General features: G+C 39.5%; 8 protein-coding genes across 13 annotated transcripts in view; 5 read left to right on the forward strand and 3 right to left on the reverse strand.

Moving 5' to 3' along the window:
- Positions 1-482,141: 482,141 nt before the first annotated feature.
- Positions 482,142-964,479, forward strand: LOC139695157 (nephrin-like). 2 transcript variants are annotated; one of them, XM_071593811.1, is made up of 20 exons: positions 482,142-482,262; positions 836,294-836,473; positions 945,275-945,427; positions 945,589-945,792; positions 946,447-946,770; positions 947,023-947,220; positions 947,413-947,661; positions 947,875-948,011; positions 948,123-948,276; positions 948,968-949,321; positions 950,474-950,619; positions 951,424-951,577; positions 952,140-952,499; positions 953,051-953,286; positions 954,135-954,409; positions 954,538-954,803; positions 956,852-957,070; positions 958,105-958,256; positions 958,735-959,119; positions 961,493-964,479. In XM_071593811.1, exons 2-20 carry the CDS (start codon positions 836,332-836,334, stop codon positions 961,945-961,947), a joined length of 4,563 nt encoding a protein of 1,520 aa, XP_071449912.1. In that variant the 5' UTR covers positions 482,142-482,262; positions 836,294-836,331; the 3' UTR covers positions 961,948-964,479. The 2 variants fall into 2 exon arrangements, with proteins under 2 accessions (XP_071449912.1, XP_071449911.1); XM_071593810.1 differs by lacking the exon at positions 956,852-957,070 and adding an exon at positions 957,360-957,533 and having other exon boundaries at positions 482,160-482,262.
- A 9,738-nt stretch (positions 964,480-974,217) lies between these two features.
- On the forward strand, positions 974,218-1,018,106 carry LOC139695102 (glycerol kinase 3-like). Of its 4 annotated transcripts, none has more exons than XM_071593732.1 (12): positions 974,218-974,255; positions 983,497-983,586; positions 990,404-990,662; positions 991,509-991,726; positions 992,951-993,060; positions 994,078-994,180; positions 994,269-994,379; positions 997,480-997,736; positions 1,000,290-1,000,495; positions 1,002,135-1,002,281; positions 1,003,547-1,003,633; positions 1,014,498-1,018,106. In XM_071593732.1, exons 2-12 carry the CDS (start codon positions 983,503-983,505, stop codon positions 1,014,596-1,014,598), a joined length of 1,683 nt encoding a protein of 560 aa, XP_071449833.1. In that variant the 5' UTR covers positions 974,218-974,255; positions 983,497-983,502; the 3' UTR covers positions 1,014,599-1,018,106. The 4 variants fall into 4 exon arrangements, with proteins under 4 accessions (XP_071449833.1, XP_071449832.1, XP_071449834.1 ...); XM_071593731.1 differs by lacking the exon at positions 974,218-974,255 and adding an exon at positions 982,365-982,553; XM_071593733.1 differs by lacking the exon at positions 974,218-974,255 and adding an exon at positions 982,802-982,851.
- A 1,571-nt stretch (positions 1,018,107-1,019,677) lies between these two features.
- On the reverse strand, positions 1,019,678-1,028,384 carry LOC139695209 (fas apoptotic inhibitory molecule 1). Its single transcript, XM_071593895.1, has 4 exons — positions 1,028,247-1,028,384; positions 1,027,845-1,028,067; positions 1,023,146-1,023,195; positions 1,019,678-1,019,827 (listed from the first exon to the last, which is right to left on the reverse strand). The coding sequence occupies exons 1-4, from the start codon at positions 1,028,358-1,028,360 to the stop codon at positions 1,019,678-1,019,680; spliced, it is 537 nt and encodes a 178-aa protein (XP_071449996.1). The 5' UTR covers positions 1,028,361-1,028,384.
- A 4,622-nt stretch (positions 1,028,385-1,033,006) lies between these two features.
- Positions 1,033,007-1,051,688, forward strand: LOC139695371 (putative RNA-binding protein EEED8.10). The gene is made up of 11 exons (XM_071594095.1): positions 1,033,007-1,033,225; positions 1,033,358-1,033,439; positions 1,036,552-1,036,616; positions 1,037,449-1,037,588; positions 1,040,825-1,041,111; positions 1,041,184-1,041,378; positions 1,041,891-1,042,457; positions 1,044,699-1,044,891; positions 1,048,843-1,048,979; positions 1,049,067-1,049,213; positions 1,050,781-1,051,688. Exons 1-11 carry the CDS (start codon positions 1,033,217-1,033,219, stop codon positions 1,050,864-1,050,866), a joined length of 1,908 nt encoding a protein of 635 aa, XP_071450196.1. The 5' UTR covers positions 1,033,007-1,033,216; the 3' UTR covers positions 1,050,867-1,051,688.
- A 3,797-nt stretch (positions 1,051,689-1,055,485) lies between these two features.
- ValRS (Valyl-tRNA synthetase) lies at positions 1,055,486-1,091,498 on the forward strand. 2 transcript variants are annotated; one of them, XM_071593581.1, is made up of 20 exons: positions 1,055,486-1,055,843; positions 1,055,952-1,056,125; positions 1,056,244-1,056,371; positions 1,056,568-1,056,732; positions 1,056,810-1,057,011; positions 1,061,459-1,061,750; positions 1,063,719-1,063,843; positions 1,065,807-1,065,952; positions 1,066,292-1,066,408; positions 1,068,075-1,068,165; positions 1,071,085-1,071,261; positions 1,071,351-1,071,472; positions 1,071,566-1,071,674; positions 1,074,481-1,074,628; positions 1,080,033-1,080,550; positions 1,081,491-1,081,646; positions 1,082,393-1,082,605; positions 1,085,614-1,085,728; positions 1,089,749-1,089,933; positions 1,091,189-1,091,498. In XM_071593581.1, the coding sequence occupies exons 1-20, from the start codon at positions 1,055,667-1,055,669 to the stop codon at positions 1,091,411-1,091,413; spliced, it is 3,585 nt and encodes a 1,194-aa protein (XP_071449682.1). In that variant the 5' UTR covers positions 1,055,486-1,055,666; the 3' UTR covers positions 1,091,414-1,091,498. The 2 variants fall into 2 exon arrangements, with proteins under 2 accessions (XP_071449682.1, XP_071449683.1); XM_071593582.1 differs by having other exon boundaries at positions 1,055,487-1,055,843; positions 1,080,033-1,080,160.
- Positions 1,091,499-1,094,568: 3,070 nt separating this feature from the next.
- On the reverse strand, positions 1,094,569-1,104,362 carry LOC139695448 (brachyurin-like). The gene is made up of 8 exons (XM_071594235.1): positions 1,104,312-1,104,362; positions 1,103,065-1,103,170; positions 1,101,022-1,101,172; positions 1,099,810-1,099,976; positions 1,099,196-1,099,282; positions 1,096,915-1,097,048; positions 1,096,105-1,096,236; positions 1,094,569-1,094,637 (listed from the first exon to the last, which is right to left on the reverse strand). Exons 1-8 carry the CDS (start codon positions 1,104,360-1,104,362, stop codon positions 1,094,569-1,094,571), a joined length of 897 nt encoding a protein of 298 aa, XP_071450336.1.
- Positions 1,104,363-1,115,612: 11,250 nt separating this feature from the next.
- Pgm1 (phosphoglucose mutase 1) lies at positions 1,115,613-1,137,821 on the reverse strand. Its single transcript, XM_071593516.1, has 11 exons — positions 1,137,194-1,137,821; positions 1,136,409-1,136,571; positions 1,136,080-1,136,198; positions 1,135,723-1,135,882; positions 1,133,960-1,134,150; positions 1,133,387-1,133,541; positions 1,132,953-1,133,063; positions 1,130,062-1,130,217; positions 1,126,661-1,126,850; positions 1,126,426-1,126,560; positions 1,115,613-1,125,900 (listed from the first exon to the last, which is right to left on the reverse strand). Exons 1-11 carry the CDS (start codon positions 1,137,431-1,137,433, stop codon positions 1,125,811-1,125,813), a joined length of 1,710 nt encoding a protein of 569 aa, XP_071449617.1. The 5' UTR covers positions 1,137,434-1,137,821; the 3' UTR covers positions 1,115,613-1,125,810.
- Positions 1,137,822-1,137,976: 155 nt separating this feature from the next.
- Positions 1,137,977-1,153,433, forward strand: part of LOC139694965 (neutral amino acid transporter 9-like) — a 62,497-nt gene continuing 47,040 nt past the window's right edge. The window contains exons 1-4 of the mRNA XM_071593515.1: positions 1,137,977-1,138,083; positions 1,138,258-1,138,466; positions 1,141,352-1,141,465; positions 1,142,688-1,142,823. Coding sequence (XP_071449616.1) covers positions 1,138,339-1,138,466; positions 1,141,352-1,141,465; positions 1,142,688-1,142,823 — 378 coding nt within the window. The 5' untranslated portion in view covers positions 1,137,977-1,138,083; positions 1,138,258-1,138,338. The remainder of the gene's footprint in view (positions 1,138,084-1,138,257; positions 1,138,467-1,141,351; positions 1,141,466-1,142,687; positions 1,142,824-1,153,433) is intronic.

Below are 1,153,433 nucleotides of genomic sequence, written 5' to 3' on the forward strand. Positions count from 1 at the left end.
ACAAGGCACTACTCTTTTTTTATTTCATGCCCTATTTCCGGTAATTCATATTGAAGGGATTCTACTCTTTCTCGAACATATTTTAATGGAAATGTTGTATTTTTTCAAGCTTTGTGTAAAACGTAGTGGTTTTCAAATCCGCCTTTGCATCATTTTCTTTATATTTGCTTCTTGTTGTGGTAGCTGTTTGCCTAAAATTTGTTCGCAATTTTTATATCACTGTTTTTATGGAAATAACTACATATTGTTAACAATAGTAATGTTTTAAAGTTGGTAGCGTCAAATGTTCATAAATAGTTAGATTGCAATTTTTTAACTAAGATCTATGAGTTCGTGATGCATGGTTATAAGTTTGCACCAATTTGGTCTTATTCAGTGAAACGGATGATTTGAAATGTTCTATGGTGTACATTTTGATATTAATAGACTATGTCTTAACTTAGGGACTAGGATAGGAGTCTTGAACGAGTTATATGCCACACACTATTTATCTCTATTGAAAGCTTACTTTGTGACTACTTTTTCCAGCGTGTGTCACGTCATTGGCACCCGATCCGTTTTCCCCATTTATTTTTTTTTTTGGCGTCTGTTCTTGTTTGAAGGATTTGGAAAGGCCATTTTTCAATCCCCTAACCCTTTCGTCAAGTGGTGTGGTCCCTTTAAACTTCCCTCTATCTCGCACAGCCTTCAACTGACGCCCCTTTTTCGAACCCGTTGCTGCCACCGCATAGGAGGCGTTCAATACGTTTTGCTGCTTAGATATTTTAATTTACAAAAATGAACCCCTTTATTAATCCTAGGAAAAAAAGTATCAATTAATTGATTTTTTTTCTATTTTGAGCGCTGATTGATTGATAAAAAAATGTACGTGTAGAGAATTACGATGGATCGACTGCGATGATATTGCAATATAACATTGGGGTGTCGTTTTATGAGTTTATAGTGATGGCCTTCTGTCAGTACGATATTGTCCACGTATAACCTATTGCCGATATCTTGACAGTGTTCTAAAGTTAAGGAGACGGCGAGGTGGCTGTTAGCATTGATAAACTAACAATAGGCATTTATGGCTACCATATTTTATCCCTTGTGTCTTTACACTTGTTTATGCATCACGGAGGGATGCTAATGATTAAAAATACAAATAATGTAACGTTCATGTGGATTCTTATCATATTAATTGTGTTTCTTGAACGCGAGGGATGAGTTTTGAATAAAAATGTTATCGTGTCTAGAAATTCTATGATAGTAATTACCTCGTTACCTCCCTCTTGTATCATGCCATGTCCCGGAACGATCTTTTCAGTTTTGGTTTTTAGGTGGCGCTTTTTTTCTCTCGGCAAACGTGCTTCCTAGGATGTACATCTCGTAGGTTTAATAACGGTGCATTTGCGCATTAATTTCTCTACGCTTTTGTTTTTCTCGCTGATGCATTTTCCCGAAAATGGCGTCATTTTCTGTCACTTTCCATTCCATTTTTTTCCTACCCCGTTTCGCTCACCGACCGGACCAAGCCCCGCCGCCTGTCGCTATCCACTTTTGTTTCACATTTGCTTATCCTCGGAGTAAGAGAGGTGGCTCAATCATTATTATCACTGCGGGCTCGGAACGTGATTACGGTAAATGTGTGTATCGTTCGCTGCGGAATATTTTTGGGGCGTAGGAGTTATTTGAAATTTTATTGCCCACAGAATAATAGAAGCTTTTTAAAAATACGAGTCACGTGTTTAGACGCAGGGACAAGATCAAATGAATTCTGTCCCTCCCTCTCCCTCAGCCCCATGCCAATATTCCGAGGCCATAATTAAATTGAAATTGAAATTTATGTGTAAATATCGAGATATTATTGGAATTATACCTTTTTTCGACCGTCATCTCGTTACTAAACGGCGTGTGAATTAATGCAAGCCATGGTTACTTTGTTCAATGAAATATTTTAGTTTGTTCGGAAATGGAACATCCAGCAGGGTAATGGGGTGCCAGATAAACTCATGAACCACTCCGAGTGGCAGTTTCACGTTTGATAAAAATTGTACGTTTGATAATTATTGCTGTGCTCAATGAATATGCCTCCAGATTGGATGGTACGGCTTTAGAATTTTACATGTTTTGGCGTAATGTTCTTCATTTTAATTTATGCATCTATTCACACTTTAATATCGTTTTAGATAGGCATGTTGATAAAACTTTAGCGATTATCCACCGAAAGTCGGCGCATTGGATTATTTCAAGTGCGCGTCATTCTCTGGATTTTTAATACTCTGGCGCGTAAATAAAATTTCGTATAGTTACCTACTCCTGCGTAGTCTGGGCACTATGCTTTAGAATTTAGAAAAATATTTTTGCTGCAGAAGTTTCTCGTTTATTCGTGAATGATTATTCGTCCATATTTCTATCCTCTGTTTTATGCATGCCATATTTCCAGACGAACGCGATTTCGGATTACTTTGGCGTGCTTTCATGCAATGAGTTTTTTACCTCCGTCTGATGTATTAAACCACACTCGAGGTTATCTACCTTCACTTTGTGAGATTGATGAATAATGTCAGTTTTAAAGCGACACAGCCGTCGTATTTGCGTTAATGGTTTCCGTTCATATTTTTTCATTCAGTAGTGTTTGTATAGTAAGAGCAAAGGTTCTCTGTTGTGGAAGCCTTAGAGCGCTTTATAGAGCGTTTTAAGTTATTTGACAAAATACATTTCAACAATGCTGCCAAGACAGAGGAATTAGAGACAAAACCAATGACTTCCTGTAATCACTTTTCTCGTAAGTTGCAAGGGAGCGAGAGAGACGTGTATAGTACTTATTAAGATCAAACGAAATTTCGCTCTCATCCAAGTCCTTGTGCTGGTAGGCTTATTAGTCTCTTTGGCCTCCATGTCCTCTCTGCCTGCCTCTCCCATCCTCTCCCTTCATCTCTCTCTTTCCCTCGTCGAAACGTATTCAGAATCTTAATGGGGAAACTCGTTTCTTGCGGACTCCCCAGCTTAGTTCTCCTTTCTTTAACTCCCCGTCTGCTCCTTCACATCTTTGCGGTATCCTTCCGCTCGCACACTCCTCGTTTCTGAAAAATCATTCTAAGCCTTCTATCCCCTCCGTTTGCTTGACATCTCACGCCCTAATTCTCACACGTGTCACTACAGGGGATCGCCCAGCTTTTTCCCCCTTTCTTGCCGACCCTCTTCCCCGCAGATGAATAATCTCGGTGCCATCTCCCACATTTCCGCCCCCCCCCCTTCCTCCAAATAAGCCTACGCGCAGACGGTTGCATCTAGCGTTACGTTCTGATGAACCCCCATGCCCACATTTAGTTTAAATTTCCATTGCACCTCCGAGATTGTCTCTTATTGACACTCGTTTTAAATGCAAGGCGTGTGGGGGATTATTTTATAAAGTTCCACGAATTCCCTCCGCCATTTATACGTCACAAGCGTGACTGTCCATATGTATTTTGCTTTAAGTTTAGAGCTAAATATTCATGTCATCGCATGCGTGTTTATCCCAAATGTCTGGAGCTCTCCCGTCGATTTCATTTCCTCTCATGACTCTGCCTCCTTCGTACGCATTGTGATTTTCTGTGCTGCTGTAATTAAATACCCCGAGACACATATATTTGAAAAATCCTTTTTTTTTTCGATGTTGCTCCTACAAATTATTGTAATCGTGAGCGAATCCAAATTCTAGAATTATTTTCTTTTCTCGTTCTGGCAGGGTAGTGTGAACATTACAGGTGTGTTAATAATTAAAGCGCGTTCAATCACATGACCATTTAAGTAATTTCGTTGAAGTTTGCATAAGTTTGTTTTGTGACTATTTCGTTTGATTTTTATAAATATTTTTATATCAGGGTGATGTAATAGAAATAAATTATTACGTATGTAACTATTTTAAAGTAATGGTTGTCTTATGCCTTTAAGGAGTATGAGTTAATTATTCTCCATGGCAGTATTTTAGACAACATGGTAATTACAGTGGAGAATGAGCCAGGGAGAATATATACTCACCATCAAATCATGTTTTGAATGAAATTGGATTAACACATGTAAAAGGTCTTGGTGAAAGGTTTTTGGTGGTGCGTGGTTTTAAAGTAAGCTGCAGTAATCTATATTGTTGAAACTTAAGCAATTGCTTAAAATTTTGTCTAATTATTATTAATTAATCCACCGTTTAGGGTAGGTTTTGGATAGGCCCAGACCGAATACATAATATATTTCTAACCTTCGTCTTACCAGTCACATCCTGACACTGCTCACTAAAATAGCATAACTTCAATTCCGCATGCGTGCTGTCTGTCTTTATTTCATTAACTTGGTGAAACAAAAAACGGTTTTGATGGACAAAACCAACAAGATTCCAAAATGTAAACTCCCAGCTCAAAAGAGTCAGTATATTTTCAATGCGTTGAAAAATTGTGAATCATTTGTGGGGTTATCCTTTTCATTCATCTATCACACAAAATACTTTAAGTCACTACTCTAGATCTCCTATTCCTCGGGGTTACTGGTGGGTTGCTCAAGAGCGTGACTATAAGGTGTAAGTAATTAATACTTAGCCAATTAATTGCGTGGATTTCTCTGAGAGTATTTTCTTTTGAATTGCCAGTGCCATTGGAAATCCTTTTACTTATTATTTTTTTCATTTGTATGCATTTTCCTCTTCCTTCCACACATTCTGTACTTCTTTGTCCGTCTATTGTCTTCCACTACCATTATTCCAATGTCATCCAGTGGAATTCCTATCCCTGGCCCAATATCGCCGGAAGTATTTTATTAAGCGCCTATGTTTGTCTATATTTATCTTTTTTCTCTCTGGTGCTGTCGTCTTTCTCAAATTTCTCATCTCTTTTGTGCTCCGATGTTATTCTTCGTGCGATGCCTCTCCCTACCATCTCGCCGTCAGACAACCCCCAATTTCCTCTCCTCCCTTTTACCCTTCTCGCTTTCCCCACCCTGAAACTTTTCTTCTCACCCTTCTTTCGCCGTGTTCTCCGGTCATCCCGACATTCTCCTCCTCTGCCTGTCATTCATTCCCTACCATATATATATCTCTCTCTGTATCTCTTTCTCAACCTTTAATCCTGCTTCGTTTCCTTCATACTTCCGGGGATACCAATTTTTTGCAGAAACAACCTCAAATTCTCGTCCCCCTGCTTTCCGTGGGCCTTCGCCTCACGATATCCTCGTATATTCAACGCTTACTTTCACCCCTCTACCTTTAGCTTCCCCCTTACCCCCTACTGCGACCCCTTGTGCAAACTCATTCTCCTTCTTCCCCCAAATAAAGATCATGCCCGCTCCCGGTGCGCTCAACCCCAATTACTTGCCTACCCTCCTTACCTCAGGAGTGTACTATATATCCTCCTTGTCCTCCAACGTCGAAAATTTTCACAGTTACTTCGTGAGAAATGCTATGCTTTCAAAAGTTAATCGGAATGAAGGGAGGACATTGGATATGTTGGGGTGAATGATAAGCCATAGGAGGTTGAGGCAGAGGATGATATTAAAGTATTTTAGGTTTCACAAACTGAAGAGTAAGAGCCTTCGAGATAGCGTTATGGGGAGAGATTTATCTGCTGTATGGATAAGAAACGCATTGAAATGTGATCAGAGTGTCACATATATATATTTTTATTGGATCACTTTTGGATGATTTTGATTCGTGCTTTATTTATTGACAAGATACAAGTTTATGTGGCGAGCGAGATAAAGGCCGAAAATAGTGTACTGTAAAATTTTAGGATTGTTAATTAAGGAAAAAGTTGTATTTTTTAAAGAAGAGGAAGGAGGCTTTAGGCCATTTAATGTCGTCGGAAGTGAACGTGTTGCAAGAGGGAGAAAATTAGCGTCTTTCAAGAAAACGGTGCGGGGAGAATGCTGTATTCAAGTGGGTAGGTGTATTCGACGGTTTGGTTTGGGTGGCGGTGTCGGAGGGTGAGGACGGACTGCGAGAGAGAGGCGAGCCTTGGCTTATATGGCGTGCAGCTCCCGCGCTCCGCCAGTGTTTTGTCCTCGCGTTTTAATTTCACAGTGTGTCAACACGGGTTGGGTTTGGAGTCTCGTCTTGGGGAGGCGGACTGGATGTGTAAGGCAGCGCCAGGGGCGCGCGAGGGAGGGTGGTGAGAACGTGGCCTCGGGGGCGGGGGTGTCGAGTTGGGAACGTGAGGGATAATGCTCGGGGGGTGAGATAGGGTCCAGGGGAGTGCACTCCCCTCCTTCCCACTCGACAACGAACCCTCAGGGGATATCGGGCCGCCGTCTATTTTCCCCGTCCCCCTCTCTTTGTTCCCCTTTTCTATCTCACTCCAACTATTTCTCTTCTTCCATACGCTCGACCATTCGCACTTTTCACCTCTTGCATCTATCTTCCTCAAACGTAAGTTTCGTACCCGTATTCGAACAATCACGGTAATCAGAGGATAGTTGAAAAGGTGCCGAGCGTTGGCAATCACTTAGGGAAAAGTTCGATCGTTAAGCAGCGTTGAAATGTAATCACTCAATCTATAGGATTATTCGTTGAAAAGCACGAATTCGAGTTCATTGATAAAAGTTGTCAATGATTAACGTATTTTTTTGGTGTTCACTTGCAGAAATTAACTGATTCGTGTGTTTGCAAATCAGAAACGGTTAATAATTCAACGAGATATAAGATTCTATGAAGCTATTGAAGTGATAACTGAGTACTTAAAAGGACTAAAGGGCTATTTAAGTTCATTAAACGAAGTACTGGTGAAATTCATTATGAACAAGAACAGATTCTGTGACGATTAAACAAATAAAATTGTGTTTGACTTAAGTCTTTTGTTTATATAAAGGTAACGTTGCCTTCAATTCCTCTTCAGCGTATTTATCATTTCTAATTTATTCGGTATTATTCAACTATCGGAGTTGTTGAATCACATAAAGTACTGGTTTATTAAGATATTTACGAGGTAGTGTTGGTCAAAGTTTATTCATGGGGTTAGTTCCCAAATCGGGTTTTCATATTAATTAATATTTCCATCGGCATGACAATACCTCCGTCCCAACTTCAATCGTATTGCCGAATTCGCTGAATAAAAAATGTATCGTAGATGTATATTTTGCAAATTTTCTTTCGCCAGTGTTTTTACATTTTTCTTCCTTTCCGAAATATATTTCCCTTTCACCTACCATTTCCTCCTCTCGTGTCACTATATTGGGCTATTTGCGACTTGCTTTTGTGTTTAAGCGACCCACGCTAATTTCAGCGATTCCGTTCCGCTCTTTAGCGCTCACATTTATTGGCATTCCCTGTCATTAGCCTCCCTTCAGGTCAGTTTGTTCAAATGGATATTACGCCCTCGTTGCATTTAATGTCGTCCTGAATGGGGGTTTAGGTGACAAAGGTCAGGTTTCATGGAGATTCACGTTTGTCTTCATTTCTATGGCCTTTTCCCCAACTAAATTTTTCTCTATGCTTTTCACAATTACGCATTTATCGATTCATTCTTTTACTTGCACCAGAATACAATTTATAAACCAATGGCTATAGCCGAGGCAGCCAATACAACTGAGTTCATATTTTTAATGATGGCAGAATTGATTTTGGTGAATAGCATTACTTTGTACAACGATCAATTTTTTGGTTTTGGAAATAAATATTTTGAAGTGTTATTCGGATTGAAGTAATCGGTACATTTCTTCAAACATTTGGCTGGATTGTTTTGATTTTTGTTAAACGTCAAGGTATTAAGTAAACGAGTCACGAATAGTGTTAACTTTTCCCCCACATCGTGGTTTGGGAACATTCCTAGACATTGATCAGGTTTTTCAGCAAAGGCTAATGCTCCCTGCTCAAAAACCGTGGTTGCTTCTAGATGCATGATAATTCTTTTATTGTCTGTGTCTGAACCTCGCCTTCCCTCGTGGTTTAACCATCCAAAATTTGATATTTCAATATGTCTTTTGTATTTCATAGTAGGTGAATTCCTTCTTTGGACTATCCCATTATCGATGCCAGTTCCTCACCATGATTATTATTATTCTACTTTCCACTAAAATCATAGAAACAAACGCCCACAATCTCCATCCCTGAGAGTCAGGTGGTTTTATTTTGGAGTTGCCTGCAGCATCGCGATTCTGTTCCTTTGATGTCTGGAATTTAGTTCGAATTGTACAATTATTTTTATATTTGTGGCTTTCAGCACATTGGTGAGTTTACTTTTATTTCCCTCAACACGTAAATATGAGTTGCCATTAACATTCGTGGCATAACATAAACCTGTTTCCGCTTTCGGGGATATTTTTCTTTGATCCTTGCAATTCGACGACAGTTAATGTTTCCATTCGATGTATGTAATAATTTTATCAATAACTCGATTTGCTTACTCTCTAATATGTTTTCATTCTTTCAATCATCTCGCTGTATTACGTTAAAAAATGGGTGTAAATAATTTTTTGCGAATGTCTCTTAATATAATGTATTTTCTTGCATCTATAATTATATTAAAATGTTGTTTTTTGTGATCATTCAACATCTTCTCTTCTCTTCGAATTGAGTACTTAAAAGTTTGCGCCCTAGCAAAAGCATTTTAGTTTCATTGTGGAATTACGACAGCTCGGGAAGTATGTTTTGCATTTATCGTTGTTCAATAATTTCCATTTATATTTTAAAGTATATTTTTTATTTCTTTCCTCGTCTCCTTAAGAGACTAGATACTAGTTATCCGTGAATGCTATTCATTAGATAAATTATAAGAGGGAGATAGGGGTCCACTGAACCTCCCTTTGATTACTCCATGCGTCGAGGGCTTGCGATGCCTAAGAACCCAATAGTAAAAGAAACCGCGTACCGTAAAATTATGTATCAATTTTTCACGGCAATCACAGCTTTTTGCACTCTATATTTGTACCAATTTCATTTACTTGTTTATTTCAATGCTTAGCTATTCCGACTGGTTTAAAGATAAGTCGCCCCCAAAATTTCAATACAATATGAGTTCATAGTTATGCTATTATTGACTCAGGTAAGAATTTCCCAGGGTATGGCATTATAAAAATCTAAAAATTATTTAATTCCAGTTTTTTACGACCTTAACGTTTGCATTATATTCGGAAGGGGAAGCCTCTGAAACGTCATTTCATGCATTTTCTTGCCAATCAAATTAAAATTGGTTCTCTAAAAACATTCATATGGTATGGTCTGATTGAAAATGGGTCTAATGGGGGCTGAAATTGCTTTTCATACCTACGAAACTGGTTTTACACCTATGCTATTTATAGCTCTAAAATGCTTACTAAATATTGCATGGCTGTACGGGCATCAGACTTGGGAACTAGTCATTGATTATTTTGCGAAGCAATTTACGTAGTTCTAGCTTCTCTAAAGACCCTCTCTCTTTCACCTAATCCAGTTTGTTATTCACGTTCCGTTTTTCCCATCTCGGTGGTATATTCTCTCCCGCTTCCCTTCCCTTGCACATTCCGCTTCCTTCATTCCCGTTCTCTTTTCACCGCCTCTGTCTCTTTATATCTGACACACTCGCTGTTGTTTAGCTCTCTCAGCGACTTTGGTACGAGTCGCTGAGGGCGAGCAAACGAACTGTAATGGGAGAGTCGGGGAGGGGCGTTCGGGGGAACGGTCGAGGAGAAAAGGGTGTGGTGGAGGGAGAGGACCGCGGTTGGACGTAACAGGACGCGGGGGTGGCGCCCCTCCTGAGGGTTTGGGGAGCTGGGTTGGCAGAAGGAGGAACCTGGATGTCGGGCCGGTGGGGACGGCGGCGTTGTTGTGCGAGGCGGGGGTCGCGCTCGGGAATGGTTATGCCTCCACCTCATTACATCCCCCACTTCCCACCCGCCCGCCCTCTCTTCGACGGCGGTCCAGGCCTCCATGGCCTCACCCACACTTGTAGGGTAGTGTAGCAGGGAGTCTGGTTGCCCGTAAGGTGTCCAAAATGCGTATTCGTCGCATGGGGTGGAGAGAGGAGGTGGAATTGCTGCTACGCTGTAGTGTGTTTGCATTGTCCGGAGGCGGGTGGGTCGCAGGGATGAGAAGGCAGGCGGCATGGCGCGCAGTAGAGAAGGGGAGGGCGTTCGGCAGAAAGGGGAAGATGGGAAGGGTCGTTGATGGGGACGTGTGGACGCCCACGGGGCAAAGAAGTTATTTCTCCCTCGTCTCGAGTCCCTTCTTTTATTCCTGCCTGCATGCCCCTACCGCCGCTTTCTTGCGTGTGCGCGAATCTATATTCGCCTCCCCTCGTCGTCCCCAACCATCTTCCCCTCCCGCCCTTTCAACCCTCACCCTTTCGTCCCCGTCCCCTCATCGCCAAGACTTCAACAAACAAAGGAATACATTTCCCACGCGTGAATGCGTTCCACCCACTCTTCCAGACCCTCTCCTTTCCCGAGTTTATTTCTTTTCCCACCACATTGCTCCTTCTTTCCTCTCATCTTCGGTCGGGCAAAACGCCTCCAGGTGTCTCTCTCCCCATGCGCGTTACCCACCAATCGCCTGCTGCGAAAAAATCTCATTTCTCTGCATCTATGGATTTAGTTCCGACAGGCTCAGAGGAATTGGGGAATAAAGATGTCTCTAGCTATCCCGAGGGTCGTGAGTATTTCTTGAATCCGCACATATTTAAATTATCCTATTAACGGGGTAGCGTTTCTATTTTTGACCATTTTCACGTTATAGTTTGCAATATCAGTTAATGGTGGCTTTCAACTCTGGAATTTCTGCCTGATGGGTTCATTTGCCCGTGTCAACGCTCTCTTGTGTATTCTGCTTCATTTCCAGGTGTCCTAATTGGTTTCCACTACCGAGACTCATGGAAGTATTCATTCCTAAGAGGAACCATATATTTCGTTAAAATCGGTAGTCTATAGGTCTAAAATTGGACATTGTTTTTAATTTTAATTATAATTAAGAAGGGCGATGTAGTAGTCCAATTACTCTTTAAGCGCCATATTATTACAAATATTCTTTTAAGTATTTTCAAAGATAATACGTAAATAATCAATCATGCCATAATGGAGAACAACTTGTTACAGGAAGAAATAATTGGGGTAATAACCGCAAAATATGGGCCTGTAACGGCTATGACGCAAAAAATTTCTTTTTAATAAAAAATAATGCGATTCATTTCCCAGAGAACTCAGCGATTGCCATATTTATAATTTTTTGGGCTCGCCTACTTATGAGTGGGTGTAGCGGAAGATACCTGTGTGTAAAAGCGACGGGATGAGAATGTGCGGTAAGCAATAAAATGTTTCCCTTTAATTTTTTTGGGGGTGGAAAAGGGGTGAAAGAGCACGAATGTGGGGAACATAGGTCAAAGGAAGAGGGAAAGTAAGAATAACTGGCTTGTGGCACCGTTAGTTTTTAGGACAGTGGAAGCGTTTGGTGCAAGGCAGGGGGCGGGAGTTGGGATAGTCTTGTGGAGTGGAGAGGGAAGGGAGAGGCATGTAATTTCCTTCGTCCATTATGTAAAACCGAAAAGATGATACGTTTCTTTTAGCATCTATTATGCCTTTTTTCATAGTTTTTGGTCAGCGTTTGATGTCCCATGCTGCCAACCTCTCGTGTTCTATTCCACATAACCAAGCCTTGGAAATTACCCTTTCTTTTGTCCTTCTCACCAATTTCTTACTCTCTTTCAAATTTCCTATTTGTGCTTCACTGTTCTGCAAATTTCTTTTTTACGACAAAATATACCGAGCAATGTTTAAATTCTAAACTTCAACATTTGTTGAAAACCCATCGGCCCTTTATTTGGAATTTTTTTAACATATCTATCCTAAGTTAAGTGATGCTACTTTTTTCACTCATTTATATTTACAAATCTGCTTTGATTGTAGGTAAATTGTTTTCACGCCGACATCTAGATACAGATGGTTTTTTTTTTACTTTGAAAGTAGGTTTCAGTTTAAAAACTTTTTATTTTATGAAATTACTATTCGCCAAAACTTGAAGTAGAGGTTTATAGGCATCTTATATTAGCTTAGAATTTTCTCAAGAAGGGTAGATGAATCCTTTGGCCTCAAATAATGGTTCCTTCAGTGTTACGTATTGAATATGATACGGCAACCCAGGCCTGCCCATCTTTTACCTGGTGTATATTTGGTTATGCTGTTTATATAACCACTATTATATAAGGCAGGTGATCCTTATTCGCGTTTTCTGCTGGACATTATTTGGGAAGTCATGAATGTAATGCAGCCGTGGTATCCAATTACGATTTCAATGCTGCTCTCTTATTTCCACTCAGGTAGAAAATCCCTTTCATTACCTTCAAAGAGCTTTGGTTACTTTGGAATTTATTAATTTCCCAGTGTAAAATTCATTCGGCGTAACCGGGATTGGAACCTGCATCCCTCGGGTTCCGGAGTTTATTTACCTTGGTAAAGAGTTACATAGTATCAAATACCATACTAGTGAACGGATGGCGTGATTATTAATTTTTAGTGGTTACTTTATTTAAAATCTATTATTCTTAACGAATCAGGCAATTACAGGACCGTTATGCTCCCATTGAGTTCCACAGCGTTAAGGATAATACGGAGTCATCGGCGCATTGTGTTGATCGAACGCTCGGATTACCCACGTGTTTGACTTAAGAAGACGCTCCAATGTGTATGATGGATGAAAGTGAATAGGGTATTTTTTGGTTTGTCCCGCCTGAAATTGGATTGGCTTCCTTCGATTCGGCTTTGCATTATGTTTGGTTACGTTTCCGCAAATCCCCTTTCCACCCTCCGGTCCCATTTTACCTTGCGTTTTGATTCCTATCTGCTGGGCATCCTTCCCATGTGCTCACTCCCTCTTCGCCAGCTTCCCTGGACCGTCACATCCTCAGCCTCCCCCGCACTCCTGCGTCCCTTCTCCGGATTCATTTCGTTCCACCGGCTCCGAACCCAGCAAGTTTCCTTTCACTATTTCTCCTTTTCTTCATTTCCCCCCCTTTCTCTTGCTTCGTGCTGTATCTCGCCTCTTCCCCTTTCTTTCAAGCTAATAACCATTTTACCTTTGCAATTTAGGCCTACCTCGGCCAATGAAAATAATATGCTTCTTGTCTTTCGTACTCTGCAGTGGCAAATGCATAAAGTGTTCTACTTATATGTTTTATAAGTGTATTGCAAATGACGCCTGATCTCGTTGCATTACTACGAGGGTCATCCGGAAAGTAGTACCCGTTCGTGCCGCATGAAGTGCTGACGACGCGAGTAGCCGCTGGACGAGGTCAGATAGCTTCAGTGGCTTGTCTGCCTTCTCTGAGCCAAGTTGCGTGACGCTAGCATTGCCTGTGTTGTTTCTGTGATTGTTTACAATGTTTAAAAAAATTGAGAACGCCGCCAGTTGTGAAGTGAGGGCAGTGATTAAATTCCTCAATGCAAGAAACGTTCGCCCATGTGATATTCATCGCCAATTAAAGGAGGTGTATGGAGACAATGTAATGGACGAGTCGTCTGTTCGGCGGTGGTGTCGCAACTTCAACATGGGGAGGGGGAACACACACGACGATGAGCGTTCGGAGAGACCGTCTGTCATTACAGACCAACTGGTGAGCTCAGTTGACGAATTCGTGAGGAACGATCGGCGCGTCACAATTGATGACATCTGTGAGCATTTTCCCAATGTTTCTCGAACAATTGTTCATGAAATTGTTAAACACCATCTGCATTATGCAAAAATTTGTGCAAGATGGGTCCCTCGCGTATCTCAATGAGCTGGCGGCGAAGGACTATGCAGCAGGAATACAGAAACTTGTCACACGTTATGACAAATGCCTTAATTTGCTTGGAGATTATGTTGAGAAGTAGTTTAAAGTATCCTCTTTCAAATAAAATTTTTTATGTTTGTTAATATTTACTTTTGTGTCTTTATTTCACGAACGGGTACTACTTTCCGGATGACCCTCGTATATACTCCGACAGTTTTCTCAGTTTTTCTATGATTTATTTAAAATACAAGTGAATGTTGAGGAACGTATATTATTTGAAAGTGTGTTTTAAATTCTTAGTAAATAGCGGTGGCTATGAATGCATTCGTAACAAATTGTGGGGTTTACTCTTACGTTACATTGGTGAAATGATGGTTTCTCTCTGCTGAACCCTAATTATTTACAAAAATAATTATAAGTGTCCTTCAAGGTACATTTTTAATTATGTAACGATATACTGCATTGTTTGCACTACTTTTTGAGCATGGTATTTATTTATCTGTTCAAGAAAGATATACGTATTTAGATAAAGAGGTTGAACTAAAGATTATAATGCAACAATTTCAGAGTAGAAAAATCATTCGTCTTGACTGGGATACAAATCAGCATCCCTCGATTTCCGTCCGAGTGTTTTAGGCAGTTGAGCTATCGAGGCGTCATTTTGGGAAATAGTGAAACTTATTAAAACTCAATAAAATCATCCGAATTTTGTCTTACCACCATTCCCTTACTAATTTTACGGTTTTGAAGTAAAACAGTGGCGTAAAGTTTTAGAAGAGTGACGGAGTTAATGAAAAAACTTAGTTAAATCCTCTGAATGATTCACTCTAAAGACTCGGGTTTTGCGTCGCGATAGCTATTGGTTGAATCTTCTCACCTGAAGATTTTGCGGCATGAGCAAACCCAGGTCAAATTAGTAAATCATTATGCGAATCCAACTAATGTTTTTCTTTATCTCTGTGATGGATTAAAGTTCCGAAAAATAAGGCCAGAAACAGTTTCCTCCGCTTGAGCAGCCATTCGGCGGAGGCTCGTTGAAATTTTTTTGGATAAACCTGCGCTTCATTAAATTGATTAGCTGGCCCTTTTAGGACTGTTTTATGGGGTTCTGCTCGCTCTATTGCCGGAAGGTACGGGGTTCATACTCTGTTGTGAGTATTAAGTTTTGGAATTTGGCAGATTAAAACTGTATAACTTTTTTCAGTAAAATAGCTTATGCGGTAAGAGATCTGAAAAACAATATCTTTCACTATGCAGCGATACAGTTAAAACAATTTTCAGCCATTCTGCTTGCAATTTTTACTGGCATTATTCCCATATTTAGCTCGTAGCTGCTGCTGTATTTCACCGATATATCCTATCGACTTTAATTTCACATGTGCAATACAAGGTAGGGATGTATGGAGTATAAAATATCAAGTCAATTTTAAATATTCTATGCGTGAGTACCTATGCTTTTTCCATCTGTGCGTACAATTTCTCTGTGTAATCAAAAATACCTGCACATCATTCATTTGTATCACACGAAGTCTTATGAATATTTCGATTGCTCATTATTCAACTAATCGAAAGTTTATATAAATATTATAGTGTGACATTAATCGATTTTTTCAGGAATCGTGCATCGCATAAAATTCAATCAGGAAATTTAGATTCTATTCGAGCCGATTCATTATCCCGTGACTGTTTCTGTGAGAAAAATAGTATAATTTTATTTTTAGAAAATAATATTGTTCAGAAAATAAAGGGTGTCCAAACACGCTAACCAACCTGATTGTGATTTTAAGAAGAGACTAAAGGAGGACTAAGTTCAAGAGTGGCAAAGGTAATAATTACCTCCGCGCCAGACTTCTCATCGCCAAAAGTACCTTATGCATTTCGTCGTTCGTGTTGAGAAGATTGATTTATAGGACATAAACATACATATACGTTTCCATGAAAGGGGACATGGAAGTCGAGTGGGTTGCGAGGTGGATCTCTGACGTGAAGCTATCGTTCGATTCCCCTGACGCCACTGAGCACCATCAACTTCACCCTAGCTGAGCGATTTTTCGGTTACTAGATCATTGGAAGCCCAGGGAAAGGAACTGGCTCTCCTAACCGGGTGCTGGGCTTATTACTAGACCATCTCTACCTTCACGTACCTAACCAACATTTGGGTTAAATGCTGTGGTCTTGTGATTCATGTGTTATCTTTATTTACGAGGGTCATCCGGAAAGTAGTACCCGTTCGTGCCGCATGAAGTGCTGACGACGCGAGTAGCCGCTGGACGAGGTCAGATAGCTTCAGTGGCTTGTCTGCCTTCTCTGAGCCAAGTTGCGTGACGCTAGCATTGCCTGTGTTGTTTCTGTGATTGTTTACAATGTTTAAAAAAATTGAGAACGCCGCCAGTTGTGAAGTGAGGGCAGTGATTAAATTCCTCAATGCAAGAAACGTTCGCCCATGTGATATTCATCGCCAATTAAAGGAGGTGTATGGAGACAATGTAATGGACGAGTCGTCTGTTCGGCGGTGGTGTCGCAACTTCAACATGGGGAGGGGGAACACACACGACGATGAGTGTTCGGAGAGACCGTCTGTCATTACAGACCAACTGGTGAGCTCAGTTGACGAATTCGTGAGGAACGATCGGCGCGTCACAATTGATGACATCTGTGAGCATTTTCCCAATGTTTCTCGAACAATTGTTCATGAAATTGTTAAACACCATCTGCATTATGCAAAAATTTGTGCAAGATGGGTCCCTCGCGTATCTCAATGAGCTGGCGGCGAAGGACTATGCAGCAGGAATACAGAAACTTGTCACACGTTATGACAAATGCCTTAATTTGCTTGGAGATTATGTTGAGAAGTAGTTTAAAGTATCCTCTTTCAAATAAAATTTTTTATGTTTGTTAATATTTACTTTTGTGTCTTTATTTCACGAACGGGTGCTACTTTCCGGATGACCCTCGTATAATCTAACTAAAGGCAAAATTAACTAGGCCATGGCTCAAATCACGTGTTGGAAATATTTCAGTTTTCCTTTCCGAAAAGCATTAATTTATCGCTAGTTTATGTCCAATGCTATCAGGTAAATAATTATGTTCTACGTGTTCTTTTCATTGTTACATATTGTTTATACAGAAAGTGAGAAAGTAGTTCTCATTTACAGAATCAATTTCAGCCTGCGTCAAAGTATTCTCTTTAATGCTATATTAAACTGTTACACCGCTGCTGTGAAACATAGAATAGACTTCTCACTCGTCGGTATTCTGGGAAAGTAATGACATTTGATTCAAATATATTCCGTCATTCAAACACTGGATTTATTTGATCGATTCTTAATATGCAAATTTCGTGAGACGAGTTTACTGGGTGGATGTGTGCATTGCATGGGTGAATTCATTGCGGATTGCTCGTGCATACCTAGCTGCTACCTTCCTCTCCTGGGCTTGCACAACTGGATAGTCGGGAACCGTTTGTCGTATTTCCATTTGCATGAATGAGCAAATCCCTGCCCTCTTCCTGGGGAGTTTGCAGAGAGCGTTCTGATCGGCCTAATATTTGTGCATTTCCTTTGGCGCAATCCATGACCACCCATGCACAATTCCCCCTGAACTCTGGCCTTCCTTTGCTTCAGGATCCCTTACCTCTACTTGTTCCCTCTTGACTCTTCTCCTTATAAAAACTCGTGGTGTCACCGGATGTCCTTAAGATGGGATGCTTCCATTATAAAAAAACCTTGGTTGAAGGGTTGGGAATAAATTAAAACGATCGAGTTAATAAGCAAGCCGCGGAAACTAAATTCTAGGTGCGCCTTTTTTTTGCATAACTTGTCTCTCCGCTCGACCTTATGGCTTGCGAATTTAGCGTCGTTTTGGGAGGAAAGTAGTTGCGTTTATTATTCCGTGTTCTCGCTCGAGGTCATTCAATTCGTGTATTTGAATTTCGGTCTATTGGGTGACCCTCCGCCCCACAATGTACTAGTATTATCAAACTGCTGCGGGTTCGTGTTGGAAATATATCGTCAATTAAGACGCGATATCCCAATTTGAAAACTACCTAATTTGGTATTTTTTCTATTTGTTCCAACATTTTTGTGAACTTTTACTCTCAATTTTTAAATTATATGTTCATGTAATCTTAATTTTGAGAATTTAATCTCTTCATATATTTTGCTAGAAGCATGTAACTCCAACAACAAAATCGGGAGTAGTAACAATCATGAATCATACTTAAATGCGTGCAGCATATTTACACAACACGTAAGATTATTGACAAGTAGTTTTTTTAAATCAAATTTAATGCGGAATATAACCAAACTAATATATTTTTCACTTAATCATTAATCATTTCCGCAAAGTGATGCCGGTCATGAATCATCATTTCATTGTTTCGCTGTTAAGTCTCTTAATCAGTTTTGGCGTGAGTGCTTTCCTATCGTTTTCCCTCAGAATATTCCTTGATTTATAAATTTGAAGGGGAGATGTTCTTGAAAATAATTGCCTTGGATTGAAAAGTACCATGAACGTTTTTCAGATGATATCCTGTGGCTCTGTGTGTTTGAAGAAATGGTCGTTTTTTTGGTCCCATTGTCAATCACCCTACTTTCCTCTTTTTTGCGTTGCATTGGAATGACTTGAGCATCGCTCAAGTTAAGCTTACGACAACACTTATGCACCTTCTAAATATTTCCCTCTTGGTCACCGGACATTTTCTTTTTCCCTTGTATGGAAATCCTTGGTGATCAGTCTTAAATCTTCCTTCAGATATCTATCTATCTATCTCCCTAGCTAATAATATTCGTCTTTACGTCCGTTCAACTCTGCCGTGTTTTCTCATTACCCATTTTTGAAGCTCATCTCTTCCTCTTACCTCCTCTTTTGGTCTAAGTTATTTCTTCATTTCTTTTCAACCTTCATCGCTTCGTCAGCTCACTCAGTTCCCTTCCTTCGCCTTCAGGCTAACCTCTCTTCGACCTTTATCTTCAGATTATTTTCCTACTGAAGCTCCCTTTCTCCTCCCTTTATTCCTTTTCATCCCTCAAGACTTCAAACATTCTTGTGTTTACTCCACTGCCTTCTTTCAGGTCTTCCTCCCGTTCTTTTTTTTCTATTTTTTCCCGGTAGTGTTCCATTTCTTGTTCATTTTTTCTCTGTGAATTTATTCGGAGTTTATTGTGCCCTTATTTCTTGTATTTGGTATTCCAAGGTTATTTCATGTGCGTTTTCTCTGTGTCATACTGCTTCTATATTCCCTTGGACTCGGGATTCATTGTTGTTTTCTTCAATTTTTCTTTGATACATGACTCTTAATTTCAAGTTGGGGATTAGCCGAATAAACTTAATGATAGGCGTCATCTAACATAACAGGATTAGCTATGAATGTATCGCTATGCCGTGGGACCCTTTGCCGCATGAACGCAAGCAGTGACTTCTCAGAATTATATTAAATTTCAATGTTTATATTAAATTACGTTAGATAGGTATTTAAATCCTACTTTGCATGGTTGATCGACTAAGATACGTATCAGAATGAAAATTAAAAGCGAGCATGATGTTAAAAACAGTGGACCATTCCTTTAAGCTATTTGGCAATTTAAAGTCTTGTAATTATGTCTGAAATATTACTGGAGAATTCATCACATTGAACTATTAAATGACTTCAGCTTGCTTGCTGAACGGATTATACCTTTGTTAACATTCGGAAGCGACGTCAATATTGTAAACGTTACATTTGAGGGGATATGATAGTTTATTGATAATCGTGTGGCGCATGTTTCTTTGAATCACGGTTCAATTATATTGTTCAACCAATTGGAATGACCACTGTAAGATATTACAGGCTAAATTAAAATTATGCGTCATTTGTATCATTTGACAGTAAGTATTATTAAACGACGCCATGATAATTTAGCTGCAAAAAACAAATGAAATCGGAGGTAACGTAGTTATGCTTAATTCAAACAACTTTTTCATCCGCATTTCAATTTACCGCACAATAACGTTTTAACATTTAGTTAGTATATTTATGGTAACAAATATCGGGTGGCAGAAACTCTGTGCGACATCTTTTTTTTACGTTTTACTCCTCTCTTTTTATTTCATTCTTACTTGAATTTGTCTCCATGGAGGTTCTTACCCGAGACCGAGGGTCTAATGGCTCGTCTTTCTTCTGTGTGTCCCCTTAAGGCTATCCTAAGACACTATTCAGGGTCCCTTAACCCCCATATCCATTGAAACGAGCCCCTTCGCATTGATTCCCAGGTTTCTTTGGCCAGAAACGCGCGTAGAAGTTGGAGGAGGAGGAAGCGGTCTGTGTCCAAGTAAACTTCTTAAGAGAAGGAACGATGGACTGAAGATATCACGTGGAAGAAGAACGAAAATTATTAAATATTTGAAATAACAAATAAATGCATGCGTGTACACACGTGTGTGATGAGCAATGTATGTGTATATATGTGTATGTGTATATATGTGTATGTTTATATATATGTGTATATATATATATATATATATATATATATATATATATATATATATATATTTATATATGTATATTTATATACATATATATATATACATGTATATATACACATATATACACATATATATATATATATATATATATATATATATATATATATATATATATATATATATATATATATATACATATATATATACATATGCATATATACACACACATATGTATGTATATATATTTATTTATTTAAACATACGCACGCCGGGAAGCATAACGTTGTGTCGAAAAGGAGCAAGGAGAGGAAAAAATGACGAAGGAGGGGGAGCGGCATAAAAAAGGGTAAATACGTCTCCTGGAAGTGTGGCTGAGAGCACGGAAAGATGGGCCCTCTCTCTTCGCCCTTTCTTCTTTCTTCCCCTTGTACAACCCTCTTCAGTAAGCGCCCGTCCTTCTCCCTTCTCTCCACCCCCTCGCTTCCGTCTACTCGCTTCGCCTTCCTTTTCTTGCGGGGGTGAAGAGAAAGGCGGCCCTGGGCGAATGGGTGTAGTGGCGAGAATGTCGGCCGAAAGGGATCCGAGGGCGAGGAGCGGAGGAGGAGGGTACTCTGAAGAGGGAGAGATGGGAGGAGACTCGAACGAAAAAAAGAGGGGTGGGTCTTAAATTCGAAAAAAGAAGGCGAAGCCAGCGAGAGGTAAAGAGAGAGGAGAAAAAAGCGAAGCAATAAGGGGGGAAAGTGTACAGGTAAAGCGTTTAAGAGTCAGCTGCTATAGTGTGTGGTCTTAGTAGTCCTTATTTTTCCACTACACTCTAGTAGAATTAAGTTTTGTGGATTTTTTCCTGGTGATGGTGGGTTGGGGGGGGGGGCGAATGAAGGTGTTTAGAGAACCAAGTCCAGAGGTCGCCTTAAAGATTAGAGCCTTGGTGGGTAAATAAAACCTGCTAACCTGGGTTCGGCTGGAATGCTCCTTTTTTTCTTTCCTCCGTATTTTTTTAAGACTTCGAAATTGGAATATACTCCTCGTGGTTGCAAAGAGTAAAAAGCCTCCGAGGTATTTTTTTTAATCGTGAGTGATGGCGAAAAAGATTGTCGCATTCTTTTCCGAGTCTTATTTTACAGGGGTTGTTTCTTCTAAAGATTGGAAATCCATTTCTTTATTTTTTCCAATTTCAAGTCGATTCGCTTGAATTTCATTTGGCTACGTAAATATCTGTATCCTATTCCGAAAGCGTTATGACTATGGTATTTGAATATCGTCTTCTACGCACCTTTTTGTCTTAAAATGTTTATATTTATTTTTATCGTTATTAGAGTGGTTGAAATTTATTGAACCGCTAACTCTCGTGTGATAAAGCTGAAGGTTATTATTTCTGTGTGAATAGGTAAAGGTTGAAACTGATCAAGTTACGTTGTAATCAGTTGTTATTTCAATTATATTATAATCTCTGTTTACCATGGGAATAGATTATCAATACAAATAATTAATAATATTCTTAATTGTAAAATTAATGGACACTTCAAAAAATTCATTAGGTAAGTTGAATTTATTTGGCTTTTCCTTTTAATAATGGATGATGAATCTTCAATTTTTCTTCGGCAATAAATTTTTACTGGCATAATCTCAGCAAACGTTAAGTAACTAGTGCTATACACTTCATGATTTTTCGAAAAAGTTTCAGATTGTTAAGAATTATTTTTATTATTTCTTACATTGAAGCAGCCTTGTAGGGCAGAAAAATTCAAAAGTCGAGATCTCAAGAAGATCAAGAGAAAATTGAGCTAAAATGAAAGTATTTTAAACTGAAAAAAAGAATGAAATCGTCACTTTCCCTCATTCAGTTAAAGCTTTGTGTGGAAAATTAGATGAAAAATGTGTGTAAATAAAGAAGCGGTAAGGGAATGCCGGATGGGTGGGGAGTGAATTCTTTAGGGTTGAAGATAGCGTCGGGGAAGCGCAGAGAAAATTAAAAGAAGATTCCGGGAACGGGTGAACAGGGAAGTCTGGAGAAGCCTCCTTTTCATTCCCCCTCCATGGCATCATTCCTAAACCCCTCCCGAAGACTTAAACATCACTTCACTCCTCCCTCGTTGCTGTCTCACTGTCTCTCCCACTCACTCAATCTATAACCCGACCTCCATCCGTGTTTCTCTTTCACCCTCGCCGTTGAAGCCGTCCTCAGCCCTTTCACTCCCATCTCTCTCGGCATCTCTCTTCTCTCTGAACCCCTTGCACATCTCCCCTCGTCATTATAAATTTAAATTTTTACCCCATTACCGCCCGCCTAGCTTCCTCGTAAGCCCATTCCGACCCCCTCCGTCTTTCCCCTCTTACCCTGTTACCCTCAAGACGGCGATTTCAATTCTCTCTTTCCTCGCGGCTCTTCCTCTCGTATCCTCCCTTAACCGTTCCCTTCTGCTTCCCCCTTCCTCCTCTTTGTTATTTGTGCGTAGTGTCACTTCTGTGAAGCCGGACCATGACTACTGCTATTTTTCTTTCCTTTCGTGGTGGAGTATATCGAATCGTCGGGTGGGAAAATAATGGAGCGTTCGACTGATTCTCACATTGTTGAAATGAGCTTCCAAGAAAAAATGGTCTGCAAAAAGGCTTGAAAATAATCGTGGTGACTCTTGCCATCCAGAGATTAGTGACCGCCCAAAACCTGCCTTTAAGAGGTAAAATGCCTTGAATAAATTAATTCTCAGAATTCTAATTTGCCTCTTTGAGCATAGAGTATTAATATTCACGTATTTTAGGTAATGCGAAATAAAAAAAACCTGAAGTTGAAGGAATATAAGTGCCTTCTATCATTTGTATAGGTGAATACGTCTTCTCTCTTGTTGGACGTAGCATTCGTGGTATCTTCAAAGATAATTGGTAAAAATTCCATTTATCTTGCGCTTTTATGATTTCAGTCAATTATTCATAATGGAAGACTAGAATTGTTATCGTAAAAATTTAATGGTGACACTTGCAAGAGTCGTTTTGGGGGCGCAATCTCCCTGAACCGTAAATTCACCCTCACACTTTTCTATCCTAGATGTCACGCTACTCATCCCCTTACGCTTCCATGTACTCTTTCCCCCAGCCCCTTCTCTCCCAAGCGTTTTTCCTTTACCAACGTGCTTCCATATTTTGTCCCTTTTTCGCTTTTCCCTTTCCACTTTCTTTCCCTGCTCACCTCCTTCGCAGCAGCCCGCGGCTCGGCAAAGCCTTCTCTTAGTAGTCCCCTCCCGAGTCTGCCGCACCCAACAACGTCCACTTTCTCCTCATACCCTCGCCTTCGCTCCTCTCCTCCTGCCTTACGTGAGATATCTCTTTCCTTAAACTCTCGGGGGTGCTCAGCCATAGTGGCGCTACGGACCGCATTAGCCTCAAGTGTCTCGTCAGGCAGGATATGTGGATACACGGGAACGATTTATGGGAACAGTGTATAGTCTACCTCGATGGAATTGAATGAATTTTATTGCTGGTGACTACGTCATATTTCATTGTTTTTCCGTAAATACTGTAGAGGTGGAAGAATGTTGCGGTTACAAAGTTAAGTACACATCTGAGGTATCTGTATGAGCTACTTGTTACGAGATCGAACATCGTAGTAGGATACCATATGCGCGTCTTCCATTTAAATCGCCCCAGGTTGATGGATGGTATGCTTACGTTGTTACGGATGCATCAAACTAATGTAAGAAGATTAATCCTGTGCTTCATAAACCCCTAAGATTTCTTTTGATGTGTCTCTGAAGCACTGTTTTTCTTGCATTCGGCTACAGTTCGGTAGACTGAACAAATATACAGTAGTTTAAAGAAAATAAGACACACGAATCTTGTGACTTTTTGCTTCAAGTGAGGATACAATTATTACATAATTATATTATCCCCTTCTTTCATTTTCTCATGCGCATGAGTTCTGGAAATGTTAAAATAAAAGGAATTTCTGATAATTAATTATTAATATGGCGCTTCTTGCAAAAAAATCCAATGTTAAAATTTGTGAAAAGTTAAGTAAAACGGAATTAGTATGTGGGTTCATTTCTTTCAGTTTTTCATTTTAATATAATGCAGTGTTTTTAGTGATAGTTATTAGATAGATACAACGTTAGGATGCCTCATTTTCATCAGTCGTGAATCAACACCATTAAAATATTAATTGGAAAAGCTGAAATTTTGTTCCGTTAAAATTGGTAATCTCTTGAAAATTAATAAATCCGCAAATGTCTCAACCCTGTTGTCCCTTTCACTTCAACTCAACGGCAGACCGAGAAAATTGTCCCTTTGAGTTCGCACGACGGCTGTAAAGTGTGCGACGGTTTTTAAAGCCAATGCTTAAAAATGGGAGGGAAATGGGTGGGCACGTATGTAGAGAGAAGGGAGGTTTGTGGCTGAGTTGTTGGGTAGCTTCCGTATTATTAAAGGCAGGATGGAAGGGATGTCGTTGAAGGGAAATGAACGGTCGCAGAATTATAATATTTTATCATGCGACCCTTGTTTTTTTTCTAGATTAATAGTGGCTTTTTCGCGTGTGCATGGAAATTAGGACAAGTTTTTGCCAGTTGTCGGTGTGAATGTGGCAACTTATGCGTATTAATCGTTGCACATTAAAACATATTGCATCCCTCTGTGTCCCGGGTGGTTTCGAAAATCAAACGCTCTGGATTAATTATTGAATTAAAGAAATAAGTGTTATTTCTTTCTTTTAGATTACCTTTTGCTTCATTTTTATTTCTTAAACGTAGGTTTTGTGAGTATGGGCGCAAGATTCATGGCTATGTAGACAGTTTCTGATCATAAATAATAGTGCCATTTTCTCATTGCCAAATTTTATAAATGGGTTTTTAAGTAATTGCGAAATTGGCTACTTGACTGAATTATGTTAAACATGCCATTATCTGCAAGGAATATTGACAGTTTTTTTAAATGTTAAAATGACAATATTTTTCTCTTGGCAATATCCCCATTATTGTAAATTATATTATATTTTTTTCTGGAAATTCACTTAGAGTGCTTGGGAAATATGTGAAAAAAATTAGACAATATACTTGGCTGAGAAGTAAATGTCGAAATCACTTAGACTGATTTCGATTTCAAGAGACTTCTTGAAATCGAAATCAGTCTAAGTGGATCGAGATGGTGCGGGGGCTAACGTACTGGGTTCCCACCCAGAGGGCGCGGGCTCAAATCCCGGCGGTGTTGAATATTTTTCAGAGGTATCTCGATCCCTACTCGAGGGGCTTTGTGGAGGGCACTTTGAGTAAGTACGCCGTCCGTCGGATGGGACATTAAACTTTTTAAACATTGGCGCCTATCGTAAAGAGTAGGCTAATGCCGACGCCGGGTTTCTCTCCACCCTTCCTCCTTTCCCGTCCATCCCCTATGGCGCAAATAACCTCGGTTGTCGGTCGCCTCCCCTCAAAACTACTACTGAGAATGCATTTGGGAAGAAATTATTGATGTTATAGAATTAGCTGATACGAAAAAGATCTTATATATTCATATGTACATGTACATTCAATGAGTCATATGTACTTAATATTAATTGTTTTACTCCTTTTATGCATAAATAGGTGTTCCTACACCACTCTCTCTTTCCAATAGGAATAAATAATCTAATGGCCCCTGCAAGCATTTCAGATGTTGAAGGATCAGCTCTTTGAGAGGGTTTTAAAATATACTCATATATTCTTATCTTTTATTGTACTCTTCAGAACATACCATTTGCTAAAGATATACCTGTATCAATTTTCTTTACGGAAAGGTTTTTAAAGTGAAAAAGTTAAGTGTTATTCTTCTTATAGTTCGCAATGTCTGTGTAACAGTGGACCGGTCTTATATTGTTAATGCTTCGGGCAGCTGTTCAGTCATGAAAATGACAATACTATTGATGCACATATTTAGTATTGCTTGATTAATATCAAAAGACAATAATTGAACTGTTATGATGCTCCGGCATGTTATTCTTTTTATTTAATAGACCCATTCTTTAACATTTCTACTACAGCATGATTTGAATGTATGTTTCCTATTATTAAATATTGTTGCATTTAAGTACTTTATTTCCTGTGATTAAGGTTTGTCGAGAACATGAAAAACTAATATTTGTTTAGAGGGAACATGAATTGGTTTTGCATGTGGTTTTATTCTAGTTAATGGGTGGTGACCTAACAGACCCCGCCCCACGCCGTTACGGCGGCTTGCGGGGTATCGTGGATGTAGCTGTAAAATAATTAATGTTTACCGCGCTATGTATTATTAATGTGCAGTTCACTGCAACTATTTCGTTTCCTTGTGTTAGATCTATCCAAATGTACATTGATTTTGGACCTCCGCTCGAACTGTGGTTATGCTCAGTGTTGGTTTCTGGTTTCTAGTTCAAAGATTCTGATCTTTTAAAAACTTAAGTGAAAGATTTTATTCCATTTAAACGGAAAATACAGCGCTTCGGATGTCCATTACCCTAACTGCATTATGTTATTATAAATGGGATTATTTCTCGATGAATATAGGGAGCTTATAATTAGGGCGCAATGCTTAAATTAAATACCCCTCCTTAATGGAAGCCGTGGGTACTGAAAGGGCGCAATGTGCACAAAGTGAAAACGCTTTCAGCGGGCAGCACACACATGCTCATAAGCTGAGCCACAGAGCGACGAATCGTCCCACCGCAACTCGCAAAAAAGTCGTAGATCCCGGGGAAATGTACACGGCGAGAGGAGACCTCTGGGTTATCCCTCCGTTGATCGCTGTGGCGCCACGAGCGTCAGAACGTTTTCGTGCCGTGGAAATTGGGGTGGGGCTAGTTAAAAGGTATCCGTCAAACTGGGGGAGGCGGGGTTCGTGGCCTTGAGAATGGTGGGACGGTTTTGGATTCGCCGGTCGCATTTTGTGTGTCTCTCCTTCCAAAAGGTCCGCCCAGTTTGGTGGTCCGACGCCGAGTTTACAGCATACGCCATACGGGCAACAATGACGAATTAGCATCGTACTTACCCACCGGGATAACGCTTTTGCCGTCCACGGCTTTGAACCTTTTAAGTCTCGCGTTCATATCCCGTGTTATGGGGACGGAAGGTTTGTGAGCCAAAAATGTATCTCTAAATAACTTTCTCTTTTCAATAGCCTGAAAATATCGCATTGTCTAGTGCGCTAGGTGTCAAAATCGTCTTACCACATACTACTCAGTGAAATTAATCGTTACTAGGAATTGGATTTGTATATGGAATTATAGTTAAGTTAATTTCCGCAAATGTCTTTCCTGGGTACTTATCCTTGAGGTCAAGACCATCCTGCCTTAAATAAATAAAATAGTTTCATCAGTCCCGTGGCTCCTCGTATTAACGAAGTACTATCTGCCATTCAGCATACCCAACTACGCGTCAATTATTTCTCAATGTACCCTGTTGCGTCAACACTAATATTCGTGCCAGTCAGGCACGCATGAGTGCCATATTTCAGCCTTGCGTAGCATACGGCCTATGGGAGCTCACGGCGCGGTTCAAAGGAATTTTGAAAACGACGTTATCTGTGAAAGAATTAAAATTGCGTGAAGGTATAGAATTAAATTCCATTGGCACGGTGTTTAAGATAAGGGACGTTTAAATCTTCAGATGGTCAAACGTTTATCATTTTGATACCCATGGCATTTTAAATTTCCACAAATATTTCCCTGCATGATTATGACGCTAAATAAAAATTTTCTTCCCTGCTTTTTGAAGACATTGCTCATAAATGTAAATGTTTAGATGGTCCTAGAATGCGCTAAAATATTCCAGAGAAGTGTTATTTGTGGTACTCTTAACGACTAGGGCTAGGCTTCGGATGCACGCCAACTCTACACATGCTGAGGTCGTGAAAAGGGACACAAAACTAATAATTAATTGCGTAGGGAATTGGAAATATTAATCCTCACCTTGGTGATAGGTGCAGATATTCGATTGGTGCACGCGCATTTTATATAATAAATTCTAGGCAGGTAGAAAAAGTAATCCAAAGACAACTTCATTTTAATGTGAAAGTAACGATTAAAATTTACGCCTCTAGTTTCACTTTATTTCGGAAAGTTTGTTTGCGATTTCAGGAAAAAGAACTCTTGAATACCTTTTTAGGTTCTGTGAATATTTAGTTCCAGTTCCTGTGGTTTCATGTAAAAAATGCTCCAGCGGCTGAGGTCATATTTAGTGTAAATTTTACCCACGAAAATCTCTTACACGTTTTAGTCACATGTGGGATTGAACCCCTGGTTATCCTTTTAACTCGTTAAACAATGAGCTTACAGGTTCGGCTTTCCTTTTCTTATGCGCCCTCTTTATTGAAACTCTTAATTAAATACTGCTATTCTAAATGTATCTACCTAAATGTCAGTGCTTTTACTTAAATATATTTTTTCTTTACAGGTGAGTGGCCATGTCTGATTGAACTTCGTTCAGTAACATTGGAGAACAGAAAGAGGGAAGTACATGTAATTTTCTTCATTTAGTCTTAGTGTTAAATCTCAAATATAACTGTTGCCGGTGGATATACGGCATTGTATGGCCAGGAGCAACGAAATTACGAAACTTCAACCTCTGGAGTAATATCACAGATTAAATATTTGTTGAGGGAGTGTCCTCTGCCATTTAGATATCAACGAAGAGTGCCTTAATTGAAAAGGAAAGTAAAATTCTTCAGCAGTTATTTGTCGCAGTTTTTCCGGGGCCAGAGGTGTAACTTATGCCGGTTACTGCTGTATAAGAATAAAACTTTCAAGAAAATTAACTAGAGTATAAGTAATGATGAATACATTTTCCACCCTGAGGAAATAAATAATCCGCAATATTTTGCTTGTAGTAAGAGAACCATTCTTCCGTATTACATCGGGGTGTTGAGTAACTTTAATGTTTTTTTGAATAGCGTCCGATGGAAACAGAAATAATAATAATATTCCCATTCCCTGCATTTTCCCCATGCCACATACTCTAGCGGTGGTTTTTAGGGTACTAAAATTAAAAAAAGTTGTTTGGTTTGACGTTTAGCGCACTCTTACTGCATGATTGTAAATATAGTTCTTGTTAGTAGGAAGTCAATGTGGCGACGAAGTGGGGTCATCACCGGCGGTTTATAAAAGCACTTCATTGGTACTTCATGTGTAACAATTATTAAATAACTGTACAGTATCTTAGGCAATGAACATGTAAAAACAAGCTTTTCTCGAAGGGGATTGTTGGAGTGAAAATACACAAAACAATGTGAACACTATTTTGAGTTCACATGACTCCTTTAAATCCACTGTTACCTTACCCTCACACATTCGTCTGTATTTTCTTCTTGATCATCCAAGATACTGCGTTAATAATTTATGCATCATCAACCTGTCGAAATCGTAACTTGCGAACAGAATCGGTGTTATAGTAGTGGTGATCGGTCTTATGACGTAGTGCTGTAGCGTTCAAACATTGTTAAAATGTCGTTTTCGCCCACTGCTACGGTGACGAGAATTTCTCTGGCTATTAAAAGCCTTGGTTACATACGTAGTGGCGTCGATATGGGCGGGTTTGCCCCACTATGACAAATGATAAAATGAGAGCGTAGGTGCACTGCAACCGTTTCACGCTGCGCACGCCGAATTACGTAGGCGGAACAGGAAAGTGGGAAGCGTTTCCCCGGGATTGTGGGCGGTGCCTTTTAAGCCGAGTTACTTTATGATAACCAGATGGTCCGAAGCCTCCATGTATGAAATGGAAAGATCTCGCATTTGGAAGTTTCTTGAAAACGAGTTCAATAGCCCTTATTTACTAGAAGATATAGAAAGATTCACTCCTGACATGCGCATATAAAACGATTACACTTAATCCTGGAAACGATTAAGTGCACTAAGTCTTCCGTCAGGATGTATGTTTAGAAAGTTTCAACTCCACAAATTAAATTGACACAAGGATGGTGTATTTGTCGTATTTAAATCTTCAGAATTGTTAGACGCTGCATGGCGTTAATTTTAAGTAGTAGTATAGACATTTCCTTTAGATAGGTTTTTGCTAATAGGCTCGAGTTTTAAGGGGAACTGCTTAGGGTTCAATTGTTTGCCAGTATCAGTAGCCTATCGGAGAGTATTATGCAATTGCTGCTTTTATACACCGTGATTCTAAGAACATTAAAATGCATGAAAAAGTTTAAAAAATAATTTCCTAGGCTTAGCATTGTGAGTATCGTGATTCAAGGAAACGTGAGTTAAATCAGAGTATATTTCCAAAATTGCGAGTTTCTTTTTTCTCCGTGGATTGCTATTTGTTACCATAATTAAATCCTTAACTGTCATTAGCCTTAATACTTGGTTTTGAATAATTCGTGAGAAAGTTATTAATAATGGAAAAGTTTCGCTCATACCTGAACCAATGAGAAAATCCATTCAGAAAAAAACCTTCTGCCACGAAATAGTCAACCGAATGCCTGGGTTTTACAGTTGCAGGTGGAGTTTGCTTCTTACCAAGCGTCAAGAAATTCGTGTTAGGGGAGCCGATTCCATTCCCTGCATCAGTGCGGTTTCTCCCAAGTTGTGATAACCATTAAAACATGCCACATGGCATTTCAGCTGGACGGTTTGCTGTTATAAAACATTTATATGAACCCTATTATATCCGGCCAGTGACTGAACGCGCTACTAATTCGGCTACCACACTGGGTTAACACCAAAACTCATCGGAATAAATACTAACTTTTTTTATCAAGTATTGGATATTGTTCGAAGGTTTTGGGATGGCATTTAAAAATTGAATTTCTTTCGTACTAATAGCAATCTCACTTTACGGCTTGCGCAGCTTTCATACTCACGTCGTCCCATACTAATTGCTTGGACTTAGGCTATGTTCTTTGACGTCTGTGTTCTTCTACGTCACCCCTTTAAGGTTACAAGCCCATGTGTGCTTTCTTGTTCCTGCGTGCCCTGAGCCCCCTGTTACATGCCTACCCGTGCGCGTATGAGTCTGCGAGGAAATGAAAATTTATTTCCCTGAGGACTATGCTTCCTAGGAAGACACATCACCACCACCTCCTTCGCCTCTCCCAGAGAAAGAGATGTTGTCTTTGCGAGTCTTAAGACGTGAGTGGGGTGTAGGGGAAGGGGGGTCTGTACGGGAGGCTTGGAGATGTTAGGGAAATGGTTTGGAGGGCTCGTGGAAAGAGGGATGCTGGGCAGAGGGAAAAGAGTGGAGGCTTCAGAATTCATGGAATCTTTCAAGATGCCTGAGGTGGGTGGTTTATGGGAACGGGGTGAATTCCAAGAGCGAAGGGTGGGAGGGAGAGGTATGAGAGCTGCTGCAATGGGTGGGTCGGGGAGAGATGGTTTCGCGTGGAGATCGGCATGGGGGACGAAATTTCCTCGACGCGGGTGATATGGTTGCGTGCGGGGGAGATGAGAGCGCCTTCCTTTCCCTTCCGCCCGCCTCGTCGTCTCCCCTCGGCAGGGAAATCGAGTGATGGGTTTCCTCCTCCACATCTCGGTTGCAACAGCGGGTGGGCGCGAGAGGAATTTCGTGTTTCGGTGTCGTTCGACAGGTGTGGACGTCAAATTTCGGGCCCTCGAATGAATGTGTTGCCGGCGAAGGTTGGTTAAAGGGCCATGTGCAGTTTGGTGGGAAGCTACCTTGTTATGTCGAAATAGACAAAAAATTATTCGCAACATTTAAGAAATCATTTACAACAAAGTGCCTAAGATATGAATGGTAGTGGTACGACACCATAGTCCCTTAAGAAAGTTTATCGCAACAGTAATGACAACTCTTTCTCACTTTAAAATAGGAGGTCAAAAACTAGAGCAGGTGGAACAGTTTACATATCTCGGAATTGTTTTGGACTGAAATGGTCAAAATAGTAGGGACATAGGAAGAATAATTGCTCTCTTAAAACAAAAAACTCATCGTAATTTCGTTGGATGCGCTGTATTGATTACTATTCTCGTATATGTTCGCTTCATTGCTTTGTATTTCCTAGCTTACGTAATCATGAGCGTGATAGAAACTTCTAAGGTACCTGGAGCTCAGTATATTATTTTGTTATTAAATTTCATATTTTTCCTAACTTAAATGTTGTATCAAAATTTAGGCATGCTTCTCTGAAATCGATGTTATGCATATATAACGATATGGAGATAGTTGGGCAATTTTCCGGTAATTTATTTTGCCTTACCATCATATGTTCCAAATTGAATATCGCATCTTTCATGACGGGCCTGTTAAACTGAGACATCCCATGACTTAATTAAAAATCGCACTCCGCAACGAGACACGGGCTGTCATTTTCTACTTTTATAACGGGTAGTTGAGGGGATAAAAATCTCGTGTCTGAAAGGGTTTTTTTTGACGGGTTTGTCTCAAGCTGGGTCGCCTCGCGGAATCCTCATGCCACGAAGGCGACGCAAAAAATGCCATTTATTTCAAAATTATCTCCGCTCCCAAGATTGAGTTCCGCTTTAAATCGCCCTTGTGTCCTGTATTTTTTCAACCCCTACCTCCTCATCATCCGAAGACGCCCTCCACGTGTGGTCTCTACTATTGGTTGGTCTCCATCCAATCACTGGACATTCGACGCGGCCGGGGCCCGCTCTCGGTCCCCGGAGTCTCCGTACTTCCCTCCCCTCACCGCGACCATACCCTTCCGCTCTATCCAACCCCTTTTCCACCCCCTCAGCGGGGCGTTTGCTCTTCTTGGGATTTATTTGGGAGCGCGATCTCACTCCTCCCCCGTAAAATGGGAAGAGAGTGATTCTCTCATCCGTAAAGGAGCAGCAGCGGCTGAGGAAAATTATTTCAGAGCACCTCCGTGGTTTTATCGTTCTTCTCTCACTGCCGTTTCGTTTCGCTGGGCATCTTTCCGTGAGGGCCTGTGGGGGAGTGAATGTATGGTGGGTGGGGAGGGAAGGTTGAAGATCAAAAGAATGCAATCCCTTATTTTTTTTAAGTTCTAAGAATTGACGTCCGCAATTCTTTTTTTGTTTCGCAAGTGGCAGCTACGTCAATTCTCTTTTACCCGCCTTAGAAACTACTGTTACCAACTTGAGACAGCTTGATTATGTTTTCGGGTCGTTGTATCTAGCGTGCTTATAATACACTTGTTTTTCTCAAGCATGGTTTTCATTTCCCAAATTTCCCTTTATTTATGGCAATAAAAGAGGCATTTAATAAGAGTTATTTTATTGTATGTCGTCTTATGATTTCCAGTTACAGATATTATTATTCCTTCCCCACTTTTCTCTTTTCTTCCTGTCAGTTTGAAAATTGACCTTGATGAATAGCAATACATCTCCAATTTTCTACGTAATTAACGCATTTTGTAGTGATTTTAAAGGTAAATAAATTCATTGCTTTTACAAGTAATTTCGTACGTTTTGCGAAGTGGTTAGAGTTTGTAGTAATATTTTTGACGTAGTCGTTAAGAATGCTGCGACAGAAAAGCTTCAGCATTGATGTTATTATAATTAATTCCTATCGTAATAATAAAAGTTAATCAGAATTTAACGGATATGAGGAATTATGCAGAGTATGATATAGGTTCCATCGAGTCGAAGGAGGAGCCAATGTAATTTATTCACATTTTTGGTGTGTTTGTGGGCTTTATTGATTTGGGCGAATGAAAGAATTCCAGCCGCAGTCTGATACTCATTCAAAATCCGAATCCATCCAAGTGTTCGTTTGGGAACTTAGCGGGAATCAAAATTAATAATTTTTTGCTGTGTTTCTTCCTTCGCGCATCTGTGTAGGGAGTGACCTCAGGCGAGTTTTGATGTGTCCATTTCATATTCGCTGGCGATAACATGAACTGGAATGTAACAGCCTTCAGGGAGCCACTTGACCGTGATCTCCCGTATCTACGAAATCCGACGCAGTGTACGACTGGTCCCAGTTGACCTCGCGTCATTTTTTCCTTTTTTTATTTTGAATTGTTACAACGCCGCGGGCCGGGAAGCGAGCTGAATAACTCAAGGGCTCACTCAATGATTAGTCCACAGAACCACCGCAATGCTTTAGCGGCGACGGGTCTCCGTCGTTACGCTCTCCTGGTTACCGGAAATGGGCCCTGTCCCTTTGTCCGTCCGACGAGGCGTGTTCGTTTTGGGTTGATTTTTGTCCCTCCTTGACGGTTTACCTTCATATTCGTCTTATTCACTTATAGACCTGAAAGTGGAACTCGATCCTCATTCTAAACGCAAAGAAATTCTTTCGGGTTTTGCGTCATTATCCAATGAGACCCCGTCATGAAATTTTCTCTGCCCTTACCGTTGGGATGGGTGACCGTGTATGAGAATTGCATTTTATAGCGTTGATGCTATGTAGAGATGGTTCTTCTTGCCGATAGAGAAAGGATTCGTTTCCTATTTCCAACTTCGCGTTATATGACCTAAATAGTGTGTTATATGTTGCAGTCGCAGCCGACAGTATAATTTTTGGATGTGTCATGTGATTCTTACTTTTTCAGTTCTCTCTGGAGAGAATCATTTTCCCATCACGGGAAAGACTTATCGATATTATATTCGAGTGAAAGCGCTTCGATGGATTGACCTAGATAAGGTCAGTTATACGCGAAATCATATTTTGATTATTCGATGAATTTGCTGTACACCGCACCGCGAAATTTAACCCTTATCCGCCCTAAAAGTTCAAATTTTTACCTTTCGAGTGTTTTTTTCCTAAAGATATGAGTCCTCGCACTTTCAACTGGTTTATAGTATTCTTCCAAAATTTTGTGGACAGCTGTAGTTATCAAGTTGTGTGCTGCATGTGAAAGGAACGTGATGCTGATGGTAAAATTGATCAATCTAAATGTAGTCGTACAAGATAGCTTTCTGGTAATAGTTCTAGACTTATAATATAACTTCAAATCGTTCTTTTTCATGCTATAAATGTGGTTATCAATAATGTGCGATAATATGGCAATCGATCAGGTTCGGAAAACTCATACTGATTGCGGTTATTTCCTTTGATTTCGATAAGTCATCACAAAACCTTGACCTTATTAGTTAAAGTTTGTTATTTTTTAGGATTGATGCGTGTTTCGGCCAAAAGGGAAGGGTAGAAATGTGTTAAATGAGTGAATGCCTGTTTGGGATCGTAGGAACATTCTTGTTATTCCTGAAGTAATGACCGTATGTGTCCTGCGCGAGGAAAGTCAAGTGAAAGCTAAAGATTCATAAAATACGTGTGATATTAAGTTGAAGCGTTGTTACTTGTTGGAACGAGCTGAAACCAGTACTGTTATTGAATTTTGTTTTCTTTATCGTGTTGTGAAACCCAAATGGCGTGTTTTGAAAACTAAATGCCTAACTTCTGTTGTGGTGCCATGATTTTTTGCATTAAAAAAAATAAAATTGAGACGTAAGGTGGGAAAACGTTTACCAATGAATGTTTACATCTTCGCAGATTTCATCAATAGTCTCTTTTTAATGGCCAGAGAATATTTTTAAAGGCATAACAGAGGATATCCCATAAAAGCATTCTTTAGCGATTTATTTATGTCATGTACAAACACTGCACACAAGGCAGTGAAACGTGATTTCTCCAGAGAAGTACATCTGGTAAATGGAATTATTTAGGTTGAATATCCTGGAAAATTAAGGGAATTAAAAAAATATCAATTTTGGGTATCCAGCCAGGGGTATCATCATCAGTGAAAGAAGTATCAGTCGTAAAATTTCATTTGTAAGATTTATAATTCAATTATGAGGACTGCTCATTTCAGCGAATAGTTGTTCTACTTTTCTCATAGCGATTAGTGTGATGCGATTGGACAACCGGTTGCGTGTCTTTCTCTTTCAACTCTATTTCCTTTCAGTCTTTTTGAGTCTATTTCGCTCCCTACTTATCTCTGAGTCGAACTTTTTCCACGCTTAACTTCCATGTCTATATTTGCTATCACGCGATCCGAACGTAACTCAATTCTTAACAGCAACACCGCGATGGTTTATTTTTTCGTAGCGTGTGATGCTATGGGGGAAGACGGAGTACCGGGAGGGTGGTTGCTTGGGGTAGCGGTCGAGGGTATCCGAGAAATATTTGTTGCATGATGGGAATTTCTTTTTGGCTACCGGTTGCGTTCAGGATCAATATGTATCAATGAGCGTATTTTTTCTAAGACTCAGTTAATGTGTGAGGTACTGGGTTCTGTTTATTTCACGGAAGACTCGGTTAATGTGTGAGGTACTGGGTCCTGTTTATTTCACGGACATCTACTTGCTGTGGATACCTATGTTTGACAGTTTAAGAGAGCACGGAAGAGGTTCATATAACCACCATTCATGAGCAAATGCTGCAGTACTGACTCTTAATATCTTTCATCCTTTCGTACCACCACGATATTTCTCGAGTAGTTTTATGGCTCCATGATAAGTACATGTAAAGTGATGTTGACAGAACCTGGCCTCTTCCCTTTGGTCCTTCCGTGCTTTCCAGTCTTGCCTACAGGTAGCACTGGACTCTGTACCAGTTTGGTACCCTGTAACTAATGATTTTATTTCTTCTGGTGTATTCGGGACGGAAGGATATTGTTTAGGACTAGGTCGCACAAATAAATAGTTTTATAAAGATTATATGTTACGTGCAGTCAAACGCAGTTTCAATCGTAAAAAATAAGGCAAAGACACTGTGGTGAAATTTGTTACCAATGAACTTGCTCCGTATGAAAACCTAGCCAGTCTTTTGCAGATACATCTATTCTCAGTAATTATTTACTTAAAACTTAATGCGTCTAATACAATTTTCACTTGGTAAATTTGCTCCATTTGAAATATACAGGGAACCATAAATCAGTAATTCTACAGTAATTCCCTGTTTATTTGTAGGCCATCATTCTTAAGACACGAAAAATATTTGTCCATTTATTAATTCCCCTCCAGGAACCTTAGTTCTGCATTATTAATAGTTGGACAAATGCCTTTCAGTTAGATCAGAATAGCCCTTCATGTGTTGCTATGGCAGACATTCAGAGCTTAACGATAATAATGAAAATGTTAGGTGATGGACTTACATGCTTTTCTGCGGCACTCCAAGGGGGAGAATAAACCTCTTCTAAGTATTTCAAATTTCATTCATGAGAAGTCGGGAGAAACTTCAGGGCGAGGTAATTACGGGAGAAAAAATGAAAGCTGTGGAGTGGAGATCCAATTCAAACTATTAACCGAAAAATTAAACAGATGGAACCACCTTTCTTAGTGATAATTTATGATGTATATGGATGTTGGGCTCTCAAGAATAGCGACACAAAGAAGGAGGAGAACAGGATCCGTTTCATGGTGACAGCCAAAGTTACCACGGAAACAACTCAACGAGTTTACCAATTATAATGAGTGTCCTCGAAAAGTCTTAATTTCTCCCCATGCGTTGATTCTATTCCATAAAATTAGCAGCGACTTCAGCGAAAGGCGGAAGCTTCTTGGAAAGGGGCGTCGGGGTGGCTGCCCTACGTTATTTATGTCTCTCTTATTGCAAGTGCCTGAACCCAACGGTAAGCCGCGGGCCACCTGCGTCCCCGTTAATAGGCTAGGTTAATCGAGAAGTTTTTCAGTGTCATCTCGCAAACAGGTTGCTAAAAGAACAGAAATGAAATTAATTTTTTATTAATTCAAAGTAGTTTTTACTCAAACTTTACTCAATCAAGTGATAATTTTATTTACTTTGGTCCGGCCATCATAATCATCCTTTGGCATTCATCACCCCTTTACTCTCAATAAGGTCCTTGGAGGATTTGTTTTTTGGGAGTAATAATTTGATGAAATTGAGGATAAAAATTTCTACTATGTCTTAACGTCATGGAATTGTGCAATGGTGTTGGTTGGGTTGTGGTGCACCATGGAAGCAAACCTTAAGTAGATGCCTGAGAAATATTTATTGTGAAAAGGTTTGAGATTTTTTTTCCAGAATTAGGGGTTCCTGATTTTGTCGTGAATGATGTAATAGTGCGCGTTACTTAATCATGTAAAAGCTACGGGAGCCCCTTATGAATCGCTGTAATGTATGTTGTAGGATAAACTATTGTTTATGCAGCTGAGGGAAAAAAATCACTAATAATTAATTTTTTTCTATATCCTGTGGATTTTTTCAAAAAACCCGGGCGTATGACAAACTGTCATCAATGTCGTTGTATCCAGCTCTCTAATTTAATTTAGCCTGAGAAGAAATTGACTGTGTATGTAGACTGCCGAATGAGGTATGTTCAGTCTTTTTCCTGAGTTACCATTTGTCCCACCTGTCTTGAAATAGAACCTCCACCCTCGAGTAATAAATCCGCTAATAATCTTCATCAGACTTGAACCATCTCATGGTTAAAGATAAGGCATCTTTGATGTGGATGTGTTTAGGCTATTAAACCGAAAAAAGTTGTACATGGCGTTTTGGAGCTTATCCTGTTCAAATCAGATGTTAATTCAGTCACGCCTCGATATCCTTCTCTCCCCGTCTCCCCCACAGACCTTTTGCGGGCCAACTCATTTCCTTTTATTTTATTATAATTTCTTCCTCCGATTAAGTTCTCAGGATCCAAATAGCTGTACACGAGACAAGCTTGCCCCAAACACTCGCGCATTGCCTCCCAACTCGCCCGTCTCCTTGCCTTGCCCTGCACGTATTCGCGCGTTTAAGCGCGAGTGTAATACGTATGCGCGTGTGACCAAGGGACAGGCTGTGCCCACGGTGCGTTAAGTCAGGTTCCTCTGCGGCTTCAGTCGTGGATACGGATACAGGCGTGCGTCCCCATGCCCTCCCCCACCCTGGCTCGGGAGGTTCTTCACTCTCGTGTGTTCCCCACCCCTTTGTCGGTCAGGGAGGTCTCCATCTAAATCCCCACCCCGCTTCCTCCACCACCCTCACTGCGGTCGGCGACGTGGGAAATTCGGTGAGACCGGAGGAAGAGAGGTCGTCTTCTACAGTGGGAAGATCGGCCAGTGGGTCTCACAGTACAGCGAGCTGATTCCTTCGCCTGTATCGCGCTCTCGTTTATTTTTTTTCCTCTGCCTTCCACCCGTGATGCTCTCACCGGCTCCACTCACCTCATTCGCTCTGTTATTTTGCGGTCTTAGTCGTTTTAGGGTTTTGGGGCTCTTTCCCCGTGAATAGCTCCCCGCCTCCCTCGACCGCTCCCTCCGTCCCTTTCTGCTGTGTCGCACAGCACTCGCCATGCGGAAGATTCATCCATTCTTGCCATACGCCTGGGATTCCTGGTTCCCTTTCACTTCCAACGTCTCCCGACCAATCATTTTCGTTTTTCCCCAACTCTCTCTCATCTCGTCCCCCTCCTTTCCTCCCATCGCCCCCGGGAGAAATGGTTCACGCCGAAGGTTCCAAACGGTCGAGGTAATTGATTTCGATTGTTTCGATCGTGTTTTTGGTTTTGCGGTTTTGGCATAAATTTTTTTCTTCTCAGCTTCCCGCTTTCCAGGTCTCTGGGAGGATTTCCGAGATCTTCGGCCGAAAATTCCATGAAAGTTCGGTAAGGTTTTTTTTGTGCGAATACTTTTTGAGAATCGAAGATCGAGTGCTGAAAATTAACATATCTATCGATATGTCCCATTGCATTATGTTGTTCTACGTTTTTTAACTTTTTATTACTATTGAAATGTAATGAAATAATTGACTTTGTAATTCCACACACTTTATTTAAAAACACACGACCCAGGTTTCGACGTTGAACGTCATCATCAGGTGGTCCTCATAGAAGCACGCTGGCTATATATACCTTCTGATCATAGGAGGGGGGGGTTGGTCAGAGAGGGAGGTCGGAGGGGTAAAAAAGGTTACAATGTAGCTGGGAAGAAAAGAGAATTACATTTTTGATTTAGAAGAGTGGTAGGTCTAGGAGTGGGGAGTGGGAGGGATACAAAATTTCGTTGGCAAGATCATCTTTCCAACGGACACATTTCAAAATTTCTAACTGCTCCAAAGCATCGAGCCTTTGACCTTTTTCTTCAAAATGAATAATTTTTGTCACAAAGTCACTTTTGTGATCACTTTCGATGAGGTGTTTTGCAAAGAGGGATGTTATGTTCTTATTTTTTACACATGTTTGGTGTTCTTTAATCCTTTCTTTAAATTTCCGTCCTGTTTGTCCAATATACTTTGTGCTACAATCCGAGCACTTTAACTCATACACTCCACTCCTCTCGTTTTCGGGGACTTTGTCTTTAGTGTGAGAGATCAGGTTCTTAAGGCATGAACGACTGTAAAAGGCACATTTAATTTTTTCTTTAGGTAAACTTTTAATTACTTTTTGAGAAATAGTCCCAAGATATAGTATTCTCCGCCATTTGGCAGTGGGATCTTTTACATGTTCGGGGTTGTAAATGTGGCTTAAGGCTATTTTTGTAAGTTTATTCCGGTAAAGTTTATTTATTAGATCTTCTGAATACCCATTGTTTACTGCTAACGTTTTAATTACATTAAGTTCCTTATTTACATTGAATTTTGACATAGGGATAGCGGTCAAACGGTGGATCATTGCATGAAATGCCGAAAGCTTTTGGGTGAAGCAATGCCTTGAAGAGGAATTAATTAATTGGTCTGTATACATTTCTTTCCTAAAAATGGAATACTGTAACCCATCTTTGTCTTTAGAAATGGATAGGTCGAGGAAATTCAGGGAACCTTTTTCCTCTTTTTCACACGTGAATTGTACATTAGAATTGATAGAATTTAGATGTGCTAGAAACTGATCTAGTTGCCTATCAGAACCTGTCCACACACAGAAGACATCGTCTACATATCTTAACCAACAAAATACATTATTAATGAGAGGGTAGGCTGAGGAGAACAAAACTTTTTCAAAATTGTCCAAATACATATCGGCCAGGAGTGGGGACAAGGGCGAGCCCATGGCTAAACCATTGGGTTGTTGGAAATAGGTACCATTAAAAATGAAATAATTTTGGGAAACACACGTCTTAAGTAATGCACAAAGTTCACTTATAACTGGAACTGGGATGGATTTCCGGATGAGGATGTCTTCGGCAAGGTTCACCGCTTCCATGGGTGGCACGTTGGTGAAAAGGTTGCGTACATCAAAGGAAACAAGCATGCACTTTTTCGGGATGACCTTTTTCATAAGTTTGTTCACAAGGTCCAAGGAATTCACTACACCATATTCCGTGGAAAATTTGGAAACCTCCCTGAAGAGTACATTAAGCCTTTTCGCTAGTATGTGGTTGGGAGCTGACATATTTGATACTACAGGCCTTATCGGAATCCCATTTTTATGAACTTTAGGTAGCCCGAAAAACCGTGGTGCTGAGGGATTCATTTGCACTAGTTTCAACATTTCACAACTTTTGAATAACGTGTTACAAGATTTAATCACTTTCTTAATTTCTTGTTGAAACTTGGGGGTTGGGTCTGAACGAAGTACTTCAATGTTATTGTCCCTGATGAAGTCTTCGCATTTCGTGATGTAGGTATTTCGTTCTAATACAACCACTGCGCTCCCTTTGTCTGCTTTCTGGATGATCAAATTTTTCTCTGTCACTGAATGTTTAATGGACTTTAAGGCCTCGTACTCGGTAGAATACTTCATCTTTTTTACTCTTAAGTAATGCACAAAGTTAACACAAAGTTACTTAAGACGTGTGTTTCCCAAAATTATTTCATTTTTAATGGTACCTATTTCCAACAACCCAATGGTTTAGCCATGGGCTCGCCCTTGTCCCCACTCCTGGCCGATATGTATATGGACAATTTTGAAAAAGTTTTGTTCTCCTCAGCCTACCCTCTCATTAATAATGTATTTTGTTGGTTAAGATATGTAGACGATGTCTTCTGTGTGTGGACAGGTTCTGATAGGCAACTAGATCAGTTTCTAGCACATCTAAATTCTATCAATTCTAATGTACAATTCACGTGTGAAAAAGAGGAAAAAGGTTCCCTGAATTTCCTCGACCTATCCATTTCTAAAGACAAAGATGGGTTACAGTATTCCATTTTTAGGAAAGAAATGTATACAGACCAATTAATTAATTCCTCTTCAAGGCATTGCTTCACCCAAAAGCTTTCGGCATTTCATGCAATGATCCACCGTTTGACCGCTATCCCTATGTCAAAATTCAATGTAAATAAGGAACTTAATGTAATTAAAACGTTAGCAGTAAACAATGGGTATTCAGAAGATCTAATAAATAAACTTTACCGGAATAAACTTACAAAAATAGCCTTAAGCCACATTTACAACCCCGAACATGTAAAAGATCCCACTGCCAAATGGCGGAGAATACTATATCTTGGGACTATTTCTCAAAAAGTAATTAAAAGTTTACCTAAAGAAAAAATTAAATGTGCCTTTTACAGTCGTTCATGCCTTAAGAACCTGATCTCTCACACTAAAGACAAAGTCCCCGAAAACGAGAGGAGTGGAGTGTATGAGTTAAAGTGCTCGGATTGTAGCACAAAGTATATTGGACAAACAGGACGGAAATTTAAAGAAAGGATTAAAGAACACCAAACATGTGTAAAAAATAAGAACATAACATCCCTCTTTGCAAAACACCTCATCGAAAGTGATCACAAAAGTGACTTTGTGACAAAAATTATTCATTTTGAAGAAAAAGGTCAAAGGCTCGATGCTTTGGAGCAGTTAGAAATTTTGAAATGTGTCCGTTGGAAAGATGATCTTGCCAACGAAATTTTGTATCCCTCCCACTCCCCACTCCTAGACCTACCACTCTTCTAAATCAAAAATGTAATTCTCTTTTCTTCCCAGCTACATTGTAACCTTTTTTACCCCTCCGACCTCCCTCTCTGACCAACCCCCCCCTCCTATGATCAGAAGGTATATATAGCCAGCGTGCTTCTATGAGGACCACCTGATGATGACGTTCAACGTCGAAACCTGGGTCGTGTGTTTTTAAATAAAGTGTGTGGAATTACAAAGTCAATTATTTCATTACATTTCAATATGTTATGCAAATTCCACAAAGTTACGCCTGAGACAACAAATTTTTTATTACTACTTTAGTGGAATAGTTTATTGTGATTAAAATTGAAGTTTCTGAGCGGCCTTTCGTTACCGTATTTCGTATTAAGCCAAGCAATATGAGTTAAAATTCATTTATAAAATGTTTAATGACAGCTCTTATTTTAATCACGCTGATCCTGTCCTTTCTGCGTGATAAATTCAGCAGGTAATAATACATTTGAATGCGATTTGATGATCTCTGCTAATTTTGAATTGTTGATAATGTATTTCTTCGTGGTGAAAACTATCTCAATAGTAAACACGTTTATCATCTTGTTTTGAGCCGTGAACCTTTGAATCGTAAAGGAAAACAATTCATGACCTTCTCCCGAACGAGATAGTCTGTCGGAAGCAGGTTATTTTAAATGCATTTGACATCACCTGACAAATAAAGATTCCAAATGGATCTTAGGGATTGAAAAAAATAGCCGAGCAGCAGGCGTGATTTGACTTGTCCGAGCGACTAGCGAGGGCATAGTTTAAGTTCCTCAGTTATAGTTATGGCCTCGCCCTTTTCCTGCATAAGCATTGGTACTTAATTTCTCCCGTTCCGGAAACAGGAAATCACGCCCAATTCCTTCTTCATCTTCGACGGTTGTCACGGCTCGGGAGAATTCAATTGAGTACTTGTGGTGGAACCCAGTTTTAATGGGAACCGACGAGAAAAATGGAGCCGCAGGGTGAGGGAAGATATGATGATTCCTAAAAGCATGAAAGAAAAACGTCATGAAGGTTTTCATTTGTGGACGCTGCTTGCTAGGTTCTTTTGAAAATCTAAGCCGAAAGGGTAAAAAATACGCACGAATATAATGCGCGACGTGACCGGAAATTGCGCTATATTCATTCTGCAATTATCCCCTGCGCTTTTTAAGATGTAAAGGCTTTTTTTCTCGGGGTAGCTATTAGAATCTCGTTTGACTACTAGCCTTTTATTTAGCCGGTTGTCTTGTTCGTATTGAAGTATTATTTTTATTATTTCCGTGAACATACCTGTACTTGATCGTTTTCAACAGTTAATTTTTCCCTTCCGAAGCAATTCCTTTATTCGACATCGATGTTCGGTGTTTATTCATTAACCTTGTCATATTTGCTGCCATGGTACAATACTTGATGAATAAGTACCGTGCTAGTTACTGAGCGAGAACGCTGACGTTTAATTACTTTTGTAGGAGAAAGATTTTTCTCCTGCTATGAAATTCGTGTTGTCGTTGTAAACGGAAAAGCCTAGTGATGGTCAATCACACTCCACTCAAGCCAGACAAAGGAAATATCAAAAAGAAAAAAAATGTGTTTTTTCTTGTTGTTATTCTCTTTGTTTTAGTGGATTATGTTTGTGTATCCTTTACTCTGTGTAAAATGTTTATAGACGTGGGTTCATGAATGTTACTCTTCCCGAACTAGATTGAGTTTTCCATTGCCTTTCGCGTTCACATGTTTCACTTACGTAGTCTGGCCCTCATCGGTCGACTAAAATAGCTTGTTATGTCATTCTTTTTAATGGATTTTACTTTGTGTCCTTGATAATTATACGGTTGAATGCCATCAATTTCTTTGGTTTCTTGTTTGTGATATAAACGTTGGCATAACAACGGTGTGAGCTTCTTTAAGCGCAGTTTAAGATTTTTTCGTTCTACCTGTATATTGTTTAGATGAAGTGATTTATGTTGGTGTAAAATGGTAGTGATTAATTGAGCACACGATCTCTTTTTTATTATCTGTAACTAGATTCAATTCGCAGCTATGCACTATAAATAGTTCTGTAGAATCTTAAGATATAGCCGAAATTGAAATTTCATGCAGCGGAGTTGAACCACCTTCCACTAGCGCCAACAAATCCTCCCTATCCGATGAAATGCCAGCTCGCATGTTAATTTGGAACCGACATCTGAAAAAGCGCCTTTGCGGAGATCATATTTAAGAAGTCCCTAATGGATTACATTTTACCGAGTGACTGGAAAACAATTTATGCGATATCACTGTCAGAAGTTTGTGACAGGGAGAATACAAGTATTTACAGGCATCGCATTCAAATCATTCTAATAAGTAAAGAATGCAATTGTTCGTTAATGATGTCTTTCGAAAGCCTGGGTTGATTGATGAAAAAACCACCACGGTTTCCGCAAAGTTGGTCCTGCTAAGCCTAATGTACGGTTTTTGTTCGTGATATTTTGGCTTCAGGAGAAGTGTCGTAGCTGACGCGGTTTTTATCGGCGTGAAAATACCCGCAAAATCAACCATGCAAGCCTAATGGTAACTCCCCTTGCCCCACACCCTATCGGTGGCTTGTTGGTTGGATCTACGAGGGTTGTCCTTAAAAATTGGAATATACTACGGAGTCTCATTACGGGGTTTTCCATTTGATTTTGAGAAATCATCAAAATTATTTTTTTTTAAGCTTCGGGGGGAGGGATTGCTTATAGACTGTAATCCCTGATTATTAGTCCCACCAATACATGTCATTACGTTACCATGGCGCCACCTTGTAAAAAATATATTTCACAGTCATTATATTTGAAGCTTCCTTTTCTCTGCAAACAATCAGTGATGGTGGACAAGTTATCTACTCTTAATCCAATTCCTTAAATTCTATTCCCGCTCTTCATCCCTTTCCTGAAAGGGGGGGGTCCATAAATCGCGCGATCCCATTTGCCGGGGATGAGGTCTGTCTTGAGTCGCGATGGACCGAGCGAGAGGGAGGGAAAGAGCTCAGAAAGCACCTTACGCGACGCTTCTCCATTATTGTGGAACCTCGAAGTCAACGATGGATCAAAATTGAGCAACGTCTTAAATTCCTCTAAATACATCCTCGAAATGAGATGCGAAATGTTTACAGCGTATTACCTCATACCAAAATTAGCTTGGCAAATGGACTAATCTACGGTGCCCGCGAGCTTATTTTACTGGAATGTTTTACTGAATATTTATGCGAAATTGGAAGAAGTGGGTAGAAATAAAATGTTTGTCCGAAAGCTATCGCGCGATCAATCTTCGCTCTCTTGATGCTCACACGCTGCCCGAAATAGTTGGGCGATTTGCAAGGTGTGCGCTTAGAATTAGATGTAGGTAGTATCTACCAATACACGGATTTTTTATTAATCGTCCGCTCACTATTTCTTCACTCCAGTCTCAATCGCCCTCTCCGTTCGATCGTATAGCCTTCGTCCGCCCGTCATTTGCGACCTTTTCCATCTCGCTTTGCCTCCACCCCTTCCTCGTCCCCTCCCCTCTACATGTACCATTTATCTTCCCCTCTAGGCCATCCCAACCACCCCGCGGGAGTTAATCCCTCCCCCCTAACCCCTCTACCTTCCTTCCAATCCTGATTTCCTCCTCATTTAACTCCGTCTCCTCCTCTCGCCGCCGACGTTCCGTCCTCCGTCCATTCTCCTCCCACCACCACCCCATCCCAGTCCACGTATTCCCCTGAGGGCGTGGAAACGGCGTGGGGGGAGTACATGGAAAGCGGGAGAGAGAGGCCCGTCCTCTTTCCATGTGGACAGCTCTTGAAGGTTTAGAGCGGGAAAGAGAAGTCTGTCCATCCTGCCATATAATTTTTAGTCCGCTCCTCGGTGTTCCATCTACGCAATCCTTCCTTTCCCCAGTTTTTCCCCAGCCTGCTATCCTCTTCCATTCAATACTTTATTCATCTTTTCTCTATTTCCCGCTCTCTTCTGCCATCCAAACGGGAAAAGAAGAGGTTCCTCGGCTAGGAAGGCCCACTCATCCCGATATCCGTCTAAAGACTCCTCCATATCTCCACTCCCCTTTAGCCTTTCCTTTAAAAATCTCCGTGGTCTCATCGACGCTTTGAGATTTATTGCCCCGTGGTGTTGTCGGACGTTTTCTTTTATACCGAGGCGTGTAATGTTACTTCATTGCAACCGAAAACTATCGCCTTGGTTCTGTTTTCCCAACCCAACCCCCAACTCTTCTGGTGATTCCCGGTATTTTTCGGACGCCCTCCCTATCTCCCGACTCCAGCGCCACGCTTTGCAGGCAACTTGGTCTCCGAGCAATACCAGTCGTGTGAAGATTATTTCCAGAAGCGATGCGGATTCACGGCTCGAAATTGAAAAACCTCGACCAAGTTGTAGCCTTGGTGTTTTTATTTGCTACGGCATAAATTCTCTCGCGGCTAATGTGCGCGGGTACTCTTTTAGACCAGAAACGTTCAATAGACGAACGAGATAAATTTACCCCGCGTGAAAGGGCTTCTCTTGCTTCTGGAAAGCAACCCCTTTCCTAATCCGTACGCATCGAGTTATTTCTCGTAGAGAATTGAGCAGCAATACATTTCCTCCTTCTCCCTCTTCATACGTAGCCCTCTCGAATCGATATAACGGAATTTTCTCTCACAGTGGTATCTTTCGACTCCATTGTATAGCCGTTGCAAAGGTTGGATTGTAGGAGTGAACTGTGGCCGGGAAATATTCGTCCATAGAAGTCCAATTTATGTATAGGAGAAGCGTATAGTGTAAGCGTAGAGTGTTGCTCTAGCTTCGAAATGCATATGGGATGTCTTAGGAGTTGGAAGGATATAGGAGAGGGAGAGATGAGGCTTCTAAAATGAAGGTTAATATGGATGCCTGTTGTCCTAATAAGCGGTACACCACCAGATGATGGTCATTAGTAGCCTTTGACATTACATTAATGGCCTTTATTAATTCAATTACGTTTAAGAAAAATGGCTATATGATTATCATTAACCTCGTAAATCTGGTGATAATCTACGAATGAAAGTTGCATATTCGAAATATATATTTGCGTTGTTTATAAGGTTCGTTTTAACGCATGGACCGCTGCAAAGGGGCATTTTTAACTTTCCTGTTTTACTTTCATAATGTTTTATGATCCTAAATTCGTAATAAACGATGTACTTGATGGATCTGAATGGCTAATCTTGAGCATATTTTGAATAAAGATAATCAATTTAGAGTCTGCTGATAATATCCGAGGATTTGCACATTCTGTATTCAAGATTGGCTTCGAGCCAGGTAACATTTTCTGCTATGCTTTTGCGATACACCCGTGGTATTTCTCAATTGGAATTAGTTTTCGCAAATTGTATACGTAGTTGATGGAGAAACATAATTAACATCGTTATTAAACACCTAAATAGTAATTAATTCAAGTTCACTGAACAAGCTTTAATTAGAAACGCTATGGGTAGCTCGTTAACCCGATGATCACGTATTGCTGAGGCGTCCGATGAATCTTCCCCCTTCTTTTGTAAGGCATCCTGTGTCTTCAATACGTTCGTCACCTTGTGTATCTCGGTTCTATTCACCTTTTATGCTTGCGTTTCTTGAAGTTCTCTTGGGTTAAGACCATTTGATAACCCCATTAATTGAAATGGAGGCAGCGCTATAGCCTAGTGAGTAAAACGGATGACATATGGGATGTCCTGGCGTCAAATACGGGTGAAGGCTTGTCCAGCAAATATGCTATATATTTATAATTCAGGGTGACCTTAGTTTTCCGGGTGTTAAGGGCATTGTCAGAAGTCGTTGGTGGCGTAGGTGATGTAAATAACCTCATTCAGATTGTGTGAATTTTACCTGCGCTAGGGGGAACCTTGTCTATGAATCAAGTTTCGGGTTTACATCTGTGGTGGCAATAACCAAGTGCATAGCTCTCATGTTGCTTATGTTTTTAAAAACTGTCAGTGTGATGTGTTACGGAGCCATTCCTTAAGGAAGTTCTATAGTCACTTAAGTCATGGTAGTTGTCGGATTTTTTTAACAATGACGCAGGCTTTCCCCAGATTACAACTCGCTGATATTAAATAATCTATATGAACTTCTACCATTACTTTACTCAGAAAACGTCCTTCATTGTCTTCATATTGTGTAATCCCGGGGCCCGTCCATCAATATCCCCGGAAAGAAGGCTATCGTTCAGCTGAAAAAGTCTGGTGTTAAATTAAAAGTCAGGAGCCTGGCGACTCGTTGCGGAGTCGGGTCATGCACTGGTAGTGAATATGCTGTAATATCTGGTGATACTCCGGTAAATGGAAAACTCGATGACAAACTAAAAGTTACTTATTGTGCCATGAGCACAAGGGACCACGAGAAATGTCCTCAAGCGTGTAAACTAATCGAGGCTGGTCAGCAAACACGTGTGCAAGAGATACCATAGCCGCGCCTAGAGTCATTGTAACGACAGTTCCCCTGCATTGAGCCGTCGAATTATGCCTCCATCAGCTCATCTTAAATCGTCCGATCACTCTCGCTCGAAGACATCGCAGAAAAAGGAAAAGAAACAAAACCTCATACAAATCGCCTTGCTATGGACGTGTCCTTGCCGTACGTAAGGGGTGAGGCGCTTGGTAAGAGGAGAGAGTGGAGAATATCGGCTCGATGTGGGAGGAGGGGAAGGAGTTGGAGGCGGGCGCCGTTTCGAAGAACACGGAAAGGAGGCGGGAAGGTGGGCCGGGACGCGGGGATGGGCGCGGTGGGTGGGAGAGGGAACTCGTGTGAGAGCGTAGGCCCCGAGGCACCGGATGGAGAATAGCCGCGGGGCCAAGCTTGGTTCGGGAGCGATGGCGGGGTGTTCGGGGTGAGGAGAGGGGGGGGGGTTGAGGCGGTGGGAGAATGACTTGGGTGAAAGGTGGCTGAAGAGGAGGGGGGGAATGGTGGGCGGGTCTGTAAGTGTGCATGCGTGTGTGTGTGTGTGTGAGAGGGATTGAAGGCCTTGGAACAGGTGGGAAAGGAAGTAGATGGCAGGAGTCGGCGTTGGTAGCTTGGTTCGGGAGGACAGAAAGTGGGAGTAAGAGGCGTAGGGAGGAGTGAGAGTGCGTTAGAAGGAAGGCATGGCCATAAAGGAGCGATTTAAGTAAGGAGGGGAAATTGCTTCGATGGGGGAGGGGTGGTTCTGAGTGTGAGGAGCACGTTCGAGACGGTATAGGGTTTTTTTTCAGAATCTCTTTCTGTTCCAACTAATGCGCACTTAAAAAAAGATTGGTCGTATTTGCATTCATAAACGGGGGTAATGTGAAGCATAATCGACTTCATTAATAGTTCCTGCGGTTTCGAGTGACTTTGGAGATATCCCCGAGTATTATTGGACACGACGAATCAGTGCTCCCGGTGTGGTGCTAATTCGTTTCGTTCGGTCGGCCGAAGTTGCTCGGTTTTTAAATGTTACTTAGGGGACCACCCAAATTTCGCAGTTCCGACTCTGTTGGGGAAATAACGTCTTTGGAAAAAGAAAAAAAAATAATTCAGGAAAAGATGGATTTGGTGTAGTTCGGGTCAGGAAAACAGATCTACATATGCGTAGTGCCCCGCAAGCCTCCAAAAGGGTGTGTGGTGGAAGGGGGTGGGTGTTTATGGTACCAATTATACACCTATTTGCATGCAGAAATATTTAAGTATATATAGTTTTGAATAAATATTTGCTCAGATATGAAAACCACTCGTGAAAGCATGAATTCATGCTTAAATGCATCATGCAATGAACATTGTTTGCTAACTTTTCAATGTTAATCGTTAAAAAAATGCTTTTTTAAATTTATTTTTCCGGGGGCCTGAGCTCGATTTAGACATGAGTGGTTCTTCATTATTGGCATGCGTTTTCTTTTGTGGAGATTGTTATCGTATTAAATGTCATAATTGAAAATTCGATTTTCTCTGACCACCAATTTGCAGGTTCAGTGGCCTAATTTTCCACGTTTTGCGTGAAATAAGTAGAAGAGGCCAGATGAAGAGAGAGTACTGAAACATTTCATTGAAAGCGGATAATTTTTTCGTTTTAACGTAAACCAACCCTCTCGATTTTGTATGGTTAATTAATATTCGACTATTATTCAAAACCCTCCACCACCAAAGTGAAAATCTTGAATACGATAACTTGCTAAAAAAAATAAAAATTATATTATGAAGAGGAGTGTGAGGTTATTAGATGTGTTCAGTCTTAGTGACCTTCTCAATGATAAAAAAATGTTACCCATCAAACCTTGTACCGTTATTTGATTTATTATAAGTTTAATTTTATGATTTTAAGCGTATGAACTTTCTTGGATTTTTTGTACTTGTCACACTTTACTCTTGTTTTTGATCTTCAGCAGCAGTTGGTCTTGTATTCCGAAGATATAAAATATAATTGGTTCTCTAATTTCCAATTCTGAAAATTGTTCGTAATTAATACCTAAGCTTTCGTTTCATAACATTCTTTTTTATGCCTGATTTTTTTTGATATTACCCTGATATTTATTTATCAATAATGCTTTATCAATGCATCCAAAGCCTCGTCCATTTCCGTGTACGAGTATATTTGTACCAACCTTTCTATGAAAGTCAAATGTTGCTACTTAAAAACAATCGACTTATGACAACTTTATTAATGTAATTCAGATGCTTTAAAAATAACTTCTTTTCTTGCAACTTCATCGTTCAATCACATAATTTTTTACTGTTATATAAATATCTAATATCTAGAAGGAAATCCTCTTATTTCTTATTTTTCTCTCGTTTGTTAGAGTGTTTTGAAAATAATCCTGAAAAAACAAATGGTAAAAATTAACGGCGAAAATCAATCAATAGCGCGCTTTGAATTTCGGAGTCGAGTTACAGGTCGCTGTACCGCGGCCGTAATCATGAAGGAGATAATACGTGGAATAAGTAGTTCACGCATATGAGTGAAGGGTTTTAATACTCCTTCGGTGCTATCTGGCAAAAAGTGGACTGCCAAAAAGTTGAGGGCAAAATGGAAAATATGGACCCGAAAAGATATCCTTGGGAGAGTTCTAGGGATCTGACGAAAATGAAAAACACACGTGACGCACGGCCTCGGTGCAAACGTATACTATATGCTCAGTTTGAAAAGTCCTTTTTGAAGTGAAGTGATGACGTGTGTGTGTGCTGACAGCGCAGGAATAAAAGGCAAAAGAACTGTGTAAGAAGATTTTCGCGTTTTTATCTCCGCGAGGTAATCCGTGTGATGAGTTGTATTTTTGTTTCTTTCTTTTGATCGTCAGAAAAGACATCCTTTCTCGTCCGCTGAGAACTCCCTCTTTTATCGTTCACTGCATTTTTTTCATCTCTCTCTCTCTCTCTCTTCAATGCTTAGATAATGGGCGTAAAACCGTTGTCACTCTTTTCCATTCACAGTGATAGTGAATGCAAGGCGATTCAGCTATGCATGATGGGAAGGTGCCTGCATTTCTGGAGTGTCATTAACTAATTGCAGTCCTAAATAAGGCTACTGTATTACCGATGAATTGTATAAGAATCTCCTTTTCTTCTAAGGGAAGACGAATGGTGTTCTGTCGCATTCCTAAAGAAAAAGGCCTGAGCAGAAATTTACTCTACTTGATTTAAATTCATTGTTTTTCTTGTTTCATTTGGATGGAATCATTCCGAAAAGTGACTTCGCTATAAATTTTCAATATAGATCTAGTTATCTTTTGAAATGTGATGGGGCTCCCCAGATGTGGGAATTCGAAGTGCCAAGTCAATTGTAACATTGATTGCAGGTTTTTCAGTAAAAAATGTGAAAAGAAGCCGTATCTCCCGTTGTTACAAAGCGTTCCCCTAAGGATTAATGCCTAAGGAAATACACAATATGCTGAATTCTATCCTGTTCCACGTTTTTTGTTTTTGGTGAATTAAATCTCGTTAATGAGATGCTAGGAAAATAAAAATGTTGACAACGTTCATTCAGTCCATCTTTTACTTAATTGAGGTAATAATTCATTTAAATATTAAAGGAAACAGCTCCTGCACATCTCAAGACTAATATTCTTAAAATAAATCCATTTCCATTAGAAACCTTACTGGTAGCTATTTTTCTATTGAGGTGGGAATTTGAATATTATTACAGGTGATTAATATTTTACCAGTGAATTTAATAGTTCGTTCTGGACTTGATAACGCAGAATGTTTTATATCCTATATTTTGCATTCACCTGGCTCTCTTTTGCGTAATACATGATGATCGATCTGAGAACACGGAATGGATGGAAACTGTAACGATTTTTCTCTGATTTGTAAGATACAAAACCTTGCGTCAATGGCGCTCGTATTTTCTCATAAGTTTTCCTCTATCGATCCGTTTTATTAGTAATCTCTGGAAAACCTAAATGTATTACATGTACCTTGAATTTTTTTTTGCAGAAAATATTGGTGCGTAGGTTAACAATGATTCCCACTTCGGATATAATCCGAAAGTCAATACTTACCATAGAATGCAGGTATACGTATTGATGAAATCTCGACCTCAGCTTATGTAAGCGGACGAGATATGGTCGCTTAATTTCAGTTTTTCCAAAGTACAATAATTGAAAAAACTTAGTTATAATGGAATATTACGATGTGACTCAAATATTACGGGAAGAAATAACAATATTCTGTGTAATATAACAATATATCATGGTGTAACAGGAAATATTTCAGCTGAAGTAAATGACTTAGAGTGAGTATGTTATGAATTTTTGCTGTAAACTGTTTTCAATTTAAACCCAAAATATCAATGAAGATATATTTTAGATTAAGACTATGTAAAATTAGAGGTTTCGATGTCATCAATTCCAATTAAATGAATGCTATCATTTGAAAGTTTTGTTGGGATAATATGCGAATAACAAGATGTGCTAAAAATAGGTTTTATGCACCACGACTGAAAAATAATTTGGAGGCCCTATTTTAATTGCCATTCGACTAAATTACCACTGCCATTATACTGTTGACAGTTGAGAAATAAAAAAACATTCCTCTGCGGGGGTTCTGAACTCTAATGGCTTCGCAACATATCCCGCATGCAAGACGGCTTAAACGTCCAGCGTGGACCACTAAACGTTTCGTCGTTTCCTAATGACGTCAAAAGTTCTGACAAAACACAGGAGGAGTCCACTTCCTCTGTGACGTTAAAATATCTTCCTTCACATCTTCCTCCCCTAATACTGGCCTTGACGTTAGTCATAAAGCTTCTTCTTGGAGAGAGAAAAAGCACCGGGCAGTCGAAGGAGCGGACAGTAAATAGGCGCTCAGGCCCGACCACACTCTGGACTAGTATCTATATTTAATCTCAATTTTCTTTTGTCTCGCTCAAGCAACTCCTATATGCGTGACAGTTGAGCTTTCATTGACCAAAAAGCGTCCATTGGACTATAGTCATGCTATCCTGTACTCTATGTACACGCTTTACGAGGAGTCTCCCCCGCAAACCGTTATGAGGGCGGTTGCAGCTGGGGGTGGAAACTCAGAAAGAAGGGGGAAAAAATGACTGGCAAACATCCGAAACAGATCATAGGAGGGACCTAGCTTCGCGATGGAGAGGCGGTTTCGTAGAAATATATTGTCCCAGCATCCATCTCTCTTTTCTCTCTCTCTCTCTTTAGTATCTCCCATGGTCCAGACGTCTGCCCCTCAGCACCCATTCCTTAATGCCGACCTATCGTCGTCCTCCCTATTACCCCGTCCTCCCGCACCCTGTCCCCCTAACACCGTACTCCTTCCCTTCCACCTCCCCACTCCCTCGCCCTCAAGGGCCTAACGGCTGCGGGGTTGGAAGGGGGCGGCGAGTGGGTTTTCACGACGTCAACGTCCATGCCCAAAAACCACACAGCTCCCTCCCTCGTTCCCTGGCTCCTATTCGGGGCCGTCCCTTTTATGTCCATCGCAGACTTCATTTTCCTGCGTTTACGTTGGCCACCATCGTACGCATCATCCCTTCCATTTCCACTCACCGGTCCTCCTCCCTCTCCTTTTTTTTCTTCTGCAATGGCTTCGTGCTTTCCGGCTTCCCTCGCTTTCAACTCATTCTCCCTCCTCATGGACCCAACCCGAATCCTCCCTCTTTCCATCACTCTGTCTTTCTCTCTCTCACACACACACATACATACACCACAAGCACCACCCTACCGCTATTTATTTTTTTGCGACCATTTCTCTCGCCTTTCCCCCACTCTTCAATGTCTCTTTCTCATTCTCTGTCTCTCCCTATCTATCATTTGCTGCACGGTCCGTTTTGTCATCTCCATTTTCTCCTTTCGCCTTTATCCTACATTCTTCTTCACGCCTTCCGGTAATTTAAGGCCATCCACATCCACTTGTCCCTTCACAGAGTATGATCCTTTTACGATCGCCGACTTGCACAGTGCATTTTTTGCCTTGCTACAATTTCAAATAAGAGGACGATGATGAAGTGCGACCAAAATTTTGTGTAGTGTAGAGAACGTGATGAGGCCGGAGAATGATGAAAACTTTATAGACGAATAGTGTCGTGGGGCAGATAGGATATGTAAATAGTGAAATTCTGCCGCTGTGATGAAGCGATAAGCTTTACATAACAGAGACTTAAAAGCAGTTCTATTCTTAGAGATTTGATTTAAGAAAAGGGGAAGGAGAAGTAAGGAAGGTAAAATATTTCAGCAGTTACATAACTTGAAGTCTGCAGAAATCTAGCGAATTATGACAGGAAAAGTACGCATGGAGAAGAGAGGCCATCAAAACTTCGTGGAACTCTCATGAGAAATTGTGCTAGAAAGGTAATTTCTCGTCGTTCCGTAGTTAGGGTATGATTTAGCAGTGGTGTGGCTTCTGTCTGGCTCCACGAGGCTCCGGGTAAGAGTGCGGAAGGGGGATGAGTCGTGGCCACAGTGTACGCCAGTTTTATTTCTTCGAATTCAATTATTATTTATTGGTGATCTACCGGTTAAGCATCTTCATTTCTCTATGCTCTCCCTTCATCCCGTCCAACATTCTATTCTTTTCCCACCGCTTCTTCGTTTGCCTAATATTCTCCCCTTATCTTAATAATTTTTCGCAATCAGATCATGATGTGTAGATCTTAACATTATGGCACTTTTTCATGCCGTAATGCGTTAAATAATGATACGTAGTTTTTTGTGATAATTCAGCATTCGTTCACAGTTGGTGATATAAAAAGCAGCTTAGTATGCATAGTGCGTGCAATCATTGCATCTTAAATTTTTGTGTCATATCTCGGTAAGGATTAGATTGTTCAAATATTTATGTGTTTAAAAATATTTAACGATGGTGTATTAAAAATATTAGGTGTACTGAATATGACCGCTCGTTGCTACTGCATAACTAATAATAATTGTATATCAATTTCACGAAAGGCAAATTAAACGGTGCTCAATAAATATTTAGAGGTTATATCCCTTCAAAAAAAGGGGCTGTCTTCACCATAATATCAATTTATTGCATCAATAAACTTTATTTTTTTGCATTCTTCGTCGAGGTCATTAAAATTTACCCAGTCGTCTGCTGTTAAAAATGATTATAAAAACTTATTCTCCGACCGGAGCATTTAGAATCTCAAGCCGAACTCATTAATCTTGAATAAGCAAATTTTTCCTTCTGTGGAAATGGATTTCTCGTGTCTCATCTTGGTAGGGGGGGCGGGAAGAGTTTGTTTTGTTAGAGATGGCTTGGAGTGTGTTTGCTTCCCTCTTACTATTCCTTATTCATCACACAGTAGTCAAGTTAATAAATATTAGTATGGCTTTCTTCGCCATGAGAATTTTTCAACTTCCGGAGAGCGAAATAAAACTTGCCAACTTCCTCAATACGGGCATCGCTTTTATGCATCCACGCCCCTAAAAGATGCATTATAACTCTAAATTAGAGTCGCATAAAAGAAAAAAAATGGCTTGTGAAATCGGCATCGGAGAGTTTAAAAATCTATCTCATAATTTATTTTTTAAATATTGTATTTCGTCTTAACTTGAAAGAGATTTTGACATTTGTGGCATCGGGTGTCTTAAATAGAAATGGGTTAATCAATATTTTTTTCAGCGACAGGTCTGCTGAACTCACAGGATCAACATTCATTTAATTTTGCGGGTTTCGAAATTTTCATGAACTAATTTAGTAGTCTTTTATTCGAGATAGTTGTTATTTCAATTATGAGTCCAAAATAGCTTATCTGCCCAATGTTAGAAATTTTTATCAATCTTTTCTGGAGAGAGATGAACTAATGTTAATGTGGAGGATTTAGTTATAGATATCTGTACCCTTTTTTTCCTTCATGTTAGTGAATGAGCTTACTCTTTTAGATAAATGTCATTTGGTATTTGCTGTTCTCTTCTGTTCAAATGATTCACTAATTCTTGATTGTTGTGGATCCCTGCCTATGCATAAGCCATTGAGAAATGAATTTCCAACTTGGCTTGAAGCCGTGCATAATGTATCTAACAACCGTAATTGAAGGCTTTTCCCGCTAATTGTCTAGAAACCAAATATACGAGTTTTTGCTGAAAAATGTTGTTTTTGTATAGCTAGTTATTAAAAAAAATTAAAAACATTGAATTGGGAATAGGTGTACCTTTTCGTATGAGTATCCTAGATGAATGTGTTTTTATTCTTCAAAAAGAGTTCTTGATCCCTTCGCATGGTTTCAGTGGGATTCTCTTCTTTAAAGAAATCAACCATTTCGTCTTCACTGCTACACAGTCTAGAAAGGGGCAAAAATTTATTCGTATCTCTAGAAGTTGAATTCTTTTTCCTTTCACTTATTCTTCTCGTGTCAAACGTACAGCAGAGAAATGTTTTTACTCCATTTGAAATACACGAGGACGTCTGACCTTCCTGATTTTCTATTTATCATGTTCATCTTCCAAGGTAAATAGTTACAGCCCACATGTCAGTGAGTCCCTAAAAATATCTTACTTAGATAGTTTTCCTGCGAAAGCGGTTTGATCTGTCTCAGGCGAAATTCTTTGGTAATTTTCTGGCCTTTCTCACCAACGCGTTCATATCATTTTCATGCTGGAACTTGTACTATAACAATACCTCTGCGGAGGTCTGCCTAAATAAATGCTTGTTTGAGTGGCTCGCTCGCCTATATTTCGTATAAATTCGAATAATTTCTACTTGAAAGGCTTGAAAAGATTGCAAGCAACTCGGCTATGTTACTTGCATTACGACGACATGCGTTACTTATTACTGAATACGTATTGGGAACTGACATGAGGTGAAATAAGAATGTCCGAGTGTGTCAATTGCTCTTGGACTATGGCTGAAATGAATTTCGATCTGTAGAATTACACGCAAAAAGTCACATTTATACAAAGTCATAAGAATGCATTTTAGCTTACAGTAATGTTATTGTACCACGAAATAATGAGATTTTCACCCGATTAGCATGGATGAAATAATATTGGGACATATATGTATATGCGTTTAGTAGTAAGTAGTAGTTATATTCACATAAAAATAGAATTAATCTAAGGAATTACATACTGTCAAGCATCATTGATTAAACAGCATTTTATCTGTTCTGCCTAAAATATAGATAAATACCTTTTAGTGAACATAGTTGACCGCCTCCTATTAATGCTTACCTGTGAATTTTCCTTCGCTTCATCCTTCCTTATGTTGTCCACAAGAGGTGAAACAAATTAATTGCTGGCCACATTAGATTTTTTTGAATGTATTTAAGTTTCATAATATTTTACATATGATGTACACCAAGAAAAATGCAGCTGCTAAAACATAAGTTTTTCAAAATTGCAGTTGTTCCAAATTATTTCTTAATTTAAGAATATGTAGGAGGCTAATTACAAATCAAGTTAATATAATGAGCGTATCAAGTTAATATAATGCAAATGTGGTACAAAATTTCAGACCTTTTTAAATTTATTGTTTGATATTCCAAATCTTGATAACATAACATGGATTACATTTAGAATTGCAAATCACTAATCCCAATCCATGTTCATCAGTGGTGTTCAAAATATAATGGTTTCAACTTGTTTTGAAAAGATAAATATTTTCGTTCGATTAATTATTAGTCGTTGTCCACAAGGGCGGAAACAATGGAGAAAATACTGTCAACTTGTTCATGACGACGCGTATTTTTAAGTTATACGGTTGGAATTTGAAAGTCGATTTATTTCAATGATGTTATAATTTCAAGAATATTTGCAGAAAAATGTAAAAATGAGTATGCTTTTAAAAAGAAACTTTTTTGTCATTTTTGCTTTTCCTCCCATATCTGATTCGTAAAAGGAGAGTGAGTGCGTTGGAGGAACTTCTCAAGGTTAGCCTGAATTAGGTTATTTCCTGAATTCAAAAATTTCCTCCTCAAATCAGTTTCATCCCCGAACCTTTTTCTCCCCCCTTTCTCCCATCCTTCCTCGCCATGAACTAACCAGCCAGCATTTCCACAGCCGCTCTGCATACGCCACGAAATGATATTCCTTATTTCCTTCAGGCGCCACCCGTAACCCACCTTTCCCATTGGCGCGCTTTGTGTGGGGTGTGTGTATTCATAAACTTCCAACTTTTTCACCGCCCCTTATGGTATGTTTCCCGAACTCCCCCAGGGATCCCACCCTTAGACACCCCCCCCTTCGAATCTTGCGCCTTCCTTCCGCCACCCTACCCCGACCTTCCCACTCCATAACGTTTCAAACACGTGTCACCAGCTGCTTCTCTCCATGCTCGCGGCCAGACTACGGGATTGCTTCGCTCCCCGCTCTCTCCGTTTTTTTCGACTCCTCCCCAACCGTCTCCTACGTGCTTCATTTTTTCCCCCTATTTCCCCGCCGCGGCGTCATTGCGTAGGGAAATAGGGAGTATTTGGCCATGTGATTATGGCAAAGAAGGAACACATAAATAAATAGCGTTCTACCCAAAGGGGGTGATGCTCTAGTGGTGATTGGTTTTCTTAGTGGCTTCCAGACATCCAAAACGAGAAATGGGCGGGGTAGGTCGCGCATATATTTTTACCGAAATACGACTTGAATTTTTAGAAAATCAAATTACAGTTTCCACTTGGGTCGGAGTACTTGTGACCCATTCAAAACAAAATTCAATGAGCCCAATTTTTTAAATTAATAATATTTTTATTCGAAAGTATTCATCAATGAATGGTGTTTACCGCACAGGGATGTCATGGATCTGTGGTGAAATTTATTGACATAGAAAGAATTCTGGGAATACCATGGAATTCAGTCGTTCAATTTGATGTTTTTAAGGTATTCGGATGCGAGGGAATAGCTTAATTCAGTATATACCCATGATTATTCAGTACCTCTTTTTTAGAAAGTAATATTTTAATCAAATCCGCAGTGTTTTTCTTTTTAAATGAAAATTGCCTTATTTATTTGGTTCATATAGAGGGCCTGACATGATTTTTTGCTTTTACCCGTCATGTGGTTTCGCATACCCCAAAAAAACGTTGGATAATCACGGAATGGTGGAAATATTAGCTTACGGAAATCATGGAGTAATCAGGTAAATTTTCAGTCAAATTTTATGCGCCATTGTGGACTTCTAGTGATTCACTTTTGAACTTATAATGTATGCGTCAGTTGTGGTGTTTACTTTCTATTAGAGACCTAAAACGTGGTATGAAACAAATTATTATTTACAATCGTATAATTATAAGTCGATAATTTAGAAATTTTAATTGAAATCATCATATTTCATATTTTTTAGTAGTTTGGCTGCTGCTACTTCTGTATGGTTCATTGTTCACATTCAATTCGTGGCAGGTCCTTCTAGTTTCCTGCTACTAATAGCTGGGTCATGGTAGAGCTCTCAAAAATTAAAACTAATTTGACCTTCTTGGGATTTATTAGTAAATTAGAAATGGAAATGACAGGACGAAAGCCACGGAAACAGTCGCACGAAAGCATTAGGATAGCACGAGAGAAATGAGGATAATTACTGGATCCTGTTGCATTGAAAAATTGAGGATGGAAAGCGAAAAACCTTTTTATTACTACATTTTGGATTCATGTGGTACAGGTCGTTATTATTACGTAGCTACTTCTTTTCATTGACGTATTTTTAAAAGTTTATTATACTATTGATTTATCTTTTATTATTTGACCTACTCATAACTACAAAAGTGTGTGAAATAAAAGCATTTAATTTTCAAAAATGATCATTTTCATCGTCATCATTTCTTACTGTTCCCTCCACGTTTTTCTAAATTGTTGATTTTTGAAAGCACGTGAATTTTTTTCATTCTGGCAGAATCCGTTTGGAAATACTCGTACTTGTATCGTCCATGTTCTTCCATGCATACGTACGCTTATTTTACTTCGGATAGGATATAATCTCGTGAAGATGAATTTAAAGTCCTATGATATACCGTATGAATTAGCCCGGCATACTGGGCTTCTGCTATTTGTGGAGGTTTTCCTGAACTCTTAGTTAATATCGAAAGACAGTAGGGTTGTGTTCAGTCGTGGGAGCTAGACGAAGATGTTTTTAATTCTGCTCTGAGGAAAGACACCGGAGTTTAAGGGATTGTAAACAGGATGTGATAAAATGGGTGTGTCCTGCCCTGATGCAAACCGACCCTACTGCTTCGTCCCTGGGCGAGGGGACGGCGACTCATTGCCCCTTGGAAATGATTACTCGCATCGCCGGCGGGGCGTCGAGGTGTTAAATCGCGCACGCTATCTACCTCTCTACTTGGCTTCCACACCCCTTGCTGAGTTAACGTTCTCGAGAAACGCGTCTCCCCCTTCCCCGTTGGATCCCTGCCCCTTCCCCACTCTTAACACACCCGCGACCTCCCAAGGCCCATGTCGGGGGTCTTACTTCCCTGTCGCACGACGCCGTACGACCGAGAGGTCCCGCTGCAAGGCAAGCCTTGTTCCCGCCTTCTCGTACACAAGTGTTTCCCTCTCTCCCTTAAACGACCCACCGCCCTCCTGCTGGTGCGCAAGTGTCCTGAAGTCTCCCGGTGTCCTCTCCCTTGGCCACCAGTACGTTTGTATTTTGCATGAGCGCGTGCCATTAATGGAATTACCGAAATCGGAGCGTACGTGGTGCTTACTTGCTTAAGTCTGCATGCATCTGGAAACTGATTGAATTTCGCTGACTTCGAGGATGCTAATCTAAGCGGAAATTATTTCCTCAGGCTCTCACTTCGTCACCTGCGTTTCAGATTCTAATGGATCACCGTCTTAGTTTCACGCACTCAGAAGGGAAAGACACTAGAACACACATGTAGAAGGCTATTAGTAATTTTAGGGCTGCTCGCGCTGCGGCAATACGCTCGAGTGGAAATAAAATCTCTTTTTCCTAGGTACAATGAAGAGGTTGACTACACTCTTCCTGAAATTAACAATGAATAAAAGTTAATGAGGTCGCTATTTGCTTGAAAGCAAAAGTTCAGGAGCTTAAAAAGGGAAGTTAAGTGATGGATTTTTTGAGGCTGAAAAATCTACTTGTAGTCTAGCCGAATCATAATGCGGGTTTTAAAACGGCAATCAAATTTTTATGACTATTCTGGTAACCAACTTTATAAATTTTATGAAAATTCAATAGAAACTATATTTAATACAAGTTAATACATATAATTTTATAAAGTGATGTGAAAGTATTGTGAAATGCTTGCTGTCAATTCATTATTCATTTCATTTTACCTTTAAATATATTATAGAAATTTCGAAGTGTAAAAAAGTTTTCGCCTTAACTAATTTTACAATTCATTCAAATAACTCAATTCATAATCGTTTTTTATTTTCTGCTAATACGACAGTTTCCCATTTTTAATTCAGTTTCAGATTTCGGACGTACTTTACTTTCTGTAACGATTCGAACTTCCACCGTAATTAACCACACTCATTTTCAAATCCGAGCATTATTGGAGTTTCGCTACAATTTTATGTGATTAGACGACACAAAGTTTTTCCAGGGAAACGTAACTAACGCACTAAGCTGTTACATATTATCCTGAACAGATAATGCATGTGACTGCTATGGTAATCTGGGTTTTGAATTAGAAGACTCGATTTTGATTTTAATTAATTAACCTCAAGGGCATTGACACTTCATTGGAAATCCTAAAGTGTATTTCATTCTACAATTCGTTATTTTGTCTTACCTTAAAATATCATGTGGTATTATGTTCCGTCGCTATAGTCCCAATCTTTTTATTCTTATACACCTGGACTACCAACGATCTGTTGCTATCTTTAGCGGTGATCATTCTCTGGAAACGTATCGTGTTCCGCCCCTCTCCCTATATTTGTGACGCCCCCATTGTGTGTCCTTAATTCACTTTCACTTTTTCGTGCTTAATCCTCCACCCTTTTTATTTTCATAGGCTTCACAGACCCTCCCCCTTTTCCTTTCCTGTCCTGTGTACCGTGCTTGGGTCGTCACGCACGTAAGGACACAGCTGAAGAAAATCTCTGCCTCTCTACAGCTCGCTCTCTTCGGAGTCGGTATTTCCTCTCACTCTCTCGTGAGCGACTGGATTTCTTACACACGAACCTATCAATTCACTTCGATTCTTCCCCCTTTGATCCCCTTTCTTTCTCTCAGCCCCCTCACTTCGTCCTGTCTCTTGTCCATTCTCTTTCTCCTTTTCGCTTGAGTCAGAGATACACTTTTTTCCACGCGTACGTACCGATTCAGGGACAGATTTCGCAAAACATGTTTCCCCCCATTTGGTAACAGTGCTCGTGAAAAAAAATTACTACACAATTTTTGGAGTAAATTAATCTCGTGGTCCAGGTGGGTGATAGTAGAATTGGAAAAGTATCGGATTATCCGCAAAGTTTCGTAACACCACGTTTTGCTATTCGTTTCCGTTATGAAATCAATGATCGATCACGTGCGATGCTCGCATGTGCGCCAGTATCTTTTCTTTTACTCCGCGTTTTCATCATAATGCTGTTGGTCAATTCCCTCCCTTCGATTGGCCACACTACTCCTTTTGTAGTATAAAATTCAAATTTACCGTGGACTACTTCGTTTTCAGGTATAGATTGTGAAAGGTATACTTTATTCACGATGAAAATTCTAAGGATCGTAATGTTAATCCATCTTTTTCAAGGAAATCAATGTAGTTAGCACCCGCGAATTTACAGTAGGGCAGGATTAAGTCTATTTTGGAAATGATATATGTTTGTGCATCACAATTGTGTTAATAAATTTTAAGCTATATCACAGGCAGTGGGTGCTTAAAGATAGTATAATAGAGCATGTGTGTTAGCCTATTTATAAAGCACTGAAAATAAATTAAGGTACAGCGTCCCGACTTGTAGATTAATCTGGAGAAACGAGAGAAATTTAAAGTTGGAAAGGGAAAGAGAATTTAAAAAGTCTCTTTTCATCCGTACAGCCTTGACCGGACGTAAAACTCTTCATAACTTGGTGCATTAATAAGAAATCTAATTAACCCATACTGAAAACCGTGACATCAAGTCCGATCTTAATAGTGCAAGTCAGGCAGGTTGGACATTCTGCTGTGAGTAACCATAATTTTTGGAAAATAGCTGCTGTATTTTCTTCATGTTGGATCAATTGGAATGCAAACCGAAACTAAAGAGTGTGGATATGTAAGGAAAGGGTTTTTCCGAACTGGTCTTGCGATAATTTTTATCGGAAACCGGTTTCCACTCTACGGGCCGAATTGTTACGCCTATTCCGATAGTTATTTCTGTCTACCAGAAGAGAAGAGAATAATAAGTGGTTGCGATCGGAGAAAAGGGTCAAGTAATCTTTCGTTTAGACAGCATTCTGCGGAAGAGAATGTTTTCTGGGATCTCAAATAATTTTAATTGGGTCTATCATAGATGTTTACAATCTTTTCTTTTTTGCGTGATTAGCGCATAATTTTACGTGTGGTGACTACTTTTCGTTTATTTCAGTGCCGTTTCCTGTTCACGAGATCTACAAAACATTTTTACGGATTTTTGGGTTTCGGAATTGCCAGGATTTTCCTTTCTCGCCATGCGAATCGTATAGTCATTCTCGATCAGGCATTGGGTATGGTAAACAATAGGGAATTTGTATTAGTGTATGGAGAGTTTAATGATTCAAAGTTTTACAAAAGGAAACATTTTCCAGATTTATGTAATAAATGTGATATTATTTCAGAATGATGTGATGTCTTTCATTTTTCTCATATTTCCTCAAGCATTATATTATGACACTTCTCACACATAAAGAAACGCATATTGGAAAGTTGTATTCCAGAAAAATTCTGTCCTAAGTAAACGAACTCGAATATCGTGATAATTTTGCTGTCATAATTTATCCTTATACTAAACCTCTGCTATTCAGCTGTTATCATTTCTTATGCATAGGAATACTATGGCTAGTAATATGTCTGCATTTATAACCCTCGTTGAGATTTGATAGGAATTTCCAGGGGGCCGACTCAGTATAGGTTCTCTATAATGCGCGACATGGATTGGGCCTTCGACCGACGAAGACAAAAGATTTCGATGCATGGTGCGCTGTGGATTCTTGCCGCTTGGGCCGGCGAATTTTTCACCGAACAACAGCTCGAAAATATGAAACAACCATGATCTTGATTTAGCTTCGTTACCCCTCAAGGCTATGACGTGGGGATTTCGTGCATTTGAGTGTCGTGAGTGACATTGGATGACTATATTCTGAATCCGTCGAGGGAAGTGAAGTCGAGAGGATGCTTGAAATTGACCGTAGACCTCATTGAACCAGGCAGACAAGCACTTTGACTTCTGTTCATTGCGCGCGGCCGTCGGGTTCTTCAGTAAGCAGGGCCCGTTGGAATTGGGTTCGCACATGGCGAAGCCTTCGCTCGGGGAAGTCGCGGCGACGGTGGCGCCGCTCCGAGCGCTGCTTGAATTGTAGTTGATAGGAAGCAGGTCTCCTGACGTGCTTCAGACTTGGGTGGGTGGTGCGTGGCGGGGGTCTGGGAATGAGTGAGAATCGCTGGAGTAGTAGGTATGGTTGGTGCCGTAGCGGAATAGGAGTGAAGGGCAAAAGCTGAGAGCTTGAAAGTTCAGTTGGCGGCGTCGGTTATGGGGGGAGGCGAACGGGGAGGAGAGAGAGAAGGGATGGTCGGAGAGCCGTGATTCGGGATTATGTGTGTTCCAGCGGTTCGTAGCAGCTGTCGCTCCTCATGACTCCTATCGCCTCTCTCCCTCCCCCGCTCCGTCTCTCTCCTTCCTTCTAAACCCCTTTTCATTCGTCCCCGACCCGCTCTTTCTCCCTCCCCACTTCCCCCACCCTTATCCTCTCTCCCCCGCCCCAGCGGTTTTTTTAAACGGCCTCTTGTTTTTGGCATTCTTTTGTTTTACCCACCCTCCCATCACGTCCTCATCCATACAGTTCTCTTTCCCGTGGTAGGGTTTGTTAAAATTTTTTGAATGCAGAAAAGGGACATTTATCCCCCCTCTATCACCCACCCATCTGTCGGTTGCATTGGGGAGGAAAGGTATGTGACGTGAAGCGTTGTCCTCGACTTCTTTTGTTAACGACGTTATTTTGGTGCTTTCTCGAATGTGTGGGTTTTGTTTGGGTAGTAGGATATATTCTTTCTGTTAAGCGTATAGAGGAAGTATTTTAGATTATTGCCGCTGGATTGTTAACACGTCAAAAGTATATTTGTGGCGCCCGTAATGAGGATATAAGTGCTTAGGGGAAGAACATTGGCAGATGGAATCACGGTAGCTATGGAAGGAAGCTCGGCACTCCTTTTTTCCTTTATAGCCAGTGATTGATTGCTGGCTTTTTAGCGCTCTTTTTTCGAAAGGTGATTTAATATGGAAATTGTGTACAAATTATGAGCATAATTATAGTTCTTCACCTTATTTTAGCCTTACCATTTGATAATATTCGCTCTGTGAAGCAAGAAGAAAGGTGTAATCCTAGACTCATCATTGGTTCCAATTCATCTGTCCTAGTACTAGCGCTTTGGACTGAATTTATGTTTAAATACTTTTTATGGACATCTGAGGCCTCTATCTTGAATCCTGCTCATATTTAATTGCAACTCTCATGTATATATTGAAGTTTCATTTGGTCCAAAATGTTTGTAATTACTTAAATTTTAAAATTAAAGTGCTTTCGGTGCTTCAGCAATCAGTTGCGATTAGTTATGATGTATTTGTTTCAGTATGAACATTAAAGATATTAGAATTATTTTTTGTGAATTTTCAGCGTCCAGCCGTTTTTCTGACTTTTACGTAAATTTGAGTGGAAATTTGGGAACTCTTTCTGTTATCCACTAATATTTCCTTTCTGAATATACGTGAACCAGGAAAATGATAACGGTGCTAAAATAAATGGATTTGTCAGAATTTGCCTGAGTGGTATCAATTTAGTGGAGATATAGGTATTGTAGGTTTTAGTATATTTTGATATTGATTAAATAACATTTATTTGTATCCCACGGATAAATACACATTGCCAAAATATTTTGTAAATATGAGTTTAAAACTAGTATAATTATTAAGTTGCATGTATGATTCGTGATTAAATACTACCCGTTTTAAAGGAAAATAAATATTTCTTTTTTAAACCCGAAATTAAATATAGGAGGCCTCAGAAGGAAGAATTCGTTTATTTAAATTTATTCATAATTGATGTGGTGGTGCAATTAAATTCTTAGGTATGTTATTTCTGTAATTAATAATTTTCCCTCTTTTTCATGTAGAAGAGAGTAGAGGCCATAAGTCCCAAATATTTTGGTTTCAATAAAATTCATCTTTACGTGATGCATGATTTTCTCTAATTTTACGTTCTCTGTTTTCAGGTGAGTTCTTCTAGTTATTTTACTGGCCTACCCAATTTTACGAGGAAATATAAGGTAACGCTATTCTGTTTATTTTTATAATCTGATTTTTGAATGAGGTCAACTGCAATGAAATTACTCTTTGGATAATGCATTTAATATTTTGCTGTGATGCTTTCGGAAGTTAGCTATTTAATAAGGGTAATAAATTAGTGGAAAAATTACTGGAAACGTAGTTGTGGTCAAAGGGTTGGGTTATGAATTCATGTGGTTAAATAATTTCATTAGAACTGGTTAATGTATGCGGATGAAGAAATCCGACTCGAACGTTAAATTTTTATATGTTTAATGTAAAATATATTTAATTTTCCCTTCGAAGTTTATGAAAATTGAATGTAATATTATTTTTTCAGTTACAGCAACATTAAAAACAGCAATGTCCAAGGAGAAAATAAGTATTGAAAAATGAAAATACTCGTTTTTATTCTAAACGACGTCCTTGTCAACGGCATCCCATCAGCGGTGGTTGTTAAAAAAAGGCTTCGCAAGAGTCCTTTTTGTGTAAACGAAATCCCATAGAACGTAAATGAATGCTTTTACTATTTAAATTGGCCCCAGTCGAATGGCGAGTAAAAAGTAAACATGGGAACTGGATAACATTTTTGCAGTAATAGACTCCCCCTTCCGCCGTTCTGTCCTTTCCACACTGTTTCCACCCTCTTCCCAAAAGCCACCCTTTACAGTCGTTATTCCGTTGTTTATTTTCGCCCCTCATCGTTGTTACTTTATTTATTTATTTATTTCTCGCGGCTTTGATCTGCGAGATAATGAGGTATTCCGAGTATGAGGGTTCTTGATTTCATTTCGGTGCTGTGCCGTAAATATTCGCTGCATGCGTTCCCCGTTATTTTTCGGCTCCCGTTGGCATCCCTATCTGCATTTGAAAGCAAAAACTTTTTAAAGTCCCCGCGCTATAACAATGAAGTTCAGAATTTAGTCGTTTGTGTGAGTGCTCCATCCAATACGATCCGCATGCTAGTTATTGATTGCTGGAAATTAAGCGGATGCGAGAATGTAGGTCATTATTTACTTTGGGATTATTTTTGTGCCCAATGGAGGTCGTTAAAATTCTATAATGAAGCACTTTTTATTGCGTCGGCCAGTGAGACTTTTCTACCGGTGAATAGTTATCAATATGAATTCAAATATCATGGTTTCGTTCCATTACTCCTCGAGGGTAACTCCGAATTCAACTTTCTTGTGTTTCCTTATTCACGACTGAAATAAAAAATTGAATGTTTTATGTATTCCGCATGAAAATGAACTAGCATCCTCGGGTTGATATGTTTCTCTAAGCTTGTCTAGCAATCGCTTTTTCTGCAGTAGTTATGCTTAGAGTGGAATAACTTTGCCAGTCGACAGCACAATGCTATATGTACATAAAACGATCTTATTTCGTACCACTTTACCTGAAAGTTACATTAAATCTCCGTACGTAAATAGGTATTTTCACACTCACGACGCGGGTACTGGTTTTTGTTGACTGTATCCCTAAGCTGTCATTAGCTTTCACAGTGTTGACTTGACTCGTGTCAGTGTCGTTGGTTTTGTTTACTTGATGTGCATTCTTTTGTGTGAACACTTTGTTTACACCTGTAGTGTCTTAGTAGATGGGTTAGCGATGGCTCCCGTTTCAGCACCGTTGCATGAAGGGCACTATGACGAATAGAAAAATGAAGTGCATACGCACTTACGAGTCGAGTGGAGATGCCTCTCGTTGCGTCACTCTATGATATGGCGGTGGTAACCTCTGTGCAGTGGTTCCTGTCCTGCATGTGTTTCTGTTTGTGTGCTGGCTGGGGGGGGGATTAAGAGAGGTAGGGGGTAGAGAGAGAGATAGACGTGGGTTTTAAGGTCGGGGAAGGGAGGCGGGCGAAGCTTGAGTGTCAGGGCATTCTGTGAAGAGATTCGGATATAGAGGAGTGTGGGTAGGATTCTCTTGGTGGTGGGGGTGGTGTTGGCTGTGCTTGGAAAGCCTTTAGCGTTTACAAAAAGAAGACAGGGTTTCAAGGGTGGTTTGAGGGGTGGGAGTGTGAGTGAGTTTGTGAGTACGTGTGTGTGCGTGTGGGTGTGTATATGTGGGAGAGAAGCGGGGAGTTTTGGTTTTGAATTTCCGATGGACGCCAACCACAAGCCATAACCACTCGCGCTCTCAGTTTTCAGACCTCGATCTCCACCCCCGCCCACTTTCCTCCCCCTCCCGCGCTACTACTCTTCTTGCCCCCCTTCCCGAAGCGCTCTCGGAGCAAAACAGACTCTTCCCCCTCTTTCCAACCCCGCCTTTCCCCATCCATGGTCCCCTCGTCCTCCCATCCCCTTTCCCCCCCACCGAGAGGGAGTCATTTAAGCCTTTCCTCCTCCTCTTGCTACTCTTAAGCTGGACTCCAGGGACGCTTGCACTGCACATACGCCCCCATTAATTCATTCGCGTAAAATGTTTGAAAGTACTCTGGATGTGTGTAGCTGTGCGGTGTAGTCACGTTTTGTGTAGGACTCTTTTCTCTCGTCATCCTTCCAAATACGTCCTCGGTATTCTATTCCCCTCGAGCCGTCCCTAGCCATCCCAAAAGTTCGGTGCTCGTGTGTGGTTTGGTGCCCTTAATGTTTTAACCCAGTTCTTATCCTTGTTTTCGATATTTTACCCGCCGCGCTCTAGATGCCACCCCTTCGTTATTGTCACGTACTTCCTGGGGCGAGAGTGGGGATGAGGGTGTCGAGTCGGTGTGGGACTGCTAAAACACGAAATTCCATGGTACATGCTACTAATGAAGATCGGGATCCCTGGGAGCGTCTTTGCGCAGCCGGAAGTTTCTGTTACTGCGCAGAATCGCATGATTTCGATGACCGGGCTATTTTCCATTATCGTTTATGTGGTAATTATCCCTAATAGATCGTACCATTCTATTGAATTGAATTCTTGTGTTTCATTTTTTCTCCCCTAAGCGTATATCCAAATTTTTATGACGAAGGTGTGCGTATTTTAGTTACAAGGCGTGAATGAGTTTATCTTTATGTCCATTGCGTAACGTAAAGATCCACCAGTTACAATTACTTGTCACAACGCAGTGAGGAAGCAAACCCATCAGAGGTTATGTTGTTGTTTATGCTGCAATAACGGAAGAATCGTATTTGCATTAGCATTTTTACTGTTATCGTGAATTCGCCACGAATACAAATATGGCTTCTGAAAATTTTATTCGTAAATACTCCGTTGATGTTGATGTTTTTGCTGTGAAAACTTTTTTTTTTGGAACTTCTAGTTGTGGGAATCAAATTTTCGGAATTGCTAATTGCCAATGGTTATTCTTAGCCGTCTGCTCGGTTATGTTAACAGATTAATAAATCCGGTGGATATTTTCGCCCATGCATTCATGGAATCCCAATCCAGCATTTTAGTTTCCTATCTGCATTCCTCCGGCAGTTGGAAGTCTAAGCAATGTCCAGTGGTTAGAAGCTCGTGCAATTAACGCAAATACGGATGCATGAATTTCGGTTTCGTTATCTGCATGTTACGAACGCAGAGTCCCTGGGATTTGTTCGGCAGAATCGGTTCCGTGCTTCGCGTAAAACTGTTTTAAATATCTCGCATAATCCAGGGAGAGCAGAGCACGCGCAATTGCAATTCCGAAGCACTTCACGACTTCTGCAGGTTTATAAAGCCCAGATAATCAGCGTCAATGAGATTTACGGTTCTGTGCTGACTCCCAGCTCTGCGATTGCTCAGACATCAATTGTTCCTCTTAAACATAATATTTTGGGAAAATATGATAGAAGGCGAATTTTTTTTCAATTTGTTGTTCAGCCTTCATTGCCACCTTGTTTATTTCTCACTTTTAAAGCAAATGGTGACATATTTTCAGGAATTGGGACCAAAGTTGTTCTCTCCTTTTTTTCGGAGGTATGCTTCGTGAAATGTTGGGTATCATATCACCTCTCCTCGCAAGCTCATATTTATGAATTAACTCTGTATATGTAATGGAAATGGCGTTAGGTAGAGCTTCATAACTATGCGGCATAAGTTTAGTCTTGGTTACTGCCCTGCTCTTGAGCAATTTCATGAAGTTCGATGGCAAATCATGAAATCAATCACAAAATGGGTTTGATATACACCTCCATTGTTGGTCATTTTTCAAGTCGGAGTAATTAAGTAAATTCGCTCGAGTTTCATTCGTCTTCATCGAATATTTGACTCCAAAGCTGAAAGCACCGTCGCGGAGAGGATCGGGCACGGGAGCATGACAGAACATAAAGCTACCCCACTCTCGAATCAAAACCACACGCAAAACATCGGTCTGCTTTGCTGGGAGTCCCTGAATGTCCTCGGTGTCAGAGACTCAGCTGCAGGATCCAATGGCCTCGCCATTTCCTGGGCTCTTTTCGCTTTAAGGGAGAGGGAAAAATAATAATAACCGCTGTCCTCGTTATACGAGTAGGTAAGGAAAGATCAATGGCGAGAGTGCGGTCGAGAGATCGTCGGCGGCGTTGGCATGGGGACAGCTGAGTAGCCTGGTTCTCTTTTCCTCAGCACGCTTGTCCCACTCTCCTTCCGTCCATTCCTTGTTTTTTTAGAATAGTGGGGTTGTAAAGAGTGGGGAGATTACAGGGTTGAAGGGTAATGAGTGTTGTGGAGGAAAAGAACTAATTAGCTTCAAGGGATTGTTCGTAATGAGAGGATCTAACAAAGTTAACTGTAGTACTTCGCGAAAAAATTGGCTTAATGGGAACTGGCAGCTCTTTCTTGTTGTAGTGATTAAGTCCGTGTCATTCTTTTCCAAATACCTCGGGGATCTTTTGATATGCCTTGGCAGTTAGCTGTTGATCGAAATGCGTTCACTAATCCTTGGTCATTTCGCATATCTCGGGTATAAGATATGAGAAAACGGAAATGACGTAAAGTACGTATTGGAACAGCCTTCCTTCACGTTTGAAGTGTGAAACATTACCCTTATGTTGGGCCTATCTCAGGTGCACAAGAATGTTTAATCCAATTTGTGAGAGATTTTGCTAATACCGATTGTGCTTTAAACAAAATATTGAGATTACCAATACGAGTAATAGTAGTCTGACGTTGAATTAAAAATGGAAAATGGTATGTGTGAAAATTAATTTTTTAATTTACCTTTTAAAGTATTTATCTGTCACCTTTGTGTGACAGGAATTTTTCACTATTCCGTGAATACTCGCGTGCTACTGTTGTCCCTCGTGGTAAAATCTCTAGCTGGAAATTGTTGCTTAAATTATGCCTATTGATTAACATAAATGTTTCACACGCATGTTTTATTTTCAAAATGACATCTATTATTTGCTTGTGGAAGCTACTGGATTTATTCAGGGAATATTATATTCTCTTTCTAGACTGCGATTTGCATAAAGGTACTTATTTACGCTAGGTTTAGGGTGTTGTATGTTTAGAGAATGTCCCATCTGTTTTGGGCCTGGCAGCTAGTCTAATGGCTCTTAACGCAGAGGATCTGGGTTCAGCTTTAGTTACTTGTAGGATATCTTGGTTATTTTTATTCTAATTTGATTTCCTTAGAATGAATAAAATACCATCGTTTGTGATGGAAATGCAAACACGAAGTGCTCTAAGGTAGTGATTCTATGACGCTGGGATTCGTATGACAACCCCTTTGCTTTTGCTTCGCATGCATAGTTATTCGCATTACTGCATTGGAGAAGTATTGAGCGATGGAACTCATTTGCTTCCTTCTCAAATAATCGGATGAGAATTCATACTTTAATTTAGGCTCTAACATGGTGTTTTATATTCATACGTATATCAAACTGCATTATTTTGTACTTTTATCTGAAGTTTTCTCAATCATTTTTGTCATCACGCTTTTTAAAAAATAATGCCGCTATAGTTACGTGCCTGATGAATTTTAGTGTCTACAATTAATAATTATTTGACTTGTCGCCCAACATTTTGATGGTTTCGGTTGAATTAGATTCAGTGCTTCAGTCGTCAGCGACCTGAAAATCTGAGTCTTTTGCTGTCTCTCTCCATTTCGTTGTTTTCCTGCACGGCCTTTCCATTTTCTTCATTCATTATCTTCGCAATAATCGTCTTCCTAGTTCCACTTCCCTCTCCTTTTATCCTCTTTAAGCCTTCTGTAAGTCTCATAGTGTTCGTTCCTCTTTTAATTAGGGTTTTCAGAAACCTTCTGTACTTAAGCTTGAATTCAAAATTTTGGGAATCGTGCGGCAAATTATAGCCAAGCGTAGGTTTGTGCCTCATATCTTATGAGCTTGCCGTAATCTATCGTTTGTTCTTTCTTTACAAATTTTGTTTTAGGTCCGGCAACATACATTAGCATTGTCTCAAATTCAATTTATTTTTGCTATCTCCTCCCCTTACCACGGACTTATTTCATTTATGTACCACCAACTTTATGGGGTGGCCAAAGCCATTTTAATTCTTCGCCATTGAATTTAGCTCTTTTTCTCCCTCCTACTCACTTCTCCACAGTCTCTCACGTATTTCCCCCCTCAATACTCCATCTTGACCCCTTTTTTTTCTCTCCCCGATGGGCAATTTAGTCCCTCCCTCTCGCCTTATAAACACTCCCGAAACAAAAGCTCCCTCCCGAGACGAAATCACGCTCGTTCGGTCGGCGTTGTCTGAACCTACTTGGGAACTTATTTATGTGGAGCCAACCACCGAAACCTATACCACCTTATGGACTCCTGGCGACCACCCTTTGTAACTAGATGGAGTCCTTATCTAACCCATTGATGTGGCGCAAAATACACTTCGCCGGTCGCCTTTTATATCGCCGTCTGGATTTGTTCGGTGCAAATGCCTCCGACAATAGTTTATTAGTCTCTCTTTATTTTCTCCCGGCACCGTGGTCTTTTGTTGGAGATTCTATTCTTCTTCTCCTCCCAACTGCGCCTCTAACCCTCACAACCTTCAACCCACCTCTCTGCTCCTCTACATCCCTTCCGCAGGACCACTAGCTCGCCCTCCTTCCGCCGCGCTTCAGAAAAAGAGATTTCCCGCGTAAGATAAGTTGATAGGAAACCCTTTAGCTCGATTTCGGAGAAATTGAGGAGCTTCACAGGATTTCCGTCCGCCCCCTCTCGCTACGGCCAATCTTTTGTTGTTCCTTTTCCTAGTAGTTTTCTTATAATAAAAATTGGCTAGAGGTTTCACACTATTTCGAAGGGAAATTATGATCTTTCGCCGACACTTATCTCGGGTTTTACAGAAGAAATGTTAGCTTGATGCGGCAAGGAAAGGTTTCCCCGAGTTTTCTTCGGCGAATAAGTGTGCTCAGTGGTTTTGGTGGAACAACTTTCAATCACACGCATGGCTAATTATTTAGAATTGAGGACAGAGAAACAGTAACATTTTCCCAAGTGATTATTTTTTTTCGCGTGTGCTAGTTTTGAAAAGGCTTCAATGCATTGAGAATTGAGGTAGACTGATTGCTGTGGGAGATGCACATATTAAATTAATGCCTCGCATTAGTGTTATATGATCAGTATAATGCTTAAATGGAAAAAAATACCTGAGCATGTAGTCATGGATTTGATTATTTCGTCGACTCACAATTATTGTGATAATATTATTTATTTGCCCTTGAAAATATTTCTATTTAAAGGTTTCCTATAAAAAATAGCTTGGGAATTCCTGTTAAAACACGGATTAAAGCGAGGCTGAATTAACTTTTCAGAATAATTGATAAAATATAGCAAAATGTTTTACATATTTACCAGAGCTCTCATTAGTTTTAGCTACATTTTAAGTGAGTCTCATTTTTTGTCCACTATGGCATTCTTCAAAATAAAGTTGTACGTTTATACATTTCTATATTGTAATATGGGTTCATCATATTGTTACTCACTTGTATTCATCAGGGTGACCTTTTTTCATCCGGCATACTCTTCTTTTCTGGAATTCGTTGTATGTTATTACCAAATGCGACGAATATGGGTGTAATTTGCCCTGAAGCTACCCCTATCGAGAACGAACAGCCTCTGTAATGCGCGGCCAGCGAGTGGGAGCGGGACTGGACCGTAGTTTGTTTGTAGATAAAGGCCGCGAATTCTCTTCGACTTAATTGTTCTGAGTGTTTTGAAACATGCGCGTTATTCGGGCGGTAATGGGGGCTTTGGAGGAAGACGCCGGAGTTCTCGCCCGCTCCCTCCTTCCCCACCCACGCCTTCCCAGGGAACTGGCTTAGGAAACGTTTGTCCCGGTCCGGCCGGAATTAGCGCAATTCCATTGCCTTCCCCTAGCCGCGGGGCGAGCGATGGAGGGAGCTTCCTCCCTCGCACACGAAGAGCTCAATTCTCCCGTTCCAGCTCCCTCTATACCTCACGCCCTTCGCGTCCTCTCTCGCTCTCTTCTCTCCCACCAACTTCTACTCCATTCCACTCAGTTTTCGGGGCCGGCCCCATTTAAATCGCGTGTTTTGCTCTTGTGTACATGAGCATCTCCTCCCCTTTCTCTCTCTCTCTCCATTCCCCCCTCCCCGCCAAACACCAACCCAACACTCCTAGTACTAAAGCGCCGTGGCGTCAAATTGATGGCGGGCGGCTCTGGGCGAGAAAAGCGGTCTCTTTGCCAAACTTCGCAATTCATAAGTTCCATCGTTGGATGTGACACTCCCATCCGAGTCCTTTGGATCTTCCCTCTTTCTCATATATCCCAGCTGTAAGGGACTTCCTTGATCAGCGTCTTTAATGGTGCTTAAATGAAGTGGGAACCTGTGCTGCAATGATAAAATATTGTTTTGGACAGACAAGCTCATACTAGTCGATACGGTTTCTTTCTTTGCTTGTGCTCACCATTTAAAAGTTTCGCGCTGGACTACTTGGGAAGAGCACGGTAATTGAACGTTGTCGTGGCACTGTTCATGTCCATTTCGGTGTGACTAAAAGAAGTTACTCATTAAATACATATCAGTGTAAGATCTTTGTACAACTTGGTTGGTTCTTTTATTTTAATTGGTTTTTATGGTTCTTTTATTTTAATGATACAATTTTATAGCTGGCGCATATGTAAGATAATTGTCTCGTCTATTTACTGTCGGTGAGAGATAATAAGTTGGTAATAATTTAGGTGGAACCAGAAAGTAAATTCAAAATTAATTTTTTTTTAATATTTCAAATATTGAGAAGAACATTTTAAATATGCTTACTATGACTTACTTAGTTAAGTGTATATACTTTAATTATTATGAAGAATTGTTTATTGAAAATTATTCATTCAGTAGTGGTGTCCTTCGATGCGCATATGTTTTTATTTTTTGCGATTAATTTCTTTCGTGAGTTAACTACCTTTCTGGTAACGTAGCTCTAACGTTTACGCGTAGGAAGAGGTGTATTTGCATGACGAGCTATTTACAGAAACGCAAAGCCCGCTATTAAACGCTTTTCATCGCTGTGATAGGATATATATTTTCTGAGATGTGCGTACAGTTCCTGTGCCTCTTCTTTTTCGTAAGTATAATGTTCTTAAAATGTTTTGGAATCAATTTCAGGTTTTGTCTTGAAAAATTGGACTGAGTCCACTAATGCGGAACGTAACAATTTCTGCTCTTATTTATCCCCTCTTCGAGCTCGCAGCATTCGACAGCCGTAAATTAATTGCTGTATGACAAGTCAACCTTCTTGTATTAGCATAAATATTTAGTTAGTAGGGTTTAGTTAGCTTTGCAATTTTCGGTAATGTAGGACTCCTTATCGCCGAGGTACTGCCGAAGGCCTTATCGCCGAGGTATCGCCGAGGAACACACGAAGACAATACTGGGCCATCAGTCTCACGTCTGTGCTTAATTATTTTCTTCTCTAATGTGTTCTGTCGCTCACCTCCTTTCGCATGCTTTTCGCGTCAATGGATATTGCTCAGTTGCTCGTTGAGTAGATATACGCTGACAGATATAGACGTGTATGTGTGAATTGTGTGTTTGTAAATCTGCGCATATGTATATCTTTTTTCTCTCATTCCTCTCAATCTAACCCTTTCTCTCCCTCTAACTCCCTTAAATCCCTCTCCCCCTTTCTCTTTGTCCCCCATCTTTCAGTCCCTACTTCAATACGCCGCCTTTCTAGTATCAATCCAGAAGGGTGGAAAGGAAGGGAGGAAAGGACCATTCTGAGCCATGGCACCACAGTTTTTTCGCCCACTTGAACTTCCATCTCATCCTCTGGAACGTACCCAAGGCCCTGAGAAACGAAGCGAGAGGTCCTTTTTGCTCGCCATCCCACTTCCCTTCGCCTCTCCTCCTTCCCGAGACCCCTTCCCCGCTCCCAACTCCATCGTCACTCCACCACCCACGTTGTCCCACCCAGCCACCCCTGCGGGTCTACCGAACGGGGTTACGTTGATGCCAAACTCTACGTGGACTTCTTTTTGGACGTTCCTCCAGTCCTTCTTTGCCTTCCTCCTCCTCTCTCACTCCATTACCTTACGTTACGGTTTCAGAATTCGTGCAATGCAGGAATACATCGGCGGAGTGATTCTAAAGGGTTTGTCCGGAACCATTGTGTAGTGAATCAATGTCGCTAATAAATCAAGCCTGAAGATAAGAATGAACCTGAAAAAGATTTCACGGCAATGGAATATAATTATCGAATATTCTTAGTTGCCGTAGCACACGTAGTGAGAATAATTAATTAATGGAAAATTGCATCAAAGCTTATTACTTTTTCTTTTGGAAGCTTGCAAACATGTAATGCATCAATGAAAAAAACATCATGTGGCTGCTAGTATCTTAATAGGCTTTTTAGTGTTGTTAATCTTCTAACATAGTTCTGATCAAGTGGTTCTGAAAGGATGTAATTTGTTCCAACATTTCATGGAACTCTTTCAGAATCATAATACCTGGAATTTGATTCAATATTTCCGGTATTACTTAAATATACCGAAGTAACTTCAACGCGGCATTAGGAAATGAATGATAACGGGGAAATTTAAATCACCATGCGTAGAAAGTTTTGCCGCTATGAAATTGAAGGCATAATATTAGCTTCAACCGAAGGATTATTGACTATATTCATGTGATGTGGTACTTGAAAGCTCACCTTCATTCTAAGAAAGAATGGATAGTAACAATTTTCCGCTAGATAAGTTTAATAGCACGACCCGGTTTCGATGTATTACATCTTCAGGTCTGGGGAAGATGATGTAATACATCAAAACCGGGTCGTGCTATGACATCTATGTAGTGGGGATTTGCTCTTATCTTTTATCTATTATGTTCAAATTCCACCATATCACCCTAGAAACTATTCAATTTGTACCTTCATTCAGTTTACATTTTTACTTAAACTGGTTATTAGTTAATTTTGAGATAAATAATCGCCATTTTCCGGCTCGTAGGTGGAATAAAATTGTCACATCGCTGCGGTGAAGGTACTTGAACGAGATATCTCGAAAGATGTGCGGTTATTCCACGAATCAACGGAGACAGGCCAGTCTTCCATAAATCTGTTCATAATCTGTCCGTTTCTCAGTTGAAGGGAGGCGTATTAAATGGAAATCTCATCCCGACGGGGCACTTGAGGGGATACCTCCGTGTTGAGCTTGCATTGCTGTATTTTTTTTTGGCAAACATTTAGGGTCGTCACGTTTCTCCATGGTGATGTGCGCCCATGGGTACTGGCAGATTAATCCAGCAAATGTAAGGAGGATTATGTGTGTAGTTACGGGTAATAGGGATTGAAAGTTGCAGGCATGGGGGAGCGCTTTAACTCCCCCGTGCTTTAGCTTGAAAACGATTATCTTTATAACGTCCCAGCCATGTCTCTTCCCTCCCATGGCACCCACGCGTCTGTTCTGGCTGCCTACCTCATTGTCCGAGTGATGTATGTGCCTGTAGCATTCCCTCCGCCTCCTCCACTTGTCTTATCCTATGCAAGGGTAAAAGACGGAACTGTCTATTCCCTTAGTTCCCCATCCCCCTCTCCATCCCAATTCTCTCGGCCCAAATTCTCCCTTTCCAATCCTCATCCCTTCAACTTCTCCACGATTCCCTTCGCGAAACAAAGATGATGTTGTGGCTGAGGAAGGTTTCGGGAAGGATTACGGGGCTTGCACCGGCAGCAAGCCTTTGCTTGCTTGTTGTTGTCTTGGAGAGGACAAATGAAACGCTGCGAAATCCACTTCAAGCCCCATCCGACTCAGCTTCTTCACCCCCTTCTCCACCACCTCTCGCCGCCCTTCCACTCACCATCCTCCCCAACCTTGCCCCCTCCCACGCTGCTCCCGTCATGTCCACCCCTCCTCGGCTTCCCTCTCCCGCTTCCACCTGCAACGCCAGTGCCATATTCTCCTTCGCTTTCAAACCTTAGCATTTCACCCCCACCCTCCACGCCCCTTACCCGTCTCCTTTCCACTCCTTCAGCCTGCTTACCACTCACCTTCCTTCATATCCATCTCCTCGGTTCACTTTTTCTGTCTCAGGTTGTGCCTTATCTCCAGACCTCTTTCCCTAAGCTGAAACGCGTGATGTACGCCGTACATTTTCTGTGATTAATGGATCGCCCAGTCTTTTACCAGTGTAAAACCTGCGAGGCAACTTCCCTTTCGTAGTGTTTCAATCTAATAAAGTGAGAATTAATTTGTATCAGTCATTTATTTATCTACGTGATGATTTTCGGTTTTGGTTTTCTTAGCTAAATTTCTTGCTTTTCAACTTGCCTATTTTGGGTGAAATATTTAGGTGTGTGGCTGTATCGGCGCGAAGATATGCCTGATTTTTTTTCACACAAAAAAATAATGCTATGTTTTAACTGAGGACTCGGAATTTATTATTTCTGTAAATACTAGAAACTCAACTACAAATTTCAGACCGAAAATATTTGATGTTCCTGTCATGTGCATGCGAAAACATATCCATCGCAATGGAGGCCAATCGTTTCTTCGGCGCGTCACAAAGGCGGATTTTTATCTCTTGGCGAGGAACAAGATTTTGGTGGGATGATGGAGTGAACGTATGCTGTAGAAACCAAATAGAAGTCAACACATCAGCACCAAGGAAGCATATGAGAGTATATTGTGGATGCAATGCAACACACCAATGGGATGCATTGCGACATATCCCAGCGCAGGAAATGGAATCGAATCAGCCCTTTTTTGTATGATTTAATAGAAGGATGTCTTGGAAAATATTTGATTAACTTACCTAGGCCGAATATTTACCTACCAAAAACAATGTTTGCATGTCAGAAACAATATTTTTAAAAGGTAGCCCAAAATGCTACGGTGAAATTCCGCTTATTTGGGAAAAAACGAAATTTTAGCTACGAGAAAGGAAAAAAACTTAAGCTTGTAAAATATAAAATGGGCGACTTTAGGTAATTTCGCATTTTTTTGTTACTATGTATATTTTTTTAAGTCACTAAATGCAATGCATCTTATGCATAGTTAAATATATTTTTAAGCCGATTGAATAGTTATTAATTTTATTTTTCCTACATTTTTTATAATTTTACTAACTAATCGGTCATTTTCTTCGACGCTACCTAAAGATCAAGCGTGATCATGATACTCCTTATTTTATTTCTGAAATCTGAACAACAATTATCATCAGTCGATGTTATGTCGACATGCTGTAATATTTTTATTATGAAATGAATAAATAAGAGGGTGAATACTTGATCTCTTTACATATTTTATTTTACGCGGAACCTTCCTTTCAGTTAAAAATAGTCTTTTTCTATTAAAAGGGCCGCAAAATCCGCACCTGGCCAAAGACCGCCTCTGACCTAATGTAGAAATACATAGATGTGAAAGAAGTCGTCGTGGAATATCGCATAACTTTCGAGTGGCTCGAAGAAATACCTATACACTGGGTGCAGTGTGATGCACTGGCAACTCCTTTAAAAATTGTACCTTTTATAGCCCCTGAATATTTCACTCTCCGAATTACGGAAGGTAGATGGTAGAATTAAAATATGTGCTGTCCTTTGTAACTGGACGCATTTGTCGTAGTTGGTTCCCTAAGTTACACTTGCAGTGGTTTTCACGCAAGAACACTTTGGTACTGGGTGATTCTCTGGGAATGCTGAAAATATTTGGAAGATAAAATGGTAGAGAGCATATTAGTGTATATTCTCTCTAGTCACTCGCTTTCTTCAAATTTTATAATTTTTTAACGCCCAGGCTGGCCTTTCTCAGATATTTGGGAGCCCATGCGGGAGCTCTTTGTGGTCACAACTCCTAATCTCTAGGAAGACCTGAGTTAATGATGCTAAGAGATTATTTGCGGTTAGATCTGTCCTCAGGTGCTAGAGGAGGCAACAGTAATATTCAATTACATCGTCTGATCACTCTCAGGGTTGGCAAAAATTAAGGAACAAAATGGAGTAGAAGTCTCCTTTTTATTAGCTTTACCTCGTCCCACTATCACCCAATTAAAGCCTGACTCGTTCATCTTCAGCGTGCCCATCTCTTTTTCCCTTGTGATAATCATAGTCCGTGTGCGCATTCTCTTGCATTCCCAAAAAAATTCCCGTCTTAGTCTTCCTGACTCCATGGCTTCCTCCCCGGTGTCCTGATGGCATCTTAAATCCTTATTTGTCCTCTAGGGAGGACAGTCATATTCTACCCCTTATGTTTTCATTGGATTGAATTATTAGAGTATTTAGATACGTTTTACTGCCGTATTTTAATTCGTTGAAATAGCCCTTAATTAGCCATTCAGGTAGTATGTGGTTACTTTTTGAATCATTCTGTCGATTCATTCGTCCACTTTCTCGTCTTTGCCCGTAGTATTAAGTAATTGAAAAAATACTCTTGTCCGTGTATGCGTTATTATTGAACGAAATGAATGCGATTTAAAGATCCATTATTTTAGGTTGTTTGAAATTTCACGAGTTTGAGTATATAATTATATTCCCAGCGTATATTCTAGTTGCTATTATTTGAAATATAAACTTTCTCCGAATGAACATCACATTGCATAATATTATTGGCAATCTAATTAAGTTAATATATTCAGCTGAGTTAACATATGCGGCGCGTCGATACACTGTCGCAGGTACCAACTAATAATTTCGTTTCAAAATGATATATTTTTCCTTTCGCCAATTCAAAACCTTTTCTATGTCAAGCCTTGAATTAGTTTTACAGTGAATTATAAATTTCAAGTGAAACCCTCTTTTTTTTGATGATCTTTTCCGATGCAGTTGACCTTTTCGGGATACCTCAACCCCACCATTTTAATATGCTTTCAGTTAAATTAGTCGAATGATGACTAGGAGGGCATTTATTGTTTATTCATGTGGTAAAATTATAATATGCAAATGGGGAAAACACTGTTCATACCTCTTTCCTCAGATCTATTTTAAATGCCGTCCTCTAAATCCCGTGGTACTTCACCTGTAGTTTTCAGGGTGAGGGCGTCTAAGCGTGGCGAGGGCAGCCCTCGCTGTGCCGAAGCCTTAATCCTTTCCCTCCGCCCCTTCCCCTCATGGGATCCTGACTCCCTACAACCCTTCCTATCCCCTTCTCATGCCCTTCGAGCCCTCACCCTTCCCCTACGCCCCCATCCTTCTCCTCTCCCTGTTGCTTCCGCCATCTCATTTTCCGAGGTCGTCTCATGTTCCCCTCTCATCCTTTTCATCCTCCTCTCCCCTCTCCACCCCCACCCCGCATTCATTCTCATCCCGTCATTTGCAAAATTCACCTCGGCTCACCTCTTCCCCGCGTCACTGAAGCAAAAGAAGACCTGTGCTTTTGCACTGACTTGCAGTGTTCTTAGTTCCCTCAACCTGATGGAGGTGATAGTTTCGGATTATTGCTTTGTATCAGACGGATTTATCCGAGCACGCCGGCGTGGATGGCATTCCGTCGGAGCCATATAAAGGGGAAGTGATGATATGGCCTGGTTGTAAATTTGGCCTATTTTAGACCGTTCTCTCATCCGAGTAGAATGGCACTCCAGTTACGTGGACTTAGGAAGGGAACTAGATGAAATTATTCTTGCGAAATTTGGTAATCCTTTGGGTTCCGTGCATTTAGGAGCTAATGAGGCAAAAGTGTAACTGGTTTTGTAAAAATTATGGTTTACTCTCTGATTAGGCCAAGGATCATCAGGATTAGGTCAAGATGTACGTGAAGAGAACGTTAGTGATCTCAGTCCACTTTGATTACATTTTCAGTGTGTTACATTTCGGAGTGTACTAACTGAAGCCTTTGTTCAATTTAAAGCCTATGAGACTTCAGTCAAGAGAGCATATGAAATTCAGATTTCATTTGCTTGGGGTAGGTTCATGAAGTATAAATTTATCGTGAAATATTACAGGTCGTCGGTGTTATTAGTTATTCTCAGGGAAATATTAGCAAGTCCAAAAAAATATATTCGCCTTCATTGATGTATTCAAGTATATCCCATCGAAATATTTTCAAAGGAGTGGGTAGTCATTTTTTTAAGTACTGGTAGTCACTGCAAAGTGCAGTGTTACCACCTTTTCAAGCGTCCGCTTGGTTACGAGGAGAGGATTTTTTGCACTAAAGTGTTCCAGCTCATCTCATGTGTCGTTGAGTGGGAGAGGAAGTAACCAGGGCCTTTGCGGGTGACGCAAGTAAAAAAATTCAACGACCTACACGTGTGGAAAATGCATGGCCTACCCTTTTTGCAGGACGGTTGGGGGGGAGGGGGGGGAACGCGGAAGCCACGTTCTTCACTACATCTCTCTTCTGGGGTGAAGTTGCAGTTGATTCATAAGATCTTCCCGTCCTATATGGGGCAAAAGGATTTCCGCGTTTTGTTGTAGCTGTATTTACGGCTCAGATATTTACGGGTGCATTGAAACGTGTTCGCTCAATGCAACCAGTCATTGGGGCATTTGGACACAATAGCTTACCCGTATGTTATACCATATCGAGTATACTAGAACGTGTAGTTATACCGTGATATCAGTTTGATTTCATCCATAATAACATGGAAGCAGGAAGATAGTGTGCTGGCATTGGCGGAAGTTGTGAATGCGTTGGTAACTTAACCAATCTGATCGATGCGTACCTGGGTTGAGCGTTTATTTATCAAAGGTATAAATTAAGTCCCAAAGTTAAGTTTTATATTCATTCAGAGATGAAATACGTTTGTATTTTTTAACTCAATAATACTTGAACATGGACCTATTTATTTGTCATTTGTGTTTTACTATTATTTCGGATTTGTGAAACGATAAATGAAAAAAATTTTCAAGATTCTTATTGGTAGAGAACCTAAATAAACATAGCTCCTTTACACACAGTAGTATGTGCAGAAATTGTAGTACTATGCTGAATGTATACATAAAGCAATACATAAGTATTTTCTAGTACTTGAAAGTCGGTAGGGTATTTTCAGGAGAATGATATGGCCTCCTCCATGAGTCATCAAAATTATGTAATTGAAAAATATTTTAATCCTTTCGATAGATTTTCAATGCTGCCGTTGGTAAGAGAAATTTTAAACAACTTCACATTGTCTGCGTTACAAGAACTGACATCTGTATGTGATGCAACCTGCTTACCATGATTAAAACAGAGTAACAGTTATAAGGGATAATACATACCTGTATAATGGTTATGTTACTCACATAAAAAAAATGTTTTCCCAAGCATTTTCCTGATCATTTGATGTTAAGCCCAAAGCTTACCGAGGTAATAATTTGTAAGCCGAAAACGATCTTTTTATAAGTGGCTTTAAACGTAATTCACTCGATAATCTTTTCTACTTCCATAGAAGCTTGAAGATTTTTGTTGGCCGGAGGAAAATCCTTTTCCTCGTCATAATAGGATTTAAAAATAAAGTAAACACGTGTTAGAAACGCGCTCATTTTATTAGTCCAGTAATAATCATTTTGAATTAACCCAGTTGCTGTAAAATATGGACGCAAGATTAGGCAGGAAGAGATACTTGTTTTTTTTACTCCGTTTTTATGTGCCCAATTCTCCTTAGAACTTTGGATAGTAAATTATGGTAAGACATTTTGACTATAATTAACTTTTCTTCTGGCTTTGCTCATCAGCATAATTCGAGCAGTGCAGTCTCATCAATTGAAAAGGTGGTCCGGGCTTCGATAGAACGGGTGTCTCCGAAGTCTATGGTATATGAAGGGGCCGACTCCCTGTCAGGGTATTGTTTTCTTATGTCATAATCCCAAAGTACGCATATTATTAAGAAAAACGTTAAATGGGGTTCAGTGAAAAAGAAAATAATTCTTAAATGTTTCGTATAAATCGCCCGTTTTCATTGGTGAAATCTAATAATTCTTCTACTAATTTAGAACGATGCTAATATCTACAGTGTACTCCATGTCGATTTATCTATAATAACCCATTCTACGAGGCCATTCTTATGCATTTCGAGTTCTAAAATTCTGGATATATATTCCCTGCTTTATTTTGATGGTCCAGTTTTTTTGAATGGACAAAAGGCCTAAAGAAAGTATTTTAATTTAGGAAGCGAGAGCTGATGCTTTCATCTATCCTCGGAATTTTACATTCTCATGAGTTACTTAAATGCCATTAAATCCATGTTTATTTCGGGGCCTGTTTGACTGATGCAGAAATTTATTAAATACGATATTTCTCGGTAAGAAAGTACGTTAATGACGCTTAAAAACGTTTTAACCCGCATAACGCTGTTTGATTTGTGCCCTTAGTACGTAAAATATTTGTGACAATAGAAAAATAGTCGTTAAAACGACTCCATCGTTACTATATGATCCAGTGTTTTAAGTATGATATCGCACGAAGAGGTGATGGCGCTGGCTTTTACCCGCCTCGCCCGCATTTTCATTCCTCTCAGCTCTCGTTCCGAGTTCCCACGAAGTTCTCTGTCTCCCTCATGTCGTCGTACACTTCTCGGAGACATCATCATCATCTCTCGTCTCCCCCCCCCACCCCATTCCGCCATGTCCAGCCACCTCCATCGCCAGTCCTTCAACACAGCCGCTGGAGCGCTCCTCTGTTGAGATGAACATCCAGCATTGACGGTGTGGGCCCCTGCATTCGGGTGTTCTTTACACGGGACGAGGAAAAAAGATATTTATGAACCCGTCTAAAAATCTTTACTGGTTTTTCGCTGGTGTCCGAGGAATTTCTTTCGTTCCAATCCTGGGACCTCGTAGGTTGACCTTTTCTTTATCGTACAGTAGGGATGCAGATGCTGCGGGAGGCGGGCTTGTATGCTCTTAAGCATTGGGCCGAATTAGTTTTCAAACAGTTAACCAAACTCATCCCGAGTCCGTAGCCACCAGTGTTCATTTGCATCGGAATTTTATTTTCATTCGGTCGGTGTGTCCAGCAGAGTCTACGATGATAAAAGTTGAGTAGACTAGAATACAATTTGTTTCAATTAGAAAAAGATACGTACAATAACTGAGCTTTGAATTATGAATATAAAATGAGAATATGACTATTGGCTAATCCAATTAGTTAGTACTAATGCTCTTGTTACATAATTTAAATTCTTAATTGCCTAAATGTGCTCTCTTAAAATTGGATGTATTCTTCATGCGATTTTTAATTGAAAACTTAACTTCGCAATATTATGAAAAACCCACAGCGGGATTCTCCCGACAGAGCAAAAAGGTGCACTACATACTTCCTCTTAAATCCTGTTAAATATTGTTTCGAAGTATCTAAAAACGGCAATAATTGTGCTACACATAAAATTTCGAAATAGTAAAGAAGGAATAATTTTAAATAAGAAATTAAAAAAACGAGGGGTTGTTCTCCGATTGTTTTTTCGATCTAGTGAAAACCATCGTAGGAAAGAAGATAAAGCTTTCTTTAGAGGACCCGAGTGGAATGCATTAGGTAGATTAAAGAGGATTAGCTAACAGGGAGACAGGATTGGACTAAACAGTCTACTGAACTGGGGGGTCAAAAGCCTACTTATTCTATCAGACAAAAAACTAATTGAACTTCTGGACAGTGGGTTGGGTTTGATAATATACAATTTAAATACTTAGGATTATATTTTTTCTAGGGAGTAGTATGCTAATTTTCTTAGACACTCAAGTCTTTCGACCAGCCGTGGCGTGTTCACGGATAGGGTGGATGAGAATTTTACCAGTTGAGTTCCGAACCCAGAAACAATATACACAGTCCCCGTAAAGGGTTTTTGGGGATAAAATGATCCAAATAATGCCACATCTCCCATTATCGTATCCTTTCGGCGTTGATTTGTTTATTAATTTTCACAAAAATATATTTTTGTTCTGTCCTACAATCGCCTCTCTTTTGCGAGTTCTGAATATTGAAATTTATTTTTACTAATGCGTCGCATGTATAATCGTAATTGTTTAAAAATATAATTTTCTAGTAAACGGTTGAAGATCAGTGAGTTCATTTCCCTAATTTATGTAAACTCCTCAATCGGAATTTTACTTAGTTGGTTCTCACAGATGGTTAAAAAGACCTAAGGACCGTAAAACATATGTCTTATTTCATGAATTCCTAAAATGTACTTTTTTCCTGGATGACGCGTGTTTCCGAAAATTACCTTTTTAGATGCAATAATAACATTTCACGCTGCCCAGGATTTCCATGCGGAGGAAAACGTTATCCTTACGGCCGAAATCCGTCTCCTGCGAGAGATTTTTGTAACTTCCCATTTCCATGGTAAGGATTTTCAAGTTTTAACCGCGTGGAAGATTAAAGAATGCTTAAAGGAGCAGCACTGTAGGAATCCATGCGACTTTCCCCTCCTCCTCCACCCATCCTTCCCCTCTCCATCTCTCTCTCCCCCCCCTCTCTCTCTCAACCCTTCTCTTTCTTTTCCATCTCGTTCTTCCTTCCTTCTGCCTTAAATAGTGTCCCTTTGGCCCAGAACGGTGTCCCCATTACAGTCCTTCCGTTGTCGCTGTTTCCAGGGTTACTCCACCCATCTCGCCGTGTTCCACCCACCCCTGCCCTCGTCCCCACCTCTCCCTCCCTCCTCTCCACGTGCCATAATTCCTACCACCCAAGCCCCTTCTCTCCCCTTCGCCCCGTCTTCCCAAATCCTTTTCCCCTTCTCTCATCCCCGAAAAAGGTCATCCTTGTTCCTTTTCATTCGCTAATTTTTTTAAAGCTCATGCAAATGTGATGCCGTCGTGAGGTTTACCCAGAGGGTGGTTCTCGGTCCGCTGGGTGCTCTAAAGAATGGTGGCGGCGGTTGGGGAGTGAGTATGATGCAAGAAGGAAGGGAAGGAAACCATGCGACCTCACCTCTTCCTCACTCCGCGCGGCCCCGGGATGAAACGCGGGTGAAGAGGAGGGGTCGCCCCCATTGCGTATGCGTTCTCGCGGGGGCGGCTGGGGGGCTGAGGGGGAATGGCGGAAACCGATAGAAATAAAGCGAGAAAAGAAAATAATAATATGAGAGACTTCCCCTCCCGTTTTACAAGGCGATGTTGGCATCTAATCTGCCGCTGGGCTTGGACGTTTGGTGCGGCGTATTTTTTTTAGTTTATCATGTTAAAATGAGTGTACGTTTCCCGTTTGTTTCGATATCTTTTAATAATTCTGCGTTCATTTTATCTCTGAAATAAAGTTCGTTGCCATAATTTGAAACCCACCTTATCATTTTAAGGTTTGTATTAAAATTTTTTGTTGGGCTGAACGGCGTTAATTGTTTTCTTTGGTTAAAGAATAAACAGAATCGTAGTGTGTCTCTATTATTTACGACTTAATTACATGATTGGATAGTCCCGTTATCAGAGTAGCCCGGATAAATAATTATCATAGGGATATATCATCATTTTTACTGCCAGCAGACTGAAGTCAACTGCTGCAGTCCTCGCGCTTTTTATTTTTACAATTTTTAATTACGTGCAGCATTTATATAGTAACGAAGCAATTGTCATTCACTTTCCCGAGAATGTGCGACATATGAAATGAGATTACGAGTTCGTTCGACACATGTTTTACCTGAGTTTATTTTTTGAAGTTAGTGTTCCATTAATTATAATTATGATTCTACATGACGCTGTTTTATCATCATCACCTCCGAGCTATCCTCATATAAGCCGTTTCATAGTTGTAGATGATGTATGGCATATCGTCTATCATGCTTACATCTCTTTCCTCATCCAATTGTGAATCTAGGTTAACAGAATCTGGATACGCAAATGCACTTGCATTTAAAAGAATTATTGTTCCCACTCTGAGACATTTCTGAGCAAACTATTGCTCTGGTTGCTCTATCTTCAGCGGGCTCGACGCACTGAATATTACACTACTTCCTTTTGGAGGTGACTTGGGGAATCTCTGATTCTTTTACCAGCTTAATATTTCTTTTTTTTCCAATTCCTTAAAGTTTTCCAAACATTTAAATTAAAATTCTTGTGAATATACCTGTATTTTGATTGTTTTAATGATTGATTTTCCTTGCATAATTTTTCCCGATTTAGTTTTTGCTTGATTACTCATTGATAATGTTTCCTTTCTGTTTAGCTACGGGGGTTGGTACTTCCTTTCTTATTCTATCCAATGGAGCATCCCATCACCCGGCGGGACTTCCTCGTCACCCATGGCGATATCTCTTCTCAAACACGTTGGAGGAGAGAAGTCATTAGTCGCGTGTTTTCGTTACATTTCTCCAACTCGTTCGCCCGACACCCATGCCGCCCTCTCTTCCGTCGCTTGAGGCCCCTTCCACATCGCCCCGGCGCCGCTCCACCGCCAGCAACAATCGGGCCTGCTCGTGATCCCGGGCAACCGTTCGCTCGCCTGAACACGTAAAATGCTTGCATACGCGGAGGACGTCTTTAAACCTTAAAAGATCGGGGGGCGATAGCACCTCTGGAAAGGAGGCCAGCGTCTTTTGAGTAAGCGTTGTAACGTGTGTGGGTGCAGCTCAGGGTCGAGAGGTATCGCGGGCGTGGGAGGCGGGCTCTGCAAGTGGGTAGGTTTTAATTAAACTCCTCTCATGTCCCTGCACCTTCCCCCGTCTTGCTATTTTCCTCCCTCCCTGGGTTCCTTCGTCTAACTCCGACAAAGCCGTGCCATCGGGAGGTGGAGTTTCCAGCAACGGCTTTTTCCAGCGTCAACCGCCTACCGTGGTTCACGACCACACAAGCGGTGTAGGCCTTTGTTGCTAGTCGTAGCCTGATCGCTACTTGTGTGTGGGATTGAAGTGTGCGAAATACAGTTGGCAATCAAGTGTTCGGTACCTTTTTTGAATTAATGACCTTATATGACCCTGGATTTGATCGGTAGCCTATTTGCGTTCCTATTTATGATATTTACTAAGTTTGGATTCACCTCCCCATCTGGCTGTTACTTTGCCGTACTTATTCAGATGTATTGCAACTTTTGTAAGGAAAACTGTGTGAACTATGACAGGATTAAAGGAAAACACTAGAATACTGTTTAGAACATAACCGTTCGTTGCTTAAGTTTCTTTGCTTTTACAACGGCAACGTTGTGCGTGTATCAATTTCCTGATGGGATTCAAAATATTTTCATATTTACGTATATAATGTATAATGCGCGTGAAAAATTTTTAATTAGTTCTACTGACCTGTTAGTTTTTGGCACAGCATAAAAGATATTTGACATTGATTAACTGACATTTGACATTGATTAACATTATTGTCCTAGGGTGTTAGTTAAATTACTTAAATTTTTTTTCGTCAGTATGAACTTTGCAGTTTAAATCATGGGTGGAGTAAGTGGCTACTAAACCTTATGATAACACATTGAGACTTACGAATTCGGTAATCTATTCCCTAGATATCATCACGGACAGTCTTTATTCCAATTAGCAGAATAGGATGTTATTATAATATAATCTGTTTTGCTTAAACGTTTCACAACTCCGAACACCTGTTCGTGATGGGTGTTCAAGTTGTGATTTTTTTCCATGATAAGCAATCGCGTTGTCCAGAATGTTATTACGTGAGTCAGGTCATGATGTTTTCAGTTACGCGAATCTCTTTAATCGATATTTAGCTAACCTGTTAGAGCTTTTATGTTCCAAGTTAAAACGAAAATAAGTTTATATATTTTTTTTAAATCGCACCGGCGGAAACGCAATTCAAAATCTGCCTTTGAATTTTTCCCAAGAATATTGATGGAATGAAATAAATGTAGGTATGTCAACGTGGGCTCAAATCATTGGGTCCATCAGGGATGAGGAATCCTTTCTGGAATATCGATCAGCGTTTCGATGAATCTTGATTGGATTCGTAAGCTGTCTTCGCATTAACGAACGGAAATTCGATTAAATTATAGAGACCAGGTGGCCTCACTTCTTTCCTCGCGGAGGCGAATAAATGAAAATTCTGGAAATAAAGGCAAGATAGATATGAGCAAAGAGAAAGGAGACGGGAATCAAATCACACTCCAAAAATGATGCCGTGGGAGTAAGGTCGAGGAATGGTGATGGAGGAACGGATGTCAGGAGTGGTGAGAGGAAGCGGGCGAGGTTGTAGGCAGGAGTTTGTTCACAGATCCTCTTCAACCCCCCACCCACACCACCGCTTCCCAAACCCATCTTATTCTTATCCAGCATCATCCGCGATTCCTTGGTATCCCCCCCCCATTCCTCCTAGCTCCCTCCATACCTCTCCCGCCGCCCTCCCCGCCTTGGAAATATATATTATGCAAAACTGTTGGGGAGAATACATTATCGTCCCGGAGCCATTAGCTAATCCTGGAGACTAGAGCGGACGATAAATCCAGGCTGATGAGGTGGAATGGGGTGGGGAAGGACGGTAGATGGGAACGAAGGATGGAAATGGTAAAGGGGAGATGGAAGGCGTGTTGGTTTTGGTAGAAAAGGTTCCTGAAGTAGGTGCGCGGAGGAGGTTTTGGGAGGCCCTCCCTCCACGCTCTTATCTCCTTTGAAATTTATTTTTTTCTCTCTTCTCCCGAAAATAAATAATAAAACTGAGAGAGACCTTTGGTTTTTTTCAAACCCTTTATTTCTCCAGCCCTCTGGTGGGGATTTGTGGAAGTAGTAGAGATGATAAGCAGGTTGGGGGAGGGGTGGTTTGGAGAGAGAGGATGGAGAGATCGCGAAAGTCTTTTTCGGCGGAAGATTCTGAGGGAATCTTTTCGGTTCCCGATGAACAAAAGAGGATGAGAGGCAGGGGAGTGGGGAAATGGATTGATGGCTGTGTCGTATGGGACGAGAGAGAATGGGCGGTCTTACGTGTTTGTGTGTGTGAGCCCGCGGTCTTGGTGAAAAATTCCGGATGGGAATTTCGTGAGGTGGTGCAGGAGAGGTTCTTTTTTCGGAAGATGGTGGTTTTTGGCGGATTAAGAAAAAAATGGGAGTGGAAATTTGCATGGGATTCTTTCGAAGGAGTGGTTAAGGGGGTAAGGAGGGGAGGCACTATGTGGCGGAGTAACGGGCGAAAAAATATGCGGGTTAAATTTTGTGCAGGGTTATTGGTGGACGGAAATCCCTACCCCCTGAATATGCTCGAGAAGAAGAGAGGGGGGTGCAGGAAATTTTACCCTCCCCGCGGCAGGGGGGGGGTAGGCAAGGGTGGGTCTTTTCTTCGAGGCGAAAGGGTTTTTCTTGGCTTTTTTTGCTTCTTTCATCCGTATTTTTAAATTATCGTGCAGATTCTCTAGGGTTATTTAGAACGAAGGTCGGGGGATTTATGTCTAGGAATAAATTAAAAGGGGCCGTTTTAACTCCCGGAAAATGTGAGCGAGGAATTTGGGCCATTAGTTTAATTTACGGGTAAAATGACGTGGCGATGAACAAGAAAGAACGTGTCAACTGGTATCGACGTAGCGCGCCTCGGTCGCTCGTAGCCTTCCTAGACTCTTCAAATGTACTTTTCCGGGATTTCCGTTATCATGTATGCAAAAGCGATTTCTTCCTTGGAAATGTGGAATGGGTGTAAAGGATAGACGATTCGCGGCAATGACGCGCGTCGAGGAATATTAGAAGCCTAGAGATGCAAATTTTCGTGAATTAAGGAAACCTGGGATTCGAATGAACTGAAAGGGGTGGAGGAATTAAAATGAACGATGAACTAGGGTTGAGCGGGATGGAAAAGTGAGGAGCGTCTCAATTCTATTCAAGGATTGCAAGGTTAAAAAAAAATTATGTTCTTCCCTTGCCATGCCGGGGAAGTCGTTAAGGAGGGAATAGATATTAGCAAAACCATAGGCGAAAAGAGGGACGGTGAATTCTCTTTAGAACCTTTGCTGCTTTAGAAATTTTTAATAAAATGTTGCGTAAAGAAATCTGCTATAGAGAATTCTGCTTACCTTCATGCCTATTTCAGGAGGTTTTGGCCATTTGGCTAAACAAATGGACTAAGTATCTAAGTAAATAACAAGGGCTTTATGAAGTCAAATGTGAGAATTTTTCAGAGGAAAAGTCATTCGCCTTAACCAGGATTTTAATTTGGATTCCTCGATTTACGTTTCAGTTCAGTTAATCTACTGGGATGTCATCTGAAAAATTTTTAACGACCCTGAAGGACAGGTTTTTATTTCTAAATTCCTTAAATGCACTGTTACGAAATAATTGTAGTCATGCGCATATGTCCACCGTCCACGAAGTTGAACCCAACATTTAAACGCATTGTCTTAAGAGACATTGAAAGACTTTCGGACATTGCCCACAGTTTCTTTGGCTTTATAAACTCCTTCTTCGTTGGGATTTATTGTTGTGTTTGTCGAAATGCTGAAGAGATCGGGTGAGGATTTCAGCCGGTCTCTTGTAAATAGGTAGCGATAAATGCTCACTCAGCTCAAGGGGTGATAGCTATGTATGGAGTGACAATCTCATGAAAACCACAGGAGCGAGGCGAAAACTGTAAAGACGTCCTCTAACCCCCTTGATAGTCTCCAAGCGACTTAAAGGAAGTCTCTGGTTCTACTTTATCCTTATTTACCCGCTCCTGAACCTCCATTGCTTTTTTTTCATCCAGATTGGCCATTTTCCCTCCTGAGGAATTCATATGTCACTTAGGCTTTGACGGCGAACCTCGTCATCGTGGTTCTTAAGAATTTAAATGATCTCAAGCAGATGTGGTCGTTATATCAAATGCATGTTGAAAAGCCTCCAGTGAAGTGAGTTGCTCTTTAGTTGTGACGCTGGCATCGTAACTATTTCAAACATAGGTATATTGTAAGAAAGAAAAGCTTGTCATCGCCACCAAAAATACGGAGCATGTCATACCCGATCTTAAATTAAATACCACTGGTAAGGCCATTACCATATAATATACCATGTTAAACCGATCTATTCATTTAAATTAGGGATAGTTTTTCCTTGGTAACTCTAAATAATTTCGGAAGTGCTACTATCGACCTAATCTACAATATTAGTCTTGTTGGATTTCACAGAAACGGGATTAATATAGTTACCTTATTTACTATTTCTGTTAGTTTTCTGACGTATCCTCATACTTAAGTGGCTACAACAAAACTAATTGTTCCTTTCTTGGGAAGGCATGTGGAATGATGTACATCATTTTCGTTAGGGAATCAATGCCAGAGCTTACTTTGGATGTTAGTTTCGGGTGAATACACTATGTTTAACCATCTGGCACGCATCTCTTACGAGCGTTACTGATGCGGGGACAAGTCTCACGTGCTTACGGAGGGAGGAACTCTAGATCCATTTTGTCTCTTTCCTCAGCAGCAACACTCCGCGTGTCGAGTTTTATCCCGCCATCTCATGTCTCGGCTCGCCAATACGTTATCACACGCGCGCACCCATTCCTTCTCCGGCTAAAATCCTTACGGCTTTAAAGTGATCCAGGTTTTCCATTTCCCTCTGTAGTCTCCTCCCAAGTAGGGCACGCGGGTTAGTCGGCGACGGTGTATGAGTGAAAGAATAACAGTAGGATTGGTGTAAAATGGGAAGGGGTGAAACATGCAGCTACGGCATGGAGGTTGGATGAGAGATTTTTTGGTCTTTTGGTTGACTAGGTAGCGAGGTAGCTAGGATTGCGTTATTGTTGCATTTGCATGAAAACCTGAAAGCCACCGTTAGGTTGTTTGCCCGGGAATGCACCTACACCAAGCATGCACAGTCTGCGAAGAGTTGCGGTCACGTACCTTCCATGAAAGATTGTTAGTTGTGGAAAACATGCGACGTTATGCAAATAAAAAAACTTGTTTGTCGAATTCGTGGAGAAATGACCGCCAACATTATGAGACAGATCAAGCAGAAGAGAAAAAGAACACTTGCTTTCCCTAAAAAAATTCCAGAGTATAGCAAGAATAAATAATAGGAAGGAAGAAAGCCAACATAAGCCGCGTAGCGAAAAGCCAACAACTTCGAAAATACGTGATTGGTGTTAGTATAGGTATTTCCCGCAGCTACTGAAAAAAAGAAAGAAAATTATCAATATTGTTTTATCTAAGAATAATTTTACTCCTGTTACTTCTGTAAGTTGATGACGGCCGTTTTTTCTCTTATTTTTCTCAAAAAATAGGCATATGCAATCTACTTTCAGATTTTGAAGACATGGTCTTGTCTATCATAATGTGAGGGAGTATTCAAAATGCGCTATGCATCTTATGTGTGCTTTATTCCATTTTAAATATTACCCCTTAGTACATATAAAAGATATCTAAGTGGTTAGAGTGGATAGTAGGACAGGTTGAGCAAATATCTCACCATTATGAAGACGGATATAATATCTCCAAACTGTATGAGGCGAGCATATTCTTTAACAATAATTTCGTGAAATCGCTTATTCTTCATTACATCACGATGTCAATGCATCGGCGGTCTTCCGATATTCAATTTACACTGCACTACCTTTGTTCAAATTTAAATGCCTCACAGCCCTGGCGAGGGCATATCTCCTGATATCTGCGAATAATGGGAGTGTATTTCACGGCCTAGGGAAGTTACAATCCCCGACAGGAGGTCGCTCTGATGAGAGGACCTCAGGAGTAGTATTGCGGGTAAGAATGGTTGGCATGACGGGGAAGGGAGGGAGGATGTGTAGTGGGGAGGGAGGGTGGAGTTATATAACAGGGTAGTGGGGAAGAGAAGGGACTTGTGAGTTAGGCAAGATCGGGTAGGTATTAACTAGATTAAGGCACACAGATTTGTGCATGGACGCTCCTAATCAACCCCTCCTTTTCCCCACCCCAACAGCCCTTTAGACTCGGAGATCTAAGGAGCTAAGTCTCTCTCCCCGCCTACCTTCTTGATGGGAGGCTAAGAGGAAAATCTTCTGAGAGCGTTTCGGCACGGCAACTCCGCGAAGTCGCTCCCTCGGGCCGGGTTTGATGCTATTATCCGACCACTCTTTCCATTTTCTCCATTGTATTTTTGGGAATACAATTCTAGTTGGTTTTAATTATCTATTGAAGAGATGACCATATAATTCTTCACGCTTGAAGGTGCTCCAACTTCTGCGACACTTTAATATTTGAGATTAATTTTTATCCTTACAAAATATCGTAATTCCTTAATATTTGACCAAATTACTAGTCTGCGTAAGGAGAGTTACTTTTGCGTGCAGGATATTGAGAAATTAATTTGTTTTAACATATTATTTTGAGGTTTTATATTTTGAGTGTTTATTTCAGTATGTAAAGAAGCAGAAATGATAAAAAATTCAAAACATATTTGGAAAATATTATCATATTGGAAACAATATTGTCTAATTATAATTCCCTTTGTCTCTTGTGTATGGTATAATATAACGTTTATTTTTTATTGTAAAGTCAAAAGTGGCCTTGTGAAAAGAAGTAATGTTTAATGCATGTGTATCTGCTTCGCACTGCACAATAGTGGAATTTAGAACTGGAACTAGGCGTACATAATTAGAAATTTCATTCACATATTTGTGACATGTTATCTGTTTGGTTAAAGCGGTCTCTAATGTAACACCTCGAGTTTTATCCTAGGCACTAATTTTCTTATTTGTTCGTCAACCGCATTTAAACGTTATTTCCTGACACCAAAGCCGCTGCAATGGGGATCAATTCGCGTATGCATAGCTGTCGTTATAAGGTCACATGAGCACGGATGCTTGGAGTTAACTTGTGACGACGTGAACGCCGGTCACGTACATTTCTGGCCGCGTGCAGCGTCACGAAGCTCATTCACGATGGAGAGATTTTGGATTTCTGCTGCCCTGCTGACAATTTTCGGCTTCAATTCACACGATGGGGAAGGAGAGGGGGGATGACTGGTAGACGAGAGAAGGTAGTAGCTATCACGAACGAGCGGCTTGTATCTCAAGTGGCAACGAGGAAAAAGCAGCGTCACCGAACGTGCGACGCTAACAAAATGCGATCGCCAGACCACGAGCGGGACGTCATAAAACAAAGGCTCGCACAGTTCACGGCGGACACAAAAAACCAACGGGCACGTGAATTTACAAGGATCCTCGCGCGTGCGATACCCCGAGTGCCCCATATGCCCCGAGGCGATTGGCGTCGATGATTCTACCCTTGTTTCGGGATCCCATTGATTTCAGATGCGGGTGTTTAGTTTGTCGAACGCCAGAAGCACTGTTGTTCCGCGTTCGCACTCATACGAATGAATAATTTCCATTGCAAAAGGGAGCCATAATAAGGTCCGAAATAGGCTAAATTTCACTCGGTTAATTTCGATGAAATATTAACAGATTTCTTTCGGAAATCTTCTCCAGCATGGGTTCATGTTGGAGTCTAATTAAAACTGCATGCCGCGTTGGGAATTCTCGTTCAGTCAATGACCCATAAAAAGGCGGCTGATAATTCACACAGCTTTGTTTCCCCCAGTTTCCTTCAATATGTTTTTTTTATTCCTGTCCTTTCAATTTATAGCCAACTTGGGATTTGAGTGGTGATCACGCATTACAGATATACTCGATATATTGTTCCAGATTGGAAATAAATGATAGTAGCCGGATGTAACTCGTTTTTTGTGGGTTCACGAATCGATGCTTCGTAACTTCTTTTTTCTTAAAATTAATCGCAATGTAATGGCAGTTTTACAAAGTGTCATTTTAGTCAAAGTAATTTAATTTTATGATACAATGTAATTATATATTTTTTGCATAAATATTTTAACTTTGTTATATATCTACTGGAGGTTTTCGTGCACAACGACACGTTTGTTGTGAGTCAAACCCCCCAGCTGAGGCATATTGTGTGACACTACCATAATTGGAATTTACCGCGGGAACATTTTGAGGTTTTCCGCTCAAACTCAGTGCAAAAAGTTTCAGTGCTGACAGTAAGCATCGTTTGAACGAACTGTCGTGATTAACCGCCGGTAAGGTACAAAGTGATCCCCTTGGCGGATCAAGTAATACGTCAACAAACTATTCCCCGCTCTATTGATGACGCACTCGTGTTACGTTTTCTTGGAACTCCTTTTTTCGATCGATAATGTTGTGGACGCCTGCACGCCGATCCATTATTGGGATTGTTTACGTCTTAACATGTATACTTGTAAGTCTCAGGGTTTCTGTTATGCAATCTGGCCTAAATGTGAATCAGATCAAAGAGATTGTTGATTAAACTTTTCCTAGCGCCGAAGGACTTTTCCGGAACTTCTGGGGCTGACTTTCGGAATTGTTGCGGCTGTTTGTTTCCTCAACAAAACCATGTGGTATATCTGGTCGTTCAAAATCCTCTGATCTAATCGACAAGTGGTTTAAAGCCGTTAGTACATGTATAACATCAGAAATATTTTGAATAACATAATGAGAAGCATACCTTATGAAAGTCTTCTTTTAAACTATCTAGAGTAACTTTTTACCTTCGGAAGACAACGCATTACATCAAGGGAATGCATTTGATTTCCAGCAATAAAGTATATTTGCATGGTAGATAACATTTTTTTCTGCGTATATATTCATTGGCGTTATTATTGTAATGCTAACTTTTTTGGTTAGAGAATTAAACAGGATCTTAAGATCAAATATTTTCGGTGGATAATAGAAAAATTTGGGCAATTAATTTCAAAATAATTCCTCATTCAAAAACTCAAAAGTAAAAGGTAACCGTTCAAATTTGGACAGTTTAGAGGATGTTAAAACATGTTGACTAATATTGAATTTTTGCCCTTTGATGTAGATTTTTAATTTTAGATTGATTCCGAATGATGATAAATACTCTGCGTCTTGATGTGTGCGGGCGCCAGAATGACTCGGTTATTGTATTTTGCAAATAACTAATTTTTTCAAAAGGCGGCTCTTTTATAAAGCTCCAAAATATTATTTGCGGAAAGTGGTCTTACTTGTCTAGCAATTAATTCCAAGGATTCATTTTGCTCATTTTCCAAGGAATCATTTTTATCAGAAAGCAGAATAATTTTTTTCCAACTCCTTGTGTTATATGCAATTACATATTTCTATAGAATTATATGCAATTCGATATTTCTGTAGATAAAAATTGTCTTTACGAACAAAAAGTTATTTTAGTTAATTTTACATTGAATTATGTTTGCGAATTCTATATTTTCATTTCGTTTAAATTTTCTTTGAATTGTAATGCAAACGTTATTTTCATATAACTGCATTCTTATCGACTCTTGATTAGTGAAGTGCGCTTTAGGTTTTTACTGTAGAGCTAAATTACAGTGAAGGAAAGTTCGATACGATGTTATTGGTGTTTAGTAAAAAATGAAAAAGGTATGCTCCAAATTCACGTTTAGTCTTTGGATTGGTCAGAGCTGAATTGATCAAAGTGTCGGATTAAAAAAAATGTTTTTAGGATAAAAATATCTTTCTCTTTGTCTTGATAAAAATACAAATGTTGGAGCATCTCATATTAAAAATTACGGTGAACTCCTTAGGGAATTCAGCTTTCGGTATTTTCTTTATGGCTCAATCAGATTTCTCTACCTTCCCTTTGGCGAATAGTCCTCTTAACATTTTAAGAGGACAACGTTTAATGAATAAACGAGAGACCCTGGAGAGGAGGACCTGCGCTCACACAAAGACATCATCGATAGATCCCCGGGAAGACTCGATTATAATGCTGCGCGTTGGGAATTGATCCTTTTTCGGAATATATCGATGTTTTCCTGGGATCTGGGTTCAATCAATCTCCCACCCTCTTCGGTGTTTTGACTCTCAGGTATGGGTTCTCTTGTGTGTGTTGAGGGGGGCTGTATTCTTGTTCTCCTGGAAAGTTTCTCCCAAATTATGCCGTTTTCTCTCCTCACTTTAGTCTTCTCGCTTAGGCCTTAAGAAGGGGTGCTTGCCTAATCGCCTTTCTCCTCAGCTCCAGTTTAACACCCCAGGGTGTATATCTTCTTCCTCTTTACCAGTTCGCTCTTATCCTGTAGTCTCTCTTCTCTTGGCTGTTTTAGTGATATTCCACCCTTTCCCTGTCAACTCTCTCGAGTTCTTTAAAGGTGTCATGGATTGTATGGTTGGGTAAGTGGTGTACTTGATTAAGGTAGCTGATATTTAAAGATATGTTAGGGTAAACTTAGGTCAGTTTATTGTGTACATACTTCTGCTTTGATTCCGTAATACATTTTTTGCAACCGAAAAAAAAATAATTTTAATAATCAGAGGCCGTATCAATTAGTTGAACTCAGTCGACTTGTGAGATCCGTGATGATCGGAAGAATGTACGCATTAATTTTTAATATTAACTTTAATAATATTATGTGCATAGTTACGCATTCTAGCCCCCCTCCAACCCAGGAATTCTTATCCGCAGAACAATTTGATTCATTGCCAGATTTTGGCGAAGTTTTATATACGATAATAATGCCATCAATATCGTGACACCGTAATATTTTTCGTTCCATAAAAATTGTTCGGAAGTTCCTTCTGCGGGACAACTCGCTTGAGAAAGCATTGGAATTCATTTGTGCAAGCTAAATACCATCATTTAGTGAAAAAGTACGAAAAACTCCCGTTGTTAATTGGAATCCCTCCGAGAAAAAAAGCTCAAAATCTCGCCATCCAGTACGAAGTCACACTTTTTCAAGTGCTCTTTGAACCTACTGTGCCATGTATGATTCAAGCATGTGGGCGGTAAAATTTCCTGAAAATAATAAAATCCTTTACTTGTGCATGGGAACAGCTGTTCGAAATGGAACAAATTAGGAGGAATTGCAAATAATTCAGTCCCTAGATTTATGTATGCTCCTTAGTTAATGTGTCTGTCTCTCATTTCGAATTAATTTTTCAAAATATCCATCGTTACGCTTTCTATTTAAGGACCCTGGTGACTTCTTTTCAGTGAGTTAATCATTTCATTGAAGTATCTCACCGAACCTTTTGTTCTGCGTTCTAGAAAAGACTCTGGTAAAGTATTGTGATTCAAAAAATTGTGGAATAAATTAGCTGTAAATTAGAACTCTAATCAAAGTGGTCAAATAATCTTTACGATGAATATACGACATACTTTTTGACAGGTAACCCGACTGATTCCCTCGCGCGCGTTTACTGTATTGTTTGGCTATTCTTTTCTGCATCTCCTTTATGGTCTCTTTTTTCAATTTTTGACCATGAAAATTCTTAGCCGTCTTTCATTCCAAATCTCGGATCATTTAAGACGAATGTAATCCTATGCTTATTTAACTGGCGACTGGTAGTAGAGCTTGCAATTTGCGTTTCGTTCATAGAAGTCAGAGACTTGGTATTATTTCCCCGAGATCACATCAATAATATTGGAGGGACGAATAATTCCTGGATTGTCGTTTCGATCGATGCCACTGTTTCTTTGAACTTGATCGATAATTTATGGAGCAATACATTGGGATAGCAGTGATCACACAAACGATCGTCCCTTTGACTTAATCGTATCGCCAAACCTCAGTCCTCATGTGGTTGGGTGGAAGGAGAGAGAGAGAGAGGGAGCAACGCCTGGAGGAGGGTGCTGGAAAAACCAACGGTGCGTTAGTATAATCAATCCATCCATGCGACATCATTCTCTACCCCACATCATCGTCGTGTACAGATACACGTTGCAGGTTCGCTCTTCAGGGGAAGGACCGGCGGGAGGGAATGCTTCAGCGATATTCAGGCCAGAAATACCACGTCGGAAAATCGGGTCAATGACATGACATGTTATGGCGCTATCGAGCGGTTTTGAGGTATAGGGGACGGATGAGGGGGTAACGGTGTCCTGAATGGGCTGCGAAAAAATGTTTCATGTTTCACAATAGGCTACCTTTCATTCGCATGCTTAGTACTGATACGTGAGCACTCCGCCTAATTGGGGCATAATTTTCCATGCCGAGTGGACGTTGTTCGACTTCTTAATGCATATTTTGCAGGAAAACAAATTGTCCTAAGATCAATAAATTATTTTTGCACACTCTGCTATTCGCACTTGCCTATCTATCTTGCTCTCAACTGGGCCTATCCAAGGACAGATTGTGTCAGAATGGGTGAATGAGTTTTGACTATTTGTCCCAAGAAGCAGTTTTAAATCTTTAGCTAAAAAATTTCGAAAAATTAAATGTGATTATTTAAAAAATAAAGGTGCTTCATTTTAAATTAGGTTTTCTATGTCGTCACACATGATGAACTCATCATGCTCAATGAGACATTTAGATGCTATCCCTGTCATATTATGCCTAGGTAAACAAAAACCATTTATTCCACCAACAACTTTAATTTCAAGGTTACTTTATTTCTTTAATACTTAAAATATTTAACTGTAAATGTTAGAGAGTCATCAAATAATTAAAAAAAAACAATGGAACAAGTGATCAAGTTAAGCTAGACTGCTATGTTAAGTGAGAGAGATCGATTTCTATCACGTAACATAGAAAATAACCAGGACGTCGATAAAATAAGATTAGCATTTTAATATAATCAAGAAACCAATGAGGTGGTAAGGAACATATGTGGATATAAAAAGAGGAGAAAATAATACAAAGGGGAAGATAGGGTTTAGAAAGGTGGGGGAACGGTGGATGCCATGACAATGAAGACAACATTTATTAGTTGGAGTGTAACGAGGATATTGATTATTATTTATTGGAATAAAAGGCAGTTGACAGAACGCACTGGCAATGTAAATTAAGGTGTTGGTATAGTGCAAAAGAGTAAACTGGAGATGCGACGTATTCGAAAACTGTACTCGACTCAAGCTGCACAAGTGAGTGGATTGGATTCGGAATTGGCAGTGGCAGGCGGAGAGTAGTTCTGGAATGTACATTATCACAGGTGATATTTAACGCTTACGTGGTGGATATAGTGTGCTGGCTGAAGGGATGAGCGGGGCTAATAGGATAAAGTAGACGAAGATTGTTCGGTTTGCAGTTAATTACGATTTAGGTCATCCGAGGGGTCGCAATAATTGCTGAGCACCATTATGAAGCGTCACAGAAGTAGAGTTAAGATAAGTCGTAATGAAACAAAGTTTATGGTATTCTCCAGGAATAATTAGTCCGAGTTGAGCGTCATATCGGCGGGTCATAAATTGCAACAGGTAGAACACTCGATTGATGAAGAATTCACGATGAAAATTGACGGTAGTAATGCCATAACAGCAGAACAGCGTAAGGTAAGAAGCATTAGTTGAGGAATGAGTATCCGTGAAGACGGAAGGAAAATGTAAGGGAGAATTTGACTGTTGAGCATAGAGTTTGTATGCAAAAACTTGTATCAGGCTCGAACAACAGAGTCTTCTATGAAAGAATGATGGACGGAAAGGGATGCAAAATAGGATCATAAGACTGGTATGGGAAGAGAGATGTAATTCGGTAAATATTTGCGTTGGGTGGCTTAGCTGTGCATACCCAATATCAATACATTTATGGGTTAGGTGGAAGAAGGGATTATCTAGTTTCAATCTCACCCGAATTAGGACGTTTATTATTATTATTTAAATAATTACCTTCCATGCTTGAATAAAATTTTAACCATGTTGACATCTACCACAGTCCTTCATTGATGGCCTACAAAAAAATGAAAATCTTAATGACCAGTAGCCTAGGTCTATTTTAATATTTTATGGTAACTTTGAAGAATGGCTAAATATAAACACCCTAATCGCTAGTCTTCGAGTTTATTCATTCCTCAGTATATCTGTATTTGATTGGCGCAATTTTTTTCCACTAAGAGACATTCGCTAGCATTTCGAAAATGTATCAATATTCCATTTTTCTCTAAGTTGTAAATGTTATATTGTTATTTTTTCAAGTTTATCACATCTGAACCTCTTCGTGTAGGCATAAGTACGAGCTTTTGGTGCCTGCGTAGCATGGCAAAATGAACTTGTAAAGGAAAGTGCATGGTGAATCCCTGATAGGTTTGAATCTAATCTAATTAAGGAAGAATTGTGAATCAAAGAACATTATTCTTAAAGTGTCCCCGTTAAAGGATCGCTCACAAGATTTTCTTAGTCGGTTCAGTGTTTGAAAGATGTATCATCCGGAAGTATTTTAATATTTTGCTACTTATCAGTAACCGAAATCATTCAAACGAGTTGTGGGTGGAGAAGTCACACTGGGATTCTTCTTGCTAGAAATGTCTGAGATAGCGTGGTCACATGCCGCAATCCTGTTTATTCGCTAAAGCGCGTTGACTCGCTGGCATTTAATTCGACGGAGTGGATAAGCATGTGAGCGATGCGGGAGCACTTTATCTTTAAGCCCAGGGCGGAGGGAGAGAAATACCAAGAAGAACATTAGTATAATGAAATATGATGCATTTTACTCGCGAGCGTCTACAACCCCCGATGAAAACTGGGGAAGCGTATGTATGTGTGCGGGAGGGAGAGATCCCTAGAAAGAGCCTTCGCACGAAGCAATCGCTTTTAAAGCGGGTGGTCCAGGCACTCGTTCATTTATATGTTGAGAAACGGACATAAGCGAGCAGAGAATTAAGATGAAAACAAAAACTCACCAGCATCCCCCTCCACCATCCGCTCCCATATCCATTAGCGGGGATACGTTTTTGGGACTTGTTTGTTGGCAGATATCTAGTTCAAACAACCAATAAGCGGAGTGGAGGACATTGTTCATCCTGGCAGGAAAGATGGTGTGGGTTGTTTTGTAGGGTCGGGGTGGGGTTCCAGTAATGTGTATGGAGGTGAGGGCTTGTTACGGGGGTGGGGGGCGGCGCTGGCATGAAGGGAAAGGTGGGTGGGAGGGCGGGAAAGTGTTAGTGAATGCGTGGGTTGTTGCCATTCGAGTGGAGTCGGGGCGGATCGGTTGTACCCCGTGGGAGGAGGTGTAGTCGGGGGAGCAACGAGTTTGGTTTGTCCCCGGGGCCAGCGAAGAGAGTGGAAGAGTGTTGGGAACCCTCCACCACTCATCCTACTCGCGTATCTTTCCCATCCACCTTCTCCCTCTCTCCGTTCCCTTCTCGTTACACCCCCCCTCCCTTCCACTCGCAGCGCGGGCAGCCTTGGATTTCTCCCTCTCTGTCTTCACACCACACTTGATAGCACATGTGCAAGCAAGTGCTCCCCCACCCCCTCCCACGCACCCCACACTCCCATCCCTCCCGAACCCTCTAGAGCTTCCCATCCCCCGTATTCGTAACCCGCCACTGGGATCTATCTCGGCTTTTAGGGTGGAAGTCTGTATGTTTTTAGGTGTGGGATCGTGTATTTGGATTGCCTAAGAGGAGATGGAAGGGGCGAGAGGGTAGAAGGCGAGCGAAATTGAGCGGGTTGGAGAGTCGAGAAGTAACACTACACTCCGTGGAAATGTGAGGGAGGGGTTGGTGATTGGCGAATGGTGCACTGGATAAGGGTGTACGGGATCTCTTGAGAGTTTTGAGGATGGTGCGAGGGGGTAAGGAGTGGTTTGAATACCTTGGTGTGGAAATGCGAAGGCAAATAGTGATGGGAGAAGAGGGAACGTACGTTTGGATGGTGCTCGATCGTGCCTTGATTGGAATTATATGAAAACTGCGAGAACGACGAGTTAATTAGACCTGAAGTGAGGCTTTCGTAATTTTTTCGCAATTTTCCGTGAAACCATAATGAGTAATTTAAAGGATTAAATTTTCAAAATCAGTTGACGTACTCATCTTGTGCTGGTCCCTGTTAAAGGTAAGGTGAGACAAATTTCCGACTATTTTTGGTACACATTAAAAAGAAGTGCGTATCATGTCGGTAGAAATGTATTCTTTTGTTTTATAAACTACGTCCCTAAACAACCGGTCAGTTCTGCGGGTATAAATCGCTGGTTAAATGTTCAGAGTCATTTTTAAAATGGAGGTTTTTTCATCTGTACCGCCCTAAACTCCAGCATGGCCAGATTTTGAGTGAGCAAGAATGAACTCTTGCGCAGAGGGAAAAAGAAACAAAAAAAGAGGAACCTCTTATCCTACATGGATGTTAAAAAAAGTTGACTCATTTTTATCACTAGTCTTGTCTTGCGCGAAAGAGCTCCCGCGAGTGAGAGAATATTGATCGTCAGAGCGTTTACAAAACACTTCATTTTTTCAAACAAATTCGGAGGAGGAGTCCATTGTTCGGTTTTACAAGTATATGTATAATATACTATCGCCATCTGCCGTCCCCATTTGTGCTATTGGTATTTATTTAAATTTAGTGTAGTAACTTACGTCCTTTTAGTGCTTTGTTGGTGTTACCATCCGTGCTGCTCTCTTTAAATGAATTCATGTGATGAAATCTAGATGTGGAAGTGAAAAGAGGGGAAAAAGCCGTCGAAATGAAAGTGTCGCGTGGAACGTCGGAATTGTTGGCAGATCGGAATAAGAGCAAGGCGAAAGTTACAAAGGGGACCGTTTAAGTTTTTGGCGCTAAATATTCAGGGGAAAGTAAAGCCAGGGACGGGCGAGTTGAGAGGGGAAGAGGGAATGGTTTACTTAAGCTAAAAGAGTGAAAAGAGCAATTCTGGAGTTCTGGAGCGTTGGGCGAGAAGTGAGGGTGACGGGGAGTGAGGGAATGAGGAGGGGCCGTGGAAGAGGTATGTTCTTCCAGGCTGAATATGGCATTCGAAATTTTTAAAATGATAGTATTAGCAACTGAGGTGACCCTGAAAAACATTCCTTGGATAAGTTACGTTTATTCTTGTCTTCGACGATGAAAGCATTACTTTAAGTCATGTATCCGATGATATTATTCTAAAATTTGTTTTATGAGTTGATTCATTTAGATGAAAAAAGTTGAAATATATTTATTTATTTAAAATAAGGCTGGTCGTTATCCCTTGTGTGAATAAAGATTTTACGTGAACATGTACTTTTATAAAATTTGGGCATGATATATTTTGTAGAAAGGTCATAGTATATTTTAGCTTGAAGTGAGGTTATAACGCTGTGACGCAATGGTTACGAAAATGATAAAGGACAGTGATTGAATTCATGGGTAGAGGTAGTGAAGCGCAAGTGGCATTATTTATAAATGAAGTCATTCATTTTTTCACTCACTCTTTTTTTTCATTTCACTCTTTAATAACTTAAATAACTAATTATGAATCTGTGGTCCTCGTGAATATTATTGCTAGGTTTTTGGATTGACACGCATAAGATTTTTTATTAATCTGGAAATGTTTATTCATTCTTGAACTGATTTTTACAAAAATTTTTCCTGTTTATTAATCCGGAACTTCGTTTGTTCTGCTATTCCTTCTCATGGCTATGCGTAGCCTCGTGATAACTCTATAAAATGCGTAAAAGCGGAAAGATTTGGTTTAGTTTGAGGTCGCAGGCCAACCCAAAACGACATCGTATCAATATTACTTAACATATAGGTTGGATAAATCTTTTCACAAACACAGAAGTGGTTAAACATTCAAAAAGGAGGGAAGGAAGTGTTGGAGGAAATTACTGATTTCTAAGAGGAAAGAATTGGAAGGACGGTGAGTGGTGCAGGAAGGAAGGACTGGATGAGGGGAGGCGATGGAACGAGGAGAAGAGATGGGAAGGGAATTGATGGTGGAGAGAGACTAGAATGGAAGCTGAAAGTAGGGGGGGAAGGCGTAAAGGTGACATGGAAGGGCGGAAGGGATGGATGGGAGACGTGGGAAGGGAGTAAGAGGAAGGGTGGGGTGGTTTAAGGAAGGAATTGTAGGTTATAAGGGAACGGAGAGAGGTTGTGTGTGTATATAGTAGATTCAGAATCGATTATGGAAGTGGTTTCGTGGAGGTTTTGCTTCCCCCTTCCTATCTTCAGAACTAGTGGAGAGAGGGAGGAGGAGGGTAAGGTGGCTGGCTGGGAGAGAGGGAAACTTCCATCCCCGTATCCGGCACTGTAAGGCTTCACGATATTCTCCTCCTCCGTCCCATACCCTCTTCGCCTCAATCCAACTCTTCGAGAAGTCAGTTTGTCGACTCTTTTGCAATTGTTGTTCAGACTTTAATCAACCCACCGCTGCCACTCTCAACCTCACACCACCACCCACTCCCCGACTCACCCTTTTTCCTTTATTCACCGCCTTCCTTCCCCCATCATACCTCCCTAGGTTCGCCAAAGTTTTTATTTCTTTTCCAGCTTTCCTCCGCCTTCTCTTTTTACACCTTCGCAGATCGCTGAGGAAGATTTATTCGCTCCCCGTAGTGTGTTTATGTGCGTCTGAAGGAATTGACCCGAGTTTTTTGACGTAAAAGTTGGCTCCCGATGCCAGATGACTTGTTGGTGCTGGCTGATGTGTATCTGTTTCTATGAAATTTCCGTTATGAAACTGTGAGCCGATGGAATTTGGCAACAAAAGTCCCGCAGTAGTTTTCCCTACATCTTGGAACACTACCATTTACTGGTCGAATGCAGTGCAACTGGAAAGAAAAATCAATGGTGTAGATAATTATTTTTGCCGAGTAGAAATGTTGTTTAAATTATACTAAGCGAATGATTTTGTGATTAAAATAAGAGTAAGAGCTAGGAATAAATGTTAATATTTGTCCTAGAAATTCTAAAAAACATTGGCAAACACGTTAAAACCCCTTTAATTTTTCCAATTTTTCGAGGCATTATCTCCAACGGATGAATTAGTTAAATTAAGTATAATTCTACGAGGTCGAGTTGTCGTGTAAAGATGGAAGAGCTCGTATTCATACTCATAATTACGCGTTCTAACTTGTCCCCATAACTTCCCCAGTTGCACAGCGTTGTGTTGGTACTAGTACTGCAGTCTACTAATTGGAACTTTGGACTGTAAAATTTCTGCTGATTTAAGTCGGCCATCTGCAGTTGCAATTTCGTCTGAAAATACAAAATCTTGGGCCGGAAATCTCAGAAATGTTGGGTAATTTAATAGTGAAGCACTGGATATGTTCTAAACATAATTGATGCAAGTTATTATAATAGCATAAGTCGATTAAGAAAATTGTGTTCGTAGAATTTATCCCAGTTCGGGCTGTGATTAAGCTTGTGATTTTGTTGTCGTAATTGTCTTATATTTTGGCTTCATATCTTGCCTTTTGGAGCTTTTGGTGTATCTTTTCATGAATCTCGTTTATTTTACTCCACAAATCTTAGTTACGTTGGGGGGCCGGTAGAGGCAACGCATTAGAGTTCCACATCTAAAATTTAGTTCATTGAATAAATTTGGTGTTCTCATTAATTTTTGAATCTTGCTCGTTTTAATTAGAAGGAACATGAGCTGTACCAAAATGGCATCCCTACGAAGGGAGTTGTCGCGGGAAAAAGAAAATAATGATAAATGATAATTTTTCTTTTACACTTTCCTTCAAGATTTCATTCTATCCTGCTCATGCAATAATGCATGTTTACTTGTGATGTGATAATATTCGCGTTTAAAATTATTGGTATTTTCATCGAAAATGTGGCTAAGGAGGTATTTTGATGAACTTAGTAAATTGATTCTTGGATATTAAACACGCCAATATGGGGGAATTATGCCCAAACTTCTCTCACTTCGCGATTTTTGCCATAATGCTACAGTAGTACGGAGTTAAACTGTAAGTTATAGTTTCTTGAAATAATGAGCATTTTGATACCTTTTTGCCAATACGTGATTGAAATACCAGCGTACTATAATTAAAAAAATGTCCGCTATAGAAAAAATTAAGTGATAATTTTTTCCGCAATTACTCATTGAAAATCCATCATTAGTTAATTTAACCTGCGAATATCATATTCCATTTATAATTATTTAAGCGGTATTATTAGTCGAGCTGACATAACATAACTTGGACGATCTTAAAAAAATGAGTGTAAAAGTTAACTTAAATGCTAAAATGCTACAAAGGATAACAGGAATAGCTATTGACGTTCACATTTAATTATTCCACGAAGCATAGGATGTCTAACATTTGTTTCCAACGATTTACTAAGTACGGTAGAGATAGAGAGTAGATACACATTTATGTATTCGCATTATTCAATGAAATTTATCCGGCGATAAGTTCATTCAATACTGGTCTAGTGTATTTATTTACTCGTAAGCTTATTAATGATAAATTCTCTTCTCAACACTTTGCGATATCTTTATATGTAAGAAAGTTTATTAGTGAGCATATTTGTGGCAAACATTCGTATTAATATGAATGGAAATGGTACAATAATATTACATGACATTAATATAGCACGCAGATCGTTTTAATATTACTCTTGTGCAATGTGTGGGGTCTCTATATTTATTCATTGCTTTTCTCCAGTGAGATATCAGTATTCCAGAGGATTTGTGTATCTCTAGCGAGCAAATTGCTGCTGCACATGAAACGGAAATAAAAAGCTCCAAGGCAATCCGTCCATTGATTCACGCATCTTCCCGAGGTGATTTTTTCCTCATTTGCCGTGGTATGCCATCCCTACCCACAGCAACGCGCGAAACATATATCCGTTTCCGTCATGAGTCGCCGGTTCTTCCCTCTTCCCCCCATCGTTTGTTATAACAATATTTCTATCCTATGAAAATCGTTTCGCGCAGAAAATTCTGTCCGTCAAAAATAAAAAAAAGACTTGAAAATGCCTATGTCCTGAGGTCCTTCAGGGTTGATACTTCGCGTTTTCATTTTTTATATTTCTGTGTTCTACAAAAAAGGGTGCATTTTGGATTTATGTCGTGTCGTACTCTTTCCCACGGTAGAATGAGGGGAAGAACTAGGTGTTGCTGCAACTGAAATAATTCTTTGAATATTCTTTAATCGATTTAATGATTATGTTGAAATACCCTTTTTGTGTTCATGTTTCAAAATTTATAGAATAAATAAACGAATGAGTTTTAGTACAAGAGTGAGTATCGATAATTATTATTAGTTGATACTTACCTTATATTTCAGGACCCATGTAGGTAGTGTACTTACACAATTGATCAATTGGCACGTTTATCGTGGGCATTGCGATATAATGTTAGTTTAGCGTTGATTCACTCTAATCAATGCTACGTTTTTATTGATGATTGCTTATCTTACGACTTCTCTTATTGTCTGGCTAATGGCGTTTCTAAGAAACGCAGAATTTTAACAATTTGGCAATCAACATTTATAGACAATGTATGTTATTGCCGTGAATTTTCCATTTAGGATGATTTATGTACTGGCTATATTTCATTCTTGTTTGCCTTTTGCCTCAATTGTTTCTGCCTTTCATCAGGGATTCCTTTGTCTCCTCTAAGTACCCCTCTTGAGATTCCTTTGAAATGGACTGCACAAAGTGTTTACCCTCGAGTAAATTCGTCTTTATTTTTCATCTCTCCCGTTTCACTGCCTACTAGTGCTTTATTTTCCTCGGTCATATTGTGTGTTTGCTCATATACCACATAGGATGATGGCATATGGTCGGGCACTAAAGCCTGCAAGTGGTGCAACACTTCCATCACATCCAGTGCATGGGAGAAAGCTCGTATGCGTGAGCATGTTTTTTGACAACTCCTTGAAGAACTCCCTCCTTTATTTTTTTCCTATTGTTTTTTTCTCTTCGTCGTGTAGTGATTTCTTCGAGCGCCTTCCTCGCGTTCGTCTTTGGAGGAGTACGAGAGTTGCAAGTCCATCCATATGCACTCCTTCATTTATGCACCTCTTTTGAAGTCTTCTCTTTCTGCCGCCCGCCCTTCTGTCCATTCCCTAACTCTCTTTTACTTCTCTCATCCCTAAGAAGAAAGAGGATTTTAAGTAAGCGAACGAGCGGGAGAGAGAGAACAGGAGGGAGGAGCAGGACAAAGAGAGAACGAGTATGAAATGTTTGAAGTGCACTCGCCCCTCGGAAAAGTATTGTTATAAGGGACTTTAAAAGGCCTGAAGTATTCAACAAGACGGCGGCATCCTTTACACTACTTCAACCGGGGCAAGGCGACGGGGTTTTTGTCACCTTGTCGTTTCGATTATTTATTTACCAGCAATAGAAAAAGCGCGGCGTCTATTCTCTAAGTAAATGTCACCCTTCAGTAAATGATTCCTGTGGCGCATACTTCCCTAGTCTCTCGTAAATATGATACCTCTTGCCTCACACCCATTTCATGGCCTGTATTTTTAAGAAGTCGAATAATCATGGCTACATACATTTCTTGCCTTTATTCTCACAGCTTCGCGGGAATATTGGACTAAGAGGCACTCATGTGTGATAAATCTGTTTCTATTACCTGCAATTGATGTTGTTTCATTCATCCTTCTAAATATTGTTTATGGACTCGAATATAGGATATAATAATACACTATATCCTAAGTTGTATCCCCAGTGAGAGCGTTAAATATTTATTAATGCGTGACCCTTGACTGGGGTGCAATCTCAGAAATCAATTCATTATCTATTACTGGATTTTTGTTATGAGTTGACATTACTGATTGAAGCCCAGTGTTGACTCCCGTGCCTCATTATATTCAGGGCGATGCTTTCCAAAACGTTAATATTATCTTACCTGATGGGCTGGAATTGAGGTTATACCTTAGTATAGAGCTCGTTTACAATTGTACCCGTTGACGTCGTGATATTAATGAGTCATATCAGAAGAAAACCCACAAAATAATGGCCAAAGTCGTGCGTTCCGTTTATAGTAAATCATCATTCTAATTACTTCACCGTGCGTAATAGTTTTAAATACGAACTGTTCCTGGTGAAGTTTTAAACGCATTCATTTGTATGTGTCTATCGTAAATTCCACTTCAAAGAAAAATAATATTTTTTTCTGGACAAAATTACCATGATTGAAACCGATCGTGGTTGAGTTAGGTTTACCATGAATTTCCACTCAAGTGGTCAAATCATATGGCAGTATTTGGGAATTTTTCATTTCATACTTGTGCACGTATTCATATATTTTTTAATCACACGTAGCAAATCAGCAATTTTCATGGCAAACTAATTCATCGGCGTAGATTAAAAGTATCATCGATAAAAAAATGGGGGAATAACTTTAGATGCTTGGAATTTCATTTCGTTCTTGGTTGATTATTATTTCAGTGCGTTTATTTAAACGTTTAATATTTACCGCCTGGGTATTGTAAAATGAAAAATTTAATTGATCTTTTGGATATCGAGTCTTTCGTGTGATGTGGAGGAAGCCTAAATTCATTAATATCCTCGGCATCCTTTCACTGGGGTGAACTCCACCTGCTGCGCGCGATAGCTTTGTTTGGGAGTACCAATATAATATACAAAATTAAAGAAAACAATCAAGCTTACGTTTTCTTCATCTAAATACTGATATTGTAACTTAATGTTTCATTGTGTATTATAAATCTATAGATCTCTGGATAGTATGCGAATGCAAATGGCAGAGGTGACAGAACACCTGCGATGCTTACACATGGGCATCTATTTGTACTTGCCTTCCACCTAGATAGCCGTCACCTAGTCGCATTTCAGTGTAGTAGAGCGCCAGCTAGAGAACTTGACGATTCGATTAAAGAGGCATCATAATTTAGGACGCGAATAATGTGACTAGGTGTGTCTTATTTATGCTGTGATTGCTGCCTCGGATTCATGTTTCGTCTTATATTAGTGTATTGTGACTTTGTCTTGAAATTTAATCTGTGCTTAGAATTTTTCCCTCTGTGCTTGTGTGGAAGGATATATAGCTAGGTCCTGCCGAGAGGCATTTGTTAATCTCAGAGTAGGATATTAAAAAAAATAGAATCTTTCGCCGTTGACTGGTCACCGAATCGTTTGATAGTGTTTTTTTTCTCGGTTTCGTCCCGGGGTGTGAGGGCCCGAGGAGTGGAACTTGAGGATGGCGGAGTGGAAAGTAAAAGCAGAATGCTTGTGAAACATTGAGCGGATGGAAAAAAACTACGCTAACGTTCTCCTGGAATGCATTTCTTCCATCCCCAAAATGCGCTTCGCTCTGTCCGTTTCAGATGAGAAATGTGGTATATGGGGAGGGTGAGAGAGATAGGGTTGGAGGAAGAGGAATACGGGGGGACGCTCGAGGGAGCCGGGATACAACGTAAAAATTCCTTCACGCGCCGCCGGCTATGCAAACCATAACTAATACGCTGATCCCGTTTGAACAACCCCTTCCGCCTCCCTCTCCCCTGCAACCCTTCTCCACCCGCGTGGGGATATCCGTTTTTACCCTCATTTTGCCCGGTGCTGCGCATGCCCAGTGCCGTGTGGCACCGCAGACTACGACGCCCGCTGCACCGCAGGCATGACGTCCAAACCAACTGCCCTCCCTCTTCCGCCTGCCCGTTCTCCAGGATTCCCCATTCCCCCTCCCTTCCCCCGCGGCGACCCTCTTGCATTCCTCTTCACCCCCGATCCAAACCACCATCCTTTTTCTTTCTATATTTGGGCCAAATCTTTACCATCCCCCCTTTCTGTCCCCCTCCTCATCCCCCCCGTCCCTCCCCATTTTCCTTTTACCTACCCGCTCATATGCGAATGAGTGGCGGCGGCGTCGGCTGGGGGTCGGAGGTCATGGGTTTTAGCAATCATCCTTTAGCCCAGCGGTTTTGATTTATTTATTCTTTTAGGTTTTCTGCTCAGAATGTAAATTTAAACCTATTAGAATTGGTTGGATGAGTTTATCTCATTTTGATTCATAAATCATTGTGAATTTACATGTGTCCGTTTTTCAAAATCAGTAAAATAGACCAACCTTCGAGCACAAAAAAGCCCTTACCTATATAAAAAACCACCTTTTCTGCGGAAATCTAAATGCGAAACATCATATCCATGCTAATATTTATGCTAACTTTGAAATGACTTTATTTAAAGTCATCCATTTTGTGTTGAGATCTCGATACTATTTTGAATTTCTACAGGATCGTGTTAGTATAATTATTAAATTACTCGTACTATCTAAGGTGTTTAATTTTTCAGTGTCATTCTCGTCGATTTAATTAGATGCCTCTACTGTTTTAGTCCTGTTCATTTGCAGTCGAATTCTTCCGTAGTTTTGTAAATAATAATGCTACCCACGAGGCCTTCTTTGTTAATAACACGTATTTATGGACCTGAACTAATTTTCCTGCAATCCTCCTCTCAGATTCCTTCCGAGTCTTATCAGTTGTTAATAATGAAAATAAACACGGATTTCGTAGTTGGATGACTGCAATTATTTCATTCAATTCAAAATATTTTATTGCTCATTAAATCTCGATTCTCTCGTATTCACCACATTCATAGTTGTCAGTAATTTAAAATTTGAAGATGGGCTAATGGAAGTACTTGTAAGGTAATGCCTTTTGATACGCATTTCTGAACCATTCCTCCAAAACCAACGCATTAGTCATTCCGTATTAAAAATTATGTATTTTTGACCCTCTAAGATACACCCTCACTGCGTTTTTACCTATCTTTCCCTCCATCCAACGCCCTTCTTTCCTAAATCCAAATATATTCTAATAATTCAATTTTGCGTAATAAAATTTTGGTATCATTATTCGAAAACCTTCTTCTTATCCTCTTCGCATATTTTTATATATATTTTATTTTATCCATCCGTCGATATTCTTATCAAAATCCTTCAATCTTCATTCATCTTCCTTTACGACCAAGCTTCTGTCATCATTCCAATCCATCTTTCGTCTTTCTTCTGACCCATTAGTGTGAGCTTTCTGTCTTTATTCATAGTCGTCACATCTTTACTATAGGCAAGATTGTTCCCGTAGTTAATTGCTTTAGGAATTTCGTCGCACACTGGTGTCCGACCTTGTTTTGTAATAATATTGAATGATATAATTTTGATAGAATTTAAGCCTAAAAGTTTTCATCGTAATATTTTTGGCAAAATTTAACCGACGGCCATATTTTTTCTGTTCCGGCTCGTACTGAATATTGCACAAAAAAAACAGAAATACTGTGGGACAAAAATGATTTAAACTTGGCCGTGCACTTTCCATTAGATGGAGCATGGCACGTTTGCTCTTGAAAGATAGGCAATTGCGAAGAAAAGGATCCTGCATGACCGCGGCTCTTAAAAGAAAACCAAACGGTTTGCCTTTGCTTTTATCCGTCCCCCGAGGAAAAAATCTTCACTACGCCATCGAGAAAGAGTGCCTTCCTTCTTGCCCTCAGCGTGCGTGTGTGACTGAGCGTCTGTATGAGTGTTAAGGGTTTGTATGTGTGTGTGTGTGTTTGTGTAAGTGTATACGGTCCATCCCCATTGAAGCCGTTTCTCTCACACCCTCGGAGCCATTCTTCTCGACCGCCCCTTCTTCCTGAATCCATCCATTACCATTTATAAAAGGGGGAATGGTAGTTTCAGTGGCTAGCTTGACCTCTCACCCCTCCCTTTGCCTCTCTTCTTCCTCCCCGTTCCTCGCCGCTCCCGACCTGGAGACCTCCTCCTTAGCCATCGCTTCCTTTTTCCTCGTCACACACACACGCGCGCACCGAGACTCGCACGGGAGGAGCACATTCTATTTATCGCTATTCCCCCTTTTCGTCCTGCATGTGTTTGTATGTGTATGTGTGCTCAGCATTGTTGTCGTCAGAGAACTTTCTCGGCGAGACCGGATAATCAAATTACCGTGAAGGCGGAGAACGGAGTGCAGGGACGGGGTATTGTGCGTCTTTGTGGCTCTCAGTGCTGCGTACACAAAGCTCTGATTATGTCGTTTGTGTGTGTGTACGATATATCGGTGTTGTTAACGGTAGGATAGCCATGTTAAGCATCACTCTCAATTTAATTAGTAGATTCCATTCGGATCTGGTTGGAAAGTGAAGTGGGCGCATAAAAGTTGAATGTTTCTTGCCTAATTTTCTGGGATTTGTGGCAATCAAATTCAGGTATTGTGATTGTAACTTTCTAGGTTTTAGTTTCTGCCATTCAGTGATTTATCTTTTGGATGTCATCTCCTTGGGTGAACCATGACACAGGAGTGATCTCGCAAATTAATTGTTTGTAGCACTGCCGTAAAAAGTAGCGATGTTTCAATCGTAGCTCAAAGTATTATCTGCGTAAAAAGTATATGAATTTAAAAGTACGAAAATAAAGATATAGGCTAGAAATAAGTAATATTGAGAGATGAATTTCTGAGGCATGAAGCCAGCGTTGAAAATTTATTCCATCTGTGGCCGATGAGTGTCTCGCAAACAATCATGGCTTAAAATTTTGAACCGTTGCTTGATATGAATCACCTGCACAATGTTGAAATAGCTAATACCTAGTCATCAGTATCCTGAATAATTACGTACTGGATTTCCGGGAGTTTTAAAATGGATTGCGAAATGTTTTACCCATTTACTAGCATATTAAGGCATTTGATGGAGTCCTTGGAATTTTGGTACGTAAAGAATATGTTTTCCTCAATGTGAATAGACGGTAAGTTAAAATACTTGATGGAATTATTGAAGGAAATTTTACGCCCCGACGCCTTGTCCCTAACAGTGAACGCTCAACTACAGCTCGATCATGATGAAATGACGATTTCAGTGAATTGATCACCATCCATCTGTTCCGGTACCAAATCTCCACCTTTTTATATCTCAATTTTCCAGTCGTCTAACCCATCCACATGCTTGTACCGTGCTGAAATATTTCACCCTCCTCCACCATTCACGAAGATATTTCTATTTCCATTGCTGTTGCTTAGGCTTTCATGCGTCTAGTTTGATTTTTTTTATTTGTGAGCGGCGAAGTGTCTTGGGTAAAGGCTGGTGAAATATAAAATATAACTTAATGACAAAATTGTGCTACATAGTTCATATCTAGTCGTACAAATTCCGCAAAAAAATGATGGGCTGCTCTCTGTGGGGTGTCGTTAGGTGTTATATCTGTATTGAATACAGATTTTTTCATAATTCAGGGTGTTTTTTCTTCTAAACTGGATCATCCTGCCGACTCGCCCAGGTTGGCTTTCATTATTGCCGAAAATGATTCTTCAGTCTTGTGCTTAGGCCTGTGAAGTCGGCAAACTTTATAAAGCATTCCTCTCACTTTGATCTCTACTGCTCTCCTTATCTATATCTACACTTATCTCAAACCATCACCCGAGGAATGCATTCATCCCTTTTCCCCTTTGTCCCTCAACTGCGACTTGCGCTCCTTCTCTTTTCCTCTTTTCAATCTGTTTATCTCTTCCTTTCAATCGCACTCCCGTCTTTATTTCTCCTTCTCTCCGCGTCCGTTTCCCCGTCATCTCCTCCTCTTCGGCCAACCACTTTTCGAGTAGACGCCAAACCGACGCCGGTCTCTGCCACTCTGGCTTCCCCCTCCATCGCATCTCCCTTCCCGCCCTATCCCATCCTCTCCTCCCCGGTACCCCAAAAACGTCCGGCCCCCCCTTACATGCTCCCCGCCTCGGAGAGTGAGGGAAGTTAGGAGGGCCAGTGCGGCTTTCCGGGTTCGGGGGTTAGGGTGAAAGGATTTCGGGAGGGAAGGGGGTGATAGTAAGGATGGAAACGTATCCTGAACCCCCTCCCGTTCTCCCATCTCTCCCCTTCTCCCAGCTGAGAATGCTATTCCATCCTATCCTCCACTCCTCAGCAAGGCGAGCCCTCCCACCCCCTCGGCAGCGGAGGGTAGGAAGGCGCCAGTTAGGCTGGGTGGGGTGGGGCAGAGAGGGATGGATGTGTAGAAAGGGGGTGTAGCGGGTGAAGGAATAAGGAGAGGGGTAGTAGGGGAAAGAGTTTTGGGAGGCCGGGGTTGGAGAGTATGTGGGGGGGCGCCATGAAGGAGAGAGAAGATGCTGTAGGAGCAGTAAATGAAACTTTTGCGGAAGTACGAGAAAATAGAGCGGTGAAAAATTGTAGGAAATCAAGCTGTTTTTTTTTCAAATGTTGCACATTCCCTTCAAAGGAAGAAGGCGCACAGTATATAGCTAGCAAATCGCCCTCTAAGAGTATTTGGCATGCTTTTTCTATGAAACGTCAATTTTCCTTAACTGAAACATCATAGCGATTCGTTTGGGCGCTGTTTGCAAATTTGACCGAAGATGTCGGGGGCACCACGTTCATTGTTTTATCTCCGCATCGTGAAAGTGCATAATGAATCTCCAATTCCTTTTGAGAGAGTGACGTTATACGAAACGAATTAATTAATTTGCTAAAAAAAACGCGGAGATACGTTGTACTCGCCTAGTACTGATTTTATAAGCTTAAGAGTCTAGGCATTTACGTTTACGAATGAGGAATAACTGTGGCTAGTTAGGGAGCAGGTAGCCACCACGTATTAAAAACCTAAATCGAAAGGAATGTGTGAAAGAAAACTACTAAAATCTGTCGCTTGAGGCAGTGCAGAGTGGTTTGAATCCTACGGGATTATAGAAAGCCTGGAAAGAATTTATCAAGAGAAGGAATTCGGCTGGCAAATCCTTTATCGTGGGCTAAAGTACAGGAGGGGTGCTTACGTGTCGAGAAAAAAGAATGGGCAAGTTCGCTCCCATCTACCCAAGCATCAACGGTTTGTTTGGCTATCCAAACAGAATTACGCGCTCCCAACCCTACCAGCCACTTGAAAATTCCCATGCAGCCATTAGGCTGTAAAATATTTATTCTCGAGAGGGTGATCGGAGTAAACTAAGGTTGGTTCTGATCAATAGGGAGGGGATTGATGTGGAGGTCCTTCAAGAATGGGAATCATAATAAAAGAGCTAAGGGAACTTGAGGAGATCTTTGTGAGGGAGAGATGAAGAGAAGGTTACAGTGAAGATAAAAGATAAAGAGGGACCAGGACGTAGGAGAAGTAAAGTGTGGAAAGGAAAAAAAGGAGAAAAACCCTAGGGTGTAGGCAGTATGAAATGATTGAAGTGAGTGGCACAGGGTCGAGGGTGGAAGGAACAGGGATCCTGAGAACAAAAGTGAGAAGGGTAAGTGAGAGAAGGGGTTTTTCGGTTGGTTGCGGAAGCGCCTTAGACGAAAGGGAGGGAAATGAAGTGTGGAGGGGCTTGAGTAAACCCCTTTGTTGGGGGAGGGAGAGGGATTGTAGGAGGAAGCGACTTCGGTATTTAAAGGGGGTACCGTCACGCCTTTAACGGCACTCGAGACAACGATATTCCACTGGTGGTGTTAAAAGCCTGAGCCACAGCGGGACCGTAAGTTTCGCTTTCTCGAGCACGGCCAGGCCAATCTAAGGGTTACCATGGTGTTCGTCCCTAGGAGCACCCGTGATATCTTGTTGGGTTGCAATCTAAAGGCGTGCAACATTCATTTATGTTGAATGAATACAAGCCAACTATAATTTCATTTAATCCTTGAGTCGGTTAGCATTAGTTAATATATATATATATTATTAAGAAGAGCATTGGAAGTAATTATTCATTGATAAGAGCATCAGGAAAGTAAATAGGTATCGTAATAAGAAGCAGTAAATTTGATGAATCAAATAGCATCGTAATCAGTGTGAATTAAGGCCCTGTTTATGAAAGAACGGTACTCGTTCAGCATTAAAATTTTATGTAGCATGTACAATAGTACATGATATATGTAAGAATTACTTGGTATGGTGGGCGAAGAGAGGGGTTTGTTGGGAGCAATCCTATGGAGGCAGGAAAAGTGGATGAAGGGGGTGTTGACCGGCAGTGGGATGTTGAAGACTGTGATAGAGGGTAGAATGTTAGGCAAACGAGGAAAGGAAAGGAACAGGATAGGGATGTTGGACGGGATGAAGGGAGGAGGGAAGTACTCAGAGATGAAGAGGGACCTGATATAGAGTAGGATGCTGGATTTTGGGTTTTGTTAGGAATAATAACATATTTATTTGGTAGTTGTGTCCATCCAAAAACCTACCTTAACCAGGTGATTACCTAAATAATATGTAAGAATCTTCTTCGAAAGCTAGGTGCATGTGCTTGTAGATTTTTAGATGGTAGGTTCTTTAAGCTATTTCCATTGGAGTCATAGAAACTTCGAGATTATAGTAGGCAAGGTTTACGACTGTTGCTGTCCTGTTTATTACTTGTCTTTGTCAGAAATGCTTCGACTAAAAATATGAGGGCTTAAGTCAGAACCCCGGCATCATATGACATCAAAGGGCTTTACATGTAGGTTGGAAAACTCGTCATTCATGGTGCAGGATACTTGTGTAGCAATGTAATAGCAATTTCAATTCATCGTGAAGCACAGTAATCCACAATACCCACAATAGGTAATCAATCACGAGATTGTTTAATTAGATACGTTTAGAGCTCAACTTGTACATATACATGTGTATATACTCGGAATTATCACATCGGGGCAGGACTCCTATGCCGTCCATAGTTTTCTACGAATATATGAAATCCAGAAGATCAAAGATAAGTTGTATTTTCTAGTTGCAACGCTCGATTTTTAACCTGGGACCCATTGGTCTGTGGCCGAATTTTTTTTCATTCTCTGCTGCTATCGCACAGGCTTGGTTATGTGATATCCTTCGATTCGCGTATGAGATGAACCTCCCCCATCCCCTAATTTGATCGATTTTCTCTATTTTTTGCTTAATTTTTTGTTAAGTGTGAGTTTTTCTGTTATTAAAATCGAAGCATGTATGACTGCAATGCTAAGGGTACGGAGGTTCGAACGCTTGAATAGAGAATGAGTGGGGGAGGAAGAGTCTGATGTAGTCGAGGGTTGGGCAAAAGTGGGAGAGTTTGGTTTACCGCGCAGTAAAACCACTGAAACGGAAAGGTTTCCTCTTAGTTTTGCTCAGTTAATCTAGGAAATTTCTCTTTTTTCTCGCATATTATGGGGATATTTTTAGTGATGACGGGTTTTGAAGAAAGCCAGCGATGCCTTCTTAGGATTAAAAAGAGAGATTGGAGTGGTGGACGTGTTTTTCATTACCAACCTTCTTGTTTTGTTTTTCTTTGTGTCAACGGAATCACGTACTTTTGGGTGAGTATTTTTCCGTGATGAGGGCGGTATTGTACGGACTTTAACGTTTTGCTGCGATATGTATTTTCAGAATTTGCAAGTAGAAGTATGACAGCATGCATCCTCTTTGTTTTCTCTTTTTGTCCTTCATTATTTTTAATGGTTTCAATTATAGAGTGGGTATCATTTTAGATTATCTTAATCGAAGAATATTCATTTGCCGGAATATTTCAAGTTATCAATGATTTTTCGCAGTTTTAACACCGATCCCTTTTGATAGATGGGGCGTATTTGGCACTTTTTGTTATGAAGTGAGTAATTTAGTTACTACTTGATTTTGGCACTCATGCTTGGTCCAAGTGTAGTTGAATTTTTTGTTGCTCGATTCAACACATTTTTGTGAAAAGTAACACATTTCAAAAACAATTTTATAAATGATTTATAATCAAAAGAGAGCAAATACCAATATTGCAGTAACGTTGTCTTAAAATTGAATTGAGGCGGGAATCCCTGTATGAATTTATAATAAAATAAAATAAATTTTGACTGGTTGAATTTCCATGTAAGTTGCTTTGTTGTCGAATTCTGTTTTTTTATTTATTTTGTTATTTTTAGGTTAGTCATTAGATTCTTACGTTAATTTTAATGTTCTTTTATGTGCACATATTTACTTTAAAATCCATAACAGTATTGCATATTATTTTTGAAAGAATTTTACGTTGAAAACAAATATAGGTAGTTCCATTAGGTCCCATGTCGAATTTCCTTTTATTCCTATCCACGCAAGTCTTAACTACGAGGGTCATCCGGAAAGTAGTACCCGTTCGTGAAATAAAGACACAAAAGTAAATATTAACAAACATAAAAAATTTTATTTGAAAGAGGATACTTTAAACTACTTCTCAACATAATCTCCAAGCAAATTAAGGCATTTGTCATAACGTGTGACAAGTTTCTGTATTCCTGCTGCATAGTCCTTCGCCGCCAGCTCATTGAGATACGCGAGGGACCCATCTTGCACAAATTTTTGCATAATGCAGATGGTGTTTAACAATTTCATGAACAATTGTTCGAGAAACATTGGGAAAATGCTCACAGATGTCATCAATTGTGACGCGCCGATCGTTCCTCACGAATTCGTCAACTGAGCTCACCAGTTGGTCTGTAATGACAGACGGTCTCTCCGAACGCTCATCGTCGTGTGTGTTCCCCCTCCCCATGTTGAAGTTGCGACACCACCGCCGAACAGACGACTCGTCCATTACATTGTCTCCATACACCTCCTTTAATTGGCGATGAATATCACATGGGCGAACGTTTCTTGCATTGAGGAATTTAATCACTGCCCTCACTTCACAACTGGCGGCGTTCTCAATTTTTTTAAACATTGTAAACAATCACAGAAACAACACAGGCAATGCTAGCGTCACGCAACTTGGCTCAGAGAAGGCAGACAAGCCACTGAAGCTATCTGACCTCGTCCAGCGGCTACTCGCGTCGTCAGCACTTCATGCGGCACGAACGGGTACTACTTTCCGGATGACCCTCGTATGTTCTTCGCCCTATCATTCTCAACCGTCAATGACTAAATACTGAAAACCTTCCTTGGACTTACTATTAAACGGTAAGGTTCGAATATCAGCATTACGGAATATAGTATGAACTTAAAGCTTTGAGGAGAATATTGTCTGCTTTTTCTTTCTGGTGGGAAAATATAGTATTACCTCATTGTAGCGTATAGTGAAATGTATTTTTAGCTCTTTTTGGAATTTCCTTTCCCCGAGAGGTTTTCTCTTCTAGAGGAATACTATATATGGATTTTTGTCTACAAAAGAGCAGAATTTGTCGTTTTGGTGATAAATATACCGCCTTTTTTCGCGCTTAGCTCGTATCACTATCATTGTACGGATTGGATAGCTGAAACGATGTAATTGTTTTGCCGCATTTGTCTCGTGTTAGCTTTTTCCCAATGTCTCTTGTTGCGTCGGGCGTAAGAATCTCATTTTTATTTTCGTAGCCAAGCTAATTCTTTAAAATAGTATTGAGTTTATTTTTAAAGAAGTTTCAACTTTTAATTTCTTATAACTTTACCTTCCGCACTATTTTCTCTTTGATATGCAAACGTAGTTCTCGCCATCTCTGAGATTGTTCTCTCTCTTCATTTTCTCGCAAGCTATCCCTCTCCTTCTTCGAATCCTCTGGTCATTAGAAAATAAAAAGAAAAAAAACTTTGAATTTATTCACCGACCTCGTCTCATTCCAGTCGATCCGTTTTCTTCACGTAGCACTTTCATCATGTATACGTGCATTACGACCTCCCTTTTCATATATGCGAATGCTTTCATAAAAATTAATTCACAAAAAGGTTTCTCATTTTTATTTCCCTCTAATGACACACTATTGGTCGGGAAATATTTTTTAATAGTTTCAAATAATATTGCGCGAAAGAAGAGGAATGATATGGGGGAAGATTTAGGCTTTTAATGATGGATTTAATCTGTATTGAAATAAAGGCATCGGTAGTTTTAATCATAGTTTGGATGACGATAGGTGTCTCATTCAATACCTAAGTATTAACTTATGCCTGGCGTCACGACGCTGTTGTGTTCTGTTCACTTGGTAAAAATGTTTGAAATGATTTTCCTATTTCTGATAACTTTTTGTGTATATTTTGTTTTGCCTGATGGCTTACCTTATCGTGTAAGCTTTCTGACTTGGAATTGCACCAGATAGAAACTCTTCAATTAACGTGCATATTATTATTATTGTCAGTATGATTAGTATTAGTGTTGCAAGCTTCAATTCGGCTTAATTCTATTATTACTTCTGCATATCTCGCACCATAGTAAAAGTTGTTTGTCCTCTTACTTTTGGATATTTTAATATTTCTAAAGAGTGGGACAGCTCCTTGAGATAGATGAATTAACTCTGATAAATTGAGTTATAACTAATTTATAGTCCCTCTACGGCTAACCTACTTAATATGAATATTTACAGATTTATTGGTATTACACCTATGGTATATGTGCTAAACTTTATTCATTTCATTTCAGGTGTGTAATGATGCCCGATTATCTACTATTACCTGAATTGGGGAGGTCACAGTTTGCAGATCGGGAAAGTTTGTATAAAAGCCCGTGTTTTCCAATGGTAGTATTTAAAGTTACTTTAGTGGTGTTGAACTTCACTATTAATATTACTACAAAACAGTTAAACGAGTAAAAACGATTTAACGAAGACCTCATCCTCTCTCTCCTCACCAAAGCTTGGTGGTAAAATGCCAATTAACGTTAATAGACAGAAATTGGTCCTCTTCATCTTCTATCTTGAAATCACGCCGATCTCAGCATGTTGATGTATCAACGTGCTGGCCTGCAATTTTGTGGTTTATGGGTAGTATATTTGCCTTGCCTAAGGTTCACCCGAACCGATTTGTTACAATCACATTGCAAATGAATGGCACTCTTTTTGCAATGTCTCTTTAATTGGTAGTTGATGGGATATTCTTGGCTATGCTTTGATTTTCAATTAATAAATCTTTTTTGGCGCAAATATCGATTTTACATCGAATTATTTAATCAAAAAATATGCTCATGAAATATTATTGCTACTCCTAGACGACCATCGTTGACATAAAATGGGCATATATTTTTATCATGTAACGTTTTCGTCCTTTGCAGACTGCAGTGGTTTAAAGGAAACTCTAAGATCCAGTGTCCGAATTTTTTCAATAGTTTTTTGATTTTAAGTTTGAGCGTTAAAACTATTTCAAAAGTGCTGATAGATTGGAATTTTGATTCCATTGAATTTTCCTTCGAATACAATTGATGATATTTTATGGCATGTCGAAATACATGCCTGGACAGTGTAGGTATTATTTGAATGCGTTAATTATATTTCTCGTATTACTTCCTATACTCTCGTCCTAAGTAGTTCCACAATTTCTAGATAAGTATTATACATGAATTGTACCGCTATTTATACATCATATCGTATTCTTTGGTAAATCATGAATTAAGTCTACTAATAGTAATTCTACGCGCTGATAATAGTTGATAGTTATTGGAGAACTCGTTAAATGAGGATGCCCCCTATGAGAAATGTAATTCATTCGTAAATATATGATTCGTCACGTTTCACGTTGTTGAACAGAGAACTTAATTCTCTAACTTAATAATTAATAAAATAACTTAATAACATTGAATACGAATTCAATTATCATAAATCAGAATTAACTATAGAATATTTCATGGGTATCCCTCTGAAATCTGAAGAACTGATTGAAGATCAGGGAGAAATTAAATTGAGTATTTTGTGCGATAGAATAGTGTCACACGTAACAACCTGGTGGTAACCCGAAGATCGGGGTCGGATACGCGCCTCAGTAGTTTCAGTGATATCCGATTCCCTCCTCATCGAGGATGCCAGGGATGCACCACCCCATGGTCCTACCGCTTGCTAGAATTTACTCCCTTGTCCGATGCCCGTCGTCACTTAAAAACCCATGGATGTTCACGAAACAAAAGCTCGGCTTGTCCTCTACTAAGAGCATTCGCCTCGAGATTTTACCCTCTCACGACCCGCCCCCGTCTTGCGTTCTTTGCTTGGCGGAAGATGAATTGCCAGCTAGCAGGACGACGTTTTGCCATCGCTGGGAGTCCGACCGATCATCCCCTCCACTCTTAGCTAAGATGAGCGGAGGGGGAGAATCCTGGAGGAGTTAGGCGGGTGACAACGGGCAGGCGCGCCGCAAGGGATGACAGGAATGGGGATGGTTATGTGGACTGCGATCGCCGGACTTCCCTGCCTTTCTGTTTCTCCCCCATTTCCCTTCCCGGATTCTTCCCTCCCTCTTCAAGTGCGGAAGTATTTCGCTACTATACGGAGGGGGATGGTCTGTATGTATGAATGCACCTATGTATATGTATGCCTATACGCGAATACATACTATATATGTGTGTGCACATACGCCAACATATATATATATATATATATATATATATGTATATATATATTTTATATATATATATATATATATATGTATATATATATTTTATATATATATATATATATATATATATATATGCTTACCTACATATGTAAATTTACAAAGGGTGAATCCGCCGCCCTTGTGAGCGCCCCTTTTGTGCGAAAGCAGTAAACTCCAGGAAGGGAATTTGGCCACACTTTTTGCCATCGGATGTCCATTTCAGTTTCTCCCCCTCTCCCAGTCCTAATTCGTCCTTACCCTTCGGCCTCGTCCTCTTTCTCTTTTTAACCCCTCACCATTTCGACCCCCCCAACACTTTTGCTCACAATGGGTTGGTCTTCTCCCCTCTCGTCCAACGGCGCCCTTTGAATATGCGTTCGGGATTGCTTGCATGTTGGTGGGGTTGTTTAATTGCATGATTTGGGTGAATGCGTAGGCTGGTTTGTGTTTGAGAAATAAACGCCGTTAACAAACATTTTATGAGCATCCCATCTCGTCTTCATAAGTCTTATATTTTCATTTTTTGTCAATTAACTATGAACGGAGTATAATTTTTTCCCAGGATACAAGTTTTCGAGGGATAGCCAAATTACCTTTTAAAAACAAGCGCACGATATTTTTTTTTTAAACCTGAATTCATGCTTTTTCCAAGATTATTCATTTGCTAGTTATTTCCGTCATTCACAAGTCATATTTATTTTCTATGACTTGTGTCGTTTAAGTATTATTCATACATAATTTATCAAAAGAGGAATGTGGAATTTTGTAATGGTGTTTTCATTTTTTCATAGTGTTTTCGTATGTGTATACTTTCTACCTTGTCTTATTCAATACCTACTAAACAGGGATGCTGCCCCTTTCAGAGTAGAAGATATGTTGTACGCATCAGTATATAATTGGTGAACTTCTGCCAGCAAGTATTTTTTTGGCAGAATGAACTGTTTTCAAAAACCAAAGCAAAGAAGGCACCTAGCAATTGGTAGGATTGGTGATATTCATTTAAAAATCCAGCAAAACAAAAAAATTGTTACCTAGGATGTGTTATTTCTTATATCTAAGCAAACACTAGTCTACGCGGAAGGCCGACCTTCGCGGCTATATTTCGGATGTCTCTTCTCTCAAATGCTAGCAAGAGCATTTAGTAAAGTTTGGAGGCGTATCAGCGCTAGCCCTTTATTTTGTGCATTTATACCGGAGTTTGAAACACGGTTCCTCATGAGTTAATTGAAATTGAAAAGCATTTGGCACGGTTATTCTTTTGAAGTCCATCGGTGGGGAAAATCTTTCAGTCAATATTCAAGGAATGCATTCTAGCCAGGACGACGTAGCGTAGCGACACATTTTGGGCGAATAGTCGAGTAGTTTGAGGGATGATGTAAACGCCAAATGTAAAGGCAGAAACTGGTGAACGGTGGGGGGTGCCAGGTTGGGGGGGAGGAGATGGAGAGTTTTAAGGGTGGGTGGCGCGCGAAAGAAATGGGGCGCCGCTTTGCTTGGGACTCTTGCAGGAGGGGCGTGGACGGCGCTAGAGTGCGTTAGGCTCCGGGGTCCGTGTGTGGAGGACACCTCGGCGAAACCGAATGAAAGTAGCTATCGATGGGAGGTTAGGAATGGGCTCGGAAAGGGTTTGAAGGGAGGTGTTCGCCGTTGAAGGGGGCAGGTGGAATCGCGTGTGAGGGGCGAGGAAAGAGGGTCACCAGGATCGCAGTCTGCAAAAATAAAGAATACAATAAAACGGCATTACATGGGCGACTTCTACTGCCGCGCCCCATCCTCCTCCACCTCTTTCCTTTTTTATATCTACTTTTTTGGGAAGGGGACCGAGGGGAGTTGGGGCTGGGTTATATCTTCCATCGTAAAGCTTTGGTAGTTTTTATTTATTTTTCTTTTTTCCCCATATTACTGCCGCCTCACCCTATCCCACCCTTCTTGCTACAAACTCTCCCACCCTGGCCGTTCTGTTTCCTCTCCCTCTCGGGTCGCCCTCCAAGCCGTATCCCTCGCTCCGGCTCTCCTCATCTCCCCCCACTATATTTCCTTTTTTATTATTTCCGCCCCTTCCTCCCCACATCACGAACCCTTTCTCCCCGCGTCCCGACGTCCCAACTTTATTTTGTCGGGGAATTCATTATTAACAGTTACTCCCCAGCTCTTATATCCCAGAAAAGGGAGATCGAATGGCGGAGTTGGGGTAGGAGGAGGTTCAGGAGAGCAGTTTCATTTTATTCATTTTTTTTAACTATGCGTACACTTTTTGTTATTTTTCCTTTGACGTGCCGAGCTCTCTTTGGTGTCGTCGGGGGGTTAGAGAGAGGGGTATTGGTGGGCTGTTCGGGAGTTGTGTGCAGGGGAGCGAGGTTTGGCTTCTGGGGAGGAAACGAATTGGGTGGGGTAAAGGGGTGCGGTGTCATTTGGGTTAATTTCCCCCGCCTAGTCGAGTACAGCGTTAGGCTCAGTGGTGATGGATTTCGGTCGTGTGTGGATCTCCTGCCGGAAGAGTTTGGGTGCCTTTATTTTTGAGCAATTCCGTTCTCTTCCCTCGGCCCAGCCCCCTTTTCCCGAACCTACGCGTGCTGCCTCTTCTCCTCATCTCCTCCCTCACCCATATCCCCTCCCTCACCCTTATTCCCTCTAACACCCTCATCCCCTCCCTCACCCTCTGCCTCACGCTCATCCCTTTCGGTCCTTTTCCCTCGTACCTTCCTTCAGTCGTAATCCACTCTTTCACTCTACCCTCGCCTCTTCGCTTCATTTACTTACAAAGTATTTAATTCGCTTACCCCCTTTCCTCCCTTTATTAACTCTTTATCCCCGTCCTTGGCATTCAGATCGGTTTTCGATCTAATTATGCTGCGTCATATTTTATAGGTTAAAATCCCTTTACCTACGAGGGTTTGTGAAAGAGTTTTTTTTCGCTCCGAGAACATGTGTTGTAGTGAAGATGTGGAATTTTCTTAATATTTGTCGTTAGATATTAGTCCTTCAAAGGATCTAAATTTTATTAGCAGGGCATATATGTATCAATGTTAGTAGGAATAATGTTTTTCCACGTGCCCTAGATCCCTTCATTTTCCAGTCTAATGCTTTCATACTTCTACACGATATCGTCTTGACGAAGGTGAAATATTTTAATTTCTTCAAACTTTCCCTATACAGGCGATCACCATGCTAAAGAAACGTGGGCGATTTTATTTTAGTAAATTTTATTAAAATTGTTTGAAATACAATGCACATCAAATCTTGCTCAAAGGGTTAAGGCACAAATATTGACAAGGAAGTCTTTCCCTGTGCAAGGTTACATGGAAATTCCACATTTAAATAACTTACATTATCATATGTGTAAAATGATTCTTAGCTGTATTGTGTCTTTAAATGTAATATCTAATTATAATTAACAGCGTCAATATGGGTAAAGCTTCTTGATAAATGAATGAGTTAACATTTGATAAAATTATTGGTTTTACATCTAATATTTTTACATTCAATATTTACTTTAATGTCTGCCTTGCAACTGAACTTTGCTAAACTGGGTTGGTATAATTATATTTTGAATTCGCTCTTTAGACGACGAAACGTTCAAAAGTGAGCGTAATATACTTAAAATTCAATATATATTGATTAAAACTTTCCTTCATCTTACTCTCTTGGACGGGTCAAATGATAAGACTTACACAAATCTTTGCCTCTCTTCTTCTCTGCTGTCATATCAAGGATCCAGTTTGCACGCCGTTCCCTTTTCAGGATCCCCGCATGCGCCTAGGCCTTGATGACCACATAACCCCCATTCCCCTCCTTATGCCTCTCCTTGGCAACCCGTGTCTGTCACTCCGGGATTATAATTCCATCTTCCCACAACTTGCCTCAGCAGAGCTCCGCATTTGAGATTTGTGGAGCCCCCTTAAATGCCCGCAACCCGCAAGACGCACAACCTCTGCGTTTCTCTCCAGCTCGCCATCTCTCTCAAGCGACGGTCACTGTCTCCGCATCTCCCTTTTCGCTCCATTTACAATCGGTTCCTTCATGCCATCACGTCTTTTGGAAAATGTGCTTCACCCTTAAATTAAATGCGGATTTCCAATGTTTTCACGTAGAACGTGGCACAAATTGGAGTGCCATTTCCTTTGTTTCTTTATTCTTTCGCCTAATTTGGTCGCATTTAGTGCTTATTTTTTCAACTTGCAATGGAATTTATCTAATTTTTATTGATACATTGAAATTTTTAATGATAACACTCCTTACGAAATATGTTTTCATTTTTTTGTGAATTTTCTTTCATCTCGAGCTACTAAAACCCACTCTCGGTAAAATTTTGATGATAATTGTTATTCGATTTAAAAGAAGAGCATCTTACGATAGGAATGCGTAACTTTGTTTTTAGAACCTAAATTTTTCTCGCATATCAGTTGATCACATTTGTTAGCCGAGCTCTTCAGCTCCCATTTTTTTTCTGGGATTCGTTCTACCCAACGCCATTTCTTTTCGTCAGGTCTTTACATAATTCATACCGTCTTCAGATCGATCTTTTTTCGTCAATAGCCTTCAACTTCTTTCCGATTCGCTTCTGAAGCACACGTATTTTTCTCCGAAAATAATCCTCGTCCCCTCCGCCCTCCCATCTCCAAAATCTTTCGCCCCTTTCCTTTCTCTACCTCCTCCCTCTACTCTCCCAGGCTCTCTCCGGATCTCCATCCGTCCCATCTCTTCCAATCCCCCTCCCCTCCCGTAATCACGCGCCTCAAACAAGCTATCCATCTTCCCTTACCTCCTTCCCTTCTCCTTTATCCCCCATTCACCCTCCCCCGCGCTACATCTCTGTCATCCGTCCCTTTTCTGTCTAAAGCTTTCTTTAGCTGCTCTCACTCTCTTTTCCCACCCCATATCTCTCGCTTGTCACGGTTATTTCTCACCACCAACCTCCATCATCCCACTCTTCCACCTATCCCGTAAACTCAGTACAGCAGCTTGAGGACATTTATGAAGTACTTTCACTCCCTTCAAAGGCACTAAAGACAAATGTCCCCTCAGAGGAGTTTCGATTCATGTGCTTATAAATGATTTTAGTTTCAAAGTGGGCTTAAATGGTAATATCTCTTTCTAATCGTGTGGCTTTGTAATATCAATTTAAGACTTCCTGTTATTTGGATCAAAGAAATGAAAATGTGATAAATACAAGTGTGTACTAATTTGAGATGAAGGCAAAAGAAAAGATTTGGATGTGATTGAAATATATGAAGTAAAAGGAGTTAAATGACTTAATATTTAACGATTAAATTTGGTAAAGCAGAATTTAAAACTAATAATTCTTATTTTCCTTATCTTCGCTCTTGCTTGAGTGTCTCCTGGGTTTTTTCTCTTTTTAGTTCATGCCGTGATTTGTTTTCTGTCAATTTATTCTTGCACACTTAAGTTCTAAAATCTTTTTGTCTTCACAATTATTCTCTCTCTTGCACAATAGGAATGAATCCGTTTTTGATAATGCATTAACTGTGAACCCTTAATTTCGTACAGAGGTGTTTACTGCCAGGGTTCATCAAACCCTGCCTTAATGTACTAGACTAATAATAACATTTAATAATTCGTGTAAGTCCGATAATTTATCTTCATTCTTTTATTTTTCAATCGCCGTGTAAACAGCTGTGATGAGAGGTGAGGAAAGAAAGAAAATTTTAATATCTCATTTAATCCTAAAATAGAAAGACCTTTATCTTTTAATTATTTATCCAAGATGTTCTTTCCACGACTTTCATTCCTTATCCATGTAAATATTATTGTTTTGTCCCTATGGCACTCCGAGCTTTATCTGAATTTATTTTCCCATCGGTGGCCTCAGTTTATTTTCCTCTAGCATCGTTAGGTTTAGCGCTATAGCATTGCCTCAGTAATTCCATTATCCAAATGATACAGTTAATTTCTGTCTTCCTCTCTAGTAAATTGTTTGAGAGCCCTTGGCTCGGAAATGCGCAATTCGAAAATGACAGTTGATTCCCTGAACGGTTATAAATTTTAAGAATACTATAAGGTACTAAATTATAACTTTATCGCGTTTATTTATCCACAGGTCGCTTATCCGTTGCATGTCTCTATCTATTCTTAAATGCAATGAATAAATGCTAAAATTTGTAATCGCGAATAGAGTTTCTCAATGTGGCTGATTTGGAACTGTTAAATTCGAGACTTTCGTCATTCGTGTCTTTTTCCGGGGGGATACGACCGTAGAACATTCCAATTAAAATGGCATAGCTAAGTGTAATACTCATATCCAAAATGGGATACAATATTTAAATAATGTATTAAAAATTCGATATCGTAATTAGTATTCGTATTTGATGTAACCTTTTTCTACCAGTTTTTTGTTGATTTCTCACGAAGTAGTAACTTTTTAAATTGTATTTAATACGCACTTTTTTCTTATAGGTAGGTATTCAATAATTTTTGCCTATATTTCACTGCATCATGTTGTAGTGCATTAAAATTTTTACAATCTGGCTTAAACATTCCACTTTTAACGTATTATTTTTGCAGAGATGGGTTTGTATTCTCGAATGTCTGTTCTGAGAGGACAAAAGCCTAAGGGTGGACTTAAAATTAATTGTTTTGCTTCAGTTATTGTGCGATAATAATGATCTTGATTTTTCGATGCAAAGGGAAAGAAGAATGTGAAACCTTTTTCAAGACTGTAAATTACGATATTCAATTCATAGTATTTTATGTGAATAAATCGATCAGGTACGTAATATCTTTGTTGCAATGGTGTATGTGCATAAATTTGTTGATATATTTAGTTTTAAATATGTATCGCTTCGCTATATTTTTGAACGTAGGATATAAATTGGCCGAACTTGTAATTGCAAAAACTGGCAGTTCTTCCATCGTTGATGGAACTTGGATAGAATATGTAACTTCATGTGTGCTTGTGCTGAACCGAGCTGGCAAAAACCTTGTATTTCTCTGAAAAAAAGATCGCTAAAACTTCCAAATGGTAATGTATCAATGTTGAATTGCACCTCGGCCCTGCGTTGAAATATTCTTTCGAGAATAGTTTATTCATTGTGAAAAATTCAAGCATGTAATCAATTTCTCAGTTTTCTAAAATTCAATGGAGACAGCGCACTGCGTGCAGCATTCGCTGAGGATGTCACAATAGCTCTGAAGATAATTATATCGAGATGCGTAGGGTGCTGGGTGTTTTATTTTCTTACCGATTATGAAATCTTGAATTAAGATCTTAAAATATTTTCTGTGAAAGCTTTTTTGTTGGCTTGTTTATTTATTTGGAAGTCTATTATTCATAACACGGGTCGTCGGATGATGTCTTAATAAACAATCTTTTCATCAAGAAGAAATAAACAAGGGGCAAGGTACCCAGTGGTAAAAAAAGTCATTCCGGTTCTTTATTCATATTATATCTTTCGAGGCCGAATTGTTGACGAGGACTGCCATCTCACACTCAAGAGACGCGAATATGGATGAGAGGATGAGACGGGAGATATAGCGGACGAAAGAAGGTGTAGTTTCTGGTCTCCCCACATCTCCCCAGCTTTCAAAAACGTGCCTCCCCACCTCCTCCAATCCTTATGCCTCTCGAAAAAGTACGCAATCGTTTTTCAAGCTCAGGTCCTCTTGCTCTCGTTTCTTCCGGGCTGGGAGGTGGAATGATAATCTCGAGGAGAACGCCACGCTAAGGGGGAGAGGGAGGGTGGGGCTGGTGAGGAGGAGGAAGAGGTGATGGTGGAGGGTGAGTTAAGGAAAGAAAAGGAAGGGGGTGGCGCGTATTCGTGGAGGGGCTACCCTTGAGGTGAAATACTCCGGGATGGGGAATGTGGAAAAGCGCTCTTCATATGTCGATAGCTACTTCCCGACGCCGCCGGCGAGTGATTTAACCTCAGCAGAGTCTGAAAAAGGGCGTATTTTTTTCTTTCTCTCGCTCTCCCCGCTCGCCCTCAGAAGACCTCAATGCCCATATTCGCCCCCCTCCCCCTCGTCTGTTCCAGCCCTTCCCGCAATTTCACCTCTCCATTCGTACCCCCGATTTCAGTGGTGAGAGTGCGGGAGTTGTTTTTTTCTTCTCTCTAGCGCTTGGATTTTTCGGACGGTGACTCTTATTATTTATTCCTTTCTCTGTAGCGATACTTCCTTAAGTTTAAACCACAATTTGCATGTTTCATCTTACCCTCGCGTCTAGCGTTTAATTTCTTACTCTCAGTCGTTGAGAATTTTATATGTCGGTGGCGTTTTTGTTTGTTGAGCCCCATAGCTTTGACGAAGCAATTTTTCAATTTAGATTTTTCCCGAAATTGGCATATTTATTAAAATATTAAATGCCAATTTGGCTTAAATTCTGCGAGAAATCTCGTTTAATTTTATATTTCTCTATCAGTATCGGTGTAAATGAGCATGAGTAGTTCACTAAATTCGCATATTTGATGCTGTTTAATTTATATGCATGTCTCACCCAATGGTGAAATTTTCAAGTATTTCCTTTATGCATATAGATTAGGAGAAAACTTGGTTGAATTGATAGATAATGTTTAATTTTTATATCCATCTTAAAAATTGGGATTGCTGGTGTTTTTCTTTTGACGGAAGATATGCTAAATATTTAGAATATTCTAACCTTGACACAAGAGACGCATACATTGAATTTAAGGAAGTGTTTTGAAATTCATTGAGTTCGGAAGGCTTGAGGCTCGGAAGGTTGGCCGAAGAAGTGGTAGCATTGGAATCCCAGATGAATTCAGCCAAAGTAAGCCAGTTTATTTTTGGTTATAAATTTTGAGCGACATTACGAAATTCAGTCATGGCAGTGTTACATCCCTGTGTATTCCCTCATTGTTAGGTATTTCAATTCTAAAATTGTTATCACCTTATAATTCAGCGTATTTTCCAGTCAAACTTGATAACATGATTTATATGACATTATTATCTTCCATTGCTGTAATTCAAATTAAAATACATGTTGAAATATGCCGATAGTTCTAGAATAAAGCCGCTTAAAATTTTGAAATATATTAAATGTAATTTTGGCCCTATTGGGCTTTATTGTGGTTTTCTGAAACGATAGACTTAATATTATTGCATCATTTTCTTCTGAAGTGGTTATCTGGTGGTCAGATTCAATATTGATAGTGTATTAATATATTTCCTCCCGGGATAATATTTAGGCTTGCAGCCACTATGCATTCTCGAATTTCTCACTCCTCCGCTTTACTTTGCTATGGAATGTTTAGGATGGCATCATTTGTGGGCGAACTTCCTGTTGAGCGACAACGATTTCAGTTCACTTAAGTTCTGATACGAAGGAAATTGTTCGGTACCCAAACGCATGAAAATTTCTGAATTCGGGAGTCAGTGGTGATGGAGTATGTTCCTTGCACTTTCTCGCCTGAGAACTTTTCACTCTCCTAGTGCTCGCTTTGCTTATGCAAATTTCCTTTGCACAAACATCGACCAACTTCAGTAATTTCCCCTATATTGTGTACCTGCCTCGACGCTGTAGCATGTAAACCATGATTGGAAAGTATGTTTTTGTAGTAAGAGCTATACTGGTTAAATAATTGAATAATTTCGACCCTCATAATGGGTTTCAAGAATTTTTTCATTGGATGCAGTTGGATAATATGTAGATTATTCGCGACGTAATTAGTTTCGCTGCCCCCAATTTAAGAATCTAACCTCATCTTATGAATAACACAGTGCCGTTTTGCGTTCAGGAGCACCCTTCGTAAGCCATTGGATCGTTTCCGAACTATTCGCGCAATAATCAGAACAGCTTTGGTCCTTGGGGGGGAATAACGTCTCCGGCACCATACTGTCTCTCACAAGGGCACGGCCCTTTTCTTTGTCGCCCTTCGCAGCGTGGGCCCTGTATCCCCATACCCATTCAGGCCTCCCACCCGGTTTTAACCCTAACTATTTCCCTCTTTATCTGACCTTTTGGAACCCAACTTTGCCTCCGACTTGGGAGGCACCTTCTACTACGTCCTCCTCCACTCTTCCCCGTTCCTCTATACCCGTCCTCCGATTCTGACCCTCCTTCGTAGCTTCCCGTTTTCCTCACCCCCATATACTCTCCTATCTCTCTACTCTCATCCTTACTCCCTGCCTTCTCTCTCTTTCCCGTACGCCCTGTAATCACCGACTTACCAACCAGACGACAACGTCCCGAGCTTTTGAGTTGAGAGCCCCGCCCCGCTCTTTGCCCTTGCCTTCCACATCGTCTTTTCCCCTCCTTCATATTCCATCCTCGTTCCTCTCCTCTCAGCTCCTTTTCTGTTGCATTGTAAATTCTTACTTCCACCCCCTCCCATTCTTATCTTCATACCACCGTCATCTTAGCCCCCTTCTCCATCCTCTCGTTTTCAATCCATCTCGCTGTGTTTGCCTCCCTGGAGTTAACACGAGTTGAATCGATCCTTGCATACTCCCACATTGCTTTTTGACATGTAGAGAGAGGCGCACTAATTTCAGTTTAAACAAAATGCCAAAGGTTAACCAGCGGTGTGTTGAGAGAGAGAGGGCTCACTGTTTCATTTCAATCATGGTGCTAATAAGATTCCATTAGAAGGTGAGCCAATTCTAATTGATTCGTTTTATGACGGCTGAATATTTTCCAGATGTGTTCTCAATTGTTTATTATTAGTGTGAAAAGGTTATCACTGGCCATGAAGTAGCGAAAAGAATATCGCCCCTAGGGTTTAGGTATTTTGATCAAATTGAAAATGTTCAGGGTAACCACCCATTTTCCTCCAAAATATCCCAAATATTTCTTTTATCCTAATGGTTAATTTAGCTTTTCTACTTGATCATTTCATTTGTTTATTTTTTGAGTCATCTTCATTATATTTATAGCACATTGATCCTGCAATGCTTCCAGCAATATCTGATGCCATTTGTCTGTCTGGCTAATTAATGCTTGATCATCATCCGTAACTCTCACTTAATCTTTTTCCGCCCACCTTCATTCCGAACTTTGCGTGACAACTTTTTATGACGTCACTTTTCACGTGAAGGGCATTAGACCATTAGAACCGACTGCAACGGGGATAAAAATTAATTGTTATTCATGTTATTAGCAGATGGCCCCTCACGCTTAGAGTGGAATTTCACAGGTGCCTGAGTGCATGTTCTTTTAGTCAATATTTTGATGTTTGAAATATTTTACTTGTTTATTGATAGTTAAAAATTAACTAAAATTTAATTTTTTCCTTTAAAACACCCAATCAATCACCCACTGACCCGTACCTTTGCGGGGTCTTGTAGAAATAGTGTGTTTTTTCACATCGACGTGTCCTGTCTTTCACACTGAGTCCCGAAATTCACTCTACAGCCCGTGCCTGCGCCATAGGTTTCATTTGTAGGTTTCGAATATGTCGGCAAACCTCAGTAGTACTGTATTCTTAATGGAATTCACCAAATTTGTCTGCTCCACGTATTCGAGCGTCTTCCAATAAGCACACAAAGCACTGTGCCTAGTTCTCTTAATCATCTTAATACTCCTGTGGTGTGTATTCACTCTATTCACCTTCTCCACCGAGAGTGCTCTTTTATAGTATTAGCTTTTACTATCGCATTCTCTTAAAGTAATTCTTCTAATCCTTCTGCCGTGCCCGCGTGTGAATTTCAAAGTAATTTTTCGATGGTATTATCCATTTTATGTTCTTGTCACTTTCATTACCCATTGCTTCATTCCTTTCTCGCTGGTATTTCCAGGTTTACATTGACCTCATCAACGTCACATACTCTTTAACGTTAGGCTTACTAACCTAATCCTAAACCTATCCTAATAATGGGTTAAATGGAAGAAGGGACCATTTGGTCTCAATTTCGCCCAAATAAAGACCACTATCTATCTATCTATCTATCTATCTAATCATTCTGATATTATTATTATTAGGTTAAGGTAGGTTTTGGATGGACCCAGCTACTAGATAAATATTTTGTGTTTCCTAACAAAATATTAAATCCAGTATCCTCCTCATTCTGATAGTTCTGGTAATAATGTTTTCCACTTTCTTTAATCTTCCGTAGTCAATAAAAACTCTTATATCTTATGGTTGTTATAGTTTGCTCCTTGTTTCCCCTTTGGAATGCCTTTACATTCTTTCATAACGAATCTATTTTCCATTTCATCACACTCGTCCTTCCTTTTCTATGTGCCCATCAAATTGATCCTTCTCAGGCGTAAAATCTGTGGTATTGCGTACTTAAGCTTGCCAATTATAGGTGTACCTTTTAACCTTTCATGAGTGTCGGGAGTAAGTATAATTAGGTTGCAGTTTCTTTGTCACTGTTGTGCAAAAATATTATTTAAAAATTGATATCGAGAACATGGTAAGAAATGAGTTATTTCCTATACTACGGGCATTTCTACTTTTTTAGAGTTTCAGAAAAATTTTGAAATAAAACGCTAATGTAGAGAAGACTTAGGTCGTGGGATATGTATATACAAGCATACTTGTATATTTCCATTTGAATGGATATTTGTTCGCCATATGGCGGGTTTTCATGTTTGCATGAGTATTTGGCCAAATTGGCTCGTTTCTTTCTTCTAGATATGCGTGCCACAAAACGCACTGTTCCTACCCTTCATGACGATGTATTATTGCTTTCCTGCTGCCTTTTTCTCTTTCGTGTCGTCTATTTCTCTTTTGGTTGGTGAAACAACTCCACCGCCATCTCTTGGCCGAAGAATCGAGGCACATGGTTGGATAAACCCCCCACAGATTTCATTGTGCATTATGTTTGCTCGATAGATCGAAGTGGTTAGAGCATTGGCCCGACAAGTTGAAAGATCCGGTGTTCAAGTCCCGGTCTAGGAAATATTGTTGCACTCGATATGTATATGTATATTTTCTATAAATATTATGAATGTAGTGAGTCGCGGTAGTCCATGGGTAGAGCGTTGGACCGGAGGTTCCCGGGCTCGATTTCCAGGCAAGTCTCTGGGCGCCTGCAGCTCCACCCAAGCTATGTGATTTTTCGGGTTCCAGATCTCCCTGGGAACCATAACTGGCCCAGGGAATGGAACTGTGGCCCCCCTACCCTAATGTGTGAATTTCACTCGCTCTCGGGCTTAGTACTGGGTGAACTCTACCGTCACCTACCAAACCGACCTTCGGGATGATTACTGTGCTTATTATATATATATATATATATATACATACACATATATATATACACATACACATATATATATACACATACACATATATATATACACACACACACACATACATAATACATGCCTACTTATATGCAATATTGCGACAATGGCCAAATCCTGAAGTTTGATGTGACTTAATCATATAACAGTTTTCAGAGCACCTGGATGAAATAAAGAGGTAATATAGTCTTCGTTGCAGAAAACGTTAGGTAATCCTTTTCTCCTCATTTAAATATCCATCACAACACGGAAAATGCTCATAAAACTTGACATCGATAATTATATTACTATTGTCTGAAATTATTTTTTTATTTTCACTGGACTTATTTTAGTGTTTTTAAAGTTATTTTTAATGTCATGAACACTGACACTCGCAAATTTATTAACACATGGTAAGTTGATTTGGAATTGACTTAATCTCGAAAGTTTTATTAGCTGCCGTTGATTTTCCTGAATATTAGGAGGTTGCAGCCCTTTAAATGCTCAATTCTGGAGAGGAAACTCGGAATCAAGGGAAGTTATTGATTCTTCGCTCAAAATATGTTACAACGAAGAGAAACTGCAGCCCGTAACTTAAAATTCAATTTGATAATAGGTCACTCGATCTATGCTTTTCAGCAATAAAAATGATTTAGGCATTACAGTTTAAATCAGTCTTCATTTTGGATCCAAACGTAGTTGGAAATCATTAGTGTGTTATGAGGAGAACAAATTTGAATTTTCTCACAAGTTAAACTTAGATAATTTGTGGAAAAGTGCAAATGCGTTTTTCTCATAATGACGAATCTCCACTACATACACCTCGCATGAATCTGTTGAAAGCTCATCTGTGTTTTATGAACTATATTTGCGACGGTTTCAGTGATTACGAAACGATATTCTATCAATTAAAAACCAAAATTGGGTTAAATGCCGACTCGATGACCCCCTCCGCTCTTTCCTCGACCTCTTCCCTTTAGCTCCGAGTCTTCCCTCCCTCCCCCTGCTCATTTGCGTCCTCCCTATATTTTAGTTCTGACCCCCCCTCCTTCAACCGCGGCTCCCACCTTCTAACCTTTCTTACCGTCCATCGCCGAAGCATTCTCGGCCGTCACTCCTAAGACCGAGTTTCCCCCCTTAATTTTTAGGACTCCCGCTCCCATTTTCCTTTTCTTCTCTCGTCCGTGGTTGGCTTTTTGTTTCGACCACCCCGTTCCTCTTCCTCCAAACTCATCTCTCACCACGCTCCTCGACCTCCAGCAATACCTTCAGGGTCCCCACTCCTGGCTGCTTCCTCTTCATCCACGACCTCCTGCCGCGTCTCCTCAGAAACACTCACGGCCCGTCTCCTTCCCACTTCCCATCGCTTCCCCTCCCCCAAACTCTCTCTCTACGTCTGCCATTACTGCAGGACGTGCTCCATTTCCCACGCCGCAAACCTCTCATCTCCCTCAGCTCCTTGCCTCGATGGCGGTCGGTAAAAAGGGAAATCCGAGAGGGAGACACTCGGCGGCGGAAGACTATGGGGTACCAAAACTAGTAATCGAGTGCATAAGGAAAAAGGTGGGGACGGGATATAATATCCTTTCAGAGGGCAGAGTATTTTTAGGGACAGTAAGTGCTTCTTAAATTGTCGTTTAGACTGTGAGCGTGGGTAAGTTTAAGGCTTATAAATTAGCCTTGCGTACTGCGGGAGCGCTGAAACCTGAAATGTTTTCAGGTTTCAGGATGGCCCCCCTCTGGTTCGTTTCAGGCACAGTATATTTTACCAAGACCGTCGTAGAACTCGTTTTTTTGTTTAACGTTTAATTTGAACTAGTAAAAATTAATTCATTTCAAAATTAATGAAGTAGTATTTTTCATTAAGTTAATGGCGGAACTAATATCAACTTAAAGGTTAAAGCGGCCATTCGTTCGCGTGCTGGTGAATTTGTTCGCATTCACAAGGTGATCTGTCAAAACTAAACGGTCATCTGGGATTTTGTTCTTGGTGTCTTATATTCTGTGTGATTCCAGGGAAAGATGCTTCATTGTGGACCAAAGCAATTAAACTAGTGGAGCAATCATGTACGCCTATCCAACTCCGGGCATGTAATAATTTTCTTTAGGTTGATCACCTCTAATATCGATGCTATTAAATTTCTTGATTGCCACTACGGGCAGGGAATTCCTGTAAAACGTCCTCTTATCATGTGATGGCTACCTTTCTCTTTGATTCAGACGAGCAATTACTCGACACTTTACCACACGTTGTTACGAAGTAAGTCTCGTATTCTTGATGAATTTTTCTAGTTAAATGCCTAGCCTTTATAAAATAAAAATCAAAGAACGAATACTTGGAGTTCATTGCTAAAAATCATTTGAATCGAGGGAATTAAAAACCGATTGTTGAACTCTGCTCGCTGCTCATTGTGGATGATTTTACTTTTGAATCAGAATTACTATAATTTTAATTTGATAGCTAGCCTCCTGCACCACAATTGGAGTCCATTAGTCTTACTGTGAAGGGCGTTATGCGTTGTTAGCTTCGCACCGCCTTGAATGGATTACTTTGGGAGACGTTTGGCGGCGCGTCACGCGTCACAAAAATTAATTTCCACATTCTAGCTAACAAAGAACTCATTAGAAGTGGTAATTTGGGCATTTAAATGCGAGGTCATGCCCTAATCTTCTTAACTTCGGGAGATAAGGGTTTGTGCCATGTAAATAATATGCACTATTTGACGACACTGGAATGCCTCTACTACATAGTATTACCTAATTCTAGTGGTGTAAGTTACACCACACAAGTAGCCAGTTCATAACTCGGTGTGTTGGAAACCTAGAATGAATTTTGAAACTAGTTTAGTACCACTAATGTTTTCTTGTGTAAATTTAGTTAATTCCGGTACGAAAGTGATTTGAAAAGTTAATGCTAAAGTATAAACTGCCTAAATTTTCGGAGTAAACGGTGACGAACCGACGCCGATGTTGCGGATTCCGCCGAAGCGGCTGCAAATTGACCATGGGACATGTTATCACGTTTTCGTTTTTGATCAATCGTGGGTAGTCGCTGATCCCATCTTGAAGATATATTCATCGAACGTCTGAAATTTGACGACAATTTGTTTGTACCTGCACTCTCGTGATGACTGCAGCAGTAGCTATCCCACCTAACTTCGCTCTTCTGTCATCCATCAACATATCATAGATGACATGTTCATCTGTGTTATTTCTATAGTATTGGCCTCTACAGGGCGTCTAGAACGTTCAGTATCGCTTGTGCTCAAATGGTCTCATAGATAATTTTGTAGCCCTTTATAAACTGTTATAATGTGAGGCACCATCTTACCAGAAAATTTCTGTAGTCATCTGAAGTGTTTTGCCTTTCACAAATTAACGTGCATTAAACACGAAATTTTGCTACCTTCTCTTTTTTTCGGAAATCGCTTGCAATTGTTCATTTCAAACGAAATAAAAACCCAGAGATGCTGATCTGACTGAAAATCGGTGTGTTGTCCTTCAATGGCTGCTACTAGCTAAAAATAATTTTGATATTTAGCAGTCTCTGTCTCTATGCATCATATCTCTGACTTCGTACATACTTTCCAAAATGCCCTGGTACTCGGTGTAAAACGATGTTTTTTCTATAAACCCTAATGTTCTTTCTATGGATTACTTTCTTACCATGGGTACTAATTATGCATTGATAAGAATTTTAATGTAAACGGGTTTAGTTTATTGTCAAGCGTTTCAGCTACTGGTATAAAATGCGTGAGGGTAAACTATTGATAATTGACATTTTATACGTATTGCTCTAGTCGAATATGAAAGACGTAAGTTGATGAAAAATCCGGCTTATATTCATACCCTCGAAGTGCATTCAATTTTTTAAATACACCATATAAATCAAACTAAAATAGAAGGGACCTGCATTAGGTTTTTCCTCCTGGTCAATTTTACGACGGAGGCGAAAGGTTTTTTCCCCTTCCTGGGAATACTATATACTTTTAGGAGAGGTAGAATGGGCGTTCTTGGAAAGTAGAAATTATTCCCATAAAGTCATTATTTTTTTTGAGGCTCTTGTGTGAATGGGAGAGTGAAAGTGCCCGAAGGAAAGACGAGGAGGGTCAAAAAGGTTTAAAGAAAAGGGACGTTCTTAAGAAATTCTTTGAAAAATGTTGACGTTTTCCTTGAGTATTCAGTGAAAGAAATTGCTTGCTCAGGAAGTGCAATTGTAATTAAGAGGTGCTCGAAAAGCTGGACCAACAATTTAAATGAATGGAAATATTTTAATGTAATCTGCGCCATTTTTTTAACTCTCAGACATGAGCAGATATAAGGATCAGCTAGTTATTAATTCAGGGTATTGTGGCAGGTAATTAGTAAATGAATTTTCTGAGATTTTTTAAAAGGCAAATTATTTAGTCAAGTACCGTTCAAGCATCTTTTGAGGTATTCTTTAAGACCCTAGTCCTGATTTTTTTATCGCAGATGTTCAAGCCAATGTAGTATCATGTCAATCTTCTATTCCCGTCTCCGTTTTAACTTCTTAGTTCTTTGTTCACCCGAACATCAGATTGCTCGTAATTAAGCCTTAAATTCCCTCCATAGGTATCTGGTAGCGTAGTTTTTTCGTTAATGAAATGCTTATATATTATTATCCATGTTTCAAATCTTTGAGACCTCCAGTAATGTTTTTGGGTTGGGTGACTAGTGCCTTAGGGCGACGTGTTTTTATTTTAAGTTGTCCGTATAACGTTGAAATATTCCAAGAAGAAAAGGTTACAGGGTGATAGGTAGAAATATCCGTAGAAGTTAGGGATAAACCCCTCAGCAATTCTATGGAAAAATAGGCGGTTCTTCGTTGATTTGAGGGTAATAAATGAAAAAAACGACGAAACCATGGAGAGAACTGATGAAAGATTTACGGAAAGAACAACTTCCTTTTTTTCGGCTACTGATCAGAAGTTAGCATTGGTTCATCGCTAGATTCGAGGGAGCATGAGGTGGAGGAAAACTTTTAAGGATCGATAGGAGGAGATGAGAAAGGCATAGTAAGGACGATAGAAAGATTGCAGGTAAAAGTTTAAACTTATTTAGCTGATAACGAATGATTTTTAAATGAAAGGAGGGGATAGGCGATTTTATTCATGAATGGATGAGTGAAGAAAATACTTATTAGAATTTAACTGTGTAATTTCACTATTCCTTTAAAAATTGGTTTATATCGTGTTTGTGAAGATTTTTGGTTGTCCAAGTAGAGGTATCTATTTAGCATAATATGTTCATATTGATAATTATTACATTCTAAATGTGAATTACTCTGCTTTAAATTTAAATATTAATTTTATTTGGTAATTATCGGTTAGATTATAATTGACCTTGCGTGCTGGGTCAACGTTGGTGCTTAGGAATATTATTTATGAGTAGCTATAGAAGATGTAAGATTCTATGGAGTGAAATTTTTGTTTCCTCAGTTTATTGTTTTTTCAATAGGAAAGGTTTTGCATAAGTATTCGAAAGTATTTGATTATTCTCTGGCGAGAATTCTGTAGGTTCATCCTTCCCTTAAATATGAAAATACTGATAAAATTAACGGAACTTTGATATTTAAAAAGCAGTTTTCCCACCCGTTTTGAGGTCTTGTGTGAACTGAATCACACTCTTCAACTCCGTGGTCACTTTGATAGGCGAGGGCAGAGCATAGTGGTATTTTCCTAGATAATCCCACAGATTGTGGTTATAGGTACTTCTGGAATATTATTGTTGAGTATGCTGAACTGTTCTCTTTGATATTATTTGTGGTCTTGACCTTGTACATTTCTTCTTTACTAAGCATAATTGTTTTGGCCAGCCTTCGGCCGTACAAATAGATGGGAAACGTTATGAAACTTTGAAATGAAAAATTTAAAATATTGAGTAATATAAATCTAACATGCAAAGCAAAAAGGCAAATTATTAAGTAAATAAAGCAACATTCGTGTGGTTCCTAAATGTGAGCAAATCTATATTGAACAAGGCGGTAGAAATTCAATTGTGGATAAAAGTGAGCCGAGGTTCAAGCGAAGGCCACGCTGTTCGAAATGCTGAAGAATTGGTACGTTTTGGATATCTGGATATTCTCGTAAGAGAAATTAATGTAATGTCAGCCCATCTGAATTACGTCGTCTCCTCTCGTGGAAAAGTTTGTTGCAATGTCTGTATGTGTTGCAGCTTCCCTCTTGCATGGATCGTCTAAAAGAAAATTTAACGCATTCTCTTTGCCCTGATATCAAGAGCATAGAGATCTCAGGGCGAAGTTAGGTAGATAGGGAACTTGTAAAACGTATTTCGTAATCAGGATAAAGGAATCGTGCTTCAGAAGTTTCTGAATTTTTTTCGGTCCCGTCCATTTAACGATGGAGGACGTGTTACGTATTTGGTGTATTATTTGATCTTTTTGCTTATCGGAAAATGTTTCTAGTGAATCTAACTTTTCGGAAGCAAATTTTATAATCCCTAGGCAAATTTTATCATTTTGGACTCAGTAGTCGTATCGTATCTCGTAATCCTTTTCCAAACTACCAGTTCGCGACTGCTGGCTTTTCGAAAGTTTTGCTCGATCTCTTCTCGCGAGAATAAGCTAAGACGTGGTTAAGTGGATGGTCTACTCGGATGGTGCCTTCCGCTCTTCGACTCTGTAACTTCCCCTCTTCCTCTCTTTTTCCGGTATAAATCATTCCCCGTTAAAACTTCTCCCCGTCCTATCTATCATCTCTCCCAAGTACTTCACTCGTCTTTAGTTCACTTATCGTTTTGAGTTTGGGCATTTCTCGACTACTATATTTAAATTCTTTTTCTGAAAGACTGAAGGACTCCAATTAGTAAATAAAATGTGAGACTCCTTCTCTACCACTGCGATTGTCATCTGTTTTTATATCCCACGCTTTCTTAGCATGGGCCAGATGAAATTAAGCATTCCACACATCTTAATTTCGTTGTTTTAAGAGTTTTGTACATATACTCGTATAATTGTGGGATATAGAATGTTTGCCGTTTTGGTTTCTTTACCAATTCATTGTGTCAAGTCGATTTGACGAATAAATTATTTTTTTGTTCAGTTCTCCTTACTCCTGAGGTAAAGACGTTTTTTCAACCATTAAAGTCTTTCTAGAAACATATTAGAATAAACATATTCACACGACAGTCATATTAATGATTATAGATTCACTCTCTGTTATCATAATATCGGTAGTAGATGTTACCTAAAACCTTGAAGTGGCTGTAAGGATTAAAGAAGCCAAGGAAATAGTTTGAACGTCGTGGGTAGGGTTAGACGGTTTTTTATAGGAGGGAAAAATTAAATGTGTGGATTTAATAGCCCAGGATTACGAAAGAAATTTAATAAGGTGTCAAAATGGACAAAAGTATTCTCCCTGTCTCATGTCTCAGCGCACCGCCTGGCTTTCCATGTTTTCGCATATCCCAGAGAGAGATACGACCTGTCATAAACACTGAAACTGCATGTACATGTAGTTTCATGCAGTTGTAGCTAACAGTAATAATTGAAGAATTACGTGGTTATAGTGTACTCTTTTACAATCTTGCAACGCGTTTACCGCGCAATGTTCGTACAGCAGGGAACACTTAAATTGGCATGGATATGGCGGGACACAGAGGGGAGGGAAGGCACGCAAATCGAGAAAAAATACGAGCTCCGAGGCCGATCTTAGATGCTAATGCAAACTTTTTTCACATTTTTGATTGGGAGGTGCCCCAGCGAGTCATTATTCTTTTCGTCAAATATCCTCTTAAGATATGAAGTGAACTCGAGAAAGGAAACTAAATAAATTCTTAAATGTTTTAAGACATGTAATTAACTAATTCTGGCGTATTTCTCATGGTAATAGATTAATAGGACTCTAGATTTACTCTAGCTCTTTTGTATTAACTCGTAGGTTAGCTCAAAGATAGAACTAAACATGGATGAATGCCCTCTTTTTTTCTTTACATATACAGTTTTAACTTGGGACCTTTGTGTCAGTCAGTAACTGCATTATTAAGGAATATGTTAGGTGTGCCGGAAAATGAAATTCAATTTGATCGTGCAGCATGTTGTCCATTGCCAGTGGAGATCGGGACGGGGAAAGTTTTGGTATCAGGCAAGGAAATGGCTGAGGGATTCACAGTGATTCAAAGACCCGAGAATGAGAAAAGGAGGATGGTGATAAAAGATGTGCAGTGTGGCCTTCATAAGTGTAGGAAACGAGATTCAACTCCGAAACACTTCTTCCCCGAGTTAACATTGCGTCTCTTTCTCCGATTCTGAATTCCACCCTTTCCCAGGGAAGGAGCCTCTCCTCTTTCCTTTTTCGCCCACCACAGACCGTCGTTCTTCTCCCAGCGTCACGGCAAGAAATATTTCTCTTACGTTGACATATTCTTCCCCTTACATACTCATCCCACCCATTAGCCCTCATCTTGCCTTCTTTTTAAACCTTTCCCGTACTATGTCTAAAACATGTTACGAATATCGACAGTGGATACATTGACTACAGCGATGTAACACCTAGGGAATATATCAATGCGAAAATTCATGATATTTCCGATTTCCAGTTTCACATTCTTCATCATCGGAGTGCATCTCAATAATGTTTGTGCATTAAGTGCATTTAAAATAGATGCGAGGTAACGGATAGCGGTATAAAAATATGATAACCGAACACTAATTTTTTGTAACATTTTCGGTGGTCATAGCTACTTTCATTAGTGTTACAATACAAATACGACAAAGTATACGGACGTATATTTCTACGTACTTACGCTACAGACGTATATTCCTACGTACGCTGCGTAATTGTCAATGACATTTCTAGATTCGCCTTAAAATATTAATTAACGTTATTTTCAGTATTCCCATCAGGTGAATCACCAAAATAGGGCGTTTAAATATTTTAATTAAATGTATCAAATTATAAACATTCCTAATGTTACGTTCATACATACATACATACATACATGCCATCCCCAGGAGAATGTCCCGTACAAATATTTTGCAAAGGTTCCAGGCGAAAGAGTTATAATTAATGCCAATCTTAAAGACATAATATCGTAAATGAGAAAAAAAGCCAGCCGTTTTTTAAGCATTTGAATGCTGGCGATGACACTTATTATCACAGCGATCGGATGTAAAATAAAAAATCCTCTAAGTTGACTTACTTATTCCTGCTGCTGGTTACGCAAATTATTGCAAAAACTTATTTCGAAAAAGAATTTTTCAAATACCATTGAACTCTCGCAGGAAAATTCTCAATGACAAATTTTTGGGAAATGCTTTACTTGGCGGAAATCCTTCATCATGGAAGAAATAAATCGCTGTTCCTCAGAATATTTCATTCTAAATTACTCGGTTTACAGTCTACCGTTCCATCACCTTGATGATATTATGCTGCAGGTTCTATTGAATAAAATAGTCAAAGGAATCGTTTTAAGTAATTTCTCAGTTTCGAAAATGTTATTTTGTGTTCATGTCCAACGAATGGTTAAAATGAACTGGAAATCGAATAAAACTGTTGTTCTTTCGGTTGTATTGCCGGGACGCCATAAATGACGTTTTGTAATTTCGTTCTTTTTTTGTTCATCGGTAGTATTTGTGGATGTGATGGCCTTCAAATTGGCCCTGCAACAATGGAAAATTCTGTCTCCACTGGCCACAGTTTCCCCGCTCTGCAAACGCCCCCTTTCCAGTTCCCTGTTTGAACGCCCTTCCCATAGGACCAAAATGGTTTTCAAAGCTCTCTGCTACTCACTCACAAGCCCTTTTCATGATAGGTCCACGCTTTCGGAGGCAACAGGCGTGCTTCTGCAGCGCCCCTGCGGTCCGGGCGCAGTGGCTGTGTCTGACGCCACCCTAGAAATATTACGCCACTGAACAATACAGCGGCCGGCGCAAATGCATCAATCATTTTACCCCGTCGAAAACGACCGAGTTTCCGCGATATCGTTGGATAGTGCTGCTCTCTGATCCCTTCAAAATTCCTCCTTTGCTGTTAGTTTTCTTTTTCGTTTTATTATGCAGCACTTACTATCGCTTTGCCAACAATTCTCATTTATCGCTTTGAGTCGAATTTTCCTCTGTAAAAATGAATACGCTGTTTTCCGGTTCGAGAAATTTGAAATAAATGGGCGTATCTCCCCTCCGTTAGATTTAATGTATTTGCTAAATTGAATGGCCCGGGGATATTCCCATATTTTACTCCACAAACAAGGAGAACTATTGCTTCTGGGTAACTGCATGCTGCCGTAATTTTAAGTGTGTTTTTCATTCTGCTCGCAGTAGTTTTACAATATGACAGTGGTTATTCGTAATGAACTTTTTGAAGAATAGAGATTGAGCCCAAAGTTGCCGAAGGGATTTCAATTACTTGTTGTTATAAGGTTGGTAAAATAATCAATTTAAAAAATTGGGTCGCATAATAGACTGAACGCAATTTTGTTTATCTATTATAAGTCAAATTTGAAAAAAAATATAGTTTAATTTTATGTGTGTAGTAATTAAGCAATTAAGGGTATTCCTGTCAATGACTTAAAGCAAGAAAGTTTCTTTTTAAAGATTTTATATTAATGTTTGTATGCATTTATTCTGTTTTTGTACGTTTATTTAATATTTAGTGGTAGAAATTGATAATTGAGCACTTCTTCCCCAAAGGCAAAGAAATTATGCGTTCTAAGTATCGTGTAAGCATAACTTAATAAAACCCCCATGCCAGTGGACTGTCGGGAGGACTTCATTCATATTAGTGCATCAAAAACGCAATTCAGTAATCAGCGTGAAATTTGTTTCAATGGCATCCGCTCATTCAAACTACTCACCTCGGCGGGTGAAATATACAAGTACATTTTTACCTGCGCTTTTGGGTCATGGTAGGGGGCCAGTTCTTTTTCTTGAGATGTAAACGGTTTCCTAGGAAGATTTACGAAGGAAAATATCAGGCTATTGGGGCCGAGCTTTGGTTGCCAGAGCTTCAGGCGGGTTTGAACTCAGATCCTCGGAGTAATATTTATTGACTATGAAGAAGAATAGAACAAAATAAATTTGGAATTAAAACCAATGACGAAGGTCTTGGCTTGATAGAGGAAGATTGGCTGTTGGTTGTAATTCAAAAGCGTCAGAATACGTGGATACAGGTGGCTCAGAGGGGCAAGGGAAAGCGGTGCGTGACGTGACTAGATGAGAAAGTGCGGTAGAAAGAGGAAAATAAAAGACATTTGGATAGAGTAAACGGAGGTATAAAGTATAAATAAATACTGAATAAATTCCTGTATCGTGGAGTATGTGTTAAAAGGATTTTTATATCATTTCAGGAAGGCGACGAGTGCAGTATATGTAGAAGTAATGTTTGTAATGTCAGATTCTATCAAAAACCCACTAAATTGCTAACACTCCTGCTAATAAAAAATGATACTTAAGAATTTCACACGTGATTGCCTATTTAATGACTGTATCGTAGTTTCTTCTACCAATGCGGAAAGTGTACTTTTAAGCATTGTATATATCGAAGTTATTCACGTACTACTAAGATTTTATTGAACAATATAATTGTGTGTTTTTTTATAAATGCTATAGCCATTTGTTTTACTGTATTTTTTAGGTACCTTCGTGGATTGTTTCTCCTTCGGATTGTCAGTCTCCTTAACGTAGTAATTTCCGAGCGTCTTCGTCACCAACCTAGAATACGCAATCATTCGCCTTGCTCCAGTGCTCTAGTACGAAATATCGCGTAATCGAGCGCTTCCAATTCCACACGCCGGGTTGAGATTGGGCATGTGCCGTGCCTGTGCCTTCAGAACCAGTCGAGCATAATTTAGAGCGCCGCCACCTTCTGCTCCGTGCCTGATTGGGATCAGCGGTGGTGTAAATTGCCTTCCTCTCGTCAGCCACGGTCGACGGGTTCAATTCTCTTCCCTCTCTCTCTTGTTCTTCAGCCACTCTCACCCTAGGCGCCCTATTCATTGCCTTCTAATTCAGACCTTTAACTTTTACCAGTTCCCATTATCCCACCGTGTCTCTCTCACTCACTTCCCTCTTCATCGTCATGAATCCTTGTCAACCCTGCACTCGCGACCGCACTCTTTCTTGCTACCGAAGCAGGTTTCCACCTTTGATCTCTCAGAGAGGGGAAAGGAAAAATATGAAGGCGGAGCAACGTCTCAACAGTCTCCATGTAACTTGGGGCGGCTTGGTTTCGGGTGTACAAGTCTCTCGTTCGAGCATAGTCAATGAGTTTCTCGTCTATGTAATTTAGTGTCGATTTGCACATAGGTTCTAGTTTCGTGAGTTCGCGTCTGTTGACGCAATATGCTTCATTAAGCAATTTGGGAGAGTTAGTAGGATGAGACTTACAGTCACTTAATCTTACGCTTGGTTCTTTTTTCTTACTCGTGTATTCTGCAGATGACGGTCTTGATATGTTGCTGAAAATTGCCTACAAAATTGTTAATATCAATTCAAAGTGATAAGATATTTCAGGAAAATGTTATACTCTGAATAAGAATTTATTTATTGTGAATTTCTCGTTTAACAATCTCTGCAAGTTGGTTTTATATCTGTTGTAAGTAAACATTTGCATGACAGCGCATACAGTGATGATGTGTAAATTTTTGCCTGTTGATGATTATTGGGTTGTTGTTCTTTTTTCTCTTTTAATTTTCCGGTTTAGGTGGAACAGTTAGTTATATTTTTCTTAGAATTTGTAGTTTTCCTTTGTTATGTAGAAATTTATTTTAATGAACAGTTCGCATTTCTTTATAAACCCGATAGCTTCATGTAAATGTATTCTCTCCGTGTGGCTACTAAAATTATTCGCCCTGTCGTTATTTAAAAAAAATCCACAATCATTATGTACGGGTTATTCTACGTTTTAATCATTTTAAACGCAGCTGTGCTGGTCGTTGAATATACCGTCAAATTTGAAAAGGTTAATTTGTCGTGAAATACAATTACGTCCACTCGGGGCATTTTATTGCCAATCGTTAATCAAACTGTTCCCCGCGTGAAGTATGAATCCATTGGTTCGACGAGCGAAAACAAATAGCCTCTCTTCAATAAAATCACTTTTTCCCAACTACACGGCCACTCCTGCGAGTTCAATAAGTCGTTCTCTCGCATTGATGCTCTTGGCTTTTGGCATCGATTCGCGCTGCCGTATATTGACGTCATTGATCTTCCCTCGGACGATGGGGTATAAAACATACTATATCCCCACTCTCACTTTCTTCCCCGACCACGGTTCGGCCCCCCTTATCGCCGCTTCCACTCCAAACCCGTCCACCCCGCCGCCTTTCCACTTCCCCAGCCTTAAGGGGGCATTTCTGCTAAAAACATTCCTACTCAGTCACTCAACTTCATCCAACCTCTACTCTCTCTCTCTCTTTCTCTCCCTCCGATCGCTCAGGAACCGCACTTAAACCCTGATGAACCATATCCGTATAGGTGGGATAGGAGTGTTCTCTCCGAGGTGAAGATTGAAGAGGTGGCTACGTAAGGCGTCGGATGGAAGGGTGGAAACCCCCTCCTTCCTTCTCCCTCTCTTCCTCGAAATAGAGCGCTATCAAACAAATGGGTGACTAGTAGATTGAACGCTAGTGAGTCTTGGCGCACCCCAAATTCCCTCTTCATTCTCGCACTCTTCCCTCAAGAAACGGCGCTTGATCTCTTCCAGCTCCGACAGCCCTTAACGGCAGGCTCACCTTATCCGAATCCTTTTGTCGGCGTTTCCCGCCCACCTTAATCTCGCCCACCCACCTCTGCTGCCGAGTGACCCTTCTCTTTCCGCAGTCCCTCTCTCCCGGGCCCGACATCTTTCATCCCTTGTGGGTATTTGTCATAGAGGTCATCTCGGCCGCAAAACCCACCTCTCGAAATCAGCTCCTCTACTTTCAGACCCTCATCCCTCTGCGACTCCTCTCGCACCCTCGCTTAGGTCCTTTGACCACTGCTCATTCTCCCGCGTACTTCCCACCATCCACCGCTCCTTTGGGTCTCCACGGGGCATCATATATGGCATACTATATGATTCGAGTGAGCATGGGGGGTGTTTTTTGGTGATAAAATGCGGCCATGCTAAAAATTTATGTTTCAGCTCTTACTTTGCGGCTGTATATCACCATTGGGTCGAGATTAAATGGAAACGATAAGCGAGCTGCGAGTTCTTAAACGTTGTGACTGCGAAATTGGCCTTTTACTTTCATGATCTTCGTACCTGACACATCATTGCGTCCGTCATATTGGAGTAGGTTTTGTTTGAAAGTAGATATCCTCAAACATATTTCCGGCAGAGGGATGTTTTTTTTCTTCCTCTCGGTTTATCCTCGGGGTTGTATATGTTTTTCAGAATGATCTTTCTTCATTTTCATGCAACTGTTGAATATTTTAGCATTAAATCGATTTATTTGTCGTATACTTTGAATATTTGCGTCAAACTCAATGGAACTAACCAATAGAATGCTTTGAAACCAGTTTCATGATCGTTTACGATTAAAAATAGAAAATGAGGTTCGTGATGAAAGATCCCAATTCGAAGGGAATGATGGAAATTGGAGCAGTTCCTAATGCCGCCCTGTATAAGGAGACATGCAGTGCATTTCAATTCCATTTACAAAGCTGTTTGCTCTCATTGGTACTTGTTTTCAATTCCTTTGGTTTTGAACATAATTTTTATGTTTAAATTGGAACTTGTAGAAGATTTCTCAGAAATGTGGACTCTCCTTGCCTCACCATGCATTCTTCTCCCGTTTTTGTCTTACAATTTATCTGTCGTCTACGGAGGAATCAAATTTTCTTGTTACTTTCTCCACGCACAGATGCCACAAAATTATCATTTCAAAGCTTTGACCGGTCTAAATTAAAGTCAGATATTTTGAGGCTGTTTTCTCTATAGAGACTCCATATCCTTCTTGTTACACAACCGTTTCGTCTTTATTCATGCCGAAATTCTCATGTCACTACTGAGTATATATTCCAGTAGAGCTTCGTGAATTTTAGATAGGAACCAGTTTCTAAAAAGGGGAATTAATTGTCTTGTAGTTTTTTTTTAAGGCGGCATTATTTCTGCTGGCTATTAAATAGTATTTAACTTACTTCAAGTGTGTGTTCGCTGTCCTGCGGTTCACATGTTACTTTAATTAATTTGATATTCAATTTTTTAGAGAAGCTGTTAAATTATTTTCTTTGCAAAAAATTGAGTGTTTTCTCACCTTACTTAAATCTTAATGGACGAGTCATTCCAGGTGAGGATGCGAAAAATAGCATTATAATGCAATTCGTACCATTGATGTGCACAGTGCCTTAAAAATCCTTGCCTATTGGCGTCGGGCTTAAAAATAACTAAACTAAGAGTAACAAATAATATCTCTTAAAGTGTTTTCAAGTCATTTTTACGGCTAGTAGTTTCACTTCCCCGTCGACATCGTGGCTCCAAACCGCATTGAATTATCCGATTCCGAAATATTTTGTCCTAACCGGGACTTAAGTCCACTTAAAATGGTTAACCGATTGTAATCATGGATCAGAGAAGTCACTCCGGGATTGTTTTAAGGCTATCGTTATATCCCTATATTGTGCTTGAAAAATACTTGAAATTGAGAAACTTGGAAAGCATTGGAGTTCTCAATTGTCGGTGTTAGATGGAGGCGTCGTGACGAAAGCGGAAGAATGATCATGAGTTTTATTTATTCTTTCCCCTGTCCTGCCCCATTCGTTCCCGCAAATTTGAACTTTTTCTTGTCCACTTGTCCAGCGGTCCATTCTTGCTGTACATCATCGCTGCCGACGAATTTCTCGTCTCCTATTCGTCCGTCCGTCAAAGTCACTGCTCACCGCTTTTTGCTCGTCATCTGTTCATATCTTTTTTCCGACCTTCCCACCACCCTCCGCCTCTTCCCCGCGGGCTTCCATTGTGCTCACCGCCCGTCGCGCTATGGTCCATGCCTCTTTCGATTCCTTCGTCACCTCCGCACACTCCCACCCTCCTACCCTCCCTCACTCTCTCTATCTCTCTCTCCCCACCTCGTTTTTTTTCCTGTACGTCCGGGCTGTTCATGACGTGACAACTTATAATTTTTTTCCTCATCGCCCCCGTTTTACGACTTTACTCCTCATTTCCTTTCGTTGTCCCTCAAGATTATCGTCACCTCTTCTTCTCGTCCTCCTTTCACAGGGAAGTTTTACCCCACGCCTCCCTCCGCTCACGTGAGTCCCTCCATCGACCAGTTGGTTCTCGGGCGTTTTTCCCTTTTACTCCGTGTGTGTTTGTGCGTGCGTGTGTGTGTAAGTGTGAGAGCCAGGGCCGTGGACTAAATCGACTTTTCTTCCGCCCCGTCGTCGTGCCACTCTCTCTCTCTCACTCGCCCCTTCCCCTTCCACCTCTCTGCCAAACCCATGCCCTCCAAACCTCAACCCGAAAAATTTTCTTTGTCGCCTGTCCGACGACTTCTCTGTCGTCGTCTTCTTCTTTCCGGTGGAAAAAGTTCTCCGCGTCATCTCATCCTCATTTCTCTACCTCGCTATCTTGTATTATCTCTCTCGGTAGCTCTGTCTCCGTCTTCTCTCGCTCTCTCTCTTTCTTAGCCCTCTCCTTCCCTTTTGCTAGTTTCTTGCCATATAGTCGCGAAACGAATTGCTTTAACCCTCCTGGTAATTTTTTTGCGCAATTTTCATTATAATTTTTTTATTCAAATTTCATTGTATACATCTGCGTCCACTTGCAGGGACACGGCGACGAGTTTCAAATAGGCGTCTAAACTGATGTACGTAAATATATCGGGGATAAATTATCCGGACCAAATCATAATTAGTGTTTCCCTCACAAACGTAACCACGAGGATTGGCTAATATCTCGCTGGAATCTTGTTTCATCCAAGACAAAAATCATTGCTAAACTGACTAATTCAGGCACTTGAATATCAACTTTATCCATAAAAATATTTAGTGGGTTTTTATGAAATAAGTATATCCAATTTCCTTTTCAATATTTGAAGTAGAAAAATATGCTCGTTTCCGAAAATTAACTCCATATACGCTACCAAAATTGCAAGTGTTGCATCTGAGAATGTGATTTGTTCGTTTTAGTTAAAGTGATTTTGGGCGTGATTAAAAACATAAATTTCATAGCAATACTGTATTCTATTTTTTTAAGAATTATTTTAATTTAAGTTGGTTTGTTTTTATACGGCACCCTGAATTTGAACTTGTTTCAACATTGTTGCTGAACATAATGATGTATTTTTATCGAGATAAATATCATTCAAGTAAACATTTTCCGATGTGATTAGATGTTAACGAGTCATATTTTTGCAATTAGCATCTTAAACCGAAACGAAGGTCACGGATTCGAGTCCTTTAAATTGGGATTTTGCCTTTCACATCTTTTCGTTTGATGCGACAACGTTTAGATTTCGTTTTGACCTCATCCGCACGTTCATCTGAAAGTACGTTTTCTGGTAGATGGGTATATTAATTTATATGAGTTTGGAAAATACTCTCAAAATATTTTTTTAAAAGCTCTTGTTTTTAAGAAGAATGAAAATAAAACGTGTGAAATGTTTGTGTGCGCCCTATGAAAATCTTTTTCGGAGATATAGTTGGCGCAAGAAGTATACAGCATGAGGGGAGGAGAGAGGACTGTGAGGAAAAATCCTAAAAGGGAGAAAAATATGTATGAAGGTCATGTTGGACGGAATGAAGAATGCGGAATTATAAAAGGGTTTCATTCTTTTTGGGGATTGGGGGTTGGTCTTTTTATGTGAGAATTGAGAAATTTAGCGATAATTGCTCTCTATCTATTAAAAAAAATAAGCCAACAATTTTGGAAACTAAATAATTGTAGGTGGTGTGAACGATGTGCTCCATGTTCTGATGGTCATCTCATTATCACTGATTCTACGTATAGGTAGGGAAAAGTCCTTTAATTTATTGTGGTAATTCTTTGATCACTTTATCTAATTTTCGGAAAATTATTGTTATATTAATTTTTAAATTTACGTAACTATGTAAATGGTAGTATTTTCATGACGCATGATGGCACATCACGCCCATTTTTACCTTCCCGAAGTATCGATATTGCTCGGTAATAATTTCAATGTTCATCGAATCTTTAATTTCTTGTAGTGCTTTCGTCTTACAACTAGACAAATATTTAATTTTAAACTCATACTTTTTTAACTACCTTAATTATAACTTTCCTGACTCAACTTGTTGAATGCATTAGTTTTATTTTACTTGTGTGCTTCATGTTGCTAGGCCCCCAATTGCAATTTTTCGTAATGGTTCTCCTCGTCTTTCTGGATCAAATAGTTCTCGAGCCTTGATTTCAGTCCACAAACGCCCCCTTTTTTCTTGAAAAGAGCTCAGTGATGATGGTAAAATTAGCAATATCTTTTGTCCTGTCTCCTAAAAGAAAACTCTACGCCATTTGTCAACCATCCAACCGGTCAACAATTGGAAGTGAATGAGTAACCTTTTGTTCTGCTACTTCTTGGTTGTCCGTTAAACTGAATTCGCTTAAGACCGCATTTGTTCAACTGTTTTGATACATTTTACCACTCCAGTCGTTTCTAAATCGATGTGATCACTTTCCAATTCGTTTGATTTCGTAACCGCCATGTTTCGCCCAGCAGGCGAACGGTGTTACCTGATTTTGTCCGCTTTGTTATGCTTTTAACGTAAAAAATATTTCCCTAAGTTGTGGTGAAATATTGGTACAAGTTAATTGAAAAAAGGAAATCATTACTTTTAATCAAATAATCGGGGAATTTGTCGTATATCTGTATTTTAATGATTATAATTGCTGAGTTTTTATAAATAATTTCAGCTTAATAACTGGCGAAATAGCACCGCATCAATGATATATTTTCCCAATTAAAATTCATTATGAAATTAGTTGCTATGTTCCCAGCATTTTTGTATGATATGACATATGAGCATAAAGCAAATTTTATGAATATGTAACTGTAATTTGGAGTTTTACAACACTTTCATTAATTATTATTTGTCCTAAACTCGTATTCCAACAAAAAAAATAAATTTGTATGTAAAACATTATATAAGTGAATAAGTAAATAAAAATAAAAGTGTAAGAGAAACTCACTCGAAAGCTGATTAAAATTGATGGCGTTTGTATGCGACTGCGTTTATCCATTATTTGTATTATATATATAATCTAATTTAATTTCGGTTTCACTTCCTTTCAGAGGGTTGTAAGTTTGCTAAGAATTATCTGCAGAAGCTTGGTAAAATGTCGGGAGAGATGAATGAATTATTTGTGGTATTTTATGCAAGTATAATTTTATCGATATTTTCAGGCTAAACTTAGTGGAAATCCATTATCGCTGAAGTAAAAAAACTACCTGGGTACCTGCGTTACCTTAGGACGCCGATGCGTTGAAACTAGTCGTACCAAAAACATTTGGTTGAAAGATGCATTTTTTTAGTTTCATCGATATTTGTTGTATAAAATATTTTTAAAATTAAAAAAAAGATGGGTTAACGCCTAATTGTTCGGATGCCCGCCGTGTTAAATGTGCCTGAAACCTATCATCGCAAAATTTGGTCCTTGACTGAGAAATGATTGCTTCATTCAAGGCTAATTATCATTGTTTGGCAGTTATGGCAGTGGAACTCTTGATCACTTATAACTGTCCAAAATCAAGAAAAGGTCTTTACTGTTTCCAAATACTCTCTTTTGTCATCCTATTGGTGCAACCCGCTGCGTCTTTTCCATTCTGTCTTCCTCGAAGTTATTTTTTCCATGACCTCACTCCTTAATCTCTTCACTCGACGATGTATATTGGGAATACGTACACATCCGTATGCGTCATTCCATCCCTTTCTAATCCTTTTCAAGTGTGGTGGCTCCACCGATTCAGCCACTCCCCCACTCTTCTTCCGGGTGTCTTCGATATCTCCTCACCGCTTGACATTGCTTCCGAGCTGATTGATTACGGTATTATTTAGATCCGCCATCCCTCCCAGGCATTTCGGTGTTGGTTTCATTGGGTTACAGCCTGAACACCCCTTCGCAGTGAACGCTTCACAGGCCGATGAAAGGAATACGAATCGTCGAGGAAAGAAAGTTTTCAAGCTGTTCAGCGTACATGAGTTTCTTCCGGGGCCAATGCTGGTCTTCATTCAAGGGTATTGGTAGAAACTTCGGTAATTTCCTTGTATTTTCCTCATTTTGTATTTTACCTTTGTAGTTCCTTCATGATTTCTTGTGTATGGTTTTTTTAATTTATTAAATATGTACAATTATTGTCGTAAAAAAATGTACTCGTCATAGTAAAACTAAATTGTTTACTGTTTTTTTAGGTAAATTCATAGTGGAATGAGAATTATTTAGGCGTATCACTTTACTTTTGTTGTCATTACTCGTATATTACTTTTTTGTTGATTTGGAATTCTTTCACTAATACGTCGGCAGGGGATTAAATAAACCTACGTATTTTGTACAGCATATTTTCTGTGCATTCCATGTTTAATGCTATATTCTCGAGTACATTTCACTTAAGCCAATAATTTTAAAGATATTTATGATAATGTTTCCGAGGTAATTTAGAATTTCGGGAGGAAACGCGATACATTTATAAAAACTGATTTGAAACCTAAACAGTGCTAAATAAAAATACTTGTGCGCTCCCAGGATAATTTCTTAGCGAATAATATGAAGTTAATTTGCTCCACCAAGCCGACGATATGCTCACCGAATTTCATAATAAGAATTACAGATCTGCGGCTTTGAATTTTAATGAGACGCAGAGAAAATTCTTTATAATAGGTAATATGAATCCAGCAAAAGAAGCACAAGAGAAGATATCTTCGTTCTTATTCAATGATACGATAGATTTGAGGAACAGAAATGCATCCACAACCGTACACCTTGTTCCTAGTTTCGTGAACATTTCAATAATATCTACTGAAGCAGCATTATTCTTGTTTTGAAAGGAATCTGGGTGTTCTATGGAGCCACTAGTAAATTGATTTGCATATTTTACCGAGGAAAAGTCAGCTCTGCATGTGTGTTCTTCCAACGACGTAATGTTACGAGTACTCCGAGAAGAAGATGAGGTCGTTCGTTATTTCTGGAACGTTCATGTTAAATTGAAACACGAATGGTGTGTTACTTTTTCGCTCTGCGTACGCGGGAATTTTATAATTCTTTTGCTAATATAAATGAGTCATTAATTAAAGTCAAGAACAATACGTATACTCCATTTCGTTTTATCTTTTTTATTTTGAAAGTAAATCTGATGAGCAAACATTTTCACCACTGTTGATTTCCTACTAAAGAAGTTTGTATTATCGCTACGGTTGCCAAGTATTTTAATATTTTTTAATTTATATTTTTAAATTTACGACTTGATAACAAATTATTAAAGTTTGCCATCCTGTATTAAGGCTGTCCAATTATGTCGGGAAGTTTTCGAGGAGGTGAACTCCGTCTCCGCGTTTGCAGAAGAGATTGAATTACTCTTTTCGTGGTATGTTCCCGATACCCGTACACTCTGGATGAAGAAATTCAGAAAGTAGATTCAAAGCGTCCCCATAGCCGTTTTACTCCCTGTTTATTTTACTTACGCAAGCGGAGCGCCATAAATTTCAAGAGTTCATCCCTATCCTCTCTCCCTCCAACCCTCCCTTTCCCCAGCCATTTCCCAAAGCCAATTACTTCCCTTTGGGATGTTGCGAAGGAAACCAAAACTTCCTTTCGCACGAGGCAAAACTTTACTCCCGATCTCATCCCCCTCCAACCCTAGCCCTCCCTCCGACGTCCTCAACTCCATCGTCCCTCATTCTAACCCCTAAACCCCGGCAACCCACCGCCCCAAAATGTTTCGAAGTTAGCTCAAGGAGTGAAAGAATGAGGTATTTAACATTCACCCCGCAGGAAGATCGCCACCCTTTTTATGTAATTGAGTCGGAAGAGCCTGTGACGGAGACGGTCTCGCGAGCTCTCGATTGGTTGCCTCGTGGGCGTAATAGGGATCGCGAGGCGCGAAATATAATCGATCTTTTTCCTCCTTGGCAATTGAATACCCTTGTCATGCTTTCCGGAAACGACATGTCCTGAGGGTGGTTGTCGGTGATACGCGAATCTCGGGATGGATCGAAGTACACTACGCGGGCTAGCCCACTCTCCACGATTCCGGAGTTGATGCAAGCTGGTAAGGCCTAAGTCTGCGAAATACCCTACTAGTCATTCCTGGCGCGTGGGGCAAAAATTATGACTAGGGAACCAGGTGATTTTATCATGCATCGCAGAACACTATTTATGATTTAGAAGGTATCTAGTGGTTTTTGTAAAAGTTAAATTACTACTTGATTTCTCAAACTGTAGACCTATGCACTTAACGCATTCATTTATTCAGTGTTAAAATTGAACTGACAACTTTGGACTTTTCAAAACGATGAACTGTGCGCTTTTTTTCAGTTATATTATACATTATCATTCCCATGCGTCCCGCGTTTTCCTTCTATTTTTTTAATCTTCGTGTTCTTATTATATTTTGATGCTGGTTTTAATTGGATATATTATGGATTTTACGAATGATTTTTTCTGGGCTGGACCAAATATATATTTAAGACTAGAATACCCTCGATGGCCGGGGACATCTATGCTATCTCCTGTGTTTTCTGCTGAAGTGACAGTGGAGAATATGAATTAAAGTGATTCGCAAAGCTTACATTATCAGATTTAGAAGTGCAGATAGTCCATGTGATTTCTTCCAAACTTAATTTACTAGGTTTTCACTGAACCGAATTTTAATCGCAGGAAGGATCTTGCCCCATTTTTTATCATTATTTTAAAGTAGTCAACAATGTACATAAATGAATTTTTTTCAAAATCTAAAAAAAACTTACTAATTCTTACCAAGTCGTCTTGTTCGATTTGGCCGAGTGACCAGGCGTATGAATTTTCAAAGCTCCAAATATTAGTGATGCATAAGGATTATTTTTCCTACTTTTAGTATTGATATTAATCACGATATCCCATGGAAAAATCTAATCTACTTATATGGCTTTGAATTCAAAATTATTGACTAAGGATTTCTGTTGACCCATGTTATTTATTTGGTTAAAAGTTTTCGGTATTTTACATGAATGAATGTACGTATTTACGTAAATAATTTTTTAAAAATTCATTGACAATATGTCTATTGTTTAGTTTACTATCGTCAAGTCCTGGAGCGTTGAAAGCTTAGCAGGTTTAAAATCCATATTGATTCTGGTCGTGGTGTAACAATTATGCCTAGTTTCAACTTCCGGGCATATGTTAACAGGTGGAGAAATTTCATAGTTTAGAGGTGAGATCCAGTTGAGCAGCGCGATTGGGGACCATTCGTCTAGAACTTATACGGGAGTTGCAGGCAGATCTTTCAGGATTGGTTTCCATGTCTCGTGCACTCGTGTTTATCCTACGTCCAACCGCCACTCTCTCCCTGAAAAAATAAAGCCCCGTTCTCGCCCCTTCCCTGGAAAACGATCCGGTTTTCCATCACGTCGTTAATCCTCTCTAAAGGGATTTTTTTACGGCCCTTCCTCAGGGAAGTTTTCTGAAATGGAACAAGATGGAAGAAGAGTTGGGAAAAGTTATAGGGCCGCTCTTCGCGCAGCGATGCGTGATGATCTTTGAGCGAATTTTTGTCGCACGCCCTTTAAGCTTCGCAGCCCTTATTCGGCACCATGAAAACCCTGCCTGAAAAGGGTCGATAAAGTTAGCTTAAATGCGGCGGATTATTAATAAAGCAACCTTCGAGCTTCCTAGCTCTTGCTTTAAGAAACTTGGCTGATGGAATTTCGTTGCTCTATTTGAATGTTTTAACTTCTTGACTGTATTTAAAGTTAATCCTCTAATGATGATTCATAATCTGCCATAAATTCCCCTAAAACATTCTTTCAGATAAAATAGTTTTCAATGTTAATGTTACTTAAGGCCATTAAAATAACATACCATACGTAATGCATAGAGACGGACTTTTTTAGAAAATGCAGTTTCTCATTTAGTGCAATTTCCTACAATATTGAATCCGGTAAGTTTTTTTTTTTGAACCACCCCAAATGCAAAATGTGGAAAATCATAAATATTTGTGGGATATTGCATAGGTTCGTTTTTAATAATGTCATTATTTGTTTTCTTTGTATTTGCAATAATTTAAACTCCACCTCAAGATTATTTTGTCTTATTCTGCTCCATCTGTGTTTATATATGTGAGCAAGGCCCAAGTAGTCATCCACATCTACTACTCTGTCTGTTAGCATATTCCCTTTTAAAAATAGATTATTTCCAATGTTTCATTTTTCCTTGTTATTTTCTCTTGCTCGTCATCTTGAAAAATGCGTTTATCCCCGTTTGGAGTAGAGCGCATGGTCCCTGTAATTATTGAGGCGGTATGTTTTATGAATTCAAATCTATATTTGTGCCATGCGTCAATCGTCGTGACTTGACAGCGAAATCTCGCTGACCGTTATTGATAGCGGATATCCTTTATCTCTCTTTTTTCCTCTCTGTCCGATTTCCGCGCACTCATCGTCGAGGAGATTGAGGTGTGGGGTGGGGGAACAGGAGAGAGAGAGAGAGAGTGAGGAAATAAGCAAAAAAATAAGATGCGATCGGCGCAAATCCTTTCTGATGTCCGTTTCGAACGGGTCATTGTTTGGATGCATGCTTTGTGTTAATGTCACACTATCTACGGTCCCACTCTCGACTCGCCAAACCTCCCCTGATATCGCTAAACGCCCGCACTTGACGCTCGGCCTCGGCATCTAACTGCTGTCGCTCCCAAACCCAGTTTCCCTTTCGTCAAACAACCTCCTCCCCAAACTCCCCCTCCCCTCTCTCTCTCGAGCCTGCCCTTCATCCTTTCTAGTCGAGAGCTCTACTCCCTCTCCCCATTTTTCCACCTCTCTCTTTCCTTCCCCGATCCTTTTCTTCCCGCTTGACACCGCTTTCCCCATTGTGCGTGAATGTTGCCGTATTTCTCTCACTATCTCCCTCCCTCCTCGCCTCTCCTTTTTCGCACTCCATTCTTTCTTCCTCCAATCACTTGCTTCCCGAACCCCCTTGCTTCCGTCGTCTTGCACCCCCTACTTTTATCTGCCTCCCTCGTCTGCCTTCTATCAATTACCTCCACCAAACACTCCTCCCATGTCCCTCCTTCCTAACTCCTCCCGCTTCTCTCTCTCCCTAACCACCACCACCCTTCCTCTCTACCCTTCGCCTACTCTCAGAATCCACCCTCACCCAATCCTCTCGGAGCAAGCCAAGAGTACCACCCCTCCCTTTTCCCGCCTCGAAAGAACGCCTCAGTCCATCCCCGCATCAATCAACCCCCTTTCCTTCAACCCCCTTCCTTCAACCCCCCCACGCACTGCTCAGTCTTCTTCCATCCTCCTCTACTCTATTCTTCCTCCACTTCCCGCCATCTCCTCCGCTCCAAAACCACCCCCACTCACTCTTCCTCCCTTCACCAAATCCATCCTGACGAACCCACCCGCCAGTAAACACCCATTCTCCTCTCTCTATATCTTAACTCCCATTTCCTTCATTCCTCGAGCCTCCATAACCCCCCACTCCCACCCGTTCCTCTCCCCAACTTTCCCTTCTCCACATTCTTATCTTCCGCTTCACCCGTCTCCTTCCCATTATGCTCCCCCTATTCTTAGTTCTCTCCTGTTCCCGAAGCCAATCTCGACAAGGATTAGTCCTCTTCAATGTCTCACTTTTCTTCATTTTTCTCCACTCTTTTAATAGGATGCGACTTCCCTTCTTTCGATGTCGACATTTCATTGCCATTTTGTTTTTGAATAGTTCGAGTAGTGTGTGAATATTTCTATTATAATTATTCCTAGGTACTATTTATGAACTCCTAATGCCTTCGGCACTCTTCATTCTTTATTAGGACACAAGTGATTTCAAAAACCAATCTATGGAGAGAAGGAAAATTATTTACGAAGGTAAAGAAAGAATGTGGGATAAGTTCTGTCTAGGGTAGTGTTTATTTTTAAACCTAGGCCATTATAGCATACATTCTTTAAACAGCGATTCCGTCATTATTATTTATATTCTTCGATGTATTTATTTCGATAGTTTCCAGCCTTTTTTCAGTTGGTCTGCTTATTCCCGTTATTCAAAATTTTTATTCTTTTGTATCCTATATTTTTAACTTCGTTTCCCCTCGTCCTTTGCCACGCGTATATCTACTCTTAGTTCTAATTCCCAACCTCCCTTACCTGCTCTCTAATTTACTCCTCCAAAATTTCCCCTACCTTCCTTCTCGTAAGGCCTTTGTTGCCCTTTCATCACGCTTTTCATCCTTTTTTCCTCCTCCATGGATGTCTCACTTCTATCTTTGACCCTTCTGGATGTCTCTTACTCTTTTGGGCATTCATTCCCACCTTTATTTCCTATTTCTTCAACCTTCGACCGCTTCGAAAGGTACCCCTTCCTCATTGTGCTCCTCAGTGATGTTTCCTTTTGCGAATTTATATGGTAGTACCCAAGTCATTGAGTTTCATTCTATTCGATTTCGAGGCCTAATGCTATAAAACTTATTGATATAGTCATGTATGAGGTCTGTCCAGAAGACATTCAGCCATGTAATGTTTTGTGAATGGTCATCTGCTGCATCGTTGCATTTTTTTTGTCTCGTCAACTTCAAGAATTTCGCGCTGCAGTTGCAGGGAACTTGCTCCAAGCCACAAACGATAACCATGACATTCTGAAGCGGTCATAACTGGGGAAGAGTCATAGAGCTACTTCTATGATCCTGAAACAATATCCTGTCTTCCGTTTATAAACAGTCGGTTGATAGGAAAAGGAGAATGCTATTTTACATAGCATAGATTTTATGTTGGTGCAAAATATTTACCAGTTCGTTAATATCGAACTAGTGTTTTTCGCCATGTAATCATGAGTCATTTATTAGCTCGGGAGATCTGAGGTGCCATCATTCAAAATTCATGAATAAAAATGGGAAAGATAAATTAATGAAAGTTGGTCTGATTGAAATATTTATAAGAACTAGAGATGATTATATTTTCGTGAGAAATCAAAAATGCATTAATGGGAGGTACTTGTTGGATTAAAGGATTTGGGTTTTGGATTTGAGGTTTTTCGTTATCATGGCCTGTTGAATTTCATTAAACTCGAGCAAAAATAGGATGGGAAATCGAAAGGTATTCTAAAATTATGCGTGTGAAGGATGAGTAATTATTTTGATTTCATTGCGAAATTTAATGGAAAAGTTAGAGTTAGGGGCCAAAATGCTAGAAGACATAATAATTAGAGATACTACTTTTTTAAACCAATTTTAAGTATCTAAGATTGCGAATTACGATAGTAATCAGTGATTAATGTTGTAATTAATCTTAATCAGGTTAAAAATTATTCGCACAATTATCAGTATGGAAATTTATGAAGCGCATCGAAACTTTAAGGAAATAACTGAATATCTCCACCCAGAGTTGTGCAACTGTTTTTAGTCTATTAGTTGTTGAGTTTGGGGCTGTTATTTCTCCTGTATGCCTCCATTTTTGAGTTTCCATTCCTTCAAACTTAAACAATGCCGTTTCCCTCTCAGGCTTGCAAGGCTCCTCTAAGTAATTTCTTTTTCATCGTTTTAGCTCTTGCAGGGCGCAATCGTAAGTGACGCTGGGTAGATAATTTAGGCAAGAATGATTTCCTTAAGCCCTTCTCACAGCTATGCGGAAACAGCATCATTTGCCATGAATGGGCTTTATTTCATAGAAATCACATTGAGCCTTGAGTAAAAATTTGATTATTACTATTCATGTCTATAATATTGGTGGTTGCAACTGCGAACTTTAGCGATATTTTGAAATTATATTAATGCTCTCTTTTATTCTATTTATTTTCATTATAATGATTTTGAAGGGCCTTAACATTTTTTATAGTTCTTGATAACTTTCTGTAATTATTTTTTGAATATGATGTCGTAAGTGATGTAATTGTGAAACACTATTTTCATTTTTTTGAAATTATGAACTGACATTCGTATCTATGCCGCACTAACTTTGGCTACTGTGGAAATGCATCAATCGATCGCTTCAAAATTATATTCTATTTGACGATGAATTTATTATTAAGAATTAATGTCGGTAAAGTCAAATAAAAGCCATGGAATATACTTATTCATGGTCGTGAGAACGTTTTGCATTGTGGATCACCGGTACTTAGCAAAAAGTTAAGCCGACCCAGTTTTACTGAAAACCTAAAAATTTTCGATATATTATATATTATTTTAAAGTTAGCGTTGAGGACCAAAATTACCCAACTCTTCTCTTATCATGTCCCTCACATGAACCGTTATTCCCACAAAGTTGTTTCTATGAAATGGGATGCATCTCTAAGGGATATGCATGAGCAAAAGGAAATTTCTTGCCTATGATGTCGGAATGCTAAAATTTTGCAGAGTAATTGGGGCACAAGCGACGTTAATGGCCGCAAAAAGTAATTCATCCATTTCAGACAGATATTTAATATCAAGTCCTTTCAGCCACAATGGATTCATTTTAGCGTAATTTTTTCTAGAAGAACCTTATCATCGTGAGACTCCGAAGCATAATCCAATTCGCACCCTTTTGACTTCGAGGAAATTGATAGCATGGCCTCAATTTTTTACCATTTTATTTCCTGTTGATCTGTAATGAGTTTCCGATAACCATTAAAGACGTCTGGCGCAGATTCCACATCTTTGAGGATATTCCTGTCGACCTCTGTTCTCCTTGGTTTCATAACATTTCTTCCGAAAACGCTGAGGTTTTTTGGTATGTCCAAATAGTTTAACGATTGAGGTTTAGTCGAACTTTTAGAAAATACTTTTGAATCTTATTCGTAATTTATGAAAGGTGTTTATAAATATTACAGATAGTTGCACTTTTGTTTAGGAATAAATAATCTTGAAGACGCCGTTGAATGCTAGGGCAAATTAAACCTTTTTGGGCTTCCTAGCTGAATATATTTTATTGATTGCTTGAAATGACTTCGCCAATCGCCAAATCTTCCGTACATACTAAAGCATGAAGTGTGGTGAAAACTAGTGACACTTTTTGATTGATTTATCTTGACAAATCATTTCTCCTTAATTATGGATGTTACCGAGATGGGCACTAGCATAAATATGTTGTTTTTAACTGGACTGGTTTGTTTTTTTTATTTTCTCCGTGTAGATTTACATTTCTAATGAGATAATATATTGGCAATACACAAGAGACCTCAGTTTTCTTTTTAGGTATTTGAGAATGGTTGAAGGAAGGAAGTTTAAAATAACCTCGCTTTTGAGAAAGTATCCTTGAATTTCCTCCCCTGAAAATCATTCATTTTCAGTGATATGCTTTCTCTTCTCTCGTTATTAGTAGCAAAAAGAATCCTATTTTGTTATTCTATCTATCGATCTATTAGATCAAATTCGTGAGATAAAGAAAAAATATATTTTGCTTATTTTATTTTTGACCAACGCCAGTAAGTCATAATTTTACTTGTCACAGTTTAATCATTAAGTCCAAAGAATTTTAAATGCCTTTACGTAGTCACGAAAATTGAATGAAGTTCATCTGGATTTGATTCTGAACAACAAGAGTTTTATTTTCCTGCCATTCACGGGCTACTACGCTTGTGGCTAGAAATGATGACACTTAGCATAGCATTTTTTTCGTTTTATTCGTGACTTTGCAGTGGTATTAGGTTTATAAGTTCCTCATCATATTTTTATGGTAATTAATAATTTTAACTTGTATGAGCTCATTAAAACTCAAAAAGGCATCTATCACTAATACCCTTGTAATTAATTATGAAAATCGTACTCATTGACGAGCGTATCGTGAGGAAGTATTTAGCCAAATAGGATTTTATAGTTAGATTTCGTGCGTTTACGTGGCTACAGCCGGATACGGTTGCCTTCCCTGTCTTTTATTTAGAGAGACAAAACCCCCTACTCTTTTTTCTCTGTATCAATTTACTATGCCTACTGAGATTTGAAAGGAGAGAACTTGGGAGGGGAGGATGGGGGCTTATCTTCCGACATGCAACCTTTCCCCCCCTCTCCTTCTACATTTACTGCTGCCCTGTCCCTCCTCTGACCCTTTCCCAAATTCACGCCTTCTTCATCAACCCCTGTTGACACCTCTCCACCCTCATTATCCGCTACCTCACGCTCCAACCCCTTATGCCTTCATTCTCCACCCCGCCGCCGTCCGCAACCTCTGCCCCCCTCTTGTTCTGCCCCATGGTCTCCCGCAGTCCTTTCTGCGTAATTCTGCACCTACCTGCCAGCCATCTCCCGGTCCTCCCTCCCTCTATATCTCGCATGCTTGCCATCCTCTCATACCTCACCGTTTCTCCGTTACACCTGAACCCCTTTCTCTTCCTCGCAAGGCCTTTCCTGCCGCCCACATCCAATCACCCCTCTCGCTTCTTACTCTTCCATTAACCCAATTCTCTCCCAGCGAGTGCTTCGCCCTCAATTTCGAGCGCTACTGTCGCACCCGAATGCCCCCCTTATTCGTTTTCTACGCTCGTTAAGCGAGAGATAAAATGAGGGAGAGATGCAGTGAGAGAGGCTTGCTGCCTCCTTACGCATTGAATGCCCGTCGCTTATCTCCATCATTGGGATGACTTGAAGCGCACGCCACATGAGAAAAATATAAAATTTATTTTCACGTTTCTCATGTCCCTAGTTCCATCTTAAAAAATTTTTGGGTTCGGAGTAATTTTTCGTTTGAATTTTATGAATAGAGCAACAGCATTTTGTTGCAGTTATCCGTCAAGAAGCGCATTTATTTTAATATATTCAATTCATATGGTATGCTTTTTTAGATTATTACTCGTCATCAAAAATTGTGCTTGGTTACACTTACAGAAATAATAATTATTCCCTTTTTTCTCGTTTAAAGCTATACCGCATTCATTAGTTATTATAGATAGGGTCGTTTGGTTTATGGAACGGATTTTTTACTAGAAACTACCCTATTTTCTTCCACCTAACGGAATTAGCGCTTTGTGGATTCCATTACGGTTCATATGTTTTCGAAAAATCGCTTGCATTAGCAGAATCCTTTAATTAATTGTCCCTCTGTTATCTAAAAGAAACGAAGTTCGTCATAGAAATAATGCTGCCCATTTTTAATTTCCGAGCATGCTTAACCACGAAATGCGTATAATTCCAATTCTTTTCTTTGGTGGCTGTTTTTGCGTAATCGTCACTCCATACTTGCGCGTTTTTTAGTCCTAACAGCCATCACTTATTTTTTTGTGGATTGGTAAATTGGAGTAAAATTCGATTAGGCCATTAGCCTACTCCGTCGCCTTTAACATCGTTGCAAAGGTCCATGGCGTCTTGCTTGTCGTCCTCGCTATTGGAGAAGACGGAGTACAGGGGTTCCAGAAGAGAGGACGGGTTCTTTGGCCGAGAGATGTTTTGTTCTCTCTCTGTGGGCTCGAATCTTAAAGCGATTGTGTGGAAGGTGGGTAATATGCCTGAATGAACGACTATGACCCGCTTACTGAATCGTCGTTCTTTAAGCGTGGCATCATTTATGAATTCTTTCCTCACGTAACAAGGTACCATGCTAGATTCTTTAAAAATTTTGGCAAGGCCACCGAGATAGTCAGAACAATATCACCACCATAAGCCGTGCTCCGCTTCCAATCTCATACCTTCTTGATCCCACTCCCCTCCCTATATCATTCTCTTCTTGCCGTCAACCTCCTGACATTTTTTTCGCCGGGGGAATTAATTATGGGTGCCCGACGCTCGCACCTCATTGTCACTTGCCCCAGCTCACCATGGCGTCCTCTTCCTAGCGAGCACACCATCCACTCACTTCCCTGTGCCCCATCCATTCTTCTCTCTCGTGTGTGTGTGGAATAAGACCAGCAGTCTTTCGCTACCCTCCTGCTCTTCGCTTCCCCCCCCCCACCCTCCCCATCAGTTTCTTCATCATTCCTCACCCCATACCCTTCATCTCGTAACAATTAGACTTTGGAATAAATCGAGATTCTCCTCGCGTTCTTTTTTATTTAGTCGCAGACTTCGTTTCTCTCTCCCTCGTCCTTCGTCCCCTTCGCGCCGCCGACGCTTTTTGGATTGCGTCCATAAATCCTGTATCCCATTCTCCCGCCGTTCTTCCCTCATGGGGTGGTATGATTAAATTTCCCCGCTTCTCCCTCTCTCCTTGCTTCTGAATCTCAGGAATCCAACTGCCATAGTGGCCTTAGCTTCGCCTGTTTACGCAGGAAAGTGAGAGTTTTAATTTGACTTTCCGTTCTTCCTCGGCCCAAGCTTTTGTCGTCGTCGTTCTGAGAGCCATGGAAGGCGCCACTCAAGTTTTCTTATTTTTTAGTTAAATATTCCTCCCACCGATTTAATAAAATCCATTCTTTTCAATGGGAAATAAAGTGGATAGTTGATGTAGAAAGATAACTATCAGATATTTCAATACGCAATCCGTGGCACGTTCAGCATTAGCCTAAAAACAAAGTACTCGGTGCTATCAAAATGGTTGTCAAGACAGTAGAATATCATATTTATGGGATGTAGACATTCTATCAAACTCTTTGTAGTGTTAACCTCTGTAATGACTTGATTTATTGTAAATCCTACTCAATTAACTTCGGCGAAATCGGTTGAAATACCTGTATGCTTCTTCCATCTTTTAGAACTTTCATGAAGTGGTTTCTGAAAAGGGTTTCTGAAAAGGCATTGTTAGTAGTGAGATATTTGATATCGGTTACTATAATAGTCCTTATTATTAATTCTCTTTTTTGTTTAATGCCAGATAACTTAAAGCAAAGTTGTAAAATGTAAAATTGACGCGAAACGCTTGTTTTCAGCATTAAGTAAATCTTTTATTCTATTGAGTTGTCAGCATTCGAAAATACTAACCTTTTGTGGAGTATTATAGCATTAATAGGCAAATCCGTTTCATTTTTATTCTGCATTTTGCCATTACATTTTTATACTGTGCAATATCTATTTATTTGAACAAGTGTAATCTTCTAAATCCGTACGTTGTTTGTGGGCTTAGAGAGTAGATGGGGTGATTTCATTTCCATTTTTATTTTTCTTCTAACTTTCACCACCTTAACCGATTTATTATTTCGGCATTTTTCGAAATTCATTTTCAATACGTTTCCTGCGTGCCTCAGTGTTAGCGTAAGTCATCCGACCCTGTGCGCATTTATATTGTAGTTTTTTTTTTATTTTGTCTCCGATTTCATCTTCATTTTTTCCCCTTTTCCGTTTCGATCTGGCGCGCTTTGAGCTGCGGATATTGTCCTATCACTCGCCGGATCTCGGAATGATGAATGTGTCGAAAATCGCGTGACAATCTCACGCCTCCGTGCTTGCCGTGGAAATTTCGACCCTGCCGTATGCTATGTTTGCTTTTCCTCTCTGAGTCCTCCCTCTGCAGGCCTCGGCATTCTGCCTGTTAGCTTTCCCTTTCAAAGCCACATTTTTAATGTGTGTGGTGATTAATTCTCTTCATTTGATTCCTAATTTAAATCTTGCCGCCATTCTCAAGTGGCTATAATTCTTCGTTATCGAAATGGTACCTGGTAATTTTTGTATATGTTTGAGTCACCAGGCATATGTATCCTACAACCTATATGTGCCTATTTTCGGAAAAATCAATAATCAGATTAATATTTTAAATTAGCATTGATCTCCGAATTCTGAGTTTCCACGGGACGATATACTTTATCTGGAAATTCAAACAACTGCGAGATATGCCGCGACAGTACATTTAAACGGAGCCATATGTTAATATTCGTTGTGTACTGTGGTGAAACGCGCACGACTACGTTTACCTGTTACTTATAAAGGTATTTCGTCATAACATCTAGTTTAATTAAAACACCCAACATTTCGGATTGTAATAGCCCGCCCCGGTAGTTTAAATGGTTAAAGCAGTCGTCCGGACATTTGAGGGATCCTGGTTTGTACCTCGGTCAAGGCGAATGATTTTACTCTTCTGAAATGTGTGCATTTTTATCCGGAAGTTGTACATGTATAAATGTCAGGCGATTTTTAAGTGCAGCGGTTGCCATGGAATGAATCATTTCAAGATCACGACAGTGGCTCTTGAAAATGCTATGTCTCTCTTAAGAAGTATAGTTCTCTGAATCCTTTCTCGAAATCTGTCCTGTCGTCTTGGGACTTATGTATTCGAATTCCCTTTTTATGCGGTAAAGATTCCAACTAAATCCTTATCACTGATTACGAAGATTAGAATCTTTCTTTTTTAGATACTATTGACTTGTTACCTTTCAAAATAACTCTTTGTTTATTTAATTCCCAGGTGTGATATTTGAAGAAACATCATACGATATTCATGTATTTGTCTAAACACGCAGCGGCGAACACACACAGGGGATCCAATGCTCTGTAGCGTGTTGGGAACCTGTTTAATTCTCTGTGGCGAAGGACGTTTCGTTAGATCCTATAATTTGTGTTCCGAAATTGAATTTTTACGGAATGAAAAACTGCCTTGCCTGCTTTTTCTACTTTTTATTTCACGGGAGCGTCCGAGCGTGTAAAAGGGGGAGAGAGTGGACAGGGAAGTGGATCCCTGGGCAATGGGTTAGCGGGAGGGGGAAAAATAAAATTGGACTCGTTTTTGCGACGTCTGCAATAACCAATGCTGAGCGGTTTTGAAAATAAGATTGCTTATTTATTAAAGGATACAGTTTTCCCCGCCCTGCGAAATGCTCGTGTGCTCCATATTTTTTTTCTTTTGATCGACCCATTTCTCTTTTTCAATTCTCTCCTCGCCCTCTTTCTTCTCACATCCTCCCCTCCCAACCCAGCATCAGCTGTTACTTGTAATTTACGGCTAAGGGTGAGTTATTTTAATTTTTGGCGAAATAATTCATCAAGTTGGAGGGCGTTTTTCCTGCGGAAAAAGTAATTTCATATATTTTTTCATAGGTGCCCATGTATATACCTACCAATCTGCGTCGGGAACGGCTACCTGACGTGATGAATAGTCAGGACATCGCTTTTTGTCTCATTTCGAATAGCAGCTGTTTAAGGCCTACCGTTTTGGATGCCCATCCTTTGTTATTGGTGGAAATAGGTTAAAAATTATAACCCATTAATTTATGGGAATAATGCATCAAGGAAAACTGGGTTTAGGGCCATTCCATTGCAATCGTCCGTTTTTTTTCGTCACGAGGCCGGTTGATGAAATTCTCTGCTCCCTTTGCCCGATATTTTTCTTTCATTTCTGACAGCGGTTGGTATTCAGCGGGATAGGAACCCATATCCTTCATCTCGCAGTCACAAAGCCGGGAAATTTATATACTTTTCAGTCTGCGCCCGTATTGTTTTTTCTTGCGGTGCTCTCCCTGGTAAACCGTCGATGCGGCGAAGTTTATTTGTCCCTGCCATTTTGAGTAATGCCGGTCTGTGTTACTCTCCTGGTCTGCCTGGGATAAAAACGATCATTGCAATTTCGTGCCGTATATCAATCCGGGGGAGAAACAAAAAAAAATGGTCAATGGGAGGGAGGGAGGAGTAAAGGGTGGGGTTTCGGAAGGTGAAGGAGGGGTCAACGGCGGCAGAACTATTTATTCTCAACCTCCCGAATCCCTCTTCCCATTTTCCCCTCACTCTCACTGATTCGGGGAAATATTCGCCCATTTCGAATATCATCCTCGGCGTCCCTTTTTGCCCGTGCCTCGCGCTCCCCTCACAAATCCTCCCCCTATCCCTTACCGTTTTTCACCCGACCCGCTCCCTCCTCCGCACCCACCCTCGCGAGCTTTTCATTACGTAACTTCCACTTTGCAATCCCTCAAAAACCTACCTGCCCTCCCGTTCCCACATCCACCCCAAAAACCTGCTGAAAACCTTTTTGCGCTCAACCAAACCCCCTTCACTCTCCAATTCCCCGTTTCGCCCACCCCTTGCTCCCTCCCCTTATTGCTCTTCCTTTTTTTTTCAACCGCCACCCACCGCTCTGCTACAAAGTATCCTACCCCTCCGCTAATCCCCGGCGGCCTGTCTTTCTTTTCTCTTTTTTAAGCCCTTCTCCTCCGCCATCATTCCATCCTTGGGGAGGGGTTGTGTGAAAAAAACTTACTTCTCAACAACGGGAAATATGTAATGGAAGTAAAGGGCATCGGGAGTGAGTTGGGGTGGGGGTGGAGTTGGTGGGGTTGGTGCGGTGTTGGGAAGAGGATCGCGGTGCTAGAGACTGGACGGGGGTGTTGGGAGAGGGGTTGAGGGGGAGGGGTTGGTAGGTGGTCGCGGGGTCGGTTCTGTGGCTCCCTATCTCCCCGTGTCGTTGATGAGATGTGGTGAAAGGTGGTCGGAAGCCGCGCTTGTGTGTGTATTGGCGGTAGGCGGGGTCGTTTTCGGTGGAGAAAGGAGGTTTGGCGTCGGAATTGGGGAGGGGGTCGACGTGCATTGATGGCCTGGTCGGTCGCCCTCCTCCGGGATGCTGCGAGCGTCGACGGTTGGGTGAACGTGAAAAAAAGGAGAAATGAAGTGGGGGCGAAAGGGAGGGAAGTATGTAAAATGCGGGTCGGGTGTGGAAGCGAGGGTGGGAGGTTATTATTTCTCCCCATCTATGGAGCGGGAATGGGGTGGTTTCAAAAGGGGAGGTTAGGTTGGGAAAAATCCATAGAAATGAATCCGTTTGCGTTCCCTTATTTTTTTACTCTCGATCTCTCTTCCGCTTCTCCGATATCCTACAAATTTTCAGTCTAATTTTATCCTCCCGTTTATCACCTTGGAGATCTCCACCGCCCTAATCTTCCCTCTCCCTGTTTCTCACCTCTCGACACTCCCACTTTTATTCTCCCACTCCCCACGTGAAATTCCCTCCCCGAGCTATCCAAAGCAAACCCCTCTGCATCTTCAACTTCCCCCGGGCTCCCTTGTTACATCTTCTCGTATCTTCGTCCCTCCCCCGTCACCTGCCCAGCTTTTCCTTTAGGATTTTATCAATCATTCGCTTTTACCGCGCGTTTGTTTATAATTCCGTTTGTCCATATCTCAAACCCGCTCTCTTCCACTAAGGTGAGCTTAATACCCTTTCCTCGCGCGGGGGGTTTATGATTTTCGTTTTGTGTTCCTGCCCAAGGCAGATAGATATCCGATTACGCTTAAGGTGTGATACCCAGTTTCATAAGATATATTTTTCTGAGCGTTCTTCATTTTTATGAATTTATTTCCTGGTATTCACAAAAAAGATTTTTGAATATCCTGGGATATTAATTTTCGCCTCGCGTTCTTTTGTTGGATCACCGATTTATCAGGCGAAAATGGATATTGTTTTGTATATGTTTGCGAATTCCTTTTACTTAATGGAAGCAGATTATTTTTTTTCAGTGGCAAATAAAGGCTTTGATGTGTTTAAGATTTTTTTCTCGGTACGATGTTGCTTGGGACTCCATGTACGAAGATCGAATTGAGACATCGCCTAGTCATTACACGCTGATATCGCTAAGTTGCGTCGAACTTCTGTGCATCCTATGCGTATGTCATTACATTCAAAATGCCGGCTTACACGTTATCCCTGAGTCCGCATGCCAATGACTAAATGATTTTTTTAGCATTCCTAATCTACTTTTTCATAATAGGTTTATTTCAATGAGATATCTGTATCTAGCGATTAAGTCTAAGATGCGTCAAAATCAATACTTAAGCGTACCCTGTTCATGAAGGGCAGCCGTTTTGAACATTCTCATGCACTAGTGTGAGGGCATTAGAAGCACCCTGCCGAAATTATTCGCAAAACCTTTTAATTTTGGTCTTCCCAAATTCTTCCAGTCATAGTGTCGGGTTTTTCTGTAGTTAAGCCATGTGTTCAACTTGAGTTGAACTTTGTCAAAATTCCAAAAGCTTCATGTCTCTTAGTTATAAATTTTTGAACCTTTGAAGAAAAAATTCACTAAAAATGTCCATTCGATTTTTAGTTGACTGTCTGCGGTGTATTTTAAAGTGAAAAAAGCTGTTTGTGTCAGATTCCAATTCTTAGTAAACCTTTGATGGTGATAGGCTAATTTTATCTCAAACATATTTGTATCATATTTAAATTTGTATTCTCTCGTTCATTTCTTGTTTTAAAAATATCATTTAACCTACCGTGCAACAATGCCAGTCGTCCTAAAATATGTGCCACCATCAATCGCCGTACATTTCTTTCTACCTTCACCTATTCCGACAGCATTCCCTTGGCTTGTCTTCGAGAACTTTAAACAGATTTCCTTACGTTTTGGCCTAACCTCCGTCTCATCGCTCAAAGGCCTGAATTATTTATGATTAAAGCTCTGCTCCTTAACTCTGGCAGGCCCAGGAGCTCAGAGGTGAATCCTTTATCTTTGTAACCAGGGAAAACCAATTACCCTGCGTAAATACCATGGGTCTTCGCCACCCGTGAGCTCTCTCCTCCATTTCTCTTTAATTCGATGTATGGAATTTTTTCACGATTTCCGTTTTCATTTTGTTGCTGCCGTTCCTTACCATTTAATTCTTGTTGAACCCTATTCACTGCGGTGATAATGCCTTTTCGATTATGATGTAACTAACCTTTGCTAGCACACCGTCGATTCATTGCCATTCTTTGGCCTGTTCTTTTATTTATTTTTCCTTTATCCCCATAATGACTAATCACCTATAATTTGAGTTTATTCTAGGGTGGCAAATGAAGAATTTGATCAAGCATATTTTAAAATGTGTGACTACGTAATTTTCTGGATTATAACGCTTGCAATATTGGGAGAAGGCATCATCATTTAAGGAGTGATAACACATAGTGCCCAAATATTATGCCATAAAGTTAAAAGAAGAGTTAAATATTCAAATGAAATATTCATAAAAAATACTTCTGATGAATGATCTGCAAAATTCATTTCCAAAATTTGATATTTTAACAAATTAGTATCAAATGCATCCTTGTGGGTCATCTCTGCAAATGTTGGCAATTCCAAGATAAATATCATTATTCAATCTTTTATTTCGGGACAGTTTTTTGTGTTGTCGTATTACTTCAATTCTTGCCTCTCATTATTTGTCTTTGACATTCCATTTTTTCTCTTCCCGATTTATTTCTTTTTTCCTCTATGTTGTTATCAAGTATCGTGCCTCAGAAGTTATCAAATAAGTTTTTTTTTCATTTTGAATTATTTTAATCATCTTGTCTATTCACCATTTTCAGGAATTATTTCATCGCTATTACGCTATATATCCATTTTCTTTAAATATTCTTGCTGCAGATTTCTGATAATACCTTGCAAATTTGGGAAAACGTTTCTCAACAAAGGGCAATTATGGAAGATATTCAGGAGGAAATAAAGGAAATATAAGAAAGCAAAAATATGTTCGCAAATGGAAATCAAAAGGGGAAAATTATCATGAAGGATATACCCGAAAATTTGAGTGAAAGAAGATTTAGAATACGCACGCGATTGTTTGTCTTCAGATTGTTGACAGATAGGATACAATATTGGGAACGAATTGTATACTTGCATCATTATGATATTCGGTTTTCTTACATGCTTCTAGATCCTTACAAGTATTTCATTCAATTTGGAAAAGATGATATTCATGTTCATGTAGATTATCGAGCACATGATTATTGCATATTTAAATTTAAGCGAGCGAAAATTTCAAGATCTAATTCTGATCTATTTAGAAAACTGGGCGATAGCATTGTACTATGGAAAGGAAATAGGGATCAATTCATTACATTTAATTATGTACTCATTCGAGAAATAAGGTAGGGTTCCAGTGAAAACAAGGAATGAGTGACAGGAAAGAGTTAAAGATTCTATTCATATAAGAAGTATAGCTATGCGACTGATGATAAGAGATGGAAGTTAGCGTAAATGGAGTATCGTGTATAAGTGCATGTAGTCCATGCAAGCAAACATATGCCATATAATGTGTCATGAACCGGGAAAAACACCTTCTTCGTTTTTAGAGTTGCGTTACAAATTATCTAATTGGTACTAATTTAAAAAAAAAATTATGCTACGACATAAGAAAGGGTAATTTTCTCAAATGTTAAATATCAATCACGTAAGCGATTATGTAATTATTTTAAGGTCCCTTTCGACACCACGATTGAAACTCCTGTGTTTGTTCAGCTTTCTTGAGCCAAGGGAAGCTTTTTCATACTCCACCGAAGTGGCGGTGGTAGGTCCTTATTTCGGCTCTTAGTCTTATGAGAATGCACTTTCATTAAGGAAAAATTCGCAAATCCCCTGACAGGTGCATTCTTCCTTAACATCCTCCCCCACTCTGCGTGGTTATCGATGCGAAGGGCCCTTTTCTCCTCTCCTGCGGAGCCTTTTTTCATTGGCGCCGTCCCTGTGATTCTTCCTGGTCCTCCCACTGCTCTCGAGATTTTTTTTTTGATCCCGGGAAAAACTCATTTTTACGGAAGCCGGGAATTAAAAAGGAGAGGGGTTTGGGGCGGGGATATATTTAGGGTAGGGGGCTCAGAGCAAGAATCTTAGGGCAATGGGTTGGAAGTACGGGGTAGTTCGGTGAGCCAGGAAGGGGAGGAGGAATGTGGAGCGGCGTGAGGCTGTTAGTGTTAAGGGGGATGATGGCGCTAAGGTAACGGTGGTGTGGGTGGCAGGGGTCATGGGGAAGGAGGGCGAAAGGGCATATTTTAACGCGCCTCTCCTCTCAGAAAGTCCCCTTCCACTCAAAAACCACCCACGTAATGCGGAGCCAACCTCCCCACAGCGTAGGCTGAACTATTCATTTCCCCGCTCCCTATTCCTCTTTACACTTGCCATATACTTCCTGCGGGTTGGAAAAAATAATTATACTCCTGGTTTTTATTTCTATTAAATTGCTGCCTTCTTTCAGGGGAACCTTTCTTACAATATATTACTTTTTTGAGCGTCGTCATTGTCATCTACCGCAGGCGTGTCGTTATGAGTATACTATTCAATATACTTTGTACACAATGTACACCGTTCACCTAACTTTATTAAGTCGCTCCCTAAAAAAGTGATTAGAGTTAACTTGATTGATATGTACATATGTGTGTGTGTATATATATATATATGTATGTATGTATGTATATATATATGTGTATATATATATTTATTTATTTATTTACACTAAGAAGCGGCATGGAAAACCATCTATCCCTCCGTTATTTGAAGATTTTGTCAAATTTTAAGACTCAATATTTAATTTTGTATGCAGGCGGATGAAGTCGAGCTGCGTTATGTGAATGAATTTTAACCCATGACACATATAATTTGGAAATAAGATTTTTTCGTGTGAAATTAGTCATTCGGTTTTCATTTATTTTTCATATAAGTGGATACTGGATATGTGCTTCTTTGGATGGACATGTTATAGGAAGCAAAGTGTCAATGGGACTAGTATTAATATTGGTGAAAAAATGTGGGCCCGGAATTTCGTCTTAATCGCTCGTGCAATTAGCGATTTTTAAAGAGAATTTGGAGCGTGCAATGCACAACAAATATCATCTTCGTTCTCATTTTATTAGTCTCCTTGTAAAAATCTAGAACATGTTGCAATTTCTGGCTACTTTTTCATGTCTTACTTGCTCAATGAGCTAATTAACAGCTTTTAAATTATTTAATAATCCTTGTACATAAGAATTGGTAAATACTTTTCCGCAAAGGGACATCCTAGTTTCCTTTAAAATGGCTCAGACGACGGTTTCGCCGAACTTCCACTCTAAAGAGCGATGCGCTAGTTAACATATGCCTAGAGACGTTGGATTTTTTAGCCGTGGAGATCATTTAAGACAAATGAAAACTTTTCCTAATTACGCACGCTGGCCCTTAGCATTTAAAGGTCTTAATTTACGACGCATTCCGAGAGTTTTTCTTTCCACATCCGAAGTCATTCAGATATCATCAAAAGGCGAGCGGGAGAAGAATTCCATGCAAAATGCTCATTACAGCCAACCGTCTGAAAGAGATATTGTGACTCGTTAGGTGAACATTTTTTCTAGCTTTTTGCGCTTTTTTTCGAAAATGCCTTAACCGTGAGCAATGAAACTGTTTAAAGGAGAGGCGATCTGCATATCTACTGCCCACTCCTAGCTGCCGTAATCCATTTCGTTTAGTGACATTTTATTTTTCGCCTGACCTGTGCACATTGTACGCTAATAATTATATGACTTTTATGGCGCTCACGTCTACATCAGGGCGTGAATTAAAAAAATGTTGCTGATTTCCTGTCGCGCCATGATGACGCTGTCCACTATTTTTGCGACTCTTCAGAAGAAAATATAGTAGGAAGGCTTCATTTAATATATTTAATGACGGAAGGGAAAAGATTGGCGAGCGAGCTGGAGTTAAACATATGGCAAATGTTTCTGGATGGAAATTGAAGTACATGCTTTCGTTTTTAAGTTGCTGTAATTATTATTTTCATTGTTAATATAAAAAATAGGTGTCATTAATTGTGTACATTAATGTCATTGCTTCATGCCTATCATGGCAAACAAGAATTATCCTATTAATAATCTAGCTTCGGGGTTCTTTCGTAGTCTATGTGGTTTGCACAATACATTTTAATTTTCATGAAAATATTTATTATTAAAATTTACAAGATTTCCAAGTATTATTGATTTGCAGTTTTTAAAGTATTTTGCTTTTTTCTCCCTGGCCATATAAGACATCCTTAAATATTTCATGATGAAAATTATTTGGTAGTAACATGTAAATTCCTGAACTTGGAATCAATGCATATGTCGGAATTATATGCTCTTGTTGGAGGCTTTTCGGTTCTATGTGTCGTAGACATTACTTGTAAGAAGCGTCCAATTTCCACGCATTTAGGCAATTAGCATTCTACAGCAATCGCGAGGATACTTAGACTTTTTTATGCGAGTAAAAAAAGGAAGATTTATGCATTAATTTCCGCACATTATAAAGGACGGGCGGCATATGCGAGATTTTCTCTCTGTTGAGTGCAGTTGACCATGAGATAGGAGCGATTCTGGACCTTTTAAGGGTCAGAAAAGAGGTAAAAAGGATTACACGGTGCGTGGCCAAGGATGGGTTTATGAGGGTAGGGAGTTTTTAGAGGGGTAGTCGGGGAAGTGTTTTGTGCAAGTGGGAGGGTGGGTTTTGGCGTAGGTGGGGCGTTGGGAGGTTGGGTGAGACTCGAGGGCAGTAGGTGGGGTTTTAACGCCCTTCGCCGTCTCACCTATCCGAGAGCACCTGGTGTGAACCCAGGAGATTTTATTGATTCGCAGGGGTTGGGGAACTTGGATGACGGTGGGTGGGGTTATCTGCTAGGGCATTCCGAGTTTGGGTGGGGGGCTGGCCGTGTTCGCTTTCGGTTACAAGAGGTTCGGGGTAGGGGTAGGTTGTGGGCCCTGGTTTCGGATAAGGGTATGAGGGGAAGGGTCGGGGATGAGGGCAAAGGTGGAACTGGAAGGATTTTTAAGAGGGTGGGGAAGGAGAAAGAGATGAGGAAACAGAACAGAATGGTTAAGGGCCGGCGAGGGGAGATCTCTCTTTCCTTGCTCAACCCATTTTTCCGCTCCTCCGGTGTATATTCTTATTTATGTAAGCTTGCATATATGTATGTGTGCACATATTTCTCTATATTTTCCCTCTTCTCTCGATGTTACCCCGCCCACGTCCTCTCCACCCATATTCTTTTCTCATCTTTTTATTCCCCCGGTCTCCATCTTGAAGGGTTTTCGGGCTCGATTTGCGATTTCGGGAATCTTCCACTCTTGGTTGGAGAGTTAGGGGAACGGTGGATTGAGGGGCTTAGGACTGAAGGGGAGGTAAGGAAAGGGGCGAGATAAGTGTGAAATGGAGGGAGGGGAAGGTTTGTGATCGGGAGAGGGGGAAGAGAGAGAGATGGAAAAGAAGGGGAAGTGGGGGGTTGACACGAAAAAGAAAAAACTGAGTCGGAAGCACAAGTTTGGAAAACCCCTTATTGGATCTCAGATTGCTATGCCTTTGACATCAAAGTGAGTTTGAGGTGGGGGGGCTGAAATGGCGGATGGAGGAATTATTGAATATATTGGTCCCGAAAACCCTTCACGTGCCTTGTTCCTCGAATTTATTGTGGACTCGCATATTGAAAAGTCTATCAAATGCGATGTGAAAGTTTTTATAAATTTGATGAAAGCGTTCCTACTTTTTCGTATTTGGATTGTAAGCTGTTGACGTGAGCTTGTTGTTTCATCATTAGAAGAGGTTTAAATAAAATAATGTCTCATGTTTAAAAAAATTCAAATTTTATTAATGCTTATGTATATGTGAAATCATGAAAATTTAATGATCAATTGGGTAAACTGATTAACTTATCGTTCATCATATTCTCTTCAATAATTGGATGATGAATTCATTTTCTGCGTTAAAGAAGTTGGTATTGTGGTATTAATTCTTACTCGAGATAGTTAGAGGTCAAGACTATATCCACTGAGATCTTTTCTTGTAGATTCTAGAAATAACTTGACAACCAGTTATTTTACGGTGTTACCGCTAAGTACGGTTATACTTTTCTTTATACCTGTAAGTAGACTAAAGTCCAGTTATAAGGGATTCTCGAGTTAGTGTGAAGTCAAAAAATTAGCTATGCTGATCATGGTTTTATGAAATATATACTTAGTATAATTTGTTGAATACCTTATTGCCCATCCCTCAGACCTTTGAAAGCACTTGTATAAGGTTTAATTTTCTGTTTCCTTGATCCCTCGTAAAGGTCTTTATGTAACTTTCGCCATTTTTTAACATAGATATTTTAAATTATAATTTTGGGTATCTATGCATTAAGTATTGCGATTTTTCTGGCTACATTATGAACGTTTTGTAATCTTTAATTAGAAGTTTGTTAAACTTATCAATTATACGTATACCTTGACTCTCAGTAGTTTTTGTTCGTAGGAGTACGGAATTTCTTTTTTTAGTTGCTCTTTGCTTCTAGGTGATCACTATTGTTAATTTGTTTTATGTATTTCTCTTATTCCATTACGCGTTTTTCCTTCTGTCGTTTTTGACCCAAGCCATTTAATACCCTTTCTTTTTCTCTCAGTAATTAATTCAAAACCTTCGAAGGTGATATCTAAATTTTGTAACGCAAAATAAAACTTTCGTGAACTCTTCAATCCGGACTAACAAGATATGGCAGCAATTAGATGATTGCAGGTCATTTATTTTTACCATATTTTATATTCTTCGTCTTCCTTATTCACCTTCGCTATCCCATGTCTAAATTATTCCAAAATTCGACAAATTTGATTTTCTCTGGAAAGGGTAAGGGTTTCCTCTGAAACAAGTTTGGAAAACCCTTGGAAAGTTCTTTAAGTGCACACCCATTCTTAAGTAGCCACTCATACGTATTGATTAAGGTGTTTTTTGCATCTTGGCCTTTCTTGCCTTAAGATGATTAACCGGAAAATAAAGGAATATTATATAACTCGAACCATGTAATGAGGGTACATGATGCTGATTAAGTTTCTCTTTGCGTGATTTAGTGAAGAATTTATTACGCATAATTTAGCTCTCTAATGGTTAAAGGGCAAACTTAGCAAATTTTGCCGGAATTACCTCTTTTACCGCGAGCTAAAATTTTGGTTAAAATATGACCATTAGCATTGGTATCTGGCAACACTCAATTTCGAAAACCTCTGTGCTTCGCGAACGATAAAATTTCCTCTTCAATTCATGCCTGTGACAAAGTTATGTTTATGATGCTTCAATATTGGGAAGATTAGGTACGGTACTTGCGCCAAAAGAAAAGGAAGAAAAGAAAATGCGACTTCATCAGAGCAATTTCTTATAATGGGAAAGCTGAATGTATGCGCAGCTCTGTCAAGGTTTTATTTGACAGATGTACATGTACCCACCCACTGACGTATAACTATTTGTTTATTCAGCTCTACCTTCGATTCCAAGGGGCATCATTTTCTAGTCAATGTATTGGCTCCATAAAGCTTCGGTCAAAGCATTTGACGCCAAAAGAGACGGCCTTGGTTCATGTTCTCCCACTCTCCTCATATCCTCTCATCTACCGACTACATCCCCTCTCTTCGAAAATTGCTCCTTTCAGTGCCTCGGCAACGCGGGCTGAGGGAGGAAATTGCGTTGGACTGGCGGCGTCCTTACTGGACTCTCCTGAATGGGGGCCTTCAGAGGCACTTCCGGAATATCGTTAGTGATACCAATTTGGGGAGAGGGGATAAAGCAGAAGGATGGCGGGCTCCTGAATCAAGATATCATTCGCGACTTACACACACCGCTCTTCTGCAACTTATCCACCTCTTCTCTCCGCCATCGTTTTTGAATTCAGAATGACGCGTTTATGCATTCCCTTCTCATTTTCGCCTCCCTCCTTGAAAACTCTCCCCGCTAGCTTGATACATCACTACTCCCGGTCCCTCCTCCTTCCGTCACCATGACCAGCTTTCATCTCCTCCCGAGCCGGGATGTTCGCCTCTTGCATTCTTACGTTTTCCTTGGGAGTTGGGTATCGCGGGACAGCTCTTGATGTTTGCCTTATAGTCCTCAATTAGTCTTTTCATCCTCATGCACATGGCGGAAAGCTATTTTAGTTAGTGTAGATGAATATATTCTGGGGTAATATCAATGGTAGTGAATAGGAGTACCATGGGGTGGTTTGGTGATCCAGAGTTCTGGGGAAGACTGGGAAGGAAGTGACGTATTCTCAGCATTTTGTTCGAACTAAGCGCAAACTAGAAAGACCCAATAAAATTTATCCGCAGTGACGAAGTTCATAAAAGCCAGTTTATAGCTTTCAGGGGCCGTAGTGTAACCATCATTGCTACTAAAAGAAACCTTGTGAAATTTAACGCCTTAATTTATCATGGTAAACTTAGAGGCATGTAAATTTAGAGAATGAAATCACTTTCTTATTTTTTCTTGCATATTTCATCTGCAGTTTAGTATTCAGGCTGGTTTTAAATTAATTCATACAAATTAATATGTTGAAAATATTAAATTCATTCAATAGTTTTCATTATTTTTCTCTTTTCAGGTAAGTTGGACGGACTACTTCCAGCGTATTTCTAGTCAAATCATCATCGCCGCAAGTAAGATAAATTTTTTTTATTCTTTAAAGAATATTGGTTCATACTTTTTTTTGCTTGTAATACTTCTAAAGTTAAAAGTTCAGGAAATGGAAGATTATGTGGTACCTCAAATCATTGCCCTTCTTATGATTTAATTATATTTTTCAGTTGGTTTTAGAATAATAATTAGGTATGTAATGTTAACAGCGGATTAATTAGGTTCAACTTTCCGCAATGTATCCTTGGATATTCTGAATGGGTGGCCAACGTTATAGGCCAGAATTTAAATATTACCATAGAGTTGTTACAATATTGATGGACTCATATATATATGACTACTGCACTGATAAACGTCTTTTTCCCTATGGCGACTTTTCTATTTTTCAAATTTTTATGCTCACTTTCTATATCAATGCCGTCGTAAATGAGTATTTATGCCCTCATTTTACGCTGCTAATTTCATCTTTTTTTTTCTCTCATAGGTAAGTGTCAGTATTCACTTGCACTTTCTTTGATTCTACTCTGCGTTGTGTTTTTCTACCTCCAAAAATTCTATTCTCCCGTAGCCAGTTTCCTTTATTTTCTCACCTTATCCCTCGCTTGTTAAATTTTCTCAATCCGGCAAAGATACATATTCTTAACTAAAATGCCATACAAAAATTTTTTGATGTTCTGCTTATAAATCTCATTCTGAAACCATACCGCTCTACAAACCTTAATAAAATTTTTACAACTTTTTTCATATAATCAGTATCTTGTTCTGAGTGCACTCGTTTATTAAATCTAATGAATGAATGCTAATAAATGTATGTTTTTTATGTGACATTTTTGAAATTTGACAGAGGGCACTCATTTCTTAATTCTAATATGTAAATGCTAGTAAATTCATGCCCTATATGAAAAATAGTTGACGTTGGCATATGAGATGTCATTAGAATCATTTCTCGTCTTTGCATAAATTAGCGTTCCATTAATATCTAACCCACAGTTAATAATTGAGTCGTTAAAATTGGTTCAAACTCCACGGCACCTTTGTGAAAAGCTGCGTTTATTATATTTTCGAAAAGGATTGGCAGTTGGTGAGGCGCAGCAGCTACGTTGGATGATACCCTGTTTAATTTCATCTTCAGATTATGTGGTTTTTCTGTTGAATGGTTTTAAGTGGAAGAGTGGTCCTTAGGCAGTAGGAGGTCCGTTATCAAATTTCCAATCTCGTCATCTGCGGTTTCAATAACCTTTCCCCTTGCTATTTGTTTTCCTTTATGTTGCTTGAATTTACTGTTACGAGTTGACAATTGAATGCCAAATAATGCGCGCGGTTAAATTCCATTCATCGCTTGTGAAACTTGGTGCTTTATGATTTCGGACTTATCTCTTGAATGGTGGTTCCTTAAGCAAAGGCTCGAATTAGTTTTTCTATTGAAAACAGGGAAAGAATCCCCCACAAATGTTGTCTTCCTGGCTTCAAGTAAAGAAATTTCTCAAATTTGCGTTTTTATATTAAATTTATTTTATATTTCTTTTGCAGTTTAAAAGTTTACTTTATGGTCGATCGTAGTTCTTATTCTAGTCGGACCATTCTAGATTATAGTATTTTTATTGATAAATGTCATTTTTGTTGTTTTGTTTAATCGAATTCTCTTATTAATGTAGAAAAATCATTTTGATTCATATGCCTTAATTTTAGTGAAATCCCTAACATTTAATATTGATTGTTTATTTAGGCAAGAATATTATATGCCTATGATATTTAAGTTTCTCTCGGAAGTAGAACCTGTGATGCCTCTTTGCTCTCTGTGTACATGTATAATGAGCGTATAAATCTTACCTCTCTAGCATAATATTACAGTGAAATGAATAACTTATGGGACTTGGGGTCTTTTTTATATTTTACATCAATATGATGACGTTTGTTTGATAAAGAAATTTAAATCGTTTCTTTTAATTGGAAAAAGGAAAATGTCTTGACTTCTCACTGTTCGCATTCATTACTAGGATGAGATAATCGTTTTTCCTTTTTTTTAAGCATGTGTCTTAGCAAATAAATAACATCATCCGTTTAGTGTGTAGATGTTTTGCTTTTCTGTCGTGTAGATGGAACTCATGCATAATGACTATGGGCTCTGTTAAATTTCTTTATTTCCTCTAGCGAACATGCTCGCCTCTTTTACATTTAGTATAGACATCATGGAATGTCACATTCCATGATGAAAATTAGGCACCACAGTGGTCATTTAATTACATCCATTGTGAACTTAAAATGTTGGCTTAAACTGTTGATTTCCGCTTCCCCAATGGATTGTGCTTTCCTTAGAAATTATTTAGAACCGTTCTTTGGCGTTCTCATGACCAATTCTTCCAATTTTCGTTCCCTCAGTGACTTTTTCTCCTCATCTTGTTCTCATTTCTTTCTACGACCACAGCTCCCGACTCGCTACCTGAGTCATTCTATACGCTCGTCTATGGACGTAAGAAAGGGAGGTGAGATAGTGAGACTTGTGACTCGTAGTAGTCCCAAGGTAATGATTGTCCATTAGGACGGTTCCTTGTGTAGCCCGCGTAAATGGACTCGATATCAACGCCCCAGAGATTATTGCCCCCATGAATGGAAATGAAGTCGGGTCTGTGGGAGGAAGGAACAAAAAGAAACCAAACCGATTTAATACCCCTCAGTTCTCTCTTTCACTCAGAAGAAACCGAGTATCCCGAGAGGCATGTTTATTTTTCTTTTTTTCGCCGTCGTCCCCGAGGGCAGCGGCTAATATAGCCGGACACTCCTCTCCCCCTACGTCCCTCTCCTCTTCTCCACTTCCTTTCTTCCTCCTTAATCCCCGTGTAGTCCATTGAGAGGAGTCTTGAACTGGTTTCAGTAGCCACAGCTCTCACGGGGATTCTGATCCCCCAGCCGTGGAGTCGGGGGTGGGGGCGCGGGGTGATTAGTGGGAGGGTGGGTTGGTGAAGGGTTCCGGTGGAGAGGCGGTGTGAGTGTGCGTGCGTGCGTGTGCGGTGGGAGGAAGCAACAGGGGGAGGGTGGGGGTCGGCATGGGTGGACGGCCTTCGTCGCGGCGTTGCGGGAGAGTGACACGGCGAAGCGCGACGCTGAGGTGAGAGAGGAAGGTTCCGAGGGGACTCGCGGGGTGTGGGAGTCGCCGGTGAGGGCGTTAGTAGGGAAGGGGGCGTTTGGCGGAGGAGGTTGGCGGTCCAATGGCTTTGTGTGATGCCTCAAAGTTCCGTGCGAACTCAGTCCTCGGGGTATTTCGTGTGAAACGACTCCGATGTTGGTGCTCTGTCTCTCTCCATCTCTATCTACCCTGCTCTCTCTCCTACTCCTGCATCCCATTTTTTCCATTTCCCTTTCCATGTTTCATCCCCTCCCTTGTGTCGGCGCTCATTTCTTTTCTCTTACTCATCACCTTTGCTCGGGGTTTCCTTCCTTCCGTCTTACTGCGTGCGTGATAAATCATATTCTGTAGCATCTCAGCATCATTCATCGTTTGTGTTTAGTTTCGGAAAAGTTAAAACACTTGACATCATGGCGGGGATTCTTTTTCTGATCCTAGTTGAAGGCATGAATTAATAAGGCCTTACATCCTCGCATTGATTCTTTCTTTAGATATTCTTACACCAGGTGATAATATCTCATATCTCTTTAAAATTGATTTGGCAAAGTATTTCATTCTCTTCTAATGATTAATTGAAGCATATAATTCTCTCTTTCGCAGATGACGCAAAAACATTGTGACAGTTAATGGTTCTTAACACCATGCGTAAGTGAATTTTCTCGTTCCACCTTTGGTTATAGGATAGCTGTTCTCCTTTTCATAAAACGATGTTCTTCTTGGTCCCTTAAACTATAATTGATTTTTGGGCGTGATATGAAAAACATACTAAATGATAACATTCAGCGGAAAATGCACATTCCCACTCAATATGTATGTGATCCTAGGTTTCTTCAGAATATGAAACGAATGACTGAACTATATTACCTTATTTTGGATGTGTGTTTGCTGGACAAATATTCGAGAAAGCGCTTTGTTGTAGTTGTTTATTGTAAGTGGCTCACTATCGTGTGAAAAATAATTTGCACCAATTTCATTTTTACACCTTAACTTAAGCAACGACGTGAATAAGACCGAATATAACCATAATCCATTCAGTGAAACGAAGAACTAGATATTTGTATCAATTACAGTAACAGCAAGTACCTATTTTTAAGGTAAATTGTTTTTGCTAGCAGTAGCATACCGGCTCAAGGTAAGTTGATGGACTCCTGCAGTACACACAATTGTACTCTTATCTTAAGCTCTAAACTAACATGATAAAAAATATCCTTCAACCCCACTCTGTATAAATATATGTTATTCTTAAGTTCCGCTTGTTTTCTTCCTACCTGATGTCCATCTTAAATACCTATTCTTTTCTTCCTTTACCTGGTTAACCCCAAATTTTCCCTCTATTCCCGGCTTTATAGGGTAATTAATCGCGGTAACTATTTGTAATATGAATAGAAGTTGAGGCACATTAAACGTTTATAACTGTCTCCTGAGCCTTTTTTCGAATTGAAAATTGTTTTGTTTCTGCATGATCAGCAAAATTTGAAACGCACGAGTTATCTAATGAATAATTAGAAATGTGCGTCGTTGATCTTGGTTTTGAAATTTAGTATACTCTTTCGAACACTATACGTAAAGATAAAATTTGTTCCTTGACAAAGTTATTCGGTCCCTTGCTAATGATCAGAACTTGAAATCTTTACATGAAATAAACACGAAACAAAGATATCGACCAATTTACCGATAGTACTGTAATGTTTCACTTGCTACTGAGCGTGTGGCCAATTTACACATTTGGAGTTGTATTGCCGGCGGAGGTAATGCTTTAAGTTTTATGCGCCATTAAATATCCAAAGCAACGCAATCAACATTTTTGTGCGAACGCTTTTGCGTTATTGGACCGTAATAAATTGCGGCGTTGGTTCATTATAATCCCCCTGATAACTCATTAAATAAATTTTAAGCCAGTGCTCCAATGATGAATTTCACACCCCGTAGTTAGCACAAATACACTGCCATGAGGCGAAAACCCTTGGGAACCATTTCTGAAATCGCCATTCGCGACGGATATAAATTTAAAGATATGCCCCTATGTAAACAATGCGATCTTCACAATTTTTGTGAACGAACTATGCGACTTTGAATTTCAAGTTCCCACATTTTGTTGAAAAATGTTTTCTCCTTTTTGCGGAAAAATTATTTTCTTTAATTTAAACTCATTAATGGCATTGTTTCTTTGTTCCTAAACGACGACTAGTGTGACCTTTGCATTCTGAGGATACGGTTGTTCTAGAATAGGATAACTGTCTGCGTCGGTGTTGCAGCATATTGTCCCATATTGAATCGACTCCCATGTTGTTTCAATAAATTCGTATTTTTAATTTAGCTTTGCTTTCATTGATGTTAATCCCGTTGTTTATATTCGGCCAGTTGAAATAATTAACTTAATGTGGAAATTAATATCCTCCTTAGGCTGGAAATTTAATTTCCGCAGTATAACGGGCGTTTGTATAATGTATATACACACGCTATTTATTTTTCCGTACACTGAACGTTAGCAATATATTGTTTCCAGGATCCTTTAACTACGCCATCTTCTACCTCTCTTTAGTATGGTGCCTAGTTCATATTGGATATATTTCAGTAGGTGTCGAAATCATTATCGTTATCGAAAAAATGAAGTAGCTTATGGATACTCCATTCCAGATATCGTTGGAAGAGATAAATATATTTTAGCAACGGCCTCTATATCTGTCGATTTAACGATTTAAAGGTATAGAGAAGGAAAGTTGTGGTCAGTTTTTCTTCACCGGAGTTAACATTATCCTTTTTTTCACAAATAACTCTGCTCGGTAAGGGCATTGACCTCGTTTTCATCCCTTCTTTGACCCTTCCCAAACCAAGCCTCATCTTCCCCGACCCCTCATAATAAACCTGCTGCCACAACGCCGCGAGGTGTGGAGAGGAGAGGGCGAGCACTACGCCTCTTCCCTGGTCTCGGTAGCCTTGCGGCTGGGTGTAGACGCTTTCGCTGGGCGTGTTAGGGGAAGGGAGGGGTCAAAGGAGCTCCAGAAGAAGAGGGACCGTGTGGCGAGAATGAGAAAATAAAAAGGTCGTACTGCTGGACTATGAGTAGAGATCCAGTTTCTGGTGGGAAAATGTCAAGTTGGTTAGGGATCGGAGCAGGGCGACGTGGTAAAGAGGTACGGGGTGGGGGTACGTTGATGCCTACCATCCATCAGTGTTGCGAGAATGGGGGTGTAGGTTGAGGGGGGGCGCTGGATGCTCGGTTGGTAAAGCGATCCTTGCTACGCCGCTAGTGGGTTCGGTAGTAAGGAGATTGAAAAAGAAATTGCGGTTGCGCGTAGGTAATTAATATTAATTGTACTTAAATTTGCCCGCTTCTCTGGTGATTGATGTCTCCCCAGCCGGTTTCTGCGGAAGTGTTGTCTTAAGTTCGTGATGGATGAGCCGCGGTGTACGCACCCCGATCGTGACCCCAGGCGTCGCCTACCTGACAGACGAATCACAAATGCTTTTTGTTGGTCCCGCGCCCTGCCTGTAATGGGTTTTTAACTTTTGTTGAGCCTTGTGAAGTATTATCGCTCAAAATTAACTGAATATGGGCCGATGACCCTGTGACTCATGGATTTTGTCTCTTCGTTACAATTCCCTCGCCTCCCTGTCGGTCACACCATCCTCAGATTTCTAACCACAATTTTGTCTGACACAGTAGATATGTATCCCCTTTATGAAAGGTTAGCCAGTAATGCGTAGCGTATTAGTGTTCAGATATCACTTAGGTGTTTTTCTTGAATGGTAGGGGACGTTCTAATCCCGGGTTAAGCACTGTCGCCACATATGCTAGCGTACATAGCGTATGTGGCGACATATGAGACGAGCATATGTTTAAATATTTTAGGCCTTGCATTGAATGTATGTAGTACTAATTCGAGGAATCCCAAAGAGGTAAGATTGAAATTCAAATTAGTTTGTGTGTAGGTAATAAAAGCTCGGTTTGTAAAAAAATTATATCATGCGCTGTCTCTCTATAATAATAGAAATTAGTTTGGAAATCATTCGCAGACTGAAGGTTGAAATTTAGGCTAATTGCATTGCGTAGATTTGAAGATGATTGCGTTTATGAAAAATTCAAAACCGTCGCAAGCCCTATCATGTTGCGGCAGGTTGTTTTGTAATTAGAAAACAAATATTTGATCGTATTACGGATAAATTGCTTTAATCGGGAATAATATTAGTTTTGATCGGAGTCGTCAACGGGGTAATTAGTTTTTAGAGTTTTTTTGACCTTATTTGTGCTGTCCAGGACCTACTTTAGACGGTATACTACCAAGTTAGAAGAAATTTACTGTGATGACTACCCTCCTTACTGTAACGATGGAAGTTTTCAATCCGAATTAATGGAACGAGTTTCAGAAACTTAATGCAATTTTTCACGTATGACTGCGACTTGGTGTTATTTCTTTCATAACCCTTCAACACATGTTCTATCAGTTTCTATGTAGTTGTGGAAAACCCGTCATTCCTGATTTTGTGTATTCAGTCTCTATCTTGAACTTAAGTGGTGGCTTGGTGGATGATGGTTTACTTAGTATCATGTGAATGCAAAAATGCTGTATAGGTTTTTTTTATTTGCTTATTTACTCTCCCCACTCAGCATCCTCGTACCCATTCATCAACATTCATTAAAACTTACCATCGTATGGTATTACCTTAATTAATCATTATCTGTTTATTTCACACTGTATCTTCGTTTCTCCGATTGTGAGAGCATTTTTATTTCTAAACATTGGACCGAATTGCTATTCGTGACTGGTTCCTATGTCACTGCATAAGGATGGGATAGAAGATGGGAATCGGGAGCGAGAGAAAGAGTATAGGGCGACGAAGTAAATGAGAGATTGGCCGGTGGGAAATGAGTACAGTTCTCACGGTGCCCCTCTTTTGTTCGCAATCGGAAACATTTTCGTCATTGTTAATGGGGACAGGAATAATTTGGAAACTCCATTGTTTCCCCTGAGCCGCTATCACTCGTTATGGCATTCACCCGAAGTTTAAAAAAAAATCTCGTATCGATTCATATCTACTAAATATTAAAGGGGAAAATGTACAAAACGCGATGTATGGATTTATTCATCCGAAGAACAAACTCGGAATTAGAACTGCTCTAGGTTTGCTTTGTTACACTGCACTGATTATGTGTTTTATGGTATTAAGTAAATTTTTTATATCATGGCGAGTAATGAGAATGGTAGTAGTGACGGGCCGAAAGGAAATTTATGCCTAGACAAATACGTTTTTTGTATCCATGTAATTACCCTAAATTTTAGAAGATCCTCGGCTACTTAGTTGTTTTAGTTAGTAGCTACTCATTTATGGTAGTCGTTCGCTGATGGATGAATGTATTATGGTTATTGCAATATATTAAGAAGCTAATAAATTAATGCAATTATTCTCTGGCGAAAATTATTTTCAGGCCCCTATTATAATAAATCCTCAAGATATTAACTTAAGCTTCAATCTTTGGGCTGATATTTTTACCGCAGCATTAGATTTTGATGGGTGAATTTCCAATTTGTTGGGCCCCTAAGAGTGTTTGAGTTTGACAATATCTCCATGGAAACTACTTTCCCTGTTCGCCACTTCGAGGAAATTATCTTTGAAATCCTGGTCATTGTGTGTTAAACTCTTCTGGTGGAGATATCTCTATGAGGTTCTGAAATTTTCTTTAAAAGTTGTTGTTGATTAAATGCATTTACGATAACCCTTTGATGAAGGATAGAATACGAAAATAGGAAAAGTGAAGAAACGATAAGGTGATTTTTCAAATGCACGTTGGGATGGATAGAAAACTAATGGAAGAAGCCAATAGTGTCGGGATATATGTGTTCAGTATTGGCAGAAATGGCCCATAATTCTGAACACTGGAGCAGGTACAGGCTTTCCATAAACCGTCCATACTTAAATCCCTGACGACAAATTACCTCCAATATGTAATAAACGAAAGCAGGATTAAAATGTGGAGCAAGCCTCCGATTATCGTGCACCGCACTTAACTGAGCATGTGAATATCTTCCAGGTCTGTGGAGTAAAGCTTGCTAACTGCGAATTCAAAATATAAATAGTCTGATATTGCCGTCGATTATCTACGCTTGCACTTTTGGGTTGAAGTTTATTTATGGCCCATTCGATATGCCATTATTAATTTGGGTCTCTATGCACTAATATTTCCTGCGCTGGGAGGACGTGTGCGTTCACGCTCCACGACCCGGCAGTGAGATTCACACCGTGAACTGAATTTTCGAGGCCTACATTATTCACTCTAATAATTAGGTCAGAGAGGGAGAGAGTGAGAGATTTAAAGAGTGACAAGGGGACACGACGGTCTCTAATCCATTATCGGGACGAGCAATCACGGAGCATTGTGTTAGCTGTCTCACAACGGACGCTTATTTTTTTAAGCTGCAGTCTCACCCGAGGACGGTAATTGGCGGACTTGTATCAATAATCCCGGTGTGAATTTCAGATTAAATGTCCGGTGTTTGCGAAAAAATTCCGACGTCGAATCGAACAGGAAAGAAATGACGCCCGTCCATACGGTAATATTATTTTTAGCCCTTCTTAATCCAGAACGCTGTTCTTCCGAAATCTTTCGAAGGTCCATTAATGCATACGCAGGAATTAGTTTTGTGTGACTGAAAATTACCTTGCGTAAGTGCTGTATGTTAATACTTGGCGCCATTAGTTCGTGTCTATTAATTACAGAAACGTGTCCGATGAAATGTTATGATATGTTGGATTATACAGATTAAGCGAAGGCTCTTTATATGTTTGACCATTCACTGTTGGCAATTTGTGATATACTAGTATTGTTATTTATATGATACCAGATAATGCTGTTGTTTGTTAAACTGAAATTCTTTTAAAGCAATGCAAAATCATCCGTTAGAGGAAGAGTTAAATAATCGTGCACGTCAGGATTTTGCCCTTAGAGGCGCCTAATCGAAATTGTTGCATTTTATTCACGGGCTAACATCTCATCTAATCGCGTCATACACCTTTCAACTCCGAGTTGTAAACTACTTGCTTGCAACACTGAGCTGAAACTTGCAATTCCCAATTCAATGTTAGTTCAAACGTTTTATTTTTGTGTAAATTTTTTACCTGCATTTCTTATGCTTCTGCTTTGGTTTTTTATTCATACTTATGACAATAGTCAAGGTGCATCGTTTCTATCTGTTTTCCTGGTATTCTCATTTCCCTCTTCACCGTGGATAGTTAATCATTCCGATCTGTTTATATGTTCCCTGTATCCTATGTAGATTTTTTACAACTGAAATAATCCCTTTTCATTGGAGCTCCCGTTAAACGTGGAAGAGCTATTGATTTTAATGGTGAAGTTGTGAAAATCTGGTGATTTAAAAATATTGTGACTCTCGATAATTATATTTTCCGTACAGTGATAATTGACTCTATACCCTCAAGTGACACGGTAAAAATTCTAGGTCACTTTCAAGCCCTTTTGTTCCACTTTCTGACGCATACTGTTCGTTAATTATTTTTTTTGCGTCGATTGTTTTTTCGTATTAAAAATATTACTAGAACCTGGTGTATATAGCTTCTACCTTGCAGCAAAGTCAGGAGCAGAACCTCGGTAAATTCGCTTCGTAGAATTTTGCAAGCCATGTGAAACCCTTATCGTGTAACCGAACTTTGAGTTTCACCCCATATATACTCAAGCTGAGTCATTTGGATTATCTTATATGAGATTTATTCTGATAATTGCCAACCATGCAGTGATATTTTTCACATTCATTAATTGTATCTTAGCACTTAAAAAGCCCATATTGTCTGAAATGTAGAAATTAGCAATGACTGAATTAATGTTTTATCGTACCCAAGAAACCAGGCTGAGTTCAAGTTTTAAGTGAAATCTCGAGAGAATTGCACTTAGCTTAAAAGTATTTATCTTGGGTCTGAAGTTTTTCGAACTTCCTCTTCATATGTCTGGTTGTCGTCGCACAGCAGGCCTTGAACTATTATTCCAATTGGTTAAATTGCTCACTGGAGGTTTTTCTGCACGCGTCAATTGCTCATAAAGAATGTGAAAAAAATTTGTCCTCGGCACTTTCCGGAGAGGGACAAGTGGAGGGGAGGGATTTCATTGCTCTTCCAGAACACCGTTGCTCTGCTCCAGTACATAATACCACCCCATCCCACCTACCCAAACTCTCCTCCTGCACCATGAAATAAACATGCCGCTTTTAACACTTACGGGCCATCGAATCAAACCTTGTGGGGCTCCTTTCCTCTCTCTCTCTCAGGCCATTATGAATAATGCCTTTCTCCATGGAGAGACCCTTAGTGGATTCGCCTTCGGACTTCTGTTTCCACATATATCCGGCGATGTCCACGTTGTGGCCATAAAATATTTCCATTGGCGTAGCCTACCCTAAGGGCCAAATATACGCCTCAGGTTTATTTTCTCGTCTCCTGGTCTTAATTTTTTTTAATTCGTCTTGATTCGTCCCGTCTTTCGTAAAAAGAAATTATGTATGCGACCTCATGAGGAGGTGGTGGTTTTAATAGTGGTTTCCTTTATACTAAGATAATTTTATTTTAGCCCGTTTGAAGGGCATATTGGTAAAAAGATTTGATTTAATAATAATAGTGGCAATTTTATATTTGATCTTCCAGATATTCACATGAAATAGTCCAAAGGCAAGGTCAAGTAATGTGCTGACGACGTACTTGACCCGTTGGCTTTTTTAAAGGATGATGTTGGCCAATTACCTTGTGAGCCATGGATTGACCCAATTGAGCATTTTCGGTTTACCGCCAGATGATTAGGTGTTGTCAACACATTCCCTAAAAATACTATTTATGGGCTTATAGTCATTAGCTTCGAAATTGGCGTTCTTTCTCCGCATCGTTGACGACTCTAAATGTCCTAAATTCCATTTCGGTGTATCCATACCACTTTTTCCATTATATATGAATTTATCTCTTCCCAGAGTTTCATGAAAGGAGGCGACCCTCCCCAACCAGCACCACTGACAGACGCCGGGGAAGTGTTCAAATTATTTCTTTAAATGTCTCCCACGTTCTCCATCCTCACATCATTTGCTACTCATTGTCAATCAATACCGGGAAAAAAATCATATTCTCTCATTTTCAAGAATTCTTGTCAATAAGCCCTTCGCGCAGCTCTCAAAGCTAGGGTGCGAGGGTCCTCTCCACTCCAGCTCAGCCTACTTCGCTCCAATGCACCACCTCAAGCCATTTTAGCCCTCATCCACATTTTGAAAATTTTATTTCCAGAGAATTCCGCCATCCGTCCCCTCTATGCATTCATCCCCGCCGCTCATCCGCACATATCCTCATCATTTACCAGATGACAAAGCTCTCTCTACCTCTGTCATTCTATCCCTCTGTCCATTCTCACCGTCGTTGTTACTGCGTTCTTTTCCTACCCTTCTCCGTCTCCACCCCAACCCTGTGGGAAGGCCCCCCCTCACCACCCATTACCTCGTGCGCCCTACACCGCTTCCACGTATTCCTTCAACAACCGGGTATCATGAATGAAACATTATTCACTAACAAGAGGAAAAAGCCTCGTACGGGATCCACTGTCTCGTGTTTCCATTCTTATAACCTTTATTTCGCCTCCCCCTTCCTCAGCTACTTTCGTCCGCCACCTTTTACTACGCCTACCTTTTCATGGGCTCCAATTTTGCCTATTCCCTTTCCACCATTCCCCAAATTTCCCCGACCCTTATTTTATTTTTCCCTGACTTTCCCATTCTACATACACTTACGAAGCCTTCCGCCTTACCCTTGTTTTGATAACTTCACTTTTCTCCTCTTTCGTCCCCTTGCTACCTTTCTCGCTTCCACCCTTTCCGCCTTTCATAATCTTTTCATCGGCACCAATCTTTTCAAAGTTTCCTCTCCCTCAGGCGGTGTCCATCCTGATTATATTTCCTCCACCTTTTCCAAGCCTTCCTCTCGTCCGTAACCCGCATGGGAGATATTCCGCCTCTTATTAATACTGTTTTCTTTCCTTTCTTTCGGTTTTGGTTTCATGAATTTTGATTCTCTCTCTCCCGCATGAAAGTTGTTTTGGCTTAGGAACGTGAGAGGCGATTTTAACGGAGCTTTGAGTTTGGGCACTAAAACGCTGGTCATTATGGAATAATTGTTGTGATGCTACTTTGGGTATATTAATCTTCCCCAGCCTATTTGTGTTTCTTAAAATGTATGACTACACAATGCGGAAATCGGTCATAATTTCGTTTTTGAGAGACAAGCCATTTGGATCGTATAGGTATTTCTTTCAAAAGTGAGAAAATTAGTTATGGATTTAATTTAGTAAAAATACAGGAGATGAAATCTTTAGCGTAGGACATATATTCAAAGGAAAATTTCCGGCTATAATTTTATTTTGGAAATATGCCCGTTATTTCTGTTCTCATTAAGTTAAATATTTGTTTGAGGAAATTGAAACACAGAAAATATAAGTAGTGGAAGGTTGGTTTATTTTTCATTATTTTCATTTGAGACCCAAATGCTATAAATTTTATTTGATAACCTGGAACACTCTTCAGTGGCATGATACTAATTATAATATAGTTTATTTAGATGTACCTCATGTTATCTGCGGCGTGACTTTTAGCTCAATTCTTACCATGATGGTCGATTTTTAGACGCTGTATGCTTCTACGTTCAAAACATTACATTCCATACTTCATTGATTTGAGGCCATGGTCCCATTAATCTAATTCTTCTGTCACTTCATACCTCTTATAATCTTCCTCTTATCTTCCCTGTAGCTAAGCATGCTTTATCATTTTTATTGCCTTACCAATTACGTTTTCTTCTGCAGTTTGATATAATAGACTGATTTCTCAGATGTCAGCGCAAATTCTTCCGAGGGTTGTCCGTCACCAAGCTATCTTCATCGAGTTTTCCAGAGAACTCCATTCATGAGTCCTCCATTCATCCGAATCGATTTCAATTCGCCAACTTGTTTCCCTGACCTAGTGATGTCATCTCTGCCTTTATAATGTTAACCATTTGGATTATCTGAGAAATTAATTTGTTATTTGCGGTTTTTTGTTTCCTTTTTTACCGAGCAAATAATTGATGTTGAATTCTGATTAGTTTCAGAGTTTCATCAAAGTGTCACTTTCTTCGGTATTCATATTTGAGGCATTTAAAAATTACCCTAACTCTCCCTCCTTAAAGAGGGTTTTTCCAGCCTTACATTCTTCTTAGAAAAATCTGTTTCAGCCATGAAAAATTAAACTGCGCAACTTCCATTGCTAAACGGCAAGGTTTCGGTTCGCTTTGTTTCCTTTATCCCCCCTCATTACTCATTCCTGTCATTATTAATTCCGTTTGTTATTTCGTTCTCTCTTTTCATTCGGCTGCTGCTATTCCTCCCTCCCTTCTCGGGATCCTTTTCTTAAAAGAAGTGACGTCCTAATCTTGCCAGCCTCCCTCCTTTCAATTTCCGTCCCTTGCCTTTCTCGTGTGCTTTCACATCCACGTCATTGTTGCGTCATCTCGTTTCGCTCTCTTTCTCCTTATCCTTATTCCTTCCACCCCTCCCCCCGTAGTTCTCCGGTCCCCCCAACGCCACCACACCTTCCAGTCTCGTCGCCCTTCGCTATTCCTCCTCCTGAAGGCCTCTGTCCTCATTAGCGTCATCTCAATGGAATGCTTTCTTCCCCGCGATCCACAAGGCTTTTCTTGCCCCGTCTTCTCCACCCTCTACAATCCCCTCCCCTCTTTCTTTTTCTATTCTACCCCCCTTCCCAATTTTTCCTTCCATCGCCCCGGCATCTTTTCTCATCATCGAATTTCCGGGTTCCTTTTTCCCTCATTCTACCCCGTTTTATCCCTCCCCTGCTTTCTCTCTATCTTTATCTCTCTCGTGTCCCTTCCATTCAGATCTTTCCATCTCTCTCACACTCTCTTTCCCTCGGCAGCCTCCCTCAAGCCCTTTCTCATTAATGCATACCTCAGGGATATTCCAATTCCCTTATTCAAAATCCTTTCTTCCCTTCGTGTTTCCTGTGGCAAACTATTCTTCTCCTCACGCGTCTTATTCGCTTTTTCTTTTTTTCTTGCCCGCTACCTCTCCGTTACAGGGCTTACATCGTCCCTTCATCTCTCTTTTATTGCTATCATTCCTATACAGTCGTTTATTTTATTTGGAGTGAACATTTGGAGTACAGTTCCATGGCAGAAATGTAATTTATTTATTTATTTATTCAGTATAAGTTCGAAAACAGCACATTTTGGCCTTTACATCGAACTATTAACAACGATAACAATGGTCACATTTACAAACACCCAAGCCCTAGATGGAGGGAAACTCACCCAGGCGGGAATCGAACCCGCGACCCTTGAAATGGCAGACGAGGACGTTACCCAGCCGCCACCCGGGTCGGCAAATCGGCGGTCTATCGGATCTTCTTCGGATCGCATTATTTCATAAATTATATCCCTAATGATCTGTTTGATAGAAAGGTGCGTTTTTCTATTATTTTTTATCCAAGCAAATTAATTTTATTTTAAGTATTTTTAGATATCTGATTTTATTCTTGTAGAACCTTAACTTTTTTCCGTAAGAGCATTCATTTTTTAATTGAACTTTGACTTATGTAAATCTATTGTACCTCATACTGTGTTCCATTGTAAGAAACTCAAAATATAGGAAAAAATTTTAATGTTCCAGTTAGGAATATTTGTTTTTGAGTGTGCAGTATATGGCGCCATTGACCACTTTCGGGGATAAATTATAGTTCCCCGTCAAAATCGAAAGTGTCGGCATTAAACCCTATCTATTCTGGCCTCAATTTTTATCGTTTTGTTCGTCGTACATTGACTATCCTTTCCGAGGGTCTCCCCGGAATGTTTTTCCTCCTGGGCCTGAATTCTACATCTCGCAATTCTTTTGATTAATTAGCCACCTCTCACTTCTTATGCTTATTTCTTTACTCCTACCTTTCTGCTTCCCTTCTCTCCATTTTCTCTTCCTCTTCACATTTTCATCTTTTTGTTTTCATTTTTCACGAGTCTTTGGTTCTCTCTCTCTCCCCCCCCCCCAAAACTCACATTCACCCAGTCTCTTCAAAATCATTCTTCTTTTCTACAGGTTTCACCCCACTTTTCATTCAGGTGGGGGAGGTTTAACTTTGATTTCCTCTGCAACTTTTACTAAACGCATTACCCATCTTTCGATGATGTACTGTGAATCACGATATTTGTCGAAATATGAGTTCGCTGAAAAGGTTTTGCCGTTGTCAAATCTTTCCAAACTGTGTTATTTCGATTATAGCTTTCGCTTAATTAAATTTACAGATCTTTGAAAATTTTAATATCGCACATAATTTGAGAAGCATCTTGACAGGTAATATTTGCTGGAATTTTGGAGGATCTACAAAATATATATATATATATATATATATATATATATATATATATATATATATATATATATATGTGTGTGTATATTTGTCTAAATGAGTATTTTTTCGCCGTTTAGCGGGATTTTGTTTGATTGTGTGTGTGTATATGTATATATATATATATATATATATATATATATATATATATATATATATATATATATATATGAAGAATGCATATTTTATTATTTATGTATGCCGTGTGCATATTGTGATAGCATTTCTTTTTTCCCTCTCTGATGAAGTATTTTGGCTTTTCGCCTGAATAAATTTCTACGCATATTTTCTCCTTAATTTTTTATGTTATTTTAAATACTTAGTTGTTGATATTGACCTTAATATTTCACAATTTTGTTTTCATTATTTCATGTCACTCAAGTCAAAATGAAAGTTTTTTTTATTTTTCGTAAATTTTGTCTAATGAAACGAGTTTCTCGCGCCATTTTTCGGAAGTAGATATTTTTTGATAATCAAATTGCAAGCTCACCCCAATGTTCAGAATTCATGTTGAAAATTATCATTCACATTTTACGATTTTCGCATCTCGTCACATTCGCTATCAGAGATAAGTTGTATTTTTATAGGTTTGTCATTTATTGAAAATACCTCTTTATGTTTGCTTCTGTTTACTTTGTTCCATTTCTTCCTAAATTATTTCTGGTAGTTCCGCACTATGAATATTATAAATACAACATTTTTCTTGAGCCATACTAAGCTTTGGTCGCTTGCAGAGTTGAAGCGTTTACACTCCCGTTTACCTCCTCGTCTCGGAATTTTTTTCCCCTCTTTTTCTTCCAATTCTTGGTATTTCAAGGCCCTTATGCCCTCGCTCAACGTTCGTTCCCGTCCCATCAATTCCATTCCGCTCAGCAGGATCCTCTCTCTCATCTACCTCCTTTGCATCCCCTTCTTTCCTTTTAGTCTTTCCGTATTTCCTCGCAACCTTCCCACTATCATCGGCTCCTCTCTCCTCTAATGAACCATCCCTGTCCTTTCGTTCCCAACCCGTCCTTCGCCTAATTTTGGTTTGCATTTTAAAGCAATTTTTGACAGGCATGTAGTGTGTTGAGGAGTGCCGTTGTTTTATTTCTTTCCCCACATTTCTGTCGGATCTATTATGGATTCGGAAGCTTAAAGGGCGGTATTTTATAGTTCTTCGGTATTCCCATCTCTTATCTTACTGTTAAGTGCGTTGGGTTCTTAGTCGTTTGTTTTCTCTTTTTCCACCTCTTTAGATCTTAGAATCTCTATTCACACTATATTTATAATATCTTCCATTTATAAATTCTCTGGGTTTATATTTTCATGCACGGTACACCTCCTTTCTCATAGTTTACTTTGAATTTAAGCGTTTGCTCGTGGGCATATATACTAGTATTCTGACAAGATTTTAGCAATATTATTCAAGTTAATCAGTTCCAGTAGTTTTCAAGTCAATAAGTTGAAGAGGATTTTCGTGGAATAGTAGTCCTTATATAAAATTGTAAATTCCTTCATGCTTCATTTATGCATTATTTTATTTTGGTATACCGAGTTCACATGATATTCGTTATTCTTATAGCTATCTGGTTTCCCAAGACATTCTTGTACACGAGTAATCACTCAGCTTGTTTGAAAATGAGGGTGCTCATAAGCGTCGTTTCCTTTCGAACCCCGAATCTCTTCAGTAGCCCAGCACTCTACTTCAAGCGTCTACCACTTATCCCAGTAGGGGAAAGTTATAAAAATAATTTAATACGTAAATTCTTTTAATTCATGTTTGTTTTTACCGCATTAAAATAATAATAAAAATGTATTAGGTTTATGAAACTATCACGGAATAAATTTCGAAGCTAATCGTATCTAGTATTTTTATTGATTTCATGAATCAAAATTAGGAATAATTGAAATAATTATTGTTTTAGCAGTGCGTTTTACTTACGGGTGAAATCCTTATTAGTAGTCTTGAGTTAAAAAGTTTCTTTCCCAATCCATTAGCCCAAATTTATGATTCTTTCCTGGTGTGAATTCAATTACAGCTACTACCATTTCAGGACGTTATATCGTTATGATTTCAAAGAATTCACAATCCAAGTTGCCTTTCTTGCGTCGAGAATTTCTTGCGCCTGCTCTTCCACCCTTTTATAACCAAAGCTACTAATCCAAGTTGCCATTTTCAAAAAGAATATTCTTTTCTTTGCTTTGTATCCCGCGCTAGAATTACCCCCAAGAAGTATGCAAATTGCCTCCCCTGCTACGCAAAATCAATTTCCTCTTCGCCCATCATAACTTTTCAGCAAAATATCGTGCTGGCTGTCGTCGGATGAGGTTTCCGCGGAAAATGAACTCTCTGGAAGAGAAAACTTGCAAGAACATCTTCTCCTTCGCGGGAGCATCGAGAAAATTAATCGGATGTTGCTGCTCCATGGCGGGGAGAGAAGGGCTAGGGAAATAAAGGGAAGTTGCCACTCACTACGTCGGAGGAGCGCCTCTCCTGAGAAGTTCGCGTTTAAGTGCTCACAACGGGGTCAGGAACTGATTTGAACTGGGTAATATTTATGCTGCATTTCACCCAGCTTCAGCCACCATGACTTCGTTCATTTTCCGTCGACTCGGCTCAGTTTCCTTATAACGTCTTCCCTTCAGTGTCAGCTCTTCACAACGGTATCCCATCGATCCCTCTCAGGAGTATCATTCCAAATTCCATTTAACGTTCTAGAAATAATTTACTTCTTTATTTTCATCAAACACATTAATGTCTTTCAACCAAATTTTCGGGTAAAAGTTTATATCCCAAAAAAGTTTGAATTCAAAATCGTTTTTTGGTAAATTATACTTCCAGGCGTTCCCATTATATTAGTAATATGCACTACCCTTTGTCCCATTAATAACTGCAAGGCAATCAAAGTACTCCTCCCAGACGTTCTCTGCTCCTTTTATTTCTTGTCTTGCTAATGAGTTTTCTGTTTACTGCTAATAATGTGTTAATTACACTCATTTTCATTGGATAGCCATAGTGACCCCAGAAAACTTATCAACTGACTCAGCTGCAATATTTTCGAAATGAGTTTGATACTTGTGTTATGTTTGTACAATTCATTTTCATTAAACTATTTTAGTCTTAGTACTTGGTTTCAGGATACTAACCTAAGTATGAAAATTTTATTGTGAAGTCTAGTTTTGGAGAATAAAACAATATTGTGTGAATGACCAAAGAATTTTTTCGTAGTGATGAATGTCCAAAAGAAATTCCATGTAAACGGTTTCGTTTTCATTTTATTATTTGATGATAACATACCTTATACGAGGTTGTTCCAAAAGTACCGCGACTTTTGTGTTTTTTCAAAACTTTTTAATTATTCATGAATATCTATTTTTTCCCCTTCAAAATAATCCCCATTAGATATTATACCCTCGTGCCAGCGTTTTTTCCAATCCTCGAAGCACTTCAAAAAATCATTTTTTTGTGATCTTGTTGAGCTTCTTCGATGCAGTTTTTACCTCGTCAATTGTAGCGTAGCGCCGTCCTTTCATGCCCTCTTCAGATTCGGGAACAAGAAAAAGTCACCTGGAGTCAGATCTGGGGAATACGGTGGCTGCGGCATCATTAGTTCGTTGTTTTTGGCCAAATATTCACGCACAAGTAACGATGTGTGAGCAGGGGCATTGTCATGGTGCAAAAGCCAATTTTTGTTCTTCCACGAATCCGGGCGTTTGTGGCGGATTTCTTCCCGCAAATTGCGCATAACTTCCGGGTTATATTCATTATTTATCGTTATTCCCTATGGCAAGAACTCATGATGCACCACGCCCCAGCAATCGAAGAAAACTTTCACATTTGACTGAACTTGGTGCGCTTTTTTCGATCTTGGCTCGTGCTGCAGCTTCCATTGGGATGAATGAGCTTTAGTTTTCACGTCATAACCATAAACCTATGATTCCTCACCAGTTATGGCCCTCCGCAGCAAATTTGGGTCGTCGCGAACACAATCCAGCCCCTCATTAGCAATGTTAATGCGTTGCTGTTTTTGGTCGAAATTGTGCAATTTTGGTATAAATTTCAAGGCGACCCGTGTCATGCCCAAATCATTGATAAAAATCGAATGGTACGAGCCAATCGATATGTTTAGGTCCTCAGTAACTTCTCTAACGGTGATTCGACGAGTTGCCTAAACTATTTTCTCCACTTCATCAATGTGTACGTCTGTCGTTGACGTGCTCGGGCGTCGTGGTCGCTCTTCGTCGATCACATCTTCTCGGCCCTCTGAGAACATTTTATACCACCGATAAACCTTTCTTCGTTCCAAGGTAGCTTCTCCATATTGCCACAGTCAACATTCAGAATGCGTCCGTGCTCTTAATTTCGTTTTTCACAAAAACATTGATACAGATTCTTTGATCCATATTTTGGAGAAGTCAAAAATCGAAGCAAAACACGTCCAAGCAAAACAGCTGTCAACAATTAACTAAACATTTAAAATGGCCGAACTTTTCGGAATAAGTGGGAGAAATAAGTACCAACATAACGTCACAAAAAAACGAAAATCAAATATACGTAACCCGTAAAAATTCAAAATTCGCGACACTTTTTGAACAGACCTCGTATGGCTTCATTTTCCGACGCAAAATTCTCCTTGCTATCTCAGTACTTAGCTTAACTATGATGAAATTGTGTTTAATGCATCAAGTATGCGTTTACGATGTTTCAGTGAGCATCGTACTATCGCAGAACTTGGAATTTCATCATGCTTCATTCGACAGAATACTCAATCCTGTCCTGTGGTTTGCATGCCTTAATAAGGTTAAAGCAATTTCCCTTTTACGTTTAGCCTGAGTCATCCATTCGTAGAATCCTCGTTAGCCAAAATCCGCCTCCGTCCCGGACTAGTACCATATGAAATGGCAGCATAAAACGCTGATGTTTGTGTCGCGCCAATCAATGTCGGTTTTTGGGATAGTCATCCCTGCCAGAAGACTCTCGTGTCTTGTGGCGTCTTCCTAATTAATTCCGAATTGAAAAGGCGCCACGCACGGAGTGATGCCATCAGCGTGAACGTAAATCGGTTTTATGTTCGGACGGGACTTTAATTGGGGTGAGTAAACGTTACGACGAAGATTTTATTTTTTCTTCGAAAAGGTGACTAATGCTGTATAATATTGCCTGATGCCTTTAAGGGCACTCAGCTTTATTTCATTGCTTTAAATAGTTTCTTCGTTACATTTTGTGGAAGATTATAACATTTTTATTCAGTACGATGTTCCATTTTTGTTTTACAATCCTCTTTTAAAATGTCGTTTTCACAGAATAAATACGATTTCGTCTATAATTGTTTTTTAATGCTTTGGCTTTTAGAAATTTGTGTTCGGTCACCTGCACTGCACGGAAATTTTTCAGTTTATCAGTGACGGGAAAAATGTATCACATTGTGCCCGGACTCTTTGCAGAAATTTATTCTTTTTTCCGGTTGTGTGAATTGACCCCAGGAAAACGGTCTCCTAAATGATAGTTGTTTATTCTCTCGGTAGTAGCATTGAACTCAATACGATTTCCAGTTTCCATTACGCTCAATCTTTTATAAAATCTTCTTTCCTCTATTGGCTCCCTTATCAGGTTTTTTTTGCAAACCTGTGTTGCTTTCTGATTCCACTTTAAAATACGAGTTTTTACCGAATCGAGAATATCTTTGTGTTTTCTTTTCGTGTGTAGTTTTAATTAAAATTCGGCGGCTGAGTTAAGGCTTTCAGTTCTACCGTGATTTAATTATGGTATTAACTATGGTTTCTTATGTGTCATATTTGTATTATGATAAATACTCTCAAGCGTTCAACCATTTAAAATTTGAATACCCCTATTTTTCACTGTTTTCCAAATTCAATTAGGAGGGAATATTCACGTGAATGCAGTTGGTACAATCCTCTTCTTTTTATGGAAAGCAAGGAGTGAAAAGACAGGGTATGAATTGGATGTGTAAGTGTAAGACCGAGGTATCAAAGAGGCTCAGGGTAACCCTTCAAGAGAATTTTGAAAAGTGTCTCTCTCCTCTGTCATTCTATCATTGAGTTTTTTCTTCTCCGGTGGCATCTCAGGTGGAAGTACCAGCATGTTAGTGCTTGAGAAGGCGCGTAATGAAGTGACAGGACAGAAATGTTCTCTAGTATTTCTCTTTTATGGCTTTCTTCGAATATTAAAACAACGTGCTCTTTCAAAGAATCAATAAATGGAGGTTAACTTTTCGAAAAATTCTACAAAAAAGCAAGAAAAAAGAACAACGGTTAAAGAAATTCGTTATGGCAAAGGCTTTATTGTTAAGGCCCAGTGACCAACATGATTATTTCTGGTGATATGCCTCGAGATGGTGTCGATGATACCTTTTTTGTTGTTCGACGGTGTTATTTAATACCGATATTGTCTTATCTAAATAATGTGAAATCACTGACAAATTATAGAAATCTGAATCCTCTAAATATAATTATTTTCCGAGCGTACTTTCTTTTCTACACTAGGGGAATGACATTGTACATCTCCTGATCCATTCCTTTTTGATGATTTAGTGCGATGATTAATCCCATAAAATGATAGTGATCGGTTTTTGGAGAGAATTATTTTTTAATTTTACATATGTGACCAGGCTTTTTTTGTCTGAATCTCGAATTTATCGCTTCCGTGTCTCTAGCCATGCAGCTGTACTCTTGTGAATTTTTATGGCCAGGAAATAAATATTAAAATCACCGTAGTGAATACGAATACTTGTATATGAGAGAGGCATTATTTATTAATAGTTAGAGTTAAGATTTTCGTGGTAATAGTTTTTCTATTCCGTCATTTATGTTACGGCTTCACATTCATAGCATCAAATTCTATCAATACTGCTCTGTGCGAACTGATGTAGTGCAACTGTCTGGTGAACTTATGTAGTTTAAACTTAGTTTACGGTATAGATATACCCATATTTTTCGTAAATACCTAATTGCGATCAATATTATGTCTCCTAATGGTGACCTGCTTGCCAACTGGCTACGAACTAATATTTGACGTGTTTTTCACCTTCACTCAGTAGATGCCATTTTTGTAAAATTCCCCGATCATATTTTTTGATTGCTTCTTTATAATAGAAGGAGTTGCGATTAATTTCTCTTACTTTTCGGGGAAATATCCATTGCTTGCAATATGCGACGTGGTGCCCTTCAGCGTTTTTCCCCAAGGTAGGCAAAGCTAGGGAAACAATCACTGAATAAGTAAAATTTGCATCTTTTCACACTATAAGTTATTTACATTTAAAGAAATTTAGTTTGAAAGAATAAATAGTTAACTCATTCAGCGATCATGAATTTTCACAAAGTAGAGGTTGAAACCATTGAAATCAGGGAAGCAGTTAAGTGTTGGTCTACCAATGGGTGTCGACAACCCAATGTACGATATCCGCGTGAAATCAGTTGCTTAGTCGCGGGCGGGTTTATGTACTTTCAATTTCTACGGGAATCCGACGCGAGACGTTGAGTTCAGGCATTTTAAAATTTAACGCTCTCCTTCCAAGCTTTATTTCCCTGGAGCAGCCCCCTGCACCGTCGCAGAGGGATGAGGGGGAGGGAGAGTTTAAGCTTAGGGCGGCCGCGTGGTCATGGCTAATGACCAGCTGGAGACGGTAGGAGGGATAATGCCCTCCCACGCCCTCCTCCCAGTCACCTTTTCCCCCCTCCCCCGCCGTGTCTTCCGAGGTAAGGACCTCTGTGTGTCCTATCCCACACGCACGCTCACTCCCGGGAGCACCACGCGTGGGGGACGGGCGAGAGGGGGAGGTCGGTCGGTCTGGGGGTGGTTGGGATCTTCTCGGCTCTTTTCCGCGATCGTATCTTCGCCTTGCTTTTTCTCATTGAAGTCGTGGGTGGCTGAGCTCAGAGTTTTACTCACCGCTACCGCCGACGACGCCTCCACGCCTCTTCTTTTGTTTCCTGTTTTTATATTCTTAATATTTTGCTTCCGTCTGCGGTCGTTTTGGGGTGGCTGGCTTTGTGGGAGCTGGGGAGGCAGAGGGGTTGTTTGAGAGTGGGTGCTCGAGCCAGTGTGTGGAAGCGGGCGTAATAAATGTACAGCAATTGCTTTATTAACTTGTTCCTCTACAATTTCTCATCATATATTTTTTCTGCTTTGCAATATTGTCTGGGGAACACTAGCTTAGATCCATTAGAGTTAACAGTAGGGTTTTGAAAAGACTTCACATGATTTAAAATTGATGTTTTTTTCATGCCTTAAAATACTTACGCATTCTTTTTAAAGTGGTGTTTTGAATAAACTAGTGTGGAGTTTTAAATTTTCACGTAAGCCATTACAAGACTTCGGAGATATGTGTGTGTTGAAAAATTCTATTTTTTTCGCCAGAAGACAATCAATACAGGAGTTTAAAACGAGCTTTTTCGAATATCCAATTTTCCTATCGCTTATCTGTGTACATTGTTCTCTTTGGGTAAGTTTCGCATGCTCCGATAAACCTCAGGTTACAAAAAATATTCGTTACTATCACATTTAACTGATTGAGCGTTGTGATAATCCACGTTATCCGGTTCGGGGATACTATCTTTCCGAGTTCTCACGGTCGTATCTCTTAGGGTCGAAAAGAAAATCGTGATATCTTGATCTACTATACGTGGAACCCTGTTTTCATGAGGAAATTTTGTTTTACGGCGCCCCTAACCTTGGCATTAAAATGGCTGATTATTTTCGTTTCAATTCAAATCGATTACCTTTTTTATTAGATAATTTTTAATTTTTTTCCTGGCTTTTATGCCTTCAACACAATCTGTACGAAAGAAAAAAAACGGCGCTATCCTTCCTTATATCAATGCTCCATTTTTTTCAGTTTTTTCCCATTTTTCTGATGTTTTTGTAGCATCTGTGGTGACCGGATAGAAGGCACCACAGCCCCCGGTTTTTATTCACACGGGAACGTCCCACGGTGCTCCTCTTCACGGGGGCCAGTGGCATTATATTTCTCTCTCCCGATCGCGAGAGGAAGAAGGGTGACCGGAAATTAAGTGAGAATGGGCAGTCCTTTTTTTTCATGTGAAGCTGGTTGATTCCGGAGCGCAAGCTTTAATTTCTGTGAAAAGATATCGTTGTAATCACCGCTGCTCGCTTGTGAGTCGGGCCACGGCGTGTTTTCCATCGGACTAACTAGCTGCCGGTGTGCAATATTTTTTAACGAGTGAAGCCCATTCGGTACTTAAGCGTGAACGTCTTAGAATATTAGGACGCCTTGTTCCTGGTCAGCTTTATTTAAATTCGCGTTCCCGTGAATGACATCTGAATGAGCCTCCACTAGGCTCATTAAAATACTATATTATGCCAACACTCGGGAGTTCTGCTGTGTGAAGCAGATGTTCACTTCTTTTGTTGAGTGCCAAAGTTAAAGATACTTTTCGTTTGGATACAATTAATGTAATGACTCTTACGTCTGTGACCTCCCATCTCAGTAGTCCGAATCTTCATGGAATTCTACGACGGTTATTTTAATATATGAGATGCTTTGACCACAATTTATCAATCTCTGCATTGAAATAATGTCTCTGTAACTGTTTCCTTCATATTGCAGGGCATTCACTTATGCGTGAAAATTAATGCGTCAATTTTTTAAAGGCAATTGTTTAAGCAAGACTCTTGTAATTAAGGTTTAGTCTGTGGAGTATGTCAGTTATCCCCGTTACCTTAGTTTAGTTCAAATAACCATTATTGGTATTGTACCGTTTCACCTGTGTAATGGACCATACTGGATTTCGATATTGTTTTATTAATTGATGCGATACTTCCTCAAACCGCAGTTGAAAATTCATTTCACCCAGGCGTCGGAATTTCAGCAGGTGAGGGAAGCTAAGGGAAAAGCAACTCTCCCTCAAGCTCAACAAGGAGGGGAATAAAAAGAAAAAAATAATGTACTGAACTTACATAAATGAGGAAAATGCCTAATTGTTAATTTTCAGATTTCGATTTATTTATCCTTGAGGAACCTCGTTCCTTTTTTATCAGTTCTATACCAGGAGTTAGTTACCTAACCGCTTTCGAGATATCCATTCGAAAGAGAAGGGTCTTGGCACTCCGCACCAAATTAACGGAAACCAATAACTGCTGAATTCTTATATGGCGTTGTAGTCTTGGTTGTCTGGAATGGATTTCCTGTAGGAAGGGTCTCTGGATCACCCCCTTCGTTCTACTTGTGTTTTCCTCTGGTTGGGAAGTAGATTGTAATTGACAACGTCCGTCTTCTCCCGAGATGTGATCATTTCGGTCTTAAGGCTTCCTTCAATCTTGTTTGTTCATCAATTTGCCTTCTCGTTTTTGGACAAGGTGTCATTGTAAGGATAACTTTCTTTAAACAAAACGTTAGTTTAGCTTTAGGTTCTAGTGTTATTCCTCGGGAGAGATCCGTTTCTGTCATTTGTCGTAGGAGAATGTGTACATCTTTCACGGCCCCAAGGCCGCCTTAGTTCCCGTCATCTTGTATGATTTGAATTTCGTTTCCCTTTGACCGGTGCTCATATGATAAAGCCAGCCACTATTGTTCGTAGTATTAGTTTTAGGGGAAGCGACCGACAGCTAAGGTCATTTGCGCCGTTAGGGATGGATGGGAAAGGAAGGGCGGAGAGAAACCCGGCGTCGGCATTAGCTTACTCTTTAGGGAAGGCGTCAAGGGGTCCCTTGGGACGGACGTCGAATATAGTGCTCTCCACAAAGCACCTCTAGTAGAGATAGGGATATCAATGGGGAAAAAATCAGCCGCTTCCTGGAATTCGAACCTGGGCCCCCACGGTGGGAAGCCTATGGTTTAGCTACCTCACCATCTCGAGTTTTTCATTGCACACGTGAAATGAGTATACGAGGTTTTCTCTAAACATGTGATATCTCGCTCTGGAAATACAGTGTTGCGCAAGGGAGTCATCCAAAATTTAAAAACTTCCGTTATATGAAAAACGTATAATTATATGAAATTACTCTTTTGTTGATGACTCATTTCAAATTCTGATGAATCCTCATATGATGGGCATTTGCTGCGTGGATGGTTTCATTTCATGAAAATTTTAAATAATTGATTTCAACTTTTTGGTATTAAATTTATATTTTGTAGCATGGCAATTATATTCGAAGAAATATTTGGAAGCTTTCCAGTATCTTAATTCAAGTCAGTTGGTTTTTCGGTACTAAGGTATTGGATACAAGTTAATATGTCGTGCTTAACGTTGGCGTATTTAAAAAAAGTTGGAGGTGCACTGTTTTGAAGACGACGATGCTCTATTCCTTTTAGTAGCCTTTATTGTTTCACATTATATCTGATTCCTTTACTATAATACCAAATTATAAAATCTTCATCGTTGGTTAGGAAAAATTATTTCTCGTAATCTGCATGCTGTGCTCATTGTTCATCATAAGCCTCCATTTTTGTGGCCAAGTTTCCACTTTCGCGCCAATCTATTGAATTTTATCGAGCACACGCGGGAGCAATTGTCATTGTTTGTGTGAAGATTACGGTGGTGAAACATATACCTGTTGAAAGCTGGACACTGCCCATAGATAGTGGTCTCCTGTGCATGTTTGTATTTATGTACCTCTCTCGATTGCCTCCTTTCTCAGTCCCTTTCTATCCGTCTCGGAGGCTCCCTTAAGACCGGTGGCTTTAGTCCCGTCTCATATCTCCTTCCCAGCCCTTTCCCCACCTCCCGCATCATCCTGCCTCACTCCCCCATCTCTCTCTTGACCCTTAAAACCGGCGACCGGCCGAGTATATTAAACTACAATTCCCAAGACCCTTAAAAGGTCACAAGCCAGTCAATATGGGATATTTGTGAGTTTAGGAGTTTTGAGATACCGGCTCTGAAAATGTTCATTTTTAAAATTCCCTGGGAGGTTTATCAGGGTCTTGGGAGAAACTTAGTTCTCTATCACCTGGGTCACTGATGGTTTTCACCGGCAAGCCTTGATAATGCGGGAGTAATTTTTATTTATACTTCGAGAGAATTTTACAATGAATGCTGAATATTGAGAACATTTTCTTGCAAAAATAATATTTTATTTTAAGTATTTGTCCTGAAATGTTTTCTTGGTGGTCGAGGTGGATAATAGCATTCTTACCTGTCATCAAGCTTAAACTTACGCTTAAAATTTTAAGAAGCCTGATAAATTTTACATTACTCAAATATTGTCCTATACTTAAATTTTACATTACTCAAATATTGTCCTATACTTAAATACCTGTACTGTCGTGGGTTCCTTTTCAGAGTGTATTTCCGGATGGTTTTTTTATCTCAATCATAAAATGATGACTTATAACCGGTCGTTGTGAGCGAAAGTTCAGCCTTGTTGAAAAAACATTTCTTTGGCATTTTTGGAAGTGAACTGGTATAGAATTGCGGGGAAAGTGAGCGTTTTCTTATTTTCATGTGTTAGATTCCTTAAAACTTCGTCGTTGTGTTCTTGAATCGGGACAAGAAAATGTTGTATGTTTTATCCCTATTTCCGAGATCCTGCTAACATTGGAAAAAGGAAGCAAAAAGGAAAAAGTAAATCCTAAATCTTGTCGTTCGTTGTCTACTACACTTGGGCCTGCCCCATATCCGTCTCTCCAGTTTGGTTTTCCCCCTTTTTCGGTTAACGCTGTATTTGGATGTTTCAGTCTCGTAAACGTCCCAAAAAAGGAATGTTTCCAAAAACAGGAAGTGTTTGTCACACTCAAGTGCCCACAGCAATGTTTACAAAATCTTGCCCATGCCCCTGGTAATGAGTGTGGAACTTTGAGGAGATGGGAGAAGGCTTTGAGGACGGTATCGTTTGGGAGGGGGTGGATGGATGGTCGGAGGTGGGAGGGGACGACAAGGAGGAAGGGTAAGAGAAACAGATATACATTGAGACAGACGGAGGACTCGAAGGAAGCCATTAGTCACGACTGTCTTTTGTTCGCCAGGGTTTTAAAGCGCAGGGAAGTGGAGGGGAGTGAGTACACTGAGACCCTACCTCGCCGTATTTTTTTCTTTCCTTATGTAAGAGCCGTGTGTCACCGTGATTTGTTGTCGAAGGAAATTACGCTGCCACCAGCATTCAGTTGTCTCCTCGCAGCGTGGCTCCCGGTGGAATGAATGCAGTGACACTCATTGCCCGCCTTCCACGCCCCCTTCCACGGACCAAAACTCCGCCTGGAAATTTTATAGCGTTGCTTATGAAGTAATCCATTCGTCACCAGGTTGAACTCTGTTTCTGCGCTGAAATTCGGGTGAGGGGTAGTAAAAGTCGAGCTGTGTTTTTCGCTTTTCTCATTAGTGGCGGCATGTTTTCGGTGGCTCGGATTCATTAGTTATAATATTATTGGAGCTTGGGCGACGAAGTCACTTTGATTATATAGGATCGCGCTCCTCCAAAGGGATATCATTTTATTCGGTAGGAAGTAGTCCTTGTCCTTATAGCTCATCATGAAGTTTGAATATAGTCAGTAAATTGCAAAGATACAAGTCTTAATGATATTGTTTGGTGATGTGATACAGTTACTAATTTTGACTGTTTCATTAGTCGGCCATCCTTTCTTCTACCTATTTTGTAGATATGCATGCATATATATCTAAACTAATAGGATCTTTAAAAATTGTCCTTCATTTGGATATTAAAAAAACGTACGTACATCCAATAAAATGGGATGGTGATTACAGTTGACTCAGCTTTTTCGCCGTTCTGCGGGATCGCCTGTGGAATTTACCATATGACCTTGGAAGAAAATGTAGAGGTTTGTCACTTGTAATGCCAGTGCAGTTGGATTATTTACTTAGATGTAACATGCCTTCAACTTTCACTTGATTGCCTATGTTTTTCCTATTATGCACATAGAAGTAAACGGTAATTTTTCCTGAAACTGTGATCATAGTTTTAAATGCAAGGAAAAATTTAAATTTATAATTCTATCAATCAAGTTCTAATGAATCCTAATCACAATAATCTCCTGTTTTACCTCTTCATTTTGAACTACTGCAGTTTCCAATCACCGCGTGATACATCAAGACAAAAATGCAGGACATTAATTAAACATTTGGAGCAGATATATGCATCGAATTCTTTCCAGGTCATCGTGCCATTAATTTGAAGGAAAAACATATAGACGATTTCTGTTGAAAATTGAATCTATCATTCACGTCAATGTTTTGCAGCTATTCTGTAATCTCTTTAACTCGCTGCGCAGAGTATTTGCAATTACATGTTAATTAAAAATTATTTCTGTCAATTGCAATCGAATGATGGATAAGCAATAAAATCTCAACAAAAAATTCAATAATTATAAATTTTTTCCGGATGAGTTTTAATGGAGCGAGTAAGATTTCATAAAATTTAACGCTTTAAATAAGTGCTGGACGGGTAATTCCTCCATAAAGTCGATCAAATTTATAAGGATCTAGCATTAGCAACTCAATGAAAAAGAGATTCCACCATTCATTTTATGTTACATATTATTTCTTACCTCTCCGAGGACCATTGTCTTCCCTTTCCAGTTTAAAAATCCCTCCAGTTTACATTCACCAGAAAATAACACGGGTCTGAAAGAGGGGCATGTGCGAATAATAATCAATCGCTTGACGCATAAAAATGGGACAGGTCCGTGTAAGGAGAATGTGTAGGAAGTAGGCATCTATCTGGGGTGCTGAAATCGCTTGAGCGAACGAGAAACTCCTTTCATATTTGCCGAAGGAGCTTGAGGAAAAAATCTCTCGTACATATCGCGGTGCCGTATGCCTTTCATGTCAGAAGAGCCGCCTCCTAACCTCCCCTCCCCCTTTTTTCATTCTTCCGCCCCAAAGCCATTCCTCACTCCATCCCGCCCTCATTACGTCCGTATTTTCTCTCTCTTCCCCTTTATCCGTAAACCTCTCACTCCCTCCGTGGATGTCAGTGGGAAAAGATAACTTCGGAAGAAACGTGAAGCAGTAGTCGTCGTCCGTCGAAAAAAAAGTCGCGGAAAAAAGCAGAATATTTTCGATTTGCGCTCAAGACTCGCTGCAGACGTGTGCATTTTAGGAGGATTTTTTTTCACTCCGGCTCGCCGTGTTTTTTAAACTTCAACCCTATTGGTATTTTGTGTTTTTCCCCTTCCAAAACTCCGTCTTCACTCTAGCCTCTTGTGTTGACGCGTTTTCGGGAGAGGAGATGGTGGTGAAATGAGAATGTACCTTGAATTAGGGAGTTTCATTTATTTCCTCTCCGGCTTTCAGTGACTTTGTAGCTTCGATTCAATGCGAGATAACCACTTTTGCAATACACGTTTCAAAGTCCGGAAAGAAATTTTCGACCCACGGCACTTGTATGTTAACTCTTTGACTTCATTAATGAACATGTATGATAACTCCTTTGACATTAGCGTTGACTAATACAAATGAACCCGGGTATATATATATTCAAAATGCCATATAAATACCTATGTATGAACGATGTGAACAAAATATTCCTAAGTATGCATCAAGAATATTATTTTCATTCTAACGGTTATTAATGTGTAAAAGAAGGTCGCAGAAGAAATGGGTTACCCCAAATAGATCGAAAATACAATGCATATGTACTCTTTATAAAGGACTATCCAAAATATATCTATGCAGAGCATACATAATGCACAAAAATGGATTTGGACGCGATGAGTACTTTTTAGCTACTGAAACCTATTCTACTAAAAGCATTATAAGAAAGAAACCTTGAAAATCCGGCGTTAAGCAAACAGCTAGCAGTAGGTAAGACTAAGTTATTCTATTTTATTTCTTTAGTATAGCTCTGTATGTAGTAGCAACAGCTAAATTTTCTGTTGAATAAAAGAATTAATATTTTTTCTTAGCTTCCGTGTCCTATCCACTTAAAACCTTGTTATTTGACCACCCAGTGCCTCACTATCGGCAGGCTGATATCGTACAAAGAAAGAGTTCTGGGGTGATGTCTTAATTTTAGGCTACTGAATGAATTATCTGTTAAATTTATTACTTGTTAATTTGGGTAGGCTTTGTGTGGACACACACCAATGACGCCTACATTTCTTAGCCTCGCCCAAGGCTCAACATGAGCCCACACTGCAATAAGTTGTTTTCAATTCCGAATACATTCAACCTCCCTTCATTCCGTATTACATTCCTATCCTTTTTTTACTCCTTCCTCCCTTTTATAACGTATTCTCCTTCATCACAGACTTACGCCCATCGCCAATCAAAATGCTCACCATCAATTTTTCCTGCATTATTTGGATTTAAGAAAAAAATCATCATTAAATCTGCCTTGCAAGCCGTCGCAATGGCGTGTGGCGGGGGATGTTAGGTCACCACCCGTTAACTAGGATAAAGCCACATACAAAACCAAACCAAACCTTTATATGAATACAAGTTTGTTCATGGTCGACAAACTTTAATCACACGAAAGAAGGTACTTGCATGCAACCATATTTAATAACAGAATACTTATATTCAAATCTTGCTGTTGAACTAATTAAAATGGTGGGTCTATTAAATAAAAAGAAAAACATGCAGAAAGAAACTTAAATGAGGAAATATTAAGCCCATGAAATATGAAGAAAATTTTCTCTGTTAATATTTTATATAAAACTTTTTGTAGTTAAATGCAAAATTCGCTAGTATGGATAGTAATTAAACCATTTATTTTAAAGTTAGGTACCTCTACTTTTGTTGGTGTTTGTCCAATAACAGAATTATGATTTTGTTTGTGCCTTTTAACTTTTGCCGACGCTTGTCGCACGGTTGGGAATCCTAATTTAATTCCATAACAAGTTCTTTTTCGTTTCATGCGGATACTTACTTCTACTGCTTAGACGTTATGGTGCATTCACTGTTGAATTCTGATATTGGCAAAATTAAATACATGTATTTATTATTCCGCTTACATTTGCGTTATGGAAGTAATATACCCGCATCCTCGAAGTCTCTTTCGCCGTGAAGTGAATATGAAACATTTTTCTCGTTTTCTAAACGCCCAATCAAAGCGGAGGAGCGCCTGCCTCCTCCACCATCTCTCTGAACAACGTCCTTAGCTTTCATAGCCCGCTCCATCCTGGAGAACAGTTTCACGCAGTTCTTGAAAATGAAACCCCAGATTCTTTATTGAACCTAGTTTCCCCCACTCCCAGTCGTCCCGTAGACCCCGAATCCCCCCCCCCCCCGCTTCTCACTGTTTTCTCACGCCCGGCCCGGACGTCTGCACAATCTCACCCTTGTACTTTTCGACTGAATTGCCTTCGCGAGATTCCTTGCTCCTGCCTCCGCGAAGGGTGACTATGTGTGTGGGAGTACCATGCAGGTTTGGTGATGTAGACGACAGAAAGGGAGGGAAAATCGTAAAAATGACGCACCTTCGCGAGACTTTTAAGTACTGCATTAATGTGTGAGAGACTTAGTAGGGTGTCTACCTTCAAGGGTTATTCTCTACCTCCCCGCATCCCTCACTCCGCCTCCCAGAGACTGGAAAGTCTTCCACGGCTCACCTGGCGTAGCCTTGGTGCAGTTGGTTCCCCCCTTCTCTCATCTCCTCCCCTCCTCCGTTGTCTCATTTCCCACCGTTTCGTCCCGTCTCTAATCACTCCCCATCCCCTCCACGTAATATCGTCCCCATTCTTCCTTCTCTCCCAACATTCCCCCGTCCCTCTCGTGCCCTTTCCACTACATTCCCCCACCATTAAATCTTTGCTCTTTTCTAGGAGACGGTTCTCTATTCCGCCACCCAATTTCGCTTTTCAGCCGATTCTGCACCCATGTAGTTCGTAGGTCTAGCTTCGAGGCCTTTTTTTCCTCATTAATCCCTCCTTGCTAGGTTTTAATGGGCTAGAATGCGTTTGTGTTGCCCTTGACTTTCGCTCAGAAATTTCCTTTGGAGAATATACGCTTAGAATATTGTGAAGCATGGTGTAATATGCCATTTTTATCTCGCGCAAATTTGAGATCAAACGCTAATCCAAATTAAGGTTGCTTGTTTTAAGTAATGAAAAAATAGAAGCATCTTTTCACAATATTTAGGTCACACATTCAACATATGTGTGCGTATTATTTTGACGCTAAAGGGTGAAATACTGATTAGTTAATCCTAAAATGTCTGCAGAATATTTTATGGAATACAATAAAAATGTCGATGGCGCCGACCTATTACAAAATATAATAATATATGTATGGAAGGGTTCTTACCAGGGTAAGAATAATCCATCTAAAAAGTTAAATGAGCAATGTAGTTTTGTTTTGAACTAATGAAACTTACGAACTGAATGATCCCAAAATTTATCGGGTGATTAGGGCATCAAATAAAATACGATAATTCGATTTATCCATTTTTTAATTATGTCTTCCTATGAATAAAGTGTTATCAAATTTCTGAGATTCATAAATAATTTTGTCGCGAGACTGCTATAATTTGTTATCTGCTTTCCGAGCAGTGTTGTATCAATTCTACAAAATATTTCAAATGAAAGAGAGGTGCAGTTTTCCTCATAAGTCTGGGGAAAAGTATGTAGATGCAAAACTTCAGTGAAGCTGAAAGGAAGCCTAATAGTGTAAGGACCAATTCTACTGGACATACTATGATCTTGTCATAATATTCCCTGTTGTATTTCCTCGTTTCTTCTCGTGTGTTACGACTTAGCTGTAAATATTAAATACGTTATCGTTTGACAATATGTCATCTATTTTTATCCTGTAGCCAGTAAAGTAAGAAAGGCTGTAGTATATCTAATTATGGGTTTTGGCCACATTTCTGATAGCGATCTACGTATTTCTCGCAATATGACGTATTTTTGGTTGATTTAATTTTTAGGAGGTTGGTTCAGAAATCGATAATGTAACAGTATTCCAAAGTTTTCCATAATTATGCATGTATTCCGTCACGTTAAGTCATGTTCTTTTTATAGAAATAAATCTACAAGTCCACCTTCGCTACACTGAAAAATTATCTATGGGAAGAAAATTTTCAAACTATGAATTAATTAAAGCGGTCATAAATGATTAATGCTATTTATTAGTGCACTCAAGTCTTCGGAAAGGCTTTAATAGCAACACATGCTTAAAATTTAGACAACTTCATGAAAATCACCTATGAAGTTTTAACTGTTATTTTTATTTATCTGACCAAATTTTGCGTGTGGTTTATCCTTTTTCCATGCATCGTGTGCTCTGCGTTGTTCAAACAGTTTTAATGTATCTCTTTCATCTCCACGTATCCCAATGGCGAGGTCGCGTTGAAAGCTTATTTTATTTTGCCTTGTGGAAACTGCAGTTGCATTTGTAATTAAAGCTTGAGGTGGAGAGGAAGTGTCTACGACTGTTTTTGCGAACCCTTTTAGGTAGAAATAAATGACTAGTGAAAAAGCAAACATACAGGAATGTGGGCAATTCACAAAAAATAATAAAATCAATGATATTCATTTGTGCAGGGAAAGGAAATGTTGTTCAGTCATTTTAATATTGTTGGAATTATTTGGGAATATATTTAACAAATTTATTCCCCTATTTTATGAATTTCAGTCGACGGGAATTTCAACGACGGAAATAAGTTTGCGGGATTTAATACATAATGGAGTTAAATACTTATCCTGATTTACGGAAAAGTGTTCTTTAATTGACAATGGTGTTTTATTTCTTAATGAAAAAGAGTATTCAAAGCTAGTCCCCTGGTCGATTCGCCCGGCAGAGTCCTCCCAAGCGACAAAGGGGTCTACCTTTTGGGCTTCCCATTCATCCACTTGATACTCCCCATCTTACTTTTTTAACGCGCGCCACGTATGCAAATGCCCCATCTCTTCCAGTTTTCTGAGGGGAAACATAGGAGAAGGGGGAGATGAGGAAAACCCCTTGAATATGGGAATGCGATGGCGGCTAGTTTTTCCCTCCCGTTATTCCGCAGGCGATTCCATAGGGAGAAGCAGAGAGAACGGTTTTGGAGGTCATTTTCGCATCCACTGTGCTCCTTGACCTCTCACTCTTTTTTCCCCTCTTAACTCACAATTTCTCTCCTTTTTTAATATTTCAAATTTCTCGCTTCCCTCCTGTTCTTTGCCTCTTAGCTATTCTTATCCTTTCCCTTCCGTATATTCTTTTCCTGCTCCTCAGGGTCTCCTTTTTGTCATCAACATCCTCACCCCGGTTTTCACGTTAATTTTTGAGAAAGGCCCATTAATTTCGGAATTTCCTAATCTCGTTTTTTTTACAATTTGGGTAATTCTGAAAATTAAGCTCTACAAGAGACTACTATTAGTTGCGAGAGTAGAAATTGTAAGATTTTAAGTGCTATGATTTTAATGTGATGGAATAATATATAAACGTCAATTTATCAGACACGTTTTTCAAAAGTTAAAAGCGAAAACTAATATCCTATTCCATTTTATTTGCATCGAGAACGAACAATATGTCAACCTTGCCATATATCTGCTTGGCCTATAGGGTGTACCATATTATCTTATCTTCTTTAACTCTTGTACGGCGTACTCGGACGCGTAATACATAGGTTGCTCGATGTTATGGAGAATTTGGATATTTAACTTAGTGATACCGGGGCAGTGTCAACCACGCCAATCTGATCTTTCATCTGGTCCATCACCTTATCCTGCCATCGTAGTGGACTTTCCGTTTATAATTCAATTCTCCCTTAATGCTCTCTTATTTCTTTTTTATAGCATTCCCTTCATTTACTGTCTTTTTAAGCGATTTCACGTTTCTCACCTTCGTTCCTCTTTTCCTCGTTAGGCCTTCTTCATCCTTGTTTCGCGTTTCTCTCCATACCTGCCGTCTTCATTTCTACTCCTCCCGCTCACAGCTACCATGCTCATTTTGCTAAGATTTCCTTGCCTTATATCCCCGGTATTTTTAGCTCCTCCTACTTCAGTCTCACTCGTCGCCGCCTCATCTCCAGTGCAATACCCGCTAATTTTTCCCACGCTGAACTTGCTGCTATCGAGATAAGAGATAGTTATTCCGAGCGTATTGGGTATTTTTTTGGGATTATTTCTCCCATTGTGCAACAAGCGATTCTTTTCTTCCCGAGTTCATCTCGTTGCATTTGTTATGATTGCTGACGTCTTTAAAATCGTGAAATAACGGTTCCATTTCTTTCTCTGACGTAGCGTAAATTTTGACTGTTATATTGTCATGAAATGTGATTTTAGAGTACACGTAAACTAATTCTCCAAACACGAATTGATAAGGCTATGCCTCTGCTATTGATGTTGGTGTATTTCATTGGATATTAATCATTGATATATCTGGAGGGTCATGAAACTTTGTGCTTTATTGAATCACCAATTGTTAACTTTTTATATTTGGCTGCTGAACCAATTGCGCCTGTTTTGTGAATTAATTCAGTATCTTACTAATACTATATCTAAAAATACTAATGAAATTTGTTTAGCTTATAAACTGGCTCTTTTATATAGCATTGGGTCGTTTTAAGTTTGCTATTTTCTTTAGTCTGGCGTAGGATACTATTTGTTCTTTCCTATCCGATAATTCGCGGAATGTTTCTTGGAACAATATTTTTAAATAATTCATTTCATCTGTGATTATATAAAAAAATCACCTTTGAGTTTCTACCTTTTATTTCGATAAAAATAGAAAGTTTGGATATATAATTACAATTTTCAAAACACAAGCTAGTAACTGCTTTTCAAAAATCTATCTACGCTACGCTTGTGAAATAATTTTTCGATCTCAAATATCTTCAACAAACGAGTCGTGTGAAAGTAACGAGTTGACAATAAAATTTTTAATTCGTTTTGTGAGATTTTCTTATTCTTAAAAAATATCTTTGCATATACCATGCCCACCCGTGTGAAACATATTGAATGTTTAGGTCATATTGCTTTCCGCTTCTATGAAATCAGGTGTTAATTTAAATACGAGCATCAATATTCATAAATATTAGTAGTTTGTTTTTTCAAGTGTCAAGTCAAAGGTAATAATTAGAGTATTGTTTTATATTACCAAATTTCATTGATCAAGGTGAGCATTTGAGGAATTCCATAGTCTTTCGGACATTCTCTATAGGTTTTCGTTCCGAATATATTACATTTCTGTAGCTCAATAACATTTTCATCATTATTATATTTACTGTAACATATGATCAATGAATGATTGTGCAATAGTTCCCGCCTCTTTCAAGCTTGAAATATTTCCAAATTAAAATTATGAATACTGATGTGAGAAACGGATTTTTGGATTTGGTCGGCCAGTAAAAAACTCTGGAAAAAATAACGACAAAACTTCTATTCCCCCGTTATCATTGTCTAGTAGAAAGCACTTCGTAACTCATGAGGCCATTACTTTCATTCCGTTGTCTTTCAGTTAAATGCTAATCCACAAAATACGCATAACTCATTCTGCAACATAAATTGCCTTAACGCATTATTACGCGTATAAGTGATCTAGATTATTCATCTAGGACGCGATCTTCGGGCTTGATTTGTGGTCCATCCCTTCTTTACAAAATTTTATCTGAAAGAAGATACGTTCACATATAAGTTTCGATATTTTTGTTATTTATTTATTATTTCCATTTCTATTGAATGAATGGCGGCCGTAGTTATTTGCATTCACTCTATCGACGCTCTTTCGGATCAATTCATACGTTTGTGTGGGTTCTTTACGGGGAAGAAGTTGTGTCGTTTCATATCTGCATTTTGTGGTCCAGTCTATAAGAGATTTAATATTCTATGTCAGTTTGTGATCGTCTTAACCTTGTAATGTTCATGTCTTGATAATAGTTTAATGCAATAGATGATCTGAACTGTTTTGCCGGTATTTACCTGCAGCTGTTATTGTAAGTCAGGTGCGATATCTTGTAAATTGGAAGAGATATTTTTGTTAGTTTTATTTTTGTCAAAATTTCCCGATTTGCTGGAGAGATTCTTCCTGAACATAAATTTTACTATGAAAAAGATTATTACAGAAAAAATATTTAAATGTGGTGGTAAGTGAGGTTAACATGTGAACTTTGACTGCAGAAATCATGAAATAGTCGACCTAATGTTTATCAGAGACCGCGGTTTATATGTTCATGAAACTTCCATCCGTTATAATAAGTGCCACACCGTTCACCTCTGCGTGAAAATTTACGAATTGTTTCAACATCATAAATACAGATGACGGAAATTGTTAGACGCTACTTTATATATCCTATTGATCAATCTCCAATAGTCCCTATAATTTTCGTCGGTCATGAATCGAGTTGTATTCCGTGCTTATTTTGGCACATAAGCTCATTATATTTAGTCAAAGCATCTTCAAAAGAGAAACATTAGCCCATCACATTAATCAACGCACATCAGGTAAATCACGCACTGGAAAACAAACAACGGATTAAATCCAGACGAGCTTCGCATAAATTCAGCTCGAAATATTTTACATTTTTTCCAACCTTTTTATTTTACTGTGGGACCTCTCTTACCTTCCCCGCAGTCATCTGTTTTGTGTTTTAAAATAGAGCACATTTTTATCTTGGGAAACACTCCCCGATTCCCTGCTATCGATTTTTTTTGAGTAATCTTCTTTTGATGGGAGAGATATATAAATGAAAATGAGAGGAAGCGAGTATCCTCGCGTTCACATTTATATATATAGATATGTATAAACATTTTTTCGTTCTCTTCCCATTTCTCGTTTTATTTATTTTTTTTAAAGAACACCGCCCTTTGGAATTCCTCTGGACAAACCATACATAATCATGACTCAGCCGAATAGAGAAGAAGAGAGACGTCGTCTTTCCCCGTGTATTTTTTATTCAAGTAAGAGGGAAGGAGAGGTTTTTAGTATGGGGGAGACTAAGGGAGAGAAAATATTTCTCCAAGATGGAGTCTAATCCATTAGTGTTCTTTGCAGTTCACCTCACATTTCTTCTTACGCTTTCATCTAAATGATCTTCCCTCCACCTCACCCTCTCCTTTTTGTGTTTCATGGGACCTCTGTCCTCTCTCCCAGCATCTCCTCCCCCTCCCTCGTCCGCATCTCTTCCCTTGGCCTCCTCTGCCTCCCCAAACCCTGTCGCTCTTTTCCATTTACCCCATTCTTCCGTTCTCCTCTCCTTCCCGCTGGATTCTTTTTTTCCTTATCCTCACCCCTTATCTCTCTCCCATCTCGCCCGGCCCTCCCTTCGCCCCATCTTTATGACTCACGTGAGCATAATGTCCCCAGTGTGAAGGTCTGAGGTCAAACGGGTCATAAGGCTGAAAACATTGCGGGAGAGGGGTGGGTGTCGGGGGAAAGGATGGAATTATTTTCTGGGTAGTTGGCTGGAAAGTTAGAGCGATACAGGTTCGGAATTCCCTAGGAGACTCTTGTTTATTCTTTATTCTCTCAGGCATAGACGTATTTTTTTCATATTATGACTTTTACGTGGTTTATGGCAGAGATTTATTGTAGAAAGTGGTATAATTTGAAAAAATGAAGTTCACAATTGTGAAATACATCTCTTTATTTTATATACTCCTTTATGTTTGCCAGAAAAAAATTTTGTATCTCTTCTTTCCCTCCTGAATTTAGAAAAAAATGAATCGGTGGATCACGAATAGGAATTTGGTCTGCGAGACCCTCAAGGAAAATAGTTTTATTTGAAGGGGAATTTTCTTCATTTTCTTATTTTCTTTTTTTTTCGACACATATCAGTCGAATATATTAGTGATTTTCGGTATGAAAAAAATAATCATTCATCATGTTTATGTAAAATTGGTAATTGGGCTGGTAACTTAAGTACCGTTTCTTGCGTAAATATCTCGTTCTTAGGGTTAAATCAAATAGATTTTGGTATTAAGATTGGAGTCCTTTGGACGCCCTTGAAAAAATATTATATTTTTAATTTCTTGTGAGTTACTTTTATATTAATAATGTGCTTTAAAGCGTTTTAAGTGTAAAAGCAGTTATAACTCGGATAGCTTAGGCAAAAGATCGGTAATTACCATGTTTTACCAAAAAAAATGTATGGCATTTCAATTTATTATAGAGAGAATGTTCTCCTATGTATTGAACGAATTATGTGTAAAATTATGACTACGTATATTCATAATACACTTTCATGCCTAATTATTTTTTATTTTCCCACTCAGAAGATTGTTTTTGAGATTTCAGGCAGACGCTGAAATAAGGAAAATTTTATTCTGATCAGTCTTGTGGAAAGGCTTTCGTACCCACATCGTTTGTTGTGTTCTAAGAGCGACCTGCAGAAACATGTGTTTGCTTGATAGCCCTCCAGAAGGACAGGCTCTTCCCTATCCTTGGCTCATACAACCATCGCGGTTTCCTTTAGACATCGTCTGAGCTTTGGAAAATAGAATTCCTTGCTTGAAGATTCAGCTACCGGAGTGATGGGCGGAGTTAGGGGGAAGGCAGGATTGGTTGTTGGTAGGGGTTTAAAAAGGAGACGTGGGAGTTGGGAAGTGTGGGTGGGAAAAGTGGGGCTTGAAATAAGGCAAAGGGAACGGGGGATCACTTTTATCCCGCCTCCCCTCGCCTCCTCTTCCCCTTCGTCCCCGGAGACTAGCCAAGGGGAGAGTGGGATGTTCAAGTCTCCCTCCATTCTCTCCGAAAACCCTCTCTCTTCTTCTAAACCCTCCTTGCCTACCTGGAAATACCCGTCTCACATCTCTCTCTCTCTTGAGAAAGAGCCTTTTCTCCCTTCTTTGGCAACCTCCGTGGGATTGGATGTGATCTAGAGTGGGCACTGGACTCTAATCAGCGGGAATTTTGGGTGGCGTTGCGGTTATGCCGCTTCACTTACTGTTAGACAACGTGAAACGTGTTTACCACCGAATAAAGAAGTTTCAGAAAAAGATTATGAACACAGGTCGGAAGAAATTTCCCTTAATATAACTACAATTTAGCAATGACCCATTTAAGTATACGGCTGCAGTAACTAAACGAAGACTTGGTTTTGGTTAATATCATTCTTATTTTAATGCCTGCCTTAAGGTTTTATTTGAGAATAGTATATTTTTTCTTCGTGTCATTTACTACTAATAATTGACCTAGTTAGTTTTATAAGGTAGAGTTTTAATTTTGAGCTCCGTATTTTCATGTAGCTACTTTAATTTTTTTACCGCGCATAATTAATACCTCTTCATCTATGTATACATACGCCGTACCCTACGGGCCGCCCAGGAGGTATGTGGATTTATTGTAACAGTCAGGAAATGAGTATATACGGTCGAAGTAATGAGAGATTTATTGATCTAGGATTGCAGTCAGGGTTGGCACCATTTTCTGAATGCATGACACATCCAAACTTTTTGCTTGGTTCGTATTTTAATCCAGAAGACGAAGCTATCAGTTTGTAAAGCGTAAAATTTGTATTGGATTTTGTAAAATTTGTTTGAAAAACTATGTTATTTGCTCCTTTACTGGCCTAATTTGTAATGCAAAGGTTTCATAATCCCTGCTTGGACCTTAACAATGGCTTGCAAGACAATCCATCGTCAGCTTATGAGCTCGTGGGTGATCAGTGGCTTGAGATTTTCCAAAATTAAGTCATCTAGCCGATCGTAACAGACCAAGCACCATCCCCCATAATCTCCTCGCACTCATTCCCAGAGGAAGAAAAACATATAAACTCGATGCCATAACAAAGGCTTGCGAATTTCGTTTGTACAATTCCAGCGTAAGAGGTCTCCACTGCGATGGGTGTATGGCTGGAATTGGCCGGTTCGCATACATAAAGAGGAGAGAGACAGTGGGATGCTTGGGCGGGTGGAACTTCCTAAGGGTGAGATGGAGGGCAGGGAGGGCGCGAGATGAGGTAGGCTTTTTTGGTTGGGGAGGGGAGGGCAACAGGGGGTGAGGGAACGGAACATCAGTGCGAGATAGAACGGGAGGGATGTTGGGGTGGGCGGAGGGGGCGTGCCGAGCAGAGGCAGGTTTGGCAAAGCGGGCGGCGAGGGGGTTGGAGTGTGGAAGAAAGGCAAACACACTCGGGATGGAGACGGCTTTGCGCGGTCCCGCAGGAGACAAAAGGTGAGCGAGGAGGACTAAGGCCCTAAGTGAACGTTTTCTCTCGGCGCCCTGGTTGGCTGGTTTCTATAGGAAAAAATTTAGAGGGAGGCGGTGAGGGTTGGTTTTGAGCTCCCGGGATGAGTTCCATTGGGGGCGGAGGGAGTGATATGGTGCGGGGAGAGGGGAAGGAGGGGGTCCAGGGATGAGGGGACTAGCACCCAAATTAGTCGTAAGGATCCTTGGTGCCGTGGAAATGGCATCTTCTTCCCTTCCTTATGTAGTTCAAGTCCCTCTCGTCTTGCCCTCCCACACCGCACGAGGGAAGGGCGAAAAGAGGTAGAACACGCATGTTGGGCGTACTCAGGAGCCATCTCGTGGGGAATTTTTTTCTTCCTATCTCATTTTTTGTCTTCCCTTGAAAGCGAAGGTAAGAGAAAGGTGCAGCTTTTTGTCACCTGGGAGTTAGCCAAGGTTCTGTGTGTGAGGGAGTGAGTAGAAATATGTACCTGCATTGTAAATCACCACCAAATAGTAATCTGTTTTTTTCAAAGTCAGCATTTCCTTCATGACGTTAAATCGTTGCCAGCTATCCTTGTATTTTATAAAACATGAAAAAAATCGAAGGTGGAGAAATCATAGGAAAATATTATGGATAGGTTGAAATACACGTGTCGGTGGTTTTCTCGTCTGAGAATAAATTAAAGAAGAGTAGGAATCAGCTTTAAATGATACACTTATATTTTTGCACGTAAATCCTAATTTCAAATTGAATGACGTTGGTCGCTCCAATTATGCCGTCCCAGCATGCTTCCTAGCCAGTGTACGAACTCCCTGCTCCCTGAATCTCGTATATCCCCTTTGGAGGCTCGGAACATGCATATAGCGTAGAAATTGAAGTGTCGGAATGTGGAAAAAATCTTTTAAAATATCTTGGAGGACATTTTTAACCCCTGGAAACCTAGTGTTTTAGCTTATAAAAATTATTTTAAATATTGAATATTGGCAAAAGAATGAAAGAGTTGGAATCTTTTTAATATTCACTAGAATGAGAATTTTGATTGCTCCTGGCATTGAAAATGTGTTTACCGGCGTACTGCGATTCACTGTTTGATTAACTTTATATCATCTACAACAGGAACTGAAAATAGCAAACTCATTCGGTAATCCCAGCGATGTCCACCTTATGATATATTCACTAAGAAAATATTTGCGCTTCTTGGTAGCTTTGAGGAAATAAATAAACTCATTATCATTGTTCTCTTTTATCTAAACAGACCTAAGAATATTTTATTCCCATAAAAACTAAAAATCTTCATCTTTTATCTATGTGTCCTAAATGGTACACAAAACTTTGGTCGGAAACGCGTCGGCTAGACGAAAATTAAACTTGGACAATAAAAAGTTGAAAAGGATTAAAATTGTCTTTAATGTTCAATTTTTAAGAATGCAGAGTGAAAATGAATACCTTCGTAGAATGTGGAGTTGCGCCAAGTCATATTTTGTCTGCAGAGCTATATTACTTGATATTAGTACATGCACCAGCCGACTGCATTCCTGCCTACTAATCAATTAGTCTACCCGTGGGTGCATTTTCGTCCAGCTTGGAAAGTACGTCTTGGATAGTTTACGTAATCATAGTTGTGATCTTAGTTTTCGACCCCTTTGTTTTACTACCAATGATTCATTCACGCAATTGATTCTCACCAATCTGGAAACGAATAGGAAATTATCCGTAAAATGCTAATTTCTGGCAACGCTTTCTTTGGGAAGAGGTAAAAAGTGCAAAGATTCAACAGGACAGCTAGCAGGTAGGTATGCGGAAGCCCATGAATCCATTAAAAGCTCAGCTGCAAATAAAATGCGGTGGGGTTAAAAAAAGAAGTGATTTCGATTAAATGCTCGAGACTCCCTCACCTCCCCTTCTTATCCTAAACCCCCCGTTCGTTCTTGTGTTCTCCGACCACCCCCGTGAAAAGTAGAGTAAAGAATAAAGCCGTGTACAGGTAAAAATTTCTCCCGTGGCTCATTTCTGGCTCTAATATTTATGAAGCCGGTTCAGTTCTTCATAATGCGGCGCCTTTTGTTATTTTTTTCTTATTTTCTTTTTGCCCCTTCTCACGGTTTTATATCGCGGAAGGGGAAATGAGGAGGAGCAGTGAAACACGAGGAGGCGGAGATGTAGGACTTCGGGAGTGTTCCGGGATGGGGAGGGAGGAGAGACATAGAATTGCTCGGAGGTGGATGTGAGGCGAGCCGGGCGGAAAGCAATTTGGTTGGCGCAGGGTGGGTGCTTCCCAGCTGAGAGGGGTGGGAGACTTAAGGATGCGGGCTGTGTCGGTTTTGGCATTAGAGTGGATAAGAGCAGAGGTTGTTGAGAGCGGCGGTGAGGGAGTAAAGGACGTGGATCGAAGAGGACGATAAAGGTGAGGTTTGCGTGGACCACAATACGTCTTGTTTGAATACAACAAAAAAATTATCTAAGTGACATTCTAAAAAAAGCCAATCGCATTGTGGGAAGTCTTGTCAAGGCTTTTCGAGTAACTATTTACGCGAAGAAAAGATCAGCAAAAGTTTCAATACGGCGAATCGACCAATCGGTGGGGAAACATTGTGTAAGATTTGGTGCTTTGGGACCACTTCATCAGCGTTTTAGTTGGCATGTTGGTGGCTTGATATCGTGGGCTACTCGTTTTGTGGAGTAACTATGACTGAATCATATTGAGGTCGTTCTATGTATATTTTATGGATTTTCCTGCTATATGATGCCTACCTAATTAATACTCGTCTTAACACTCTTATATCTTATGAACTGTTTTTTAAGCATATTTTCTCATAATTCGTCATAAAAAGTCGTTGCTACACATTACCTTAATGTCTTGAGATGACAAATTTATGGTGTAGTTTGTACTTTGCATAGCATTCAACGGTAGGAGAATTGTGAACTTTAGGAACAGTACAAAAGTGATAGTTTTATGCTGTCAATGAAGTTGGGAGTTAATTGAAATGGAGCTTTTGTAACTAAGTTATTAAGGTAACAACTTTCCTCAGGATGTCAAAGAAGTGATTAAAAAGATACTGAGAATGTCAACAAATGAATAGTTTTAAGTTTAAACATTTTAAAGTAAATGTAGCCATGCTCTTCGCAGCAGGCGCAAAACTCAAAACTTGCTGTTCTATTTACGGCATGATTATGTATGTATTTCAACATTTAATGATGTTGCCGCGGTTCAGTTTGCTACACAAGGAAAAAGGTGTATCCTAAAGTGAATAACTTCGTGATTGCAGCTGACGTCTAAGCAATAAGTATTCGTTGTTTTAAATACGAAAACCCAAGAAATCAATATCTGTTTTTGTTAAAAAATTATAATTTGAAGCCACTTTTGTCTCTGAATGAAACAAAGAAAAGATTTGGTTAGTAAATGACGTATTTCTTTAATTAGTGGTATATTAGTATGTAGTTCTTGAATACTGATTAATTTTTTTACCAAGCTAATTGAAGAGCGTAAGGGCAGACCCATCGCAGTGGCCTATAAGCTCCAATTCACAGTGTGGCTCTATTTCTTATGAATTCGAAATTTATAGGTTGTCTTCCATCCAACATTCATACTCTTTAAAACATTTTGTTATTGTGGCGAGGCAAAACACTATAAAAGGAAACCTACAGGATGGCCAAGGAACTGGAGAGTTGTGGCGGGGTTATGAATTAGCATGGCTCAGTGGAAGAATAGGGGACTGGCATACGTTATGCAATTATCAAATTGATAAACGTAGGAATGGATATCCATTCAAATCTTGGCACTAAGTACTTCGTTTCCCATGAACTCTTTTGTCTTTTACTGAATTTCATGTTCTTCAATTACACCCTGCCCATTCGGATGAATTCCATATTTAATGCCAATGTCTAAAGCTCCGCTTTTTAGAGTGCTTTGATATTACTTTGGTAAATATAAAACGGGTTTTTAAAAAGAACTATCCACTCTGTTTTCCAATAGGAAACAAATTGGGTGTTGTGGGACTATATATAAAATGCTGCAGTCACTTCTTATGGTCCAGGGTATATTTCGCCGGTAGCGTAAGGTCCCTTACCCACCCAGGATAACTTACGACATGCTGAGTGTTCGGTGGCGCCTTTAGTTGCCGCAGCATTTGAATCAAGGCGACCCCCGCAGGTGCCTTTACCCCAATGTAATGAAATGACATCCGCTGCCGCGAGGAGGCGCGCTTTCGTCGCGGGTAAAGGTGAATGCTCATGATTTAAACCGAAGAGTTGATAATGCCGAGGAGGGCAAATGGGATTGAGACGGAGGGACGGCGACGCGGTTGGCGTGCCATTTTCGAGGGGCGCGCGTGTGGCAGCTCGCTCTTCGAGGTTGGTGGCGCGGAGGGGTGTGAGAGGGAGCAAGGAATGGTTGGGTGGAGTGGCTTTGGCACGTTAAGGCTTGGCTTTCCCGGGTCCTCCTACCGCGACTTCAACGCCGTAACGAAGAAGCCTTCACCCTGCTCCTTGTGAGGCCGCACACCACCCACTACCCTAAACGTTCGCCGCCTCCGCTATCCGGTCCCCTTTCCCCTAACCCCCGCAGGGTCCTTAGCTTCATTGCCTTCTCCCTTCATCTAAACCCCCTCTCAACCTCCCGAACCCGTATTCTTCCCCAACTCTCAACTCTTTTTCTTAATGAATTCCAGCCATACTGTTTTCTAGCTCACTTCTTGTATCTCCTCCCCTCCGACTGCCTCTCTCTCTTTCTCTTCATCTGCTCTCCCAGGAAGCCTTCCCCCCACTCTCATCTCTCCTTTTCACCCTCTCCCTTTCAAGCGCGGAAAACTCTGAACCCTTTCTCATTTCGGACTTCTTACGCGCATTTCTTCGTTCCCATTCCTGTAATTTCCCGCTCTCCGAGGCTTAAGGAGTGGCAAGTGTGTTTGTGAGTGTGTATTTGTGTGAGTTTGTGTACGTGAGAGTGCAGATGGAGAAGGCTAAAGGAGAGACTCTAGAGGCAAGGGTGGTAGGAGTGTGAGGTAGGTATTGCGGAGGTCGGTAGGCATAAAAGGTATGTTCAAGGAATGGGGCTGAGTTTCGGAGAGGACGTGGAGATGGGAGAGTTCATTCGGTTGGAACACGCGGGCCTCGCTCATTTCTGCTAGAATTTACATCGGCTTCACGTTCTATAAATTTGAAATTTTAATTTGTGGGATGAAACATTTAAAAGGTTTTCTCTCTTCCTCTCTTTCTGACTCTGTTTTAGCTGGCATTAGCGTTTTGAGAGAGTGTGTGTGTGTGCTCGCGGGGTTTAATATTATCGCGAAGCTCTTCGGTACTAATTTGGCCTCGGTGAACTTCAGCGGTGGTGAAGGTTTTCTTTTCGAATAATGAGCGTCCTATAAATCTCTTAAAAATGTCATAAAAAGGTATCGGTGAGTGGAAAGTGTGGTGAATTTTAATCTTCATCGGCTTTTGGTGTTTATGTATTTTTTGAAATTGCCCCAGGTGTAAATTGCTTTTGGGTGGATGGATGTATTTACTGTTATTCGATATATTATTTATTTACATGTATTGTAGATGAAATTTCCTTTCCGGGACGTATTGCATCATTATTATGGCGAAAAAAGTGAGTTGTTGACTGGCGATTTGTTTTCAGCTTACTGGTGGTCATTTTAAGTATTCTTAAGGTGAAATGGTTTTCCCTCAATTATTCTGGTAGTGCTAGCCAAGTTAAAAGTGCTGATAGTTGAGTAGTTCTCATACACCGTATGTCCTTCTTTAAACAAGTTCCAACTCGCTTAGTATAGTCCAATATATTCCAAACTATCCCTCTCTTTCTTGCTGACTTCCTAATGTCTACATAGGTGGTAATACATGAAGTGATGGTAGTTTATGATGTTATTGTCTTCGTCTTCACGGTACTGCAATCATTAAATGGATTTTTATCGCTCCATTACTCTATGAGAATACTTTTTTTTACCATTTTTGTCTCCACCTCCATGTATGCGAAGGGGAGCTGCTGTCTCTACCATCTGGAAGTGGACCGGATATTGACAAAAACGACTTTTTTCATAGTTTATTTGTTGTGTATGGATCCATTTGCACAGTTTATGAACATTTGGGATTTCCAATCGAGGCCATCTATTTTTCAATGACCGAGTTATTAAAGGTAACAATAACACTCCATTCTTCTAGATTTTTCCTTTGTGCAACCCCTACCCTTCCCTGGTGTTTTTTACGCCATGACGGTGTATATTTTTTCATATATGCCCATTTTTCCGTTCTTCTAGGTTTTCATTCGTTTTAACCCATACAGTTTATGCTTAATTCAGGACGTTTCTTGGTGTTTCCTATTCATCTCTTAATTTCTGGTGGTATGCCGAATCCGACAAACGTCATATGCAAATTTTCCATGTTTTTCGTTGTCACTCGTGGTCCTCTAAACCAAGGACCTTTCAGCTTTCTTTTGCTCACATTTGACAGTGTAAGTTGTAGTTCGTCGTTCCGCTGCGTTCGCCGCTTCGAGCAGCTGAGGAAGGACAGAGCCAAACTCCTCAGTTCCCTAGCCTTTCTACAGAGGTGTCGGGACAAGGATATTGCTCTGCACTTCACCCTGAAGACGATGGCAGAGTTAGCCGTCGAAACGTCGGTGCACACCACGCTGACCCGGTGGGAAACCCGAGAGAACTTCCTGAATACAATACGCCGGGAAAAACTGAGATCCTCCCGTATTTTTACTTTAAAATCTAAGCCCATATACCTGTTGTGTAAGTGTTGTCATCAATTTTTTCTTGACCGAATGCTTTTGGAGTGAAAGTTGTCTCTCTGAACTCTTTTGAACATATTTTTTTGAAGTTAAAAGTAAGAATGCAATGGAAGCGGACATTTTTAGTGCTATTTAATATTTTTAATGAAAAGAGGAAAATTCTTTGCTGCTTAATGATGTAATAACTCGTACGTTCCTTTGACATGTATTCCATCGTTAACGACGGAATAATGATTATCTCATTCCCACTTTGCATTATTCTTCGGTTAAATTGCGTCCTGTTGCAAAAAATATCTCAATTTCAGCCCACAGTTCATTTTAGGCTCTCATACGATTGGCCTTCGACCTTATCGTGTCAGCCCAAACGAGACCTGAGTGTGGATACTGGGTTTGAAGCTATAAATGCCGTAAATACTACTCGCTCCAAATAGTGCGTCTGGATGAAAACACTAATCGCGCGCTTGGATAACATTTTATGCTCGCTATTTCTCCTAACCATTACTGCTATTACTTACCCCCATGCCACTCTCTCTTTTCAATTCTTCTTTCTCCTTATTCTTTCCCAAAAATTTTCATCACATCTCAATATCCGTTCCTCCTCCATAACCCTCTTCCTTAAACACTTGCGTCACCTTCTCTTCGTGAGTTGGCCAATGTTGCTCCTAGAGGAGTCTCAAATAAGGAACAATTATAGCGAAATTAGGGGAGGGGGTGAACAACCAATGGTTCTCCTTTTTTCGGGATTGCCAGATTTTTATTATTTTCCTTTGCCATTTACACACCGTGTTGCTAAAACGTTAGTGACGAGTCATCGTGCTTAGTTCAAGAAGGTGGGGTCATTCCATTCTTAATGCGTGGAGATGGGGACTTCGAACGGAGTTGCTCTGATGTACGCCTTTTATTAGTCTGGTTCATCGCTCTTGTACCCCAAGATAAGGGTCTTTTTTTTGCGGGCGCAGGGACAAAGAAGTCTGCGGAAGGATTTCGGAAGTGCGCCTTTACCTGCGGAAGCAGACGTGCATCTCCGACGTGGTCGTTCATCATGGCTTTGTTTCCACGCTTTCTTCCGCCATTGCCTCTCCTTCTTTTTCCACCCATGCTCATTTCTCTGTTTGCCATCCCCCGCGAGGAGCAATTAGTTTTCTCTTTATTAGCCAACGTGACGCATTCGGTTATATGCAAATTCAACTCGTTTAATTTGGTCAGGCTTTGGAATAAGCCCAATAAAATTCGGCGAATTCGGTGGGCTCTGCGTGGAGCTTTGTTTATATACGCGTAGCATAAGCGCTTCCATTGGTTTGGTCATACCGTTAAAATCGATTTTTGTGTTATATTTTTATTCTGTATTTTGCTCATCTGTTGTAACCAGTTTCGGAAGTAGATTATAGAAGTTTGATGAATTGGCATTTGTTGATCAAACATTCACCAGTGCATTAAACTGATGCTATAACTATAAAGTGAACAATTAATGTCGTTTCCCAATGTTACTAAGTAATTTGCTCTGTTTTGTTGATGCTTACCTAAAATCTTTTCACGTGCACTCTTCCTAATGATGTATAGTTTGTATAGGCAACTACATATCTTTGGCAATATGGGTTATGTATCTTGTAATCTTATTGGTTCAATTGGAGTACAGTATGATTAATTACACACTCGTATTATCGAAGAATGCAAATAACATTTGGAAAATGCTTTGCGTCAAATATTGTTCCGTGTTAAATAGGGTTCATATTTATTATTTCACTTATGCATTAGTTTCAGAATAGTGTCATTTTTAATATACTTTTCGCGGTCTAGTTTTGATTTTTTTATATAGCCGTTGAGTATTTTTTGCGGTGAACATTACGACCCATTACCTTAAAAAATATCCATAACCAGATACTATTTCGTATTTTAATTGTTCGGTCAATTTTATAGAATTATGCCATGTCTCTTTTAATTGTTTATTTATTGTGGGCGGCTCGGGATTAACAGTCCCCCCAACTGGCAAAATAAGCACAGCAGATCCTGTACACAGTGAAAAGTACGAAGTTACTGTGGAATTTTACCAATATCTATCGTAAAATTATCTTGTTGTAAAATCTATGAAAGTAAACTCCTCGGAGTAAGGATCCATCCACGAGCACATGAGAGCGGGATCCACAGTGAAGGAAAACATCTTGTGAGAACGGAATCATGTGAATAGTAATTCTCATGGGCATGCAAAATCATTTCGTAGCTGCTGGGTTTCGCCCTTCGCGTGAGTTTTCGGCGGGGCTCACAGTGGGATGGTGAGAGCATGAGAGGGTTAGAGAGGGTGAAATAAGCGGTCGGAAAATTTCGAAAGTAAAGAAAAAAGCAAAAGAGAGAAAGAGCAAGTTCCATCGCTTGGTGCGCCGACGGATGTCATTTATTTCTCTCACCGTCCAATTCCGCCTGTATTGGCAGTGACGTTTTCAGGTCCATGAGGAAAATTGGGTCCCCTTTTCCTTCCAACCCCACTCCCTGTCCACTTTCTCGAGGAGATCGCCAAGCCCTCTCTACCCCCTCGTCTCACACAACCCCTCAATGCCCCTCTCCCCCGGGGGGCCCCTTTTCTGAAGAATATCGAAGCATTGGAAACCACGGTGGCTGTATTTTTTTATCCCTGCGCGCTTCCTCCCCCAGCTCGTATTCCTTTTTGCCCAGCCGGACCCATGCGTGGAAGCAGCGTCGGTCGCCCTGGACGCCTGAGAGGTGGTCCTTATACATTTCTTCTACTCCAAGCGCGCCCCTCTCCTCGCCCCATCTCTGCCTTCCCTTTTGCTCTTCCATTCCACTCCTCGCCCAAACGCTTTCCCCTTCGATTCTCAACCCTCCTCTTCTCCCGAATCTACCCCCACTTCTTTTCCACCTATACATAAGAGGCTGGAATGGAGCGAATCGGGTCCATAGAATTGGTTGGAGGGAATTGGGAGTGAAGGAGGAGACGTAGGAAAAGGACAGTGGGTGAAAACGGGAAAGAGGGCTTTTTTTCTTGTTGTTGAGAGTTCAGGAGAAGGGAAGATGAGTGGTCGGACTCGAGGAAACACGATTCTGGAAGAAGATCTCCTCTTCTACCCTCCCTGCTTTATCTCATCCTCGGACCCGTTCCCTTAAAAGCTCCTTTTTTCTATCTCATTTTCTCCCCTTTCTCCTTCGTCTCAGGGACTGTCGAGTGTGGGAGAGATGGAGAAATGCACGGTACGAGAAGGGTTAACGAACCGCGTAAAAGGGTTTGTGGGAAATTGGTGGAGGATTATGACTCATAAACGTCGTAATTAATGTATCGTTTCGAAACTCGTGAGCAATTGCCTGTTCGAGGAGTGATGGAGAGCGTAATGTGAAGAAATATGTCGGGGTCCCGCAGTAATCTTATGGATAATTAATTCCTCACACCATTCGTCGTATATAGTCAGCTTAATGAGTCCTTGACGAAGAATCTACGAAATCGTCTTACTGTACTTAGAGGTTTTATTTTATTTAAGGGACTATTTTCCTAATTAAATGGATTTAAATGTATCCTCCCGTTGGACAATTTGTTTACTAAAGAGATCTACGCCAAGTAGCCTTGTGACCAGGTAATGAAAATATGCTAAACATTATTTAATGAATGCCGTATTGATGTATTAAATCTTGCAAAATTTAGAACTGCTTGGATTATTGAAATTATGTGAATGAGAAAATCTAGCCGGAGGGCACGGGATCGATTCCCGGGCAGGCCTCTCTGGTCATTTGCAGCTCCATCCAAGCTATTTCATTTTTCGGGTACCAGATCTTCCTGAGAAACCATAACCGGCATAGGGAAAGGAACTGGCCCCCTAACCTAATGTGTGAATTTCACACGCGGTAGGGCTTAGTGTTGGGTGAACTCTACCATCACCTACCAAACCGACCTTCGGGTTGATTACTGTGTTTATGGTTTATATATGTATATCATCATCAGTATTTCAATACTAGGATTGGTTTACTGCAGCCCTCCGTTCTTCTCTATTTAATGCCAATTCCCTCAATCCCTGATACCTTATCTGGTAAACCTCCTTCTTATATTGTTCTATGTACATGTCTCTCGGTCTTTTTCGTGGAATCTTCCCTTCTATGAGTATATTCCTAATAAATCCATTGTGCCTTAATGTATGCCCAATCAATCTGTTTCTTCTTTGCCGTAGATTTCTCTATTTGGTCCTCCTATCCTTTTCTATACATCCTCGGTCTTTACTTCTGTCTGCCCATTTTCTCAGCAATCCGTTGCGATTCTATGCATCAACAAAAGCGAGGATAAGTGTTTTCCATTTTTAATCGAGAAGAGGTTAACTGGAAATGGTGAAATCCATAATTGATAATATTTTCGCGAATAATCAATGGGGACAGCTAAAAGGAATATATATTCCCTGCCTTAGTGGTAAGTACTCTTTAGTAAGAAAAAATCAGCATTTCACCTTGGCTCTGCATAAAAGTGTTTAGTTAAAAAAAGGTACCTACACGACCATGCAAAATATTGTGGTCATTGTGCGTACTAAAACGTGTGTTCTTACTTCAGGTAGGTAATGCGTAATGAAGGAAAATAGTTAACCCAATTTTTGTGTAATATCATGTTTTATCATTGGCCTCGTTGACATTGTTGTGAATCTTTTGTTTCATCCCTAAATTCGGCAATTCCCTATGATTAGCTTTACCGTGATGTTGCACTGCTTTTATCGAACAATGGAAAATATGTTTACACTTCATTATTGGAGTAATTCAAAGATGCATGTTTAATGAATATACGAAGACTTCCGAGCCATTGAATATGAAAGAAAATCATTATTTTTATTTGCATCATTCCATTTATAATCGCAATTAACACATAATTGTTTATGTGGATATAAAAGCTTGACTGTAATCCATGCCAAGTTGCGACTTCCTAGATCTCTTTTCGAACCTCCTTGAGCGCATCGATTCTAGAGAGACTCCTTTTTGCCAGCCAAAAAGTAAAGAGATCTCTTTTATCTCTTCATCAAAACATAATTCCTTCGAGAATGGCGTAAAAGCAAGTTTCCAGCATCGGGCTTTCATATCGATTGCGAGATACGGAGAGTTTAAAATCCGCGTGAGGCTTCTCGAACAGTTCTCGGGTGTTTGCGGAGCTTGCGCGCGCCGCGTAAGTGTGTGTGTTAGCCTATTTTGCTTGAGATTGATTCTTATCAGGCCCTTTTAACGGCCCGCGTTAAGTTGGCTTAGGATTCTGGCAGAGGGGGGGAGTGTGGAAATGGGGTTTTAATGAGTTGGAGCGGGAGGAAGCGGCAAGTATTTCGCGCCCCGGCCTCTCGTTTCTGCCTCAGCCATTTCAAGGGGGCGGGCGAGTGGGTGCGTCGGGTGAGCGGAAGAGCGCTTTTCGGTCGACTCTCGCATCCCTTCATATCCAAACCCCCTGCCCCCCGTCTCTCTTTCCCCCCAGCTCGACTAACCACCCTTCCATGAGAAAGTGGGGCGTAGTGGTTGAAGGTGAAGTCGGGGCCCTGGCGGGAGTGAGGATGGACGAGGACTGTGAGGATATGGTCGAGAAAGCCTCAGTAGCATTGTGGGAATGGGACATGTTTGTGTTTTTTTTAGATCGGGAAAGAGTGGGGTTATGTTCGGTTGTGTATTTTTTTTAGATCGGGTTGGAAGGGTTTGAGAATGAGTTGGAGAGAGGGGGGTGTATTGAACGCTTTTCGTCGTATTCCTCAACAACTGTTGGCGCCTAACCCACTCTCCACCCCTAACTACTTTCCCCGCTACATGTGAAAGAGTGGGGTAAATAGACGTGGCATCGCGCTGTACGGCCTGGCGCCTACCGTCCCCTCCTCATTCGTTTCCGGCGCCCCCTTAAAACACGACTGGGCGACGTCGCCCCGTAGATCACTTTGTGGTGGTTGAGCCAGTGTTAGTTTGTCAGGAATGGTTCGTATTGTTCGAATGGGGAGGAGAAAAGGACAAGGAAATGGTGGAAGGATAAGTGTAGAGATGTCTGAAAGCGGTAGTATTTGGGGGGAGGGGGCTGTAGGGGGAGAGCGTTTCCCTTTTTGTTTTCTCAGTTTCGGACGCGAGGAAGAAATGTTCCCCAAGGAAGTACCTCACCCTTAACACCGAAGATAATCCCCGTCGGCCTATTACCCATTAAGGAATACATTCTTAACCCCAAATCTTTCCGTTTTTATCCAAGTGAATCCATCCTTCGATTTAGTCAGATTAGACCCCATTCCTTTTTGGTGTACAGAATCTTAGATATTTTAGGAGTCTCTGTTATTATCTCAATTAATATGCTGCAGTTTCTAATTTCGATTTGTGATTTTAAGTCACCAAGGTGACAGATGGAATAGGTTTGGAGGTCCCATCCCAGAAGTTAAATGACAAGGTTTGATGTATAATCAAGTCATAACATGAATATCTTAGTGACGAACGTAGCATCTTAAGTTTTAATGATTTTTAACAATTATTAAAAAAATTATTATACTGGTGCAGTTGTTTTATAAATTCAAATTAATTCTAAACTAATTTTCTTAATTTTAGCTCGCAAGCATATTATTGTCCACGGGGATTATATTTCTTCTTTGTTTATTATTGAATTGATGAATTACCTTGACGCATTACTTTTATTTGTTTCTTTTTGTAATAATATCCTTTATATTGGCATTTTTCACTATCCACAACTAAAGCAGAAATCATTGTTCTATGTTTTGTGATTTTAATTATTATAATGTTCCTCGGTCGAATTTCATAATTAACTCTCACAGTTTCATTGTGGCAAGTTTTGTGTACAAAAATTCTTCTCTTTGAAATTGTTCTTTATGCATAAAACAAACCTACACTCAAATGGCCTCTGGCTTAATTCTTTCATTAATGGCGTTTTCAGGAAGTAAAAAGCTTAGAAAGTTTTAGCCATATTTGGTGAAAACATGACCGGCTTCGATGTTGTCATATCACTTAATATCATTTTCTTATGAAAATAATCGAGGTTTTGCTAAAATGTGTGAAATCATGCAGTCGTTGATTTCTTAAATAGGCATATCCATTCATAGTTTTTTTGAATTCAGATACTACTTTATTTTTATACTGTAAATGTAGCAAGGACCCTGACGTTTTGCTTGTTAAGTGATTGTTGATGTAAATATGGAGTTATGCTTACGTAGTTTTTTTTTAAATTTTATTCTTTTCATTTTTATTATATATTTGGGAAATTTACCTACCTTGCAATTGCTCAGAGGCCTATTCTTGAGGTTTGAAAATTTTAAGTAGGCGATAACACTGAAAGGTTTATATATGCCACTTCTTGTCCCTCCTGGAGCAATCTTTGCTTTTATTGATTTAGTGATAAATTGCTTAGGTGTCGCAATTGAGTCATACGCTTTGCAAGAGCAAGTTAAGTGTATTTTAATTATTTTGCGAAGGCCTTGTAAGGAAAGGGGTTTGTCGATATATTTTGTGTATTTGCCATGTGTTTGTCAGGCTTGCTGTTATTATTTTACCTTATCATTTTGAAACTTCCTTGTGGAATTTCTAATAATGTTTTCGTGGAAAATTTTGTGATACGAACAACCTCCAGCCGTGGTTTCATAATGCTATTTTCCTGGATAACGCTCCGCGGAAAAATCTTCCTGCCTGTAGGAAATTTGTGTGACATTTTAAATATTAAAAGTTCAGGTAAGTAATTTTAGTAACCCAAGGAACATAATTAATTTTCCGTTTAGTCTGTGGAAATTCAAAGGATTTTCCTATATTTTTATTTTGTTTTCGGATGTAACAACGGCATTACCAGAGCCTTTGCAAATATATATTTTGATGAAAAATTTTCAATTTTCATCGGGGTAAAATAATTTTTTGTTTGCAAGAAAGTAGCTGTAATTGTATTTCTGTTTACTTCTTGGTGCACTGTTCGTTATACGACCGATGAAATTTATATCCGAACATTTGGAGACCGAATGCATTGCTATCCATGTTCGTCGAGAAGCTGGGATTTTGTCGTAAAGCTGGCTACTTCTTTCCTCGTGTGGCGGCAAATATACATGTATACTTCGGTCCCGACCTCAGTATTTTAAGATGAATCGATCTTTTATGTAAATTCATGATTGGGATAGGTTTTGTGCAACCCAGCTCTTCGCAAAATTCTTAATCGATGCTTGTCTTCGTTAAAAACTAGTGTTAGAATTACTGCCCGGACCGCTTCATTTGCTTGCACTTGTTACGTTGCCTTCTGTGATGTACGGCGTTTGCCGTAAATTATTCCGAGAGGTTGATTGCAGGCAAGTGGAGGATCAAATTAGAGCATCTTGCTGTTTGAGACTCGGGATATCCCGCGGAGAAATGGGACGCGGGCTTAAAAAGAGGAATGGGGAAGTGATGCTATGGAGGAGTAATGGGTTAAAAAAAAACAACAACATGACCTTTTCTCAGGGCATCTATTTTTTACGGAAGTTGATGGAGGCAATTGGTTAAACGGGCACGATGACACCGGATTTACTCAACGGATTGTCGCGAAGGTTTCAAGTTATAATTACTCCTCCTTTTTATCTCGGTTTTCGTGCTGCGGGAAATAGTATGTTTTTGTTTCCCCACGTGTGGGCGTGGAGGCAGAGGGAAATAGTTGCCCTGGTACCACCCTTCGGATAACTCAGGTTCATTTAGCCTCTTTGCCGTCTTTCAATGTTATGACTTAGTCATGAAGAAAAGAAGGTTATCGTAAAATTGGAAACTATGAATGGTACCTTTTGGGTAGGAACGCAAAGAAAATAGAGATAAAGAATTTAATTTGGAACCTTGTGTGATGTGGTGCAGGAAATTGATATTTTTGAGAAAATAGCTTAAGTGGTAGACTTAGATGTATTCTTGTGTAGGAAAAGTAAGTTAGGTAGAAAGGAAGACGAGGTGGAAGTGTTGGAGGGGCACAGTGTGGCCTGGTGAGAGAGAAAGTTGTGGCTGAAACAGGAAAATACAGAAAAATGTGAATGGAAGAGATATCAAGAGGTAGCGGGACGTTATCGAAGAGGGAAAGTTTGATAAGACGCAGGAAACGATAAGATGTTTTGGAAGGTATGAGTCGAGTGAGATATACTATATGAAGGCCTGAAAATGGCATTAGTGTAAGGTAAAAGTTTGTTTTTATCGTTAAGGAGTGTTTTTCAGAGAATCTAAAAGGGGTAGGTTAGTATATGCCTACTGGTTTTTAGGGACCGCCTAATACCTATCTCCAAATGTTAGATTATCTATTGTATTATAACAAAAAATCTGCAAAGTTTTTTTGTTGAACGTTTGGGAAAATGAGACAGGTTGGGGGAACGAGGGACTTAAGGCGGAGTATTTTCGCTAGCAAGGGCGTGATAGGACAGGAAAGGGTATATATGCCTCGGTTACTGGTGGAACGAAGCCTTAGCGTTAGGAAAGATTGGTTGGGGAAAGCGCATGTACCGTCGGTGGTGTGTGGGCTCCTGTGTGCGTGACCTGGGTTCTTCTAGGCGAGAATGTATATGTTACCCTCACGGGTGAACAATGGGACTGTTATACTCAGAAGTGTGGGATATTACTTGTGCAACGTTATTTTCCCCCGTGTGCTTCAGCAGGGGAGCATCCGCTGTGCCCCTGTTTCCTAATGCTTTGCTTGCCTCAGGAGGCGTATGTGTTAATTATCCACCAAGAAAGCGAGTGGGCTTAGAGGAAGCGTTTACAATTATTTATTTCTTGCGGGATGTTTATGTTTCTTTTAATGGGGTCGGCCGTTTACACTACTGCAAGAACAAGTTTTAATGTTGCCATTTGGAGGCGTGATAGTTAAACAGGTATATTCGCGGCGAGGGATCCGTCGATATTATAATTCCCAATACTACGCTCTCAATCGCTTACTGATTTTAAGTTTCACGCCCTCAACTAAGAACGGAAATTTTTATTGACCCTTTGAATCCATAAGCGTTAATTTTTAAATTTGAGGCATGATTTGGTGCATTTATGATATTGCATCCAATTTTAAAAAAATAATTTAACCTAATAACTGCGTCTCTTTAAAGTTGCAGTGGAGATTTTACTCTCCCTAAATGGGAGATTTTTATATTAAAACCATTCATTTTTATCTTGTTGGAAACATTGAAACTTCTCGTTCAGTTTTGCACACTCTCCTAGCCCCTGCCTAATGTGTATTTGCCTAAGTAAGAGCGTCGTTTCCGTATCGCTACCTAGTTTGAATAGTTTCCCTTTAAATCAGTCCTTACTTCATTCTCCAGCTTCATATTTAAGCCGTTTCTTTTTGTTTGTGAGCACATTCCCTTTTTCTGGAAGTTTTGGGACCCCACGTACATTCTACTCTCGATAATATCCCGATAAAAGGCAGTGTACATTGCTGTTTCTTTTCTCCGATATCCTACCCGCGGGAGAGTTCTCTGCTATTTCTTTCTTGATCACCTCCGTATCGCGCCTTTTCAATGAATTCCTTCGTTGAAGAAATGGATATTTGAGATCGATGATCATTTCTTTTACCTCATGTCAATAATGATTACCTCAACTGAAGGTGTGGAGAAAAATTGTCCAGGATTTATCCTTTGACTAGGCTCTGGTGCATATACCGGTGTACTCAATCCAGCATCTCTTTTATTCTTCGCTACGAAGGATGGTAGTTTAAATGACATTGTAAAACTGATTCCATGTACTTATAATAGCTACTCATTTCTCTTTTTTGCAGGTGAGTACGACGCCTTGGAATTCGTTTATATTTACCCGAAGAATTGGGCGCGTTAAAACGGACTCTTTTGTGAGTTTTTAAGCTGTGTACTTTTTCTGCTTTACAACTGCCTTGCACTAAATTTTAGTTTATGTTATCTTTAGTTTATTAGTTACCATTGATTGCTTACTTTCATGGGTTTAGAGTAGTGCCTAGCAAGGAATTTAATTCCTTATGTGGCCTGTGAATACTTGCCAAGTAGTTTTATTTCGTGGTTCAATCCAGATGAATAAAAATTTCATTGTTTGTGCTAAAATGAAGGGTAGTATGCCATCATTAAAATTCGTTTAAGCTTTCTTTAATTTTTCTATCCGCTTTAATCTCTACTTTTTCTCAGTTGAAACAATGGACTGCGTTTTTCCGCGTTAATGCCATTAATTGAGGCCCTCCAATATGTTGACCCCTATTCTACCAATGCAGGGTTTCACATTATGTTGACCCCTATTCTCCCAATGCAGGGTGGTGGCGGCGGTGCCAGATGTTTACAATAATTTCAAGCGTAGCGTAGTCCTGTGATGCGCCTCCCAGCAATGGAGACCATGACACGCTCCACGGATATTATTTGTTTTTCTTAGTAATAACCATAGTTCCCTGTTTACAATACTCCTCACTTTACGCCAAGGAATTCTGATATAATGTGCTTTCCTTGTATTTTGTCCTTTCTCTTTAGCTTCCGAAACGAGTTACCTCTGTTATTTATTTGCCATTCCAACCTGTCTTGGAAAATATCGTTTTACCTTTTTCACAGTTCGCCTCTGAAACGTCATTATAATGCACGTAATACTGGAATTCTTAATTGTTACTTAATACACCAATACTCTTTATCGTCCTGTTAAAAGTACAATTAGTATTCTTCTTATTTTATTTATGGGAAACTTTTTTATTATTTCTCCAACTTTTACTTTGCACATCTTAATTTATTCCTTAGTTCACGTATTAGTCTCCTATTCTTTTCCTCAAAATATAGTTAATTTAATTTTCCTTTTTCCAGTCCTTTTTAAATTCATTTATTTATGTTATTACCGTTTTTCCTTCGTAATAATGTGTAATGGGCTCATCTTCCTTTTTCTTGGAGTTTAATCTGTCAGTTTGAAGAAGCTTCAGGGGTTTCCTGCGCTTTACATGTACTGTCAGTCAAATACGTTTCATCGCCTCTTTGCTTTCATTGTTTCCGAAAATATTCTTTCTCACGTCATCTTCATCCCTACAATTCACTTAACGCAGATAATAAAAATAGGAAGCGTCTCTAAGGAATCCGTTTCCTATCAGTTTTGCTTTTTAACTCAGGAAAAATTGTTGAATAATGGGTTTGTTTCCTAATTTTTAATTCTAAGGTTGCTCTTTTCGCTATCGAAACGTTTAAGGTTATTTGTTTAATCCTGTAATTCTATGTGCCCCATTTATTTTATGATGGCATTAGTTTTATGAGAATTGGAAAAATGCTGATTGAATTATCTATGCAATCTGTTAAAACGAAGAGGTATTTTTTCCCGATATGCATACGAAACCATACTTAATAGAGGCGAAGCGTGAGAGGAGTTTTCTATTAAATGTTCGGTAATATGAGCCCACGAGGGTTTCTTCTCTTAGCTCTAATTTTTTTCATCTTCACCGTTCCTGTATTTCGCCCGAATCTCCTTTTATCCTTTCTCTGAATCCATCTTACACTCACCCCATCCACCGTCTCCCTTAATCCCACCCTCTTGTCCAGAGCGAAAATCTCCTCTACTTAGGTTTCTTTGTTATATATTCCTGTTAAAAAAACTTTCATCCGTGTTCTTTTCGGACTGGAATGAAATTTCCGTCCCTTATAACCGGAAGGGATGTGCAGCGTGATTCATGTTCCAGAAAAGTGTATTATTGGGTTCATTAAAATGAACAGGATATTTTAATTGACATCGAGAAAAAAATCGAGTTTACCTCAGTGCTGGCGTTTTATTGTAATGTTTTTTCTTTCTTCTTGGGTAATTTCTGTTTTCATGGTTATTCTTTTAGTATTTGTGTGGAGAAGTTTTTCATCATGGTACTATCCAAGAGTTCTTAATGTACAGTGAAGAAATGTTAAGAGGGTGGTGTCCCCGAGCCCTTAGTATCGGCCATGTACTATTTTTGTTGGCGTGAAGGGATTAAACAAGCTAAACTCGGTGAGTTATCATACATTGAGACTAATTGTAATTTTCCGTTATATTCTGTCGTCATTAGGAGGTAACATTGATCTTCTTTAGCTCTGATGAGGAAAATATGCGGTGGGTTGGGTTCATAGAATTGTAATTTTTAATGTATAAGTGGTATTAAATGAGTAAACTTATGGTCGTGAATTTTTTTCATGTATTTAAGCTGTGTTTTTTGGACGGCTGAAAGAATTGCAGGAAATAGGAGCTGTTGTTGTTGTGTGTTAATAGAAGCAATTGCAGAAGCATCACAGGTAGGGAGTCACATGAAAATTCAAATCTTAATGATATTCTCGAGAAGTAGGAAAACTGTATAAATCATCTATTTATGAATGCGTAAGCCACAGGAGGTTGGAGTTTCTATTGTTTGGCCTTCAGGAATAAAATAAGTGTAGAATTGAGGATATCAGGAATGAATATTTTGGCAGAAGAAGCGTTAGAATTAATTGAAATTATCGGAGATGCTCCAAGTAAATACAAAAAGATTTCCAGAATAACATTGCAGATTGTAGCGCTGTATGGAGCGGATAGGTGGTATTGATATAAGATGAAATGCGTGATTACTGGCATTTAAAATGTGAACTTGTTGAAGAGTTGGGAAAATAAGTCGAGTGGAGATAAAGGTAAAAATATTTTATGGATGATAGAACCAAGTAATTTGCTTGGTGAGAGGAGAAAGAAAAAAGAGTGGAAAAGATACTGAGAGGCTGAAGAATGTGATAGATGGGAGAATATTGCGTGAGTAGGGAAGATAATTGGAAAAGAATACTATATGCATTACTAACGGCTTGAAGGCATATTGTAAGGTTTAACGCTGTATAGGAAAAACACGTAGACATAATTTCAAACAAAAGGAATTCCACGCGATTCCATGGTACGTCGTAGTTATAAGAGACTGCCAAAACCTAGTTTAATACATCCTGTGTTGATCAGCGTATAATTATTCTTATTGTATCTGTAATAGAAAAATATCTTGACCTTCAATTGTAATGGTTTTTCCCGAGTCAATTGAATTTCCTTAGGACGAAACCAATACGGCTGAAGACGAAATCTTGGTCTCAATGAAACCGTTGTACGCTTAAATGAGATAGTGTTTTCTGGTAAATGTAAACACCCTCGCTTACTCGTACTATCCCCCGGTCCTTCAATCGCATGCTACTTGTGAATTGTGGTCTGGTATTGAGCATATTTATTCCACATACCAAGCCACTAATCTAAGTTTTAAGTGAAATGGAAAAGTGATGATTGTATTATTATAGCCGATTGTCTATTGAGTTGTAACGTGGTATAAAGTATAATTGCAATTAATGAGTTGTTCAAACTTTGTTGTAATATTGATATACTACCGTATATATGTTCTCTCCTTTGTCTAGCCACCCGAATCGTGGCTTGGTTTTTGGAATTAATATCGTCCATTTTCCGACAAATTCCCCTATCGTCCATAGATGAGTTCATCCGCTACATTTTGCAGATCATCTTCATCCACCGCTATGCCATTCATGGATTTTCCGTTTCCTCCCATCTTTGCAGCGAGAACATAAAACGGCAACCTTCTGAAACAATCTTAAAGCCTCGTATTTGGTCCGTGAAATAAAGAAGGCTTGTTTGCTCGAACTTTCTATTAATTTCAGCCGAGACACCGATCCTCTCATTGTCTCCTCACCCCTCTCCCCGTAGCACCTCCCACTTGTCCCTCGCAAAAGACTCATGTTTCGCCAAATCTTCACCCCTTCCGCGATTTTTTTCTTCTTTTTATGCCGTCATCGCCCTCTCGCACCACCATCATGCCGGCGTTATGTACCCCATTCACCTTCCAGCATTCTTTCCGGTGCTTTTTCGTCTTCCCATCTCTCTACGTCTCTCTGCCTCCTTCTCACTTCGCCCTTCTTTTCCGCTTCCTTCGACTGGATCGAAGATCCCCCCCCACCCATTTCCACTTTTTTTTAATTGTTCTGCGAGTTTCATCGGGTTCTGCCTCTGCACCGGAAGCGGGCCCGTGTCGGACTCCTCTCCCTCACCCGACAAATCCACCCCTCGTCTTTATCCCTTCCTGCCTCGCTTTTCAAGCCCCGCTCTCTTTCCCGCCCCCCCCTTACTCCCCATGGCTCCCTTACCCCTTTTCTTATCTCTCAAGGATCGGTGTACAGGATGGGGAGAATTCCTTTTGTAGCCTCGGGAGCGACCTGCCGAGGAAGCTGCTTTTCCCTCTCCCAAATCCGTACTCTTCCCTCCGCACCCTTTTGCCGGCAACCCTCATTCTTCCAGCCTCTCCCTTCCACCTCATCCCTGCCCCAGTCTCCTCACCACACTCTGGAATGACACCTATTTCTCATCGCTCGTTTTTTGGTCCACGGGATAATCGTGCCCCTCGGCGAATTTTTCTTTGAACGCCCTCCAAAATCCTCGCTTTCCTTCCTCTGCCCCTCCTCCCCATCCCATCCCTCCACGCCCCCGTCTGTGGGATGGGAGGGAGGTTTGGTGATCCAAAGGGATTCGAAGAGAGTGTAGTCTCTTGTTCTACCGTCCACTTTTCCCTCCCAGTATTCCCCCCACCATCACGATCCACCATCCAGTCAAACACTTGTGCCCGTAATCTCTCCTCCGCTCATCTCCGTCGGCCTTTGATTTCTCTCTGCTTCATCACTTTGCATGCTTCCGCACTTGCTAATCGAATCGCTTTTCGGTGGCTTCGAAATTGAAGGAATCCTTGGCGTTCATGTTGTTGGGCACGGCTTTATCTCGCTTCCACACTCCCTCTTTCCTTCACCCCGTTTTTTTTTCCGCCCTTCCAGTTTTCCGAGACTTGAGACATTTTTATCATATCCATTGAGGGATTTTAATGTATTAGGTGATTAAATTTCCTTGTAATTGGATCCTCGTTTCGTCTTGATTGTTGACCGACTTATAAAGGAAAGGAAACACAAAAGATCGTGGCGGTTGTGAGTTATGAGACGCTGAAGTTTTGGCTATCGGAAGTTGTGTAATGGATTCCACTGCTCTTACTTATGGAACCCATTATACGTTATCCTTCAAAATATCTAAAAATTATATTTTCTTTAATTTGACAATTAGCCTGGTGTAACAGTCCTGAGTTCCTTAAGATATGGAAATTTTGAAAAACCTAGAAATTTCCTGATTAATGGTATATGATCTGTTGCCATTTTTGTGCTTCTTGGCGAAGTTTTTATGTTTGAGGTTTTGTCCCAAAGAAACACGGAAAATAGTCTCATAAAGCTTAAAATTTATATTCAAGAAGTTCTCTCGGGTTTCCCACTGGGTCAGGTTGCAGTACGCCGACGTTTCGAAGGCTGACTCTGCCATCGTCTTCAGGGTGAAGTGACAGTACTTCTTAAAATTTATAGTTCATCGGTGACAACAAAAACTGGTAGCTGGGACTTGTATTTTATATGAAAATGAGCATTCTACATAACTTTTTCTGCTTTTGAAAAATGTTTATATTGCAATAGTTATTAGTTGCAATACTTGATCCCTAATGACATAAGCTTCGAAATGACCTTAATGAATGTCTAATAATAATATTCAGAGGAAGTTATGCCTTTTTTAATCCTAGTATACCGCTATTTTTTTACGAAGTAACTCCGACACAAAGAAGCAAATCCAGTCATTGATTTTATATTCGCTATTCTGGTTTTGTTCGAAATACTTTTGTTTATTTTTTTAAATTACCCGAAGAAGATACACAATCACTAAATATTATAAAATATTAGTTGTCGCATTCTACTCTTAGTGTTTGAAATATTTACGTCCTACCAATTGTGTGTTAGACCCAAGAATACTTAGTTGGACACGAGATAGAATGAGGGCTGAAGAGCTCGTTTATAATATCGATTTGGCGGAGGAGTTTTGGTAGCTCGTCGCTGTACATTTCGGGGAAATTTACAGGGTCCGTACCATGAGTATCGTGATTGGTTCGCTGTAGCCTATACGTAGCCCCTAGCTTGCCATTTTTATAATAAATTCTTTAAGTTTTGCAAAAATTAAAAAATATATGTAAAATTTTAACCATTTTAGGATATTTTGTGTTCTTATGGGCTCATTGTGTCCGATTCCTAATGGTTGATAGAACTCTGTTTCCGTTCTGATTATTTTACCTGATTTCTTAATTTCGCCGACGTGGATTTGGTTGCTGAAATTCACCCCGGTGAAAATATTTTACATGCCTCAGTTGTAATCAGTAATTAGAAAGAGGAATTAATAGAGTTTAAACTTGCGTCCTTCACTTATTTCAAGCAATCGTTAAACCACCTTTATGACAATATTAATTGTTTTGAACCCCATCGTAATTTAATTTACCACTAATGGTCATTCCACCTTTTGAATGATGCATTTCCTGTCCTAAGAGCGTTTGTAGTATCTGAAATTCCATAAATACTCTTAATTTATAGTGATAATAGCATTTTCAACGTCACATGAAAACCTTTTTATTTTCATGGTTCGCTTGTTTATAAAATTCTTCAAATAAATGCATTTTCCTTCGAAATCTTGATACTAATACTCTGAATTTTACTGATTAAATATTCAGCCTAGGGGATCGAGATGGTGCGGGGGCTAACGTACTGGCTTACCACTGAGAGGGCCCGAGTTCAAATCCCGGCGGTGTTGAATATTTTTCAGAGGTATCTCGATTTCTACTTGAGGTGCTTTGTGGAGGGCACTTTGAGTGAGTACGCTGTCCGTCGGATGGGACGTTAAGCTGCGGACCCCTTGGCGCCTTTCGTAACGAGTAGGCTAATGCCGACGCCGGATTCTCCATCCTTCATCCTTTCCTGTCCATCCCCTATGGCGCAAATGACCTCAGCTGTCGATCGCCTCCGCTAAATACTACTATTACTACATATTCAGCCAATTAAAAAAGAACTTTCACGATATGAATAAATAATTTTTTTTATTTTAAAAAATATTTCTCCCTATGTGTTGTACGGTTTACGATAATACATTAAGTGCATTCGAATGCATTTGGTATTATCTCGAGTTTATCAATGATATTAACCGGTGAATATCAATAGTGATGAAATACCTTTGTATACTTACACACTCTAGTTATGTAAATTTTTAACCACTGTAGGATACTTTATCGTGTTCTTATGGGCTCATTGTGTCCGATTCCTTATGGTAGATAGAACTCTATTTCAGTGCTGCACGTGAATAGCTTCCTATGGCTTTTCCATGAAACCCCGAAAAATCTCGTTTGTCAAACTCATCCGTTTGAATTTATTTGGGGTCCTATCCACTGTGGCCCACTCTTATGTGCTGAATGTACATTAAGCCTCTTTTTGGTAACGGAGTTAACCTACCAAATGACCTCAAAAAAACTTCACCAAAGAGGGTGCTAGCAAAAATATATGGCCATCGTTTTCTTATATTTCGCTCAAGCATGAAGCAAGCCTTATTTTGTGATCTTTTTTGCTTAATTTGTTCTGCATGAGTTACTGGAAATAAAAATATTTAAGTGGCTTCATGACTGATTACTTGGGGAATAATTGCATGGGCACTGAAATACCAATATATAAGGGTACTTTGCTCTGGTATCTCAATTTAGCTTCTTAAAATTTACTATCATTCTAGCCACAGTGCTTGTATGTGTATGAACCTAGCGTTTCTGAGCACTACGTTAGTTTAATTTGGTTTTCACCACAGAATTTATGGCTCTAAACCCTCCCAAAACTCAATATCGCCTCTCAACCTTATTTAAATACAATTAAAAATATTTTCTTGAAAACATATACCTATGAAAAATTCGTGCTCTACATAACGATCAGGGAAGCTTGTCCAATGCCTAAATTAATTGGTGTAACGAACCATGTAAAAGGAGGAGCAAAATGAACACCTAGCTCTGCCAGATTCACAAGTGATTATTTTGATTTTAATATTTTAAATTTAAGATAAATTTCATTCCCTTAATCAATATATATGTCTAATTTGGCAGGGTTACCGACCGCCTATGTTCGTAGAAGGAAGTTCAGCTTTTTCATTTGGCTCTTTATATCCAAGGTCGCTTACCTGAATTATTAAAATATAATCGGTTATTTGATTGAGGTGTAATTTGGATCGTTTCCGCTGGGGTTGTTCCGGAAAAAATAATAGTTCTTGCCTTCGGGGAGATGGGGGATGATACAGAACCTTGTATATCATTCGTGATAATTGTTGTTTAAATAAGAATAAATTGCCATTAAGGGACAATGTTAGGTATATAACAAAAAAATCATACGAATCTAGGCAGAAGAAAATTGGAGGTTATCGTGTCTCTAATTTTTATTCATTCAAAAATTTGACAAGATTTGTCAGTAAATGCTGTGAAAGGGAGAATAAAGGTCTGGCTATTTCACAGAATGGATTAGGGCTTGGAACAAAACTTGACACAGAATATATGTATGTAGCTTTATGATTGCTACACTTCAAGCTATCATTTTTGTTAATGTGGCACCTGCTGTCAAGCCGGAATTGACTGGCTTAGCAGGAGCAGAATGAGTATTCGATTTAAAAAATTTTTAATTTTTACTACTATTGCAAATGATTAAGTTTAAAATGTCTTAAGAATAAAGAATAATTTATACATATATATATATATATATATATATATATATATATATATATATATATATATATATATATATATATATATATATATATGTATGTATAAATGCACACACACGCATGCAAATATACATATTTACATATACACACACACATGGTGCGGCGCTTAAATCCGGACAAGCTCGTGTTTCTTCGACTATATTATATTTAGATTATGTACATAATATTATGGAAAAATTTTATTTTAACGGTAATAGAGAAAGTTTTATGTCGACCCAGCATTGGTGTGCCCTATTTATGTAGGACAAATGCAATGCATGTATTTCACGCAATTAACACTTACCTGTGTTCGAACGAGCTGTAAAAAGTTATTAGTGATTTCTAGTGGGGAAAAAACGTCTAATAGAAATTTTCATAATTCCGGTAGTTAAATATTCCGATTTTAAAACGGTTACGTTTTTATTTTTAAGAGCTCCCAGAGCGTACTTATCATGATATTTATTCCAATGCACGAGTGAATCCAATTTAGTTGCTTATCAACGTATAAATTCGAGTTAATTAGAAGATTTAATTAATCCACTTAGATTCATTTATTAATAAATTTCTTCTTCAGTCTCATTTGACGCCATCATTCACTTGTTTTGCTACGAAAAATTGAATAAATAAATTCGTTGTCTGGTTTTATATTTTATATCACTCATTGTTACCATTTTTTTGTGAAAGGTGACAAGAACATGGCAGAGAGAAAATAAATTAATAAGGTAAAAAAATATTTGAATTCTTCTCGGTAATATTTCAAGCAAAGCTTGTAAACTTAAGTTACGAAATATATTTCTAAAACTGAACCGGTTCCTTTCATTCCATCGTTAGCATTTCTCGCGTGTTTTGTCTAGCCAAACGATCCCTGTAAATCTGATTTTGGCTTTAATGATAAAATTTATGTATTCCTTAATTATAAAACTCTTTCACCATCCTTCATATGTATAATATCCTCACGCAGTTTCTACTGCGCACACAAGCGGAATTCCTAATTAAAATTCTCGGTGTAATAGTCACCGTTTCACCCCTCGTCTTTGGTGGACCAAATATTGCTATCATAATGTCATTTATATTTTCTTGCTGGCTTCCATTTATTTTTATAAGTCTTCGCTCTTAGCTTAATTCATGCATGTTCAAGCGGATATTAAAATTTAAATCATTCTATTATAATATTTTTTCCTTTGCCAACCATCCAGAGTTCCGTGATCATTTTCAGGTGAAACTCACTCCGTAGACCCAATGATATTTTTTTCACTGGAAATTCTCGCATTGAATTTGTTTCATTAATACATGCTCTTGTTTTAAGATGTGTATTACACATGTGTGATGATGGTTTTTGGGTCTCCCGGATCATTCAGCGCAGGCCAACAGCTCTCACTCGAGTTGTGCCAGCTGCAGTAGCGCTGTCTGTGAAACAAACAAGGTCCTGTTAATACGTTTACTGGAATCAAAGCCATCTGTGTGAATTGGCCTTGCCTCAGGCCGCGACACAGCCGCGTACCTAATGGCGTCATTAGCCTTAGTATTTTCGGTATGCTCCCATTATGTCTAGTATTTCTCTCTGCTCTTATTCCCGTTCAGCGGGCAAAGATTATATGTTTTGGACTCCTCATTCACCTTAGCATCCCTGATTTCATCGGACTGGTTTTTATCAAATCTCTTTTCTCTTTCCTTCAGCTGAAATGTTATCAGTCATGTGACCTTATTTGTTTCACCACGAGGGAGGCGTTTCCATTCCCACCAGTGGTGTCCAGATTGGGACGTCTCGTATCCTCTCGCGGACGGACGCCGCTGAGGGCTTTGCTGGTGAGCGTTGATAGTTGATTCGGATGATTTATGACTCTAAATTTCTTCGTTTCTCCCTAGCTACCGCTTTGTAGAAATGACATGAGTTTGATTTTATGTAATTTACCAGTGGTAATTTACTGGAAAGCTCTTTTTCAGATGCGTTCCTATACACCTTGAAGTGTTACTGGATTTCACTCTTATGCGAAATATGAGATCTTGTTTTTGTCATAAAAAGGATTAATTACGGAATGACGGAAATATAGTTTAAAGTCAATAAAATGATTTTCGGAAGGCTTAGATGAATTGGAATATTTTTTTATTTTAGCCGAACTGCCAGGTAATTTTTACCCCTCTAAAGTTTACGCGCATGCACTTGCATATGAGTGTCTTTGTTTTTTTTACGGAAATGATTTTAGCTCAAACTGCATATTTAAGAACTTCATTAACCTTGTATATAGTTTCGTGGGCGTGTACACTTCCCATTAGGTTTAAAACGTGCTTTTCGATGATAACTTCAAAAGGTCAAAGGGTTCATTAAACCCGATTGAATTTCCTAGTTAACGTAGGATATGAAGAAGACTAGTATCTTCTACCCAAAGAATTATTCTTTGTCATAAAGAATAATTCCCCTTTCACATCATAGTTCAAGGGGGTTGGAAAATAATTAGGAATAAGAAATTTGCTCGGATAATATTAGAACTCAAGGCCTGGCAACTGAAAGCTGATTGACGATGGCCATAATCCTAGTTTAGACGCAAACTGCTTTAATGTTCATGATTCCATCCTTGTTCCCGCTGTTCAATTTACCTTTTGTGTTTGCTTTGCCCTTGTGGTTAGTTTTAAGAGAATATGTATCCTGCAAAGCGAATTCCAATTCGTATTTTTTCCAATCCCATGTACATGATAATCGTTCTTCGTTGACGCCTTTTTAGTTTAGTTCATGATCTAACAAAGGAACTAATTCATAAAAAAAGAGGTATCGTATTGATTTAAAACTTGTAATGTGGAAAACATGCGACTTATGGTGTTTTTTTCGGGATTAATGTAACTAGTATTGTCAGCATGACTACAGAGAAAAAAGGGAGTTGTTGAGTTGCCTTCTGTTTTCTTTTATTCTTTTCATTGATGATGATTGAATCCGATTATGAGTGCAGACTATTGGTTGGAAAATTGCGTGAATTTGTGGAAATTTTCGTAAATAACTAAGACGTACATATTGTTCCAAATTTCTTCCTTTTTTCTAATGAGCACATTAAACCACTGACAAACTCGCATTTTTTCATTTGACGGCCATTGTTTCCAGGTAATGGTTGCAACGCATCGACATATGTGCGCCGTTAAATGAGCGTGAAGAAGTTTATTAGGTGGTGTGTTACCTGATCAGTCGAGTATTTTTATTGTGTTTCTAGGATTAAAGGTAGTATAAAATCAAATGGAAAATGTGTTATAACTTTTATAAAAAAAGTTAAATTTTTTGTGTTTAGTTTAATTGAACTCTTTTTGATTGCACAGCCATCCAAATCAATATAACAGCCTTAGAATAGTCAGTAGTTTGTTGCCGGTCGATCAGTTTTTTCAAAATTTATTCATGTCAGTTATTTTGAATATGTAAACCGTTTAATTTTTATTTCTCATGCTAGTAATTTTTACTATCGCACCCACACCATTCCAGTCGCGTGAAAACATACACGTGCTCAGCATGCGACAGTCGGGGAAATGGTGAAAGAGTTTTCGTATAAGGAAAGAAAAGCCTCAATAAGATCCACACCGATGCACCATATATATTTCCTTCCTTTTGTAAAGATAACAAAATTCCAAAATGTGCGACTCCAGGAGGCATTAAATACATAAACCAAATGTTGGGATAACCTCAGTGCATACACCTTCGTTGATGTTCGAAAATGCAATTTGTCATTAATGAAAACATCTCATCGCCACATATTTAGAATTTGATAAAAAGAGACCATTTAAATTGGCTCTTCTCATATCTTAGGTTTAATTGTCACCCTAATTGGAGCTTAAATCTACTTACTCCTAATCTTTTGTAACTTATCAGAACCGTAGTTGATGTTTCAAGAGAAGTCGATCCGTCCCGTCCATGATTCGCGGCGTGTCATTCGTCGTTTATTCGTCCACAATATCATTGTGTTTGAAGAAAACGCAAAATCGTAAGAAAAATGCAAAAAAGACCATCCAAATTAATGAATTCGTAAAGTTTCGTTTTTTTTTCTTTTCCGTCACTTTTATGTGAATGCATTCATGCATGCATTCCTTGTTTTACGCCACTGACATACCTTGGTGTTCCCTACATATGGACTAACTCTTTAACCCTCCTGACCCCAACGCGTATCTATGCTTTTGATTTTAAGGTTTCGTACCTTGTCGGTTCTCCCACGAATTGGTGCTCTGCACCGAAAAATTTGTTTGCACGTTCCGGTGTCGCTGTTCTCAAGGGTCTTTCTCCCAGCAGTCTTACTTTTTTTTGAAGTTCTATGAATATGTATTGGCTGATGCCTGCGCATAAAAGGAGTCTATGGACTTGAGGCATTGAACAATTCTATATTTACAAAGAAGGAAGTGTGCCGTACGGGAAAGAGGTTTTCTTGAGAATCTTTGCCTTTCCTAGTGAAAGCTTTCTTGGGTATGATGCGTGCTTCGCAGAAATTTTCCTGGATGTGCACGGATTCGGCTAGCTTGGCGAAGTGGAAGTTATGGGATGATTGAATGTGGTAGAGCGAGCGATGAGTGACTTACAAACACGGTACTGTCGCCCAGTATTAATTTCTCTTGGCTTAGGGTGCGCAAAGTAAATTTTAGCTTGATCTAATTTATTACTTCAATTGGTAGATAAAGTACCTTCGATTCGTTTAGACAAGAGGGCGAGCAAAATATTGAGGCTTTTGTCCTAGGCGCAGCTAGTATTATTCCCCGGCATTTTTTGTGTATATAATTTTAACAATTATTTTCAACGGTCTTGTTTGCTTTTAACAGTAGTCAAATTTTTCTGAACGATTCTATTCTATTTTAAATTAGAGTTAACGTTATCTATTCTTAATATACAAGTATTTCACAAACACGGTAGGAATCAAACTGACTGGATCTTTGAAGCTCTCATTTAAGTTATTTATCGATTTTAAGGATTAGGTTTACACAAAGTTATCTTTACTCAATAGAGGTACCTTCTGGGAGGGTGGCATCGAGAGCGCTAAGACATCCAGGCTTAACTTTTTAGGATTGCGTTGTGGTCATTTCTGGCACCACACGAATTATATAGCTCTCTGTCAATATTCACAGATTAGGCCTTCCAGTTTTTTATAAAAGAAAGATTTTAATACTTGAGTTTCCCTCGGACAATTCGTGATCACAGCCTAATTTAAACACACTGACATTAATTACATTTAGAAAACAGATGTAATCTCCCGTATTCTTCTTTCAACACATCAAAAAAACTGATCAAAAGTAAATAACATTACTAGGAATTGCAGAATTGTTAAAATGTTCCTTTCGAACACCTCACGCAACATGTCCTTGTGATTTAAACCTAATTTGCATTGATTTTCGTTTTTTATCATAACTTAGTGTTTTCAAAAGAATGCAATTAGTACTTTATGTTCTACAAATGCTTTTAAGCCCATTCTTTTGTCATTATGCTGTATGGTTTTCGATATACTGTCCAGCCGACACTCATTTATAGCTTTATAACTATAATAATACATATGTTAGAACAATTGCATCTCCGATTCGCTGCGATGCGTGGAAATGTTGTCAATTGCAAATAATGCACATATTTACAACCATTAATAGAAATCGGCTGTTGCAGAATGAGGGGATGGTGGCAAAGAAAAAGGGTAACTTATGAGTGAAATAAAGCCATAAGGGTTGAGGGGTGGGGTGGCTGGGAGGTATGCAGGAGCGGTAAATACCTCCCACGTGCCTTCGGCGTTTTAAGGTTTTTGAGGGGGGAAATTTTTCGGGGGCCGGAGGAAGGACGTGTGAAAGGATGGGTGCAACCATTTGTGTAGCGGAGAGACTGGAGAAGGGGATGGAAGCATGGAATTCTCTTGTAGGTTGAGTTTGAAGTATGGCCTTGGTAAGGAATGCTGGTTTTGAGGAGCAGAGGGAGGGAGGATGATAGGAATAAAGGAATGATAAAGGAAGTGGTGTAGTTGAAGGGGAGGGTCGGATAAAAATCCGAGGGGTAATATCAGGCGCGGCAGTGCGATTTTTACCGAGGGATTGCTTGGGATTTTAGATGGGATGGTTCCCTAGAGGATTGTCGTTGAATATTATCTTAGTATCCCCACTTACACCCTTTTAGCGATCCAACAGCCTCCCACCCGCTGATGTGGTTCGCTGTCGTCATTTCCTCCTCCAGCCCCTTCTCCTGCGCTCGCTATTATTTGCATAACAGCTTGGAGATTTCAATGTGGCGCTTACCTTCCCTTCAGCGCACGTTACGTATGTTTAACGTGGCAAATATTCAGGGTATTCTTAACAAAAATGTATACATCCGTTGACATTTCGAAGTAAAATAAATTTCTTTGCGTATCGATTGGTTGAAATGGATGTTCGGTGAACAAATTTTTAATCTTCTTCGTTTGTTGTTTGAAAATGATGCAGTGTGCGCAACTTCCTTCAGGCTGTAGGTATAACTTATCTCCACTAACGTGATCTGTTATTCGTCTTGACTTCCTTGCGCTTGTTAAGATATATTGCGCTTTGGAGTTGGAACGCCATCTGGTCGAAAAATGTAACAGAAATTTTTCTCTTGTCAAACCACTGAGAGTAATGCGATAGAAAAAGCTATGCATTGACCTTTCTATTTTTCCTTTCGGTATTAATTTGCTGTATTTTTCCTGAAAGAAAACTTATCACACGCTATGCTGAATCTAATTCCTTTTAACCTTCAACTTGAGGACAAATTTTCAATTTTTGAATCTCTTATGAAAGCGGTAAATTTCCTTTCAATTTTGAAAATATCCCGTTTTTAATGCTTTTTATATTTTTCATATCCTCCTCTTAAGGAGATTGTGTCTACGATTTATTCTCTGGTTTAAAGCTTAGCGAGAGTTCGAGCATTATATCCATATATTTCAGCTGTTTAATATAATTAACTTTCATCTTATTCTGAAGTCTACGACGCCCAATGAGGATGCGGGCATTCTTATTTACTCATACAATTAATCCATTAACAAAAGAGGCGTAGAGAAAGTAATAAGTGTAAAGAAATCTTCCCTGGGGACCCAATTAAGAAAAGAAGACGTAACGTTAACTTTGTTATCCTTTTTTTTGATATTTTTAAGTTTTTAATTAAATTAAGTGAGCCGTCTTCTCCTCCCGTGGCGATGCTTATTTTTCATTTCGAGCCAAGGTCCTTCACAGTCCACTTCTCTTCGCAGCATAGAAGGAGACTGAAAGGGGAGAGAAATTATTATTTCCCATTAGCCTTAATCATTCTCAATTTCATTACCATTTTTTGTGGCATTATATTCGAGGACTGAAAATATATCCCGGACCGTGTCCTTACTGCCGGATTTCTATGCTGGTTCGCCCCTTGCCATGGCGGTTTGGTTCTCCTTTTCATCGTGTTCTTATCTTATTTCCCGAATGGCTACATTTTTCCGTCTCTTGTTCCTGCCTAGCGTTAAACCCATTGGAACGCTGTTGGACCATGTATTTCTTTTTATTTCAGTCCGCGTTTCGCTCTTCATTTGGTCGATTTCCTCCCGGAGTCGTTCGCATTTGATTCTCCTGCAATTCTTGATCACCCCAGCCTCCACCCCGTCGCTCCTAGAGGACTGCTTCGCATGCAGCAAATTTCCTGAACTTAACAAAGAATGGGATTGGAAATTTTTACCGATTCAGTCGATATCATTCCCTCCCTTCGTAGCAGCGATCTCCGACGAGCAGGATGACGAATTTTTTTTTTCGACGGTCTCGGCGCCCCTCTGGAGAAATTAATTTTCTTCGCCATTTCGACGTTCTCTTTCCCGTCCAGATTGGTCCGTGTACTGAATTTCGTCTCGCTCGTCACAATGTTTTTGTTTCAGAAACAAAGGGAGTTGGCGTTCACTCTGCTCGCGGCTTTTGCAAGGTTTTTGAAAGTGACTGAACCCTGCTTCTGGGGAAATATTACGCGACGACGTCATTCCTTCACGTTGGGTAATGTTTTTGGGAATTCGTTACCAGTAGCTCTTTTCTCGGATCTGTTAGCTTTCTTTCGATTTACTACCCACAACTTCATCATAGTTTCACCAGTATCATTGAGGAATTTCTCTTGACGCATTAGGGTCGACGCCCTGACCTTCCGTTGTAATTTGCGCCAAGTGGGTTGGAAGGCTGTTTTTCGTAAAAAAATATCTCAGTATTTCGTCGATTTTAAAAATGAACCCGATCTTTCTCCTTATGTTAAACCCACTGTCCAAAAACTAGTTATTCACGCATATTGCCAATATTTTATGATGGGGCATCTGAAGTTTCATTTAAATGAGCATCTTTTCAGTTTTGATTAAGGTTCCCTTTTTTGGGAATAAATCATTGTCTTGATTTTAATTGTAAAGTTTTATAAAAATTTGGTATATGCACAGTTATTCTAGTGCAGTACAGCTATTTTTATATTAAGATCACTTGTCACTTGTGATTTTTTTCTTGAGTTTGTTATTTATTTCGCAGATATACCATGTTTTAACAGTATGAATTAATGTTTTTCTAGCCGCAGATCTCCTATTCATCCCTTAATTAAACAAATACCACAAAGGTTATCAATATTTACGTACTAACGTCTTGGGAATGTGCTACTAAGCCCAGTATTTTTTTTAAGGTCTACAATCGATTATTATGGTAATCAATACCTTTGCTTAAGTTCATGAATAATATTCAGGACTTCAATTAGAAAACGTCAGGGAAGTTAGAGCTGATTGCTGCTGGAGAGAGTTAGGGACGGAGTCTATTTTCGAAAAAAATAACGAGGCACGAGTATACTTTTTTGAAGGACTGGCAATTTGAATAAACTGTATTCTATAATTTAAAGGATCCATTCATTTCTTTTCTCCTCGCCAACCCCAATTCCTTCCTTTCACCCATCCTACGCCTCGATCCCTTCCCCGATCCTTTCCTCTCAACCTGCTCAGTGGGTGGCTGAGAACTCGTTCGAAAAGCCTTATTTACTTTAGAATACCATATCTTCTTCACTGGGAAACTCTGTCCTTTCAACCCCTCTACCCAGAGCTCCTCGTCACGCCCACACCCTTTCCACACCTCTTTGGAAATAAACTTTTTTCTCATTCCCCCGCTCCTTTACTCCTTACTTTTCTCCGTTTCCTCATCCCATTCCATGCCTTCATCTACGGGTTCCCTTCTCATTATAGTTCTTCCCAGCCATAGCTTTTAATTCTTGTCCTCTGCCTCTCGCCATCCATCCCCTCATTCGTCCTTTAGTCGTTTTTTGCCACTTTCCTCCGTTTTATGTCTCTTCTGCTGCTGTCCTCATATCTGTGCTCGGTCCCCCTCTTACTGACAAGCATTCTTTAATGCCAGTGTTTACTCAGAACATTGTGGGTATTTTGTAATTTTTTCGAATCTTAACGTATTTTTTAATGAATTGATATGTATTGTGAATTTTTTATGTCTATCGATTTTTCCTTTACTCTTTTTGCTTCTTTAACTCAATTTTGGTGAGCTATATAACCCTTATATTCTTTATTTTGTGCGGTTTCTAAACAAGGGCTTGATTAAGTGTATGCCATGCCGTATGTTATCCGGATTTTTTCCTGCGGACGTTCGCCGAGACGAGCTGCGGGGGTAACGTGGTTTTCATCTTCTCAAGCATTTTATTTTATAGTTTCCTGTATTTTCACACCATTAACTATTTTTTATGCAGAACGAAACTTAATGTGCACATTCTACCGCTGTGAATGTGTTTTTGTTCATTAAGTCATTTTTATGATTATATCCTTGCCTTCCGAAGGCTGTGTGGTAATTTTTATTTTTAAGAGAATGAATTTAGATGCCAAGGGTTATTGCGTGAGAGTGCTAAGGTGCATAAACATGCTCCAATTCACATGGTAGATATTTGACTTTTCGCATAAATGCTGAAGATCGATGTCTCGATCCTATATTTTGATGGTATAATGTCCTGGGTTTGGATATTAACCTTAATACTATTATTTTATTAATGAGCTGCAATGTACAATCCTGATGTGAATTAAGTTTTCAATTGAGAAATGCGTTTTCTACAGTCTCTTCTTCTCGGACTACGAGTAATAATTCAGTGAAAAATTCTGTTTCTACAGGCAAGTCGGATTTGGCATAAGTTCGAAAGAAATCAGTTAGTCTTCAATTAAAGGGGAAATAAAAATGGCATCAAATTCCGTTTTCAAAAGTTATAGTTTAATATATTACAATATGTCACTTCTCTGGTCTTTAGAAAATCCATACGATGACTGAAATAAAATTCTGTATTGAATGAACCAACTACGAGGGTCATCCGGAAAGTAGTACCCGTTCGTGCCGCATGAAGTGCTGACGACGCGAGTAGCCGCTGGACGAGGTCAGATAGCTTCAGTGGCTTGTCTGCCTTCTCTGAGCCAAGTTGCGTGACGCTAGCATTGCCTGTGTTGTTTCTGTGATTGTTTACAATGTTTAAGAAAATTGAGAACGCCGCCAGTTGTGAAGTGAGGGCAGTTATTAAATTCCTCAATGCAAGAAACGTTCGCCCATGTGATATTCATCGCCAATTAAAGGAGGTGTATGGAGACAATGTAATGGACGAGTCGTCTGTTCGGCGGTGGTGTCGCAACTTCAACATGGGGAGGGGGAACACACACGACGATGAGCGTTCGGAGAGACCGTCTGTCATTACAGACCAACTGGTGAGCTCAGTTGACGAATTCGTGAGGAACGATCGGCGCGTCACAATTGATGACATCTTTGAGCATTTTCCCAATGTTTCTCGAACAATTGTTCATGAAATTGTTAAACACCATCTGCATTATGCAAAAATTTGTGCAAGATGGGTCCCTCGCGTATCTCAATGAGCTGGCGGCGAAGGACTATGCAGCAGGAATACAGAAACTTGTCACACGTTATGACAAATGCCTTAATTTGCTTGGAGATTATGTTGAGAAGTAGTTTAAAGTATCCTCTTTCAAATAAAATTTTTTATGTTTGTTAATATTTACTTTTGTGTCTTTATTTCACGAACGGGTACTACTTTCCGGATGACCCTCGTATTTTTGGGAAAAAACTCAGATCTCTATGCTCAGTGTAAGGGACTGGCCTTTTACTACCTTCTCTTCGTACTTATGTAATATTGCTAAATTCCTATTTATTCCTTGGAAAAATGGCAACTACTCTCCTGTTGTGACATTCATGGTATTTTTTCTAACATGAACGCGGAGGATAACAGCGTATCTACTTAACGGCCAATGTTTTCTTTATTCTTTCGGAACTATGATCGTTTTGGCATTTTATACCTCATGCATTGAAACAACCTTTCTTGAATATTTCCAGAACAAACTCGTTCCCATGTTTTGGGAATATAATTGTCCTTTTTTTGTATTCATATGTCATGAATGTAATGTGTAGTATTTAATGGTTTTGTGTTTAAGATACGCTAAAACGAAAAATATCGTAATTTTTATTGTAATTTATTTATATAAATATATATGTAATTGCTTATTTCACATATTTCCAGTGAATGAAAACAATAACTGACATTTTCCTAGTTAGCACTGCGTTATCCATTGCTCCCGTCTTCATATTGGCAAAAGAATTCCGTGACATCTTAAATAAAAGTTTTCGACTATATATTGATTTAATAAGGTATAATCCAAACGGAATTATTGCTGAGAAACATTTGAGTTAAAATTACTATAATTCAGAGAGTTCCTAGCGATTCTCAGTGTGAGGATTTGACTTCAAGTGCGGAAGAAATAACTGAAAATTTTATGTAAATTGCAATAACTAAAAGACCCAGCCATAAAAAAAATCAAGCACTTGCGCATGTAATATTGTTCACTTATTTCCATGTTCCTGCAATATTATCGTAGCTATTAACTTCCGCGGATTTTATCGCCATGATATGTTTGCAGCTAAAACAGGCTCCTAACCCATTTTCTTTTTGACAAGTATGATAATATCTGAACAGGTTGTCACGTTCTCCGTAATCTTATTAGCGAACTTTATTCCTGAGCAAATTGAGAGCATGGTCATGCTCATAATCAGGTTGCATGCGGATATCCGCGATGATAAACAAGAGGCTTAATTTCAGGGAAAATGTTATCAATCAAGTGTTATGCGCAGATTTCCTATGTCTTGATATCATACTCGCATATATATATTATGGTTCATAATTATTCAAAGGGCATCAACAATGGTGCCAAGTGCGATTCGTTTAATTTCATTTTCCTTGGTATAGTATTGATATTTAAAAGTTTTCTTTTTTTTAGTTTGCCTTTTGCCAAATCTATTCTTTGAACTAGCCTCCGCCCTTTGTCCTCCTACCTCGCTAATATTTAAATGTGTTATAAAAGGGGTGTCATAACTTCTCTCCTACCCATTTTCGATAGGGGAACCAGAAAGAGACCTATATTAAGGCTTTCGTATCCTCTAACCCTCTGCACTCCTTTATATATAACATGCTCGGTGGGTTGAAGAGTGAAGGCAGAAAAGTCGGAAGGAGTGGAAGAAGGTCAACCCCTTCACTTATTCTTCTTTTTTTGTCTCTTTTTGTTCCGGTTCCATGGCAGCCATTTTCCTCTTCTTCTTTAATCCATTATACAAGTTTTTATTTCGTGTCTTTCTTTTACGATTCCTGGCTCGCCAGTCATGCCTTCATCTTAAATCTTGAAAACAGGTCATTTCTGTCTGCTCTGTATTTTTTTCCGTCGTCGTGATGCAATAGTTCTCAATTACGATTTACGGGGTTCGGATATTCAGCGATTGTTTTCGGGCTATTTTTGATTTGAAAATAATAAAAATCACGGTAAAAATTTAGTGAGCTTATTGATTTATTTTCTCAATAATCCTTTAGAGTTCCGTGCAACTTTCTGTGATAGAGCTGGGGGATTTTATTACTTATGCCCGCTTGTTGGCTTCATATATCTCAGCGTGTCTGTTCAACGTTAGTTCGATATGGAACCGTAGCAGCTCGCGATACTCATACATTGTAGGACTCGAGTGCACCGTATGAAAATAATACTTTGTAGGCATATTGTATAAAAGGAAACTTTAATGAAGATTCTTAGATAAATATTTCCTGGTAAAGCTTTTTAGCGAATGGCACACCAATTTATTAGGTGTTTGCTTTGACACCCGTATTGTTATTTAAGTGATGCACCCATTTAATATGATCGTTGTACACATGTAGTTGCATGAATCGATATGTTTGCATCGCAGCATTTTTTGAATCTTGAAATAATTGATCCCCTTCTCATACGCCTTCTATGAACCTGCGATCTGGTACCTGATAGTAACTTGCTCAAGTTCATTCTGACCCAAAAGTCATGATGTGAATGAGCAATCATCTTGCTTGCTAGGTTAGTCCTGCTGGCAGACCGTGTGCTAGGACAAGGGACTGGTGAACTACTGCACATTAAGACCTGGGCTAAATACGACTTCTGTGGAATTAGATAAGAGGTGAGCGCTTATCAGGAATCCATTGGGCAGCCGGTTCCACCATTGGTGTCAGTCAGAAAGAAAAGCAACTTAAGCAATTTAAATCATTCTTTGAAAAATGTATTATAATTTATCCAATCGTATGAATTGCCACACTATACAGTTCCCAGACAATGTAACTCTTGAAAATACGTTCTTTACTTAGGTTGAAGTCTTACTTCCGTGGCCAGCGCCGTCCTTGTTTTCCTCTCCGTCCGGAAATTTTGCGTGAAAATTCATCATCCTAATCCTATACCAACAAAGTTCTGGGAAAAATTTTTAATGCTGCTCCCACTGTGCGAGGAATAAATTTTCGGAATGCCTCAACTGATTTTCATTCATCTTTTTACTCGCCATCAGGTTTATTCCTTTTTTTTACTTAGGTGTTTTTCGTTCCAATTTTACTGTGCCTTCCGAGAGATACGATGGAATAAAACATGCCGAAAAAATCACGCCAAGTGAGAGAAGGATCGCTGTTTGCTTAACCTCTCTCTAACTTATCATTCTTCCTCCATCTCGCTCCTTTTTTCTCCTTCCCTTTTACCTTTTCTTCTTTAATGTTTCCATTTCCCTTTATCTTCCCCTTGTCCTTCACCTCTTTCCGTATTCCTATGCAATCAAAAATATACCTCTTTCTCTACTCTACCCCTTCGGACTCGTCGCTCAAACTCTCCCACCCTTCTCCCCCTTTTCCTCTTGGCGTTCCACTCACCCCGTCCTCTCCACACCACACCGCGTATGCTCTCCACCTCCATCTTTCCACACCAATTTCCGCCACAATCTCTTTGTGTACTTTAGGAGAACCTCCGTTTGATTACATGTTTGCCGTATGAGTGCGCCACCAGAATTTCTTCACGGAACCCGTGGGGTGAAGGGCGGTGGAAAGGGAGTTAGGAATGGCTGTCGGAGATTATTTTTTTGAATTTCAAGGTCCAATGTTTTTGATATTTTCAACAGGGTATAGATGGCGTGCTTTGATAGGAGCTCTAAAATGTTAGGAGAAAATATTTAGGGCCCTTTGTTTCTTTATTATAATGTAGTAATGATGTTAAAGGTTTTGTTTTGTCCATACACAACCTATCTTAAATAATGGAAAACCTATAATTACAATGTAGATGTGGACCTGAAAATTTACAATGTTTCAGTATCCCACATTTTTATATTCATTGATGATTTTTATTGTGTACTCCGTTTCAGTATTGCGACCCGTTGATTAATATTTTATGACAAATGATATGTCCATTAATTTAGTTGAATTACACAGACGCAGATTATTACTTATCGAAGGAACCAAAATTGCTACAAAGGTAAATATTATTTATGAAAGTATTGAGTTTTTATGAATATAGTATACTGGTGATATGAAGGGTCATAATTTTAATATATACGATCGATTTCTTGCTCTCTGTTTCTATTTTTCCGCGCATCAAAGTTATTTTCGGTTTAAATATTTTTTTAAATTTTTTATTAAGGAGTCTGTGAGGTCCAGTGTCAACTCTTACGATTCGTTTGTATTAAGATGAAGGAAATCCTAACTGTGTTTCCTCTCTCCGAGCATTAAATGATTCTAATATGAAGTGATGCATTTATATCCTGTCCAACCCAGTTCTCTCTCTTCATGTTTAAGACATTGTGGAGTGTTTGTGCGTTTTTCAGTGGAAGAGAAATTATATTTTTTATTCTTTGCCTCTGAGATGGCAGTGGATATTGTTTATGCGGATCTAACTCCCGTCATTCTACTCGAAAATGGTTTATTAATACGATCTCAAAATTTCCTTTGTTATGTTGTAAAAACAGGTAAACTTTAGTGCAATATGAATTGTTTTATTGTGCACTCACTACGTACTGAATTACTGAATGTCATTCCCATCCAATTTTTTTTTTTTTTTTTTTTTTAAAGTAATCTACCGGTTAAGGTAGGTTTTTGGACTGACGCAACCACCAAACAAATATTTTAATACTCCTAACAAAACACAAAATCCATCATCCTACTCTATATCAGGTCCCTCTTCATCTCTGAGTACTTTCTTCCTCCCTTCATCCCGTCCAACATCCCTATCCTGTTCCTTCCCTTTCCTCTTTTGCCCAACATTCTACCCTCTATCACAGTCTTCAACATCCCACTGCCGGTCAACACCCCCTTCATCCACTTTTCCTGCCTCCATAGGATTGCTCCCAACAAACCCCTCTCTTCGCCCACCATACCAAGTACTTCCTCATTTGTTTTCTTCTCTGTCCATTTCACCTTCTCCATTCTTCTCCACACCCACATTTCAAAAGCCTCCAGTCTACGTCTATCCTCCTGCTTCAATGACCACGTTTCCGCGCCGTACATAGCTACGCTCCATATCAAAGTTTTTACGAGTCTTTTCTTAACATCCTTACTCAAAGTCCCCGTCATCAACTCCCTCCTCCTTGTGAAAGCCTCTTTGCCTAGCGCAATTCTTCTCCTTACGTCCCTACTACTTTGACCGTGTTGGTCCAAAACACTACCGAGATACGTAAACTGGTCTACCTGCTCTAGCTTTTGCCCTCCTATTTTAATGTTAAGCTTGGCCTTTTTCTTTCTAGAAAATCGCATAACCTTTGTTTTATTAATATTGATTCTCATCCCATACCTGTCGCACTGAATTTCCAATTCACTAAGCAATGCTTGCAGCCCCTTGGCTGACTGACAAACTAAAGCTTGGTCATCAGCAAACCTAACTGATTTTACGAATTCCCCGCCCACTTTCATTCCTACCTCGAGTTCTTCCCATGCCTCTTTGATCATTTCTTCTGCGTACAGGTTGAACAGCAACGGTGATAATGGGCAACCCTGCCTTACACCCCTTCCTAACACTGCCCATCCTGACTCCCCGTTTCCCACCCGCACCTGAGCAGTCTGAGACATGTACAGGTTGCGGATTAGCCTCCTTTCCCTCCAATCTATTCCTATTTTCTGCAATATACTCATTAGTTTTTCCCAATTCACTCTATCAAACGCTTTTTCGAAATCTACGAAACAGGCAAATACCTCCTGGTTGTGTTCTATATTCCTCTCGATTAATAACCTCATTACTGCAATGGCATCACGCGTACCTCTCCCCTTCCTAAACCCAAACTGATCATCCCCTAAGTAATCATTTGCCCTACTCTCTATCCTTTTGTTTATGATCCTGAGAACAACCTTAGCTGCGTGGGATATCAAACTAATTGTCCTATAGTCCTCACATGACGTGGCCTTTACCTTTTTCGGAATAGGAACTAAAACTGATCTCACAAAGTCGTCCGGCCAGATTCCCTCCTCATAAATACTACGGATCAGCCCATATAGCCTCTTCCTCCCACATTTTCCCAAGCATTTCAAAAGTTCCACGGGAATGTTATCTACCCCCACGGCCTTATTTAGTTTCATCTCCCTTAATGCCCTTTCTATCTCATTGTCTAGTATGCCTGGACCTAAGCTATCTTCCTCTACGTCATGTTCCTTTTCAATGTCTAACTTTGTTGGTCTAAGCTCTTTACTATACAGGTCTTCTACATATTCCTTCCATCTCTCTTGGATCTTTCCTGCGTCAACTATTACCTTACCGGCCTTATCTCTAACTGCTATCGTTGATCTCCCTTTCTTACTTCCCGATAAAGATTTAACTATGCTGTAAAGCGCACCGATTTCCCCCTTCCTCTGCAGACTTTCCATATTCTCGCACTGCGTCTTCCACCATGCTTCCTTTGCTTTATTTGTTGCCCGCCTCAATTTATTGTTCAATTCTTTGTACTTCATTTTGCCTAATTCTGTATTTATATTCTTCCATTTTCGCCGCTCATCCATTTTTGTAATCATCTCATCCGTGATCCATGGTTTACGAGTCCTTTTAGCGTTAACGGTTCCAATAGTGTCTTTTGCCGCTTTAGACAACCCTTTCTTGATACATTCCCATTTTTCTTCAATAGTACTTAGCTCTTTACCGTCCTCCATGATTTTCTCTACCGCCTGTTTGTATTCCTTTCTTTTCAACCCATTTAATGCTTCTACATTCCATTTTCTAACTCGCCGCCCCTGCCTTATCTTTTTAAAACGTACGCTACATTTCATAACAACTAAATTGTGGTCTGAGTCCGCATCCGCTCCCGGGAAGCTGTGGGAATTTATCACACTGTTCCTAAACCTGTGTCTAACCAGGATATAATCTAGCTGATATCTTCCCGAGTCACCTGGCATTTTCCATGTATACCTGCGTCTTTTGTGGTGTCTGAACCAAGTGTTGGTGATAACTAACCCCTGTCTCCTGCAGAACTCAACTGCTTTCTCCCCGCGGTCATTCCTCGTGCCTAAACCGTAGTCCCCCACCTCATCACCATCTCTTCCTTCGCCTACTGTCGCATTCCAATCCCCCATCACTATCAAATGTTTCCCTGCAGGAACACATGCAATCATGTCCTCTAACTGATCGTATATCCTATCGACCTCTTCTTCCTTATGGTTGCTCGGTGGCATGTATACCTGGATAATAACTAAGTTCGTCGGTTCTGCTTTTATCTCCACTAGTAGTATTCTATCCGTTACCTGCTCTATGTTGACTACGCTTCTTCCTACCTCTTCTTTTAATACTATGGCGACCCCTCGTTGGCTCTCGTCCCCACCGCTGTATATTATTCTATACTTATCACTCCAGTAATCCCCGCTATCTTTCCATCTCACCTCGCATAGACCTAAAATATCTATATTTCCCCTTTCCATCTCTCGCTTAACATTCTCCAATTTCCCTGTCCTCATCATTGTCCTAACATTCCACGTTCCTATTCTAACTAATTTGGTCTTCTTCTCCTGCGTCTTCTGTCCTGCTGCTGCTGGTTTTCCCTTGCAAGGGTTTCGTGGGATGACGACCGCGGAAGCCTTGCCTCCCCCGCTGCCGGGCACGACACACGGCCGATTGGGCCGAGCCCCGTGGTTGCCAGGACTCAAAATATCTCTATTGTCCATCATATTTTTCTAGGGAATGATAATTGAGGAGGTTTCCCGTTGCCTTCCTCAATAGTGTTTTTAACGTGACACCATCACTTACTGGCCGCCCCACTGGGGTCAGACGCCATTGCAGCCGCCTCACTGAGGAACAGACGCTGCGTGGACTACCTTTCGTCTGGCTCCTAACCTTCGACCTATCTGGCATGGGTGACCCTACCAGGAGCAATTTTTATTACTCCCGCCAGTACAGCTCTAGGGGTCATCGGAACGCACAAGCCCTTCCACCACGTCAAGGTTGTAGTCCGGGGAGGGTCCCATCCAATATTTACGTCAAATTTCTTTAATTATGATTAATTCATAAGAGCCCATTTTCGAAGTCATAATCGTTGTTGAATGAAATTTGTTTGTTTTTCTTAATCATTTCGACCATTTTACTCATTCAATTTATCAGTTTATATAATATAATTCTTCTCCTACTTCTCGGTAAATGTCGCATGTCGTTTACGTGATTTTAGATCTCTATATCCATAATTGGAAATGGTTTAGTGCAAATGGTATTCAATTCCTCCATTTGAGAAAAACTTATCCTTATCTCAGTTTTCTTCGTCGAACACTGCTCCGGTCAATGGCGTTGTTGGAACTCAAATTATCCCGGCTATCGAAGTTATCACATCATATCCCTTTGTGAATTTTGATATTTTTGTAACATTAATGAATCCGCGAAGAAGATAAAAATTACGATGGATGATTAAATGCTCCATAGTTAGCGGAGCGGGTGCATAAATAGTGCGGCACTGAGTGAAATTCGTTTCGATCATCAATTTTAGGATCACAGTCATCGCCTGAAGATAGAATCAATCCACCGTCGCCAGGCCCGAGTATCAGTCCCCAAATTGGCGAGCGCGGGGGATATATAGTGGAGGAGAGGGGAGGAGGAATAATGCACAAGGGGATGTTAGCCGTGCGAAGTAGCCCGGCTGCTTTTGATCGTGCAGAACTGCGATGGCTGAATCTCGGGACGGCGAGGGGGCACCATACGCCTCTGCCATAGACACCCTTCCCTGCCAGGTTCCTGTTTGCACTCGACCACATATATATTCTCTTCGAACAGTCCCATTCTTCCCCACCCCTTCCCCCAGTTCGTCCCCCCTACCCCGATCTCTTCGGCCCCGCATCTTTCTGCCCAGTCCTCCCCAACCACCTCTCTTTTTCTCACTACCATCGAAACTACACCCCCTCCGTCACATACCTCTCGTCCGTTGTGAGAGCAACCCCTAGAAACCCAATCTTTATTCGTCCCTTCTATCATTTTTTTCACCCTTCGCTCCTCCCCTTTATTTTTTCTCCTCTTGAATCTTACTTCTTCTCGCCCTTTCTTCAAATCAACTCTCGAACTGAATAAAATTTAAATTCTTCTCTCCGAAACAGGGTTCTTCTCGGCGTTTTTGGAGGACACTTTCATCTTCACCTCCTTATCGCTCCTCTTATAACCCATGATTTTTGCTCGTCGTATTTTTTTTCATCACCTTCCATTCCGCTCCTTGATTTCACCACACTGCGTACTTGCGCGCTTTCTCGGGAGTGTAATTGGTGTGCCCACTTTTCGTTCGATTCGTTGATGTGGATAGTCTTTGTGGCACCCTTTTTCTTCTCAGCGCTATCCTCCTCTGAGTATCCCTTACATTTTTAATATCGTCCCCACTATTTGACAGTCTCTCATTGACTTAAAAATACATCTTGATATTAACTCGTAATAGCTCTCATTTCCGTTTCCAAAGTGTTGAAAAAGTTTATAAGTTTCTTCCCAGTTCACGCAATTCATTTCTGGCTTACTTTTTACTCTTTTCATTGATCTCGGTATAAGATGTTTTTTCGTGCATAAAGCGTAATTGCTTACCCACCGTAGTGTTTGTGGATGGAAACTTTTAACTTATCAAGTGATGTTTCCAGATCTTGTACACTTTTGAGTAAACGAAGTTACAGTAATATAGTGAACACTCTTGGATATGTGCACTATCTCCTCTTTTTTTTCCTAAACCTAACCACCAATAAATATTTAAAATTAAAAATTACCCTTCAAAATCAATGTATTTTTGGTCATTGTGGTTGCAGGAATATTAAAATGTATTATTGTTAAAAAAATTATCATAGCTGATGGGATATCAAAATTCGATTACGTTTATTTTACCGATTTTTTGTTGTTTCGTTCCGGATGTTATTCGTTTTAATCCATGAAAAGCGTTTGAAACACCATGAGATGATCGTAACCGTGACTGTGTGCTGTAATAAAATTATGGGGATAACTACCGCAGATTTAAATGGAGACAGGTGACTGTTTGCTCATTTCAATCCCACATTTTTGGCTAATTAATTGAATAGATTGGTTTCCCATCCCTCTTGCTTGCAGTACATGGAGAACCTAAGTCGCCACCGTTTTTTGTCTTGGTGACCCAGAAGAATTTCTTGATTTAATCATGTATGAGTAGCGTCATATTCCACCAAGGATAATCTCGAATGGTTTGCGCTATATTCTCGGGGCTCATAGTTTTTATCCCAACCTGAAGCGGTATTGAGATAGCAAGCGCGGCAATGTACACTCAACGAGATGGCGAGATGGCTCCGCAGATTGCTTCCAGTCGTCATATTCCGTATTCTGGTCTGAGAACTAGCGTTTATAAAACTGTGGGTAGATAAGAAAATATCGTAATTGTTTTGAAAATATTGCTAAGCAGGGATATTTTTTTCATTTAGAACTATATCGTTAAAGGAATGCTTGAATCTAATATACTTCATCAGCTATTTTTAATTATTCTTTAATACAGTTGCAATTACTAATTAAGTTACACTGCCGTTCGAACCTCTAGACCTATGCTAAGCTGAATAATGGGAACGTTTAAATCGCCCATTTTAAGCAATCACCTTATAGTAGGTGTGCAATAGAAATGTACGTATGTAGACTTCCGTTTCGTCAATCTGAAAAAACTCAATGCCTGTCTCAACCGCCAGTTATATGTCACCTTTTGATATTTGTGGTACTCCATTGTGTGAAGTTTCCTCTTTATCCAATCATATTGAGCATATTATGTATGCTTATATATAAATTTTCCATTGAGTGGTTATTATTTTGTCCGAAAATGCTGGTAAACTTTCGTTTTACGTAACTTTTTGTTGATATTGCAATGAAATATTCTCTCTCATGTTTCTCGCATAGGCATTGCTGAGAAGATTTTGAACGTTTAGCTCCTGAATATTTTATGGGCAAAGAAAGAGTGTTTATAATTTACCTAGCATGGCAATTGAGTTTCTCTTAAGAAATAAAGGCATTAGAAACTTTCAAAAATATCAAAGTGATAAAGTAAATAATAATTTTTAAGAGTTTTTATTTTTTTCTCTTTAGTTCAGCAGACGCAAACTATGAAAAAGGTAGTTAATGGTAATGACATTTAAAGTAAAATCCTTATCATAAGTTCTCTTTTGATGCCTTCCAAGAAAAGGATGTGGCTCCAGGTTAAAGTTATCTCCTTATTTTAATAATGAAATTGCTGCTTAAGAGATATGCAAAAACCTCAGAGTGCTCCATCGCTTTTGAAAGAAGTTATTGTTTTCCGTTTGAGCTCATAGAATTTTTTTCGATAAATTGCTTAAATTTTTTCGGCCATGGTTTTACTTTAATCTCCTCTAAGGCTAACCTCCCATCTCTTTGCCTCATAATACATATTTTTCACCTCTACACCGCGTCCCAGGACCCTCGGCTCATCACATCCTTCAGCTTTCATTAAAAATAAGACATCATTGACTGGTCCGGGAGAGTTTATTAAAAGTGATCCCATTGGTCGTCTCCCGTTACACACCCCATCCCATCCACACCTCGGCTCATATCCCAAGTCTTCTACTTCTTATTCTTCTTCCTCGACACCCTTATCTTCCTTATTCACTCCTTCCCCTCAGGGATCCCTCCCTCTCTTCTACGCCCTTTTTTTCATTTTTATATTATTATGATATTAAAGGCGCCATTCCGACCATTTTCCGATATTTGAATGATGGGCCTTATTATGAAAAAAAGGATCGATACTGTTGGTGCGTGTGTGGTTGTGCGGATCTTTAAGTAACCAAGTTTCATTACTGACTCTGTATTTCGTTTTTCATTGGAAGCTTTCAGTGGTACATAATCATATGCGTGGGGCAATATCGATTTTTTAATTTTTTCCTTATTTAATTTCAATTTACAGGCTTTTCCCGATGCATTTAGATTAAGAGCATACTATGTTCATCCCGAGATTACGTTATCGGTAGTTTTTTTGAAGTGATTTTAACGTCGGAATTAATGAAGCTGCGTGATGAAAAATGCCCTGTAAGGCACAATGCGGTGGAAATTTACTTGAGAGTTTCACTTTCAGAAAGGTCTTTTTTAATTCGTTATTGCTCTTCGCCATCGGCTTCCTCCTTTTCTTCCAGAAAGTAGTTTATCTACTCACTTCCTGGGAAGTTAAGATCAGGTTTAGCGGAGTCTGTCAGGAATTAACAACATCGAATGTTGAGGGGACGGATTAGTATTTTATAAATGTTTTCTTCTTCTTCAAAATTATGCGCTTTATCAAGAAGTGAAACTTTGATGTTAAATCTACCAAACGTTTTCTATTTTCGATAGCGAAAAAATCGTTAACATCGTGAAATTGAAAGGAGTAGTTAAAATTAAGTTAATCCTTTTCTTTATAATTATTATCAAACAATTGTTTTCTTATGTACTCGTATACATGATTGATATACATTACGGGAGAACAGTGTGTTGAAATTTTATTTCATGCATTTTTATATCTTTTCTCTGCTTTTCCTTATATCTGCATGCGTTGAGCGTTGCTGTTTTTCAATTAATTTCATCATGGAGAATAGGATTAGTTCACATTTACATGGCCACAGATTTTAATAATTACTTTCTGAAATGTGGATAAGATCTACCATTTAATGTATTTAACCCAGGTTTTTTCGTAAAGCACCTTCATCTTTTTTAAGTTTTTAATTCCGTCCCTTGTTTCAGCTTTCTTTGTATCCAATTTTGCCATCTTTATGAGCCGTCTGTTGCCCTGTATAAAAAAGTACAAAAGAATAAAGGCGTATTGATATAGGAGTATTTTTTCGTAGACGGTTGTATGATGTGTGAGCAGTGGGTGTGTGTTAGCTTGTATACGAACGCCTAAAAAGGGAGAAGCACATAAGTATACATCCTTCGACTATTTCCCCTATCATTTGCCCGCACCCGAAGATCCCACTTTGTCTTAACCGTTTTTTAATTCCTTCCGCCCCCCACATCTCACTGCTATTGCTCTCCTTCTCGCGGGAGAGGAAATGGAAAAGGGTTTGTGAAGTGGTATAAGGAGGGTCGGGAGACGGGGGGGGGGAGTTAAATTTGCGGGGGAGGGATTTCGGAGCTTGCATTACCAAGAGGAGTGGGGGGAGGGGATATGCCTTCTATTCCATTTGGCCCTCCTCAGACGTCCCTATACCCACCTTCTCCTTCTCGGGCTTCCTTGTTCTTCCTTCGAGAAAGCCTCCCTAATCTAATGTAAGAACCCACCGCTTCTCCGCCCCCGCCCCTCCACCAGCCACTCTTACTTCTTCCACCGCTCTCAATCTCTTTCCACCAACCCTTCCTCCTACTCCCCCTTGCCATCCCACCATTTCCCTCACGTCTTGTCGCCCCGTATTCTCGCCCATTCATCTTTTTTGCCCCGTCCGCACGCCCCTTCTCTTCGCCGTCACACTCTCCTCGCCGTCTTCCTTTCGGTCGCTCCGTCCTCCTCGTCGCTACCCCCTCCTCCTCTCTTTCTCGTTCCACCTACATCTCCCTTCATTGTCGTAACGTGTCGTCCTCTCTCCTGCAAGCTCCGACGTTAACGTTTTCTAATTTGGTCCGGACTCCTTTAAGCCGGCGGTCCGTTTTCGGGCACGCGGTCTCACTCTCTTCCACCCCCGCCCTCCTGATTACCCCGCACCCGTGGGCTATAGGGGCGACGGAGGAAGTTCTCGTTTTGCATGCCTTCACCGATTTTGCGGTTTCAACTTGCCGTCGCCGATTTGTGGGTTAAATATGCTTTGACGAAATCATTAATTCTTCGTTCGGAAACGACATCATTTCCATCCATTATGTTTCTGTTCTCGTCCTATCATTGTTACTCCCTGTCATGAGATAAACAAGTAGACAATCATCATTTTGTAATATTTGCTGCAGAGAACAGGAACCTTTTTCCGCAACTTTAATGACTGTTACGCTTGATTGGACCATGATTTTCAGTTCCTAACTTTCCATTTTGATAAGGTAGGGGTTGCTGTCGGAATAAGAGCAATATTTACGTTAGTTAATTAAAAGCCATAAAATAACAGCGAAAGCTTCCTGAAAATGGGTAATTTGCTACTTGCGTATGTGAAGCAAATACTGGTACGTCGATAAGATCAAATTTGCCAAACTCATGCTTGCAGCATTCTAAAGCTGTTTATTTGAAATGACCAGTTCATCAACATGGCGACTAGCAATTAGTTCTCAATTCCAACGCAGTTTATTACCTTTCCTTTGGTCTAATATCGTAATATTTTAGCTTAATTGTTTGGTAATAGCAGACGTACTGATGTACTCCTACTTGTATTTAGATAGTTGATCTTCTAATTTTTGGAGGTAATGCTTCATCACCACCATTTAAGTTCTTTTCAAAGTCAAATCGAACAGATCACAAGTGCAAAAATATTTCCCCCACCGGAACCAGTTAGAGCATCGACCCGCCAAGTCAAAAGATCCAGTGTTCAGGTGTCAGTCGAGGAAGTATTTTTCACTTCAGATCTGCTCGATTTCGCCTTCACCACTTCTCCTGTATTCGTCCTTATATGTGCTCCTATCCGTTTCTCTTGTACCTTAGTGAATGAGTATATGCTCGCCAGATGGCGGATTTTCGTATTTGAATGTGTGTATGTGTGTGTGTGTGTGTGTGTGTATATATATATATATATATATATATATATATATATATATATATATATATGTGTGTGTGTGTGTGTGTGTGTATGTACATATATTTATATACATACTACCTTGATCAAAAATTTCCCGGAATTTATTCATAAAATTAAAAATACAAGTTTATTCATCTAAATCTATATTGTCCCCTTCAAAGTAATCCCCATCGACTGCAACACACTTATGCCAGCGCTTGATCCAATCCTCGAAACATTTTTTATATTCGGTTTTCGGTATGTCCATCAGTGCTTCCTGCGATTTTTCCATTACTTCCTCTCGGCTGCTAAAACGCGTTCCCCGTAATGGTTTTTTAACTCGATTGAACAGAAAGAAGTCACAGGGAGCCAAATCAGGTGAATTCGGTGGCTGTTGGATGGTATTTGTTGCATTTTTCGTCAAAAAATTACGAATAATGATAGCACTGTGCGACGGTGAGTTATCATGGTGCAAAATCCACGAGTTTTCTGCCCACATTTCTGGTCTCTTTCGGCGAATTGCTTCACGCAAACGCCTCATAACGCCCAAATAATACTCTTTGTTTACTGTCTGGCCTTCTGGCAAAAATTCATGATGCACTACACCGTTGTAATCCATGAAAACCGTCAGCATTGCCTTCTTTTTTGACTGAAAACGACGTGGTTTTTTGGTCTCGGCTCATTTGGTGAACGCCATTCACTTGCCTGATGTCTGGATTGCGTGTCGTACTCATAAACCCACGTCTCGTCTCCAGTAATGATCCTTTTGATGAATGTGGGATCGGATTCAGCCTCGCAAATCATGTCTTTTGCGACGTCAACACGGTCTCTTTTTTGCATGAAATTGAGGTCTTTTGGCACCAACTTTGCTGCTACACGACGGAAACCCAAATCATTAACCACAATGTCTTGGGCGGATCCATAGGCAATGTTCAAGTCCTCCGCTATTTCTCTGATGGTTAATTTGCGGTTATTGACCAACATTTCTTTTACTTTATCAATTTTTTCACCGACTTTCGATGTCGATGGTCTGCCACTGCGTTCATCATCTTCGATTGACTCACGACCACTTCTGAACCGCTCGTGCCACTGGTAAACGACCGTTTTTTTTAGAGAATCGTTGCCGAAACACTTTTCCAACATTTCCAACGTCCGTGCGCCACTAAATCCGTTTTTTACGCAAAATTTAATACAAGTTCGTTGTTGCAAATTTAAATCCATTTCTGAAATTGTAAAAAATCGCCAACACACACAGAGATAGATGTACTCTTGGCTACGTAACTTTTGCAAATGTCAAGTTATGACACTAAGATTTAAAGGGAATATCAACAACAGATGTACCAATTTAACAAAAAAAACAGAACTCAAATCGGAACGATGGGAGCGCCACACGGTGGTTATTCCGGGAACTTTTTGATCAAGGTAGTATTATTATTAGGCAATCTACTGGTTAAGGTAGGTTTTTAGATGGACACAGCTCTTAAATAAATATTTTGTGACTACTAACAAAACACAACATCCTACTCTACATCAGGTCCCTCTTCATCTCTGAGTACCTTCTTCTTCCCTTCATCCCGTCCAACATCCCTATCCTTTTCCTTCCCTTTCCTCGTTTGCCCAACATTCTCCCCTCAATCACAGTCTTCAACATCCCACTGCCGGTCAACACCCCCTTCATCCACTTTTCCTGCCTCCATAGGATTGCTCCCAACAAACCCCTCTCTTCGCCCACCATACCAAGCACTTCCTCATTTGTTTTCTTCTCTGTCCATTTCACCTTCTCCATTCTTCTCCACACCCACATTTCAAAAGCCTCCAATCTACGTCTATCCTCCTGCTTCAATGACCACGTTTCCGCACTGTACATAGCTACGCTCCATATCAAAGTTTTTACGAGTCTTTTCTTAACATCCTTACTCAAAGTCCCCGTCATCAACTCCCTCCTCCTCGTGAAAGCCTCTTTGCCTAGCGCAATTCTTCTCCTTACGTCCCTACTACTTTGACCGTGTTGGTCCAAAACACTACCGAGATACGTAAACTGTTCTACGTGCTCTAGTTTTTGCCCTCCTATTTTAATGTCAAGCTTAGCCTTTTTCTTTCTAGAAAATCGCATAACCTTTGTTTTATTAATATTGATTTTCATCCCATACATGTCGCACTGAATTTCCAATTCACTCGTGGACTACCTTTCGCCTGGCTCCTAACCTTCGACCTGTCTGTCATGGGTGACCCTACCAGGAGCAATTATTATTACTTCCGCCAGCACGGCTCTAGGGGTCATCGGAACGCACAAGCCCTTCCACCACGTCAAGGTTGTAGTCCGGGGAGGGATATATACATATATATATATATATATATAAATATATATATATATATATATATAATTATATATATATATATATATATATATATATATATATATAATAAACTACCGGTTAAGGGAGGTTTCCGGTGGAGTATCCTATCCTATGGTTTTCCTGCCCTTTCCTCGTTTCCCTAACATTCTCCCCTCTAATACAGTACACAATACCGATCAATACGCCCTTCATCTATTTTTCCCGCCTCCTTTGGATTTCTCGCCCACCATACCTAGTACTGTCTCATTAATTTTCCTTTCAATCCATTTCACCTCCATTCTTCTCCACGTTCACAAGCCTCCAATCTACGCTTAGCCACCTGCTTTAGCGACCACGTTTTTGCACCGTACCTACGAGTAGCTAGGCTCCATATAGAAGTTTTTACAACTCTTTTATTAATATCCTTACTCAACGGCCCTGTCATCAACTCTCTTCGCCTTGTGAAAACCTCTTTGCCTAGCGCAATTCTTTTCCTCCAGCCACTACTGCTTTGACCATGTTGGCCCAAAACACTTCCAAGATACGTAAACCGTTTTACCGTCTTTAGTTTCGACCCTCCTATTTTAATGTTAAACTTAACCTTTTTCTTTCTGAGAAATCGAATTATCTTAGTTTTATTAATATTGATTCTCATCCTATATCTATCGCACTGAATTTTCAATTCCCTCAGTAATGCTTGCAACCCTTTTGCTGAATAAGAAACTAAAGCTTGGGCATCAGCAAGCTCAACTGATTTTACGAACTCCCGGCCGTCTTTTGTTCCTTCCCCCGGTTCTGCCCTTGCCTTTTTAATCATTTTCATCATTGAGCCTGTCTGCTCAGTTCTGTCCTTCTCTGCCTTGAGAAAGGTGGCGTGGATCACCGAAAATTCGAAACCCAGGAATGTTCTTTTTTTTTTGTGTTTCTGTCTTCGTCCACTAGTGGTAACTTATTATATATGTGTGTGTGTGTATATATATATATATATATATATATATATATATATATATATATATATATATATATATATATATATATATATATACCCACATACATATTTGTATGTATATATATAGAAAACTACGTACATTTATTTATTTATAGTCGAAATATTCCTCTATATATATTTTGTCGTCTTGGGTTGTGCAGCCCTCACGATTGTTTCCTCTACTCGGTAGAGAGCGTAGGACAGGAAATTCCTCTCGATATATATCCCCCAAAGCTTTGTGTAAGAACTGTGCAGATAAGGAATTTGAGTGTTAGGAATTTGATAGCATTCTTTATCGAATCGTTCTCTCTTCTTTCTTCCCTCCCTGTGTCACATGCTTCCTTGAGCTTCGTCAGTTTTCAATTAACTTGGTGTGGAATCCTCCCCTTTTAAGGCCGTAAAATCGAACACGGGTCCCTCCTAGCAATGGGATGCGAATAAAATCGGTGTACTTGCATACTAACTGTTCATGGATTACGATTTTAACTAGCGTCTACACTTTGATTTTATTGCTTCTCCACAGAATGCTTTAGTTGCCATCAGTATATTTAAAACCAAGCTCGCCGTATCTAATTGCTGGGCCGCAAAAAAATAAATACTTATGTAGCGACTCAACGGTATACTGTTTATGGGAATTCAATCGAAAGTGTTTCATGGGTAAAAAAAAAGTGTTGAGATCGGAAGATTGACTGTCGCTGGAATTTCTCTTTACTTTTTGATGTGTTGTGGTGGCATGGTTCTCGGCGTAATGGAATGATGAAATACAGTAGTGGTGTATCAAGATAATATCTAATGTCGTCGATGCGCATAGAATAAGTTAAGCTGTTTGAAATCATTTCCCTAAATACGCAATCCTTCTGTACAGTTTTCCTCAGTGTCACAGCTAAAGGGAATATTGTTACTTACTATCTTAATTATTTTTGCGAATGGGCTTTCACGTCCAATTGAATAAAATCACAGTTTTGCGATAATTATTTCCATATATTAGCGTGGTGTGATTCATTCTACTAATTGCTTTTACCTGGAACCAGTCGTATATTTTCAGCCTTGAACCGACTGGTATTCGCAGTGTCTTTCGATGAGGGCAGAAACAAATTTTTATTCGTTTTACAATGGAGTCTTGTGATTTTGAGGTGAAACGTTTCCAATATCTCGCCTATTACATTTAGAGTGTGAATTGTGCTGCAACGCTCGGTTTTGAGCCGATCCCATTTAGCATAATTTTTTTTCCTGGTCATTTGATCCGGTCATCGCTAATTCTACAGGCAGCGTTAATTCAACCCAGTGCGAAGCCGTTGTTCGACGAGTAATTCTCGTAAATCATTCACTACGTATTCCACAAGCCCGAATCAATCGGGCTGGTGTACCCACATGACGGCTCTTTCATTTTCGGAAAGCGGTAGTTCATCTATCTAGTTCATCGATCTCTCAGCGTTATGAAATTCTACAATGCGAGGTCGTATTTTCCTTGCCCGTTTTCATCCCTTCCCGTTTGATCTTTAATAAAGCTCCATGTTAGTTCAGGCCCATGTTTTGTTATCTTTTTTCTCTTCTGGACTTTAAGCTTTTCCATGCGTCACACCCACGCAGCTACGGCATATATTCTCATCCACCTCTCCGTTATGCACTTCCTTCATTCTTTCGCCAAGTATTACGCTTTTCCTCCCCACCTATTCGATTACTTAAGTCCTCCCTCCTCCTGCAGGCTCTTTCCCATGCTATCCGGCTCTCATAACTGTTCACCGTACCATAGTCCTAGTCTTTAATCATTTCCTATTACATTTCATCCCTCACCACCCCCCTGCGACGCCACAGCTGCCTTCAAAAAAGGCCCACCTACCCTCCCCGTCCCTCCCCATTTTTCTTCTTTTCCGACCCGATGAGAATTCTTTTGCCCTTCCGCTTTATGCCCTTGCTTGGTTCTCTTCCTCAATCGCCCCTCCCCTCCTTGCAAATTCCCTTTATCCATCCCCTTTCCTCTGCTTACTCTCCCTTTTCCATTGTTGAGCGGATAACCCTTTTTTAGTCCCGTTTTCTTTGCCTTTTAATTCTCTTTTCTTGTCGCAGACCCATTCTTCTGGCTTGCATTCTTTCTAGTCTTAAACTCTATCTCCCTCCACACCACTGCCTAAACCTGAAGAATGTCTTCCCTTTCTTCTTTTTTCAGTTTTTTGCACGTTTATATTTTTCCATACTCCTCTCCCCTTCCCTTACAACTTACTCTCCTTCCTACATTCATCTTCTCCGTGCTCTTTAATTATATTGTTTCATCATCCTCCCCACCCATCTCCTCGACGCTGACTTTGTTTTAATTTCCCCTCCTTCGTTCCATTACCCTTTGCCGTGGCCCTTTCCTTCATCTTTGGTCCTTCTTCCGCGTTTGGTCCAAACCTCCTCTTTGTTTTGGGTTTATCGGTTCGTTTCGTTTCCCTCCTTTTTCTTGTTCCACTCGTCGTCAAAATCGAGTATTTTGCGTTGTTTTATGCCTCGCAACTTTTATTTATGTCCTTCAAAAGCTAATTTATCTTCCTTTTTTACGTCTTTCATTCTGTTTTATTTTCCCATTTACTGTCTTTCCTTGTTATTTCCTTTTTTATTTCTCTCCTTCTCTCTTCTCCCTTTTTTTTGGGTTTTCTCGAAGGTTTCTTTTTTGGTTTCTACCCCCTGTTAAAAATTTAGTCCACTTCATTTATATTACTCTATGCTACTGTGAAACGCCTTCCTTGAATTTCTCATCTAGTATGCGCCACTTTCCTTATCAAAGTTCAATTGCTGGTGAACAACTAGTTTATAATTTTCTTAGTCTTATTTGTATTGAGGGGCTTAGGTCGCGTCTGCATCTAAATTAAAAATAACTAATCAGCCGTTGAAAACTTAATATAAGTTACATGATCGAACATTCATGAATTGAAATAAAGGTGTTTTCAATGTCGAGCTTTTAAAACTAAAGAATGTGTAACGATATATATGTATGTAAATACAAATTTTGGCCAAGATTCTTTGCCTAATGAAAGAGGGTTTATCTCTACGTATCAACCCTCACGTAATAAGCGCGTTTCTCTTGCTTATTCTAATGTTATTTTTTCCAATGCGCCCCCCGTTGCTCTTTATTTTCATTTTTCCTTTTTGTTCTTTTATATATCCTCTATCTTATTATCCTCTCTATCGCGCGGCGATAATGCCTGTACCGTGGCCTTCAACAATCTCCCTATCTGTTTTCTCCCTCTCTTTCTTTCCATTTTCACCCTGCTTGTTTTTCTTCCACGTTTCCCTATCCACCATTATCTCCATCTCTCTCCTCTCCCTCCCATTTCCCGCCCGCACCTCCACCATACCCCAGTTTATCCCTTTCTACTCTTTCTTGTTTTATCATCTTTCCCTCCACCCCCTACCCTACCCTTAGCCATCCCGTCCCGGCAGTAATATGGATATTAGGAGCGGAGAAGGGGTTCTCTCCCTGGGCTTCTCTCGCTGGATCGATATGGCCAGAAGAGATCTGCCGCCCTCCTCTCCCCTGGCCCTTCCTCTTCTTCCCTCCCGCTTCTCTCTCATTCTCTTGCACCCCCACTTCCTCCTCTCCCTCAGCTCTTTCGACTCCCCTCCTTTCCACACACGCCCCTGCAGCCTTTTTGGTCCTTCCTCCACTCGTCACCTCACCCATTTAACATTTTCACCGCCCCTTCTCCTAGAATCCCCTCCCCACCCTCATCCCCACACATTTCATTCCCTCCTTTCGTTCGTGACATCCGCGTCGGGTTCTAGGAGAATGCACAGGCAAAAGGGGAGCGAGGCCACGTTCTTAGTTTTAATAAAAAGGGAGTAAAGTTGGGTGGAGGGAAATTAGCGTAGGCAAACTGCAGTCGCCGTAAGTCCTGCGAAGGGCTGGCAACGGAAAATATCTTCGTTTCGTTCCTCGCCATTTTTTCGATTCTCCCTGTTCCTGTTTGTGCTCTGCAGGGTGTAGAGCGATCCTCGGGAATTTTAAAAATCAGGAATGGAAAAATTCTATAAAGCACCTGGAGGAAATCTTGAATCGGAAGGAAATGTATGACGGTATTTAAATATAACATTATTCGCCTGAAAATAGTTGGAATAATACGTTAACTCTTTCCCTGCAGGTAGTTGGATAGTAGTATTGCTCTAAAATCATATATTTCATTCGTAAGAAGTATAGTTTTTATTGTAGCTTAAAAAATTTATTTTTTAAAATAAAAATGAAAACACAAGTATTCTTCAAAATATTTAAAAAATTTATATTGAGCTAATGAACATAGTTTTTATTAGAATATTTTTACTGTAGCAGAAAACTTCTAAATAACCTGGAATCATTTTTATCTCAAAGCAAGGTGGTGTTACATCGCAATATAATTTCAATACATCGATAGACCCCGTTTCAAAATTAAATCACCGATTAGTTACTCACTCAATTTTAGTCGTCGATTGCATAAACTCACCATTGCCGATGTTCCCAGGGCGAACATCGCAGTATTATCGACAAAATATGATGCATTGATCAATGTTTATCATCAGGTTAGTTTCAATTTTGTGGCTCCGTATTTATTTTCTTGCCGTCTTTCGGAATCTGCTGATAAAAATCTCTCTTTTAAAAGTGCTTTCCAAAAGCTATCCTTCACCCTTCATCCCTGCAAAACGTCTTCTCGTAAAGGTTTTTTATGGCACAGTATTGCTGAGGGGAAAAAGAGAACCAATCTTTTTCCTCCATGGCATTCAACGAAAAGTTAGTAATTCTTAAATTTTTTAAAGGGATGGTGGCGGCCGTTATTCATTTCATTTCGTATTCCGGAAACCCTAAAGCTCTGCAGAAGGTATTTTTTTTCATCCGCGGAATGTTATTTCCATTGAGTGGTCGATGGCTTGGTTCTCGTGATCGAAGACTGTGAAATGGCTTATCCGATATCATTTTCCGTTTTCTTTTAGTGTTAGAGAGGGGGGGGGGGCGCAAAGTTTTATTATGTTTGTTGTGGTACCTCTTCTTATTTTTATCCCATTTAGGAACAAATTGTTACCGCTTTTCTCGTCATTGTTTTTGACTAATAAAATGTTCTACGAGAACCTCACGTTGCTAGCTTTTTTATTCGAGCTCACAAAGTTATGGTATTCTTTCACTGACTCCATTAGCAAATAAAATTAGTGCTAAAATGACAAATAACGTCAAATTGAAAATGTATGTAAATTTTGACTCAGTGACTTGTATTTATCGCTTTTATTTAAACTGAAAAAATATTAAATTTGTGTGCAGAGAAGTTTACCTAGCTTGACGCACTGTACCCGGAATGTTTTTATTCCAACTTTGGAATTCGTTCCGGCCAGGCATGAAAATCTGGTAATTGTCTATGACAATTTCTTATGGCTTTCTTGATCAAGGAAATCAATGATTTTCGGTTTCCATACACAAGATTGTTGAATGAGGCTTTTAAAATGGCAAATAATAACAATAAATATCCGTGGAAGTTTGCTTTTATTTTCCCAGTTTTTATCGATTTTTAACGTTAAGTTATGTTTTTAATGCGGGGACCTTGGATATACCTACAGGTATGTCATTTGGTAAATATTGATTTTTTCGATGAAATGTGGGCGGGTCAAATATTCGTTGCTCGCTTTTAAGATTTTCGATACGCTTTTAAGCCTTAAATTTAATTATTTTCTGTTGATTATAACATGAAAATTGAGCTTTTTTTTGAAGAGCATTTAACTTTAGGATGGCATCGTTAAAATGCGTGTAGTTAAAGCTCGCCTCTGTTATTACTCGTAATATTTAGATACTTATTCTTCTGTTTAACACTTATTTTGGTGCTTCGGCAAAATTTGAGTTAGCCGGTAAGGATATCAATCACGAAGTTGAATGATATTAGCGGTACACACCTTTAAAATAATAATTGTGACGAAATATTATCAAAGCAGAATGTATCAAATTTGATGTTTCTGGGCATTTATTCCTATCCTTTTTTTCCGCCTCTTCCATGGGATCCAGGGATTTTCCTCGTGCCTCGATCTCCGTGTTATGTTCCAAGTCTCGATTTTCATGTATGAAAAAATCTCTCTCCCACTGCCGCTTTATGCGGTCACCGTGGCTAATATCAAACGGAATGGACAATAGATAGACGGGCCCGGGGAGAACGGGGAAAATTTATTTTACACTTATCCGCGTTAAAGGGCGACTCCCCTTGACGTAATGGCGAAAAACGCCAGCCATGCAATTCCTGCGACCATTTCCTTCTCTCGCTCCCCCTTTATCTCCTCTCTTTCTCTGTACTCCTTTCCTGTCTTCTGCCATCTCTGGTTTTTTAATCTTAGCCTTTCCCACCACGTCATATATGTATGTATACAGGATTTTTCTTTCCTCCCCATTTGAAGCCATCTCCTTAATGGTTTCTAGCGGCTAAGAGTTTCAGACCAAAGGTGCAGATATTTTTGATCCTGAGCGATAACCAATTGAAGTGTTTGAAATTATGGAAAGTGTAGAAAAATTTAATATGAGTTTCCTACTAAGAATTAGTTTTAAAACATGAAATCTAACGGATGAATTCCTATGACTGAAATTTCTAGGCTTTCTGATTCCTCCTAGTCACGTTAAAATATATTTTTTCTTTTCTTGTCAGTTTTCAAGACATAAATAAAAGATGGCCGGTGGACCAAATCTTTAAGGGGTATTAGTTTTATTTTGTTAAACTATCAAACTTGTGTCGACGCTTTTGGGTTCTGGGTGATGTTCCAAGCTAACAATCAACTCCTTTTTCGATTTCCATCGCAATTTTAAAAGTATTCCTAATTTATTTTGTTCTTATTTTTCACCATAATATAAAAACTGAGATTTGTGAAAGGAAAAACACGCACGAGTATGCTGACGTTGTGAAAGGATAGCTTGGTGTACTTTGGCTTTCTCCTTCTCACTGCATCACCCACGTGCCTACGAGTACGACTTTTTATTTCCTTTAATATTTATTTCATATTCCCTATCCTTTTCACCCCTCTCTTTCATTTATAGCGCCTCAACTTGCCTCATGGGATCCTTTTCCCTCATTCGCATTCTACTATCAGGGCCATAACGTTCATGGTTACGTTTCGTCTCTTCACAGTTTTCTCTCCAACCTTTTTTTTCTCACCATCATATGCACCTTTTTTCTTCGCTTGGCATTTCGAAGGAAAATTTTGCCGTTATACCCTAGTCTTGGTTGTAACGGACATCACCGTGAGAGGCACCGTTAAGTTTATTGATGTTTTACTTAAAAAGCCACTTATATGTTAAGATTTACATCGCAAATGGAATGGAGTGAATTACGATGGCAATTTACTAGCCTACAAGAATTGTATTAGCTTGCATTTGTAGTCGAAGGTCGATGAAATAGCCTAGGCTCCATGGAAAAAAGAAGTGCTGCCAATTTCATTTAACGTAATGGATAGATGTCACGTCTCGGTATTGAGTTTTGAGGAACTAACGACCTGATGTTTCATTCTATTTACCTCATGGAACATGATGAATGGTTAAACTTGAACATTTTAAGAAATTAAATGCCTTCTTGCTGTAAAATCTTTCAAAAAGCGTAGTTTTAAAGTCTTTGCATCAATGATCCTCATGCTTTGATTTTCTTTCCTTGATATTGAGTTTAACTACGCATAGTAAAATATGGGAATGTGCAAGGACTAAACTTTTCTCTATCCTGGCTTATCGATCTGAAAATTAAGCCCACATAGATCGAATCATTTGTATTCCAAGAAATGTGATATGTTTATCGGCACTTTCAGTTTTTTCTGCTTTAAACAAGATTATTTTCATGAGTTAACATTTTGGCGGAAAAAAGTTTTTTAATTTAAATAATTCAGTTTCCTTTTTTTTGCGATTAAATTATTTAATTGGTCGACGAACCAATAGTCATTTGAAAGTAATGAGAAACATTAGAAAGATTGCCATCACAGCAATAATTCATTGATCAAGTCCTGGTAAAGTTAATGCATCTGGATTGTGTGTGGTTTAAAATTAGTATCTTACTGATGAGAAATCTCTTGTCTTGAACCAAGTCATAGCTGCATTGTATGCATCAGTGCACTCGTTTTTTCCTTCGTAGAAAATAAGATCTAAGAATATCATCGTTTTTTTCATGTGTTGCTATTATTCATGAAACTACTGTTCTGTCGTAAATTGCGACCCGGACTTCCGTGTGGGTTGCAAGACTTAGGAATTGAGAACCACATACCACTGCCGCTATTCGGGGCGGAGGGAAGCGGATGGGATTCGTTAGCTTCCCCCACGGCGGCTATTAGCGGAGTGGGTGACGTTATTGTACGATAAATGACTTCAATAAGTTGTCAAGAGTGACAGAATGTAGTTCACAGTGTGATAATTGGGAATCGGAAGAAAATTTTAATAGTCTGCTAGTTCCTCCCCGAATGGAGCACAAACTCCGTAGATGCATTGATAACATTAATAACGATTTTTTGGTCCTCGCCAATGCAAAGGGCTGGGTAGTGTTGAAAAAAACTCCATTCTGGTCCGGAACGATTGGACTCAGCTTCGAAAAATTCACTCTGTTGGCGACGCTGCGCTTTTAACTACGCTACGGAAAAAATCTCTCTCCGATTCTGTTTATGCTGGAAAACGGGTGTGGGGAAAACACAAGATGAAAGATAATCTCGGTGAACGGCGAGGTCACCGATTATTTCTCTTTTCGTGGGATAAGGTATCGATGCTTAGGGTTACCCAGTCCGTCCGTAATATCGTTCCTAGCCCATCCATTTCCTCCTCACTACCCCTTTCTCGTTCGCCTTCCCTATGTTTTCACCTCCGTCCTACTCCTGCTGCAAGCTGCCCGGTCCACACTCTACTCTCGCCTCTCAATTCACGTGGGCCCCAGGGTCTCTCCTCAGCCCGGTCCCCTCCTCCTCCCCGTACTTACCTCTTCACAGTCCAGGCCTCACACTTGACTTTGCGCCCGCTTCAGACCCTAGACCCCCGCGTCCGGGCCACCTTTTCTCCTCCCGGGTTTGAATCCCATGGGGCGCCGCTTGAAATTTTAATGTCAGGGTTCAAAAGCTGGCAAGCCTTGCCGAGCGTGATGATACGGGACTGGAGGGAGCAGGAAATATGGGGGTGGGGGGTTAGAGGAGGGGCGAGATAACCCATTAAAGCGCGAGGTCGAAAAGGCATCACGTGTGAGAATTGGAGAGAGAAATGGACGGTGTGGCGATACACATGGGGCGGCGACGGGAACTCTGCGGTGAGGTCCAAGGGAGATTAGCGGGAGGCTGGGCGCGGCCGTAGGCGGGCGGGCTTTTTTTTCAATGTGGGAGGCGGGAAAGCAGGTGAAGGGAAGAGGGTGTGGCTAGGAGCGGAGTGCCGGTCGAGACAAGAGTCGGGGAGAACGTGTGAGTTGGTATTGTTCGTTGAAGAAGACTTTTTGAGGTTTGGAAGTGCCCTCCTCCCTCGGAATAGTTTATTTTCATCTCCGACTGTGATCGATTCAAACTGCCCGAACGTTTGCTCTCTTTTCTTTGGGAAGTGAAATCCCATCGAACTTCATTTTTTTAGACTGCCGATGAAAGAGCAGGAAAAACAACTTGAGCGTTTCCTAAAGTGGATTAGTTTCCACTCGTTTCCTGATTTTATATCTGTTCGAATGGTGAAAAAATTAGCTTGTTGTAAAACATTCGTTTTATGTATGAAACCGTTATTACGAGGGATTCCAAGTAATATCCTTTGTCACATTGCATGTTTGGATGCCTTTTATAACTTACATTGTTTAATATCTCCAATTCATCAGTTATCTTGCGAATAATAACCCTTGTCGCCGCGAGGAGTCGCTTCTCTGTCCCACCACTGTGTTCATCTCCTTAGAGGTTTTGTACTTGTACTGAGTGAAAATATATTTGTCTTAGGGGTCCCTTTCCTTTTTTCTTCTGAAACTTTTCCTTCACAGATATTTTTTGTTTCATATATTCTTTCCTCGTAGTTCAGTTTTTAAACTTGAATTGCCGCGATATGTTTTATTAAATACATATTTTTTTTCTATTTCTTCTTTAAATTCGTTATTTGACTTTTTACCCATCCTGTTGGTTCTTTCAATTTCTCCATGCGATTCTTACATATTTTTTTTATTTCTATTTGGTGTATAACCTTCGTTCCTGGTGCCCAGCTATTGCTCCTTACAAGGAGAAAACCAATTTTCGCTAACTGGATAACGATAACTAGAAACTTTCTGGTTAATGTTACTTGCGTTATGTTCGTTTATTTAAACCTTTTTCTGATATTCATGTACTGTGGTTAAGAACATTGGCCTTTACTAATTCTAGTGATAGCAGAGTTTTTATTGTAATCCAAGTATGCGGAAGAAATCATTTCAATAAGAGATCTTTCGATTTTGTAGTTAATTGTCGAACTTCCTATTCGCTGAAGTTTTTATTGACTTTTTGGACTATTCTGTTTTAGTGCAAACACCGTGGTGTTAACGCTATTGCTTTGACTTAGTTTAATAAGTTTCAAATTATATTTACCACAATCGTTATTTTATCTTTTTCGTACATTGCTATCAGTTTTATGTCGTTGTGAAATCGTTTACTGTTTATTGTCATTGCATTGACTTTTCTACCATTTCCTTGGAATTTACAACGCTTCTGAAATAACTTTTTACGTAAAATTGATGATTTTAGGCAGCACTCAAACGTGATCAATTAAAACATATTTCTGCCATTCCAGTGAAATTATTTTTATGCATCCGTGTAATCAATATTTCATTCATAAAAACAAGCCCATTTTCTTCATCGAGCCGATTACTTCTCTGTAGTTTGTGTTTTCAAATCATAACTCATATCAATTGAAATAATATTTGCTTATTTATTGGTAGCTTGATATTCCATTAGTAGACTGCAATAGATACTGGAAAAAGTGTCATAATTACCCTTTTGAGTCCTCCTTCTGTTTCAAATATTGGCTGGTAAAGGAAAAAGCTTACATATTTCGCTTTGCCTAATATCGTGTTTTTCGTTATTGTATACTCCTTCTGCATTTAGCAATATCTATCTTATTTTTTCATTGTGCATTTCAACTTTAAATCTTTTATGTAGTGTTTTTTTACCCATTCGTATTTGAATGTCCTCAAATGAATTTTCATTGATTTTTCCTCGTATTTTCCCCGTTTAATGATGAGATTGTTTTCTTTGACATTTTATTCCATGATCGTTACTTGTTTTATATCATTCTCTAATTAAATGTAATATTATGATTTGCGTTTCTAAACATTCACGAAACAACCGAATAATGCTATCTCCTACCCCCCACGAAACTAGCCAGGCGACTGTTATTCTGTGATATCGGTCAGGAAGAGGTCGCGCATTAAAGGATGAATTCTGCACTGGTTTTTTTCCGTGTGGAATTTTTTAGTATTTCCGAAGAGGCCATTCAGTATTTAGAATGAAACATTTTCGCATTGTTAACGTTCTCGTGGAAATCATGTTTTTTCCTTTAAAGCAGTCTGGGTGGTTGATTATTCATTTGAATGTATAAATATACAAATATTGTTTTGTGTGTGTGTATATATATATATATATATATATATATATATATATATATATATATATATATATATATATATATATATGCACACTGAAACACGAAATCCCGCCAAATGGCGCACAAATATTCATTCACATGGAAATAAATGTTCGGGGATTTTCCGCTATAATAAATAATGGGACATAGAATTTGCATTATGTGTAAAAAATGGAAGTAAGTGCTCTAATACCCTTAAAATGTCGACAGTGGCATACAGTAAGTCTGTTTGGATTAAAAAAATGATTGTAAGTGGTGAAATCTCCCAAGATGGCCGAGAAGATTCCAATGACGAACCTCGCTCTGGACGCCCTAGCACGACGTCAATAGCAGATGAAAATGTTGGAGCAATGATCAAAATTGCTTTGAAAAATCGTCGAATTAGAGAAAAGTCTGAGGTTATTGGCATATCGGTTGGCTCGTGCCATGTAATTTTTTTTGGATGTTTTGGGCATGAGACGTGTGTCAGCGAAGTTCGTTCCGAAACTGCTTAATTTTGAACAGAAGAACCGTCGCGTAAGCATCGCTCAGGAGTTGAATGAAGTCAATGATGATCGAAGTCCTGATTTGCTCAAAAGGATCATACTTGGTGACAAATCATGTGGATATATAGTTATGACGTCGAAATCAAAGCCCAATCGTCCCAATGGAAGAACCAAGGAGAACCAAGAACGAAAAAAGCACGCTAAGTTCGATCAAATTTCTACGTTTTGCTCACTGTTTTCTTCGCTTACCGTGGCGTATTGCATTAGAAATTATTACCATAAGGTCGTATGGTCAATAAGGAGCATTAGCTAGAATTTATGCGCCGTTTGCGAGAAGTAAGACGAAAAAAAACTTTCCGGATTTGTGGAAAAACAATTCATGGCTTTTGCATCACGATATACACCTGCTCTCTCATCGTTGCTAATGAGACTTTTTGGCGAAAAACAACACCTTAATCCTGCCTCAGCCACCATATTTATTGGATTTGGCCCACTGTGACTTTTTCCTGTTCCCAAAAATGAAAAGACCAATGAAAGGGCAGAGATATCCACCGATTGATGAAATAAAGACTGCATCGCTAGAAGAGCTTAAGGCTATACCAAAAAGGGCTTAAGAATTACTTTGAAGATTGGAAAAAGCGTTGGCACAAGTGTATTGTGTCTGGGGGTGGGGTTACTTTGAAGTGGACAACTTAAATATTGAAGAATAGATAAATATTTTTTCATAAAAATATAAAGGCACCTTACTTTTTAGACCCACCTCGGATGTTTATATGACAAAATTAGACTCAACAGATTAACGCGAAACCGAAACGAACAAGGAGCGGTGAACGAGGAAGCCATCGTTCTTGGCGCATGCGCAACAATCATTCCCGCTATTCCATACGAACAAAAAGAGTAATCTGGAAAAATACTCAGAAATAACGCCTGGAATTTTTGGTGTACGAGGAACTGCGATTCGTTCTTTAGGTGGAACTGGTGGAAAGCCAAGTAGTCCTTCCTCAATTTTCCGCTCGGTCTCCTTGAGAGGTTTGATACAAAACTGGCTTTGTAACCGCGCGCTCACACATCGTATTGTGGGGAACGCACACGAAATGTCGTGTAGGGATGGCAGGGAAAAGGGAATGTAAAAGGAATGAGAAAGGCGAGGTATCTAGGCATGGATTGGTGAAAGGCGTTTGTGAGGATCGAGTGTCGATATAAGACACCTTCCTTTGATTGGACGGGGCCTGTCGTCTCCCCGTCTATTCGCTTAAAATCAATGGCATTGTAATTTCCCCACCTTCCCTCAAGCCTTCTCGTCTACGGTAGAGTTCCCTATGTTATGACTCTCTTTCACTCACCCTGTCCCAACGGCGCAGCCCCCACATCAGTCTTCGTAAGTTCCAGTCCAATGTCTCCATATCTTGCTCCCACTCGTCATTAATTACCCTCTTCCGTACTCATTATCCGTATTGAGGAAAGTTATGAAACATTGTGACCACGAATAAGTCGCACCCGATTGATTATCTGTTGGTTATTTTTTTCGGGATCTTTTTTCTTTTCCCATTGCTTGTTATGGAACTGTGTCATACGTTAAACATATTTTCTGTGGCGTTCTGTTAATAATTCACTCATCGGCTCTATAGAGGGTGTGGGCCTGAATGTCTTCCGGTAAAATGTCCATGCATAAATGAATGTAGTTGAGCTTACATCCATCGGTCCCATAGGCAAAAGTTAACCTCGCAACTTTCTATGTAGTGCCCTCTATTATTCCTCTCTTGTTTTTATTATTTTTTCTAAAATTATATTTCATAATGGGATAGAGTGTCACCCAATTCTTTGCTGACTAATATAATAATAATCCAAGATGTGCAGATAAATGTTCAATTCGTTGTCAATGCATGTACTCCATTCGGTTATTTTTTGTTTAATTTTATTCTGGCATGGTGGTTTCATTGACACGGATTGCTTATCAAGTTACTGATTTATGAAATTAGAGGTAAGGGGAGATTATAGCCACCGTTAAGGTTTCCAGAAAGCTATTTGTTGATCGGCTTCCTAGGGTAACACTGAATCACCCAGGATCACTCGCTAAATTAATCTTCCGCTGGCAGTAGCTTTTTCTTAGGTACTAGATATCGAATTTCGATAATTACCTTGGAAGAATCCCTTCAGCCACTACTAATTCTGTAAAGCACGAGTCAGGCTAATTATCTACTCCCATGTCTTTGTTTTTTGCCAGAATAAGGTTATATGCTTTGATTTTATACTTTTAATCGGTACTTCTAGCTCTATGTAATAGAAACTTTGCACATGTGCCTGACAATATTTTATCCAAACCGCCTTACGAATTTAGTACATGACCATTTTTTAGTATGGAATTAGTGCACATGAAACCTGCAATTTTTCTCAATGCCTGTAAATTGCAGAAAGCTGGGGCTCCTCTTGATTTTTTCGCGTCTCCTTAAATTGTATAATTTCACCCATGAGTCTGGCATTTTAATTTCGGTAATTTTATTCCGTGTATTTCAAAACATTTGTTCATGCAAAGCTTTTAGTATGGATAAAATACGCTGTGGGAAGTTAAACCATGTATAGAGGAAAACCATTCAGATGGCTATGTGTCATGTTTATATCTGTTTCATGAATATTGTAAACAATATATGATCGCTTTTCCTTTAAGTGGACTTCTCGGCAATTAAATTTACAAATACTTGAATCACTTATGTGACTTTTAAGGATGGAGAAAAACGTGCTGAAATTACTAAGCATTCTCTTCTAAGTTAGCTGGTGAATCTTACTTTCACCCAAGGCCAGAAATGAAATGTTGGAATGAAAAATAATGAAATAATATGGATTCCCTCAGTTAAGAATACCAATTCATACAATTATGAGTTTGTCAAGAAATGTTTCTAATTTTTATTCCCTCCTCCCTAAAGTAATTCAAAGAAGAACCAAAAAGCACCGATCTCATAATTATCTCGGTGTTATTTCAATGAGAAATGGTAGAACTCCCTTGGTTCTTGAACCCAGATCATTATAAGCTCTCTCGAATGAAAGAGCACGCGGCACCTTGCATGACGAACAAAACTGAGGGTGCTAACGGGGTTGATTTGGAAGGGAGTCATCTGGTGGACAGTGACGAAAATATATGAGACTGAGATTAACCTCGCCTCTATAAGATTACCTTACGATAAAAACTCCACAGCTGTGGTTTGTTTCGCATGGGGAATGGATTTCCAAGGACCCTTTCTTGCTTCTTGAGTGAGGAACTGTTTACTGCCTTTTACTTCAACTCTTCCCTTGTTCCCTCCTAACTTCACTTTCCCTCCCATGTAATATGTATTCGATTTTTCTTTGTTTCTCATTTCCTCGTTCATCCTTCAAGACTCCTAACCAAATACGAGTCCACACTAATCTTAAAAGAAGCTTAACTTAAACTCTAATTGATATAGCCTGCTTATTGTAAGGAGGGTGAGATTAAGTGGTGTTTTCTATAAATGTAGTTTATGCAAGATAAGAAAAAGAACAAATTATCGTGAAGTGCGATTAGTCTGTGATATGCATTGAAAGAATAGAGGCAAAAATACCCCTACCGAAGAGTGAAAAGTTTAATGAAATGAGATTCCGCCAAGTACCGTAACATTAACTCAGCCTTGGCACTGTAAGAGCTTTTTATTAAATGAAATCTTGATCATATAAACAATATATTTAAAATTTCAATTTTTAAACTATTTAAAATTTAATCTATGAGAATAGTTTGCGCATTTCGAATAACTAATATTTTTTTCTCTTTTTTTTCCCAGGTGAGTTTCACTTCGTGAAGGTTCTACCTTCTATTTCAAACGCTGTCCGTAGCCGGAAGGAAAGTATCCACTTCAATGATAAATTCCAAAGAAACTGCGGGAGATGCCGCAACAGTAACTTTTAACGGAGTCATCCGCTAATGTGCATTTCAATGCAACAATTTCAGAGTGTAAAAATCATTCGCCTTGACTGGGGTTCGAACCCAGATCCCTCAATAGGTTCGGTAGCTGAAGTGGCTAAAGCACTCGACAGGATATTGAGGGATCTGGGTTCGAATCCCAGTCAAGGCGAATGATTTTTACACTCTGAAATTGTTGCACTTCAATGATGTTTTTTGTTGTTGAATAATTTAGACCTCGCATTCTAATCTTAAATGTATGGCTTTAAGAGAGCATCATCATATTTAAAATTACATTGCACCCTTTCAAATAATTTCATCCTGTATTTACCCTGATAATTTTCTATGTCCCATAAATATTTCTTACTAATGTTATACATTTTCGTAGTTAAGTATCAGTTTTTAAAAGTAAAAACAACCCATAAGAAATTGATCTTACTCGTTTACCCTTTAATAAGCAGTACCAAACGGTTTTTCAAATTGAAAAAAATGTATTTAATGAATTCGAACTAAACATTATGTAATTCATTGTAGACACAGCTATTGCACACTTTTCTTTTTTAATTAGTGTTTCAATTTATGGTGATAAGAGAGTGAATAATATTAGAAGGCCCTTCGGGGTTTCTTGTACCAATTTTAATTTTTAAAGCGTGTTATTAATTGTTTAAACTTATGAAAACTCGAGTTTTTAGTAACTCAGAATGATGAATATTATTGGAAATTTTTACATTAATACATACTGGTGGAATATATTGAAATTCCTCAGCTGTTTATTCCAAACTATTTAAATTAAAAGTTCTTAATCGTAATAACACTTGGTGGTTAAATTGTTGCTCAATTTACATATCTTTTACCGTCCTTCTAACAATTATCCGATCGTATTGCTCAATGGTCTTCCGGAGGAGGACATTCAACCGCGCCGTTTGCTTCGGAATCGTAAATTTTTTTTTTGTAACTTGAGAATCATTAATTCTACTAACAGAAGGTAAAGGTGGTCCCGCAATATTACAAGATCAATGCATATTGATTATAGACGATTATTGAAAGTTATGCGAACCTAGCCGTCATGTGGTGATCATTGTCAAGGCAGATTTTCATGGACACTTCTAGTATCTATCCTCCAGTAATTTTTTTAGCTGTAGTTCTATCGTGTAAATATGTATCGTATATAATATGTTTTTGAATTAGTATACGTTCGCCATATGGCAGGTGTTCGTGTTTCAATGTGTATTTTGCCTATGTGGCTCGTCTCCTTCTTCTGGCAATGCGTGCCACGGAAGACTGTCCCTATCCTTTATGACGTTGTATGATTGCTTCCTTACTGTCATTTCCTCTTGTCGTCTATTTCTTTTTTGATGGTTGAAACAGTTCCCTAACGCCATCTCCTGGCCAAAGAATCGAGGCACTTGGTTGGATAAACCCCCCACAGATCTCATTTAAATTATGTTTGCTTGATAGCTCAAGTGGTTAGAGCATCGGCCGGGCAAGTCCAAAGATCCGTGGGTCAAGTCCCGGTAAAGGAAATATTTTACCCTTGTGACCTTCTAGATTCCGCCTTCCCCACCTCTCCTGTGTTCGTCCTTACATGAATTCCTATCCCTTTTTTAAATATCTAATTTCATGTGAATGAGTGTATATTTAACATTTGGACGGCATAATATAACACATCAAATAGATAACCCTTATAAGGACACTCACAAACTCAAACAATTACTATGTGCGTGTCCTTTTAATAATATCTATTTTTTTGTGTTTTAGTGTGCCGTCCAAATGTTATATTGCTCTTGTATGTGTTTCTACTTAAGCTATATATATATATATATATATATATGCACACACACACATAAGACACATGAGTGAAGGAAAAACATAGAAAACACAAAAAATATACGTTTGGCATGGTCTTTCTAAAGGTTTTGATATTTTAAATTAATACTTATGTATTAACCTCTTTGTTTTCGTGATGGCATTATTCAAATATTTGACTTTTTCGGCGTTATTTGAACTTTTAGCTAATTTTTGAATCTCTTAAAATGCTACCTGTATTTGAATTGATGACAATAAAAATTACTAATATTGTCTGCCACGGAAAGCCGGATTTCATGGCGACACTGAGTGTTGAGCAAAATTTTTACATTTTTGCTTCAACAGGAAGTCGACCTAGTGAAACTTTTCACTCTGATAATTGAGGCGAATTTTTGGCCCCGAGTTTATCAATTTCCACTTTACGAAGTCTTGGCTTTTTACCAAAGTTTTCATGACTTTTTCATTTTAGTTTAATTTTAATCCATTCTACCCTATTAGCTCATACCCACTTAGCATTTTCTCTTTATTGAACAAGGGTGCTTCTAGGGAAAATTTACCCCCTAAGGGCTATTCCTTAAGGTGGATTTTATGGATCACTCGACGAGGAATGTATGACTGTGAGGAAAGTTTTAAAGGTCATGTAATTGAGATGGGGAAGTTTCTTATGAGATGCTTACTTGATAATAAAGCCCTCTCTTTAAGTGTTGCGTGATTGCTATTTTAACGGCGTAATGCTGTTTCGTGAGTGCTGTGCGACCACCTTCGCTGAGGTCAGAAGTGAAGTGCCCTCTGTGACTTACACGTTCAGTAGTGAGGAAGGATTGCACTTTAGGTAATAATTTAACTCCGTGGTTGCTTTCATGATGGCGTCCTTGAAGGAACGAACTTCTTCTCCACTCTCGAAATGTCTCATTTACCTTTCCAGGACACTGCATTGTTTAACGCAAATATTTGTTCTATATGTCTCTTCTTCATCCTTTGTCAACATCGTGCACGATGCTGGTTAGATTCATGAAGTTTATTTATTATTCGTAGTCAAGTGTGCTATTCTGTCAGAAAATTCACCATTGAACTCTCAGTTGATCCGTTTTAAAAAATTGTTGAATATTGATTTAAATCGCGAGTATTGTTGAAAATGACCGCAATTTGTTTCGTCATTTTAAAAATATTTCCATTGACCCATTTTCGATCGGTTTTGGGACTCTTAAAATCAGAATTATATTTTCTTTGTCATTTCATGTTATTTTTCTTCATCATTAACTCGGCTAATGGTAACCTTTCTATTATCATCCTGTGATGCTCTAATTGTGTCGTTAGGTTTTTTGAACGATTTTATGCCTATTTTTTTGTTGCTTTTCCGCATTATGCTTAAGCGTGAAATTGAGGGGTTCCCTGTAAAGAAGCCAGACGAGTATGCTGCGGGAGTCAAATTTACTGTTAAAAAGTAACTTTTTTTCGATCCCTTTTTTGGTAACTTAATTTCCCTTTCTTCCCCCCTCTCATGACAAATTCTTCTTAATGCGATAATAAGTTATTTTCCCGTCCTAATTTTTTCCTAATTTCCCTATTTTTTTCTTTTAGTTCCGCGATCTATATTTTTCTCCGGTTTACTACAAATGAAATTGAAACATTTCATGGGATTTAAACAAATTTTCTTTCAATTACCAACCTTTCAGAGACTTATCTACTTTAATGAGTTTGGTGCATTACGAACAAAATCTGATAAATTATGCTACAATTTGGGGGATAGTAGGAGCTTAAAAGGTTCGGCTCCTAGTTCATGGGCCACGTTCGGAGTTGGATTGAAATCACTGATACCTTCGCCCTTCAAGAAGGGTGAGCTCTTCCAAATTTAAAATTTTCTCCGCAGCTCTCAAGCCACAAATTTTCCAAATGGTCCGCGTTCAAGACGGCAGGAAATTGGTGTAAATAAATCCGGCAGGTGGCGGCCAAAGGGCGTGTCCCATTGTAATCGCAGTCAATCCACGGTCGTCCCAGAATCCTTTTCGATTTCTTCTCCCGCCTCCAGTCCCCTCCTACACCTTCACTTTCCTAGCACCAATCTCATCTTTCCTCCGCCTTCTTATCCACCCACCCTTGCCCCTTCATTAACCCAGCCCATTTAGGCCCGCTCCTGTATTCCCCTCAATATCCCTTTTCCTCAACCCCCCTCAAACATTCACCGATTCCCACCCCTTCTCGATCATGGCTCTGCCAACCTACTCCAACCCCTTCACACAACACCCCCGCTTCGTCTCGCCTCCCATCTCTCACCTCTTACTCCGCCTGAGGTTAGGGTGAGGATTATTAAGTAGATTTAAGATGGTCAGAGCAAATCGCATGGAACTTACCCTCTCCTCCCAGAGGGCTTAAAAGGGGTTTTCTCTAGGGGAGAGAATAGGGGGTGTGGAATGGGACTAAGGGCTCTTCCCCTAAAGGGATGCCTAGTGCTCCGCCGCGGTTGTCCCTGCACGTGTGTATATGTTTGTTCTTGGTGCTCCTGTGTGTGTGAATTTAAGAGTCCGGGAGGGGGTGAAGTAGACTGCGTGTGGCTTCAGTGTGGTTCGCAGCGGCGTACCATGGAATAGAACCGGGGGGGAAGGCTTATGTTTGGCCGGGGGTAGGATACCCCCCATAGGAAGGGGAAAAGGGATGGAAAGGAGATTGGAGACGCATTGTGGGACAGCAGTATCAAAGTGGAGCGTTTCGTTGGTTGGAAACAGGCGGTAAAGGTTTAGGGGGTCGTGGAGGGTGCTAGCTGTAGATTGAGTAGGACGCAGAGGGGGTATGAGAGGTGGAGGAGACCGTTGGGGGAGGAAGGAGTCGACGGCAAGAAGATTTTAAAGGACGTTCGGGTAAATTCAGGGTGGTTCGACCCCTCTTGGCAAGTAAGGAAGAGAATTGTGGCCATCATGAGTTGGTTTTCGTGGCGCAGGAGCGATGGTGGAAGGGCGGAAGGTGGCAGTTGGGTGCGGGAAGGCCGAGGAAGAGGTGTCGGAATACTGTGTATCCTATCGTAATACTCTCGTAGAAATTGTCGGTGAAGTGGGTTGGGGTAGAGTGGCGGTGTGTGGGACGAAGGTGAGGAGTAGAAGTGGGGGGCGACTCAAAAACCTCCCCTACTATCCTCCCCCCGTTCGAGACCGTGTTTCTCATTCCACGCCCACCTCTCCCTCCTTCAAGGCTCCTGCCCTCTCCGGCCGTTTCCCCCTCCTTATCCCTCTAGTCCTTAAAGGGTAAACAAACTGGAAGTTCTGGATAAGGCAGACTTTTAGGGGGGTAAGAGAGAAAATTGGGATGGGAGGTTGCCTTTCTCTGGTGTCCCAGTACCTCATAGTGTGTCCCTCTCTTCTCCCCCTTCCTTCACCCTCACCCTTACGCCCTTCTCCTATCTCTTTCAGCTTCTGGATCCGAGTCACTGCCTTCCATCCGCCTTCAGTCCCTTCTCCCTTACTCCTTTCTCAGGACCGCCCGTCTACTCTTGCGCGCCGAGTCTACCCCTCCCTTCCTCAAACTCCCCTTAAAATAGATGCTAATCTCACTCAAAAACTACTATAATTCTCTCTCATCTCACCCCTCCTCCCCTCTCATCTGAATTTATCCCACTAGTCCATCAGGTTCGCTACTAATTATCGACCCAATAAGGCTGCCGGGCGAGGGTGCGTGGTGTAGAATTTTGGTCGTTTTCGATGCTTTTGATGACGAAAGTGATCGGTGAGGGACTGCGTATCTTTCCCTTCAGTATGTTGCTCGAACGTATGGATGTGTGTGAGTGAGAGAGGCCGTTTTTATTTTGTCAATAATTAATAATGGTTTTATTTGTTCTTGGTGTTTTTTTCGTGAATTAAATATGCATTTTGTTTGTTCTAGTGGAATTTGATTGCAATATACATTTCATAAATTAGACAATTATTTGTAAATTTATTAGTTAAATGGAGTAAAGTAATGATTACATCTATTGTTTTAATATCTTTAGAGAGATGTTCAAAATCTCTATTTATCAAGTATTATTTTAAACTTTTGTAGCTGAATACTCGTAACCGAAAGAGGTATTTCAGAATAAAATCTCCAGTTTTGATCGTATTAATTACCTTTAAAGCCCTGATTTCTAATGTAGGTACTTCGCTCTAAGCGGGACACTTACTTTTAATCTTTAATGTAAAATTTAGTTGCCTGAGTACTTACTGTTTGTTATTCTTTGAAGTGATTAAATGAGATGGTATAATGAAGCTCATTACAAAAACCGCATCTTTTATGTGTCGTAATTTTCTTCTTCGATATAACTCTATTATAAACTCCGAAAGGAAGGTTTAATAAGGTTTTATTTTCCACAGCTAATTTCGAAGGAACGAATTAATGTGGCACTATTATTTTTACGAAGGATGTAAATTTTAAATAGATTATGTCAATTTTAAAACCCTCCATTATTCAGCATCACTTAGGCTCCTTCTCCATCTTTGTTAATCCTCCACCCTCTGCCTCCATCATTTCCCTCGCCTCCCCTCCATGCTTCATAGGCAGTCTTAACTCTTTAACGCCCTTTCAACTCGGTTCGGCTCGGGCTAACTCTTTCCGGCCGCTACCTTACCTTCTATTCCTTATTTTTTTCCAAAATCGCCGGAGAAAATTATTAATTTTATTTGGCTTCAATAATTCTTAAGAAACTTTCTTGACGCCAACCATCATGTAAATTCTTGCATAATTAAATAAGTAAGGGGAAAATTCGTGTGACCCTTTCTCATAATTCATCACCCTCACGGCTTTCTCTCAGGCCTATTCTCGCCAATAAACTCCCATTTTCTTCCTGATCGTGATGCCTCCTCGCTCCTTTACCATATTTCACTCCCCACGTTTTGTGTAAAATCATATTACTTTTTATCGCACTTACTCCGAGAGTCCATTGAAACCAGTCTAAGGTATTGCGTTTTTTGCGCCCATATTATTTTGAAAAAAGTTGGAAATTACGCTATTTAGTAATTTCTATTTCGGGAATAAACAGATCCAGATTAGTCAGATGCCATTTCCAGCATTTAGTGATGATATTTATTTTCTTGGCTTTTCAAAACCACCAGTTAATAAATCTCTAATTTTTGGATTTAGGTTGCGAAACGTCACTAATGTGGAAGAAATCATTTTTATGTTTTTCATCATGCTACTATTTTTATCACATTTATTGGCTCCTTTAAGCCAGAGAAGGTTGGATGAATATTCAGTTTGGGATTTCACCCAAAATTTCCTTAGCATAGAAAAACTTAAGGGTTTTGTCAACAATCGTTTTCTATTTCCCCGAGGCAGTTTAAATTATTAATACTTTGCAAGCCTATCATGGTAAGTTTGGTTACGATTAGATGCTTGAAGAAGTGTAACCATTTTTCGCTGATAATTATATTCCTAAATCTTTGTATCAAATGAGTGTTTAAAATTTTTGGGCTAAGTATTAAGGGCACCTTTTTTCTCCGCGTAGCAATCAATCCTGGGCTATGAATAATATATTTGGGCCCAGAGAGTTGTGGGATTTGTCACCTGCTCCCAAAGTTTTCTTGAAACTCTCTAAATGTTGAGAATGAAAGGTATTTTAGGAGGTAGACATTCATGAAGCCGGGAAAAGATCGGGGGACATACCTATGTGTACTTTTAAATCACTTATGACTGCTTTGAGTGATACTCGGGCCTTAAATCCTTATGCCCACATTCCCCATTTTCCAGGCCACAAGCTCGCCCTCTCCTTCTGAGCTAAATCCAAATCCAGAGACGTTTCCTTTCGGACGATACATAGAGGGGGGTTATATCACTTTAAGCAGGGCCGGCTGGCCATGGGAAGGCGATTTAAAATTAGCCGGCGCCCCATCTTGAGTTTGCACGCTCTACTGGCAGGGGTTTGGATTCTAGAGGATCGAGCGGGTCGGGCCTAATTTCTGCTCCTTCGGACTTCACTCATCACGCATCCACGCCGGCCTACTAACACCCAACCTCCTCCGCACCCTTTTCGGGTACTAACTCATTTCCAAACCCATTTTCCTTTCATCCACCTCTTTTCCTTGCCGCCACGTCTGTTTCGTCGTCCATTCTCATTAATCCTTTGTTCTCTCTGTGACTTTGGGGCCTATTTATAAGTTTTATCTGCAGAATTGAGTGGAAATTCAGCTATCGTTGGTAAAAGTGGAATTTCTCGGAGCAAGCAGAGATTGTAAGCTCGCTCGACGTCATTATTAAATGCTTTTGTAAATTACGTTAATGAATAAATATTTTGAGTTGGGATATTAAAATTATTTACGATTTTAAATTTCCTTCAAAGTGTTCTGTTCTGTGTTCACCTTAACCACGTGAGTTTGGATTTCAATATATGATTTTGCCCTCGACATTTTATTAGCTTAGTAACATCATGGTCTTATTGGATTCATTCATTTAGTAAAAGAGGCGAAAAGCAGAATTTGACTCACTCATTGGGTGTAATTTGTACCAAATTTAATTTTGTTCGTCCAAGTAATGCGGGTAAGCATTAATTAAAATCCTCCTTCCTGATTACTTTAGTAACTTTTGAACCCATATCGATGGAAGACTCGTCTCAGTGTCGTTTATTAGCCGAGAAATTGCAATAAATTTAATGCAGTTGCTTACCGCCCTCCTTCCCCTGGATAATTCATACCTTGACTCTTGTTCATTAATCTCATTATTTTAAAAAGTTCCAAAACTAAATAATTACATTCTTAAATTCTTTATGTAGGTTTCCGCGTAGTGAGATTCCAATTTTCTTCCTGTCTTAATCGTTGGCATTTGGTACAGCCTCTCTGCTGAATGGTGTCATAGGTGGTGCTAATAGTCAAAGGGGAACCTAAGGTCAATATTTTTTTCAGGAAGCCTTTAAAAAAGTAGGCTCTGTGAATTAGGAATGGATAGACTTAGCAAAAATATAACCCTGACTTGTAAATCTTTGCTTTTGGTTTTGTGCCTTGGAATCTTTGAGGAATGGAACTTATGGTCAGATTGGGAGAATTACTCACTATTGCTCTGATCGAAGGGGATTAGGTCTTCTCCTTTACCTTTCTGTACCCGCGTTCCTTTCCCCGACGTTTCCCTGCTAGAATTCGTACCTGGCCAACGTACCGCCATCCTTTAACATCCTTCCCTCTCCCTCCTCCCTTTTAACCTGGCCAATTCGTCTTAATTTCTGTGCTGTTTACACCGCTACTTCCCTCCAAATGGTGCGGCCATCTGAAGGAATCCTTTACATTCCCTCTTTCTCTTTGTCGGCCGCAATCTTCCCCTTCCCCCACTTCCACTCCCTTGGCGTCATCCCTCCTGACCTCTGACACCAAAGTCCTTTCATTTCCACCAAGGGCTGTGGTCTTGCTACCTTTTCCACGGTTCCTTCCTTCCCCCTCACCCTAGGTCCCTCTTTCCCGTTCTCTCTGTCGCCATCTATCTCTCTGCCCCCCTTCCGTTCCCTTTGAGGTTTCTTCACTTCGCACTTCCATCCTCCTCCGACTCCTCCCCGTCATGGGCCCAGTGCTCTCTTCTCTATGGCTCAGGATTTTACGGCTTTTTTGAATTATCATTGCCCAGTCGGTTTCCTTAGACGATGCTATCTACACTTCATTCGGAGTTTTCATTTCACTTTAAATATATCAACTTACAGATACTTGTATTCCAATCGAGTGAGTAATTGCCAATTACTTAACATTTGTCAACATATGTTCCAGTTCTAGACTGATTTCATTTGCGACATCGTATCGCATGTTCGTTAAGGCATAACCGGTAGCTAGTGTATTTAGTCGTGTAGGTTTGAAAAGTAGATGGTATTCAGTCCGAGAACCACTTATTGAAATTTTATTCAATTTTTGAATGATTATATTGCTATATGTAACATCATCTTGTTGATTTTAATATTATGAAAAATTATGAGGTACTTGAAAGCAAAGTAACATTTTTCTTAGGGTGGATCTTTGGTTAAGGGAGACTTATTTCGTTAGCTTACTTCTGAAATTATAAAACTTGGATTGTAAATGAGTAATGGTTCAATTCAAAATCTTCAGTTTAGTTCCATGTAGACAAATATGTTTATTTAAAACATTATTATGGAGCAATATTATACAAATTTAAATTTACTGATCTTCGAAGTTTTTCACAGAAATCGAAATTTTTTTCGTGCAGTTCATTTGGATTCATAATGAATTTAGGGCGTGAAAACGCTAATTATTAATTACGTTAATATGAAGTGACAACCAGAAGGCTGGATACCATGTGAAGCGACTGAATAGCATGTCCAATTCCTATGGAATTTTCTTTCGCTCGCCACATGAAAAGTCACTTCGTCATAAATCAGGAGTTTCTACATGATACCTACTCAGAGATAACACCATTTTGTGTTCGCCTCGTACGATTTCGTGCAGCGGTGTGCATTATTACGTAGAACTAATCTCTCTTCTGGTAATTGATCCAGGATATCCGCTTTACCAACCGCTTCGACCGCAGCCAAGAGCTCCTATATCATCTGCGTATCTTTACAGCTCTACCATGTTTACACCTGCTGTATTTCCCTACCATAGTGTGGTAATAATGTTGGCGATGAGTCCCATGTATTCAAAGTCACGACTCATGCCTAAAAAAACTGCCTAACTTACGCTAACCCCAAAAGCTCCCATTTCATCCCGCACCTCATCAAATTTGTGAATGAGGAATTCCCTAATAATTCGACGACTGGCTAACGGAGCTAAACGAGACTACTTTGGTATTGGCAAGTTTATAGTCGGTATCATTAATATGTAAAACAAGTGACTTAAATTGTTTTATTAGTCTATATATACCATAGGTCAAAGAATGTTCTGGAAAAAAATTACGACAAAAGGAATCCAGCGGAAGTACGCATATTAGTTCACCGAAATGTATTGGCAATTATCCCGATAGTTTCTTTTTGGGTTCATGCGTTCGTGAAGTTGATTTTTTTGGGCCTAATTAACACAAAGTTAGTGATGTGAGCGATACCTAGTGATTCACTTGACATTGAAACACGGTTTACAGGTTTGATATTTGTTCACTGAATCTTATAGGAAATAAAATTTTTACTCTTTTTCGCATATATATATATATATATATATATATATATATATATATATATATATATATATGTATATTTATTTATTTATTTACCTATGTTCTAATTTTCAAAGTATTTCACTTCATCTTGACACGTTTTACAAAAGTTACGCTTCCTATTCGTTGATCAAATACTTGTTTAAAATTTTTGAATAGGACCGCATCTGGACAGTCAAGGGGAAAGAGACGTGACTCTGTAAGAGATCTTTTATATTATTTGGAATTTTGTTTCCATTTATAGTAGTATAGGAGGTTTCATGGCACCCAGTTATAAAATTTTATTTTTTTAAGAATCTAAGTAGGTAAGCAAGACGGTACTACTTAGGAAACTAGCAAATTCACAACATTATGCCGTTATTTCTTTAATCATTTTATCAGACATCATAATGAAGTGAGATATTTTTATCAAGGAAATTGCGAATATAGTTAGTTTTAAGTGATAAGAAATGAGGTTTTTTTTCATCAGTGTTTTAAGTTTATATTTTCTAAAGAAAATGATTATGTCATCATCATTCAAATAATGGAGGTCATATGATATTTTCGTGCAATATTATTTTCAATTATTACATGTTGATATTAATCAAAAAGAGGCATTTATTACAAATGGAAAAAAGTAATGTGATGGCGGAATCGGTTAATTATGCTACTGTTATCTCTGTATAGTATTGATCACACCGTAAAAGCTGTTCCTACAGTGAATATTGCAGCCCTAAGCATATTTGCTTTCTCACGATGTCCATTGATTTTTATGTTAGAATGTTTGCACTGATATCTTAGTCGCTCAAAGCAGTGTTTATTTCATAATGCTCCTCTTTAGAAGCTTTTTGTAATTTCGGTATCTGTGAAAAAAATCAAATCACATCTTGGTTTGCGAGATGGTAAGGGTTGTTACCGATTGCAGTTTTGGTGCATTTCAGGCCGCTTCCTTTGTTGTGAATCGTCGTCATGGAATCCAAAGCCGTGGAGCACAGAAGGGATTTTGTGAATAGTTTATCTAAGTGAATTACGGTCTCATAAACGAGTGGGTACTTCTATCGCCCGCAAGTCCCTCGCGGTCATTCTACGTAGACGTCGCTATTTCCGATCCAGCTCTTGAAAATGAAGGCCTTTACGGCATCGTTTGTGCAACCCGCACGACTGAAAGTCATGCGGGCTGCATGCACGCCCAGGACCTCCGAAGAGCTTCCGTCTACCCACGATCGCTGGCTTCCACTCCATAACTTCTTTGTCCCCGGCATCTCATTTCTTCTCATTATGCTCCCCTTTGGTTCCTTCCTCTTCTATATCTCTTCTTCACTATCGTACTAAGCTCATTTCTTCCGTCCCTATCCCGTCGGGAGTTTTCACGTTCGCCCCCCGAGTTTCTCGCACCCGCATCATTTCTCCACTCTGTCCGTCCCCTTGGTGGAAGCGGTAATTACGCCACGGAAATGAGGGAATGTCCGCTGCTCGTGCTTGCCTATACCCATCACTTCTATTTTCCTCCACACAGACACATCACTTCCCCCCCTTTACCCACTGGCGTGCGCGAAGGCTCTCTTAACTCTCCCATGTAGTCCTCCGGCGACCGGCTCACTTTCACCCATTACAATATTCCTCGGACATGCCTGATACCCTTCTTCCTCTTCAACCCATTCCTTCCACGTTATCTACCGTCCTTCCATTTGTTCCAACAGTTTCATCTCCTGTGCCATCCACGTCGTTTTCGCGCACTGCCATTTGTGAAGAAGAAGCCGACGAAATCAAAGAGGGTTGGGAAGGTCGTTATGGTGTTGGCGTGCACTCGTTGCCGCCTGCCGTCGGGCGTCTTTCAGGCGAGAAGGGTTTTGGACAAACCCTTCCCCCAAGCCATCCCTTCTCTCGAGTTAACGTAACGGAGGTAAAAATATCCCTTCGGCCGCACTATATTTCCTCCGCTATTTACCGCGAGTCATGAAAACCCGGGTCAACCTAACGCTGTCACTGTAGGTTAATTTCGCGTCTTATAAATGGCTCCGAGATTGAGTGGCCTGCGAACATCTAAGTGTTTTACGAGCGCAGTGTTGGAGAGTGTTATCCGAATCTAATTTATTTGCTCCCAAGGTGATCGATATTTTCAAGGGATCTAAATCCCCTTTAGCCGTGGAAGTCTTGCATTTTCACTCGACGGAATAAATTTAACAGCCGAAATACATTGTTGAATTTAGATGTACGTTGATCATAATTTTAAAAACAAAGCATTTTAGGTGATGCTCAAGTCTTATAAACATTGATAATTAGCAATTAAATAACCTCATCTCTAATAGAATAAAACGCAATTTAAAATATTTTGAAAAATTGTTATCCCGTTCTTGTCAGATTCATAGGTGTAGAAACGTAGAAAAACACTCGGTTGCATTTACGCCTATGCATGCAAAATGAGGTAATCCATCGGTAGAAGCCTATGCGTGAATCTGATTTAAAAACACCTTATTTTGTGATAAATAGTAGAAATAATATTTTGTAGTTCATGTTCATGCAGTACTCCTGAAAATGATCGTAAATTTTTTTGATTTTAATTTTTTTGAAGGACTTGTAGTATTTTTCCAGTTATAGTTATTATTTAACAATTGGAAATAGTTACTACTCGTTGCGTTGCATTCATACACAGATCAATTATTCATTGTTTTGAAAATATGTTAACGTCTATGATAAAGGCTGCGATGTTTGAATGCTAAATTAAAGTGTCTAAATGAGAGAAAAGTTTATAATATTTCTCATTCTATATGCCAGCACGACAAATCATTTTCTTTCATTTTCAAGATAGACCGAGCTAAGTGTACTTCTTGGCATGCATTCAAAAAATTTTCATTGAGAAATCCAATGTTGATTAACCTCACTTTAACTCCTTCACATTGTCTGTTTCTCCAATGTCAAAGTTCCCGATGAGCAACGAAATGTTTTGGATGTATCTCGGCTTATAAGCTCATGTCGTTGAGGCCATGAGTATCATCCAAGAAATAAACATCACGATTTCGCCTTAATCTGCCATGGAATGGACGTAATTAACCCTCCATAGCGTGTATTAATAAATCTTTCTCCGCCGTATACATCCATATCTTAATTATCCTTCCAATTCCCACCCACTCTCACCTTCGCTCCTTACATATCTTAGAATACCGTTTCGCCTTCGCTTCTCCAGCTCGTTTCAACACCCTTCCTCTTCCTTTTGCTCCATTAAGCTCACTGGCTGCGCGTTAATTCGAAATATCTGACGTATTACGCTTGAGAGTCATATTTCACACAATAGTCTCCCTGCAGGAAGGAATAAAAGACGGAGGATGCTCCTCTTAATCCATTAATATTAACAACAAGGAAAGGTTCGAGTAAAACAATGGTTTAAGGCTGAGTGTAAAATAAGTAAGTGCGGCGTTTGAATATATTTTTTTGAGATTGAAGAAATCTTTGCCAGAGGTATTGCCGCTTTTCCAGCAAAAGGTTTAACTAAGATTGATCTGGATGGGGTGAGTTGGTCGAAGCAATAAGTTTGAAGGCTAATGAAAGCGGTAGGTTTTATTTGAAACATTGCTTGCAAGAGGTATCGTGGGAGCGTGGAATTTTCCCAAAAAAGGTCCATCCAGTGCATCATTTGTTTGTATTACAACCTATTTTTTTTTAAGAAACTTCTAATGTACAGTTTTTCAATAATTGAAGGAATTTGAAGTGGTACGTGGGACCAATTACATATTTATTTTGCTTTGTTTACACAGAGATGTCAGGAGCTTATGGCAACCAGTCAAACCAGTGGGTAATGCCTTGACATGGAAGACTTCAGAAAAGTTAGAAGCTTAAGCCTGTTTTAATGATTAATATTTATTTTATATTTTCAACGACACTGATAAGGTCTGTAGATCACATACCTATATTCAAGCCTTACTCCTGTATTTTCTGCGATTTTATGTACTTAATTGCTATTTTTATTAATTTATTTCAATATCAGAAATCGGTAATTTCCGTCAACCTAATGCGATACTAAAATTATAATTACGACTATGGTAGGTCTATTAGATAATAATAATCAATGTTTATGAATACATAGTGGCATCTGAATGTCATGATGTCCTTTTATCACCTTAGTAGTTGAATATCGGTATTTTACTGGTTGGAACTCCGGTTGATGTCACAATTCTTATAAAACGTGAGCTTAATTAATTCAAAATAAAATTTTACGATTAAAGGAGAAATCATGTCGCAGTGTGTAAATCCATCCCCCCGAGTTTGTTGGTTTGAATGTGAAAGGTGAAAAGCGATTTTCACGATCACAAGAGCACACTGTTCAAGTTAATTAAATATCATTTCATATTCTGTTTCCATGATTTACCAAAGCAGTTATGTTAGTTAATCAAGTAGCTTCATTTCAAACGTTAGAATTGATAATCGACTATAAAATTGCATTTTGAATGTTCAATTTTAGCGATTATGAAATAACTTAACTGCTGCCAATTAATAGTTTTGAGTGGAATTTTCTGGTTTGACGTCATTGATCAATGTGAACGAATATCAAATAGATACTTTATTCTTATTCTTCTCCAGTTAAGTAATTTCGTATTAACATAGAGTTGATGTCGAAGTTATTGCGATGGAATTGACCAATTGCCTAGTTCAGTCAGCAGATTTTGTATTCTAATCATGGGACATGGGAAGGACGAGATGGTATTACATTTATGTTTGCCCTAAAACAAAAATATTCCGTAGTAACCTTAGTTAAGATTATTAAAAAATAAAGTTTACGTTAAAGCTATGTCAATTTTTGTGCTACACTTTTAAGAAAATGGCACATTGAGTTCTGGTCTGAGTGATGAGTAGATGCATGAAAACTACTCATTTTTGTCCATCTTCGTTGATGTCGCCATTTTCAATACCTTGGATCTTCTTACAGACCCTCTACGTAAGGAGCACTGTAAATGGTACTAATGACCGAAATCTGGCGCCTTCAGATCAGAGTCGATGTTGACATGAAGGATATATAATGCATATCTTTTCATTGTTTTCTCGTTAAAAGATTTTAAGAATTTACTGGCTTCCATGTCACATTTTTTCCTTGCTTGTTGCGATTTTAATCAGTTTTATTTTATGGTTCATTAATATCTATTGTATTAATTCATAAATAATTTGCAAGTAAGGCTCACCGAATTTTACAGCTTCCGTGCACCTTCAAATTATTGATTAATAAAATCTTTCGAATGTTATGGAGATACTGGAATTGTTTTTTTATAGAGGTTATCTCCGTTTTCTGTCCGAGGACGGACCGAGGGATGATGGTGGAGAGAACGAAAAAAGAGCTGATGTTCATGCAATAGGGGGCACTCTTTGTTAAGACAATCATGACCCAAATCGCTTGCAGGTCTCCTTCTCTTAGGTAATGGCGTAGTGGCAAGTGGGTAAGAGGTTATTGCGGAAGCCCGTAGCTTTGGTCGTACATGTGGGGGAAGAACATTAATCTATTTTCGCCTTTGGGGAATCCCTCGGGTGCATTATTTCACTCATCGTTTACAAGAACCGCAGAGGCTGTTTGTTTTCATTGGTTTCGCTGATACGTTTCCTTAAAATACTCTTTCGATTTTACTGAACTGCTTACACTGCTTCATTCTTACTTTTACTAAACACATTTCCTGTCCAATGTTTTGGCCATGTTTTTTTTCCGTGAATATTTAAATTTGAGGAGATGATAGAAATAATGAATTATTACATAGCCTGTTAATATTTGCGTACAAAGCATTCAAGGATGATAAATTGACCTTGAGTTAACTATAATTTGGATAAATAGAAAACCAATTACACATTCGCTCCGTATTAGCTTGGAGATTTGGAATGTACTTTTCGGCTCTTGCTAACATGCTTAAAGATAACAGGCGTAAAAATTTAATGCGTTGTCCGATTCCGCCGTCGGAGCTTGACTTATTTATTCAACGCATTTTTATCGATATTGTAATTCACATTATAGGTCTAGTGTTAAGAGTTAATGTATCATTTTCGTCATCATCACGGTTTTCTTGACAATCTGCCATAAGTTATGGTGTTATAACAACTTTTGGTACTATCAATGTTACCTTATTTCATATTCGGTTGCATTTTAGCTAATACTGACGCCTATTGCCATTTCTAAGTCTTAGTCATCTAACTCACTGGATACTAGTTTCATTGCATTCCAGTACTATTTTACCTTGATGGGCCTTTGGAGTTGAAATAAGCCCCTGTGCCGTTTCACTTTTCGCGGAATAATACCCCTATGACGGTGAATTTCGGTTTAAACTCTGCAATCATACCTTCACGTGTTTCTCTTACTGTTTTATGGTAATGCACCGGAATGATGAAAGTTCATTTTTTTAAATTTTTTGTTGGTAAATTTTTATGTTTAAGTGATTTTGTTGTTATTACGCAACGCGCACGTTTTGTAAAATTTATTTTCTGACTTAAATAAATAACCCTTAATCGGTTTTGTAATTTACTTTCAATCAAATAATAGTCAGTTCAATGTTTCAATGCTTGTTAATGGCGAGAAACCATGAAGCCCGGCCGTAATTAATCCTCGGAAAAATGCATATGAATTTTTAATTGTATTCGTGCACAATCTTTTCGTTTTTTAAGCGGGTACTTGAAGCTAAAACAAGGGGTTCTTTTTACTGGTTTGTATTTGTGCAACTGCGGTCATGCGAGCAACAAGGCGCATTTAGCGCAAGGCACTGGGAATTGTTGGGAAGCGGGCGGTTGACGTCCTGCCCGGGCGGGGAGGGGGTTGGGGGCGAGGGAAGGAAGGTTGAGTGGCGGGCGTGCAGAAAAGGGAATATATCAGTCGGCGGAGGGATAGCGGCGGTTGGCGGGGGGGGACGCGGGAGGAGCAGAGCACGTGTCCAGTTCAGACTGGTATGCCATGGGGGTATGGTGGTGGGGGTTGTGGCGGACGGGAGGAGGGAGGGCGTTGGGTGTGTGCATGCGGTGTTAGTGTCCTGGAGTTGTCGGGACTGGTGCGGGAACTGGAGGATTGAGGGAGGGGTGTCGGCCCTCGTGATATCATTGGGAGTGGGGATGAGGACGACGACTCGTTGGACTGGCGAGGGGAAGGAGGTTAGGGGGGCGTTAACCATGAACACGGGGGAGTAGGGTGGGTAGGTGGGATGGGAGGGAGGGGTGAAATAGCGTATCAGGCGGAATAATTTATGGGCGGGTGTACCACGTGATCAATATGCCGGTCCATTTCCCAGCGGCACGATGCCTCATATCGTCGCAGCGCCAGCCGTAATGCTCACTGCAATCTCCCACACCAACCGGCGATGGGGTGTGTGTTAGAAAGGAGTTGGGCGAATGGGGGGGAAGTCGTGGTGAATTCCCCCTCCCCCCATTCGCTACTTTTACATTTCCTTCCGTACGCTCTTCACGAGGAGGTAAACCTTATGAGGGCGTTTCATCATCTTCTGCACGCGCACCGGCGCTAATATGGCGCGAGCTTCCAGAACCGTGCCCTCGTCGGGCAAAATATCGACTGAACAGTCAGTGAGCGAGTGGTTGGTGATGGGTTACTGCCCTTAGGTTGCATTAAGGATGGAGAAGGGGTTGAGAAGTGGAACCCTGGAAGCTATTTCTTTTCCTCCTCCCCCAAACCCTAAATGTTTTTGGATTCCATTTCTCTCCCTCCCTCTTTGCGATGTTTTCTCATTCCCTTCGGTTTCAAATACGGGATAAAAACTCGTAGTCGGAGAGTTCAGACGACAGGTACGAAGAGTGGACGCGAGGAAAAAAAGAATTATGTTAGTATTTTCTTTTATTTTGGCTGTTTTTTTTGTTTGGCCGGCCGGTGTACTATTCAATATGCAAACGCAGGTTGGAGTCAATGGTCGTCGATTCCTTTTTATTTATATATATATATATATATATATATATATATATATAAATATATATATATATATATATGTCTCTCTCTCTCTCTCCGTTACTCCCCCTCTTGCGTGCGCTTTGACGGATGAGAGAGGGGGCGTTGCTTTCAAAACCAAAATTCTGTTCGCGGCTTTTGTTTCGATCGTCATCTCTTTTGAAAAAATTTGTTACTTTTTCCGTGTCTCAGTTCTAGCAGTTTTTATTGTTCGCCCTGGGAATAGCGCTTAGGTTGTTGCGTTCCACTTATTTTAGGTCATCGCTGTGCCTTCTTATTTCCTAGTTGCCTAGACTATTCCCTCCATCCTTCTGGTTGGGACATTTGATTTTACTGCATGGCAATAAAATGACATTAACCCGTTATTACCTTTTTTTGCTTCTCGAGAATATCACGTTGAGTAGATGTATAATTCTAGAGACTTTAATAGGATTTGGTTTTTATATCAGTAGGTATCAATAAATTGTAGATCAGTTGTAACTCTAGTTGCTTGAAATATCCGTAGGATTATTATAGAAATGTGATACATTTGCGTTGTTTTACGTAATTCAATTTTCCTGCAAAGCTTTAATTACTGTGATATAAATGTTTTTTAGTGGTCTAAATGATACTTACGACGTAATTAGTTGAATGTACGGTGTTCTTGAATGAAATATAATGCATCTTTCATTTGCTATCGTTATTTGAAAATATCGAGGAGGATAAATTTTTGTAATCAAGTTTATGGTTATTACTGCAATGATTGGCGAGATTGAGATTTCCATGTCATTGAATAAATGAATTTACACAATGCGTAGATGTTTCGTATACCCATTCAGGTATGTTTCGAGATCAGTTTTTTATATTTCTGTGAACCTTTCTGTGGTTGTCCCATTGGCTGGGAATTTTGTACCGAGGACGATGTCGTCATTAATTTCAGTTGCCGCATGTTGTCTAATTACTACCCCACTCAAGTTTTTTGAGCATTTCTCATCTAAAAGAACCTTCGTTAGCAACCTAATGTGCGGCTGCTGTAATTTTCGTGCATTGTCATTTCCATTTTTCGTCTTTTATTCAGTATTGGTTATTTTTTGCTCTTTGATTAATCTAGCAGAGAAATGTGGAAGAAAAAAACGTCCTCCATCTCTTTCAAAATAAAAATGCTGCATCTTTGTCTGAGAAAATGAGTGTTATCAATTAACCATTCAGAATATCTCGTGAGCTGCAACCGGTGGCTAAAGATCTCTAACCTGGCGTCACTTGAGCATTAGGGATTATTATTATTCAATACGAAGGGCATACACCCTTAGCCTCTCTTGGGAACCTGTGTGATGCGCCGCTGTGAAGGAAATAGTGTGGTATTGGCTCACAGTTGCTGCCAGCGGATGAGGTCATTATTATCTAGGGACATTCATATCCTGTAACGTAATTAAGTACTGCATTATGTCCACATCGACCTTCATTCCTGTCTCTCATAGTTTCCACCGTAATTTGAGACTGAAATATTTTCCTTACACAGGCGTGTGTAGAAATAATGCTTAATCAATTATCATACTTGCATAGTTATTTTTCTAAGATTTTAATTTCAGGTCCATTCGCGTCGAATTAAAATTTTTTTCATCGGTTGTAGCTCTCGTTTCTTAGAATATCTGTATTACACTAATATAATTGTCGAGGGTGGTCTTATTTGCTAATTTTAAATCAATAGCAATTCACTCGATTCTTACGCATTTTGAATATTTCTTAAATGAAAATCTCTCCATCGCTGGGAAAGTATAAATTTGCTCTGTGAGGGCCGTTTATACCTGTATTTGTCACGTAACTTTCACTGGTCTCGGCTTCCCATTTTCTGACGATACTTTTTTTTTTCTTCCCTGCCTCTGGTTTTTATTTTCCTTTAGAGCATCTCCCTACTCCTCCCTTCCCTGGCCTAGCTCTTATTATATAAGCTCAGTTTCCCTAGTCCTTTGTTCCTCTTTTTTCTTCTCTCTCTCTTCATACCATCATCACCTTCTCTTCAGACGCCCGCAGCCATCCTCATACTTCGTCCCAGACCCTCGACCCTTCTCCCAGCAATCCCTACCCTTCGACTGCCGTTAACTTCCCTCTTCAATCCCCTTTCCGTCGTCAACCGCTCCAATCTGCCGCCACCCTTTTTCCCATCGCCACGAAACTCTCAGGTTTTCTCCGTAGAAATATATCACGCCCTCATTAAAATGTACGCCGAAATTAGTCATCGCCTAATTACTCCGGCCAAAAACCTTGAGATTTTTTATTGCTCCCCGTGACTTTTCCTCCTTTTTCATCCTCTCTGCCCTCAGATTCGCGTTCCTTTTGTGTGGTGTCTGTCCCAACTCATACTCCCTCTCCTCTTTTAGTCCTATCTCCTATCCAGGTGAAATCTTATACCTAAAGTCTGGCTAGAATATTCTTTTGCCGACCGTAGTTTATGGCCCAATGAGTTCGTGAGATTTGCGTCTTGGGTTTTGGTAAGACTGGAACAATGGAGTCACTATTTTATAAAGCTCCACGAGGGTTGCATTAAATATATTTTGTTGGAAGTGTTGGAATAGTAATTTTGGAGATGGAATCTCCTAGGTTTGGCAGTCATAAATTAATCAGCAATGGTGAATTTCGTTCGTGAAGTGGGTGATGATATTTCTGTTGAATTTATCTACGTCTTTCGCAGTTTTAGATGTTTATTTTCGCGAGGGATTGATTAAAAGGTGGCTGATTCAAGTTGATTTTGAAAAATCTTATTGACCAGAGTTTATCAGATATTTTGTGATTCCATACTGTGCGCTCATTTTTCTCGAGCTAACAAATTTTTTTAAGCCCTAATAGTTAAATGCCCAGCATTATAAATGTTCACATTTTTTATTCAAATAAGGATGCTTTTTTTTAACAACAACTCTTAACAACTAAGGTTTATACAGAAAAATGTTAATTTTCCTGATTCGTAAAAAAAGATGGTGATCCTAAATCTAATTCCGTTTCTCTCTAGTAAACGGGATTTTAAAGAAAAAATTACCATATGATGAATGAAGAGTGAATTTGTCAAATGATGGAGACATAAATGAGGGAAAACTCCTTGGTTCTTAGTCAACGCGTTTGCTAAGTTTTAACCCAGAAAATTACAGTTTTCAAGAAAAACAATTAGAATATTTTGATTTAATGTCGCTGTTGCAGTTTTTAATAATTATTTTAGGTTTCCATTTTCTTAATATTCTGGGTTTATGTTTTCAAAACATGTAATATTACTTCAAATTTGTGTGTTACTCTCAGGTTAATGCGATGGGAGTAAAAATTAAGGATATGTCATGTACGTATTTACAATGTATGGAAAGTAAGACCAGCGAAGAAGTGTTAAGGCGTAGTGGTGGAGGAGAAAGGGTTCCAGAGGTCCAACGGTGGCGGAGAAATAAGGTGTATCATATGTGTACTTTTATTGACGATGGCGCATTGAATACTGATGAAGGTTTGGATGCAAGGCAAGAAAGGTAGAGGGAGGAAAAGGATAGTGAGATCGGACAGAATGAAAAGAGTTTGTATTTGAAATTGAGGGACAGTTAAAAATAGTGTGGGGTTTTGGACTGTCTTTTTGGACGGAGCTGGAAAGTGTGGTGATGATCATTCTGTGTCCCCTTACAAAAAATGATAGACTACCGACAATAATAATAATAATAATAATGGTGTCCCAAATTTTTGTGTTACATTTAATAATAAAGTAAGATAGAATAGTAGGTGCTTCTTTGGAATAAAATGTCTTTATATACACCTGAATATTGACTTTTTATACTCTTGCTTTACTTTCCTTTTGAATTGCTCGCATACAACTGTCTGTGCAATAAAATGCTTCGTTTTGTGCCTGGGTGCTTTTTTTTCTCCTGTACTTATGTTTTTTAACTTTTATATTTTAGCGTATCGAGCTCTCGACTTTTTAATTACTGCTTTTAGCGCCACCCGCTGTCTACATTCTTGAATATTTCATAAACTTCGTTCTTATTTTCTTTGGCAGTCCTTGTTTTTCTCCCTCTCTCTTGAAGAAAAATGTTATCTTTTCATATTTGGGTCCTTAAACTGAATTTTACGTTTCATCCCTCTTAGGATGCTCTCACAATTTCGGTTAATTGCTTCTTTTACTTACCATATAACCATTTGCACATGATGTTTCAGTTTTAAGCGACTCTTGTCTCTACAACAACCCCTGTATTTACAGTTCATAAATCCTAATAAAATGATTCTGGCCTCTGAACTAGCTCCTAATTATATTTCTAGCGTTGGTTTTCGATATATGTACTTATCTTATTTTCACAACCAAAGGAGTTTCCCATAGGGAAAATAACGCCTTATACTCCTCTACCTATTGTATACCAATAGTTGTGATTGACCAAGGTTGATATTATCACCTCAAAACTATTATAAGCTTTTGTTTAAGATAAGGCGTATCTTTGGTGCAAGTGGTTATCCAACAATATCACTATTTTCTTCTTTCGCGTTTGTCTGTTTCGTTGGAAATTCCTCCAAGCCCGTGATCTCTGAGTGCGCTTTATAGTCTACTTCTATTTGTGATTTTTATTCGTTAGTTTTTTATCACATCCTCATTTATTCGTAGAACTTTAAGTTACTTGTATTGAAAAATTATTGTAGATTCTTGCCCAAATAATCGATTTAATCAAAGGGTAGATATTCATGTTTGAAATGGAATTAATTGTTCATTGTGGTTATATTGAACACTCCCTTCGCAGTACATAAAGTGCTTGCTTGTGTTCCATGGTGCGTAATTACCTGATAAGTATTTACAATGCTGGTTGAAAGGGCATGTTGCATTGTGAATCCTGTCTTACGGCTCATGGCGTAGTTGCTATTCACCTAAGCTCAGGGTGTGTAGATAATGTCGGTTGACACCGCGGGTTCCTTCGCTTATGTTCCAGTTTCGATTTCCCGAAGGTGGCTACATTTCTGTGTGCTCATGTTTGGAGATTAAATTGATTTTCTTGTGCGTCAAACATTAGGCACTGTATTTAACGTAGGTTCATGATAGTATTTCCTAAATCTGCCCTAAATTGTCTTCCAATTGCATCCCTATTCATTGATTCCTCTCGACAAATCGCTACAAATGGGACACACGTAACGTCTAAAGGGGTATGGTTTCCTTATTGTTACTCATATAATGATAACTGAATTTTTAAATCTAATCTCATTATTTTAATATTTGCTTGTCTTCTGTCTCGACGAGTAATGATGTTGAAACTTATGGACTCATAAATACTCTTATATTTAGATCGATGCAATGAATATTAGGAGTTTTTTAATAACGAGTCTGTTTTAAACTATCGATGATTTATAGCATTATTTTCTGTTGGTTTACTCAAAATATGTTTCATTGCACATTGCATAGATGCATCACGAAGTCCCCAGGACATGAATGGCCATTTCTTTCGATATTTTGTATAGTGGTGCTTTTTTAGTGACATCATTAAGACTTTTCTACAATGGTGAGAAAAGACAACAGCAAAAATAAATGTATTTTGGGGCTGTATTGAATAAAAAGGTGCGGAAAACACAGTGAGCATGGAGTAGGTAGGTAGAAGAATATTATCAGTAGAAGTAAAAGCTGTAAAAAAAAGTAAAAGCATACGAACCTGGTATTTATTCAGGTTTCCTTGCCAAGTTACCATAAGGAGGAAGAAATTGAGTATTAGATCAATTAGAGGGAAATGATTACGGGTGTTCCTGTAAGGGAAATTGGAACGCGAAGGATGGCGTCAGGAGAGTTGGTAGCGAGGTAGGGGGCTGCTGTTTTGGAACAACTAATTACCGCGGGGAGAAAGCTGTAGAACTCTGCTAGAGGCGGTGTTTAATATTAACGTACACGGTTTGAAACCCCACAATAGGTGTAGGCATTAGATTACATTATGGTTAGATACAGATTTATGAGCAATGTGATTCATTTGCACTGTTTACGAGAGCGGTTGCAGATTTAGAACATAATTTGGTATGAATTATGTGTAACATCGGGTTCAAGGAGAAAAACAGGGAAGGCGAATGCAGACATTGCATGTAGAAGCGATAACAATAGCAAAAAGAATTAGAACCGGGTGACAATAGAGAAAATTGTGAGGCAGAGATACTGGTACAATAGTTGAAAGATGGGAACATGTATAAAAAAGAATATTGAAAGCCGAGAACGAAACTTAGACAATATAAATGAGAAAATGCAGGAAACCACGGAGTACAGTTGTGATGATTAAGATAATAGAAGTGGGAAGGGAATAGAAGAATAGAAACGCCTAATTTTGAAGTGGAAAGTATCGTAGAAGAGGTTGGAATATTGAGAGGCTACGAAAGAAGGGAGAAACGGGTGTTCGGAACAAAAACGTGAAAGAATTATCATGAAAAAGAAAGATAAAAACTTTGCACGCCAATGCAGAAATGTCCGGAAAAATATAAATCTATCCAAGATATATTCAACAGAGATTGAAAGAACTCATGGTGGACCTATGTGGTTGCGATATTAGGCCACTTGTTAAGACATATATTGAGAATATGAGGTAAATGGGAATAGATTACGTCCAGGCATACTTGCTTACGAAAGAGAAAGAGAATGGAAGAGAAAATATGTGAAGAGAAGGCAAATGTTATCGTGGGAGTAGATAGGATTAGTTGGGTACTGATTTTTAGTTTAAACAATCTATATGTTCTTATGGGCTAAGTGGGTAGTATTTATGAGGGAAACATTTGGCCGAAGTTTTCTTTGGATTTGGTGTTAGTTTCGATCTCAAAAAGGGAAAGGTAACCGCATGTGAGAATAATAATTTTATATAATTATATGTGGATCAATAATTTTGATTTCACAGGCAGCTAAAGTGGCACGATGTATTACCTATGGGAATAAAAAGAGGAGGGCAAATGATTACTTTTGGAATAGTCAGTTTGATTTCAAAAGGTTAAAAGTCACTCGTAAAGCGATGTTAGTCCTGTGGTCACTGATAGAGGGGAACAGAAAAAATGAAAACATATATTTTGTTTTCTAGAATTTGAGAAGGTTAGTAGAGTTAATTCTACAGAATTAATGTACGTGTTAGAAAAAGAGGGCTTTTAAAACGTGGTGTGGAGAAGGATTTGCACCATCCTAAAATGGACAGAAATGAAAACCAGCGAAATTCAAGAAGTTGTGGGGGAGGACGGAGGGTAATGAGTGGAGATCCAAATGGATGCCGATGATTTCGCTTTGCAATGGAATATTTAAGGCTTTGATAGAGGGATGCACGTTAGATAAGCGATGTCCGGGAATTAATAATTAATAATAGCAATGATAATGAAATTGGATGGAATGAAGGGAACTAGAATGCATGATAAAAAAGAACAGGTGATTGCTGTAACTGTGCTGTTGCTGTGGTGGGGTGTAACATTTTGTCTTGTTAAATGAGGTTAAGAAATGCAAGAATTGTATTGTCTATCCCCTCCCTCTCAGTATTCTGCTTTGCATCCCTAATCAAAATAACCTGCCTCCTTATGTACTGTTTTTAATACATTTCTCATCCGTCAATGTTGTCTTTTCCATCCTTCTCCACGCCCACACCTCGTAACCCTCCTTCCTATTCCTATCATTTGGCTTCAACAATCAAGTTCGTAAGACTTGTAAAGACACGAAAACCGTCTCCTCATTTCAAAGTTATCATTATTCTTTTTTAAACTTCTTTACTTAATGCCCCTGTGTTCAATTCCCTTCTTTTTGCCAAAGTTTCTTGGCATAACCTAAGTCTTCTCGTTTTATCCCTGGCACTCCTATTGTAATTCCAAAGTACTTCGAAGATTCGTTAAATTTTGTACTTGTTTAATTTTTTTCCAGTCCAGTTTTATTTGTACTTGAGCTTTTTCTATCTCAAAAATCTAGTTTTTGCTCTTCTTCTTTCGCATTCCAGAGCTAACACTGACTTATTCAATGCGTTTATTAATGACTAATCCTACGGCTGACTGGCTAAATATTGCTTTATCATCCGCAAAGCTAATTAATTTTATGAACACCGACTCTCTTTTGTATATCTAGTTTTTTCTATGACATTTTTACCATTTACTTTTGTGGACTCAAATTTGAATTACTAAAGTATTTAATAATTGATGCCAATATTAAATGGCTTTTGGTGTTAATTAATTAATTTTTAAGTTTGGTTTTCCAAGATTTTCAATTTAGCAATAATGCTGTTCAAATTTCCGATCAATATAAGTCATTTATGAATACATCTTTGTTAATTTATAATATGCTGATAATCCGCATTTATTATCAAGTTAAATTATTTTCTGCGCTATCAATTATTTTACCTTATAATATGCTTTTCCGAAATGTAATTACTATGGATTTGGGGCTAAATTATTAAAAGTTTTCATCTACATTTTTATTAAAAATTTTTTCGCTTCCTTGTCTTGATCCATGGAAAAATCATTTCAGAATTTCTTTGTTTCAAACATTCCCCTATAGAAATAATGCAAAATTGATGAAACCTTGTTTTTTAATTTTACCATGCATTGCTCAAATGCATTCGTTAGCCCAGTATCAATCCCGTTTGATCATTTGTGTTAAGCGAATGTGTTGTCTAATCAATCCTCGATATTTCTGATCTAACTAGAAATCCTTTAGTTTCTGATCATATGCTAGTCAAATTGAGTTATATTTTCTTGGATATTTCCTAAATTCATAATTCATTTTCACATTTTTAATCCATTCCTGCACACCTAAAATCCGAGTCGGAACTCAGTGCTTAACTTTAGATTGTAATCAGCAGGAATCAACTGATAGGTCATTTGTATATGAAATCGTTGGTCTTTAAACTGTATAATGGTCCGCTTTCTGCTGGCGTTGAGAGCATAGCTATTCTGTTTACTTATTATTTCAGTTAACTCGCTTGTATGATTTAAATACAATCTAACGGTAGACTTGCTGCCAATGAACATACTAGTATATCGAAATTTTAATCGGACTTTAATTTAATTCGTCAAAACTCCATTTCGCTTATCTAATTGATAAGCGAAATGGAGTTTTGACGAATAATTTTGTATGCTTATCGTGTGCTTTGTTTTTACCCTTTATTTTTCTGCTGAGGAATGTGATGAAGGACCATACCATCTTAATAATATTCCTGTTAAACACATCTTCGCGTCTATCCGTTCGTCCATGCTGCTTCGAGACTGCTCCTTCCTTTATACCAGTCTCCATTCTCCTCTCCAGAAATCCCATCTCCCACCCCACGACCTCTTTTTATCACCTCTGGCTTCAATTCGAAAATCTCGTCCTCTCCCCATTCTACCCACCATTCAATACATTTATCAATCCGGAGATGTGCCCAAATGTCATCCAGTCATCCTCCTCTCCCCAAAAAAAACCCATCTTTGCCTCAAAAAAACCCGCCTCCCCCTACAGTCGTTTTCGGCCTGTTTCCTTTTTCCCATTTTAAACGATTTGCTCGACAATTTCCCTCGAGAGTATTCGTTTTTATCTTGCTCCGCGCTTTCCTTGTCATTGGCGGAATGAATCTCGTAGGCCAGATACAGTTCGTTCCAATTTTCGTTGTGATTTTTTATCCCTTTCTCACGGTTTTATTTCCTTTCGCGTCTCCCGGAATGGGTGCAAGCTAGCATTGATCCACAGATTTTTATTTGAGTTAATTACCTTTTCAAAACAACGGTAAATTTCAAATCAATAATAAGATTTTGCCGGAAATCAATGCGCTCTATTTTTAATATTATGCCAAACTTTCATGGCGAAAATTCTTACTCTGTTTTGAAAATTAATCATTGCCAATAAAATTTCCTTTGTGTACATTATGAATACCTTGACGATTCTATAAAAATGGGTAATAAAAATTGCAATAGGTTATTGATTCGCGTAAAATTTCAATGAAGTCATGTGAACGAAAACCATTTATCAAGCGCAATATGTACTTTTACATACGTCACACTTGGTTAGACCGCGCACTAGCTGAAACATCTCTGCTAGTGGTCGATGTCTTGGTTTGTCTGTGTTCATCTTTTGCGAAAACAACGAATGTGGAAACGGTTATCATAATAATTCTTCCAAAAATTGTATTCATTCAGGAGGAACCAAGAGCACATGCGTGGATGAAACGGACAGCATGTGAATTATTACGTGATGATTAGGTTGACTAAAGCCGTAGTTTATATGGTATATGTGAAGGTGGTGTGTCCTTTTTGATCTGATTTCGCTTACTCTACTTCGTTGAATACATTTCGCTATAAAAATGTCCTTGTGCTCCTTTAACAAGTTTCTTCATCATTTTACGGTCTGAATTTTGAATTCACATATCTTATAGGACTCGATTGTAAAATTTTTCCATTATGGAGTGCAAGTATAACACACGAATCTCTTATATTGATGAAAGAAGACATTGCTTCTCCGCGTATAATTTTTATATTGCTAGTTGAAATATTCTTTGTGGAAAAGGGAAGTTTATTCTTTCGTGTTGAAGGATTTCTACCGTGTTACGCCTGAAACTTTGTTAATGTTAATTTCATGATCTGCAGTACCCGAATGACCTTATTAAACTTTTCGATTCAGTAACAATGCTTACGTACGGCATGTATAATTATAATTAATTCTTTTAACTTTTTTTTGTTAGCGTACGCTACACAAGACTTGTATTTTATGGATCAATTCCTTAAATGGACGTTTTCCACCAAATTTTATTGAACATTTGGCTAATCATTGGGGGTTATTTTACAGAATTAAAGTTTTATTTGGAATTTCTCTTTCTCTCATAGTGTCTTTTGTAAATTATTGCTCCGTTGATAGGCTCGCCCGTCGAAAAATTTCATTTCACTTGCATATTTAACGAATACTTTCAAATTCCTTAGGGAAGGATTTCAGTGCTAATCTCTCGGGTTTAGTAGCATTCGAGTTACCGACACGCGCTAGATATCAAAGGATCAGTTAATCATGTTGCCAATCTCCTTCCATCTTTTTCCCTTTGGAGCGGATATGAGATGGGGCAGTGGTCCTTTGCTTTCTGTTTCCATTCCTGCATGAGCGCGCCTCGAATGTCACGGATTCGGCTCGGAAATCGTTTTAATCTCATAACTGTCGCTCATCGCCTGACGATATACACATTGCCCTTTCAGTGTGTTGGCAGTGAGTGAGGCTGGTCTAGAGGAGCGTCGGAGGGACGGAATAGTTGGGTTTGGGGCAGGCGGAGGGCAGAGGTTGGCCGTTCTGGTGTTCTGGTCGCAGGCTGAAGGGTCCGAGGGAAAAGGGGGCCACCGGCACCCCATCCCCTATAAAGAGGGCAAGTGTTCAACCGCAGCCACCATTGAGAAGGGGGCGTTTTCGGTGCCGATGATCTTCAGCAGTTTTTTTATTAGCCGGTATTATCTACCCGGGTTGTTTTTCATTTTTTTTGAGGGGGAAAGGGGAAAGTGATTCCAGATCATTCGGCCCGCTAGCATTCGTCATTCCCTCGCGCGACTGACGCATTCCTCTTTCGCATGCGGACCATCTTCTCATTTAAAGAATAAAATTTTATGTGTTCATGTATTTTGTCATTACTATGTTGAGAGCGACTCGTAAGCGCTTTGCTTGTGGGTGAATTTGTGAGATTTCGTGAACTATTTTAAGTATCGACCCATTATTTATTCAAATAATTTGGTGAAAAGAATGTGCTTATGGCATTAGGAGCTATTGGTTTATAAGAACTCGTAGGCATTGATAAATCCACGCGCATTTATTTTAGGCGAAATTTACAGAGTTTTTCAATTTTTTAATTCTTTTAGCCAACTCCACGAATTCACGCCTGAAACAATTTCCCTTTCAGAACAATAGTGTCAATCGAGTTCTGATGGTGAAATTGTGATCACAGACATGAATACCGTTAAGGTTCGTTTGCTATTCGTAATGAATGTCTTGGATTTGACTAAATAGGCGACACCATATTCGTCTTGACATCTGGACGCGTTTCCTGTTACCTAGATACGTCATGACCTATGTTATAATGTCACACAGCCTTGTGGTCATTTTATTGCGATATATTTTGGCGATTATAACAGCAATATACGAATCCGAAATTAATTAGGGTATTCATTCCAAGTTTTGTTCGGTAACGCTAGAGAAAATGGCTAAATTTAGTTTAAAAGACTGGAAATTCACAGATTTTCTAATATATTGGCTAGTGCCTTTTCATTGTGAATGAACGATGCACCATCATCAGTAGTAGTTATTGGTCATAGTCATAGCATTAGTGTTATTCTGATCTCATAATAGCTTACGTACGCCTAGGAATGAATACAAGGTAAAACAGGGATGGCTCGTTTACATCCATCCAGATTGGTAGCACAACACCTTAGTTTCGTTATTATGACAGATGATCGAATTCTAGGATGATTTAATTATAGCTTTTCTTCTCTGTTATTACTTGCCAGTCTCATGATTCCTCCATGGTTACTTTCGCAACGTCGACCTGAATGTTTCTTGTAGTTTACCCTTGGCTTCCTCTGCAGTCGTTCTCTTCGTTTACAAATTCTATTGCGAAGCCCAAATCATGTCCGAACTCCCGAATATTGTAAGCTATTTCCACGTTTAACGGTAGGGCTTTGGTTCCGCTAGGCATTTCCTGAGGCTCCATTCTGACCAGTGCATGGTACTCCTGACTAAGACCGACGGCCAGATCTGACCCAGCATATTCATATGCCCCCTTCGTGTATATTAGAGGTGATCACTCCAATCCAAGTACTGATACCAGCACCTACTTTTTGGATTTCGAGGCTTCAAATTTACTATTTATATTGATTGGAAAGCATTCATACCAGCAGAAACGGAGATTGCCGTATCGACGACTAGAGCACGTATCCTATGATGATTAATAAATCTTGTAGCTCCCAAACTCCATGTAGGCCTGCAATACTACTTTGTAACGGACCTGGAAATTACTTTTATAGCGTGCACGCCTATAGATAGGGTCATATTCTAAAAGTTAAAACACTTCGCTACATCCAATTCAACTTCGTTAAAAAATCTTGCTCATGTATCAGTATTTTTGTTCTCTGATTTTCCTTGGATTTTAATCGTACTATTATTCTCAAAAGAAAAGGAATCTTATCATTTTATTCTCGTGATAACGCTGCATTAAATGAAATTAACTTTTTTACTGGTACATTTTTTTCTGCAATCATTGAAAGTAATTTTTGTTCCTAGTTATTTCACAAGAAAAGAGGTTTATTGATCTCCAAATACATCTGTATATTCCTGCATCTTTCAATTACAAGTTTTTTCCATAACATTTTCTTGCTGTTATAACCTCGGCGAAAATTCAGGAAATCAAATCGCTACATACATTCGACATGTTTACTGTTCATATGTATAAACACTTGAGTTAGCCATTTTAATGTGATCGTCGGATTTACTTCCCCTTCTGGCTGTCAGTTCTTAGCATTTCTACCTCTTCAAACTTTCCCTTGAAACTACGATTGAAATGTGTAGGAGGCATGACTTGAGGATGTTCTATTCATGGAATAACAAAGTGACAGCAAATGTATTTCCCGCATCGAGACGAGGGAGAGCCGCCGCGATAGCCAGTCTAGTGGGGTGGGACCGGAGGAACGCTCATCGTTTTATCACTTGCTTCCATTTCAAGGGCCCTTTCATCTGCCGAAGGGATGAATATAACCAATCAGTGGAAGTGGCAACGGGAAATTAAAGAACACGCAAGTGACGTCGCGGGGGCCGGCGACTTAAAAAAAATGATGGCGGCACGGAGAAAGATGGCGGGGTTTTCTTTTGTGAGGCCCGTGCTGTAGAAAGAGAGTTTGCGAAACAGTTGAATGGGATCTTTAAAGATTTTCCTTCAACCACCCTCACCGAACCACCCGACGAACCCCGCCCCGCCCCGCGTTTCCCTTTCCCTCTCCTTGAGACTCTACTGTGATCCGACCGCACCCAGCTCTTTTCGTTTACTCTCCACTCCCCAATCTCCTATGCTCGTTTCCCTACCCGCTCACCTTCCTTCTCCTTCCCGCTCGTCGTTCCGAAAAACCCTGGCACCTACGTCCTTCTCCTCCACTTCAATCCGACCAATCCTGTCCAATTCAGCCTCGAATCCCTTCAAGTGAGCCGGAGATTTAGTGTTCCGCTTGATCTTTCTTTTTTTACCTTGCGGGCTATACTTAGGTGTACATAAATCCATGTATACATTCGGTATGCGTATAAATATGAAAGATTGTGTGCATGTATATGTGCGCATATATACATACATGCACACACATTTATACACATACACACGCAATTATATTTGCATATATATGCATTAATATATATATATACACACACACACATACATATATACGTACACATATGCAGGGTAAGGCAACATATATTCCTTTCCTTTTTTGAAAGCGTTTTGCGTTTGAAAAGAGGAACTTATGTTGTCGCACGTATGTATATAATGAAATCAAATAATCGTGGGGATGGACTGAATTTCTGCGGAACTCCTTAAAGGTTTAGGAAAGTGTGGGAGGAAGAATATATGAGCTAATTCGTAGCATTTATGCTAAAGGAATCTGACCGTAAGGCAGTGATATGAGTGTTGGTTCCTATTCCAAAAAAGGTAAACTCTACATCATACGTTATGAAGGTTACAGAGCAATAAGTTTGATGTCTCGCAGGATCATCAACTGTAGGATGGAGAGGAGGGCAAATGATACTTAGTGGATATTTTGTGGTTATGGAAGAGGATAGGCACGTGGTATGCCATTGGTGTAGTCAGATCATAAATAGGGAGGAATTTACACCGCTCTTGTTACTGACCTTGTAATAATGTCTGTCACAAACGTGGTAATGGCATATAAAACTAAGAAATACAAAATAATGACATCCTCACAGTTCAAAGAATTGCGAGAGATGTCGCGATAGTAACTTTAGACGAAGTTAATGCGTTAAAATGCAACAATTTCGAAGTGTAAAAGTTTCTAGTCTTCACCGTGATGACTCCTGGTTATTTTTACGCCTTAAAGTGTTTGCACTTTGAGGCACTCAAACATTTGGGGTTTTAATATTTCGGTGGCACCACCACCTTTTTCATTGGAAGGAAGAAGACGGGATACGAGTGACGAGCTAAAGGAGAGAGGGGAGGGGAAGGGAGGTTTTTGGGGTTGAACGACAGGGGTGGGAATCTACGGGAAGGAGAAGGGTGCAGCCCTAAGCGACCAAGGTCCAAGGGTCCAAGTAGGCTCCCAGGAGACAAATCCTTGCCTTCAATAAGGTTTTCAGTTTTAGCCGTGTGTCTCTTGTGGGAAGGGAGGCAATAATTGACTCAATAAATTAATTGTGATAATATACATCCCCGATAATATTTGTTGCATCAAATGATCTCTAAATATTATTGATTTCAAGGCATCCCAGGATAACAGGGTTTGAAGAAATATTAGAATTTTAACTTTAATATTAAATTACATTGTGGAAGTTATTTTCGCACATGGACTAATCATATCACGCGCTCTAAACTTATCTCTAAGTCACTGTTTCGATAATTTATTACAAAGTATTAGATCAATTATCATTGCTCCACTAGAGATAGGGCGCAAGGATTAAGATATGAATAAAAGGTGTCTCAGTTACTGTAATTGAAATGTCGTGCATTTCTTTTAGGTGATGGAGCTGTGTAATTTTGACTATTAATTCTCAATACACTTTTGCGTTGTTTCTTAACGATTGTTTCTCGGCGATTTTAAGGAACGAGAAGTACATACGAGTGCAGTTAACAACATGTTTCTTTTAATCGTGGACTTACGTGCGCATTAAACGTATTACTAGATGCATCTGCAGTTAATTTTGTAGTTTATGCTTTGAAATTTTCAAGGATCACTTGTTTTCCTAAACTGTTTAAGTTCAGGGTTACAGTGTTTCTGGGGACTCAGGGTGAAGTTTAACACTAATAAATTGAGTCTTTGTGTAGGTGCGTGGTATATTGAGCTTAAAACCTGTTGTGTGACGAGTTCGATACGGTAGGGAAGCAGTTAAAACTTCTTCGTAAACGAACGACGCTCCCTACGGTCCATTAATGTATCGTGTAGTAACCATGTCTTAAAATTACGTATCTAACTTACCACTCCCTATTCTTCCAGCTATAAACTCAGTCTCACTAACCGAATCTTTCAGAGAAATTTGCAGTACCGCTTTAAGGGCTTCCTTATCTCATTGCAGGTATTTTATGTTTCGTCTTTGTCCGAATTGTGAGTTACCCATTCTCAAATCTCTTTATTTCCCCTTTTTTGTTTAAAATACTTTTGTCATTATGAAAGACATGCATGAAGCTACTCCTACGTCGCGTCGTTTCAAGTCCTCTCTAACGCAAGGCTCCAAATGATTAATATTTTACAGCTTCATCGGAAAATTAAATATTAAATTCATAAATCTAAATGCATGTATTGTTACACCATGTTGCACTTTTCAATTTGGTCAAAGGTCATTTTCTGGATGTTACTGTAGCTCGCGTTTCGTAAAATGGCCTTTGTGCTCGAAATGTATTAAATAGAAGTCATATTTTCAAAGAAGAAGAGTAAAAAAAATTTGTCATGAAAAAAAGTTCTACCCTTTGTAAGCTTATAATTCTAATAAATCCTTATATATACGTGTTTAATTGTAAAAAAATGGTTTAGCTCATTACTGAACTCTTTAGGGAAGTGAATGCAGCCAATATTAATGAGCCTGCCCGTTTTAAAGTCAATTAGAACATTTATTACAAAAGTAAATGCATTTTTTGATTCTATCATTTATTATGGAAAGCGTTTGACAATTGAGTAAAATTATATACTACTGGCAAACACTCAACTGAACATACGTTGCATTTTCGCCAGAACCCAGGTTTCACCGACTATTTAATTTCCACCGTTGTCTAATGAATACTATTGACTTTCCAAATAAATATTCCTCAGCTCATCGGTGAAAGCAATGATGTTGTTGCACTCATCGCAAAAAGGTAGCTGTAAATTTGTGTGGCGGGAAATCTAAATTTTAGGTATTATTTTATCCATGCATGAAAGATTTTCAACATTCGCGCTCTCTTGCCTAATTCTCCATGCATCTGTGTACTTTCTGATGACAAATTTTACCCTAGTAACATTTGAGTTATTCTTAAAAATAGTTTTATTGCATGGATATGGATCGTGGCTTCCATGTCTCCCCATGTATCCTAGAAACACTTAGAGATATTTATTTGAATACATATATAAACACACACACACACACACACACACATATATATATATATACACATACATACCTACCTACCTACATACATACATACATACCATATTACTTCCCAACTGAAAATGAAACAATGCGAAAATTACAAGAGTGTACACGAAAGTAAGGATGCGGATACTGAACTTGTCTAGGTCAAGGACGAAATAATTTCGACTTCGCATAGGTTTAGTTAGCTCAGTTATCTGAGTTTCTCAATATCTCTCTGTCTCATGAGTGAAGAGGCAGCTTTCTCCGCATCCGCTCTGGGATTAACATACCCTTCTCCGAATGGGTTATTCCCAACCGCAATGTTGACCCTCCGAACAGTCGTGTGGATGCCAGTGGATGCAAATCGTGCATGATAACGCTCCAAGAGGAATTTAGCCCATTGTTAAAAAGTTTTATTTTCGGTCGCCTGGTGCAGCATTGTGGACGCAATTTAGTTAGAAGCATTTATGCTAACTTCTTAATTTTACATGTCTTGACTTTGAAAATTTTATTTTGTTATTAGGATCGGGATTGTCACTAATTCGTCGGCACCTCAAAATCTGTGACGCTGGTTTGTTTTTATCTGTTTTTAATGTTTCTTACTATTCATGTAATGTTTTTAAATAAAATTTACATGTGCTATTGACTACCCTGCTATTTTCTTAGGAAAGGCTATTTCTACGTAGACTGTTTGTGTTTTTAAATGTTTGAATATCTTGAGAGTTCTAATGCGTCACCAAGAAAATCACCCTCAATTTGTATTATTTTTTTATAAAATCCAAAATTATGCGATTAGTTTTATTGACGTATGACTACTTAACAGAATCACAAGGAACTAGTAAACATTTATACATTAATCATTTCAGTTATAAATTGGAGTTACATCTGCTTCGAATACACGAAATCAAATAATGCTCGAATCAAGTTAAAAATGCTCTGAACCTGCCTTCAATGCTAATTTTATGGCAATCCAAGTTAAATGCCTTAGGAAATTTGCCTAATTAGACGTATAAGGGTCAGAGGAAAGTGAGCATCGGGACTTATTAATTATTGCCCTTGAACACTATTCAGAAATGCGAAAATACGCCTATAATACGTGAAGGATATCTGAAAAATTGACGTCATACATGAATCAGTCTAATCTGAAGTAATACGCCGATCTTTTCTCTCAATTCTTATCTTAATTCCCGCGAAGGTAGTGTTGAAATGTATTGGTAAGTAATTAATAGCATACGCCGTAAACCTTGCGAATGTCAACCTTAAGATTTTGGCTTGTCTTCGATTTGAGCTCTTTGCGGTGCTTCTTATTATTCTTTCTTACCTACTAAAAGACTAAAAAGCATAGCGTCGCCAATAAGCATCAAATTAGCGTTTCTCCGCGACGCCCTCCCCACCCCCCTCTCCCTTTCTCTTTTCTCTCCTCCCCCCCTCCACCCTACCCTGTGCACTTGGTTCAATTTTCCCTCCCGGCTCCTGAGGACTCTTCTTTTCTTCGATTCCTCTCCTTCTCCAATTCGCAACATGCCCACTCCACCTGCGCCCACCATGTTCGCTCCCCTGGCAACCCAACGAGGGGAGGAGGTCTGCTCATCTAACCCTCCCCGCCACCCCATCCTTCCTTCCCTCCTGCAGCCCCTATACTCATCTCCGCCGCACGTCGAGGAAAGGCGAGCCTTCGAGTGGCTAATTATTCCACAATTCACTCTGTCCGAAGTTGTGCGGTCTCGGCCAGAATTCAGCATTGCAACCTCCTCTTTCCCCCCCTCCGGCTTTCTCCCTGCCCCTCTATTTTTCCCTCTTCAATCCCACTACTGAGACCATCTCACTCACGTCCTCCTCTCAATTTCTCTCTCTCCCTCAGCCCTTTTTCCCTCACCCTCCTCCCGTATTCCTAATTTCCCCCTGAAAATCCCACCCCGCGCTCCCTTGAACTCCAACCCATGCATTCCCCCCCCCCCCCCAAGCTCTGAGGTCTCCCTCCCGCCCCGCAGAGCTTCCCTACCTAATTGCGGGAATTTTCTCGGGCTCGCATGGTTGCTCCCGTATTCTCATCCCACTTCTAACGCCCTTCCACTCCTCTCTTACCCCCAACCCCGCACAGGCCGCCCTTCCAACTCCCGCTGACGCCTTTACGCTAGCCGCTCCTTACTCTCTCGCTCTCGCTTGCTCGCTCCCACCATATACTCCTCGTCCTCTCCCCTTTTAACTCCACACAGCCCCAAACCTCCTTTCCGCCTCCTCGCCCACTCTCCCGGCCATCCAACGAAGCGATCCATGCTCCCGCATTAACTACAGACATTACCGTTTTTGTTAATCTTTTAAAAGGGGACATCAGTCCTCTTCCCCAACCCAGCCCGCGCTCTATTCCATCCATCCATGCCTTCCTCCTTTCCGCCTTTTCCCTTATTTTCTTGGCGTTCTTTTTATAATTTCTCGCTATTTTCTGACCCGTTCATTTTGAAGAACTCCTCATTCTGTTGTGTGTGTCAACCTTGCCTCTTTAACGTATATCTCATTCTCCCTTTTTCTCAACTTCTCCATCTCTGCCCTTGCTGTGTGGAAGGTGCCAGTTAACCATTCCTGTTACTTAGTTTCACTGCGCTAATCGCTTGTGTTTACCTGTTGTCCTAAATGTTTTGTCGTGAACTTTGCATCCCTGCAACTACTGATGGTTCAGATTTTGTTGATTTTATAGTGACCTCACTTTCTCTTTAGACGCTACTTTTCCTCATCTATGCTCATTATTCTTTTTCTTCCGTTTATTCATCTCAAAGTATCTTAATTTTCACTGATTTCGTCGCTAATGCTCTCCAGTACTTGACCAAATTGTGTTTGCTTAACATTGCTCTAATAGGTGATTTAAATTGTACTCTGGTAATCAAAGGTATTAATATTATGATGATATGTGCTATGAAATTTCTTCTTTCCTTTTAACAGTTCTTTGTTGTTTAAACTTCGTTTTTATTGGAAATAAGCAGTCCTCTTCTTAGCTCCACGAGTATAACGAGACAGTAAATACCGTAACACCCTACATTACGATAAACGTTTTCTTGACTAAAACCCTTTCTTTATTCTGTCCATCAAGCCTAATTGTGTCCTCCCTTTGAATTGCTAACCATACTTGTCTCTCACAATCGTCAGTTGTTTATTGTCACTTTAACTGTCCTGCTCCCTCTTCTTCTCCATTACTCGCTCTTCTCCGAACAATATTTTCTCTTCACTAAAAATTACTAACATTTCTTAGTTTTTTCTTTCTGCATAAATTTTCCATTCTGCTACATAACCCGCGTTCACTGAAATATCCGACTTACTCTGGTTTAGCGTCAATGATCGTGATAAGGAGCCTGGCAGCACTACTCTCCACATAAAAGTATTTACTAATTTTTTAAGCACGCATTTTACCAAAGCTCTCGTCTTTAATTCACTCTTTGCGAATGCTTCCTTAAATAACGAAATTTTTTATGCCGTTAACAATTTTCATTGTATTGTCTGAAATACTTCCCTTTTTGATGAAAATACCACCTTGTTCTGGTTAATATCCTATTATTTTAATTTTCAGCTTAGTTACTATTTCTTCGGGGTTCAATATCCTTCGTTTCACGTCTCATCCCTTCTCTCATTATCCCGTCCCTAGCGATTTTTTTCCACTTAATATTTTTCTGTCTTAATTTTATAATCTCTCTCTAATAAGTATGTGATATCAAATTTAGCTAATGGGAGATGGTGATAATAATAGGAGATGCCGTCATTTATTTCCACGGATGTAACATTTAAAGAATGTATGCTAAATGCATAGTGGCTCTATGTTAAAGTTCCATCCTGATAAATACCCATGTGTGCCAATTAAAGGATTTATCTTGGCCCTAGTTATGTACGTGTTGATTATCCATAGGTATCCATCATTCACTATAGTTCCTGTTTCTTTTTTAGTGCGTTCAGCGTGGGTGGAAGAAAGTGAAAATTTCGTTGAATTCGGATCGAATGTAACATGGGAACCCGCGGCACGACCGTATGAGTAGGGTCTTGTATTCGTTCGCTCTCAGCGAGTTTCTCCCTTGTGGTCGCCATTCGTAAAAGCGCCCGCTCTCATCTCTTTCGCCCTTTCCCTTATGTATAGTCATCTGGGATTCGATGAGTACAGTGGATCTTGCTTCCATGCAGTGCTGCTAGTCATTAGTTCCTTCGCCGTCCTTCATGTCACCCTTCTGTTAAAAGAAAGCCCGGGTCACTGGATTCTCTGTGTTTTATGTCCTAGAAGTGGTGTTGCCAGATATTTTTAATGGTCGGGGTAGTTATGAATGGGCCACGCCACTGGATTATTGGTTGGATAGGAATAGTCAGATCATATTCATACAATTGGTTTTCAATTGACCTCATATTGAAGTTGTTCCCGAGGAATAATTCAATTTTTCAAATGTCTAATAAGGTTTTTTTACTTTCAATTATTGCTGGTAACAAAAAATATAAATTATGAACGCAAGATGCGTAATTTCTACGAAAATATGATTATATTTTATTCATTTTACGTTTAAATTGTAGTTTGTTCCATAATAATCTCTCACGATTTCCGATTGAATATTTCTGATTCATACCTTAAATATTTTCCGCCATTGCCTTTCTTGTCCTTGAAGATCATTGATAACCCCTTGATTTCCATAGTTAACACCGTTATTCGTTTTCAGTTAGGGTTATATACACATCACATTCTATAGGCATTATATCACACAGCGTCAATGCCCGAAGTGCGATTTTTTTTATTATTTTACATGTCTCTGAAGGTAGGGAGTACCTTTTTGTTCATCTGTGAGTTTTGAATGTCGGCAGTGCGTTTTCAACGCTAACTGTTAAATGTGGTTTGCCTTCTTTGCGTAATCAATATTTCTCATGTGTGGTAAAATTTGAAAATGCTGACTGGAGGATTACAGATCCCAATGAGCCTTAGCCAACTGAGATCTTGTGATATTAGGAGCTCTCACTGGTAGAATAGTATAATTAAATAAGTCCATTACCTTGAAAACCTCTTAAGACATTTTTGTAGATCAATCAAATCTTCTATGCTGTCCATTCGAGCTTCCAGAATAGCATTTCTATTTATTTATCTGGTATCATTTCAATTGATACGAATTGCGTTAGAATTTAAGTTTCTCAGCTTTTAGCGACGTATTATGAATTCCCTTTCTTACTTTATCTGAAGGTCGTTTTACCTGTAGAATTGAAAATAATTATTCCAAATCAATATTATGTTTTCTTCGCTTGTGTGAACGAGCGTTTACGCGAAAATGTGAAGCCTGAGGCATATTTCAAGAGTCCGATATTTTACCACATTTCGGAGCAAAAATATATATTTTCTGACCACCATGATCTTGCATGGAACAGTCTCCATTAAATACGGAGGTCTCGAACAGACGTTTATCATTCCTTTATTTTCATCTCTCGATATGAATTCCGATCACAAATTTTCTTCCCATCTCATTAACCCTTCTACACGTTCCAAAAATTTTTCCCGGAAATACTTCTGGGCTTTTAAGATTAAATTCCCATTTTCTTTCATCCGCTGTATTTTACTCTTTTTCTCCTATTAAATTCACCCATGAAGAAAGTAGCTCTCAGAAAAATTTACGGAAAGTGTTACCTGGCGTAGCTTAAGCTTCTCTAAGTAATTTTAAATTTATCCTTCTCTTTTCCAGTTCATCTCTTTTCCGTTTCTGTTTTTCGTTAACTCTCAGTCATTTGCATAAACCCTCACATCTGGCATGCAGCCGTGATGCTCTCTTGTAGGTTATCAGTGACCCTCGTCAGATCGGATGCGTTTTTTAGGTAAGTTAAATATAAATATTAAATTGAGGGTGAAGGAAGTGGCTATTAAAAACGGGCATTTATTATCCGTTGGTGTCTTGTACAGATTCTGGCGGAGTGTCTGGTATCTCTGTGACCTATACTCTTGAACTTTGTTTCTATTTGTAGTCCTTCTAGTTGCACCATGATTTTTTTATTCACGCTTATCACTTAAAATACAGCACGGCGAACATTGTGCCCTTCTAGCATAGCTGGTGTTGAAGGTGAACATTGTTTGATAGCAGGCATAAATGTTATAACGCGATTGTCCCTTAAGCAAGCAAATAAGTGAGTTATTCTTCTTAAAGATATACCGAAGTATTTATTTGAATATATATTTTCAGCTCCTCTTGCTCCTTCTGTTAGGTAAGCACATTCTGATGAGTCATTTGCTACGTTGACTAGAGCCTGGATTAACGAACCCGGTGATATTTGGTAGCTAAGTTAAGCCGCTACCATTCCTTCTTGTGTTCGTAATTAGTGTAAATGATTAATTTTTTAATAGTGTGTAAATTTGAAACTCGAGATTTCCAAAACTGGAAAAAGAGGACTCTCCTGATGAATAAAAATTACCCGATTAATTGAACTTCAATTATAAACGAGTCCTTAGGAATAAGGTGAAAAAGATTTTGAACTTCATAACGGAGTTCAAATCCGAATGTAAAAAAATTGAATCAATTTGCTCTTTTTCCCTGCCGGCTATTAATTTCGTTATGAGTAGTCTTCCCCTCCGCCTTGTTTTAAGTATTTTCAAAAGCGGACTTTTGTCACACTTAGAAATTATCGTTTAAAATTATGATAGAATGCAAGGAAAATTACATCATTACTTTATTTTTTCACTAGGAGTCCATTGAAATTAATAACCTAGGTTCATATATTTTGGAAGAGTTAAGGAGTGCCTAAATTAGAAGCCTTTTATGACATCCTTTGATGCTCTATCTTAAGATAATGAGAATTTTAATGCTTATTTTGACGTCATCTCAAGTTGAATATGATTCATGCAGTTTTTCTCATGAATTTATTAATCTGTTGACAAGTTACACAAACTTATGACTAGACATTCCGTCTCTCGGGTGATTTCTTTTGCAAAATTTCCCCGCGCATTTTAATTAAAAAAGAAGAGAGGACGCTATCTTTCTGTGTGACTGGGAAAAGGGTGGGGTTGGAGGGAAAAAAGCTACATTTTTTTACTCTCCTCCACTCGGAACGTGACTCGGGCTTCCTGCAAATTACTAGCAAGTGGCTCCTTGCAGGCGGACTCCCATCCTCCTCCTTACGTTTTTTTATATCCATCTATCCATCCATCTATTCGCTTCCCCATTCATTCCCTGTGCTTCCTCCTCCATCCCCCTCTTTGCCTCCCTCCCTCTTCCAAAACGTCTCTCCGTGCTCAGAATTTTTAACTCTCGGAAATGCTAGCTATCTGACGATGGGAGAGTATTATCCGGGAGGGAGGAGGCGAAGAGGGGGTGGGATTAGGGTAGGGCGAAGCGGGAGGTGGGCGGGAGGGAATATGTGTGCGTGTGAAGGGGGGGGGTTTCGATTGCGGAGGGGATGGGGGCCTCGTTGCTTTATATGTGGGAGACGGATGGAATTCAAAAAGCTTTGCGGAGGAAGTGTCACTCCCGCTCCTCTTAACTCTCCCTCCGCCACTCCCTCGTGTCGTCCCGCGAAGTTCTCCCTCCTCATCCGCTTCGATACTCTGCTCTTGGGTTAGTAGAATATAATACCCAGGATTTCATAGCTTAAATAGGTGGTCCACCCTGCACCAATTTACGAGCTACGGTCTAATTTCAGCTTTATTTACACTTCTTACCGAGAGAAATATTTAGAATGTGGTTTTGGTCGCACAACATTCATCCAGTCTTGAGGATTGAGTAAAAGTCTTTATTAGGTTTCAACTGGTTGGAACTGTTTTTAAAGGCCTATGAAATTTGTTTTTATACTGGATCATTAATATGCAATATCAAAAGCGTGGCCCTACAACCATTGAATTCAACTTAACTTTTGAACCTCTTGAGGTTGTGTTTTCTTGTGGGCATTTTCATTCTCAGTATGTATAATATATATTTTTCGGGTTGGAAAAAAAATCAGGATGACTCACTATGCAGAAATGTATTCATTTCAAAGGTTTTCGTACATTTTGTTTGTATTCTTTATATATTAGCTTGTGAGACGGTATTTTACATTTTTCCTCGGTTTCCCTTCTATGCTACACGATAGAGAACTGGCATGTGCGACACCATAATTTCAGGTTTTGAAAAGGTGAAATATTTAATCATTTTTTAATTACTCCTATGTTATTCGAGTTTCGCTGGTTTGATTGTTGAACAATATGCTAGAATTGTAAGAATTAATTGCTAAACAACATTATTAAGAGATGTTGTTTATCCCAAATATTTGCATGGTTATACTTAGCCAATAATTTTCCTCGTGCTTTTCTACTAATGAAAGTAGATGAAGTTCACTCTGATGTCATTTTGGCTCTTTTTTTAAATTAAAATGAAGAATATATCTTTAGTAATGGATACTTTCAGAAAATTTTTATATCAATTTGAATGAGTAGCCGGCTTTGTGGAACATTTTCACTGTGGCCCTACATATTTCGAAGTAGCCTAAGTCGTTATTTCTCAGCACATCGATTCTGTTGCTTGCTTTCTGCCCAATTCCTCTTTTTTTTAAGCATTTGGAGTCGTGCTGCCTCGAAAATTTAGCCTTTTTTCGTTAGGTGATGAATGTGTGGTCGTATTCACCAGTGCACGTTGGGTTAAAGTGACGTCACAACCACGGTGCTCGAAGTGAAATATTCATTAATCCAGTGCTCACAAGGCTTTAAGGACCTTTTCATGTTATCAACCTGTCGCAGTGGGCTGTATTTTGAGTGCTGTCTATTGTATCTCGCTATAAATACCGCCTCCCCCTTAAAAATCGGGAGGTAAGAGAATATACTTTGCTGCTTTTTCTCGTCCCTTATTCTGACGAAGCTGAAAAAGCACTGCTCTGAAAGAAACTGTCGGTTAGTTAGAGGGCTAATGAATCTACCCCTTATCAGCCACCTCTTTTTGGTATTCTATTTTTCCATAGCTTACAATTTATTAGTAGATGAAAGTAGGACCATAATCGGGGCCAAACCTTACGTGACGTTTTTAGTCGCAAGAAATAGAATAACGCGGCACAAGAGTAACTATTTAATTGTGCGTTATTTTTACTGGCCCCATATCCTCTTCGTGCGTAATAAGACAGCTAAAGAAAACGTGATCACCTTCTTCACTCCTCCTGTGCACGAGTGAAAATAAGTTTTAAATAACCAGTTACATTTTTCATCTGCGGATCTTTGCGTATGAAAGAATTAGTGTAACATTATGTTGTACACTTTAAAACATTTGCAAAAGTATTTTTTTTTCAAGTTAAAAATGAAATGTGGTGCTTAATGTGAAAAAATATTGTTTCTCTTCAAGAAAATAGATCACCTATAAGTATACACTCGAAGAGTTAGTGATTAGCGTAGCGAACTAAGCAAACTACTGAGATGTCAATCTATCAGGCATATTGAACATGGGGAACACGCGTTCGAATAAAATTAAAAAAAGCCACTGTGAAAAGTTTGGCTTCATCAGATAATTAATGGGAAATATTATGAAAGAAATTGATTAATGAGGGCAACATTTACTTTTACATTTACTCGCTCGGTATCGTGAGTTCCCCTCCAGGTATTAGGTCGGAATATGAAACACCGAATGTTTTTTACGCTGCGCATAAATATTTGATATCATAATTCAACGAAGTCTAAAATGGTCCCCCAATTGTTTGAGTGTTATTATTATGAAGCGGTGGAAAGCGAATAATGGAGCCGCTGATTACTGAGAACACCGGGGATTGGCTCCAAAAGAGAAAGGATGTTTATATGTTAAACAACAAATTTTAAAATGGGTAGCTTCACATCTATGGGAACCGGTATTTCGAACCGCAATAAGTCCTAAAAACTGACGAAAAGCGATATGCTCCGTATAAAACTCTGTTATCAATCACTCTTTGTGGTCATGTTAATCCCACTCAATTTTAAAAATTAAGTGGAATTGGCTCAACTGTTTCTATCTTTTCGTAATAGATAAGTTCCACAAAGTCAAGCTTGAAACTACGAACTTCACAATTCGCGGCAGTGTAAATGGCCATATTATAAAATGCATACAATGGCCTCTTTATTGAATATAAAATCGACATGGTAAGGACAAAAGTTTAGGCTGTGGTATAAGCATACTAATATCGACTTCTACGCAGAGGTGGTATCTGATTAATAGAACGTATCAGTTGCAAACCATCCTAGAATAAATTTCCGATCGAAACCTCGATTAAAATGAAAAAGAAAACTCCCTGACACTCACTTTCCGAGATTTTCAAAATGATTCAGGTGACCTAGAAACTGTTGCACGTACCTCCAAAAATAACAATCCACCGCGAACTATCAAGTGTTGTAAGATCTAACCGATTTCCTTTCTCCAAGAAGAAGAACTAGAACTGTCCGACTTCGATGTCGGATGCATACTCCTCCCCCTCTCTTTTCAAGAATGAAACCCCACTTGGACACCGCACTATTCGATCCAGATGTGCCACGTTTCGGAACCCCTAATCCAGAGGTCATGGATCCGTGAAGAGAAGGCAAAACCCACCGCCCATCGAGGCGTAGGCGAAAGGGGGTCAATTGGGTCGGAGGGTGAGGGCGAAGGATGGGGAACAAGGCGGCGTTCTTGTGAATCCAATCCCGGGATCCACCCCCGCATCCACCGCATCGCATTCCGGAGTCGGGCGAGCAAATACAAAGGTCTTTCTAGCCTCCACTCCCCGTAATCATTCAACCGAGCCACCCGTCTGGCCTTCCCTCGTGCCACCACCATCCTCGCAGGCGAGACTTTCTCTCCCGCCCCCCTCTCCGGCTATAATCATCCACCCGGTTTCGGCAGACGTGAGCCCCCGCTCGCTCCTCGCGCTCCAGCCGGGATGCAAATAATGAGACGACTGGATCCCAATGGATCGCTGTCGCGTCGCATCACCCCCAATCCCGTCGCCCGCCGGCCACGCCGTGGCCACACTGGTTTGAATACGGGATCAGGAACTCCTTCATTTTATCCCTCTTCCCCGGAAGTGACTAGTTTTCTTATGTCTGCTCCTTCCATCTTTCCTCGATAAGCACCGGCAGTTTCCTTTCTCTCAGGCAAATTTTTCACTGTTTTTTCATTTTATTGGTACTCCTTCCCCCAAAGAGTAATCCCTTACGAGTTAACGGTATAAAGCAATCTCAAAACCTTCGCAACCGTGCACTCCATCGTATGTCAGGGTTTTCAGGTATGAAATTCTTTAACGATGATCACGCCACCGTATTATTAAGTGCCAGAAAGTAAATTTTAATGTATCTTATTTCTTAGTCTACAGCTTTATAGTATAATTAGCATCAATTATGTTTCAAGAATATATGCTACAGTGCTGCTATATTAAGATAAGTATTCACAGCAAATTTCTTTAAGTTATATATGCGTGCTTATGTACTTACGTAGTCGTTCAATCCTAGCATCAGCTTTTTTTTCACTATTTCGGTCTCACTAGGAATGTCCCCATTAGCATATGGCTGAGTATGTTCGTAATACTTTTATTTTTCGGGAAGAATTACTGTAACATTGAATATTAATTCTTACTATTACTCTAACATGTCGTGAATGAATATTCCATACATTTATCGATATTTGACGTCATAGGAGTCATTTAAATAGCCTTGAAGGTATATTTGTATTTAGACTACCATCGATTAACTTTCAATTGATAGAAATTTGATCATTTGATAAACACCGTTTCAAACTGCTTACCTCCGTACCTTGTGGTTATACTTATGAAACCAAATAAATTATATTTACTTTGGTATATTATTGCTTTAATGATATTTTCGCTTTAGAATCCATTAACAGTGAAACGATGTCACTGTTACGTACTTTGCTCAGTAACCGTTCCTCTTATCACTTACTTATATTCCTCTTAATGCGGTTACTTCATCATCCCATTCTCTTCTTTTTCACATTCATACGCACTGATATTCATTAATTAAATGTAAAACTTAACATATGTTTAAAAATATAATTCAGTCTGCTGATTTGGAAGAATGAGATGATTCTATTATAAAACGAAAACTGTGTCCGACTCAGAGTTTTCACGTATTTTTGACAAGCATGCCTGTCTCTCTGGTTTACTAATCTTTGGATCTTACAATTGAAATATGTTGAATTAATTATTTTTTCTCTATTTTTTTTAGGTGAGTTCCGCGGGTTTCTTTCTTTGGGCGTTAGCAGATGCAGAAACGAGGTCATTCCATTGACTGGACTCCGGCCGCAGGGAAGTAAATACTTTCCCGCCCCGAGAAATTTACGGGCTTCATTTTTGCGAATCCTTTTGGAGGCATTACCTCTTCATTTCCTGGGGTTGCATCTTGTGGCTCCCCCCTTTTTCACACCCCTTAACCACCCCTTCATAAATAGCACGTTTTGTGCGCCGCTGTCCCGGCTTCCGTGTTCGTCTTGTTAACTTGGGCTTCCTTTTCGCCGGAATCTACTTTTGTGCCTTTCGGTCCGAATAAGTGCGACGCATTCCGCAGTGCGAGCAGGTGTGTGGAATTATGCGATCCATCCCGGGCACTATATTTCACGCGGCACGGTGTAATGCAGTGGGAGGATTTTCCTTTGCCATTTCCGCCCACCACCCCAAAACCCCCGTCGATCCGAGGCGGTGTACGCTTGTGTGTGTGTGCATATTCAGATCGTAGTACGCACAGGAGCTCAAGGCTTGGATTCCAAGTTTTGCAGAGCATTAAGCCCGAGAGATGAGTCTTTGGTTGCGAAAACGTAGATGATATCCTGTGGTGCGATCCTCACGTCTTCTGGGTAAAGAATGTTCCGAGAAAGGTGTGTGGATTCCTTTCTACCTTCCTCCTCTCGCATTAGCCATATTCCGCTCTCAAATCTATCTGGAGGAAACATTTTTGTATGCCCTGGATAATTTCTGACACCATATTACGTTTTAAAAGTTTTTTTGCATATAAAATAAGGGTAGTGTGATAAGTTTCCGATCTAACAAATAAACGAGACATTTTTTTTTTTAATTTTCAACATAGGCTTCTTTTAAGATGATACGCTTTTTCTGGCGATGTTGTAACATTGTTAACCCTTCCAAATGGTAGTTGGCATCTTTTTTCCGCAAAATAAGCGTGTACGTGCGAGTGAAATAAAATGTCCTGTTGAGGACAATCTTGTCCTCAAGTACGAAAAAATGAAAACGCTGGATGCTGAATTGTATAATTAACTGACTTAGTCATAATGATATTAGCACATAGGCTTTTATGACGAGCAAGACATTTCCTGGTGCCAAACTCCCAATTTTGACTGAAGTTTTTTTTCTTAACTTTATTTTATCGCAATACTTGATATAAGAGCTAAACATATTAACTTATGCATGTTATATTAATCTCGATGGTAACGCGATCAGTAGCAAGATTATGGGCTGAGTTTGTTAGGGAGTGGATCTGGTGTTCACCGCACGATAATTGGGGCTGGCCTAGATAACTTTACATTCACATAATGTCCGTCTAGCGTCACCGAAACTTGAAAGAAATCAAATATTTAGAAACAGAATTTAATGGCATTGTATATTTTCCTCTAATTCTTTTCGATAAGTCCTTGACTTCTGCGTGCAGCAGGTAAATGCATGCGAAGTTCTATTGATAATGTTTTTATCTAGTTTTCCTGCCGTCTTTGTACCTACCCCGCAAACATTTATCCCTTTCACAATTCATTTGGAGGTGGAATGATATTAATAAAGTGTTATGTTTTTGCTCCTTTTTCTTCCCATGACTTAGCATCTCAATAAGCTACTCCTCTCTTCCTTAGGATTGGTGGGGCATTCAAGAACCCACAATTTTTATTAGTATTTTCAAACCTACAGTACAAGTACCTACAATACTTGTATTTGATACGGAATCGGTTTGCCGAATTAGTTCACTGAAAATAATACTAATGCGTACATGATGATCCTAATGTTGCCTTGTTGCAAAATACCTTAGGGGGATAATAAATTTGATAAGTAATAAAATCGTTGTTAATGTATTGAATTATCTTCTAAAATTGTAAATTGGCTACGCAAATAGATGGATATGTATAAATATTTACGATATTCTCGTAGATCCAGGGTATTGCCACTACAAACACATGCATTCGTTTAAGCCATGGTTTAGCTTGATTACTAATACGGCCATATGCTTTAGCAGATCGGGCCAAATGTTAATAATATCTTTAACGTAATTTTAAACTCAGTAATATTCATACTCATATATTTCAGGTCATCCATCCGGTATAATTTTTGGGGATCGATTGCTTCACTCGTGACCTGGCCGCTCGTCCGATTTTGGAGAGACGTAACACTATGGCGTGAATTAGTCTCGCAGTTTTTAAGAGTATGCATTTCAAAACATTGTGGAATGTAATGAGTACGATTGCGACTTTAAAATGGATAGATTTATGAAAAACGAAAATTAAAGTTTACTTAGCTATCTTCACCGTCTCTGACGTATAGGAAGGCGGGGAAATGCTCTCGATATATATGTATATAATCTTAATATTAGTAGCTGATGTTTTAATTTGGTTCAAGTGAAGACATTTATTTGTACGTAATAAGTATTTTATTTGATTTTTAGTATATTTATATAGTTTAAACATTTTAATGCTTGATCTTATAGAAACAGTACAATATTGATTCGGGATCGTATTGACTATTTCCATAGAAGAGTCATTTCTGATTGGTATTTTATGATTTTTAGGTTGATGACATACTTGCTGCAAGTGTGATGTGGAAAGTTAAAGCTTACTTCATTATAACTCCTCCGTACGTTGGATTATCGTACAGCTTTCATTATTACTAACAAATAATGTGGAAATAAACCTAATTTTTATTGTTATTTTTAAGACTTCTCTATATTGTCACCATCCAGAGTTGTTTAAATATCTCAGCATTTCTTGACCTTTCGAAGACTGTCATTGTATAACTCTGCAGATAGCCTCGGAAACCATTCTTCCGCCTTTTGAATGACGTCATATATGCTGTCAAATTTCCGACCGAACAATGAATTGAATTTGGAAGGATTTAGAAAAATTCCCTGGAGGGAGATTGGGAAAATAGGGTGGTTTTAGCCAAATTTCAAAGCCACATCGCTTTGATTCCCCAAAGACACCTCGAGATGTGTGAGTAGGTGCATTGTCGGCAATAAGACGGATGCTGATCATTCCGTGCCGTTTCTGTTTCAGAGCATCACGTAATGTTTTCTTTATGTAGTAATAGGCACCGGTTATTGTCTCACCCTTCTTAAGATTGTCTTTTAAGATGGCGCCACGACAGTCCCAAAAACAGACAGCATGACCTTCCATGCCAAGTGCTACACCTTACTACAGCCTTCCCGGGGGAAGTGAGTCGCAGTGGTCTCTGAATAATATTGATAGATCCAAGATTCATACTGTCTTACCAGACGCCCTAAAAATCTTCATCTTCTTTCTCCAAAAGAATCAAAATCTCCCTTGACAGGTCGCGCAGTTTTTCCTTCTGGATAGGAGTCAGTAGTAGTCGAACCCAGTGTGCTGACACCTTTGACATGTGCAGTTCACCGTGAAAATTTTTCCAACCGTTGCCGTACTTAAGATCATTAGCATTCATGATCATTTGGATTATTTCTCTTTGATCTAATAGAGCCAAGTACTCAACTTCATTCACTGTGGCAGCATCGTCCGTGAGTGATAGTCTTTCACATCTTGGATAGTCTTCGAGGGACATGCGGCTAGTTTGAAAATCCATTTTCCATCCAGAAAATTGTTACTTATGACGGGTGGTCATTTTCTTAAACAACCATTATTTCGCCATGTATTTTCCGGGCACTGTGCAAGTAAAGGAATTGATCACTATCTTCTCCAAATTGACAATTACTTGTATCTGCGGCTTCCTTGAACAAAACAAATCAACATAAATAGCTGCAATTAACAATATTATGTTCATTAAGATGGAGAGTAAAATTTATCCAGGCATCACTGTTATTTCTGAGAAATAATTTTTTGAAACGATACCCCAACCATTGGAACCTAGCTGTAACAAGTGCATGAATGTACAGGGAGACTACATTGAAAAATAAAAAAGTTTCACTGAGGTAAGTCGTTTTTTTTCTGTTCCATTCCGATAACTTTTCAAATTACCTTCGTATCTAGGGAGAAGGCCAATAAGGAATTTCGGAGAGCGTTCAGCTAATTCAAAATGAAAAGATAAGTAGAAAATTTAAACGAGGACTCGATAAAATTTTAGTCGTGATTGTATGTCACAGAGGTTTAGGAAACTATGTCTACTATTAATTTACTCAAAAATGGTAATGGCGAAAGAGTAACCAGCAGGAAAGGCCTTACTAGTTACTTGCCTTCTTTCAAAGTGTCTTCACTAATGTCTCATCGAATGTGTCAGATAGCGTAATCATTTGTTCCCGCCCACCGATGCTCAATATGTAAATCTCGTATGATGGAGTAGAACGTTTGCTGGAAACAATTAAGCCTAATGAATCATCCGGGGCCGAAAAAATGCCCGCTCGTATCAAGGAACTAGCGTCGGACATTGGCACGTTAGTTGTTAGTTTTTTACTGAATATTTTTCCTTTTTCTCCCATATTCTCCCTTATCGCTAATCCGTACCATAGCACCTCCTGCCAGACACCTTTTTCGTGTGTTGCAGGGGAATATCGCGAGATATTTATTTCGATGTCGTTTGATGCTTACATTCCCAAGAAATAGGATTATTTCCCTTTTATGTACCCTTTTACGTTTATAAAATAAAAACTTGGCTCGTTGTGATGTGCTGGCCATTAAAGTCTTGGATATTATCTTCAGTGCATTGAATTTGTGAGTTAATGCCATAGTAAAATGGATTTCTAGCATTCCTTTACTGTTCCGAACCCTGTTAAAAAAGTTGATCACTAGTAGTGCATGTTGGCTCATGCATTTGTAAAACATTTCTATAATTCCTATGAAATTGTCTTAATAGAATAAAAGGGTAAAATATAAAAAAATGTTTAAAAATTAATTTTCCGTATCGTACTTTAGCTTTAGGATAGCTATAGTCCGGGGATCCGTAGCCTCGCTGAGCAAGAGTAGCAGAGATCAACGTTGTCAAGTGATTTATTTTAGTTGAGATGTCGCGGAGCGTATACAAATTTACGCTTTTCAGTGTAACATTTAATGTTATTATTGCGATGGCGACTCTTTTCGGAATAGAGTTTGCTGGTCCGTATTATGGCTAGGTATTATCTTTTCCATCGATAAGTTTGATGTTGTGAATATTTTCGTATTTCATATTTCCTTGTTAAAGTCCATTTTTCTATTTATTTGCTATTGTTAAATAAAGAAAACGTTTCCGTTGAGTGAGTGCTAATATTTGTTTATGTTCCGTTGACGGTTTTCTCAAATTTATGACGCAATACGCAACGTATCACTTATTTCGTCAGACTGTAATCGTATTGCGATGTCACATGAACAGGTAAGTATCGGACATCTCATTCAATCAATGTATGGTAAATCGTAACTTTTTTACGAACTTTCAAATAAGACTTGTGCCCGTTACAGGCTACGAATCCCATCATCCGGTTTCACGTTAAAGTTAGCCAACCGGAGCGACTCTCTACTAGGGTATATTCTGAAAAATAATTATTTTTATGAGAAAAATTACGAAGTTTTAAAATTACAAAAGGCTTTAGCGCTCCTAGATGTTATACCATTATGGGCATATACTTATGGAGTTGATTGTTTATAACCCTGTTTACAAATGAAATTACTTTATTTTCACGGTTCTTAGGAAATTCATTTCACCGAGAACCTACATTTAACAATCCAAGCGTGAGTACTCGCATCTGGTTTATGGAGCGTGTGCTTATGGCCTAACGGCGGACGTTTGCTTTAAAAAGACGCCATTATGGATTCGGGGTCACACACGTGGATTGGATGTTGAGATTGGGCCATACGCTCTCCATAGCCTCGTGATTTATCGGCACGAGGATGAAAGGACCATCGCTAGACTTGTCGAAGCGCGAAAACGACAGGAAACACTATCGGATTTCCACATTTCCCCTTCCACTTCTCCACTTCCTTCGACAACTTCCAACCTTCTCAGATGATAGTGGATGTCATTGGCTTATGTTTTTGCAGTCTATATATATTCATTTTCCTCCGTAAAAACCCTCGCTGTTCACTACGCTTGCTCGTTTATCTCCGGGATCAGGTGTAAACCTCGTGCGGGATCGTCTATGCGAAACTCTCCTGCCGCGAGTGCTCCGAGGGTGTCGGGGGGGATATTTCAGTGGCGTAGGGCTCGGGATTGGTCGGATGGAGCACGATTCCCGTCGGGAGCGGGGATGCGTGAGATGAGGCCGAAGGGAAAGGGTGTGCAGGCAGTTGACGAGGTGGAAGAGGGGAGGGGGTCTATCGACGTGCGTGTTTTGATGCGTGCGTCACTCTCGCACAGACAGTAGCTCCGGGAACCTTCAGGATTGCATCGCTCTCAGTCGAACGTGTCGCGGCTACATTGGCTTATCGCTTCCCCCGCTTCCACGCACGTTTTGCAGTCCTCCCATGCCGTTCCCTATCACACCCGGAACTACAGTTTAGTCGTCCCTCGCTTCTGGATGATCCCCATTGGTGGTGACGAGAGACGAAGCCGTGAGCTGGTATATGTATCTGGGGGTTCCCGTGGGTGGATTCCAGTGCCCCTCTTCCTTTTGATCCCACGGTCCCCATGCCTGCCCACTCCCTCTCTTCCCCGAACGCCCCGTCCTCTTGTTTTGTCCCCAAAACCCACTGGACCCCTCTGCCCTCCATCCCTTCATCGCACGGCTCGACGCGCCAATCGTTGGCCCAGGTGCGTGCCAGATTTAATGAAAACGAGCTGGCGCTATAATCGGGAGTGATGGCCGTGGAGTGTCTCGCTACGGGGGTGTGTATGTGTCTGAGTGAGAGAGAGAATGTGGGTTCCTGGGGGTGTTAGTAACATTTCTCGCGCCCGGGGAGTCTCGTGAGCACAGGCCGGCATCAATTCCGCGAGAGTCCTCTGGCCTGGAATTCCTCAGTGCCTCTCGTAGTTACGGTTGAAATTCCTGATTTTCTTTTTTATGCATTTCCATCTTCGCCGGTTCCGTCAAATTCCACGATCTGTAAATGAGTTCATTGAATCGTTTAGTGGACGTGGTTTTGGAGCCCTTTTTATTCCCAGGGTATTCCGGAAGCGGTGGTATTTTCGGAGGCAGTGTTTTCAATTTTGTAGGCTTTATAATTTTTTTTGGCTTCTTTTTCCTGCCTTAAATTTTATCCCTCGGGCATCGAGCGAGAAAGTGAGGGTGGGGGAGGGTTTTGGGGGTTAAAGCGGCGGCTTGATGTATGTACCCTTTATGCTGATTTTCAGGGTGCCGAAACGAGTCCTTCCGCAGGCAGTTCCTGAGAGTTTCCTGCCCGTTACGTCAGGCCGAGATCTCATTCACTGACGGATAAAAATGTACCCTTGCCTCGATGCGTGAATTTTCATTCTCTTACTAGCGTGTTGTTGATGTTTGAGGTTTTTTGATACCAGAATTCTAAGCCTAATATAGCTTAAATGGATACAGTTGTTTTAAAATTACTATTTAATGAGCTTTAATGTACATTTTTAAGTTAGAGTTCATTGTTTTGGAACACCTTCTTCTAACTACTCTGATGTGTCTTGTCCTTTAATTCTGGTAATCGGCCAACTGAACTCATTCGTATATATCAAAAAAATACTGTATTCTGTTGAATGTTACATTTTATTAGAGGATAGTTAGTGCATAGTTTTATATCATGCTTTGCATGAAAGTTGATCCGGGTTTTAAGATATTTTTAACAATTCTGGAGGGTTAAGAAATATATATTTGAAATTAATTGGATAATCTCCTAAATAATAGCCAATTGAACGGTATTGACGTACCTTAGACATTTTTGGTTCATTGATTAAAAACAGCTTTTTTTCTAGGGGTAAAATTTTATTAATTAATATGATTTTTGATGGAAATTTTTTATTGATCATATCTGTTGCACGAGACTTTATTTAGACAGTTGTTTTAGAGGTCGTATGATACTCAATTAAATTATTCCGTTTCTTTGGTAGTCAGAGTCTTATCGAAAAATAAGATTGAATCGTCGTTTTACTTCTCAGATACACCGAGTAGCTTATGCTATCCTCGAACAGGAGAGATCCATCTCATTTCCTGTATCAAACGCTGTCGGAGTATTGGAAAGCTTATGTCTTAAAAAAGAGTTCCGCACTATAACTGACTTGTGATCATTGTTTGAGGGAATTTAAACGACGATTAGTAAACTCCATAAGATTTTTGAGAGAGTTAATGAAGGATCCATGCTGCTTCCGAGAATTACCATCGCTCAGATATGTTGATGGATAACTGTTTCGCCCCTAGTCCTGGAGGCGACTTCAGGTCAAAGTGATATACTATACGTCGCGATTTGGCTGTTATAGAGCTGTTTCCTATACATAGGAGACGCAGACTGGCCTGGAGCTCTCTGTTTGGCTCTTTATTGGCGGCGAATAGGAATCACCCTTTTCCATTTGGAAGTCAGGGTGTAGCCGCCCTCACGGTTGAAATTGTTGGGATTCTTCATTGCGTCATGCTTTGCTCATGCGTACTCTTTAGTGGAAGGTTCAACAATCACTTTTTTGCCGGACTCCACGAGTGATTAAATAGTGTGTGACTTTTAGTAATATCCCTCATAACTTTTTTTAAGTTAATAATACTTAGAATGAATGATAGGTCATATGCGCACTATATGTACTATTTAATTAGTATTCCCTCCCTGCGGACTCATAAAGCCCTGAGAGCGAAGATTAAGTTCAAATGGTTTATCAGATGTTACCCATAATTTTATTTCACCAGCTCGTGATTCAGTTTGTGGAAATGGATTTTGTTTCCTCTGGTTTTGGTTTTCCTTGATAAAAAAATCTGTGGGAAAATGATAGTTGCTGAGCTGCCCTTCTTGTTTGGTTGTAATTTGCGACACTTATCTCATTTTGGCACACTTTATTCCCGTATGTTTTTAGAAAAAAACATTTGTTTCCGTGACCCTCATGATTCAGTTTCTGAACGATTTTGTGATGACTTAATCACCCTTAGTTTTCGTGATAGGTACTACATTGGTTAGGTGGACCCTTTTCTTCCGTTTTGAAAAATTTTATTACTTTAATTTTAATAAATGCTGTTAGCATATGTTGTAGGTCATGTTTAATTTAAGAAATTCTTTGATTTTATAAAGATTTCTGCTTCAATTCGATTAATTTTATGCACAGATAAGATAATTTCATTTAATTACTTACTCCGTTAAGGTGTTGATTAATTTTTGGCCAAACATGTGGTAGACTCTGATTTAGGGTCGTCGGGGCGTGAGGGGGTAACGTGAATGCATTTCGCCGAGATTCATTTCTAGTATCACCGCATCTTAATTGCAGCTATAGATTCTCAGCCACTGAAAAATGAGACCCTCGGATTCACCGCAAGTCGGCTTCCATCTCTTGCCCTAAATCTTAAAACTCCCTTTGTTAGGAAACGCTATTACGCCGCGTAGGAATGGCTTAGCAGCTTTAGTTGGAACTCTGGTCCACGTGGAGCGATGTTCTTTGGAGTTTGGATTAAAGCGAGGAGCAAAGGAAAAAAATAGTCCACATTACCGAAAGTGTGAATAATACTTTTTCCTCCAATAACCGGTTTTTGCCCTGAATATTCTTCTCAAATATTTATATGTGAATTTCAGTGGACCCGCGAGCTTCCGATTAAAGAATGGGCGAATTCCAAACCCTCTAACCCCTTTTCAACTCCCCAATTGTTTTCGCGCCGCAGACTGACGAGTTGGAGGAGCGCAGATCGATGTGCGACACTCTAAGAACTGAAAGGGGGACCGGAAAAAACCTGCTAGCCGTCGCTCCTCTCCCTATATATAAATTATGCCAGTGTCGGAGACGACAATGGGGGGCGGGAGGTGAGGGAAAAATAATTTACGGACCCCCAATCGAATTAACAGAATTGGTCAATCGATTTTTTTTGCTTCCCCTCCTTGCCATTTCCTGTTTCCCCTCATGGAATCCCTCCTCTCGAGATTCATCCTGATTCTTTGTTTTCCCCCCCGTTTATATATATTTATTCAGAGCCCATTCCACTTATTTACTGAGGCGAAAATCCCAGCCTGTGGTTTCAGATCACGTTAGCAATTGCTACGAGAAGAGGGTTGTGGAACAATTAGCTTTTCTACTACGTTGATTAAATCATTATTTAGTCGTAAGTAAATGGTAAGGGTCAAGTTGTTCCTGAAAACTGAAATGTATTTACATCAGTACAAAATATGAGTGCATTAGACGGATTTGCTTGCTTCGTTTGGTAAAAAAGGTGAAATTGCTATTTTTTACAACTCAATAGTCAAGAGATGTGCCACCGAATGAATGAATGTGTGACTTATTACTTCGAACGACTTCTGCGTTGCGAAATGTGTCAATCAAAAATCTTCACTCCCTGAAATTTGGAAATGTTCAGGAGATGTTCTCTGAAAGTAAGGAAAATTCTTATATTCCTATATGAAGAATAAAATTATGCAAAAATGGAATGGAATGTACCACGAACAAGCCATTGTGCGTTAATAGAATGAAGCTTTTTGTCCTGTTCTACGATGTTAACTGTATGATGCAATTTAAAAACTTATTTCCCGTAATGGAAGTTGTATGTTTCACAGGTTTTTAACCCAGAGACGGATTTGGTTGTTCTTTATTCATTAAGTATTATTTTTTTATAATTTGATTTGATATCAGTCATGTTTTTTTGTATTAATTGGGCCTCTCTGGAAATCAGGTTCCAACAGAAAAGTGTCCTTTATACTTCTTTGATGCTTGTTGATTAAAGTATGGAAAAAAATCACCACGGCATCAAGCCATTTCCTGGCGTAACTATGAATTAATGATAGGAAAATCCTTTGAAGGGTAAGAGAATTTCCAATCATATTCTCGTGATCGCTTTAGTGTATTCTAAAAAATCTGAACAAACGTTATTAGTATTTAAGTGGCTCTGTCATAAAATTCCATTTAGATGGATTAACGGTTTCTCTTTTACTCGTTAGAATATTTTCCTATTTTCTAATTTTTGCGCTTTTTTTTACCTGCCCCTTGGGTACGCAAAGGATTATTCCCTCATGTCACACTTTAAATCGCACAATCAACACCTATTTTTATTCCTTCATATTCGAGTTTTTTTTTGGCTCCAGGAATTCTAGCCCGGATTATTTTCTCTTGTTTCTGCTTCGTGTCTTTTCATGGGTGAATTTCATGGGTCATGTAGCTCTTTCGTGTATCTCGTTCAGTACTTAAATCAAATATTATTTAGATTAATTCCAAATGCTCGCAGTTCTTGATGTAAGGTTCAATTAACGAGAAACTGCCGGTTTCTTTCAACTGCCCTCGTTATATTTTTTAACTGTGCGTATTCAAATAGATGCTGCACTGAATATAATGAGCACGTATGTTCTTCAAGCTATCTCCGTTGAGATGGTGCCACCCATTAAAAGAAAATATGGATGAGAAAAATAAGACGGAATGGAAAAAGTGAGTCCTGCTCATTTATATTTTTCCGACGCGTCTCAATTCGAGCACATTTATATAATAATATAGGTTGCCTGGCAGGGAAAGTGGCTTCAGTTTCTGGAAGGGAATGGGTGACGCAATCTGTAAATTTCCGAATGTTTTTTCGGATGGTTGAGGATTGACTGTGGGGTGTGCCCTTGGAGGTTTCTGGGAGGCGGGTCGCATGGGAGGTTAGGCGCGGTGAGGGAAGGAGAGGCGCAGCTTGAGGGAACGGCGGGTTGGTTGCTGAGTGGGATTGAGTGATCGAGGGACATTTCTCTTCGGCACTTGAGAGCTATGGAAATGGTGTGAGGCCGAATGGGGATTGTTTTTCGGCTTGGAAGGGAAGATGCCGCGAGGCGGGGTTTGAGCGCGAGAGAGAGTGAAACTAATGGTAATAGGACGAAATGGAAATTGTGGAGGGGCGCTTCGTGGGTGAGTGACGGGAAGAATTAGAGGAAGTGGATGATGGGAATGATTTGGGGCATAAAGAGAGATGGATGGCTTCGATTCTCATGAAGAACTTGAGGCATTTTAGCATTGGCAATGGAACATCCAGAAATGAGACTGAGCTGCTGATATTGTGCTTTCCTCATAGGCAATCACATCTAAAATTTAAGGTATTACTTCTGATAAAGCTTCAAAAACATATTAGCAGATATTTTGTTATATTTCATATATGCGTTGGGTTTCTTTGTTGGTCATGTTTGCGTTATCATTCACTTGGATTAAAGGCAATTTGGGTATATCGGTAAAATGCGTTTACCGTTTTCGGAAAGATGATCGAATATGAAAGTAGTTGGATGTTTATGTCTAAGCATATTAATTAGGTAGAAAGCCAACAAAATTATAATTTAAATAATGGCTTCATAATTTTTTTTAATTTTGTTCATTTTTCAGCGACGCGGTCAATATCAGCCGAAGGATCTTGTTTCGATGCAACAATTTTAGAGTGTAAACATCATTCGCCTTCTCGAATGATATTTACACTCTGAAATTGTTGCATTGAAATACATAGTAGCGGATGACTCTGTTAAAAGTTACTGTTGTGTTATGGCATCTCCCGAGGTTTCTTGGACTTTGTCAAAGAATCCCGTGTTGAAATCCGGATGATCCTTTTAGTCACCCGCAGATATACGCAGAAATATTATTTCCTGAGAATCAGTACTTTCTTTTGAATGGAACAAAGACAAAATAGCGAAATGATCCACCCAACTCTCTTTCTTATATACTACCTTGATCAAAAATTTCCAGGAATTTATTCAGAAAATTAAAAATACAAGTTTATTCATCTAAATCTATATTGTCCCCTTCAAAGTAATCCCCATTCACTGCAACACACTTATGCCAGCGCTTGATCCAATCCTCGAAACATTTTTTATATTCGGTTTTCGGTATGTCCACCAATGCTTCCTGCGATTTTTCCATTACTTCCTCTCGGCTGCTAAAACGCGTTCCCCGTAATGGTTTTTTAACTCGATTGAACAGAAAGAAGTCACAGGGAGCCAAATCAGGTGAATTCGGTGGCTGTTGGATGGTATTTGTTGCATTTTTCGTCAAAAAATTACGAATAATGATAGCACTGTGCGACGGTGCGTTATCATGGTGCAAAATCCACGAGTTTTCTGCCCACATTTCTGGTCTCTTTCGGCGAATTGCTTCACGCAAACGTCTCATAACGCCCAAATAATACTCTTTGTTTACTGTCTGGCCTTCTGGCAAAAATTCATGTTGCACTACACCGTTGTAATCCATGAAAACCGTCAGCATTGCCTTCTTTTTTGACTGAAAACGACGTGGTTTTTTTGGTCTCGGCTCATTTGGTGAACGCCATTCACTTGCCTGATGTCTGGATTGCGTGTCGTACTCATAAACCCACGTCTCGTCTCCAGTAATGATCCTTTTGATGAATGTGGGATCGGATTCAGCCTCGCAAATCATGTCTTTTGCGACGTCAACACGGTCTCTTTTTTGCATGAAATTGAGGTCTTTTGGAACCAACTTTGCTGCTACACGACGGAAACCCAAATCATTAACCACAATGTATTGGGCGGATCCATAGGCAATGTTCAAGTCCTCCGCTATTTCTCTGATGGTTAATTTGCGGTTATTGACCAACATTTCTTTCACTTTATCAATTTTTTCACCGACTTTCGATGTCGATGGTCTGCCACTGCGTTCATCATCTTCGATTGACTCACGACCACTTCTGAACCGCTCGTGCCACTGGTAAACGACCGTTTTTTTTAGAGAATCGTTGCCGAAACACTTTTCCAACATTTCCAACGTCCGTGCGCCACTAAATCCGTTTTTTACGCAAAATTTAATACAAGTTCGTTGTTGCAAATTTAAATCCATTTCTGCAATTGTAAAAAATAGCCAACACACACAGAGATAGATGTACTCTTGGCTACGTAACTTTTGCAAATGTCAAGTTATGACACTAAGATTTAAAGGGAATATCAACAACAGATGTACCAATTTAACAAAAAAAACAGAACTCAAATCGGAACGATGGGAGCGCCACACGGTGGTTATTCCGGGAACTTTTTGATCAAGGTAGTTTATATATATATATATATATATATATATATATATATATATATATATATATATATATATATAGATATAGATATATATATACACTCATTCAAACATGAAATCCCGCCAAACGGCGAATAATTACTCATACACAGAAACAGATATAAGGAAAAGGGATAGGAACACACATAAAGGACGAACACAATAGAGGTGGTGAAGGCGGAATCGAACGGATCACAAGAGTAAAAATATTTCCTTGACCGGGACTCGAACCTCGGATCTTTCCACTTGCCGGGCGGATGCTCTTAACCACTTGAGCTTTATGTGTGTTCCTATCCCTTTTCCTTATATCTGTTTCTGTATATATGAGTATTTATTCGCCGTTTGGCGGGATTTCGTGTTTGAATGTGTATTTGGCCAATGTGGCTCATCTCTTTCTTCTGGCTATGCGTGCCACGAAACGCACTGTTGCTTTCCTGTATGATGTTGTATGAAATCTAACCCACTGTCCTTTCCTCTTGTGTATTGTCTATTTCTCCTTTGGTGGGTGAAACAGCCCCCTGACCCCATCTCTTGGCTAAAGAATCGGGGCGCTTGGCGACATATTAGACCCACGGATCTCAGGGTAAATTACGTTTCCTCGATAGCTCAAGTGGTTAAGAGCATCCGCCCGGCAAGTGGAAAGATCCGAGGTTCGAGTCCCGGTCAAGGAAATATTTTTACTCTTGTGATCCGTTCGATTCCGCCTTCACCACCTCTATTGTGTTCGTCCTTTATGTGTGTTCCTATCCCTTTTCCTTATATCTGTTTCTGTATATGTATATATATATATATATATATATATATATATATATATATATATATATATATATATATATATATATATATATATATATATATAGAGTTGGGTGGATCATTTCGCTGTTTTGTCTTTGGTTATTTATATATATATATATATATATATATATATATATATATATATATATATATATATATATATATATATATATATATATATATACTTGTAAGCATGGTGTTAAGAGTCGAACTAATAAAATCAATCGATGAATTTTTTCTGCCGTTTGGTTTTGGTCGTTCTTGTTGATTTGATGCCTTGTTTAACACATTCAATTTGATAAACGGAGCATAAGTTCCATATGTTAGAGTAAAAGACATTGCGTCTGTAAGCTAAGTTATTACCGACTTGTCGATGTCATTGTGAAGGACGCATCTACGAATAAACACCTAAAGAACTGCCTTGTGGCATCGTCTACAAATAATTTTGCTGGTAAAATATGATAAATTAATCCCCTTTATGGACTCTTGATTCTGGGTTAGGTGGTGGAAATTGTTCGCGTTTGGAAGAAAATTGGAACGTAACTCCGGGATCGTCGTAGTTAAAAAAACCTCAATCCCAATTCTTCGTCGCTTTTATGTCTTGAGTTAGTTGGCAAGCTCATATGTAGGCAGTAGTTGTAGTTTTTGATCCGGAATGGAAAGGAAACTGTGGTAAAGTGGAAGTTAAGGCTTAAACACGACATGAGAAACAGTCCCATGTAGCGGCAAGAAATATCGAGCACAAATGGCCAGTGTAAAACTGGGAATTTGAAAAAATTCGTTGCCACTTTGATTGTCGTTACGTTAAAAGCACCGTGCCATTGGGGACTATATCGTATATTCGGTAGGCGGAGGGTGAGAAACATAATGCCCGAGTCGTACCAATCCTAAAGCATGCGGCGATAATTGCTTTTGCACATTGCCATCGAATGGAAAAAGTTTTTGAGCGTGATAAAATGGAATAAGGCGGGGGCGGATTCATGCGGCGCAGTAAAGAAAAACGATTTTCGAAAGAACGAAGGAAGTTGATGCTAAGGAGATGAGGGTGAAAAGAGAAGAATTATCTCGGGGAGAAATGGACGGTAAAAATGGGAGGAGTGGCTGCGGGGAGGAAGGAGGGGTATGGGGATATAAAAAAGGAGGAAAGGAATCGGCTAAGGATGACAGTTTTGAGGAAACGGGAGAGGATCTAAAGGTGCCAAAAGTTTCCAAATCTTCATTTCTCCCTCGATTACATATTTTATACTACTCTTTACGTCTCCCTCTCTATCTCTCTCTCTCCTACTGTCGGCCTCTCTTACCTTGGGGTGTGGTTAGTGTGGGGGGAGGGCAGGAAAAGAAACTCCTCAGGAACCCGCAAATTATCATCATCGTCCAAACGACGAAAGATCTCCCCCACACTTATCTCCCTCATGTTTTCGAAGTCCTGGGTATCTTTGTCCCCTCCACCACCTATCCTTTACGCCAACCTACGACCCATAGCCAATGACCAGATACGAACGTACACCTTTAACCTCCGTCGTCGTTCATTACTTATGTTCCCCGTCTCAAGATCCCACAATCCACTCCCGAACATCGTCGGAGGGAGGGAGTTCCTTTTTCTTTGATGTGTTGCCTTCTCTTTTCTCAACCACATACCAGAGAAAATGCACTTCTCGGGAGGAATTAAAGGCGCGAATCCGCAGCCACCTCCTTCCCCCTTTATCCTTTTCTATCGAACCCTGCCTCCCTTATCTGGTACCATTCCCTCCTCTCACTCTCTCTACTTGTTCTCCCCCCTACCACGAGATGAAAAGAAGTAGTCGGAGGGCCTAGCTGGGCGTTCTTCTCATCCGCCCGCAGCCTTCCGAGAGGCTCGATTTTATACGCTTTCGGTAACGTTTCTTTCCATATCTAACCTTCACATCGTTACACTCCATCTTCGCGTCCTTCCACCCTTCGCCCTTTACCCTCCTCCCTCTACCCTTCGGATCCTTTAAACATAACTCCCTTTCCCTACATCTCCCCGTGACCTCGTGCGCCCACCCCAACAGTCGCAGAAACTTCGAGAAGCTCTCCCGTCGACTCTTTTACTCCCTGAAGTTTCTCTTCCCATGCATCCTTAAAGATCTTTTTTCCTGCAACCTCCTATCCTCCCCCTCAAGTTTTTCCTTGCCTCCTCTCCTCCAAAAAAGCCGTTTGCCTCCACCACTGCGCCTCAGTCCTTCGCTCAGCTCGCCCCTCTCGTTTCGCTTCCGCGAAGGGATTTCTTGCACATTGAACCCTTTAAAAAAATTCCCCTTCTCCGCAGTCCTATATGCCTCCTCGTCGTCCTTGCGACGCAAACAGAATTATTCCCTTGCGCGTGTTCCGCATGGGCACTTTCCATCTTTTTTTTTCGAATAAATCAGTGCCGAACGTTCGTGTCGCCCTCGGAGTCGTCTGAACCAATGTTAAAATCCGGGAGCTTCACCTGCGCAAAATCAAAAGTGCCGTCGGTGGACACGATATCAAGTTACGTGGTCGTGATTCCGACTTCAAATCGACTTCTCAATTATTCACGGGTCGTTGTTTTTTTTCTTTATCCCGTTTTTAATTTTTTGAATTTTATATTGAATATTATAGCTTGGTAATGGCCGTTAGTTTTTTGGTGTAGGATATTTTTGCGTAATTATGCATTGTGTATTTTATTAATTAGGTTTTCGTAATTAGCATTGTGTTCTAGATGTGATATAGCGCAATGGCAATGATTGTTTTTCATTGGTAGTCTGATGTAGACATTTGAAATAAATGTATTGTGACTCTTCTTTGTTGTTACGGAAGCTATTATAATATTATTCAATAACTGTTTATGAGAGAGAGGATGAACTCGTTGTTCATTTTATGTTTTAGATACCAAGACTAATATTTCATACTATTCACGTATCTAAATTTGAAAAGTGTTATTGAATACCAAAAAACGTAATTTCTCTGGTAAATGTTTTAATGAAATTAAATACAAGTGTAGTTATTATGAGATTTTTTAACGGTAGAAATCTTTGCTTTGAGATGTCTATTCGTATCCCTTGGAATTATCCTTTGCCCAGTGAAAGATCATTTTTTTAAATTGTATAGTGCTACATCCAGTGCAGCTAATTTCCACCGAAGACCTTCGTAGCGATTTTGTGATGCTTAAAATAATTTTTCGTGTTTCATGACGTGTAGAGAACTTAGTGTCTTCCCGATTCTCTCATGATACAGCAGGCATCTTTCATAATACTCAAAGTGCCGAATGCGAAATCAACAAATTGAACGTACATATGCTCCGCACGCGACGAAGCTTAAACAATTACTAAAATTTAGTTTATTCCTTTATGCTAAATGTACAATCACAGTAGTCATTGTGTTGAGTAGGAATTTTCAAGGTATGAGGTTTGTACAGGTATTCTAATGGAATACATGTATGTAGTTGTTTCTTTGGTGGACCTTGAATACATATATCACCTCAGATCATATGATCAATCAGTAATAATCAATAAACGCCAGTAACTATAAACGTTCTGTTTCGCCTGTATAGTTAGAATGCTATGCAAGGTAAACCTTTAAGCTGTGAAAAGGCAGTGTACAATGTACAAGGTATTTCTTTTATGCATGGGTAACAAGAATACTCTCTTTTGTAGTATATCATTTTGAGGAATCAGGCATACACTTAGCCGTGTTCAAAAGATACACAAAATCTTTTTTTTTTGTTATGGATCCTGGAGACTTTCACGCCTTTATGTCCTGGCGTCGCGAATCCATTTTCTCCTCATCTCCCATTTATTCAGTCGCTTGTCTTTTTAACTGCCCCTTATTTTTCATCCTCCTACTTCACCCATTGCCCTTCTATCCCACACTCACAACAATTATTCCCATTCCCCATCGTATTCGTTCTTTGACTCATCCCTCCCTCAACCACCGCCTATCCCATGCCATCGTCGTAAGGCTTGTCAGTTTTCTCATAAAAGCACCTTCCAAACACACTCCTTAAACATCTCCTCTTTTTTTCCTTATCTTTACACCTTTCTTTTTGACTCTCTTCCTCAAAAGGTGGAAGTGTTATACCACATTTTCCCTTTTTTTCTGAAAAGTTCCGACTGGATTGTTAAGAAAATCGATGCTTTGATGTTTTACGATAATGCGAATCGAATAATTCTACCCTATCCTATTTCTATTCATTGTGATGACAGTTTAATTCTTTGTGGCAGGGTGTCTTATTTGGTTCTATTATTTACGATTACGACTCGATTATATCTATCCGCCATTTTCTTTCCTTTCTATAGGCTAAGGCAATGTGATGTGAATCCATTTCAGGCATTTCCTTATCTTGGCGATTCTAGTAAATCGCCATTTTTTTGCCTCTAGGTAATTTAAGACTTTTCAATATTTTATAATATTTAATGCATGTGTTTCATGTATTTGTGTGTGCATATCCCAGTGTCTATATCCGAATCAGTTTTCGCTGGGTTTTCGTGCTTCCATAAGATATGGCCAATACATATATATAGCTCATTTTCTTCCTTTCTTCGCATGCCTTAGAACGCACTGTACTCGTACCTACTTCGTGTGGGGACACACATACAAAAATATATTATGTATATGTATTATATATATATATATATATATATATATATATATATATATATATGTAGGTATGTGTGTTTATGTATATATGCGTGTGTGTATTTGTATTCCAATGTGAACATTAATAACGATTTGTTAGCTCGATTCAAATATACTTGGATACGTCTTTTTCATGAATCGATTCGTGTCCGTGATTTGTGTACAGTCGATTTAATTTTATTTCCCGTCCTTAATTTCTTTTCTGCCCCGCCACTCAAATTATTGTATGCCTCCTCACGCATCAACCTCTCAAATTCTTGGATCGTCTCCTGCCCATCTCCTGCCGTCCCATTTTCTTCTCCCTGACGTCTCTCTCCCTCCTTCATTTTTCTTCTGGTCCTTTTGCCTTAAGTTCCGTATCTCTGCCATCACCATTTAGAGCCTTGCCGTTGCTGCTCCCGCCGTACCTCATTTTTATCGCTTGGCTCAGTAGTATTTGTCTAATAACATTTCTTTTCCCTCGTTTCTTCCTGCGTTGTTATTATCTCGTTCCGTGAATTTTCCCCGAAATTTAAATTCTCTGTGCCACAGTCCTACTTTCTTTTTAAGCGAGATGGTTGATGTTTTGCTTTCCCTTGTATTGACTTGTCGAGAATGTGCCTATTTCTTTCATATTGGCGGAATAATTTTTCAATCCTCAACGTCCTCATTTACCCGGCAGGAAAACTAGGTTTTAAAAGGTGCATGTTTTATCTAGATTATTCATGGGTGATTAGTCTTTCGACTGCTCTGTAGCCCATTGGTAAATATCATTGTTTTTCTATCTAAGGGAAACTTCTTTTGGTAGTAAATAATTTCCATCTTCGAATCTTGAAATTGTTCATTGCCATGAATATGAAAATCGTCAATTCATTCATCATTTAATTTGGCAGTTGTCGGATGCCAAAGAAAAATAGAAATTGACCTCGCCGACAGTGAAAACAATGAGAAATGAAGATTACTTCCTAGTGCAAGTAGTTATAGGATTGCAATGTATTTTTTTTACATTTTATTCCAATTATTTTTACCTCTTTGAAATGAAATAATCTTTTATACCATCAATGATAATATGCTTCTGTAATTTGACTGCCATGTAGAGGAATCTCTCATTATATTGGACTTTATCCTCCTCATGGCTAAGACCTGTCTGTTTGCTGCCCCGAATGTGGCTTCACATACGAGCCGGTCGATGTTAGAACGTTTCTTATGGTTGAATTAGATGAATTCGTAATGATATTGTACCACGATGAAATCGAAGTTTTATATTGAAATCGTACAGGTTATTATGCATGTGCGAATAACTATGTCTGTTTCATTTACTATGAAGCAGTTACCCCAAGTTTTGCATGAAGTATTTCTTTGTATTATACAATTATGTAGCATGAAAACCTCGAATATTAGTTATATTAAGTATGCGTTTCAATTGTTAGCATAGAAAAGCTTGTGGAAGTTCTTCATCCGTATTTTAAATGTCTAACTTTGGGTGAACTTGGTGTCGTGAATAAGGTGTTGTTTTCAGAATAAAAAATCTAGACTTCTTAGGTCTTCTTATAATAAACTATGTAACTTTGTCAACTCATAATATTCACAACTAGAACATTTTCCTTTTATTGCTAATCTGACACTCAACTGCAATTTTTAATGATCAATAAATTTCGATAAAACGAATTACGACTATCACTTTTACCCCTTGCACTGGAAAAGGGCTGATGGAAAGTTTTAACCTGAAATTTCTAGATAAATCTGGGGTATATTTTTAATCCGGAACTTATGTAATCATATGTTAGGGTGAAAATCAATGAATATTTTAAATATGCGTCAATAAATATTTTTTTCTTGCGATAAAACTCCTTAGTAGGCAACATATTCACGAAATATTCGTAGTTTTTACTAAAATTCTAAGTGAAAATTTCTGTGAGTGGTTAGTTGGAATTATTTTTTTGTATACTTCAATTCAAATAATTTGTTATTCTGCCTTCTATCCTTGTTGTGACGTTCATGAAATTAATATCGTCTCTTTCAGGGTAATTGAAGGAATATCACTGCTTCATGTACAGATGAGAAACCCTCCATATTTGTGCGGAAATGCAAACTTTGAATTTTTCTAGTTAATTTCCCCGAGATATTGTACCTTCTGATGATTTTGTTCTTTTGCTGTTGAGGGGTTTATTCTCCTTCGGGATTCCTTTTTCGTATCCCTTTCCGATGCAAAAATCCCTTTCGTCTTCTTTTTTCATACCTCCCACTTGCCGCACTTTCCTCATCGCAAACTCCCATCGCACATCTTCCACAGGTTATCATTTTGCTTCCATAATCTCGAGAGACAATTCCCAACAACGTCAAACCCACGATCCTTGGAAATCTTTTCGCCAAAAAAAGTTTGGTAATATGCCACCTCTTCTCTCATTTTCTATCATATGATTTTCCCCAAAGCGGTTTCCGGATTCTAATTTAGCATAATATACTTTACTATCTTTCGGTTTCTCTGTTATTTGATTTTACCTGATTTTACTCCGATCAATTCGAACGGAAAGTCCATAAATTAAGGTCAGAACATCGTTCACTGTTTTTTTTCAAGTTTTTTAGGATATCATTGAATTACACTTATCGATATTTTTGAAATGGGAACCTTTCTTTTTTGCATGCTCCATCGAACACAAAAATCCGACGACGTATTTATTCCGCCATTTTTAATAACGATTTTGCGAGGAAATTTTAATTTGAATGTTCTTCCTTGACTTGACCAATCAAAATGGCGCTTGTACGCAGTGGTCGGGTCGTTTCATCGACACCCTCATATTTGCTCTTTTGGCGATAATTATTCAGTCGCTCTTTCATCTTTCCGTCTCGAAAACTTGTTTATCGTCGTCTTGTTCGCCGTGAAAACTCTCTAATGATGCAACAAATTGGTCGAGGCGTTCTAGTTTGATGATGTCTTTCAATAAACGCAGCCAATTAACGCCAGTGTTTTCTTTCGTCACCTCAACCCAGAGGCGGGGCATAAAAAAGTAATTAGGTTTCCGTTTGTCGATGAAGACCATTCCCTGGTAAATATTTGCCGCTGCAGTATTCGTGCCGGGAGCTACTGGTTGATGCAAACGTGTAGACTGATTTTCGCCACTGTGACTTATCATTTGATTAAAAATCGTTTTAGTGGAAAGATTTTTTTTCCATTTGTTATAGTATAAAAACCTTCGATTAATACAAATTTATTAATGATATCCTTACCATTACTACTTTCTCTTTTAAAGTATCTATAACTTTATTTCCTTGGTATTTTTTACAGTTTTCAAAGGAAATTGCCCTATTTCAAATGAAACCCTCCTTGTTTATAATACCGGTTTATGAGTAAGATTTGTAGCAATTTTTTCCTTTAAAATGTTTTTGTGAATTGAATATTGAATTGAAAAATACTCGAAATGCTGCCCTGGGATGGTTATTGTGGAAATACTCGTAGATCAAATGTTGTCTTATAATAAATACAAATAAATGAATGGTATTGCGACACCAAAAAAATTATTTTTTATGCATAGGTATGTGTCTAATGATACACCTGTATTAAAGTTTTCGTTTATCTATTTTACCGTATATAATGGGGGATGTATGCAAAATTCTGCGTATATTTTTCACCTAGAGAATAAAGCTGCATTGACTTTCACCTTCAAAGGAAAATATTCTTTTTTTCGATTTTACATATTTTTTAAAGAATTTCGTGTTTAAGAACAAATGCAAGAATTTAAGTTAGCCTGGTTTTACTAAGTGGTAGAATAGGCCATTAGAACATTTCTCTTCCCTAATTCCTGCAGTTTTACTGGATAGTGCTAAAATAGCGAATGCCTCGCGAAATACGCTCGTTTGGATAATTAATTAGTAACAATTTATGGCCGAGCATGTATTTGGTTCCCGTGCACTTTAACGGAGAACTTAAATGCTGCCCCCCCTGCTTTCGAGATCCCCATCTTCCGAGTTGCCGCCTTGCCCCGAAAACCCACGCTAATGAGGCACTTTGCCTCGCGAATTCCTAGTATTTCTCTGCATCCCTGAAAGAACCTTACGCATTCAATTCGATGGGGTCACTAGATCCCCACCTAACTTCACTCTCTCACTCCCCATGATAATCTTTTCGACCTTTCCCCTTACCCTAATACCGGCAATTTCTTCTCATCTTTCTCTTACCTAACTGCCGCAACCGATTCTTGGCGCGTTCACTTTATCCCCACCTATTTTCCCCTGCAAGGTAACTTTTTCTCATCCCCTCAACAACTTGTCTTTCCTCTCGCCACCCTCCCATGTGTACAGAAACTGCTGTCGTCCTTCACTCCCCCTATACCATTTTGTTCCGGCACTTCGCCTCCCCTCTCCTTAACCACCCCCCCCCCCTCCACGCCAGCCGCATGAAATTTTCTCGGCCCATTAACTGTACGCTCAGGCAAACACAACTTGAAAACCTTGAGTTTGCTTACGCATCCCCAAACGCCCTCGCCGCACACCCCAGGATGAGCACGATTATCTCAGAGTTGCGCGCATAAACTTGCCCCATCCGCGAGCAGTTCACCCTCTTTTTTTTTTCTCCTTCCCATTTCGGGTAGGATATCCCAACGGCAGATACTGGTTTTTTTTCTTGCGAAGTTGATGCCGTGCGTCGCATTTTTCACATCTGAGACGGAGATCGACCCTTTGCAGACTTGTTACTGGGCGGCATACCGTATTTTCTAACCTTTCTCCATCCACTCCATCTCCTGCAGCATGAAAGGTTTCGTTTAGGTGATCAAGATTGCAGGAACGGTGGTACCCGACGCCTTCTTCCGTTCGAACGAATCTCCTTCCTCCTTTAGTAACGAAGCATATGCATCAACAAGTTTGCCGATCGGCGTTCGCTGCGTCAGAATTGCCCAGATTTGACTCGGGGGAGAATTATTGTTTCCGTTGGAGCAAGCATTTCGTTAAGGGTAAAATTTCTCGTAGTTGTGTGAATTCTACTGGAAAAAGTTTGTTTTCCATCGAGTATTCTATGCCGCGATGGAAATAATTCGTGTCAAAGTGAGTTTAGAGGGCTACAACTAGGTTAAATTTGGTAAAAATACAACTGTGTTTTCGTTATGTCCTTCTTGTTAAAACACCATTTTATGAAATATAGTAGATCAAGAGACTCCTGATTTTCTTATTTTTAATTTCGTATTCAAATTCTGATGAAAGAAAATAAGTAATTTCTTAAGGTGCAGGAAGAAAGTCATGCGCCGCATATATCTTTTTGAAATTCATTTGTACAGTTTTCACTACATTTAATAGGAATTTCTCAACTATACTCTAAGAAAAAATATATACTTTTGTAAATCAGGGGTATTTCTTAACTCGGTGGTCATTCATGATTGCTCACAGATAAAGACTTCTTAGCTTAGACCAGAACATTAAACCTAACCAGGAGAAATTAATTAATTAAACTAGAAGAAGAAATAAATTGAAAACCTGATAATTCAGAGCTAAGGAATGAGCTATTGTAATGTGTTGTACCCAGTGTAATGTTATTATATGTAATATTAGGCCTAAGGGTACAGTGATGTGTACTCCGAGGATCCCTAAAAACATTTCCCTAAGCCGGTACTCCTTTACTAATAATAATTACGAAATATCATTTTACCGTTTATTTTCGCTGAATATCCCTCAAGATTTCTCATACTGAAGCTATTTTTGTTAATGTCATCTTAAGCTCGGTTTCTATTTACTTTAAAACTGACATGAAGTACCTTTTTCGTGTGTACTGAAGTTTTTGTGTGCACTGTACTAATGATAAGCTAATTTTTATAATCTGATGTAGTATTTCAAGTAATGCAAGGGAGGGTGAAAAAAAACGAACGAGGAGGAAAGATAAATCTTCAATCTTGGAAACGAATATCACTCGACTAGATAAATTGCTTCGTTCCGAAGCACGTAATCCGCTTGCGGCTCTTGCTCCAAGAAGTCGGAACCTTCATTAAAAAAATTAACCACCCTGACGCCGAGAAAATTTGTATGCTACTTAAATCCTGTCAATGTTTTTTCCGATGAATAACTTCTTAATACAACTGATCGAGGGACTTGTGAGAAATAATGATTTGATAATTAATTTGGGTTCTTGGCTAGGTTCGGTTCTTAATTTTGTGCGTCTTCGCTGAAATTAAGTGATTGAATATATATATATATATATATATATATATATATATATATATATAATTATTCTGGTTCACTGAAAATGGTTGTGTAATGGTTCCTTACGCACTTCCTATGATTTCATAGAACGGTAAAATGCGTTCTACTGTGAAAAGTGTTTTCTTTGGACTAGTTTAATTATTCTTTTTCAATTGAAGTTTATATTTATTTCCTAAACTAATAATTTTTCTTTTTAATGATTATCTCATCACCCAAGATACGCTTATTGCAAGTGTTATTTATTTATTTATCTAAGATCTTTAAATTGTTGTACTTTTTCTCTTATTAATCTATATTTGTCTTCCAAAGTAAGCCTGTATTCATCTAACGCTTTGAAATTAGTTATTTTTCCCTTTTCTTCCTCCTTATTTTTGTTTCATCGTACTTGCATCATCAGTTTGTTTCTGATATTTCTTATTGTCATCGCATTGCTCTTTCCCAATAATACTTTCTTCCAATATTGTTTTTTTTCGTATTTTTGTCATTTATGTACGTATCTGTACATTTTCCTTTCGGAAGTTTTGCGTTCGTTCTTCTATTATATCCCGATTTTCATTCTCCTAATCATCTTTTTTTGTAATCAATGGCTTAGGTATATGTTCTTATAGACCGTTCCAGACTCTTGGGTCCTCAGGTCTTTGTTGTTGGCAAATGTACATCCTGTGCTGTTATTTTATTTTCTATTACGTTTTTAACATCTAAAATGTAATCCAATGCTTCATCTCCTGTGGTAATCTGTGAGAAACATGCTAAAGGAAATGTTCTTTTTTAATTATTCACATGCTCCTGCGGAGGTTTTAATGGCGTAATTTTACATTTAAGAATACATTTAAGCAGTCTGTACCTTTCCAAATTTTTTGCTCGCGAATGATTAATTATTCTCGGATTTTTACGATGCATTCAAGTCTTTAATTAATACCTTTTCCGGTCCTTCTGGGTTCCTAAGTCGTAATAATTAATTTAATTTTTAATCGTTAGCGTCTTGTAATTAGAGAAATATTGCTTTTACCTAGCCTCTAAACTTCTTTTGACTTGTAATTTACTTAAGAATAAGGAATACGAGAGAGGGAGGTGGAAAGAGGCCAAACTCGAGCGCGAAATGCTAAATCGTTTGAACTCGAATGGGTGGAAGCAAAAGGAGAACCATCGGAAACAAAGCCTCATGAAGACCGCTCTGGATGAAGACAGATTATAGGCGCGGGGGTTAATGCTGATGGGAATAAGTGAAGCAGTAGAGTTGGAGATAAGGGGAAGTGAGGTTAGTCATCCACGCAAAGGGGGAGATAAATAATATTTCACATTAACTCCCACGGATAAATACGGAGGTTAACAAAGTCCGATTTATTTAGCATTACAACTTTTTAGTGGGTGTTGTGACGCCGTGGGTACGTGAGGTGCAGTATATTTTTTTGTTTCCCTCACAAATATTCAGAAAACTCTTAAAAGTCAAGGCTCGAACCCCTCCGAATCCACCTTATGCACACACGTATAATGGCTTATCCCCCTCTTATCCGTCCCCCCAATCTGGTTTAATTCCTGTTCCTCTCCCTCACCCCAAAAACCCCTGTATCCTCCTCCCACTCTCACAGCTTCACCGTCCCCAATTTCAGAGCGGCCGTATCGCTCCGCGTAGCTCTTATAGAGAGGGAGGAGGAAAGAGGGGAGTCCCAGGCGCTCCCGAAAAACCTTTTTTGGCTTCGCTCCGTTGAAATTTCATCGGAAAATCCATTGCGTTTGTTAATTTGGAAAACGAGGTGGAAGTAAAGGGGGGACTCGCCGGTGGGAGTGAGGGAAGGTAAAGGGGGTGTTGGGGGGAGTTTTCTGATGGAGAGGGTAGGGTGAGGATGGGGCCCTGGGGGTGCTTTTGAAGGGAGTGGTAGTGATAGTAGTAGCAGTCGTTCGCTTCCTCCAACTGGAATGAGGTTCAGGGACTGGGAATGTTTAGTCGGATAAGAATGCCCTAACTCCCATCCCTGCCCTTCCCATGTTCTCCCGGTTCCTTCCCGGACATGAGTCCCATACCCGCCACCCCTCGCCCTTGCTAGTCTTCTCCGCTTACACGAATGGAAGCTGGTTAGGAAGTAGTTCTAAGGTCGGCGAGGCGTGCATTTCATGCAAGTGTTGCGCATGCTAAGAATATTGAAAGGTGGGTTTTGGGCTGGATGAGGCGGACGCTGTGGGTGGGAATGAAGGGAAGAGAATAGTCCCCGACACTCATCCCCCCTCACCACTCTCATTCCATCCCCCGCCCCGTTATGCTCACCTCCCTCACTCTCTGCGTTCACCTTCTTTCGCAGTTGGAATGTCCCATGCTCCTCCCCTACCCCTCAAGCTTCCCCCGCTCGGTCGCGAGCGTGCCGGAATGTTTCGTATTGTTATGCGCTTGGTTCGCTGTGGGAATCGTATCTTCGGAGGGTGGAATCGGTGTTTCCTTCCCGTTCGTCGTCGGAATTGATATCTTGGCCTTTTTTCCTTTTATTTTGAGCTGAGTCAATTTTCCTTGTATTATCTTTTCATCCTTTACCCTAAAAGGCACTAAATTTACTCTGCATTAAGAAAGCTCGGACCGTTCCGATTCCGGCTCAAAGTCCATTTAATTTATGGTAGACGGTTTTGCTTGCAGAGATCTTTATGACTCCACGAGGATGGCACTAGTTAATTTTGTATACGGCTCGATGAGTCCTCCCCTGTCCCAGTACTAGTTAGCGGAACGGAAATATGTTCAAGTTAAGTTGTAGGCGTTCTTATTACTTTCTTGGTTTAACAATGGCAATCGATGTATCTAGGGCGAAATTTGTATAGAATGAAATTGCTATAATAAAATATGTGTTGTATTAAAATTGAAGTAGCCTCGTATCAGATGATTTTTAATATTTTGTACACGCGATATAGTTTTGAATGCGGATAGTTCGGAAACATCAAGTCTGAGATGCTACAGTATTCGTTGGCAATTATTTGGGATACATTTTTTAACACAAAATGCCTTCAAAGAATAATAATCTTTACATTAATCAACTAATGAGACGAGTTGTAATTAGCATGTGAGTAGCTCAAGCCGCGTGAGAGACATATCCACTTTATTTTCCTCGGGGAACTTAGGATGTGAAGCCTACAGTGACTTTTGAGCTCCATTTGTCTTAAGTGAGCTCTTATATGAAAAGGCTCCGGGACAAGGGATACTTTAAATGCAGTAGATCATATTCATTAGTATGAGGTTCTTCCCTTGGTTAGAATCGTATCAAACATGAAATTCGCCGAGAAACCGAAGTTTATTTTTGAAGCCGAGAGTAAATCCTTTTGTTACGGGAGCGACCTCACTAACCCAGTGCGTGTCCCATGTAAAATTCCGTTTGTAAAGTCCGTAAATTGTCCGCTGTCGTTTGTGCCGTATCCGCTCGTTCGGTACATGTCCCTCCACCCTCCTCTCTCCAATTTCGATCTTTCCTCCCCCACTCCCCTAAATATTCTCTCAGTTATGAGAGCGGCGAAACGGGCGAATTTTCACGGAGCCTACGCCGGCTTATCGCGCACGGTCGCTCTCATTCCTCGGACATTAGCGGGGATTTTCTGATACACGCGTAGGCGTGCTCTGCAAAGGAGGAAAACGAATTAAAGGGTCCTTTCCTGTAATGGGAGGCTCGGATTGAGGGAATGGGGGAGATAGTCTGCTGAAAGGCAAGGTGCAACTAACTGGGAGGAGGCGTATGCATGATAGCATCCGTTTTTCAGTTGAAGGAAAGCGTTGAAAATATTTATTTATTAAGCATGAAATGTAATTCCATTTGATAATTATCCTATACTGGAATCGTTTTTCTCTTCCTTATTTGGAGATAACAGCTGAGTACTCTATCTGCGCACTATTTGAAGTGTGTTTGTTTGTAATACATAGCTTAATCATTTTAGCCTCTTTTTTTTTGAATCATCACCATCGTAACTTTACGAGAACTCGCGGCTCACTTCCGTCATATTTCTGTTCTCAGAAATCTGTTAAATGTTGATTGAGAAAATAGTTTAAATTATGAGAATTTTCCTTTAGATATGTTCCTAAACTAAACATTGTATTTTCTGCTTGAAAAATTATCCCGCAAGCTTCGGCTTTGTGATGTAATCTGGATTATGTGCTAAAATGACTCACGAATGGTCTTTCCAACTCACTCTATTGTGGGGGTTTGATTCACCTCCGGCACTTGACTGGCGTACTCATTGCTACCTAGATGAAGTATTAATCCAGCGGACGAAGTTAAAAATTTCAATACAGCGTTAAATTTGCCAATGAAAGTAACACGAATAAGGGAAGTCTGATTAAGTATTTATATTTTTTCCCTTCAGACTGATGACCCTACTTCTCTCATTTCATTCTGTGTAAGAGCGAAGTCCCTGGGATGTGAAGTAGAGGGTGGAGGGAGGACGGGATGCGCTCATTGGGGAAAGGGGTAGGCTGGAGTGGACCCAAGGAGAGTTGGCGGTGAGTTGGGGTGGCGGAGAGGCTTTGGGGTGGGACCATGGAAATGCCTGTATTGGAGGTGAATTGTATGGGAAGGGAGGGCGGCCCGAGCATTAGTTTCGGGTGGTTTTAAAAGCGGGGAGGAGGAGAGTGGGGATTGGGTGCAGAAGAGAGTAACGTGGGAGGCGGTAGATCGTTGTGGAGGGCTCCGTTTCAGTTACAGGGCCGAACGATGCGGGGGGAGAGAAGAAGGGGCGTGAGGAAGACCTGGGGGTGCGAAGAGAGAGTGGGGGTGGTTTTCGGCCGGTAGTGGGGTGAGGGCGGGGAAGAGTTCGAGATAGAGAGAGAAGTTTCAGGGTGAAATGGAGGGTATCTCGTGACGTCAAGTAGTGTGGTACAATGGATTTTCCGATAAAACCGAAAACAACGGTTTGGTTGGAGGGTGAAATTCGACGTGGGGGAGGAGGGCTCAAGAGGTGGAACGGGAAGTGCGGGGAGGGTTCTGAGAGCTGTGGAGGAACGAACAAGCTTGAGAGAGGAGCGAAACGGAGGGTAGAAGAGTATGAAGCGTAAGGTCGGCATGGAGGGTGAGGAGACCGGTTTGAAGGCTTCAGATTGTTGGGCATGGAAGCAGATTTGATGGGGAAGGCAATCTGAGAGTTGTGCAGGCATAAAAAGACATCCTGTCTCATCCCGATGGTCACCGCTTGGAGCAATAAGGGAACGGGCCCGAAAGAATTCTTTTCGTTTCTATTTAGGGCGTGGTGTCTTTCCCCACGTCCCAAATTGATGTTATAAAATGAATCATGTTCCTTGTCTCGCCTGTGTTTATCTCAGTTTACTTACCACCGTGATGTGTCCTTTGTTTCTATCATTTTGTTTCGACATCCATCAAAAGAGGGCAAAGGTTTCCATGACCCCGGGCATTAATGCGGTGAAATTAGCTCGTTCCTCGGTCAAGTCTCTCATTTTCGCCGTTGTGTTCTCCTGATGTGATAAAAACTACTCAGTTTACGTCTTGCGTCAATATTTCACGCTCCTGCTTTCTCGGGGCTTAATGAATTGTTATCTGATAGTAATGGGTGATAATCAAGATATTCACCACAAAATTGTATTCGAGTAATTTCGAGGAAAAAATGTTGTATGCCAGTGATGCCTGGTTTTCTTTTTGAAAAAAGGGAACCGTCACTCGAAATTTTCATCCTTACTATGTTAGCTTATTTATTTTTTTTGCTGCTATTTAATGAAGTTGGCAAAATTTCTCCTTAGAAGGAAGCTCTTTAGCTATAAATGGTGGCGGCAACTCTAATTAAAACATTTAATCCACCTGCCGTTGTTATTATCGCTTTCATGAATTACGTCAGTGACGCGTAGTAATTCTGAGAATCAATTTAATTAGGCGCACTTCTCACTGTGACGATTGCTTTATCGCGGGTCTATTTTTAGCTGTGATAATTATCCTTCATATTTTATTCTGATGATGGGTAAGTGCATAAAACTTTTTAGGGACATATTTTACTATAAATCAGAAATTCTTTTCATTCATAAATAAAATAGTTTATACATTTACTATCTAAATTGTGTCTGTAACCACACGTGTATTTCAACAGACTGCTTGATTCATTTATAGGGTTAATTATTTTCGTTGGTTCTCCTATACCTGTCTTTTGCATTTTTATAAATATTTACGTAATTAGTGTATAAAAGTATTTCGTGTAATTTTCATTTTACCGTTGCACCTAGATCATTCCAAGTTAATTCTCATCTTTTATTTTCGATTCCAAGTTTCCATAAAACCTCTTGGTCATGCAGTGTATTAGCAGGATATTTCAGGCCCTGCTAGTTCATGTTTAAATGATACGTGATGATGTTCATTAATATACTCCATTCCCCCCCGTAATTTCTTCAAATAATGCCCATTTTTAGTGAAGGGGAGCCAGGAATATAGTATATGAGCACGAAACTCTCGCGAACATTTTAGATACGTAAAGCTGCCGGTTGATGATACTCGGGTGAAATATATCGGAGGTGAAGTTTTAAAGCATCGGCTTTTCCCCGTAATCCTTACACACACTCTCTTCCGCTCCACCATCCTCCTCTCTCTAGGAAAGCACCTCGAGGCATTCCAAGCATATTTTTGCCGGGACGTCGGGGCCGAGCAAGAGCGGGGGGGGGGGAGAGAGAGAAGCGGTTGAAATATGTGAGACGCGCAAAGGCAGTCCGATATCAAGGAGGAGATGGTGTGGGTGAAGTTAACGGAAAGGTTTGCGTGGGTGTGAGGGGTTGGGGGAAAAGGGGGGGGGGTTAGGGGCAGGGGATGGGGTAAGGATTGTGGAAGGGAGTGGGGCTAAGGGGAGTTGCTCCTGGAAAGGGGGTGACGGGGAGGTCTCGAAGTTGAAAGCAGGAAGCGCGCCTGTCTCCCTCCTCGTAGGCGATAGGTGTGGAGTTGGGCCGGGGAGCGGATTGACTTCTTTAATTAAAAGCGAAATTAGCGAAGGTTTTTCGGGTATCCGTGCCTCTCAAAAATTCTCATTTATCCTCTTATCTTAAAGCGTGCTTAGCGCCACTCCATTGCGTCACCCTCCACTCTCCCCGGAAGTGTTGTTGTCTCCAGTGCTCCCTTCGGTTCCTCTTGCCTGTAAGCTCCAGGTAATTCTATTTTTCAAGTCTCTTGTAGTTTTTGTTTTCATATACCCCTGGAAATAAATTTGTTTTCTCTCACAATTTGCATTTGTGACACCTAGTCGATTGGGTTTTAATTGTCGTTATTTATTTGTGGATGTCATCCGGCCACGATATACTAGTAAGCGAAATGTATGGAGATCATACCTGAAGAGTCTTGCCCAACGGATATGGAGATTATATACTAGCAATACTTCCATCATATATGCGCTGTGAATCGGTTGAGGAATATTAAACCTAATTCCTGTAAAATGGAGGGTATGGTTTAATGTCAAATTATAGTGATAGCCAATTAGTGCAGTACTGTAGAGAGGATATCGTACAATATTGAACAAAACGAGACAAAAGTATTATCACCATTGCCGAAATAAATACCGTACCCAATCTTATTTACCCATTCTTTTCGCTACACAATCCCTTAAATTTATCCCACGGATTATTTTGTGGAACCCATTGGGTTTTGATAAATCTCTGTTTGCGTGCTTTTAGTTATCCGTAGGCAAGACCGGTCACACTTAATAAATGACCTATTCCCGAGGTGAGAATCTAACTGTCGATATTGTGTTCACAAGTGATCGTGTTAGCTATTAAAATAATCATGCTCCCATACTTTTCTTATGTTAATCCTTTATTTATCATTTCATAAAATATTCCTTATTTTCCAATTTGCTTCTCCTTCCATCTTTCACTCTCTTCTTGAATGTTAATAAGATTCTCCTCAGTGTTAGTATTAGAGCTGAAATATTTTCCTCTTACATTAGCGATACATGCTTGGGTAATCTGTCACGAAGAGAGTTCCATAGTTTATTTTGAGAGAAATCTTTCCATAAATAGAACGAAATCAGATTACTCCATACCCCGCCCACAGAAAATCCTTTCGAGGGATTAGGTACAAATAGTAGTTATCAGTAGAATTGACAATCGTGCTACAAATACTTAAGAAAAGTTGCGTTCGACTGAGAAGACTGGGCCTTTTGAGTTGTAATAGTAATGGCAAGAGGTCCTTATGTTCAATATACCAGAATCCTCTCATGTATTACTTCTCCGATTCAGTTCACTTAAGTCCTCCGCTGTAGGCCTCCTTCTCTACCATAACTATCAACCACCTGCCACTTACGCTGCCCACGTCATCACTGCGATATCTCTTCAGCCATGACAAGCGGTAACACTCCTTTTTTACCATCTCCATGTCTGTCGCACCGCTTTAAACTCTCTCTCTCTACAAATGGTAGCGGAAGTACTCTCTTGGCTAAAGCCTTGGACAATAATGGTTTGGGTTTTGTCTTCCGTCCTACTCTCAGCTTCCCCTTCCCAGCTCAAAATTTCTCCAACCTCCCCCGATACCCTATCTTCGTATTCCCCACTTTTACTCCGAAATGCTCCGCACTCATAACTTCCTACGCATCTGCCAGACAAAAAAAATCTTTTAAAAACTACGGCGATATAACCTCTCAAGATCCTGTACCCTCCTCCTCTTCGTCTTTTTTCTATCCTCCAATCTTAGGCGCTGCAGACCTCTCCGGGCGGGACGAAAAAATGGATGATTCTCTCTCAAAAAATGAAAATAGTCGAGGAATGATGAATCTCCTAGTAGATAGGATGATTCGATTTCTCTCGCTCCTTCTCATTTCAAAAAGTTTCTACTCTTCTCTTTTATTGCATTGTTTCCCCTTCGTGTACCATTTTCTTATTTATTTCAAGTCCTGCTTCTTAGGATCTTTCCGTTTTTCATAGACATCTCAATGAAAACTGGCCGACCTGCTTGTATTTCCCCATGTTATTCCCTTGATCCTCCTCAGATTCTTCCTCCTTCCACAGCGCCCCGAAACTTTCTGACTCCCATAAATACGGGCTTGTAGCATGTATTTTTTTCGCCCCCCCTCAACCAGGACGATTTTCCAACTTCTCCAACCCCTGTTCACAGTTCCCACACACTCGGAGAGCCACCGACCCTCCCCCAGCGTCCCTCAAATCTCTCCTGACCTCCTTCTCCCCTTATCGAGATTGGCTCATTTTCCAGGAGAATTCCTTCCGACGGATATGTATACATATATATGTATACACATAGATTTATACACATATATGTATGCTTTCAGAGCAATTGTCGGACTTTTGGCGAGCAAAAAAGTGTGAGATGGGGTCGTTTTTCTTTTATTTTTTATCTGTGGATCACGCTGATTTTTTTTTCTTTTTCTGCAATTTCTCTTTCCCTCCCATCCGTCGATCCGCTTTTTACCGCTGTCTCATTACCTTTTCGTCTTAATGTCTTAGCGCAGTAAATTCTATCAAGACTTTTTGTGATTTTACCATGCCCATTTTCACCCTCGAAAGGCCTCGCCTTCCGTATCAATTCCTTTCTTTCTCCCTTCCCCTATCTCCCCCTCTCGCCATCTCAGTCTTTCCGTATTACGAAAGCACAAGCAAATGACTTTGGTTTCCCCATTCCTTTCGGAAGAAGATTATCTCTGAGATAAATGCATGTTAACTTCCTCGGGCGGAGAGTTAAACGAGTGTTCCGTGAGGGAGTTTGTCACCAGTTTCAACGTGATTTTCCTTATAATTTTCGCAGGATTTGCCCCTTTTGGGATTTCGGGATTTTGTCAAGGCGGCATTTTGAGAGCAAACTTGTTTTCTTAATTGCTTTTCTGAAGCGATCGTATCGGATGTGTCTCCTTGTCGTCATCCATTCGGTTGGCCAAAATCTGCTTCCTGTTTAGTCGGTGAAATGTCCTTGCGAGGTGCTGAGCTGTTAATGAGATTAATTATTGTCACGATTCACTGAAGTATTTATTAATTCCAAGATGGTATTACGTGCACCAGTGTACAATGCCAATGCTGTATCTAAACACCGCGGAGTTGGTCACGGATATAAAAATGCAGTATTTAAACGCGGTCCGTTATTTTCTAGTTTCAAGTTACTGATTTGTTTCGTTATTTTCCTCTTAGTTTTAGAGTAATGTGACAGTTTACAAATAATTTTGATTAGCGTGGTTTCCGGCTGTTTTTGTAAATTTTGGTATTTTTATAGCGGTATACGACTTGTAATTTTTTTCATTTTTGTTCTTACAAAGAAATTTGTTCAGCGTTCTCGTAATACCGTTCCTGCTTAAACTAAAAAAAATCATTGGAATCACATCAGTTTTCCCAATAGTGAAGTGTCGAGTGCAGCAATAACTCACGCTAAAGGCCTTGCTTGCTCTTATTTACGGGGCTGGCAAAGTTTCTCGCGGGCACTAAGCCGCAACGGCTTACAACTAAATCACAACCCACCCAGGAAACGCAAATGATATATAAACAGAGGGACATAATTGATGCGGCTGAATTTTCTAAACGCAGTAACACTCATAAAATATAAAGCACTCGTCTTTGAAAGGATGACGCGCCGAGATACGCCTTTAATATCTCTGTTATTGGTTTCAAGGGACGAATGTTCGGCGGGGGATGGGGGGGAGGAAAATAGTTCGAGGCGAGTAGAGTAGATGGAGCTGGAGTAGTGGGAGGAGGACGACGGAGTAGGGTTTTAAATTACATCCTTTCCACTTAGCCCTTATCTTTCAACCCTTCGCCCTCGCAAATCATCCAGAGAAGAACCTTTTTACTCCGTTTTCGGAGGGAGGAGGAGGGAAAGCGCCATGAGACTTTAAGTACAGGCGAAGGGCGGGGACGAAACCGTGCATGTATGGAGAATATAGCGTACAAGCTGTTTGGAATCCTTCCAGTGTTGGTGGAGATAAACTTCTTTCTCTCTCTCACTCTCTCCCTCACTCTCCTTCATTTTCCCAGTGTGGATGGTTCTCATCGGCTCCATTCGTTCCTCCCCGTAACCGCTTTCCGCTTCAACCCTCTCTTACCCCCCTTCGGGCCTTCCAACCACCTCTTGCACCCTTCTTCCTTATTTTCAACTACCACCCTCTACTTCCTTCCCTAGAGAACCTTCTCCCCGCCATATTGCCTGCCCTGGATTCCCAACCCTCTTCCACATCCCTAACGCATTATCGCTCACACCGACTCTTTATCCTCAGGACATGAAATCGAACGTCATGGCAATAGCTCTTCCCTCGAACGCATCTATTGTAACCGGAATTGAGATAATTGCTGAATGAATCATGCCCGGTGACTTCGTATCCCTCGTTTGATTTCCGTCTCACCATCGATTCCTTCCCGGGATTTAGCGACCAATTCTTTTCTAAATAATACTGAGACGTGTCCAATACAGTAATTTGTGAACGCAGTCTCTCTCGCTTATGTTTTTTTAATATGTCTATATAATGAGATTAAAAAAAACATTTGACATCGCTGGGATTTGAGTGTTGAATTTCTAATTGATCCTTAGAGATTTGTAATTGTGTGCATATGTCGTAAGCCGTGCTTAGTATGGTGGGCAAAGAGAGGGGTTTGTTGGGAGAAATCCTATGGAGGCAGGAAAAGTGGTCGAAGGGGGTATTAGCCGGGCAGTGGGATGTTGAAGACTAAGGGGAGAATGTTAGACAAACGAGGAAAGGGAAGGAACAGGATAGGGATGTTGGACGGGATGAAGGGAGGAAGAGAGTACTCAGATGAAGAGGGACCTGATGTAGAGTGGGATGTTGTGTTTCGCTGGGGGTCACCCATTGTTGAATTAGTAATTTTGTCCATCCAAAAACCTACCTTAACCGGTAGATTATTTAATAATAATAATATCGTAAGCCATTCCTCTAATTCGAATTCGTGAAAATGGATTAATGCTAATATTTCGCTTTGATTACTCTCCTCATTTGGCTCATTATTTTCGATGCACCAATGATTTAAATGAAATAAATGGTGTTCGCTATATCAATAAAAAAATGTCTGAATAATTCCGTTCTTTGAAATTTCATGGGTATATTTTTATAGTTCATTTAATATTCTTCGTAGCCCTCTACTCCCTATATAATGTAATGGGTTTGGATTTGGTTTAAAATTGGAAATTCTTGCAGTTATTACTCTTATCCAGGGGCCTTTATTGTACCCTTGATTTAATTTCATGGTGGGGCTAATAGAAAAGTAAAATAGAAGGGGAAAACAGGAAAACGAAGAGGATGGTCAAAAGCAAAAGGGTTTGGCTGTTTATTTATTAGCAGTAAGGCTTACCCGTCAAAAGTGAATGATGACGAGACTCGAGTTGGGAAGTAAGCATGAAACGTTGACTAAATTGCATTTTTGCAAATGCTCGAGAATTTTTGCAAATGCTGTCTGCTCGAGAATTCAGCATATTCTTTTGGTGTTTGGAAAAATTCAACATTGCCAATATAGTTGCTTTAAATGTCAGGAATCAACTGGCGAGATATTCTAATATCCTTGTTAGTAAATAACTTCGTAAATTTTCATCTTGTGTTTTCACCGACCATGATTTCGTCTAATTGTGTGCAAAACTTGGATGTATAGATGTTCCCAGTATTAAAAATGGTAAATAATGCTCGGCGCGAGAAGTCAAGTGGTCAAATTCACTAAGTTAATTTTTGCTCCAGTGTCACAGATTATTCCTTTTACTTGAGGCTTTAAATTGTTATTCGCCTCATTTTAATGATACCTGAAAATATTTCCCATCCTGATACTCTTTCATTATTTTTAACTCCCATCCTGATACTCTTTTATTGATTTTTCTTTAAATTTTAACTTTAATATGAAATATGGTCGGTAATAACGGCGACTTTATTTAAAGTCTGTAATTACTCCTTGTGTTGCTCTATCCCTCCTCGGCTTGCAATTTTTCTATATGTCTGTCTATCTCATGCGGAATTAGTGTGTATAAAAGTTCAGAAGTTCAATTAATTCCATTTCACTTGCCCTAATTTACGGTTAGCATGCATAGTATTTTTGCTTCGGTCTTTATAAAGTTCCACAATTTGGCAATTTGCTGACCTGAGATTGTTATGAACTCTGATCTCTGTTGTTTTCGCTTTATTATTCTGAGTTTTTCGAGTACAGGGCGCCATTAGGGAAAAATTATCAAAAGGGAAATCATAATTACCTAGTTTAATTTAGCTTTCTACTCAGGATTCCAGATATATTAGTCTGCGAGTTTAATGATAAGTATGAATCTGGAAGTCGTTGACTAAGGACTAAATGAAGAGTCGATGTTGTAAAGTTGTTATTATATTTCTAGTTTTTTAGTAAAATTCTGTGAATGATTTTACCATTTTTACGTTGTCCTTTTCTAAATTCCGTTAGTGCTATCACATTTTATAGCAATTGTAATTATTATTTTTGACGTCAAAAGTATTTATACTTCACACGCTGAGCTTCATGGAAAAAAGTCAACACTAAGTATAAAAAGCTACCTTTTGTGAAACTTCTGGATGGCATCCGAAATATGTATGTAGGAATAATGGTATTTTTAAACTGCTTCATTGTGCCAACCTTTCTTTATGAACGTCAGAAACTACGTAGGTGTATGACAAATAAATATAACGTGAAATGAATCCGTGTTTTCTAGTCCTATTTACTGAGTACTGAGATTCACTACAGTAATTAATAATTTTTAATTCTTGTAAGTTCCCTTTTTAATATTGATCAATCGTTTTACCTTAATTAAAAATATCCCCGAGTATTTTTGTAGGAATTTCCGTTTGCGCACCACCTTTCCCTGGGCATTTGTGACCGCTATTTTTGTGTAATACGTAGTTATGATCCCTAACTGATAACACTTAGAGATTAGTGCTCGTCCTCTTCTTCATCTGGTTTAGGAATTTTCGTATCGTTACTTCTGCTAACTTCATTTAATCAGCAATCCGGAATTTAATATTTCATCCGGTAATATTGTGTCTTATTTTTCATTCGTCCAAATTAATATTGCGAATATATTCCATACTATGCCACTTAAGACCTCTTAGTCATTCTGTCTTCGGGAAAGGTGAGACGTTCTTGGATCTGTTAATAATTACCCGGTTTAAATATGGCAGATGACAGCTTTTCGGAACTAATCAGTCGGATGAGTTCTGCTTATCCTTATTTCTAATATCACGGTCGAGAAAGATTGATGCATAAACTCATTAGTTTTATCGAATTCAATTCGTTTACATTTTTCAAGAGTGCTAAAATCTGTATTATAATCTTTCTTTTGATCCTACCGTTTTAATATTGGAAACCTTCTTTTTGATAAGGAAGTTTCAAAAATGTTTCAAAACCTTATAAATCGTCATATTATATCACAGTATAGCTGAGTACTGGAAAAAAATTAAGCACTTCGAAATGATTTTTGAAATTTTAAATTCCAACTTAGAAGCTTTCGTATCTTTTTTTATAATTAAAATTAATTCTTTTCCTATGAGTAGTTTGTTAATTAAAAAAAAATCTAGTCTATGGATCTCATTTGCAAAAATTACGATTCTCATTATAAGGAAATCTATTTGTTGATTCACTCTATTTAAATAAAACTATGCTTGCTCAAATATTTTAAGCAACAAATACTGATTTTAAATGGTTTGTAATACCCAAATATGATATTATAATGAACGTCTTATCTTAAAAGGTTTTGTTATTTTCTACGCTGTGTATTCATTCATTAAAGCTACTCGAGTAAATTCGAATCATCGGATCCTGCATTCATTGCCGCTGAAAAAATAACTTGCTTTTATATTTTAAGTAGAAAATAGGAAGCGGTGTAAAGAGCTGGAAAATGTTGAGGCATACACATTTGGATTTTGAATTGAAAATTTTATCGTATTGCAAAAATTGCTATACAGTATTGTGATACCGTGTCTTATCGATATTGTAATACCATATCTAATCGGTTTAGGGATGCCGTATGATTTGACAGTGTTTAGTTTTCATGCTGCAATATTTTGAAGATATTAGAGTTTTCTTGCTTTTATGTGTGCCAAATACGAAGCGTCTATAATAGAATGGTTAATTGATAGACGTAAACCGAGCATAATATTTGGAGCTTAGTGATTATTATTCTGTTTTCAATATTCTTATAGTTCTTAACGTAGAAGAAAAATCAACACACTTTTTTTCTATCTTGTAACATTCTTGTTTGAATCAGGGATGAAACTGTTGGAATAATATGTAACCTTATATGCATCAACCTGATGACGGGACGGTACTTCTAGTTTACCATACTTATACTAAATGAGCCTCAAGCATGGAGGTATTTTGTTGCCTTAGTATGACAGTAAGTCAGTTAAATGGAATCAACCACAACAGTTCATGCTTTGGTTTTCGTTAAACGGGTAGTTTTGTGTGCTTCCGTGCCCTTGTTGTGGTATTGGGATAATGCCCCACTGCGGCCATGCAATTACGTGAGTAACTGCACTGAGGCGATCTCGTTAGGTTTTGCCCCGCCATTCTTAAAACTCCAAAGGAACCATAGACAGTTCGTAAATATTAACCTACTTTGACGGAAGTTAAAAAATTTCATTCAATTGATATGTAGGCCACAACACGAGTTATCAAAAAGTCAAAATATTTTTGAATTCTTGCAGTCCAAACATTAGTCAATTTAATTTTCGCGATTGACGCGCGAGTGGCAAAAACATTATTTCTCCTTTAATGTAAGTTACAAAAGATAATGCAGAGTTTTTATACCGTTAAACATGTCACGAGGCCTTTTGAAGGACCACGTAGTTTTTTTTCACTTGGTGATGGTTTTATTTTAAGCCCTTTTGTTTCTTTCCCTTGTCAATATTCTAAACGAGGCGAAATGCGGAAGTAGTCTAGAATCATATTTTACTTTTTTATCGTAGTCCGATATTTTTTATTCAGTTTCTTTTACTCTTCTCGTGTACCTACATCCCTAGGGGTAAAATCATGCCTGGCATTTCTTTTTCAATCCAGGCTCTCGATGGTCCTTTCTAGACTAATCCCCATTTCCATATTGTACCCCATCCCTTCCATTCAAGTACTCCATTCAACCCTTGGCGAGAGCTAACATTTCTCCATTTTCCGGCAGCGCATGGCTGCAATGCGGATTACATAAACGGTCGTGTTTTCAGGCGTTCATTGGTTGGAATCGCTTGCCTGCACTCCAGCTTGCAACATTGCCTCACTATGAATTTGGAGGTTTAGCCACGGTAGTGTAGGGCTTTGAGCGCTTTTTGGGATGGCTCTTCTTTTATCTCGTCGTAGGAGCCAGAGTTAAAAGACCAAGGGCATGCGTAATAAATTTTTCCCTTTAGCGTCCGAAAGAAAAATTCATATAGTGGCGCTTTTAAGTAGTGGGAACAGAAAATATGATCTAATTTCCGAACATTGTGACATGCTACATTAGCTGTGGTTTCGTACCATTTTTTTCCCCATTTCTCCTCGAGATATGTCAGCTCATAATAATTAGATGTTAAGATCTTTTTTATTCCTGGAACACCGTAACCAATCCGTTCTACATTTCCAGTAACCCACCCTGAGGGATAGATTATAAGGTATGATGTTGCTTTATCTTGGCTTGACGTAATGGTATCTTGTCTATATTTATTACATATTGATTATTTTTAATTCTTGGTTAAACATTTAAGGAGAGTAATAATTGAAAGTGTACAATCTCTATTTGAACATGTAATAACTCAATGACATGATACTACTCCAGTCTTTACCCACCGCAAAATGAAACAAGAGCAAATTGTATTCGTGCAAATACAGTTACTGAGTCGTTTTCCCTAGTACTCTGTATCCGCTTGTACTATTAGCATCTAAATAATTGATTAAAACCCACTTTTTCAAATTTTCATTTAGAATCAATTGACATATTTATTTCGACATATTTATTTCAACTTAAGGTAGGATTTAATTTAGTGAAATTTCGGCATAATTGTTTGGCACTCGCTGAAATGAACATGCATATCACTTAGCGGAATATTTGGGGGAGAATGACCCGAATTGATACATTTCTTGGTGACTTATAGACCTGTGTCGGGGATTAGTGTTCTTCAAATGCAGGTAATTGGCCCTCCATGGGAGCTTTTTTAAAAGACAGAACATTTGTATCTTAATTATTACCTGGGATATTTTGTCAACCATCTTTTCACAAATGTTTTATATTATGTTTTGAAATCTAATGTGATTTATATCTGTTAAGGCTTTTCTTCTTTTTAGTCTTGAACTATTTTAGTTAAACTTTCGCAGATGTATCTTAATTTATTGTCAAGTATTAATAAACTATGCTGTCAACATCATTGTTTTTGAGATAAACATAAGTCAGAAGTGTACTTCTCCGCTACCGTCAGCTAAATTCAGCGTCGTCCTTACTAGGTTGTTCTTTCGCTCTTATTTCTGCATGTATTTGATAATAGACCGTTAGTTCCCAAATTGTCTGGTTGCAGGTCTCTTGTGTTGAATGTTGTTGGCATGGGTTCCCTAAATCTGGAAATATGAACAAAATTGGAACTCACCTAAGTTTTTTCTGTAATAGTATAATTTTCATGAAACTACTGAGTGGGTTGATGCTTAAATATTTTTAAATCAGTTAGTTCAAACCTGGTGTTCTTTATCAAATATTATTCATACCAACTATTCTATATTTTTAAAGGTCATAAATTATTTACTATAATATCGTAGCCTTGTATGAATCGACTCCTATTAAAGTGTTATTACATTAGGGTTTTCAAGGGGGGATTCAATCAATAATGTTCGGAGCCCATGTGATGGACCGACTCACAGACAAGGGAGCAGTACCCAGCCTCGACTCGTGCTCACGACTCAACTAAAAGAAATTTATTTTCTATTGATTCCGTAATGGCAGGTGAAGTCCATTTATTGTGGTGCGGCACGTGAGGCAGTAGCGATCACTTGCGTAGGTAGATCGCGAGGATTTGTGTGGGCTTAGAGTAGTTTTCTGCCGGAGGGGGATGGGAGGACGGAGCTCGAGGGCGTCGGCATGGATTGGCGAGCTATCGTCGGCGGGGAAGGCGAGAACCTGTCCACGGGCTGACAGAAGGGGCGTCGGGGTTTCGCGATCGCATCGGGAGGGTAGGTGGTGGGGAGGTGGTGGTGGCGCCTACGAGCAAAGGAAGCGGTGGGCGGGGGGGATGGGCGTTCCGGGGTCGGTTCGGAACATACTCTTCAAAAGAGCGTGGGCCATTTTTTCCGAGGAAAATAATTCCCAGAGCAGGTGTTAGGGGAAAACCCTCCGGGGGCAAGCGGGAGTGGGGTAAGGCGAATGGAGGGTAGGAAGGTGAGGTAGCGCTGGTGTTGGTGCTTGAGGAAGGGGATGGTATCGTCTGGGGAAATGGGACGGGTGGAAGGTTTTAGGTGGGTATGATGTGGATCGACCATTTACGAGACTAAATGGGACGTGATCAGATTCCCACAAGAGCTTCAAGGGGCGGGGAGAATTCCCAGCTGGGATCGGGGATAAGACCGGTCAGACCTGCCTAGTGGAGTGGGGTCCGCGGGAATGACGTAGGCGGTGCGAACGGGCGTTTCCCACTTTTTGTTGCAAATCTAATGGCGGGAGAAATTTTCATATTTTCTCCAATGTGAAAGTGTATTCATGCCCCTCAGTCAACGGTTAATGATTGAGTGGGCCTATAATTTAAATCAATTTTACGGAATTATCAAACTATTTTTTTATATTGAGTTCACCTTAAGAAAGAGCTCATATTAATCCTATATTAGCTCTAATTTTATGTTTTAGTTTTCTAAGTAATTTTATGTAAACGTTTAAACGTACGTACGTTGAATCTCTTTGGGCTTAATTGCATTTATATGTAGATGAGCCGTGTACTTTAATCATTTTTTATATCACAAGCTGTTATTTTTTTGTGAACGGCTTCAGTAACAACAGTTTCAGTTATATATACCTATTTGGCGACAGAATAAAATTCGAATGCTCTCTCAAGGACGCATATCTTTTGTATTCTCTGTTAATATCTATTGAGAGTTTAGCATATTTGGAAAGCCTGCTTTTCTCGATTTAGGTGATAGTCATGAAATCCTATCTATTACTCATAACTTTAACTTGAATCCCTTTGTGTGCTTTTATGCATAACGTGTCGATGTAATTGTGTCAAAATATCGATATTGTGTGCCATTGTGATTCAGGTGTAACTATTTTTAACTATCATTTCCTCGCATATGCGTAGGTTTGATCCCTTTAAAACGTAAATTAACAAAACACATATTAAATGAATACATCGATTATGGTCACCATTCCAAAATATGTATTTTTCTGTTAACTAGTTGGGTATGAGATAAAGCTTTTTCTACCCCGAACTGTTTTGCGAAATGCATTATTTCTATGCTTATTTATGTCAATTTTATTTAAAAAGATCGCAGTTAGTATTAAAGAATGCTTTGATTTTTAATTGATCATTTATTTGGGGAAGCGAATATTTGCGTGACAATGTTTACATTACACTAAGCCGATATCTATGGTCGAGGCTTAGTTCTTGGAAATTTCTACGTAAAATTAATTATGATAGACAGAAAATTGTCAAGGATTAGGAAAAATAGAAAGCTGACTGTTTCCTTGTAGTTCGTGTAATTTTATTTCGGTTTCATTGCCTTTGCCTTAGTGCCGGCATTTGTTCTGGAAATAGTTGATGCTCTTGATAGGGCAGTTGAGAGCAAAATCAGAAGACTCGTTTGTTCAAAGTCCGTGTGGATTATAAGTATTTTTATTTTGTTACACTCAATTAGTGGCATCAAACTAGTAATTAACGCATAGGTTGGTTTGATAGTCATGTGAGTAGAGTTCACGTGATACTTAGCCCACCGCGAGTGAAATTCAAGCATCAGGGTGGCGATCAGTTCCTTTCCCTTTCGAAAATTTACGCAGCTTGGTTTAAGTGTAGGACGACCTGAGACGTCACTTGGAATCGAATCCAAGTCCTCCGGTTTGTAGTCTAACGCTCTAATAACTAGACTACGGGCTTCCATTAATTAAATTCCTGCCATTTCTCGTCCAAATACACGGCAGTTCTTATAACATGTATTAATATCATTCTTGACACTTTTATTCATTGGAAATTTGGCACTATGTAGTTTTACTCCGTTTTTGTTAAAATCATTGAATAATTATTGTATCATATCCGTATTCGCACAGAATGTTCATTTAATCACATAGTTTTTTCAGTACCGGGTTCTAAAATCGTAGTTGGTGGTATTTCTCGGCAGTATTCCGATCTCTACTTAATGTGAGATGTCTGGAGCACTTGAAGTTAGTACGCCGTTCGTCTCATACGATGTTGAACTGTGAACCCCTGGACCCCAGTGTTTTGGAGCAATTCAATGCTCCCGCCAGGTTTACCTCCCCTTATAACATAATCTGAACATCTCCAATGGCTTTTTTTTCCCAATCGCCTATTTCTAATGGCGTAAGTTACAGCTGTTGGTCACCTCGTTTAAAAACCAATACTACGTTTCAGTAATCCATTGAAACCTTTCATGGACATCTGTATTTTAATCTAGCAATATTGCGGCAATATTAGAGTAGGCATACCTTGTCCTTGGTTGAGTATTCTGTGTCGTTCGGTAAATGGTTTCGTTCATTTGAGGAGTCTTAACGGCAATAATTGATGGCCCTGTACTCAGTTGGTAATTACTTGGGACCCCTTTCGTTGTAACGAGATATTGTGTTGGTAGCCAATCCGCTCGTTAAAACAATATCTTGTTACAATCATCACTCTTCGAGAATTTGTAGTATGAAATACGAAAGTCTGTCTAGAGCTTCCCATTAATGAGGCCGTTCCTGCCTCCTGAAGAAGGTAGATTGGGGTACGGTGGAGGGAAATAAGTGTGGGGTTTTGGAAAGGTAAGGGAGATTAATCCATCCCTAATCCCTGTTACTTTTATTCTCCCGCCCATTTTCAGTCGTAAACGCCCTGTGCCCCGCTTCCCACCCCTCCACGCGTACATATCTTTCCTCTTTTGCTCCCTCACATCCTAGGCCCCCTCCGCGACCACCGCCAACCAACCTCGCGCAAACGCCTTGCTCTCTGCAAATCGTTAACTTCTGTAACTACGCCATAAACTCCTTAACTTCGCCATTGTTGCGTTCCTCTGCCACCGCCTTTCTTGTCCACTTTTCGTTTTTAGAAAGGCGCAGTTTGTATGGCCTCTTCACCCTGTTTGAGTGTAACTCTACGCACCACTTCCTCAAGGAGTGAAGTGAATCCTCCCTTTCTTCTGGTAGTATAGAAATGAATGCCTTATCATGCTCGTCCTGGGTACACACCGGCCGCCTTTAAGTTGGCCTGTTCATATTTGAACGTTTTATTTGGCGTGAATTGGAAATGGGGCGAACTATCTTTGACGTAAATGGCAAGTATTTGAAGCAGGCGGCTTAAACGTTTTCGTTGTGATCAAATATTTCCGTTCATATTTTTTCGCCGTATGTTATTTCTTAGATATGATTTTACTTTTTGGATGCAAAATGAAAGTACTGATATCAAATGGAGAGTGGACTAAGCATGAAAATGTGCTGTATATTTGCAGAGGAATCACTCTTTTATTTCTTTGGGTGCTCAAATATGTTTAAACGGGGAGGCGGTTCTATAAGACAATCTTTTTTTCTTTGGATATTCAAAATATGTTTCAATGGGAAGGCGGTCCTTTAAGACAATTTATTGTTCTGAAATATTTATCAATCACTTGCAATTTTATTCTCATATGTAAACAGTAGACACATTTTTAAACCATAAACATGCGTTATTTTCATGACCTTCGTTATTTACTTGTCGGTCTGATATACGGATTGAGGATATTTTGAGAAAAAGTTTGTGGAAGAAAAGTGTTGCTTAGTGTACGTTCAAATCTTCGACGCCTTTTCGTGATGAATTTGAAAGATATGTATTGTTAAAACTTTTTTAGTTGTATTGAAATTCAATCGCTCAGAATTCTTGAAAATGTTGAGCTTTAGGTTATATACCTGTTTATTTTTCTATTAATTGCAATGGTTCCTGCAATACGATGGTGTTTTAAACAGCGGACCAAAAGATGGAAAAAGTGTATGGCAACGAATGTAGAGTACTTTGAAGGGGACAAAATCGATTTAGACCAAGATTTTTCAAATAAAGTTTTTATGGCCATTGCTCGCGAATTTATTGGACAGATCTCGTATGTTTAATGCATATTTTAGCATAAATTTGCTCAGCTTGAGCAAATTCATGGTGTTTAAAAATTGGTGTTCTTTATGATGTTTTGTAGAGATCTTTTGACTACAGGCAAAATCATCGGTTTACTTCAAAGTTGTTATTTAATAAAAAAGAAAAAAGTGAATGAAACTTATTACCGTTACCTTAGGTGATTGTAAGTAATGAATTTAAACATTCATGAGTTAATCTCTGATTCGATTTTCAAGGGTAAGTTTGGTACTCTTCGTGCTAAATATTTTGACCTCTGTGCTTATTTAGGATGGTAAAGCTAAGCCAACCATTGTGTCCCTCTTCGCCAATTTTTGTAATTAACGTGTTCAGCCCTTTACCTTTGAATGGAAAATGTTGTATTATCATCTAGTATATTTAATTTATGTTAATCTTAAGGTTTAACTTTCTTTTATCTGAATGCTAATTTTATTTAATATTTCTCTTTACAGGTAAGAATAATTTTCGTCCAAAACTAACAAATGGTGTTCCACACCTCCTGGACCTCCAGCAGTCAATTTGTCTCGTATGTATCTATACATTAACAGTCTATGGCTCATATATTTATTTTGTGGCCAAGTTCTTCATATTTTTCTTTCCCTTTTAAGGTAAGCTACGTCCACACCGCTAGTTGTATTTCTCTTCTACCCCTTTCAGTTTTTATTTCCCTTTTACAAGCCAACAAGATACTCATTTGCATTCCGTTGTTAGCTTCCTCTTCCTTTCATATGCCCCCTCCGTATCGTAACATTGCGACTGCGAGACGGAATATTCCTTAAGCTCCCGACCGTGCGAAAGCGCATCTTCCGTCTCCTTAGTAACCGGTGAACACTCACGGATGGCCGCCCCTTTTCAGGCTTCCCTTTTAAATTTTTTCTGTCCTCTCTCGCCCACCATTTTCTTTTAGAATCCTTTGACTTCACTACTCAAGGATTTTAATCCGTGTGCGTCTGTGCTCTCCCTCAACATTTATTTTGCCTAAGGCGCTAAAGATCTCCCTTTTTTTACTTTTTAGTGTGGAGTTTTAATATTTATCATACTGTGCTTACATGCTCTTAAAAGTTACTTCTTGATAAAGGAGATGCTTCACATTTTTTTATGCAGTGTGTTTTTCATTTGCATTGGGTTTCTAAGTGGCTTTATTATTTATTCATATTCTCTCTAGCTTAATTCCTCATTCATAATTGAATTAGAAGGTAAAATATTAATACATTGGTGTTTGTTGATGCGGGTATGTTATAGTGTATTATTGCGGAGACGTTTACCTTTTTTAGGCTCTTTTATAACATAGATTTGTGTATAACGTTAGAGTGTTGGCAACAACATGTCTTGCATTAAAGCTAGGTATTCTTTTTGACTTCTCCTTGCCAGATCGGAATTATTTTCCGGAAAATTATGTAACGACCGAACCTATTTTATCCCGACTTGTAGTTATATATATAAACCATAAACACAGTAATCAACCCGAAGGTCGGTTTGGTAGGTGACGGTAGAGTTCACCCAGTACTAAGCCCTATACGGCGTGTGAAAAATTCACACATCAGGGCAGGTCATGTATGTATATATATATAACTACAAGTCGGGATAAAATAGGTTTAGTTGCTCTCACCTTGCTTTTTCGGGAATGCCTGTCTAATTAGAAATGAAGTGCCTTATTTACATTGATACGAATTTTTGCTGTTTTAACGTGCTTGTATCATTTTACTTTTATTGGGTATGTAATGTATGGGGTTATGCAAGTGTGTCACATTTATCTTTCTTTTCAATGTTTTGTTTTTGTGTACATTTTTGCTGTCTGTTGTACTTTTTATCCTGTATATCTATTCCATCAATTGTTTCGTGGGATAATTAGTTGAGCTGGTTTCCCTCTGCCTTCTTCAATAATGTTTTTAACGTGAAAACATCACTGAAGTGACCGCCCGACAGTGGTCAGAATGACGCTTCTTCCTCCGCCTCTCTGAGGAACATACGCTCCGCTGGCTACCTTTCGTTTGGTTCCTTCCTTTCGACTATGGGTTACCGGGAGCAATCATATTTGCTTCTGCCAGCACAGCTCTAGGGTTGATCGGAATGCGCAAGGTCTTCCACTGCGTCAAGGTTTTAGTCCATGGGTAATAGAAAGGCAAGAAAACAAAGATAGTGCAGGGAAGGGTGTTGCAGGAGATTGGTTTGTTGATGGAAACAAAAATGGGTCATAGATGGTAGAGACTTTACATTTACGGTGGGATTGTAATGACTGTAGTCGAGGGGAGTCGACATTATGCAAACGAAGAAGGGGTAGAAATAGAATATGCATGCTTAACGGAATGACGGTAGGTGTAATGCATCTGGATATTGAAGAACTGTTTATAGTAGTTTCGTATGTTGGTGTCATCCACGACCTTGGATTTAAATCCAATTTCGGGAATGGGCCTTTTTAAAACGAAGTAGGTATTACTTTGGCCATTTAATCCCCTTCGAACCAAAATCATTTGCTAATACCGCCGAAAATTTCAATTTACCTGCAATTATTTCTGTCTTGATGTTGTAATTAAAATTTTTAGATTTGTAAACTTTTTCCCTTGACCAGAAAGTTGGCTGTGGAAAAGAAATATTTTGAACTGTTTGGCAGTAGGCATTAACTACGTTGTTAACCTTTAAATAACTGTTATAAGAGGAAACTGGTTTTTTAACGTAAATCAGGGCACACTTGTGCTCATTACTTTACATGTACGTTCCTTAACGTATATAATGTTGCTGTAACTGTTGTTCAATGTCAAATTTGGAAATTAGCCTAAATGTTAATTTCGGGCATAAAGCCCTGATGGGAATCATTTCGTTAGCTCCGCTTATCATTGCACTCTATCTCATACTCAGCGATGTGCACGAAACCGCATTTCTCATTTCAGCAGCCTCGCATTCTGTCTGTCTCATACCGTTTTGGAGTGGGAGGGAAGAACGGTTTGATGTAGGTTTGTGTGTCTTTCCCCCTTCCATATCCCGCAGGAATCCTTCGCTTTATGCTTCCCCTTTCACACACGCACGCTGGACCTCAGTGTTAATTTATCACTCCTCCCGTCCGAACTCCCCTCCTCCCTAACATCCCTTTCGATCCGACCTCCTCGCCCGCCAATATCTTCAATTATTTACTTATCCTGACCTTCTCGTGCTCCGCCGTCTTGCTTACTTTTTTTCTTCTCCTGCAGATCGTGTGCAAATACCCTCAATAGTCGTTTCCCTTTATCCTCCCTCCCTCGTTTCACCACTCAACCCTCCTTACTGCTTCTCTTTCTGTTCGCGTCCTCCGTCGTTCCCTTCCCTTTAATCATCCCCGGCTAATTTTCTGTCCCAATCACTCCTGGGCTCCGTGTTTGAGCTCCAGTGGCCCGTCGTCCCAGACACTCAAGGTGATCTCAGATATACGGTCGACGAGTGATTATTGATATGTTTTTAATTGCTCTTTTCCTCACCATTCCCTATCTCTCCCTCGAGTGTGTCCACTTCTATTTCTCTACGGTTCTTCCCAGACTGACTTTAGATCACCTTTCCACCTACGTACCCAAGTGGTTCTCCTGAAAATATCTCTTTTCCCGCCGTATTGATATTTCTTTCTTTTCGTCTTGGAGTATCTTTTCCCCACCACCAGTCAGGTTTGCCTTTCAGATGGCGATTTTTTTGTGGTCGTACTATTAAAAGTTTTCATTATGTCTTGCTCTTAGCGCAGGAGTATTAATTTCTTGAACAAACATTCTTTTTAATCGGGGCATATTTTCAAATGTCAAAGGTTTTCTATAAATTCTGGGCGTGTTTTTAAAATGAGGTTATATTCGAGAAATTTTTGTTTGAATAAATTTATTTTTTTACCCCAATAACCTTATCTTTGTGTATTGAAAGTAATTGTGTTAAAACATGGTGCAAAATATTTTCGAGAATTATTCGAGCGATTATCCATAATGGAGTGGTATTGTTAGCGGTTGGTCAAATGAAGTTTGCATCTTAACCAGTTTTCACTAACTGCATGAAAGAAAAGTCATTTTCGAATTTGGTGTCATAGCGACCCACCAATATTCACGTAACGTAGTGTTTTTTACTCTCTACTCTACCCATCCCAATATCTAATCTATAAAGTCGACGCGTATTTCGTTGATCCCATCAATTTCCATCACACCTCCCCTCTCCACTTGTTTTCCATCCCGTTTGTTTACCCTGTTTCATCGCCTATCCACTCTGATTTTTTCCATTGCCATATCGCAGCTTCCCTTCCTCATCCTTAACCCCCGCCTCTGTTCAACTATGCATATATCTCTTGTATCGTCAGAATGACCAAATACTGTTTTCCCTTTTCCACCATCTCCACTATACCCCTTCTACTCTCGTGTGATCTTACATGCCTCCGGCTCTAACCATTTCATCTAGTCCTCTCTTCTGTTCCGCCCCCTTCCTTTTGCATCCCCTCCCGCAGGTTTACCCTTGTACGCCCATTTTTGCCCCGACGCGACTTCCCTATTTCCTTGCAACGTCCCCCTCCGGTGTGCTCCACAGCAGGCTCCCCTTCCATGATCCGTGGGTGAAACGTGCGGCCAGGCGGGTGCTAGGGTCACATCACATTGGAATGTTCCTCCGCGTTCCCTAGAGTATAGGTGCCTTGGTTAATGGAACCCCGTCAAATATGAAATACCCGGGAAACTGAATATCAGCCTTGGGAAATCTTTGAAGACAGAAATTTCGTTAAATAACCTTGAACTTATTTAATTAAATAGATACAGGTCTGTGCAATTGGAATATAATTCTTAGGACACAAATTTTTGCTGAAATGTTTTCGAACTGTGTCCTTTCAATTTTTCGGTAAAAGTAAAGCGTTGTAATTATTTTAAGTGTAAGAAGTTATCCGTCATGCCATTCATTTCAGCATCTAATTTCTACCATATTTTAAATTATATTTTGACTTTTGAAATGCTTCGGTATTTGCAGTATCAAATTTTTCTGTCAATGATATCTGTAACCAAAATTATCAGTAGTTCTATTTGTTGAAAGAATAACATAACTTTATGTCTTAAAATATATGATCATACGCATAATTTTCATTGAGAGAGTAAAATAATTCAATTCTATTTTTTGATATAATATGGCCTGCTTGTAAACTATACCTGTTGAAAAATAGATTATGCATTCTGACTCCACTTGTAAAATAGAATAGTTTTAGGCTCTTCAAACCATTAATTCCAATCCTGGAATAAGGATTTTGATTGCTACTTAAAATTATTGCTATCGACAGTTATATAATATCTTTTTAGATTAATGCGAATTAGAAGTTACCATTATAATATGTCGGGACCAGTCTAAACACGCGTTGAAATTTACTTCATCATCTGTTGCACTCACTGACTTTACTTAAGTTAATTTTCTCACCGAAATGTAATTAAATCCCATTGTTTCAAATTTATCGTGGTTGGTTTAACCTACAAAAAAGGTATCTGAACGTATGGTGAAAAATAATATGATTTTTCAATGTTCTCATTTCTCAGGCGCGTATTTATTTTTAATTTTTCCCGTGTTCTGTGCAGTTGATAAAAAAAACTGGAATCGAAACAAAAGAGCGCTAAACTGAGTGTGGGTGCGCAGTTCAAACTGCTTTTTGTTCTAAATATGTTCCCTGTGTTTGCTAGCACACGCAGCCGGTGGGCCGGTCCCCAGTTCACCCCTCTCCGGCTCCCCGGCCGCTCGCCCGTTCTCCCACTTCCCTCTTCCTCCCGTTTTCTTTCACTTCCACCTTCGCTATCCGGAGCCTCTCCTCGCTGGAATATTAATGCGATACCCCCGCTAACCTTCCAACGCCCCACCTTCCCTCTCCACCCCTCGCAGTGGCTCTTCCTAGGGTGGGAGCCGGCGAGTACCCGGGTGGGGAATTTCACCTTCGTTCCCTCCCCTTCCGTTCCTCCCTGCACCTATTCCCATCTATTTCCCCCTTTCCTTTCTACCCTCCGAGCCGCTCCGCCTCGCACTCCTCCCCAGCATACATTCTCCTCCTCCTTGGTCTTTGTCTCAAGCCGGCCGCGCTCCTTTGTTGCCCCTAAGCTTCACTCTCACCTCCTGCCTCCTAGCCTTTATCCTCGTCCTGAAGGACAGGGTCGGAGGGGAGCCTTTCTCCACCCTGAGGGCCTTGGATGGAAGTTGTATGTGAGTCGCAGGACCTGATTTCGGGCCTCCATGTGTACCTACTCTCTTATGGTTTAATATTCCTCATTCCGGTCGACCACTACTCGATCCACGCAGTGGCCTTTGCTTCATTTAGTCCCACGTGACTCGAGTATCCGTTTTGTTTCTATATTTATAATCAGGACCCAGGTTTTAGTCTTCACGTTCATGGCGTGAAAGTCTTTAATTGAATAAGAACTTCGGGTTCATAAAATAACGTAATTATCCTTTTAGGCTCAATGGCAAACGAATTTGTTTTACTGTTGCGATTGTTGAGATCTTTTCTTTCGTTACGTCGTAGTATGAAGGAAGTAATTACTTTCTAAAATAGTAATGCTATTCGTAATACCTATAATTTTAGTTTTACGGCCGCGTTAGGAAAAAGGCATTTAGTTGTAATTAGCAGTTGTAATCAAATCTTGAATAATTTTCGAGAACTCCTTGCCTTTGAATCCTACAGTTGTTTCAGTGTAACGTTTATTCCAAATTCAAATACTTAGTCTATTCTTTTTAGAGTCATTAACTTACAATGTTGTCTATTTTTCCAAGCGGTATTCAGTTTTCTTTCTGACAGGGTTGTCAGCGTGGCACTCCTCACATTTTCACGAAATAATTAGTTAAGAATAGTTGTCAGACAATTAATGTAAAATATGTATCCGGTATTAGATAATGAAAGGCATTTATTTTATAATGCAAATATCTCGCGTTTACAGGGAATAGAACCCGGATTCCTTTATTTCCGGGTGAGTGCGTTCACAAGTTAAGATGCTTAGGCTTGGAATCTGGGTTCAAATCCTGATCAAAGCGAATGATTTTGCTCAGTGAAATTCTAGAATTTTTTGCGTATATTTGTTTTTACGTATGTTTATTTCGCTGGTTGTTATTTTGAAACAATTTCCTTTCGCAGTTTTTTTTGAGTCGTTCAGATGAAACAATATTATTCGTAGAAAATTTCATGTACTAACTGTGACCTTATTAATGAATGATTTATGAATCTTTTAATTTGCCGGTTTTTGCGAAGTAGAAAATTTATGTGTATGTATGTATATATATATATATATATATATATATATATATATATATATATATATATATATATATATCCATCCTTTTGTTTCAGGCTTCACTTCGTGGAAGTATTCAATATCTATACTTAAAAGAAAGATTTGTACTTTTCCACAGATTTTATTATATGGTACAACGCGTTTCCGCATCATCAGGTACCGCAAGTCGGTGAAACGCGTTGTACCATATAATAAAATCTGTGGAAAAGTACAAGTCTTTCTTTGTAGTAGGGTAGACAATTTTGTTAATTTTTTGTTAATTGTATGTTCAGTTGTACACAATAATATTTGCCCTTTTTCTCTGGTGTCACTGAGTTAGTATTTTTGGTGAACAGTAACACCTAGTAAAACAAGCAATTCCCACATGAAATTCCTAGACTCGTATCTATTTGAATTATCCTCAGCAAAGCTTTTATACGACACCCCATCAGCAACATTATGTCAATCTTAAGAAGATCTTTGTGAATACGGTTTTGTGCGTTGGGGAAAGGATCTCAGAGGGTAGGCCCAAGTTCTGTAACAACGTGGTTTAGAGAATCGTACTTATTTTTTGCTCCGAAGATCGCACTTTGGACCAGTTATGAAATAGGGCATTGTGGGTCGACCTCTTTGAAGGGTGGTAGTCGTGTGATACCAATTCAGTTAATACACGCCCTCGCAAGGAAAGGAAGAAAGGAATCGGCGACCCGTGAGCACAAGACAAGAAATTCGGTCCCACACGCTTATGCTCCTGCCTCCAGGCCCCTTCTCATCTTTTCGCCTCCTCCTCAAATCCAACCCCCCTCCAATCTCGCTTTCTACTTACTCGCCCTCCGTTCTCCAGTTTTCAGCCTATCTCCCTCCACCTACCTCTTCTTCCTGTAATCCATTGAGGGGCATATCGGGTGAGAAGAATTTTCAATATCTCCTTCCCCTCTGTTTCAGGATCACTAGTCGGGGAATGGGGGAAGGATATGCCTTTTAAGGCCCTCCATGCTCTCGAAGATAGGAAATAGAAGAAAGAAGATATTTTTATTTGTCCTCCCTTTTTAGTAAAGGTGACGTGGTTCGTTCGCCGTTGTTCCATGCTTTGCCTCTATACGCTCCAAAGCGTCTTAAACAAGGCAGATATTTTAAACTTTAGGCCACGTGACTGTACATTTGGCCCTGTATACCATCGAATATATTTCGAATCTGTCGAAGGGGAATGACTAACAAAAGGGAAAGGGTTATTTTTCCATGGAACGGGAGGTTTTGAATATAGATATAGATTGCCAAAATGCCTTTCTTCTCTCTCACACGCCTCCTTTGTTTCCTTTAAGCTCGTCGATGCGTCGCCAAAAGAAGCTGTTAATCCTGCTCATGTATCTTCCTCTTTCCGCGCTCTGACCTTCGCCCCATAAATAAGATATTTGCAGTATAAACCCCAAGCATGAATATGTGCTCATAAATAATGCCGTGATTTTTCTGCATGAACATATTTTTTTCGTTTATCTGTCATTTCACATTTTGTTTGGGCCTCTTCCGTTCCGACCCATTTGTTCGAATCGGAAGGGGCGTTCGAAGGGATTTTGTGCTCGTCAAAGGAAGCCCTCTTGTGGATATGCTCTGCGCGCGTATATTACCAATGAATTCATCCCCAGAGAATCGGTGCGGAAGTTGAACGTGAATCGTAGCAAAATATGAATACAAACGGCCCGATTTTTTTCCCTCAATTATTTATCGAATATTACTTTGAGCTTTCATGGCGGGCGCAACAAAATGAATTTGTCCGGTAGAGCGAGTACGGGATTTGAGTGAAATTGTCTTGGAATCCATTGGAATTTTCGATTTGTGGTCATTAAGTGTTTAGAACGGTAAAATGTCTGCAAATGCTGATGGGGTTCCCTGCAAAACAGAAGTGAATATTGTCATTTTTGGCGTAAAAGCCCGAAGCAGTCATGTTGACGCTGAAAATTGGAATGGGACGAACCCGAACGCGAGTAATCAATGATAATTTATTTTTAATTTGGCTCGCAGTACATTCACTTATTTTAGATTTATCTATCAGTTTGGCCTCTAAGCGCTGAGAACTTTGCGATTCACTGTTCGTATTTCATGCGTCGAAGGAAACTCTTTCGTCCTCCAAAGCGAAAGACAACGGTTCTCCCTCCGACAACATTTAAAAACGATAAGGAAGATGCTTCAAAATTATCAGATCACAAACTGAGTCGGTCCTAAATGCGGACGTTCGCTCATACTTTTTTCTTCCAGGAATTCACTCGCACTTGTCAAAACAAGTGAAGTATGAATCGAAATTCGATAAACTTTCTTCACATGATTTCATTTGCATATGTTAGACAAACGAGAGCAATTACGAGGCTTGTACAATTCCACGGGTCCGATTTCCAGTAACTCCATATGCCTTGCTGCCTTAATTCTTTTTTTTTTTAATTTTTCATTCAGTCCAGCCCACTCGTTGTTTCCGCGTTGAATTTCATCGGTTTGCATATTTTTCAGTTTCTTTGGTTTTATGCATTTTTTGTTTGTCTGGTTAACTCTTCCTTCACTACACTTTCGGTTCTATCTTCACCGTTCTTTTTTTATTTAATTGCGTGACATTTAGGATCACCAGATCGCACACTCCGTAATTGAGTGTCGGGTATGTGGATTGCTTCATCCGCCGAGTGCTCACCATTTACGTGTACTGTGTGTCGTCGCTAAATCACAGAAACAAACAAGTTAGTTGGTTCTTCTGGCATTGTCCAAGGCTAATTAGTATGGAGCAGATGAGCCATCAACGTTTTACGAAATGTTTTTATTATTTTGTTGTATTGTTTTCGTTTTCCTTCATTTTTGCCAATTTAGTGGAAGAAATTGGGTTTTTCAGAGTGAATCCGCCATTCTTAATTAAACCATCATATCTCTCCCAGACTTATTTTCCCCTTCTCATATTTCTAGAAAACTAGCAATAGTTAAATGATTTTTAAACGCCCAGCGAATGGAATTTCAAGGACATCCTCGCATATATATCACACGCTATTCATGCAAGCATCGCACATTGCCTCAATTTCCCCAGTGTGAAAAGTGAAGTATGGTGGCGATACGTACGGTCATAGAGTTCATGCTCCCCCTTGCATATTAATTGTTAAGTACTTTATACTAGACTATTTGTGTTTAATGACGATGTATAAACCTATTCAATTACACTGCTCTTTCCTTTCTTGTTTCAAACTTGTTGCGGTAATATTTCAGTTTAGAGTATTTACCTTTTAAGAATGATTTTTGGGTTTTTGTTTTTTAATGCTATTCTACTACATTCTACTAAGTTTAAATTTGAGCGATTCAGCCAACATATTCCGTGTTAATGTATTTCTAAGCATTCATGTACCTGAAGAACAGTACTTATAAACTTTTTCATTCATTTTACCAATTGAAAGGTAGGTTTTGGTTGGTCCTTACCGATATTTATTTCTAAAATACAAAGATGAACCCAATAATAAGGTCTTATTGTACTCATTATCCCCGATATCATTTTTATTGCCCTATGCATTTTAATGCTTCGTAGTTAATGGCTTGGACTCGTCCCATACACTTTCATATGTTATGTTGTTGGGCTTCTTTATTTCCATTTTTTAGCATCAAAAGGTCAATGTTATGCATGGATATCGGTGACGTGCGCATTTTCAATAAAAGACATGTCACTTGCGTTGCTAATTTTTTTATGCCGAAATCCTTGGAAGAGGTGTCAGGCGTTTTTTTTTTATTTTATGGAAATTTCTTATCGCGAGTCCTTTCGACTTTTCCTGAGTAAGCCACTTTTATTTAACCCCAAAATCTCTTTCCTCCTAGGAACCACCGAAAAAGAAATCGATGCTTTCAGTTTCGTGGATTTTTGGTTCCCGAAGGTCCCGTATAGGGAGGCATTCCGCGAGTCATCTCCACATTTCTCTTCCCCTTGCATCAAAGGGGATGAGTGAGCGCTGTAGGTCTTCAGGACAAGGAAAAGCTACAGCTCCCTTAGCCGAAGGAGGGGGAGGAGGTTTTTGGGTGGTGGGGTGGGTTTGAGGAAACCGAAAGACGGGCTGATCCCTCTCTTACCCCCCGACACCGGTCTTCCCCCTCGCTCCCTCCCGACCCCATGGGAAGAAGCACTTGCGGCGAAGTACGCCCGCAGGGTGTAAATTTGCCGGAAGTGACGTAGGGTTCGGTCCGGGGGAAGGAAGTGAGGGAGGCATCCCGGGCCCCCTCCCTGATTTCCCTTCTCTCCTCTCGTAACGGAGAGACGAGGGTACGACGGTAAGCTTGCGAAGAGGTGTGGTGGAGCTGGGGAGTGGAGTAGGGAGCGAAGCGGCGCGCGCTTTGGGGTCGGGCCGGGCGGTTCCTTTTTTCCTGCTCCCCCCTCATTCCACTCCCACCCTTTCTGTTTGCGTGCTCGATGATGCGGTTTTGCGGCTTCAGGAAAACGGATGGAAAGCGGAGAGGAGGAAGGTTTGATGCTAGTGCCTCGTCTGCTCGGGATGCGGGCGTGATTTTGTTTATATTTTTATATTCATTCGCCCTTTTCTCCTCTCTCTTCGCAAAAACCCCGCTGAATTTTTCTCCTCCGTCATTAAGGGCGAAAGATTTCGCACCCAGGGATGTGTTCGCGCCGTTTCGCTCAAAAGGGAATTTTATCAGTTGGGGGAGCGAGCTATATGACTCCGAAGCTCGGCGTTGCGAAGTAAGTTGTTCTCCGGGAAGGGGGGGAGGGGTGGCGTTAAGGTCGGGAATGGTTTGGGATGGCAGGACGGGAAGGGTGGATGGGAGAAGGAGAAGGTTCGTCGGTATTTCGGGTCTGGGGGTCTTGAGTCGAGGAAGGATTTTGGGGAGCACATTTCCTCCTCCTCTTCTTCTCTCCCCAGCACTCCCAGTCTCTCGCGGAGGAGACCCTGTGCGGGCATAGCCGCCGCCGCTGGCCCCCGGAATTGGTAATTAAGGGATCTTTATGCCCCTGCTCTCGCCATCACGCTTCTGCTCAAGGACTTCTTGCTTCCCGTTTATGCGTGTGTGTGTGTGTGTGAGTGAGTGAGAGAGAGTTTGTTTCTAGACCCTCATGACGCGCGTCCTTTTAGCTCTCTACCCCTCCCGGTATACTTTGAGCGAGTTTGAATCCCTGCAAACTTCAATACCCCTTTTGGTTTTGTGTGTTCACCCTACATAGTCTCCCGATCCCTACTCCCTCTCTCCCTTCCCCCCCCCCCGTTTCTCCCTCCCCTCTTTTCGTGTAGACCTCTCCAACACATTGCCCCTGTTATTCACCTCTCCCCTCTTATTGCACGTCACTCATGTACTCGCGTGTATGTGATTGCTGCTCTCATTCTGTGGCCCACTTTTGAATCAGATACATTTCAGTCCGTACGAATCCGTTGCCCTGTCGACATAATGACTTTGTGCTCATGTTTAGAGTTATCTATCGCCTTGCGAGATTACATTTGGTCGCTTCTTGACTGCTCATTTTTTGCCTCTGTTCGTGACAGTAGTTGTGCGCAAGACGCAAATCTCTTCTGTTTAGAGTATCCTACAAGAAACTGCCGGTGAAATAGCTTTCAGCCCCGATCATCTCTGTACCGCGGCTTATAAAATGTTGTCAAAATCACATCAAGCTACTACATTCTTTCATTTAATCATTTTTCGTATTCATTGCTTGCGAGATAATATTGAAAGTCGTTAATGAGATATTTTAATACAAACTTTAAAAAATGATCTTCACGTTGCTATTGGATGTATTTTAAAAACCCATCACTCCGAACACGTGCCTTGATTGCTTTGGATATGTTAATGAACGACCATCTCATTTAATGTGTTGGGCAGTTTTATTTAACGCTAATGATAAAGAACTTAGAAGTTTTCTTTCAACTTTGGATAGCCTCACAAGTTCTTTTATTGCTGATATCTAGAGCCTCTAAGAAGGAACTCCTTATTTTTCTGTTACATTTTATTGAAAGTTTTGCATGGATGTTAGCAAATCGCATGTTATCTATCCTTCTATACTCATTGGACATTGAGCTTACTGATTGACTAATTATTTCTTTTATTTATTATGTGTAATTCCCGAATAATTAATATATTTCAATCGTGTCTATGGTACATTCCAAATGCCACTATTTGATAAAAATTTGTTGTCTCCGGCGTAACTTATTGGAATTTGCTTAGCTGCGTTCTTTGCCAGGAAGAACTTGCGAACGAAACTTGGTATCCCTCTCACTCCTCACTCCTTGACATAATACCCTCGTAAGTCAACGATTGACACCGAAAAATGTAATTTTCTTTTCCTCACAGCTATATTTTAGCTTTTTAACCCCTCCACCCTCCCATACCCTCCCTATCTGACCAACCCCCCTCCCCCGTTCCGGATGCATATAGCCAAGTTTGCTTCTATGAGGACCACCCGATGACGACGTACAACGTCGAAACCTGGGTTGTGCTTTTAAATAAAGCGTGTGGAATTACAAAGCCACTATTTGGCCTGTCTGTTTAGGCGTTTAGTAGCTCAAACGAGTTGACAGGTGACCTGCTGACTAGACTACCCGCTTCAGTCGCTGGTTACCTCTGGGTACTCCCAGCTTAACCCAAGCTGTGTGATGTTTTGAGTACTAGATCTTCCTCGGATACCGCGCACAGGGAATGAACTGCCCCCACGAGCCTAATGTTTGTCCATCGCGCGTATTTGACTTAATAGAGGGAGAGGTCTACCCTTTATCATCACACCCGCCTCCAAGCCGATAGCCTAGGTTAACTATTTGGACTGTTGCGGATTGTTGGGTAAACGGAGGTATCTCCGGGTATCTACCTGGCATCCTCTTCTTCTTCACTTCGTTCTGTCCTACCAAGTAATTATACATGCATACGTGTCTCCTTATAAGCTACCGCTAGGGTGTGTAACCTGGGGGTGATAACACCAGACCAGGGAAGCTATCGCATAAAGTTGGGTATTATGTTTTGTTTCAATAAATTAATTTTTTCCTGGTTCACATGGCTGCCTAAATTGATACATGTTTAAAAAATGAACTGTTGTCATGATCAATTCAGAAATGAATGTGTAGTGAAGCGAACAATTATGAGAGGCATACGTATATTACTATTTTTAGCTATCATGAAATCTAATAATGTGTTCCCTTTGCGGGAAATTTATGACTAAATCATGCATGTGTGATCTCATAGAAGGTTTAAATTTATCGAATATGTGGACCACCACTACGTAATCCCTTTTCCGTTGGTAGCTGTCTACTAGACTGGGACTGATCAACCCAGTAAGTTCAGCCTAGTTTCTTCAACGGTAGGGCAAAATTAGTGTTAAGCAAGTGCGAGAATGGGCTTTTGCGAAAATATAGGTGGAGCCTCTTCGGTCAGAGCAGGGTACGAGTACTCAGTCGTAGGAGACAAGACGTCGGTACCGCGGGATGAGAGCCCGCGGAGTTGCAGTGTCGAAAGAACGCTGACGCGAAGCCGTTCCCTTCGGCCGTGGTGGACCCAGAGTGATCCTCTTACCTTTTACATTTTATCCTCAAAATTCAAGCAGCAACGCTGGTCATCTCTGCCCTTTTTTATTCAGCTTTCGGGAAATTCTTCGGGGATACGGGGACCGGCGTGGGGCCAAGCCTTCAGTCAGTGGTGAACGCCTTCACATAAATTGTCGAATCAGCATGGACGAATCTCGATTTTACTCTCGACTATTTAATTTGCTTCTATTATTCATATGTTAATCTCGTGTCTTTTTGAGGCAACTTCTCCCTCTCTACCGGTGACCACCCACCTATCTATTCTCTCCATCTGTCTCCTCATTATAATCGAATGCTATTTTATGCTGGTACGACCTTTGTTTTCACGTGATTTTGCATGCGAAAAAAACATCCGCATGGCCCATTCGGTTGGATAGGAAACGTAGGAAAATAGGCATGTCGGGTAGAGAGAGGCGGAGATGAGTCCCTAGATGTGATAGTAGGAGTTGCTGGTGGGAAGGGGAATTGGGTTGGGGGGAGAACGTATATAGGAGGTTCCTCGCGAAAGGATGTGGGAAGGAAGGGAGTAGAAGGACGAGGAGGTGGTTTATTAGGGTCTCATCGAAGGGGTGGAGTCGGGAATGGATACCCTTAGCGCTCACGTCCCTCGAAACCCATGTAAATGATTTCGAAATCCTGCAGTTGTTGGGTGTAGGTGTGTTTGTGCTCGTGTGTGGTTGGGGCAGAGTGGGAAAAAAGGGGCTGTTTGAACTTACCACCGGGAGATGGCGGGTTGTTAAAGGTGGACAGTTTATTGCTCTTTGGTCGTTGTTTTTCACCCAGTCCCTTCCCTCGTCCTGACACACACACAAAGGCACACATGGGCGTGTCCCCTAGTTTTTCCTCCGGCCTGACTTTGCTCATGCGTGGATTAATGCACGCCATGGTATTAAGAAAATTCAATCCGGGAGATCTCATTTTACCGTACCCTTTTTCCGTGGCTCATTAGTCATGTTCTTCCTTTGTGATGTTCTTCCTTAGGAACCGTTTCCATCCTTTGTTGTGGTGTCATGAAACTGAAGTAATTACTCATTTCAAAATCTGCCGAGGAAACCTGATTCTAATTACGTTCCTTTATCATAACTCGAGCAGTGATAATAAGTAGTAGGTGTCAGATTCAGCATCAGCTGAAGATCTGTTCAAGAGTTCGGCAATTAAAACTATATTTTTCATTATGAAATTGCGCAAGATTTATTTTTGTTGGATAGATACACTTTACATGTACTTGCTGCTCAATCTCCGAGGTCATAAAACAGTTTTTTTCTTTATTTTCCATCTTCCAGGTGTAAAATAAACTCCTCTTTTTAGAATAAAGTAATCATTGTGTTTATAAAGTATGTGTTCTGGAAATATTGTATTACGTGATACTAATTACTATCGTATTTAAAATGTATTTTAATTGAATTATGCAAAGTTATTACTAAAATTAAATGAAATTGTTTCACTGCGAAAATTACGTCGAATGAGTATTGTATGATGTAATACTTAGTTTTTCAATTTGGTTTCTCTCGTGTGTATTCCAACAATTTTTTTCATTGGACTTATTAATAATGAGGTGCTTTTTTTAAGCACAAATATGAACTTTACCGCGGGAGCGGAACCAAATTCTTCGGTCCATTTTTATATTTATTACATTTTTTACTTTACAATAAATGAGAAATACAATATTATGATTTCAGGTTTTTTTAATTTTTAATCCATTAATAATTAAATATTGTATTATTTTTGTATTAAGTATTGAGTCGACGATAATAGCTCAAGTTCCTTAGAGAATTTTTTATGATACATGTTCCGTAATTAAAGTGAAAGTTCTTCAGCGAGTTAAAGTATTATTTTTCCTTAAAGCTTTCACTGCTTCAATTCGACCATTGGGATCCATTTGCATAAGTAATTTTTCACTGTCAATTCTATATTGCCCTGGTAGATTTCCATTAAGTTTTCCCTTTTAAATGCCTGGGAAATGGAATTTTTATATAAGGCGTAGTAATCTGGTTTGCAGATGCACCCCCGAAGTCCATCCGTCAATTCATTTGAGCTCCATAAAGAAGGATGGAATTCAAGTTGTTATCAGTCCTCATACGATCCGCCACGAGTTACCATCGTTTGGAATCATTGGATGTTATCAATACGTCAGTGGTTTCCTCATTCTCAGCCTAATTTTTCAATGCACAAGCTTAATTTTTAAAATAATGAAATCACAACAGGAAATAAGTTTAAAAATAAGATTAATTTAAGTTATTAATAGATATCCATGAAACTAATTGGAGCATTTCCATTGGGTTTTTTTTTCTTAATATAGGAAAAGGCTATATAAAAGAGTCGTTTTAAATGGCGTAACTAATAGAATTATCTAAAATGAGAACGATAATTAGAGTTGAAGTTGTAATCAGTTTAAATAAACGCTGTAAAATATTTACTCGACGATTATAACGCTTGCCATTCATATTCAAAGTAAAGAAACCATAAGCGTAGTAATCAAATCGAAGGTCCGTTTGATAGATGATGGTATAGTTCACCCAGTACTAATCCCGACGGCGTGTGAAATTCACCCATCAGGTTAGTACTGCAAGAAGTTAGACGAAAAGGCTGGGAATGTGCTAATTTTCAGCTGGCATTACCTGTAATTAGTGTGATGGAGATTTTATCTCATATGAATTTGAAATCTAAATTTGAGAAGGACGTTAATTTAGAATCATTCGCAGATAAAACCTTTTCGAAGAGACCGACTAAGCAGCTCCTTGTGCAGTCTTGCACTCACTTATTGCTTAAGGTGTTGAGCTAATTCGTGCATTTCAAAGATAAGCGTTCGTCTGTCTTGCAGAAAAAGTGTAGTGCAGCGTAAGCGTAAGAATCTTTACACATCGGCGTAATAATGAAAAAATAGTTAATTTCGTAATTTTATGCGGTCTTTGATACTTCGCACCCTTGATAATGCCTCTGTTTCTTTTATGCTTGAATGAAATAGGTAAAATTTAATTTTTTTTCACCAGCATGAATATATTTCACCTAGTAACTCCTGAGACTTAGAGATATCCTGGCACCCTTTTCTTATTCCTTCGTCTTGCAGTCATTCACTCCACGCCTGTTCATTTTAGGTTATCTTTTCCCTCGCTTCCACCTTTACCGCTCCTCGTCTCCTTCGCTGCTTCCCCTCCCGACTTCCTACTTTTTATTATTTTTCTCTCTGTGCGCATTCCTATTCCTCTCTAATCTACTCAACACCCTTTCCTTCATTCTGCAGTTCTTTCTTGCTGTTCCGCCACAACGCGACATGCGGGCTAACTTTGGGCTGGGCCACATTACCGCGGTCCTTGTTTCATTTGTACGAATTGCCATTTCTTATTTCCGTTCCCATCTCCGTGTCTGTATCACTCCTGTCACCCGTTTGCTGTCACCTCCCTTACACCCTCGTTTCGGCCACTCCACCACCGAGAAAAATCGCCCGGGGTCATTAAAACCTGCCTAAGCTCACGACTGAATTAATGTTGGTCCGTAAGCTTGGTGCCGGAAAAGAGCGGAAATATCTTAAGGCAGTTTTCCGGCTAAAAATTGCGATCCCACTCTTTCTGCATTGCCTAATTGCACTTTTTAAAAATATATTACTTGTCGCAGATGTTTTAATTGCACACCCATTGTGCCATAAATAAGCTGCTATTTATCCTCCGGTCAGAGCGGGGAGAGAATCGAAGCCTTTATTATTTTTTACCGCCTTCTTATGAACCTCCGCCCTTGTCCCAGCGCATTTATTGGTAGTAAATTTATTAAATCAATGCACAGACCGATGCTGCTGTCATATTTTCTCTCTGTTCCATGCACTGGCACGCGATTGAGCTAGGTATTATCACCCATTGCCCTCGAAGGCAATGTGTACAATTAAATCGAGAATTTTTTTACTTGTTTCTAAGGTAGGTCCGATAGATTTTTTCTAATGATTGCCCTCCTAATGGCAGGAATCAGAATGCTTCCATGCATGTATGCCTTTTAAAAATATTAAAAGTTATCATTAATATTCTATACCTACCTGATCTATGGCTTTTCGATTTTTTTACCGAAAGAATTTAGGATACTGCTTTTTTTGACATTCTAGGTTTCCACTTACTTTGAAAGTCAATACTTAATAATTAGGGGTCACTGTAAACAGTAAACAAAAAATTATACATAAACACTATTGTTAGGTGCAATGGTCAAGTTTTGATGGCAGGAGGGCCGAACAAATGTTAATTCTTAATTTTTGTCAACACTATAGCCTAACAGAATTGGAGAAACACTTCATGGCTAATGATTCTAGATGGTTCATTCATTATGTATTTATAAATCTCCGTCTTCAATAGTTGACTAAGACTAAGAGAGGTTTAAATGTCTCTCGTCCAAAAAAGAGTTGTGTAAACATGTGGAAATTTTCGAATCTGCCTGTTTAATATACTGCTTTGTGTCACTCACACGTATTCTCGATTTGTAGTAAAGAATTTAACGATTCAAGAGTACGTACGAGGGTCATCCGGAAAGTAGTACCCGTTCGTGAAATAAAAAGACAAAAGTAAATATTAACAAACATAAAAAATTTTATTTGAAAGAGGATACTTTAAACTACTTCTTAACATAATCTCCAAGCAAATTAAGGCATTTGTCATAACGTGTGACAAGTTTCTGTATTCCTGCTGCATAGTCCTTCGCCGCCAGCTCATTGAGATACGCGAGGGACCCATCTTGCACAAATTTTTGCATAATGCAGATGGTGTTTAACAATTTCATGAACAATTGTTCGAGAAACATTGGGAAAATGCTCACAGATGTCATCAATTGTGACGCGCCGATCGTTCCTCACGAATTCGTCAACTGAGCTCACCAGTTGGTCTGTAATGACAGACGGTCTCTCCGAACGCTCATCGTCGTGTGTGTTCCCCCTCCCCATGTTGAAGTTGCGACACCACCGCCGAACAGACGACTCGTCCATTACATTGTCTCCATACACCTCCTTTAATTGGCGATGAATATCACATGGGCGAACGTTTCTTGCATTGAGGAATTTAATCACTGCCCTCACTTCACAACTGGCGGCGTTCTCAATTTTTTTAAACATTGTAAACAATCACAGAAACAACACAGGCAATGCTAGCGTCACGCAACTTGGCTCAGAGAAGGCAGACAAGCCACTGAAGCTATCTGACCTCGTCCAGCGGCTACTCGCGTCGTCAGCACTTCATGCGGCACGAACGGGTACTACTTTCCGGATGACCCTCGTAGTAACGTGCACAGAAAAGGACACCTAGATTTTCCTTCGAATATTAACTACCATTCCTCATGGTATTCGCATTTCGAGGTTATCGGACGTTAAGCATGTCCGCGAAGTCCACCTAAATTTCTGTATTGCGTAAGTTCAGTCGGTTTTGACCATCAATTGTTTATATGTCTAAGTTTTAGGTCAATCACACAGACTTTGATAATGGCTAGAAATGTGAAGTGGGAAAAGACGGTCGGTACAGTAGGTCACTTACTGCCAGCTTTGCTTTTAACAGGAGTCACTTTTAAACGGATGCCCTCTTGCAAGTTGTTGGCCATTCAAATGAGCTGGTGAACTGCTCGAATCACGGGATGTGCATTTACGAGTGAAACACCAAAGCTCCTGTCAAAATACACAGCACGGGATAGTCGCTGGGGTATGCCTCAAACGCTTAGCCCTTGTTAAACTGCGTCAGCTCTTTGCGACCCCTTCTTTGCTCCCCGCCTCGCTTCACCGTCGTCTGGCCGAGACATGCGGTTGTTGCGTTAAGCATGTTTCCTTGTTCCTTCAGCTAGCTAGCCTTCACCGCGGCGCTTCATTTGACACTGAGCTGTCGAATCCCCTCTTGAAATTCACTCTTTCTGAGTTGGCCATAATCCTGACCTACCGTACATAATTTATCTATAGCCATTCAATGATTTTCTCTAAATCGTTTAAGTAATTAATCGGTCACTTATAGTAGTGACTGATAAGTTAAATGTTATGTTTAATGCGTGCCAATTTATTCAGCAATACTTTGTCATCTCGAGAGGACAGAATTTGAAATTCCTGTTAGAATTAATTAATTCCTTTTTAATAATCCTGATTTTTCTTTCATAAATGCGGCTAAGGATACGCGACGTCTGTTGTTAGCATTCGCTCATAATGGTCTGGGTAAATTGAGAATTTTCCGAATGTCACATATTGAAACCGAATACTCAATGTGCCTACGCCTACGGCCGGGTCCTAAGAAAGCGTTTTGGTCTTATAAGAGCTTTTAATTTACCGATTCAGGTTCGCACCTGACTCCTTTTCATTCTCTATCGGTCAATATTTGGCGAACTTCTCTCATTTCACACAGCCAACATCCAAAACGCAAATTTCAGCCCACGTCGTGAAGGCAGAGTTTAGTGTTTTAGTAGCTTTCCTGCCGACCGCAATCCATGCACGTTTGCAATAGCGAGGAAGAATAGCTTCGTGCGATAGCCACAGTCCTCAAACGCCTCCCCCATCCCTCTCAACGATTTCTTCCCACTCAACCCCATTCCCCCTCTACCTTTCCCCCTCTACCTTTCCCCCTCTACCTTTCCCCCACGCTCTTGCCCCTATTAATAACCCACCGTTTGAAAGCGACCGCAAAGCCGCTGGGAAGTAATTTCTGAGCTACTGAGGTCATTTTAGGTCCAAGCCATCTCCCTCGACCTGGTGCCCCTCATACCGCTGCCGAGCCCAGCCCACCCTTACGACCCGTTGAGGGAGGGCTTGGGTGTGGGGTGTTAGGGAGGAGAAGGGCCGGCCACACCAAATCCCCAATGCGGGCTCTCTCTCTCTCTCCTCGCCTCCCCTCCCTTCTCCAGTGAGGCCTCGCCCATTCCCCGGGAGGGCGGAAGTTCTTAGAACGAAGGCAGTGGATCAGGAGAAGATCAGTGGACGAGAACGTAAGGAATGTCCTCGTTGCTCTTTCACCCCTCCCTCCCAAATCATCATTCGGATTTCATGAGACGGTTCAAGGTAAGTATTCGGTGAATGGAGATGCGAATGTGTCGTAGCACATCGCCAATTCGGTGACGATGTGGTCTGGAGGTTAGTTTTCGTGTCCGTATATAACCCCCAGTGATGCGTTCATTAATTCCGATTTTGCAAATCTCATCGCTTATGACAGTATTATACGTATGTGCAAAATGGCTAGGTAAATAAATGCTCAGCGATGCTGTAAAAACAAATTATTATTATTAGGTAATCTACCGGTTAAGGTAGGTTTTCGGATGGACATAATAACTAATTAAATAATTTGTGACCCCTAACAAAACACAAAATCCAGTATCCTACTCTACATCAGGTCCTTCTTCAGCTCTGAGTACTTTCTTCCTCCCTTCGTCCCGCCCAACATCCCTATCCTGTTCCTTCCCTTTCCTCTTTTGCCTAACATTCTCCCCTCAATCACAGTCTTCAACATCCCGCAGCCGGTTAAAACCCCCTTCATCCACTTTTCCTGCCTCCATTGGATTTCTCCCAACAAACCCTCTCTTCGCCGACCATACCAAGTACTTCCTCATTGTAAAAACAAATATAATATATGTAAATCTAATCAGATAAGGATATCATTCGAATGAGGAGTTTTTGTTGTTATATTACGTCGCATCCAATTAAAATTTTAGAGGAAAAAAATGGTCATATATAATGAGAGAACAAATCTAGCCTGATGAAACACAACTAAATCCACTGCTTTAATCCTTTATCTTTGAAGCGTGGGCATGGACAAAATTGATAAATTAATTTCCATTAGCAAATTAGTGTTTTAATTGACTATCTTTGTATGACTAATGTTGCTACTAATGTTATCTCTATTCGATGAAAGCTCCACTTCTCCATGTGTTGGTCAAAAAGTATAGTTTTAATCGCTAAGCTTGTTCGTTTTGATGATTTCGTTGACCTATTCCATATTCTCTACTATGCTAGGGTAAGTCATACTCAGCATCTAGTCTACCTCCAGTTTTTTTACTCTAATATATTTACATAATTGTCAACGTATCCATCTTTGACCACCCTCCGTTTCGGGCTGTGTGGGCATTACATTTCTTATTAATAGTTATGTTGCAATCGGTGCATTGTATTTTCAGAATAGGCGATTCACTTATTGCGGTATTCTCTCAGGTGTGCCCTACGTATCTGTAAATACTTTGGGTGCGCATTATTGTACCCGAAAGCTGGTTTGATAAGTGATAAATGATATTTTGTTTAATATGGCATTAAGATCTACTGATTTTGAAATAAGTGCATTTTTGACTTCGGACATTTTATCTCTTTTTGCTGCTTCCTTTGGTTTTCTGTGAAAAATATGTTCCGCTGAGAATTATAATATTAAATGTTTTACAGTTGTTCAAATGCTAATATGAATCCAAGATCTTCAGAAAGAGCAGCCAAATGCTCTATTCTGAGTCAACGACATGCCTCATAACTCTGAATTTTAACGTCAGTCGACAAAGTGGCTCATAAAACTGGATTGTGACGTTGTTATTTTATGCAGCTTTTGTAGGCGCCGTTATGTATTTAATATTCTTCGTGACTAAATTCAGTAAATTTAAGCGTTTCATTTCTACCGTTTGAAGTGGACTAAAATATTATATATCTCTATAATTCAGGCACAAGTGTTTCTTTGTCATTCGTGGGGAATACAAAACGGTTTCTTCTAATCCTAATTTTGGCTATTCCCTCACAATACATATCTCGGACCGAGAGCGATGTGTTTGCCGTAGTTCGTGCCTTGAATGCCGCGGATTGGAGGGCGGGAGCGGTTGAATGCAAAAAAGCTTACTAAGGCGAGAGGTTGGAAAGGATAGCGAGGGGGAGAGGTGGAGAATGAGATGATTGCTGTTCTGCAGTGCTCCCCCGATCTTCACATGTCCACCTCTTTGTCCTCGGCACTGCCTTTTTGCGGCTTCGTTCCCTGCCGCATAAGTATCCGTCTCATTCTTTCACCTTTCTCTCCACCCTCCTACCCTACCCTGTCCTAGCCGTGGCCTCCAGCTCCTCTTTTTGTTTCTAGCCCCGTTTTGGTCTCCGCTCCGCCTCACCCCGTTCCCACAATCCCCCCCACAAATTCCAGCCATCAGTTTCAACCTTTCCCTTTTCACCTCCAACCCTTCTACCCCCTCAACTCCCTCCCCTCACATAACGTGGTTCCTATTTCTGGTCTCCACCCCCAACCCAATTTGATTGTTGTCGGCGGAACAATGGCCCTTTGATTGAGTGTTTTCTCTCTTATTTTTTGTGTCTCGTGGTGAGGGTGGGCGGGTCGCGGAATTGGACGGGTGGGTGGAGGTTTTTCGGCGACGGGGGTGGCTCCCTTTTGGTGTGTGTATGCAATCGGCGTGTGGCGTAGTAGGTGAACGGTGGGCATAAAAAGTGGCTTTTTGTGGTGCGAAGCCTCCGCGGATGGGAAGATCACGGGGGAACGGTATATATAACTCCGGTGAATCCCTTCTTCGTCCCTACCCCTTATCTTGGCTCTCCACTTTCTTTTCCATCGTATTCCCTGATCTCTTTCCCTTTTTTTCTTCTTCTTAGCGATAACATCCGCCTCAATGTTCTTCCCGTCCTCTTATGTTTGTGCCCTCACTGTAGTTGATGCGGCTTGTCCAAATTTTCTATGGACGCCATCATTTTTATTATGCATCGACGAAACTCGAATATCTGTATGTTTTAATGCATGTCTTTAAAATTGAAATCGTTTTACCTTTATTCCATGATACTTCTAAATCTCGCTACCGTCCTTCCGTTTTTTACTCGACGTGGCATTTTGATGTTTTTGAAAGCGTTTGTTGTTGCATTACCTCGAAACAAATTCTAAGCTCGCTGTTGCGCCCTTTTATTTACTGATTAACCTTAACCTATGATAACCTGGATGAATGGAGAAGAATAATTTCATTAATTGTTTCTTATGCTCCCTCCATATCATTATATGTCGCGCTTTCTGATTTTCCGCCATTAAGAAAATAAATTTCTGTGAATGGTATACTTAACTAAGTACTGTAAATTACGTACACTCGTATCTGGCTTTTAAGGAAGGCAAACTGTTTGGATCAAAACATTTACCATAGTTTTACCCTGAAAATATAAATGTATGTTTAAACATTTAATCTAGCAATGTCAATATCGTCTACTTGAACTCATCTTTCCACTTTGATGACGACAAGGACGGGAAATTTCATCCCTCGAGTTTATTCTAGAGGTTATTGAGTCATGGGGTGGATTCATTTTAGAACCTGTAAAATCTCAGCCGGGAGTTCTTAATAAACTAATCTCGCGTGAAAATTTGACGTTAATTCAATGACCAACAGGGAGCTTCATTGATTCGACACGAGACGATGTTCGCTTCATTCACTCTCCATCGCTCGCTAACTAAGCATTATTCACACCTTGGATAGGAAGCTCTTTCACGAGGAGACCCGTAACTCAATCAATAAATTCCCGATTAAACCGAACAAGTGGGATATGGTTGGCATCTTATCTTTTCTATAACGTGGATATAAGCTATTTATTCGAACCGGGCCCGATTTTCCTTTCGTTAATGTCATTGTGATAACAGGATTTTCTGTTAGGTTTCTGAAGATGTTGAGGGAAGAGTATTTTTTCGGAAAAATTTTAAAGCGATAAATGTTATATATTAAATATCACGGCTTTAATAGATATTGATTTCAATTTTAAATTACTATTACGAAACTTATTTAATCTGGCTAGGAGTGCAAATATGCCTGTGTTGTGGCTGAGAAAACGATTTTCTTCCCTATTATTTAAAGCTCAGAATAAGTCTAAGAATTATTCTAATTACAATTTGTTGCAATAATCTTTAAATCTTATTTTATTATTATATATTTCATGCATCTTTTTTAGGAACATTAGGGTCATTGTACAATGGGCATGATATAAGGGCGATAAAGAAGTCTGTGACAGTCTTAAATGGTTGCAAAAGTTGAAAAATTGAATGGGATGCGTTGTGACTTTTTTGACTGGGATCCTCAATTAAATGCTTAAAAATGCTATTTTTTATTCGGTATTTAATGAAACTAATTAAGTTTGGATTAGTTGTAGCCTTTCCTGTTCAAGATACTTAATCTGACAAGCACCAACGGTTACGGAATTTGTGACGGAAAACTATTTTGATCTTTAGCATCACCATAAAATAATGATTTGGCCGTTTTTGAAGAAGATTTAAGCTCATTTCCATTACGGGATGTGTTTCGGATGCACTGGATTAGAATATAAGTTGGCTGTCCACCTTGCTAAGCCGTTGATGGGCATTACGCTTCTTCAATCTTCAAAAATCTGTTCTTAATCATCGAGCCGAGGAAATCCAATCGACCCTCTCTCTCACAGTAACAAGTCGCCATTGATCTGCGTCCCAGGTAACGCGATAGTATCGTCCCACTTCAAACGAACGGGAATTAAGCTGTTTAGAGGTCGAAATCTGGGATGGCCGACGAATAGAGACGGCACTCCGTACGAGATGGCGATTAAGTGAAGGATTTTACGCAGCTGCGGATCCGGGGGAAGAGTAGGGTGTGGAGTTGGGGAACGGAAAGAAACTGAGACTCGGGAATCGAGGAACAGGAGGGAGGAACAAGCTTACTTTAATCTGCAGCCATTCCGGGGGGGGGGGGGCTCGGACAATGAGAGTGATTGCAAAATCCCTTTTTCTCTCCGGGTCTTCCGACTTCCGCGGAAATCTACTCGTCTCATTTGAATTTCTAAGCGAATCTGCCCCTTTCCCCTTTTACTTCACCCCTTCGCCTCGCTCCACATCCACGCCGTGGTCCTGCACTCCATTCCCTCCCTCTTTGTTCCTAACCATGCCTCCCACCCCCAGCTCACGTTAAAATGCACGCTATCTCTCCCTCTCCTCGAGTTGAGAATACAATTTAAAATATTAGTTAGATTAAAATATTCAGATCTCCCTTCCTCCCCGCCGCCCCTTACCTCGCCGTCCCTATATTCCTCTCAATTTCTCTTTTCCCTTTTGGGGCTCCCTTTTCTCATTACACGTTTTTTATGGCTTTTGGTGTTCTATGTGACCAGTTAACCCGCAATCCGCGAAATTACTTAGCCCACACGCATCTTTCTTTCAGTCCATTTTCTCTTTTATTACCTCTGTTATATTATTTTTAAAGTTTTTGAAGCGTGTTACGACTTCATAACCAGTTAAAGTTACAATTTTTTTTGTTATACGAAATTATTAGTTCATCAAATCGTCAAGCTTGCTGGTATGATGCTTTCCATGCTTCCATGCTTCGTCTTCGACCGGTTTAATTGTGTCTTTTCTATTTTTTTCAATCGATGTGCATTGATTAACTGCATATATATCCCTGTTTTTTGGGTCATTTTCTTGAAAATAAGGAATTTCGCTTTGGACATGATTATGAGTTTATTTTTGGTATCTCTTTTTCGGCCGTATTAATTATCGAAGTAAATATTTTCAGAGAAGTATTTTGGATCACAAAGGGGTTTCGCTGTTTATTTTCGATTATAACCCATCTTGACTTCTTGTGGCCTTTCAGGTTACCTCCCTATGTAGGCAGAAGCTTCATATCTAAGTTTCTTATTAGGATGGGAGATGAGGAAAGTAATGAATCTGAAACCGTGGTATATTAAACTATAAAGAGTGGAAAAGTTATATCATTGGGGAGGCAAGAAATACCAAGATACAAGAATATTAGTATCGATCAATAAAATTCAACGTCAGCACAGGGCACGAACCAGGAAGTTTGAAGTACACTTTGTCAAGGAGTAAAAATCTCTCACCCAATGCGGATCTGTCGGTGGTGTCAAGAGTGGTGAAATGATGAATATAAGCCGAGGTAATGTGATTAGTGCTACGCGAGAAAGATGAAGATGAGATGAATGGGCATATCCAATTACCATCCAATACAATTCGAAATGCTTAAAGAAATTTAGGGTAAAATGGGAATTGCCATGGTTTGAGGAATGCAGCTTCCTGAAGTAAATAGTGGGTGTAAAAGTTAACGGGATACATTCAAAGATCGTGGATGAGATTGCAGTGAGGCAGGGTAAATATTGGCATATGGTTGAACAAATAAATATATAGACAACAAGATGTTAATGGATAGGGGTATTGAGCCAAATTCTGCATCAAATAGTACCCAGGATTGATGACTACTGGTAATGATGATGACACGCTCTGCACGTCGCTGAAAATTTCAAGGTTTTAGTGAAACGTTTCATTGACTTGCAGTGAATATTTCGCCGCGCTACCAATTTCTTTGATGGAGATAAATGTTGGTTTCCCAAGATGATATTTCTCACATAGTTGAAATTATTAAGCAGAAAAGTATCTCTGCTCCTTCGTGCACGCAGAACATTCATGAAGCTAACCTTCTAACGAGCGTTCACTCCCACCCGGAACATCTCTGCTAAATTAAAAGCTCCCGACTCGGATGGAGATATCGGTCGAGTTGAGGGCCATAGGCGATGGTGGGATGGAAATTAGGAGCAAGATAGCTTTTGGACGGCGGAGGGGAGGTGCGCAAGAGTTTGTAGTGGATTTAAGAGTACCAGAGGAGAGGACGGGGAGGGAGGGTTGTGTATTTTTTCGTGTAAAAAGGGCCGCGGAAGTATTACGTGGAGTGGATTGGGGGAGGAGTAGGGCCCCCGAAGTTAGGAGCGAGAGAGGAATCTGGATAAATGGAACGGATGGGTGGGGGGCACGGGACATGGATCATTATTCAAAGTGATAATCAAACTCGGATGGATGAGTCCTTCCTTCATTCACTCCTTTGCCTACCCCTCTTTCTCTCTCCACGCTCCAGACCCATTTTCCCTTGTCTTACCTTCTCTTTCATTTCGTCCCGGGGGCTCTCCCTTCCTCCTCCCCATACGCCCTCTCCGTCAATCTCTCTCTCCCTCCTTCACTCCCACTCTTCCGGCACTACTTAAAACTCGTCCCATCGCCGACGCTTCCATCTCCCCTCCACCTCAGCATGCCTGGGCGCGCCCGAGTCGTTCGTCATTCTACGCCATTTCTCCTTCCCCGCCCTCCATCTCTCTCGCTCTCTCTCTCTCTCTCTTCGCTCCCTTCCTTTTTGTCAGTTCTCCCTTCGCCCTTCATCCGTGTCTTTCGAGATCCCTTCATTTGTCCGCGGTAACTCTCGGCGGAGAGATGCGCGTCTGTAGCGAGGGTCTGGGTAGAAAGAGGAGGGGGACCGCGGGGTCGGAGGTGAAATGTTCCCATCCCAAATACCCCTCACTCCCCCACTCGAATAATAAAAAGTTTGACAGGAATTTCTCTCGAATTTCAAACCCGGGAAATTTCCTCGCTTTACAGTGTTTTCTTACGGGGTGGAATGTCTTTCTTCCCTTTCTCCCTCCAGTTCCAACCCGACCTCTCGAAGCCACCACCCAATCTCCCTCTTTCTTGTCTACCTTATCATCCTTGCGTTCGTCTCCTTATTCGACACCCTCGAGAGATCTAAACCCTTCCTCCCGCCCTTTGTCTTCTGATTCCACCGAGATAGCGAAATTTCGGTTGCCAACCATGCTTCTCGTCTTTATTACTTGCCTCACCCTCATTTCCCTATGGATGTCACTACGAGGTGATATTTGGTTCGTCATACTTTATTCTTGGGCGCTTTTGCGCCTGATAAAGGGGTACTATTTCAAAGAATTAAGAGCATATTGTGATTTCCACATGTGGCATATTATAGTAACTTCTCACTAACTGCTCGAGTTCACTGTTCTAAAATTTTCTTTTGAAAAATCATCGTTATCGACAGTTACCTTACACATCCACTTGTGTTTCATTTTAATTAAATATTACCATGCAATTATAATCAGTAGCATTTTTATGAAAATATTTTCACAAGTGAGTAATTTTTATGACTGATTCTGCATGTTAGGGCATTATTCTCATCTAAGGGCATCGTTGTAATCATTTGAATCTGTATAACCTCTGATTTAGATGTATTTTAAATCAACGACTATTAGTTACTGGCAGTCACTGCTCCTATTTTTGATGATTTGGATTGAAAAGTTGCACTGCATATGTGTATGTATTAACGACCCATTCTCATTCATTGATTAATTGTTATTAATATTTCAAGCGTTCATTGTTTGTTGTTTTTCCTTATCTTCAAGACTTTGGTACGTACCACATTTTACAAATTCATAAATATCCTTTTCGGTTCCCCTTCGTCATTAGCCACTGTTTCAGTGCAACATCCAGAACTTAAGTATTAATCTCTTCGGTGTATATTATTTCTTTAATTTTCATTTGAAATACAATTTATTCTTCTTTCAAATTTTTCACCTTACTATCTCCTCTCTGTCGCGTACTTTTGCTTCGTGTATTCAAATAAGCTCTCGGCATTCGAGTAGCTTTTGCAGTAATGAATGCAATTCCTGAAGGTATCAGAAGAATATACGAAAGCTGACATCGTTTTCGGTGTCTATTGGTATTTCTGCTCGTAATTTTTGTTATAGTTGTCAGTCAAGATGTTTACTGCCCGTGATTGCGATTCGTTTTAACGTGTGGCTCGTGCTCCCGTGTCCGGCGCGGGCAGAAAGAAAACTAGAGTTGCAAAAAACAGAAGTAAACGGTTATATGCGATAGATTTTGTTCTAATGGTGTAAGAACGTCCTAGCCTTTCTGAAAACATAATGGATCTACGATAAACCGTTTGAAGGCGCGGTATATTTATGTTATATTAGTTAAGGTTTGCGACTAAAGACCGCAATGACCTTTTCCGACATCACTCAGAAAAGCTTATAATATAATATACATGATAGCTATGGGTGCTCCTTAGGAATGCGAAGAAAAGCCTTAATTTATGAATTTTTTTTTGAAAGAATTGAAAATTTGGGCATGAATTTCATGAGACTTGAGAATTATGCGTAAAATCGGGAAACCATGCCCTAAAAACGGAAGTGTTTTAATTGGTTGGATTATGTACCGATAATGGAAAAAACCATTGGATAATGGATGAAAATCAATATTAATAAAACAAAGGTTATGCGATTTTCTAGAAAGAAAAAGGCTAAGCTGAACATTAGAATAGGAGGGCAAAAACTAGAGCAGGTAGAACAGTTTACGTATCTCGGTAGTGTTTTGGACCAACACGGTCAATGAGGTAGGGACGTAAGGAGAAGAATTGCGCTAGGCAAAGAGGCTTTTACAAGGAGGAAGGAGTTGATGACAGGGACTTTGAGGAAGGATGTTAAGAAAAGACTCGTAAAAACTTTTATATGGAGCGTAGCTATGTACGGTGCGGAAACGTGGTCATTGAAGCAGGAGGATAGACGTAGATTGGAGGCTTTTGAAATGTGGGTGTAGAGAAGAATGGAGAAGGTGAAATGGACGGAGAAGACAACAAATGAGGAAGTACTTAGTATGGTGGGTGAAGAGAGGGGTTTGTTGAGACAAATCCTATGCAGGCAGGAAAAGTGGATGAAGGGGGCGTTACCGGCAGTGGGATGTTGAAGACTGTGATAGAGGGGAGAATGTTGGGCAAAAGAGGAAAGGGAAGGAACGGGATAGGGATGTTGGACGGGATGAAGGGAGGAAGAAAGTACGCAGAGATGAAGAGGGACCTGATATAGAGTAGGATGATGGATTTTGTGTTTCGTTAGGAGTAATAAAATGTTTGTTTGGTTGTTGTGTCCATCCAAAAACCTACCTTAACCGGTAGATTACCTAAAAAAATGGAAAAAACAATGGTAGAGTATGTTGAATAGCACAAGTCTACGACGGAATCCATTTTGTGAAATTCCACTTAAAACACATGCACCTTAGATGGTATGTAGAAATTGTAAGGTTGCATGGGATATACTACGCTACGGATTAGAAACATTTACCGTGGCAAATCAGCGAATATTTAAAGGGAAATGTGCTGCTACATGCAAATCATGGAGCGAGTAAGCGGGCGGATAGAGTGATGGATGAATTTTTACGAAGATTGGGGAAACAAAGAAGTTAATAGAAAATTCTTTTTAAAAAAATCAATCCGCAAATCTCCCTATGCCAAAAGTGGTGTGTCTAAAATACGACAGAAAGTCTCCAGAAAGCGATGTATCAAGCATTAAATGAAGACTTAAAAAATTGCTGAGAATTTAGGTAAAACATTCTAGGAGAGCTTATCCAAACAGTCCTAGATTTCATGGTAACTAATGAATATGAGGATAGTAAAGAATGAGTGAAGGTTACGGACTTTTATGAACGGATAAGTTTGTGACGGTTCTTGTAAATTTGTTTAATTGCAGTCATCGTACATACCAATGGCAACTACTAAGTCCTGTGCTTTAGTTATTGTTGTTCTAATAAATAAATAATGCTCATCGTCACGAGCTGTCCATATGGAACTAAAGACCAAAATCCCTGTTTCTTAATGAGAATCGGGGAATACGCCGAATAGCTGACGAATCTACCGTATAGCAACATCGATGCTGAATCATCGTTTAATTAGGATTTGAGCCCTTTCAAAAATGGCGAAACAGTTTGCTTCAGTTTCTGCCCCTGAGGAGGAGCAAGGGAGTCACGGTGGAGTGGGAGAAGTAAGGAAAATGTTATCAGGGGTCGTGGTTTGCAGACTTAAGGCAGTCAAGATATATTTATGGGTTCTTGCGGATTAATGTGGGAGTTGTTCCGCGGAGGCAAAGACGGCCAAACCCCTCTTCCCAGTATTACTACCCCTATCTTCCTCTTACCCCCGCCGCCCCCGTTACAGCTTATAAGTGGTCTTATTACCACTTTCTGGGCTACACCACAATATACGAGACGAGGGCTAGGCGTGGTTGGAAAGTACAGTCCTCGGTGAAAAATGGAGCACGATGGATTTTTTTATGCACCGCCGAAATTTTGGGATGGGCGTGGCCAGAAATTATTTCGCAGGTAGAGGGTAAAATTTTCGGTTGATTCTTTAATAAATTATGTTTATTTTTATTTCTGATTCTAGTCTGGCGTCTTTTCGCATATTTCCAATAAAATGTAATTTGTATCACTCGTCCATAGTCCTAAGAATTCGCCCCTGTAAGTAATGCACCTATGATTAATAATATTCAACCGTTTATAAGATATAGGAAGGTTTCTATTAACCATTTGCACGTCTCTGTGTAATATCCAAGTTTCTTTTACGAATATAATATAATTTATTGGTTTCTATTAAAGTTCTTTCATGCTGCTCATTTTACCCACTAATACTTTCCCTGGTCCCTTTTTTGAATTAATTGTAATCTTAACCAGTTTTTTCGTTGTTTTCGCCTTTTTTATGGTCACAACTTACCAAATCTAATATGTTTCATTTCCGCATCGACTTTGGTGTATTTAATCAATGATCGTCTCGAGCTAGAAAAGAGGGCAAATTCTATGTAGTTACTATTCTTCCGGGCAATTGACCTCTTTCATTTCGAGTAATAGAACAATAAATTGAAAAAAAACCCTGTAAAGTTCGTCGAAATCGTTTTGTTGATTTTTAGCACAAATTTTTTTCCACCCAGTGGTCCATCATAGTAGTCTCTCATAGTCACTAGTGGGCCTCATAGTAGTCTATCATGTGGTGCAAAATATTTTTCGAAGTCATAAATGATCTTTCAGGTGGGCGACGTCACTTTTGTAAGCATAAATTGATTATTTGCACTCGCATTATTTGAAAAAATCTTTTCAAGTAATATTTTTAAAACGCGGCATTTCGTAACACAGATAGTGCTGGAAAATAGACGATAGTTCATCTTTTCTTTAGGTTTTGAATTATGAGAGCAGAGCGTCTTTCCAAGACCGACTTCCATATCAGGAAGTGATTGTCGACATTTTCATTCATGATCGGATGGGTTTGTGGCATTCCCCTCGCGATAAACTTAACTCTGTAGGACATGCTTGCATCGGTCTTCGGCATAGCGAGGAGTACTTTGGGTTGTCTTTATTACCACTCTACGTTTTCGCTTTTGTCCATTTATCCTTCTCGGCGCCTCCCGGGGAGAACTAAATCCTCCGTATCATTACCCATCATTCAAGTCGACAATGGAAGCAGCAGGTAACCCCATTTACCTTTCGCGAAAAGTGTTATGGTCTTCCGTGGCCTCCGGCTGGGCTCTAAGCCCTCGGTCATTAACGGCCATAGCCCGCCGCCATCATACTCCCTGAGGAGGATCCACAAGCTTCGTTTATGACTCCGGGAATCGTCTGCCGGCTCCTTCCTTCCACGCCGGATCCTCGCTCAGAGGGGCTAGAAGGAAGGAGAGAGAGAGAGAGATGTGGCTTCCCTCTGGAGGTGATCTCCCGTACTTCCCGAACCACGTGACTTTCGGGGAGGGCGGACCCCCATCGTGGGTAATTCAGTTAGCTTTATCAGAAAAGCCTCGGTGTGATCGTCCAGCTGCGTCTCTCCTTCTGTGCTGCTCCCTTTTCACCATGGGCATCCGTACATTTCTCATCACGTTTCAAAATACTCTGTAAGTGTTCTTACTCCAACCGACTATTGCATAATTTATTTGCTGGTATTTTAAGACCTAGGAATGGAGTTTTGCACCATATAACATTGCAGGATAGAAAAGTTATTGCTCATTGAAGCTGTTTTTTTACCCAATTTTATGCTGGATTGTGAGTTCCCGAATTTGTGCTATTGAAGCTGGGAAAATGAAAGATTGTCATGAATTGATAGGTTTTGAAGATGTAGAAGGAATGTTTCGCTAATGGAAATAGGGGATTATTAAGAAACACAGCGCGCGTCTTGACATAATAATGTAAGTACTTCATCGTGTGCATCACTCCTTTGTCTTAAGGATGAAAATCCATTATATCCTACTAATGCCGTTAGGGTTACAACGGTTTTGTTAATGGGTAGCAAAGTATATTTTTTCCATGATTAAAATTTTACAGTCTCACTTATACTCCTCCCTAACTTTCTCAGTTTTAAAAAGCACAGAATTAATCTGGAAGAATTTGTCTTTGAAAAATGCTCTTTTAACGAATAAATGTGTAAAAGAACGCATTATTAAATAAATAGCTTATACCCGTTTTAAAATTTCCTTATTGGGCCGTGATTCATGGATCTGTTTATTAAAAACTCATGAAATAAGAAAAATTATATACCAACTATATGTTAATATTCGTTTTTATATATGGACGACTTCACATGGCTAAAAATTACTATCTATATACTCTAATGCTTAACAAACTAGTTATTACGCCAGTTTTATAACATTCCGGAAGGCAAATTAACATTGAGCAAGTACTCAATGTTTATTAATAACCTAATATGGAAACTACCGAAGTTTCAGGTGACCGAGAAAATTCCAGTTAAGAATTCGATTTATTTTTTTATTAAATTTCCTTAACCTTTATCTTTATGGCCTCTCTCTTTCGTATTTGGTTGGTATAACTAAGTAGGACACATCTGTGTTCAAGAAAGACTAAATTGTAAGCGCATTTAAAGTATTTTATTTTATCTTTTTTTAGAAAGAAAATAAGTGTAGTATATTTAGCAATGTAAAATGATCACGTACATGAGTTAATTCAATCGTGCGAAGAGGAAAGAGGTATTTTGACGGAACACGATAAAACGGTTATGCAATACGCTGACAACCAGCGGAAAGAGAATTTCTAAGCAGCCGTGGATCCTGGGAAATTTTAGTGTCTTGTTTAGTGGAGTCACATTTGGGCTACTTTATTTTCTGAAATCTTGAAGGGCGATGTAATATAGATTGAGTTGATGTTCTGAATCATGTACGTTAAATGAATATCGCAGTTGCGATATATTACGGTTCCGTTTTAGAAATATAATGCTAATAAATAATTCTAAAATATATTATCACGTTAAATTTAACAATTTAACTTGCATATACCTTAATTAGTTTCGTAATGGCACTTAGTTAAAATCATTTCTCCACATTTTTCTTTGAGCTATAATTGATGTAGTATTATTTATAGTAATTAGCTCTATGTAGGAATCCCGAATTAAGTCCAGCTATATTCATATATCTGTCTTTAGAGAGATTTCCGCATTAACCTTAAGAATAAATTTTTCCAATTCTGATTTTGCAATAAAAGGGCATCTACACTGGAAAAGAGTGAGTTCAAAACCTCAGTATACTGTTTGTTTGTAAATAAAAGCAATGAGGTCATTTGATGCCAATGCAAACATGTAATGCTTGTATAAGCATTTAACTTTCCTTTTGCCTTGAAATGTTCCGTTCCTGCTCCTTCCTTTCCATGACAGTTTTCTTTGTTAGTTAGAAATGGAATGGTTTCCTGATACTCACAGCAGTAAACCCTATCGAGGTCTTTGATAAACGTAGAAAATCCTCTGAAAATTCGTCCCGTTGCACAATTTTCGGTTCGCAAAGCATTCCCGGAATGCACTCACCGTCGGACTTTTTTCACTCTTAGGCTTCGAGGTATTTTCACCTCCCCAAAAAGGCCAAGCACTCTCATGCTCGCATACACACAGTCATGCCCAAGCCGACGTTCCTAACGGACGTCCCTTAACGAACGTCCGAAAGTCCAGGTCCAGCCGCACGTCGGTTGGTCGCCGAGAAAGATTACCGCCGCCAATCCACCGGCAGCGGTCGCTTGGAAGTTTCAATTACGCCCGTGTGGCGGGGGACGATGAAAGGGAAGGGGCCTGGTGGTGGTTACCTCTCCCTCAACTCCCCTCCAACCCCGTCATCATCCAGCTTCTCCCTCCTCCGAACCCTCTTCTTCCCAACGTCATCATCCTCCTCACCCCTCTTCGACGATGTCCAAAGGCCGCGTGTGTCTTCCCCTCCCCACTCTACGGGCGCCCCATCGCCCTCCCGTCCTCCCTTAAAAAACTCTTGCCTCTTTGCGGAACACCGAGGGCGGTTTCTTGTCTCGCGTGCGCGCCCGGGAGAAGGGCTAGCCTCAAAGGGATACCCTTGGATGTCTTTGTGGAGTGCCGGCGGAGGCGGTCCGCAGAGACCTAGGATGGCTTTTTGTCTTCTGACCTCTCGTCGCCCTCTATCCCCCATGCTTAAGCTTTCTCTTCGTTGGTGCTTCGGCATGTGGACGGCGTCTTTAGTTAACAACTATGGAAGTCGGTGCGCTGTCGAGGAATGGTGAGCATGGCGGAAGTTGCTGGGAAATAATTCGGCACATTTAGTAGTGCTGCCAGCTCATTCAGCGTATGTGAGGGTTCTGCATTGAGTGTAATCCTTTCCGAAACAAACTACGTAATTTGAAATACCGAATCGATTTGTTTTTTTATAATGTAAATTGGTTCGTAGAAGAAGTATTAAGCAAGGGAGTGACTGTTTTCTACCTAAATTATGCATCCCACGAGTTATTTTCCTAGGAATATTAATGTTTAGTTAACCATACTTTTTTCATTTCAGGTGAGTCATCTCTGCATCACTGACTACGTGGTTGTTACTTTTAATGAAGATGGCTTCATTGGTGCAATGAAACTGTCGTTTGCCGCTAAAGGGAAGTAGAAGTCTTAGTCCTCTCCACAATCTAATATTTTTTTTGAATATCAAAATAATTTTGTCATGAACTTGACATCCTAGAACTTAAACTTCTCGTAATTAATGACATTTTGGGCACCAGAAAAAGTCCATACCTAGCACTCGCACGACTCGTTGAACTTACTCTTGGTTTCAAAGCTATCAGCAACATTGTAAACTTCGATTTCATGTAAATAGAAAAAGTTGGTTTTCGTTCGTATTATTTATTTAAGAACAGTCTACCCTGAAATCAAGAACGTATTTTATAAATATCCTAAAGCTGTAACTTGATGTGTTCATCGTAATACTTATGTAGATGTTGTATAATCTGATCATGCCTTCAGAGAGTAATTCAAAGGGAAATAATCACCAAGCACAGTCATGAACTTTGAGAAATTATGCTAATAATCTTCCATCCCTTCCGATTTGTAGAACTTTGAGAATGTAAATATTGGATATTATATCCAATGAAACGCCGAGTTCAGAAAACCCATTCAGAAAACTCGAGCAAATATTGTCTCTGTTTCAAGCGCGCGGAGCGAATCCTCTAAGCGACATTAGTCAAATATAGGAGTCGTTCGCTTAACGACCTGTGTGCCCTAGAGGTGGATTATTTCCGCTATCTTGCCATCATTCATCTGTTTCACTTATCAAGAAGGATGAAAACGGACGTTTAACGAATCCCAACCGCTTTATTACCTGAGGAATCAAACTACAGATTTCCTGGAATACCAACGTTCAACCTCGGCAGTCTTTGCCATGACTCCTCCAGCGTGTTCATCAGTATTAAAACATTTTAATGATTTGAAAAAAAGATTTATAAATCATGTAGACTTCCGTGATACGAACATTAGTTGAGAGTAGAGTAAAATATTGTGGACTGATCATCAAGATTGGCTTAAGATTAAGAAAATGCCTATAGTTAGATGTTAGTAATAAATTAATTGACGTTAACGCGTGTTTTGGCTATCAAAAAGTCTTGCCAGAATATTTCATATTTTTATATACATTATAAGTAATACGCAATTCGGTAAGATCGTGGACAATACTTCTATTTTTTCATCATGGTTCATGCAAAGGAACAAATCCTTTTCGGCAAGATCATTTGCACCCCATCGTGGTCCTATAGGACTTACCGTACTTATGTGCTTAAGCTCTATAATTGATGAAAAAATGCAACTGCGGTTGCCGAAGGACGTATAAATTGCCTCTTATTGCCAAGACGATCCTGAGGATGGAGAGTTTCCTCTAATTCATTGCCTAACTTCAGTCCCTACACTCATCTCCTTCACTTCCACTTTGAAGCGACCGTTCGCAGTGTGTGCATGCTCCCGTATCTCCTTTGTCTGATTATTGTCCGCTCACTCATGCTACTCTCAGTCTCTCTATGGTCGCATTGCGGGCACCTTGGCAATGTGGTTCCTTGGATTTCTAAACCCCTGTCCACCCTCAACCCATCTCCGCCACTCTTGACACCGCGCGATGGAAGACCTGAGCCCTCAATGGAGTGTAAGAGAGTTAGGAGTTGGTGGAGGCTCTTGTGCGGGGACGGATTGGCAAGTGGGGAGGAGTTGGAGGGGGCAACAGAGGGCACCTCTTACTTCAGTTTCGTGTCTCCGCATAAGAAGTGAGACGAATGGACACCGTTTTGACCTGAGAACAATGCTATTATACATTTCTCTTGTATGTGGGAAGGGAGATGAGTTGACTTTAGCGAGAGGACCGACCGCTCGCCTTTGTTAAGGGGCAAACAAAGGCCATGTAGTAAATTGATTTATGTACACCTTACTTCGTAATTCTGTTTATAAATATAATTATATAACGATTATATTTTTGAACTTTTCAAATTAGCCTTTTTTTTTTATTTCTGTGAGTACGATACCCAGTCTTTGTGGCTGTTATATTATATCGGCAATCACCAAATACACTGTCTGAATCAGTGTCCAAGTGTCAATGTAAAATCTTGAAATTCTTATGTGAAAGGTTCCCTTGAAAGTTTTGTAGATAAAAGAAAATCTCAAACTTCGCCAGCTAGTCATTTCAGTTCTTACAGTAGCTACAAATAAGAAATAAAGTTGCAAGATAATTAATAACGCTTTAAAGATCTTGGAATTTAGACTTACCTGCTGATGCATTGTAATTTTAATGTCTTTCTTCTTCTAACCTTTTGCCCCACGTTATTCTTATGTATTCTTTCGTTTTATCAAGCTGGCAATTTCCATGACTTGTTCATTTCTGTAATATTATTGTGCTTTAATTCAAGGAATTGAACAAATATAATGGGGACATTAGTAATTTAACCTAGACTTTCTTGAACCATTTGCGTATTCATTTAAGCTGAAACTTTATCTATAGACTAAAATTCAATTAGAGTGACTTTTAACTTGATTTTACGTATGCTCTCAATTTCAAGAGTATTCATCTTGTTTTATTTTGAAACTATGTAATGCCAATTGTATAGAGTTGAATAGTTACTAAATAAATGTATATATCCTTCGTATCTGCGCGAAATATTTCGAGTTTACTAATCTCCAAGGGACTTAATTTTAATCCCTTAAAAAAAAATATTCGAGTAGCCCCTCTTCACTCGTACGCGAGCCACAACTGTTGTTGCGCTCCAATATTTCCGCGTCGTTTCTCATCCTGCTGCCATCGCTGCTGCTTGATAAATAAAAGGCTCATCCGTTTCTCCCTTTTCTTGCCGATTTCAATCCATGAGAATATTTTCCCTTCTCTCCCTTCGCTACACCCCCTTTTTATCTCCTTCCATGAGTTGTTCAATCCCGGAAGGATTATTTCTCCCCCGATCCTCCCTCGCAGGCCACCCCCTCACCCCACGCGCACACCTTTCCACGGCATATCCCTTCCAACCCTTACCCTTAGTCTCCCTATTCTCACCGACGTATTTATTCTCATCCCAGTTGTGCTCTCTTTTGCTTCAGGTAAGCCACTCGGCCTAGCCACGCGTTGAAGATGACACTATCTGAACGGGATATGTGAAGAGAATAACACTTTCCCTAACCCCCTTAAGCAAGGGGTAGTGGGTACAAAAACATATGTAAATCTATCGGTGTGTTTGGTTTTTTATAAAAAGACCTTCTTGTAGAATTAACGTCCTACATGATCTTCTTTTGTAATGCAATAAATGAAATTTTAGCATCCATCCATGATGATTGGCATCGACCTAGTGTCGGAGGTCGAAAATATACTTAAAATGGACACTTCTCTTTCACCAATGCTATTTGAAAATAAAACAAAAAATAGTTAACAAAGCTGTACACTTCTGCCAAATTTCAGATTTGTTAAAGCTTTGAATTTTGCTTAATGAAAAAGCACAAACTGGTACAATGTTCCTAAAACAGGCGTTCCTGGCTTCTCTTAAAGCATAGGAATTTATTGCCATGTTTCTTAGGTTGAGGTCTCTACCGCTTTTTGACATTGATTTATAGACTTGAAGAAGTATAAAAAATGGAACATTTAAACTGGCGGAAAATTTCGGACATAAAATGCTCCAAGGAATATGAATGGCAGCCAAAGCTTAGTTTACTTTTTCTTTGTCTGATTCTTAGTGATTAACAAAAATAGTGCTTCTTGTTTTCTACGGAAATTACTCGAAAATATTCTCCAAGGCAAGAATATTTAGGTAATGAGTAGTGCATGAAAATGTTTGCTTTCATAGTGATTCCTCTAATTTCCTTAGTTATATTTTAGTTGGTCACATTCGGGTTAAATATCATTCTACATGTGTATGTAATTCTACATGCCTTAAATTTTCATTGAAATGTGAATATACTCATCACTTATCCATACTTGAATGTCGAACTATTACCGTACTTGGTCCATATTTATCTAAGTTTGAGGATTCATATTCTGAGCTCTTAAACAATTGATTTCCAAAAAATTAGAGATTTGATAGTTTTATTACGCAATAAATATTGAAAGCGTTAGTGTTTAGTCGGTGAATATTTTTGGTGCACTAAAAATTCACGACATAGTAATAAGGAAGGATTAATTCTTTAATTACATTTGTACTTTTCTGTTATTTTAAATAAGGAGAAATTTCGGAGCTCTTCCATATTTTGATGAATTTTTCTCTGACACGGAGTTCACTGTAATGTATGAATAGCGCGTTTATTGATATAACGCGTATTATTCACGAGTTCGTGCGCGTTGTCTCATATTCTCCGTCGGCTCAACCCAACGCTATGGATGCAGAAGTTTACCTTTCTCAGGTAAGACCGTTCCCTCCACTTTTCCAGCCGTATTTTTATGCCGAATCCTTCGGGCCCGCCCCTACCTTCCGGCCCCGCTCCGAACTCGTCGACCCGAGAAATAATTCCTAAAAAGAAAGCTACCAGAAAAGATTAAAAAATAAGACGCCGGGCAGCGTAGCGCTGTTGGAGGAGATAAAGAAAAAACGAGGCGGCGGAAGTGGGTGGGAGATCTCCGGCGAGACGCGGCCGATCCGCTGGCAGGGCGCCCCCTCCCCCGGGGTCGAATCCCTCAACCCCTTCGCAAAAGGGGTCGACGTAATTGAAATTTAGTTTCTGTTCGCAAAGGACTGGAGCAGGTTAGGAAAGCGAGGAGTTTCGGATATGGGTACGAGAAGCCTCGAGGGTAAGGAGGACGGAGTTGCGGCGGATTGGTGTGGGCATGTGGGTTGGAAAGGTGGGCGAGGGATCGAAATGAGAGAAGGAGAGGCCAAGGATAGTTCTTTTCCATATCTCTCATCAGTGGGGTGAATCTGTTCTGGATATAAGAGGAATAATCCAGGCACGTTTAACATAGGCCAGGTAGGGATGGGGGCGGGCGGGTGATCCAATGTGAAGGGAGGAATGCGAGAGTCGGGACAAGGATGTATTTTTTTCGCAGCTGATGGGAGCGAGAATGAAAGGGGAGTGCATTTGGGTCATCGGCGGGGGTCGCGGTCCTAGCGACTAGTTAGGGGGTGTTAGTTTCCCTCCCGCCATTCTACCTTCAACCTTGTCAATTCTCGTGCTCGCCGGGCGTGGACATTAGAAAAATGCAACCCGCACAGGCGTTGTTGGAGAGGAAATTTTCGGGAATGCACGAATGGGATGGGGAACGGTATCGGAAAATGTAAGCAGCGATAATTTCGCTCGCGACCCGTCAAGTCTGGATATTCCCCATCCCACTCACCCTCCCTCCGAATGCACGCATCCGGAGCGCAGTCCCGCCAGGAATCTTTCTGCTCCGTCACGTCCGCTCCCTCGGTTTCGTGTGCCCGTTCCTCCCCTGTGATCTGGAGGATCGGGTCTCGCTCAACATGACCCCTCCACTCTTATCTCATCCCAACGGCAGTCTTGTTTCTCCCTCATTGGACCACGGCTTAGCTAATCTCCCCTTCGTGCCGACCCTTCGCGTTGGATCCTCTCTGCATTTACGTACTGCGTTAGTATTTGGGACCCCCACTACGATAATGTCATGTTACAAGATAGGGATGGTCTCAAAGTGAACTAGCGACCATCGTCCCGAAATTAAATTCTCTTACTTGGCTATTTGTTTAGTGTGCATGTGACATTCTACGTGAGATAACCCGGCTGTATGATTCATTAGACGTAGTTTTTGATTCGGTTTGTTGTTTCGATTACTATCTTCCCAGAACTTTTTTCTTGCGCCTTGAAAAACCTCCATTTTCAGCTTCGAAATTGCTATCTTTTTAGATTTAATTTGTCACCCAGCAGGTATCTGGTAGACTCGAAGATATATCTAGTTTCGTGAGTACCAAGCAGCGTTGCATACAATTTAATCTGGTTAGCAAAAAAGTGTTACGCTTAAATTATTAGCCATCAGTCATGGTTGACAAATAAAATTCCCATTCCTTGACAATAATTATATGAAGGGAATTTTTAATTAGTCGCGTAAATTAATTGATTTAGATGCTTGAATGATTGTCTAATCAACTGTAGCTTTAAAATTAAATTCTAATACTATTGTTGAACTCAATATTTTCATAAGTGTTTGTTTTAAATAACATTTTAATGCTATCTATTGAAAAAGGCTTTGACTCAGGCCATGGCCATTATTTTCCTCGACTCATGTTTTCCATTTCACAAGTCGCTAAACATTCAAATCTGAAAGTAAAATAATTCACTGTATTTGTACAAATAATTTTTGTCGAGCCTTTAATTTCTGAGATCTTACAACCAAAATGCATCCTTTCTACACGGCAGAAATTCATCGTTTCTAAGAAAGATACGGTACTTAAAGTACAATCGTGATTATGTCATATTGTACCCTTAGATCAGTAATCTACCTTCCATCATGTCAAAATCGGGATCTGACCGGACGAACTAATTGAGTGTATTGTCTGCGCACCAGAAATTATCGGAGCAGTAACAAAATGAAGTTGATAGTTAATGAAAACTAGCACCCTAATTTAAATCGGTTGATTTGTTAAGAAATTGAAATGTTGAAAGAATTATTGAATTTGTTCAATTAAATTCAATTTTGATATTTTAAGTAGCTCCCATTATAAAGTCTTAAATAGTTATTTTGAGTGGCTCCTCTGCATGAACATTGATCTCTTATAATAAATTCTTTTCCTGCGATAGGTATTTGATCATCTTCTATTATAAACCAAAGTTTCCTCTTCCCTTTGTATCTTCTCCCCTACTGCGACCAAAAAATTGATTGATCTTTAGACTTTTATTCCTTATTGTAACTATTGTGTTCATTTTTGGTTGATCTTAATTATTCAACCGTCAGTGCTTTTTTAGTTGTTCCTTTGTGGGAATGTTTCTTTTCCTGCTGTTATCTTTGTAAAACCTTTTACAGTTCATCCGTCTCATTCATTTAATCTCCAGGGAGTTTTCCCGACCCTACGCATCGTTACCCATGTAGTTTTATACTTTTCTTAAATGTCTCAAATCATGTTTAACAGATAACATGTATTTCATATCAATATACACGTGGTGTAGATGAGGAAATTGAGAACTTCCTGCTTCCTCCGCCCCGTTACATATTTTAAAATGTTATTTTCACATTTTAACTATCTTCCTCATCTAGTTTAATTATGTTCCATTGAATTACTGATTTGGTTAATTGGATTGTGTTCCTTGAAATTCGAGGTAATTTAGAGGAACGTTTCGTTATTCAAATGTCATTTCGTAGCATGCTGAAAATTGAAAATGCTTCTCATTTCTAGAGTTTGTGTATGTTGAATTAGAAATTCTCCTATTAAAATCTCCAGTGCTGAGACGCGAAATACAATATTAGTAATGTAATAATTAGAAACATGGACGATTCCTTTCTTATCATGGAAAATAAAAATGATTGTGTTATATTCATTCAAATTTCTCATCATAAATTCAATGAAATATTCGAGACATAAATTAATATCCGACACATTTAAAGAAGATGAGCATACCTTGATATCCTTTTATAAGTGCATTTTTATACCCAAGATATTTTTGAGAAAATATTTTGATCCATATGCTATTTTCTTAGCAAAAATATTCTTGATAAAGCATCCCATTGAGCACGCATGTTAACGTTTAGACACTCATAGGTATCTATCCTAACACGTCCTTCTTAGAGGCATTTATGTCACGTGTCTGATACGGTAAAACGTTTCAACTTTCCCTGCATTCAGATGCTTCTTTTTATCGTTGACATGTTGGTTTTACATTTTTACGAAAAACTCGGTCATGCCATCCATGTCCTTCTTCTTTCCATCTTATAAAATGTACCAAATCATTTTATACACCCTTGGGCCTTAATTCCCTCGTATATTCCTCTCTCCTTAAATATATAATTAATACAAATTATATGTAACGTAAATATACTTATAAACTTAAATATACATATAAATATAAATAAAAACTAAGAAATAATTATTAGGATTACTACTAAGTTATCTTATTAAGTAGGTTTTCAATAAACTGAACTACCGAATGCATATTTTGTGACACCTAACAAGACACAATCCAGCAACCTACTCTGCATCAAGTGCTTCTTCATCTGTCTGCACTTCCTTCCTCCCTTCATCCCGTCCCACATCCATATCCTGTTCCTGCTCTTTCCTCGCGTCCCTTCATCGCCCTTCATCCATTTTTCCTGAAGCCTTACGATTTCTCGCAACGAACCCCTCTTCTCGCCCACCATACCTTGCCCTTCTTCATTTGTTTCCTTTCGGCCAATCTCACCTTCCCCATTCTTCTCCACGCCCACATTTCAAAAGTCTCCAATCTACGTTTTTCATCCTGCTCCAGTGACCATGTTTCCGCGCCGTACCTTACTACGCTCCTTATCAAAGTTTTGACGAGTATTTTCTGAACATCCTTAACTAACGTCCCTGTCATCAACCCCCTCCTTGTGACATCCTCTTTTCCTAAAGCAATTCTACTCCTTACGTCCCCACTACATTTACCATATTAGTCCAAAACACTTCCGAGAAACGTTAACTGTTGCACCTGCTCTAGCTTCTGCCCTCGTATTTTAATGTTTGCCTGATCCTTTCTCTTTGTGGAAAATCGGATAACTTTTGTTTTGCTAATGTTGATTCTCATCCCATATCTATCGCACTGACTTTCCAATTCATCTAGTAAATCCTGCATCCCCTTGGCGGATTGTCAAACTAGGGTTTTTTTTAATCAATTCCTCCACGTATAAGTTGAACAGCACCGGTGACCATGGACAACCCTGCCTTATACCTGTTCCTAACACTTCCCATCCGGACTCTTCATCCCCTCCTCGCGCCTGAGCAGTCTCGTATTAGATTATTCCCTCCCGGGCGTGTATGTAAACAGGAATATTGTGATCTACAAACCTGATAAAAGAGAAGAGGAAAACCCAAAGCCATCTATGTTGGCTTACTTTAGCCGTAGGAAGAACACTGTTTCGTCGAATGCAGGAAAAAGCGGAACTTCCACAGTTTTACTCATGATGACATTTGTTACCGGCACGTCACACGAAATATCATATTCACTTGTGTAATTGATTACTATTTATATAGCGTCGGTCCTTCTCTCTGCAGCCAGTCGATTGACAATACTAGCCTTCGGGATAATTAAGTCTTTTAATATTCAAATCAAAATTAGATGCACTTGTGTAATCGCTGATAAAGAAACATACTTTTTCATTATTTAATGATGATTACTTCCTTATTGATACTCTCTACACTCCCAAGTTTAGTCTTCAATTGTCATATTTTATGCTCAGATTATTATTTACAAATTATAAATAAGTAGTTTATAGTTGAGCTCTGTGGGTTTGTTTAACTGCGTATATCCGATGAAATATTAAGCTAAATAAATAAAATATCAGTCTCAAAATCAATTTTTTTCGGAATTATTTCAATGCAAACAGCTATGTTTTACTTTAGAATTTTTCTGGTGATTTTATTCGCTAGTATGAATTACTTTTTGGCGTTAGCCGACTCTGTTCACTGTTTCATCATATTTACCCATTTTATAAGATCAATATGGGTATATCTGAATAGCTAAGATCAAGTTTTATAGTTTTCAAAGTTTATAGCATTCACAGCTTATTGATTGCAACAAAATGTTCAGAGTACGTTTATCAATATTTCCTAGGGTGTATTGCTATGTATTTTAGGAAACTCAATGAAACAGTTTGTTTTTTTGGATTCAAATGGCCCTCATCTTCAGATGGCCCCTGTTTTTGCTTCAATCTCTCGTAACATTAACCACCCTATCCTCACTATGGCGTCTAACGCTCTTTCCCACCCACAATTGTCGGATTATTGGTAATAACAATCGATTTAGTTGTAATAATTGCTAATATCATACCGTTTAAGTTAGTTTTCGGATGGGCATAGACTTGTCCCTTAACATTTTTTAGCCTCGCTGAATACCCTGGCACTTTAACTAAATTATTTTTTTTTGAATCCCGCATAAATTATAGCTCCCTTCATTTCATCCAGTATGACTATCCTGTTCTTTCCCCTTCCTTTTTTTCCTAGCTTTCTACTCCTTATCACAGTTTTCAACAATCCATCGTCTTTTAAGATGCGTAACATCCACATTACTTTCCTCCTTTGGATTTCACCCAAGAATCCTCTCCCATCTCCAGTAATACCTTTTCGTTTGCTTTCTTTCATGTATATATTACTTTTTCCATTCTTACTTCTCAATATAAAGTTGTCTCAATCGCATCACACTTCTGAAAACGTTGGTGCGAAAAATTCAACGTAGGGAGATTAGAAGTCTTAATAACCATTTTCTCATAGCCGAGGCCTCGGTTCGGGACGTAAGGGGATGACACAAAAGTAAACAGGGAGCTCACAAGTTGGGGGTCCACAAAATGAAACCCTTATCGCCTTTCCCGCCCACCACCATTCAACCTCTTCTTCCCCCTCTCCCTCCACCTCCAATCTGCCACCATATCATCCCATCCGATCACTTTCATTTGTTTGCTGCTGTTAATTTTCAACCTACGGAATCTAAGGGACCGACGGGAGCGTTACTCGACCCTCCTCCCTTCCGTGCGTGCTCCCCCTTCGCCCGCCCTTACCCTCCCGTATTATCTATCCTCCCCCAAACTCCCCTCCACAGAGGAAATAAACGCGGTCCTCGAGGAAGCCGTACCGAAAATAATTTCTATCAGCAAACAGCCCGACGAACGGAGGGATGGCACGCTCGAAGGTCTTTCCTGAGGACGTGAAACAAAGAGAAGAATCACCGACCCCGCTCGCCGTGCGGGTATAGGGTCCACGAGTAGTATGTACTTCGGGGGTAATGTTTGTGACGTGGGACGCCGTCGGCGACGCTAAGTCAGCAGGTCACTAAGTCGGTGTGCGTCAGTGGACATAAACAGCTTACAGTTTAGCCTGTGCTCGCGTACGGGGAATGTGGAGCGAAATCGTGAGGGCGGCGTGGAAAGGAGGAAAGGTGGTGGGCTACTGGGCGGGGATGGAAAGGTTTGCCTCTGCAGCGGTGAAAATAAAGAGGAAAATCTCGCTAAAGGCCTAAGTAATTGTTTCCCCAGCCATGGGATGATGTTTACTTTACTTCAGAGAAAGGGTTGCTTTCGCGTTTCCCGCAAGCCTCGTGGCGTTTGTGTTGGAAGGGGTCGGAAACAGAGAAATGAGTGGATAGGTGGCGGAAGGGATGGCGGGGTGCGATAGAATGAGGATGCTGTTTTTTTATTTAGTATGGCCGCCCCATTTTCGAAATAAAAAAAAATCTTGGAGAAAATAAACTCGACCGTGCCGTATTGTTTTACTCGCCACAGTCGAAAAACAAAAGGTCTTCTTTCGTTTTTTTTTTTTGAGGAAGTTTTTGGTCGGGTAGGTTATTGTTTTTGTTCCCGTGCTCTCTTCGGGTCTGAATTTAAACTCGCCGTCCCTCTGTGGTTTAGTTGCACCTCTCACGTGCTCACTACTTTGATTGCTGGCAGGTGGCGGCAGAAGGGGAGGTCGCATGATCAACAGCGGACTTCCGAGAGAGCACGGCGAAGATATGCTGATTGCGGCTTTCCACAGTGTGGTTCCCGTTCGTAGCGATCAAAGGAGTACGACGAAAGACAAAAATATGCAACGCGTTTTACTTTAGTGAACACTGTTCGTAATGCCCGAACTGCGTGTCCATAATACCACAGACGAGTACAAGGAAACGGAAACGTTGGCATTGACTTGAACACTTTAAAGCAAGCCTCTGCGGTATTGGCGGAATCACTGAACATAATTCTTGAAGAATGGTCCCATATGCATCAAACGGTTAACTTAATTCTCTACTTTTGTCAATCCCTATTAGTATTATTATTAGGTAATCCACCGGTTAAGGTTGGTTTTGGATGGCACGACTGTCAATCCAATATTTTGTTTCTCATAACAAAGAATAACCCAACTTCCTATTCTACGAACCCCTCTTCATTTCTGTGTACTTCCTTCCTCTCTTCATCCCGCTATTGCTTGGTCATGTGCTAGCCTAACTGATTTAAGGAATTCCCCGCCGACTTTCATCCCTACCTGCAGATCTTCCCATGCCTCTTTGATCATTTCCTCCACGTATAAGTTGAACAGCAACCCTGCCTTGCACTTCTTCCTAAAACTACCCATCCGGACACTCCATTCTCCACCTGCGCATGAGCAGTATGAGACGTGTACAGATAGCGGATTAGCCTCCTGTCCTTCGAATCTATCCATATATTCTGCAATGTACTTAGTTTTTCTCAATTCATTTTATCAAATATCTTTTCGAAATATACGAAATTGGCAAATACGTCCTGATTGTATCCTATATTCCTCTCGATTAGTGATCTAATTACTGCAATGGCATCGCGCGTTCCTCTCCCATTTCTCAATCCAATCTGGTCATCCTCCAAGTAATCATTTTCGTTGCTCTCCATTCTTTTGTTGATGATCCTAAGAACCACTTAAGCTGCGCGGGAAGTCCAACGGGTTGTTCTTTAGTCCTCGCATGATGTAGCCTTTACTTTTTTGGAAATAGAACTATCACTGATCTCATTAAGTCATTTGGCGAGATTCCTTCCGTATAGATCGTACGAATGAGTCTATATGGAGTCCTCCTCCCACATTTTCTTAAACCTTTATGATGACCGCGAGAGCCTTGCCTCTCCCGCTGCCGGGCACGACTCGCGCCCGATTGGGCTGAGTCCCGTGGTTGCCAGGACTCATATTCTCTGTATTGTCCATCATGTAAGTCTTGGGAACTAATTGAGGTGGTTTCCCGTATTTCTCCTCGTTACTGTTTTTAACGTGATACCATCACTGAGTAGCCGTCCCGCTGGGGTCATAAGCCTTTCTTACGCCTCACTGAAGAACAGTGGCTGCGTGGACTACCTATTTCCGCCTCTTAACCATCGACCCATTGGTGACCCTAACAGGAGCATTGCCATTGCTGCTGTCAGCACAGCTCTATGGGTCGTCGGAGCGCACGAGCCCTTTCACCACGTTAGGGTTGTAGTAATTTGGCGGTCCCTTCGGCTTGTGTGTTCCGAAATTCTAAGCGCCGAAAATAAGTTTTTAATATTTGTAAACATAAATGATAACTTAGAAATTCTCTAGGTTGAATGTTCATGTTACACGCGAAATTGAAGTAGAGTTAATTTGGAAATGACAGTTGTTATCGCAACGCGAAGAATATGTAAGAATTAATATAATCAATTTTTAACTTAAAAATTGTTATCTTTCAAATACCACTGTAAATTAATTTTTGCGCTTTGGTATGTTTGATTTATGTAATATGCAGTAATGCCATAAGAATTTGTTTCGAAGTAGATGAATAATGCTGTGGTAATTGCTTTAACCAATGGTCTGCGACCTTGAAAAATAACGGATCGCATGTAAAGAATGTCGTCCTACCTGACCTCTCCGTAAGACGAATCAGCGGGGCCGAGACTGCTGATACGAGACTAAGATTGACAAGATTTTTAAAGCATTGTCATGAAGTTTTCTGATAAACTTTTCTTGGATTTTCTTTGATTTCTTGGATGCTTCTCCTATTGGAATAAGAAAATATATTCGCGCTTGGGAACGTTACCTACAATTAGATCCTTGTTGAGTAGAAGTTTGCCAAGAAAGAGTTATTCCGTCATAGGCTACGAGTTTAATATTTTGTTATATTATTTTTTGTCGATATTTCATATATTTTCTTTTTAGCGAGATATATTATATATGCGGGTATAGTATGCGATTTTCCACTGCGTAAAATTTGGGACACAGGGAGGAGAATCTTATGTTTCAGGTGACCTGTATATTACCTTAAAATTAGCTCTCTGCTCATGAATATTTGCGTTGTTTCCTTTAAGTGCTGGTATTTGTGTGGATCACATTAACGTAAATGCAACCGTGGCATCTAAAATAAATATTTAGGTCTTAACTGATGTTTTGCTTCTTCTCAGGGCCCGGAGAAAAGGTCCAAGTATTCTCCCGCCCCGTAGAACCTTGTTCCTACTTGTAGTACGCAACACAATATCCTCCATCCGCGTATCCCACCCATCTGATCTCCTCTCATTGTTGCCGTAAGAGACGAATTCCGGCTTCTTGTTTTTCTCGGTCGGAGAGGGGTTGGCATGGTTAGAGGAGAGTTGGGTAAGAGTGCCGTAGGGTCTTTGGTGAGAAGAGGTCTGGATGCGTAGGCGAGGGGGGATAGAGAGAGACTGTTGGAATTCCTTCACGGAATATGAAGCCCTTCAGGAATTTCGCGGTCGCCCCGAGAAACGAACGGGAAAGCGCGCGTGTGTATTCGTGTTGAGCGTGCGTAGGGAGATGAGGGTGAAAGATAAAGGGGAGTCGATGTAAGGCTCGTTCGAGGACGATGAAGGGAAAGTGATAAAGAGGAATGAGAGAGGATGCGTTGGGATGGAAGGCTAAAGGGAAGCGTATCTTCTTGTATGAGGACGGTCTTCCCCCCCCTAGAATTGGAGGGAAAAGGCCCGAGATATGCCCTTTCCATTCGGGGAGGTGTGTAGCTTGGTGGTGTCTCACGCCGTTTGCAATATGTTTCCAACGTCGCCATCATGCGGCCCCATTGGTGGAAATCTATGGGTCCCGATATCAGAATCGCGTATCTTGTGTCGCTCGCGAAACGCTATTTCATTTCTAAGGAGTACTTGCAAATCGTGTGGGAATTTTATTTTCCTTTATTTAAGTTTACTTAAGTATTAGCAGGTTTGATATCTGTAGGGAACGTTTTAATATATTTTTATCGAGTGTAAATAGTTCCAGGTCATTTATTTCCATGTCTCCGGCCCAGGAACGCTGATCTGTGTGCTGCAAAAAACATTTACCATACTCTTCTCTTTATTTTGGCTCTATGAAAAAAGCGATGATATTTTACAGGTGCTAAATAACTTACGAAGTTTTCGTTTGCATGATTTACCCCAAATTAGAAAATCCCGAAAAATAAATTTTTGCTTTGCTTTGTGCCAATCATGCTAAATATTCTTCATTAGTATTTCTTCAGCCTCGTACCCTGGTAAGTTTTTCCGTAAATATTGCTCTTTTTTTCGTTGATCATGATTATTTTCTTTGAATACTTATTACCTTATTCTATGAAATATTGTCGTATATTTTACATTATAAAACTTGCCCTTGACTTGCGCCAATTTTGTCATCTCAAATATTACCATATGAAAAAATTACAATAAAATTTAATTGGAATACTAAAAAGTTTATCTTTATTTTTTTCTCTCTTCCGTTTGAATGGACACATATTGCAAAAAGATACATTACTTTGTCTCTTCTGGTTAAACACATCCTAACATCCGATAAAATCTTCTTCGATTTTGCATACTTTTTTATTCCCTTCACTCGACCCTTTTTCTCTACCTCGTTTACCCAATGTCCTTCTCTCTAGCGCAGTCTTCTTCTAACTTCATCTCTCTTCTCATCCTTAGACAGAATGCCTCTCAACTTTTATTTCCTCCTTAGTATTTCTCTCACCAATCCTAGCTTTCTGCCCAATTTACATTTTTCTTTTCCATAACCTACTTATAGTTGCCGCTTATCATCTTCCACAACGACCGTGTTCCCGCGCCATGCACTTTCCGCGCCTTACACTTCCGATGTAGAAAACTACCATTTGCCCAAGGTTATGAACTCCTATTTTAATCACTCTAATTTGTTTTAATGTATCTTTCCTTCTCTTCGAATACCGCTTTAGCTTTTTTTCTTTGTATTGATTCTCATCCCATAGTTATCACATTGATATTCTAAAGCGCTTAATATTGCTTGCAGCTCCTTAGCTGTGTGGCAAACTTAAGCTTGATCTTCCGCAAACGTAACAGAGTCTATATATTTATTTCTGACTTTCATTCCTATATATAGCTTTTTTCATGCATCGTGTACCAGAACCTCCTCGTAAATGTTTAAAAGCAGAGGAAATGATGGACATTCCTGCCCCCTACCCCTTGCTCATCTCGAATCACCTTTGCCACTATTACCTGAGCTGTCTGAGACATGTGTCTCCTATATCTCTAAACTATTCCTTTATTTTCTAATATACATTCATTAATTCTACCCAATTGACTGCATCGAACGCGTTTTCGATATCTTTGAAACATACAATAATATGCTGATCGTATTATATGTTCTTCTCTATTAGTGAACTCATTACTACTGTGACATCACGCGAGCCTCTCCCCTTCCTGAACCCTAACGTCACCCCCTTAGTAATCATTTGCTCTGCTCTCCATCCTCTTGTTGATAATTCCATATACCATCTTTGTTGCGGAACGTGTTAAACTACAATGATTAAATTGAGAAAATTTGAGGAATTCTTTGAATAAATGAGTAAGAGGGTCTAATTCCCGGGAATTAAATTGCATTCCGTTGAATGATGAAACCACCTTAGTCTTTTAGACCACTGTGAAAGAGTCCGCGATTTTTTTCACGAACCATAAATTCGCCACGATGCTTTGGAAATAATCAACTAGAAAGTAGTATAGCTCTTTAAAGGGAACGTGTTAAGATAACAGTACTAATATTCTGCCTATAGACTGGTTATAATGGTCCTGTAGGATATCTGCATTTTTCAATAATATATGGAAGGCCATTCAAAAATAAGTAAGTATTACCGGTTTTTTTTAATGAACTGATAGCCTTTGTTTATTAAAGTATGAATACAAGTAATGGAACGCCGCATTATTTCAACCAGTACGTTATTCTTCAGAACCTTATTCGGTAGATATCCATTTCTCATTCTAGTGTCAAGAAATTTTATATAATTTAAACAGCTTGCACTAAAAAAATCCGGGGTGTCCGTAAAGATGATTAAAATAAAACTTTGTCCTATTTTGATTGGCTGCTTACTAATCAAATTGTATTTCCTCGTGCGTAGAGATTTCTTGGGCATAATATCCCCGCTCCAAGATTTTTACTTCCCGTATTTTTGCCACACTCCTGCCCCACGTAATCCAGGACGCTGGATCCGCGCTTCGGAAAGGAGGGAGGATGAGTAATAGTGGCATATATATAAATATATATGTATATATATATATATATATATATATATATATATATATACATACATACACATATATACATACATACATACATACAAATGTGAGTGATATTTGTGTTTCTATGTTTAAAAATCTACATCTGTGTTTTTATATATTTGTGCGTCGCCCAAGAGCGTTTCATATCGAAGAAATGTATATGTGTGTATATATATATATATATATATATATATATATATATATATATATATATATATATGGTAGATTACCTAATAATAATAATATATACGTAACCATGTATGCATACATATAAAAATTAATATGTTTCGGCTGTAAGAAAATCCCAATAAATATCTGGGTCTGCAATGGAGTGAAAGAAAGAGAGAGACAGAGGTTGAGAGAGAGGGAGGAAGGGATGGAGATCCATGCTTGGGGGCCGAAAGATTGGAAGCTCGGGCGAAGGAAGAGATTGGAGAGGGAAGGAGAGGCTGGAGGAAGGTTTTCTTTTGGTTCGGGATGGGAATTTAGGGGTCCAAGGGTTTTCACAGGACTAAGATTGAGGTTTTGTGAAGCCGATGTATATTTTGCGCATACGGAATGAAGGCAGTGGTAGGTGGACCAAGGGGGAAAGGTCGGGACCCTCCCCGAAACCTTCCAATCCCTCCCTCCTCTGCCTCTTCCCCACCTCTTCCGCCCCGCCCTCTTTCCTTCCTCCTCCCCCCCACCGCTGTTCCCTCTCGCTCCTCCCACCCTCCCTTTCCTTTACAATATTTTTTTCCATGTGGCTGGCGCTTTCCCCTCACGACCGTCCTCCGCACCCCCTTTCGGCGTCGCCCGTTCATTGAAGTTTTTGCTCCCTTGCGGATGGAGGCTCCTCCTTCATCCAATCATGCCCGACGCATTAGGTAGATGGGGTATGAATGTATGGGTGGATGTGTGTTCTTCCCGTGATGAGTGTTCGATCAGACTTGTGCCTCGCCTCGCGGCCCAGTTACGTGTTCTTGTCCGGGGGGAAAATCAGGTGACATCACTCTCCAACTGTCCTCGAATGTCAAACAATGCCATGTAATTTTTTCTACCCATGTTTCTTTCTGTTTTGCGTTAATGAATTCGACAAAACATGCACCACATATCGAGATTAAGATTTTTCCCTTCGATATTTAGGACTTGTTTCGCCTTTAGGTTTCATAAATTCCAAAGTAAATGAATGTGAACTAATGTTACTCTACTTGGATTCTTGATGGAAAATGGATAGGGTTTATAAAGTGAATGACAAAAATTGAGGTTGAATTTCATCTTTAAGTAGAAATTTAAGGATGATGCATTATTTGTGACCCTAACGCATTTTTAATCTTGAATTTTTTTGTGCCAAATGACTGACTCCTCTATCCCCTAGCGTTCGCTTGCAGGATACCATCAAAGTTTTGAAAAAGTTAATTCAGTGTTTTTTTTCACACTAAGTCATGTTATTTCTTTTAATGGATTTAACATCAGCTTATATATTTAGACGCATAATGAACTGCACTAATTGTAATAATTGGGCATTGTACTGGGAAATTACTATTATTTTATTTTTTTAGCAGAGTTTTGGATAACATTAACCCTAACTTGGATGGCATTTAATTATATTGAGTTCTTAGGCAGGAATTTCGTTTGAAAAATGAGTCGGATAGTGCTACATACATCCTTACCATGAAAAGGGGTATCCCCCTGGTTGTATCGTGAACGATCTATTAGTTATTAAGCCATTAGTATTGGATTGGGTTATGGTTTGTTCCACCTCTCAAAGTCCCTTCATGATTGATGCAGTTTTGTGAGTAATGGCTCCAATTTGTTTCCAAAAACCCGTTTACTCTTCTCATGACATTGCATCTCACCGCAATCGCCTACTGTCTGCATTGCGAGAATTTCCCGCTGCACGCATTAGCACCTCTGTGATGTTGACGTAAGTGCTTGCCCATGTATCTGCGTTCCATCTATTTATGCCAGTAGATAATGTCAACGCTGCATCTGAACGTCCTGATGAACTTGTCTGTCGTTCTATTTGCCCAGTGTTTTGTTTGTATGCTAATCGACCGGTGAAGGCGGGAGCGAGGGATCGAAGACGGCTAGTTTCGACATCAGAGACTCTGATAGTGAGACGTAGTTTTGAATGCGGGATGGGATGCAGCGTGTCCTTGGTTCCTCCAAATAATCCTCACGCCCAACCCTTTCCTTTCCCTTTGGTCTCACCCCCCACTCCCGCCTCCACGATTCCACTCCCTGCAGGTCTAAACCTATTGTTTCCTCGTAGGAGCCCCCATGTTCTCCATTATTTGAACGTGAAGGGATGAATGAAGATATCCCAGATGGGATGCTTTGAAGGCAGGTTTTTGAGGGAAATGTTTCTGAGGGTACCTCGACACAGAGATTTGAGATAGTGAATGCGTGGAATCAACTGGCACCCCACTCTCTTCCAACTCCACACTCCAGGGCCGTTTTATCCTACTCATTTTCCGTCTCGACATTCCATAACCTCCCATCCCTGCCAGCATACATTCTTTATTTCTTTCTTAAGTTCCTCCTTGCAAGGTTTCGCGCCCTGGGAAGTGGAAATTAGGTGGCGTGAAATTGGTTTCGTCAACGCCACTCGGCATTGGGGTTTGGTCCAGCCTCATCTTCTTGGTTTTCAAAAATCACCCCTTTTATTTACACGTCGATCACTGTGGCTAGGAACCCGTGGTGCTCGTGGGAAAAAAAGCAATTTGTAATCCCTCGTTCTTAAAAATTTGTAAGCTTTTCGATGTTTTCTTCGGGAAAGTGAGGCCTGCGAATCGCGTGATTAAATCGGTACCGTATGGATATCGTAGTGTTTATTGTATCATGCTATTGTCGATAAGTGTATCTGGCTATATGACATTAATCTGCTGAAGCGATTGTTGCATCTAAATCTATTTGGCCAAATCCATTCATTAGATTGAATTGTGTAGGTAAAACTTTATCTTGAGAGAAAATTATATCACTGGAATTTCTTAATGCACGTCTATAATTTCCACATCTACCGGGATAATATCACGGCGTTTAGAAACTTTCCACTCTTATGTGAAAAAATAAGCAAAGAAGAGAAATTGTTTTCACCCAGGGAAATTTGTGCTTAAAGTGTAAATAGAAAAAAATCATATTTTTGCTTTTCCATAACTTAGTCAAGTCACTAGCGCAAGAAATACCACCGCGGTAAAGAGTGTGTTGAAACATAATACTACTATGTAAAGTAAATGAAGTACTCCAATTTAAATCCGATCAATTACAATAGAATTTAGTGTGCGTACAATTCCGCTACTATTCGCTAAATCTGGTAAAACCTTTTACTTTGGTTCACAAAAATATACTTCTATGTTTTTTGACGGACTCTTTTTATAGAAGTTATATTTTTTATTTTTGATGGCTCTTCTTAGTCAGTGTTATAGTGGAACACGGCCAGCAAATATCTGCAGTAACTTTGTTTGCTGGAGTGGAGCTTGGAGCCTTGGGCGTATGTAAGAATGAGGTGTACTCGGTGGCTGGAGTTGTTGCTTAGTAGCAAGCCCGACAAGGGTCATGTATGAGGCGTCGCTTGGGAATAATTATTGTGAAGAATATTCTCGTTCATTTCAAAGCAGATAGTTTTAGTTTTTATAACTTTCCATGTGAAATTATACGATTTCATTGTATCTGAGCGTGTTTTTGTTCGCTTTGCTCCAGTTATCAAAGATTAAAGCTAGAATTTTGCATTTCGACCGGAGTGAATTGCATGGTGCTTTACTAATATGCGGGTATTGATTGAAGATTTTAGAAGAAGCCAGATCTGTATTCTTGTAAACAAATGTAAACTCTTGGCTAAATTATCTAGGTTCCGTCACATCATATATTTAAATGACTAAACATTTTTTTAATGGCAGTATATTTGCACTTCCTCGTATTGCTGCGTAAATTAAATTTAAGATAATACCTCAAATGCATTACTAGTAGTCTACAGAAGTCTAACAATTGGAAAAATAGTTAATCTATTTAGATACTACGATCTAATAATTATTATTAATCTTAACTATAAATGAATACGCTTAAAGGAGTCGTTCTCGTAAATCTGTATGCATGAGAATTTATATATTTATAACTGTGTATCGACGTAAAAGCTTACCCAAAGCCAGCCGGAGATGTGGAAAAAGTTATAAATGGTACATTTTCTGAAAAATCCTTGAAAATCGGATCGGAAGAAAGATGACTTTGGCCGGGTTTTGAGGGAGAGGATTGGTTTTTTCGGATAGGCCCGGTAGTAGGGGGCGAGGGAGAAAGGGATGGTGAAGGGTTGGTAACCGGAGGCAGAATGGCAGGAGTGCGCCGCGGGTGGGGCTCGGTTTTTAGTACTTGGGGCGGGAGATGGTGGGGAGGGGAGTTGGAACGGTTTCGATTTGTCATGTAAGCGTCCGATGTGGAAGGATTGGGGGAATCAGTCCCGCAACGCTCTCTCTCTCTCTCTTTCCATCTCCCCTCTCAGCCCTCTATCCCCAGTTCCATGACGCGGGCCTCCCCTCCTTCTTACCTCCTTTTACCGTGGAGGAAAAGATGCCTTTGGAGTGTCTATGCGGGTGTGAAGGTAGGCTGCGGAGTGGGGGCAGTGGTTGGAAGGAACGGGATGGAGGACGAACTTGAGAAGGGGGCAGAAGTGAGGTTGGAGACAGGTGTCGATTTTCACAAGGGCCGGGTGCATGTGTGCCCTCTTACCTGCCCGGACGTGAGAGGAAATACGGTTCATTGAAGATTTTTTATTTGCGAAAGGCGTGGCCCTAATTCTTGAATCAAAACCGATTAGATATCCTCTTTTAAAATCAGTTTTGGGTGAAAATTGTTTTATCGCTAGAGCACACTTCATAATGATTAGGAAAGGTGATATAACAATCCATGAATCACTTAGTTTTCTTGCAACGTTATGTTTTGTAGGCATCCTAGGACTTATTATCGCTTGGCATGAAAATTTCCAAATTTGCTGAACAAAACGCGCTCTATTTTATTCCACCGCTGTCCTTTTTTTTTTGGAAATATTTCATTATCCACTGTGAACTACTTCTAGCCTTTTTCCAAAAAGAAGCGATTCATTATAAGGATGTTTGCAGAGGTGTTAATAGTACGAGATCCTATGCTTATGGTAAGCAAGAACGCATTAGTTAACGGCCATTGAAAACACTCCCGTGATAGTTTTACTAATTTAGTTACTAAAACCTTCGAGTAACACGTACCTAAATACTTGTGATCCATTTTCCAAAACAATTTAATCGATAAAATAAATCGCTGTGAGCTACTACAAATTGTGAATATGGAAGATCGTTAGAAGTCATAGCTGAGCAAGGGGCCATCATTGTATTTGCGAATAAAAACCAAATTTAAAATTCATAGGTTAATTATTGATTAAAATATTTACTCGAGGAATAGAGGTTGTGTCAATCGGTAGTGATAAGTTGCTTGAGGATTTTAAGTTAATGATATAATCTGCATTTGTATGTTTTTTTAATTACATATGCTGAGTCCTTTGAATATGGAACCCCTTTTTTAGCATTCGCAACGTTTATATTTTTGAATCACTGGTTAACGCAAACTATAATTTGTGGCGTAAATTTTGTTTCACAATGCATTTAGCTAACTATTGAATATTTTATAGATTTTTGGTACTCCTATTCGTGATATGAATTACTCTGTCGTGAGTTCTGAGCGTAGTGTCATGTGAATTGCTATTTTTATGGTGCTAAAGTTTGGCAAAGTCATGATTGAGATTTTTTTACATCTGCGGCGCTAGAGGTGAATAGAAATTCTCCGGCAGCGTGATTCGAATCATTTTCGCAATAAATCTCTCGGAATTTCATTAGCATCTGGAAAGTTTTTTCATATATTATTTGCGACGTTTTTGGATCATTTTTCTCGTTCGTATTAACCCCTCTTTTTTTCTAAAATCCTCAGTCATCTGTATTCTTAAGTCTTACCCCCAAAAAACTCATTAGCACCTACTTCCTAGGTCATTATATTAGGGTGGATCGTTACTTAGGCGTGTGGCAATTCCTGAGGAATCATTTCATTTAATGACTTTATCACATAAATGAAGGACACATTACGTTCTTCTGATAGTATTACTTTACATAATCTACAAAAAGCGTGGAAAAGTTAGGAATAGTTTTTTTACGTTCATATTTTACCGTTTTTTCTCTTCTAGTTGCACATTATTTATCGTTTTGGTGAACTCTGCTGTCCGTATTATTTCTAGTGTCGCGGCCTGTCAGAAAGCAGAAATTTGTTTTGTGCTGCGGTAAACATAGGTTACAAATATCGAATAATTTTAGCTGTCGTGTATTCAAGCTAATTAAGTTTTGATTTCTTAAGTTTATATAATGGGGATGAATTTGACCAAGTCTTACCGAGCATCGAACATTAAATATGAAGTATATTTGCATGCTGCCCCTAACAGACCCAGTTTTACTGAAAGGTTCATCTAATCTGAAATATTTTTCTCACTCTATCTTGAAGCCATCCATTCCAATTTTTTGATTGCATAATATTTTCCACTTGGATTGAAAATGGGTGAGGAATTCACATTATTTAAAGTGTGATTCCTTCGACTGTTCGTGATAGAGTATATGTTACTGAGGAATCACTGACATCTAACATCATAATGATTCTTTCCGTTCAATGATCCCGAAGCAGTAATAATTTTTAAGCTATGGTCTTCGTGCATGGCTGAATTTCTCCTTTGTAATAGGTAACTATCGGTTTTGCTCCCAATATCCTTTAATGGACGTCCCAAATGTGTGCAATTAGGGGCCCGTTCAAAGTCGCTTGGATTATTCCGATTAATTTATCCATCGATTGATTCATCTCAAGCGTAAATTTCGCGCGTGTACCCGCTACAATGCTACCGCGCTTGTGCGTTCTTATGCACCTTCCTTCTGATTCCTGAGCGGCACAAATGCATCGGTGTCCCTTTGTCCATGGCTCCGCCTTAGGGCTGCGTTGGTGACCGCTGTACTGGCGGGTTGATTTTGTTTTACTACCCGCAAGCGCACCCAGGCATGGGCACACACAGATACACTCATGCACAAACACATATAACACTTCAGCGTTGTCCTCCATTCGGCCTCCGTCCTCCTGCCCCATCACGCCCCCCTTTTTTACCCCCAGTATGGGCCACCCCACAAATCCACCCACGCACCCCTCAAATAAATTCGAATAACGTTTTTGACGCTCGGGAGAGAGAGAGAGGTAGCGTTTTGGGAGGGGGCTTACGGGGGCGGTCGAATAAAAGGCTGAGAGTGCGTTTATGTAGGCGGTATTTATCGCGCACTCTGCCTTCGGTCTGATTTATAAGGAGGGGTTCCGCCACCGACCTGGGTCGTGGGCGGAAAGGGCGCTTTGGTGGGGTCGACGGAGCCCGTCGGATTGTGGGGTGGCATCATTCGCGTGTGTGAGGGCCGAGTGATATAGCGTGGTTTTTTTCTTTGGGAAAACTGGAACCATGAAAGTTTTCCCTGCCTTAAACGCAAAATGCCTCGTCCACGGAGCTAAAGAGTTTGCGCCACGTTTAATTGACATGTTGTTAAATATTATAATTAATACCTATTTGTCTTTGTGTCTGTTGATAGTGATGCTCTTTTTATTCAGTTCGCACTTCACTTGAAAACCACAGATAACTGTTGACTTTTACTAATCTCTAATTTTTTCCCAGTAATAAATTAAACATCAAATTTCAGGAATACGACATATGGTTGGTAGAAGATGATTTTCACTCATTTTCTTTATTTGCATCTTAACTGTCAGCAAAAACGTTTTTTCTTGGCATCGATCAAGAAATCTCCAAAAAATAATTCGCACTGAATTGCTGAATACTGTTACTGTTGAAGGTTCTTTCAAATAATATTGTACCAAGGAAAAGAGAAGTTATTCTTTAATATGTGGTGTAATGGGCTTGGAATGTTGCAGCCACGGAGTACCTATTTCACGTTCTTAAGTTTTCTCCACATTATTTTACTTCTTGATGTATTCTCAATTGGCATGTCCTCTCTATATCGTTGCCGCGTCGCGGCATCACAGTAGGTAGACCTTTGAGAGATTGACTTGAGTGTTCCAATTTCAAATGTAATCAAAGCAAAGTTGCGAAAGGTGGAAATTAATGTGTATCGAATTTTTTTCGGAAACTAGGTGGTGCAATAAAAGCAATTTCTTCCCATGCGCTGTTTGCCTGTATTTCATATGCATTTGAGATTCATTCGAGACGAGTATCTTGGTCTGTTTAAAAGCAACCTTCGTGGTGATAACGGTTGTTGATTCCGAGGATAAATTGCCTTCTTGATTTAGTCCACTTTTTTTGCCAAATGAATTTATATTTTCAAAGTAATGAATGCAATGTGATGCGGACATATATAACATCAGAAAAATCCTACATCCGATCGTTTCCTTCGAAACATTGAAAACCAGTGAAAATTAGTATTTACATCTCCTCATTACAGTATGTTAATTTAGCTTTCATTCACTTTTTCTAAAAAGTGTTAAATATTTTAACCATCGACAAAATACATACAATGCTACATTATGTCTCAAGATTTTTATATGAACTTCGTAGTAGAAGGGGTATTAAGGGCAGCTAAAATTGCCAATTTTTATCACGTCACTCATTTTGTGTACAGCAATAGTTGTTGATATTCTAATCTCAGTGGATTAAATTTACCTCTCGGTCAAATTCAAATTCTGTAGCAATGTGTCGATACATATTTAACATATTACAGCAATACATTAATTTATTAGTTATTCCAAGTAGTTTGTTATTCGAAACCTCATTCATCTGCCATTGATGATTAATGTCGAGCAATCCGATTAAATTAATATGCTTACCCTCTGTTTCTCTTCGTCGGAAAGCAACCTCGGAGCGAAAAGATTGCACCATATGCTGCTATTGAAATAAATTAATGCCATTTTTAAAAACCGTTCCCGTGCAATCTTGCTTATCACACACGGGGCACGAATTTTTAAAGAAATATGAGCAAGTATTAATCTGGCTTTTTCCGGCCGTTGATCTTCAATTTTTTTTCAAACTTCCCTTTCTCCATCAACCCTTGAATTACACTTACCCCGTCATTATACGTGCCTCCCGAAAAAGACCCTCACTTCAGCACAAAGTCAACAGAGCTGGGAGAAAAAGCTACAGAGTCTGCGTTCTGCAAGAGAGTAAGGCAGAACGAGGGGGGAGAGGGAGGAAGAGAATAAGAGAGGCAGGTGCCGTTAACACGGTCCGTGGTTTACCGATCGTCTCTCATGCTCCGTATTAGCCGTCCTGTTAGTGAGTTGAGATGAGCAGATTAGGCACGGATTTGCTTCGGAGGAGGCTATGGGAAAACCTCCACCCCGTCCATCATTTGAAATGGCCTCCGCTTTTGATATGGGAGAGAGATTTCGTGTGAAGCGAATGACGTGAAGCAGACTGCCAGTGGTTAAAGAGCTTCGGTCGAAATCCTTACCATCCTGGTCCCAAATGCCCGGTGGTAAAAATTATTGAATTCGCTGGAGTGAATTATTATATTCGCTCCGTCCTCGTGATTCCCTAATACGCTCCGCATTCTCACATGTTTAAAAGAAAGATTTTGTCTCATTGTTAGACGATCGTTTCGTGCCATGCGCATTCTTCAGTTCTTGTAAGGAATAGCTTTTGCTGCTGCGTTGAAAACTTTCACGAGCATTTTCCGTTGAAGTTGAAAAACTCTTTACCAAAAAGAATGTTAATTTTGTCGGCGAAATATGATTCACACAACTGCGGTGGATTTTCCCGTCATTTGAGTCGACGATGAAGCCTATATCCACCCTTTTCAAGAAGTTATGAAAGCTGCAACCGTACCGATCAGTGCGCTTGATGGAAGCCCTCGGGTAGAAAAGAAGGCGGGGTGTTTCAGTCCCAGCTCTTACATTTTATGCTATGTCGCTTTTAACGTATCAAGCAAATCCGTTACATTGGCATTGTGCAGTAACCCGAACCGTTGAAACATAAAAGTGATGAATGTAATTACAGCATGTCGCAGTTTGCTTTATTTATATCTGGCTTGTCATCCCATACATTTATTTTCTATTATGTGTATTATTCAGTCTCCGCAGCCAGTGATATGATATGGCAGCCTTTTCATTCACTCGCTCCGTATGATCTCATTGGAGGTGTTAAGTGCATGGCTGAAAGTACCGATTCTCGGGATTCCATAAAAACTTATTGGCTGGTTGGGCGACGGAGGACGAGATGGAGAGTGAGAGGAGGGGAAGTAAGCTTCCCTTCAAACTCGGCAGAAATGATTAGGAAAGTCGTCTTCGCTAGTCTCTCCAATAATTGATTCCCTTCGTGCACCTGTTCCCTTTCCTATACCCCCGGTCGTTTTCTTGGGGCTTTGCTTGTTCCGCCCGCCGCTGGTGATCGTCTTCAGAGGAAATGAGCTTTCTTCTCCCATTTGCTGTGGCCGGGTTTGAAAAAATTTTCCCGAGTTTGCCTTTCATTGTTTCAGGGTCGCTTGGCTATTACCTTCCTCTCCCTCTGCCTCGCCTCCGTCCTGGGCGTTGCCCGCCCCGTTTCGTCGCTCCAATAGCCGTTCTGACGTTGAGCTCTCGCTTTGCAATGGCGAAAAACGATCTCGTGAAGCTCTGGAAGTTCTTTTTGAAAATTGCTGAGTTGGTAATGGTGTATGGTCAAATAAACTCGAGAAAGTGGTTGGCGGAAGGATTTCAGGAATATTGCTCTTCACAGAATACAAAAATGAAGTAAGGCGGTTTAATTTTTTTTGCTCTGACGATTTCCCACAACACAGTTGTTACAGACATTTTTCATTGCTAAAATACGGTAATTTGGCTTCAGACCGAGAGTTTTAGTATTGCAGACGTAATTTCCCAATATTTTTAATTTTGAAGTTGTTAAAACAAGCAATATTTTGACTAATTTGTTCTTCTCTAAAGCATACAGTCGAAAGAAAATGTTTATACTAAAGGAAAAAAATGCCCCCATATTTGTGTGACTGGCTATAGGAGCCCTTAGAGAATTAGTTACTTGGTCGAAAAAAATATCAATACTTCTGACAATATGTTATATTCAATGTATTCTCAATTAGTCGAACTTGTGGGCTTAAAAAAATATTTGGCTATTAATGGAGTATGGAGCATAAATTAATGGCTGTAAATGTATGGCAAAAGTGCAATGATCTCCATTTCGCCTCTCAACTGAAATGCACTACCCAATTTCCTAGAAAATTATATTCAAACGATTTTACTAGGTGGAGTTATAATCGTGATCACCTTTTGTTATATTAAGTTCGGAAAGGTGTCGTATGTCTTTTTCGTGGATTATGAAACACATCTGGACAAGATATTAGAAATTGTGGCTAATGAGCCGTTAATTTCGCTGTCGATTAATTTCTTAGATCATTTACGAATACATATATCAGGACCGTTTTTCCATATTTTGTTTTTGAAATCTTTTCCAGCGTTTCCTTTTTTTCCAGAAGTAGCTAGGTGACTCTTTTCGGCGCTCCTTTTTATTGTTTATTTCCGAATATCAGGTAGCCCCAGTTTTATTATTCAATCCTTCTCTCGTTCCACCATGTAGAATAGAGATGGCAGTTTTAAACGACGTGTAGCTTATATATTTTTACCTTATTCAGTTAATTTATTTCCCGCTTGCCTGGGTCCTCTCCATTGCATTTATGATTTGTCGAGCATCTTACTTTTAATTAACCTAAGTTTACCTTACGTAATACAAAGTGTGTTTAGTTGCAATATTCATGAAATATTTTTCAATGTATATGAAATTCATAATGCTGAGCCTAGAGTTTTAAAAGAATTACTACATTTAAAGTTGAAGCTTATAAAGTTGCAGTTCGAATTAATAATGGCGTTTTATGTTTCCAGTACCAATGAGGGGAGCATATCCGAGTGGTAACGTCAAAATAGATATGTATATTCATGCTCTCTTACGAATCGATTGTGTTGAATTAATGCGTTTAAATATGTTTATTCGTATTAATGAATGCTCCGTGCTAATGGTATAATCCAAAACTCGACTATGACGTATTGTCATAAAATGTGGTAACCAGTGAAAATTAATTGAACTCCCGCAGGGGGTATGTACGGTTAGCTCTCTATCCTGCAGTCGTACCAAGAGAGCGCTTGGGTTGCTGGCATAAAGCCATGAGTATGTGAATTATTCAGGACTAATTGTATTGAGGTGGCCAAGCTCACACCCCTACTCTCCTCCATTGGATTGATAACTCAAACAGTATTCAACGTCTGCGTTATGCTTTGATGTCGTGTGCAGTATTTATGCATCCAATTCTGTTATTTTTCGTTTTAATGGAATCAGTGAGATAGGTTGCTTACTAGTATGACAAAAGTAAGTCTTTACTCTTTAGTCTTTCAGTTGGTATAGCACCTTGAGCGCTATCACTTCCGATTTCGAATAATGAAAATGAAATTTGAAATAACGAAAAGGAACTGTGTTACAGGGAACATCGATATAATACACAACATTATTCAGCATTTTAGAAAGAGGATCGTGATGATACTAATAATTGATCTACAGGTAACTCGAAACGAATGGCTCAGCTCTTCTAAATACGTCCTTGCGTGCCTAATTTGTAATTACAGGACATTGTTAATTTAATTTCGTATACAATCAATTCGTGGCCGTAAAAGGACGTTCTTCAAATTGGAATATCAATTATATCTTTATGTCAAACTTCTGGTAATAATTGCCTCTAAGATACGCGGCGGTAGACATAAATCCTGGTAGTTCCTCCGCTTAAATCCTAATGTAATGACGTAGGGTATCAAATTTAATTATTTACGTACGTACCGCGTGAATATCTCCCGAGTTTAATTGTAGTATTCTTTTTAAAACGCTGTTCCAAGTTTTTATGGAACTATTATAAATACCTACTTTATTTTTATCGTTGTTCATTAATCAAGTTATTGCCTTTGCTGTCGTTGTTGCACTGCAGTTAAGCTCTGTACGTATGGTACTGAAGCATGGGATATTATACCAAAAATATAGCCTAAATTTGTTTTCGCATTCATTTTATAACATAATCCATGGTTTCTCATGCGGAATACCAATACTAAGCCATTTTAAATTTTTTTTAAGTTGTGGCCGTGTTTGTAAAATCCGTGCATTTTTTTACAAACTACGATTCTTCTGTCAGTTGAAAGAAGAAAATGGTGGAATACCTGGTGCCGTCAATCAAAATTACTACCTTCGTCTATTTCTACGTGCCCATCGCATGGGTGGATGGAAACAGACTGGAGTCAGGGCGGACCGAGAATAGAGTGGTGTAGAAAGAAATGAGTTGTGATTGCCTTTGAAATGCTGTGTATGAACTGACCTCGAACCGCTTGAAATGCATTAAGTAGGCAGGAGTACGTTTTTGTGGATGCTTAATATTTATTTTTTCAGTCTTCGAAGGCTGCTATAGATAATAATATCGACAAAAGCGCTGCATTTCTATGAAATTTCTTTATGGATGAAATACGTGGAATGTCTCTTTCAATTTTTTCGAGTAATTTAGTACGAACCGCGCTCTCTTCGTCCAGTTATCGCAGGGTCGATATTTTCTTTGTTGTCCATTTATGTTTACAATGAGATAAATGTAGAGAACTGCATATTATTGCGTTATAAAATCACTTAGTACGACTAATGCTGTATGAATATCATATGGAGAAACGGCTGTCACGAATTATATAAAAAAATTAGTGAAAAGCGAGAAAGAAAATGTCAACGATATCAGCCAATCTATATTTAATATCGCTTGTCGCTGAATGAGGAAGGTGGTTATTAAATTCTTAGAAATTAAATTCTTAATTGTAAATGTAGGGGAAGCTGGTTAAAACTTAAATAAATCATACTTAAAAGATTTATTATCCCAAAAACGTCTAAAAAATGAACCTTGCCGCTATTAGTATTAGGATATTAAAGGAAATAATCTTGGAAATTCATAACTTCTTTTCATGTGCCCTGTCTAAACGCCTGCATGTTAGTTAATAGATAAACTTCTAATTGGCAAAATTACATTGAATTTATCATTTAAATCTTGCCACGAATGTCTACTTCGGTCAAATAATAACTCGTTTTAATTCAGCTGTAGTCCTGAAACTCCGTCAAGTACAACATGCTAAAGAAAAGGACCCAGTACGAGTTTTAGCGAGACAGGAACGAAAAACGCGCTCATGCGGGAGTGAAAACACGGTGTACGTTTCATTCTTTCTATTTCCTTTCATTCTATGGTCTTCCGTATCTCTTAGGAATCCTTGAGAACGGCTTCCTTTCTACACCATCCATGTCTTGCGCCCACTTCCCCTTTCTTCTCTCTCGCTCTTCCTACGAAGAAACGGAGGGCGGGATGTGTGAAGCAGGGAAGTTGAGTGAGGGTAGCGTTGGGGTGGATGCTAAGGCTGGCTTCCTTCCCCCGAAGCCGGAAGAGAAAGTGGGACGGCGGGGGTGCCTTTTGCGGCAAGAAGTGGGAAGAAGGCAAGGCAGCGAGTACCATTCGCGAACGTTATGCTTCCCCCATTGCGATGAGCTTTTGAAGGGTGTTCCGGAATGCACGAATCCCTTCCATTCTCTCCTTCAAAAACCCTTTTTGTCCCCCCGACCCTGGCACTCGTTCCACATCCAGTCAACCCACATCTCCCCCCCTTTAACCCCCTGTTCAACCCCCGACAGGCCATCTTACTAGTGATTCCGAGCATACCACACGCCATCGAAAATCTCCATCTTCCAGAAATTCTACACCTCTTCCGACTCCCATACCTCTCAACTTCCAACTTTCGTTTCCTCCCTCCCTCCTTCCCTAAACCTTTCTCATCTCCTAACACCCCCCCCCTCTACCACTACCCGCAATTTCGAGGAGGTGGCTCGCTCTTTCTTCCTTTCATTCTCTCCTTTTTTCCCGTGCCTTCTTTTTCTTCTCCGATATTTACGGGCCATTCAACCTTTGACGAGGCCACCATCTTTAGAAGCGAAGCTGGGCCCTTTTCTTCCTCCACTCCCCTTCTCTCATCGCTAAATCCAAACTATGGCACTTTTCTCGCGTTCCTGAAGTTGTGTTCGCGCACGTGCGGCGCGCTTTCTTCCTATCCCCTCTATTTGGGCATTAAAAAGAGATTCTTGCCCGTTTTGTCGCCTGGATTTCCCATTCTTTTTTTTTTAAGTCTCGCGCCATACCATTCTCTCTCCTCGGAGCCTTTTCTATTCTCCTCAGTGTCCTCTTCTCCCGGCTCGTAATCTCGCGTTCCCTGCGTCTTTCCGCGGAAGCCGCAGGTGTGACAAGGTCCCGCCGCAAAATTCTCTCAGCAAGAAATTCGACCAATGTGTAATATTGGTTAAGGTGGGTGGAAAAAACTCTTCCTATTTGATCGAATGACTCATATTTCATGAAAGTCTTTGCATTAATGAAGGGGAAATCGTTTTACGAGGTCCAACTGTTTTAAGTTTTTTAACAGACAAATGTTCAGTCTAATCTTTCAATCACCAAATGAGAGCGCGAGGAAGTACCTTAATTTTATTATATATTTTAATCTTAAAATAAAGATTCCATATTGCTTATGAGGCTGATCATGCTTCAAGTGAAATTCCATGATTTAAAAACCTTCTTCCATTACTATCCGAATATTTCAATTGGAGTGTTTGTTCCGTAAATAACGTATCGCTATTATTATAATCAATAAACCTAGTTGGCTATCTATTTACTATGATTTTAAGATTCAGAAATCTATATGTTTTAATATTCCTCATAATAGTCAAAACGATTTATCAATTTTATTTATCTTCATCAAACATTCAATATGTTTCTGAAGTTCCATAATTAGTTCATCTCCCTTAAATCGTTCCTATCGCGAAAATAAATGGGAATGTTTGAAATGTTGAGCATAAAAAATATTAGCAAAATCGGGACTAATAGTTGATGATTTACTGATAATGTAGATGATTATGTTATATTATCCCGCGTGCAACCCTGAAATGTTTGGGAAAATAGTTTTTCCTATTTTCTCAGCTTTGCCTTCTATCGAGAGAAATTGTGTTCTCAGTCGACATAAATTAGGGCAATATTGCACCTTAGTCTTTTTTTTCCACCTTTATATCCCAATCTTTCCTTTTCGCGTCTACTCACTTCGTGGCGAGATAGTTTACGGAAACTTATGAGCTATGTGTGCTCTTGGATCTCCAATTTCTAGAGCTTAATGTAACCACACCTCTTCTTGGCTGGGCTTAAGATTTGTGATGTTGGCATTTCCTTCCCGTGCCCTGAATTTGATTAGGTCATCCGGTAATATTCCAGGGGGAGTGGGTCGAGTGGATTTGTTAAAAGAATCTCTCTTGCCCTCAAAGTGGAAGCTAGACTTCTTAAGGAATGCAATAATTATCTGAGGATCTTCCTTCGCCAAGTTTTTTTCATCTTTGGAGTACCAAACTTCCGATTTTATTATTTCACGTTCCAGCATCCGTTCCTTTCGGAATACTAAGTAACTTTTTGTTATTTTCTGAGCTTAATAACGCACCGAAAGTCTCCAGAGTCCTTATTTCTTTCATAAAATGTAGCTCAAAATGTTAAGAATCGTCATGTTCCATTTTGGTCCAACATTGAGTACATGTCCCAGTCCAACATTGAGTACATTTGAGTTGATGTCACAGTCCATTTTTCTAGAAACTTTCAAGTATTATTTTTATTAGTTAATTCATGAGCAACTATGTTGCTAAGACAGTCATCGGCTCAGAGAAGGTGTTTATTTAAGTTTTCAGTTAAAACCAATTTTTAAGGACGGAAAGTTAAGATCGGATAGTTAATTTTAATGGGTAGGAAAATGTATGAGAATTTCTAACGAATCGTACATGCATGTCCTGTATTTACAAATTGAATGCAAAATTCCTAATGAGTAGTTTCCTATCAAGCATACGTATGCTATGTTGATTCGGGGCTTAAGGTAGTACTCTAAAGAGAATGGTGCTCACATCTCTTGCTGTATTTAAGTAAAAAGTGGCAACCAGGGTAAAATATTTATGATTGTTTAATTCCAAGTTGACACTGTCGATAAGATAATTCGTTTTTAAAATAATCGCCTTCAAATATATAGGAAGATGCTTGTAATTACTAATCGTAGAAATAATAGTATTAAATTTATCAGTAATATAAATTGTTGAAATGAATTAATAATGATATAATAAACCGACAATAGTACTAACTTCAGTCTAAAGTGAATAATACGAATGCACCTTGACTTCTCTTGAGTTCTCTCTCAAGAAGTTTGCTGTTTATCTGGATGGTGAGTTATAGGGCAATTAAATAAGCCGATAGTACTCCGCTTTGCTATGCCCACGTGATTCACCCTTCGATACCCGTTTCTTTTCCATGGTTCCGTTGTTCCCATGTGATCGGCGTAGATACCCATGGTTTGGTGGCCCTGCACGTATTGTTTGAGGCATCAAAATAACTATATCGAGGACACAAAACTTTTGCTTAGCAGCGGTTGTAACATATTGAGTTTGCTCGCTACATTTCCAAAGCAGTGGGATAAGAAGAATGGGAGAGTGGCGGAATAATCCAAGAATGTGGGGAGGAATAGCGAGAGAAGTGTTAAGGAGTATTAGCCAATTGTATTTGGTCTTGAGCGGTGGAGAAGAACGAGGGGGAGTTGGTTGTTGCGGCGGTGTAAGCAGCGGCAGACTGAACGGTTAAGTGAAAGAGACAGGACGGAGAGAGTTGGATGGAGAAGAAAAGAAAGCCCGAGAGGGGATATATGTTGGACAGGGGAGAGGGAGAACAGGGAGTGAAAGCGTGTGAGGAATGGACGGAGGGATTTTCTACGAGGAGGGGGCGAGAGGGAGAGAGAATAAAAGGGGAGAAGAGAGAGGAAAAATTAAATAAAAGGGCAGAAAAAAAGCGGGGACCTCAATATCCTCCCAAATCGTGAAAGAAGAGAGAGAGAGAGGGGAGATGAAAGAGTTCGGTGTGCGGTGAGGGAAGGAAAGGAGTTGGCGTGCGTGGATTGAAAGAGCGGAGAGGTGAGGCAGGAGGCGTGAAAAGTGAGGAAGAGGGTTCAGGGGTGGCGTTGGTTGGCTCTTGGGGCGGGGGGGGGCAGCTTCGCGGAGGGGAAGAATATCCGGCTGCCGGCGAATCTGCTGGTGGATTTCCCGTGTCGAGTGGGAGGGGGGGGGTTGGATGATTCCTTTCCTCCCTGCTATCCTATGCCTCCTCCCCGTTTCCCAATTCAGAGATTCCCCCCCCATCCCCTGTCCTTACCCTTTCTTACACCACTTCTCTACCCCGTACCCCGCCCCGTCCTGATCCTTTTCCCGGGACCTGATTCAAGAGTGCTTTCTGGTAATCGAATAGGGTGCAGGGGTGGACGATGGAATAAGGAAGTGGGTTTTATTTTCTTTCCACCTCCCTTTTTTTCCTCGAGAGGTGCACACGGTTTTTCTCTCTTTCTCTGTCTCGCTCTGTCCGTCCTCTTCCAGCGCACACTTTTCCCTCTTCCTCGCCTCCCTTCCCCCTCGTCATCCCGAATGGAGAGGATAAGGCGGATCCCTATCGTGTGAGGTGCCGGCTTCCCTCTCCGCACCCTCTTTCCTGGGTTTTTTTTCTATCGCGTGACGCATCCCTTCCTCCCTCCACACTCACTTCCTCCGCCGGCACGACGACGTCGGTTTCGGTTTTATAGGTAAGAGTGGGAAGTTGGTGGAAATTGGTAGACTTTTGTCTATTTCATTCGAATCGGGAAATAGAAATGTGTTGGCTTAGCATGTGAGGTAGGATTTTACTTAGCTCCGAAGCGACGCTCTGCCATAGACTAAAGCAAAATAATCGTAATGCGTTGTTAATTCAAATTCCTTCCTGTAATATTGGCGTCCGTGCCATCGCTTTTCCACAGAAAGCCATTATTCTCCAATGCGATTTAGGTCAAAATCAGTATAGTTTTAGGAAAAAATTCTTGCAAGACTCGTAAATGTTATATCTGTTTCAAAGTAGCATTTCTAGAGGTCAAAGATCATTCGTTTAGTTATTTCTATAATCATCTAGTTGGTACAGATTCGAACGTATTTCCACATGACAAACGAGCTTATTCAAATCTCATATATTTTCTATGACCTAAAAATCATTCAATATGGCCTAAACGTTCAAATCACCCAAGTGTCGCTCGGTAACATCCTTTAAAAATCATAGGTGTATAAATTTTTATTCGCTAAGCCATATTTATTCGTTTTCTCGAGTAGTAAAACGTTTAACTGCCAAGAATGCTTCATGCTGCAGTTATAAAATTTTAAAAGTATGAATGCTTTGTGATGCTACAGCTAAAAATACCAAATGTTTAAATCACTAAAAGTGTATCCATTCCTTAGTATATGGGTTTATGGAAAGCGATTTAATTATAATTTTAGCTGTTTAGCAGTTATAATGATTATTACAGTAAACTTGGAAATATTCATTTAATTTCTACTATTTACTGAAGTTTACGGTCAGTCTTTTGATAGAGGCTAAGGAATGTGGGGGGATTAAGTTTGTATCCAGCCAAAACACTCAAGCAGTTAAAAATACGTACTTCAAATAGTATTGCTATTTTTACCTGGCTATTAGTAATATAATACGAATAATAATTCCCACCTGCCAAAATACCTTTCCTTTTATTTCAGATTATTAAGAGCTATTCCAATAACTAATAAAAATTGTGTAGCGGGAAATGCTGAGGTGAATAAATAGTTAAATAAACCTGACGATACCAGCAAATATATTAGTCTTTAGTTTAGTAACTTCACTGTTCCTATTAATTGTCATTTTTATTTAACTCCAAATAAATGAGATCGCTCGAAGTTCTATATGTGGTCGTCGAAGTTCTTTCAGTCTCATAAAAATGCTTTGTCATATCCACTTCCTCGGCCTTTTTTAGAAAGATCTATGAAATTTAGTGGTCTAAAATTGAACAATTATTAATCATTGTATTAATCAATATAAGTCAATTAACTGTCTTCGTGGTTGTTGTGGAACTAAGTGTTGTTATTTACTCAGTCTCACTAAGTCTTATTATATAATTTGTACTCAATCTGACTTTGTTCCCTTGAATTTATTATTTTCAGCATCTTTGCATTGCCGCAGCTTCCATCACACCGTGTATACAATTAATAATTAAACCATCTGTATACGTCAATTAAGTCTAAGTGATATCTAAGTGTCAAAATACATTTTTTCCACAATTTTTTTGAAATGTGAACTGTTAACTTTGGTAGAATTCCGGAAATGACATTCTCTCGCTTACTCCATTCATAATCTCTTTCGGGTTAGTTTTTAATTTTAACATCAATTTTCCTCGGTATCACCGTATTCCGAGGTGACATCGGTTTCCCCGTTCGTCCCTTATTCTGTCGGAATAGACTCACTTTTATATTTTTTTTAACCCTCTTCAATCGCCCTCAAGACATTTCCCATTCCCAGAATTACGGCAAAGCGCGGCCGTAATTCTGCAACTAAACCTGTTCCTCTCAAGGACCTCCGTGATTCTTTACACCGTCGTGAACGCTTTCCCGTGTTGGTGCACCTCAGTGATCCCACCGTGCCGACAAAGGAGGCGTAGTGGAGATTGGGGCAAGGGGAAAGGAGTCTTTCGGGAGCAAACATCGTTAAAGTTAAAGGCGTGGACGTTCGGTTCTAACCTTTGTTCCTGAGTTCCTTTTTTTGCCTTGTTCTAGCACTTCGGTTTGGAGGAGTTCTCAGGTACCCCAACGCCGATGAAGCTTACATCTTTAACGCCCGACTGTGAGAATAGAAGGCTTAGTTCTACTTGTGCGTCGAAACAGATTCGTGAACCATTAAGACAGCGAATTAACTGATTCGATGCTGATGCAAAAACCTCCGCCGGACATTTCTTTTTTCATTTCATTTCGAATAAAGTATTAATTTTCAGAAACCTGTCCAGATTTTTCGAAGTGTAATTAGTATATGTGGTTTAAGAAAAATTCTATAGCGATTAACGGATGAGTAGTCTTTCACAGGCATCTTTTTATTCAAATACCGTCCATTGTATTATTTTTAAGTAGGTTTCATATTCTAAATAGTACAACTAATGTAAAAAGTATACAATTACCTAGATGTCTCTAATAAGGTGTATATAATTGAAGTTATTATAAATCATTTTCCATTATTTTGAAATAGTTAAATTTTCTTTACAAGCGTTAAGTATGACAATGATTCGGAGGGGAACTATTTTTTCAAAATAAACCAATCAAAATCAATAAGGTGAGGTCTCTTCGATTTTTTTTCATTGGAAATGATTGGATGACATTTTCTTTTTTTAAGTACTGGAGCTGATAAGGACTGATGTGAGATTCAAGAAATTTATTTCGTTTTTCCCCATCCTCCCTGTTGTGCTGCAGTTTTGAATTAATCACAATTAGCCAATTCGTGATGAATGTCTTCTATTTTTTCTTCTTAGCTCTGCGTATGTTTTTTAATCTCAATATGGGCGTTGGAGAAATAAGAATGAAACTTGATTCTTCCTTAACTAGGTTAATCGATTTAAGACCCGGAGAAAGAATTTAATTGCTCTCTGTACTTGAGGAAAGAATGTTGTCATTGTCTCACATAAGTTACGTGTTTGATGTTCCTTTTACGATGATATCTTGTCCCCTTATTTCACTTGGGAAATTGAACTATTTTAATAACATTGGTGGAGCTGCAAGTAAATAGGCTATGCTTTTCTTTGGTATTTGTTGCTCAAAGATGTTTAAGTCGTCCAATTCGATTAAATAAAGAGTTCGATCAAGGTTTTTGGAGGAAGTGTAATTAATAATTTTTTATCGCTAAATATTTTGGTGCTGAGTAGGTACTACACTGCACCAAAAGCCGTTACGTTTTTTAATTCATGACCTCCGTGTGCCTTCTCTTTTTGAGCCCCAGCGTTCCTAAAAGTCTCTCAAAAAAGGGAAAATTTCATTTTCGTCAGTCCCACGAGCATGAAGTTGCGAAAGCCGGCCTTGCTAATCGTTGACCCTTCACACGACAAAGAGGGTGCTGTAAGATGTCACGATGGAGTTTATTCGTTGCTTCAATCCTTAATTAAATCGTCTTTCATCTTTGCGAGAGGCATTTTGGAAGGGATGTGGCGGGGCGGGCAGGGCTGGGGGGTGGTGGGTTCGGTTGTTCCTCTGAGGTAAGGGAGAATCGGGTGAAATATATCCTGGGTACTCGCCGCCGCGCCTCCCTTCTTCACGCACAAACCGCTCCCACCCACTTTCACTCCGACACACTCCACCCCTCGCCTCACCTTCCCCCTGTCCCTTCTCCCCCATCTCACGACAGCATTTTCCCATACCGTAGCTCTCCTTACCAGACTTTCCTCTTCTCTTCCTTCCTCGCATGCTTTCATTCCTTCCTTTTCCTCTCTCACCGCTCCGTTCCTCCAGGCTCTTATTCCGTCCCCCTGCCGTTTCCTCTCGCCTCTCCTCCGCTTCCGGTCACTGTGCCTCGATTTGAGATTCTTTCTCTACGCCCCTAACTTCCCATTCCCTCACCTCACCAAGAACTCGGCTCCGCCAACCTCTGCCATTCCCATGCCAAGATTATGGTCATATATTTTATCGTGCAGCGTAAATGAATCCCTTTTTATTCTCGCGCAAAGTTAATCTCATCTACAAACACTATTACTCGCAGCTGTGAGTGGTTCTACGGAGTGCTCATGATTCGGACGGTTATAGACGTTTTGTTTTGAAAAGCCACAGTTTTAATGCCTTAAGTTCCAATCATTGCTGGATAAAAATTAATTCGGAATAAAAATGCCGAATATTTTTGTGCGGAATTCATAGAAAATTCCATTTGTTTAGTTTATTTGAGTGACACGTCATATTCTTCAATTGAGATATCAAAAATAATTTAATCGTTTGACTTTCGTTATTGTATGTATGTCATTATGTATATAATACCTTCTCAGTTTTACATTTTGAATTTGGCATGAGTGGGAGCCCAAAGATGCCTTGCATAATTAGGTAGACATCAAGACAGAAACGCATTTTGGAAATGTCCAAGTTAATAATATGGAATACGTATGTAATATTCAGGTTTTCGTGAAAACGGTTACCAGCCATTATTAGGTAAACTTTTTTGCCCATTATCCACGCACCATATAATTTTCAAAATTAGGTGGATGTATTCAGTAGTCTATCGTTTATGGAAAATTTTGAATTGTAATATACTTAACAGCGTAACATTTTGGCCATTCATAACATGATAGAATCTGATACCCCACCTCAAACAAGCTTTCTTCAATTACGCATACTTTTGACTTGCCTGCATTCCGTCCACTATACTCTGCCTTCCCCATTTCGCTTTCCTAACCCTCTTCCTTCTATCACGGTTTTTCACATTTCATCTCCGGCCAAATACGCTGTCTATCTACCTTTCCTGTCTCCTTTTAATTTCTCTCTCCTTCCCTACCTTTCATAATACTTTTTTGTATTTCTTGTCGTCAATTTTACTTTTTCCATTTTTCAACAAGCCCATATCACTAAAGACTTCAATCTATCCCTTTTCATTTTGCTTAAACAACCAAGTTTCTGCCTTGTCTCCTTATCAAAGTTTGACGAATCATTTCCCAACAACCTTAATCAATTCCGCTCCCATGTCCTCTACGGTTAAGTTAGTAATCACGGGTTGTAAGTAGCACCCCTGTCTTTTTCTCCTTCCTAGCACTGCCCATCTTGACTCCTCATCCGTCACTCCCACCCCAGAAGTCTGTGAATTGGAAGGTTTCCAATTAATCGCTTATCCCTCCAGTCTAGTGCTATTTTCTGTAATATATCCAGTTGTCGACCCGATTCACTCTGTCAAACGCTTACTTGAAATCTATGAAGGATACAGATTTAACCCGTATGGTACTTCTATGCTCCTTACTATTGGTGACCTAATTTCTGCAATGACATCATACGTATCCTTCCCTTTCTTGAATTAAAATGATTAGTCTCTGAGCAATCACTTGCCTTAATTTCCATTCTTTTATTTTCAGTCATAATTGCCTCTTAAACTGCGTGAGAAATCAAATTTATTGTGGTATACACATACACACACTTACGCTTTGTTTCTTTTGGGTGGTTTTAACTTTGGGTGTCGAAATATTATGGACAAAAACTTCCCTCGTAAATGCTACGAAATAAAACGTAAAAAATTATCTTTTCATATGTTCCTTAAGCCTTAAGTACTTGTTTAGATTTCCACGCACCTATATTATTTCAGTTTACTTATTCCCTCTATCTTTCAATCAATATGCCCAGACGTAAGTTATCATCGTCCATATTATTTCTCACTGCTTACTGGCCTAATGCTTCTGCCATGCATGTACACGTATACCAATTTTGCCGTTGGAGATATATCAATTTAAGTTGCATATATCCGTGAGCGTGAGATAAAAATTCTTATTGCTGTAAAAGTAATCATATGCTTTAGAACGTTCTATTCCTCAATTATTTAAACGGTGAATGTTGACTCAGATCTCCTAAAACTTATGTCCCTAGCATTCGTCTCTTTCCTCCTGAATTTTCTATATTCTTCAAATAGTTACGGATTCAGGAATATACCTAATTCTGGACCTTGGATACTTCCCATATTATACCTGTACGAATATTCAATCTCAAATCAGTACTAATTTGAGTGAAATAAGAGGCTTAGCTTTAACATTCAGTTTCTCTTAATCGGCTGCGAGGACTCTGGAGTGGAATTATCTACTCAAGTGAACCCAGCCACATGGAACGTAATATTCCTGTTCTTGGTAAAATGTTTAAAAAAATATCTCGATGATGGCCGCTGGGGTTTCTTTTCAATTTTGTTCGCTAGGTTCGCTCTCATGCCTTTCATTCATGCTTTTCCCCTTAATCCTCGCCGGAGCTTAAAACCTATAGAATGTTGATTCCCTAGGTCCTCTCAACATCGTCCAATGATTTTCATTTCCTCTTCGTATATACTTCCGCTCACCTTCTCCCTCCACTTTCCCGGAGGTTAAATGGTCCCTTACCACATCTTGCCCAATCCACCGCCCCTAAGTTGGCTCTTAGTGCCCTTAATGCAAAATACTCTAAATGCTACCGGTTCCACCTGTTTATACCTCCATTGCTTTACCATTTCTTCGGCTTCATGGCGTTTTCCCTTCTCCATCTTCACATAGATAATCTTTAATATCCTAGTCAAATTATTCTTCAGCCCTTATTCTTATCTGTCCATTCGTTGTTCTTTAATTGCAATACAGAAGCTCTCTGAAAATGCAGAAAAAATCTTAAATAGTTCCAAGTAAAATAATTTCTACTATTTAACCTAGCCACGCATACGTAGAAATACCTCATTGCTATTTAACGGTGTAGTCAACATTTCTTAGTGTTATTGAGGTAATTTTGGGAAATTCATGCACTAAGCTAGAATATTTTCACCTTAGACTTTACTCAATCTGCGGATGAAAATAGTTTTTCTATCCTGCTTTTTGGTCTGACAATGAATGAGTTATTTCCATAGATGAAGGATACTTAAGTTCCTCAGTATCGCTCAATGCTGAAGTTAAATATAAATGTAATCGGTATTATAGGAAGGCAGGAAATTGTATGTTATTTTACAATAATTTTATGTATATAACTATTATATATATATATATATATATATATATATATATATATATATATATATATATATATATATATATATATATATATATATATATATATATACGGTTCGTGGAAATGAATCGTAATAAATACGATATAATGAAGGCCATTCCTAAAAATCGCTATAAAGAACCGGAAAGAGTGACATAGTTATGAAAAAAACTTCGGGTCAAATTCTGGATTAACAAGGGTTCTATTTATTTTTACGTGCTAGATGAAAATTAATTGCAGAGTTTAAATTAGGAAACTGCAGTATGTGTTAAAGTAAAATAGTAAACAAAATCATAAACCGAAATGAAAATGTTCCATGTTGGTTTTAGATTATTTTCCTTTTCAGATTTTAGATGCCTGCTACTTAAACTGATCACTTTAGAAAACGCTAATTAAAAAATATAGAGTTTATCTTATATTAGGACATTTGATTATATCCGAGTATGTATGTTCCAATAGGTACATGAAATTATCCGTTTTTATTTGAAACGGATGAAGCAGGAATTTTCCTCTCCACATTCCCACTCTATTTCGAGACACGTACATGGGCGCGACGTGTGTTAGATGTTATATACAGCTTTTCCAGTTGCACGCCACACGTCTCCTCCTCCCTCCGACTGTGAAGTCTCTTACCGTTTACTCCAAAACATGCCCCACCATCCCCGAAATCTATTCCTCTTCAATCCCAAGACCGTCTTTCTTTCCCTCACCACCTCCTTAGGTCCCGCAGCCAATGACGACGTCTTCACTTCCATCTCCTTCGCTTTCTCCGATCTCCGTCCCCAGCCCACTAGTCTCTCCGCCTCTCTTCGGGAAGAAACCCAAATTACCCATACTTACTCTAGTCTCCTCAAATCTTTCTCTACGCTCTCATCCCCTCCTTACGTGTATCGTGGCTTTCTTTTCTCTGCTCCCATCCACACACTCCATCTTCCGAATCTCTTCCCATCGACCAATTTCCTCTGGGTCTCCTTGAACTCGTTCTCCTCCTTATCCTCCTCTTTATCCATCTCTCCCTCTCTTTTCGTGTGTATCCCTCACCCACACCGTGTTTCCTCCCCTTCCTAAGCTCATTCAATTCCTTTTTCAACCCACATCTACTCGGCAGCGCGAATCCCCAGCGCACGCACGCTCACACAGTAGTCTTCTTTTGACCGTACCGACTCGCGTTCCCTCTCCCTTCCACCCGCCACCTCTTTAACCGAAGCCTCTTCCTTTTCCTGCCTTACTTTACCCTGAGCTTTTTTTTCCCTTCTATCCTCGCCCAATCATTCTCCCTCGACGCACACCCTGCCTCCTCCACCGCCCACTGTCGGACGCTCTTCATTCTCCGCCCGCCGACTGACCTGAGGTCGGTTCTGTCAGTTTTCCGAGCGTACCCGCCTCTCTCACTTTCTCTCTTTTGGTTCGCGTGCCTTGATGCACCTTTTTCATCTTACTTCCCTCTCTGTCCGACTATTCCCTGGTCCCGTCCTTATTTGCCCGTTCCCGCCAGGTGCTCTTCTTTTTTTATGCGGTTACTCGTGTGTGTTTTTGCTGCGGTACGCTGTCTGTTATTCGAAGCCCCTCTTCGGAGTTGAAGGATTTGGGAAACGGAGCGTGGTCGGCAAGGTGCGCTGGCATCATCACGGTCCCCCAAGTGGCTCCGATTTCCATAATCTTTCCCATTCATGGGAATATCTTTCATGAGATGCTGACTATACTTAGATAACGAGTTTTTTTAACGACGTATCACGTATTACTTCTGATTTCTTTCGAGCACATAGGTCTTTTCCTAGAAATTAATAGAGGTTTAATGGGGATTCAATAAATGCATAATATTCTACTTTCTTTTCACTTCATGTGTTTTTGAACTGGGTGACATGTACCTTAACTATTGTGAAAAAGTCTGATTTCATTTACAAGAGGCATATTTGCAATTGTAGGTAGCGCTACTGTCATTCATTCGAAAGTTGTGGAAAAAGATTTAATTTACTAGGTCATATTTGGGTAAGCTTTACGATGTATATTGGCGTGGATTACTTGATAAACGAAAGCAGCCGTAAAAATAACTAGTCGATTAATGGTTAACAATTGGTTTTAAAATATTTCATCATCAAGTTTGCAATCATTAGATAGATTATAGAATAATTAGAATTTTATAATTTGTCTAAAAATAAATATGAAACTTTGGGTTAAATAGAAATATATTTCTGGCTTGAAATATCATCTTGGCTGGATCAGTTAAATCAATATTCCTTTTACTCAAACTTAAGTGTCACTATCGGAATAGAAGTAGCATAATAATTAACCACCCTCTTAATGATTGATTTCATGACTTTTATAATGAAATATTGGACGCTAAGGTTTATATTACCGGTCATAATTAAGGTTTAATTTATCCTGTTTATGGCATTTCATACTTAATTCATTTTTGGCAGCGACGTTCCCACTCGTGTTCGAAAGATACATCTGCCAAACGTCAAATAGGTTCCCAGTTTTTGCCCCTTTCTCCTCCCGTTTCAGCGTTCGTGTGTCCTCGCCTTCACCTTATCTTACCCGTCTTCTTCGTCGGGTAGCTCGTCTCCTTTTCCGTTTCCTCCGTCGTCGTTTTCGTCTCCTTCCTAACCCTCCCAAACGCCTCTCCTCCCAAGGTCCCCCCTTTCTTTGCCTTTCCATCTCACTTACAAGTTGCTTAAATCCGTCCACCCACTCCCCCCACCCTTGCCCACCCTCTCGAAGCCCCCCCCTGTGCCACCCCTTACCAATCCCCGCGCACTTAGGTCGAAAGGGATTCTCTCCCACCCACGACCCGACACTTCCCTCCCCTTCCTCACCTCACCAGTCGCTAGCAACGATGTGGGCCAAGGGTGGGTGGGACACCAGAGGAAGTGGAAACGGGTGGGGTGTGGGTCAGGGGTTTTGGGTTAGAAGCTTTTCCAGGGCAAAATGGTCGTGCGGTAAAAGGGAAGGACGGGATGAGTGGTGTGTGTACGGGAGGGAGAGGGTGTGTAGGGGTATGGTTGTGGGGAGGTAAAGGGGACGGAATGGGGAGGATTGGTTTTGATCGTCTGACGACCGCACACATCCATAGGAATGCCGGGAAGGGTGTGGTGGGATGAAAGGAGCGGGGAGGAAGGGAAGGGTCGCCGGCAGTGAGGGAGAGGCAACGGGGTGGTTCTGCGAAATTGGGGTTCCGTGCGGGTAGGTGGGCTGGGGTGTGCCTTCTATGCGTTGTGGGGTGGAAAGGAGATGTAGTGGGTGAAGAAGAGGGGGGAGAGAGAGAAGCGGGGCTTCTAGAGGTGCTGCTGAAGGGAAATGATTGAAGAGGCGTTTTCCTTTGCTGAGCTAACTCTCCGCTCTATCTTCCTCCGCCTCCCCTTCCCGCTCACTCCCATACTTCCTCAAACAGACCGACCCTCATACCCCTTTTTCGGTCCTAGTCAGCGTGAATTTCCCTCGATTTTAGGGAAAAAATGCTGTTCTTCCCCCGCGAGCTCCTTACCTTATGTTCACCGCCAGGACCCCCCGCACTCCCTCAACGCCCCTTATCCACTTCCCATTCCATTTCGACCTCATTATTCCCAATGCGTTTCTCGTACCAGGGAGATGGACGGGCGGTGCAGTCTTTAAAATCATTCTTAGTTTTTAACCCCGTTCATTTCCTTTCCAGACGGTTTTGTTTATATGTAAATCGTTTTTAGGAATCTTGCCAAGCGGAAATTCCTTGCCGTTAAGACCTTTCTGATGGGTTTCATGCCTGCCATGATTTCGCGAATATGTAAGCTGTTTTTTGGTATTCGTTGCTTCTATTTTCCAACTCTCCGATTTTTCGATTTCGGTCATATTTCAATTTCCTAAACTTTGTTCGTTCTACGAGGCTATATCAGTCACAGTTACACACAAGACCAATGGACGGATAGTGTTCGGACACCAGATTTAGAAAATAGAAGAATACATTCTGTAACTGAAACACGTACAGATATTTTAGATACATTTATGCTACTCTTTTGTTTTTGATTGTGCACCGCCCATCCTTGGAAAATGGAATTTTTTACTGTTTTCAGCGATCATCAGGTGGAATGATTAATGTATTATTTAATATTCATGCCAAAGACATTAACCTTTTTTTTGTTTTTGATTTAGGTAGCACATTTTTATTTTTTTTTTTAAATTTTATAGTCTCATTACATTCCGAAAAATCACTTATTAAGCTCAAGCTTTCCTGATTTCAGTCGCACGTAAGTTCAGGAGTTCTTTCTGACTTATCAAATTTTACCAGTGATAAAATATTTTCGGTAAACCGATCTTGTGTCTTTGTCGTATCTCATTTTTAAGGAAAGCGATTCAAATAGGCACTGAGTCTAGTCACCTTACGTGCCATACAAGGGTAATGTTGTGATTAAGAAATATTGAAATTTTATCTAAGCTCCATAAATACCGTTATTCTAATCCAGTCGTGTATTCTCATCTTCCAGGGGTTCAGCAACAATTTTTCCGTGTGGTGCCCAAGGATACGCGAGTCCAGGAGGGTGGAGAAGTGGTGCTGGAATGCGAAGTTGGGAATCAGGCGGGGCAAGTGCAATGGACCAAGGATGGCTTCGCACTAGGTGAGTACAAACATGCTACCCAATGCCCAATCCTTTGCGCATTGCATCGAGAAGATGCGAAAGTAGAATAGCCCTTGTAGCCCTTATTGCGCACACCGTGTGAATTATCCCGCTGTCATATAAGCCCAACAGCTCGTCTGAGGTTGGCTCATTTTTCCCCACCCTTCACTGATTCACATTCAGCTTTTCTTCATAATTCCTTGTTGTGACCAAAGGTAACCTATCTATTAAACGTTGGTTTCATGAAGCTCAGACATCCATTACGTATCGTTTGGGACTCTTTTTACCTGCATTGTTTTTAATTTCTTGTGGGAATCGAGTATTTCCCGCTCTATTCTAATACCTCATCTTTAATTGTATAATTCAACCAAAGTTTCTAAATTTCGCTATTTACTCCGAGGTACGAGACATCTCCAACCTTATGTAAATCTATTCATTGTTATTCATATAGGTCCAACATATTTTCTTCAATCTTCTCCAATTCTCCATTTCAAATTTATCTAAATCTACGCTCATAATCTTGACTCCAAAGAGCATATTCGGAAGCGTTAATCAATCAATAATTATTTAATGATATTAACTTCAATAATGTTTACTTTTAGAAATAGGTGTTGAACGGTTCCAGAACGATTTTCGACTTCACCCGAAAATTCTAAAGCCTTTTTCAAAACCTAAGAATATTTTTCCTCGTAGCTTTTTTCCTTAACTCTTCAAACCTTCTTCATCCTCTCGATGCTGTCCGTGGTTCCGATTCTTCCGCTCCATCTTCCACTTTTATTTTTATAAATCTGTTACCACAGTGTGCAGCAACTTCTTAATTAATATCCTGGGGATCCTCGTTCCTTTTTTTTTGGAAATTTACCTTGCAAGTTCTTCTTTTTCTAAAATAATTCTTTTATCCACTCCATAAAGTTTTCATAATATATTTTTATTTAGCCTCATAATAGTACCCTCTAAGTTACAACCATTGTCTTCCCTCACAGTCGAGATTTGGATGCAATGCTGCAAAATAATCACGTACCCTTTATTTTAATTTTTCATGTTTTTCTTTTACTGCACTATTTACTAACAGTTTCTTGCGGGTCTTCTTAGTAAATGTAATTTTTCATGTTTAAATCGCTGCTAGACCTTTAACTGTAAAGAACCGAATGGTTGGTTTGAATATTGATACATTAAATATAATAGGCAGATGTTAATTTTCCCTTATACGTGAGTGTTTGAATATATATTTGTTATCGATCACATTCGTTAATCTCATGCGAATATTGATTTTCGAAAAGGAACTCAAATCACGGAATGATCAGAGACGAAGGATGATTGCTGGTTTCGAAGAGTGTTCTCGAACATCTTTCCAATTGATGCTTTCCCTCCAAGGGAACGTCCACAGATCTGTGGAGGGAGAGAACCCATTTTTCTGTTCTGCCAACCTTTAAGTGTACAAGGAACTGGTAAAGCCCAAAATTAGTTCCAATTATTGCTAACCGTCGATAAGGAAAATTTTGCACGGAAGACTTTTATATTATGGTCTTTATATCCCTTTCGCTCTATTAATAATGTGATTTTGAATCCATCTTGGAATTTGAAGTTGCTGAAATAATCTACACGTAATACTTCCTTTCTTTTCCTGGCTTCACGTCTATGAAGCTCTTCGTTACAGTTAGAAACAAAATCGTACCTTTCTTGAAATTGAAATGGTTGAAAATGATAAATCAGTATATAGTATTACCTTTCAGTTATTAATACCAGTTAATAGAATTAAGATAAGATCCTCCCCAAAGCTGTTGCAAATCCGTCATAATTCATGTCCTCAATTCTTTTGCCAGGAACCCATAGTTCTCTTATCGTGAGCTTAATGAAATTCTCCTATCAAATTTTGCATATCTATAATGTATATATGCTCCAGCTCTTTTCATTGAATTTCTTTGCTTCCACAGTTAACCTCCGTTGTAAAATTTCCACCTGATTCTCCTCAAGAAATTTACGTTAAGTTGTCAGTGAGTAACTACCCGAAATAGTATTTGGCTGATTCTGGAGTCCTGTTGTTCGAGAACTACATTGTACCTGGTACGGTTAGCATACGAGCTCGTTTATGTATGTACTTCAAGCATTGGGTGATTGCTACGAGTGAAGGAGAAATTATTTGTGAAAGTATACGAAAATTAAACTTTTTAATTTACTAGATTTCTCTTAGTTCAAATTTAAAGCCATGACCTAAAGGAAAATTTTCTTTCGTTATGATGGTACCCAACTCAAAGTACAAAATATCCATGATGAAAAGTGCCAAGTGGAATTTCGCATTGTCAAGGCCCCCAGCACGTACGCAACCGAACGTGTAGATTTGTAATTCGGGTTGCATACACAACGAGGTTAATATAGCTTGTCGAATTGTGAAGCCGGGTCTGAAATTATTGCATTATTCTTTCCATTATTTTTCTCTTGAGCCAGTTTCACCATGCGAAGCTGGATGCGATGCATGTTACAAGCAGTGTCAAAATGCTACCACTGCATCTTAAAATGTTTATCCACCAATAACAGTTATTGAACGAGTTATTTAGCGTTGCGCGGAGCACATCTATGTTGGTACTTCCAGAGGAAATTACTATAATCTTATAAATATAAGGTATTTCTATTGTACTGGTGGCGGCAAATATTTCCAATAATTTTCATCTTTGCTGAAAAAATAACTCGCGCAAGAAGTATTTAACGGTTCGTGTTTTCGTTTAGTAGCGTCATGTATGGAAGATTGCGGTTAACCGGATCTGACATAGTGGCTCCCCGTTACCAGAAATAGAATATTTATTTTATTTGGTGTAATAAATCATGAATACTGCGTGAGAGCTATCCAGTTTTAATTTTAACTCAATCATTTGAACGAGAGTGAATAGTTTCCTACCAGACGAACTCATAGTGTAGATCGCATGGCTTTGAGAATACCTATCTAATACTCCCTGATGAATTATCATCCATAATAATAAACTATTAATGAAGCACTGTGGGATACGGGAAAATTGGTTCCATTTCTCCCTAAAAATACCGTGCATGATTAAGGTCAAAAAAGTTTAATTTTATTTGTAAAACTACCAACTAATTCGGACATATAGTTGACTGGAAGTACAACTAATAATCTCTCGTGAAGGACTTCTATTATTATAATAATCCCCCATTTTAAAAATTTTGGTTACACCTCTACGCTTTAATTTGTTTTTTCATGACTTCTCAATTTTTCGTCTCCTATTATCAGCTTGATAAATTTTGTAGCCAATCTTCTCTTTTATATTTCCCACTCATTTTTCCTACCAATATTGTCTGACGAAAGGTTTTTTGCCCTTGGAATATGTCCATTAAATAACTCCTCCTCTTGGCAACATTTATGAAGCCCAGTTTCTTTTTCCGCTAATCATCATAGGAGTTTGTTATTGATATTAATCTTTAGTTCATTTTCGTCACTTCTTCTGCTAACTCCAAGTATATTTTTTTCAGTTACCTCTATTTTGCTGCTCCACAGTAATGTAATTTAAGGTTTTCCCCCTAAAATATTGATAAAACCTACATATATTTTCATTGTTCACTTATTTTCAAAATTAAAATTTTAGCTGCTATTTAAATATTCCTCTTCCTTGCTTTTTTCCTGGAACACTTTATTGTATCTCTATATGTTCCACTTGTTTCAGCCTGGCGGGAAGTCACATCGTGTTCGCCGGCAAAATATTTTACTTATGATCTTATTTTTTCCCAATAATTTTGAACTGCTCTTTTTTGTTTTATGTAATATTGATTTAACACCAGCAAGTCACTTTTTTCGCGAAAAATTACTTCTTGTGTAATTAAATTTTGGTTAAAATTTATTATTTACTTCATTTATTGCTTTTTGCAGTATTTACTAAATTAGTATGAGCGGCGAGGCATCTCATTTTCGCTCACCTTCATTCTCCCTCTACATTATTGCATCGTTTCGTTACATCCTTGATTCCGGAGTAGTTCCTCGTCCACTCGTCACCTTCTGCCCCACGGCCTTTCTGCACCTCTCACACCTTTCCTACGATATCCTTCTCCAAGCCCCGCCCTAATTCCTCCCCAACCAACCCCTCCGCCTACTTCTTTCCATTCTCTCCCTGCCTAGCCCCGTTGTTTACCACCTTGTCCCGTCCTCCGCAAGCCGGAAACCCTCCTCCGCTTCTCCCCCCCATCTCCTCGACCCTTCTCATACCCCCACTAGTTCCCTCTCTCCTCGTTTAATTCCCCGCCCCTCCTCATTTCACGTCAGAAAGTCTCTCTCTCTTCGGGCCCACCTTCACACCTACAACCCTCCCCAGAGTCCCGCCTCCCCCCTCCCCCTGAAATTAACTGCTCTTCTGTCTATTCGTATCCTCCTTTGGAGGTATTATGCTCTCTTGCGCATGTCCCTCTCGAGTGCCTCTCCTCCAAACTCACTTCAACCCCCCGCCCTCCGGTACGGGCGTACCCGCCGCCGTTCTTCTTACCGCGGAGATACCTCTTTCCTTCCTCTCAGGGCCTCTCGTACTTTTTCGGCCAGGGGGTGAGTGAGGGTCTCTGGTGTTCGAGGCATCGGCTGTAATCACGACCCGCCATCCGCCCATTCTCTCTATCTCTCTACTCTCTTCCCCCTCGCCCAGCTCCTCACATTTTCCGTAAAATCCTTCCGCGTCTTTACTCCAAAGGCTACGGTCCTCTCATTTCCGCGGCATGACATCCCTTCCCTCTCCGTTGAGCCCTACTTTTCCTGCCCCGGGAGAGATCCCACTCTCACCAACGCCTTCGTGCCCTTCTCTAGTCTTCAGTCCTCCCTCCGAATCACGGACTGTCTTTTCCTCCATGTGCTCTCCTCCTTTTTTTTGTGTGCGACTAACATGGGAAGCTTAAAAAAGTTTGGAAATTGGTTTCTATCCCGCCGACTCTGCTAGGGCTTGCTGCTCGTATTTCATTCCACCCGGTTTATTTCTCCTCCTCCAGCCTCTCTATCCTGTCCGTTCCTTTTGCACCTTTCCCCATTTATTACTTTCAAGGTCATTTAATGTCATACCTTTTTTCATATGTTCGTTTTCTCGTTTTAATAGTGTGATCGTGTTTACCCTGTCTGTTTTCATATGGCAATCAGATTCTCTCCCAAACGCCACTTCACGGTTTAACATTAAGGAGGTTCGTCACCGAATGTCTGTAAATGTTCTGTGTAGGTATCCAAGTGAGTACACCTCCAAAAACAAATTTGTAAGCTCGCCTCTGTAACGCAGTTGAAAGACTGTAATCCTTTCCTTCTCAAATTACGTAGTTAACGTTCATCAAGCTCGTTGGAATTCACGTCGGATATTTAAATTAGATTTTTAATGGAATCCTTCCTAGACAATTCCTCGTTCCTAAAGACCAAAGACGTTGCCATTCACAGTTGTCTTAATCAAAGCCACATATCTTCCAATTAAACCACTTTAAAATTAAATTCACTTAAGATAGTCGAGTTGGGAGTAGACGTAAACAAATAATCATTTTGAACCATTCTTTCTTGTGACATTTTAATTTAATCGAACGCCCTAATGAATTTTTACGTTTATGGACTCTAGAAGATAAAATAAATACTGTAAATCTATGTCTAGAATTAAACCCTTTTCCGCCAAATATAACAGTATATTCTTTCGTATATGGTGAAACATATCTTTTAAAGTAGAATATCTGGGAATTATGGAAATTATTTTGCACAGATGTTTTTAGAATTCCAAAAGGTTCTACCGAAAACCAGGAAATTATAGTTTTAATTTGATGTACATTTTTACCGGCATTTTTAGATATCTTAGACTATGTTTGTTATTAAAGAGGACCTATCATCATCGATTTATCCATAGATAAGTATCATCGTGTCTTCAAGGATTAAAAATAAGGAATCCATTATTTATGTTTCATGTTAAATAATTTTTGTCCATCTAAATGTTTTTCGAAAAAACCCGACTTTTCGGTAATTTTTTTACTCTCAAACGAATAATAATTTTTTAAATTATAATTATCCATATTGTATATCATTATATTTGTTTATCAGAAATGTCCTGTTTTCAAATGATTTTGAACCCTTTATGTCAAATTGCTGAAAACTGACACTGTTGTGTTTTCCCGCCTGTAAGGAAAAGATTTATTCGATGATCAAACCTGTATTTTTGAGACGCAAAGCTTTACGATGTGAAAAAATAAAGCAGAAGAGCTGCCAAGCTCGATTTCATTTCCTTTTGTGAAAAAAAGTTACGAATCTAGGTAAAATGAACATCCCCCGGCAGTACTTTCTTTTCTTGCCTTTCCTCAACTGTCTGCAGTTCACCTTCTTCTAATTATTAATACTTTAGTATAAGTAAAATTTGATACCCAGCCTTTAATGCTGTGAAAAGGAAATAGCAAATAGGGACTATTCCCCCTCGCGTGAGGTGAGAGTGGAGGGGCTGTAGTAGTGAAAATTTCACTTTCTCGCACGCATCCGCCTCCACACCACTTCATTTCCGAATCCCTTTCTGGCTCGTTCTACCGTGTGTCCCGGCGCCTTCTTCCTCGTGCCCATCCTCGCTTTCCCTCCCCAGGATTCTCTATTCGCCCCTTCCCTCCTCGCCTAACCCATATCAATTCCTATCTCGTCCTCAGCCCCTCCCAGGACCCTGCGAAACCCAACCCCTCCCGCTTCTCGCGTGCACACAAACCCTCTTCCTCCGCGACATCCTCTTCCGCCTCATCTACCTCCCTTTTCTCCTGCCGCTCTTCTCTCACTTCACCGTCCTACCGCTCCTTCCCCCTTTCGCAGTAGTTTCGATTGGAGAGTATTATTAATGTTTGCCATCTTCTTTTCCCCACCGTCTGTCTCCTCTTTTTTCATATCCTCGTCCTCTCGTTGCGTTTATGTTCCCCTCCCCCAACCTTAGTCTTTCTTTTTTTTATGTTTCCCTTTAGCTCGTGCAGAAAGAAGGAGGGGATCCCTCCGTGCGAGAAGTCTTCTTCTACGTTCGAAAGTCTTCGGTTTGAATCTCAATATCTATCCAGCCTTCTGTGTTAACTCGCTGAGATACCTCCTCTCCCTTCAAACTTTCCCTCCTCCCCGGCTCCCTTCGCCCTCTTCCGGCTTCTTAAATCCCCTCGTCAGTATTCTTCGGCTCTCTCGTTAGCTCCCTTTACCTTGGGATACTGTTCCCCTTGGCGACTGCGAACGGGGGGTTGTGGAGGTCCGTGGGTCACAATATCTCCAGATTTTTCTCTTCCTTCTTTTCCTTGTTCTGGAGCTTCCTTGTATGTCCCATTCTGGTGGTGTCTTTTTGTGGATCTTTGTCACATATTTTTCCTTCTCAAACATCACCCTGTTTGACGGTGGGTCACTTGTCAGAAAGGTATACGGAATTGAAGAGAAATTGCATTTCACTCTGTCGAAAAGTCGTTCATTCCGAAAAATCTTTTCCAATAAAACGAGTCGATTCCGTTAATCCATTAGGTCAAGTATATGGCAGCATTGATACGGAAAGAAAATAGGTGGTTTCCATGTGATAAACTAAGCTTAATGACGTGCTATTTTTTTATACTCCAGAAAATATGATCATTGCTTCGGTTTTTTATTGACATTACCAAAGAATCAAATACATACTTACGTAATCATGTTGATTAGCTTTCCGCTATCTCAAGGTTTTCTGGTCATTCCGAAGTCCTCTAAACGCAAAGGATAAGCATTAACAAGGTCAAACGTTTTTATAATGAATTATAGCTTAATAATGTTCAATCATTTGGGAATAATCCATCTCGACGTTCACTAATTTCGTTTAAATAAAATATTACTAAACTTTTTAGGAGAGCGTTGAAAGTAAGAAAGTCGGGGGGAATCTTTCCTTAATGAAAACCATTGCTATGCAAACGTATGGCAATTTTTTAGCCTCTCTCCTTTTTATGGGAGATACGTTACCTCAAGGATTTTCAGCTTTTCATCTCTAGTTATGTATTGTACTAGCTCTTTTAGCACAGCCCACTATTTCTTCGTCCTTTTATCTTATATGGCTTAGAATTTCCCTTCGCACTCCCCCATTATTATTGGCTCCCAGTGTGTACCCTTCTCCACTCTCTCCTCCAAGCTCATCGCCGCCCACACCCTTGCCTCCACTTTTTCACTACGCAGACCCCCCCTAGCCCCTGTCTGTCTCGTGCTTGCCTGTGTGTGGAAAGGGATCTTTATTGGACCTCACTTCGTCGGCGTTAAAGAAGTGCGGGGGTATAAGGAAAGAGAGGGAGGGAGGACAAGGGTCAGGGGAGAGATGGTTGCGAGTGGATACGACGAGCTCCTGCACCCTCCCTCCTCTCCCTCCTCAACCCCTAATCCTCTCCTCTTCCTACTACTTCGGAACTTCTAACTTCCTCCTCCTCCGCATCCACGGGGTTTAGGCCCTCTTCTCTCTGCAGGATGTGACCAACTCTCAAAACTGCACGCTTCGGACTCAATCCCCCGTCTCATCCCCTCCCCCCTCTCTATCTCCTCCGTTTCCACTACCCAGCTAAACCACTCACCAACCCCCATCCCCGCTTGCTCCTTCACCCCCTCGCTATCCCCTCACTTCTGTTACCCCTCGAGCAGTCCCTTATCCCTCCATCCCCGAACCCACACCCTCCCTACCTCTCCCCTCACCTTACTCGAATCTCTCTCCCTATTCGGACCGTCCCCTTTCCACTGACCTGCCCCCCCTCGTTCCCACCCCAGCGTCCCACCCCCCACCCAACCCATTCACCCTACTTCCCTCTCGCCCAATCCTCCAGTGATCCCTTTTTCTTTCCGCGCAACTTTACTTGAAAGACGGTGAAGTGAGTCTTTCAGGGAGGGTGGGCGGAGAGATAACGGCGGGAGGAGGCGGGGGGGAAAGGGGTACAGCGCGCGAGGATGGCAGACTCTGGGGAAGGGAGTTCTCCGAGACCGGGGTGTTCCTTAACCCGACCCTCTTTCACCCCCTTTGCTCCGGGATGAGTTGGAAGGAGCGGGCGGGCGAGTTGAGGGACGGGGTGGGTTAGTTTTCTATGAGTTTTTCTTTTTAGTTTCTTCCTTTTATTCTCTTCTTACCGGGGCGTTTTAAAACTAAACGACGTTCCCCATTCCCATTCGGTGTCCTTCGCTGATAAATCCGGGAAACTATCCGAAAAGCGAATGTCGTCCTCGTTTCTATTTTTTATCCCCCTCTCCTCTCCTCAGCAACTCCTTCTACATTCTCTCTGTCTCGCTGTACCGTTCTTGCGTCACTCTTCTCTCTCACTCTTTTTTCCATTCTCCTCTTAGGATTTCCCCAAACTGGAGTTTTTTTTCTTACCCAGAGTGTCCTCTTTAACGTCTGACGTTGTTGCCTCGTGGGAGAGGATCGGCCGTGCAGCCTTCAGTCTTCCTTCTCCCTCTCGGTCTCTCCATCCCGTTCGATTTCACAGCTTTTGAGTTCCGAAGTCCTAAAGATCCTCTCTCCCACCCGCTCGCACTCACTCCCTCCATGAATGCTCCACGGAAATTCGGAAGGCGAGATACTTAGCCATTCTACTTGGTTTTCCATCAAGGATTAAATGTTTGTCGGCTCGGGTAGTTAGTCATCAAAAATGAACTCTAATTTAGCTGAACGTGGTCTTCCCCGAATTTCTCTTTCCATTGTGTCCATTCATTAATGTTTCATTCTAAGGATGGGTTGAATGCAGTACTCCATTCTTTCTTATCTAGTGGTAAATCGCTCTCACTCAGATTAGGTGCCGTACTTAACGTCCTTTTTCTTTTGATTCAGATATACTTCCCGAGTTCTTCTTCAAGGGGAATTGTCTTCTGTTTTTTCTTATGCTGTGCTAACTAGTCATTTGTGCATAATTTTTCTAGTACTCCTGGTTTTTATTTTCTATGTGCTACCTTCTCCAAAATCCTTCTCTAATCTGATTTCCCGGTAAAATATTCACAAACGAATTTTCAGCTTACATTTTTTGGGCACGACAAATGATGCTGATATTATTTCGATATATTACATTTTATTTTAGAAGTTTTTATCGATTAATGAAGAAAGATCTGGTCAACCTACAGAAAAATTGTAACAATTTTCTTCCGTGTTGGTGGATTTAACGCGTGCCAAAATTGTAGATCCGTCATTCTCCAAGTAACTCCGCAAGTACCAGTGCAGACAGACTAACTGTCCGACTTTTGTGAATTATTATCCTTGAAGACTTACAATATTTTCAGGAAAACTTATCCGTCTAGTTGTCCATACCTAACTAGCCTATACATGTAAACTTCTTACGCAAATACCTTGGTAATTGTTATGGGTTTAATCTGCCTTTAATAGGGCAGAATTAGTATTTTAAGGGTTCAAAAATTAAGAAATATTTTTAAGTGGATGTGTGTGGATACTAAAGTAATTTTATGATTTGAATTCAGTTTTCGTAGTTAACTAAGGTAAATGTTCTGCTAGTAAATATTAATTGTATTTTTTAAATGGTTTTGATTTTCATAATTTCATCAAAACTATTATTTAATGGTAAAATATAGGAATAAAAATGTGTAAAAAATTTCGAATATTTTTCAAAATGAAGCACAGATTTTAAGTATTCTTAATAATTTCTTGATGACGGTTCTCAGCTCTCTTTTATCCACGCCACTCCACCTCAGTGAAAAAAATTCACAAAACTCCTTAATATGGATTTTTCCTCTGCGCTTCCATCGCATATGTTTATGTTTCATTTGATAAGTCTTTTTGTTAAGCCCCTTCCCCTCACGCGGTGATCGAAAGGGCTAGTTTACTTTTTTTAAATTCAATTTATCTTTCGTTGCTCTGAGATTTCGGTGTTATTTTTTATTCATTCGCTACCGTTCCTCGAAATGTTCCATAACTCGTTTTTTTCCCTTTGCCAATTTTTCTCCGCCTCCGCCCAGAAATTTTATTTTTTCAATCCCCTCCCTCCTTCCTCTTCCCTCGATCGGCCGTTTCGGGATTTATTCCTTTGGCTTCCCCGCATTTTTAAATTTTTAATTGCGCAACACGAGCCCTTGTTTTCGCGCAGGCCAGCCCAATGCCCCGCTAAACCTATCTGTCAAAGTTCTTCTTGTCTCTCTCCCTCCCTTATTTCTCCCCACCCACACCCCATCCCAGCCTTCTCCCCGGTCCACCCTCCACCCCTTACCGATGCTCCCTTCACGTTTAGTTCCCCCTGCCGATACCCAGGTGGCGGCAGGGATCCGCAGGCCCTAGGTCTCCACCCTACCACCTCTCCTCCAATGGTATCCGAAAACGCCCAACTCCCCCTTCTTTCTTCCTCCCCCCAACCCTTCATTCTCCGTCACCCCGCCTCCCCTTTACTCCTCCATCATTCTGACGCACTCACGGTATCCTTGTTGTCGGTTCCCTGTGCCATTTTTCTTACCCCATTCCCTCCCCCACGGCCCTCCGCCCACCCTGTCCCACCCTTTCGCCTGTCCCGCGTTTCGGGTCTCCGCCGCCTTTACGCCACCCCTTCGGTGCAGCGTTTCCTGCCGACTCCCTCGTGTTAGTCCATCGAGTGGATTACCCTACATCGACCCCCTCCCCCGATCAACCTTTCTCCACCCCACCCCACCACTCACAAAACACCTGCATCCCCGGGTTTCGTTTTTCCCCAGGAAAATCGAATGATGGAAAAGGTGCATCATCACGCCTCGCTGCCGAACCTGCGTGTTATGCCGACCGTACTAGTTTTTTTATATAATTTTTTTTTCCTGGATATAGTTTGAGTTTTTCTTCCCGAGTGCATTTTCACGATCCCGTGTCGTGAGGATTTCTTCGATTTTCGTCGAATTCCGGAGTGTCGCCCAATGCTCCTGAAGCGTTGAAAAATCCTCGGGTTCAGTTGAGCTGTGCCTTTCTTTTTATCGCTTGTGATTGGGGTGCTTGCGTCGTCAAATCCCCTTATGCCTCCCTGATTAACGTCCGAGTGGTTTCTCTCTTAATCACCTTTATTTTCTTACTTTCATCTGTTCAGTTGCTTTCTAGACTCTATTGTTTGATATCCACGCTACTAATATGTAGACGGAAGAGTGAAAAGCGAAATGAATCGATCCAGGAGTAACTATCGCACATTAACTCGGACTTTGTCCTTCATTATTTCAACTAGACTTATCGCCGTAAAATATTCGTTGTCTCTACATTAAATTGTTGAATTGAAAACTCCTCTGTAACTTAATGTTATTTTAGTGTTTCAATTATTACATACTCTTCGAACAAATGATCCCCATTTGATGTTTTACGCAGGGTGTATTCCACACCAGGTGCACAAGCTGCATTGCGTGTAGGTAAAAGTTTAAGAATTATTCGCAAATGATGCCCTTAATAAATGAATTAACTAAAGTTAAAAATGATTGGAAACAGAACATTCATCTTTCAACAAATGCCCTAAATGAAATCTCTTGGAATACGCTTTTCATTTGACCGAGCTGGTTCCGGTTTGAATGGGTGTAGCCAGCTTGTGTAGGCATATTTTTCTTTCTCCGTGTCATAATAGTTTATAGCAGTGTTTTTTCCAGATTTTCCTCCCGTATTTTGAAGCTTTTTTATAGTTTGATTAATTAATGTTTCCTCTTTTGAATTCTTAGGTTCTATTATTCCTTGTTTTAAGTCGTTTCCCGGATAATTCTACACCACATACATCATCGCTCGCGTATTAATCAATGTATTCAAAGACGAAATAGAAACAAAATTTCATATTATGCTTTGGAATAATCACCGTCACCATCTCTGGTCATCAATTCGATGGTTGGTCTGGCACAAATCTCAACTCAATTTTACTATCAGGTAACGTCTTCTTGTCTTTTATTCTTCCTTGAAGCGTCCGTGACAGAGAAGTATGTTTAGTGTATTTCAACCTGTAAATTCTTCCCGTTCTCCCGGCGACTGTGTTCTGGATGGGGAATATTCTTCCTTTAACCGCTGAAGATTAATTCTCACGTGAACGCCGTATTTGGACCCTCTCTCCTATCCGATAAAATTGTTGTGCTTGAGCATACGGTGAAGAGTAAGTGGTGGTGGACCTCGGATTACATGGTTATCAAATCTCCCGTTCATACCGAACGCCCGCAACTTCCTGCATTCTCACCTAGAAACGGTTGCCAGTTGAGCGGGTGGGTGGGAAGGAAGGTGGGCAAGGGTGTGTGGATGGCGAGGGAAGTTGGACCGGGAGGGGGGGAGTAGGTAAAGCCGTTCACCCACGAAGCGGTCCAATTCCTCGGCCCATTAATCGAATTCCTGCCTTCAAACCCGCCTCGCGGCCAAGCCATCCCTGGTCTCCCCCTCTTCCGTCCCACTTCAACCGTCTGCCTCCAACGACCCCTACCATCACGCCTCACTCCTTCCCCCGCCCTTTCATTTACCCCTTCCGCACACCTCTCTCTGCTCTCATACTCTGCCCTCAGTACCCCTAGCCCGCAGTCGGTGATTTATCCCCCTCCCGAATACATCAAGCATCGCATACGCTGCAAATACCTGAGGAATTATGGCGCGATTAATTACAGATTACGCAGCAACCGTTGGACTGACTCATCCCTCCCTCCTACTCGCACCCCTCTTCCTCTACCCGGAGTAGCACTTGGGGAAAAAATGCGCCATAACAGACTTTCGCGTCCGAGCGTAAAAGCGCCCTGCGGCAATGTGTATGTTTTTTGCCGAGGGGAGCACCACGCCGGAGGCTCCCTGCATTGTTATCCTGAGTGCGCGAATGCACCATGTGCTACACGTTTTACGCCCTCTATGGTTCCGTGTATCATTGTAGATTTCTCACTAAAGGTTCTTTCGTATATTGTGGCTAATAATACGGGGTTCGTATTAATAAAAAAATGTTATTATTTTCTTTCTCGCTTTAAAATTGAGACGTAAATTTATGTTGGTACAATTCAGTGATTACGGCTTATTCGGAGGGGCTTTGCTGACGGAGAATATGAACTAAGCAGTCGGATTAAATTTTGTCTTCGGCATTTGGATTTTTGAAGAAGTTTTTTTAATTGATTAAAAATGGGCCATCGATAGGGGAGAATTTGCTGCTACTACTGTTATGTAGGGATTATTAATTATAAGATCAATAAATAGGATAATTATTTTAATCTGGTTGAACAAAAGGTGGGTATCAAATAACAGATTGGAAGCATTTTTCCATAATGCGATGGACGAATCGTATTACACGCTAGGTTAAAATATATTGAAATTTAAGTTCGTTAAATAAATAGTGTTATTCTTTCTATACGAAGAATGAGTCAGCTAGACGAAATTTAATTATGCTGTCTACAATTTCGTTCATCTCCTTCCTCGTAACATCATTGTGAAGAAAATAGAATAGTTTTAAGCTTAAAAAATTGGCACGGGATTACTACGAAAAAATTTTGCTTTAAATATTATCCTAATTATTTATGCAAATTGGTTGTGACATATCAGTTTATATTTGCCGTTATTCATGCATAACTAGCATCTTCAACTTAAACATGTCATTTTAGGATTTATAAATTATCCATTCAATATGTGAGATCATTATTTTTTATTTTGACTAGAGGTCTGATGATCCAAAGAGTTGCTATTGCAGTATTTGCCTCATCTCAAATATTGAGAACTACTTTTCCATTCGACGGTTAATTTGTGAGTTGATAATTATGAAACTGTTCATTCGTTGAGCCTATAAAATATTATTCATGAATCGGAAGAGAAAGTTGGTGCATCTTCCATTTTGTAATTCCGAATGGAGTACTGGCGAGTCTTCTATTTTCAATCAATGGGGACTACACGGTGGAATTTGCTCAGGTCCAGGTCCAGTACTCGTGTCCGTATCCCCTTTTTTCCCTTTATCCCTGCCAGCCCTCTGCGGGTTTCCAATCGAAGGTGATTCTTATCCCCGGCGGGCTTTTTTCCGTTTTGTTACCTTTGTTCCCCTTTTTTTCCTCGTTTTAATCGTCGTTGCCTAGGTGATTTGAAGGACAGTGATATAATGGAACGGTCACTGCGCACCATCGATTTTTAATGAAGTCTCGGAGAATTGTTTCCTCTTCCCGGGGCTGATGTTTCGAATATGAAAAAGGAAGCGCTTCAGTTTCCGCTTGATATTTTTTCACCCTTTTACCTTTAAAGCAACTTGATTCTTACCTTATTTAAGGAGCATATAAGCAGGATAAAATCATACATGAGGAACGCACGTATTTAAAATAATTTTATTCTATTTTTTAATGATACCGGTTTTTCCTCCTTACCTTCGATATGCATTGTTTGTGACTGGATATATGGTACGAGTTCCACATTAGGAACTAATAAATCATTGGCTATTAATATACTTCTAATTGGTGGCATTTTACTGACTTGATATTGATGTGGTTTTAAATAGGATAATCATCAGTTTTTATTTGCTAAATTTTTCAAAAGAATCATGTGTTTGATTCCCTTCTGAAGGTCATAAACTAAAGTTATCAGAGTACAAGGTGATGTGGCATCAGTTAATCATACGGAATTCGTAGGAATACAACCTTTGATTGAATTATTAAAAATAATGTGAATGAATGATGCATCAAAATAAAGGAAAAATGAATATAAAATTTATTGAATGAGTAGTGACTATTAGGTGGAGAAATAGTAGTATTGAGGGTTCACATACACATTTTGTTACGAGTAATCATTTAAAGGAAAGTGTGTTTAATGGATTGATTGGTAAAAGAAGGCAGAAATGTATTATGTTCCTTCCGAACAGGCCAAATTACCCTACTATAATGCTGAAAGTACGTAACTGTACCCATCTTTTCTCTTTGGCAGAACACTTTATTGACGCTATATTGGCAAAATTATCAAAGAGAGGGTCCAACTTTTATTTTATTTTTCATGAAAATTTTCATTAGTTGTGTAATCGAGTGGAATGCAACTCCGCTGGAAAGAGACGCAGAATTTCTTTGAAATTGTGTGATGGTAACAGAAAATGAGGAAATGTTTTCGATTTATTTTTTACTACATCTACAATTCAACAATACAGTATGAAAATGTGATAACTATTCAAACCTAAAACAAATAAATTTCTGTAGTTTGTTGTGTATTGTACATACTCCTTCCTAGAACAAATCGCGTAATTTTTCTTATAATTTGATTGCATAATTTATTGCATGTTCCCAACATTTTGTCTTATGATATTAGAAAGAAATGCTAACAGGAGCGGCAATCAAATTAAACATTTTGGTGTAAAATAATTTTAATCAGAGAATTAGCTGTTAGAATTTATTTCCATTGGTAGTAATGTATACGAGTACATAATATGCTGAGTAGAGAATCGTTCGTGGAATATTCAATTAATGATGAAATACAATGCGCGTATCCCACTGCATAACTCCAACAGGGTAACCGAATAACAACCATGTTTCAAAATTACTATTTTAATATTAATCAACAGTCCATCCCGTGTTACACGGCTAATTATTTTCAATATCCATTAGTCACATTTATTTTTGAACAAAAAAAAATATTATTTTGCGCTCATTTATCTACTCCGTTTTGGTGGAATTCGTGAACCTTCTCTGTTTTAATACCTTTAATTTTTCATGGTTTTTTAAGGAATTACCTCAAGAGGTCACAAGTGACGGCAAAGTCTTACCTCTAAAGGATTTCCCTCGTCCCTATTTCTTTCTTTTGTGCCAGAGATAGTCTCTATAACGGAGGAAATTGCATGAAAACGTGATAAAACTGTGATGGGTGAGCGGAGTGGGGGATATGGTGTTTCGAGAAATCGCAGAAATAAAAATCTGACGAATGGGCGTCTTTGTGGGATCCTTAGGTCGGGGGAGAAGTGAATAAGGGGGAGGGGGCGAACGTTTTGGGGCGGGAGGGGAAGAGAGAAAGGTCAGAGCTCCGGGGAAGGGAGGATGATGTCTCCGGGTGACTACGGGTGATTGGAGTATTTCCGGGATCCATCCCCCGGAGGATGAAGGGATGTCATCCGCGTTGGGGAATAAAGTTTTTGGGGAATCTCACGCTTTCTCTCCTCAGTCCCAGTCCACCCTCGCCACGGGGGGAATGTGTGGGCAGGGGGAGGATGCAGAGGAAGTGGGGAATGGAGGGCGAAGAAAACTTCCTTGTTGGTTTGGCTTCTGTGTTTTCCTCCTGTGTGCGAGTGTTTGTGCGCGTTGAAGAAATGCCTGTATGCCGTCCCACGAGGACGGCCCTGAGGAAATGACGCTTTCTGATGTCGACCCTCTTGCTGACGTCATGAAGTCATGCGCTCCATCTTTCGCGTGTGTTAACACGGCTTGGGATCCCATTTTCCGACTTGAGAAGATTTTGTTTTCTGTTATTCTTTTGCGTGAGTCCTCTGGATATTTTTAGCATCGGTGGTCTACCGTTTAAGGTTCGTTTAGGATGGGCACAATTGACTACGTTAAAAATTACGGAAGTTAATTTATACTCCTTTCTTACTCGTCTTTCTAACTCTGTCCATTCCTACTCTCCATCCGTTTTGAGCGGCCTAAGATATAAATGAATGTATGCGTGTAGAAATGTGTTCGTTTGCTCCCGCAGAAATTCTTCTACTTGAGCCCATTTGATGTACCTGAGTTGAAAGGAAACTTCGCGCACCCATCTCTTCTTCCCCTTCTTTGGTTATTCTTCGTGATTTTTATTCTTAAACGTTCTGTTTTGTGGAGTGGCAATACGGTAACATTTTATTTTATTTGGCAGTGGTACTCTCTGACATAGTCGTCGGTATTCTCTGGGATTTAGGGAATAAACTGGCAAGGCTAAGTTCGGATGAGTATAAGTTCAGGTTTTTCCGGGTTCCCCCGCTGTTTTCAGTCTTCAATCTCGTGACGACGCTTTCGTGACTCATCAGATTCCGCTGTCGGGTCAGAAGTGGCTAGGATTGAAAAAGCACGCAGTTATAGATATAAGAACTTAAGGTAGACACCTCTATATTTGGCCAATCAGATGATAAAATAAGAGTTCAACTTATGATAGAAGTAAATTATCAATTTTAATTTTGAAGGGTATCATTGATATTTATTAATGAAATGTAGAAAATTAATTCCGATGAGCCAAGCTGGATACCATTACATGAATGATGTAAAGGAAACACATATGAAGCTGTATTCTCTTCGATAAGCTACTTCTTGGCTTATTAACGCGACCTAACCACTTCTAACCAGAAAACGAAACTCAGTGGCTTTTGAAATACATCGTGGGGAATGGAGATTCAACATAGAGGACTAATGGAGAAAAGCCTGGCCTTCCACGAAAGCCCATAAGTAAAATTAAGAGGACAATAAAAAATGCGATATAATTCATAAAAATAATGATACGCAGTTATTGTAAGGGAGAGCACGAAAAATATTTAGAGAGAATCAACCGCATATCCATGAAAAACCATAAATACAATAAGCTAAACCCCTATGGTCGGTTTGGTAGGTGATGATAGAGTTCACCCAGTACTAATACATATGGCGTGTGAAATTCACACATCAGGATTAGGGGGCCCAGTTCCTTTCCCTGTGCCGGTTTGGGGCCGAAGATCTGGTACCCGAAAAATCACATAACTTGGGTGGTGCTGCAGGTGCCCAGAAAGGATTGCCCGGGAATTGAACTGGGGCTCAGTTGTCCGACGCTCCACCCCTGGACCACCGGGACCCCGTATATCCATTTACCTGTTTTTTTATGTTTATCATTGATATTCTCGACTTAAATCGATCACTCTTTGATCATCTTGTGAATAATAATAGTATTTTGGCCTGAAAAACCAAATCATTTGATAGTCTCATCGGCCTATTTCGTTATTTATTGGTATTTATTTTCCTATTGCCAGTCACTTTCAAAGAAAAGTAATAATTATTGTTTAAATTTTTTATTTTAGCTCAGTTGTAAATTTCTTTTTCCGATGCATGTCTTTTTGGGAAGCCTGCATTGAAATTGCAAACGCTAGATATTTTATAAACCTCAAAGTAAAGTCCTTAACGCTAAAACTTTAGAAAGGCCTTAAGTGCGCCGAGTTCCAAGAACGCGTATTTTTCTTTTCATGAAGAAGGTCTCCTTTGCGAGATGTTCACAATCCTAGCCTAAATAACTCTTTCAGTTACATCATGAGACTGGAGCTTAACTGAGCGTAATGCAAAGGCGACATGAAAAAAAGGCTAATCCAATTCTTAAGGGTTACTGAGAGAGACGTGGCCAACAAACAGAGCCTTCGTGATTTCTTTCACATCACTGCTTTAAATTTTGAATGAGTTCGATTAGGCATGCATCGAGTTGTCTTTTTTTAGCCCCTTTTCGGATGGATAAATCTTTTTCCTCAAAGGGTTCCTTTTACCTCCCGACTTGAGCACTCTTATTTCCAGGAAGTGGTAGTACTTGGCTCTTCCAATTGCTCGGAATGATTTCTTTTACAGTTTTTATCTCACATTTTCCCTTCCATCTTTCTTCTTTCGGGTATGTTTTTGAAATCTTAACGACTTCTTAATCATTTTTCAATTATGGTTACTTTATATTATGGCTCGTATTTAATTGGCAATGCCAATATATTCCAAGATGTAAGGACGAGATAAAATGTTCTGAAAAGTGTCAGATTCCCAGTTAAGATGGAAATTATCCTCAGTAAATATGATCTTTAAAACTTTTGGCACCAAATATTCTCCTATCGTCGAACTTGGTAACTCTTTCATTACGTCTAACGAAGATATTGGGGAGTAGTCGAAACAAATGCATGCGGGTGCATTGATGAAGATTTAATTGCCTTAGTTTCTACAGCTTGCCTCTTTGAAGTTGTTGAATAATTGCGCTGCGGCAATGGTAAGAAGCCAAGTTGCACTGTGTATATAACATGCATTAGGTTCCATCCTTTTTATAATGCGAAGCTCCTTTTTACATGTCTCATTTCCTTTAATTTATTAATAGTGTTACCTCGTTGACGGTGATAATTTGGATATCTACGAGTATTGCAATTTGAAATCCTTGTCAACGGCGACCCTAGTAATATTATTCTTGAAAAATTCCGGGGTAAAACTTTGAATTGAATACAAATCGCTTGAGAATTTACACCGCGATCTTTAAAACACTGAAGTAGTTAAAATTTAAACAATTAATAGTTTCGTTCTTTTCCGTAGCATGTGCGCTCTCTTTCTATAAATCTTAAGGCTTCCGCGACGACTATCTGTCCATGCTGCTTCCAGGAATTACCGTTGCGTAGGTTGGCTCGTCGTACAGCAGTTTCGAACCTAAACACTCCTCCAGGACTCGGGGCGAAACTGTTGTCCAACAAGTCAACTTAAGCGACGGTAATTCCCGGAAGCTGCGTGAACCATCCCCTTTTTTATTATTTTTCGGCCGGATTGTATTGTCTATGATTTCCGAATATGGTCACTCTTATGATTATTTTCTTTATTATTATTCACGTCAATAATTATTCAACTTCCTTGTCTCTGGTAAGCATCAGGATTCGTTGCATTCATATCCTCCAGGGATTCTTGCGGGGTAATATGCATGAGGTAAGGATATTCGACGTCGCCAGGTGTGTGCGTAGGTGTGTGCTTGCGTTTATGTGTGCTGTTGGGTCATGAGCGCGGGGTTGGCGGAACGACCCCAGGAGGGTGCTCTTTTGCATACATGCTGACATCGCATCCGGTTTCGCCCCGCAGGCAGGGATATATTTGATAATCCCCCAACGTTATCACGCTGCCTCTCGATATTTATTCGATACACTATTTTAGCTGCTTCAACTTTCTAGTAACCATAAACGTACTTGTTTTTCGCCACTCGACTAATAATCACCGTCCTTCATATTGATTTAATTTAGAGCCATGCTACGCATTAAAGTCCTTGTAAATGTATTCTTTGCATTTATCGGTATGCATTTTTTTTAATTATTCGTCAACAAGGGAACGTGAACGTTAATTTTGGATACATTTGTAATGCTAGGAGTTTTCGTTGACGTAGCTTCGAAGCCAGAGGGATGAAAGGAATTCGAGAGAATGGAATTTAGTTGGCGAAATAGGAGACAGTATTGGAGTCGGATGTAAGGGATTGTTTGGTGACGTTATGCTGAACGAACTGCTGAAAGGTAAAATACGAGTTCATCGAGGAAAGGGATAAAATGAACTGGTATGTTTGTATGTGCGCGAAATATAGCTGGGATTGAGTACGCTAGCGACAAAGAAAATATGTATTTTTTAGTATTTTTCGTCTGTAATGCTTGGGAATTTACTTAATTTTTAAAAATTTTATTGGTAAAAGACAATGACTCTTATGAAAGATGGATGTACTAGAGATATTTTAGGCTAAATATTTACGGCAAGACTTCAGAAAGATTTCACGAGAGCCTTTATTTGTTGTGATCTTTGTGAAAAAAATGTAGTGGACGCTAACGAAACTGATCACGGTTTGTCTAATTCGCTTGAGGTTTTTTTAATAATTTAAATCGCACGGTTTTAGGAGAATGTTTTTAACTCTGGTAAAGATTGTCACTTGTAGGATATTCTCTTGCCGAAGAGCTAGGTATTCAATTTGGATTCACGATTTATATACTTGCCCCACTTTCTTATAATCTTCCTTTACGCGTTCCGCTTCCAATTCAAGTATGCGATAGGCTCGTTCTGGGCACACTATGAATACAAATATTTCCGTACATCACATTGACCTGTTTAAAAGTAAATAATATTTCTTTCGTTCGTATATAGCCTTGCATGTTTTTCCCTCGACAGTTCTTAGCACTTTTTGAATAGATAAAGAATATCTATCGGCGATTCATGTTTGTACCTAATCCGATTACGTATTCATTACAGAGAAAAGATACGGTCCCCGTATTGAAAGCGTTTTAAGTATTCCCCAGGATAAATGCTCGTATAGCCGAAGTCACTCGAATACTATCGGCGTTATCTATGAACTCGCAAATGCGGAGGATTTGAAGAAGAGGGGAGGCACGTTGTATGTCTATTTCATTTTTTCTGAGCGAACATTCACCGTAAAATAAGCCTCTCCGCTGTTGATTTATTTTGACCCTCAATTCCGTATTTACGAGTTCATTTTTCTTCTCTCATATGTATTCCTTCCTTGACAATGAATTCTCGCTTGAGTTACCTCAGTATAGTATTCAGTTTGGATTGTTACCTTCGTTCTCGGAATGAGAGTTCCGTTCGCCCATCGCTCCCATCATAAAATTTTCATGGATTGAAATAGCTCTTGTGCAATCAAAACCTTTCGCAAAAACCTTCGATCCGTGGCTGATTCGGCTATTTCTTCTACAGACCATTCATCAGGTATTTGAACTGGTGCAGCTCTACTCAAACTGCCTCTTTAGAATAAAAATAATATTTTCTCATCACTACTTTGCATTTTTAAATAAATATTAACGTAACCTAGATTCCTGTAATTAAAACGCTAATTTACAGTTATCAAGTACTCGAATATTTTCAGCAGTTGGTTTTATTCCGTAGGTAACAACCTAGTAGTGTTATTTTGCAACCTTTTACAAGGTTCAGCAGACTGTTAAGAATAATTTCGGAATTATGCTTACCGAACAATGAAACAATCTTGAAATATTCAATGTCAAAGGGTTTTACTCGGTGGGCAGCAACGGAATAATATTAATAATTTGCGTTCAATTAAATGAAATATAAAATCTTTAACGAAGTGTAATATAACTAACTTTACAGCGATGGCAATTGACGTTGCGAAATGTTAAGGGGTAAAGAGAAGATGTATTTGAAAATATCAGCATTAATTTTGAAACATCTTTGGCTCACGCATTATGTTCGTCTGATGGCAACCATTCATTTCAGTGTGTTTTAAATAAGATTTCACCTCATTTCCAAGTGACATGTTGATTAATAGATTAGAAGCATAGCTTAATTTTACGATATTTCAGTGCTGTATTAGGCTTTTTATCCCGAGAATTTCCCAATATATTGTTTGAGTTCTTGTCAGGGTCTATTTTTATTCAGGTCGACTGCTTTTAATTGAACGCCGTTGTTTTCTGTCCCTTCGCGATACCGTATTCTGGGTAAAGATAACCGATAGAGTAAGTGTTATCGCCGTTCAACAATTTCCGAGACCCATCATCTATGTCCTTAACCAAAATTCTAGTCATTTGGCTCATCTCACCATTTTTCATCCCCATCACTCTTCAGATTCCCACTCTGAGTCCGTTATTCTGGCCTCGAATATTCATGGCTTATCAGTTTTTGCTGCGTTACTCCCTTCTCCTTTTCCCCATTCCCGCATTTTGAGGTCACCACGTTGCAAGACAAAAACCAATTATCCGCGGCAATCTGTTCACCTATAATGGAATGCAGACAACTACGGTGATTTTCACTTGTGTTACCTCTGTTGAATATGCGTTCCCAATGGTCATTGATAAAAGCTGCTTATGATTTTGAGAGAGCCTAAAAAAGTTTCTGTGAGCTAAATTTCTTTGTTCGTTTCATGTGTGTGATTCCATTTCTCCTCCTCCTGCATGGTTTAGTTAAGCCATTTCACTCCGTTTCATTTATTTCCCCCTAAGCATTTTTGTTGCCTCATTTCTCTACGGGATTACGTAGTAATGCCGATGCACCACATCGTTCTCCTCTCTCTTTTAGATTCATGATATGGCGGTAGATTTCACTTCTCTCAGCATTTGCATATTGATGGATTGTATTCATCATTCTGCGGAAAAAAACACTTCCTCGAGCGGTGCGATGTCTTTGTCAAAAGAAGCGTTTGTTAGGATTGTATTCGAAAAGAGGGAGCACGAAGTGAGCTTGTTCATAAAAAAGAAATATAAAATAATTGCAAACAAACGGATGTGTGCGTAGGATTAAGCATGGCTAAATGACGATGGATTGAGAATACGTTTACATAGGTGAGCTTCGTGGTAGCCTAGCAATCTTCGTATGCACGACTATTCGCATTCTCCTCTCCCATAATACGTCTCGAAACTCTCGTAGGTATATTTTCCGATTGCTTGCGAGTCTCGTGAATTACTTTCATGGTTAAAATTTTAAATAAATTAAAAATATGCAATTATTACCATGACTTATGCCTCAAGAAATAAGACCTGTAAAGGACACTGATTTTAAATCTTAGGAAATCTACGGTTACGGGTAGTTGCGCCTATCATCTTATCTTCTAACCACCCCTAGCGAATTTGCTCATTTGAGCCAAGATGAATAGTGGTTTCCTAGAATAGATTGGACGTCCGTCCGCTTGTATTCATCATTCAAAATCAATGCACTGAGACTACGTTCTAGGGATTTCATTACCTCGCCTCACTTCAGCGTCGTCGCACGGCAGACCGATATGAGTTCTGGCCAGAAATTTCTCTTAAAAATGCATGTGCAAAGCCAGGGTGCGAGCGCTTAACGTTTAGTATGTCTCATTCTGGTAGGTCAGACCTATATTTGATCCTTAAGCAAAGAGACGTACCCATCTGCTTCGCCCCTGAGGAAATGAAATATTACTTCTTAAGCTGAAATAACCTGAGTATTTTGGTAACTTGGATTACCAAACAATAAAGTGTAACTTATTTTCCTTCCACTGGTAAATTTTGTAGTGATTCGTTTCAACCATTATTTTTTTGATGAACCATGAATCAATTTTTCCATTATATTCTTTTTTTCACTGTCTTTCACTGTCATGATTCAATATTTGATTCATAGCGATACAGATAAACTCTTAACCTGCGTTTTCTTCCTGATTTCCACCTTTTAGGCTCACGATTTTTCAAGTTTCTACTGGTTGAAAGTTCACATAACTACTATGGAATAATGTTAAAAAATGAAATGGGAAATTAATTCTATATCTCCCTAGTTTTATAATATAAAACGCTTTAAATAAGGGCCTATTTTCGATTGTGTCATGAAAGAATATCTCTTTTGAGTCCCACAGCGGTGACAGAAATCTTATTCACTTCACCGGTTGGTTTTTCGAATTTTATTTTAGGCATGTGAGCAATGAAGAAGATCTTGTTTTCGTAAATAGGTATTGAGAACTGTTGGGCTATACGAAGGCATATCGCGTATTCCCTTATCGGAATACAACATGGACCCCTAATCGAGTTAGCATGTATTACTCGTAGGAACTCCTCTCTCTCTCTCTTTGGTGAACGTAAAGAGATGAGATTTCAGTATAAATGAGGCGTTCCAGGATCCTCCTGGTCCCCTTATGCCTATTCAATAGCCGACCCCTTAACCAACCTCGCTCATCTTGCCCGCCTCCTTCAGTGGGACTAAGTGGAACCTCCAGTCCTTAATATCCTGATTTTTACCCTGAAGCCCCTTGAACCTCAGTTCATCTCTCCCTTTCCTCCTCCCTACCTCCATCCTCTCCTCAACTCCCTTCACTCCCTCTTCCTCCTACTCCCTACCACCCTCCTTTCTCTAGATGTCCCTCTCTTTTTCTTTATAAACTCTCAATAGAAGTACTAGTAACGAAAAAAATCAGGGACCCTGTTCGGTTCACCCATACCCTCCATATCCTGTCATTGTCCTTCCATAAGTCGACCTCTCGCCTTCGACCTCCGTGGAGCGTACATCACTAATATTCTCTTATGGCATATTGGACCAGATTAAAAGCTTCGAGATGGCTTTTTCCCATTAAAGTTTCCGTTCTCTTATCTCTCTCTTCTCTGGTTATATCAAATCGTTTTCCTTCTCCTCAATTTTCCTCTCCCTCAGTCTCATGTCTGCTTCGCGTCTCCAAATTCCCCGGTAACTCGCCTTCTTTTATCCTTTTTACCTATCCGGAATATTAACATCGTTGGCACTTGATTACAGAGTGTTTTTTTAGTTCTGCCATTTTTTAGTATTATTCTCTTACGCTTCGTTTCCTGTCATCTTCTGGAGCCACATAGTGTCATGTATGAATATTTGCATGAATTCATTTCATCGCATTTTAGTCGGACCTTTTGCTTCGAGTAGCTCACTTCATTTCAGTATTCACGCTGGCATTGGATCCCATAAACGTATTTCCCCTTCGTGGATTATGTAAAACTTCAATTCATAATCGTCGCACATTTTTTATGACTTAATCCATCCTTTCCCCGTCAATTTTCTATGTTTTATAATTATGTTAATGACATCTTATTATTAAATTAATAATTTTTCCAATACCTAAATTATATATTTTAGCGATTAAGTATATAGTATGTCGTGTGTCAGAATCAGTTGGCATATCCAGATGTAAATTTTTTTAATCTTGTGTGTAATTTGTTGCTACATTCGTGTTTGTCACTTTGGTTGTAAAGGTCTTATTTAATTAATGGTGTAGGATTTGATATTCCTCTAAAATTTGGTTCATTATTTTCATATCTAAATCGGTTGCATCGCAATCGCAACTTCAGCAAGATATTACCTCGAATCCTTTTAGTCTTTTCACTTTATATTTACATTAAGTATTTCAAACGTATTAGGATTTCACTTAATTTGGTGTTTTCACTTTTTCCGACTGAAACGTTTACGCTTTCATTTTTTTTTGCTACATCTAACTGCGTCTAATACTTACCGGGGGTACTCCGAATATTTTTGGCACTTCAAGGTTTCTCATTTTTTCCCGTCCTCCCATTGCTCTCACCACATTCTGCATTCTCCATATCTTGCGCCTCGCTGCCCCATTACCTTAACGTCTTAAATCTTCCATAACCATTTTCCTCAGGAGTAATGGTGGCGCTAGAGAGATTTAACCTTTTTCTTCACCCCCAAAGTCGCTCCGTGGAATGAATTCTTGACTCAATCACATCTTCCTTATGGCATGAGTATGTGCGCGGGTGTGTCTTTGAGTGAGAAGAAAAACCCCGGAAACCAGACCAGACTCCCAAATAAGGTATGGGTGGACCATTATTCCTCAAATGCCAATTTATGCGTTACTGTACCCCTTCCACTCGCTTTTTTTCTACCTCGTTTTACCCTGGCCAACCCCATTCAGATTTGCCTTGGGAACTGATTTGTTTTAGGTAAAGGGTTGAATAAACCCATCAAGGCGGCTTTTGTAATCATGAGAAGTAATACGTTTGCATAAGAGTGCATTAGCCCATACATTTTGAGATTTTTTTTGATATTGATGAATTTTGATACTAGCCTTTGTAAATTAATCTTAGGAGTGTTAAAAGTGACGGTACCCGACGAAAACGTTTTGAAATTGATTCTACGATTTTTCCTTTCTTAGTTGTAAAACATTCACTATGTTTATATTGCTCTATACTATATTAGTGAATTCCTATTTATTTTACATTTTGTCTGAGTCTGACGTGGACGGCTATATACGAGGTGAAAATTATCTCGCTTTTCCAATCCAAATTTTTTAAGAAACCTTGCCGCCACAAAGCTTTGGACGTCATACTAACAATCTTTCGTGTTAATAATAAACTTACTTAGACATATATTCCTTTCATGAAATTTCTTTTAAATCTTCATCTTCGGTTGACATCCAAAATTGATAGCTGTGGCTTTCCCATTACCTTCGCGCGAGTTACTCCACATTTTTCTTTTTTTTTCTTAAATAATTTGTTCCCTGGTGCTTTTTTATTGATTTTTCGGACTATTGACTAGTTAACTAAAATTAATATGGAGAATTTATTGCTAAAATTATAACGTGTGCTGGGCCATTCGATGGACATTCACCTTAACATTACTCGAATATGTATGGGAAAAATGGTAACTGAAGAGTGAGTCGGAAGTTCTTTTTTTATGGCATGCTGAAATGTTTCCTTTCATTCCCTTTGGGTGGAATTTTTCCCAAGAGCGGATTTATCCGAATACCCCATTTATAGGGTTAATGGACGCTCACTAAGTTCACATCGCATGTATGATACATAAAATTAGGAAACGTGATTCCGTTATTCGGCGTTCCCCGTCATTCGCATGGCCGAAATATTTCATCGGAATCTCGATAAGCGTAACTGCCGTGTTTTTTTTCCGCTAGTCCTTGCTACTCCCGTTTGGGGAAAGAGGGGAGGGGTTAGGGGCTTTGCGTTTACCAATAATCTGAATCCCGCATGCCTTTGGACGTTACGCCGTCGCCTCTCGCGTTAAAGAACTCTCCGCGCTAACCCGCCGGGGCGCGTCACTCGATTACACCTCAAGAATCGATTCGCGAGCTCGGTAATCTCCCTGCCGCGCGATCTATCTCGAGTGGCGCTAGCGAGCGATCCGCCCCTGAATGTGCAAGTGAGGATTGTTTTGCAACAGTTTCCACCCTCCCCGCCCCAGCCGTTCAGGGGGCGGGAAAGGGAGAAAGGCGTCGTGGGAGTGGGGTGAAGCCGGGCGTATTGGCAGAATAGTTCCTACGCTCGAGTATTCCACACACAGACACAACGCGAACGAGCCTCGGGGGATGTAATGAGTTCCGCATTTGAGGTTTACCATAACTGCCGAGGCCAAAAACCGACCTTTACCAGTGAATTTAAGTGCCTCCGTCGTTCCTTCGTAAGAGCTGGAGAGCCGGTTTTGTTTCCCAGTTTCATCCGGACACAAAGAGTGGGGTAGGGTCGTGTAACGCAATTTTCTTGAGTGTGGGATCTACTTCCTTTGGAAGTGTGCACAGGAATGGACAAGGTAGTGGAATTGTTAAAGAAATTGCTCCGATGATGTCAGTGCAAATGCCTCATTAAATCGAACTTCTTATGGTGGATAATTTTCTTCAATTGTCCTTCACAATGTTTGTGTTTCATTAAGTAACTCTTAATTCTAGGCCATCTCATTTGCTGTTAAACTGCTCTAAGTTCGTCCGTTAAAAGAATTTGTGAAGTTTTTGCCTCGTTTTTCAGTATTTGGAAGTCCTCAGTGAATCAATTACTATTCCAATGCTGTGACGAATTAAATCAATAATTATATATATTCTGTGAAATTGAAACTATTTAGAAAAAAGTGATACGTTTAGATATGATAGTGATAATTTATTTGTGATCATCGTCAAAAATATTTATCTTCCTCGGTCGTTTTGAAAGCTTTTATATTAACTTTTACCAGCTTAACTTTGTCATTTGATCATTATTCAAATCCATAATTATAGCTCCAAACTGAAGGTAATAATGCTGCATTACGGACGGTAGGTAAAAAATGTTAAATCTTTACCTAACGGATATACCAACTCACCATTCATTCTTAGTTGTGGGCAAAAGTAGGATGGCATATAGTAGAGTTCGAGAAAATTAAAAAAGTCTCTTATTTGACAATTATTTTGGACAAAACTCGCATAACGGTATATAATAGACTTCGTGTGCAGACGAAAAGAAAATTAATGAAATGATAAGAAAGGATTTTGAAGTATAGTGACGGGTTTCTTGGTTGAAACCTTTATCTTTGAAATTATGGGATGAGTGCTGGTTGGAGGCTCTTGGTTCGTATTGGTCCGTGCCACTGAGGATCCCGTTAAAATAATACAAAAAAGAATAAAATGTAAATGGATGAAATTATTGAGATATAGTGTGATACTGAAGGCTAAGGTAAAAGGTATAAAGCTTAGTAAACAAGGAAGAGGGAGAAGTAGAATGGGTATTTCTGACTGCAAGAAGTGGTGAGAAATTATCGAGGATGAAAGATAGGAGCTGAAGAAGGAAATATTTAATGGTTAAAGGTTGTGCAGAAGCGCTTTAGAATTCCCCGGTAGTGTCTAATAGCTTTCAGGAATCGTGCGAAACCCACCTCTTATCGGTAGGTTACCTGTAATATATTGTCTGACGGCAGAAGTCTAGAGCGTGGGCTTCCTCGTTGTTGGAAAAAATCGAGTTTTGTTGGCCTTGGGATGCGGTTCGGTGGTGTTTTAGGACACTGTCCCAGTCACCTGTTCCGTTTCTCTTGTGTTCTTTGAGCTATCTTTCGAGTCTCGCTCTCTCTCCCTTCCCTTCTCCCTTAATCCTTCTTCCCCTTCACACTTTCCGCTGGAACATCCTGCGCGCCCGTCTGTGGGAGAAGCGACCCGCTCGCTCCCCGTTGAAGGCGCCTCGGACGCCGAATTAGAAGCCGCCCGCTTTGGTGGGGCGTTGCGGTGCGGCGTGTGGGTGCTTAAGGCCTGAGGACGAGCCTTTGGAAGCGGCCTCTGCCGGCCCGGGAAAAAAAGAGACGAGGGTGGGCTAAAATGGAACATTAAGGCGAGGGCATCGTCGGGTGGGGAGAGTGGGAAGGAAATGCATTGGGAGGGGTTTTCCTCAGGTGGAAGCGGAAATAACCCTGCCGGAAAGAAACCCTGGGCGTTGTGGTCCGGCAGTTGGGCGGAATCCTAGCGCCAGGAGGAAAAGGCCCCCGGAATAGCGAGCGGGCTGTGGTACCCTGTGGTGGGAGATGAGGCGGTGCAGAGGGTAGAGGATAGTTTTCCGAATCGTGAATGTGTAGAAGGGGGTTCCTGTGTGCTTTTGGACGCTAGGAAGTAACTTGGGTGATATAGTGGTGGTTGCGATGGCGAGGTAATGACCCCACCGTCCTTGATTGTAACCTCGTTGCCTGCCTCCCATCTCACCCCGTTCAAACCAGTCCGCATTGCTGGAATCCACCTTCTCTCTGAGTAACCTTCTCGTGTGCCCCTAACATTTTTAACTCTAATACCCATTGTCGTTCATTCTCCACACCGCACGTCTTTCATCCTGTGCTGAGTGAACGAAAAGGTCTAGTTTGATTGCTTTCTTTCTGGTTAGTTTTTTCTCCTCAGCCAAGGGTGTTGCGGTTTCCTTTCTTGGTTATTAAAATAGCGATGTCTGTCGCTGCAGAATTAAACCTAAATGCTTGGCGGTGTTTGAGGCGCTCATGATTGACCGCGGAGGTATTAAACTCGAGCAGAGTTGGAGTTTGGTAATAATAGAGGTCAATCCTTTGCAGAGGTCATCGGTAATGAGTGGTCTTTTTGGACCGAACTTATTCTTTAGACCGTGAGGTTACAAATCCTTGTGATGAAGCTGAAAAATAACGTGTTGAGTTTAGCGATATAGATTGTGCTTCATATTCCTCCTGCAATTTAATCAATAAACACTTCCATTTTAAATGCCGGCAAATGTTAAATTACTTTGTTAGGGGAAAGTTCAAGCAACAAGAGAATTAGAAGGCTGTCCATGATTCGACACTTTCTTAGATGCCTCTCGGTAAATTTGTCATTATTTAATCCTATATTTGCTTAAGATATATTTATCGCTAAATTTTTGCGTTCGTGTTATCGTATTAACAAAGTATGATTTACGTACTGTCTTTAAAAGTGACATTGAAGGGAAACCATTTGAATTAACGTAATTTAAGTTCATGAAATACGTTGTAAGGCATTTAATTCAAGCTTCAGTAAACTGTTGTGAAAATTGTGGACGTTTCAAGAAGTATGATATTATTTTTCTGTTGCATGAAGACATTTTATATCTGTCGTTCTGCGTCAATCAGGAGCACCGTTCCAAAGGCGTTCTTCCATGTTTAGAGTGTGTGTACAGGATTAGTAACAATATTTAGTAAATGAAAAAGAAAAACTTTGTTCCAATCCACCACTTTATTTCAGGTACGACTAGTTTCGACGCTACGGCGTCATCCTCAGGTACCTGATGACGCCGTAGCGTCGAAACTAGTCGTAACTGAAATAAAGTGGTGGATTGGAACAAAGTTTTCCTTTTTCATTTATTAAAATGAACTTCCACAAAGTTGAGGCTGGAACTATTGAGACACAATATTTAGTGTTGAATTGATGTCATCGTAGTTTCAGAAAATAAAAATGAAAAATTCTTCTGTAAAGAAAAATTTTAGAAAGTAAAAAAGGAAAATTCTTGGCGTGAAATTCTTGGATGTAATTAGATGCTAGAATTCTAATTTTTCAATTAAGAGAATGTGTACGAAATGTATTGACTTGTCTTTGTGTCAAAGAAATCCCTATTGCAGCTGCTTTCAGGTGCATGGAAATCACGAATACATTTTGGAATTCATGATTATCATTCTTTTGTTCTTTCACTGGTCCAATTGCATAGTGTAGGCCTGATTAAACTGCGTACGGAACGAGAATCTCACGCCTTTTTTCTAAATGACCTCGAATGCAGCCAAGCAATAAAATCTCTGGGTCGCCACCGACGCTGTTTCATTTAATCTGCGAGACAGCGCAAAGATAGGCACGCTGCCCTGTTTCCCCACACACACTCCCGTTTCTACGCCTCGCTCCTTGTCCGTTCACGGGGCCAGTCGCCCGGAGATAGAAACTTCTTACTACACCCACCCACCCGTTTCGACCTTGAATCTGCCGGGGATGGAATCCTACCCCCAGTTCTTATCTTACCCCCCCCCACCCATCGTGGCTCCTTCCTGTTACTCCAAGGAATAGGATCGGAGTGTGTGCTGCGTTCTCCTAAGGACTGGATGAGGAGAGGGGTACGGAAGTATCTCTGAGGCTTGGCGGACACGTTAGAAGCCATTCCCCATCGCAGGGATTCGAGGCCTTTAACACGTCCATGTGTTGCCCACACCGAGGCTATGTGGACTGCTCCTCCTGAGATCCTTCTTTTTACCTTAGGCCATTCGCCACGCCCTTTGGATCGACTTCTTCTCCACTCCATCGCACCAGAACCAAGTCCGCCGTTGGATGGACGTCCTTGGTGGTCGTCCCTTTTGGCCTTTCCCTCCGGTTGCCCCCAAGGAATCTTTCTGCTCTTCTCTCGCCTCAAATCGCCTCCTCGCAATCTCGCTCTTTCTTCTCCGTTTAATTGCCGTCCTCGTGTTCACCCGACTCCTTCCCCCGCGCCACATTCGGTTTTGATCTCTCCCTCCCATCTTTCTGCCTTGGCCTTTTGAGGGCAGTGGCCAGACTCCTGTGGTCTCTGATGTTTCGCAACACTTTTTTTCACCCCAATTATCAAATGTTTGGCTACCTATCGCGGGTCATTTTCCTCGCAACACGACCGCGCGCACCTACATAATTCAGTCCACGAATTGCGTATAATTTCTATCGGAAATGTACGTTTACTCACTCTCGTGTATAGCTACTTCTCCTTTCCATAAATTGATTTGCTCATTGTTTGAATTGGAGAAGGCATGCCTGATTGCGAATTGTCGATATTAACTCCCTTGTTGGATGAAAATAATTTGATCAATTTAGGCCTTTGTGTCACGACAACGGTCGGAAAATGTTTAATACATATCCTTATTGAGTTCTCTGATGTAAAATTTTTTGAGAATTTCACCACGGCCTGAGGTGAAATAGTATAAATTTATGAATAATTTTTTTGTGTCAAATGAGAACGCCATATTTGAGGTTCAACTACTTATTAGAAAGCATCAGGTTTTGCATATAAGACCATTTAACCACCATTGTAATTAAATACCACCCTATGTGTTTGGAGGTATATGGTGGAACTAATGCTTTGTTCGCCCCATTTACAAAATTGCTGTAATTCTAAATTTTTTCAGGAACGTTACTGTTCAGAAGTGATCCTTAATTGCAGGGTTGCGTTTCGTTTGGCTAATTTACTCTAATATCCGATTTTTTAGTCCTCTTAATGCCACTTTGTGTCGTGTCCCCTTTTTATATTTAATCTTTTACGAGATGGCTCCAACTAGTCTCACGATAATTTTAAACATCCTACATAGTGTGTACGTATTTACTGTTAATTTTCATTAATGCCGCACGTTCCAAACACGCTCCTTACTCCCCTTAATTGCCTTATCCAACGGGCAACTTGGGCGTAATCCCGCTAATCACACTCATTTCATTGGGTCCACATCGTTTCTCATGCCCACCCCACTTTCTCCTTTGTGCGCCCCGCCTCCCATCTTCTTCTATAGTGTTTGCCTTCTTCCCTCCCCCCTCTCTCCATTTGTCTTCCTTTCAGCCCACCTCTTCTCGTCTTCCTCTCTCACTCCTGCCTTTCTTGTGTTCCGCACCTGCCTAAAATACACCTGCGCACTTCCCTCTCCTCCATACACGCCCACCTCCCCTGCCCGCCCCATCCCTTCACCGGTCTCTCGATCCCGCCCTTAATGAGCATTCTGATGCGCCCGAGAAGCCCGTTAAAATCTCTTCCGACCCCAGCTTTCTAATAGATATCTCTTTCTATCTATTATTCTCATATTCGCCTTATCCCTCAAGTCCCTAAAAGCTAACGTCTTTCTTACCTCGTCTCTCCTTACATCTCTCGTTCCCACACCTTGGCCTGATACAGCCATTTTCGATTCTCCTTTGAATCTTCTCTACAGAGTTTATTTCTCTGTGATGGTCGGCACAACCATATGCTCGTCTTTCTCGTGATGACGGTGCGATTTTTTTTTAATATCCAAACACCCTCTTCTAATAGTAGGAACTCCGACGCGTACGCAAGTATTCAAAGAAGTGATTTACCGTCCGAATTTCCTAATATGTGTTTGATAATCTGCTCAGTTTCGTGGGTAATTTGAGAAACGTAGTTATGTTTTACCATGCATGAGATGCGGGAAGATGGTAAATCTAGAAGGGTCTTGCTATCATAATGAATTCGTCATCCGTTGTATTGTGGCTATAAAACAGTTTCGCTGTTTCATAACCAATGTTTCTCAAAAATGTAAAATTTGTGAGATCTAGATAATTATCGTCTTCATATGGTAAAGATAATCGTTAGTTTAATGTTAATAATGTGAATATTTACAAAAGTTAAGGAGAACACAATTACTAGTAATTAAATGGATGCTGGCATCTCATCCTTTGTTAGCATTTTGAGGTTAATGAAATTTGTTACATTACTGTGAAGTACGCGTTTCACAAGTAGTTGAGTCCTGTATACTTATCATTTCAGTATCAACGTTTGCTTCCCACGCTTTTGTTTTGTTCTCCGGATTTTCTTCTCACCAATTTGAGCCGACACAATTACCACCTATTCGAATTTCTTCCTTTACGATACAGCTAGCAGAGATACAGCTTCTCTTTCTCTCTGAATTCGTGTTGGTATCTATTTGTCTCACTTCCCCTTGTCCATTTATCCGCATGGAACTCGTCATTATCCTCCGATTTCTTACAAATTAATATTTATTTCCTAAATCATATCGCCAGTACTGTCGATTCCATTCCAACTTATGGTTTATCATTTAACAAAATTCATCAACTGTGATGGTTTTTACGGAGGTCGATTGTAGGCTGATGTAGTTTGAACCGTTTGGGATGGCCGAGTAGATGTAGGAATTTAGTTACAGGAAATATAGTCGAAATTAATTTGGCTTATGATTCAGAATAATTTAACATTTAGTTTTGAAGGCTTGTTTCTTTGATATCGTTTGCAATAAAATAAAATCTAAAACATTCTAAAATTTCATAGGTGTGTACCTTTTACCAATAATATAAAATGAACGCGTTCATATTTTATTTTTTTATTTTTACGAAAGGAAACTGCTTAGTGTTATAAAAGCCAGGCAAAATTTGAGTAGTGACCCGTTTTTGTCATCCGTCGAGGTCTCTCTATGGAAGAAAAAGAATGCCAAAAATGTCCCTTATATTCGTCGAATCCTTTATAATAAGAAAAAAAAGGAGTTTTAACGAGCCGTTAGAAAAACTTATTTTTAATAAAACAATTTTGATACAAGAAAAGAATCCGTTAAGTTAAGGAGATTATAAGGCGAAGAATTTAGAATGAATGTTTTTAATTCCTTGGCTGCATGGATAACTAAATTATTTTGTTTGTTTGCAAAAAAAGGTTGATCATTTGCGAACCTAGCTGATTTTATCGTATGAATTCCGCTTCGACTTTTATCTCTTTCTCCAGTTCTTACCAACCACTCCACGATTACATTGATGAAATGCATAAAATAATGATAGAGTTACATCGATATACCACCCTAATGAGAATACGTGAACAGGCTGTTAAAATATTCATTTTCCTCTCCCACGAAATCGAGATTATGCACCGATATTTTTCATGGTCGACTATTTGAATGTTACTTACCCTCTATGAGCATGCATAAAATATTTTTAGCTTAACTCGTAAATCATTTCAAATCAATGTAATAAAGTTTGGTGGCTTGGGAGTTTGCGACAGTAATTCTCGTTCCAATGTCTGCTTTGCCTCGCATTTTCACCTCACTTGAGCTCATTCTCACCTTTCCTTTGGTGACTCCAAGCCTTTTACTTGGCGCTGGTCCCTATGGAAGCTTGTATCAGTTTTCCATCTTTCTTCCGACTTCCCCTCAGGCCCTCAACTCACTCTTTCTCCCTCTCTGTCTCCCTCAAGCTCCTATTATGTTCTGCGGTTTTTTGCTCTCCCAGGGTTTCTTTTTCCTTCTCCGTTATCCTTGTCACGCCCCACAACCCCATGTCATCGAATGCTCCTCATTCGTTCTCGTCCTCCCGCGGAAGAATCTATCTCCTCTCGTTTTACTCATTTTCTCTCCCACCTTCTTTGCTATGTTCTTCAATGATCGCTCTCATTTCGAAAAATCAATTCATCCCTCTTTATCTGGCTAATTTTTCAGTCGTGGTGACTATGGGTGTGTCGACTTTTATGTGTGTGTGTATATGTATATATATATATATATATATATATATATATATATATATATATATATATATATATATAGGGTGGGGATAGACCAGAGGTAGCGTCTGTGGAGCCGAAGGTCGCTAGTTCCATTCCCGGCTTTTCGGAACAAGGCAACCACTCATTAACAGAAAAAATACAATACTTGTATTTCGGAACGAGGCAACGAGAAAAATAGACTCATGGTGAAAGACGGCAGTTTCACCATTAGGCTCTGGTGGCGAAGACCGAGAGGTCCGCCCGTCATCAGCTGCGGGCGAGAGTGAAGTTCACGGTATCGGCCGCAGTACTGCGAAGTGGAAGGCAACGGGAAATAACATTATTCTTCCTAAAAAATGTTGCCTTGCATTCAAATAGAGTAGAATGTAGTAGCTGCAGTAAACCAATCCTAGGATGGAAATACTGATGATGATATATAAATAAAATGTATATATACTCACACACGTGTGTGTGTGTGGATGTATTTTACTCACAAAATTTATCTTGAACTGAGATTAAGAATCGTGCCCCACATGTACGGCAATGAGTTATGTTTCACGTAAACATCGGAATCGATTCAATGTAGCCTCCAGTTGACAATGAAATTATATTCTAATAAGTAATATAATTCCCTATGGTGAAATATTTCATACCCTTATTATTTCTATTACTGCTTCATAATTTCGACTGCGGATGTGCATAAATATTATTGAAGTTATCACTAAAAGTTGCATGTGTATTCACCTTGAAAATGTTTGGATGGGTACACTAAATTCTGTTTCAGCTTACTACTTAGTTGCAGGGAGAGATTTTTCGGCTTCAGCGATTATAAGAATTTTATGCTGGGTATTTATTTTATTTTTACCCCAGATGGTTATTGCTATGTCTCGCCTATCTCTGCTAAGGTGAAGTGAAGGCTTCCATATTGAAAGTTTTTGTCATCTCTATCTCATATCCAGTGAAGAAATATTTAAATCCATTGAAACAATTTCCTTATTTTAATATTATTTCAGAATTACAGTCGTTCATGATATATTAGTCCCGTCTCTTGAAATATTTGGGTAAAGTTTGGGTTTCTTCAGGTGTAGATAGCATGGGCCCTCCACACGATTGGCATTCACTAACGTGTGCAAAATCACCTCCATCCCTTTGAATTACCACTCCCCTCTTTCCGCGATCGCGTCTTTCTCATTCGCTTCTCAACCTGTCCCCTTTTCTACCGCTCAATTTTCAATCAAGACTCGCAAGAAGTTCGAAGTGCTTTCCTCTTGAGCAGCTACTGAACGTGACCGTCAGCCTTAACGTGCCCTGCCGCAAGTTCCCCCACGATTTGGAATGTGCTCCCTGGCTTCTGTATCAACCGGTCTTCGGCAATGTGTGGCATTCTATTGCATCCGATTCGTTTATTGCCACCTTATCCGCTCCCATTGTCACGTCGAATCCTACGAATAACTAGTCTACGTTTTATTCATGGCGAACCGTTAAAAGATTTTCTTTTTTTCATGTGGTTTTCACGCTGTTAACATCTGTAGTTGTTTGCGAGCAATCAGATTTTCTTGTTGAGAGTACGTGAGGTACGCTTGAAGCATAAAAGTATATTTCCTCTGACAATACCAAGAAGGAACATTTCTGACTAACCTCATTCTCCATAGAATTATTTAGCAAAAAAGTCTTACGTCTTTCTTTAAATATCATGCCCTGGTACGAGATTGTTGTCAAATGAAATTGGAATATATTTTGTACCTTTGTTGTGGCTCTTCCTCTGGAGCCTTTGCCGCGTAAGCCTACTGATCCATTATAAGTACAGGTGTTATCTTGTTTTGATTATGGTATCTTTTTTTTTGCTGTGTCGATAGTTTGGTGTTTAAATTACATTGATTGATTTTGATTCAACAAACGCGTGACTTTTTACTTAGTGGCATGTAATGATCCCCAATCATTTACGTTCCTTCGGTTGAGATGATATATTTAATATCTTATAAATGCGTTTCTTATTTTCATTTTTTATAAATTATCATTTAATATTGTGATAATTAGGAAGTATTAAGTCATTTAAAGCTGTTATCAGTGATTTGAGATGTTCTTTTCATTTGTATTCTTCTTGCTTCTTACTTGGCGTACGTATTACAGAAAGACTCTTAAATCATGCCTCGGTGAACTATTGCCTGAGATTATTTCACTCAATTTTTTTATTGTTTAAAATTGTAAATTACTTAAATAATTGGAATATAAAAGAATTTTTGTAATGAAGAATCTCAAATAACATCGAATCCAAAAATTACGCACATTTATTTATTTTTAATTAATAAATTTGTGTTTAATTTTTATTCTAAAATGTTCTCGTACTCTAATCGTTAACCTCTTATTAGGATAAGAAGAGAATCAAGATGGAAATTAAGACTAAGTGGCTGGAATTATTGAAATATAATATGTCGTTTACCATTTCATTCTTCTCCAGAAGCTACTGTACTTGTATTTCAATAGAAGTAATCATGCTCTCAGAATCAACTTTAAACGGGATTGTCGCCGTCACATACGGCAATCGATTTGAATCCAAGCGGGGCTCCGCGTATTGAGAAATTATTGCATTTCAAAAATTGTAAAATAAGTCTCCATTAAATGGAAAATTCAGAGAAAGAGTATCAGTGAACATGTGGATCAACTTAGTTAATGGACTTAGTGGAATATTTTGTCCATTCCGTAACTTTCCGAGGCACAATCTGGTTTTTGGTGCCATTTTGAAGCCCCAGGAATTGTCGGAAGCCTTCGACAGCTTACAAAAATGAACTTTAGGTCGGTGACTAGATCGAATCCGAGACAACCTTGTTATCGAAAATCACGATCCTTTGTTTGCGCATCGGCTAAGAAATTGCTTTCAGGGTTCCTCCGTTCCGTTATCTCGTCTCCCTTGAAAGTTCCATTGTTGCGGAAGGCATTTTCAGCGGAAGCTCTGAGATTTCGGAAATATTCTCGTTCAGCTATTTCACTTTTAGCTACCTGTACGTTATGACCGATTGGGTGCTGGTGTTTCCATGTGTTTCTCTATGCTTGCATGCCAGGAGATCTTTGGCCTTAGCTTCGATTACCTCTCACAAGTCCGTTCATGAAAAACATAGTAGATATGCATTTTTTTCATTTATTCTTGCGAACTTAGATTTATTCCTTCTTTTGAACTCTCTTCCTTTATTAGGTTTTATTTCGTTTCCCCAAATGTCGAGCAGGTTCGTTTTGCTTTTGCATTAAATGGAATGTGAATTCTTCCTTTTCATCCTAAGCTTAACTCAAGTACTGAGCTGCAGTTCAACGCCTGTTAGAGAAGATTTGTTTTACAACGGAAAAGTATGACTAGCGATCCTCAGTTTTATTGTCGTTAGAATATTAACATCTTTTTGGTCAAGGAAGTCTCCCTCTTTTAACAGAAAATTGACGAAAATCCATGTATCAGGGTAATAATCAATGGAAGATTCAATCTTGTGATTTGAGCTTTTTTAAGCATATCCACGAGAAAAAGTAAAACACGTAAACCACCCGCCCGCCGCAAAAAATGTTAGTTATGAAGACAAGAAATAATAAATACTTACTTTTTAATGTCTTTGTGTCCAAGATATATTATTCCGTACTATGAGATAGGCTCAATTGAAGGGATTTAATTTTGCACAGGTATCAACTGCAGATGCAGTTATTTTTCTTTGTACTCCAATCTCCAATACAGAGTTTTCAAATAAATAACTGACTGTTATTCACCGAAGGAAAAAATCACAACCACCGTAGTTCTTTATTTACCGAGAGGCAGTGGCTTTAAAACTCTTCGTTGCTACTTCGGGCTTCTCCGCTGCGATTAACCATGTCGGAATCCACCAACTTCACCCCAAGAAGCGGTTTGCTTAATATTTCTCAGGACTTCCCGCCTCACGGGCTTCGTTTAAAATGTTGGCGGTCTCGATTAAGGTTATGGGAAGGGAGAGAGAGAGGGAGCAGGGAAAAGGAAAGGAAGAGTGTCTGTCCCGTTCGGCAATGAAAGTTTAGATTACTTTTCTCATTCTGCCGCAGTCCTTGAGGTGGAGAGAGAGGGAGAGAGATGGAGAGGAAGAACCGCGGACGGAAAACCTCTCATTTCCCCCGTCATTTCTTTCTTCATCAATCCACGTAGAATGGAGGAAGAAGCCTCACCCCTTCCAAACTCCTCCCTTCTTTTTCTTCCTCCTTTGCTCGCTCTCCGTCGCCCTCCTCCTCCCCATCCTCACTGCCGAAGACTCCCCAGCTGCCCTCTCCCGTCGACCCTGTTTTTCACACCCAATTCACCCGCCGTGAACTCCTTCGTCAAGTGACCTCCCCAGTCTGCTCGCCTTCGCTCATTTCTCCTCCTCGAAGGAGGGATGCTGCCACCACTGTCGATGGTTCTGCTCCCTCCTATTGACCTCCCCCACCTAGTCTCTTCGAACTGTTCTTTTTTCACCCTTCGCCTTCGTCTCACGTTTCTTTCTTACAGTACCGTACATCTTTCGTTTTTACACTTCTACCTAATATCTTTTTATTCCTTTCTCTTACCTATACCCTCTTCCGCATCGCCCCTCCTTCATCTTTGCCTTCATCATTTGCTGTGTAGTCTAATCTTAAAATCCTCGTTTTTCATGTACGATCTGGCTTTCATCATTTTGTCAATTATCTGAATCTAAGTGTTATTTTCCCTTTTGTATCTGTACCCTTTCTTTTCTCAGGGACGTTTTCCATCTCCTTTAATTTGCAGAGTTATGACTCCATCTTTTATCTCAAATGTATGTTTATGTATTGATTTTCTCTTCTTTTGACTTATTTCAAGCTTATCTGCTTGTAATAAGTCAAAAGAAGCCAATAACTGCCGCTGGATAATACTTTCTCTCTTTCTTCTTGCATACTCCGTCTTAACTTTAACATGAATTTATATTTTTTCGTCACGATTTATTTTCTGATTCATTTCTAATTTTTATTCCTCGGTAGTCTATGTTCTTATGTCATGTTAAGACATGATGAACAATATTTTTGCCTAATTTCATGTGTTTGTGGGTGTCTCTCTCTCTTAATCCTTCTGCAGAAGTTTTCTTACATTCTCCTCCACTCTGACTTTCACTTTATTACACCTTTAAAGTCGTTTTTCTACCAACATGTACTTGTGTTCGTGTTGAAGCCATCTTATCTCAATTATGAGGCTGGCAGTTATTTACAATTTGACTTACATTACATTCGCCGCTTCCTCTAACTGCATGACTTAGTGATGTGAGTGAACGTGCTCATTCCTGCTCTGTATTTTTTCTCCTTAACCTCATTTTTCTTGGTTTGTATCTTGAATGGAACTCATTTGTTTTTCTTATATGTATGTGAGCCCAGATTCCTTGTTCTCACTTTCTGATTTAACTCTCCATTTTATTTCTCGACTTTCCGCACTGCGCATCCGAATCTTCTATCCAGCCGTAAATTTTTACTTCCTCCATCCTTAGCATACTTTATCCGAATACCCAACCAATGGTAGTTTGTGGGATGCAAGTACATATTCTGGTTATTTTTTAAATTTCATTCTGTGTTGTGGAAGACATGTTGACTTATGAAAACGAATTAAAATTTTTAAAATGTTTGAGTCAAAGCTAGAACAAAGAACCGGTTCCCGTGGTGATTGTTTGCCAAATTTTGGTGGAAAAATGATTTGTTAGATTTATATTATTTTTTGCCAAAATACACCCCTTATGAAGTGGTGGGAATGTCTGTTATTTTTATATGATGTGTCAAATTCCTTGTAATCCACGAACCATTCAAATCCAGCAATTTATTCTCTGTTTATACTTGCTCACAATTATCTTAATTTGTAGTTGTATTCATCTCCTTCTTTCCTCCTTCCCCTATTATTCCTCTTATTCTATTCTTTTATTTACTTTTACTCCTTTCTTCTCGGCTTTCTATTCTCACTCTCTTAACGTTTTACTCCCCTATCATTTTCCCACTTCCGCACCACCTACACTGTCCTCTTTTCTCTCTAGCCCTCCCTCTCCCAACCAAACTTCATCCTCGACACCTTCTCCGGCCCTTTCAAGACTATTCCATTCCTCCCTCACTCCTTCTCTCTTTCGGACTTCCATGCTTTCTCCTCCACCTCTTCCTCTCATCCCTCCATCTCCTCACCCTCTCTCACTTTCCACTTCCTGTCAGCGAACATTCCGAGCCTTCGAACCAGAGTGAGGAGAGAGAACGCGGGAGTCTCGGGAGCGGGGCAGGAGGTAAAGCGGACCGAGGAGTAGACGGGGGCTGAGGAGAGCGCGTTGGCGAGGGGAGAGTGGCGGGAGGATATCAGGGCATGGCGCTCCAGGGTGAGGCAGGGATGGAATGGGTGCGGAAGGCAGCCGGAGTATTGGCAGAGATGGAAGCTCGGGGTGTGTTATGTGCGAGGGTGTGTGCGTGTGTTAGGAGGGTGAGGGATCTTGGGGTGGTGAGTGCGGCGGGGGGTTTGGAGGGTGAGGATGAGTGGAGAGAACGGTGGAGTCTGCGAGGGATCGTCGATGTGGTCTTGAAGTGAGAAAATTGGAAGCGGTGTAGAGTTTTGGGGGATGGAGAAAGCCTTCGGAAGGGGGAAGGAGAGTGGGGGGGAGTTGGAGGTGCACTAAGATGGGAGTGCTGTGTGTGTGTGTGGGGGGGTGGAGTGGAAGGCTTTTGGGAGTGGGGCCGGATGGAGAAGACCCAATATCCACTTGTTCGTGACTACCTACTGGAATTCTCCTTGACGTATTGGCCCTCCCCCATCAACTCCCCCCCTTGGCCTCGCCGGCTTTCTTCTCTATTTCCTTTTCATCTCCTCGTCCCTCTCTCCTCGTCTGTCCCTTCGTACCGCTTCATCGCTCGCCTTCCCTCCCGTCATCCTCAACTTGCTCCTCGAAATTTGTTTGATATTTCAGCCGCTGTCCTCAGCAAATATTCGTGAGATGCTATTTCGGTCGTTTGCGAGCGTGGTTAGCTTAGGTAATAAATATTGCCTGCTAATACGTTATATATCCTTTCTTCTGAAATAACCAAAATAATTGCCATACCCAATTTATTTCGTTAGTTTGAAGAGTTTCCAAGGCAATATTACAATTTTATGATCGTGATTCATTGCTTGAAAATTGAAAAATATTATATAAATTGAGTCACATTGTACTGAATTTATTTAAATCTTCAACTCTATTTGGTTTCTTGTGTTTTCAAATTGTGTGATGTGTGTAAAATATACATTTTAATTGTTAATTATTCCGTAATTTTACTATCAGAACTATCATGGTGACGCAGCCCAGCTTGTGATTGAACACCCTTTTGATGGAGAAAGGCAATCGGTTCTTGTAGGGATATTATTATGATTTTAAAATTAAAAATGTAATCGATGATTATAATTTCTGAGTACCCTGTGGAATTTTTGAATGAATGATCGGATAGTGGATTTGTCCTCCTATGATAGTATTTTTTTCAATGAACGTTTGACTACTAGATGGGGGGGATTACGAATTGGAACACGCGTAGATACTGGCTGTTAAAAACTTAACTTGAAAAACTAATGATGGTTAAGGAACCAGTCCATTTTAAAACCAAGAAGATTTTACGTTTTACTGCATAACTTACTGGATAATACTTTTGAACATTGGGTTAAAACTTACTCGTTGCAATAGAAACGGTATTTAATTATATTTTCTTTTCTCATCGTTGGGAAATTATATTTCTGTTACATTCCTCATGTTTCCCCTTTCTTAGCCATCGCGTTATTCCACCGAAGGTATTGATAAATATATTTATTTATACACCCTAAAAGCCACCGCTAGGGTGTGTTGTAGGGGGTTAATACACACCAGAATAATTTTTCCCGAACATGACCCTACCGCAGTCAAACAATGTTTTTCTGATCCCCTATCGTTCGTGGAAAAAACGACATCTTAAATCTATCTGTTCTACACTTAATGTCTCTAATTTTACTAGCATGATCTCTTCTACCGTAGTGTGAATGGGGTAATAATATATTTTCAACATCAATGCTAAAGGGACTCCCTTCGAATTAATGCAACAGCTTCAATCTGTAATTCAAACTTCATTCCGTGAGTGATTCCCAGCCTAGCTGCTCTAATATTTTGGATACGCTACTGAAGTCATCATTACAACGTTTTACAAATCCTCTACGCGACCTTCGATCCAATTCTGCAATTAATCCAACTGCGTGAGTATCCGATTTACTTACAGCATATTTTAAATAAGGCCTAACCAACGACAGATAACATTTCTCTTTGACCTCTTCCTCACATTTACTTAGTACTCTTCTAATAAATTCTAATCGTACTTTTGCACAGGTAAAATGTATGAATATTTCAATCACTTTCTTGGAGAGAACAGAATTCTTCATTCACGTATTCCTCAGTGAACATTATTTTCAATAATGGCGCAATCATAACCTATTTTCCTCCATTTGTCCGCCGTTAATTTCTGCTATCCGTTCCAAGGTTTAAAGTAATCACAAGTTTAATATTTTTCCCATGCCCGAGGTACACCAACTCATAATCCCCTCGAAATTTAATTAACTTAATTACCTCACCACCTCCTGAAGTTCTCCTTTCTGTTCTGCATGGTTTCCTTCTTTTGTGAATTTTTAGCGGGTCAAAATCCAGGAGGAAGAAAACTATATTTTTCCCGTGGAAACCACTGACAATGGGGGGAAGGAGCCGAGGGAGGAGAGATGAACGCGCGGTGCTTCCCACTGTTCTTCAGCCCTTCCTTTATTCTTTTTTTAACGAATTTTATCTCGGAACTAATCAACCCCAGGCTAACGGGGAGTGAAAAGACATCCCTCATCGGCATGTGGTTTCAAGTTTCGTTGGCTTTTAGTCTCCACGAGGCGCAAGATTATTCCTTGTAGCGGAGGTGGGTGGAGAAATAAAAAAATACTGGACCTTCCTCCCCCCCCCCTCACCACCTGTCCCATTTATGCCAATTCCGGAGGAAATCACCGCTTTAAAACTGAGGGTGAGAGGACGGCTGGAGGTTAAAAGTAGGGGACTTCTTACCCGAATCCGTCATGAAATCAGAGGTTTTCTTGTCTGAAGGAGAGGGAACGAAGACCCTGTGTAGGTGGAAGGCTGAGGAGAGAGGGGTAAAGGAACGTAGGGGGGAAGGTGAGGGGAAATTATGGGACGAAGACTGCATCCCTGTGGTAGCCATTCGCCCCTCTTCGAAAAAGAGAAACCCTTTGGTACTCCCCCGTTCATTCCCCTCGTATCCTTCCTTCCCCTACCTCCGCGCACAGCGACACACACACACACGGTTCCTAAAGCCGAACTTAACAATCGCGTTGGCATGTGACCCTTTTGAAAATTAGTGCCTTTTGTTCCAATTCGTTCTCCCGGAAAAGGAGGGAGGAGGCAATTCTTTTTATTTCTTTTCCCCTCGGATCTCGTCCCATCTCCAACGGCCTCCCCACCCCTCGTCCTTGCCTCCCAACTCCGTTCCGTATCCCCTCATGCCCATCTCCTCCCCCATAACTCCCCCTCCGTGAGTTTTTTTTCCCCTCGCTGCCCATACTCACCGCCACCGCAGCAACCACCAATGGAATCCTTTTATGCCATAGCTGCTCTTGACAAACCACGGCTACAACACTGCCGGCGACCGTGCAGAAAATAAAACCCTCTCTTCAGCATGCTTATTCACTCGTACACACCCCCGTCTGAATTCCGGGGCAAGTACCCTTTTATTTTATCCGCCACATTTTTTTATATCTGGCGCCCCAAATCCATTATCTTCTATTTCCTTTCGTAAAATTCCGATAACCACATTCCTTCGGACTGCCTCGCTCTCTCTCTTTCCTTCTACTTATCAGCTTTCCTTCTGTCGCTCATAGTTCTGCGGGGGAGGGAGGAAGATGGCTGAGGTGAGGATACCGTTTACTTTTAAGATCTTACCCCGCAGAGGGCTCGGGCTGCGGATTCTTGCAGAGGTGGCGAATTTAGTTGATTCTTCCCGCAAAAACTCGGTCCGATCCATATTTTTCTCTCATTCCGCAGTAGTTTGCCGTGGTATAATCCGTTTGCAGTGTCTATTGACGCAGACACAACGTTCAAAGCTCCATCGCGACGCTTATTTACTTATATCCTTTCATCTGCCAAGCTGAGTTTTCACTAGCACGAAAACTTGTTTCTTTAGATAAAGGCATCGTATGTTTTCTCACGGGCTCTGCAGATATGGCTTCTTAATCGCGGGGCACGTCAACGAGGTGTTACATGGGTTTCGAAACGGTTCATGTTAATCTCATTTGTTCAGTACTTGGTCGTTTAATTCAATATTACTTGAAAAATCGAAGCAATGAATCTTTATTTTAATAAAACGGTAGTTTTATTTCTTAGGGTCATCATCGAATCGTAACCGTTCAGGCATTTCATTTAAATTTAAAGGCTTTTGGCATAGCTCTGAATTTAAATGAAAATCGCCTTATAAATTCTAATAATTATATGAGTACATTAAGCTATTGTGAACTTCCTTATATCTGAATTCTATCAAACCTTTTACTTACTTTTGTAAATAAAGACATCTTCTCAATAATGATACTAATATTTTGGTTCCGTTAAATTATCCGTCTATGTAGATGTTCTGAATCCCATCTTTACACGCCAATTTTCATTCCAATTACAGCATTCGTCTTCAACTGGAAGCGTTTTACTTCTTGATGAGTCGACGTAATCTTTTCCTTCGACGTAATTAAATACTTCCTGGTATTCCACTTCTAATATTTCTTTGTTCTGATGTTATCACAGAAAAAAGGGTAAAGAATGTACAACATCTATATGAAGATAAGTTTCTATCTGGCTCCCCGATGTTTCATTGCCTTGGCATACGAGATTCATGTCTTAGGTCATCCAATTTACCACTATTACTTTTTATTTCATTCCTTCTCTCCATATAATATCCTCTAATTTCTTTAGCATATCTAAAATGTGTATCTTCCGCCTCTTTTCCACCTCATCTCATTTTTTTCTTGTATTTCTTCGAATTGTCTTCTCTTCATTCCATTCCAAGGGAATCACCTTCTCGTATACTTATCGAAAGAAGGCCACACGTCCTCCCATCCTTCATGCTCAATCGTCGTCTAAGTTGCCCGTTACTCCTTTTATAGATTTATCTCAATTACCATTAAATGACAGAAATCATAATTTTCTAACTTAGCTCGCTCGAGCGTATGTGTCAATTTCTGCTCCGTGGTAAATCTGCTCACATGTGAGAAAATCGATGAAAAAAATTGGAAGCTCACAGTATAAAATCCTAGTTTCCTTAATTTTTGTCTTACACTATTTAAATCGTCTTCTGTTCTGTCTATTTCTCATTATTTTTCAAGCTCCTTTTGATCAATTTTTTTCAACAATTTTTTAAGCATTCTCCAGCAGAATTTGGTTTCAATCTTCATCTTTTTATATTTGGTAATGATCTCGCATTTAGTGGGTTTGTCTTATTGACAATAATGAGTTACAAATTTCGTGAATTAAATGGAGAACGGATTTAATTTCCCTATATATATATATATATATATATATATATATATATATATATATATATATATATATATATATATATATATATATATATATATGTATACATATATACACGCATACATACATATAAATTTATTAATATGTTATTGTAATGGCCCCTCATAATTGTATATCACTATACAACGTGTAAAAAAATAAAATCCCTTTCACCGTGACATAAGAATCCGAAAATTTCGAAACCCATTTTGGAAGGCCAGGAATTCTTGAATAGGAACAACAATTCGTGATTTATTTTGAATACGCTAAAAACTTGATTGGGAAATTCATGGCTCAATCGGTTTATTGTCAGTGCTCGCAAAAATCAGTCACAAAATGTTTTATTTCTCTTTTTTGTTAAACACTCCCACCACTTCCTCTCCCACCCTTTTACTCTTACGCACATAGGTTAAGAGTTGAACTTGGTGGATGTAATAGAAATTAGCTAATGTAGTTATTTTTATAACTACATTAGCTAATTTAAATTACATTTATTATCTAATGTAGTTATATTTTTTCCAATCCCGATGCCGCCATCACATGGTGTTTTGGCATTCTCAGCCCTACTCCTCTGTTGAAATAACTACTTTAACCTCTCTCCTCATTGTCCTCATTGATGCCCTCGCCGCCCTCCACATCCCTGGTGCTCTTCTTCTCATTTCCCCCCGCAGCTAAAGCTTTATTTCCCGCCTCACCACACCGATGGAGCGAAAGGCAAAATAAGTAGTTCCCGGAAACATTTCACATCCACGCGCGCCGCGCCTCCCCCAATCGCCCCATGCCCCAATCCCCCTTTCCCTCCGTTCTCAAATCTCTTTCTGTCTCTACCTATCCGGCTGCTGCCTGGTCCTAGACCCCTCTCCAGAATTTTCGTCTTTTGTTGTTTATCCGGTAATCTCATGGAGCGGGGCCCGCCAATCCTCTTTCTCGTATCCTTCTCACTTCAACCCATACTCCGTTTATGCTTTTCGCCATGTTGACCTAAGCCTATTCTTTCCCGGAACACTCCATAATTTCGTGATAGCTTTACTTTTTGCCTCTTTCCTCCGTACCTGTTTTCCACTCCCTGTCTCTCTCGCGCACGCACGCATAGTTCTCTCAAAGATCCCTACTTTTTTTATTTTGACTTTCGCTCGACTTACTATTTTCTGATAAAATCTTCTGCGGCATCCTTTCTCAAATTTTATCCTTCTATTTTTTTATTGCTTCTGCCCAGTCTTCAACCCGATAATGCTTCCATGATCCTCTTTCGGCTATACTTTTTTCCTTCCCGTCCTTTGACCCTTTTAAGTTTCTCTTCATTTACTTTGTATCCTATTTTTGTCTTTGGTCGGCTGAATTCCTCCATCCTTATGGTCAAGCAACTCGTTTTCTTTATTTACTTTTCGATTCTTATGATTACTCTTTCACTTTATGTGAAATCTTTAATGTCAAACCTAAATTTCTCTAGTCTTTATTTTCAAATTTGTGCCTGCGGGAATTAGTTTTTAGTGATCTTGTACATTGTTGTCATGGTATTTAGCAATTCTGTAAATTCTCATCATTGAATACCATTATATTATATTATAATAAAATACCATTATATCCATTCCTGCAATATAATCGTGACACAGACCTCATGTGAACCTTTTGATTGAGTCCAGATTGATTGAATTGAGGAACAACTTTTGATCAATAATCCGTAGAAAATTACTTTTTTATACCATCGGTTAGAGCGTGTAATACACTTTGTCAGAAATCAATGTTCAGATGTAGTTGTTACTCTGAGGTCCGTTCTGTGATGAGGATATTCCGTTAAAATGATTTCCTAAATTTATTTTTACTTGGCATTCTTTCAACGGGTTGCCCTGCGAGTGAATGGTATTCGGCAGCTCCCCACAGTCAAAATTGCAGCTTTATTTCAGAAACTTGCCTCTCTAATCTCCAGAAATCAATGTCATGAGCCCGAGTTCCTTTGTTCATCCCCCTTCCCATCAGAAAACGAAAGGTAGAAAAAATGTCTCCACTTGCTCCCTCGCCTTGAAACCCCCCCCCCCTTCCTTCCCTCCCTCCTCTCCCCGTGCCTTCAAACTCGCGCTTCGTCTCGGGATCATCACGCGCCCTTAGCACGAAATGTCCTCCTGGGAAGAACAACGCTTGGGATTTTTTTCATTATTATTCCTGCGGCTTCCCGGGGAAAAAGCAGCTGATCAACTAATCTGGGAGACGACATGCGTCTCAAGAGGAGAATGCCTACCTCATCTGGGGGAAAATTCTCCCTGTACCCTCCCCTACCTTTCCCCCCTCTCTTTGCGTGAAATGCGTGCGGGGCGCGAGCTCCATTGAGTCGAGTCCCCGTTGGCTGGGTGAGTGGATGGAACTGGTGGTTGGAAGGAGGGAACGAGTGCGGGGAGCCATTTGAGATGCACCTGCCGAATGGTAATTGGAAGGATTTCCTGGTCGCCTAAAAGATTATGGTCAGACTTGGAAAATTAGGAATAATTTCACTATCTTCGGAGTCTAGGTAATGCTTGTGCGCGTAATTGCCTGAAAATTCTTAAATGGCATGAGTCGTTAAAAAAAGTCGTCCTCGTGTTATTGACCGTAGGTGAATGATTTTTAATATTTCGCGGATAACTTGAGTTGGTGATTAGGGTCTAGCGAATCGAACTCTCAGAAGTGCTGCAATATTGTGCGCCATATTTCGCCGTGAAAAATTCAGGGCGCCGTAAATGGTGCAATAATTTGGTAGTCCAGATAGTTTTTAATGAAATCGCTTCGGCCATTTCAAATTTTCCTTTGGATCATTATAATATATGTCCTAGAAAAATTCATGGCTCCTGAGCTGCAGCAACCCTCATCATCTATGCTCAGTTCTATTCCCGTTCGTATTTGATTTTTTAAATGCAGTGCGTGGATGTTCTTGGTGAAATGAGTTCTTTGAAAGAACTGAATCGAGCGCGGGGGTTCTCATCATACTGGGGAAAATTTGATTTTTTCTTAATTGCCTTTGTATTTTTTATTGACCTATCCATCTAGAAGAAAAACCTCATGTCCATTTTGTTAAATATTTAATTCAGAGGAGACTTAAAAATATAAATACATAAGGAGAAAATTTAAGTTTATTTACTCGCTTATTGAATGTAACTATTTTCATTAAAAAAACGAATGATATCATAACATTCTTGTAGGGCCTTACGTCATGGTATAGTTATCATAGACGCAAGATCTTGGGAATTAATTTTAAAAATTGAAGAAATTTTCTCGGTGACGGTTCAAAGGCATTTTATTTCTAAAAATGGTTATACTGCTGTGACCACAATAATTGAAATAATTGTTTTCTAAAAGTTGATATTTCACTTTGCAATGCCACGATAACATTAGACTACTCTGTCCTAGCTTAGTAGAGTTACAGTTTTGACAGTTGCATCCAGTTGAAACAGTTGCATCCAGTAATTTTCTTTTAAAGAAGGCTTTGTATTAGGTACATTCTAGTTTTTCAGGTCTATATTTCTCGCGTTTCGATTGAAAGCTCTCCCCACCATTTCTTAAAGCTTGAGTTAGTTTCATTTTCTGTTTTGCTTGTCATTGCTTTCATAATGTCATTGATTTATGTCCTTAAACAGGCCAAAATGGACAAGGATTTTGACGTATCCCTTTTCACAAAATCTTAGTATCTTGAAACTATTTAAATGAGTCCGCGGCGTCATGAGAAGCGGAGGCTTCCTTAACACTCAGCATGAAATGGTATTTCTTATTGGAGAGGGCCATGTGTTTTGTACTTGGCGTAATCCGATTAGTGTTCTTTTTAGTTCTGGTTTGGGATATGCATGTAATAAATATCCAGCCTTAATAAATATAATTCTATTTGCTGACTCAAATAATCGAAAGTGTTGTAGGGACAAAAAATTCGCGGAATACGAAGTGAAAGGAGTTTTTAATCGGCTTATCTTTGGGCCCCTCTCTAGCCGTTGTTTGGAACGATTTAAGTTTGTCGGGATCTGCGTGGGAGGAAGAGGAGAAATATGGATTGTCTTCATCTCACCCTTTATTGGCTGAGGATCCTCGGAACAGCTTACCGCAAGCCGTTTGCTATTCTAGTGCATCTTCACTTTATTCCGCATCCTCCGTATCCCTGTCTTCCTCTTTCCTGCTCATCTTGCAGCCAACATCATCCATCGAGCAAGGAGATTGGGGGGCGGGGTGAATGTTTGCATCCCACCTTATTTTCTTACCTCCACTCAAATATGTGTTTTTTCCCTCTCGCTCAAAGCTTCGAGAGCCGTACTACAATTCAGGTTTCTCAGTGCTGTCATGCCCTTAATGCTTTTCCCCACCCTTTCTTGCCCCTCTCAAAATTCGAGCTTCTAGATTTTATCCCCACCACTTACATCTCTGCCAGTCCTTAAAAAAAACTCCTCTCCTTTGCATACCTATCTCGCGTTTTTTTACGCATACTTGAAGAAGCGGATCTATCCTCGTTCCGACTTCTCCCCACACTCCACCCTTACTATCCACATCTTATTCGTTCCTCCTTCCTCTCATTCCCCATTTCCCTCGATACCATACGCCCCCTTTTTTATCGCATTCTACGACTGGGGCGGCCATTTTGTCGACACACCGGGTCGCGTAATGGCGTCATAACACGTGACATTGTTTAAAATGTTAAAGTGAACCAGGTTGTGCAGTTCCAAGTTATCTTCGACAAATCGCGTCGTCGTCCATCTCTCCGCCTGTGTTTCCTACCCTCCACTCATTTCACCGGCACATCTAAACTCTTCCTTCAACACCCAATTTTCGTTCGTAAAATCCAATTCAATTAACTAGGTTATGGTGCCTAACGCTCTTTAACATTTTCCCAGTTATAACTAAGGCCACGTGCAATTTCTCTTCCCTTTCCTCTATTCCCTGGACGTTAATTCTTATCTGGAAAATGCGTCGGCAATAAGCAGGAAATGGCCAATTTCCTTTGTAGCCAATATCTTTAGAAGGGTTCAAGGCATTCAAATCGAAGTGAGACAAGAAATACCTAAAAGTAGGGTCATTCTGTATTTTATCGTAGACAGGAAATAGTGAAAAATGTTAGCCCCTTGCAAGTGAACCCGCTGATCGATACTTATCGTTGTATGTGTATTCAAATGAAATCTACGGAGGATATTTTTGCCAAGTTGTGAATGAAGAGTGTTTGTTTTGAGCTTTAATGTTAGAAAAATGTTACCACTGGAATATGCTTCTCAATTTTTATTATTTTTTGTGATATTTCCTCTTTTGTATATGTCCCCCTTATATTGATCGTTATTCCTATTTTCAAATATTGTTTAATTCGACTGAATTCTATAACCACTGTTTGTACTCACAATAATTAATTCACTCATCTTAAAATCCATTTCAATATCGGTTATATTCTCTAATGGAGCAATTTATTTAGTTTTATATATTTTTTAAATATGCCGCAGCGATTGTTTTGAACGGCTCTAGTATTAATGTCTGTGTGACAGCGGCTGGTGTGAACTAGTTATGCAATTAACACGAATAAATTTAATAGACTCTATAGTTTAAGTTAAAACCTCTATAATTTTTCGGTAGCCTACCCTTGAGACTAAGATATTGATTACCCTTACGATTTTCCTGTTGGGTGTCTTGGATCACTTGTGTAAATAATGCCAAGTGTGCTTTCATTGTATTATTTGTTTAAAGAGGAAGCCGTTAAACAAAATTTTCTGGTTTTTAATTTTAATTAATCATTTAATTAGCGTTTCAAATATGTAGCAGAAAATGTAATACAAGACAGAGACATAACTGTGTCCCTCCCCGGCTTGTCGTATGATCTCTTTTTATGGAATGGTACATATGCACCTGCAAGGCTACACTTGAGGCGCCCTCTTGTACTGTGTCTGAAAGAGAAACATTAATATTCACGTTGAGGAACACCAACTCCCATGTTGCAGACGAACTTGCCTTTTAACAGTTCAGGAGGGTCACAAACTGCAAAGCTTCCGGCTCAGTTGGCAAGTTAAACATTACATTGGCGCAAACCCCTTATTCTCCTCTCTACCCTTGACCCTCATGCCGAGTTCCCTATTATGCCCCTTGAATTCGGCGAATACCTCATATTTTCCTCTTTCGCCAAAGTCACGCTTATTCTCTGCATCGTCCGAAAGTCTCAAAGTTCTCGCGTCTCCTTACCTCGCTTCTCTTGGAAAAATTCTCCTTAGTCTTCCGTTCATCTCTAATTTGGAATTCTCCCACACTGCGATCCCTCTGTCATTTCCAAAGTCGACAGAAAATTAAGTTTCTCTACCGTCTTTCATTAATTGCTTGTTGTAGTGTAAATTCATTTTTATTTCTGAATCTTGTGTGAAGAGCAGAACATTTTTTTTACTCTTGGTCCACCATCGAGCTGGAATGCATTTGTTCAAGTGGTCCTTTTTCCAGAGTTTCCAGCGTTATACCCCATATTAATTAGTGAGGTAGGTATGGTATTCCGTTTTATGAGTATGTAATTAATGCCTCAAAACGGCGATAACTTAACCATTCCTTATAGTACCTCGCAGCAGCATTATTAGAACTAAGAACCTGTATCTTTCTAGACTTAGTATCACCCCTCTGCAAGATTTTAATTACCCAACTTAGTATGTAATTGCTGGCTTCCTACCTTCACATCCAGCATTCATTATTTCTGAGCTTCATTAAATTCGTAAGAATTTAATTATTTCGCATGAAAAGTATACCCGTCATCCTCAGAATTTTTTAAAATAAATAATAAATGAATGGAAAATTTCACAAAAATGTGTCGTGCGTGTGTACATATATAAAATATATGAACGTGTGTAATAGGTATGCACGTGTGCGTATATGTACATATATATAAAGCAAGCGTTTCGAGCGTCGGCCCGGCTAGTCGAAAAATCCATGTTTCAAGTACCCGTCAAGGAAGTATTTTTACACTTGTGACCTACTCGATTCCCCCTACCCCACTTCTTCTGTGTTCGTGCTTTATGTGTTCCTATCCCTTTTCCTTATATGTATTTCCATGTGAATGAATAAATAAATAAATAAATAAATATATATATATATATATATATATATATATATATATATATATATATATACAGGTTTCCTCCTTATTGCTAATTTTTGTTTCCTATAAATTCTCCGCTTAAATGTATAATTTTCTGCTGACCCCTATATGCCCTCTAACCTTTGTACTCCATGGCGATGAAGTGACCCGTCTCAGTTTATCTGACCGGTCTATTTGCTGAAGAGGATAGAATGTGATGGGGATGAAAATAAATATCGTGGGAGTGGTTGTGTATTGCGAGGGGTTGATGGCCTGCGCTGAAGGCGAGGTAGGAGCTTAGAGAAGCAGTGGGGGGTGAATGCTGGGATAAAAAGAATTGATGAGAGGCAGAAGCCTCGAGAAGATACGCTGAAGTGGAGTCGGCTGAGAGTTTTCCTTCGTTTTTTTACTATCATCCTAATCACTTAAACACTATATTTCCCCCACCCCCTCTCTCCCTATCAGCTACTCGTTCTACGACCCGTGGAACACTAAGGGCAGGAAGATTGGTTTACTAAAAATCAAAATGGACGAAGAGGGGGTTGGAGTGGAATGATAAGGGGTTATATTTTATTTATTTTTTGACGGTCAACCTGCTCCTTTTGTTCCAAAAATATTATTTTTATCTTTACTTCTCCCCTTGCCCATTTCACACGCCTCTTGAATTACGTTGCAGTATCGTCTCGAGAGCTGCAAAGGTGAAGAATTGAAAGCTGGAATGACTATGGTCTCTAATCCTCCCTTCATCCTTCTTGTGCCCTTTGCACCCATGTGACCATTCTTAACGTCGTCCTCTCCGCTCTGCTGCATCTTTTATTTTCTCTCCTGTTTACGTGTCTTCGGTTGTTGGGCAAACCTTCCACCCCAACTTCCTTCTCTTTTTCGGGTGCCCTTTTCATGTGCACCTGAAGAAAGTGTTCCCCAGATTTTCTTCCAGTTTCTTTTTTATAGCTTTGGAAGTCACATCTAACATATTCTTTTATGCCGCGACGGGAGAAGGAAAATTTTTAATGATGCACAGTAGAGGTTTTTTCCTTCTCAATAAATGCACTATATTTAATTATTTTATCCCTCGTCATTAGATGACCTTGCACCGGCCCAACTTTTATTGAATGTAATTATTTAATTATTTTCTGTTGTATGGCTTGACTCACGAATAAATGAATGTGATGTTATTCCTTCAGTTTGGTTTTAAACGGAGGGAAAATTAATTTGAGTTCTTGAGAACTTTCCACTCTAATCCACATTTACCTTCTCTTCTCCCCGATGTTGGTGATGAACGACCTCTGTTAAAAAAAAATTGCCCTTAATTCATTTAAAGTTTTCTTTGGGTACTGTTAATTAATCTTGAACCGATCGATAGATTGCTTCGCTTTGAAGGCGTCTTTGGGTTCGATAAAATATTTAAAAGTTTGCTGAGTCGCTAATGTCTAGGTGAACTAATTATACCTCATAGGCAATTGAACATCTATTCGATAATACTTAGGTTTACGCGGAAATGTTACATTTTCTTAGTAAGTTAAATTTCGAGTCCTTACAATTTTGTATTAAATCATCCCACTTTTCCATATTTCATTTCTAGTTGGTGTTTTTTGCCTTACACTTGTTTTAATTTACGCTCGCTAATATGGAAACACTTGAGGGAAAAATAATAAAAATACTTTTGCTTCAAACTTAATGTTTCGGTGGTCCCAGTCACCGTCATGAGAGTATGATAAGTTTCTTGTTCCCCAACTCTGAATAAGTTGGGTGGGACCACCGAAATTTTCTATTGAGGGATTTTTTAATTTTTTTTCCCCAAAAGTGTGCCTTTATTTGCGTTTGCATTTATAAACGATTAACGTCACAATAGTAGAGTTACTTGGAAAGGTTTCAATAAACTGTAGAGGGGTATACGGAGAAACGGAATGTACAGGAGTAACTGTTTAATATAGCTAATAATTAATCCTTGACACTGTTGATTCAGTGGGCACAAGTGCAAGGACTCGTTATTTTTCGTTCATATATATATATATATATATATATATATATATATATATATATATATATATATCCCTCTAAATGGTTAGTTTTATTATAGTTAATTTATCCGTCATCACATACTTTCTCATTAAAAATAGAGCCTATTCGCCTCGTAAGATAAAATCTTTTACCTCAGCTGTAGATGTGCAATTTCAACTACCTTTAATCGGAAGATTCGTAAATTCTTGGCGGATTCTAATGTGCGAAATTGTTTTTATTATTCAGAGGGCTTTTTGCCCACTGGGCAGGCCAAGACCTTCTACTGCATGTAGGCAGTTAGACTAATTTGCGCGAAAATGCCATTCTACCACTTTATGAAAGTTTTTAGAATATCTCACGCTAAATTAACTGCTTTTTTAATGACCTATCATATCGCACAATATGTATCAGACCAGAGTCCAGGATGCTTATCGTCCTATGCAAAAACATTTGGCCTAATAACTCCAAGTGATATGTCTTATTTGACCATTGAATCGGCCAAGTGTTTTGTTGGCTACGAAAGCTATTGTCTCGTATGGTTTACCATTAGACCGACGCTGTTTTTAATACGTCCCCTTAGCTCTCAATGATATCAACGTTTACGTATGTTGATTCTGCTATTCCCCATTCATTGTCAGCTAATTGAAAATATACAATGTGAAAGCAATTGGGCAAGTTGGGTCACATTAATGAATATATTTCAGATATTTGAAATAGATTGCACTGCATTCACAACCTGTAATGTCTCGGACTGCTCAGATGCGAGTGATAAATGGAAATTCGGGATTTGTAGCGTCCGGAAGAAGGGTAATATTGGTGTCCATTATCACCAGTGCTTTTGTACGAATGTATGGAGAAAATGGTAAAAGAAGCTTGGGAATAACTGGCAGTAGGAAAGTCGATGGACAATCTAGAAAATCAATTAGGTTTGCGGATGATAGAACTTGAGTCAGCCAAGGGATTGCTGATGGAATAGGAAGTCCGTGTGATAAGTATGGCATGAGAGTCAGCGTAAACAATACAAAGGCTATGTTTTCTCGGAAGAGTAATGGTAATATAAACGCTAAATTAGTAGCTCTTAAACTAAGTAGAGCATGTGGAACAGTTTATGTATATATTCGTATGGGAAGAAGTGTTTTGAACCGAAATGATCAAAGATTTAGGGGCCTAAGAAGAAGAATTGCGTTGCGAAAGAGAGGTTTCACAAGTAGGTGCATATTGATGACAGAAAATGCTAAGAAAATCATCGTTAAATCATTGATAAGGAGTGTGATTTTTAATGGAGCGGAATACGATCGATGTGCTGGATAATAAACGTAGAATGTGGTTTTCGAAATGCTGGTGTAGAGAAGGAAGGGAAAGGTGAAATTTACATGAAGGAAAACAAAGGAGGAAGTGCTACACCTGGTTAGGGAGAGGTGAGAATTGTTGGCTGTTATCAAAAGGAAGCATTAAAGGTGTTTTCAAAGCGTTGTGATGGGAAATTTATAGTTGATGACTGTTAAGAGGGCAAAACGTTAGCCAATCAGGGAAGAGGTAGGAAGAGGATAGGCATTATGGACTATTGATGGAGGAAGTAACTATATGTAATCTTAGAAGCGTTTATTGTATTTTAATATGCAAGTTTGTTTTTGGTTAGGAGGTTTAAACAAATTAATTGCTCTTACGTTGTTCAGTCTGTGTCCTTTCAAAACCTACCTTAAAATGTGGAAAACTAATACTGTAAGGTTAGGTACGTAGCAAAGTACAAGGTTTTCTGGTGAAAGTTATATGTTTTAATCTAAACGGAAATAATAGATCTTGCTCAACGGTGGAAGAGCAATGAATGAACTCGTATACACCAAGGTGATTTACGGCTTTATACTAGTGCCTTTATTTTCGTGCGCAAAGCTACGCTGTATGTGTTTGCTTTTTAAGATAACTGATAGAGTGATGAAATTTCATTTTTATCGTTATTTAAAGCCTGATAATGCCAAAATATGGTCTTGGGTCATATCAATGCAAAATTAATCCCGGAGCGATCGTGATGTCTTCGCACATTGTTTGTGGTGCTCCCATAAAACAATCTTCATGAGAGTGAAGGCCTTGCTGATGAATAATTTGTGTAAATATTTTCGAAAGAGTCTATAGAATTATTATTTGTAATTCAATTATTTTCAAAATGGAAAAAGTAATTGAGGGGTTACGGAACGAAATTATTCACATTATCTATAGAACGGTCGATGTGTCGACTTTTGCCAGTGTAAATATTTGTTTAGGTGCGTAATAAGAAATGTGTTTGTAAATAATGATTGGTGAAAATTATTTTAATCATGAAATAGAATATGGGCAATAGGAAGGGGAAAATTATTCTTAAAATACGATCGTCTACCATGCATCATATTTTCTTAGATAAGTTAACTTGTTCACATAGACTTTATTCCGCCGTCTCTGCATACCAAATCGGCCAAGCGTATTACATCCGATTTAGGTATCGAAGAATGTATCATATTTTGGCCCTTCTCTCTTTCCTTTCTCTCCCAACGCCATTCACGCGTGAATAACATTTTAATGCGTTCAAAAACCGCATCAACCTTTCTCTATTCCTAGTTACTTCGAAAGCACTACCTTCCTCATCGGGTTCACTCCAGTCCGTTGCCTCTCAGCCCCCACCTGCCCCTATAGTCGTCTCTTAACCTTTATGCGTCGTACCCACCTCCTCCATGCTGTTTTCCGTGTTTCCTCGCATCCATCTTCTTGAAACAACCGCTATGGGTCGTAAAAATAAGAATGCATAAAACCCCCGTCGTCTTTGCATATTCCGTGTAGACACTGAAAGAGACTCTTTGCCCTTTAAAGGGAAAAAAACGCCCGTACGACTTTGGGCTAACCCCCTCTCCATTCCGGCCCTAGTCGCCGCACACGACCTCAAATATTACCGGGGCCGCGGTCCCTCTGTACTCACTAACCTCTATCTCCCATATTTCTCTCTCTCCTCCCTCTCTTCCGTTGCCCTATCTCCCCACCCCCACCTACTATTCGAGACAAAGGCGCCACCTTTTGGTCGGGAGAGGGAAAGAGAGGAATTTCGGAGGGCATTTAGCCAGACGCTGGGGTCGGCCAGTCGTAGGGGAGTAAACTAAATTGTGGCAAAAAGCATCGCCGGCGTGGGTTGTGTACATAGGATTTCCTTAGGGCAGGGTTGGGGGTCGTGCTCCGTTGTTTAGTGGCAATGAAAGGGTTTTTTTAAGGGTTTATGACTCAAGTTATGAATGCTGTGGTCCTACACGTGATGGGGAGGGAGGGTGGGGAGTCAAGCAAGAGTGGCGTATTAAGGGAAGCGGCACAGCGGTCATCCTCTACCATCCCCATGGGAGCGATAGACTAAAGGTCTCCTGGATATTTCCCTCTCCCCGGTCGATTCACTGCAGAAAAGTCCTCTTCCTTTTTCTGACCTGTGAATTTGACTGTTGAGCCCCCGCTTCCCACCCTCAGTCCCTAGCATATTAAATTCTTTTTGACTGCTTCGTCAATTCATTTTTTAATCGAACAGAAAAAATGAGAACATAGAGCGAAAACCGTGCACTGTTGGCTTCAAGCATGGGTAAATATGGAGAGAAAATACGTTTCCTGAAAAATATTGGTAGATCAGTAATATGTAAAGTAATTCATTGGTGTGATAGGAAGCCTAATTGTGGATAATTACTCCCCAGCGGTGGTCGACCTTTGTATAAATACACACATACATCCATGTATGTAAACAAGCCATTTGGCGAAAAATAAACTGTTTATCGGTATAAGGAAAATGGATAAGTTAGGCATCAAGGGCTTACACAACGTTTGTGCGAATTTTGGAGGGTGTTGGTTTTATATACGAGTACATCTTTATACACACGTGCTATTTCATTGAAGATACGAGTAGTGAGTGCAGTATTATCAGTAAGCCATTTATTTATATTATGTATCCAACATCCTCAGCGGAGACGTGATTTTACGGTGGTTATTGTTGCGATTCTTGAGGGTGCTGTTTCTTTTTTTTGCTCCTCAATAGACCCTCTATGGCCCCTGATGACGCTTCACCCTTCATGCCCTCTCCCATTGACAACTACCCTCGTCCCCCTTCCAGTATGCCAACGTCATGGACCCCCTCCATCCAATAAGCCCCAAGTTTTAAGCTCAGAAAGAGATGCTGGTTTTGCTCGGCTGCTGTCTTGGGAATATGGGGAGTTGCGAGAAAGGTGGATGCGTGTGTGTTGTTCTGAAGGCGTGGGTCGCAGGAGGCATTCCGAGCATAGCCGGGACACTCAAGGACTGGCGGGCGGACGGGTGGGAGGCCCTCGCAGGGAAAGGGCTGGTAGAGTTTTGCACGCTCAAGCCTCACATGATACGCGCATATTTTACCCGTGGCTCCGTCCCGCCACCCCGTGCCCCTCCGCTCCTCCTTACGCCTTAGCCACCCTCATCCCTCCCATAATTCTTCCTTAGCTTCTCCTTTGCCTCCACTCCCATCCGAGCTCATCTTATTCCCGCGCCAGTGACTCGCGGCTCTAGCGGCGTTTTCGCGGTCTAAATTGCTCTTCGCTGAATAACTCGGGATGCCCATTTTGTGCCCGTTTCAATGTTAATCGGGTGAATTTCGGTGTTAAGAATGTTTTAGAAGCGTAGGTCGGGGTTATTTCAAGATGAAAGATATTCGAGTACGAAGATATTAAAATGTACATTTTCGGTCGTCATGCTTCTAAAGTTATTCGTATTTTGAGTCTTAACGGCATATCATCTTACTTCAACCCTTAGTTATATTTCACTGACCCTTCGTTTCAATTAATGTGCGAACTACCAGTAGTATATCAAAAGTTTACCACCTATAAAATTCCCAATATATTCATATATTAACTCGAAAAAGTTTGATGAATGAGGGAGGTAGTTCTGGTAGCTTGAATTCCAAAATGATAGTGATAGGTACAGTATACATATATCCGTTATAGTTGTTGCGGTTCATCTTTATCGCCAATTATTTCCTTTTTCATAGGAATTTTTATAATAGTTTACATTGTCTTTAAAGACGGAATATAAAAACGTCTAATGTCTGATTAATTTGTTCATAATACTAGATTTGTTGAGTATTTTGCGAATAAACTTAAAAGTGCTCTGGTGGTATATTTTAAAATATAATGTATTATATGAGATTTCTACATTAAAAATAGTAATGCAACAATTTCAGAGTGTAAAAATCATTTTCCGGGATTCATTGACCGGAATCGAATGATTTTTACTCTCTGAAGTTGTTCTATTGAAATGCAAATCAGCGGATAACTTCGTTAAAAGATACTGTTGCGGCATCCCCCACAGAGTCTTGGAATGAGAAATCTTATTTTCTAAAATTATTTCCTTTCTCTAAATTGCTTGTGATGGAGCAGGTGACTTCAAATTTATGATATTCATCTCTTCATTGTAATTAAGCGTTTAAGTTGATGAAAGCACGTACAGGTCTTTTATTATAATTTTAAAGAGAAGGCTATATTGTCCAAATACTTAATAGTAATAGTAGTCTTGGCCCAAAAAATAGTTATTCACTATATAAGAAATACGAGTAGCTGTGTACATTTAAAAAAAAATTGTAGAAACCTGCACTTATGCAAGGTACAATTCCTGAAGAAACTAAGGTACATAAAAATAAGAATTACTAAGGGAAACGATATAATATCATTCTCTGTATCCTATATCTAAATCGCGCACGCATCTCTAAATTGGATACTGCTTAGAAATAGAAACTTGGAATTGACTAGAATATTGGGTTCTTTGAATTAGTGGCTTACGTTTAATGGCTTAGGGTGGTGAATATTACATGAGCTTTTGATCCCGAGAAAGAGTCCCTTTCAAACTGAACCCTATCCCTATTATAACTACATTGATGAAGAAGGAGCAATTCTGTTGAAGTTGTTCTGTCGGTATACATTTTAGAGTGGGAGGAAAAACAAGTGTCCCGGCGATAGGTGTGGCTACCAATTTTATTCGAGCAGAATGAATTATCTCGAATGATTTGTTAAGAGAACGAAAACTTAACAAATATTTGAAAGGTTCATCCACGTAAAATACTTCCTACGGATTATATACATGTATTAGTTGAGAACAACCACTTTCCTCAGCCCTCACAACTAACCCGTCATCCCCAGAAACCCCAGAAACATTCTCATTTATTTACTTATGTGTATGTGCCAAAATTGAATTCAGGTTGCATGTCCCGTCATCCCCATCTTATTCCTCTTTCCATTCCATGCACCGTGTCTTTCCTTTATCCTCATCTCGCTCTTCCACCCCCTCTCGATTCCCTTTGTCTCTCTCCCTCAGTCCGTAACGCATTCCCTTTATTCCATATCTCCTGCCCGCTTTTATAGTTCCCGGGAGCGCGGCTTCCCGCCACACTACATTCTGACTAACTTGCTTCCATATTTCAAACTCGCCCTCCTTCTTGTTCACTTCTCGGGGATGTTCAGGTTTTCCCATCTCTTTCGAGGAGCAGGGAGTGCCATTTAGTGTTCGCTTTCTTCACAAAGCAACCCCTACTTTGTACTCATCAATCGTGCGCCGCACGTTTTTCGTATGCACGGAAACGACGAGCTGTTCCTCTTATTGTTCGCATCCTGAAAGCAATTTGTTGGATATTCTATTTTAAGTCCATATGAGTAGTTCGTTGGCGTCTCGTTGAAATATTACCGCCAATATCGTTCCATGCTGAAATTACCTTTGAGGGTTAATCAGTCGCAATATTATTCAAGGGTGTAGTTCTGCAGCTAATTCATCTTCTGGCTAATTGCTTCTTTTTTATGTTATATTTCATTTCTCGAGCACTGAGTTGAAACATTTAGGGGCCAAGTGGTATTGGGAAAGGCTGGAATAGACTGATTCAAATATTTCAAATACCGCTTAGGAGCCTCAACATTAATTACGAAAATTCCCAGCGCACCAACTGCAATATTTTGCTTTTTGACTGCCGACTTTTCTACGGATCCAGGAATAAGACTCTTTGAGCCAAGCCAAATATATTTAAGCGACCTGTGTGTCCGTTTTTTACTCAATATTTGAATAAATCATTTCAAGAGCATGTTTCTTTGCGTAAGGGTGACCTGATTTAATTATTAATCATCTTCCGTCATTTATATCTCTAGTGAAAATACGTTGTCTCCCCTAACGATCTGCCAAGTCACGAACTGAAATATCACCCCAGGCTATACGAATCAGTCACTGTAAATAAAATTGACGGAAAATGTGAAGAAAAAGGTCACTGCTGCCCTAACCCCATTTCCAAAGCATTTATTCAAATCTCCCAAGCCCGCCTCATCACATCATCCGCTCTTCTCAGTTCACATTTTAGCCTCCCTGCCGTCCTACAGCCTCCTGCTCCTCTCTAACTGTCTCATTTTCGTCCCATCCGCCGTCATCCCCCCATGTCCCTCAGGACTCTCTCTCTAGCTAGCTTACCCTCTCCTCTCTCTCTCATTTTACCTCCCCCGTCGTCTCCGACTCAACCCTTCCCCGCCTCCTCCTCCACCTCCCTCAACCTTGGGTACCTAACCAAGAATGATAAATCCGTAATTAGTGAACCCCCCAGCCTGACTCTTGGAGATTATTACTCGGAGAGGGGGAGGAGGACAGGCACGTTGGAGAGGGGTTAAAGTGTGGGAGATGCGGGTGAAGAGGTTGAACGGGAAGTAGGGGGGTAGGAAGGGCTTTTGAGCGAGGTCGATGTAGGATTTACCGGGAATGGTTGTGTATTCTAAGGGTGAGGGAGGGAGAGAACTGGGAGAGATGGGAAAAGGGGGGATCGGCAGAGAGATATCGTACAGTTCGACGATTAAAACCGGCAAATTAAAGGTTCTTTCTGTGTGTGGGCCTAACTTTAGCTTTACTCTTTCCCTCTTCATCAAAACTCACCCCTCATTGGCCCTGTCTTTGCTTTAAAACCATCATCGTTCCTTTAGTGCAAGAAATCTATATTTTCCTCTTCATCCGTGACTCTCGCAGAACGATTAAGTTTTAAAATGACTAATCAAATATTTAAGAAGCTCTGATAGAGCTGATATTTTAATTTAAAATAATCTTGCATTTTTAAATTGTTCAAAGACACTAATAATTCAATTTTTAGTTAGTTACGAACGATTACTCGCGTTTAACCTGTTTTTTCATATGTTTAACATTTTTCTACTCTATTCATAACCGTCATTTTTTTTAACTGCTTATAAGTTAAGTTCGTTGCTCAATATCGATGAAAATAAAAAAACAGCTGCGTCATCTGACGCTAGCGAAAATAGATGGAAGAATTTTACACTATTTCCCAAAACTGCGTGGATGGCCTGCTCGAATTTCTATTACCCAATACTGTTCATTACTTGAATACTTGCATACGAAAGATGATGACCTTTGTGAAAATCTGTTCGAAGCTTATTAACTTGATTGGAAGGCTGATGAAAGATTTATAGACTGTGTACTTCCCTCAAAAATGTCAGTAATCGAATTTAACGGGCCCGTCCACCATTTGGAAATTAAGTCCATTGATATTTTTGTTGGTCATTGAATTTCTTCACTACAAATTGTGTCGGATGTGGTACATTATTCCCGAAAAAGATGACTTATGGCTTACAATGTTAATTCACGTTCTGAAAACCCTGAACAAAACGTGAGCATATACCTGACTGCGTTTGTTGGTGTAGGAATGTTAGCGTACTGGAATGAATGTTGGCGAGAAAACTGTTGTCAGCATAGTTACACAAAAGTAAAAATTGGGCAAGTATTTCCATAAAAGATGAGTAAAATATTTAATAGAAGTCGACCTGTAGAAGGCACTTAACACTTAAGGTCGTATTATTCAAGTAGAACATTTATATTGACAGCAAATTTTACATTGCATGGGTATTCAAGTTTTTTTGAACAGGTTTCGTATAACAAGTTAATCTTGACGCTTACTGAGTTTGAAAAAATAGATTTATCTCTCTCTATCGAATTTACTTATATTCCAAATTGAAATTATGCCCTTCTGTCATTTTGACTGTAGTTTCGGATCAATTTTGTTAACATCCTTTTTAAATTAATATTTCAATCGATACTAGCCTTCATTTAAAATACTACCTTGATCAAAAAGTTCCCGGAATAACCACCGTGTGGCGCTCCCATCGTTCCGATTTGAGTTCTGTTTTTTTTGTTAAATTGGTACATCTGTTGTTGATATTCCCTTTAAATCTTAGTGTCATAACTTGACATTTGCAAAAGTTACGTAGCCAAGAGTACATCTATCTCTGTGTGTGTTGGCGATTTTTTACAATTTCAGAAATGGATTTAAATTTGCAACAACGAACTTGTATTAAATTTTGCGTAAAAAACGGATTTAGTGGCGCACGGACGTTGGAAATGTTGGAAAAGTGTTTCCGCAACGATTCTCTAAAAAAAACGGTCGTTTACCAGTGGCACGAGCGGTTCAGAAGTGGTCGTGAGTCAATCGAAGATGATGAACGCAGTGGCAGACCATCGACATCGAAAGTCGGTGAAAAAATTGATAAAGTAAAAGAAATGTTGGTCAATAACCGCAAATTAACCATCAGAGAAATAGCGGAGGACTTGAACATTGCCTATGGATCCGCCCAAGACATTGTGGTTAATGATTTGGGTTTCCGTCGTGTAGCAGCAAAGTTGGTGCCAAAAGACCTCAATTTCATGCAAAAAAGAGACCGTGTTGACGTCGCAAAAGACATGATTTGCGAGGCTGAATCCGATCCCACATTCATCAAAAGGATCATTACTGGAGACGAGACGTGGGTTTATGAGTACGACACGCAATCCAGACATCAGGCAAGTGAATGGCGTTCACCAAATGAGCCGAGACCAAAAAAACCACGTCGTTTTCAGTCAAAAAAGGAGGCAATGCTGACGGTTTTCATGGATTACAACGGTGTAGTGCATCATGAATTTTTGCCAGAAGGCCAGACAGTAAACAAAGAGTATTATTTGGGCGTTATGAGACGTTTGCGTGAAGCAATTCGCCGAAAGAGACCAGAAATGTGGGCAGAAAACTCGTGGATTTTGCACCATGACAACGCACCGTCGCACAGTGCTATCATTATTCGTAATTTTTTGACGAAAAATGCAACAAATACCATCCAACAGCCACCGAATTCACCTGATTTGGCTCCCTGTGACTTCTTTCTGTTCAATCGAGTTAAAAAAACCATTACGGGGAACGCGTTTTAGCAGCCGAGAGGAAGTAATGGAAAAATCGCAGGAAGCACTGATGGACATACCGAAAACCGACCGTAACTTTTGCAAATGTCAAGTTATGACACTAAGATTTAAAGGGAATATCAACAACAGATGTACCAATTTAACAAAAAAAAACAGAACTCAAATCGGAACGATGGGAGCGCCACACGGTGGTTATTCCGGGAACTTTTTGATCAAGGTAGTATGTGTTATAATGATATAATTGACGAATAATTGATTTGAAGTTTGGCTATTGGAAGTTCACATTCCTGGCCTATTATAAAATGCATGGTATCCTTAAACGCTTTCGCGAGCCCCAAAATTACACATTTTGAATTCAAACCAAACCTCTTGAGAGCTCAGTCGATAAATGAAGCATTTAAGTAATCCCTTTCTCGATCCAGTGGTATCACCGCCTTGACAATCTTAGCTTATCGAGAGCATTCCTAAAGGCAATTTAAATATGCCCGTTCATTTTAATCGATATTTGATTGATTTGTCATGATCATCCAGATTTCCTGTAATCTTCTGGGTTTATCCTAATGATCCGAAAGCATCGCTCACATGGTTGATGATATTATTAATCTACGATTAGTTCAGCTATTTGCCTGGTAAACTCGTTTTCCTAAAGAATCTTATTATTATTTGAGGATATTTCCCAGGGAATAATATCTGAGATTTTTTTATGTTTCTTAATATCTTTCTTCTAATTTACTTGACCGTAATACTGCTCGGTATTCAATAAGGTGTGAATTTCTTCTTTTTCATGGAAAAAATATATCACTGTGACTCTCATTGTGTACTAAGTTTCTTTTGGTGTACGGGATTGATAGAAAAATTTTAAAATTTCGTTGTTTGTCTTTCCCTAATGGAATGAAGTTAATTGCCTAATACCGGATGCGTTGAAGATATTCGCTAGAGATTAGGGACAGGAAATACAATTATATGAAACATGAATTTGGCTTTCCGTACACGACAAAAATATTAGGATCAGTCACATAAATGATTGAGATATTTCGGTGTTGATTCCAGTTTCGTTGTAGGGAAATCACGTTCTTCAGATAAGTAACACCTCATCTCTCGCCGCAGTCGTTTGTACCCGGGAGCTATGCCTCCTACAAGTGTATATATCTTTAAAATAATTCAATATCCCCTTTTGCAAGTGTATATTCTGCTATGCAAACCAATTAAAATGCACTTAGGAAGAATTGAGAGTATGTCTTCATGATTAATTTTACAGTGTAGCGAATTTATTAATTTGTCTCGTAGCATCCTCGTGATCAATTTGACTGGGAAAGATAGATGCATTCGCAGTATAAAATTTCAATCCCTTCAAATTTAAACATAAAACTTTCTTGGAACGAAGAAATAGACACAATGTCCACAGACGGAGCATAACAATTTTTTAAATGTTAATAAGTGACTCCCTGAGGACAGTCATCCATTTATCTGAGAACCCTTTTACAAATAGTTCCCCAGAATTTAAATAATAATAATAATAATAATTAAACATCAAGGGACTTAAAAAATATCAAATTAATATCGGAATGAGAATTTCTTTTTAAAATTTGATTTTTTAGGTATTTTTATGTTGCATAAATAGCTACGATAGGATATGGTTTTGTCCTCAAATAGGATAGGTGTGAGGATGGGAGAATTGTATACCTTCATATTAGATTCTACTTCATGATATTAGTGTCTGAATCATAATCGATGCTGATATTAGAACCTTTAAACTTTCAGAAAAAATACATTTTCCATCGTATTGTAGGATGTATAAAAAATTGTCTGAATGTATATTCATATGGTTACGGTTTTTGCAATCTAAATATGAGGCGAGCTATGAAGGTTAAAAAGAAAACGTAAGTAAGTTACCTTACTCCGATGAGAGCAGCGTTAAGATGTTAGAACTGGCTACTTTTCATGACACGAGCACCACCTGTTATTTTATTATTAAGAAAATAAAATAAGTTATTATTTCCGATTTCCCCATGACGGTAGGGGAGAAAGAAAAAAAACAGCTCTTTCTTTTCATGATGCTTTATTTTCCCGTGAAGTTAAGTAATGTGGAAAAATTAATGCAACGTCTGCATCTAGTTAATTCTGTAGAAATTCCTGAGAAAAATTATAATTTCCATCATTCTCTATTGGCAGACTTTTTGAAAATGGGTTTCAATATGAACTGAAGGATTCTTTTATCGGAGAATTATTATAGATTAGATATTTTTTTAATAAATATATGTATGAGACTCGAGGAATTACTCAACGAAACAACACGCGGTGGGGAGTCTCGAGACGACGGGGAATTCACCGTCGACTGGTCACGGCCGTGAACGATTTTCATCTCCCTCCTCTCTCCCTCATCATCCCCAACTAACTCTCGTTATACGACTCGATTTACCTCCAACGCATTCTCCCTCACCTCGCTCTCCTTTCATCATCACCCTCCTGGGTTCCGCCCCCGCTTCTCGAAAGCCCTTCAAAACCCGAGAGGAGGGGAAACTCGCCTCGCCTCTTTAACTCGCCAAAAACCTTGCACTCCTCCGAAACAGCTCTCCTCTTTTCAAACTCCTCAGCCATAACATCCCAAGACCACTTCTTTACCCGCTTGAGCGGCGGGACTGGGAAATGGGAGTTCGCGGTTTGGAAGGAAGAAGGGCGGGACGAGTGGTTAAAGAGAGTGAATGAAACTCTGCTGATGAAAAATTATTATTTATTTTCTTGGAAAAAATATAACACCCGACCGAGGCGGCACGTAAGAAGGTAGGTTCCGCTGAGTCCATTAAACATGAAATCCACTTTTAATAACGAATGTATTCGACGCAAATAAATTCGTGAAGGAAGAAGTTTCGAAGTATTATTTATCGCCAAGGAGATAATTAAACTTCAGTGCAATTGATTGCTGTTGTTGGATCGTAAAGAAAGTGATTTTCCATGTTTGTCACTACAATATTGGAATCCAGTCCATCTACCGTGGTAGGAATGCATGGCAGGTCTTGTTTACAAATAATATCACGAGAAGTCTGATATTTCTAAAGGAAGAACTCTGAGAACAAGGATTCAACTGTTAGGGGTAAGGTCAGTGGCAAAAAATAAATTCAATTAGAAGGGTAAAACGAATTCAGCATTCGACATCGTCTGAAGTTTAGGTTTGTGATAGCCTCTCTCCCGAAAACCACCGGTATCTATCTTCTCCATGGCTTTTTTAGTATTCACATGATAAACTTTCCTCTTTTGAAAAAAACAGAAGTACTTCCCATGGCGAATCAGGGCTTCCGTTTTATTCAATTCCATTTAACTTCTTCATGGTCACTCTTTTGTTATATTTCGGGAATGCTTGTGTATATTGCTAATAAAAGCTTCCGCGTATTGGCTGATTGAAGTTTTAAGAGGGGAACTCGCAGATTTATTAAAATGACTAAGCCCGTATCTATTTACGGGTATTGAAATTTTGTGTTCTGGAATAAATTACTTTTTCTCCCCAAAGTTTTATGCAAGATTATTTTCATTTTTGAGAGAGGTTTTCATTGCACTGCAAATTCTAGTCTTTAATATGTTGTCGCTCGAAAGCGTAGCTAATAATAACTGGAAGGGTACGTGATGGGAGCCTGTGGAGCCCAATGAATCAACAATACCAGAAAAGTTGATCGCATGATTATCTTTTTCAACATTGACTGGTTACGAGAAAGACAAAAGGATGCTACACTCCAGGAAAAAGTTAATTCTTGGAAAACTTTTTGGAGTGAATTATTATTTTTGAATAAGCAATAATGACTAAGGAATTCGGCGAGATTCCTTCATTTTCTTATAGTTTGTGAATGAGGTTTATCAATACAATTACTGTGATAGGCACAATATCTTGATAGTTCAAATATTTTTTGATCATCGTTTGGGGAAATTAAAATATTAGCCCGAAAATACTGGAAAAACAAAGGAAGTGAATAACTCCACAGGACCTAGGCAACCAGGATTGATCATCCATTGGTATATTGAAACATCGGTGCATTGGAATATGGCTTCTCTGACCTTTACCTCTGCCGCATAATCTGTTGACGGCATCTCCTGTAAATTAGTCACTCAAAATTGTAAGAAATTGAGGCTGATTTGGTCTTACGGAAATATTTGATAATTACATATTACGCTGTTTGTAGGAAACTTGTAATATATACAGAGATAGGGGAAATTTAATTACCATTTCCTTATGCTAGTTTCTGGCGTGGTAATAATGGGAAGGACATCTGTGAACAAGAGAATCATGAATAAAACGGACTTGGGGAGAAAGATTAAGATAAAGGGTGAAGAAAGAAGGTCATCTCTGGTCCGCAAGCACCTCCCAGGCTGCTCAGAATACCCCTTGCTCGCCTCCCACTTAGAACGGCTCGGTGGAGATTCTTTATTCCACGCTCCCCCGAGGTAACTCTTTCTAATTGCATCTCCTTGGGGTTAATGAAGAATTTGGCGCTGGAGGAGAAGGAGGCGGGAAAGGTTAAGGGGTTTAGTGGCGGCTGTGTCGTGACTGTGGTGAGGGTAGGAGGTCCTGCGGATGAGAACGTGGCGGTGGGAACCCAAGGAGGGTAAGGAGGAAGGCAGGAGTGTTCCTCAGACTCCTTGGTTTGAGGGAGATGGGGCGAGGCGTGCTTCAGGACCCCCTTTACCTCACCGCCACTCACACACTCCTTTTCATAACTCCCCTCTCGTTCATTCTCCCTTAGCGGTTTGATAAAAGAGAAGTAGTCTTTATTTTTTTCCCAGACCAACTTGTTTGCGATGTGTTTCGCGTTGTACTTTTTCCCCTATTCGTCGTCACCCCCCTTCGTCTTCGCCCCCCCCCCCCCACCGAGATAAAAAATCCATTTCTTTTTCGTTTGATTCCCTTCTTCTCCATGTTCGAGTGTCGGTTTTCCCATTTATTTCTTTTTAGCTCGTTTTACCTTGCTTCAAGAAGTAGGTTGTTAGTTCCATGACGTTTGATCCCTCTTCTCCCACGTCTTTGTATTTCGTCCATCTCCGGTTACCCATTGACTTCAGCCAGTAATATTGACTTTTCGATCGTAGTACGTAATACATTGCGATGTATATAAATGTGGCTTGGGAAGCTGTTGAGAGAATTCGTTGAAGGTAGAAAAGGTGAATTTGGGATATTTTAAGTTGAAATGACGTGTTGGCTGTGTAGAAGCATTGAACAGAAAGTAGATTGTTTCTACGTGCGGAAGAGGAAGAACTACCATTAGAATAATAGTGTCCATAGAAGAATTTGACGTATCATGTAACAAACAGGAAATAGCCTAGTATAACATTTTTCATTTTTGTCAAAATTGGTTTACAATGTTTCCGTTGGCATGTTATCCACCACAGTTGCGCAGCTATGAAAATGCTTAACCTACTAAAAACGAACATGCTTAGAACCGAATATACTGTGGTAATGATTTATTATTTCATACCCTCTGAGGGAATTAATTGCGGGCTAAAAGGGAACCCTATGACTTTAAGTAAGAAATGGGCGCGAAACATAAGTGGCCATCTGTTCATCTAAATAATGGAGTCCTTCGTGTTTACGTTAATGGGATTGATTTTCGTATGTGTATTTTAAAAGGCCGACCCAAGGAAACATCTCTGAATTACTTCTAATGAGAAGTGAACTCGGTATGGAATATGCTACCCATATCTGATAAATATTATTTAATATTTGAAATAATTGATTGTGTCGTATTTGCGTTTGAACCCGGGGTATTCGGGGTGATGACATCTTTGATGAAAAAGGTAAAAAGGGAAACCCATATCTTTTCTGTTTATTCTTCCTTCTATGGCCAAGTTTCGTTTCTGAGTGAGTGATAATCCCTGGATTCCGCCTAACTCCGTTTTCATGCCCGAAGGACTGCCTCGCTGCTAGTACCTCGGCAGGTGAGGGAACAGCAAATTTAGCCCGACTGACTGCCGAGCTAAAATGCCTCCAGCAAATATTTGAATAGACATTAGGGCAGCTCAGCGGAGGGAATGGAAGAGGAATAAGAGACATGTAGAGTTCGAAGATCAATGGATGCTCAAACATATTAAGACATCAAAGTTGAATTTCGTAACGCCATATGACAGATTAGCAATCCTTATTCATGTGGAAGCGATTAGGGGAGTTGTCATTCAGCTCACCGACTACGAATAGAGTTGGAAGTTTCCCTCTCCTCGTGGACATAAGTATGCTTTGGAATGGTTATTTTTTTTGCTCTTCAAAAGCATCCTATAATTTTCTTTCTCCTCCAATAGTGGTCCTTCTATGCCTTGAAAAATTTCATCCTCGTCAATCATTCAAAATTTCTGTTATATATCAACTCGTGTAAACATTTTTATCTTAAAATCATTATCAAACTCGCAATTGTCTTTTCTAACTTTTCCCATATCACTCTATTCCATCAGCAAAATACTTTCTTTCGTTAATGTTTTTCTTCGTTTGTCTATTTATCTTCGCCTTATTTTTTCTATCTTATCCTGACACCTATCGTTAGATGTTAATGTTTTCCCTCTTAAAAAGGAGAATTTGCATTAGTTACTTGGGAACGCGCTTCGTCAAATAATGTATTTTTCGTATTTTTTCACTGCTTCTCGAAAGGGTGAAGACGTCGAAAATGTTGTTGTGGCGGTGTTTTGCTTTTATCATGCCACCAGCATTCCCTTGAACGCTTTTACCCTCCGAGCTTTCGGAAAGGGATGTCACTCGACTTGGCCACTTGATTCTCTCCATTAGCCCTCCTTCAGAAGCCGTCCTTCTCCCTTGGTACATGTTAGGTGTCGTTCCCGGCACTTGTGGCCCTGCAGCCTGTATCCCACTCTCCCCGTCATCCTTTCGCCCCACCCACACCAGTGTGTGCCCGCTCCCAGGGTCTCTGCGAATGGAAACTCCCCGAAGTTCCCACCATGCATTGCCTCAATAAAGGATTTTGGTATTCTGACGGGGTAAAGGCCTCTATCGTCGACTATTGCGCCGACGTCAAACTCTAGTGACGTCCCCCGAAACCCTTTTCGGAGGGAAGCTGTTGGTTAGTCCCCTGGCGGCGCTGGTATTCCTTCGTTGAGGGGGAGTAGGGGATGGAGCGTGGGCTGCGAGTACCCCCGGCGATCCCGTGGGAAATGTTATTCCTTCAACCCCCCAAGTTCTTCACCCTTGAAGGCATTTTGGCTTAAAGGGCTAGGAAGGGAGGTGGTGGTATTTGTTGCAGGGTGGGACCTCTGGTCTCCTCTGAGTTCCCGTGAGGGGAGGTTTTGTTTTGGTTCCGCCACTGAAATGCCTCCTAAACGGACCGTATTTGATAACTGCTCCCTTCGGAATTACCCGCTGATGCTTTAATTAAAGGACTTTCTGTAACGTATTCCTAATGCGTTGTGATATCGTCCGTATGAAGATACGCTTTTGTGGGGAGAAACGAGGTATCTGTATGGCTATGTACGGTAAATATTATTCTATATTGCTACACTTAACTCATCGGTGGCATGTTGCTATAATGCCCCCACGCGTTACCAAACTTTTCTCCACACATGGTAGGAGGATGACTACACAGCGTTCATGAGTTTTACACCGATCATACAATCGTGTTTACAGCCCTATTATTTTTGTTGACCGACGGGTCTTTCCGAAAGGCCTTATTTGTCGTTTGAAGTATATCAAAATTTCATGGAAATCATTCTATATGTATTAGCGAGTGACATTATAGTAATGTTTATTACCGTTATATTTATTTACTTAGCGTTAGTCCGAAAATAGCACTTCAACCTTTGCATCGGACTTTGAACATTGATGTAACAATTTGATAACTGCATACACCGAAGCCATAGGTGGAGGAAAAACCACCTAGGTCGGAATCGAGCCCGCGACCTCTGGGTTGGTAGGACGTTCCCCCCCCCCCTGCCACCGTGGCCGGCAATATATTAGAAAATATGCATGCTCTAGGGCACTTAATAGTCACAAAATTTAGTCACGAAAAGAAAAAAAATGTTACTATAAAAAGCATTGAAAGTGACCCCAGTGTATCGTTTTGAAGTAAAATGCGTAATAATGTGTTATTTCATTGGTTAAAAAAATATTATGGTTCATGTAGTCGTTTTCGTTGCAAGTGCTTTCTACGCGGATATTTATGTGGTTGAGTTATCCTCGGCGATGTGGTAATTACTTTTGAGGACACAGTGAATAGAGACGGAATTCTAATTTTGCTATCACTGCAATGGATTCCTTCGTGCTTGTGTCTGTTCGTTCCAGTATATAATATTATTCGGTCGTGCTACACAGATTATTTTTCAGTGTTACAGACAAATAGATTACGAAACGTTTGTCTCGGTTTTTTTAATTTGTACCGTTTTTAATGCAATTTTGATTGAAATATTCCGTCTGTCATATTCATTCTCATGCAGAAATAGCAATCGATTAGCAAAATTAACGTTATGCGGCTGGAATTCTTCCAAAGGAATCCCTCCGAGTCATGCTAAAAACGGATTTCCGGTGGTTGGTACCGAGCATTAAAACGTTTTCTTTGGAGTGTTTTTCTTCTCTTTCGAACGTGAGAGATTCTTACTTCTACCAAATTTTGCACTCCTACTGCAGTTTTTAAAATTTATTTTCCTCAATCGTGTAATGATTCATTTTCTCGCCATGTCACTTAATTCTTCAGTCATTGAAAGTTCGCATTTTTTCCCTCATTTTGCACTTCCACCCGTCACGATTTTTTTACCCGTCGTGAAATCACTATTCGTTGCTAAGTGCACGCGCCCTTTTTCTCCACGCAATGCAGCCAACGAAGGATTTGTAGCAGGCGGTGCGTAATACAATGGTGAAGGGTGAATTATTTGTTGATAAAAAATTTAATGAGGTTGAAGTTTGGACATTAAAGTCGATGTTGTCAAGTATTTTACATAAATATTTCCCGGCATCTCTTCGTATTCTTTTTTTTTTATTTATCTAATCGGGTAAAATGTATTGGGTCTGGAAAAAACTTAAAGAGCTGAATCCACTGTATTAAAAAAAAATTATTTAGAGTTGTGTTCAGTTCTCCCAAAATTTTCAGCCTAGTTAGTTTTTCATTGTGGAGACACCTTTCATTTCATCTTAACGGTACTCAACAAATTAGTTGCCTTATCTTCAACCTTCCCTCTGCCAAGAATTAAATTTCCTCACCCCGATCCCAACTTCTGGACGCGTACTCCAAACGGGGTCAGACCGCAGCAAGAGAGAAATGCTCCCCAACCTTTAAATCACTTCTACCTACGTAGCATTTAATAAAACGAGCATTTTCATTAGTAAGCTCCGAAATTCCATAACTCAATCACGTGTTTAATCGTCTTGGCATTCTTGGACGTCTCATGCCTTTTCATGAATCCATCTATTTGTTTTCGGATAAGCTTTAGTCTTCTGGTTGACTTTTTTATGCATCTTTTCCTATCCCAGTCGTTGTCACTGGACCATGTTCTCTTGCATTTAAAATGAGGGCGTCGCATTGGGGGAACAACCAACTATCTTTTGCTTCAACAACCAGTGCCTATTTTTATTAGATTTTAATACTTTTTATATTTAATATGGTTTCATTCGCGAATACTAGGTGTGTTAACCTGATCTGGAAGTCTAAAGTCCCGAATTTCAGTATTTGGCCCACAAGGCCTTACGCTTTGCTTTAAAAAATTCTTAGAACACACCGTTGCTCGCAATTCTTAAAATCTACACGTCTGAATGAAACTTGAATAGAAATAAATTATCTGGTTATAATACCGTTAATCAACTGAATTGAAGTTGAATCAAGGTGATATATAATCTGCATCATTAATAAAATTATCTTCAATGGTATTATTGGTAAGGGAAAAATTGCTGGTGGTTTTTTTCTGTATGTCGATAATTTTCCACCGTAAATAATAAATAATAAAATTAATAAAAATAATTCTCTCATATAATGAACACGGATTATGCTCTGTAGCCTTTAAAATGGCATTTTAAAATGCGAGAATTCTGGCGTGTTTCATGATAAGATCAGATTTGAACATAATCGATGATGAAATTATTTTTTACCAATTAAGAAATTTAAGTTATCTAAATCTAGGTTTCAGTGTTGCTACATCATCGTCTGGTACAGGGTGAAACCTATTTCTGTCTAGTCTCAAGCTGTACACAAGACGACACTTGTTTTCATTAGGTACCTGAAGATGATGTCACGTCATCGAAACCTAGGTCAAAATAAATGAAATTATAGACTGGAAAATTACAATTATTTGCTCTTTCTGCTTTGGTGTAGTTTGTTTTATTATTTGTTTATTTTCGACTGTATTAAGAATTGGGTGTTGGCTCAACCAATGCCAAATGAAAAATTAGACGTAATTTCACCCCATGAATGTGCATTAATAATGAAAGCATTACTTTGATTCTTTCAGAAACATTTATATCCATCCTTATTAAATATTTTTTTAAATTTCCTGTAGAATGTATATTTAGCCGCAGTAGGCGTGGATACGAGTATAGTGATCTGCCTGCTGGAATGAAGCCGTAATTAAACGTCTGTGGGAATAGGTAATGGGATACGTTCCTACTCCATTTCACGTTATTCTTGGTCTGGATGGTGATGCGGTCGTCGCGCGTAATAACTCGACTCCTTGGTGAAATTACCTATCCGCAGCCTAAGTTGTCCTTCTCATAGAAGCCGAGTTAAGATTAAACGTGAAATAACTTCTTGAAGATCATTAATTTCGGTAACTATTCAAAGTTATAGCCGTAATTGCTTCATTTTAGATTCAATTAATTTATTGGAATTGTATGCATCTTCTCTTATATTGAATGCTACCGGCACATAATTTTAGGATTGCTGGCTTAAAAATATGTATTGGATTGTATCGATTTCCCGTATTTTAAGTTGACTATTTGTTTCATCAGCGTTGAAACTCAACCCAGTGGATCCTTGGATATCATTGTGCATACCTATGCCTTGCCTGTCAGTTTATTCTTTGACAAACTTCAAGAGAAATTGCGAGCGGTGAGAGCCTTCTATATTACTTTTCCAGTAGACGCTTGCTTTTAGCGAATCCAAGCTTGAGAATCTCATTTTCGCGAAATAATTTGGGCACTTCCCATCTGTGGTGAAAATGTAATTTTCTTGTCGCTTTCGTCCCGCAATCGCAGAAGTCCTTCGAAGCGTTGCACTATCTATCTGCGCATACGAATTTACTTCGTATGATAGCTTTGCTAACGTGCAGTTTCCAGTTGCTTCTCAACTGCATGAAAAAATGTGTTACCTTTTGATCTACCTTGCTTGGCTTTCATGAAAGGGTTTTCAATTACTCTTGAATTGGCTACACGACGATGATTACTGTCAATATATCTTTCGCCGTCACCGATTCTTGTTATTAGAAGCTTGTGATGCAGATTAGGTATAAATTTAAAATTATGATTCGTTTCCTCTATTTTAAATATTTTGTGTAATGAGATGCATTCGTTTATGCAGTTTCTTACTTTGGTAGGTACGTGTAGGATGTACTATTCTAATAGTCATTTATCAGTAAAAGTCTCCCGTCGGCGTCATCATCATCATGCATTTTCATTCGACGTATGGCAGTAGCGGCAGGCTAACTTTCCAACATTGTGCCCATTCCGCCATATCAATTGCAGTATCATGTAATGGCATGCTCACCGATTTGCTCAATTCCATGAAAATGCAATTGCTCTATCAGGACTAATTGCAGTGTATGATTTTCGCTCTATATAAGTATTTTAATCTTGTGAGAGAAGGTAGCTTCTAATTAAATTTCCATTGCAGAACAATAGGAATAGGTAGGGAATAAGTCGTTAACAATACTTCTATTCTTTTTTTCTTCACTTATCCCTCAGCGTTGATAAATTAATATTTTTTGACAACGGAGTATTACCATTACCGAAATTTTCAATGTAGATTTGACTCTCGTTAAGGTCTGCTGTTCTTGGATAGATGGGCTTGTCTCGCTTCTGTTGCCTACTATTTGCGTACTTGTGTTTGTATGCGTAAACAAACATATTTATTCCATATTATTAATGTCTGACAGGTCTGTATTAAACGGCTTACCTGTTTAAAATATTTGAAATATCTAGCTTCTTTTCTTGAACTACATCAGTTTTGTGTAAATCAGTTGCAGTGAATTATTTGTCTGAAGCATATCTTTCTAGAGATAAGCATGTAACCATGGCACCAATTAACCGAGAAAAAACAGCTCCTTTATCCCACCTCGTAGTCCGTGTGATTTTTGCGACGTAAATTCATTAAGTAACTTGTTTGCCAAACCGTGACGTAAATTTGTGTAAAAAAATATAAACGGACCCGAAAAACCTTTCAGCCATAGTACACCGTCATGAATTCGCGGAATGACTTGTTATATTTTAACGCTTATGTATCGAACGATTTCGATCATTTATTGAATCACGCTCCAAGCGAATTTGTTCGAATTACACGATCGAATTACCACGGCTTGAGCATATTCCGGGGGACATTTGTATTCGATGGGATAATTTGTTTCACCGTGGTGTAAGAGTGGGAAGGGGCCCCAGGTTTGGTGAATAGGGGCTGGGGAAGGTGGAGGAAGACATCCAAACTTCTTAATCCCGCTTGTCCCTATCGAGTCTCTTTCCCTCCTCGAATAGGAAGCTCTCTCGTACGGATATACCCCCCTCCCCCTCTTTCCAGATTGCTACTCCTCCCTCTTCCCCGGACTTCCCAAGTCTCCGGCGCTTATCTCTTTACGCCTCATTTCTCACGTTAAGAAGGACGAAACAGATTAAAACCGATTGTTTCCTCTCCCTCTTTCGCTCCAGACTCAGTCCTTACAATCCTAAGTCCCTCCTCCCTCCTCGTCGAACTTCCCACTCGCCCCCGTTTTACCTCCGCGGGGGAACGAAAAAATGTTCCTCATTCTTTTTTGTATCTTTTCCTCATCCTGGAGCTTCATCTTCCGAAACGAAGTATTTGTACGAATTTACTAACCCTTGAGAGGTGAATGCACTTGAGGCAAATTTTTCCTACTTTCGGGAGAAGGTTCGTATAGCTCCTATCGCGTGTATTCCGTATTCCGATTTTAATCTTCGGAAAGAATAGTTTTACATACGTGGGATAAAAATGGCTGAATTGTAAAGTGCAACAGCCGAGCATGTATTAGCACTCGTTGGGTTGAGTTGGCATAATATGGCCCTCGAGTTTATTTAAGTAGTTAGGATAATCATGCCCTTAAATACTGTCGTCAATATCTACGACTCTGCTCTCTAGGAATGAAATTATATGTATGGTAATTACAGTAAAATTCAAAATTCATTTTAGCAGTGTCGATCAAATAAATAGTGCTCCTGAGGACTCATATTGTGAAACCATGAGTACAGATTGAAGCGGAAAAGGCAATCTACAGATGTTGTAACAGAATCATACTTCTTTTATTTTTCCCTTTATTTTCAGTTCCCTCAATGTCCAAGCCATGGCCACGTTTGGAAAAACGGGCTAGAATAGATAGACGGATATAGTAAAATATACTCTGTGTATGTAGTATACCGATGCATGGTAGGTTTTGGAGAGCTTGAAATTTATTGCACACATTTTCGGACTTAGTACAATAGCACTTCGGAAAAATCCTTCTCCTTACATTATGTCTTACTTGGCTTCTCCCAATTTCTTTCTCCCTTAATCTCGCTGTAAATTCCTATTCTAATCTTCTCTATTCCCATACTGACTATCACTCCCCCAAGCTGTACAGCCTTCAATGTTCCATTAAAATTCAGTACTTCCTCCATTTTTATTTTTTTCTTTATTTTTTTCCTCTTTAAGCTTTCTCGTTAATTTTTTCATTTCCCCCTTGGCATATTAAAACCCTTTGTTTTCATCTCTGCCCAGGTTATTTTCTCCATCCTTTTTTATAAATGCGTTTCAAGTCTTTCGTGTTTTTGTTTTTTCTCCTACCTCATAGGTCATTTTTCGCATCTATAATAAGCTGACTTAATTTAAAAGACTTATTTAGAAGAGAAAAATGATGTTTCATTCATCTCCTTACAGAAACCTGGCCATCAATTTCCTTAGCTTAATAATTCATTTTTACTCTTTCAATTTTTCCAATGTTGTCTATATATTTCCATTTTTTCCGAAGTATCAAAGTTACGGCTTTATAATTTCAGTGATGGGTAGTCCCAGGATCCATCGCAAACTTACCCTAACCTTTAGATTAACTTACAAAAAATATTTATTGACATATCGTTATCGCTTCTCGAGAACGCTATTACTTTCGGTATCTTATGATTTACCGCCATCGCCTGAATCTTAGTGAAATCTTGAAATTCACCGTAAAAGTATTCCTAATAAATATTTGGTTGACTGGCTCAATCTTTATCGTACGGTAAAATTAATGGCTTAATATTATTCTCACATATTTTCATTTCTTCACCCATCCTTCTAAGGCTTACGCGCGTAACCTCCTGGGCTTCTTTTGTCACAAAATAAACCATTCTGTCCGTCTAGGAACTTAGTGCATCTCGATATCAAAATTACGACTCTATTCCCCTTAACTAAGATGTTGAGGAACAAACTGCAGGTTGGCATACAGTTTTCACGTGATGAACTCGTTATGTATTATTCCAAAATAATTGCCCCACTTGTTCTCAAGTGGAGGATTTACTCGAGCCTCCTCGGAGATAAGCGTCTTCAATGAATCGACGAAGAGAAAAAGAACGAATTCAAATTTCTCCTCTTTTCCCTTTCTGATTCCTTCACCCGTAATATCGTTTTTACCTTTCCCTTCCCCCATCTCCTTCCGGCCTACTCCTTCGATCTTCCTACTTTATCTTATAATACAATGCCAAAAAACTCACCCCTCCATAACTTCCGTCCGAGTAGCTCCTTGAGTTGATCTTCAGATTTCCACTGGCATGTTTCTGAAGATCACGGAGGATCGCCGTTCGCTCGTAACCGACTTGAGCGTATCCGCACACTTAGGCACTGGAAATTGTCCCACGTCACCCGTAATAGTACCAAAATAAAAGAATTTTTTTATTCCTTGTAAAGAAGGGGACTTTGGAATGGTGACATTAGAATGTATCCGTTACGACAACGATAGTTTGTGTAACAAATCAATTCGGAGACTCTAATCGCGAGGTAGGCCAAGGAATGAGATATATATATGCGCTATTGTCCTTTAGGAAGGAATGGATAACTTCTGGGGAAAGAATATTCAGCAAATTTCATGTTGGCGCCACTGAAGCGGAAAATCACTTATTGAATCCCCGAGAGAAAATGAGATGATTTCATGCGTATGTTTCCAGCGGAATACCATTTTTTATGCGCCTCCTTTCCCTTTCCTTGGCTTTCCTCTTAGTCCTCTCTGTTCTCTTCCAAATAGACCTTCTCTCCCAGGAAACTGCTAAATGAGGTGTCGTTTTATGAACGCCTATTGAATGAAATCGAGAAAATGGAATTTTCTGATTAGGGTATTGAACTTAATGTGGCAAAAGGGGAATTGTATTCGCTTGTGTCACATAAAGCATCTTCTTAAAGATGTAAGTGAAAATCTCATTTTACGGAATGAAGAATCCTATGAATTAGGGCAATTCGTTGATATTCACGGTGCTCATCATGCTCTACAGGCGCATTGTGAGCGCTACCACAGGGAGTGAAACTGATAAATGTTGTTTTGACAATGAATTAACAAACCATTTCTTGTACCCGACACGTTAATTAACTATTCCGTGTGAACTGTAATTCCATTTTCATATCAGCGTTTTACTTAACGGCTGACTCAAACATCTCTCCCAGCGTCCGAAATATAACTTGGAAAGGGCGGGTGTCAAAATGATTATTTTGCTGCATGCTAAAGATAAAATTACTCTTTATTCTATACTTTTATTTAATTCATGGCATTAGAAAATTTTATTAATGTCTGCTTCTTTACTTTCAGGTGAGTTTAATTGGTTTCTACGTGCTTCCTATGTGCCTTCCCGTCAGGGGTTTCTTCTTTGGTAAGGTCAAATTTCTCTTACTATATTAGTGCATTTTACTTTTTCTCGATACTATTCCTTGAGGTCATTTTTGTAATCTCGTTCACGTAAAGTTATTCCTGCATTGGAATGTAGTTATGGAGATAACAGTAATAGGCAACGCTTGAAACAGTTAACCATATTTTTAGTAACTAGTTCTTAGTAACTACGGATACTAAGTAAGTTATTCATACTGAGTTATAATGATATAATACGAAGATATGATAACTGTCTTGTGTTGTCAGTGATAAAATTAGTATTACTGTTGCCACGTTCCCTCACAGCATTTATGCATATGCACACAAATCCGATAACCAGAAAGCCACAGCAAAGGCTTGTATAGTGACTTCAGTCATGAAAATGAGCTAGCGGAAGACTTAAGAAATGTTTCATATTCTTTGGTTTTCGGTCTTGGCTCGTGTGAAAGGTGAACGAATCCCTGAATTTGCTGCACATGAATATACCAGTAACTCCAATTTTTTCCTATTTCCTGGCGTTTAACGCGGCTTGCTTTGTTTACTCGGATTCGTAAGTAGAATGGCCTACAAAGCGTGTTAAAGTCACCAGGGATTCCTAGTTTTCGCTAGTAATTAATTAACTCCTTTGTTTCTCCCGTGGCCATTTTTCACGAACCGGATGGGCGTTCATCGTATTTCTTCACTTTTTTAGCAGCGTTTATAGGTAGAATCCAGATGTACATAGCTCCATCCATAATTAGGAATGGTGAGGACAACCATCAGTTTTCTTCACTTTTACGTGATTGTCTTGCCTTACGCTGATTTTAAAAAATTAAACTTCTTCAAGGGGTAACCGCCTCTGCGTAGGTCGTTTATCTCCGAGAACGTCAATGAAGTGACCACGGAGGCTAGCTGAGCGGTGATATCAATTTCATAATCTAAGTATTTCCCCGGCACAAATTCTCATTCGTACGTCTCCGGGTACTTCAAGAGTTCGTTTTTTTATGATATTTTATTATTATGATATGTTTTCTTATAAAATGGCGTCGCGGCATTTTAGTCACCATCAGTGTCGCTGCGAACTTGCTACTGCTTGGATGGATGAGGAATTGTAGGCTCCGGTTTTCTTTTGAATGTATTGAAATCTCTCGCGAGGAATGGGTCGGAATTCTGTCCAACTTGCGCATTATTTTCCTCTCTCATCTCACCTGTCCAACATTGTCATTTTCTATAACTGCCTCCAGCGTTCCATTGCCAATCGAAATTCCGTGCATCCGCTTTTCTGACTTCCTTTTAATTCCTTCTCCAACAATTTTCTCTTCCCTATGATTGCCTCGAATAGAACTTCCTTCTTCGTTTTCCTTTCTGCCCATTTGACTTTTTCCGTAAATTTAATTCTTCTCCTCCAAAGCCTCCAACTAACCCCTATCATCGTGCCTCAATGGCCAAGTTTCCGCTATGTGCAATACATTGTTCCGTACCATTGTTCATTATTTTCTTAGCATTTTTAATGAATATTCCTGTCTTCAACCCCCCCCTATTTCTAATAGCTTATTGATAATTGAAAATTCTTCTTGTGCACCTAGTACTAACACCATGAGTTAAAAAAAGGATTTTTTCTGATATTTTTTTAGCTCCCTTAAATAAATTTTTCTGGAAAAAAGTTTGATTTGCTTATTGTTTAAGGTTTGTAAATGAGCCCTGGACAGTAGACTATTTAGGGAACCAGTTACTTTATAAATACATTGCCGTCGTGTTTAAACATTTTCTTTCTCGACGCTTCTTCTCCTACCGCTCAAATTTCGCCCAGGCGAAAGCAGAAAATATAAATTCGTATGGGCAACGCTCCGGGTTACGCTTTGCCAAGTGATTCCAAGTAGAATTTCGAAATTATTTTTTCTCTGACGTCATCGACATCAGAAGTCGATCGAATACATTTTAAACTCGGTGAAACAGATTTTTACTTTAGTTTCCATGTCGAATGACTCTGAGGAGTCATGACCTCCATCGATCGTGGTCTTTACCGATACTCTCAATGTATGTTGAATACTGAGAACGGATTCATTTCCGTTCGCGAAAACGCCTCGTGACTCCTAGAAGATTTCCCCCATGTCGTATATTTACTGTATTCATTTGCACGTTCACTATTCCAGACCCTCGGTTACCACAAGACACCGTAGCGTTATCGAACATTGGCATCTTCATTCACCTCCTCCTGGGGAGATGAGTCTCTGCGCCATGTACGTCTCATTTCAAGGTTATTATTTCTCTCTAAGATGAATCTGTATGGTTTCCGTCGAAGTGAATCTAGGTGACTCTTATAATGGAAATATTATTAACATGGTATTAGCTCAAGTTATCGGGTGGAAGGTTTTGCTGAGCGGTTTAAATTAATATCGACGCCCTTTACTGGAAGTCATTGACATCTCCTTATCTTCTTAACCATTGTATATTGAAGTAAACTTTTTTTGTGATGTTCGGAATGTGTCCAAATATACGATGATTAGGAGTATCTAATTTTCCTTTGGTGTAATCATCCGTATTTTTTGAATTTTCACCTTCTTATCGTATTTTGCATGGTGTCATTTTTGTGCAACTTATATCCAATTAATGCTAACAATTTTTAGTTATTTTTTGACAATTTGAACGGAAATTTTTATAATAAACCGGTGTCTGCTTCACCTTGTTCAATAGGCTGCAAACCAGTGCTAGACAAAAGATAAAATTTCAAACCGGAAAAAAGTACGTCATCCGCTCATTAAATGGAGGTAATTGAGGCGAATGACTGAAACTTTGTAGAGTAATGATCATATCGGTAATGAGTAATATATTTATTGAGGTAACTTAATCCTCATCTTCTTCGTGTCGTCACGCTAAATCGCGTTGGGATTATTTAGTCGGAGGCACACGGCGAAAGGAGCTAGTAATTGGGATCTTTTGGTATTGATAGGGGGTGTGGCTTGAGAGAGGTTAAGGGGGCGTTGAGGATCGGATGGGACTTCAAACCAGGAGAGTGGAGTGCTTTGGTCCGGGAGAGAGGAAAGGGCAAGTGAAAGAGGCCGGGAGGCGAGACGGAAAAAATTTAGCAATTTTCCCGGTGGCTCACAGCTAGGGACGTATTTTTTCGATTGGGTAACGGAGTGAGGCCGTGGGCGTGAAGAAGAAGAGAGGAAATGAGGAAAGGGACCCATGGGGAGGAAAAAGCTGGTGACGAGGGTGCGAGCGGCTAGAGAAGTAAGTGGAGGGAAGAAGATTGAAACCTTATTCATCGCACCACCGAGTTCTTTGCTGGAGCTTCGAGGAATTGTAAGTTCCCGCTTACCAGTCGATTTACTTTTCTCCTTGATTTTGGATGGGGTTAAGCAAATTATTGATCGCGATCTCAAAAATCTGCCCATAATAAAATTCGATATTTAAAATCGCTGTTTTTTTTTAAACATCTGGTCATTAGTTTCAGTTCTCTCTTAATAAGTTTTCTGTGCTTCAATAATTCCGAGTTACCCAAGTCATTATAAACCATTTCTACCTTGGAGCTGAAAGATATATCCCGATGGAACATGCTTGCTGTGGATAGTTTCTTTTAGTGAACTAATAAAGGTTAATTAGTATTTTATTCTTCCTCTTAGAGGTCCTATTACAAAGTTTTTTCTGCTCTAAACGTCTTATATTATTTCGTCGCAAGTGTAGGGGTCATAAGTTGTGTTTTCTTTCTAAAGTTTCCCTCAGTTGTTTAGTATTTGGAACGACATGAAATGTAAACATCAAATGAGCGAGTTGTCTTCCCTCTGGTGAAGTGTGAACAAAAATAATTTGCTTGAAGTACCTACAGTTTAAAATGTCTTTATCGTCTTATGTGAGTCCGATGAGTGAGTCTTGCGTAATCTACTTTATTTGGGGAAAGATTTATCTTCAAAAACTTAAATCTATCATCAGTACCTTTATTTTTTGAATGGGAAGTAAGTATATGTCGTGGGTAAGATTTCCGCAGGTAATGTAATTCGTATTTTTTACTCTCGTTGACTCTAGTTAGCAGAAGAAATTTCCTGGCAGAATATGTCCATGGGCACAAATTAAGTGTTCCTGCGCGTAAAGATGTTATTGATCCATGGGACGTGGTCCTCAGAGCCTCTTTAAAAGGATGCGTTTTTTTGTTGCTTTGGAAAACCTTTCCAGCGCGTTTTTCGTTCAATGGCTCTTCGGTGATGGAATACTCGTAAAGTAGTGGAAATGGGAAGCAGAAACGTTGCTGCGTGAGTGTCAAGGGGTGAATGCTTACCTTCTGAGATTATCAATGCGAATTATTCCTCATTGCATGAGGGAACGTCAATGAATACCGGTTAACGATAGAATCCATGCGTTCACCCTCCGTCACCTTTTTGAGGTGTAGAATAGTTTTTTTATATGGCTCTCCTGCTCGCTGGGCTTTTTTGTATTGCAAATATGTAAATATAAATGGGGTTAAATTCTTTTTACTTATCATTTCTACCTATTGACAAACCCGTTGTATTTCTCTAATGGAATATAGAATATTCCATTCTGTTCATAATGGTCGATGATTAATATATGCATTAATGATTGACTTGTCTGTCCAAAGGAGAAACAAGTAATCTATGTAACAAATAAATCGCATTAGTCATCAATATGATATGTGCAGCCATTACTTTCTTCTGTGTTAAAAATTAGTCAGCTCTTGCTAAATATATTGGTTGGCCCATTGAGTAACTTCCTGAAAAAGTTTGTAATTATACTGTGTTTATTTTATATTTCCGTTTCTTGTATTATTTTATATGGAAACCCTAAGCAACAGAAAGAATTTTCTAAGAATTTTTTAACTCTTTCGGTCTACACATTTAACACAAGTCATTTTCGTTTCTCTGGTATATCTCCATGGTAATTTATGTACCAGCGCCTTTATGTCCTATATGAAAATTTAAAACATTAATATTTAATTAAATATTAATTAGAGATTGAATTTCAATATGACGTTGATCCTGTTAGCAGAGGGGATTATGACTTGGGAAAGCAAAGGGCGTCAGCAGATACACTCAGAAGCTCGTGAGAATAGACCGTTATGTCGGAACGTAAGCCTCCGCCAGAGGTTTCAAACTTCGGGTAATAAATAAATAGGAATGGCGTTCACGACCTTAAGCTGTCACGACCCAACATTATTGCTTTCCTGCCGCGTTTACTGTGGTCACTCGTGACGTCACGATTCTTACTCAACCGTGCATGATGTTCCTTGTTTTCATTACAGTGCGTGGTATGAATTAGTGGTCATTTGTCGACGAGTCATCCTGTGACGTATCTAGTAACTCTATGGAGTTTCTCGCTTAAGACTATTATTTCGAACCCTTTGGCCCCAAGCATGAGAGCACTATTTGTTTAACGCTTGAAGGCCAAGAATCTCTACTAATTAACGGTTGTGAAACGTAATATCTTTGCGAAAACATCCATCGGTAGAGACATTGAATACAAAGTGTTGCTGTACTTCTCGATCGTCATTGCTTACCTTTCAGCCCTTTCTTAATTAGATTAATTTTCCAACCGCCTTTTTAAAATTCAGTTCTTTTTTTGTTTCCTATTTCACTCGATGTTTATTTCGATCGCTCACGTGAACCACCCCTTTTTTTTGCCATGTTTACATTCCTTATTGCGTATCTTTACCGTATGTGTGTTTAAGTTAAAACCCTATGGTTGGTATTGTTCCACGTTTGCACTCCCAAATTACTGATTTGTACGTTTGATCATTTTCATTTTGTACATAATCATCGTTAAGACCTTTTTTGGGATGGGAGGAAGTGGAAAAGAGGAGACAGGGTGGATCATCCCAAAAGAATTTATGGCAAGGCCCATTATTCTGGGCAGATAACGCGATTTTCTGAAGTCATTTTCATTTTCAGTTGCTGATGAAGGATTCCTCCAAATTTTCATGAATTTGTTTGTAATTTTTTTTTGTTTAAATTTTCGATATCCTCATTCAACGACTGTACGGGATATTTTGCATTTTTTGTGATTTTTCTTTTCATTTCCAATCGAAGTAGAACTCCGTTTGCTCATTCGAAAATGCAAAATCGTCTCTCGGTAGCACCGAAGCGCACACTGGCTTGGTGCTGTAAAAACATCAATCTCACCCTTGTATTGGAGAATCGAAAAAAGCATGCAATGTGATACAGGAATTTTTTACACACGCAGAGAGGACATGGAACATAGTTTTTATTACTGTTATTTAGTTTTAAGAGCCGAATCTCCTTTTGGAGCTTTTGTGCATTTTATGCAGCATATATTTTCATTGCTTCGCTTTTCAGAGCGGCGGCATATTTACGGGTTTACGGCGTATGGAAATCTGCCCTTACTATAGTCATTGGGACTTTTCCCCGTGTAAAACATGGTCCTTTGCTTTGCATCTGTTGCCGTTCTCCTTGTGCTCTCCTGCTTTTTCTCCGCCAGGCTGAGCGTCCCCCTCCCAGTCGCAGACACACTCTTCATCTTTTGGATATCCTCACATATATATTTCATCCTTGGCCAATACCGATGCAGACGTAAAAAAAAGGTTCCTCTTCGTCGTTTCCAATATAATACACTCCCTCTACCAATCCTCTCAACTCCAATGCTCTGCAATCCTCAATACCAGCGCTACATTGTAGCTGTGATTTCTTCCTCTCATTCTAAGGCGATACCTATGCGTCCTTATTCCTGCCCCTCCTCGTCACACCGATTAGTTCTTTCGTTTCACTTCCCAAGCTGCTCACCCGTTATTGGCTAAGTTTTAAAGAATCATTGTGTTATAATTCTTGGAAAACGGGATGTTATCTGTGCCACGAAAAATTAAGGTTTTAATTGCAAAGGACGAAAATTATTTCTCAGAAAAAAAACATTTGAGCTTTTCACTGTGGTCAAATTTTCGTTCAGAATTCCGTGGCGCAGGAGGGTGGTTTTTGATCTAATTTCCTGCCTGACGATTGAAGCGGCATTGTATTGACGGAAGAAGGTTTAGTTGGTTTAAATAGGGAATCCAATCTGGGGAATCCAATTTTGTAATTTTGTGGGGATAATCACGTTACCGAATTTTCGGGGTCTAGTACAGCTAAGAACCGAGCATCTGGATCGACCCCTTGAAGTCTCTTGCCAGACGGACTGCTGTGGCGTATCAACTCCATCGAACGTAGTGTAGTATCAGAAGGTGAACCGTGTGCTCTGAGTCAATTCGCATATTTGTGTGAAACTGTCCCGGCTAGCGTTTGGCATTAAGACGGGTTGCGTTCACATTTCCCAGTAATTTAAGTAGCATCTAGGCAGCAAGTCTAGATTTTTGGATCCAAATGAAATATATTATGAATTGTGATACGAGAGTTAATTTTGAAAAAAAACACCTCATAAAGCGTCTTTTTTATCTTCATTCGTCCGTCGAAGGCATTGTTTTGTCCTTACTTCAGAAAAACTGCCCATAGTTCTGTATGGCCCGTTAAATTCAAATCCTATTTCTCGTTATGATTGAGAAGGACACATTTCCTCTATTTTAATTTAATTGTGCCCTCACTAAAATTTTAAATAGTGTAAACAACTTTGATTGAAAGAAACATTATGGTTTTCGTATAAATTTTTTAATAATGAATACGCTGTTCAGTACTGCTGGCTGCTTGATGTACGAGTCACACTTGACAATCTAAAAGTAGGTTTTATTTATTATAAACCCATTCCTGGCGTCCGTGTCGAAGTAGAGTTTGTTATTTTTAAAACAACGCACCCTAACGTTAAAGCGAATTTTCATTATTAGAAATGCAGCTAGGTCACACACACACAAAATAGGCATGATATCCTAAATAGTATGCCCGATGGTTAGTACTTTGTGGGAGAAGGAGTTGAAATATATACGAGGGTCATCCGGAAAGTAGTACCCGTTCGTGAAATAAAGACACAAAAGTAAATATTAACAAACATAAAAAATTTTATTTGAAAGAGGATACTTTAAACTACTTCTCAACATAATCTCCAAGCAAATTAAGGCATTTGTCATAACGTGTGACAAGTTTCTGTATTCCTGCTGCATAGTCCTTCGCCGCCAGCTCATTGAGATACGCGAGGGACCCATCTTGCACAAATTTTTGCATAATGCAGATGGTGTTCAACAATTTCATGAACAATTGTTCGAGAAACATTGGGAAAATGCTCACAGATGTCATCAATTGTGACGCGCCGATCGTTCCTCACGAATTCGTCAACTGAGCTCACCAGTTGGTCTGTAATGACAGACGGTCTCTCCGAACGCTCATCGTCGTGTGTGTTCCCCCTCCCCATGTTGAAGTTGCGACACCACCGCCGAACAGACGACTCGTCCATTACATTGTCTCCATACACCTCCTTTAATTGGCGATGAATATCACATGGGCGAACGTTTCTTGCATTGAGGAATTTAATCACTGCCCTCACTTCACAACTGGCGGCGTTCTCAATTTTTTTAAACATTGTAAACAATCACAGAAACAACACAGGCAATGCTAGCGTCACGCAACTTGGCTCAGAGAAGGCAGACAAGCCACTGAAGCTATCTGACCTCGTCCAGCGGCTACTCGCGTCGTCAGCACTTCATGCGGCACGAACGGGTACTACTTTCCGGATGACCCTCGTACTTGAAAAGGTAAGCACGAAATCGAACCACGATTCTTCAGTTCGCAATAGGCCCGAAATTAAAATTTCTGGCCGGAACCAATGGTTGTCTCTTCGTATTTGTCAGCCTTCCTCCTTCCCCCCTCGTCGTCCATTGGTTCATGTATTAGAATATATAAATATTCCTATTTCTAGTCCGTTTCTCCATTCCTACAACACCGTTAGAGGGTGTAAGAATGCGCATTCATGCACACACATACGTGCATTATTTGTTTTGATAACCAATGACTAAAAATATATAGCTAGGCTATACTTGTGGGCCATGACAGAGTGAGTGAGATTATGGAAGAGTTTCAGTGATTTTTTTTATCCTACGCACGGTGTCTGCACCTCAAAGGGAAGGAAACAATAACATTTTAAAAATATTCTCTTCTTTTTTTGGTCTAGGACCCCCTGCCACACGTCATCGTAGCGAGTTGCTATCAATCGTGCGTGTTCGTAGAAAGGTTTAAGCTCGCCACTTGCACGAAATGAAAAACGAGAAATTTTTGTTCAGTTTAGAAAGCTCAGTTATTGTGTCAAGTGGTTTGCGACGCAATATCGTCCAAGTCAGTGTCACCCAGATTTCTCGGCGAAGGATACGGCCTTGCTAGTCGAATGCCGTGAACTCTTTTTCGCGTTCTTTATTCGCTTTCCTCGGGACCCAGACGACTGTTTGTCCGCCTCTCGCCTCCAAAGCAGCCGGCGTTCTTAAGACTCTCCGGTTTCTTTTCCCTCAATCGCCACGTGCGCGTATCCCTTTCCCCCACTCGCCCATCTTATCACCCTTTTTATTTTATACACGCCCTCCTCTTCCTACACCGCCTCCCCTTTTCTCCGTTTCCATGTTTCCTCCACATCCCCCACGCCATCGCTGCTTCCTCTCCTCCCACCTCCTGAGTTACGCCACCACCCCCTGAAAGCTCCCCTAGCACCATGCGAAACTCCACTCCTTCCCACTTTCCGTATTTCTCCCCGTCCCCTGTGAGTGTGGTGGCGGTAGGTTTTCGGGGCGGGAGGGAAAAAAATGACCGCTTTACCCATACGCCCGAGATTGCGTCTCTCCGTCCTCCTTTCCACCCTGTGCCCCCTTCTGAGAGCCACGCCTACCCCCTCTTCTATACGCCTTCTCCCGCACCTCCTCCAATGCACTGCTACACGCGCCCTCATCCTCCCTGCAATCCCTCCAGACGTCGCCGGTTCTCCCCTTCCGTCAGACGAACCCAGATAGGTATTTTCCCATCACTCCACACTCCCCCGTACCCTTGTCCATGATTTTCCCAATGCTCTCCGCCTCCTTTCTTTGCCGGCGAGGGTTTGCGGGGAGGCAGGGAGTGGGTGCGGGATCCGGAGGAGGAGGGATGGTTTTGAGGTTGTTTTCGAGGGAGGATAGCATAAGGGCCAGTAGTATTTCTCTATTTTTATGCGAGAGGGAACATTTCTTCCGAGCGATAGGCCGGGCTGGGGAAGGAGACAAGGGTTCTCTTCTTCCCACTGCATCCTCCGTGTCTTCCCCCATCCCCGTGCTTGTGCTCACAAAGTGAGATGATGTTTTTTGGCCATGAACGGCGGAAAGTCGGTTATTCCCAAAAAATGGTTCTAGTGTATCTGCTTTTTACGCTTTTAGAGGGTTGAATGTATTGAATAGTGAGGGAAGGCGGCCGAAAGATATTCAAAATTTGTCTTATCAAATTCCGCGACTACAGCTGCATATGTACGAGTACTTAATTTCCTCATTTTGCAATCAGCAAAGGAGATATGGTGGAGTCTGTGTGAAGAAAATATTGTAGCAGCCCATTGCGAAATTTGCCTTATTTTATCGTATCTTTTTCTGGACTGGGTTCGGCGCATTATGAACCGCTTGCTTTGATTTATTGCGTTATGCAATGATGGTATTGCTGCTAATGCATGGTTTCCTACTTTTTTTGAACGGCCATAATTTCGGTTTTATTTCATGGATGAGCCATCTTTCTCCGTCAGGAAGCCACGGGAGTTAACCCACTCATGAACCTAGAAAACCAACATTTCAAAGCCATTTTTATTTCAGAAGAGTTTTTGGGTATTGAACGGAACGGAGGGATGTGGAATGTTTGCAAAATTGAATTGATTTAATGTCAGGTGCTACTTTGTGTGTCTTTAGTCATGTCTACGAAATGTAGCGGTTGTTAATCCGTGTCCAACCAATCAATGTCTACCTAAAACAGTAGATTACGAAATAATAATATAGTCACAGATCGTTTTACCGTAGTACCAATTGACATGTATTAATTTGCCGCTATGGCCACTTTCCGTTAATAATGAAGCATTGAAAAACTTATATTTTACTTTTTGATAACATGTAAATCAACATTATTGCATGCTCGGTTCACGGTGAAACAATTTGATCGATGCTCATTTCAATGTGAAATTCAAGTCCAGTATTGCGAATTTGTCTTGCAGATTCTTGTTCCGCTATTTTCATTACATCTCTTTTATTTCATCATCAATTATTTATTTTACTCGATGACTCCTTTGAAATGAGTTCCCACTATGACCATGTGGTTTTTCTTCTTTCACTTCCACTCGAATCTTGAACTTTCCTGGTTGAATATTCATGTGCATATATCCTGCTCTCTCATCCATTGTTTTTAACTATTAGAATGGGGTTTTTTGTATAGACATTTTCGGACCTTGAACACGTTTTTTATTATATCACGAAAAAGATTCATTTGCTTTTGATATCAAGAAGGGTTTATTTCTTTTTGGGACAAAAAACTAAAGGATAGAGACGTTTAGTTTTCCATTTTTCAGCCTTTGAAAGCAATAGCTTTTGAACTGAAAGACTATCTATATTTTTTTAGGGGTAGCGTATGCCAGTAGCGTATCAATAAAATTTCCTTTGGTGACATCATGTGGATATACGGGCTGTTTTGGCGTCCATGGAACGTTCTCCAATAGAGAATGATTTTCAATATTTTTTAGCCTCTTTTCAATGCGATCTTAGTATAATTTGTTGCGAATCGGGAATCCTTCATTTCGAATTAGACCAAAAATTTCCCACGGAAAATGAAGGTTGACGTATCTTTTAACCAGTCATCCTTTAAGGTGATAATTGTCGACGTGATATGGCTTCCAGTATGACTACAAAGGTAACAAGTAGGTCACATCATAGCCCCTCAATGGGCTGTATTGAAGTCCCTTATCGGCCACATGAGGTGGTCTTTTGCCGAAGGGGCTGTCCGTTGATTCGCTCTAACTGTTCCAGGTGGCAGGGGTCAGAATAGCTTTGAGCTCATTCTGCGAACCGAAGCTCAATGATTTCCATTTAGGGAAGCATTACTAGTCAAACAGATCACTGTCCTCGGTTTTCCATTCCTCCCTTAGAGATGGTCACCCCAGGATGAATGCTTTCTGTTCGCATTCAATGTCACTTCACGCACATTTATTTATTTCGTTGGCATAAAAATTCAATAATATTCCTACGTTTTGGTTTTGTTTGCGCCCCTTTCAAAAGATTTTCAAATATTAAATTCATTAAATTAAACCACCATAACTCCCATAATCTTATGATAATATGTTACTGCTTGAAATTTCATGGTATCGTTTTTCAAAATTGACAAAATTAAAAAGGTTGAAGTTTGGCCTAAAGTATGTACTCGGTGGAGCAGAATGGACTCCCTAGTTTCATGAAATCACTGAAGAGCGCGCAGGTAAATTAGCGGAGTGAGAGAAATGGCGTTTGCTGTGAGAAACAACGTCCCTGGAATGGTTTGGTGGGCGTCGAGGCTTGTCGTAGAAACTCTCTTTAAGAACAATGATAGTGTTGTGGCTTCGCAGAGGGCGCTGTGGTCTAGCGGTGTAACGCATTTTCTCTTCTCCGGCTCAGTAAATAAGCCACATTTTCGTTACTGGGCGACTGACAACCCTCGCGAACTTCACTCAAGGCCTCTTCATAGCCCCAAAGTGACAGTTTGGTGCGCTGTGTCCTCCATAGGCATTATTGGGCATTGCCTTTTTGAATCTTGAGGTTCAACTATTATATATCCCAACTTTTATATATGCTGTCCTGTTTATACCCCAAAAATGTATCTCCTTTTGCTCTTTAGTGGAGATGACCTCAAATCCCCTCACCATTTTTTAGCTACCTTTAACAGTCACTTGAGTGTAACCACGCACTTGAATGAGTACAAATATAGTGAAACAAACCTGCCATCTGTAGTTGATTTGTATGTATTAATGCTATTGAATGTTGCTGGTTACGCTTTGTAAAAACTCTTGGTGTTGCTAGTGAGTAGTGGAGCGATGAAATAAAAACTACTTAATTTGCTCTATGTTATGTATTTATTTGTACCAACCATGGTTTGAACGTACGATATCATTTTTAATATAAAATTGAATGAAAAATCTAAGTTCTGTTTTATTCATGAAGGCCGACCCTTTCTTAATGCCCTGCCATATTTTTATTTATTTTTTTGCGTATTGTATGCGTCACTTAAAACTTAAAATCAGAAAAACTTATTTCAAGTTTCTGTAACCACCGGAGTATTATTTAAGTTATGTGATTTATGATAGAATTTTCATTTGTTGAGGTGTTACCAGGAATTTTATTCAGAAAAAAATAATTTTGATATGATCTGGGATCAATAATAGTTTTTTTAATCATCGTGTTTTCTTCTTTTGCTTTTTCGGACCCGACGGTTAAAAAGAGAAACAAATTCATCGTGATTCATTGCTCCCCGCGTGACTGCAAAAGTTGTAGACCTTTGAAGGCTACTGCGCAGTCAACGAAGTCACCGGGAGGGAAGCGATCGACCACACCAATATAGTCTCGTGCACTAAAACAGTATAAATCACAACTTAATCCACTCTCCCCTTCCCCGGCGTTTCACCGCCGTCAGCTATTCATTCAGCCCCCACCCATCTCCGCGGATATAGCATTTCGTGGGCCCCGTGTTTTTCGACATGTTTTTTCGCCGCTCGGAGTTAACCGTCTGTGGATTTCTGGCCAAATCGAGTCGATAAAAGGGATAGACGGTTGTGAGCTATAAATCGATGTGGCAATCAATCACTTTTCTTCGATTCCCTTTCTCCTCTCACCCCTCCCTATTCGGGTTCCTCCACCTCGTGTTCAACCTACCCACGGGCCCACTCCTCGCGTTTGTGCTTACGGCGGTCCGCGGTGAGGGGCGTCGGGGTTTCGGCGCAGGGGATCGGCGTGCGTCGCAGCAGAGGCTGCAAATATTCCAAGTCAAATCGGCCCATTCGCGGGATTTATTCATTCCCTCACTTTCTTCCCGTCCCGCGGGGTTATCCACCCACGCAACCCCCTCCTCAATCTCCCCGTCTTCATCGACCTCCTCCGCTCTTTTCGCCCCTCCCCCAACTCGTCTCCTCCCTCCCTTTATATTCTCTCAACCCACACCGCTACATCTATGCCCCATTGCCAGATCCCCTGGACCATTGGAATGACTCCTGATTTACATCCCAGCCATTTTCAGGGATTGCCTTCCAGTTCCCTTCCCTGAATAGAATAGCCTTGTGCTCCTGGCTCCCTCCTCCCCACCTATCTCCTAACTCCCCTTCCCCGTAATCCCAAATCTCACAGGATCCCCTACACTTCGGCTCTTTTTTTCCTTTACCTCACCTTTTTCTCCCTTCCGAAAGGTCGTCGTTCGTTGCCAAGTTATTTATAGTACGCCGTGAGGGTCTACCCGAGTGCTTAAAAAGTCTTAAATCTGTGTCGTGAAGGAATGGGCTCACAGTTTTTGTTTTAAAATTTCGAGTGACCTTCCCTAACGTATATATTTGACTTAAATTGCCGTTGTTGGGCGCTGGAAATGGTCATTTCATTGTCCTCGTCCAATGTATCATGCAGCTTGAAGTCTCGGGACTCTCATCTGCTTTAAGATCGCCATTCTGCATTTCCTTAAATTCTTATCCATCCAAATGTGCGCATTGAGTACAACCTTAACTTCACTGGTAAAATTAATGAACATAGACGATAGTTTTTATTCCCGCCTTGTTTAAGATCTTCCTTTCCATGAGTTATTTTGGTTAACAACGGAAATATGCTTTTCACTTACTTCTACAGACAATAGCCCTCTGTAAATTATGCGAGAGGAATTAAGATATTGCAAAGGAAAAGTAATTCATTATCTTAAGGACATCAAATTTATTTGTTGAAAAAGAGAAATTCAATACGGTCCTATTATATGGCGTGATAAACACAATCAGACTAGAAACTCTATAATCAAGTTCGCCTGCCAAAGATACGGTCAAAAGCATTCTCTTCCATGACTAAAAGAAGGCGAGTTTCAATCTCCCGTTGATGGGCGCGGCCTTAAAAGATCTTTATGGCATACCCTTTTCGTTCCGGACCTCATTTAATGTCCCTTTTTCGCTCAGGTCACCCATTACTTGCATGGATCACACAGGCGCATCTAAATATAAAACAGAATCCTGACGTTATACGTAACATGTCGCATGATGTATAAATTGCCTAGAAAAACGCAGTCGTTTCAATTCACGTGCCTCGTGTTCCCGTTCGACATTGGCACTAAATGCGTATTTACTTAGAGGACTGTCAAACGTCTTACAGTGGTATCGTTAATTCCCGGTGTTTTGGCGATCTGGCTGGTTAGCCCCCATTTTGTCATAATGAAGTCTTCGTTAAGCCACGGTCTGCCTACCCCATTCGTCGCTCATTTTTCTGCCCCCCACGCACCGTCCCAATCGACTACGCCCCTAATCTTCCTCCGCGAGCCTTTCGCTCCATCCATCTCCTCCCTGCTGCTCCTCGAGAAATCATTCCCCTTTTGATGTCCCATAGCCAACCTCTCCTCTCTCTTCCTTCCTTACCTCCCTTCCTCTCGAGTCCCTTTCCAATCTCCTGGAAATTACGTCGTTTCCCCCCAACCCGTCCCCATCAAAACTCCTCTTCCACTTCCTATTCTCTGTGCGCAGCAATGGAAACGTTGGAGACTCCCTCCCTCCCTCATACCTTCGCCTATCTCTATATATTCCCCTCCAGCCCTACCCCTCCCCATCTATCCCTCGCCCCTGTGTACCTCTCTTGCGGACAAACTATTCCATCTTCCTCCGACGGCCTCCCCTCACTCTTTCCTTCTACCCTCGATTGAAGCTTTATCTTATTTCCGCTCCATTCTTCTCATTTTTTGTCACTTGTATGCTTTGTGATTTTCTCGGGTTTGCGACGCGATGATGGGGGGAGGTATCTGCTCTTATTTTCCCAGTTCCCCCTCATCCTCCTCCTCAACCTTCCGATCCATCCTCTTCGTTTGTTGGTCCTGCCGACCGACCATGAACTCTCTCTCCTTTCCCCCGCCCCTGATACCCGAGGTCAGCCGAGGTTGATTTTATGAGGAATAGGGCTTTCGTGGGTTTCCCCGTAAAACACCCTCGGATTGAAAATTGTGAATGACATTTCCACTATGTTTAATTTTCCTCACGGTTCGCATAGAATAGGCTCGAGAAATTTTATCCATCGAACATGGCACTCCTAGAGGTCCGTAGTAGTATTCATAAAACTCCACTGTTCATTTCAGTTATTTCGGTAGCCAATTAATCATCCAATAGCTTTTTAACAGCCTTAGTTTTAGATTTATTTACCGTTGCCTGGCGGAAAATATTTCTGGCAAGCACTTTTTTATGCAGCAATTGTTTTTCGCGTACCAAGGATGCAGAAACTCCGGGCTCCTAATGTTGGTGGATCTTGATATTTTATCAAGGATAAAAAATAGTACTGGTGAATTAGCGTGTTGTTAGTTTACTTGTAACACAATCAGCAGAAATCTTATTTTTTTCAAATTAACCAAGTCAATTGAGTAATAAGGATTGAAAATAGTTGTTATATCGCGTGGGTTATATGACTGTATAAACAGAAAAATGAAGTGCCTTGGTAGACAAGAATTTTCCAAACTCATTAGTTACACATTTTTAATATGTATAATCATACTAAAAATTACCTATTATTCTGCCTATACCCGCTAATGGGTTCCTCATAATTATTTGCTTAGGTTTTCGGTATTCGGTGCCTTTCTTCGAACCGGGCGATTTAAGTCCAGTTACATATTATTCACACGATACTCCATCGATTAAATCCAAGGACTCGAGTCCTTAGCCATTGTCTCATAATTTCCCATAAGGGTTATCCCAGTTCCTCTGCTCTCGTTTGTCGAGTATCATATTCGTTAGTCCTAATGATACGATTCGTTTCATCACTTCTCAATTTACTCGCTATTGTTAGTGGAATGCTCAGCGTCACGCTATGAGACCAAGACCGTGTTTCTATCGAAACCGAAGGCCTCTCCTTCCCACGGTCAAACTGCGCCGGCATCCTTAATCCTTTGGAACTCGGCGAGCCTTATGCTGCTCTGTATTTTTAGGATCAATTTATATCTCCTACCCCGTCTCTACCTCGTGAAATTCATTCATTCCCACCCGATACTTAGCGTGTCCACCACAGACCCTAATGTCGGCGTAAGAATTGAAATCATCAATAAAGACGGGCCAGCAAATGAGGAGACCACTTAAAACTATTGTTAATGATTTTTATCCTAGAATTTCCGCCACCTCGATTCAGTCTTAGTTCTGTTTCTTGACATATTACTCGAATGTTGGAGATAGGGTCGATCTTAAAGGTTTTCGTATAAATGTAATCGAGCCGATTAATTACCGCTTTGTTATATTTGTTGAAACTGTGTATGTTTTGATTGTTTATGTTCTCTTCTTTCGTGGCTATCCCGACACAATGTTTCCCACTCTGACGTCTTCCGTCCTTTCTTATTAAATCAACTTTCTCTCTCGTACGTCCAACCTCCTCCGACTCTTTGAGGTCATTTTTAAAAGTACTTACTTACCCACACATTCCATTCCACCCTATCTCTTTCCCCCTCGAAACGGCCAGAAAAAAAGTATCATCCACCTTTTTCGCTCAAAAGTATCACTCCCCTCCTTTTTTTCCTCCTGCTCTCCCCGACCGCTATATAAAAAGATTCACTGGTCTCATAACCCGAGGCGATGTCACACTTCTTCATTCCATTTTCTTTCTTCCCAGTCTCCTTCTCCGCATTTTCTCCCCCAGCAACCACCACCCCATTCCTCCGCCTTGTTCCCAATTCCTCCTTTAAAACGATCCCTTTTTTCTCTTTCGCCTCTCACCCCCTCTCGCCCACCATATGTCTTCTCCTTCCTCCCACTCACCCATTATCTATCGTATAGATTACACCGCGGACCAAACCAGAGGCCCGCGTATCCCACGCCTCGTGCTTACGTCCACCCCAAGCGCAACCCGCAAGACGGCCGCTCGCTTGCCGGCTTTCCTCGCCATTGCCACACCCCGTCGCACCCACCGCAGTCCTAAGTTTTGGGTCCTGACCTCCTTCATATGAAGGCCCGCCACCTACACGAAGCAACTCAGGCATGCTGCCCGTTCGAGTAGTAGCGAGCCTCAAGCATTTAGTGGCAACAGTTTCCCCGGGCCGTCTTCGGCAAATGTATATGTTTCTTCAGTCCCGCCTTAACGACTAAAAAGATTTTCCTGTGAACCCACAAATCTTCGGTTTTCATTCACTAAGTTATTTTTTAATTTTACGAACTAAAACATGTGGTAATTGTTGCTTGAGGGATTATGCACTCAATTCATCAAACATTGTCTAAAGCTGAATGGCTGAAACACGTTTTGCGTTGAAATAATTTGCCATTGTTACATTTGAGAGTGGTCAATATTTTTTTGTATTCTTACTGCTCTGCCTGTCTAGTACCTTAAAAAGTATGCTTTTAACGGGCGTTTTACACTTAAGTGTTTCGTAACTAATTTCTTGTTAAGCAACATTCTGAGTACTGAAGGTTCATCACGTTGAAATGCTTCTGTCCCTGATCGAACAGCATATCAATCAGTGAAAACATGATGCAAAATAAATATATTTTATAGTTTATATCGAATTTCTCAACTTTAGAAAATCAGATATTTTATATAAATTTACCAACCATGTAATAGTTGGATTTCCATGCTTTTTCTCTTGCTTTTATTTTACTTTCTCATATTGAACTGAATATGCAGATAGTAATTCGTGACGATCGTGAATTCTTTACAATGACCAATTTTCGACGCATTAACTTCGGATGAATGAAATAAAATCTCATATAAAAATATGATTATGTTTCAAGGTGTTTTCACGTATCACGTTTGACCAAGTCCTAGATGCCATTGAAAATAACGTCCGCCTACTTACTCTATTCCTCAGGCTAAAGCGAACGTGAGGACTTCCATGAACGCCTAATCCTTCTTTATCGTCCTTTTTACTCTGCGCCATATTCTTGTTTTTGGCGCTAGTAGTACTTCATATATAGTCCTTCGCCTGAAGAAGGCGAATCGGTGTCCGTGGACAAAGAGACTCGCTTGATGTAATACGGAGGGAGTGTGTCTTAGAAGTCTTTATTTTCTGTCTCTCAGGCGATGGGAGTGGGAGAAAGGTTGTGGACTCGTCGTTCAGCGAGCCGGGTTTCTCAGCCAATGCGTTGAAAGGCTGCAAGATAGGTCTCACTGGGACTTAATTATGTTCGTCACGAATCCTCATATTTATGCTCGCGGAATATCCCCTTCTTCTCCCTCCTATTTTCTCTATTATGTGTTACCTTTTTCGCGGTTTAAAACCTTCCTAGGTAGGGTTATCTCCACTCTGGAGATTCGAAATAGTCGGCTAAGTTCAGTCATTCAGAGGTTCCGAAGAGAATTTTTTTACATTAAGGTATGGAGTAGTGTTAGGTTGTAAATTACTCATAAATATTAGTGCTTATCCTTTAAGAATATCTATAAGGCTTGCAAAAAGAATAAATGACCAATCAATCTTTTCGATTCGTTTTCCCTGATATAGCACCACCTCATTATTTCCTGTCCACCTTATGTCGTTCAAAATGCCTATTCCCTTTTTTCATCGCATATTTCAAATCGTTTCTTTTTTTAATATTCTCCAACATTCCACCATTTCTCACATTTATCACTGAGCTACATCCACCCTATTTCCTCTTTCCCTTTCCGAATTCCCAATAAACTCTCTTCTTCATAATAGATGCCATTTTTTCGGTCGTCGGCCATGTAGTCCTTTTTTATAGTAATATGTACTACGCATGTGCATATGCACACTTCTTGCCGTTGATATTTTGAGTTACGCAAGAGGTGGAAAAGTTCTGGTTACGAATGGAAAAGTTAAGGTTAAGTACAGAGCGAAAACTGATGATAGAAAATGAAAAACAACAAAATGAAGGCAAATATCTTGGTAGAAATCTCTTCCAAAGCCTTGTCCACAAGTGAGTAAAGGTTAAGGCAGCTACTTAGAGTAGGACGCACGAATTATTGCAATTAGGATTAATACCTACTTTATTCTAAGTCTATAGTTTTCTTATAAAAATTCATTTTAGCAAATAGATAGGAAAGGAAAATAGATTTTAATTCAATTGTTTATGTTATTTTTCTAACATACCTATTTAAATGGGATAATATACTTACTCTTAGACATTGAAGGAGAAATAAACATAAAATACGAATAAAATTTTTTATGACCAGTATTTAAAATTTTCGTAAGGTTTTCGTCCATCCATAACTTACAGCCGTGAACGTTTTCCATATTGGTAGGTTGGAGATTTTCCTCTGTCTTTGAAATTTTCGCCGCTATTTCTCTTTAATCAATTTAAATATTTTGGGGTTGATTCAGCTCGGCTTGCGGATTTGAATGAATATACTTGAGCTCTATCCTCACCCATCAACTCGACCTTCGTGTTGATAATTGTATTTATCTGTCTGTCAGTCATTTTCATTTATTATCGTACGTAGGCATGTAATCCTACATTTCCTCAATTAAAATGATTAGGTGCTTCCGGTTCTCCGACGCGAATTTCCTGTTTTTGTGTAGATGTGTTCTTAAAGAACCAGCTCTCGTCCTCGAATATGGGCAAATCATGCTTTATTGTGCAAAGAGCACTAACTGGATGCAGTACGGAAATAGGCTTTCACGTGAAACTGCCGGGACCGCAAAATCAGGGGTAAATATTTTCGTTGCGTTGAACTGAATAACGTCTGTCATATTTCAATCATTATTTCACGTTGGCGGCGGTGCAACGGCGAAGCGAAATACCCCTCAAAATTCTTTTGAAATTCGAAACCGACCTCGCTAATGCTGATTCTCGGGAATTGCCCTATCGCGTCCTTTTAAATTAAGATTTATGAAGGCTCCGATTTCTTGATCAAGTTATGATCTCTAGTACCTTCGAACTCATCGCTTGATCCTTGGAGCGTTCATTTGCATTCATCGGCAATCGATAATTTTATATCATTTGTTTTTTTTGTCAATAGCTTTGAAATTCAATGTCCTACTTACATATTTTAGTAATCTATTAATTCTATTCCGAATCAATTACGGGTGACGTAGCCTTTAAGTTTTTAGCTCTTCGAAATTGTGTTTAAGACATCTTGTTGAAGAGGTATAATTTAATGAATAATACTTTTTGCGTGATAAGTGTATTCTTTTCTTTAATTAACTCCCTTGTTTTTAACTCGCAATGTAACCTTCCATACTTAATTATACTATTTATCTCTACCTAAATTTACCGTTATTTATCTTACGTATCATTTATTTCAATGTGGCTGTCTTGGATATTGGGAAAGGGAGCTAGACATATAGGTTTACATAGAAAATATAATACTTTCGCTTACTAGAGAGGCTGACTAAACCTTTTTATAGTTTAGCTTATAATTGGCATTCTTCCTCTAAACACTCATAATTTGAGCATTACAATTTTTAATTTTTCAATATATCACTTGACTATATCAGAAATTTGGCTTTTTTCACCGTTGATAATTAATGTAATAATTAATAAATTTGGTAATACATTGTGACTTTTTCGTGAATTTCGCTCCATGTTAACTTTCATGCACAAATTTAAAACTAATGTTGTAATATACCTGCTCCTTTTCTCTTTTTACCGTCAATCCAACTTATGATTTTTATAATAACAGCATGAAATCGGAATATACCTAATTAGATCACTGTTTAAAATGATATGATTTACCCCGCCGTCTCCTACCGTTTTTCAAATCTAAATGTGTCCAACAGTCTTGCTGTTAAGGCTCTAGAAAATTCTATAGCTTACTATATCAAGAAATTCAATACCGATATTCGGATTTACCAGGAAGCATTCAATAAATCTCTTCATTCTTATTGTTTTTCACAGGTCAAAAGCCATTAGTCTAACTATGTGTATACGTTCCGCGTTGTACAAGTTTTGGTAGTTCCCCTTAGGCATTTGTTTTGTATGCTGGTGTAGTAGTGTGCATTACTTCGCAGTTGTGTTCGCAGTGTAGGGTAGAATGGGCGCCCTAATTAATTCTGAGAATGTTTAGAATTGAAATCTTAAATCACGGCAATGCAAATTTTTCCGCTAACCTATTTTTAAAATTTCAGATTAACTTTTCGGAGACGGATGACCTTTTTTTATGATGAATCTGCCATCAGCTTAATTCACCTAGCCAATAACATCTTTCCGCTTTTTTATGACATTACTTTTATGCAAGTATTTAGTGAACAGTTTCTGTAACATGATTCTCTCGGGTAATGTAATGGTGATTTCCAGTTATAGCATTTTCACATGAACTTAAAAATTCTCTTGTCGGAGGGACTTTTTATGTTCTCCAACATGGAAGATGAGCGTCTCGGTCGTGAAAGAACGTCTTTTGTTTCAAGTCCCATTCCCTTTAGTTTTTTCCCTTTTTTCCGAATTCTTCCCTACCTCTTTTCCACCTCACACGAATCTCACTCCCTCTCTCTCGCTGCTTCAAATGAAGGGTTGACGCCTCGAGGCTACGTGATGGACCCCCCCCCCTACCATCAGCACCTCAAACTTATGCTCTCTTAAAGTCACTTTCCCCGCGGAAACGTCGAGCTCGCGTTCCACATTCGGTTTGCCTCGGTCTGCGTTTCTTTTTTGTTTCATTTCCTTCCCCTCTACACAATTCCTCCTTCACTCTCCCACACTCCCCGTCTATCTTGGAGAACGAGCTTCCATCTTGGTCCGATCGTCTTCTCTTTTTTACACCCGCGACGGATGCTTGTCGCTCCGTCTACTTCGCATTTTAGGCTACAGATTGATATTCCATGTATCACCCCCTCCGATTCTTTCTCCCTCTCCCCATATTTTTCCGCCCCCTCCTTCGCCCGCAGTTCCTTCCCTTTTTCTCCCTCACCCGGCCGCCGTCTTATCCTCTCTCTCTCTCATCCCCACCTCATGCACTATATGGCGTTGAGTGCGGTCTTCGCTGGAGGCGACGTCATCTGCCAATCCTGATCGAACGGCATGTTTGAAGCTCACTACTCAGGCGGATTGCGTGGAAAATCGACATCTCTTTAGATTTATCCGTCCTCCATGGTATTTTTTTGGAATACTTACCATGTGTCTTCCCCCCTTCCCCCTCGCTTTTTTCCCTAGGTACTTTTTGCGTATTTAGCGTGAATGCTTTCTATGCTTTGCATTTCACGTGTCCAACTGTTTCTGTAGATTTCAATCGCTCGTGCTGCTTTTTATGGATTCACTTTATTCCGTCGTTTTCCTAGATGCGTCGTCTCTCCCTGGCGATGTGCTGCGCACGGTATCACTACTATCTCAGCGTTATGATTCTGTAGTTTTTTAGCAACGAGCATTTGCGTTGTGTTATATCTCCTCGCTCTCGACTCGTTAAATCGATGAGTTTTCTCAGAAAATCTGGAATGAACACCATTCGGCATCAAGCTCCCGACGTCGATTGCTTCATACTTGTCTTTTTGTGCCATCGGTAGGATCGACTCTTGGGTAAATGACTTGAAAGTATGTGCCGGTAATGGAAGCTCTGATTTCGCATTTTGGAAATTGTGTTTCTCTTCAGTATTGGTTTAAAATGCTGCACTCCAAAGTCTTCCACCATTTGAAACGTAATCAAAATCGATGACGAATTGCATTATTCTCCATCTTTTTAAAAATTTTTTGCGGATTTTAATCTCATTAAGAGTAATGATAATTCCCTCGCTTAATGTTACACGTTATTTTTACCCTTGGTTAAAGTTGAAACGTTAAATCATTATTATCAGAACAATATACTACTTGTAACATACGAGTGTAACTCGTAGTACTGCTCAATATGCTGCAAAAAAGTAAAAGTCATTCATTTATGTTTACTCATGCAATACACTCTTGTTGATGAAAACTAGCAGTGCTATGTTGTATTTTAGTGGCAAGTTTACCAGAATGACATCTCTCTCCTAGCTGTGGAAAATGGTACTTTTTTCCAGGCGTATTGCATCCTATTTTTATTATATACTCCTATTCCTGATAGTCTGCCTATCTTAAATAATTACTGATAGTCTGCCTATCTATTGAATTACTAAAAACCTGAGGTACACGTGATATATTAAGATGGAACTGGTGATATAATTAGGAAACATGAACACCATTTGGATGAGTCTACTCCAACGCTCTTGGGCATTTAATTGCAATCCAGAATTAACCAGGAATGAAATTTTTCGCATCGGTGTTCTGTTCATTCTGAAGCTATTAGGATATCTAATCTACACTTAAGAATAATTTCGTTAACGTATTATTTGGCCTAACACTCCTCTCTGGTGCTGCAGTCTTTTATCGTTGTTCTTTGTACTTACAAAGATTAACAATTCCCCCGTTATTTACATTTTGGCTGGCACTTCAGTCTAAGATTTATAGCCACGTTTATTTGAATGATATTTTTTGTATGGTCCAAGTTTATAGCCTTTCAACTATTAATACTATTGTCGTATGAATGAGGATGCTTTGTCACAAAATATTTACGAGAAATCCATGCTTCTCTTGCTTTTTCGTTCTCATTTTTGCGATCCATCACGTAATATTTCCTTTAAAAACTGTCCATCTATAGTCGTCATGCATTTCAGATTAGAATCTGTTTTTGAATTTCTCGGTGTACTCAATTCTCTTCTGCTGCACTATTGAAATGCTATACGGCAAAGCATAGTGTTTATGTCATGCTATTTCAATGAAATTTATGTATGATAACTTTTTATTAATGTATACGAAAAATCCTTTATTTACTGAAGCGTTGCACTCCTAGGAGGTATTATTTTCTTTTTACATATGTATAATTTTGAAAGACCGCGCTCAAATCTTCACCGATACTCTTGCGGCATTTAGAAAAGTATTGAAGTGTACATTTCCGGCGTGGGGTAGGATCAGGTTCCGTATATGCCTTCGAGCACGTCTCCCACGAAATGCATTCCCCCTCACTTCCTTTGCTGCTGTTGTGCGTTCTCCCCGTGCCTTGGAAATGAAGTTTTTTCAGCATTCATTTGGACATATCCGCGCCACATGTTCTTCGCTGGAGGACTCATCCTTGCGGATAAACTCACTTGAATGTCACTGGTACCGCCGTTGTCATCGTGCGAACTACACTTTAAAATTCGCCCTATCCTCCACTGGGGTATCTCCATCAAGCCTGGGCCTCTCTCGGCGTTTTATTTGCGTCCCCCCCCCCCTTTGGCTCCTCGCTTCCCCTCCCTCCCCCTTATCCGTCGCGATGGTGGAATATTCGTGGGAAGGCCGTCTCAAAATTTGTTTCCGGGTCAGCGCAGTGGTCTTTAAGCTAGAGGGCCGTAGACCCCATCCGCCTTCTCCTACCCCCCCTCCTTTCTCGTATTCCCGCCCGCCGGGCGGATCCAACGTTCAGCCCCGTCGCTGTTCGGTGGCGTTAGCAGTCTCCTTTCCCCATTTTCCGTCACGCTTCCTCCAGTCTCCTCATCCGATTACATTTGCCATCGCGGCAGAATGCGATGGGCGGTCATATACCCTCCTCCTCTCCGTTTACTCCCACCCCGAGGCCCTGCCATCGTACCAAAAATCTTCGTTTTGTGGGCTTTATTTTTCATTGCTTCCTCGCGGGTTGCGACGACGCCGATTGCGCTATGCGGTGCTCCTGGTTGTTCCTTTTGTTTCATCCGGGGCCGTGGATGGATTTCGCTTCTGATGGAATTTTCAGGACCGCTTCCGCTGCGAGTTGTTTTTATGGAAGATTTATGTAGCTCTTCTGGTTGTTTGGGATTCCCTCCTGAGTGATTGGACGCACGTCTTGCTAGGATGTAAAATCGGCTGTTGTCTAATTGTTGATTTGTGTCGTTTTCTGTGTGTCAGGTCGAAAATTAATTGACTGACCCAATAGATTGGGAGCATTCCTCTCCAAATTTGATTCTGAATGAAAATTATTCGTTCTAAATTGTTTCACAGAAAATGTTGACAATAGCTTTTGTAATAATAATTTTAATAGGTAGGCTTACAGTATGGACCTTCTCGTGTGCTTCAAAGAACATAGTTCTTCAAATATTGAGCATGCGTTTATATTCAACCATTAAACTCCATTATAATTTGTTCCGATTAACATCAAGTCTCTTGATCTTTGTGTCTTTCATATGTAACATGATTCATTTAATGGTTATCTTTTTGAAAACTTAGATCAATCTTTGTCCTTCTGTTGTACGTAAATCGGATTTTGAATCATAATCACTGTCCATAAGACGAAGAATCGATATCACAAAGAATGGTTTACCACGATCACTAAGTTAGAAATTCCCAATTTGTCTTTTGTCTTCTTTTTCCTTGGTGATAGAATTATTTCCCAATTTAAATCACATAAACATTTTTAAGGAAATGTATTTCGCATGTCCAACACTACTCCATTATTTTTAGTTATCATTTTTACCGTTTTTTAGAGCCTTTTAGATTACCTTATTTAGTGTGTATTTGGGGCTTGCGCATATTGTTGTGAGCTTCTTGGATCAAATATGAATGAAAAAATAATTTTATTTGTGTATTATCTAGCGTCCGATACATTGTTTCTTTCTCTTAGCACTAGGTAACCTTGCATTGCCCACTTCCCTACAATATCAACCGCTGCTCTCATGTAAAATAGAGGAACATTTTAATATCAATCTGTTTTCGTGTAGATGGTCCTTTATGGTAGTTTTCGAACACGTTCTGACTAATAATGTCTTCTGCTAAAGTTTTCGTTATATGGTGCTCTGAGGCTCAACATCGATCGTTATTTTCTGTACCAACCAAAGGGTCGCCCATTGGCCATCACCATCAATGCATGCTATCTTCCGTTTCGCAATCCGATAACCGTTTCCGAGTATTTTCTCGACCCCCTAGGATACCATAAACCGTAAGGAAAAAATAGCCGCTGATGGACACCTTTCCGGTGTATCTGCTTTTCAGAATAGTTGTTCATGTTCCGAAATTCTTTTCTCTTGCTCGTTCTATTACCTTTTCTGTATATAAAGCCATAACCATGGTATTTCCGTTGTTAGAATATTATGTTCAGTCGCAAACATGGTCCGTACAATAAGTATCGGAACTGGTTCCAAAAATCAAAATTTATTGCAGTTATCATTACAATTACTTAATAATCTTCAAAATACATTCCTTCTGCATCGATACACTTAGTTCGGCGCGTCTGCCACTCGTCAAAAGCCCGCTGGAAATCGGTTTCCGGAATACTGTGGAGAGCCTTTGTCGTCGCCGCTTGAAACGCCTCGGTGGAGTCGAACCGATATCATTTGAGCTCCTTTTGAGCTATCCTTTGAGGTAATAACGTTATCGAGAAAATCTTCATCTTCCTGGACGCAGTCCAAAATTTCTTGCGAAATTTCCACCCGCGACAGTTTTTGTTCCTCGCTTAAGACTTTCGGACACACTTCCTCATCGCAAAATCCTCTGTTACAATGGTATGGACGGTTCCGACTGAAAGGCCGGTCTCGATTAGGGCGAAGGTTAAACGCCTGTCAGAGTCCAAAATCTTTTTCACTTTAGCCACCTGAGCATCGGTCGTTGGGCGTCCGACGCGGTGCCTGTCTTCGACGAGCTCCCGGCCTTCCTTTTAAGCATTTTGTGCCACTCAAAAACTCTAGTGCGGCTTAAGGCATCATCCCCATAAGCCTGTTTAATGGCTGCAAGGGTCTCCGACGCGGATTTCCCGAGTTTAACGAAAAACTTCACAGCGTTAGCGTTGCTGGACGGTGCGCTCCTTGCTGGCGCGACGACTCCACAAACAATCACACGTCAAAAAAATCCACCTGTCTCAACGCATGCCCGAAGGCGACTGAACTAAAGTGCGCCTGAGTGGTGGGCGACCCCTCTACCGAGCCGACCGGTCGAGCCCCCACCACCGCTCCGTTGAGGCTACAGCGAACTAGTCACGATACTTATTGTACGGACCCTGTATCTTACAAGTACATTACTTTATTTTTTAATGTCGCATATTTTTCTAGCAAAGCGTAAAACAACTATTGAATGTAATTTAAGGATAATATTTCTCATCCTAAGAAGGAATGCCAATCAATCACAAGAAAATGAAAGTAATCAGATTCTCTAAAAATATGGAATTTAATTTAATATCAATGGAAGGAATTGATTAGTCCGGCATCCGACATCCGGCTTTAGAAACCTTCTAATCAACTTTTGCCAGGCAAAATCTGAGTGACAAATATTACTGATTATTTTTATTAAAGTTTTGATATTTCCATCGAATAATATGATAATTGTTGTAATTCAACCGCGAACGACGTAATAACGGTTTGAATTCTAAAGCCCGTAACTACGGGGTTCCTATGCACCATATCTGCTTCAAGATGCCAAAGTTGAAGAGCCCTTCTACCTCGTCAAATAATCCTCCCGTCCTACGCCCTCATGATTCTCCCTCCCTCCCCTAACGCTCCTTCAATCCTTCACTATTATCCAAAATTGCGTGCGTCGGCCGATCACTTGTTAGCGGATTGGAAACCGATTCCATTTTCGAATGTGGACGATCATTGATCGACAGAACATCGATCTCGCTATGCTGCCTCCACGAAGATGGAATGCCATCCATATTTTATGGCGAGAGGACACTTAGGAAGGTGTACTCAAGTCCATCACTGTGTCATCCAATTTCTGTGTGCATCCTACGCGTTTCCAGTGGATTCAGAACTAAAAATATCTCTTCCTGCTCTTGACCCTCTCATGGGTCTGCTCACGTAAGTCTCACGCAGTTCTGAAAATTTGTGTTATGTGCGAAGTACAGATTCAAGTTAACACGATAGTGATCGATGATATTCACTTCCAAATATTTTTTTTCTTCTTCGAATGATGATTCTTTAACCAGGCATTGAGTCTATAATTTACAGGCATTTCTGCGCTGCAGTTCACTGTAGCGCATTAGGCTTACTGAAAATCCAGACTCAAGTAAACAAATAATTTCCCCCTTTTTAGCTTTTTCCCTGAAGGGTCAGTAAAACCAGTTCCCTCTTCTTTTTTGCTAATATTTATGGATGAAATCAAATATATGTAGCTAGCTATAGTTAGTATCTAGTGGTTATTTTGCATCAAATGCCTTTCGGGGTACGTTTGTCTTAGTTGGAAAACGCTGGGAAATGCGATTGCGAAGGACAAAGAGCCGTTGGTAGAGGTTTACCCACTTTTTGGAAATGAAATTGCTAGTACTTTTCGCAAGAGTTGTTCTTCGTCCAGCTAGTTACTTCACTCAAAGTCATCCGCAACGAATATCCGCAAGGGCTGAAGAATTTCTTCCAATGGATTCATGGAAATCTCTGAAATGAAACCGAATATTTCAGCGCTGAAAAACAAAAATTATCCCGCGTAACCGGTTATTCGGATGACTCGCAGTGAAGATTTTTTCTCGGAGTCGGATGAACGTAGCCGGAAATGTCTGAATGCGAGCGAGGGTTGAGGTAATTAATGTTGTGTGCTTACCAGCGAATGATCCTGATTCAATTACTGTGAATAATTAATGGTTTTCCACGATAGCCTGTGCTATGTTTCTCTCGTGAGATAGGATTCCCTGGGACAAGGTATGTGTGTGGTGGTCATGTCCTGGATTTCTCCTCCATGGAAGACCTATAAAATAAAATGACTCTCTCTCTACGAAAGGACTTATGCCATAGCCAACTGTCTTCATTTATGCTATTTTACATGTATTTACGTTTGTTACATTGGAACGAAATCTGGGTGACTGGCAAAAAAATCCACCCAAGCGTGATTTCCGCGCGCGTGTGAATGATTTCTTGTTTTAATTGCAAATCACCACGGACTGATAGGTAAACCTTTTTCAGATATGGCTTTCATGGAAAGAGGGCTTGAAATATTGAAAAATGATTATCTTGAGGTCTAATCGTCTTCAACGGTAACATTTTACTCGTCCAGTTAGTGGCAACTTGCCATTCGTCGCCTTTCCTTTTTAGTTACGTTAGGTACGTATGTGGTTCAGTACGTATCAGCACTCAAAGGAAAATTGTTGATTTGATTTTGCAATGCTATTCTCTCTCCGATTTTCAACTAAAACAGGTTAATAAACCCCCAATTATTAGAAAAATTGATAAAATGTGCATTAAAAAAGCATCGATTATTGTTTATTATAAGTCGTCCATAATAGTCTGTCATTGAAATGTAGTCAAATGAGTTTTGAGGAAGTCAGGTAATGCCCTCTCCTTGAGGATCAACTCCTTGAGCAAATTTGATTTCTCAGTGGTACGAAAAGCCATTTTCACCCTTTATTGTAATGTAATCCCATCAAAGTTATTAATTCATTTTCCAACCGCAAGCATTAAATAACCTGATTATAAATTATGAATCCCTTGACCAAAGATACCATGGTTTGATGGTGACGTCGGTGAGTGAATACGAATAATCTAAAGAGGGATGTCAATCCATATTGAAAAACTACTGTATCCTATACTGTATCCTATAAAGAATATTCACGCGTTTAAAATCATGTTACTTGTTTGAACTCAGGTCAGTCATTCCTCGCCAATCAACCATAGCTCTTCCTATTAAAACCCATTCCTACATGTATGATCATTCCGGTTAAAAAAATGAAAGCTTTAGGGTGTTTTTAGGTGTTTTTTTATATTAAGAAGAAATATCTTTGCTCTGAGAACACTTAATCAAATATTTTTCACCCAATTTCACACTTGTGGCTGGCTTCGAAACACCTGCTCTAACATGCCCTTGTGACAGATATCAGAATGGAAATTCAGCGACTTAAGTGGTATCGAATTTGAATCTGTGGGATCACAGATCTCGGATCTCGCTTTAACCTCTTTTTTCTGGTTAGCCGCTAAAAGGCGTTTTGCAAAAATAAGTCTCCCAAGACTCATTTTTTCTTGATTTTCTTTTTCCACTTCCCTCTCAGTTAAAAAACCAGTTTGCTCTACTTGAAAGGAAACTCCGTAGATCTGGCCATTCGTAATCTTTCTTCGCTAGTTATTATGAGATTTCGACATCTTCGTCCGCGCGTGAATATGGAAAGGTGTGGGGGACACTGAAGCCGAGTGTGTGAAATGTCTAGGCAGTCCATCATTCATTCAAACCAGAACTGAAAGGATTTCAAATCATACCGGGAAAGAGTGGTTAATCCATTCCGAAATTCACCTCAAATTTAATTCTTTCCTGTGCTAGACATATCCTTAGACTTGAGTTTGAGATTTAGCGGAATGAATAGTGATCCAAAGTGTGAATGAAATGTGCAGAAGGGGAAAACGAAATTATTGAGTCGGCTGCAGGGGAGCTGGATGCTCTGAGGGTGTGGACTGGGAGACCGCCGTCATATGGTTCATGACAGGACCTGACTCGAAGACTCCAAAATATGAGTATCTACAACTCTGTGTCTCTGCATAAATGTTCGCTGTTTTTCACATAGCAACTACTTCTCTAATGTTAATTCATCTGTTTGCGCAAGACTGCGACGATTATCGCATTTTTTAAATATAGGCAAATTTAGCTCCACATTCGCGTTGCGAGTCTTCTGATGAATCTTCTACTAGAGGCGATGTAATGTTTTTTCTATGGTGTTTAATACATTGCTTTCGTAGCGTCTTCGTAACTAGCTCTAAGAAAACAGAAAACTCCTTCCTTTAATCGAGAACTGAAGCTAAAATTCCGGGCGAGGGACATGTAGGGAAATTGGTGGGTATTTAACATCAAATGCGTCGTCCTCCCTCCCTCGCCGGCGTATATCTATCAACCTCACCTTCGTTCCATCTCCTCCCTTCCGCCTTGCTCACTTAAACCCTCGCCGCCCAGACAACCTCCCTCCGTGCTTCATCACGCCGCGCCAGGGGGAGAGGACCGGCAAGCGGCCCCCTTGTACGTCAGCTCGCCACATGGCCAGCTACCCATCCCCCTTTTCTCTCCTTCTCCGTTAACTCCAGACCTAGTCCCTCTAAACTCCCTCAAAAGGATAGTCTCCGCGCTATCTCCACTTTCCTCTTCCCCCTTCTACTCTTCCAACCCTCAGTAACCTTCTCTCATAAGCTCCTTGCTCCTCCTATCCCCAAGCACCTGCTCTCCCTTTGGGGCAGGCAACCTTCTGAAGCCACCTATTCAACTCATACCCTAGCAGCGTTTTTTTTTGTAGGAGGGGACCGGTGAGTTGAAAAACTTAACCTTAAAATGCGCATTTTCGTTTTTAATCTCCGACATATTCTCTGTGTTTTATATATATATATATATATATATATATATATATATATATATATATATCATCGTGAAGATGCTACGTATGGTGGGCGAGGAGAGGGGATTTTAGGGAGTAATCATAAGGATGCAGGAAAATTGGATGAAGGGCACTTTGATCGATCGTAGAAGTGCGATGTTGAAGACTGTAGTAGAGGGGAGAATGTTAGACAAGCGACGTAAGGGCTGGAATAGAATGGGAATGTTGGACGGGATGAATGGAGGAAGGAAGTACACAGAGATGACAAGGGACTTGTTGTAGAGGAGGATGTTGAGTTGTGTTTTGTTGGGAGATCGTCATTTGGTATTTGTGTCCATCCAAAACATACCTTGAACGGTAGATTCTTCATAATAATTAATTAGTTCAAATCCTGTTGATGTGAGCAAAAAACGGTTTTTTTCTTGAGAGCCAGAACTATTAGGTTACCGCCAGGCGGCACTGCGTAAGGAACTACCCCTATTTCAACCCTGTATGCATAAATTTCACATGCCATGTTAGTGCCGCCTGAACTCTACCCTCACTTATCAAACCGGCCTTCGATTTGAAGGCTGTTATGTGCATACATAAGGAGTTGAGGGAGATAGAATGAAACACGCACGCACGTACCCACATATATAACCCGGTTCCTTTTATTCTGACCGTTCTCCTCCTTTGCGCCGCACCGCAATCGCTTTTTCTCGCGGAGTTTTTCAATCAACTTCAACCACCATTTTCACAAAGTATATTCCGAGCCCGCGAACGTTTCTTTTATTCTCAGTTTAATTTGTTGCCTTTTCTCCCGTTCGTTATTGGATCGTATTTCCGCTTTCTCTTATTTTTCTCAAAGAAGTTGTCGAAGAGTTATTATTTTCAGACTTCTCCATCTCGGTGGAATTGTAAATTATATGCCTGTGAGTAGATATGTGCTGTATAACCCGTGTATTATTATTTAGTCTTTGGTACTAATTTTATTTAAAGCTGACGGCTATTGTTTGAGCATCATTAACACTTTTGTAAGGTTCAGAGTTCAATGATTTTCCATTGCCTCAAATGAAGCGAAGGAAATGCATGTGCGTAGTTTTTAAATCATATAAGTTACAGTTAGAGGAATCGGCAGTTTCCGTTATAGATTGATTTTGATTAAGTGAGTACTTTCTTCCTCCCTGGACGGGATGAAGGGAGGAAGAAAGTACTCAGAAATGAAGAGGGACCTGATATAGAGTGCTGGATGCTGGATTTTGTGTTTTGTTAGGAGTCGCAAAATGTTTTATTCAGCAGCTTTGTCCATCCAAAAATCTGCCTTAACCGGTATATTACGTAATAATAATAATAATTGATCAAGTTCTTGGGGTTTCTTTGATTGTGGGCATTCCATGTGGTTACTTTTTTCTGGGAGAATGCTTCTTTGTCTCCTCTATTGCAGTTTTGACAGAATCTCAGAGTTTTAGACGAAATAAAGCCACTGTGGTGGCTTTATTTCGTCTAAAACTCTTATCTAAGTTACCAGAATACCAGAATATTTTTATTCGTTTCTGCGCAGTACAATTTGAAAAGTAATATAATTGGTTCATGGAAAATTGCACTCTAATGGTGGTCCCAGTAGCTAACTCTTCAAATAGGAGGCAATAAGGACTTTCTACCGTTTAAGTCATGAGCACAAGAACGCCATGTATATTCCTGAACGTGAGATGGTTGGTTGTATTTGATTTATTTGGCCCTCTGAGGGCGGAGGAGGAACGTGTTCAAACTATAAAAGGGAAGTCGTGAGTTCCGGGAAAAAGAGTTGCATGCTCATAAGCTCTGTTCGAAACGGGAGACAAAGATCCTTGATTCGTTCTCGTATGGAAGGCGGCCATGTTGGAGTCCGTAAAAAACCGCTGAGATGGATGACAACGATCCTTGCTCACCAATCTTTTGGGTAGAATTCATTGTCTCTAGCCTGTTCGGTGCCATCCCGAGGCGTTGTACAATATTCCCTATTACTCCAAAAATTCATAGCCTTTTAATGCCGAAAAGTCAGTGATACATTTTATTATTGTGTCAGGAGTGTCAGTCAATTTGTTATTAATTTTACTCTTTGGTTGTTGAAGTCTCATAAATGATTTTTCGTTATTGTCGTAGTGAAAAATATATATTTCTCGAAGTGCAATTACTTGTTTCCTTAGCTGTTGGAATAATTGTTTCTGAATATTAAAATGATAAACAAAAATGAAAAGTACGAGTCTTTCTTTCTATTTCAACAATGATAAACAAAAATTAAACGCTAGACAAAAGTCATGATCGTTTGAGTACCCATTATAAGTATTTAAAACGAAGCGTATAATTCCTGAGCATAGTTTATATTGTGAATGTTTAATCAGATGACGAAATGCGAATCTTTTCCAACTCTTCAATGCCGTTGTCCTTCTTCGGATAGGTGAACTTTATCCCTTTCTCCCTTGAATCTATTTTTTTGCACCCATTTCATACCATTCTCCTGAAATTTTGACGGAATAAATGCGAGGAAAGAGGTGAGGAGGGAGCGAGAAAAAGATGATATTATTCCTCTTTTGTTCGTCCTCACGACTCTTCGCCTACTCACCCCGCTCTCTCGTCCCCTCCAGCTTCCGTCTCCCACGCCGACGTCGGGACACTGTGTCCCTGTCAGTGGCCTGTCTCTTCGTATTATGTACTCCTCATGCCACCACCGGGTCCGTAGCGCCGCCCTTGCGTCCCCACCTCAGTTTTTCCCTGGGAGCAATTTTAGCGGCGTGTGATGTCTCTCTCTCTCTCTCTCCTTCAAATAAAAAAGTCTCTTCTTCGAGGACGCGAAATGGAAACATGGGAAGTACTTTTATTTTATAAACCTTTCCTTTCCCGCGTCGTCATACTTTCGTCCTTCATTTTACCTATTATTTTAGTTAAATTTTTCCCCTTAAATAAATGTATACATATTTATTTTAATATAGATATATATATATATATATATATATATATATATATATATATATATATATATATATATACACACACACACACACAGGTGCCATTTTGTTTTGCCACAGCTAGTTGGCGGATAGTCTTGGAGTGTAAATTTCCATGCTAGAGCGTTTTTGTTCTGCTTAAATTTTGAAGCGTGGGGCTCATTTTAATAACTGGAAATGACTCCCTCGCGCTTCCCTGGTGCAGTGTTTCTTAAAGTGAGCTTAGCCTTTTAAACATTCAGTATCCTTGAAGTTGTGAGTCCTAGGTGTCCGCTGTAATTCGGTAACGGAATTATTCATGTTTTTTAAGTAATCTTTGTTATTTAAGAGGGATGAGTTTTTAGCACAACGGCACTTACCTATTTTGTCTTAAATTGTTTTTCGGTTAATTTTTAAATGGAAAATGGAAAGGGGGATGAACACAGAATAGATTTGAAAAATGTGTTCTTTTTGTTCCATACATTTTTAACGTCATGTTTTTATGAGGCTGTTCCTGAAATATTTATGAATTTAGTGTTTGCAATTGTCTTTTCCGTTTAATGTATGTACTTGAGCCTCCAAATGCCTTGGTTTTTTCATTTAGCGACTGTTGCTTTTGGCATATCGTTCCGTATATCTCGCGAATTGATTTGACCATTGAATTGAGTTTCAGCTGCCACTGCACGGTTTTGATATTTTCAAGGAATAGTATATAAGCCCGATCATGTAGATTGTGATGTTGAAATGAAACTAATTCACATGTGTTTTGGGGGTGATAACCTATAATTAGTTTTATGCTGGATTCTAAGAAATGTACATTAGTTCGTTAATAATGGATAAGGTGACAATAATTCAGGCTTAATGCCTCTATGATCAGTTTTATTTGTCAACCAATCGGTGGGTAGTTTGATAAAGTGAAAATAATGATTTAAATCCGGCACACAGGGAGCATTCTTTATTTTAATAATCATTCTGTTAATAAAATTTGTTGTCTCAGGCGTAACTTTGTGGAATTTGCATAACATATTGAAATGTAATGAAATAATTGACTTTGTAATTCCACACACTTTATTTAAAAACACACGACCCAGGTTTCGACGTTGAACGTCATCATCAGGTGGTCCTCATAGAAGCACGCTGGCTATATATACCTTCTGATCATAGGAGGGGGGGGGTTGGTCAGAGAGGGAGGTCGGAGGGGTAAAAAGGTTACAATGTAGCTGGGAAGAAAAGAGAATTACATTTTTGATTTAGAAGAGTGGTAGGTCTAGGAGTGGGGAGTGGGAGGGATACAAAATTTCGTTGGCAAGATCATCTTTCCAACGGACACATTTCAAAATTTCTAACTGCTCCAAAGCATCGAGCCTTTGACCTTTTTCTTCAAAATGAATAATTTTTGTCACAAAGTCACTTTTGTGATCACTTCCGATGAGGTGTTTTGCAAAGAGGGATGTTATGTTCTTATTTTTTACACATGTTTGGTGTTCTTTAATCCTTTCTTTAAATTTCCGTCCTGTTTGTCCAATATACTTTGTGCTACAATCCGAGCACTTTGACTCATACACTCCACTCCTCTCGTTTTCGGGGACTTTGTCTTTAGTGTGAGAGATCAGGTTCTTAAGGCATGAACGACTGTAAAAGGCACATTTAATTTTTTCTTTAGGTAAACTTTTAATTACTTTTTGAGAAATAGTCCCAAGATATAGTATTCTCCGCCATTTGGCAGTGGGATCTTTTACATGTTCGGGGTTGTAAATGTGGCTTAAGGCTATTTTTGTAAGTTTATTCCGGTAAAGTTTATTTATTAGATCTTCTGAATACCCATTGTTTACTGCTAACGTTTTAATTACATTAAGTTCCTTATTTACATTGAATTTTGACATAGGGATAGCGGTCAAACGGTGGATCATTGCATGAAATGCCGAAAGCTTTTGGGTGAAGCAATGCCTTGAAGAGGAATTAATTAATTGGTCTGTATACATTTCTTTCCTAAAAATGGAATACTGTAACCCATCTTTGTCTTTAGAAATGGATAGGTCGAGGAAATTCAGGGAACCTTTTTCCTCTTTTTCACACGTGAATTGTACATTAGAATTGATAGAATTTAGATGTGCTAGAAACTGATCTAGTTGCCTATCAGAACCTGTCCACACACAGAAGACATCGTCTACATATCTTAACCAACAAAATACATTATTAATGAGAGGGTAGGCTGAGGAGAACAAAACTTTTTCAAAATTGTCCATATACATATCGGCCAGGAGTGGGGATAAGGGCGAGCCCATGGCTAAACCATTGGGTTGTTGGAAATAGGTACCATTAAAAATGAAATAATTTTGGGAAACACACGTCTTAAGTAATGCACAAAGTTCACTTATAACTGGAACTGGGATGGATTTCCGGATGAGGATGTCTTCGGCAAGGTTCACCGCTTCCATGGGTGGCACGTTGGTGAAAAGGTTGCGTACATCAAAGGAAACAAGCATGCACTTTTTCGGGATGACCTTTTTCATAAGTTTGTTCACAAGGTCCAAGGAATTCACTACACCATATTCCGTGGAAAATTTGGAAACCTCCCTGAAGAGTACATTAAGCCTTTTCGCTAGTATGTGGTTGGGAGCTGACATATTTGATACTACAGGCCTGATCGGAATCCCATTTTTATGAACTTTAGGTAGCCCGAAAAACCGTGGTGCTGAGGGATTCATTTGCACTAGTTTCAACATTTCACAACTTTTGAATAACGTGTTACAAGATTTAATCACTTTCTTAATTTCTTGTTGAAACTTGGGGGTTGGGTCTGAACGAAGTACTTCAATGTTATTGTCCCTGATGAAGTCTTCGCATTTCGTGATGTAGGTATTTCGTTCTAATACAACCACTGCGCTGCCTTTGTCTGCTTTCTGGATGATCAAATTTTTCTCTGTCACTGAATGTTTAATGGACTTTAAGGCCTCGTACTCGGTAGAATACTTCATCTTTTTTACTCCAAGTTTTGAGAATTTAAGGAGCTCCTGGGAAACAACTTGTTTAACCGCGATATTTTCTTTCTGAAGGGCAACTTCAAGGTCAACAGCCAGGTTTTTAATGTTTTTAACAGAAATTGGAATTTTAGGTACGTACTTAAGGCCTTTTTCTAGCAAAGAAATCTCACTATTAGAAAAGGAATGTCCGGAAAGGTTAACGATTCGAGGCCCAAACTTATGGTCACACTTAGAACTTGTTGATTTTGAACTGGACTCCTTATTTCTCCGTAGTAAATCAAGCTTACGGTTCATTTTCGCTCTTTTCGCTTTTCGCTCTCGCCAGCGTGCTTCTATGAGGACCACCTGATGATGACGTTCAACGTCGAAACCTGGGTCGTGTGTTTTTAAATAAAGTGTGTGGAATTACAAAGTCAATTATTTCATTACATTTCAACATTCTGTTAATGTTTAGTGACTCGTTGTTACGACTTATCTAGTTACTTATCCTCATGACGAACAGTTTAGTTTGTTTTAACTGGGAGAATTCCTTGAATATTTCCCATTGCACTTTGAAATATAGCATGCATATTTTAAACTTACATCTCTTTAGCTCGAGCAATTCCTTCGAATTTGTCAAAATATTTGTTGATATTAGATTCTGGCACATATAAATGAAATTGTTTTAATTAAACTAATTAATAGACAGTAATTCGAGCAATTATTCCACTAAACAGTGTTAAAGAGGAATTTAAGTTTACATTAGATCTGTTTTGTCTTTATTTTTGTTGCATTTATCTTTCGAGTAGCGAAATAAGAAATAGTTTATATTTATTTATCTGTTTACCATGCACTGAAATTAATTGATCTTTGTGACCGTGTTTGGCCAGAATAAGGCCATGGAGAATCATTTGCTGGGATTGCATCTAGTATATGCTTAATTAAGTTACATTTTTAATTATTTGGAAATGGGCTAAACGTATGGCCACGTTCAGTCCATGATTTTGATTGAAATTCCTCAAACAAATGGAGTTTACGAAGTTGAGATACTAATTTTGCTAAAAGTTATGATTTGTGTTTGTATGTGATTGTTTGTCCCGTTGTCGTGTCGTTATTTTATTTTTGTGCCTTCTAACTGTGCAATATATTTCTTTGCTACAAATTAATATTCTATAATTGAATATTTTCCATGTACATTTTGAGGTCCCTCATCTTGGATTAAATTTTAAACTGTTTTCCGAATAATAATTTCACGTAACGCAAATCCAATATAGACGTTTAATGTTAACATATTATTTTAATGAAAGTGTGCGTGTCGTTCTGTAGACAAGAAATGCAAAAAAATATGGCTTGACGAAACATTTAAATGCATTGAAAAATGCCAGCGATTCAGTATCTAACAAGAATAACATGTGTCATTGCAGAGCTAGGATAACTAGATTTATTCTCATTTTGATCGATGATAATAGTATTGTTATCACATGTACTCTAACATAAACTAAATAGAAATAATTGAATCCCTAAGTTAATGAGCCATTTTGACTACTTCGTTGTATCCTTGCTAGGACCTCCGCGGGAGGCAGGATGGTGAAGTGTCCTTGGAGTAATGAATTGATGAGAAAGTTGTAAGCGCCTTTCGTAATTGAAAATATGCGTTCTGTATTAACCTTTCAGAAATTCTAACACCTGCAGATTGTATGCAATCCTGATCTAAGCTTTGAAGCAAATTTAAAGCACTGTTTTTCATTATTGAAGTCTTTACCAAGGCATTTCATGGATGGGAAACCTCCCCTCCTTTTGTTCCTTGTGCACATTTTTCGTTGGAATTATTTTTTCATCCTTTAAGAAGGATAACATCCCTAATATCGATTTTATTGTTAAAAACCATTGCGCCTTAAATGATTTTTGTACACATTGCCCTCTTAAATGTGATCGGAGTAAGCTAAATTCAGGTATGGCGGGCGTAGATGTTTGAAGCAAACAAGCGTGATTTATTAAATCAGACACCACGAGGAAAACTGCTAGAAGTCCATTCTCATAGATGCTGTGTAAAATTTTACCGAGCAATATTTGAATCCTATAATTTTTGTTCGCCACCTGTGTTTTTGCGCAGTCGAAACGTCAATATTTGTTTTCATTGGGAGTTTTCCAAAGTAATCCAATAAGTCTTGACGTTTATATTCCTAAATTCAAGCGAGTCATTTCATGGAGGAAAATCACGCTCATTGATGTGAGAAGATAATACAATCCAAACTCGGGATGGCAAAAATGTGTAAAAAATTCACAATCGTGCGTTTGACTGTTGTAATCCGCCGCGTCACTTTTGTGTGTTTGGCCTAGGCATTAATTTGTGATCATCCTAAAATGTGTCACTATTTTCAGACATCCAAACTCTTGTGTTGAGCGATGTAGTTACTTATATCCTTCGTAAAATATTCATTGTTACAACGAAAAAAAATTTTTAAGCCATTAACTTTTAGGATATACTTAACACTCACAAAATTCTGCACTTGCACTACTTTTGAAATAGGCGGCTAATTTTAAACTCATCTTCAAGAAAACATTTTCTAATGACAGGGTGTGTATCTTATGAATCAAATTGTCTGTTTCGATGAAAGTGACATAACATTTTCTTCGAAAATTCATTCATTCACTTCACTTGTTTCATTTCTCAAACATTCTGTCCGTGATTGGCGTATTCCTTTCTTTCCTTTTCACGAACCTGAAATGCATACGCCTCGTGAAATTGAGGCGCCCGATACTCAAAACCCCTTGCCGGTTGACACGCGCACGGTCGTCCCATGAGTGCAGCCCCCACTTTTCCTCGGGTGCTCTATCCCCGCAACCGCAGTGTCGTGGAGTTGTAAAAATCCGGGGAAGAATCCCTCGAACAAGGTACCACCAATTGACGTGGCACGTTACCCTGTCGCCGTGGGGTTCCCCAAGAAAAAGTTATCTTTGCTTCCCCGCCTCTCCATGCTTGCTGCCTGCCCGACCTCTCATCATTCTCGAATCCATCACGATTCCCCCTTGAAACCACCATCCTGTCCTCAAACTCTCCACCCCTGACTCCCTTTGCGTCCGACCCGAATAACAGACGTCTTTACGCGTCAGCCGAACTTTAATGATGACTCTGCTCCTAGGATGACAACCTTCGGGTCTCCCCCTGTGGGAGGAAGGCTTGGGCGGCGGCGGAACACCGGGAGGAAAAAGAGGGTTAAAATTTGGGGGAGGGGCGAACCCAACCCCCTGATATTCCCCTCCCCTGCCGTGCTCTTCTCCTTGATTTGTTCATTTCTTTCACCCCACGACGCCTTCCCCCAGCTCTTATCCTCCACGTGTGCTTGCCTGTACGATATTGTCGTTTTCAAGATCTCTTGTAAGATCCTCCGATGCCACAAATTCGCGGTTTCAGGTTTATATCCTGGATGCATCTCGATCCATGGCGGAGACTCAAGTAATCACATATTTATTTTATTTATTTGTTTTTTTATTTATATATCCTACAAGCCACCGCTAGGGTGCGTGGCAGAGGGTGAATAACCACCAGAATACTTTTACCCGAAAATGACCCTACCGCTGTCGGACAAGGTTAGTTTGGGGCACACGCGATGAACGCATACGAAGACATCACGGCAGTGTGTGATGGATACTTGAGGGCATGTGTGTCCCTTAAACATGTTTTAAGGAAAAGTTTAAAAATTAATATATGGCAGAATTTAAATAGTTATGTTTCCCCGGACCCTCTTACCATGGTGCTTGACTTGATACATCATGCGGTTAATTGACTAAAATCACTATTGGGCTTAATATTGAGGAAAATTATTGGTGTTTCCTGGTGTCTTTACTTTAAACTCTTAAATATACTTCATTATGGGCTTGCCTTTCGAGGTTAAACATTAACGTTATAATTTAGATTACCAAGAAATAAAATATTTAATTGTGAATAATATTTTTTGTTGGAACCTTCAGCCGTCACACAGCCTGTGTCAAAATACTTAATAGTCAGACTATTGTGAGGAGAAAAAATGTTGATGTTTATCAAGAAAATTAAAGTTAATATAAAGCTCTGGAAATGGAAGTAGTTTTTTGTGGAAAACAAAGGGTTAAATATTTTCAGATAACTCATTAGCGTTAAAAATGTAGAACGCACTTGGAATTTAACGAACTTCCATTCATATGATTGCTATATCGGAGATTCTGTTCTGCTTCTGGAATGGGGAATTTAAAATGTTGGAACATTTTTTGCGATGGCCCTCAATCAGTTTGCGTTGCTCGCTGCATTATTTTCCATTCCTGCTGTTATCCTTGGCATGAGATATCGGCTCATTTGTTCTCGAAGTGAAATGACACCATTTTTAAAACTTTTAGGGCATCATCAGTAATTGATATTTTTAAATGTACCCATGAGTGTATTTATCTTTATTTTCCAATCGTTACATTCGTTATATTTTCATATCCTTACGTTTTTTGAAAACGATCGCATTTTTTCCTAAATTATCCGAAAATCCTCCTATGGGTATTGGTACATAGTGTTTGGTCACGTGTTGTTATCCAATGAAAACGTATTGATAACGTTCATTAATCTAATTGAATCTAATTGGAAGCATTCTTTATTCTGCTTGAATCGTTAGCAATTATAATTCTCGAAGTGTGTCAAGTATCACACCATTCCTTTTGCGCGTAATTCCAATAGGAAATCCTCTCTCGAGTTAAGAATTTTCGAATTAGCCCCACATGAGTTGTGTTCATGAAGGACAATTTCGTTTTGATCTTCATTGAGGCAGCAAAGGGAAAAGAAAATGTAATTGTGGGTAACAATATGTAATTATAGCAAAGTTTCTTCAAATAAAAAGTTGAGGGATGGTAAGAGGCGTGATTCATCACCTGAGGATTGCATGCGTTCTAGTCAAATTTCCTCAAATGTCGATCAATCCCGCAGATAATAAAATATATTTGAGGAAAAGAAAGGAGGTAGTTACAAAGGTTTGAAATTATATATCGTTTACGAAAATAATTGAAAAAACTAAATACGAATGTATCTCAATGAACACTAGTTCACTAGCCATGAAAAAGATGCGGATACGTTGAAAGACCACGAAAGACATCTGGATAAGTCACCCACAAATCTACCCGTTAAAACGCACTTGTATGTGTGGAGAGTTACTAACTGCAGTGGTGACAGAAAACATTTTTAAGCTCTCTATGGGAGAATAAGGTCTCGCTCGGCTCTTTACGGTATTCCCTCGCAGAGCGTAATGATCGCGCGTGGATTGCAATAATCTCCCCACGACGCGGGGTCGACTCATCCCGTCTCCTGCTTGATATGGCACCCATCTCCATTCATTGGATCCACGCTTCCTCGTCTCCTGGTATCCATCAGCCGCTGCTCTCGTACACAGCAGAAATGGGAGTCCCAAGTGCATGTGACGGTTTCGTTATAACCCGATTCGAGAAAGCATACCCATTAAGGCTGAAAGGATATGGACGTGATACTGTCATGGCTTGTCGTTCCTCGAGTCTTCATGCTAACCGCTTTCTTGCGTTTTGTTCGTATTCACCAAAGCGTGCGCTGTGAAACGACACCTGAAATTATTCACGCATGCATTACTTGATGAATGATTCTAGAACTTCATTGTGTACATAGGGAGTCTCATTAGTCATTGCAGTTATCCATGTTTCTTTCCTGCATTCGTGTTAGGAGAACGCATAAACATATTTATGCTTTTCAAAATCGTTGTATATTAGATGGATTGAAACCCATTAAATATGTGCTTGAGTATATAAAATACTTGGAAAAGAGGTAAAAGATAATCCGAGCTTCTATGGTAGATTTTGGAAAAGCTCACCCCTATTCAGTAGAACCTCACCCTACTTCAGGCAGTAAATTTTAAACGAGTTCATTTGACTCGCATAGCTTCCCATCCATTTTCATTTATGGTCTGAATTTATGAACTAAACCCATACGTGATGCTTTTCTTTAATGTATCCCTCAGTCAGCTGCTATTGCAGCCATAACATGGCTGAAGTGAACTGTTCAGTAATGGGGAATTTCCGTTAACCTCATCATTCGATCATTAAGTCTTTGTCAGAACTTGGATTTCAGACGTACCTCCTTGCTATTCGTTGATTGAATAGGTAATGTGACATTGTATTGTTGTATCCCCGGAAAACAGAGATGTTAGTCATTTTAATTCAATGAAGCGGCGGAGATCCACCATAAATAAAGCCTTACTTTTTTCTTCTAGATTAATTTTTGTTGCTTGGAATATTGCGCTGTAAGCATTTTTCTGCGGGGCTGGACTGGGGTGATACGGTCTGTTATTTTGTAAGAGTGAAATGGTCTGCTATTTTATTATGTTGAAACGGGTGTATTTCAGTCGAGTAGGCTTATTGATTGAATGAAATTGATGAAATATCCAATAAATATTTTGGATACAATGACGGCCGTTCCTTGAAGGTAGTATTTTTGAAATTATTGGTTTTTTTCTGTGACGCATGTATTGAGATGTAACTGTTTCCTCCCAGTGGGCTTGATGGCGCAACGTTACACACACTAAAATTCGGTTCGCTGGATACTATGTAGGAGATAATACTTCATAACGCTGAACGTCTCGTAGTAGTTGGTCCAAGTTGTCCCCAGACTTTGAGGGAAGGAATGAGTTTTCATTTCTTATTATCTCGAGTTACTTTGAATTGTCTTTGCCACCTAGGGTATTGTGATGCTTATTTTTTGGAGAATTTGATGTCAAAGGAGAGTTAATAACACTTTTTTTCCATTTCCAGGTGAGTAGAGCTGCACCGTTGTCAAAGTGGAGAGGATTCACTTGTACCGTGAGTAGAATCCAAGCTTCTGAAGCCCGTTCGCCTCATTTTCTCCACACGTTAACCTAGTTCACGGGGATGATTTATTTACACACTTCTTCTTTCACCAACTTACGTCAACTTTCGTAGCACATCACCTCAACTGCGGCTATCTTTTTTCTAATCGATGGAATATGACAAAACTTGACGCAATATCTCACCCACAGTTTTTTTCGTTAGGCAAAACTTTCAATTCTCAGTCATCAGTCTATTGAGAAGATACATCTGATTCGTCCGAATTTTCATGCATTATAATGATGATTGATTAGTTCTGCTAAACGAATTTTATTTAAGCCCATTAAATTTGTCTTCATTTAATAAGAAATAATGTAAGGTTCAGTCGGCAAGAAGTTTTAATTTCCGCCATCAAACGCAGTAATGAGTTATTTTCGATCTCTTTAATTTGTAGTGCTTTAATTGCCTGTGATTTTCCTTATTGCATTCATAAATCCGAACGGAACTGTTAGCTTTCTAGGGCTCTCTCGTTCAAAAACAAAAACGCGTTAACGAATGGTAAATTCCCGGCTTAAAGAAACTACGGCTTAAAAGAGACCCGAAAAAATAATAAGTGAAACACGAGTCCATTCTTTCGCCACTTTCCGCTCAGCGGGAGGTTCATTAAAACGACTTTGAGGAGGTCCTTTTGAGTGATTTACTCCCTCATTCGTGCTCCTATTTCTGTTTCTGTCCTTCCTCGCCGTCCCTCGCTGCCTCTCCCCCACGCCGCCTGCCTTATTCGCTCTGTGTTCCCGCTCCCCTTACTCTTTTAAACCCGCTTCGTCTTTCTCGTAGATGGTAACTCGCGCACTTGCTGGCATTCTGTAGTTCCCCGCTGGATATGATGAATGAACCCTGGAGAGATTTATCTAGAAATTTATTCTGCTTGTTTTGTTTGGGGAAATTACACGTTTTTCCACACGACCCCGTGAATATATATTTTTTCCTCCCCTTTTATAAGGATTATTTCCGCCTCTTTCCGTTACCTATGATACAGACAAGACGCTTGCCGGGGTGGATTTTCATTTAATCGGAGTGTCCCGGTTTCATCGAAATTGTATTTCTCAGGGAAAGGTTTCTCGAAAACTAGTGTTATGCACCGAAATGATGGTCCTCTTTAACGAGAGGTTTTGATTCTGGCTTGGGTTCTTATATTTAGAATAGATTTTGCTGTAGAAGTTTCTCGATGATAAGCATAACTCTTCAGTGGGTAAGTTAATTTTCTGTTTAGCTGGAGAAAAAATGTTCTTTCCTTTTCATTTATTAAAAAAAATTTTTAGAACCCTGTAAGCCACCGCTTGGGTGTGTGGCAGGGGGAAATGAGATGTGGCAGGGGAATTTAAAATGTTTCCGTAATGTTTTTAGATTCTCTTAAACTCAAAATAACCCCTCACTCATCTGCTATACTGCCGCAGAGATTATTTTCCATGATAAATCACTGCTTCATGGTAGCATTCTTACGAAGTGAAGGAGAAAGTGGCTTTTAGTGGACGCAAAAATCGCCAAATCTTCCTTTTATACATTGAAATTGATCCATTAAGGATAAACGATCCCTAAAAGATAATGGCTGTAATAATTCCCTTAATCGCCTTGATCCCATCATCTTATATAGTCATGGTATCGTATTAATTTGGTAATTGAACGTGAAAGTAAGAACGCCTAAACGACTTCCACAAAGTGCTTTTTCCTTAAATCCTCGATAAGGACGTTCGCGGGAACATAACGCCCGTACGCAACCCTTGATCACACAGATTTTACCCTTTCAGCTGTTGGACGAGTTCGAATCCACTTTAAAACACTACCGAAATAATATCTTAATAACTGTTTCTACTGTATTAATTCCTCTGGGAACCTGTGCTTTTATTTTAATGCATCCATTTGCTTTCGGTTTCCTCAACAAACCCAAACAATCACCCATGTTGCCGGAGTTTACGCGCATCTCTCCAATCTTGGCTTTCCTTCATTTCGAGCATCGTTTCATCATCCCTGCTCCACTTTTCCCTCTCCATGGTTTCCCTTTTATTATTCATGCGAACGCCGTGCCTACTCAAGAACGCGAGGGGTTTTTGTGCGTGTATGTTTTAGGAAATGCCTCATTTCAAACATCGGTGCCTCCGAATCTTCCTGAAGGCGGGGTTATGCAATATCCACCTTACCATTCTCTTCGAAGGCAGAGATAGCAGCGTATTGGCTGCGATTTTTCGTGTTCATGCGATGTTCTCTCAAAAAAGAAAGACGCTCATCTTGTGGAATACCGTGTCGTAAAAATTAGGCTCTCGATACTCATGGGATACATCGATTTGACGAGGATGAAGTAATGATTAAATCCCCTTGGAATGATAATTCCGTTTGCTGTTGATGATATTTCAATATAAATTTGAAGAACTAGAAGTCAAGAAAAGTCTGAATATTTAAGCGTGAAATCTGAAGTTTATGTGCGTCTGGTAGGTGTTTAGTTTTGAGCCAAGTTTGTGGATCCTTTGGAGCAGCGGATGCACCCAGGATTTTAAATCACAATTAATCCATTTTAAATTAATTAAATAGCAATGCGGCTCAAATTTGGAGTTGAAACTTGTCCTTACTTTCAAATCTATCGTCGCGACGCTGAAATGAACTCAAACAATCTTTTATAAATAATTATTTTGTATTCGAAGCAAAAAATAAAAAGTACACTTTTATTGTTGTTTTCATGCCCCTTCTGAACAATTCAGTGGAAATAATTGAATCCAATCGGATAGCGACTGCTCCATCCGAGTATCGAACTCGGTCTTAGTCGATAGGGAAGTCATGTAGAATCTGCCTCGATACTCGAAAAAGTCGGCCTTCCGAGTGGACGACTATATGAGTGAATTCCTTCACATAATCGATACTCTACCCCGTGATGGTGATACCGGTACAAAGACGCCTACACAATATTCAATTTACGTCGCGATTTAGTGTTCAAAATCCGAGCATCGTACGCCGCCATAATTGGCGCGTGCTCCTCGCCTTTCGCCGTACGCGTCGACTACAAACTCCCCGATTCTCCCGCCTCGACTTCCACGTCCATACCTCGTCCCTCCTCCCATCAACCCCTACGCTCCCCGGCCCTTATCACGACCCACTCCCGCGCTAAACTGCGTGAAAGCGGGAAAAGCCGAGGCAAAGAGGAGAGTGATCGGCGGGGCTCTTTAGGCGGCTGGAATGAGTTTTATATCGCGTCTTTCCTTGAGATGGGCTCGAACGCTTTTAATGGCCAGCCTCAAGAAGGTGATGTTGTCTTATAAAGCGGGGCGATAGGGGAGCGCCATCTTGCCGTCACTTAATCCTGCCTCCCCATTCCCTCGACGCCATCCACCCCTCCCGCACACTCTCCGCTACTACCCTCCGTCCTCTTTCACCCCCGGGACTTCATCCTTTCACCTTCCTTTCCTCGCTTTCCCATAATCCCCGTCCTTTTTCTGAAGAACATTTTTTTTCTAGTCTTCGCTTTCCCTGCATCATCCCTTTCGTCTCTGTTGCTTAGTATCATTGCACATACAGGCAGACGTTATCTTGCCATTGCGATCACTTTGATTCCGAGAGAGTCTTTTCTGTTGAAGAGAGTCCGTATTCTACTTTTGCAATAAACCTCCCGTACGTCCATTTTTAATGCATTCAGTGACTATTTTCTCGTCCTAGATCCATTAAACTAGTGGAATTAAAGACCTAAAATGCTATTAAGGGCCAAACAAAAGTTTTACCTAAATTTTGGGACGACGTTGATAGTAAAATGGTTGATTACACTTGAGCGTTATTGAAATATTTAGATGTAGGTAATGGATTTTATCGCAGGTTTTCCTTTCCTGGCGTCTATCCTAATTTTATGTAGATATTCCTCGGTCTTTCGCCGTTTTAGTAGGAACTCGATTACTGGAAAATATCATGTAAATAAGAGAAGGCGGTGTACACGTGTGCTAATTTCCACCTTTCACGTACCCATCAGAAATTTTGTAAGAACAGGCTTCATGAATGATAAAATTTATCCCCAAGCGGAATTCGATACTGCGGTCGCTTGTTTATCTTAATGGTATTCCCTCTCAGTTCCTGATCTTATGGCATTGACGTCCCTGTAATGTTATTGCATAATCAAAATGGACCACAACTCACGTGCTAAGTGCTTTATGGTGACAAATGAACGTCGACGATGAAGAAGAATGCCCATCGCCCAATAAATTGATACATGGCGGGTGTGAAAATGTGTTCGATGCCTTCTCTCGTGTCTTGAAATTTCCTTATCCGGGCCGGCGTCTCGGTTTTCGCGTTCTTGGAAGCATGGAAAGCGCCGTTATTCATATTTTCAACCCGCCCCCGCCGTTCGTCACCATCTCACGCGCCTCCAGCCATCTACCCTCCTCTTGCCCTTAACCTCACTTTCAGTAGCTCTACACACCCCCCTCCCATTGCCCTTGTTTTTGCCCTTTTTCGCTCCTCCATCACCCACTCTCCTCCCCTAGCTTCCGTTGGCCAACTTACCTCCCGCGAGGCTGTTTCCCCGACGCTACCCTTCACTCGCAACGAGTGCCCTTCCTCCCCCCCTCCCCCACACACAAACCACCACTCTGGAGGCATAGGTCCCTCGCCTAGAGGTTGCACGCAGGCGAGGATTTCAGCGTAGGATGTTGAAGTAATTTCTAGCCTAGGCGTATAAGTCACAAAAGTGGAAAATCAAGCCGGTGTACGATGAATCCGGTAGCCACCTTGTTTATGAATTTCGTAGTAACGCCATCCGGTCTATTACTCCCTCGCGCCCTAATCCCAGCCACTCTATTTGCGTCACGTATGTCTTCTCTCAGCACTCACTCGACCCTCGGCCGACTTCCTTCCCCTGCCCTCCTGCCATCAAGGGACCATTCCTCCGCAATGTCGAGTCTCCTCACCCCTCTCCCCATCGGTCCCTCTGTTCTTCCATCCTTCTCGGCCGCATTCTCGGAGGCGAGACCCTTGCCCCTCCTCCTCAACGCCCTCTCAATCTCCTTCATATCTCTCCTCCGCCCCTCGTCCAGGCCGCCCTCGGCACATAAATCTCCATCTTTCACTCCGTCTCAAGCATCTCGCCTACTCTCTCACCACGTCTTCCCCGAGCAGCCGCCCCCTAACAACCCCTCCCCTGACTGAATCTCCCTCACCTCCTCCCCCACCAGTCCCCAATACATAAACGTACATATATCTCAAACGTCTTTCCTCCCTCGAAGAGGTCCGTCCATTGCCCATCAAGCTCCTTCTCTCTTTCCAGCTCAATGTCTTTTGGGCCTCTCCGTATAAAGATCTATGTCCCGTCTCTCGCATAAGCTCGGTGCACCCCAGCCAACACCACGATGGACACCCGTTCCACTCCTGCCCTCTTCCCCTCGTCACCTCCCCATTGTACCCATGGTCGTCTCCTCCGTCAAAAAACTCGATCTCAAAATATCTCTATTCGGTAGATATGCCCATTTGGTCCCTGTGGGCCAAAGCGTCGTCTTACCCTCCTCCGTTGCCCCCTGGAGTATCATCGAAAGTTCGAACACACCCTTGCTCACTGTTTTTAGGGAGGTCGTTATTCTATCTCCCTCTCTAGCGGGAGTATAACTCCCAAGTCTCTCGAAGCATAACGTTTTTACGTCGTTCCCTTTTGTGTCGCCGTTGCTCCTCGCGCTGCTTCCCTGGCTCCTCATCCCTGAGCTTCTCGACTTTCTCCAAGTGTTGTGGGCGGGAGCGCAAAATCTTTGATCCCTACTCCCCATGGTTTTATCCCATCGAAGCGCGAGTACTTTTTTGTTAGACCGTAAACAGGACCGTATATATGCGAGGTTACGGAAGAACGAAGTCAAAGATTTCTGAATTTTAAGGGGGATACCCGGTATTATTTATGGTCACGATGAGTATTCCTTTCGGATGGGCTTGCTTTATCGTGCATGGATTTTCTTCCCGTCAGCCGTCGCCGATCTTGAACGTCGTAAGTGCCTTTTCAATTCCGGTGTCGGATTCCTTTATGTAAATGTACTGTTATGTGTCCTGTTCGTCTGTTTTTTCAGAGAAGCACTTATCTGCCGTCCTTTTTTTATTTAATCACAGGATGCATTTAACTGTAGGTGGCATTTTTGAAAAATAAACTATATTGTGTCCTTATATTCATTTAATAATTTGAATAGAGATTGCTTCATTAACTTATAAACATCATTTTTGTTATTTTTATTGGAAAATTCACGTGGAAAAATGTGCTTCATTGGAAGTAATTACTGAGACGAAGACTATTACAATTTTCCACCTATTCGTCTCTGATATTATGGAACAGTTCCACCACATCACACCTTAATCTTTAATTTATATTATTGGAAGTAATTTCCATAGTTTTTTATCTGACACTGCCGGTAGTTACCTTGTTTTACGTATTCATGGTTATTTTTCCTCCTGCAGGGATTACGACTAGTTCATAAATGGCCTTGGCCATTGCCAACATATAATTCATTCTTATTATTTGCGTCCAAAATATTTTTTGGTTGATTGGTTTACACACATTTATTTCACCCTATGATTTTCCTTGTTTCACTATCCCATTTTCAATATAAAGATCAATAAATTAAAATCATGTAAAAACTACTTCTTAATTGCGGAAATGTATTTTTTATCGTAGTGCGAAAGTAAAAAAAGAAATATTTTTTATGGGAGTGGTGTGGCATGACTCCTTTCTTGAATGGATAATTTTGCAAATAAATAGCTCGGTTCCTGCTCTAGACTTCCCGGGCGTCAACAATTTAAGAGCAATGAAGCTGTTTGAAATCCCTTACTCCCAAACCCACGTCTCTTAAGCCTAAGACGCACCCCTCACTGTCTCACCCTCCATTGTAATGACCCGCTGAAGCCATTTCCCTTTCAGCCATTGGGAACGGTTACGATACCTTACTCTCCGCCCCTCCTCATTTATATTTTGAAACTCTTGTCATGGGCTATAGGGGAGGGACAGAAAAGTTTTTCGATTTATCCTGATTCGATCTCTGCAAAAGAAAGCTGAATGGTTTCTCGTTAACTCAGTTTGTGGGAAGCGCCCCCACGACGTATTTCAGTTAGAGTGAAGATTGCCAGTTTGAATCAACACTCCCTCATCTTTCTCTCCGTCTCTACACCTCAACCCCCATCATGCCCAATCACTCGCCCAAATCCGTTGTTCCCTCTCATCCTACTCGTAACTTAAATGCTTTGCCTAAAGGACATCGCGTTGATCTGTATTTTTTTCGCATGGTTACATTAGTGTGAACTATGGAGATGTCTCATCCTAAAATGTACCGCTTTTTCTTTGCGTTCCTACTGTAGACGGACAGAACTAACAAATTTGACGGACTCCTTTCGTTAGTTATTTATTATTAGTTGTTAAACTATATTCTCTGAAATGTTGAGTAAACAAGTGACGAAATTCTTGTATCATAGCAGTGAAAATAGACCAAATGAAATGTTTGTAAAATGATTCTCATCTAAAAAATTATTCTAAGCCTCATTAAATGTAATGATCAAATATATGGAAATTTGGCCATTATCATCGCCTTAATTTTGGTCGAATCGGCAATAACGGCTTATGTCAACATTAATGGTGTCTGACGTAAGCAAATCCGTTCCAAGCCAAGCAAATGTCTGTCTCATCATCACGTCTCTATCGATTACCCATAAATATTTTTTTATTCCCTGCCGGGAAAATCTGCCTTTTTATCGGCGTCAAGGAATTTAGAAGTTTTAATGGCGTAGTAATTCCCAGAGGGGAGACAGTTTTGTTTGTGCGGACCCTGAAGGTTATCTCTGAATCAAAAGAGATAAATACTTGTGGGGTGGGATTTATTTATTTCTCGTTTTTATCTGACGCCAAATCTTCAGCGGTGGAGCAACTAATAAAAGTGCTTATCTCGCAGGAAGTACTGTGTCTCTTCTGAGCTCCCATAATCGCATTTTCTCTGCTTTCATGGATGTTTCCAGGTGCTTTTGTTCCCTTAGTTTAAGCATCGGAAGATAAGCAGGTAGCGGGATCGTCCCATCTCTGTTGTCTCATTTTGTTATGTTACAGCACTTATTATGCTCCATGATAAATTATGTTTTACCTCAATGAGATTATAAACACTTTTAATTGGTAGGTTAAACACAACACGCCTGTTATGGAAAATTCGAGCTCAAATACAATGGTGGGTAGATTTTTGATAGTGTTGCGCATTAATCAAATTCTTTATCCCGTCGTAAGTTACTTTAACAGTGATATCAGGTGTTACGTTGATATTTTTACCCCCGCATACTCCTCTGCGTAAAATATATGGGTTTACTTCGAAGAGCGATAAAATTATTGAAACATATTTGAGGCTGCATTGTGTGCTGCAAAATTCAGTTTAGTCGGAGGCGAACGCGATGGGCATCCACTTCATTTTTTCCTACTCGATTTTCGGTAGCCAACATCTTAATGAGTTCGCTATAATCGATAGGACGTCTTGCCAACTCCCTTGAATACTCTAAATGTTGTTGATTTGTTGTAGAAACTATGGAGGCGGAGAGGATATAAGCTTTGGTGTCCACTAAAAGGATTTTTCCCCAATTTTGCCGGAAGATTGGAATAGAGACGTAATTTGAAGGCAAGTGTTGAAAAGACGCGCACTCGTGGGGTCATATACGAGCGGAGGAAAACTAATTCCGCATTTTCCGGCATTTCCGTGGATGGCCCTTGTGTAGGGGCCGTTACAAGTAATTTCGTTGGTTTCCGGAGCCATTTCTCAATTACGCCCGAAATACCAGTTTACTGGTTTTCATCCAGATGATTATCATTTCGGGCATTATGCGCTCAGTGGGGAACCAAGGGGATCAACGCAACCCTTAGCTAACTCGCTTCACTGACTGCGTCTCCCCTGACTTGGTCCCCCGGTCAAGTGGCAGTTCATCATCTCAGGTTTTCCCCTGCGACCTCAAGCTCCTTATTACTTAAGATTCCTGGCGTCATCGCCCCCTCTTCTGTTTCCTCATTCACGACTCCCATTTCTTCCGGATTGACTCCCATGCAGTCGCCCTGCACGCGTAACTAACACCATCAGCCCTCACCGCCTCCCCCTCTCATCGTTGAAGGCAATGTGGAAGAGAATTGCAGGATCATTCCGACCGTGCTGTTGGGGAGAATAAGGGATCGACGCGGTAAGGTGGAGGCCTTTATTGCCGGGAAGGGTGTGTGTTGCCAGGGTGGATGCGGTTAGGGAGGGTTGTCTGGTCGGCGGGGGAATGCGTTGGTCCTGCTTCGTCGAAGGGGGGGGGAGAGGAGAAGAAAGATGGGCGAGGACTTAGGTGTCTCTCTATCCTCTTCCGACCCTCCCACCTTCCCGGGGGTATCGCGTCACCGCCCCTGTCCCCAAGGGAGCGGAAGGGTGTGGCGATGGAAGAAGTGAGATGGTGGCGGAGGAATAGTAGATTTCCTACGGTGGCGGCGTCTGTGGAGGGGGGCCTGCGAGGGAAAGTGAAGAACCCCGCACTCGGGAGAATGCAGCCTTTGCGTCTCAGCCGCGCGTGCTGGTGTGTGTTTGGATGGATGGGAAGGCTGAGGGTTAGCGGTGAGATACCTCTCCATGCTTCCAAAGTTTTTTTTTATTATATCGGCGGGATGGAGTTATACTTTTTCCCCTTTTTCATTCCTTTCGACCTCACCCCTCCCCTCCCGCGCAGACGTTGGTTAAGATTGTGTGAATATGGAAAGAGTGGGAGAGAAAGCCCTCCTCTTTACTCTATTCCGGCGTCGTTTCATTCCTCATTTTTTTCGCTCTTTCCGTCCCCCTCTTGTTCAACTCCCCGCCCATCCTCCCTCAGCTCGAGGAGAAAAAGGATCCTGCGGGAAAGTCGGACAGAGTGGTGTCGAAAATCCCCTTTTCCGCCCGCTCTTTTGGGAAAAATGCCGTTCCTTATGTGCTCCCAAATTGCACTCGAATTTGAAATCCTCGCGAAAGAATTCCTACAGACGCCATTTCGTGGAAATTGGATTGTGGTTGGCAAAGGGTATTTCACCCCAAATGTAAATTGCGACAAAAAACGTATTGGGAGTTCAATTCCTTTTAATGTTAAATTATTTCCGATATTCGATGACTATTATAATTTTAGAGATCAGGTACTTTGCCTCCCTCTGTACTTTATTTAACTGTAAAGATCGTGCAAACAACTATATTTAGCTTAGTACAATCTCATTGGACTCCATTGGGAGAATTAGGTGCTTTAGAGAACCGGCCCTAATTAATGTTGATTTAATGCTATTCCTCCTTGTAGATGTAGCGAACTAATATAAGCCCATAAATAATTTCCCGTCTCCAATTCCGACGGACGTGCGTCCCTTGTTCTAACTTACACTATCAAAAGTACGTGATTCAAAATCGAATCACTTAAAAATATATGAGCATGGATATTATATGTGTGTGTGTGTATATATATATTTATATTCATACATACATAGATATACATATATATGTATATATATGTATATATATATATATGCATATATATGTATATATTTGTTTATTAATTTATATAAACGAACGTATCTGCCTTTACCGCTCTCACCAACAACCCGACACCAACTTTCCGAACAGAAATTCTGTTTTTCATCCTCCAATTCGGACCAGAAGAAGGCCTCACCTCCCAAGACATATCCCTACTCACACCCCCGAACCTTAGAACACCCCAGTTTTATCACCTCCCAAAATACGCAAACCTTACATCCCCTGTCGTCCTTAAGTTTCCGGTTTCAACTCTCCCTCCGAAAAAATCTCCACATTCCTTGACCACTGCCTACAACCTCTTACTCTTCTTGCCCTCCTTCACAAGGGACACATCACTTCCTCCACCGTTTAAATTCTGTCTTCATTCCCCCCCACCTCCAACCTAGTAATGGCCGTTACTTCACTCTATCTCTCTATTCTTCATATGGAAGGCTTTTACCCTCTCTCCGACATTATTTCTCTCTACGCCCCCCACCCCAGCGCCCTTCCACCGAATTTCTCCTCAATCTAGCCACTTTTGTCCTCACAAAAAACTCATTTTCGTTCCAAAATTGTTTCTATTTACTAACGAAAACAGTGGTTGGAACGAGGATGGCGTCATCGTACGCCAATCTCTTCATGGACCTCCTGGAAGAGACTTTCCTTTCACAACAACCCCTCCAACCTCTTTTCTGGATCCACTACTTAGACGACATTTTCATTCTCTGGATACACGGCTCTGAATCCCTCAATAATTGCTTATCTGCCTTAAATTCTTCTTTCATAGTTGAATTCACTTCTTCCATTTCATACTCCACCATCACCTTTCTTGACACAGACATCTCACTTCACAACAACATTGCATCTCAAGAATGTCGAACGCCGAACATACAAGTAAACGAACTAACGAGCTAGTAAACATATCGAATCAAATATTTTCTGTGATCCCAGCCGTGTCCATCATCTTGACGAGGTAGGTTTGGAACTGAATTAATTAGGGTGCGCGGTAAACTGGGATATATAACCGAAGAAGTAAATCAATGGCTGAAGCTGTGGTGGACAATAAAAATTTTATTTCCAGTTCAAAATATTTTTGCGTGTTGGTTATTTAATATATAATCACTGGCATTAAAATTTATCCTAAAAGTGTGATAGCCGGCTTAAATCGATAGTAGAATTTCTGTTAATCCCCTGCGTCGACATAGATCGTTAAGCTCGCGAACTAGATCATGAAGTTCTTGTGTTAGTCACGGGAAAAAATTACATCCAAATAGAACTGTGCTGAAAACCTGTATCTACCCATATGCATAGTCAATGTACAAAACATTTCCCTTATAAGAACTAATTAATGTGGCTTGAATTTGGATCTTATATATTTTTGTCAATTCTTTTTGTTCAATTGGCAGGAGTTTTTAAGTTAATATATGTATTAATTATTTCTTTTCCAAGATGTAGTAATGCATTCTTTCTATTAACTCTCTTTCCCTGAGATACATAGGTGTGAACCTGTTTTCATAGTGTAGGTATTTATTTAAAATACTTTCGGGATCGCGCAGAAATGAGCGGAGATAAAGAAAAGGCGTTCACTCTTAGTAAATGAATAAATCTCGACATTTTGTTGTGTTGTCGTGAATAGCGGTTGTGATATGTGTGTGCATCGAGTTTTTGGACGGAGTGGGATGCTTGGAATGAGAACGTGCGCGTGGCTTTCTCGAAGTTCCGTTGAAGTAGACGGCAGATATGGAGTTCAAGATTTCACGGCACGGGTTACGCCGAGCCCTTTTCAAAGCGTTGGAATTCTCCCGTTGGAAACTCGATTATTTAACTCAAAATCTCAGGAGCCGTAACATCCGTGAACGTTGCACCCGCTGCTCAGTTTTTCTCGCATCAAACTTGTGCTTGTATAAGCTGTGCAATATCTTTAGGACGAATTAATTGCTTTGCCGGAACTGCGCCGTTCTAAGAGGAAACTCAATCTTGGTGTAGCAAAATCACTGCCTAAAGATATTAATTACTTAATTTTGAGTGCCTACCTCCGTAAATCTTCCGCGATAAGGCCGTGCATCGCAAATCGCATTGTTCATAGCATACCGTAAGCACGGAATATGTATTTGAATTTCCTTGATCGATCAAACACGTATTACTCTAGCTTCACATTCATATATTTCTACCATCCGCGGATAGTTTGTTCCGTGTTCGCCTAAGTTGTCCGTTACTTGAAGGGTATTGTTCATCCGTCAAAATTGTTTTGTCTTAGGGCTTTCGGCGACTATTTTCTTAATTAAAATTTAGTTGGAAATCGCTACCTAGGACGTTAAGGCGGATATCATTGCAGTATATAAATTCTTGAGGGGGTTTCCGTACACCGAGAGAATACCTGTCTTGATGGCATTTCGTTCGGAGCGGTGAGTGCGTTTTGCTGGGACCGGAAATCGGGGAACTTTGTCAAAATTTGGAGTAAACACTCCAGCTCTTGTCTCCTCTCCCGCAAGATTATACGGATCCCCGGATCGGCGTATTAAATTGTGGATATGATAACAATTTCCCTCCCGCAACGCTTCATTCCCAAGCTGTCCCTTTGTTCCTCGCTCCGCTCCCTCTCTGCTCTCCCCGTCCCAACACTCCCAGGCGTCCTTTCCGTAGTGCTTATTACCAAAGCCATTCTTTGCCCATTCGTCTCCTACCCTCCCCCATTTCTAATACACACTCGCACATAGCCGGCTGTTTCCCGCCCAACTCTTCCACACCTTAATCCGATACCTCTCGCCGTTTTATGCCCGTAATGCTGGTGAGTAGGGGAGGGGCATGAGTGGAGTTATGCGCCCGGGAAAGTAGGGAATTGGTGGCGTAGGTAAGCGTGAAGAGTATCGCTGTGCACTCGATAAAGCCTTGAGGCTGCGGTCTGATTACTGTTTGGAGAGCAAAAATGAGGGAGAGAGGGATGAGCAGGCCACGAGGGTGGAGAAGGGAGTGTTCCTTGGACGCATGGGCCGTGGTTAAGTAGATGAATCAAGTGGCTGCTCTTATCCCCGCGGCATCAATCTCAGCAGTATCTTCCACCTAGAATGATTTCTAAATAAGCTGTGGACCGAATCAACTCGTTCATCTCATTCGCGATTCTGGCAATATGTGTATTGGCTGAACCCCGCTTTGCATTACTCACTCATTGATGCCTTCATAATGCCTTGCTTGCTGGACCCCACGAAGATGTCCAGTATATTGGCAGTAGAGTGTCAAGTATATTTTAGAATACCAGCTATTAATTATGTAATTTTAGAAAAATGCTGTGTCGGAAAATGAATTTTAGGGCACGAAAAGGTTTTTTTTATTATCCTATGCGTGTGTAACCCTGATTTTATTCGTGATGGTGATTTTCAAAAAGGTTAGGGCGAGTGGTTCAATATTTCACTTCGGGAGTCTCACAGTTCATCCATCTGGTCTACTTTGCTCTTGGCTACAGCGGGGATTATTATGTATATTTTTCTTGATCTCGGAAAGAAAATTCGCGAGCTCTGTAGCATTCTAAAATTCTTAGTCTCCATGCTCAATCCATTACCGGAGGGGTTTTCTTGCTAGATTTTGTTATAATCTTGAAACATTTAACTTTTAAAAATAAACTTTCACAAATATAAACGAGGGCAATTAAACTTTAAATCCTCAATTCACTCGACGCCAAAATCCAGTAAGCCCAATATCCTAAATGTGGCTAAACCAATACGCTACGCTTTTACTCCTTGAATCGTTCCTTTTCATTGCTTATCCCTTAAGTGATGAACCAAAGTTCCTTAATGACGATCTGACAAATTCTATTGATGTGTGTACAGTTTAAAGTGTATTAGAATATAACGCACTCTGGCTTCCATGCTTCCTTTTTAGAGATCTATTTTGACTCGTATGTTGGAATATTGGGTCTATTACAACTAAAAAATCCTTCATCTTTTGGATTTTTAACCTGAATATTTTGTTCGCGAATGCAGTCACTACCCTCAGCAGTGTTTTAATTACTAGTCAGTCAGATGAATAGGTGCTTTTTGGCTTGGGGTTCTTAAATATACAGGGTTCTTACGCATACCTGAAGGGTGATGGTCGGGAGAGAAAAGGAGGTTAAGTGTGCATTGATTGGCAATAACGCCGACTAAGAAAGGGAACTTGGAAGGGGACGTGTGATTTTTCTGATGCTGTAAGTTTGCAATATAGTCTGCTACTATTTTAACCTTTATTTCCTCCGTAAGTACTTTCAAGTCATCTCTTTTAACTTAATGCCTTGGCAGATTGGAACTGTCCAATTCAGGAAACAGCGTCAAGCCGCAGAACTCTCGATGATTTTCAGGGCGGAAATCATTGGTCCAGAGCCTTGCCCCTACGACCTGCTTGACTCTCAAATTCTCACGAGGCGGGGAGAATCACCGATGGCGAAAGGAGAAGTTAGACGTCCAGCGCGAGGTCCGTTGCCCGGCAATGCGAACATTTCTATGAAAAGAGATGGAAATGGATAAACCAGAATGGGGATTAGGAATTCTTTGGCGGGATTGAATAGGGGATTCGAGTTTTTAGGAGTGATTGGCGGTTCTAACCACGAGAATCTGTGCGTGTGTTCGGTGCTACTGGTGCAGAATGCGATGTGCATTCCCGCGAGCCTTGGGTTAAGAAAAGGAATAAGGATGAATGCACGCATTTCTAGGCTATCTCCACGCCGAGAGCATTGCCGTACCAAGGCGCTGAAGGCGTGGACAATGGAAAATTTATATCCGGACAAGTGGTACTCTTCATCCGGTTGTTTAGAAAGTGTGCGTTGCTGCTGTTGGGGAAGGGATGAAGTTCCCTCAAAGTAGGATTGAAAGAATTCAAATAAAAATATCTAGAAATTCAAACTTTTTATCATTAAATTCTTCTTCTTACGATAGTTTTTGAGACCAGTATGTATTAAGTCAGTTCTTTTCTTGGTGTTGTGTAGTATTTTCAATGGATGACTTTAATTCTTGTGATTTTAGCTACATTAGTTTTTAGAATTGCTATCCTCTCCCACTTCATAAAATATTCTTAAAATTCCTTTATACTGCCGTTATTTAATTTCTTGAAACCGGAGAGGCATGCTCCCGTTTTTAGGGAGAGTAGAACATAATTAAACATCTCTTTAGTATTCATTGAGTATTTAGGGCAGTTTATACACTGATGAAAACGATTTCTTATTTTTTTCTACGTCTGAAGGGGTTTTGAATCGTCTTCAAATACGTCAAATATGTGCATTTTTACTTTCAAATGCAATATCTTTTACAGATCTCAATTTTTTTATCATAGTTACTTTTTATTAAGTATAACATCATCGATCGTTTTCACAGAAACTGAATTATTGTATAGATTTCCCCAAACATTTATAGAGAACATCTATTAGCTGAATGGTTAAGCTAAATTTGAACGGTAGTCGTCTTAGAAGAATTATTTATCCGAAACTAGGAGAACTAAGGCCTAAGGTGTTGAAGCAGGCAGTGGAACTTTCAATTTTGGAGAAAAATTTCCTTTAACTGTATTCTCATTGAAGAGAAATAATGTTTTTTATGATTCATTTGAAGTCATACTAAAACGGCCCTTGGCATTTAAATTTCGGTCGCTTCGTCACTTAATTAGTTATTAGCATGAAATTCATTCTCAAGGTTTAATAGAAGCGTCGATTGTTTGTGTTCCTCCGGATTTAATGATGAATGAATCTAACCAAAACCACAGTCTTCAGCAGTCGGCAGCAATAAATTAGCATTGCAGTAATCAACTCGGGTTGGTTTGATTGGTGTGGGTAGAGCCCATCTGGTGCCAACCTCTATGGCTTGTGAAATTCACACATTTCGAATAAGAGGGCCTATACGTGTCGCGGTTTCCCAGAAGTTCTGATGCTCAGAAAATGGAACCGTTTGGATTAAGCTATGGGTGTCACCATGTCAGAATCCGAATGCACTATTCATCGGATTGCGACGAAACGTGATTATAATAAATACAGGATTATAACTGAACACAGTGCTCTTAATTCACTTCTAGTGCAAGTATCAAAATTAATAGATGTACCTAAGGATAGAAAAATGTGCCAGCGCGCGTCTTACAAGCATTTAACATGATAAACTGTGTCTTAAAAAAATACTTTTATATGTATCCCTACATTATTCTATCTAATCCCTAGAAAGTCTTTTGAGTAGGATGTTTCAAGTCCCTATTACATCAGTGGGATGTTTTGTTGTGCATTAGTTGAAGAATTTCTCCCTGCCCCGATCCTCAAGATATTTCGCGTGGAAGGAAGCCGAGCTGTGAGGAATGTACTGTACTAGAAGGGAAAATAAAGATGAAATCCTCAACGCATCTACTCAGAACATGTAACAGCCTTTGGCAAAACTCTTTGACTAATGACACCTAATAGTGTACAGCTTTACTATTTCTCCCGAAAAGATTGTTCCCATCTCGCTGCAATTCTTTCGCGTCTCCCACATTCGTCACGTCAAAAGGTGTAGAAATACTTCTCGCCTTGGTCACGAAACCCATCATAATCCATGTTTGCTTCGCTCGCGTTCAATCCTTGCGGCGATGTGCCGAGGCTTGTGCTCTCGGCGTCACCCCACACACGGCGAGGGATAGAGAGCAAGTGGAACAGAGGCATGTTTCTTTTTCACAGGGATAGGCGGGCGTTGAAGAGGCTTCGACTCCCTGCGGCCTGCTCCCCACCCCTCCATCCCTCTATCCCTCTCCGCACTCCCACGTCCCGGACTCTCAATCTCGAGCGGGAACGGTGGAAACAAAGGAGGTACACCAGACAGACGGGCCACATAATGGTGAATTAGGAACGGCCTACATATGCGTTCCCCTCACTCCACTTCATCCTAACCGTATTCGCAGGCGGGCGTGTGTGTTTTCATGCGAGGAGGAGTAACGGAGGGGGTTGGGGAGGAGCCGAACTGGTAGAAATGAGGCGGGGGGGGAGAGATGGATTGAAGATGGAGCGTGTGTGTCGGTTTGTACCTGGTGCAGCGGGGGCGGCGGTCGGATGAATTGGGGATTGAACGGGAGGGACATCGAGGGGGTGGGAGAAGAGAGGACGTCTGGATTTAACAGTAGTGCGACGGAATGGGGTGTATGAGAAAGGATCCGCGCGAGATCCGCTTTAGGAGGTGGATGGAGGGGAGGTTCTGTCGTACGTGTCGTTGGATTGGTGTGAATATGTGTGCCGAGAGGAACAGCATGGGAGGGAAAGGCGGAAGGGAGGAAAGAAAGAGATAACTTCAGATTTCGCACGGACGGGAGTGGGTCATCCAAGCAGCTCCGTACTGCGGAGAGAGAAGGCGGAAAAAAGGTTCGTCTGGATTTAATGGGGAATCCCTCACCGCGCACGTGCGGCGGCGGGGTACAGAAGCACCCCAGAGGCTTTAGTAAGTGCTCGCGGTCCCGGGAGGAGGGGCATGCGTGGCTTTTTTTTATTCAGATTCCTCCCTGCCCTCCGCATCCATTCGGGTGGAGAAGCGGTTTCATTATTTTTTATTTCCGTCTCTGATTCAAAGGAAAAGTGATAATCTCCATCGAAGCTTCAGTTCGTTCACGTTTCGGTCTGGATTTTATTTTCCCACTGTCTCAAAAATGTGTATTCATTCAAGGGGCACGAGAAATATGGCTGTCTAAGAATGGAAAGAATGGGGTAGTCAGGGGGAATAAAAAAATGATTATTGGAATGATTTAAGAGTCAGTAAACTTTATTAAACTCAGGTAACCAGAGCTTCTTTAAGTAGCTTTTGTGCATTTGAAGATATACATTTTTTTTAAATTTCATGACTTATTTTCTGACGTCCAATTTATTCATTATTTTCAGACAGCTCTACAATGTCGCCCACTACCGTAAAAATGATTGACCGTCTTTATTAATACCTACTGAACCAATGATTTACTATTTTATAGGAGTACGAAAAAATCTTTTGCTTTGGTGAGTGAACTGAAAAGACACAAGGACAAGTAAAAAATTAAAATTGCTGATAAATATTAGCTGAAACGTAACATTTTTTGGAGCCTTAGCAAGAGACGCAGCAGGAACCTAAGCCGAGCGCGAAGTTTTCGTGTTAAGCACCCTTTGTCGAAGCCCTCCAATTTCTGAGATTGTTGGAGTTGACTAAAAAATATTATGCATCCTTTTGATAATTTTTAATCGTTCAACCGATATAGTTAGGAAATCAATACAGAAATTTCTGCCGCTACCTCTATTGAATATATCAGTAAGTTCCCTTTTCATTATTCTATGGGACGAGAATGGGAGTGTTGCATTTCAGAGAATCTTATAAATTGAGAATTTAGGGAACCTTCATCTTTTAAGTATGATTGATAAATATTCATTTCAAATTGGTTGATTATTTATTTACGGTCATTAATTTCGTTTATTATCGTTTTTGCAATATTTTCTCTCAGTTTGGGTGTGTAAATAAAATATTCACTCCACTAAATTTTGTAGTGGAATATTACGGTGCTGAAAGGAGGGTTTGTGCTCTTCGATTTGTAACCCGTTCATAACTTGTTGATTTAATAATATTAATTTATGAAATTAAATTCTTTTATCTTGTTTGGAATTAATTTCGAAATTTAGCGAGGAAGTTTGTAAGGTCTTGTGATTGAGATTCCTATGCATACTGTCAATCTTACTGCACGTACAGTTATTCTCATTTAATTGCGTCGTACGTCCTCGTTTATGTGAGTGTACGTATAACTAGACAATTAATAAGTAGATACTTTGAACTAAATTTCTGATACCGAAATGCTGTGTTTATAGAAATACCTTTTTATATTAGATAATATTACAGATGAAACGTTATTTATTCGTGAAGTCTATTTTGTATCAATTAATAAAGTATTGCTGCGTGGTCAAGGCCGTGTGAATATTTATGATGTTTTGTTTTAGTAACAAAAAACAAATTTGCATTGTTAAAATGTCAGCGTCAAGTATTGATATTTCTTGTTATAATAGTTCTTGTATTCTTGCGTCGAAGATGTAATTGTTTATTCCTCAATATTAATATTGATAATATCGATATTACAAAGATAAAAATTAATATTTTTGCCATAAAACTAATGACTGAATAATAAGCTGCAATCAAAATGTGCTAAACCTACCTGCTCTTGTTATTCCGTTTTCCATCATGTTGCGTAGCGCATAATCACCTAAATATGTTGGATAAATGCATTCTTGAAGTAAGTACCGAAATTAAGACATCTTTGTTTGCAAACGGGCGTGTTATCCCTCATCTTTGAGAGTCAAATGTCAAAAGGTACCCGTTGAATGAGAATTTTTCCAATTTTTAGTCCTACCGAATCGCATCATTGGAGGGATTTTTGAATTTCAACTTCTGTCCCCCCCAAGTGTGCAGAAAGGCCGTCCTAAGAATTCTCGAGGTCTCCTTTCGCATTAGTATTAGAAGCAGTTAGCATTCAGCCGTCCCCATTAATTGAGTTAAAATCCTACAAAGGGGGCGGGCGTTTTCATTTTTCTTTCCCTTCCGCGGTTTCCGTCAACCAATTTATCTAGTGATTCTCCGCAGTTTGTGATCCAACTTGGCTGGCTTCCAGCTCACACGTGAAAGCGTTAGCACCCTCTTTATGCGCACAACCGTCGGATCAAAGGGAGGAAAGAGGCGGTCAATTCCCTCGAGGGTTTCTCCTCCCGCCATCAAATAAATGAGTCGGGTTTGCACATTTAAAGGGTAATTCAATTTCCGTGCATCAGCGTTGATCGCTCGATGCTTTTTATCTTCGAATGGAACGTCTCTGATTCTCCCTGACCAGGCGTGTGTTGAGTAATATGGGCCGCGGATGCATAACCAGGGCAGTTCGAGGAACTTTCCAAGCGTGGTACTTTTAGGAGCATTTATTATGGATAAAATTGCGACAAATGTTCAACATTGGTAAATTCGTGTGAATTTGATAGTTGTTTTGAAACATCACCGATTTAGGAAAAAATAATAATTTATTCTTTCCGACGGTGAATACACATTTTCCAGCATAGTTATTTGAAATATAAGGATTTGCTTATCGTATGTGCTGAGATGCGTTGATAATTCTTAATGATATGATGATTGATAATGCTACAAAAAATGAATATTAAAAGTGACTGCTCTATATTAAATAAGCGTAGTCTTTGTGTTAAGATATGCAGTGAAAGCATTGAGAAAGTTACTGGTTATTATCAATTTAAACTAAATTCAAAAAAATATTCTGGGAATAAACGCTTCAAATTGTTGTTCATAATTAATTTTACGATTCAAAACATTTTTTAAGTGTGATATTTTAGTAAATATTGAGCTGTACATGGTTAAAATTTCAGCATATTGCTCTAACCAATAAGGCATCACTAAGCTGATATTACTGTTTGTAGCAATTATTAATAATAACGTTTACGTGCTTGATTTGCGGCGTACTAAGAAAATCAGTTGGATAAGCAAGACAAGAAGTTTTGGATAGGTGAGGGAACTACTGAGAACTGTCTCATAGGTGATCCGAAAAAGAGAGAATCCAAATCAGAAATAAATTGTCTAGTGATTAAATTGGAACTTCTTGAAATGTATACGTCTCCTAAAGAACATAATGTTAGAGAGAAAGTTGCATATAATTTTGTGAAGCAAGAAGAGAATATGTATGTATGAAGTCCACCTGGTGAGAGCAGTTTGCCGAGGTAGTTCATCAACTCTGAAGAGTTGCATAATAATCATTGAACCTTGAAATATCTAAAAATTAAGCAGTAAACCTGTTGACCTTTCACCATATAATTCTTTTGAGAATAATCCAGAGTTAATTAAATATAATCATAATTTTCAAATGCCCGCATGATCGAAAATTATGATTTTATATCATCGTTGAAAGGAACTCTAATTCTTATGTGTTCTCCTAATACAGCTTTTCAAAATAGTTTTTGGGCCTTTTATGAATAAGGATATATTTGTTCATATTACTAATAATCTAGAAACTTTACCTTAATCCAAATTAGGATATTTTCTGTTTAAATTGTCTGATAGTATGACTAGCGTTTTCATTGTCATAATATCCTGAGGGGGGTAGCGTTCGGGGAGTCAGTGACGTTACTAATTAAGATATGTAATGATGAGAAAGAGTATTTAGGAACCGCTAATCACCTTCCTCTCTCCATTATGATGCATGAGTCAATGAACCCTACGATCTAGGGCCCTGGGCTCAAATTTGTTTTCTAAAACAGTGTTACAGATTGTTATATGACCTTCATAAAATAATTTACCATAGTACTGTGTGAACGGTCCTTTATTCAGTTTTCTTTTCTCTTGGATACGTAATTGATTTCCGGCCAATAAGCGCTTTAATGAGGTCGGAAATTAAAAACGATGTGTTGCATTAACGCCGGTTGACAAATGAATTTGTGCAATAAGTAGTCTAATTAATTATTTTGAGCTAATCGCGATTCAGGGCCTCGCACCGTTGCACTGCATAACTCCTGTTCGGATGAGAAACGTCGACCTGTGAAAATAAGCGAACCCTGCCAAATCGCCGGCAATGCAGTGGTGATTTTAGTTATTCGCATTGCCGCGGCCGCGGAAAAGGGATTTTGGCGCTGCCGTGGCCGAATCCTCCGAACCATCATCTTGGGGTAGGCTTTTTTTTTCTTCTTTTTTGAAAGTGAAAAACTGCTTCCTTCCTGTTTTGCTTTCCATCTCCGAAAAACTTTTTCCCTTTTTCGGACGATAAATCTTGCGGGCCTTTGCAAGTGTCACTTTTTTGAAAGGAGGCGCAACTTTTTTTGACTAATTGCCCCGGTGGAAAGATGGCGGTTCGATTTATTTCTCCAAGTTTTATCATTTTGGAGGTCCCCCTAGCGGTTAGGGCAGAGGGGTGAGGTGGCGAGTTAGTGGGAGGGAAGGAGAGAGAGAGAGAAAGAGATCCACGCGAATAATCCTCTTGCCTATCATCACATCGAACCCAAAGTAGCATCCAGAGCTAGAAAGCTGCAAGGTTGGAGAAAGTCAAACTGTTATTTTTTTTCAATTCCCCGAATATCCATTCCCTTGACGCTAATGTTAACGCTTAAACTCGTAGGAAGTGGGAGGAATAAGCCGTCAACGCGAATTTTTTTAGCGTTTGAATTGCTACGCTCATGAATGTAGGGAAATGATGGCGAATTGAATTTGGTTCCCGCAATATCCGAGCCAATTTGAAACCCATTACGTTTTCTAGTTGAGTCATTACCATCTAGTGATAGTTAATTCTGTCCCTTCGAATTACCTGCGAGCGTTATTGCATTTCTTAGGGTTGTCTATTTTCTCTTGTTTTAGAATGCGAAATAAATGTTTTTATTTTAATTTACTCCTGTGGGGTAAACTTATATTATTTAATTTTATCTTGAATGGTATATCTAATACTTCTTTTTGCGATTTTATTTGTTTTTCCTAGTTCTGAACATCAGCTGTGGAATATTGGTGTTTAATTTTAAGAGAATAGCAATGTACTTCAAATTACGAAGAATTTGTTGTTGGTTCGTATTTTCAAAGAGTTCGTCGCATTAATTGCACTGTATTACATGCATTTACGATTTATTTAAGTGTCTAATCCTAAAAGGTGTTTTAAAATAATTCAAAAACTTCTTAAATGCATTAATTGCACATTAACGTGTTTTGAAGCATTTGTAGCGTTATCTTCTAATAATTACGCATATAATGCTCTGCATGAATGTAATTTTGTGAAAACTTACAGTTGTGCTAATTGGTGGTGAACCATTTTTGAGGTCAACGTAATTTGCAGCTAAAGCAGCTAAGCAATGAATCGGTGTAATGGTGTTCGTATGGGGTTTCAAATCGTGATTTCCTTGGAATTTATCTGTTTTTCTATGAAATCCTGTATACCTGCCTGAGTAGTGTTAATTTTAATAGGTCATAGAGTCTGTCACTAATTTGCGGCGTCGAAGAAGCCAAGGCGGAACTCAAACCGAAATACTCAAGTAATCGCAAGCATCAGTCCCGTTTAAAACCCGCATCTGAATCATTGCCTCCTCCGACTCCCTCATCCCACCACCCACCTTAATTTCGACGCCTCAGACCCTGCAGACAACTAGGAGCACATTTTTTAAACTCGGGTATCCTCTTCGAAGGAACTCTCGTTTCGCCGCACGCCTTAACCTTCGCCCTCGAAAGCCGCCTTCCCCGCCGCAAGTGCTAGAATACAAGGGAGCAAGAATTTTGGGAGGGGGCAAGCGGGGAATGGGGAATAAGAGGAAGGGGAGATGTGATAAGTTAATTCCCAAAATGACGGGAGATAAAACTCCCTTCCCGGCGCCATATTGTTTCCCGCACCTGAACCTTCTACCCGAGGCCTCTCTCTTCCCTTCTCCCCCCAGCCGACCCCATACCTCCTCCTCCTCCTAAGGAGGGGAAGGGGAAGAGACAACACCAATTCCAGATCTCACACCTCACCCCCTAACGCCCTCCGTATTTCCTCCGTGCACCTGCGAACTCTCCAATCACGACCCTGGCCTTTTATGCTCCTCCTCCTCTTCTCCCTTAAGCCCCAAGACCTCCCTCCTTATCACGCCTTACCTCTCGCCTCCACCCCCTTACGTCATCTGACCCTTCTTCCCCCCCTCCCCAAGCAAGCCTTCCATCCCCTTCCTTCCCCCTTTTGTGACCCTGTCTGTCTCCTTACAACCCGTCCTTCCCCCATTCCTCCCATATGGATGTCCCCGTTTGCCTCAAGAAAAGCAGCTGTGCTCTCCTTCCACTCCTCTACCATCTTCCCTCCCACCCCTCCTCCTGCCATCTTCCCGATGGCATCCCAATGTGAATGGCGGGGGAGTGGGGGGTTTCTCTCATCTCTCAATCTCTGCACCGGCCTTGCCGGTTGTCAACCACGTCGATCTTCCGCCTACATCAGCCGTGCATTCTACGAGGGACAGTGATTCGCAGTTACTGTCTGTTTCGGAAATGAAGATCATTGTATTAGTTTCGCCATCATGAATTTACTTTTCGATTAGTAGCAATATATTTAGTCAGACATACAAAATGGCCCATTTTCCTCAAAATATGCAATAAAATCGGATTTATAGAACCGGCTTACTGTTAAATTTTTCATGATTTGGGTCTATTAATGCTTCGGGTCCATTTTTTGCCAGCATTAGGATTAGTTAATGAATTACCTTGTTGTATCCTGGTTGATATGTAATTATTTTGGAAAATATTTTACTCCGTTGAGGTTAAAAGGTGACATTGTTCCATGTTAAAAAACCTTACCAAATACGAATGAGCAATCTTTCATTATCTTATAATTAGTGTATCTGAATTCCGCTGATTAATTAGAATAAATGTTTGGTTCATTTGACGTAAATAAATGTGAAATTTATTTATTCATGTAAAGATATAATAAGATAAAATTTTAGTATAGAAAATATAATGAAGCACTCTTTTGGCCATAAGTTTGTGATTTCCATGACATTGTGTTTAACTAAATGAATTATTAGCATCGTAAAATAAATGTTAAGCGTGAGGTCTTCCCTCTATAATAGAATAGCGTTTCATTCATCTCATATGGAGTTCGAAATTTCGGTCCACGTATTTTTTATCAACATACGACGTTTTCAGTTAACCATAGTAAAATAGTTAAAAGTTAACTACAGTCTGTAGTAAAATATATTTGTGAAGGCCATATGGATGCCACTTTGGAAATGTGACCCATGCCATTTTCATTTTTCGACGAATCCCTTGCATGTATTATATCAATGAAAGGCTCTGCGACACAATGCCCCAGCTTTCACTCATATTCCACGCATGCAACGGTTAAACTATATTGGCCCGCTAGTTGGTGAGAGTGCCACGCATCGGCCATCCCCGTCTTTATTGCCACGTTGCTGGGGCGTTTCCTCCCGCGCGGAAAATGGTAAGACTCTTGAAGCGTTCCCCGTGCTGTGATGCAATTGGATTTATGTTGGTGCCTAATCGGCACATCGCGTGTATTCTCATTTTTTTCCTTGCCATTCGCCAGCGGCGTTCCCTCATATATACCGTAGCAATTTTTCGCTGCCGGATATCATCTCCCTCCCTTCTCTTCCTCCTACCTTCATTTTTTCAGTGTACCCGTACTTTTTTGTTGGAGAAATGAAATCTTTTACCAATTTCTTGCACGTTCCATTCTGTTCTATGACATGCTAGCAAGAATTAGGATTTATTAGACGAAAATTCGGGAAATGTGACGAGAAGGTTAAAGAATGATGCTATCTTTCGTTTTTAGCTTGGCGGCATAGAGAATGTAATGCTAATATTTGGGATTTTCAATAAAGCCAGTTTGATTGCCGAATTAGATCGTTGTTGGGATTACTCACGGAGGAAAGTTTAACATACGGAATAAATCTCTTGCATAAATTTTGATGGGGTCTTTTCTCAGCGATCGTATTGAAAATATAGTGTAAGGCCCATCACAATACGCTGGTAGAGATTGTAAAAATATGATTTGATAAATCAAGTGACGTGCAGGCAGGTTTAAGGTGTCATTTTCCCACAGACGATACGGAATCAGAATTACTGCAAATGTCCGCGCGAGAGGAAAACAATATAATTTTAAAACTTTTAAGTATTACAGAATGTGTTTATATTTTTATGTAACCCTTATTTTGTTCTTGTTTATAGCAGCTGGTGTCGCACGCATGGAGAAGTATTTTTCACTTAGATAACGTATTGCCCTTCTGGCTATAGTTATCCTTGCATACATTATTTGAAATATTTTGAGTTTTTGTTAAAATCGTACGCTACCAAAAACTGTAGTGGTGGCTTGCAGATGCGATGTAATTGTAAACAGGTGTAGAATACCCTGGGTGACCAAAAAAAGAATGAAATGTTTTAATTTTTATAGCCCGTTTTTCTCAAATGTAAAGTTAAATGAATGATCAAAATTTTAAATGTGGTTAAAGATTAGACCACGTGTGCCAACTGCCCCAACGACAGTGCTAACTTCGGTACCTGCGAGGTAGATTGTAAGCTTTTCTTCACCTAAGACGGTTGTGTCCGTATCTATTGCTGCTGCAAAGGCAGTTTTCATTATTTCGTCGTTGAGTCTCATATCTCTGCACAATTAAGTGATTTATTATTGTTATTGAAAGTATACACTACACCTCTTACAAGAGCTCTAATCTGAAATCGGAAGTAATCAATTTAGCTTCGTAAAGACATGAATTATGGAAGGAACTACTTAAAAAATATTTACAGGCATGATTTACGTAGTTTGTGGACTTATGCCATTGTATACATTACTGGTGGAATAATGTCTCCCGTTTGAAAGACTAATCATTAGTTTGAAGCTAGAAGAAAAATTGTCCCTCTTTCGCTTCCTCTCCAGTTTTCCCCCAGGATGGCCAGTGGGTGATGCAACACGGAAATCACATCGGCCGTCTAACGGGTTGTTTTGTATCGTATTACCGGTTGACTCCCATCACCCTGAGTTCCCTCAAAAGGCTCAAATGGATTAATTTCCTCTACTCGACGCCTACCTAACTTTTTTCATCATTCATCTCTAGCATTGGAATCTGTGCACGATCCCAATTCCGCCACCTATTCCCCCATGTTAAAACTGAACGAAATCCTGAAAGCTGTAGCTATAGCCACATCCAAGTTGAAAATTAGAGAGAAACAAATTCCCATCTGATGTCGTGAAAATAATTTCGGTGTATCTCCGATGTAATATTTGGCTTTATGTCAAATTCGCTCTTGTTCACCGAAATCCATTCTCGCATTGTTCACAAGCTGTTGGCCGTATCGCTGTTCTCTCATCAATTGGGCGAAGATATTGGTATTTGTTTTCGGCCCGTAATTGGTTTTGTCCTTCAAATCGGTAATTGATCAAGTATCTGGCTTTGCAATTTAAGATACACGGCGATCGTTGCTTTTCAAACGTCGAATGCGCATTCGAATGCCCGTTCACTTATCTTCATCGCTATGGATCGGACGTCGATATTGCGTGGTGTGGCCGTCGGGAGAGGGATGGCCCGGGCCGCGAATGATGTTTCCAATTTTCCTTAAATCATTCGCTTATCGTATATTGCGTCGCGAATATAAAATCGTGGTCCATTTTGAGCCGATTCAATCGTACCTTTCGCGGCTACCGACGTTTTTCCGCCCGGTCTAACCCCTCTCTTTCCACGCTGATGAATAGCATGTGGTTCGCGGGTAATGAAATATCGGCAGCCGACTTGTTGGTTGTGCTCCGCTGGTGATGGATACGTCAATTTTCGGCGCTTAAAAGCGGGATATGGAGATAAATGCCATCAGTCTAATTAACCAGGAGCGACAGCCCTGGGTTGTAATCTTGTTGGGTGTAGTACTCATTGTTTGGTTTCTTATGTGTGTTTCTTTTGTTGTCCTCAAGTCTTTTGATTTCACGATAAATTTTGATTCGCATGTATTCAATTTTAAGGCTAACAAATATTATTAGATGTTTCTTCTGTTTATCGTGGTATTAAAAATAGTCAGGAACTCTGGAATGGCCACTGGAGTTCAGAGATATTAGGTTAGATGGTAGACATCATAGACTGGTGAAGTTATCGAGGTAGTGGCTTAGAACTTAGTTTTTTATATTATAAATTTATTTGAACATTTTCATTAAATAGTAAGAGAGCATTTGGCAGATTTTATCATTGAGTTGAAATTAATTTCAAAAGTTAATTTGTCCGCGATATGGAGTTGTTGAGATTAAGTTTATAGTGCTATTAATAATGATGAAAAAAAATGTTTTCAGTTTCTCCTGCGGTAAAATGTTACCGAGGCAGATAATGGCAGAGGAGTGTAGAACAAAAATTTCCGTTTTTTTTCGCCGAAATTGGTGTACATGAAAAATATTATAGTAATCACGTGGTACCTTGCGTCAAAATGTTGTGTACAATTTTATACTTAATTTTTTATGGTGAATAGCCTTCAAAGAACCACTAATGTGAATGAAGTTGAAAGCCTCCTTGTCTTCCGGATATTGCTCGGCAGAGTACTTTACGATATTTTCGTAAATGGATTTAGTTGTTACATTAATGGAATTATAACTGATTTCTGATTAACGCATCAATGAAAGAGTTTTTTGAACAATAGAAAGTACATTTCCTCTGGAGGTTGTCTACTTCTGGAAAGTGTTATTTGGAATGATTGTTTTTTACAAGGAGTAGCGTAGCCGGTATTGACTTACGTTGCAGTCGACTATTTTGTTCTCTATCTGGCATTCGTTTTGTCACCATCCCCAGATCTTCGTGAAATTCGTATTAAATTCTCTAAATAAAAAGTATATTAAATCGCAAGGCTTGTAATCCAATAAAGGAACGCACAACAACGAGAGATGGTTTAAAAAATAAAATTAAATTTCCAATCAATACCCGATTTTTTTGCTTGGACCGTTCCAAAAAAAAATTCATTCCGCCAAACATCGAAATTTAATCCAAAACTCCACGAAGTGGTGTTCATTCTAAATAATAATTAATTGCTATTAATTCCCCAGTTTGGGTGTTGTTATTTTCGTATCCGCACGGAACGCATTGCTGTGGAGTCCTTTCGTAGAAGTTAATTCCGGCGCGTGCTAATTTATGAATTTCTCCTTTATTACCCCTTTTAATGTGCTAGTAAACCCCAAGTTCCACTTTACGCGCGAAGGCATTTTAAATATTCCATCGCAAAAGCAATAATTCTTTTGGGAAGGAGTAGGGTAGACGGGTGTGCACTTCATCCGTGGAGGAACGAGAGTCCGCAAATGTTTTCCACTCCCACCTGCCAGTCCATTTTATGTGTATATGAAATCTGCGTTAAATGCTTTTTTAACGTTGGCAGTGAGTTAAGGAGGTTTTTGAGTATCCGTTTTAAACACTTCTCCCTAATGCGTCCAAATATTTTGGGGAGCAGATAAAATTTTTCGAGTCACTATACCACGTGAACGTTGACCTTTTTCTCACGAGCGTGCAACTCCCGAGGCCATTAATGGCGTCAAACCCACCAATGTCCTCAATCAAGAAATTTTAAGAATAATCTTTGCAGTTTTTCTATTCTCCTTAATTATTCCTCCTCTGGTATTTATGACGTTGCGTCGTAGTATTGCTTGTGATTAGGAAACAGTTTGGGAAAAAACGCTAGCCTCCAAAGGAACCTCAAAGAAAGTTAAATCTATTTTAATGTTCTTGCAATTGGAATGTTATGTATTGCAGAGATCTGAAATTCTAGTCATATCTTTTCAGAATATATATTCATACCTCTATTAAAAATATAAGCATCTAAAACATACTACTCGATCATTTTCGTGCGCCACTATCCGTGTATTTAAAATACCGCGGATTCCTATTTTAGGGAGGTTATAAATTGATTGCCCAATAATTCTTCTTCAGGGTTTATTTTGGTTCTCTTCTCTAGCATTGGGGAATTTGATCAAAATGTTGCATGAGAAAGCCTATCTTATGAGGGAATTAACGCTGAAAAATGGCTTTTGTCATTCAACATGCCTTTTTCATCCCTACCGCCCGTTAGTGTGCATGCAAAATACTTAAGGAAGTAGTTTCTACAAGACTGAACTGAAGGGGCAGGGTGTTAGCTAAAAACAGACTGGCAGTTTCGAAACTGTTGTTGTGTTTGTTTTTGTTTTAAGAGTAAAATTGCAAGCCAGTAGGACGCATCGGTTGAGGAATCCCATAGAAATAATTTAATATGAGAGCGTTACCTTCGTTTCATTAAAGCACCTAGGGAATCGCAGCTGAGCCTGCTCTCACGAGTTGTAAAATTTAACAGTGTCGCTAAAACTGTGCGCCTAACTCCATGAAACTAGGTAATTTCAAAATTTCGTTCGCAAAATCATTTCAATATCGTCCGTAAACAAATGAATTTGTTACAATGCTTTTCGTGGATTTAAAAAAATACTATTTAATGGGACCGTGGTTAAATTTTAATGAAATTATATGTCTATTAGTTCCCTTCAAAACACATAGGATAGGCATAAACAGCATAGGATATTTCTAAAAATTTGAGTGCAAAATGAAATTTTGCATTCGCTTCTGTATTGAATCCAAGTCTCGGAAATAAATGGGGACCTTTACAAATTAAGCTATCAGAGAATGTTCTCTAGTAAGGCACATCTTTGTTAAGTATTGGCGCAACACTTCATAGTAATCGATAATTTAGTAAATATTCCTTTTCACTTTAACTCCGGTTATTCACTTTTTCGTCGTTAACTACGTTGTAATATTTTAACTTTCCCTTTACTTTTGATGAAGCAAAACCTTTCGCTTCCAAGGAATGTAACAAAGTATCGGGTCGTGATCGACGGATTCAAAACAGAAGTACATTTGGCCATTATTGGACGGAGTTCACGCGGTGTCTGTGCACACATGACGGCACCGGAATTCATACCTTCTCACCGTTTCCGGAGTAAGAGAACCGCGGGGAGAGCGGATGGCGGTTTGAGAGGGGCTCTGGTGCACGAGTGGCTGCTTGCTGCTCCATCACGTTTCCGTGCGAGCAAACTCCTTCAAAATCCCGAATAGGCAAAAGCAAGAAGGAGACTTGGCATTGATGCTCCCTCGCTCGTAAAACCATGAATAGGGGCCAACCAAATTATTTGGCGGAGTCAGCACCTCTCCTCCTCGCCACTGCCCCTCACACCATCCCTCCCTCTCCTATTCTGTCGGCACCAGCGGGAAATTTCGAGGAATGAAGAGAGGAAATCTGCCGCCTCCTCCCAAACCACCATCACCGCCGCCGACTCCCCTATCCCTCATTTCTCCTCCTCGTTAACCCTAACACAAAACCTCCCATCCCCTCACTCCCGCGTCGGTCACGTGCACTGAATGGGTTTGAAGTATGAAATAGGTCTTGCAGGAGTCGAGGCCTGGCCTCCATCCTTACCTCTCCCCTCCCCACATCTTACTACCTCGTACGTAGGCGCCTGGCGAGGGAATGCCCGAAAAAAGCCCCGGCTGTCTAGCGATGTCATAATCCCTCACAGCCCGTCGTTCGCTCTGTCCGTGGGTAATGGCGGGCAACGGGGGGTTGATCCTTTGCACCTGACGTCGACCATTTCATCCGAAAACTCGAGTGAACTTCATCTCAGCCTCATGCCCCTACTTGCTCTTTCGCGTATACAAACATGCAAGACGTCTTTCCGCTTGCCCATCCCTCTCCCACCGAGGAGATTCTTATTCTGTCATTTCTCTCCCTCACCCTCCTCCCCTCACCTCATCTCTTTCCGGTCTTCTACACCCGTCCACTTTCACAGCTGTCTCAGCGCCGCCAACATCCATCCTTCTCGGAGTCCTGAAAACCCTCGTCTCCCCGCCCCGGCTCATTTGGTCCCTCCCGCTCATTATTACATTATATCTCTCAACGAACTTTTGCTGGATCTTTCCTCTCCATCACCCCTCTCCCACCGCTCCGCCTCAGTCCACCTCCAAACTTGGCATTCTGCTGCGTGGAGGGGGCGATGCCGGATAGCGAATAATTCGTTTAAAAGGGACCGGAGGCCGAGAGCCAAACGGGGAAATGTGCGTTAGAGCAAACCGTCTCCGTAATATTTTTATATTTATTACACCTTCCACCGCTCGCTCGAGAGTGATTCGGTTTGGATTGACGTTTTTTTCGACAGACGAACGAGAGTAATGTTGTTACAAAGGTTTTCGTTCCCATTATAGTTCTATTTTTTCCTTCCTGCGTTAATTTCGCGGAGATGGGTCAGAGGAAAATTACGGTTCCCCTCGTCATCAAGTCTGTCATTTTTGGTTAATAAGTTCGCGCGTAAGATAATTAGTTGATGGATTTTAAAATAATAGCGGACTGTAAGTGATGTGAAGACTATTATTCTAACATTTATACGGAGCGCTCAGAAATTACTGCTTGTGATCAAGCACGATTAAACAAAATTGATGTGTATTTAGTGCCATGTCTTCATTAGTCGGCGTTGAATAAATGCATTATGTTCCACGTGTTCCTGACAAATGGATTAAATGGAAAATTCAAGTAAATTGATCTCACATGAGTGACTGACGAGTTGCTGTTGATCGTGTTATGCAAGCCGTGTTACGTTTAGTTAATGCTAAAAACGGTTGGTTCATGGGTTTTTCTATGAAAGTACGTAAATGCAAGTCGATGTATTATGGAGTTATTCATAATGCGATTGAATTTAAAATAATTAAGATTTGAATCATATCTTCAGTAAAGAAACATTTGGTAGGTTGCATTTTTCTCGTAAAGGTACTCATTCTGTGTCACAGTCGGAGACCGAATCACGCTACGAGTACACAAATAAATTCGGGGTAGGGTTAAATGATGTGAGAAACGCTGTCACTGAGGAAATATTTCGTATAAGCTAGGCATGCCGTAAGTATTTGAATCGCTCTTTAGAAAAAATGTTATTAAAGTCAGCCAAACCCGTGAAAGTTCTCCGACGGGTGGAAATTTAGCAAGGAAAAATTATTATTAATATATTATGGGCGTGGTAGCGTGGTGGGTAATGTGCTAGGCTACTGGCCATGAACCCCAGGTGCGATTCGTGATCACTTTTTACATTCTCAGGTTTACATAATAAATGTAATTTGTCTGGTATTGGGCAAATCTTTCGGAATAACCACAGCCGTCATAGCGAAAGGAGCTAGTTCCTAAAACCTTAAATTTTGCAAAAAACCATTTGGATAGCATTAACCATTTCTGCTCAAGTCGTAAGGACAATATCTTAGACATTTTTTTTAGGTAATTGCGCGAATTTTTCCGCGTTTGTAACAAAGACACTTTAATTATTTTCAGAAGATTTCTCACTTCGATGTCTCCTAGAAAAAGCGTGGATTAAAGAGCGCTCATCGGCTCAGACATAAATCCGCGACGCTCCTCGCCAATTGGCCCCATTTGAGTCGTTTTTAGATTCCCATCCTCCCTCCTACACTCACACACACGCATATCATTGCAATGACTTTCTGGCGTGGGACCGTGGAATCGGAACGTATTTGTCAGTGGACCGAGTCGGGATTAGAAGCATCTCCCCTCTTGTCTTTGGTGAAGTGTGACAGGAATCCGAAATTAGCTCCAAGGGAAGCAATTCCGGACGCGATTGTCATCCATAAGGAATCGGGCGTCCGTTTCCTATGGCCCTGCCCGCGTCAATCGCCGCTCACTTGCCGACTTCATATCCTTCCCTCCCAGTGAATTGTTAACCTTTGGCTGCCGTTCCATCGCTCGGCGTTGCCATGGCATCGTATTATTATTTCGCCGGAGTGATAAGTCGGCGTGGGATGGGTGGGTGCCGGATGGTGTGGGGGGGTCTCCATCGGGCGATATAGGGGGGTGGGAGAAGGATGAAAGTGTGGGATGGGAGGGGGAAGACGTGGCAGTAGGTGTAGAGTGTAGCCCTCTGGCGGGGAGTTAATTAAACAGCCGGGGGCGGAAGGTAAATCTGTCTCTCCACCGCCCCTTCCCTCGGCCTTTCCCCCACCCATCCCCTCTCTACTCCCCGGCGACGACCCCCACCAGTTTCCATCCTCGTCTTCGCCTCTCCTACCTCCGCCTGCCTCTCTTTCTCCCTCTATCTCTCTTCCCGCCAACCCTTTCTCATATCCGAACTTCGTCGTTTCCCATTACCTCTTCTTTCCCACTTTCCACTCCCTCCTTGCCTTTTACTTTTCCATACAACCTTCCCCCCCTCCCTCTCGCATCCATTCGTCGGCTCATTCATCCGTGACGTCTTCGCGCTCCTCCCTCCCACTCTGCCCCAGCCTTTTCCTTCCCACAACGCCCGTTCCGTTCTTCTCCTGTGACACTATTCCCCGTTTCACCACTCCCCCTTTTCCCTTCCGTTTGTTTTATTAATCTTGTGGGGGTGTTTTCGGACGCGACACGCCAAAGGGTTGATTTTTCCCGAAAACGTCCTCCCACCCCCTTCTTTCTACTTCACCCCGGCCGTTTCTCCCCCCTCTCTTCTGACCTGCCCCTCACCTAGTTCCCCGCTCCCCGGCTGAGCAACAACCCTTAATTCCCTTCCGCCCATTCCCCTTCCCCCCTCCCGAACGGGAAATTTCTGCGAAATAAATATAGTGCGTGTCGCTTTTGGAGTAGGTTCTCCATCCCTCCTCTACCCGTTTCGCTTCATCCGCGGTCTTCCTCCCCCTTCCTGTCGCAGGCTTCCCCGGGTTGTATTTGGAAATTGTGAATCGCTAGTAATTGCTTCCCTCTGCAATTTCCGTTCCTCGCTGCCTCCTCCCCACGCTCACGTTTTCTTTTTTTCAAGGCGAGATAATGCCACGTGCTTCCACCGGTTAGGATTGATTTAAATATTGTTAGCATGTAAATACGTCTAGGCAGCCGTGTTCAAGTATATGATGAGGAAGTAAACGCTGTTCTCATATATAATGTTATTATTTCGGGTCGACATCATTGCTTTAATGTCTTTTGAGTTCTGTCGCAATTAATGCATAAGTATTTCGTTAGAAGATGTTTCCCTGATGGAAGACTGAATCTCCTATTTTATTCGTCGAAAAAACTACGTGGGGCATTTACTCTTCTGAGTTCCAAGCTTTCTGAACCTTTGGAATAATGGTAGAGTATAAATGTTCAAGAATCCCCTTTTTTATTATTTGGTATTTTATTATTAGCGTTTATATGTTCTCGATGTTCAGTATGTCCCGAAAATGATTGCTTTGGCACTGCACAGGAAATGGAATTCATTAAGATAACATAATAAAATATGAGAGTGTACATACCAAAACAGAATAGACAACCTACCTTTTTTGTAATGAATCTCAATAGATCTCGATACATTTAGCAGAAAAGAACGATAAATATTAAATCTAAGGAAGATGGGGATGTATAGAAAGGGAATAGAATGGAATCTTATTATTTTTAATCTGCCGCTTAAGGTAGGTTTTGGATGGACACAATTACCATATAAATGTTCGTTTATTTTCTAGCAAAACACAACGCAACATCCTTCTCTACAACAAGTCCCTCTTCATCTCTGTGTACCTCCTTCCTCCATTCTTCCCGTCCAACACCCTAATCCTATTCCTTCCCATTCCTCGTTTGCCTTAAATTCTCCGCTTTATTACAGTTTACATCATCCCACTGACGATCAATATACTTTTCATCAATTTTTCTTGCCTCCTAATGATTTACCCCTAAAAACCCCTCCCCTCGCTAACCATATCTCTCACTCCCACATTTGTTTTCCTTTAGGTCCATTTCACCTTCCCCATCCTCCACGCCCACATTTCAAAAGCCTCCAATCTAAGCATATCATCCTGCTTCAATTACCATGTTTCCGCTCCGTGACAAAAATTTTAACGAGCCTTTGCTAAACATCCTTAACTCAACGAGTCCGTCGATTAAGTATCAATATGGTTGCCAATGAACTGAAATTGTCGTCAACTGTGGTGTTTCGCAATGCTACCGGATGTTTAGCCATGAGGAAAGTCTGCGCCAAGCTCGTGCCCAAGGTGTTCGCCACAAGGCGCTGCGAGTCCGCGAGTTCATGTTCAAAAACCAGGTACAACTCTGCCACAACACCCATATAGTCCTGCCGTCGCCCCAGCAGACTTATTTTTGTTTTCTCGGATTAAGGCAGCCCTGAAAGGACTCCGTTTTTCGTCCTTAGAGGAGATCTAATCAGCCGATGCAAAGGCCTTGCGAGAGGTCCCTGAAGATGCCCTCCAGGGCGCGTACTGGTCATGGCAGTGTCGCTGGAAAAAATGTGTTGAAGCCTAAGGACAGTACTTTTGTGCAAATTTGTTCGATAAATTACTATTGAAAATATAATGGCATTACTTTTGGAAGGCACCCCTGTACCTCTGAATTAGTGATCTCATACGTCAATAGTATCCCGCGTACCTCTCCCCTTCCTAAACTTAAACTGATCATCCCGTTTGTAATCATTTACCTTACTCTCCATTCTTTTGTTAATAATCCTGTGAACAACATGCTGCTAGGGAAATAAACGTATTGTTTTGTAGTCCTTACATGATGTAGCCGTTATCTTTTAGCCGTCGCAATGGGAACTAGCACTAGTCTCACAAAGTCCTCCGGCCAGACTCCTTGCTCAATCCATATAGTCTCTTCCTCCCACATTTTCCTAAACATTTCAGTAGTTCCGCGGGGATGTTGTCTACCCCCACTGCCTTATTTGATTTCATCTCCTTAAATACCCTTTCTATCTCATCGTCGAGTATGCCTGAGCCTTAGCTTTCTTCAGTTGCGTCATGTTATCTTTCGATGTCTAAGCTTGTTGGCCTAAATTCTTTACCAAAATGTTTTTATACATTGTATATATTCCTTCCATCTCTCTTAGATCTTTTCTGTTTTAACTCTTACCAAATGTTTCCCTGCAGGAACATCCGCGATTATGTCCCGTAAATGATCGTATACCCTATCGACTTCTTTCTCCTTATGATGGATAAATGCCATGTAAACCTGAACATTGACTAAGTTTGTCGGTTCTGCTTTTATGTCTACTGGTAATATTCTATCCATTACTCGCTTTAATTTGACTACGCTTCTTCCTACCTTTTTATTCGGTATTAAGGCAAACCCTTCCGCTGTTAATTGCTGTATAACTATCACTCCAGTAATTTCCACTATCCTTCCATCTCACCTCGCAGAGGCCTAAAATATCTATATTTTCTCTTCTCGTCTCTTGCTTTAAATTCTCTAATTTTCTTATCCTCACCGTTGCCCTAAAGTTCCAAGCTCCTATTCTGATTAATTCGGTATTCTTCTGCAAATTTTGTTCTGCTGCTGTCGCTGCTTGATTTGCAAGGTTTTCGTGTAATCATGACCGCGGAGGCCTTGCCCCTCCCGCGTCCGGGCACGACATACGCCCGATTGGGCCGAGTCTCGTAGCTACCAGGACTCATTTTCTCTATACTCTCCAATTGCATAAGTCTTGCGAATAATAGTTAAGGCGGTTTCCCGTTGCCTTCATCAATCGTGTTGTTAACTTGACACCATCACTCAATGGCCGTCCCTCTGGGGTCGGAAGCTTTGCAGCAGCCTCACTGAGGGATAGACGGTGCGTGGACTACCTTTCGTCTGGCTCCTAATCTTCGATCTTTCTGGCATGTGTTAACCCACCAGGAGCAATTATCATTGTTCCCGCCAACACAGCTCTATGCCATTGGAGCTCTTCCACCACGTCAAGGTTATAGTCCATGGGAGGGTGGTATTCTAATAATAAACGGACTTGATACTATTGTAGTTGCTTTAAATTGTAGTAGAAATTTTTCAAAGAAAACTAAGAAAGTGCGTTCTTGAACAAGTTGAGCTATCTTAGAGAAATATCCTTGACAATTGAAAAGACGTGGTTGAGATTGTTTGAGATGGAGATGAAAAGGAACGCAAACTTTGACGAACGCGAATTTGTCAAAATGCAACATCATTCGTTCAATTCTTTTTATTCAGGTCGTAACACCCAAGTTTTAATGTCTTTGTATTAAGCACAATCTATTTATTCCGTTGAGAATCAGCCATATTATTGTAATCTTGCTTCTATTTTCTCTTTAATTGCTTTAAATATTTACCGAATAATTTTTCTTTATAATTTTCTTGATTTTACACTGTAGTCACCAGTCTTTGAAAGTATTGTACACATACTTGCGCTCTAGATAATAATTTTGAATCAGAGTTGATATTGGAATTGCATTTTTTTTCTCTTTCGTGGGAATGTTTGGCATTGCCAAATGGGGTTTGCCCCGTTCCCTTTTCTCTTCGCACAAAGCTCGGTATTCCGCATGGGGGCTGTCTTTTTTTTCAACTGTGAAGCCGGACCTACTCTTTTCCTTCAGCATACGCATGGAAATGAAGCGCAACACAATTACATCTTCTTTACTCACCCCAACTCCTTTCTCCCATCTACCCACGCGTACGGAAATAAAGATGGGGAACTTGTTTGTTTACTCCACCAATAAGGGAGGGATTTAATTGCACGCATTTCTGGGCGAGTCACGATGTGGGAGATGGCGCAGGAGTAATTGAATTCCCGGCCTCCCCCCTCCCCATCCACTTAGCGATGGGCGGGGTGAATCTCTCCCTCTGCTCCAATATTTTTTCGCCTTCAAACTCCATTCCACCCTCACGCTCCCCTATCTCGGCCGACCCTCCTTATCGTATTAATCGTCGGAAGTGTACATATTTCCCCCTTCCATTCCACACACATACCCACAAACACAACGGGCGCGTCACGCAAATATTGCGATCGCGAAAGGGCCTCTCGGTGAATCGATTGGCTCTCCCCTGCCATCCCCTCAGGATCCGATAGAATTCGGTTTCTGCGGTCTCCTCGTAACGGAGCTTGAGACGCGGGCGAAACGGGGATGATGTGGGCTCGTTTAGGAAGGAAGAGGTGGGAGTAGAGGGGAAGTTTTCGAGGGCAACAAAAGAGCAAGGAATGGTTCTAATGCCATGGCGGCAAAACGGGACCTGGAAATCCGAACGTATCATCCTGGACCTGGCGAGATCAAGAGAGAAGGGAAAAAGAAAAGATCAATCAAGGTTGATTCTGTTTGGTTAAGATGTAGGCACAAAGCGAATAATTTTTTTCAGTGATCTAATTCTGTAATGCACCGTATTTCTAACTTCAAAGACCGACAAATAATGTCTCTTCCAAGGATTTCTCTTCATATATTTATTCCACTCAGTTTACACGTTTCCCTTGTTCTCTTATCCCAGGAGGACATTGTTCGTTCTCACATGCCTCATTCATAATCTTTGTAATAATTCGTATGTGTTATCATTGTCGCTCTCCCTTACTCTTTTTTTAACTGTTTATGCTCTGATCTGCAAATAAATGTAATCTCTCAGCAGCGGGATGTTGAAAACTGGCAAGTATCGCGTATAAAACCACACCCAACGCTATATCAAGCCTACGCGAGGCTTGGCTTGATATGAAATGGTGTAGCTCACCTGTTATTAATCCCAACAGCAAGTGGAATTTAAGGGAAGGGAGGAAAATTCCTCTCTCTGGGCCGACTGCTGTTTCCCGGAATGTTCAGGTACCCGGAAAATCACACATCACGGACTCGGTCGGAAGTGCTAAGGATTTGATTTATCCCGTAAATTTGAATCTGGTATTTTTCTGTTTAAAGTAGAAATCTCAAATTACTAAGGTACTGCGCGCATACATCTTAGAATAATTTAACGTTTTTCAGTTTCTGACTGCAATATTTTTGCTTAAAACGTTGACTGCAAGCGGCTATCATATTACGTTTAATTTTTATGAAATTGTGATGAAATGGCATATACTATATATCTCGTATGTACGAGGATAAATTAAATATTTGTTTGCTTGTCATCTAGCACACAACTAAAGTGAAAAGCCAATTATTTCCGTGTGTTCAAGAATTGTTTCATGCCTTTGCATTTCATTAAACTCCAGCGAATTTTTCGTTATAATCGCAAACAAATTCATACAATGGCAACGTAAAGCTAAGTGTATTTCACATTACGGGAAGAAACCAGCTCTTCCTGGAGACGTCTTCTCCAATCAATTCTAAATCTGGCGATCATAGGAAATTTAATATTAACAACAGAGTTCAAACCTCTATCTGTTGTAAATTGCTTCTCTTAAGAATGGTTTGTAGATTTTCCTGGGAAGTTTACCATTCCTTCACCAATGAATTAAAGCATTTTTACCTCCCATCATTTCATCATTCATCAAAGCACCATTTTTCATTCATTAACTTACTGCGTTAAATTGCAAAACTTTTGGTTTTTTTTCGTGAACTTCCGTGAATCCTGTCAACTGTACGAAAATTTTTTATCGCGGAAGTTGATTAAATATTTTTCTCATTTCTATTTCTTCTGATTGCACTTTGCAATATAGTATTTAAAGCAGGAACCATAAATATGAGAATAAGAACTAAATTATCTGTGAGATTAAACTTAGTTATGAAGATTTTTTATGAATATTCGATAATTTAAACCATCCGTATTCTTAATAGTCCACTGGGTAAAGCGTTGGGCTACTTACTGGGGGCCTGGGATCGATTGCAGGTGACGTCTTTCAGCACCTTTAGCTGTACCCAAGAGAAATAACTTTTTGGATGCCAAATCTTCCTGGTAGGCCGCACAGAGAAAATTACTGGCCTCCGTCCTCCGTGTGTAAGTTTCACTCGCGGTATATAGCTCATTACTAGGTGAGCTCTTTCCTTACCTATAAAACAAGCCTCCCGTATGATTTCTGTGGTTGGTTAGATATTCTTGAGGTATTAGAAATACATACTTTTTCCCAAATAACAGGTTTTGAATCTAATTAACACTTTTGCTATCTCTCCTAAAATCCCTTCACTCCTATCAGCCCCGACTAAGCCAGTGGTCGCATCTAGGGTACGCACAGCGAACGGTTTCACTTTGTCGTTGATTTGCCCTGTGGTGGTCATTTATTGATTATTTAAGTTAGAAAGTGAAACTAAAATCTTTTCTATTGTTTGTAGTTGTGGTAATAATTTATTAGCATATGTTTGCATGGTGGACGTAATAAAACGGAATTATTTAGGGACATCGAATAATGTAGGGGTAATGGAAAACGGTAAACGATAATTTCTGTTACCTTGCGTCGAATTTTGGCTTGTGACTGCTCCTTATCCAAAATTATGAGGTGAAGTAAACACGCACAACCTAAATGTATATGAATCTTTTCATGATACGCCCTTTTTATTCTAAGCACTCTCCGCTTCTATGAGCTTTCTCCATTTATTCTACCGCGTTCTCTCTCCCGCCTGCTTTTAAATCAGTGGATTAACTTGGGTCATCCGTGCCGCCATGCCAGATTCCTCGGAACTTCCCTCTCTAAATTTGTAAGGGAAAATTATTTTTGGGTACGGTCCCAAATATTTATTTAGGCGCCGGAGGAATTACGCTTTCGAACAGCGCTCAGTAGCAGAGGAATGTCCATGAAAGAAAAATGAATGCGCTGAACGTAACGCTCAGAGTGGATACATTTTGGAAGGGGTTGTTACCAGCCTATTGGTATAGCCTATTACCGTCTCGATTCAGCTTTCACTTCGGCTGAGTTGTCCTGTTTGGAAGTAAGGAGTTGCCTATGAATCGCGTAGTATTTTTAGTGAAGGGGGTGTTCGTGATCCATATTATATTGTTTTAGGTGAGAGGCGTAGAATCAGCCGCTAATGAGTCTTACTAAGAAGATCTTTTGCGATACATTAAAACTAATCTACGATCTATTATTCGTCGGCATTGCTATGGACGTGTCTCGACTTTCTCAGAGTTACTCAGCGTTTGAAATACCCAATTAGATTCCATAGATTTTAATAGCGGGCAGTGAAATTCGCCGGCAATTCACAAGTTACGTAACACGGAGTGGGGAGAGGGGTCAAGCTGACTTAGACTTGGTGTTGCGTTGGTGAAGGGGAATGTACGAGTACAAATAGTCATGAAGGAGCATTACTAGGTTCATGGATGCCCCTGTTGGATGTGAACCGAAATTTTCCTACCATAAATAACTAAGAGAAGTCTGGTTCTACCAAATATCTCGCCATCGTGTGACTTTTTAAACATTAGATTGGATTTGCCAAGTCTGGGTAAAGCTCGGTTCAGATGTGTTCCTCCTTCAATCGTGAATCGTACAAATCCAGTTTTGGAAACACAAATAGGTAACTAGGTGAGACCGCGAATGCGTACGCAAAGTAAGCATCCAGGAAACTTTTTTCGGTAAGAAAATGCTAAGCAGCGTCGACCAAATTTTGCTTAGGATCCAGTTGCCATTTTGGAATACAGGATGCGGCAACATAACTTCCTTTTTTTAAATGTAAAACGCTTTCAAAAAAGGAAGTTATATGGCCAAGCCCTGTATTTTAGAGAGAACTTCCTAGATCTGAAAAATCGATCACGATCCCTTATTCGTTCAGATTACGCCTCAAATTTGCAGTTTAGCTTTCTTTCGTCTCCGTTTCCTCGGCGCTGTTATGTGACTGCGTCTAAACAGCGTTGGGTATTCTAGTTAGTAACTAATTCGTTCCATGTCAGCTAATTTATCTTATTATTTCTTGATTATCTTTAAAAGTGTGGAGTCAGATTTCTTTGTGCCGCCTGTGCAATTTCCACTCAACACTGTCTAAAAAACTTTCTGTACTTCGCTGATCCCCCTGCCATGACATACATTATCTTCTTCTTCCCGCATTATCATGAAAAGATGTTTTTCTTAATATTCTCTGTAACTAGTGCGTTTTTTTTACTCCTCCAATGTTGAAATGTTAGGAAAAGCGGTCATAATAAAAATAATGTATCATTTTAATTCTTTTCAACCCTTTTTTCGTATTTTTTTGGTCTACTCGTGGTTATTTACGGGCCAAAAATAATTTTTTGGCTGGAAAGAAATAATTTCATTGCCAATGTTGGATATATAGTTAATTTCCTTGATGTTTCTTCCGAATGAATAGGTTCCGAAAATTATGGAAACCATATATTCTAGGTTTAAGGGAAAAGATATGAATTTATTTTCAGTTAAAGTTAGTTTCTTAGGAAATTTTCTAAAATGATGCCTATATGCCATGCATAATTTCTTCGTAAATGCATAACTAAATACCGCTTGCAAATAGGGCCTGAAATTCTTTGTTCTGTACGATAAATACAACAATGTACGATGGAAGCTTAATTTGTATTCGCCTTCATCCATAATCAGGTCCTTGGAGTGGCTCTTCTCTATTTGTTAAAAGTCTCCTTTTTCTTTTGCATTACATTTCGCCGTTTATCCGAGAACTTATAAACATTTTCTGAAAATGTGTTTTGGATTTCTCAGTAATGAGTCAATGTAGATGCAAATTTCATCATCGCACTGCTACGTTACAGTCGTTGCAGTTAGTTAAATAGATTTCAGATGCTTAAGAATTTTACCCCCCCTGTTACTTCTTTTCCTTCGATTAAATCAGATGCTATTTAAATTGCAAATTTCAGCTGACCCATAGCCATAAAAAAAAGCGTGGATGGTCACGAGGGTCGTCACAGTCTGCGGCCTCCTCGTCTTTCCCATGCGAAGCGATGGAAGCATGGGGCGCCGACGTCCATCAACACCTTGGGAAAATTTCCAAATTACCCCACTTTTATGTTATTTGAGGGAGCTCTTTAGTATGAAAGGGTATTCTCTTTAATTTTCTGCCTATTAGGTTTTCCGCCCGATACAGGATATGCCTGCGCTTTGCCATGCGACCTTCCCCGACCCGTCCGTTTCCCCACATCCCTTTGGCCCTCTCTCTCCTCCATTACCCTTGTTCCACCGCCCCTTAATCATTTTTCTTCCCTTTCTCCGTGCCCTTTCCCCACCCCCCTCCCTTTTTCCCTCTCCCCCGTTCCTCATCTCGGATCTTCGTGAGGAAGAAGTGGAGGAAGATGAACAAAGAAATTCCCCTTTTTGTGTCCCACCTCACACCTTCTTTCTTTTTCTTCCGTCTCCCCTCCCCGAACTTCCCCTTATATCCCACCTCTCCCGCTTTCCCTCATTTTCTTTTTCAAAAGCGTAATCCATCCATCCATCCTCCAGAAAAACTCCAGCCCGTTCCACTAACCCCCACCGCTACCCTATCCGCCCACCAAACTCGTTCCATTTTCCAACATCCACACCCTTTTCGCCCTTTCCTCCCTCCCCCTCTGCAATGCGACCCTCTCCCCCATTCCACCGTTGCCTTGGCACTTTTTGCCTCCCTGTTACAGTCCATTATTAATTGCCACCATTAGCCGGACCATGTATATTCCTCCCCTCCCTTGTCCCCTCCCTCCGCAGTTAACCCACGCAGGGCACCCCATCTCCGTCCTCCCCTAGCTCCCCTCCATCCACCATCCCTCTCTGCGCGCCTTACTTTTTCATAGGTGGGTGGTATCATAACGTCCTCCGCAACCCTCCCCTCCCGCGCTGTATTCCCCTCGTTTCCCCCCCCTCGGCCCGCCCGCTCTCTTGGGTCTACCCACTTCCCTATGCTTTATCCCGATCTCCCGAGCCCTCAAAGCATTTCTCTATCTTTCAGCCGGGGATTCATCCCCTCCCACGTCTGGCTCCTCCCCCTCGCCCCGTGTGTCTCTCTCCCTTTGGCTGTTTTTAATGCACCCCACCCCATCTCCCCTTCCCTCGCCCACCCCCTCCCTGTCACTTGCACCCCTTTCAGGCAAGCCCCAGCGCCCTCTGTCCGACCCCCTGCCACTCCCTTCTCGCCCCGGCTCGCATCTCCAGCCTCCCGAAGGCCTCCCCCATCCACCCACACACACGCGCGCCCCGGTGGCACCTTACTTCCTTCCCCCTCACCCCGCCAAACCCCGTCCCGTATCATCCGCACAAATAGCGGTCCATTTGAAAACTCCAAACGACACCCCCTCGTCTCCACCCCCTCCCATCGTCGCCCCAGCACCCCTCCATTTCGTCGGTCTTTGTGTCCTTCTCCCCCATGGTTTCCCGCTTTTCATTCTTCTCCCTCAATTGCCTTATCTTCCGTGCCATCGCCTCCTCTTTCTCGACTGTGATGCTTCTGCCTTTTCCCCCGACCGTCCCCACCCCGTCTCTCTTTTACCCTTTGATAGCGCTCTTGCCGGGTGGGGGCAGAAACTGCTTCATCCCTCTTATATACCCTTTGCTGTTTGGAGTGTGTTTGCTGGAAGGGTGAGCTAGATCGAAAAACTTCTCCATTTGGCCGTTCGGTTTCTTCGATGCCTTTCATTCAGCGATTCATGATTCATTTTTATGTGCTGCTCTCCATTTAAATGCACTATGCGGTGGATGCATGGTTTTTAATCTCCATTTCTTTCCCATTTTTCCATTCGTCACGTGATGTGACAATTTAAATAAATAGCAAAATCCTCTCAGTAGCTACCAAAGTTCCGTATTTTTTGCAGTCGTTGTGTCGCATGACTTTTCTTAGTGCCTACGCCCAGCTAAAAGGTTAATGAATTATATCTTAATTTTTTTGACTCTTTGTATTTAATTTCGGCCTTTGAAGCCAAAAAAAATTATTTACTATTTTCAACTGATTTCTGAACGAACTTCTATTTACCGCTATTTTGTCACTATCCCATTTCCTTAAGCCTTCACATGTGGATGGTATTCTATGGCGTAGGTGCCTTTCAAAGTGTAATACTGCGCGGATACCCCGCTTATATTTCTCTAAGATTGACCCCGAAGTATTCGCGTGGCCTAGTACCGGTGTAGAAATACTTAGGTATGTAGCCGCCTTAAGCTTAATAGATACCAGTAAAAAATATTTTTTCCGTCCTCAAAATTCCTTTCCAGACTTCAAACATGTAATAAAATACGACCAAACGTTTGAAGATGATTTTTTGTGCCTAAAATATACTTCTTCGTACATTTTATATTATCCAACGTTTTTATTAGTTAAGAAAGGATACAATAAAATTAGTATCCGTTAAGTTAATATTTTACTAAAATTCTTTCTGTCTGGCAATTTTTAAAAAAATATGATTATGACGAGTTTCATTCTTGTAACACATCAGTTATGTACTTACGACCCTTGTAACCTAATCGTGTGCAGGTACTCAGTGACCCTTTCAATGGAGATATCTATTAAAATGTCTAAATATTAACTCATGCGTTTCTGCTAAATCGTACTCTAAAGCAGGAAGTAAATCTGTAATTTATCCCGAGGAGTCCCAATGCCTCCAAAGGATATCACTTTCTAAGAATCTTCGAGTGCACCCAAAATACGAATCCGTAAGAATCGATTTGACGGAGGCTTCGCTTGCTGAGATCTTGATTATCATTCATGCTTTTTCCTGGTGTTCGGGGAAATACCTCTTTCACAATCTATAGACTCGGGAGGAGCGGAAGAATTCATTCGCATCGGCTGACATTCTTGTGCAGGATTTAATAGAATTGAGGTGGGTATACTAGTATGCTCGTGTCGCACACTTTTAAAATATTTCTCCCATCTTTTCCTGCTGACTGACTTTGTCCTTGGCCCAATACGGACCATCTTCGCATGTTTACTCCCCCCCCCTTTATAACTTTAAATCTAAGCTATTCATTATGTTCTGAATAATTGAAATTATTGATCGAAGGGTTTTGCCCGATTGAGCCAGGAGCCTTGGTATATAAAGGTATTTACAGAAGAAATTCTACTGAAATACTGGTATGAAATTATTCGTCAGTGTCCAGTTCCTCGGGTAAATATTCAATTGAGGAGAGCATGTACATCCATATAAAACTGCTAAAGAAGAAGAGTGTCCAAAACATGTGAAAGGAAGGAATAAAGAAAAATTTATTTTTCATGTTGTCTCTTTCGAATTGCTGTATTGGTAGTCTTCAGTGAAATTTAGATTTTAGATGACCGTAAACTAATTACTGACACTCTTCTAATACGTGACTAATAAGACTCTTCACTACAATAAATGCTTCTGAGAAATACTGCTTACTTCACTTCTGGTGTTTCGTCCAAAATGACTATTTATTTCTCCCCGCTAACACGCTGCTCAGTGTTCTTCATTGTAATCAGTTTCTTCAATATTTCATCTCTAATCGAAGCACCTTGCACCCATATTCTCGTTTCCATAGGGTTTTTCCGAACGACCCCTTCTCCTCCCCCGCCACGACGAGTACCACTTCGTTTGTTTTTATTTCCTTCACCTTTAATTTTGTCACCCTCTACTAAACTCACATCTCATAAACCTCCTTCATCATTCTATCATCTTGCCTCAACGACTAAGTTTTCAGGCCGAACAGAACTGCGCTCCATATAAAAGTTTTCTGTTATCTTCCCAACTCAACGCTCCTGTCGTCAAACCTAACCTCCTTGTACAAGTTTTTTGTCTACATCTTATGTTCCTTCCTCATTGCTATCTTAATCCAAAAATGTTTCAAACCCATTTTCGCATATGGCTCTTAAGTTAAATTCTAATTAACGTTCTTCAATTTTATTATGTGCTCGAAGTGTTAATCCCTCTGCACAATCCTTATCGGTCATCTCCATTGAATGCTAGATACATATGTCTTCATTTTATGTTTTCTTCATGTTACCCTTCCAAATTGTCGCATATTACCTATCCATAAATCATCACAAAATTTGTATTTAATCCTGGCTTGAGATGGTCGGAACAGTTTGCTTTCAGAAATGAGTTACAGGAAATTGAGATAAACACGTGAAATGTATTTTAAATCCACCTCAAGTCATCTGGTTATTCAAGGCTCCCCATATCCAATCGGAGTAATGTGGTCGGCAGCGATACGGCACTAGCTTACATTTTAGCTAACGTGTGATTTCCCGCCGCACTTGCTTTTCCACATCCCACTTTTGTGTTACAGTCGGAAGCTGTTCCCACTCGTCTTCTTGTCAAAACAAGCCAAGCCTTATGCACAAATTCAATGAAGGAGATTGGGAGAGAATTATGATGATGAGTTCAGCGCAGCCGTCCCCCTTCAATAGGATATGCCCAGGCAAGCATTTTCCAAGAAGACAGTTGTCTCAAATAGTTTGCTATAATTTTCCATGCAATGTTCCAAGGCAGAAACGGGGAGGAAAATTTCATTTTAAGTTTGCTTATTGGATTATTGGACGACCCCTTCTTTAGGTTCCTGCTCCTTAATTCTTAACCTCCGTCGTTAGGAGTTTTCTATGTGTATTTTTGCCAATCTTTTTATAGGATACAGTGCACGTATACATTGACGTGTATGCGGTTGCAATGCCATTATTCTCTTCAGTTGTTTACGTATCGGAATTTGATTCCGTTTATATTGGCATGAATCAGGCTAACTCTGCGTCGTGACAGTGAAAGCAAATGGTATGTGGATAGTAGCGTCTTGGCTGCAGTGTTATATACAGTGTTTCAATTTACAAGCTACAAACTGTTAATACCTGTTATATTTTATCTATTAATTCTTATTAACTTATTCCAGTGCAATACCATAGCCCATAGATTACCTAATTCTCGTGCAATATTCTTTCAAAATTGAATGTAGAAAAACTGCCAATAATATGCAAAACTGAAATAGCTGTATGAATTGTAACTTTATATTTAATTCCCATTATTTTGAACATTGTTTCACTAATTAATTTCCAATAGATATGTTTCTTTGAAAATTTCTATCGTATAGGTAATGCATTTGAATTTACATTCAGGTGAACCTTCATTTAAGAAAGCTCAAGGTTCTCTTGAATATATTAATTTCGTTTAGTTTTTTATGTATTTACTGGACCTCTTTCGAGCTTACCCATTTTACTTTTACACGTAATTCAGAATATATCCGTTCCAGAAATCATAAATGCTAATTCTCTGTTTCATAGAAATGTATCGCTAGCTATCGGAAACTATCGGAACGAGTTTTAAAGCATGTCTTCATGTTTTTACAACGCACTCTATAGCACATCGGTCATAGTTTGTTTCGACTACTGGAAGACGATTCAATGCTAGGTTGAACTTGCTAAATAAATTCAGATCCGCATGTTTCAGCGCCGAAGTTCCGCAAATTATCCGCGCTTCAACATACATAAGTCGCTTACTTCAACATGCATAAGTCGCTTAGATCATTAATATAGCATTCGGGGAATATATGCCAGAACAAGCAGACTGAAGGACTTCTTCCGACGGACTGTAGGGTTATGGATTGCAAAAATTCCACTTGCCACCCTCAGTATCTAGGAAATAATTAGTTTTACTCAATTGCACGCACTTTCACTTACCTCGTGTGTTTTGTTGTATGTCGTGTTTAAAACACGAGGTTATGAAAATAGTTCAATGAGTTAAATGCTCTTTCCGTATTCGCCTTTCATGGTTGATGATTCTATGTTAGATCTAATCCTTCTAGTTAACTTAGGGTGATTATCGTTTTAGTTTAACAGAAGAATATGCGTTTGCATTTACGACAGTCTGTAACAGAAGTTTTACTTGCGATTGCGTAAAATTAGAGTTTTTAAAATTACTAATGTACCTTTGATATTTTTTAAAGAAATCTAGTCTCGTTATTTCATTTAAATACTCCTCTGCGAATTCGGGCAAATGTCGCATAATTCTTATGCAAAGATTTATCATCAGAGTATACCTTCTCTCTATCCCCTATCTATATCTATACCCTATATCTATCGAAACTTCTATTTTTTTTTAATTTTTAATTTTACTCGTGTAAATTCGTCTCAGTTTTTGGAGAAGTTCTGAAAAATATAAAATTGAATTACCGAAGACCCTGATTTCAGTACTGAAAAATAAACTAGTTTCATGAGGCATATCAGATAAACATTCACCTCCATTAAATGAAGAGCACAATTTGTCTTTCCACTGTTCTTTATTAATGTACGTAAATAAAGAACAGTGGAAAGATACATTCTGTTCTTCGTTTAATGAACATGAACTTCCACAAAGTTGAGCCAGGAACAATTGAATATTTAAAATATTCACTTCTTACTCCTAAATTTTAAGTTTCCTCAATTTAATGGGTTTCTATTTCTATGATAATTCGACCTCATTTTACTGTTGAGGCATGAGAAGGAGTCTTCCTTTGTTTAAAATTCTCCTGTGTTTTCCATATTAAATATCGTTATTTTTCTACTTAATTGCATAATTTTCGTGATCTCAATCCCCTTTGATCATGTAAACTCATAATTTGCTAGCTACTAAAATTACTGATATCTACTCCTCTGCTATGTGTACACCTCTTGCCTCAAATGATAAATTCCTCATTAAATTATTAGAGAGATTACGAGAACTAATACTGTGATAAGCTAAAAGGTTTTCTCTTATTCGAGCTGTACCTGGCTAATGGCATGTAATTATTTAGTTGATAATGCGACGAGATTTCGAACAATGTTTAATTTATGCTGTCGTTAGCAACGCTTCTGGCATCTGCGAGGAAGGTAGTATGACAATTAAGCACTCTATCTGTGAATGAGCAAAAATGAGCTGGGAAAAGTAGATTCATTTATGGCGACTTTTTAATATAAAAACCAGAAACTGTCGACTCCTATAGTCCTTTAGTCGGAAAATTAATTTAGGAAGAATTAAAATCTCCAATATCGACATCCGGTCTCCCGGGTGACCATCACAAGGATGAAATTCGGAGAGGAGTGATATCACCTGGTTGACCAAAATATCGATATCGGAGAATTTCGGCTTTATGCTATCTCTTTATTGACTATTGAAGTACACACTTTTCGTCGACCAAGTACCCGTTCCAATAGCTCGCATGCCATCGTGTCATTTTTCTGAATTTTTGGAAAGAAATCCTGGGAAACCGCAGGCGACAGAGGGAAAAGGACTGAACCCACCTGTCCTGATGTGAGAATTTCACACGCCCTTAGGACGTTGTGAAAGGTGAGCCCTACCCTCGCCTATCATGCCAAACCTTCGGGTTAATCACTGTGGTTAGAATTGGTTGAAATCGAAAAGCTTGCGTAGGGAAGCTATTTTTTTTTGTCGAGACTTGAGTAAAATCCTCGTTGATGACTGCTATACTTATGAATCCTTCGCAAGGGGAAGAGAGAAATGTGACATTACGCCCTCTCCGGTACTCATGACGTTCGTTCTGGAATGTGTTTGCTCTCTCTTTCCTTTTCAATAAGCTTTTCCCCTTTCCTCGCGCTCGTCTTCGCTCACGATTGTCCACCCTCTTCCAGCACGCGAGAAACCTTCTCCGTGGCGATGCTTCGGAGTGATGCCGCTTCTCCGACCCCCTCTCAACTCATGGTCATTTTTATCGGATTGTTCTCCGGCTTGGCTCAGTCGCCTCAGACCCATACATTCCCTCTCTTCCCTCCCTCTCTTCCCTCCCTCCCTTGTCCCTCCATTATCTCCGCGTCTCGTGACCGTTCAGGAATGGAGCGAGGGAGCGACACAGAGGATACGGGGAAGGGTCGGGTGGCGGAGCGGAAGGTTTGGAGGGGGAGGGTGAAGGGATAATGGGGAAGGGGGTGGACGAGAGAGCAGTCTGATACGTGCGGAAGAGGACTCGCGTGTCTCCGCGATAAAGCCCTTTTAAGTGCTTCCGTGATGTCCCTTATCCAGGGGACATATTATAGGTGGGTTTCACCGCTCCTTTCCCTCCGCCACCCTCACCCGGTCCCGCTCGTGATTCCTTTAATGCTCGCCTGTCGCCACCTCCGCCCAGCCTGTCATTTTTCAACTCCCTTTAAAGTCGGTGTACGGTGACATTTTACCTTGTGCTGACATTGAAACGATTTGGTGGAGTGGATGTACCTAGTTTTTATAGTTTTATTTTTGCACTTCATTACTTCAATCGTCCCTTCACCGCTGGAACGTCCGGGGTGTTTTTTTCTCTCCCTTAAAATGAATAACTTCGCTGAGGCTCACGTTTCTTTCTGTAGGAGAATTGGATCAAATCTAGTTTGTATTTTCTGTCCAGCAACACCATTATGTCCCCATGTATATTTCTTCGGTGTGTGCTGTTCATTTATAACATTTTGAGTGTTCATCGTGTCGGCTATAAGACTCCGTGGAATGGTTTCACACTCTATGTTGCCTTGTGAGATACTTATTTATTTTCTTTTAGAGATAATAGAATGGAAATACCCTCTTATACCGTCGGACCTTACATTGTCACCAGGGAAGAATATTTTGTAGGTCTATAAAACCATCAAACTTGAATTTTTAATCGGAATTTCAAATGGTCATGAACCACTCTGTTATTCGAAAATTGTCCTCACGAAAGTTTTTTTTAATATAAAAAAAAGGTCATTACCGACTCCCGATTAAAATAGTCTATTCTAGAATGATACATATAGGAGTTAATTATTTATTCTTTTATTTATTTATATACCCTGCAAGATGCCAGGGCAGGGGGTGAATATTAGCCAGAATAATTTGTACCGGAACGTGACCCTAACGCGGTCGGACAATATTTTTATGACCCCCTATTGTTCGTTAACTAAAAATTTGTTATTATTTACCGGACTGACGATATCAGGGCTATGCCAGGTGGCATAGATAATTATTGCTAAGTTATTCGTACCGTTAATTCCCAAAATAAAACCACGATCTCTGATTTCCAACGAAAAAATTGATTTTAATCTTCTTTGTAAAATCTTCGGTGATCCTTCTTTTCTGCTTATTTATTTAAGTTCATTATTCTCCCTAGAGTGACGCCCTGAAATGTGGGATACGGATTCATAGTTTCCCCATAGAAATTAGACGTATGGTTTAGGGTGTGGCCATCGGCCGTTATACACCTTTCTCCTTGCCATGTTACTATTTAAAGTTGCATATTTAACTCACTGTCAGTGATCATTGCCGATCGGTTTGGAACTACGTCCTATCAGGTACTTTGAAATAGAGGAACCTTAGTGTGAAGATAAAATGGGGTTGAACCGGGCGTAATAAATTCTACTTTTGCCACATTTTAATCAAGGCTATGTATCACAGGCGCAAAAGAATGAACATCAACCCTGCAGCAAGAGTACTTGATTCCAACAACTTGCGGATTGGTGTTCTCTCTGCATTCATTCCCTCGCCTATGTAGTTAGGAGGGTGTTGATAGTGGTAGGGACAATGTAAGAATTTCGTTTTGTGCGGAAGCGGTCACGAAGATACGGGAGCTGATGATGGGCACCTATTTGTTTTCGTTTATTATTTTTCCTGACTTAAATTCACTGTTCGCGGATTATTCATTACCTCTTCCCTTTACGTCTTCTGTGTGCTCGGTAAGATTTCGTCCCCACGTGCAAAAGATTTATTTCCTTGCCGAAGAAGGATATAGCATCACTTAACCTCCTCTCTCATGGTCACCGGAGTGCTCTGGAGTTGTGTCAATCCGTCCAACCTTCCCTAAACAACTCCCATACTCCTCAGAACCCTCGACTTAGCTGATTATCAATTCCCATTCAAAGCTTTCACTCCTGTATCTTCCGGCGCCCATTTCACGACCCGTTACCCCGTAGGCGGCAGACGAAGAAACAAGGGTAAAAAAAAGAGTAGTATTAGAGTGGTGATGGAGGGGGAGGCGAAGGAAAAAACAAGGGATGACGCCCCAGTCGGTTCTTCAGGTCCCCGGTAGATGGGAGCACCTCCCACCCTCCTCGACCCCTCCCCAATCCTCTGAGCTTCCACCACTCCTCCTACCCCTACCCGCGACACCTCTTTGAGAGGTTTATCTTTCCGGCAGATTTGGTCCCCCGAGTGCCTCCCTCCCCATCCCTGTTCCCGATGTCCTCATCCTCGGCTATTTCACAAAAGAAAGCGTTGACGCTCTCCTCCCTCCCGATTCCCTCCCCCTATCTGCAGACCCTACGAGAATACTACTACTAACACTCTACTGCATCCATCCCCTCTGCGTACGTGGTATCGGGTGGGCGGGTGGATGTCTGAGGACGGGGAATGGGATTACGGAGTGAAGGATAGGGAGCGGAGTGGAATCGCGTTAATGGTCCAACCACTCGTCGGAAGATGCTTTTAGAATCCGCCGAAGGGCATGGAGGAAATCCGGTTCGTTTTGGGATTTTGCCGGGGGCATTTTAGTTTTCCTCGTACTCTTCTCCGGCCCACCCCTAGAGACGGAGAAGGGGTAAAACCCCTCTTAAAGCCGTGCTTTCGCTTGCTTTAAGCGCACTCATCACTCAAGCGGGGTGTTTGCCGATGTGTGCACATACTTCCGTTATGTGAGCACAGTAATTAAACTCGCTATTTTCGGCACGGTCGCCCTCTTACTTGAGTGGCTTCGAAAGGCACTCCTGCGAGAATTCTTCCATTTTTGTAATTCCCCGTTCTTTTGCAGATGTTTCTCTGCGCGCGTGTGTATGAGCGGTGGTAAAACAAGGAGATGGGGGTCTATCCTTCACCCTCATTCCCGTTCGAGGGTCACATGGGACTCGAGTGAAATTCTTTCTTGCCACAACATTTTCATCTTTTTTTCGTTCCACCTTTCGTAGGGAATGAGTCATAAGTCTTCGTCAGAATTAGTCGATAGCATTCCTCTTCTTGAGCAAGTTTCCAGGAGCACGTGACCCTAATTTTCCAAATTAATCATCTTCAGTTTTTTCTCGTAGTGTCAAAATTCTTCTCTCTCTGTTCGAGGTGGAATTCGTGTTCCGTTGCCAAGCGGAGCTACTTGTTCTCAAATGTATCCATGAAGTCTCGCCCAAAGTTTTATTCATTAGTTTTTCTAATACTATATTGCGTTTTACTGAAGGTCTTGGTTCTAAATGTCGAAATTTTCTGTCATTCGATTGTCTGTATTCCTAATAAATGTTTACGTATTACTTCCAACATTAAAATTACTAATATGTCATTCAGTGTGAAGGATCCATTGATCAAGAGTAATTTGTTAGCATTAATTCACCAATAATATAATTCATTATCATTATATGAAGTGTATTTGTTCATCACAAATAAATCCCAGTTTACACCTAGTCCCAGTATCGTATCATGAAGTTAACGTGCTGTATTTTGAACTATCATATTCTTGAAATCATTATAAATCTTCAAATGCCATGGTTGAATTTTCCAATTTCAATGAAAGCACCCATTTGGTCCATTTAATCCAATCGTAACATTTTCTATATTCGAATTTTTGGATGAATTAGCGACATTCCAGAATGTTAAACAGTTAAAATGTCCGCAGAACTTAAGCTTTGTAAACCTTTTAGCATAAAGTTTCAAGTTCAGCGTCATTTATCCTCAGTACTTTTCTAAACCTTTTGTTTTTTTTATCTTGACATGCATGTCGTCCTCAGTTCCCTTAAGCTCCTGTCCGAATTGTTGAATTACAGTTTTAATGTTTTAAGTTTTCATTTTCGTATTCCACGGAGTAATTTATCTATGCAAGATAAATTGAAAAAAAAAGGTTTTCCGAGAATGGATGGGTTCAATTGGATGGAATTTTACCTTTCGCTTCTCCCAACGGGAAGACAGATTTTGTTCCGATTTCGTCTCCAGCGTAACTACGTTTTTAATTCCCCGTAACTCGCTCAGACCGCACATACTTTATTTCGGTGGAAGTGGTCACCCATCAGTCCGACAAGGGCTTCGTAATTTTTGGATTATGGAAATGTGCTTAGTTGCAATCACCTCGTCGGCTGCGCCTCCGCGAAAAAATTCTGCCCTTATATAGCAGATACGTAAAACTGGTGTAATAGTTACCCGGGAATGAATTCTGCTTGGGCGTCGCCATGCTGAAACGAATGACAGTATCACTACCTCTAGTCACGATTCATCTTTCCTAGTAAACTTGAGCAAAAGTGATTAATGAGTAATATTTTGATTCAATTTATGGCAGTATTTTTCCGAAACAATAATAACGGTTATCAATTTCCTCCTGCTCTCGAGTTCAACTTCATGAGTAATGCCCACTGGTGAAAAGTTTAAGTGATGATCACTTAGTTTAGTTATCTGCATTTGTTATATTTCAATGCGAATCATTTGAAAAGGATCTCTTCAATATTTCATATGTAGTTCCCTCCATTCCTATCTTATTCACGTTAGTTATTACCTTTGTTAGTGCGCTGTATTAATATTTCTTTATTTTCTACATGTATTTATTCTTTTTTCCTTCTTTCAAAGACATCCATTATGTATACTTCACTTCTTGTTCTTATTCTTTCTATATTTTCTTTTCTTCTTATACTTCTTCTTTTCTTCTCTTCCTTATTTACTTTACCACTTATATTCCTTTTTTATATTAGCCGTTTATCATTTTTTTGTGGAGTATGACGTATTTTTCTTCATTATTATCAATGATTCATTTCAAACTTGTACAATTGGTTGGCTTTTTAATATATCGCCTTCATCATTACTTTCCTAAAATTTCATCCCTCGCTTTGCTCATGATAAATATTTTATCAGTTTTAAATATTCAGAGGAATCTGCAATTATCAAAGTAGGATAAATTAACGGAGTTAATTGATCCCATGTACGTAAATAAAAACCATTTCGTGTATTTTATTCATTACCCAGTTTAGATGCATTTTCAGCGTTTGGAATGCTATTCATTAGGCGGAAATGTGTCGCCCGTCGTTAATTACGACGCAGTGGTCATATAATTTTAATCACTGTAATGGCTGCAGCATTGTCGTCATTAGCTTCCGAAAATGAGACCGTGGGCACGAAGCAGTTATATATTTCCTGGATGTTGGTGCTCTTTAGTTCAGCACGCACGCAAAAGCTTGAGTCATTCGACAGACAAGTTCTCAATTGTATGTCCCTTTTTGGAATTCCCTGGCATTTACGCATCAAAATAATGCTCTTACTAATACCTTGTCGCCGACTGGCCGTTTTACCATAAGCATTTTCTTCCATATTTACCTATCCACAATCCATTGTCTAGGCATGCAGTAATTCTAAAATCCTCTCAAACGGTTAATTCAGCGCGAGTGAAATGATTATGAAATCGCTATGAATTTTTAGTTTTTAATATACTATGCATTGAAATAACTGTGCAGGTCTTACAATCTTACCTGTATATATTCTATGTTAAATTTCAAATAAGCTGTGTTATACCTTGTGGTTTGTCTATATTATCAGGATTTACAAGCGTTACAAGTTTTTCATTCATTTCTGAAAATCAACTTCTCCGCTGTACTATCTAGTAACTTCCCCATACTTTTCATGTTCATACGATTTCTGAAATGAATCTTATTCGTGTATCTTATCTTAGGATCTTCCCTTTTATTTCTTTCGCTCAAATTTACCCCCACGAATACCTTTTTCAATTCTCCTCCTTTTCGTAAATATGACCTTCGTTTATTGTATCTTCTTACTTTCCTATCTCCTTGTCGAAAATATTCTTGTCCACTTTGATCTATTCATTTTATCTTCGTCATTTTCCTTTCGCACTTGATTGCCGTTACTTCAGATTTCTATTCTCTTCTCTTCTTTGTGGTCACCTTAAATGTCTGGAATTCCTTGGAAATTTATCTGAAATATAATTATGTCGTTATAAACCGTTTCCTGATTTCAAAATTTATTCCGATTTCTAATATTACTCCGTATTGGGAGTCTTATTCTGGTGTTACTTTGCTGTTTCCTTCTCTAGTTTTCCGTTAATAACAGCTGAATCACAAAAGCTTGTCTTCTTCATGTTAACAGGCATTCTAAGAAGATGATTTTTGAGTATTTTTATGATGATATGAATGCTTTTACCACAGATAGGCCATATTCCACACGTTTAACTCAGAAGGAGAATAAGTGTGACAAAAAAAAGAGTCATAAGCATTGAGAAAGGCGTTTTGGTTCCGTAAAATTCTGAACCAAGCAGTTCATTTTTTGGATGAATGCCCTATCACACCCTGCCTTTGTTTATTTATAGCATGCTCTCATGCTCACCACGACTATTTTATCATCCAGGAGGCTTCCGAGCCGGATTTGCTACGTTAAAAACGATCATCGGCAAATCCCTACGAGAGAGTTTTCTCTTTAACCGTGTCCTTTTCATTCTCGCCAGGACACGTGTTCGTTTGCACCCTTGTTTACGCTCTCTGCGGATGTTTAGTCCCCCCGGTTAAACGGAATACACGGTCTGTAAGTACGTGAGGTGATACCATACTCCCATCCCCACCCTTTTAAGATCTACACATAAGGGGGGTGGTGCGGTATATACTGTTCCCCGCCCGTGAAAAGTGGTCGCTCAATGGGGTAGGACCCCAAAGCACAGGAGGGAGGAGGAAACGAACGTTTTACGCTGCCACGGGCCTTTGACCGTAAAGTTTATGCATCACGCGCGCCGCTATTTTCTCCCCTTTCACGTGGGGAGAGCGTGCTCTCCCATCCTCCTCTTCTGGGTCGGACCATATGTTTGGTGAGGATACAAAAATTCGCTCGGTTACCGCATCCTTTGTTGTCCGGAAACTTTTTTGCCCTTTGACTCTGTCGTTTGCCCATTCCTTCGTAATATTGCTTTAGTTTTCTGAGGGCATATTCAGGAATGTTTCTTATGGCTTTCGATTGCCAAAGAAGCCAAAATTGATAGGGTGAGCACGCCTGAGGACATCTCGTCGCTAAAGCTGGAGATTTTGACGTGAGTCCAGTCCATTTACTTTTAATTAAAGATTAGCTTAGCACAGTTCGATCCAATCGGCGGTTAGCTTTATGATACCCATCCGCAAATTCAAACTAATTTTTCAAGGATGTTGACATTTTTTCGACTTAATAAAAGATCAGTACGTAGTTTACGAAATGAATGATGCTTAAAATCTTTCTCTTTTATATTGCAGTGAGTTGAGATATTTTTACAAGCCGTACGGAACAGTATTGTGATTGACTCAAAGAGAAAAAAATTGTAATCTAATCTGAGAAATGTTTTTCTGTTCCTACAACTTTGTTGGTACTTTAGATGAAAGGAATGTTTGAAAGTTATCGTTAAATAACGTCAAAACCGTAGTTAACACACTCTTTTAGTCAAAATAATAAATTTAAAGGATTAATATCTATTGCTTTGAGAGGTCAAATGAGGTAGTAAGGAATAATTAGAAAATAATCATTGCTCCAAGCATCAATCGGGTTCCTTACTGCGGAAAATTTATCGAAATAATTTTTACTAGAAAGAATTATTTTAGTTGGCGATTCCATATCATTTTCATTATGCCATAGTTCTGAGCTTTGACTTTATAACACTTAGTGACTCAATTGCCCGCTTTTTCAGGATGCATTTAAATGCATCCGACTAGCGTGAGGTACACCACCAGGAGAAGTTCAACTTGCCGTTTCGATTTTATTGGATAGTAGTAAACGTCTAATAATTTGCAAGGTATTAATTTGTGTATAGTTATTATGTTTTAAGTCAAGGCGTTTAATTTAAACTTTTTTCATGGCAACCTGAATGTGAGTGGCGGAATTCATTGTGCGAGGCAATTTGCATTATCAAGTTTACCTCTGCTTCAGGACCCCAACATTACAAAATCTCTGAAAAGCAGAGATTCTTTACTTCTTTCTATTCGGATATCTAGATAGGTATCAGGATTTTTTTAACCGTAGGCGAACAACAACTAGTTTCATTTTTCATTATTCTTGTTAATTCATATTTCATCTTAATTTTGTTAAATGAATGCCAACATGAATACCTTAAATTCGCTCTTTGAGTAAGGGAAGTTGTTGAACTGTTTTTTAAAGCATGCAAACGACTCAAACTACCTATTTATCAAATGAGCGCAAAAAAATATTCCCTAAAATTGAAATTATTACCGTCAACATTATATTGTATTGAAAAACTGAGTAAAGGCAAGAGAGAATTTAGCTTTCAGAAAGAAGTAGAGTAGTTGACAACTTGGCCCGTCTGCAGTATAATTTTAGTAAGAAAATATCATTTGATTTTCTTTCTGTACGACATTAATGGCATTCACGGGTCATGAAAGCCCCAGTCTATTGGATTTTAGGTAGCGTTTAACTTCAGGTTCACGTAGGAAAGCGGTAATTGTAGTGATGTGGGCTCGTAAGCAAGGAGAAAAGAAGAAAATACAAATTTTATCACACTAATGACGGTGTCATCACTTCGTATATTCTTTTGCTATCAACTTATTCTGCTTTCCGGGTGTGTTTCGCGCGGATATGTAGTATAAACCAGTCTTTGTCACAGCTTAGTACCATCGTAAAATCAACCTCAATAGATGGTTTTGTCATTTAGTCTAACGACACAAATAAGAACAAGGTTACGACGGAAGCTAATTTAACCAGAATCACAAAGGCTATCTTCGGAGTAGTAAAAACAAAACACAGCCTGAAGAGATTAACAAAGTGAGGAACCACAAGAAAACGCCTCACTGTGGTTCGTGTTTGTATCGTACATTTAAATTTCACTACCCATTTGCAACGACACACTTCCTCGATGTTTTAAGGGGATTTCTCCTTGGGCTAGAAAGGTGGAGGAGAGAGGAAGTGTGGTTAGAAGGCCTAGATTCTGAAGAGAACCAATTTAACGTGACGTGAAAGGGTTTGTAGAGTAGGGGAGCCCATGGATCTAGGAGGAGGGTGTCGGGGAGAGGGAAAGTGAATGTAGGTGGAACAGTTCAGAAGAACGCGTTCCTCTGCCACCGAATTGCTCTTGGCCCAGGAATTCCTGCCGTCAGCAGAGAGAAGCTACGGTTTGGTGATTTGCCGAATAGTCCAAAAACCTCCCTGCTCCTTTTTCTCCGATCAGAGCGCCCTCTCTTACCAACCTCTCTCTTTCCCTCTCTCCCCTTCCTCTGCATCCACGCCCATACCATTTTTGTGAACTCAAGCTCAGGTCTCCTTCCCTCATTTCCCGCTGCCTTCCCTCACCCGCACCCTCCCCAATTCACTTTATATTCGTCATCTCCGAGGGTACGTGCCAGGACACCGCGGATGCCACTTGCAAAATGTCGAATGATTTTCGCTAGTTACGTGTGCATTGGAGCTAACAGTAAAAGTAGGTTGAAATCGCGTTCTCTTGGGGAAACGTTTTTTTGCTCATCCGCAGCGTTTTGCTTCATTCGAATCGACCCTTCTGAGACCCTTAAGAAATTCATTATTAACTGCGCATCAAAACTGTCCCTGCTACGATAGCCCCTTACGAATCTCCCGAGGCCACAGATCGTGTAAGAAGTGTTGACGTAGAGACTAATTAGACACTCCTCTAGCTGAGTAACGTCTATTAGGGCGGACAGAAGTTTCAAAAGATAGCAACCATTACGTCATCTTCTAAGAATTGGCTACTATAGCATTGGCAGAATGACGCTCTAAGGAACGTGAATCAGCTGGAAAGTGAATTGACTTGAAGAGTGCAGACGCTTTTTTTTCGTTTACGGCATCAAAGTTGCATTCAAACGATGACCTTCTTGGGCTTCGATCGCTGGTGCATGAGTTAACTAGTTTACAAGTTTGTATTTTGAAAAAAGGAAGTCTCATAGTTAATTTTTAATGTGTATTTATTGCCACAGTACTTTTCTTCGTAGAAGGTGTGACTTAAAGTTGATCGTATTATCTATAATATACATGTGCTCAGTGAGGCATATTTCAAAATTGTCAAAGTAGGAACGGACACGAAATGTATAGTTATCACTGCACTATCATTTTTCTGTTCATGAAGAATTAATGAGTTTGACTTTTTCCCACCCTTCTTCGTGTCTCATTTTAGTTACTTTCCGTTTGAACGTATGCGCTAGTATACATTCCGTTTGAATGTATACTGGCGTATACATTCAAACGGAAAACAGCTTCATACCCCAGTTTAGTTAATCTTAGAGTGACCTTCAAAATTTTGACAGTTATCGTTAACGTATAAGAGTAAATACTATACAGAAAAGAATGAATGGTTTATCAATCAAATAATGATAAAATATTCATTATGGTATGTCTTTGGCTATTATTATTCCTGAACCCAAGTCCTTAGCAATTTAATTGTAGAGTTAATCATTTCTTCATAAAATGCAGGTTAACCCAATAAATAGTTGAAGTTCTTTTTTTTACATGCGAAAACCTTTATATTCTATGGTAAATCTAACAGCGTAATAGTTTCTCTTTACTTTTTCGCAAATTTAAATAACCGACGGAACACAACGACGTATCGAATTTCCGTGACCTTGACATGAATATTTTAACCGTCACAGAAATGCATATCTCTGACTTTTCCAGAGCGAATCTCGTGCATGAAAAGGTTCTTCGGAGGATGGGAAACATGTTAGGAAACGTTCGCAAACAGAGGTCGGGAAGCGAGATTTTACTGAAAATTCTTCCCGCGGTGGGGTTGTTTTTCATCATTTGCTTTTGACTTCATTTTGGCTGGTCTTGAGGCGCATCATTCCAAACCGATTTTCGAGGGCGATGTGAAACTACCGCGACCCAAGTGCCAGCCACACACTGAATGTCATCGTTATAAAACTTTTCCCAAATCTCGACCTGTCGGTGACTGCCTATAAACCTTCGAAAAGGACGACATACGCTGCGGATTAGCGCGTGCATTCGACTGACTGGAAGGAAGTCTTCACTTGTGGTCTCGTCTCCAGCGGATGAGAAAAGAATGTTGGTGAAGTTTTACAATTTGTTATGTATGTGAGATCTCATCAATACATTCGAATTGCACGTTTCCTTATTCCACTAACACGAGTATTAAAACGTCTGTCACTAATCATCGTATGGACCTGTTTTGTCCCGAGTAATATTTTTCACACTGGGATATCTTCGTATTTGTTTCGTGCTTTTGGTCTATTTTAAAACTAAGTAAATACTAAATCCATCGACATTCCGGATTTTTACCTCTAATATTCAACGCTAAGTGGCTAGTGGTAAATTTAGGAGGGTCATCCATTCATTTCTTCGCTAAAGCAAGTACCTCCTTTTTTCTTAGCTATTTGTTCCAGTAAAGGTATCGCCTTTTATGGTTTTTTATGTTTACTTTAAGATATGACTAGTAGGTACAATAATATATAATTACGTATATAGGAGGGCAAAAACTAGAACAGGTACAACACTTTACGTATCTCGGTAGTGTTTTGGACCAACGCGGTCAAAGTAGTAGAGACGTAAGGAGAAGAATTGCGCTAGGCAAAGAGGCTTTCATAAGGAGGAGGGAGTTGATGACGGGAACGTTGAGTAAGGATGTTAAGAAAAGACTCGTAAAAACCTTGATTTGGAGCGTAGCTATGTACGGCGCGGAAACGTGGTCATTGAAGCAGGAGGATAGACGTAGACTGGAGGCTTTTGAAATGTGGGTGTGGAGAAGAATGGAGAAGGTGAAATGGACAGAGAAGAAAACAAACGAGGAAGTACTTGGCATGGTGGGCGAGGAGAGGTGTTTGTTGGGAGCAATCCTATGGAGGCAGGAAAAGTAGCTGAAGGGGGTATTGACCGGCAGCAGGATGTTGAAGGCTGTAATTGAGGGGAGAATGTTAGGCAAACGCGGAAAGGGAAGGAACAGGATAGGGATGTTGGACGGGATGAAGGGAGGAAGAAAGTGCTCAGAGCTGAAGAGGGACCTGATGTAAAGTAGGATGTTGTGTTTTGTTAGGGGTCACAATTTTTTTAATTAGTAATTATGTCCACACAGAAACCTACCTTAACCGGCAGATTACCTAATAATATTTTTGTGATTTAAATTTAGTATTTGTCCGTTGGAGATTCTTCCCATTCGGAATCGTCTGAGGAGTTTTCAGATGCTGCGTACCATTGGTAAAGAATACGAATGCAAATCCAAAAATCTATTGCGTTCATTCGGCAATAGTTCATGCTGTATGTATATTTCATTTTAGTTTTATCCTCCTGAATTAACATTTGATGCCTTTATATATTTTTCAAATTTTATTGTATTTTCCGAGAATCAGTAAGCAATTATATCCTGACAATTTCTCCTGCGTTAAAATTTTAGAGGAATTTTCCTGAGAAACTTTGCTCATATTTTAGAGCGTTCTGTTTTATTTAGTTTCTAGTTGTTTCGGTAGATAACGACCTGGAGCAAAATACGTGCCTTAATCGATCATGAAGCTTTTAATTCACAGTCTTTAAGAAAAGAGTTTATTCATCAGTCCAGCAGGAAGAATGCTTTTATTCTTGGGAAACCAAACTCATTATTGCACGAATGTAATCAACTTTAAAATTCTTAATACAATTTTATTTCATGAAACGTTAAGTACAGAATGGTATAAATTTGGTGTTAATTATCTACAGGAGACGTCACAAATGACCTAATGACAACCAAATTGTGAACGCATTTGTTCAAAACTCCCTATTTTCTTTCTCTCTTACGCGGTAATACCTTATGGGAGTGGATTTATAAACCTCCCACTATTAGGAAACTTTATTGAGTAAGTCGCAAGTTGTATTGCTTGATATTGTGTCATTTCCTATCGATGTAGGAATGAAAAATTCCAATGGTTAATTAGATGATTTTTCAAATATATTTATCAGTTTATAGTTGCGAATTGTAAATATCTCCGGTTTAATATGTCGTAAGCCGTAGAAATCAGGTTAATAATTCATGTGCTGAAATTTCATTAATGCATAGGAAAAACTTAATCTTCAGGATTCGCTATTCCCTAGAGAGTAAGTCATGGCCATCTGGGGTATCATGCGAAGGCTTTTCAATAACTCTTTTCATTACTCTTCGAACACGAGAATAATCCAAAGCAATCCCGGGGTTTTTTTCCTATCATTTTAGACCAGTTAAACTACACCTCCGTCCTTCCATAGTAGTGCTTCCTTTATATTTGAATCCTCTCCCTTCCACTTTGGAATGGTGTTTTCTCTGACCTTAAGGGGCCCATCATTTTGCACGCTCGCCGTCGTCGGCACCCCACTCCCAACTTTCAATCTGGGCCGATCTGAATTTTGGCGGGTTGGGCGAGAAGCCTTAAGTCTTTTTTTCAGCCGGTTGGGAAAACAAACCTGATATTTTTTTCATTTCCGCCTCTCTATTCGTTCCATTCGCATCCCCACCCTCTTTCTTTTTTCACCCTCCTCCCTTTTCCTTTCCCAACCCTCCTCCGTTTTCCTTTCCCAACCTTCCTCCAGCCTTTTTTTAAGAGAATTCGTAATTTCCCGCTCAAAACCCGAAACCTTATTTTCTTCCCTGCAACCCTCTCGCTTCATGCACGCGCCTATCGTATCCCACGTTTCTACCCCGTCCACCCCTCCCGCCTGCCCGCGCTGAAGCCTTTTCAATCCTTTCCCCCTTCCAGCATCCTACCCCCCACACTCTCCCACACCCTTAACTTCCCTTAATTACTCCTCCGGGGCATCCCATTAAAATTAAGATTCGGGAAAGAAAATAATTATAGTCAAACAAAAAAAAAGAGGTGTCCCGGGGCGGCAGGGTGGGAGGTTAGGTTAGTCAGCATAGTCGGGGAGCGTTTGTGGAATGGGGTTGTGAAGGGTGGAAGCTGTGGATGAGGCCGTGGGGAGGAAGAGCGGGAGGGAAGGTTGGGAGTGGACGGGGAGGAGGAGGTTTTGGGGAGAGAGGAGGAGACGGAGAGAGCGAGAAGGAGGGAGAGAAAAAGAGTGTGAGTTCTGGGTCTGGCCGGGAGGATTTAATTAAAAGAGTTTGTACGGATGACGTAGGAAAAAAACAAAATGAGTCCAGGGGAGACGCGTCAGACTTCTCACGAAGTAACCTCCATCTTTCTCCGCTCCCCCTTTTACTTCGACTGCTCTCTTTTGCATTCCGTCTTACTCCGCGTCCCCTCCTCCCCCGTCTCCCCCCATCCCCTTAGCTATTAATCTGCCTCTTCTCTCGTGCCCCGTCTCCTACCATGTGAAGCCCGCATCCCTGTGCACTCCGGAAATTCTCATCCCTGGCCCCCGCAAAAACCTCTCCCGCCGATGATTCCCCCCCCCCTTCTCCGTCACTGAGACCATTTTAGCCGGGGGCCCTCCCGAATCTTTGTCTGGGGACGGGCGTTCGGCGTGCCGCGCGATGATTGTTGCCTCAGTGGGGTGAGGGTGAAAATTTTATTCCGGCCTTAAAATCGTCTTTTTTTCTTCCATCGCGAGCACCCTGAAGGACGTTTCGAGTTTGCATACCGTGGATGCTTCATTCAGCGACCCGCGAAGTTTCATTGGCCAGTGTGGTATGATCGATATCCGTGAACTGTCCGAGCCAGGGCTGAGCCTGATCCCTACCCTACTAGCCGGAGTGCTGTTGGGCCACCGCCTTTGCCCGACTTTTCTTCGTTCCTCACTAATTCGATCGGCATCTCAGCAATTGCTGGTTCATTAGCTTGATGCGGCTAAACCCTCTGATTTTATTCCCCAGGCAGAAATGGAGACTGATAAAGTTTAATGTGACAAACAAAATTTTCCAAATATTTACGGTACCTTTTGACTGTATGATTGAAAGGAAACCTGCTCACTTAAAAATCCACGTATCTATATTACTTCCCGTATCGATGCCGTGCCGGATGGTGCGAATCAACCTATATAGAGTATGAAAGTTATGAAGATTTTTCCTAACCGCGTTTGTTTGTACGATATTTACGAGTACGTATTCTTCTCAGGCCTTGTCTTCTCTGTCCTGATTGGAAATGCATTGATAAACGCCGGCACACCAAATCCTTGAACCTGGTTGTTGTTGTTTTGTGGGCAACAAGTTCACCTGACTCTCCAGGAATAACACTCGATTGTAAATGTGTACGCGTCGAAGTAATTTGAACATATTAAATCCTGTTGCATTAGATTTTCAAATATTTTCGCTCTCAATGATTTCTGATTTTGATGATTATTGTCTAAACCTTTGAGCCTGGAGAAAGAAAAGTGTCTTGTACCCAATCACTGCTGTTTTCTGCTCGTTGTTGTCTTTTGTATTTTAGATAAATATTTTCTTATGCAATTTAACTATGTGTAAGTATTTTTCCAGTAATTATCCTAATTACTTTCTTTTCTTCTTTTAGGTGAGTGTACTGAGCTGCTGGCCCATGCTAGTGAGTCCATAAAAAAGGGGTTATGTGGCATGTAAGTGAATATTCTGAATTTTCCGCGATTTTATTCAAACGCGCTGACCCTTAGGTTTTAAAAAAGCGGCAGATTTTTTTCCTCGTGGTTTTGGGTGCCTGCATGTAATTTAATTAAGCCAAAGAAGAAGCTTTCGAGAATTTTCCATTAATTACCACCCACTCTTATTTGCGCGGTTTTTTTCTAAGTTTTTTTATTGAAACGGAGGCAGTCTGCTCGGCTGAGAACTTTTGGATCTTTATTCCGTGTGAGGTAAAAAAGGACGTTTTAAAATCGTCGACACATTTTCCAGATTCCCGGCCCTTTTAAAAGTTGGGATAAGTTATCTCGACAAAGAAAATGCGACCGTTAACTTTCTCACCTTGCGCGAAAACTGTGTTCTCAGAAAAGGGTTCGACTAGCGCCTTTTCTACGCTACCTCAGCGTTTTTCTCTGACTCTTATTTCCTTAATTTTCGGCGCCGCACTCAAGTACTCCCTTAATTTCTACAATTTAGCAGGAGCGCTTGGCTCTTTTCATAGGCTTTAATAGGGTGGAAAATCTTGAATTGTTGGTATAATTAAGGACGAATCTTAGTCTCAGTCGATAGTGCCATTATTGAAATGATTCTTATATTGTTCAAGGTTTTCAACAAGTTTTGTCCCAGGATAATTGAGCGTATCCTTGGGGCGGAAAGATTTTCCTCAAGCCTTGGGGAATCCGACTCGGGAATGTAGCCACGAGTTCGCTAAAAACATCCATCATATTATCGTATCTGATTTTGAGAACCTATGTATATTTTTCCCGAGGATTTTTTATTTTCCTGGTCTAAATTTATCTTCCCTCAAGATATTGCATTTTCGCGAAGCCTTCAATGTAATTAAAAAATCGCTCAATCCATTTACGGGTATTGGTAAATTAATGATATGATTATACTGAGACATTATTTTCGAAATGGTTTCGGACTCCTTTACCTTAAGAAATTTATTGATGGAATATTCATTTGGGTTTTCCACAAAAGTAATTACAGGTTTGAGGCACTGATGATTAATTTTTGAATTCGGTCTATTTATTACGTATTGGGTGGTGATGCCTTTTCCAGGCCTACCTCTGGAATACTTCAGCTTTCTACGAATCGAAAATATGAATATCCAATAGGGCATATAGTCCATTATTTGGCGTGTTTGCCATGGCGTGGTGATAAGTAAATCCATGTGCTAAATTTTTGATCTTGTGCCTTAGAATCGCACTACTTAGCATTGTTGAGATGATTCGGTAAAGTTCCCTTTAGTTCGTGAAATATAATCTCACAATTAGACCGAGGAGAATTTTAGGAAGCATTCATTTCGAACGTAATCTCTGAACAGGATACGCTAAGCGGGCATTAACTTTTCAGTCATACCGAAGACCTTATGGGCTTTACTCAAGTCCTCCTGTTATTCTTTTATAGAAAACCGAAGAAATTGAGCCTAAGATCAGTAACTGTTCTCCGAGTTTCCCTAGTTATGTCGTTCGGTTTCGAGGGTAATATAGTAATGCCGCCCTTGGCTGAATTAACGTAAAAGAATCCTATGGGCTCATGTGTATGGGATGGAGGTGGTTATTATATTCCTCCGTCTGGGGGAGTAGAGCACCAGGGTAAAGCTCGGGACATCTCGGGTTAAGTTTCCTCTGTAGCTCAGTCTCCTATTCGAATGCGAGTTATGTTATGTTAATTTTATTTTTCCGGCGAAATGAGGTCGTGTTTGGGGAAGGAGAGAGAGAGGTAGGGGGCGTTCACGGACGTGAATTTTTCCTTCAACCGCTGCGGTCAAATGAAATCTCCGTAAAGGACTCCAGGGGCCTTTTTATGGGAGCCACTTAAGTTTTTTTTTCTTTTATTCCTCAGTCTCCGTGCCTATTTCCCGTACTCCCATTCTTCCGAAATAACTCCTACTCGACTCGACCAGACTCGCGGACGAGTTACTTTTGTTCTTTTTTTCAGCGTCGTTATCATTATTCTCCTCACTTAATAATCTCACCCAAAAGATAATAATTTTCCGTTCGCGTCTCATTTCGGCGTGACCTCAGCGTACTTACCCGCAGAGAGCCATATCTCCAGGTTGGCATCTGAGGACGTTCAGATTTGGCATCGGCATCCTTGCGGGCCTATCCGCGAACAGCAAGAATTGAGTTATTTGGTAGTTGGGGAAGAGAGTCTGCTCTTCAAGACTTCGTGCACTCACAATCACTTCACCGGCTATAATTCCTAAAAATTCTTATCTGATTTACATGGCGCGGTAGTCTAGGGGTAGAGCGTTGGACTATTGATTGAAGGGTGCGAGTTCGATTCCCTGGCAAGCCGCTCCGGGCATCTGCAGCTCCACCCAAGCTGTGTGATTTTTCGGGTACCAGATCTTCCTGGGAAACCATTAGCGGAAAATGGAAAAAACTGGCTCCCTTTCCCTGATTTGTGAATTTTACTCGCCGCCGCCCTTAGTACTGAGTTAACTCTACCATAAACTACCAAACGACCTCCAGGTTGATATTATCAGTATTTCAACTCTATGAATAGTTGACTGCAGCCGTCTATTCTTTATTCAGTGAGAAATCATGGTTCCGTAAATATCTTATCAATATCCCTTTCTTTTCGTAAAGTTTCCTCCACCAGAACCTCTCTCTACACCCGCTGTCATTTGCTAATTATCCCTATATTTTTTCATAATTATTCGGTTGCATCTATTCTTCCATTGCCTCCATCTTCTTTCTTCCGAGCCTCTATCGTCAACGTCTAACATCATTAAAGAATGTAGGGTTCATGTATAAGTTTGAATGAATAAATATACTGGAATGGATTAAAAAAATTAAACATATTAATCCCTTCCTTCGTTCTTTCTTGCACATTATTTTCCCACAGTAAGCTGCTCTTAGAAATATAACCTGAAACCCATGTGTTGTAACACGTGTTATATTTCGAAGAGCATTAAATTTGTACTTTTCCCCAGCAGCGGTAAAAACGTGGCCCCTCAAAACGCATAGTTGTCAATGTTTTATTTTATTTTTATTGACGCCTTCGATTTTCCCCATATTCAACTGTCTACACTCTACTGAGGTATTATCTGTATTCACAGGACGCCAATACCATTTTTAGCCCATCAGGTCAGTGGGGTGGTTTACGCGCCCGTCTTAGAACCCTTTGTTACTTCGAGGCCCCCGTCGAGCGTAGTGCTCACGAAAACCCAGTTCGCTGGACGCCTTGAAATCCCGACGAGAAGCACGTTTCATCGGAAGCCAAAGTGTTCAAGGACCATGGCAAACGTTGTCGGGGCAAAAGAGCTAGCTCCTTTCGCAGATCAAGGTAGAAATAATAGTTTCAAAATAAAGAAGCCTTAGGCAAATAATCTCATTTTGATATTTATTTTGTCATAACTCCTAATAATTTTAACTAATGGAAAGTTTCGATTCAATACTATGTAAGATTCCTTCCCCAACATTCAGATTGGGTTATGGTTAAATAATTTTAATCAAGGAGTTGTCTGTGAAGCTGCCATTTCACAATTATTACAATTTCAAGATATACGGTGGTATTATTTCTACAAAATTTGTCTGCTAAATTTGAACTAATTCAAAAATTATTTTCACCGTTCTTAAATATAAGAGTTGTGCCTGGTGGTGGTATGTTCTGCTTATCGATCTATTCGGGAAATTGCGGACTCCTTACCCATTTTAAATGGGTCAAGTACAAAGAGAAAAGTAGTAATAGTTTCCTTCTTCAGGATACTACCGGAGAACAGTCATGGTTTCAATAATCTTCTCGTGGTTTTTCCTGGTGTTTTTTGAATAAATTTTATGAATAAATTAAATAAATCCTCAGGAACTCACATTTTTTTTAATGTAGAGATTTTTGATAATTCTATGCTTTTTTTGATACCCACGTCTGGCGTATTCGTGATTTCTCTCGATAGATTTTCATTCAAGCTAAATAAAATTTGCCCGAGGCAATAGCAAAAGTTATTGATATCATGTTCGAACTATCTCCCAGGCATTTCAGGAATGCTAATCCTAATCGAGGGTGTCTCCAAGTTCTCTAGAAAATAATTTCCTTTTAATCCGCAGTATTCATAAAAATCTCCCTTCCCCCCCCCCCCCCCCCCCCCCATAGCTCTCAAAGGCGGGGAAAAAATGCACTCCCCCATTTTTTTTAATCGTCCCGCCGAAGAACTTCCACGAATTCCATTCAGCTCGGCATTAGTCCCATCGAAATCGATGACGAAACTCGAAATTGACTCGTCCTCGGTTGCATAATCGGCCTAATCTGCGCCCCATCTACTGGGACAAAGGCAGGGACCGCATCCGTCCCACGGAGGGGCCGGGACGAGTGGGGTTGGATAGCTGAGCGGGCGGGCTGCCGGGGGAGAGCGAGTCAAATGCACGTCGGTCGCCGGGGCGGTCGCCCGAACAGGATGAAAAGATCCGCAGTAGGGACAGGGGAATATAGAAAAGGAGGGAGAGGCGGAAAAAAGGCCCTAAGTGATGCTAGAGGCCGCAGAAGAGATCGACCCCACTCCCCGACCTCCATCCGCCGGTGCGGAGCCCTGATGGGATTCGAATACTCAGTTCAAATAAAATCCCAGTCTCTCTCACTCCACCTGCGCTGTCCTAGCCCGGGGGAATGGAGGCGACCTAGCCTCTTCCCGAGGTCTCCGCGAAAAATCTGGTGGCATAGGAAAAACCCGCTTCCTTTTCATGATCTATTACTCGCAACATTTCCAATGTTCAATTTGTACTGGCAGTAATGCAGGCAGACTTTCAGCGTTATGTTCCCTCTACCCTATGGCGAAATACTTCTGTAGCGGCGGCGAGTGATTGGAAGAAAACTTCTTTACTCTTTCCGTGTTCTGTCACAATTTCGTCCAGCCCCATGAAGTCTTTTTTCTTCCAGTTTCTCAACGTGTTGGAAAGAGTTTTGTGGCCTTTTTAGATTTCTTTATGCCCAGGTAAATCCGTTAATGAAATTAATGGTATTCCTCCAACTAACCTATACACCGAATCGTTTCTGTTCCTACGCTTCAGCTTTATTTTACCCCATGTATCTTCTCCATAGGAATCAACCTATCAATATCAGATCGCACTTATGAGACCATTTGGAGAAGCTATGTTTACGGTTGATATAGTCTTATTTTCAGGATCCGAGTCTAGCAGAGAAGGCCTGTAAATCGCGAGAAGGTGTTCCAGTCGAGCCAGTATTTGCCGTTGTTGGTCATTCGATGCACAATTCCCTGAAATCTGGCAGTGAAAATTGTCCGTATTCTCTGTCCATTTTGCTAATATAAATTCCAAGGTTCCCATTTGAATCTTCATAAGCGTTGCTAGGGTTTGTTAAAGTAAATTGTGGAAACTATAAAAATGCTTACCTTGCTGACTCAGTCAGTGTGATTTCCCCCATGTGAGCTGGACTGTTTTAAAGCTGTAAAGTAGTTTTTCGTCTCAACTGTACAAAATGAAAGGATATCCCCCTGAAATGTATCTTACCGCTGACTATTTATGTATTTGATACTGTGCCTTTAATTTTGATTCTCCTCTATTCAGTCTATAGTAACAAACCTCAACGTAAAAGTTATCGAGTTGATAAGAATATTGAGTAATTTTATGTACTGGAGGATAATTGTGTAATGTTAGATCAGTAGGCACTTCCCATACCAATTGCCTACCTTTAAAATAAGTAATTAATGCTTCAATTTCCAAATGGTGGAAATGAAGTTCATTATGTCAAAAATGGTCACATATTTAATGGAATATTATGTACTCACCAATAATATTTGATATACTGATGCTAATTGTGTGTTCATATGTCTGATTTACGTGTATTTACATTTCATTATACTTGCCTTTTAATTGTTGTTTTCAATTAAATGTCATAGCGCATGGATAGCTGGATGCATGTGTTTTTGTGTATAATATCTCATAGCATTGTAAATGGATGAAATGAATTTAGCATATGGTTTATTTTCTATAATGCCACAAAAACGTATGGAATGGCGCTGGGTGCTGTTTAATAAATATTTAATTAATTGTGGACTTGGATTTAGGCTGCTGGACGTCTAATTTCCATTTAATATTGTATTCGTATGAGTTTCAACTTTGATATCACACACACATGCTATGAAGTGACTCGACGCTTAGACGGACAGTTAAGTTTGGAATGACATCTTCAATTTTTCAGTTACACTTTTAGTTAAATGAATTTTCGGTTAAACTATTTATTATATTTGTCTCTGACATATCTTTTGCGGGTGAAATTACCACTTGCGAGTAAGTGAATGGCGAATTCACCGGAATTGGTATTTCTTTTGATATATTTGGTGCTACGTTCAGTTTAAAAAATTTTTTCTGCTTTGTAAATTGAATTAAAGTCATGAAAGTCATAATTTTCGTTTATCACGGGGAAAGTAGAACGTAAATAATTCGTGGAAGATTCCTCTAATCGGAACGGAAATTTTGAAGAACTTAGGTATTTAGAGTTCTGAAAGTGGATGTTGAAGTATGAAAACCAGTGGCTACGTAACGGGTGAATGGAAATGTTTCCTTTGATTTTCTAACATTCCAGATGAATAATAGGGTATAATGAATAATGCATGTAGTGCAGCTGCCATTTTTGTACATGCACCTATAACTACGGGTATATTATATTTAAAAACCCTTTTTGAGAACTCTTCAAAAGGTCTGATAATACTCGAACGAAATTTGAGGCTTTGAGCATGCAGCAGTATCTCTCAGCTACAAATGTTCCATCGGCTGGCAGTGTGTGCTTCTTTTGAGCATTTGAGTATACCAACATGTATTCATAATTTTAGGGGCTGAGGAGGCGAAAGGTGAAATTTTAGTTAAGTTTTTCGTGTTTGCAAGCACTCTTGGGAACCCGTCTCGCAGAGCTCTAAACCGCGTGCGTCGCTTAAAGTTTAAATTTTTCTCTGTATCTGGTGCATGCGGGTATAACCGTGTGCTCACCTTTACTGGCTCTGTATTGATTGTACTGGAGAATTAATCCAACAGAATGCTCGATGACGTCTCTGTCGTCAAAAATATTTATCGCCCATTACCTTCTCACGCTCTCTAGTCCCATGCCACCACTCCCCTCGTGGATTTCCATTCCCTCTCCCATCCCTTCCCTTTTTATAAGGTTCTCTCCCCTCCCCCCTCTTCACTTTCTTCGCACACCAATTTCTTCCATGCATCCTTCCCTCCTAACCCTGTCCGAACGTCTTTACGGCCTTCCCACAACTCCCCTCCCCCATTTCCGCCCCTCCCATCGTAGGTGGCGTAACATGCGAGTTTTTGGCGCAATGGCTCGGCAAATACCGACTGCCGCGGCATTTTGTTTGTATAGTCTGCCGATGGAAGCTGTTTTTAGGCAGTAACCCTGGTAACCTTTCTTGACCGAATTCTTGCGGCGTTTTTTTCCCGTCGTCCGAAATCCTTTTACTGGTTTTTTGTCATCGTCGTCGCCTTACTTTTTTATTCGCTTTTTAGCTTCCATTCTGGATTTTCTCATCCGCGACGGACATTTCTGTGTCCACGGTATTTTTCCGATGTTTTATTGGTTGTCTTTCGTTTATGTGAGGTATCTGTGGAATTTTGTTGCATGTCCTCGCGCCAAGGAAAATCTTTTGTAATTGCTTTGCTTTTGAGAAAGAAGTTGCATTCAACATCATTGCCATCTGTTGGATTTGTCGCGCTTACGAATTGATAACAGTGGTTAATTATTGGATGGAAACTTAACTTCACCGAACATTTGTTATTTCTTGATCAGTTATTTTTATATCAACAAACTATTTTATTTGTAATAAACAAGGTTCACTTCGTTTTTTTTAATTCCTTGCTTCGATTTCTGTTCCAGATAAATGCATTTCAGTAACGTTTCAATTTTCACTGTATCTCATGGAATACTTGTAATTTTCTCATCTCAGCACAAATTGTGTAGTTTTAATTCCAAATGCTTATTCGAGTTTGGAAATTGCACTGTTACTTCCATTGAATCCTGTGTGTCGTGGCTCTTTTCCGCAACACGAATTTATTTGAGGAAATTCGACTGGTTTCACGTTAATGAAGCAATTGGTGGCAAGAAGGTGACTAATTAAAGAGAAACAAGCCGAAATTATTTTAATAAATAGAGTGAAAGAGCACCATATCTGTGACGTCCTAGAGTGTTCATCGCTTCCACCAAGTTACGCCCGAAACTGAAGATAAAGTATTAGTAAAGTAATAATTTATGTCGATGCCGAGGGTATATAGTCAGAGGTAGTGGCATTTAGGAGTAATTGATAGATCGACTACGCATCGTGAATAATGTAAAGGTTGCTACTTATTCCGTATCATGTGTAATGTAATAGCGTGAATCCGAGTCACGTTATTGCACCTTTGCTTTAAAAGTATCCCTATACCTGTACAGAGTGTGCATACGTGTAATTATTGAGTGACTAGGTTTGAGCACTCTCAGGTTTATGTCTTGCCTGATTTATTTTTCCCGTTCTTGGAGATTCAATGTATGGAGATGATATATTCTTATCACTTTTGTATTCGACCCTGGATTCCCGAGCCACCTCGGCGTGTTGCCTGAAGATGGGACGTTCTCAAATTTCTCCAATTCGCGTCATCGATTTTCGTCTCGTTTACATTTTCATGCATATCTCAGAACTTCTAGTGTCTTGACCAAGGAAACAAGCTTAATTGGAACGCGTTCGCGGTAGGAATCGCTTTGAAATGAGGGCAGTCGACCTAGGTAATTCAAAATGTCTTTAACTTGTCCGTGGGTTCATGATGGAGATGATATAATCATTTATAGCTTGCGGTGAAAACTTATATCATTACCTTGCTTTGGCAGTTTATCTGTATCCCAAACAACATAAGTTCGTTCTGCCGAAATAAATTTTTCTGTGATACTTAATAATAATGACACATTATTAAACTTAATATGGCGTATAAACTTTTCAGTTTCCCATTATCATGAAAAAAATGGCCTCTTAAAAATTTGGAGCACGATCAAAATGTATCCCCCATCATCTTTTTGGTCACATTACGGATGAGACATCGTAGACTGTGTTGGAAAGAATTGCGACAAAAAAAATGAAAGCATTAAACTCCACTTCTCAGAAGTTTTTCTCGAGCAATTTCTCCCATTTTTCTTTAAATCCCCCATCTCCCTCCCCCTTTGCCCACAGATTTCGTTTTCTCCGTTTTGGATGCCTTCTTCTGGAGCTCCTTTTTTACGGGAAAGGCGAACAAAACACACTACCGAACGGAAAAAAAACAAAGTTCCGCGATACGATGATGTTGAGCGTGCGGGGAAAGGCGGAAGGAGGGAAGGGGTCTTGAGTGGCGAAGAAGGAGCCTCGTGGAGGAAAGGGAACGGGGTCCTTTTTCGGACCAAGTCGCTGGTAGTATAAGGGCTTTACCTTCGTGGATGACGACGGAGCACATACCTTTAACCCAACTTCCAACCATTCTTTTGCCTATGTTTTTCTTTTGCTCAGTTTTTTAACAACCATTCATCGTCTAGCAAGATAAAATTTGGAGGAGGAGGTTGCAGTGTAGTGGAAAAGAAAGTTGCCGAATGCGATTTCGATTTTGAATATCTGAATACGCCAGATATTTCGATGCGATTCCATTGCCAAGTTAATGAATCACGTTCTCAATGCCTTTACCATTTCAACACAGTACTCTTAGATTTCACGACAGATTTATGCTGTGACGACTTGTTATAACTTTATTGATTTCGGGTGAAGAATATCGATGTTTATCGATCCATCCGCACATGTGCTCTCATTACCTGGAGGTATTTTTTTTTGTCGAACGTGGCTATTGGAAATGGAATAAGCTTTCAGTATCTGTATCCGTTAATAGAAGTCTTAACATTGAAATACATAATATTTCCCGGTGGATTGGCATTGCAATGCCGTGTCTCATGTTCCCACATATCGCTTCGCACTCGATACATTACAGAGCCCCAGGGGGAAAAGGAGAGAGTCTCTGATAGTCGGGTGTGGAGGATTGGTCGGAGGAGTAGGTGGGGTAAGACGTCCCCTTAGTGGGATTATGGCCGTATACAACTGCCATTAATACTGATCCGGCTCAAGGGGATACCCTTAAACTCGCAAGAGAGAAAAGAAGCTCCGTTGATAGCACTCCCACCCAATCTCATCGTCTCACTCTTCTTTAAGTTACACTGGATACTTTGCTACCCCAGCACTATTTGGAATGGCGGGGAAAACTTTTTCTGTCCCTAAATTCTCACCTTCCCACCCATCCCCGCTCGCTATATCTCTCCCTTCAATCTCTCCTTCAATCTTTTCAACTTTCAATTTCCGAGAGGATTATCAGGTTATTCCTGGGACGAAGGTATTGTTTCGTGAGGTAGGATGTTCGGAAGTGACGAAATTTTAGCTATAAACCGCTCCTCACCTTCTCAGCTCCACGCTGGATGTGATTTTCCGTGTTGATGAGCAAAGTGTCTTTCTCTTTTGCCCTTAAATTGATCAGTTGGGGGCAGCTCAAGGAGTTCATCGCTATTCTGGCGTTCTTAAAGAAGGTGGAAATGAAAAGAAAATAGAAAGTTCATTGCAGGTTTATCCCGTTTGGTCAAATTTGGCGGGTAAAATAAGTTTAGAATAATATAATGGCCCTAAATGCATTCCTATAGCTGTGGAATTTTTCTTTTTATGGCCATCCCTGTCACTTAGTGCAGAATAGATTTTGTGTTCTATAGATAAGGAGGTCGGTAAGTGTTAAACTTATCATCCTGATGTATTGCATCTCTCTCTTGCGCCAATTAATATTTTTCGCGTAAATTTCATAAATGTAGACTTCTGCTTTGACTTTGTCCCAGTGTTTACTTAACTTATTAAGTGTCATCTTAAAATGTTTAACTTTTACCCGGAATAAAATAGAATGTTCCGAGTTTATCCTCACCAAAGTGTCGAATAAACCGATGCTACTTTGCCTTGTGATTACATGGGCTGGTAAGCAAGCCCACCCGGTATTGAGCAACCAAGAATGGGATGTTTTTGCACAAGGTTTTGATTACGATCCGGCGTCGTTGTTCTATGGGAGAAATCTTTTCTCTTCTTTTAAGTTATTATTTCATACTAGGCTTTCCGCAAATATCAGGATTTCAATAAATTAAGATTTTAATTTCATTCCGGGATAATTGGGAGCCCGAAATATTTTAGATGGATTGATGAATGTGGCAGGTGCAATTCTAATTGTAGGTACCAGCAACGCACTGAAACATTTCGAATGCTTATCCCGGATGAAATACAACTCAGATGCTCGGATTAGGGCGTTACCGTTCCCAACTGATTATTTGCTGAAATTCTCTTGGCGTTTTGTTCTGTGCGAAAGACGTCTAGGTTACAGTCGAGCGTCCGGGTCATGGGTCTCGCCCAACCGTCGTATGGGCTTTTCAGTCGCCTGGCCAGATGTCCTTCGCCGAGGTCTTCCGTTCGTCTTCCTTGTCTAGCTATCTCTCTTCTCGGCCTCTGCTTTAACGTTTTCCGTTTCACACAAACGCACTCGTGATTCCTCCGAAAGTGGTCCTCGGATTTACCGAATGAATGGAAACTTTTTGAATCCTTTTTATCTTCATCGGTTTCCTCCTCCCGCTTCCCCCTCCATGTGCGGAGAGTAAAATCGTTACACGGTCCCGAACTTAGCAGCCATTCTCCCGTTCCGTCCATTTCGGCTCGATTTTCCCGAGCTTTTTCTACTTCCCGTCATTTAGCAACTTTCTGCAAAAGATGGTGTTTTTGTATTGTCTCACCTCCCTCTCCTCGCTGCCAGTGGACCCAATTTCACCCTCTCCCACCGGTCACACTTTCTTCGATCGTCCCCTGTTAATTTTCTTCGATGCTTTCACACTAATGTCTCTTTCTCAGCCCTCAAGATGAAATTTTTCGGTCCCATTTCTATCGACTGACGTTCCTCCGCAAGTTGTCGGTGAGATTGATTTTTACGCAGGCATTTTCCTTTCTTTCACGACAATAGGCAGATTACTTAGGGGACGTGGCTCCTTAAATTTCAGCGAAAATGAGTTTATGGCTTGAATAATTTTTATTGATGGAAGGGAAACCGTTCTCAGGTAATCTCAACTTTATAATTGGTGCCATTGTTCCTTCATTTACTTGTTTCCTTCCCTCGGGCGGCGCTGAAGTTTTCGTTCAAAATCTTTTCCTCGTTCCATAAATAGGCCATTCAAGCGATTGTTGAAGTGGCTGAGGAGTTCTTAAGGTATCGCAAAAGGTGGTATCAATTCAACTCGTAGTTTTTCAACGGATAACGACGGGGGCGCAAGTTTTCAGAGATATTTTTTTTAAGCTTTTAGTGCGTAGGTAAAAATGAGAACTCTGTTTGGATTTGGTCATACCATTTAATGGTTTAATTTTTTAACATCATGAATGCCTTGCATTTACTTAATGACTGCTTTCATTTATTATTATAATCGGTATTCAATCGTTTACGTAGATTTTGGATGTATACGTTCTATAAAATTATTCAAGAATACATTTCTTTACCTCCCCTAACGAAACACAACCAGATATCTGACCCTACAATACTCTTAAATCCTTCTCCAATTTCTCACACTTCCTTCCTCCCTTCGTCCGTACAACATCCATATCCTATTTCTGCAACTTCCTCGCTTTTCTAACGGGCTCCTCTCTTCAAAAGTCTTCAATATCCCATTGCCAATCAACATTCTCTGCATCTATCTCTCCTTCCTCCCTTATATTTTCCTCTCCCAACAATACACTTCAAAACAATTCCTCACTCGCCATGCCTAACCCTAATTTCTGCCTCCAAATGAATTCTCCCAACAATTCCCTCTCCTCGACCACCATACCTAGCACTTCCTCTTTTGTTTTCCTTTCTCTCCAATTCACCTTTTCCTTCCTTCTCCACTCTCATATTTCGAAAGCCCCCCTGCACCCTTCATGTTGTTTCAACGACCATATTTTCGTTCCGTATTAAACCGCATTCAATATCAGAGTTTTAACGAGTATCTACTACCTTGATCAAAAAGTTCCCGGAATAACCACCGTGTGGCGCTCCCATCGTTCCGATTTGAGTTCTGTTTTTTTGTTAAATTGGTACATCTGTTGTTGATATTCCCTTTAAATCTTAGTGTCATAACTTGACATTTGCAAAAGTTACGGTCGGTTTTCGGTATGTCCATCAGTGCTTCCTGCGATTTTTCCATTACTTCCTCTCGGCTGCTAAAACGCGTTCCCCGTAATGGTTTTTTAACTCGATTGAACAGAAAGAAGTCACAGGGAGCCAAATCAGGTGAATTCGGTGGCTGTTGGATGGTATTTGTTGCATTTTTCGTCAAAAAATTACGAATAATGATAGCACTGTGCGACGGTGCGTTATCATGGTGCAAAATCCACGAGTTTTCTGCCCACATTTCTGGTCTCTTTCGGCGAATTGCTTCACGCAAACGTCTCATAACGCCCAAATAATACTCTTTGTTTACTGTCTGGCCTTCTGGCAAAAATTCATGATGCACTACACCGTTGTAATCCATGAAAACCGTCAGCTTTGCCTTCTTTTTTGACTGAAAACGACGTGGTTTTTTTGGTCTCGGCTCATTTGGTGAACGCCATTCACTTGCCTGATGTCTGGATTGCGTGTCGTACTCATAAACCCACGTCTCGTCTCCAGTAATGATCCTTTTGATGAATGTGGGATCGGACTCAGCCTCGCAAATCATGTCTTTTGCGACGTCAACACGGTCTCTTTTTTGCATGAAATTGAGGTCTTTTGGCACCAACTTTGCTGCTACACGACGGAAACCCAAATCATTAACCACAATGTCTTGGGCGGATCCATAGGCAATGTTCAAGTCCTCCGCTATTTCTCTGATGGTTAATTTGCGGTTATTGACCAACATTTCTTTTACTTTATCAATTTTTTCACCGACTTTCGATGTCGATGGTCTGCCACTGCGTTCATCATCTTCGATTGACTCACGACCACTTCTGAACCGCTCGTGCCACTGGTAAACGACCGTTTTTTTTTAGAGAATCGTTGCCGAAACACTTTTCCAACATTTCCAACGTCCGTGCGCCACTAAATCCGTTTTTTACGCAAAATTTAATACAAGTTCGTTGTTGCAAATTTAAATCCATTTCTGAAATTGTAAAAAATCGCCAACACACACAGAGATAGATGTACTCTTGGCTACGTAACTTTTGCAAATGTCAAGTTATGACACTAAGATTTAAAGGGAATATCAACAACAGATGTACCAATTTAACAAAAAAACAGAACTCAAATCGGAACGATGGGAGCGCCACACGGTGGTTATTCCGGGAACTTTTTGATCAAGGTAGTACTTTTCATCCTTAACCAACATCCTTATCACCAATTCCATCCTCAACGTGAAAGCCTCTTTGCCTAGTGCGATATTCCCTCTCACGGCTTCACTATTTGAAAATTTTGGTCGAAAACACATCCGAAATGCGTACATCGTCCCACTTACTCTATTTTCTGAACTCTTATGTCAAATTTTATCTTAGTCTTACTCTTTCTATAGAAGCACATAACCTTGTTTTGTAAACACTGATTCTCTTTCCATGCATCTGGTTTTCTAATGCGCTCAGAAATGCTTGCAACTCCTTGGTTGAATGTCTAAATACGGCCTGATCATCTGAAAGCTAAATTGATGTTATGAATTCCTCTCCGAATTTTTATTCTATTTTCCATTCTTCCTTTCTTGTTGCATGAGCTAAAGCTAATCTACATTCCATTTCATCAACCGTTCTTTTTATTTTATCGTCTGGATTCTGGCGTTACACTTCATTAGTACTATGTTATGATCTGAATATGCATCCGCTCCCTGGTAATCAGCGAATCAATCGCGATCTTCAATGCCAATCATAATATAGTTTAACTTACGTGTCTCTGGATCCCCGGCATTTTCTCTCTATTCCTAGGCATATATTGGTCTTTAAACCATGTGTTCATTATGATGAAACTTTGTTTCCTGTAGAATTCTTATTTCTATCAACCGGCGGTATTTCCTTGTTCCTAAATTGTATTTCCATACCTGGCTACCATGCCTCCCTTCATGTACTTATGCCTCATCGGTTTTATGTATTTTTTTACGGGAGCATCCGTTATTCGTCGATGAAAAATGATTTTTTAGCTTAGAGGAATTCGAAGTTTTCAGTGGCATTCGTTACATTATTTGTTGTATTTTGTTGAAATGTTGCCATGTTCTTTTATTACATGTTAGAATTTGTCTGGAAGGTCGATTTTGATTTAAAATCAGTGCGCTGACGGACTTGCCAATTAATAGTTTTCCTCTTATTAAAATAATTACTTATATACGCAAATAATAGTTTTTATTTTTTGCAAATTTGTCGATTCTGAATAGCTATTAGCATTTTAACCAGAGGTAAATATTTTAATCGAATTTTCGTCATCATCATTTTCTCAGATTGCTTTTAAAGAAATTTCTTACTGAACCTAATTTTTTTTAAATACTAAGTTTTTGAGAAACTACTTATTGAGAGCATTTGTTCGGTTATTTAATATTCAGGCAATCATAATATTAGGTACGATTATTTTTTCCATTTTATCGCTTGATTTCATTTATTTTCCCACACCATTGTAATACGTTGGCCTCACTTCAGTTCAGATTACCATGAATGATCTATGCACAGTTGGTTTGCTGGTAGAAGTCTAATTCTTGAAGCGAAGAAGTAACAGGGGTACGAGAATTTTTTTAGAGAGCTGAGCGAAATTATTTCCCATCCTTTTTTCATTTGCTAAGGAACCAATTTCCTCCGTCCGAGTCTCACGATTTCCATTCGTTCCAGCGGCCGTAAAAGTTTGAGGAGAACCCCTGGCAAAAATATTCATTCAGTCATTGCCACCGCCCCATGAAGCGTCGCTCCCCTCTGTCGTGGACTTCCTTCTACCCCCTCACAGCACTCCCCTATCCCGCCAGTCGGGGACGACGAGTGGCTATAAAAAGCGGCTTTATCCCGGCGAGTTCCCTAGTTAATCCTTACCGCTAGCCGACTGCCACAGCGCCTGTCAGCTTCCACTGTCCCATACCCGTAGTTCCTCTCACTATCTCGCCTGCCGCACAATCTTCATTCCCCTTACCTATCCCACGTTCTACCTTCCCGGCGCCATTACAATTATCCTTGGCTGCTTCTGACTTCTCTGCGTGATGATAATGTCGTAATTAGCGGTGGCCCAAATTGCTCTCTCCGTCAAGACCACGGCGCATCCCCCCTCCCCCATAGCCGGCGAGCACGCAACTCCGCCAGTCATTTGTTCCGACCGATTGGTCGATGGGGTCATTCCTGCACCCGGCGCGCATCCTTGCACCTACCCCTGTCGTTAAGAGCGCCTCCGCACCCCCCCTCCCTCCGCCCTGCGGAGTCGCCGTTCGTCGCTCCCCTTTCCGGGACGGGGTAACGGTGTGGCGGTGAGGGTAGGTATAGTTGAGGAGGCGGACGGGAGGAAGCAGAGGGCGTAAGCAAGTCGAGGAGCGAGGGGAGGGAATACCGGAAGGAAGGGAAGATGTGGGGGGCCAAAGGGGTAAGGGCGTCTTCCGTAGGGCTGTGGGGAGGAGGGCTCGCTTGCTGCTAATCCAATTTCTCGGATCTTGGAATCCCAAAAGGCCCCTTTCTGGGACCCCATGAAACGATTTTATAGGGGAATTGAATCACGGGTCAGGCGAGGGTCGTAAAACACCTTCCCGTTTATACGTACTCTGTCTCTCCTTTTCATATATATGTGTGTGGATGTTTATATACGTGTGTGTGTGTAAGTATGTATGTGTGTATATATACATACATGCTCACATACACACACATGTATGTGTGGAAATATATATATACATATGTATACACACACACCCACATACATATATACACACACACACAATTCTGTATATGAGAGGATGGTGGAGCCACTCCCCTATACTGGCGTTCAGAACCCCAGTTGATGGTAATGGGAAAACAAATTGCATTACTTCACCTGCTGAAGAAAGGATGGACCTCCTCCAGAATACACCTCTGGGATTTTTTTATTAACTTCTTTATTTTCCTGACGACCTGAGAGAGTGGAAGGAGGAAAAAAAGCATTTCGGTGCCCCGCCGGCCATTCCGTTGAGTTATCTTTTTTTACGGCTTCCCTCTCTTTGTGGCGGTAATTCAAAACGGTCCTCCTTAAACTTTTAAGCCCTCTTTCTGAAAAAGAGGAGGTCGATTTTCCTCATACTCCTCGGATAGCGTTTGTTTTTTTTTAAAGACAAAGTGGTAATTTTCGTGTGAAATGGCCCGGACCGGAAAAAATGTGGTGCGAAATTATAACTCCCCTCGTCTTGCCCCGGTCGGACGCGGGTGCCTCTGAATGATCCCTTGCCCTTCGTGGTGATAACGCACCTGCTAGGTCGCTCGGGTCCCAGAGGGGCGCCTGTGGGATTCGGTTTGCCCGTCCTTATTTAATGCGACTGGTTTTTACAGTTCCATCGCTAAAAATTGAGTCACTGGTTGAGTGATCTTTCCGCTAAAGGAATAGGAAGCGTCATATTCAGGCGAGGATTAAGGATGACTGGTAGGTCCATTTTAAATAATAAAAATCGATGGGAGCACGATTATGCAAAATAATTGAATGCATTAGAAGTTCTGTTCATCAAGAGAAAATATTGCGCTTTTATAAAACTTGCCATCATCGGCGTGATCCATGTAACGGTGTGATGATTGCCTCGCAAATTCATGCTTGTATCTTCTAAATGAAAAGTACAATAATTTCACTTCTGTTACTCGGTGTAGTTTAATTTGTATGTGTTTCCGTACTTTGTTGTGTTAAAAGTATTTCATAGTGACAAGGAATAAGTTGGCTTTTTTTGCTCATTGAAGTTATTTAAAACTAGTTTCCATTTTCCAGAATTTGAGCCTTTTTAATATTTCGAAACTTATTGCAATAAAATGCTATTTAATTGGAAGTAACAAACGATTTTCATCTCGTTGAGCCTTATAATCAATGCTTTGTTAAAGGTACTGTCAAAATTGCATGTCTCTAGCAGATGTATTCTATTAAACGAGTGACGGAATTGTTACAATTTGACTGCCAAAACTTTCCTTTTAGTTTTCATTATCTTTCAACTTACCTCGAATAAGATACGTCATATGTATCATTAAAATGTGATTTAAATCAGTAATGGTGAATTTTTAGCTGTTAGTTATTGAATATGAGAGAACCAAAACAATAAATGTGGTCGCCTTTTAATATTTTATGAAAGGAACTCATTTTTACCATTTATCCCTTCATGCTGGGAAGGGCAATAAAATTCATCGTCCGCGTTCTAGAGACCTCATAGGTGTTACATCATTGTAAATTTGATGCGATAACATCCATGGTTACAGTCTGCATTGGTAATCTAAAACATACATGCAGTAAATTATTAATAACCTTTTGAATAAAAAATAAAAAAGATAGGTTTTGTTCCTGCTCAATTTATGATAAAGCTCTTTTTTTCCTATCCAATATTTAAAAACTATTTGTGCTTTTAATTGAATATATAGGAATTTAAAGTCCTTGATTGGTTGATATGTATAGGAGTTTGACTTTATTGCCATTAATGGATTGGAAAACTGCAAATTATTCCATTTGTATTGGGTTGCGCATTTCACAGAACTTATTCATGGAACTTATTTTCTGTCACCAAGAATTTTCATTTTTTTATTTACCCACGAAAAATGAGTTGTAATTCGATATATTACTATGTTACACCCATTCCCAATGATAGAATATTTAAATTTTATTTGCATCTATATTGTAATCGTACCTAAAATCTGGAACCGCCGAAATAGTGTCAATGGTGTTCCTTTTTTATAGCTTATAAGCAGGAACCATAGACTTACCCAATGATTTCGTGTATAGAGCAATGTTTCTTTAAGATTTTTTTAAATGCCGACCCTAATGTTAGAGAGCTGATATCTACTCTCTAACACTATTAGCACTATTAATTGAGTGCAAAATGATTTGACATAGTAGTTTTTAAGTTCCGATTAATCGAATGTCATTTTCTAAAAATTCGTTATTCTTTTGATCGTTTTATATCCAAATGGGAACTACGGAAATTTACATCTACCTCTAGGTTACAAAGCGTGAATGCTAACGTAAAAAAAGCTTAATTTGGATCTTGTTAATATTAAAAATCAGAACACGTTAATAAATTCTGATCAACTCGTCTCTCATTTCGAAAATAAGCACTGCACAATGGAAGCATTGCTTTTTCCTCGCTTGACAGTGGGAAGACACACGTTGACGTCCCTGCTCACCGAGGCGCCTAATGCCATAAAAGTTTCGCCGTCAGTGTCGAGATCATTTTCGATTCTTCGATAGCATGCGACGTGACGTATAGCACTTTGGCCGTGTGAAGCATTTCTTTCCCCCCTCCGTCGCCGCCCTCCCGTTATCCCCTCCCCCGACACATCCCACTGCTTCCACCCCTGCAATCGGGAATATAGCATCCCGACGACAAATGCGCCCGTGGGACCAGTGAAAGGGTTTCTCGCTCCAGCACACGCCGGTTCGCAATCGTATCCATCTCTCCACCCCCCCCACCCTTCTTTCCCCCTCCCATTTTCCCGGGCGACGCCGCGTTTCCCCTCGCCCCGCCCGCCCGTCCTACCATCCCTCACCCTCGCCGCATCCCTGCAGCAGTAAGCGGTCAAAACCGCCACCCTTGATGTTTGATCTTTCCGCGAGTACGGGTAGCCGAGGACATGATCTCGCGGATTCCCACTCAACCCACTGCCCTTCCACTCCCTTCCTCCCCGCCAGCCCTCTTCTCCCCTCTACATCGCTTTACCCTTTAACGTCCCCCTATGCTGTCCCTCCTCTCGTCCGGGCGTTTATGTGTTACGGCAATTCGAACCTATGCGAAAGGAGTAAGGATTTTTATCTTTTTTTCCGTCGGGGTGGGATGGCGCGAGAGGGGAAGGTTCGGTGAGTAAAATGAGGGGTGGATGGGGTCTGTTGGGAGGTATAGGATATGTTGGCTATACCGAGGGGGGGATGGTGAGTGGTCAAGTAAAGAATTCATGGCGCCACCACGCTCGGAAAAACAAATGAGAGTGTTGCACCGCGCTCGGGTATATCCCCGCCGACGCATCGTTTCATTAAACTGGCGATAGAGAGCAGTGGCGTCGGCGGCGTCCCTCGTTATGTTTGTTAACCCACCCCTTTGGTTCTCCGCCTCCACCTCCTCCCGCTTACCCCTCCTAGTCTAATCTCCTCTTTTGGACGCCATCAAAGTTTTAAGCTGAAAAAGTTTTTAAATTTGCTCTCCCCACCGTGGCAAGGAGGATCACGGAGTCGGGGTATATGCTCGAGCCTTTGATTTTTTCCATCCCATTCACGATCCCATGCCTATATTGCTCTTGTCCCAGTACTAGTGTCTTATTTTTATCTTTTCTTCGAAAATTTGGGCGATCAGAGTTTTATTCAAGTTTTTTTTAATGTCTTCATAAATTTTCTGTTGTTGCCAGGGATTTCATTGGTTTTATCCCTCCGTAAATTATGTGGGATTTTTTAAAAACATTTTCCCCAGAATCTCTAATTCCGTATATTCTGATGCTATTTCGTTTCTTCCATAATTGGATGAGCTGGATTACGTATGCGATATCGGCCTGATTGTCTATTCTTGCGTATTGCTTCCTCATGGGGGAGTACGGTTAGCAGAGGCTAATGCGCTCCAGCGCTCTGAATCATTCTGCCTCGCTCACTACATTTCGATGTCCACGTAAGGCGTAATGTTATATAGCCAGTCATAATCCCCTTTTTTTACTCGAGCCGCAGCGGTTTAGTGATCATTGAGAGGATTTAACTAATTTAAATCGACATATTTTTTATCTATTACCTCAACTCATCTCTACGCAGTATATTATAATTAAAATCGGTTTATAAATTAATTCTGCGGTAATAATATTAAATTGGGAATATTCCAACAGCCATTCCTGAAACTTATTTCTAATAAGGATTTCCATGACGAATTCGTAATTATTTAGAAAAATGTTTCCTCTTGCCATTATTGACGTGTATAAATAGTGGGCGATGTCGCTGATCGTATTCCTCAGCTAAGATCGAATATTGAAAATTTATCAGCTCCGTAATTACAAGTTATTCGAATATGCTTTCGATTATTGGAGAATTCTACTTGATAATCGAATCGTCTGAAGAAATCCCCTTGCTTCGCTAGTCTGACGCTCTAATTCAGCGTTAAGTCCCACCCTTCCTAGTATTCATCTGAGAGGGTAGTCCAAGGAGCGTGACTCGAAATATCCAGAGCTTTGCGTTACGCATTAATCCTCGTTCATAAGCCCATCATCATAACCGAGTCCAAGTTCGATGGCACTCGCCCTTCCAAACTTCAAGTCTTCGTAGGCAAGTAAGCAAGGATGATCATTAGCGGAGGACCGATCCGTTCTGTCGAGAGACTTCAACCTCCTCGGGAGTAGGCGAAGGGGTTAGGAAAACATCTTTATGCATCGAGGGCAATAGGGGGAAGGAGGGTGGTGAGAAGTAAAACTTACTTCACCCGAGGGATCCGGGAATATTTTAACGTACAATCACATTTTCCGGAGTTTTCTCGAAAATTGAGACTCGGAAAGTTAAGCAGCATTGGCTATGGTTATTGCAGGCCTAAGGGCAGCCCCAGCTGTGTTAATTACGACTCAAAAGGGCAGTAGTGTCCTAATGCCTGGAGGGTCACCTCCAGCCCATCCAATTTACGTGCCTTACTAAATCCCTTATTTGGTCAGCTCTTCTTCAGCATCCCCGGCCCGGTAGTCTCACTGGTAGCTTTCAGCGAGAAACTTGACTCGACATGTCTCAGTAAATTTGTTTGTTTCGTCTCGTTGGGCACTGAATCGGCCATATCTTATTCATGAGAACGGGGCGTCAAGTTGAGGGCCCCCAGTTCATCGGGAGCGTCCATTAGCACTGCCCTCTTAAGTGCTTGTTTGAATAAACTCGGGGTGTTTAGTTTTTACGGCCAAATAGAACATATGCTGTGTTACCTATAGAGTTCGTAATTTTTCCTTCTTCTTTTAGGGAAATATTTTGGAAATTAAGCCAGCATAGTTTCATCCTCAGAGTTGGAAATAACAATTTTCTCCTTTCGTAATTATTTTATCGGCTGCCATAAATCAATTATTAATGACCAGTATTTAATTCCTGCCTAAGTATTGAAGGAGCCATCTACGAGTTAATAGTAATTGGTGAAATTTATTCAATATTGAACGATCTTTTCAGTTGAAAGGAACGTTAAAATTGAATTCTTGTGCTCTAATCATCCATTCATATTATCAAATTTGCATATTTTACAAATTTGGACAAGTATATAAATAATTCATGTGGTACTGTCCGAGTAAATGAGATTTCTCCGTTGACAAACCTGGATGTAATTCCATTTCTGTTCAAGACGGCGTTAAGAATGCTTCATAGATGTTGAATCCGAAGATTCGCTCGTAATAGCTCAGACGTGGGTCGTTTTTCATACAAAATCTCCTCCCGGGTTTCCAAAGAGTTATTTCTTCTTTTCCTTTCTAGTGAATAAAAATGCCTCGGACGCCAATCCGCTTCTTTAAAGGTGCTCCCAGTACCCCTTTATTTCCGTTTTAACAGTAACAGGAAACTCCTCCTATTCAAAATCCAGGATTGACACATGCATACCTCCGAAGTCGTGGCTGAAGGCTTCTTTAGTAAATAGGAAAACGAAAGAAATTACCATTGAAACCTACTACGGAATTTCACTCGTAAGCAATGAGATGTTCTGCCGATGAATTGTCTCTAAAATCGTCTGACTCCTTCGAAATGAGTTAAGGGCAAATAGGGGGATAGTTTATGCTCCCAGAAGTTCCCTGTAGGTATCGCCTGTCGTTCGGTTTTGTTCCAGGGTATTTATATTGAGGTACCTCCCATTGCTTTTGTCTTACAACGGTGCGATTTCATTTCCCCGTGCACGAGGCAACGATTACATTAGAAATCGATTTCCTTCTCCTCTCGCGTGAAGCGGAATTGCCTCGCGAGGTACTTACTAAGAGTTTGATATACGGGCCGCTTCTTCCTTGTTTGCCACCGTTCTTTTGCAAAAAAAATAGCAGTTCTTCGTGTTGTGTCGATCATTTACCCTATCCTCAAAAGATTATTTCGTTAGTTCAGGAGGAGATTGGGAAATTATTTGTATTTAAATTCTAAACCGTCATGTCAATTATGGGCGGTGTTTAGGTACCCTGGAAATACCATGAAGTTTTTCCGCCCGTCAAGATGGTAATTTAGACTCGGATAACGAGGTGAGGGATGTTTCGAATCCTGTGAGTGTTCATTTATCAATATATTGCGATGTGTTTACTTTACTTACCTTTCAACACCAGATTCAATGCAAAACGGCTGTTCGTACGCTTTGCGTACGTTGCCTAAGTGATAGTGAATTTATTACTTTCGCGATTCATGCATAATAGTTTCCAGCCCCCATCCTAGTTTTTTCTCCTGGTTCCCATAATGACTGCCGAAATTTCTCGACCGTTCACATTCCGTCCACTGAATGTCATGTTGCGATTTAATTTTATATTTTCGAGTTTAGAGAGGGGTGCTAGAATGTAAATATTTCAGAACTTCTATACCACCGTTAATTCCCAAGTATCGTTTCCACGATATGAAAAATATTTAGACTTTCAATATCGCGATCACGATAAAAAATTAGAGACAAGAATCTTGGGCGAAATCTTTTGTCGCCGATTTTTTTCCTTTGTACATATTTCTCGATTCGCCAGAGCGAAAATCGTTGGTGGGTATTTTGGACTTTTTATACTTTTACGTGTACTCGTAAAGTTTGGACGCATCGAATCTCGCGAAGGTGTGAAATCGACGCCCGTAACTTTCTATCTGGCATTTTTCATTATACTGTTCTACTCAGTGCACTTGCATGTCAGATCATTTTTGTGTCAATTCATCGTAATGCATTTTTATTTAATCCCATCATGAAATTCATAGGCCGGCATACTATCCCTCAGCGGAATGGTGAAGAAAATTGATCGCTCTTTTCGTGTCGAATGAACCAGGAATTAATCCATTTGGTCATTTTCCTTCCCCACTCTTTGTAATAAGTCATAAAACCGTGCATGCAGCGTAGCGTACCATCCACCTCGGCGAGAATTTTTACTGCTCGGTCGTCACGCTGGCAAAATCGCCTTCGCCGCAGCAGCAGAACGGGGTTATATCGCATGGATGAAATCCCGAAAGCATACACTAGGGCGAAATTTATGATGGTAAATCTTTCTCGACCCCCTCTCCCCGCAGGGATGCTCGAGAAAAGGACCGCGGATTATTCTCGGCCATTAACCATATCCGGGATTTTTTAAACATCATTGGATCTGTTTCATTTCCACGCTGACGGCTGTCCCATTATGTTTGGAAATTAAAAGGCTTCATCCCCCGCCCACCCTTTCATCCTTATTACTTCATGCCAATAAGAAGAGTGGAAGGCAGACCCCGGGCAGTTTTCTCCTGTTTTTATTTTCTCCCCGTGGGGGGATTTGGGACATCTCCGAGTCTACTTATTAGAAGACGAGTGTTTTTATTCTCAGGGATTGGTTCAGTGGGCAGTGATATTAGGTATCTTTCTGTCGTTAACTTCTCCCGCTTGCCTCCTTAAGGTTTCTTTCTCGGCCGTTTAATCCCATACTTTCTTCAGCTCGCTGCAGCCTCCTTATTTTTTATTATTTTCCACGGATTGCGGAATGGCCGTCTGCTTATTTCTGCGACGCAGCCATTGGACCGACACACCCGCCGCCCCTTTTCTCCCCACCTCTTTCTCCTTCTGGACCAGCCCCTCTCTTCACCCCGCACACCCTCTTCCCTCACATTTCGGCTCCCCTCCCCCGCTTCAGGCCCCATACCCTCTCCATCGTCCCATCCCATTCTTCCCCATCCCCTTCTCTCCCATTCCCCAACGCTGCCCTCATATGTACCCTTTTATTCCTATCCAAAAGAATATCCTCTTGTGTATTTGGCCCTCAACCAGCTGTGATTGGAGAGGGAGGGTTTGGTTAGAGAGGGGAGTAGAGGCTGCAGTGGTGACGTAAGGGGGTCAAACTATTGTCGCTCCACTCTGGCCTTCATGGTCCTTCCATTTACCCACCCTCTCAGCGTTCTCTCTCCATTTGTATCGCCCTCACTCACACTTTTGTCAAGCACTTTACTGCACCTTCCCCCTCTCGCCTCTTAAAGCCTCGCACAGTCGCCATGTGGCTGCAAAGTGTCCATACCAGTCTTTCTTTCGAATGAGTTGGAGCGCCACGCCGCTCCCTGCTACTGGTCTCTATGCAATTCTCGAGTGTCCACGCCCCCGTTCGATAGTGTGTGTGTGTGTACATTATTGTATCGGTGTGAGTGTCTCTATGTCTGGATGTGTGAATGTGTTCCTAGCTCTAATGGCGATGCTCTCGCTAAACTGTTTACGTTACCCGCGTCACTTTATATCCCATCCGCATTGCATTCTTTCTCTATAATTCGTGTGCCTTCCCCCCTCCCGTCGGATCCTCACCCTCTTCCCACCCCTTCTTATCGCCCTCCATTCGCCCTCCCGAGCCACTCCACTTCCTTCCGGCGATGGCACCACAGTACAGAATGTGGCGCTTATGGTTTCATTGACACCCCCCCCCTTTTGGTTCAGCACTAATGGCACCCTCTCGCATCCCACACGAAATTGCCAAAAGTAATGTGTCCTTCCCACAGTTCCCCCACCCTTCAATCTTTGGTGTGCTAATAGAATTCTCCCTCTTCGCCAATATTTTTACTCATTGCCACTTCGAGCGCTTAATCTTTCAGGTTCGTATTAAAATATCACAGCCAGCGCCCAGAACGTACATACCCTCGTATCTAAAAATTGTGCAAATGAATTAACTTGCTTCATGTAAAAAAGGTTTTCGAAAAAAATGTGATTGTGTGCGTCCATAAACAAGGGCATGTATGAACTCATATTTTTGCATGGATGGCCAGCGGCGTGCGGAGTTTTGTGTAGCTGTATAGTATGTATTCAAATTGTGCGCGTGAATTCAATTTTGGAGCCTCTACAGCCTTTAATTGAATTAATCGTCATAATTATTTTATAATATACTAAAGATTGTAGTTTCTTATGATCTAGAACTTAAAGTTTAACGTCAAAAAAAGCTGTAAAAAATTATAGTTCTTATTACTTTGTAAACAACTATATATATTCAATGGTGAATAACACAAGTTCTTAAGTTTAATCACTTGTTCCATCTCTATTGAAACCTTCTTTTCCAAAATCAAGAGGAAAATCTGCTCTGCTCACGGTATTTGACTTTATACTGACGATATTACACTCTGGTCCTTTTAATGATGTGGTAAAATTTAACTACTTCATGTTGTGTACACTGGAAGTCGTCTGCTATTAATATATTTTTTCTTTATGTTAAAGGCAGCTCTCGAACTTTTAAGGTATTCTTCGACTCCCTGTGAAATGCTTATGATGGATATTATTCTCAAAGAGTAAGATTTTTTGTACTAATTATTACTTTCACTGTAATTTCGTAGTGAAATTTTGTTCAGCTATCTGGGTTTGCGATCGATTCTCTGGACAAGGCTGCATATTGCGAGCGCCGTTTCGGCACCTTCACCGCGGTTAATGTTCCTTCGATGCCACTCGACCGAGTAAGTTCGGTATTCATTTTGCAGATTAAATCACAATATCCCCAAGCCCTGCGTCCACGCCATCATCGTCGCCTTTGAGGGTCGCGGTCTGCAAGCCTGAGATACCTGTGAAACCTGTGTTCATCCCTATCGCACTCTTCGCCTGCGACTATTTATACACCGTTTGGTCTCACACGCTCAAGTTCCATCTTTTCCCCCAGTGGGGAAATCACTCGCTGTTCACGACTGCATCTTTTCACCCACACCGTCCGCTTCTCACTCTCATGGCTCCTTGATAGGACAGTCACCGAGGAGTGGAGGTGGCAGCTGTAGATCCTTCACGGATGTCTTCCGACAGCGTCTTTTATTTGTCACACTTAAGGAGCCGAATTTCCCTCAAGTCTGTCGCCACACGTCGCAGCGATTCTCCTACAAACAACCACCCTTAGTGAACTCCTTGAATAATTGGCGCCTCCTTTTCATTAAATGAACCCCTGGCAGTGTTTAGATGACCGAGGACGATCTGTCTGCTCGATACTACCAGCGAACCCGCTCAGCTCTATTGGAGCGATGAAGAAGTATTCGGTTAGCCAACCGAGGCCCCATCCCCGTCAGAAGAGGAAGCAGCCCCTCCTTGTGTCAAAGTAACCACACGATACATGTCATGCCAGAGACAACATTAGGTCATCGATTTCGCCTTCGTATTAAAGAATATTGAAGTGTTGCATAAATAAAATCGTTTTAATCCAATCGTACTTGTTAAATTACATGGTTAAAACTTGAAAAGTGCTTGAGGAAAATGTAGGGAAGGAAAGCAGCATGGTTCTTAAATGTTAACACCTATATCATTTTAAAGCTTTTAGCAGTTACTTGTGTAGAAAACCATTCGCAGCTATTGCATGATTTGCCCCTAAGAAAAATGTCTGAGTAGGAGACTGAATGAGAAACACTTCATCAAGATCAATTTACTCTCAGAGAACTTTATTTATAGGAACTTATATATTTTTGCAGGAGACCAGCTTTTGGATTAGTTTTCAATAAGTGAAGAATTGTAAACAGAAATATGCCACCCTGAAAATTCTGATTATCTCCAGCATCTGTAGAAGAATCGAAGTGTGTTGTTTCTTTTTGTACAATTGCGAAACTCGTCTACTTTTCATGAGGAATATTTACGTAAAGACTCAGAGAGAGTATTTAATGATGTAAGTGGATTTAATTTCAAATGCGCTTTGACCATTTACCCAAAAAAAGTTAGAATAGTCATCGCTGCTGCTAGAATAAATCGAGCCGAATCTGGTGAATGTTTTTTGGACGGCTAGCTACTGGAAAAATTGGTCACTCGGGAACTAAATATCAGACGAAGCTCAGGAAGCTTTATAAAACGGGAGTTTCTTATTCTGGGATGTATTTTGGTTGAAACAATGCATTTTTTGCCGCTCATTAAGGTCGAAAATTGTCCAGAAGTTCCCCGTAAGAACAGGCTGCTGCGAAATTATTTTACTTCTCCTGTGAATCACAATCTTCTGCCCGTAGGCGTCGGACGTATTCATTATCCTCCTCTTTTGTATTATTTTACGCTTGAGCTCCGCTGCAAGCGCTGAAATTTTTTTAAATTTCATTAACACAAAAAGCTACACATTCTATAGAAACCCTTTTACTTATTATTATAGTGTAAGATTTGAAAATCCAAGATGTCTCGACATTTACGATTTATTCCAATTTTTGCAGTGAATATCTTATTTTGAAAAAGTATGTTATTGTTGCTTGGGTAGACAGTGCAGGCGTTTTTCAAAATGAGTAACTCGTGGGGTATTTTTTTGGGAAACCCTGGAAGGTGTTTTCATAATTATTCTGGTTTCGAGGTACATGGTGTACTGGCCACTACTGCACTGTACTAGCAGTATGCTATTTGTATGTACTTTGGTATTTAAGGCCCAACCTCAGTTGTAGGTCCTGGGAATAGTTTTATTTTTTATTGATTAAGGGAGTTTAATGGCAAACTATATTGCTGTGATTTGTGTTAGCGAATGTTTTGAGGAAGTTTCATGTTGGATTTTTTAAAAATGAATATTATGCTGGTGAATTTATTGCAAACAATTAAATTCAAATGAATGATTACCATCTATGGTAAATCAAAGGATTCTTAGGCTACGACGTGCATGTGTTCTAATGGTTATTGAGTACATTACCTGCCATAGTTTCAGATATATGTTGTTTAATGAAATCAATGAGTACATTCCTAATTTTATAGCCTATTTAATTTTTTTTCATGATATAAATATGATTTCGGTGACCAAGGAGGTATATATGTCAAATCCTAATAAAAAGATATACTCTTTGCTTCGGGGAATTACTACAGAAATTACTAGATAGGATAGTTATTCGAAGTGCGGTCGGTACAAATTTACATTTTTGTCTCCATGACGATAAGCATCAAAATCATTCATTCGATCTAATACCATCTTCGACCATGCGAAGATGGTATTATATCAATTTTGTACTTTAACCGTGTTTATTATTGTGAGCACTGATATTTTTTATTCAAGACCTGACATCCCGAAAGTAAAAGCCATATATATTACATTTTTTCTGAAAAATACCCTCTATTAGTATTAAAAATGGCATTTAAAATCATTAATACCCAATTTAGAAAGTTGGCACGCCCTGGCTATGATATCGTGAGTAGAGAGACCTACTCTGTGTTCGTCTTCCTCTTAAGCTTCGACGTAATGTCATTTGAAATGGCTGCCACGCTAAACTAACCAGACCTCAAGGTAATTTAATTTGCGAGTCTCCGTTAGCCCTTCTTCCTTACATCCCCTACGTCCCTGATCGTTCAACAGTTGGATAATCGTCAAGGGCTTCTCCGCTGGTGGGGTGCTTCCGAAGGACCGAACTCGGGGTTAATTTTTCCCTTCTTGGTTTCTTGGGAATGAAATTAGGGCCGCCTGTCTTCGTCGATTTTTCACTCATTACGGCTCCCTTGGCGTCTGCGATGGTCAGTTTAAAACCTAATTGGGTGATTTTTTGTATTGGGTAATTTTAAAAGTGAGTAATACTTTTTTCGATCTTCATAAGTTGTGTACTAAAGGCCTTATGTAGTATTTCAGATGGGTCTTCTAAAGAGTTTGTGCACTGACTTTGAGGTAAATTTTGCTACCTTGGAAGTTTATTTGGGAACTGATTAATAAAATCACCCTCGTTATTTATCAATAAGAAATTGGCAGAGATGTACATTTCCTGATCACAGGTATATATATTCCTAAGCAAAACACACATCAATATCCGCTGTTGCGGGAAGGGGTGAGTAATTCTGGCTCATGGAAAATTTTTCACAGATTTAGTCGTCGTTTGTATTTTTTGTCTCACCTTTTTATTATTTCTCAACGAATTACCCATATTCATTATGTCCTCTAGAACGCAGTAGGTTCCGTAGGTTCACCCAGAATGTAAAATCAATGGATATGTTGCGAGCATTTTGAAAAATATATTGAAATTGATAGCAGGAAAAACTTACTACTTCTACATCAAACATAACAGAAAAGAATTGTAGAATCTAGTTTTCTGGATTATTCTTAATGTGGTTCCATGTAATTATGTAAACGTTCATAAACCTAGGAACATTGTCACCAATAGTTAAAAGAAAATTGTTGTTACCTACCTCTACATAAAGTATTTCATGACATTTATCTACGGGAAGTTCTCTTAACGTCCTGCGAGTCATGAACTTTATGTGAAGGTTAAAGAATTCCGGTCCTGTTTTCCTTCGTGGTGATTTTTTCCTCAGTATTGTTTGTTTCGCTGACTGCATTTAATCTTTTCTTGTTTGAAGAATATACCTTCTATCCTTGTGATCGCGGCCAATTTAATTCTTTTGATTTCTTGTTCATTTATCGGCGAGTTTCTTTTGGTCCTCTCGGTGCAGAGCTGGCACTTGTCTTTGATTTGTGGGCGAGATTTTTATAAAAATTTTGTCCGAGAACTGTCAATAAATGCGGGAGAGACGCCTGCTCAAGGCCATAAGAGAACTTCCACATCCTTCAATCGACTAAAGATAATCGGAGCAAAAAAATCTCATTTTCATATTCTGAATAGTGGGTCCGCGAGCCGTGATTGATTTACGATTCCCTCCATTCCCGGTAGCGCTAAACTCCCCACCCCATGCATCGCGAGCTCTTTTTAATGTGGCTGGAGTTGTTATTAGCTATATTAACACAGCAGTCCGACCACCTGGCTCTTCGGTTCCTTCCCATGTTTTATTATTAATTTCCCCACCACCCGCTCTCTTCCCCGTGGCAACGGCCAGTGAACCAACAATAAACGGAGGAATGATTTTGGGTCTCCACGCTTTGGAGGCAGCATCCCTTATCCTAAATCACCTCCTCCTCTTCTGACCACCCACTCCTCCACTCAGCTTTCTTTCCTCTCTTCCCACTCGTCCCACCCCCGTTCTCGGTCCTCAGCTCGTTTCTCTCCCGTTTTCATTCCCACTCGTATGTTTGTTCTTTTCCCATTCTTTCATTCTCCCTTTCCCTTGCTTTCTCCCCTAGCGGGCGTGTTTTTCGAAAGGGAAAATGTATTTATATGCCAACAGGATGAGGACGTTTAGTGGTCCGGTCACGTTTACTTTCCCCTCACTACTACTGTGCCTCCCATAGTTCCCTTTGCCCACCCCCCCCTGAGGACCACGCCCCCTTTGTCCTTTTCGATCTCCCCCCTTCTTATTCGTTTTGGGAGTGGCTCCCTCTTCTTTCCTTCCATTCGCATTCCACCCCCTTCCTGGAGTTCCCACCCTCTTCCCTTCCTTTTTCGGCCATTATGATCGCTTTCCTTCGTCGACTTGATCTCCTGAAATTTCCCTCTCTCCCTCTCTCTCTCCCTTTCTCTCCCTCTCTCTCTCTAAATCTCCCTCTCACTCTAATGCGGTTCCATACACCCCTGGCGCCCCACGCGGACACATATTGTCCCCCTCCCAACCACCACCCTTCTTGAAGCACAATCATCTTTTTCATATTATTATTCGATTTTCCTCTTGTCGGGCACTCCGTTGTGTTTTTATTTTTGCTCGACTAGTCGAGTGGGGAAAAATGCAAGGAGTGTGGATGCTCATTATTTCACGGTAAGCTGTTTTTTCCGTTTCGAAAAGGCCGGAACATTTTCAGGCTGCGAGAGGCCCAATGCGGTTAAGGGCATCTCCCTTCTTTTAGGGCTCAGAAATCCGTCGTAAATACGAATGGCGGAGGATTTTTTTTCGCTCCTTCGCATAGGAATTCCTATTGGATGTTGTAAAAATTGTTTCAGCTTTTGGTATATTCAGAACCATTAGCTTTTATCATCTCCTTATGGTCGTACCATGGCGTCGTTTTCACAAGAATGCGTCCTTGAGGTATTTTAAAACGTTGGAAGCACACAAAACATACGAATGCGAATGGAGAGGTTGATATAGATATCATTAACGTTTTGTGCTATTGGCATGCTCATATTGATTCAGCTTAAATTTTAATCATCCAGATATGTATGTTTTTTCGTTCTTTTGTGTATTTTTATCTCTGATTTAGTTCACCTAGGCTTAAATGGTTTTTGAAGTTTGTATAGATGTCAACATTGGCACACTGGGAATAGTAATGCACGTATTTTTCATCTTGTGTTAATTTAATGTTGAGTTCATTTGAATTTATATAAATCTGGTAAAGTATGTAATATAACCATTAAATGATAGCTTTGTAACCAATTAACAAAAAAATTGTTTTAATATAAGTTTTACATGGTCAAATAATGTATTCTACGTGACCTAAAACGTCTTTCTTTCATTTATTCAAAATGTTTTCTTCCCGGGGAATAAGTTTTCTTTGTGAATTTTCAGTAACTATTAGAAAATAAGCATCCAAATGAATTTTTAATGAATAATGTCTTCTAAAATGTATGCCACGTTTTGAATCATAGCTTGTAAATGAAACGTCATTGAATTAATTGAATCAAGCATTCAAGTGTTATGCATCTTAAGAACACCTGCATATATGCACATATAGAAATACACAAAAATGCGCGCTTGCTTATATTTATATTCTGAAAGTTAATAATCGAAAGAATTGCTGCTTTAAATTATCTTTGATTCAATTGGGCCTTTGAATAAGCAAGAGTTAAAGGTATAAAATTTCCTAATACTGTTAAATAATTCATGTAATTGTCAATCAAATTCGCGGTTATGAACCTATCGCTTCCGTGCTATTCAGTGTTCGGTCTCTTGTTTGCAAACTTGCTATGAGTTTCATAAATAATTCTGATCAGACCTTCAGATGTTATCAATCCTACTGATCTTGCATATATTTTCAATCGAATCTTGAATTTAAGTTAAGCAGAGAACAGCTAATCTCGTCGAGTTTATATTTTGGCTTGCTAGCTTTCCCTCTCTATTCGCAGAGCTTGAAATACCGCCACCATTACATCGCTTGACAGGAGTTTCCTAGGAAATTGCCCGCTAGTCTGCTGGTTTTTTCTCCCTCCTGACGTTGCCTCATAGCCGGACGGATAGATGAGTTGCGAGGAAGAAATACAATGACCGTTATTCTCAATTAAATTTACTGTTTGAATAACGCTGGTTTCCATAAATCTGTCAAGTCGAAGGCGAGTTTTCCCTCCAGAGAGTTGCTTATTATCGCTCGTCGTGTGAATATTCACGAATGGCGGCCTCCGAAACGGAAAACGGATGGCCCCCTTACTGTTTTCGGGACAACGGCGCTGGTTATTGGTCTGTCTACGAAATTACCGCGATTGTGTCTTTGTTGGAGGTTTCCCTTTTTTGCATCTTTTTTTGTAACCTTTACGATACTGCGTCGTTTTCGCAGATTCCGCTATATACTGGGATGCCTTTTATCCCCAGGAAACACACGAGTCCCAATTTGCTTTTAATGCGCTTTCAATTGCCGTGTGTCGGGGTGTTTCTAGGCTTTTCCGGAAAGTTTTAGGACTCCATTCGAAAAGTGTTTCATTTTCCACACTTGCAGCCAATCACATCGTTATTAAACCTGATATTTGTGCATTTCATTTAAAAATATACATTCTTATGTGAAGTTCTCCTCAACACTAGAATAGTAATAAATTTTATCTTTCAATAATTTCTATTACCTAAAGAAAAAATTATAAATTTAAAATGTCGCAATAACATGTATATTAATTATGTTGAAATTATTAGAGGGTAAGTTGGTAGGAAAAAGGATTTGCATTCATCTATAAAAATGCACTCCGTATGGAAGTGTTTCACCAGTCAAAAACAGTTTTCAATATTTTTCAGAGATAGTGTGTAGGTCATTTCTAATCGAAAGATTTGAGACATTTAATAATATTCATTATTATGCGGCCAATTTCCATAACCGCCTATGATGGCCTTGATTGACCTCGCTTCGTTCATTATGATTATTATTAGGTAATCTACCGGTTAAGGTAGATTTTTGGATGGACACAGCTAATAAATATAACATTTCTTGTCTCCTAACAAAACACAAAATCCTGCACCCTACTCTATATCATGTCCCTCTTCATCTCTGAGTACTTTCTTCCCCCCTTCATCCCGTCCAACATCCCTATTCTGTTCCTTCCCTTTCCTCGTTTGCCTAACATTCGCCCCTCTATTACAGTCTTCAACATCCCACTGCCGGTTAATACCCCCTTCATCCTCTCGTCCCCACTAATGCTAAGTAATAATAATCAGATTTTGTTTTGTTTTAATGTAAATAAGTAAATAGAGATGAAATTCCTAGATAACAGTTGGCTTGGGTAAATTAACACATCCCAAATGATTTCTCCTTTGAGACATATTCCCCCATACACTCATCAAGTCTGGCATTGATTGCTAAGAGGATGCTTTTCAAAGAGAGCTGGATTTTAGGAAATGTTGGAAAATTTTTTGAAGGTTCCCTTAAAATCAATGAGAAAGCTAATTCGATGGTTACAACAAACAAGTACATTTAATTTTCTTTCTTATAAAACCTATTTCGTTTTTCTACGATCATTATTTCTTAATATTTCACAAGGAATGAAAATGATCTAACAAGCATTTCTAGTGGAAGGTGATGTGAATGATCCTGAGTCAAACGTGAGACTTAGTTTCCAAGTAACCTATCAGTGGCGACATTTAATATATTGTGCTAATTTCAAAAGTTTGTCAATCACTGGTTCCCGAAAAAAACAGCGGTACAGAAAAACGTTATTAATTATCTTTCTTAGAATAATTTTCGTGAGTGGTTTTTACGATGATTTTCGTGGAACATCTGAAATTTACCTATCTATTAAAATAATAATAATATCTTAAAAACTGATTTATGCTACATTATTTTCTGGCTATTCGTTTGTCTTTTATTAGAAAATTGTACAAGGTCCACATATTTGGTGCCGTGTATTCAGTCAAAACAAAGCAGTTTCCTCCTTGAGTTATATGCTGATGTCAACGCACCGTCAGAAAAATTCAAAGGATTTATTTTTTCTTTTTTTTTGAGTGGAATTGTTTTTAAGATGGGCGTGTGCGACGAAAATAATGGACTATGCACCATTCGAGGTGAAAATTTTGCTGGATGTAGTTGGTTTAGCGGGCGGTGTAACAACGTTAAAGCTGGCAATTAAATTTGTTGTAGCACATACTAATATAGGTGTCTATTCATTCGCCTCTCTTCCGCGCCGTTTGAGTGATAGCTTCCGACCCGACGCTGGGCTTAATGTCGCGGCCGCCTTCCTTACTCCCTCCGCCATCATTCATCGCCAGGGATCGGACAAAGCGCGCCAGGGTGCGAATAAATCATTTTACTTTATCCCTAGCGCATTTTAGCGAACTAACAATCTGTTCACCTGTTTGTTCTCCCAAATTTCACTTTGATGCAAAGTAATCCAGATGTGCAAGGCAATGCCATCCGGAGCGAGATACTGTACATACACGAGGTGGGAAATCCGTTGGAATTTTTTTCATCCCAACTTGAAAAAGTAGAAACGATTTACCTGGTTTCATTAGAATGGAACGATATTTTCTCCGCCTCGTATGTAAGGGTTGAAACTGGTTACTTGCTTGATGGCTTCATGTCGTGGCTTGTCACCCCTTGAAGGTATGACATTAATTAATTGCATTGAAAATCCGAAATTATTTGAAAACTTAAGAAGTATTTTCACGTTTTCAAATGATTTTCACCGAGTTATAGGAATCAAATTTATAATATAGCCGTCAGTTTGCCTTGCTGTAATACTTGCGGTAGTATGGGTTAAATGTTTTTCAAGTATTTTTGGCATATTGATCTGGACTTGAATCCGTCGACGACAACCACAGAAATGTTGAAGACAATTTTATTCTTTCTGTTCATGCTAAGTCTTGACATCGGCTCTCATCATACCCCAACTGTTGCCCGCGGTATTATTTTTCCCATTCTAATTAAAAATTATCAAAGCTCGAGCTCATCAAAAAATGGGAGTTAGAATTTAAGTCACATGTTTCATGTTGTTACACCATAGCAGAAATCATTTTTTCTTGCTCCACGCCTTGTATTTCGCTTGCACTGATAAATCATCGCCGGTGCTAACAATATTCAAATAAAGCCGTGGATTATATTCTCTACTTTTTGTTCGTCCGCTCGAGTACAATGTACTAATCATATCTGTTTATGGTTATGGAGGCAATTAATCCACGACACCCGCGCGTTTTAATACGGCAACCAATTCACACGCACCTCGGCACTGACCCTATTGTTCACAATGTTTTCGCACCGTTAAGTTGGCTAGGCTCTATAAGTCAAATGACACCGCTCCCGGGTCGTGTGAGCTGTAGAAAACGTACATCATGCTTCTCGTTATGGGCGCAAAAGCTCTGTTTCCGGAATTCGCATTGCGTTCCACAGATCCTCTCACTTCTCGCCTCCTCTCTCTTTCCCTCTCTGCTGTCCCCGATTCATCCTTCCCATCCGTTGCCCCCCCCCACCCCTTCCCAACTCACGTCGCCACAGTCGTGCCCCGTTCCGCGCTCAGCTCTGGCACTTTAACGCCTTAGTTTCCTTACGACTAGTTATATCCCCCGCTTTATTTTGACTTTTCAGATATTTTTTACCCACCCGCACTCCGAGCTGAAATTCGTCGCTTTTCACATTTCCGCATTTTCGGTGCCGTCGCTTGAAAAGTTTAATCCGTCATCCTTTTTTCGGGATTTTGTAGTTTCGGTTTATCTTGGTAGTTGCCGGAATTAGTGTTTGTATTGTATCCTCGCCGTCCCTTTCTACCCTTTTATTAAAACTGTTACTTCTTCATGAATGCCATCAACCGGGAAATTTAGGTGGAATTCGCACGAGTATGATTGATTGAACACGATTATAAACTGCGGAGAAACGTCAGTTTTACGAGAAGAAAATTGGATTGATTATTAGCTTATAGAACGGAAGTAAAGTGCATCTACTCCTACAAAATACCCCGTAAGGGCGTGAGGCTGGGGATGGTAGGGCACCAGTCACACTCAGCCAAGCTATTAGTTGCCGTATACTTCATTTGAATATGTAATAGCTATTGTACAATAATGCTAGTACGTTCATACACCTAGCTACGCACGTCATGCAATAATTCAATAAATCATTAAATGTTTGCCTTTAAGTAAATATATCCTGGTGCTTGGATTCAATTTTTTTATCAGGGTTCAGAGATAATACTGCCAGCATACATGTATCCGTCATCCTTACTTTCTTCTCGTAGCAAGCATCAACAAATCTGGCGTATTCTCTCTGAACTTTTTTAATTCCAGAATTAGTCTTCTCTCATAATTCCCTTATACTCTCTTAACTCGTGTTCTAAATATGGCCTAACTTAAGCGGAGTAAAACCTAGAGTAGGTTTGATACAGGAAATCCAACAAGATGCTCAATATTTTTTTGTGGGAATCCAAAATGGTTATCGAAATTATACTCTTAGTACTTTTGCCTTCGGACGCCCTCAGTTTCACTCAATTATGTTACGCCCAGACCCGCGTAACATGTCCCAAATTCAAGGTACCTTGTCTCGCGGGGAAATAACTGGTGGCATAGGAAAAGGACCTGGCCCCCCATACCCTTATTTTTTTCAGGCTGAGATTTATCCTTGCCTAGACCTTTTTCTTTCTACAGATATGATTAATGATAAATTACTTGTCTAAATTTTCGCGAAGTACATTCTCGACACCGACTCATGCACGTTGGTGTGCTGGCGAGAATTTGGGTGGCTGAATGGGATGAAAGTGATTTTGGGACAGAGCATCCAGGATATCGGCACAAGGGGGCGCGGATTTGCGATTTGAAAAATTTCTCTCATGTCGATGGAAGTAAGCAGAAGTAAGCAACACAAGTGTACAGGCAATCCTGGAGGACAATGGAAGATTAGAGACCGTAGCACTGCGGTCGTCACGATACGGGACAAGGTGATCTGGCATTCCTCCTTCCACCTTTTCCCATAATTATAAACGACGCAAATCCATCAGGCCTCGCGTCTCACCAAACTCTTCAAACAATTCACGGCAAATCCGCATTTCATTAGTCACAATCGTCTCGCCCTAATGACGTCCACACGCGGTTTAATGAGTGAGTCGGGGGGAAGGGAATACGCGTCAAGCGACGTTTTCCACTGACAAAACCGTCGGGAGGGGTTCACTACCGGGGGAGGGGGGCGCCGACGCCCGCCCGATTTAGGCAATACCATTGAGGACAAGGGTGTCCCAGCTGCTCCGCAGGCGAGTGCACTCCTGGATCGCAGATGGGAAGAAACGCCAGTCGTGGGGAGAGCCGAGGTTTTGGAGGATTTCCGCGACTGCCATTGGTCGCAGGGAGGACACCAGCGTTAAAGGGTCCTTCATGATGGATGTGTGAGCGTCGAACGCGGTGTAGAAAGGACAGGCGGCCGGGTCATTATCGGTCGAGTGTTTTTCTGACACATGTTGTGTATGCCCTTGTGCGTTTGTTCCGGGGCCACACTCTCGTGCCCCGTCCCCCTTCCCGAGTTGGACCATCCGACATCGATATGAACCGGTGTTATTGAACCTTGCTTGTTCCGGTTCTCTCTTAAATGGCACGTTCTAAGGGCGTCTATGGCCTGCTTTGGTGTATATAAAGAATGCAGTTTCGAGAGTGGCCCTCTCTCCCGTAGCACACCACCTTTTGGAATACCTACTGTGAATGGAACCTTTTGTTTTAAAACTTTCGAAACCAAAAATAATGACAGTAGTGTTAAAAAAATGAGGACATATTGCCTTGTCGAACAATGGTTCAGACAACATTAATATTATCTAAGCGGGGAAAAAAGTTTTCAATCTGAAAATAAACCTGGTGCTCTATACACTCAAAACCTCTCCGAATCTAGTATTTTTTTCAGCTGTATGTTTTATCGATTGGAATCGAAATATAACTGTTTTAAATTTGTTGGCCTTGTACTCGATTGATAGATGGCGGTGATAATGCATTATTCACGAAAGCATATGGAAAGTAGTTTTTTTTTGAACGCCCCTGAGCGTCAATAGTTTCAGTGAAATAATATCCTATGTTTACAGAGGTGGAAATTTGGATTGATAGATAACCCGATCGAGACCAATGCGAAGCGCGTAATATATCGATGAACTGAAATTTTCGATCTATTTTATATTTTTAAATATGGTCATGAAGGTCCCCTTATGGTGGGTGATCAAATGAAACCTATATGTATCAGCTATATTTTATGGACGATAAGTACGAAACCAACCGTAAATATCACCTCCGATGGGCCAATAATAATAAGCCAGAAAACTCATGTCATACCAGTTTAATGGGTGCCGTTCTACACCTTACTTTCTCAAGGTTTGCATGGCATGTTTCCATCATTTTTAGTAATCGAAAGGGGAAGTAATCGTTAGCAAAGGAAGTGCATATATGCCAAAATGAGGATATTAATGTACCTATCCACATTAATGAATATGTAGGTATATAAATTAAGTGAGAAGATCTGAATATTGAGCGTAGTGGTGTATGGTTGAGCCAATTGGCCTTAGTAGAAATGCAAAATAAGGTATCCAATCGGGAAATCATATTGGGCAGAGAATAGGGAAAATACCTGTAAAATTGATAAGGAGGAAGACTGAAGAATTGTTATAAAGTGAAGTTTAATGAAGAGGTTGTTGATGAAGGAATATGAAGAAATATGCAAAACGGGGTGAGGAAATATTTTCTGAAAAGGTACGTCAAAGGCTGTGGTAGAAGGGAAAGGAAGGTATGAAGCAAAGTTTTGTCAGCGGGAAAGAGGCAGACTGTAAAAAAATCTCCTGGATAAACTATATTAACACAGAAAGTATTGGTAGCCAGAGAAATCCGTTTGGTATAAAAAGGACTTCTTTAGTTTAGAAAAGTCTATTGTGTTCTGTGATATTTCCGATAAGTGCAATTGCTCCAGCTGCATGACCAAATGTAGGAATGAACTATAATATTTTCATAGTACCCTACAAGCTACCGTTATGATGTTTGGCAGGGGTGTTGCATACGCACATTAAGCGAGGAACTGCGGTTATATTGTTAACATGAAGGACTGGTATTTTACAAATATTTTCTGTCGCAGTAGGTATTGAAAAAAACATTGTAATGACAGAGCCTTTATTTTGAGATAACTTGGGATGGGAATTCAGCATTACCTGAGGATGGATATGCTTGTAATAATAGAGAATGTTATCTATCGGGCAGACTACTATCTATATTCATATCTATTGATATCATCTATCTGTTCCGAGTGAAAACTTTAAGTGTTGAAAATGAGTTCACTTTCCATTTGCCCCCCTCCATCTTCCAGCTTCCCACGCGTTTCGCCCTCTGGCGCTTCTGTTGTTTCTCTTATCGGCGGCATTCGAGGACTATGTGGATCAAAAGAACTCATTTGCACGGGCACTTCACCGTATGATAGTTATCTTTGTATCTAATTACTCTCTCTATCCCTTCCCTTTGTGTATCCTACCACCCAGCATCCCTCTCTTTCAACATCACAATCTGTCCCTGTCCACCGTTTTCTTACTTCTCAGTCCTCAAGCAGCCATAACTGTGCTTCTCGTCACTGGTTTCTTTTGTCTGCGGAAGTTCTCAGCGAGAGGTCGCTCAGAAATGTTTGCCTACGAGCTTTCTCTCGTGCTCACGGCTCAACTCATTGTAACGATCCCTTTGCGCTCCTGATGAATGGGATCGAATTTTGAAACGCTTCGCAGCAGCGGTTGGTTGATGTTTTTTTTGTTGTTGTCTCCCCCCCTCTCCCCCCGTATTCCCCACCACATTTCCCATCCATGTGCTCTCGACGGAGATTTCTGTATAGGTTGTAGATTGTCGCATGACGAAATGAATGTTTCCTTTTTTTCCAATTCATTTATACAGTTTGGGTCGTAAATTCTCCATGGCCATATGCGGATTGGAAGCGGTCTTCTTTTTTTCGGCTGGTAAAACCTGGAGACATGTACTTTTTGAGCCCATGACCTTTTGGAATAGGGCTAAATTGTAATTTTGTTAGCTCTATTTCAAATTGTAAGGATATTTACGTAGTTCCGCTACTCGATAAAATACGCTTTGTACAATGACATTAGGCTACTTCACCTCTGTAGATGGAAGTTGCTGTATAGCAAGAGTCGGTTGAAGCCTCGAAAACTTCACCTAAAGCTTCTTTCATTGAGTACAGAAAAATGCATTGCTGGAAAATATTGCAGTGTCCGGTGAAAAGGAGGCTACGAAAAGCTCATGAATTGTATGGTTTTATCATCGAGGTTTCTCACGTATCATTGGTCATCAGTGACACATTACCTACCAGTTTCCTGTTCTTAGTGCTCAATTGGAGAGGTGGCGCAGGGCAATAAAAAAAGGTCCCCAGCAAAAAAAGAAGATTAGAGGCATAGTCGAACGACGGCAAGTAGCGGAGAGCTGGACTTGGAATTTTCACGAAAGCGCTTTATTTTGACCGTAAAAGTGCATCCTGCGGAAGTGAAAAATTGCGCTCACTCCGGCGCTCAAGTGAAACGCTTTACCCTCACCTCCCTGTTCCTGTCCCCGGGCCAAACTAAAACTTCCGATGTTCCTCGCGTCCTGTCGCCATCTCCATTCGTCACACAACGGAGTTGCCGTATGGGGAGAGGGTTGGGGGACGGGAGTTGGAGGGTGAGGTTTAGGCATTCCAGATGGATGGATTTATTCAGGATGGCGCTTAACCCACACCCCGCCGAGCCGGCCCCCCCTAATGCTCTTGTTTCTCCGCATTCTCCCGATGAAGTTGTAAATTTTAGTTTTTCTCTGACCATGTTCCCTCTGTGTCGCTGTCAGACATAACAGGAACGAGAGGGGCAGACTTCGACTGGGGCTCATCTGCGTGGGTTTCACTGCTGCCGAAATGTTTTCAATTCATAACGTGCCGAGGAACTTAATTTCTTTTGTGTGTGAATTTTTTCAATTTTTACTCATGGACCACCGAGTGTGACCTTTTGGTAGCAGCTAGTAATTCTTTTAATATGTTTTCTGAGTAAAACTCCTTATTGTTTAGGGTAATGAGTGGAGTATGGTCCTGCTACTTTATTTCCTTATTTTTTTAATTAATCCTCTGTCCTATTTTTAACGTTTTTTTAACGACAATGAAAGTTATGCTCGATTCAGAGGTATTCTATTTATTTACAAGCAACCAAAATAGAAACCAATCTTCAACTCCACAGTTTGTTATAAAAAATTGAGTTTCCTGCATTAGTACGAGTTATGAATGATGTAGAGGGAGATTTATTAGTATTTAATATAGACCTCATTATCGTTTGCTATAAAAAATTCGTCATTTATTTGTGACCTTTAATTTTTCTTTGTTAGCCTGTTACAAATTTGAATGTGGATTAATTGGTTGTAATCTACCGGTAAAAGATTTTTTGACTCTTAGACTTATTACTGTTACGCTAACTTATAATTTCCCTAAGAATGGAAACTATGAATGAATGAATGCATTTTTTATTAGCGTTCTAACTCTGAACATCTTTCTTTCACAGGTAAGCTCGAGAGGTGGTCATCGAGAAACTCTCCGCGCTAAGGGATCTGTATGCGCTTGAAACACGAGTATGCGTACTTGAGGTACGTGGTTAAAACTACACTCCGTATGGCGGTGCCCTGGTGGGAAAAAATGTGTCCCACCGACGTCTACCTCAAACGAGCGAAGGACTTCCCTTTTCATCGAGCAGGTTTCGTCGCGTTTGATTCAGAACGGTCATAGTATATTTAGTGTAGCCCGCGCCACCACGGCGCAACCCCTAGGAATGAAGGAGTCCGTCATTTCCATCCATCCTTCTTACCCACCCTCGTAATTGCGACCCCGATCACTCGCTCCTTGAGAGATTTTCCACCGCGGCTTGATTCATTTGCGGAGACATGGTCGGTGTGAAACGGATCCAGAAAAGGGTTAGGCCCCGCGTCCTCTGGAGGAAATGGTTCGGAAACAATTGGGGGTGAAGGAAGTGGGTGGAATGGAATGGCGGGAGAGGGGGTGAGAGAGTGTAGATTCCGGAGGGCTGAGAGAAGGGGGAGGTTGAGTGTTTGCTCCGTTGTTTCGACGAGGGAACTGCTATCCCCGCTTCCCTAGTTTCTCTGTAGCCGAAGCTTCCGCCGAGGGTGTGGTGCGGGTTAAGGAGAGGTGGCGGAAGTGAGTTGAAATTTTTCGTCAGTTGAAGGGGTGCATGGACGATTTTCGGGATTTCAGAGGAATGCTAAAAATCCTAATATACGGATGGGAGAATGTGGAGGCAAACCTCTCCACTACGAAAAGATAAATTGAGCTAGCGGAATCTTTCACCTGACTCCGTATCCGCGTATGCATGGGAAATTCGATGGAAATCAAGATCAGAATAGCTCAAGCCAAGATGGCGTTCATGATGTAGAGGAAGCCGTCATTCTCAAAGAAGGTACTCACGAACGGGGAAGCAATGCGTGGAAACATTCATGTGGCGCTCTTAGGGCCACAGACCAGAACGTACAGAGAACCATACCAGAGAAGAATGGGAACTTACGAATTTTGCGCTTGGAGTGTACTGATAAGAAACGCGGAAGTACTGAGAAGAGTATGGGGAGAAAAAGCCGCGTGGAAAACTATGCGAAAAAAATAATCAAATTCTTCGGGTACACCTTTGAGGCGGATGGAATTTTTCAGCAAAAAATCTCACGAAAAATACCTAGGTGTGCACATAGTGTGGATCTATAAAGCCTAGCATTAGAAAAAATCAGGATGTAAGAAAACTATCAATGAATGTATAAGAATGAAGGACTGTAGTCGTCCAGTATTCGGAATGAATGAAACAACAATTGGACCGGTTTTTAGTTTTGCAAAGTAAGAATGGTGAGCAGAAAGGAGATTGGGCTTTAGGGTGCCAGAGGAGGGAGGGGGGACAGAGTAGGGGGAGGGGATGTGCGTCTTCCAAGGGGCGTGGGTGAAGGGTAAGAGGAAAAGGGGGGCGGGGTTGGGGATTTTTCATTCCGTGGGGGAATGCATTGGAGGAAGGGTGTGGAAGGAAACGATATTGATTTTGGCGTGAGCATGGGAGAAGGGTTCGCGAGGGAGAGAGGGATGCGTGGGGGGGGGGGAGGGATTTGAGAGAGGGAATCTGGGAGGCTCCAGAGAACGAGAGATTGGGAACTAAAGGGTGATGGGGGACGTGGAGGTGGGGAAGGGGTAATAGAGAAAGGGGGTGTGTGCGCATTTGTGTGGGTGTCGTTGGGTGAGACTATGTGAAGATGTTTACCAAACGGTCCCCCTGGCCAATTTCTCACGAATTCTTATCTTCTCCTCCATCTTACCCTCTTATTTCCATTCTCTCCCCGCCACCCTTCCATTCTGCCCACTCCCCACCACACATGCCACCAGGACGTTTCCTGGTCCCCTTCCACATTCCAGAGTAGTGTTCATCGCCAGTTTTTTTCCGACCTCCTGCGTTTTTTCCGCTTAATTTTTCCACCCGTATTCCCGCTGTCGCATGCCATTTCTATCCAGCGCCAGTGGCATAGAGCGATTGGATTTGAATAGCTTTATCGTGACTGGCATGTGTGTCAAAATATTTTCATCCGGCGCATGTTCCTATACACCCAAATGATTAAATGATATAGGCTTGTTGTAAAATAATATTGCGGTTATTAGCCTGGAGATAAGATTGGGAATTGGTGATTAATCATCGATATAATGCAAAGGGTCCGTTGAAATGCAATGCAAAATATGCGACTTCAGTCCTGGGTGGGACAAATTGAGGCCTCTCAAAACAATAGTTTTATCTGTTAACTTGAACTGACGATTCTTCCGTGTGAAAATGTTTGTTAATTTTACTTTAAGTGTTGATTTTAAATAGTAAATATTATTTAAATGCCAAAAGCACCCAGTTGGTCGTGGAGGATGATCAACCTTGTGAAAACGTAATATTTTTAATATGCATCTTTATTCATGGCGGCTATAAAGTTCTTCATGTTTATCTAATATTTTGGCAAGCGATGCTTCGAAATATTCATTTTATTTCTTTATTCTTCATCATAATAAATATTTTCATCCAGCATTAGCGGCGGAGGGTAATTAAATACTGTTTCAATTGACGTTATTGGCTTGGCGTTGATATTCCTATTTATCCCGGCTCCGACAACTTTGTATTCATCAATATTAGCTTTCAAGATTTATCATTAAACGACCAGATATATCCTCTCTGTGTTTATACTCAATAAAATGGGTGAACTTAAATAAATGTTGTTAAATTTCATTTAAATAATACTTCTTAAATAATGAAACAAAATGGAAAACGTTTCTGGGATTAAATTTTGACTGCATCATTTAGTTAAATCATTTGCGCAACTTCGTAGCTTGTTACGGTGGGCGGCTTTTTCGGTAGTGATGTTTTTAAAAATTGGAGCCGTTATCTCTCACGACCACTCAGAAGAAGCTTAGAGGAGGAACATGAACGAATTTATTTGAATTGCACAGTTAACATCATGACCTTATTCGCACGGGCGCTGTGCGCTTTTATGTCTTCAACGCAATTCCGTCGCGGCAGCACCGAATCAGACAACATTTTTTCTGCCACTTGAGCTGATCTCGGCTTTTTACCCTATACTTTTTGTCTTCCTTCATCCGGTGTCATAAGTCTTCTTATGTTTAATTCCCGTTTCCTCCAGCGTTTTTGCCAACCAGCACTCGTTCCCATTTAGGGTCTTCTCACCCAAGTGTGTGAATATGGAGTCGCTTATCGGCTGGTCTTGCATTATATTCCGCTGCCTTCCTCAATGAATCAAATCGGCCATTGACTCTCCGTTTATCCTCGTCTGAAGTATATTAATGTATTAATCAATAAATGAGCTTGGCACGATATTTCGACGTTGTTTGATTGTCGGAGGGAACAAAGCCCATTTAGCATCCGAAGAAGAGTAACCCTCGCCTGCTTATTCACCTCGTAAAATCTACAGGGTGTGAAATTGGAAGCGCGTTGAAATGGGTTGGAGGCTCTTTCACACATGTTGTGGCGTGGGGGAGGGAGATAATTACCGCCGATAGAAATACTCCGGTCTCCGAGGGCCTTCGTCTACCATGTCGCGCGGTGCACATCGAAGATCGGTGCGTCCCACATCAAACCTACCCAAAGATTTTATTATCCGCACCGAAGTATCCCACGAGGAGCGTGGGCGCGGCATTAACCGGTCCGATGCGGATTTGTTCAATTTTGAGCACGCTGCATGTTTCCCGGGGATGGAGAGGGCACGTAAAGTGTAGCGCGCCACGCTAGAGCGGCGCAGATCAACCGTGCGATTAAATGCTAATTTAGCGCGCGCAAACACTCCCCTCACCCTTTTTTCCTTATTAATGCATTTTTATATATCCCTGACGGAGGCGGAGTTGGGAAGAGGCCATGGCAGGAAAAGGAGGAAATATTTTACAGCTTGTAAATGTGTTCGTCACCAAAAAGGGGGGAAAAAGCACTGTACAACAAAAGCGATATATCCGTCCACAAATCTCGTGCTCCCTCCCTCACTCCAACCTCTCCGCCAGCCGTTTCCTTTGTACCATCCAGACAGTGTATCACCCATCTCCGTTTTTAACATCCGTTCGCCATTTTGAAATGTTTTCTCCGAATTTTTTTCCATGCGCGGATCCTTTCCGCGGGTCGTTTTTATTGCTACAGCGCGTATCGTTCAGTGTAATCTGAAATTTAGGAAGTGACATTTTTATTTGCACATTCGTTGGAGTGTCATGCTCGTGGATGCTCGTTTCATTGGTGCCTTCCTTTCCTGCTCAAGTTACTTGTGGTTCCTTTGCTTAAAATTCTTTGTGTAAACGACTCCTGCTTATAATCCCTGCGATCAGAAATTTTAATGTGCTTGAAACGATATTGCTTTGGTATACTCTCATGCGTCTAAATGAAAAGCGTCGCCAACTGGAAAATGTATTCGCTCTAGAGAAACAAATTTTGATTTCAGGATATGTCTGCATAGGAACTACGTGTGCCTAAGCACATGGGTGGGTCACTGTGTGCAGTGGGCTGCACAAGGCCACCTTGAGTGGCGCTTACATTTTGTCACAGGCCTGTATATAGGTTGTCCTTTGTGCATAGAAACCTCAAGGAAAGGAATGCACTCGGATTCCTCCCAGGAAAAATAAAAAAACCGCGTTAGGATTCTCTGTTATTCTTTCCAACGTGTTATGTGTTAAATCCTATCGGACAATCAAATCATTATACACCTATACGTATTTTGTCTGAACGGAAGTATTTCCGACTATATGAACACTGCTGTTAAATTTCCTTTGATATCTTTGTTTAATTTGGAAAGATACGCACATGACGCCGTGTCTGAGGCGGAGAGCGTAGAGTATCCATCTGCCTGTCGAGAAATAAAGGAAGAGCGGTTCTTACTTCGGGGCATTTGGATAACCTTAGTGGAAAATTGGGAAAAGTGTGGGGGTTATTCATGCTATCGGAAATATTTTTGGAGTCACGTATTATTTGATTTAAATTAGATTAATTGTACCAAATTCTCCATCTCGATATAACGTTAATTTTAGATGGGCCTCCTACTCCAACAAAAGAAAAAGCGTATATGTTATTCTTAATAGGGAAATTCATGCAAGCCCTTTATATAGCATATAAATATGAAACAATTTCTTAAAATTCTAAGTCTTATCCGGCTATATTAATTGAAACGTGGATTTTTAACTAAATGGAAGTTTTTGGTTCGTGGTAAGTGTTCAATTTTGCAGTCATGCCCGCCATTGTTGTTTATCCATTAGTCACGTGGAGGATTGTGACGGGTAGACGGTGTTGGTCGAAAGTTCACAGAAATATTAAATAAATGTGTTAAGTATGTAATTTTTAATTACTCAGTGAACTTATTTTATATTAATTGAATGAAGTTGAGCTGAATTCTGCTTTCATAATATGTCAGTAAATTATATTTTTGGAAACCTAGCGTAATTATTTACCCTATGAAATTTACTGTTTTATCCCTATGCTCGATTGTAAGATTTTTACCGGTATTTGAGCTTTAAAAGTTTGTTTTATGTTTAATGTAACTGAGTTATCCAGGAATTGTTTCAGAATAACTTAACTAAGCTTCTACGTTGACTTATATTCAACATTTTTCATAATTGTAGATTAATAGTTTATCAAATTCATAAAGTGATTTCGGAAAGTCTCCCTATTGCCACCACCTAATCATCCCACATAAATGAGTGCTTGATGAACGATTATAATGAGGGGCTGTACAATAAGCTTGATTTCAGTGTCATTTTGGATCTTCCCTCTTTCAAGCCCACTGTTTGTCCGTCCGCAGAATCACTGTAAACATCAAGGATGGGATATTTTGGCAATAGCAGCCTACGCTATATTTTAGTATGTTAACGCACAAATTTACCCCACTAGTCATTAGGAATGGGGAGTCGGTGGATCAATTTAGAACATGAGCAGGCAGACGCAGATGTGTTGTGTCTAGCGGAGTTAAAACCAAAATCAATAGTGGTATGTGCGAATAATTAATCTTACATGGTTACAAAACATCCTGGACATAACAGTATGGATTACGTATGTAGGCTCTTTCCCCCGGTTTTTATTTATGTGTGTGTGTATATATGTATAGATACACACACACACATATATATATATATATATATATATATATATATATATATACACACACACACGTGTGTGTGTACTCGACTAAAACAATCTTATTCTTATTTCTTCGGTAGAAGCTTAAGTGGAATGGCATTTTTGGACTCTGGGACCTGGGCTTCTTCGAGTCTTACGCAACCATGGAAGCCCCATTAGATGTGCCTCAGAAGGCTACCATCCGATCTTTATAATACTGGGGAATTTTCTTTCGGGAAAATCGAGAATTACGGGGCAATATTTTTATCCTCGCTTTATCGGGCACTCTAATCGCCGTAAGCCTTTCCCGTCTTTGCTATCATTAACCTAATTCTTGAACATGACCATAGTAGATAACCTTCTTCCGTCGGATATTTTTGCGAGTTTTTTCCGAATGGCTTGCCATTTCAAGTTTTTCTGTCGGTGTGATAGATTGGATATGTGATTTTTGTGGTGTGTGATTTTGTGAAAGAAACAAAGCATTCAAGTTTCGCGTCCGTAAAATTAAGCTATGGATGTTAACAAATGCTTCGAAAACTATGGCTTTGCCCGATTTCAATTTCCTGGTATTCTTACGATTTCGATTTTCGAAAAAGGGAGGTAATTGATTCACTGGCACTTGAGATACGCTTCGAATCCAACGAAAATTGCGTTTTCAATTAACGTTACGGGCGATCTGAGAGGCTTGGAAGAGGCAAATCATGCTTTGAGGCGCAGATATTTCGGGGAACCTCAGTAAAAACCGTCGAAAAGTCTATGACCTGGTGAAACCCGAGCGGCGTCGTATCTATTCGCTTAGCGGAGTTGAGTGCTTCGAAGCGTATCCGCTACCGAAAGTATGCTGACTGTCCTCTCTCAGTCGACCGTGAGCTTAGGTGCAGCTTAATTGGCTGCTGGGTAACAATTTTGAGAGCGAGGTGGTCCATTATGAGATTTTGAATCATGTATATGCGGCTAAGCGCTTCGCAGCTCACTCAGGAGCAATATAAGATTGAAGTACCCGCTGCAGTCCCTCGAATAATTAAACATTTTAATACTGTTTGCTGCTGGTGATATTTCATGGAATGCATGCCTATGTATCTTGCTGTGGCTTCAAGAACGCTCTTGATTGGTGGTGCATACTACTCTGGTAAATGGAAATATAGGTGAAAGGAATTGTTTGAGGCGTCACTTTGTGGAAGCGATTCATATCGCATAAGAAAAAGCTTTTTCTTTTACATATATTTTATGACGCACGACCTTGGTTTCGATTTACGAAGTCATCATCAGGTCGTGCATGAAAAAATATATGTGGAAGAACGAAGTTTTTTTTTCTTTTCCTATGGAAGTATAGGTGGTGTGCCGAATTAATGTACATACTTCGTGCACAAGAGTTTACATGTTGTTGTGCTAATTTTTCTTGCTTGACGTCTTTCTTTCCCCCGTTCTTCATTTTGATGGAAGTCCATTAATGATGAATTTGTTTTCTACCTGCACGTCCATGATGGTGCACTTTGACAATAGCCATTGGGAAGTCCCCTACCTTCAAAATTAGTAGTGTAGTTTAAAAAAATACTTGTACCTAAAAAATATCTGTAGTACTTCATTCTGTATGCATGAAGAGCTGTTAAATAATAAATATGTATGTGACGTACATATTTTTTTATTAACACAGTTTTATGAATATGGCTGTGCTTTTTTTCTGCGATTTCCTTCAATCGCCCTTGGGTGATTTTAGTTGTACGTTTAGAAACAATTATATATAAGGTTGTCCTGTGTATTTTTCGAAATTTCAAATTAAATAATGAAGTTTGGTGATTTTAGCGAAAGCAAATGAAAATAGCTGCAATAAATGAGTCAACTTGGGCGTAGGAATTTTACAACTTTAAACAAAGAATTGCTTGGAGTGATTTAGCATTAAAATTTTCTCGAAGAATGGGCGAGCGGTAGAATTATGTTTGACTAATTTAAACTTCCTCCTAATCATTCCCTTTAATCCCATGCATTAATCTTTCCTATAAATCATTCGAAATTCCATTCATCGTGACTACAGCTGCCGCCCAGATCCTTTTATCAGCGGTTCTTTCCTCGGCATTAATTTCATGTCCTCAAGCATGTATTGCAGCCAAGCAGAGTAGCAGTGGTGACTACATAACTTAAACCGTCTCGTCCAAAGGCCACGAAAGATCGTGAGCTTGTTAAATGCATTTCGAAAGATCTTTAACTCATAATTTAATGACGTGACTTTAATTTCCTTCGTTGAACGTGTTACCCCGGCACGGTCTTGCCTTTATGCAGCACCGCGAATTGTAATTATTTTCACGGCGCGTGTAGAGTGACGGGTCTCCATGGAACCCACACATACTCCGCCCTCCACCTCTTGATGAAAATTCCTGGGGACTCGGTTTTGTGCCGCCTCCTCGACAACCCGACTTCATATCATCTCCACCAAGAAACGCCACGGGCAAAAAGAAAACACGTGATAGGACGGGGAGGGGGTTTAAGAGAGCGTATGGTAGGAGGGAATAAGTAATCAGAAGATTCCTATTTTCTCTTTCTGATGTATTCCTCTCCCACCAGTCGGATTGCAGCTATCACGGGGTCCGTCGTCAATTTATTGTCCTACTTCTTGGCCTCCGTGCTCTGCCTGGTCCCACGCCCCGACACCCCTTCCTCAGTGGATCTCGCCTTATCGAACTTATAAAGAGTTCTGAATGGGGAGGAATTCGGTGGTTTATTATTTCACTGCTTTCTTTTGCACGGGCGGGGTGGGAATGGAAATACAAATAAAATGTCTCACCCAGATAATATCCGGGAAATTCATCCCCTTCCGTGCAACCACCCACCTTTCTCCCCGCGGCCTCTCCGCCCCCCCTCCTCTACACTCCCTCTTCCTCTCCCTCCGTGCCCCCTGCAAGCTCCTCCTTCACCACCCCTTTTTTCCACGGCATCTCTCGGGGGCAGAGCAAGAGAGGGGGGAGGGAGCCCTGCGCCATATGCGACTATTTTCTGGAAGGAAACTGGCTTTATGAAAGGAGGGCGACGGGTTGGCGGAGGGGATGAGGAGAAGGGGTTAGGTGGAGAGAGATAGGGAAGGAGTGGGTCGAGGGAAACGAAGGGCTTATATAGTTACAATTCAAGGGGGTAGAAATAACGAATTGGTGTTGTCAAATGGGCGTGCCAACTTGACAAAGTATTTGTCTCCCCTCCCCCTTTCTCTCTCACTCTCTCCTTTCTCACCCCCATCTCATGCTGTCCCTCTCAGCTCTCCATTCATTCCACCCTCCCATTTCCTCGCAGACCCTCCATTTAACCCTTTCCTGCCACGTTCCCCACCCCGCATTCACCCTAGAAACACCCCTCAGTCCTCACTGCAGTCCCCCATATAACCTCCCCTCCCTCCTTCCCACCCCATTCCCTATCGTCCGCCTTCTTCGTCAGTTATATGGTAGGGGGGTGTGAAAAATCGTTTATACCCGAAGCGTTGCGGGAGAAATTTTTTAGGAAAAATCCCAGGCTCTCTTAAACTATCCGGTAGCTCAGTTAAGGGACTGATTTATTGTACGCTACACTAGGCCCCGGTGGTGGAAAAAACCCTTTCGATCATTTCCAAACCCTCCCCGCGTCAATATCGCCTCATATATATTTTATTCTACCTTTCACCCTTCGTCCCTCTCATCCTTAAAAGGGCATTGTTATTACGTATACTGAGAGGTTATATGGCAAGCGGGGCATTCAAGTCCGTTTTTTATGCTTATCCATTTTGATCAACTGCTGCGAATTATTATTGTAGCTTTTATGGATTTCACCCTAAATGAGTGAATTTAATTTTTGGTTGTCGCCCTGCGTCCTTAGAAATGACCTTATTGCTCTATTATTACAGTCGCAATTAATTCATTTTCGTAGTTCAAGGAAGGGTTCTACTATTATGGTCGTGACTTCCCTGCTAAATGTTATCAATGAAAAAGATAGCGGGACAGCCTTTGGGTCGGGATAATTTTTTTTAGAAAGTCACAATATTTTTACCAGCAAAACATATTATATGACTTTGCCGTGGAATCATGATCATTTATTGAAAAATTCATGGGACAGGGAACGTACTTTTTTATCTTGATGACAGAATTTTATCCAGTAGTAATTCAACTGCTGTTTGAATTATTTTATCAATGTCCATGTACTGAGCGTAATTATGAATGTAGAACTTGGTTGTAACATTTGACCTTAACAGAGTAATAAGAGGAGATATGTTGTACCTAAAATTATATTTAGTACCAATAAACATAAGCACTTGAATTTTTTAGAGACACGTGATAAATTCGCTCTGCATCTGGGTCAAATAAATTTCGTGATGCCAGTGGAACACACATTTCCACTCGATTTTTTTCTTCGCATTTGCAGCGTTTATGCGCCGCTGAGTATCAAGTCCCCATTCTCCTAGAAACATTTCGTTTTTATTGCCTCAGTAACGATCAAAAAGCCGAACATATAACGCTGATGACGACCCACAGCCTGCGTCACGGCAAATGTTTTTATCTAGCCGTAGCTGATATCTAAACCAACCCCTCTGGTATCCCCAATCTCATCTGCATCTACGGACGCAGCGAAATTAGATGGAGATTTTTTTGGCCATTATCGATGACCCGTAGGTATTTGGGATCCGCAAATACCCCAGCGGCTCCACTGCAGGCCTCCCGAGATCTAATCTTCAAATCGGCCTCCCTGGATTCCACCCCCCGAAGCGGTATTCGAACCCATGAGCTCCGTGTTTGGTCAAGAGGCATACATACCAGCACCATAATTCCGTTAAGGAGCAACGAGAATTGCTGCTGTAATCATCCTCTGGAATGGTATGCCCATAAATAAGCTGGAAACGTTAAGGGCCAGGTATAATCAAAAGTTATATTTTGTCATTGTTTCATATGGTAAAGTTTCATAACCCTACAACTCCATTTTTGGGATATGATAAAAATCATAGTATCCCTGGGGTTGTTGCGTGATTAGAAGCTGCCGTAAGCATGCTATTCTAATTTATTTTCAGATGTGATCTACGTAGTGTGGTATCGAAACAATTAACAAATAGTTGTATGCATTGTATAAAGAATCCTTTGCATTGGCCATTAATGGAAGCGGGGTGATGATGACAAACTTGACTTAATTACGTACGAGTTTATGTCTTGTTTTAATTTGTTAATAATCACGAACTTTAAAGTAATCTTAAAAACAGACAATTAAATCACAAAGGTTATACAGTATATTCAGTCGGTATTTTCATTTTTTTCCGAAGACCAATTTTTTTATCGATTAAATGTGAACGTTTAACAGAAACAGAAACCGGAGTCATTTGCTCCATTAGGGTTACAAGGGCGATATTTGGGTAGGAGGTATTTTAGAATTAAACTTGATTCAAGTGGAAGAAAAAAAGCGGATCAGCTGCACAATAGAATCTTTTTAAAAACTCAGTAACCTTGAAAGCATTCACATTGGGCTAGCCGATAGGTTTCCCGATACGGAGACCATTTCACGCAAGTATTTACCTACCGAACAAGGAATTTTAGTAATTAGCGTTGGTATATGTGGGCTAATATATTAATTAATAATCTACAAATTTTTAGTGACTTAATGCATGTGGGCATTGAGTTAGCGGAGATACAAATATCATCTTTTTGACTAATTGCATCTCGGTGTCCGTACATCAAATCTTGGTGTGGGATTTAATTCAAATTTTCAGTAACAGAACGTGGCGAAACCAAAGGAAGAACCCGGCCTCGAGAGTCCCGCCGAGCTTTAACAGGCCTGATATTCGTTTTCTGTCTTTTGAATGGATGTATTTCTTGTAAAAATTTATATCGACAAACACAATTTTGATGCATCTACCATAAAATTTTGTCCTAAGGATTCCGTTACCGACTCATAAGGAGAGATGACCGTTATGTTAATGTGGTCGAGGCGTTGGGTCGGCGGTGGTCGAAGGGCGGAAATCCTAGAAGGGTAAATATGATTCGAGGTGGATGGTTTAAAGGGTTTGCGAAAGAGGGGGGGAAGGAAGAGAAGTAGCATTTTCAAACGTGGAGGTGGGGCGGGCTTTATTCTTTAAGTATAACTCCACCCTGGACCCCTGTGCCTTATGTATACACTCCCTTCTTCATTTTTTCCCTCTAGTTCCCCTGTTTCAATTCGTATTTCACGAGTCGCTTTCCCTGCCCTTTACATCTCGCAGCCGTGCCCTTCCTTCGCACGGCCCACATTCTTTCACACACACACACACACACACACACCCTCGCCTGTCCCGCGAGTAAACCGTTCTTCCTCCTCAACTCCGAGCTCTAATCCCCCGCGCTCCGTTCCCAAAAGGAAAAAAAATCCCTTAATATAACCCCCTCTCCTCTCCCCATCAATATCCCTTTCCTCGTAGCCCCCTCCGGAAATCATGAATACGCTTCCCCGGACGCAAGGGTATCCACCCTTTCTAAGTTCTCCCCCGCAATCCCCTTGCGTCTCTTTCTGACAAACACTCCTCTCACCCCTCCACAAAAGTACCTCGTTACCTTACCAATCCCCTTTCCACCCAAAATTTTTGAGTAAGTCTCCGATTCTCGCCATTCCTACGGGGTGAGTCATTTTTTTCGTCTTCAGATTGTTTCTTTTTTACTATTTTCCCGCTCTTTGCTTTCTTGACCTCATTCTGTTACTTTGTGCCCCTGTTCCTTCCTCATCTCATTCTCATCTCGTTTCTCTCACTCACTCTCCTCCTCCATACCATCCTTTTGTCATATTTCCGGCTCATTTGCCGATACGTCGGTGAACCCTTCCTCCCCTTACTTCCAATCTTGCTCCAAAATCTGACATCCTCTAACCCTCTGACCCCTCCTCCCAATCCACCCCTTTTTTTCGGCATCACTAACCCTTCCTTCACTGCACAACCCCGCCTCTCCCTTCGGAGATTCGCCATTCCCCTGAAGAAAGAAAAAAAATGTCACTGCAGCTTCCCGCCGGCCGATGTACACTTTTTTACCGATAGACTCCACTGTTCCCAAGTGTCCCGTCGTTAGAGAAATGAGCGTGGTTTGTGACCGGCGATGTTGCTGCGGCTAATTTCGTTGCGCTCGGGACCGCAATTAAATCCCTCGGGGTCCTCGGTGGATGATTGAAATTAGGGAAATGCCCTAGAGTAGAGGATGACTAAACTAAAGCGCTAACCGGCTCCGACAGACAGAATAATGGCATCTGACGCGGCCGTGATGGGGTCACAGATTTAGTAAGATTGCGACTTAGCATACAATATTGAAATCAGGTGATCCGTGTCTCTTTGGCAATAATTTATGCCCGTGTCCTGAAATTATGTAATACGCGGAGTTATCAATTATGCCTTGCCATTATTTCTGAATATAAGTATTTGGTCATATATAAATATCAAAGGTCTTTTGTTAGCACTTTAATAGGCACCGTATCTCTGATATACCTTATCAGGCCAATGTGGCAAGTTGCAACCTTTGTGATGTTTTCACTCCTTGGTGTGCTGCTCAGGCAGAAAGATTAGTCTTGATTTTTACTTAATTTAATTGGGATCATGAATGTGGAGTGATCATGAAGTCGTTGCTTCAGACTCCATGGGGAAAAGTAAGCCTTTAAGACCTTAAGTCGGTGAAAACGTATTCCCTTTGCTTCGCCAAGTGCTAATGCGCATTAGAATTACCTGCCTGCGCCTCGTGTTCTGTTTTCCTTTTTAGTAAGGGCATTCGTGATTAATTCAATGATCAAAGGTCTCTCTGAATAATTATTTAAAGATCATAATCCTTCCCCATCACCGCTGGTGAAGTATCTACTATCCGTTTGTAAAGAAGTCTAGGTTGGAGTGAACATCAACTTAAACTTGAATTTCACCTTGTAGATTGAGTAGAAAAATCTTCCAGCACATCGCCGTTCTTTTCTAAAAATAATGCCATTATATTTCAGCCTTATGTCGCCATATCTGTTTCAACCGATCGCCTTGTTATTGTTCTGCGTGAGTAAGAGACATTTCGCTTCACGGAGAAAGGTCCAAACAGCGCACCTGAATGCTTTTCATACGAATTCTCATCAGATTGAGGCAGGTCGTACTCAAGGGACCAGTATGTTCCCAAATTAGGATAGTCACTGTCAATTTGATGGTCGATTTTTTCGGCTTCCTTGGTGTACATGCTCGGTGGAAGGAGGATTCAAGGAGAGTTGTGAAAAGCAGGGTTCGATCGGAGACATAAGATGAAGGAGCAACATTTTCAACTATCCTTTGCCCCACGGATCCATTGTGTCCAGCCATTTCGTTAACATCTCTGGAGCTAAAAATTCGATAGTTTTCTACTGATGTAAGAATGCTCAAAGAAGAATATCATGTCAATATTTTAAAACCAAAAGCAGCGCCGTGTCTTAGTCTGCTAGATTTCAACATTTTCAGGAAATAGCTACCTTTATTAGAATTTTCAAATTGAGTAGCCTCTAAAAAACAGTTTCAGTTCATATAGGGCCTGCATGAATTGCGAAGATAAATATAGATTCATTAATATGACATAAGGTTCAATGAAAATATGGATAAGGGATACATTTAGAAATTAACTGCACCCCAGCTTCCACTGTTTGTGCACTCTGGTGCAAGGAAATAATTTACGTATATATATCTTTCGCTGTTTGCATATTTTAAGAATGTTGAAAACCTCTTTATCAAACCAATATGTTAGGTATAAATAATATTTCATAAAATATATTGCAGTTATAAATGATCACTACTATTGTAACCCAATGATAAAAAACAAAAATGAAGTATATAAGCTGATAAGTAAGGAGATAGTCTTAATGCATCGTACCCAACTGAGGGTGTGATCATGTATCAGAGTGCCCTGGATCATAAGAGCATACTCCGACAACTTACGAAGTTCTTCGTGTTTGGAACTCCACGCTTCACACACGAGCTGTCTGAGAAACTCACTTGGACAGATCCTGTCTTCCTTCTTTGCCATGTTATTTTTGGCACTGTTTGCCTTACTTCGTGAGTGGACAAGGATGGTGAATGAGCGCTATCCGATTTTCGCGGAACATTTCTCATCTCGGCGTCAGTGTGTTCGGGATCGCATGAAAGTTTGCAGTATGGCTCGGTAATAAGAAGAGTGTCCTTCAATTTTTTTGGACAGAATCCGCAGCTCCTCGCTTCTCGTGAACGAGGATATTTAAGATGCGGGTATATTAAGGGGATATTTTTCATGTCGGCCTCCTTTTTCATAGGATATTTTGAGTATTTCCTTTAATTTTTTAATGCAAGCGTTGAAGGAGGCAAGATTGTAATCTTAAAATTGATAGGATTCTCCGAAACTCACTACTCCAGACATGCGTCCTCTTTTATGTAGCTCCCTTTATAAGTATTTTATCTATTTTTTGGGAGTCTGCGTCAATATTGCATTTCATTTAGGACCCGAGAGCCCGAGCTTTTTCTCCTTTCGTACGTGACTGCATTATTAATTTCTCTTTTTGGATCGGGAACTTTATGGTTTTCTCTTTCTCTCGTTTTTCCGTTGCGAAACCCGGGGATTGTATAAATAATTGCTCTGAAATGGGGCAATGTTGGAGGCCGAATTGGATAGAAATCTTCGGCTTAATATTAAGCCTCCCGAGTTTATATTCATTCCTATGCTCCAATAAAATTTGGACCCTGACACCACCTCCCGCTTTCTTCTCTAATGCATTTCTAGTTTTTTTAATCATACCAAGGGATTTTAATTAATGAAAAGAGTAGTGCATGATACCGTCTTATTATCATTTCTTGAATTCCACTCTAGGTAGATAGGTCCTCTACTAGATTAAGAGAGGATATTTCATTGCAAATTGCGAGATACCTCCTATAAAACATTGAATGAGCTTTATATACATGTATATAAATCCTTTGAGGTTTAATCTTAATGGCTATAGTATTGCTTTTAATTTCTTTCTTTATTGATAAATTCCATGCATTTTATTCTAATTTTTAATCACTGTCACATAGGTAATTAAGCATATCCTCTATATCCGTGACTGTTTGCGTTAGTTTAGCCTTTCTCATAATTTATTATAGCTCTATTCACATTTTTCCGAAGTAAATCATGATTGCATCACTAAAAAACCCGAAGGAGCACCTAGGGAAATGGTCCGGATATCTTTAAATGAGACAAACATGCTTCCTTTATGTTAAGTTGAAATTTATTGGACTACATAGTCTTGCCTATTCGTAATACGGCTATCCCTGGCATTATCTTTGTTCCATTTTAAAATTCCTTACATTAACCTCAAGAGCAGAACAGTTTCAGCCGTCACTTTAATGAATCGCCGCATCGCCAACGTACAGTTGGGAGATGAATTGTCACCAGCGCTCGTCGGTTATCTCGGTGCTATTAATTCGCGAAACTTTGCAAATTAAGACCAGATATATTCACCCTCGGCGTGCAGTGCGGATTTAGTTTTTCATCGCCTCGAAACAAGGTGAAAAGTGTTGACCTGAATTATCTTTCCCCGTGTCGTTGAGCTCATGGGGTCAGTAAAAAATTGATTCATTTTCCGATGATGGTGAGTAATTTTCGCGAGGGCGAGAGAGAGGGAATTGAGACAAAATATTAAAGCTATGAATCCAGTTTACAGAGCTCCAGATTGGAGGTTTCTTCTTTTTTTCTTCAGCAGTGGGTTTCGGGGGGGGACTTCGCGCAGTTGAGCTTGTGACAGAAGGGAGCTCGGTGGGTGGGCAGCTGGCTAAGTTACAGCAAGAGAGAGTGAGGGGTCAGGACGACGCGGGTCGGGGGATAAGGGGTCAGGGTGCCGTGGGCTGGAGGAGGGGCGGGGTGTGGGGCAGCCTTAAGGATTGGGAGAGGTAAGAGCGGAGGGTAGTATTTCAGTGGTGGGGGGGGTGGTTCTGGAAGGTCAGGTGGATATGAGACGGGGGGGTGGGCTCGGGTGAGTGGTGGCGGTGGCCGGAGGCAGGGCAGAGACCGTGGCGCGAAATGAAATTGTGGCAGTGGGAAGGTTTTAAATCTCGAAAGGAAGGGGCCCTGGGAGTGGGCGTCTGGGAGGAAGTTGTATGGGCTTGGGAGGGGGGAGAGGCGGTAGTGAAATAAAAGGAGCTTTTCTCCGGGCCGTATGAGTGAGAGAGAAAGGGCGTCGGGGGGGGGGAGGTGAAGCCGGAATAGAGTGGTGTGGGTGAACCTGTAAGGAGAAATGGCCTAAGAGAAGAGGTCTAAAGGGGGCCGAATTTCCTCCCTCCCTCTCCGAGTTTCCGTGAGGAGGAGGAAAAGTGGGAAGGGTGGGGGAGTGTGTGTGTGTGCGCGCGGAAATTTTTGCGCTATGGCTTGCGGGTGAGACGTTTTCAATTGTTTTATCGCTTATTTATTCGGCCCTCGTCTGCCGCACGTGCACGGTGTTAAGGCTCCTGGGCGTAGGGTAAAGGGGTACGGAGCCCCGCGCCCTCCCAATGTGTTGTCTTTATTTTTGTCGATTCAGGGCGTGAGATGGGATTTTATTCCAATCTTTTTTCCCGTGCCTTTCGGAAGGAATCCAGAAAATGAATTCGAGAGAAGGAAAGGGATGAGAACGAAAGAGACAGGTGGGGGCATGAAAAATTGGCGAGAAGCTTGCAACGAATTCGGAAGGAAAGTAATGAAATCTCGACGTCATGCTCAAGTGTTTTCGAGATACTTAAAAGAAATGCTGCGGATGGTCTATAAATATATATTTATATACACATAAATATATATATATATATATATATATATATATTGTATATGTGTGTGTTATATTTTTTATTATTAAGTTCAGATGTACATTTTGCGCATCAGTCACATACGTAAGTCTAAATACGCGTTTAATGTCCGCCCAAACCTCGGTTTCGTTCCTATATTTTTCGATTCCTGATTGATGACCGTGCAAATTGGTTCCTTATCTCCATTATAGCGTTTGTTTTCCGCACTCAATGCCTATGGAATGTAGGCGGAAATATATGGCCATTCATAACTAACACATGTGCCGGGAATTACTAAAATTGTAGTGAAGAGATAAAGATATTTCATTTCAAACTTTAGGGGATATTTTGGAGCTTAAATGAGAAGCATATGGTATGTATATTTTATTACCTCCGTAGCCGATTCAATTACCACGTTTCAGAAATCCGCGTGAAACATGAGTTCGCTTTTCAGTAAAACGCCCCGTTAAATAATGGTCAGAATGTTAATCATTCCAGGTGCCTATATTTTAATTGTAGTATAGCTTTGACTGTATTTGAATTCAAAATAATTACTACCCAAAGGGATCCCGTAGTAAAAATCTATGAGATTTTTTAAATTGTTTGCATGTTACCTCATGTGTGATGCCAAAGAAAATGTAGCCGTGGCTTAACCGATTGCGTTTCTCCCTGACGTCTAACGTTCAATTCTGATTCATATTTCCGCGTGGAATTATTATTTTATACTACCTCTTCCGACATTTTTTTCGACGCTTGTCGAAGGACGTGTTGGAAATTCACGTCTAGGGAAGTCTGCCACTCCCACTTCCGATCCGCCCCCTCACCTCTCTTAAGTAGTCGGCCTCATTTCCTTTCTCCCTGTGGTCTGGCCTAAGGGGGGTTACAGGGTGAGGGGAGTCGGAAGATTTTAGCTTGTCGCCGGAACATGTTTAATAAACTTGTTTCAAGAGTTTAAAGCGCGCGTCCCATGGGAGCGTTGTTCACGAACACGCATCCCATCCCAGCTCGTTATCTCTTCCGCCCCGTTTTCTGTGGAAAGGGAAAGGCCCCTTCGTGATTAAGGACTCCCGCAAATGTAAAACGGGACTTCTCAGTTTAGGGTTTGCGTGACCGTGGCCGGGGGAGGGTTTCCGGGACTCAATCGCCCCCCGTTCCCCTCCACCTTGTTCACTCACGATCCAAGCTTTCGCCCGACAACCGCCCGGGACCTTCATTATTGATATATCAACCGGCACAATCGGGCTCGAGTCTGGGTGTATAAAGCCATCTGGGAGATGAGACAAATGCTCTCCCGTCACAAAGCAGAAGAGGAAGACGGGGGGGGGGGGCACAGGCGGATGGGTGAGTGAAAGCTCAATAGTCATCCGAGAGATTTTGAAGTGATGCTTAAATTGAGATTCGTCGGGATGCTTTTTTTTATCCGAGGCGTTTGTATAGCATCCGGGATAAAAGCGTGGGTGTTGCATGAAAAGTTGGACTGGGTATTTCTGTTGACGGTAGCGTTTAGAAGGTACTAAAACTTAAAACTTATTAAAATACTCTGCAAATGAAATCACGTGCGGTAGTTGTCCGTCGTGCTATTGAAAATTTTAATTTAATGATATTTGACTAATTCCTTTCGACGTCTTTTGGGATTTTATTTAGAGCTAGTACCATCGGAAAATGTAATATTGATAATTTTCTATTCATCGTTTTACGGAATACATCGCACCTCTCCGCTGTTAAATAAAGTCAAAAATGCAAATATCCTTTAAATTAGCTGTTTTTATGTTTACATCTATCTACACGAAAGCCTAATTAGGACAACTACATTTCCTATAGACTATTTTGAAGCTTTTTCAGGGAGCTGAGAGCATAAAAATGAGTCATCAAACCAGTGAACAGTGTTGAATCAGTTTTTTATCTTTATTTTTCTATTATGCGGGTCTTAAAAATTTGAAAATGCCATGAATATATTGTAGCGGTACCGAAATTCTTCAAATCTTTGATGAGAATGTCGTGTGTTAAATTGATTTAAGTCTTTCTCCTCCAGTTATTGTCTTTAAGGTTTAGAGTTGATCAAGAAATGGCTCGTATTAAAAGTTCTCCGTTGAATTTTCCCGTCTTCCTAAAGCACTTAGGTGCTTGCATCAACGGATGTATGTTTTTTAGGGACAGATTTGAAGTCATTCTACTGATGGAAATATTCCTTCCACAGTTTCATAAGTGATGATTGCATTCTTTCTGTAAAATTCGTGCTCTCAAGTCATTCTTTCTATCGCTTAAGTTCGTTCTTTGTCTCACGGAAGAACAATTGAAAGGGCCAGCTTGTTTTAATCGTGTTCACTCCGTTGGCGAAAATTAATCTTTTTCCGGATTTTGTGAATTCCTCACTGTTCCGTCCCCATTTTCCCTTTAGAGAATTCAAGTTGATTTTATATCCCTTCCCATTTCTTTCTAGTGAATCTCTCCACTTTTGCCTTCGCTTCTAGCACCAGAGAAGAAAAAAATTTATTCCAGCCTCTAGAGGTCCGGGGAAAAATTGAAGCAGTGCCTTAAAAAAAATCGCAAAACGAAGCGATGGATGCTTGGTATACGTGGGGGATAAAAAAAACAGCTCATCCAGTCAAGAAGAAAACTGTGGCGGGAGAGGAAGAAGGCTTTGGTTCCCAAAGCTGTCTTTGCCGTCGGATCCCGCGGCAGGGCGCCGCCGAAGTAATCCCACTTGAGGAGAAGACGGAATATGGATCATTCATCATCCCGAGTAATCGCTGGCTCATCGTCCCTATTAGACTTATGCTCTCGCAAAGTAGACTTAAATCCGGGCGCACGAAAAAGCCGAGCGGCTTGCTATTTATTATGGGGTCGAAGCCCCCTAGAAGAAAGGACGCCCGAAGGGTAGCGGAGGGAAGGTTGAGCCTTGTGGCCTTTCATCGCGAGGTATTCAGAAAAAAGTTGTTTTCCACCCTTCATTATTTTTACTGGGTTAGCCGCCGCGAAATAAAGTTACATTTTAGGGTGTCCTTTCGGTCACGATAAGTGCAAATATTTGGTGTAAAACTGCTGTCCCTAAATGAAATAAATCATGGATGCCTCTTACAGGTATATCAGCGAATAAACTGGCTACGCGCATTGCTGATAGGTAGATTATGATCAATCTTTCGTTTTTGATTGAAAACTCTAAGAGAGAGGGAGTTCAAGATATGCATGATCTGAACATGATTCGAGTACGGCTGATTTCAGTGATTTGAGGGAAGTTGAGACCAAGGAAATCGATTCTCGAAACGAAACTCTTATTTTAGGTGGTTTCAACGGACTGGAAAAATATAAAGCGTGCCCTGAAAGTATATTTATCCATAGAGTTCACTCTATCGGCTTGTTAAGTGAATTTTTCTTATTTCAATTCAGTTAATTTTTCGATTGTTAGGCGTTTCTTTTATCTCATTCTTTAATACGTTGTCCCTGAGTAGTTTTAAGCTTTTCCCTCCCACACCTGGGGTCTACGCACGCTCTTGTGATGGTTTTCTGGGTGACAAATTACCTTGTGAAAATTCCGGTTGATTAACTTGAAATTCCTCTTTGTATTTTCATCGTAAAATGTATTTCTTGTTCATCATAAGCAAATTCCCTGTGGAAAACGGAATTAAAATAATGTTTCCTTTTGTTTGGTACTGAATAGCCGCACATTTTTATTAGTGTGTACGTGGATTTTTCCCCTTCGTTTTAATTTTTTATCACCCGAATAAGTTGCTTAAAACGGAAGTATTATTCGGAGCTTAGTTTGTTTATTCAACGTGAGTATACAATAATGCCATATTATGTTTGTTGAGGTATTTTTCCCTGAATGTTGACAACATTTCTTATTCCATGTCGGTTTTCACCGACCACTTGAAATTCCCCTATTTCCTCTCATCTCTAGTTTTTATCTAAAATGTAGGTAGCTACCCATTTTACTACTGTTTCTCCTATGCTTGCGTGAAAGTAAGGGAGTACCCACTCTTTTTTTTCTCTTTTAAATCAAATGGCGTCAAGACTTGAGCGAAAACTCGTACGACATTTGGTGTGAACGGTTCGCTTTTTGAGTCCCCAATTCATTTAATGGCGTGAAAAAAGATCTTCTTTACCGCTCCATGCGCTCACTGAGGCTCAGAATTTTATGAAAACGGTGCTGTCCAAAGCAAGCTTTTTCTTTCTCTTCTCTGTCCGGGCCGTTTCTCCCCTTCCTCCCAAGCGCTGCCTTCATTCGGATTAAAACAGCAAAGCGATCCTAACGCCCCACTGGTGGTCCAATTACCAAATAAGCACTTCTCCCTCGTTTTCTCCTTCCTCATATCTGGGCCAGCCCTTTTTCTCGCGTTTGTTTTATTAAATAGTTTTTGTTGCCCACGCTTTCCCAAGCGATGTCGAGTATTTAACGTTTTTCTTCCCGCTTTCACTGCTCCGAGGTAGAGAAAAAGTGAGAGGGAGGGAGGTAGGTGCCCCTGTTTTAATTAGCAGCGGTGCATATTGATTTTTTCACACTTAGAATACCTGCGTAGCTGGGATGCCTTCCTCGTGAATTCCATTGGAACTGTTAAAATTTTTGTGCGCCGTCCTAATTGCGAAAAGTTTTCACGGATGCCTACGCCTTTTGTTGAATGCCAGCGAATTTGAGGATTTCCCCCGTGTTAAAGGAATCGTCACCGGGTACATAATGAATGATTTTCGTCGCACACCAGTCTTGTCGTTCGTGTTGTGTAAAAGGTGACATTTCAATGCGTGTTCGCTAAAATTCGAGAGTAGAAATTCTGACAGCGTTAATTGGGTTTAGTTATAGATCAAATTTTCTTCTGTCATCGCCTTGAGTTTTTCACCAAAATTGGGAGGAGATCGTGGAAGCAAGATTCCTCAGTCGGGAACCACATTTTCATTTGCCTCTCTCATTGTGCTAATCATTATTTTCCCTTTAATTGATTTTCAGTTCAATTGGTCTATGAAGTGCAACCCTTCTGCTTATCGCTGAACGACATTTGTTGGATTGAATGTTGGAAAAATCGCCATGACTCCCAGTTGTGGCGCAGTCATGTCGTAAAAAAGGATTTCCCAGTTCCCTTCGTTGACTCCTCCGAAGCTCTTTTTCACAAGCGATGCGTCATCTCAGATCGTGATGGGGGCAGTTTTAAGTCTCCTATGTCCTTAAAACAGTTGCAAAGGTCATCTTAGTTGAAGGTGTCCCTAAAATGCGGCATGTGGGAAGCGTCAATTATTTTGACTCCTTTAATTAAACTCTGAGATGTAGTATGAAATGAAGCAGGCGAAATTGGTGTTTTCCTAGATTAGCCCATGGCCTTTCTAATGCGGCAATGTATTTCTCTTATTTAAACCTTGTAGCGCAATCCGCGAACGTAGCTCAGGACTTCATTTTCTCAGTCCCTTTTGCTCCTGTCTTTTGTTATTTTTCGTGTCTAACTTTCGCCAATTGTGCTCTCATTATTAAACCAAAATTGTACGGCATATCACTTGTCTCACACAATAATCCTTTGTTTGTGTATTTTCCGGTTTCGTCAGGGATGCGGAAAAAGTTCACTCAGTTTGGTCATTAGAGTTCCGGTGTTACGAGTAAAGGGAGAATGTGTTCTTTGGCGTGATTCCCATCGTGCTTTCCCTCTTTCCCTTCCCTCTTTCGTTCGTCCGGGCGGTGTTCATTTAGGTGCCCAAGTGGCGCGTGCAGAAGCGGATGAATGTCTTCAGCGAGGCATAGAATTAGACGGGGAGGGAAGAAAGCAGTGAGATTAATTCCGGGTTCTCCCCCACCCATCTTCCGCCCACCCCTTTTGGAGTCCCCCGTGATCTCTCACCGTCACTCCCTTTCGTTCCATTTACTCCTTTTTCCACTTCCCAATTTCTTCTCTCTCTCCCCGCCCTGTGTTCTTTACCCGTATTTCTTGAAGAAGGAGGGGAAAATGTCGCTCCACTCTAACCGAGACTGTCCCCGGGATTCCCTCGTCATCACCTCCCCTCTACCAAACACGCCCCCCTTATTTTTGCCCCCACCCTGCTCAGCTTTTTATGGCCCCACTTCTTCCGTACCTGGACAGATGGTCCGGACTCATGCCCCACGCTGGATTTCACGTATTCATCTCCGGGAAGATTTTTTTTTCGCCTCGACGCAGATTCAATTTCCCGTCCCGTACTTGGGGAGCTCAGGAGAGTGTTTTTACGCCTCCGTATCTACCTCTCCCTCTTTTTTTCTGAGTCGGGAGGTTGCTCCCCGGAATTTTTTTCCCTACCTTTCCTCCTTTTATCCCCCGGACCATCTCTGCCAGATATTGTTCCTGTCGCTTCAATCCCGAAGACCCATCGCCTCCTGCCCTCGCCGTAGGCCGGCAGAGGATGCTCGCACGACACTATTCCGTGCACAAACGCCTCCTCAAAGAGTTGGCATTAAGTGGTCTATTAATACGGATTAGGAGAATCTTTCCGGCACCACTGGAAATTTGTTAGTGACCCTGTTCCGTGGTATTGTGTCGCTACATTTCCAATGCCAGGATGCTGGTATCATGATTGATTTACTGGTTTCATTTGTAGGATGAAAAAGTAAAATAATTTGGCCATCGTAAGGAAGCGTGCAACATGGTGTCACTTTGTGGGTCGTGTCATTGTTGGTTATAGCATTTTAAAAATGTTAAACTTACTGATAGAAGGTTATTTTTAAAAGAATTTCACATTGAGTACGAAATACTAGTACATGGGATGAAAATGCGAAGAAATAAGATAGTATTGAAGTTCTCATGAAGAAGGGTGGTAAATGTGTTTGCTAGAGAAACGATCATTTTTAAAATTTACGGTATAGATTCATAAAATCGCTTGAAAGAAATAATTCAGGTATTATTTACGTATTCTGTGTGATAATTGGAATATTCATACTTTTAGCAAAATAATTTTGCTATTTAAAAAACTGAACTCATGAGCGAGAAAGTTAAATTAAGAAATAGAGAAAAAAATAAGTGAAGAGTTTAATATAGTGTCTACCCATGTACAGTTCAGAAACTGGATATTTGAGTATTTGTGTGTGTGTGTGTATTTGTGTATATATATGTATGCATATATTATGTGTTCTTGACCATCTAAAAAATGCTTATGCGTAATATGCCACCTTAAGCATAAATGGGATGCATAATAATCTGAATAAAGGTAGATTTTACATGTTAATTAATATATTAAAAACCTTATTGAATTATTATTATGGATTACGCCTGTGAAACCCATCGTTCATGTTGCAGTAATGTAAAAAAATGTGAACCTTTTTAGACTCAACTCCCGAAAAAATCCTCACTGCATGGTTATGAGAATGAATTAGTAGATGGGGTCTGTTTCACTTATTTCATTTTCTTCGCTTACTTTTCGTTTATCGCCTTTTTCTCGTTGAATGATCTCGCATCCCCACAAATTTCTGAAATCCCTACAGCCACTAGCTCCCTACTTCATCCCCAAAACCTTCAAATCCCATTTTCTTTCCTCATCTTCCAGCTTGCGTTTGCATTTTCTTGTGAAGTTAAAGGAAAAATTTAGTTAAGTCGCTGCTCTTCTGGCTTTGAGAAAATTTCGAGGCTCCTCGTAAAATTCATCCGCAAGAGAAACATCTCTTCCAGGTTGTCTTCTGTTTTCGTTTCCGATGTCGGGCCGTTTTAACATTCTCTTCCGACCGCATAAATTGTTTCGAATTTCTTTGGGGGCTAAGAGCGGGACGCCCTAGCCCACGGCTTAGGTTTGTTTTCACCCGGCCCAAAGAACATGTGCAAATGCCATTTCAAAAGTCCTTTACATTTTTCCGCTGGAATTTTATGCGTCCCTGTTCTCAACTTCAAAAATTAGAATTGTATTTAGCGCCGAAAGTTGTCGTAATAAATTCTAGCCTAAAATATAAACTAGAGATTTCCTTGCTTGTAAACGGTGTAGCTGTGATGAAGAAGGTACGTCTGTGTGGGTTTTGAACTCCGATCTCTTCCGTAATTGTTTTTAATTTGTTCATCCATTGAAGTTAAAAGTGCTAAGCCATTATGAGTAAGAATCTTGATTGAAAACTATTGCTATGCCAAATTTTTGCTCATAAATCAAGTTTGATTGTTCTTTTCACTTTTCCCTCTTTCTTGAAATACGCGTTTCTCGTTTTAGTATTTGCGACTTCAGTGGAATGTCAAGGGTAAATTACATCAGTATGGAAATGAAAATAATCTTAATCAATATTGGTTTTTCTCACTGAAAGGCATAGGAAATTAAGTCATGCTAAAATATAATTCAATTCAATATTTCGATATTACTAAGTTTCCTAAAAGTTAATCCACAAGGAGAAAGTATGGGTGCACAGAAAATATTTTAATGATGCTCTCATATTTATCAAGTACCTGGTTCGTGTGTTTAGTTTATCTCAATATGTCGAATATATATTTTAATTGAATCTAAAGGTATAACGAAAAAAATTGATAAATTGAATTATGCGGGACCTAACATTCCCGAGTAAATGCACTAGTTCTTTTGTGTTTATTCACATATGCATTAACCGCGAGGCCTGCATGTTCAACTGGTCAGGAATGTTTCATCATTTAAATTGTACTTCTCAAGAATTAGTTTTCTTATGAGGAATCAAAATATTTTATGGAGTGCTCAGTAAAGTAGGAGAAGGAAACTGCTGTTTAATGAATATTGATTAAGTTTAACCTTGATTTAATTATTGTCACGAGAGTCACAACTGAAGACATAGTACCAGAAAGCTTATTTCAGTTCTCCAGGTGATTTGCGCTGTCGTGATAGTACGAGGTAATACTGTTCCGTGTCCATACTAAACCAGATTGCTCTATACCATCACGTCATTATTTCCCTGACTTCCTGTCTTTGCAACCGCACGGGCCCTTCTTAAATAATCCTCTAAAACTTCACTTTCTTCTCATTACAGTTAAATCACAAATTTACTCCATCTTCGCTGTACTCGTTTTCGTTTCTTAGTTAAAACCCGTATTTGTACCCATATGACATGCGTACTATCCCATGTTTAAAACATGGTAAAAATAATGTGAGACAACACTTCTTTATTAATTTGCCGTTTTAATTATCAATCCCTCTCTAATGAAGACAGGATTCTCTATGGTAGATTGCATAATATTTCCGTGTTATTGCTTTCCGTGAAAGGTTCCTTTATAAGTATACTCATGTTTTTAGATCTATGTAATTCGGTCCGGACTATTTTATATGCAAATTCACGTCGGTCGTTTCCCTTGCCTACACAGTTCTTGTTCACTCTTTATGATTTTTATCTAATCTTATTTGAAAGGGGTCTGCGGCCCAGTAGTCACGTAGTACGTGCTCTACAGTGTAGGACCTAAGTATCCCGATCTTAGCAGCGAGGTAAGTATCGCGCGCAAGGGCCTTAGCGAAGGAAAACTTTGCTCGACCCGCCAACTCGACTCGCCGAGCCCACACTTCCTTCAACTTCGTCTCCGTCGTCGACGGCGCTCGTCTCTCCTCGCCCCTCCTTCAATCACTCTCTGACGTTCCTCTTAATCTCAACCCCTCCAGGCCCCACCCACCCGTCTTTCGCCCACGCTCCCCTTCCTTCTCCGCCCTCTCTATTATCTCATGCCTCCCATCCAATTTCACCCCTTCCTCCACGGGAACCTACACGCCTTTCCTTCCATATTACCCGGCTCCTTCGTCCTTTAACCCGCCGCCAATGGTTCCGACTCGGGCACAGTTCATCCCGTTGGTTTTTGCGAGATTCCGGCATCGCTGCCCAAAGGCGTCGCACTCAGTTTTTTCGACTTCTCTCCATCCTGCCGTTTCCTCAGCCGGTCCCGACCTTTTGAGTTTCCCCGGACGTCGGTGGGAATTGAATATTTTTTGCGAACCCTTCCTTTGCTCCTTAAAAGACGGATGCTGTCCGTAGAGCGCTTACGCACGGCTCCTTCGCTGTAGCCTCACGGACGTGTGCACTCGTGGTATTCTTTGTTTCTGGGACGGTTCATGCCAATTAATTTTTGCTCTAAATAATTAACCTTGACTTAATTATTGTGAGTAGAAAGTTTATTCTGGCTTTAAATATCTAAATTCATTAAATTTCCCACCTGTCACCTGAAAAAGTTTTCGAATATTCCCTCAAATAGATGTGAAATGAGAACTATTAGCTGTTAGTTCTTATCTCCATCTTTTTGACGTGGCTGACGTATAGGAATTCATTTGGTCTGGTGAAAAATACTGTTTTGGAGGAGTAATTTATCAGTTATGGAAAACACAATCACGAGGACATTCTCGGTTATAAATTTGGCTCTTCCCCATTTCGACCCTGTAAACAACATGCGCAGTAGGACCTTGACATCAAACATTTTAGTAAGCATAGCCACCGACTAAATCATCTTCCTTCATTGGAATATACATTAGTGATTAGGTTAATGTGGTGTGTAAAGTACTCAATTTGTAACTCAGTTTTCGCGTGTTTGCCAACTCCTTCACGGGATAAATACTTTGCCATCCTTGAAATTGATTTTTCCTAGTCAACATTAAGGCGTTTTGCGAACTCAGGCGTTGCAGAGCTTTAAAAACCTTGTTACTGTCGCTCAAACTTTCCATGTTTGTTAAAATATTTGTCAATATTATAACATAATCGTCTGAATATTGGTTTTGTAGGTGATATGTGGGAAGTTTAGTTGTTGATTTTTTGGAGAGCATATCTAGTTTTTCCTTTAATCAGCGTAATTAATTCATAATAAGTGAAGATCCATTTTTCTTGTGGTTCCCAAGCAAATGAGGTGAGATTAGGTATGTTGGTGGCAACGTAGTAGCACAGCTTTAACATTCTATCCGTGAAACTTTACCCTCATTGCAACCCGAGACTTGAGGTCAGTCGACAGTGACCTCATGCTAACTGGCCGCTAACGAGGATGTGTGATTATCATAATCTGCATTCATATGTACCGCTACATATTGTTCTGTAAGCAGCAAGAGTGGCGCACGATGGCGCTGCTGCGACTTAAACCATTGGCATAAAATTACTGCAAAATGGCGTGCTTCGTGATTGGTGGGCACATTACTTCAAGTTTATACAAGGTCACCCATCTATATCTAGAGAGTTGTTGAATTTTAAAATAGGATTAGGTTTCATCAGCTAAAGCTCACGTGAGTATCCTGTGTTTTCTGTATTCTGAAGAAGCGTTATTCCATCTGAACGTTATTTTTTCCTGAAACCATCCAACAAGTGGCAACGAAATTGGGATTTAAAAAAGCTAAGCATGAAAATGCTAAGGCGATCGTTTTTTCTCCTGATATAGTCTTCAAGATGTCATTAGCCATTTGGAGAGTTTAGAGATGGAAGCGGCGTTAAAAATAAGAAGCCAGGAGAGGAAATTTTGGTCCCAGCGTCAGTCACTCGTGTTGAGCTGGGTTCCCCAAAAACTAAAGAGGGATTACAGTAGCGATCGTTCCAGAATGGTCTTGCTCCAAATCGCATTTTGAGTCTATTCCTTATCCTCTCTCATTTCCCCCCTTCTTGTTTCTCCCTTGCATCCCTATGTCCTCGTCTTTGGGTATTATCTTCTTCTTTAATCAGTTCTCCCTCCTTTTCTCTCTCTTTCACTCCCCCGCTTCCCATCCAATCTTCATCAAAGAAGGGGAAGGGAACATTTTTTTTCCACCCTGCCTTTCGGAATCATCCCAGAACTTGAAGAATGGTAGGAAGAAAATAGATGGGAATAAATGTATTCTTTCTTGCTTTTCCCGCAAACCCTTAATAAATTTCCTCGCGGAGAGGGTACCTTCTTATTCTCTCTCAGGTGAAAATGCCCTTTTTATCTAAAGCAGTGATTTCGGAAACTTTTTCTACTACACTTCGCAATATTATACTGAAAAATGTTTTGCTTATTAATATCAAAACTTGGTTTTGCATTTTTTTCGATGAGAAAATATCTTATGCATTGTAATCTTCAATTGTTTTTTTTTAATTCTTCTCGGTGAACTAAGTTTTACATGGACTTGTACATAGGACGTTTTTGTTTTTTCTAGTCTAATTTTATGCGGCCAAAGTGTACGCACAAATTTACGCATATTTAGCAATTAAGATACGTTAAATAAAACGAAGCAGAGAAAGGGTGGAGCCTATTGTTGGACAGAAAGCTTAGGTGGAGACCCTTTTGCGCAGGGGCAAAATATCATCAAAATTGTGGAGGTTCACTAACAAGCTGTGGAGTACGCATTCTCGTTGACACTGCAATTCGCTCTCCAACATAAGTACGGAAACCGCAACATTCGTGGCATGTGATTCACAATGTTTAGGTTTAAGGATGACAAAAGTGCCCCGCTACAAACGATATCATATTTACGGGCCACTCAGCCAGTCGCGAGGACGTCGCTTTCAGACCATGGTCACGTCTGTGCTCTTCACCTACCGGTCGACCGAGTTTTCAAACTTCGGATGTGCATCGAGTTACCAAGCCGTTCGTCCCGGACATATCATATCTAAAAACGCTCGAAGACAAGAATTTTATCTCAAGACTACCGTATTCCAAAGGATTTTAGTGATATTTTTCTTTCAAATTCATCGTGTAGCTTTGTTTTTCGATAAATTCAGAAATGTTGTTGATATTTTATGATTGCTATAGCTTAATTGATAAGGGCACTTGTATTCCATTCATGATAAGTATCTCGTCAATTTAGTTTAAATATAATGGCATTTCCCGCAGTTTCTTTGGAGTAATATCTGATGGTCAAAGGCTCTTATATGACAATAATTGCGGTTTCTTTCGTCAGTAGTATATTTTGTGTTCACATTAGCTCTGGCTCATTTTCGGAGAGATATATAAATGTCTATGAGGCACGGAACCCATCTGTAAACAATTTACTATGGCCCATGGGTTCTAAATACTTTGTATGTTCCTTTCGTCCTCATGGAAATAGATGAGAGTAGTAGGTAATTGAGTGTATCTCGTCCATTTCAATGTGCATCACCACACTGCTCCCCGTATAAAAAAAAATATCTATGATAACACAATGGACTTGCTCGTGACGGGGCGTGAACTCGTGACCTCTGAGTCACTCGGCGAGGGTATAACACTCCGGCCTAACCATGTTTATAGTTGAATCATATGTCCATGCAACAGATGTAATTCAGGTCTAATGGGCAGGTTGCAAGTAGATGGAACTGTATAGTCGCCCATATGTCCTCGTAAATCATGCTACTGCATGCTAATGGTTCATTCCGCATGGTGCTTTAAACCTTGAAGCGTTAACCCTTTGCTGGACACACGCACCCCAAATATCATAAAAACGAATATTCTCAGTTCCTTAAACGAACCTTTTAGTACAAAAAAATCAAAAAGTATTTCTTTTATTTGAATAAATTGCTTATTCATTATGTTACCCAATGCATTAAGGCTGCCTCCCAACGGGACCCAGCTAGTTTAACGTCATCAACTAGTACACTGTCATTAATGTGAGGTGAAATGCGTGCTGTGGTTTAATGACTCAATGAATAAGGGAATTCTCGTAGTCCGAGGTATTGCTGTCGGTTGATCTTCAACTAAGCACGATGTCAATAGTATTCACGTTCAGCTAAGCTTCGTTTTATGTATAATATTTAACTTGATGCCGTGCTTTGTGTGAAAATTCTTCATCGGAGGGTCACCATTGAGAGGTAATTCACTATTGTACTTTACGTGTATATATGTTTACATGCCTTAATTTTTTTCCGGCGAGTGGCGCAATTAAAAATTGGAATGCGAAGACAAGTATTTTATGCGTTATCGTGTTGTGTACACGCATAAAAGTGCAATGTTTTGTTTATCCGAAGCGCTTCGAATATTATGTCGTCGCAAAAATCAGTTTTCCTCCTAAGTAATTCAAACGACATTGCCAAAGAGAGTGGCTTAGCCATAAAAACGCATTAAAATTAATCGACCCTTGGTATATTCCGCGGGATCTTGGGTCCCTGGCCACCAGCTTTGCATGTAAACTACGCACATAAGTACTGGCTGCTTTAATCCCAACGAAAGCCTTTCGCCTTTGTATAATTTATTCATAGCTAAGGAGAATAATTTATTTCATCGCAATATGCATATACACACTTATTTCCCTCGCGCTTAAAAACATTTTTTTCGGCAGGGCGTCAGGTTATTTTTCGCACAGAGAGCGTCGGGTGTTTATTTCATCTCTCTTCTTTTTCCTCAAAAAATAACAAAAGTGAGTCGAAATAGGAGAGAAAATCCCGTCGCCAATTCCACGCGCGCACGCCTTCCACCGTCTCCGCTGCTCTTCTCTATTGTCTTCCGCCCGCCCCCTTCATCTTTTTCACGCATTCTCCGTTTTTTAATATATTTGTTACCCGCCTGGTCGTGTCTGGTCGGGTGGGAGAAGGCGAGTCCGTGGTTTGAGTCGAGCAGCCGCTCTGGGAGTTGAAGGATGGTGCCATAACGGTAGCGTGGATGGAGAATGATGTCCTTGTCAGTGTATAGGAGGTTGTTGAGATGAGAGAGACTGCTAGGGCTTACGGGGGGGAGGGGGCGGGTTGGGGATGAGAGCGAATACGAAGAAAATTTCCTCTATCTCGGGATGAGGCGAAAAACGGCTTCTCATGGAAGAGAATAAGAAAAATAACAAGGGAATTCAGGAACGGTCATTTATTTTTATGATAGCAAAATTGGATTGTGGACTTTATGTACATGTATGTATAATACATAAGTTATATAAGTTTGTCAGCATGTACGAAGGCGCTTGTCTAATAGTATGCCCTTTTCTCCTCACTCATCTTTAATGTAATACGGAGGATGGAAGTGCGAGACAGAGGAAGGAATGCATATTGTTGCATGGCTCGTTTTTATTTCGACGTCGGCTCATGTCAGTTACATAAATAAGGGTTTTCTTTCCACCTTTCTTCACGAGGAGTCCGTGCCGTCTGTTGTCCCGGTGGAGTGGTTTTTAGCATAGCTTCCTTAAATTCCACTCAATTGAGGGTTGAATGTGAAAATAAACGTGTTATTCCGCAACTATTGTATGTTATCCTGTATATAGGCTGGGTGGATACCGTTTTCTGAGAAGACAAATGGGGCAGGATATTTTTGTGTATTTATTTATATTTTATCCAGCTTCATAGAAGTTCGAGAACGTTCAAGACTAAACATATTTCTTAATTCTTATCGTGCAGTCGTGAATGAAATCTTCCAAAGCAGTATCGTTTTCAAAAAATGAATTGCTAAATGAAAAAAGTCGTTCACTTCCACCCCAGTAATGCCTTATAGTTGTTTTTTATTTGAATCCAAACGATGGTTGTAAATTAATTCCCATTAATTATCCCCTGTCACGTATAATGAATGTTTCTTTTTCCCGTTTTATTGAAACTATTTCGTTCCAAAATGTTTTAGGATGTCATTTTGAACGAAAAGAATGCTTTTGATGTATTTTTACTCACCACTCTTTTATCTTCAATGAATGTAATTTAATAGGTACATTTAAAATCGTAATTAATTAATATGTATATAATTGAGAAGGAAGGAAACTTGTATTTAAGATGTATGAACCGTTATGCAAACCCCTAGTTAACTCATTTTGAATACTTAGGTAATGCATACACGAGTTAGCGGGTTATTAGTTACAGTTGAATAAATAAAAACCCTAGAAATCAAGTAATTGTCTCTTATTCCACTGTATTTTTAAGGGAGTTATGGATTGATAGAAACACCTTTCGTGTCTATTCTCTTTTGATTATATTAGTTAATGAGAGTTGTGTTTATCTAAATCACTAGTTAGAATTTATCTTTAGCTCTCTAGAAATGACTAATTACGAGCCATATGATAAAACCATTGTTCCACTATCACCATTTTTCGATCAGGGAGTTACACTTGACACTGATGTGATTCGGTTGCTGGTATGACCAGAATCTCGTCTTTCTATTGAAGCAGTCTCCCTGGATCAGTTTTCTTCTTTGTCAGGTATCCTACCCAATATTTTTTTCAACTCCAATGAAATCAGAATTTCATCCCGTTCAAACACCTATCTATCTGGGAAAAAAGCATTTCGCGAGCAGAACCTCATCCCGAAACCAAGCTTGAGAGAATTTAATTTTTTTTAAATATTTCCAAAACTGAAAGCCTCCGAGCGAAAAATTTCTCGAATTCTTTTATATCCCGATCTATCTATACACTCCGTCCTGAATATGCTTCCAGAGCAATGGACTGGTCCAGGATTGCCCACGCAGGTGTTCCTCGTGCTCGCAACTTGTTCAGAGCGCTCATCCGGTGGCCCATCCGGGTCCCCAAATGTTTGTCGTGGTCAAGGAATTATCATCGTCACCATTGTGTGATCTCGTTTGTTTTCGCAACGTTGCATTATATTTTACCGGCAAAAATCACGTACATTTATTCCCTTAGTATGTCTTCTTTAAGAAAAGATGAAAAAAAACCATCCTTGTCTTTTTATTCTCTTCATCCCAGTGTCTTGGATTTTGTGGGCGGACCGCAGATCTGAGGGAATCGCGACGAACCTCGATCCCTTCCCTCCTCCGGATTGTATTTCTTTGCTTGTTTTACTGTGTTCTGCCTATGTGTCTTGGGGATTGTCGGGTAAATCCCATTCTTTTAGATTTTTTTCATTACAGTGTGTATTGATTCCCTGGAATTTTTTCCTGAAAGAAATGGCCATGCGAGAGCACATAGCAGGTCGAGTAATAGCGCACTAACCAAGTGACAGTTTGAGTACAAAGCGAAATCTGTATTTTTTGCAAATTGTGCATTTTATTGTAAAAAATAAACAGATAAGAAAAATAACCAAATTCATTTAAAAAACTTAGGATGTAATTTTCCTAGGAATTTTGTTATCTATTATTTGGAAACAATAATTCTGTCCTAGAAAACTGGGACGAATAGCTTGAATTGGAGGAAAGTGATCGCCACTCTAATTAAATTCTTATTTTCCCTTCAATTAAACACTTGCATTCGCTACCGAATATGCATTGATCTCTCTACGTATCTTACGATAACCAACGAATTGTAATTGGTTGCATATAGGAGCAAGCAATGGAAAAAACGGCATGCTGAAAGTTTCAAGGAGAAAGAACGGTGCACAATGAGGTTTAAAGTTATTTTTCCTTCGAAGAAAAAGTACTTAAACTAACCAAGCGGAAAGAGCCATTAAATTTTTGGTCATGCAAAATCAGCTAAGGTTCAGTAGAATGCATGCTGATTTGCGCTTTCGTTGGAGAAGTTATCAATCAGTAAATAACACTTCTTATAGGGGCGTTCATTATTTGGGCATGTTTCGGCTGCTGGGTGCAATCTTTCAGTTATCACTGCATGAGAAGCATTAGAAAGGGACGTAGGCCTGGGTTGTATCTGGCTGTAAATGCGTATGACACAACCATGGTGAAAATATAATATGTTCTCAGAAAGAGCATTCATTTTAATTCCATGAATCATAGGCAATGATTAGTAAAGTGTGAACTTTCGACGCGTTAATCTTTTTATAATTTCAGTTTTTGACGTACTTAGTATTTTTAGGCAAACATACATTCATACACGTACATGTGTGTGTGTGTGTCGGATTCGAACCTAAACAGCGGATCCGATAGCAGCCATTATTGGCCCTTTGGCTACGTTTTCCCACTCTCCCTCTTTTCTCTATAATCTTTGAAATAACGCCGATAGTAAGAAATAGGTTCAAAGTAAGTACTCGAGTACATTTCTTCGACTTCTGAGGCCATTTTCGGCAACCTAGTCTATTCACGTTAAGGGAAGGACAGTGGGGTCAAGGTATGAGGAATTGGCTAAGGGGTAAAAGAAGAAAACACTTTCTCCTTATGGAAAAAATATAGCCCCTACCTTTACTTTCCCTCATTCTTTCCGCCCGAGGGTATCTTCTGCTTTTTCTGTGTGTGTGTGTGTGCTATTCGTTATCCCATGGGTTTTTGTTCCCCCCACCCTTTTCCACCTCCCCCGCCCCCATATCACAACAAGGTCCACCTGTCTCCACCCCCTGCCCTTTACCCCGCGGACTTTTCCTCTCCGTGGGCGGTCCTCGTCGCACAGATTTCATTTCGCGGTTCGGGAGGTCGCGCCCCCGCTTTCCCTTACCCTTCCGGCCTTCCCCGGGGGACGCCCCTTGCGTTTTTCTCTTTCCACTCCTATCCGTTGCCGATCCAAAAAAAGCGTCCCTTTCCCCGCTAGATGTCTCCGCTGCAGCTCCACTAGCTCCCACTCCCCCGTCCTCCCCTCCGCATCTCCAGGGGGCGCACCTCCTCCCACCGCCCTGCTCCCCCGAACACCTTCGCTTTTGCTCACCGACCGTCAATCCACAGTTTACCCCTATTCCCCCACACCCAACTTCCGCCGCGTTTGCCAGCCGCACACTACTGGCTCCCTCGTCCCCTCAACGGGGGAGGCGGGCGCCGACGGCGGGCGGAATGCGGAGAAGGAAGGGTGGGTCCCCGATAAAACCCTGGCACCGTCAACCCCCTCGCTTCCCTTTGAGCAGCCCACCTCTCGTCGTCGCTTCCGCCTGTTTCCCCCTCCCTCCCCATCTCCGCCGAAGCCAAGAAGAGTCTCGCCCCTCCACTCAATCTCGTCCCACACCACCTAGACAAGTTCAAACAAGCCTCAGCTGTATTGTGCGACAGAACTCCCGTTTGCGCGCAAGTTTGCCGGGGTCATTTCTGTGTTTTCGGCGTGTGTGGGTGGGTCCCAGTTATGTCGTCGGGGCGAGGAATTTTCGTGAAAGGGCGAAGACGGTGGTCGGAAACTTTCGAATGCTTCATTTTCGGTAACGGAAAAGACGCTGTCCGTCGTTCTCTTTCGTTCCTTATTTTCGACGAGGTGGTAAATCGCCTGTTCCTTCGCCTGTTATCGTATCCGGAGGTTTGTCGAGCACGTACGATACTTGTTCCCGCCGTCTGCGCAGTGTGTGTCAGAATTTTTAAATGAAACGGTACCTGCTCGCTAAATTCCTTTTTTCTTAATTGCAGCTGTACAACAAATGGCATTTCGAATTGAAATATTTGTTTAACGCGCTCTTGTTAACTGTTCCAAAATCTGTTTATGACACCCTCCCACTGTTTTCTCAGTCACTACCCTATTTACTTACTACCGTATTTACCCTTCTATATTTGCCCGCTCCCTCTTGTCACATATAGTATGCTTTATGGATCGATTGCGGGGTCTTATTATGTGATCCTTTTCGTTCGCCATTCATATGCGTCGATATTGTTGAGGGTTAGGAGTTGTTGATGAGAGTGCGGAATATTGCATATTTTACTGATTTAGTACCCTTTGAGCTACCAGTAAGATGTAAGGCAGAAGGTGATTGCACACCAGACTACCTTGACCCAAAACACCTTTCCCTCATAGCGCGGTTGAGCAAACGTTATTTAATTCCTACTATAAGATGCAGTTCAGCCAGACATATTTTAAATGAGTAGTTCGCATTAAAACAGTAGATATACGTATGTTCAACCTATAGTCGAGCTGATAATACATGCATACATTTATGCATACGTTGTAGACCAGTGAAAATGAAAATTAAAAATTTTCATTGAAAATTGAATGAAATGAACAATGAAAATTTAGGCGCATATTGAACAAGAATACGAGAATATCACTTACCAAATCTTTAGCGCTCATTAGCAAAATGTTTCGTAAATATATTTCTAGCGTGCTCTTTGAAATATAGGAAATTATTTTAATTTTTTAAATTATATTGGACGAGCAGAAGATATTTTGCAAGTAACATTAAAAGATTGATTTTACAGGGTTGTTTTTTGACGGGTAGTTTATTAGATTGTTATTAACTTATTGGAATCGAAAAATTATTTTCCCTTTGTCTAATGGGACACAGTTGTTTCAATTATGCTAGGTTCATTTTGTTCATTGGTCGGATGGGTCTATTTTGAGACCTATTAGTAATTAGGTTTTGGTCCAAGAGCGACTATCTCTCAGACTAATTGGGTCTGCTAGAAACTTGTCAACATAAGTCAACCAAGTTGGGCATTGTTTGAATAATTCCCTCCCTATTTCCCATTTTCTCGGTTATATTTATGATGATATTCGTTAGTTTTTTAAACTTTTCATTCAGTCGAAGCGTCATACCATCGTTATTTTCAGGTAAATGGATATATACGTTTTGATGGCAGTGAAATATGATTCCCATTTAAATAATATTTTTATGTTGTTTTATTCACCCGAACTATCTTCTAAAAGGTCGAAATTATACGTTAAGGAGGCAAGAGAAAAAATTAAAAAGTATTTTGAAGAACAGTAAGACTCCAGGAAACGTGACTTCCCGCTGAACCGGGATATTTTGTTGATAAGAATTAATTCCATTTCACTCTTTTGCAAATCATATTAACTTCCACCTTTGTTGGTTTTACCTAAGATTAAATGTGAAATGACTATTAATTGTGAGGAAAAGATGGGAAATAATTCTCGTCGGGTCGTACTTCAGGTCAGCAAGTGTATCGAATTTTCACGTAAACTATGACTTGGTAACGCTAGAAAGCTCTCTTGTTACAAATGATGATTTACGTATATACGCTTTCAGCCTACGCTTCTTCGTCATTTTTCATGACTCCTGTCTTGTTTGGCGGCGGCTTGTTCTTCATGTAGGTAGATTCTTGAAAGTTGCGAAGAGTTATTCTCTGAACAAATACACATCTTTCGCCTACTATAAACTTCATTTACTTCGTAAATGGTTTGACTTTTTGAATGCAGCATCCGCGAAAACTTGGGAGCAGGACCGTTCCTCATGAAGATGTTATGATTGAGAAAGGAATGTTATTGCTGCATAAAGAGCTCAAAAGTGGAACAAGCGCCTGTGAACTTGGGAGATACGTCAACTGACTTGAAAATGTTTCGGAGGCGGAACAGGAGCAGATGCATTTCACTTAACTTTTCGCACCAAGACCGGCGCTTTTAGTTTATAGAACTTAAAAGAGTTGACTGTCTCAAATTTAATTTTACAATTATATCGATATGGCAGAAAAAATAAAACATTCAATACGGCTGGTCTGAAGGAACAAAACTGGAGTTTTTTAATGCTGTTTTCTTTCCTTATATTTTCTCATTAAGAGCTCTGCGATTTATCTTTTCGTAGCCGTCAAACACGAAGCGTTGGAATAGGGAGGGGATAAATATCACAAGGTGGAAGTACACAGTCAAATCGGTACTTACCAAAAACTTGCAAGAAACCTATGCCTGAAATTGAAAATGACAGGCAAATCACCCGAGAACCGCCGGAAAGGGGTGTTGCAGTTGGTGTTTAGTCCCCATAACCGCGAAAGGAGCTGATTGAATTAGCTCGACTTTAACGGTTAACTTAAGATTTTGCTAAGCCATGGCAACTTCTTTTCGGTGTAAAATTCTCATTAATTTATAACCATTCCTCACTAAAATTTATTTTCCGGGTATCGAATTAGTAATATACTCATTGTTTCCCTGCCCAAATTGCTTATGGAGATCGGTTTTTTCGTTATTTTTTGGCATACAAATAAATTTTAGGGCTAAAATGTTTTCCCATCTATGTTGAAGGTAAAACCGCAGCATTGTTACGAGGATCGTTTTATTTAAATAAGAAGTTCAGTCAGAGTCTTCGGGCCTTCAGGAAATTCGAGTCCTGATTGTGACGGTTTTTATGAACCATTCCTTTTTTTCTATATTTATTTCTATTCGGAAATGAATACTTTTCAGGATCGGTTCAAAATGCTCGCTGCACGTTGGGTGCTGTGACTAGCCAACGAGATATTAAATTTTTACCTCACTCTTCCATTTATATATTTACTATCTATGTGCTGGAAAATATAAAGCTTCTGGAAGTTCGTTGGAAATTCAGGCCTAACATAGCTAAACGTCGTATGGTACAATATTTATCCATCAATGTACTCACGTGACATCCATCATCTCGATAAAGTAGCTTTTCATTAAAGTATCCGCGTTGTTGGCTCAACTTCCAGAAACATTTGAGTTTCACTGCTGCATGTAAGGCATATATGCTTATTGTACGTCTTGGTGTTACTCCAAATATTAAGAATGGCATGCCAACGTGATATGTTGGAAATAGTTGTAAGTCTCTGAAGACTTGTCATCAGATTTTTTTCATCCTGTCGCTTGCCGTCTATCTTTTAAGATGTAAAACTAAAAGTCTTTCCATGCACTGGATTTAGATCAGATTTCAATTGAGATGTCTTCCAGCGTTGTGGGTTTCCTGGAAAAAACCGTGGACCTACATGCTCTTTTCGATCACTTGTAATTTGTGTTATCAGCAGGTTACATGTGAGAAAGCCTCCGATCCGAGGGAAGGTCGTCGACGTCCGTGTAGAGGTGATAGAGTCGGTGAGAGATACTCGCGTTTCTATCTGCTAAACCGCCTCATATGTATAAATAAATAAATATATATATATAAATATAAATATATAAATATATATATATATATATATATATATATATATATATATATATATATATATATATATATATATATATATATATATATACACATATATGTGCGTAAAGAAGGTGAAATAAAATCACGAAATTTCGTTCAAGTAGAATGCGCCTTGTGCTTTTCGATGGCATTTAACTCCTTAACTACGCCTAAATGTTACTTCCGTACTTTTTTAGCCATTTCTGTATTAAATATTGCGTACATGTTATTAGATATTCAGCTGTATTTATAGTTACGAACCATTCATAGCAACGGCAAGGTTTTGTAAGCCATTAGTTGGAAATCTATGTATCCATCTTAAATCCTCATAGCAGAAAAATAAAAATGCACAGTTTTAATGTTAATGAGTAAAACGCATAATGAGAAAAATACGTGTATGCATTCAATTTATGGGGTGTGTAATTTTGAATACAATCAAGATTATTTCCAGGAAGAGTAAATACAATTGAATAGCAGATTTTGACGAATGGTTTGTAAATAATAAAATTTAATTTAATTGTACGGTGTTGGTAAATATCATTTATTCCATATAATTTGATTACCATCTGAGACATCTGATGCGAATAATTGCCCCTGTATTGAATTGGTTACAAAAATTATCCTTCTAAAATTCACTTACTTCAGTGACTAGTGCGTGTTCTTATAAAAATATACTGCATGAAATGTACTCTTTTAGTTTGAAATTTGTGATAGTTCATTATAAATGGCCGCCATAGACCCTCTCATTAAACCACACTGTTCCTATCAAGTGTTCAAATAATTTATCAGGGAATCACATCGAGGACCACACGAAAGGACACTTGGCCCGAAACGACGACACCTCGCCACTAGCTCACAAGACGAGCAGATTCAAAATAATGGGCGATCAAAACGAGATCGCTTCCCTTTCGAACCCCTCCAACAATTATTTTTTATATATATGTATCCTTTCCGGTCCGTTAACACCCTGAATTTTGCAACGTCCGAACGAATTGAAACGGAATCGAGTCAACCATCAAATATGTATCCCAAGTGCTCTTCCAAGCACACACGGATCGAGAGCTTGAATCCCGGCGGGGTTTATACGCGTCCCCCCCCCCCCCCGGCACCGTTCCTGGTCGCCGCCCGCGCTATCCCATCCTCTTGCCCCCCCTCCCCCCCCTTCCCCCCACTCGACGAAACAAATTGAAGCGGGGGCGTCATACGAAGCACTTGCAGAGGGTCGCTCGACATGTCATCCTTCCCTCGGTACCAACGTGCTTCCGCCGGCGCTTGCTACGAAGCGTATATGTTTTATGAGCTGTGCGGATTCTACTCGTGGGTGCACGGAGCGGGAATCATATGGTTTCCCCTACCCTAAATCTAGTCGCCCGCTTATCGTGGTAATAGGGTGTCGGTATGGCGGAGGAAATGGACCGGGGTAGTTGGATATTGTGGCATCGCAGAGATATCCAAATCTCTTCTCTCAGAGAGCGGTGAGACCCATCCCTACACCTATCGCCCTGGGCGTCAATGAAACTTTGGTTAAGGGGAACGATCCCGCATTAAATGTCATCAAGAGAGTGGAGGAGACGAAGAAGTAAATGCGGTGAGAGTGAAAAGAATGCCTGGGAAAACCATCCAGAGGGCAATCATATCCTCGGTGATAAAAAATCAAAACTTACATGAAGAGATTTTTAATATCTCGGCTATATTTTCTGACAGCAATCTTAGGGCCTAGCATTAATCATTTGCGTTTATAAAATTAAAATAAATTGAGGAGGATATATCTGTGTAAAATTATAATCATTAAATTTAACGGTTAAGTTAGAGCTTGAATCCTGCTCATGAAAAATACAAATCAAATAATTCTCATTTTGTAATGTTATTCATGTGGCTGGCAGCCTATTATTATATCTTGGCACAAGCCTGCGACGGAATATTGTGAAGTGTGTGTATAATTGTAAAACTTTCCACTTTCGAAACCATCGGCAGAAATTCTCCTCATAGTGTTTATGTTTTCGGTTTTACTCCATTTTTTTAAATTCTCATTTATTAGTCACGGTTCCCCTCAAATAGCAAAATCCAATGCGAATGCTGTGAATTGTGTAGAACGGCCGGGACTTAATAGCCCCGTGGATTCAGGCTGCCCTCGCCACATGACTCTCATGCGGGGTCCGGAGGCATAAGGTGCGGCTTGAGAATGAAAAGAGCCTCGGGATTACCAATCGAGAGGAATGCTTGTGATGGGGGATGTAGCATGGATTCTATCCCTGAATTGTTGCGCCGAAATGTCAGTATTCGAATAGTTACTGAATTACGTTGTAAACCATTCAATGCAAACGAATTAATGTGTATATATATATATATATATATATATATATATATATATATATATATATATATATATATATATATATATATATATATATATATATATATATATATTATATATATTTTTTTTCTTTTCCTGCTGATAGTGAAGTTTTAAGGACTGCTATTCCGAAATTATGAACTTGTCTTCGTGAACAGTAGAGCCAGATCATTCAATTTCTTTTACTAATGAAAAAATTCCCTTCATTTTTCTATTTTGCCTCATTCTTTAGTTTCTTGTGGATATCATCGTCATTTATAAATAAAACTCGCCCTTCAGAATTTTGTGGCATCTCATTGCAGTGTATTTATATTTATTTTCCTCACCAAGGAATAGTTTTTGCTGAGTATCTGCTTTAGTTCTTTAGCGTCTTCCTCTTCATCGGCCATGGAATGAGATCAGAGAGCAGGAACGTACACCGTGTTGAATTTATCTCATGATGTGTTTAAGCGTAAAGCAATAAAGAAATTATCTTCGTTGTTGACACGTTCATAAAGGACAAGCTGATAAGAAGGCCATAGAAATTTATTGATCCGTCGTATTCAAATGTATCCGTAAAACTTGATAAACCATGGTCATCTGTGGCAAGAGGGCGTCGTTTCCCAAGGCCGTAAACTTCACTCTACCTCCTAGAATATCCACATAAGGGATGATTATGTCGTGAAAACTGAAACACGTATACAGTACATGCATGGGGACGTTTAATTCCAGTGTTTGATCATTCAGACGTGGCGTGTGTGCCACCATTAATGGCGTATTGGTCGTCATTTTGGAATAGGCAAATCTCTTGGGTCCTCCGGGTATCAGCGCTTGTTCGGCCGTTGAGTCTGGCAATGAGTTCCCAATAAAGCCTCCGTCGTATTCAGGCTTCAGTCAAACAAACTGCACTTGACGGTGAGCTTCTTTTGTATTCCAACTGAATCTTAACTTTCAATCTCTTGCGGACGTTTTCAAATTACCTTTTCATGAAGTTTTGGTAAAGTTCTCTGGTGTTTCTTTGCATCCTGCTTTGGTTTTACTCAAATGGTGTGATTAATTACCCAAAAGATATTAAACGGGTCTCCCCTAAGGCGTATGGTAAACGGTGGAAGTATCGTGACAGCAGATTCAAATGTGTTGCTCCCATTATCGCCACTATATGTATCGTTGGCATCAGCGGAAGCCTTTCATTTGGCAACATGGCGGCCTGCGTTATTTGATTCCATAGCATCATACAGGCTTGTCATTCAACGCAGAGTCCAGTCTCGACGAAACATGATTTTTCCCAATTGATTTGATACACCCGTGTCTCACCGGAGACTGCGTGCATAGCTATTCCAACTTCATTGGCCTCAATTTGAATGGTTATTTGCCCCGGAGTTACAAAGGCAACGTGGGATCAGAGGGAAGTTCTCATTCACCTTTCTCGAAATTCCTTTTTCCCCGAAAGGTGCTTGGTAAGAATAAAAATGGTGGTAAAAACTCCGCGCTCGTGTGTGTGTGCTTGTGTAGTGGGGCGTTGCACGAGTGGGGAGGAACCAGGGAGTTGAGGAAATATTTCGCAGGTCGAGACGGCGAAAGAGGGGATGGGGGGGTCCCGATGCCGTAAATGCGCTTAGTCAGCCGTCGGTAACCACATTTCGTCTCTTCACCATCTCTCCCTCTCCGTCCCCGGAGTCGTTTCTTTTTCTTTCCCCTATCTCCTCTTTCTACCTTTGCCCTTCCTCTTTACCTCCGTTCCCCGCCTCCCTTCAGAAATCTCGTAGCAACGCACTCAATACCCACGTCACACCATCCTCCCTGCCCTTTCCCCCTTTCTTGACCTCTCCTCCCCTCTAGCCTTGTCTCGCAGTTCTCACCCCCTCCTCTTCATCCACCCTCCTTCCCCACCTCACCTGCACGGGCAAGTTGCTTCCGTCTGCCAGATTCTCGGCTGTCATTTTCGTCTTGGGAAATGGTAGGCGGTGGGGAAGCCGGTGGATTCTGAAGAACCATACTCCCCCGTCTTTCCATCCCTGCTTCTCTCTCTCCCTTCCAGGAAGTTGAGATAAATATTTCGTTTTCCCTTTTACCCCAAGAAACATGTCTCACGCCGTGTGAATGTGTTTAGGGAAATGTTTTATTTTTTTAAAAGGCCTCCCCTGGGTTGGTATGAAGGTAGAACGGGGGAGGAATTAATATATCGTTCCGTGCGGTGTCTGTCCCTCTCCCCGGGCCCCCACTCTGTGGTATTTTACGATGTGTATTCATTTTCAGAGTACTTTGGTGGCTTGAAAACCTTTTTTGCCGAAGCAAATGAAAGAATTAAAATATTTCATGAGGAAAACCAAGGGTACCGGTTGACTCTATCCTATTTTTGAGTTAAGTAATGGGATTGATGTAATACTATGGCTGTAATATGCATTTTATTGTTATTTCTAGCGTAAATACCCTTCACCTAGTACAAGGTGAAGGGTATTTACACTAGCATTGTATTACATTCTTCACGCATTTAATTCTTAAGGGCGGGGAAATATCAATGAATTCGTCATAGTATTTAAATGCCAAGTTCCTTTTCTCATGAAAATGTATATTTTGGAAAAAATGTAGTGATTCGTCAACCTTTTATTTCTGTAGAACTTATCACATATTCTACATTTTTTATGAAAATAAATTTTAACTCATAGGTGAACGGAAGAACAATAAAAATCAACTTTTCTTTGAGGATAACTTGGCATCGTTTTGCGTTGAACGAGTGTCATGTTTTTCTGTGTAGTCATTTAGCAAACAAAGAGCCAACATGTACTTTTGAGGACAATTTTCAAACTTGAAGGGAAGAAAAGTGTCAGTTTAAGATGCTTCGTAGATAAAAGACCCCCTCCTCTATTTGGAGACCTATATTTTCGTGTGCTGTCGTCTGTCATGTTTTTCCAACAATGGCAGGAGCTCATTTTTCTTCTCTTAATACAGACGACTGCTAGGTATCTGTGAAACCTCTGTGATTTTCATTCCTTGGCGTCCGTTTTATCTTTCACCCTCAGAATATTGTCTCCTTTACGAGGCTCTTTCGTATCGTTCCACCATTCTCATCTCCCTCTCTGCACCAAATCGTTCTAAAAGGCGTCATTTCTTACCATATATTTTAAGCCCAAAACTCAAAGGGGAGATTTCTTTCCCGGTTTCCAGTTAGGAAGACTACCTTATGCGTGAGTCTGTAAGATGTTTATTCTGGAACTCTTCCCAGCTTATATTAAATTCATTCCTCCACCTTCCTTCGTTTATTTTTTCACTCCTTCCTCCCCATGGCGAACTGTTTCCTACGGTATCCCCACATTCCTCTTCCTTCCATCACAATTCTTTACTTAACTTCTACGCGCTACTCGTCAATTACCCCTATACGTTCCCATTCCCTCCATTCAAGTGTGTATTCTTTGACTGGAAACACAGAAGTAAATGTGTTCTCTTTAAAAAAATATAGCCCTTCCTTGCCCTATCAATTTATTTTTACTAGTTTAAAAAATCCGTTGCCTTTTTGAAGAAGTGGGAGGAAATGCTTACTGTTATGTTTCGAATCCAGTTCTTATTTTTTTCTTTTGCATCAATTTCTGAAGGCTTTGCCTCGAATCCTATCGCTATTTCTGCACGGTGCATAAAATAATTACTTGGTACCCCTGTTCGCATCCCCATTTACCTTCTCGCGTCTTTGAGGAATGCTATAGTTGTAGCCAGGCTCGAGTAGCATTGTTTTCCAACCGCGTCTTTCGTGTAGACTAAAACTGAGCACCATAAATTTGCATGTATATCTAAGTAATTTTTTTCATAAATTTTGTTTCGTTCAAACCCCGAATGCATTAACAATATGAATTGTCTCTGATGGCTTTTGCGAAAAATTATACCATGTCTTAATGAATCCTAATTCTCCATAAATAGTCTTTTTTTCTGATTGGAACAATATGATTCAATGAAACCTTTAATCTTTATCCAAATTAGGAATTTAAAAATCTTGATTATCTCCTCTTTTTTTAAACTTAAACTTATATATTCACCGTTGATTAACGAAGACGCTTGGCATTAGGCCTTCGCTTGACGATTTTTCCAGAATGTAAAACTGGAGACAATTGATGTAAACCCACGTGAGAAGTACCTAAATTTTGAAGTGACAGGGTCTGTTAAAAGTACATTTTAGAATAAGACTTGAACAGAAATTTTGTCAGTCAACAAGACATAACCTATTACACGTGTTTTTATGTTTTTACATCGTTTCTCTGGACATGCTTAATATCTTCTGGAGTGGAAAGTCCATCTTTCCAAGGGACAATAAGTTGTCCCTCTTCGTCCTTAACCTAGGCTTAAATGTCACTCTAAGTCGTTTTCTACTCTTCCTCTCGGAAATGCAGGTTCCATTTTTTCCTCTCCTCTCCTCCCCATCCCTTTCTCCTCCTCTCTTCCTCGTTCTTGAATGCAGTGGCGTCGTCATTATGACTAACAAGATGATTTATCCTTTCTCCACTCTGCGTCCATTTTTCTTTTCGCTCTGCGCCGCGACTCAGGATGAGCCCTGGCTGTCCTCCATTGTTCCTCGGCAAAATAAAAAAGAAATAAGAAGAAAACAGAAGTAGTGAGCTCCAGCCGAGCACTCGTTTTTTTTTAAATATACCTGTTTGAATATCCCATTTCGCGTTATTTTTCGTCGCTCGTTAACGCACCCATGGGGGAGTGGGTCATAAAAGACGGGTCGATCCCATCAACGGAATCGAAGTGAAGGCGGGGGAGGGGGTAGGTGGGATGAGGAAGGAGAAGACGACGGCGACGATGATGTAGGAGCAGCAGTGGTAACGAGTGAGCAATTAAACCTTGACCCGTATAATTCCTAATTAACTCGCCGAGCCATCCTCAGCCACCGGCGGTTTTTATTTTTTTCTTGGAGCGCTCGTATTTCGTTGTTTTTTTTTGCATCACCCGGACGGTTAGCGGGGGAGGAGAGGAGTTGGGGACGGGGGATTCATCGGGGACGACCGGAGACGGACAATATAGTTCGGGAGTAGTTTCCTATCGCCCGGATCTCTTCTCTCGTCGCCGGCATATGCCGTAGGTACGCTTCCCACGCACACAGCCGCGTTTACAGCCTCCTGGTTAATAACGATTCATACGCAAACTTGACCCACGTTGGGTAGTCCATTTTTCGCGTGCTTCCTCGGTCCGGCTGCGTCGATACGCGATTCCCCCTTCTTCGTTTCGGGTTCCGTATTTACGCTTCTTCCCCCGTCACAGTGACCCCCCCACCTTCTCGCAGGGGGGTGATCCTGCGCCCCGAAGCCCGCCCTTCCATTCCCTACCCCACCATCTTAACGCTCACCATTCTCTCCTGTCGGGCCGTGACTCCGTTACTGAAGAGTCACTTCGGAATCGTGCGCGCCTGCTCCCTAAATATTCAAGTCATGAAACTGGGACACAGTCTCCGTGGTGGGAAGGGACGGGTGGGTGGGTTTTGAGCGGGTGTTGGCAGCATGCGAAGGGAAGCGAAGGAGTAAAATAACACATTTGCCCGTAGGACGCGCCTAGCAGTACCTAAGTTATCCCATTTTTTTCCAGTCCTTAACGTCCTCCTCTCTCCCTCATTCCTCATCCTACTCAAGGAATGGGAACGTAGTTTTTTCAGCCATCATTCAAGATAACCACTTCCGTTCCTCCCTCTTTGTTTGTCGCCTCTCACTCTCCAGAGCCGCCCTCTGCTTCTTTTGTCTCTCCCCCACCTTGCCTCGGGATGCAGCGCTGCCTCACGCCGAGTGGTCCCGGCGTAGCGGCGCTGGGGGTTTGGGGAAGGGGGGTGGGGCTAAGGGGGGTGGCGCAACTGGTCGTACATTTTAAAAATTCCCGCTTTTTCTGGGGCACGAGAGCATTTGCTTGTACCGGTGTCAGCCGAGACCGTCCTTCGACTTCATTAATTATTGAAATTTCCACGAAAAGTGTCGAAGTTTTCCTTTTTTGCGCTTCTCCTTTTGGTGTTCCGGGATATAGTTTTTGCGCTCCGGATTTTCTTGACTGATCGAAGTTTCGGACTTCTTGCTGAATGGTAAATTTTCTTGGCATGAAGCCTTGTCGCCTTTCCTTCACGGTCGCCATTTTTTGCGCATTAAAGCCATTGCTGTAAAAATCTCCGATCATACTCGAGTACGAATGGCTTATAGTCGCCAAGAAACGACTATTTTTGACCGGATAAAAAATATTAAATAATTACAAAGCAAGGCTAGTCTTTCGCCATCGGAGAAAAATAATTCCCGGAAATGGAGACTACTCTTGTGGCTTCATTAGTTATTTTAAAAAGAATTGTTATAAAATTTAAAATACGTAAACTTGGTTTCAGGCATAAAGTAATTAATTTCAAAAAAGTTTATTTAAGGCCAAATAACAGTATCAGTCGTAAAATACTCGTTGAGCCATGTTGGTAGCACTTGTGTGTGGCTCCGTTTTCATTCTAATGTCATTTCTTAACTTCTTAAAGCTGGCGGTTTAAAAAGAAATGGGTACTTAGTTTTTGTTTCCGCCAGCCTACTCGTTAAATTTCACCAGGGAGCTTTTCTCTCCAGCGCCGAAGGCGCAATGAGAAACCTGGGAGAAAATCTTGGGGGATTAATATAGTTGTTCTAGAAAATATGGTGTTACGTCGCATTGGCAATAATAATTTAAATACATTAACTCCTCGTTGGATGTATATTTTTTACTAAAGGAGAAGAAATAATCTCTCAGAATTTCATCGGCCCTTGCTTATACGCGTACCTCTCTCTCTTTATCCAGTTTTTTCTTGTCGAGAGGGTGGAGAAAAAAAATGAAGAAAGCAAATCGAGAAAAAATCCGCCACCAAGTCCTCCACGCCCCTTTCCACCCACACTCCTTTTACACGCAAAAGTTTCGTCGTCTCCTTTGTGAAAATTTGAATCCCATTTGCATGCGCAAGTTAATCGTGTCGTTCTCCTCCACCATTCCTCCATCTTCCACCCACCCCACTCTCGCTCTCTCTGGTTAATGAAAATGAAAAGGGGGAGAAAAAATATCTCAGGAGAAGGAGGTAGGAGAAGGCAAGAGCCTCTTTCCTCCCGGTCACAGGGGGGAGGAATAAGGGAAAGAGGGACACACAACACCTTCGTCTTCTTCTCGCCCGAAAATTTCATCTCCCCCTTTCGCGTGGGGTTGGCGCGAGGGAGTAGAAAATCCCCCTTCTCTTTCTCAAGATGTTGTGTTGCATTCCCCCTATTACCCACCGCTACGCCCACCTCCCTACCCCCCCCATCTTTTTGGGGGAGCCGAATCTTTGGCGTGGGTTATAGTCCTTTTCCTGCTCCCTTTCCCTCAGTTTCTCCACCACTCCCACCCTCCCTCCGCCCACACCCTTAGCCGCCGTTGATGACTTCTGGGAGGGCGTGGAGGAATGGCCATTTTCGCTCCGGGTTTTCTGGAGAACGTCTGAGGGGAGGGGGGCGAAAGTGGGGGAGGGGGTGGGTGAGAGAACGTGTGGGAGTTGGTAGTGGCGGTCTTGAGGTCGGTCTCGAGGAATGAGTCGGGGAATAAGTAACCTATTAGCTCCTTTTCCCGTCAAAAATTAAGTTACACCGAGACGCTTCGCCCGTTGCCTCGTACTGTTGGTTGTTGGTGTGTGTGTGTGGAGGGAGGGTGACTAGGGCTCCTTTGCCGGGCCCCACCTCCCGCTTCCCGCCGACCGTACCTCCGATCTCCTCCCCTTCGATGTGACTCCCTGCCCCCACTTCCCTCTCCAATAACTCACTGGCGTTGTCGCTTTTTAATTCGCTCATTGCGGGCTTAATGAGCCGAAGATCTAACGCCCTCCATCGGTGCCTTTTATTCTGGCAGAGAAAGATGCAGTCTATTCTTTCTCCCTTTCCATTTCTCCTTCCCATTTACTTTCCCACACGCCCTTCCACTCTTCTCTTCCTCTGGAAACGGAGGAGGTCGTTTTTTCCGCCTTCTGTCTTAAAAGGAGCCCCTTCCGTCTGTTTCCCCACCCCAACCGGTTTGAGTTCTCTTTCCACTTACCACGTCCTATGTCTGTCTCCTTCATTTACCCCTTCCAGTTTCCCTTTTTCCTTTACTCAGCCGGTCTCTATTTTTCTTCTCTGTTTCTCTTTATTCTTTAGACCCTCGTTTCTCATCTCCTCTCCTACCACTTTCTCGGCCCTGGGTTTCTTATCGTGTGATTCCGATTCTATTTTCTTCCTCTCATTTCTTTTATTTTTTGCCTTGGAGCTATTTTCACTCCGACATTTCCTCGGAATAGGTTTTCTTAATCCTTTCTTCCCGACCATATATCAGAATCAATTTTCTTTTTCCTGTTTTTCAATTTTTTTGTCTCTCCACACTTTTTTTCTCTGCGTTTTGTATCCGGTAGTCATTGCTTTTCTTGCTAGATGCATCTGGAAGAAATGCTCAAATAGTAGTCTTTTACGACATTGATAAATAGTATTTAGGCCAACGCCGTGCCATGTCATGCCTTTTAGGTAATCCACTAGTAATATATGGCAATATATTGTTACCCTGGAAGGTATTTTCTCCAGAAATGTGTAGCCTGAAAGAAGTTTCTTTTTATATACAAATAAGAAAATAGTTTCGACGCAGCTTTGTTACGTGATGTGAGGAGTAGAAATAATTGTGCACATTGTGTGAAAATGTTTCTTAAATGTAATTTATATTTTTATGATACAGGTTGCGGCAACATAACTTCCTTTTTTGAAAGCGTTTTAAGAAAAAAGGAAATTATGTTGCCGCTCGCTATTGTTGTTTTTCCGTGATATTTTAATCTCTTTATTAATATATATGTATACAAGAGACGTGAGTTAGATTCAAATTCGTTCAATCCCTCCTTTAACCCCTGGCAATCGGACTGTATGAATGAAACAAGAAATTGCGAACATCGGAGGTACCTGAAACTGGGACAACTGAAGAAATCTGCGGTCTCTGGGAATAGGAACCGAAATCAAGCCATGCATTGGGACAAGGCGCAATTACTTGGTTGTTCGCATGTCTATTGGAATCGGTTAGTTAAGGAGGCTTTTTGAGACCCGTCTCCACCGGAAACATTTCAGTAGGGATTCAGGTTTTCACTTGAGTAACACTCGGAAACATATTCTGGAATACATACATGAAACGGGGTGGCCAATCATGAGTAGCCTAGACGAAAGTTGGTCTGCGGTCCTATCGGGATACCTCTGATTCAGTGAGGGGAGTATATAACTATATACATATATATATATATATATATATATATACCTGTATATATATATATATATATATATATATATATATACCTGTATATATATATATATATATATATACCTGTATATATATTTATATATATATATATATATATATATATATATATATATAAATATATATACAGGTATATATATATATATCTACGAACATTACTGGCGATGCAGCATTCATACGATGAGCGATTTGGTCATCGAAACGGTAATCCCCCGGTGGAATACCAGGCAGTAATCTATTCAACAAATCCTCCGTAATTCCTTGCTAACAGTGGTTTTCACGAAGAGCCCATTTATTTGAATTTATTAGAGAGTGGTGGTATTATGGGGTTCAATGATGACCTTTTTTTGATATAGTAAATTTTTACTCTTCTTGAGAGTGAATGCGTCTTTATTTATTTGGTATTTTTCCCGATGGAGCGTTGGCTATTCTATTTTCCCTAAATGAGGTTATTTCCTTGTGACTAGTTTAGCCGGGACACCTGTTCTGATCTTAATGAAAGTGATCGCCAACTTTGTGCTCAGCCCTCCTTTGTCAGAATTTTTCGGTCTCTTTGCTATTGCTTTTCGGTTGATACGATTGGTGCTTGGCCCAATGAATATTCCCTTTGTGAATATTCATCTCTCTCGCATTCTATCCCTTGGCCTCTTTCATATCTTTTGCTACCGCTGCTCGCGCGTTCATGGTGGTGGTTTTAGGAGATCCTCACCTCTCCCACCTCAACCGTCCTAGTGCCCCCCCCCCTCCGGCAAAAGACAATAGATTCAGCGGTGGCCCGTTCCATTTCTTATGGAAGACGAGTGAGGACGCCTCGCTGTGGCACCGTTGTCCCGGAGATTGTGTGTTGAGGAATGTGTTAGGATGAATGGAAGAACAGCTCAAACACAACCATCCCGTTTCACCCCCTCCCCACTCCTTCTCACTCCAGCCTCCCCCCAACACCCCCCCCCCCCAACGGACCCGCTACGTGTCTTCTTCTCTGCGGCCGTGAATTAATGAGGCGAGGAAAATTGGAAGGCCCAGAAGGGTCCATTCATCCTCCTTTTCTTCCTGCGCCTTTTCTCCTTTTGCCATTTTCTTACGAGAAAGAATTTGACAAATACATCTGCGCTGTCTCAAACGTGTACCAGTTACCTTATTGCTGAAGCATTTCTGTATCCCTCAATTTCAATGATACCCTGCAAAAGACCGACTATATTCTGAGTAATTATTAATGGCATAATCATGCTGCACTCGAGTATTTACATATTACTATTATATTTAGTATACATTTGAGGAATTCTTAACTATTGGTGATTTATTTAAAATTTTAAATGTATTAAATGTTAGGATTTAGTTAAGCGTTGCGATTTTTTTAAGAAACGTAAGCATTTCCGTATATTCTGGTGACAGAGGAAATATTAATTTATATGCGCTTACCGCTTTCGTGAGTATAGAAACATAGCATTTTACTTTGGACTATTCAGACCTGTATGAAATACTCCTTATTGATTCAAATAAATATTGGACGATTATTCTTAAGTACATTTATTGTACTGAAGTCAAATATTTTTTCTATGCTTAGTAAAGTGAGAACCGACAATTCATAAACGGTATGCTTTCTTTCTTCTCTTTAAATGTTAAAGGCAAAGTTTTATCCATGTAATCACGCGAATGGAGAAATGGGATTATTTTTACGACACGTTTTCAATATATATTTATCCTCGATTGTAGTCTCTTTGTAATGTGCCATTTTGAGTATCGACTAGTTATCGATTATTTTGGAAATAGCTTCGTATGAAATATTTATGGATGATGAAATCACGAGTCCGATAAATATGTACCGAAGTATTTTAATTTGAATGACCTGGTGTACCCATTTTCCCAAATAGCTATCCTTATACCAAGAAATTATCCTCTTTCCCTCTTAATCTTCCTCAAATAAGCTTGAAGTCATGGGATGACAAACCTTATAGATCCATATCACCGAAAATAATATTCAATAGAATCCTCGTTTTGGCGCCGGTCCAAGTCGTATCGAATTTCTCCCCCTCTCCTCCGCTCCATGAATTCCCTCTCCACCATCCACATCTCCTAACCTTAAGTCGTATGTTAATGAAGACGTTTTTATGGTTCCGGAAAATAAAACGAGATGGGGTTTAGATAAGGAACGAAGGACTAAGGAAAGATGGAGGGAAGGAGGAGGGAAAAAAGGAGGCTTGGCAGGTGATTTGCATCTGAAGAGACCAAACTTTATCCCCCAGCAATTTGGAAGTGCAGAGCTAAGAACAACAAACTATCCCGACTCCGACCCGAGAACAACAAACCAAGCTGACTACTCCATCCCGTCCCGCAACCCCTTCGTCCTCCCTCCCCCGCTGGTGTTTTTTCTCAAGACTCCCTTAAAAACGTCCTCCGCCTTCCCCTAACCCGCCCAACCCCGTAAGTCCCCCACCCTAAGTCCCCCGTCCTCTGCTCCGAAAATCACGAAGGAATTGGAGTGTATTAAACCATCCATCAAGGCAACGGCGGCGAAATACATAGGGGAGATAGATAGAGATGAAAGGCCAGGAAGACCGAAGACCCCGATCCCCCATCCCCTCGCCGTATAACTATTACTCCCCCCCGCACGCCCCATCCCACCGCGATTTCCGCATCCCAAACTCCCTCAACCCTTTCCTTTCTTCCATCATCTCGGCCGGCGCGCAATATTGGAATCTAGGGGGTGTGGTGGCCGGCGTCGGGGGAGGAAACTGGCCGAATAGATCGGTGGCGCAAGTTGGGAAGCCCCATCCCCCTCCCCCCGTTCTGCCACCCCTCACATGCCCCACTCCCTTCTGTCCGAAAAACCCCTGAAATTTCCCATCCCCGGTCGACTCGGCCGCCAATCCGCCCTCCCCAGTTTTGTCCCACCCTCTCCGTCCAATCCCTCACTCCCTTTCCTTTCTTTTGAATAAGCCGTGGCGTGAAGTTCTCCTTCGGAGATGTTCGGAAGGTTTCGGTAGGGTTTTTGATGGAAAGGAGTGTGTATTGGGGTGGAGGGAATGATGGGGGGTTGGTGGAAGATATCGGCGAGGGAGGGGGGAGGCAGGAAAACTTCTTTCGATTCGAATTCCAACCACGCTCCACAATGAGAAAGACCCATCAAGCCACCACCCCTCCCCACGTCCGAGTACCGCCCTCGAGAATTTTCTGGCCCTCCCTCTCCCCGCTTTACGCCATAACCTTCCTCCTAGTCCGACCTCCCTTGCCCCTCACGCGACTAGAGGAGGGGAGAGCATTCGATGACATCCGCAGACTTGAGAAACACACACCAGCCAGAAGGGGAGATGGCCATACAATGGAGTCATCGCGAAAATATACCCCCGCCAAATTCGCCCTCCTATTCTCCGCACTATCCATCCCGGGTCCACTTCTTCTCCACCCGTTCCCCCATCTTTTCTTTTCCCCTTTGATGGCACCAATGAGCTCCTCCTTATATCCTCCCACGTTCCTCGCACCCTTCTCCACCACCCCCATCACTTTCCTCGTTCCATTCCTCCCACCCGACACGAGACGCCCACTTGAAAACAGTGTTTTGTTTATTCGCTCCATCATGCGTCATCAATCATCCACCTCTTACGCCGTTCCCTCTCCCTCGTTTATTCCCTTCCCCGCGACTCCACTTCGATATTATTCTAATTTCTGCTGTGCGGCACCCGGAATTCGAAATTGGGAGTCGTTTCGTCGGCACCAGTGTCGTAAAAGGCAGTGTTTTTTTTGTCGGTCGGATGCTTGGAAGTCGTTTTCGTGGCCGGTTACATTCGGTCTCCAAATTTGGGTTGAGCTCTCGTCCACTGATGGAGTTGGGGGGCGGTGAAAATTCCTAAGTGTCCCCCCTGTTACATCTTGTACCCTTCCCTACATTCTCACTTATTCCAAACATGACATGTAACATATATTTTCCGTTTTACGTGCGTAAATGTTCTCAGGGGGTTGGTGGAAGTCTGGTGGGGATAAGTAGATTAGCGCCGAATCGTCACTAGGAAACGTGTATGGTATATCCTGAACACAATAAGGGTTTCCGACGTTTTCGCATTTCATTTGATTAGTCTTGTGGGTTGACTTCAGTGAATCGGAAATGCTCCTGAATAAAATAGAAATTACTGCATCTATGATAATAATTTATTTTTTTAATACTATCCTGGAAGTAATTGCGAGTAAAGATTTTAAACATAAAATTCTTATTGAATATTAATAATGAAACCATTTTAAGTATTCCCATTCTGTCGATTGCAGTTTCAGTTCTACGGAAACAATTCATGAAAATCCATTATTCGGGTTAAAACGCCCGATGACATAATTTATTTGACAGTTTATTTCACAAATTATTAGGCGTCACTGGTCCATATCCCGTAATATTTATGGTTTATGTCTTTGCTTTTATCATAAAAAATAATTTCGTTAGTATACCTTTTAATTGGCTTCTGGGTGATTTATTTCGATTCTTTGAAAACATTCCTTGCTTCGGCGTGGAATAGTATGTAAATGTATGTATTCTATTTGAAAAAGTCGCTCTTTAATCCTCCTGCTCGAATGTTGCGATAAGGAGCCAGTTATTTTTTTTTTAACTTAAAGGTTTTGAGTAGTTCTGCGCATGTACTATTTTAAACTCGTGGCCTTTGAAGTCATGCATGAAAAAGTTCCTTAAATGTTTCCCCAACTGAAATTTTACTTTACTCATCACCCAAAGTATTGCTCCTTGAAGTGGAACGCCTTCGTAATGGATTGAGGGAAAGGGAATACTAACCATCCGAGAGCCGAAAATTGACTCGGGGACAAAAGCTCCTTTTTGCCGATATCACGCTCAGTTACACGAGAAGAAAGTTTTATTTTTGAGACGTGCAGTAATCTGTTTTAATTATTTCTAAATTTTACCGGTTTTTTAATGTGCGCCCCATTGATTGAGCGTTCTCGCTGGAATCTACTCCCTTTTACGTTTGGACATGGTCAACCTTGAGTGTTTTTTTAATCATCACTGGTTTTTTTATTTTGTAATCATCGGCTCATAAAGTGGGCGATGTCACGCGTTATTAATTTACCGAAAATATCTGGACCGTCTAATGAAAAGGATCCTTTCACATTTATTTAATTTATTTTCTTCCCACCACCATGTCGCCGTTATTCGTTTTATTTTCCAAATCACGCGCCCCCTGACGCCCTTTACTCTTTTTTTCTCTTCTGCGCTCCGATATCCGGCAATGATTGGCTGGTTGTGTGTCCGCATATAAATATGTATGTGTACGCTAGCACCAGCATGTACATATTCAATGCCATCGGGATTCTACTCCATTCCACTAATCACTCCTTCCTCCGTATTCTTAGACGAGGCACAAAAACAGCGAGTTTATTTCATGGCATTGTGCGTACGAGTATGCGTGTACGTACATGCGCTTATCACCCGGCGCCACCCCTCAAATCCTTTCTCCCATTCTTTTATCGATGGTAGCGTTTTCTCCCTCGTCCCTTCGTTCCCAGAAATCTGCTCTTTCTCTCTCTCACATCCACGCCCACCTCATGGCCTCGGACACCCGCGCCAACTAACCCTTTATGTGAACTGCTGGCAATTTTTGACGGGTGCGCGAACGCCCAAACCTTTCACAATCCGAAAAAAAAGTTTCCCTTCCTATTTCTGTCTTTTCTCTCTCTCTCTCATAGTCCTTCGCTCTCCCATCCCGTTATTCACATCGCCTTCCTATTCCCAGCTCACCCTACCCCAAAATTCCCCACTCCCCCATGATCCCTTCTCCCCACCCCCACTCTTCCCTTCATTCCGGTGGACACAATAATATACAAGGGAAATGCATTAGCGCCTCGCAGAGTCCTCTATCTGAAGAATAGGGAAGGTGATTCCGAGGAGGATGGGGTGCGTGGTGGAGCGGGGAGTACGGAAGACGGTTGGTCCGTAAGGGGTGTCGAGGAGGAACAACTCACCCCTTCTCCAATAATGGGGTCGGGCTCTCCGGTTTGCTAGTAAACAATGGGCGCTTGTATACTGTTGGGGGAGGTAGGGAAGGGTTATGGTTGGGATGCCACCGGTCCCCGCGCTCCAGCAACCTCCCCCTTCGCCCACGCTCGCCCGTCCCCCGTCGATTCTTCAACTGTTTTTCCAACCCCTCCACCACCACCACCACCCCTACCTCCCAGGAAGTTATTCCGTCTATTTCATTATTCACTTTCCCCGGGCACCCCTCAGTGTATCCCATGGGTCCATTATCGAATCGAAGGACAGGGCACTCGGGAATTTGGAATGAGATGGAGCTCATTAAGTGGGATCACAGTCCATTTTCATTTTCCTTTGTGATTTCAAATTTTCTTCCTCATTAGTGTACTTCTTTCATCTGGCTTCGGGGACGAAGGAAATGTGTGCTTTTTCGTGGGAAGAGGGTAGGGATCGACGTCAGATCCTCCAGCCGTAGGCCGCACGGAAAGAAGGGGATCGCGCAGTAGGGATTTGTGTATTTCAAAGCGAGCGTGTGTTATCTTGGCTTCCAGTCAGTTGCGTCCGTCCTCGTTGATTAATTTCTCGTACTATTCCCTGGTTTTATTTCGCCGTTGCTCCGGTTTTATTTTTCCCGTAGGTTGAATATGAATGACTCACATTTCCTCGCATGAGTGAGGTAAATGAGCCTTCGTTTTTGGAGGTGTAAATAAATCATGGTCCTGAAATAATTGCAGATAGTTGGAGGAACGGTTCCTCTGCTCCCGGAATGATAGTAACTTTAATTGATTTTTAAACTAACGGCTAAGTAAGATAAATATGAGAAATTATTTACGGAATGCATATCAAAAACTCGTTTAATGCAATATTTATGTGAATTTTAATGCATGTATTTTTTGATGTATCGGTATTGCTTATTATTTTGATTTAATAAAGGTGTCAAAACTCTGTAAAAGAGAAGGTTTTGAAAATCATTAGATCGTTCTTGATGTCTCGGGTCTCGGGGCGGGGAACATTATTTGTAATAATGTTCTTCCTTCACACTCCTCGTCACAATTCATGAATTCCACTAAAAATCATCTTCTGACGCCCTCATTTATGTTTTCCGGAAGGTGTTTATTCTGTGACAACAAGATATCTCAGCACGCTCCTATTTCTGAGCATTTTACCTGTGACATTGATCAACAAATGCTTTTGGACGTCACCGTGTGGGTGGACCCAAAGGGCTTTTTCTAGATCCCTTCAGAAAAAGTTGCTGACATACGTACGCTTTTTATAGTAACGCAAACTGTTAAGCAGCAAAGGAAAAAATGTAATAAAGTCTTTCCCTAGCCATTTTCGTCGATGCAGCCATTCAGAGCGGGCCCGCACTCACATCGCTTTTTTCCCCCGAAATATTTCTCTTCTCCCTCTCAAGATTGGAAGGGAAAAAAGGAGCCATCGGAAAAAGATGTTGGTAGGGACGTGGGAGGGGGCTAGGAGGGAAGTGCATGAGGAGGAGAGGATGGAGTCATGGGGAGGACGGGGGTAGAGAGGAAAAAGAAGAAAATGGCGAGTTGTGATGCTCAAATCTTCAAAGACAGCGAGCGCACCCCTTCTCAACCCCCCCCCTCGACCCCTCCCTACCGTTTCCTTCCCTCTGCTACCTTCTCTTCGCTCTGTGCCCAACTCCCTTCCCTCAAACCTCCCTTTGCGAATAGAATGAAAAGGGATAGAGCCCAATTGAGCTTTTTTCCCGTCCGCTGTCCGTTCCTAGGCGATGGAAACAGCCTTTGTCTGCGGATTCCCCATCAAAAATGATATCGATGAGGAGTGGCGAGACTGCCTGGGGGAGGGGAGACAGCAAGTGGGACAGAGAGGGGCTCAGGGGTTGGCCGTCCCAGCTAACTGTCGCCGTCTACGCAGTGGTGGAATATTGAGCCTCTCCTTGTGAGATGGAGGAAAATGTATCTGTTGGCCGGTATGTCGTGGGAAGATTAGTTGCAAAGGGCCTAGTCGCTAGTTATCCTCACATTCCTCTGCATAGGTAATCCAAGGTTGTACATACATCGAGAAATATCCATTGCTGGAATAACTTCGTCACAACACAGCAAATACTATGCTAATCAAATAATTGATTACAATTTATAATGTAAATTAAAGATCAAATTTGAAAGTCTTGGAAAGGCTGGGAAAATAAAATAAAAGACTTAAATTAAGATCTATTGGATCATAATCGTGTCAGAGTACGTTAGTAACACATTGAATCAAACACCACCTCTTATTTCGATAGCTTCATAAATGTAGAGCTGCGTGTAACTATAAATTAAACAAAATATACCTCTAAAGTCTTAGTTGTGACTGTGTTGTCGTAGTGGTAGTATAAACCATAAACTCAGTAAACAACCCAAAGGCCGGGATGGTAGGTGATGGTAAATTTCACCCAGTACTTAGCCCAACGGCGTATGGAATCCACTCTTAAATCCGCGGGAATTTAACTCTCCGGTCAGTAATATAACGCTGTATTTCTGGGCTACCCCACAGAAGTAATGTAATCCAGTGTATCTACTGATTTATTTTTATTTTGTAAATAGAGTATCAGATTTCAATTTTAATTGTTATGTGTTAAATTGTGTGTATTGTGATTCAACTCACAATAACTAAATGGTTACTTCCAATCCATTTAAAAGTTTGAGTTTGGGGAACGATGCGGTTTGTATCATGCTTCGGTTAGTTTGCGGTTCGGTTCTTACGGGAATGGACTCAAAATGCCCAAATACCTCATTTTCAATTGACGCTCATATATTGACATTCTCTTGCACGAGGATAAGATTGAAAAAATGAGAGCGAAGTTTGAAACATATTGCTAATACAACTTTAGATTTTACTGTTGGCAACCATACCTCCTCCATTATATCTTGCTTTTTGAGGAATCATTCCAGTTTTTAGTGAAATTCATGGGAAAGTTATCATTTTTCTGCACGGGTATTTCGTGTGAAAAAGGACGGATTGGGCTTAATTTAAACATGATGAGGAAAACTCACTGCACTCTACCCCTTCGTTTCGGCTAATCGGAGATGGGGAGCCAATCAGTTGCAAGGGAAAGGTGCCATTGTTCGAATGTGAGTAGGGTAGAGGGCCGTGAGTGGAGTCAGGAAGGGATAAGATATGGTTTGCTGATACGGTCATTATAGAGCCGCCGGGATGAGAGACCCGGTTGACTGGACGTAGCGGAGATTGTTCAAGTTGCTAGGAGATGGGACATTGTTGATAGGGCGGACGAAAGGGCCCGAGTCTCATGTTGTGCTTCCAGGGCACGCCATTTTCGAAGTTAACCGTGACGGTCCTCCTGATTTCCATCGTGGTGCCTGCTATGGTTTTCGCAGTAATGAGTTCCAGGAAAACATTGAAATGAGATTTTCCATGCGCTACCATTTTTTGCATGAGCTTGTCAGATTCTTCATAATTGACCTATCTGTCATGTGTAATGTCTGTTTTTCTAGTCTATATTTTCCTTGCAGACATAAGTTTATTACAATAGTATGTTTATCATAATATGACCCTAGTTGTTGATTAGGGTTTTATTATTATTATTAAAAATACACATGTGCTGATAGACATTGTCAGGTGGCACACAAGTCCCAAATAATTGCAAAAGATAATACATAAAACCAGACTTCAAAACACATCTCTTTAACAAAACAAGTGAATCCCCATCCCATTTACAACCATTAATCAGCAAGAAAAAAAAAGATAAATTTAAAAAAATTAAGCTATTACATATAATACCATACACCACACATCAATCAAAGTATTACATATATGCCTTACATCTATTCTTAAAAGTATACACTCTGTTAGGAAAGGGCTCGAATATTTTTGCAGGTAAGGTGTTCCACTCAAAAATTGTTCTAGGGTTATTTCAATGTATGGTATGATAGGAAAAAATGGAGTACTTGATCATTTCCTAGAGGATCCTGGTCTGTATTAATTGTTTTAGAGAAGCAGAAAAGCTCAAAATTACATAATCCTAGGAATCATAACTAGCGAGCAACAATTTTTGAACGCATAAGATAAATTTGAATAATCATTCTGGTTTACATACCATGTGCTGTTTGTTTATAACAGAATATAATTACAAAATACGTCATATTTATTGGCGAATTCGATTTTTTTTTCAAATTTAATTTTTGTTTGTGATGGCTACGTAAATTTTGATAATGTTTTGATTTTTTATGCTAACTTTTTTACCAAATTATTGAAAAATAATGTCATTCGGCGGTCCCATAAAAATTGGGGCGTAATGTTGCATTCTATAAAAAATAGCAATGCACTGGCTCTTCTCAAAGCTCTTGATAGAGCTTTTTCGCGAAAATCGTTGTCCACCATCTATGTCCCAGACGTATTCCCTGAGTCCTGCGATTTTTTCTAGCTTGCCTGTCGTGCAGTACATTAGTTTCCTCCGTCACGGCGAAGCAGATTATCTTAAGAAGCTGGCTGGCGGTAGAGGCGGAAGGGAGTATCACCCATTGCCAGCTTGAGGAATTTCCGTGGGGGATGTGGCTTGTGAGCACAGGGATGGAACAGGATGCCGAGTAGGAAAGGGGGAGACTTGAGGGAGGAGGATGTGTTGACGAATCCTGAGATATGGAGGCGCCGACCATTCTCAAATGAATGGGTCGTGTCCGTAGGGGAAAGGACCGAATCATGAAAACCATAACGAACGGTCGCCATGAAATTGCGCGAATCTCGCGAGCGTCGCTATTCCCAGGTGGAACCTGTCGATTGTGTGTTGCTGGAAGCAAATTTTCCCCCCTCCCTTCCGCGAAATATCCCCGTAGGAAAGGGTCCCTGGGGATGAAAATGTTTGCATAAAATTCATGCCTCCGGGGACGAGTGCCGAACCGCCACGGATCGGATCGCGCGATCCGTATCCTCATCGGATGTGAGTCGAAATTTCCTCACCTCGCCATTGTTGCGAGGTATCGAGACGCGGAAATGGGGGCGGAGGGGGTGTGGCGGAGGTGGCAACTTCCGTCCCTCATGCCTTTCCCTGGATGAAGGGCCCGGGCACGGCGGGAGGGTGGGTGAGGGGCGGTACGGCAGAAAAAAGGGTGCATGACCGGTCGCAGAAGATTGGACGGCGTCGGGGATGAATTCTCTTCCGGAAGAACGACGGGATGGATGGAATGGGGGGTGGAGGTTCTTCTCTTTCTGTGCTTGGGAGAGAAGGGTGGAGCGAGAAGAAAATTCAGGGAGGATCCTGTTGGGTGGGGAGATGGCCGAACGGAGTGAATTTCTCTGGAAGGGGTGGTCCGAACAGGGGCGTGTGTCTGGGGCGGAAAGAGTATGAGGTGGGGATAGAAGAGGGAAGAGGAGTAGGCGGGACGAGAACGGCCGCGAGGGAACAAAAGAGGGAGGAGGGATAAGGAAGAAGAAGATTGGATGGGCGTGTGGGGTTTTTGGGGTGGAAGAGGGTGCCAGAGGGGCGTAGGGGAGACGGGCGGTGGGGAGGGAGGGCTCGCTCGAGGATGGCGCGGTATAAATAAAGGGGGCGAAGAGGAGGATGAAAGGGAGGCCCAAGAGATTTTTTTCTTAAGGGCTGTATTGTGAAGGGAGAGGGGTGGTAAAAGGCGCCGTGGAAGTGTTTCTCGAAAGGAAAATGGGCCATCTCGTCCTCCTGTGGCCCCTTGCATTTGGATTTTCCTTGCGGGGAGAGGGGAATGGAATAACCCTTCGGGCAGGGTTCATGTGATAAGGGATGTATTGACGGTGGATGGTGGGGCGGGGGCATGGGCTCTCGGGAGGGGTTCGGGCAGGGTTTATTCAGGGTGGAGTGTGGAGAGAGGGTTTTGATTTGAATCAGATAGGAGTAAGCGATGGCGGTTCCCGAGAGTGGGAAGAGGAGTTGGGAAGGGACATCTTGACTCGGAGAGCATGGCCTGATGCGATGTTTAAGACCGTAAAGGATAGACTGTGATGCCTCTACATGCATAGAATACAAACAATGAAGTTGCCCGACGGGTTTCTGCTTTCAGTTCCTTTAGTTGAGGAATTGGATCTGGGTTATCTTCCGATTATAGTGACTGTGCCTAGGTTAGCGGATATCCAGTATTTTATACCATTCCATTATGAAACAAATTATATATCCAATCCTCATGGCTAGCATTTTAAGTGAAAACGCATTCACCCCACAAAAATCAAGCCAAAAGATTTGAAGATATGTCGTTTTTTCGGACTTTATGCTACTAAATGTGTTTGTATTTTATTGAGTACATAATAAAATAGTGTTATGTGACGGCTAATACACTTTGTGAAAAAAATGTAATGTTAAAAATTCTTTGTATTGTACCACCTTCTTTGATAGCCGAACTTTTCCGTCTGCACAGCTGCTGTTATATCGATGTGACGTTGAATCGTGGTTGCTTGGGTAGGTATTAATTAGCAGCGCGTCTGTAAAATTGTTTAATTTCTTGTATCTAAGGGCCTACGATCAATGCAATTCATTTATACGGCAACTCCAACTTGATTACCTTTATTCAAATTCTTTGCGATCTTGTCGATATTCTTGGAATTCCAAATTGTAGTGGGGTCCTTCTTTTTCGATAATGGAATATTTCCGCAGATTTCATAACCGTTTCTGTAAAAGCCGTCATAGGCCGCCTCGAATCCTCCAGATGTCCTTGATACATATTGGCTTATTTTTCTATAACCTCTACGAGATGCGCCTCTCGGAGAATATTTGGCCCATGTTTTCATATTTTTCCAATCACCGTTTTTGCTCCCACTTTTTCATTTTCAAAAGGAGAAATTATTCTCGGTGAAGCTTTTACTTTTTCGTCGATTGAAGCGACTTTTTTCTAGTTATACTTTTCCTATAGTTTTTTTCTACCACCGTGTGTTTTGGATTTTAATTTTTTTCTTCCAGCTCCTCTAAGCATTCTTTTTGCGGAAAAAGATTTCTATATCTAAGGAATGAAAAATTGAGTAAATTAAAAAAAATTGTCGTTAATATTTATATTGAACGAAATGCAAGTGATATTATATGTTAATAGCAGTATCAACTAACATCACTAGGGATGAATATCATGCGCTGTAATAGATGCCTCATAGAACAATTCTAATCCACCACAATTCAGTCCTGCCAAGTACCATATTTATTGAAACTATTTTGTAAGAGATAAAAAGTATTTGAACTTTCTTCTTTCCCATATTCCACATCCTTCGCAACGCACAGCTTGGGTACCAATAATTGGTACACTATTTGGCATTTTTATGTCATGAGATTACCATTTTTTATCATTTTATGTTTTGCCGTCATCTTATCCAAAATTGTTTCTTCCAACAAAATAGAGATATGTTTTTTAAATGCTCTTTATTATTTACCACGAAAAACTAACCAAATGTCGTGTATTTTCCGTGGAAGGCGGTTAATGATTTATGTCTTATTTTATCAGATAGCATTCGTCGTTTATTTTTCTTCAGAAATAACCACCCGCTATAGCGCTTTTCGTCTGAGCCACCTCGAAGGGCGGAATCCGATCAGCTTATTCCTAAATCCCGGGAGATGGGGGACATTTGTGCAGTAGTTTTCGAATCCGATCTTAACAGCTCTTTCGGAATGTCTCTTGCGAATTTTGGAGTCATGCCGGGATAAAGGGGGCGCCCTTCAAGAAGATTTGTTTCACATCCGGCGTAGGAAACCATCCTTGCTTGGGAGGGGAAGGAAGGTGGTTGGGAAGCTTGGGTAGGAAGGAAAGAGGCGAATGGCTATAAAACTGCAGTAAAGGCGATAGGACCATGATTTATGGTGTCGGGGGAGGTTAGGCCGGCAGGGTGGGAAGGGGGAAGTGTGTCCTGTGTAAGGTCGTGCGTTGCATGTTTATTAGAATCGAGGCAATACTCTTTTCATACGCAAATCTTAAATCATGGGGCACTTGTTGTTTTAAAGAAATTTGTTCACTCACCATTTCCTTCAGGATTGTTTGAATTGCCTTGTGTTTTTACCTCAGCTTTGTAAATTAATCCCTGCCTGTAAAATAATTATTAGATGCAAAAGTAGGACAGATTTTAAACCTGAGAAATCTTTAGGATTTTTAAAGAACATTGGGAAGGAAATGATATATTTGTCAAATTTGGTTAACTATTAATTAATTGCTTTTGCCCTGCGTTAGTGTATGAGTGATAACTAAAACTTACCTATGAACAATGTAAAACCTGAATTTATTCGAAGAAGGAAGGAACAATAATTGAAATCCCTAATCATCCCTTAATAATATAAATTCCTTATTTCTGATAGTCTATAAATTTCTAACGTAATATTAATATGACTAGAGCATGATTCTATGAAGTCATCGAAACTGAATAGCATCCAGATCGTATTCAGTAAGTGTTTTCACTAACTCAGTCATTGACAAGAGTATTAAAAAAGTATATGCTGCAGGCATTTCATTCACAACGTATTCAATTTGTGTAATATTAATTACCAAAAATACTTATAAGAATTACTGCATTTTGACCTTTTGTTAGCAATATTAATTTGACCGTTGGAGTGAAATTTGGCAGAAAAAAGCGGAGTTGGAATGGTAAATTGAGCTCTGGTCAATCCTTAGATTTATTATATCATGGGAAATTAAAGTTAGCGTTAAATTCAGGACAAAATATAGATGAAAACGTTAGCGGGTGAATTTATTTTCCAATTTGTTTCATAAGAATTTACAAAAAATGCTTTCGTTGATTAGGGCTGTTGAAGTTGATTTCCACTTAAGAAGCACCGACAAACCTAGATCTTCTCTATGAATCCACTCGGCTATCCCGAGATCAACTCGCGAGAAAACCGTTTACCGCGAGATTCTTCGTCATTTGCATGAAAATCCGCGGTGAATGAACATATAAATTGCCCATCATTTGAGGTTCTTTCAGCTCACTCCCCATATCAGAAGCGGAACGAGTTTCGGGATTTCGGAGGAAGCGCAGTACAAGATCCATCCATGAAACCCGGGAAGGCGGGTTATTGCTTCCCATTGTTGGGCCCTCTCATTAATTTTTTTTTCTCCTGGAAGTTTAGGAAGGATGGACCGGTTGCCTAAGCGGTGGTCGCGGGGCTTCGGAATTGGAATAGCGCGGGAATAGGGCCTGGTGAGCGATGGGATCGGGGTCGCGGTGAGGGAAGGCCGTGGTGATTTTGGGGATTCGGCATTAGTTCCGCCTTCGCATTCTTCCCCCTACCCTCCGTCCCTTAAACTCAGTGCCCTTAACCCTCCGGTGGGTGTGTGGTGAACGAGGATGCTGATCGGATGTGGGTGGTTTTTTTGACGGGATGTAGGTATCCTGGGGAGAAAAAAATAAGGGATTGATATGAGTTTTCGGAGCAGTCGGGGCCGGCGGGAAGGGAAGGAGGTGTTGGAGAGTAGGGAAGTTTGGAGGGTTGTTGTCGAGGGGAAATCAGTGGTGCAGGAGAATCGGTCCGGGGCGTATTATATGTGTATATAGTATATTTATACACACACACACTCTCATATATATATATATATATATATATATATATATATATATATATATATATATATATATATATATATGTTTATTTATATTATGTGTGTGTATGCACATTCACACATACATAGATGTAGGTATATTCTTATTTTTTCGAAGATTCGTGCGATGATCCACGCACGCAATCGCATGCGCCCAAATCCACATCCGCGTTGGGTGTACGTTGGCGTCGACGGCCGTTGAATTCGAAGGTTTTGGCAAATGAAAGCTCTCCCTCCGAGCCAATCTGCGGATGGATGGAGGCCCATCTTCTCCATCCCGTCGCCGTCCTCGCATCCCCCGCACCCAGTCCCATCAGACGGCGGGACGTGAGAGAGGTCGGTCGGTTGAGATTGGAAAATAATAAATAAGGAGTATTCGTGGAGAAGGGTGATCCCCGCCAGCAGTCCATGATGTGCTGTCTGTGATCGAAAATTTGGGTTTCATAATTTCTTTATCTTCATTTTTTTTATTTTTCCATAATGTGGATGCCTCTTGCACAGGCGAGTGAAGGGTTAAGTGGTGCATCTTCTATATCGGGTCTCATCGTCTGAGCTGTTCTCGTCTCTACGCCCAATCCTTTTGCTCACGTTCTCTCCATTCATGTGCGCGCACGTCACCGATTTACTCTTTGATTTCATGCGTACGTACTCTCTTGATCGTATTCATTAGGAGGTATATGGTACTTGTAGAGCAACATTGCTGCCAGACACTTATTATGGCAATTCAGGTAAAAATAAGTGTTTGCATGTAGGAATTCATGTAAACATATTGCCGTTTGCAAGTTTTTAAGTCGTAAATCTCATCTATAAACGCAAATTATGCCATTTTGGAGTCCAGAACACTGTTGTTATCTGCTTTGCCTATTATTTGGAAAAGATTAATTTCAATTTAATCTTCTCTATGTAGATATTTCCTTAACCATTTATAAATAAAATATAGTCATTTATTCCCACCTATCGGAGTAAGAAATAAAATCGATATCGCTGAATTTTATATTCTGAAGAACGAACAATATCATCAGCGTCAGAGTTCGCCAAGTTTAAGTTACTGAAGTTGGAGGTCTTAGGTATTTGGGTTTGCCAATGTAAAAGTCTTGCCAAAATCATTATTTTAATTTATGTAATATTGAAGAAAAAATGTCATGGTACTTCCATGATACTGCCAGAAGTACTGCCATGATATGGTTCACAGATCGGCCTACTAATCGCCAGTCAACTTGCTTTATACTGTTTTCGTCATGCTGCAGCTTTACTTCGAAGACTATTTACACCCCCGCAGAGACGTCCGCCATCGAGCACATGCCTTCGAGGAACGCTGACATAAGCTTTACTCAAAGTCTAAAGGATATGCGAAAATGCTGAAACTCTTCGCTTTCACATTCCCGAGGCCGTGTTTTTAGCTCCCCCACGGTGACTCACCTTCCCTGTGTTGCCTTGAGGCGTTCGAAGTTTCCCCGTCTGCGGATAGGAGAGGGCTGAGAACTCGGCGTGGAGTTGGATTATACGGTCCGGATGGCCGTTCTTTTCATCATCCTGCCCACCGTCTGCCCCGCCGGTCAGACCCCGTTCCGTACGTACCCTCCATTTTTTCACTCATACTTCTCCGATCACATCCGTGGCTGAAGCCCGCCCCTTAGGTCATTCTTACTGGTCCAGGCCTCCAAGGGAGGGTTGACTTCCACCAATCCTTTCCGTAGGCTGATGGGGTCGTGTCACTTGCCGCCTTCGCCTAAAAATATGTATGTGTATATACATATATATATATAATTATATATATATATATATATATATATATATATATATATATATATGTGTGTGTGTGTGTACTCAGAGATGAAGAGGGACCTGGTGTAGAGGAGGATGCTGGATTTTGTGTTCTAATAGGAGTCAAAAAATATTTATTTAGTAGATGTGTCCATCCAAAAACCTACCTTAACCTATAGATTACCTAACAAATAAAAATGTATATATATATATATATATATATATATATATATATATATATATATATATATATATATATATGTATAAATAACAGAGACACAGGCGAAGGAGGTATGTGACACGTACACGACACACATATAGTGGGTCGGGTAGCCCAGGGGTAGAGGGTTGGACTTCTGACCAGAGGATTTGGGTTTGATTCCCGGGCAAGCCTCCGTGGGCACCCTCAGCTCCACCCAAGCTATGTGATGTGTCGAATACCAGATCTTCCCGGGAAACCATAATCGGCACAGGGAAAGGCACTGGACCCCCTACCCTGATGTGCGAATTTCACACGCCGTCGAGCTTAGTACTGGGTGAACTCCACCATCACCTACCAAACCGACCTCCGGGTTGATTTCTGTGTTTATGGTTTATGTACAGATACTTAGGGTTGGTATGCTTTTAGAAGAAGGACCGACAGGGCAAAAAGAAGAACGTAAGGACGTTTTGAGGTGTAAAAGCGGTATATGCACTTGTATATTCTTATTCCAATCAGTGTACTCACCCAGGCGCGCAACTTTATTAATGTACACGCACAAATATTATGCATGCAGACTAAAATTTAGAATTAATTTCGTTATCCTGGTATCGAGGTATACTGTGTGCACGAGGGTGGTTCGTGAGTGTAGGAGTTTCTTTCCTTTTGATCCTTTCGGAAGTTCAGAAATACCTTCCCTTCATTCGTCGCCGTAAGGAGCCGCAGCGCGCCCCATTCTTTTCGGTTCGTCCGGGTGACTCCGTCGGAGCGTCAGGAATCGGCCATGGTCGGACTACCAAAGAGCCCCCGGTCCTTATCGCATGATCTTTTCCTTTCCATTCCGGCTCTCTCCGTTCTCCCCCTTCGCCGCGCGATGACGGATATCCTCAGCCCATTCTTTTCTTCCTCTTTATCCAGCGCTTATCGCAGACAGGAGTTGATGGCCTCCTTGGAATCGGGTCAGAGGACTAATCCCGCAAACTGAAGGGTGCGGTACATGGCTCCTATTTATTTCTTCCCGTTTATCTCCACCCCTTAGATATATATGTAGAGAATTTTTTGCCTAGAAGGAAATGAGATTTTTCGCCCGTGGGCGTATTTCGGTGAAGATTGTGTGCAAAAATAAGAATTCATTTATGTACCGGTTCTCTCGATGGTTGAAGTAAGAGGGGGTCCCCATTGCAAGCTGTTATTAATTGTCCCATTATTTGTGAAATTAATGGAACAGTAATTAGCTGTAAGTTAATGAGGGTGCCTTAGGAAAAGAAAATAAAAAATTAACCCGACCATAAAACATTACAGTGCCGATTAGATTGGTGTTCCTGATTTTCGTATGCTATACAGAAATATAGCACCTTTGCGCATGACGTATCAATAATTCACTACGATCTATGGTGACATTCGTTCTGTTATGAAAATTTGTGGTTATTTAATCGGCAGAGCACGTCCATTTCTGAATGCTATTGGCATTAAAGTTATTTGTCATCCACCGTAAGAATATCAATCCATTTACTGAATATAAAGAAATTTAATTAAAAAATGCAGCATCGTCTTATTTTCTCAGTGACTCCCTGCTCTAAAAGTTCCAGGAAGGCTTCTTGTGTGGTTCCGTATCTCCAATATATTCCTGCCGGGGAACGTATAACGTAGAAAAGCGTTGTAACATCTGCGGTGAAATTTGGAATATTTTATGTTCCATAGGATCAGGAAAAGATTTAGGAATATATTTATTTAATGAATGCAATTATGGGGCTAAAGCCATTTTCCGCTACACATTAATCACTTTTCTGTTGGTGAGTTTTACATACGATTTTTTTTCTGGAGGCAGTGGAATCCGAATATTTATAGCCGGACTTAATTGTATTTTGTGTCGGATAAAAACTGATCCGTAAACCTTTTCCCATCTTCCAGTAGCGAATCAATCATTCGTTGGGAGTGGGGATATATGCGCGCCCTCAATGAATCTCATTTTAAAACTCTCCCCCAATTAAGTTCTTCATCCAATCCGGTCGCTCCCTCGCGTTTTTTTCGCGCCCATCTCCCCGCCGCGCTTAATGCTCGATTCATTATCCCGGAGGTATTTTTTTGTTCATTTCTTCCCATCATTAGTTTTCTGTTGCGGAGCCGTATGCCTGATACACTCAGTTCCGCGGAAATGGGGAAGCAACATATTTGAGCGCCTAATCGATTAATAAGAATCTGGTTTTCTGCAGGTTGCGATATGAAAAACCCCATTGCTTCCTCATGGCATAACCGTGAGCCATACAGGGTGAAATGATCTTGAGAGACCTCGGATAAGCTTTCAATTCCTTCATGAGATCTGCTATTTCGTACAAAAATTATGAAAAACCACGTCGGTTCCTTGTTCCAAGTAATTGGGATTACAGGTAATACCGCATTCCTATCCTCTTTCAGTCGCTAAGGGAGAGCGATCACTATTTATTCTTTCGGTCTACGTATACTATAGTATCTTCTCCGTTTATGAAGGGTTATCTCGTAAATTGGCGACAGGCATCGGACTATCAATGACCTCGAAACTACCACTAGTCATGCAAATAAGTACTGCAATAGCTGCTCCCAACGCTGGCGTGATGTCGCCTATGTCGGCTGGAATGAGGTTTGCAAATCCATCGAGGGAATATCACAGTTAATTTCTTGGGTAGAGTGTATTCCACGTCGTTCCTACCTTAACAATCAGGTATGAACGTTTGACTTCTTGGATTAATAATGTGGCATCAATATCCTACAGTATTTATCTCACGAATCTATAGGTATTTCTACAATTCTCGCTAAAAATATATCATAAGTATTCTTTCTATTGAACTCTAAATGTAATCGAATAGTTTAATAGAGGGTTACGTCCAACCCTTTTTTGAACTCTCTATCTAATCATTGAAATTAGGAAGTTAGGGGATCTGTGTTACAGGAAAAATTACGTTTGATTATAAAAGTCGAGAATAGTCATAAGTAATTTCCAATCAATATGTTGCGTAATTTATCAAAGACTGGCTTCGAATATATTTGGCATTCGGCGATACATAATTTTATTTTAAGTTTATATTCGGATAGGATTGTTTTGAATTCGGTGTGGGCAATGAACTTAAGTATCATAAATTATATTTAACCGAAATCATGCGTGAGCGTTGTGACGATTTATTAGCATTTAATTCTTCAGTGCTACCGTGACATTTCCCAGCATTTTTATGGGCCAAAGGCAGAATTAAATCGCCACCCAGACGTTGCGTCGTCACCGCCGGGATAATTAATTGTTATATCATATCATTTCTAATGACAAGGGGCCGCCCGTTTGAATTTCGTCGGGTTGAAAAGTCGGAGCGGGTTATTGTGGAGTACTGTTCGTTGCGAAAGGTCAGACGGGACAAAATTTTCAAACTCTCCACAATCCCATCATGTGTGCTGTTGTTTCCAAATCGCAGGGAAAAGGTTGTAATGCATGACGGTGACTTCGTCGACAGCCGTCGCAGCGGGTGGGATCGGATTGTGTGCGAGGGTTCGGGCGTTGAAATGTGTTCGGGAGGGATGGGTTGGAAAGGTGGGTACGCGATTGTAGAAGGGGGCGGGGTGTTGAAGGGAAAGGATGGAAGACGAACGTCGAGCGAGTGAGTGAATCGTTTCTCACCTTTATATCCCAAGTCCATTCCCTGGCCCTATCCCCACACCCAACCCCCCAGTCCGCACACCCCCCCCCCCCCCGCACACTCAATTGAGATCCTGTCCATACACCTCTCCCCCTCCAACCTTACTCTCTCCCCACCCAAACACACACACGCACACACAAGCCTCCCTCACCCCGTCCCCGCACACGATGTCTATCCTTCTTGCCGGAGCAGCAAAAGGGACCTTTTGAAATGGTGATGGGGAGTTGAACAGTTGAGCCCAGAGTTGGGAACAGTGTTTTCGCGAGGGCGTAAATGGGCTCTGGGCATGCGATAATGGGGGCCTCGGGTGGGGAGAATGGAACGATGAGGGTGCGGAAGGCTTTTGGGGTGGAGTAAGAGTATTCAGATCTCACGTTTGACGAGCCTAGCTGAGGGGTGTTTAAGGAAAGGGAGTAGGATGGTATCGGAACGGAATTTTGTTGCGGAATCACACACGAGCGTGTGCAACTCGGTACCAAATGCTATTAAATCAGTTCATCCATCACCTGACAAGATTAAAAGTGTGGATAGGGTATTCTCTTTGATATTACTGCCATGCTTTTTCCATTAATCATGTATAGTATTGTACCTTTGAACTACTCACCTTTTATGGTTGACTATTTTTATTAAACTTTACTATCTCTTGAGGAAATCTATGTGTAGTGAAACATAATAACATGGGCACCTCATTGTAAACCTCATTTGACCTCTCTTTTCCGATTACAGTGATTGTAAGTACTTAAACTGACGTTTTTCGAAACACTCGTATTTTTAGGGTCCATATCGTTTCAATACCTCGTTTGTATTGGTCTCTTATTGATTTTAGAAATCACATAAATGAAAAGAGGCTACATTTCGGATTATTTTGTTAGCTTCTTATGGATCATAAGATTTCGAGTTTTATTCATGTGTTTCTTGATGCTATTTCGTCCTAAATCAAATGTTAATTTCCGTAGTAACCATTAAAAACAATAATTTATAATTAATATTTTCAGAGTGAAGTTTGGTAACATACCTGTAGAGCATGGAGGAAATTCTCTAAATCATGCCACTGATTATAAACTACCCTTTAAGCTAGTCAAATGTATGAAGTTTGTACGCATGCTAGCAGTCAAATTCTTACTGTGGTTTCATCATTCAATTTAATTTTCCTAAGACTAGCAAAATGTTATAAATAAGCTAGTATTTCTGCAATCGAATGTAATTCCTTTTTTTTTGTCTCTTCGTGCGGAATCATTTTCGGGAGAAAAGAGAACAAGGGCGTAATATATAGGACGAGCCCTACGCGAAAGACCGTAGTAACATCCGTCTTGAATCTACTAGGTCTTAGACCGCATTCACGATTTTCATCCCTGGTTATCGTGTGGGGCACCCGGGAGAAACAAATAATATTTTATAAGTTTCGCGCTACAACTGAGTTCGGGTGAGGAGTATGAGAAATTGATATTCTCAGATAAAAACATACCGGTACGCAATTTGTTTTCCGGTATGAGCGTCTTCTCTACAACGCTTAGTATATGGTATTCGACCTGCGGTCACAAATTAATAATATAAGCTATACTCATGGGTTGACCACTACTTAAAAGTTAAAATATTCATTCTAATTTCGTTAACGTTCACAGTTTAAACTTGCTGAATTGATGAAACAAAGTATGTCCACGCGGGGCTATGTTTAAAGTTTTGTAATGGAGTGATTTTGTGTTTTGGAAAATCTTCTCTCAAATTATTCTCTATGCATTAAATGTATGCTTGAGTCTTACGTTGACTACGTAATCGTCATGCCACACACACGGCGAACTGTCTCTTGATAGTGAATCTATATTCAGTTTTCTTTATCCCTGTTTGTCTCATACCTCCTCTTTCTTCCCATTCGCTTCACCCGGCCAGTTTCGATCTTTACCCCATCTGCCCCTTCAATACCCTACCAATCTCCACCCCATCTCTTAAAAACCAACACCCTTCTGGGACTCGTCAGATGGTGAATGGGAAGAAGACTGTGTGTGCGTGTTTTCGATGTCACCCCTGGAGTAAAGGGTTGGGGAAGCAGGGACGAGTGGAAAGGGACACTTTTTGGAATGGAGTGCATCCCTTTCTAAATCTGTCTACCAGTCCTCCTCCTCTCCTCAACCGAAACTCCTGCTCTGGGGAAGATAAAGGGTCGCTCGGAATGGGAGTAGGAAGAGAAGTAGTTGCGGATTAAGAGGACGGGAGAGAGAGAGAGAGAAGTCGGGGTAGGTGTGGGGAGGTTTCTGGGGAATAGGGAAAGGAAGTTGATCAAATGGGCTGATGATGAGAGTTGGAGGGGGAACTGTCCGGGAACAGGATTTAATTGATAACGATTTCTCGGGAATTGCCCCAGGTCAAGGAGATAACTTCCGCGGTCAAAACGCCTTGGGACACTATTTCACCACTCCGTAGGCTCGAACTGCTAGCAAGAGCAGCGTATACGCCGCCTGGGCTCACTTGAAATTATCTATTTTCAAAGTTATTTAGTTTTCTGGGACTCCCATCACCGTCGCACACCCTCGCCATTCGAAATCCTAGAGAAGTGTTAGGAAGAAAGTTTGACATGGAGTCTCTTCTGAAGAACTCTCATCGAGAAATCAGTGATGCCGTCTTAAAAGTCCTTGACATCATTTCCCGTGTGCGCGTGCACGCGATATGTCCTTGACTCAGGTGCTATGAATTCTTGTGCGAAATACCATTTGGGAAATCGTCGTATCGGTTTGCATTTCCAAGTGCCATTTTTGCCTTTAAATCTTAGAGCACTATTTTCCTGGATTGAGGTTAGCGAATCGGAAGCAAAGGAGAAAATGTCTAAAAAACATAACGGAGCGTGTCCATTCCTATATTTTTTACAGTAAACACAACTTGGGAGGATTGTAATATTGGGAAGCTAAAAGAGGGTTTATGAGGAATTAGAAATCTGATAGGAAAAAATTAAGGTTGAAGTAGACCAGTTTTTGGATTGGTCGCATAATTCTTTATCATTGCTCCGTTGAATTGTAGCATCATATTTATGATTGACTCTTAGCAAGGTGAGAGAGAGAAAAGAGTCGAATGAGCCACCGCAGAATTCCTCGGAAGGCTTAGAGAATGTCTAAACAAAATGAGACACCGAAAGGACCTCCAAGTTGAATCGATGTGTCATCTGCTTCGGCGTTTTCACTAATACAATCACACAGACATTACATGTGTCTATTAAGAACCATGGATATCATCATGAGCTGTTGATTGGTGTGGCAATATTTGTGCATTGCATTGTGCAAACTTATTGAATCACAATGTAAGTAGCATTATTTTTGACAGTTTTATGCCAATTGATACTCAATTTAAGGTGAAGTTATTAGCAAATGATTTAGGCATGAGAAATGGGATGTGAGTAAAAGTTTATTTTAAATGACTCAGTGTTCAACTCTTACTTTTCATATTTTTTGCCTTATATTGCAAATGTAAATTGATTAAATATTGCGTCTGAATATTGATTGGATAAGTAAAGGTGACCATGTGAAATTTCGGTTTTCAGATCTCCTCTTCCCCTGCATATGAGAAAATCTCACAGTTTAAAATATGTTAAATATCTCTCCTAGATTTTAAGTTAATTTGGACAATGGAATTTATTTTTCCATTCAATCTTTAATTTTAGACGAAAGTAAGGATTTTTCATCGTTGTCCTCCGTTTTTACATGTCTTGAAGTATCCTTCAAATGTTTGCTACAGAGAACTTTAAATAATTACAGTGTGTTGTTTTATGGACAGCAAGTTTTTATTTTCTACTTACAAAGTATTCAATTGGGTGGCAAATATATAATTAGACACTTAAATGAATTAATGACACTTTAATTAATTTCGAAGTTATCATTGAGATTTTATCCCGCTGCATGGTTGAAGGAACAGTAGCGCTGCTCAAGTGAATGCCTAAAATAAGCCCAGTCTTAAAAATAAATATCCTGTGGGTTTTGTAATTATTTTTAGGACTATAAAAACTAATAGTCCCTCCGCTAAGTACTGGCGAAGAAACGGAATATAACTTCTCGAATTATCTTATGACTTAAAAGCGCTTGGTTCGTAGGCATAATTCATCTAGGTAACGCAACAGTTAAGCGATTAATACTGCCTGATTCGGCTATTATAACTGCTTCGATCGTAAAAAAAATTTTTAAAAATGGTTCTACGGTACTAAAAATGGTTCTACTAAACTTTATACACTCGGATAAACCTCGAAATCCAGAACAATATTTATAGCAGTTTAAACTGTGCCACTTATTTTTTTCGAAATAAAGAGGAGAAATTATTGACCCGCTCTTTCCTTTGCGAATCATCCCACCATTGATGACCCGTCATTCATTACTCTTATTCCCATTAAAAATCTAATCGCTTCGCTCCACTTTACAGAATTGAAGAGGTTAAAATAAAGCATGATAAACAAAACTCGTTTCGGCGCTAAGTAAATTTGAATTGATTCGTCGCTTTTCCGCGCTACGCAATCCACATTTGATGACGTCAAGCAATTGAGATCTCCCGAAAAATGAATTATGACCTTCCCCGCTTTAGTTTTAAAATTACGATTCGACAAACTGGCAGATGGCGTTCCACTTCGCGCCAAGCGTGCGAATTTTTAAGGTTTTCTGATTGAAGAAGAAGCCGAGTGTTCGCTTTTTCGAGACGATGTATATTCTGAAGCAGTGTGAATGTTGTGATACTAGGGGAAATGTAATCAACCATCGTATTATTATAGTTATGGATTAGAATTTACCTTTGTACATATTAATTGCTGTTTTTACTAGGGCCATGAAACAGTATATTGTTTTGCTCTGTTCTAGTTTTACAATAACTACTTCAATGTCTTCGTCATTTGGCATTCACGATACTAGTAATCTACATAGAGATGTGTTGGAACTTGCTCCACCGGAAATCAAAGCACGTTTCTCTTTTATTCTAGGAATTCCTGTCATAATGACTGCAATTCATGAATGTCATCGAAATCCTTTCATGTATGAATTCATACATAATATTTATAATGCTATTTTTACTTTGTTTAATCTCTCCCCACTCGTCAGATGGACTCGTAACAATGTCACTACATTAGACACGACGTAAAAAGGGAAAATAATCTAACAATAGTCCCAAAACTCTTTCGCTGTGAAGTATTTATGCTGTAGTTTTGGCGAATTAATGTAAGTGAAAAAAAACTTCAAACGCATTCATTGTTGAAAATAGTACCTCGAAATCTGCATATTTAATGTTTTAGGTAAAAATAAATGCGAAAGAGATATGAGAGACGCACCTAATGGTTAAGTTTCTTCGCAACTCTCGGGACATTTCGAGATCGAAAATCATCAATTTTCGCAATTTTCAGGGCTTGTCCCAACTATTGAGTTTTATGCTTACCCTACGGATTAAATAATATTTTTTACATTGTAGATAGTTCTCAGAGCCTTTTAGGTATATGTCATAGTGAGAAGATGGGTGTTGAATAAGCCTTTATGACCTCGCTAATCCATCCGAGCCCCATTCGTGTAATATCTTTCTCATTTATTACTGCTTATCCGCGCGAATATCTTTTGATGGATATTTAACAGCATTTACTTGAAATGTTGTAATGTCTACTTCTATTGAAGGATATTCTCGTTCGATGGGGTTTCATTCTACAAAATGCAACAATTTTAATATTCTAAATACAGTAAATTGATTTAGACGTATTTTCGCGCGATGGTTAGGGTAAAATCTCTCTTAAAGAATATTAGATAGGAATTTCCAATATTCCTAATTTTCACTAGTTTTACTTAATGCTGTTTTTTTTTATTGAGGTGCGTTGGAAAGTGCGGCCCTTCCGTATCTGCCTCAGTCGTGTGCAGTACTCTGTAAACAAATCAGGATTGACCCTTGTCGATCTCACTTTTGGCAAATTAATTCATAATTTTTAATATATCAAGTCAGTTGCCTGAAGTAGGGTTATAGATACTTGATTACTGCAAATGGATCATTAGAATAATTTCTATAATATATTCGAAATTAATGTCTCTTTAATTACAGTTTAAGTATGTATATTTGAGAAGTTCAGTAAATCATGTTTGTTTTTGTTCGTCAGAGATATTGAGTGTTTTGCTAACTTATCGCATTGGCTTCGTATTTACTTATTTGCCGTAATATTTATGTAATGCGTATAAGAAAGACGTTTCAGGCGTGATATGGTGGAATATCTTGATTAATTAAAAATTGGTAATTTTCCACAAAAGAAAATGTAATGCGACCGGTTTCAATGTAAGTACATCATCATCAGGTCCTGATGATGATGTAGTTACATTGAAGCCGGTCGCATTAAAGTTCATTTTGTGGGAAATAGCCAACTTTTAATTGAATATGTGATGCGGTGTAGTTTTGTACAACTGGAAATGTTTAACATTATGAAAACAATATTCAAAGCAATTTGTTAAATATTTATAGGCATAATAAATAGTTTATAGCATGAAGGTTTTTGCAGCTAGAGACTAAGTTAATGTGGAATCAGTTTTCGGAGTTGTAGTATTTAGGGGAGGCGACCGACAGCTCAGGTCATTTGCGCTCGGTTTTCCGATTTCTTTCCAACAGTACCTCGCTGGAGTGTTAATCATGCTACTTATTCACTTTTGAAAAAGCGCTGGAGAGTGATGACATAATATACAACAATGAAACCGACTTATCTTAATCGTACATCTAAACATAAGAAGGGGACTCTCAAGTATATAATGATTGGGCGGTTATACCGACTCCGTCGTGCTTAGAGAAGTCTATCTTGTGTATTTATGTGAGTGCCCTTTTATATGAATACGTTAAATCAAATTCATGTTCTCCAGTTGTATTATTACATGTGCATATATATTTTTTGCTTGTAACTTCATACGCCATCATTTGTGCTCCGCACATTGTAGCTTCCCTCCAGGCCTTCCCTGAAGTAGGTTTATTATCAGCGAGTACTCAATCATCAACTAGGTAATTAACACAGGTCGTAGTATCTGATTTCACGCAGAGTGATTACATTCCCCCGTGAATTCACTTTTTCCGAGTGCTGCGGTATAGGCCGGGATCAAGACCACGCGCGTTGGTCGATTATTAATTTTCCGTCAAGTGAGCAGAACTCGATCAGTCCGAAGCAGAATAGATCCCTCGTCCGTTCACGTGGGAAGAGGGAATCAGGCCCCGCTCATCTGCACGTACAATGTCGGCGGGAGGAAGGGGAGGGGCGGAGGCGATATCATTTCTATTTTTCCATTCGACGGAAATCAGGTGGGAGGAGGAGGCGGTGTAGGAATGACATTGGGGCGGGGAAGGACGGGGGCTTCTCTTTCTTCGGGGGAATGGAGGAGGAGGGGCTCGGGGGAGAAGGAGAGAACGGGCCGGGATCCGTGTTCTCATCTTGCGGAATCGCCTGGAGGAGAGTGATGAAGATGAGACGCAAGGAGGACACGGCCGGAAACGGGTGCGAGCGGAAGAAATTGGAAAGGGTCGGAGGCTTGGATGGGGTCGGGGGGATGGAAACGGAATAGGCGGTTGAAATCGTCGGGAGTTGGTCGAATGGGGGAAGAGAAGACCCCTGGATGTCCACCGTAGATAGAAGAGGGTATTCTGGAGAGGGTTAAGCCCTGCAGGAGAAGTATAAAAATGAGGAAAATTTACGGTTGATTGTTTGTCACAGAGAATTTTGTCAAAATCTATGCATCATACCTCCACAAATATCCCGTCACCGTTTGCTGAGAGAAAAACAAGGCTTCCTGAGAGGTAAAATCGAATAATATTGAAATTAACGCCCATTGAATAGGGAAATGGTGAAGAAATATGATGAATTTAGAGTGAGAATCTTATGTGCATGCCAAATATTGTTTCATGTGCGTTATTGTTTGGTTTTTGTATCTTTAGTTCCGTCTGAGGCTATAGTGACTAAAAGGATTCAATTCAAACTCTTGAAATGGAGGAATAGTATTTCGAGTCGAGTATGATGAGCGAAGGTCTGTTTTTGTGATTCCGAAGTACTTCGTAACGGCTTCGGAATCACTTAATGGCACTGAAAGCCCTTTCTTCGTCCTGATTTCTTGAGCGCTAAAACGTTTTCGAACGCCTCCCTTCCACACCCGCGTCGAGTGGTGTAATTTACTTCGCTCGTATCTTGAAATATAATTTTCTGTCGCCACTTCTCACTTAGGCTACGGTATCCCTAAACAACACGCTTAAGTGGCTTCCTCCAATTCGGCAGAAGCAAACTGTCTTATTTTTATGTTCGTTTTAAGGTAACTAATGTATGTGGGCTTCCCTCAACACTGTACTCTCAGATATGTTAATAACATTGCAATAGCTTTTGGCATGTTGGGCGCGTGTAAAATACCCGATAGCGATCCTGAAATGAACAGTCTAGTTGTGAGTCCACATTGCATCCTGTTTCTCTAAGAAAGTAATCGTGATTGTTGCACTAACCGACATACTATATTTTCCCCATGACAATTTCCCGTTATTTTGATTAATTAAGAATGATATTAACGATGATTCTGATATAATCGACGTCCACCACAAACTTACATTGTTTTTTTGTTAAACCGTAAATGATCCCAGTAGCATGGGATCAAGTCTGATCACTGAGAATTATTTAAATGATTTAAGTGCATCATAAACAGTGCATAAATCAAACCTAATTTAAATTTTCCAAGTCGATGAGCTCTATTAATCTAGTGGTCTTAAGATCTATAAATCGTGTGATCTAAGCCTTATTAATTTAGTAGCCTAAGCTCTATGAAGTCCTACATTCGACATTGCGCAATTTCTTTCGAAGGTACTCGACCTCGAAAAATTGCCATATATAGTCTTTGACATGTCATTTTGATCGACATTCTACTATACGTAACATTCCTTTCTTCTTACCAGCGGAATCCCTTTCGCGAAGGAATGTGTTTTCATTTATCTGCTCCTTCCGTCCAAAACTATTCCATCGAAGTTAACCTTACATTTTTTTACATTCCAATATTTTATTTTCATTCCTTGATTGCTCCTGAATGTTTAAGTCGTTTTTCCTATCTCCCCTCTATCCGTCAGCGTTCCCAAACATGTCTTCTGGGTTTGAGGTTCAAACCAGGTCATCTAATGAATTTTTTCACTACCCCTTCTCTTTCGTATTTCCTATTTTGTCTCAAGTATTTGTTTTATTATCGTATTATACTTTTACTTGCATGACGGAAGGTGAATAACTTCAAAGATTACACTTTCTATTTCCACATAAAATATTCGTAACGACCTATGTTTCAACGCACTGCGTCATCTTCAGGATTTAAATAATTTATCTGGAAATACAAAGTGATTTCTTGTTAGTCATGAATCGCTTCCACTAGTTAACGCTAGAAACTAAATTGTACAGGAAGGTCAATAACTTGAGCGAGAAACACAAGTTCTCAGTTTCGCCTATGTAAGGTTTGATGATCGTCTGTCCCCGAACGAGGTCGTGCGGATGTAGCACTAATTAAGGGCTTGGATGCGGGGTTTCGTCTTCAGGAGTTTCCTCGGGGAATTGAACGCACCATCCAGATCACTAGACCAAATTTTATAATATAAGGTAGTTTGCATTGCAACGCTCATTGCAAGCCTTTTAGGGCTGATCTGAACGTATTCTTCTTCACGGTAGGGAGACTTTTGGGTGAAGCGCGGGGGTGAGAAGTATGATACCACTAGCCAAGATTCTTCTAATACTCGTGAACTAGGCTTCATTAATTCCCATCAGAAATTCTCTTTCCTCGTGTAAAATAGCCTTTTTTTAACGTGTTTATGAGGGTGAAGGGGAGTGGGAGTGAGCAGGGTTGGAGATTGACGAGTATTGTACGGCGATGTGGTGTTCGTGGAAGAATCGGTCCCGAGTTTTGGGGAAGCGGTGGTTTCGACATACTAGGTCCGGTTGGGAGTGCGGGGCAACGTGTATGCGCTTCGAAAGGGATGATGGGACACAAGACGGGGGTGCAAGACGATTCGTAAAAGGCCCTCGTGGGAAGGGGCAGGGATTGAAAGGCAGGACACCGATATGGTTGTGTTAGTGCGAGGTAGGAGATGGAATGGTGGATTGGGAATAAGGTGGTAAGGGCCCCGTGGAGGGGTTATGACGCCGGAGGGGAAGGAGAGTGATGGAGGCTAGAAGCGGAGGTCTTTGGGATCATTGCGTGAAAAAAGGAACCTGGCAGGTGGGATAAGGATGTGTGGAGGTAGGGGCGTGGGGGACCCAGTGGAAGGCGATGTGAGGAAATGATTGGTGTTTCGGAGAGGAACAGGTGGACCGGACGGAAGGGGTCAAAGTTTGATGACCACAGGCCACGCCCAGCCTTCAGGAAATCCTAAGGCTCCCGGCCTCCATATCCTCCCTCTTCGCCCGCAGCTGTTCACCAAACCTCCTTTTTCCGATCCTTTCAATGCTTCTCTAAATCTCTTTTTGTTCTTTCTATTCCCTACACTCGCATCTCCCCTTTTGTATCCGTCGTTGTCAAGTATGGCGGCATTACTTAGACCATGCGATAGCGTATAAATCTTACCTCGTGCAATATCGCATAAATGTCGGTTATTTGCGGAGAGAAGTCAATTTCAGTAGTGAGACTCTCTGTATGTGATAGTAAAAATTGGTAAACAGGAACCAGATGTTTGCTCTGATTTTTTGTGATAAAATCTTTAATGCCGCTGCTCTAACAACGAATTTAATGAATCAGTTAATTTTTTTATTAATAGCTTAGGGCTGCTTTTTTAAATACATTACTTAATAATCTGTAGCAAAAATAATGTAGTTAGGCAATTGTTATATATACTAAGCTTGTTTATCATATTTATTATTGATTCAATTTTTTCAGTGATTGTTGGCCACGTTGTCAAATATCGTCCAAATGTTTAGAACTGAGAAGTTAACATGTAATTTTTTAAAATTTAATTCCCCTGCAAGCCTCCGCTAGGGTGTGTGGCCGGAGGCGAATACACACCAGACTAATTTTGACCCGAATGACCCTATCGCGGTCGGGCAATGTTATTACGTATAATCCCCTAACGTGCGTGGAAAAAATTACATCTTTTATCCATCTTTTCTACACTTAATGTCTCTAATTTTACTAACATGATATCTCCTACCGTAATACGATTGGGGTAATAATACATTTTCAGCCTCACTGCTGAAGAGACGCCCTTCCAATTTATGCAACAGCTTCAATATGTAATTGAACCTCCGTTCCGTAAGTGATTCCAAGCCTAGCTGCTCTAATATTTTGGATACGCTACTAAGTTTATCCTAACAACGTTTTACAAATCTAGCTCCTCTACACTGCACGCGATCCAAGTCGGCAGTCAATCCAACTTCGTGAGGATCCCATATTCTTGCAGTATATTCTAAATGAGGCCTTACCAACGATAGGAGACATTTCTCTTTCACCTTTTCATCACATTTACCTAGTACTCTTTTAATGAATCCTAATTTTTTGTTAGCTTGCCCATGTAGTTCCAATATTTGTTTCACCAAGGAGAGATCGTGAGTGAGAGTAACGCCTAGGTATTTAATTGACTTTACACATTCTATTTCGGTGTTCCCAATGATGTAGGCGTTCGGGTGGGGATTGCTCTATTTCCCAAAAATGTATGACTACGCCCTTTTTTAAGTTTAGTTCTATTTTTTAAGTGTCGCATCAGCGTTGTATAGCATTAAGGTCATCTGATAAAACTGCTGTGCTATCAGGATCACGGATATCACGGCGATCCACTGTATCATCGGCTAATATCCGTAGCTCATTAGTGACTACGGAGTCAATGTCGTTAACGTAAAGTAGGAATAAAAGAGGTCCGATAGCACTTCCCTGGGGAACACCTGAAGTGACTTGTACAACATTTGAGCTAACTCCATCTATGACTACCCTTTGTACCCGACCATTCAGAAAGTCTTGGTCGATATTTGCGGTATTTAATACTACTATTGCTCCCTTGATTTTATAACACGATTGCCATGGGTTTCCATGAAATTATGATTAAATAACTTCAGCATAAGAAGGGGTTTTCATCTATTTATTTTTTAAGCGAATGCTTATATTTAGTCATTTTCTACTTATTCTGTTAGTCAATAATTACGTGAAAGAGATAATCGTTTCTTGTGAATTAGTTTTCAACTGCACGCCATCATTCATGCCTCTTTTAGCGAAATGAAAAATTTATCTATTTGATTATTTAAAAACTTTGCACTTATTTTGGGAGTGTTTCATTGATCGAAAATGTTCATCTCTCTCAGCTGATGTATTGGTTCCATTTTCCATCCAGAGATTTCATCTTTTTAAGGGCCTTGGACCAAAGTTAAGGAACTCTCAAGAATAGAATCACCCTTCGACATAAGTTTATCTTCCCTACTTTCATATGAGCTATTGGCTGCGGACCCTATCCTGGTTAGCTTCTTTACGTTGATCCAACGAAATCACAAGAATAAATCCATGAATGTGACCTCTGAATTACGAAACTCAGAAATGGGAAGGTCATAAAATCGTTTAATTTTTTCAACTTTCCCGAAATAATGTTAAGTTTGTGTATTATTTGGTGATTAATTAATTCAGTGGACCAACGTAGTTCATGCCGTTTTCTTCTTAGGAATTTATTTGTTTTTCTTTAGCTTTGGTTTTTAAATTTGGCTTATTTTTCGAATATGGAAGCACAGGTAGTATGTGGAAGGTGCTCTGTGGACATCAGATTTTTAGTTTACCATGTAAAAATGTGCAAAACACGGGTTTAACACCATTACGTATTCCGTTCCACTCGCACCATGAAGCTTCATCTCGTGTCTCTCTTTTTTTAGTGTGTATCTTCCCTGCCTTGATTATTGGGGATTCATTCGCTTTGATGAAGGCTTTTTTATTCCAAGCGGCGCGTATCCCTTGCCGACGACAAGTGTGTCCCAACGCGGTGTTTCCGTTCCTCTTCATTTCGTTTGCTTTTGCCCTCTTTCCCCTTCGTTTTATTTCCATTTAAATCGATGGTTTCGATTGTCTTTTTCTTTTTATTTAGATGACTTTTTCCGCCGAATCCTTTTTTCCATTTTGTGTGCCTTCCGCATTTAAATACGATGATAACCTTTTACTCATTTCACGCATTGCCATTCGATTCAACAGTATGAAAATTCATTTCCCATAGGGTGGGAAAGGGAATAATGTTACCTCCCAGATCTTAACGCTTATCTGAAAAGCATTGGATAAAATTGTTTTCCACCCCCGATTCCCGATTTTGAGCTCTTTGTTGCCGTTTATTTACGCATTAATTCTCTCGTTATTGCCGCGTGCTTTGTTTTGCATATTCGCATTTGTCTTTCGCGCGCCATTGTTGATAGCACTCTAATTACCCATTCATTGTGTATACAGTGTTGTCCCGTTTCCCTAGGGGTGTCGCAAAGCGTATGTTGAAGGTTTCGATCCTCTATAGCTTCCAAAATACGTATAAAGAGGTGCAGAATTCACTGATGAACGGAATTTTTCAAGCGCGTTTTCCCAAAACGCCTGCTGTTTGTGTTCTGCCGTTCACGTTTGAAATCCGTAATTCGTGTGTTTGCCAACAAATGGACCTAACACTTCAGGCACAGCTATTTTATTTATCGTCGGCTTAAATGTTTGGCCTAAACAGTTTAATACTGATTTTTTTCTGTATTGCGTTAGCACTAGTTCGTAGCATTGAGCTGTGTCGCCGTGAACCCAGGCACCGCGCTTGACCCAAAGTGCCAACTGCATTCAGCATATTGAATATAAATTTAATACTCAAATGTGATATTAAGTATGGTTTATTTATAGGATATTTATCGGGTGATATTCTTTACGGGCTAGGAAATCGAGGCATTAGCCTCTCACCCCCTTAAGTTTAGCATTCCATGTGAAGCTCGTGTAATACTACATCATGCAAGAAATTCCAGGTTCGCCAAATAGGAAAAATCGATATAAAATAGATAAAAAATGAATTGTGAATTGGTTCAATTTAAATTATCATACCATACCATTAGAATTTATGGTAACTTGATCCAACCCTAAGAAATGGAAAATTCATACTCATCAAAAATTTAATTCCGGAATTTGGGAAGTAATAGTTTTCTTCGACATGTTAGGCTTTGCCTTTAAAATTCGTCTTGAGTTTTGCGACCAAATGTCACCCGCTAGGCGAAAAATCCATTTATAGGACTCCTCTTTCCCCTCTCTTATTTTATCTCTATCAGTACTGCACTCGGAAGGGATGAAGGGAAATCGTTTTGCCCGAAAGTCTTCCACCTTAAAGTGCATCTCGGGGTTAGACTGTAGGACGTCCCCGCGTCTTCCCGTTTGGGGGATTATCGGCTCCTAGTTGAGGGGGGCGAGAGATATGGGAGCCCGGACCGCCTTTACCACAGGAGAAAGATTCTTTATCGCCGTCGATGTGCAGGACCGCTTCCGGGATTCAAGTCGGGGCTTCCGATGAATTATGCGCGCGAATCGTAGGTGGTAAAAATGTGGGTTTGTGCTACGTCTTGAGATGACGCTAATTCTCATTCACTATTGCCTTTATCTCCCTTCCGTTTCGAAGAGCTTTCTTTCTCTATCTTCTTTCTAACTTTTCTTCCTCCCCCTTCATCTATCGTCTCCCGTCTTAAAAATTTATTGTGAGGAAATCTGAGAGCTGCATCACGCAACTGGGTCAACATCTACTTACTTGCTGAAAATATCTTATTTGTTCTTCAACTTACTAATTATATTTGGATCTTAGTATCCCTGCCGCTATCTACCGCCCTGCGTCATCTTTTTTTATCGTTTCAACCAAAGAGGTATTTAGATAATGCAAAATTAGCTACCCTGTTTTAGTTCTGAAATTGATAATTTCGAAATTAATTAATTTGCGAAATATTTAAACAGTCAAAAAGTCGGAAGATGGCATGGAAGCAATTATTCTGATCTTTCCAAAACGGAGCACAACGGATTCATAGATCACCCTGGACAAAAATACTTAGGTGAAATATGATTGAAGGGAAGATAACAGGTAAAATATTCAAAGGATGTGAAGATAGGTGCGCCAAATAATGAGGCATCCAGTTGTAATAGGAACGAATAAGCGGCCGCGGTCAATCAGTCTTCGGATTGAAATACCAGAGAATGAATGCAAGCACATAAAGCATGAATTAGATCCTCCCGAAGTGGCTGAGTGAATTAGGGTAGTATTTTTCACCCGTCCCTATACGTGGTCTGCTCATCTATCTAGTTCCTTGCCAGGCCGCGGGCCCCTGAGGTACGTCCGAGGCTCCAAAAACCGTACTAGCACTTCACCCCAAAAAGCCCACGACTCTCGCACAACGGGCGAGAACCCGTCAACATCATGCTGCGAAGATGATGATGTATTAGCGCCGGTTGAGGGCGGTGGAAAAGAATGTGGCGGCAGTCGTGAACACCTCGCAGGCAGGCGCGCGGGCGCCGGGTATATACTATATTATTGTCCATCTGACGCCTTCGCGTCTGTTTGCTCTCGCCGCCATTGAAGGCGGCTAACCGTAAAGCCTTTTTTCGCACGACTCAGCTTAGCTCAATTGCTCGTGAGTGTTGAGCAATGTCTATCGAAAGAAGACCCTATCGATATTTTTAATTCTTTGGTCATTGTATAGTATCCAAATCGAATATTTCCCGATTATCGATTTTATCTTGAACTTTGTTTTAATACATAATGTGTAAATCGTCAATTTTAGATTGAACATATTTTCACTTGAATAGTGGAAAATGCCTAGTTGGAGAATACTATATATACAGAAATCGTGTTTCGTGGAACAGAGTAAAACGGAGATAAGATATTCGTGTTGGAATGAACGGTAATACTCCACAGGTTTATTTAGGTGCCATTAGATTGAATGACACTGACATTAATCAAATGTAAGGAAGCGAGGTTGGGGTCGGCCAGAATATATGCAAGTACACAGCAGGCGGTGGTGGTCAAAAACGAGTAGTAGGTAGGGTTTTAAGCGTAAAAAGCAGTGAATGTGTATGGTGCGGGCGGAGCCTTCAGCGTACTTCGTGAGTTGGCTGAAATAACTCGAGTTGTACCCCATGAAGTGTGGTTACACAGATGAACACTTGGTTACACAGATGAACGCACAATCGAAAGAGAGAGGGATATGTATGTACCGCGGTATAATTTTCCCCAATAATGAAATTTTGCAATACATTTTAATCATCCATTAAGTTATGAAATGTTTGGTCAAAAAATCTACGTTTGATGGGAAATAAATGTACACGAAAGATGCTACGAAAAGTTCAGAGAAAATCCCAAATGGGTGTTTGATTCGATACAGCATTTGAACGATAATATTCAATCGGTAAGTTACGACCTTTTGTATCGATACAGCCTGATCGATAATTTTGATTTATAATCGCATCTCTAGTCTCAGGACTTTTCCCTAAAAACTTGGGTAATAATAACCCCATTGCGGATTGCCAAGGGGTCGAGAAATAATTAAAAAGGCTCGCGAGGTCGCTCCGTGCATTAGGGTGTGCCGTCGCACGCAACGGCGCGCGCGTGAGTGCCCGTCGACGCAGGTTCAGTCGCCCTCTTGAGTGGTGCTCCTTAGGGGGAGAATGCGTGCGATTTATCCGCTGAACCCTCTTCCTCTGTCGAGGATTAATGGGATTGATGTTCGCCAGCCTCTTTTCCCTCGCCACCCCGCGGCGTCGCCTTCTCCTCGGGCTCACACTGAGCACGTCCGTCGCCTCTTCTCCCTCTGGGCTTGAATGTGTGTGCGTGGGGGCGATGGATGCATTGCTCCCGAGAATCACGGGCGGTTAGCCGAGCTTGGAGATGAAAAACGTCGGGGATAAAACAGATGAAGGTCTGCAAGGAGGGGTGCGGGCGATGGAGTGGATCGTGGGTGAGGAAGCGGTGCGACATTCAGAAAAATTACGACGCATCTTATTCGATATTTTAAAAATGTATATCGTCTCCTGGACGTGAATTATTGAGTCGGGAAAATATCGTTTCTTCCATCCATCCATCGATTTACTTAGGCTTATCGTTCATGCATGTAAATATAGAGAAGAATCTTCGGGGGAGAATTACTAGTAAATATCGAGGGTAATGGAAAGACGATTATTTTTACAAAGATTATTAATGAATAAGCCAAGGAAACGATTTATTACACGTCGAACAATCTTAGATAATAAGTATTCATAATTAATAAAGTTGCGTAGAAAAATACACTCATCAATTTATGAAAAACTTATTCTATTATCCTGTTAAATCAATAATTTTAGCTGTGCTAACTCAAGAAGATTGCAGAAAATCTCAGTGATCGTTAATTTCGTGCTGTATCTCATTTTTACAATTTCCCCATCACGGATCAATAAATATAGTCGATTCGATTTGTTTGATACTCTCAATTCATTCGTTCAATATTTCCAAAAATTCGTGCTAAACTGCATGATTTATGGGAAAAATCCTTGTGAGCAGTTTTTATTGTGTAATTCTGTACCACACGATGTGTTAAGCTTAGTTTTAATGCTAAAAATCCACATATGAGTAAATATATTATATTAAGAGGAGTTAATCTACGAGTGTGCACCTACTCTGGTATATAGTTGAGTCGAAAACGAGAGTGCCTCTTTTTCACATTAAGCTATTATGTTGTATCCATGTCATAAAGTTGTCACTCTTCTAATTGGTTTAATACTGATTTATACGCTGAGATTTTTTCTTGTTTCTGTTTAGTTTTTCTCCTTTACCTTTGCTTCCATACAGGAAGTAATGGTGAAGGAGTTTACCTGTATACTACCTTGATCAAAAAGTTCCCGGAATAACCACCGTGTGGCGCTCCCATCGTTCCGATTTGAGTTCTGTTTTTTTTGTTAAATTGGTACATCTGTTGTTGATATTCCCTTTAAATCTTAGTGTCATAACTTGACATTTGCAAAAGTTACGTAGCCAAGAGTACATCTATCTCTGTGTGTGTTGGCGATTTTTTACAATTTCAGAAATGGATTTAAATTTGCAACAACGAACTTGTATTAAATTTTGCGTAAAAAACGGATTTAGTGGCGCACGGACGTTGGAAATGTTGGAAAAGTGTTTCGGCAACGATTCTCTAAAAAAAACGGTCGTTTACCAGTGGCACGAGCGGTTCAGAAGTGGTCGTGAGTCAATCGAAGATGATGAACGCAGTGGCAGACCATCGACATCGAAAGTCGGTGAAAAAATTGATAAAGTAAAAGAAATGTTGGTCAATAACCGCAAATTAACCATCAGAGAAATAGCGGAGGACTTGAACATTGCCTATGGATCCGCCCAAGACATTGTGGTTAATGATTTGGGTTTCCGTCGTGTAGCAGCAAAGTTGGTGCCAAAAGACCTCAATTTCATGCAAAAAAGAGACCGTGTTGACGTCGCAAAAGACATGATTTGCGAGGCTGAGTCCCATCCCACATTCATCAAAAGGATCATTACTGGAGACGAGACGTGGGTTTATGAGTACGACACGCAATCCAGACATCAGGCAAGTGAATGGCGTTCACCAAATGAGCCGAGACCAAAAAAACCACGTCGTTTTCAGTCAAAAAAGAAGGCAATGCTGACGGTTTTCATGGATTACAACGGTGTAGTGCATCATGAATTTTTGCCAGAAGGCCAGACAGTAAACAAAGAGTATTATTTGGGCGTTATGAGACGTTTGCGTGAAGCAATTCGCCGAAAGAGACCAGAAATGTGGGCAGAAAACTCGTGGATTTTGCACCATGATAACGCACCGTCGCACAGTGCTATCATTATTCGTAATTTTTTGACGAAAAATGCAACAAATACCATCCAACAGCCACCGAATTCACCTGATTTGGCTCCCTGTGACTTCTTTCTGTTCAATCGAGTTAAAAAACCATTACGGGGAACGCGTTTTAGTAGCCGAGAGGAAGTAATGGAAAAATCGCAGGAAGCACTGATGGACATACCGAAAACCGAATATAAAAAATGTTTCGAGGATTGGATCAAGCGCTGGCATAAGTGTGTTGCAGTCGATGGGGATTACTTTGAAGGGGACAATATAGATTTAGATGAATAAACTTGTATTTTTAATTTTCTGAATAAATTCCGGGAAATTTTTGATCAAGTAGTATGTCTAAAAATGCGTTGCGCCTCAAAACATGTACGGTGAGTTTCAACCCCTTGCTGAATCATCGTTTATTAAAAAGATTGTTATAATACTCAACATTTTCTGCTGCGTCAAAAATTATCTTTATTCTGTTGAAGCATTTTGTGAGTTGGACATTTTCACTGTCGGGAATGGAGTCCAAGAAAGAGCCGAAAAATTTTTTATCAAATCACGCGCCGAAAAGTAGGGGAATGTGTCGGTAAGTTTCGTGCTAATGGAACAGTATTTTCAATGGCGGGCAATATTTATAGGAAAACTTCGGAAAAAAATCCAAAGTATCGCTTTAGAATTAATCTTAGGGTAGGTACGTACGAGGAAAATCTATATCCCGAGTGCCATAATTTCATGGAAGTAGATAAGTAGTAGTAGCCTATATCAATTGAAAAGTGACGGTCTGCGACATACTCTTCATGTTTTTTCATTTATGCAAATTTTATTCGACGCCAAACAAATTAATATCATACAGGAGAGCTATTAAATGCGCTTAGATTAGTTGTTTTCATCTGAGTTTGTAACTTAGCGATTAACATAATACCTAACCAACTGCTCCCCAGACTAACGGAATTGTAATTATAGCGCAACGTGTCCGCAAAGTGACGAGTTAGCAAAACAAAAAAAAATCCTTTTTCAAACACTGCGTTGCATATAAATTGCTTGTGATTTGTACGCAGCCGTAGACGACGGCACATACGGTTGATGGTTTTAACGGCCATTTATGCTTCCTCTCGTTCCTACGCTGCTATACAAGCAGGTATTTTATTATGATATGCGTGGGGATTTATTGTGGCAGTATAGGTCATAACAATGATATCAGATGAATGTGAAGAGCCTAAGTAAAGTTTCAGAGTAAGTAAGTAAACATTACGCAGCATTTGTGGTATTGTTCAAGGTGGACCAGCTTTTGTGTGTAAATGGAAAGTTTATTCAATGCTAGGAAAGGTAAAATTGAAATAAAGGTTTCTGGAGCGTGAGCTTTCAACCTGTGGCTCGTCCATTATTTTTTTTTTACTTACTGTACTTTATGCAATTGCCAAATTTCATAATATTTCCGAGCGTAGCATATTTAAGTGCGCGTTCGTTTGAAAGAAATCCTGACTTGAAATGAATAGCATTACTGATTGAACTGTTTGTTCAATGAAAACTAAAATGTGTATTGCTGCTATGCTACTCAGGGATTTTATATAGAGTTCCTTTGGAGAATATTTTCTCGCCAAAATAAAGCTGCGGGGATCGGGATGGTGCGGTTGCTTAACGTGCTGGCTTCCCACCGTGAGGGCTCGGGTTCAAAATCCTGGAGACAACAAATATATTTCAGTGGTATCCCGATCCCTACTTGAGGTGCTTTGTGTGAGTACGACGTCCGTCGGATGGGACGTTAAACTGCGGACCCTTTGGCGCCTTTCGACAAGAGCAGGTCAATGCCAACGCCGGGTTTCTCTCCCCCCTTCCTTTCCCATCCATCGCGAATGGCGCAAATGACATCAGCTGTCTGTTGCCTCCCATTAAAAACTGCTAACGGAAAGATTAATTATGCTTAATTTTTGCCAAGATTGTTAATATGGAAAAATCTATTTTACGCTTCACTTAGTTAATGCTTGGAATCATATTTCACAAAATTATGGAGTTGAAGCATAGTTTATCAATAATTCGCACCCCAAATTGCATTTTGGTCAAGGAGATATAATATCATGCTTTATGGGTTATTTTCTGCTTTCTTAATGCCCTTTATTTTCTGCTTCCTTGATTCCTATAAATAATGTTGCCAGAGGAAAAGTAATACCCTCTTAGGACGATTACCGTACTCGTATCACCTGTAGTGTTTCCTTTCACCGACAGTCACATGTGATCAAGAAGTATTTAATAGTTTTGTTAGTTTGCAGGTTTGAATTGCTTTCTATAGAAATTTTTCTGTACACTTTCAAAAAAAACGTACTCAATTTGGTAGTAATGGAGCCATTTGATTAATTTTTTTATAGGAAACTCTGTTATATAACGTATTGGCACAGTAAAAACGAAGCAAACATCAGTGATTTTTAAGAATCCATTCTGTGTGAAGACGAAAGCCAAAAGTCATAAATAATTTGTCAATGGTGAATTTGATCTAATTTGTGTAAAGAATTTAATAGATTTTATTGTTACAGAATATTTGGTGAACGAAAGTAAAGACCTTACGTATAAGTTCAGAAATAATGTGCAACGTTTATCCATCTGTCGAAAAATTGGCACTGTATCGCGAGGGAAATTCCATGAAAAATATTATCCGCAGACAAGGTTATTAACAATTAACCTGTATTGAGTGCATTTACCTATAAATAATTAATCGATTCGACTGGCATTTGAACCCTGAGATCTCAGTTGAATGTCAGGTTTGTTGGCTAATTATTAGCTCCACCTGGTATTCACTTCCAGCTTTCGCAGAGATAGGTACGGGTTAGATGATCCCGTCTCAATCCTCTTCATTTAAAGCTTGTTAGTTACTCTATAATTATAATTGCAAATACTTCATGAAGATTGGCAATAAACGATTAGGGTGATGTGGAATAATTACTGGATAAACACCTTAAACGGAGGGAGAGCAGGGGCAGAATGGAGGTTCTTTGAAAAAGCATATTAAGAGGAATGGAAAAGAGATAAATATTAAGGCGTGCCCAAAATTCTTAGCTGTGGTTGGGGAAAGGAAATATTTAGTGGGATAAACGTGGAGAGAAAAAAAAAATAACTGTACCAGATGCATGTAAAAATGTTGTCGGGAAGTGGAGATTGCAATAGAAATTGAATCTTACTCGGGGAAAAAAATTATAAAGGGATTTTGTTGTAGCAAATGTGTGCTACATTCTCCCACTAATTTCCAGAATATTATGGTTTTTGAAACCGTTCGAAATTTGCCCATAATTCTTGACTTGGAATAAAATCTTATAACTATGACTGCATTTGATCATTACCAAAAAGTGAAACTAAATCGTCTGTTTTATCCGGACAATACCGCAACCTTCTCGGTTGAGGGAAAGTTGTCATCTGCTCTTTAATCGCGCTGTCTGTTCACTTGTTACGCCATTCTACTATATTTTCTTGTGGTTGGGATGATTTTCCTCTTTCACTCCTCCCGCTACCGTTTTCCCTGCGAATGCGTCATCAGCGCTCTCACGTCAAAATCCTCTCTTAGTTCCCTTCTAAACCCACGAGTATTCAGCGGTAATTCGTTAATCCCTTTGCTTTTCCCGAAATTAAGTCTAGGGACGGACCCTGTGACAGTGGTTTATTTTGCTCCCCTGGAAAACGTCAGAAGGTGCAGCTATGTGGTACTTAATTTAATCAAGCGTTTTGCAAACTGATTTGGTTGCTGATCTCAATTGCTCCCAAGTTATATATGTGTTTTTTTAGCCGAAATCCTACATCACTTGCCCGTATTTTACGGGCGATTCTAAGTTTTTTATCGAGTTGCCCTCTAATTTCGGACATCATAACCCGTCTGGCCGACTTTTGTGAGTAATCCTGTGATGTCTAGACCGTGACGGTGGTGTAGAAGGAAGATAATATGTCATCGTCACTTCCCTGATTTTTTTTGTAATTAATCACATTATATTATGTCATTCGATTGCGGGTGGCGGTGAAATATAATGAAGTTAGGTTCCTCTTTTATCCCAGTTTCCTCTTTTATTTTCTCAAATTATGTGGCATTAGGTGGTTTATGCCAATTTTGACCCCTAACATTGGGGATAATGGCATTAAGTTTTCGGGGCTCCCTTGTAATTACTCGTGAAATCAATTTAGAGGGTGTATATCGCATGGATACGGTGAGGAATACTTGCTATTTTCTGTAACTATATTATGAAATTGTCTCTTGGGTGATATTTGCATTTGTGCTAATATTCCGTTTGATTCAAAAGGAATACATAGTTGCGAGGAAATCACGGGTTGCAGTTACCAGTCTTAATCGTTTATGTACCATAATTATTCTAAGTGGTATTTCAATATAAATGATACCCATTAGTTCAATTTTTTCAAATTTTCTTCATTTGTAAGTGCATATATATTTTTTATTGATATCTAAATGTACATTATCTGTTCTATTGCAGTTTAACTATAACCTCAGTGATGTCTGATATTCTTTGAGTAAAAATCATAGATTTGCACACTCGAAATAGAAAGGTATGATACGTAATGTTTGTTCCGTTTTGAAGTAAAAATATTTCGTCCTTCGGAGACTACACCGTTTGAATGTGTCAAATATTTGCCTACAGGAAAAAATAATCGGGTGGAAAATATTTTTAAATAGTCCCTCCACTGCTCGTCGTTAAACTTCGACGCAAACTTATTTATCACCGAAGAATTCTTTCTATTGAAACGTTCTCTCCGATTTATCGCCCTCTAATAATTCATTTCAGCCCAGACCGATGGAAGCGGGAAATTCCTTCCGCAAATATACGGCTTCCCCACACCCTTCGCCTCTCCCCCAACCCCACCCCTTTCCACCTCCCCATCGGGATGGAGAGTTAATTTTGCGCGGTCCGTTGTTGTAATTAACTCCGAAGTATTTCGAAGGGTTCCCGGGAAAGTCGTCCTTGGACCGCTGTCCCTTTCATGATAAACACGTGTAAAATGCCTCTCGTCCCGGTCGATTAGTAAAAAGCCGCGTTCCCCATTCCCGGGCGACCGCGTGGGAGTTTGTCCCGGGCGCGGAGCACAAAAGCCGCTTCTCGGGGGAGAGCATCTCGGGCCCCGTTTCACCAGATTCTCTCTCTCTCTCTCTCGTCATCCCGGAGCCATCCACAAAGGATTAGCTCGCTTTGACGCGCGGACGGCTTCCCTCACCGGTGGTAAAAAAGTTCCCCTACGGCAGAACGAATATGATGGACGTAAGAATACTGGAGAAAAAAACAGTAGTTCAGTCGACCAGCGAAATCTGTAAAAATCAGTATATGTTGTGCATTTGCAGGTACATTACCATCGAGGCAGCGTTTATCAAATGAAAAGTAATCACTATTGATGGGGCAAAGGTGGCCACTCAGTCAGTAAAATCGGGTAAAAGACGGGAATGGACGACTTATTTTTTTTTTATCTGGAAGAAATGGTGAAAAGGGTTGGGTTATTTTTTAACTCGAGAGTTTTGCATTGGGTTCGGGGATATGAATTGAGAATCGAGATTTTTACCCACAAATATATATCCATTCAGTTTCCAAGTGAATATGCGGTACATCATGGGAAACATTTCGGAAATGGGAATCTAGAAAATGAGTGGCCTGTGGATTACATCGTACTAAACCTTACGGTAAGTGAAATTCACTTATTCTGGGTAGAACGGCAAGTTCCGCCAGAATCCGTAGTAGTTTTCCTTAGGTTTTAAGTATCGTCATTGATACATAGGTTGTTACTTCTGCGAGTCCCGAATCTTCCGCATGATGGTAATCTGATGCACTTCAAATAGCATCCAAAAGCTAGGCTACAACGCGCATACCACCCAAATTAAATGGTTTTGACAATTAAATTGTATTAAAATTAAAAATACCATTTCTTAAATTATGTGTAACCGTATTCAGCGAGAAGTTCATTGGTATATTGACAATCACGTGATCTCCACATCATATTTCCTTTGTTCGCTTTACTGCGTATCCTTAAAAGAGTTATTTCGCTACTTTGACGTGCAGTAATTAGTGTAGCAGTCTTTTTTTTTATTTTGTCGTTTATGTCCTTCCTCTCGTGTTAATGCAAAAAAATATTACAATGGCTGATATCGCTCGAGGAATGAGGGCAATCGGTCTACAACATTTCGGCAGTATCCAATAGTCGGCTGGTCGAATTATTTTTATGGAGTGGGGTAGGTAAAAAAAAATATCCAAACAGTGCCGCCTTCTACATTTTTTCCTTTCTGGGCGCGTTCAATTGGTGACATTTTTTATCGGCCTTCAGTCGTGTTTTTCCTATATATCCCCGTCGGCCGTGCGTAAGTCGATAGACAACGATATTTCTCCTCTAAATTCGTATTCTGGGGGCGGGTAGTAGTGGGGTTTTGAAGGGTTCAAGGGAGGGCCGGGTAGATGGGTGGGAGTTAGAAAAGGAATCCCACCCGCTCTTTGCACGGTGAGTTTGATAACCCCTTAACCCTAGGACCAACACACACTCAATGTCGAGCAGACGGGAGACCGCAAAAGGCCTGCACAATAGCGCCAGGGATGTAATGTATGGCCCGGGTCAGGAAAGGGGGGCCCGTCGGGTCGAACTGTGTTGGTTAGAGGGGGAACTTTTTGGAGATCCAGGGATTGTGGAGGGGAGAGGGAGTTTTAGAGGAAGGGAGGGATGAAATAGGAGGATGGATGAGAAATTGGTCGGTCATTCACCATTCCGGTGCCTTTTGCGTCCTCGATAGACTTCCTCCTCCATCTTTTTCCCTTCCTCATCCGCCATCTTGATTCACAATCCTTCTTCCCAATTCCTCAAACCCTAGGTCCTTCCACGTCCCCCTCCCCCCCCCGCGTCACCTCCTCTTTTTATTGGATGTCTTTTTATCGTTTTCTCGCAGTCTGATTTTGGAGCCCATGTCCTCCCGAAATCGGCGATTGAGGGTGTTGAAAAAGTGGCAAGTGTTGAAAATTTCTGCACTTCGACCCCCCGAGCGAAAGGAACAGAGCTTTTTACTCAGCTGAGGACTCTTTGAATGGAGCTGGTTATGTAGTAAAGGATACCGTATCCCAACTCAACGAGTTAGACGGCCTTGCAGACTTGAGAAATTTGATTTTATCTATTCAACCTTTTTAAGCTAGTGGAAATAACTATTTGGAGTGGTTTTCAATAATTATTACGCTTTTGTAATGCCTTTTTGTATTTATCGGTACGTAAATATCAAAATGAGTCTCGAATCTCTTAATTTAAACAAAGCGCAGTTCGACCTTAAATATTGTTTACTTATTTGTTCATTCCACAACATTCACATCTTTATTTCGATTCGTGATATCTCTTGATTTTCTTGGTTGAATATTTTCATCACGACAAACTGTTAAGCGCGAAAACCTAAATTGCTGCGGAATTTAAAACTAAAACAGAAGCTCCTTATTTTTTAAGAGCCAATCATGAAATTAGATTTTCATCAAAGGAAAAGCGAAGCATTTAACTCAGGTTTGTGTTCACTTAAAGGTAAGGCGAATTTTCAGTTAACTAAAGCTAACTGGAAGTACATATATTGCAGATGGGCTCAATAGATCTTAAATCGCTTCTTATTCCTTATTCACCTTGTATGGTCCGGGAAGAGCTTCGTTGTTCAGAACTCGTCAGACCAGTAATTTGATACACGTCAACGTGTCGTTCATTACTCCATGGATTGAACATAAGCCGAATGTTTTCAATTCAAAGTTAAAATTATCGGATGTTTCGGCGATTGAAAGCGAGGTCTCTCTCGTATCTTTTTGTTTTTTTTAACCTTTTGTAAACGAGGCGTGATGAATTAATGGATTGCCGCAAGGTACTTTCTCACTCTAAAGAGAAAAAACAAATTATTTAAAAAAATACGGACGCCCTCCAAATAAATCTCCACTTTAAGTTACATATCTCCGTATCCTTCTCGACCTTTCTAAGTAATTTCCGATAAGCCTCACGTGACCCATTGCATTGAGTCGTGCGATTTGGTTTTTCGGTATTTGCATACGCTTATGCACTTCTCATCCTCTGCATCCTTTTTCAATCTCTCTCGCCACTTTTTTTTCTTCCGAGCCGAGTGAGCGTAATGAAAATTCAATAAAAAGATATCGTGTGTTTCCCGTCCCCCCAACCTCTGGCCCCCTTTTTCGCTCAACTTCACCCTTCCCTGTGCTCCCTCCCTCCCCCCAAATATTTCTCTCCCTTATCCTGCCCTCCTCCTCCTCTCCCTTCTCCCACAAAACTACTCCTCCATCCTTCGGTTCTTTTTCCAGAGAGATACGACGGCGATGCATTTCAATTTAGCAATCGGGTGGAAGGGGAAGGGAGAGGGGGCTTAGTCGGCCATCTCAATTCTCATTTACCATCTGTCCTCTCCACCCCACCTTCCCCCTCTCCCACCCAAAGCCTCCGCCATCCTCTCAAACCCATTTCCTCGACCTTCCCGATCTCCCTCTCTCCCCCCCACACCACCCTGAAGGGCGAAGTAGGCCACGGTGGCACTCCGATGTCGCGATGTCTCTCCGACTTTAAGGACCTCCCGTGCATTCTTACCATTCCCGTTTTAATACTCCTCTCTTCCTGGTTAGAGCGCTTGCCTTCATGGTTACCAGGAAGTGGCGGGTGGCATAAACAGGCATACCGGTACATGTACACACACACACACATATATACATAAACACACACACACACATGCATATATCACCCTTTCCAACTGGCCTGTGGAGTAAGAAAAAGGAAAAAAGTGTTAAACTCTTTATCTCTGTCTCTCTCCGTCTCTCTTAAAAAATATTTTAAGTCTTCACGTACCCGCCCCTCAATCCTGGCCCACGTCTTGATGTCTTCCACTCTCGAGTGAATAGCCATCGCTGTACATCAGGCTGATGCCGAGTGTGTTTTTCTTCTCTTCATCCGACGGCTTCCCGTGATCAATGTGACTTCCGCATGGTGCGGTCTCCCAAGGGAGGGCGACAGAAGATGAATCTCATAGCAGTGGGGATCATGATAATCTTGATAGAGGTTAATTACTATGTCAAAAAGAATTAGGGTTAGCCCCACGAGTTCCGTGATGATGATATCGAGCTTCGTGCACCCAACTATGTCTTCGGTGAAACATTTCATCCCTGATTTAATCATGAGGGAATATGGATTTCCTTAAAGACTGTCTTGCTAACGATGTCGAAAGTTACTAATTTAAAATTTTGAATTTCGTCGACAACCCAGATCTTCTCATTCTATAATCACCATATTAATCTACTCAAATAACGCGTCATCAGCGTCGGAAAATAAATATTTGCATTCGAGGAGTAGTCGATTGTTCCCAAGTTCTCGGAACGCGTCACCAGTCGAAGTTTATCCAGCCAGTTACATGGGCGTGTGTAACGAATGGCTACCAGCAGCATTGTTGGATTTGTAAGATCAATGCAGAAGAGAGATTTTGGAGTTCAACTAAACGTTCTCGTGACAGCGTGAGGAAGTGATCAACATTGGCAAGGATCCCCATCCAATACTTATGTGTTGTTCGCGCACGAAATTCCCGCCCGTCATCGACATTTGGCGAAGCAGACCAAAATCACCCACTTCTTTCAGAGTGTCGCCGTCTTCGAAAACAGGAGAGGAAGAGATACCATTTCCCGGCGCTGAACGTATTTTCGATCACGCCTAACTCGGCGAATGAGGGTGGGCGGGCATGGTGAAATGGATGGGAAATGAGAGAGGTCGATTGTTATAGTACCCAGAGGGAAACGCAGTCGTCGCCATTGCATAAATGAGAGGGGCAATCTCCTCCCCGCGCGAAGGTCTCGCGAAGCCAGGGTTTTCCTCTCTCGAACACAGTCCTGTCTGCACCGGCGACGATTCCAAAATCTCCCACGCCCACACACCCATCCTCCCTCCCGCGCCCATCTTCGACTCGACGGGAAAAATACTTCCCACCGCCATTTGCCATCCTCACACAAAAACACACGCGGACGCCCTCTCTGCCCTCCTCCGCCCACACGCCAGCCCGCAGACACACACACACACATCCCTCCCCATCCCCGGTTTGTCATCACAAACGCACCAAATCCCGTTTTCCCGGACCTTCTCCGTCGGTCCTCCCGCTCTGTCCCAATCCCTCCCTGAGAGCCTCCCATTCCCTCTTCCCCCGCCCATGGGGGCGGAATGGGGGGTATCCGAACCCCCTCGTTCCGCCCTTCCCCCTCCCTCTACTCCGCACACCTCCTCCACCCTCCTTTGAACCTCTCAATAAATTATTCCCGCGGCCCTCGCCAAATATTGACGCTGTTGCACTTATGTTCTCTGATCCGCAGAGCACATACGAATCCCCTTCTCTCCCTCCTCTTCTTTCTTTCACTCTCCTTCCTCCTCTTTCCACCCCCTTCACCGGTCCCGTCTCTTCCTTTCGACCAATCCAGGTCCCATTTCCCTTCTGCTCTTCCTTCCGCCGTCGGCCGCACCCCCGAAATGTGGCGTGCTTGTTTTATTCCGGTGTACTCGCCGCACGTCCCCGTCACATTTTTCGGTGACCCTTACTGTGTGCGATGGGTTATACACTTTTCCTGCAGGCTTGGGAGATCTGAAAGACTAAAGAATTGGGAAAAATCGTTAGGTCAAATCATTTCACATTTGTGGCAAAATATCTTGAAATTGAGAGTTCTTAGTACACCGGACTGAAGATACGCCATTATCAGATGATCTCAATTGGCAAATTAATTTTCCTAATAATTCCGTATGAATTATTTCCATGTGTAATTTCTTGTTGCGGCTTGCTTCTTTAATTTTAAGCAATGGGAATAGTTGTATCTCTGCCATAACTAAAGCTTTGGTCAAGGTTTCGCCATATTTATTCTCCAGCCATATACCTTTATTTGATCGAATCAACGGTCTGCAATAGTCCGGTAATTACTGTATACAGATATACAAAAAGCCCGTAATAATCCCTTGTTTGCCATTCCTTCCATATTTTAGTGAAAATGTTTTGTATTGCTGGATGTTTTGCGGAGAAATAGTATAGCAACGATCATTTCAAAGCAAGTTTTGCAGAAAATTTGTATAGATAGCTGTTATTCATATTCTGGCTTATTGTGCTATTTGACCATTTTCGCATTTTCAAGTAAAGGTAAATAATTCCTGGCCAGGTCATGAATTTTGGAAGTGAGTTTTAAACCCCTACTATTAATGGACGGCTGTTGTGAGCGTGGAATGTCACTATAATTTAGGAATCTGCTGAATTACTCAATTTTCCAGTGCAGAAAGTCACGGTCTTGCTCAAATATTCACCGTGGATTCCCGGAGTTTACCCTTCATAAATCCGTTAAGTACATGAGCCTTCAAGAGTACATAATTTATCCCTCTCGGCTGCCAGGCCCCTATTGCTATTTCCATTCTAATACTCTCGTCAAATAGACTCGCATGACGTTTAATGACCCGTTATCGTATTGCGTGTTTCCAAATACATTCGCTTTTAATCTAATTCCATTTTATTCTGGTCGTGTCAGTCGCCTATTGATTTACACTGGTTACTGATCCGAATTGTGTGTTTTGATGTTATATCGTTAATGCCTAATGGACTTGTTTGACAACATTTGATCCATCATTCCCGTGTGCAGTATCGATTTTCGCTGTTCAAATGTCCACTTGGAAAGAAACGGCGCCCTTTGATTATTTAAAGTAAATTTCAGTCCAAACTAAACTGTTTCCAAAACTGAATCTTATCAGTAACTCGGAACGATCTTCAACATATTAACGTCACGCTTTACAGATTTACCGTCGTGGCTCCGTTCTCACTACCCTCCCACGAGGAAAGACAAAAGACGACGGTAAATAAATATCCCGTCCGCTCTAGGCTCCCTCCTTTGCGCCGCCCGTATGGAATCCATGTACGGCTGCCTTTTACCTGACGTCCTTTCATCCTTGTTTCCCATTCTTCCCCGCGCTCGCTCATACAAGACTCCCATTCGTTGTGCTCGCCTTTCCCCCGGAACCCTTCCCATCTCCGCCCGCACTCCCGTCCCAACCCTTGCTCATCTGCGTGTACCTCCTCAGCGTGGAAAATTTTCTCCGCTGTCATCAGTTCCGGAGGCGTAAACAGAGGTTTTCTCTCCCGCTCCCTTGACAAATGAACCCCCTTCTGTCCCCCACTATCAAATGAAGGTATCGACGTCTGGAGTTGGTGAGAGAGAGGAGCCCGGCTATAAGTCGCGTCGGTGTCGGAAGGTTTGGGTGTCAGTCCTCACAGTAATTGTTTTTTCTTCTTTTGTAGAACTTGTCGATGACAGCGTACTTCGTGGGTCATTCAGTTTTTTTAAATTTTTAACTGTCGTTAAGGCTGTTTGTTAAGTACCAAAGCCGAAGAGATATTTCCAAAGTAATTTGTTAATCGTTGTTGTAAATATGACTGAACAGAACGCCAGGTGGACCAGCATACGCATTGTGTGTTGTCATCGGATTTGTTTCCACCACCAATGCAATCCACCCTTCTCCACTCTAGTTCCTTGGACTGAGGCTGAGGGAGAATAAGGAAATCATATTGATATATTATCATGAAAGTTATTGAAATTAAATTTAAAATACTTCGCCTTTCCACATAAACCACTTTTATTACTACCTAGGTTTCGTCATGGTATAACATCATCAGGTAAAAATACAAGTCAAACACCATATTTTTACCTGATGATGTTATACCATAACGAAACCTAGGTAGTAATAAAAGTGGTTTATGTGGAAAGGCGAAGTATTTTAAATTTAATTTCAATATGAAGAATTTCCACCAAGTGACGCCAGAAACTGTTTCATTTATCATGAAAGTTAGTATCATTTATGAACACGTTTTAGCATTATTTATGGCAAATTTGACGATTATCGATGTGTTTGTAAATTATTCTCCCATGTTTTATCGAAAACAGTGTTGAATGAAAGTATAGAAACAAGATATGTACGTAGCAAGTTTAAGACGCGAGAATTCTAGGAAAATGTTTGGTGTAATTATTTTGCCGAAGAGTGAAGGGATTACGAAATGGGTTAAGGTTTTTATTTGTCACGCTCTAAAATGGGCCTTGATGATGGTTTAGCCGTCGGGGCTTCCCAGCCATGGATTGCTTTGTAGCAGCCATTTGCGTGCTATCACTGCCCGCCAATCTCTTATTTTACTTCTCATATACTTTTGTTAACTTCTTGCGTCATTAATGTTTCATTCTTGACATGACTATGCAGTCATTCACTTTAAAGGTTCATTCATTTAAGGTCTTCATTGCACTATTTTCCACAAATGTTTTCATTTAGTTCTCTTCTTTTTGTCACTCTCTTCCATAAACTTCTCTCGTCAGTCACTCTTAGATGGACTTCTTTATTAATAGCTCGTATTTCCAGTTTATTTTCACCATTATTTTGAGGCACCCCCTCTCTGTCTTGGCAATCTTATTTTCTCCGTATCTTTCATCATCCGCATTTCGCAATCGAGAAAAAGTAGGTTCCTTAAAAGTTTTTTTTCGAACAGCTTCCTTATGTCCAGGCTCATGTTATTAGCCGCTTTTAGTTGTTTCTTCTGATTGAAAGACTTCTTCTTTTATCTCATTTTTGCTCCGTACAATACTGTGTCCATGTTTTCCTTTAGGAAAAAGGAGTGGAAGCCAAAAAGATCTTTTGTGTTCTTTAAACGGTGATTTTCAGTTTCCTTCCTTCATAACTTGATTTTTATGGCTTTCCTAATCGTAAATAAAAGTCAATTTATCGAGATTGTATTATTTTTTGCGAAAAAATTAAGGATGATTGCCATAAGCAATAGAGAATTGCTTTTATCATTGAAAATTATTTTGCTGTACGTTGGTTCGTAGCATCACTACGTAGCAGAATACGAGCATGACTCTTCGTCCTATTCAGGTATTTACGAGTTGGCAAACTAAATTGTTTCTTGATATTAAATGATATTGTGAGAATATCAATTCTTTAGCACTTTCAATTCAGCTAAATAAGGCTATTTCATGTGAATATTAATATTGTATTTACGTCACTTTAATGATATAATTCGTAAAGAATACCTCTTCTCGCCTTTATTGAGATCGGCAGATCAAAATTAAAAATTTGTGTTGAAGTTTCTTGTGATTCTCTTATTTTTTTAGTAATTATTGATTCAAAAAGATGATATGACCTTGGACTCATATTTTCCCAATTAAACATAAATCTGACGTCTTCATTCTTCTGGTACATGAATGAGCACCTACCCAATATATTCTTCAAATGTGTCCATTCCATTATGTTCGTGTCGACTCCCCATGATCTGTGCTTATGAATGCTTGACTTAATAATGTGAAAAACGCATACGATTTTTTGCTTGAAATTTTTTGTTCGTATATTTCAACTTACTACTGATGGCAAAAACGACTTGGAAACCTTGGCTGGCGTGGCATTCGGTTACTGGATTATCAATTTGCTAAAAATCTTGCATTTTAACCACCCTATTAATCTTTGCATGCCAGGTTGTCGGCCTTAGTTGTTTAATCATTTTTTATTGATATCGACACCGGCAGAAAAGTATCGCTATCGGATTAATCCGGCCTGGCTCCTCAGGAGTAATGCGATATAAAATTCAGCGAAAGTCTTCTGTTTCCCTTTTTCCCCGACCTCCCCGGTCGCCTTTTCCTTTTTTTCCAATAATGTACGCAGAACCCGTGGTTTCCCAACCCCCTCCCGCCCAATGGACGCCGGTATTCCCAATAAGTCTCCGATCGATAGGTTCCCTCCCGTCCTCATGCCCCTGCTTCCGCTACGGTCCCTTTATCCCGAAAATGGCATAAATTATAAGCGAATCCCAACAAAACAAACAGATTAAATCGCAAAGCCCTCCAACCCTTAGAGAGCACGTTTCCCATTCAGCCACGGAGACGAGATGGAAACAATTTTATTTCAAGTCATTTCTCCAAGCCCGGCCCTCGGACCGTAACTGTTTCGCATACTCCAAATATTGTATTTTACCGACTCGAAAACCCTTAATTGCTCTGCTTTTTATCATGCCACATTTCGCTGCTGCACGTCTTGTAATTTGATTATTTTCTCATCGCCGTCCTGTTTTTACACGGCGTAGGAGCGCGCATCTTGTGGGGAATGGGCACGAATCCCCTTGTGCGGATAGTAAGGACGCGTTGTTTCAAGCGAAACTGAAAATTTCGTTGACGAATTGGGATAACAGATGGTAACTTTTCCAATCTGGCTCGTTTTAATGAAAGGACACTTTAGGTTAATTGTGACGGGCAGAAAGAAGAGCTTTTAGATCTTCATTAAGGCTCGAATAAACGTTTCCCAATTCGATACGTGAGATAGAAATGGAAACCCTTCTCTACATCATTTTATTCTTTGAGAAATATCCAAATAACTGAGTGTAAAAATGCCAACTTGAAGGACCGAAAGGCACTGGTGTCATTCTCTGGACTGCACTGCGTTCATTTATCGAAGAGCAGAGCCCTAATTGGAAGAAAATATTTGCCCGAGGGTCGGCTCCAGTAAAAACGTAGGGACACAAGTCCTCTTATAACTTTGTCAAAATCTCTCCAGGTGCAAACTTAGGGAAGGAAGTGTGAGCGGTCTCTCGGGCCGGCTTGCGCCTTTTGAAAATTTTCCCCAAGTCCTCCCTCTCCGACCACTTATCCGTGTTTGCCTTGACTCCTGCACCGCATGCCCTCGCTCACTTCGCACCACATCTCTTCCTCACCACCCTCCTCTCTTTTGAAAACCATCTTCCGCGGAGTCAAGCGCCCTTCCTCCCCACAGTTTGTGTTTATTTCCCGCCCGCCATGTAAGCTTTCGCTCGTAATCCTCCATTTTGAAACCTCATCCCCTTCCAGACGACATTCTCACTCCCGTCTTCCTCAACCCCGTCCCTCTTTCTCGTCTCTTATTTCCGCTACCCTTCATTTTTCCTTTTAACGATGCACCGGAATGCATTTCCCGTTGTTAAAATCTAACGGCAATCTGCGCAACCGTGATTATTATTGGTTTTCTACCAGTAAGAGATCGGTTTCTCACGGCCATGAAAACTCGCACAATTAGGCTTACTTATGAAGCTCATGGTCATGCTGTCCAAATGCCTATTCTTATCATACATCTCCAGGATTCACTAAGAGCTGTGTCACTTTCACGACAGTCTTTAAAATCCCGCTTCCTGTCAAAATCTCTTCCATTCATTTTTTCTGTCTCTTTCGATTATCTCCGTCCACGTTTTCCCTTCTCTGCCCTTATAAATGCTTCTTCGTTTTCCGTCATTCATATTTTCTTCATTCCGGCATCACGACCGTCGAGATTTTAATTTTTATTGGAGCTCCTTAAAATCGCGTTCCGCCCTTTTAATGTGGGCATTTTCACTTGACTTAATTTCAGAGACTCAACTCATAAGGGTAGCCGTAGCAACAGGCCGAGTCCTTACATTCTCGAAGTTTGTTTCTTGAGCCTCTCGCCAATATTAGTGTACGTTACAAAAAGGCGCATTGCTACAATGAGTTTAATTAGCTCGAACTTATTTAATACTCCTCCATATAGTTTGCATGTGATTGAAGTTGAAGAACACCTAATCGACTTACACATTATCTCGATGATGATTACGTCTCAGGATTAAATTAGGCAATTAAATTGAATTATATTAACATAATGATTTTTATACTAGACAATTACTCTTTGATAGCTGTGCTTTAAACGGATCTGCTTAACTCCATCTGCTATTCTCTCAGCATACTACTTCACTCTTCTTCTTAACGCTCTAAAATTTTTATTCGGTACTTAAAAGTTATTTGTTTAAGGACCTACTAAAATTAGATAGCTGGTAAATTGACTTGATAGAAATTGATCATATTCACTGATGAAACAGCGTTTTAATATTGCGCGCTTTTGAGGTACGCTATATGATGATTAACTAATTGTCGAAACTGATCGTATTAGTAAAACCTTACTTGCATATATTTTTCTCTCTTCTTGCTCGATTGTCGATCGCTTCAATCCGTTTTCCATGTAATTGCGTTATTCTAATGTATTTCACAGAAATCATTTTAAATGTTCCTCCTAAATATTATTTAAAATTTTTGTAGCGTTGAGTTTAACTTTATATGGCGGAAAATACCTTCTTTTTAGACTGACATCAATATGTAATTTCAAGGTGTATTTGGTCGCATCATAAGGTGTATTGGTGAAGTATCCATTCTATCCTTTAGTGGCGCATTTTACCGAGCCCATCCTTTTCTCAAATCAAAGTAATTTGCCCCATCAATAATAAAAAACTAGAACACTGTTTCTTAAATGAGATTACTTGATATTATACAGGGGATGTTCCTAATATTGATTAACCATTAAGATTTCTCGTATCTTTTTTCATCGTATCTCTTCCTTGTTCATGCGATTCTTTACTTTTTTTATCACTTAAATTCAGCTCGAAAGAGCACACTTCTATTCACAAAGCGGTATTTAGTTGGTCATATTAATGGCAACTTATTTAGAGGACCGCTTTATGAAATCTCTTAGATTATCATTCAAAATTCTCGGCATAAATCAAAGTAAACAGGACTTTATAAAGTTTTCAATAGTATTAATAGGGGTGTTTTATCGATAATATTTGTCTTTAAATGTTCTCTAATACTTTAGATCTACTTCATTTTGCGATTATAAATGTGTCCACTTCTAAGGAAATTGTTGTGCATTGCTCACCACTTGCTTTCAGGAAAACTCACCTATTTTAGGCATCAATTCAAATGTTATTGATTAAACAATTTAACTTAAACCAAGAAAACCATATTAATGCCAAATACCGCCATATCAGGACGATAGAGAGAGACGATACTTGGCAATGTTACTCCAATGCTCAACTGTTGACAATGGCTTCGCACTCATTTATGAAACAAATCTTCAATACTAATACGAAGGTTATTGGTCAATGGGAGCAGCTGATTTTCACCGTAAAATATACAAGTAAGCTTTAACCTATTCTTGATAAATTTCTTGGTGCTTGAAATTATTTTATCCGTAGGTTTTGTAACTCTATCTCTCTCTCAGGTCCACTTTTGCCCATGCCTACACCCCTGAACTCTTCTCAATCCTTCCTCTCATCCCGTTCTTCTTCTCACCGCTCCCCTCTTCCAAGGATTCTTTTAAGGCACTGCCTTAACGTAAACCTCCCGCACTCGCTTCCGTAAGAAGGCTTTGACGATTTCGCCTTTCGCCCTACCATTCCTCTGCCCTTTCCTCCTTTACTTCCTCCGCCACCTTTGTTTCTATAGCGTTTCTGTGGTGGTTTTTAATTTGACTTTTCATCTAGAACCCTCGATCAGTTTTTTACCAATTTTTAATTGCGAGAGTTATTACGAGGTGTCTCTCGTGTTGGCAAGACAATCACGTGTCCCCTCCCCCCAAATCCTTCCTCCAAAAAGAAGGTAATGTTTGGCGTTCTTCTTCTCCAAGTGGAAGCGTCATCGTGAACACTTACATCGCTAGTCCTGAAAGGCCCTTTTTTATTTCTTTCGGATTGAGGGGAAAAGGGAAAAAAATAAAACGAGATGTGATTTCTTCAGTTTACGGGGCTGGAATTTTTCCTCTCGCTAAGAGTTTCCTTTTCTTCCCATCGAATTCCGCTCTTTTTTATTTCTGGTTAAAGCTCGTCGAAAAGGGTTTCTCCGTTTAATTTTGTCCGCATTTCTGCTTTTTTCCCCCGCCACGTATTCGTTCGCATCTCTTTTGAGGTTCTTTAATTTCCGACGAAATAAGAAGCAGGAGGAACTCAAAACCAATCGGATTAATATCCGCGCCATTTGGAATCAAGTTGGTTTTTTGCCCTTGGGCGTGAAATAACCAGCTTAAAATTTAACGTGATCACTTGGGGAGGAGTTAGGGATGGAGCTGTGAGTCGAGGAACATTCCATTTTGTGGAATATACATCGTTAAGCCCAGCTAAAATCAAGGCCATTTTAATGGCATTTCTCCCCAGTTTTAGTTCTCTCGTTAAATCCTAGGAAGAGTTTTTCGTTGGCGTGAAGAAATTTAACGTGCACCATCATGTTTTCAATGCACACATTTCTTGGGAGGTCTTGTATTTAATTAACCTTGTCCTGTCGTCCAATTAAATAGTCGAAAACTTCACAACTTCCGTTCTTCGCCCACAAAAAAATGACGCATATTGCCGTGTGAAACTCATTTAAAAAGAATGGGAACTTCGTATCTTCGGCCTATGGATTCCAAATTCTTATTGTGTCTTTGTGATTAATCCGCGTGCCTTGAAAATGAATCAATAAATTGTACAAAGCTGTCAACCGTAGTCGCCCAACTTCCTTGACTACGTGCAATATAGACGCCATGGAAGCACATATCCTTTTATCGAAATTTAAATTAATACTGATGTATTCACCTGATTTGGCCTCCAATGCAAAATAGTTTTTGATTGAAATGTTATGATCAAACATATTGGACCGGTAGGACGAGAATTTCTGAGTAAAACTATTTCTGTTTGCAAACACGTTTTTCTACGGGTGCATTGCAGCTTTTGCCTCACAGAGCAATCATACACGTATATGTCCCTACAGTAATTTTCCGGATGATATTTGGCGCTCAAATAGACACGGTCACAGAGAAATTTATTCGCCGACATGTTTACCTTTCATTCCACCAATACGTAAATGTAGTCGATATAAAGCCATTATTAAAGACGACTCCCGTACGAATAAATGGGGGACTTTTTTTTACGCTATCTCGATCCGCATTTGTCGTTCATTGCCTTTCCCTTCCCTCCTGCAGCCTCTTTCTCTTCCCCTCATCCCCCATCCCTGCGCCTCCTCTTCCAATTCCTTCGCAACAATTCTTCCTCCGAACTAGGCTACCCTCACCCTACGTCTCCCCCTCTCTCCTCCTCTCCCTTGCGTCCCCCTCCCCTCACCCTGCACAGTCCTCCCCTTTCCCAACCCATGCAAAATAGATGGGATACCTCGTTGCTTCTTCTCAATTATTCCTCCGTATTCCATCTCATCTGGCGTAGGGGAGTCTGCGTGGAGGGGAGGCGGAGGGTTTTGAATAGGGGGTGGTGGGTTTGAGGGAGAGGGGCATGAAATATAAAATCCCGCCTCACCAGGCGGAAAACTTCTTCCGCTACGGTGGGCGGTCCTATCTCGCCCCCACCTCCCTCCCCCCGTTCAACCTTTCGCGTTATTTCTCTTCCGTCTTCTCTCATCCCTCCCCTCCCTCTCTCCCGCCTCCTCACCCCTTCAATCCGAACCCCCAGGAGGGCATCATCCTGCCCTTGCGTAAGAAGGTGGGTCGGCGGGGGAGGGAGGCACGAAATAAGGAACGCGGAGAAGTGAATGAGACCTTACCCCTTCTTCTTCCCCCTCTCCAATACCCACCCCTCCTTCGCACCGTCCCCCCTTCCCTTTTGCCTTTTTCTCCAGGAACGTTAAGCTATGATCGGGAAGATCGGCAAGGAGCATCCCAAAAGAATTGGCCCGTCCGTGGCGTTTATTTATTTTTCGTCGAGGATCGATAATCTTTGCTTTTTTATTATCTCTTGCCATTCTTATTTTTTCCTGCTTCGCGCGGTCGGAGTGTTTTCCAAAAACTTGTGAGTGTTGTTTTCGTTTTGTCTTATACCCACGTCATGGGAGGTGTTGAAAGTGTATTATTGAGTGGGTGGCCTAGAAAAAAAGTGTTTATCTTGTCGATTATGATACTCCTGGTTCTCGTTGTATTTCACCAGCTCCCTTTTTGTTCCCCTGCTGATTTATTCGCGTCATGTCCGTGCGTTTTTATTCCACTCCAACTCCTCTCTGTCAAGTTCTTATTGAGTACCTGAATTCGTTTACTTGTCTGTATTTGATAACGGTTGCTGACCAAAACTCGTAGTTATTCTGAATAAATGTTTATCCCTCCACCTACTTGTTGTTAAACATATTCCCATGGTCTTTCGGTAGTTTGCCAAATGGACCAATAATTTATACGAATGTCATTCTGAAAATTTTATAAATGATATTATATGTGTTCAAATCGAGTCCTAGCACAGAATTTCTTGGTCTCGTCCATCCTCGAGGGAATGAAGATGCCCAAGTTTTCCCATTACATTTTGCAGATAGCGTTGTAATTATTAGCGGAAGAGCTTTTCGACTGTTCCCGTACTAATTACTCTGGGCAAACATATGCACTTGCGGAGTTTCCTTAGTAATGCAAACAAGCGATTCTTCCAGCTCTATTTTAGATTGAAAGTAAGTGAAATCCAAAGCGAATGTGACGGGTCACCTCAGCAATACAAGTTCGACATTCTATGAGTCCCTTATGATTAGATTTGAGTAAGTTCTGGTGGTGTGTTATTCAATATATTATGCTTCTCAGATGCAAATTTTCGAAAGCGGTCCGGCGTCGACTGAAAATACTCGGGGAGGCATTACAAAAGCTATCCACTTTCGTCGCAGTCCTCGAAAAATGCCCCTCATCGATTGGTATCGGGAAAGGTCAAGTGGTAGCGTTTCCTGTCGGTTAGGGAGAGACATTCATGCAGTCAGTAGTTCAGAATAAAGATAGAGAAAGTTACAAGGAGAGAGGAGCTTAATTTCTTTGAATTGTATTGGAGATGAGTGCCAAAACTTGCGATATTTAATTCAAAGGGTACGTGTGCAAGTTAATGTAAGCCGCACAATGGTATCTGAAACCAGTATCATTTGGAAAACAATTTTTTAAACTCCTTTTCTGCGTATCTGGAACCAACCGAGGCCTGGTTTCGTGTCCTGATTGGATTTTTATGAAAGAAAATCGTACCGAGAAGCAATAAGTACTTACTGATGAAAGATAGGTACTCGCAATTTTTAATTACCGTTTTTCAACATATGCGGATGGTACTAAATCTTACCCGAGCATTATTTATTTAGGTGCACAAATGAAATATATCCATGATAAATTATTCTCGACAATAAATGATTATCTATGGTAATTTTTAAATAATGAACTCTTGAGAAATGTGAATTTAGTTTCGATTCAAGTTAATTTTTCACGTGTCCCGTCTATTTTAATTGTACTAGATATTGTTTTGATACATTTATTTCACAGAAATCAAGTTAAAGAGAAATAATAAGTATCAGATTGCAATAATTTTTATTCTACATTCGAATTTTGTAAAATGTATGATTATTATTAAAGATGAAAATGTGAAGTGCTCCTTTTCCAATTTATTTTGAAGACTGCGGCGAGTTACCGAGATTTTATTTTTTTTTTAAAGAGAGGTAGTTGTTAATTCTAATAAAAGTTGCGCTCTACTGTGTAACTTTAATTTGAGCTTCTGTGCTTCATATTCATTATCTGGAAAATTGGCAGTACCGTAAAGCCGTTTTACTCCATGATTACTTCAGCTACTAAAATCAGGATGTTCAGTATTGAATGCGAGCTTTGTGCAGAGTCTCGGTGACATCATTTTAAACGATCTTATTCTCCTTTCCATTGTGCGCACGCGCAAACACTTGTTTTGTTTACTTGGTTGTTGCCAGTATTTTCGCTTCAATTCAAACGAAACGTTTAGTAGTCGTCATGTCCGATTCCATCCATAGTTCTACGTAGTGTTACAAATTGCGTAGTTTCAAGCATAGTTTCGTGCAATTCGAACATAAGCATTGGCCAAGTGGTAACTATTTTCCACCCGATAAGATTTATTACAAGACCGGTTTCCGTGTTCTACATCGCCTTCAGGCCCTGAAGATGATGTGGTAAACTAAAAGCCGTCGAGTAATAAAGTTTATCTAGGGGAAAATTGTTAACATTGCCTTATATAATATCGGGTCTTATTCATTTAGACTAGTTTCATTCAAGCCAACGTTTGAATCTTTAGAAGTTCGGAACGGGATGCGAGCCCACCGCGTTTGCGGTCTTGATTTGAGGCAGACCCCAAAAACACTCATCCCGGTCTCCGACGCGCGGGCAGACGAAAGGCGACCCCGATCCGAGAAAGGGACGGGCGTGTGGCCAGCACTCCAGACGGGGGATGGTGCTTCAGATGTCCGATCACGGAGAGGCGGGACTCCCGAGGGGGTTTCATCGGGGGAAGGGCAGCCGGACGCCTCACAAGGATTCTCCCATCCCTCCTGCGTTTGCCCTTTCGCACCCTACTCCGTCTCTCGCCACCCCTCTCGCCCGTTTCCTCCCCCGAGCCGCTCCCAGCGGGTAAACTTCTTTTCGGATGACCCCTGCTTGCGAGTCAGCACTTGTGTGTGTACACACAGTCGCACATCTGTATATACAGGGGGCCGTCTCTTTAACCCCTTGGGAATGTGAGCGTGAGGTTTTGGAGAGATTTCTTGCCCTCCCTCCCATCAACTCTCTGCCTTTCTCTTCCTCCTCCATCCCTCCCACTTTTCCATCAACCACACTTTTATGCCCTCTCCCGCACCCCCTTCTACCCTTTTTCAAGTCATCTTTTGACATTTTTCTTCCTCCGCTACATTTCTGCCGTTTTATTTTCGACCCGATGCGGTTTTCAAAATTGATGATCGCGGCGTGATTCAGACAGAATAGCACAAAATCGTCGATGTATTACCATCGCGTATCGAATACACATCGCAGGATGTCATTTACTTCTGTGTTTTGAGACACTTTGCACGATTTGCCATACGTGGATTTGGTAACAGTCTTCCGCCTGTACTCGGTCGAAAACTTTTTTATTGTATCAAAGTTAGCGTATTCGAATAAGAAAGAAATTGGCGACATTTGATGTAATAACTGTTTTAGGTCCTAGCAACGGCTCTGTTTTGATGAGTAGCATGTGCACATCAGGCATTGAATATTTCACACTCCTAATTTATTCGTAGGAATATCATTTGCGATTTTATAAAATGGCATAGTTATGTCTAAGTTCTCTTTTTCTCCCCCAATTATTTCTTCGATATGCACTGCCAGCTGAATTCTCAGCAAACAAGTGAATCCAACCCCTAATATTGCTCCCTTCACCTTCTCTATTCTGTCTTCTTTCTTCCTCGCAAATCTCCTCCTAGACTCAATTTTTACAGACAATGTTTTCTGGCCAATGCAATTATAAGGAATTTGTTAGATGCCTGAAGGCTTTAAGAAGTAAGAATCTAGTGTTTTTGAGTGCGCATCTCATAGAGACTCTTAGGGGTGGCGTTTACGGTTGCTGAATATAAAAAGAAAATTTTTCATCCTGGTGCATTACACCCTATCATAGAAAGTTTTTTCTCCCTTGCTTTGTATTTTTCCCCCTCACTTCTTGACTTGCTTGCCTGCTTTCTCGAGGATTTGAAGCATCTGTAGCGTCTTCAGTTTTCTAAATTTCAGTGGACATTGTCATCCTCTATTTCTTATCGAAGTAAATGGAAAGTACGCTCCCAAGTCATGGAGACTAAATTAATGGAATCGTAAAAGGTTTGTGTTGGGTGTTGTGTAAATCGAGGCGTAGTATTTTAACTTATGGGGTGAGTTAAATTGTTGCACACGGTCACATACATAGAATTGTAAACGTAGCTATCGTTTTTGTGTTGAGTTGTCAGAACTATGCCCGTCTAAGAGGTTTCTTAGGGCCTGTAATATTCGTCATCATATCAAATTGACCTCTTCAAGAAATGTTATATTTTGTAAATGTTTGTTTATGTCAGCATAACATTTCGTAGCGTGCATTTATGTGCTAAGGTAAAATTATACTTCTATATACTTGCAGAATGCTTGCACATAATTATTGGAAAAACATTCCATTCACGGTCGCAGAAACTCATAATTGTTCAGTTATATTTTTCTACTGCACACAAGGGAAACAAAAGACTAATGTAGGATGTGTTGGAGTCTCCTTCTTCGACTATTTCAACCCTGAATTGCTCTTCTATTTTTAATAATAAAATCTTTGTTTTTTTTCAGGTTACAACCCCGTGATCACGGGATTCCGGAACTACAGGATGATGAAAGACAAGTCGTCCGGCATTTATAATCTCCGAATAACCAATGCCTCGATGGTTGACGACGGAGAGTTCCAGTGCCAAGTAGGGCCGTACCACGCAAACAAGCTGATCCGTGCCAACGCCTGGTTGACCGTCATTGGTGAGTATTTCACTAAACTTGGCCGCAATCTATTATCGAAGTTATGTAAATCTACTATTGTGTTCTACCATAACTTTACAGAGGTTGACCCTAAAGTCAAAAGGCCTGTCTTCACTCGTCTATCAATCATAACTGTTTTAAAATTTCTCCATCATTTCTATTCACCTCATTCTTTGGCACTAAATGAAAAACAATTTTCTCAGTGATTCTTTCAATCACGCCGTCCTAAATGCATTTACTCATGAAATTTTCCGCAAATTCTCTTTTCGTTTCTGCCATTTCTTTCAATTTCCACCATAAGCAAGTCATTGGAAAGGAATTTACATTAATATATCCCTAGTTCTCAAATTTTTTTTTAGGAATTCGGAAATAATGCTAAAATTTAATGGTACAATTTCTTTATTATCTTTCAAAAAGTGAAAAGTTGTTCATTGGCTATGTTGCCACCTTAAAAAAGCTATTTTTAATGTCCCACCGTAAACAGTTGTCATCAACCCACATAATTCTTATTTCATGTTGATAGACGGACTTTTCTTATTGTTAACACCGTAGAAAAGCCACCCCGCAAATTTTTCCGCGTATGAGAACGTATGGTCTATTACTGAGCCATGGACGTATGGACTATTATTATGGGTTAATTTAACCTAGGAAAACTATTTTCATTTTTTAGGGTAAATATATGTGGAGTGGTTGGTAGTTGTTACTTATTATTTCTTTCGGCTATTCCCATGAAACAAATGGAAGACGACAAACTGAAGCGAACTAATGTTACCAAAACTCTTTCCTAGACTTGGGGTATTATTATTTTTCCTTTGGTGTGTGTATAGGAAGAGAGACAGTAATCCTAGCCTACTGAGTGGTGCGCTTGGGCAAATGCACAAAATTAAGTGCGCGGCAGTCCTTTTAAGTCTTGATTGTAAGTGCAAATGGTATTTCCGTCTTGAATTTCCCTATGCACATTTTTCAGTATTATTGTCGCCTCTATTCATCCATGCTATTCAATTGACTCTGTTACATTTTATCCGTGTCGAACGAGTTCATGTGCGATTGTCGATAGGAAAATATTTCAGAATGAGAAAATAATCAATGTCGTTTGAAAGTGAAAACTTAGTTGATACACTGCTGATTGGTGTTCGTATTTTTTAAGTGATCGCTTATATAGAGAAACATTTTTCAGTTTCGTGGGAGAGGGTTTATTCCCATGTTTATTTATTTACATAAATTCAGTCACCAGTCGGCTAGTTTTTTCCTGCGGCAAAACAATTCCCACTGTGCCTCGGAACTCCCCGAGTCCCAAGCGTATAATTTCGGCACTGAGTTAAAAGAGGTTTTGGCTATAATTTTTCGGCGGGATCTATCTGGTGTCCTTTTCCGTCGCCGATGGCCATAAAGATATGCGGACGCTTAAAGCGTGTCCGTGGAACGCTTCCTTTTTACATCCACTTATTTATTTGATGAATTTTCACGGAGGGCTGAGAGACGCGCGGAGGAAGTGAGGGGAGTGGGGGTCGGATAGTGTGGATAGGGGTTTTTCTGTGGGTTTCGGGAGAGATGAGTGTGTTTTCCCCTCACACACCGCCTAAACCCTTCGGCAGTCTCCAACCCTCCCGCCTCTTCAGTTCACCAAATCCTTTCGGCACGGTCATCCATATTCAAAAGACCTCTTCCTTCATTTTTTTTCATTCCGCCGAGTCACTTTTTTTTACGCGGCGTCGCAAACGTCCCCACCTCTCCCTTCCTTTCCCCCCTCCCCTCGAGCCCTCCGCTCCCCCATCCACCTCGTCTCTTCGGTTGTGTGTGTTTGGCCGGAGGATGGCGGTGTTGGAGGTGGGGCAGTGTGGCTTTGACTCTCTTCTCCGCGCATTCCGCCCCCAGTCCTCAGCTCTCCCGACCACCCCCCACCCCGCCCACCTTTGCAATGCTTGCCATCTCTTGATGGGGTTGGGGAGAAAGGTATGGTTTCGTCAAAAAGAATCTTCTTTTTCCCGAGGCGGTGTTTTGTTCCCTCACCGTCTCTCATTCGTTCTCTTCGTGGTGCCCGCCGCCTCACCGCTATTTTATCGTCCTCCGCCGGTTTAAACTTCATTACGGCGACCGCCGTGATCTAAAAGTGAAATGAAACATCTCCGCGAGCAGCTGCCGCATCGGCGAAAATACGGGGAGGTTTCGAGAGGGTTGGGTGTGTTTTAGCGGGGAGGGTAGACGAGACTTGTGTCGGGGGTGGATTCGTGGTCGGGGCGCCGATTCCCACGCTCCCCCGCCTCCGGGCGGACGGACGAAGCCCGGACGGAGTTGTTTTGGTGCGGAAGGAGCAGGGGAGCGTGCGGGGAAAATGTTTTTCGCCACTTCCCCCGTGATCCTTCCCAGGGAAGGGGAGACAAACGGGTGGGTCTAACCAACCGGCACGACGGACCGATTGGAGGAATCGAACTTGTCGGCCAACGTCGAAGTAATCTCATTTCTCTCATCCTCGGAAAGGGGAATCCACGTGTTTACCCGAATCCACCCTAAACATACACGAAAATATGTCTCCGTTGTGCATTTCACAATTATCTTTTTGTGAAGGTTGAGTCCATAAGTACCTATGTGTTTTCGCCACAAGGATTCCCCCCCTATGTGCCGGACGGTCGAAAATTCTCGATGACCTAAAGGAAATACAGGAAAAGCTGGGAGTGTTTTTCCTCTAGAAAATAAGGAATCCGAAAATCATCCTGAAAAATTAAAATGCCGCTATATCAAGTTAGAGACTGCACGATCTAGTAATTACGATTTTTTAAATCTAATTTATCATCATTCGTCTTCTGCAGGTCCTTACTATGACGCCACAGTTTCCAATCCTGTGACTTTCTTTTATTCCCGCATAGCTCTCCAATTCCGCTTCATAACGTCCACAAACTTAAGCCTTCTCCTTCCTTTCTTCAGAATTCCTTCAACCGTTCATTTGAAAATATCCTTCATCAAGCAGTCACTTCTCAGTGTTTGCCCAAGCCAGTCCTTCTTCTTCTATATAATGGCAACGCTCTTAAAGGATCTCTTCTCTGATTCTCCTCGGTACCTCCTCATCTCTTACTCCGTCTGACCGCGTGATCTTCAGCATCTTTCTCCGTATTCACCTATCAAAGGTTTTTATTCCTATTCTTTCATGTTTCCTCAGGATCCATGACTCACTTCCGTATAACACAACGCTCCACAGATAACGTTTCTCTTATATCTTCCTCAGTTACAAATACTGCTATTTAATCACATGCTTTCTCATTATGTGCAACTTCTAGTTATTATTAGCTTTATTTCACGTTAACTTTTCCAGTCATACTGGGTCATCTCAGTGCATCATACTGGAATCTTATTCAATGCGTAAATTATCAACCCTGGCCTGAGTTCAGAGCAGTTAAGTAAACATTATATTTTAACTGTTTGAGAGTGATCAATGTTTATTTTCATAAGAAAATCGTTAATCGGGTAGAAAAACGAGGAATTATGAATGATAAATATTTTTGACATCAAAATGGTCGATACGAAAAATACTCGTAGTATTTTACTATTACTTCTTCAACTGGAAATCATCATATTGTAATACGATTTCCATATAAATTTAGTTCCCATTTCCTACGTTTATACGTATGGAAACGTTTTAATATCAAGTTTAAAACGAAAAATTAATTAAGCTAGGCAGAATTTTAGTAAAATCTAAAAAAAAAAATATTTTTATTGGAAAGCGGTTTTTTGAAAATCCTGCAAATTGAATAGTAGGAAAGTTCAAGACCACGCATATTTATGAAAAAAAATTGAGAATATAAATATTTTTAACATCACTGAAAATCTGGTCATTCCATTCGATATGGTCGCCGTGTAGTTTTGTTTTTCAATGTGTATGTTACTCTGATTGACGGAGATCCATTTGTATAAACTATGGGACTAATTCAATGTGTTTAGCGTTAAGATCTCGCAAAGTCAAAAACCATTTTAAGTTTTCGCTGTTCAACATGTCTACTTTTATAAAGTGACGTTAATGGTTTCTTCCGGGGAGTATGCGTAGAAAACACAAGAAAGACAGACTGATCGAAAGCTCGAAAAGAGTGCGTTGAACGTAAAATCTTATCCAGAGTTATATAAAAAAGCTGCGAGGAATTAATCAGAATCTCTTCTTAATTGAGAGTGCTCAGGCTTTGCACATTGGAATACATTAAGAAACCTATGCCACCATATTTTCAATTGCATTCTGGTAAATACTTTGTTAACGTCTTCTACTCTTAATGGTTGTGTTAAATTATCTGTTTGGGAAATAATGCCAATCCAAGTAATTACAGACTCTAGTAAATGGCTTGATCACATTACTCGGTTACTTATGTATTTTACTATACTTGATTACCTCTGTCGATATACTTGCGCTGCATCAAAACGTCCTCAAATACTACTTAATGTTTAATCATTACTGAGACTAGAATAATTTATAAAAACACTGTCGGTGTTGGGGTTTTAATAAGTGAACTGGAGTGTAGTTTTTGGTTTTAATAGGTGCACCATTTTAGAGAACGTTACAAATGGATTGTCGATTTTGGAGACTTTTAAAATAAAACACGTCGTTAAACTCATATTTTTAAATGCAACATATGAAAATTGGATTTGCCTACCACTTGTGTTTAATCTGTTGAGCGGTGATGGCCACCATTCGATGATTTGGAATAATTTTCCTATTTTAAGAGTACTTTACTTCTACTCTTAATGGTTGTGTTAAATTATCTGTTTGGGAAATAATGCCAATCCAAGTAATTACAGACTCTAGTAAATGGCTTGATCACATTACTCGGTTACTTATGTATTTTACTATACTTGATTACCTCTGTCGATATACTTGCGCTGCATCAAAACGTCCTCAAATACTACTTAATGTTTAATCATTACTGAGACTAGAATAATTTATAAAAACACTGTCGGTGTTGGGGTTTTAATAAGTGAACTGGAGTGTAGTTTTTGGTTTTAATAGGTGCACCATTTTAGAGAACGTTACAAATGGATTGTCGATTTTGGAGACTTTTAAAATAAAACACGTCGTTAAACTCATATTTTTAAATGCAACATATGAAAATTGGATTTGCCTACCACTTGTGTTTAATCTGTTGAGCGGTGATGGCCACCATTCGATGATTTGGAATAATTTTCCTATTTTAAGAGTACTTTCAGACAAGTAATGTTGTTTTTTCTCCACATCCGCGCGCACCCCTTTTCAGCCATCAGAAACCCTATCCGTCGTGCTCCCAGGCAGTCTGATGAAAATTGTGGATTTTATCTTTCAAAAGGGGCATTTTGGACTATTCTGCCACACTGAAATTATTTTACGTAGTCCTTTCATTTATGACATTCAGTTTTATGTAGCCAGAACCAAAATAAATTCCTTGTTGCGTAAAAAAGTTGGTCATTGAGGGAACTTATTCTAAAATAGTCGTGGGCTTACAAAGAGAAGCGATGTAATGCAATTTTCTATCCCTGAACGTCGCTGCCAAATTGAATTCTACCCTTTGTCGGTATATTCCTTTTCTTCTTCGGACGCATGTTGGCATTCCCGCCCGGAAAAGATTTGCGTGAGGGAGATTCTTCGAGGTGTTTGCAGTCCAGTCAGTTCGTGGACCTGCGAATGTACTTAAAATTCAGCTTGCTGTTGTGGAAACCTGATGTGCAATTTTACTTCGAGTCAAACCCTGATGTTTCCTACCTAATAATTTTATTGTAAATGAATAAAATTTAATTTAAATTTTGAAAAATGTGTTTTCCAAGCAGGGCAGATCAAAGTCACCTTAGCGTCACTTCGTTCATTAGTTGTATTCTCTTTGTCTAGTGTGTTTGCTCAGGTTTTTCGTGTTCCTTTTCCTATTTTGATTTTACTGAATACGTGTTTATAAGATTTCTCGTGTATCGGGAATATTTGCATTTCTTTTTCTAAAAGTGCTTCCTGATATTTCTTATATTTCTGTAGAGCTAACTCGGTTTCTTTGTCCGAATTAGTAGTATTTGAAAACTTGAGTGATTGTACAAGATTCAAATGTTTCAACTTTTGAAATTCCATAACATTTACAACATTCTTATGTTAGTGTGTTTGCTTCGATTGTCCTATTCATTTTAATTGGAGTCTTGAATATTATGCTCCTACGTGGTATCACATTAATGAGATAATTTAAATTTTTATTTAATAATGAAAATCACCACTCAGTTCTTGTTAAATTAGTATTTTTGTATTTATGTAACATTCTGAAATTTCCATACTTAATGAACGTAGTTTAACCGTAGTAACTTTTTCATAGCGCTATACACCATTTTTGATTCCTTTGAAATTCAAAGAAATGCCTACCTTTTTCTTTGATTTAATGTCTCGTTAACAAAACGTCGTCTGCTCACTGTTTTTAATTATAAATTGCTCTGACGGCTTTTCCATTCTCATAGAGTTCCTTTTATCATTGAGGCAGCAGGGCCACAAGCTGCGAAATTTCTTTGACAGATTGGCCCTCTCGCACCGCCACCTGTGGGCCGTTGGTGCGTCGTTTCAGCTGCCGGCACTCACTCAAGCCCACCTCACCCCACGCCAATCCTCCATCCCCCCCCCTCCGAAACTCCCCCACCCCATTCCCCCATTAAACCACTCAAACCCTAACCCGAAAAGCAGCCAACCGCCACCCCCACCATTTCGCATTCCACGTCGGCCGTTATGTGCGACTTGATCGATGCCGATCGCGTGTGATACCTTGTCGGTGATGATGACGATGATGTGTGTGTGACATAATGACGGATGTCATTGCCCTTGGCTGCATGCCTCCTGACCCTCTCGCCGAATATGCATTCCCTCCGCATTCCCCCGTGCCCTCATCTCTCCACTCCCTCCCTCCCTCTTCGTTCGCCTCCTTTTCTCTCATTGCGGCTTATTCATCGCATTCGAACCTTTAACATGCTCTTCGCCCGAGCGTTGCGTACGCGTGTGTCGCGCGTTGGAGTGATGGCGGTGGGAAGAGCTTTCCCGGGGAGAGTTTCCGTCGGCTCTGCGGGCGGAAGGGAGGACTGGGACGGGGAGGCGGAGTGTTTTGCGAGATGGGTGGTGTGGAAGTCTCCCCGGTGCTCAGGCTCGTGTGAGTGTGGGGAGTGAGGGGATCAGGGTCCGGGATAGAGGGAGGGGGGGGGGTCGGAAACCCGTGGATGGGGAGGAAGGGAAGAGGGCGTGAGTAGACTGCCGCCATTAATGCGGAATGAATATTTACGCGGCTCGGGTTTGAACTCGGAAATCCCCACTTCTTCGCGTGTGTCCCATTCCTCGCTCTGCCACGCAGCTCTCTGCTGCCTGTCCCATTCGATCATTTCTTCTCTCCATCCCTTTTCCGCCGATCGGAGGGAATGGTTCCCGCGCCGCTCTCTCGCGCCATTCCGATTTCGCCCCTTCAATTACGCCCGTCCACGTACGCGGATGCGGCCACAGAGCGAGCACATTCACGCATCCGCGAGCCTCCCTTTTTACTCTTTCCCTTCCCTTTCCTTCGGCCTCATCTACATCTACATCTACTCAATACCCCGCAAGCCGCCGCAAGGGCGTGTGGCGGGGGGTGCTAGGACACCACCCATAATTTAGAAAAGAAAAATAATTTTAAAAAAAATCGCATGCAATAACGACAAAATCATATATAAAAAAAACATGGCATACATTCATGCATGAACACTTACACCCCACACACATGCAAACACTCAAACTACCAACTAACATACACATGCACCTGAAAGTATACCTAACATCTCTATAGTGTTTAATTTTGTTCCGACTTGTAAATTCAAAGTTTTTAATATTTCTAAAGTGACTTCGGTTTCTTGCTATTATGATTACTGATTGTTCGGGGAAAGAATGAGTATTTGTACCTATCTGTCTTGGAATCTATCTCCCTTAGTTTATCTTTGTGGTCTGATCTACCTAAGTAGTGTGGGGCCATTATAATTCCTTCAGTGTCATATTTAAACTCGTTTGTTCTGAACCTTTCTAAAAGTCTAAGCCTCGCTTGTTCTCTCCGCACTTCAAGTGGTTCCCAGCCTAAATCCCCTAAGAGACCTGTCACACTTGTGTTTTTATCATAACAATTTTTAACAAATCTAGCGGATTTTCTCTGGACTTTATCTAATTCTTTTTGCCAAATTTTCTCCCACGGATCCCAAATACTTGCGGCATATTCCAAATGAGGTCTAACTAGAGCAAAATAACACCTCTCTTTAACTTTTTCATTACATTTCCCCACCACCCGTTTTATGAAGCCAAGTTTCTTTAAAGCTGATCCGCATATTGTCCTGATATGTGCTCCCCATGAAAGGCGTGGTGTTAGAACAACCCCCAAATATTTAACTTGATTTGCCGTAGTCAATACTGAACCCTCTATTTTGTAGTTTATATCCTGTTCCTCGCTTCCTTTATTCCAAAATTTCAAAACTGCACATTTATCTATATTAAGTGTTAATTGTGCTCATGTGTGCCAAACTCATGTGTGCTCAAACTCATGTGTGCATTGATTTCTCAATGACTTTGCTCTGCGGACTTGTGAGTTGAAATTTATTCCGAACGCTGGGAATTTATCCACTTATTTATTTACGATACATCAAAATGCGTGGTTGCATGGCGTAACCTAGTGGGTATAAAGTTACGCTACTCACTGAAGGGTTTCGGGTTCAATTTTTCGATGACACCTTTTGATAGCGCCTTCTAAAAAGAATTCAACGTTCTATTTTTATGGCTACTAGAACAATTTGGAAAACGGAAAGGTAGTGCAGGAACTTGTCCCTCAAAATAACATAATGCTTGAGTTTGACACACCTAATCGTTATATTCGGAGTAAACTACCCTCAGGTATCTAAACGGGCCTTCTCGTTGTCTATGGTGATCAAATTTCGTCTTGTCCTTGGTACATATGTTAGGTACTACTTTTTCAAAATCGCTCTCAACACAAAAGCAAGCAAACTTTTAAATTTAAAACCATTTCACCAAGTTGAAAGACAAATTATTAATGAATTATGAAAATAAATACGAGTGTAGACTAAATACGCATCACTTTTTATCCGAGATTTTTTCTTTTTTTTTGCCCATAGAGCAAGTAGAAAAATTTCTTTTTTAAGCCCATGCTATTAATCTACATACCTGTTAATAAAGGTCACGAGTCGCCCTTGAATCTCTGTGGCTTGTTCTGCCTTAACACCGTATATTATTAATTAGACTGCTTCCGAAATACTCTCCCAACTTTAAGTACGTGTAAATTTCCCTATTATCCATTAATCCATCGTATATTCATTGAGCTCTTCCGAATACCTGATGGGCCTATTAAAACGCATGGAAATATGGATTTTCTGAAGTTACCCGTTATAAATAAATTTGAAGAATTGAGTGTTGCTATTGTCACTGGGTAAGCCACGTGTGTTAAATGCAGGCTCGGGATATTTCGATTTTAGGATAACGAAAAAATACAGTTGCTGGAATCGCTCCAAAATAGTCTCATGAATAGTTCCATTCAATGCAAGCATTTGGATACAGCCCTACTCAAGTGTTCTGCTCCTTGCTGTATTGTAACTATTTTTTATTGGAGCGAGTTAATTTCTGCCTACGCGCCGGAAAGGAGGAGGTCTTAAGTCTAATGAGTACTGGATAAAAGATTTCGTGCTTCATATCGTCTCGATTACTTACTAAAGTTTATTTCAATTTTGTGGATAAGCGAATTTAGTTTGGGATAACACTTCAACGATAGAGGAAGCCTTTCGAATTCTGGATTTTTGCGTTTGATGATTTTGTAAAATCTAAATATCTATACAATCTGTATGATTTAGGTTTATACTTGACTCACTTGTACGAAACATTTATGGCAGCATTCATGCCTAAATAGTTATTAGATATAGGAATGAGGAGCCCTCGATCTTAATGTTAGCCGGCGAACGCGTTGCTGCTATTATTAATATGCTCTGCTTGGGCGGTGGAATAATGTTATTACAATAATCATTGATGGTATTATGGTAAAATAAAAGTACCGGTGTGATAATTGGCTCTGAGGTCAGTTCATACTTCTGGTAAAATATGGGGAAATAGACATAGTTAATGCCAGGGGATGGTATGCCAATTAGTTGCACTTTGATTAGCCGGCAGTATCATTGTCTAATGGATATGATACTAGAAGTAAAGTAACCTCTTTAATCTGTCGTGAATTTGGGACGTGGTCCATGAGACCGCAGTTAGCAGTAAAATCAGTCTCATAATTTACGTGTATCGCATCTTAAAAAAACATTTCCACAAAAAGCTAACAATAGTGTTTTTGTGTTCATTTGAACACATTTTTGTTTTTTTTTAACTCTAGTACATTATTGCTCGCACATTTTTAGCTGTCGTAGGAAATTATGTTTGAAGTTATAATGGCAGAGGGAACGCTAAATATTTTGTGCCTAATTACAGTTGTAGATAGTGGACGCACAAAAACTAATTGTCCACTATCGTTGATAACTCTAACCTTGAAAAAGAAACCCAGTGGGCACATAAGGATGTGCTACTACTTCTGGTTTTTTTATATCGGGGACATTGTGCTGTATTATTGGCAATGATGTATGAAGTGTATTTTAAAATCCATCCATTTGTGCACCCGCGTTCAAAATCCGGATAGTGAGAATTTGTAAATTTACAGTCTCTTGCATTAATTTGGCGTCGGGGATTAAATATGCACTTTTTTAAATCTTTATTTCTGCGGTTGGACCCAAAGAACCCAAAGAATGAATAGTATTATTGTGATATTAGTTATTATTATATGCACACACAAAAACACCTAGTCTCATTAAATTCATTGTTGTTATTTTTATTCGTTTATTTCATTTCGTTACATTTCCCTAATCATGGATGTTAACGTAAGCCATGGAAACAAAAGCAGCGTAGGTGTCTTCACGCAGATACAGGTCCATAGCGGTGAAAGGGTTATGGTGATCAGTAGGCAAATGATAGACCCCCATCCCCCGCCCGAGCGACGTGTGACGCGCCATTAGACCTCATATGGTTAACGCATGCATATGCGTCTCTCTTAATCCTCTTAAATGGAGCAGTTTGAATCCGGGATACGCGGAAGCGAACGGGAGCGCTCGCAAAGAGGGTTTGAGTGGTCGGGAGGTCGCTCCTCCCCTCTCTCCCCCTTCCAACCCCACCCCCCGAGTATCCACGCTTGTAATTCACGCGTAAGCTCCCGATCTCCTGGGAAAGGAACGGGAGCGTTTTCCGTGCGTGTCAGTGGGAGGGAAAATATTTCGGGTGGGAAGGCGAAGTTTTCATCTCAAATAAAAAAAACAGGAATTGAATTTTTTTTCCGTCTCTCTCCAACCCCCTCACCGCCCGTAATTAAGTTGTCAATTTTTCACCTTGATCCACGGGAGAGGGATAAAAAAACGGATTGAGGTATGGCCGGGGGGGGGGGAGTGGGTTGAGAGGATTTCTGAAGAGGATGTGTGGGGCGTTCTCTCGCGTGAGAGTTTTACGCTCGTTTGCATAAATTCCTGATCCTCGTGTGTGTGTGCGAGCCAAACTTTTTTCTTTATTTTCCCTCTCTCTCTCTCTCTCTCGCTCTTTCTCACACTCCCTCTCTCCCCAATCCCGATAATATTTTTTGTTCGGAGCCGAGGCTAGAGCAAAGCGTCGAAGCACAGGCGGGTTTCTCGATGCGTGGTGTTTACCACCCTCGACTCCGGTGGATGAACTTATTTTTTTAAATAGTGGATGTGTGCCCGGTTCCTTCGTTTGGTGGTATGTGCCTCTTGAAACGGTAGCAAGTGTTTCCTGTTATTTTCATCAGCTTTTCGGGGTGTTTACTGCTCCGCATTCTCACTGGCAACCGTCACATGTTAAAGGCAATCGCAAATAACTAAAAGATACATGCATTGAACCACCAAGTTCGTATAAAATAGTTCACTCACTGAAGGTGCCATCTTAAATGGTTACGATCGATGAAACAAATATTCTTCTCGCAGTAGCGCCTGGAATCTATCGTCGCCGAATGTCAATCCCGTGAAAACCTCAACTTGTCGCAGAATACTGGATTAACACATGTACGGAACTAATGAAATTGTTACAATTATTATAACGGATATTTTTCTGGGATTTGTATAATCCCTGGAAACATTCTCTTTCCGTTCTCCCGACCATCAAAATTTCTTACTTCTTCAGCAGGTCTCAATATTTGGATTCTTCCTCAGCCCATCTTTCTCTCTTCCATAGTTTCCAGCGCCCTAAGTCTCTCTCCCCACTGCCATTTCCCTCCGGGAATGTATGGTTTACCCGTTAAATCATGAATATTTTTATTTTAAGTCACAGGATAATGGATAACGACGACAGAAAGTCACTATTTTGGCAGTCAACTCTCAATTTACATTTAGGATCACATTCCAAATGCGTTCGTCGCGCATTTTCCCGAATTCTCTCGTACACCTTGGAAATCGTCCCTGACCTTGTTTTGATAAGAGTGCAAAACCACCGACGATCTAGTTACCTCGGTAATTATTCTCTGTAATGAGATAATCTCCATCAGTGTCATGATGACATTGGTAATTCTTTCTCGTACCGAAGTATGTAGATTGGTAATGTTTGTTCGGTTATCACGTAGAATTCCTGCAATGCATCGCGTTTGAAATTGCCCGCCCCCTGATAGTTGTTGAAGTGGCCGAGTGTTGTTCGCCCTACTGTGGCATGCCTTTGTTTTCCAATCGAAAATTCGTGAAACGTTTCAGATTCCTGCAGATATACCGGGATAATTGACTCCCAAGTACCCTATTCCATGGAAATATCCAGTTTCCCGAAGTAGTTCAATTATTATTCTGTGCTTTTAGTCGCTTCTATGACAATAGCTGGTGGACCTCGTTTGGATATGAAAGCTAGAAGTTTTCAGGTTTAGATGAGTAAATTCGATGTTGTTGCAAGAATTCATTCCAGCTAATCGATTCTTGTTTCCTATTTTAGTTTTGACCTTGACATAATGGACTCTGAATGTTTTAATGGACCTAATTTTTGGTGGCGCCGAGTTACAATAGATGTCCAATACTTTCATTACTGGACTGGATGGATCGTCTCAATATGTCCCTTTATTATTTTTTCTGAATCTAACGTATGCAATGTGGTAGATAGCACATTTCTCAAAATTCAGGCACTAGGTTAAGTTATTTTATTGAACTATCCAGTAGTTTCCTCAATGAAATATGTGTCTTATTTGTGAGACGAACTTGAGGCATTGCCATCCTCTTCTAAGACTTAACGTTGTTAAGACAGAATGGTAGTAGTAGTAGTATTTATGGAGGCGACTGATAGCTATGGTCATTTTCGCCAGCAGGGATGGACAGAAAAGGATGAAGGGTGGAGAGAAACCCGGCGTCGGCATTAGCCTACTCTTAACGAAACACGCCAAGGGGTTCGCACCGTCCCATCCGACGGACGGTGTGCTCACCCAAAGTGTCCTCCACAAAGCACCTCAAGTAGGGATCGAGATACCACTGAAAAATATTCGACACCGCCGGGAATCGAACCTGGGTCCTCTGGGTGGGACTGGCCAGTACGACAGCCACAGCAATATTTCGATCTCCAAGACCGAATGGAAGTAGATTGCAGGAATAGTTTTTTCGATATTTATTGTCAAACGAAATTACGCCAGCAGACGCCACAGCTTGCATGATGCGGCAGTGTAGCGACCGGATGCTAACTTGACTTCCCGAGACAAAGATTTAAAAGAACTTTGGTGAATCCTCTAAGGTGCGGTGTCAAGGCGCCTTATCTGCGGTCTACTGTAGCGTATTCTTTTTCTGGCAATATCCCTTTGTAATAGCCCGTTCACATTCGTTTTTAAAATTAAGGAACTTCACCACTGCTAAATCACTTGAAAACATACATAACGGACTAGGACTAAATTTCGTGGAAGCGTCTTTGTCAATTATTATCATTACTTTCTACATTTTATAACACTACATTTATATTGCTCGTTAGTTTTATTTATTGATAATTATTATTTCTAATACTTTGGTAGTTGTGTCCATGCAAAACCTACCTTATCTGGTGATTACCCGTAGTAAAAATAATGTCTATTACCTGCATTGAAATCGCCGAATACAGTGTTGGAACTTTCGCATTCCTTGCTGTCTTACATAAAATAACAAGGAAGAATGTTTAAAGGAAGGTAAAAAAATACTTTTCAAACGAAGACTTTCGCGAGGATTATTCACAATAATTACATATTTCGGGTTCCTTCAATGGAGCCGGAGGGGATGAGTACTTGTTTTATAAAATTTACGCCGGATTTCCCACGAAGTACACTTATTACTAAAACAGCTCCTCACAAATGTCATACACGCGCACTTGACTGGCAGGTCGTTACGTGATTGCGGCAACATATTCTTTTGGCAGCGGTGCGAAGCAGATGAACGCGGAGGAGATTCCCGTATATCTTGGTGGAGTGACTCGATTACAGTTTAGGTCCGCAATTATTCTCTGCCGTAGGGATCTTACCCTTACATCAGCCGGGCATTGTTGGAGTTCTTCATCGACGTTCCCCGGTGTACGCTAACAAATTTTAAACATCCTCCTTGCCGCGATGCTCAAGCTTGTCTAAGTGAATTTCGCCCTCGTATCAGTCGAGCGCGGCCAAGCGAGGATGCGCCTACTCTCCTTTCCTCTCCTGCTTCGGAGATTGATGAGCCTTGGGAGAATTTATAGGCCAGCCAGCTCCGGAACCGCTTTGTATAAGTTAAAGACCTAGATTAACCTCACCCCCGCCCCAGTTCGCGCTCTGAAAGATTTTTATATTCCCTTTCGACCCTATAATGGGTTGAATTATGCGATTGAGTCGAGCGGGCCGTGTCGAGCGAAAATACAAGTCTTCTTCATCCGCCGTGGTGGTTTCTCACGGTGCGGCGTCATCAGCGTTCGAATTCCGTCCTCGTGACCCCCCTCACCCTCAACTCCCCATGTGTCTCTCTGCCCCTCCCCTCCCTCCCCTTCCTCCATTTCCCTACCATCATCCTCTTCCCCGCGTGTCGCCACCGTCCCTGTAGATTTTCAAGGTAGCGTCATGAATATGCATGCGCATCCTTCTTGCGAAGCTCGTTAATAATCGTATAAATGTATATTAACTGAGGCCGATCCCGGCACAAATATCGCTGGGGGACCCGAGCGTTGAGCGCCGAATTCATTCGGCTTGGCCTCATAGACATGGATATCGGACTTGCATCTCGGCGTGTGCTTCCTGTTTTTACGTATCCTCCTCAAAGTTTTAAACTAGATAGCATATTTTTCATTTAGAGTTTTCATGCCATGAAGTTTTTTTATTCGTCCATTTTATTATTCAACATTTTAGCAATATGTGACTCAGCATATTGATGTGGGCCTATAATTTTTTGCGTTTGCTACTCTCTCCAATTTCATATAAAAAATCTTTAAAATTAAAACTACTTGTGTCCATCACGAATGCGGAAATGAGAAAACCATGCGGGTGCAAACAAAAAATTCAAATCACATTTAAATGAAGTTGCCTTTTATAAATCATTTTTATATTATAAAGAACATATGCTATTGCTTTTTAATAACTAGTATGAATATTCTGACGTACATTTTTTTGTTTTAGTGTCCATGCATGTACTTGTCTGTATAACTAATATTAGGAACAATCCCCTTATGTTCTTAGTCTTTTTGAATTCCATTATAAAAAGTAAATCTATGAATAAATTTCAACTCACGGTGACATGACTGTTAAAATTGTAATTTAGATAATATTTGATTATTAGCTATCTTAGTATTAAGTTCTTGACATATCGTTAAACCGTGTTTTTCTTTTTTCAGTTTAGTTGACTTCCGTCCTGTTTCATTTCTAGTGCTAGAAACGTTTACGATACCAATCCTTAATCAATTAACTAAGTTTTAGTTCACAATAATTATGCATTGATGGTGTGCAAACAAGTGTTGGGTATTTTTTTCTCCCATCATACCAACTATCCATTGTATAGGTTATTTATTATGTGAGAATTTTGACATCTATAAACTTTTGAGGTACTAGTGTGCTAAAATAATGATATAAATCAGTGAGGCTAAAAGTTAATTGAAAATTGTCGTAGCTTCGTAATGCCTTGAATTAATTCGAGTGAAATCCTTCCCTGTGCTTGATGTCTTTGGCGCCTGTATTTCCAGCCATTTATGAATAGAGATCGCTTTCCCATTTATGCAGCACACGCAGCGACTATCTGTTGGCGATATAGATAAAGTCATAGGAGACAGTCCATCGAGTTATAACGGCGTTCATCCACCGTCCACCTGGGGTTATATTTGTGTACACGGACGTCGAACCTTACGGTCGGGCTTGCATTCTGTCCACCTCCACACGTGGGGCTTGTATTCTCAAATTTACATCGCACTAAAGCTTTAGCCCAGTGAGCCCAAGTTTTTGACCGAGCGCGTCCCTCGTCGCGATGGAGTCGGACGTGCACGGTTGTCGTTCGGCCGACGGATTGAAAACTTCCTTTTCCTCCCTACATCCACCCCCTCTCTCTCAGTCCTAATCAATTCCACCGGGCTTTTTTTTCCCTTCCACTCCATACCCCGCACTCCCGCGAGGCATCATCCCTTTGGCTTGAATGGCAAGGCGTTTCGGGTCCCCCCCTTCCCTTGACCGCCGCAGTAGGTACCATTGGATTAAAGACTCGTGATATATCCCCCGCTCTTTGAATTAATGGCCGCCATTGAGTACAGAAGGGTGTAGGTGAGAGAAAAAGCTAGACTTGCAGGCGAGAGTGAGAGCGCGTCAGCGTGGGAGTTGAAACTCTGAATGTGTTCCGCGTGTGACTGACCCATTCGCTACCTCTCCGCATCCCGCCTCCCTCCCCATCCATTCCTTCGCGCTCTTTCTCTCCCAAAAAAAATAATCCATTCTCACCAGCGATACGGTCTGACGGGCACCTCGTGAGTATCGCGGGATTAATCCTGAATATTTCCATCGCCGCTGCTCCTCATTATCCCCCTTGTAGGCATGGTTGGACCCAGGTGTAAGGGAAAGGACGAGATGTTTCATCCATGAGAAATATATTATTATTATTGTTTGGAGTTTCCTCGTCGCTCTTTACAAATTTAACGTTGATTTTAATTAGAAGATATATGTTCATGAAATCATATGCATACCCATCGCGCAATTCCCTTTCTTGTTTGAAAAAGTATAAAAAAAGGCTCATTCTACGTTATTTGTGAAAGCTTACCCCAATCTGCCAATCTCGTACGATATTGTTTTCGTTCTGTGCTTCTTTCATTTTCATACATTTCGTCTTATACTATATGCTCTTTTGCTTCTAATATTCCTAATTTTGAGAATCTTTTCCATCCCATTCACCCACGACTTTCTCGGTCTTTCCTTTCCTTTTAAAGCACAAGGATTTACTTCCAGGACTAAGTTTCGAATGATTCTATTCTTAACTAGTCTAGTTAACCGATGGTCATACGTTTACAATTGACACAATTGTTTTTCACGAACTGCTTGCTTGTTTGTAGTTGTATTTTGCAAATATTGAGAATGAGTTGCTGTAACATGTAGTATCTGGTTTAATGATTTTGATGTCTTGTTAGTTTTGTCAGGGTCCTTTAAAAACATATTCTCAGCTGGCAGAGTACTGCTAATGATATGAGTTTATTTAAAAGTATTTAAAAAAAGGAGTGGATTCTTTTCGACAATGGATGTAGTTTTGCTTGAAGATATCTCATGTGGCCGATCGGCGATTAAAAGAGTGTATTTTTAACTAGGGATATTGTAGTTGCCTAGCAAGTGGCATCATACGTCTTATATGTGTGAGCATATTCTCTTAATCTATATTTTTATGGTCTTTCACCGACGGTGATTTTCTTCAATAAATATAATATTCAGCGAACGAAATGCCTTGCATTATAAATTCAACACCCTCAACGCCAATGAACAAGATTTAAAGGGTATTTTTTTATGTTCAGAATTTCAAGAGGGGTAATTACCTTCTTTTACACCCCCTCTCTCCCTCGAACTTCCCATTGCTTCTGGGTGGTGTTCCTAACGGGCCCCAATTAATTCTACGCCCCCGCACACCCCTCCTGCCTGATTATTGCGTGAGTGAGTTTCATGAAGGTGAAGATTGGAATAGGGTCTATGGGTGGGAGGAGGTGGACGAGTACGGCGGCCTGCGATGGGAGAGGGGAGATGTTCACGGAATGATGTACGGCTTAGCAGATGTCGTGAAGCAAATTGTTCGAGATAATGAACGGTAGGAGAAGAAAGGGCCGACGGAGAGAATGGGAAATCCTTTCTGTGCATGCATCAGTATTTTTTTCTCCGGTTCCAATTACCATCTTTTGTGACGATATTTTCCCATCGCTCCACCGCAATCCATTCTCTCGCTCTCTCTCTTTTTGGTCTCTTCTCTATCTTTTTCGTTCCATGGAATAGTATTGCTGATTTCGCATTCATGCATCCTAGCCATTATATCCGCTCGCATCTTGTAGTGTAATTCGAAAAATGTGTTAGGGAATTAGCGGGTGAAAGATTTTGTCCGTGGAAATTTATACCCATAATTTATACTCGATTCGTCTATTTCTGCATCCCAAACCAGTAGACTACACCCCCCCCCATACACGCCAACAATGGAGCGAACAATGGTACCAGGCGATACCATCTATGGACTTGAAGCACGACATGGTTTTGGTGAATCTACCCTCTCTACCATTTAATAAGAGTCGTAACTGTTTAATAATTTCTAATTCATGTTGATGATAATTATTTGTTTCTGGTGAGTAAATAAATTCTAATGGATAAAAGCTGCAATGTTTTACCCAGAAAGTTGTGGCGTTTTCATGAAGATTTGAAGAGTTTAAGAATATAGAAATTAACACAGTAATGGAGTGACCATTGAAGTTTAAGTTTTATTTTTGGGTCAGAGAAGAAATGAAAACCCCCTTTGTTTGCCCTATGCTTCGGAGTTATTTTTTAATACCATTCCTATGCTACATTTGGTTTTGCTGGCGTAATGCAGTAACTTTTACTGATTGCATAATTCTTCGTTTCCCTCCGTTCATTTTCTTAGTAAATACAATGCTATATATTCGACGTGTACTTGTAGCTATTATTCAGGGAAATTTACATGATAACATCTCTGAGGTTTAATGAAATTTAAAATAGTAATCTCGTTATCATTTTAATCAATACCCATATTTTTTCTGACGTTTCACGAATGTTCTAACGGTGCATCGTACACCGACATATTTTGCAAAAAGACAATGTGTATAATCGCTTATATGCGCAAATGACTGTCAACGAGAAGAAGAGGGTAATTCAAGTTGTAAGTCTGTCGGGGTAGTCCTCAAGAATGTAAACGCTGGTGGCGCTCTTGGTCAATCAAAACGATATTTCGCCTTCCAAACGTTCTTTTATCTCCTGACCGTTGCTCCCGCGCCTCGTCAATGCCGATAGAATAGGGTTCCACATTTGCTGAACCAAAAGGTCCTCAAGTTATTTTCAGACACCATTAAACGGGTCAAGCATGCTTTTAAGTCAACTGTGATGGTTGACTATTGCGCTGTTTAATTCTTCCTGATTTATTTTAAACAACTGGTAACCTCTGGATACATCACGTGCATTGGTCACAATATCACTAAGGATTCCTCAATTTTAAAATGGCTTCCAAGTTTAGATGTTATGAAAAGGGGGAGAGATGTACGTATTCACCTAGAGAAACGCTTGCGGGCACTTTTACCGCGTACCTTATAATTTACCGTCCACGGTTTTGGGCTAAGGTTCAGGAAGGGCATGAGGGGCTTGGAACTTCGGGGGGAGTGGCAATTAGAAATCTGAGGAGGGTAATACCTGTACTCCGCGCTTCCTCGTGATGCCCCGAAGGTGTATGGGGTGCCTGTCCATAACCTGCCAGGAGTGTATCACGTCGAGGGGGGGCCCGAGATTGTACGCGGGTGCAGACGAGACGCAAGTCGACACGCGATATATTTTATATTTTTTTTCACAGCGGACACAGAACGTCAGTCCGGCAAAAGCCAATGAAACGTCAGATGGAGTCGGATGTATATTTTTTTACGATATTCCTTTCACCGTTTTTCTCGTTTTTTTTTTAATTTTTCCAGTCATTCATCCGCCTTTATTCCCCGCCGTACCAACGTTTTATGCTGCGTTGGCGTGTCTTCATTGGTGCCCGCTCTCGTTGCACGAGCATTGACGATGGACGTGCGTGGTGCACGTTCTTTCGCAGCTGTCAGGCATCTAAAGGTTGATTGAAATATCCTCGCGAAGGAACATAAATGAAATGGATGGGTCTGTTCTGACTTTAAATCACCGCCATGCGTAGGTACTCGTGCGTAACAAGAGTCGGTCGGTGTTTTTCATTTCCTTTTCAATAGCATGGAGATAATTTTCCGTGCTTTCATTGATCGGCGAAGATATGTAAGAGACGGGTGAAGGTACGTTGACATACCTCGTTGCGGTCACTGAGTGGGCGTCATAGCCTAAATGTATGGAGAATGGGGGGTCGAATAAGTGAGCGGGTCGTCATGGAATTGATCAATCCGTGAATCTCCACGGTCCTTTTCAATCAATGGAAATTCTCATTGAGTGAAACTAGGTTAATTTTTCATTTCAATTTCAAATAGTTCAGCTTCAGCATCGCAATTTGATCCCCACTCACCTTAACTCTCAGTAATTTCCCCTTTTCCCCATTTGCGTTAGTGGGGCGTTTGGGTGGAGGCGCTCTTGACAGCACATTCTGAGTTTCCGAATAATGGGATCCGCAACTAGTCGAAGTATTTTTCTATTAAAATTTATGTGATAGGTGCCCAAAAATTTCTAAGATACTTATTTTGAAGGGGATTCAAACTGTGTAAGAAGTAATAAAGAAATTAATATTGAGGTCTACGTTATTGTAGTACCTAAATGTTTACCTAAGTCCATGAAGCCTACTATTTCCGTGTGAATTTCCGTCGCTAAGCGTTGCACAGATGAGAATTTTCTCTTATGATTGTTTGTCAACGATTCGGTGGTTTCAGGTTGTCTTTTCCCATCCCTTTAGGTGCATTGGCTTCTTCTCACATTTATTGTATTTAATGTCAATATTTTCCTCCTCTTCCGCGAGTTTCAAAAGGTTTATTAAAATTCTGTGGAAATAATATGTATAATTAAATTTAAGCATAAAAATATTATTTGTACACTTGATAAAATTTTATTACAGAACCGACGCAAGATTAAATTTTTACGAGCAGTTATCTTTATTGTCTTTGCCTTTTGCAAAAATGAAAACATGAAACCGATTTCAGTTTCATAATGCTGTGTATTAATGCGCAAAAAAACGTTTTTCATTGACAAACTCTTTCATCCCAGGAAAAAGAACCATAATGTGACCATTAAATTAAACAGAATGAGCTCATTCCTGAAAATTAAAGTATTTTAAATTGAAAAAAGTTGACGTTAAATAAATTAATCAAATAAATGTGGTGTACCGCCTTGGGGAGTCGAATAAAATGTCCTGTTTTTGGTGAAATGAAAATTAATTTTGTAAAACCAATTACCTATATTTGTTATAAGGTATGCATTAAAGCGACTACTAATACTTAATTATTCATAATTCAGTTATTGAATTATGAGTTTTTAGCGTGTAATAATGCATTTTAGAATGGATTATTTTGTAATCAAATGTATTTATTTGTTTTTTTTTAATTTTTGGAAGTAGTCTGTTTATGTATCGGTTCATAAAAGTAATGTCCCATGTTAAACATGCAAAGTACTCACCAAAATATCTGTACCCAACAAAAGGTCGTATCGATGTGTATTCACTATTTCCGCAACACGGACCAGATTACGTGAACGTCACCACAAAGAAATGGTAACGATGCAAATCCGGCCCGAATGTGTTCACTGCCGCCAGAATTGGATTTCGACGAACACAAAATGCTGCATGACAATAGGCTCGAGGCGCTGCAGAGCCTTTAAAACACTCCGTCCCAACTGCCAACCAGCCCTCAACCCTTTCCCGCACCCTCCTTCTCCCCGATAACTGCGATGGCAGGTGCTTTCGAGAGGGCTCCGACCCAAGTGACATTACCGTCTACGTGTTTCGCAAGCTCACCAGCTTGCTTAATTTCCATTTAGTTTATGGGGGCAGTAGGCGGGCACGACTGCTTCGCAGCCACACCGCCGTAGGGAGAGAATTTGCCGTCGGTTCTTCTCCGATCCGGCTCTCCGTCCGTCCGCCAGGCACCTGTGAACCAGCGGCGTCTTTGCAGAGTCCCCCGTCCGTACCCGGACCCTGTGCCCGCACATCCCGCCGAGGCACCGCTCCCAGTAACCCCTGAAAAGGCCCAGGGAATGGGTCCGCACGTTTTAGGTCGCTATCTGGCCTGTCCACCCCCTATCCCGGCCCCGCAACTCCACCCCCTTTGCAAAGTAAGGACGTCTTATACGGGTGGCCTCCGTTTGCTCATCCACCGATCCCTCTGCCTTTCTTCTTGCCTATCCGCTGACCCCGGTCAAAGTCCCTGACGGCATTATTACATCCTTTGCCCTGGATAATATCCTTCCAGTCCCGAATCCCTTCTCCAATTGCACGTGTCAATTTCTCCGCCAACTTGTACGAATGGTTTTCGCGAACGTCGTCGTCGCTTCATGCGCATCTCCCATTTTTGGCCCTTAGGTGTTATGTTTCAATTCTAAAATGTATTTAGCAGGTACTAATAGTAATTAATTGACCCGATGTGAAACTTTTCAACCTTGCTTTCAATCCCCATCCCAGGTATAAGTGTATGGTATGGTTAATTACCGAAAAATTTTATAAACTTTGTAGCTTTATGCATTAGTAAATTTAAAATTATAACCAAAAATGAATATCCCTTATTTGGTTTCCTTGATTGCGTCTCATGTCTAGCCAGCCTTATGGTACACAGTGTTCTGTTTATCATCCAATTTTAATTGGCGATTTTATCTTTACTTCTTGGGTCGTTCTACTGTATTCGTTAAGATGAATATCTTTTAGGTCGTTTGAAATGCATATTCTCTATTTCATCGCGGTATCTCTTGCCCTTCGCCGATTATAGTTTTCTCTTGGGCGATTTTTTTCAGTTTAATAAGCTCGCTCGTTTTATTGTTGCCTCTTATTTGTGTTTTTTAAAATTTATGTTCATGCTTTCCCGAAAATTGGAGCGTTCTTTTTGAGGAAATTTCATGTGTCAAATCTCATTCCCCCTCGAAAGATACGATAAATTTCCATTTTCAAGGACCCTGAAGCATTTATTCTTTGTTGTGTTTAATTTTATAATTTTAGAATTTTTAACTTCATTTGGAATTACAAAATGCATGATTTTAATTTCAGTTCACTTTCATACGCATTGTTTCGTTCTTAGAAATTAACTTGATATTATAGCTCAAATTTTACCCTATCTCGTATATGCATTAGTGCATCGAAACTATTCATGGATTCTTTGTTCTTAGTTAAATTTGCACATCTTGTTCTGCATAAAAAAATTTTTTTCCTCGACAGATTTACATGTACTGAAGACATTTTAATACCCTTAACTTTGATAGTGTTTGCTTTACCATTTAATTTAAATTTCTTAGATCAAAATTTCTACGTTATCATCTAATTGTTGTTTTCAGTCACTTTGAGTTACGTTTTTGTAATTAAAGCGTAATTATTGATCGTTAGCGTTCTGGAATAATGGCTTAAGGGTGAAGTTTGGACATTCTTTTGTTATTCGGCTGACTACATTAGTTAATTCAGTATCTTACATTTTTCAATGTACGTTTTTCGATGAATTCTATGTTGTGGGTCACCTAGTACTTCACATCCCAGTAATATTTATGTCTCTCCCGCCATATATATTTAACGAACCATGTGCGTCACATTTATTTATTTATTCATCGACTTAATTGGGCGAGGTTGAGACTAATAGTCCCTTCTTCCACCTAACCCACATGGTAAAATACGATCGATATTGAAATTATCTTTACCCGTTAGCATACAGTTTTATGTACAGGGAGCCGCATACTACGGGATTGAAAAAGTTTGCAGCCACGTCGTCAGCTATCATACCTGAGAGTTGAGTAAAAGCAGGAGATGAAGTAGGTATGGAAATCATGGAAAACTCATGACATTTTTCAGACAGATAGTAAGTGCTATCAATTTCTAATAGGATAAAAAAAGAGATTACACATTTGGCGTGCAGATAATTTCTGTTTCTGGGTATTACTTAACGTGTTTTTAGACGACCCATAGGGAACATGAGGTGTGAATGATGTGTATAGAAACACCAAGGAGAATTAAAATTCCTCCAAGGAATTCGACCGCAATGAAAATTATGTAGTTCATCCTGTAATAATCATGTGTATTTATATTCTTTGCGATCACGAGTCAGTGAATATGCAGTGAATTCGCCGAAGTTACGCGAAAAAATCTTTATCACTGCCTTGGTGGACATTGAAATTCTTTCCAAAAGTTGCAGTGAAGTCTTCCTCAGCATCCTACGCTTCCTTAGTGGTTCTCTTTTTAATCCTCTTCTTTTCCATTTAGATGAAATAGCTTTTTAGGATCAGTTGAAGTTTTTTCTCCCAATCTTATCTATTGGGGATAAGTCGATTCCCATACTAGTCTAACGGTTTGCCTTAGACATCCCTTCACTCGCTACCCCTTTTTTTTCCCAGCCGTCCTCGCACCCCCGTGTCTAAATCTCAATCATTCGGCCTTATCTCTGCCCTCGCTATATTCATCCATTCCCTCCTCCCACTCCCCCAACCCACCCTAGGATCTCTGTAATCTCAAAACTCCGACGAAGTTTGGGAAAAGGTACGGTTTGAGAGATGGGAAGTCGCTGGAGTGAGGGGGAAGAGAGTGTGGCCCTATTGTGATATTATTCAGTGAAACTCCTTCCCAGGATGTCTCCCTCCCGACCCCCCACCCCGGGCCTCATCTGCCCGCCCCCTCCCGTCGAATATACCTCCTTCTCCAACTTCTCCGTTTTATAAGATCCTTCAGTGGCTTCCCCGCCCGCCTCTCCTCATCTCTCCGCCATCCGTCCCCGCCCATCCTCATCTCTTCCCCCGTGCCCTCCCCGCTGTCTCTGATTTCCACGCGCGCCCCACCCACTTGCCTAATTCTTTCCGACCCCTCGTCCTCGCCGAGATTTCATTCCGCTCATTCCTGCCTTTCCATTCCGTCAAGTCCTTATCTCAGCCCCACGCATTTTATTTCATTCTTTTTAATTCGATCGTCGTCATGGGCCCGTGAGTCTTGCCCTCACGGGCAGTCCCTCCATCCCCTCTCCCCTTCTCACACGTGGATGTCGCGTCGCCTACTCCACGGAGTCCTTTTTCCTTCGTCCCTGCTAGCGTGCGCCGTGCTGACTAGTTCAGCCGTCCACGGTTACCCTCAATCCCCTCACCGCTATGAAGGTCTGCGTGAGTACCGTCTGACACCAAGCTTCGGTTTAAAACCCGCGTTAAGTATCCAGGCATAGTGGAAAATTGAGTAACATTATTTAGTAAAAAAGAAAATTTGCATATTTTAACAACATAATATGTAACACGTTCCCGCTGTCGCAGGAAACTTCTTCAGTAGAGCTAGTACTTTATCTTCATATTAATACATTATTTTTGCTTAATCTTGTTCGATTTGGTTTCTGGTTTCTCTTCCCTTTCTAATGAGAGTGCCCTAGAGCAACGCTATAGTATTTTGTTTTGCGGATTTCTGCTGATATATTAAAATTTACGTAGCGATTGTTTTGATTTGAACCAGGAATTCTGTATAAAAATAAATTTCTTATAATAATTGTATGACTAGTAACGAAAGTAGATCTACTGAGAATACCATGTAAAATCATTATATATATGAGGTCTCCTTTACCGACTCCTTCCCCTAGATCCATTCGTGTTTCCTCGCTAAATCTTCTTGACGTCACCGCTCTCATTTCCCCGGTTTCGTCAGCTTCCCTTTCTTTCCGTTTCCCAAGTTGCCACCATCCTTGCAAGCGCCAGTTTTAGCATAGTTTGTCAGCGTGAACCTGTGTGAGGTGACAAAATGGTCCTGAGAATATTAAAAATGAAATTCGAATAACTCCTTCTTTTGTCTTTATCGTTAAGTTTCCACGTCGCGTTTCCTTTTCCATCTCGATGCTCATCAATGCCTCATTGTCACTTTAATTATCGTAATCATAAAGATAAACTTCTGCAGACTTCATTTTTCGTCCAGTAAGATTTGTGAATGGACTTATCCAAATCGAGCGTATTTCAATGTTTCTTTCAATTTCCGCAATTTAATTAATCCTATAATTATGAAACCATGTCGCAAGGCTGAATAAATTTAAATGGGAATCGAACACCGTATATTTATCGCTTTAAGTTGTTTCGTATAAACAGTAAACTGCGATGTGGAATGATCCAGTGCCTCAAATAATCAATTAGTGCAGTATCACGTTTCCATAAACTCCCTATGCAAGTGATAAGTTTAAGAATTAAATGATGCCATGTGTTAAAACACAACCAGAAATAAGTTCTTCGGGGCAAAAGTTTCGCTTTAATCTTGTATCAAATGTTATATCATGTAACGAAGCTCTCATAGATCGAATCGTTCGCGTACTTCTGAGTTACATTTGAGTCAGGAAGTGAATAAACGTAAACACTCGTTCGTTTAAAAAATTCTGGTTGGAATACAGTTAAAAAGAATTAGCGAGTTATGTCCCAGTAGGTGCGATTGTATTTTCCTTGTTTTCCGTAGAAATTCCTAAAGTGTGAATTGAAGGAAATTAATGATATAATTTTAGTTCGCAAGTTAATGTGTGCCTAATTCAAATTACAGCTCGGCTGTATAAGGATATTTCAATATTCGTCGCTGCGAGACCTTCTTAATAAGCACTGTTGAGAAACTCCTCCTTTAAACATTTTGAGTTCTTGGAATAAGGTTTATGTCTCTCCGATACAAACACATGGTATACACATAGGCATACACAATGGGCGCGAAATCCATTTACCCCAGTTCAGGTGCCAAAGGAGTAGAAGGAATGCGATTTTCATAGATTCCGTATGCCTCCAAAGACTCCCGAGGAATGTTCAAATTCATTAGCACATAGCACTTGATTCACCTATTAGTACCTAAGTATATACTGCACATTATAGCCCTGTTATCCTCCTCAATACCTCTAATTTTAAGAAAATATTTATCGCTCAAAGCCACTTTCCTTTTCAGCCAGCCTTCTTCTAAAGAAAATCGCCCATAGTTTGGGGAAAATAAGTATTAATTGATAGATTCTCGTTTAACTGTACTGGTATACCTACCCTGTGAACACTATTATATGATAACAGCATTAGAAGCAAGGATATCACCTACCAACCCTATATTATGATTCGCCGATAATTCATTATTCATGTAAACCAAAAAGGGCGATACCCATGTTCGTTGAAGGAGTCGTTTGAATATACTTGGTGCTAAAGGATGTGAGCATACTGGTGTATTATGACTGGACATTGGATTCTCCCATGTCGTTGATGACGGTGGTCTTTCCTGTGCGTGGAATCACCCATAATCAACCGCAAAATCTGTTGCATTTGTGCCGTGGTGCGGGTTACTTTCATATTCCTCAAATCTCCATTGTTCTAAGTGAAGTACAGCTGTCCTTTTCAGTATTCCGCTGGCCGTTCATCCTATACTTTAAATGAAACGTACACTCGACTGACCGACGTTTCTTCTCTGCCATATCATCATTTCTCTCTTCCATCTTTTTCTCCTGCAATTTCTTATTCGAATTGAGGAGGTGCTTTCGGAAAATGGAAGCGTTTTTATCTGTCTGTTTGGAAGAAGCAATCAATCAACATCTCTGCGTTGTCTTTATCTGTTATAGTAGGGAAGGAGAACATTTCACTCTAACCCTTTATCTTTTCTCGTCTTTATTCATGCCTGTCTACGTCTCTTCCTACTCCCCACATTCTCTTCTCACTTCTCTCTCTATTCCTAGATAATAATACTCCCGTTATTTCCGTGACACTCATTGTTCCGATTAGGATTTTCAGTATGGAAGAATTCTTCCATAAATTTGCCATATTACACAAGAACTGTCGTCATTTTTTTAAATATTTTTCTTTTTCCTTGCGGTAATTCCTTCTGAAATTATCCCTGCGGCAAAATCATTGAAAGAACGAAAAAGTAATCTAAACACGGTGAACGGATGTATGGAGCCCTATCCGTTATTGAAGATGGAACCTCTCAAAAGGGTTGATCGATTGCGCCACGCCGTGTATTCTGTATGAATTAGCTTATAAAGACTTATGTGTAGTTCGGTGTGTTTCCGGTACAAAAGTACTCGTCTCAGAGTTAAATAGCTGCCACACTTGTAAGTTTTATTGCACAGGAAAATATTTTCTGTAGTAATAATGATACTAAATGTATTTATTAATCTAAGAGAACCAGTTAATATGGTTTTATCCCGTAGCACATCATATTGATCATACCATACCAATAGTTTTTTCGGAAGTGTTTCAAGAATATTCATTTCAAAGGCACTTTCTCTTGAAAATGTTGTCAAGTTATTCGTTTCTACGAATGAATTTCAAAATGTTGCGTATTCGACGTGTTTACTTTGGAGAGGAAAATATACCTTAAATTGATGATACCGTTTTTGGCACTCCTTAATACCCATGTTGAAGACAATTCTGTAGCTGCTCACCGAGTGTATTTTCAAGTTTGATTTTAATTTGAGATTTCTTTGGGATGAGGTCTTAGTGTAACATTCGAAAAAGCGACAAGCTAGCTGACATAAGATTGATGCGAATACTACGGTTTATTTTTCCGCATCGGATCATCAGTTCGGTGAATTGCTTCCAGGAAATGTGGATTCCTTTTTCCATGTTATCCTTTCACTTTCCAAATTGATTTCCTCGACACAAAGAGAATCTAAACCATTATTAACTCCGTCTGAATCCCTTAAGACGCTTGCCCGAGGTTCCGATAACACCGCACCCGAAACTAAACTTGTAAGCCAATTAGAACTCCGAATAAATTCATTCCTCAGAATCCTTCCACTAGTTGCAATTTATTTATCTCGTCATGTTCGTTGGACGCATAATTTGAAAGGCTAATGGAACAATTTTCGAGGGAGTATTCCCCGCTATAATTGGACGCTCTTCTCGGAAGAAATGCACCTGCATCGAATTTTACGTTCGCATGTATATATTCCGCCAGTTCGTTTCCTTCTGTTTTCGAAATGAATTTAAAACAGGGATTTATGGCGGTAATTGCCGCGTCGCTACCTCCAGCTTTCCGGGTGCTTCTAATGAAACCTCTTTGTGCAGCGAGCATGCCTAGAAACCTCGTGCTAACTTCGGAATTTCGTGATCTAAATTGGAGACACCTTCATTTGGATACATTTTGCATAATTTACAGTGTTTGTTTTCTTGGCGAATAAATGCGAAATATATTGAATTGTTCTTGCGATCATTGTTTATTGAGCATTTCCCAAAGATATTTTAATTTTAGACAGCATAGGTATGAATTCCGCCAACGTACGGGTTTTTATTATCCTTCCGATTATAACGGGGGTTACCCATGGAAAGCACTTTAATCGCAGTAGTTCGTCCATCAGAAGGGACGTTAATCCTTAGGTGCCTTTCAATAAGGGTATGCTAATGGTGATATCGGTTTCTCTCCACCCTTCCTCCTCTTCCTAATAATTTGATCTACCTAATGAGCACCCACCTCTCCCGTATGAGGTTAAGGGTCTGAGATCCCAATTCAATTCTAATATAATGAGTAATGATAGTTAGGGTTTCAGGTCCTGTTGCTCTCACCGAAGTGAAAATTCAACCAGAGCGGTACATCGTGTTGTAGGTATATGTGCATTGAAATGGGAATGCTTATGTACAGAATACATGGAGCTCATCTACAGGTATCCATCAATAACATATTTTTTTATGATTGATCTGGATAACGCCAAGGGGATGTCATCCATCTTCTTCCAATATCCCATTCGCTCGATTCTCAAGTACCAATTTTTCGATTATCTCCGAGCAAACACGACTCGCAAGGATAGTATGTATATCGTCCTTATAAGACATAAATCTCAAAATAATTATTTCAAACGATCTGCAAGTGATTTTACTATTCATTTAATCTTATTTTATTTGTTCTGTAATCGCACGGACTTCAAACTGTCCAGAAATGTTCAAAACTGTACGGAACGTCCTGGAAAGTATGGGTCTGCTCGGAGTTGTTTTAAAGCTTTCCATTAGAATGGTGTTTGGCATTAATATATTAATTTTCACGTAACCGAAATCGTTCTACGCAGTATCGTTTTCATCGCCTGGCGCTCGATATGCGTTAAATGCCATAGAAATGGAACTGATACTGATACTTTCGGGTAAATGATTCATTAAAATCTCACATACAGGTATGTATGTATACCTGTATATGTATACCTATCGTTATTTTTAAAGCCGCGATCATTTAAAGATCTGCTTATGAATTTTGGACCCTTTCTATGCGCAAGAAAGACGTTTAACTATTAATATACTATAGGCAGATATTATCAAAAGCAAAGTGTGGTATTATTTTATTTATTAATGCCGCATGCATTCACAATGTCTACGTAATAGGGGCGGGAGCATTACGCTGACATTAACGACAGCATTTCGCAATTAAATCACAGAAAATATGTGCACGTACGTATTTCAATTGCTTTATTGTAATAATAAAGATATTAATTTTCAGTGTTATTAGCTGCCTCTTCCGTATCATATTTCTAAGTTTACGTTTATTAGACCTCTTTATTTTTATCTTCGAATTTTTGTGTTCTCATGAATGTCGAATGTGGTCTCATTTGCAGGTAAATTCGATGTTAAGTATTCACAAAATGTTACCCATGTTACCTTATTTATTTTACACGGACGTACAAGCATTTAACTCTCTCTAAAAATAAAGTTTTTATTAGAATAATAAAAATTTTAATTTTCGGTCCTGTGTGTTTTTACTGCGCATTGTTGTTCCAATGTTTGAATCCTTTGCCTGTTCAGTACATTTCAAAATAATTAATTTACGATTCTGTTGGTTTTAAACCACTAAGGACCCATTCTTCGTTGTAATAGGATAGTCTACCTAAATGTATGGTAATCCCATCTATTGTCCTCGAAATTTATGCTTGCTCGATAAGTCGGAGAATACGTGAGAAGATATCCAGCCAATGGAATCGGTAATTTTTTCTTTTATTCATATCCATTCATCCTTGCTCAGGAAAAAATACGTGCTTTATTGGTATGCATTGAATATGCTAGACATAAATCATTAATTCACTATTCGTTGTAGTAAATTATTGTCAGGGATAAAGTAATACATAGAGATACTAATCTACGTACTTGAACACATGATAAACAATGCAGTACTCGCAATAGTACAGAATGTGCGAAACAGGATTTGTAAACACGCATCCACGATCACTTTTGCTACGACTCGATTTTTGTACTGAATTACTGTTGTCTGCTTGCGAATTAAATTAATTTCAAATTCACCCTTCAGCATGGTGTGACTATAATTTATTATAACTCATAAATTTTCCGAAACCATTACCACAAACACACTTAAATCGCAGTTTTTCCTAAAGAATTAAAAATAATCCGCGCCATCATCCTAAAAAGGTAATCTTTTTTGTGTATTTTCTGGCATACCCTTCCTTATAATTTTTGCATAGCCTCGGAAGTTTCATTTTTCCCTCACTTCTGAGGAGGCTGAAGGAAAGATGTACTTATTTCAAGGCTCGTAGAACTCCACCTGAGCCACTCCACTCCAGTGATGAGGGAATTTTTGCAATAATCTGTAGTGTGTCGGGGGGGAGTTGGCGACGTAAAGGCAGTGGCCGAGTACCGCAAGCGTGTCACAGAACCCTCTTCTCCTTGGGAAAAGAAAAAGTTTTCATCCTCGGCTCGAAGTGATCCTTCTTTTTTTTTAACCCCCCCAAGCGGAAACCCCTCCGTAACAGCTTCTCAACCGCAAAAAGACAGGAATCAATCAAGTCTGTCCCCCTCTCTCCCGGCTCAAGTCTCACAACCCCCCCCCTTTCCCTGCACTATTTTGTCCCCCTCAACCCTCTCCCCTCCTCCATCGCCATCCCTTTCCCCTCTCATTAAGCCTACATTGCTGTCACTTTTATCTCTCGCTCATCCCTGGGGAATCTGCTAAAGTGGATCCCAGGATAATTTAATGAATCAATCATCTGGCACCGGTGCCGACCTTTCCAAACTCCTCCTCTCGCCCTCCCTCACACCCACTACCTTTCCCGCCTCTCCCTCCTCTCGTTTTTCCTGAATACTCCCTACCCGCTCCTCCGCCGTGCCTCAACCCCACTCTCCCACTCCCCCGAATCCACCCAACCTCCATTTCCAGTGTCCGACCGCATTAACACACACTAAGGTTCCAGAAAAGTCCCGTCTCTTTTCAATCCTGCATCCTCTCTCTCTCTCTCTCCCCCCCGGCTGTACGACACCCCTACTCACTTTTTCACCACCCCTCCCCTTCCTTCCCCTCCCCCGGCTGCTTTTTTATTTCCACCGTCGCGGTCCCATGGTCGGTGCGTTTTCCGTATCGCATCGGCTGGCGGTCGGTCCATTTGGAACGGGAGAGGGAAATTTCCGTGCAATTCCGCGTGCGGACGGGTATTCTTTTTTTTTCATCCCTCCCCCATCCTCACCCCCTCACACAGCCCAGTCCTCCCGGGACGAATTTAAGGGGCGGGGAAGGGGAAAGTGTGGGAGAGAGATACGAGGGGATAACTCGGGGGTTTTTGAGTTTTCGAGGCATTAATGTGCAAGCACGCCGATGGATTTATCGATGATAATTTTCGACATCCCGCGAAAATGTGTCGTTGTTCGTAGGATAAAAAACACGATTGGTCTGCAATCGTGAAGCGGTCACCGTTTCCACTGTTTTTCCTTCGGCGGGACGATGATGATTTTTTTAGTGTGGAAAAAAGTTGTGCTCGTTACATTGCATTAATGTCGTATGCTGTGATTGTTCCGTCCGCAGTCAACCCTTACGTGATTGGCCTTACACTTCGTGGGTGAAGCGATTGTAATATTAACCATTGATTTATATTGAGTAACGGCGCTTTGATCCATTTATTTGGAGGTCATCCGTTGGAGATTACGCCTGAGCGTACTTCCGCCATCGAAAACTTGATAATGACCTTCGAAGTTCCGTTTAGTCATTGTTATTTTTAAAGACTTGATGATGGTGAAAAAGTAAACCTTTTGAAACGACGCAAAGAAAGACATTTTTTAGCGTGTTGTATGTATCATTCAAATTAATATTCTAGCATAGTCGATAAGAGTGATTTTTCGACTTTTTTGTACTTTCCAGTCCATTCAATCAAATATTTATTCTATTTGTCATAGTAAGGTTCCTTTTAGGTAAATATACTTCTGTATTACTTGGTTGATGCGGTATTTTGTCTTTTAGTCTTCTAGATTTTACATGGCGATTCAATAAAAATGTGCCAATTGTCCCGAATTTGAATGCTAGTAAATCATTATATTTTGTGTCTCCTGCCAATCGTATTTTCCAGCCGTCCTGGAAAACCTGGGAACATTAGGAAATGGTAAAAATCTTGGCAAGAATCCTGAAATTGAGCATTAAAACTTAAATTGTTGGAAAATTTTTGCTATTTTACTGGAAATATATAGTAGGGACTAGAAGGAAAGGTGACGTATTTAGTTCCATTCGAGTGTAATATGAATGTGAAAAAAATGCCAATTCCTTTCAAACTTGTGGATTTTAATGTGTTTTTTATGCCGCAAGAAGGTAAGAGAATTGCGTGCCACACCTGTGCAGTTGATCGGGCTAACTGTATGTCTCGCTACGAAGTAACAGCCTATCTACAAAGAAACTGCGGGAGATGCCGCAACAGTAACTTTTAACGGAGTCATCCGCTAATATGCATTTCAATGCAACAATTTCAGAGTGTAAAAATCATTCGCCTTGACCGGGATACCGGTCAAGGTGAATGAATTTTACACTCTGACATTGTTGCATTGAAAGCCTATCTACAGCTACACTCCAGCGGAGTAGTAATCATTAGGTACCCCTTTAAATGTGTGTCACGCTAGTGAATACACTATAATGGGAGTATTTTGTTTTCACTACCATTAGTTTCCTGCGGATATTGCCAGTATTTTAAGGGAATATTTTTAAAAATACAGTATAGAATTCTGCCTCCTAATAGTTGTTCCACAAGGAAATATGAATAATGGCAGTGTCTTGGTGCCTTCGTATTCAAAGTCGTAATGAGCTCGCGCTGATGGTCGATCACATATTTCCTAGGTGTTTGCGGGAAAACCTTATCTTGTTACTTGTAAAATTTATCTAGATGCATTCAAAAGTCAGAAACTCTGATTTAGGACCAAAGAATTACGACCTCATAATTCTCTCCTACCTCATTCGACCTCATATTTTATAGTGAACTTTCACATTTTTGTCTGTAAAAACCTGGAAAAATAAGTTAAATCTGAAACCATCTAATTGCTGTTCACCTTGTTTAGAATTGAATGCATCACTGAATTGAAGTAGGTAGTTATGAGATTTGAATTGTACGGAATGGAACAAAATACTTCCTGTGATATGGAAGTTATTACGGCAGGGCGTAGATGAATTCGCTATCGTCGTCTGTAGTAATACCGTTGCATAACTGTTGCGAGCAAAGATGTAACCCGCGTGGCATCGTGGCATTTCCATTTGCCCGTTCGCTTGTTCATTTCCTGCCCAACTTGTTCAGAGTCGGCACGTGTCCGCATCCTCAATGAGGCCCGAGCCGAAGCTTGCTGTCCGCAAACTCATCAAGGCCTCCCCACGTTCCTCATGCGTGAATAAAACTCCCCGGAGAATGCAACAGTCCATTACGCCCCCTTCTTTCAGATCAGCGCGTTTATTCCGAACACGTTAGAAACGGTGGCAATATTGTCGGGGGCAACCGAAGGGGTTAAGTCAATACCGACCCATACCAGACCGAATTCCATTTTCCGCGAACGGATTGCCACGCCCACCTTCCCCACCCCCCTTGTTCTTCCATAGCTGATGGTACTACGGGGGCAATCCCGAAATATTTCCCTGAGGACCCCGGCGGGTCCTCGTCAGGGATATATTTCGGGATTTAAGCGGCCCCGGACAAGGGAAGGGGGGCGGCGAAATAATTTCACCATGGTTGCAATTCTCCCGTCTTCACCGGTCCGCTGGACCTCCAATACGGAAGATTTGGGGGGGGGGAGATGGAGAGAGGCTCATGAGCATCCATGGCGAATACGAACGGTGATTACGGTCGACTAGGAATGCATCGTGGGGAACGCCGAAATTAAGCCATTCCGGCAACCCTCGCCGCTCGTCCCTCCTCCACTCCGTCTCCACTCCCACGCGATCCGCCGTTGGTCGTTCACGGATGTTGCGGTCATTCCCGGGAGGCCGCGTCCACGGTTCCTATTACCGTCATCAATCTATTTTCTTCGTCATGCCCGTCCGACGTCGGGGAAATGATCAACGCTCCCGCACGGACCTCAGGGCAACCGTGTCGAAATCTCCTTTTCTTTAGTCATTATCATTCCGGGAATTTTGCGGCCATCCTGATTTTTTTCTACTGTCCCGGATTGTCGAGTTTGAGGGGGGGGGGTGGGAGCTGGTAAAATAGTGGCGTTCATAAATGGATTACGGGCGGCTGAAACGGGACCGGAATGCATTTGGAGAATTGAGGAGAAAATTAACCGACTCTTGACCTCAGCTATGCACGTTTGCCTTTCACCAAACGGCCGTTTCATTATTCCTCGGAAATTAAATATGAGACGGATCCTGATTTTTTTCGTTTTATCATTTCCACGTTCGGAAGTGTTCTTGATCGAACTTAACAGCTCCTGCACTTTGGGGAACTGGAATTATTTTTAAATGTGTCGTCGTCCTTCCGTGCATGTACGTTTCACTGTCGGGGGGTATTTTGTTGTCTTGGTCTATTTTTCTTCCTGGGTCATGTTAGGATTCTGTCGCTTTTTACATTTCCTCAGCGTTCATTGTTCGTTTGGCTCTCAGACACTTGATTACTTTAAATGAACAATAATTAAAGTCAACGTTTATGAATTAGTTAAATTTTTCAATGAAGTTTTCAACACGAACCATTTTCATGGAGTCCCTGTGGTTCTGTATCTCTGCCTTAAAAAGCCTACCGTTGTGCATGCCAGTTTGTGTTGTTCAATGTAGCTCGTAGTACAGTGTATTTCAATGGTTGTTATAAGAGCGGTAAGCCCCTTAACTGCAGACGCTGTGGCCCTAAATGTTTTGTAGTAATTGACATTATTCAAGTTAATGCTACTGAAAGTCATCTTGTTTTAGAAAGTTTCTTTCGTCATATTAATGTGATGAAAAATGATAACTTTACTCTTAAGAGTTCTCTAATTAGGTAATATAATTATGGTGTGCTTAAGTTGACATCCCTAAAATACTGGATTTTTTCTTCTCGTTAAATATTTATTATCTTCCCTGAGTAAAACCTTCACAGTTAACTTTATTTCACTGCCAGCATACCAGTTGCCTTGAAATAAAGTTAATTGTGAAAAAATACAAAGTTTACTTGATCATGAATTTTCTCAAAATACAGTCTGAAACCATTGGATTGATTTGTGTTCTTTTTTCGCATATTTTTAAGTAAGTTCTCGGTGCTCACTGTAATATGCTAGTTAATGTAAAGTGTCTGTAAATAATCCGTGTCAGCACTTTTAATAAACAATTAAAATATGAAGCTTTAGTCTAACTGTAGGGAAATAATTGGATGGATATTTCTGCCCTTGATAGATGAAGAAAAGTGATCGCTTTGTTAAGGATGTAAAGGACGCCGGCAGTTGAAACAAATATTCAGCATAGAAACTAAATCTGGGACATTCGAAGGGAAACTGTCCTCAAAAAGGAGTTAGGGAAGTGAACGTTGACACGGCATGAGATAAAGTAAGAGAAAACGTATTTTAAGAGGTCAAGTGGATAGAATGGATCAGGAGTTGAAGAGGACAGTGATAAGGGAGAAAATTCGTACGATCTTAGAGAATATCTTTACTTTGGAATTAGCTTTGAAAGTAAAATATAGTGGTGAACTCAAGACCAGTCGAGAAAATGTGGAAAAGAGAACGAGTTAATTGTTCTCAGCATATAGTTTTATGAAACTTACGCGCTTTGGGAACTAGTCGAAGGAAATCTTCAATTTCATAAGACAATAATTATAATCCTTCACGATACTGGGGTGGATATTTCTCTTACGTTGACGGGAAAGTGTTACCCTTCCTTGAATGACTTACGACGGCGTTAAAATCGCGAATTAAATCGTCCCTGGGGACACCGCCGCGACATGTACCTTTGGTTTACGGAGCCATTCGTCAATCCCGACGGTGTTCATTTATATTTATCTTGATAAATGCCTCACTTTCCCGTAATTGAAGTCTACAGTCTCATTTTTTCCCCTCGTTGATGATTGATCATCCCTCCAAATCGCTCGACTTGTTGCAGCTTCTTGCCATTGTTGTCCCGCGATGCATCGTTAAACTCCTATTCTCCGCGATAAGGATATATTTTTCATCGTCAAGCCAGTTTTTTTAAGCAATGGATTTCAAATAAACGTCAGGTGCACGGTCAAGCCGTAAAAGTAATCTGTCCTGAATGGATGCCTGAATATGGACGCTTCCCCTCAGCGTCGCGGCTGATTAATTACTTTTTTGTGGCCGTCCGTTGGCCTTATTGATTCTAGCGCGAATATCCCTGCCCCAGACATCTTCCTTAATGTCTTCTCTGGGCAAAATCTTAGCGATGCAGCCCTTTCCGGTACGGCAAGGTCTTGCTTTTATGAATACATAATGCCTATTTTCAATCAGCGAATTATTAGAGCGGGCCTGCTCCCCATATTCAAACAGAAGTACTTGTCTCAATGGGTTGATTAAGTCAGAGAGGTTATTTATTAATCCCCCCTTCCCAATGAAGTCCATTTCTAATCTTGAATGGATTCGTCTTCGAAAGTTATAAATAATTAAAAATATTAATTTAACATTTTAACATTACCGTGTTTTCTGTACTCGTGCGTTTGGTGAAAAATGTTGAACTTCAAATTAACCCCGTGTCTATTTTCTCGCTACGAGTAAAATATTAATTAAGCTTAAAAAAAATACTAGGCATGACCTCCGCTGTCCATGGTCATAGTTTTTGAAAAGAATATCGCTACAAGTTTCCCTAGACGGCATGGTTAGGTAGGATATTTCGTGCTGCGTTTTCTTTGGACCAAGTTATCGTGGCACTAGGTCCCATTTCCATCAATCCTTAGCAGTTGTTATCTTTGTCCCCGAATTGGATCTGTGTGGCTGGAGCCTCTCTGTCATTTTGTCCTCTCTGCTTTGGCTCTCGCGGTATAATCCTTGTATTTTCTGTCAACCCGTCTCTCGCTCTTTCATTTGTCGCGCTGGACAGCCACCACCCTCGGCTCGGGTTGACCAAATGGGTTTTGGTCCCACGCACCAGGCGTACGTTAATCGTGTTACAAATTGCAAAAGTAACTGTCAGTGATAATGATTGAGAATGGCTCGTAAGTAAAATAAACCGACTGATCTCATTGACTTGTTAGAATGAATAGCGTTATGCTGGGTACGTTACCCTTCTCAAAGCTTGCCCTTTCGTTCCTTAGTATTCCGCATTGGATCGTGAGCAGTCAAGTATGCTTTTGCTTTGGAATTTATTGTGTTAAAACTTCTTTCTCTGCTTCAGAATGATTCTTGATTTTTGTTTTATTTCAGAAATTATTTACCATATGTAGTTATGTAACTTTCACCTTGGTAAAAGTAATTTGTTTCAAAGTTATGACTTAAGAATCCGTAAAGGCATCGTTAAGGAAATCTATTTGACGCGCTGGCTTTGTAACAACGCAAAATCTTTCACACTCCCAAAAGAGAGTATTCCTTGTACTGTTATTCTGGCTACTTTGTAGTGCCAAGGAACGTATTATTACCACGCAAACGAATATCGTTAGAATGCAGCATGTCACCGCGCAAAAGGTTTGTGCATGGAAAGTAAGCTATACTTTGCGATGTCTGGCGTAACTACAGCAGCCGATGTAACTGTTATTCACGCGTGAAATCCAATAGTTTCACTTGTTTAAACAACTTTTTTATTGAATTCCCGGTGAAAACTCACATATGTTTCCAACTTTAGCCATTCATTGGCATATTTCTCACGTCGCCTGTGCTAGAGCATAGAAGCAACGCGTCTTGCCCGTGTGAACACGAAGGGAAAAGATGCCCATACTCCAGACTTCCGTAGCAATTTTTATGACAGCCTTTCCCTCCATGTTTTATCGGCTTCTTTTATTATTCTTATCGAAGCGTATTTGCAGAACGAGATCCTTTTCTAGCTGAATATAAAAAGGCACAGTATATTGTTTTCTTTCCCTCCAGACTCGTGTTTCAGAAGGAAAAAAAAGTTCTTCAGTTGATTCGTGTCATTCTTTCCTTTTTCTTTCAAATGTCGAACTTCATTTCCGCGAAAGGAGTATACATATATTTTCGTATCAATAAATAAATGAATCTCTGCTTGTGTAAAGCTTATGACGTTTTTTTCCCTCCTTTCCTATACTAATTTGTTCCTTTGTGTAGGCTTGGCGTGTCAGGTACTCCGTTCCTAAGGGAAAGGGGGTGGGCGCGGCGAAAGGGGAGGAGGAGAGAATATTTTTTCCATCGACTTCATATTAGGCCCCAAAGAATGATGACTCCCCTTTTTTTATACAACCGGAGAGCAATCTCTCAGCGAATCTCAGCGTATTCTTTTCTCTTTGTTCGACCTTTCGGTCTTTAAGTCGACACAGGCTCTCACACGTGCAAGCACCGTTGTCTTTTCCCTCCTCTCCTCCCTCCCCCCAACCTCTTCCTCCCGGTCCACGGGCCGCACCCTGTCCCATTTCCCTTCTTCGGCCCCCCTCCCCCAACGTTCCTTTCTTTTTTTTCGTGTTTGTGCTATTTCTACGCGTTCGTTTGTGTTCGAGTCCCGTGTACAAGCGCCCCCACGAGAGATTTCCGTTTTTCTTTCATTTGTTTCGGTTTCCTTCCGGTTCGGGGGGTGGTGGAGGGGGAGTTTTTTTTCTCCCCTCCACCACCCACGCACCCTCTAACACTCCCATCGGTCCACTCCGCTTCCCTCCCCCGCCCTCAGCAAGGACCTCCTTTCGTCAACACCGTCGATGCCCTCTCTCCCCTTCCCTCCCAACTCTCCCCTTGCTCGTGCGGTTGCCTCCTGCCGCGCTCTCTCGTCTTTCACCACCCCTTTTCCCCTCCATCACTCCATCTCCCTCGCCTCTTCTTTCTCATCCTCCTCTTCCCCCTCCTTGATTTCCCCCCACGAAAGGAAACCATCTCGACTGCTCCCTCAAGCATGCCCTAGCTTTCTGGTTTTTCGTGGAATCCCGAGCGCACCCCCTTTCTTCCTTATTTTTTTGTTATATTTTCGCTCCGTCCTTGTTTCGCATTCATGGGCGTGCACATGTGGATACGTGCGCGTGAGTGTGCGTGTGTTTGAAAGAGAATGTGGATGTGAGAGGCGCAGGTCCTTCCTCTCCTCCGCCATCATCTCTCTACTCACTTTGTAAGTATTTCCTTCGTTTCCCTCCGTGTCCTCTTCCGCTTGATCCCACGAGAAGGGATGGGAGAGACGAATGTACTCACAACGGCCTTCTAAGTCCTCAAACAAAACGGATACCTATTTTTAATCAACGGGATTGTCTCTCTACTGCTTTGATATAACGCTCTCCGCCATGAATGCCATTGTTCTTAAAGTGCATATCACCGGAGCTCATTCTTCCGCGCCCGCCCTCTCGCGAATTTCTTCTTTCTAGGGCGATTCCCTTGCGCGCCCTGATCTTTCTCTCGAACCGCTCGCATTCTTGCCGCCTTCTGGAGCCGTCGCTCGTTCGCGTTGTCCTCGTTCCATCAACCCCTTGCTCGGGACTGAAGATTCCCTCTCCCCGTCGATGAAATTCCGTGGTCCTCGTGTCTGTGTGCTGATTCGGCCCCCTCCCAAGCTGGGAAGCGACGCCGTCGTTATTTCCGCCTTCCATTCGGCGTCTCTGCCGATATATTCCATGGCAGTGTGCCCCTGCACGTCTCGTAGACGAGATCACGATAGGGCACAAAATGGATTATTATTCCCTATTACCCGACTGAGATGAGGAGCTCACGTTCCTGCATCAATTTAAGCATCTTTCAAATTCATTATTTATGCTTCCACTCAGCCTATAGTTGACTTGCAGTTTTGTAAACTAAAGGTTATATCAGAATAATGAGAAAATTAATACGACGCTGAAGGCTTCTTTCCTGAGATTCTTTCACTAGTATTGGCTTGAAACAAGTGTCGCCCTCAACTATCGACTATTCCCCTCAGTCGAAAGAGTTCCTGGGAATTTGTTCAGGTTCAACTCGATCCTATGAAATATACTGATGATTAATTATCATGGGAACTATCAAATAAATAACTATAATAAAAAAGAGGGCGCATTTTAAACTTTGAACGATTATATATTGCAAAGTATATTAGCGGCTGGTTCATGTAACTTAATGTCGCACTTATACTGTTTTCTCAGAGTTTGGAGGTCCTCCGTTGGTGCGCCCTTAACATTCCTTTGGTTGTTACCTAAACGCACCACGTGAAGTGAGCTATTGAGCATTTTCATCTCGACAGATATTCGTGGCAAAATACTGATTATGTTATACATTTTGTCAGTGAGAGCCGGAAGGGGAAGTAAATCTGTCCAAATTAAGGATAAAAATAAATATTTTAAGTGTTTTTTTCTCTTTAATTTCCCTCTGAGTATTTAGTTTTTGTTAATAAATAAGTCTAATTTTGAATCCTGTCATTAATATGGGCTCAATATACCTTCATATTTATCTCTTCTCTTGCTGCGGGCTGATAGTGTAAATCTGTTTTTAACTAACAAAGTCGAGGCCAAATTAAGCCCTTAGGATGGAATTAGTTGAATAATTTTCTGAAATTTGTAAATTAATGTTATATATTTTCTACCCTCGCCTTGTTCCCGTGTTCATCCTGCCTCCGCCGACCGTTCGTACTCTGATGAGATCTTTGAGTTCCGCTCCTCACGTCAGCATCAACTCAACGCTGACTTAATAAAAACATCCCTGCCTCCCCCTCCTATTTCATTCTTATTACCATTACTAATTCTAATTTGGAAAACTGATTAAATTCCAGCGTTCCGTCCTCCAACATGAAATGAACCTCCTTTTTTTTCTCTTTTTTTCCCTCGGGGTCGTCGGGGTATGGAAGGCGGATGGGGGAGAGGGGAATCGAGGAAGGGGGGAGGCGAAAAGGACAAATTTCCGTCGCTTTGTTTTTAACCCCTGTTACTTAACATGCTATTTGTCGGAAGCCCCAAAATGATGTTCCTCCATCCGAGCAATCATTTCTCCCTCCCGTTCCCGTCTCTTTCTTCCCCGCCCACCTCGTTCCCCCCTTTTTTCTTTCCATGCCTCCCTCCGCTGACGCCGCGTCGCTTCTTCCGTTCCCGCGCGCGCTCCCTCTCTTTTTCCTCCTCCTCTCCCCTTCCAAAGGCACCCCCGCATCGCCCCGTCATCCCCATCCTCTTTTCCCTCCTCATCTCCCGACGTCCGCTCCCTCCGGAATGGCGTTAGCTGGATGATTAGTTTTCTACTCGCAGTTCCCGTTATATTCTGCGCCCACGTGAGGAGGGGAGAGGGCGGGGAGGGTTGGGCGTAGGCGGCAGTGACAAAATTTTCATCTTTCCTTCTGTCCTATCGTCACGTTTTCATTTGAGAGTTGGCAGACAAGATGGATCCCCCCCTCTCACGTTCTCGTCCGCGGCGTCATGAATCGTGATCCGAGGGCTCTCACGTGTGGATCAATTTTTTCCCCCTGCCCTGCACATGGTGTTATTACCGGAGTGCTGTTATTAATCCGATGAATGTATCGAGACGATGGGTGGAGGGTCTGGTTGGAGCCATCGGTGGATATGCCAATGATCGGGTCTGCACAGATTGATCCAAGATCAGGCTGAGAATAGTGGACCAGTCATCAACTTTGTTTGGTCACAGATATCAGAACTGTCACATTTGGATTCTCGCGTGTGGCCGATACCGAACTAATTCCACCCAGTATTACCGCATACGCATATGGATGGTGTAACTCGAAAGGAAAGCGTTGAAATCTATAGAGCAAAGAGGTCTCGTAGTAGGTAGAAGTAGGTTATTTCCGAAAGATTACAGAGAACAATTAGCCAAAATTCTAAATTTGCATGAAGTGTTCAACCCTGAAATGTGTTTAGGTGAATAATACCGTCTATATTCCGTTAAAACTCGAGTTTCACCGATGCGCATACAGATTTTTTTTCATCTTTCAGATCGCGTGGTAAACACCTACGTGAGTATTACTGCTATTTGGATGGGCTCAGTGCGGCTGCCGATCTAGCATTTTTGATATACTATATATAAAATTAAATACACATCATAAGTCCATGATTTATTCATTTCGAGGGAAGGTCTATGTCATCCATCAAATATTAACTGGAGAATGAACCGTTGCATGCAATAATTTTCCAAGCAATGAGAATTCCAGCCAATTTCATGTTCAGTTGCTCGAAGTGTCAATTACATCTTTCAAGAAACTTCTAGCACTTATTATTCAAATACTCCTGTGTGCCTAATAATATTAGGGTTGCTGCGGAATATCAAGGGAAATGTCTGTAGAATTTTCTAGCAAATAATTCCTTTTGAAATTATCCAGATAGTGACCATTCAGTGTAACAAACCGGCGACGAACTTCACCCATGCTAACGTATGTAATCTCCATGGATTTTATTAGCACAGCCTCCCACAAGTTTAGGCGGCTTATGCCTTCCTCAGCCATTCGACCTCAAAGGCAGAATGCACGTGTCAGAAAGAGTAATCATGTTGTTCCGATCCTTTTGGCCCGGAGCCAGAAGTCTCAATTTCTTCCTTTCTTCATTATTCCCAGCGTTCATGGGTGTATATTTTTGTATTTTAATCATCGTGAAAAGAAAGCTCATTTTCAAATCGTCCTTTTCACGTAACTTAATTCATCGTAGTCGATTCAAAACGTATTTCAGTTTTATTCTGCTTCTTCCGATAAACTGTATTTAATCCTTTGTCTATATCACCACTTCAATTATAATTCCCGTTCTTCAATTTAATGGAGTACATTTTGTTTAACGGCACTTGCAGTTCAATGGAATTAATGTCCTTGTCTTCAATTTTTATTTCAAAATTCTCACCAAGGCGTAATTTTTCCATGACTACTGAATTATTCACTTCAGAGTGTTCTAAACGTTCAGCATATGAATTATTACAGAACAAAGAAAGAAATCGCCTCTTTCCAATGCTTCCTTTCGTATGAATGAAAACTGTGAAATGTTCCATAAAATATCCCTTTGTCTTGGCCACGGAGACACAACCAAAGTGATCAAATCGGTGCATCCCCTCTCATAAAATTGCGCACGAAATCCTAGCTTAGAAAACGTTGCCATGCGGTCGGGCCCTGATTTATACTCTACAAGGTTTTTAGTCTCCTTTCTCAGCGAGAAATTAAGATTTCCTCTTTCACCTTCCCGGTCAGATTCCCACCTACCATGCGGACACACATGACTCGAAACTGAGAATGGAAACTCAAAATATGATATCTATTTTCGTATCCCGATGGCCAGTTTTTTCCGTGATATCATAGCTAGTACTTGACTTCGCTATGCTATGATAAAATCATGCCACTGGTGATGGACTCGGAACATTCAAGGCAAGAGCAATTCCCGTCTTTGACCAACGAGTTGGTCGGGATTCTCAATTCATATTTCCTTGCATTGCCACTCGTCCATTTCAAGAACATATCAGACAAATCATTTGCATTATAAAGGAAGCCTACTAATGTTGGCTTACCGTAACAGGCTAGGTGGGTAGATCCCATGCTAATCAACTGCCAGCTTTCACGAATAAAAGTGTATCGTCTAACGAGCGTCGAAGTTGTTGGCTTACTCTCTGAAGATCCCGCTCCGGAACTGAATAATAGACAAGTCGTAGTAAATAATCCTGACTTTGCCCATTCTATCGTGATTTTTTCTTCCTCACATTCTCATATATTCTCGCATATTCTTTCATGTTTTAGAAATAATTCCTATTCTCCGCTCTTCTCCCCACCCGTAAATTTGGGTTTTTTGTCAGTTGCCATAGTCGTCTCCAGGGATCACGCGCAGAAAGCTCTTGCTCTTCTTGATTATATGACGGTCGGTAAAAGGTTTCGGACAACTCCCCGCTGTAATCCCTCACTCGCGAATCTTGCTCCTTTTGAGTGATGAACGAGTATGGAGGAGCGTCACAAGTAAATGTTCCCCCGTCTATTTTAAGCCCTAATATCCTCTTAGAACTTCAGCCGGTGATGTATTTAGATAGCTTAATCGCCTTTTACTCTTTGTGCCCTTTGATTAGAAGTGAACCGAAGGCAGAATAAGTTAATTTCAGCGGAGACGGCTCTGTCCATTTATATCTTATTCCTCAATCTCTTCTTTATCTCTCCATTATTTTACTTTCCTGTGGTCTCTCTCTTGCTCTCCCGTCGTTTTCGCTGCTCAATTTCTCTCCCCCAACTTTATTTCACTTTGGAGAACCACGCTCGGCTCACGCCTGATATGCACGATTTCACAAAGAATCCGCGTGCTTTAATTCAGAGTGTATTGTTCTCCAATTCGCTCGTCTGATTTATCTCATTTTTCTGTGGTTTTTTGCCCACTGTGAATCTGAGGTTAAATCTAAGGGAAAGTCCTATGACCTCATTTTCGCCCTTAATAAAGTCGTTTCCTGTCTCTCTCCCTCTCTCGAGTGTCTCTTCTTTTTTATCCCTCTCCGCTATATCACCCCCTCTATAGACCTCGGTTCCCCGTCATCCATCTCCTCCCCACCACGTCTCTAAATGTCCCGATCTGCCTCCATCACCATCTCTCCCCCGATCGCCCTTCCCACCCTCCCTCCTCCATGCCCCCATCTTTCATCCTCGCCCCGGCAGGGAAGGCCCCTCGGTGTGGAGAACTGTCCCTCCTACCCTCTGTCTCTCCGACGCTTGAAGGAAATCTGTGCCACATTAGCGCAGCCAGCCATGAAACTGACTCTCCTCAATCCCACCCGAGGATCCTCCGCTCGGCCTCTCCCCAATCCATCTACCTCCACCCCTGGCCCTCCACTCCCCCCTGCCTCCACCTCATCCGTCCCCTCACCCACATCCCTCTCTCCCGCCCCACCCTTCGCTCCCCAGAATCATTTCTAAAATTCCAGGAGGTCCCTCCCATGCCCTTGCCCTTCTCCTTACCCCCCCTATACACCACCCTCCCTCGCCACCTCGTCCAAACTATACACAAGAGGCAGGCGGGCACAAAACCCAGCCGCCCGCCTGGACGGCAGCCCATCCGTACATGTAGCTTCATTCAGGAAATTTCTCTCCTTTTCTCTGTCATTTTAATTCCCGCCCCTTCTGCCCTACGCAGTCCCTCCCAGTTTCTCTCTCTCACTCCTTCTCCCCGCCACCCTTCTCTCTCCTTACGTCCTTCCTTTTCGTCCGAAAATCCCCGTCACCGCCCTCGTCCCTCACTTCTCCCTCTCACGTGGAGGGCTTGCCGAGTGTGTGACCTCACTCAAGAAGTCCCATCTTGTCCAATTAAACGTGGCCGCTGTGCATGCTGGCGGCGTTTAATTTTTCCTTGAACGTAAAGGATGTCGCCTGCGTCGTGGGTAACTAACTCTGCGCCCCAATGTGCTCCCATTAATTGTGCCAGGGGGGTGGGAGGATAAGAAAGCATTGGCCCGGCGAGTGAAATACATCACGTGCTAGGACAGCATTTCGATTTTTGTAGTATTTGTTCTCTCAGAAGTAATATTAACTTATTATGGTTATCCGACGGTGGGGGCTATTTTACAGAAAAAGATATTTCGCCACAATTTATTTTCAGTCTTCCTCGACAATGAATCAAACAGTACCGCAACGCCGGTGCCATAGGCAAAGATCCAAACGGTTAGCCTAGCTTTGTGGTGCCCTCCATATTTGGTATTTGCTTTGCCGCTTTCACAGTTTCTGTTTTGTTTACTGAAATAGGAAAGTAAATATCTCTCCTCTTCGTGAGAAGTAAACCTATTTCCTTTTATTGTATGGTTATTGGCTGCTATGTTTGACGTTCTTGCGTTTTTGGCTTGGAAACTGGGTTTTTGAGCACTGCGACGAGTTGTTCGTGCTTGGGCTCCTTCCTTCTCGCGCGCAACGAGTTTTTCGATGCGAAAACGGCCGCGTAACTCTCACCTGAAATTCCCGCTGAGGTTATACAAAACGGAGAGTAAAGAAATGCTTCGCCTCAATTCATGCAATATTCAAGAGGACGCGCGCGTTGTATAACTAGTGAAAATGTAAATTCTTCGTCAATAGGAAGCACGTGGGGTTTCTTTTCTGCGCTAGAATATTTTCTTTTTTCTAAATCGCGATACGCGTTGGTAGGGGAGGGTAAAAAACTCGTAAAAAGACCACCATTTGGCCCACGCGCGCAAAAAAATCTGCTCGGAAAATATTCCCTTATAAGCAATATGCTTGCTTTCATCGAGACAATTTGGCAGCTCGCGTAGGCATTCCATTCGCCGCGGGAGAAGACGCTCTCCTTGTGGCGGGCACCCCCTGCCACCCATCCGCGCCCCTTTCTTTCCTCCAATGCCGTCCCAATCCGCTTATTTCTATTGCGGTCGGATGGATGGAAATGAAGAACCTGGTGCGATGGACACGGCTATTTTTTTCTGCTCCGCTGGATGTTTTTTCGGGGGGCTTTCGATCCGACGGGAGTGAAAGTCATTTTTAATAGAGCTTTTTAAACATGGAAAACTGGTGTTTTTCATAAAAGTGAAAGTTATCCCTTCCCCGTCCCTGAGAGATGAATCCAGCCGTGATGCTCCTCTTCATTGTTTCCGCCATTAATTTAGCTTTTCACTTTGGTAATGACGTATATTTAAAGATATTCGTCCAGCGTGTGAAACCCAGGTCATATTTAAAAGATAATTTTTAACGCAGCCTCTATTAAAGCTATTACATGTTAGTTTTCAGCTATCCCTGATCGTATGCAGGTGATTGTTTTGGGATAATTGCTGCTAATTATGATATAGTGGCTACTGTTAAATACGGCTCTAAATTCTAAATTTCTGAATGCAGTGTAATTAAAAATAACAAATGTTTTTCACGTCTCTCTATTGTCTGGCCAAGATAACGTATTCTATCTGAATTAATTCTTTTAACTGTATTTCAAGGGTTATTTATGTCTCTTAACTAATGCGTTACGGAGTATCGTTTTGGTTAATATTTAACCCATGCTTGTTGTTGTATCAGTATAATACTTGGATAAAAGAAATTACAGTTTCTGAAATGCTAGCTCAAATGTCTTCGTAATTTGATATACGTACGTAGTGTTGTCATAGCAATGTGTTTTTGCCAGTTATTTCGCTATATTGGTTAAAAAGCATTTGCAGTAAACTAAAAAAATTCCATAACAGCGAGAAATCACTACAGTATATGCGTTCTAGGTACATATAGGTACATTTTAGAGTATTAAAAATTATAGGTACATTTTAAAGTATTAATTCACGTCATTTTATCCCGGCCTTAGTCGAAACCTCAATTTTTATAGGTTACGATTCCATCTTTAATAACGGTGGAGTTGTTGGCGTGGGTTTAGGTCTGTAAGTAACTGATTGTAACAGCGCTTCAATGTATTTTATTGCGAATTATATTCAACCGTGGGTATTGGTACTTCGCTCCCATAAAAAAATTACCGGAAGGTCGCTTATGTGGTTTTAATGTAAGTGATAAAACCAATAAAGTGGACTGCATCGGCCGTTGAAATTACGCCCCACTTCTCCAAACGCTTGTAGCTATCAATCCAGAATTCATCGCCATTAATAATATACGCTCGCCACTGCCGTGTCGTCCTTCAAAATGCATAGGATACGTAATGGGCACTTACAGTGCGCCCTTATTGTAAACCCCCGGCACTCAAAACTGCCGTCGGGCTGATTGGTATAAATTTCTCGGTGCTCGCCGCCTCGCCAATCAACCCGTTCTTTATGCGGCGTTTACTTTCACGCTCTCCTACTCCATTTTCCCACCCTTTCCGTATCAATTTCCCCCCCCCCAACCTCTCTACCTCACTCACCCTCCACCCACGAGGTCCCCCCCCTGCACCCTCCTCACACCTAAAACTCACTCCCCCGCCCCCCTTGTGCGATCCTATCATCCTTCCCCAAATCCCTACCCTTTTCTCCACCCTAACGCCTTCACGAATCCCGCCCAACCCCGCCCCCACCAATTTCCACCCGCCCCCTCCCTTTCCCCGCAAGCGCCACCCCGGCCCCTTTCCTATTAAAGCAGTCTCCTCCCTCTGACTAACCCCTCCCCTCTACTCTCCACCAGAAAACCCCGTCCCACGTCGCACAAGCGGGAAGTCTTTACCCTCCCATCCCCCACAACCATCCCTTTCCCCTCTTTCCCCACGTGTCCTCCCTCCCTCGAAGCAGAACTCCATTTCCCGCCTACAGCAATCTGAAACACTTAACTGGGTTCAGAAGACTAGAAAGACCGCTTACTGTCTTAAGTCCTCATCATGCCACCGTCTTTCTGCCTTCGCCATTTCCTCCCACCCTCTCCGTCTATTTCCACTCTTCCTTCGCTCACCTCCCCCAGTAGAGCTATCGTTTCTCTAACTCCTCGTCCTCCCAGGGCAAGCTTTCCTTTTCCTCCTTCTACGTTTTGGGAGAACTTTTCTCTTTCCATCTCTTCCCTTTTTTCTCATTGCCTTGCCATTCTTCTGTTTTTAATCGCGGGAAGGGTGCTTTATTAACGCCCAACTTCAGCACTTCATTGTAACTTATTGCAGGATTCACATAACAATTCTGGCCGAAATATAAATTGTATGTGCTCTGCCACAGAACCTTACATTCAGTACGAGTATATAGCTACGAGTCGTTAGCAATATCATTATGAATTTTCTTGACGAAACAGGAAGATTGTTTTGTCTGCCATAGCTATGTAAGCATCATTCAATTAGTTTCCTTGCTAAGGCAAATAAATACGAAAGAAAAAAAATGCCTCTGTTCTCTAACATATGCGTTGTCAACCGTAATCAATTCCATATAATGGAATAAAATTTGGTATAATTTGCTGCAATTTTGTGTGTGGGTCAACAGGAATTTATATATATATATATATATATATATATATATATATATATATATATATATATATATATATATATATATATGTGTGTGTGTGTGTGTGTATGTATATATATATATATATTTATATGTATAAACATTGTTTAAGATATTTAAATACAGAAACATAAAGAAAAGACATTCACATATGTAGTTTTGACGTTTCGATGGCACGGCCCTCATCATCAGAATCATATACTATGAAAGATTCATAAAGGAAACATTAATTTGGGTTATTGTGAGTTTTATCTTGTTCGGAATGACACTCCTCTTCGCGCATCAGAAATGCTTCACTGTGACCTGTCACATTCACTTATTTCCTTGTTCTCCCATTCTCATTATACGCACCGTCGGTCTCTCTTCTACTCTTCCTTCCCACGTTTTCTCCATTTCCTTTCACACCCCTCCGGCCATCTCTTGCAAAGCATCCATTCCAATCGCTTCACCTCTTCATCTGTGCCTTGGCTCTCACCGCTCCAAGATGCTCAACTCATTTTCCTCTTCGACTAACACCAAACCTCATACACGGCCTATGGCTGCGCTGAGCCCTCATCTCTCTCGCGGTCTCTCATTCTCTGTTTCCCTCTCTCTCTCTCGCTTCCTCTCTGTTTCCATCCTTCTCGCTTTCATGTTCTCAATCCATCCCACCTAACTCCGTCCTCCTACACACTCCCCTTCTCCTCTCACTCCCATCTCCTCTTACTCCCATCTCCTTTGCCCTTCACCTTCCTTACCTTTCAATGTTCCCAATTTCCTTTTTGGAATTTCTAACCCGCCCGCACTCCGCCCCTCAGCAAAGTGTTCCTTATCGTCTTTATTGGATTGTGAAAAGCATATATACTCCCTTCCCTATTAGTGCGAGCGTGTGTGTGTGTGTGTTGCTTTTTGCTCGGCCCGCGTAACCCTGCGTATCCCCACTTCACACGATCCCGCTTTAAAATTGTTTCTCCCTCGGAAATTTATTTTCCCATCGAGTTGGGAATATTTTTTATGTATTGCAGAAATATCGGGAGGCATGGGAGAATGCAACAGCGTTGAGGGTATGATAAAAATTTTTCGTTTATTTCAAAGTACTCATTCCCCAAATTAATATTTGCTCCCAAAAAATATATTAAGAGACTGGAAAAATTGACAAATGAATGGTATAGTTTACGAATTTAATGAAGTAATATTAAGTGTAAGTGTGACGATTTGTAGCATTGGATCGATATTTTATTAAAACTCGTACCCTTCGCTGAAATTTTCATCTCGTTACTCGTACCCTTCATTTTAGGTGGTGAATAGGTTTTTAATAAGTAATTTAACAAGTTCTTCATCAGGAAACCAAAATAAATTTGATTATCATTTTTCGCTAGTTATGGATTCACATACATACACACCGTGAATACATTAATTTCTCACGGATGTGAATAATAATGTATATCAAGATAGCACTAGCGAGCAAAAACACAGAAACACACAAAAAAGAAAAGAATCTCATACGTTTCCGAATATTCGGAAACTTAAGTGAAATATATATATGTATGTATGTGTGTGTATATATATATATATATATATATATATATATATATATATATATATATATATATATAAATATATATATGTGTCACATACATTCACACACACACGTATGTGTATGCAAGCATATATACACACCCACAGGGTGCGGCAACATAACTTCCTTTTCTTAAAGCGTTTTGCGTTTGAAAAAAGAAGATATGCTGTCGCACTCAGTGTGTATATACAGGGTGAATAAATGATATATATATATATATATATATATATATATATATATATATATATATATACACATGTGAATGAATATATGCTCGCCATGTGGCTGGTTTTCATTTTTGAAAAAAATTATGGCATCTTGTGTCTTTATTTTTTATGCACAAGACGTTTTTTTTAAAATTCGTCATCTAAGTGTTGTGTGTGTTGTATTTGTACACACGTTAGCAAACTTTGTAATTTTTCTTCTACTGTTTGAAGCGAATGCCTACATCGTCAAACCCACACTTCCCTTTCTGCTTGAAGACTTAATCACGAGCGTCGCTGACTCGTTAACCAGCCTTCGCATCCCGTGCATTTGTTTTTTCTCCTCTTTTAGCTGTGCGATCTTCGGCCTTGTCTCTTCCTCCGACAGCGGCCGTTAGCCTGTCGTCCGCTCCCGCGTGCCATATTCACTCGTTTTTCACCGCTGTGTCCCTTGGGTTTCCATTTTTGTCGTGTTTATTTTTTGTTGTCGTTCATCCGCCTGGCGCTCGACTCTCCTTCGCGGTCGGCCCATTGTTTCCCGAGTTCATTACCAGTGGACAGCAGCAACTCGTCCCCAAGTTTCCTTTCCAATAGTGTTCAGCTTTGATTGTATTTGCCGTGATTGAATTGAATCTCCTTTTTTAGCTCGTGCCTCTTTAAATGTCCCCTCTTTCATAAACCCACTACCTGTCTTCTACCTCTGCTCCCGCCTTCGTGCTGCTAATGAAATTCAGTCAATTCCTGAAAGGGTGCCAAATAAGGGAGTATTGATCGGTAGTCATTCATCCCGCAGTCAATCGTAAACGTAATTAGCATCGCAGCCGACGGAATAACAATCAATGCATTTTTTCCTTATTCGCCTAACTTCCTTCATATGGTTGGGATGATACTTGGGTATTCTCATAAGCATATATTTCCGAGTGACGCGCATTATGTAATCGTATTAGTAATCAAAAGAATTTCATTCCCTTTAGCTGAAAACCATAATGGCAGTATGTGTTTCTACCAACGCCGTCTTTTGTTTCAAACTGCCTGTAATGCTTTCTATTCTTTTAGCTGAAGACACATTTATGAAGTGGATGACGTCGACTTGTGTTATGGGCCAATACCAGCATACCTCTCTATTCTTCTTTGCGGCTAGCGAAAACATGATGAATATATAGTAGCAACGTGACAAACAGAATAACGCAATAAAATTGTATATTAGGTTCTAGCTACTTAAAAATTTGAAGAAATAAAAACAGTAAGGCTTGTGTATAACGAGACAGTTTTATTAGCCCTAACTTTTCACCTAGATGGCATTATAGTCTAAACGAAAGAAAGTTTAGCTGCTTAAAGATTCTCTGGTGCAAATCTGTGTGTTACCCCTGAACGCTCCCTAGCTCTTGAGATTTTCCGGGGGCTCGAACCTTTTTAGGAACCATTTTCGGAACTGAGGAAGTAGCAATTATTACGTGGCAAAACCACTTTTGGTTGTAATTCAGTGCGAGTGGATTCCTGGTTTCCCGAAGATGATTCAGGATGAGAGGAACTGTTGATCCATCCCATGGCGTGTGAATTAGAGACGTGGTGGACTCAACCGTCACCTATGAAACCATTCTTCGCCTTGATGATGCTCTACTTGTGCCTGACTACTTCTCAAAGCAAAACCTCGGAGAGAAAGACGCGAAAGGCTGTCCCCAAGGAATGCGCGGGCGATGGCTAACATGGTCCCCCCTTCAGATCGTCAAACGGACCAGGAACGTGAGTAGCACGCCCGCTGCTCCCGAGGAGGCGTGAGGCACAGCCCGCAGGCCGGCTCCCTTGAGAGGACGGCGCCTTGACATTGCCTTGAACCTTCCTGGGAAATTTCCTCCATCCGCCTTTGGAACTTTGAATCCCACAGCGATTTGTACGCAGTGACATGTGTACGAAGGCCCGTCCCGGTGACCCGGGAAAGGGAAAATTTAAAAGATTTATTTTGTGCGGTGGGATAAACCGTGAAAGGTCTCACATTTCCCAAAAATAAGTCAGTCACGCGGAGACTAACGTGTATCTTTTGATCGAGAAAAATTTCTGCGCAAAAATTCGAGTCGTATATCAATTTTTACCGAGGAAACTTTGTTAGAACCATTTCCACAAAATTAATTTGTCCCAACCTGGTTTCGATGAGTTTTCGTTGGCTGAGTCGCACCGAAACGTAGTTGAAAGAATCGATGATATATATTCAACTTGGTAAAAAAATAATTTTATTTTCGTAGAATGGAACTCAGCATTTAAATCCCTTATAAATCCCTAGCTACATCTACATTTGTCTTGAGATGGTTTTTTTTCATCTGTCTCATTTAATAGGTAGATTTAAATCCTTTCTAGCATGGTAATTTTGCACCCAAACGTATTGACAAGTCTCAGCTATAAAGGCTTAAAAAATTTCGACACAAGAAAGTATGTCTGTTTCGCTTCGACCGTTTAAATAGAGTTTGAATGGAGTTGTATAAGTGTTTGTTTGATCTTGTTTAAAACTACTGCTACGGATGAACAAAAATTTATATCTCTTAAGTACGCGAGAAGTCTCTCCTTTCAACAAGGATTTTGTGCTAGTTTTCCTTCAAGTTTGAAACAAATCACGTACCGGATGGCATAAAATTCAAGTATTTTTTTACCCTTTCCCACCCTATGGGCTCTTAAAAATCCATTTCATGCTTGTGAAGTGAAAATAATCTGCTAATTTCGAAAGCGTTCACTCCGGTCGGGTTCTGGAACACTCGTCCAGATGTCGCGCGAGAAAGGGAGGGGCGTGGGCGGGCGGGAGCGATGGGTCGTATGTCCATATCTCCGGACCTTGATTCGGGCTCGTTCCGATACCTCAAGGATACATTTCTAGGGTTCAGAGGTGAGGGAAGTGAGGAGATAGAGATGAGGGATTGGATCGAGCATTGGTAAGGAAAGGGGTGCGGAGACTAAGGGCTGGAAAAGGGTTACGAAATCGGAAAAAAATCTTCAACGGGGGAAGGTATTTGAGGAGAGGGACGAATCTGTATCCCTACGGTGTGTGGACGTTACGGCGGCACTGCGAGAGGAAGTAGTGGAGATGGGAACGAGTTGGTTTCGGTGACAAACGGTGGGAGAAGTAATGGGAGGAATGGAATTCCATTCTGCTGGGCAGGAGGCAGGGTGGAAAGGGACAGGACAAGGAGTGTGTGAGGATGGGAAGAATTTGTAGGAATAGAAAGGACGGAGTTCCGTGAGGGAGGTCGGGTGGGAGGGGCAAAAGCTATATGACCCTTGCCCTTACACCCGCCACACATTGGCAAGAACTCCCGCGAGGGTGTGTGTGTGTGAGGGAGAAGAGAGGGGACCTCTGAACGCGGAGGATGAAATTCTGCCCTTTGATCTTCGACCATTGTTGGAAAGGTATAGCCCACACGTATTGGAGGATTTTGATTACGCCGTCAAGGAGAGAATATGCCCTCGCATGTCTATTTGAGTCTCCTTATTAAGGGGTGGAGGTGTTCCCGTACGTGAGGAGAATTTTTAATCATTTACTTTTCAAGCCGAAAGCAAATTTGATAGTCCATAGGAAGGAAGGGTAGGGAGTCCAATAGACTACCGGTCCTCACAGACAGTTAAGTCAACGAACTAAAAGCGATTAGAGTGCGAAGACGGGGTCTGCTAATTTTGTCGCATTAGGAAATGGTTAGAAATCAGAGGGATGGAACGCGATTGATGTCTATTAGAACTACTAAGGCAAATGATGCGTCGTTTCTTCGTTAAATCAGGTAATTAAATAGGTTTACTAATGCTGTCGCGAATTTAGATTGGTGATATTACGAGCATGAATAATGTTGGAAAACGTTTAAAATATGTAGCAGCTAGTGTATCGATCCCGCCCGCCTTTTTGTATGGAGCTTTGCGAGGCCTGGTGTTTTTGCTTCCATCGTTATTCTGTGCTGTTGAATATTTAATTTATCATTCTTTAAAATAAAAGAACTCAATGTAAATTTGCCTTCCTCTTGTGCCTCTAATGAGTTCTTAAAGATAAACTTTACTATGTAAGTAAAAAGTTATTATGATGAATGTTTAAGCTTAATGTCTCTTTGTCCGTTTAAAAATCACAAACCAATAAAATCCAACGCCCCCTTATTTAGTTCTTTGAAATGTTTGATATAATTCTCCCTCTTTTATTAGCTAAAAATGAAAGCATCTTTTCCTGGGAAGGAGGAGGATTGAACTCGCAGGAGCACAGCTTCAGTAACAGTGATTATCCCAACCACCTAATACATAAAATGAACCCACTAAGGAGTAGATGTGCCTTGTTTTCTACATGAAATTTTTCCTTCATCATTGTTGATTTTGCGTACCCGAATCGTGATACTTAATTAACTTGATTTGGGATCGCTAATATTTCTATAAAAATCATTTTCTCTGATTATTCTACCCTAAAATTTTACACAATTTCAGCGCTTATCAATAATTTCTTCTTCCGAGTCTGAATTACCAAGATTCAGTGGGTATGCTCGGCTCATCCAATTAGCTCGTGTCCATCTCTTTAAGCGTTTTGCTCGTTCACGGAGACAGCTGCGGATACCCATATCCCTTTCGTGTGTCCCGTTAACCCGTTCTGGTGGTATTTGAGGGACGGTAGGAGGTCGTGGAATGTTAAGGTCGAAGTGGAAAGCCTCGAAGGCCTTGGGAGAGGGTCTTCGCTGGCAGGACGGGCTGCGGTATGTACCGGCTGCCCGCTGTCCGTCTAACTTGGGCGTGGGTTTTGGACGGAAACCCCGGGCGCTTATGCCGCCCGGTGCAACTGATATGCCGTGCAGGGAAGCTTAGTAGCGCGGCGTCTTAAGTATGAAGAGTGGCGTTTACGTCGGATGAATTCTCCAAGGTTGTCAGGTTTTGTTGAGTTTAGCGAGTTTTCCGGCGTGAGTGAAGAAAACTAGATACATTTGTCTTTTAAAAACTTACAAGTAATATCAATCGTATGAAAGTATTTATGAAATATTTGAAATAAAATATAGTGGTGTGCCAACTTCTACTAATTAGTGAGCGAGCGAAACACATGCCAACGGAATTGGGAAAATTTTCCTAATCGTCATATTATGTAACCTATACCGTACATGTGAACATAATACCCCCTGAGTGCATGAGATATTCCAATTTAACTTGCTAGTTCTTCATAAATGTTGCCTTGACCTAAGCTGAAGGTGTTTATCGTAAATTTTAATTCGTGATTCTCAATTAACTTTTTCTTTGTTCTGCTGATATATTTTAAGCGTAATTCTGAACTGTGAAATTTATATCTAATGCTCTTGTTGATTCTTAAATTTTGGGTTCGTTTTTAGCATTGGGTAGGGTAATGCAATAAAATGAGGAAGGTAGTAAGGCAAAGAAAGAGACGATTAAAGGCTGGCACGAATAAACAAAACACAGCAAGTAGCCTCGGCTGGAAAGTGACATAAGAATCCTATTCACGATTTCCATGAATAAGTGGAGAAATATCTCTTGGAAATTAGACATTGCTACTGTCAAAAATGCAGATAGTTGGGTCGGGATCCACTGAGGATCTAGTGTTAGCAACTGACCAATTGGATCCTAATTTTATAAATTATATGTGGCACTCGTGAATAATATGAAACCTAATATTACTTATATTCGTCCACATTTACTCTAGTTAGAATACAGATGATGCATGTTGGTTGATATCATCCCTAATTTTACTATATTTTGTAGTAATAAATTACCAAATGCATATGTTTTTAAATTGAAAAATTGTGTACTTCTACAAAGAATTCAGTTTAGAGATCGTGGTGTACATATATGCGTGTTTTCAATGAAAAATATTTTTCTTGTTATTTTTGCGTTAGAGCTAATTAATGCTCGAATAGACAGTATCTTGGTAGTTTTCCATTTCCTCGACTGTTCCCTCAGTCCTATCTCGGATCAATTTTTCAGTAGTTCTTCATAACAGACTTCACGGAATATCCAGCGTTCAGTTTATTGAACAATCTATATTCCCTTACCTTTGTGTGTGATAAGTTAACATTGTGAATTTTCCAGTATTGATTAATAATCACGTTTCCCATTCTTTTGGAAGCCCTACTTGAATCGCATAGCCAGTCGGAAATTCTTGTCTCCTGTTTTGAATAGGTAATGCATTGGCTATCCAGTTCTTCCCCACAAATGATTGTTCTTGAGCGGAAGGGTCTGGCTTTTGAATTAGGCTTTTGCATTGATAAGGACGAACTTGTTCCGTTTCGGAATATCGCGGTTTGGTAAGGCGGATGGTCGTGATTGCAGTTGATTAATAATTTAATCATTTCAGAGACATTCATGTATTTCTAAAATGGCAGTCCAATATTGCTCGTTTTCCCATACCCTTGTTAAATAAGAGGAACTCTGAAAGCTTGTATGTGTAGAACGTCTTCGGCACTTCTTTGTAACAGAAATGGTTACATTGTCAGCGATAAACCTTAATTCATTCTATTAACTTCTCAGCAGTAGAATGCGATAGGCTGGCCTTAATGGATTGTTCCTAATATTTCTCGATGTTGTATTTCAGTAATCCGACGAAATATTAGTTTTATAACGGAAGTCCTATTGCAACTATGATGAAATGGCTCATCTACTTCGGTTTCCTCGCTGACTCGATGTTCTTTGCCATTAGCGTATTTATTTGAATTGCAACCTGGAAGGTTAGTTTAATATTTCTTAGGAAATGCTGGTAATTATTTACGCAATAGAAAAGGACTTTAATATAATTATTTGGTAAATTGCAAATTTTCTTTCTTTTTCCCGATGATTCCTCGGAGGGCCTTTCTTTGTATGAAAAATTACTACTTGTGAAGAAGATGTCATTTCCCGACTGCGTCAATACATTCCGATAATTCTTTATCTAAACTGGAAAACGATTAATAATCAACTGTTACTTTTCGGCAATCTCCTGGCTCCTAATAAAATGGGTATATAGATGATAAGTTTTCATTCATTATTTCATTTCATACCTGACTGTTAATTATCAAGTCTGTCTGCTGTAGTTTTGATCAAAAACAACACCTTAGGAAATAAATTAACATTTCCAGTGGCTTTTAAATGTATATAATGGGTCAGTTTTCGTTAAACGCTTTGATGAATTTATATATGTCATTTCCTGGATGTTTTAATTCAATCATCCGTAAAATTGTAATGCTAAAATATTGCTTCTGGGTTCGGCATCAATATATATATTTTAATCCTCAGGCATGGATGCAGTTTACTCGTTGGTATCAATCGTACGTTCACTAAAATTAATGACGTGACGCTCGCCGATGCACTAGTTTTTTTCATATTTAAAGGAACCGACGCTTTTTTTCCGGGAGTTTCGTGCATTCCGGTTGTATTAATTTTCCCGTCATTAAAACTAGTCTCCTCTTGTTTATTTTCACGGCGTAGGAGTACTGGAACGAAGGAGATATGCCGTATTAAAATTTTTACACGTGCGTCCAGTTCGTTGGATTTCAGCACCGAAAGGGTATATGTTATCATTGAGTGGACATCGACGCAGATTTCAAATCCCGGCCGACATGTTATTCTCTCGGCTCGAAATCCCTTTCGTAATTAATTGACAGGCGAGTCTGGAATAATTCGAGCTACGCGCGCCTTCCCCCTCCTGTCCGACCCCCTGCTTCATCCAACCCCCGCTCCCTTTTACCTCCCCAACCGCGCCCTCCCCTTCCAACTTCCTCTCCCCCACTCCTCCCGGCTCACCCCTGTCCGTTCAGATTCCAAAAGACTTGGAATGGAAATGGCTGGTTCGCCCTCGTCGTGTGTGTGTGCGCTGTTGAGAATGGCTCACATTTGGCTTGGAACTCGAAGTATGTTGTGAGTAATTTAAACTTGAAATGTGGAGCTACTTCCCTTGACGTAAATGAATAAGTTGACCGGTCGCACTGGCTCAAAACCTCAGGCTGACGTTCCATTTCTGGAGAAGAGAATGTTGTCTTGCAAAGGCGTTATGAAAGCCTAATGGTATAGGGCTCGGATCCCAATCGAAGGGTTCAAATCCGGGGGGAATCTCGGGATGCTTACAAGTAAATGTGTGCTCAGTTATTTTCTGTTGGAAATATGTTTCAGGAAAAACTCTGTTGTAAAGATGAAGAAACTCCCCCCTCCTACTCTTAACGCGTGAACATCACATGTAGAAAAAAGTGATTTATTCCCTCATCTCTCAAGCTATTTATTATCGTCTCCATCGCCAAGATACGAATTCTATTCCCGTTATCGGACCCTCTCCCAGTTGTCCATGTTTCTGATTTATATGGTTGAATTATAATTTATGATATTCGCTCACCCAACCCCGATCAAAAATAATAACAGATATCGTGTGCAGTAACGTTTTATTTTTGTTGTGAGTGTTAAGCAAATAGAAATACTTTTGAACTCAAGGTAGAATCATTAATATTATTTAGGTCAAAATTAATTTAATTTTATATTCTAATGGAATGGAATTTGCATATGTCGTCCAAATTTGAATATAGTATTTTTTCAGATCATCAAAATCTATTTTATTCAAGAGATGTGAATGTTTTTAAACATGATAGGTGCAGTGTGTTATTTATTAGCTGATTCCTCTAATTGCGGAATATTTTCATACATCGTATAATTTCCTTTAAAAGATTCTATTAAAACATTTTTTCATGTTAAATAATCATATTTTCTTTTCATGTTTTTTTTGACCAGCCACTCGACTCAATCTAATCTTATGAGGAATGGGCCGTAAAGTCCTTCGACTTTCATTAAAATATCTTCTTTCCATATAAACTAAGATCTTCGTCGCTAGATACCTAACTCATTCCAGTAAAACGACCGGTCATTTTAAAGATTTCGCGCCTACCCATTTTCTTCTAGGCTAATGCATTGACCACAATCCACTGAAATGGACAAAATTTAAAGCATGTTTTTTTTCCCGCGTAAAATCGCAGCTTCCCAAATTCTTCCCCCTTCCTCGCTAGGATTCGAGTACTCGCTCGTAAAACTACTCTAGCGATAAAAACACCGGTTGGGAAAGTCTTTAAAATGTTCTCGTGTTTGCTCAGTTCTTTCATATATATTCCCTGCAGAGCTATTGAGGATTCTATTTTGGCTCTCATCGCCAATCTCATTTCAAGTCTTTGCGGCGCCCAAGCGCAGCGAGTCGCGGCGCTCCCTCCCTCAGAGGCCGCGCCCCGGCTGTTTGCAGCGACGCACGGACTCATTAGAGAAAAAGAAACACGCCGTCCGTGTCCGTCGGTTCTCTCTTGTTTCCCCTCCCTCCCTCACCCCACCTCTCCCGAATCGCCCTCCTGTGGAATTGCCCTGCGACCTTCCGCCCTGCAACATGGCCCCAGTATGCGAAACTGGGGGAATTTAACCCTCGCAGGTGTCGCCGTGTGCCCTGATCCTCAAGTCCCTTCCGGCCTCCGATCATATTAGCCTGTCCCCACTCCCCCTTCCGCCCCTCACTCTCTGTCCTCCCTCCAACATCCTTCTTTCCACAATCCCCGCGTGCATTCAGATTTCGGTGTCCTCTTAAACTTCATTCCGACCAGTCTGCCTTTATCCCAGAGCATGGGGTCCTGTTCCGATATGTCTCTGAATCCGTGTGTGTCGGTACATAAATACTATGCACTTACATATACATGTATCTATGTATGCGTTTCTCGAGCGACCCACCTCGCTCCTCTCTCAAATCCCCGGAAGGAGAAGGGTCGTGGCCTCCCCCGGGGAAGTCCCACTTCCTGGGGGACGGCTCGGTCGGCTACGTGGGGGCTCAAGTCGGCAGGCCACATGCAGTCGGCTCGCCTCCTCCACGGTACTCACGGCGATGCATCTCACCCCCGGCCAATCCCCTCGCTCGTCCAACCCTTCCGGCCCTTAATTCCATCCTTTATCCCATTTACATACACGCCCAAAGGAGTCACTCTAATGCGGGCGGCTGTTTCGCCGCTTCAGTTCCGAGAAAGGAATCCGAACTGCTTCGTAGCCCAATGCATCGGAGCTCTCTCTCCCCTTTCGCGTGCATCTCATTCTCATCCCTTCGCCTTCTCTTCGTTACTCTCGTCTATCTTCTTCCCGTGCAACCGAGCACGTTTCCCGTTAATCATTTCACCTAATTTTGCTTTTAATGATGCCTTCTATCTCGTAGGCAAAGTGTCTTAGTGAATTGGTAATGCGTGGAGTTCTTGTCCAAATATAACTGAAGTATTTTTTTAAATGCTATTCGGTTCTAATTGGAATAAATTATTGAAAATAATTGATATAGCAAGTGAAAAAGATAAACAAAATTAGACATAAAATAGGGATGTCAGTTATTAAATTGGCTCTGAATAAACGGAAAAATATCGTGTCAATATAAATTTAACAACAAAAGACTCAAATATCGGTATTCCTGTAGTCAGGGTGATCATGTGATGCTTAGAAATTGCCAGGACCAAGGACCCTTTGCAAGTGTCTCATCCGTGTTCTGGTGAGTTACATCGCTGTAAATGGTCGCCGTGACCTCCAAAATAATGGATTATATTTTATTTGATTAAGATATTTTTCCATGTATAAATAGGCTTGGTAAAATCCGTGTTCCTCGAAATACATGGTCCTGGTTAGAAGTACGAGTACTCTTTCAGATGTAGCAGTCAGTCAAGTATTGTCTAAATATAATAATAGAATATATCTACTTGGTGTATAATAGCTATCTGCGTGTACTTCGTAGCTATACTTCCATTTTAATGTGCCTGCTCTCATTCAAGGATTTTTCTTGCTTTTTAGTTCATTCATGATTGAGTAACAGATATTTTCTCTTTTTTTGGGGTACTTTCATGTAAATTCGGCCTTAAAACTGTCTTAAAAGAATAACATCTTTATAAATCTTTATTGCCCCACAATAATGCCTCTTTAAATATACTACATACACCCTTACCTCGCAAATATTTGCAGATATCCCTGAGCACCTGACGTACAGCGGCATTTTATGTGCTGTGCTTTCAAATGGGATGCTTTAACTTAGTTGTGATTGTTTGTTTTATTGTCAGTAAACAAAGGGAACGAAACTAGTATTGAGCTTAAAAAAAAAAGAATCCGAGTGGAAGGATACTTTTAAAATACTGCCTGGAAAAATCCTTCGGGAAATATCGCAGAGGGAACGTGGAACGCATTTCTTCCGCAGCTCTCCTTCCCCTCATGTACCATCTATCTGCCGCCTTTTTTTCTTCATAATTATCCATTCTTGCAGGCTCCCAGTGACACTTTAAAAAAATTCAGTTTCAACTTTGCTATCCCAGTGGGTCGCGAAGTATCGTGGAACAAGAGAATTCTTTTTGTAAATCGAAGTTAAGTGTCTTCAACCAGTACGTTCAAGTCCCATGTTCTTACCTCCCCTTCCCCCATCTGTCGAACTTCAGATAATTCCAATGCTACTTCTTTTTCTCTTGTTCTCAATTCCTCTTCTCTTTCATTTTGTAATTTTTTGGAGCCAAATCGACTTCTGATGGAGTAAAAAAAAAGCCTCTGCCAACATTTTGAAAAAGGCGTGGAACTCCCTTTAACACACAAGAAATTCATCAAATTTGTATGTTTTATTAATTTTTTGCAAATGAAAAACGGATTTATTCTTTTTTTTCGTTGAGTAGAGCATTTTAATATTCATGAGACGCTTGTATAACCAAAGGTCATTATTTATGTTGCATTTTTTATTTCTCAGTTGAGAAATCCATGTTAAAGGCTTGACATGTTATTAAATTAGTTAGCTCGAAAGAAATATGCCTAACTTTCCGTCTTTTTACTTTACTTTTAACATATTTTTACAGAAGATCACTGGATGTGTGGTAGATAATTAATGCGTTGTATTTATTGTAAACCATAGTACATTATTTGTTTGTTTCAATTTACCCTAAACAATAATTATTTGGCAGCCTACCAATATACTACTTTGATAATATAAATAATGTTCCTTTGGTATGTTTAGTCCTATGAACTTAATTGGGATTTAGTTGTGGAATATAGAGGCAGTAAAAATGAATGAAGGGCGTATAGATCGGTAGTGGGATGCTGAAGACTGTAATAGAGAGGAGAATATTAGGCAAACGAGGAAAGGGCAGGAACAGGATTGGGATGCTGGACGGGATGAAGAGAGGAAGGAAGTACTCCGAGATCAAGAGGAACCTGATGTAGATTAAGTCGCTGGATTGTGTTTTGCTGGAGAGTTTTGTTAGAGAAAATATTTATTCGGTAGTTGTGTCCATCCAAAAACCTACATTAACTGGTAGATTACCTAATAATAATAGTTGTGGAATAGTTTTTATATAATTCATCCTTACTCTAGAGTCCTCATATTGTTATTCAATGAACCAAATTATTGTCATGCTAAATTTATTTTAATGATATTAAGAACACTTAGGTTAACTTAGGTTAGACTTTCTAATTGTATTTCAAGTTTCCCGTATATTTTCCGTCCCCATAATGATTTTTGACGGGATTCAAACAGAGCTCCCTCCTTCAATCCTTTGGAGCTTCTCCGATTATTTGATTCCTTTTCTATTGAAGCTTATTTCTTCAATATCTCCCGGTCGCCAATCATGTGGGAGGCGCAGCAGTTTTGGATAAACTGCAGCGAAAATCTATCCTCTCACGGGTGGATTCGGCCGCCTCAGATTTTCGTAGCCAATTAATCTTTGCCGTTTGTCTCCCGCGATCGTGTCGGCCAGGCCGGGTGCAGTTCACTTTGCGAACAAGAACTTTGCTCTTGTGTTTTTGCTTCGGATGGCCTGACGCTTGGCCCATTCGATTGGCCCACCTCTTTTATTTAAAGTGACGTCGTCTCGGCGGTCGACTGGCAGAACCTATCACTTGTACCACACCGCATTGGATGGATCCTCCCGCTCACGGAGGGATCGAAGCACTAAAAACACTTCATCCTGAGATATCCTAATCTTTTTTGGGCACAATTTGCCGATGCCCGTTACGTCCCTTCTCACCGCAACCGGGAAGTATTAATTTCCTCTCACTCTGGGAAAATAATTCCCCATTTGTTCTGATGCTATTGTTTTAATGTTTCGGAGCTGGAATGGGAAAATTTCTCACAAGAGCCCGATTCGTTTTTTGATTCTTTCAAATGCCCCCTCACCTTTTCAAATTATGTAGCGAATATTAATTCATAAACTTATGTGAGGTAAGTTTGCCATCATTTTATTCTACCTCTGTGTTAGTAATTGCTTGTGATAGTGAGAATTGCGAGTTTGTTTCTTCGTCCAGCGCATGGACGAGGATACAAAATCATCCAAACTTCACGAGCGAATTCTAAGTTACAGATTTTCAGTAGAGAATTATAATGTGATGTCAAATGTTTGGGAAATTTAATTTTTTTTACATAATAAAGTTTTATTTCATTACATAGTTACACTCAATACTTCCTTTGGAAATTGGAGTTAGCGTTGCCTTTGAAAGTAGTATCTATCTTGAAACATTAAATGTTAGTAGTGATAAGATGTCACCTCTCTCACCTAATTCAGTTTGAAAATTTAAATATATTTTTGAATAACATTTTATTTTTAATGATATTACTTGTTCATAAGTGTTGAATCTAGACACGATTTGGACTTTTGTGAATTCTGTTAATTTACTTACTTTAGCAAACTCTTAATTTTTGGCAGTAAGGAATAATGTCGTCATCTTTCCTGTCTCAGTCAATTTAATTACATTCAATGATGTAGAATTAAATTTCATAAACATCCACAATTTTAGAAATGTTAAATTAGGCTTAAAATGTAAATTAACTCGTTTTGATAATGAGCATGAAATAATTCATCTTACTTTTCCATACTTTTGTTTTTTGTTCGCCCTACTTCAAAATATATACGAGTCACTCAAGTTCCTGCGAAGTTTACTGATTAGAGTTAGGTTTTGTGTCTTCCATCAACGCTGTTAAAAATTTTTCTAATTCAGTCAATGTGAAATTTAAAAAATAACTGATGCGAATGAATAAATCTAAGGCGGAATTTAAAAATTATTTTTTTAAAATATTTTTTAATTTGCCTCAGTCAATTAAAAAAAACTGAGTGCCTATAAAATCATCTGGATGTGCACTTGGGCCTTCAGATAAGGCGTGAAATCTTCTACACATAATAGAATACCATGTCCACGAGTATTCATGCAGCAAATTTATCGCCCTAATTTCCTCTGTGGTATGTATTTTAATTTCATGCTTATCATTTCCCATTTTATTAATTGTAGAACAAAAATAGTAAGCGTTAATGAGACCCATGTGTCAATTCGAGGTAATTCTTGAGCCCATACACACACACACACCTGACGAATTGAACGTAGTGCTAAGATGAAAATGTTATCGTATGTCCGTGATACCAAAATCTGAAATTTTAATTCTAGTCCCGACGACCGAGTTCGTGCGTTTGAAAAGATTTCCACTCCACCGTAACGACGTGAATTTACCCCTTGTATAGTATAGTGTTCCATTTTTTTTGACTGCGGTCGTAGGAATTGGGCCGCCCTCCTTCCCCTTCCACATCGCAAGGCGTTTTAATTTCAATTAAAAAACGAATTTTCATGCACGCTTCCCTTCTCGGCCCCTAACCCCCTCAACACTCGGCTGTAATTCCGCTTCATTCTCTCCCCACCCCAACTCATACCCTTACCCCCGCATTTCCTTCATCCCCTCGCTGCCCTAACCCATCGCCCCCTAAATCCCACCCTCTTCCGCTCGCTCGCTCACGGATTTTTTCTTTCGTTCGTTTCGGAGACTCCGAGGTGGAGGGAAACCACCGCCTTTGTTGCATTGCTTCTTTTTATTTGGCGACACACTTGTTCCTTTTCACTTATCTATTCCGCTTCCTCATTTTGTGTGTTATCCCTCGCATTCCCCTGCCTGGACTGGTTCTATAGTCTCTGCTCTCTTTCCCCGTTCCTCCACACCGGCATTCCGCCCAAAACCTCAATCCACATATTTATTTTGCGTGTTTTTGTAGCGCGAACTGGCCCCTCGCGAGAAGAATGGGGTCCTGGCAGCTCTTCGTAGAGATGCCGGCTTAGAGCGCGGTGTAGCCGCGGGGAATAACTTTTCTGCCCGGGATTACTCGGGAAATTAACCAAACATTACGGCCGCTCTGGTTTCGAGAAACCGTGGCGATTCCCGAGCTTTTTTTCCGTGGGAAACGTTCGAATAGGGGGGGGTAGTAGAAAGGAACCGAGTTCTTCTGTAAAATTGACTTTTAATTCGGAGTACAATGAACGCTGGTTCCAGAGGGCTCCTTTCGGAGCTTTTTCTCAAATTAAGTTGTTGCGCATTAAGTCGTGAACGCCACCGTGTAGAATAATTAAGGGCATAATCATCTCTGGTCTGACATACCCATCGTCTTCAATGTATGCCAATTTTAATCCGTTAAGTAGTGCCTGCGTTATACTTCTTCTGAGGAATGACTTTTTTTACGGTCACATGCTCACAGGAGACCGTAATGTCCATCTGCCCAGGGCAGTCCCGTTCATGTGCCTGAACTATCTTGTGAATCCATTATTTTTCACATCAACTTTATATTACTTTACCTTCCATTTATGTGATTTTTTCCATCATAAAAACATTTTTTTGTCTGTTTCTCTCGATCTGATCCATAAATTTACTTCATCCTTCCTTTCCGCCAGCAAGATCAGGTTTTTTTGGAATTCAAATTACACGAATATCCTGAGGGAGAGACATCGTACTTTTATGAGATTTCGAAATGATTACATTTTATGCCCACCTCTACTCTACTGCGCACGGAACTCGGTGTGCCATCATTTGTTTATCCTTTTGATGTTGATGAATAATTTTCGAGTTTTGGAGTCATTTCATCAAAAAATATTTCAAGTACTGTTTTGATTTCGTCTAATCCTCTTTCCATATTCGGTTCGTAGCGACATTTTAACAGTTAGTAACCCATTCAGAAACGCTAAAAATAGCGGAAATTTGATTATACGTGGGTACATTACAAATATTGAGAAGATAGCGGGCTGATTACTCGATTCTAATTCAGATTTCCATGAGGAAAGTACAAAGCACGATATTAGCGGAGAAAATCGAATCCTAATATTCTTTGAATCTGAAAGTATAAATAATCAAACAAAACTTTAAAGTCAATGGCCAACGCAAAATTTAGCATCAATTAAGTTATAGGAAGGAATATTTTAAAGTGATTCGACGTGTTGAGTTGTGGATTTTCAAAATTTGTGGATTTCCTTGGCTGAAGTGGCAATTACGTGACTTTATTCGAAGTTGTTTTAGACGACACAAAGTTCACATTTTTGGTATTAAATGGCAGTGAGTAAGTTATCTGAAAATTTTTCATTTGTCTTAATGCTTATAATTATGTGTATGTAGGCGAATGCGTTTCGGGATTATACTTATTTATTTATTTTCGAACTACAACATGACTTCGAACATAGTTGGTTTGAATTGATTTAGGATGTAGCTGCGATAAAGTACTGTGTTCCTACGAGTGGCAGGATTCTCTTTAGAATTGTAATTTCTTGCCTGAGGCCACGCCACTTCCTGCTTGAGCCCACGGTACAGAAAACTGTAATCGGATTGGCACATTCGGAATTGGGCTACCTTTATTCGAAAAATTTTTAGGATGTAACCAAACTTAGCACCACAATTCCTCTCTTCAGTCCATCCAGCTAATTTCGTCCGTTCACGTTTCTTCCGTCACCCGTGATACACATCCCTAACCCCCTCCCGTATCTCTCCCTCTCTCGGGGCAGTTGCACAACTCACTGTTGCGTTAATGACACGGCTCACCAACCAATGGAATATCGTTTAGGGTTGAGGTGACGTAATAACGCGTTATATCCGGCATCAATACTGGAAGCACTTTCGGAATCAGCCTCCGATTGTGGCTGCATTTATGCCGTAGCAATCCAGTCACTTAGTGGTCTCTTCGAAAGCTTAATGAAGTACTACGTGGTATTCCTCATTTATTTCGGTTGCCAAATCGATGTAAATGTTTTGCAATTTCCAATGATCAGGATAGAAATGCCATGTCTTCTCTTGGTAAATGTGTCGCATCCTGGATCTTCCACTGTATTTCTTCCCTTTCTTCAGGAAGTTAGTGTGCTGCCCAGTTTGCCTTTGAGGTTATACATATTTTCTTTTCAATCCTTTACGTAGGTTTCTATCTCCGCTCCCTCTTCGTAAAACTTATCACTCATTCTAACAGTGGAAATGATCTTAGTTACTTCCCTGCAGCATTACAATCCCACGGCTTTCAAAAGGTTTTCTACTGTTCCTGCATTTTAGCCAGGGAGAAGCATACCCATCGCTATGAATGTCTCGAAGATGAATAGAACAGAATTATATGCAAACAAAAATGATATGCTAAATGAATAATAGGCCCTGAATGGTTATTTTGTGCCTGGAAAGTTTGAAAGATTTCGCGAGCTAAGATGCTGGTGTAAAATATTCCCTGTAAGAACTTCTGTTTACTAGCCACCATTGTGAATTCTTGGAACGCGTTCCTGTGAGTGTGTAAAATATTGATGTCCACGCCGAAGCATGAAGCGTGCAATCTCCCATTAGATCATTTTCTTCTCGGTCGTCTGATATGTCAAGAGTACACCTAATAAGGGGTGAGCGTGGCACCCTCGGGAATCCGACACCGGCTGGGTCTCCATCAGCTGGCTGGCCCACTCCCCGCTGGGGCTATGGAAGAACCATAAAAAAACGCTATCTGGACTCGCCCAGGAGAAGTTTTGAGGCGGGAATTGGATGGGACAGGACGGGGGATTGAGTGGAGAGTGAGCGAGAGGGGGAAGTCGCGGGGGCATGGTGGAGGAAATATGGGGACCGGTCGAAAAATGTTCAGTCGGGAGGGGTTAGAGGGTTGGGTCGGCTTGTCCCGACCACACCGTCACGGGGCAACGCCATTCTCTCCCTCGCCCCACTCCCAACGACGCACCCCTCCCACTTATGCTCGTCTCCAAAATTTCACCGGATTCCGACCAGAATATCCGTCGCTCCCGTATATCCCCATTTAAGCTTTACCCTCCCACTTACCCCCCCCCTTTTCCACCTGCCAATTAGTCCTGGTATGAATTTCTTTCCCCAGCCGCCTCTTCCGTTGGCTCTTTAAAGTCCCCTCGTTTTTTTTATCCGAGTGAGGTCAAATTTTATTTCTCGGGAGTCATGAAGTCGAAGCGTTTTATCATACTCGCGTCAAGGTGTGCGACAGGGAGGTTAAAAATTTAAATGGTGATTTATCGTTCGTGTTTCGGTTCATCGGCCGTCTCTTGCGGTAAAATCTGGAAAATGTTTCGTGACCGACAGTCGCATGGCGTTGAGAGCGACGGGTGTGTCTTCTCCTCCCCTGGACCCTCGATGGCTGTCCTAAATTTACTGCAAGGAAAAGTTGAAAAAAAAAGATTGAAGGGGTAACCATTTGTTTTCTTTCTGAATAATATCCTGCTACATGAAACTGTAATTATTTTTGGTTAGGCGGTGACCGTTTCGCCAAAATTCGCTCCAATATCGCGTTATGCTCCTTCCTGCCACCGCGCCCAAGGGAGCGCATTTATCAATAATCAAAACGTTCGGCTATGGAAGCAAAGAAAAACTACTGTGCCGTCTTTATTTTGTCGAACTCTTTGTCAAAATTCGGTCTTCCGTTTCGTCTTTACCGAGGACGTACGCGCGCAAATTCCATTGGGAGCATAATCAATCCCCCGGAATTTTCAGAAATTCCATTTATTTGACGTTTTTCTTGTTCTGTTTGCTTAATTCTATCGGGTAAAATTCCTCCATTACTCCCGTGGGATTGTGGATCAAGTTCCGGAAGTGTACTGCGGACATTTTTTCCGGGTTCGAATAATGCCGCGATTCGTGAGTGTTTATCATCGAGTCGGTTTGCAAGGGAAACACTATCCTGATGCGATTTTACCCTTATTCAATTTCCAGTAATGTATTTCGAGTCGTTTCCAGTGCATTATTTGATTCGGTACCTTCAAAAGATACAGACGTCTTGAGTTAAAACGTTCAGTTAGTAAAATACTCTTCCTAATCAGGGATGGGTTCGGTACCTAGTTCAGTACCTTGCCTTATATTTCATGAGTGTGTGATTGTATGTGTATATATATATATATATATATATATATATATATATATATATATATATATATATATATATTTATATATATATATATCACAAATACATGCATACATGCCTATATGATCCCAGTCGAAGAACTCAAGCATTAAATTAATACTCACGTCTATATAATGATTAAATTGGCTTTATCCTTGCAGTTAACCGCCTTAAATACAATTTTTCATGCCGATACGGGAATCGAACCTGTAACCTCTGTGTCAGCAGGTAAGCACATTGCCTAGAGGTTAATTCGGTCGCCTAAAACATAGGTATGTATAAACGTGGGCACTCGCTACTATAGTATATCATGTGTTCACGCAGATTCCCTCGTACATCCTTTCTCACTGCTTTCTTGCCCCTCCCCCCTCTTTATTTTCTCATCCTATCCGCTATTCCCACAATGCTCTCATTTTCTTCTTCTCTCTCCATCCAGAAGCCCATCGTTTCACTCTCACCCCCATCAATCCATCTCTAGTTCCCAGACCCCCTCTTCTGTCCCTCTGCCCGTTCAACTCCCAGCCAACCCCTCTTGCGATGCCTCTATCTCGAGTCCTATTCCTCATTTTCCCCCTCCCCAAATACCCTGGGCCACTATCTTCCTTAAGAGGATTCCGCTCCCTTTCGCGTAGCTCCTGTCCCTCCCCCCCGTTCCCGCTACCCTTCAACACATCTCCCCCACCGTCCCCTACTCTTGAGGACTGAGATTAATTTGTAGCCACCCCTTCTCCAGTAGCACTCGGCATCGCACTATATACCCTTTCGCTCTCCCCTCGCCCATTACTCTTTCAAACGCTTCCTTCGCCCACGTCTCCCGCTTTTCCCCTTCCCCTCATTTCTCCCCCATCCCACCCATCCTGTCTCTTCACTTTTGGTCCCTTTTCGTTTTACCTCTTCCGTCCTTCCATTTCCATCCGAGTGTCCACCCTTTTTGTCGTCCTCTTTGCCGAATGATTGCCTGACGCGATTCCACTTTCGGGGTAATTTCTCTATAATAATCTCTGATGCCTGAATCCAGATAAGTGCGTGCGTAAATGATGTTCAAACGAGCGGATATTTTTCTAGGTTATATTTTGTGTCGAGGCTATTTCATAAATTGAGTGAGTCATGCGGAAGGGGATATTTTTTTTATTTTCTCTTTTCGAGGAGGTGAAGCGGGGTCAAAAAATTAATTCTAAATGTCTATTGACTACTTACCACCCCCTACGTCGTGATAACCACTGAGCTCCTAAAGTGAAGAAAGCCAGGAATTCACCTCATTCCGTAGAGGCAGTCGTGAAAGATACTAATGAAAAAGTACACTATAGAAGCAAGGTTTGAAATTTGGCGTAGATTTAATGATTCAGGTGAAGTGTTCAACTAATTCAGTATCCAAGATTGTAGCCCAGTAGAGACATTTTAGATTATTTATTTAGTATTGTGTTCGGCTGGTCTTAGAATGGAAGGAGTACTCGGGTAGTGGAGGCACTAAAGGACTTTCACTGGTAGACTACTCATAATGATAGCCAGGAATCAGTTTTCGCCACGAACATAACTATCGATGGTGATACATATTACCTACGATCGACTCTTCCGTGGTCGCTATTGTAATTTGAAAGAGGAAATTTTGACGAGGAAAATAAGCATTTTAAGAGATTAACTGGATTCATGTGTCCTAATATCATCTGCAGATCTGCAATTATCCTTCACGTTAACTACTGTTTTCAGCAGTTCTACCTTAACCCGAATATCAGTATAGTTTGATGCGGTCATCCCTCTATGCGCGAATTTTATGTTCGATCCACGAAACACTCGCTTACTTGGCACATTTAATTCAGAAGAAAATAATAGCTTCTCGTTAAATCTTGTCGTTGTTAATTAAACTCGGTTCCGTCGCAGCATTAGTGTAATTCTCTGATTACTGAGATAATATCTGTTGCACCCTAATAATTATGACCTATTTTAACTTTAATACCACAAGGTAACGTCCATTTTGTGAGTGAGATTCATGTCCACGTAGACAATGTCGGTTCATATAGCATGTACTAACCATTTCGTCGCAGGAAAGATCGTGACTTCATGCATGTAGTTAGTAGTAAAATTTAGCAACTTTAGGGAAGGTTTTGGTATTTCCGATACCGTTTTCCGTCTTCTTTTGTTTCATGTTAATAACTGTATCATCAATATTTAGATTTATCTTACTATTCCACTACTCTTTTGAGTATTTTACCTTCAATGACTGCTATAGCACAATATTTTATTCTTAATCGTCTTTAAGAACCGCCGTTTTTAATTTTTTCAGTCCCTGGGAAAAATATTTTTTCCTCCGATGATTTTGTTTATAATCCTTTCCCTACTCCCAACTGGTTCTACTCGATTTTTTCCAATATTCACATCTCGTTTCGTGAACAATCTTCAATTTATCCACATTTCATGCACTGCACACTCCAACAGTACTTAAATTTTTCGTCTCGACCTGTATATTTCGCATGTATTTTAAAATGCACGAAACTAGGCCTTTTCAAATTGTCCGTGGATAGCCTCACCATAAAAAAAATAATTTGCGACAATTCCGAGCGTTCCCAATTTTTTCCCGAGAAGCGCTTTTTATTTAACAGTCGCAGTAGCCGCTTTGTGTATGTTTATTCATCCGTCAACGGTCAATTCTGCGTGACGCCGGAGGTGGAGGTGATTCCGGTCCAAATCAAGTATTCATACAGTTCTGTCTCGAATTCGTTGATTTGTTCCGTTTCCGCAGTTCGCTCCCACCGCCGTATATTTGGAGAGGGATTCGGTTTTAGGCTTAGCAAACAACCTCCTACTTTTTTCTCGCCCAGCTAGGGGAAAAATCGATTTCTATGATAAATACCCCCATGGGAAATCATCTCAGGATGAGTTCATTCGTATTTCCATGTCCCTGCTAAGTATTTTATTGACTGTTGAGGAGCGATTAAATTTGCGGGTTGAAATAAGGATTCAACGGTAAATTTCCTCGCTATTTTGCAATTGGAAGTCAAGCATTACGTACACGCTGAAACATTTTTCCGTGGCGTCCATTGACATGTAAATCTGCATTCGACGGATATATGCTCCGGGTACATTAATCCTGGAAACTTTTTTTTTTGCCCTCAGCTGTCCTTTGTTCGTGAAATAAAGATTTTTATCGAGCAGCCCCTCTCACCATTTCTCGTCAGGGTTTCGACATTTTCCGAGCATAAAGCGTCATCTTCCCGGGCTTCATTACAACCTCTTAAAAGGAATGACTCTGCGTATTTCCGTGATTAATCGCAGTTTTACCCCATCATTTAGGGTTGGTGAAATGCGGGAGTATGGTAATATATTGTTTTAGTCGAAGCTGGTGTATTATATCCTGATGATCGTTTTATAATTAGAGTGATTTCGTCCAATTAATCATGCTTAGTGACAAGATTGTCATTTTGTTATTTATGAATGTTTTCATGCGACCGGGGGCACTATCAAAATAAAGCAAGCAACTCATAACCTTCGTTTCAACAAACCGTTGTTCCCGATTGCATGTAGCAAACATTGTATCCTTAATGCGTCTATCTCTCGAATTCATCAATTGTGTGTGCTATTTGCGAGTAAAATAAATGCTTCCTTGTTCAGACTCCGATTTGGTTCCAGTTCTTTCTAAATTCAAGCCTGGTCCTTTATTTTTCAAGGATAACTGAAAATATGAACCAGATTATCACTCAATTTTTTTCAAGTAGTCCAAAGAGTATTTCTGATGGAATAAAAATATAAAAATTGGTTTTAGGAAAAAAATCCATCAAATTCGTTGTCTTGGAAATGACTGTTAGGGGAGAAAAATTAGGTTAAAATATTGGCATCATAATGACTCAATTTCCACGACGGATATCGCCAGTCAAGCTTGTTTCCACGAATGATATCATTTCCTTCCCATCTTTGTGTTTTTCCCTAACCGTAAGTTTTAGTTCCTGAACTCGATTTAAATAAACGGCGCCGCTGCGATACGGTTCAACGCCTTAATGAAAGAAATCCTCGGGTGAATCACTCGCATTACCCCCGAAACGCGGGAAAGTTTTGAGCAGTTGGCGTCATCATCAAGCTTCTCCGGGGTCTTTTCATTCCCCCTGCCGACCTTTAAAAAATATCTCATCCTTCGAATTGTGGGGCTAAAATTTTTCTTCGAATCCCAATGCGTTTACTTGACCTCCCCTCTCCTCTCCCCCAGCCACCTCCATTCTGCTCTTTTCCTCCGGCCCTTTTGAAGAGGAATCATCACGAATTTCTTTGGAACCTCCCTCCCACACAAGGTGAAATACTCCGTGCGCTTGAATTTCTCCCGAGCTATTTTTCCGTCCGTGCCTTTCAGTCATTTTCCTGATCGCAAACCTTTCTCCTCTCCTTACCTTTTGTTATTGTGATAATAGTGCATTCTTCGCAGCTCTATTTCTCTCCTATACCCCTCCTTTGCCACTTGGAGTGCTACAGTAAGCGCCCCGCCCCATCCCCATGTCTTTCCCTGGCCAATGAGAATGGCGGGTCCGCGGGAGGGTGCAAAGGGAGAGCGTGAAAGAAGACACCAGCGCCGCGAGGGAGAGAAAAGTGTACTCGAGGCGCATGGACTCACTACCTACGTTCTCCGAAAAACCTCTCCTATTCTCCTCATCCCCCCCCCTTCCTCCCCCGCACGCCACCACCTCCTGCAGTATTCCATTTTTCTTTTCTTTCTTCCGGTGAAGATTCTCAACAATGGGCCGGAGAAAGGGTAACAATGGACGAGATTTTTGAGAAAGGATGGTTTGATGCGGCATTTTTTTTGTCTCCCTTTTTCCACCCCTCTCCCCCACTCTCTCTTCCCCTCATGACTTGGTTAAGAAATACGAGAAGAACTGGCGTCTTCGTGTTTTTCCTCTCAACGTATCCCACGTCTATTTTTTTGTCCATAAGCATTCTAATTACTCCAAATCCCCTGCCTACCATTGTAATTATGACTGGGTGTGTCACTAAAATGCTAGCTCATTCGCCTCATTCTCGTTCCCAATGAGCTGTCTTTTCACGGCTATTTCTTCGCACCCCCAGGGAGATGGCAATAATGTGATAATTCCCCTAAAAACCGTCCCACTAGCCTTTTCCCATCAACGTGCAATGTTAGTTATCATTAGTTTCCATAGTAATTCCCTTCCTCTAATATTTTTCATTCCGTGTGTTTGGCTTATGCTTTAAGTGTCGTTATTGATCGATTTTCATTTAAAGCCGCTTGAATTTGGCACTCAACGATATTTTTTTAAATAAAACATAGCTTCCTTCGTTCTGCCTTTTCCTAATCTCACAACGAAATTGATGGGCAATCGAAAATCGACCGTTGGAAGTAATTTTTCCGTTTAGATGATATGTCACGTGTTTAATATTTGATCCATCTTTAAATTAACCTTATACTCCCTCACTATGTATCAGCAGAGAATGTTGAAACAATAATTTAAATTGTGTTAAAATTTGACGAATAAATTTAGCTCTGCGATATGAAGAGGAAGAGGAAAATCTCAATCTTCACATCCTTTGTCAAGGCCTCTTGTTTGTTTTTTGTCTATTCCACTTAAAATGAATAATTATTTACGGAAATGAGGACGGTGGAGGTGAGGGCGAAGTCGGATTTAATGATTAATTGAAATACGTTTCATTCTTTCAGCTCTTGGTGAAGGATGATTTCGTATCTTTCATAACTTCATCGAAAGAGAAAGTTGAACAACTTCGAATTATCGCCTCCTTCCCCGCGAAGGAAGTTTTTTTATCATTGAGGAGAAATGAGCGGCCGTTTCTTTTTATGCTGAGATGGATTTTCCAGATAAATTCCATTCCATTTTTCGAGTGAAATGATTTGTGAAAATGTGATACAGTGGCCCAGCCCTAAGCCCCCACGTTGTCTGCTTATAAAAAAAACTGAGCGCCCATATTCTTTCTCTTTTTCCGGGTGATTCGTCCTGAGCACCCGGACATGCATCCGATTCCCCTGAAATCGGTGCAGAGTGTGGGATTTGAAATGTTTTGGGGGAAAATCTTTTTTCGAGTCCGGAATAAAAGTGGACGCTCTTATTTTTCCACTCTTGAGTCTTGAAGCGTATGGATCGGCATTGAATGATTGGGCTTTCCGCTGAACTAAAAGGTAATAGTTTTCCAAAGGTTGACCAGACTTGAGGTGGATCAAAAAGAAACGTCAGAATAGGAAATATGTATGCATATAATATATTATTTGCATGTTATTAACCGTGTGTGGTACCGTTTTCGTACGTTTGGTGATCCTCAAATCATATGTAGGTTAATCGTGTCTATTGCACTTCATAAATTTTTTTCATGTACTTGCTGCATACGCAAATATTACGTAACCTTAAATAAATATTTTCTTCATAAATTCAAATCAGTGAATTGAAATTATCTTGTAATCAAGACTATTTAATTATGGCCACATATTTTACATACATTTTCTGTTGCATAATTAAATGTTCGGTAAATTTCTCATCTATCAATTCGCTGAGTGTATTGGTTCCTACCAAAGGTGGTTTATTTCTCAATTACAAACCTTTCCTGCCTCCTAAGAGTGACTCTCATGAAATACTGTCCAATCAGGTTGTTTAAATATGCGTAGTGACCCATCCCTCCTTCCCCGTCCTCTTAATGATCAGGCTTTGGAATTGCTTCGACTTCAATCTAACCCACTTGTGTGATGTCGCGAGACTGACTTCAAGGAACTGGGTCGAAATTGCCCGACACTTAGGATTCGGAGAGTTGTTTTTTTGAACATTAGCAAGAGGGGTCATTGCTCGCTCCTACGTGTAAGCTGGTCTCCTAAATTTCAAGCACAAGATAATATATTGTGCCAATCGAAGTCATTTAAAGCTTTAGAAAAAGTGTAGGAAAAAATTACTAAATTTAATATGTGTTTAAGCAGTAGTTGATAGAATGGAAAGGCAATAAGTGATGCCTTTGTGGGCTTTCATCCCTCCCCCTTTGACCTCAAATTACCGGTTCGTGTGTATTGTAAACTAGTAAGATATGAGAAAATTTGCTTGCAGCTTCTATGTGTAATGGGAATCTCTATAACACATTCGGTTTTGGGCATTATAGTATTGAATTACTCCGCTTCTACCGATTTGGTTATTTCGTTATGTGATAACATGATATCACTGGCGGGATTCGAAAACACAATTCTAAAACTGATGCATTATGTAAATGGCAATCATAGAGTTCACGTTTGCTATCATTCGAAATACGCAGTCTCACTTTCCTCCATTTTTAAATCATTAATTCTGTGGGTTATAAATTTATATCGACCCTCTATTTTTTTTGCTTACAGTTTATCTTTATGTTAATTCTACATTATCTCTCGGAGAACTTAAGTATGTGTTTTCTAATTTTTCTCTCGGATATTTTTATACCCTCTGTGTTGCACTCGCCTGGGCTTCTGGTGTGCGTTAAGAATAAATTGCGACAAGCTCTTTCCAAATCCTATCCTGTTTCGCGATAACTCTGGAGCGGAAGAAGAGGCCTTCCTCAAGTGTATCCGTGACGAATATATGTTCTTTTTTTTCTTCATTCATACAGCTTCCGAGAGATCTGAATATCTCCTCTTCCTTTTCTTCCCCAACCCTTTCTTCCTCATCCCCTCCCACTGCCGCCCATTCTTACACCCCTCAGCCATTTTTCTTTCTTTTCTTGACTGTAAACTCACCCTTCTTGCTTAAGAGATATTTCATAGGAAGGAAATGGAACCTTTTTCGTGCAAGAGTTTCATACTCAGTTACATTGTCTGTCCCTTTAACGCTCACAAACGTGCATAAAACAAAATAAAAGGTTTATAAGGTTTGCATTAAGCTTTAAATTTCAAACAGCTGTCGTAGAGGACTTAATATGAAGTGGGTAACTACAAATTCCCATGGAGTCCGCGTCAAAGCCAGAAGTTCAACTATTTTTTTTAATGTAGCCTTTCAGTAGAATATGTCTCTTTGCACTTCAAATTTGTCTGTAGCCAACTTTTAGGTGTAAAAAAAATGCTCTAAGCCAGTAAAATCTACTTTTTGAGTTAGATAAAAAATATATACGATTATTTATACTTTTTTTAACTCTACCCGTTGAACTAACTACCATCTGCTCTGTCACTGCGAAAAATATGTGCTCATTCGATCGGTTGTAGCATTGTATTTTCTTTGAAAAAATTCATTGAAAATTTCATTAACATTTCCAGTGAATTTACCGCCCCTCCTAAAATATTCGATTCAGGCTGCAATGCGACGAATAACTTTTAAATGAAATTACGAAGGTGTCGCGCGTGCTGAAAGGAAATAACCTCATCTGTTGGAATTTACGGAAACCAAATAAGCTACTTCTGCTAATTTGTGAACGTATTCAACTTCGCCTACTTATTTATCGCTCTCGCGAGTTACTCCGAAGGAAACCGTCAGCCAACTTCGCTCGATCTAATGCCTCAACGTCCACCTCGAAATTTGCGTCATTTATTGTATCTCGTTCCTAGCAGTCCCCTCCCGCCCCTGCAACCCTTCTCCTATCGTTTTCACAACGCTTCCAACCCCCTCCCTCTCCTCTCCCCGCGACCTCCCCTTTCAGCTCCTCCAGTCTCCCACCACCTCCTCCGCAATTCCCTGTTCCATCCTTTACTTCCCCGCCGTGCCCCTATTTTCCCTACTCAGGGTCCCACCCCTCCCTATCGAGAACTCTTCTCCCCCCCTTCCCCCTTCGCTCCGGCCCCTGCCTCACCGGCCCTTCTCAACAGATGACGCCCCGCGAGAGGACCTGGGATATATATCCTGGGCGCGTAAATCGCCTTCGGTGTTGGTCGGGGGTGAGGCAGCAGGTGGGGAGTGGGGGGAGGCAACTCGGGGCTTTTGGGGACGTGGCGGTAAGTGGATGGGAATATGGGCGCCATGGGTGCCACATACAAACTCAAACACACCCTCGCAACCTACCCCCGTTGGCGGAAAGATGCTGAATATGATGGACGGAAGAGCAGGCGGACTCGCCCTTGGTTTTCCTCGTCTCAAGGATATCTCCCGTTGCCCCTCCCAGCCCAGGAGTTTCGGTTCTACTTTAAAATCTGTTACTCTTCTCCTAGCGCCTTATCGAAAGATTTCATCCAATCTCGGAATTGATCACGTTTCTTCTCCTCCTTCGCTTCAATCGTTCCGTGTGTTACTCCCCAGAAGGATATTTGCGCTGATGCCTAAAAATGGCTCAAACCAATTGAATAGCCTATTTCCAAGCTGTCAACATTTTACCGCATTTTATATCATACAAATATTTTTTCTTAAAGGACTGGTGAGTTCATGTGATTAAGTATCGTGATCGCATGGTTAAGTATTTTTAACTTGATGAAAGACAGTCGGGAAGATAAGTTTATTGTATTGTGTTTATTATTTCAACTTTTTACGAGGTTGGTTCATATTCCATCGCCATGGAAAAAAATATGCCGTCTTTTCAAAATGTTACTGTTTGTAATATGCTTTATCATTGCGTTTTTTTGGAAGTGTCGCCTAAAAACAAATTCAACGAAAACGAGAAGTCCTAATGCAGAGGATTTTATTGAGCGGGAATGCAGTAATAGATATCGTTGTCTCCAATGTGTTCATGGTGTCGAGGAACCAGTGCAGAATTTCATTCAAAATTCCCGTAAAAAGAGTGAAAAGTAATCGCGGTGAAGGCGTTACCTCTCCCCCAAGGTTTTTCTTTCTGAATACATAAAGGTCATAAATTCAGGATTTCATACTTCTGACATGGACCATATACTCATGAGTACGGGTGCGAATAATATTACCGTGTAATAAGATGCTTTTAATGCTTGGCTGTCCAAGTGCGCGATGCCGGAATTTAGAGGAGCCCGGAGGATGGTTTATGTCCCTTCACCCCACTTTTGGACCAGCGCACATATTCAATTCTTTCTTTATGCCCTCAAAAGGTGTCGCCATGGTACGCGATTTGAATCAAGTTATTGAAGATTCCCCTCGGCCAGCGGGAAGCTGTGGATGGATGGGCCATCTTTCTCTCTCGTCTCCTCGTGAATTAAAATATGCATCAATCCTGGAAACTAGGCCTAACGATAACATAGTGTCCACATAAACCTTCGTGACTGGCGTGAACCATCATTTTATCGCACTATTTTCCATATGCCATGCATATCTCTGCCTTTCGTGTCTTCACCTACCGATTGAAGAGATTTAGCGATATTTCCTCAACATTATCGCGCTTGAAGAACCTCTGCACAACTTAACCACATTTTACTCTGAACTATTGCCTTTTTTTTATCCTCAAATTTATGTTATTCCCTCTCTTGTAGTTTATTCATTTTCTCCCATTCCCGCAACATTATTTCATCTGTCGTGGTATCAGCATTTCGCTACATTTCATGATCTCCACAGTACACTTTTTCTGAATATTTCGGTACCCAAATCAAGTTCACACCTGGTGTTCAAATCGCCTTGGTACCGTAACAGTATTGTGTATCGAACCGAATGTAAGTTCAATTAAGCGCCATTTCATCTTTATGGAAAACAATAATATTTATTTCATCATTACTCTAGTACGAAGAGCGGCATCTTTTGATTTTTTTTGATTACCATTGTACATAAATCTCGAAAATCTTTAACTAGCCACATGATGGAAGAAGGAGTGTGAAAGAAAGTAGGTCGACAATCGTGAACTTCCACCAGTCGGTCTTAATTTACGAGTCGCTTCAACTACTCGGCGTTCACTTTCATCGTGGACAATCCTGAGCTTTTTGAGATAAATTGAAAAGTCTCATTCCCGTCGAAGAAACCAAAGACGGATTTTACTAATCCCGGTCATAATCAATGCACCAGGCTGAAGCATTCCAACGAATTGCTGATGAATAGGGAATCCCAATCGCCCCGTTGCGGACGCTAATGCAATCCCCAAAACAATTAGCCTCGCTGTTGTTATGTACTCATTCAGTGGAGGCTTGGCGGAGGGAGGGGTGTGTAGCGGAAGTGGGGTTCATGGTGAGGGAGGAGAGGGTCGGGAGTGCAGGGCGAGGGGACAGAGGCGTATGGAGGCAACAGGAAGAGGCGAGGGAGGTGTGAATGGGGTAGGGGGAGTCGGGCTGCCTGCCCGGTCCTCGTATTCCCCGGTGAGGCCCTGGAGTGGTAATTCCGCCACTCTCGCGCGCCAGGGTCGCTCATTCTCCCCAGAGACTTTAGAAATAATGAAAAAAAAGGAGAAACGCGGGGCATCGCTGTCCGCGCGCGCGTTTTGCGCGCCAGCCAATCGGAAACGTTTCCACCTTCCCCCATCCCCTCTCCCTTTCCACGCCATGGCGGTGTGGAGGGAAATGGTGCTTGTTTTCGTGGCTGGGAGAGGCCTTTGTGAGCCAGAAGAGCTGTGTGGAGAGTGGTGGAGGCAGATGAGAGGACATAGTCCGCTCGACACTATTCTACCCTTGCCTCCTCTCCATCCTTTCCTACACGCTCTACAACCCCCATTCTTTTTTTCCCTCGTGCACTCCTACTCAACCTACGTACGAAAATGAAGGAGCATGCATGCTCCAACTCCACACTCTCGGTCGACTAACCTATGGTCGATTTACAGCATTTCTTTTCGTGACAGTTTCTCCATGTGCCAGTGAAATCATGCACGAATCCCCTTGAGCACACACAGTTCACCCCAAAACGAACAAGTGAAGACCACTGCTTGCAGTTACCGGTATCACATCCCCGCCTGTTGTAATCAAGTATCAGGGAAAAGATGTGTGAGGAAATTTCCGACATTTGCAGTTGGGTACATAGGTACTGTCAAGTGAACACGAATCCCTCCGATTGGCTTAGGCTTGATATTCGACCGTGGGAGAACTACTATCTTTAACTGGGACTTTATTCCCCAGTATATACAATTGGGAAAACGCTCATTTGCTAAACAGACTCTTCTCTGTACGAACGTCAACGGACAAACTTAGTTGAATATTTGTACATGAATCATTTCCTTCCTTAAGCATAAATTGGGACTAATTATGGAAATTATCGTATTAACTCTAGGCATAATCTAAAATTCAACAGCGTCAGAAATGTTGCATACGTTCCCTAGGGTATGTGTGACTATACAGCGCTGTATTTGGAATTGGATGTTGGGAGAATTGTTCGTTAAATGAAAGTTACAAAATTGAACTCGGTTGGAATATGTTAAATTTAGTTCCTGTTCCCGCCATAGTATTCACAAGTATGTAAATCATGTTTATATGAGTTTCTGGTTTTATTATCGGCGAGTGCCTGAATAGATTCAGATTTTAGTGAAAATTTAAGTTTTAAACATGCGATGATTAGTCGCACATTCAAAAATATTGAGCCTCGGAAATGGTATTTTAAATTAATCATTCCTTATGTAATTACTTCGGTGAATTCTTACGACTAATGGACTATGAGCTCCGAAATTCGCCTCACAGCCGTTGTAGGTATACCCTCTGGGGCCGTATAGTGTCATGAAAACAAACCTTTGGACTTGGGCCAAAAAAAAAACGAGTTTGCACTCCTGCTAAAACGTTTTTAATATTAACGTCCACTGCTGCCATTTCTGGGTAATGTCTTGTTACATATATGCGAGCAACGTTTCTCAACTTTTTCCATCCCATGGCACTCATGAATAAAGAATGCAGAACACGTCCTGGCTCACTACAGCCCAAAACAAACTCACGTCTCTCCACGCCTAGTTATTAACGATTTTGATAACCAGAAAACGCGGATGTAGGACGGTTGAGGTTTGCGATCCAAACTTATTTATATAAGCTGTTCTTAATTTGCATTTCGTTCTCGTGAGTGACCTGTTCGAAATTCTGCGGCACAACTGTCGTCCAAAAGACAACACATCAGTGTTCCATAGCATGCCGGTTTGTTGACTTTTTATTTGGATGGGGCCAGTGGTTTATATAGTTTTCTTGCGTGCAAGCCCTCACGCAATATTTAGCGGCTTCAATATAGCTGCCCATACGGCACGCAGCGCGAGCCATTACTCTCGATAAATCGTTCTCTCTTTGTGTTTTCACCCTTTCAAAGCTATGCCATAGATTAACTGCTCAGGCATTTAGCAACTCATCCATTGCATATCAGCAACTCTTTGTCGACCTTGTTTTCGTCGGTCTATCCCCAATGATGAATTGTCCACGTCCATAGTATCGTATTAGTCATTCATAAAATTCAAATAAAATGCATTATCGGCCACCTCTACTATAAGTTATTATTGCAGATCAAGTTATCCGTTGCTAGCGCTTAAACTAAGATAAATTACCTGCTTCTAACCGGAAGGATTAACCTAGATAGCAAACGGGGGCGTATGCAATTTTGAAATAGTCGTCTACCTAGAGCTACGTTGGCAGAAACGTTAAATAAAGATGAATACGTCAATGGATCATAGTTAAAAATGTTAATTTTCGCGTTTGTTCTGCCGATTCCGGAATAACTTAATCATTAATGGATTGTTAACATCAGAGATCTTAAAAGTTATTCAAAGGACCAAACCTTGATATATACTACGATTGGCAGTTAGATATTCGGTAAAAGTTTGTATTGTAATTCACACTTTGCATGGAGACGGCGTGTGGTCCATCAATTGCAGTAGCTCTTCTGATTACTGAATCCCACGTTGAAGATGCCCCTCCTAGATGAATCCGTAGCCTAAATGTGCCTACGTGACAGGAAAGTATGTGAAGATATCAAGCAAAGCGTTTTTAAAGCCTTTTCACTTCCTATCTCAGAGAGGTTGCTCTCTCGACTGCCTGCGTTCAGCCCCGGGTGGGGAACATGGCTTTTTCTGTGGTACTCTACTGCAGAGTTTCACTCAGCATTGTGTTGCGTGGGAAGTACCTGAAGTGTCCACGAGAAGGAACGTTTAGCCTTGTAACCTATTGTTGTAACCTCTGGCGCCTGAACGCCTAGTTTCCCTATGATCCCCTTCACTTTCCCAACGCCGTTCTCGCCATTCAACTAGCACCGGCAAAAAAGAGAGACGGCCACGAAATGGAGGGATGAACGGACGGACCGAAATGCGCATGCCCCCGAAATTCGAAATTTAGGCATTTTAATTAATATCACCGCTCGGAGAAATATAAGCGTTTGGATTCTGTTGCCGCGATACAAATTGATGGCCCGGGGGCGATAATCGTATAAATGTCGAATTTAAAAAAAAATGAGTTTTCAATTGAAATTTTTGCTAGTCTGAGAAATAATTGTCTGCGTTTAAATGACATGTGGAGTTGCCTCGTTTCCCGATTTTAAGGTCGTACAAATTTTTCTGAGATAGTATCATAATAGTTAATATCCATTGGTAGAACTAGGAATTAATTTTATGATCTGCGTTTATTAGTTTAATTATTCCCGGCTATGGTATTTCTTATAATGGTGTAAAAGTATTTATTCCTGCTGCCAGAAACAGTAGACTTTAGCATCTCACATTCCAAACAAATGCGGTGTGATTGTCATTAGATATGCTGGAAGGTTAACCTGGCAGTTGAACGACGTTGCCGCTTTATCCACCTCGGGCTAATCAATGAAAAAAAGCTCCGTTCAAATATTTTTCTGGTCCTGATTTGCAAGCACATCATTGGGACTCAGTGGGCACCCCTTTTTTTTCACGTGACCCAAGCGCTCACTGGCTCTACCATGCGTGTCAGCATCGCTTCGGCGAGGATTTCCATTCCAGAGCAGACGTCATTTCGAGCCGTAGAGCTCCTTCGCCCCTCCGCCAATCCAATTTCCTCTTTTATCCCTCCTTCCCCATGCCCACAAGTACACATGGGGGAAGACTGTTCTATGGTGGATATTTCCCAGCAGAACTCACTGGCGTTTTGCCTTCGAAAACACGTCGATATGGATCTTCGGCCTAAAACTTACGCATAATTAAAATAATCGAGAGCATTCGACGCCATCGTTCGAATCATCGAAAACATCGATTCATTGGAATATTCCTAGCCTCAACTCAAGAAAATCATCTAAAACATCGATTCTTCGAAATCTACTGATGATCGAATGGCTAAATCGAGGAACTCGTCTTGAAAATCTCTGAGTCATTGAAATCAACGGGAATTTCGGCAAGGAAACGATCAAATTTCGACAAATTGGACCGACCCCATGCCCCGTACCCTGTCTGAAAGGTCTTTCATACCAGCGTCCACTTCGTTTCGAGTCGCCCCGACGCCGAACCATCCTCCCAATTCTACCCTCCTCCACTGCCTCCTCCGCGCTCTCTACCCTCACCCTCCCTCTGCCCCCCTGGAGTGTTTCACTCCTTAACCTCACCAGGGCAAACTGCCTCAGCCTCCGCCGCCAAACCCCCCCCCCCCAAATCGCCGCTTCTCCTCCGGAATGCATTTATAACTTTCCCTCGCCCTCATCCCCCTTCCTTCTCCCCCGAAGAAAAAGCATTGCCGGGGACTTAAAAGTGTGGAAATTGATTATGCATCTTATACGAGGGACCAAGTGTGGCTTCGTTGGAAGGAAATGAAAGCATTCTCTTTTTATTTGGGTTTTATCCGCCCTCCCATGGCCGCTGTCCCCTCTTCTATGAGCCCTTGTCTCCTCGGCTCCACACACTACCCTCCCCTTCCATCTCCTCCCTCCTCTCACCCTCGTCCAACCATCCTCCTAGTGTTTCCCTTGCCCCCTGCCCCCCCATTCTTTCTTCTTTCACCTAACTCTCCTGCCCTCGCAATTGTATCGTGGAACATGGATGGCGCTCGGGAATGCTGGGTCCCGTTATGCTAGTGGAGGGTTGTACTTATTTTTTTGCCTCCGTTCCCTCTTCACCTAACTTCCAGAAGACATTTGGTCTTCTCCGTTGGAAGTTTGGAGGGCAGAAGGAAGTGACAAACATTGCAAAAGAGAGGGCAGGGTAGGGCGTCTCCGGGCGATAAAATGAAATGCAAGAATGCCAACTCGACCGGTGTGGGGTGTGTATAGCATCCACGTGAAGTCTTGTCTAGTTTGTGTTTAATCTACTGCGATGCCATTGAGGAAGCCTCTGTGCATTTCATTTGGGCTTTCAATTTTGAATTCAGATGGGTAAAATTAAAGTCATTAGGATCAGAAAGACGCAGGGTAAGTTATATTTCAAGGTTGTAAGTGAATATTCTCTTGCACAATTAGTATGCCTTTGATATGCAAGTGAATGTTGTGCCGGAAAAAAGTCAAGGTCTCCAATTGCTGTTTGACTTGTTAGCAATTACGATTATCCTCAAGGTATTTTCATCGATGAATGCAAGATGTTATTTTAATCAATGGGTCGGATGAGATGCATTCCAGCCATCTTTTCTTAAGTCCTTTTAAAGAATTTGAACAGAAGTGATTGATATAAGGCTACTAATAGGCCTAAAATTGCCTAAATATTTATATAAGTCGTTTTTCAACTCAAAATATTAGTGTCGTCAGAAGGCTATGACTAATAATTCCTCCTGGGTTTGATTTCGTAATGTCTTTTTCCAGTGCTGACTGCTTGTAGTCAGGATAAAAACGCCGTTACATCAGAAATGTTCAGATGATAGAGTTAATGACATTATTTATAATCCCGTCTATTTAAGTAGCATCGTAAATGGGTGGCTGAGGTATTCAGTTGTCCCCACAGTTGGAGAGGGAATGGTACTTAAAGATTAGTTATCTTTTCGCTCTTATCCAACTCATTATGGATGCCTCACACCCCTCTCTAAGCCCTTCATTCCCTATATTCTTGTTATTCTTTTTTTTTTCTTTGGTCCCCACTCTTCAACTCGGCTAACGTCTTAGACTTCGTACAGTCCGCTGAAGCACCTCATGTTTTGTTCATCGTTCCGAGGGGCGCCCACCATCTTGTGGCAGCATTCCCTAAGCTCTGCCATCATCCACTCGAGTCTTCTCCATTATACTTGGCTTTCGCTTCCATCATAGACTTTATCTTGGTCTCTTTTCCTCTCCATCTTTAAAAAAAATCCTATCTTAAATGGCTTGTCTCCAGACTTCGCGACTTTTCGTACCTCACACATTAAGCGTCGCCGGCTTTTCAAACTTTTTCAACTGAAACTTTTCATTCAAGCACCATTTCTCCCTCCTGTGCAAGAAGCCGCCGTGCATAAGTTTGGATTAATATGTTCACTCTGAGCGTCGGTGTTTTCATTCTGAGTCCCTGAAGTCCGTTCACTCCCCGCTCTATTTATGCTAGCCCTAGAGAAAGGGCCGAAAATCATAAAGCGGTTATAGTTAGCCCACTAACGAAGACTAATCCAGTTTCAAATCACATTTATCGGATAATATGTGGAATTTCGACTTGGAAATTAGCTTTATGCAATAGCATTTGCATCCTCCATGCATGCTTCATCCGGGCTGGACAATACTAAACAGGATTAATAGATGCATGTCCGTAATTTTTTTCATTTTTTTAGAATGAACTAAATTAGGCAGTAGTGTTCTCCGTACAAAGGAATCTATATTTGTACAGTTGATAAATAAATAATTATTTATTGGATCAACATTTGTGAAGATTAATAGAAAACGAGCTGAAATTAATGTTGCGAATTTATATATGGTTATTAAAACGAAGGGATATATTTTTTAAAACAAAATAGGCGTTGAAATAGTCTTACGATATATCATGTTTATTTTGAGATTTTAAGGTTGTCATTCCTGGATCTCTCAAATATTTACGAAAGTATGTAATTATTATCTGCCTCGTATGCAAGCATTTCCGAAGTATTTCGACAACCTTGAAGAATTGTAATCTTTTCATCTCAAATAAGAATATTTTTTGATGGGAAATAATTAGCCTCCCATGCTCTCCTTACAGCTATTGCCAATTTAAGTTTGATCTCAGAATATGATTTAACAAACTCTGAGCATTTCATAAATTTGCAATGTCTGAGACACGCTTAAAAGTTTTTGTGTATGCGGCACAAAATTAAAATTTTAGGGAAAGAATGTTTTACTAATGTATCAGCTTGTTTGGGACGAATCCAGCCTTAATTTATCAAAATTAGTCATAAGTAAGATAAGGAGGTTAATATATTGAATAATGAGGCCGAGGTTTAATCATTCTGGACGTAAATCCGCTCAAGAATTTTCTTGACGACCTTAGGTGTTTGGATTGCAAATGCCGCCCTATTTAATGATTGGAATTCTCTACGTCGCTTTTGCATAACTTTGGCATAAATCAGTGTTAATTATTCGATCCCGAACGCCAATGTATAAACCCGGATCAAGGATTGGAAGTCAAATAGCCTTCCCGAGTTGTTTTTCTCTCCACTTGTTCCTACAGAAAGCTCCCGCGCCCTGCACCCTCCCCCAATCCCCCTCCTCTAAAACGCCCTCTCTTCAATTCCCTCCTCGCTGCTTCTCTTCGTCTCCTCTTCCAATAGACTCATTGTCAGTCCTTAGTGTGAAGTGCTGCCATCTCTATCACTCTCCAGGAGCTATTACGTCTCTAGCCCCTCAAACGCTCGTTATGCGAGTGGACCAACCGGCGACCGCGGTGTGCGTCTTCTCTCAATTAACCCCCTATTTTTCCTCGCTCCACTTCTGCAACTCTCCTAACTCTCCTGCCGTCTAGGTATTTAAAAGCCTCCCCCGGATTGAAGTATTCCGTTAATACTTCCTTACCGCGAAGTGGAAATGCGACTCTTTTTACCGACGAGGAAGAAAGGGGGCATTTATTCCCTGGTGTCGCGTTCGGATTGCCCACAGTGATGCCCCCAAAACAGTATGCTCAGAAACATAAACTTTTTCAGGGTGCTTTTATTTATTTCTCTCTCTCCCCACTTCTTCCCTGTCTCATTTTTTTCATCCGTCTACCTCCTACTGCCTTTTGTTTGCTATCCCAACTCTTTTTTTCCGTCAACTTTTTCTTTCGCCTCTTTCCCTCCATCTACGGCTTTCTCTGCGTCCGGAAGACTATCAGCCCTTTCGACATCGTCCTCCGTCGCGGAGCTGATATGTGCACCGGTTTAATTCGCCCCGAATTGTGTGCGCGGTAACCCTAGAGGACGAGCTTCGATCTCCTTTTGTGTACTTTACTCTTCCAGCTTTCGTCGCTCGGGCACTTTAAAAAAAAAAAAAGCTTAAGGGAAGGTTGGCTCATGAGGAAATGGTTTTCTTCAATTCCCTGATGCTTCCGTTGCGTTTCCATAGAATTGCTACTCTCAATACTACTTGCTACTCTCTACATCTAAATCCTAAAACTGGGACCGCGCTTTCAAATTTCCTACCCCGCATTTCCTTTAGTCTTTTAGGAGTTCTAATTTTTCTTTGGCATTGGCTAATGACAGGTCTAGGGTAAAGTCGGATCGTAGGGTAATTGTGTGTGGATATGATGTATTTCGGTTTTACCAGGAGCAAGGGACTAACTAAAATATAAAACATCCGAAAAGGAGAGGAGTCGAATTAAATGTGGAGATATCTGGCAATTTTAAAAATGGTGTCGTCCGGCGTAAGGTTTCCAAATTTCCAGGGATAAATATGTCATGCCATTAAAATAAGTTCACTATAGGTATGGCTCAAGGTGTGGAAGAACACATTTCCCAATTCAAAGTTTAAAAAAATATTTAATCCAGAAATTTATGGCGTTGGAGGTTAAATAGAAAGTGTGACGTAAAAGTTCGGACTCCGGAAAGTTGTGTATCAAGGGTGTCGTAGAAGGAAGAAAGGAACTTAATTATAAATATATGTGCCATAGTACGTGGCATGTATTCTGCACAAAGTCCTTCCTAGATAGTTATAATTTACTGGGTTATTTCATCTGGTGCATCCTGCATTGTTTGCTCAAATGGCTACCTTTCAATACAATACTGTTTTAGTATTTAAATTGCTTAAATCAATTCTGAAAATCGATCTATCCATCTGAGTGCATATTGATGTTCATGGATTAATTTTTTGGATACTCTGCGTTAAACCCAGATTTTTCGCTCACGTTTCTCCCCTATCATCTTAACCTCCGTCATCAATACTGTCATTTTTTCTTTTACTTCGTAATATTTAATTTGTCCTTGAATGACAATTCGGTGTCTAACTCTAATATTCTTTTTTTTTTTAATGGTGTAATTTGTTAAATGACTCGAATTTCGGTCCATTTCCAATTGTGCAGTGCCCTACGAGCAATACTCGTGCGAAAGAAATGCCGCAGGATGTTTTAGAATTTTCGTTAATAAATAAACAAAGTGTTTCCGGTTACCAAAAGTGGATTATTTCTTTTAAGACAGGAGTGTAAAACTGACGAAACTTTCGTATGCGTTGTTGTTCCGAGTATCCTAAAAATTTATGATAATTAACTTGGATGCACCGTCTTGGTCATTATGAGGCGTGAAATTGGAGAGAACTGCGACAGCATGCTTTGAATAAACAATGTATCTTTTCCACCGTGCTTGAAATTCCATTTATTTGGTCGCTAAGGTTTTTTTTCTCTTTTTCATGAATGTGAATGAGTTGAATCTCATGTTCCAGGAACGGTATGATTTGAATTATCATTAATCTACGAGGAAGGCTAAAAGTCGATCCCAATTAGTTCATCTACGCCGAGTCAATGCTGCCTACACGCGATTCTCGTCATATTTTTCGTCGTCGTCCGGGTCAGCACTGTCGTTACGACTTTGGGACGACCTGATAGGATTATTTTTATTTTTCCGAAAAATTTCATAAAAGCATTCAGTGTCTACACAATATCTAATGGCAGCCAGGTATTAAGGATAGCATGTGCAGAAATTACAATATTAACAGCACTAAGGGGATCGGGATGGTGCGGTGGCTAACGCACAGGCTTTCCACCGAGAGGGCCAGGGTTCAAATCCTGGAGGCAACAAATATTTTTCAGTGGTATCCCGACCCCTACTTGAGGTGCTTTGTGTAGAGTAAATTGAGTGAATACGACGTCCGTCGGATGGGACGTTAAGCTGCTGACCCCTGGGCGTCTTTCCACAATAGTAGGCAAATGCCGACGCCGGGTTTCTCTCCACCCTTCCTTTCCCATCCATGGCGCGAATGACCTTAGCTGTCGGGGTCCTCATTTAAAAACTACTACCAGCAACTGAGAGAGTCTTAGAAGAGTAGGAGAAAAAGCTTTTATGAGAGTTCTTAAAATTAGAACGTAATACCTTATCGGGTACATTTTGATGGCAGTCACCGCTGAATGAGTTATGTTCACGAAATGATGACGGAAGTGACTGCGAATAAAAGATTGTCAGTGGCTAGCCTATGGGAAACAGTTGGTGAGCTTCGTTGAACCCATCCTAGGTGTCATATTGTTAACGATGCTGTATAAGACTCCAAGCTAGTGTTTGTCAAAAAATTACCCGTTTATTAATGAATTATTTTCCAAATGCAGCGTCACTTCGTTATCCGCTGGCATGGTTGTACGTGTATTAACGTATACACAACGCGGCGACCTATGTGTGTAAGTCGACTGCGTTCTAAAGAATGTCATGCTGTACAATGTGGAGGGCAAACTTTTCAGAAAAATCACGTGTGTTTTTATTTCGGGAAGTAATGAAATCAGAAATGTTAAGCTTGCTTCAGTACCAGGGCTCTCACAGCTTATAGTTGTTGCTCTCACAGCTTTTATCAGCTGACCCCAGCGTATCGGGTCCTGCATAGCTACTGGTACCTCCCTTCCTTCCTTCCTTTAGCTACCTCAGAAATTTAAAAAAAAACTCGAGTTTATTTTTCTTGTTTTCAAAAATTCGCTGAGTAATGTTTATTTTTTGTTGAATTCTCCACTGTCTCTCCGTTCCCCCCCCCCTGCAAAATATATGCATTGCAATGCAGGATTTTTGTCCTCCGAGTCATGTGCTGGTCACCTGCGGCCGTTTAATGTTCCGGTCGCAATTTCCTCCCACTCCTTGCTCACGTATTACTTCAATGACTATTGTTTTTTTTCTGAGCGCCGAAATGCTCTCATCCGCTGATGTTTTGAGCGTGCGGAGTAAAATGTGTCCCTTCTGGAGTCTTCCTTCCTGCTAGGAAATGGCTTCGGCGTCAGATAAGCTCTTTTGTTCAGGCCCTTACACTCAGTCAGTGGTACTTCTCAGTGTCCGAGGAAGCTGCGAAATTGCTCACATGATGCGAGCGTTTAATCACTCTAATGGAATAAATAACTGTCGTACCTTGATTTTTTTGTGAAGGTCGCTTGCGGGATGTTCAGCCTTATTCTACGTTTTCGACGCATTGTTTTGCATTTCCATTTTTTATGTATGTTTGAAATTTTCAATCAAGTTGGAAGGCCTTTAGTGAAATGGGAATAAAGTTGATAACCCAAGAGTGATGTGAATTTATTGACGTTCACTCTTTCTTCTGGCCATCCTTTTCATCCACCTTCCTATATGGGTCCGAGTTTTACTCTCGGAAAAATTGTTCTGCAATTTATTGTGATTCAATTGGCTGGTAGTGCTCCCTCGAATTGCAGCAAATTTGCGCGTTATATTTTTTGTTGCCATCGCATCGGTCGTGTTAGTGCGGGTAAAAATAAATATAAATTATTATTTTCCTCTCACGGAATAAATGGAGCACCGACGTGTGTACATGGTTAAAAAATAAATCAAGGAAGAAATCGAAGAAAGTTGAGAAAACTGTTGAAAATCCATTTGCTCCAAAGAAAAATGCTTTAAATGTATTTTGTAAATTTAAAGTTGTGTGGTTGAGTGGCTCTGAAAACTCTCGCCAACTTTTGATATTTCCGATGGCCTTAGCTCTCTTGTTAACCATTTGGAAGATAATTTCTGCAATTAGTAAAATAATAGTTTTTCTCCAAACTAGAGTGAATACGAAGAACGAAAGAATAATGATGAATAGTTGGAAGTATTTGGTGAATTCAGAAGAGATTCCGGAGGGAGTTCCACTTAAGCTGTAATAATGACTGTAAATCAAAGCAGAATGTTTTAAATGTTTTTATTCGTCGATTAAAACGGCTGTTGAACATCAAGTGGATAGGCAAAGTGGAAAAGTAATGAGTTTTGTCAAAGAGCAGTAGATATCAGTACGGAGAATTATAGGAGGCAAAAGATAAGGGAGTGCTGAATAGGAAGTCCAAGAAATAAGTACTTAAGGCAAATTAAGAATGATGCGACAAAAGAGAGCCATAAAGTAGGGGAGGGCTCAGCATGGAAGAGTGATGGAGTGCTGTTACCAATCTTCAGATTGAAGACTAATGATAGTGAAGCGTGTTATTTGATTACTTGTCTGCTTTCATATTTTCATCCGTTCATTTGACACCAGCTGAGCTAGAATCACAGTTTGTAAAAGTCGAAAAGCTTGGTTGCTCAGCAGACACATTCATTTTTTGCCACTTTGTTTTTACGTCACGTGGATAGCTTCATCATCGGGTTTTAAGGACCCTGATCGGGGGTTTAGTCAACAACCATTGTGTTACTTCCATAATATTGCTAATTAATTTTCCTTAGTTGACCGCTAATTTTATTTCTAACAAAAAGTTAAAGATCAAAAATAATTCCTTGAGTCTTTAGCATCTTGTTTTAGTACCCTTCCGAACTGAACTATTATTGTGCCGAGGAAAAATGTGTCTCCACGTAACCCGAGAGAACTGAATGAAAAGTAATATAATTTTGTAATAAAAAATTCAGCTCTAAGGATAAATTTGATAATTTTCATGGTTTGTTTCCCTTATTGTCAAGATTTTCATGCAAAATTAGCTCTGTTTTTAGTTTAGGAAAACTGGTGGGATTATTACGAATGCATCTCTTTTAATTCCACGTCGAGAATCGTGATTTAAGGTTACCCTTGCGACGGCTCCGTCTTGTTTTCCATCCCCAGGGCGAGGATCCAGGGGTAGTCGAAGGAAAGCATGTGGAACCGTTCACAATATTTTTTTCCCCCTTGGCCATCCGAATGTTTTTCGAGGCATATAATTCCCCCCCCCCACTCCCCCTCCCCGCGCCCGTCGCACAAAAACAGGCCCGCCTTCGGATTGACCGTGCATTTCTTGCCCGCCCTTATCTGTGCAAATGGTCAGCTTTTATCTAATCGCAAGGTTTTTCTCCCATCCCCGTCTCACGCCCCTCGCATCCCCATTCCGCCGTCAGGGCCGGCTGATTTATGTGCCAATGCGTCTAAGATGGGACACTCCCTCCCGTCCGCTCCGAGTCCCTCCTAACCCCCACACACGCTCTAAAGGACACACACTCACTCACACCAGTGCACACTCCATATTCCAATGCGCACCGAAGAAGAACCGGAATAAAGTCGATGTCTCGGAGTATCTGCCAAACGGCGTCACTGAGTCGAGCCCTCTTTTCCTCCCGTCTCTCTCTCTCTCCTCCCTCGTCCACAGATTTTTCCTCCTTCACCCCCGTTGATTCCTTTCTCTTTCTCCGCCTACTCAGTCCCGTATTTCCTCCCGCTCCACCCCGCTTCTCCCACCCACGCCTCCCACTCGAGATCCTCCGCCCCTGCTGGAATCCCCATTCCCCTCCCGTATCCTTATAAACCCGCCTTCCCGCACACCCCCACCCCACGCTCCCCCTCATATTTTTCCCTCACTTTCCCTGCCCCACCCTCCTCTTCTTCCCTCTCCCCCACCCACCACCACCCACTCAGCCTTTGCTCATCCACTCCCCACCCCATCCATCACATCCACCTCCATCGCGGCGCATGCAAGCTCATCTCTTCCTCCTACCCCTCCCTCTTCCTTCACTCCATCGCATTCTTCCTCGCACTGCCGTCGTCCAACCTTTAACAGTCTCCGCTGCTGTGTTCATGCGTGTGTGTGTCTTTTATATTTTTTTGAGTGCCCTCCCTGCCTTCCTTCCACACGGTGCCCCTTTTGGTGAATGGATGGGGTCAACGACCCCTCACCCCCGCCCGCTCCGCGCCCACCCTCTTTCGATTCTCCCTCCCCCCCTCCGTCCCCCCTCCCTGCTTCATTTTCATCCTCCTACTACTTTACCTACTCCTTCGTATTGCCTTCGCCATAACCGTCCCAGGATCCGCCGAATGGCTCGTGGCGCAGTGGGGTTTGAATCTCGGTCTGTGAAGCAGGTCCCACTCTTTCTCTCTCCGCTCGGGTTGTCGGGGATTTTAAGGGCAGCCCAGCGACGATTTCCCCCTCTCCCACCTCTTGACCCGGGAGAGTTGAGCGCAGGCCTCGTCACTCCCATATCTAGATCCAGCCTTGATAGGAAAGATACGTCAACGTGTTTTGCCCTGGCTTGCCTGCTTCCCGGCGGTTGATATATTTCGATTTCCCTCTTAACTCGTCACATTTTAATTAGGTATAAATCAGACTTCATAGCTAGATAAAGTTTATAAAATATATTTGTACTTTTTTTCGGCTGTCGTCACTGCCGAAATATGTGGCATTGTCAGAGCAACTTTTGTTTTTCAACCAAGCATCGAAATCCAGCAAGCAGAGTATCAAATTTCATTTGTTTGAGTGTGCCTTGATGAATCATGTATTGCAGTAGACAATAATTCTCATGCCACAGTAGTTTACTGAGAAAAGTCTTTTTATGAGATTCCATCGCACCTTAGTATAGGGAGCTTCAAAATTAATCCATTTACGTCTTTATTTTAAATGTGGCATTAATTCGATTTGAGCAAACTTGACCATCTCGATCGGTTGCTCCTTCGCCGGATAACCCGGATTTCGATGCCACTCTGACATAGGGTATTTGCTCTTGTATTCTGTCCAGAGTGTGATATGATCTCAATAGTCCGAGCGCCTAACACTCTGGTGCATAAGCTGCCAGCTCCTGCCCGCAGAAATTACGTAGAATCCTTTCGAATGGCATTGTATGGTTGTAGGCGGAAATTCTCGATTAATGACCCAAGTTTGGAAAAGCATTTGAATTATTTCGACACAAAATCCCTCCATAGCCAAGGAGTCGGTGGTGCTGTCACGGCGACTCGAGATTCAGCAGTATTGGCCCCGGCGAACCTAAACCCCGAGCCATTTGTGAATCCACCTCGGTTTAGGGGAGTGGACAATGCCCTGGAACGTTCATGTCTCTCTCTCTCTCACTTATCGTTCCTAGGTTAGAGCCCCGCAGGCTCACGACAAATCGAGGAACCAAATATGCTTGTCCTGCTTGCACGTTCGAATTTCCCCTTGATCATTCAAAGACGGTGAGTCGTGCACACGACGCCGTATTGGGGTCGGGATTCGGCGCTCTGCCGTGACCGAAGTCCTCAATCCGGCAGGCAAAGTTTATTCTCTCCGAACGTTTGTTAACCTCGGGAAACGGATTGTTTTGACTCTCGTCGTCCTGTCTCCCTCCACATCGTCGCACGCTCTCCCCCGCCGCAGTCCCTCTCCCTCGGTGGAGCACACTCCGTTCATCTCATCCCCCAGCCTCCCAATTTGCCTTGCACTTTCATCGCTCCACCCCTCCTCCGACCCCTCCTCCCATTTCTGCCTTTCCCCCTCATCTCCTCCCCCCACTGTCAGCGTCTTTTCACTCTTCTTCCTCGTCTTACTCGCTTCCCCCGCCTTTCATCCTTTCTTCTCCGTTCTCCCGAGTCCCGAGACTTTTATTTCGTGCTGTCACTCAATCCCAATAGTGCCGTGGGCACGTGGTTGAGTGGCTGTCTTTTTTAAGGACACAGTACAAACGGATCTCGGCCATGAGGAAGAATTAGAGAGGCTAAACCCGTTCTCAAGGAGGCAGTTTATTGGTATCGATGTCTTGAACGGATCCCTCGGGAGAAGAGAAACCAAAAGAGTTACCAAGGGAAGGCGTTTGTCTCTACTTCTTATTTTGTTCTTCGCGATCCTTTCTACCGACCAAAGAGGAGTAGGAAAGGAACAGAGCAATATGACAGTTGTGTTTCTTTGGTAAGGCTTATGAGAATCCTTTTGTCGACAACACCGTCGTGTAAGGGGAGAGAATATTACAAATAAGATAATTAATTCTAACCTGCAACAATCGTTAGCTGCCAAGAACGCATACATTCATAAATAAACAACTTACATTCATTGAGAATTGCTATCGTGTATAATTATCATCTCTTGTCGTAAAATGTACGAATTGCCTTTCTTGAACACTCAAATGGCTTTCCTAATGAAATGGAAATGATATTAATAATACTTAAGTATTATTCAAAAAATCTTATTGGTTTAACATTAAGTTAATAAAATCAATTCTTATCATTTCCTTAATGTTCAACAGAATGTGTATTGGATGTAATTTTTCTCCGAATATATGTTTTTTATTTACCAAATTCGTGGTTTTTTCTAATTGTTCCTAGGATGGGTTATTTTTTCTCGCTTGAAAATTCTGAATCAGGTTGTAATAGCTTTTCTTTAAATTCCATAGAAACACTGAATTATTCTCCTCAGTTTGAGAGGAAACCTTTCTGATGACTCCCCGGCCATTCATAGCTAACTTCTTACTTCTTCAGCCACATGAACTCTCATATACCGCGCAAATTAATGAGAGTTTTACGACGGGGCACTACTCTTTGTCTTGGAATGAAAGCGTATTTTTTCTGTAATCGTCTGGTAGGGCATTACAATGAATTCCTATTTATTTGGAATAAATATACGCGAAAGATGCTGCTACCTTATGCAATTTGAATTTCTCATTTAATTATTCCTTACTAAATAGGTGAAATTATGAATAAATGACTTGTGCTTGCTTCTCTACTGTATTACCATTGATGCCCTTTCTTGCACTCTATAAGAATTATGTGAATACTAATGTTAAGTCACTAGCAGATAAGATAGGTGTGGGAAAACTTTTTAAAACAACCTCACGTAATTACATACATCTTCACTGGCAATGCGGGAATGCACTTTGAGGAGTTTGTGAAATTTATCTCCAGACAGACCATTTCGCGACACCTTCGTGAAGTGGTGCTTGGCAAGTTATGGCCCGAGGACCATAGTTTCTCACTACTATGATTAGCTAATTAAACGAAATGTTGTCATAAAGTTGAGTCATTACGTGCTCCAAAGGAAAAATCGAAGATATCGAAAAAGGGAATATTTGTAGCTGTTGTTTGAAACCCGCACTTTCCACAAAAAATGCCAATGTGCGAAATGCACAATTGCCCATAGCTCAAGTTAATCGAAATAAATAGTTAGAAACTTAGGGCCTATTTTCGAGTTCCGCTAAGTACTTACCGTTGGCAATGATCATTTGTATAGGCGCCCCGAGTATAATTCCGGAAATCGTTGAATATTTACCATCATTAGGTCGCAGAGAATGTGAATGAAGATGTTTTTACTTGAAGTTTAACAAATACTTTTAATTAGGCTCTTGATATCCTGTTTTCACGCACATTACTCTGCATAATGTATTTACGTTCTTATTTTTCCAAACTGCGTAAAAATGGTAAAATTTACCTCCTGTACTTTTCCTGTCTTTCTCTTCTCCTTGAGAGTCATCACCGCGACTGTAGGGGACGGTCCAGTCAGTGTCTGGATTCACGGACGCCGAATTGTGAACGTATACATATGGCCTCAGGGTAGTTCCCCAAATTCAGAATATGGGGGTCAGGGCGTCAAGGAAGGAATAGATGATTCCATGGATCCACTTGGTTCATCCTATTTTCTGGAAATCGCTTGGGCCGTTTCGCCGCGCAATGGGGCGGCCACAAAGGCACTCGTACGCTTGCGGCGATAAGTTCACCAAATTGGCAAACTAGTCTTACAGCCTAACCTCTCCCCCTCCCTCCAACTCGTACTCATCTTCCCCCACACCCCACCTTTCTCTCACCGTCCCTTCCTCTATTCAGCCGCGGGGGATTTTTCTGATTAGCGAAGTGCTGCCTCTCTTTGCACTTCCTCCACCCGTCCCCCTGGCCCATGCTGCGAGCACGTGTCTAAATATTGAGCGCAGCGTCCGTGTTTTAATTCTCCTAACTCCCTCTGCCTCACTCTCCTCTTGCCTCTTACCTTGCCTTATGGAAGTTCCTGACTCGCGTATGGGAGAGTAGAGGCGAGGGGAGGGGGTGGCAGGGAGCAGCATGCATGAGTTTTCCGTCTCCGTGGAGATGGTATGAGAGTTTTGTGTGTGAGCGTATGTATACATTCAGTCCTTTCCCTCCTGCAGCCTCCCGCCCCCACTCCCTCACCATGCCATTCTCAGCGCACCTCCATCTCATTGCCTCTCATGCTCCTCTGTCTCCTTAGGAAAAAAACTATTCCCACCGGAACGCCGGGAACACGGGCCAAACATTTCCTTCCCCAGCGACGTCCTTCCGTTGGGCCAGAAGTACATACACATATATGGCTACGTACGCACGCGCGTGTGTCAACGCTGTCACCACCACCCCCAACCACTACCCCCCCTCTCGCGGGCGCCGAATATCCTTACCTTTTCCCCTCCCCCTGCGTCCCTAAGCAAAACTGCGTGAGATGAAACGTGAACGAACGTACGGTCGTGGGTCGTCGTTACACTCGTATGAATCCCAGGTACTGTGAGTTCGATGCAGGAGGTTACAAACCTGCCTTAGCGGTCAAGGCCGGAAAAAATTCCGCAGTCCGTAGCTCGTTTCGTTAAAAGAAGTTCTGGATTGTTAGAACCGGGGCAATGTTTCAGCTCAACTGATAGCCAGTAATTGGTGTGTGCCATGCTGTCTTCGTGTTTCTTTTTAGTTGGCTTGCTTTATTTTTTTTGCCCCAGTACTCTACGATGTATTGCCTTAAACGATCTAAAATAAAATTAATCTGTAATTTACAGAAAGGTTGCTTAAATTGCCAACTGGTAACTTGTGGGAAATTTATAAAAAGTTTCTTTTTATTTATAATATGATAAGTCATGTGATCTAATAATGTGGTATCGCTGTGAGTCATTTTTGTACATTAATCCTAGGGAAAATTTAACCCATGGACAAGGGTCCGTTCAATTGCATATCCTTGTATCGCTGGCCAGTGTATCAAGCGAGAGTATAGGGTTCACACCGTTTTCACCGACGAGAGAACCGTGACAGATTTTCCAATGGTACTTAATAGTGTTCGCCTATTTGATATTTCACGTAATAAGCATGCATCTATCTTTAAATGATCTTTATTTTAAGAGGCATGAAGGTACAGTAGAAGCGAAAGAATAATCATAGGAAAATATACTAGTATACTGTATTCTCCAACGGAAATTCAATTATCTGCTAGATATTTCGAAGTTTTCGAATGTCGATGCTTTCAGGATACGAGATAAGCATTTCAATTTTTTCTCGAATCGACCGGTGTTGGCACCTAGGTTGCAGATAAAATACAACCACCAAGTGTTGTGCAGTCTATATTTCGATTAGGGGGTGTCAACAGTTTTTATAAGCATGCTAGATATTTACAATCTTTCTTCCCCTTTTGGCTATGCACGTTGCCTATTTGTACGTGTTCTTAATAGTCAAGTCGTGGTATTTTTCCCACCGTTAATCAGTATTCTAACAACGAGAAGTGTTGTCCCCGTTGTGATCGTTTTGCCGGTTCCCGGGGATAGTGCACCCTGAGGCCGGAGATCGGTCACCCTCGAGTGTGCAACCTACATCATATCCTAGATTTTTTTTACACATTCGCTTTTCACAATTAAAAAACAACTCACGGTTCTCATTGTAGAGCTAAGTGTCCGGAGCATCTCTTTAGCTATTAATATAGCACCACGTGCAACTTTTTGTTGAATACTGCTCTTTACTTTTAAGACCCTGAAGTTTGCCCTTGCATGTTGTAAACTTAGGCTTCCAAATGCCAGTCACGGGGGGATAATAAGACTTTCGTTTCCCGAGTTGGCCGCCTTGGATTGGAGTTGAAGGCAGCAAGGTGGAAGGCCATGGCTGTAAAATCCCATGGCATGGAAACGTGCCTTTCATAAATTTGTTTAGCATGCGCTTCACCTCGCTCTGCCGACCATAACGTAGCCCGTCGTATATTTATTCGAAAAATATTTCGTGTGAATCGTTATAGTTCCTATAAAATCCTCAACAATGTATTATTTAAACATTAAGTGAATGAAATTCCATCTGTTTCTAGTTGTTAATTTTCCTCAAAATTCTAGCAGAAATTTAAATCTCTCGGTGGCAGTGATAGTTGATTATCCACTACCAACACTGGACTATGCTGTTTAACGCTGAGCTAAGGCAAAAGTTGCTCAGCAAACAGCGCACTGTCATTCAAGGTTTATTGAATCTAAGGATTTGTTTGTAATATTTTGCTGATCCACTATTTCAGGTGGTTAAGCATTCACCTAACCCTACGGTTTTTTTATTTGCGTCCTACCTCGGACATGGGAGTTTGTTGTGGTATAATAATCCTTATTGAATTATTTGCGATATCCTCTGCCACTGGGGCAACGAAAATCCAATCACTTATGCTTGACAATTTTTCATGCAGTCCACTGCTTAATTGGATCGGACTGTGATGGAAAACTAGTTGTTTTTTTTTAATTGAGGTTTCCGAAATGTGAATATTTTAATTCATACACGAGAGCAGAGAGGTGGTCAAACCGTCCACGCCCGTGGCGTCAGTCTGCATCCCGGGGAAGTTAACGCTGCGGAAATGTTTCCCTTGTCCCTTTTAGGGGCCGAAGGATTTCGCGGGCTCCTTTTCCGAAGTGCCCTAGGCGTAAACGCTAAAAAGGAAGCTAATTTTCAGTCCATTGAAACCTCCCTACAACTTCGTATTGGTTTATTTTTTGTCAAGGCTGGAGCTGCCTTACATTTATATGTTTTTATCCTAGCGTCTTTCTCTCCCCGCCCCTGTTATCAACCACTCCTCCCGTTCTGCTTCGCTCACCGACCCTCCCTCTTCTATTAACTTGTTGGCAACGGAATCTCTTTAAATCTCCGCTAATACTCCACAGTCTTCTTTTTGAAGGACTTCTCCTCTGTCGGTCGTTTAAACTTTAATCTTGCAAAGGGAAAACTTTTGGGTTGGGATATTGGAGGCACAGAGGAGAAAAAAATATCTGTGAAAACAAACTCATTGAAAGAGTCAACCACCATATCGCTGGGCCGTATAAAAAGGAATGAGGGAACGTAAGAGCGACATTTCTGCGAAACTGCCTAGAAAATTACTTATAGTTATGTGCGATAGAGCGACTAAGTAGGTATGACGGAGGGAAATAAAAAAGAATGACTACCGACTCTCTGGGGCATAGGCGTTGAGTGTCAGCATCGAGCGCCTTGGATGTAAAGACGCCATTGATGCCCTTCATATTTCAAATTAAAACGTTTCCCTTATCCCTCATAGTTGTTTCAGGGGTGAATTCTCTGCCTACATTGGTAATTGTTGTTCAGAGATTAATTTAATTTCGCGCTCAATATTTTTATGCTGTGCACTACATATTACGAAACAAAAGTTACCAAATGTTAGTTTACCGCTGAAGTAAGTTCATTCTCTCTAGTTTTTACGTCCTCAGTCAGAGAGGAAAACTTATCATTAGAATAAAAGGCAAAAGTATCCACGTACTACAGACTTCCCTATTACATGGCACTCAAACTAGGGTAAAGCAAGAAATTTATGTTAAAACGTAGCAGTTGTTGGGGACCTACCAAAGTTTTTTTAAATGCGTAGATTATATTTGATTGCCGACTTACAAAGAAATATATTAAATAATAATAAATTTTAATTCGTTGAAACATTGGAATTTAATGTATCCTTGAATATTTTGGTTCAGTTAATGCTAGGGCTAATTATGTTACCTACTCACAAATGCATTTTTGCCAAACTATAAAACGCTATGTCATAGCATCAGCATTCAGCAGGCATACAGGCACTCATTCTAGACACGTAGCTGTCCTTTGACAGGGATTCCGTTTTTTCAAAAGCAATGGGATTGACTTTACCGATTTAATTATTATGTCGTAAAAAATGTAAATCTAGTTTGCTTTACTGTTTCTCTCTCTCATTAAAGTATCCTTTACTTTTGAATTTTGTTATTTTTTCGTGTATATAATGTTTTTTAATGTAATGAGTTTTAATGTACTGACCACAATCATGCATAACAATTATGATTTCGGCTTGAATATTTTGCACCAGATTCACATTATAAGCATAATAGTTTCTGTAAAACAACTTGCAAAGATGGAAAAATTTAAGAGGAAATTCATACGGAATCCATTACAGTATGTTTCAAACTTTCGCCTCCGGGGACCTCTTTGACAATTCTAAAGACCTTGCGTGACGTGGAAAATCTGTTGACCTTATTTTTGAGAGGGTGTATGGTATGAGTACTCGGCAAAATTTTCTGGGTTTATTAGACCGAACTTAAAATAACGAATCCCTTACTCTAGGAATGTCATTTAAGTTGATGGAAAAATTAACATATCTATGAGAACGGAAAGAGGACGTAAGAGAAAAGATTAAATGAAATTATTGACCGACTTCATCAGAAAGTTAATTTAGCATTAATAACAAATACTTGGTATCCTTAGAGGAAATGTGTTCGGTTAACCGTAAGTTCCTCGGCAGTTTAGCTTGAAAATTATGGGCTGTTAAGGCGTTGTCACCATAAAATCCAGCAAGGCTGTCAAATTTGCAGTTCTTTCAAAATATTCAGTTTCTGTGTGATTAAAGATGGCACAGAATCCTTTCAAAGATTCGTATGCAGTCCGAAGAGAGACTATGATCCCTGTTTTACATTATATGTGGCAGGTATTGTTTCCATTCAATTAATCATGTAATTGAGGATAGAATTTTTTGACAGCAATATGAGTATGTATTGGTATCACGCATATCTTTATTTTTTAATACCTGATGGTAGCATTCCGGACTAATTCGAGAAATACTGAGGAAATAGTTAACGTGCTCTAAGAAGGTTCAGCTGAATCGAGGACCTATGCGAAAGCCTTCTGTTTACGACGCTTTACGGATTAAACTTGGGTCGTAGGAAAAGCAGACGAGAGAAGGATAGGGCCGTTCGAAATCTGGTGATGAAGAAGGATTCTTAAGATTAAATATGGCAGATTAAATGATAAACGAGGAGTAGGTACACGAATAACGAAAAATGGAAACCCATGTGAGGCACAAAGAGCAAAAATAATAGATAGATTGAAAATATTTTGAGACACGATGAATTTGTGCAGAGGAGAACACAAGGGAAGTTCCAACGAGCAAAAACTGTGATGGTACCCATAGGTCAAGCAAAGTGAAGTGTCCGGAAGGAGGGCTTATCAGGCCATGAGGGAATTAGCTTTGCTCAGGAAGAATGGACGGTTACAGTCAACCAATCTTCGCATTGAAATATTAATGAATGAATGAATCCTAGCATTGTCACTGGCGGCCTCAATCCCCTCCGCAATTTGTTGCTCGTGGCCAATCTATTAGTGGCGTGAGGATAGCGGTGGAGTCGTCGCCGCTTTGTTTGTACCCTATACGGCCTCCACCGAGACTGCTGAGGCGTGTCGGTGCGAGGCCGTCAGTAATTTGGCGTGGGACGCTTCCCGTCGCTCCGCTCGATGGCGATACAAAATGATACGCACTACTTGTCTCCCTAATTATTTTCTAGTGTCAGCGTCGCATCTCCCGGTGAGAGTCGGCTTCCCGCAACGAGCCCCACCGCTTTAGTGCCGCGTGAGCCGATTATTGTCCCCGTGGGGCAAATTGAGGAGCGCGAGGCGGAAAACCCTCCCGTCGGACAGGTCCCTAGGAAAGGGAGGCGCCTCCCAATTTTGTGAATCCGACGTCACGTTGAAAGTTTGCTAATTTTTTTCAAGTTTGGGAGTAGTATCAAGGTGATTCTAGATCGCCCGCACTCATTTTTTAGTGCCTTGTTTCATTATGGCCGACCATGATGCTTCATCGCACACAAGTGCATAGCAGTGAGTACAAGCTTAACGCAGCACGATGCTATAATATAGGGCGACTGCGTCCGGAAATGAGCAAATGGCCTTTTCGATTCGGAAGAATAAACTTCATGAAGTTGCAAGGCATTGACGTCATCTCCTTTTCTGGTCCTCCCTTAAATTTTGTTTCCGAAGTTACGCGTTAATTTCAGAAATGAAAGGTTGGTCTTTCTCTTTCTCTCTGAGCGCCGGCCTTTTCCAGCTTTATGAAATATTGAACCAGAATTTTAGTCTCACGCCCTCACAGTAATATTATTAGACAAATTTGAAGTCGCAAATTATAAAGTAGCTTATAATTGCTAATTCTGATTGATGAGCATCTTTTAAGGCTAAGTGGCTTGGGCAAACCTACCTTATTTGTACGTTTCTACTATTAAATGTTGTACTCAGTCACTATTTCACATGAATACGGCTGCCTAATTAACGTAGAGTCGACGTCAGTTATTCAAAATGTGCAAAATTAGGAGGGCTTGTACGTACTTCCCTGGATGTCACCGCCAATAAGTTACGCCTTAAAACCAGGTACTAAGTTTATTGATCATTTTGTAGATTTTAGTTGTCTGAGTGTGTTCTGGTAAGTTTCTGATACGTAGAGTAGCTGAACATTAATGTATCAGTGGCGACACTTAAAAGGAAAAATTAGCTTTTAAACCTTGAAATTTGCTAAACTGCCCATAGATTCGATTCCAGATCCTAATTTAAAACAGAAACAAGAAATTGATTTGGAAACGGTTCCAGTGAGCATTTCGTTAGAAATAAAATAGGTTAATACTTATGTTTTTATATGCAGAGATGCCTTCTCGCAGGAAAAGTATTGCTTAGCATGGGGGGGAGGGGAATCTGGGGGAATTGAAAGGCGCAATTGACCATAGCCGTCGATCGCCTCCCCTAATAACTGCTACTCGAGATGGAAATCTGTAACAAATTAAATTCCTTGTTATTTCGCCCTTTTAAAAAAAAAGAATAAACAAAACATAAAAGCCTCCCATCGTACTTCAAACAGATTTCATTGTTCTTCTTTGTTCCCCATTCTCGTGGAGAGGGATGGAGTGGGAGAAGGGATAAAAGTCGACCCTCCCAAAATTTCTCGCTCTCCAAACCGCTCGATCCCGTCCTTCGCTAATTGCCCCCCGGGTCCTTCTCAAGGGCTGACTCACTCACCCGCTTGCTCCTCTTCACCGCCCTCAACCCCGTCCCCATGCCCCGTCCCTTTGAGGAGGAAAAAGGGCAAGAGGAAATGAAGCTTCATCGTCGCACGCGTCCCGTCCTCCGCGTCGCGACTTCATCTCTAATTTATTGCTCAGATTTTGCTCTCGTGAGGGGCGCGGAGGTGGGGGGGGGTGTCTGGTGATGGTGATGAGCTCTCCAACCCCCTCCCAACCTCCTTCGCTTCAGTTATTTTTTTTATTCGGGAGGCAGTCAAATGGGGTGGAAACGATCTTCACTGCGAGCGTGCGTGCATGGGCTCTCTCGCGCGTTCCCCTTCCGTGGGCCCTCGTGATCCTTTATCCTCCTATCCCCTTTTTCACGACCTTAAAACGGGTTGGTGCCTTGTTGTGTGCACGCGTCTCTCCTTGAGAGTCAGCACACGCGCGCAAAGCAAGCTTCCCCCGGAAATAAAAAGTGGAACAAATAAAGGATTTGAGTCTTCTTCGAATTGGATAGTGAGGGAGTGTGCGTATGACGGGAGGGGGTAGGCGGACGTATACGAGTGGGGGTGGACGAGGGAGAGTTAGCACAGCGTTTTGGAAAGGTTACGAGGGGATAGGAGGGGGCACACGAATGATGCTAAGGCCCCGTGCTGTCCTTCATAGAGGAGGGAAGGGAGTCGGGTCCGAATTTCGTGAGAGGCGGGTTTTTGGAGGGGAAACGCACACCCTTTCAAGACGACAGTCTGGTCGTGAGGTGGAGGGCGAATTCGTTCCCTAGGATCTGTATCTATGTACCGCTACGAGTTCAGGGTCGCAGTGCGTATTTTTTTAATGTCGCTGACAAGTGAGGCGTGATGAAAAAACTCAGGCGGAAGACTGCAGGGGGTTGTTGAAGTGTTTTCCTGGTTGGGTTACTGCGCGCGTGATGGGTCGTGTTCGAGGTTGCAATTCGGCAACTTTTTTTTCGCGAGTGTTTTTTTTTAGTTTGGCTTCACGCCCGAATGGCTGACACGTTTGCCCCCACTACTACGTTTGTTTTGTCGTGCGCGCGCCCTCGTTAAGGAGAACGCTTTCCCCAGCCCTTCTCACAAATCCATCGTTATAAAAAAAAGCTTTTGTTGAGTGTGACTCTCACTTGTTCTGACTTCGCGCCACAGAACAATGCGGGTTGCCATGATGTATTGGAGGAATTTTTAGGCTATGTATCTGGTTTGCTGAATGAAAATGCCTTGTTTTTAGATAATTTTCAAACAACTCTTTTCGTTTGTATTCATTTCAGTTTCGCACATTTAAACCTTAAAGCCCGACTGCCTTACCCAAAAAGGACCTTGATGAAATTGGGCCACTAGAGCAGTTTTTCTCAATCACATTGAACCCCCTTGTTTTTCACTCAGGATGAGAAGAAAAAATAGAGATAAAAATATTTATTCGTATTTTTATGCACCTTGAAAGTCAGGGGATGCTATAAAGTCTGCAGAAGATTGAAAAATACTCTTTTGAATCGTTTGGTTTTGTTATTTTCTTATGTATTTAAAGACATGAAAAGGATTCAGTTTATGCACTCAGTTAATAGTGCCTCAATTTTAGTCATCTCATTGAAATTGTGCCCCAGCAAATGATGTAAAAAATTTTGTGAACAATAACATATGTTTTTGTAAATATCGAAATTTTTATTTCAAATACTTGTTTCATTACTCCAAATACTGAATGTTTCACAACAATAACATTATTTTTTGTTTCTTTATAGCACCACCATCATCAGTTGAGATTATTGGACACGTACCAAATGAAAAGATTGAAATCAGGGAGAACACTCCATTAACACTGGAATGTGTGGTGTATAATTCTCGGCCTGCTGCGACAATAGAATGGTACCGAGGGAGAGTTCCTTTGAAAATAGGTGAGTCCTTAAAAAAAGCCCTTCTCCCAGCACCTATTTTTGTGTTTTTTTACTCCTTTGCCCTGGCTCATGTTCAGAACTGCCTGTTTACCATTTTAGCTATTTTTGAATGATTTTACCGATATTTTAAGAAACTAAAATATCTTGTCTTACCACTACAGAGAGTGGAGAAAGCACCGTTCAGCCCGTAGACAAACCAGAAAATGAGGAGGGTCCTAGGCTAGCAAAACGCTACAACGTCACCAGTAGAATCACCTATACACCCACATCAGATGATGATTTTGCTGAATTTTCATGCCAAGCTAAACATGAAGCGTTAGCTCCTGACATGCCCATGAGAACATCCGTCCAGCTAAGTGTACTTTGTAAGTTTTATTGATAATCTTTCCATTGGATTATAGCATAAATTATTCAGACATCCAGGATCAAGATTCTGTGATGTCCACTACTCATAATTTTCATTTCTGTTCCAAATTCATGATTCATCAATCTGTGAATCTTGCAACTTTTTATAAATGTTTCTCTGTTGAAGATTGTGCAATGTATTGTTGATTTTAATCCCAGTGAAATATAAATATCAAGCTTGTAGTTGGAAAAATAAGGTCAACATGCAATATGCTCATCGGTGAGTTCAGTGGTGCCTATTAAATGCAACATATGCAAGTTAGTTAAATTTCTTTGAAGGTAATAAATATCTTGGCTTGTATAATGAAAAGATGGCCTTGATTCAGGGTGATGCCTTAATATATCCCGTGTATTATTTGAAAAAATCAGAGCCATCATAGGAGAAAGATTATTAGTTATTAATGGGAAATAGTATTATGTACTTTTTTAAGGCATTGAAATTTAGATAAATTATTTCATACATTTCCATCAAAATTTTAAGGCTTTTCTCCTTACCACATGAGATTGGCCCCCTTTTCAAAGAATAATAAACCATTTCCAGCTTCCCTCTAGATTATAATAATGGATTATTTATGTGACATTACAATGATGCTTTGTTCTTATTGCCCGCTTAGATCCTCCTGGACCCCCATACATTGAGGGTTATACATCAGGTGAAAATTTCCGTCGAGGCCAATCTGTGGAACTTGTTTGCCGTTCAAGAGGTGGCAATCCTCCTGCCCAGCTTGTTTGGTGGAGAGGGAAAGAAATCCTGCGCTCCACGTATAGAACGATAGGACGCGGTGGACCGCGCATCTCAGAGAATGCGCTTACCCTTGAAGCGCAAGATTCTGATGATGGTGCTGTCCTGCGATGTGAGGCCTCCAACACAATGGTCCATAATCTGCCCAGTGGACCAAAGCCAAAAATGACTGCTGAAGTTAAACTCTCTGTGCTGTGTATGTTGAAAAATATACATTATCATTAACGTGTGCTAGAATATAATTGTATTGACTTATTTCTGACTGTCTTTGCATGCAAATTTTTAGTGAAATGAAATAAGGTTCATTTCATTTTTAAATTCATGTTTTTCTATCAGTCTTTTCATCATTTATGATGTGGCGATGAGTTTTAGTGTAAATAGTTGAATTGCTCCCATTATCACTACAAGCTGGCTTTTTACATTATTGTTGCATCTTTTACCATTACAGTTGCACCTACCCATGTGACGATAACTGGTCCAACTGAAGCAAGGGTTGGAGAGTCAGTACCACTAACTTGTATTACTGGTGCAAGTAATCCTGCTGCTGATGTCAAGTGGACAGTTGGTGGTAGACAGCTTAAAAATTTTACCTCCAGAACAATCCCAGCAAATAGCCCAGATGCTGCTGCTTTCAATTTTTATCCAGGTAAATAGAGTGCTACTCTATCAGTCTTTGTAGTAGCTGCTTCATTTTTTTTTATCTCCTCCTCATGGGTTTTTTTTGTGAGCTCTAAAATAAATGCAGTCATAGAGTAGTTGGTTTTGATAAGGGTTGAATGTTGGAATGCCCGATGTCATTTGTTTGTGAATTTTTGCTAAAAGAAAATTAAAATTTCAGGGAGGAGCACGAGGAGAGAGGGCAAGGACTCGAGGAAAGATAACAATGACACAGAGGAAGATGATGATTCAGTTGGTAGCAGGCTAGGGAGGGCGAGTGAGAGTGAATCGAATGGGGGTTGGATCACAGTCTCCAATATCACTGCCAATGTATCTGGTTCACATAGGCGATCACTCGTAGTCATCTGCCATGGTCTCAACATGCAGCTTACAGAAGTGGTTGTTGGAACTCACACCATCAATATACTATGTAAGTAATTCTCAATTAGCATCCAAAATAAATTTTAATTTGAGCCTTCAATGCATGTTGTAAACATATACAGGTATATCTGTACTTTTTAACAAGTCATGTGCCTGTGCAATAATTTTTCATAAGCTACTATTATATTGCTGGAATTTTCTTAAATTCGCATGCAGCCTTGAACCACTTTCATTCATAAGGTGCTTTTTTGACACTATTTAGACCCACCGAGCCAACCTATGATTCATGGATACACTGAAGGAGTACCCATTGAAGCTGGTACAGTTCAGAGGATTTCATGTGTTTCCTCTGGAGGAAATCCACATGCCACCCTTTCATGGTTTAAAAATGGAAAAAAGGTATGTTTTTCTTGGGCTTCTTTCTAGAAAATAAGAAGCAATTGTTTTTGTGCACTTTAATATATTTATTTTTTATTGTTATGATTGACAAACAACATTTTTCATTCTTAGGTCCTCTCTGTTACACGTGTCACTGATACGTCTGTGTCAGCTGAAGTGACAATTATGACAAACGCTTCTGACAACAATGCCGTTTATCGCTGTGAGGCTAGCAACTCGGCAACTGAAGTTCCCCTGGCAGAATCGATAAAACTGACCGTTCATTGTAAGTTATTTTTTCTATCCAAATTAATTATGTCTTCTATAACTTATTATTTTGGGAAATCTACTAATTATTTGTCTGGTGGGTGAGGCTAGGTTTTTTGGAGGGCCCTGACAGTACACACTGCTGTACTCTTAATTTCATTTAAAATTCCATAATTGCCATGAGCAAAATATGGCCAATACCGTACTTTTAAGCTCTACAATAGTAAAAAAAAGTTGTCTGCATGTCTCTTGAGTATTTTTTGATGAAAATATTGAAGTAGCCTTTAGAAAGGAAGGAATGTAATATAGAAGCAAACTCGAGTGGTTTGTAGGTATGTCATTCCAAAAAAAAGGATTTAATTTATTGAATGACCAAATTAATGAACATTTCCTTGGTAAAGGTTGATTCTGAAAAGTGTTTCAGACATTGGAATTAAAAAATGGTAACTTATAGTTGCTTTTAATTAATATGTATTGTATGATTTATGGTTATAGTAATAATGATATGATTTATAGTGATATAATATATATTTCAAAACTTCTTTTTTATTTGTTTTCCTCAGCCAAAATGTAATTCTGCGACTTCCCCAATCTCCCCATGGGGTTACCACAGATTATTTGATGTAGTGGATTAGTGTTTAGATGGTTGAGAAGACATACTCTACCCTTTTTAGTCTCTGCCAATGCATTCTATTTTTCTAATCAATTAGTTCCGCCTGAGAATGTCAAAATACGCACTGAACCCATCCGACTTCGCACTGGCCAAGATGCTCGCCTAAACTGTGAGTCCAGTTCCAGTAACCCACCTGCGCGTCTTACATGGTGGCGAGATGGAATACCAATCCCTCAAGATCTCCAGGGTGGAAGCATTGAATCAGATGGGAGCACTCCAGGAAATGGAACCACGATCATCAGTTCCGGTCTTGATGGGGGACACGTTTCAAAGTCTGTCCTTTATTTAGGAGAAGCTGGCTCTGCACTTGCTGGAGCCAGTTTCGCCTGTCAAGCAAGTAACGAAGCTCTGGATAAGAGTGTTCACGACACCATCATTCTCCAAATTCTGTGTAAGTGAATTTTGTATGCAGAGCTTTGTGTTTTTATTATTTTATTGCACTGCAACCTGCATTTCTTTGAACTGAAGGAATTAAAGTATTCAATGCTTACCTTGCTAGTATGTTGTCATTGATTTTCAGAAATCACTCGAATTATGGAAATGTCACATGCCTAAGTTAGAATTTATTATCAAAATTAGTATTATTATTAGCAGTTGTCTGTATGCTTAGGGTAGTTGTTGATGAATGTTGGCACTACACACCACTCATGAGCCTTTAGTTCTGCATACCCTCCACCTGCCATTCCCAATATTTTTACATCTATTACCATTTTAAGCATCCCATCACCCTTCATTATCTCCTTCAACTCCATCATTTGTTTTCATTTCCATCCTAATTATTTGGTCCATTTTTCTCATCTCCACATCTGAAAATCTCCCAATCTGTGCTACTCTATCACCCTGCTTCAAAAACTAAGTTTTCAAGCTATAGGCAAAAGTATTCAATATTCTAGAAACCAAGATAGTCTTTCCTTAAAATCTTTACTTATGGCTCCTGACTAAACTCCTGCCTTTTGTAATTGCTTCTTTACTTAAAACAAGTCTTCTTTTAACATCTCACATAACATCCATACTACTCTGCTCACCCTCATCCAAAACATTTCCGAAATTGCTGCACTGTTCCATGTGTTCTAGTTTATGTCCCCCAACTTGAATGTTTATCTTAGCCTTCTTATTTCTAAATAATGTCATTACCTTAATTAGCATATTTTGTCCTATCTTTGTAAACCCTCCACATGTTTCCTGTCCCAGATAAGTTTTCTTCTCAGTTGATTGAAATCAGTGTGGAAGCATTTTGTATTTCAAATGTTTTTCTAGTTAATGTAAGTTCTACATTCCCTTCAAGCTTTTCCAGCAACTAGATGCTAACCACAAGCAGTGTTTTCAGGGTTAATATCTATACAATGCACTTGAATCATGTATCATTCTTAGCCAAGCTATAGTTTAAAAATGAATACAATACAATTAATTAAAATGCTTTAAATGGAATAACTCACTTGCTCTCTTATAAGTCACTTTTATAATGGTATACCATGTGAATGTTAAATGAAGTTTTTAATTGAAATTGAATTTAATATTGTCATGTAAATTGTGAACATTTCAGATAAACCAAAATTTCTCGAGCCTGCAGAAGGTGATCGATCTGTGATAGTTGTTGCAGAGGGTGAATCAACAAATGTAACTTTACTGGCCGAGGGCAATCCCCCAGATATCACATATACATGGACCAAGGATGGTGCTCCTCTCAAGGTAGATATTATGAAATCCTTCTCATGTCAGAGATATAAATGAATTTTATAGTGAATGAACCAAAAGTCTAAAATGGGGATGCTGTTGTTTTGTATTCACATTACTTAATACTTTTATATCTCTTGAAATAAGGATACCAATTTAATGCAACTTCATATTTGTTGCCCCAAGGTAAATAATACTGTTTTTCATTTAATTTGTTCAAATATTCAGAATTACTTTTCTTGCTAATTGATTGGTATGACTAATTATTATTATCATTATTGTTCATTATTTAAGTATGAGCTTCAGTCATCGGGCATATTAAATATTTTTAATGAGTCATACTGTATGTATGTATTTCCATATCATCTTGAAACCAATAAAACTTATTTTTTTATTATCACTTAATTATTTTGTTTGTTTTCAAAAGAGAGTCGCTTAGCCTTGAAAAGGTGTGATAGGCACCATATTCAATTTTTTGTCATCACTAAAGATTTAATAATTAATCAACACGTCTTGAACTCCCTACCTGATGGCTAATGAATTCACTATGGAGGTTGACCTTCATTCTGTTACTGGTATTCTTAATATAAGAAATGGTTGCAAATTTAATTTAATGGAAATCTTTCATACTTCGATAGTTCGTGAATTAACATTGCTACTTTCAAAGGTAAATTTATTACTATACGTACACAATAAAATACAGTTTTTTTTACAGTTATTCTATTGAATTCAATAAATCCCATTGGATATCCTTAGAAGTGTAAGTGAAATGCATTTTGAATGATCAATTTTGATAACTTGAGCTAACGGTCATTTCAGAGCTCAAGAGATGGTGTAGGAAGGCAGAGAGTGACTTGGGATGGGCCAACTCTGAATGTTACTGATGCACGGCGTGAAGATGCTGGGAGATACACAGTAGAGGCCGTTAACAGTGAAGGCTCAGACACAACTTCTATTAGAATGGATGTCCATTGTAAGTAATCCTGTTAAAGTATTTTTCTTGCTTGATCATGAAATTAAATCAATCATCCAAGTCTTCAATTTTATTATAGTTCTTATAGTAAGTATCATGCCTTTTTGTATTAACTCTCTGATTATTGGTGTGAAAAAAAGACAAGTTGATGTAATTTTCTAATTAAGATCATCATATGTATCAATAACAGCCAACAACCTTTGGATACTAAATGCCTTAAGTTTCCCATTTGTCTGATGGGCTGCTATTTTCAATTTATAAACTGATCCTTCTCCTCCATGATTTACTATATTCTCGCTTCGTCATCCATTTTTCTCTGGCTTAATGGGAACAGTTTATGTGAACTTCTATACGATGAGGGAAAGTTAATATACATCATACCTTCTGCTTCCATTATGAAGCATTTTTATTGTTGTGTGATCCATAAAATTAGCCTTGGCCTGTTGTAGAGTGCACCACAATCTGCTCTATTTACTGAGCCTCATTAATAGTATATTGTAACATTTTCAATGTATTTGAGTGTAGCTAAATATTTACATACTGGTATATTTATTTCAATTAGATCCACCAATGATTCAAGATCTTCCTCGCCAAATTGTGGTGTCCAAGGATGAGGAGGCAACCTTAACTTGCACAGCGGATGGGAATCCACTCCCTGAGGGTTCCGTGCATTGGAGGAGAGAAGGGAGCACTAACTCAGGGGGTGGGCCAGCTGTCTCTTGGGCACTGAACCCTCCTGGGGGAACTGTTTCACCTCATGATGGAGAAGGGCGTGTCATTCCAACCTTCTATTCCAATGGAACTAGTATTCTGAGAATTCAGTCAGCTGAGTCCAAAGATGCAGGCACTTATGTTTGTGTTGCTAGCAATGGTGTTGGACAGGGACCAGCTGTTTCCAAGTCTACTTTTCTTATTGTAAAACGTAAGTTTTTGAATTTGAATTGCACAGAGTCAAGGCAAAAAATATTCCTCTGTCCCTTTGCTTGAAAAGGGGTCTTTCTGTAAATTATTGCATGTTCTAGAAACAAATTCCTTTTAATTGTGGAAGTAACATAATTCTCAGTACTTATAATGGCTAGTGATTTCACTTGTGTGTATATGATCTTGTGATTACATAACTTTGTAAATGAACAGTTTGAGCCCTAGTTTCGAAAATTTAGGAAAATGATTGTTTGCTGATTTTTATGAAAGACAAATTTAATGTATATTTCATTTAATGTGTATTTTGGGAAAAAATTAATTAAAATCTATTCCTGTTTATTTGATAAATTGAAAACTGCTTTTAAGTATTGACATTATATCAGGTGTAGATCTGGAAGGCATATGTCGAGGACCCCCAAAACCCTTTTCTATTTGATTGTATTGGAAATAACACTTACCCACACAGTCTATTTTTCATTTAATTGTCACTCATCGAAAATATTTTTTCTCAGTCCAAATTGTGTTAATGTTGTCTGCATGTGTGCTTTACAGATGCTCCCGAAATGGATCAAACTTCAGGAGTATGGAAAGCAGCAAGCAGTGTAGGTGGTGTTGCTAGGCTACTGTGCATAGCACGAGGTGCACCTAAACCTGCATTTTCTTGGTCTTACAATGGGGCAGCAATCTTACCGTCTTCTTCCGTATCTTCGGGATCTTCATCCACACTATCTCCACCAGCTACTACTGGTGATGGTTCCTCAGAAAAGTACAAGATACAATTTCGTGAGGTAATTTATCTTACCTTTTGAATATTTTGGGCCGGAAAAATTATTTCTATCTGTTGATAAGAATTATGTCAACTATTGCATTCATGATTGTGTTAGCATGGTCTAAATTTTATAAATAGCTAATGAATGATGTGTCAAGTAATGGCATCTTTTATGTTATCCATGCATAGGGCCTAACTAATGTTGAATGAGCAGTATTTCTGTTAAATTAACAATGATGGGTGTTCTAGTTTTATTACCTCCAAATTAATATCACGGTGTTAATAAAAATAATAAAGATCATCCAAAATATTTCATTCAAACCTGAGGAAACCAGATCACCGTTCAGTAAGTCACCATGGGTGTGTATTTAAAAAGGGCTGACTATATTTTGACGGAAAATATCAGCTGAATTTTTTAGTAAGTAAAATGCTAAGGATGTAAATTAATGTGCCAATAATGATAGTCAGGGATTTATTTAAATTTGGACTTAGTGGAGAGGTATTTTTTGGAATGTTAAAATCAATTTTACGCTTAATTTTTTTTCCCCCTAAAAATCTGAAAATAAATTCAGAAAGACTTTGGAAGTGATTGGGTAATAATTCGACCAGAGTTCTTTAGCTGCTGTGCCAGATACTATCCCTTGTATCACTGTTAATTATAAACATCAGTTAATTCAATTATGAGCATAACAGTATGAAGCTCCTAGCATTAAAGTACAATTATATTTAAAAATTAACCCAAATATTGTCTATGTTTTATATTATGCATCTTTTAAAGTTCATCTTAAGAATTGTGTAGAGTAAATATTGATGACTTCAATGCAAAAGTCAAACTACTAAATGTCTTATCCATGTTTATTTTTTCAGATCGATCCAAGCACCTGGGAGTCTGTTCTTATTGTTCGTGGTGTACGTCAGAGCGATTATGGAACTTACAAGTGTGGAGCCAGCAATGAATTTGGAAGTATTACTGCAAATGTCAACCTTTCTCCAGCCTCTCGCCCAGATCCACCCATTAGCCTCTCACTTAGGAATGCATCGCACGATTCAGTCTTGCTGGCATGGACCCCTGGGTTTGATGGTGGTGCTCATGTTGTGTATCGTATTCGCTATAAGAAGGTGGCTTCTACTAGGAGATCTGGGTAAGTTGATGGAGAAAAAAATTAACTGATCATCATCAGTAGCTGAAGTGCTTCATTTAGAACATGATTTGTCCTCAGTAACTTGAGTTCTTACAATATTTTTAAATTTTTACGTCTTGAAATTTCAGAACTGCCCCAGAAAAAATGGAGGAATCTAATGGAGGAGAAACTTTGGCCACCACAGATGATCGCAGCTCAAAGAAAAAGTCTGTAGAAGATGAAGAACTTTTGAGTGGTGGTTCGTACTACTATGTGGATGTTTCTCCTCCAAGTGCTACAGCATTTGTAGTGACAGGGCTTGCACCAGCTACAGAATATGCCTTTTCCATTATGGCTAAAAATCGTATTGGTAGCAGTGACTACTCTGGACCTCCCCTTCGTGTGGTGACGTCAAGTGAGTTATTTCTTTCTCAGACATAACAAGGTTTCGGTTAATTGGGAAAGGTGGTTCTTAAAATGTTTTTGCATGCTGATATTTCATGTTTGTGCTGAGATAAATTCACCATTCTAAAATGATGAAGGTAATTGCTCTATAAAATTTGCTCATCAGTGAAATATTTTAAATTTTGATTGATCTCAAATAATGTAAATCTCTGTATTTCTTTTTCGTATCACTAAAATATCTGAGTTGATCTTGCAAAGAGATGGAATTAATTGTTCAATGGCTTTTTTGTTATAACTCACCTTCAACACCTAATTTGAAAATATTCATGGTATCATTTCATCTAGACACAAAGTGTCCTATTGGCTCTGTCCAACCGTTTCTTTCAAATATTGTGTATACTAACAGATTGGTAAATGCCTTGCTATGCTATATGTAAACAGTTGATAACTTCAAAAAATAATTTTGCTCTACATTTATTTTTGAAAAATACAATTTCATCTTCAATGTTCTAGTCACTTACAAATAACTTGTGGTCTCCATCTCATCACTATCTACAGAGTTTCGTATAAATTTTACTAATTTTGTTCATCTCTTCTCTTGGAAAGAAAAGAATTCATTAAAAGTCATGGTTTGACTGACAGTTTTAATCAATCATGAGATTCTCTATAGATGAAAGAATACACAAACTTCTTTTTTAATTTTTCATTATTTGTTTATTCTTCTGGCAATATTTTTTCCCCTTTCTGGGAAAATCAGAAATAAAACAGCTCTACACTTTGATCCTTAAAGAAAAATCATTTGTTGTTAGTTAACCTAAGCCAGTTGTGATAAAACATTAATTCACTTCTCTCTGATATACACTGATTCACCGTAATAGTTTCCGCATGCCATGTGAAGTATTTTATTCCTGATGTTTCTCTTTTTACTTGTTATATTGGCTTTTTCAAATTGAACCAAATTTATTAACTTCATTGATTAATTTAAGTCCATGTTCTAAATATTGAGCCACATGTTCTGTTCTAATCTTTGGCGTTCTATTTCATAGTTATTTAATTCCATTTGTACTACACAAATTCCAAAATGTAATGTAGAAAAAATAAGGAAAAACATATACCTGGTATTTCAGAGGCCTGTTGTTTTAGATGGTCAGAAATTTTATACTAACATCTTTCAATTAGAATTTTTGTTAAGCAATTCAATTGAGGTAAAATAATCCAATCAATTGTGGAAAATAAACTCTTTAAGTGAATTTGAAAACACATGTACAAAAATGAGGGAGCATATGATGGAAAGCACTCTTATTGAAATTATAAGAACCTTTATTAGCCTAAACATTAAATAAAATGCATGTCATAGCTGCGTCAAAAATTTCATCAGCAACCCAATTTATTAAAATAAAAAAGAAATAATGTAAAATAAAGCAGTCACTTATTTTTTAATTCAATGTAAAGGGTTCCATGTATTGTTTTAAGAAATTTTAATGAGAAACTTTTCATTGCGTTACACTCAAAATTTAGCAGCCAAACTCAGGATTACAGTAAATATTCCATCTTCTAGTAGAAAATATCGCTAATATGAAAACATTTACATTGGTGGAATACTATTTCCTTAGCCTCCATCACTGGTTTTTGTGTTAGAGTCCCACTGTAGTTTTTTTTATAATATCTCTTTCTTGCTTATTGAGGTGATGTTTCAAAACCAGCCTGGTTAATTTAGAATTAATGTGGTTTCCTAGAAACAGGAGTTAAGTATAATGGCCAGAATGTTCTGTATCCTTCAATACACACTTTCATGCAAATTAGTTTCACAGTGATTAATACTTTTTGTGGCCACCTTTGGAGATTCTTTTTTGTGTTCTCTATACTTGTCATTGAAATATGCTCATTCAAGCGTGATAGCATAGCATGCATGCTCAAAAATGTTGCATCTCTGTTTTTGTTATCCAATTAACAAACTAACAAGGGGCTGCTTTCTTTCTTCTTTTTCTCCTCCGGCTCACCTCCTTTCCCTCTGACTAACTCACCCCATCCATCCATTGGGGATGTTTGAACCCAAAGGTCACGTCCCGCCCTCTACGTCCTCCTCCTCCAAGTCCCCTTCTTCATCCTCCTCCTCTTCTGGGACTAATGGTGGTGCCTCAACCAGTTCAAGTGGCCAGTTGCCCAAGTTGGTGATAGTAGTGGTAACGGTGGTGGGAGCTGCCCTTTTGGTGCTCAACGTTGTCCTCATTGTATGCTTTGTCCGGAGACGCACTCAGAAGAAGAGGCGTCTGGCCGGTAAGGTTTAAGTCCCCAATGTCACCTCCTGTACTGCCACCACCTCATGAGTTTTGTTCTTTTTTTTTCTTTTCCCCATAACCCAAACCACCCAAACACTACCTTTACCCCTTCATCACCCAATTTTTATGTGCCGTGACGATGGACCACTGGCCTGACCTCACACGCCCTGGATGTGGATCCTACCGACAATGAATTTTTATTTCATCCAAATCCCATCAATACCTACTTCCAACCCATTGAAATCGTGCTGAATTGTGGCGTGGGAATGGTTTTTTGGCTCAATCAGGCAATAGTGAGCACGAAAGAATGCTGATCGCAGGAGATCTTCTTCAAAAGGCTGACCTTCACCGTATCATCATAATTTCTGGCTCTGTAGCGGGAACCCTTGTGCTGGCCCTCAACATTGTGGCGCTAGTTGTCTGTTTTTTCAGACGGAAGCGCTCAAAAAGGATGGAAGAGGGTACTTTCATATTCACTTAATTATAATCTAAGTTATCTTAAAAGAAGTGCCTAGTGAAACATCTAAAGGCCATCTTCATAATTTTTTTTGTCAAGCCAAGTAAGAATATATTTTTTTGATGATAAATGAAATAATATTTTTATATATGATTAGTTGACGCAGTATGCTTAGTGCTATAAGTAACTATATCAATTGAAATCTAAAATGAGCCTTCTAAAGACTTGCATAAATATATGTTTGATTTATTCTTTGGTTAAGAGTTTTAAATTATTCAACATCTCAATGAAAAGTAAAGAAAATTATAATTAATCCATTGTGGTGCCAAGTATTAATTTTATACAAAAATACTCTTGATGCCAAATTGAACTATTTAGTCATTCATAAAAATTATCGGCATTTTAACTCATATTATACCAATTCCTCTCAGGGTACCTGATTTGCTTTACCAAATCATATCATTATTATTTTTACCCATTTTTTTTTCAATTACTATGTTTTGAGAATACATGTTTATAACCTACAACTCATTTTCTGATGCTATTATTGATTGTAAAACTTTTATTCACAACAGCTGCTGCAAGTGAGCAGGGAAGTAGCAAGTCTGCGACGATTGAAATGTATGCTAGCAGCTACAATGAAACTGTGACCGGAGAAACACTTAGCTCCATATCAGAGAAAAGTGAGAGTTACTCAAATGGTGGAGATAGCAATGAAGATTACATTGTGAGTCTACTGTTTAAATCTTTCATACCCAAATTTTCATTATCCATACATAAATGTGGATTGTTTTGAGAAACCATTTAAAAAATAAGGATGATGACTGTTTTTCTTTTGTATTGCCTTCTAACGATCTCTCAATTAGAATTGAGATCAGATACCAAATTAGTGTTGTCTTGTTGACCTTAGTTGAGCTAGTCAATCTCTGGCCACCAAGGCAAAAAAAGGTTTTTTCACTAATGGCTATTTTTAGCATAATTATGACCAGTGTCCATGACAGTGATACCTTTGAGTATTTTATGATCTTATGACCCTTCCCCTTGGGTTAAGATTCTGGCTATGCCATAATATGCAATAAAATGCATCCATTTGGCATAAGGTATAAATGTCACTCCGCATCATCCCTTAAAAATAGCTTGGTCAAATGTGATCCTAACATGAATTATTAAGGTTCATCAGATTATAATCATCTATTATTTTGCAGGAGGATTCCACCAAACCAGCAGCCAGCACGTACCTCATTGATCAGATTGAACCACCCTCACAGTATGCCTATCATGCCCCACCAACGGGCACCATGCACCACCACACACACCCCCACCCTCACCATCACCACCACCACCATTTACACGCAGCTCATGGAAGGCAGCAACCACCACCCCAGCAAATCCCTGGAGATGGGACCCTGTCTAGGCGGAAACCAGCAAAGACATCCTATTTGGTACACACCCCACTGGATAGCCAAGGCCCTGTGGATGGCACTCCCGGCAGTATGGACCACTCCTCATCGGACAGAAATGAAGATGATATCAATGCTGGTAATACTTTCGTGGACACCTTACGAAGGAACCCATACGGTCATGCAATGGGTGAGTTCAAATCAATGTCCTACTCTTTATGAAAAATTTTGAAACCAATTTTGTGTGCGGGGTGGCCAACCTGACGTTAATTTACTCCCTGGACACCTGTTGACATTGAGATTTTTTATCACCTAAAATTTCCTTAAAACTTAAAATTCAACATTATTTCAACTCTGCACCTATTTGTTTAATAAAAGTTGGATATGTATCTTTTTTGTCCAATATTGGATCTACAATTTTTTTTATCATAATAAGAAGGTTAAGAAGAGTATAATGGCTCAAGGTTGTAATATCAGTAAATGAGAGGGCTGATATAGCCGCAAAAGAATCACAAAATATGTAGCATTTACATTCCCAGTAGGCACTGACACAAGATCTAAGAATTAAGCTGAAGAGCATTATGGGTTGCTGACCATAGTCCTACATGGAATGCACTGAACAATTATAACCTTTGGGCTTTAAAATTCTAAGTGTCGCCTTGGAAGTTCGAAGAAGGAAGAAAAATTTTCCCAGTCGGTCTCCTCAGGAGAAACGACTTATTTTGATGAGATGAAAACTTGAAAAAATTTTCATCTCATCAAAAGATCAGGAGATGCCAGTGAAAAGAGATCAATAACCATGTGCATGAGGATATATATATATACGAGGGTTATCCGGAAAGTAGTACCCGTTCGTGCCGCATGAAGTGCTGACGACGCGAATAGCCGCTGGACGAGGTCAGATAGCTTCAGTGGCTTGTCTGCCTTCTCTGAGCCAAGTTGCGTGACTGTGTTGTTTCTGTGATTGTTTACAATGTTTAAAAAAATTGAGAACGCCGCCAGTTGTGAAGTGAGGGCAGTGATTAAATTCCTCAATGCAAGAAACGTTCGCCCATGTGATATTCATCGCCAATTAAAGGAGGTGTATGGAGACAATGTAATGGACGAGTCGTCTGTTCGGCGGTGGTGTCACAACTTCAACATGGGGAGGGGGAACACACACGACGATGAGCGTTCGGGGAGACCGTCTGTCATTACAGACCAACTGGTGAGCTCAGTTGACGAATTCGTGAGGAACGATCGGCGCGTCACAATTGATGACATCTGTGAGCATTTTCCCAATGTTTCTCGAACAATTGTTCATGAAATTGTTAAACACCATCTGCATTATGCAAAAATTTGTGCAAGATGGGTCCCTCGCGTATCTCAATGAGCTGGCGGCGAAGGACTATGCAGCAGGAATACAGAAACTTGTCACACGTTATGACAAATGCCTTAATTTGCTTGGAGATTATGTTGAGAAGTAGTTTAAAGTATCCTCTTTCAAATAAAATTTTTTATGTTTGTTAATATTTACTTTTGTCTTTTTATTTCACGAACGGGTACTACTTTCCGGATGACCCTCGTATGTGTGTGTGTGTGTATATATATATATATATATATATATATATATATATATATATATATATATATATATATATATATATATATGTGCACTGGGGCATATCTCTTCATGGAAGAGAAAGCCAAACCTTGGTGCAAGGCCTGCAATTCCCTTCTGACTGTTTAGCACACTGTGATGATGTGTAAACAATACAAGGCAGTACACAAATCTTGAATTTTATACATTATCCTTGGTGATAACCCTCAATCTGTATCCAAAGTAAATTTGTTTGAAAGGAAGGAGACTTATTGTGGCTTGTATAATGATTTTTCATGTGGATTTAGGTGTAGGATAATGATCCACTTGAGTGTCTCAAAATAAATTAGCATATTCTACCGTTTATTTCCATCCTTTTTCTTAATGCGGACCCAGTACGGTGCAAATGACCTCAGTTGTTGTGGCAACTGAGAATTAATTTACTACTACTACTAATTTATGTATATAAAAATGCATTGTTATTTGGATAATTATGGATGGATGTTATTTGGATAAATTATGTGCTCCCTTGTAATGCATTAGCGTGTTTATGATTGGTCCAGACTTTGTCAATCTCTAAGCAATTGACTATCATTCATTATCATTAATTAACTATTATTATTGACTAGTTCATGATCTTCAGTATTCAGTGATTTGGGATACTGGACTTTTTTTTGTCTTTGACTTGGCATCTACTTCTGACTGCCCTTGCTTTTATGGTTTCTGGAACACAAACAGTAGTCAAATCAGCAAAAATTAATAATAGGGACATATTTGTCATTGCATTACGAGGTCTTAAAATTAGCAAGTTCATGTGAATTTGATGTAAGTGGAGCAGTTATCACTGAAACAGTGATTTTCTCCATAAACACAGCTTTATGTTTCATGACTGCAGCACTGATTAGAGGCAGACCATGTCTGTAATTTTTATGGTGTTCACTTTAGTCATAAAAGGATTCATTGGAAACTTAATTTTATTCCCAGGTGGAGTCATCCCTCCTCCAATGTCTGATCAGCAGCAAGCTTACTATGGCAGCCTCTCTCCAGATAGTCACTACACAGCCAACATGACCACCACAGTTTACCCGCCAGCACCCCTTGGTTTTGGTCCTACTCCCCCAATGTCCACCACATCCTCAGCCCCCACCTCTCTCGCCCCACCGCTAGTGGTTGTAGGGAATGGCTCATTACCCCCTGATGTCACCATGATGGCTCCTTATCCCTACCTGGGGACTGGACAGAGTTATTCAGCCAAGGGTACCCTTCCACGTTCAGGTCCGAGGCCCTCCCCAATCGGGCCCACTCCTCCATCGTCATCGGCTTCCTCATCTCCCCCTCCACCACCTCCCCCACCGCTGCCAGCCCTCTCAACCTTCAGCCCATCATCGGTGGTAGTTGGGGGTGGGCCATCACCGGACATGGAAGGCCACCTCGTGTGAAGGTTTCTTGGGCCCCTTTCATCCCGGCAGCAGAATCCATCGTCAAAGCTAGAGTGGCTTTGAAACAGAGTCGTTTCTCCCTGAGATTACATGTGTGTTTCTGTTACATTTGAAAGCCCTGACATGTGAGAGTGATGCAGCCACCTAAATGCTCAGTTTTGAGGTCATATTTAATCATGTACAGGGTAGGAGAGCAGTGCAAGGCTGAAGAATGTTTCATAATAGGAATTGACAAAGACTGAAATATGTGAAACTTCGATGCATACATGAATTAACAGGTATACCAAAGCAAACAGTAATGAAAGCAATCGTGATTGTGATTAATTGTGCTGAATTTTCATCCAATTATAAAGTAAGTGATGCTATTGATAGTGGATGAAAATATTCTTTTGTTCTCCATGAAGACCAGATCACATGAGACTTTTCATCAGAAGACGCTGCATTGAAACATTATTATTATTGAAAAACTTGTAATGTGTAACAATTAAAAATTTTTTGCCGATTACCCAGCAAAACTTTGGAGTTATTCAAAACATAACTTCTAAGTAGCTGTGGTAAAAAAAGGAAAGTCAACTGCGGAGAAAGTTTCTGGAATCAGAAATCGAAATAGGTTAGGAAAATATTTTTTTGGAATAGGTCAAACGAAGCAGTATTTTTTTTGCTGCTAAACACAAAGATTATTTTTATTTCCTTACAGAAAGTCCTGTGCTATGATTTTTTTTGCTTTTAAAAGTTTGTTTGAATTTATTTTTACTTTTCAGGTGAGTTTTACTGAACGAAAAGAATGTATATTATGCATTCATTTTTACAAAGAATCAAGTAGGTCACTATTTTTTTTCTTCATTGATGAAAAGTTATCTTCAATGTGTTTCAAGTTTTTATTTATTTTTAATGCATCATGTGCTCAGGATAGACATAAAGAATACTGACATTTTTGTCATTGCTGATGTGGAGATTAAAGGCTCATATAACTGACTGATAGCTAGAGCAGATGATGTACAACTAAGTGCCTTTTGTAAGTGAAAAGAAGAACCTTTGTGCATAATCCTAGGTGCAGTGTTTCAGACAAAGAGAAAGAAGTGAACACTGAAGTTCGTAGAACTGTGCATTTAAATGAGCCTAGCCAAAAGCATGTTTTGCTTGGTGGTTTTATGGTTCCTTTTTTATTCCAAATTGTGAGGACGGTGAACATGTACCTTTCACAGTATGAAACATGAACTGAAGCAATGTGTGTGTGTGTGTGCAATCATCTTTTGTTTTGAAAAAATCATTCAGGAATTCTGTGTTGTTTTTCTTTCATTGCCCTGTTGTAGGATATAGTGACAGCTTTATTCATTGTATTATACGAAACAGTTTTCTAAAAGATGTTCAACGATGGGATTATAAGATACCTTTATGTTTCCACTCATTCCATACAAGCTTTCCAAACTCAATAATGAGATAAACACAAGTGAGTATATCTTTGGCAGAATTCATGTGTTTCTAAGTATTGAGTAGATGTATATTTAATGTGTGTATTCAAAACTACATGTAGATACATGTTTATACCGTCAGCTGTTGAGAAGGAAAACATCCTGTTGGGAATTTTTTAATGTCATATTCAATATCCTGCTCACACACACATATGCTGGCCTCAATTTTCCAAATATTGTATAAATAAGCAACAAGAAACAGGGTGAAAACAAAATAATGCTTTGACGATTTGTCATTTTTTATGTAATGTTGGTTGAATACTGCATAAGAAATGAAAAGAATGGGAAAATGCAGATTTTGATAGACTGTAAGTGAAGGATGATTCTATGTCAATAGCCAATAGAGTGGGTGTACGCATGAACGAAATAATCCTTCCTCTAATTTCTAAGAGTTGTGTGGTTTGCTTAATTTCACTTAAAAATCGATGTGCTCATGCTCTGATATCTTGAATTTTTGGGTCATGAATGAGATGGGAAAAATTTTTTCAGCAAGAAATATCATTATTCAATGAAGTGCTGTATGGATTTTCTAGTCATTAAGTTTTTTTTAATTTTAATTCAATTATTCTAGCAGTACCAAAGATCAAAAATTTCAATATAATTCTACCTTATAGCTGTCAAATTTGGTTCACTTAACATCTTATACTGTACCTATCCCAGGTACTAATTAGTATAAAAAAATAAGTATGGAGGCCAATTAGATGCCATTGTCTTCCATTACGTATCTCAAGAAACCATTGTGGAGCTGCATTTTTGCATTAAACCTGGTAATGAAAATCCATTATTTCTTATGTTTCATAGTTTTTATGAGTCGATACGTTCCATTGCATAAATGTATTCAATTCGTGTTTTGGTTTGCCATTCCATGGATTCTTTTTTTTACTTTGGTTTTGTATTGTCTTGAAGTACTTCTATAGTTGTCTTCTGAAAAACATTTTGCAAGTGTATTTAAGCTTCTCTTAAAGCTGAAGAGAAAGAAATCTCTAGTGCAATGTTTGTTAATTGGATAAGTTATGATAATTTGTTACTGTACTTATGTAAAAAGAAAAAGGTTTGTAAATGGCACCTTGATGAATAAATGTAAATATAAATCTTACCAGAAAGTTATTAAGACCAAATATGTGAATGTTGGTGGAGATTAAATAAATATTGTAATGAAGGAGAAAGGCTGGAACAAGTGGAGAGGTAAAAATATTTGGGTACAGAGGTAACAAAAAGCTGGAGGAGAAAAAGGAAATTAAAATAAGGATGGCATTGGTCAAGGAAGCATTCAGCAGGAAAAGAAAAGTGTTATATAGCAGAATGGATATTAGACAGATAAAGAGACTAGTTGAATGTTGTGTATGGAGTGCAATGTTTTATGGATGTAAAACAGGGACTCAATTTAAAAGGGACTGGGGAAGGATGGACGTATTTGAGATGTCGGTATGGAAAAGAATTCTGGACATAACATGGACAGACCTGGTGAGGAATGAGGTGTTGAGGAGAGAGGGAGAAGATTGCTGAAAATAATCAGAAAAAGAAATTGGCTTGGATACATGCTACATAGGAACTTAAAGCCTCTTCAAGAAGGTACTAGAAGTAATGTTGGAATGGCCAGGCAAGCAAAGGTCAGGGAGGAGGGTCAAAATGACAGACAAAGTGGAAAATAGGGTAATGGGTATGTGGAAATGTAGAGAAGGGCATAGGAAAGGAAATCATGGTGGAGAAGAGGCCTTAATGAATCCACCAACCATGGCAGATGACATGCTGATGACCTTCCTCAGTGCATGCACTTATTTCTCCCCCCTTGCTTGGAGCCCATTCTTCCTCATTGTCTACCATAATTTATAAGTGTAAGTAAAATTCCCATAAACAACCCCTGGGAATGGTTTTGTTGGATATATATGTGAGTAGATATATTTATGCTTAAGTTGAACCTTAGTTTGAGATTTAAATCCCCATCCATCACTACTCAATTATTATAATTATTATTCCGCTTTCTTTTTCCATTCTATTTGCTGTCATTTCCCCCTATTTTTTAAACTTTAGTTGTTAATATTATTGCAGACATTTAGTATTTTTCTACTTATTACTACAATGATTCCCTAGCTAAAATTGAGAATCAAGTTGAAGATTGAAGTAAATTTTAAGTCAAGCATTTGGATGTTTTTGGGGTCTTGAATTAGTTTAACATTTAACTGTCCTGCTTTACCATGCCATTAGGCCAGGTTTGAATACTGGTGGTGATTTTCCTATCCTCTTGGATGCAAGACAAGTCAGTGCCCTATTTGTAGAAGGGTATTTAAGATTCCACTCCGTGTGAAGCCTTTTATTCAAATTAAACTACCAAAACCTGCCCCAGGTTTTCTCAACCTTTTCTCTACTCACTTCAAATGCTGATTAAGCCTATATCTCTCGCTTCCCCTTGATGTATGGTCTCATTTCCTCCAGGACCAATTCTGCTATTGTAAGGGTGTTTTCAGTGGATGCCACCTTGGCCTTCGATGAAAGAGCAAGCAAGAACTGTTTTTGGAGATCTCCGGACGAAGATTTCGTCCCCGGCCAAATTGTACTTTGACCTCTGCCAGCAAGGATCAAAGGACGAGGCGAGAAAGAATACACCATCTGTGCCACCTCAATCCAATATCGAAGCGCGGAGATTTGACAGTGGTTCAGCCGTAAGTAAGCCTCGTAGTAAACGGGAAATCACCACACCCTCCCATCAGATTGTGTACTCACTGCGTAGTTCAAGCATGGCGTGTTCAATGGTTGTTACGGGTAGGAGATATTACTTCAAAATGCGAACTGTTTGTGAAATTAATAGGAGATGAGTCGGAGAATTTCATGAACAAGTACTTAATAGAAATCGTGTCAAAATACGCGATGATACATTTACTTGTTTCGACTTTTTCTGGTCTTATAAATAATGGAAAATAAATTCTGTGAGTTTTTCCGTCGATTTAGAACAGTGGTATAGGTTTCGGGTATTTACGCGTTTTTCCCATTATCGGGTTTATGTTCATGTTGCCGAAGTGCCGTTCAGCGAAACCTCTGTGGGCATACATTCAGTTGAAATCGTGGTCGGCGTTTCCGAATTGAAGCAACAAAGCCGAAGTACCTAACTGGTTAGTTCCGGAGGTGGCAGTTTGGCTTATGGTCCAAGTCTTATCCTGCGTCACGGAGTTCAACACCCGTCCTTGGTTGTGCTCGCCCTTTTTTATTATCTCACTCCCTCTGTTTGTTTTTTCCTGCTGGCATTCTTGGCCCAGTCTCGCTAAGACAGGAAAACAAAAAATATTTTCTTATTGGTAATGCGCTGTTTTTATTTCACTGTCGTATGACCCTGTACCCTCCCATACACACACAACCTTGACGTGGTGGAAGGACTTGTGCGTTCCGATGACCCCTAGAACTGTGCTAGTGGGAGCAATGTTAATTGCTCCTGGTAGGACCACCATTGCCCGATAAGTCTAAGGTTAGGAGCCAGATGAAAGGTAGTCCACGCAGCGTCTGTTCCTCAGTGAGGCGTCTATCCCCAGTGGGGCGGCCATTGAGTGATGTTGTCACGTTAAAAACACTATTGAGGAAGGCAACGGGAAACCACCTCGATTATCATTCCCAAGATAAAAATGATGGCCACTAGAGAGATTTTGAGTCCTGGCAACTACGGGGCTCGGCCCAATCGGCCGTGTGTCGTGCTCGGCAGCGGGTGAGGCAAGGCTTCCGCGGTTGTCATCCCACGAAACCCTTGCAAAGGAAAACCGACAGCAGCAAGACAGAAGACGCAGAAGAAGAAGACCAATTTAGTTAGAATAGGATATTGGAATGTTAGGATAATGTTGAGGGCAGAAAAATTAAAGAATAAAAAGAGAGAGATGGGAAGAGGAAATATAGATATTTTAGGTTTATGTGAGGTGAAATGGAAGGATAGCTGGGATTATTTGAGTGATAGTTAAAGAATAATATACAGCGGCGGGACAAAAGCCAATGAGGGGTTGTCGTATTATTTAATAAAGAGGTAGGAAGAAGCGTAGTCAACATAGAATGAGCAATGGATAGAATATTACAATTAGAGATAAAAGCCAAGCTGATGAACTTGGTCATTGTTCAGGTTAACATACCACCGAGAAATCATAAGGAGGAAGAAGTCAATAGGATTTACGATCAGTTAAAGGATATAATTGCGTGTGTTCCTGCAGGAAAACATTTGATAGAGATGGGGGATTGGAATGCGATGGCAGGCGAAGGAAGAGATGGTGATGAGGTGGAGGACTTAAGTTTAGGCTCGAGGAATGACTGCGGGGAGAAAGATCCGTTTCAAAAAGATAAGGCAGGGGCGGCTGGTTAGGAAACGGAATTTAGAAGCATTAACTGGATTGGCGAGGAAGAGGTATCAGCAGGTTGAAGAGCAAATCATGAATGAGGGAAAAGAGCTGAGTGCTATCGAAGAAAAATGTAAATGTATCAAAAAAGAATATCGAAAACCGCAAAAGAAACTATAGGAACTGTTAATGGTAAAAGAACAAGGAAACCATGGATCACGGATGAGATGTTTAGAAATATATATGAGAGCAGAAAATCGAAGACTGTAAACACAGAGCTAGGGAGAAGGAAGCTCAAAGAGTTAAAAAAAATACATCGAGACGGGTAGCAAATAAAACAAAAGAAGCGTAGTGCAAAAGACAGTAGGATACGTACAGTTTGCAGAGGAAGGGTGAAATTGGTGCGCTATACAAGTAGGTCAAAACACTATCGGGAAGTAAGAAGAGAAGGAATATAGTATGTATGGTAACAGTTAGAGATAAGTCGGGTAAGATAATAGTCGAAAGAGAAAAGATCCAAGAGAGATGGAAGGAATATATAGATTAGCTGTATGGTAAAGATCTTAGGCCAACAAACTTAGACATAGAACGAGAACATGACTTAGTTAAAGAAAGCTTAGGTCCAGGCATACTCGGCAATGAGATAGGGAGGGAATTAAGGGATATGAAATCAAATAAAGCCGTGGAGGTAGACGTAATTTCTGCGGAACTACTAAATGGTTTAGGAAAATGTGGGAGGAAGAGTCTACAATACATGGACTGATTCGTAGAATCAATAAAGACTTTGTGAGATAAGCCTTAGTTCCTATTCCGAAAAGGGTAAAGGCTACATCATATGAGGACAACGGATCAATAAGTTTTATTCATTCTATACATGTCTCAGACTGCTCAGGTGCGAGTGGAAGACGGTGAGTCCGGATGGACAGTGTTAGAAAGAGGTGTAATGCATGGTTTTCCATTATCACCGTTGCTGTTCAACGTATAAGTGGAGGAAATGATTAAAGAGGTTTGGGAATAACTGGATATAGAAATGAAAGTCGGCGGGGAATTCATAAAAATCATTTAAGTTCGCCGATGATCAAGCTTTAATTTGTCAGTCAGCCAAGGGATTGTAATTGCTGCTGAGTATACACGCATTGGAAATTCAGTGCGATAGGTATCGGGTGAGAATAAAGGTTATGCGGTTTTTCAGAAAGATAAAGGCTAATCTTAACATTAAAATAGGAGGGCAAACACTAGAGCAGGTAGAACAGTTTACGTATCTCGGAAGTTTTTTGGACCAAAATTGTCAAAGTAGCAGGGACATAAGGAGAAGAATTGCTCTAGGCAAAGAGGCTTTCAGGAGGAGGAGGGAGTTTATGACAGGAATGTTAAATAAGGATGTTAAGAACAGGCTCGTCAAAACTTTGGTATGGGGCGTAGTTAATCGCGGTGCGGAAACCTGGCCACTGAACAGAAGGATAAACGTACATTGTAGGCTTTTGAAATATTAGTAGGATTATGAAATGTGGGTGTGGAGAAGAATAGAGAAGGTGAAATGGACCGAAAGGAAAACAAATGAGGAAGTATTAGGTATGGTGGGCGAGGAGAGGTGTTTGCTGGGAGAAATCCTAAGGAGGCAGGAAAAATGGATGGAGTACCCGGATGGTAGCATAGACCGGCAGTGGGATGTTGAAGACTGTGATAGAGGGGAGTATGTCAGGCAAACGAGGAAAGGGCAGGAATCGAAAAGGGATGTTGGACGGGATGAAGGGAGGAAGGAAGTACACAGAGATAAAGAGGGGCTTGTTTTACAGTAGGATATTGAGCAGTGTTTTGTGAAGAAAAATAAAATATTTATTTGGTAGTTGTGTCCATCCAAAAACTACCTTAACCGTTGGATTTACCAACGAGCCTGTTGCCCAAAAATATTAGGAACTCGGGGAATTACTCGTCGTTTCCAGAAAAGTTTACAATAACCCAGGTTGGCACAAACTTATAGCTAGTGCATTGTAACTGCCGGCCCCGGTGGCGCCGGGGTGACTTCCTCGCCTGCCAACCCATCGGTCGCGGGTTCGATTCCCACGGAGATGGACTTTCCTCCATTTAGGACGTGGTTGTTTTTACCTGTCTCCAAGTTAATGCTTATGGAAAAGGTGGAAAAAGGCACTGTAACATCTCAATCTCTCCCCAATTAAGTTGTTAATAAATAATATAGCTAAAAATAAATGCACTCTCTCGTGCGATTGATTCCATCCTGCCATTTGTCATTCGCACTGATGGATCAATAATCCGAGTCGCTTTCCCTGGAAGCTCTCGTTTGAATCGATATAAGATCAGTCTTCACTGGTTTCACTTGCTTTCCTAATAGTCAACCAATCTTTAAAATAATTATTACTGTGAATCAAACACCCAATATTGTGCGTCTCTTTGTGCACGGTCGGCGATGATTATTTGGGTAGGATACACATTTTAATACAACTTCGCACGTGAACTCACCCAATTATTATTATTAATCGTTTTTTACCGTTTAGGGTATTTTTTGGATGGACTCATACGTACTATACGACGATACATTTCTTTGCCTCTCCTACTGAAACACAACCCGGCATCCGACACTAGAATAAACTCTTCTGAAATTCTGTAAACTTCCTTTCTATCCTACCATTTTTTGTGCTCCCAATCTTCCACGAAATCGTATAGAATTCACTACCAAAAATTTTCGACCAGGAACGGAATGACGGGAAAAAATAAAATTTACAGGTATAGGTACCAAAGTAATGAGCGTCATGGAGATTTAGATGATGACCGGCATTCGATCCTCTCACGTCATGAGTATACTTCCACGTCAATGAACGCAAATCACTCCGTTAATTTGAAACCATTCACCTCCCGAAGCCGATAGTCTTTGGTTGCTACATTCACGGGATTCGCGGTGCTGAGAAACTGGCTCGACGACTCCGACTCGTCGAAAGTCGACTCGAGAAGAAAGTTCAAAGAGAAACGTCAGAGAGGAGATAATGACCGCGCTGGACTCAGACGGTAGCATATCGCTAAAAGCAGTAGTCGGATTCACAACATATAAGCACGTGCTGTGATTCCTCCGTCTAGACATCAGCTGCTCGGTAGTGTTCCAGAAATCAGGTTTGAAAATGTCAATTTCTTTTGCTAGGTTTGTGCTTCTCGTTGCGTGCGTATCTTAAGATATTCGTTAAGTTTAATATATCCGCGTCAGGTTTTGTGTGGCAGTGGCGCATGTCGTTTTATCAACGAACACATATGGCACTCTCCATTCATTTATTTGAAATGTAGTGCGTTTTTCCACTCGTAGGCTTCATTACCACGTGCACTTACCATTACTACATATCAGATGTAGGTATACCCGATGATGACACTTTGCTTTACAATAATTTTATCTAAAGTGGAGTAAATTATAAAAAAAAACAGAAATAAAAGCTAAGGTTGGTTATGTTAGAAGGATGATAGATCTCAGATGAACTTAGCGTGAAATTCAGCAGGGTTTAAGGGCAATTTTATTTCTGTATGTGGTTGGTTTTCCGAAGGAGTCAGAAACGACAGAGCTTAGGTTTGTTTTGGAGTGCCACCAAAGGTGTCTGCCACCTTGCTTAGAATTCGGGACCATTAGATCAGTAACGAAGTAATCTTTCGCATTGGGTAAAGCGGTACACTCTACCCAATTGGTAAGAGTGCTTTACCATCGATCCTATGGTCCTCGCAGCCAAAATTTAGTTTATCGTGAAAATTTTTCAAAATTGAATCGTCCCCATAGAATTCACTTAGTAAATGTCCCCTGATTCGAGAGAAAAACATGCGGCTTTAAATTGAATATCGATCCCAGTAATTCGAATTAAAAAAAAACATCAACACAGTAATAAACCCGAAGGTCAGTTTGGTTGGTGATGGTAGATCTCACCCAGTACTAAGCGCGACGGCGTGTGAAATTCACACATCAGGGAAGGGGGGTCAGTTCCTTTCCCAGTGCCGGTTATGGCTTTGCAAGAATATTGCGTACCCGAAAAATCACATAGCTTGGGTAAGTCGAATTATTTTACTGTAATATATTCCCATTTAACCGCTTTACCTCCATTTGATTTTAGTTTTATTTCTTTTTGTGTCTATTTAATGTGACGCATGCATTCCTTCTGGGAAGAATTTTGGAATCGTTCGTCTTTCATCGCGTCCCAGTCGAGTGTGCAAAACTGAAGACCGGAGCACTTTTGTGAGACTTCTTGAATTTTTTATCGTCAAAATTAGTCCGTGTTTTTGTTCATAATCTGATCTATAATTTGATAATTGATTTTTCTTTAATTTTTTAATTTCTTACTAATTCGTTGTGTAATTATTTAAACTTTAGTGACAGTACCTATCCTTAAAATTGCGTGCATTACACACCTTATCGTTGCTATTTCCGGGCAATATACAATCTCATAATATTCATAATGTTAATTAAAATGCTCCGCTGCAAAATTTCTTAATGTATTCATTTCGATGTCCCTGATAATTATAAATCCTGTGACTTAGCATCAGTATTAAGAATGCATATTGACTTTTAAATTAGATTTGCTCTAATGGCAGAGAGCGAATCGAATAAAGTTCTTTTTCCATTAAACAAAACATCCGTGTTTCATTACTTAAAAATTAAATTCGAGAAAGAGTAATTAGGCCATAGATTCCAGGGTGAGTACACATGAATGGACAAGTGAGTAGACATGAGCCTTCGGGCTATTTTCTCTAGAAAACTCAAGCTGAGATTTGAGGTAAATCCCTGGACGTTAGCCTTTAAGATTAGCGGGCAACGGTGTGACACGCCTATCACGCTGCCAAGGCCTCGATTAGCCAGGCAATTGTTTGCGGGTTAGGCAGTATGAAATTCGTATTCCAATATTTACGCTGAGAGGAGAATACCTGTACCTCTGATTATAATAATTTATTTGCCGTAGCTAATGTTTGCAGTTGTGTTGGCTACGTAAAATGGGTATGATGCATTGCATTTTATGTGGGTTCAAATGTCATACAAAATTTCACTACAGAATAATTCACCTTACCATTTAAAAAAAATCAAATTATTTGCATTGACAATAAATCTTATTGCATATGGCCACAGTTGTAAAAATTTGATTCGCATGTTTAGAATATTTTTATGCTAATCTGTGATGTTTCATACATAATCATTCCTTATACCTTGAATTATATTTGAGGATATCCTCATTATTTATTGTACCATTATCATTTATCTTTCTCGCAGAATTGTTATTTAAATATACATTGAAGGGATTGACATTATTTTAATCTCCCTAAAATGCTCTTTACGTGAGTTTGTTGCTGTTAAATCAGCAATTTTTCTTGGTTTTCTTTTCTGTAAGTAAAGAATTATTTTGCAGTTATATTTGGATAAATTACCCCATACAATAATGCTATCTCTAGCCGCTTTTTTAAAACTCTACAGTCTGTATCCTGTAATACCTCCATATGTTACAATATTTTATCAAAGATCTTAATAGAAAATTGTATAGTCTAATTATTTTACAACTTTTATCCACATGCTGCTTATAAACCCCTAACTCCAAAAATCTGACAATATTCACTTAAGTTCAAACTTCATCGCCCGTTTTAAAGTCAGTATTTCGCGATATCTCCTATTACTAAATTGTATATGCATGGTACTTCAACATACAGCTAGGGATGAGTAAAGTACACTCCTAAGAGCAATTTACATCCTCGTGGTGTTCGTTTTTCCCGTATCTGGTTAACTTCTCACCTGATCAATCAATTCAATCTGCGCTCCCGTACTGACACAATACTAAGATATCTATTAATAAACCTATGGTCTATCCAAAGCGTTGGCAGAGACATCTCTCGCCTTGTTTTCTTAGTAAGAATTAAGCCACCGTAATGATACAGCACGCATGCATATAAAGGGCGCCAGGAATAGGTATGAACACAAACTCAGAAGATGAACTCTTGCGCTTACCGGGTCTAAAGCACAAACATTAACTACTGATGTCGATTGCGCAGCCAATTCCCAGGTCTGGCTGTTGTTGCCTTTAGGCTTAAGGAAACACCACGCCGGGCATCTCATTAGATGAAGAGTTGGCAAACAGGCGATGGCCTTTCAATGAAAAGTGCCTTTCATTCACCCGATTGTTAGACAAAATGTTTAGCCATAAAGTTCGATAGCCTCGGGTGCATCTACCGGATCCTGACAAATACCATGGGATTACTGATTTCGTAAATATTGTTTCCTCTTCGCTTACGAGCGGTCCCGCGTTGATTACCGAGGCGATTTTTATTGGCTGTTTTCGAGGAAGCATTCGCGTTGACGGCAGAGCCCACGTGCTTTCCTCTTTCCTTGGAACGTTACCCGCGACGTTCTGAATGTTGGAAATCCTCGAGGAAATACCTTGTGCAAGCAGCCAAGGTTTTGAAGACGGGTTTCAGCTTACGGGAATGCATATATACAGGTACCTGCGCCAATCGAGGAGTCATAAGAACCTCAATTACCTCGCGAGAGCACCGTCGAGGAAGAAATCACGTAAGTGAATTGCTAATCATTTTATAAGCCATTTCCATAACGTTACTTCGCATTAGAGAGCATGTTTAACAATATTTTTATTGGGAGTACATAAATATGTCCGGGAGTCAGTGCGATAATACTGTGGCTCCCTGTGGAACCGCGTCAAACTGAGAGAAACCGTCGTTTCAAAGGGAGAATCTGCGATAGCAGCTAAGGGCTTTTTGATTACTCTTATCTCGATTACTTCCCGCTTGAATGAATTCTGTTATGGAAAGGAGCACAAATATTTACTCTATACCTACGTTGTCAGGAACGTGACTTTGATCGTATATTAAATGAATTCCACGTTGTACTTATGAACGAAAATTCGCGGACGAAATGAAAAAATAAGGTCCAGCGTAAGTGTGTGGAAATAAGCCGGAACTTGGTATCCACAAGGATATTTGTAGGAAAAATTTAGTGCAGTGATATTTGTATTTGGAGTGGCTTTCACCTAGTATTTTTCCCATTTGCCAACTATTTTTTTAGTGAGGCTTCTTGCTCTCAGTTCTTGTTTGAAGATGAAGTTGCTGTCTTTATTTTAATTTTAAAATTTCAGTTGAGCTTTATGTAATTCTTTCCTTTTCCATTTCCAAAACTCTAAAAGCCTATGCCAATTTCACATTAGGACATAAATTCATTACAGAATTCGGTATTTCCGTCATTATGGCTATTGAAGAATATTACAGACAGCTGAGGAATATGTGCAACCAGGAATCAATCCAGATTATGTATGTCGATGTATATTATTCCAAAGGTGTGGATATCGGGTGCAACATTTCTGAAAACAATTAATATCTATTGAAGATATTCTACCTACGTTTTAGCGCGGTAGCTACGTATTCCTCAAACAACATTTAGCATTGGCACACTTAGTAATAAATCACTGCTGATTAACAATTGAAAACCTTTAAGCATAGAGAAGTTCTAAAAAAAAAAGACAAATAAAAATTAATCCATTTCTCGAGATAATTTTTTGCTAATATTCCACTTTTTAGGATCATCAACTAAAGGATAGAGTAGGACAAATAATTTCTTAGGGGATGATCAATTTGGGTTTAGGAAGGGTTTAGGTACGCGTGATGTCATTGCAGTAATGAGATCACTAATCGAGAGGAATATAGAATAAAATCCGGATGTAGTCGCCCGTTTGGGAGATTTCGAAAAGGCGTTTGGTAGAGTGAATTTGGAAAAACTAATGAGTATATTGCAGAAAATAGGAATAGATTGGAGGGACCGGAGGCTAATCCGCAACCTGGACATGTCTCAGACTGCTCAGGTGCGAGTGGGGGACGGGGAGTCCGGATGGGCACAATTAGAAAGAGGTGTAAGGCAGGGTTGTCCGTTATCACCGTTGCTCTTCAACCTGTATGTAGAGGAAATGAATAAAGAGGCATGGCAAGAACTGGAGGTAGGAATGAAAGTGGGCGGGGAATTTGTAAAATCAGTTAGGTTTGCTGATGACCAATCTCTAATTTGTCAGTCAACCAAGGGGCTTCAAGCATTGCTTAGTGAATTAGAAATTCAGTGCGATACATATGGGATGAGAATCAATATTAATTAAACAAAGGTTATGCGATTTTCCAGAAAGAAAAAAGCGAAGCTAAACATTGAAATAGGAGGGCATAATCTAGAGCAGGTAGAACAGTTTACGTATCTAGGAAGTGTTTTGGACCAACACGGTCAAAACAGCAGGGACAAAAAGAGAAGAATTGCGCTAGTCAAAGAGGCTTTCACAAGGAGGAGGGAGTTGATGAGGGGGACGTTGAGTAAGGATATTAAGAAAAGACTCTTAAAAAAATTTATATGGAGCGTAGTTATGTACGGCGTGGAAACGTGGTCATTGAAGCAGGATGGTAGAAGTAGATTGGAGGCATTTAAAATGTGGGTGTGGAGTAGGATGGAGAAGGTGAAATTGACGGAAAGGAAAAAATGAGGAAGTCCTATGTACTGGGAAGTACTGGGCGAGGAGAGGGGTTTGTCGGGAGAAATCCAAAGGAGGCAGGAAAAATGGATGAAGGGCAATTGGTCGGCAGTGGGATGTTGAAGACTGTAATCGAGGGGAGAATTTTGGGCAAACGAGGAAAGGGCAGAAACAGGATTGTGATGTTAGTAGTAGTATTTAGGGGAGGCGACTGACAGGTGAGGTCATTTGCGCCATAGGGGGTGGACATGTTGGACGGGATGAAGGGAGGAAGGTAATACACAGAGATGAAGAGGGACTTGATGTAGAGTAGGTTGCTGGATTGTGTTTTGTTAGGAGTCATAAAATACTTATTCGGTAGTTATGTCCATCCAAAACCTACCTTAACCGGTAGATTACTTAAAAAAAATCGATTTTTGGAAATATTTCTGATATGAAATATAGGCTCTTTTGTTGGTCATTTCTCTTGATATTTGGATAATTATTTGGTATTACTGATCTCTGACAATAGTTCGAAAAATTATCTTTAACAAAATATTCGATGGGCAACATTCGAGCATATGAGTTGTTCATTTCGATATTTGTAAATGTTCACGAAAAAAACCCTTTACTGGTTTAGTAGTATTAGTGCATAATGTTCTTCGTAAAAGAGGAAGGACTCGTTGAATTTTCGTTTTTGTTTCTTATTCAAAAGCCTTCGTAATGCGTTGAGGACATTACGAGCCCTAAGTAAAATGGGCCCTACATACCCATGACATTGTGAAATTCACATTGAATAATGAATGTGTGTACAGTTCATTTCTTTTGTACTGATTTTCCACCGGAAGTAATGAAAAGAAAATCGCATTAACATTGGCTGGTCAATCCCATCACTTCACTTATTCATATTCACTTACCCTTATTAGGAGTTATGAATAGTTATTGAAAGTGACCAATCGTAACCTATATGCTGTTTCAAGGAATATAATGAATGGTGCGACGTGCTTCGCCGATTGACGGTACTATCTGTTTACGACCTCCGTTTCACGGTATCATCGATATAACCGTGGATCGTGTCGCACCATTGAAAATTTTCTGCGGAACGGTACGATTATTTTTTTACAATGACTACTGAAAAAGAGCAATCATGGAGTCTTCCTTCTTTAATGCGATTTCGCTTAGGCGACGTCAGTCGTGTTGAGGGGAAAACTCTTGACGCAATATCATTCATATACTTTAGTAGACCAGATAGGTGAAAGCAGGAAGATAGTTCTCTGACGCTTTTTGAAACACCTTCAAGTATAATTCATGGGGTTTGGATTCCGCGCCAAGCAATTTCGTGACAAATCCGGGGACCGAAATAGTCCATGGCATGTCGTGGTTTCCCCACCCTTGAGTTATTGAATTAAAACTAGCAGAATTTTTCTAAACTATCTAGAGGAACTTGGATTTGCCCTCGGATGCATAATTGTCCGTTTTCCTTTTATTCTCCGTATTTTAATCTGCTCTGTATAAGCCCGTAATGCTAAAGTCAATTTCATGGGGTAATGTAGAGAGGCATGTTAAATTCACTCATTTGGCTTAAGGGCACGAAGAGTAACGGAACTTACAAGTATAGTCTGGAATAATTAATAGAGTAATATTAATTTTGAGTTTTATCATTGCCAAATGGATATGTCCGTAGCATCCATGACCCTGGTTCCTCAACTCGGTGCGAATTATTTTCTCGATGCTGCCAACGAATTCCAGTAAAATCAAACAGTTGCGCTTAGCTGGCGGAACACAGAAATATTTGGTGGCCGAGTTCCTAAGGTCATCAGCCGGAAGCTCTAATCACCAATATAGTACGTCACAAAAATATTTCCATGGTGTTTCGTCTCACCAACTATTATGATTTACGCAGTGATAAAGGGTTTCTTGAGGAACTTTGACTCGAGAAAACAGCTGAATATCAAGGCACTTACAAGAGGAAGGAGCGCTCCATTCAAGGGATTTCGGGAGCACGCAACCCAAAAGTTATTATCTTTAGGCTTTAATAGGTACGTGTTTGAATATGTGCCATTATACAGAAATAACACCGCAGAGACACACTCGTATATCGCGAATCTCTCTCGCCCTCAACAGTTGCAACCGAAAATAGAACTAACCAACAATGCGTGCACGTATTCATCCTCTGCTGTTTGTGCTGTTACTTAGGCGAGAAATGTAGGCTTAAACACGTATAAATGTGATTTAATCTTCTGTGAACACTTTCCTGATATAATTCGTATATACTCGCTCCTTAGAGGAGCCAAAGTATTTTCTAAGAGTCTATGTAGCCGTTTTCCCTTCATATTTATGTATGTGGACAATTTTTATATTTTAAGCGATAAAATCACCTCTTATGGTAGCGATCGACCTTTTTCTATGTCGGACTACGCTCACGCATTGATTGAGTACCTCCACAGTGGAGGTACTGACAGTCTTCCGCCAAGAATAAAATCATAGTTGTTCGCTAAACGAACATCTTCCCGCGTGCATTCATTGTCACTATTATTTATTATATCGTAATTATATGTCACTATATTTACCACCACGTATATCTATTCTTTAGTGCGCTCTAATATAAATATGTTATAGCCAGAGTCGGATGGGTCGGGTTCAGGGAGTCAGCATTTGTATACTGCTTGAGTGTGTGTCTGAATTCATCATACATTTTAATGCATGAAATAATGTGCCTATATTTTATTGCTCCTAGTAATCGGATATGGATTTAAGACTTATTCATTTAGCCATAAACAGGTGAAATACCTTCGCACCAATTGCTGAGTATATAAAAATTCTATAAAATATTAGTTTCAAAGTCATTATAAAATTTCTTTATTTATTAAAAGAGATTTGGGTAGTAAAAAATTAAATCTAGCACGCGGGTAAGCTTTGCACCAAACATTATCAATTTAAGTACTTTTTGGAGGTATGACAGGCCCAACAAGAGCGGAAAAGAAAATTAAGATGAACAAATGATTAAGATGCCCAAGACGTGAGCAGTAGGTGCGGTAATAAGGTGGGAAGGAATAGAACATTTGAGTAATTCACTGTTGTTAGGAGGCTTCGGCAGAAAAGAAAATTTTGCGCTCGATCTTTCCTTTTCTGAATGGAATGTTCAATTACCCGAATAATTTCAGGAAAAATGAGAAGTAGCTTTGTAAAGTTAATAGATTCTAATACATTTTGTGTCAGTTTTTCCACGAACCTTAATTGAATTTATTTCCTATTAAAGGGCAAATGTTTTATTTTGAAAGGTCTTAACTCGAAGAGCAACTAAGTAATGGGAAGTGCCTATTTGGCTGACTAATATCGATTGGTACTGCTTACTATTAATCCTGAACTGGAATAACAGGGATTGCAGAAAAGAGAGGAACTTGACCTTCGGTACATACTACCTTGATCAAAAAGTTCCCGGAATAACCACCGTGTGGCGCTCCCATCGTTCCGATTTGAGTTCTGTTTTTTTTGTTAAATTGGTACATCTGTTGTTGATATTCCCTTTAAATCTTAGTGTCATAACTTGACATTTGCAAAAGTTACGTAGCCAAGAGTACATCTATCTCTGTGTGTGTTGGCGATTTTTTACAATTGCAGAAATGGATTTAAATTTGCAACAACGAACTTGTATTAAATTTTGCGTAAAAAACGGATTTAGTGGCGCACGGACGTTGGAAATGTTGGAAAAGTGTTTCGGCAACGATTCTCTAAAAAAAACGGTCGTTTACCAGTGGCACGAGCGGTTCAGAAGTGGTCGTGAGTCAATCGAAGATGATGAACGCAGTGGCAGACCATCGACATCGAAAGTCGGTGAAAAAATTGATAAAGTAAAAGAAATGTTGGTCAATAACCGCAAATTAACCATCAGAGAAATAGCGGAGGACTTGAACATTGCCTATGGATCCGCCCAAGACATTGTGGTTAATGATTTGGGTTTCCGTCGTGTAGCAGCAAAGTTGGTGCCAAAAGACCTCAATTTCATGCAAAAAAGAGACCGTGTTGACGTCGCAAAAGACATGATTTGCGAGGCTGAATCCGATCCCACATTCATCAAAAGGATCATTACTGGAGACGAGACGTGGGTTTATGAGTACGACACGCAATCCAGACATCAGGCAAGTGAATGGCGTTCACCAAATGAGCCGAGACCAAAAAAACCACGTCGTTTTCAGTCAAAAAAGAAGGCAATGCTGACGGTTTTCATGGATTACAACGGTGTAGTGCATCATGAATTTTTGCCAGAAGGCCAGACAGTAAACAAAGAGTATTATTTGGGCGTTATGAGACGTTTGCGTGAAGCAATTCGCCGAAAGAGACCAGAAATGTGGGCAGAAAACTCGTGGATTTTGCACCATGATAACGCACCGTCGCACAGTGCTATCATTATTCGTAATTTTTTGACGAAAAATGCAACAAATACCATCCAACAGCCACCGAATTCACCTGATTTGGCTCCCTGTGACTTCTTTCTGTTCAATCGAGTTAAAAAACCATTACGGGGAACGCGTTTTAGCAGCCGAGAGGAAGTAATGGAAAAATCGCAGGAAGCACTGATGGACATACCGAAAACCGACCGTAACTTTTGCAAATGTCAAGTTATGACACTAAGATTTAAAAGGAATATCAACAACAGATGTACCAATTTAACAAAAAAAACAGAACTCAAATCGGAACGATGGGAGCGCCACACGGTGGTTATTCCGGGAACTTTTTGATCAAGGTAGTAGTCCGTCGACAGAAGAAAAAATCGAGCAGACGCATGAGTAAAATAGCAAATGGAGCATCGTTGGTATTCCGGCAAGTGACACTCTGTTGTTAAAAATTTGAAATTTTATATCCCCTTTTCTTGGACCATGATCTTAATTATCGAAGTTTGATTACTGGCTGAAGATGAGTAAGTTAAAGATAAACTTCCCCTCTTCGCGCTGGACCTGAATGCCAATATTTGTATATTACGTTCTTTAGTGAAGAGATTTCTCCATTAGAATTCAATACTGTTTTAAAATTTGACGGTGAAAATATATACATGGTAGAGAACACCACAAAACTGTTTGGTGTTACATTAGGGCCTACACTAGAGAAAAGGAGATCATTTTTAATTGTCGGTTAAATGTCCAGTACAGGTTTGAAATTTCGGGTTATTACTCCAGACAACCCAATCCAAATGGTGTAAATTCATGACAAAATATCATAACTTTTTGGGAAGCTGAATTTTTTGAAATTTTCATCCCCCTCAGACCTTACAGTTTATCACTTATTGATCCTTAAGGGGGCGTACAAAACCAACTGAGCAAACTTTTTGGTTAGATACTGCAGTGCTATTCCATTGGCAGAAACCTCTGAAACCCTTTCAATAGAGACCGGCTTGGTCAAATTCATAAACTAATGAAGGACAGCACAGAAATCGTACTCAATGAGGGACTGGATCCCGAGACCATTGGTCATGACTCCATCGCCGAGCTGGTATAAACGCATTTTAGATATCTATTTGCAGTGACAAGGTTCAAGTATTAAATTCTTTTTTAAGCATCTGAATTTCAATCCACATGCAATTTTTTTAAGTTTTTAGACATACCCTGTAATGTTAATGACAGCATTCACTGTGAGCGAATTAGTAGTAAAATATGAAAACAAACTTAATGACTCAGGGGATAGACATGATACAGGGAGCCCCAGAGTCAGCCTCCTGATGTTAGTAGCATACCGAACGCACAATCTTTTAAATTTATTAATATTAGCGAACTTTAAACAGATTCTCTAGGTGATACGTGTCATATTACCAAGCTTTAATTACAACTAGTGACGATGAATCGGACATAAAGACAGTTATAATAATCGGACACCGTGATTTGAATAAAAAAGAGATGTTTCTCAATCAGTTTCGTACAGCCGCAACAGGGGAACTTCCTACTTTCGGGGACGTGTGTATGACGTTCATAGGTTATTTATGTGACACTCATAGATCATGCTGGCCTAAACTATTGCCGGGATTTCTTCAAAATATGACTAAGTAATGATATATTAGGCTTAAATTATTTTTTCGGATGCCATTTTTTCCCAGGGATGCAATGAAAATGAAAGCAAGAATGTCAACAATAGTATGCATATGATCGCCTCTCTTTTTGGTTCAGGCGCCTAGTCAAACTAAGTTTGGAATCAACATGGCCGATGCGAAATTTCACTAAGGTCCCGTTCTGAATTCTAAATCTTTGAAATGGTGACCTTTAGAAGAAGCTACTGCACGTGCCTGTGTTAAAATAAAGTTGGAGTGAGGAAAGGCCATTTATTTTGGCTTGTTGTGCACCTTTTATGTTATGTCGGCGAGTGTATTTCTGAACATCCAATTTCGGGTATGCATTTTTTGTGATGAATAATACACGCTGCTCGTCTTTGTCTTTCGTGTGTTTATGTTTAGCTTTCGTTGTATGCTATTTAGTCACCTGTAGCCATAAATATACACAATGCCTATTACTGTTGGTACCATTACCTTAGCCTGGGATAATATGTTGAAATATGATTACGAAAGACGAGCACGAATGACCTGCTGAACTGCTTGATGCTACTGCAGAAGCAGTCGGCATGTTCAGTTGGATTGTCGGTGTGTTTTGATTGCCAGCAATTTGTGACTTCTTCATAAGGTGATTGCAGGTATTTCATTCATTTTTATTTGAGGTGATATGATCAGATTATATGATGAGGTTTTTATAACGGGGAACTCTGGCCGGTTTATTAAATGTGGAGTTGTTGTAAGGAAGTACCTCACTAATTCGATTTCTTTCGGTCATACTAAACTTATAAAATGTTCGGAAGTTTATCGAACCATAATAATTCTCAGTTGTAGTAATCCGTATCAGTGTTTTTGAGGGTGTGTCCAAGATAAAGCAAGGATGAATGATGTGTGTGTGATAAAGGAAGTTGTGATTACCTGGATTAGGGATATCAAATAGTCTTTTATCATGTTGTTCCAGAGATTAGTTAGGAGAAGACTTCATAAGATTTTTTACGCGTGGTGATGGTAGAAGTGGATAGTATAATGTTTCTGTAATCATAACTCTATTCCACAGTGTCAATTGAGGCAAAGAGCGCCACGTACTGCTGGGTCCTCGTAAAAATACTTGTAGGTTTAAAATGTAATAACCGTATAAGTGTAGTTGTATTGTAGGGAAGTGCCGCTTCCATTCTGCATGTGTATGCCGATCTATTTTTTCTTTTTAAGATAAGGGCATGCAAAATTTTAATGAGCTTTACATTTTAAAGTTGCTGGAATTAATAATTTTTTACCAATCCCTTTAGTGAGCAATGGGTGAAAAACCAATTGGTGGAAAGCAATTTGGTCCACTAGTTGGAGCGATCGACCAAGGAACTAGCAGCACTCGTTTTTTGGTAAGTAAATAATTAGAAATACCCTACTCATATCTAGTTATCTCTTTTGCTAAGTTGTCTGAAGAGACCCAGTTAAAGTGCAAACTGAGAGTATGTTAAACGTTTGATGGCAAGCATACATTTCTATATTATGTCGGTGTGAAAAACCAGTTTTCTCAAAGTTAATCATTACTTTCTACTCGTCAGAATAGTGGTTGCAGCCCTTTTTTATTTTGCGTCCGATTAGTTTTTCTTACCCCTTCTTTCTTTTTCATCTTAAAGCTGCATCAGGTGCATGTATTATATTTGTTAGACATGACAGTGCGGATGTACTGTATTGCGTATGGCTCAAAGAGTATTGGTAATTTGATTATATATGGATTGAACTGACCAGATTATTATTATTAGTACTTTTCGTTTAAGATAGGTTTTTAATGGACGCAGCCTATACTATGGGACAAAGACACATCCACTTCCATCCCCTAACAGAAAAAAACAATCTGACAGCAAACCCCATGATATTTCCTTTCTCCCTTCATTCCATCCCAGATGCCTATTCTATTTCTACTCCTTCCTCATTTGCCTAACTTTCTCCCCGATATCACAGTATTCAACATCCAATTGCCTATCGAAATGCTTTGTATCCAATTTTTTGCCTCCTTTGAATTTCTCCCAGCAATCTTCCAATTTTTCCATTGCCTCCCAGCAATCCCCCACTTCCTCGTTTGTTTTCCTTTCTGTCCATTTCACCTCCATCCTTATCCGAGCCAACATTTCAAAATCCTCCAATGTATGCCATCACCTTTCTTCAATGATCATATTTTGGTACAATGCAAGACCATGCTCCAAATCAAACTTATGGGCCTTTTTTTTTTAACATTCTTACTCAATGTTCTTGTCATCAGTTACCTCCTCACAAAAGCTTCTTCGTCTAGTACAATTCTTCATCTTATGTTGCTATTATTTCCAAAATACTTCTGATATAAGTAAACTGTTCCATCTGCTCTTAGTTTTTGTCCTCCTGTTGTAACAGTTAGCGTAGCCTTTCTCTTTCTTGAAAATCTCATAACCTTTGTTTTATTTACATTTTTTCTCATCTTATACCTAGCATACTGACTTTCTAATGCTCTCAGCAGTTTTCAACTCTTAAGCTGACTGAAAAACTATAGCTTGATCAACCGCAAACCTGATTTTATGAATTACCTGCTGGCTTTCATCCCCGTCTCCAATTCTTTCCAAGCCTCTTTAACCATTTTCTCCACATATGCGCTGAACAGTGTAGGTTATAATGAACATCCATGTCTTACTCCTCTCCTGATACTGCCCATTCGGACTCTTCCTTCATCACCCTCACTCAGGTAGTCTGAGATATGTACAGGTCGCAGTAAATATCTTATCCAACAATCTATTGCCATTTTCTGCTGTGCATTCATTAATGTTACTCAATTTACTCTATCAAGTGCCTCTTTGAATTATTTGAAGTAGACAAAAGCATCCTGGTTGTATCTACATTTCTCTCTGTTAACAACCTCATTGCTGCTATGACTCCTGTGTGCCTTCCGTTTCTGAATCTAAATTGAACGTCCCTTAAGTATTCATTTGCCCTGCTCGCCATCCTTTTGTTAATAATCCTGAGAACCATTTAAGCTGTGGGTGAAATCAGACTTATTGTTTTCTTGTTCAGACATTTGGCTGACCTTTCCATTTTTGGGATAGGAGGTGGCACCAATCTGAGGAAATCTTCCGGGCCAAATGCCACCCTCTTTAGGTGTGAGATATTAGTCCATAAAAGCTCTTTCGTAAACCTTTTAGGTAGTTCCGGGAGAATGTTGTCTACCCACACAGCCATATTTGATTTCAATTCCCTTAATGCCCTTTCTATTTTGCCATCGAGTAAGCCTGGCCCTTAGCTATCCTCCTGTATGTCATATTCTCTTTCTATGTCAAACCTTGCTGGCCTAAGTTCTTTAACATACAGTTCTTCAATATATTCCTTCCATTTCTCCTCGATCTTTTCTGTTTCAACTATTAATTTACCCGACTTATCTTCAACTGTTAACCCAAATCTTTCCTTATAACTTCCTATTAGTGATTTAACCTTCTTGTATAGTGCACCAATTTCACCCTTCCTCTGCAAACTTTCCATATCTTTGCACTGCATCTTTTACCATGCTTCTTTTGCTCTCTTTGTTTCCTTCCTTAGTTTTCAATTAAAATGTTTATGCCTCTGTCCACCTCTGTGTACATTTTTCAATTTTCGTCTATCTTTTGGATTTCCCAAATTCAGTGTTCTTATCCTTTTCCTATGTAGTGTTGCTATAGTTTCATTTGAGGCTTTCGATGTCCTTTTTGGTGTATTCCCATTTTTCCTTGTTGGTCCTTACTCATTTTTTTCTTTAGGCTGCTGATGCCTTTTCCTGTCATTCTGGTTGACTCTTCTAAGCACAATTTCCTAATCAGTCTTGCTCTTTGATGCTTGCTTGATGGCATGTAGTCCTTAACAGTGAACAAATTCATCGGTTCAGCTATTACTTCTACTGATAATTCTCTTTTAGTAGCTTGCTCTTTCTTTACTATGCTTCTTCCTACCTATTTATTCAATATTATTTCCATCTCTTGCCGACTCTTTTCCCCTCCCCTGTGTATTACTCCACAACTATGATTCCAGTACCCTTCCACCTCACCTCATACAGTCCTAAATCTATATTTTCTCGTGATTGATGGTTGAGGCCGAGACTTTGTGGAAATCCATTGCGAACAGGAGTTTCAGAAATAACTTTGCAGTTTCCTCATAAAATAACTTATTTATTATTAGTACGTTCCTGAAGATGCTACAGTGTAGCGAAACTAGTAGAAAATAAATAAGTTATTTTATGTGGAAACTGCAAAGTTATTTCTGAAACTCCTGTTCTATATTTTCTCTCTCAATTTCTATTTTATTTTTCTAATTTCCCTATCCTCAATATATTTCATACATTCCTATCCCCTATTTAACTAGTTTGGTCCTTATCTGTGTGTTCTGTGCTTCTACTGTGGTTTACCCTTTGTGAGGACTTTGTGAGATGATGACAGCGAAAGCCCACTACTGGGCATGACACATGGCTGATTGGCTTGAGTATTGTGCTTGCCATGACCAATACTTAAATCAGTGTCCATCATTGTAGCAATCCGTAAATAATTGAGGTGGTTTCCCATGGCCTTCCTCAGTGGTGTTTTTAATGTGAGCCATTGCATTGGGGTCAAATACCTTTTTAGCTGCCTCACTGAGGAACACGTCCTTTGCAAACTACCTTTCGTCAATTTCCTACCCTTTGACCTCAATGAAAAGGGGGAGGGGCAAATATCATTGCTCCTACTAGCATAGCTCTTGGGATCATCAGAACATAGAAACCCATCCACCATGTCAAGGATTTAGGAGGGAGGGAGACTGGAACAATTTTTAAACATCGATTTCATTTTAAATCTATAGTTATAATGTTTTATCCAGATTACATTTTATAATGAACAATATTGTTTCTGTTTGCATTTATGGTTGCAAATTTGACAAATTTAATTGGAGAATTTGCCATTATTACAGAATATGGTTAAGCATTTTAGCCATTAATTATTAAAGTAAAGTACCATAATAGTATGTTTCATTTGCATAGTATGGGAATTCACAATAAATTTGAAGTTAAATTGTGGTATATAAACATTGTATTATCTGGATGTGGAATATGGAAATGCTTGAAATGAAGATTGTTAATTCTTTGACTGAATGAAAAAGGAGCAGTGCTAAAATATTTACTCAGGAATTATTGCTGAATGAAAAATTGTGAGCAAATTTTGCTGTTAAATATCCTCATCTGCAAGTTTTAATTATGTATTTCATTAATGAAATAAAATGAAAACTCCTATAGCCATACGTTAGGACCTCTCGTCCTGCAATGTAAACAAAATTTTTGTTGGGATGGTTTGTGGGAAAAGAAATTCCACAATTGTGACCAACCACAACCTCTCAACCAGAACACCCTTCTGCAGTAGTTAGCGGGAATGTAACTTCCTCGCCAGTGACCAACTAGAGACCCAAACACCCAAACTTTAATTGTGATCATACATAGGGTTAAAGGGATTCCGTTAAGGATACCTGGGTTTATTAACAGATATACACTTTCCATGACTGTTTACTAGCATAAATTCCATGCCAGGGACAAATGCAGAGCTGACACACTCATAAGAATTCAGGAAAACAATTGCTCACTTATTCAAAAAGGGCCTTACTATTGGGAGATTATTACTCCAATTGAGCAAAGTTAGCAAAAAACAGTGAAAAATGATTGTGTGCATCGGGTATGCATATTTCAGCTACAAATTAGCCCTCCTCAGCGAACTGAAGGAAAAAAGGACTTGCAACAAAAGGTTTTAAGCATTTCATTTTATTTTATCAATTTACGAGACCGTTGGGCTCAATTTCTTATATTTTATGTATTTCATGTTCATTAAAAACGTACTTGATGTTCATAAAGAATGGCTGAAGTGTTACATTTTATCACTTCTTTTTTTTGCTGATATGATTTCCTCACAGGCTGGACTTTGCTTCCATGACTTTGAAGTCTCTTAAAGTCCAAACTGAGTCAGATATCCAAGGGTAAATTGATAAAGTATTTCATCATTGATTGTATTCCTAAGTGTGTGTAGTGAGTAATAGATTAGTGTTAACAATGTGATGAAATCATCTTTCAGTAATAATAGTTTTCATAATCATATTTTTTCATAGTTTAAAAATTTTTATATTGATACAAAATTTTTTTTCCCAATTATCAGTTTCAGTGTTTTCATTTTAGCATTTTTGTTTCAAAATTGTTTTGGCCAAAGGCATTTATGCAACTAAAATGTGGAGTTATATGAGCCAGAGACCAGGATATCTGGACAATGAATAGCATGCATTTTTCTAGTCTGAAAAATAGGTACATATATTTGATTTAATTGAATTTTTTCATTTTTTTACAATGTATTTTCCATGCATGATTTATGCAAACCTTAGCTAAGCTAACATTGGCTTAGCTAATAGCACATAGCCAATGAACCAACTGAGCCGAAGGTCATGTTTTAAAATACTATCTCTGGCATGGCTTATGTTTTATGGGACAGTTATTCATAGTATATTTCTTTAAATTGAGCAACAGCCTTTTGGGGTCGCAACATCTGACTGCTATTTGTTACTTTTTCGTACTTAAAGTGCTTTGTTCTTATAATCCCTACGTTATTGTGATGCAGTTGACTAAACAGTTTTCTTTAATCCTGACTAATTTCATGTAATTAAGGTACATAACGACTGCTTCTAAAATGCACTGACAATAATTATGATTCGTAAAGGCAATATTTCATTTATTTAATTGAGTTTTATGTTTAAAATGAATAATTTATTTGATTGATTCAATTTATTGCAGTGGTTGTGTGTTCACTGTTTTTATGTAACTGAATATTTTTATTGCGTAGAAGTAATTTCTTTTGAGTGAAATCAATTGCTATTTCAATTTAGTTTTTTGTATGTAAGTGGTCTGTGCAATAAATGGGCCAACTGGTGCAATCTGGTGGCCATGATGTCTACTATAGCCCAGCCCACTAGCGGAACTAGTTGCCTGAGACCCAATGAGTGTCTGTGCTTGGTAGATTGTCGAACTCTGCGTATGGTGCAGGTTATATTAGTGTCTGTTGTCCTTGTTTTTACTGTTTGTCAAAAATGGAAATTGACGAAATCACAGAGCAATGGATCAACATCAGGTTTCTTGGTGAAGTGGGGTCGAAGTTATCAAGAATTAACTGAAATGTTGACAGCAGTTTACAGTGATAATGTTCTGAAGAAAACACCGATTTTCTAGTGGATTATGTATTTTAAAGATGGCAGACAAGATGCCATGGATGATGCTAGGCCGGGATGACCTTCAACCATCTGTGTTGACGCCAACATTGATCGTGTGCGGTCCCTTGTCCTTACTGATAGTCGAAAAATTGTCCGAATGATAGCTGATGAACTGAATTTAGGAAAATCAACAGTGCCTACTTTTTTAACGGAACATGATGGATGGATCCTTCACCATGACAATGCACCAGCACATTCATGATTGATTGTTTGCTAGTTTCTGGCAAAAAATTCAATCATCATCCTTGATCATCCTCCTCATTTGCCAGATCTGGCCCCCTGCCACTTTTTCCAATTCCCAAAATGCAAAAATGTGATGAGGGGACATCACTGGGAAGATGTGGACACTATAAAGTAAGAAACGACGAGAAAATTAAAAAGCCAAACTGTCGAGAACTTCCTAGGGTGCTTTAAACAGTGGAAAAGAAGATATAAGAAGTGCATAGTAATGAATGGAAAGAACTTTGAAGGGGACAAAATCGATGTAGACTAAATTCTGCAAAATAAAAGTTTTTATGGCCTCAGTTCGTGTATTCATTGGACAGAGTAGTACTCATGCAAAATAATTTGATCTTGTAGCAAAAGTGAGTGTAGTCATTACTTTGAGTTAATGTGACATTAATACAAGAAATTACATCATTAAATCTTGCACAATATTTATAGGTAATTACCCACTTTTAGCACATCATGTAATTATGTGTAAAGTTATTTTGAACCTTTACATACGAGTATGTATAAGTATTCTGACATAAAAATATGTAATCCTAGAATCAGATATGAAGTGAAAAATTATGTATTAAGTATAGAAATATTTTCTGTACTGCTATTGACAATAATAATTAATACATTTACACCATCCTTATTTTCATTGTCTTATTCATTTTTGAATTACCTTTTTGTCATGGGTACTTCTTAACGGACTGTAATATTTTGCAGGTTTTCTCTGCCAAAAATGCTGAGGTCATTACATTCCATCAAATTCCAGCGGTCCAAAAGTATCCTCGTGAAGGATGGGTGGAAATGGATCCCATGGAACTACTGGCAGCAGTGGAGGAATGCATAAAAAAATCATGTGAAAACATGGAACACCTATCTGTTAGTCCATCAGATATTGTGGCTGTTGGCATCACAAATCAGAGGGAAACAACCATTGCATGGGATTCAATTACTGGCAAGCCTCTTTACAATGCTATAGGTAAGAACTGTCCCAAAGTAGCCTCTCTAATGTACAGGGAGTTCTGCAACCTTTTCTCGATGATTCTGGGGTGGTATTTACTTTAATTTAAGCACTGATATTTTATTACTTCACTAACTAAATCGACCACAGCATAGCAATGAAAAGATTGATTAACAGAGGTTCTCCTAGTTGTTTTCCTCTCAGCCAGCCACTTAATTCCTTAATAATTTCCCATGTTTGTGTCTCTCTTACTATTTGTTGAGGAGTACCTTTCTTGGTCTTCCTTAATACAGGTAGGTCTTACCATACATTTTTCCTTTCAAAAGGCTGGTTTTTCTCAATTATTTCCATGAAATATCTCCTTGGCTTTGCAAAACTTTTAGAAAACTACTTTCTTCCCATGTTCTTTGCAGGAATTCCTCATTTGTGACTCTCTCTCATTATTCTTCTGTCACACCATATTTCAATTTATTTCAAGCTCTTTATTTGGTCTTGGCATAATGTTATCCATAAGAGAGACATTATTCTGTTGTGATTATGTGTTCATTCGTTAACTTCCATCCTCTCTCGTTGTTTCTTCTTCCTTCTTGGTACTTGGATTTATTTTCACTTTCTCTCTTATTTTATGTGGATGAGAGGTCCTGATATGTAGTCAATAATTGTCAAATCATTAACCTGTATGCATCATGTCAATGTCAGGCAATAATTTAATATTCAGGGAAATCCTGATACTAGTTGCACCATGTTCAATTTTTCTAATATACATTACTATACTATGCTCATAATTCTCTTCTCATTGTTTGTACTACTGCATATTTCTACTGTATGCAAATCAGGATATTAATATTTCATTTTTCATTCCAGTTTGGCAGGATAATAGAACTGCATCTACCGTGGATCAACTTCTAGCGGGGGTGCCTCAAGGGAATAAAGAATATCTGAAACCAATATGTGGGCTTCCTCTATCAACATATTTCAGTGCTTTGAAAATGCGCTGGTTAATAGACAATGTTCCCGCTGTGAAGAATGCTACAATGAAGAAAACATGTTTATTTGGAAATGTTGATAGTTGGATAATTTGGGTAGGTTGAATTTTAGAGAGGCATTATGCCCATTGTCTAAGAATCCTACTTTTAGGGTGGCCATTCAGTCCAGAAATCAGGGGAAAGAGTTGGGAATTAGTCAATTTATTAAATAAATTATGAAAAATTCTGAATGAGGGTCAAATTATTTTTTTAGAAGCTGGGAATGCAATATTTGATTTGGGAATTTGTGTTGATAGTGATGTGTGTTTTAGTTGTATCCATGTTTGGCATAGGCATTTGTACTTGCTGTCATTAAAAACCTTAAGTATAGTGTGACTGCTCTTGGTGATACTTGTGGCATGCGCAGTGATGAGGGATTCGCAAAGATATCTGGTCTGACTCCTAACACTGGAGGGAAAAATTAGAAAACGCTTGTGTGGTAAATCAGCAGTTTGGAATGTGAATCTAAAAAATGTCATCACCTAAACTGTCTTCTCTCATGTCTCACATGTTCCAAACATTTTCCCTTCTATCACTGCCATCAACATCCCGCTTCCCCTCACCTTTGGTTTCTCTCAGTTTTTTCTGTCTTCTTCAAATTTCTCCTAGCAACTTACTTTACTCCTCTAACACGTTTAAAAGTCCTCTGTTAGGCTTCTTTTTTGTTCAACTTATTTTTTTCTATTCTTTTCCGTACCCAATATTTAAAAACCTCTAATCTAAGCTCATCCTCTTACTTCAGTGGCCAGCTTTTGGACCCCAGAAACTGGACCCCCTACCCTGATTTGTGAATTTCACATGCCATTGGGCCTACAATTAGATGGTTTTATTGAGCTCTTACCTCACCCATCAAACCAGCCTTTGGGTAGATAACTGTGGTTGCACCTTAATTGTTCCTTGTGATCCGACTCTAATGTTTACTTTCCATTACTACTTCTGGAGAATCTTTTTGCTTTCATATTCTTGTTATTAATCTTCAACCCATCGAACACAATGATTCTGAAGGATCAGGAAAAGCCAAAAAATGCCATACCATGTATTGTAACCTGTTATTGTCATCATCCCTTTTAAAATATTCTGAAAATCTATGCCTCATTACATTAGAATGACTTGGTTCACATGACCCTTTGTCAACTTTAACTGTCTCTCTCATCACCAGACGTGACAGCCACTCTATTTCAGAAATATTTTTAGTATCTTGATGTTTGGCATGCTGATTAGTATTGGTAAAGTAAGTTTAATCCTGTCTTATTGTCATTGCTTCTGTTACCTTTTCCTCAGAATTTGACTGGTGGAAGTCAAGGAGGCCTTCACTTAACAGATGTGACCAATGCCTCACGTACTATGCTAATGAACATCAAAACTCTAGAATGGGATCCATACCTTTGCAAGTAAGTTGACTGCATAATTAGAATTATGGAATGTGGGATAAACATTACTTTCAAGTGAATTACTGTTGAATTTCTTTATAAGGAGTTCAATATTCCATACAATCATATACTACATCAAGCTCTCTTTATTTTCAATAATGATTTACTCTCATTTCCTGGTTAATTTCTGTTACTTTCAAGAAATTAATAATTTCTGTTACTTTCAAGAAATTAATAATTTCTGTGGATATTTTACATAAGATAAGCTTAGGGATATATGCAAGGAAATTATTAATGATTTTGTGAAATATATATTTTTATGACTTACTTGATTTTCACATATCACTTTTATAATAATATTTATGATATTTGGTCATCAATCTCAGTGAAAACTTCTATTAATATTCTGGGGGAGTGTAAAAAAATGAACTCGCGTGATTAAAGTAGAATTATAGGCTCCGTTATTTTTTGTGAATCCTGTCCTCTAGTGTCAAACTTAGCCATATACTTGTTGAACCATCTGCTATTGCTATTGGCCAAAGGTTCACAATTATCAAAATAAGTCATGAAGGTTATCTTATTGCCAAATGGATAAAACCTGAAGAAGGATTACAACATTTTTTCGTAAAAATTCTGCATCTGTATGCTAATCTACGTACTAATGGTATTGAATATCTTCTCTCTTTTTTGGTCTCATTGGCCTAGTTCAATTCTGGTTTTGAAAAGCTAATATTTAAGGCATGTTTTATATTGATATAATAATTCTCATCATAAAATATTTTTATAATAATATTGGGTGTTAGTTCAGATAAATAAGAAAAACTAACAGTGCAACCTTAATGGAAGACAATTATTCAAGTTTGGCAGCCTTAACTTTGTGGAAGTTCAATTTGTTTTTTATGTAAAATAAAATTTAGAAAAGTTTTAACGCTAATAAATATTTCCAATGTCATAAAGAATACTATTTAAGTGTTAAGTGCCATTTATTGTCTTTCTATTCATCTTGAGTGTATTTTTTTTTCTTGTTTATATCTTCAGGTTCTTCGATATTCCAGTGGATTTACTGCCTAAAATCCGAAGTTCCTCTGAAATATATGGTTATATTATGAATGGATGCCTAAATGGAGTCCCAATATCTGGGGTAATTTAGTGTAAAATATTGTGGGCATTATATGGTTAAGGTATTTCTTGATCTGAATTTTAAAATCATGTGAAAATTTTTGATTTAGTGCCTTGGAGACCAGCAGGCTGCATTGCTTGGCCAATTATGCTTTAGCCAAGGACAAGCCAAAAACACATATGGTACTGGATGTTTTCTCCTATATAATACTGGAAAGTCGGTGAGTTTGTGTTCATATTATCTTGTTATATTGTATATGCATATAATTTCTACATGCCAAAATGTACAGAGATAGTATTATTTAAATACCTCAAGTATGCCATCATTTTAAAGGCTGATGAACGGTTTTTCTAAATATATAGGATTGAGATTCGATTATCTCTTGGATTTGACCGCTCACTATTTGTAATCTCTTTGGCCTTTGCAAGGTTTTAATGAAACGTAAAATTAAGCAACTTAAATATGAATGTGTGCACAAGTGAAAATATTCAATTAAGTATTGGTTTACCATGAAACCTGTTTTGAAATGCTCTGATTTGAACCCAAATTTTCCAATTGCTGTTTGTATCTGTTAACTTAAGCACTCCTAGTCATTTTAATCAGCCATGAAATTGGCTATTGAGAAAGTGAGTTTAAATCCTAAATAAGGCAGTAATTTCTCTTGGAACAAGGTTATACATTTATTTAGGCCAATGTAGGACATGGTATCATGTTTGCTACTGCAATGACCTAAATTATAATTTAATACTTTGATAATACCTGTGCCAATTTTTCCTGTTTAATTATTTTTAATATCACCTTGATGAGTTGTGGCATAGCTTTTGTTTAGTGAATAAAATTGGTTGGTATTCATTAGGAATCACAATTTTATAGTTGAAAGAATGAATCATGTTTAACAAGGTTCATAAATGTATATCTGTGTTTTTCAGTTCAGTGGAACCTCATAATATGAACATGATCCGTTCTGCGACCATTCTCTTAAAACAAAACACTTGTTTAGTGAATCATTTTTTCTGAATTAATGTGAAATTCAGTAATGCATTCCACGATGAAAAAAGATTAATGTAGTGCAAGGTTTATTCCAAGAAAATTATGAAGCCATTATTTAGGATCGTGGTTCACATTCACCTCCTCTTCTATCAGTGAATGAAACCGCCAAGAATGCAAATTCCATTAATATAAAAAAAGAATTAAAATAAATAGTTAATTATTTATGATACATTCATAATCCATTTTTACGATAAACCTGTCGAGAGACAATTGTTTTTACTGACTCTTCAAATTTTTTTGAAAATATGACATTGTTTTATCATTATGTAAATTTTTAGCATGCTTAGCCAGTCTTATTGTGGTGATGCTTCTCAATGTATGATGCAACAGAGAATTATAGTCTTCATCTCTTCCTCTATCATGGAATGAACTAACCTGTAATAGGAATTAGATTTGTGGAAAAAATTAATGAAAATAATGAGTTTATTATTTATGATACACACCTAATTCTTTTTTACTTGAAAACTATCGAGATGCATTTGTTTTTGATAACTCTGCTGTGCTTTGCGAAAATGCAATTCAGCATTATCATCATATAAACTGTAAGGTGTATAACAACTGGCCGCATTAGGGTGTTGTTTCTTTATCTATAATGCAACAGTTTTCCATGCTTTCAGCATTCCTCATATTGCGCTAGATTATTTTTGCTTTGCTGTTACCTTCTCCTCCTCGGACAAACTTTCCTCCACAACTTCTTTCTGTGAAACACAATGCAACTCCTTAAGTTCTTCAAGAGTCAGCTTTTCCTTGTTCTTGAGGGTAGTACAAATTGTTGATGTCAACCAATTGTGTGTGTGATAGATCCAGCTACACTTACACCTCGTTCTCCTTTTGAATGGTTTTACTTTTGATTTCTATGGTTATCTTTATTCTCTTTGACTCTCTTCTTGGGCTTTTTCTTAAAAGACAATTTTATAACTATTCAGAAAATATTATTAAACTGCACGAAAAGCCACGTCTGAAAACTGTTTGAAAAATATGTCTGAAAACAGGTTTGGACAAATGTTCAATCACTAGTGACACTATGATGCTAGCGGAACTTGTGCTAAACACAAACGTAAACAGCAGGCGGAATCACTCCGGACATCCTCCTCTCTGCATCACTCGTTACGTGAAATGTCGCTTTCTAAACGAGTTATTCTGGGGTACAATAATTATGTTCATTATGTGAATTACTATCTGAAGCACCATCTTAAGCTGGGTTCCACTGTACATTCAAACTTTATCTAATAATGGTGCGCCTAGGTAAAATAAGTGAAAAGAATTCCAAAATAATTGATGGAATTCCTCATTTTTGCCTAAATGTTTGAAATCATGATAAAAGCAAGGTCCTAACAAATTCTATAGTCATAACAAACGCAATATGTTTGTCACAAATATAAAAATCTATAATGTCTATACCTTTGATAAGACTTGGCCCCAAATCTCCCTTAAGAATTTTTTTTTTGGCATTTCCTGAATTTTTTTATTATGGTAATTATTCCTAGTTTACATGTATATTTTTTGGGTTGATAGTTTTTTAAAATCTTAACACTTGACAGCTATCATGTTCACAAATATATTGTGTGCCACATTATTATTTTATGAATGCTTAAGATTGATTCAAACAAAAAAATCCACAACATTGCGTGCTCGAAAGAGTTGGTTGTGATTTTTTATAGTGTGCATGCTTCATGTGGTTGACATGAAAGCTTAAAGGATTAATTCCAAAGAAACTGCGGTAGATTCTGCAACAGTAACTTTTAATGAAGTCATCAGCTAATGTGCATTTCATTGCAACAATTTCAGAGTGTAAAAATCATTCACCTTTACCGGGATTTGAACCCGGATCCCTCAATGTCCAGTCGAGTGCTTTAGCCAGTTGAGCTATCAAGGCATCCTCTTAAACTCTGAAATTTTGGGGGCTTAAAACTGGTTAAAGCACTCAACCGGGCATTTAGGGATCCGGGTTTGAATCCCGGTCAAGGTGGATGATTTTTACACTCTGAAATTGCTGCATTTAAAGGATTAATCTTAAGTTTTCAAAGTGTTGCTTTTAATTGATAGTTTCTTGCTCAAGCATGTATAATTCTATTTTGATGAATAAAAACAATCAACTTACATAGTGCTTAAATAAGTTGTCTGAAATTTACTGAGTAATTTTTAAATTCTGCATAGTGTTACATTTAATAACATTCTTGATATTTTTTACATGTATAGGCACAAATTGCAATTCTATTCCTTGCACTTCTTTAGTGTCTAACACCATTATATTTTTGTGGTCTTTAAAGATTATTCATTCAGAACATGGCCTCCTGACAACAGTTGCATATCAGTTTGGTCGAGATAAGCCACCCATGTATGCATTGGAGGGATCAGTTGCTGTCGCTGGAGCCGTGATAAACTGGTTGAGGGACCAAATTGGCTTCTTGGGAAATGACTTGGAAATAGAAAGACTAGCTGCATCTGCACCAAACTCAGGAGATGTGTATTTTGTTCCGGCCTTTTCTGGTCTGTTTGCCCCATATTGGAGGACCGATGCTAGAGGGTAAGATGAAAAACTTATTTTATTTATGGTGTCACACTTTCCATACTTCTGCCTTTATCCTATAATTATTGATCAGAATGTGAATCATTATTGCATTATTAATTTTACAGGAAAAAGTCACTTATGGTTTTTTTCTCTTGGCAAATGCTTCATACTACTGAGTTATTAAGTGGAGTGTTTGTTATATTATATTAAATGCCTTATATTGTGTTATATTTTGCATAAATAAAGTTTTTATTATTTGAAATTATTGTCTTGATACTGGCTAATAAAATGACATTGAAGAATTTAATTGAAAATAGGGCTGTATTTAACAGCTGTAACTTTTTTTTATGGCAAATTCTGAAGACAAGAAAATGAAGAATTGTGTTCTATATGCATGCATGTAGCATCACACCCCGAGGTGTCTGACAATGATTGTTAACATTTTAGAGCATATGGGGTGCGGCGCTTATCTCCAGACAAATTTCAATTTGAATTGCCCGCCATATGGTACTTCCACTGGAGGTCGTGATTGGCATTCTTGAAAGCTATAGGCATCAAGTAAACACTCATAACCTCAAAATGGCAGAGATGTTACGTACAATTTCAGAGTACAATCGAAGAGCCGCTATTATCGAAAGTGTTGGCACTTGGCATTATATTTAGAAATAGTTTGATTCTTCTGGTACCCCAGATCAACTGTTTATGATATTGTGGTTAAATATAATGCTTCGAAGAAGTCTGGGGAAGCTTTCGCTAACCGCGGCAAGGAAACCTCATTCAAGGAAACGCTCAAGTGCTGATTTCAGAGGAATTTTGCAAATTTGCAAATTTTGAAGGATGTCATGAAACCATGGATGGCAACTGTGGCCTCATGGAAACAATATGTCTTTCAACAGGACAGTGCACAAGCTCATACTGTCATTTAGTCCAAAACTGGTCTCAGATAACATTGATATGTTCTGGTCTAAGGAATTCTGGCCCCTGAATAGCCCGGACTTGAACCCCCTCAACTATTATGTTTGCAGCATAGTCGAAAGAGTTACCATTAAGACGAGGCACCCTAATGTCTCATCTCTATGCACCGCTATCGTAGCAGCATCCGCAAATATGGACAGCGTGGTTTTAAAGAATGCGTGCGATCAATTCAGGACAAGATTGGAGGTGGTCATTTTAGCTGAAGGGGGGGGGTTACATTGAGTAATGTTACTCTTGACAGATACGGCTACTAATTTGTAAAATAATTTTCATTTTCATAATGTTTTCTTTTAATACATTTGCTTTTAAACAAAAGTTCCATTTTTCTGGATTTAACCGCCACACCCTATATTAAGGATTAAAAAGAACTGATACCTGATAGCATAAGATTTATTAATAGCTTCCGATGTATGCTCATCCTCTTGCCTCAAAGACCAAGTCTCACATCAAAAAAGCCCTACACTCCATGTTAAAGTCTTTATTAATCTTTTCTCAGTGTGCCCTGTCATCACTTATCTTCCTCATGTAGATACTTCCTTCACTAATGCAACTTTTCTCTTGCCTTCTTTACTGAAGTTCTCCCTAGTACTCTGTCCATTTTTCTCCGCAATACTGCTCCAAAAGATGAACTGCTAAATCTGCTGTAGTTTACTTTCCTCCCACTTAAATATTTAACTTAGCTTTCATACTTCTGTAGAATCTCATCACTTTTGTTTATACATCTGTGCATGCCGCATTGTACCTGTAAAGCCCTCAATAACTACAATCCTTGTCCGACTTGGTTGTATTAATCACTGTTTCTAGATTCTCTGCGAACATACCTAATCATCTCTCATCCCACTGTTATTCCCAGCTCAAGCCCTCCTATGCCACCATTAAAATATCCTGAGCTAATATGTTGAAAAGTACTGGTGATAACAGGCAAACCTTTCTCACACCCCACCTATCACTGCACATTCCAAATTTCCCTCAGCTATCCTTACCTGTGCACTTGGATTCATATGCAAGTATTGAATAATTTGCATATCCCTCCAATTTATTCCCACAATATTTACATTAACTTTGCCCACTCCACATGATTGAATGCTTTCTTAAAATCCATGAACCCCCCAAAGGCATCTTTTAAGAAAATTATTATAAAGGAAGGTTGAATAAAATCAGGATGTCTCTGTGTACATATATATTTTATGTGACATTAATTCTATCAATCCATAGTACCGAGATGAAAGTAAGAACGAGCATCATAGGAAATGTTATATCATTTAATTTGAATAGTGATATGATTAATTTGGAAACATTGATTTGCACACCCAAAATAATATCATATACATAGATATCAATTGATATTTATCTCCAATAATGTTTCACTTGATTTCTATTTCGTGTTTTTTTAATAGCAGCCCCACTAATGTAGAGGAGTAGTTGTGCTGACTGTATCAATGTCTTTTCCTCAAATTTTATTCAACTCACATTGATGTTTTGCCGAAGTATGATAGGAATTATTGTGTGAGAATTTAGTTCTTATCCATATGAGTGGTTTGGTAGATATCTCAAAACTTTGTTTATCAACTTAAAATTTTATTACATTTGTAGGGTACTATGTGGACTTACTCAGCATACAAGTAAAGCTCAAGTAGCTCGTGCTGCTTTGGAGTCTATATGCTTCCAAACTCGTGACATTCTAGAAGCAATGGACAAGGATAGTGGTATGCCTCTTCAAAAGTTGCAGGTCAACGGTGGGATGACAAGCAATTCTCTGCTTATGCAGCTGCAAGCAGATTTGATTGGAATCCCTGTGGGTATGTACAGTGTTAAAGCTGTGTGTCATTATTGCTACCAACATTTCTAAGAAAAATGAAAGGACTGTTCTTCTTAATGTGGCGTCAAATTAATTTATTGGGAGAATATTCATGCAAGAATAAAGCTATAATATGCCTCTTGTTTTAAATTGGATTTTTCTGAGGAATTTTATCACTATTCTTTTTTGTAAAACTGATTGTTCAATCATATTAATGGTAATGTTGCCATTTTGTAATTCATGTTATATCTTTTCCCTCTTTAATAATGGGGAAACAAGTTGATGAATGCAGTTGCCTGTGATCTGGTATGTCTTTAATAGGCCAAAGCGCTTCAGTAAAAATAACTGAAGCAGCATTTCAAGTTTGCATTTCTTGGCAAAACTCTATGGTAAAATTTTCCTGCATTACAATTGTAATTTGAGCTCTTATAAAAATGTGTGGTTCTCTCTATACAAATTAGTAAGAACTTGATGAGCAACCATCTGGTTACTGGGTGGCAGGGTTGTGGTGATCTGGAAATCACCTGCTCAGCAACTTGTACAGCACTCGGGTGCTGTACCGGTGATTGATGAATTTTGCCAAAATATTTTTTTCCAATTGCTGAAATTATGTAATTGCTTCCACAAAAATAGAAAAACCTTGCTTGGACATTTTTATGAATGAAATAATAATTCCATTAAATATGGAAATCCTTCATTAAATGTATATCATCAATAAACCATTTTATTAAATATTTAAAATAAATAAAATTATGAGAACAGACAGTCCTGTCAGTGGCTAAATGGGGAAACTAAAGTCTGTACTAGGAAAGTGGTGAAAAATGCTGTCTGGAGAGTAAACAGTATGAAGAAGCTATCAGAATTTTGAGGAATTAATGACATCATCTAAATTCACATCTTATTAATAACAAAAATATTCAGCTAATGCCAATTTATGACATAGTACTGTCCATTTCAAAATTACTCCATGGTAGGAGAGTTGATATGAAATTTAGAAATCAAACAAATATAGATAAATGCAAAAGAGTGCATAAATGACTGTAAAGGAGAACTTCTCTTACTGGCCTATAATCTCCATTACTTATACTATCGTTTTTCCTGGTGAAACTAGCATTTAGTGCCAAGGACCATGGCTTTTGCACCCATTCAGTGTATCTTATGAAAATTGTCAAAACCTTGAAGTCTAGCACCTTGATTGACTCAAGCCACAGAAAAATTGAAAAATCATAAAAGGTATCAGGATAAGAATGTAAGCTAACATAACTAATGTAGGATTAGGGTGATATAAGTTAGCGAAAGGTGCTGAATGCTCTTGAGCAGGAACAGAGGCTAACTCCTTCCAAGGCACCCTTCTGTGTTCCTTGATAGCAGGAGGTTAGAAGACTTAGAGGGTCATACCCCTGGGTGTCTTCTGCGTAGAGCAGAGGTAACTAAGGAGCTTGAACTTATGCTAAACTCTTGCCTGTTCTTTAAACATTGATTTAAAAGAAATAAGTTGCACATGGTGCATGTGAATATGCAATGTGTATTATTAACTTTGCATCCTTATAAAGAGACCAACTGTATTACTTGGATCCTAGTTGAAACATAAATTAATTTTCAGATCTATTGAATCTCATAAAGATATCTTTCTTTTATAGTGAGGCAAGTATTAGCTGAAATAACATCTCTGGGAGCTGCTATTGCTGCGGGTTCAGCAGAAGGCATTAATGTTTGGAGCTTGGAAGAGTTCAAGAAACACCAGGGATCAGCAAGTGAGACATTTGTACCTTCAATTTCTGCAGATGGTGAGTGGTTCATAGTTGGAGACATATTAGATAGTTGGAGATGTTGTTGATTAATTTTGGCTAAGCCATAATAGAAATCTAGTTGAATAGAGAATTCAGATTATCATGCTGGTAAAATATGAATCAATAATGGTAATATTTATTTTAAGAAAAACTGAAATGAACTCTCATATACCTTTTTAAATCACTTAAAGTCATTAAATGAAAGAAACGTGCTTCTTTAAGTAATGCTGAAATATCTCCTTTGGGATTTTGCTTTCTCAATGCTATGTTGCATACATATATTGTACCTCTCTGTGACTATGTCTGATATAATCTGAATTCTTGTGAAGTACTGCAATATACATTGTATAATCTTAACTATTCGGTTCATCAAATTAGTTGTATTCTTCCCTAACCACTGTTCATTTCCTCATTAATTTTCCATGATGATCCTTTTGCACGCAAAAATCAAATCAAATCAAGCACTTCTGGTGCTCCTGGTGGGAGTAACAATATTCTGGGACATTGTAATCTGCATTCATTTACCGGCAAATTACTACTGATTCAATAACTTAAGTGGCTTCATGAAAAATCAAAAGATTACACTGATGGCTAGAACTTTGTTCTGATCTGCAAAAATTCAAATGCAAGAAAACAGCCTTTCCTTATGAATATGCCTTGTATCTACATCATATTCTGTGCATCGTTTCTTTCAACTTATTAGTTTCTTGCTTTTGTTTATTTATTCATTCTACTTGGTTTTCCCAATTATTTATGTTCTCCCTTCTCCTATTTACCATTTATTTTGTGGAATTGAAGAAGGGCTTATTGTAGTGTTGAATGTGAGTTTGCCTATCATCAGGAAGGCAAGTGAATGAATGTATTGTTGTACCATTCCAGAGATTTTTCCATCCAAAACCTACCTTAACTGGTATATTACCAGTAACAATAATATCTAACCTGATGAAGCATCATAATGCATACTCGTCTAAAATTCAATTTACCCGTAATGATTAAAATTGAAATAATCCTAAAGGCTTTTGAGCCTGCTGCAATTAGAAATTCACTGTACGTACCTTAAAACTTTCTGGCTGCTTCTGCTGCAATGTTTGACATGATAAGGCCATGTACATTTGTTTGTATTTTACATGAAACAAGCATAGTTTTCCCATCATTATGCTTTTTAGAGACCATAAACATTTACTTCGTTGTTAACTATTATTCTTAAAGTCAGTGAAGAACTGGCAATCTTTCATTGATTATTATATTTTTTACTTTTTCAGAAAAAGATGTTCGCTACAATAAGTGGAAAATGGCCGTTGATAGAAGTTTGGGATGGGCAGCCCCTAAAAAGTCTCCTAAAATGACAGGTACTGACAACCTGTGATAATAATGTTCACTTTTAACGCAATGGAATCTCATTATCTCATGTGTTGACTATACAGGAAGTTTTTCCTGATAGTGAAGGGAAACAAATCCTCACAAAGATATGAAGAGGTTCACGTCAAAAATAGTCTTTATGACTAATATTATTGTGTAGACTGATTTATGGTTATTAGATGTAGTAATTATATAATTGGGCTGTGGTAATTTTACTGTCAGTTATGATGTTTTAATGCCTTTTAAGATTTATTTAAGAGAATTTTTGTAGATATGCTGTTATAATTATGTTGCCAAATACTTTTTTTTGCCTGTTAATACCAACTTTTTGGTTTATTTTAATTGTGTGGCCATCAAAATCAAAATGGCTATGAAATAATAAAAATTTTATGAAACTCCTCGGTGAGTATGCAGCAGATGCATGTTGATCCATAAGTAATATTTTTGTTCAATATAGTTGCTTTAGTATTTATAATGTATTATTTTGGCATATATCATCCATGTTGTTAAGTATACTGAGCGTGATCAAAAGATAAAAATGTTACATAAGAGTTAAGTATCAAAATGTGAAAACGGTATTTGTGTCAATAGCTTAATGATTGAATGTTTATTACAACTCCTGGATTAAGTGAGAGAATAGAGGTGTCTGTTCCAACAAAAGTTCTGCCATTTTTATGCATTAGCCAGATTTTTTAACCATAGTATTTAAATTCCTTGGGCATCATCTTTTTCTGTTTATATTATTCCGAGCTCTAGTGGTAGAAATCCATTTTGCACAAGTCTCATCTTTATTATTCTCTGGTAACATGTTTTGTCAACTTGATATGGTTTAATGTGTACCTTAAATGGATCAGTTGTTATTTAATGATATCTTGCCAAGTGACACCATCTATACTCATGCTTAATCTGTGATTTTAACTCTATATGCTGTGCTAGTAGAACTGCTTAGGTTAGCTTCCAGCTTGGCACTATTTCTTAGTATACAGGCCCAAGGGCAAGGGGAGATTCTTTTTCAGAAATACCTCTTAGGATAGTTAGGGCTACATCATATTGGAGTGCCTTAAGAATGTTGTACAATTTTGGTGACACTTGCAGGGAAAATGTGAGATCTCCTATGTTATTTGCTTCACGTTTGGGCTAATATGGAATGAACATAATCTTTTTGTATGCCTATGTTGCACTAACACCCTCAAGGCATTTTTGCATGAATGAACTCTGAAGTGCAGTTATTCATCCCACCCTTTCCAAAATGAGTGTTCTTGAGTATTTTGTGAGAGAATGTGTATTTGGTATGCATGTGTAATTTTGTCTTCATAAATGCTGTGTTTGTGGGTTGTTTTTTATATTTAGCATATGGGTAAAACTTGCTCATTCATGTTAATCAGAAGTGAGATATTTCTCTAAATATGTAAACGAAAGTGCAATTAGTATCTCACTGCCATCTGAATGCAGATAAGCACAAAGAATTTTAATAGATTTAACCTCAAAATATATACCGTATGAAGTTCTCTGCTAAGGAAAGCAAGTGTTGTAGCTCTCTTATTATGAACACAAAGAAACCATGAGGATATCTGTGGTTAATCTTTTTCATTGTATCAATAGTATAATGGTTTATACTGTCACTCTACTAGTTGCACAGTGAATACCATATTGGGCTGAATATAAGACATTTTTTCTGCCCGCGAGAATTCTAAAATCACTCTTGTTTTTGACCCTTAAGAATCCTGGAACCTTCCCTGGAAATCCTGGAACACATTCGACACAATATCATTATGATGAAACTAATTATTTCATCTGTTTATGTATTTGAATTTAAATCATATTTATGTAAGCCAGATATAACATGGATGACTCACCACATGAGGGTCCTATTCTCTAATGGCATAGTCATACTTCCTATGGAATATTTACATTTATATTCCAAGTCCTGATGGTTATGATGAGTATGAATCTAGGTGGCGAAGTGGTCTCGTCCAGAAATTGCAAAAATTGTCCTCGTCTCTCGTTATATTTGTATATGTAAACCATTAATTTTTAATTTCGATAAGTTATATTTGATATTAGATGCAATTATGTATGTATTGTTTTTGTCATAACTTTTAAACAAGTGAATTCTCATGACTGTTTAGGAAATTTCATCCTGAGCAACTTTCAAAATTTTTAAGTTCTGCAGTATAACTCATGGATGTATTTCATTGTGAACTTTTAATAGGGGATGATATATATTTTTAATATTTACCTGATGGATTAAGGGAAGCAAAAGTTAGCACTAGGTACCACGCAATATAAGGTACAAAATGGAAATTATGCACATTTGAATGTCCCTGTGTTTTGTTCAAGTTCTGTGAAAATTTATGGAATATATAAAAAAAAATTTGGAAACAAATAAGGTGAGCCTATTTCCTAACTCATTAAATAATGTCTAGAATGATATTTATTAGGGAAGTGCAGAGCAGAGAATGAGGGATAGAAGGCTGGGTAGGATTGTGATGAGATATATCTGCGGGAAAGTGCGTATGAAATTCAAAACTTTGTTTCAAGAGGCATGAAAGTGAATTTTAATAATACTGTTAAACTGTTTACTGGCATTCTCTCCCCTCATGTTATTTTTACTTGGAGAACATTATAAAAGTTATCTTAATGTCAATTCGTATCTTGCAAACCACTTATTACTTTTACAGAGAAGCCTTTCTTGTTGAATACTACAATTTTCATTTTAAATTATTAAGCATTTTCCGGCAAGTTCTTTCCTCAAAATGCCCACTCAAACTCTTATATTCAGTGCATCTTAAATTCAGGCCAATATGGTACATCTGCTCCTTAGACCGAAGCATGATGAATGAAATTTGTCTGCAGGGAAACCTTTTGCTGAATGCCTATGTATCAGAAAGTTCCATAATAGACCTGTTGTGTAATTATGTACATTGTAGTTTTATGTTATACCAGTTCAAGTCTACAAAGCACCTTTCCTTTATAGAGTCTCTCTTGAATTAAAGTGTATTCACCTGGGATATTTCTCATATATTGTTAACCTCGTGCTTATGTTGTTAGCTATTTCAAGGGCAGTGGATGTATCTAATTGTTTTACATACTAGTAACCGTTGACACAGGACAGGATTAAGGAAGAATTTCAAGATTGTATGAAGACTCAGGAAGATTTTTATAATTTATGACTTCCATACTTTCTTCACGTTAACTATTGAAATCTGTCAGTTTGATGGACTTAGTCCCTAAGGAAGGTCCTTCTTTATGGGTGTAATGGATTTGTCTTTTATACCACTATTATCCTAATCAAGGATGCCACGAATGAATGAATTTCATGAATACAATCATTATAATTTTTTTTCAAAACATAAATTCACTTATTGTTGCCAGATAATAACCTTTAGTCAATTATAGTGAACAAAATTTTAATTTCTGGCAGGAATTATTCTTCCCATCGTGTAATGAGACTATTTTTTGTATTCTTGGTTATTGAGTACAGTGTAAAAACCATGTAATGCCAATTATGTTCACATTATGTACGAATGATTGCAACTTCAAATTATTTTTACTGCCACAGTTTCAGCTGCAATTGCGAGGTAGTGCTAGACTCATAAAATAAGTGTAATTTGGTGGGGAATGTAGTGTTAAATGTCATTTAAATGGTAAGAGCGTGCCATATTTGTGAGGGTTGGTCATATTTTGCAAAAGTGAGTGTTGATGCTTTAGTGTCCTATGAAAGGCATGATATACTGCCATTTCCAAGGTTTGAAAGCAACATTGTCCATGTTTGTCACTAGTTTTAAGTTTAAGTCCTGCAAAAAGGACTTGGTAATAAGATGTGATCCTATAAACTGAATTTTAAAAATAAGGAACTTGTTGCTCAATTACAAAGTAAAGAAATATATGGAATTCATTATTGTTACGTTTGAATGCATGGTAAACTTATTTAAGTTCAGTAGTGAATTCTCTGTCAACATGATAAACAGAGGGTTCACTCTCATGTGTTTCCCACCCTCATTTTGCTAAATGAGAGTGCTCAACACATGCAAAAGGCTTAATCCATTCCAAGATAACCAAATGTAACGGAACCATTTTTGTTATCATTGTTTCCTACCTCTTATTTGTTGTCCTCATTTCAATACATAAAATAAATAGAACTAAATGAATTAACAGTTGCGGAAACATTTTGGGGCTGCCACAATACTTTCAAATATTGAAATTTGCACTATAAAATTAAAGATGTTCAAATGAAAATATTTTCTGTTCATCTTAAATAATTTTTCAAGGAAGGCCTTAATATATTTATCTTGTAGACCTATTTCTTTTTTAATGGCATAAAAATTTTTGGTAATTACACTTTTTGGAATATGCAATATTTTGTTTTTATTCTCTTTCTCTATTTGTGAATTACTCCCTTCACATACCTATGTCAGTCGTAAATGATCAGCTCCAAACGTCATCAATTATTAATGTCCGGTTTCTTAGGAACTTTCAATGAGCCATAAGAAATAAAATATTTAGGATGTCCTACTGGGGGGTGGCCATGGAAAAGCATGTCTTAGACAGGTCTATTTATTTTAAGAAATACTTTTCTGATGATTAAACTTAATCTGAAAACTAGTTTTTTGCTATTGTGTTAGCCAAATACGAGGTATGCTTATAAAATAAGGTCTGTTTGGTCACAGGAAAAAATATACTCGTATGAAACACATTTTATTGGCACTTTTAGTTAGCTACAAACCTACTTCACTTCTCCACATAATCGCTGTTCACTTCTAGGCATTTTTCGTACCACTGCACCAGCTTCTTAAACCCCTCTGCATAGAAGCTCGCCACCTGAGAGTTGAACCAATTGACAGTGTCGTTCTTGAGTTCCTCTTCGGTTTCGAAATGTTGTCCACCGAGCCATTGTTTCACGTGAGGAGGAAGTAGTCGCTAGGTGCAAGGTCAGCACTGGGCGGTGGGTGGTCAAAGAGTTCCTAAGGAAAATCTTGAATTTTCTTATTGGTTTTGGCGGCAGTGTTTCAGTACCCACCTTGCACCCAATTTGTGATATCCGAGGTTTTCCGAGACAATATTGTAGACAGTAGTGCATCCAAGTTGAGGAAATTGTTCAGCCAGGCCATTAATCATCAATTGATGATTGCATTGTAGTTTTTGTTCCACTTGTGAAACAATTTCATCGGTCAGAATATGGGGCCTGCCACTTCGTTCTTTGTCATGGACATTTGTTCGTCCATTTTTAAAATCACGGCACCATTGTCTAACATTTCCTTCACTCATAACTGTAGGTCCATAAACTAGGCATAACTCCCTATGAATTTTAGCGGCCGACAATCCTTTTGCATACAAGAATCGTACAACAGGACGCACTTCACAGCTGGCGGGATGAACGATTGTCGCGGACATTGTTGTTTGCATGCACAGATAAGCAAACGACTTCTGAAACAAAACAAATGCTGCTATAGCTTCTCAATGAATCAGTAGATGGCGCTGCAGGAGTAAAATTGTGTTTTGAAGTGCCAATATTTAAATATAAGCAAATGGCCCTTACTTTATAAATATGCCTCGTAATTCTGATTGAATGTTTGCAATCAGAGAAATGGACCATGAAATAATTCATAAAATATTTACCCATAGTTAACCTTAGATCCACAATGTTAATATCATTTTTAAGTATTACTACGACCAATTTCTGGCTGGCTTTATGGTGTCCTTGTTATTGTCGTCTCTGCTTTATGTAGTTATTTAACTATTAGGTCGATTACTAAGGTTGGTCTCTAGAAAGAATTAAAATTTCTTCTATTTCGTACATGAATTGATTCATGGGATGTGGCCATATTACTTCTTAACCTATTGTACAAAGTCATTATATTGTTTTCATTGTGGAAACCAAACTTTGTATTGATAACAGTGTCTGGAAATATTGCTTTAAATGCATTCCACCTCTTTCTTCATTTTGGAAAAAGTATCTGAATACCAAAATGCTGTTACCATGTATCCATTTGAACAAAGTATCTAAACAAATATTAATGATAGTATTGGTTGTATTAATTTATGATAGAAAGGTTTCAAGCAGCTACAAGCAAACCCTATAATGTTGCCTATAATAATAAAACATATCTGGAAAAATATAAGATTGTGTTTTGTGTCAAAATGTATTGTGAAAAAAAAAATTAAATCTGTGAAAAAATATGATCCAAGTTCATGCATCAATGGTATTGTTACCCTTGAAATCTTACATTGTTGTAATACTTAATTTTTATATCTATAATTAATCACTTCATGGATTTGTTGGTGCATTCAGGATCAAATGGCTCACTACGAAAATAAAGGAATTTTCACTATTATCGTGAAACACTGAGGGAGAACTGGTTGGTCCTTTGTACTTAAGATGTGTCAATTCTTTACAGAAATCGGTGGCTAAAATACACCAGAAAATATCTCATGCACTATGCATCAACTAACAGTATCATTCTTTTCAAAGAAGATTAAAGCATGTTGATTAATCTTCAAGAGAAAGATTTCAATAAATTCTTCAAGAACTGTTCCATCATGATACCTTCTAATTTCGTAACATCATAGTTCTATGTCCTGAAATATTTATTGTAACTCTATTGTGATATGTCCCTATGATATGGTTTGTATGGAAATAGATGTGGCAAGGAAAACATTTGGTTTTTGTTATTTCAATTGCACAATTAAAAGAAAATTTTGGAAAAGTTGTGTGTTTTCAGAGAATTTTACAATTGGCTGACTACAGTTAATTATACGGTAGGTTGACTGAATATTTTATTTTGCTAATCAAAAAAGTGAGCAAGGAGAATCTGTAAAAATAGTAAATGTCCGCTGTTTGACCCTTAAATGTTACATGCACGGGAAAGTATTTTGGGCAATGTTGTGTGTATGCCTGATGTAGAAAATTATAGTCTGCTATTTCATTGTCAGTGAAGTGTCTGTGTTTTTGTGTGGGCAAATGCTACCACCTTTTATTAAGGTTTGCATTCATGCCATGGAAAATGTCTTGATTTCTATTTTCACCTCCCAAATTGGTTTTGTGCTTTGCTTGCTTAGCAATAAACTTCTGTATGAGATGGTGTGTTAAAAGAATCCTTTGCTTGTCTGAAACATTTTGTATTGTCATACTGGGTGCGGGAACATAACTTCCTATGCTATAAAGCAAAACCCCTTTTAAAGAGGAAGTTATGTTGCCGCACTCTGTAACAGGGTACAACGATTATGGAGAGCAACTCCCTTAGCATTAGCCAATCGTACCTAAATTTTTATAGTGTCAAATATTTGTGGAAGGTTGTGAGGAAAGTATGAGTTACATATTAAGGAGTTCATTGACTTGTAATTGGTGAAGTTTTTATGCTTAAATGTTGTAAATTGGTATTTATTAGGTTATTGTTTATGTTAGCATACTGACTGGTTGGGCCAGTCGGACAGAAACCACTAAAGGGTATTTCCATCCAAAGAAAATTGTTGTAAATCTAATTCATTCACTTAATCATTCATTATAGGTTTTCAGGAAGTTAAATAGATTTTTCACGTTGAATAGTCAAATTTTTGTCAAGTCGTTGGTGTAAATTTTTAAAACAAAAGACAGTGAAATTGTGCCTGTAGATCATGTATTATATGGGTGTGGTACTTAACTTATGTCGAATCCTAGGATGATTAGTATATTTAAGCACCTTCAAGAATAAATAGCTCTAGCTGTGATAAGCCTTATTTCCATAGCTGAAAATAGGAATGTTCTGTTAATTGTAAATATTTGAGTGAAGTTATGAATGCAGTTCAAAAGACATCTAAACTAAGAAATGTAAGAACTCTCTTTTGATAAAGAATATTTAAAATTTATTTTTTTATTTTTGACCTGTATATACTATGCCATTGTACCATGAGACTGGCAGCTATGTTCATAATAACCCAATGGCTATCATTTATAGTTGTAACATTTGTACTCAAATTGATATCCTGTTTGCTCTGAAGGTTTTCACAAGAAATCCATTCAGTCAATGAGCTATTTTTATAAATACTCCTTAATGTGAAGCAATGTTATCAGAGAATTATATGATATTTCAGTGTTTTGGTGAATTTACCTGTGGTCTTGGATTTCCAAATTTTTGTTATGAACCCTGAAAGCTCTCTGATATTAGTTGTGATTTATGTGGCCCGTTTCAATGTGATGTAAGCAATTTCTGTGGTTTCAATTTCTTTCCTAGAACATGATGTGTTATCCAACAATTTTGTGGCTGTACCTTTTATTGCATGAACAATCCCATAATATTGCATTCCCCCCATTAAAATTGTAAATGCTTGACTACATTCATCAAAGATGTATGGGTTATATTTTTACCAAATGAGTTAGTAATTGTAATTAGGCCATGAAATCTAATTGCATAATCTCTTTTCTTTGTCTCTAATGGTGGAAATTGAATTTAGTCTTGTGCAACTAAAATGGCATTCCTCGCATGCCCCTCTTTTCTGAATACAAACAACAAGAATCAATTTGACTTGTGAAAATTTAGGATTATACATTGTTTTTCATGTATGACCTTTGAAATAATATTGTAACCCCTCATCTTAAATGAATTCACCATTATGCTGCCGCATTTTTCATTTTATGATAGTGTTTTTATTTTAGAAATCTTAATTAATATGTTCCTAGTAATTTATTAGTCTACATTTTTAAAACTATTTTGTAATGAATTAGTATTAAAATTGAAGTTTTTCAAGATGGTGTGTGACTTATCATTTAGTTTCCCTCAATGCTGAGTAAGATCCAGCATGTGTGTAGTGTAAGCAGTTATTGGAGATAGAATGGTTGCAAGAAATTCAATAAAACCTCTGTTTGGGAAGTATTTTATGTTGATTGGGAAATTCTTTGCTACTATATGACCCTTGTTTTACGTATACATTTTATTATTAAAATTATAAATTGCTGCTGAACTCAAAATTCTCATTAACCAGAAGATTGAGAATCCATTTAAAACTTGTGCCATGTGAATGTAGTTACATGAGGTTAGAAATCAAATTTTATTTTGATACATAAAGATTTTTATGTGTAGATGTCTCACCATATATTGTTATTTGTGATTTCAATGGAGATTAGAAACCTCTTAGTTTTAATATGGAAATGTTTTGGTGATATTTATTTCTTAGGGTGCATATTGTGGTATTTGATGTAATGCTCATGCTGAGTGTATTTGGATTATGGTTTCCTGGTTACCTTGGCTTGGTGGTTTTGTAGTATATGTTAAATGTTTGAAATATTTAAATAAATGTGATGTCTCTTTAGTTGCTTTCATTTTATTACTATCCCTGCACTTTGAATGAATTGGTATTTAATTAGCCTGTGTGGCTATAATTAAAATCCACTTTTAGTTTTTCATTTAGTAGTTGCACTTACTTAAATAGTGATTGAAAATAATGAAACCTATATTGGATATAAAACTAGGGATAGTGAAATATGTTTGTAATAGTTTGTAGTACTCCTAATTAAAAGGCAGTCCTCATATAGTTTTAAGGCTTTTGCTATTCTATTCAGCAGAGGGTATCAGAATTAAATTTTCAAAAGAATGCAAAAATAAAACAATTGGCCATTTTTTAGTTTGGCCCTAAGGCAAGGTGAAAAGAGCACACATGTTTTTCATCTTAAAAAGTGTGCTCAGAATTTGTTTCAATTAAGTTAATTGTTAAATACAGTCTGGGTTAATTTGTAAATCTTCATGAAAGGCAGTGCCTGAAGAACTATGTAAACATAAGTGTAAGCATTTCATTATTATGTAATTTTTTTTTTGGCTCTATCAAATCTCTGTTAAATTATTCTTGGTGTGAATGTTTGTAGTGCATGTTGATCTCTTATAAGAGAGAGGTGATAGCTTGTTTTGGCCCAGTCAGCCTAAAGGGTATTTTGACACTTTGCTGCAGTTTTTAAATCTCACATCACATGTGAATGTTTAATGAAGGCATGTCAGAAAGCTGTTAAGAACTTCAGTGAAAATAAAATTAAATAAGCTTATGCTACTACCATTTGCTTGCCAACTTAATAAGTCTCATTACCACTTACATTTCTCGTGCTTGCAATATTCAACATAATATGAAATTTTCAATGCATAATTATTTTTACTGTGTTATGTAATTAAATGGCAAATAATTTTCGTTCAGGGACCATTGATTGATTTATGTTCTGATATTAAGTATTCAGCCCTTAAAAAAGTGTCGTTTAAATTCAGTTCTAACAAATTAGCCTCGGGATGTAACATTTCTTGTGTGTGTTTTTATAAGCTTTTGATTACATTGAAAGATGTGATGGTCTATTGTACATTGGAATGTTTTCTTGTTCCCCATTGTGAGGAATATGAAAAAAGGAAAATTCAAATAAAATGTTAAATCTAATTATATGTTGTTTTAATTTTCTTAGGGTAAACGTATGTATCACTATCTGAAAAATTAACAATATTTCTGACCTATTTACGACATCAAATCTAGTGTGCTATAATTTTTACGCTGTCTTTCCTCTCTGATAGTAATGTTTGCCGATTTTCATTCTTATCATTAATGCATGTATACAGTATGCTTCCTAGCAAGCTTAGTAATTTGCATAAATGCTTACTTATTGGTTGAATTTCCTGTGTATGTTTGAGCAGAATCTGCACTAGAAACAATTGCTTACAAAACTGAAGAAATCAAAATAAATCTTTGCATCCAAACAGAAAAGGAAGACCTGCATGTTTCTGTGATATTAAATAAACTTATAGGTTGGATGGTAATATTTTGAATCATGCTTGATTATCTTGAAAGATAACAAAATTTATTCAAATTGTGCTTATGTTTATTTTGATGAAAAAATCTTTTGATCTACAGATGAGCGGTACCGACTACTTGCTTCTATACCCTTCAGCTTATACTTCATCTCAACTTTTGGCCTCATTGTCTTGGCCGCTGAGTTGGCAAAAAAAAGATAGCATTGGCCATATATGCAGTGGAATACTTATAGACCATGGTATGAAGAACAGGAACGTAGCTGGTAATATGTTGAGCAAAAGGGAGAATTATAGATGTAAAATGCACATGGCCTGCTTAGGTAAAAGTGGAAACTATTTATTGAATTGAACACTTGTTGAGTTGCACCTATGGCTCTGTGAACCACAAGAAGGCTCAAGCATCACTCATTCCGACTTTATTCATACAGCCAATGTGTACTAAGTTATTTTTACCATGGTGTGATATAAAGACTATTAACCCACGGATATATATGTGATTCAAAGAAATTAAACATGTTAGTCAATTGTATAAAGTATTTATTGCAGTATTGTGATTGTTGGCTTGTTTTGTGTCAATATTTAATTGGGTGCTTAGGTAGCTATAAAATTATACTGTGCAAATTTTGGTAAGGTGAACCTTGATGAATTTCTATTTGAATTGCAAAAAAGCATTTCATATTTGCCATTTTAGTAGTATCTTTTTAGTGATTGAAATGGTTTTATCATCTCATTTGGAATTTTTAGTGTGCAGTAATATTCTAAGAAGGCTTTTTATGCCATGTTGGTTGGTGAAATTGTGGCCTGGCTCTTTCAAATATTTGAAAGTTAAATTTCAATTTTATTATATATTTTCTTTTGGGACAGTAGTGGCTCGTTTTAAAAAAATAATAAATTATCCATGGAGATGGGTTAAGGAGAGTGCAAAATGGGAAATAAAGTCATATCAATTTCATTTTGGGTATATATTTTGAGCTTATGATGCCTATTTTCATTTTGTAACTGACCTTGTTTTAATTGGCATATACAGTTCACTAATGAAGCCATGACTTAGTCAAATTCCATTGTTGTAAAAAAAATAATAATATATTTAAAATTCTTGAATCATTGTCACAGTAAAAACTACTCTTTAAAAAAGGAGCACCTTCCCATCAGATTTGATGGATGTCATCATCATTTCGTCTAATCTTATGTTTCGTAATCAGGGCATCATGCACCCCAAAAGTAAAGCGTATTTTCCATTGTGGAAATAGTCCAAACACTTGAAACCGATCTGTTTTCCTCTATATTCAGTTTTACGATCTCCAGTGTGCAGTCTCAAAGATATTTACTTCAGAAAGTGGTTTCCTAGAATTTTTTTGGTAATAGTGAATTCAATTTAATTAGGGCTTATGGTTCATATTTAGTACTATTTTCATAGAGAAAAAAAAATTATGAGGGACAAATTGATTCATTTAATTCCAGCCAGTGGTGATTTAGTTACTCAGTGGCAGTGTAGAATAGCGGGTTGAGTGTTTTAACAATTGGAGGGCATGCATGAAAACTAAGGTTATGACCCTCAGATTTACATAAGCTGGTATGATTTTTTTGGATACTGGATCTTCACTGGAAACTCAAATTAGGTAACAAAATATACCCCTGCCTTGATTTTCTGTTTTACATGCTGAACGGCTTAAGTATAAGGTAACTTCTACCCTAATTTATTAAACCAAACTTAGATTTGATTACGGTCGTGCCCTTATGTTCTTTTTATTTGCCCATTTAAAATGATGTCAAAAAATCATCTGAATTGTTGCTGGAAACTTAACTACCAGAGTTGCATTCAAAGCATTGTCGTAGTATCGATGACAAAGCTTTTAAAATCTCATACTACTTGGTATTCATATTTTTGTCTGATTGTTACATTTAATTTTTTATCTTTCAACCATTACTGTCTAATCAGATAGGTATATAATTATGCAAAGGGATAAGTGCTGATCTTCTTGTCATTATTTTAAATTTGTCTAAATCTAAAATGTAATTATTTCAGCCTATAATTAATGAAATAACCAGCCAAACCAGGTTCAAATTATTACTTAGTAATGAGGAGTAAAGTTATAATTATTTTGCTGCACCATTTCACATGAACTAGCTATGATTAGAAAATTCCTTTATTATTCTTCTGCTAGTTACAGATTCCTGATTGACTGCCCACTGTAGTCACATCAAGTATTATTATGTCTCAAAAATTAATATAAATGCATGGTCATAGTATATTCAAAGGAACAGTCATTTGATTGGTTTAGAATTCAAGAGGAATTGCAGTAATTTTCTATGTGATACTCCCTGTTGATGTTAAAATTAAACCCATGATTCTACTCATTCTACTCCTGCCTTTTAGATTAATAATCAGTCAGCACATACACAGGGGTAATAGTAGAACACTCATTGATGACCTGGTCAGCATGTAGACAGCAGCAGATAGATTTTATACCATCATAGTATGTAAATGAATAAATTATGCTAACAATGTGAGAGAGGAGAGATGAGTAGAATTGTTATTGACAGGGTGGCAGTTTTTTTCGGAAAAATCAAGCAATGGGCATCATAACACTATTTAATTAAGAACCACTGTTAAGGAGCTTACATCAAAATTACCTCTGTACAAACACCACCATGTTGTTCAGACATTTTACCTGATATTATAGTTTTCAAGTTCAGATGTTTCTCCTTTCCCATTGGTATGTAGATATTGACTTTAAGGCAGTAATGTACTTGGGAAGTAAATGTAATGTGTATATAATGGTTTAGCAACTAATTATCCGTTGAAAATAAACTTAATGGAGTCCTAGTAAATTATTAAGTTTCAGTAAAAAGAGCTAACACAGCATTTATGTGATAACATGATACCTTTATTTCAGTGTTGTAACTGCCTTTATATTACTAGCCTTGAAAAGAGCACAATTGCCTTGAAAGTTGTCATCTTGTTAAGACTGTGTATATCATATTCATGAAACTCAAAATGCTAGTATCTGTCGTGAAAACACCATTTACAAAAGACTATGCTGAAATCATGTTGTGCCAATGTTTTTTTCTAGAGTTATTGGGGAAATTTTTCCATTGTTAATTATTGGTACTTGAGTGCGTTGTTACTGTGGAAATTTGTTTAGTCTGACTTTTAATGTAGTATCTTGGTAGTGCCTTTTTTATATAATTATTTGACAAGGTCTCAAGTAATGGTAACAAGGAAGAGTTGTAGTTTAATGATAGCAATTTGTAGCGAGAAAAATCATACACAAATTCGGTCTTTTGTGATTGATTGTCAAGTAAAAGAGTTGTTTGGATGATCATTTATGTCAGCCATATTTATAATTTTTGTTGCTCACATGCTATGCATTTAATGAATCATTTTGTGGGCATAAGCTGATCATTTGATAGTCAAAGTAATCAATTAATTTTGATCTTCATCATTTTCCTAAATCGTAAAAATCCTAGTCTGCAAATGTGTCGTTATGAGAAATGGAGAAAAATTAAAAAAAGAAATTTTTTTGAATGAGTTAATGGCCGACAATGCTGATTATTTTTAGACTATGAATATGGGGTATTTTTTTCTCCAACTGTATGCTTATTAATAATGATCTCTTGAGTTTTGTTATTTTTGCATTGCTTTTGCTATGCAGATCAAATTCATATAATTGTTTGCCCATAACAAGTATAACTTGTTTGTTTTGAACACACCAATACATTGTTTCAAATAAAGACTTTAAACTTGAAGAGTGTAGGTATTTTCACTCAGAGTTTTGGTTTAAATGATATTTTTTATGTATGTACTGCATGGTGGCAGTCATAATTCAACAATAATTTTATTATATTTTCTCCCCATCTTTTTACATTTTCAATTTTGGAATCGTGGTTCTGCCTCTCTTCAAAGGCATGAATATATCTCTGAAGTAACTGGATTTTCTCAGTTGGTGGTCGATTCCAGTGCTATAGCATAAAACTATATATTCACAATTTATGATTATAATTGTGGTTCATTAGTTTTGGGTGATCTCTTTCTTTTTTTGTAAAAATATATTTGGTAATTACTGTAATTTTTTCAATCACAGAAAACACCTTTATCTTCATTGGCTAAATGGTATTTTTTATGAGCAGTTGTTAAAAGAATCTCACAAAACTGCTAATTATGTTCATTTAATATTTTGGAAATTATAAATCGATTTTCAAAGAAAGATATTACTTACCCTAGCTAAGGATAAACAGCTAGCCAAACAGCATGCACCTGACTTAGTGAGGATGCATGAATAAAACAGGAAAAATATATCAATTGTGTTTTGGTCATAAGTAGTCTGCTGAAAGAGGGTTACCATGCATTCTCTACCTTCGCTTGTATTTTCATGGACTTATTGTCTAAAAGTTCTGACTCAGCGGATGAATTCCAAGAATTGGAGACTGGGTTGTTGGTCTGGAGTTTCATTTAATTTTATAATCAACATGATAAAAAATAGCTGGTTGAAGAGCAATACCAAACCACCCACAGCATAGAAGGAATCATGTCTTTTGCAGCTATATTTAAGTAAATCCAAAGACATTATTCTAAGAAGAGCAGCTTCCGTAACCATGATTGGCTGCAGCCCTATGGTCTCCAGGTAGGTCATTTGACATTTCTATACAGATCAACCAATGATCTACGTTAATTTATGTATTTTCATTAATTTTATGGTATGCTGATTTAGAAAGACTTTTCTTCCCTAAAATTTCTTCTGCTTGCCCTCAATCATAGTTTTTATTTAACACAAAAATTATCACTGTTGTGAATAATATCATTGGGTGTTTTTTAAGTATAATTTTGTATTTCCTTGTGGTGGGATATTCCCATCACAAGGAAAATGAATAAATTTGTTTTTACTTTCAATCTAGGAATTGGACATATAGTCACTGAAGTTAGCCATTTTCATGAATCTTTACCAGGGTTTGACCTACCTTAAAAAATGTATCTATTACATATAACTTCCTCAAGCGTTGTGTTATTTAAGAAACAATTGATCAAGAAAACATGATAATTGAAAATAAAAAGGATTCCTATAAAGGCTCGTGGAAATATTTGATTGAGTGATTATGTGCTTAAATTTAGAATAATTTTAAAGCAAAGTCTAAAAGTTTTAACTTTATTTCAGCCTTAAATTCTTGAACTCTTGAGTTTGTTTGACTTAATTACATAACAACAGTTTAGGAATATGATATGTTAAAATTTGAAGCACAAGATGATATGCCTGGTAATTCTTTTCAATGCCTAATATCATGTTATTCTGTGAATTCTGGAATCAGGCAACCATTTACTATAAGGCTGTGAATGATGCCTTCTCTGCGTTTACCACTGCTTACAGCTTTTATATGAGCAGCATTTCTTCCAAGTATAAAATGCATTTCTGATCCATCATCCACAAACTCTCCCTGTAAGGAAAGAAATAATGGAAATGTGTATCTTTTAAGGCATTAAATAGTTACCGATTTCCAACCTATAGTTGCTACTGCTATTTTTTTATTTCATCAAACCTTTTGAGGTAGTGTGGTGCTTACGAAGATGTTCTTAGTAGGGTAAAAAGAGAATATAAAAATCACTCCAAGAAAAGTTATCTTCTGTTGGTGAAAAATTATAGTGGAGGTACAGAATGTATTCGCGTTAAACATACTACAGTGAGGAAATAAAACCATGAGGTAGCTGCCCCCTTTGATTTACTGGTTATGGGATCATAATGGTGAAAATATAGGCAAAAGATTAAAATATCATATGAATGGATTTATTGCTGATCTTTTAGATGCTTAATACTTAAGATGCTTAAGCTTTTTGAGAAGTATTGAATACCCTTGACTATCTTTATAATTTACTGTTAATTTTGAAACAGTGGCGCAAGAGAGAAAAGGGTTGTATTAACTCATCATGAACAATTCTACAGCCGTTTGAACACTATATAAGAGCAAATAGTCAAGGTATGTGAGTTAATAGTGAAAGAAGGTATGAACATTTCTGCTGTTACTCCTCACCAGATTTTTGTGTTTGAAATCCATGCTCAAAATCTATGGGTTTAAAATGTTATTTTTCTATATGTGAAACAAATCCTGTCATTACTAACTGGTGTGTTGGTACTATACTGTGCTGAAAATTCCAAATGGAAATTCACACTTAATTAAGATGTGGAAGCATAGAATCACAATAGTTTAAGGAAGGGAAATATAACATTAATGTCTAATCATTAACTTTCATTAACTAATTCCAAAGAAACTGTGGGAGATGCCGCAACAGTAACTTTTAACGGAGTCATCCGCTAATGTGCATTTCAATGCAACAATTTCAGGGTGGAAAAATCATTCGCCTTGACTGGGATTCGAACCCAGATCCCTCAATATCCCTCCCTCAGAGTTTAAGAGGACGCCTCGGTAGCTTAAGTGGCTAAAGCACTCGACCGGATATTGAGGGATCTGGGTTCGAATCCCAGTCAAGGCGAATGATTTTTACACTCTGAAATTGTTGCATTGAACTTTCATTAACTTTGTGTTGTTATAATATTTCTCAGAATGGAATTCAAATACATTGGTATAATTGTAAATTTAAAAAAACAAGAGAAGAAAAAATCAATAAAATTAAGTGCAATGAGAATTCGCATTTCTTCCTGTTCAGTTTCAGGAAAGAAGTGTTGTGTATAAGAAACACAAATGTAGACATTTCACAGAGAAAAAGATTTGCTTCGGCTGGGACTATGAACCTGGATCCTTGGAATTCTGGGCGAGTTCTTGAACAAATCAAGCTACCGAGGTGATCCTTAATTGAGTAAATTACTTGGGCTGATATTGAGGGATCCAAGTTCATGCCCCAGTCAAGGCAAATGTATTTTGCCCTTTGAAATTTCTGCATTTTGATGCACATTAGCAGATGACTGCAAAAAAAAACTGCTGTAGCCTCTCCTGCAGTTATTTGAATAACTTAAAATAAGAAGTTTAGGGGCTAATTATATTGTACTTCATTTAAAATTTCTTTTAGATAAATTTTCCCAAAAATTATATAAGATGGCAAATGCACTAGTTAGGGATGAATGTTAATGTCAATTTGTATCTCATCAAATCGTATGTTTTTGTTAGCAGTGCTCATTTCTGAGAATATCAGAAGGCACCTTTGAATAAAGGGACTTGCTCTGAAGGGAAGATGAACAGATGGTAAGTTAAAAGAGAGCAAGGTGTGTGATAGGGGTTGATCACTGTAGAAACGATTATTTAGTAAGTGAAGTGTAAGGCTGGAAATAATGACACTGGATTATTACATGGTATTTTTTCCTTCTGTATGTTGTTTTTTCTTTTCTCTCGACTAAATCAACTTGGAGAATCCGAAAATACTCCCCAATGAATAAATCCTGTGGAAATCTAAAGGAAATTGTCGGCAAAATGTTTTAGGTGGAGAAAAAGTTTTGCTGTGAAGGTTACTGTTTCTTTAAATTTTTGCACCTAAAGCCTACATAAAAAGTCAAGGTAAATGAGACATGGTAGTCATCCTAGACACTGATTAGACCAAGATGTCAAACCAACACCATAACATGATGTTGTAACCCATCAATTCATTCGGGAATCATGGATGGGGTCAGATTCGAGAGGAACTGGCTCATGGCATCTGCGCCATTGTCTCACATGTGTCCTATTGATAAGGCTGTGTATAATTTTCTCTTAATCATTACCCTGATCTAATTGCTCACTTATTTCTCCCTCTTGAAAAATTTGAGATTGTACGAACTACTTCTAGCTGCTTAATTGTAAGTTCCCATGCCTCATAGTTAAGCAGAAAAGACAATAATGAACTGGTATCCACGTGGTTTATCATGAGCCACAAAATTTGTGCCTATTCTGTTCCCTTGTCTTTCAAAAAAAGTTAGGCAATTAGTGTTTTAATTATTACAGATATAGCACAAATTTTATAAGTAAACCAATTAGAGGAAGACCCCACTGGTTGGACTCAAATTATTCTGGTACAAGTGCAGACAATCCCCAAGTTACACAAGCCATTCCATGGATCTGTACGTGACGCAAATGGTCACTGTTTAAGAAAATGGAATTTTGCTGTAGCAGTTTCCAAGCATTGGTGCAATAAAATGGCTAAAGTTCTAAGATAAATATTAAAATAGAACATATTCCAAGAAACTTTGGGAGATGCCATAGCAGAAAATTTTAATGGAGTCATATGCTAAGTGTGCATTATAATCTAAAAATTTCAGTCTGTAAAAATCATTTGCCTTGATTGAGATTTGAACCCAGATCTTTCAATGTCCCACGGAGTGCTTTAGCCAGTTACACTACCAAGGTGTCCTCTTAAATAATGAAATTTTGGGAGCTTTAAAGGAACAAGATGTGACAAAATACCATATCATGAAATGGACAGAAAGCAAAAAAAAAGAGGCAGTGCTGGGCATGGTGGGAGAGGAAAGGGGATTGCTTGAAGGAATCGAAAGGAGGTAGAGAAGATGGATGGATTGGAAATTGATGTTGAAGACTGCACTAGAGGAGAGACCACTAAAAAAACAAAGTAGTGGGAGGAAGAGAATAGGCATGTTAGATACAATGAAGGGAGTAAAGAAGTATGCTGAATTGAAGTGGGGGGCTTATTGTATTGTTGAATGTCAAGTTGGGTTTTGTTCGAGGAAGCAAGGGAATTATCATTGAACCATTGTGTAGCCATGTCCATCCAAAACTTCCCTTAACCAACATTGTTCTAAATTATAATATACTCACCTGGGTTTCCAGTTTTTGTCCATTGGCCCAGACATCTAAGGTGTCCTTCTCTGAAACAGATATACAATCAAACACATTAATGCAGGTTGTTTAATTTTAAATCAAAATCTCTACAAAACTACAATACAAACTCATAATTGAAATTAGGTTATTGTAAGTTATTTAGAAGGAAATGAATGAAGGACATTCTTACCTACAGCAACAATAGATATACCTTCTTGCATAATGAAGTACATTTTAAAGTAAACAATTCTTGATTAATTTACTCTCTATGAAAGAAAACATGCCAATGTATTAATGCAAACCTTTCATGGTTATATTTTCACAGAAAATATTAGTAACCTAAGGTATACCCTATTTTTGAAGTCATAAGATATATTTCATCAAATTTAATTAATAACTTACTGTCATAATTACTCATATTGACAACTATTTATAATGTGGTATACCTCCATCATCTGGCTATCTTGGGGAATAAGTTATGCTTGAGTAAAATTATTGTGCCAAGCATCGGTTATTTTTAACCATTTAGCATGGTGGCAATTATCAGGCCCCAGGACATCCAGTTGTTAGCTGGCCCTACAGCCAGTCAGCATATAATGAAAACTAGCAGATTTGAATTCCCAAATCTATATTTTGTTTAAATCTATTCTGGATAACATATAGAATCATTGTAGCTCAATGCATCACTAAAAAACTATATACAAGATGTGATCAAAGAAAGACAGGACTGATGTTATAACTTGTTTTTTTCGATCAATACAGCTCAATCGAACTTGTCGCCCTCAAAGTACATGCCTTGGCTGACGACACACCTTTACCAACGTTTCTTTCAGCTCTTGAAACCTGCCTGGTAAGCCCCCTAAGGGATCCTCTTCAGGTCTGCCATACAATTAGTTTTAATGTCCGCATTAGAGTCGAATTGGCGCCTTTTCAAGGTTGGTTTTAACTTTGGAAACAAAAAAAAGTGTGATGGAGCTACGTCTGAAGAGTAGGGTGGCTGCGGGATCACGGAAGTTCCAGTTCTGGCGAAAAACTCTGTCACAATCAGCGCCGTGTGAGCCGGCGCGTTATCGTGGTGGAAACGCCATGCATTTTTTTCTCCGGCCTCTTTCGGCTCACAAAGACCCTCAGCCATACATTCGGCGTAATAGGGCGTTGCATTCGATGCGGGGGTCACACGGGCATAGAGCATGCAAATAAACCAAAATCAGATCCAGCGAAATGTACTAACTGTAGTGGAGCCCACACCGCAAACTATTGAGGGTGCTCCAAGTATTAATCATATGCCGAAAGGTTGGGGGAAGCGCGAGCCCATGCCGAAACGGCGCCCAATGCGCTAAATCCACCCACCATCGCCCCAGGTGATGTGGATGGCAAGTTGTGGAGTTTTTATCCCGGAATCCGGTTTGTTCTGGGATAATGATATTTTCGCTGATCACTATCTTGTTTAGGTGAGATATTTGCCTCTTCAATTTACCTATCTCGGAAGTGTTTTGGTGTAAAACGGTCTTAAGTAGTAGGAACGTAAGGAGAAGAATCGCACTAGACAAGGAGGCTTTCACAAGGAGGAGGGAATTGATGACTAGTACGTTGAATAAGGATGTTAAGAAAAGGCTCGCCTCAACTTCGATATGGAGCATAGTTATGTACGGTACGGAAACATGGTCATTGAAGCAGGACGATTGGCGTGAATTGGAAGTTTCTGAAATGCGATTTGGAGAGGGAAAAGTGAAAAGAAAACAATTGAGTAGGTGCTAGGATTGGTGGTGGAGGAGTGGATTGCTGGGAGAAATCATTAGGAGGCAGGAAGAATTGATCAAAATGGTATTAATCGGTAGTGGAATGTTGAAGACTGTAATTGAGGGGAAAATGTTAGTCAAATGGAGAAGCGCTCAGAATAGAATAGGCATGTTGGACGGGAGGAAGGAAATACACAAACATGAAGAAGGGCTTGTTGTAGAGTAGGATATTGGATTGTGTTTTTTCAGGAGAATCAAGATATTTATTTGATAGTTGTATCCATCCGGAGTCTATCTTAACCGGTAGATTACCTAAACCATGACAAAATCTGTTCCCAGCCATGTCGTACCCGTGTGGCTTTTGCCGCACTGACGTATTCACGCAGAGTATAAAGTTGTGATAATAATATAATCCGACGGTTTTTAGGAGCCCAGTGGTACATAAGAAACGTGGATATCCGAAAAGACTTGCACTTGACGTCTGTCCTCGTTATATTGCCGAATAAAAATCACAAAGAACCCTACCTTTATTTCACATTAAGAAATATAATCATCGTAGAATTTATTATTGACGAGAAATATACATTTCTCACAACATCGAAGCCATGATACCATGGTCATCGAAAACACTTACCTAGGGATTCCTTTTGTCCGGTGGAAAATCCGGCTGTTCTTTGGCCAAGACTTTTTGTGTTCGTTATCGTATGACGTTCGGCCTACTTTGAACTTATGCACACATGGGTGCTCTTTTTTCACATTCATTATACCGTTACTACATTTCTTCCTCAATAAATGGAAAATTTCGATTGGTTTTAAACCATCCAGGTGGTGAATACGACGCACGCTATTCTTGTGCACTACATGAAATCATTTTAAGGATTGAAAACACTTCTCGCTCGAGCGGAAGCTATCTAAACCCTGTGCCCAATGCGCGGCAGCCATATATGCTATGCATCCTTAAAGAGAGTCCATGCGTTTTATTTTTCTTTTCATCTACCTTTTACTAAAAATTCCGAGAAAATATTAGGTGGCCGGTATACTCAGAAATGCTTGCAATTAGTGGCACGCAACGCATTCGGAGATGAACGCAGCGGATGAATAAGTGAGATGAAAGAATATTGGAGGAAGGACAGGGTGAATGATAATATAGCACTTAAAAAAAAGGGTCCGTCTAAAGAATGATTTGAATTGGGATGGCTATTGCTCTCGTCTTGAAATGGGTATTGATTCAGAATACATTGAAGCTGAATAAATCCTTAAAAAACCTAGCCAAAGATTTGGAGCCGAAAGCAGTGATTACGTGATTATGAATATGGGGTTGATCAGTGCGCTGCCTTCAATGATGGGGTAGAATGACAAGTGAGCTAGACTGAGAAAGTAGGAGGCTAGAAAAATACATGTACGAGATGTAGATATGTTACGATTTATGAGTACAAGAAAGCGTAGTAATTCTTAATAAATAAGAAGTGGATACTAGAATGGGAGGAAATAATATAGCAGGTAGTACAATCAGTGTATGTTGGTGCACTTGGAGAAAGATGGGTAGAGTTTTAGGGACAGTAGAAGAATAATTGCTTTATCGAAAGAAGCTGTCGCAAATATGATGGAACTTGTAATTAGAACATTTGGCTAAGGCCTTTTACGGGCCCGGAAACTTCTCTTTGAGGTATGAAGACGAGTGTAAATAACAGATTTTGGAATCATGGACATGGATTAGAATGGAAAATTTTATTTGAACACAGTTGGACGCAAATGATGAAGATTTACATTTTATGGGTGAACAGAAGTGGAATTCAAAAGTAGAAAAGTTGCCGTCGCCCTGCGGAATGTCAGCAGTTATGTAGAATTTAGCCATGCGGAGATGCGTTAGTTTTAAAAGGCCCACCCGAATCCGATCTCTATTCGGTAGACTAAAATCCCGTCGAGCCTTGTTTGAGAAACATAATTAAGCAACTAAGGCTGTAGATTGGATATTATTTAAATAGTCGGTAAAGCGAATTTTGCACCATAAAAATTGTGTAAAGAGCTATTTTTGATCTCACTGTTCCTGTTCATTAGCTCGAGCTGATTTCATGCCGTGAATGATACTTATGTGTTACCTGTGTACGGTAGCAAAATAAATCGGGTCGTAGCGAGAGTGTTAATAATTTTTTAAATCCCATTTTGGCGCTTCTTACCGCGCTCAAGAGTTGGGCATACCAAAGTCTTAAACCGTAAAACCTCCTTTAAGTACGACCATGGTCGTGGTACGTTTCCTGTAGGTCAATAAATTTGATGGGTTAAGTCAATTTTCATTCTTTTTCGATTTTTTCCACCGTCTGGAGATTTGGATAGTATTTACATATCACGAACTTCAAAATTGCTATTAATTTATCTTTGGAGGGCATTGGCTATCATAGTGATTAGTGAGAATTCTTGGATGCAATCGATTAATCCATTGCAGTCATTCCTGCAGATTCTTTTTGCGGATGGCGATGACTGCAAAGGCTTCCATGATGATTTGAAAATGATTTAATGATCTCCGGCTTGTTCTCGCACAGGTCACCTTGGTAGACTACAGTTTTGCCGCATTTCCAGTCAGCATCTTCAGGTCATAAGTCGTAAGACCTTGAAATGCCGAATGAAATGCCAAAAAAACGGTTGTATTCTAAGAAAATCCTGCGCGAAATTGTCATCTAGATTGCATACACGGGAAGAACCCAAAAGCCATCAAGTTCTTTTTTCGCGGAGTCTTTTTGCTCCGCGGACTTCGATATCAATAGTAAAAATCGATGTATCTATTTTTTTTTAAATTGCAAATTTTCGAATCCTCATCACGTAATGCTCCCACGACGGTTTGTACAAAACTTTTTCCCGACACGAACGCTTTTACTTTGGAAAAAAAATCACCTCCTTGCCATGATATCTCAAAAGAGTTGATGTTTGTGGCTCATTACCACAATTACCTCTGCACTCACCTAAGACCACGCGATACATTTCGTCGTCCAACTCCAGCACCCAAGTCCTGTTGGCCTTTGATTGATTCTCGGTGAACTTCTCATATTCGATTCCGTTCACCTCGAGTGTGTAGCTGTAGGTGAAGGCCGAGCCGGGATCGATTCGTATTTCAAATTTGGTTGTGCCGATCACAAAAGTTTCCGAGCCGACCAGTTTAAACATCCATTCCCTCTTGATCAAGTCCTGGATGCGCGAGTTAACGTGGGGTGTGTGTCGACCGACAGAGAAAATATATTCATCAATGAGGATAACATAGGGTACCCAACTTGCACAGATTATACACTTAAGCGACTGATCCGAAATGCTCGACATTTCACCCATGAGAATATTTTCACGAACAAGGCAAAAAAACACAACCGCACCTTTCCGTCCACGCGGACATATCTCTTTCCTGTCACAGTCCCGTGCTCGAATTCGATTTTGTGCAAAATTCCGTTGAGCGGGACTTCCCAGTAGGCCACTAGATCAGACGCCATGGCATCCCCCTATTTGTAGGCCACCCAAATCCCTTTGCATGCAGGGTACGGCAAAAAGTTCGCGCATTGTCACGATCGGCGCGAAATGGTCAAAACGGTGTTTCCCCACGTGACGGTCACAACAGACTACACGGTTTCCTGGAAACCGAAGTGGAGGCACGGTGAAGCAAGCAATCGATAATTGCGTCACGCGAGGTAGTTTATCAAGTCGATGTGCCCTATCTGAATGAAATTCCTCTTCTTCCCTGGTCGAAATAGCAACTGTTGAAATTTAGAGGAAATGCGTACCTAATATCTCGAAAGTTGTGAGTTAGTCACGGTTATTGGTGATATCTCTGCATTGTATGCAGAGTTGACCTCACACTCGATCGATGTTGGAAGGGAATGCATATCCAAAGAAGTAACAAACTGAAGCACTCACAATTGAAATATAAACCAAACAATAATTATTTCAAAATACGAAATCCAATGCCGAAAAAAAATAATTTCAATATCGTCATTGTCAATCGGAAAAAAGGAGTTTCTATGGAAAGAAGGCTGTTATTTTTCCCTTTTGATTTCATATCGGATATTTATAATGAAATTTTGGCTGTCATGAGTCTGTCAGATAGGTGAATGGCTTAGGGGCGTTTAGGTACCCTTTAGGCTAGAATATAATCTGCCACAGAAATTCAATAAATTCACATAAGAGGACATTAGACTGTCACAAAACATTTTATTATTACTTTTAGGTAATTTACAGGTTAAGATAGGTTTTGAATGGACACAACTATCAAAAAAAATATTTTGCTTCTCCTGACAAAACAGAACCCAATATCATACTCTACAACAAGCCCTTTTTCAGCTCTGTGTATTTCCTCTCTGCCTCCCTCCCATCATGCATCCCTATCCTCATTTGCCTAATATTCTAATATCTGTGACCATGTTAGCTCATTGCACATAACTACGCTCCATATGAAAGTTTAGATGAGCCTTTTCTTAATATCCTTGCTCAACGTATCAGTCAATGCCCTCCTCCTCGTGAAAGCCTCTTTGCCTAGTGCATTCTTCTCCCACTACTTTAACCATTTGCTCCAATACACTTCCAAGTCACGTAACATGTTCCAACTACTCTAGTTTTTGCCCTCTCCTAAATAATGATTTGCCCTGCTCTTCATTCTTTTGTTAATAATTCTGGGAACCACTTTAGCATTGTGTGAAATCAAACTTATTGTTCTCTAGTCCCCACATGATGAAGTGTTAACCTTTTCAGAATAGGAACTAAAACTGATCTCACTAAGTCTTCCAGCCAGATTCCTTCTTCATAGTTACAATGAATCAGTCCATTTAGACTTTCCCTACATTTTCCTTAACCTTTTAGTAGATGGTCAAGAATGTTGTCTAACCCCTTAGCCTTGTTTGATTTCATCTAGTTTAATGCCCTTTCTATTTCATTGCTGAGTATGCCTGAACCTAAGCTATCATCATATACCAAAGAAACTGCGGGAGATGCCGCAACAGTAACTTTTAACGTAGTCATCCACTAATGCGCATTTCAATGCAACAATTTCAGAGTGTAAAAATCATTCACATTAGCAGATGACTCTGTTAAAAGTTACTGTTGCATCATCTCCTGCAGTTTCTTTGGAATTTGTTTAGGTATAAACAGCCTAAGTGTTTAAAAGTTGGCCTTAACCTTGTGGACTGTGGCGTGTCGTGCATGACTGCGAATGCCTGTGACCTTGTATGTATGGTATTTCGTCACAACATCTTGTTCCTTTAAAGCACCTAAAATTTCAGAGTCTAAGAGGACGCCTCAATAGCTTAACTGGCTAAAGCACTCAACCTTGTTCAAATCCGGGTTAAGGCAAATAATTTTTACACTCTGAAATTGTTGCATGTCTTCATGAATGTCATATTATCTCTCTATGCCCAAGTTTGTTGACCTAAGTTCTTTAACATAGAGTTATATTGTATACTTCTTCCACCTCTCTTGCATCTTTTCTATTTAAACTATTACCTTCCTTATATGTATTGCACTGAATTTCCAATTCACTCAGCAATGCTTGCAACTCTTTGGCTGACTGACAAACTGAAGCTTGGTCATCAGCAAACCTAGCTGATTTTATAAATTCCCCTCTGACTTTATTCCTACCTCCAGTTTTTCCCTTGGCTCTTTAATCATTTCCTCCACATATATGTTGAACAGCACCGGTGACAATAGACAACACTGCCTTACACGTATTCTCAACATTGCCCATTTGGACTCTATGTTCCCCACTCGCACCTGAGTAGTCTGAGACATGTACAGGTTACAGATTAGTCTCCTGTCCCTCCACTCTATTTCTACTTTCTTCAATATACTCATTAGTTTTTCTCAATTCACTCTATCATTGCCTTTTCAAAATCTACAAAATAGATAAATAAGTCCTGATTGTATTCTATATTCCTCTCGATTAGTGATATCATTATTGCGATAGAATCAATCCTACCTCTCCCCTTCCTAAACCCAAACTGATCTCCCCCTAAGTAATCATTTGCCCTTCTTTTCATCCTTTCGTTGATGATCCTGGGAACAACTTTAGCTGCATGGGATATGAAATTCATTGTTCTGCAGTGCTCACATGATTTTGCCTTTACCTTTTTGAAATAGGAACTAAAACTGATCCCACAAAGTCTTCCGGCCTGATTGCTTCCTTCCTAAACAAATGTTATGCCTTTTTCCAGAAAGAAAAAGGCTAAGCTTAAAATTAAAATAGAAGGGAAAAATAGAGCAGGTAGAATAGTCAACATATCTCAGAAGTGTTTTGGACCAACACCGTCAAAGTAGTAGGGACATATGGAGAAGAATTGTGCTAAGCAAAGAGGCTTACACATGGAGGAGGGAGTTGATGACAGGGACGTTGAGTAAAGATATTAAGAAAAGACTCATAAAAACTTTGATATGGAGCGTAGCTATGTACGGTGCGGAAATGTGGTAATTGAAGCGGGAGGATGGACGTAGATTGGAGGCTTTTGAAATGTGGGTGTGGAGAAGAATGGAGAAGGTGAAATGGACAGAGAAGAAAGCAAACGAGGAAGTACTTGGTATGGTGGGCGAAGAGAAGGGTTTGTTGGGAGAGATCACATGGAGGCAGGAAAAGTGGCCGAAGGGGGTATTGACCGGCAGTGGAATGTTGAAGACTGTAATTGAGGGGAGAATGTTAGACAAACGAGGAAGTGGCAGGAACGGGATAGGGATGTTGAACAAGGTGAAGGGAGGAAGAATTACACAGAGATAAAGAAGGACTTGATGTAGAGTAGGTTGCTGGATTGTTTTATTAGAAGTTGCAAAATATTTATTTGGTAGTTGTGTCCTTCCAATACCTACCTCAACCAATAGATTACCTTATGATAATAATAATCGAAATTGGAGAAACGCATGTCGCAGAGAAGGGCTTCTTTCAAAATAGAACATGAAGGCATTCATGGCTAAAATACTGAGAAAAATAATTTTAATTAAATCAAGAATATAATGTATCTTTCCACTGTCCTTATATCCATTGTATTCTTCATTTAATTAACATAAATTTCCACTAAGTTGAGCCAGGAACAATTGAATATTTAAAAACAATTTTATCGTAACTCAAATGAAAGCAAGGGAGGAAGGAGTATGCAGAGAAGAAGAGGGTATTGTTGTAGAGAAGGATATTGGGTTGTCTTTCATGAGTCATAATATTTATTTCGTTGTTGTGTCCTTCCTAAACCTACCTTAACAGGTAGATTACCTGAAAAAAATATGTGTATAGGAGTATTTTTTCTGATTTGTTTTAATACTATCAATATGTAATGTTTGTATTCCAATCGAATTAGGATTATGGTGGCTTGTATGTTAATTGCCTTTTATTAATGATAGAGCAATGTGTACCTCTTGTAGATACAATATAACCCAAAGGCATTATTTTATTAATATGTAGTTAGGCATGAATTTCCTACTTGTGCTTATAATATGCCAATATACTCATGGGTTGGCACCGTGGCGAATATTTTAATAACTATTGTACATCTTGTAAAAATTGTTTGCTATTTGGGTGGTTTACTTTTCTTTTATGGTGGAGATTAGTGCCAGAGGTTACCTCGTATGCTAGAGTACTGATTTTTTATGTTTGTACCAACTTGTTCAGCTCTACCCTCTCCTGTAAAACAAACCGTCGAGTTGAAGTTTTAGTTTATTAAATGTTTTGATAATTGCTATTGGTTTTGCCACTGAAACCTAAATGTTATTTCTATACCAGTAGCAATTAACAGATACTAGAAATTTATTGCGACCAATTTTTACGAAAACTCAATACCTAGTTTTTCTAGCACAAAATATTCTTACATTTATGAAAAACATTGAAAATAATTTTCTTTACACATACCCTCATTGTCTCTCTCTCACGAAATATTAATAAAGGTTCAAGAAGTATCTGAGAGAAAGATTTAAATTTTATTATTTTCCTTGGGAGCTTTGAAGATATATCATAAATACCACAAAATTCCTAATTTTATGAAAATTCAAAATACGTTTCCCGCGCTATATTTAAAACTACGATTAAGTCGTAAATGGTCCACTTTCTTTCGATTTGAACAAAGGAACTGGATGGTATTGACAGAAAGGAACGTGTAACGGATGAAACACTCTCTGAACGGCTGGGACGGTGTAGAGTTTTATGGATAAATGGTCCGATTTGGGTTCATTCGGAACTAGTATGGTCCGGCTTTAGTGTGGAAATAGTTGAATTTTGTTCGTAATGCTATGTAAATTGCTATTTATTTAGTTTTTGTCGTGGCACTGGTGGCGATATTGTTGGCAGTGAAATAATTAAAGGTTGAATTGTTGGATTCGATATTAATTTATGAAAATGGTAAATATTCTTCATTGTGGAACTTGGTTATCATTACTTCTTTAAATTCCGTATCCTATTAACATCTATTGGATGATTCTTTATTGATCTTTGAAAGCATATTAGGTGTGTTATTCTCATTTACTTCTTCAGATCGGAGAAGATGCCGAGGCACAGAGTGACAATAACACAAATGAACAGGAATTGGATATAGGTTTCTGGAATAAAATGGCAGGTATGGCAAAAATCTTAAGGAAATATATATTTTAAACTACGCCTAGCCATAAATGCGGTTAGCGACACGAATTCAGTAAAGTGAAGTCAGTTAACTGTGACTGTTATTTGGGTAAATGTTCGTATTTTGCTCAAATAATTATTGGACAAGGCTCAATCCAATCGTATTGGTTAATTATTAATCTCGCGCATTGTATCCTGTTTTGGTTAAATTTTGAGTGCTAATACGCGATTAGGGATATTCAACCTGACTCAACTCAAAAATTCATTGTTACGTATTTCGCTGCAATCGCTTCTTCTACATAGTTTCTTCGTCTCGTGACACACACAATTCTTATTTTTTGCAAAACTATTAGTGTTAGTCCATGTTATATCTTCGAAGACTGTGTGCCAGAAATTCTCCACTCTTTCTTGTGTAGGCTTTTTTACCTGAGTTACAATGAAATTATTTTTCTCGATATTTTAGCAATGAATGACTTCGTGCTGTATTTTGAAGGAAGCCGTTTTCTGCGACATGCGTTTCTCCAATTTCGATGATTATTATCATAAAGTAATCTACCGGTTAATGTAGGTTTTGTAGGGACACGACTACCAAATAAATATTTTGCGACTCCTGATAAATAACATCCAGCAACCTACTCTACATCAAGTCCTTCTTCATCTCTGTGTACTTCCTCCCTCCCTTCATCCCGTCCAACATACCTATCCCGTTTCTGCTCATTCCTCGCTTACCTAAAATTCTCCCCTCAATTACAGTCTTCAGCATCCCATTGCCGATCAATACGCCCCTCATCCATTTGTCCTGCTGCCTTAGGATTTCTCCCAACAAACTCCTCTTTTCGCCCACCTGATTAAGCACTTCCTCATTTGTTTTCTTTTCGGTCGATTTCACCATCTCTATTCTTCTCCACACCCACATTTCATAATCCTCCAATCTACGCCTATCATTCTACCTCAATGACAGTTTTTCCACACCATACATAACTCAGCTCCCCATCAAAGTTTTCCCAAGCCTTTTTGTAACATTCTTACTTAACATCCTTGTCATCATCTCCCCACTCCTTGTGAAAGCTTCTTTGCCTAGTGCAATTCTTCTTCATATGTCCCTACTTTTTTACCTCAACTTATGTCCCTAGAAAAATCTTCCGAAATACATAAACTGTTCTACCTGCTCTAGTTTTTGCTCTCTTATTTTAATGTTAAGCTTAGCTTTTCTCTTTCTAGAAAACTGCATATTTTTATTTATATTGATTCTCATCCCATATCTATGGCATTGAATTTATAATTCACTCAACAATGCTTGCAACCCCTTGGCTGACTGACCAACTAGAGCTTGGTCATAAGCAAACCTAGCTGATTTTACAAATTTCCCGCCGACTTTCATTCCTACCTCCAATTCTTCCCATGCCTCTTTAATCATTTCCTCCACATGTGCGTTGAACAGCAGCGGCGATAATGGGAAACCCTGCCTTACATGTAATCTTAACATTGCCCATCTGGACTTTCCGTTCCCCACTCGTACCTGAGCAGTCTGAGGCATGTACAGGTTACGGATTAGCCTCCTTTCCCTCCAATCTATTCCTATTACCTTCAATATATTCATTAGTTTTTCCCTATCCACTCTATGAAACGCTTTTTCGAAATCTACAGAACAAGCAAATACATCCTATTTCGGTATAAGTTCTTAAATAATCCCAGATTATTTGTAAATGAGCAATTATCCCATTTGATGTCAAAGATGTTTTGATCTCTCATGATTAGACTATAAGTGTATTTAAATAATATTTAAAATATTTGTTTTTATTGTACACATATCATTTTTTATTTTGATAAAATAATTTCCATTTTTAAATACCCACTTTCATTTTTCCTCAATTTTATCATTCAACCAGTTTATTTTAAGCTTAATCTTGAAGGAAAATTGTATATTTTACTTTGAAAGATTAATAAAATACATACTTCCTAGTTTATGTATGTGCATTACTAATGCCTACGACATCATCCATAGTTGTTAATCTCATGGAGAAACACGTCAACAAATCAGTGTTTTACAACCCTAGCTGAAACTGCCTTTTGTTGGTTCATATTGTCTTGCCAGTCCCTGATATTTATTCATAGGAAGGCTTGCCAAAAGTTTTTTTTTTTATCGGTGCCAAGTTATTGTAATGAATTAACTGTACTCTGTTGGTCAAAGCAAATGTTTGATGAACAGGAGCATTAAGCACTTAAACAATTCTTAGCCCCACCGAACTCTGCCATAAATAACCAAAATTTTGGTAAACTATTCCTTAACTACATGCACTTTTTTACTTCTATTTCTATTCTGTCCTATGTATCCCCCCCCCCTCCACATTCTTCCCTTTATCAGCCTCCGTCATACCAATGTCACCCAATGTACCTTGCATCCACTTATCCCGCCTCCTTTGAATTTATAACAACCTCCTCTACTCATATGTCTTTTCATTGATTATCTTAAGCGCTATGTTTGCCTATGGTTATGTGCATAATTAGAGTAAAGTACTCTTGACTTGCATGCCAAACCATTCATTGAGTGATCGCAGTGGAATTGCCCATAGCACCCTACCAGCTCTGCGTGTCAATTTGGGCTGGCGTGCCATTGGTTGACCACCCTCACTCTAGTCTTTACAAACTGTTGCCTTTCCTTTTGCATTGGATAGGAATTAATACTTATTGAACCAATGGTTTTAGTCAAATTCCTTCCCCATGAATGCTTTGAAGGAATCCAATAAAATCCTCCTTCCTTGTTTTCCGAGGTACTTCATTAGTTCTGTATTATTGAGTGATGTCATATTTTGGTTGCGGTTTGGAGTGATGTCATAGTTCATCAACTTAGGTCAACTAAAATATTTATTTCTAATGAGTCACAGTGTGCATAAGGGAGAATGCACTCTGACAGTCTCCCCAAAATGGAGCAAGCTTCGGGTTCATCTGCCCCTTCTGTGATAATATCTAAGCAGATATATAATGACAGAAAACGAGCCCACAGAACATGTAATAGTACATTAAGAGTGATGTGTTATAATTTTGATGGACTTCCTTATCAATACATTTTATAGAACTTATTAATAATATAATGTTTAATTCTCTTTTAGTGAAAGAGGACCCTGAAAATTTAGTTCCTGTCCGTAAAATATATGTCACTAATCTACATGGAACTGTAAGTACTTCTAATTTTGGGTGCTTTCCATTCAATCTCTGCAAATGTGTGCTCATCGTAGCCGATGGAAACACCTGAGCATGTGCTTGTGATGATATTTGCAAATGACCTGAGGTGAAGTAATTCCAATGTGGTGGGAAGTTAAAAAGAGCATGGTTTTGTATAGTTCTGTATATGGAGCATCTAAATGTATTATTTCTAATATATAGTATTAACCCATACTTTGGGACTAGGGCAATTATTTATCTCTCTGACACATTTTAGAAATGAAGGTGAATGGATTTTGTATCATTGTTGTTGTCATTACTGTTGTAGATGGAATGGCATCATTAGAAAATAAAGTTTTATTGGAAATATTTCACTACAGAAGCAATGAGAGTTAATCTCTGACTTAAATTGTCTGATGTCCTTATGATGTTTAATGGAAAGATATTCATATGTTTGTAATTATTGAGTGGAACATGACTAAGATTTTACCATGGGCATTTATGAAAATAATGATAATTATTTTCATAGAATATGTGCTAAAAGACTTGAGGAAGTATCTAAACATTACAGACATTTAAATTTCAATCTTGGAAAATGGGAATCATAATATGACACCAAAGAGATGCAGTGAGAACTAAATAAGCCTTTGTGTTTTTTAAGTGTCCTATCATCAGCAGTGGCGCATAGTAAAATGCACTGCAAAGTAAATGTAACTCAATGTATACATTAAGCACAAATGCATGATTGGAAGGCACCCTTTCCCATTCTGCATATTGCAGGAAAAGGTTCTTGATTTGCATTTAAGTATAATTAATACTTATCTAGGCCATTATTTCTTTCCTAGACAAAACCTTCTGAACTAAAGGAATTTTTTAGTAAGTTTGGAGTTGTCAAAGAAGCGTATATTCGCAGTGGGAGAAAAACTATCAAAAGAAGTCAATACTATGCCTTTGTGACTTTTGAAACAGCTGAGGCAGCTGAAAGGCAAGTGGACATTTTTAAAAATATTTTCACATGGTATTAATGGTAATGGTGGATTAGTTCCATAGTTTTTCATGACAGTAAACTCAAAGTAAAAAAACTTCCCTGCCCTCTCTATACCAATTCCAGCCATTCTGTAAAGTGAGTTAGTTAGTTTTACTTTGTGTGAAAAGTCTGCTATTGAAAAAAGTGGTGCAGAAATGTTTATAAACTTGGATGGATGCGTTTCCTAGGGAAGCATCTGAGGGAAACAAATATCGCAATGTTAAGCTTCAGATACCACTTGCCCTTGTTATAAGCCACTTTATTCAATGAAGATTGCAAAACTGATATTAACTTATTTGATGAGCCTTTATTTGAAATTCTTTTAAAATTGAGTGTATTGAATTGTGTAATAAATAAATAAATATATATAATATATACACACACACATATTATTAACATATTATTAACATAATATTAACTATTAGACTAGTAAATAGGAAAGGGACAAGGAGACCATGTATTACAGAAATTATGATTAGAAATGTAAATGACAGAAGGAAACAGTAAAATGTAATCATAGAAATAGGTAGAGGATAGCTCAAAAAGTTGAATAATAAATTGAGGTGGAAAACCAAAATATGAAAGAAACATGGTGGAAGACTCGGTGTAATGATATGGAAAGTTTAATAAGGAAGGGTGGAATAGGTGTTCTTTGTAGGAAGATGAAAACACAGTCAGAAAGTAACAAGGAAAAACTTTCAAATATGCGTGAGGAAAATCTCTATAAATTTGTTAATTCACAAACAAATTTCTAGGTATGCTAGGGGAAGACAACTGCTGTTTGAAAAAACAAAATGGATGGAAAGGAAAACAAATGAGAAAGATCTGGGTAGGGCAAGATCGGAGGCTTTTGGGAGAAATTCAAAGGTGGCAGGACAAGTGAATGCAGGAGATATTAAGAGGATGAGATGCTGAAAACATAAGTGGAGGGGACTATGCTGGGAAAGTAATGTAAGAGGAGAGAAAGAATTGACATTTTGAATAAAAATAAGGGAGGAAGTAATGAATAGCGAGCTTAAGAATGAATTTCTGTATTTTGTATCGTGAATATTCTCTTGCCTAGTGTTTTTACATGTGTAGATATATGATATGATGCAGCACTGTAAACGCTAATTCTATTAACAGAAGCATAATTAGATAATTTCAACAATGCTAAATAATGTCCTATCTGGTAGCCCTATGAATGGCATTACAAAATCTTTGATGTGCATTGGTCCCAACTTTGAAATATAGGGTTTATAAGACTTACCAGACTTATAATAAGGGCTTCCAGTGTTTGCATGGTCATTTCTGAAAAATCAATTTCATCCTAAGCATTAGGTATCTTGTGTTATTTTTAATGTCCTTTCATTCCTCCTGTTTTATTTTTCCTTCAGTTCTTGTCACATACCACATTTTAATTTTCATATTCCAAATTTAAATGTATTGCAGCGTTTTATCTTTAATTAAATGGGGATCAAATTGAAATGTTCTTGTACCATCTGCAAAATTATTTTTGCCACTACTCCAACTCCGCTAATTTACCTATCAAAGTAGATAATCATATTGCCACTGCAACCGTTTCAATGGGTAATGACATTTTAGCTTGCTACACAAAGCTTTACCCATGCATGTGAGAGTGACGATAGCAGTTACGACTGTGGCACTATAATTTTGACCTTCCCTTGATGTCCATGGGATGTACAAAGTGTGCACCAATTTTTGGAGATTCAGGTGAGGTCAAATTGTATGAAATGGAGCATTTCCTGTTGCATAAAATATTCACCAGTGCTGTTTAGAGAAAAATACTTTTTTTGTTGAAAGGTAGAATTGAAGATGGCAGAATGATCCTGGAAAATGCATTGAATTGTAAAATGAATGTTGTTATTGTTAATTTCACATTGTGAATGTGGTGATTTATTAAGGTTATGAAAATATAGTGCTTTCCTATTAATTTATTGTCTAGTTCTCAAGGAGAGGTATGACAAGCATTCTTGTAATATGTATGTAACTCAAAGGAGCTGAAAATGTTAGAATAGAATTCTGATGGCATGAAGTTGGGTTAGCATAAAACTCGTGGATTGGTCGTATAAATTTCATTTTAACCAGTTTCCTCTGTATTTTGGGGGACTGGTAGAAATTTCAAGCATATTCGAAGTACTTGACCATGTGCTGTTAAAGGACGGCTAAAGCCAGGTAGGAAACAAGGTATACAGTGAGACTGTATAAGTTATTTTATTTTTTGGACAGGGCATTTTATGTATGCATAAGAAAGTCTAGTCAGTTTAGTCTAGTGGAAAATGCACCTATGTTATACCTCAAAGGCCACACATTCCTGTCCCCTCTTTGGCATGTTGCTGTAGAACTTAATACTGCAAGCCATTGGCACCGCCAAGCCTTCAGTGTGTGTGTGTGTGTGTCAGGGGGTGTTCAGTCATCATCCATTGGACTAACTGGGGTTAAGTCAGAAATGGCATGTGGGAAGTTCAAATTGTTACATCATGTTTCCTAATGTTTTGGTCCTGAAAACTGTATGAAGGTTAAATGGCTCCTTATATCAATTACTTCTCACCAGTGGTGCTAAAAGTATTTATTGTGTTAGATTTGAGAGTTTAATCCTTGGGAAACTTTTTGACCAGCTAAGGCTTGTTGAGGTTTCAGAGGTGCACGGACAAAATGAGGTGCTGTAAGATGATCAGTAGATCTGTTTTATTAACTTGGCAGCCACAGAACTTTTCACAATCTTTAAATCCCCTAATTTAGTTTTATTGTTTATGTCCTGCTTTTTATTGAACATTGAAACTGAAAAGTTTATTTTGTGCCTATGCAAACTCCTTGGTGATGTTATATATACCAAGGAGATAAATAATAACGTGGCATAAATTTCTGAGGAAAGTATGCTAACATTATTATTTGGCTATTCAGCTTCTCAGGTAATTCATCAGGTTTTTCATAGTAAAGATGTTTCCAAGTGGCTGGTACTGTGAACCCAGGCATGTATGCAAGCACTCAAATTTGCTAATCATATCCTCATTTTTTGGATAGAACATAAAGGAGTGAAGCTACATGAATGCCTGTTTCTATTATTTTATGTCAAAGTCACATTGTTCGCGGTACACTACATCACCATTAAAGGCATGAAGGAATGTGGAACTAGTGGAATAAGTGTTTACTTTCATTTGCTTTGTGTTTATTTCACAAGTTTAATTTTGCAGGGCTATAAATGCTCGTCGTTGTCAGTTAAAATTGCGTGAAAGAATCTTAAATGTGAGTGCTGCTAATGTGAAGCATCAGCCAGACAAGGGAGGTGAACCTTTAGAGTCTGTAAGGAAAAAATATAAAGCATGTGTGGATAGGAGTGGAAGCTTAGAAGAATTTGAACCCGAAGATGATGGATATTTTAAAGGGACAAGGCCATGTAAAATTAATGATCTCAATGATGACTGTCTTGCCATTATTTTCTCATTTTTCAACGTGAAAGAAAGGATATCCTATGAGATAGGTTAGTTGCATTCTTTCATCATGTGTGTGCACTTATGTTTCTCATCCATTAAAAAGAGTTTTGGTTTCCCAGTTTGCAAAAGGTGGCGGATGACTCTTCTTGATCAGTGGAACCGAGTTACAAGTTTGGATTTTAACACACTACCCAAGATTGGGACGATTAATGATGATACTCTTGGAAAAATCCTGCAGAGATGTGGTAACTCTCTCGTAAGACTAGACTTACCTGTGTCGCATTCTTTAAGTGGTGATGCTCTTCATTTGATTGGTGAGTTGCCAACATTTGTTTCAATTCAATATAAATATACCATTCATCCTCTCTTCTACTCTTTTGAGGAAGGCATAGGAGACATGCGTATAATAGAAGGATGTTAATTGGGGGATTTCATGATATTTAGAGACTATGTGCAAACATTTTTTAAAGGCTACTAAGTTCGGTTTGCGGCCACAGTTTCATGCTAAATAAATCTTTAAGTGGAGAGCTGTTAGCAGACTTATATAAATCTGTCTGCTTTTGAGATTGAATTTCTAAGCATATACCCTGTCATGCTCTCTATTGATAGTTTGTTATAAGTCACTGCTGTGTAGTAATTTTAGATTTTGTGAGTTATTTTATCTAAAGAGAAGGAACTGTTTTTAAGGGTAAATGTACGTCTGAAGTAGTGTAAAATTGAAACAATTTAATCACTCTGCCCAAGTTTATCTGTCTATTTTGAAATTTCATTCTTCAAGTTATGTGTTTGTCAATTTTTTCTCATGACTTCTTTGTTTACCTTTCAGCTACTTTGTGTAAAACTCTGGAACACTTCAGTGCACATACTCTGAGAGTGACAACTTCTGCTGCTAAACAATTTACTTTTAAATGCAGGCATATAAAGTCATTAGTCTTGAGAGAGCCAATCAGCATTAGAGATCAAGATATCAAATTGATGTTTGAAAGATTTCGATTGGAATCTTTTAGCCTGACTCAACGTACAATTGATGGCTACTCTTTTGCTAATTTACCTCCAACCTTGAAGCATCTAGACTTAACTTCATGCAATGACTTGAACATGAGCCATTTGATTACTGGCCTTTCTCGTACACCTAGTTTACGTTCCATCAAGTTTGATATTTGTGCTAATCTAACAAAAAGTGACTTTGAATCCGTGTGCTCAAAAATTCCTTCCATTGAGGAACTTAGTGTTGTCAATTACTTCCCTAACCTAAACAGGGTTGCCTTGGATCAAGTTCTGACACTGACAAATCTAAGGAAATTGGATTTCAGTATGAATGTTTTAGTTGATGATCGATTGATCATCGCAGTATCTATGAGTTGCAAAAATTTGGAAGTCCTTAATGTCTCTGGTGAGTACTTATTGTTGTTGTGTTATACATTTTCAAATGATGGCATTCAATCTGATTTGCTCTGCTCAATATGTTTTTAATTGCATTTGATTTTTTTATATCAATTGGTACTACACAGTTTATCCGTAAAAGGTGTTGTCCTGGAAGGTTAGGAATCTGAATAAAGTAATAGAAATAAATGCATTTTACCAGGTGTACAAGTATGAAAGGTGGATTTTTAAAAAAATTGGAAGAATGATTAAAAGGGCTTAATTCAAAGTATGCTCCATTGCTAGTTACACATTTCCCATCTTATGGGCAGTTTGTGGATACCACGTCAGTAAAAATCTTTCTCTTATGCCACAAACAATTCATCAAGCCATTTTTTCACATCTTCGTACAAACCAAAGTGCTGTTCAGCAAGTGCGTGATCCATCGATGTAAACAAGTGGTAATCAGAAAGAGACAAGTCTGGTGAGTAAGCTGCATGGGGTAGAACTTCCCATCTGAGTGCCTCCAATGTGTCGCAAACTGGTTTTGCCGTCCGTGATGGAGCATTGTCATGAAGAAAAATAACCTTGTGTTACCTCTTTTGGTATTCCGGCCTTTTTTTCAAGCAGTGAATGGTTCAAATTGAAATTGGTTTTGGTAGCATTCAGTTTTAATCTTTTCACGAGGTTTTAACTGCTCATAATAGATTGGATGGTGCGCCTGGGTCTACCCATGATTTTTTGCTAATGTGATTCTCAAAATAAATTCACTTTTCATCCTCAGCAACGATATGATGCAAAATTGACTTCCTTTGGTATTGTGCGAGGAAAATGTCACATGTGTTTTTGCACCTCTCCATCTGCCTGTCATTCAACTCATGTGGTAGCCATCTGCTGGTCTTCTGAATCTTTCCTATCTCTTGTTGGTAATTGTAAACGGCTTGTTGACTAATGCTCAATTGCTCTGTGAGTTGTTTGTGTGTTTGTGAATCATCTTCATGTAACAATGCTTGCAATTCCACATGTTCATACCTTTTTGGTGGTTTCCAGTGTTCCTCGTCTGCAACATCAAAGTCATCGCTTTTGAAATGCCGAAACCATCGTTCACACTTATCTTGCGAAGGAGCATGTTCACCATAAGCTTCTTGAAGTAATCGTAATGATTCAGCAGCAGTTTTCTTCAAATGAAAACAAAAAATGAATGCCATCCATCAATGCTGTTGGTTTGGTATAAATTTTGACGTATCGAACCCAGCTACTCAACGCTACACAAACACTTTTTTCAATTTTTCACTCTGACATGTCTGACCCTTGTTGATGGCACAACTAATTGGCGTAAGTGTCAAATCTTTATACGACAAACTGCATTGGTGTGCTATCTGTTATCTGAAATATGCATTTCATTCTTGTACACCAGGTATACAATCATCAAATGCATATTTGATGCATTTCATGCATTTTAAATTTGTCCCTTGTTTTATGTTGTTTGATCAGTTGAATTTCGAAGATTACTTGATAGGTGCTGGTTATCACAACTCTCAAAATCACACTTTCAGACATGCAGTTATATTATAGGTGTTTCATAAATGTGATCAAGTGGTGTTAACTATGATGGAAGAATGTAAAGAGATGGTAAGCAGAATAATAGAAAAGGAGAAGGCTCTCCATTGGAAGAAAATAATAAAAAAATTAATAGAAATTGTAAATACATAGTATTATCCATGGTGTAAGGAAGCAGTTCATTAAAACCTATCCATAGGGTCCTCAATTCACTTTTTTAATTCCTTCCACTGCTCCAATCAAATTGCATAAATCTCATAATGTATATCCATGTATGCTCATATTTACGATGATTCATGTTGAATTATCTCTTGGATCATTCAGTCATTATTTGATTTTTATATTGCATATTTGTTTACGTACTACAGGCGAAAATGGTCAGCGTAGCAGTTATAAATGTAATGATACTTTAAAACTTTCATGAACAGATTTGTTAAGATTGATGACTAATTATGTATCTCATTTTGCCCTACAACTGAGCCGGCTACCTGCCCATCCAGAGCTATGAAGAAAAGCTCACATCACATTTATGTAGCCATAACATTTAATTTGCAAGCTATCTCTAAATTAATTAAAGATTTCATAAAATTTCTATAGTGGGGCCAATGTTGAAGGTTTCGGTGCCTCCACTGTTGATTCTTATCTATTCCTTTGCTTTTATGCCAGTTTGATTTAAGGAACATACTAATGTTTGCCCTCATCTTCTTCTCAGGTTGCTCTAATATATTGGGAGTGTCAGATGAAGGTATCAAGGCTGTTGCTCAGAATTCCAGGGTAATTGATCTGTCCATGAGCTATCTCTCAGGTGTCTCAGATGAGTCATTATTTGCTCTTGCTGAAGCGGGAAAACTAAAAAGACTCCAGTGTCTGGGTTGTCCTCAAATAGGTGATGAAGGCGCCTCAAGGTTAGTTAACTTGATTTTTAACTCAAATGTTGTTATGTACGATGATGCAAGATTTCAGATGAGGATCTGAATGGTGCAGTGGGCAATATCCTGGCTTCCTACCCATAGGGCCCAGGTTCGAATCCTGGAGATGGCAGGTTTTTTCAGTGGTATCCTAATTCTTACTTGAGGTGCTTTGTGGAGAGCACTTTAAGAGAGTAAACCATCAGTTGGATGGATGGGACGTTAAACTGCGGATCCCTGGGAGTTTTACTTTAAGAGTAGGCTAATGCCAACTCTGGGTTTCTCTCCACCCTTCCTCCATACCCATCCATTCCTAATAGTGCAAAAGATCTCAGCTGTTGGTTGTCTCACCTAATTACTGCTACTAACTGCTATGATTACAGAAGCTGTTTGACTTTATGCTGACTTTTCCTTAATGTATATCTACTTCCTTAATATATGTGGTTGTATAATTTCCTGTCTACATGGCATGGAAACAAATGTACATATGTACCTCCCATATTACTTCATGAGTTATTGTACTTGTCTAGCTTTATATAAGACTAATATAAAGTTAGTTATAAAATTACATTAGGCGAATATACAGGGTGGAGCAGAATGGACTCCCTGATTTTACAGGTAAATTGTAAAAAAAACCAACCATGATAATCAAAAAAGGTTTTTATTTCCGAAAACTACCTCCAATGCCATTTTTTTTTATTTCGATTTTGAGAATTATTTCATCCAGTTGACGCCCTTGGTGAATGATGCACATGTTTAGTTGTTCAAAAATATTTTTGAAAACTCCTCTCAGCAAATCTTGTGTTATTCCAGCGATGATGTCTGTAATTGCCCCCTTAGGAGCTTCTAAGGTCCTTGGTCAAACTTTGTTAATCATAGCTTTGAGATATCCCCAAAGAAAAAAAAATCACATGGGGTCAAATCAGGGGCCATGGAACATCCCCTCGTAAGGAGATTAGGTGGCTGGGAAATTGTTCTTGCAGGATTTGGTGTGAACAACAGGAGGTATGAGCCATGGCGCCATCCTGTTGAAACCAAAAAGCTTCATAGTCATATTCCTCACCATACTCTTTCATTTTGGGGAGTAAAAAGTTCTCCAGCATCTCGCAATAGCGTACAGAGTTCACGTTCAGTTCAGTTAGCATTCAGAGTACTCAGCTACCTTCAATGGAGTCTGAGAAGGAGAGTGGTCACATGCTTGTGTGGGCTGTTCTGGTGTATGGTTGTGAAACATAGACCATGGGGAAGAGAGAGGGCAGGATTGAGCCCCTTGAGAAATGGGTGTGAAGGAAGAATTTTTTAAGTGGATAGAGTAAGAAATGAATTGCTAAACAGGATTAGGGAAAAATAGAATATTATTGAACACCATATAGGAGAGAAAGGAGAACTAGTTAGATCATGTGTTAAGAAGGAAAGGGATTTAAACAGCAGCCACTGAGGGAGTGGTAAAGGAAGAAAGAGAGGGAAGAGACTGGAAATGTTAGATAATGTAATTAGAGGGGAAGGTATTAGGATACCAAGCTACAGGCTTGGGATAAGAGTGGATGGAAATAGTAGTGGTGTACAGGACACCTAATGATGGACTCTTAATCATCAGAAGAAGTTCATTCTGTACATTTACATTAAGTGAACAGGCATCAGAAGAACGGCTTGAGTATAATTTTGATGAAATGCCATTCACTCAGAAGCTATGCCTCTTATGCTTCTGAAAGATTTTTATAGAATGCAGCATCTTTAAAAAATCCAAATTTTCTAAAGGAGCACATATAGGATTCATAATTTAGTCATGTCTAGACTGATGAGGATGCAATTTTCCTTTCTGTTAGTTACTGTAAGCTCCCACTTTTGCATTATAATTTGCTTGCTTTTCTTTATCTTAACTATTGGTTTTTCAAAATTGAGAAGTTAAATAAGTTGGGACAATTTATTTCTACAATCTTTGCTATTATAATTGTACTTTATACCATGAAACATAGATGTGACCTTTGCAGTTATGATCTGCTATTCTTTTTAGTTTCTTACATCTTCGACATAGATATTTTTGTGCAACTTTAAAAAAATGTCATCTCATGCATTTTTATGGTGTTTTAGCATGGCATGATTATTAAGCGCTCCTATACCTTCAAATTGTATAGAAAATATTGTTATTTTACCATCTTTGCTTGAAATTTTTTTTGTGCCCAATCAAATGACTTGAACTGCCTTTGTTAGATAAACAGTAATATTTCTTTCTTTTCAAAGGTATCATATTTTTTGTTTGTGTCATAATTAGAAAAATAATTTTCCTTTACCTTTACCTCCTTGGTATCACCAACAACATGGTGTAAAAATATGTGCAAACATCCTGAATTACATGCTTTAATTCTCCTAAATAAGAACTTATTTTGTAAATAGAACAACTTATGAAAATGTAAACACTGAAAATGTATACCTACTTCTTGCATGCACTTCCATGAAAAGTTATCTCCTCTGGTAGATCTCCAAAATTATGAACTATAGTAACTTAATTTGGCAGTAGTGCTTTGAAACTAAGAGAGTGAACAGTTTTCCTTGACAAACTTACTCATTATTGAACCTGGTTACACACAAAAGAATTGTAATTACTATTGAATTTAATTCCACAAGAACTGGTACAATGAAATACCTTTACAAATTCTACCCTGCTTCAAATTTTTGATGGATGTGAGGAAAGCATGCCAGTGCGAGAGGCCTGGAGAGTTAGAACCCTAAATGAGGGCTACATTTTTGAAAGCATTAGAATTTGCTAGTTAGTCGGGGTATCATGAATTACCAAAGGAGCAATATGAGATTAGTGTGTGCTTTTCGTAGACCATTGAGCATGCAAGAACTGACCAAAACTAGGATGGATTTTAAAAGAAGGATCGCTGATACAGACTTGTTCATCATATGATACTAATTAAAATAATGCAGAGTAGGTAGTTAATGACGTATTTGTTGCAAAGTAAATCTTTGTATCTACTTTCCTTAAAGGAGAGTATGAAATTGTCAGGGCTGATGAATGCGAGTGAAATGATGATAGGAAATAATGGATAATAGAGAACTGTTTAAATTAAAACATAGTATATGATTATCAAATTTTGATGTTGAAATTTAAAACTTTTAAAAAAGCTCAGGTATTTGAAACTTGGATTGAAAAAAAAGCGTATTGAAGTTTCCAAGCATTGAATTATTTTTACAATTGCAATTTTATTGAAATTTCGAGGTGTTAGGAAGAAAATAGCCCTCATAATTGCAAAACAAATAATTGAGAGTATACTGTACATGTAACTCCGTGGAGAAGAAGTATGATCTTGGAGTAAATATTGGAGATAGATGACTGGACGAGGAGATATTGGCTGCTAATCTAAATAGTGAAGGTCATGTTTGTATAAAATCATGGAAGGATATTAATGAATTAATTGGAATATTTTACTTAGGGGAATGGATGGCCTGCAGTGAAAGAACCAAGAGGAAGATATGCCTTTTAATTGAAGTTGAATGGTATGTTCTCTGGATATTTATGAAGTAGACATTGCCAAGAGGCAATAAAATTTGTGAATAATTAGCATTTTTGCATATTTAGGTTTTGATTTTCTATGGCTCTGAGATGTCAATTATACCATCAAGAATGAAAAGACCATTAGGCGTGATGGAAAAATAAGATCTCACTATTTTCATTTTGCAATTACCTCTAGTCTAGTTGAGTCTCCTTTGATAGGCTAATGTTAATAGGGTGGTAGTGACCAGTGAATGATTGCCTTCGTCAGTAGCATTTTCCTCATTTCATCAGCATCTTTATGTGAATTAGAAGGCTATAATGAACTTTCAAACAAACTATGTACATGTGTATGTATAGATTGGCTTTAGTTTAACCACAAATTTTACCTTTGCGTGTTTGTGCATCTGTATATGATTATTTTATCAACTCTATGACTTACTATTTTGCAGGCTCATTTCACTATGCTTAGAACTTGAATTTTTAGATGTGAGTGGATGTGCCCTGATCACTTCTGCAACATCAGATATGGCTGTGAAAACATTAAGTTTGAGACCAGATGCCAAAAGACTACATCTAATTGTTGGAGGTTTGTTCTAAAACTGCTCCGAAATCAATCAATTGTCCTTAATCTTAAAAAAAAGAATTTAATCCACAAATAATACCTTTATTATAGGAACAGGCGTTACTGAAAATGAAATTCCAGTGCCAAACAGTTCCTTGAAGGTTTCTTTGGTAGATAATTGCATTGAAAGATACAAACCAGATTTCTCTCATGATGAATTATTTGAATCGGATGATGATGATGAGTATTATGGATTTGGTAAGTGATCACTCTAACTTTTGATCCATTTCTTATGGAGCATAGTAGTTTAAAGAGTTAGTCTAATGGTAGAAATGCACTGTATGTGTCTATTGGAAAATAATTTGTCCAAATAATAGGGACTGTGATAACATGCATCAGCACAAGAATGACATGCATAAAAACCAATGGCTCATAATTTATTGTATATTAATAGGTAAGAAACGTAATTGAATTTTTTTATAAATGTTATCACATGACTAAACAGAATTGTTTTTCAAAACACTAAACTATTTGATCTCAAAGCATATGCCAGGGTTCAGCCTATTTCAGAAGTTCACTGCCATATGTTACTAAATGGCAGAAACAGTTCACCCCTTCCTGGCTGGAACTTTATTCCCTTAAGTCCTCTCACATGACATTTTAGATTTGGAAATGAAGGAAGGTATGAATAATCTCAGTGTATGATAGAATCCTTATTTGGTCTTGCTTTAACTGGCTGACGGTGTATCCTAGCATACTTCTGTCTCTGTTGTTCCCGTCTCAGTTTATCCATCAGGTTAGTTCTACCAAATTGTGGAAGTATCATTTGGAAATAAAGATACAAAGTTTTAGAAGCTTTTAATTAACAGCCATCATTAATTTTCCTTTATATTATGATAGTAAATATTAAGAAACAAATATTTTTAAATTATCAATAATGATACTTTTGCGTGTCTTCAGATTAATAAATGTGGATCTGAGGCTTCAATAGCCTTATAGGAGGGAATATACACCAAGGAGACTCAGTGCCTGTAGTGGTTAGCCATTAAATTCCATCAGTGGCAAAAGGGATCCCAATTTTCGCGTACAGTTGTGAAAATTTACCATTAAAAATCATTTGACCTGACCAGTCTGACTTGGCAACTGGTTTGATTCTAAGTCAAGTCTCCCAATTCTTGGCCTTGTGTGAAAGTTATTAATAGCAATCCTCCTTCCAGGCTTCAATATTATCATTGATCACTCCCAGCATACATATATATCTCATGAAATCACTTACATATGTCATTAACTCCTTGATTGCTGAGATGTTGGCAAATTAAGATGGCAGACTACACAACTAGATGTCCCTATGTTTATTCATGCATAAATTCTATCACAAATGTATGTTGGCAACTGAAATGATTTAATGAAGTATGAATCACAATATCTTAACAAAAATTCTGGAGGATCATTGCATTTTTTGCTTATGCTTTCCTCCGTGCCTACTTAAAAAGTTACAGCAAGTCCAACTTCTGTCATTCCAGGAACCTAGAAAAAATGCCACCTCCCATGGGTGGAATAGAAATTAAAATCTGAACAGATACTATTAAAAGTTGATGCATTTATAAAAATTGATTGATATTACATTGTGCTAAAACTCAAAATTGGATGCTGTTATTATCATGATAATGTTTTAAAACCACATTCTAACCAAGAATTTAGAGCCACCTCAAACCTCTTGAAAACTTAGCGCATAATTTTTAGTAAATTGGTGCATCTATATGATATGTGTTTTTATATGCATGTTTCTTCATTTTAATTGATTAGAGATTTTTTTCTTTTACAGAAGTTGAAGATGACTTTGATGACGAGTATGGTCATGACTTTGATTCTGACTCTTGTAGTGGTGATTATGCATATTATTTTGATTGAAGAATTGTATGTACTTACAAGACAAGTGTGTTCAATATATTGAATAATATTTACTTGTGCTGCCATGTGAGCACTTGAAAGAATATTTTTCTTACATTTTTCTGTAGTTACTTTTTTTGTCGCAGCCATCTTGAGTGGATGGTCTGATGTGCTTTTTTGGAGTGATTTTTTCTGAATGATGTTTAGGCATTGCTAATATGTACAAGTTTGTGATCTCTGAAAGATATCCTGCCACCAGGATTTCGCTTGACAATGTTCTTCAAAGCAAATGTTGTATTTAGTAACATTTCCAAAATTATCAACATTTTGTGTGTTATTAAAAGCTGTACGGAATGATGTAATGTATGATGGAATCTCCTTTAAGATAATCACCGATTGTTGTGTCCCACAGGAAATGGCTTTACATTTAAACTCCTTGTTTATACTTAAAATTAATGTTTTAGATTGAATAAACGCCTGCTGCATGTTGCCTAAATTTGTTTTTTCAGTCAAAAGAGAACTTTATAGTGCAACATTGAATTAATCATTTGAATAAAAATCTCAATTCACTTTTATATACAATTGACATTATGTTGAGGCTGACCCTCAAGCATCAATTAAGGTATTAACTAAAGAATAGGCCTATTCATATTCATTTAAATTATCATTTTAAACGTAAGAGCTAATTAAGTACTAATTATTGTCTTAATATGATGGTAATGTACAATTCATGATATTCCATGGTACATTCCCTTTTGAATTTGGTACTGAAACTCTTGGTTGGCAGATGTATCTGGAATTTTCATATTGAAGTGTATTATTGAAATTGTGTATTAAATGTTGTTATTTACAAAAGAATGAGTAATTTCTATCTGAAGTTTTCTATTTAGTAAACTAATTCCATGGATTTGGATCTTTAAAAAAAAACCTTATTGTGATTGCGTTTATGTGCATGGATTTAAAAATAATATTCGTATAAATTAGTGAAACTATTGTTTACTTAAACAAAGAAAATAAATGAATAATCCCTTGGTTTCCATGTCCAGATCAGGTTTTCAGCTCCGGTTGAGATGGAATGGAGAATCAGATGGAAAAAAACAAATAATAATAACTCTGCAAGATGAGGCAGGTGTACCCAGACTATATAGAAACTAATAGTTTGCATTGTGTACTTGGTGGAACAGACTAAATACACATGTCCTTCTCTTATGTGTTTCAAGGTTGTACCTTGAAGGGTTAGGTAACTCACGGATGGGCACAGAGAAACCGGAAGTATTCTCATCCCAAACAGAAAAAGTTTTGCTTCATTAAGTATTTAACCACAGCCATGTTTTCCACACAGGAACTTTGAACCAACAACCTACAGCGAACATGATAAAATTTGTATTGGCTGTGTTTATGTGGGTTAACAATTATTTTTGGCCTAGATATAGTGTTTGGTTGCTGCTTCACCCACCACCAGAGAAGAGTTGTGATGGTAAAATGAATACATTGCGGGGTGAATAAAAAATCGTGATAAAGATGAGAAGAAGGAAGTTTTGAAGGTAATCACAGCCCAAATCACAAAATGAGTCAAGATGTTAAAATATACCCATAAAAAAACCATAGACACAGTAATCAACCCGAAGGTCGGTTTAGTAGGTGATAGTAGCAAGCCCTATACGGGGTGTGAAAATTCACACATCAGGGTAGGGGGGCCAGTGCCTTTCCGTGCCAGTTATGGTTTCCCAGGAAGACCTGTTACCCGAAAAATCACATAGCTTGGGTGGAGCTGCATGTGCCCAGAGTGCCTCGCCTGGGAATTGAACCCGGGACCCTCCAATCAGCAGTCCAACGCTCTACCCCCTGGACTACCGTGACCCACAAAATATACTCATTCATGCGTAAATTGCGTTCCCACATTGAAAAGATACATTCATTAATTAAGAAAGAGTAAAAGGCCTGTGACAAGAGACAAAGGATGATTGCACAGTGCTTGCAACTGGTAAGTTAGTCAGCTAAAATAATCAGTTGGAATCAGTCAGAGTTAACCCAAGTTATGCAGAATGAGTGATAATAATGTGAATAATAGCAAGGATATGAGTAATGAATGCAACTTAGCATGGTGAACATTAGCTTTGAAGATATAGCAATAACGGCTATTCATGAGAAGTCTCAACTTTCTCAGAAGGCCAAACTTTGCTTTTGAAAGTGAAGTTTAATGGAATTTCAGCTTGTCCTCAAACAGGAATATTTCTAAAGGGTTTTAATGAATTATGAATGCCAACTTGTCCTCAGCTTAATAGAATACAGTGCCCAATTCTTTTGGATCAAATGGCAAGCTCTGAAGTTTGAGTTAAGTTCACACAAAAAAAAGGTTAATAAAATTTCTCCATGCATTCTAGTCTTCTGGCCACATTCTTGAGTCAAAAAAAGTACATCTGCTACAACAATGTAAGCGAAAAAAATTGGAAATTATTGAATGTTGTATTGTTGCAACCTTGCCCAGCGGACTTAGATATGGCAAACTATGCACAGAAATGCTTACAGCTCAAGGCATACTACCACTTCACCTCACTGAGTGCATTCTAAGCAATAGTGCACCTAATGGGGAAAGAAATGTGGCACCATGGCTGCCCTGCAAGATGCCTAGATATCCTCCTGTGCCAAATAAACACAGAAACTAATGCATAATTCTCCAATCTCGGCCTTCTTACCTGAAGAATACACAATGCTTGCAAGGATTATCTTCTGCTGACCAGGAAGCCCCATGTAAATTAGACCTTAGTTTTTGTCTGTGTGATTCATTTGTCCTTGGAATGCTATGGTAAGAGGCAAATGGGTTTTTTTGGCTACAGGTTTGTACTAGGGTTTGGTGGCTTGTAAGATTGTAGTGCTTGGCCAATTTCAACCTGGCTCTATGACCTTGATGCAGAAGTTTTCACAATTTTCTTCTTTGTAACAACCCATTGGCTTGTAATATACCGTGACGTTTTGCTAACAATTTATTTGCTTAATAGTTTCATCAATACTCACCTGGCCGTTTGAGATTTGTATTAATTCAAGGAAAGCTTTGCTGTCAAACTTAATGAAAAACATCACAGATTCAGTGCTTACTTTAGAAACCATAATTTACCTATGTCCAAGGAATTAGAAGTCTATGTAGAATACCTTTTTACTTCTTACTACTCTCCTTAGTATTTACATCATTCATGCTCTTACATCGCAGTTCCCATTTTGCAATTTTTTTCAACTACTTCAATGACAAACTTTTTCAGTTCAAAATTAGTAGGTTTTCAGCAAATGTGTTTTCCCCTAATTTATCTTGCAACAGCAAGTAATGGCTATTAAGGGATTTCCGGTTTAATATAATATACTTTATTCATTTTGAAGACTAAGTAGGAGACCTTTCTAATCTTATAAATATTATCCTAACAGATAGCTGCTACCTTTTACAATGCATTGCCTTTCTGCAGTTCAAAGTGATTTGCAAGGCAGATATCCCAAGAGCATTTTTTGGAAGGAATTTGATGTACCAAAAATAAATATGACAAAAACAAAACGTTTTAATATCCTAATGGGCACAGTTTTCACCAGTCGTTCATATCGGCAGGACAATGGATACATCTAATACTCAAACAAAGGAAACCAGTAAAAGGGCATTCAAGAATATTATGCAGTTTCATACCCTTCCACCAAGGTTTGCTTTAAAATGGCCCAGCAGCAGATGAACAGGAAACGATGCCTGGAGTTTATACTATATTCATATTTAGATACAAATTCAGCTGGTGGTAAAAGGGATGGAAAATCTGTCAATTATAACTCTGCGCTGTTCCCGTAAAAGCAGGTGCTTGTTGCAGTAGGCCAAGAACTGATTCCTATAATTTGAAGGATGCGATATCGAAATTTAAACGGCTCCTTGAGTAGAACAATTCTTTACGATTTCCGAAATAAATTATCTCGGTCTTTGTTGGAGGTCGTTTCAATTGACGTTGATCAAACATTTTCATTTATGATGTTCAGAGAATTCTTCAAGTCTTATTTCCCAATATATATATGTTTTTGCAGGGTATATAATGTATAAAATAGTATTCCAAAAATATTTCCGTCCGGAATAACACAGTAAAATAATGCAAACACAAAGAAAAGCCAAATTCTTCCTAGATGCATCATTTAATATAGTCTAACCTCCTCCAAAGCTTCTAGTATACACATCCAAGTGCAGGAAAGTGCAAATTTAAATGTCATCGAAACACTTCGCCGGGGGTTCAGAATCAATGCTGTTCTACTTCGGATGAACCTGACCATATAAATGACAAATTATGAAGTACCGATAAGTTAAGAGAAAGTTGCAGTTTCATTACGAGCGAAAGGTTTACGGAGGACTAAATAATGCTGCCAGTCTCGGGATATTTTTTCATTTCTTTCACACCGCCATATATCGTCCCGATTTAATACATACGCATCCTTCTAACTTAAACAACTAGTGATTGAATGCTTGATACGGAGACTGAATGATTGATGCTGCGGTTATTTATGCTTATTCAAACATCGCACAAATATTACATAGTTAATTATGGCAACACTGACCAATACTGCGATTATGACCACGTAGCCATTGTTTACAACATTGGACACGAATAACCACATTCGCGTGTTCAAGTTAGCAGACGTAGCACTTACCCTCACGCAGCCGCATTTCACTTGTCAATGTGGTTCATGCAGCATGGTTCTGACATTTGGAAGGTCAACCTACTTCATTCAGTGATTTGTTCAGGAAATATTTACAAATAGTCATTCTGTACTGTTTAATAGCGTAGCCGAAGGAATTTTATCTCTGCAATGTCGTCTGCTGTCGAGGAAAATGACACTCAACCTTCCAGCGGCCAAGAACCGACAGTTCCCAAAACTGCTAAACAGCTGGAGAAAGAAGCCAAAAAGCAAGCGAAACTTGATAAACTCAAGCAGAAACAAGAAAAAATGAAAGAAACCAAGCCATTATTGAAAGAAAAAACAGATGTAAGTAAAAATAATTTCGTTATTTTACCTTGTTCCTACTTGTTTAATGTTTTCGTGCACAGAATGGGAAGACGTTAACAGCTGCTATACGAACTAATTTAAATTTAGAAAAAGGAAAGCAAAAAAGAAGTTAAAGAGTCGGCGACATATGCAATTAATACGCCCATTGGGGAGAAAAAAGACACTTCTTGCCCAATGCCTGATGCTTATAGCCCTAAGTATGTTGAAGCAGCTTGGTACAGTTGGTGGGAAAAACAGCAGTTCTTCAAGCCTGAGTATGGGGTATGTCAATAAAATTTTGTGTAATTATCTGTGTTGTTTTTTAAAGATTCGTTCGTGTGAAATTCAAATACTTTGTCCTGATTGGTTGTGCGGTGACCTGATACTTGATTTTTTTCAGGGAAGAAATATTTCGGATCACAACCCAAAGGGTAAATTTGTTATTGTTATACCTCCCCCTAATGTGACTGGCTCACTCCACTTGGGGCATGCCTTGGCGTGTACTGTGGAAGATGCATTAACTCGGTGGTTAGTAGATTTTTTAAATAAAAATTCTTGATTACTTGCAGATTTTTATCGTGTATTGATTTTAGAATTAATCCGACCGATATACAAGACACTTTATGGAAACATTTCTTTAAAATCGGCTGAGGTCTCATTATGGCTGAATTTTTCATTATTACTAATAATGTAATGTTTTCCAATGATCATGACTTCTTTTCAGGAATAGAATGAAAGGTAAAACCACTCTTTGGGTACCTGGTTGTGATCACGCAGGAATAGCCACTCAAGTAGTGGTGGAAAAAAAGCTGTGGAAAGAAGAGGGCAAATCACGACTTGAGATTGGCAGGGAGAATTTTGTTGAAAAAGTTTGGGAGTGGAGGAAAGAGTATGGGTTTTATCAATTTGTCGTACAGAAAGAGTTTGAAAGCATATTTTTGTATTGTAACTTAATTAACATTTCAGGAAAGGACATAGAATCTATGACCAACTTAGAAAAATGGGCTGTTCAGTGGATTGGGACCGAGAGTCTTTCACAATGGATCCGAAACTTTGTGAAGCAGTTACCGAGGCATTTCTCAGGTTACACAGTGAGGGAATTATATATAGAAGTGAGCGTCTTGTCAACTGGTCCTGTACCTTGAAGTCTGCCATTTCTGATATTGAGGTATCTTCATGTCTATCTTTGTGTACCATATGAAACATTATATAGAATTAGTAGATCTTGATTTGACCCTACATTAATTTAAAATACAGACAGCACTAATCAAATCATGGGAGGATATACCTTCCTTTAACAATATTTATTTGCATAAATATTAATAGAGGGATAATTCTCATGGTTCATATTCCATAGCCATTTGTCATTCTGTTGGTGGGAAATAATGGGTCCCCAACATTCTCAGCCTTGAGTCTCATTTCCCTGGGGTACAACAGAGAGTACCCCTAGCTATTTGGGATATATAATCTAACCTGGACGTTAGAGAAAGTAATAGAGTATGAAGACATTGGGAAGAGATGGAAAGAATACTTTATGTATTGAGGAAATCTATCAAGGGTCCAAAACATTTGAAGGTGGCTTGATTAAAAAAATAAATTGTGATAGAAGAAGAGGAATGGGTACAAGGAATCCTGAGAAGCAAATTTGACAGAGCAATGGAAGACCTGGAGAAATTCAAAAAATCAAGAGTTGGCAGAATAAACAGAGAAATAATCAAGGTACTCTGGGTCAAAGAGAAGGATAGCTTCTTTGGAATAATTCAAGATAGGTATGGCAGCAGAAAACTACCAGAGGACTCTTGAAAAACTGACTAGCTAGAGAAGCACTAAAAAGTTCCTGAATGAAGACATGAAACAATAAAATAAATCAAAATATGTGGTATACATGAAGCAGAGAAGTCCTTTGACTTTGTCAAATGGAACAGGATTTTCAGGTTACTATAATTTGTAAGAATAGACTGCAATGACAAAAGAATAATCCATCTCATCTACAAGAATGACAAATTAATATAAACCATACAGATAAAAAATGGAAGGGAAAAAACAAAAATAAAGGATTTAGACTAGGATGCAACCTCTTACCAGCATGCATATGTATATCTGTGAGGGGGTTTAAAGCCGAAGAACTGGCATCAAAGGAGTCAAGGTGAATGGAGAAGAAATTAACATGTTCTGGATAGCGAATGATAATGCAGTAATAACAGAGATGAAGACTACTACAATTTTCCTCCAAATAAAAATTTATTCACAACCAGTTTTGTTGCACTACATCATTTTCAACTTGAAACTCTACATCTCTATTATTGTGGATCAGTGCCACCACATGAACCAGAATCCGTTATTGACATTGCAGTACTTATAAAATTGTGTGAGTACCTTTAAGAAACTCTAAATGCAATGGACCATGCTTTTTGGGAATATAATAAGAGTCAGCATGAGGAAATCTAAAATCTTGTATGTGAAAAAGAGAAGCTGGAGACAACATAAGTTAAGGGGTGAAACCAGAGTGAGCTTAATCTACCTGGCCAGCAGTATGGCTTGGAATGGAATACTACCTTGATCAAAAAGTTCCCGGAATAACCACCGTGTGGCGCTCCCATCGTTCCGATTTGAGTTCTGTTTTTTTTGTTAAATTGGTACATCTGTTGTTTATATTCCCTTTAAATCTTAGTGTCATAACTTGACATTTGCAAAAGTTACGGTCGGTTTTCGGTATGTCCATCAGTGCTTCCTGCGATTTTTCCATTACTTCCTCTCGGCTGCTAAAACGCGTTCCCCGTAATGGTTTTTTAACTCGATTGAACAGAAAGAAGTCACAGGGAGCCAAATCAGGTGAATTCGGTGGCTGTTGGATGGTATTTGTTGCATTTTTCGTCAAAAAATTACGAATAATGATAGCACTGTGCGACGGTGCGTTATCATGGTGCAAAATCCACGAGTTTTCTGCCCACATTTCTGGTCTCTTTCGGCGAATTGCTTCACGCAAACGTCTCATAACGCCCAAATAATACTCTTTGTTTACTGTCTGGCCTTCTGGCAAAAATTCATGATGCACTACACCGTTGTAATCCATGAAAACCGTCAGCATTGCCTTCTTTTTTGACTGAAAACGACGTGGTTTTTTTGGTCTCGGCTCATTTGGTGAACGCCATTCACTTGCCTGATGTCTGGATTGCGTGTCGTACTCATAAACCCACGTCTCGTCTCCAGTAATGATCCTTTTGATGAATGTGGGATCGGATTCAGCCTCGCAAATCATGTCTTTTGCGACGTCAACACGGTCTCTTTTTTGCATGAAATTGAGGTCTTTTGGCACCAACTTTGCTGCTACACGACGGAAACCCAAATCATTAACCACAATGTCTTGGGCGGATCCATAGGCAATGTTCAAGTCCTCCGCTATTTCTCTGATGGTTAATTTGACCAACATTTCTTTTACTTTATCAATTTTTTCACCGACTTTCGATGTCGATGGTCTGCCACTGCGTTCATCATCTTCGATTGACTCACGACCACTTCTGAACCGCTCGTGCCACTGGTAAACGACCGTTTTTTTTAGAGAATCGTTGCCGAAACACTTTTCCAACATTTCCAACGTCCGTGCGCCACTGAATCCGTTTTTTACGCAAAATTTAATACAAGTTCGTTGTTGCAAATTTAAATCCATTTCTGCAATTGTAAAAAATCGCCAACACACACAGAGATAGATGTACTCTTGGCTACGTAACTTTTGCAAATGTCAAGTTATGACACTAAGATTTAAAGGGAATATCAACAACAGATGTACCAATTTAACAAAAAAAACAGAACTCAAATCGGAACGATGGGAGCGCCACACGGTGGTTATTCCGGGAACTTTTTGTTCAAGGTAGTATGTTCGGCTAACTTCATGTAAAGCTTAGAAAACGCACATGAATGAGGCAATTACTATGTTTAAAGATCCTAATGCTTCAAACAAGGAGGCAGTTCATCAAAATGTTTGTTTGGAGCATGGAACTCTTTGAGCAGAGACATGGAAAATTGGGAAAGTGGCCCAGTAAAAATTTGAAGTCTTTGAAACATGATACTGAAGGAATCAATATTTTCCCAAATATATTCATGTTTGGGGAATAGGATTGCTAAAAATATTCCATGAACGACCTGGATTAGAGGGAATTTCTTGATCATGAAATGGATGACTCTAGAGGGCACTTTAGGAAGTATTTGGACTTAATTCTGGTGGTCACTCAGTTTTCATAGCCTTGTCTGTGGAAGCAAAGTTTACCATGTGCAGGCTAAGTAATCAAACACCCAAGGTAGGCCATGAGAGTCCCCCTGATAAGTTAAATTGCTTTAACATTGCTGACTTTAAATTATCCTGCAAAGTGAGTCCATGTCTCACCACCTCACTAAGAAGTAGTATTTAAGGCTGGGCATAGATGAACTGTAAATTAAAATTCACTCTTGGCTATTTAATTTCATTTACAAATGCTATCATGTGACTCATATTGTCTTTCCTTGTAGCAAAATTAAATTTTTCTACTCTTTGATAATTAATCACTTTCATTTGAAAAATGTTTCAAAGTAATAAAATTTCTTTAAACAAATACACATTTTCATTATCTACAATGTTATCTTTAATATCAATTATTAATAGTAGTAATTGGCTGGGTTTGGGTAGGTTTTTGATGGACTGCTGAGCCAGTCCTAACTTTCATGAAACATAATTAAATCTGCATGCATTCTACCTCATTTAATTGTATCCAAAATTCCTATTCTTTTTCTCCCTTTACTTTGCTTTCCCAGCATTCTCCATTAAGGCCAATACGCAACTTAAATCGAGTTTCATTGTTATTTGGAATGCACACAGACTTATTCCACTTGTGAATTTCCTAAATAAAAGTTCATGAGGGACAAGGTATTCTGAAATATATCTTAATATTATGGGTCGTGGTTGTCCAGGGGTAGTGTGTTGGACTACTGACCGGAGGACCCTGGTTTGATTCCCAGGCAAGCCTTTCTGGGTATCTGCAGCTCCACCTAAGCCATGTGATTTTTTGAGTGCCAGATCTTCCTGGGAAACCTTACAAGGAACTGTTCCCCTTACCCTGATTTGTTCATTTCACATGCCCTTGGGCTTAGTACTGGGTGGACACTACCATCCATCACCTACCCAACTGACTTTCGGGTTGCTAACTGTGTTTATAGTTTCATCTTAATAATATTTTCATTTAATTTTATCTATTGGAGCTTCAGTGTTATCATCAAGATATCATTAAATACCTTTTTTACTGAATCAAAATGACACAAAATCCTTTACTTTTCAATGGAAAGTGGGTAATATATTAGTGATGGAGTGATATTTTTAGATATAAACTGATAGACCTTTAGAAAACATAAATAATGGCATAAGGATAGTATAAATAGCTATTGCAGTTAAATGATTTTGACATGCAATGCTGAACTTACGATGTTTCGAAAACCCCTTAATTCTGTGCTAGTCTTGATTTAGTGTCATCCACTGCAAACTTGACTTCATGGATTATTTAGTGATTATCTTTGCAATCAATTGCATTTATAACACATATAAATAGATGGAAGTTTAAATGGGAGTTGATACTTTATTTCTGTTTTAGGTTGATAAAGTGGAGCTTGGTGGCCGCACATTGCTCAGCGTCCCAGGATACAAGGATAAGGTGGAGTTTGGAGTACTTGTGTCCTTTGCTTATAAAGTTGAAGGGGAAGAGGAAGCAGAGTTGGTTGTAGCAACCACCAGGGTGGAAACCATGCTAGGTGATACTGCTGTTGCTGTGCACCCAGAGGATGAACGATACAAGCGTTTCCATGGGCGAAGAGTTGTACATCCTTTCTGCAATCGCACACTGCCAATTGTTTGTGATGACTTTGTAGATGTGAACTTTGGTACAGGTAAGAATTGCACATAAAAATGTTTACTAACTTTTAGGGTTTTAAAAAATCTACTTATGTGTGGTAACAGGAATAAACCAGTGAGCATGTAAGCATTCAAGTGTATGAAAGCCTTGTGAGGAAGCTTATTACTTTTTATTTGCATACAAGGTCTGTTCATAAAGTATCGTGACTTTTTTTGTTTATTCAAGAATTATTTATTTATTCATGAACATCTATTTTGTCCCCTTAAAAGTAATCCCCATTAGATATTATACACTTAGGCCAACGTTTTATCCAATCCTTGAAGTACTTCAAAAAATCATGTTTTGTGATCTGGTTCAGCTCCTCCTTCGATGCAGTCTTTATCTCGTCAATCGTAGTGTAGCATCATCCTTTCATGGGCCTCTTCAATTTAGGGGACAAGAAAAAGTTACTGGGGGCAAGATCTGGGGAATACGGTGGCTGCGTTATTATTATTCTGTTGTTTTTGGCCAAAAATTCACGCACAAGCAAAGATGTGTGAGCAGGGGCGTTGTCATGCTGCAGAAGCCAATTTTTGTTCCTCCACAAATCCGGGCATTTGTGGCGGATTGCTTCGTGCAAATGAAGAAAACTGTAAGAAAACTTTCACATTCCACCTAACTTTGCGTGCTCTTTTTGGTCTTGGCTTGTGCTGCAGCTTCCATTGGGATGATTGAGCTTTAGTTTCCATGTCATAACCATAAACGTATGATTCGTCACCAGATATGACCCTCTGAAGAAAATTTTGGTCGTCGCGGACAGAGTCCAACGCAAGTCCATGAGCAATGTTAATGTGTTGCTTTTTTGGTCGAAATTGAGCAATATTGGTATGAATTTTTGCGGCGACTCGTGTCATTCCCAAATTATCGGTAAAAATCAAATGGCACGAGACAATCGATATGTTTAGGTCCTCAGCAACTCTACTAACAGTGATTTGACGTTTGGCCAGTACTTTTTTCTTCACTTCATCTATGTTTTCGCCTGTTGTTGATGTGCTCGGGCATCCGGCATGCTCTTCGTCATTCACATTTTCTGGGCCCTCTGAGAACATTTTGTACCACTGATAAACATTGCTTCGGTCCAAGGTAGCTTCTCCATATGCCGCAGTCAACGTTAGGAATGCATCCGCGCACTTAATTTCGTTTTTCACACAAAATATGATACAGATTCTTGGATCCATTTTTTTGGAACAGGCAAAAATCAAAGATAAGCTAAAACAATTCCAAGCAAAACAGCTATCAAGAATTAACTGATCATTCAAAACGGCCGAACTTTTTGGCATAAGTGAGAGACATAAGTACCAACATAACGCCGCAAAAAATTTGTAAATCAAATATACGTAACCTGCAGAAATGCAAAATTCGCAATACTCTTTGACAGATTTTGTATATGACCTTATAAATAAATGAAAGGACTAACTTTGTAGTTTTATAGATTAGACGCCTTAGAACATTTAGAAATTTTAAATAGTGTTTGTTTAAATGAAAATATTGTTAACGAATTTCTGTATGCCTCCCACTCTCCCCTCCTTAAAGTCCCAATCCTCACGGTGGCCGATGACACCCCCCCCCTCCCCTTCATCTAACCCTCTCTAATCCGCTGACTCACGAGAGCTCTACAATGTAGGCTTCTCCCTCCCGCTCCACATTCCACCAACATCGCGGAGGGGACGCCAAACTGCCCTCCCCTCCGGCACGCAAACCAATCCTGACTTTACCCCTCCCAAACCTTCCTGATTATCTCCACCCCACCCCCGCCCTGGCTGTATATATAAGAAGGGCTGCAAATGTAGAGAGCTCACCTGATGATGAAGTTTTACTTCGAAACTTTTATTAAACTACAAAGTTAGTCCTTTCATTTATTTATAATGAATCGGTTCCATAAAGTTACGCCAGAAACCATTAATTGTATATGACCTTATCAACATCCAAATAACTATCTTACATTTCTTCATTCAAACATCAGGTGCTGTAAAGATAACTCCTGCTCATGACCACAATGATTATGATGTTGGAAAGCGCCATAGCTTGCCCATGATTAATATTTTGGATGATGAAGGGAGGATCATCGGTGACTGTGGAGAGTTTACAGTGAGTCCTCATGTTAAACTTCTCATTAGTTTAATGATTTTTAGAAATAATAACGAAGTAAGGAAAATACAAAATTATTTTTAGCATGCCACACAATACACTGGGATCAGTTTAATAAGTGCTGTTAATCCCTAAAATATTCCCAGATTGAGTTTTCATTATTTGTGATGAGTGCTATAAATATTGTATGATTCTTATGAATTTCAAGCTGTTTTAGCCATCAATGTGGGTATATTACATGATAGGTGTAAGGATATCAACTTGAAAACTTAATAATATATTGTGCATTATTATGAATATGCATGATTTTTGTGTTCTATATTGTAATACAGTTCTGTATTACAATAATATAGATAACATTTAATTCAATCTCAGAATTGGCTTTAGTTTGAAAATAAGGGCATGGCATTTTATTGGCTAAATATTACATACCACATTTTGGAACTGATTGAGAGACTTATGGTAATTTTAAACTTTTCTGTGTACATGCTTTTAACATTGAATTAATTGGTGGATGATTCTGTGTTTTTTAAGTGCATTTTTGGTCCACTACTACTGACTCTATGTTTGCTAATTCAGAGCTAATAAAAATGTGCATAAGAAACTTTCATCAAATGCAAAAAACCATAGAACTAATGAGCCAATATGATCAGAGGAGAAGCTTAGGCTTGTAATGTTTCAGTCCGTTAGATCCTGTCTATTGCTTGATATTTTCATAAATACACACTGAATCAAACATAGGCACTTTGAGTGCCACTGATTGCTGACTGATGATGGCCAAAGATCAGGCAACCAAAAATTGAAATTAATCATTCGAGTTTAACTCTCTGCCAGCCTCTTTTTTATAAAGCAAGGTAAATCTAAATTTGAAGTTGGATAACAGATACTTTGTTCAGAATGTTGCCCCAATGATTTTATTTGGCATGATCATCACATGACACTTAGACTCCATGAAGATTTCCCTGAAGTATTTTTTTTATCACTGCTGTGTGAAAGTGTGATGGAGCAGCTTGATTGCAGGAAAATTTGTGCATTTTTGTTGCTTGAACGCGTTGTGATGACCACAAATGTGCACAGCATAATGCTTTTGAGACATTTGCTTTGAAAAGTCATAAATTTCTGAACCACATTGTGATAGGGGATGGATGAGTTGTGAGTCTGTCATCTCTGAACTGGAAATGAATACCAGTCTAAAGAGAGGTGTCATCCTCATTCCTCATCAAGCCATGCAAGTTGTGAACCTTTCAGCAAAGAAGGCCATGTTACAGTATTCTGGAATCTGAAATGCCTCTTATTGGTTGATTGAAGGCCCTACAATCAATGCAAACAAACATGTATACTGTGGAACATAACAGAAGTTGTACAGATCTAGCTGATAAAAGTGTTGAGGCATGTAGTTTAAGGCTGTTATGTTTCTCCAAGATAATGCTTGTCCCCGCTAGGATCAGCAGGGAAAATATCTACTGCACAAATTCAAATGTGAAGCTGTAGACCATCCAGTCAACAGTTCAGACTTGGCTCTGAACTGTTGATTGGATGGCCAAGATATACAGAGGAAAAAAGGGAAGGAGTATAAGCTAATTTGTCCTTGGAAAGTGAAAATCCAAAGTAGAAAGAATGGTGGAAATTTGTAATGATAGAATGTGATGAACACACCCTAGGGGCAACTATCAACATAGAAAATATATATGGAAGATGCTGGTGAACATAACTAGGTGCAAATTGACTATTTCCCTGAGACAGCGGTGCAATAATCTGTTTGGAGGAATCCTATATTGGTGCAGATATGAACAGTGACCTCATTCTAATGGTCATATAGAGCACACTGCTATTCAAAATGATGGAGTGGCTAAAAGATGAATTATTGTAGAGCATACAATATTTTTATGAGTAAAAACATTATTATACGTTGCTAATATTCTAACAGTTTTCAAAGATTTGACGAATCATCTTCTTTTAACAGGGCATGCCAAGGTTTGCAGCAAGAAAAGCTGTACTTGCGGCATTGAAAGAGAAGAACTTGTACCGTGAGACAAAAGATAATCCTATGGTTGTGCCAATTTGCAGTCGCTCCAAAGATGTTGTGGAACCAATAATTAAACCTCAATGGTGAGCTATCTCTTATTCCATGATTTAGTGATCAGTAAATTACAAATTTTGTCCCTATGAAAAATGGATAATTTATCGCATGCGATTATCAAATGCAAATATGCATGCAATAGAGATCACTGGAAATAAATTATTAAAGTATTGTGTAATTGTTGTAAGGCCTGCAGAGTTTCCATGCTCAATGCAATGCAAAGATATTTCAATGCTCACATTTTTATTTGGGTAGGACTTGAAATCGGCGCTTACATTAGAAACAAAAATGAAAATTCAATATCATTTTCCCTTCATGGGCAAGTTGTTAGTATCATTTTAAAAATTTGAAAAATATTGTATTTCAAGGTATGTCAAATGTGATGAAATGGCAGCGAATGCCAAAAAAGCTGTGGAGTCAGGAGAATTGAAAATCATTCCAGAACATCATAAGAAGACCTGGTATCACTGGATGGATAATATAAGGTGAGATTCTATATTTTGCTGTGGTGTTCTGAGTTTCTTATGTGGGGAATCACCTGATGTGACTTTGAGAATGGAGCCCATTTAGACATGCTCATTTTGCATAGCGTTGATTCTTATTACTTTTATTATTTTCATAATGTTTTCATGAATACAACTTCCACAATGAGTATCATCTCTTGTAACATTAAGTCGGCAAGAAATCCAAATAGCTTTAGGACTATGTGTAGGTCCTCCTTTTAGTTCATTTAGTGAACAGGCATCAGGAGGAGAGATGCCTTAGTTGGAGTGTGTGGGCCCTGCTCATGTCTCACAATACATTTGCAATAGCCATTTTTCTTGATTTTACTAATCCTAAATTACATTAATACTCTTAAGTAATTTGGTAATTGTGTCCATCCAAAACATACCTACACTTGTAGATTACCAGTTACTTGTAGATTATAAGTATGAAATCTCAGCGGTCACAACAGAAAGGTGTTAAATTTTTAAGTATATTATTTTCATTTTTTAATGCTTCTAAGTAATGAAACGTACTTGATTTAAATTCTATGAGGGAGTAATTTTTTTGATGTTGAAGTTTTATGGAAACTTGCCATATTAATATTAGCCTAAAGTTGAAGATGATGAATAATTTCTACCTTAGCGGTGATTAATTTATGTATTTACAAGGAAAAGAGAATGTATGGAACCATGAGTGGAAACAATAATATGTAGCAAGAATTAGATTGTAGTCTAAATGTCTGTCTTCTTAGCTGATTTTGCGGTTCTAAGCAGAGTTAAGTGAGCATCTTTTGTGAAAGTATTTCAGTGAAATATTGCAGTTACAGTGAAACCTTGACTGATATCCTATATGGGTCGAGAGGCTGGCTGGATTATCCAAGAATCCAGTTATACCAGGGCAGAAGTGATACTGAATTACACTATCTTAGTGAAATTGACACCAAAAAGATTGTTGCATAATTTGTAAATGATTTGTAATAACTATTTTAGCCACTTTGTTGGTATGGGCTCTTCAATATAATGTATTCATTTTATTCTTTTTCTCATACAAAACATAATTGTTTACCTAAAACTACTGATTATATGCTGTGGTCATTGTTTTACCTTCAAACAGTCAAAAACATTCTTTATAGGATAATGTAAAATTATCAATATGCTTAAAAAAATGAATTTTTGTTGTTAAAACAAAACTCAATGAATAAAATCATAAATATAGTTAACATGTCTTTTAAAAGCTCATGGTAAAGAATCCATCTCAGAGTGGACGCCTGGTTTCATGCGGTTAAGAAGCTAGCCCCAATAGAAACTAGCTGTTTGATAAAATTGAAGACATGTGGAAAAAATATCTTACAAATAATACAGAAATATCTGTGAGTAAATGTAAATTAGGAATATGAACTGCCAAAACCTATAGTTAAGTCTCATAAGAGGCCACATGATTTTTATTAAAAGTATTGGAAAAAGTTTTGGAAAATAATTTATTTCAGGTATTGCTTCAATGCCTTAAAATTCTTCATAAAATTCTCCCTTGCACTGATTGGATTGATTGCAATCCCTCCCAAGTCATGAAACAATGCTGTGATTAAGTCTGTATGAATAATTGGAGTTAATGGAAGGAGCACTAGAGGAAATTTAATGACTTTGTTTTATTTTCTGTGACGTATAGAGACTGGTGCATTTCAAGGCAGCTGTGGTGGGGACACAGGATACCAGCCTATTTCATTGAAATTGATGATCCTCTTGTGCCTCGTGGAAATGTAAGACTCAGAAATATTGGTTGCCCACTAGTGTTGCTTAAATCAGCCAAGACTGTTTTAAATTGTGCTTGTGGTTTATCTCCTCAAAGTTATATGTATGTTTATATATTTATAATTTTAATTGATAATACAAACTCATGCCTACAGGTGCAAACATGCTTCCACTTATTCGTCAAAATTAAACCAAAGGACTAATGAAATAACAGTGGATATATTCCCCATGGATATTTTCATTTCTTTAAATTGCTATAAAAGTTATTCATCATTGGTCATTCAATCCCAAGATTGGTTGACTGCAGCCCTCCATCCTACCCTATCTTAAGCTAATTGGCTTACTTCCTGGAATTTTTTGCCATGTACTTTCTTCTTTATTTACCCCATGTATTTATCCCTTGGCCTCCCTCTTGAGACTTTTTCCTCTATTTTTTCTTCTATTATATTCTTCATGAATCCATTGTGTCTCAGGGTGTGGTCAATCCATCTGGTTCTTCTTTTCTACATGGTATTCCATAAGGTCTGTTCTTCTGTATACTTCATTTCTCATATTATCCAACCATTTGATCTTAAACATCCTCCACCAGCATCAGGTTTCAAAGGCTTCTAGTCTTTTCTGGTGTACTTTTCCAGTAGTCCATACTTCTGAACTATAGTGGCTCGCTCCATATGAATGTTTTCATGGATTGTTTCCTTGTCTGTAGTTCTATCTCCTTTGAACACAGCAGTTGTCTTTTAATCGTGAATGCTCTCTTAGCTTGAGCTATTTTTCACTTGATGTCTGTAGTACGACTTCTGTCCCGTGTGATGGTACTTCCAAGATAGGTGAAGGAATCTACTTGCTCTAATTTTGGTCCTTCTCAGTGTGACTACTGTATTCCGCTCCTGTCATCCACATACTAGGATTTTAGTCTTCGTCTTGAGTATGTTCATGTGTTATCTTTCTAGAACTTGATCCAATATGTTGCTATCATTGCAATATCGTCAGTGAAGCGTAGCATGTTTATCTCTTCTCCATTGATCCTAATTCCATTTGCTCCGATGCCTTGTGCGCTCCTCTTATTGCCTCCTCCAGGTGCATGTTGAACAATGTAGGTGAGAGGTTGCATCCAATGAGTTGTTGCATCCAATGAGCCTTGTATGGCTTCCATCTCTTGTTTGCATTGTGGCCACTTGCTTCAGTGGCCAGAAAAATATTCTCCGTGCTATGGTCTTGAACCTGCAACCCTCAGTATGAGAGTCGAACATGCTACCACTGGTCCACCCTGGTCCCCATAAAAGTTTCTGTTGTGAGTTGAAAAACTAACTTATTATATTTTTGTTCTAATGGTACTTGCAATGATAGCCAGACTCCTCTGTACAGATTCTCTTAAAAGAAGAATGATGAGAAATGCGTGATTCACTTTTGTAAGCTTTGTGTCTGCTAACAAGTTGGTATGTTACAACCTGGAAAATATCCACAAGGTACATAAAGAGCCAATACAGCTTATTATCTACTGATTAATCAGCACATCCCTATACTAGAGGTATGAATTTTCTCTTGCGTATAATTATGTACATTGATCAATGAAAATCCCATCAAATTTTTGTATAAATTGCACTAAATACTTTCACTAATGCAACTAAAATACCTGAATATGTATTAATAATATATTTTAAACCGAATGCTTTCATCATTTTATCCGTTCAAAAATAAAAGCATGCCATAATGCCTCAAGAAAAATTCAAAATAAGTCTTTCATGTGAAGGGTAATTTAAAAAAAATTCAATGATAAAAACTTGGGTAGCAATGAATTTACTCTAATTGTAAATGTAGATACAGTTTTTTTTTGTTTTCACACCCATGTAATAAATTTATTAGTTTTATAAAATTTAAATTAGACGCAAGCAACGTTCCTAGACATAAAAAACACTGAAATGCTTGAGACAAAAGGCAGTGAAAGCAACTGTCACAGAGGAGAAAAAGCAAATGTAATTATTTTGGAAAACCCTTTGCCCTCTCCCAAGGGAAAGACAAGGTATAATATACTCTACCTCCTCCTCTCTCCCCCTGCTCTGTCCTAAGTGCATATATTCCAGTGCTGCATGTAAATGAAATTGGTACCTCATAATGCCACAAGTCAATGAAACATGTTGTGTCTTAGAATAAAGTCTGGAAAAGTACAAAATATTTTAATATGGACAAACTATAATGGCTATTAGGGTAGAAAAGTTACTTTTTAGCAAGGTTACATGTCTATATCTCCCACTCTTTCATGTTCAAACTCACTGCTACATTAGTCAAATGTAACATTGTTTCCAAACTAAGGCAAAAGTGATCCTAGTATAATGTGAAATACATTACTTTGCTATAATTATCCTCACAAACTTCTATTTTCTGCACTAATAATATTCAGTTTGACACTGGAAGCTGGCCGGGTTTTCCACATTTCAGTTAGCCAAGGTGACTATTTCTAAGATTGCTTGAGCCATCAATATCTTTTAACTTTGAATAATTTGTTTTTTTTTGTTCCTTTTAAAATATGTTTTGTTTAATTTTGATATTTGCATTGAGCATTTACAAGTGATTATGCATTCTCAACCTAATGCCGTTATACTGCAAAAGGAAATATGTTGCGGTATTATTTTAAATGATGAATCTTTTATCCATAGCAGTGATTAAATTAATGTTTCATTTCATCTTATTTGGACCAGTCAAACCCCTGGCCATTATCCCATCAGTCTGGTAGAAGCTCACCATTTTGATTTATATATGGCTGTCCAGCTGTGTGTTGAATATAATTAAGTTTTCCCTTCTAGATATTTGTGTTTATTACCCATAATATTTTTAGCTTCTTAAATAAACAAGTTCAAGGTTTTAAATGCAGTGGGTCATTTTCTTTGATGTTTACAAAAAATTGCTTATATAAGTAATTTCTTTTGCAGAACCTTGATAATAGGTACTGGGTGAGTGGACGCTCACATGATGATGCTTTGATGCGAGCATCCCATCAACTAAGAACCACCATCCCTCAGATAAAACTAAGACAGGATGAGGATGTGTTAGACACATGGTTTTCATCTGCTCTCTTCCCATTTTCTGTTTTTGGCTGGCCCAACCAGGTAAGGAATTGTGCCACTCTTTTGAAGCTCAGCCTTTGGTATTTACTCAGTGAAGATGGAAAATAGAATACATGTTCCCTTTCTTTCAGACCGAGGACTTGGAGGCATTCTTTCCCACCACTCTCCTCGAGACTGGTCATGACATTATATTCTTCTGGGTGGCTCGTATGGTGTTCTTTGGCCAGAAGCTGATGGGTAAACTTCCTTTTAAGTGAGTTCTAATATCTTGGTGACACTCCAACTTTGTACGGCATGCAGTGGAAATTTGGAAGCCAGCCATAAATTTTATGTAATTATTTTTCAGGGAGGTTTTTCTCCATGCTCTTGTTCGAGATGCTCATGGGAGAAAAATGAGTAAGTCATTGGGAAATGTCATTGATCCCATGGATGTCATTTCTGGGATATCATTGGAGGTAAGTATTCTTCTCAGTAAGTTAATGTCCATTCTAAACCAATGATTAATCCTGCTGTTTTTGTATTTTTATGTGTAACCTCAAATACAACTTTGGAGGTTTTGAATTATAAAATTCTTGTCAAGTCTTAAACAGACAGCCACATGATCAAAGAAAACTCTTTGCTTTTCCGCGTAGAATTTTTTTTATCATGACCTAGGTTTCGTTGCAGCATAATATCTTCAGGTTCAGAGATGTTATGCTGTGACAAAACCTAGGTCAAAAAAAATTTCTATGAAGGATTAAGGATTTCTACCATGTTATTCATGAAACTGTCATTGTCAGACATCCACAGTTACTTATATCCTTTCAATCATGTAACTGAAACTGTAATGATCCTAGTTTTCTTAATCCAATGTGTAGAAACTCAAATGGAAAGGATCATCTTTCAACGATAATACCCTAGAAATGTATTTGAAAATGGTTGATATCACAGCATAATAGAGGATGTTGTCATGACAAAATGAACATGTCTAGTGAATATGTGTAGAAATATTTTATTTTCTCAAACCTGGTAATTATGAACAGGTAATTGTCATGCTATAATTCTCTTGCCTTGGTATGTTATTTTTGGTCCACCTTAATGGTTTTGAATGGTTAAATATAAAACCACTACATTTCTCGGCCTCAGCCAAAAGGAACTCTGACCCTAAGCTAAAACAAACTCATCTTCAATTCTATATGCATTCTACCTTGCATCATTTGATCCAACATATGTATCCTTTTCCTCCCTCTTCCTCGCTCGCCTGATGTTCTCTGCTTTAATACAGTCTTCAACATACTATCCCCAGTTAAAATAGTCTACATCCATCGTTCCTGCCTTATTTGGATTTCTCCCAGCAATCATCTCTCCTCCCCCACTGTCCATTCCCATTTTCCTTTTCGTCCATTTCACCTTTTCCATCTTTCTATTCTCCCAAATTTCAAAAGCCACCAATCCATGCCTATGATCTTGCTTCAATATTTACAAATTAAAAAAACCACTCTCCATATCCAATTTGACTGGTCTTTTGTTTGCATCCTTAATCTCTGTTGCTGTCATCAAACCCCTCCTTTTTGTGAAAGCTTCTTTGCCTAATGCAATTCTTCTTATGGCCCTACTACCTTGACCCATTTGGTCAAAACATTAGCGAGATAGATAAACTGTACCAGCTGCTGTATTTTATGGCCTCTTATTTTTATAATTAACCAATCCTTCCTTTTTCTCAAAAAAATTAAAACATATTTTTTGTTTACATTGATTCTCAGCTCATTTATGAAAGTGAATTTCTAATATGCTTAGCATTAATTGCAACCCCTTGGCTGACTAACTAACTAAAGCTTAATCATCTCAAAATCTGATTTTATGAATTTCACTCACACTTTCATTCCTATCTCTAGTTCTTTGATGCCTCTTGCCATTACCTCAGCATATATATTGAGAAAATGAGGTGATAGTGGCCATCTCTGTCTCAATCCCCTGCCTATCCTGGCTCTCCCATCTTCCACATGACCCTGAGCAGTTTGTGGATTAGCCTCCTTTCCCTCTTATCTACTCCTATTTTCTGCAATGTATTCATTAGCTTTTACCAATTCACTCTATGAAATGCCTTTTCAAAATCTACGAAACCTGCAAATACGTCCTGATTGTATTCTATATTCCTTTCGAGTGGTGACCTCATTACTTCTATGACATCACATGTACCTCTCCTCTTCATGAATCGAAGCTGTATATCCCCTATGTAATCATTTATCCTCCTCTCTATTCTTTTATAAAGATCCCAAGTGCCACCTTTATTAAGTGTGAAATTAATCTTATGGTTCTATGCTCCTCATTAACTGCTTTGACTTCTTTGGAATAGGTAATAATCCAGATGTGACGAAATCTACCAGTCAAATTCCTCCCTTATAAATGCTATAAATTAACGCATTAAAACTCTTCCTTCCTCATTTTCTGGACCTTTAAGTAGTTTCTTGGGGATGTTATTAATACCCTTATATCCTCTTTATTTGTCGAAACTTGCCTAATATCCTTACCATGTAGATCGTATGTGTATTTTCCATCTCTTGAATCTTTTCTGGATCAATTAATAATTTTTCTAATGTATCTTTGATAGTGTGTACAGATTTGCCCTTCCTACCTCCTAATTAATATCACTTCTTTCTATACCACTAACCCATTTCATCCTTCCTTTGTAGGCTCTTCATGTCCATGAACCATGGCCCTCCACCACACTTTTCACGGTATTTGTTTCCTATTCACACTCAGCCTTTCCTACAATGTACACAAAGTTGAGAATAAATTTGATTTTTCATGAAAAAAAATAGGAGACCTTACTTTTCGAATCACCCTCATATTTGTATAAAAAATTTCAAAAATTCAAATAATTTATTTTTTACTATTTACGCAAATACAATAGACATTCACCACCACACTCAATATGTTAAAATTTTTATTGCTTTATAAAATCTTGGGTATTATTAGCATTAAATGGCATTTATATTAGCATGAAAGACTGAATGAAAACAGAAAATGACAATCAGGTAAACCATGGTTATGTTTAATTTTTATGGAATTATTTGATCATATCTGTTGCATTTTTCTCCCTCTTACCTTTGGCCTCTTTGTAAGTCCTACTGTTGTTATAAAATATCTCATAGAGATATTTAATTAAAATATTGGGCTCATAAAAAATGTAATTATTTCTCAGTAATAGTATACCTATAAAGAGTTAAGCTATGGGAAATATTTTTTTAATTTCTGAATTTAACTTTTTTCTCTGCATAGGATCTGCATAGTCAGCTCTACAGTGGTAACTTGGATGCAAAAGAAATTGAAAAGGCAAAGCAGGGACAAAAGGAGGATTATCCAAATGGAATCCCTGAATGTGGAACTGATGCCTTGAGGTTTGCTCTGTGTGCCTACATGTCTCAAGGTAAGAAATTGTTTCATGTATAAAACATTTTATTATTTCATAGAGTAAGCTATAATGGCTGCACAAATAGAGTAATATTAATTCATAAAAAAAATTGAATTGCATCCCTCCAAACTTAAAAATTGTGAATTTATAAAATACCACATGTAGCGTAAAGTTTACACAATTGAGTATTATATTACTTTTACATAGTGTGTAGATAGGTATTTAAGCCTTTAATTTAGTGCTTTGAAAGATTCTCCATGCTAGAATAACTAGGTGCATTATCTTAAAGTGTAATTGCTCCTGTACTTAATTCTTATTGGTTAAGACTTGATGAGGTACTTATTTACTTAACAGGTTACCTAGTTTGAGAACCAATTCTAATACAAAGGGCTAGAGGCCATAATAATTAATCACTCTCTAAGTAAGATCATGTTATTTATTTATATAGAAAACATACAAAATAGGTGTAGAACCTTTTGGCAGTGTTTCTCATTGAAAACTTCTCAAACATTAAGACCAAGTGTTGAAAGGTATTTTATGGTTTCTGGTTCAACTTTGTGAAAGTTCATGTTCATTAAATGAAGAACACAATGTATTTTTCCTCTGTATTTTGGTTAACCTTTTTACACTTAGGCATCATCCTCCGGTATGATGATGATGCCTAAGCGTCAATACCAAAAAAAAGTGGAAAAATACTTTGTGTTCTTCATTTAATGACAATGGTAAAAGGTAGTTAATTCACTATTTTTTGTTGTGTGACCATTTTTACGGCAGGATTTGAATAGGTACCTTGTCCTTTGGATGTATTCTACTTTGCCTACCCAACAATTTGATTAAGTCTTCTCTCTTGTAAAGTATCCCATTTCAGTTTCACAAGCCCATTCAATTGGTTGCTTGCATTTCCCCAGAATTGACAACTAGATCCACTGGAAGATTCACCATTAGCTTCAAGTTGTGACAATTTTACTCTCAAAGAGGTTAAAATGAGCATGTTGTTATTTGTTGCTGTTTTGCTAGGTGGTGCTTAGTGGGCTTAGTGCATGATTTAATAATAAATGACTGAGTGCTATCCACTAAATCATACCTCATCATTGTAATAAGATAATTTTTTTGCTGGAAAATTCTGTCTACTGCTATGGCTTACCATAAAAAATGCTAGGGTAATCCCAAAAGTACCCGACCCAACAAAGAAAACACCAAAGTTTTTGAAAAAAATGTATTTATTTTTCAACATAATATACTTTCAGCTCTCTTCACTTTTCCCAGCGATTTTCAATAACTTCAATACCCTTTTTTTAATAAGAACTGTCTTGCTCCTCAAAAGAGCCACTAACTGCCGACATCACTTCATCATGGTTGGAAAATCATTGATCACAGAGCCATTTTTTCAAGTTTGCTAGCATAAAATAATCTAAGGGGGCTAAATCTGGCAAATGGGTGCATGAGGTAGCAATTCAAGCTTCAGTTCATGAATTTTGGCCATTGTAATGATCGATCTGTGAGCTGGTGCATTGTCTTGATGAAACAACGCTTTCTTCTTAGCCAAATGCAGTCACTTTTGCTTGATTTCTTCACTCCAACATTGTTATTAGGTCTCATATAACTCGTCGTTGATAGTTTTTCCTTTTTCAAGATGAAAATTGTCCCACGTGCATCCAAAAAACCGACGCCATGACCTTGCCTGCTGATGAAACTGTGTTTGCCTTCTTTGGAGGCTGTTCTTCCTTTTGAATCTATTGTTTTGATCATTCTTTTGTCTCAGGTGTGAAGTAATGGGCCCATACTTCGTCCATGGTTATGAAACGGAGCGAAAATTCTGCTTGGTTGCTGTGAAACTTTGCTAAGCACTCAATTGAAACATCTTGACGACATTGGTTTTTCTCGTGTGTTAGCAAACGTGGCACCCATGCTTCTCATGTCCAAATTTTCAGTAACTATGCAATGTACCACACTTTTTGAAATGCCTACTATGTCTGCTAGCTTGTGCACTTTCAGTCGATGATCATCCAGTATCATTTGGTGGATTTTCTTCCCCGTTTTTTGAGTCGTCACCTCATTTGGTCGATCGATGCGATGCTCGTCTTGACAGCTCATACGGCCTCGTTTTAACTCTGCTACCCAATATTTTACTGATGTCAACGAAGGAGTAGACTCACCCAGAGTAGAATCCAGTGCAGCTTTCATATTTGTTTGGCTGAGGCCTTCAAATAAAAGTATTGTATCACATAACGATGACCAATTTTCTCCATTTTCACAAATTCACTGAAAACACTCACTATTGGTGGCTGCCAAACAAATACTAAAAAACGTGGCGTCTTCAAACTTGAAATATATGCCTTATAGGTTGCATACTTTCTAATACAATGATATTTTTCAAAAAATTGCCACCATCTCTAGGTCAGGCTGGATACTTATGGGCCTTCCCATGTTAGGTCACCCACTCTCACAGTAAAAAGCACTCCCAAGTGCAAGTAGATGGATTAATTTGTGCTTTTTAATTTTTAAAATTAAATTAAAATTGTTTACGAGTTTGTCAAGACAGTCATCATTGTTTGTGAATCAAAAAGCTCTTGCAGTAGGGATGTTGGTTAAAGGAGATTTTTCTATTGTCCTTTGTTTCTTGTTATAATTTTATGGTGTGTCAGTTATGATACAAATGATATTTGCCCAAAGGTACAATATATGCTTTCATAACTGGAAAGAAAAGGGTTGTGTGAAGGAAAAATGAATGTTTGAATCTATCTTTGCTGGGGTCTATTTCACTTATTTTATCTAATTGAATTGTATCAACTCTACAGATATTGAATTGGTAGATTGCATAAAGGAATAATTGATCAATGGTTTTGGTTAAAGAAATAAATCACGAAAGTAATAAATGGCAATTGGTATTAGTCATAAAGGAATAATTTTATCCAGTTTTTTCTGCATAGAAGACAATCATGAATTGTCACAATATATGAACAAAGGAATAATATGATAGCAGCTATATCCATTGAGAAAATGTAAATTTTATGTTGATCTAAGGAATAACAAATGAATAGGTAATATTATAAGGGTATTAATGGATAATAGTTCATGTTGATGTCAAACATGTTACCCATAGGATATAAATTTTGAATGTAGTGTGTGGATTGTTTATTGTGGGCCCAAGGAAGCATATTTAAAAATCATAATAGGAATTTTACTTATGAAAATTCTGTTTTTCCTTAACAGCCCAAGGAAAGGCAAAACTTGATCGCGAGTATTACAAAATCAATCAGCAAGAAGAAAATTTTCAAATGTCTCTAGTTTAGAAAAATTACATAATAGAATACCCTAATGCACATTAGGCTTGTCTAGTTGCTTCTATTTACAAAATTTAATGGTATAACGACAAATAAAAAATATAATTAAGTCTTCAGCAACGTTGAAAATGTGAGTTTCATTAGTCATAAATGAAATATACAGAAATTTTTAATACATGCAAGGATTATAGCAGAAATCAAGCTGAAGGTTGGTTTGGTAGGTTAGGGTAGAGCTCACCTAATGCCCCATTTTTCATGTGGAATGCACTCATCAGAGTAGGGGAGTCATGTCTTTATTCCCTATGCTGACTTTGATTTCCCCAGTAGATCTCTTATCCAAAAAGGGATACAGCTTGGATGAAGCTATGGGTACACAATTTGGGAGTGTGTATACCAATTTAGTTTTGCATGTTCATGTTGAAATGGAACTGGTACACTAAAAAGTCATGAAAATAGTAAAGAGCACCATATAATATTTCAATTTGTGCGTTTTGATAAAACATTTTTCATTGTGTGCAATGATTTCGATGTCCAAAAAACCTACTCCCAAATTTCTTTCAAGTGTGTTTCATTTGGTTTAGTAAACATTTTTCTGTGCCAGTAGGTAATAGTTTTGTAGACATAGTCAACTGGTACATAGTATACATGGTCCTGTATACATAGTCAACTGGTGATCTAGCTATATATAATGGGATATCATTCAGGTGATATGGACTGTGCAGATAAAGGCTTTTACATTGACTATGTCATAACTATATTTGACAATTTTATGATGTAATGTATATCAATTATTTGCAATTTTTGATAATTTTTTCAATGCGCTTCTTTTCATTGTCTTAACTATGTTATCTATTAGGACAATTTGCAGCATATTCCAAGGCATGAGAAAGCATTGCTCATAATAATGAGGTTAGGCATTATTAATTACCTATTTAATACAAATCAGAGTTTTTATTAGACCTAATCTTTGTTGATACATTAGCTCTTGGTTTATTATACAAGACTAACTTAGTCTTAATGCAGTAATTTTCCATTAATGTAACTATTCCCTGCAATTTCACTTTTCTGCAAATTTCCCCTAATTTCTCTAGTTCTTAGAAATGTTTGTTTTAAAGCTTACTGTTTTGAGTGTTATTGATCTGTAGAGAAAAAAAAAATTTCATAAACCTTTTTATTTTGTGTTAACTGTAAACTGTACACTCGATAATTGAAAAGTTAAATAGAAAATCATTGCAAAGTAGTCAAATGTGGAAATAGAAAATCATTGCAAAGTAGTCAAATGTGGAATGTTTTTGTGTGCTTATTCTGTTTAGTAACTCTCTGTAGTAGTATGTCAAGATTGTCTAGTTCTTTTACTGAGTCGCAGAAGTCCCTGAAATATTTTGATCCCCACACCCTTTAACCATTAAACATATTTGTAACATTTTTCTTCTTTACTTCTGTATTGTTCTCTAAAGTAATCTGAAGTGTTGTGTGATAATTTATTTCATGAACCTTCCCTGCTATGCTTACTTTATTATTATAGAGCTATTTCTGTGCACCACAAAACAGCATTTTTCATGAGTCCTCCAAAGGTGTTTCCTACTGTATATTTTTTCCTGGTCGAACATTTGTTATAATCATCTATGCATTTCTTAAATTAACCATAAACATTCAAGAGACTAATCTCCTAAAGTAGTGCTAATTTGGTCAAAAGTGGAACCGTAATGCTTAATGGTACACCCCGTTATGGCACAGTGAAGATACAACATTGTCACTTTTTTTTTCTTTATTGTTGATGATTGCAGAGGAAGAGTTTGGGATATAGTGTGCTTGTGATATTCATTGTTGCATGAAACGCAATTGTGTGTGCCTATTTGAAAGCAGTTAGTGTGTTTAATTTTTTTATCTTTATAATAATATTTCATGTAAACAATTGGCATTGACATTGTTTTTTGTTACATTCTGATTTGAGAACTTTTTCTAGCCATTCATATCAGAATTCATACCATTTTTTTCTTATCCAAATCTGTTCAGGGGCAACCATGATACTAAATTGATGATATCAGTGGGTGTATCTGGGTAATAGGAGGACTCAAGGTTGGGTGAGGTAATATTTATCATTTCTTTACTTTTTTTATGTTTTGCATTTTCAGGCCGTGATATTAATTTGGACATATTGCGGGTACAAGGTTACAGGTTTTTTTGTAACAAATTGTGGAATGCTACTAAATTTGCATTGATGTATTTGGACCGCAACATCAAGCCAGTTGATTCAGGAAATGTAAGTGTGCGAACTGCTGACAGTGAGTATTCCTTGGGGAAAGAGGTGGAGAGTTTAAAATTTCCCTTACCGTCCTTAAAGAATTTGGTGTGGACTGACGGTTCCATAGTTGATAGAACACTCGAAGAATTAAATGGTCATTTGGCCGAGTGCAGTTACTTAGAGGGGTACGCTCTCTCGCAAACAGACTTGGTCACATATGAAGCACTCAAATGTAAATGTGGTGGTGGCTGTGAAAGTATCGGTGATGTTGTGTTGCAAGAAGATGAGTACTTGCATCTGCGTAGGTGGATGAAGCATGTCAACGCACTTAGAGACAGTTTCAAGTCATCTGGCATGGGAAGAAAGTCCAAGGAGGTCAGCATGTATGCTCTGAGCAGGCCTCCTCAGGTGCGCTGTGAATGACTTAATTTTATTTGGTCAATGTGTAAAAATGTTGGCTAGCATAAGAAGCAGAGCTTCTTTGTTTAATTTTGCTGATGGATATAATATTACTGAATTTGATGGCACATAAGATCCATTTGTCTCAAGAAATGGCTAAAGAAATATTTTTTGGGTCTTGTATGTGAAGTTAAGGTATCTGGTGGGCTAATTCTATCCAGATGCCTTAAACTCTGTTCTAGACCTTCCCTGCCTTATTTTATGGTATTTTTCATCACTGCGGGCAGTTTTTTTTTATTGACTGTAAACAGACAAGTATTCCTTGCTTTCTGTCGTAAAACACACCTGCATTTTACTTCATAAGTTTGATGAGACAGTAATGAAGTAATTGGCATGTATAATTTTATTTACTACAAACATGGCTTCGTTGTGATTGAGCACAAATTCCAATGCCTGATGATGGGCCACAAAATAACCGCTGTTGTGGAAAATAAAATATTTGAGAATTGCAAAGTTTTGTTTCACCAAACTTTTGAAGCATGAAACATTTCCATTATATTATGCCCAAGACCATTTCTTAGCATTAGTCTCAAAAATATTTTTCCTTTTGCCCTAGCTCCTGGTTTTTTCCAAGTTCTCCTATGCAGCAAAAAATACTTCAGACACATTGTGTTTACCCTCATAAGTACACTAATGCTTTTTATTAATACTCCCTGGTGAAACCCGTGGAGGTCTTCTATGTCCATGGTTCTTATATGCCATTATAATTGTAAGTTATTGAAGTATTTGCCTACTTTTTATGTGTGTTCAGTGTTAGATGCACTTGAGTAATTTAGAGCACGCTCTTAAATGTGCACAGTTATCTGTTCATGTGTTTTTCTTCTCTTTGTGTAAATTTTGTCTTTTCTCATACAATGTAGTGAAAATAATTCCATAATTTTCAATGCAGGGAATTAAGAAAGAATCACCAATGAACATTTGGATCCGCAGTCGCCTGGCAGCCGCTATTAAGGCTTGTAATGAAGGGTTTGAGACTTATGACCTCCCAATGGCTACAACTGCTTGCTACAATTTCTGGCTTTATGAGCTCTGTGATGTATACTTGGTGAGTAGAAAATACTAATTGTAATAATGTTTGTCCATCCTATCAACTGTGAAAGAAATGTTCAAAAGTTGAAGCAACTGGCTTTGAAAATGAGATTTCAATTAATTGCATGAGTGACACTGTATCCATAATATCTTTATATAGCACTTATTATATAAACATACTAATATCATAGTATCCTCACACTCCATTGCCACAGCAGATACGTTTTACACATCTATTTATGTGTATTACCGTCAATTGGAGATTCAAAAATGGAAGTTTTGTGTAATGTTGTGTAGATTTGGGGAGAATGTTTATTCCCAGAATAATTTGCATATTTTACACCATCTAAACTAGTAAAAAATCTGGTAGTACAAGTTCTTGATAAAATGAGATTTCCTCAAAATCAGTTGCCCTCTTTTGTCTTCTGTTCACTTTTAACCTCACAATTATTTTTAAAAGTGCATTTTGCTGGATAGTGATGTACTGAATAAAATTTCCAAAAAATATTTCATTTAAAAATTGTTGTAGCATTATTACTCTAGTCTAACCCAAAAGCTGAGCAATCAGCCTTAAAGTTGGTTTGATGCATGAGAGGAAAGCTTATCTCATATAAGCTGTGTAGCAATGCAACTGATCTTTATGATATAAATATTCAAATTTTGGAATCCACAGTCTAAATTTGATATAAAATGGAAGCCTTTAGAAATTATTATTATACATATAAAATGTGTGCTTAATTTACTAATAAATGTTTAATTTAGGAATGCCTGAAACCAATATTACAAGGAAATAAGGAATCGTCTGTTGCTCAAGCTGCTCAAAGTACTCTGGTGTTATGCTTTGAAGTTGGTCTCCTGCTCTTATCACCCTTTATGCCATACATTACTGAAGAGCTGTTTCAAAGGCTTCCAAATATAGCTGGAGCCACCCGGCCTATTTCCATTTGCATAGCTCCATATCCAGAGCCTGAACAGGTGAGTGTTATCAGTTATAATTTTTGTCATTGCCAGCAATTTCTTTTCAAACTCTTTGTATCCTGAGGCCACTATAGTGACTATGACCAATCTGATTGGTCCAAGGCCATATACCTTACATCTTAATCATTTATAAATGCATTCATTTTTACATATCACCGCAAAGCAACCATGTGTATATCACTGCACCATATGGCAATTTTGAAATACAATTTTACCTGGAAACTAATGGATACAAAAGAGTTATACAGTAAAAACGAAGGGGTATTTTCAAAGGACCAGTGAACATTTATGTAAAATCATGCATTGTTATATACTATAGTAGGCATAAGCAGTTGGTTTTTGTCATAGAATAGCAGTAGATATTTTTATATGCATTTTTTTCAGGTATTACCTTAAATTTTTATATGCTCAGCTTGAAAGATTCGACGAAAATAATCACATTATATCAGAAATAAATCCTTATTATTTAGAACTTGCTTTGTTAGAAATAATAACCACCATATTCTTTGAATAGTGTCTGCATACAGTCACAGGATTTTACATGCATTTTTGGAGAGACTTGTTACGTAATCATTTGATAGCCTACCAGTTAAGGTAGGTTTTGGATAGACACCTACTCAACATTGCTATCTTTCTTAGCTTCATCACACAAGACAACGTGGCACCCCATACTACATTAAACTGCTCTTCAATTATAATTACTTCTTTTCTTCTTCAATTCTCTCCAATATGTTTATACTTTTCCTGCCTCTTCCTTGCTTGCCAACGCTCTCCCTTCTGTCTCAGTCAGTGACTTTCCATCCCAAACCAAAATGCTCTGCATCCACCTTTCCTGCCCCTGTGGATTTCTCCATAGCGTCTTCTCTCCTCTCCCACCATACCTAGTATCTCTTCATTTATTTTCTTTTCCCTCCGTTTTCCTTTTTTTGTCATTCTCCAGACAGTCAATACATTCATCATTGGAAAGTCTTTGTTCACCGTCCACTTTCTTAAATGTTTCTGATTAATTGACTGCTTTCATCATAGCTTTTGTGGTGAGGCTGGTGAGGTGGAAATGGAAAGCACTGATGGAAATGGAAGGGCACTGCACTTTTGTAAATCAATTTCATTATGCTTTAGCATACTTCTTGCTCAATTATAAATATTTCAGTCAGAAGGTTTTTGGCATCAGGATTTTTATTATTAAATATAAATTACCACATTCAAAGAGGGTTTGATTGTTGAATTAGGGAAGAGTCGAATGAATAAGAGGTCCAATGAATGGTGTTTATAGTATCACTCTCCCAAACTCATATTTCAGCTATATACCCAAACTCAGTCACATGTGAGTTTTCAGGATGTAACAACTTATGGGTATCATTACCTTTATTTAAATATAACATTGGAATGTCACTTACCATTTCATTGGAAGTTGATGAAGAGTTAAGGATGAAAAAACAATGTTTTAGTATCAGAAGAGTCCTTTAGACATAAGTCATCTGAAATAGGTTTATAAGTAGAGTTGACAAACACTAAAAATGATGAAAAGTAGAATTTAATCCTACCTTAAAGGCAAAGATTTGACCTTTTTTATTCAATATTAGTGCCGAAAATCATGACAGAGTTTTCCTATTAGAAATATCATATCAATCATCAAATTGAATAGTTTTGGGATTCCATAAGTTCGGAAAGACTATGAAAAAACCAAAGCTATCAGCAGAAAGTTCAGTTTGATCGGTGAGGAGTAAAACTCGCCCAGTACTCCCAATCTCAAGGACGTGTGAAATCCGCGCATCCGGGTATGGGGCCAGTTCCTTTCTCTGCTTCCTATAGTTTCCCAGGAGGGTCTGGTAATTGAATCACCCAATATGGGTGGAGCAGAGGGTACCCAGAGACATCCCTTGGAATCAAACCCAGGTCCTCCAGCCAATGGTCCAACATTCTACCCTTTGGACTTTCGCATTCCCAAATAGTATTGTTTTTCTTCACTTGATATCAAAGTTCTAATGAGACTTTTCTTAACATTTTCATTCAGTGTCCCTGTCATCAGCTCCATCCTCATTGTAAACTCTTCTTTGCCTGACACAATTCAATCCCTATTACTTCCACCATTTTGTTCTAAAACACTTCTAAGATGATAAACTGTTCCCAGTTGCTCTAGTTTATGATATATTATTTTAGCACTCACCATCTGTTTTGTTATTTTAGTCTTCAATAAAGGTTCATTCTATAGAGGTTGAATTGTATGTTTAGTATTTGGTTACTCTGATGGGAAAATCAGAACTTGTGGGAATAATTTGGAGAACTAATTTCTTCAAATATTTGGGAAAATCTCAGCAAAAGAGCTGAATATTTAAATAAAGTCTTAAATTTGATATCTGGGAATATTAAAATGAGAATTTGGTTCATTTTAGTTTTGCAGCCAGTTAACATTTGGTGTAGGACATTTTGTGAGCAGGTCCTGCCAGAAATCCAAACTGTAGTAGGAGTGAGTGCAATGATACTTGTGGTGTTTGCAGCATTGAGGGAGCATTTGAATAAAAGTATCTTAATGAAATTCCCAACACTTGTGATTGATAAATAATACAGTTTCAGGCTTAGCATGATGGAATCCTTCATGATGAAAGAAGTCACTTGACTTTTCCACATTAAATTTACATTCACATTTAAATTGATATTTTTACTGGGAAAAGCTAAGTGTCTTCTTTCATTCTTTGTGATTAAAGTTAGGGGGGAAGTATGAGTTTCATTTGAAAAAGTTTGGAATTGAGTGTCCCCCTTAATCTTATAGTTTCACTGAATCAGGCAACCTACACATTATATACTTATATTAACTTCAGCTTTCTTTTTGTTCAGATTTAAATTTTCATGTTGATAACCAAATTGCTCAAAATATTTTAAATTCCTAAATGTGTTACATGCCACTATTATAGAACTATTTATTTCCTCAAACTGAAAGGTGGTGGTGAAAAATTTCATTGCATAAGAATGGAAGATGACTATGATGGTTATTCATTTTATTGCAGTATCCTTGGCATAATCCCAAAGTTGAAGCAGAAGTGGAGTTTGTTCAGAAATTGGTTCATGTAATAAGATCAGCAAGAGCAGATTACAATCTTCCTACAAAAGTTAAAACTGAAGGTAAAACACCATTATATTCATTCTTAAATTGCTTGGCATTTTGATCTTTTGGATAAATGTTTTCATTTTTGGTTGTGATGTGGTATAGTATTTGCACTTATAGAATGAAGTAAACTGATCATATGTTAAATTATAATAAGGTAGATGGGTGTTTGATTACCAAGAATGTTGAAGTGGAGAGAGGCAAGGAAGGGAATGAGGGAGTTTAAGGGATTACGAAGGAGAATGGTGAATCATGGGGTTTCATTGTTCACCCTAGAATCCATCAAATCTGGTTGCCTGTAGAACCTATTAGATGTTGGTAGCACTTTCACTAATGTATTTCCTAGTGGAATGAGATAACAGATGGTGACCAGGGTAGGAGGAATATTGTATAACAGAAGGTAGCATTATGTAATGATGATCAAAAAGGGTCAAATGATAAGGGAAAGGTATGGTAAGGGAAAGGAGACAGAGAAAGAGTGAGTCACAAAACCATTTTGATGACAAAACTACCTTTGTGAGGTTAAGCTTGATTATGAAATGACTTACCATGGGGATAATTGGAAGAGATGGGAGATAATGGGTCTTACTTTAACTTATTGTGGGTTTTGAATATGATAAATCAAACAGTGGTCAATGAGATGGTCAGGAGGACTTTTTAAAATATATAGGTGGATTATTCAGTAAGTCTATAGGAAAAAGTAGAAAAACAAATTATTTTGGGTAGATTTTTTCAATTTTCAGCATTATCTCCTCATAGCCGGGTACACTTTTACCAGTGTTTCTTAAGCTGTTTAAAGTCGTCCGAAAAGTAAGATTTCAGAAGGTCCTCAAAATAGGCATTTGTGTTGATGTTGACTTTGTTCGATGGGATGTATTTTCCACCGAGCCACTTTTTTCAAGTTTGGTAATTAAAAAAGTTACTGGGCCAAATCTGGTGAATAGGTTGGATATTGTAATAATTCGAACTTTGAATCCATAATTTTGGCCATTTAAACTCCACAGGTATGCACCAATGCATTGTCTGGATCTGGGGGAACTTAACAAATGAGAATGGTTTTTCTTGATTTCTACACTCAACTGGTGCAATAATGATGCATATTATTCATCATTAGACCTTTTTGCTAGTAATGTACAAGATTTTATGTGGATGATTCCGCATTCATCCCAAAGAACAGTGGCCATCACCTTGTTGGCTAATTTCACCATCTTCGCCTTCTCCAGAGCCAGATTGCTTTTAAAAACCCACTGTTTCAACTTCCTTTGTCTCTGAAGTGTAGTAGTGTATCCATGCTTCTTCTCCAGTTATGTATTGATTCAGAAACTTGTCAGGATTAAGATAGAAAAGTGCCAAACCAGTCTCCGACTTGACCACATGATTGTGTTCATTCTCAACTGAAAGCAAATACGGCACTCATCTTGCTAAGATTTTTTTCACCCAATTTTTTGCAAAAAATTGAAAAAGCTGTACCTTCCGATATACCTGTGGCTTCAACTATTTCAAGAACTTTGATTCGTTGATTACTCGAAACCATGTCGTGGATTTTGTCAATCATTACAGTGGAGGTCACTTCTACTGGACGTCCCGAACAATGTTATCATTTGTGGATGCATGGCCATGTTTAAACTCATACACCCAATTGTAAACAGTTGCAAATACAGCAGAAGATGCACTATGAACTTCATCTAACTCAGCTTTGATCTCTTTTGGTGTAAAACCTTCTAAATACGAGGTATGCTCATAAAGTAAGGGCCGTTTGGTCTCAGGAAAAAATATACTCATATGAAACGCATTTTATTGGCACTTTTAGTTAGCTACAAACCTACTTCACTTCTCTACATAATCGCCGTTCACTTCTAAGCATGTTTCATACCGCTGCACCAGCTCCTTTAGCCCCTCTGCATAGAAGCTCGCCGCCTGAGAGCCGAACGCTGTTCTTGAGTTCCTCTTCGGTTTCGAAACGTTGTCCACCGAGCAACTGTTCCAAGGGCAAGAAGAGGAAGTAGTCGCTAGGTGCAAGGTCAGGACTGTACGGTGGGGGTGGGGGGCCCAAAAACTCTTGTCCAATGGACATTCTTTGCTCTTTGTGGTGGTTGATGAGCATTTGCCGTACCCACCTTACACACAAATTGTGGTATCCGGGGTTTTCCGTAACAATATTGTAGACCGAAGTGCGTCCAAGTTGAGGAAATTGTTCAGCCAGGCCATTAATCATCAATCGACAATCACATCGCAGTTTTTGTTCCACTTGCAAAACAATTTCATCGGTCAGAATACTGGGCCTGCCACTTCGCTCTTCGCCATGGACATTTGCTCGTCCATTTTTAAAATCACGGAACCATTGTCTAACCTTTCCTTCACTCATAACTTTAAGTCCATAAACTAGGCATAACTCTCGATGAATTTCAGCAGCCGACAATCCTTTTGCACACAAGAATCATATGACAGAATGCACTTCACAGCTGGCGGGATGGACGATTGTGGCAGACATTGTTGTTTGTATGCACGGACAAGCAAACGACTTCTGAAACAAAACAAATGCTGCTATAGCTTCTCAATGAATCTGTAGATGTCGCTGCAGGAGTAAAACTGTGTTCTTAAGCGCCAATATTTTAATATAAGCAAACGGCCCTTACTTCATGAATAGCCCTCGTATGTTTAATCACTGCACAAGACTCATTTTTTTCGTTTTATAAATAAACAAAAATTTGTTGCTTCAATTGGCTATGAAACTAACATCACATGATGGATATAGCTGAAACTTTAACAGTGATCTAGTGAAGCTCACTTCAAGTAAGCTTTTTCCAGTGCACTACATGTTCCATTTCTTGGCTTTTGTAAGGAATTATTAAATGACGTGCATAAGTCTCCAGGAAATGTTGAGTGGTTCATATCTATTAGGTATTTGATGATGATGAATTCTGCCTATCCAATGTATTTAAAGTTGGTGATATGCTCTTAGAATCTGGTGAGGAATCAGCATTTGGGCTGTTTAAGTCTTTGTCTCTCAGGCATTTCTTAACAAGCAGTCAATTGAGAAATATTCAAGTGCTATTATTAGTTTTGTATACTTACTGCAGTCATATGGAGAAGGAAATGAATAATGCTTTCAATGAGTCTATCAAAACTCTGGCTTATTTAAAAATGATAATGTGGGAATATGTATATCTTTATCTTTTGGTATATAATGTACGAGGGTCATCCGGAAAGTAGTACCCGTTCGTGCCGCATGAAGTGCTGACGACGCGAGTAGCCGCTGGACGAGGTCAGATAGCTTCAGTGGCTTGTCTGCCTTCTCTGAGCCAAGTTGCGTGACGCTAGCATTGCCTGTGTTGTTTCTGTGATTGTTTACAATGTTTAAAAAAATTGAGAACGCCGCCAGTTGTGAAGTGAGGGCAGTGATTAAATTCCTCAATGCAAGAAACGTTCGCCCATGTGATATTCATCGCCAATTAAAGGAGGTGTATGGAGACAATGTAATGGACGAGTCGTCTGTTCGGCGGTGGTGTCGCAACTTCAACATGGGGAGGGGGAACACACACGACGATGAGCGTTCGGGGAGACCGTCTGTCATTACAGACCAACTGGTGAGCTCAGTTGACGAATTCGTGAGGAACGATCGGCGCGTCACAATTGATGACATCTGTGAGCATTTTCCCAATGTTTCTCGAACAATTGTTCATGAAATTGTTAAACACCATCTGCATTATGCAAAAATTTGTGCAAGATGGGTCCCTCGCGTATCTCAATGAGCTGGCGGCGAAGGACTATGCAGCAGGAATACAGAAACTTGTCATACGTTATGACAAATGCCTTAATTTGCTTGGAGATTATGTTGAGAAGTAGTTTAAAGTATCCTCTTTCAAATAAAATTTTTTATGTTTGTTAATATTTACTTTTGTGTCTTTATTTCACGAACGGGTACTACTTTCCGGATGACCCTCGTATATCTTTCCAGATTTTTTGGATGGAGTATATACAAGTTCTCACATCATATTATTCTTTCTTAAAGCACTAATATCAGCTCTTCTTTTCAGCAAATGTATGTTGCTTAGATGAAGCATCTGCCTCTTTAACTGAAAAATATTCACAAGATATTGCCACATTGGCCTACTGCAGCAAAATTGGGGTTATTAGAAGTTCTGATGTAGATAAACCTTCCACAAGTGGTTGTGCTATCCTCACAGTTTCTGGGGAGTGTGAAGTCCATTTGCTGCTCAAGGTAAGAAATTACTCTGCACTCTTTTAAAATGTATAGAATATATTATTTTTGATAGGACTTATGGAGTGTTGGGAATCTTATTGAAATACTCTGCTGCCTCTTACTTAAGATACATAAACATCAGCTGGAGTAGAGAAACTCAGACAGTTATGCATAAAATTATAATACCATTTGAAAATTGGCTGGCCCTGTTCAAATTGAAAATCTGAAAATAATTGGTATATCTGTTTTATACAAGAAGGAAGTTATAGTCAGGAGTTAAATTGTTAAATTTGGTCAGAAAATTGTATACTTAGTTGGAAAAATTACTTTTAATTAAATAGTGGCTGGTTATTTTATTAGGCAGGTCCAAAAGCTAAGCATTGATCATGCATACCAAGAACATGAGGTATGCTGGCTCAGTAATGTGTCAAATGCTAAGAAGAAAGAGTAGGACAGCTTTTCATTTTAAATCCTATGGTGCAATGCTGTTTTTAAAATAATTGAAGCTGTTGAGAATACATTTGTGGCAAAGTTCTCTCTCCTAGGGGTGCAAAACCTAATTAACACTGCGAGCCACCCATTTAGTGGGCAATTGTCTTGAGAAGTAGCCTAAGATCGCTATATGTAACCTCATAATGATAAATAAAACCAAATTATTAAAGATACAGCCATGAAATATTTACTCTTTGGATTCTGTCCTTGTTTACTATCTGGTTGTGCAAAGAGAATATTAGGCCAGAGATATTGCTGAATATAATTCTATATTGAATAATGAACTTTTAGTTTGTGAAATAATATATTATTACTAGGCACTCTTATTGTATTTACAAGTGCTGTGTGATATTTTGGCTGTAATGCTCTTGTATTGTTATTTTTCAGTGTTGAGTTGTCAAGCAATGTGTAACATCACTTGGTTGTTTGAATGTAAATTTTGGCTCTGCAATATTTTGATTATAATTTGTTGTTATTATCGCTCACATCATAAAACTTAGCAATAATGTAAAATAAAATATAAGAAGGATAAAAAGTGAACATTTTGAGCATAAAAGAAATTTGTTGTGAGGAATTAAAAGTGAATTTAAACTGAATACGTAGGTGTAATCATGCTTTAGCAAATATCATGCCATTCGAATATTTGGAAGTTGATTAATCAATGCTCTTGTGAGTTTGGTTTGCGATGCATAGTTCTTCGGCTGTAAAGATATGCACTGCTTATAAATTCATATTAGCCAAAGAATCTTTTTAAATGACCATTATCATTTTCTGAAATCAGGGTCTAGTGGATCCAACAAAGGAAAGAGAGAAGCTTTCAAAGAAGCGAGAGAAGCTGGACCAACAAGTTTCACGTCTAGTGTCTGCAACAAATGCTCCAGATTATGAGTCCAAGGTTCCGGAGGAGGTGAGAGCTGCAAATGATGAGAAACTCTCTCAATTGCGGGGTGAGCTGGCTCGCCTCAACATAGCTGAAGAAGCTCTCCAAAGCATGGAGCAAACTTAAAAAGAGTTTATTTAAAACCATTCAAAAAGCAAGTGTAATGAGCTCTGGAAGTTTTAAATAATTGGAATAAAATTATTTATCTGAATTCACCTTTTATTGTCCTACTCTGAAGCCTTGAAACTCCACGGTACTCTACCTGATGAAGATGCGCAGCATTGAAACCATGGTCATGTGAAGTATTAAATCTTTATGTGGAAGTGCAAAGTTTCTTTTTCTTCTCTCCATGAATCTCATTTAGCAGGGCAAATATCACTGCCAGGAATGCTCTTCAAAGTGTAGTGTGCCAGTGAGTTCTTTTTGCATGTAAGATATAATAATTATAGAAATGCAATGATAGCGAATGCTCCTCTGACTGAAAACCATGTATATATGTAAATGGCTAGTGATGGGAAAGTATCATTTTGCCATTTGAAAGAAGCTATGCATAAGGATTCCCAGTTGCTGTAAAGAGTATGTGCTGTTTTTAGTTTTAATTGTGAGTTCCTGGACCACTCATTGCCTAATAATTTTCAGTTAATGTTGTTGTGAACCATTTCAGTTTGTTTAAGTTAGTAAAATGCAGATAATCAAAGTAGGTAAATTATGCCTCATGGTAAATTATTATACCAAGAGGGGAATTGAATTTTTTTATGCTCATTAATATATGTCATACTATTTTTTTGATGATACAATATGGTGGCAGAAGAATTAGTTATCAGAATAATATCAGCTTCAATTTAACTAATCAATGGAATTTTTAAAAGTTTTGAAGAGGTCAAGTATTGATTCCTAGTAGTGGTAGTTTTAGGGGAGGCAACCAACAGCTAAGGTCATTTGCACGATTAGGAATGGATGGGAAAGGCAGGGTGGAAGGAAATCCGGCATAGGCATTAGCCTACTCTTGTCAAAAGGCACCAAAGAGCGGTTTAATGTCCCATCCCACGAAAGTCGTACTCACTAAAAGTGCTCTCCATGAAGCACCTCAAGTAAGGATTGGGATACCAATGAAAAAAATCTACCGCCTCAGCGATTCGAACCTGGGCCCTTACAGTGGGAAGCCTGTACGTTAGCCACTGCACCATCCCGATCCTCCAAGTTGATTGATTCCTTAATTCCTCTTGATTCCTTAATCAGTAAAAATCATCTCTTCAAAATATTATGTAGTAAACGCTGTGATCATTTACCGTTCAAAAATCATTTACCTAGATTGGGGTTCCTACTGTATCCCTTAATTTCCAAATAGTGTCACAACTGGAGAACTGGGAATTCCACTCTTCTGGACACCTCTGGGAATATTCTGGGAAAATCCATGTTTGACTCATTATATGAGAAATTTTTCTGCCTGTTGAAGTGAGATGTGTTTGAGAGATGCGACTACTTGCACTTCTTCTGTTCTTGCAGCCCTTGCCCTACTTGACCCTGCATTAAGAGAAACTCCATTGAGATTTTACTAATAGAGACAGTGGAAAGTGAAAATTTGTTTTTGAGAAGTTTTTGATGTAAAAATCATGGACTTGCTGTGATTGTGAGCTGTAAAACTAATACAAAGATATTTCCTATCCTCAGTCGTTTCTGAGGTACACATATTTGTATATTTATGCATCACTTAACATTTTTTCCCTTCTATGTAGCATAATCCACTACAAATCAGTAATACTATGGGGCGATGTAATGAAGGGAAATAAACTATCATGATGCATCATTCTCGTAGCAATAGTACATTGATGTATCTCTGTACTAAATCTGTATACTAAAGTATATATACATATGACTAGCATATGCCATTTTGTGACATTAAAATAAAGTTTAAGCCTTGTCTTGAGCCTGTCAGTAAATAGCTTTTACTCTGGCTCGGAAAGGTTTTACCATTTTGCTAAACACCTAAATATTTATTGATTTAGGTTTGTATTTTAATATACATGCTGTTTGTGAATAATTTTCTTTTTTGACTTAGCTTCTTCAGTACTCGCCCAATTACTTGAACTATTTCAGTTGAGGTGAATTTAAAGGAAAAATTTCTCAATAATCTCCTCTGTGGGATCATTTCTAAGGTCCCATTGACATCCTTCATCAATATGTTTTTATTCCAGCTTTTTTTTAAGCCCAAGAGAACAGATAAACAGGAAATGAGGATGTGCCACAAAAGACCAACTGGATATGTGTAGATGAAAAGAAGTAAAGGATTTCGGCAACATTATGCTACCACCAAATTTATGTTAGCATATAAAGTATCTTTGCCTGAGTCAGCTGGAGTCATTTGTTGAAAATGAGGCTGAGGGTTATTCAGAGGCCATTATTGACAGTTTGTGACCTCAAGGAGTGGGCAACAACTTCAGAAATGGTGTGAATTTTGAAGTTTTGTGGCTCTTTTTACTGTTTGACCTCATTTCATTCCCAATCAGGCACAATTAAAGTTTTAACTTGCCTTCCCTTTCATTTTGCATGCATTGGTATTGAAATAGAATGACTCCAAATGAGATTTACCATTGATTTAAGATGGAAGAGAGAAGTGGTGCTGCATAGGTAAATTTGTATTACTTATGTGAATGAACCCTTTTCACCAAAACGGTGTGGTGTGCAGTTTAATATTTTTGGGTAATACAATATTTTGATTCCTAAAATGCTCGAAGTGAGTAAATATTGGTTGGACTAGGCCAATGTCACATTTTTCATGTTATTTCTTTATATTTTGGTGATGATGGATGACATTACATTGCAGATTGTTGAATTGATGGTGAGCAGAATTTATGGTGTTTTGAGCAGACAAAGGCGATATATTAGTACAAAATACATTCTCATGTTGTATTTTTGGCATAAAACCACATGCTTTGATAAATGAATTAAAATTCAAGACAGAACCATGTATGTTCGACCTGTAAAGAGTAACTCTTATCCTGCTTGATGAAATCTTGTGGTACTCTTAAGTGGAGTTGTAAATGGATATTTTTTATTGGAACGAAATTAATGTGGGAGAGAATGGATCATGATTGAATTAGAGATTCTGCCAAAAGCATCCCAATGAGACATCTTATGTTTCAATGGAAGGAAAGGCAACACTTAGGTGAGGTGAGGTAACCTAAGTTAGAGATAGGATTCTAAAACTGTAAGGGCCTTAGAGAGCCACACATTATTTAAGAGAAAGGGTCCAATTTTACCTTTTAACCCTCCATTTATTTTTAATCTTGAATCCATGATTCCAGAGCCACCTTTGGTTCTTGACCATTGTCAGGGTCTTTGCACTCTTCCTAGTAGCATAAAGTTATCTAATTGACCAAAAATCATTATGAAGTGACAAATAAATTAATGTTATGCATATAAGTTGTTTAATATGTATTTGATATGCATATGAAACATTTATGGGCATACTTAGACCAAAATTATTGATCTGATCGTGTGAGATTTTGCAAACATTATTTATAAGCCTGCAAACCAACAACTTAAGGTACCTCAAAGCATTAAGTTTGGCATAAATTGTATCATATCAATCCATCAAACCGCAGGGTAGTGTTCAAGAGCAAATAGAAGGGTACACAAATAATGTAATTTGTAATAGTTATTACAAGTTCTATCTGAATACTAAATGTCCTTAATTGCCCTCACTCAATGCACAATTGATTACCCTCATAAATTGTAGTCTGCATGCAAGATGTCATCAGTGCCATCCTCTCTCTTTTTGTTTTAAAGGCAAGTGAAGGAATACAGTGTCAAAAAATATGGAAGAATATTTATCATTCTTACTTTATAGCACTTAATTTTCTTGTCACACGATATAGCTCTATAGGTTGTAAAAAACTCATTTGAAATAAAATTTAAAAAGAATATTTTGAAATATTCTTTTTAAATTTGCTGCATTATTGATTTTGATGTTGTCAATCATATCTGGTATTTTGAGAATAATTCTCATATTTTTTTACCATGTAGTTGTTTTTTAGGATACTGTGGCCATATATATATATATATATTTTAAAGGACACTGTGGCCATAATTTATCTCAGTAAAAACCTTTGACTGCTGTGCTAGTTTCACCATCAAATCATCATGCATTGTTTATCTGGTGTGGACAAGGGTACTACATTTGTTGTGTCCACTGCAAACTAAGCCTTTTGACATGTGAAATATTCACATATTCTAAGTTAGGGGGACCTGTACCACCTCTAGTTTTGCCTGTAGTTCTGGCATTAGAAACTTGCAAAACTTGGATTTCAGAAGAATTTTTCCTGAGTCAGCACCCGAATTAACCAATTTTGTCCTGTCAGAGGCCCATATTATGTTTAATTTTTTCAGATCAGTAATCACAAAATAATAATGCAGCTGCAAAAATAGCAGCAGGTACAATTGTTTCTTTATAAGTGCCACCCTAATACACACATTTAAAAAATAATGTGCAGTGAAGACAACTTTCCTCTTGTTTTCACTTGTATTCATTTAGTTGTTGAATTCTTCCAGTTGATGTGAAGACTCAGATTACGGTGAGTAAATGCAGCATCAAAGCATGTACGCTCTCAGTTTTGCAGAACTTAAGCATTGGAAATTCATCGAGAGGAATATTCTTAGGTGATCAAATTAATATCCATTCATTTCTTGGAAGTTTTTAAATACATATTTCAAAATGTTTAGCGTAGCAAAAATTTATTTTGAGAGAGTAGAAATAAATAATTTACTACATAATTTTTTCTCCTTGAAAAATAATTGGAGAGTTATTGGCCATTCACCACTTGGCTAATCCATGGAATGAATCCTGCAACTCTTGTGAAGACTGGAGGTGATTGAAGACAGCTTTGACCTCCAAAGGACACAATTCCTATTTGGACTCCATTAATAACAAGAGGGCCACCACTATCACCCTGTGAATTACAAAAATAATTGACGGTTATTTTTCTTGCTTGAATTAAAGTGAAATTTCTGAAATATCCTTAAAAAATGAGGTATGTTGAATAAGTTTAAGTTTATCTTTGCATTGAGAGTTTAAAAAAGTCCATTTAAAAAAATTAAAGTAGAGAATAATTTGTGTGTCAAATTGTGTTCCTATAGATTTAAGATAGTAAAATTTTATTATTTGATTTTTATGATTAACCTTGTGGAGTAAGAACTAGTATATAATTTTCTTTTTAACAAAACTAGACACAAACTGCCTTAATTAAGCCAAACTTGATTAACGAAAGTACTTCATAAGTACAAAAGTCAAATTATTAGGTCTAACTTTGATTTTGGTATTTGATGTAATTGTGAAATATAAAGAATAGTTTATTCAATATTTTAATTATTATATTGGATTTATCCTGCTTCATCTGTATAAAAATGTTCCCCTCAGTTTTATCCTCTTAAGTAGTTTAGTTATTCTGGGAATGAGTCTTATTTCTTTACCTGATATTTACACCTGAGATTTTTGCCAGTTCCTTTCTCAAAAGTAATGGATATTGATTCTGTTATTATATTTGATGTGAAATATGTTAGTCATGCTATTAGACATGTGGTGAATATTTTCTTAGAAATTGCTCCATTTATAAAACCTTATTACTCACCTGGCATGTGGTTCCTTCGTTGCCAGTGCAGCATATATCACCATTGTATACCATCCCACCATAATATTGTTCACATTCACTATTCTCCATTGTCACCAGATTGGTATACTTCAGGTCGGGGCTGATTTGAGAATCTGAAAAATCGCTATGGTTAGGTAGGAAACTTTCATTTGTGTGTAAACTGAGTTGGTAATTACATACAACAATTAAGAATATATATTGCATATTTATTGCGTTCATAAATTAAATTTGCGTACCTACATGAATATAATATTCATGACTTGATATGAGAACAACAGAGTCAGACATTCACTAGTATTAATAAGGTAATTCTGAAAACAGGCTATTGAGATTAGACATTTTAAATGTCTCTATGCCGGTGTTCCGGGTATACATACTCTGTTGTGGTGGTGTACGCAGCAAATCTACCTACAGAGCACTGTATTTTGCCTTTGTGGGATTATCGTTTGGTTTAATTGATTATGGATTGTCTCTCACTATGGTTTGAGATATTTGGTGAACTGGACCGGTCTCGTACCTCGGTTATGTGAGAAGACTAGATATATTTACTCTATATCAATTACTATTTTATGTATAAGTAATCTATGCATATAACCTGTTCATTAAGGATGATTGAGTATTATAAGGTAGTATGTAATCTCAATTCTATTTCACATCATTCCACTGTAAATTCAATAATATCAGCCTCCTGGAGCTTTGATTTTCTCCCTGCAATAATATTTGCTTGTATTTTCTTTGTAGGTAAAGTGCTTGTGTTTATTATCAGGGAATTCATATTGTTATATAAGAGTCACTGCTTTCCAAAATAAATTGTAATAAAATCCGATAATGTCTTCTGTTGGTGAGTACTTGGTAATTCAAGGGAAATGACAAAAAGGTATTTAATATGGATCAAGTGTTTTCAGTCTGTTGTGGGGTCTATCTCTATAAAATGCATAAATGTCACTTTTGTACATGATATGCACTATTCGAGTAGCTACTCAACTTTCCAATTTTGGGGTCAGTACACATTTCAGACCCCTCTCAGTACACTTGTTAATGTGTTGGAGTTATCTTACTTGTTAATGTGGGAGAAATCCTGAGAGTATGTAATCGTTCAAGTTCTGGTATCATCTTTATCTTCCGCATGCTGAGTGTACATAATCGACTAACATGTTTGTATTGGATGGTAAGAAAACGCCTGATAAAGACCTTTCATTTCATAAACACTTAATGATAGAATTTCTTCATGAGGTGAATTTTGAAGCAGGTGACTTTCATTCACTACCTACTTCATCATATTTAGGAGGATTCCTTCACACATGATAGCAGTATCAGAAGGTTCAACACTTCTAGTACCATATCTAGTGATGCTTTTTAAGAGCGAGGCAAGCTGACAGCATGGGGCCTATAGGAATTGTGCATCAATGCTTAAGAACCCCTTGAACAGAGCCCTGTTGCAAGTGGATTATCAGACTTAAAAATATGCTCAATTGCAATTGGCTTGTTGGAGAGAATTTAGTGAAGGCACATGTGTGAGTGGTGTGTGACGCTGACCTCTGTAAACGATAAGGTAAGAGTAAAATTAATACACTAATGACTTTATGTACTATTCTACTAACTATAGTTAGTTCCTTATTCATGGATTATGGAACCACACCATTTGCATATATTCTAGTGTGGTACACTAGACTAGCTGCATAAGGATGAAAGTAAGGGTTACCAGGGAAAATGTTAAAATCTTGTGAACACTGACATGAACATGAGAATTCAGATGACTTTCTGACCCTAATATTTTCCTTCTCATTGATAGTCCCTTTTGTTGCCTGAAATATCAGAATTCTCAGAATATCTGATTCCAAGTGTATTTAAATTAAATCGTAATTACATTTTTATTGCTAATGTGAATCCAGCACAAGTAGCTAGTTGTTAAGAGTTCCATTATACATTAATTACTTTTCATAAAATATTTTCTCAGGGATCATATGCATGTATGAAAAGTTTCTTTTTGAAGTGAAATAATATTTCCTATTCAATACTAAGTGTGTATCTCATCCCATCAAGTTAATGACGTAGTAACTTAGTCAACCATTGCGGTTGGATATGGAAAGAATTATCCTTTCTGCATAAGTATCAATAAGTATATTTGGCCTATCAATAGTTTTAAATGCTTTTTAAGGTGGTAAAACAAATAATTCCTTTCATTTGGGAAAACTTATTGCACACACACATGAAATAATTACATTGCACCCAGTTGCAGTGAAATTAAATTTTATCTCACCATCACTGGTTTTTCCCCATCCACTGACTGTAGCCATTTGTCCTCCTCCTACTTCAGTTGATGATAGTTGGATTGGGCTGATGTAAGCTGCAAAAAATATTTGATACCATTTATTCCTTGGCTAAAATATATGGGCAGTTACTGAAATTTAGGGATTATGTTTGTGCTATAATATCTCTGCTATTAAGTGAATGCGATTAGTAGTTATTGTGGGAGGAGACCAACAGAAATGCTAGGCAACTGAATAGAGACCAAAATTAGCCACCCAATTGAAAGTGGTGTACCCAATTGAAAGTTTTGTACATAAATATGAGTAGGATTATTAGTTATCAGAAGTAAAAATATAATTCGGCATAAGCCTACTCTTAAATAAACGGATCCATGAGTCCACAGCTTAAAGTCCCATTCAATTCATGATTTCATCAGGAGAAAAAAATTGGATCAAATTATTCAGCATTCCATGTGATACTGTCCTGGATTAGGATACCTCTGAAAACTCCAGCTCAACTGTAATTTGAAGTTTGACCTCGGTGTGGGAAGCCAATACACTAGCCACCATACCAGTGCCATTAGTGCCCTGGATTAATGAGTATTACCTGGGAAATTATACTTACGAGACATTGGAATCTGTTGAGGCAGCATGATGAGAGAAAGATCATTTTGTAGAGAATTCATGTCAAAATACGGGTGTGTAATCCCTTGATAGGATTGAATGACAACTTGTGAAGGATCTCCATTTTGGATGGTCAATGATCCCAAGATGACAACAAAACTTTGTGCCCTAAACATTAGTGGAATGAAAGAGAAATATTTTGTAGACAATTATAAAAATTTAAATAGTAAATATCTTTTCATTGATATTCTTTGTGCTTTAATTTTAAAAAGGAAAATAACTGAAATTACCCGTGAATATTGCAAACAATTTTCAATTCAATTCCAGTCATGGGGGGGAAAGCATATATGCTTGGGAGAAGGGGATTAATTTATTTGAATGCATTCTTGATTAAAATTTTTTAAGTTCAGGATCAATTGTTACCAAATATGGGCGATTTGGTCTGGGATTTTCAAATTGTCTAATGTTAAATGACCATAAAATTTAGTTGTTTAAGATCATTTGGCAAGTGTTGATAGTCCTAAGAGCTAGAATAATAGACTTACTAAATGGGTAAGTGGATTACTATATCTATTTTTTTATTAAATAGGGTTGATGGTAGTTCTATGTTTGAGCTGGTGTTATTTGTTATTAAGAATAAAAACTACCTTTTAAGTAAGGTTCTATTTTCATCTTTGTTCATCTATTACTACAGTGAATTTACTTGTACCCTATTTGACAAATGTATCTACTGCTAGTGACCTATGGTGTTATTTTGGTTGCTCCAATCGACAATCAATATATTCCTCATATTTATTGGATGATTATTTCATGCTATTGATTAGTAATAGCTGAAACTCTATGCTCATATTGCATTAATTTAATAATTAGGATTTTAACTACATCAAGGCTTGCAATGATAGTACCACAAGTATAAATGTGTTCATTGGTACACTGCTGAGTAAAATAGTGGAGTAGAAAAGCAACAACTTTCATGGTAACTCATGGCCCTGATAACTGATAAAAAAACGCAAAATGCAAAACAGAAATTTGAAAAGAAGCATTATAAGTGTGAGATTTACTTTTCAGTAGATGAACTGTATAGCTAGAAGAAAACCTATTCTGTTTTATGTAATGATTTTAGCAAACTAAAAAACCTTTTTATGGTAAAGATCTGGGTATGCCCAAAACAAAAACATTTTACAAAATTAATAATTAAAATCATATAACTTACTGATAACCACAGTGGCCAGCAGTCAGGATCCAATTTGAAGAAATGATAGAACCTCCGCAGAACTCCTGATTGTCAATGAAAATAGCGGCTTGGTATGGAAATTGCCCTGCCTGAGCAAAACTACCTCCAATGATGCGGGACTCATCATTTTCTGAATGAAAATTATCTCAATCAATATTTACTCTTTAGGCATTAATGTTGATAACATATATATATATATATATATATATATATATATATATATATATATATATATATATATATATATATATATATATAATAATACACTTAGAGCTTGTCTGTGATAGAATAATATTAATAGAAATAAAAGTGGAACCAACAAATTTATTCATAGTTCAATTGTACATGTCAGCAAGCAACCATAGGGAGGAAGAAGTCAATAGGTTTTACAATCATTTAGATGACACAATTTCTTGTGTTCTTGGAGAGAAATTTTGGGGATTGATGTAATTATATTTGAAGGGAGAGACAATAGAGTAGTGGGGACTACAATTTAGATTCAAGAAATGACAAAAAGTACAAGCACAAAAATTAGCACAAGAAATAATTGTACACTTAAAACAAAGTACATAGATACTTATGGACATAATTCAAAGAAACTGAGGGAGAAGCTGTAACATGTAGGCCCTAATTCAACAGAGTCATGCGTTAAAAGTTACTGTCATTGCATCTCTTGCAGTTTCTTTGAATGTTTCAAAGATAACACCCTAGTGTTTAAACATTGCCTTTAGCCTCATTGACCTAAGTCTAACATGCATGACTGCAAATACTTGTGACATTGTATATGTAGTATTTTGCTATAAAATTTTGTCCCTTCAAAGCCTCCACAATTTTTGGAGTTAAAGAGTATGGATCAGTGGCTTAATTGGCTAAATGCTATCAAGAAGCTATCAAGGCAAATGATTTTTAAACCTTAAAAATGTTGCATTTTTATGTTGATCATGTAGCTGCTTTAGGAGTATCTATCATGTATATCTGCAGGTGTACCTATTTTCATGCTTTGGTGTCAGGAAGACAATTGGATATCTATTGCAATGTATTAACTTTGTACATACAATGGATATCCAGAGTTAATTTAGAATAGAATCAATGCAGAGGTTAATGCATTTACAGAGGGGTGGAAATTGATGATAGGAATATTAAATAAAGATGATAAGAAAAGACCAAGGTAAACTTTAACTTGGAGTTATGTTTTAAATGGCTCAGAAGCTTTGTCATTGAGGCAAGAGGATAAGCAGAGACTGGAGGCTTTTGAGATGTGGGTGTGGAGAAGAATGGAGAAAGTAAAATAGTCAGGCACGGAAACAAACAATAATGTTCTAGGCTAGTTGAGGAAGAGTGAGAGGGCACTTGGGAGAAGTTCAAAGGCAGGACAAGTGGATTGCAGGGAATGCTGAGGGGCAAGGGGCCGCCAGAATAGTGTGTTCAGGGATAGGAAAGAGAGTTTTTAGGTAGGGAAAGAGTCTCAATGCCATTTGGATGAAATTAAGGGAGGTAAAATGAATACAGAACTAAGGATTAATTATACAATATGGAATTTTTGGATGTTTTGTATCTAGTTCTGTAGTGAGGACCTAAGAGTACAGTGGTGTGTAATTCAAGGGAGTATCATAAAACATACCCAAACCCACTAGACCACTCCTAATAATAATGATTATACAATGTATAAACTTGTCCTGTATGGAAAAAGATCAAACATGACAGATTGAAATTGAATCATTGATCAACTAAGCACTTAAGCTTTAAAAATGTTCACCGCATATTGAACTCTGGTAATCAGACATCACATATTCATCTTTTTCTCATCAAAGGGTAGAATAAGTAAATTCATATCTATGAGTCTCACTTGGATTTCAAGTCCCAGTCAGTAGACTGATGAGAGAAATGGGACAATGACCAACAGAAAAGAAGGAGTTAGATTCATTTCAGGCTGTTATTCAGTTTGGTTTCCTCGCTTGTTGTTAGTATTCACTTTCATGTTGTTTGCTTGCTAATCTTAAAGAACTGCTGCATTTCACTTACTTTTAACAAGAGCATTTCTAGCCTTTAAGGCTGCTTTCCATGGCAGGTTATTTGGCAGAGCATCAATTTTTGGTTCTACCTTAGACAAGTTTGGCAGCTGCACCGCCTGAAACCAAAAAATGGAACATCTAAATAAAGTCTTGTTCACTGGTAAATCTTCTATGTCCACTAGTAATATTCCAATTTAACCGATTTCATAGTTACTTTTTAACACATGGCATATCATGTTTAGACCATCAATTATTTTATTTGATTGATTGTGATTTAACTGAATTTGAAGAAATACTGTGTTCATAGAAGAAATCCATTTTCAAATGAGTATTTTCAGAAAAAGGATATGAATATATGAGCATAGGTAATTGTTAATGTGGGTATTGTGAACCTGAAATTTAATATCAAATATTCAATCTAGCAAGATATAAATTACCTTACTATTGATCTTTTAAAATTAAATTTCATTCCACTTTGACTATGGTTTACCCATCAAAGTTGTCTTCTGCCATGCTGGAAGTTGGATTTATACTAAGCACTATCAAACTGAAGTTGGATTATGATTGCAGAGAAAACAATAACTGTCAAAACTATAAATGACTTGGATAGGATGCACTGTTTAAATTTCATGGCAATGGTTAAAATGCGTAAAGAAGCCAAATAGCAGCAAAAAAAAATAGTGTTAGGTAGACTAAACCATTCAATATGTGATTTTTACCCTGTGGATATAGCTACTCACTGCAACTGGACAAAATGACTTGAATAGGATGGTTTATGGATGTACATACATATAAACCATGAGCATATTGGAGATTGTGAGCATATGATAGATTGATTACAGAATCAATCCGAAGGTCGGCTTGGTAGGTAATGGTATAGCTAATTCAGTACTAAGCCCAAGGGTGTGTGAAATTTACACATTACGGGGGAGAGGCCAGTGCCGACTATGGTTTACCAGGAAGGTCTGGTGCCGGACGAATCACGCAGCTTGGCTAGAGCTGAGAGGCTTGCCTGGGAATCGAACCCGGGCCCTCTGGCCAGTAGTCCAATGATCTACCCCTGGACTAACACTACTCACCATAATATGAATTAATACAATGTAAAATATAACATCTTCACAAAAACGGTAAGTGTAAATTTCTCTTTTCAGATAATTTATTCCATTTAAATTGTTAGATTCAAGTGCCCTACGTATTTTATATGATCAAAAGTAGTTTTATTTGTTAAATAAGTCATACTCAAATGTAAGTACTCACCTGAACTGCAATGATGGCTACTAGAGCCAAAAAGAAGTGTAAATATGCCATTATTGCCCCTTCAAATTTCAAGGAAAAAACAAATGTAGAGTGCTTTTGTCACCTATATATACTCTATGTGAAAAAGATATCTCATGAGCTCAACATGGGGGATAAATTTTGGGAGATTAATCTTTGATTAAGACTTTTTAATCTATCTTTGCCACAGTTTACCTTCTCAATGTCAATCTCTATAATTATCTGCAGTGCAAAGATGAGTTTCTTGATAATTAAGTTATATTGGCATTATCATTAATGAATTTATCTTCATCTTTGCAGTGATGTGAACTGTCCTTGATAGATACTGATAGCACTCAAGTAGGTGTATTCATTTGAGGTTGTTTTTGGTTGGGAATCTATCCACCCTTTTCTAAAAATTGCTATCATGGTATGCACTCAAAATAGATTTACTGCTGTTTATTGTGTATGTGAGATAATCGTGTGCCTACTACAAAAATAATGAAGAGATATTTTTATAGACTAGAAAATACATCAATTAGTATATACTAATAATCCTTAATTACCTTGTCTTCAAGGTTATTAATGTAGGGGAAATCATTTTGAAGCAGCTATGATTATATACAATATACTGAATTTGATGGCATATAAGATGCACCATTATGGTATGGTTACCATCCCTGTAATCAATTTCCTCCTTGTGAAAGTCTCTTTGTCTCCTGAATATCTTTTCCTTACGTCCCTCCTACTTTGACCATGTTGGTCCAAAATACTTCTGAGATACCTAACCTGTTCCCCCTGCTCTAGTTTTTGCCCTGTTATTTTGATTTTAATATTATCCTTTCTCTTTCTAGGAAACCACATAACCTTTGCTTTATTTAAATCGATTCTCATCCCGTGTCTATTGCACTGCATTTCCAATTCACCTAATCCCGATTATTTCTTTTGCATTAGAAAGTCCCCAAATGATTTTATTGATAAGTTGAAACGCTGCAGTTGAAAGAAAATGTTTATGTTTATCCTAGTTCTGAGGAGAAATTTTATTACTCTCCTTTTTTTGCTTCAAACTGACTGTAAAATTTGAAATTGTTGAATATTTAATGAATTGAACTGAGACCAGCTTTGAATATATTTAGATTAATATCAATAATTAGCCTGGATGGTAAAATACTGGAAATATTTAATATCTCTCATTAACTGCCAAAGAGCTAGAAAATAATGTGCTAACATCTATTTTTAGGCACAAAGTGCAACTGGTGATACTGTTATGAAGGCTTATCTTCACGTAAGCCGGAATCATTATAGATATTATTTTCCAAAGCCTTCCCAACGATGTCGTTGAAGCAATGGAAGTCTAACTAAGAGGAACTTTTAGCTAAAATAATTACTGCTTTCATTGCTTTCCGAAGAGAATTGCATAAGTTTACTTTGTAAATTCGTGTCGTATCGACCTGTTCGCGCGAGATAAGTACGAAACTGATCGTTGAAGCTGAAAATCTGACTGAATGGCACAATTGATTGTGGAGATACATGTATACGAATGCGCACATTCATTTCAAATAGTATGAATCAATTTTTACCGAAATTAGTACTTTACCACGGTAATTTTTACTTGTTAGCTGAAACACCTATTATTTGATAGTAAAGTGTATTTGATGGCGAGGGTTTAATCGTTGATTTGTTAGCATAAAGAGATTTTAAATCGATATAAATGTCATCTTAATCATGTTTAATTTCTTAAAATTACAGTGAGCATGTCCTCCCGAATAATTTTCTGGTATATTTTCATTGTTTCAGTCTGAAGCGTATAGCTGGTACGTTCTAATATTTGTTTTTTAGCTCACAACATTTTTATAATTTCAAATTTTGAAACGTCATCAGGGGTATTATTTTCCCCACCAATTGGCCAGTGGCTTTTCAGTTCAGTAAATACAATGAAAAAGTTTGAAGGATATCAAAGTCCCCTTCAGTTTTCAGAAGTCTCAACGACGCGATCGTCAAATTCGATTAACTTTGAAGTCGGAATCGGTCATTTTTCATAAATCAGGATGGCATTTTATTTAATTATTTATAGTGCGGGACATCAGTTAAGCTGGTTGACACTTGGATCGGCACAGTCGCGTATCAAAAATCGGGGGCATGTAGCATGAACGAAAGAAAATAAGACCGGCCCAAATCGTCATAAAAAATGGAAAACTAATAATAATAAAATGTAAAAGCATTTGTAATATTCTAAATGTTTTCCCGAATCGCTCGAAAATTTTCAATAGGCATATAATAGGGGAATAGATAAATTAAAATTAGTTTTAATAAATTTTGTATATATTTAATGGTTTAAATAATTCAACCGATTATTATAAGTATATCAATTTATTGTGCCAACTCAAACTTTATTATTGAAATGTACTTGTAAGTGTACCTTCTAAATTATTACTAATAGCACGGAAAGTTACCAATTTTTGTATCTGGCCTTGAGGCTCTCGCCTCAAATAACTGTAGGAATATGGCATAAAGGTATTGCATTAATTTTAATCGCAATTTTATAAGGAAATATTTTAAGTGGGTGGGTTTCTCGAAAAGCACACAATTCTTAAACGGGTTCGCCCAGGTTGTGTTGTAGCGAGTTTATTCAATTTCTGTCGAAAAATAATGTCATCTTATAGGCAATAAATGAGATCATTTTAAAATATATTCCATTAATTCAAAATATATGATGGCATAAAGAATAAAATTAATGGCCAGTAGAAAATGCGATAAGTATCCCATAAAAAATATTCAACCGCTAAGGGTTAATGGTTTTAAAACTTTCCTCGAATTAAAACGCTGGATTCTCTCTCATGATCTCCAAATGAAAATACCTACTTTCCCTGGGTAAAAATGGAGAAACCTTGAATTTATCTGGCATATATTGATACAATTCGTCTGACATATACTCATTTAACCTTTCTATGAATTTTTGTCGAAGGTGTTTCTTAATCAAAGTTCATCGTTTAGGCGTTTCTTTGTGACCTTTCTGCCTAGTCTTTGCTCGTACATATGAAATGCATTGACCAGACAAATATATAACTCTGGATATTTTTGTCTTAATTTGCGTATGAGGGCCTCACCGAAATTGAAGTCCCCCTGGCCCTCAAGGCTTAACTCCGGCCCTTTTCCCAACTAGTTTCTCGTCAAAATATTAGCGGTACATGTAGTGACACATTATTTTTAGATGAATGGAAGTTGCGTAACGAAAAATCGCACGTCAAAATCGCACTTTGCTTCTTCTCTAAAAGCAACGCGTGACATTTTCTGGGGCACACCCGATTCCCAAAGGAGCGAAAATGAGGCTGGTATGGTCGTCTCCGATATTCTTATCTTGGCTACCTAAGCACACCAACGTGATAATTTTTAAAGTTAATTATTGTCGTGTTCAATGACTCGATATCTTTGGCGAGATAGTTATCTTATTGAGCAACTGCCTTTTTGACACTATCGTAAAATATATAAATCACTCAACGATTTTTCACCGAAGATTATGATTTTTATCGGTTTCGCACCTATGACACCGTTCTGTAATAGAAAACGCACACCAAAGTTGAACAAAATTCATTTCAGCACTCGCAAAGGCTAAAAATATTCTGCCATTGAAGACTACTCTTTCAAAGTTATTTTTAACATACTCTCCAAAAATTGATGTTACTCATGTCACTCTTTATGGCCAAAATATATTTGAATAGTTCGCCTCACGGTTAACTGCATTCTGCTTTCTCCCTACCTTAGGGGGAGAGGAATGCTCTTTTTTTCTTGGTGGAATGTCCTCATTTTGAAGTGCTTTCAGAAAGCGTTTTAGTCGTAATGAATGTTGTTGCCCAAACTGGTTCTTAATACAAACAGTTTAACTTAAATGTGAGATTCTATGATCCTTTTCCGACTGCAAGAACGCGCGTTGTGCAACAAACTAACCTAAATCTACAGCTTTGTCGCTTTCAACGTGAAACACTTTTCGAGTGATGACAACTCGTGAAGTCTTTTTTTTTAGAGTGTTACTAAGACCTAACACTCAAATCTTACCGTCTTGCAGGTCATTGCCGGAAAAGGAGCCAATTTCTATCTTATTTTTATGAAAAATTTGTTTTAATTTTTTATTTCGAATACGACATGAAAAGTATGGGATTTCAGAGCATTTGCTCACAGCTGGGACTGTAACATGAGTTTCTAAATTTCATATTCGTATTCAAGGAGCTCGGAAAGAGCGAAAATTAGCTGGGCAAATTGGATAAATAAATAATAATTATCTCCTATCTCGAGGAATACGTTGAGAGCTTGCAATATATCTTAATGAATCTTATATGATCTTCCCCCAGGAATCAGCGTAAAAATTGGTTGCTTAGCTGTTGCTTTGTCTGAATAAAAACCATCGTTTAGTCGCAAAAATGATTTGATTGATTTTGATAACACATCGCCAAGGAAAACATTAAAGGATGGGTTTTTTTCTGTCCTTGTTATCGTGTTTACGAGGAATGAGTTTGGCTAGAGGATCTCCCAAGGCTAATCCCAATTTCCAACCAAGCGGTAGAATCAAGGATCGGCTGAATATAGTAGGAGCGTAGTACGCGGCAAAATACTCGAGAATGCTTCTTTTTCCTTAAAATCATCGAGCAGAAAATTAAGACGATAACTAGACAAATGTCTACTCCGGTGAGACAGAGTTTCAATGAAAAGATTGCAGATTTTCACTTCGACCATATTGCTTTTTACCAGAATTTCATTTGTTTTAACTAGCTGTAGTCGGAACCAGTTTTAGTTAACAACGAAACTAACTCAATTTTTTCTAACCACTAGTCGGCGTAAATATTCCTAGGGACAGAAAAGAGTTTCAAATGGAAATGAATATGAGTTTATCTGGTCCAGCAATCAGTCAGAATCAGGCTTGGCTAAGTCTGCGATACCTTTTAGTTGTGGATACATATTTTCTGCTTGCATAATCTCTGGAAGTTTCAGACAGATATCAATGGTTCCACAGGGTTTCTAGTAAAACGCCTTCAGATTAGTCACATACCGTGAAGTGGAATTTTGAGGTTTCTTTTAACAAAGAGTAGGCTTATGGAGGGACAATCAAATATATTCTGAGAGTTTCTCGATAAAACTGTCTCCTATCTTCTCAAGATAAGAGTCAATTACATAACAGATAGATGTTTCCAACATTCCGCGTGAATTTATTTTCTCTAATTCTCATGATATAAAAAAACATAACCTGGAGTTTTTATTAGTTGTAGTTCACCGGCTTAAGGTAGGATTTTGATGGACCCTGATACTACGAGCTACTTTACTCGCGAACTCTGATAAACATGGCACATAATATCATTAGATCACTAATTGCAATTGCCAATTACTCAGCTGTGCATACTTTTTACTTCACTTAATTCCGTCCAAAACGTCTTATTTCCTTCCCTCTACGTACTTGCTTTCCCAGTATTCTCCCCTTGTTACCGCTTTCAACATTCCCTTGTCTCTCATTATCTCCTGCCTTCTCATTTCTTCCGAAAACCTCCTTTCTTCCAGTATCATTTCTAGAGCTTCAATGTTTGTTTTCATTTCCGTCAATCAAGTTTTCTCCATTCTTCTCCATATCCATATCTCAAATCTACGCTTATTCTAATGCGACAACGAACAAGTTTCTCAATTTGGAAAACTTGGAATGAATACGTCATTTTCCTAGTATGCACCCAACGGATAATCTCCAAATTAGAATCAAAATCAGCATCATGGCTTGAAAAGTCAATGTTTCTTCACCGATAAGGCAGCAGTAGTGTAAGGCAGCGACATTCTTCGAGCGGCCGAGAAGGATTGAGAATAATTGCCGATAAAAGTAATGAAGGATTGGGTAGTATGTTTATCTTTCTCAAGCATCTGCCACAAAAACCATATGACGTGTGTGCCCATTTTTCCGCAATCCATAGTGAGCATCAGAGAGGGAATATTTCAGGAGCAATTTAGAAAGTTCGACTCCATGGAAGTGCTTGCGCAGTGGCTGCGCTACTGAGGGAAATACCTTCGGCTTTAATCCCACTCCCCCTGCTTAATCAGATATATTTCAATTGTTTTTCATTGCCAGAAGTTATTTACTTTTACATTTTGTCTTCAGTTAAATGATTTTTTACTAAGTTTAGGAGCGTTTTTGATAATGTTCCCCTTATTCAAGATGTGGTGGTATGATTTATATTCCTGGATGAAAAGGGCTCTTGATGTGAATTTGTCTGCAAAATATTTACATATCATTTTTTGTTACTTTGATTTTTTCAATTAATAGGCTTGATGAAAATGCAAAGAATATTTTGCTTCTCATAGAGGGCATCGCGCATGTTGTCTTCCTCACATTAGAAGTTGTTTATTTTATTTAATCTTACATACTTTTTCATTAGAACATAACTTAAGGAGTCTCTCCCGTGATCCGTTGAATTTTATATGGATAGGCAGGCTTATAGAACAAGCTTTTAAGGGTTAAGTAAGGCTTCATGCATGTTGCCGAGGACTTCGATAATCAGTTAATTTTATGAACTTCGTAAGAATGAAAAAAATCGTAAGTTAAGTGAACACATTCCACCCATAAATTTAATGGGATCGATCATTGTTGCTTTGTGTTTCTTTCTATCATTTCTCTTACGTTTGCATTTTCTTGCGGTCATTTTCTTGTCTTCGCGTTTTCCAGTCTTAGCCCACAAAGTTGATTAAATATTTAAGTACCAATAGGTTGGGGAGCTCTGAGGAAATATATGTAGGAAAAGAATTGAGAAACTATTTGCTAAATTTTTCTATCACATATTAAAAGATATTTCTCCAGACTTGCTAAATATCGGCGGCATGAAAAGCTACGTAACATTGAATGTGCAATTTTTTATCCAGCCTTAATTAGAGAAATTAGGCATCATAGTGTGGCTAAAACGTTGTTGCTTGGAAAGGAGAAAATACATTTCGGGCCGATGTGAGGGCTGAAGGCAAGGCCACTCGATGCGTATCAGGTATATACAGGTATATCTATCTACAAGTGAATGCATGAAAGTGTCATACATGCCCACTCGATGCTACTTTCAGAGGATGCTCTTGAACCATGTTGTCAAGGATAGGCGTTTGAAAAATTATTCCGTGGAACGACCAGGAAATTCCTATAACCTTCTTCCAAAATTCGAACTCAACGTTCAAATCCCCGGGCACCAGTGCTTAGTGCGATTATTACGCCATTGTGTACGAGAGCGACGTTGGAATGCCCCCAACCAGGTATTTAGTCACGTAAAATTTCGTGACACGTTGCCATGTCAGAAAAAAATCCAAGCGATATAATTGAAGGAGTGAGTCTCACCCAGTCTCCGCCCTCACATTTTCGTCATATACAATGTGAGCATTGAAATTGAACTCATATGTGAGAGATTCATCTTTGGGATTCCCTACTTCCTAAAGATTTCGTGGGTAAGGATAGATTAGCATTAATAATCTGCGGTAATCTCCCGTTGAGGTTTTTATCCCGCAAGATTACCTCACCGAAGGTCAAAAAATGAGAGGAATGATGTCTTGGCATATCTTTTAAAATGTGTTTGAATAAATACTTGATACTAAGGATCAATAGTAAAATTAGAATTTCATTCGTGGCAGATATATAGCTTATATAAAGATTTGAAATTTCTTTGTTTACAATACCGGCGAAAACGAAAAATGTCAGTGTTGCCTATAATAATGTAATTTACTTGTATTGCTCATACCTTGGAGCCATATCACTTGTGTTTCTAAAAGCTGAGAATTTGTTTGTTTGTTATTAGTTTTAATTTCATTAAGCATTATTGTCCCCAAGAAATGGAATATAAACACAGAGGAAGTTCAAAGGGTTAAATAATAAATAAGACAGGTAACAAATAAACCAAAAGAATCACGATGGAAGACGCAGTGCAAGAATATGGAAAATTTACAGAGAATGGGTGAAAGTGGTGCGCTATACAAGAAGATTAAGACACTATCGGGAAGTAAGAAGGAAAGATCTGTGTTAACAATTAGAGAGAAGTCGGTTAATATGATAGCTGACACAGAAAAGATCCAAGAGAGATGGAAGGAATGTATAGAAGAACTGTATGGTAATGAACTTAGGCCAGCAAGCTTAGACAGAAAGAGAACATGACGCAGATGAAGATAGCTTAGGTTCTGACATACTCGACGATGAGATAAGAAAGGGCATAAAGAGAGATGGAATCAAATAAGGCTGTGGGGATAGACAAAATTCCTGCAGAACTACTAAAAGGTTTTGGAAAATGTGGGAGTAAGAGTTGGACTGATTTGTAGTATCTATGAGGAAGGAATCTGCTGGAAGACTTTATGAGATGAGTGTTAGTTCATATTCCGAGAAAGGTAATGGCTACATCATGTGAGGACTACAGAACAAAGTTTGATTTCCCACGCAGCTTAAGTTGTTCTTCGGATCATCATCAAAAGGAGAGAGAGAAATAAAATACCTAGGGGATGATCACACGAGATGTCAGAGATGAAGAGGGATGCACGTGTGATGCGTGCGTCCCTATTCATCTCTGAGTACTTTCTTCCTCCCTTCACACCGTCCAACATCCCTATCCTATTCCTTCCCTTTCCTAATTTGCCTAACATTCTCCCCTCTATTACAGTCTTCAAAATCCCACTGCCGGTCAATACCCTCCGCATCCACTTTTCCTGCCTCCATAGGATTTCTCACAAAAAACCCCTCTCTTCGCCCACCATACCACGTACTTCCTCATTGGTTTTCTTCTCTGTCCATTTCACCTTCTCCATTCTTCTCCCCACATTTCAAAAGCCTCCAGTCTACGTCTATCCTCCTGCTTCAATGACCACGTTTCCGCACCGTACATAGCTACACTCCATATCAAAGTTTTTATGAGTCTTTTCTTAATATCCTTACTCAAAGTCCCTGTCATCAACTCCCTCCTCCTTGTGAAAGCCTCTTTGCCTAGCGCAATTCTTCTCCTTACGTCTCTACTACTTTCAATGCAACAATTTCAGAGCGTAAAAATCATTCGCCTTGACTGGGACGAACGTCCCAGTCAAGGCGAATGATTTTTACGCTCTGAAATTGTTGCATTGAAATGCACACTAGCGGATGACTCCGTTAAAAGTTACTCTTGCGGCATCTCCCGCAGTTTCTTTGGAATTTCTCTACTACTTTGACCGTGTTGGTCCAAAACACTTCTGAGATACGTAAACTGTTCTACCTGCTCTAGTTTTTGCCCTCCTATTTTAATGTTTAGCTTAGCCTTTTTCTTTCTAGAAAATTGCATAACCTTTGTTTTATTAATATTGATTCTCATCCCATACCTGTCGCACTGAATTTCCAATCCACTCAGCAATGCTTACAACTCCTTGGCTGACTGACAAATTAAAGCTTGATCATCAGCAAACCTAACTGATTTTACGAATTTCCCACCCACTTTCATTCCTACCTCGAGTTCTTCCCATGCCTCTTTAATCATTTCCTTCACATATACGTTGAACAACAACGGCGATAATGGGCAACCCTGCCTTACACCTCTTCCTAACACTGTCCATCCGGACTCCCTGTTCCTCACTCGCACCTGAGCAGTCTGAGACATGTACAGGCTGCGGATTAGCCTCCTGTCCTTCCAATCTATTTCCATTTTCTTCAATATACTCATTAGTTGTTCCCAATTCACTCTATCAAACGCTTTTTCGAAATCTACGAAACAGGCAAATGTTTTCTGATTGTATTCTATACTCCTCTCGATTAGTGATCTCATTACTGCAATGGCATCACGCATGCCTCCCCCCTTTCTGAACCCAAACTGATTGTCCCATAAGTAATCATTTGCCCTACTCTCTATCCTTTTGTTTATGATCCTGAGAACAACTTCAGCTGTGTGGGATATCAAACTTATTGTCCCGTAATCCTCACCTGATGTCCCTAAAGGTGAGGATTATGGGTCAATTATATATTTACCCTGAACAGTATTTGGATTTAATGCAATCTCAAATAAAAAATGGCACAATGGATTGTTGATGGATTGGTTTATGGACTGTTACTTTTTCTGCGGTTATATATCATGTCATTTCTTCCTCATTAAGTGCGGAGGTCACTCTATTTATTCTCAAGGCTGTTAATTTAACTTCACCTAAATTTAAATAGTAGCGCCCTCATCTATTTTGATTCTCATTAAAATGACAAAAGCTCCCTTCCCATTTTTTCCAACATCATGGAATTGGTTGTTAAAGAAAAAAAAAACATATTATCAACGTTTGGTTACAGCATCACCACACCAAAAATATGAATAGCATGGATATTCAGTTTTCTAATGATGTGTAAAAGTTGATGGAACAATGCTGAAAGGAAACATCACTTCTTATAAAATACTTTAGCAGATATTCCCAGTTTTTGGGGAACAAAGTGCAATGGATACAAAGTTTTAATTCTTGTTGATTTGGGATGTAACAGTACAGGGGGCAGGCAAAGTAGGGTACATGGAATCAATATAAAAATTACCAAATATCTCCCATATATGTGAATGGATTAGTGAAGGAGAATATCCACAATGGATAGATGGGAGAAACATTCAAGAATAGTAAAACACATAGAGTTTTAAAATGCAATAAAAATAACCAATGTAAATCTTATTGAAAATAATTGTATTATGAACTACATTATCCAATTGTTTTAGTTCTCCCAACTGTCTTTCATCATGTACTTTCAGGACTGCACGAGCGAGTACCATCAGCATAAGCTAATGCGAGCATTCAATGTAGCCATTAAAGACATATTTTTGGAAGAGAGCCTTGCAAATGTACTCTAGTATAGTTTTTCGGTGATGATTCTTTAACATGGTACATCCCTCCTCTTTTGCACGAGTTATAATTTATGAATTTCTTAGTTTTTTCTTAACCCTGCTGAAACATGGGACGTTATTGGAACTATTTCAATAACAAATAGGGCATTAGGTCTATAATTATGAATAAAAAATGTTAGATTTATGTTACCATTAATTGAAATGCTGAAGGAAGCTGTAGTTTCTAATACACCAAAAAGAAAAATTTTTAATTTCAAGGGAGTTACTGAAAAAATTTTCCTGTACTAAGAGAAGAGTCAAATACCCAGGAATCATGTGATAGGTGGCTAATTATGTCATTTACAAAAGGTTTGACACACATTCATCTAAAATTATCATTTTTTACCTTCTACTCATGGTTAAGTGTTAATAAAGTGATAACCCAATGAGCTTCAATATAGTAGTAGCTTTCAAATGTTGTTTTAAAAAAGTAGGCATTTTATTGTGCAATGCACTCCTTTTATATTCTAGGAAATATTTTTATTGCTTGACATCAACAGTGGCCAATCTCTGTTAGCTCTTTCAGACACATTTCAACAAAGCATAGTGCTATTACAATTCATCAGCAGCTATACATAATAATTCCACCTAAAATCACCATGCCATTAAAAGGATCATAATACATTTTAGTAATAGCACTTATTATAAAGTCACAATATTTTTTACTTAGGCTGAATGATATTAATACAAACTAAAATTTTTTATGTAATCCTCATTTTTTACACATTAATTTTTTCCAGAAGAATTTCACTAACATTGTTTCAAGTTTTTATGAAGGCCATCTACACAAAATGAATTCTTTAAAAAAATTCTAAAATGAAGTAGAAACTTCAAAACACTAACAAAGTATGGATGTACAGAATAAAAATACAATAACTTCCCCTATTTGTAAATATTATATGGAACATTTTACTAAACAATGATCAATAGTAACTTGATGGTAATTCAAAGTTTGTTGAAAAGGAGTCATTGCAAAACTTCACACACTTTTTCATTGCAGTCCATTTTGCCATGACTAAACAAGCACAACACATACCAACTTCCATGGTTTTATTTTACTAATAAAAATTTGTTGAAATATATAATATATTTTACCCTTTATGTTAGGTTAACTTTCTAGATTCAACTTATGTTTTAAACAGCCTTATTTCCACCAAAATCACCCGCTTGCTGTACAATTTCTGGCTGTTACTAGAATTATTTTTTATCAAAATATGTATTCCAATTACTTTTAATGAAAAATGTCTTAAGATAAAATAAGGAGATTCATGCTATTCAATTGTTTTGTTTCCCAAAAATTATTGCCAAATAAAATGATTTCTCCAGCATGCGATTACCTAGCCATCCTTAAGTTGGCAGTGACATGATCAGTATGTTGAATTAGTGTTACAAATGGATTCGGATTTGTTTTAACCTTGAGGACCATTCCCAGGTGATAAAATATTAATCCAGAATTATTTATTTTTCTATAGTTTCATACCTGTTTTTTCTCCTTCGTTAAAGAAGGTTGGTAAAAGTTGCATTATTTAATGTCACTGCCAGCTTATAATTGTAGACTGATGACCTGATTATGACATAATTAAATGTATACTTTCATTTACAATAATATTCCAAAAATGTAGAAAGATTCAATTGCAAATAATGGATTAAAATACACATGTATGAAATGTGATTATGGCATACACAGCTTTGTAAAATATCTCTTTGAGAAAACTAATTAATTTGTCACATGTGATGTAATCAACAAAGTAATTACATAGCATTCATTTTTGAGAGACTAGTTACAAACTTTCAAAATTGAATTAATATTAAACACTTAATATAACAGTTGATGAGGCAGTTGACATGATATTAATAGTTACAGTAAATACTGCGTCCTGTTTTATCATATCAAATTTTCAGAAACATTGACAAAAGACTGCTCCACTATGATGCTCATAAAAAAGTTTCACTAATGGATCATTGAATCCCAAACTATTACATTTGTGTTTACTTAAAGAATGAATAAGTACAATAATGTAAGTACTTATTCAGCTAATAAATACATTTTATACAACTTGTGTGGTATTTATCATCGATACAATTGAGCCTTGAAAACAAGAATTGACCACCAGCATTTTTTTGTAAGATGTAAGGCTTTTCGCCTTCCATACTACCTCAAACATATAATGAAATTATGCATAATGATCAGCATATGTACAAAATGTTACAGTTTCTCCTGAAAATATGGCCATGAAATTTACTTTCCCTGAAAATGAAGCTGCACCAGGGGCAGCGAATATATTAACTGGAAGGTAGCACAACATCCTCCAACAATACATGCAATAAAACCAATATGAAAAGATTGTCAATAAAGATTTTCAACAATTTTTATTACATCTTTCAATAAAAACTTGAGTTTCTACCGAAGTCTCAAGCATTTATTGTGGAAGAATAGTCAAATAAAATTTAAATAAAGGCAACAGATTTAAATAATTTTACAGGAAATATACATTTTCTAAAACAGTTCAAAGCACAAAATTCAATATCACTGCTTCTCTTTTTCCTTCCAACAGAATTTAATTAAACATCAATTCAAAGTTCAAAAACCCTAGGTAATTAAAAATTCCTGTGCATTACATGTATTAATTTAAGTAAAAGAGAGAAATATAAAGAGTGCATTTAAAGACAATATATATACATATATAGGAATTCCATAAAACTGTCACATGAGCCTACTGCCAAACAGTGAATTACTTGGCCATATACCTTAAATGAAAAATTCATTATCAATGAATTTGGTTAGAACAAAATTAGTTAAAAGCCTTGAAGCAAAATTAATAATTCAAACAGTATTAAAAAAGATTGTATTCTAAATTACCCAAATAAAAACAAGATGACTCATGAAAATGAGATGTTCTCAGACATCAACGCAATTAGGTAGCAAACTGATGCCAATATCAGACAGGTGATTGGCTTAAAAAAGTAATATAGGTTATAGTATTTAAATTTCCCACAGTAATAACATAAAAAAATGGGCACAAATGCAAATATTACAGAATGCTACGGAAGAGTCTATTACAATATTTCATTGACATCCAGGGTCGCTACAAGAGTGCATTATACCCTACGCGAAAGCCATCAGCCTTGTGTCACAGTGGGAAAGGAGGTGTGAGGGGTTAAGGTAATGGTGCCCTAGGAAGTCAAATAGTGGCTAAAATGTCCCAGGTCACACTCATTTTAAGTCGCTGCACTTTGCCCCATGGACACAGCGGAAGCACCTCGTCTTTTTTCACCAAAACCAAATACCTCACTCATCTCGCCATTATTGACTTAATTTTTTCCATTTAATCAAATTTTAATCATAAGTCTCCCTTGTTTCAATTCATTGGAAGAACAGATGTAAAGCCAATGAACACTAACTGCCAACGGCAGGTTGTGTCAAAGACCATAAGCCCTGGTCCTTGGGCAACAGGTTAGTAACATATGGCAAATGATACTGGTAATGCAATGTTAAGGAATAATGAAATATGAGGGAAGTACAAAATATTGCGCAAGGGAGATGAAGGGGTGGATAATTTTTTGAGTTTAGGGGCTGAAAACAGCTACATGCCACCACTGCTTTAGGCATGTAATAACATTACTTAATTCCATTACAATTTCTAGCTAAACATACTTTCCAGCAATGTTAGCATGCGCTCTAAGTTGTTAAGCAACCAATGATTTAATTGTATTTGTTTGTGAGAAAGAAGAACCCACAGAAGATGAAATAGCTGAGAAATATTTAAACATAGTTTCCACATATGACCTTCCAACTATGCAGTGCAGATTGTTATATTTTTAATTTTCTAAGGCTAAAGCATTTCCATGCTTTTACAAATGATAAATAGAGATATTAACATAAAGGAACACATTATGATCATATCATAGTGTGTCCATTTTCTATGGGCAAACACAGAAAAAAGATATTAAGGGAATACATATACCCTAATATTTTTAAGAAGATGTCAGTTCTACCCTACAACTCTCTCTCTTCACATAGCGAGTTATTTTTAACAAAAATTTGGTAGCCACAGAATTTATGAAGAAACAAATGATATTCCAATTAAATGCTTAATCACACTTTCCTCCTACATTAAAGAAATTATTAATATAACATGATTAAAAACTCATTTTGAAAAAGTCATCACCTCAATTTACTAATTGAAATCAAGCATGTTAATAACCATAACTGAGTGAGTTTATACCATATAAGCTGCAATGGAAGATGACTTGAGATATTTCTCCATTGGTACCAAAGAAAAAAAATGAGGTTATCTCATTCCTGAAATCTCTTCATTCTTGGAATGCAGAAAATTCAAAAGATTAATTCCACAAAAATGATTAAGTTTTCATCTAATGTTCAGAATGCAGCACACATGCAAAAGATAACAAATTCAAAGCCTCATCATTTACAGTTTTGGTGTTGCCATTTTATATTAAATAATTTGTAGACTATTTAATCGACTTTCCTGGAAATGGAGCTCATTATTTGAAACCCAAAATTAAATTTATCCATGGTTGCTCTTCTTATATCATCAACATATATATTACAATTCCCAACCTTAGTGTTTACTTTACTCTTTTCTGTTACTTATAAACACACAAAAATCCTGTCCAATTTTTTTGTTATACGTCAATAAAAATGTACTATTCTCTTCTAGGCAAACATACCCCAAGAAAATTTGACAAAAATTGCAATAAATGTGCAAACTCCAAACTTTTAGTTCACAATAAAAGACTGTGATCAGAGCTTAGGATAAATTTAAGATTTTACAGACTGGCTGGCTAAGTTGGCTCAACCAGCAGAATTAGCTCTGAGAAACTGACTACAGGGCTTCATATCCAAATCCAAGTGATTGCCTCCAGATAGATCTGATTAATGCCAAGCTCTTCGATTTCCTGATAACCAGAGCTCCATAGGCAACCAGGGGTGGAATAAGCAAAAGAATTTGTTCTCTTACCTCCACACTCAATGTGTATATTGAAAATACATCATGGCTTCATAATAGGTGAATTCTACTGTCAATGTTAAAATTTGATTTTAAGATTGATGGCAGGGTTAGCTGGTAAATTATTTGGAAATAAGCACTTTGAACATTTCATATCATTAAATGGTTGAGCTAGTAAATAATTTTCACCCAAAATGGACATCATTTGCTCAGAGGATCTTTGTAAAATCAGGTCATCTTCCATTTACATGAATATGATGCAGAGCTAGCCACATTCCATTTCATAATGAATAAAGGTTAAGATTTCATCGACATACAAAAATATGCTATTAAGAATATTAACCAATTCTTTAAACCCTTAAACTGTGAACTACAGCGTCCCATTTAAAGCTTATTCATTCATACTTTTGGCAGTGCATCACGTACATGCAATAACAAGAAATAAATAAGGAGTATCGGTTAATACAATGATGCATTAATATTTGGATATTATATTTTCATTTTTTACTAAATTGGTAATTATACAAAAAAATAAGCTACGGAAAAATTAATTGTGTAGGTCATCATTAGAGTAACAAAGTTCACACTAGGCAGTTCTCAGTACATGATTTCAGTTTCTTGCAAATGAAATGAATATACTATAAGCTCCTAAACTACCACTTGTCAGATATTAGCCTCCAAAAATGTCACTAATACATCTCTATCAATGCAGGAATTACATTTGCATTTCCAAAATAGCCAACTTCTGCAAATTTACAAAATATGTAAAATATTTAGTAAATTTTTGCAATAATTTAATGAGCTTACCTCCATTATATGATGGAGAAAAAGGTCAAATGTCATGCATAAATCACTGATGATTATAAAATAGCCAAAATGATATAATTATGACAAAAGAAAACTTGCCTCACCAATAAATAGAGCTGTAGCCTCACACTTGGTGACCTCAGATGTATTGTGTACTCCATTAAAAAAAAATAGCTTCCAAAGATAAGTCAATAAGATACCCTCTGCAATAACTCAGCTAGTATTTAATAACTAGAACTTCTACCTAACATAAAAGAAACATCTCTTAGGTAATACTGAACCAGAAAAATAAGTCCTCAAATGTTTTCAAGAAAATAATTTTCCAACTAAATTATCTTTTTTTTGGTATAAATCTTCTTCTTGGATATTGTTAGAAGTAAGTAGGACAGACATATTCAAGCACTACACTCAAGCTAGTTACAGTTATAAATATTTTCAAGAACAAATCATCAATCTATCGTACAATCAGGCAGTCTGTGCTGGTTGCAAATCCATCCCCAAATACTGGAGAATAAATGTTCTTTCCTCTTTACAATAGTGTTTACATCCATCAACATTAATACCCCTCCACTTTTCCCACTACAGCACACTTTATCCTAATCCACTAAACCTAACTCTAATCTTTCTGCCTCAAGTTAAAAAAAAAAGTCTTCCCTCAGTAAATTCGGAGGAAAAAACCTTGCAATAATCCAAGTTTATTGAATGGCATGCAATGCTGCACAAAATGCATTTCTGCATTCAGAAAATTTAGACATTATCTTCTCCTTGACACATAATATTTTCCCTCACCATTCCTCAATCACTCAAGTTTGCTGGGACTCCACCAAAGCCAACAAACTGTCTCACATTTTTCATTATATTTTTTTTTTAGATTAGCAAATATTTACAGAGTTCACAACCCATAGTGGCAGTATTCAGTTCCCTTTCCCTCTAACTTTACAATCATGTTGAGTAACATTCATGATGATGCTTAAGGCTTTTGAAATTTACTTAGTAATTACAGATTGTATTCCAGTAAGAGTTCCATAATCATACAAAATTATGTTTATATATATATTTTTTTTTCAGAATTTACATTTTTTCATAAAAATAAATATTTTATGGATGATGCATTCATTGGAAACAGTAGCTTTCATCCGAGGGTAAGATAAAATATATAGAAGACCAATGTTTTTTGCGTTGCAAGTGCACACAAAACAAAAGAAATGCTCTTCATTTTGAATAATTCCTCGTGATATCTATTGCAAATTCTGTTATCACCTCAGAAATGATGAAAATAGGAACTTGATTATCATAGCTTTTGGCAAAATTCCAATGGAAACTTAAAAATCATAATTAGCTAGCCCAAATCTATCCCAAAATCTTACTCAGCTCTGCAGTGAATAATTCTGAGGCTGGAAGGGTCCATTTTATAAAATTGGTATTAGCCAAAATTCCCTGTCATTCATTTTGCACCTTCATGTCCCTTCTTTACAACCTTCTACCAAAACTAACACCCTGAAGACACACTCTGCACAATCCAGAGCTATGAGCTTCTGTGATGATTGTTTTCCAATATAATGGAATTCCACTACATGAACTCTATTATACACATCTCTTCCTATACTATTCATACTGCAGTTCATTGATAATTTTCAAAGGCAGTGGGAAAACCATACAACAAAACAGTTAAACACATACTTCATGAAATACAAGTGAATATACTGAGGTAAAATGTTATATCTGCTTTTAATATATTTAGCAAAGAAAATTTCTACAACATAATATAGATGCACATTAATGCTTTGGTATTTTCACAAAAACATAAAAATTTTCCTTGTGCATTTTCATGATTGCCTTTGAGCTTCTTTTATGAATCAATTATAAAATCAAATGATGCAAGGCAAGATTTACGTTTTTTTAAATTCATTAAATTATTTTATTTGACATTATTATGTGAGGATCATTAATATTTTTGACACATGCATGAATGCTTTCTACTATCATGAAATCTCATATACTGCCCACTTATGTACGTTGATGCAATGATGAGTTTTGAATAGAGTTATCAATTGGTATGAAATCATGAAACCCATGAATAATGTCAACAAACAGCCAGGAAGTATTACTCATAATTTTTCTTCAAAAAGATCATTCACTACCGCGAATATTGTCTAGGGGAATGCAGCAAGAGATACTATGATAAGGATCAGCGATGTATACGAGAAGGCTCAACCTAATTTATTTTAAATCCCACCTCCAATTGCATTGCATTACACACATGCTCTTTGAAAACTATCGATGAGCAAAGCATCGATTTAATATGACCAAAATCCCTTCCAGTACAATAATATTTCATTGGTACTCACATGAAATGATAAGATGTATTCTTTTCAATTGGAAAAAATATATATTTATATGTTCACTTCATTATTTATAGCAATTATTCTATCATGATCAAGAAAACTACATTATGGTACCTCAATATGTAGAACATACAAAAGGCAAGAGAAAACTAAAACAAATGCTTGATCAATATTAAAAGCACAAGAAATATTTTGCATGTATGTACAATACGAATTGCTTCAATCTTTTAAACATTCTGGCAACTGTTGGGAATTAAAACTTGAACTATCGATTCCAAAGTGATATATATATTTCTAAAAACATAGGAAAACTAGTATTCATTTATGTACACTCTTCTATATGGATATTTACAAGTCTCACTACTTTAATTAGTGTATTTTTAATATGTACACACGCAGAGAGAAAATGACTAGGAAAATAAGAAACTAGGTATATGCATGCATATGTAACACTGCATTAAAAAGCATTAACCTCACTACTGAAAAAGAGCTAGCCCACCCCTAAAATACTAGCAGGGTTACACCAAAGTTTGAACAAGCCTGTCAAAAGTCCATGAATATTAATTGTGCAAACAAAACAAAATTATACCTTTATAATCAAGAAACACCAATACAATGAACAAAAATTATTAAAATTAGTAATACTAACAATTCAACAGAACCTATACAGGAAAATATTTCCATCTTTACACAAACAGTGAAACCAAAAATAAGAACCATTAATTATTGTCCATGGTAAAATGAGGAGGAAAGTGTGAATATTTCAATAAAGTAAGACTAATAATTTACCCTAATTTCAACTCAGAAAAGAAACTGCCAAACAACTTTCCACATAATATAAATTAAATCAAAGCTAATGCCATTTTGTGTGAGAATATCTGTGCATGAAAAGTTGTGGCTTATGTGACACTTTTATGTTAATCAATATCCACTGAGCACAGTACTGGGCCTCGTTGTTGAGCTGATTGATTCTATTGTCACAAGCATATTTTGAAATGTGCCATTAAAAATGCTCGTGGCAATTAATAAAAAGTAATTACAGGCACCCCTTTCAATTGCAATGAATTTGGTTCTTTAAATTTGAATATTTTTTTTCCTATGGAACACACCTCCACAAAATGAGTTACTATATGCTGTTTCTGATAGAACATCAAGTTTTACTAGGTAATATCATAATATAATAAGCAAATATATTAAATTATTTAAATATACAAGAACTTCATCCTGTTGTCCTAATCATGAAAGATAAGAAATCACATCCAGATTAATTTGCATTTGTGGATAAAGCATTTCATGTCTGGGGTCGCTTATTCACAAATGCTCTTTTCTTCACAAATTTCATACATCTGGGCTGTTACTTGTGAGCATGACATGTTCAGGGCTGCCTGTATTACTTAATAAAATGTATTCAGAAGCAGTTTTATGAAAAAAAATAATTTACCCTCTCAATAGAAACATAGGGGTCATAAACATTTAATTCCAAATGAGAAATTCTGAAATGTTCCCAAGTTACATGAAACCTATATTTGCCATATTTAATTCCTGTTGCTGACTCTAGATGTGGAGAAGTGGTCTAAGTGAAATGAACAGTATTAATAAACTCTAGGGATGAGACTTGATAGACTTTAAAATAAAAAATGTTGAAATTTTGGAACAAAGTCATTTTCAGTTTACAAATTACTCATAAAAATAACAGCCAACCTTTCCATGTCTGACACTTGCTTTGTGGGTGATATGACACTCCTAATGCACCAAGTAATTGAAAAAATAGCAATCAGCTAGCAAAGCTATCTTCTAAAAGAAGATCCTCAAATTATTATCAATATAAAAAAAAAATTGTAGCTCACTTAACACCACCATACTATCCCATCCTGTTAATATCTGTGCACCTGGGGAAATATGATGACCAACCATAAAAATGATGTGAAGGAATTATTATCTAGGTCCATCAAAATTCCAAAAGTTAATGACAAAGTATTCTAATCCATCCAGATTTATTCCTGTGTGCATTCATAGAGCTCTTTCCCATAGCACTCTGCACAAAAGATGACAAAGCTGTCTACAAATAATTAATCCAAATTCCATACTCTTCATGTGGCCACTGCTATAAACATAACCAAATACCACGGTAATTATTGACTAGAAAAGTTTTTCAAAATTATCTTTCACAAACATAACAGGATATGCAAACTGAATGGAATTCACACTAGGAAACTGAACTTGTTGACATATTAATATCTAGGGAGGTAGAATCATTTTTTTTCAATTTGTTGTACAATTTGGATACTTACAAAAATTTTATAGATGCTTTATAACTACATACTCTCATGGAGAAAACTACTACAACCATCACTACATGCAAATTATTGAACAAGAATGTTTGTATCCATTGTAACTAGTACAAAAATATTTTTACCCTTTCCACACATGACAAAATGAGATGGTAGAAATGAGACATGATTTATGTCAGCCAAATGAAACATCATTCATAAAAACTAGAAAATATTCTAGAAGAACAAGATTTAACAGATAATTAAGTGATCACAGTGGGTTCCTCTCTACCTGTGAACTTCCGTAAACAGGATAATTCAAGAGCAATTTCAACCAAAGGCTTCAACATAACCTGAAAAAGAAAAAAATTACAGACTGTTTAGAAATGCTACATTGTATGACTCTCCTAGAAACTTGTTGAAAATACGTACTGATAACTCTAAATGGATCTTCAAAGATATGGATCACTGATCATTAAATTCACACTACATAGGGTATACGATGGCATACAAGATTTTTTTTGACAATTGGGGTTCAAATTTTACCAGCATCTTACATGAAATGGTTCAAACCCCATGGGTTTATAATTCTCCATTCATTTTGATCATAGAAAAGCATAACACAAAAAGCATGGGAAAAAAGGGACCTTTCTCTCGCATCAAAAATGTTTCAGATATCAGGGATTAAATCGTGTACATTACTTTAGTTTAATTTTGGTTGCAGTGTAAAGTTAAACCATTGGAAGGGAGAAAAATAAGACAGGGATTTCCAGCGGATTCTAAATTAAAATTTGAAATGGCCAAACAATGGATATTACACATATCAATTACAATAATGCTCATTAGAATTCATAGAACCACATTAACTGTATACAAACCTGTGCACTCAAATTATGCTTGGATAAATCAGATTCATAACTATCCACATACAGGCGAACAGTTGCTCCTGAACTTCCTGTCCCACTCAATCTGTATATTACACGAGATCCATCATCAAATATCACTCGAATGCCCTGCAAATTGTTACAATAAAAATATTTAAAACTGAAACTTAAACCAAAACAAACAATTTCTCCAGTGACATCAGTTAATTCTTCCAAACAGTTATTTTACCTGCTTGGTGGCTACACTTTTGTCAATGGGGTCGGTGTAACCAAAGTTGTCACCAGTCTTCACTTTATATTTTTTCCCATCCACAGGAGAAACCAGCTCCTTGCCCACAAAACTTGGGTCTGTTACTTTAGCCTCCAACTCAGACATCATACGATTGCATGGATCAGATTCACAATTTTCATAGTCATACCTTTGGAAGAGAGGAAGATATCAATACCACTGATGAAAATATCAAAAAAATAAAGAAATTTAAGAGTCTGTATTTTGACTATATTAATACGGAGGTCTGGAATTTATATGCTAAGAACTGATAAGAACACCTCAGATTTAGACGTCTTGTGCATTACAAAATGTATAAAGTATATCTGGACCTTTATTTCCATCGTCGCAATCCAACATTAGTGATAGACTTTTACTCCATCCCATTTGATCTTCCATACATGGGGATTAGGGAATGCTATACATAGTTCAATAAAAGTTTATGGAAAAAGGATAAGAGTAAATTTCATTTTTTGTGCATAAAAAAAAAGTTCTTGAGTATAACAACTATTAGCTTAATTTATAGCACACTGGCTTTGCTGATAGTAGTAGTTTTTAGGGGAGGCGACAGACTGCTGAGGTCATTTGCGCCATAGGGGATGGACAGGAAAGGATGAAGGGTGGAGAGAAACCCGGTGTCGGCATTAGTCTACTCTTTACGAAAGGCGCCAAGGGGTCCGTAGTTTAGCGCCCCATCCGACGGACGGCGTACTCACTCAAAGGGCTCTCCACAAAGCACCTCAAGTAGGGACCGAGATACCTCTGAAAAATATTCAACACCGCCGGATTTGAACCCGCGCCCTCTGGGTGGGAAGCCAGTGCATTAGCCCCCGCACCATCTCGATCCCCGCTTGGCTGATTTCAACAGAAATTCACATAATACCTGTGGCCTTTGTATGATAATACACCAATAATCTTTTATATCATACTAGAAAACTAAAATCATACCATTTTTCACTGAAAAAAATTAATTTTTTTTCAGCCTGATGCCAACCTACTTTTCCTCTAATCATACATGTGTGGTCCTCGTTGCCACCAGACAAACATATAGAGGTCACACAGGGTCATCTAATTTCAAAAACATCCATTTTTCTAATGTTAATTTTGCATAATAAAAATAATTGCTTTCTGATAACATAAATTTAAGTTAAGGTCTGATAAAATTTTCAATAATACATCATACATTTCTGAATACCCATGAAATTCTAAATAGATGTTACAAAATCTTAGGTTGGACCAACCTTAGGTTGGTTATATTAGATATTCACTATCATCTTGTTTATGCCACACATCACACTTTGACACCATATCCTCTTCTGCCATTTGATCTTTACCAGCCAACGTCAAAGAAGATACAATTAGATAAGTAGAAAGGGGATGAAAAAAACATCAAATATGCCCCTTTTGGATATATAGTATGTAACTTACAAGGGAGAGGCCACAGCAAGATCATGTGATTGTCCTAGGGCTAAGGGGGATAAACTGTTGACATTAAAAGGGATGGGAGAAGACTGAAGTCTGTAAGAATTGAAGGGTAAGTTTTATTACAATCAAAAATATCATTTTTTCTGCACGGTAATTTTAACCAATTAAAAAATAGGAAATACGTAAAATAAATATCATATGATGGTAGGCATCATCGTGGGGGCAGAGCTGGGATCATGATAGCCCCTTTGCCCCACCTGGAGCAAAGCAAAAGTATATGATTTCTTATGCACTGAATGTAGTAAAAACTAATAAGGACCGTAGTTTAGTATGACTCAGAAACTTTATCTTTGAGGCAAGAAGATACATGTAGAATGAGAGGCTTTTGTGAAGTGAATATGGAGAAGAATAGATATAATAAAATGGACAGAAAGGAAAATAAATGATGAAGTTCCAAGTATGGTATGAAAAGAGTGAGAGGGTTCTTGAAATAAACTCAAAGAAGGTTGTGCAGTGGATCCAGGAGATACTGAGAGGAAATGGAAAGCCAAAGATTACAAGAGAAGGGAGAATCCTGGGTAAGTAGGGTAGGAGGAGGAAAATAATTGGCATTCAGGATGGAATTAAGGGAGGTAGAAAGTATGTAGAGCCCAAGAATTAATCACTGTAATATGTCCTAAGGGATTAAAGGATATTGATTCAAGTTATGCAGCTAGAGCTTGAAAGTACAGTAAGTGAGTAGTTCTTTGGTCAATGAAATCAAAAACCTACACTAACTCGGTCAACTCCTCTAATAATTTAGCAATCAAAATTTATCAACTGAGGTTAATTTCATTGCTTCTTAAGTTTCAGCCCATAAAACAGTGAATGCAGAAAAATCCAAGAGTAAAATGCACAAGTTTAATAAGCTAAAAATTTTCATGAAATTACTTTAAAATGTTTCCAGTCATTGTGAGGTAATAATTTCAACATTTATCTAAAGCCATTGAATGATATTAATAACAAATAATGATATTGTTTGGTGATTTTTAATATTACTCTACACTAAGCAAAGAACAAGGGCTGGTGTATGCATAACCACTGACAATGGACGCTGGGATTTTTTAATAATACATGCTGAAAAATGATAAAAATAATCAAATACATACTATTTTTTGCACACCAATTTATCACTATATGCTGAAGATATTATAACCTATCTACACAATTATTTGACCTCTTGAAAATGTTACCTGGCTTTAGTATTAATTGTTTTATCAGGAAAAAAATATTTTCATCATAAAGAGCAAAAGTGGGAAAATATTTGAAAATTACCTTACACAGCCTCTCAACACTACCTTATGATTCATATGGTGTGTTTTTATCTGAAAACTTATAAGAAAGACATGGAATTGAAAAAAGAAAGTAGAATTTTCTAATCATACTCATGAACAGTCACCTTCCATTAGCATTTCTGCATTTACAACTACCAGGAGGATAACTCGTGGCAGTGGGAATGCTTATAGACAATAGAACTGATTCAGGCCAGCAAGCCCTTTAATAAAGCCCACAGAGTATTATCATGGAAATGTTTGTGTAGAATAATTGCTGGTATTTTCTCTAATTACTGCTTGATTTAGCCTACAACTACCTTATGCCACATGTATGCAATCAAAGGCATAAAATGCTAACCCATCAATAACCTCACATTTGCCTTGCAAATTTTCTCTGTTTGCCCTTGGCTGAGTGCCAGGAATTACATACAAAAATACCTTACTGCTTATATATTAACTGAAAAAATTATTCAGAATATTTTTGTGCACAGACTGCCTCCACAATAGGATAGTATTTTATTATGTCTTTGACACATAACGGTTGAGCATTCACAGAATAATTATATATGATTATATTCAATTTTGTTTATAATTTTTTCACTTTAATTTTCACTGCTCACTTGCCTGGTGAAGAAGTTTCTTCCATATTTACTCCAGTGATTAGTAAGAATTTCTTGGATGGATGCTGATTTGGAATCAGTTGACTTAGCTGCCAAAACAGATAGCCATGCCAATGCTGCCCATACTCCATCTTTTTCTCTTATATGATCTGATCCAGTGCTGTAAAAGAAATTAAGCACTCAACTTTACAGTCTCTGAATCTTTTCTATGGTCATGCACTACTAAACAAACTAGAGGGAATAATACTAATTGCATTTTAAAAATGGTTGCCATCATAGAGTTGACACTGACTGACTAACATGAAAAATGTTCAATTTCCTTTTGACTGCATGCCATCGGTCACGCATGCCATCGGTCACAAATTGCCTACACTGACAAGTCCAGTGCTCATGTAATGTACATTAAATTTGTTTCCTCCATGTGCATTCATCTTTGCTTGGCATCATTCCTTATTTTTCAAAATGGCTTGAGTAGTTAACACTATTCCCAAAAGACGACCAGTGTTGGTTTCAGGCAAGTATTAAATGAAAATTCAACAAATACACCTCAGAATTACATAGTATATTTTACATTACCTACAAATTTTAGTTGATATCAGGAAATTTTGAATTTTAACTATCTTTTGAGAATTTTCTCAAGCTTACTCAAGCTAACATGGAATTTTCCCATCTGTGGACACAGTGGTGTAGGGACACGGGTGGTCACCTGACTTTTTTGCACTCAATTAGGAATATTGCAATTACTAGTATACACTCAAAAGGATGTTACTTATATTATGAAGGTTAATAACCCTCCTGTATTTGGTGCTGTCTAATCTGTTCGTTCTATTTGACAAATCTTATACCAATAAGCAATGTTCTTTGAGGAATGAATTATTATTATGAACAAGCCATGCTATGAACAAAGGTCAAGGAAATGACTATAAAAATAAGCAATTTCACCATCAATTTGAAATAAAATGAAGAAAACACAGTACATTGTCTCCTCAAAGAAATCATAGCATATAGTGCAAAAATATATTATTGAAAAAGAGGAGACATGATTTTTCTTAGATCAACTCTTAACATGCTGAGTTCATAATAAAAACATAGAAAAAAGAAGTGCATGGACCCAGAAAAACTCAAGTTCACGAAAAAACAAAAATAAATGCACAAAGCATCTCGCTACAATACTTAGAATGGAACCCCGCACGGACATGAATACTTGATGCAAGTTTACGTACTGCAAATATATCAATCATGTAATTGCACTAGCAACAGAGAGGGAAAAAGCCTAGCCTCAGGCTATATACCAATATGTACTCGATTCAGAAAACTGATATACATAAGAGAAATCCATATATTCAAATCCATGGATTTAAGCATTATTTTTTGCTTTCCTAGAGCATAATTATAGTAATAATAGAGGAATATACATATTTCCAAACACATCTTCCTTTTTTTTCATGGCTAAAACCCTAAATAGGATATGGTAGCTTAGTGGGCTTTGTGTTTGGCTAATGATGGATGGACTGGATGCCTCTCTCAGCTTCAACCAAGTTACCATTTTTACAGGAACCAGATCATCTCGGGAAACCACAAACACCACAGGTGTAACCTTTTGCTTATACGAGGGTCATCCGGAAAGTAGTACCCGTTCGTGCCGCATGAAGTGCTGACGACGCGAGTAGCCGCTGGACGAGGTCAGATAGCTTCAGTGGCTTGTCTGCCTTCTCTGAGCCAAGTTGCGTGACGCTAGCATTGCCTGTGTTGTTTCTGTGATTGTTTACAATGTTTAAAAAAATTGAGAACGCCGCCAGTTGTGAAGTGAGGGCAGTGATTAAATTCCTCAATGCAAGAAACGTTCGCCCATGTGATATTCATCGCCAATTAAAGGAGGTGTATGGAGACAATGTAATGGACGAGTCGTCTGTTCGGCGGTGGTGTCGCAACTTCAACATGGGGAGGGGGAACACACACGACGATGAGCGTTCGGGGAGACCGTCTGTCATTACAGACCAACTGGTGAGCTCAGTTGACGAATTCGTGAGGAACGATCGGCGCGTCACAATTGATGACATCTGTGAGCATTTTCCCAATGTTTCTCGAACAATTGTTCATGAAATTGTTAAACACCATCTGCATTATGCAAAAATTTGTGCAAGATGGGTCCCTCGCGTATCTCAATGAGCTGGCGGCGAAGGACTATGCAGCAGGAATACAGAAACTTGTCACACGTTATGACAAATGCCTTAATTTGCTTGGAGATTATGTTGAGAAGTAGTTTAAAGTATCCTCTTTCAAATAAAATTTTTTATGTTTGTTAATATTTACTTTTGTGTCTTTATTTCACGAACGGGTACTACTTTCCGGATGACCCTCGTATATGAATAACATACCACATTGGCCTTATTATTAATCAAGCCCTAATCCATGAACCAACCTTTGGGTTCCTTATTTTAGATTTTTGGCACCCTAAACCTTTGCAGCAACTTTTCAGGGTTATTTTAATGAAGACAACCATATTTTCTCTCCCTTGAACTCAACAACTGAAAGAAATTGTCCTCTTTTTCAAAATTTCTCTGTATTAGTACTTCCTATTTTGTCGCAGTACAAATCAATTTGTTTCTTATTTTTGTTTGAATGAACAAAAAAAATAGGCTTTCTATTGCAACTCACTATACCATTATCCAATTTTCCTATAATTTTTTATCACCCTTTCAGATGACCCAGAACTCGTCACTCCACAACAAAAATAGTTTAACTTGGTAACATACAAGCTAATCCTAGGCTTAGTCTGGAAGTGCATCCGTGAATAAGTTCTAAATGTAATACACATAATTATGACATACATCACACATGAGGGCATTTAACAAAATAAAACACATGCAAAATAAATTGCAGCATTGAGCATACCCAAAACTTTCTTCACCACACAAGGAAAGCTTTCCAGCATCCATTAGGTTGCCAAAATATTTCCAACCAGTGGGAACTTCAAAAAATCCTTTTCCTGTGGATTCAGCAACCCTAATTTTCAATAAAGAAAAATATGATTAGAAACAACTTTCATTAATAGCTCAACCCATATCTTAAAATCATTTAAGACTTCTCAACATTCTTGAATTTTAGGTGTTTCTTGATTTCTACAATGGAATGCTAGGCATGAAATAATAGGACTGATTAGTTTACTTTAGATCATCCCATTAAACATTACACAGATGCTCTGATGTATTCCAAGTTCCCACCAAAATGTTAAATGTAGAGTTGGAATATTTAGCCAATAATTTTTTCATACGCGTGTAAGCTGCTTTAAGACAAAGTGAAATTTAAATCTTAAGTGAAATGCTTACCTATCCAAGGCTCCACCAGTGGGCATACTTCTTGCATATCCCTTCACTCCTGTTTTCTTGAAATATGGTATGCAATCCAAGTTAGCAGCAAGGACTGCCAGGGAATCAGAAGGTGTGACAAAAAATGCATTCTTTCCCAGAATCATGTTCCGATCCTAACCAAATAAAAAGTCAGGGAATAAATATCACGTACAAATTATTAAACAAAACAAGAGCACAAAAAAGAGACAGTTGCCAAATTTTAATGCATACGTAGTACATTGTAAAGATGACTTAAGAGATAAGCCTAGTTTTAATGAGAAAATGTTGACAACAGAACATATAGGTAACAAATACTATGAGGCCTCACAGTATTTGTTTTATTTGTAATGATTTTAAATGACTCTTAACTTTTATTATCTTAACAAAATAAAATGGATAGGTTTAAAACTTTACTCCTTACAAAAATAATTTAGAAGTAATTTATGCAGAAGTGTGCCGAAATGCAAAGAAGAAAAGTGAAATGCAATGATGCACATTAAAATATAAGCAACAATTTAGAGATTCAAATTTCAGGAGATAAAATCATCTTACGCCATCGCCATCAAAGGCAGCACCAAAGTCATGTTCCCCTTTCTTAAGGATATTGACCAAGTCAGCCGCATAAGTGAGATTTGGATCTGGATGGAGACCCCCGAAGTCCTCCAGTGGAATAACATTGACGGCCGACTCTTCTGGTGCACCTAGTTCTTCCACAAATATCCTTCTGACATATGGACCAGTCACTAGACAAAAAGAATATACAAGCATATGTATTTTTTCACATTCTTCCAAAGTAACTGTGCATACATTTTCACTTCCATTCAAAATACAAGATAACATCTCAGGATCTCAATACCTATAATTACTACATTGGATATTACATTTTCTTTAGGGATTAAACTTTTAGCAAACAGTGTGAAAGTTAGAAGGTTTTACTGGAATGAATTTAGCAAATGAGGAAACAAAATTGATTAAATGTATTGACCATTAAATGCAAATGCTGCAATAAGTGTAGGATGTTTGAAGGCCATATTTTTTCACTGACCTTCAATGACCTTATACTAACAAAAAAAAGCTTGACATCAAATATGTAAATCAGTGAAAAGGTCCAATAATTGAAGCCAACCAATCAACCTTCTACCAGATTTATACTACCATTACCAATATTTAACTATAAACCATAAACACACTAAAGAGTAGGATGGCCAGTTCCTTTCCCTGTAGTTATGGTTTCCTAGAAAGATCGGGTACCTGAAAAATCGCATAGCTTGGAAGGAGCTGAGGGTACCCAGAGGGGCTTGCCCGGGAATCAAACCTAGGCCATCCGATCAGAAGTCCAATGCTCTAATCCTGGACTACTATGACCCACCATTAAGCTAAAACAGTACGGAAATGAAATTATTGAAATGAATAAAATGAAACTATATAAGTCAATAGTTTCATTTCATTCGGTAATGCAAATTCCATTAAGTTAAACCGGAGACAACAAATGTTATAAGAGTAATGTTGAATGTCATGTTATGGTTGGCATGATTAGCAGTGATAGAAAATAGTTTAACTTGATTGATTGATACTTTTAGTAGATATGCTAAGGCAGGGAAGTGTTTCAGAGGAGAAGAGTTAATGCTGGGCAGAGGCTACACCACTGTTAAATCATACCATGCTACTTTATTGACTCAAATAAGTAGATTACTGGTTTAAGCATTCGATGGTGACACGAAGTACCTACTAATTTATTTGGAGCTGGATAAGCACATAATGCCAATTGAGCTCTTTAACAGTAATATAAGTTATTTCTTAAAACATATCACCACTAACAATAACTTTGTATTGCCTGACAATATTACCACAGAGTACTTAAATTCCTTGCCACTCCAACCTTTCTTATTTAATCCATTTCTCATATTCATTGGGAATGACATTAGTATCACAAGAGAGTTTCTTTTTTCCAATGTCCTATGGCTAAGAACAAGTGGTGAACGTAATGAAGATTTTTTCGGCTCAAATAAATATTTTACACCATAATCTATTGAATAGGAAATGATTGCACATCACACTTGTGTTCTAAAAGATGTCTGCACAACAGAAACGCCAATGGCCTAAATTGTCTTCAGCCCCTCATGCTTAACCTTATTCTACATGCCATCAAACCTTATGCATTAATATGCGTTGATAAAAGTCTAAATGCTATTCTAAATATAATAGCATAATATTTTTTATAACCAACAGGGGACCTCCAAAAAGCGATTGAATTCCCAGTTCTTAACATTCAATACTGGATTTTTAGGGAATTGATTTACTGAAAACCTACATACCTCCATTCATAGCATTAATAAGGAGTTTAAATGGAGGCCTCCCATTTCCACCTTTGACTAACTTCTGAATTGCAGAAAAGTCAAATATGTCCTTCATCAGCTGAAGATAATCTTCCACAGGGTCGACTATTTTGACAATCATACTCCCTATATCTTCCACCTATTAATATAAAATATTATCATTTTAATTTTATACATGTTCATAACTTACACTATATTCATCTAAACCAACAATTTACTGACTAAGTAAATAGCCAAAGTCTCGGAGCTGAGGTTAGCAGAGTGATTAATTAGAGGACGAACATAACAGATATTGGGTACATATTAAACTTCAGATTGAAATTAATAGATGACTACCTCAAACGTATGACTGCCAGTTTTCGATATGTCACACACTAAATCTTTGACTATACGATATTCATTGATGCTTTTGCTTAATTCATATATGGCATTTGTGACTGCATCTGGAGCAGGACCTAGGGAAAAGGCAAATTTTGATGCATTACTATGATTATAAATCACTTAAACATTTAGACATTTCTCTATAGTGTAAAGGATTAAAATATGAGATACGTAAATACTAAAGCCTCATAAATTATTTTAAAAGATTAGCATTTTATGAATATTCTCACAGGCCAACATAGCTCACTCCTGGCTTGACATTTACTTAAGTAATAGGCGTTTACCTCCATTAGCAGTGTTGAATTTAATTCCAAAATCTGCTTCAGGACCACCAGGATTATGGCTAGCAGTTAAAACAATTCCACCAAGGGTGGAATTTTTCCGAATGAGGCACGAGACAGCCGGTGTTGATAAAATACCATCTCTTCCTACAATTAGATGTTTAACCTGAAAGGAAGTTTTAAGCTCGGGAATAATATATCTTAGGACTCACAGCTTTTCAAAGTGCTTTGAAAGAAGGGTTTAAAAACTTAAATAATAAATACAGATCACAACCATGATGATGATAATATGGCTTAAGAATGGACCAAATAAATAACTGATCATTCCCAAAAAGGGAACAATATTATTTAGCAATACCATTAATTAAAATTTCAACTTAACAACAAAAAGAGCATTTAATTAAACAAATTGGGTATACTAACAGGCATTTTTAACTATCCAACTCAATAACAAAAATGTTTGACTAAAATTAGTGTAAATCAGGGACATCCAATATACATAATACAAATTTTCAATTTCTCTAGAATAATTTACATCCCCTGTTAAGTGTTCAAATATGTAATGATAACATACCGCGACATAACTACACTTAATGAAATACTTGAGGTTATGACACAAGGATCAATGAACTCGCCGGCAGATCAATGGACGAGTATTTATGATATTTATAAGTGTAAGAGCATTTCAATCAGCTAAGTATCACTATATTATTACTTTATATCACTTTATACTTTTGTTTTGATAGTCAACAAGTATAAATAAATAAAATAAAATGATTTTTACTAACCCCGTTCGCTGCACAAATTTTAATGATGATGCTAACTGCATCTTTTCCATAATATCGGCCATCTCCACCAACAACTAAAGTGCAACCGTTGAGTTTATCTTTCAAAGAATTCAAAATACACTGCACAAAATTCTCCGTATAGTGCGGCTGCTGGAACACTTTCACTGCTTTTCGCAACCCACTTGTGCCGGGCTTTTGTCCTTCGTACGGTTTACTTGCTACCTTGACAGCTTTAAGCATTGCTATATGCTATCACCACAGCACGAATATTAAACAAAAATGATTATAATCACTTAGTTTATTAAAAAAGAGTCGAGTTATACACTGCTTTCAGGACCGAGTCTAGACGACCGCTACGGATGTATCGAGGACGCATGAAACAGATCGCTGTGATCTTTGTCAAGGGCAAACATGAGGCGCCTATTCAAAATTTTCTTACTTGGATATTTGGAATTATTTGATGCTCAAATACCATAATTACACAATCAATAAGACTAAAATCGGCAAAAATAATGCGAAATATAGGCAGATAAATTAAGTCACCATTTTCCACATCATTAAATGATTTAGTTAATTTAAATGATTGAAAAAACGAAAGCAAATAAAATTGAAGAAAAAATAATGTATTTCATTTAAGAATTTATTCTTTTAGTTCGCTAAGATAACTGAGCCACATAATCTGTGCATTCCCAATGCTTTCAGCTTAATAAAGGCGGCCATTGGTACTCCTGCACAGCGTCGTCTGCTCGGGTCACATGACTTTCTGAGTAACCATAGAAACATGGGTCGACCTCTGTTGCTCCCTCAGTGAAGTCTGCTCGTTTGGACTCGCGGTACAGTTAAACCGGAGCCATTACAGATAGAATAGTCCACTTCACGATTTCTTTTGGGTAACCTAAATAATATTACTCTAATACATAACCTTTTTGATAATTTCGCGGGAATGAGGTTAATTGAACTTCTCACTATTGCCTAATAGAATCTCTCGCTTGTGATTGGCGCGCATCAGGTATGCAGAATTCACTACACAGCTGCTGGCCATTGAAACTCCGGTTTTCCTTTAGTTTCCGAGACAGGTGGGCATCACTTCCACCCTGACCGAGTCCGCAGACAAGATTCCTGTCAAGAAAAGAAACCAGAAGTGTATGGTTGAAATGTTCGATAAACAAGGTTCTCAAAAGAAGAGATGGAGGGACTATTGGGTCGACTCGGGGAGTGAATCGCAAGCTCTTTTATCATCGAACACAAGTTTAAGGAGCAAAGGAAGTTACGGGTAATTATAAGTTCCATTGGACCTTTTTTTACTAACATTATGACAATATACCTGCATGACTTGTTCCGAAAAAAGATTTGAGTGCTTGAATCATTTGTTTACCCTGCTTCACGCCGAGCGCGCTTAATTTAAATTTCTCAAAATGTGTGTGAAAACTCGCTGTCAATGTGGTGGTACAGTACTACGTAGGTAAAGCAACCACCCAAAACCCAGAAAAGATGTATATTTTTTCATTTATGGGCCCCTTTTCATTACTATCCGTGACATATGTATTGTATTTACCAACCTTCCATTGAAGGCCTAAAACCGTGCTCCGACTTGGTTCTCACTGCTCAAGTATGCAAAACGACTACCGTCCGTGTGGTGTTGAACTTTCTTCCGAGGACGTAAAATAGGCCATTTGCGAAATTAAATTACTACAGAAAGAATTAATTTCGAAAAGGTTTAAAATTACTCCAATAGGGGTAGCAAACATTTTCTTATAACGAAGTTCAATCTCCAGAACCAAAGACTTAAAAACCGCGAAGGCTCGCAATGCATTACCAATTATAAGTGTATAATGTTTCTATAGTAGTATTAGATGTTAATTTACGCCACTGATTTAAATAAAGCTAACATTGATGTCCAATCGATAAGGCAAAATATAAATGTATTTTACTCTGTGTATTTAAGGTCATATTTCGGTTTTTCAGTCGTAAGTATGAGGATTACTAGTATTATTACGTAGTGACACAAAGCGATCGAAATATTTACTTTTAATAGTGGAATGAATTAATTATCGAGACATTGATCATACTTGACCATGAGAAACGAAGTCTACCGGACGCAATACTTGGCTAATGAAGCTACAATTTACTAGTGTAATACGTTCAGTGTATGTTTAACAATAGTGAACTTACTCCTTGACTTAGCGATCGCGTCACCGAATTTTCTCGTGGTGTAAGGCACATAACACGAGGGCTTCTGAAAACAGCATGTTAATAGTCTTGGGTTTGGTTATGGAGATTTGAGTCAGTTTAGTCTTTCCTTAATCAGAATGTTGACATATGCGGAGACCTCGCAGACGCGGCGCACCAGGTCGGTCAATCCTTAGCACACTGCTATGTGTGGGAAAATCCTTCTTGTTTAGAAAATGTAGTCTTTCCCAATCATAACAAGCCCTTCATTAAGGCTATGATACTTTAATTGTATGTTTAGTCTTCCCCATCTAACCATCACGAAAGAAAACATGTTATCATCCTCGTTCTGTTTCCCAAGGAATAATCGAGCATTTGTGGGAGATTATACTGACAACATCGAATTTACTTTCACAGATAAAAAAATTTCCATGTTTGATCGTAGGTTTCCGTAGAAGCATAGCGTATGCTTCTTCTCACCTGAAGGGTAACATGAAATGGCCAGAATTCTAAGTAGGGATATATTCAATGAAGAAGCTCCCCAAAGCATCCACAGGTTCATGTGTGAGATCCGTTGACCGTCTTTCTTTCTTAAAAATAAGCAGGTTCTGTGTGGTCCACGAGAAAGGTTGAGAGCAAGTGAAAGCAAGAGTGACCGCCGCAATAAATTGGTCTTATTTCACATAAGTGGTTTCCAGTCTGCAACCAAAAATCTTACATGTCCTGGAGTGACTACTATGTTTAATCGCCGGTTTGAACAACGCCAGAGAAACGTCGAAAAAATACAGTTTAATCGTATATAAGAGACGGGGAGCAGTAGAACCTTTCATTAAAAGAATTATAAAACTAGGGAGAATCAAACAAGCCAACTCCCTTAAAAACCCCCGCGGCGAAAATTTTTTTTATAAGTTGATAAAATCATGATTTTTGAAAGCATGGGTAGATAACATTACTTATTGATTGACTTTTTCCTCAAGCTAAAGGCATGAGGTAACCCTCAATTACTGTTAAACTAGTGGTTTGACCAGGCGTTGGTTATGTAAGAATCCCTCTGGAGGGTTTCAGGTTGCATGGATGGTTATATAACCGTTGCATCCTGCGAGTGTTGGTAGGCATGCAGGTGAGTGCGATGGATAAATTCGAACGTTAGAGATACGGGAACCCGGCTGAATGCTATCTGCGGTTGCCCTCAGAGTTCTCATACCCAGAATATCCTATGACAAAACTTTTGCTTGGGAATGTAAAACATTTGTAGGGTTTTAACCGGAACCATTAGTAACCATTGGACTATCACTCCACTGACGCAGCGTCACAGCACCCAACAAAACAAAAAAGATCCGTATGATCCCCTCAGGATTGAAGTTGATGTCCCTTAGTCCCCCTCAAAGATCTATGAATTTTTCTAAGGAAATTCAGATGTGATTCAGTATTAGAGAACATAAGATTACCCATTTCTAAGGATCCTGAAAGAAACGAATGTGACGAGATATTTTCAATCGGAGTATCTTTTCCGATGACTATTTTTGTCTTCACATACTAAATGCTGTCTGGTTGTGCGCTGCTGCATATTTTGAATGTGCAATTAGAAATATAATATGTTAGTGTCGCCCAATGATTAATGTACCCATGCTCTTGACGATAAGTAGAGTTTACTAACTCCATGTATTAGTTTTTGTATTGTGGATAATTTTGAATACTTAAGTTTCAATAAACAGGCCGATTTTTCCTCTTATGCCACCTTCAGACAATACCTACGCTCTAAGAGGCAAACGTGTTCCTCCTCCCGGCATCCTTTCCGTGACATGCATTTTTTAGTACTGAGCTACACATCACATGGCACCACGCCAATATTGTGCCTTCCTGTAATGCGTCGACTCGTGGTTTCCGAGGGACACGACGACGAAAACGCAGGAAAAAAACATTTCGCATCGCCTAAAAAGGCCGCAAAGTAACTCGCAATGAATGATATTTTTGTCTTTTTCCTTTCAGGGGTCCAGGTGTGATGTTCCCCGATTCGGAAACCAGCGACTACGAAACTTCCACTCCTATTCGGCATTCCCAGAGCGCAGTCAGCCTTCCTGAAAGGTCGCATTACAGTTCAAGGTAAAATATTCACTCATTATCTAGGATAAAGATTCCCAAAATGTGCATCGCCACCCCGTTGGGACGTGCAGAATTATTCCAAGGAGAGATAAGACCTAAATACAGAAATGTAAGGCCGAAAAAGACAATGAAAATAACGTATTTAACGATTCAATTCAATTTAACGAAATACATCCGTTTTCATTCATTCAGGTTCTCGATAAAGTAGGTTTTGAGCGGTCCATTAAGATAATTATCTGCGTGTGACTAAAAAATTCATCTATCTATTTTATCAATATATTATTACCTTCATTTCTACATCACTTTAGTCTTCCTTAGTGCTGTCTAGGAAGCCGACTCTCTTCTTTCCTCTAGCCCACCTACACAATATTCTTCCTTTTATCACAGCCTCCAACATATCTTTTAATATTTTACTCACCCTCGCTCTCCACCATTTTCGAATTTCCTCCTGTAACTAACCCTCTTCGCCCACCATCGTTAAAATATGAGCGTTTTTCTTCCTTTCTGGTATATGTATCGTCTCCATTCACGGCCGCACCCACATTTCAACAGCCTCCTTACTACGCTCATCCTGTTGCCTCCAAGGCCAGGTTTCAGATCCATACAGTGCGAAGATCTACAGACGACTCCTGTGTATTAAAGTTCTTTCTTATCTTTTCTTCATATAATTCCGTGGAGTACCTGTCATCTAATTTGTCCTTCTTGTAAATACTTTTTTCGTTTACGCAATTGCTATCATAATGTCCCAACTACTATCTCTATTCCTCTGAAAATACTGCCTACATACACGAACGGCTATACCTGCACTAATTTCTCTCCAAGCTCCTTCTTTAGTGTTTAATTTAAATTTCCTACTACTGAAGAATCTCATTAATATCATTTTCTTGTGGTTAATTTTCATTCCATATGTCTTACATTGTTCCTGTAAACCACTTACTATTAACTACTTGTCTATGACTGTCTGACTTATGATTATTGCGTGATAATCTGCAAATATGATCTTATCATCCTGTCTTCCTGATGTATAAATAGTCTACTGGTCGCTGGTCCAGAATGTAAAGCGAAATATTCATCACATAATTCTCCAAGTGATGTTTTTATGAGACTGAAGGTTATTATTTCACGGATTCTACCATGAATTGTTTTATTTTTCAAACTCATAGAATTTATTTTTACTTCTCTGTCGATGTAGCTTATGTTTGCTCTTCCTTCTTATCTATAGGAGACCGTACCATTATCGGAACGATCACCGTTTCAAAGGGGGCGTGGACAACCTCTCTTCCATACCGATGACATACAATAGGTATCAATACTATAACAAACTAAGAACTTACGCAGCTGATGAAGATTCCACTCTGGTAAGTATCACCTGGATAGTAGTATTACGGAGAGCATACGGAAAGCAATTAAGGTGTGACGAATATGTTTAAGACTCTTAAGACTAAATATGAATATTCAAATTTGTTCTCAAGGATTCAGGCTCACGCGCAAGCTGTCAGAAAACTTGATGAAACATTTTCTGGCGTCACTTGGTGGAAAATCTTCATATTGAAATTGAAAACAAACAACTTGGCTTTTCCACCTAGAACATATTTTATTTACGTCCTAGGTTTCGTCATGGTATGCCTGACGATGTTATACCATAACGAAACCTAGGTCGCAAATAAATAATTTTCTATGTTAATGCAACAATTTCAGAGCGTAAAAATCATTCGCCTTGACTGGGACTCGAACCCAGATCCCTCAATATCCGGTCGAGTGCTTTAGCCACTTAAGCTACCGAGGCGTCCTCTTAAACTCTGAAATTTTTTTTTCAGAGTTTAAGAGGACGCCTCGGTAGCTTAAGTGGCTAAAGCACTCGACCGGATATTGAGGGATCTGGGTTCGAGTCCCAGTCAAGGCGAATGATTTTTACGCTCTGAAATTGTTGCATTAAAATGCACATTAGCGGATGACTCCGTTAAAAGTTACTGTTGCGGCATCTCCCGCAGTTTCTTTGGAATTTTCTATGTGTAAAAGACGTTGTTTACTTTCAATTTCAAACTTGATGCATACTGTTACCCCGATGATGTAATTATTCGTGAAATAGAAATTGATATTTTCCATCAATTGCATTTGTTTATTTTTCATTTCTAACGTCTCCTTGAAGTTCATTGTTGGCATTATGTTTATTTCCCGTCGAATATACATTCTTAAAATCACCAAATTTCATCATTAGACATGTCGAAGGACTCATGATTAATTATGAATTTTAGAGTTATCACTTTCGTCTTTTTCATACCTTTTCAGTGTTGTAATTTTGTAATTAATTACCTGTGATCACGATCTTAAAACTTTTCCGGGCGACCGTTCAATAAATTTTTAATTGAATCATATGTTTTCGGCAAAACGCAATTCATATTTCTCACGCGGCACATGTCACTTAAATTTTGAAAACTGGTCGAAAGCCTTACGATGGAATGCTGCACACAAAAAGTGACAACAGTTTTCTTGCATTTTTTTATGTACTCTTGTCTCGCCTGCACAACCACCTTCTTCAACGAACGGGTTATAGCAGTCTGCTTAAGTCTAACGCTTGGAATTAAATAACTCTGTCTTAGGATAGAGACTTAAAACATTTTCACAATTAATCTGGACTAAAAATTCGTGTAGGGAATGTTCTACGCCCGAAAAACCTCTTGGTTCCACGTAGTTACATATTCAATCTTTAACTTGGGAATGAATAAAATCAGCCTACTAAATTTGGAAAATATAGTATGTAGTACTGTTGAAAATCTGTTAATCAGTAAAGGCCACATAGCCAAATTTATCCTAGTTTAATTAGGGTTGAAAGAGTTACATTTCCAAAGAATGTTTTTAAATGTAAAGATGAATTGTTCCTTGTGCTATCAGACCTCGGACATCATTAGACGCGGTAGTATGTGATGACTGCACATGTAACGAGTAAAGGTATAAAATAAATCCTCTCTTGCATTTGGCGTCTGGGCAATGTAGCTGGTCATGTGGTTAGGGGCCAACAGAAAACCGGTATGCAGCACCACGCGCTCGATTCCGTCATCCACATGAAAACTTATTCTCCCGAGAGCTCGCTTTCTCGGGACAAGAGATTGTGCCTCCGGCGAGGCACAAGATGACGGAATCCATTCCAAGGCTGACCTCAAACACGGCGGGCTCCGCGACGTTGGCTCCATGCTTAAGAGTTCAAAAAAGTCGGGTCGGATGAGAACGATTGGAAGATTTGATACGTAACCTTCTGACCTTAGAGCAGATGTTAGGTAATTCCGATTTTTATCCGATCGAAAATTATGATACATATATCACAACGGTCTATTGTAATTTGAAGGTTTAACACAAACGGGGTATATAGGTAGCATTTCCATAAAATTTGTCGTTATGCACGAATCTGCAATAGTTATTTTCCGCCAGCAATCACTTACTTCGCTTTGTTGCGAATTCATTAATAGAGGGTTTATTTAACCTATTTAAATTTCTTGTGGTTTTCAATGCGTTTCATTCCTTCGAAACTCAAATTTACTTTAAATAAAAAAACCATTTGAAAAGTATACTTCTGTCATGTTAGTTATAGCTTACAGTACAGAAGTGTGTGATTCCAGGGTCCATTAAAAACCTACCCCATGCCAGAAGACCACTGCTTATAATAATCTGAATATTTAAAAAAAATTTAATATGACTAGTCTTTTTAGAATTCGTAGTCGAATTACTGGGCTCAATTTTTTTTCCTTAATCATTGTTTCAGGATTTTCTGGACAATTTAATAAATTCACTTTCATGAAAAGACGCAGTAATTAACAGCTAATATAAATACTAGTACATTTGACAAAAGTTCATCGAAAGTTCTTTAGGGCCATCTGAAGAAGGATCTTGATCCATTAAAGTATTCAGGAGATACGATCCTGTGCACTCACACATCTGAGGGTCAGGCATTTAGGTATCTTTTACGTAAAAATTAAGGATGCTGTGGAACCAAGAGCCCACTACACGTATGTCTATTGAATACAATATACGCCGGGCAACTTTTCGTCTCCCAAGTACCACGGAGATTGTTGGAGTTTCCGTGCGTATATAAGGATTGCGCACAAACTATTGGATTGACCTCATCGATTATTATTGATTTAGCACGAAAGATTTTAACACTAAACCCTTCTATGAAACCAGGGAAAAATCATATCTGCCCCATCAAGTGGTGGTAGAAGGAGTAAAGGAAGGAAGGAAGGAAGTAAAGGAAGGAAGGAGCAAACAATATATACGATTTTCCGATTTTCCAACCCACTCCTCTCTTCACGATACCGTCACCATTAAGTTTCTCGTCAACCCATTTATTATCTATCTCCTCACTAGTCCTGGTCGTATTTTCTTACCCACCAAAGGCAACACTTTGTTTTTCTCTTAATCCAATTAACTCTGATAATACGTGTCCTTACTCATTTCTCATAAGTTCTCTGACGTTCCTCCTTGTGCATATTTCTAAGCTTCAAAGAACTGCGCAAAAATGTTTTGGTCAATTCAATGTTTCCTCTCGGGTCCGGTACTCCATCAGGTATTCCTGTCTTAGCGAGAGAATTTAATCCTTATATAGCAGCCCTCCTGTTTTCGGTTCAAATTTTGCCTCAATATGAAAACTGTTTTACGTGCTGCTGTCAGGAGTTAGGTGGAATAACGGACTATCCGATCTCAATCTCGCCGCAATAGACGTACTATTATTATTATATCTAAATCTGAAATTCAGTTAACTATTCAAGTTTCAAATATTTATTTCAATCTCCGCAAGCCCGCAGAAATTTTAAGCCGAATGTACGGGACAATATGCACATATATTCGATACGTGGGAGTGGAGGATAGAAAGCACGAAGGGGCAGAAAATACAGAAAATGAATTAGTGGTCAGAGATTGTCGGCATGGGAAATTGAAGGGAGGTAGAAATGGATGGTAGACATGCTGAAAGGATGTTGAAGACTATGGAAGGGAAGAATGCTGAATAAGAAGCACATAACGAATAGGCATTTGGATAGCGCCCTAATTTAACAATGGTAACGCCACGTGAAGGGGGATAGAAAGCATGATAAACCTAAGTAAGATATAGTGTACAGCCAAAGGCGTTCATAAATTGCTCAACACACTCGGATATGTGGAAGAATACAGAGATATTCCTTACAGTTACATGCTTTTAACAACTCCTTTATAATAATAACTTTAAGTATTAAATGCTCCCAAGTTTGCCAATGCCACAGTGGCCGACGCTCACTTGAAGTGAATTTGAGCTTCGTAATGACTGGTCGGACCTCATCGGCTTAGTAGTCGGTTTACTGCTATCGCTGGCTTGCAACGTGCATGCCACTTCGACCGTTTTGATTGCATTGGCGTGCAGCCGTTTACACTGCCCCCATAACCATCTTTGGCTCATTACTCCGCCCTCTCTGTATGAGACCAAAGTACGTGGCGCGCGTGTCACTGGTCACTTCCGCCCTCTTAGACAATTCTTGCGTCAATGGGGAAGATTTTTTGACTCCTACGAACGTGAATGCATGATTCCAGAAACGCAACTGGCTGGGGTTAAAGTGTTTTTGTTGCGAAACGGCTTTGTGTGCTCCCTCTAGCGTTTAGGCTCTTTTTTATCACCCGTCCCTTCTCTCTCCCCTGCCCTGCCCCTCGACCCCTTGGAGAATCTCTCCCCGAAGGCCCATCGGAATCTCTCGGAAGCACACGTGCGTGTCTGAACGTATGGCTTTGGGTCCGAATCACCCCGTCGAGATGTTGTGATACCGCTCTATCTTTGGGTGAAATCGAAGAGGTCTTTTTTGACAAACATGCTTTTGTGTTCATTGGTAAAGATATACATTGCGATGACAATTAGCCATTAATTGAAATATAAGAAGCCACCACCACCCGGGTCTGCGCATCTGCAAAGGCGGGATCGAATATCGATAGTTTCTTGTTAAACAATGAACGTTCTGATCACCGGATCAACCGATTGGAGACAACAACGCGAAGTCTTTCATTATGAGAAAACATAGAGCGAAAAAAAACCCCTGCGCCCTCATATTATATATGACAGATTTAGTTATTTGGCTATTTTCTCTTCTACACAATGAAACATCTAGGTTCATAAAATGCTATAACCAAAAGAACGAGCATTAGATAGATTGACGGTATTCATGCAAACGACTTAAGTGAAAGCAGGTCGATTTCCAGTGAAGAAGTTAAACTGGATGTAGAATATGACCACGACCTTTTTATTTTTTGGTGAACCAGTGCAGTGGCCTGCAAAAAACAACTTGAAGTTCGTGTATGAGCCGGTTTCATTGGCAATTAAACTAAATTATCGCATAATTCAGACCAATCAGTATGGGTTGGAAAATTCGATATTTTTGGTCATATAATAGTGAATCTACTCTACTACTAAAAGAATATCCCATGAATACCTAGAATAATCCTTCAAAATGCCAGAATCGTCGTTACTAGCCATATGGACTAAATGATTGAACCACCCTTCGCTCGCATTAAAAAAAAAATAAATTATGCAACTTTGCCGCCCTGTGGATAAAAATTTCACCAATTAAAAACTATGTGCGCGAAAATGCCATTTGCGATTATCTATAACCCACACGCTCCGAAACGATGCGTGAGAGGTAATTTAAGCGTCGGATATTTATAAAGTAAAATTTTGTTTTCATCATTGTTAGGATATAATAAGGAAAATTGGCTGTTAGTTAGAAATAATAGATTGATTTACTGTAACCTTTAGTTATCAGTGGGCGGTGGTGAGGGCCCAAAAGATTTCAACTGATCATAAATTGATCAACGACATCACAGTTAATGGTTACACTGTTACGATAAAACTGGCTAGATCTAAATCTATACGTCTCTTTTTAAAGAATAGTCGTTCATTCACATTATCGTATCAATAGCTATGTATAATGCTGAGCGCATTGGGTCTGCAAGTAAGAAATTTTCTTCTCGAGTGGATATAATGAACAATGGGTCGGGGATATGATCATGATTGCTCTCGTGACTCACAATAAAATCTTTAAACCATCTGTGAAATTAAAGAAATTTTTTACGGGCAGTAGAAGATAATGTGAACAATATATGTTACGCTTGTGAATGAAGCACTACATCAATTTTTGTCAGTTGAAAGAAGTCTTTCTTTTTTAAATTTCCCAAGATGCAATTTTTCTATAAGATGATTTGGTTACCTTCTCCAAGAATACGCACTCGTACATATTTCGATAGCAATGCATGCATGATAAATATTCAAAAAAGCAAGAGCTTACTTTCAGTAATTAACTGAGGAAGAACTGATATGTGAGCGATCACAATAGGAAATGTGGATTGAACTAAACGTATTGAGGGGCTTGTAGATGTTATGATTTTTATCCCAGTTCAGCACGCTTCAGGTCAACTGGGTAATTAACATATTAAGATATTTTGCTTTTTAAATTTCCAATTGATATTATACGTATTTTTGCAAGGTTTAATCCCTCGCATCGCAAATATTTCTGAATACCAGCTGCGTGGAGGAAGAATTAAAACAACTTAAATTCACACGGTGATGCAATGTCTTTGTCCTACAATGTCCTGCAATGTCTTATTTCGCAAAACAATTATCCACTACACTGAGATACGGTGGCAACAAATATATGGAGAATATGTATATAGAATTTCGTTCCTTATTTCCTTTGTGCCATGCATGTTTAAATTGAAAGAGGCCAGCTAGTGTTAGCACTAGCTAACCTCTTAGTGTTAGTGTAATTGTAAGTTAATGATTGGCACAACGCTAGCTAGCTAGTGTTTTGCAAATTTTTGCGGAGGGTCTCCGCTTTGCCTTAAAAACCATAAATAGGCTTCACGCATGTAATAGCAACTTTTTTCACATTCATTGTAAAACGACGCTTTAAATGACAATCATTGGCAGTTTTCTACCAACCATATCATTACTGCGAACCATATTACTATACCATATACTTCGAACCATTTGCCATAAATTACTCGGGTATGTATTCATCCCCTGCCACACACCCTAGTGGTGGCTTGCGGGGTACTAAAATATCGCATATCAATATCATATACTTGTCAATACTATTATTATTATTATTAATATATTTATAATTACTCCAATTTTTTATTAACATTTTGCCTACTAAATTATATAACATAAAACGTAGAAATTGGAGGAGCTGTGCATGTGGATATTCCAGCAAATTAAGCAGAATTTCATTATAATGAAGTTAAATATCGATAGGTCGACCAAATGCGAATGAAATATGAGCGAACGGAACTAGTAAAATGAGAAATTATGATGGCCAAAACTACAACACAAGAAAATGTAGCGGTATACTTAACACCGAAGTCTCTTCAAGTATTAATTTCAATCCAATTAAATTAAAACTCTTTTCATTATGGCATTTTGATCAACCAGCTGAAATAAATTAAAAAAGTGAATTATTCTCATTTTTTTCTCAAATTACCACGAAATATTTTTATTCGAAGGTATCAATCGAAAGTTTTGTATTCTCTCTCTCTCTCTAATTAGGTGTAGAATTCCTCATTCATAGCCTATCCTCTGGTTAACATACAATCAGTAGGATAATATTTAAATGGAAAGAAGGAGCAATCGTGGATTACATCATCATCAGTCAAACGTTTTTGAGCAACGAATGCACAAAGTAAAGTTTCGGGTACTTTTGAAGTTGCCCACTTAACATGCTCTTGTAAACAAATTTATTGGACTAAGGGTAAAGGATATCGGTAAAAGGGTAAATACCACGCAACCATGCTTATCGCAGTATGCGCCAAAATTATCCAACGAAGTCACATCCCGCCGCCTTTTGTTTGCGAGCAATCTTTGTGTCCACAAATGATGTCGAGTTTCAGATTATCTTACGTTCCGAGTCGGCCGGAGAGGAAGACCTCCGTCATGGATGCGGCATTTGTGATATTGTTGGCATGCACAATCAGGAATTTGAAATCTGTACATGCTTCCATAGAAATTACTTGAAAAATAGTCGATAAAATTTCACTCCCTATGATAAAAATAATACTAGATTATTGCTAGTATGATTTCTGCTTGCTTAGGCCAATAAATCCCGCGGTATTACTCATTTATGGTTTTTTAGAGTTAGGTCAATTTTAATGAGTAGGATGAGTTGTCATAAAGTGGGAAGTATTGCGTTAATACGATCAATCAAATTTTGAGACAACTGATAACCATGGGCTGTCCATTTTCCATCTCCGCCGTGAAGTTAGATGTCATCACCCTTTCATGATGTGAGCAAAGCCTCCCACCCAGATTCAAACATTTTTAATGATCGACAATTAATTGCTAATTTTCATTGTAAATGATTGGCCAGTTGTAAAGGGAAAACGATAGCAAAATACTATTGTTTTCTTCATTTTAGCAAGCTGGTATTTGTTTTAGCATCTACCAGTACTGCATCTCTGTCGGTGTATATAGAAATACTATAGCTAAATGGATACATACTATAAATGAGTTAACGGATATATTAAAGGAATGAACGATCAAGTGGCTTGAATAGAATGGTCCTGCTAGGATCGCCGCACGAGGAGCAGAATAAAAATATTTTATTACGCACATATTTAATTCCATTTTTCAGTAATTCCCTCCCCTCCTAATCCAGAGAGTCGCGGTTCGATCCTCATCGAGGTGGCTTTTCCTCCTCCTAGGGTTTGTGCTTTAATTTGTTGTTCCTGTGGTTGGAAAAGTGAGAAAAAATAAAAAGCGGATACATTTGGAACAGTCATACAGTTCAATGCCAACAGTAACGTCTCCAGTGCTTAGAACATCTCTGCATTGATTCTCTTTCGTATTGAAATCATGGAGCACTTTTTTTAGAACGTGAAATTCTTATGATACGGTCACGCCGATACGCACGGAATTAAACGCTCTCTAAGCTTAACATTGTACCATCCTACCGTCGTTGGAAAATATTTACCGAAGATGCCTCTGCACAATTTTACTTGCATAATGACGCCCCCCCCCCCATATGTATACGTCTAATATTATAAAAACTCCACTGAGTCGATAAAATTATCTCTACCCGATTGCCTGTTAGTTCTCCGATAAGTCATTCTCCAATCCAATACTCCTGATCAATATGCATTGTTTTAATGACAATATTTTTCTCAAATTAAATTAAATCATCTGGAGAAAATCCGCATATTAGATCGATGGATGTTTTAACCGAAAACCTTGTTCGCTTATTTTCCTATTGATTGAAATGCAAAACCTATCATTATAAATTACTAATTCAAGGTGTCCATTTGGTAGATTAGGCTTTATGTTATCCACAACAAACTGGGTTGACTTTTTACTATCATGACCAAAGCTATAAAATTCACAATGAAGTGACTATCGAGACACCGTCGATTAAATTGAAAATAATTAATAAAAACTAAAAATCAATTTATTACGACGAAAAAATACCGTTAGGATAAAAAATTCTATTACAACAACGTTATTTAAAATATTGGAGTGTTATTGCTATTGATTTGGAATGCTGTCTACATTAAAGTTATTATTTACTCTTTCCACTCCAGCCAGGGCGAAATGACCCTTTAAATTAGTAGTTCTTAAAGTCAGGGTCGAGCCGGCAGCGAAGTCGGGAAGGTCGCATGGGGTCACTGGCGAAAAACTTCGCCACTGTCTCGTTGCTAACCACTGATTGCGAATTGGAGATTCATGAAATCCATCGAAAGCAGAAAAAAACCCTAATTCGGGGTCTAAAATTTATTAATAAGGAATAAAGTGTGACTGACCTCGATACTGGAATAAGGAAGGGCTAAAACAGCAAAATACGCTGCGATAATTTTACTTGTATATGTATACTATCTACGCTCATTATGATAAGTAATTTAAAATAACACAGTAATCTAAAAAAATATCGTAAAAAGGTCTATATTTCCGTCGTGGCGGAGAGTACATATTGGTAAGGCGTAAACGGTGTTTTTGCTAGATTTAATTTCAAATCGTGACCTTAAAGTGCAATTTATTACTCCTAATTAAGCTGATAATCTAAATATAAGAGATAAATCCCAAAAAATGACCCTTTGCAAAATGTATTTTTATTTCATTAGTATGCACGGGAACTACTCACCAAACAGAAATGTACAAATGTACAATACTACCATCGTAAAATATAATGTATACTTGTAGTCATAAAGTGGGTGCAAAAATAACTTAAATGAAATTATATTTTCACTTGGAAACAATAAAAATGCATTAAATCCTACTTATTGACGTTTACATGGAAAGATTAAGAACTGGGTGAAAAGAGACTCGAAGCTTTCCCTCTATGTTAGCGCGACTCGTCTGACAGTGAGGGTCATTCAAACCACCACGTAAACCAAGCAAGCATCGCATCAATTTTTTAAGCGAAAGACACATTGAGGAATCTTAAGAAGAGACCTTGATGAAACTGCAGTAGGATGAATGAGAAAACTTGCCAATCGCGAAAACAAAAAGTAATCCTCCATATTATTTCTCAAAGCTGAAATATGGCAGCTACTTTCTTTCAACATATTTCACATTTCAGCATTTTTTCCTTCCTTATTCAACCAAAGTGCATGCTAGTTCAAATTAAGAAATATAGCTCTTTTTTGATATGATTAAAGAAGGTTTTTTGCGGTTCTGGAATGAGTATCGCCCAATCACTAGTGTATGTTCAGAGATATCATTGTAACACGCATGCTCGAGGAACTCCGATAAAACGAGAAAGGAGAACGTATAGAGCCGAGTAGAAAATGAGAAAAGTGGAATACAGTTCGAGAAAGAAGATGAACCAAACGAATTGGACGTGCGTTAAGACCCAGAGGTTTCATTAGGAATATTATACAGATTATGTAGAAGGGAGTTTTCCTAGGGATAGAAGACCAAGGGACAAATGCATGGAGATGACGGCGGATGAAATAAAGAAGAAAGCGCGAAAGAAGA

Source organism: Hetaerina americana, unplaced genomic scaffold (assembly GCF_022747635.1).
Source record: "Hetaerina americana unplaced genomic scaffold, ioHetAmer1.1.p SCAF_6, whole genome shotgun sequence".
NCBI classification, from domain to species: domain Eukaryota; kingdom Metazoa; phylum Arthropoda; class Insecta; order Odonata; family Calopterygidae; genus Hetaerina; species Hetaerina americana.

Coding starts and splice junctions, on each gene's coding strand:
- ValRS (XM_071593581.1), top strand. CDS start 1,055,667: ATGTCGTCTGCTGTCGAGGAAAATGACACTCAACCTTCCAGCGGCCAA. Junction 1,080,551..1,081,490: donor CTCTGAGCAGGCCTCCTCAG/GTGCGCTGTGAA, acceptor TTTTCAATGCAG/GGAATTAAGAAAGAATCACC. Junction 1,081,647..1,082,392: donor AGCTCTGTGATGTATACTTG/GTGAGTAGAAAA, acceptor TGTTTAATTTAG/GAATGCCTGAAACCAATATT.
- LOC139695448 (XM_071594235.1), bottom strand. CDS start 1,104,362: ATGGCATATTTACACTTCTTTTTGGCTCTAGTAGCCATCATTGCAGTT. Junction 1,097,049..1,099,195: donor ATGGGGAAAAACCAGTGATG/GTGAGATAAAAT, acceptor GCGATTTTTCAG/ATTCTCAAATCAGCCCCGAC. Junction 1,094,638..1,096,104: donor TTCCATGGATTAGCCAAGTG/GTGAATGGCCAA, acceptor TTATGCTACTAG/GAAGAGTGCAAAGACCCTGA.
- LOC139695157 (XM_071593811.1), top strand. CDS start 836,332: ATGATGAAAGACAAGTCGTCCGGCATTTATAATCTCCGAATAACCAAT. Junction 949,322..950,473: donor CATCATTCTCCAAATTCTGT/GTAAGTGAATTT, acceptor TGAACATTTCAG/ATAAACCAAAATTTCTCGAG. Junction 952,500..953,050: donor TACTTTTCTTATTGTAAAAC/GTAAGTTTTTGA, acceptor TGTGCTTTACAG/ATGCTCCCGAAATGGATCAA.
- Pgm1 (XM_071593516.1), bottom strand. CDS start 1,137,433: ATGCTTAAAGCTGTCAAGGTAGCAAGTAAACCGTACGAAGGACAAAAG. Junction 1,136,199..1,136,408: donor ATTCAACACTGCTAATGGAG/GTAAACGCCTAT, acceptor CCTTTTCCCTAG/GTCCTGCTCCAGATGCAGTC. Junction 1,126,851..1,130,061: donor GGAAGAAACTTCTTCACCAG/GCAAGTGAGCAG, acceptor TCTCTTCCAAAG/GTATGACTATGAAAATTGTG.
- LOC139695371 (XM_071594095.1), top strand. Junction 1,033,440..1,036,551: donor TTTCTGGAATAAAATGGCAG/GTATGGCAAAAA, acceptor ATTCTCTTTTAG/TGAAAGAGGACCCTGAAAAT. Junction 1,041,379..1,041,890: donor TGATGCTCTTCATTTGATTG/GTGAGTTGCCAA, acceptor TTTACCTTTCAG/CTACTTTGTGTAAAACTCTG.
- LOC139695209 (XM_071593895.1), bottom strand. CDS start 1,028,360: ATGGCGTCTGATCTAGTGGCCTACTGGGAAGTCCCGCTCAACGGAATT. Junction 1,023,196..1,027,844: donor AATGTATCGCGTGGTCTTAG/GTGAGTGCAGAG, acceptor TATCTGTTTCAG/AGAAGGACACCTTAGATGTC. Junction 1,019,828..1,023,145: donor GACAAAAACTGGAAACCCAG/GTGAGTATATTA, acceptor CTTTCCTTACAG/GGAGAGTTTGTGGATGATGG.
- LOC139695102 (XM_071593732.1), top strand. CDS start 983,503: ATGGGTGAAAAACCAATTGGTGGAAAGCAATTTGGTCCACTAGTTGGA. Junction 994,380..997,479: donor TATATAATACTGGAAAGTCG/GTGAGTTTGTGT, acceptor TGGTCTTTAAAG/ATTATTCATTCAGAACATGG. Junction 1,000,496..1,002,134: donor TTTGATTGGAATCCCTGTGG/GTATGTACAGTG, acceptor TTTCTTTTATAG/TGAGGCAAGTATTAGCTGAA.